At 40.2% G+C, this 932,317-nt stretch overlaps 3 protein-coding genes and 4 pseudogenes across 14 annotated transcripts; 4 read left to right on the top strand and 3 right to left on the bottom strand.

Moving 5' to 3' along the window:
* Positions 1-6,223: 6,223 nt before the first annotated feature.
* Positions 6,224-13,444, bottom strand: LOC100990449 (gem-associated protein 2-like; annotated as a pseudogene).
* A 14,585-nt stretch (positions 13,445-28,029) lies between these two features.
* On the top strand, positions 28,030-749,134 carry ULK4 (unc-51 like kinase 4). Of its 9 annotated transcripts, XM_055109706.2 has the most exons (38): positions 28,202-28,466; positions 28,789-28,921; positions 35,682-35,867; positions 52,303-52,402; positions 54,560-54,699; positions 58,489-58,651; positions 70,667-70,768; positions 71,954-72,037; positions 74,409-74,484; positions 77,548-77,640; positions 78,786-78,904; positions 79,059-79,128; positions 82,532-82,628; positions 91,343-91,447; positions 93,678-93,738; positions 95,170-95,351; positions 96,608-96,654; positions 107,915-107,993; positions 157,578-157,685; positions 174,022-174,105; positions 190,922-191,083; positions 201,442-201,624; positions 233,327-233,454; positions 269,943-270,076; positions 272,217-272,338; positions 272,494-272,550; positions 282,493-282,544; positions 282,647-282,741; positions 306,295-306,346; positions 306,446-306,590; positions 326,464-326,556; positions 376,337-376,385; positions 425,585-425,690; positions 528,144-528,310; positions 535,799-535,897; positions 593,126-593,311; positions 739,499-739,584; positions 742,081-749,134. In XM_055109706.2, the coding sequence occupies exons 3-38, from the start codon at positions 35,730-35,732 to the stop codon at positions 742,142-742,144; spliced, it is 3,828 nt and encodes a 1,275-aa protein (XP_054965681.1). In that variant the 5' UTR covers positions 28,202-28,466; positions 28,789-28,921; positions 35,682-35,729; the 3' UTR covers positions 742,145-749,134. The 9 variants fall into 9 exon arrangements, with proteins under 9 accessions (XP_034812071.1, XP_054965682.1, XP_054965684.1 ...); XM_034956180.3 differs by lacking the exon at positions 28,789-28,921 and having other exon boundaries at positions 28,030-28,466; XM_055109711.2 differs by lacking the exon at positions 190,922-191,083.
* On the bottom strand, positions 33,935-35,674 carry LOC117979634 (large ribosomal subunit protein eL36-like; annotated as a pseudogene).
* LOC112439445 (U8 small nucleolar RNA) lies at positions 92,918-93,060 on the top strand (annotated as a pseudogene).
* Positions 130,129-134,359, top strand: LOC112439308 (V-type proton ATPase subunit e 1-like). The gene is made up of 2 exons (XM_055111048.2): positions 130,129-130,238; positions 133,947-134,359. Exons 1-2 carry the CDS (start codon positions 130,129-130,131, stop codon positions 134,224-134,226), a joined length of 390 nt encoding a protein of 129 aa, XP_054967023.1. The 3' UTR covers positions 134,227-134,359.
* On the top strand, positions 544,149-589,947 carry LOC106634551 (rRNA-processing protein FCF1 homolog; annotated as a pseudogene).
* On the bottom strand, positions 748,607-789,645 carry CTNNB1 (catenin beta 1). 4 transcript variants are annotated; one of them, XM_034956182.2, is made up of 16 exons: positions 789,395-789,645; positions 764,996-765,056; positions 764,325-764,552; positions 763,871-764,124; positions 763,506-763,744; positions 763,217-763,418; positions 761,719-761,863; positions 755,645-755,748; positions 755,222-755,560; positions 754,796-754,954; positions 753,210-753,329; positions 752,551-752,701; positions 752,341-752,462; positions 750,979-751,039; positions 749,704-749,924; positions 748,607-749,394 (listed from the first exon to the last, which is right to left on the bottom strand). In XM_034956182.2, exons 2-15 carry the CDS (start codon positions 765,006-765,008, stop codon positions 749,716-749,718), a joined length of 2,346 nt encoding a protein of 781 aa, XP_034812073.1. In that variant the 5' UTR covers positions 765,009-765,056; positions 789,395-789,645; the 3' UTR covers positions 748,607-749,394; positions 749,704-749,715. The 4 variants fall into 4 exon arrangements, with proteins under 4 accessions (XP_034812073.1, XP_034812074.1, XP_054965688.1 ...); XM_034956183.3 differs by having other exon boundaries at positions 748,607-749,235; positions 789,395-789,643; XM_055109713.2 differs by adding an exon at positions 764,757-764,888 and having other exon boundaries at positions 748,607-749,924; positions 789,395-789,604.
* Positions 789,646-932,317: the final 142,672 nt, after the last annotated feature.

Below are 932,317 nucleotides of genomic sequence, written 5' to 3'. Positions count from 1 at the left end.
AATAATGAATAATAAAATAGAACAATTATAACAACAACAAAACTGTTTCTCAAAGGAAGTTACTTGATGAAGACAGCCTTCTCCACTCAAAATCACAGAGGCCACTCTTGTGATAGTGCCATCAGGGTAGGCCACAGGATCTACGTGGATCTGATATGGACACCTAATTACCAGAGCCTCCACTGGAGCATGTGGACCAAATCACAGAGCTATTTGCTCATTAGTTTAGGAAAACTGAAGAATCTCTCTGGTTCAGGGACCTATGAACATTTGGCATTCTTTCTTTCTTTCTTTCTTTTTTTGTTGAGACAGAGTCTCGCTCTGTTGCCCAGACTGGAGTGCAGTGGCACAATCTCGGCTCACTGCGACCTCCACCTCCCGGATTCAAGCAATTCTCCTGCCTCAGCCTCTGGACTATCTGGGATTACAGGTGCCCACCACTATGCCCAGCTAATTTTGTTTTGTATTTTTAGTAGAGATGGGGTTTCATCATGTTAGTGAGGCTGGTCTCGAACTCCTGACCTCAAGTGATCCACCTGCCTAGGCCTCCCAAAGTGCTGGGATTACAAACACGAACCACCACGCCCAGGCAAATTTGGCATTCTTTTCACATCACTTAGTAAATTCAGAGTAGCACATCTCAATATGGTATCTGTTGTCTCACAAATCCAAAGAGGTCCACCAAACATTGTTCATTTTTCTTAGTGGTAGAAATATAAGATGTGGCAATTTCTTCTTTGCTTTGAAGGGAATATCCCTATGTATATGAACCACTGGGTAGTCAGAAAATTCAACCAGATAAAAAGCCTTCTGAATTTTATTAGGATTTATTTCCTACCCTCAGAGAATAAATATGCATATTATCAGGAACTCTAGGAGACCTCCTGCTTCCATCTTTCCTGATTCTGTCAGCATACTGGCCTCAATATAGTGAAGCCATGTGATGTTTTGCAGGATGAGAAGATGGTCATCGTCTCTGTGGCCTAAACTATGGCACAGAACCAGAGTGGACATAACTCTGGGCAAAATGTAAAAGTATACTACTTACCCTGTCAGGCAAAAGCAAATGCCCTCCTATGTTCTCTACATACAAAGATACAGAAAAATACATTTGCCAAATAACAAATTACATATCAGATGCTAGGAAGGTTGATTTACTCCAGTAAGAAAACCATGCCTGGTAGAGTGACTGCCATTTAAGTCACCAACTGATGAGCCTTATGGTAATCCATTGTCATTTTTCAAGAACTTTTGTCCTTGTCAATTTTGCTAATTAAATAGCAATGTGTGGTCTGGTGTGGTGGCTCATTGCCTGTAATCCCAGCACTTTGGGAGGTCAAGGTAGGTGGATTGCATGAGTGCAGGAGTTTAAGATCAGCCTGGGAAACATGAGGGAGCCCCATTTCTACAAAAAATACAAAAATTAGCTGGGTGTGGTGGCACATGTTTATATTTCCAGCTACTAGGATGCTGAGGTAGAAGGATCACTTGAACCCAGGAGACTGAGGCTGGAGTGAGCCATGATTGTGCCACTGCACTCCAGCCTGGGTGACAGAGCGAGACCCTGTCTCAAAAAAACTAAAAAATAAAGAAATAGGATGCTAGGAAATTTGATTTACTCCAGTAAGAAGACCACATCTAGAAGAGTGACTGTTATTTAAGTCACCAATTGAAGAACCCTATGGTAATCCATAAGGTCACTCTTATTACCCATGCCTCTTTCAACTTTTGATGGTGGGAAATCTCATGTGGATATAGTGTTTGCCATTTCAGTGGGTAGAAGTAGCTACGAAAGTGTTTACTCAGTCCTTTAAACCATAATATTCTTCATTTCACAAGTCAAGGAATACATATTATGAAATTGTTGAATATATATATTCCAAATCACACTCAGAGCTGGGGAAAAAAACTCCTAGAATACGTTTGGAGTTCTTCTGGGCCTACTGTGAGATGGCCACTGAGGAAACCCCATTAGTCACTTAACACCCAAGATTCCACTCTGATCAATGGATCACATGGATTATGTGACTCCTGAAAGTACTGTTAATCAAGGGTCCCATAGTGCTCAATAATGCCCTAGCAATCCAAATATTTCCCTTTTCCTGGTGTGCTGTTACTATGATCTATGGAAATGCTAGGAAGAAGATACACAGTAAGTTTCTGTATACACCATTACCATATGTCTTCTCATGAGCATTCGGACCTTCCTTTCATTCAAGAACTCTATATTCTGATATGTCTTAGGTCTGGCATGTGGGTGAGGGGCCATGATTCTCTATCATAATATCTCAAATTGCACCTTTGTTTTTCAGAACTGATTTTTTTGGTGGGTCATACAAATCAAATTGTACTACTATCTATTTTAGTAATTTGATTTTTTTTTTTTTTTGAGATGGAGTTTTGCTCTTGTTGCCCAGGCTGGAGTGCAATGGTGCCATCTTGGCTCACCACAACTTCCACCTCCCGAGTTCAAGCAGTTCTCCTGCCTCAGCCTCCCAAGTAGCTGGGATTACAGGCATGCACCACCACGCCCAGCTAATTTTGTATTTTTAGTAGAGACGAGGTTCCTCCATGTTGGTCAGGCTGGTCTCAGACTCCCGACATCAGGTGATCTGCCTGCCCCAGCCTCCCAAAGTGCTGGGATTACAGGTGTGAACCACCGCACCCGGCCTTGATTTTTTTTTTTTTTTACAAATCTATTTAGTAATAGCAATTACATGATCAAATAGCCCCTCTTAAACATCGCTGTGGGAGATAACATTCTGTTTATCTCTCCATCCCTGCTACTATGATAACAATGTGCATCATGTTTTTCACAGTGAAGAATTGTTGTATGATCAGATCTCCCTGGGATCACGCCACTCCCATTGAAATGAAAAGGCCCATTCCAACTTAACATTTCCCACTAGTATCCACAGTATACAGACAAAGCCACTCATGTACTTTTAAGAGATGCTTACACCTCTCTCCCAATATATTTTTCAAGACCCTGATAAAGGAAGAGTCTTCTAGTACATATCTAAAAGGTAGTTAGGTCCTCTCAAAGTCTCTGGAGCCCTTTCTCTATATTTATGGCTCTCAAAGTGTGGCCCAGGGAACCCTGGCCATGTTTGAGATCCTTTCAGGGGCTGTATGATCTCAAAACTATTTTCATAGTACTATGATGTATTTGCTTTTCTTTTTCTTTCTTTTTTTTCATTAAAAAATTTACAATGTCTTATAGAGATGGGGTCTTGCTATGTTGTCCAGGCAGGTCTCAAAATCCCAGGCTCAAATGATCCTCCCACCTCAGCCTCCCAAAGTGCTGGGATTACAGGCATGAGCCACTGTGCCCAGCTCCCTGTTATTTGCTTTTAACTCTTATTCTCTCATGAATATACAGTGAAGTTTTCCAGAGACTACATGACATGTCGTCTCAAGAGAGTGAGTATAGAAGCAGATAAGAAAATCCAGCTCTCTCCTAAATAATGCTACTCTGCTCATTGATTTTAAATTCTGTTGGAAAATATAGCTTTTTTTTATTATAATATGTAATTGAAGCTGGAGTCAGAGCAACATGGCCAAATAGAAGCCTCCACCAATTGTTCTGCTTGCAGGAACATCAAATTCCACAACCATCTACACACACACACACACAAACAAACACACCCCTTTATAAGAACCAAAAATCAGGTGACCAATCACAGTAGTTGGTTTTAACCATTGAAAGAGGCACTGAAGAGGATAGGCACTGAAGAGGATAGGAAAGACAGTCTTGAATTGCCAGTGCCATTCCTCTCCATCCCCTAGAAGCTGTCAGGTGGCACGGAAAGAGAATCTGTGCACGTCGGGGAGGGAGAGCACAGTGATTGCAGGACTTTGCATTGGAACTCAGTGCTGCCAACACTGAGCAGAACTCAGTCGATGATTATGGAGGGAGCATTTAGATGAGCCCTAGCCAGAGGAAAATTGCCCACTCCTGCAGTCAGAACTTGAGTTTCAGCAAGCCTTGCCACTGCGGGCTAAAGTGCTCTGGTATTCTAAAGAAACTTGAAAGGCAGTCTAGGCCACTAGGATTGCAGCTCCTAGGCAAGTCCTAGTGCTGTGCTGGACTCAGAGCCAGAGGACTTGTGGGGGCACATGACCCAGTGAAACACCAGCCATTGTGGCTAAGAGAGTGCTTGTTCCACCCCTCCCCTAACCCCAGACAGCACAGTCATGGCTCCAAAAGAGACCCTTTCCTTCCACTTGAGGAAAGGAAAGGGAAGAGTAAAGACCACTTTGTCTTGCAACATGGATACCATCATAGCCAGAGTAGCATAGGGCACCAGGCAGCATCATGAGGCCCTCATTCCAGGCCCTAGCTCCCAGACAACATTTCTAAACCCATTCTGGGCCAGAAGGGAACCTGCTGCCTTGAAGGGAAGGACCCAGTCCTGGCAGGATTCATCACCTTCTGACCATAGAGCCCTTAGGCTCTGAATAATCAGCAGCAGTAACTAGAAAGTACTCACTGTGGACCTTGGGTGAGACTCTGAGATGTGCTGGCATTAGGTATGAACCAGCACATTCCCAGCTGTGATGGCTACAAAGAGAGACTCCTTCTGCTTGAGAAAAGCAGAGGGAAGAGTAAAGGGGACTTTGACTTTGACTTGCGGCTTAGGTACCAGCTCAGCCACAGTCAGGTAGAGCAACAAGAGGGCACTTGGAGACCCTGATTCCAGGCCTGGGCTCTTGGACAGCATTTCTGGACCTACTCTGGGCCAAAGAAGAGACAATTTCACTAAAAGGTGAGTCCCAGACCTGGCAGCATTCATCATAAGCTGACTGAAGCGCCCTTGCAAGGGCCCTGAGTGAACATTAGCAATCACCAGGTAATACTCCCCACAGGCCTGTAGTAGTTGTGGATACAGAGAGGAACTCCTCTGCCTAGGGAAAGGGGAGGGAAGAGTGGGAAGGACTTTGTCTTGTGGTTTGAGTGCCAGCTCAGACACAGTAGAATACAGCACCAGGTAGATTTCCAAGGTTCTTGACTCTAGGCTCTGGCTCCTGGATGACATCTCTGGACCCACCTGGGCTCTGGGGAAAGTTCCCACCCTGATGAGAACGACACAAGACTGGCTGGCTTCACCACATGCTGATTGTAGTGCCCTAGGGCCTTGAGTAAACAAAGGCAGTAGCCAGGAAGTGATTACACCAGGCCTTGGGCAAGACCCAGTGCTGTGATGGCTTCAGGTCTGACCCAGTACAGTCCAAGTGGTAGTGGCTACAGGGTTACTTGTGTCACCCTTCGTTCAGCTCCAAGCAGCTCAGCACAGAAAGAGAGAGTCTGTTTGTTTAGGACAAAGGGAGGAAAATAAGAGTTTCTACCTGGTAATCCAGATAATTCTTCTGGATCTTACCCAAGTCCACCAAGGTAGGACCTCTATGAGTCTTTAACAGCCACAGTGTTATGGAGTTTGGGATGTATCCTAATGCAGGTACCTTGACAGTGACCAAAAACTTAGATTACAACACCCAACTCCCTTCAAATACCCAGAAAGCCTTCCCAAGAAGGATGGGTACAAACAAGCCCAGACTATGAAGATTACAATAAATACCTAACTCTTCAATGCCCACACACTGATGACCACCTACAAGCATCAAGACTATCCAGGAAAACATGATATCACCAAATGAACTAAGTAAGGCACCAGGGACAAATCCCAGAGAGACAGAGATATGAGACCTGTCAAACAGAGAGTTCGAAATAGCTGTTTTGAGGAAACTCAAAGAAATTCGAGATAACACAGATAAGTAATTCAGAATCCCATCAGATAAACTTAACAGAGACACTGAAATAATTTTTTTTTTTTTTTTTTTTTTGAGAAGGAGTCTTGCTCTGCGGCCCAGGCTGGAGTGCAGTGGTGCGATCTCAGCTCACTGCAACCTCCGCCTCCCGGGTTCATGCCATTCTCCTGCCTCAGCCTCCCAAGTAGCTGGGACTACAGGTGCCCACCACCACGCCTGGCTAATTTTTTGTATCTTTAGTAGAAACAGGGTTTCACCGTGTTAGCCAGGATGGTCTCCATCTCCTGACCTCGTGATCTGCCCGCCTTGGCCTCCCAAAGTGCTGGGATTACAGGCGTGAGCCACTGCGCCCGGCCACTGAAATAATTTTTTAAAATCATTTCAATTTCATGCCAGACCGAAATTCTGGAATGGAAAAAATGCAACTGACACATTGAAGAATGCATCAGAGTCTCTTAATACCAGAATTAATCAAGCGAATAAAGAACTAGTGAGCTTGAAGACAGGCTAATTGAAAATACACAGTCGGATACAGTCTTAACAAATAAATAAATAAACAGCTCCCTCTCCCTCTCCCTCTCCCTATCCCTCTCCCCACGGTCTCCCTCTCCCTCTCTTTCCACGGTCTCCCTCTGATGCCAAGCCGAAGCTGGACTGTACTGCCGCCACCTCTGCTCACTGTAACCTCCCTGCCTGATTCTCCTGCCTCAGCCTGCCGAGTGCCTGAGATTGCAGGCACGCGCCGCCACGCCTGACTGGTTTTTGTATTTTTTTGGTGGAGACGGGGTTTCGCTGTGTTGGCTGGGCTAGTCTCCAGCTCCTAACCAGGAGTGATCTGCCAGCTTCGGCCTCCCGAGGTGCTGGGATTGCAGATGGAGTCTCGTTCACTCAGTGCTCAATGTTGCCCAGGCTGGAGTGCAGTGGCGTGATCTCGGCTAGCTACAACCTCCACCTCCCAGCCGGTGCCTTGGCCTCCCAAAGTGCCGAGATTGCAGCCTCTGCCCGGCCGCCACCCCGTCTAGGAAGTGAGGAGCGTCTCTGCCTGGCCGCCCATCATCTGGGATGTGAGGAGCCCCTCTGCCCGGCTGCCCAGTCTGGGAAGTGAGGAGCGTCTCTGCCTGGCCACCATCCCGTCTAGGAAGTGAGGAGTGTCTCTGTCCCGCCGCCCATCGTCTGAGATGTGGGGAGCGCCTCTGCCCCGCCGCCCCGTCTGGGATGTGAGGAGCACCTCTGCCTGGCCGCGACCCCGTCTGGGAGGTGAGGAGCGTCTCTGCCCGGCCACCCCATCTGAGAAGTGAGGAGCCCCTCCGCCCTGCCACGACCCCATCTGACAAGTGAGAAGCCCCTCCGCCCAGCAGCCGCCCCGTCTGAGAAGTGAGGAGCCCCTCCGCCCGGCAGCCGCCCCGTCTGGGAAGTGAGGAGCGTCTCCGCCCGGCAGCCGCCCCGTCCGGGGAGGGGACGTCAGCCCCCGCCCGGCCAGCCGCCCCATCCGGGAGGTGGGGGGCGCCTCTGCCCGCCGCCCCTTCTGGGAAGTGAGGAGCCCCTCTGCCTGGCCGCCACCCCGTCTGGGAGGTGTACCCAACAGCTCATTGAGAACGGGCCATGATGACGATGGCGGTTGTGTCGAATAGAAAAGGGGGAAATGTGGGGAAAAGATAGAGAAATCAGATTGTTGCTGTGTCTGTGTAGAAAGAAGTAGACATAGGAGACTCCATTTTGATCTGGACTAAGAAAAATTCTTCCACCTTGGGATGCTGTTGATCTATGACCTTATCCCCAACCCGGTGCTCTCTGAAACATGTGCTGTGTCCACTCAGGGTTAAATGGATTAAGGGCGGTGCAAGATGTGCTTTGTTAAACAGATGCTTGAAGGCAGCATGCTCCTTAAGAGTCATCACCACTCCCTAATCTCAAGTACCCAGGGACACAAACACTGCAGAAGGCCCCAGGGTCCTTTGCCTAGGAAAACCAGAGACCTTTGTTCACTTGTTTATCTGCTGACCTTCCCTCCACTATTGTCCTATGACCCTGCCAAATCCCCCTCTGCGAGAAACACCCAAAAATGATCAATAAAAATAAATAAATAAACAAAATATGATAAATGTTAAAAAAAAAAAAGAAAATACACAGTCAGTCAGGTGTGCTGGCTCATGCCTGTAATCGCAGTATTTTTGGAGGCCAAGGTGGGAGGATCACTTGAGTCCGGTAGTTCAAAACCAGCCCAGTAGTTTGAGACAAGTAGTTGTAAGACTCTGTCTCTACAAAAAATTCAAAAATTAGCTGAGTGTGGCAGTGTGCACCTGTGGTCCCAGCCACACAGAAGGCTGAGGTGGGAAGATTGCTTGATCCTGGGAGGTCAAGGCTGCAGTGAGCCATGTCTGTACCACTGCAGTCTAGCCTGGGCAACAGAGTGAGAATCTGTCTAAAAAATTTTTTTAATTTTTTTAAAAATTAAAAAAACACACAGAGGAGGCAAAAGAAAAAAGAATAAAAAAGAATGAAGCATGCCTACACAATCCAGAAAATAAATTCAAAAGGGCAATTCTAAGGGCTATTGGCCTTAAACAGAAGGTAGAGAAAAAGATAGGGGTAGAAAGTTTATTCAAAGGGATGATAACAGAGAACTTCCCATATCTAAAGAAAGATATCTATGTCCAAGTACAAGAAGGTTATAGAACACCAAGCAGATTTAACCCAAAGAAGCCTACCTCAAGGCATTTAATAATCAAACTCCCAAATGTCAAGGATAAAGAAAGGATTCTAAAGGCAAGAGAAAAAAAACAAATAATACAATAGAGTTCCAATATGTCTGGCAGTGGACTTTTCAGTGGAAACCTTACAAACCTGGAGATGGCATAACATATTTAAAGTGCTGAAGGAAAAAAACTTTTACTCTAGAATAACATATCTGCTGAAACTATCCTTCAAATATGATGGAGAAATAAAGACTTTCTGGCCAGAAGCAGTGGCTCATGCCTGTAATCCCAGCACTTTGGGAGGCTGAAGCGGGCAGATCACCTGAGGTCAAGATTTCAAGACCAGCCTGGCCAACATGGTGAATCCCCATCTCTACTAAAAATACAAAGATTAGCTGGGCGTGGTGGCCGGCACCTGTAGTCCCAGCTACTCTGGAGGCTGAGGCAGGAGAATCGCTTGAACCCAGGAAGCGGAGGTTGCAGTGAGCTGAGATTGCACCAGTGCACTTCCGCCTGGGCAGTAGAGTCAGACTCCGTCTCAACAACAAGAAGAAGAAGGAAAGAAGGAAGGAAGGAAGGAAGGAAGGAAAGAGAGAGAGAGAGAAAGAAAGAAACAGATTTTCCAAGACAAACAAAAATTGAGGGATTACATCAACACCAGACCTGTCCTACAAAAAATGCTAAAGGGTGTTCGTCAATCCGAAAGAAAACAATGTTAATGAGCAATAAAAGATCACCTGAAGACAAGACTTACTGGTAATAGTAAGTATACAGAAAAACACAGAATATTATAATACTGTGACTGTGATGTGTAAACTACTCGTCTTGAGTAGAAAGATAAAAAGATGAACTGATCTAAAACAACAACGGTGACACCTTTTTAAGACACAGACAGTACAATAAGATATAAATAGAAACAACAAAAAGTTTAAAAGCAGGAGAACACAGTTAAACTGTAGAGTTTTTATTAGTTTTCTTTTTGCTTGTTTGATTGTGAAATAAGTATGAAATTGGCGTCAGTTTGTAATAATGGGTTATAAGACATTATTTGCAAGCCTCATGGTAACTGAGATGTAAAAAACATACAATGGATACTCAAAATATAAAAAAGCAAGAAATTAAAACATGCCACCAGAGAAAATCACCTTCACTAAAAGGAAGACAGGAAAGATGGGAAAAAGGAGAAGAAGACCATAAAACAATCAGAAAACAAGCAACAAAATGGCAGGAATAAGTCCTTACTTATCAATAATAACATTAAATGTAAATAAACTAAACTTTCCAGGCTGGGTGGGGTGGCTCATGCCTGTAATCCCAGCACTTTGGGAGGCTGAGGTGGGTGGATCACCTGAGGTTGAGAATTCCAGAGCAGCCTGACAAATATGGAGAAACCCCATCTCTACTAAAAATACAAAATTAGCCAGGTGTTGTGGCGCATGCCTGTAATCCCAGCTACTTGGGAGGCTGAGGCAGGAAAATCACTTGAACCCAGGAGGCGGAGGTTGCAGTAAGCTGAGATCGAGCCATTGCACTCCAGCCTGGGCAACAAGAGTAAAACTCCGTCTCAAAATAAATAAATAAAAATAAAATAAAATAAAATAAAATAAACTTTCCAATTAAAAGACACAGAGTGTGCTTGTAATCCCAGCATTTTGGGAGGCCAAGGTGGGTTGATCACCTGAGGTCAGGAGTTCAAGACCACCTGGCCAAACATGGTGAAATCCCGTCTCTACTAAAAATACAAAAAATAGCTGGGCATGGTGAAAGGCACCTTTAATCCCAGCCTCTTAGGAGGCTGAGACAGGAGAATCGCTTGAACCCGGCAGACAGAGGTTGCAGTGATCCAAGATTGCGCCACTGCACTCCAGCCTGGGTGACAGAGCGAGACTCCAACCCTGGTTACAAGCCAGACTTGAATTTTGCTTCCTTTGCTCTCCTCTTCCTAAGAGCACTTCCTCTATAAATCACATGCACAGGAATCCTTCTCTCAGGTTCTAGTTTTAGGCAATTCAACCTAAGACAATAATAGGGTTTGGATCTGTGTCCCTACCAAATCTCATGTTAAAATCTAATCCCTGCTTAACTATGGGGAGACATAAAACAAGAAAACAGAAAAAACAAACAAACAAAAGACATGTAATCCCTACTATTGAAGGTGGGGCCTGGTGGGAGGTGCTTGAATCATGGGGGCCTATCCCTCATGAATGACTTAGCCCCATTCCCTTGGTGATGAGTGAGTGAGTTTTTGTGAGATCTGGTTTCATAAAAGCGTGTGGCACCTCCTCATCAACTCTCTCTCCCTTGCTCCTGCTCTGCCGTGTGAGATACCTGCTCCCCCTTCATCTTCTACCACACTTGTAAGCTTCCTGAGGCCTTCCCAGAAGCAGATGCTGGCACTATGCTTCCTGTACAGCCTGTAGAACTGTGAGCCAATTAAACCTCTTTCTTATATATTATGCAGCCTCAGATATTTATTTTTAGTAATGCAAGAACGGCCTAACACAGTGAGTAACAGTCCAAATATAAGAAGATTCAGCCAGGCACAGTGGCTCACACCTGTAATTCCAGCACTTTGGGAGGCCAAGGCGGGTAGATTACTTGAGGCCAAGAATTTGAGACCAGCCTGGCCAACATGGTGAAACCCCGTCTTTACTAAAAATAGAAAAAATTAGCCAGGTGTGATGATGAGCGCCTGTAATCCCAGATACTCTGGAGGCTGAGGCAGGAGAATCGCTTGAACCCAGGAGGCAGAGGTTGCAGTGAGCCAAAATCTTGCCACTGCACTCCAGCCTGGGTGACAGAGCAAAACTACATCACAAAAAAAACAAAAATTTAAAAAAAGAAGATTTATGTTCTGACTGCCCAAATTGAGAAACATCTAGAATGCCTATCTTTATTACAAAAGAAAACAGAATGTGGCTGGGTGCGGTGGCTCATGCCTGTAATCCCAGTACTTTGGAAGGCCGAGGTGGGTGGATCACGAGGAGATGGAGACCATCCTGGCTAACATGGTGAAACCCCGTCTCTACTAAAAAATACAAAAATGTAGCCAGGTGTGGTGGCAGGCGCCTGTAGTCCCAGCTACTCAGGAGACTGAGGCAGGAGAATGGCGTGAACCCTGGGAGGCGGAGCTTGCAGTGAACCGAGATCGCGCCACTGCACTGCAGCCTGGGCGACAGAGCGAGACTCCTTCTCAAAAAAAAAAAAAAAGAAAAGAAAACAGAATGCATACCCGCAATGACTGACTACATATCCTACTCCAGGGACTGTTTCTGTATTTTCAGGACGTTCCAGGAGGGTGGATCTTTTTTTTTTTTTTTTTTTTTTTAATTTTGGGACAGGGTCTTGCTATGTTGCTCAGGCTGGTCTCAAACTCTTGAGCTCGGGCAATTCTTCTGCCTCAGCCTCCCAAAGTGCTGAGATTAAGAGTGTGAGCCACCACACCCAGCCAATCCTATCTTTTTTTTTTTAATGCTTGATTAATTTTATTGCTGTGAACGCATTTGTTATTTACTCTAGATTATTTTAATTCTGATGCTAAGGCCATCCATTGTCTTTTGTTAAGAGTCAAACAAAATTTTAGTAACCAAAACATATTTTCAATAAAATTTTATATGTACATATGTAGATAAACAACAAAACAGTACCAATAACCTATGTAAGATTTCATCATACAATTTCTATGCAAGCTGCTTGATTACAGAAAACTGTTCAAACTGTTCATCAAAAACTGGGGGGTGATTTTTCATTGATATTTCAGACGTTCAATCAATACAACCTATATTCTGAGTATCAACCTGAACAGCACAGGTTAAGATGTGAACTCCTGACATCGTGTTGAAGTTGTGTTGCAATCTGTACTTGAATTGGCATTGCATTTCCTCAGAGTTAAGGTGCCTTCGTGAGAAATATCTTCTATTCCTGAGAGATCACTACATAAAGATGGCTCATCAGCTAAATCACATTGGTCAAAATACCTGCTAAGCAAGCAAACTAATAAATTCAAAGCAGGAACCTTCTCATCATCTTTGCTCTCCCCTAAGAGCCTCACTTCAGAACACCTTGCAAGCTGCCGAATCAATGAATGAGCCTGAGGTAATAAAGGCTTTTCCAGACAAGTCAATAAAGCATAAAGCATCTTCCTTGTGCAGAATCTACTCCGGGACTTTCAACTGTGGCTGATCCAACAGCCCCGTCAGCACATAACTTTTCACCCAGAGAAAATTTCTTCCAGCCTTCTTCATCTTCAGATTTTGGCATAGTCACATTACTATCCAACTGTTGTGATTTCCAGTGACTTCTATGTTTGTTCACATTCTGTCGAACAGTTGAAAACAGTGCCACTTGTTGCTGTTGCCACCGAAGTGTTGGGGAATAACCTTCAGTGGCTGGTTGGCATCCTGAAAGAAAAATATTAACACTTTGCTTCCTTTTCAACTTCCTTTTTTTTTTTTTTTTGAGACGGAGTTTGGCTCTTGTTGCCCAGGCTGGAGTGCAACGGCACAATCTCAGCTCACTGCAACCTCCACCTCCCAGGTTCAAGCAATTGTCCTGCCTCAGCCTTCCGAGAAGCTGGGATTACAGGTGCACACCACCATGGCAGGCTAATTTTTTGTATTTTTAGTAGAGATGGGGTTTCACCAGGTTGGCCAGGCTGGTCTCGAACTCCTGACCTCGTGATCTGCCCACCTTGGCCTCCCAAAGTGCTGGGATTACAGGCATGAGCCACTGCTCCCGGCCTTGCTTTTCAATTCTTTGGGTCAATTTGTGCTACCACAACATCTGGACATTGAGCTGCTTGGATCTGGACCCACCTCAGGCATTCCTGAGGGGTCCTCAGGGGTACTGAGGGATCAAAACCTTCCATCAAGTTGCAGAGCTCTACCGGCAATAGCCAAGGCATCAACTCTTCCATTGCAGACTCCGCTGGTATCCAAACCATGGTTTTCAAACCACCCGATCCTATCTTTTTGATCACTGATTTAGATTCAGGCTAATATAGTGTCCAACACATAGTAGATCCTCAATATATATTTGTTGAATAAAGGGATGGAGAATACATAGGAATCCTTACATTCTACTTTTAATTTTTTCTTTCTTTTTTTTTTTTTTAAGACAGACTCTGGCTCTGTTGCTCAGGCCAGAGTGCAGTTGCACGATCTCAGTTCATTGCAACCTCCACCTCCTGGGTTCAAGCGATTCTCTTGCCTCAGCCTCCTAAGTAGCTGGGATTATAGGCATGCGCCACCACGCCCAGCTAATTTTTGTATTTTTAGTAGAGCCTGGGTTTCACCAAGCTGACAACGCTGGTCTTGAATTGCTGACCTCAGGTGATCTGCCCAAAGTGCTGGGATTACAAGTGTGAGCCACTGTGCCTGGCCAGATTCTGCTTTTAAATTGATGTGGATTCCAGAGAGTACTGATGGAAGACTTTTTCTCTAATCATAACCTGATTTTCTCCACCCATAGCCAGGCCATTAGAGCAGCTCAGTGCCTCAGTTATTCAACTCTAAATGACTCCTCATTACACACACTACACTGTCTTGTCTTAACCATTTCCCCCTTTTATGTCTTCATTATCATCTCTGTCCCCTCATTCTCTGCGGATAATTTTTCTTCCTTCTTTGTTATAAAAATTTAAAACAAAATTATTAAGAACCATCTCCAACTAGTGCAAAAATAGAGCTCCATGGAGCAAAATTAATAAGCTAGAAACAGACCTTAATGCATATATCAAAAAGTCGGTCTATAATGAGGAAGGCATCACAAGTTTCTGAGGAAAGGGAGAATTTTAGTGCTGGGATAATTGGGTAAGTATTCTAAGGGGTAATAAAGTTATGTCCTAATTTCCCAATGTTCACCAAAATAAATTCCAGATGGATTAAATAATCTTATGTAAAAATTGAAAGAATAAAAGTAGAAAAATAAGCAAATATCTACTCTCCAAATGAAAAATGCCATTCTAAGCTTAATAATTTTTTTTTTTTTTTAGACAGTGTCTTGCTGTGTTGCCCAGGCTGGAGTGCAGTGGCACAATCTCAGCTCACTGCAACCTCTGTCTCCCGGGCTCAAGGAATCCTCCTGCCTCAGCCTGTTGAGTAACTGGACTATAGGCTTGCACCAACACACCCGGGTTTTTCTTTGTATTTTTGGTAGAGATGGGCTTTTGCTATATTGCCCAGGCTGGTCTCGAACTCCTGAACTCAAGCGATCTGCCCACCTCAGCCTCTCAAAGTGCTGGGATTAGAGGCACAAGCCACTGTGCCTGACCAATAATAATGTTTTTAAAGCCACAGAGGAAATGTTAAACTGTTGGCACCACCCTATCACATAGGAATTTATCCTCAGACAAAAAACCTGACATGCTTGCCAAGATTGATGTATAAGAATGTTGTTTTCAGTGTTAACTCTGTACCAGGAAAGAGGAAAGGAAACTAGCTTTTATTCTGGACAAGGAGAGAGCACCTCTCCCTTGTCCTATTGGAGATTGTTCAGGGAGGCTGACCTAATAGTTTGGCCTGAATTTGTAAGAGAAAACTTTAAATTATAATAATCTGCAAATTCTTTGAATTGCTAAAGGTAAATATCAGGGATGGGAGACATTTGTTTAGGAAAACTCTTTAATGATGTTTGCAGATAACAGATTAGGTCAGTTTCATCTAGAGGGAAGTGATTAATAGACATTTCAAATGCTGCCCCAGACTACATAATAGGACTTATAAATAATTTTTCCCTGAAGACAAGGAAGAAAGAGGGGGAAGTCCAAGACTGGGTAGAAGAGGTGAGAAGGGAAAATAGAAAGAGCTTCAGGCAGAGCCCTAGGTTACCTGTGAGTGTGAGGCATCACGCTTACATGTATATATATGTGTATACCTATATACATATACAAATGTATATGCAAACAGTTCTTTTAAAAGAACTATTGAAGAAAATCAGAATATATGTATTCATATGTGTATAATGCATATATGTGTATATATATGTACACATTTACATATCTGTAATGTATAGGTATATACACATATATACACATGTATACATTATAGATATATATTACATGTGTATATACACACATATGATTGTATACACACATATATAATTTTAAAATAAGCATTTAAATCATATGATGTACAGGCCGAGTGTGGTGGCTCACACCTGTAATCCCAGCATTTTGGGAGACCAAGGCAGGCAGATCACTTGAGGTCAGCAGTTGGAGACAAGCCTGACTAACATGGTAAAACTCCGTATCTACTAAAAAATACAAAAATTAGCCAGGTGTGGGTGGTGCGTGCTTGTAGTCCCAACTAATTGGGAGGCTGCAGCAGGAGAATCACTTGAACCCGGGAGGTGGAGGTTGCAGTGACCCGAGATCATACCACTTCCTAGAAGTGGAATTGCTGGATTGAATGGGGATGTGCATTTGCCATTTTCATGAATACTGCCAAATTGCTCTCCCATCAGCACTGTGCAAGTGCCTGCTTTCTACTACCCTTACCATCACCATGTTTAATACTCAGTTTTAAGTTGTTTTCTTTCTATGCTGCAACTTCTCTCTGTTATTGCCACACATTCAGTAAAAGTATGTGTCACAGAGTAACATGGGCTTTGGGGAATGAAGAAGGAGAAGGAAAGTACTTTTAAAGGTGCTGTTGAAGAAGATCAGAACATGCCATCCCAAAACATGCCACTTAGACATATCGACTATTTTGAGCTGAAGGCAACTGAGAGACAGCTGATTTCAGGGTCATGCTTGTTAATACTTGGATGAGAGAAACAGCAGATGCAGGAAGTGTTCCCTAACCTCCTCTTTCTACCTAAAAGGAGGGCATAAATTTCCTGCCAGAAAGGTACCCTCTCTGCACCAGGAAAAAGAGAACATTCTTATCAATGGTGGTGGGGAATTGACACCAACATGAATCTGTTGAAACAAACCTTACTAAAATAATACATCTGGCTGGGTGCAGTGGCTCATACCTGTAATCCCAACACTTTAGGAGGCTGAGATGGGTTGATCACTTGAGGCTAGGAGTTCAGGACCACCCTGGTCAACATGGGGAAACCCGATCTCTACCAAAAATACAGAAATTATTCAGGTGTGGTGGCACACATGTGTAGGTCCAGCTACTCGAGAAGCTGAGGCAGGAGAATTGCTTGAACCTGGGAGGCGGAGGTTGCAGGGAGCTCAGATTATGCCACTGCACTCCAGCCTGTGTGACAGAGTGAGACTGCCCCCTAGCTCAAATCTCTTTTTCCATTGCCTCTTCATGTTTCTACATTTTATTGCTCTTTGTTAAAATGATATATAAGCCCCTGGGTCTAGTCATTTATTTGAGTCTTCCTTTCTTTTCTACGAAGGCCTCCATGTGCACATAAAATTTAGAATATTATCAAACAAAATTTGTATGCTTTTCTCCTGTTAATCTGTCTTTGGTCAGTGAAAGTCACAGGTCTCAGTCACAGAACTTATAAGAATAGAGGAAAAAAAGGCCCCCTTCTACACTGTCAAATGTGTGAGGGGAAGCAGGGTCAGATGAGACTAGCATGTGCTAGAGATAAGATGATGAGAAGGAAGCAAGACTTAAGGAATTTGTTGTGAGAAAAGACCAAAAAATATTATTTCCCTGAAAATCCAGTCTACTCTGGAGTTGCCAAGTATGTGCAATGGATGCTGGAATCATTAATATGGTTATTAAAGGAAAAAGACATCCCAGAAGGCCACAGATTTTAAGGACTCTTAGGTTGTTATTATAAGGGTGAAAATCTCCCATCCAAGAGGGAGACAGTGTCTGGCTCTTCCAGTGTATTCACTAATACACTAGTGCTGGAAGAATTATCGTGCTACTTCCCAGGTCTGCCAGAGTAAAGGGGAGCATCAGTCTTGAAGCTCCCAGCCTCCAGTTTCTGTCTCTAGGAGAATCCATTCCCTGAGTTGGTAATCTGAGAGTGGAGCACACTATATCCTAAAGAGGACTGGAGACCCCATGACATCATAGCCAGCTTTACAACCTGGAAGAGCACCATGGAAACCATCTCCTGCCTTCTAAATTTATGCCCCTGGCTAGTGGATTTTTGCCTTCTATTTCATTAATTTCTGCTTTTATCTTTGGTAATGCTTTTCTTCCGTTTCCACTGTGATCATTTTTGTTGTTATTTTTCTTTTTCTCTTTTTCTTTTTTTTGTTTTTGTTTGTTTGTTTGTTTGTTTTTGAGATGGAGTCTCACTCTGTTGCCTAGGCTGGAGTGCAGTGGCATTATCTCGGCTCACTGCAACCTCCGCCTCCTAGGTTCAAGTGATTCTCTTGCCTCAGCCTCCAGAGTAGCTGGGATCACAGGCACCTGCAACCACACCTAGCTAATTTTTATATTTTTAGTAGAGAGATGGTTTCAGCATGTTGGCCAGGCTGGTCTCCAACTCCTGACCTCAAGTGATCTGCCGCCTCAGCCTTCCAAAGTGTTGGGATTACAGGCGTGAGCGACCGCTTCCAGCCTTGTTGTTATTTTTCTAAGCTCACTGTCTTGAAACTAAATCCAATATGTAATTGGCAAATTCATAACCATAATGAGCAACTTCAAAACACCTTTCTCAGGAACTGACAGAGTAAGAAGGACAATGTCACATAAAAAGAGGGTTTAGAAGATTTGTACATGTCAGTTAATAAGCTTGAAAATATGCATATGATATTTGGAACTCAACAAATAAGAAATACTCCTTCTTTCCAAACTCTTGTGGTACATTAAAAAAAATAGTAGCCATTCGTTAGACCACAAAGAGAATTTCAGTAAATTCCAAAACCCAAATAACATATAGGCTAATAACAAAATCTATTTGACTGCTAATTAAAAAAAAAAAAAGACTTTTAAATGTCTTGATCAAAAATAAAACGTGGCCGGGTGTGGTGGCTCATGCCTGTAATCCCAGCACTTTGGGAGGCCAAGGCGGGCAGATAGCGAGGTCAGGAGTTTGAGACCAGCCTGGCCAAGGTGGTGAAACCCCGTCTCTACTAAAAATACAAAAATTAGCTGGGTGTGGTGGTGGGCGCTTGTAATCCCAGCTACTTGGGAGGCTGAGGCAGGAGAATCACTTGAACCCGGGAGGCGGAGGTTGCGGTAAGCCGAGATCGTGCTATTGCACTTCCGCCTGGGCAACAAGAGTGAAACTTCATCTAAAATAAAATAAAATAAAATAAAATAAAATAAAATAAAATGCAAGCTCTGGTAAACAAGAATTTGGTAAAATGTAAAATAAAAATATGCAAACTATGGGTACCATGCCTTTTCACTTGCTTTTGGTGATATTAATTATAATTGTTAAAGTTTTTCACTTGCTTTCTTCATTGATTTTTTAGTTATCTGAGTTACTGGTTTGCTTATTTTAATGGCTTTCATGTTAGAGTCTTTCCTCACATATCTTGATATTTCTCTCTTTTTTTATTTTTTCTTGAGACGGAGTTTCACTCTTGTTGCCCAGGCTGGAGTGCAATGGGGCGATCTCGGCTCACTGCAACCTCTGCCTTCTGGGTTCCAGCGATTCTCCTGCCTCAGCCTCCTGAGTAGCTGGGATTACAGGCATACGCCATCATTCCTGGCTAATTTTGGATTTTTAGTAGAGACAGGGTTTCACCATGCTGGCCAGGCTGGTCTTGAACTCTCAACCTCAGGTGATCTGCCTGCCTTGGCCTCCCAAAGTGCTGGGATTACAGACATGAGCTACCATGCCCAGCCACATATCTTGATATTTCTGACTATGTGTTCACATATATAATAGTAAGGCACTAAAAGGCTCATTCAGTGTTTGCTGCACATTTGGGGGGTTTATTGACTGGTAAACTTCATTTTATGATGATGAGGTAGTGAATTTTTTTTTAAATGACTTCTAGAAGCATAGTTTGTTTTTTTTGTTTGCTTGTTTGTTTTTTTGAGACGGAGTTTCGCTCTTGTTGCCCAGGCTGGAGTGCAATGGCGCGATCTCGGCTCACCGCAAACTCTGCCTCTCGGGTTCAAGCAATTCTCCTGCCTCAGCCTCCCAAGTAGCTGGGATTATGGGCATGTGCCACCACACCTGGCTAATTTTGTATTTTTTGTAGAGACGGGGTTTCTCCATGTTGGTCAGGCTGGTCTTGAACTCCCGACCTCAGGTGATCAGCCCGCCTTTGCCTCCCAAAGTGCTGGGATTACACGCATGAGCCACTGTGCCCAGTCCTGTTTTTTTTGTTTGTTTGTTTTTGTTTTATTTTTAAATTAGGAAACGTGGCTGGATGCTGTGGAGGCTCAAGCCTGTAATCCCAGCACTTTGGGAGGCCTAGGCGGGTGAATCACTTGAGCTCATGAATTCAAGAACAGACTGGGCAACATGGCAAAAACCCATCTCTCCAAAAAATATAAAAATTAGCTGGGCATCGTGGCATACACCGGTAGTCCCAGCTATTTGGGACACTGAGATGGAAGGATCACTTGAGCACAGGAGGCAGAGGTTGCAGCCAGCTGAGATCACGCCATGCACTCCAGCCTGGTCGACAGAGCCAGACCTTGTCTCAAAAAAACAAAACAAAACAAAACAAAAAATAGGAAATATTCTCTTTTGCCAGATGTCAGTATTTCTTGTACAAGTCTCTTTCTCACTAAATAATATTACAATTTTTAATTGAAGATTAGAAGACTAATTGCCATTATGTTTGCAGGAAAGGGGGCTAAGGAAAGGCTCTGTGGTTCAAAAGGCAGATTTTCACTCATTCTCCACTGTCCCAAGCCTTTTGTTCATATTGTTTAGAAAGTATTTCCGTGTTTTACCTTGAAGGCAAATGTTACTACATGGAGAAACTTGCCTTGGGTGATGAGGTCTGCTGGTATTAAAGGTGGAATTCTTTTCATCCATTAACAAGATGAGGATAAATGCTCCAGGACTAACATGTTAGTGGCTGAGTTGCAGTTGCTATGAATCCTCTGTCTAAAGTCAAGTGCTTTTTCTGTGTTCCAAAAAATGCTTCAGAACTTCCACCTAATGATGGTTCCCTTGCTTGTTCTTAAGTGCCCTTATGGTTTCAATCCCAATTCAGTCATTTTAGTGAGCTTTTAGGAGTCTTTGTGGTAAATTCACGTGTTCAGTTCTTCACCTTGAATCTTAAGTCTACACATTATTTCGTGAGGACAATTGTAGCCTTTCCCAAGTGTCTTATTTTTGTTCCCTTCTAAGTAGAGGTGGAGAGTCTGTCTTAGGGGCCACCCTGAGCACCTGTGAAGTCCTTTAGAGCCTTCAAAATAAGTATTCTTTGTTCTAACTGCTCTCCAGTATTCAAGTGGATTTTCTTAATTTGTTTTCCTTTTCCCTCATTTATTTTTTCTATAATGAAATAATGTCATTTGCAGCCACATGGATGGAACTGGAGGCCATTATTTTGTGTGAAATAAGCCAGGCACAAAAACACAAATAATTCATGCTCTCACTTATATGTGGAAGCTAAAAACATTGATCACATGGAGGGACGAAGTGAAAAGATAAACTACAGAGAATGGGAAAGGTGAGTGGGAGGAGAGGGGATAATGAAGTAAAGTGTGTTAAATTGTACAAAAATATAATAAGATAGAAGGAAGAAATTCAATGTTTAATAGCAGAGTAGGGTGACAATACTTAACAAAAAGATATGGAACTTGAGTGATGGACACCCTAAATACCCTGACTTGATCACTATGAATTATATATGTGTAACACAATTTCACACTTAACCCATGAATTTGTAGAAATAAAATAATTTAAAACTAAACATGATAAAACATTTTTTTCTCCTTTTTAGGTGCCTTTAGAACTTGAGGGTAAAGCATACTTCAGATAATAAACATTTTTGGGTGTGGTGGCTCATGCCTGTAATCCTAGCATTTTGGGAGTCCGAGACGGTAGGATTGCTTGAGACCAGGTTGGGCAACATAGTGAGACCCCAGGCCCCATCTACACACACATACACAATTAGCCGGGCATGGTGGTGTGCATCTGGAGTCCTAGCTACTACGGAGGCTGACGTGGGAGAATCTCTTGAGCCCAGGAGTCTGAGGCTACAGTAAGCTATTATCATGCCACTGCACTGTAGCCTAGGCAACAAAAGGAGGCCCTGTCTCTAAAAAAGAAATTTAGGCCAGGCACAGTGGCTCATGCCTGTAATGCCAACATTTTGGGAGGCCGAGGCAGGCGGTTCACCTGAGGTCAGGAGTCCAGCCTGGTCAACATGGTGAAACCCCGTCTCTACTAAAAAATACAAAAATTAGCTGGGTGTGGTGGCAGACAGCTGTAATCCCAGCTACTCAGGAGGCTGAGGCAGGAGAATCACTTGAACCCGGGAGGTGGAGGTTGTGGTGAGCCAAGATCATGCCACTGTACTCCAGCCTGGGAGACTCCATCACAAAAAGAAAAGAAATTTAAAAAGGAACTTTGTATTTTGCTAACTTAAATGCATTATTATTATTCTTATACTTCTTTGTACGAATAAAATATTTTTTTCTCTCCTGCAATATCTAATGCAATGCTTTGCCTAAAAAAGAAAGTTTCTTTCTTTTTCTTTTCTTTCTTTCTTTTTTTTTTGAGCGTCTTGTTCTGTTGCCCAGGCTGGAGTGCAGTGGCACGATCTATGCTTACTGCAACCTCTGCCTCCCAGGTTCAAGAGATCCTCCTGCCTCAGCCTCCTGAGTAGCTAGGATTATAGGCACCTGCCACCACGCCTGGCTAATTTTTGTATTTTAAGTAGAGACAGGGTTTCACCATGTTGGCCAGGCTGATCTTCAACTCCTGACCTCAGTTGATTCACCTGCCTCGGCTTCCCAAAGTGCTGGGATTACAGGCATGAGACACCGCGCCCGGCCTTAAAAAAAAGGAAGTTTCTATGTGCTTGAAGAGTTTTTTGTTTTTAATTTTTTTTGAGACAAGGTCTCACTCTGTTGCCCAGGCTGGAGGGCAGTGGTGCGATCACAGCTCACTGCAGCCTTGATCTTCTAGGCTCAGGTGATCCTCTCACCTCAGCCTCCCAAAGTACTGGGATTACAGGTGTGACCCACTGGGTCTGGCAAGAGGTTCTTTATGATCATCTAGAAGTGAGGAAGATGAGACATTAGTTGTTTCTGGGAGGAAGAATTTGCCCAAATAAACTCCGCATTGATATTTTCCATGTCAGATTCACTCTTACCAATTATAATGAGAATGAAAATCTAAAATTGAGATGAAAGCAAAGGTCACTCTGAAAGCACTTAGGAATTTAAGCAATTCAAAACCTGGCATTTCAGCTCTCAGTCCTACTTAAGAATCTAAATAGCACTCAGCTGTTTTATACTTTTTGAAATTTAACTAATGTCTGTCAAGGTCTAATCTTCGGACCAGTAGCGGTCACTGAGTAGGTAGGGTCCATGCTTTCTCTGGTTTGTCTTTTTTTTTTTTTGAGATAGAGTCTCACTCTGTCACCCAGGCTGGAGTGCAGTGGCGTGATCTCAGCTGACTGCAAGCTCTGCCTCCTAGGGTCACACCATTCTCCTGCCTCAGCCTCCCGAGGAGCTGGGACTACAGGCACCCGCCACCATGCCCAGCTAATTTTTTGTATTTTTAGTAGAGATGGGGTTTCACCATGTTAGCCAGGATGGTCTCGATCTCCTGACCTCATGATCCGCCCGCCTTGGCCTCCCAAAGTGCTGGGATTACAGGTGTGAACCACCGCGCCCAGCCTCTCTGGTTTGTCTTTTGTGATACTGTCTTAAAATGGTCCATGCTTTCTCTAGTTTGTCTTTTGTGATATTGTCTTAAAATTATCTATAGCAGGAGTTCTTAAACTTTTCTGAGTCATTGGCACCTTTGAGAATCTGACCAAACTCACAAACCCTCTAGCCAGAAAAAAATGCACATGCATACAAAAATTTAATTGTCTTTGTAGGTTCACGTATTGCCTGGAAGTGTTACCAGAAAGGGGTCCCAATTCAGACCCCAAAAGAGGGTTCTTGGATCGCAAGCAAGAAAGAATTCGAGGTGAATCCATAGAGTAAAGCGAAAGTAAGTTCATTAAGAAAGTAAAGGAATAAAAGAATGGCTACTCCATAGGCAGAGCAGCAGCTTGGGCTGCTGGACTGATAATTGCCCGCCCTTCCTTCCTTCCTTCCTTCCTTCCTTCCTTCCTTCCTTCCTTCCTTCCTTCCTTCCTTCCTTCCTTCCTTTTTTTTTGAGGCAGAGTATCACTCTGTCATCCAGGCTGGAGTGCTGTGGTGCCATCTTGGCTCACTGCAACCTCAGCCCCCCACCCAGTCTGGGTTCAAGCAATTCTCCCACCTCAGCTTCCCAAGTAGCTGAGATTACAGGTGCATGCCACCATGCCCGGCTAATTTTTGTATTTTTAGTCGAGACGGAGTTTCACCATTTTGGCCATTCTGGTCTTAAACTCCTGATCTCAAGTGATCTGCCCGCCTTGGCCTCTCAAAGTCCTGGGATTACAGGCGTCAGCCACCATGCCTAGCCTATTTCTTGATATATGCTATACAAGGGGTGGATTATTCCTAAATTTTCCGCAAAAGGGGTGGGCAATTCCCAGAACTGAGGGTACCTCCCGCTTCTAGACCATATAGGGTAACTTCCTGATGTTGCCATGGCATTTGTGGGAGTGTCTCTTATCATGCTAATGCATTTAATTAGCATATAATGGGCAGTGAGGATGACCAGAGGCCACTTTTGTCACCATCTTGGTTTTGGTGGGTTTTGGCTGGCTTCTTTACTGCAACCTGTTTTATCAGCAAGGTCTTTTGACCTGTAGCTTGTGCCGACCTCCTCTCTCAGCCCGTGATTAAGAATGTCTATCCACCTGGGAATGCAGCCCAGAAGGTCTCAGCCTTATTTTACCCAGCCCCTATTGGAGATGGAGTCACTCTGGTTCGCATTTCTCTGACAGAAGCATCCAAGGAACTTCGGCTAAGAAGACCCAGGTATCTGATATTGCTTCTGACATGAACTTTTAGGTTATTTATAAAAACTCAGAATAAACAAAATATTTCAAAGTTTTAATCTTCATTAATTTGACAGTAGTCCATGAGGAAACGTTTTCCCTACCAAACCTGTTAAATACACAGAACTGACAATAATGGATGCTGAGACTCTTGAGAAGGCAGGAAGGGTCAGAAGTAAAAGGAGATGTGATTTACCTGAGATCAGAACAGTTTTTCTAGATGGTTGTTTGAAAAGTGTGGTGCTCAACTTGCAACATTGACATCACCTGGTAAGTTGATAGAAATGCAAAATTTTAGGCCCCATTGAGATACAGAATCAGAAGTTTTGTAGGTGGAGCCAGAAATCTGTGTTTTAACAAGAGCTCCAGGTGATTCTGATGGTAAAGTTTGCAAACCACTTTTGCATTGAAGGATGCTGAAGAGGGGAGTTGGTTCATTTTCTCACCTCTGGATGATCATAAAGAATCTGTCAGCCGGGCGCGGTGGCTCATGCCTGTAATCTCAGCACTTTGGGAGGCCGAGGCGGGCAGATCACCTGAGGTCGGGAGTTCAAGACCAGCCTGACTAACATGGAGAAACCCCTGTCTCTAGAGTGTAGCTAGGTTAGCACTCTAGCCTGCGCAACAAGAGCTAAACTCTGTCTCCAAAAAAAAAGAATCTCTCATTCAAGCACATAGAAACTTCCTTCTTTAGGCAAAGCATTGCATTAAATGCTGCAGAAAAGAAATTTATTTTTTACTTCATACAAAGAGGCATTAAATAATAACAATGCATGTAAAGTTAGCAAAAAATAAAATTTCTTTTTAAATTTCCTTTTTACAGACAGGATTTTGCACTGTTGCTCAGGCTGGAGTACAGGCTCCAGTGTATCTGGTGGTTGAAACTTGCAAGTGTGGAGCTTTGAAAGCCGTAAGTGATGGTTGACAAAAAGAGTTAAACTCTGTAAAATATTTAAAGAGATTTATTCTGAGCCAAATCTGAGTGACCATGGCTCGAGGCACAGTCTCAAGAGGCCCTAGGAACATATGGCTAATGTCTCAGGTGTCCGTGTGAAGAGACCACCAAACAGGCTTCGTGTGAGCAACAAGGCTGTTTATTTCACCTGGGTGCAGGTGGGCTGAGTTTGCAAAGACAGTCAGCAGCGGGTGGTGGGATTATCGTCAGTTCTTATAGGTTTTGGGATAGGCGGTGGAGTCAGGAACAATGTTTTGCGGGCAGGGGGTGGATCTCACAAAGTACATTTTCAAGGGTGGGGAGAATTACAAAGAACCTTCTTAAGGGTGGGGGAGATTACAAAGTAAATTGATCAGGTAGGGTGGGGCAGAAACAAATCACAATGGTGGAATGTCATCAGTTAAGGCTATTTTCACATCTTTTGTGGATCTTCAGTTGCTTCATGCCATCTGGATGTATACGTGCAGGTCACAGGGGATATGATGGCTTAGCTTAGGCTCAGAGGCCTGACAGCTAAGGTGACTGAGCTGCAGCTTGGTTTTACATGTTTTACGGAGAAATAAGACATCAATCAATACATGACATAAGGTATTGGTTGGGTCAGGAAAGGTGGGACAACTCGAAGCTGGAAAGAGCTTCTACATCATAGGGTGGATTTAATAGGTGATTGGTGTTATGCCACGACTACGCCAATTGTCAGGTTCCAGCCCCCAGCTGAGGTCCAAGGGGAGTGGGTGGATGGGCGAATAGCTGAAAGAACACAAGTGAGGGTTGGGGCCGTGTAGGCAAGTGAAATGTAGTTTTATTCAGCGGCTGTGTCATCAGCAGCTTAATCACACTAGCTTTCTCACACTGTCCACCTTTATCTCGGCTGTCTGTTCTGGCTCTGTGGCTCCTGTTGCCCCCATGCCTGCAGCTGCACACCCTGGCCTGCAAAGCCAGCTCTGTCAGGGTCAGCAGCTTAACTCTCCCTCTGGGCACAAGCTGGTTCCTGGCTCGGCTCCCCTCTGCCCACCTTAAGGGCAACCGCTCTCCCTTAGAGGGGTTAGTAGCATTACTCTGGGCACCAGTGCACGAACCGGGTCGTGCCGTGCTGAACTCAGACCTGGGCACAGTGTCAGCAGGGCAGTTATACCTTCTACAGACAATAGTGGCTCAGATCCAAGTATGAACTTACATAAACGGGTTATATAACAAGTGGAATATGCGCCTGTGTCCTAAACTCGCTGAGCCACTCTGGCCCGGATGTCCACCTTGGCCTATTCCTTGACCAAAGCACATCCATATACCCTACAATTGGCAATTGGTTAAAAGAGTTATTATATAAAGACCTGGAGCCAATAGAAGGCAGTGTCTGGGTTGAGATAAGAGGGTGCAGAGACCAGGGTTCTTGTTCTGCAGATGAAGCCTCTATGTAGCAGGTTTCAGAGAGAATAGATTGTAAATGTTTCTTATCAGACTTAAAACAGGTGTCAGGTTCTCAGTTAATTCTCTCCAGCATCAGGGAAAAGACCTGGAAAGACAAGGGGATTCTTTACAGAATGTAGATTCCCCCCAGAAGAGATAGCTCTGCAAGGCCATTTCAAAATATGTCAAATAAATATATTTGGCCAGGCACGGTGGCTCACACCTGTAATCCCAGCACTTTGGGAGGCCAAGGTGGGTGGATCACCTGAGGTCAGGAGTTCAAGATGAGCTTGGCCAACACGGTGAAACCCTGTCTCTACTAAAAATACAAAAATTAGCTGGTGTGGTGGCACACGCCTGTAATCCCAGCTACTTGGGAGGCTGAGGCAGGAGAATCACTTGAACCCAGGAGGTGGAGGTTGCAGTGAGCCGAGATTGCGCCACTGCCCTCTAGCCTGTGTGATGCAGCGAGACTGTCTCAAAAAAAAAAAAAAAATATATATATATATATACGTATATGAGTATATATGTATACATAAGAGTATATGTGTGTGTGTGTTTGTGTATGTGTGTGTATATATATATCAGGATAAAATACTTCAATGTCTTTTGGGGCCTGCTGCCATGTTGGTATCTTATTGCTGCAAAAAAGTCTGTTTTGTCAGTCTTAAGGTCTCTGCTTAATGTTAACGCTGGTCAGCTGTGCCTGTATTCCAACGGGAGGAGGGTATAATGAGGCCTGTCCCACCCCATCTTCCCATCACGGCCTGAGCTAGTTCTTCACGTTAACTTTGGCGTGCCTTTGGCCCAGAGGAGGGGTCCACTCAGTTGGTAGGGGGGCTTGGAACTTTTATTTTTAGTTTACACAATCAACCTGAGATCAGAGTGTCTCATCTGTTTCCTCCATCTCCAAAAAGGAAGGTAATTCACAGCCTTCTCTTTTCTAAATGGTGAGGACCCCGGGGCCCCTGCTTCTGAGCCGTTGGTTATCCAGACTATGCCACCATGTCCACCTGAGCTCCCAGAAGAAGCCAGAAAGAAAAGAATGGAAGGAAACAGAAGGACAGTGGGAACGGGAAGAGAAGAAATGACGAGGTCTCAGTTCTCCACACTCTAGCCTCAGCACCCACTTAAGATTGAAGAGTAGTCCCTCACGGGCTCCCACTTCGGACTCTAGCCAATAGGAACTGAGACTCTTAACCAATCAGCGCTTTGCGTTTTTCCGGCGTTCTGCGTGCTGCCATGGAGATGGAATGAGCAAATCCAAACATAGAGGGATGGTGGGCCGACCACTATGACTGTTACTCCAGCACTTCCCGCCCCAGTCTCTGGCCTGTGGGCTCGTCCAAAGGCAGGGCGTGATGCCCTTTGGGTGGAGGGAGGGGCCCTCGTGGTCTCTCACTTCCGGGCCCCAGCCAACAGGAACGGAAACTGCACAGCCAGTCAGCTTCCTGAGCTTCTTCCGGCGTTCTGTGTGCTGCCGTGGAAACCGTATGGACGAATCCAAACCTGGAGGGGCGTCGCCTCCGTAAGGCTGGTCGGCTTCTTCCGCGCGTTCCGCTTTGCTTCTCTGCTTTCTCCCCCATTCTTGGGCCTGTGGACCTGTCCTGAGGCAGAGGCCGAGATGCGCGCAACCGCGGGAGCAGCCAAGTGGACTGGACTCTTTTCTTGACTGAGCTACCAGGTGCGTGGCAGTGGCGGTTTTAGTAGCTACGGGTCTGAGTTCGTGTCTGCCTAAGCGGTCGCGGAAGAGAGCGCAGGCCTGCCGGGGCAGGTGGGTGGTGGCGCCTGGCCGCCCTCTCTCCTTCTGCTAGTGGACCCCGTACCCCCTGCGCTCCCCTGCTTTGCGCTCGTGTTAAAAAAAAAAACCGCCCGTTTTTATCCGGGCGTTAGTTAAGGGCACACGGGACGCCTCTTCTAGGACCTGGGTGCAGCGGGGAGAGAGAGTGCTTGTGTGTTTCGGCTTGGGAGATGTGCTTTATGGACGCCATCTCTTAACTCCCCAGAGCGGACCGCGTCTTCACCGCCCTGCAGCGCTTCTTAGGCTCCCAGCCGGCCTCGCGGACTGATGCCTACGGACGTAACGAGGCCGCGAAAGCCGCCGATTCGCCCGCCGCGAGTTGCCTGGGGAGCGGGGGGGTGAGTGACTACGTAGCGCCCCTGAGTCTGTGATAATTGAGTCTGTGAAGTGCGGCGAGGAGGAGCACCTATGGAGTGCTTAGTGTGGCGCGCGCCATCGGTTACATCTCGGGGTTGATTTGGCTGGCAGTTCGCAGAGTTGAGCGCATCCCAGTCACCCCAGGGCGTGTAGTAACACAGAAGGCCAGGCCCTACCGCCGTAGTGTATGATTCCGTAAATTTGGGGCAGGGCCGATAACTTTTTCTTTTGTATTAAGTCCCAGGTGATGCTCATGCTTCTGGTGCGGGAGTCATGATTGTGCTGAAAGTGGGCACCTGTGCGCTCTTATCACCTGGTCGCTCTCAGCGTTCCTTGAATGTAGGACCTGCCCCCGACTCTTAAATGCCTCATTTGCACCTGTATGTGATTTGCTCTGCCTTCTGGCTTCTTAGATGCTTCTTAGGTGAACTTGTGAATTAAGAGAGACTTCCTTAGGAGCACTATAGGTTAAGAGACTAAACTGTGGTTTCTGGGAAAGCACACTCGAGTGAGAAAACCATGAAGAAACCTAAGGAAGTGATGACTACGAAAGTCAGGGGGTGGTTACTTTTGGGGATCAGGAGGGGTGGTGATTGAGACAGGCTCACAGAGGGGCTGCTTGTGTGGCTGGCAAAGTCCTATTTCCTGACTTTGGGTGGTGATTAGAAGGATGTCCCTCTTTAGTAATTCATTAAACTATGTATTCTGTGGAGTTTTCTGTACTTGTGTTTTATTTTATAATTAAGAGGTTACAGCTCTAAAGATGAATATTAGGAAGTCTGTAATGGGGAACGTGTTTGGACTGAGTCAAAGAATCTTAAAGTCATGGAATTTCAACTATTAATAAGTTATTGAAAGATAACTTAGTGCCAGGCGCGGTGGCTCACACCTGTAATCCTAGCACTTTGGAAGGCCGAGGCAGGCGGATCACTTGAGGCCAGGAGTTCTAGACCAGCCTGGGCAACATAGCGAAACTCCATATCTACCAAAAACACAAAAAATTAACTGGGTGTGGTGGTGTGCCAGAGGCTGAGGTAGCTACTCTGGAGGCTGAGGCACGAGAATCGTTTGAACCCTGGAGGTGGAGGTTGTAGTGAGCCTAGATCTTGCCCCTGCACACCAGCCTGGGCCACTGAGTGAGACCCTGTCCAAAAAAAAAAAAAAGAAAATCATTTGATCCAATTCTTATTTTACTCTAAGGAAACAGCCTTAGAGAGGAGAAATGCTTGAAAGTAACAAACCACCCTATCTAAGCAGATTTATAACTAATATGTTTTGTTAATTTCAGACTGAAATTGTCCACATGTGACTCGATGGTCAGATGTGACTAAAGATTAAGGAAATGAATTTGGCCTAAATCAAATTCAAAATTTCAAGATGGGCTGGATGGTGGCTTGCACCTGTAATTCCAGAATTTAGGGAGGCTGAGGCAGGAGGATTGCTTGAGCCCAGGGGTTCAAGACCTAGCCTCCCTTAAAAAAAAAAAATCAAGATTTTACTTAATTTTTTCCCTTGTAGCCTAAAACCTTATTTTCAAGAAATCAGTTATACATACTGTGTGAAAACTTATTTTATCATCTTATCCTGAGATATCCTAATGTAGACAATTTGTGAACACTTAAGGTTTCTGATTATATTTTTTCTGGCTTAGTAACTTCCCATCTTAACATACTGTCAGTTTAATCTTATTTTGGTTATAATACATACCATATAGCTGGGACTGCAGGCATGCACCACCATGCCAGGCTATTTTATTTGTGTAGAGTCGGGATCTCACCATGTTGCCCAGGCTGGTCTTGAACTCTTGGCTTCAGACAATCCTGCCTCCACCTCCGAAAGCGTTGGGATTACAGACATGAGGCACTGTGCTAGGCCAGGATTGGTTCTTTTTAATGAATGGGTTTTAGAACGAAGAGGGATGTAAAAAGGACTTAGGGAAACCGTCATTAAAAGAAAGATACTAACCAGTGCCTTTTTGTTTTTAATTAATTAACTATTATTTTTTTTTGATATGGAGTCTCTTGTCACCCAGGCTGGAGTGCAGTGGCGCAATCGGCTCACTGCAACCTGTGCCTCCCGGGTTCAAGCCATTCTCTTGCTTCAGCCTCCGGAATAGCTGGGATTACAGGCGCCCGCCACCATGCCTGGCTAATTTTTTTTTTTTTTGAGATGGAATCTCGTTCTGTTCCTCAGGCTGGAGTGCAGTGGCGCGATCTTGGCTCACTGCAGCCTCCGCCTCCCGGGTGCAAGCAATTCTCTGCCTCAGCCTCCCGAGTAGGTGGGACTACAGGCGCGTGCCACCATGCCTGGCTAATTTTTTGTATTTTTAGTAGAGATGGGGTTTCACTGTGTTAGCCAGGATGGTCTTGATCTCCTGACCTCAGGTGATCCACCCTCCTCGGCCCCCCAAAGTGCTGGGATTACAGGCGTGAGCCACTGCACCTGGCCTAATTTTTGTATTTTTAGTAGAGATGGGGTTTCGCCATGTTGGCCAGGCTGGTCTTGAACTCCTGACTTCAGGTGACCTACCTGCCTTGGCCTCCCAAATTGCTGGGATTATAGACGTGAGTCATTGCACCCTGCCCATAAATAAAAGTTTTAATGGAACTCAGCCATATCCATCCCTTTGCTTATTGTCTCTGGTTGCTTTTGTAGTTCAAGAGCAAAGGTGAGTAGCTGTGACAGAAACCATAAGGTCTGTAAAATCTAAAATGTTTACCCCCTAACATTTTGTAGAAAAAAGTTTTCCTCTCCTAGAACAATCTTGGATTTTTTTTTGATCTGTAAAATGAGTTTTCTTAATTTTTTTTTTTTTTGAGACAGTTTCGCCCTTGTCACCCAGGCTGGAGTGCAATGGTGCAATCTCAGTTCACTGCAACCTCCCTCTGCCTTCTGGGTTCAAGCCATTCGCCTGCCTCACCTTCTTGAGTAGCTGGGATTACAGGTGCGAGCCACCATTCCTGGATAATTTTTTTTTTTTTTTGTATTTTTAGTAGAGATGGGGTTTCACCATGTTGGCCAGCCTGGTCCTGAACTTGTGACCTCAGGCGATCCGTCCGACTCGACCTCCCAAAGTGCTGGGATTACAGGTGTGAGCCACCGCATCTGGCCAATATATTCACCAGTTTTGTTATTAATTTTTGAAGTCTTAAAAAATTTTTAATTGTGGTAAAATACACATAAAATTTACCATCTTAACCCTTTTTAAGGGTACAAGTTTAGTAGAGCTTAAGAACAGTTACATTGTTGTGCACCAGTCTCTAAAACTTCATTTTTGCAAAAGCAAAATATATTACATTTTGCTTATCCATGTATCAGCGGACACAAGTTGCTTCCATGTTTTAACTGTTGTGAATAATGCTGCTGTGAATATGTGGGGTACAAATATCTCTGAGACCCTGCTTTTAATTCTTTAATATACCCATATTGAGGTATGATCTACCAGTAATTGTATGTATTTGAGGTGTACAAGGTTTTTTTTTTTTTTTGAGAAAGGGTCTCACTTCGTTGCCCAGGCTAGAGTGCAGTGGTGAGATCTTGGCTCACTGCAACCTCTGCCTCCCGGGTTCAAGCTATCCTCCTGCCTCAGTCTCCCAAGTAGCTGGGACTACATGCACAGGCTACCACTGCTGGCTAATTTTTTAAAATTTTTAAATATCTTGTAGAGATGATGTGTTGCCATGTTTCCCAGGTTGGTGTCAAACTCCCGGCGTCAATTGAACCTCCCTCCTTGGCCTCCCAAAGTGGTGGAATTACAGGCATGAGCTACTGAGTTCAGCCCAATGTGCTTTTTTAATTTTTAATTTTTTTTTTTTTTTTCTGAGACATGGTCTCACCCTGTTGTCCAGGCTGGAGTACCATGGTGCAGTTGTAGCTCACTGCAGCCTCAATCTCCTGGGCTCAAGCAGTTCTTTTGTCTTGGCCTCCCAAAGGGGTGAGATTATAGGTGCGAGCAACCGTGCCTGGCCAATGTGCTGTTTTGATATGTAGATATGTTGTGAATTTCTGGAAGGTTTAATATAGTCTAACATATCTTTCCAAAGAGATGCCAGGTTATGAAAGATTGATTTTTTTTTTTTTTTGAGTGGTGCTCTGTCTCCCAGGCTGGAGTACAGTGGCACCATCTTAGCTCACTGCAACCTCTGCCTCCTGCGTTCAAGTGATTCTCCTACCTTCAGCCTCCCGAGTAGCTGGGATTACAAGCGTGTGCCACCATGCCTGGCTAATTTTTGTATTTTTAGTAGAGATAGGATTTTGCCATGTTGGTCAGGCTGGTCTCAAACTCCTGACCTCAGGCGATCAGCCCACCTCGGCCTCCCAAAGTGCTGGGATTACAGGCGTGAGCCACTGCACCCAGCCTGAAAGAATGATTTTAATGAATTACTTAGATTAAATTGTCATATATTGTTTATGACTAATTCCACTTTAACTGAAATTCTAAATAAGATGTAGTCTGATAAGAGTTTATATCAAGTCCTTATTTACTTATGAAAACTAAAGAGTTATGTTGGCCAAGAAAACGAACTCATTTAACTACTTATACCTTAGGTGAAGGATGAAGTCCTTGGTTAAAACAACAACAACATCACTTGATTTAGAGCAGGGGTTGGCAAACTTTTTTTAATAAAGGGACAAATAGTAAATATTTTAGGGTTTGTGCAGGCTGTAGAGTCAACTCTGTCATAGGCAATATATAGCAGTTTGAAAGCAGCCATAAGCAATATATAAATGAATGGGTGTGGCTATGTTCCAATTAAACTTTATTTACAAAAGCAGGCAGCACACCCAATTTGGCCTATGAGCCAGTAGTATTAATGATATTTGGATTGACTCCTGCAGTCTAGGGATTACATAGAAATATCATTCCATATTTGTTTATACTGTATTTTCACTTGTTTTCTCTTTTACTTCTCATAATTAATAAGGTCTAGGTGGGGCATATGTTTCTCTTTTGCTTCTCAAAATTTATAAGGTTTAGGTGGGGCATACCAGTCAAGACCAGTAGAGGGTCTTGACCGCAAGTTGTCCAGGTTCTTGGCATTTTGAGCAAAGAATTGGACAAAATGCCCAGCAAAGCAAGGAAAGAATGAAGCAACAAAAGCATGAAAGCAGGGATTTATTGAAAACGAAAGTACACTCCACAGTGTGGGAGCCACCTGAGCAGCACTGGAGGGCAGGGATACAGATACCCGGTCCAAATACCCCCTAGAGGTTTCCCACTTTCCTCTTCACGCTCACCTCCAGTAAATCAAGTGGTGGCCTGCAATCGGTCTATTGGTTGCAGTCAGCCAATTTCATTGATTCCATTTCATTCATTCGTTCATTCCATTCTCTGCAACCAGTCAGATGCTAAGGTGAAGTTACAAAGTTGCAAACCAAGACTACGCCCCAGTCAGTCTGATTGGTTGCGGTCAGTTAATTTCCCATCTGCTGCATAGAAAAGGTGGGGGATTTGCAAAGGGAATAGCCTCTGGTCCTTTTGTTACTTAGGCGTGGAAAGTTAGGATTTTCCTTTCAATTTAGTTACAGGAAGTCAGTGTGAAACAACCTTAGGTTCCCTGCCTCCAGACCCTGTTCTCCTGCCTCATATATATTATCCCACTGTGCAGATGTTGTTTTCCCTTGTACCAGGTTTCCATTGTAACGGAGAAAGTAAGATATGGAGACACATTGGATAAAATCTAATTCATACCCTGATTTTGTTACCGTTTTTCGAAATAGCTGTTATTTTCACTTTTTTTTTTTTTTTTTTTCTGTGAAGGTTTTATGGATAGGGTATGGGGCCTCAGTCCTTCTTTGTGGCCACTTTCTTCATGGCGGGCAGGGCGTTGCTTAGCTCTTCTCTCTTCATCTTGGTGCGGACGTGTCCCCCACTCTCTTCTTGATGAACTTGAGGGCCGTTTGTCCTTGGAAACCTTGAGCAACTCCATGGCGCGCCAGCTCGTAGGGAGTAAAGCCATACATCTTTGGGATAATGTCCCGCACGAACTTGGTGTGCTTGGTCAGTTGCCCACTTTGGCGGTGGCTGGGCCAGGCTTGCTCCCATTTTTGGTAACTCTGTGGCCCTCATCGAGGCCCACGGCCACAGGGTCGCGCAGAGCCATGGCTGCTGGTCTCCAATGGCGGCAGCGGCTGAAGGGCCGACCGCACGGAATGCCGGGATATCTACCCGCCCTAGAGGCACGGGCAGCCACTGTGTTTTTAAAACATCTTGTTGATGGGAACTTGAATATTGGTTTGTGAATATTTATTGATTTTTGAGTTGGAGTCTCTCCTTGTCGCCCTGGTTGGAGTGCAGTGGTGCGATCTCGGCTCACTGCAGCCTCCGCCTCCCGGGTTCAAGCGATTCCCCTGCCTCAGCCTCCCGCGTAGCTGGGATTACAGGCGCGCATCACAACACCTGGCCAATTTTTGTATTTTTAGTAGAGACAGGGTTCACCATGTTGGCCAGGCTGGTCTCAAACTCCTGACCTCAGGTGATCCCCCTGCCTCGGCCTCCCAAAGTGCTGGGATTACAGGCGTGAGCCACCGCGCCGGCTGTGAAGTTTTATTTATTTGCCCCGTAGTTTCGTTCATCCTGCAAAAATATCAGCATTAGTATTTAACATTTGTAAGTGAATTTTCTGAATTTGTCGATTTGCTAGATTTTTTACACATATAATATCCTAGGCTAATTATCCTAGGCTAATTAATTATGCAACTAACTTGCATTTATCAATGTCATTTTTGTTTACTTTTTAGGAGCTAGAGATGCTGTTATTCTATCGTATGTGAGAAGTCGGCCCAGAGATGGAAAACTTTATTCTGTATGAGGAGATCGGAAGAGGAAGCAAGACTATTGTCTATAAAGGGCGGCGGAAGGGAACAATCAATTTTGTAGCCGTTCTTTGTACTGATAAGTGCAAAAGGCCTGAAATAACCAACTGGGTAAGTCAGTGTATTTCCATTGGCATGGGGAAAGAGAGAGCTACAATAGGTAGAAGGGGGTAGCATTTTCACAGTAGTCATTTAATTTGATATATCAAATGCCACATTTTCAGTCTGGAATGGATGACCTTCATCTGTTCAGTGCCAAGAGTCCTGAATAATGAGTAATAAACATATCCAAGTAATGACTAACTTAATTTTCTTTTTTGTTTCTTTTTTTTGGGGGTGGTTATAAATTGGGGAAACTATACTCTTTTTTTTTTTTCTTTCCCTTAGAAACAGGGTCTCTCTCTGTTGCCCAGACTGGAGTGCACTGGGCTCACTACAGCCTCAACTTCCTGGGCTCAGATGATCCTCCCACCTCAGTCTCCAGAGTAGCTGGGACTACAGGCACATACCACCACGCCTGGCTAATTTTTTGTATTTTTCTTTTTCTTTTTTTTTTTTTTTTAAAACGGAGTCTCGCTCTGTCGCCCAGGCTAGAGTGCAGTGGCACGGTCTCAGCTTCACTGCACTCTGCCTCCCGGGTTCACGCCATTCTCCTGCTTCAGCCTCCCGAGTAGCTGTAGTGGTGCCCGCCACCACACCCAGCTAATTTTTGTATTTTTAGTAAAGACGGGGTTTCACTGTGTTAGCCAGGATGGTCTCGATCTCCTGACCTTGTGATCCGCCCACCTTGGCCTCCCAAAGTGCTGGGATTACAGGTGTGAGCCACCGCGCCCGGCCAATTTTTTGTATTTTTCATGGAGTCGGGGTTTGGCTATGTTGCCCAGGCTGGTCTCGAACTCCTGAGCTCAAGCAGTCTGCCTGCCTCAGCCTCCCGAAGTGTTGGGATTACAGGCAGGAGCCACTGAGCCCAGCCTGGAAACTATATTCTATATTAGATAATTTACTTTTTGAATTTGGTGTATTTAGGAAACAAGCAGGTTCCCCCCACCTCTGCAATTTACTGTCAAGGAAGGACACTGGGTGATAATGACTTGGTTTGAAATAGCTGTGTCACTTTATAGAGTAGGCTTCTTGGACCATACCTAGCTTAAAATATATATATATATTTTTAAGCTGGGTGTGGTGGCTCACACCTGTAATCCCAGCACTTTGGGTTCTAGACCAGCCTGACCAACATGGTGAAACCCCGTCTCTACTAAAAATACTAAAATTAGCTGGGCGTGGTAGTGCACACCTGTAATTCCAGCTACTCAGGAGGCTGAGGCAGGAGAACCGCTTGAACCCAGGAGGCAGAGGTTGCAGTAAGCCGGGATCACGCCATTGCACCCCAGCCTGGGTGACAGAGTGGGACTCCATCTCAAAAAAAAAAAAAAATATATATATATATATGTATATATATGTGTATATATGTATATATGTGTATATATATGTATGTGTATATATATGTGTGTATATATATGTATATAGTAGTAAAATACAATATAACAAATTTGCACCTTAGTGATTTTTAATTGTACAGTTCAGGGATAATAAGTACATTCATATTGCTGTGCAACTATCACCTCCATCTATCCCCATAACTGTTTTCATCTTGTAAAACTGAAGCTCTGTACCCATTAAACTGTAATTCTTCATTTCTCCTTCTCCAGCTTTTGGCAACTATCATTCTACTTTTTGTCTCTGTGGTTTTGACTACTCTTTATAAATGGTATCATACAGCATTTTTGTCTGGCTTATTTCACCCAGTGTAATGTCCTCAAGGTTTATCCACGTTGTAGCATGTGTTAGAATTTCCTCCTTTTTAAGACTGAATCATATTTCATTGTACATATATAAAGCGCATTTTGCTTATTTATGTAACAGTGGACACAAGTTGCTTCCGTGTTTTAACTATTGTGAACAATGGTGCTATGAATATGTGGATACAAATATCTCTTTGAGATCTTGCTTTATTTTGTGTATATACTCAGAAGTGGAATTGCTGGTCCTATGGTAATTCTATTTTTAATTATTTTAAGACTTGCCATACTGTTTTCCTCAGCAGCTCTGCCATCTTCACATTCCAGACCATCAGTGCACAAGGGTTCGGTTTCTCTGCATCCTTATCAGTACTTTTTGTCTTTTTTTTGACAGTAACCATCCTAATGGGTGTGAGGTGGTATCTCATTGTTGTTTTGATTTGCATTTCCCTAATGACTAGTGATGCTGAGCAGCATCTTTTCATATGCTTATAGACAATTTGTATATCTCCTTTGGAGAAATGTCTATACTTTTTGTCCATTTCTGTGAGTCCTCTGCCCATTCTCTAATCTGGTTGGTTGTTTTCTTGCTGAGTTTTATGACTTCTCTATATATTCTAGATATTAATCTGTTATCAGATATATGATATGCAAATATATTTTCATATTCTATAGGTTGCCTTTTCACTTTGTTGATAGTGCCTTTTGATGTACTAAAGTTTAAAATTTTTGCAGAGTCACATTTGTCTTTTTTTGTGTTATCTGTGTCTTTGGTGTCTTATGCAAATATCCAAAAATCATTGCCAAGCCCAGTGTCATGAAGCTTTTGTCCTATTTGTTCTTCTGAGAGTTATGTATTTTTACCTCAGTGATATTTGACTCATTTTGAGTTAAATTTTCTATGTGGTGTTCGGTAAATGTCTCTGTTTGGGCTGCTAAGACAAAATACCTTAGACTGGATAGCTTATAAATAACAGAAATTTATTGGTCACAGTTCTTGGGGCTGGGAAGTCCAGGATTAAGGTGCCAGCAGTTTTGGTGTCTTGTAAGGGCTTGCTCTGTTTCTCAAAGATGGTGCCTTTTATGTGTTCCCACATGGCAGAAGAGGAAAACAGGCCCCCTTATGGCTGTATTCTAAGGACACTAATTTTATTTATGAGGGCAGAGCCCTGATGACCTAATCGCCTCCTAAAGGTTCCACCTCCTAATACCACCACAGTGGACATTAGGTTTCAATGTGAATTTTAGAGGGACACATTCAGACCACAACAGTAAAGGTCCAACTTCTCTCTTTTACATGTGGATATCCAGTTTTCTCAGCACCATTTGTTGAAAAGACTGCCCTTTCCTCATTGAATAGTTTTGGAATACTTATTGGAAGTCATTTGACCATATGTGTGAGGGTTTATTTCTGGGCTCCTTATTCTATACTGTTGGTCTATATTTCCATCTTTATGCCAGTACTATACTGTTTTTATTATTGTAGCTTTGTAGTAAGCTTTGGAATCAGGAAGTGTGTGTTTTCCAGCTTTTTTTTTTTTTTTCTTTTAAGATTGTTTTGGCCGTTTGACATACCTTGAGATTCTATATGAATTTTCGGATAGATTTTTCTAGTCCCACAAAAATAGTTGTTGGGATTTTGATAAGAATTGCATTGAATGCATACATTGCTTTGGGTAGATTGATTTTGGGTAGTATTTGAATGTTAATATCTGAAAATTGCCTTCTAATTCATAAACGTGATATTTTCCCACTTATTTGTGTCTTTTTTTTTTTTTTTTTTTGAGACGAAGTCTCGCTCTGTCCTCCAGGCTGGAGTGTAGTGACACAATCTCGGCTTACTGTAAGCTCCGCCTCCCGGGGTTCACGCCATTCTCCTGCCTCAGCCTCTTGAGTAGCTGGGACTACAGGCGCCCGCCACCATGCCCAGCTAATTTTTTGTATTTTTAGTAGAGATGAGGTTTCACCGTGTTAGCCAGGATGGTCTCCATCTCCTGACCTTGTGATCCGCCCGCTTCGGCCTCCCAAAGTGCTGGGATTACAGGTGTGAGCCACCGTGCCCAGCCTATTTATGTCTTTTAAAAATTTCTTTCAGAAGTTTTTTGTAGTTTTTGTTGTGTAAGTCTTTCCACCTGTTTGGTTAATTCCTATGTGTTTTATTCTTTTTGCTGCTATTATAAATGAAGTTGTTTTCTTGATTTCCTTTTTCGATTGTACATTTGTTAATGTATAGAAATTCCCCCTGGACATTGTGGCTCACACCTGTAATCCCAGCACTTGGAGAGACCGAGGCAGGCGAATTGCTTGAGCTCAGGAGTTTGAGACCAGCCTGGGCAACATGGTGAAAATGTGTCCCTGCAAAAGATACAAAAATTAGCCGGGAGTGGGCCAGGCGCGGTGGCTCATGTCTGTAATCCCAGTACTTTTGGAGGCTGAGGTGGGCGGATCACTTGAGGCCTGGAGTTCAAGACCAGCCTGTCCAACACGGTGAAACCCTGTCTCTACTAAAAATACAAAAAAATCAGCCGGGCGTGGTGGCACATGCCTGTAGTCACAGCTACTTGGGAGGCTGAGGCAGGAGAATCACTTGAACTCAGGAGGTGGAGGTTGCAGTGAGCCAAGATTGCACCACTGCACTCCAGCCTGGGCAACAAGGCGAGACTCTGTCTCAAAAATTAGCCGGGGGTGGTGGCATGCACCTGAGGTCCCAGCTGCTTGGGAAGCTGAGGTGGGAGGATTGTTTGAGCCTGGATGGCAGGGGTCGCAGTGAGCCATGATTGTGCCACTGTGCTCCAACCTGAGTGACAGACTGAGACCTTGTCTCAAAAAAAAAATAAATAAATAAAAATAGAGTTTTGCCAGTACCTGCATCAATCAAAACTCATCAGACCGTGCCAGGTGCGGTGGCTCATGCCTATAATCCCAGCACTTTGAGAGACCAAGGTGGGTAGATCACTTGAGCCCAGAAGTTCAGGACCAGCCTGGGCAACATGGTGAAACCTTGTCTCTAGAAAAAATAGAAAAATTAGCCAGGCATAGTGGTGTGTGCTTTACTCTCAGCTACTTGGGAGGCTGAGACAGGAGGATTGCTTCAGCCCTGGAGGTCGAGGTTGCAGTGAGCCGCGATCATGCCACTGCACTCCCGCCTGGGCGACAGAGACACTGTCTCAAAAGAAAGAAAGAAAAAAAAAAGGCAGGTGTGGTGGCTCACACTTGTAATCCCAGCACTTTGAGAGGCCGAGGAGGGGGCAGATCACTTGAGGTCAGGAGTTTGAGACCAGCCTGGCCAACATGGTGAAACCCTGTCTCTACTAAAAATATAAAAATTAGCCAGGTGTGGTGGTGGGCATCTGTAATCCCAGCTACTTGGGAGGCTGAGGCAGGAGAATCGCATGAACCTGGAAGGCAGAGGTTGCAGTGAGCTGAGATCATGTCATTGCGCTCCAGCCTGGGCAACAAGAGTGAAACGCTGTCTCAAAAAAAAAAAAAAAAGAAATTCCGCTAATCTTTAAGTGTTGGACCTGGACTTTGTATTTTACTTTGCAAAATTTGTTTTTGTTTTGACAGTTTATCTTATGGAAACTTTACTTTGTGTGTGTGTGTGTGTGTGTGTGTGTGTGTGTGTGTGTGTGTGTGTGTGAGTGTGTGACAGAGTCTCAAAGTCTATCCAGGCAGGAGTTCAGTGGTGTGATCTTGGTACACTGCAACCTTTGCCTCCCAGGTTCAAACGATTCTCCTGCCTCAGCCTCCCGAGTAGCTGCGATTTCAGGTGCCTGCCACCACGCCTGGCTAATTTTTTTGTATTTTTAGTAGAGACGGGGTTTCACCATGTTGGCCAGGCTGGTCTCGAACTCCTGACCTCAGGTGATTCGCCCACCTCGGCCTCCAAAAGTGCTGGGATTACGGGCCTGAACCACCACGCCTGGCCTTAGGGTTTTCTACATATAAAATCAATCACATCATTTGCAAACAGAGTTAATTTTACTTTTTTCCTTTCCAATTTGGATGCCTTTTTTTTTCTTGTGTAATTGCTCTGGCTAGGACTTTTTATACCTTCTTGACTAGAAGTGGAGAAAGCAGACATTCTTGCCTACTTCTTAATGTTAGAGGGAAAGCTTTACTCTTTCACCATTGAGTATGTTGTTTGCTTTGGGTTTTTCATATATGACTTTTATTATGTTGAGATAGTTTCCTTCTATTCCTAGCTTTTGGAGTTTTTTTTTTTTTTTAAAGGTTGTTGAATTTTGCCAAGTGCGTTTTCTGTATTAATTGAGATGATCATGCGTTTTTTTCCCCTTCATAATGTGGTATATTACATTTTCGTATGTTCAACCATCTTTTGTTTTCCAGGAATAAACCCACTTGGTTATCGTGCATAATCCTTTTAATATACTGCTGAATTCAATTTGCTTGCATTTTGTTGACATATCTAGCTTTTACTAAGATAATAAGATATTTAGCATAGTGCCTGACACTTAATAAACACTCTTTCTTTTTTTTGAGACAGAGTCCAGACTCTTTCGTCCAGGCTGGAGTGCAGTGGTGCAATCTTGGCTCACTGCAACCTCTGCCTCCCCCGTTCAAGCGATTCTCCTGCCCCAGCCTCCTGAGTTGCTGGGATTACAGGTGCACATTACCATGCCCAGTGAATCTTTGTATTTTTAGTAGAGATGGGGTTTCACCATGTTGGCCAGGCTGCCCTCAAACTCCTGACCTCAAGTGATCGCCCACCTCGACCTCCCGAAATGCCGGGATTACAGGTATGAGCCACTGCGCCTGGCTTAAATATTCTTTCATGATGTCTCTTATGTCATAGTCACTAATGGAACAAGAAATACATAGAGAACACATAGATGGAGAGGGAAATACCCAGAACTGGAAGAGAGTTGAGAAGAGGGATGTGGGGTCACGTGTGGGAAAGAAGGATGAGGGCAGGTTCAGCATGTGCAAGAGTTTTAATGGATATAGAAAGGCCACTGTTTTCTGTTTGCCTTATTCCTGATTTATAGAGCCTGGGGAAGCCTCTCTTTTTTCCAAGATTCATTCACTCACTTCAACAACAAAAGCGTATTGTTGAGTGTCTGCTGTGTTAGAGGGCGAAATGATCCTGTACTTTTGAGCTTATGATCTGGTAAGAAAGGTGAGATAGAGGAATCAAGGCATGTATAAACACTCCATTCAAATGGTTGTCCAAGTCCCTGCTTTTTAGGGGTCTTAGCTCTTGGAAACTCCTGTGTCCCATACCTTGCAGAAGCATTTCTACTCTTTTCCTTTGCAGAAGTTCATCATATGCTACCATTTATTGAGTATATCTAATATGTTCCAGCCAGTGTGCTGGGTGCATTCACTTCTCACAATTGCCTATGATGTCAGTATCACCCTGATCTATAGTTGGTTCAGATCTGTTGGATCATGGTACCAATGCCCCCTCTCCAGTTGAGGAGGCCAGCAGGGTAAGCTGAGAAAATAATTACATGTAAGGAAGAGTTTGACTTCATGGCCTTTTTTCTCCTCTTCTCCATATAGCATTTACCATCATGCTCCCCACTGGCTGTTCTCAGCTGTCGCGTTGAGAGTCCTCCTCAGTACTTTCCCTTGCTTTTGACCTTTTCATAACCACACTTTCAGGTGTCATAATTTACCTGTCTCACTCTGTCGCCCGGGCTGGAGTGCAGTGGCACAATCTCGGCTCACTGCAAGCTCCGTCTCCTGGGTTCACGCCATTCTCCTGCCTGAGCCTCCCGAGTAGCTGGGACTATGCCCGGCTAATTTTTTGTATTTTTAGTAGAGACGGGGTTTCATCGTTTTAGCCAGGATGGTCTCGATCTCCCGACCTTGTGATCCTCCTGCCTCGGCCTCCCAAAGTGCTGGGATTACAGGCGTGAGCCACCGCGCCCAGCCCTCTTGTTCCTTCATTTTAGGACACTGCTGGATAATGTAACAAATTCATTTTCCTTGAAGTATCATCCCCTTCTGTGATCATATTTTGATAGCATTTTGGAGTCCGTCAAAGGCTTAATTCAGGGGGGTGACTAATAGAGATTTTTCAAAGACCACAGTAGGGCCACTGTGGGAGAAATTTTCAGACAAGAAGCTTTGTGATACTTTTTAGGCTTATCAGGATCCAGAACAAATGCCACCCTCTCCTGTAAAACTTAACCCAATTAAATCTCTTGGCCCTTTGACCGCAACATGGAAACCTGATCACAACAGAGAAACTATCTCACCATGAGAATACAACTTGTGACACACACCACAAATGCTGGATATAAGGGTGGATAGCACAACCCCAGGGAAAATTTCACTACGTTGGTAAACTGATGCCTTTCCAAGTAGAACAAGTACTATTGGGAAATGTACTGGATTCCAAGAGAATAAGGAATATTTAGTGCAGGCGTTAGTGTGATTAGGGGATCTTTGGGGTCTTAAGGCACACCCGAGTAGTGTAGTGTGTAGTTCAATGACTTTTAACAAATGTATGCAGTCATGTAATATCCAAATCAAGAAACAGTCTGTCTATTCCTCCAGAAAGTGCCTCCTGCCCTCTCCAGATGTCATCTTCAACACTGCCCCCAGCATTGTTCTTACTTCTATCATTGTAGATTATTTTGCCTGTTCTTGAACCTCAAGTAAATGGGTTCCTATGGTATGTACTTTTTTGTGTCACACTTCTTTTCCTTAAGATGTTTTTGAGATTCACCTGTGTTATTGCAAGTATTGTAGTTATTCCTTTATTACTAAAATGCATTCCATTTTGAGTGAATCTTTTTATTGAAGTAAAATATACATACAGGAGAGTATACAAACCATAATTGTATGCTTAAATTTTCATAAAATAAATACACCCATGTAACCAGGACACAATCAAGAAATAACATGAGCAGTAGTTTAGATGCCCTTCCCGCCCCCTGCCCGTCTCTTTCTTCCCACTCAAGGGTAATCATGATCTTGACTTCTAACTCCACAGATTAATTTTGCTAGTTTTGACTTTCTATGAATGAAGAGTCTGAATACATATTTAAAGTACAGATGATCGTTTTTGGTCATGGATTGGGTATGAGGTGTGAAAGAGAAGTCAATGATTATCCTAGGGTTTTGGCCTACATGACTAGAAGGATGGTGATAACACTGAGGGAAAAAAGACTAGGAAAAGAATGGATTCGGGCATTTTAATTTTGGGTGCCCACTGGAAGACACTGGGTCTTTGAGTCTGCAGTTTAGGCGGTTCATCAGGGTGGAGATGTAAATTTAAGGAAGACATCTGGAAATGGGCACAAAGTGCTTTCTGGAGGGATGGAAATGCTGTGTATCTTTATATGTCAAATTTATATGTCATCAGCATATAGACATTAGGCCAACGTGAGGGAAGATAGGAGAGGACTGAGGACCTTCATTGCAACATTTAGCAAGTGTAAGGAGAAGGAGGACCCAGCAAAGGAGAGTGAAAGGGAGCATCCAGTGAGAGAGGGGAGCTGGAGAGTGTGGGTAACTGTGAATTGGTTTGCTTATCACCCATTCTGGCATGTTCTCCTGTTCCTCAGGCTCTGGGGAGCTACAAACTGCAATTCCCAGACTCTTTGCAGCCAGAGTTCTAGGTGGGATTGTGATTAAATTAATTAGATGCACTAGAAGGACATTTGGATTCCAAACTGATGTAAGTGGTAAAGGCCCCAAGGCATCCATTTGCCGGCACATCTTGAGGCAGAGGCAGTATGGTTTGGATGTGGTGGCTTCCTACTGGTGGCAGAGGCAGCACTTTGGTGCTGACAGCTGTGATAGCTGTGATGGCAGAGTCTTGATTCCTTAATGTTCTGATGGAGACAGGGGCCAGTGGTCCTCTGGCGGCTCAGTTTTATGATGTGGTTTTGGGAATTCTTTCCAGAAATTGAGCCTAGATTCTGTTTCAGGAACTTTCCATAATCAATTCTGGAATTATGTAGGCCCCTTAGAAGTCCTTTTGTTAGCCAGAATATATTCCGTTCTCTGTAACTAAAAATATTGGCCAAATCATGGGATGTCATAGAGGTCAAATAAAGTCAATGGTATATGGTGATGAGAGAAACCACTTGTGTGAGATGCTGCTAATAAGGTGAGGACTGAGGATTTGGCAATGGAGAGGCCACTGATAACCTTGAAGAGAGTGGTTTCAGAAAGTGGTGGGGATGAAAGCTGGAACTGAAATATGTTTAAGGGGGAGTGAGCCGGGCTTACTGGCTCATTCCTGTAATCCTGGTGTTTTGGGAGGCTGAGGTGGGAGGATTGCTTGAGGCCAGGAGTTTGAAACCAGCCTGGGCAACATAGCAAGACCCTATCTCTACAAAAATAAATAAGTACACTTCTTATAAAAAGAGGGAGTGGGAGAAGGTAGAGGCCATCCTTAAGGAGTTTTGCTGTATCAAGGAGCAGAGAAATGGGATGATAACTGGATGGAGACAGGAGGTTGAGATGGAAAGAATTATCAGGAGTTACTTCTGACTCCTGACATCTGAAATTACATGTTTTTTTAGACAGGATCTCACTCTGTAGCCCAGACTGGAGTACAGTGGCATGATTTCAGCTCACTGTAACCTCCACCTCTTGGATTCAGGCAATTCTCCTGCCTCATCCTCCCGTGAAATTACACGTCTTAAAGCAGGTGGTTTATTTTCTCTCATGTAAAGGAAACTGCACTTGCAAACTGATTCTACCATGTCATCAGTTCCCTGTCATTCTTCTCTGCTATCCTTATTGAACTTGGCTTATGTGCAAGGCCATTTCACAGTTGCTGGATGGCCACTGTCACTTTAGTTATCATGTCAGCTTTCCAGGGAGGAAGGGGAAGAAAGGGGGTGCCACGGGGTTACGTTGAATAAACCCCATTAAGTGTTTTCCAGGAAACCTGAGCTACTGACCCTGTTAACATCTTGTTGGTGTCCCCTTTCTGGGCAGGAGGGGCGGAAATCTTTTTCTGGACAGGCACAAGGCTGTTCTGTCATAGAGGAATTCTGTTATTAAAGATTTAGGTAAGCAGCTAGCAGCTTTTCCATAAGGATAATAATTTCAGCATGTTTGTATGCTGATGGAAATGGTCTATTAGCAAGGGAAAAATACTCAGCATAATGTGGCGAGGAGACAGTTGTATAATGTAAGTGAAGTTTGAGGGGGGTTGGGATCATGTAGACAAGGGGAGGTTTTGGCTTTTGGAAGGAGCATGGATAGTTGAGGTAAGGCAGGGTATGGTACAAGATGCAAGTTGGTGGATTCCATGCCAGGAGCCTGAGAAAGTTCTCTTCTGTTTGGTTCTATCTTCCCTGAAATAAGCAAAGTCATCAGTTAGGAGGTAGGAAGGAGAGGAAAGAGGAGGTGTGAATGGTCACTTGAAGAGCAGGTTGTCTTGGGCCATTTGAGATTTGTGATCATAAATTTAAAGTAAATCAGGCAGCATGGTTTGTTTCTGCTTTACCTGCTTGAGTAGCTGCAGAGTATGTGGAGGGTTGGTTGAGTTTAACCAGAATTGGAATGGTTGTGGGAGCGAGCTGGAAAGTGCGTGTATATGGTCACAGGCTAGGATGTGTAACAGAGATTTTGGTGGTAATGCAGTTTTAGTAAAAGTCTAGCAACACCATCTAATACAAATATAATGGGGGCCACAAATCTAATTTTGAATTTTTTAGTAGCCACATTGAAAAATGAAAAACAAATGGGTGAAATTAACTTTGGTAATATATTTCTTTCTTTCTTTTTTTTTTTTTTTTTTGAGACCGAGTCTCGCTCTGTCGCCCAGGCTGGAGTGCGGTGGCATGATCTTGGCTCACTGCAAGCTCCGCCTGCTGGGTTCACGCCATTCTGCTGCCTCAGCTTCCCGAGTAGCTGGGACTACAGGTGCCCACCACCATGCCCGGCTAATTTTTTGTATTTTTAGTAGAGATGGGGTTTCACCATATTAGTCAGGATGGTCTCGATCTCCTTACCTCGTGATCCACCCGCCTCGGCCTCCCAAAGTGCTGGGATTACAGGCCTGAGCCACCGTGCCCAGCCTAACTTTGGTAATATATTTCTAAAGCCAGTATACACAATGTATGATCACTTCAACATATAATTGGTTAAAACTATTTATTTATTTATTTAATTTAATGAAATTAATTAATTTATTTTTTGAGATGGAGTTTCACTCTTGTTGCCCAGACTGGAGTGCAATGGCACCATCTTGGCTCACTGCAGCCTCACCTCCCGGGTTCAAGCGATTCTCCTGCCTCAGCCTCCTGAGTAGCTGGGGTTACAGGCATGCGCCTCCATGCCCAGCTAATTTTGTAGTTTTAGTAGAGATGGGGTTTCTCCATGTTGGTCAGGCTGGTTTTGAACTCCTGACCTCAGGTGATCCGCCCGCCTTGGCCTCCCAAAGTGCTGGCATTACAGGCGTGAACCACTGCGCCCGGCCTATTTATTTATTTTTTTGAGATGAAGTCTTAATCTGCCACCCAGGCTGGAGTGCAATGGCGTGATCTAGGCTCACTGCAACCTCTGCCTTCTGGGTTCAAGTGATTCTGCTGCCTCAGCCCCCTGAGTTCCTGGAATTTCAGGCATGCACCACCATGCCTGCCTAATTTTTGTATTTTTTATAGAGATAGGGTTTCATCATGTTGGCCAGGCTGGTCTTAAACTTCTGACCTCAAGTCATACGCCCACCTTGGCCTCCCAAAGTGTTGGGTTTACAGGTGTTAGCCACTGCACCTGGCTGGTAAAAACTATTATTGAGATATTATTATTTTTTGGTATGAAGTCTTCAGAATACTGTGTGTATTTCACATCTGTAGCACATCCCAGTTCAGACAAGCCACTTTTCGAGTTCTGAGTAGCCCTGTGTGGCACATCGCTCCCACATTGAACACTGCAGGTCTGTGGAGTAACCGTGGATAGGTGGTTGAGGTGAAGGTGGAGGGCAGGACTTTGAGAGGCAGTTTGGCCCAGCATTTGGAAGAGTAGGCGTGGGGCGTATGTTGAATGATGAGGAGTGCTGGAAGGAATTGCTGGGGCCCAGATTCTGTTGGTGATTCTGTTGGAATTGCCATGCTCCCTTTATTTTTCATCAGGACCTCCCCCTTCCTGTGCCTGAATCAGTGGGAGTCCTTAAACATGGTCACCAGGTGGTCTTCCTTATTCTTTGGTGGCTTATTAGTTTTACAGTTTCTTTCTCTTTTTTTTTTTTTTTTGAGACAGAGTCTCACTCTGTCACTCAGGCTGGAGTGCAGTGATGTGATCACGGCTCACTGTGCCTTGACTTCCCGGGCTCAATGGATCCTCCTGCCGCAGCCTCCCTAGTAGCTGGGACCACAGGCATGTGCCACCGTGCCTGGCTAATTTTTTAATTTTAGTTTTGTAGTTTCTTACAAGTTGCTCCTTAAATTTTCTCTTGGTCGCTCTGCTTTTTGCTTTTTAACTCCTCTGTCGTCTAAGTTATGTGGATCCATTTTCCTCTAATTGTGCTACGGTATGAGCCCACCTAGTTGTTCACAGAGTGTTTCATTTTTTAAATGGGGAGCTCTGTATATATGGGCTCATTTGTTTGTGTTAAGTGGTAGTAGAGTTTGGATGTGACTTTAAAAAAAAAGTTTTGTTTTTTTTTTTCAAGCTGGGCACAGTGACTCATGCCTGTAATCCCAGCACTTTGGGAGGCTGAGTTGGGAGGATCGTTTGAACCCAGGAGTTCAAGACCAACTTGGGCAACAAAGTGAGACCTTGTCTCTACAAAAAATCAAAAAAGTCAGCCGAATGTAGTGGTGCAAGCCTGTGGTCCCCACTACTCTGGAGGCTGAGAGAGGAGGAGGATCCCTTGAGCCCAGTAGATGAAGGCTGCAGTGAGCCATGATTGTGCCACTGTGCTCCAGCCTGGGTATAGAGTGAGACCTTGTTTCAAAAAAAAAAAAAAAAAAAGGTTAAGAACAGGATTGAAAGCACTTTGGTAGTTGTCAGCAATTTTGGATCTTGATGGTTTGCTAGTAATGCACACATTTTTGTGGTCTTATTTTTCATATTTAGTGGAATTTTAAAAGGCGAAAGCAAAACCTCCGAAACAACTTAGTATTTTTTAACAGATAGGCTTTTGCATCTTTATCATTTGTTTTTTATGCACAAGTATTCTTATGATCCATAACAGAAGTGTACATTTTTAAGATCAATGTGTTTATTGTAAAGATTCCTTTTGCAATAGGGTGAATTGATGACATTAGGATTCACTGAGGGTATCTTTATTTTATTTTTTATATTTATTGAATAGAAAATAAGTAAGAATGTTTCTATTTTTATTTTTTTTTGGAGGTGGGGTCTTGCTGTCTTGCCCAGGCTGGAGTGCAGTGGTGCAACACAGTTCACTGCAGCCTTGAACTCCTGGGCTCCAGCTATCCTCCTGCCTCAGTGTCCTGAGTAGCATTACAGGTATGCATCACCATGCCTGGCTAATTAAAAAATTTTTTTTTTAGTGGAGATGAGGTCTTACTATATTGTCCAGGCTTGTGTTAAAACTGTTACTGAAACACCAGAGGTTTGGTCTACGTCCTGCTGTTTTCCACTCAGAAAACCAATCACTGAGGTGACACGTATTGCCAGGGAAGAAGGCTTTAATCAGGTGCTGCAGCTAAGGAGGTGGGAGCTCAGTCTCAAATCCAATCTCCCTGACTGACTAAAATTAGGGGTTCATATAACAGGAAAGAAACGTAGCAATGTGTGGGAAAACAGACCTCTGGAGGTGAAAGGAAGCAGTCATGATGAATGAGGGGCCTGGCGCTTCATGTCTGGATGTGGTGATCTGGTGAGGTTCAGATCTTTGATACTTTTTGAGAGGCTTGGGGGTCCTTTCCTGAGGAAGGAGCTCAAATAAAACAGGTGTAAGTTTCAAGCTTTAAGACTAGAAGTGTCAATTTCTATGTTTATTAAAAAAAAAACAAAACCAAAAACTGGCACCGGTACCCAACTTATTTTGACACCAGGGACTGGTTTTGTGGAAGACAGTTTTTCCATGGGGTGGGGATGGTTTCGGGATGAAATGTTCCACCTCAGATCATCAGGCATTAGATTCTCATAAGGAGTGCGCAGCCTAGATCCCTCCTATGCGCAGTTCACAATAGGGTTTGTGCTTTTGTGAGAATCTAATGCCACTGCTGATCTGACAGGAGGCGAGCTCAAGCGGTAATGCTTGCTTGCTGACTGCTCACCTGCTGCTGTCTGGCCTGGTTCCTAACAGGCCATGGACCTGGACTGGTCCATGGCCGAGGAGTTGGGGACCCCCCTGGCTCAAGTGGTCCTCCTGCCTTGGCCTCCTAAAGTGTTGGGATTACAGGCATGACCAGGAATATTTTAAAAAGTAGATTGTAGAATCCTTCTGAGAGTTCTTTTAAATATTATAAAAATAATACAAGTTCACTGTAGAAACTTGGACAATAGGGAAAAATGAATAGAAGAAAAAAAGGATAATTGTCCTATCACCTACCGATAAGCATTGCTTGACCAGGCACAGTGGCTCATGCCTGTATTCCCAGCACTTTGGGAGGCCAAGGCGGGTGGATCACTTGAGGTCAGGAGTTCAAGACCAGCCTGGCCAACATGATGAAACCCCATCTCTACTAAAAATACAAAAATTAGCTGGGTGTGGTGGTGTGTACCTATAATCCCAGCTACTTGGGAGGCTGAGGCAGGGAATTGCTTGAACCTGGGAGGCAGAGGGTGCAGTGAGCTTGAGATTGCACCACTGTACTCCAGCCTGGGTGACAGAGCGAGACTCCTCCTCAAAAAAAAAAAAAAAAAAAAAAGGGTAATCATTGCTCATGTCTTGCTTTGTTTCCTTCTAGTTTTTGAGTTTGTTCTTTAATGGTTTAGTCATGGTATAAGTTTGTTTCTTGCCCTTTTCAATTAACATAACACTCGTTCCTCTATGTTGTAAAATTAAGTATACATTTTAATGTTGACGATATTTTGTCAGTTGATAATACAACTTAGTGAACTATTGTGTTATTGAGTAGTTAGGTTATGTTTACTTAGCAGAAAATTTTTTCCCTTTAAAATTGTTTCTTTCTTTCTTGGCCATAAAAGTAGTGTGTCTTAGTGTAGCCAATAGAAAATGAGAGAAAAGTAGAATTAAAAAACGCCAGCAGTTTCACCAATAACGGTAGCTATGTTGGTGAATATCCTCTGGTCGTTTTTCTATAAATAATTCTTTTGCAAATTTGTACTTACACAGACACACATAAGAGTATTACACAAGTTTAAAAAAATTTATTTATTTATTTATTGAGAGATGGAGTCTTGCTCTGTCACCCAGGCTGGAGTGCAGTGGCGCAGTCTCAGCACCCTGCAACTTCTGCCTCCTGAGTTCAAGCAATTCTCCTGCCTTAGTCTCCTGAGTAGCTCTAATTTCAGGCGCGTGCCACCACGCCCTGCTAATTTTTATATTTTTAGTAGAGACGGGGTTTCACCATGTTGGTCAGGCTGCTCTTGTACTCCTGACCTCAAGTGATCCAACCCACCTCGGCCTCCCAAAGTGCTGGGATTGTTACAGGTGTGAGCCATCTTGCACCGCCAGAAAAGTTTATTTTTAAGTTAATGTTTTTCTGTGTAACTAGTCCTCATAACCATGATTTCTAATGTCTGTATAGAATTCCACCAAATAAATGTCACCATTTTCTTATCCATTTACCAATTGTATATTTAGGTTTTTCTCAGTAGATGTAAGAGTTTTAGGAATTTCTTTTTAGAGTGATTGCTCTGTGTTTTTATAGGTCCGTCTCACCCATGAAATAAAACACGAGAATATTGTAACTTTTCATGAATGGTATGAAACAAGCAACCACCTCTGGCTAGTGGTGGAACTCTGCACAGGTAAGAAAGAGTATGTAAAAAGTGCTATGAATATAGTATTGAAAAAAAACATGCTGTTAAGTTTTGTTACTTTTGATGTTATTTACTATGTTAACTTGAAAATCTATTGCTCTGTGGATATTAGGGAAGGGTGAAGAGCAAAGACATTTGGGAAAAAGAAGAGTTATGTAAATTCAATTCCGGGTTGGATTTACTTTCGTGTATTGTTATGTTATTATATACATAAAAATTTAGAAGTGTTTTTAAGTGATGATTAATTTATCAAAAACGTTTTCCCAATAAATAAAAACATTTTAAGTTGACTAGCTATTAATTAGCTAATAAATTTATAAAGTATCTTTTTGTTTTTATGAAAAGCATACTGTACCTCATAAAATTTTAAGCAATGTGAAAAAGTACAAAGATGAACCAACAAATAATTAGAGATAACAAGTTATAGCTATTGCTTCATATAGCTTTCTAGGACCATATACAGGGAGAAAGGTGACTAAATACATATTATCTGGGCTTTTAGTTTCAAAATTTTTAACAGGGAAAAAATGTAATAACCACTGCTAAGTACTACTATTAACTATTAATAGGTATTACTGTTAATGTACTTCTGTTTATACATTGAGTAACAATAAAGGATAATTGAATATTGATATAATTATTACTAGCTTTGTGCATCTAACTTATATTGACACAGAATTTATAAAACTTAAAGAAGTAATTTGGATTAATAACTTATTTGATTTTATTTTTCTGAATCAATAGGACAGGATTATGGTTGATTACTTCCATGGATGTACACATGGACAAGGTTATCAAGACACAGTCCTAGAATTAGTTTTTTGCTTCAGCTGTTGTTTCTGATCTCTGACCAGATGTAATATCCTAACTGTAAAACATGCCTACGTTTGTAACTGCACGTCACCCACCAAAACAAAATAAAACCCCAAATACCTCTTCCCTTCATCATAGTAATTCATATTCAACTTTTCAATGCCAGCAGAGACTTTACTTTTACTGAATTTGGCTGTTGTATTAATATTTAATTTTTGTAGGTATATAGTAGGTGTGTGTATTAATATTTATGGGGTACATGAGATAGTTGGTACAGGCATGCAGTGTGTAATAAGCACATCAGGGTAAATGGGGTATCCATTTCCTCAAGCATTTATCCTTTGTGTTACAATCCAATTATATTCTTTTAGTTATTTTAAAATGTACAGTTTATTATTGACTTTAGCTACTTGTTGTACTATCAAATACTAGTTTTTATTCATTCTTACTATTTATTTGTACCCATTAACCATCCCCACTCCCCCACCACCTCCCCACTATCCTTCCCAACCTCTGGTAGCCATTCTTCTGTTCTCTATCTCCATGATTCCAATTGTTTTAATTTTCAGCTTCCACAAATGAGTGAGGACATGCGATGTTTGTCTTTCTGTGCCTGGCTTATTTCACTTAACATAATGACCTCCAGTTGCAACCGTGTTGTTGCAAATGACAAAATCTCTTTTTTATGGCTGAATAGTACTCCATTGTGTATATGTATCATATTTTCTTTATCCATTCATCTGTTGATGGATTGGCTGTTGTAATCTTGACCCTTTTAAAAAAAGTTTATTTCTGGCACTTAGATGGTAGAGAAGTAACTGGGACCTTGGAAGAATATAGCAATGGGATTCTCAATGTGCCTGACTTTGGCCTTTTATTTCATCAATGGCGCGTGCTAAGGGTTGTGATTATCTGTTAAGGAAAGGCATAGTCTTTTTTGCCATGCAGTACTTTGCAGAACGTGACCTGACTGCACGACAGTAAACGATACTATACTTTGCATAATGTGATTTAAGTGCACAGTTTTGGGGTATTTACCATTAGTATTTATAGCTGTTAGGGTTATTATCCTTTCATCTTACCTGCTTGCTTCTCACCATTCATCCATAGGGAGCAGGCACTTTGCTGAATCTGTCTCTGGTGCTTGGGCATAGACTTCTGTTGCAGTGCTCGGGCCACTGTATTTACTCACATGTGTGTTCCTTGACCAGGCTGTCAGCGTTTACTGTCTTGATCATTTTTTAATGTTCGTATCTGTCAGCATGGAACCTCTCAGGGGCACTCTGTGATGGTAGGGGGTTGAAATGGGTGATTTTAATCAACCTCTTGCAGGTGGTTCCTTAAAAACAGTTATTGCTCAAGATGAAAACCTCCCAGAAGATGTTGTGAGAGAATTTGGAATTGACCTGATTAGTGGATTACATCATCTTCATAAACTTGGCATTCTCTTTTGTGACATTTCTCCTAGGAAGGTAATTCATGAAAGTTTTTGATTTTCTAACTGCTTCTGTCTCAAATTAGAGTGCTTTCTCAAAGATGTTGTTATTTTTAGATAAAATTTTGGTATAGAATATCTTGAAATTTTAGTTAATCTTTTTTTAAAATAAAAGGAGGCAGGGCACGGTGGCTCATGCCTGTAATCCTAGCACTTTGGGAGGCTGAGGCGGGCGGATCACTTGAGGTCATGAGTTCGAGACCAGCCTGGCCAACATGATGAAACCCCATCTTTACTAAAAACATAAAAGGCTAGGCGCGGTGGCTCACGCCTATAATCCCATCACATTGGGAGGCTGAGGCGGGCGGATCATGAGGTCAAGAGATGGAGACCATCCTGGCCAACATGGTGAAACCCCATCTCAACTAAAAAAAAAATACAAATTTAGCTGGGCGTGGTGGTGCGCTCCTGTAGTCCCAACTATCTGAGAGGCTGAGGCAGGAGAATTGCTTCAGCCTGGGAGGCAGAGGCTGCAGTGAGCTGAGTTCGTGCCACTGCACTCCAGCCTAGCAACAGAGCAAGACTCCGTCTCAAAAAAAAAAAAAAATAAAAATAAATAAAAATAAAAATAAAAACACAAAAAATAGCTGGGCATGGTGGTGAGCGCCTGTAATTCCATCTACTTGAGAGGCTGAGGCAGGGAGAATTGCTTGAATCCGGGAGGCAGAGGTTGCAGTGAGCTGATGCCACTGCACTCCAGCCTGGGTGACAGAGCGAGACTCCATTTCAAAAAAAAAAAAAAAAAAAATTAATAAATAAAAGGAAATATATGGTACTGTATTTTAGCTGCCTAAGTTGCTTTTTGAATGTGAAGTCTCCCTTTCAGAGCTCTTTGAGTAATTACTTAATGCACTAACCTATATTGTAAATGATGAACCCAATATGTCTATAAGATAAGGCCCTCTTAGCTCTTAAGTCATTGTACACATTTATGAACCATTATTTTAGTTTGATAGTGGCATTCTTGGCTATATGTGTATGATTCCTGATATTATGGATCAAATATTTTCTCTTTTGGTAAAATTAATTATCCATAACTAAATGTGCTTCAGTATAGTAGAGTCATGAAACCTACTTGGTTTCTGAGTTGCAATCAACACTAACACTTAGAAGCCATGTGAACCCGGACAAATTACCCTGCTTCTCTTTGCCTTCGTTTCTTTGTCACATGGAGATAGATTTTTCAAGATATTTGTGAGGATTACCTATTATATTTAGGTTAAGTTTCTAGGATACTTTTTGGTAAGTAGTGTGCTCACAGTGATGTCAGTTATTGTGTTTATAAGTACATCCTCTGAGGAATTGTACATATTACTGGTCTGAGTTTTTACTTTTTCTTTAATATGTGCCAAGGAAAGAAAAAGCTGGATATTTCATTTAAGAATTTTATTTTTGCAGGCCATCTGTATGAGAATATAATTAAACCTAAAAAAGAAAACTCCATAAAATCCTGTATAATGAATTGTAGTTCTTGTTTGAAATTATCATGTATGTGCCTCAAGTCTGCAGCTACTCAACTGTCATTGTAGTGCTGAAAGCAGCTGTAGACAATTTGTAAATACCTGGATGTGGCTGTATTTCAGTAACTTCATTTATGGATATGGAAATGTGGATTTCATGTAATTCATTGTTACATGTCTAGAAATATTATTTGGATTTTTTTCTCAGCCATTTAGAAATATAAAAACCACATTTTTAAAACTTATTTTATTTTATTATTATTTTTTTTGAGACACAGTTTCACTCTGTTGCCCAGGCTGGAGTGCAGTGGTGTGATCTCAACTCACTGCAAACTCAGCATGCCAGGTTCAAGCGATTCTCCTGCCTTAGCCTCCCAAGTAGCTGGGACTACAGGTGCGTGGCAAATTTTTGTATTTTTAGTAGAGACGGGGTTTTACCGTGTTGGCCAGGCTGGTCTCAAACTCCTGACCTCAGGTGATCCTACTGCCTTGGCTTCCCAAAGTGCTGGGATTACAGGCGTGAGCCACCATGCCTGGCCAAAAAGCACATTTTTTTTTTTTTTTATTAATTTTTTGTGTGTGGCAGTTTTCAGACACGGCTTAAAAAAAAAATCCAACACTCTTAGTTCATAGCTGTACAAGGCAGTGGCCAGGGTTTGTCCCAGAGGCTGTAGTTTGCTGATATCTATCCGGGAGTTGTTTAATGAGATTTATTATCAGCTGTTATGATCTGAAAAATTCAGGCTGCTTTGTAACCTAAACTTGTGTTCTAGAACAGGGGTTAGTGAAGGTTGGGCAGGATTCCTATTTTTGTATATAAACTTTCACTGGAACACAGCCACAACCTTTGGTTTATGTAATGTCAGTGGCTACCATTGTGCAACAACATAATTGAAGTATGAGATTCCATTGAAATGAAATGACATTGAAGTACAAAAGACTGTATGGCTCGTAAAGTCTAAAATATTTACTAGCTGGCTCTTTACCAACAACAAAAAAGTTTGCTGATCCCTGCCAGTGGTCCTCTGGACCAGCAGCATTAGGTTGACCTGGCACTTGGTAGAAATGGGCCCCATCCAGACCTGTTGAATCAGAAACTCTGGGGGTAGTGACTGGTAGTCTGTGCTTTAACAAGTCTTCCAGGGGATTCTGATGCTCACACAAGTTTAAAAGCCACGGTTGTAGACCAACAGACATCCTTAGTATGTATTTGTGACTAGAAGTTAAGAGTTAACTTCACATTGCCTTTATTTTATTTATTTTATTTTAGACAGGGTCTCGCTCTCATGCAGGCTGGAGTGCGGTGGCGCAACCTTGGCTCACTGCAACCTCTGCCTCCCAGGTTCAAGCGATTCTCGTGCCTCAGCCTCCTGAGTAGCTGGGATTATAGGTGCCTGCCACCATGCCCAGCTAATTTTTGTATTTTGAGTAGAGATAAGGTTTCACCATGTTGGCCAGGCTGGTCTTGAACTCCTGGCCCTAGGTGATCTGCCTGCCTCAGCCTTCCAAAGTGCTGGGATTACAGGTGTGAGGCACTGCACTTGACCCTACATAGCCTTGAAAAACCACAAAGCCACCTGACCCATTGTACCTATGTAGAAATACTTTTAATACGGGAAATAATAAAAGTAACAGAACATTAGTTACTGGCATGTTTTCAACAATCCATAGATTCTAATCACAAATTATATTAGCAGACTTGAGCACTTGTCACATGCCAGTGACTGTTACAAACCCTTTACTTGCATAACTTCGATTAATCCTTACAGCAGTCTGAAGAGTTAGGTATTATTTTTCCCATTTTACAGGTGAAGAGATTGGGGATTAGAAAGGTTAAATAAATTCTTTAAGGTCAGACAGCAAGTAAATGGTGGACCTGGGTCTAAAATCCAGATCTCCAACTTGAATCTTAATGCTACATTATGCTTCCTCACTTGAATAAACAACACCTCAAGCAGTTGGGTTTTCAAATCCTGTTATAGCTGACACTGAGAGTTGGCAAGTGCAGATTGTTTTATTTTCATCGTTGTTAATCTTTCCCCAAACCTGAAGTTTTCCACTACGGTTATATGATGTGTTCATTATATACATCTGAGAATGAACAATTTAATTTTTTATTTGATTATTAAAAAGTTGGATTTATTTTTCTTTAGCTTTTAAAAAAATTATAAGCATTTATTTTTCTGAGTTCTGATAGAGAAAGAATAGCAATGCTGAAAAGTTCTTTAGTACAATTATAAGAGGTACTGATATATGTACAAATTAAGTTGATTTTTTTTCTGAAAACATTTATTTGATCTTCATAGATACTCTTGGAAGGGCCTGGCACACTGAAGTTTAGCAACTTTTGCTTGGCAAAAGTGGAAGGTGAAAATTTGGAAGAGTTCTTTGCTTTGGTGGCAGCAGAGGAAGGAGGAGGTGATGATGGGGAAAATGTCCTGAAGAAAAGCATGAAAAGTAGAGTCAAAGGTATGTGGACCTGGAAAGCTTAAAGATCATAACTCTAGTTGTGGACCATCCAAGTCCTGTGTTTAGGAGACAATGTCAGTCTTTTGTTTTGCCACTCAAATAAGATATTGAAAATGGTAATGACCAGCAGACATAGTCTGGGCATAGGAATGGCTTTGTCCATGGCCTAAAGTATTCAATGTGGATCTACTCTGTAAGGCCTGGGGAACCTTAACAAAACCTGTATTTCGTCCTCAGCTTTATGTTTTACTGAGCACTCATTAGCACATAGGAGGGGAATGGTGCCTGGCACATTAGCGGCTCAATAGAAATTAGTTGAGTGAATGATATTCTGCAGTTGAAACATATTTCTTTCTTTTTTTTTTAATTTAAGTTCTAGGGTACATGTGCAGAACATACAGGTTTGTTACATAGGTATATACGTGCCATGGTGGTTTGCTGCACCCATCAACCTGTCATCTACATTAGGTATTCCTCCTAATGCTATCCCTCCTTTAGACCTCTACCCCCTGACAGGCCCCGGTGTGTGATGTTCCCCTCCCTGTGTCCATGTGTTCTCATTGTTCAACTCCCACTTACGAGTGAGAATATGTGGTGTTTGGTTTTCTGTTCTTGTGATAGTTTGCTGAGAATGATGGCGTCCAGCTTCATCCATGTCCCTGCAAAGGACATGAACTCATCCTTTTTTATGGCTGCATAGTATTCTATGGTGTATATGTGCCACATTTTCTTTATCCAGTCTATCATTGATGGGCATTTGGGTTGGTTCCACATCTTTGCTATTGTGAATAGTGCCGCAATAAACATACGTGTGCATATGTCTTTATAGTAGAATGATTTATAATCCTTTGGGTGTATACCCAGTAATGGGATTGCTGGGTCAAGTGGTTTTTCTGGTTCTAGATCCCTGAGGAATTGTCTCCGCAATGGTTGAACCAATCTACATTCCCACCAACAGTCCAAAAGCATTCTTATTTCTCCACAGCCTTGCCAGCATTTTTGTTTCTTGACTTTTTAATAATTGCCATTCTGACTGGTGTGAGACGGTATCTCATTGTGGTTTTGATTTGCATTTCTCTAATGATCAGCGCTGGTGAGCTTTTTTTCATATGTTTGTTGGCCGCATAAATGTCTTATTTTGAGAAGTGTCTGTTCATATCCTTTGCCCACTTTTTGATGGGGTTGTTTGCTTTTTTCTTGTAAATTTGTTTAAATTTCTTGTAGATTCTGGATATTAGAACTTTGTCAGATGGGTAGATTGCAAAAATTTTCTCCCATTCTGTAAGTTGTCTGTTCATTCTGATGCTAGTTTATTTTGCTGTGCAGAAGCTCTTTAGTTTAATTAGATACCATTTGTCAATTTTGGCTTTTGCTGCCATTACTTTTGGTGTTTTAGTCATGAAGTATTTGCCCATGCCTATATCCTGAATGGTATTGCCTAGGTTTTCTTCTAGAGTTTTTATGGTTTTAAGTCTTACATTTAAGTCTTTAATCCATCTTGAATTAATTTTTGTATAGGGTATAAGGAAGGGGTCCAGTTTCATTTTTCTGCATATGGCTAGCCAGTTTTCCCAACACAACAGGATTTCCTATTAAATAGGAAATCCTTTCCCCATTGCTTGTTTTTGTCAGGTTTGTCAAAGATCAGATGGTTGTAGATCTCTATTCCGAGGTCTGTGTGCTGTTCCATTGATCTATATATCTGTTTTTGTACCAGTACCATACTGTTTTGGTTACTGTGGCCTTGTAGTATAGTTTGAGGTTAGGTAGTGTGATGCCTCCAGCTTTGTTCTTTTTGCTTAGGATAGTCTTGGCTATGCGGGCTCTTTTTTGGTTCCATATGAAATTTAAAGTAGTTTTTTCCAATTCTGTGAAGAAAATCAGTGGTAGCTTGATGGGGATAGCTCTGAATCTATAAATTACTTTGGGCAATATGGCCATTTTCATGATTTTGATTCTTTCTATCCATGAGGATAGAATTTTTTTCCATTTGTTTGTGTCCTCTCTTATTTCTTTGAGCAGAGGTTTGTAGTCTCCTTGAAGAGGTCCTTCACATCCCTTGTAAGCTGGATTCCTAGGTATTTTATTCTCTTTGTAGCAGTTGTGAATGGGAGTTCACTCATAATTTGGCTCTCTGTTTGTTTGTTATTGGTGTATAGGAATGCTGGTGATTTTCACACACTGATGTTGTATCCTGAGACTTTGCTGAAGTTGCTTATCAGCTTTAGGAGATGTTGGGCTGAGACGATGGGGTTTTCTAAATATACAATCATGTCATCTGCAGAGACAATTTGACTTCCTCTCTACCTATTTGAATACCCTTTATTTCTTTCTCTTGCCTGATTGCCCTGACCAGAACTTCCAATACTATGTTGAATAGGAATGGCGAGAGAGGTTATCCTTGTCTTGTGCCAGATTTCAAAGAGAATGCTTTCCGTTTTTGTCCATTCCGTATGATATTGGCTGTGGGTTTGTCATAAATAGCTCTTATTATTTTGAGATACGTTCCATCAATACCAAGTTTATTGAGAGTTTTTAGCATGAAGTGGTGTTGAATTTTGTTGAAGGCCTTTTCTGCATCTATTGAGATAATCATGTGGTTTTTTGTCATTGGTTTTGTTTATGTAATGGATTACATTTATTGATTTGTGTATGTTGAACCAGCCTTGCATCCCAGGGATGAAGCTGACTTGATCATGATGGATAAACTTTTGGATGTGCTGCTGGATTCAGTTTGCCAGTATTTTATTCAGGATTTTCACATCGATGTTAATCGGGGATATTGGCCTGAAATTTTTTTTTTTTCAATATCTCTGCCAGGCTTTGGTATCAGGATGATGCTGGCCTCATAAGATGAGTTAGTAAGTAGGAGTCCCTCTTTTTCTATTGTTTGGAATAGTCTCAGAAGGGATGTTATCAGCCCCTCTTTGTACCTCCGGTCGAATTCGGCTGTGAATCTTTCTGGTCCTGGACATTTTTTGATTGGTAGGCTATTAATTACTGCCTCAATTTCAGAACTTGTTACTGGTCTATTCAGGGATTTGACTTCTTCCTGGTTTAGACTTGGGAGCATGTATATGTCCAGGAATTTATCCATTTCTTCGAGATTTTCTAGTTAATTTGTGTAGAGGTGTTTATAGTATTCTCTGATGGTTCCTTTGTATTTCTGTGGGATCAGTGGTAATATCTCCTTTATCATTTTTTATTGTGTTTGTTTCTTTTCTTTGTTAGTCTTGCTAGTGGTCTATTTTGTTGATCATTTAAAAAAAACAGCTCCTAGATTCATTGATTTTTTTTTTTTGAAGGGTTTTTCATGTCTGTATCTCCTTCATTTCTGCTCTGAAATTAGTTATTTCTTGTCTTCTGCTAGTTTTTGAATTTGTTTGCTCTTCTCTTGTTCTTTTAATTGCGATGTTAGGGTGTCAATTTTAGATCTTTCCTACTTTCTCTTGTGGGCATTTAGTGCTGTAAATTTCCCTCTACACACTGCTTTAGCAGTGTCCCAGAGATTCTGGTACATTGTATCTTTGTTCTCATTGGTTTCAAAGAACTTCTTTATTTCTGCCTTCATTTCGTATTTACCCAGTAGTCATTCAGGAGCAGGTTGTTCAGTTTCCATGTAGTTGTGTGGTTTTTGAGTAAGTCTCTTAATCCTGAGTTCTAATTTATTGCACTGTGGTCTGAGAGACTGTTACGATTTCCATTCTTTTGCATTTGCTGAGGAGTGTTTTACTTCCAATTATGTGGTCGATTTTAGAATAAGTGTGATGTGGTGCTGAGAAGAATGTATATTCTGTTGATTTGGGGTGGAGAGTTCTGTAGATGTCTATTAGGTCTGCTTGGTCCAGAGCTGAGTTCAGGTCTGAATATCCTTGTAATTTTCTGTCTCATTGATCTGTCTAATATTGACAGTGAGGTGTTAAAGTCTCCCACTATTATGGTGTGGGAGTCTATGTCTCTTTGTAGATCTCTAAGAACTTGCTTTATGAATCTGAATACTCCTGTATTGGGTGCATATATATTTAGGATAGTCAGCTCTTCTTGTTGCATTGATCCCTTTACCATTATGTAATGGCCTTCTTTGTTTCTTTTGATTTTGTGTGTTTAAAGCCTATTTTATCAGAGATCAGGATTGCAACCCCTGCTTTTTTTTTTTTTTTTTTTTTTTTTTGCTTTCCATTTGTGTGGTAAATATTCCTCCATCCCTGTATTTTGAGCTTATGTGTGTCTCTGCACGTGAGATGGGTCTCCTGAATACAGCACACTGATGGGTCTTAACTCTTCATTCAATTTGTCAGTCTATGTCTTTTTAATTGGGGCATTCAGCTTGTTTACCTTTAAGGTTAATATTGTTATGTGTGAATTTGATCCTGTCATTATGATGTTAGCTGGTTATTTTGCCCGTTAGTTGGTGCAGTTTCTTCACAGTGTTGATGGTCTTTACAATTTGGTATGTTTTTGCAGTGGCTGGTACCGGTTTTTCCTTTCCATGTTTAGTGCTTCCTTCAGGAGCTCTTGTAAGGCAGGCCTGGTTGTGAGAAGATCTCTCAGCATTTGTTTTTCTGTAAAGGATTTTATTTCTCCTTGGCTTATGAAGCTTAGTTTGTCTGGATATGAAATTCTGGGTTGAAAATTCTTTTCTTTAAGAATGTTGAATATTGGCCCCCACTCTTTTCTGGCTTGTAGAGTTTTTGCAGAGAGATCCACTGTTAGTCTGATGGGCTTCCCTTTGCGGGTAACCCAACCTTTCTCTCTGGCTGCCCTTAACATTTTTTCCTTCATTTTAACCTTGGTGAATCTGACAATTATGTGTCTTGGGGTTGCTCTTCTCGAGGAGTATATTTGTGGTGTTCTCTTGTATTTCCTGAATTTGAATGTTGGCCTGTCTTGCTAGGTTGGGGAAGTTCTCCTGGATAATATCCTGCAGAGTGTTTTCCAACTTGGTTCCATTCTCTCCATCACTTTCAGGTACATCTATCAAACGTAGATTTGGTCTTTGACAGTCCCATATTTCTTGGAGGCTTTGTTTGTTCCTTTTCATTCTTTTTTTCTCTAACCTTGTCTTTTCACTTTATTTCATTAAGTTGATCTTCAATTTCTGATATCCTTTCTTCCACTTGATCTATTTGGCTATTGATACTTGTGTGTGCTTCATGAAGTTCTCGTGCTGTGTTTTTCAGCTCCATCAGGTCATTTATGTTCTTCTCTAAACTGGTTATTCTCGTTAGCAATTCCTCTAACCTTTTTTCAAGGTTCTTAGCTTCCTTGCATTGGGTTAGAACATGCTTCTTTAGCTCAGAGGAGGTTGTTGTTACCCACCCTCTGTAGCCTACTTCTGTCAATTTGGCAAACTCGTTCTCCATCCAGTTTTGTTCCTTTGCTGGCGAGGAGTTGTGATCCTTTGGAGGAGAAGAGGCGTTCTGGTTTTTGGAATTTTCAGCGTTTTTGTGCTGGTTTCTCTCCATCTTTGTGGATTTATCTACCTTTGGTGTTTGATGTTGGTGACCTTCGGATGGGGTTTCTGTGTGGATGTCCTTTTTGTTGATATTGATGCTATTCTTTTCTGTTTGTTAGTTTTCCTTCTAACAGGACCCTCTGCTTCAGGTCTGCTGGAGTTTGCTGGAGGTGCACTCCAGACCCTGTTTGCCTGGATATCACCAGCAGAGGCTGCAGAACAGCCCATATTGCTGCCTATTCCTTCCTCTGGAAACTTCGTCCTGGAGGGGCACCTGCCAGATAGCAGCCAGAGCTTTCCTGTATGAGGTGTCTGCTGGCCCCTACTGGGAAGTGTCTCCCAATCAGGAGACACAGGGGTCAGGGACCCACTTGAGGAGGTAGTCTGACCTTCAGCAGAGCTTGAATGCTGTGCTGGGAGATCTGTTGCTCTCTTCAGAGCCATCAGGCAGGGACGTTTAAGTCTGCTGAATCTTCTCCCACAGCCACCCCTTCTCCCAAGTGCTCTGTCCCAGGGAGATGGGGGTTTTATATATAAGCCCCTGACTGGGGCTGCTGCCTTTTTTTTTCAGAGATGCTGCAGTGGGCTCCACCCAGTTCGCTCTTCCATGTGGCTTTGTTTATGCTGTGAGGGTAAAACCGCCTACTCAAGCCTCAGCAATGGTGGATGCCCCTCCCCACACCAAGCTCGAGCGTCCCAGGTCAACTTCAGACTGCTGTGCTGACAGCGAGAATTTCAAGCCAGTGGATCTTAGCTTGCTGGGCTCCGTGGGGGTGGGACCCGCTGAGCCTAACCATGTGACTCCCTGGCTTTGGCCCCCTTTCCAGGGCAGTGAACGGTCCTGTCTCTCTGGCCTTCCAGGTGCCACTGGGGTATGAAAAAAAACTCCTGCACCTAGCTTGGTGTCTGCCCCAACGGCCACCCAGTTTTGTGCTTGAAACCCACCAGAGGGAATCTCCTGGTCTGTGGGTTGCAAAGACCGTGGGAAAAATGCAGTATGTGGGCCGGAGTGCACCGTTCCTCACGGCACAGTCCATCATGGCTTCCCTTGGCTAGAAGAGGGAGTTCCCTGACCCCTAGCGCTTCCCGGGTGAGGCAACACCCCACCTTGCTTTTGTCTGCCCTCTGTGGGCTGCACCCACTGTCCATCCAGTCCCAGTGAGATGAACCTGGTACCTCAGTTGGTAATGCGTAAGTCACCTGCCTTCTGCATTGATCTCACTGAGAGCTGCAGACTGGAGCTGTTCCTATTCGGCCGTCTTGCCAGCATCTCCAAAGCAAATTTCTAGGGTGTATTCTTGGTATGTGAGGTGGGGCCGGGGGTGTTAAAATTGCTATACTTGAGGGGAGAGTATGAGGTGATGTTTCTTATACCTTTTGGGGGAAGTGGTAAAGATCTTCCTCCTCACATTCCATGTTCAGGTACTTGAGACTTTGGGCCATTGAAGCTCTGTGATACTCATCATGCTGTCAGCTGAGTTTGGTGGCAGTTGTAGGAAAGGGCACTATGCAAGAGGGTGGCAGGCATCCTTGGACTTGGTAGTCATGTGGCCCAGGGATGAGGGAAGAGGATGGAGAGCAGCAGGTTAATCATAGGCCCCATAAATAGGACTAAAGGAAATTAAACTTTCAGGGCCCGGCTTGTATATGGTAAGATTTCATGCCCAAGAAGAAGGCTTTTAATGTCCTCAAATTGCATTCCATAGAATTATCAGTATTCTTTGAAAATGACTGTTGTGGTCTATGTTAGTAGGATATGAAGTTCTGAATTATTGTGTATAATTTTATAGAAAACAAGGTCAATGGTATATTTCAGTATAAATGCATATTTAGTAAGGGGAAGAGAGCTGTGTTTTGGAAAAATAGGTCAGACATTCTAGCAGTGGTGCTTACTTCTGAACTTAATCTAAGAACAGTCTCTATGACAGGGCAGGTTAGTCTGTTTGGCCAGGGGAGAGGACGCTTTCGTAACCAGCAGGGCAGAATCAGCCCTGACCTTTGGGGATCATGTACTTCATAGGTGGTTAACTTTTACATCCCTGTGGCATTAAGATAAAAATAGAGTGTAAAACCACTTCTGTTTTCCTGGAGACTTTGAGAATTCACTGTCTAAGTATGGCGATGAGCAAGGCACATGAAAAAAATCACCCTACCTTTTGACATATTTGAGTAGTTGGGTACTGGGGTGGGGTTGATGATTGGTCAGTGGTGGTATACAGCCATAAAGAATCTGTTAACATTGATGCTGATTTTAGGGCAAAAATTTTGGTTAGGCTGCATAAAAATAATATCGAAAAGAGCTTCTAATAAGGACATCTGGATTCTGGTTCTGCCTTTGCTTCTTTGTAACCTTCAGAGTAGTCTCACATAGCTGCTAGGAGTTTTAATTTCCTATGTAAAGATAGGGGTTGGCTGGATCATAGTTCCCAAATTCAGGGACAGAAAAGTTATATAAATCAATAATGTGGCCTAGTGTAAGAGGGATTAATGGGGTTTATGTCAAACTACACTCAGTTTTGGCCCAGTGTTGTTGATTGATTTAGAGAAATTAGAAATCTGGGCTGATTTATGAAAAGAGTTTCAAATTTAGAATCCCCTTCCTACAGGTTAGGGTTCAGGTTCCACGGTCTGGTCCCTGATTGCCTCTCTGTTCTTGTGGCCAGAAGATTGTGCTTCACTGTCCTTCAATTGCAGGTACAACTGACCAAGGCCTCCAACTACTTGAAGAAATTCATCAGTGCCTTTGCTCTGAGGCCATGCTTCTCATGACTGCACCCAGCTAATGACTGAGCTTGGAGGGGATGCTAAGGCAGGCCTGTTCCTAGGAGACACTCTGGTGGCTGACATTGGTTCAGGGATTCTTTTTTGTTTGTTTTGAGATGAACTCTTGCTCTGTTGCCCAGGCTGGAGTGCAGTGGCGTGATCTCAGCTCACTGCAACCTCTGTCTCCGGGTTCAAGCAATTCTCTGGTCTCAGTCTCCCAAGTAGCTGGAATTACAGGCGCACACCACCATGCCCAGCTAATTTTTGTATTTTTAGTAGAGATGGGGTTTCACCATGTTGGCCAGGCTGGTCTTGAACTCCTGACCTCAAATGATCTGCCCACCTCAGCCTCCCAAAGTGTTGGGATTACAGACATGAGCCACTGTGCCCAGCCTGGTTCAGGGATTCTTTTTTTTTTTTATTATTTATTTATTTATTTATTTTTTTGAGACAGAGTCTCGCTCTTGTTGCTCAGGGTGGAGTGCAATGGTGTGATCTCGGCTCAGTGCAACCTCTGCCTCCCAGGTTCAAACGATTCTCCTGCCTGCCGAGTAGCTGGGCTTACAGGTGCCTGCCACCATGCCCGACTAATTTTTTTGTATTTTTAATAGAGACGGGGTTTCACTATGTTGGCCAGGCTAGTCTCGAACTTCTGACCTTGGGTGATTTGCCCACCTTGGCCTCCCAAAGTGCTGGCATTACAAGTGTGAGGCACCGCACCTGGCCTGGTTCAGGGATTCTTGATGACCCTGAAGAACCTTTCTTAAGACTGCATGGCATCTATCTAAGGATGCTTTCATCTAATCTTCTTTCCCTTTCTCTTTGCATGGAGTCCATCGTACATTGCAATCTGAGCAGATTTCCCCATTTTTTTCTCATAGACGCTTCCTGTAATAAAATCCTTGTGTGGATAATCCTGTCTTGGTGTCTGCCTCTTGGGGGACCCAGACTAACAGTTCTCACCCCATCTCTCCCCTCACCCCCCACCTTGCCACCCCCCTCACCCCTTAACCCCACCTTTGGCTTTGTGTTCCAGCAACACCCTGTCTTCACGATTTCCTGCACTTGTTGTGTAGCTGCTCACATCCATGCCCTTACTCTTTCGGTTCTCGTTTCTTTCTCTTTCCTTCCATACTCTCCCCTCCCTTCCCTTTCCGTCGTCTTGCAGTGGCGTGATCATATCTCACTGTAACCTTGAGCTCCTGGACTGAAGCGATTCCCCCACCTCAGTCTCCTGAGTAGCTAGGACTGCAGATGTATACCACCATGCCTGGCAAAGTTTTAAATTTTTTTGTAAACTGGGTTTTGCTGTGCTGTCCAGGCTGGTGTCGAACTCCAGGCCTCCAGTGATCCTCCTGTCTTGGCCCTCCAAGTAGCTAGGAGTACAGGCTTGTGCCACCACACCTAACCCTTTCTTATTTTATTTTTTCAGCTTTCTTATTTTATTTTTAACTATTTTATTTGCAATGGAGTCTTGCTCTGTTGCCTAGGCTGGAGTGCAGTGGTGTGATCTTGGCTCACTGCAAGCTCCGCCTCCTGGGTTCATGCCATTCTCCTGCCTCAGCCTCCAGAGTAGCTGGGATTACAGGCATGCACTACCATGCCCAGCTGATTTTCTATTTTTAGTAGAGATGGGGTTTCTCCATGTTGGTCAGGCTGGTCTCGAACTCCTGACCTCAGGTGATCCGCCTGCCTCGGCCTCCCAAAATGGTGGGATTACAGGTGTTAGCCACCGCATCTGGCCGGCTCCAGCTTTGTTGAGAAAGACTTCCTTACTTCTTTGTCTGGATGGCAGGATTTTATCAGACTGAATACTGAAGTGTTGTTTTCTTTTAAAACTTTCATAATATTTTTTGCATAAACCATTTAACTTACCATGTAATAATATACTGTTTTGTGTATTTGTTTTCCACCCATTTGAGTGTGAACCCAGAGACTTTAATTCCATTGTTTATTAGTGCATTTATTTGTTAATTCCACATTTATTTATTTATTTATTTAGAGACGGAGTCTCGCTCTGTTGTCCAGGCTGGAGTGCAGTGGTGCCATCTCGGCTCACTGCAAGCTCCGCCTCCTGGGTTCATGCCATTCTCCTGCCTCAGCCTCCTGAGTAGCTGGGACTACAGGCGCCTGCCACCAGGCCTGGCTAATTTTTTGTATTTTTTTTTATGAGAGACGGGGTTTTACCATGTTAGCCAGGCTGGTCTCGATCTCCTGACCTCGTGATCTGCTCGCCTCGGCCTCCCAAAATGCTGGGATTACAGGTGTGAGTCACCGTGCCCGGCCCTCATTTATTTATTTTTTGAGACAGAGTCTTGCTTTGTTACACAGGCTGGAGAGCAGTGGCGTGATCTTGGTTCACTGCAGCCGTCGCCTACTAGGTTCAAGTGATTCTCATGCCTCAGCCTCCTGTGTAGCCGGGATTACAGGTGCCCTCCACCATGCCCAGCTAATTTTTGTATTTTTGGTAGAGATGGGGTTTCACCAAGTTGGCCAGGCTGGTCTTGAATTCCTGGCCTCCAGTGATCTGCCTGCCTCAGCCTCCCAAAGTGCTGGGATTACAAGTGTGAGCCTGGTCCACATTTACTTCTTAATTTGACTAGTTTAGGCAAGTTCTAGGTACTGGAAGTAAGGATGGGAAGACAAACATTGATATTCAACAAATATTAATGAAACATCTATTAAGTGTTGGACAGAGTGTAGGGGCGTTCCATGGGCGTTATTTGTGTTTGTTTCCTCAGCAGCTGGTGCAGGCAAATATACCTTCCATCGATGTGTACAAAATGTGATAGCATAGCAAAAATGCTCCATGGGAGAACTTTACAGTCACGCATCAGGGCACACAAAGCTGCTGATCTCGCTGTAATGGGCTCTGGAGATAGGATTTGCTGGAAGGCTTACCTCAGTGGAATTTTGTTTCCAAATCACTGGAGATTACTTTCTTCCTGGAAAAAAGATTCTCATTGGGAGGCGGGAGTTAGATAGAATGCAGAGAGTGTGCACCAGGGAGAGACAAGGACCCTGGGTCTTGGCAGGTGCTCTGCAACTGCCTAGCTGTGTGATTTACTGGAGGTTAAGTATCCCTCTAAAGCTTCCATTTCTCTTGTCAGTGAATAAGGGAACTTTCTGGCTCTAAAATATGGGATTTCTGTGTAATATTAAACTTTGTATAAAGTATATGGGGCACACAATGGGGCTTTTCACTAAATATTTCCTATTCTCCTGGATAGATGGTAGGATTGCATCCTCTCCCTGGTCAAAGCCAACTAAGTGTGAGCGGAAGTGATGTGAGTAACTTTGAGATGGGAATTTTAGGAGCCAGTGTTCAGTTAGCTACATTCTTTCTCCCTGCCTCCAAGTGAGGAAGCATGAGTGGAGTTGGAGCCTCTATCAGCCTGGGTCTTTGAGTGACTATGAGGATCAGAGCTTCTTGGTAGATTTGTTGTGGGCATGTTTAGTGATAAATAAACCTTTGCTGTTAAGCCAGTGGGATGTTGGGGTTGTTATGCTGAAGGTTTAACTTAAACTATTCTAATTGAAATTTAAAAGAAGAATGTAGCTGAATGTGCCATACCTCTCAGGTAGATTTTAAACACTTTTTTATATTCACACACATCCTTTGCAAAATGTAACCTTAAAATTAGAAAACATTTAAAAATGTGAAATGCACATGAAGTTTTATTCATGCGCATGTTTTTCTCCTGCCCTTTTTCATCTCATCAGATCTTTCCTAGGTGGGTTCGTGTTGGCAGCAATACAAATGCCTAACCGAGCTGTTCTTCATACTTTGCTTTTAGGATCTCCTGTATATACAGCACCAGAAGTTGTGAGGGGTGCTGACTTTTCCATCTCCAGTGACCTCTGGTCTTTGGGCTGTCTGCTTTATGAAATGTTTTCAGGTAATTGTTTCCTGAATAGGTATAAAATCAGAGCTGGACTAAAAACCAGGTTAAGTCTGTAGTTTGCAGATGTTTTACCTATAAGATGTGAAAAAACTAGATTTTTTGTTTTATTTTGAGGCAGAGTCTCATACTGTCACCCAGTCTGGAGTGCAGTGGCACGATCTCGGCTCACTACAACCTCTGCCTCCTGGGTTCAAGCCATTCTTGTGTCTCAGCTTCCCGAGTAGCTGGGCTTACAGGTGCCCACCACCATGCCTGGCAGTTTTTTCTATTTTTAGTAGAGAGCGGGTCTCACCATGTTGGCCAGGCTGGTCTTGAATGCCTGACCTCAAGTGATCTGCCTGCTTAGGCCTCCCAAAGCTCTGGGATTATAGGCATGAGCCACTGTGCCTGGCCAAAAAAACTGTGACCTTATTAAATTTTTATGTATACTGATTTTGGCTGAGTTGCTTGGTATCTAGGCATATGCAGATTCCTAGAAAGTTCTTGATAAATAGGTAATTTTTCATGATAATCTGGAATGCTGAAATATGCCTAACTCAAAAATTGTGATTATTAGAAATTTTTGTAAAGATGCTTTGCAATTGTGTATTATTCAGATGCGTTGAATGGCCCATGCACCCATTGGTTTATAGTAGTGGTCCATATGTGTGTTTGTGTATTTGTTAGGATGATAATACATTTTGAAGTAAGAGAAATATAAATTATATAGGCAGTGCCTCGTACATACTAGGCATTAAATAGCTATTGCTATATATTTTTTCTATAAGTTGTATAATCTTGAAATATCTGTAGTTGAGATTAGAATTATTGGTGATAGCAAGGCCAGGTGTGGTGGCTCACGCCTGTAATCCCAGCACTTTGGGAGATCGAGGCGGGCGGATCACAAGGTCAGGAGATTGAGACCATCCTGGCTAACACGGTGAAACCCCATCTCTACTAAAAATACAAAAAAATTAGCTGGGCGTGGCAGCGTGCGCCTGTAGTCCCAGCTGCTGGGGAGGCTGAAGCAGGAGAGTGGCCTGAACCCAGGAGGTGGAGTGTGCAGTGAGCCGAGATTGCGCCACTGCACTCCAGCCTGGGTGACAGAGCAAGACTCCATCTCAAAAAAAAAAAAAAAAAAAAAAGAATTATTGGTGATAGCAGACTTCTTTCATTTTGCAAGTTTTCATGTGATTTCAGGAAAACCTCCATTCTTCTCAGAAAGTATTTCAGAATTAACTGAAAAGATCTTATGTGAAGATCCTTTGCCACCTATTCCGAAAGGTAAGATTTCTTATGATAAATGGAATTAATTTACATTTTACACTGATTAAAGGTGTACCTTTATCCAACATTTGCTTTTATTGATTCATAACTCCCCAAAGTTATCTTTTATAAATATCCCAAGTTGATATTTTTAGAAATGTTAGTATTTCTTTTGCCATTTTTTAAAGATGCTGAAACAGAAAACAAAGTACTAATAGATTTCCCTCATTTAAAAACTATTTTGTGCATCTATATCATAAAAAGTATGGCTTAAAGACTTAAAAAACTTAAACCCTTATGTGACATTGCTTTTTGTATGTACCATTTACTTACTTTGTAGTCGTATCCCATGTGGTTATTTCTATCTCCTGTTGGAACAAATTCACCATTTCCTTATGTTGATGAATCAGAATGCTACCCTTATAAGTTTTAAAAATCTTTATTTATTTATTTTTGAGACAGAGTCTTGCTCTGTTGCCCAGGCTGGAGTGCAGTGGCGTGATCTCGGCTCACTGCAACCTCCGCCTCCCGGGTTCAAGCAGTTCTCCTGCCTCAGCCTCCCGAGTAGCTGGGACTACAGGTGCCCACCACGGCGCCCGGCTAATTTTTTGTTTTTTGTTTTTTAGTAGAGACGGGGTTTCACCATCTTGGCCAGGCTGGTCTCAAACTCCTGATGTCATGATCCACCCACCTCAGCCTCCCAAAGTGCTGGGATTACAGGCGTGAGCCACTGCGCCTGGCCTAAAAATCTTTAAAATTAGATACAGTTGTATTATTTTTAAAGTGTTGGAACTTTAATCATATAAATTGTGGTTAATATAATGATCTATCAGCAATAATTTTTAAGGAAAGGAAAACAAAAGAAGGCACAAGTGTAGTAAAACATTTTGCTATACATTGTTAAAGTTTATCTTAAGACACATAAATGAAAACAGGATTCTACAAAAATTATTGCTATATATACATATATATATATATTTGAGAGACAGGGTTCTGCTGTGCTGCTGTGTCACTCAGGCTGGAGTGCAGTGGTGCAGTCAACCTCCCGAGTAGCCGGGACTATAGGGGCACACCACTGGGAATGGCTAATTTTTTAATTTTTTGGTGGAGACAAGGTCTTGCTATGTTGCCTAGCTTGTCTTGAACTCCTGGCCTTGAGTGATCCACCTGCCTTGGCCTCTCAAAGTGCTGGGATTTCAAGTATGAGCCACAATGTGTGGCCATTACTACTACTTTTAACCACAGACTGATGACCTGGATATAGTATATAACTAATTTAAAAAGACAAAACATTATGAGATTAGTGGTATTGGACAGTGTCATATTATAATGCTTCTTATTTCTGTTAAAAATCTTAAAAGAGGGATTGCAAATATTCTTAGTTGTTCAAGTTAGGAATACTTCAAAGAATAAGGTATAATTAATAGTTAAGCTGGGGCCGGGCATGGTGGCACACACCTGTAATCCTAGCACTTTGGGAGGCTGAGGTGGGTGGATCACCTGAGGTCAAGAGTTCATGACCAGCCTGACTATCATGGTGAAACCCTGTCTCTACTAAATACAAAAAAATTAGCCAGGCATGGTGGCACATGCCTGTAATCCGAGCTACTTGGGAGGCTGAGACAGGAGAATCGCATATACCTGGGAGGCAGAGGTTGCAGTGAACTGAGATCGCTCCATTGCACTCCAGCCTGGGCAAGAAGAGTGAAACTCGTTCACCAAAAAAAAAAAAAAAAATAGTTGGAGCTGAGCATAGTGGCTCACACTTGTAATTGTAATTGCAGCACTTTAGGAGATCCAAGGCAGGTGGATCACTGGAGCCCAGGAGTTGGAGACTAACTTAGGCAGCATAGTGAGACCCCATCTCTATAAAAAATAAACAAAAATTAGTCAGGCGTGGTAGTGCATGCCTGTAGTCCCACCTACTCTGGAGGCTGGGGTGAGAGGATCACTTGAGCCTGGGAGGTAGAGGCTGGAGTGAACCGTGATGGTGCCACTGCACTCCACCCTGGGTGACAGAGCAAGACTCTATCTCAAAAAACTCCCCCAAAATAGTTGAAGACAAGTGTTTGAGTTTGTTAAGCTGGTGATCCTTATTGGGATTGTTCAGTGAAGAGAAGGCTTAGAGGTTTGTTAAGACTTAGTTTTTGAGATTTACATTTCTTTTTTGTGATCTAGGAAAAAATGTTTTTAATCTTTGTGTTCTGTACCTCCCCATCCTGCCCCATTAAATAGAGGATATAATTGTTGTTAATGGATTTAGTGTTCTCTTAATAATAACGTATGTGTTTAAAATACTATTGCTTTAAATGTTGATGTAAGAGATAAAAATAAAATTGATATGTATTTACTACTTACCATTTTTTCTTGGAAATTAATTCATTTATAGATTCTTCTCGTCCTAAAGCTTCTTCAGATTTTATTAATTTGCTTGATGGGTTACTTCAAAGAGATCCTCAGAAAAGGTAGGGACAGTAGTTCGATCTTTTTTTCTTTTTCTTTTGAGTTCTGCAAATGGAGTAAGGGACAGTATTTTAATGGGAATAAATAATGAAATCTTTTCCCCCTTTTATGTACTTCTAAAATGGTGCTGTTCTTAATATACAAATAGCTATTCAAATTATTATTTTTTAAAGAAGTCTGACTTCGGATTAAAAGTTTTTCTCTCAGTTTGCAGGTGTTTTTAATCATGAGGGATTTTTGAAGTCAGTTTCTCTTTTCATGTATTAAGTAGTTGACAAATTTTCTTATAACTCCCAAATCCAAGAAGTACCATTTCTTGTATTTTGTATTTCAGGCTAAAACTGTTTGACTATTGACCGAGGGACGATATTGTCAAGTTAAGATGCTGTTAACTGAGTGTCATAAAAACAGGTTTTATGACACTTCTGTCATAATGGGGCTATTAAGTGATAGGATAATAGGCACCTTGTGAATTTTCTGTCAGTGATGGCAATGTTAGAAATCATTGTTGAGGCACAGGGTAGGGGAGGCTAGGAGGTAGACCAGAGTGGGAAAGAGGCCCAAGCAACTAGTTTCTAGTTCTGGTTCTGTCACTAGGTAACTGGGATGGGGGGATGGGAGGAGGGTTCCGTTTATAAAATGGAGAATAAATTTAGTGTAGCATATACAAGAATCCATTCTTTTATTAAATGTATTTTAAAAACTGCAGAAGGAAATGCTGATTTTTGTATAAGCTGTAGGACAAACATCCTTTACTTACATTAGAATGCTTTCAACATTAGTGTTATTTTGGTGGATAATTTTTCAGACATCTTTTGATAGGATGTAACTATACCTAATTTACTTAAGACGGTGTATCCACACATATCCCTACATTTATAACCGTATGCTATGTAATTTTTTGCTTACATGGGACCACTCCATAACCTACTTTTTTCTCTCATGGTACATTATGCATATTTTTCCATTTCCATTTCTGAGTCTTGCTCTGTCACCCAGGCTGGAGTGCAGTGGCACAATCTTGGCTCACTGCAACCTGGGTTCAAGTGTTTCTCATGCCTCAGCCTCCCAAGTAGCTGGGATTTCAGGTGCGTGCCACCATCCCCAGCTAATTTTTGTGTTTTTAGTAGAGATGGGGTTTCACCATGTTGGCTATGCTGGTCTCGAGCTCCTGGCCTCAAGCAGTTCCGCCTGCCTTGGCCTCCCAAAGTGCTGGGATTTCAGGTGTGAGCCACTGTACCTGGCTGCCTGGTCATTTTAAATGGCTGTAGAATGTATATACAATTACCTATAAAAAAGTAAACGTTTAGAATGCCTCTTGATTTGGAATATTATATGTGTTGTTACAGTAAATATCCTTTTGTGAATTTTTAAAATTTTTTTGGGTTTACTTGGTTAGTTATCTCTTTGATGTGAATTTCTCAAAATGAAATGGCTGGCCAAAGGCTAAGAGCATTTAAAAAGTTTGATACATTTCCTGCATTCTAGGAACATGTGCTGATTTACACTCCCAGCAACAATATGTTAGAAAGCTCCTTCCCTCCCACTCTCATCTACAGTGTGCCTTGTTGATCTACATTTTTGTCAGTTTGATGGATGAAAATAAATTTTACTTTGTTGGCTATTTTTATTTCTCCTTTAGTGAACCATAAGAACCTTTTGTGTAAAGGAATATTATATGTGGTTGCAAATTCTATTATTTGTGTTTTACTTTTGATTGAAGTAATTTTATTTAATACAGAAATTTTGAATGATTAGTCGACTATAAATTCTTTTTTGTTTTAAAATTTCAGTCAGGCTTAATTTTCCCACTCTGATGAGTATGTCTAGAGGTATACTCTATTAGTAGTGAAACTTAATCTTTTGAAAGTGAGCCTGAGTTTTAAATACAACCTAAAGTCATTTTAATGCAAGTGAACTAGCTAGGTAATATTATTTTGATTCCTAAACAAGGTGTGAATGTATATGGTTATGAAGCTGATATTCTTTCCTCCCACCGCCGCACCCCCTCCCGGAGACGGGGTCTCACTCTGTCACCCAGGCTGGAGTGCAGTGGTGTGATCTTGGCTCACTGCAACCTCTCCCTCCCAGGCTCAAGAGATTCTTCCACCTCAGCCTCCCAAGTAGCTGGGATTATAGGTGTGGGCCCCCACACCCAACTAATTTTTGTATTTTTTGTAGAGATGGGGTTTTGCCACATTGTCCAGGCTGGCCTCAAAATCCTGGACTCAAGCAATCTACCCACCTTGGCCTCCCAAAATGCTGGGATTACAGGTGTGAGCCACCACACCTGGGCTGATACTCTTATTTATTCCTGAATGAATTTCCAACAGAATAGTTCCAAAACTTAAATGTGTCAGTTAGGGTAAGTAAAATAATCTTGCCTCTGTTGTGAAATAAAGGATGACAGGATTATAGATATCTGATATATTTACTTTAGAATTTCAAATTATGCTGAGCGCGGTGGCTCACGCCAGTAATCCCAGCACTTTGGGAGGCCGAGGCGGGTGGATCACGAGGTGAGGAGATCGAGACCATCCTGGATAACACGGTGAAATCCCGTCTCTACTAAAAATACAAAAAATTATCCAGGCGTGGTGGCGGACGCCTGTAGTCCCAGCCACTCGGGAGGCTGAGGCAGGAGAATGGTGTGAACCCGGGAGGCAGAGTTTGCAGTGAGCCGAGATCGCGCCACTGCACTCCAGCCTGGGTGACAGAGCCAGACTCCGTCTCAAAAAAAAAAGAATTTCAAATTATTTATCGACTCCGTTTTTCGTAGGCTGGTTGGAGAAACCAGACTCTATGGAATTTGAACCCAGAAACTTCTAATGCTTAGTTATCAGACTGTTTCATTCTGTACCATTTAATGCTTCTGAATTGTTTCTTTTTATCTTGCTGTCTAAAAGAGGTTAATAGCATACAAAAATGAAATAATAAAATATAAAATGATTTCAAAGGTACATGTGTACCTTGTAAAATCTGCTATGTGTAATTGGGACATGTCTTGGGAATTTTTCATGGTAAATCATGTTAAAGTAGAGTTTTAACATTTATGTTTTTTAAAGATTGACTTGGACAAGGCTACTGCAGCATTCATTTTGGAAGAAAGCTTTTGCTGGAGCAGATCAGGAATCAAGCGTCGAAGATCTCAGTCTCAGGTAGTATACACTTACCTTTGTGTATGGGACATAGTTACTGGACACTTAAGCCCATTACTGTTCTAAATATACAACATCAATGACTGGAATTTCTCTGCTTTCGTAGTAGGAGAAAATCCAGCGTTTGTTTAATTAAGGGTTGCTTGAGGAGTTTACTCATGATATTTTTATGTTCTTGATTTTGCATATTTTCTGTTGTTATTCTTCAGTCATTGATATAATATGATAGTCATTAGTTCTGTTACCAAATACATCTGGCTTCCCACCTCCCAAGTAAATGGTAGGATCTTTTTTCTCCTCTTTATGTTAGGTGTGGTCATGTGACTTGTTTCTGGTAACAAAATGTTAGTAAAAGCAATGTGTGTTATTCCCAGATGCAAAGTTGAAGAGCAGTGGTAATTTACCACATGATGAGGTAATTGGGAAGAAAAATGTCAAAATGGAGTTCCAACCTGGATTTTTTTTTTTTTTTTTTTGAGACAACGTCTCACTCTGTCACCTAGGCAGGAGTGTAGTGGTACAATCATGGTGCATTGCAGCCTTGACCTCCCTGGGCTCAGGTGATCCTCCTACCTCAGATTCCTGGGTAGCTGAGACTATAGGTGTGTGCCACTACACTCAGCTATTTATTGTAGTTTTAGTAGAGACAGGGTTTCACCATGTTGCCCAGGCTGGTTTCAAACTCCTGGCCTCAAGCGATTTGCCCGCTGTGGCCTCCCAAAGTGTTAGGATTATAGGCGTGAGCCACCATGCCTGGTCTGTCAGCCTGGATCTTTTTTTTTTTTAAATTAAAAAAAATTGTTAAAAACAAAAAAGTAGAGACAAAGTCTCACTATGTTGCCCAGGCTGGTCTCAAACTCCTGAGTTCAAGTGATCCATGTGCCTCGGCCTCCCAAAGTGCGGGGATTACAGGTGTGTACCACCACGCCTGGCCTTAGCCTGGATCTTGAGGGACTACAGTGACATAGCTTTCCTGCCAGTCTTTGATGGCTACGTGGATGAGGGAGGCATAAAGTTAAGAGATTCTGTAACTTTGCTAAATGTCATGTGTAATTTAATTATCTTCTCCAACCTCTTTTTCTCGAACATAAAACTATAGAGAACTCCAAAGTAAGTTTGATTGTGTTGGTTTTCTCCAATAATAGCAGAAACACTGTGGAGTGTTCTGGGCCACAAGATTCCAAGGAGCTTTTGCAGAACTCTCAGAGTAGACAAGCAAAAGGGCACAAGAGTGGTCAACCACTAGGTCACTCTTTCAGACTAGGTAAGTTTTATTTGAGCACATTCATGCTACTTAGAATGTTGTTTGAGAGAGTTCCTAATTTCAGTGTTATGTCCCTTTAAATCTTTGTGTACGTTATGCCTTGCATATGATATTTTTGTTCTTTTCTGGATAACATGTTACTTTCCTGCTACAGAAAATCCAACTGAGTTTCGGCCTAAGAGTACTCTTGAGGGTCAATTGAATGAATCCATGTTTCTTCTCAGGTAGGTAAAATGAAAAAAGAGGGATCAATGCAAGACAAAAGTTAAATTTTCTTAAAGCATCTGCTATCTTGGTGCAAACTTTGTTACACAGAGATAAAGAACAGGAATTTTAGTGCCAAATGCCAGTTTCACTCTCCAATTTCAAAGTTACAGTTAGGTCGTGGCCAGTGAAATGTAAATTTTGCTATGTACAGGATTTTTGAAAATTTTTAACAAAACCAACTTATTTTTTTACCAAAGCAACTCATTATTTCCATTTGTAAGAATTAATGCCTCTTCATTTTGTTCTTTAACTTAAAATAGAATTGAACTTAAAATTTCAGAAGTCCAGCTTGTTTGGTTTGTTTTGTTTTTTAGACAAGATCTCCGTCTATTGCCCAGGCTGGAGTGCAGTGGCGTGATTTTGGTTCATTGTAACCTCTGCCTCCTGGATTCAAGTGATCTTGCCACTTTAGCCTCTCAAGTAGCTATGACTACAGGTGTGTGCCACCATGCCTGGCTAATTTTTTTGTAGAGATGGTGTTTTGCCGTGTTGCTCAGGCTGGTCTCAAACTCCTGGGTTTGAGCCATCTGCCTGCCAATGCACCCAGTTTTTGTTGTTGTTGTTAATGCTTTGAAGGCAAAAGCTTCTTTATTTGGATAAATACTTACAGAAAAGAAGAGGTTCTGTTTTTCTTTAAATACTTTTTTTATTCTTTCATTTATTTTTATTTTATTTTATTTTATTTTTTTGAGACGGAGTCTTGTTCTGTTGTCCAGGCTAGAGTGCAGTGGTGCGATCTTGGCTCACTGCAGCCTCCACCTCCCAGGTTCAGGCAATTCTCCTGCCTCAGCCTCCCGAGAGTAGCTGGGACTACAGGGGCCCACCACCTCGCCTGGCTAATTTTTGTATTTTTAGTAGAGACAGGATTTTGCCATGTTGGCCAGGCTTGTCTTGAACTCCTGACCTTAGGTGATCCACCAGGCCTCCCAGAGTGCTGCGATTACATACATGAGCCACAGTGCCCAGCCTTTCTTTTAATACTTTTCTATATGTGAGGCTTGAATAATGTTTGTAATCACTGAAAGAATTAAAGTCAGAGTGGTATCTTAAAGTAATTAGGACCAATGCATTAAAAAATTTTGTAGTATGGACCGGGCTCAGTAGCTCACGCCTGTAATCCCAGCACTTTGGGAGGCCAAGGCAGGCGGATCACCTGAGGTCAGGAGACTGAGACAAGCCTGGACAACATGGCGAAAACCCGTCTCTGCTAAAAAAAAAAAATTAGCTGTACGTGCTGGTGGGTGTCTGTAATCCCAGCTACTTAGGAGGCTGAGGCAGGAGGATCACTTGAACCCGGGTGGTGGAGGTTGCAATGAGCTGAGATTGCGCCATCGCGCTCCAGCCTGGGGGACAAGAGTGAAACACCGTCTCAAAAAAAAAAAAATTTAGTAGTATGTAAATATTTAAAGTATTTAAAATATTTTTTAACGTAGAGAAATAGTTTTATTTCATGAAATAGTGGTTATAATGATAAAATTCCTGATATGTTTTACCCATATTTAAATGTAATGTATGTTTATCTATATACATTTTACACATTTTATTTATTATTTATTTATTTATATATTTTTTGAGACAGACTCTTGCTCTGTCGCCCAGGCTGGAGTGCAGTGGCATGATCTCGGCTCACTGCAGCCTCCACCTCCCTGGTTCAAGCGATTCTCATGCCTCAGCCTCCCAAGTGGTTGGGATTACAGGCCTGTGCCACCAGGCTTGGCTAATTTTTTTTGTATTTTTAGTAGAGATGGAGTTTCTCCGAGTTGCCCAGCTGGCCTCGAACTCCTGAGCTCAGGTGATCTGCCTGTCTTGGCCTCTCAAAGTGCTGAGAATTACAGGCATGAGCCACAGTGCCTGCCCCATTTTATACATTTTAAATTTAACTTTCTAGAACCTCCTAGATTTTCTGGTATATTGTATTTTATGTGCTATGTAAGTATATGTTTAATGAGGGGATCAACAGATAAGTGAATGAGAGTTGAGGATCCTGATACTTGGGAATTTGAAGATGATAATTTTTTTTTTCTTGAGATGGAGTCTTGCTCTGTTGCCCAGGCTGGAATGCAGTGGTGCGGTCTTTGCTCACTGCAACCTTCACCTACACTGTTTAAGCTATTCTTCTGCCTCAGCCTCCCAAGTAGCTGGGACTACAGGCATGCACCACCATGCTGGGCTAATTTTTTTTTTTTTTTTTTTGAGATGGAGTGTTGCTTTGTCACCCAGGCTGGAGTGCAGTGGCTTGAACTTGGCTCACTGCAATCTCCGCCTCCTGAGTTCAAGTGATCCTCCTGCCTCAGCCTCCCAAGTAGCTGGGATTACAGGTGCCTGCTACCATGCCTGGCTAATTTTTGTATTTTTAGTAGAGACGGGGTTTTGCCATATTGGCCAGACTGATCTCAAACTCCTGACCTCAAGTGATCTGACCACCTCGGCCTCCCAAAGTGCTGGGATTACAGGAGTAAGCCACCGCACTCGGCCCTGAGGGAAATAATTAAAAAATATTAATGATCTGATGGGAAGGATTTCTTAAAATGTGAAAAGCTCAGGCCGGGCACAGTGGCTCATGCCTGTAATCCCTGCACTTTGGGTGGCTGAGGCGGGTGGATCATGAGGTCAGGAGTTCCAGACCAGCCTGGTCAAGATGGTGAAACCCTGTCTCTACTAAAAATACAAAAATTAGCCTGGTGGAGTGGCGGGCGCTTGTAATCCCAGCTACTCGGGAGGCTAAGGCACGAGAATCGCTTGAACCCAGGAGGTGGAGGTTGCAGTGAGCCGAGATCGTGCCACTGCACTCTAGTCTGGGCGACAGAGCAAGACTCCATCTCAAAAAGAAAAAAAAAGTGAAAAGCTCAAAACCATGGATCCAGGAAAAGTACAGTGGCCCATACGGTATGGCAGGCATTTATATGTGTAGGAAGAATCATTACAAATAGGTATGGATTGTAACTTCCTTGTTACTTATTTTAAATAGGTGCCAGGGTAATTTCCTTTTCAAATATTTAATGATATATAGCTACAAATATTTTTCATTCTTTGTAGAATATCTGATCTATTTTATTTATGTTAATCCTGCCTATACCAGAAGACATTTATAAAAATTAATGCTTGAAGGTTTCTAGTTAAAAAGGAAAATACTGTATATGGCATGGAAAGTATAAATAAAAGAAATAATACATTAGCCAGGAAATTAATAGCAGTTATAAAAATTATATAAACATAAATTAGATCTAGACTTTTTTAGTGACAGTATATGGAGTCATCATACTCTACCATTTTTCATGAGACTTGTTTTCTTCCAGAAAACAGTAAACAGAGAATAAACTGTCTGGAATTGAATAATGTTAACTGGTTTGTATTTTTCAGTTCTCGTCCTACTCCCAGAACTAGCACTGCAGTGGAAGTAAGTCCTGGTGAGGATATGACTCACTGTTCACCACAGAAGACTTCTCCTCTGACCAAGGTGAGCAGACTTGGGAAATTTTCTTCCTACATAAGATGTAGAAGCTCACAAGAATAATTGTAAGTTGGTAAATGAATTATGTTAATAATTACAAAATTTACAATAAGGTCATCTTTGCTGATCATTATAGGTTTTTCTTGTAAGTACTCTGAGAGAGATATCCCATTTAGTTGCTTCATGGTTCTTTTTGGTAGGACTTTCCTTGAGATACAGTTGACATACCATACAATTTACCTATTTAAGGTGAACAATTCAGGCTGGATGTGAATTGTAATTCTTGCACTTTGGGAGGCTGAGACAGGAGGATCACTTGAGGCCAGGAGTTGGAGACCAGCCTGGCCAACATAGCGAGACCCTGTCCTCATAAAAAATAAAAAAAAATTAGCTGGGTTTGGTGGTGCACACCTGTAGCCCTAGCCACATGGGAAGCTGAAGTGGGAGGGTTGCTTGAGCCCTGGAGTTTGAGGCTGCAGTGAGCAATGACAGCGCCACCGCACTCCAGCCTGGGGGACAGAGTGAGACCCACCTCTTTAAAAAAAATAAATAAATAAAAGGGTACAATTCAGGGACCTTTAGCATATTCAGAGGTGTGCAACTATCACCACAGTTTTAGAATTCTTTCATCATCCAACAAAGAAACTACCCATTAGCAGTCACTGCCCCCGCCACCCCATGTTTCTCCAGTACTTTTCCATGCTTGTACTAGGCAACCACTAGTATACGTTTGTCTTTTTTGTCTTTATTATTTTACTTGTTCTGTGCATTTTCTATAAATGGAATCATACAATATGTGGTCTTTCGTTACTAGCTTTTTCCACTTAGTATATGTTATGTTTGTTTTCTTTCTTTTTTTTTTCTTTTTTTTTTTTTTTGGAGACAGTCTTGCTCTGTCACCAGGCTGGAGTGCAGTGGCACAATCTTGGCTCACTGTAACCTCCGCCTACCGGATTCAAGCAATTCTCCTGCCTCAGCCTACCGAGTCGCTGGGACTACAGGCGTGCGTCACCATGTCCAGCTAATTTTTGTATTTTTAGTAGAGACGGGGTTTCACCATGTTGACCATGATGGTCTTGATCTCTTGACCTCATGATCTGCCCGCCTCGGCCTCCCATAGTGCTGGGATTACAGGTGTGAGCCACCGCGCCCGGGCTTTTTAACATATATTTTCAAGATTTATCCAAGTTGTAGCATGTATCAGTACTAGATTCCTTTTTATTGTCAAATAATTTGTTGTATATACAACATCTTTTTTTTTTCCAGTCATCAGTTGGTGAATATTTGGGAGTGGAATTGCTGTGTCATGTGTTAACTCCTTGTTTAACTTTTTGTTTTTGAGTTAATGTCTCACTCTGTCATCCAGGCTGGAGTACAGTGGTACAATCATAGCTCACTGCAGCCAGGACCTCCTTGGCTCCAGTGGTCATCCTGCCTTAGTCTGCCAAGTACCTGGAACTACAGGCATATGCCACCACACCCGGCTAAGTTTACAAAAAATTGTTTGTAAAGACAGGGTCCCACTATTTTGCGTAAGCTGGTCTCAAACTCCTGAGCTCAAGCGATGCTCCTGTCTCAGCCTCCCAAAGCGCTGGGATTATAGGTATGAGCCACTGCACCTGGCCTTAACTTTTTGAAGAATTGTCAAACTGTTTTTCAAAGTGTCTGCACCATTTTACGTTCTAACCAGCAGTGTATGAGGGTATCAATTTTTATACGTTCTCACTAACATTTGGTATTGTCTTTAAAAATGTGGTAAAAAATGCATTACATAAAATGTACTATTTTAAATCATTTCTAAGTGTATAGTTCAAGTGGCATTAAGTACATTCACGTTGTTGTGCAACTATTTCCACCATCTATCTCCAGAAATTTTTCATCATCCCAAATTGAAACTCTGTACCCATTAAATAATAACTGCCCATTTTCCATTACCTTTAGCCCCTGGTAACCACTATTATACCTTCTTCCTCTATGAATGTGCCTATTCTAGGTCCATTGCATAAATTAGGGGTCTTCATCCCCCCGTCCATGGACTGCTGCTGGTCTGTGACCTCTTAGGAGCCAGGCCACACAGCGGGGAGTGAGTGGCGGGCAAGTGAGTGATGCGTCACCTGTATTTACAGCTGCTCTCAATCTACACCTGCATTATTGTCTGAGCTCTGCCCCCTGTCAGATGAGCAGTGGCATTACATTCTCATAGGAGCATGAACCCTGTTGTGAACTGCACATGTGAGGGATCTAGGTTGTGTGCTCCTTTTGAGAATCTAATGCCTGATGATCTGTCACTGTCTCCCATCACCCCTAGATGGGACTGTCTACTTGTAGGAAAACAAGCTCAGGGCTCCCACTGATTCTATATTATAGTGAGTTGTATAATTATTTCATTATATATTACAATGTAATAATAATAGAAATAAAGTGCACAATAAATGTAATGTACTTGAATCATCCAAAAATCATCTCCCCCAACCTTGTCTATGGAAAAATTGTCTTCCACAAAGCTGGTTCCTGATGCCAAAAAGTTTGGGGACCGCTGGCATAAGTGGTCTCATATAGGCCAGCCAGGCGCGGTGGCTTACACCTGTAATCCCAGTACTTTGGGAGGCTGAGGCAGGTGGATCATGAGGTCAAGAGATTGAGACCATCCTGGCCAACATGGTGAAACCCTGTCTCTGCTAAAAATACAAAAATTAGCTGGGCCTGGTGGTACGTGCCTGTAGTCCCAGCTACTTGGGAGCCTGAGGCAGGAGAATCACTTGAACCCAGAAGATGGAGGTTGCAGTGAGCCGAGATTGTGCCACTGCACTCCAGCCTGGTGACAGAGCAAGACTTGGTCTCAAAAAAAAAAAAAAAAAAGTGGTCTCATATAGTATTTGTCCTTTTGTGCCTGGCTTATTTCACTTAGCATAATGTCTTTAACATTCATCCGTGTTGTAGCATGTGCCAGAATTTCATTTTTTTAAAGGCTGAATAATATTCCCTTGTGTGTATTTAATGTGCTTTGTTATCTTTTCACCTGTTGATGAATACTTGGGTTGCATCCACCTATTGGCTATTGTGAATGGTGCTGCATTGCCTGTCTTTCTTATGATAGCCATCCTATTTCACATCTAGCAGGTGTGAAATTCCATTGATTGATTGATTGAGACAGTGTCTCACTCTGTCACCCAGTCTGAAGTGCAGTGGCATGATCTTGACTCACTGCAACCTGTCTCCCAGGCTCAAGCGATTTTTCTGCCTCAGCCTCCCAAGTAGCTTGGATTACGGGTGCATGCCACTACCACCTGGCTAATTTTTTTTTTTTTTTTTTTTTTTTGAGATGGAGTGTTGCTCTGTCGCCCAGGCTGGAGTGCAGTGGCACAATCTCGGCTCACTGCAAGCTCCGCCTCCCGGTTTCACACTATTCTTCTGCCTCAGCCTCCCGAGTAGCTGGGACTACAGGCGCCTGCCACCATGCCCAGCTAATTTTTTGTGTTTTTAGTGCAGACGGGGTTTCACCGTGTTAGCCAGGATGGTCTCGATCTCCTGATCTCATGATCCGCCCGCCTTGGACTCCCAAAGTGCTAGGATTATAGGCGTGAGCCACCGTGCCCGGCCCACCTGGCTAATTTTTGTATTTTTAGTAGAGACAGGGTTTCACCATGTTGGCCAGGCTAGTCTGGAACTTCTGACCTCAAATGATCCACCTGTCTCTGCCTCCCAAAGTGTTTGGATTACAGACGTGAGCCACCGCGCCCAGCTAGTAGGTGTGAATTTCTATGTCTTAGTGGTGTTGATTTGCATTTACCTGATGGCTAATGATGTTGAGTATCTTTTTATGTGTTTATTGGCCATTTTGTCTATTTTCTTTGGAGAAATATTTATTCAAAAATTTAACCTATTTTTAATTGGGTTATTTATCTCTTTATTATTTAGTTGTAAGAATTTTTTACATATTCTAGATAGGAGTTATAACAATTTTCTCCCTTTTTCTGGATTGTCTTTTTTCTTTCTTGATGGTGTCCTTTGAAGCACAAAAGTTTTAAATTTTGATATAGTCCAATTTATCTTTTTTCGTTTGTGTTTTTTGCTGCTTGTGCTTTTGGTGTAATATCTAAAAAAACCATTGCTACTGCCAGCTCACAAAAGTTTCTGCCTATGTTTTCTTCTAAGAGTTTTATAGTTTTATTAGTATCTCTTAGATTTAGCTATTTTATCCATTTGAGTTAATTTTTGCATGTGGCATGAAGTAGGGGGGTATAGCTTCATTGTTTTGCATCGAAACATTCAGTTGTCTCAGCGCTATCTGTTGAAAAGCTTATTCTTTCCCCATTGAATTGTCTTGGAACCCTTACTGAAGATCGATTGACTGTATATGTGAAGGTTTATTTCTGGATTCTGTTCTGTTATCTATTCATCTGTCCTTATACCAGTGGCACACTCTTGATTACTGTAGCTGTTTAGTAAGCTTTGAAATCAGAAAGTATGAATCCTCCAAAAAAATTTTTAAGGTGGTTTTGGCTGTTCTGGGTCACCTGCATTTCCATATGAATTTTAAGATCAGCTTGTCGGTTTCTTCAAAGGAGCCAGCTGGGATTTTAATCACAGTTGCATTGAATGTGTAGATCAATTTAGGAAGTACTGCCATTTTAACAATGTTAAGTTTTCCTCCAGGAACACAGGATGTATTTATACTTACTTAGGTTTTCTTTAATTTCTTTCAATCATAGTTGTGTTCAATCATAGAACTACTTTGAATTAATTCTAAGTTATTTTTATGCTACTTATTGCTTGACAAATATAATTGCTTTTAGTTTTTACTGTAGTTTTGATGTAATGTGAAGTGTATTTGGACCATGTGAAGCTTATTTCTGCTTTGAAATTTAGTATAAATGGGTTATAATAAAATCTCACTGTGCTAATTTTTTGGTTATGTGAAATAGAAAATCAATGTAAATTTAAAAATTCATTTTGAAATGCGATAGATGTTGAAGCTCTTCTGGCAGATGGTTATAAAGAAGAGTATATAATCATTCTATTGAGAAAATATAATCAATAATGTGAATACCTAAGGTAGTTTATTTTACATATCTATCTATCTATTTATTTATTTATTTATTTATTTATTTTTGAGACAGAGCCTCACTCCTGTCACCTAGGCTGGAGTGGAGGGGCATGATCATGGCTCATTGCAGCCTCAACTTGTTGGGCTTAGGTGATTCTCTCATCTCAGCCTCCTGAGTAACTGTGACTACAAGTATGCACCACCATGCCTGGCTAATTTTTTGTATTTTTAGTAGAGGTTTCCCCATGTTGCCCAGGCTGGTCTCAGACTCCTGGACTCAAGTGATCTGCTGGCCTTGGCCTCCCAAAGAGCTGGGATTACAGGTGTGAGCCACTGTGCTTGGCCTTATGTTTTATAATTTTTAAATGATACTTTTTATTCTATTACGAAACATATATAATTGTAAAAAACTTGTAAAATGTAAAAGAGGACAAAGAAAATAGAAAAATTATTTACGATATAATTCCCGAGTAAACACTGATTACTTTTTTTTTTTTTTTTTAAAGAGCCTTTTGCCCAGGCTGGAGTGCAGTGGCACAATTGTAGTTCACTGTAACCTCATACATCTCATACATTTTGATATTGGCATGATTGTGTTCATTGTAACCTCATATGTCTCATACATTTTGATATTACTGCTTCTGGTTTTATACATATGTGTTCATTTTGAAACAAGGGAATATAATTTTATAACAATTATTTTCATTTAATGATTATGATCTGATTGCAATTATTGATCATTTAGTTCATTCCTGAACATTTTATTTTATATATTTTTGCTGTTGTGAGTGGGATATTTGTTATATGGCATTCGTGCATACATTCAGTTTACCTGTAGGAAATTAATTTTTGCATACAATTTTTTAATTGGTCCACCTTACTAATCTTACATTTTTTTTTTTTTTTTCTTTGAGACAGAGTCTCGCTCTATTTGCCCAGACTGGAGTGCAGCGGTGTGATCTTGGCTCATTGCAGCCTCTGCCTCCCAGGTTCAAGTGATTCTCCTGCCTCAGCCTCTTGAGTAGCTGGGACCACAGGCACCCGCCACCACACCCAGCTAATTTTTGTATTTTTAGGACAGATGGGGTTTCACCATTTTGGCCAGACTGGTCTCGAATTCCTGGCCACAGGTGATCCGCCCACCTGGACCTCCCAAAGTGCTGGGATTGCAGGTGTGAGCCACCATGCCTGGCCTAATTCTTACGTTATTTCTAAGAGTTTTCCCATTGATTAATTTTGGCTTTTTGGATGTTCAGTTATATTATCTATACGTAAAGATAATTTGGCCACCTCTTTCAAATATTGATGTCTTACTTTACGGACCAATATAATTTACTAGCAGTTCCTCCTCAGTGTTAAATCAGCAGGGATATCCAGCCCTTTGCTCTATCATTGACTTCTTTTCTTTCCTTCTGCCCCCTTCCTCACTAAAGACACCATCCTTTCCATCCAGGCTTTGCAGTAACCTGCTAACTGGTCCCCTCAGTTCTCCATTGCTCCCCTCCATCCATTCTCCACTGAAGCAAGTATGATGTATATATTTAAATGTCTTCATTAACTATCACTGTCTTCTCTCAAGCAGTGCCAGGCATTGTTTTAAGTGCTTTGTGTTTATTCTTCACAAACCTGAAAGCTTGTTTGTTTTAATCTTTGTTATAGATGAAGAAAACAAAGCTTTTTTTATCTTCCCTAAGAGCACATAATTAACAAGCAGCAATGTTAAGTTTGCCCCTGTCTTTTTGCCTTTAAAGTCCATCTTTTTTTTGGCAATGTGAGTTTGCCCCTGTCTTTTTACCATGAAAGTCCATCTTTTTTTTTCTTTAATTGAAAGTCCATGTTCTTAAACTTATATTTTCTTGTTTTAAACAAACTTCCTCTTCATTCTTTGTGGGCCTTTCTTTTTTTTTTTCTTTTTTTTTTTGGTGGAGTCTCGCTTTGTCACCTAGGCTGGTGTGCGATGGCGCAATCTCGGCTCACTGCAACCTCCGCCTCCCAGGTTCAAGCGATTCTCCTGCCTCAGCCCCCTAAGTAGCTGGGATTACAGGCGCCTGCCACCATGCCTGGCTAGTTTTTGTATTTTTAGTAGAGATAGTGTTTCACCATGTTGGTCAGGCTGGTCTCGAACTCCTGACCTCGTGATGTGCCCACCTCGGCCTACCAAAGTGCTGGGATTACAGGCCTAAGCCACTGCACCCGGCCTCTTTTTGTGTTTTCTTGTCTTTTGTCTGAGTTGCATGGGGCAGCTTGGGTTTCCAGGAACTTTCTTAGCTAACTCCTCTGTTCCTTTATCCATGCCCCTTCCTCACTCAGTTTTGGGTAATTTATTTTCCTTATTCCTTACTTCACTGATTTACTTTTCTATTTTATTTAGTTTGCTAGTTGTTGTTTCTTCTAAGGTTCTTAAGCATAAATTCTCTCTCTCTTTTTTTTTTCCCTGTTGGGAAATACTGAGGCATAGCACTAGGAATACAAATTATGTTTAAATAGAGCACAAAGAACCATCTCAAAGGAATAACTGATGGTGAATATCTGCTGATTCATTTCATTATGTATCAACTCTAACTAGGCTTAATAAATAATTGAGGTTTAATACTTAGGTAGCATGTCTGTATTTAAGTCTGAAAATTTTTTTTATGTTACAGCTTCAATTTCACATTGAATATTCTGTAAAGCAGAAATAAATTGATTAACATTCTGTGAATGAAAAATAAAGCCGTTGGTCAGGCGCGTGGCTCACGCCTATAATCCCAGCACTTTGGGAGGCCAAGGTGGGTGGATCACCTGAGACCAGGAGTTTGAGACCAGCCTGGCCAACATGATGAAACCCCGATTCTACTAAAAATGCAGAAATTAGCAGTGCATGGTGGCATACACCAGTAATTCCACTACTTGGGAGGCTGAAGCAGGAGAATTGCTTCAACCCGGGAGGCAGAGGTTGCGGTGAGCCAAGATTGTGCCACTGCATTCCAGCCTGTGTGATGGAGTGAGACTCTATCTCAAAAAAAAAAAAAAAAAAAAAGGCTGGGCGTGGTGGCTCACGCCTGTAATCCCAGCACTTTGGGAGGCCGAGGCGGGTGGATCATGAGGTCAGGAGATCGAGACCATCCTGGCTAACACGGTGAAACCCTGTTTCTACTAAAAGTACAAAAAAATTAGCCAGGCACAGTGGCAGGCGCCTGTAGTCCCAGCTACTCGGGAGGCTGAGGCAGGAGAATGGCGTGAACCCGGGAGGCAGAGCTTGTAGTGAGCCGAGATCACGCCACTGTACTCCAGCCTGGGGGACAGAGCGAGACTCCGCCTCAAAAAAAAAAAAAAAAAAAAAAAAAAAAGGAAGCCATGCTGTTATGGAAAAACCAATTTGCCTCATCACAGTTTAGAACATTGAATTGTAAAGATATTTTTTCTAGTCCTAGCCAGACTTAGTGGTAACATGAGCAATTCAGTTACTTTCTCAGAGTTTTATATTTTTATCTGTAAAATGGGAATGATGGTGCCTACAGTTTAGGATTTTTGTGAAAATCAAATGAGACTGCAACCATCTTGAATAGCAGTTGAAGTACATTGATATAGGTGATATTTTACAGTGGTGTCTTCCTCAGCATCTTACTGGTTCAGTGTTTTAAAGATCTACATTAGTCGCAGAAACAAAGTCTAATTTTTGTTCTCATTTCAGATTACAAGTGGACACCTGAGTCAGCAGGACCTGGAATCCCAGATGAGAGAGCTTATCTACACGGACTCAGATCTTGTTGTCACCCCCATTATCGACAATCCAAAGGTGCAGAAAGACACTCTAACAACTGAGTTGTAGACTTTACTGAGATCTGAAATCTGCATGAGATTTTCATTCAGAATATTATTTACTGTATAATCTTTCCTGTTTCTCTTGTCTGCTTCTGTGTCATTTGTGCTGCATGTCTGCATTTGCAGCTCCCCCTCTGTCTGCAACCCTTTCCTCTGCCTTCACTTCCACTTCACTGGAGTTCTAAGTTTTCTCCCCTCTGTTTTGAATGAGTCAGCTCTGCTGCCTCTCACTACTGCTTTCTTCCACATGCCATGGAGGGGTTGCCAGCCTCTTGACCTCAGACCTTAGCTCTCAGTCCTTTTGTTTCTCCGTATGCACTAATGTGAATCACTCTAAATATTCTAGTCTCTGATGTATTTCGAAGGCAGAAGCAGTCAGAGGGCACTGCTTACCAGGCTGGGCTGGGCAGGCAGATCACACAGAAGCCCTACCCTCTCACAGGTTGTTAAGACTGCAGGGGAGACGATGGGGAGACATTCTGGGAGCTTGCGAAGTCGTAGTTCACAATGTACTTCTAAACCAGTGTGAGTTTTTTTGCTTCTTGTCTTTTGGAATGTAATACTTTATTGCTAGGGGATAATGAGTATCTACTTTAAAAAACAAATTCATTTCTAAGTCCCTCTGTTTTGTCTTGACTTCCTGCTCCCCAACATACTCACATTCCACTACTTTTTCTCTATTTTAATTTTCCTGCTTCTTTTTCTTATTTTTAAATGTCTTTTTCTGTATTAATTCATGACTCTTTTTTCTTATCTCATTGGGAACATTACTGTGGTTTAGACCATGAAGGTTCTTGAATTCATATTTATTTTCTAGATAGACAGCATTTCATATAGATTATTTAGCTATTTTTCATAATGGAGCTACTTCTTTTTGTGAGTTCATATGTCTGGCAGAGTAACTTTATTATGCTAAGTTTGATGAGCATTGGGGCATTTTCAGCGTGGGCTTTCTAGAACAATTTGTGTTATCTTTACCAGGGGTGTCCAATCTTTTGGCTTCCCTGGGCCACATTGGAAGAAGAATTGTCTTGGGGCACACATAAAGTACACTAACGATAGCTGATGAACTAAAAAACAAAAAAAATTGCAAAAAAAAATTACAATGTTTTAAGAAGGTTTACAAATTTGTGTTGGGCCACTTTCAAAGCCGTCTTGGGCTGCATGCAGCCCATGGGCTACGGGTTGGACAGGCTTGCTTTAGACAATATTCTGTGTTTCTTTTTTTCCCTCTTATAACCATATTTGATAGTTTCTGGGAAGCCTTAATCGGTAGAAATTTTTGTGTTTAACTTTTAATTTTAAACTACTTTTAGTCTTAGAGAAAAGTTTCAAAAATAATTGAGAGTTCCTGTATACCTTTTGCCCAGCTGCTCTTAATGTTCACATCTTGTAGGTCTGTAGTATAGTTAGCAAAACCTGGGAATTAAAATTGGTATAGTGTTAGTCAGGCAGGATAATCCCTATCTGTTCCTCCTTTTGGAGGGCAGTAGAATGTGGTAATTGGAGTGGCATAATACTTGATTAATAATTGTGCACTTTCCAATTCATGCTATTATGGCTTCCTGGAGTGGTGTCTTCTCTGATATAACCATTAACCATCCTTCAAGACCTCAACCCACCTTCTACCTCTCTGTAAACCCAGTCCTAACTATATCAACTAAAGTGCTTGCTGTATTCTCTAAACTACTATTTACAAAAAAATTCTTTCTGTCCAGTGTTTTCTCTGTAGTTATGTCCTGCATGTTTTGAATTGTGAAATATTTTGTTGTTTATCGAATGTTTGTCTCATCTTCCCAAATAGGATGTCAGCTCTCTGAAAATAGGATTGTGTCTTTTATATCTTTGTATCCCCATTAGCACTTGGCATAGAGCCTTACCTTGGCAGGTACCCAATAGATATTTGTTGAATGACTGAATTTCTAATTAGAGGTAAATTAGCTAAAAAGTAAGCCAAGATAGGAGTGAATGTTTTCTATGAAGCTTTATTTTATTACAGATATCAGTTGAAATGATTATAAAAAATATTATCTATATTTGTGTGTTTTAATCCGAAAAGTCATTGTTCTTATTCTTTTTGGTAACAAATTTTGCACATTCTTTTTTTGTCCTCATTGATTTATTATCTGACATAAGGGACATATAAGGAGACAGATATCCATCTTAAAAATTGTCTCAAAAGCTTTCTTTTTTTTTAACCACAGATAATGAAACAGCCACCAGTTAAATTTGATGCAAAAATATTGCATCTACCAACATATTCAGGTAGGATCATAAAGGACTTATCAAACATGTAGACTCTTTGTATACAGATACAAATATGAAATTTATTTGCAAATAGAATATATGTGAATAACTAAATTTATTTTGTCTTGACAATTGGCTATATTCTTGGGGCAGTGTTACACGAATTGTAAACAATCTGTAATTCATTTGTGCCAGCTGTTGACATTTCTTAGCTGAGTCTGGGCTGCCCAGTCCTATTGTGGGTGGGGAGGTTCCTGTAGATCTGGGCAAGTTTTCCTGTAGAGTGGGTGGGAGGTCTTCTCCTCCCTTCCCTTCTTAGAGCTGGTTGAATTTCCACCATTTATGGCTGGTATAGGTGCACAGGGTTGGGGACAACAATGAAGGATTGGGATTCTATTAGAAGGACCAGGACATTTGAGAATGGGACTAGGTGGTTCATGACTGTGGAGGTGGTGTGGGAGTGGAGATACTTAAGGGATAATTATTACATTTCTGTTGAGCTAACGAAAGTCTTATTTAGGGTGACCATCAGAAATTTTTACATACCTTAAATTGGTTTTTTTGTTTAACAAATTATGTTTTAAGCTGTTAAACTCGATTTGGGGAAAATTATTCATCGTGGCTAGAGTAGAATCTATGATTTGAAGTAAATTTAAAATATATTTAGGTTTAAATAAACCAGCTAAGGGTTTATATTGGTCAACTTAATTACTGATAAAAACAAAAAAGAAACTGTGTAGAAGGACGTTTTTGAAAGGCCAAGTGAAGCAAAGTATTATTAATAGTGCTTTCAGTGCCAAGTAGGACTATTTACGCAAACCTAGAGAATTATTACCTGGAAATACTATTTCCCTTTTCTTCTTTGAGTTATTTAGGAGATTATATTTACAATTTATTTTGTCTAAAGATAGAGATCAGCCAAAAATATGTTAATTTTAGGGGGTATCACATTTCCTAGATTTTGCCTTTTTTTTGTATAGGGATTTGGAGGTAGGAATTTCAGGTGATTTTTAGCTATCATGTTATTCTCGTTATTTTTTTTACAATAATTTAATTGGAACTTTTTAAGAACTGTAGGATTTGTGCTTTTCTCAATATTTGAGAGGTGATTTATTTATACAAAGGCTCTTTTGTCTTTTACTCCAGTTGTATTGAACTTTGCATTTTGTTATAGTGTAGGTTGTGGGACAGTTCTGCTTTAGACATCTGCTTTATTTGAAAGTATAGTTTTCCATTGAAGTGGTTAGAAAGTTTCCGTGGATAGATAAAGAGATTAGGAATATAGAAGGACGAATAAAAATAGTGTCATCTTTGGAGTATTTTTGGTTTTGACAGTGTAATGTTTGTCCTCATCTTAGCTGTCGTAATTCTGTGTTTATTTCTTATGTAATGTTTCCAGCAGTTCTTTTTCTCATCATATGTACTTTTATTATTTTCTTTCCATGGCAGTGGATAAGTTATTATTTCTGAAAGATCAAGATTGGAATGACTTTTTGCAACAAGTGTGCTCGCAGATCGACTCCACTGAGAAGAGCATGGGGGCCTCCCGAGCCAAGCTGAATCTCCTTTGCTATTTGTGTGTGGTGGCTGGTCACCAGGAGGTGGCCACCAGGCTCCTCCATTCCCCCCTGGTAGGCCTCTGTGACATGCCTTATGCATTTTAATTTGTGTTTTTATAGAGGCTCAAACAAGTGCTAAAATATCAATTTGATTTAACTACCACGAAAAAACTGATTTATCACGATTTTAGGTTTATGAAAATTATCCTCGCTTAATCCTTAGGTCCTAAAGTAGATGACAGTAGATGGTGATTTTGAACTTATTTTGTTTGTTTGTTTGTAATACTCAGGTTTCCATTTTATGTTAACTTGTAAGATTAAAAAAAAAATCTGAAATCAGGCTGGGCGCGGTGGCTCACACCTGTAATCCCAGCACTTTGGGAGGCCAAGGTGGGTGGATCACCTGAGGTCAGGAGTTCGAAACCAGCCTGGCCAACATGGTGAAACCCCGTCTCTACTAAAAGTACAAAATCAGCTGGGTGTGGCAGTGCACTCCTGTAATCCCAGCTACTTGGGAGGCTGAGGCAGGAGAATCACTTGAACCCGGGAGGCAGAGGTTGCAGTGAGCTGAGATCGCACCACTGCACTCCAGCCTGGGCAAAAAAAGTGAAACTCCATCTCAAAAAATAAAAATAAAAAAAGGTGATATCATAAGACAGACCTTTTACCTTCTCATTAGTGACTGGAATGAACTCCCCATGTGGAATGGGTTGGGGGTGTCGGTTCCTTTACTGGGTCATCTGGTAAACTGCAGGGTTTCTGATGTGACATTGAAGGAAGACATCAATCCTCTAAGACATTTTTTTTCCTCTTCCCCTGGGAATATTACTTTTTGGACTTTCTTGGTCTATTGGTAAGCTCAAGGGAATTTGTCAGAGTTTTTTTGGTTTTTGTTTCTTTTGGCTCATGTTTAAGCATCGATTGCCAGAGTTTTTGAAGTCATCCTCAGAGAGGAATTACAGTGGTTCGGAGGTGTTTTCTATAGTGGTCCCTCATTTGGGAATTGGCTTGAAAAAATTTAAGTTCATTTGCTTCCAGGATAGTATTAAGGTTACTTTTTTTGATAGTTGGTGTGTGTCTATCAGGTAAGGGCAGTCATTTAGCGAATATAAAGTGGTAGGAGAAACTAAAAATACTGTTCTTAGTTTTTATTTTAATCTTATTCGTATACTAGTGCCTTTGTAATTTAGTAAATACCATTTTTGGTGTACAGTGTAAATTTCCTTTGTATAAAGTCCTGAGCTGTTAACTTTGCTGTCATTTTCTGTGTTTTGTGACTTAAACATTTTAATTTTTTCTTTTCTTTGCATTTAAATTTCTTATTCTAGTTCCAATTGCTAATCCAGCATTTGCGGATAGCTCCAAACTGGGATATGTAAGTAACGTTTATATTTTAAAAATTATTTTTCATGACTTTATTAAGTAGTTACAGAGCACATATTTATCAAAAGCAGAGTCCTAAATAATTATCATAAATTATTCTGATGTAATGATGACTCTACTCATAGGCAATTTTTATGGGCATTCCAATGATAAATTTTAGAATATTAAAAATAGCCCTTCTCCTAATATTATAAATACAATTCTGGGATTATCTAAGGTACTCCTGGAAACTTTATTAACTGTTATTGTTTTTTTATTTTCTTAGAGACAAGGTCTCTCACTATGTTGCACAGGCTGGTTTTGAACTCCTGGGCTCAAGTGATTCTCCCATCTCTGACTCCCAAAGCGTTAGGATTACAGGTGTGAGCCACTGTGCCTGGCTAACTGTTACTGTTTTGAGTACTGATTATAAAATACTTAAACCCTGATCCCTGTGTATTAATTTAGTTATACTTCCTCGAAGTTTCCCTTGGCCACCCTTATCTTTCCCTCATGTAGCACATAGCTTCCCTAGATGTTATTTACAATCTAATGGGATTATGATTTATAAACTCCCGATGGAAGGAAGTGTCCTTGCTTTTTACAGAAGCAACATACCAGGTGGAGAGCACAGTAGATCAAGTGTTAGAAGGCTCTGGGTTCTGTTTGCCAATAAGACTTGGCCAAATGATTATCTTTTTCTCAATCTCTGCTTCCTGGGGACTGTGGGTGGGACAAGGAAATGGCATAGGTTTAGGATTCAGACAGACCTGGGTGTGGATCAAAGATCAGCTTTCTGGGCCAAGTACTTTAATTGCTGAGCCTCAGTTTCCTCATCTGTAAAATTGGGATGGGATAACTACTTCATAGATTTTTGGTAATTATTCAACTTTGAATGGGGTAAATATATGAGATACCTTGTATAGTGCCTGATTCTTAGTGGGTATTTCATTTACAATGGGGTTGGGGTTGTAGAAGTTGTAGTTATTATCATCAAGCTTGCTTATCTTATGATTGTTAGGACAGGCACATGAAAAAATGGAGGCGAAAGGATTTTGTGGATTGTGGCACTGGTATGATAATAATTATTCTTCTATGTTGGTGAAATATGGGTGAACCAATAGAAGTTTAGAAAATGCTTAATAATAAGGGTAGTTCTTACTATACATCTTCTAATGTTACTCTCCCAGAGTAAAATCTGGTAATAAAAAGTAGGATTTTTAGGTAATGGTTGAGTATTTAATACTTTGAGAAGGCTCGTGGTATGCTCATTAAAAATGAATCAATGAAATACTTATTTAAACACCTTTATTTAAAACGTGTTATATCCTTGAATGGGGTGCCCCCTGCTGACATTTTAAAACAGACATTCCAGATCATTTCCAAGTACAGTCATCCTTCTGTATCAGTGCGGAGATTGGTTTTAGTATCCCCTTGGATACCAAAATTCACACATACTGTTTTTTTCCCCCACTTTTAAAAATTGAAGTTTGATTGTAAAACAGTTTTAATTTGAATAAAGTGATACTGAGGTAGACAAGTTCTCTGGTAGGAATCCTCTTTTATTCTTTCTCCATTCAAAGCCACTTCCAGCGAGGTTTTCTCTGACCTCAGGTTATATTACCTTGACAGCATATGATAAAGGGTCCTTAACTTAGTCTGGGAGATAATTATTATTGACGTAGATATATTTATTCTTTAGTTTTGTTTTGTATATAAAAAATTAGAATCACATGATATAATTTTATGTTTGTTTTCCCCTGTAACATATATATTACGTATTGTAAATGTTATTAACATTTAAAAATAAAATATATAATACATAAGATAAACTTTTTATATGTTGTGAATATCTGATCATTTTATTTACTATTTTTGGATAGTATTATAATGTTGTAAATAATATTTTGATGAACATTTTTGAGAATAAATCTTTGTGCCTGCTTTTTCTTTTTCTCTTTAGGGAAGATTTGTAGAATTAGAACAGATGGATAGAAGGCAGTAAATATTTTTGTGACTTCTGAAAAATTGCTGAAATACTCTTAAAAAAATTGTATCAATATATAATCCCAGTCAATGTGTTTAAAATGCCTTTTGTTAGAACTTCCAACATTGAGTATTTATCAAATTGTATATCCTTTTATCCTTGCCAGTCAACTTTGAGGTATAGTTCACATATAGTAATAGTGTAATACTGTAATTTAAAAAATTTGTTAATTGTAAATTATGCATAATTTAAATTATTCCATTTTAGCCATTTTTATGTGTATAATGGCATTTAGTTCATTCTCATTGTTGTATAACCATCACCACTATTCATTTCCAAAACTTTTTCATCATCTTAAACAGAAGCTCTTTACCCATTAAACAGTAACTTCCCCTTTCCTTCCCCAGTCCTGGTAACCTATACTCTACTTATTCTATCTTTGTGAATTTGCTTATGGTGAGTACCTCATATTGCTACTGAAATATCAAGGGGTTTGGTTTAAGTCCTGTTGCTCACAGCACAGAAAGCCAATCACGGAGACAATGAGTGTTGCTAGGGAAGAAGGCTTCAATTGGGTGCTGCAGCTAAGGAGATGGGAGATCAGTCTCAAATTTGTCTCCTCAACTGACTAAAACCAGGGATGTATTTAGCAGGGAAGAAATATAACCATGTATGGGAAAACAGGAATTAAGGAAGGGTGAGGAAGAGGAATTGGTCGACAGGAAGCAGGTAGTTGGTTAGGCAATTGTAATGGGTGAGGGGGTCTGGTGTCTTATGGTCCAGATATGGTGATTTGGTAAGTTTCAGTTCCTTGATAACTATCTGGGAGGCCTGATGGTTGGTTTCCCAAGAAAGGAACTCAGATAAGACAAATGTAACTTCCTCAAGTTTTAAGACTGGGAGGGTCAATTTCTACGTTTATTTTAAAAGACTGTAAACATCAGTTCTATAGGACAATTGGGCTGGTTTCATTTGCAAGGTTCATCCATGTTATAACTAACATGTGTCAGCATTTCATTCCTTTTTAAGGCTGAATAATATTCCGTTGTATGCATATACTACATTTTGTTTATCTTTTCATCTGTTGTTGGGCACTGGCTTGTTTATATCTTTTGGCTATTGTGAACAATGCTGCTGTGAACATTAGTGTTTTCTGTTTTTGTTTTTTGCTAACAGCTATCCTGATGGGTGTGAAGTAGTATCTTATGGTTTTGATTTGTATTTTGTGACTAGTGATGTTGAACATCTTTCGTGTGATTGTTGGCTATTTGTATATCTTCTTTGGAGAAAGATCTAGTCAAGTCATTTGCCAATTTTTGAACTGAGTTTTATGTTGTTGAGTTGTAGGTATTTTTTATATATTCTAGATATTAACCCCTTGTCAGATAAATGATTGCAAATATCTTCTCTCATTACATAGGTTACTTTTTACTGTGGCAAGTGCCTTTTTGAGATATGAATTTAGGAGGAATTTTTCTATTTTTCAAATAAGAGTTTTATACTTGAATAAGGTAAAGTAAATGCTCATCCATCATTAATTTTTTAATTAAAAACATAGTTTTCCTGTTTCTTTGCTGTAGTTCTTCTCTTGGTTGATTAGATTTTATCATTTGGTAGTTTTTTGTTTGTTTGTTTGAGATGGAGTCTCGCTCAGTCACTCAGGCTGGAGTGCAGTGGCACAATCTCAGCTCACTGCAACCTCTGCCTCCCGGGTTCAAGTGATTCTTCTGCTTCAGCCTCCCGAGTAGCTGAGATTATAGGCACCTGCCATCATGCCCGGCTAATTTTTGTATTTTTGTAGAGATGAGGTTTTACCGTGTTGGCCAGATGGTCTTGAACTCCTGATCTCAGGTGATCCACCTGCTTCGGCCTCCCAAAGTGCTGGGATTATAGGCGTGAGCCACCGCGCCTGGCTGGTAGTATTTTTTGTTTGTTTTCAAGAAGGCCTCTCAGTGGCTTACCTCTGTGCCATGCTTTGGAGTTTGAGTTCTCTTCCTTGTACTAACTGTAGTTCTGTAGGACTTGCGGGTAAACCTTACCTTTTTTTTTTTTTTTTCCCCTCTTCTGTGTGACTTGTTTGAGTTAGCTTTTCTTTTCATTTCAGGCCTGTAAATTTTACTAGATTGTCTCTAGGAATCTCTTTTTACTAATTTGCGCCTGCCTCCCTCCCTCCCTCCCTCCCTCCCTCCCTCCCTCCCTCCCTCCCTCCCTCCCTCCCTCCCTCCCTCCAGTCCCGTCTTGTCCCGTCCCTTCCTTCCCCGCTCCCGTCCCTTCCTTCCCCGCTCCCGTCCCTTCTTTCCCCCTCCCGTCCCTTCTTTCTCCCTCCCGTCCCTTCTTTCCCCCTCCTGTCCCTTCCTTCCCCCTTCTGTCCCTTTCTTCCCCGCATCCCTTCCTTCCCCCCTTCTGTCCCTTCCTTCCCCATCCCATCCCTCCTGTCCCTCCCGTCCCTCCCGTCCCTCCTGTCCCTCCCGTCCCTCCTGTCCCTTCCTTCCCTCCCGTCCCTCCTGTCCCTTCCTTCCCTTCTTTTCTTTCTGTTTATTTTGAGACAGAGTCTTGCTCTGTCGCCCAGGCTGGAGTGCAGTGGCGCGATCTTGGCTCACTGCAACCTCCACCTCCCGGGTTCAAGGATTCTCCTGCCTTAGCCTCCCGAGTAGCTGGGATTACAGGTGTGCACCACCATGCCCAGCTAATTTTTGTATTTTTAGTAGAGATGGGTTTTCACCATGTTGGCCAGGCTGGTCTCAAACTCCTGACCTCAAGTGATCCACCTGCCTTGGCCTCCCAAAGTGCCGGGATTACAGGTGTGAGCCACAATGCCTAGCCTCTTCATCCCTCCTTTAGCTTTTATATTATTTCTTAGATTTCTTCCTATTTCATCCTTTTTCTGTTCCTGAAACCCCTACAGGATGGGTGTGGGAGTTTGTGTCTCTTGACTTTTCTTTCAAATTTTCTTTTGCTTTCTCACTTTCTCTTGTTTATTGAGGTATAATTCACATACCATAAAATTCACCATTTTAATGTGTACAGTTCAGTAGGTGTTAGTATATTGAAAGTTGTTCAACCATTGCCATTATCTAATTTCAGAACATTTTTCTCACCCAGCGAAACCCAGTACCCATTCTTCTCCAACCCCTGGCAACCACTCATCTACTTCCTGTTGGCTGATTTGCCTATTTTTGATATTTCATATAAATGGAATCATACAGTATGTGGCCTTTTGTGTCTAGCTTCTGTCATTTAGCCTAATGTTTTCAAGGTTCATCTGTATTGTGGAATGTGTGAATACTTCATTCTTTTTATAGCTGAATAATCCTTGTATGGCTATACCACATTTTGCTTATGTGGTCTTGATGGACATTTGGGGTTGTTTACACATTTGGCTATTATGAATAATGGTGCGCTGAACATTTGTCTACAAGGTTTTGTGTGAACATACGTTTTTATTTCTCTTACAGTAGTGAGATTGCTGGATAAAATGATAACTCTGTGTTCAACCTTTTGAAGAACTGCCAAACTCTCTTTCTTATACTTTTGTTTTAGGTTCAGGGGTACATAATACAGATTTGTTATATAGGTAAACTCATGGGGGTTTCTTGTACAGATTATTTGGTCACTCAGGTACTAAGCTTAGTAAGTACCAATTGTTATTGTTTCTGATCCTCTCCCTCCTCTCACCCTCCACCCTGAAATAGGCCCCGGTGTCTCTTGTTCCCTCTTTGTGTCCATGCAAATTCTCTTCTTTTATTGCTCTTCCTTGACTTTATCTTTGAGCTCTCAAGCTTGGTATTTATCCCCACTCATTTTATTATTTAGGATTTCCAGTTAATTTTTTAATTTCAACAATCATATTTGAAAGGTTTTGTTCATTTTCTTTTTGTCTGATTGGTCCCTTTTCCTAGCTGCATATATTTGGTGTATCATATACTTCTGAATTTGAGATAAATATTAGGATTATAAAAATTCTCTTCTTGGGGCAGAATTTAGAATTAAATATTGTTATTAATATTAAAGGTTAAACATTAGGATTATATAATATAAGCCTGGAACCTGGACTTTGAAAAAAAGGGAACAAAATTAGGATTATAAACATTGTATTCTTATCTCTTGAACTTGTAGGTCACTTTTTCATCATGGTCCTGCTTTTTAATGCTGTTTATTTCTCAAATGCCTGGTGATCTCTGGTTCTTAGTTTATATTATGAATAAATGATTAAATTGATTGGTATAGAAGTTGGCAATGTGAGTTTCTTTTATGCTTGCCTAAGTCTCTTTCTCCAATAGCCTCTCCTTTAAATAAAGGGTTGGTATGTGGGTAGGTGGGGCCTGCTGACTGGTTGACTTTAATTTGGAATTCCAGCTGGCTGAAGATCAGGTAGGCAGGCTGGAGGCCTCTGCAATTGCCAGGGTGGATTTTTCTTTGGAGTGGAGTTGGCTTTCCTCATTTAACCCCTTCCCTGTTTCAGTATCTGGAGGACCACAGTCTCTGCTTCCCACATCCACACCTATGTCCCACCCCAAGGTGGATTGCTCACTGTAGGAACAATTTTCCACGTTTACCCTGGAGGCCAGGGCTGCAGGGTTTATTCTGTGTACCAAGGAAGGGTGATGGAAAAGAGGCAGGACCTGACTGACTAAACTGTTCATTGTAAAAGGACACAATTGTTCCTTGTGCAGTTGTAATCTGATGATTGTCCTGTGGCTCATTCTTGCTTTCTGTCTTAGTTTGTTCCAAGTCCTTGAGGCTTCCTTGGGAACGTCTGTCTACCTGTGATTCTTAGACAGAGGATTCCCTTGTTGGTTCTCTGTCAGTCTTAATTCTATCTATGCATGTCATCTGAGATTTTCTCAAACTTTCTAGTCCACTTTTAGCCTTCCTTTTTGTTTCTAGTTACCAGTTATCATTTAATAAAAAGAACTTGTATTTTAGAGACTCTAGAGGGATCAGAAAAGTGAGTGTCAAGTGTTTAGTCTGCAATCATTAAAGACAGAGAATGTCTCATAAGTTTAGATCTGTGTTACGTGATTATGATTTATGGATGCTTTCTTTACCTTTCCCTTTTATTCTTTCTTTTGTTTCTTTTCCTTATTTATTTATTTTATTATTATTTTTAGAGACTCACTCTAAAAAAAATAGGGTCTCACTGTGTCCCCGAGGCTGGAATGGGACTACAGGTGCATGTTACCCTGCCTGGCTAAATTAAAAACATTTTTTTTTTCTTTTTGTGGAGACAGGGTCTCACTTTATTAGCTAGGCTGGTCTTGAACTCCTGGCCTTAGTGATCCTTCTATCTCATCCTCCTAAAGCGCTGGGGATTACAGATGTGAGTCACTTTACCTGGCCAAAGTTTTCATTTTTTAATATGATGTATAAGGTATATAGAAGTGCTTTTTTTTTTTTTTTTTTTTTTTGAGACGGAGTCTTACTCTGTCACCCAGGCGGGAGTGCAGTGGCATGATCTTGGCTCACTGCAACCTCCATCTCCTGGGTTCAAGCGATTCTCCTACCTCAGCCTCCCGAGTAGCTGGGATTGCAGGCGCCCACCACCACGCCCAGCTAATTTTTGTATATTTTAGTAGAGATGGGGTTTCACCATGTTGGCCAGGCTGGCCTTGAACTTCTGACCTCAAGTGATTCACCTGCCTCGACCTCCCAAATGCTGGGATTACAGGCATGAGCCACCATGCCCAGCAGAAGTGCTTCTAATTTCACAAGTGTTTAGGCTTTTTGGTTTATATTTGTTATTTTTACTTTTCTCCTTTCACTACATCAAAGTGAGTCCTGTATAATTTCTGCCTTAGGGAATTCTAATAGTTCCAATATCTTTGTGGTCCAATATAAAATCATTTTTAATGTATGCCATGAATGCAGTTAACTGTTAATATAGTAATAGTGGCTTGCTCATTCAGCACAAATTGTCATGACACAATGGTAATTTCTGCATGTGGATTATCTCCTGATTCTTAGAACAACATGAGGTACATATTATTATTGGTCCTACTTGTTGTGCCTACCAGGCATAAGAAAGATGAGTGATTATCCCAGGGTACTGTCTCCCTCGCCCCCAGTGGTGGGGCCAGGGCCAGGTCCAAGACTTTGAATTCAGAGTCTTAGACACCATCCTATACAGACTCCCACTGAGTAAGAGTGGTCACTGTTTGTAGGGTGTAGAGTTCGATAGATTCATCTGTTACTTTGACTTTGTAGTTTTATTTAGGATGCTTGAATGTGTGAATGTATTGATGAATGTATTCATTGTTGCCTTCTCTCTGTGCTTGGAAGAGAAGAAAATTGAAGTTTACCACTACTATGGGTTTACTTTTCATGCTTTGTTATTTGGTGTATAAAGATTCACACCAGGCCGGGCGCGGTGGCTCACACTTGTGTCTCAGCACTTTGGGAGGCCGAGGTGGGTGGATCACGAGTTCAGGAGTTCGAGACCAGCCTAGCTAACATGGTGAAACCCTGTCTCTACTAAAAATACAAAAATTAGCTGGGCATGGTGGTGCGTGCCTGTAATCCCAGCTACTGGGGAGGCTGAGGCAGGAGAATGGCTTGAACCCAGGAGGCGGAGGGTGCAGTGAGCTGAGATTGTGCCACTCACTACACTCCAGCCTGGGTGACAGAGCAAGACTCCATCTCAAAAAAAAAAAAAAAAAAATCACATTTTATATCTTCTGTACGTCATATGGTTTTTAGTTTAAAGGGAATCTTTTTCTCGTGAGATTAGCCTAATTCTACTGAGATTTACATTGGAAATCCTGTTTGCCTTTTGTTTGCCTTGTACAGCCTTACTTTTATGCACTTTTTTTCTACTAGTGTGTTTAGTTATTTTGCTTTTGATGTTGATATATTTATTCAACAAACTGTTCAGGTGTTACAGTGGCGATCGGGATACAGCCCTGCCTTCATGGATCATCTGGGCTGGTTGGGGAGACAGATAATAAACAAGTAAATGAATGAATAAGTAACTATAAAATTTTAGTTTTGCTCTAATGTGGTAGCCATTAACTTCATGGGGGTTATTTAAATTAAAAATTAATAGTAGCTTCCACATTCAGCACATATTGTCAGACACAATGGTACTTTCTGCACATGGATTATCTCCTTTGATTCTTAGAACAACATGAGGTACGTATTGTTGTTGGTCCTACTTATGAGGTAACCAGGACCAGGCACGTGAAAGATGAGTAATTACCCCAGGGTACTGTCTCCCTCACCCTCAGCTGTGGGGGTAATTTTTAAAGTAAAAATTAAGGCCAGATGCAGTAGCTCACACCTGTAATTCTAGCACTTTGGGAGTTTGAGGTGGGCAGATCACTTGAGCTCAGGAGTTCAACACCAGCCTGGACAACATGGCGAAACCCCATTTCTACTAAAAATACAAAAATTAGCAGGGGTGGTGGTGCACACCTATAGTCCCAGCTACTTGGGAGGCTCAGCTGGGAGGATTGCTTGAGCCTGGGAGGCATTGCAGTGAGCGGAGATTGCACCACTGCACTCTGGCTTGGGTGACAGAGTGAGAATCTGTCTCAAAAAAAAAAAAAAACTTAAAAAAAATATTTTGTTCCTTACTTGCATCTGTCATATTTTATGTGCTTGATAGTCACATGTCTAGTGGATACTATATTGAGCAGTGCAGATGTGGGACATTTCTGTCAGGGCACAAAGGTTTGTTAGATAGTGCTGCCTTAGATGCTGTCGTGAAAGATGGGTTGGTTCTGAGGTACAGTGTCGAGTCACTGGGGGCACCTGAAATGGTGACCTGAGAAAACCTGAATTTTGAGAAGGAACCTATACTGTGAGGGTGTTGTATATAGGGTATGTGGTACTTGTATTTAGGATTTTGGTAAAAAGTGAATATTCATAAGTGATTTAAAGTTTCTATTTTAAAAGTATAAGGTTTTTAGGTAGTGTGTTTTCTCTTATTCTAATAGGAATTGTTTTTGGTCATATTAGGGAAAATAATTGGCATGTTGATACATTTTTACTTTAGTTGAATAAATCTGGTAGCCAATATTTACTTTTATAAATTGAAAAATGGTTAGGTGTTTCATAAGTTTTTTGAGCTTGTCTTTGAAAAGAGATAGACAGATACAGTGTCTCAAGCCTGTAATCCCAGAACTTTGGGAGGCTGAGATGGGAGGATTGTTTTTCAGGAGTTCAAGGTCAGCCTGGGCATCATAGCGGACCCCATCTCTACAAAAAGTAAAAAAAATTAGCTGGCTGTGGTGGTGCATGCCTACAGTCCCAGCTACCTGGGGGGGTTGAGGTGGGAGGATGGCTTTTCCAATTGTCCTACAGATATTTTTCAAAATGACTACTTTTAAAGTATAATCTTTTTATTCACAGGTGGGATGCTAATTCTACAATTGCCTAGGACTTCTTTAATTTGTGTAGGTTAAGAGATTTTAACGGGCAATTTAAGAAGTGTTGAAATTTATAAGGATTATTTCTGTATGTTAGAGTTGTGATAATGCAGACATTTTCCCTGTAGTACTTCTCTGAGTCTGATTTGTTTTCCGCCATGGGTACCACATAGGTTTATTTTAAGATGGTAAAAAATAAAAGCTGACTAAGGTACATACTGATTATCCTAGACAACATGCAGACATCACTAAATAAGAGTGCAGTTTTCATCAACTCACCATTTGTTTTAATTAGAAAAAAACTCATCAAAACTAATTTCTCTGCATGAAATACCTTTTCAAATCACATTGAATGTCATTTAATAGTAATTTATCAACTTCAGTTTTCTGCTGGATACTAAAGGAACACCTCATTAAAACTAGTGTTTATGCAAATAACAATATTTAAAAACTTGATTGTAAAAATTTCTTTTACACTGAATACATACAGATATGTTACTGTTCAGATATTATTTACTACTTACATAGAAACTCATTGATCTACTAACAAGTAGAAAAGAGACCTTTAGCCAAATGCCTCTGTACTCAGCAATAAAAGGATTAATTACTGTTTTGCTCTTTTCTCTGGTTAAAGATTTTTAAAATTTTTATTTTTCGTTTTACTATTAAACCACAGCTTGTTTAAATTTTGTCGCTGTTGCAGTATTGCAGCGGACATTACGGTTCGTGTCTCCCTAAGTATACGAGGGAGAGTTTCTCTGGGCTGTGTACATGTGGGAGTGTGGGCCTGACCTGTCACATTCAATTTTTATTTCTCAGTCTTATATCTAATGCTCATCATTGCATAATGTAACTAGCTGGGATTAGTTTCCTCGGTCCCCGACTCTTCTTTTCAGAGCCTGTTTTCTCTCCATTTACAGACGGGCCAAGGTTGCTCGCGTGATTGGTTTACTGGCTTCGCACACAACTGAGCTCCAGGAAAATACACCTGTTGTTGAGGTAATGTCTTTTATTACTTAAATGTGATGAATGACAAGAAATACTGTTCTTGATTCTGTAATTTAGAACATGCAGCTTTCACCGACCTTCACTTGTTTTTTCTCTGTGGGATTGTGGCAGTCGTTCTAAAACTGTTACCTCAACAGACCTTTAGGCTTAAACATAGCAGCACATTTACAATGTAGTCCATCATTAAAATGGCACAGCAGAGTTAACAAGGCTTATGAACTCTACTCATCATTATTTCATTTGTTTTTGAATAAGGCTTTTTTCATTTCTAGTTTTCTTATAGTCTGTCCAACAGACTAATGTATTTCCTAGTTAAAGCATAGCTTACAATTCAAAATTCAAATTATTTTGGCCTTTCACCTTGAATGTAGTGTTTTTGTATGAAAGATTACTTTCTACCTATTCCGTTAATGTATGTTACACTTAATTGGTAATGGAGTTTTATCCCTTGAACTGGGAGAGGCTCAAGAGTCAGCATAGGTGAAAAGAACCAAGGCTTTTAGGGGAAACAGCAAGAGCTCCCGAAGGAAGTAAAAAAGGGGTAAAGAGAGGGGATTTTGTAGAGTTGAAGCTGGTTGTGTGGTATTTGGGGCTTTAAGAAAAATTGGAAAAATTTCTATGTCTGTCTTGTCCACTGTAGTAGCCAACTGGTATTTGGAGCCTTAAGAGGAATTGGAACATTTTCTCTCTGTGCCGTTCACTGCAGCAGCCAATTGCTGGGATAGTATCCCAGCTGGCCTTATAGTGTCTGGGTGGAGATTAATTTAATTTCACTGTATTTCCCTTGCTTACAATTCCATCTCTATTTCCTGCAAACTGCTGGATCTCTGAGTTACTAGTAAAATGCCACGAAGTCTAAATTTTTCCTTTTTTGGGGGGCCTAAAAAAATGAATTGTGACCTATATGATTATTGATGGTACCCAGCTTGGTTCTCAGAGATGTGTCAGGTAGATTTTTATCTGAAAGATTGAGCATCTAGGGCAGTATTACCAGGAAGATGAGAAGGCTTAGGATCTCAAAAATGGGGGTTCCTTCTGATGGCTCAGAGCAAAAGGTCTCCAATGAGATGGAGTAGCTGTAGGAGATGGGAGAGAACTTAAAGTCCAAGACAAAGTGCCAAGATTTTAGAGGATGTTCCTGCATCGTCAGAGCAGGCATTGGTTGCTCAGGAGCTGTGAAGAAGGAGCCTCTGAATATGTAAAATATGACTGTTGAATTAAATGATTCAGTAGTTGCAGTAATAAGTAGGATGGATACTTTAGGAAGCTGAGTTAGTGAATTTGAAGATCAGTTGGATGAATTCTCTTAGGATTCAGAAAGAAAGAGGATAAAGATTATGAACTAAAAAGGCATGGATGATAGTTTCAGATTTGTTGAACTATCCAGTATAGTGGCCACCAGCCACTATGGCTATTGAGTGCTTGAAGAAAAGCTAGTCTGAATTGAGATGATCAACTTATAGAAAAGAATACTATGGCCACCCTGTAATTTCCAAACCCCATTGTTCTACTTTATCTTTTTCACAGCATATATCACCACCTGGCATTTTATGTATTTATTTCTCTTTCCACACTAGACTACAAGCTCCATTGGAATCGGGATTTTGAACTGTCTTGTTCAACACTCCACTCCAGTGCCTAGACAGTGCCTTGTGTGTGTATAGATACTGACAAATATTTCAAAATAAATAAAACTGTATCAGCATTCTTGGGACTCCGTGTGGCAGTGCCTGGAAGATGGTGTGTTTTGCTGCTGCAGGAATTGTCAAGGGGCTGGGCAGAGGGCATGTGAAGTAACCTGGGACCTGTTGGTCACCCTGGGTGATGTGATGGCCTCATTCTACTGGTACTTGCTGTTGCTGCTGCTGTACTCCCACTTGGAGAGTTTGGCCCAGCAGTTCCTGAACCATATTTGTTACCTGTTCTCACTCAGGTTGAGTTCTGTGGCCAGTTTGTATTCTCAAAGTATTTCTCTTACTCCAGTTGTTGTACTTTGTTGACATTGTATTCCTGGTGCTGCCTCAACTGAGAGGAAAGGGTGGATGTTAATTCCCGAGGTTCTTGTATCTTTTATTCCAGTACTGTTCTCTTCATGGGTATTTGCTGATGCTTTATTAGTTCGAAATGCAAGAATTTAGGGAAAATCATACTTATTTGATTAAAAAAAATGGCGTGTACTGAACTATCTGGTGAACTATTTTGAATTACACTGTATTGTGAACTACATTTGGTTGGATAATAGAGAGCTTGTATAATAACTTGAAATTGAGCTAGGTGCTCCTTTGTGATGCCATCTTAATTTTGTTATTTCTCAACACTTTTTAGTTCTTTATTTCATTACTTTTAATGGCAAAAACTGTAATTACTTTTGCACCAACCTAATTCCTGCTGTGGGCAATTGGCTGTGATAATTTAAGTAGCCACTAGAGGTCATTCAAGCACCAGAAAAAAAGTTGTGCAAGTTTTAAGAATTTATGTTTCAGTTTCCAAAAGCAGGATCTGTGGAGGCTGAGCAGGTACATGGTACCATGTTTCATCTTTTTCCTGTTTTTTTTTTTTTTTTTTTTTTAGAAGTTTCTGCTACAGGATGTGTGGCTCCATTCCACTGGTGATTTTTACCATTTGAGATGAATAAGATGAATGAAAACCATTATAGTCTCTCCAGAAAAATAAAGTCAACACCTAGCACATGATTTTAGGGGATCTGGGAACCCTGTGGAGTGAATCTTTGGTTCATAACTCTTGAGACCAGGTTTCTGTAAAACTCACAATTGGGTGCTTGTAGATAATTTTTCAATAATCAGTAACAAAATTTCAAGTGTAAGATGAATCCTGAATTCTCTATTAGGTTTACTCTCAGTGAACAGGAAAAATTGTGGTTGCAGACCCTATAAGCATCTTATTTTATTTTACTTACTTATTTATTTTTTTGAGATAGAGTCTCGCTCTGTTGCCCAGGCTGTAGTGCAGTGGTGTGATCTCGGCTCGTTGTAACCTCTGCCTCCCGGGTTGAAGAGATTCTCAGCCTCAGCTTCACAAGTAGCTTGGACCACAGGTTCATGCCACCATGCTCTGCTAAGTTTTGTATTTTTAGTAGAGACACGGTTTCATCATGTTGGTCAGGCTGGTCTTGAACTCCTGGCCTCAAGTGATCCATTTGCCTTGGCTTCCCCAAAGTATTGGGATTAGAGGCATGAGACACTGCACCTGGCCCCTATAAGCATTTTAATGGCATAGAACCTCATTTTGTTAGTCACCTTTGTACCCCACAGTGCCGAGCCAGCAAAGTAATGTGTATTTTAGGCAGTTAATGCTGGAGAGTTTAATGAATGATTAAAAGAATGTCAGAAGAATATGATGGTATAATTTGTTACAAAGAGACAGAAAAAATGGAGCAAAAATCTATTTTACTATCCTTGTAATATAATTTAAATCTCTTTCATCTTATTCTGTCATCAACAGCTACAGAAAATAACTGGTCATGATCTCCTTTGTGCATTTAGAAGCATTTATTGACATCTGTATCTTTTTCACAGAAAAATATAACCATCTGAAGCTTATATTCCTAGATAACACATTTACCACTCTGTAATCATTGTGGTTTCTATGTGTAATAATTTTAAAAAACATTTCTGATATTAAGCCAATATATTTAGTCTGAAGCATGCAGTGGATATATTTTATGAAACTTAATATAGACCCATCAAATTCTAAAACTGAAAGGAATTTTTTTTGTGACTGAGTCTCACTCTGTTGCCCAGGCTGGAGTGCAGTGGCATGATCTTGGCTCACTGCAACCTCTGTCACCCAGGTTCAAACGATTCTCCTGCCTCAGCCTCCCGAGTAGCTGGGATTACAGGCATGCACTACCACACCCAGCTAATTTATTTTGTATTTTTAGTAGAGATGGGGTTTCACCATGTTGGCCAGGCTGATCACGAACTCTTGACCTCAAATAATCCATCCGCCTCAGCCTCCCAAAGTGCTGGGATTACAAGCATGAGCCACCACTCCTGGCCAAAAGGAATATTAACAGACATTTTAGGTTAACCCATTCATTAAATTTCTTTATTATCAGCTGGGCGTGGTGACTCACGGCTGTAATCCCAGTACTTTGGGAGGCTGAGGTGGGAGGATAACTTGAGCCTAGGAGTTTGAGACCAGCCTGGGCAACATAAGGAGACCCTGTCTCTAGAAAAAATAGAGTTTGGTGTGGTGGTGCACGTCTGTGGTCCCAGCTACTCAGGAGGCTGAGACATGACCCTGGGAGGTTGAGGCTGTAGTGGGCTATTATCATGCTATTGCACTCCAGCCTGGGCAACAGAGCAAGACCCTGTCTCAAATTTTTTTTTTTAAATTATGGAAAATTTCAACATATATAGAAGTAGAGAGGCTAGAGTAATGAGGTAGTATCATTTGCTTCCAGCAATCAACACTGGCTAATCTTGTTTCATCTTGTGTCCTGCTTTCATTCCCCCTCTCCCTTTTTCTCTCCCTCTCTCTTTCTTGCTGGAGTATTTTAAATAAAATGATATCATTTTACTAGTAAATATCTTTTGCTAGCAGAAAAGGATTAGAAAAATATATAACCATGATTTCATTATCACATCCAATACATTCAGCAGTAGTCTCTGAATATCATCTAATACCCAGTTAGTGTTCAGATTTTCTTGGTGGTTTCATACATGTCATTTTGTAATTTTTCTTTGAGCCAGGATTGCGTTTAGATATTGTGACCCTTAAGTCTCTTAATTCCTGGTCTCTTATTTTTTAGTGTCATTTATTTGTTACAGACAAATTGTCCCTTGTCTTGGCCCAAATTGGAATACCAGAAGCTTTACTGCACCCTTTTGGTGTTATTTAATATAGTCCTTTATCACCTGCCTTTCCTTTCTTGCGCATGGCTGCTTAGATGTGGACCCTTGATTCAGTACTTTTTTTGTGGGGGATGGCTTGGGGAAATAGGAATTTGTCACAGTTGGTGCTGTATTTCTCCTACTGCTTCATAGAAAGTGAGACAACTAAACATTATATGCCTCTATTAGAGGGGTTAAAGTTGATCACTAGACTCAGATGTTGTCAGCCTTATTATAAATATTCCCATCACTCTTTTTTTTTCTTCATACCCTTATCTGTGAGTCAGGAACTCCTCACTCTTTTTTTTTTTTTTTTAACAGTTTTAACATCAATCGATTATTGTCTACATGTAGTAATCCTTTAGAGTTGCAAAATGATAATTTTCTTATTCTGTAATTTCCTTTCTACTTGTAGTTGGAAGTTTTCTTACAGAAGATCTTTCCCTGATCAACTATTTGGTTATCCTTAAAATAGAGTTTGTTTTGCAAGGCAGGATAAATGCTTGATTGTTCCTCTTCATAGGTCAGTTTTCAGAATAAAGAGTTGGTACCTTAGAAATCTCCGTGTCTAGTGAGATTGATTTTATATTGTTAAGAACTTACAGATGTATATATGTATATGTGTATCGTCTAGTCCTTTGCAGTCATTAGTCTTTTTGATGCTTACATTGTTTCATCTCCATCCAGTGGGAGCTCTTTCAAGTTTGCTCCTTTCTCCCTTTGACATGAGCCTACTCCTGTCTCTGACAGCTTGCTGGCTTCTCGGCAGTGAGCTTTCATAGGCTTGTTTCGGGAACAGTCAACCCCTAGTTTTGAAACCACTTCTATAAGGAATCTTGTTTACTTTTGTTAGAAGATGTAGTTAGAGAACTCAATCTGGGTTCTCTAGGATTTTTTTTTTTTTCCTGGTAGAACTTTTCAGAGGTTAGATCTAGGTACTATTGTTTCTTTCTTTTTATTTTTTTATTTTTATTGATCATTCTTGGGTGTTTCTCACAGAGGGGGATTTGGCAGGGTCATAGGACAATAGTGGAGGGAGGGTCAGCAGATAAACAAGTGAACAAAGGTCTCTGGTTTTCCTATGCAGAGGACCCTGCGGCCTTCTGCAGTGTTTGTGTCCCTGGTTACTTGAGATTAGGGAGTGGTGATGACTCTTAACGAGCATGCTGCCTTCAAGCATCTGTTTCACAAAGCACATCTTGCACCACCCTTAATCCATTTAACCCTGAGTGGACACAGCACATGTTTCAGAGAGCACAGAGTTGGGGGTAAGGTCACCGATCAACAGGATCACAAGGCAGAAGAATTTTTCCTAGTACAGAACAAAATGAAAAGTCTCCCGTGTCTACCTCCCTCTACACAGACATGGCAACCATCCAATCTCTCAATCCCTTCCCCGCCCTTCCCGCGCTTCTATTCCACAAAACCGCCATTGTCATCATGGCCCGTTCCCAATGAGCTGCCGGGTACACCTCCCAGACGGGGCGGTGGCCGGGCAGAGGGGCTCCTCACTTCCCAGTAGGGGCGGCCAGGCAGAGGCGCCCCTCACCTCCCAGACGGGGCGGCTAGCCGGGCAGGGGGCTGACCCCCCCACCTCCCTCCCAGACGGTGCGGCTGGCCGGGCAGGGGGGCTGACCCCCCCACCTCCCTCCCGGACGGGGCGGCTGGCCGGGCAGGGGGCTGACCCCCCCACCTCCCTCCCGGACGGGGCGGCTGGCCGGGCGGGGGGCTGACCCCCCCACCTCCCTCCTGGACGGGGCGGCTGGCCTGGTGGGGGCTGACCCCCACCTCCCTCCTGGATGGGGTGGCTGCCGGGCAGAGACGCTCCTCACTTCCCAGACGGGGTGGCTGCCGGGCGGAGGGGCTCCTCACTTCTCATATGGGGTGGTTGCCAGGCGGAGGGTCTCCTCACTTCTCAGACGGGGCGGCTGGGCAGAGACGCTCCTCACCTCCCAGACGGGGTCGCGGCCAGGTAGAGGCGCTCCTCACTTCCCAGACGGGGCGGCGGGGCAGAGGCGCTCCCCACATCTCAGACGATGGGCGGCTGGGCAGAGACGCTTCTCACTTCCTAGATGGGATGGCGGCCGGGAAGAGGCGCTCCTCACTTCCTAGATGGGATGGCGGCCGGGCAGAGACGCTCCTCACTTTCCAGACTGGGTAGCCAGGCAGAGGGGCTCCTCACGTCCCAGACGATGGGCGGCCAGGCAGAGACGCTCCTCACTTCCCAGACGGGGTGGCGGCCGGGCAGAGGCTGCAATCTCGGCACTTTGGGAGGCCAAGGCAGGCGGCTGGGAGGTGGAGGTTGTAGCGAGCCGAGATCACGCCACTGCACTCCAGCCTGGGCACCATTGAGCACTGAGAGAACCAGACTCCGTCTGCAATCCCGGCACCTCGGGAGGCCGAGGCTGGCGGATCACTCGCGGTTAGGAGCTGGAGACCAGCCCGGCCAACACAGCGAAACCCCTTCTCCACCAAAAAAATACGAAAACCAGTCAGGCGTGGTGGCGCGCGCCTGCAATCGCAGGCACTCGGCAGGCTGAGGCAGGAGAATCAGGCAGGCTGAGGCAGGAGAATCAGGCAGGGAGGCTGCAGTGAGCCGAGATGGCAGCAGTACAGTCCAGCTTCGGCTCGGCATCAGTGGGAGACCGTGGAAATAGAGGGAGAGGGAGACCGTGGGGAGAGGGAGAGGAGGGAGAGGGAGAGGGAGACTATTGTTTCTTAAAAGGAGAAAAATTCTCAGTTTATTCTGCTTTTCCAATTCAGATTTTTTTATTGAGACAGAGTTTCGCTCTTGTTGCCCAGGCTAGAGTGCGACGGCGCGATCTCGGCTCACCGCAACCTCTGCCTCCCGGGTTCAAGCGATTCTCCTGCCTTAGCCTCTCGAGTAGCTGAGATTACAGGCATGCACCACCATGCCCGACTAATTTTGTATTTTTAGTAGAGATGGGGTTTCACCATGTTGGCCAGGCTGGTCTCAAACTCCTGACCTCAGGTGATCCACCCACCTTGGCCTCCCAAAGTTCTGGGATTATAGCAGTGAGCCACCATGCCTGGCTCCAATTCAGATTTAAAATTCGTTTTTACCTTTTGATTTACAATTTTTATTTTTCTTCTCATAAGCTAAAATTCCTGGCTGGGCGCGGTGGCTCATGCCTGTAATACCAGCACTTTGGGAGCCGAGGCGGGTGGATCAGTTGAGTTCAGGCGTTCGAGACCAGCTTGGCCAACATGGCAAAACCCCATCTCTACTAAAAATACAAAAATTAGCCAAGCATGTTGATGCACGCCTGTAATCCTGGCTCCTTGGGAGGCTGGGGCATGAGAATTGCTTGAACCCAGGAGGTGGAGGCTGCTGGGATCGGACTACTGCACTCCAGCCTAGGCAACAGAGCAAGACTCTGTCTCAAAAAAAAACACTCTTGGCCATTAATAACATTAACATAATTATCTTTTTTTTTAGCTTAGAGTTTAGAATAGTTTAAAAATAGTACACGTATTGTTACTAACAACAAAACTACAAAGTGCATTTTAAGTACTTTTTTTCTCTTGGGATATAACCCACTGGATGATATGTACAGTCAAAACGCTGAGTTTTAAAAGCAATTTATATAATTCTTCACTTTGTACTTTTGTCACCAATATGATATATAGTTACATATGTTTTCAATTTTTTTTAGATATTTAGAGATTACTTTGTACTTTCTTTCTGGTTTGAAAATTATAATTCTTTTTTATTGAAGTGTTGGAAATACGTACAAAACATAAATGTACTGCTTAATGAATTATTGCCAAGTGTGAAAACCCAATAAACTGTCACTGGGTCAAGAAACAGAACATTAAGTAGAACATTGCCAGCATACCCGGGGATCCTCTTGTGCTCTCTCCTGATCACTGTTCTCTCCCTTTGTGCCAGAGGAAGTTACCGTAACTTCCAATTCTGTCATGATTTTGCCGGCTTTTGAATTTTGTTTAAATTGAGTCATATGATATGTATACTTTGGTATCTGGCTTCTTTTATTTCATATTATGTTTATGGAATTCATCCTTGTTGCCTGTACCTGTAGTTCATTTTTATTACATGAGTATACTACATCACTGGTGATGGGCATTTGGATTGTTTTCTGTATTTGGCTATTAAAAGCCTTGCACACACATTTTGATGCACTTCTGCAAGCTCTCTGTTGGATATGTGTAGGAATGGAATTGGTAGGTTACAGGATATGTGTGTGTTCAACTTTAGGGGGTAATCTAAACTGTTTTCCAGTAAGGTTGTATAAGTTAAAATGCTTTGACTAATGAAAGAATGTTCAGTGCTCTGTATTCTCATGAATACTTGGTGTTGGCATAAAATCATGTTAAATAAGTATTTACCAGTTTCCTCTTTGTTTTTAACATTAATGGTTATTGAGTTTGGTGTGGCATCAGAAGATAGGAGTATTTAATTTTTCTTCCTATCTCTATTAATAGGTGGATTATATTAATGGAATTCCTAAAAATAAATCACCTTTGCATCATTATAAGAAACAACTTGGTGCTCTCTATAATTCACTGTTGGAGTCTCTTTCCTCATGTTTTTTCCAGAATTGTTCCTCTATTTTTTCTTGCCACATTACATTGATTCTTGGAGAGTCCAGGCTGTTTGTCCTGTTGAATATTCCACATTCCAGATTTGTCTGCTTGCTTTTTTTGGTATTGCTAACTTATTCCTCTAGTCCACACATTTCCTATAAACTGTAGGTTAGGTCTGGACGCTTCATTAGATTTAGGTTGAACCTTTTTTTTTTTTTTTGGTAAGAACATATCATAGGTGATACTGGGTACTTCATATTTGAACTCATCAGGAAGCATGCAGTGTCAGGTTTTAATAGTTGCACCTACTTTGATCATTTGATTAAAGTAGTGCTGCCAGAGAGCTCCATTGTAAAGGTACATCTTTTCCTTTGCAGTGCCACTTTAGCTCTCATGTGATGTATGCAATAAGAGCATAATATTAAAACTTATATAGATTATAACTGCTGTTTTAACATTTTTCTAAAATAAAACATACTATTTTAGTTCAGGAAATGTTAATCATTGTATTAATTGTCATTAATTGCCATTGCATTTTCTCTTTATTTTCAACAGATTATTACTATTTTTATTTTTGAGATGCAGTCTCATTGTGTTGTTCAGGCTGGACTACAGTGGCACAATCATAGCTCACTACCTTGGGCTTAAGCCATCTTCCCACCTCAGCCTCCTAACTAGCTAGTACTAGAGGTGCATGCCACCATGGCCAGCTATTTTTTTATTTTTTATTTTTTGTAGAGACGTAGTCTCCCTATGTTGCCCAGGCTGGCCTTTTTAATTTTTAAAAAATCATTTTAGCCAAGCTTTATTGAATGCTTGCTGTGTACCAGGTGCCAGGCTGGTCTTAAACTCCTGGGCTCAAGTGATCCATTAACCTCAGCCTCCCAAAGTGTTGGGATTACCAGCATGAGCTATCACACCTGGCCTCAACAGATTATTAATTCACTAAGTTCATCATGCTGTGTAACACTATTTTCACCATTATTGTTTTTGAAATTTATCTTATTTAATTTTTGTTTAGGCAGGGTCTCGCTCTGTTGCCCAGGTTGGAGTGCAGTAGCACGATCATGGCTCACTGAAAGTTCATACTCCTGGGCTCAACTGATCTCCTACTTCAGCCTCCCCAGTAGCTGGGACTACAGGTACACATCACCATGCCTGACTAATCTTTTAATTTTTACTTTTAGTAGAGATGGTGTCTCATATTATTTCCCAGGCTGGTCTCTAACTTCTGGTGACAAGCAATCCACCTGCCTCAGCCTTCCAAAGTGCTGGGATTACAGGCATGAGCTACTGCACCTGACTGCTAATTAATTAATATGTTTTTAATATATATTTTTTATTTCAATAGCTTTTGGAGTGCAAGTGGTTTTTGATTACATGGATGAGTTGTATAATGGTGAAGTCTGAGATTTTAGTGCACTGGTCACCTGAGTAGTGTACACTGTACTCAATATGTAGTCTTTTTAATCCTTCTCCCCTCCCTCACTTGTGAGTCTCCAGTGTCCATTATACCACTCTGTATACCTTTGCATACTCATAGCTTAGCTCCCACTTATAATTGGGAACATATGATATTTGGATTTCTATTCCTGAGTTACATCACTTAGAATAATGCTGGCCTCTAATTTAATTTGAAAAATTTATTTTACATTCTATGTCCTCATGTTTTTTGGTGGGATAATCATGTTTTATGATTTAGTTCTTTAAAAGAGTGAAATATTGTAAGAATTATTGACTTAAGAATATTGGCACTACGTTCTTTAGCTTTCTACTGAATTGGTTATAGAATTGAATTTTATGTTAAAAGTGGATATATGGTGATTTGAAGCATTATTTAACTTAGTTCTTCCTGAAAATTGTGTGCTTTTGGAAACTCTAAACGTAGTGTATGATGAATCTATTTCAAAGGCTGTGATATTATGTGCTCCACTTTGGGCTCTTGCTCCGTATTAAGATGCGCGATTGCACCACTTCCTCTTCTCTCTCACCTAGCTTGAGTAGTATTGCTTTTCATTACTAGAACAACTACACATAATCAGTCCTGTCATTGTCCTTATTTTCCATAGTCCTCATTTTCAATTTATAACCTTTTTTCAAGAACAAATAGCACTTGTTGCACTTTCTGAGATATATGAATCATATATACATATATATGGACTTATTTTTCCCTATAGTTTTTCCATGTAGCATTTATTATGATTTTGTAAATATTCTAATTATAAAACTAATATGTGGTCTTCTAATTATGGCAATTTAGCTGTTGAGATAATCTTGCAAATTATGTGTGATCCTCCCACATTAAAAAAAAAAAAAAAAAAAAACCACAAAAACAAACCTAGAGGGCGGGTGCGGTGGCTCATGCCTGTAATCCCAGCACTTTTGGGAGGCCGAGGCAGGTGGATCACCTGAGGTCAGGAGTTTGAGACCATCCTAACCAATATGGTGAAACTCCATCTCTACTAAAAATACAAAATTAGTCAGGCATGATGGTGCATGCCTGTAATCTCAGTTTCTCGAGAGGCTAAGGCAGGAGAATTGCTTGAACCCGGGAGGCAGAGGTTGCAGTGAGCTGAGATCGCACAACTGCGCTCCAGCCTGGGCGACAGAGTGAGACTCCATCTCGAAAACAAAAAACAAAACAAACACAAAACAAACCTAAAAATGCAGGGTAAAATGTAACAAAAAGACTTTGGAATACACATGTGAATGAACAAGAAAGTGAGGGAAATTTTCAAAAGTCAGAAATGGCGGCAACTAAAATTCTGAAATAGTAATACTTTAAGGCTGTCTGGGACAAGATGAGATGGTGGTTATTGCTGTTGTATAATAGTTTTGAGGTTTGATACAATTTAAGAATAGAAGATGAGGCCTGAGGTTTGCCTTGAAGCAGTTAGATGGAGCTAAGAGCCTTGGAAGGCTATCCTTTTAGAAAAATGGGGCATTTTCAAAAAAAAAAAAAAAAAAAAGAAAGGCAACTCATTTACCTACATAGAGAGATAACAAGTTAGTTTGTTTGCTTATTTATTTATTTGAGATGGAGTCTCGCCCTGTCGGCCAGGCTGGAGTGCAGTGGCGTGATCTTGGCTCACTGCAGCCTTTCCCTCCCAGGTTCAAGCAATTCTCTACCTCAGCCTCCCGAGTAGCTGGGATTACAGGTGTCTACCACCATACTCGGCTTATTTTTGTATTTTTAGTAGAGATGGGGTTTCACCATCTTGGCCAGGCTGGTCTTGAACTCCTGACCTCGTGATCCACCCGCCTTGGCCTCCCAAATTGCTGGGATTACAGGCATGAGCCACTGCGCCCAGCCGAAGTTTGTTGATTTTTATCTTCAGCTCTAGAAATAGGGAAAAAAAGTCTTACATATAATTTTTCAACTGCAGTTTTTTTTTTCAATTTTATTCATGTATCGGGGTGTGAATTTATACTTCTCCCAAACTGGGAAATTAACATAAAAACCACGCCTGGGCTCGTGGTTCTGATAATTGTCAAGGAGCTGTATTGGGCTTACCCTCTTGCCAATAATAATAATAATAATGCATCTGGATGGAATATAAAAACAAAAGTAGGTAGAAGCTGGAGGCAACACACTACCTGAAAGAAGGGAAGTGACCTGGCTGAGCTGTACATATAACTGGCTTATCCTTCTGCAGATGTGTTAAGTTCACACCAAGGGAATAGAGTTTAGGCAGAAAGTGACTTCTTCCTGGGGCAAGGAACTGAGGTTGGAATTTGGCCCTGCTGGGAAAGGGTGGTGCAAATGAGTAGGGAAAAATCATAGTAAGAGCAGAGTCACAAAATATGTATACAAGTTCCTTTACAGTCATTGGCTAACTTTGAAGCTGTGCATGTGCTGAACGACACCCTGTGGAACCCAGCAGAAAGCAGCAGCTGGGAGGTTAAAGCGTTGAGCAGAAATTCCAGCAGTTGCTCAGTGCTAGGGAGATAAGAGTTTGGAGGTGAAGTCTCACCAAGTAAAGAGGGGCTTGGTAAACACCTTTAACTTTCCATTGAAATTTGAGAAGGGCCATGCCACACCTTAGGACTGAGCGTCCTGTACCGGGACTAAGGGCTATATCCTAGGGCTAAAGGAAAAACAAGAAAAGACTGGTACTAACAAAAGCAAAAAGAAGCCTTCACAGGATTGAGGTGATTGGACAGACGCTACTTGCCAGAACACAACTCAGTACTCTGTAGAGGAAAATAAGGTTATCCAGAGTCTTTATTATATATTGTCCTGAAAGCTCAGAGGAGAAACTGTTGGTGACCCTGACTTAGATAAAGAGATTTTAGACATAACACCAAGAGCATCATCTATAAAAGAAAAAAAGTTAATAAATTGGACTTCATCAAAATTAAAAACATTGGCTCCACCAAAGACCCTGTTAAGATGATGAAAAAGACAAGCTAGACACATGGAGAAAATATTTACAAGCTACATATCTGACGAAGGACTCATATCTGGAGTATGTCTCAAACCTCAACAGCAAAAAATATTCGATTAGAAAATGGGCAAAAGACATGAGAAACGTTTTACCAAAGAGGCTATATGAATAGCAGATGAGTACCTGAGAATATACTCGTCATTATTATCCATTAGAGAAAAGCAAACTAATTCTGCAACTATACACCTATTAAAGCAATATAATAGTGGCAGTACCAAGTGCTGTCAAGGATGCTGAAAAACTAGCTCTGTATATTGCTGATGGGAGTGCAAAATCATGCAACTACTCTGGAAACATTTTGGCCATTTGGTAAACTAAACATTTGCTTACCATATTTTAACTCCATATTACATATCCATATGAATATACATATTACATATTTACTTTGAGCTTTTTTTCAGAAGTATGAAATCTTATGTTCATACTTAGAATACTACTTAGTAAGAGAAATGAACTATTGATACCCAACAACTTGGTTGGCTTTCAAGGGCATTATGATGAATGAAGTGTCATATTAATATACCATTCTTGAAATTACAGTGTGAGAAAACAGATCAGTATGTATTAGTTCATTCTTATGCTGCTATGAAGAAATACCCAAGACTTGGTAATTTATAGGGAAAAGAGATTTAATTGACTTGCAGTTCCACATGGCTGGGGAGGCCTCAGGAAACTTAAAATCATGGCAGAAGGCACCTCTTTACATGGCGGGAGGAGAGAATGAGTGCTGAGTTAAGGGAGAAGCCCCTTATAAAACCATCAGATCTTGTGAGAACTCACTATTATGAGAATAGCATGAGGGAAACCACCCCCATGATTCAGTTATCTCCACCTGGTACCACCCTTGACATGTGGGGATTATTACGATTCAGGGTGAGATTTGGGTGGGGACACAGAGCCAAACTATATCACAGTGGTTGCCAGGGGTTAGGGATATTAGAAGAAGAGGGAGAGTTTGAGTGCATAAGGATTATATGAGGGAGATCTTCCTCATGATTGATTGGTTCTGTTTTTTGATTGCAGTGGTAGTTGTGTGAATCTACACATGTGGTAAAGTGATGTAGAATTATATATACACATTGTACCAATGGCAGACTTTTGGCTTTAATATTGTTCTATAATTATGTAAGATGTTACCATTATGGGAAACTAGAGGAAGGGCATATGGGACTTCTCTGTACTGCTTTTTCTATTCCCTGTGAGTTTATAATTATTTCACAATAAAAGTTCAAAAACACTTATTGGATGGACGTCACAGTCAGAACATAATAGAAGACAGAATCAGTGAATTATAGGTCTGTTTAATAGAAATGACTCAAACTGACACACAAAGCAAAAAGAATGAAGAAAACAGAACACAGTGTCTGAGACTTTGTGGAATAATATTACATAAAATTATCTAACAGTCACATGATTTGACTCTCAGAAGGAGATGAAAGAATGAGATAGAAGGAATATTTGAAGGGATAATTGTTGAAAATGTTTCCAAATTGATGATAATGTCAGCTCATATTCCAAGAATCACACCGAACCCTGACCAAGATAATCTAAAGAGGACTACATCTAGGCTCATCATGGTCAAACTGCTGAATATCAAAACTAAAGAGAAAAGTCCTAAAAGCAATTAGAGAAATCCTATATATTCCATGCTGGGAAACAGTTACATGAATGCGTGCTGACTTCTCCTTGGAAACCATAGATGCCATTAGACAGTGGAACAATATTTTTAAAGTGTTCAAAGAAAAAAATCTGCTATCCCAGAATTCTATATTTTGTGAAAATACTGTCAAAAATAAAAGGGAAATAAGGAAAAAAATGAGTAAATTAGTCTCCAAACTGAGAGAATTTGACTAGAAATGTTAAAGTGAGTTTTTCTTGTTAAAGTTAAATGAGCAAATATAAACCTGGGTTTACAAGAATAATTGAAGAGTACTATAGTGGTAAATATGTTGGAAAATAAACAATTTTTCATAACTTGTTAAATCTATTAAGGCCAGAACAATGTGTGTTTTATAACATAAGTAGAAGCAAAATATATGACAGCAGTTGTACAAAGGGTTGGAGGAACACATGCGGAAGTGTTTAATGTGAATTTTATTGTATCCCTATATTTTATGTGTATATTATGTTTTATGTATATATTGTATATGTGAGTGTTTTTTTTGGACAGAGTCTCACTCGGTCACCCAGGCTGGAGTGCAGTGGCATAATCTTGGCTCATTGCACCTCTACCTCCTGGGTTCAAGTGATTCTCATGCCTCAACCTCCCGAGTAACTGGGATTACAGGTGTGTGCCACCATGCCCGGCTAATTTTTTATTTTATTTTTTAGTAGAGATGGGGTTTCATCATGTTGGCCAGGCTGGTCTTGAACTCCTGGCCTCAGGTGATTCATCCGCCTTAGCTTCCCAAAGTGCCGGGATTATAGGCACGAGCCATGGTGCCCTGTATAGCCCATAATATAATATTATGAGCTAATATTGTGTATGTTCTTACACATATGTGAAATAATATAATGTTGATTCAGGGTTACTTCTGATAATTTATGCATGCTATTATAATTGGAAGACTATCCAGTTAAAAAAAAAAACCCTGAAAAACGAGAGTAATTACTAAATAGTGAATAGAAGAGATAAAAAAGAATACTTGGCTAATCATAGTGTCGTGGTGTTTACAACTAATTGATTGTAACTAGTTACAGATTTGTTTCTTCTCCACTCCCACTGCTTCACTTGACTAGTCTTAAAAGAAAAACTAAATTACCATCTAATCAGGAATAATAAGTCAGGAAAGGAGGAATAAAGGAAGAAAGATAAAATGGGGCAAATAGAAAGCAAATGACAAGATGATAGACTTAAACCTCACCATATTGATAACTGTATTAAATATGAGTAGCCTAAATATTCCCATCAAAAGGCAGAGATTGTCATATTGGGGGGAAAAAAAAAGACCTAGCTGGTCCAGTGGCTCACACCTGTAATCCCAGCATACAGGGAGGCCAAGGCGAGTGGATCACTTGAGGTCAGAAGTTCAAGATCACCCTGACCAACATGATGAAACCTGTCTCTACTAAAAAAAATACAAAAAAAATTAGGTGGATGTGATGGTGCACGCCTCTGTAATTGCAGCTACTTGGGAGGCTGAGGCAGGAGAATGGCTTGAAACCTGGAGGCGTAGGTTACAGTGAGCTGAGATCCCACTACTGCACTCCAGCCTGGGCGAGAGAGTGAGACTCCGTCTCAAAACAAAAACAAAAACCTAGCTATATACAGTTTATATGAGACATACTTTAAATGGGAAGTTAGACTTAAAAAATAGAAGATATAACATGGAAACACTAGTAACAAGAAAGCTTAAGTAGCTATATTAATAACTAGAAATTAAGGGAGTATTACTAGAGATAAAAACAGTTCATAATAATGAAAATTTCAGTTCATTAGGAAGCATTAACAATCCTTAATTTGTGTGAAATGAGACTACTTTAAAATATATGAAAGAAAAATTGACAGAACTAAAAGAATTTGATGACAAATTCATTATTGTTGGATATTTTTAAAATAAGTAGATAAAAATTATGTGAGAACATGGAAGATTTGAATGATATTAATGAAATTGAAATAACATTTATAGAATGCTAATTCCCACGATTATACAATACCTTTATTTTGAAAGCATACTGAATAGTCACTAAAACAGATCATATTCTTGGCCGTAAAACATCTCTTTATAACAAAGTATTGAAATTATTTATAATATGTTCTCTGACCATGATGGAATTAAATTAGAAATGTCTAACAAGAGGAAATCTAGAAAATCCCCCAAATGTCAGGAAATTAAGAAAAATGCTTGTAACTCATGGGTCAATAAAATCTCACAAATTTTTAGAAAATATTTAAAGCTGAGTAATAAGAGGAACCCAACACATCACCACATTTGTGATGCTGCTAAATTGGGTGTAAGAGTGAAATAATTCATAACTTGAAATGCTCAGATTAGAGCAGTAGTTCTGAAAACTCTGTGCATCACAATTGCCTGGAAGGTTTACTAAAACACAGATTGTCAGGCTGGGCGTGGTGACTCATGCCTGTAATCCCAGCACTTCGGGAGGTTGAGGCGGGCAGATCACTTGAGGCCAGGCGCTTGAGACCAGCCTGGCCAAGGGTGGTTTAGTAGAAACCCTGTCTACTGAAAGTACAAAAATTATCTGGGCATGGTGGTACACACCGGTAATCCCAGCTACTTGGGAGGCTGAGGCATGAGAATCGCTTAAATCTGTGAGGCGGAGTTAGCAGTGAGCCAGAATCTTCTCACTGCACTCCAGCCTGGGTGACACCTTGCCCCACCAAAACAACAAAACACACAGATTGTCAGACCCCACCTCCAAAGTTTCTCACTCTGTAGATTTTGAGTGGGGCACAGTAATTCGCATTTCCGGTAAGTGCCCTTGTGGCTTTTGATGCTGCTGGTTTAGGGACTATTCTTTGGGAGCCACTGTATTAGAAATCAAGAATGTTTTAAGTTCCAGTTTAAGAAGCTAGAAAAAGGAGAGCAAATTAAACCCAATGCAATTCAAATAAAGGAAATAATAAAAATAAGAGCTGAACTCAATGAACTCGATAAGTAACAATAGATAAAAAATTATGATGTCTTGTGTTCCCAGAGGTAGAAAAGAATAAAAGAGATGAAACCAAACCAATAGTTCATATTGATAAATTGCATAAGATTTTTAAATCTCTAGCTAGATTGATCAAAAGAAAGTAAAGAGAGAAAATACAAATTACTAACGTCAAGACTGGGAGATAGCAGTATGAGTCTAATGTATGTTAAAAGATACTAAGGGGATAATCTGAATAATTTCATACTTGACAAATGGAAAAAGTGCTTGAATAACAGAACTTTCTGGAACTGATAGAAAAATTTGGGGAGCCCTATATCTGTTAGTACATTATTAAAAACCTTCCCATGATAACAGTTCCAGGCTTAGATGACTTCCCTGATGAATTCAACACACATATGCTGTGAATCACACATACACAAGCGCATATTATAGTAGATACATTAATACAGGGGTCCCCAAACCGGGCTGTGGACCAGGACTGGTTTATGGCCTGTTAGGAACTGGGCTGCACAGCAGGAGGTGAGTGGTGGGCCAGTGAGCATTACTGCCTGAGCTCTGCCTCCTGTCAGATCAGCAGTGGCATTAGATGCTCATAGGAGCGTGCACCCTATTGTGAACTGCGCATGCGAGGGATGTAGGTTGTGCACACTTTATGAAAATCTAATGCCTGATAATCTGAGGCAGTACAGTTTCATCCCAAAACCATCCCCCTAACCCTGGTCCATGGAAAAATTCTCTTCCACAAAACTGATCTCCGGTTCCAAAAAGGTTGGGGACTGCTGCATTAATATATATTGATACTTAATTATATTCAGTCAACATCAGGTCTACTTAGCTTTATGAGAAGGTACAAGACAAGCAACACAGCATGAACGATAACAGCATAGTGGAGGTCTTACGATGTACATATAGCTTGCATGTGGTGGTAGATGAGGCTGAATGGGTGTGGACCAACTCAATTGAGGGAAATCATGTCTAAAATTGTTTGAAGTTGTTTTGTTACTGAGTTTTGACTTGTTATCTCCCTTTCTATCATCTGTCTGTTCTTGTCTGTGTAAACATCTGTATCTGAGTTTTTAAAATATTCTGGATACAAGTTCTTTATCCAACATATGGTTGGCAATATTTTGTCTGTGGCTTGTCTTTTTATTTTATAGTATCTTTAAAACATTCTTAATTTTGATGAAGTCCAACTTGCCAATTTTTTCTTTTACGAATGGTTCTTTTGTTGTCTTAAGTCTTTCTAATGCAAGGTCACAGAGTTTTTCTCTTGTGTGTTTCTAAAATTTTTGTAGTTTTGAGTTTTGTATTTTAACCTACAATAAAATTTTAGTTAATTTTGTATAGGGAGTTAGGTATGAATTGAGGGTTTTTAAAATTTATTAAAAAAATTTTTTTGGTATCCAGTCAACAAATATTTAATGAGCACCTTCTTTGAGCCAAGTAATTGGGTAGGCCCTGGAGGCAAATAAGCAAAACAGGTGTTGTCCCTGTCTTTGTGGAACTTTCCGATGGGCCAAGGATATTAAAGAGAGGAAGTTGAAGTAATAAAGGAGACTGAGAAGGAGCAACGGTTAAGTAGAAACTCCAGAAAGTTGCTAATGGAGGGAAAGAGAGGTGTGTGTTCTGTGAAGGAGAAAATGGTCATCTTTTTTACTTTTGGGTTACATAAGTTGAAAACAGACATTTCTATTGGATCTGGTAAGATAGGGTTGGTTATTAGTGACTCACAAAGAAAAATTTGAGATGGGAGCCAGATTGGGGTGATTGTATAGAAAACTAGAAGTGAACAAGTGGTGAATCTACATCTAGATAAGGCTTTTTTTTTTTTTTTTTTTTAAGACAGAGTCTTGCTCTGTTGCCCAGGCTGGAGTGCAGTGGCGTGATCGGTTCACTGCAACCTCCGCCTCTTGGGTTCAAGTGATTTTCCTGCCTCAGCCTTCCAAGTAGCTGGGGATTACAGGAATGTGCCACCACATCTGGCTAGATGAGGTTTCATCATGTTGGCCAGGCTGGTCTTGAACTCCTGACCTCAAGTGATCCACCCACCTTGGCCTCCCAAAGTCCTGGGATTACAGGCATGAGCCACCGTGCCTGGCCTTCTAGTTAAGTCTTAGAAAAAGTTTGGCTCTGAGTGTGAGGCATATGTAAGGGCTAATGGAAAAGATTAATCCTGGGGGGAATCTGGGCATTGAAGATAGAGGTTGGAGAAAGGCCAACTGAGGGTAGATAGTTCTTAAAATGAGTGGAAGGGAATGACCTAGGGTAATTGGTCTTAGATCAGAGAAGGAAGGGACACTATCCACTATAACAGGAAGAAAAGATGAATAAATGTAAATGAAGTGGGTAAGATTTAGTGTTGGATGATTTATCTTCTTGAGCTCCTGGACTCAAGCAATCTGCTTGCTTTGGCCTCCCAAAGTGCTGGGATTATAGGCATGAAACACCACACCCAGCCTTGAATGAGCTATCTAATATATAGTGGCTTCTGACTCTGGGGTACAGCAAGGTCACCGTGAGAAAGAGAATAATGAGGTAGAGCAAGATGGTGGAATAGAGGATTCCACCTATCATCTCTCCTGCAAGGATACCAAATTAACAAGTATCTACACAGTAAAAGCACCTTTGTAAGAACCAAAAATCCAGTGAGCACTCATAGTACCGGGTTTTAACCTCATATCGCTGAAAGAGGCACCAAAAACAAAACAAAACAAAACAAAACAAAACAAAACAAAACAGTTCTGAATTGCCAACACCACTCCCCGATCCCCGCCCTAGCAGCAGCCTGGTGTGGAGAACATCTCTGGGCACTGGGGGAGGGAGAACATAGCAATTGTGAGGCACTGAACTCAGTGGTGTCCTGTTAGAGCAGAAAGGAAGCCAAGACCAAACTCAGCTGATGCCTGCCCATGGAGAGAGCATGTAATCCAGCCCTAGCCAAAGGGGAGTCACTCATCCCAGTGGTGGGAGCTTGAGTTCCTGCAAATCGTACCACTGAGCGCTGCAGCACTCTTTGTGTACAAGACTGCCTTTGAAAGGCAGTCTAGGCCATAAGGACTGCAACTTGTGAGTCTTAGTGCTGAATTAGGCCCAGAGACAGTGGACTGAGGGGGCACATGACATACTGAGATGCCAGCTGGGGCAGCTGGGGAGTGCTGGCTTCATTCCTCCCCCAACCCCAGGCTGCATAGCTCGCGGCTCCAAAAAAAGACCCCTTCCTTCTGCTTGAGAGAAGAGGGAAGAGTGGGGGAGGACTTTGTCTTGCACCTAGGATACCAGCCCAGCCACAGCAAGATAGGGCATCAGTTAAAGTCACGGGGCCCCTGTTTCGGGCCCTGGCTCCCAGGTGGTATTTCTAGAACACCCTGGGCCAGAAGGGAACCTGTTACCTTGAGGGAAAGGACCCGGTCCTGTCAGCATTCATTACCTGTGAACCGAAGAGCCTTTGGGCCCTGAATAACCAGCAGTGATACCCCCATATTACATTTTGAGGGCCTTGGTGAGTCTCTAAGACTTGCTGGGTTCAGGTGAGACTTACCACATAACTAGTTGTGGTGTATGGGGCAAAACTCCTCCTGCTTGAGAAAAGCAGAGGGAAAAGTAAAGGGGACTTTGTCTTGCACCTTAGGTACCAGCATGGCCAAAGAGGGTAGAACACCAAAAGGGCTCTTGGGATCTCTGATTTCAGGACTTGACTCTTGGATGGCATTTCTGGACCTCCTGGGCCAGAGGGGGAGCCCACTGTCGTGAAGGGTGAGGCCCAGGTCAGGCAGCATTTATGACAAGCTGACTTAAGAGACCTTGGGCCTTAAGGGAACATCAGTGGTAGTCTGGCAGTACTCCTCATGGCCTGGTGGTGGCTACAGGTGAGGATCCTCTCCCTTTGGAAAGGGGAAGGAGGAAGGGAGGGACTGCATTGTGTAGTTTCAGTACCAGTTCAGCTGCACTACATTAGAACACCAGGTAGACTTCTAAGGTTTTTGACTCTAGTCCCTGACTCCTGGATGGCACTTCTGGACCCACTTGGGACTTAGGGGACCTTGCCGCCCTGAAGGGAAGGACAGGCCTGGCTGGCTTTGCCACCTGCTGATTGTACAGCCCTAGGGCCTTGAGCGAACATAAGCAGTAGCTAGGGAGTGGTTATAGCAGGCCTTGGGTAAGACCTAGCACTTCTCAGGTCTGACCCAGTGCTATCATAGTGGTGGTGGCCATAGGGGTGCTTGTGTCACTCCACCCCAAGTCTTTAGGTGGCTCAGAACAGAGAAAGAGGGAGAGAGAGAGAGAAAAGGGGGGGAGCGGAGAGAGAGAGAGAGAGAGAGAGAGACTGACTGACTGACTCTGTATGTTTGGGAGAAAGTAAGGGAAGGGAATAAGAGTGTCTGCCTGGTGATCTAGAGAATTCTTCCAGATCTCATCTAAGACCATCAAGGCAGTACATGTCTGAGTCTGCAAGAACTACAGTGTTACTGGGCACGGGGTGCCCCCTAAAGCAGATACAGCCTAGATCACAACACCCAAGTCCTTTCAAATATCCGAAAAGCCTTCCCAAGAAGGATGGCTACAAATAAGCCCAGGCAATGAAGACTATAATAAATACCTAACTCTTCAGTGCCCAGACACTGAAGAATATCTGCTAACATCAACACCATCCAGGAAAACATGACCTCACCAATGAACTTTATAAATAAGGCACGAGGGACCAATCCTGGAGAAACAGAGATAGGTGACCTTTCAGAGAGAGAATTCAAAATAGCTATGTTGAGGAAACTCAAAAGAAATTCAAGGTAACACAGAGAAGGAATTTAGAATTCTATCAGATAAATTTAACAAAGAGATTGAAATAATTAAAAACAATCAAGCAGAAATTCTGAAGCTGAAAAATACAGTTGGCACACTGAAAAATATATTGGAGTCCTTTAGCAGAATTTATTAAGCAGAAGAGAGAATTAGTGAGCTTGAAGACTGGCTAATTGAAAATACACAGGCTGGGTGCAGTATCATGCTTGTAATCCCAGCACTTAGGCTGAGGGTGGATTGCTTGAGCTGAGGAGTTTGAGACCAGCCTGGGCAACATGGTGAAACCCCGTCTCTACAAAAAATACAAAAATTAGCTGGGTGTGGTAGTGTGAGCCTGTACTCTGGAAGCTGAGGTGGGAGGATCACTTGAGTCCTGGAGGTGGAGGTGGCAGTGAGCAGAGATCATGCCACTGCACTCCAGCCTGGGTGACAGAGTGAGACCCTGTCTCAAAAAAGAAAAAACAAGAAGCACGCCTACAAGATCTAGAAAATAACCTCAAAAGAGAAAGTCTAAACGTTATTGGCCTTAAAGAGGAGGTAGAGAAAGATAGAGGTAAAAAGTTTATTCAAAAGGATAATAGAGAATTTCCTGAACCTAGAGAAAGATGTCAGTGTCCAAGTACAAGAAGGTTATAGAACACCAAGCAGATTTAACCCAAAGAAGACAACCTCAAAGCATTTAATAATCAAACTCCTAAAGGTCAAGGATAAAGAAAGGATCCTACAAGCAGCAAGAGAAAAGAAAGAAATAACATAAAATGGAGCTCCAGTACATCTGGCAGCACACTTTTCAGTGTAAACCTTAAAGGCCAGGAGAGAGTGGCATGTCATATTTAAAGTACTGAAGGAAAATAACTTTTATCCTAGAAGGGTATATCTGGTGAAAATATCCTTCAAATGTGAAGGAGAAATAAAGACTCTCCCAGACAAATAAAACCTGAGGGATTTCATTAATACCAGACCTGTCCTACAAGATATGCTAAAGGGAATACTTCAGTCAGAAAGAAAAGGACAGTAATGAGAAATAATCATCTGAAGGTAGAAAACTCACTGGTAATTTTAAGTACACAGAAAAACAGAGAATATTGTAACACTAATTGTGTGTAAACTACTTCTACTATAAGTAGAAAGACTAAAATATGAGCCAATCAAAAGTAATAACTATATCAATTTTTCAAGATGGTCAGTGCAATGAGATCTAAATAGAAACAGCAAAAAGTTTAAAAGCAGGGGCATGATATTAAGGCATAGAGTTTTTATTAGTTTTCTTTTTCCTTGTTTGTTGGTTTATGTAGAGTTAAGTTGTTATCAGGTTAAAATAATGGGTTATAAGATAGTATTCGCAAGCCTCATGGTAACCTCAAGCCAAAAACAAACAAACAAACAACAACAAAAAAACACATAGTGGATACACAAAAAATAAAAAGCAAGAAACTAAATCATATCCCCAGAGAAAATCACCTTCACTAGTGGAGGACAGGAAAGAAAGAAGGAAGAGAAGATCACAAAACAACCAGAAAACAAATAACAAAATGGCAGGAGTAAGTCCTTACTTATCAATAATAACATTGAATGTAAATGGACTAAACTCTCCCGTCAAAAGACAGAGACTGGCTGGATGAAAAAACAAGACCCATTGATTGTTGCCTACAAGAAACACACTTCACCTATGTACACACACACAGGCTGAAAATAAAGGGATGGAAAAAAATATTCCATGCCAGTGGAAACCAAAAAAGAGCAGGAGTAGTTATATTTACATTACATAAAATAGATTTCAAGACAAAATCTGTAAGAGGAGCCAAAGAAGGTCACTACATAATGATAAAGGAGTCAGTTCAGCAAGGTGATATAACAATGTAAAATATATATGTACCCAACACTGGAGCACCTAGATATATAAAGGGAATATTATTAGACCTAAAGAGAGAGGCCTTGATACAATAATGGCTGGAGACTTCAAACCCCATTTTCAGCATTGGATGGATCTCCCAGACAGAAAATCAACAAAGAAGCATCAGACTTAATCTGCACTATAGACAAAAAGGATCTAATATTTACAGAACATTTCATCCAAGGGCTGCAGAATGCACATTCTTTTTCTCAGACATGAATTATTCTCAAGGTTAGACCACATTTTAGATCACAAAACAAGTCTTAAAAAATTCAAAAAATTGAAATAATATCAAGCCTCTTTTCTGACCACTATGGATTAAAACTAGAAATTAATAAGAATTTTAGAAACTTCACAAATACATGGAAAGTAAACAATATGCTCCTGAATAGTGGGTCAGTGAAGAAATTAAGAAGGAATTTGGGGGCCAGATGTAGTGGCTCATGCCTGTAACCCCAGCACTTTGGGATGCCGAGGTGGGTGGATCACAAGGTCAGGAGTTCGAGAGCAGCCTGACCAACATGGTGAAACCCTGTTTCTACTAAAAAAAAAAAAAAAAAAAAAAAAATTAGCCAGGCATGGTGGCGTGCACCTGTAATCCTAGCTACTGGGGAGGCCGAGGCAGGAGAATTGCTTGAACCTGGGAGGTGGAGGTTGCAGTGAGCTGAGATTGTGCCACTGCACTCCAGCCTGGGCGAAAGAGTGAGACTCTGTCTAAAAAACAAACAAAACAAACAAAAAAGAAGGAATTTGGGAAATGAAGCGGTGGGGCAGAGGCTGGCAGCTCAGGCAGTGACCGTGCATATCATGGCCTCATGGTGCCTTTTGCTGTGATGAGCATGTTCTGGGGCTTCGTTGGCTTCTTGGTGCCTTGGTTTATCCCTAAGGGTCCTTACTGGGAAGTTATCATTACCATATTGGTGACCTGTCCAGTTTTCTGCTATCTCTTTTGGCTGATTTCAATTCTGGCCCAACTCAACCCTCTCTTTGGACCACAGTTGACAAATGAAGCCGTCTGGTATCTGAAGCATCATTGGCCTTGAGGAGGAAGATGTGCTCTACAGTGCTCAGTCTTTGAGGTCACGAGGAGAGAATGCCTTCTAGATGCAAAATCACCTCCAAACCAGACCACCTTTCTTGACTTGCCCATTTTGGTCATCAGTTGCCTTAAACATCAGCACCACATTTAAATGTCTTATTCTACAATGAAGTGTTTTTTCCTTCACTTTTTTACACTTTAACGACTTATGTCCCTACTTAAACTGAACTGTGCTGACTCCAGAAAATGATTATGTACTCTTCTGAGATAGAAGATGGTCTTCTGAGAGATATGTTACTGCCTCCTTGGAATCTGTGCATTTGAAGATGGCTCCTGCCTTCTCACATGGGAACCAATGAAGTGTTTAGAAACTGCTGCAAGACAAGTAATACTCCAGTGGGGCAGTCAGTAGGAGAGCATTTTCAGAGGGAAGAGCTGTCTCAACAGAATTACACCTTACTGTATTTTCAGGATGAATTTATTATTTCTGCCGTCTTTTGGAATAAATTATTTTTCTGCTTTCTATGGGGGGAAAAAAAGAATTTGGGCCAGGAACTGTGGCTCATGCCTATAATCCCGACACTTTGGGAGACTGAGATAGGCAGATCACCTGAGGCCAGGAGTTCCAGACCATCCTGGGCAGCATGGTGAAACCTTGTCTCTACAAAAAAAAAAAAAAAAAAAAAAAAAAAAAAAAAAATCACACAAAAATTAGCCAAGCATGGTGGCATGTGCCTGTAGTTCCTGTTACTTGGGAGGCTGAGGTGGGAGGATTGCTTGAGTCCAGGAAGTGGAGGTTGCAGTGAGCTGAGATCATGCCACTGCACTCCAGCCTGGTTTCAAAAAAAAAAAAAAAATTGAAAAATTTCTGGAAACAAATGATAATGTAAATACAGCATACCAAAACCTTTGGGAGGCTGGGCATGGTGGCTCATGCCTGTAATTCCAGTACTCTGGGAGGCCGAGGCAGGTGGATCACTTGAGGACAGGAGTTGGAGACCAGCCTGGCCAACATGGTGAAACCCTGTCCCTACTAAAAATACAAAAATTAGCCAGGCATGGTGGCAGGCGCCTGTAATTCCAGCTACCTGGGAGGCTGAGGCACAAGAATTTCTTGAACCTGGGTGGTGGAGGCTTGCAGTAAGCCAAGATCACACCACTGCACTCCGGCCTGGGCGACAAAGTGAGATTCTGCCAAAAAAAACAAACAAAAAAAACCCACAAAAAACTCTATGGGATACAGTAAAAGCAGTACTCAGAGGTAATTTTATAGCTATAAGTGCCTACGTCAAAAAGAGGAAAAACTTCAAATGAACAATCTAACAATGCATCTTAAAGATTTAGAAAAGCAAGGGAAACCAAATCTAAAATTAGAAGAAAAGAAATAATAAAGATCAGAGCAGAAATAAATGAAATTGAAATGGAGAAACAATATGAAAGAGCAATGAAACAAAAAGTAGTTTTTCCAAAGAGTTAAAACAAAATGACAAACCTTTAGCCAGACTAAGAAAACCAGAAGATCCAAATAAATAAAATCAGAAATGAAAAAGGACACATTACAACTAATACTGCAGAAATTTAAAGGGTCATTAGCGACTGCTATGTCAACTATATGCCAATAAATTGGAAAATCTAAAAGAAGTGGACAAATTCCTAGATACATAAAATCTACCAAGATTGAACCATGGAGAAATCCAAAACCTGAACAGACTAATAACAAATAATGAGATCAAAGTCATAATAAAAGTCTCCCAGTAAAGAAAAGCCAGGAACCTGATGGCTTCACTGCTGAATTCTACCAAACATTTAAAGCAGAACCAACTGATACCAATCCTACTCAAACTACTCAAGAAAAATAAATACATAAATAAAATAAGACGAGGAGAGAGTACTTCCAGAATTACTCTACAAGGCCAGTATTACCCAGATACCAAAATCTGACAAAGACATATCAAAAAAAGAAAACTATGGGCTAGTATCTCTGATGAATATTGATGCAGAAATCCTCAACAAAATACTAGGAAACTGAATTCAGCACTACATTGGAAATATCATTCATTAGAAAGAGAATAATGAGTACCCAAGGGATTTGAGTAGAGGAGGAGATATGAAGTGTCATCTCAGAGATGGGGAAAGCTGGCCCTCTAGGGAAAGAGAATAGGGCTCTACAGAAACCAGGTTTGTGCTGGAGAATTCTTGGTGAAAGAAGTTAGTCAGCCTAGTTTATGCTGTTCTCCAGAAGATAGCTGAGTTTCAGTCAAGAGAGGGGTTGGATCTCTTTGAGGGAGAGAGTGGCCACTTACAAACCCTCTTGCACAAAGCCCTGTGTTTCTGAGTCTTTTACCCAGGACCTAGTTTATCCAGTCTAATAGGAAAGCAAAGGAAGAAAAGCTGTGAGAAGTGAAGAGAAGCAATTAGAAGACTAATTGGCTTAGTCTTTTGTTTTGTTTTGTTTTATACAAGGTCTCACTCTGTCACCCAGGCTGTGGTGCAGTTGGGCAGTCTGGGCTCACTGCAACTTCTGCCTCCCTTCTGGCTCAAGCAGTCTACCCACCATAGCCTCCCAAGTAGCTGGGACCACAGGGGTGCACCACTACGCCTGGCTAATTTTTTTATTTTTTGTAGAAATGGGGTTTCACCATGTTGCTGAGTCTGGTCTTGAACTCTTAGATGCTTTTCTGGAAAGACTATCCTGTTGGATTTGAAGCTGAAGTTGAGCTTACATATATATATATATATATATATATTTATTAATGTGTCCTCATGGAGTACTTTGTATCCCATTCCTGCTTTGGTGTAGTTTTCTTAGTTGTTTTGTACACTGTATATTTTGAGGGGCCATAGGTTGCCATATTTTACATCAGACACAGTGTTTGATTATTTCTTGCTTCTTTGTAGCCCCAAGCTTAGACATATCATTTAAATCCTCCACATTGTTAAATTCAGTGAATTTACCCTTTTATCTGACAGCTAAATAGACTTCTTTTTTTGTTACTTTTTGGACAGTAGGAGAGGCAAATTTGTTGAAAATGATAAAGCAAGAGTTGAATAATAATCACATTTTTGTGTGGAATGAAGTGAAACATTCTGGATTTGTTTCTTATATTAAGCTGTGATGCTGAAGTACATATCATTTGGGGAACTGCCACATTTGAATCACTTTTGCATACAAATTAAACATCTCACATCAAAGAATTCTTTAAAGACATGCTTTCTAATTTCTTAAAATGATGGAATTCATTTAATTTCTTATCTGACATCTCATAGAACAATTTTTAGCTTCTATGTTTGCTGCTATGACTAATTTTGGTGCTCGTTTTACCTAGGCTATGAATGTACCTTTGCTGTATTTTTTAGGGCAGCAGGTATGAGACTAACATATTTGAATGTAGTGTAAGTTAGTAATCCTTGGGAACCTAGCAAAGCATCACATTTAATTTTCTACTAGATGAAAGAAACATGGAAACAGAATTAGAGATGGAAAGAATTGCATAAAACACAACTAATCAGAGCTGATCCCTGAAGCAGAAAAATGCAACTTAAAGTGAGCTTCCTTTGTATTTCTACTATTTGAGGAGTGTTGAAGATATGACTTTTAATAGTATAGTAACAAGTAAATAATACTAGTTATATTTAGCAAGCTCGAAATTGTAATATTGGAGTTCTCTGTGCCATAACTTAAGTTATTACGGCATCTAAAGGACCCAATTTTAATTACAGGGCAATAGTAACTTGGCTTCTTAAGAAAACATTCATATAGGAGGCATACTTGTGGTTCTGTTTCAAAATGTGTGTCATATAACCCTTGATAAATGTATGTATCATCCACACTGCAGTAGATGCTTACATTAGATACAGAAGTGGGGGCCTGCCACAACAGTGTGGCAGTACCTGGATTATATGCCTCTGTCTTGGTTTTCTCTGCCTGGAATGGTTTCTCCCTCCATATTCATCAGGTTTTGTTTGTGGTTTCCAGAGGGCAGCTGTGAGATTAGAAAACGGGTATGTTTCTCTTTCCAGTATAGTTGCTAAGAGTCGTGGTCAAGGTACCCTATATTGGTAAGAAGACGCAGAGCATTGTTACTGTTATCATAGGTAGATTTCAGAATGGGGAGGCCTCTGCTGACTGCCAGTCTTTTTTTGCACCTTCCTCTTTTAGCCACTGCCATGCAGTTGCTTGATGGGTAGATTAAAAGGGGGAATTCAGAGGCCGATTCTGTGATATATCTCTGAGATGACGTATGCATTGTTATCTCTTGTGATCCCGATAGTTTTTTTTTTTTTTTTTTTTTTTAAACCAAGGATGGGTGTATAGGCCCACTGAACAGATGTGAGATGGATTTGGGCTAAGACTCCATGTAGCACCTGATCTAGGTAAGTTCTTGAGTATTGGACTGTGGTGGCACTTGAAAGGGTCTGGGTATTTCCATTTCTTCAGTGCTCAGTCACATGATAAATGCTGAAGACTCCCTGGGGAAGGAAAGTGTTTTGGAACTATGGCCACTTTGCAGGGGTTTCAAGGAACCTCTCTCTAGGTTACTTGGGGAGCTCTAGGTCTATGAAGCAGGTTAGATCTGGAATCTGGGTAAGAAGCTGTGAATTCTTTATGGGACTTGAGTTAGGTTTCTGCTCAGTAAATCTAGAAATTTTCTTATTAAATATCAAGCATCAACTTAGGAGACAGACACCTGATGCTCAATTTACCATTGATTCTTGTGGGTCAGAATATTCTGATCACCGCATTGCCCTTTGACTCACTGTGGCAGTTGTGCCCACCTTGTCTGTGCAGATAAGGGCTGCTACTGGCCTTTACTAATCCCAGATCTCATGATTTCCACTGCGATCAGAGAACCAAATTCCATTGTTAGTATTTCTCACTGTCATCTCTGGCCTATAAGGATAGCCACCTTAGAGCTCTTCAAAGATGCTGGTGCCCCCTTCATTAAGACAGTCTCCCAGGGCCACGTAAGAGGGATGGTTTAAGGGGTGGCTGAGCAGGCTGTACTTTGTTGAGTCATTCCAGTGTTTTCAATTTCCAGAGCTTTTAGATTCTGTCCTCTCTGGCAGTGGTTCTCAACATTGATGGCATGTTGGTGTTAACTGAAGAATCCCGAGGCTCCTAAATTTGAAGAGGAAAGGTTGATTTCTTATGCAGCCTGCAGGTTGGCTATCTTGACAGGCTGGGAAGTGTGGCCTCTGACAGAAACTGAAAGCAGGCACTTCGAGGGAGGGAAGAATGGAACAGGAATTTATGCCAAATGAGTTGGCTAAGTATACATGTTTAATGATTATAGGATAAGCTGTGAATATTCATGAAAGGGGTCACATGCATGTGTAGAAAGTAAACATGCATGTTACATGCAGCCCATGTTCACTTTGGGGTGGAGACTTAACATTTAAGTGCATTACAATTAGGCCCTAGGTGAAGCAGAAGATGGGAAGGCACTCAGTACACAGCCTCTGTAAACCGGCCAGAACCAGTCCATGGTCCATGATCTCTTATCAGGAGAAAGTTACTGAAATCAGTCTCTTGTCCAATCAAAACTGTTGTTTTGGCTTGTGAATAGGGGAGGTTTTCAGTTAGTCAGCATCTGGCTGTCAGTGGGCTGCAGTTGTTTCAGTAGTGCCTGTCTTGAGGCCAGTGCTTATTTAGCTGCTAGAGAAAAACAAAAAATCCTGTGGCAGTTAGAACATAGTTTATTCTTTAAGTGTAGGGTGCGTGATCTAACCCTTGCCTGGCATGGCCTTAGGTCTTGTTTGTGATTTAGCATCTTATTGCCATGAGGAGTCTGTTCTGTCAGTCTTATGCTCTCTATTTTAACATTTAAATAAGTTCTTAGGCCCAGGCTGTACCCCATATCATTTAATCCATATCTCTGGGGGTGGATGGAAGTGTCTCTAGTCTTTAAAGCTATATGGGTGATTCTAATGTGCAGGCAATATTGAGTACCACAGTAGCGGTTCTCAAAGTGTGCTCCTAGACCAGCAGCATGAGCATTAATTGGCAACCTGTTAGAAATGCAAATTCTCAGGCCTTACCCCAGATCTACTAAATGAGAAACTCTGAGGAAGGGGTTTTGCAATCTGTGTTTTTACAGAATCTTCAGTGATTCTGATGCACCCTAAAATTTGAGAACCACTGCTCCAGAGTATGCTGGGGAAATTGTAGCATTTTGACTTCATTAGAGGCAGTGTTTCAGTTGTCCAGCCTAGCAGACTTCCAGGTGTTTGAATCTCTGGTCTCCCAGGTGAGGCATTGTGAATGTGAGCTGCAGACCTGCTTTTGAGACTTGGTTTGATTCTCTGGGGAGATATTTTTCACCACTGCTTCGTTTAGTATCAAGGTCTCAACATTTCTTGCCAGACTCTGTTGCAGGCTGGTTCATTTCTTATTAATATATCCTTGAGTTACCAACTTAATATTAATGGTCTCCTATTTGATACTACACTATGGGCAGGAGCTGAGGGTTGTCCCTTGTTCCATTTCAAAAGGTCATTTCAAGGTCACCAAGAGTTTAGCACATCTCCCTCCACCCACCTGGGGTTAAAGTATCCTGATTCTCTCTGTTGTCTCTATTTGTTCTCTGTTGTTCTTTCTCTATCTCTCTGTTGTCCTGTTTTCTCTGTTTCCCCTTTTCTTCAGTTTTCTTCTTTTCTATTTTTGGTCTTTGAGGTTTTCTTAATGTCTTGCAAATTTAGGTATGCATTTCATAAAGATATTTTATCCAGCATTTTTTGTTCCTTTCAGTAGGAGTAATATGCAGAAGATTTTGTCTGCTATTCACCAGAAGTGGAAAAAGTAATTTTAATTGAGTAATTAATTTTGAACTATAGATTTATTACAGATTTATTGCAATTTGATACTTAATTTCTTGACTTAGTCTGCATGGCAAGATTGATCAGTATATTTTTTAAAATGAAAACAAATTTTTTTAAAGAGTAGTTTTTGGCTGTGAATCCATCTGGTCCTGGACTTTTTTTGGTTGGTAAGCTATTAATTATTGCCTCAATTTCAGAGCCTGTTATTGGTCTATTCAGAGATTCAGCTTCTTCCTAGTTTAGTCTTGGGAGGGTGTATGTGTCGAGGAATTTATCCATTTCTTCTAGATTTTCTAGTTTATTTGCGTAGAGGAGAGGTGTTTATAGTATTCTCTGATGGTAGTTTTTATTTCTGTGAGATCGGTGGTGATATCCCCTTTATCATTTTTTATTGCGTTTATTTGATTCTTCTCTATTAGTCTTGCTAGCGGTCTATCAATTTTGTTGATCTTTTCAAAAAACCAGCTCCTGGATTCGTTGATTTTTTTGAAGGGTTTTTTTGTGTCTCTATCTCCTTCAGTTCTGCTCTGATCTTAGTTATTTCTTGCCTTCTGCTAGCTTTTGAATGTGTTTGCTCTTGCTTCTCTAGTTCTTTTAATTGTGATATTAGGGTGTCAATTTTAGATCTTTCCTGCTTTCTCTTGTGGGCATTTAGTGCTATAAATTTCCCTCTACACACTGCTTTGAATCTGTCCCAGAGATTCTGGTATGTTGTGTCTTTGTTCTCGTTGGTTTCAGCCAAATTCTACCACAGGTACAAGGAGGAGCTGGTACCATTCCTTCTGAAACTATTCCAATCAATAGAAAAAGAGGGAATCCTCTCTAACTCATTTTATGAGGCCAGCATCATCCTGATACCAAAGCCTGGCAGAGACACAACCAAAAAAGAGAATTTTAGACCAATATCCCTGATGAACATCGATGCAAAAATCCTCAATAAAATACTGGCAAACCAAATCCAGCAGCACATCCAAAAGCTTATCCACCATGATCAAGTGGGCTTCATCCCTGGGATGCAAGGCTGGTTCAACATATGCAAATCAATCATCGTAATCCAGCATATAAACAGAACCAAAGACAAAAACCACATGATTATCTCAATAGATGCAGAAAAGGCCTTTGACAAAATTCAACAGCCCTTCATGCTAAAAACTCTCAATAAATTAGGTATTGATGGGACATATCTCAAAATAATAAGAGCCATCTATGACAAATCCACAGCCAATATCATACTGAATGGGCAAAAACTGGAAGCATTCCCTTTGAAAACTGGCACAAGACAGGGACGCCCTCTCTCACCACTCCTACTCGACATAGTGTTGGAAATTCTGGCCAGGGCAATCAGGCAGGAGAAAGAAATAAAGGGTATTCAATTAGGAAAAGAGGAAGTGAAATTGTCCCTGTTTCCAGATGACATGATTGTATATCTAGAAAACCTTATACAAAAATTAATTCAAGATGGATTAAAGACTTACATGTTAGACCTAAAACCATAAAAACCCTCGAAGAAAACCTAGGCAATACCATTCAGGACATAGGCATGGGCAAGGACTTCATGTCTAGAACACCAAAAGCAATGGCAACAAAAGCCAAAATTGACAAATGGGATCTAATTAAACTAAAGAGCTTCTGCACAGCAGCAGAAGCTACCATCAGAGTGAACAGGCAACCTACAGAATGGGAGAAAATTTTTGCAACCTACTCATCTGACAAACGACTAATATCCAGAATCTATAATGAACTCAAACAAATTTACAAGAAAAAAAAAACCCATCAAAAAGTGGGCAAAAGATATTAACAGACTCTTCTCAAAAGAAGACATTTATGCAGCTAAAACACACATGACAAAATGCTCATCATCACTGGCCATCAGAGAAATGCAAATCAAAACCACAATGAGATACCATCTCACACCAGTTAGAATGGTGATCATTAAAAAGTCAGGAAACAACAGGTGCTGGAGAGGATGTGGAGAAATAGGAACACTTTTACACTGTTGGTGGGACTGTAAACTAGTTCAACCATTGTGGAAGTCAGTGTGGCGATTCCTCAGGGATCTAGAACTAGAAATACCATTTGACCCAGCCATCCCATTACTGGGTATATACCCAAAGGATTGTAAGTCATGCTGCTATAAAGACACATGCACACGTATGTTTATTGCAGCACTATTCACAATAGCAAAGACTTGGAACCAACCCAAATGTCCCACAATGATAGAGTGGATTAAGAAAATGTGGTACATATACACCATGGAATACTATGCAGCCATAAAAAGTGATGAGTTCGTGTCCTTTGCAGGGACATGGATGAAGCTGGAAACCATCATTCTCAGCAAATTATGACAAGGATGAAAAACGAAACACCGCATGTTCTCACTCATAGGTGGGAATTGAACAATGAGGACACTTGGGCACAGGAAGGGGAACATCACACACCAGGGCCTGTTGTGGGGTGTGGGGAGGGGAAGGGATAGCATTAGGAGATATACCTAATGTAAATGACGAGTTAATGGGTGCAGCACACCAACATGTCACATGTATACATATGTAACCTGCACATTGTGTACATGTACCCTAGAGCTTAAAGTATAATAATAAAAATTCTTTAAAAAAAAAGTAGTTTTAGGTTTACATCAAAATTGAGAGAAAGGCACAAAGACATCTCATATACCCCTGCCCTCACACATGTACAGCCTTCCCTATTAACACCCTGCACCAAAGTGGTTCATTTGTTCTAGTCGATAAACCTACATTGACACATTATTGTAACCCAAAGTCTGTAGTTTACATTGTGCTTTGCTCTTGGTGTTATAAATTTCTTTGGGTTGAGAAGAATGTATTAAAACATCTATCTACCATTATAGTATAATACAGAGTATTTTCACTACCCTACAAAGCCCCTGTGCTCTGCCTATTTTTTATTTTTCCTTTCCCCTAACCCCTGGCAGCCATTGACCTTTTTACCGTCTTCATGGCGTTGCCTTTTCCAGAATGTTGTATACAGTCTATGGTTCATGTGCTGCTTCTCTAGTGGTTGGTGTTTTGCAACCCTGGTGTCAGATTCATGACATAAATGTTGGTACAGATCTTAGCTGCTATACAAATGCTCCTCTACCCTAAGATATGGATGCAATAGTTTACTGTTTTATTAGCAATTCTTTTAAAGTAGTACAACTCCTTCATGACTACCTCTAGCTAGAGTGATGTTTTTGAATTGAATGATTAGGGTTATCTCTCAGTCAGGATAGGCTAGCTTATGTTATGGTAACAAAAACCATCAAAATCTCAGAGGGTTGCTGCAGGCCTAGGTGGCTTTTGTGGGCAGCTGACCTCAGCACTCCAGGCTGCTTTCATCTTATGTGGCGTTTCTATCCAGCATAGTGCCTTACAGTTTCCTGAGGCAGAGGAAGAGAGTATGGAAAATTGCACATAGGAATACATACATCATTTCCACTTTCAGTTAATTGGCCAGAACTAGTCACATGGCCCTGCCTGACTCTAAGGGGGCTGGGAAATGTTTTTGTGTCAAGGAAGGGCAGGAAACTGGACAGCACTATCTATTACTTTTTAAGGTTGATTCTGCCTAACTTAGGCATAAAGGGTATTTATTAGAAGAAAATGAACAAGGTCAAAGGCTCCAAGAGAAGATTGGAATAGTCTGCTATTCCTGGCAGCTGGACCTGGCAGCTCCTGAGGGTTTCTGGACCTGGACTCTCTTGGAGTCCTGTTTGGGGATACTGCTAGAAGGAAAAAGTGAACGTCAGCTGTTCCTTCACTCTATGTCCAGGTTCAGATTCCTGAGCAAGAGCCTTGCTGGCTGCAACTTAGGTTGTGGCTCTGCCCTTGACTGTACCAGACTGTAGGAGGAAAGGTGTTTCTGAAGAGAGCCCGGGACCCTTTCAGGTTTTGTATGTGAAGGGCAGAATGTCTGATTTGCCATTCTACAGACCAGGCACAGTGCAGGAAAGGTATTTCCTCAAAAGGAAGTTGAGTGGTGTTAAGAAGAGGGGCTGGATGACTGGTGACCAAAAAATGGCAGATTTCTTTTGTAGTTGACATTTGTTGACATCTAATTAAAAAAATCCGGGAAGTTTGTAAAGTTTGTTTACCTAGTATCTCCAAACTTTTTAAATGACTGTGAAAGACTGTATGAGAAATCTACTTATGCATTTTACTTGCTTCTCCTGACAGTTCATTATCTTTAAGCGAAGGAATGTACCAGTTACAGATTGTTTGTTTACATTTAGGCCTCAACAGGGAAGTGACAAGATAGCAGTCCTTACTTCTCCTTGATTTAGCTTTAGGAGTTAGATGCCAATTACAGATGCCAGTTTGAATGCATTTAGCCAATTAACATGCAGAGAATTAGAGATAATGTTAAAACTTTGATTTTGGTGCAGATGTCACCAAAGAGATCTTATAGACAACCTTGCAAGGACATTTTCAGGGTTATTAATTACAGAACAGAATTTTATTCTCTTCAGTTTCATTATCTGTCTCCCCTGGCATTATTGGCCTTCCCTTATCTGTTCAGTATGTCCATTTTCTTTTTTAACCAACACTTGTGAAACCAAGAGTTTGAAGTTTCAAGTAGACAGATGTGATTTTACTTGCGAAGGCTTAATCAAATATACAGCATCCAAAGGAATCTAAGATTTAATACAAATAAAATAGCACATGGATTAAAAAAGGAGTGGGGATTATGAGGTTTACAGTGTTCTTATTTTATGTGCCCTAGCTCTGTTTGTGTCATTGAAAGTAGTGTTCTAAGAAACCACTTAGAACAAAGGGCAAAGTGGTATCAAATAGAATTCCCTCTTCATTTGGGATTGTGGAATGCCTCTTATTTCAGGGGTTAGGGAAGAATACCGAATTATTTTAAAAGTTGTGTTGTTGTTGTAATTACTACTGTATCTCCCATTGGAGTAGTTAAGTAGGGTTTTAAAACATCCCTTTGGTCTAGTAAAACACTGACCATAATAGGAAATGCCTGATATTTTCTGAGTCAGGAGCTTAATTCAGTTTCTTTTTGTAACTGCTAATTGTATATCCACTAACATGGAAGTTTAACAACTATATTTTGAGAGTCAAGAGCAAGCAAATTATGTCTTTGCAAGTATTAGAATATTAGTTGTATAACTGCAGAACTTCCACATTTATTAGAATTAGCTTCCTAATTCATCATCTTCCTGTATTTTTCTTAAGAGACGCAGTCCAGGGCATATGAGATTGAAGCACATTTGACCTTTTCATATCTATCAGATGACTTCAGACAAAGCCAAAAAGGCCTGGCTCCACCCAGTCATACTTGTTATAAAATAGGTTTTGATTTCAAAGAAGTAGTTTGGAAAATGGCAGTACAGTCTTAAATTACTATTTGCAGTATTGAGCCAACCAGTCATGGCTGTGGTTGCCCAAGAATAGTTTCTGTTAGGTTAATAGAACCAGTGATGGTATAGATATGCCTCAAAGCATAATAGTATTAGAAATAACACCAAAAAACCCATTTTCCTTCATGTATGGTTTTCAAAAAATACACACAATAATAGGATGATACTTGAATATCCTATTTTTATCTTTTAGTTTCAATGGTAAGATTTTTTTTTTTTTTTTTTTTTTGAGAGAGAGAGTCTCGCTCTGTCACCCAGGCTGGAGTGCAGTGGCATGATCTTGGCTTGCTGCAACCTCTCCCTCCCAGACTCAAGTGATCCTCCTGTCTCAGCCTCCCCAGTAGCTGGGACTACAGGTGTGTGTCACCATGCCTGGGGAATTTCTGTATTTTTAGTAGAGACAGGGTCTCAACATGTTGGCCAGGCTGGTTTTGAACTCCTGACCTCAGACAATCTGCCTGCCTCGGCCTCCCAAAGTGTTGGGATTACAGGTGTGAGCCACTGCGCCTGGCCTCAATGCTAGGATTTTTAACAGTAATTTCAATGTTAGAAGGCCAGGAGGATTTTTAAAGACTAGAGGAAAACATGCATAATAACAATATCCACATATTCCTTGGATTTCTGAGTTTGAAGAACTAAATCTATTTTACCTTATTCATTTAGTATTGGCATTTTCAACTGCCATTGTACCTAGGTCAACATATACATTTTTTTACCCTTGGTATTTGTCTTTTATGTGTTACATTTGTTCCTTATTCTTATATTTTTCTTTTTATTATTATTTCTTTAAATTTGTAATACAGCAAATGGAAAATCTATACAAATAACCTTGAGGAGAACCATTATTTGTTGAGTACTTTTTACTGCTCTCCAAAGTTAACTTTTGCAAGTGAGATGTGAGGTTGCTGTGGCATACTGGAATAAATTATATGATGTGTGTCTATTTACAAGACATTGAGTTCCAAAGCAATTTCTATTATGCTGGAGGCAATCCAGACAGTTTTATCACTTTAAGGGTCTGTAGCATTAAAATGTTTTAAATTTCCAGTGACGCTTGCTGACACAAAATACTAGTGGATTATAAAATGGAGAAATGCTGTAAATCCCTGCCACTAACTTTGTGAAGCAGAAAGCCAGATCTGGGTTTTGAATTTAATATGAGGTTGACAGTTTTTTAAATTAAACTTTTTGTTTTGAGATAATTGTGGATTCACGCCCAGTTGTGATCCAACATTGGGGATCAAATTTCAACATGAGATTTGGAGGGGACAAATATCAAAACTATATTAGAAATAATATAGAATAATAATAGTTTCTCTCTGTAAGAAATAATAGAGAGATCCTGTGTATACTTCATCCAGTTTTCCTTCATGATAATGTCTTAAAAAAGTATAATACAATTTTACAACCAGAATATTGACATTGAAACAGTTAAGGAAAAGAAGAGTTTCACCATTGCAAGGATCCCTCATATTCCCTTTTTATGACCCTATCCTCTTACCCTGCTGTGTGTGCTGCCCTCCACCCCCGAAGCCAATCTGTTTTCCATTTATATATTTTTGTCATTTTGAGAATGTTGTATAAATAGTCATATGGTCTGTAACCTTTTGTGGTTGGTGGTTGGCTTTTTTCTTTGGTGTAACTTTCTGGAAATTCATCTAGGTTGTTGGATGTATCAGTTGTTTGTTCATTTTTATTGCTGTGAAGTATTCTGTGGTGTGGTTGAATCACAGTTTATTTAACCACTTACCCATTGAAAGATATCTGGGTCGGCCGGGTGCGGTGGCTCACGCCTGTAATCCCAGCACTTTGGGGGCCGAGACGGGTGGATCATGAGGTCAGGAGATCGAGACTATCCTGGCTAACACGGTGAAACCCCATCTCTACTAAAAATACAAAAAATTAGCCGGGTGTGGTGGCGGGTGCCTGTAGTCCCAGCTACTCGGGAGGCTGAGGCAGGAGAATGGCATGAACCCGGGAAGCGGAGCTTGCAGTCAGCCGAGATTGCGCCACTGCACTCCAGCCTGGGCAACAGGGCGAGACTCCGTCTCAAAAAAAAAAAAAAAGATATCTGGGTCATTTCCAGTTTTGACAATTACAAATAAAACTGCTATAAACATCCATTTACAGATGTTTGTGTGGACAACAGCCTTCCTTTCTCTTGGATAAATGCTCAGGAGTGCAATTGCTGGGTCCTGTGGTAATTGCATATTTAGTTGCTGTTTTTTTTTTTTTTTTTTTAAGAAAAACCTCCAAAGTTTTCCGAGTGACTGTAGTGTTTTACATTCTCACCAGCAACGTATTGAGAGGTGACAGCGTGCTGGCAGCCCTCACAGCCCTCGCTCGCTCTTGGCGCCTCCTCTGCCTGGGCTCCCACTTTGGCGGCACTTGAGCCCTTCAGCCTGCTGCCGCACTGTGGGAGCTCCTTTCTGGGCTGGCCAAGGCTGGAGCCGGCTCCCTCAGCTTGCGGGGAGATGTGGAGGGAGAGGCGCGAGCGGCAACCGGGGCTGTGCGGGGTGCTTGCGGGCCAGCTGGAGTTCTGGGTGGGCGTGGGCTTGGCGCGCCCTGCACTCAGGCCGGCTGGCCCTGCCGGCCCTGCTGGCCCCGGGCAATGAGGAGCTTAGCACCTGGGCCAGCGGCTGCGGAGGGTGTGCTGGGTCCCTCAGCAGTGCCGGCCCACCGGCGCTGCGCTCGATTTCTCGCCCGGCCTTAGCTGCCTTCCCACGGGGCAGGGCTCGGGACCTGCAGCCCACCATGCCTGAGCCTCCCACCCTCTCCGCGGGCTCCTGTGCAGCCCGAGCCTCCCCGACGAGCGCCGCCCCCTGCTCCATGCCGCCCAGTCCCATCAACCACCCAAGGGCTGAGGAGTGTGGGCGCAGGGCACGGGACTGGCAGGCAGCTCCACCTGCGGCCCCGGTGGGGGATCCACTGGGTGAAGCCAGCGGTGCTCCCGAGTCTGGTGGGGACTTGCAGAACCTTTATGTCTAGCTAAGGGATTGTAAGTACACCAATCAGCACTCTGTGTCTAGCTCAGGGTTTGTGAATGCACCAATGGACACTCTGTATCTAGCTACTCTGGTGGGGACTTGGAGAACCTTTGTGCAGACACTCTGTATCTAGCTAATCTAGTGGGGACGTGGAGAACCTTTGTGTCTAGCTCAGGGATTGTAAAAGCACCAGTCAGTGCCCTGTCAAAACAGACCACTCGGCTCTACCAATCAGCAGGATGTGGGTGGGGCCAGATAAGAGAATAAAAGCAGGCTGCCCGAGCCAGCAGTGGCAACCCACTCGGGTCCCCTTCCACACTGTGGAAGCTTTGTTCTTTTGCTCTTTGCAATAAATCTTGCTGCTGCTCACTCTTTGGGTCCACACTGCCTTTATGAGCTGTAACACTCACCACGAAAGTCTGCAGCTTCACTCCTGAAGCCAGGGAGACCAGGAACCCACCGGGAGGAAGGAACAACTCCAGAGCACTGCCTTAAGAGCTGTAACACTCACCGTGAAGGTCCGCAGCTTCACTCCTGAGCTAGTGAAACCATGAACCCCACCAGAAGGAGGAAACTCCAAATACATCCGAACATCAGAAGGAACAAACTCCCGACACACCGCCTTTAAGAACTGTAACACTCACCGCGAGGGTCCGCAGCTTCATTCTTGAAGTCAGTGAGACCAAGAACCCACCAATTCCGGACACAGTATGAGTGATTCTGTTTCTCATCATCCTTGGCAGCTTTTGGTGTTGTCACTATTTTTTATTTTTACCATTCTGATGAGTGTGTAGTGATATCTTATTTTGGTTTTAATTTATATTTCCCTAGTTGCCAATGATGTTGAACATCTTTTTATGTGCTTATTTGGTAGCTGCATATTCTCTTTGGTACAATGTCTCTGTGCTTTTGGTGTCAAGTGTACTTCTTAATCTAGTACTAGATCCTGAAGACGTTATCCTATATTTTCTTCTAGAAGGTTTATAGTTTTATGTTTTACATTTAAGTCTGTGATCCATTTTGAGTTAATTTTTTGTGTCAAGTACCAGACTTAGGTCAAGGTTCACTTTTTGCTTTCCTATGGATGCCTGATGGCTTCAGCACTATTTATTGAAAACGTTGACTTTTCTCCATTGGACTGCCTTTGCACCTTTGTCAAAAATCTCTTGGCTATTGTGTGGAGCTATTTCTGAATTCTGTTTGGTTCCATTCATCTATGTGCCTATCCCACCAGTAATGCCTGTGTTAGCCTGTTTTGCTTTGTTGTAAAGGAATACCTGAGGCAGGATAATTTATAAAGAAAAGAGGTTTATTTGGCTCACGGTTCTGCAGGCTATAGAAGAAGCATGGTGCCAGCATCTGCTTCTGGTGAGGGCTTCAGGCTGTTTCCACTCATGGCAGAAGGTGAAGGGGAGTAGACATCCCATGGTCGGAGAGAAGGAAAGAGAGAGGAGGGAGGTGCCAGATTCTTTTTAACAGCCAGATCTCCTGAGAACTAAGAGTGAGAACTCACTCAATCCCACAAGAATGGCATTAAGCCATTCATGAGGGATCTGCCCCATCGTACAAATACCTCCCACAAGGCCCCACGTCCAACACTGGGGATCAGATTTCAACATGAGATTTGGAGGGGATGAATATCCAAACTATATTAATTTCCAAACAGTTTTCATTACTGTAGCTGTATAAGTCTTGAAACCAGGTAGAATAATTGCAACCATTTTTTTTCTTTTTTCCCTTTTTATATGGGGGTTTCACTCTCTGTTGCCCAGGCTGCAGTACAGTGGCTTGATCATAGTTCACTGCAACCTTGAACTTCGGGGCTCAAGCAGTCTTCCCACCTTAGTCTTTTTACATGTTCATTGCAGTGTTATTTTCTTTTTTTTTTTTGTATTTATTGATCATTCTTGGGTTTTCTCAGAGAGGGGGATGTGGCAGGGTCATAGGATAATAGTGGAGAGAAGGTCAGCATATAAACACGTGAACAAAGGTCTCTGGTTTTCCTAGGCAGAGGTCCCTGCGGCCTTTGGCAGTGTTTGTGTCCCTGGGTACTTGAGATTAGGGAGTGGTGATGACTCTTAATGAGCATGCTGCCTTCAAGCATCTGTTTAACAAAGCACATCTTGCACCACCCTTAATCCATTTAACCCTGAGTTGACACAGCACATGTTTCAGAGAGCACGGGGTTGGGGGTAAGGTTACAGATTAACAGCATCCCAAGGCAGAAGAATTTTTCTTAGTACAGAACAAAATGGTATCTCCTATGTCAACTTCTTTCTACACAGACACAGTAACAATCTGATCTCTCTTTCTTTTCCCCACATTTCCCCCTTTTCTTTTCGACAAAACCGCCATCGTCATCATGGCCCGTTCTCGATGGTCGCTGTCTCTTTGGAGATGTTGGGTATACTTCCCAGATGGGGCGGCCTGGCAGAGGCACTCCTCACTTCCCAGATGGGGCTGCCGGGCAGAGGTGCTCCCCACCTCCCAGACGAAGGGTGGCCGGGCAGAGGTGCTCCTCACTTCCCAGGTGGGGCGGCCGGGCAGAGATGCCCCTCACCTCCCAGACAGGGCGGCCGGGCAGAGGTGCCCACTTCCCAGACGGGGCGGCCGGGCAGGGGCGCTCCCTACCTCCCACACGAAGGGCAGCCGGGCAGAGGCGCTCCTCACTTCCCAGGTGGGGTGGCAGGGCAGAGACGCCCCTCACCTCCCAGACGGGGCGGCCGGGCAGAGGTGCCCACTTCCCAGACGGGGCGGCCGGGCAGAGGCGCTCCCTACCTCCCACACGAAGGGCAGCCGGGCAGAGGCACTCCTCACTTCCCAGGCGGGGTGGCCGGGCAGAGACGCCCCTCACCTCCCAGACGGGGCGGCCGGGCAGAGGCGCCCACTTCCCAGATGGGGCGGCCAGGCAGAGGCGCTCCCCACCTCCCAGATGAAGGGCGGCTGGGCAGAGGTGCTTCTCACCTCCCAGTCGGGGCAGCTGACATCCCAGACGGGGTGGCGGCCGAGCAGAGGCGCTCCTCACCTCCCAGACGGGGTGGCGGCTGGGCAGAGGCGCTTCTCACATCCCAGATGATGGGCGGCCAGGCAGAGGCGCTCCTCACTTCCCAGACGGGGCGGCCGGGCAGAGGCGCTCCTCACATCCCAGATGGGGTGGTAGCAGGGCAGAGGCGCTCCTCACTTCCCAGACGGGGTGGCCGGGCAGAGGCGCTCCTCACATCCCAGACGGGGTGGTGGCAGGGCAGAGGCGCTCTTCACTTCCCAGACGGGGCGGCCGGGCAGAGGGGCTCCCCACATCCCAGACAATGGGCGGCTAGGCAGAGACGCTCCCCACTTCCCAGATGGAGTGGCAGCTGGGCAGAGGCTGTAATCTTAGCACTTTGGGAGGCCAAGGCAGGCGGCTGGAAGGTGGAGGTTGTGGCGATCTGAGATCACACCACTGCACTCCAGCCTGGGCAACACTGAGCATTGAGTGAGCGAGACTCCGTCTGCAATCCCAGCACCCCGGGAGGCCGAGGTGGGCAGACCACTCGAGGTCAGGAGCCGGAGACCAGCCTGGTCAACAGGGCGAAACCCTGTCTCCTCCAAAAATACAAAAACCAGTCAGGTGTGGCGGCACGTGCCTGCAATCGCAGGCACTTGGCAGGCCGAGGCAGGAGAACCATCGGAGCCTGGGGCAGGGAGGCTGCAGCGAGCTGAGACCACGGCAGTACAGTCCAGCCTCGGCAACAGAGGGAGACCGAAGAAAGAAAGGGGGAGAGGGAGAGGGCGAGGGAGAGGGAGAAGGAGAGCCACCTTAGTCTCTTGAGTAGCTAGGACTCTAAGCGTGCACCACCATGCCTGGCTAACTCTTTTTTTAAAATTATTTTTGTAGAGACAGGGTCTTGCTTTGTTGTCCAGGTTGGTCTCAAACACCTGAACTCAAGCCGTCCTCCCGTATTGGCCTCCCAAAGTGTTGGTATTACAGGACTGAGTCACTATGCCTGGCCCACATTTTCTTCCTTTTTCAAAATTGTTTTGGCTGTTCTAATTCTTTTGCCTTTCCATATAACTTTTATAATAATTTTGATATCTATAAAGAATTGTTTCAGGATTTTGGTAGGCATTTGATTAGATCTGTCCATTAATATGGGGAGAATTTGACATTTTCCACTACGTTGAGTCTTCCTATCTATGAACATAGTCTATTACTCCATTTATTTAGATGTTCTTTGATTTTTTTAAATAGCATTGTGTAGTTTCAGCATACAAATCCTGTACCTGTTTTGTTAGATTTATACCTGAGTATTGTTTTTTTGGGGGGGATTGTAAATGGTGTTTTAAATTTCAGTTTCCATGTGTTTATTGCCAATATATAGGAGTACAGTTGTATTTTGAATGTTAACATTGTATCCTGTGACCTTGCAGAACTCACTAGTTTGAACGGGAGTTTTTTTCTTTAGACTCTTTGGGACTTTCTGTGTTGACAATCATGTCATTTGCAAATAATTATCTGTTTCATATTGGGTGAGTTGTGACAGTTTGTTTTTTTTGAGGAGTTGGTCCATTTTTTCTGTGTGGTGAAATTTATATATATACAGTTGTTCATAGTATTCCTTTATTATTTTGATGTCTGCTCATTTTCTATATAGTTTTATCATTTTTTAAAATTTAGAAATAAAAAATTTAATTAGCAAATAATTGTATATTATTATATACAATGTATATATTATATGTATATATTATATATGTTATATCTATTACTTCACATATTTAATATTTTTTGTAGTGAGAACATGTAAAATGTACTCTTTTTTTTGAGACAGAGTCTTGCTCTGTTGCCCAGGCTGGAGTGCAGTGGCATGATCTCAGCTCACTCTAACCTCCACCTCCCAGGTTCAAGTGATTCTCCTGCCTTGGCCTCCTGAGTAGCTGGGATTACAGGCATGCACCACCATGCCCAGCTAATTTTTAGTAGAGACGGGGTTTCACCATGTTGGTCAGGCTGGTCTCTAACTCCTGAGCTCATGATCCACCTGCCTTGGCCTCCCAAAGTGCTAAGATCACAGGAATGAGCCACCTTGCCTGGCTGTAAAATCTACTCTTTTAGCAATTGTGAAATAAGTGTTATTATGAACTATGGTCACCGTGCTGTGCAATAGATCTTGAAAACTTGTTCCTCCTGTCTAACTGAAGGTTTGTACCCTTTGATCAACATCTCCCTATTCCCCACCCCACCCCCAGCTTCAGGTAAGCACTGTTCTACTCTCCATGTCTATCAATTTCACTTTTTTGGATTTCACATATGAGGAAGATGATGCAGTATTTGTCTTTCTGTGCATGAGAGGGGGGTGTTGAAGTTCACAACTGTAATTGTGGATGTCTGTTTATCGTGCAAGTTCGATCAGTTTTTGCTTCACATATTTGGCAGCTCTTTTGTTTAGTGATACACATTTAGGATTGGTATGAATTTATTGATTTATTGACTTAGATTTAGTGTAATTATTGATGTGTTTGATCCTAAGTCTGTAATTTTATTTTTGTTTTCTGTTTGTTCTGTTTTTCATTTCCATTTTCTTTTTATTACCTTCCTGTGGTTTACTGAACATTTTTTTTTTACCACTCCATTTGGACTTTTTCTGTAGTGCTTTTAAGTATATCTCTTTGTATGGATTCTTTTTAGTGATTGCTGTATGTATTATATACATACATACATAAAACAGTCTACTGGTGTCACCGTTTTACTAGTTGAAGTGTAGAAAATGTACCTTCCTTTTCATCCCTTTACCCTCTCTCATTTTTATATAATTATCTTGAATGTATTCTCTAAATGTCTTTAGAACCCAATCAGACATTTTTACAATTTTTGCTCAACTACGAAAGATAATTTAGAAAACTTAATAGCAGTAAGAAATCCTATTGTATTTACCTATATTTTGGCCTACTGTGTTCTTGCTTCCTCTCTGATTATTTCGAGGTTTCTTCTTTCGTCATTTTCTCTTTTAGAGTAGTGTGCTGGTGACAGTTTGCCGTTTTTGTAGGTAAAAAATTGCTAAACACTGGCAGTTTCAGATGATTCAGTGTAGTAGATGATCAGCAAAGGTCAAAGGAAAAGGAAGACTGTGTAGAAGTGACCTGCTGCAAGGACTGATGTGAAGCTACATGGTTCCTTTTTCTTCCTCACCCACTTCATCTAGATGATGTATTATGTGTAAGGCAGTGAGTGGTGAGAGTTACACGTTTGGTACATCCATACAATAGAATACATTCAGCAATAAGAAGGAATGAACTGGCTGGGCACAGTGGCTCGTACCTGTAATCCCAGCACTTTGGGAGGCAGAGGTGGGTGGATCACTTGAAGTCAGGAGTTCGAAACTACCCGGGCCAACATGGCGAAACCCAGTCTCTACTAAAAATACAAAAATCAGCTGGCCATGGTGGTGCGTACCTGTAATCCCAACTACTCAGGCTGAGGCAGGAGAATCACTTGAACTCAGGAGGCAGAGGTTGCAGTGAGCTGAGATCGTGCCACTGCATTCCAGCCTGGGTGACAGAGTGAGACTCTGTCTGGAAAAAAAAAAAAAAAAAGTTATTGATACATGCAGCAACATGGATGAATCTCAAATGCATTATGCTGAAAGAAGCCAGACAAAAAAGAATATATAGTGTATGATCTAATATAGTATATGATCAACATAAAATTTAGAAAATACATGCTAATGACAGAAAGTAAATTGATGGCTTTCTGGGGAGGAGAGGAAAGAAGTAAGTAGGAAAGAGGGATTACAAAAGGACATGGAGGAAACTCTGGAGGGCTTTTGTTATCTTGATTGCAGTGATGATTTCACAGGTGTATACATATGCCAAATGTGTCTATTTGTACACTTTATATGCATTGATTTTATATAAGTTATACCTCAGTAAAGCTGTTAAATCGCACATTAACAAGTACTCCTACAGTGCATGACTACTGTGCAGCTCTCCCACCTGCATCTCCAACTTTTTCATACTCTTATTTGCAAAATGAGACCAGTGATTGCATGCTTGGATGTTGTGGAATTGTCAAATTGCTTTGAAGTTTTTAAGCACTTTCAGTTTTTAAACTAACGTCTTTGTCGATGGTAAGAAATAGTCTTGTCTGTGCACCACACTTTGAGTCACATTGAGAGTAGTGCTTCCACACTATTTTATATACATTTTTTTCTTTCTCAGAGTGGAGCCATTCTCTATGTCATTCCGAAACTGTTCTGTCCTAATCATGGTCGCACTATGATTTGATTAACCTGTGTTCTGGTGTATGAACTCTGGCAATGAGTGTATGTGATTTTCTTAGCATGACTCCTAGGACATTAACTAGATCTGATAAAACATGCTGTCGAGTTTCAGCGTACATTATATTACAACTTTAGTATAACATTCTCAGGCTCTGATTTTTTAAGGAATCATGTAAAAGTTTAATGTAATATAAGAACTTTTTAAACTGTGTTGTGCCGGAGCATACCAGGGACATGGCATAGTAAAATTCGTTTTCGGATCCTGGCTGTCCAAGTGAACTGGATGGCTTGGGGCCAGTTGCTGGAACCTCTCTCAGCCTCTATTTACTCTTTAAAGATAGGGCAGCAATTAATTCCCTCTCAGGATTAGTGATACGGTGGAAGTGCTTTATAAACTGAAAAGTGAGTCAGGTGCACTGACTCACTCCTGTAATCCCAGCACTTTGGGAGGCCGAGGTGGGTGGATCTTGAGGCCAGGAGTTTGAGATCAGCCTGGCCAACATGGCAAAACCCCGTCTCTACTAAGAATACAAAAATTAGCCGGACTTGGTGGCGTGCGCTTGTAATCCCAGCTACTCGGGAGGTTGAGGCACAAGAATCTCTTGAACCCAGGAGGCAGAGGTTGTAGATAACCAAGATTATGCCACTGCCCTCCAGCCTGGGTTAAAAAAAAAAAATTATAAACTGAAAAGGGCTATATGTGTTTATTTTACTGAATATATTTCTAAACTTCATCTGGGAGAGTTACTGTATTTTCAGGAATATAAGGCCCATATTTTGAAAATAATTTGGAAAATAGTTCTTAAAAATGGTGACTTCTTCAGGGTATCCTGCTTTTTACATATAGGTTTAAGAACTGAGAGATACATTTGAAATAATTTACTTTTTTTTTTTGTCTTTGCAGGCAATTGTTCTCTTAACTGAATTAATTAGGGAAAACTTCAGGAACAGCAAATTAAAACAGTGCCTTTTACCAACCCTTGGGGAGCTGATCTATCTTGTAGCCACCCAGGTGAGACTGTCTGATTAACTCTATTGCTGTTTGACATGTTCTGACATACTCTGGCTGACAAGTATTAATATCCTATAAAAGTTTTTTGATTTTGCCCCTTAGAGCACGCCTGAGGAACTTAGGATAAATTTTACCTCTTGGGGAGAGAATTTGTCAGTGTTACTCAGCCTCTTTCTATCTTACCCTGTCTCCCTCCTTCCTTCCTCCCAGTGCCTCTTTTCCTTTAGAATGTAGGTGGTTTGAAGGCCATATTTTAAAGTCAATGGACTGAAAGTCCCTAAGGTACTCCCAAGGTTGCTGCCATCCTTTACTCCTTTAGGCAAGAGGAGACCATTGGTTCTTTCCATGGAAAGCTCCATTTCAGTTTAAATAAAGCACAACTTTGTGCAAATACAGCTTTTAACTGACTATGGGCATTTGTGAAGGCAGAATTTGACTTATTATATCTAAAGGTGCAATATGGAAGTGCTACTGAATTCAACAAGCCAAAATTTAATATTCCATTAATGTGGTTTTTTTAAAAAGAATATTATGGAATAGATAGTGATAAGTTATGAATTAGTCATTTAGTGTCATACTCTGAGAGTTCTAAATAAATACTGGTAAGTTATAAGTAAGGAGGTTATGTCATTGTATTTCTTTGTTTGTTTTGAGACAGGGTCTCACTCTGTTGCCCAGGCTGGAGTGTGATAGCATGATCATGGCTCATGGCAGCCTCGACCTCCTGGGCTCAGATCATTCTCCCACCTCAGCCTCCTGGGTAGCTGGGACTAATTTGAGGAGAACTGATATCGTTATGATTTTGAGTCTTCCAAATCACATTTGGAATTGTACTGAATCTGTGTATTGATTGAGAAAGTATTGATAGCTTTATGATATTTATATAGTCCTCCAATGCACATAAAGTAGTATTTACATATATTAATATATAAAAACTACAGGTATGCACCTCCGTGCCTGGCTAATTTTTTGTATATTTTGTGAAGATGGGGTTTCACCATGTTGCCCAGGCTGGTCTCGAATTCCTGGGCTGAAGTGATTCGCCCACCTTGGCCTCCCAAAGTGCTGGGATTACAGGTGTGAGCCACTGTACATGACTGTAATTGTATTTCTTGAGTTTTGGTTCTAGCACTTGCTCAAATGTTACATAACCTCAATATCTTTAGTATCTAAATTAAACTGACTTTCTGAACAATCATCATTTTAAGGCAGTTACCATGATTGTTATAAAACATGAGTATTTTAACTTGTTTAACTCCATAATTAGTACTGATAGCTGGTACAGCAAATCCGTCCTCTTCGTTCTTTGTTTTTGTGAGTGTCTTGACTATTCCTGGCCCTTCGCATATCAGAATAAATTTTAGAATCAGCTTGTCCAATTCTGCAAATCATCTGTTTTTAAAAACTACACTGATTATGTAGATAAATTTGATAACTAATATCGTTACGATTTTGAGTCTTCCAAATCACATTTGGAATTGTACTGAATCTGTGTATTGATTGGGAAAGTATTGATATCTTTATGATATTTATATAGTCCTCCAATGCACAAAAGTAGTATTTACATATATTAATATATAAAAAAATTTTGTTGCAATACTTTTATTCTATACAGAATGCCTTTGTACATCTTTCTTTGGTTGAATTTATTCTCAGGTAATTTTGTATTTCAAAGGGACAACATATTCACAAACCTAGAACACTGGAAAGTGAAGAAAGGTATATGGGGAGAAGTCTTTTTCCTAGTTTTGTACCCCATCTGTCTAGCTCCCCAATAAATATTATAATTATGTGTAATTTAATATAAATATTATAAAATACAAATATAATTTCTTATATTTACAGTTAATTTTGTATATATGAGCAAATACAAATGTAGATTTTTATCATTTTATGCAACAGGTAGAAACTCACTTTTTTCACTCAATAGTTACACACTGTTAGGAATAGTACAGGGAGCAAAATAGTATTGGAAGTTCTGGCCGGGGTGATCAGGCAAGAGAAAGAAATAAAGCGCATTTAAATAGGAAGGGAGGAAGTGAAATTGTCTCTGTTTGCAGATGACATGATTCTAGATTTAGAAACCCCCCTTGTCTCAGCCCAAAAACTCCTTAAGCTGATAAGCAACTTCAGCAAAGTCTCAGAATACAAAATCAGTGTGCAAAAATCACAAGCATTCCTATACATCAACAGTAGACAAGCAGAGAGCCAAATCATGAATGAACTGCCATTGACAGTTGCTACAAAGAGAATAAAATACTTGGCTGGGCGCAGTGGCTCACGCCTGCAATCCTAGCACTTTTGGAGGCTGAGGCAGGTGGATCATGAGGTCAGGAGATCAAAACCATCCCGGCTAATATGGTGAAACCCCGTCTCTACTAAAAATACAAAAAAATTAGCCAGGCATGGTGGTGGGCACCGGTAGTCCCAGCTACTCGGGAGGCTGAGGCAGGAGAAGGGCTTGAACCCGGGAGGCGGAGTGTGCAGTGAGCCGAGATTGCGCCACTGCCCTCCAGCCTGGGCGACAGAGCAAGATGGCATCTCAAAACAAACAAACAAACAAAAAAAAAAACAAAAAAAAAACTTAAGAATACAGCTAACAAGGGACAGGAAGGACCTCTTCAAGGAGAATTACAAACCATTGCTCAAGGAAATAAGAGAGGACACAAACAAATGAAAAGCATTGCATCCTCATGGATAGGAAGAATCAATATTGTGAAAATGGCCATACTGCCCAAAGTAGTTTATAGATTCAATGCTATTTCCATCAAACTACCATTGACATTCTTCACAGAATTAGAAAAAACTACTTTAAATTTCATATGGAACCACAGAGAACCCATATAGCCAAGACAATCCTAAGCAAAAAGAACAAAGCTGGAGGCATCACACTGCCTGACTTTAAACTATACTACAAGGCTACAGTAACCAAAACAGCATGGTACTGGTACAAAACAGACATACAGACCAATGGAACAGAACAGAGACCTCAGAAATAACCCACACATCTACAACCATCTGATTTTCAACAAACCTGACAAAAGCAATGGGGAAAGGTTCCCTATTTAATAAATGGTGCTGGGGAAACTGGCCAGCCATATGCAGAAAACTGAAACTGGATGCATTCCTTGCACCTTATACAAAAATTAACTCAAGATGGATTAAAGACTTAAATGTAAAGCCCAAAACCATAAAAACCCTAGAAGAAAACCTAGGCAGTACCATTTAGGACATAGGCATGGGCAAAGGCTTAATGACAAAAACACCAAAAGCAATGGCATCAAAAGCCAAAATTGACAAATGGGATCTAATTAAACTAAAGAGCTTCTGCACAGCAAAATAAACTAGCATCAGAGTAAACAGACAGCCTACAGAATGGGAGAAAATTTTTGCAATCTACCCATCTGACAAAGGTCTAGTACCCAGAATCTACAAGGAACTTAAACAAATTTACAAGAGAAAGCAAACAACCCATAAAAACATGGGCAAAGGATATGAACAGACATTTCTCAAAATAAGACATTTATGTGGCCAACAAACATATGAAAAAAAGCTCATTATCACTGATCATTAGAGAAATGCAAATCAAAACCACAACGAGATACCGTCTCACACCAGTCAGAATGGCGATTATTAAAAAGTCAAGAAACAAAAATGCTGGTGAGGCTGTGGAGAAATAAGAATGCTTTTGGACTGTTGGTGGGAATGTACATTGGTTCAACCGTTGTGGAGGACGATTCCTCAGGGATCTAGAACCAGAAATACCACTTGACCCAGCAATCCCATTACTGGTTATAAACCCAAAGGAATATAGATCATTCTACTATAAAGACATATGCACATGTATGTTTATTGCAGCACTATTTACAATAGCAAAGACATGGAACCAACCCAAATGCCCATCAATGATAGACTGGATAAAGAAAATGTGGCACATATACACCATAGAATACTATGCAGCAATAAAAAAGAATGAGATCATATCGTTTGCAGGGCCATGGGTGAAGCTGGAAGCCATCATCCTCAGCAAACTAACACAGGAACAGAAAACCTAACACTGCATATTCTCACTCACAAATGGGAGTTGAACAATGAGAACACATGGACACAGGGAGGGGAACAACACACATGGGGGCCTGTCAGGGGATGGGGAGCAAGGGGAGGGAGAACATTAGGATAATTACCAAATGCATTTGGGGCTTAAAACCTAGATGATGGGTTGATAGGTACAGCAAACCACTCTGGCACACGTATACCTATGTAACAAACCTGTACGTCCTGCACATGTATCCTAGAACCTAAAGTTTAAGAAAGAAAAAAAAAATATATATATATATATAAAATAACAATAAAAATGTAAACTTTATTTTTCAATGTAAGCTCCATCAAGGTCAAGATACTTTGGTAAGTGATGATACCAGCCATTAAAAAAAAAAAAAAGACTAGTATATGGAGATATGTACACTGGAGCTATTTCTTAATAATTAACGTAGATATATTTCTCAGTCAGTACTCGTAGCTCCCTGCTCCCTCTTCTTTTTATGTGATAGAACATTTCCATCCCAGTACTTTTGGAGGCCAAGGCAGGAGGATCCCTTGAGCCCTGGAGTTTGAGACCGCCCTGGTCAACATGGTGAAACCTCGTCTAAAAAACTTGCAAAAATTAGCTGTGTGTAGTGGTGTGCACCTGTAGTCCCAGCTACTTGGGAGGCTGAGGTGGGAGGATTGCTCAAGCCTACGAGGTTGAGGCTGCAGTGAGCCGTGATCATGCCACTGCACTCCAGTCTGGGTGTCAGAGCAACACCCTGTCTAAAAAATAAATAAATAAATAAATAAATAAATAAAATAATAAAAACATTCCCTGTGCGATGTACATTATGTGCCAAGTTTTGTGAAAGGCACTTTTCCTCGCAGTTCTTTGGGGATAGGGCTGGAGAATTTATTTCTACTTTACCACTATTTTGGACCCTCAAGGCCTTGACATCAAGGCTCAAACTTAACAAGTTTTGTATACCCCCCGAGAAAATAAAACCTCAGTGCTCAGTTTATCCCATGCTTTCAATTGTCTGATTTTTGGCTTAATTATTCTTTATTATTTTGTCAGATCTTTGATGCATTTTAAGGGTGTCAAAATAAAACCAGTTGCTTTCATTAGAAGAGTAGTCAGGTACCTGGTCTACTGTCTTACCAATAATGACAGTCTAGTCTAATTCTTCTTTTTTTGGTCCTATAGTTTTTCATCCCTGCCCCCTGCTTGAGATATAATTGGTAGACAATAAACACATATTTAAACATCACAATTTGATAAATGTTCATTTATGTATACACCTATGAAACCATCACTACATACAGAAAATGAACCTATCACCTCCAAAAGTTTCCTTAGCACCCTTTTTAATCCCCTACTGTCTCCATACTACCACTGATTTGCTTTCTTTATATAGACTTGTTTTCATTTTCTAGAATCTTATGCAGATAGAATCATACAGAATCATGTTCCTACTAGATCTAAAAGTAGATCTAGAGAGTAATTTTCGTTGGTATATACCTTTTTTAAATAATACTTTAAGTTTTAGGGTACATGTGCGTAACATGCAGGTTTGTTACATATGTATACATGTGTCATGTTGGTGTGCTGCACCCATTAACTCGTCATTTAACATTAGATATATTTCCTAATGCTATCCCTCCCCTCTCCCTGCACCCCACAATAGGCCCCGGTGTGTGATGTTCCCCTTCCTGTGTCCATGTGTTCTCGTTGTTCAATTCCCACCTATGAGTGAGAACATGCGGTGTTTGGTTTTTTGTCCTTGCGATAGTTTGCTGAGAATGATGGTTTCCAGCTTCATCCATGTCCCTACAAAGGACATGAACTCATCATTTTTTATGGCTGCATAGTATTCCATGGTGTATATGTACCACATTTTCTTAATCCAGTCTATCATTGTGGGACATCTGGGTTGGTTCCAACTCTTTGCTATTGTGAATAGTGCCGCAATAAACATACGTGTGCATGTGTCTTTATAGCAGCATGATTTATAGTCCTTTGGGTATATACCCAGTAATGGGATGGCTGGGTCAAATGGTATTTCTAGTTCTAGATCTCTGAGGAATCGCCACACTGGCTTCCACAATGGTTGAACTAGTTTACAGTCCCACCAACAGTGTAAAAGTGTTCCTATTTCTCCACATCCTCTCCAGCACCTGTTGTTTTCCTCACTTTTTAATGATCACCATTCTAACTGGTGTGAGATGGTATCTCATTGTGGTTTTGATTTGCATTTCTCTGATGGCCAGTGATGATGAGCATTTTTTCATGTGTCTTTTGGCTGCATAAATGTCTTCTTTTGAGAAGAGTCTCTTCATATCCTTCACCCACTTTTTGATGGGGTTGTTTTTTTTCTTGTAAATTTGAGTTCATTGTAGATTGTGGATATTAGCCCTTTGTCAGATGTGTGGATTACAAAAATTTTTTCCTATTCTGTAGGTTGCCTGTTCACTCTGATGGTAGTTTCTTTTGCTGTGCAGAAGCTCTTTAGTTTAATTAGATCCCATTTGTCAATTTTGGCTTTTGTTGCCATTGCTTTTGGTGTTTTAGACATGAAGTCCTTGCCCATGCCTATGTCCTGAATGTTATTGCCTAGGTTTTCTTCTAGGGTTTTTATGGTTTTAGGTCTAACATTTAAGTCTTTAATCTATCTTGAATTAATTTTTGTGTAAGGTGTAAGGAAGGGATCCAGTTTCAGCTTTCTACATATGGCTGGCCAGTTTTCCCAGCACCATTTATTAAATAGGGAATCCTTTCCCCATTGCTTGTTTTTGTCAGGTTTGTCAAAGATCAGATAGTTGTAGATATGTGGCATTATTTCTGAGGGCTGTGTTCTGTTCCATTGATCTATATCTCTGTTTTGGTACCAGTACCATGCTGTTTTGGTTACCGTAGCCTTGTAGTATAGTTTGAAGTCAGGTAGCTTGATGCCTCCAGCTTTGTTCTTTTGGCTTAGGATTGACTTGGCAATGTGGGCTCTTTTTTGGTTCCATATGAACTTGAAAGTAGTTTTTTCTAATTCTGTGAAGAAAGTCATTGGTAGCTTGATGGGTATGGCATTGAATCTATAAATTATCTTGGGCAGTATGGCCATTTTCACGATACTGATTCTTCCTACCCATGAGCATGGAATGTTCTTCCATTTGTTTGTATCCTCTTTTATTTCATTGAGCATTGGTTTGTAGTTCTCCTTGAAGAGGTCCTTCACGTCCCTTGTAAGTTGGATTCCTAGGTATTTTATTCTCTTTGAAGCAATTGTGAATGGGAGTTCACTCATGATTTGGCTCTCTGTTTGTCTGTTATTGGTGTATAAGAATGCTTGTGATTTTTGTACATTGATTTTGTATCCTGAGACTTTGCTGAATTTGCCTATCAGCTTAAGGAGATTTTGGGCTGAGACAATGGGGTTTTCTAGATATACAATCATGTCATCTGCAAACAGGGACAATTTGACTTCCTGTTTTCCTAATTGAATGCCCTTTATTTCCTTCTCCTGCCTGATTGCCCTGGCCAGAATTTCCAACACTATGTTGAATAGGAGTGGTGAGAGAGGGCATCCCTGTCTTGTGCCAGTTTTCAAAGGGAATGCTTCCAGTTTTTTTCCATTCAGTATGATATTGGCTGTGGGTTTGTCATAGATAGCTCTTATTATTGTGAGATACGTCTCATCAGTACCTAATTTATTGAGAGTTTTTAGCATGAAGGGCTGTTGAATTTTTTCAAAGGCCTTTTCTGCATCTATTGAGATAATCATGTGGTTTTTGTCTTTGGTTCTGTTTATATGCTGGATTATGTTGATTGAGTTGTGTATGTTGAACCAGCCTTGCATCCCAGGGATGAAGCCCACTTGATCATGGTGGATAAGCTTTTGGATGTGCTGCTGGATTTGGTTTGCCAGTATTTTATTGAGGATTTTTGCATCAGTGTTCATCAGGGATATTGGTCTAAAATTCTCTTTTTTGGTTGTGTCTCTGCCAGGTTTTGGTATCAGGATGATGCTGGCCTCATAAAATGAGTTAGGGAGGATTCCCTCTTTTTCTGTTGATTGGAATAGTTTCAGAAGGAATGGTACCAGCTCCTACTTGTACCTCTGGTAGAATTCGGCTGTGAATCCATCTAGTCCTGAACTTTTTTTGGTTGGTAAGCTATTAATTATTGCCTCAATTTCAGATCCTGTTATTGGTCTATTCAGAGATTCAGCTTCTTCCTGGTTTAGTCTTGGGAGGGTGTATGTGTCGAGGAATTTATCCATTTCTTCTAGATTTTCTAGTTTATTTGCATAGAGGTGTTTATAGTATTCTCTGATGGTAGTTTGTATTTCTGTGGGATCGGTGGTGATATCCCCTTTGTCATTTTTTATTGCGTCTATTTGATTGTTGTCTGATAGTCTTGCTAGTGGTCTATCAATTTTGTTGATCTTTTCAAAAAACCAGCTCCTGGATTCACTGATTTTTTTGAAGGGTTTTTTGTGTCTCTGTTTCCTTCAGTTCTGCTCTGATCTTAGTTATTTCTTGCGTTCTGCTAGCTTTTGAATGTGTTTGCTCTTGCTTCTCTAGTTCTTTTAATTGTGATGTTAGGGTGTCAATTTTAGATCTTTCCTGCTTTCTCTTGTGGGCATTTAGTGCTATAAATTTCCCCCTACACACTGCTTTGAATGTGTCCCAGATATTCTGGTATGTTGTGTCTTTGTTCTCGTTGGTTTCAAAGAACATCTTTATTTCTGCCTTTGTTTCGTTATGTACCCAGTAGTCATTCAGGAGCAGGTTGTTCAGTTTCCATGTAGTTGAGCGGTTTTGAGTGAGTTTCTTAATCCTGAGTTCTAGTTTGATTGCACTGTGGTCTGAGAGACAGTTTGTTAAAATTTCTGTTCTTTTACATTTGCTGAGGAGTGCTTTACTTCCAACTATGTGGTCAATTTTGGAATAGGTGTGGTGTGGTGCTGAAAAAAATGTATATTCTGTTGATTTGGGGTGGAGAGTTCTGTAGATGTCTATTATGTCCGCTTGGTGCATAGCTGAGTTCAATTCCTGGATATCCTTGTTAACTTTCTGTCTCGTTGATCTGTCTAATGTTGACAGTGGGGTGTTAAAGTCTCCTATTATTATTGTGTGGGAGTCTAAGTCTCTTTGTAGGTCTCTAAGGACTTGCTTTATGAATCTGGGTGCTCCTGTATTGGGTGCATATATATTTAGGATAGTTAGCTCTTCTTGTTGAATTGATCCCTTTACCATTATATAATGGCCTTCTTTGTCTCTTTTGATCTTTGTTGGTTTAAAGTCTGTTTTATCAGAGACTAGGATTGCAACCCCTGCCTTTTTTTGTTTTCCATTTGCTTAGTAGATCTTCCTCCATCCCTTTATTTTGAGCTTATGTGTGTCTCTGCACATGAGATGGGTTTCCTGAATACAGCACACTGATGGGTCTTGACTCTTGATCCAATTTGCCAGTCTGTGTCTTCTAATTGGAGCATTTAGCCCATTTACATTTAAGGTTAATATTATGTGTGAATTTGATCCTGTCATTATGATGTTAGCTGGTTATTTTGCTCATTAGTTGTTGCAGTTTCTTCCTAGCCTCCATCGTCTTTACAATTTGGCATGTTTTTGCAGTGGCTGGTACTGGTTGGTCTTTCCATGTTTAGTGCTTCCTTCGGGAGCTCTTGTAGGGCAGGCCTGGTGGTGACAAAATCTGTCAGCATTTGTTTGTCTGTAAAGTATTTTATTTCTCCTTCACTTATGAAGCTTAGTTTGGCTGGATATGAAATTCTGGGTTGAAAATTCTTTTCTTTAAGAATGTTGAATATTCGTCCCCACTCTCTTCTGGCTTGTAGAGTTTTTGCGAAGAGATCTGCTGTTAGTCTGATGGGCTTCCCTTTATGGGTAACCCGACCTTTCTCTCTGGCTGCCCTTAACATTTTGTCCTTCATTTCAACTTTCATGAATCTGACAATTATGTGTCTTGGAGTTGCTCTTCTTGAGGAGCATTTTTGTGGCGTTCTCTGTATTTCCTGAATTTGAATGTTGGCCTGCCTTGCTAGATTGGGGAAATTCTCCTGGATAATATCCTGCAGAGTGTTTTCCAGCTTGGTTCCATTCTCCCTGTCACTTTCAGGTACACCAATCAGACGTAGATTTGGCCTTTTCACATAGTCCCGTATTTCTTGGAGGCTTTTTTCATTTCTTTTTATTTTTTGTTTAAACTTCTCTTCTTGCTTCATTTCATTCATTTGATCTTCCATCACTGATACCCTTTCTTCCAGTTGATCGAATTGGCTACCGAGGCTTGCGCCTTTGTCACATAGTTCTTGTGCCATGATTTTCAGCTCCATCAGGTCCTTTAAGGACTTCTCTGCATTGGTTATTCTGGTTAGCCATTTGTCTAATTTTTTTTCAAGGTTTTTAACTTCTTTGCCATGGGTTCGAACTTCCTCATTTAGCTCAGAGTAGTTTGATCATCTGAAGCCTTCTTCTCTCAACTCGTCAAAGGCATTCTCCATCCAGCTTTGTTCCGTTGCTGGTGAGGAGCTGCATTCCTTTGGAGGAGGAGAGGTGCTCTGATTTTTAGAGTTTCCAGTTTTTCTGCTCTGTTTTTTCCCATCTTTGTGGTTTTATCTACCTTTGGTCTTTGATGATGGTGATGTACAGATGGGGTTTTGGTGTGGATGTCCTTTCTGTTTGTTAGTTTTCCTTCTAACAGTCAGGACCCTCAGCTGCAGGTCTGTTGGAGTTTGTTGGAGGTCCACTCCAGACCCTGTTCACCTGGGTATCAGCAGCGGAGGCTGCAGAACAGCGGATATTGGTGAACAGCAAATGTTGCTGCCTGATTGTTCCTCTGGAAATTTTGTCTCAGAGGAGTACCCAGCCCTGTGAGGTATCAGTCTGCCCCTACTGGGGGTGCCTCCCAGTTAGTCTGTTCGGGGGTCAGGGACCCACTTGAGGAGGCAGTCTGTCCGTTCTCAGATCTCCAGCTGTGTGCTGGGAGAACCACTACTCTCTTCAAAGCTGGCAGACAGGGACATTTAAGTCTGCAGAGGTTTCTCCTGCCTTTTGTTTGGATATGCCCTGCCCCCAGAGGTGGAGTCTACAGAGGCAGGCAGGCCTCCTTGAACTGCGGTGGGCTCCACCCAGTTCGAGCTTCCTGGCTGCTTTGTTTACCTACTCAAGCCTCGGCAATGGTAGGCACCCCTCCCCCAGCATCGCTGCTGCCTTGCAGTTTGATCTCAGACTGCTGTGCTAGCAATGAGCGAGGCTCCATGGGCATAGGACCCTCTGAGCCATGTGTGGGATATAATCTCCTGGTGTGCTGTTTGCTAAGACCATTGGAAAAGTGCAGTATTAGGGTGGGAGTGACCCGATTTTCCAGGTGCCGTCTGTCACCCCTTTCTTTGACTAGGGAAGGGAATTCACTGACCCCTTGCGCTTCCCGGGTGAGGCAGTGCCTCACCCTGCTTTGGCTCATGCTCGGTGTGCTGCACCCACTGTCCTGCACCCACTGTCCGACACTCCCCAGTGAGATGAACCTGGTACCTCAGTTGGAAATGCAGAAATCACCCATCGTCTGCGTCACTCATGCTGGGAGCTGTAGACTGGAGCTGTTCCTATTTGGCTATCTTGGCTCCTCCTTTTTTTTTTTTTAAAGATAGAGTCTCATTCTCTCACCCAGGCTGGAGTACAGTGACATAATCTTGGCTCACTGCAACCCCCACCTCCTGGGTTCAAGCAGTTCTCCTGTTTCAGCCTCCTGAGTAGCTTGGACTTCAAGTGTACACCACCACACCTGGCTAATTTTTGTATTTTTAGTAGAGATGGTGTTTCGCCACATTGGCCAGACTGGTCTTGAACTCCTGACCTCAAGTGATCTGCCTGCCTCAGTCTTCCAAAGTATTGAGATTACAGGCATGAGCCACCATGCCCAGCCCTTGGTATATACTTTAATTGAATACAAGCTAGGCTATTTGAATAAAGGGGTGATAATGTGGCCATGACATTTAACTACGTCTCCTGATAGCAAACTGGAAAAGGAAGTTAAGTCCCTGAGTCTACAAAAATAAATAACTTTTCAGGACATGAGGGCTTTGTGGAATTGTCAGTTTGACTATAGTAAACATTAAAATCTCAGGTCAGTGCTAACCTGTTGGTACTGAGCTGAAGTGATTATATATAGTATACATAATACAACAACCTGAGTCTTGTTGGCTGTCTAGTAACACCCTAAGGTTTCAGGCTTACAGACAGAAGACCAGAGTGTGATTTTCAGAGGGTATTATAAGGCAACACATTTTCAGTTTTTGTGTTTTTCTTGATTTTGTCAAGGATACCTATCACCCTGAGTTCAGGTATTCTTATTTTGTCTTTTTTGTTTTATCCCATAATTTCTTTCTTCATTGTCACAGCCAAAGTCTCTGTAATTACCTTCTAGGCCCTTTTGGGCTGGCTCTTCAGAACCTGTCTGACCTAATTCCTCACTATCTTCCTACTCACTCCTTCCAGCTATACTGACCTCCCCACAGTTCCTTAAACCCACTATGCCATGCTTCTGCCTCACTATGTTGACATTTGCTGTTTCTCCTGCTTCTAATATTTTCTTCTGAGATGTTTGTATTTTCTGTGTGCTCAAAAATCCCTTCAGAAAGCCTTTCCCTGTCTATGAGTGATCTGAGATGGAGCCAGCCTGTCTACAGTCTTTCTGCAACCTCTTACTCTGCTGTTTTTCTTTATAGCACTCGTCATTATCTTGACTGACTTACTTTGTTTACTTCTTTAAAAAAAAAAATCTCGGCCGGGCGTGGTGGCTCATGCCTATAATCCCAGCACTTTGGGAGGCTGAGGCAGGTGGATCATGAGGTCAAGAGATCTAGACCATCCTGGCTAACATGGTGAAAACCCGTCTCTTCTAAAAATATAAAAAAATTAGCTGGGTGTGGTGGTGGGCGCCTGTAGTCCCAGCTACTTGGGAGGCTGAGGCAGGAGAATGGCGTGAACCCGGGAGGCGGAGCTTGCAGTGAGCCGAGATGTTGCCACTGCACTCCAGCCTGGGTGACAGAGCGAGACTGTCTCAAAAAAAAAAAAAAAAAAAATCTCAGCCGGGCATGGTGGCTTATGCTTGTAATCCCAGCACTTTGGGAGGCTGAGGCGGGTGGATCACCTGAGCTCAGGAGTTCGAGAGGAGCCTGGCCAACATGGCGAAATGCTGTCTCTACTAAAACTACAAAAAATTAGCTGGGTGTGGTGGCTCAGGCCTGTAATCCTAGCTACTTGGGAGGTTGAGGCAGGAAAATTACTTGAACTTAGGAGGTGGTGGTTGCAGTGAGCTGAGATCATGCCACTGCACTCCAGCTTGGGCAACAAGAGCGAAACTTGGTATCAAAAACAAAACGAAACAAACGACAAAAAACAAGAAAAACAAAATGAAACAAAAAAAATCTCAGTCTTCCACTAAGCACTATTAAGGAAGAAAATGTATTTGCCTCATTACGGATTACGGCCGTTATTAAGAAGAGTTTCTGGTGCACCGTAGGTGCTTTTTTCATGCATGAACTGCACCAAGGCCAGTGGGACAGGAGAGAAGTGAGGAAGGAGGCAGGGTTGGAGAGACTGGCAGGGACATGATCATGAAGGGCTCCTCACCAGTCCGATGTCTTGGTCTTGATCCGAAGAGCAAGGGGAACTCATTAAAGAGTTTTAAGAGGGTAATTATGTCAGCTGATTTGCATGCCAACAAGATAATTCTGGTTTAAATGTGGAGAGTAGAGTGGAGACTGAAAACAGGATTCTGAGAGCCTGGATAAGAGTAAGCAACGCAGGAGCAAAATTAGAGAGAAGTGGGTATTTCAGGAAAGGGAAAGTCAGTAGGGGTGAATGTAGTTTAAGGCCCAATTTAAAGGACTAAGAGGGATCTGTTGGATTTAATGACATGAAAGTCACTGGTAACTCAGCAAGAGCTTTTTATATATTTATTTATTTTTCCTGGAATGAGGGAGATAGAAGTCGTCATATTGGAGTGGGCGAGGAGTTAGTGGAAGGTGAGGAAACTGAGAAAGTCAGTGTAAAGTGAGGATAGTTGTGAAAAGGGGCCAAGGGATGAGGAGGGTCTTGTTTTCAAAATGAGATACCGTGACCCTATTCAGGTGGAAACAGGAAAGACCCAGAGGGGATAAGATGTTGAAAATTTAGGAGCAATAAGTGATAGTCCATTAGCTAATGACCCTGAAGAAGGGAGGATGGGGATGGGATCCTGAGCCCAAGTGGAGGGACAGGAATGGAGGAACCTGTCCTGTTATAACCATTGGGCAGAAGTAGCAGATGGCTTTATGTGGAGGAAAGTTTGTCTTTCCTTTCTCAGAACTTCCATTCTCTTTATCTGTGAAGGAGGAGAGTAGGTGAAGTGGTGGGAGCGTCATAGCTTTAAAATAGCCTTTTCAGGGAGGGTGGTGCTAAGAGAAATAGTAGGGCTGGAGATGGATGTTGAAGGTCCCCTGAGGATGCTGATCCCAAGTAAGTAATGGACTCTGTGCTCTCTGGTGCCACCTTCTCTAAGGGCCCAGTTGTCTGAGAGCAGACTTAGAGAAAACAAGCAGCTGGCTTTCTCAGAGGTTGAGGTTTCCCAAACAAGAGTAAAGGGACAACTAAAGAGACCGATAGTTCAGGTTTTGGGCAGGAGTGATTAAATGATGGGCACGGGATTCTAAGTGGCTGGGAGTGAAGTAGGTGATCTGTTGAGGGAAAGAAGAGGGGCCAAGGGAGAGGGCACAGAGTCCACTGATGTTAAGGGTTGTGGTGGGCATTTTAAATAAGGGAAGAATAAGGGAAGGAAAGAAAGTTGTGTTTGCAAGTTAAATTTAGTGTGAATTAGTGATTTTTGAGTTGGAGCAGCTCCTGATCATAATGTCCAGGGTATAACCATATGTGGAATTCTATAATCAAGTAAGGGAATGGTTTTAATGGGTCATGATTCGTCTCATGGGTGTAAAATACTTTTGGATTAGTAATGTACTAATTCTTTTTTTAAAATTTCAACTTTATTTTAGATTCAGGGTGTACACGTGTAGGTTTGTTACATGAATAGATTGGATGATGCTGCGGTTTGGGGTACAACTGATCCTACCTCCCAGGTAGTGAACATAGTAGTCAATATGCAGTTTTTCAGCCCTTACTCCTGTCCCACCCTCCCCACTTGTTGTAGTCTCTAGTGTCTTTTGTTCCTATCTTCTGTCTATGTGTATTCATGTTTAGTTCTCACAAGTGAGAACACGTGGTATTTGATTTTCTGTTCTCGCTTCAATTTGCTTAGGATAATGGCCTCCAGCTGCATCCGTGTTGCTGCAGTAGTATTTCGTGGTGGATATATACTACATTTTCTTTATCCACTTCACTGTTGATGGGCACCTAAGTTGATTCCATGTTTTTGCTCTTGTGAATAGTGCTACGATGAATATATGAGTGTGTGTGTGTTTTTGGTAGAATGATGTATTTTCCTTTGGGTATATAACCAGTAATGGGATTGCTGGTTCAAATGGTAGTTCTGTTTTTAGTTCTTTGAGATATCTCCAAACTGTTTTTCATAGTAGCTGAAGTAAATTAATAATGTACTAATTCTGTCATTTGGACAATCTTGAGTATGTTCCGTAAGTAGAACCTAATTTTTTCTGCTTTAAAAAATTAGTTTTTTTCATCTTTCTGTGTGGTACCTGATTTTCTGATTGTATTTGATAGGTTGCAGGAGTGTGCTTGTGGTTATTACACTAATTTGGTTAATCTTCTGGGAGAGAATTATTGCTCATGTCATTAAAATCAGTGTACCCGCTTATTTGCTCATTTTATTTAGCTCTTTGTCTTACTAGGTAACATAATACCTTTTACTTGTGCTTGTGAATTATCCTGAGATATTACTCAAACTTGTGTTTTCTATGCTTTCAAATCATTCCAGATAATGTAATACTTTTCAGATAGTTGTATCTGTATTATCATCTACAATTATCATTAGATTGATTTATCTGTCAGATCATATTGGATCATATTGTCATTTCTCAATATTTTAAATCTACCTTCTAATGAGGGGATCTTACCCACATCATATATAATGCAATGAGAAATAGAATAAATATCTTGTATGTACAATGCAGTAAAAGATCCTTGATATAGTCGTTATCATCAGATAGTAAGTAATACTTTAAATAGACTATTAAGTTTTAGATAGTTTGTATACTTGGAGCTGTGCCATTTGCTTGAATGGGTTAATATCTTTCGTGCTGTTAGCTTCACTGCCTTTTTTTTCCCCACTTCATTTTAGGAAGAAAAAAAAAAGAACCCTAGAGAGTGCTGGGCTGTTCCCTTGGCTGCATACACAGTGCTAATGAGGTGCCTTCGGGAAGGGGTAAGGCTCCTTTGTTGTCCTCTGTAGATGCTGGCAATTGTAATAACCCTTCAGGCACTGTATGAGGATTGTAGCCTGCAGCAGTGCAGGAGCTTGTCAACCAAGTATTGCTCCTGAATTTAAATAATCCCGACAACCTATCATGAGCAAGCGACCTACAGTGGAGCAAGTGTAAAAATGATCTAGCTTTCTCATTCACTTGTTTAAATGTCTTGCTTTTTAAAGGAATGGTAGCTTATATAAACAATGTAACTAACATTCAATAGCATATTCTTAATTATTCTCCGCACTCCCCCTTTAAAATTATTGATACACCAGTTTAGTAAGCAAGGTGTATGCAGCGAATTTTCTGTGAGCCTGAGACAACCCATGATTATCTTGTCAGATCGCCATTTTGAGGTTTAGAAACAGGGAAGCTTCTAGTATCCATTGATTTTAATATTAAGTAGTATTTATTATGTGATGTGATTTTTCAGTTTATTCACATCATTTCTTAAGCAATTGTTAATGGCTGAAAGCCAGCCAGCTGGCCAACCAACCAGCTCATCTATATGTAGCTCCCACGTGTAACTATGTAAAGGATTTAGAAACTAACCTAAAAGGTTGGCATTTTCCATTTGCGTTAAATCATTTGACATTGTTTCACCCAAGGCAAAGCCATAGGGTGAAAACATTCCTTCAGGAATGAGAAAGATATATCAGGATAAACATCTTTCTTTTGAGTTCATTGCTTCCTACTTTATATGGTAACAGAATCATGTTCCAAGTGTAGAAAAACTCCCTGAGGTTTTCCCCTATGATCCAGAAGAAAAGTTTGAACTCTTCCCAGCCTGTAGGTTTGAATACCTAGTCATTTGTCATTATGGGATATGATGTATATTATCAGTTGTACTTTGTCAATAATATGAGAATTAAGTCATTCTCAGCTATCATCAAAAGACATGTTTGGGTTTAACATTCAGAGCTTCAAGCTAGGTGCACTTAGAGGCACACAGATGAAAAAATTCCTATTCACACACAGACCTCACCTATTGTGGGAGTGAAAATAAAAATATAAAGTGGAATATGTCAAACACATAAATGCAAAAGAACAAAATATAAGAACTCAAGGGAGAGAGAAGGCTTTTAGGGATCCTGTTGACAGTGTAAAAGTCATTATTGTGAATAGTGCTGTGATAAAGATGGGAATACAGGAGTGCAGTTGTCTCTTTGATATACTGGTTTTCTTTCTTTAGCATATATACCCAGCAGTGGGACTGCTGGATCATATGGTAGCTCTATTTTTAGTTAGTTTTTTTTTTTTTTTTTTTTTTGAGGAAACTCCTTACTGTTTTCTATAATGGCTTTACTAATTTACATTCCCACCAACGGTATGGAAGAGTTGTCCTTTCTTCACATCCTTGCCATCATCTGTTGTCTTTTTGATAATCGCCATTTTAATTGGGGTGAGATGGTATCTTATTGTGGTTTTGATTTGCATTTCCCTGATGATTAGTGTTGTTGGGTCTTTGGTCATGTACCTGCTAGCAATTTTTATGTCTTCTTTTGAGAAATGTCTATTCAGATCTTTTGTCCATTTTCAAATTGGGTTATTTGGTTTTTTTGCTCTTGAGTTGAAGTCCTTATATATTCTGGTTATTTCTTAAAATTTCAACTTTTATTTTAGATTTAGGGGGTACATGTGCAGGTTTGTTACATGGGTATATGCTGTGGTTTGGGGTTATGACTGATCCTGTCACCCAGGTAGTGAGCATAGTATCCAGTAGGTAGTTTTTCAGCCCTTATTCCCTGTCCACCTTCTCCCCTCTAGAAGTCTCCAGTGTCTGTTGTTTCCTTCTTTCTGTCCATGTGTACCCAATGTTAGTTCTCACTTATAAGTGAGAACACATGGTATTTGGTTTTCTGTACCTACTTTAATTTGTTTAGGATAATGGCTTCCAGCTGCATCCATGTTGTTGCAAAGAACATGATTTTATAATTTTTTATGGCTGCATAGTTCTTTTATGATGTATATGTACTACATTTTCTTTGTCCACATATTCCGGTTGTTAATCTCTTAGCTAAGATATGGAATCAACCTAGGTGTCCATCAGTGGATGAATGAATACAGAAAATGTGGCATATATATACCATGAAATATTATTTAGCTAAACAGTGAATTGATCATTTCTTAATGCTGAACTCTATATAAATGGAATGGCGCCACATTCTTTTGAGACTTAATTCTTTTGCTTTTAAAGCTAGATTAGTTTACATGCTGATTGTGTAAACTATAGTTCATTTGGACCACTGTGTAGGGTGTTGAAATATGCCTCATTGCACGTGCGTGAGTACACACACACACACACACACACACAGTTTCCCCACATCACTGAGTGAAAGTGTGTCTTCTCTCCCCTGCTCTGCAGTGTCACCTCTGTCACATCAGTTGACATGTCTCTTTTTGGGCTCTATTTGGTTCTGTTGGTCTACTTATTTCTGGGCTCTGTGTGTGCGCATGTGTGTGTATCAATTTATTCTCCCACCAGCAGGGTATGGAAGTACTTATTAACCCATATCTTCGCAAACATATGACATAGGCAAACTTAAAATTTTTGTCAATCTGGTGGGCATTAAAGTGGTTTATTTTTTATTTTTTGAGAGAGGATTTCACTCTGTCATCCTGGCTTCCTGCAACCTCCGCCTCTGGGATCAAGTGATCCTCCTGCCTCAGCCTCCCAAGTAGCTGGGACTACACATGCATACTACTATGCCTGGCTAATTTTTGTATTTGTAGAGACAGAGTTTCACCATGTTGCCCAGGCTGGTCTTGAACTCACAGGCTCTAGGAATCCACCTCCCTCGGCCTCCCAGAGTTGGGATTACAGGCGCCAGCCACTGCATCCAGCCATGGTTTCTTATAGTAGTTCTAACATGTATTTCTCTGATTACTAATGAGGATGACCATCTTTTTCTATTTACCTCATTTTTTGGGCTTCCTGTTTTGAAAAGTGCTTGTGAAGTCTTAAACTTGTTTTTTTCCTATTGCTTTGTAGGAACTCTGAATCCTCTACAACCTATTATTATAAAATGTTTCAAAGATTAGAAAAGAAAAGAAAGCTGTAATAATCACCTTTGTTTCCATCACCTAGATTAAACAGTAAACATTTTGTCCTGTTTGCTTTGCTGTAATATGTGTGTGTGTGAGTATGTGTGTATTCATGTGCATGTGCATTTATTCATTTTCTTTACAGTGTCTATTGATAGGCAGGAGTTCTTAATTTTAATGTAGCCACTTTATATATAATATATAATATGTATATATAAGACTCTGTGTGTGTGTGTGTCTGTATGTGTGTATACACATACAATCTTGCTATGTTGCCCAGGCTGGTCTTGAACTCCTGGGCTCAAGCAATCCTTCTGTCTCAGCCTACCAAGTAGCTGGGATTGTAGTTATGCATGCCACCATGCTCTGTGTAGCTCAGTTTATCTATTCCTTTATGATTTGTGCTTTTTGTATCTTATGAAATGCTTCTCTCCTCCAACATCACTAAGAGAGTCTATTACATTTTGTTCTGAAAGTCTTATTTTTTCTTTTCCCATTTAGAGTTTTAATCTATTTGTAATTATCTTTGGTGTGTGGTGCTATGTGTAGGTCCAGTTGGTTTTTAAAAATAAAAATAGTCAAGTGAAGAATCCCTTATCCAGACCCAATTTAAGGTAGGAGCCCCCAGTGCCTACAACTAAGTATAAAAGATGTGAACAATAACTTCCCCCATCTACCTGCTACCCCACTGATCTGAGGAGGGCATTGAGGACGTATTTGCAGCTGGGAGTGCAGGTTGCAGGAGGGAAATCCCACAAGAAGCTAAAAGCATAAGCAGGTCCTCACTTGATTTACAGAGTATTTCCTTCAAGAAGCACAGTTGCTCTGACAGCTAATTTCTTAGCAGCAACAACTGTAGTAAAAAAAAAGTGAAATCGTATATTTCATTGTTAATAAAGTATTGTCAATTCACAAATGTATTCACATAAAATATGTATTTCAAGAGCAATAGAATAACCATGAATATGAAAGGAATTAGGAAAAAAAGAAACAAAAAAGACACGAAGAAATACAAAACAGATGGAACAAATAGCACAAAATATGATGAAAGTTATAAATGAAACTGTGCCAACAATCATAATAAATGTAAATGGACTGAATAGTTAAGAGAAAATGACTATAAAACAGAATTAGGGTAGGCATGTGGCTCACGCCTGTAATCCCAGCACTTTGGGAGGCCAAGGCAGGCGGATCATGAGGTCAGGAGTTCAAGAACAGTCTGATGAAAATGGTGAAACCATGTCTCTGCTAAAAATACAAAAATTAGTCGGGCGTGGTGGTGCATGCCTGTAATTCCAGCTACTTGGGAGGCTGAGGCAGGAGAATCGCTTGAACCTGGGAGGCAGAGGTTGCAGTGAGTTGAGATCACACCACTACACTCCAGCCTGGGCAACAGAACAAGACTCCATCTCAAAAAAAAAAAAAAAAAAAAAAAAAGGACAGAATTAGAAAATAAACAGTATGAAAAGACATCTAAAACATAAAGTTATAGAAAGACCGAAAGAGAATGAAAAAAGATACACGTCATATGTACCTAATCCAAAGAAGTGTGGTTAGCTATATTATTATCAGATAAAATAGGCTTTGGGCAAAAAGCAATATGGGAGATTTTTAAGGTCACAATATGATGATGAAAATTATAATAAACCAAGGGAAAAGGCAATCTAAAATTTTAATGTATCTAATAACTAGCAGTCAAAATACATGAAAGCAAAATATGACAACATTGCAACCCTAAGAGGGCAATTTAAACACATATCTCAGTATCTGATAAAACAGACAAAAACAATCAGCATAGACCTAGAAGATCTATATCTGTCTAGAAAATTAACAAGCTTGACCTAATGTGTAGAAAAAACATCTCTCCAAAGTGACAGAACTCACCACCCGCCCAAGTATATACGTACTGAGCCATAAGGAAAATCTCAACAAATTCCAAAGAAGTGGAATCATGCATACATCTTTCTCTCTAACCATAATCTCATTAAACTAAAAACAATAATAAAAAGTAAAAGGCCAGAAAGGCAGATACTAAATGAGAAAGCGACAGAAAAGTTAATAGATTTTGTTAAGCCTACAAAGCTTGTATGGTGTAAAGCAGTCAAAGGGATATGAAAATTTACACAGAAATCCAACCAATATAAATCCTTGAAAGATACTACATTACAGATATTTCATCAGTTCTCACGTCAAACCCAGCAAAGCCAAACTTTGGAGCCTCCCCTGCGAGCAGACCTGCCACAGGAGGACAGCCAGCACAAACCTCCCCTTTGCAATGAAAATGCTACATTGTGTGTGCTGCTTACCCCATCACCTCTTTGGAAGCGGTCTACCCCACTCAGCGCTGGCTGAGAATACTTCCCTCATACCACTCTCAGTAGTTCACTCCAAGACACACTGGGCAACTCTGTACCTGGTAAGCCATTGTGAATCCAACTAATAATGGCATTCAGAAAGTTAGGAATCTTTGAAGTATTAGATTCATAGTGAGATTCAAAAGAAAGAAAACAACATCGTTTCTGTTCCACACATGTTGCCCACCTTCACTGCATAAAAGGCAAGGGGAATTGTGAGTACCCACAAAGAACCTGATATTGATGGCACATACATTTCTTCACTAGAAATTTAGACTGTAGGATAAATTTAGACTGTAACAATTTAAAAAACCAGAAAATATAACTGTATATTTTTAGCTCTTATTAAAATCCAAGAGATTTAACTTATTTGCTCCTTGTTCAGGTAATTAGTGTCTAAAACATTTCAAAGATAACATATATAATGGCTAACATTTCTAGTACTTTTTAAAAATTCAAGCCCAGTCTCTTCTAATTAAATGTATAAATTATTTGTCACTGGCTTTCTCAAAAAGAAGAACAAAGAGCCCTAATTAAAAAGTAAAAATTAAATTTCCTCTTAGAAAATTGTGTTACATCAGAATTATCTAATAAACTATAGTTCAGAAAATAATTTTGGAATTAAGAAAATATGAATAATAAAACCAATAGTTTATGTTCTGAATTTCAAATTTTTATTTTTTATTATTTTTTAAATTTTAAGTTCTAGGGTATGTGTGCAGGATTGTTACATAGGTAAATGTGTGCCATGGTGGTTTGGTACACCTATCAACCCATCACCTAAGTATTAAACCCAGCATGCATTAGCTGTTTTTTCTGATGCTCCTCCCCCACCTGCCCTGACAGGCCCCAGTATGCATTGTTCCCCTTCCTGGGTCCATGTGTTCTCATTGAACCTCACATTTTTAAATACAGCATATGCCAGATGTCAGTTCAGTACCCATAATTATATAGACTATTATGTAAGCTAAAAAATGTTGATTAGATACAAATGTATAAATTAATCTTCTCTAGACATGTGGAAATTCTCTAGGGGCTATTTCCAGCTTCTGTGTGGATTGTGGAGTAGGCTGCTACCTGTCCCCCAAAAATGGACACCTTAAACAAAAAGACAACTTTCTCAGCCTCCCTAATGTACACACATATGAAAGATATATTATTTAAATTCAATGCTAAATATTCCTGAGATCAACACAGCAGTGATCCCAAGGTGAAAATTTATCTTTGCTAATGGGCACAAACTTGAAGGGCAAAGCAATGGAAGGGTAAGTCTTCAGACTCAGGGGTGAGGCTCAAGTCAGAAACACATGGAAGATCATTGGCACATGTTTTTGTTTTTTTAAATAGCGAACACCACCAAGTGGAGCCCCCGGGGATTAGTCAATATTAAACCTCTAAGGAGTGGCACATCTGAGACTGAAATTCCCATCTTTTGATTCCCAGCTCAAGATCTCTGAAATCCCAGCACCAGCTCTGAAATCGTTATTCCATATTATCATGGATACCTTTTCTTCTATACTGCTGTACTCTTTTTTTTGAACAGTTATACCTGATCTTCCTATTTTTGTGTGTGTTCCACCAAAAGTTTTTCACTCTAAATACTTCCCTCTTTCCATCTGATCATTTACATCTGTAACGAGGACAAAAAGATCTAACATGTCTCTCACCCTTGGTTTGTGTTTTGTTTTGTTTTGTTTTGTTTGTTTTTGAGACAGGGTCTTGCTCTCTCACCTGGGCTGGAATGCAGTGGTGTGATCACTGTTCACTGCAGCCTCGACCTCCTGGGCTGAAGTAATTTTCCCACCTCAGCCTCTGAGTAGCTGAGACTACAGGTGTGTGCCACCACGCCTGGCTAATATTTGTATTTTTTTGTAGAGATGGGGTTTTACCATTTTGCCCAGGCTTGTATTGAACTACTGGCTTAAGTGATCCTCCTGCCCTGGCTTCCCAAAGCGCTGGAAGGAATTATAGGTATGAGCCACCGTGCCTGGCCTCCCCATTGTTAAAATTATGGAAATCATGTTCATAAAGCAGGTTGGCCTGTTTGGAAAAGAGTGTCATAATTTCTCAGGTAACTCTAAAATAGAAAGCTACTGAAAATTACTTTAATACATTCATTACAGTCTCAGTATAAGATTATAGCTTCCTCTCCCAAAGCGTAACCACAACATGACGCAGGATGAGGTAGCTTTGAAAATGCTGCATACAATATCCTCTTGAGTAGAATCATAATTTAGAACTCTAGAAATTACCAGAAACAAAACTGTCCAAGTTTTTTTTTTGTTTGTTTGTTTTTTGTTTTTGTTTTTTTTAAATTTAATTTTATTTTTATTGATCATTCTTGGGTGTTTCTCACAGAGGGGGATTTGGCAGGGTCATAGGACACTAGTGGAGGGAAGGTCAGCAGACAAACAAGTGAACAAAGGTCTCTGGTTTTCCTAGGCAGAGTGTTTGTGTCCCTGGGTACTTGAGATTAGGGAGTGGTGATGACTCTTAACGAGCATGCTGCCTTCAAGCATCTGTTTAACAAAGCACATCTTGCACCGCCCTTAATCCATTTAACCCTGAGTGGACACAGCACATGTTTCAGAGAGCACAGGGTTGGGGGTAGGGTCATAGATCAACAGGATCCCAAGGCAGAAGAATTTTTCTTAGTACAGAACAAAATGAAAAGTCTCCCATGTCTACTTATTTCTACACAGACACGGCAACCATCTGATTTCTCAATCATTTCCCCACCTTGCCCCCCTTTCTACTCCAGAAAACCGCCATCGTCATCATGGCCCATTCTCAATGAGCTGTTGGGTACACCTCCCAGACGGGGTGGTGGCCGGGCAGAGGGGCTCCTCACTTCCCAGTAGGGGCGGCCGGGCAGAGGCGCCCCTCAGCTCCCGGACCGGGTGGCTGGCCAGGCGGGGGGCTGACCCCCGCAATCTCCCTCCCGGACGGGGCGGCTGGCCGGGCGTGGGGCTGACCCCCCCCACCTCCCTCCCGGACCGGGCGGCTGGCCGGGCGGGGGGCTGACCCCCCCGCCTCCCTCCCAGACCGGGCGGCTGGCCGGGCAGGGGGCTGACCCCCCCACCTCCCTCCCGGACGGGGCAGCTGTCCGGGAGGGGGCGCTGAACCCCCCCACCTCCCTCCCGGACGGAGCGGCTGGCCGGGCGGGGGGCTGAGCCCCCCACCTCCCTCCCGGACGGGGCGGCTGGCCAGGCAGAGGGGCTCCTCACTTCCCAGTAGGGGTGGCCTGGCAGAGGCGCCCCTCACCTCCCGGACGGGGCGGCTGGCCGGGCGGGGGGCTGAGCCCCCCACCTCCCTCCAGGACGGGGCGGCTGGCCGGGCGGGGGACTGACCCCCCCACCTCCTTCCCGGACGGGATGGCTGGCCGGGTGGGGGGCTGACCCCCCCACCTCCCTCCTGGACGGGGCGGCTGGCTGGGCAGAGGGGCTCCTGGCTGGGCAGAGGGGCTCCTCACTTCCCAGTAGGGGCGGCCGGGCAGAGGCGCCCCTCAGCTCCCAGACCCGGTGGCTGGCCAGGCGGGGGGCTGACCCCCCCATCTCCCTCCCGGACGGGGCGGCTGGCCGGGTGGGGGGCTGACCCCCCCACCTCCCTCCCGGACGGGGCGGCTGGCCGGGCGTGGGGCTGACCCCCCCACCTCCTTCCCGGACGGGGCGGCTGGGGAAGAGTTGAGCTGAGCACTTAGGAATATCCAGTTTTTTCTTTTCAAATTTGTCAAATGGATGTCACATTTTATTTCCCCAAGTAGAGTGAATAAAGGAACAGAGAGAGGCTGGAAGTGTTAGGTTAATTTTTTCTGGCTGCATTGAAGGAAATGGGAATGGGAAGGAAGAGTTCTCTCAGATAGTCATTCTGAGAAATGAAAAATGTGTTGAAGTTTGGGAAATTGAAGGATATTTAAGATTTCTTTCCTAGCAATCTTGTAGTTTGTACTATATGGTATTAATAATACTGGGAATAAAAGCTAACATTTATTGAGAATTTACTACTTTTCATGCTCTAGATTGAGTCTTCCTGTGTGCTATCTCATTTAATTAGTACTTTAATTCTCAAACCGCTTGTGTTTTGTTAATCTTCATTTTGTAGATAATGAAGCTGGGGCAAAGAGATAAAAATACTGAAGGATATGTAACTAGCAAAATGCAAAAACTATGGCTTGAACTTAGACATTACTCAATATCTTCTGCTCATTTGTAAACGTTTTTATATGAAAAATACATAAATTTGGATTGAAAAAACAGTAAATGCATATTGTAACAAACCAAGCAATGTAAAAATTTCTAAAGTTGAATTAGTGGGCTCCTCCTCCCTACAATCCAAGACCTATTATAATCATCATTAACAGAGTATTATATATCTTTCTTTGCCCTTCCTTTACATATATGTTTTTCTTGTTAAATAAATGTAGGATTATGTAATCTTTAATGTATTTTTTATTTTAATTAAGGTATCATTTATATAAAATGTTCAGATATTTAATGTATGTGTGTTGTAAATTTTTTTTTTTTTGAGACAAGATCTGGCTGTATTGCCCAGGCTGGAGTGCAGTGGCACAATCTCGGCTCACTGCAACCTCTGCCTCCTGGGATCAAGCCATTCTCCTACCTCAGCTTCCCAAGTAGCAGGGACTACAGGCGTGTACCATGCTTGGTAGAGACAAGAGGTTTTGCCACGTATCCCAGGCTGGTCTCGAACTCATGAGCTCAAGCAATCCACCTGCCATGGCCTCACAAGGTGCTGGAATTGCAGGCATGAGCCACTGTGCCTGGATGTAAATATTTTTTCCTGGCCTGAGGTACTATGAGGCTTAATGGTGTCATTATGAGCAGAAATTTAAAATTTTTATGAAGCTTGATTTAATGCTTTTTCTCTTATGTTTAGTTCCTTTTTGTCCTGGTTAAGAAAGCTTTGCCTAAAATAAAGATGTTCTTTGAAACCAACGAGAACAAAGACACAACATACCAGAATCTCTGGGACATATTCAAAGCGTGTGTAGAGGGAAATTTATAACACTAAATGCCCACAAGAGAAAGCAGGAAAGATCCAAAATTGACACCCTAACATCACAATTAAAAGAACTAGAAAAGCAAGAGTAAACGCATTCAAAAGCTAGCAGAAGGCAAGAAATAACTAAAATCAGAGCAGAACCGAAGGAAATACAGACACAAAAAACCCTTGAAAAAATTAATGAATCCAGGAGCTGGTTTTTTGAAAGGATCAACAAAATTGATAGGCCACTAGCAAGACTAATAAAGAAGAAAAGAGAGAAGAATCAAACAGACTCAATAAAAAGTGATAAAGGGGATATCACCACCAATCCCACAGAAATACAAACTACCATCAGAGAATACTACAAACACCTCTATGCAAATAAACTAGAAAATCTAGAAGAAATGGATAAATTCCTGGACACATACACCCTCCCAAGACTAAAGCAGGAAGAAGTTGAATCTCTGAATAGACCAATAACAGGCTCTGAAATTGTGGCAATAATCAATAGCTTACGAACCAAAAAGAGTCCAGGACCAGATGGATTCACAGCCGAATTCTACCAGAGGTACAAGGAGGAACTGGTACCATTCCTTCTGAAACTATTCCAATCAATAGAAAAAGAGGGAATCCTCCCTAACTCATTTTATGAGGCCAGCATCATCCTGATACCAAAGCCTGGCAGAGACACAACCAAAAAAGAGAATTTTAGACCAATATCCTTGATGAACATTGATGCAAAAATCCTCAATAAAATACTGGCAAACCAAATCCAGCAGCACATCCAAAAGCTTATCCACCATGATCAAGTGGGCTTCATCCCTGGGATGCAAGGCTGCTTCAATATATGCAAATCAATAAATGTAATCCAGCATATAAACAGAACCAAAGAGAAAAACCACATGATTATCTCAGTAGATGGAGAAAAGGCCTTTGACAAAATTCAACAGCCCTTCATGCTAAAAACTCTCAATAAATTCGGTATTGATGGGACGTATCTCAAAATAATAAGAGCTATCTATGACAAACACACAGCCAATATCATACTGAATGGGCAAAAACTGGAAGCATTCCCTTTGAAAACTGGCACAAGACAGGGATGCCCTCTCTCACCACTCCTATTCAACATAGTGTTGGAAGTTCTGGCCAGGGCAATCAGGCAGGGGAAGGAAATAAAAGATATTCAATTAGGAAAAGAGGAAGTCAAATTGTCCCTGTTTGCAAACAACATGATTGTATATTTAGAAAACCCCATTGTCTCAGCCCAAAATCTCCTTAAGCTGATAAGCAACTTCAGCAAAGTCTCAGGATACAAAATCAATGTACAAAAATCACAAGCATTCTTATACACCAATAACAGACAAACAGAGAGCCAAATCATGAGTGAACTCCCATTCACAATTGCTTCAAAGAGAATAAAATACCTAGGAATCCAACTTACAAGGGACGTGAAGGACCTCTTCAAGGAGAACTACAAACCACTGCTCAATGAAATTAAAGAGGATACAAACAAATGGAAGAACATTCCATGCTCATGGGTAGGAAGAATCAGTATTGTGAAAATGGCCATACTGCCCAAGATAATTTATAGATTCAATGCCATACCCATCAAGCTACCAATGACTTTCTTCACAGAATTAGAAAAAACTACTTTCAAGTTCATATGGAACCAAAAAAGAGCCCGCATTGCCAAGTCAGTCCTAAGCCAAAAGAACAAAGCGGGAGGCATCACGCTACCTGACTTCAAACTATACTACAAGGCTACAGTAACCAAAACAGCATGGTACTGGTACCAAAACAGAGATATAGACCAATGGAACAGAACAGAGCCCTCAGAAATAATGCCGCATATCTACAACTATCTGATCTTTGACCAACCTGACAAAAACAAGCACTGGGGAAAGGATTCCCTATTTAATAAATGGTGCTGGGAAAACTGGCTAGCCATATGTAGAAAGCTGAAACTGGATCCCTTCCTTACACCTTACACAAAAATTAATTCAAGATGGATTAAAGACTTAAATGTTAGACCTAAAACCATAAAAAGCCTAGAAGACAACCTAGGCAATACCATTCAGGACATAGGCATGGGCAAGGACTTCATGTGTAAAACACCAAAAGCAATGGCAACAAAAGCCAAAATTGACAAATGGGATCTAATTAAACTAAAGAGCTTCTGCACAGCAAAAGAAACTACCATCAGAGTGAACAGGCAACCTACAAAATGGGAGAAAATTTTTGCAACCTACTCATCCGACAAAGGGCTAATATCCAGAATCTACAATGAACTCAAACAAATTTACAAGAAAAAAACAAACAACCCCATCAAAAAGTGGGCGAAGGACATGAACAGACAGTTCTCAAAAGAAGACATTTATGCAGGCAAAAAACACATGAAAAAATGCTCACCATCACTGGCCATCAGAGAAATGCAAATCAAAACCACAATGAGATACCGTCTCACACCAGTTAGAATGGCAATCATTAAAAAGTAGGAAACAACAGATGCTGGAGAGGATGTGGAGAAATAGGAATACTTTTAGACTGTTTGTGGGACTGTAAACTAGTTCAACCATTGTGGAAGTCAATGTGGCGATTCCTGAGGGATCTAGAACTAGAAATACCATTTGACCCAGCCATCCCATTACTGGGTATATACCCAAAGGACTATAAATCATGCTGCTATAAAGACACACACACACATATGTTTATTGCGGCACTATTCACAACAGCAAAGACTTGGAACCAATCCAAATGTCCAACAATGATAGACTGGATTAAGAAAATGTGGCACATATACAGCATGGAATACTATGCAGCCATAAAAAATGATGAGTTCATGTCCTTTTTAGGGACATGGATGAAATTGGAAATCATCATTCTCAGTAAACTATTGCAAGGACTAAAAACCAAACACCGCATGTTCTCACTCATAGGTGGGAATTGAACAATGAGAACACATGGACACAGGAAGGGGAACATGACTCTCTGGGGACTGTTGTGGGGTGGGGGGAGTGGGGAGGGATAGCATTAGGAGATATACCTAATGTTAAATGACGAGTTAATGGGTGCAGCACACCAGCATGGCACATGTATACATATGTAACTAACTTGCACATTGTGCACATGTACCCTAAAACTTAAAGTATAATAATAATAATAATAATAAAAAAGAAAGCTTTGCCTACTGCAACATGTTCTTTATGACCTCTTCTAGAAGCTTTTTGGATCTAACTTTTACATTTAGGTTTGTGATTCATCTCAAATTAATCTATGAGTATGGAGTTGCTAAGATATTTTTTACGGCCCTGAACATGGTCTAACTTGGTAATGTTTCATGTGATCTTGAAAAGAATGTGTCTTTTACCTTTGTTGAGTGGAGTGTTGTATAAATGTCCAAGTGAGTTGATAGTGTTATCCAATGTCCTTCCTGCCTTTATATCACCTTTATGGACTTATTATTACAAATCTTTTTTTTTTTTTTTTGAGATGGAGTCTCGCTCTGTAGCCCAGGCTGGAGTGCAGTGGTGCGATCTCGGCTCACTGCAACCTCTGCCTCCTGGGTCCTGGTTCAAGCAATTCTCCTGCCTCAGTCTCCTGAGTAGTTGGGATTATAAGCACGTGCCACCATGCCCAGCTAATTTTTGTGTTTTTGGTAGAGATGGGGTTTCACCATATTGGACAGGCTGGTCTCGAACTCCTGACCTTGTGATCTGCCCGCTTCGGCCTCCCAAAGTGCTGGGATTACAGGCGTGAGCCACTGCGCCCGGCCTATACATCTTTTTTTATTTAACAGTGTGTAACTCGAATTTATCACAGTTGACCTTCAAGTAATGATATACAAATGCTTACATATGAACCTCATGTATGTTAGAACTTTGTATCAGAACCTTATTTTTATGATGTATATAGTGATATGCAAATTCCTAAGAACCTTACACCAGAATAATCTAGTATTCTCCTTCTAGCCTTCCTACTATTGTCATATATTTTGTGTCTACATATGTTATAAAGCTCACAATACGTTTTTGTCGTTTCTGGTTTAAACAGCTATGCTTGGCTTGGCATAGTAGCTCATGCTTGTAATCGCAGCACTCTGGGAGGCCAAGGCAGGAGGATTCCTTGGGACAAGGAGTTCAAGATCAGCCTGGGCAACAGAGTGAGACCTCATCTCTGTTAAAAATTAAAAAAAATTGGCTGGGCATCATGGCACATGCCTCTTGTCCCAGCTGCTTGGGAGGCTGAAGTGAGAAGATTGCTTGAGCCGGGAGATTGAGACTGCAGTGCGCTGTGATCCTGCCATTGTACTTCAGTCTGGGTGACAGAGTGAGACTGTGTCTCAAAAAGAAAAACAGCAGCTGCAGCTTATGTTTAAAATAGGCTCAAAAATTAAGGAAAACAATCTATTATATTTATTCACATATTTACTTTTTTATCCTTTGTTCTTTTGTATAGATTTAATTTTCTTCTCATTATCATTTTTTTCTGCCTGAATAATTTCCTTTAATATTTTTGTAGTGCAGTTCTGCTGGTGATGAATTTTCTCAACTTTTGCATGTCAGAAGGGTACTTATTTTATCTTTGTTTTTGAAAGATGTTATTTTTGTGCATGAATTTGTAGGTTGACAGTTACTTTTTTTTTCTTTTGGTACTTAAAATATATTGCTTTATTGTCTTTTGTATGTATTGTTTCTGATGAGAATTCCCTGTCAGCCTTATCATTGTTCCTCTCTGTGGAATATGCCTTTTTACTCTAGCTGCTTGTAAAGTTTTCTTTTTATTTTATTTTATTTTATTTTTATTTTTGCGACAGGGTCTTGCTTTGTTGCTCAGGCTGGAGTGCAGTGGTGTGATCACAGCTCACTGCAACCTCCAACTCCTATGCTCAAGTGATCTTCCCACCTCAGCCTCCCAGGTGGCTGGGAGTATAGGCATGTACTACCTTACCTGGCCAATTTTTAAAACTTTTTGTACAGAAAAGGTCTTGCTATGTTGCCCATGCTGGTCTTGAACTCCTGGCCTCAACTGATTCTCCCATCTTGGCCTCCCAAAGCACTGGGATTACAGGAATGGGACATTGCTCCTTGTCCATAAGGTTTTCTCTTTATTCCTTTTTTTTTTTTTTTTAAGCAGTCTGATTATGATGTACCTTGGTGTCATTTTTCTTTGTTTCTTCTGCGTAGGGCTCATTGAGCTTCTGAGACCTGGAATTACCAGTTTTCATGAATTTGAAAACTTCTCAGACAATATTTCAAGCATTTTTCCAACTACACATTTATTAGGTCTTTTGAAGACGTCCTACAGTTCACTGATGCTCTGTTTTCTTTTTTCTTTTTCAAGTCTTATTTCTTTCTGTGTTTATTTTGGATAGATTTTTATTGCTAGTAGCTATGTCTTCATGTTCACTAATCATTTAGTCTGTAGTGTCTAATCTGTTAATCCCATTCAGTGTATTTTTATTATAAGACATTGCATTATTTATCTCTAGAATTTTGATTTGGGTCATTTTTATATCTTTTGTTTCTCTCCTTATGTTTTTGCTTTCCTCTTCCTTCTTGAGTATGTGGACTACATTTATTATAGCCATTTAATATCTTTCTTCTAAGTCTATCAGTCATTTCTAGTGATTGAATTATGAATCATATGTTTTGGCTTCTTTGCTTGCTTGGCAGTGTTCAATTAGATGTTACTCACTGTGAATTTTATATCATTGGATGCGGAACTTTTTAAAATTTCCGTAAGTACTTCTGGGCTTTTCCTTGGACTCATGTATATTACCTGAAAACAGTTGAATCTTTTTGAGGCTAACTTTTTAGCACCGCTAGGACCATCCAGAATGGCTTTTCCTCTAGGATTAATTTCATCACACCACTGAAGCAATACCTTTCTTAGGACTCTCCTTGGTGTCCCTTATTTAGACAATCTTTCCACTCTGATTGATTGGTGCTCAGATTATTCCTAGGACTGGATGACTTCTGAGGATTATTCTGCCTGCTCCGTATGATTTTAAAATTATCTTCCAATTTTTATGTTATAGTTATTTTGTTTATTTTCCAGATTGTTTCAGCAGTAGTGTGTAGTGGTGTGATCACAGCTCACTGCAACCTTCATGTGAAATATTCCTAATTCTTTGTTTTATTAAAATATATGGAGAGTTATGTTATGATAGCTTGCTAGTGAATAACCAAATGATTATTTGTAATAGTTTCATAATGACCTGAAAGAGTTATCATTCCTCCCAAGGTGCATAACACATCCAGAGGCATGTTACTGTCTTGGTATCATAACATTATTTACAGTGGTCATAAAGAAATAACATGTATTTATTTCTCACACTAATTAATATTATTTTAATCTCCTTTCTCTATAGGAAGAGCGTGTTGTGAATCACATGGCAGCAAAAATTATTGAAAATGTCTGTACCACCTTTTCTGCTCAGGCCCAGGGCTTTATTACAGGAGAAATAGGACCCATTTTATGGTACCTATTCAGGCACTCCACTGCTGATTCTCTTAGGATAACAGCAGTATCGGTAAGATGAAGCATCTTTTGGGGGATATGTCTGGGTATCTTTAAACAGCAAGTTTGAAGAAAATATTAGAATAAGAATAAATTTAATTTAATAGGTAGGAAACTGAAATCTCAGTAATATTGAGAGAAATAATTTGATTTTCTTCTAAAAGAGAATTTTGAAAACTTGGAACTGGAAAACCTTGAGACTGAGAGAATTTCAATAAAACCTTGTTAGGACTATGGTATTATGGTTTCAAAAACTAATTAGTAAGTTTATTTATTTTGAGACAGAGTGTCCCTCTGTCATCCAGGCTGGAGTGCAGTGGTGTGATCTCGGCTCACTGCAATCTTTACCTCCCAGGTTCAAGCAATTCTACTGCCTCAGCCTCCCAAGTAGCTGGGACTACAGGCATGCACCACCAGGCCTGGCTTATTTTTTTGTATTTTTGTAGAGATGGGGTCTTGTCATGTTGCCCAGGCTGGTCTTGAACTCCTGACCTCAAGCAATCTGCCTGCCCTGGCCTCCCAAAGTGCTGGAATTACGTGGATGAGCCACCGCGCCCAGCCTTAAAAACAATTTAGAGGCGATAGTAGAAAACTGTGGCAGTATATAGGGTACAGGGTTTGGTTTGTTATATTTTTAGTGTTCCCTGACTTTTCCCTGTTAGCATCCCCATTCAGATTTTGTGTCAAATGAGTTTATCATGTGGTTCAGATGAATTCATTTTAATGTTCAAGCATCTGTGATTTTGGTGTTTTTGTGTTTTGATGGGTTGCCTACTACTTTACTCACATGGCTATAATAACTTGGTGTAAAGGATAATTATGTATAAAGATGTGTTAACATGCTTGTATCAATTTAATACTCTACTGAACAAATATAACCCTCTCTCCTATGATTTATTTAAATACCCCTTTGAGTTAGCAATCTCATCTGGGCTCTCAAACGCTATGTGGCATCCTTGTTGTATTTCTCTAGTTCAGCTCCCTCTTGCACTTCTCTCTGTGGCAGTTTCTTACTTTGTGTTCTTTCCTTATACCCTCAACCCCTCATTTTCATCACGTATCCTCACTCATGACTTTCCCTTTGCTGCCCAGGGAAAAGTGAAGACATCTGATGAGAACTATCCCAACTGCCTTCTGCCATATAAGTAGACCTATTTACCTGCACATCTGTCCTCTCTCAATTCTTTCCTTCCTGGTACCATTGACAAGCTGTTCCTTCTCTTTTCAGAGACAAACCTCTTCATGTTTCTCCAAGTCTTCCTGGTCCCTTCTTGGGAACCTAATTCAAATGGTTATTTTTGCCCTTTCCTGACTCTCAAATGTTTCCTTCTCTATTAGATCCTGCTAGTCAGCATTTAGGTGTTTAATTTACCACCCCTGCCCCCTCAACAACACGCACAATCTTGGCTGCATATCCCCCCATTCCTAGCCATACCTCTTTAAAGAGTTATTGCCACATAACTGTTGCTCTTTTCCGGCCCACTTTTCCCTTTTAGCCCAATCTGGTACTTTCCAAAAAATGCCACTGAAGCTAATCTTGCTTAGGTTACTAATAACTTTCATGTTGCTAAATCCTGTGGGTATTTATGGAAATTTTTCAGTTATGTTACCTATATAATCTTGAAGATCAATGGATATAAATCCTGCCCCTGATTATCATTAAGAAAGGATATATAGCATTGATTATACACACGTCTGTTTCAGGAGCCACATGTTTTCAAAATTACAAAAACCCACAACTAATTATGGTATTAATAATTACAGGTAAACAATCAGAAAGAGTTACAAAGTATACCAGTGAACTTTCTTGAGGCACCTTTGAATAATATTTTAAGACATTCATTTTAATCCTGAGCCTTTAGAAAAATCTGTCTTGTTTTAATTGGGCTTACTTTATAAAGATAACATTATACAGATTTTCATCCTTACGCTCAGCATGGTTTCTTTTTTTGGCAAAGTTTTTTTCAGTAGTTCCCACCAAAGTCTCATAACTTCTAGTCCTCCCCTTTTTCTTCTGATGCATCAAGTTTGACTCTTTTATCTTGGGCTTCTTATCACTTGCTCTTAGCATTTATCTGAATCATTAATTTTACATTGAAATTTTGCCAGTTGTCCCAACAGTGTCTCCTTTTTCTTTTCTGTGCAAAGATCCTGTTCAGGAGCATGGGTTGTATTTTCTTTTCTCTTTCTTTCTTTTTTCTTTTCTTTTCTTTTCTTTTCTTTCTTTTTCTTTTTCTTTTTGAGATAGAGTTGCGCTCTTGTCACCCAGGCTGGAGTGCAACAGTGTGATCTTGGCTCACTGCAACCTCTTCCTCCCAGTTTCAGGCGATTCTTGTGCCTCAGCCTCCTGAGTAGCTGGGATTACAGGCATCTGCCGCCACACCCAGCTGATTTTTGTATTTTTTAGTAGAGATGTGGTTTCACCATGTTGGCCAGGCTGGTCTTGAACTCCTGACCTCAGGTGATCCACCCGCCTCAGCCTCCCAAAGTGGTGGGATTACAGTCGTGAGCCACTGTGCCCCACCTGTATTTTGTTTTCATAGCTCTTTAGTCTCCTCCAGTCTGACACAGTTCTTCAGTTTTTGTATTTTTCACGTCATTTACAATTTTTAGAGTGCAGAGCTTTTGTTTTGTGGGGTGAAGCTTAACCTGGGTCTGTCTGTGTTTTCCTCATTAAACCTCCATAGCATCCATTGATGACTCTTAACTGTACCAGATACCTCTGGGGTGGTTGCCATGTGATGATTATCCGTTTGCGTCATTCTTTTTACATCGGAGGTTGGCAAATATTTTCTATAAAGGATCAGATAATAAATATTTTGGGTTTTGTAGGTCATATACAGTCTCTGTTGCATATTCTTTTGGTTTGTTTTGCTTTTCGTAACCCTTTAAAAATGGAAACACCTTTTTTTTTTTGCATTGATCATGAGCTATGCAAATGATTTTGATGGCCTTGTATATATAAGTTGGAATTCTATTTTGAGGAAGCACTTTCCTTTCTTCAGCATGCATGTACGTATTCATATCAGCATGGACTTGTGGATATAGATTTTATTCAGTGGGTTGTAATGTGATACTATTACTGCTACTGCTTATTGTTTGGGTGCTCTAATCATCCCAGATTTGGCGAGTGGGATCCCTTCACGATGACTTCTGTGTCCTTGGACTTATTTCTATCACTGAGCACTTCCTTAACTCCTGATACCACGTACCGTTCTGGGCTCCTTTTGTGCTTTTCCTGTGCCAGCCTTGGAATCAATCATTTCTCCAAGAAATCCTAAGTTTTTAGAAATGAAGATCTGGGTGCTCTTTGTGTTCATTCCCTGGGTGGTGTCATTGTTACTTCTCACTATTCAAAGCTAGATAAAATATATGTACCCATGCATAGACATTTATATTTTAAAAATGTCTGTCAATGTACACATTTGGAAAAAACCTCATTAATTTATATTTTAATTTGAATACCTCAGAATTCTTTCTAGTCTTCCCTCTTTCTTTCTTTTTGTTTTCCTCAAGACAGAGTGTTGCTCTGTTGCCCAGGCTGGAGTACAGTCATGCGATCTCAGGCCACTGCAACCTCTGCCTCCTGGGTTCAAGTGATTCTCCTGACTCAGCTTCCCGAATAGCTGGGATTACAGGTGCATGCCACCACATCCGGTTAATTTTTTTTGTAGTTTTTAGTAGAGAGGATGTTTCATCATGTTGGCCAGGCGGGTCTCAAACTCCTGACCTTGTGATCTGTCTGCCTTGGCCTCCCAAAGTGCTGGGATTACAGGCGTGAGCCACCATGCCTGGTCTAGTCTTCCCTCTTTCTGTGTTTGTAGAACTCTTCTCAGACAGAGAGAGACTGGGTTCTCATTATTCTCAATATACTTACTGATTTGTTCATTCAGTTCATTTGTTCCCCTTAGTGTAACCAGCTCCCATTCACTCCCCGCTGGAGGCCTCCTCCATATTACCCCAACCTCCCTTGCTGCTACCACTCTGCTTCCTTGGCCACTCCTCAGCTCAGCACGCTCTTTTCCCTCATTGACCTCCTTTCTCAGACTGACATATGGATACTGGGCGGGAAGGTTAGGAAGGAGCATTAAGGAAAGCAAAGGGCTAGACATCCTCTTTGATACTTTCCTTTCCCTTAAGTTCTTCCACTTTATTGTTTACAACCAGCTGATTAACTTGTCCTGTGATTCTAACTCATCAGCATCTCTCAGATCTGCTCACATCTCTCTGCAGCTGTATGGCTACTTCCATAATCCAGGCCACTGCCATCTCTCACCTGGACCACTGGAGTAGCTTGCTAAATGGTCTTCCAAAGTCCAGTTTTAGGCTCCACCAACTTGATTCTCCACACAAAATGAACTTCATAAAATCATATCTCTTCTTCTTACCTGCTTAAACTTTTCAAAGCTTTCAATTTTTTTGGAAGGGTTAGTAATACTTTATTCATAGTACTAGGTAGAAGTTGAAAATTGATGACCGCTTTAAGGTAATATTAATGTTTAAAGCAGCACATTTTGCTTAGTAAATTAGTTATGTTTATTTTATTATAATGTCATACATTTTAAACTCCTTGAAATCTAGGACTATGTTTTGTTTATCTCTCTCTGTTTGATACCAGGCCTGTTGATTGCAAGTTAAGATTTTTCTTGCAAAGATTAAGAGGGAGCATCCTGCCCTACGTGTGAGTAGAGGGCAGAGGTTAGTAAGATTAAACTCCCCTCTTTACTGGGAGACAAAGAGGAATAGGCCATAAGATTCCTGCTAATAACAAAAGGCAGGTGGGGGAACAGCATGAGATCATTATACAGTTACTCTAACATCATAATCTTAACAAAAAAAATTGCACCTGCACGGTTAACAGATTTACATGAGGATTTATTAAAGACTGAGGTTATAGGAACTGAGTATATGCATTTGGAAGATAATTCACACACATTCCTGGCAAGGAATGACAATTGCCTCCTCTCTGGGATGGCTTACAGAGCTGAATCTCCTTTTTAAGGTCTTTTTCGCTATTTACCTCTCAGGAGCACGTCTTGGAGGTTAATGGATACATTTGATGATACAGGTCAGAATTCTTAACATGACCTTCAGTATCTTGCATGATTTGGCCCTTGCCTACCTCTTCGGTTCCATCTTGTAACACTCCTTCCCTCCCTCAGTCTGTCTCCAAACTTACCTTCAGACATTTCCTAGGATTTCCAAGTATTTTTCTGCCTCAGGACCTTTCCTCCTTGCTGTTTCCTGTGCCTGGATGTTCTCTGCTGGTTTTTTACATGGCCAATTCCTTATTTCAGGTCTCAGCTTAAGTGTTACCTCCTCAATTAGGACCTCCCTGACTCTGCTCTCTCGCCTCTAATGAATGCAGCTTTATTTATTTAATGTATTTATACACAGGTTTGTGGGTTTTTTTTCTGTGTTTTTTTTTTTTTTTTTTTTTTTTTTTGAGGCAGAGTCTTGCTCTGTTACCCAGGCTGGAGTGCAGTATTGTGATCTCAGCTCACTGCAACCTCTGCCTCCTGGGTTCAAGCGATTCTCCTGCCTCAGCCTCCTAAGTAGTTGAGATTACAGGTGTCCACCATGCCCAGCCAATTTTTCTATTTTTAGTAGAGATAGGGTTTCACCATGTTGGTCAGGCTGGTCTTGAACTCCTGACCATGTGATCCACCCACGTCTGCCTCCCAAAGTGCCGGGATTACAGGCGTGAGCCACAGCGTCCGGCCTTATGCACAGTTTTTTCTCATTAATGTAAGTTCCAGGAAGACAAAAGTCCTGTTGTTCCTTTTCTGGGCACATGGTAGGTGCTCAGTAGATATCTGCTAATCAGATGAATGAATGAGCAGGTGGAGGATAGCAAGGCTTAGTGCTGAGGGAGCAAGCTCTACATGTTGTTCCACTTGTAACTGTCTCTATTTCCTGCCTGTCAGTGATTTTCTGACCTGTTTCTCCTAATGATCTCTTGGCTCCATAGATTGTTCTACACTAGTGTGTTCTCCACACCAGCAACATTAACATTTCCTGGGAACTTGATAGAAGTGTAGTTTTTTGGGCCCAAACCCAGACTTACTGCACAAGAGTCCCCCTGGGGAGAGGCCAGTAATCTCTATTTTAACATGCTTCCAGGTGATGTTGCCTGCTGATATTTAAGAACCACTGCCCTAGTCCTTGCAGCTCTTAAAATACACCAGTGTGGCTTAGAGTAAAATATAACTAACTTGTCCTTTCCACTCAGGCGTGGCAGCATTGGTAGGTATTGGTAGTTGGAAGGAGTGGACCTGACTTGGGGAATGTGTTGAATAGATAAAAGTGATTCTTAGACTTATTGGGATTATAGGGAAAATCTCTATAGGGACCATAGTGAGAACCAGAGAAACCTGTAGAGTTAGATTGAGTAAAGTGGCTCCTATGAGAGAGGTAGCTGAAGTAATCATAATTACTGAAGTGCTGAGATGAAAAGGTGTCAAAAAGTGAAGAAGTATGCAGGATAGTGGTTCTCACTGGGGTTGGAGGGGAGCTTTTCAAGCAACATTGACTACTTCCTCTTCTCTGTCCACCCCCTGCCCCTATTCTGATATATCTTAAGATCTCTCAGGGGTCAGATAAGAGTGTGTGTAGTTTGAAAAACCTCCCAGGGTAATTTCATATGACATCAAAAAATCATTTGAAATACCAAAAAGAAATGGTTCTTAAACCTTTTCTTCCTTGGTGATTCTGCTCATATGTTTCTAACAGATATGCAGCCTTCAATTTTGAGTGAGTCTGTTTCTTGGAAACTGCTTTTATTGAACAGACTGTAAGAAAATTCAAATTCTGGAGGTAACACTAAATGTTCTTTTCGAAGTAAATTTTGAAGTGAATTTTGAACTGGAACAGTTTTTTCCAGTTTTAAAATATAATCTCAGACTCTATTTTTTTGTTGTTGTTGGTTTTTTTTTTTGAGATGGAGTTTCACTCTTGTTGCCCGGGCTGGAATGCAGTGACATGATCTTGGCTCATTGCAACCTCCGCCTTCTGGTTTCAAGTAATTCTCCTGCCTCAGCCTCTGGCATAGCTGGGATTACTGGCACCCGCCAGCAGGTGCGGCTAATTTTTGTATTTTTAGTAGAGATGGGGTTTTACCTTCTTGGCCAGGCTGGCCTGAAACTCCTGACCTTGTGATCCGCGTGCATCAGCCTCCCTGAGTGCTGGGATTGCAGGCGTGAGCCACTGCGCCCGACCATACTCTATTTTAATAAGTAAATGTTTAAAAACCACATCACTGAAGATCAGATTTGATTTGATTTCTTTTCTTTTGATTCAGAAAATACAAGTACTAGTGTGCTGTTAAGGCTCTGTACATCTTCTCAGTTGCTCAGAAGCTTTCAACCGAGTTTGATATTTAGAAGTGAATTAAAGAGTATTTTCTGCATGAGCTTTTCAAAATGGAAAGAATGTTCGCACAGCATTCTGAAGAAGATCCATTCCAGTTGCCCAGAAGTAGTCTGGGAAAATCTTTTATTAAGAAATTTCCCCATCATAACTGGATAGGGATTTTATAACAATGGAAAGTTGATTTTGCAGTGCCAGGTCCTCCAAGAATTGTTATAGTGCTAATGAGACTTACTGTTGTGCTGTGTTGAAGTCATTGAATCCTAATTTGCTAGAAAAATTCTGATCTTTAAGGACATCACTTCAAATGATCTTTTTTTTTTTAAAAAAATACTTGGATTAGGAAAATAATTAAACAATACTGTTTTGATTTCATAAACAGCAATTTTAGACTCACTTTTAAAACTTTCACAATTTTTATTTTTTAATTAAAGATTACTTTCTATACACACACACATACACACACCCCTACCTCTCAAAATTTTAAAATCATAACCAGATTTTTAGAAGTGAATTCATTTTTCTGTTGTGTGACATAGAGAAAAAAATAAAGTGAATTCATTTTTAATATTCCTCTTTTCAGATATTACTACTATTGATACTTTTCTACCAAAACTCATGCAATTTGGAATTTAGATTTGAAGAACCCTAGTTTCATATTTCCTAAACCATGGTATCTGATTTACCCATCTGTAGCTTTTTTGAAAGAGGACACACTGAAAAGTTATTTGAAAAATGCCCAAAGCAGAGTTTAATTATTTGATGGGATTTCATTCTGATATGGATATCTCCAAATGAATAAAAATCCCTGGTATATGTTTGAAATGGAGTCAATGATTATTAATTCTGTAGGTGTTTGTAGAATTTTATAGGTGTTTCATATGATAGTTCCACAAGGAAAGGGACTTGTTTTTAGGGAGAAGTATATAGTTGGTGCTCTACAAATGCTCATTTTTTCAGTGCATTTATTTACTTGTTTATTTCAGAAATGGCAGTAAATGTATAGAGTATTAATTTAAAAATCTCCCATAAATGTTTATTTCAATACAAGTAAAAAAGTATCTAATATAGTCATTGGCATTGGAGTGTTACTTTAAATATTACTATAAAATAATATGCATTTACTGGAAAAATTTGAAGGGTATAAACGTGAAAGATCGAAGGTTCTTCGTGGCCCCATTCCTACCTCCCATCTCTCAGTCCTGCCCTCAAGAGGAAGCATCTGGAAAAAGTCCTAGATTTTCCTTGATGTGAGTTATATTTACCTTTTCCTTTCTGGCTATAATAAAGTCATCTTAGCATTTTCATAAAGATTGAGGCTGGGTGCAGTGGCACATACCTGTAATCCCAGCACTTTGGGAAGCCGAGGTGGGCAGATCATCTGAGGTCAGGAGTTCGAGACCAACCTGGCCAACATGCTGAAACCCTGTCTCTACTAAAAGTAACACAAATAGGCCAGATGCGGTGGCTCATGTCTGTAATCCCAGCACTTTGGGAGGGCAAGGCAGGCAGATCACGAGGTCAGGAGATCGAGACCATCCTGGCTAACACGGTGAAACCCCGTCTCTACTGAATAACATTTAAAGGAAGATTATTCTTGGAGAGAAAAAGGTTTTTAATTTTTTTCTAAGATGTTTAAGAAAATGGAAATATTTTTCAAAGTCTTTTTATGTTTTTTATATATCCCTCTCTCCTGTCCCTCCTCTTGACATCATTATTTCTAAGATATTTAAGAAAATGGAAATATTTTTCAAAGTCTTTTTATGTTTTTTATATATCCCTCTCTCCTGTCCCTCCTCTTGACATCATTATTTCTAACAATTTGTTTTATATTTGATCTTTTTATTATTAATTAAGGTTATAAATCTGTTTAAAATATAAATCAGGGAGAAGGAGCTTATATGATATTATAGTGAGTATTTTTATAAAACTATTCATAGCTTAAGCTTATTTCTCTCTTTGGAGTCACTCATGTACACACAGAATATCATCATGTCTTTCTTTTCCTTAAAAACTTTCAAGGTCTTCCCTTTCCTTATGGCATAAAATTTAAAGTTCCTAGCTTTGTTGACCAACTCTGGCTCCAGCCTGCTTTTCTAGATAGATCATAAGGTTTTCTTCTTTCCTACTGTGTACTTCTTTTTCTACACCTGATAAATGTTCTAATTGCATCAGACAGCTTACGTCTTTATGTCTCCATGTGAATACTTGTTCTATTCTCTCAAGTTTGAATCTTTTTTTAACTCACTTTTTCACCTATTTCCCATCTACCCTTCAAAAACTGGCTCAGCGTCATCTTCTTTATGTACCTTTTGTTGACTTTTTCTTCCTTTCCAAGCACGATTAATTGAGCCCACTTCTATTCCAACACTTAATACATTCTATTAGCTGATTTTAAGTTTCATGTCTAATAGTCTGAGAGCAATTTAGGAACGGTCTAGGTTCTGATTATATCGGTTTAATTTCCTGCTTTGCTACTTACTAGCTATATGCCTTTGGGCAAGTTACTTAACTACTGTATGCTTTAGTTTTATCATCTATAAAATGAGGATAATAATACTACCTTTCTCATAGTTGTTAGAAGAATTAATTGAGGTAATCTTCAGATATTTACAGATAGTGTTTCTCACATTATAAATGATAAATGTTAGATGTTCACTTTTACAACTGTTTTTCAGCACTTAGTTCATTGTCTGCAGGTGTTTGATAATGTGTTTTATCAACTAAAGGGACATTTTTCTATATAGGTTTATGAATTTATCAATTTAATGGTTATTACTACAATAGTCTCTAGTGTTTTAAAACAACCTTAGCTTTTATTGGCAGCCAGATTGTTTTATTTTTAAGTTTGTTGAAAATTGCCAACTTTCTTGTGCCAAAATAAGTAATAAAAGAGCCAAGTAAGCACCTTCTACTCCTTGACACAGAAGCATGTGTTACCTTTCAGGGGAATGATTGATGCACTTGGAGTTGCCTGACAGATCTGTTCTCTTGTCTTTGTAGGCCTTGTGTAGAATCACTCGCCATTCTCCTACTGCCTTCCAGAATGTTATTGAAAAGGTGGGACTGAACTCAGTAATAAACTCCCTGGCCTCTGCCATCTGCAAAGTTCAGCAGTACATGTTGACCTTATTCACTGCCATGTTGTCCTGTGGGATTCATCTTCAAAGACTAATCCAAGAAAAGGTTTGACTTAGATTTTACCTGTTACTCTACATTAAAAATTGTTTTCTTCTGCAATTTTAGTGGTTCCACAAGTAATGTCATGTTTGTAGAATTCATTTTTCATCCCAAGAGGCCTTTTTGAACTTTGCCAAACCTTTGTACCACAGAATGTTCATCTGAACATGTTATAAGAGCCTTTTAGTGATTAAAATAGAAATTCTTTAAATGGCTTCTGCCTACTTGTCCCATTTCAGTAATGTTAAACTGAAAATGTCTCAGTCCTTCTTCCTATATGCTGGCATTTCTTATCCCTCACCAACTCCAGCTTCCATCTCTTTCTCCCATGGCCTTTGCCTTTTTTAGGGGGAGGAGTCCCTTTATATTTTTCTGCTTGCTCTGACCTAGTTTTATTCCTTTCCTTGTAATACTCTGCCAGTTGAAATTATAGAGCCCCCATTCTGTTTTTAACCTATCCTCTTCTAGTCCTTTATATGCCTTTATTATATATACAGTAGAGTTTGTAAGTACTAAATTCGTATCACAGAACTGTATAGTGATAAACAGGGCTCTCTAGTAGCCTTTCTCAAAGTGTCTTCTCTAGTCCCTTGTTAAAGAGTGATCCCTGGACCAGCAGCATTGACATCACCTAGAAGCTTGTTGGAAATGCAGACTTTTAGGCCCCATGCAGACCTTCTGAATCAGAATCTACATTTTAGTGAGATCTCTAGGTGATTTGTTTGAACTTTATGCTTTGAGAAGCTTTGCTTGAGAATATTAGTGTTTGATGATGTGTTAACAGGTAAAAAATAAAGTAGGCCTGGCTATATATAAATTTGGAAAGCAATGATTCAAACTTAGAAATATTTTCAGTTGTACAATTTTTCCCAGTTTTTAATATGCTAATGTGTATTGTGATTGTGAATTCTCATGAGGGGAAAGTAGTATGCAGCATTATTTCAACCAGTCATTTTTTTTTCTTTTTTTTTTTTTTTTTGAAACGGAGGCTCGCTCTGTCGCCCAGGCTGGAGTGCAATGGTGTGATCTCAGCTCACTGCAAACTCCGCCTTCTGGGTTCATGCTGTTCTCTTGCCTCAGCCTCCTGAGTAGCTGGGACTATAGGTACCCGCCACCACGCCTGGCTAATTTTTTGTTTTTGTATTTTTAGTAGAGACGGGGTTTCACCGTGTTAGCCAGGATGGTCTCGATCTCCTGAACTTGTGATCCGCCCTCCTTGGCCTCCCAAAGTGCTGGGATTACAGGTCTTTTTTTCTATAAGAGGTAGAGAGGTGTACCTTTCAATTCAGAGTTTTGCAAAACATGGTGAAGGTAACACTGCTTAGAAGTGTGGAATGGAACCACTTAAATACACTGTTTACCATGCTTCTTCTGCTTTAAATGAAACACATTAAATTTTGGTTTTTATAATGAAACTTAAAATTTCAGTAACTATTATGAATAACTCTCAGATTTGCATAGTAAACTTAATCTTTGGAAGTCCAAATAGAGGTAAACCACTTCTTGTCTTTAATTATTCTGATTTAGATTCTGCTAAGAAATTTGTGCCTCAGAGACAGTATTTTTTTCTAACAAATCTATGTGTCTAGTTTTTGCTATTAAATTTTCACTCATTAAATGTTCTTATTGTTATATTAGAAAAAGTAATACTTGAATAATTTTACCAGGTAATCCGTGGTTAGAGAGGCTGAGAGTTTTAGAAGAATTTGTGTGTGTGTGTGTTTTACCTTCAGCACAGGCATGGATTGATTAAGTTTCAAATATAGTATTTCACAAAAGCAGTAAAATAGGTTGTTATGTTAATATAATTTTAATTATTTATCATACATAACTACTATTCCACATGTCTTAAGGAAATGAGCAATTGTATGGCGTGATAAACAGTCTTTTACTTTTGATTAGTATTGGTACATTAAAAAAGTTTTTATTGTGGTAGATAACACATAACATAGAACTTATAATTTTAACCATTTTTAAGTGTACAGTTCAGTAGTGTTAAATATGTTCACATTGTTGTGAAACAGATCTCCAGAACCTTTTTATCCTGCAAAACTGAAAGTCTATACACATAAAACATTTTGGGTGGTGGTGGATGTTATTTGAATCTTCTATTTTAGAGTCCCCTCTGACACTGAATTGGCAGGGGGAAGAAGGGTGCTGCATTGATGTTGCTGGGTTGGGATGGAAGCACAGATCCCCAGTGGACTGCTTTTGCCACCTCAGGAGGTAGAAGAGCTCCTCATTACTGCTGGGTGAGAGTGCGAGGTCAGGCTTTCCACCAGGACTCCTCTGATGCTACCCTGGCTGCTGAGGGGAAGGGATCCTCATCATTGCCTCCACTGATGCTGGTGGAGTGGAATGGATGCCTCATCACTGGGGAAACATTGTACAGCATGGTGGAGGACTTTCTATCGTTGGGTTGGGATGAAAGCCCCAGCTCTCTGCTTGGTCTTTTGTGACTCCACTCTGGCAGGGGATAATGCTGGGGCACCTTGCCATGGTCACATGAGGTTGGAAGTCTAGGCTCCCTACTTGCTCTTTGCTGGTGGGGTTGGGGTGTGGTTTTTCCATGGTGCTTGGCTGAAGTAGAGTAGCTATTTTCTAAAAATTTTCTGTCTTGCCAGGCTGCCCCTCTCTTGGTCCTTTGGTTTGAGAGAGCTGTTTTTTTCTTGTGTATTTGTGTATGTATACCTGTTGGTGCTTCTAGGCCCTTGGATTTTTCAGCACCCAATCTGGGATATAAGAGGCAAAAAGACAACTCAGTGAATGCCTTGCTGTGTTGATCCTCAGGTTTCAAGGCCCCTAGCTGGTCTTCTGCCTTCTTTCCAGGTATCTGTCATCTTATATTTGTTTTATATATATTGTCCAGGGTTTTTGGCTGTACTTAGTAGTAGGAATAGAGAGAAGTGCATCTTCTCTCTCTTGTCTTCTAGTTTTTTAAATGTGTCTGTGACACCTCAATAATGTACAATGAATTTCTATTTAGAGTTCAAGATTCTATTTTAATAAAAAGATTAACAATTAAAAAATTTACAATTTATTGAACATTTGCTTTTTTTTTTTTTTTTTTTTTGGAGACAGGATCTCACTCTGGTTGCCCAGACTGGAGTGCAGTGGTGTGATCTTGGCTCATTGTAGCCTTGGCCTTCTGGGCTCAGGTGACCACCTCAGCCTCCTGAGTAGCTGGGACTACTGGCGTGCACCGCCATGTCTGGCTAATTTTTGTATCTTTTTGTAGAGATGGGGTCTTGCTATGTTGCCCAGGCTGGTCTTGAACTCCTGGATTCAGGTGATCCCCCGTCGCAGCCTCCCAAGGTGCTGGGATTACAGGTGTGAGCCACCATTCCTGGCCCTGAATGTTTACTTTGGGCCAAATGATTTTCAACTCTGAATCTTTCACAGATGAGACAGTGTGTTGAGTAATTTTGTCGAGTTCTTGGAGTGTATAAGTGCTAGATATAAGTGCTTATGCCCTAACAGGAGGGGCTGATAATAAACAAGAAAACGCAGTAATTTGGGATAGTTTTAGTGTCCTGAAGAACATAGAACAGGGTATGTGATAGAGTGACTGTTAGGGGCAGTGTGCAGGTGGAGTGGAGCCAGACATTATTAGCCTAGGTTAGGTTGGAGAACAGTCAGGGAAGACCTCTCTGAGAAGGTGCATTCTGGCCTTGGATGATAAGAAAGAGCTTGGAATGTGAAGATCTAGGGGAAGAACTTTGTGGTTCAGCCTTCCTGAAGTGTGAGAGATCTTAGGGAGATGTGGGAAGAGAAAGAAGGTCATCAGGGTTGGAGCACAGCCAGCAGGGAGGAAGGGACATGGAAGAACCTGGGCAGTTGGAAGAAGACCCAGCTCAGGTAGGGTCATGATATTGGCCTTCCTAAGGGGTTTTAGTGCAATGATCATTGTCTTATTGTTACTTAAAGAAAACTGAGTGTCGTCTATACCTGTCTATACATGTGTGTTTGAGGTGCAGATTTACCAGCCTTATTGTTGATAGGTTAGAATGAGTGGAAGAGGAAGAGACCCAGGAGCAAATACAAAGTTGCTTCCTGTTGAACAGGGAGAAGGAATTCTACGTGTTGTTTTTTGGCGGGATTGACGCTCATATATTATGGTCTTTTACAATGGAAACCCAGCCTCCAAAAGAGTTCCATTCCCTTCCTTTTAAATAAAAGAAATTACTATTTGCTACAGAAAACTTAGAAGACTCTAAAGAAGAAAACAAAATTAGCTGGAATCTTACTACCCAGACATAATTTTTGTTAACATGTTGGTTTATCTCTTTCTAGTTTTCTGTCTGCGTCTATGCATTTTATGCACACATTTACCAAGTTAAAATAAAATTGTGCTGATTTTTCTGGCTGTTTTCATGAGTATTTTACTATGTCATCAAATATTCCTCAGGGATATTAAAAGAAACTTGTTATATGATTTATTTTGTGATGCACCAATAATTTAACTCTTCCTCCACTATTGAACTGTTTGGCTCCTGTTTTTTGGTTGCTACTCATCATGATATGATGAACACCCTGTTACATACATCTTTGTGTTCACCTCTAATAGATTACTCAAGTGTTATACACATTTGTAAGGTGCTGCCTTAATGTTGCTTGATTGTTCTTTGGAAAGGTAGATTATGTGGGTACCATTTATTTGTAATTTATCCAGCAGTCATTTAAGCCACATGCTGTATTTTTCTCATAATAAAACCTAGAGTTTAACATTATTTAATTATCAGTATACTTCATGTTTTCATAGTTATTTGTAGTTTGTAATTAATCTCTGATTCTCCATTTGAAATTTGTAACTGTAGCCAGGTTTTCATCTTAAACTAACAAGGTGGTAGAGTTTATTCTCTTCTGAATCATATACATTTTCTTGAGTGGATGTTTATGTATTGAAGGAACTTGTTCAGTTCACATTGTCATCTGCATTAGCTACTTGGGTGTTGGTGTCCTTAGATGGTTATTATTCAGCAGCTATTTGGATGAGTAGCCATTTGCATCATGAGTGCTTGATTTATTTTGTGTCATCATCTTTAAAATGATTTGCTTGCCCATAGATGTCCTTAATAGAAGAAGATTCCTTTATCCAAAACAACTGTTAGTTCCATACACTGTGATGTTAAAAGTGAACAATCACAACCACAATGAGAGGGGACTTTTGATTAAAAATCAAAGTAAAAAACCACCTTTTTCCATTTTTCCCCCTAAACACTTAATAGGAAACTTTTTTTTTGAGACTTGAGTTTTGCTGGATTTCCAGGCTGGAGTGCAATAGAGTGATCTCGGCTCACCGCAACCTCCGCCTCCCGGGTTCAAGCGATTCTCCTGCCTCAGGCTACCGAGTAGCTGGGATTACAGGCATGTGTCACCACGCCTGGCTAATTTTGTATTTTTAGTAGAGATAGGGTTTCTCCATGTTGGTCAGCCTGGCCTCAAACTCCCAACCTCAGATGATCTACCTGCCTCGGCCTCCCAAAGTGCTGGGATTGTAGGTGTGAGCCACCACGCCTGGCCAATAGGAAACTTTTTGAACTATTGGCAGATGGTACTTTATATGTGATTCTTGAATCACTGCTAGATGTAGGGAATTGATTACCTTTTTATAATTCAGATGCTTGAATGACTGACCAAGAAGCTTCTGGAAGACCTGATCAAGTAGAAGAAAAAATCTTGTAGGTTAGGTATGAGTTTATTTACTAATCCTTGTACTCCAAACTCTTTTATTTTTCTAGTTTACTTTGTAGTCATTTTTCTGGTACTTCTAAGCTGTTAATGTTTCCTGCAAATATTTCATTTTCAAGGCTGGAAAAGTCTGAGAGTTCATGGATGTTTCCTGCTGTTTATTGGGGAGAAATATATTGGATGAGCTCATTACAATTTTCTATAATTATAATACCTAAAAACTTAAAGTAGTCAATGCTAATTTACTTTAATTGTTATCAGACTGTATAGTGACAAATTTTAGGATTCATATGAGTAGTATAGAGAATTCAAGCTGGGCACAGTGGTATGCACCTGTAGCCCCTGTTGCTTGGGAGGCTGTGGCTAGAGGATTGCATGAACCTAGGAGTTCAAGGCCTGCCTGGACAACATGATGAGACCCCATCTCTCCCTCTCTTTTTTTTTTTTTGAGACAGAGTCTTGGTCTGTTGCCTAGGCTGGAGCGCAGTGGCATGATCTCGGCTCACTGCAACCTTCGCCTCCTGGTTCAAGCAATTCTTATGTCTCAGCCTCCCAAGTAGCTGGGGTTATAGGCATGAGCCACTGCACCTAGCTAATTTTTGTATTTTTAATAGAGAGAGTTTTGCCATGTTGACCAGACTGGTCTCGAACTCCTGGCCTCAAGCAGTCGGCCCTCCTCAGCCTCCCAAAGTGCTGGGATTACAGATGTGAGCCACTGCTCTGGCTAAGACTTCGTCTCTATTTAAATAAAAAAAGAAAATTCAGAATATGTGGAATACAGAACACCAAAGGCCAAAGTTAAACATTTACCTCTCTGAGGTAATCTCTGTAAAAAATTTGATATATATCCTTTCAAATTCGTACTTGCTATGCATATATATACATATACACATGTACGCGTTGACATATTCCCTCCTCCCTGCTGTCATGCTATTAGTCTTTTTTTTTTTTTGGTAGAAATTGGACCAACCCAACTCTATGTTCTTTGCTGGCCCATATTTCTCCTATTGAGTGATGTGTTACGAATGTGTGTTTAAGTCAATTTATGCAACTCTTCAATATCATTTTAAAAGGTTATGATATACGATCATTTAAAGGTATTGCAATTCATTCCTACAGTCCCCTTTTGCACATTTAATAATTTCCATTGATTTGCCAGGGAGAACATTCTTATGGCTAAATCCTTTTGTATGGACATCCTTAGTTATTCCCTTAAGATAAACTTTTAAATAAAGTTACTAAATTAGTCTCATTTCTTAAAAAGTTCTTTTTTGGTAGTTTATATGTAACACTGTAGTTTTATATGTACTTGCAAATAGCTATAGTGCCAGTAAAAAATGTGATAAAATTAAACTCTTTCACATATGCCAAAAATACTTTGATTTAACGCTTCATTAAGTTCCTGATTACAGTTTCTATATCTTTTGATTTACCTATCTTTAAAATTTTCAGCCGAGATACTTAGAGGTCACATAGTAAACTAAGGTTTTCTTTTTTTAATCATCTCCGTCTTTTTAAATTTGGTGAGTCACAGTAAGTTATTTTTGGGTTGTTGAAAGCTGTGTCTCTGTTCTAAATTTGAGCGCAGAAATCATGCCACTTACAAAATAATGCTTTGTCTTCTGACATCAGAGTGTCTGGTAGAAGGTGACTGCTCTTGGAACTTAAAAAATCTAAACAGGACAAGAACAGAATCTGGAAAATATTTCTGTTTCTGATAATATGGCTGAGTAGGTACTCTGCAAACCCTCTCTCATAAAATAGGCATGCCAGATAGTCCTTGCAAAGACATACTTGAACTTGCCCCCCCCCACCAAAAAATTCAGAATCGCTATGAAGATGAAGTGAAAATCAGAAAGGTTACTGTGAGAATAATAGGGAGGCAGCCCCAGTTATCAAGGGATATGTGCATGTGTTCAATAAAAAGTTTCAAACCTAAAAAAAAGTTGAGAAAAATAATATAATTGCCCAACATAAACACATCATCAACAATTTTTCATTCATGGCCAAATTTTGTTTGTATGTTTGTTTGTTTTTTTAGGTGGAATTTTGCTGTGGTTGCCCAGGCTGGAGTGCAGTGGCATGATCTCGGCTCACTGCAACCTCCGCCTCCCGGGTTCAAGTGATTCTTCTGCCTCAGCCTCCCGAGTAGCTGGGATTACAGGTGCCTGGCACCATGCCTAGCTGAATTTTGTATTTTTAGTAGAGATGGGGTTTCACCATGTTGGCCAGGCTGGTCTCGAACTCCTGACCTCAGGTGATCCACTCGCCTCAACCTCCCAGAGTGCTGGGATTACAGGCATGAGCCACTGCACCTGACGATGGCCAGTTTTGTTTCATTTATATTCCCACTTCATTTGTATACATTCCTTCTTCCTCTGAATTATTTTGAAGCAAACTCTATACATCATATCATTTTGTAATTACCTTATATGTATCTGTAGAAGACAAGGAATTTTAAAAAGTAAATATATTCACAAAGTCATTAAAGACCAAAAAATTAATACATTCTCAAAATAGCCACAAATCCAGTCAGAGTTCACTTTTTTTTTTTTTTTTTTTAAGATGGAGTCTCGCTCTGTCGCCCAGGCTGGAGTGCGGTGGCGAGATCTTGGTTCACTGCAAGCTCCGCCTCCTGGGTTCACGCCATTCTCCTGCCTCAGTCTCCTGAGTAGCTGGGACTACAGGCACCCGCCACCATGCCCGGCTAATTTTTTGTATTTTTAGTAGAGACAGGGTTTCACCGCAGAGTTCACATTTTCTTGACCTTCTCATAAATGATTTTTTCTAGGTTATCTGTTTCAATCAGATATCTGTTTGCAAATATAGGTAAATATGTCTCATCTTCTGTCTGTCTCTCCTCTCTCTTGCTTTCTCTATATGTATAGAGAAAAATATATTTTTATGTATGTATTTGTATAAATATATATTTTTCTATCTATAAATCTCTCTTTCTGCCTCTATCTTCTCTTTCTCTGTGTTTACCTCTCTTTCTTTATATCTCTGCTTATCTATAGGTAAAGGGTTAACAAAACCTTTCCTTCCCCTTTCTGTGTGGGAATTTGAATTTCAGTTAACTTTGGAACTCTGTGTCTCTGGGAACCCGATAAGACCAACCTATTATTTGTATTATGAAGCAGGACTGCTTGTGGTAAAAATGGCCCCTGATTGGTAAATTGCATCTAAGCTGGAGAGTGATAAATACTTGGTAGAAAGCCATAGCTTTGGGGTTCCTTAAGTGCAGTGACTCTGGTTTCTATGGAAACTCTGGAAGCTATGGCTATGGAGTTGTTACAAGGTTGGTGCTTGTGTGGTTGGAAGTTCCTAAGCCTAGGTGGCTCCCATACCTACCCAGTGTGGCTCTCTTCTTAATGCACCTGAGCTGTGCTGCCCAGCCTGCTGCAAGGACTCCCGCAGGAGAAGAGCATCAATTGTAGCCTTGCTGGCAAGCTCAGGTTCCTGAACAAACTGACAGAAAATGTGATCTTGGGTAGTCTCTTGAATCTGTGTGCTTCGTTGACTCTAAAAAGACCTTTGGTGGGTGCCACGATATTTTCTCCCTAAAATATAAAAGATAACATCTTTTATATTTTTAATATAAATTTTTATATTTTTGTATAAAATTATATTTTAATATAATTTTTATATTTTAATATAAAAGATAAAAGATAGCATACACCATCATGCACTTTATTTATTTTTTGACCCAGGGTGGGGTCTCTTTCTCCGAGGCTGGAGTACAGTGGTGTGATCTTGGCTCACTGAAACCGCTGCCTCCTGGGCTCAAGCTGTCTTTCCACCTTCCAGGGTGGCTGGGACCACAGGTGTGTGCCACCACACTTGGCTTTTTTTTTGTATTTTCGGTAGAGACTGGGTTTTGCCATGCTGCCCAGGCTGCTATTGAGCTCTTGGGCTCAGGTGATCCACCTGCCTCAGCCTCCCAAAGTGTTTCCAAAGTGTTGGAAATTGCAGATGTGAGCCACGGCATCTGGCCCATTTTGTACCTTTTTAAACTTATCTCAGAGATCATTTTGTATCTGTTTATAGAAATGTTCATCTTTTTTTAAATTAGTACTTTGTAGTGTGACTGTACCACATTTTTATTCAATTAGTTTTTTATTGACATTTGAGTGTTAGATTTTTTTTCTGACATAAGACTAAAATATGAAAAGGAAAACTTGAAAAAAACTTAAAAGAAAATTTACATAACTGTCTTTGTGATCTTGTTGTAGGGAAACTTTTCTTAATGATTAGTATCCAGGATATGAAAAATAGCCTAATAATGAAAAGGAAAAGTTAAGACAAAATGGGCATAGAATGTGAAGAGTTACTTTATAGAAGAAGAAATTGGAATGGTCAGTAAACTTGGGAAAAGATGCTTGAACTAGAAACTGATGGATAAAATGAAAGTTAAAATGACTATTCTATAATCTTCAGATTGGCGAACATGTAAGTCTGACAGAATTGCTGGCAGAGATATGGGCCAGTGGAAACTCAGCTAGGTAAAGTGGAGTGCAATTTTATAATCTTTAATGAAGTTGAAGATGCACATACCTGAGCCAAAAAATACATGTGTACAAAGAAATTTGGAAAAATTATTTATCACAGTAGTGTTTGCAGTAACATAAGATGATGCAGAATGTAAAAGTTAACCAACAAGAGATTGGCTAATTAAACTTATATCCTTGTGGTAGAATATTATACAGCAATTAGAAATGAGCAAACTAGATTGAAAAGAATTAACATGGATAAATCTCATAAAGAAAACTTTGAGTGAAAAAAGGCAAGCTGCAGAAGGATATGGGCAATATAATAACATGTGTGAGTAGTTCATTTCCATATTTATGTTGTTTCAATGTTTAAAAAAAGAGGAGTTGTCGGCTGGGCGCGGTGGCTCATGCCTTGTAATCCTAGCATTTTGGGAGGCTGAGGTGGGTGGATCACCTGAGGTCAGGAGTTCAAGACCAGCCTGGCCAACATAGCGAAACCCCATCTCTACTAAAAATACAAAAATTAGCTGGGTGTGGTGGTGTGTGCCTGTAATACCAGCTACTCAGTAGGCTGAGGCAGGAGAATCGCTTGAAACTGGGAGGTGGAGGTTGCAGTGAGCCCAGATTGCACCACTGCACTCCAGCCTGGGTGACAGAGCAAGAGTCCATCACCATAAAAAAAAAAAAAAAGGAGTTGTCACCATATATATATTATTTTCTTATATTCATTAGCATGTGGATATGGATATTATTAATACTGTAAATTATTTTGTTTACTGAATGGTTTAAAGATACACTTTTTGTCTGGATAGGTAAAATACAATTATTTAAAAATATAAATCTTTATATTTCTTTTATTTTTATTATTTTTATTATTATTATACTTTTAGGGTACATGTGCACAACGTGCAGGTTTGTTACATATGTATACATGTGCCATGTTGGTGTGCTGCACCCATTAACTGGTCATTTAGCATTAGGTATATCTCCTAATGCTATCCCTCCCCCCTCCCCCCACCTCACAACGTCCCTGGTATGTGATGTTCCCCTTCCTGTGTCCATGTGTTCTCATTGTTCAATTCCCACCTATGAGTGAGAACATGCGGTGTTTGGTTTTTTGTCCTTGCAATAGTTTACTAAGAATGATGGTTTCCAGCTTCATCCATGTCCCTACAAAGGACATGAACTCATCATTTTTATGGCTGCATAGTATTCCATGGTGTATATGTGCCACATTTTCTTAATCCAGTCTATCATCGTTGGACATTTGGGTTTGTTCCAAGTTTTTGCTATTGTGAGTAGTGCCGCAATAAACATACGTGTGCATGTGTCTTTATAGCAGCATGATTTATAATCCTTTGGGTATATACCCAGTAATGGGATGGCTGGGTCAAATGGTATTTCTAGTTCTGGATCCCTGAGGAATTGCCACACTGACTTCCACAATGGTTGAACTAGTTTACAGTCCCACCAACAGTGTAAAAGTGTTCCTATTTCTCCACATCCTCTCCAGCACCTGTTGTTTCCTGACTTTTTAATGATTGCCATTCTAACTGGTGTGAGATGGTATCTCATTGTGGTTTTGATTTGCATTTCTCTGATGGCCAGTGATGACGAGCATTTTTTCATGTGTGTTTTAGCTGCATAAATGTCTTCTTTTGAGAAGTGTCTGTTCATATCCTTCTCCCACTTTGTGATGGGGTTGTTTGTTTTTTTCTTGTAAATTTGTTTGAGTTCATTGTAGATTCTTGATATTAGCCCTTTGTCAGATGAGTAGGTTGCAAAAATTTTCTCCCATGTTGTAGGTTGCCTGTTCACTCTGATGGTAGTTTCTTTTGCTGTGCAGAAGCTCTTTAGTTTAATTAGATCCCATTTGTCAATTTTGTCTTCTGTTGCCATTGCTTTTGGTGTTTTAGACATGAAGTCCTTGCCCATGCCTATGTCCTGAATGGTATTGCCTAGGTTTTCTTCTAGGCTTTTTATGGTTTTAGGTCTAACATTTAAGTCTTTAATCCATCTTGAATTGATTTTTGTATAAGGTGTAAGGAAGGTATCCAGTTTCAGCTTTCTACATATGGCTAGTCAGTTTTCCCAGCACCATTTATTAAATAGGGAATCCTTTTCCCATTGCTTGTGTTTGTCAGGTTTGTCAAAGATCAGATAGTTGTAGATATGCGGCATTATTTCTGAGGGCTCTGTTCTGTTCCATTGATCTATATCTCTGTTTTGGTACTAGTACCATGCTGTTTTGGTTACTGTAGCCTTGTAGTATAGTTTGAAGTCAGGTAGTGTGATGCCTCCAGCTTTGTTCTTTTGGCTTAGGATTGACTTGGCAATGTGGGCTCTTTTTTGGTTCCATATGAACTTGAAAGTAGTTTTTTCAAATTCTGTGAAGAAAGTCATTGGTAGCTTGATGGGTATGGCATTGAATCTATAAATTACCTTGGGCAGTATGGCCCTTTTCACGATATTGATTCTTCCTATCCGTGAGCATGGAATGTTCTTCCATTTGTTTGTATCCTCTTTTATTTCCTTCAGCAGTGGTTTGTAGTTCTCCTTGAAGAGGTCCTTCACATCCCTTTTAAGTTGGATTCCTAGGTATTTTATTCTCTTTGAAGCAATTGTGAATGGGAGTTCACTCATGATTTGGCTCTCTGTTTGTCTGTTATTGGTGTATAAGAATGCTTGTGATTTTTGCACGTTGATTTTGTATCCTGAGACTTTGCTGAAGTTGCTTATCAGCTTAAGGAGATTTTGGGCTGAGACAATGGGGTTTTCTAGATATACAGTCAAGTCATCTGCAAACAGGGACAATTTGACTTCCTGTTTTCCTAATTGAATGCCCTTTATTTCCTTCTCCTGCCTGATTGCCCTGGCCAGAACTTCCAACACTATGTTGAATAGGAGTGGTGAGAGAGGGCATCCCTGTCTTGTGCCAGTTTTCAAAGGGAATGTTTCCAGTTTTTTTCCATTCAGTATGATATTGGCTGTGGGTTTGTCATAGATAGCTCTTATTATTTTGAGATATGTCCCATCAATACCTAATTTATTGAGAGTTTTTAGCATGAAGGATTGTTGAATTTTGTCAAAGACCTTTTCTGCATCTATTGAAATAATCATGTGGTTTTTGTCTTTGGTTCTGTTTATATGCTGGATTATGTTGATTGAGTTGTGTGTGTTGAACCAGCCTTGCATCCCAGGGATGAAGCCCACTTGATCATGGTGGATAAGCTTTTTGATGTGCTGCTGGATTTGGTTTGTCAGTATTTTATTGAGGATTTTTGCATCAGTGTTCATCAGGGATATTGGTCTAAAATTCTCTTTTTTGGTTGTGTCTCTGCCCGGCTTTGGTATGAGGATGATGCTGGCCTCATAAAATGAGTTAGGGAGGATTCCCTCTTTTTCTATTGATTAGAATAGTTTCAGAAGGAATGGTACCAGTTCCTCCTTGTACCTCTGGTAGAATTCGGCTGTGAATCCATCTGGTCCTGGAGTTTTTTTGGTTGATAAGCTATTAATTATTGCCTCAATTTCAGATCCTGTTATTGGTCTATTCAGAGATTCAACTTCTTCCTGGTTTAGTCTTGGGAGGGTGTATGTGTCGAGGAATTTATCGATTTCTTCTAGATTTTCTAGTTTATTTGCGTAGAGGTGTTTATAGTATTCTCTGATGGTAGTTTGTATTTCTATGGGATCAGTGGTGATATCCCCTTTATCATTTTTTATTGCATCTATTTGATTCTTCTCTCTTTTCTTCTTTATTAGTCTTGCTAGGGATCTATCAATTTTGTTGATCTTTTCAAAAAACCAGCTCCTGGATTCATTGATTTTTTTGAAGGGTTTTTCGTGTCTCTATCTCCTTCAGTTCTGCTCTGATCTTTTGAAGGGTTTTTTGTGTCTCTATCTCCTTCAGTTCTGCTCTGATCATAGTTATTTCTTGCTTTCTGCTAGCTTTTGAATGTGTTTGCTCTTGCTTCTCTAGTTCTTTTAATTGTGATAGGGTGTCAATTTTAGATCTTTCCTGTTTTCTCTTGTGGGCATTTAGAGCTATAAACTTCCGTCTACACAGTGCTTTGAATGTGTCCCAGAGATTCTGGTATAAAGAATAGCTGTGGTGGTAACCCACCAGAGTGAGCATGCTTGCTTCTGAGGATAGACGGAGGGCAGTGGGATTGGGGAGAGGTAGGACAGAGGCTTCCGTTGTGTCTGTCTAATTCATTGTTTCTTAAAAAGGATTTGGGCTTACAAGTTTCAAATACTAAGATTTGATAAAGTCAAATGGATTTTAAAAAATCACTCTATTGTATGTTTGAAACATTCCATAATTTAAATAAAAGAATTGGTATTATATATGTACTTGAGTTGCTATAATGTTTTACGTTTTTTCTTTTCTTCACTTTTGAATTTTTCGAGGATCTCTGGGGAAGTTTCAGTCGTTTTTTCTTCGAGGGGTTTGTGTGTGTGGTGGTGGTAGTGATGGTATTAGGTATTATAGTCTTCCTACCACATGGGTAGCTTTTACTCACACGCAGTATGATTTGAAAGGAAAAGCATTGTAACATCTCACAGATATTCATGATTTTTTGTTGTTGTTGGAAGTGAGGGTAAGTTCTTATTTCAAAAATTCTTACATGCTTTTTTGGTGTTTACTAATAATATTAGTAATGATAGAATGTACAAATCATAAATTTACATTTACTGAGTTTTGCCATCATTTGTAATTCTACGGTTCCTTTTGTTCTTTATAAATGTATTTGATTACAAAAACACTGTGACAATGTATTCTTTCTTATTTCATTCTGTTTCTTCTGAAAGTTTACAGAAAGTTCCAGAATACACTGAATTTTAGGAACTCCATCTCTCATTGAAAATGGTTTGGATTATTAAACTAATTAACTGTTGAACATTACCACATATTTTAATGGAAATATTCTGACAGATTATTATGTGGTATTTTATAATTGACAAAGATAGAATATGATTTAGGCACGCAAGGGAGTAGGGAAACTTACTACTCGATGGAGTGAGCTATTCTTATGGTAAGCCTTATTATTAGCTGGAGTATTCAGTGTTTCATATATCAGAAAAAATATGTCTGTTTTAATTCTCTCTTAATATTTACAAACTTCTTGTCATCTTTCAATCTACAGGTCTTCGTGGATGACTGTAGCCATAGTTGTTTTGTTTGGGGAGAATCTGAAGTTAACTAAAAATAAAAAGGCTTCTTTAGAAATTCACCTTTCAAAAGTAACTTAATATTCTTCATGAAAAAGTCTACGAGGCTCTCTCCTTTACTCTATTTACTTATGATTCAGAAAGTATCATTCTGGCTGGGCATGGTGGCTCATGCCTGTAATCCCAGCACTTTGGGAGGCTGAGGTGGGTGGATCACTTGAGGCCAGGAGTTGAAGACCAGCCTGGCCAACATGGCGAGACCCTGTCTCTAGTAAAAATACAAAAAAATTAGCCTGTCGTGGTAGTGCATGCTTGTGGTCCCAGCTACTTGGGAGGGTGAGGCAGGAGGATCACTTGAACCTGGGAGACTGGAGGTTGCAGTGAGCCAGGATTGCTCCACTGCACTCCAGCCTGGGCGACAGAGTGATACTCTGTCTCAAAAAAAAAAAAAAAAAAAAATCTTTCTATAAAATCAATGTATATGTTACACAATTTTTGGTAGTAATCCTATAATCTGTAGCATTAGGAAGATTATTTTATGGATGTGAAAGAGTAACAAGTGGTTACTGCCCTACAGAAAAATTCCCCAGTCAACATGGAAAGCATGAAGGACTGAGGGCTGAGTGGTTCATGTTTTGTGTTTTGACACAAACCTGTAACACAACAGTGATTAATAATAAGCCTGAAGCTGCAGATCTCTGTATAATTTGGAAGCACCGTGGAAGATCACTATGAAATTTAATGCATGCAAAATTTTGAAAAATTTGGATAAGTCTGCTCACTTTTTAATCAAGCATTTAAAATATGAAATTAATTTATACATATTAATCAGATTATGTGTGTATATTGTGATATTTTTAGTCCATATTAATAAATGTGTGTTCTCTGAAAGACATTTTACTTAGGTACTTGGCTAAACTTTTTAAAGGAAAATTGCAATCCAAAAACAATTTTAGATTTAATCAGTACCTTGTTTGTTTCCCTCAATATTAAATAGGAAAATAGTGTCAGTGTGGTTATCTACATGATTTCTCACTGTTTTTCTTTCAGGCTGTTATCAGTTGATGGCCAGGCTATACATATTGATTTTTAGCTTTGACCATTGAAGCAGATCAGTTTTGCCCCTTGAGATTTGTAAGAGATAATTTTGAAGTTCTCTACCTCGTTACCATCTAATATTTGCCTTTATGATGTGTACTAGAGGAATATTTTACCATTATGCTTAATTTTGATAGTGAAATATTTTTGGTTGTGGTGGAAGCTTTGTATATTTCAGAGAGATTCCTATCATTTTAAATATTTCATTATACCATCTTTAAGTTAGAAAAGAAATGCCCACTCTGAAATCACTGCTGGTTACCATTTGCTTCTGGCCGTGAATGCTGGACATAACCTTGTTGTGCTGTGATTTGGGTTATAGAACTAAATGGCATCTGCTCTTTTTCTGCACAGTAATATTTGGGTATGTCGAGCTATATGACAAGATGAATTTCAATCAAAGCTAAATACATAGTGGATTGCTAGCTGAAGTTACCTGAAGTCATTTTTGGTTCTCTAAAGTCAGTTTTGATTATTCATCTTTGGCACTAAGTCTTTGCCTGTAGCCTGTAATCTTCCCTCCTCAAGTGTTGTGAGATTAAAACTGTTCTAGAGGCGTGGTACACATTGCTTAAGGTTAAATATAGAATCCTAGGCAACTAGTTGTAGGGAGTCAAAGTCATTACTGTTCATTCAGTTTTTCTGAAATAACTAAATGAGAATTTATTTAGGGCAGAAGATGTTTTTAGGCTTAGATCTAAAATTGTGCTGCAGCTTCTTAAAGGACCCAGAGTTATTGTGTTACAAATAAAGCTATGTAATTCCTTTTATTTTTGATGTTTGTTATAGTTTGTCTAGTTTCACCCTAAATCATAAGCATATTATTTTAATTTTGCAAGATTATTAGTATAGCTGAATAACACTGCAGATGGTCCCTAACCTATAATGGCTTGACTTAGGATTTTTTTGATTTACAGTGAGTTTATTGGGATGTAACCTTATTGTAAGTTGAAAAGCATCTGTATATCAAGAAGAAATACAGTAACATACCTCACTATCACTTACTATTGGTCACTTCTGTGTTTTCAAATTATGTCTATTGCTGTGTCAAACTTTTTTGTGCCTGGAAAGTTTTTTTCTTTCTTTATATACTTAAGTTATATTTTATTTTTCTATTGCTGTGTAACAAACCACCCAAAATGTTATGATTTAGACAAGGACAATAGGTTATTTTGCTCACAAATCTGTAATTTGAGCAAGGTTGTGTTAGCTGGGGTGGGAATATCCGTTCCAGATGGCTCATTCATATGACTGGCAAGTTGGTACAAGCTGTTTGCTGAGAACTCAGCTGAGGCTGTAGGTTGGGAGCCTCAGTTGCATTGTATGTGGACCTCTACAGGCTGTTTGGGCTTCCTCACAGCATGGTGGCTGAGTTCCAAGAGTGACTGTTTCAGGAGTACAAGGTAGAATCTACATGACCATTTCAAACCTAGCCTTGGAGGTAATGTAGCATCGCTTCTACCACTTTTCTTTTCCCCATATACTTCATTAGTGTTTTTCATGAAAGAAGCAGGTTAGTCCAGATACTGTATAGATGGAGTATTTACTACAATTATGATTTACTTAACAAATCTCTTGTTATTAGATGTTAAAATAGTTTCATGTTTGTCTTATAAACCAGTGGTCTCCACCCTTTTTGGCACCAGGGACCAATTTCGTGAAAGGCAATTTTTTCCAGCAGACCAGAGCTGGGGAGGTGGTTTTGGGATGAAACTGTTCCACCTCAGAAGATCATCAGGCATTACATTCTCATAAGGAGTGTGCAACCTAGATCCCTCGCATGTGCAGTTCACAGTAGGGTTCACACTCCTATGAGAATCTGATGGCTCCACTGATCTGACAGAAGGTGGAGCTCAGGTGATAATGCTAGCTCGCCCACCGCTCACCTTCTGCTGTGCAGCCGGGTTCCTAACAGGCCAGTACTGGTCTGTGGCCTGGGGGTTGGGGACTCCTGCAATAAACAGTGTTACTGTGAGTATTCTTGTACATAAGCTCATTTGTTCATCCCTTTGAGGTAAGTTTCTTGAGACGTAACAGCTGTGTCAGAAGAAAATAACCTTTTTAAGGCTTTTGAGAAAAAAATCTCACTTTCCTACCAGCTGTAGGAAAGGCTGAATACATAGTTTCCTACCAGCTGTATGTAAGATTTATCTGTTCACCTATGACCATTCCAACACTGGCTGCCATCCATTTTCATCTTTGCTAGTCTACTTTGCAAAAAAGTGAATTCTTTTTTTTGCATGGCTCAATTATGAATATTATTTGCACAGTCATACATATGGAATATACATATTAACAGTTATATAATATAACTGTTGGATAATTGAGGGAGGAGAAGTGCGTATTTGGGAGGCAAGGAGCAGGAAAGAAACAGCTGTAAATAGATAAGACATAGCTAAATTCAGATTAATTGAACTTGGTGAACAAAAATTGGGAAGTAGAAGTGTGGGGAGCAGATGGCTGTTTTTATAAACATTGTAGTTTTTTTATTAAAAAAGCAAAAAGTATTTTAATACATAATAAAAATCAAATTCAGATAAATTCAGTGTCTGTCTCTGGATCATGTAAGAAATGGATGATTTTTCTTTTGTCTCTAATTTTCGGTATTTTGCAGAGTTTTTGTAACTTACATGAATACATTTTTGTGAAGAAAATTAACATGCTTCAACTTTTTAAACAACTGTGTTTTACTTATCTGGACAAAAAGGATGTCTTTAAATCATTCACTAAACAAAATAATTTACAGTACTAATAATATCCTTATCCACCTGCTAATGAGTATAAGAAAATTATGTATGATGACAAATCCTTTTTTTAAACCATTGAAACAACATAAATATGGAAGTGAACATATTTCACAGTTAGCCAAGCACACTGCGTTTACATCTTAGCTTGGACCTACACAAAAACTTCCAGTAGCTCTTTCAATTTTCAAAACACCATTAAGGGATGTGAGGGCAATCTGGCTGTGATCACCAGGGTTCATTCAGCTGATCTGACTGGCTAGGCAGATGTCCCCTTCCTCCCTCATGGCTCCATGTGTGTCCCAACCAAAGCCCTGTGATTGATCAGATCCTTCCTTGATTGAGGAGGACCATACTTCGGTCAAGGGTATACAGGTAGCTATGCTCCCTTGCTAGAATCTCCAAACATGCTCTTAAAACACCACTAAGATTAAGAAAATTTAAAGAGAAAATAATGAAAGTCTAACCAGCTTTGACATCATCCATATTTACCTCCCCTGTCTTTTATCAATGCATAAACTCACATTTTTACTTAGTGATATTCTGTGGATACCTATGTAATCTGGTTGTGCTTTTTCCTAGAAGAAGCCTTGCTAGTTGTGGGATTGGTATGAGGTGAAAGCCTCCCCAGGAGGGGAAGGTATCAAAAATGTTTTGGTTTCCTGAGGCTTCTGTTTCCTCATCTATAAAATAAATCCAATAATATCTTCTTTAAAGGAGTAATTGAAATAATATATTTAAATCACCTACCACAGTGCCTGACTTAGAGTAAGTATATAGTAGATATTTTTCCTTCCCTCATCACACTTTCATATTTTTAAATGGATTTTTTTCTTTGAGACAGAGTCTTGCTCTGATGCCCAGGCTGGAGTGCAGTGGCGTGATTTTGGCTTACTGCAACCTCTGCCTCCCAGGTTCAAGCAATTCTCTGCCTCAGCCTATCGAATAGCTGGGATTACAGGTTCCTGCCACCACGCCCGGCTGATTTTTGTATTTTTAGTAGAGATGGGGTTTTACCGTCTTGGCCAGGCTGGTCTTGAACTCCTGACCTTGTGATCCACCCGCTTTGGCCTCCCAAAGTGCTGGGATTACAGGCATGAGCCACCACGCCTGGCCTAAATGGATTCTTATTCTTACAAACTTTGTGTATCTTTGACTACTCACTTAAAACAACCATGTTTTAATTTGCTTATTGGTGGTAGAGTCCTTTTATCAGTTGTTTCTTGTTCATATCATTTTGTTGTTTTACTGGACTGTTCATACATACTTTTTAATTGATAAATGTTATTTATGATAAAGATAGTGATTCTTTGTAATACATTTTCCAAGATAATATATTCATTTTGAAAGATATATAGTATTATAAGATTGCTTCCTCCACTCCTTACTTAAGTTTTTAATTTGGAGTCTTTCTAGTATAAGAAATAAAGTAAGGATATCATTTAATGAATAGTCTGTCTTTTATCTTTTCTAGAGTCTTAAATATACTTTTCTTTGTTTTCCTCTTTGTGTTGTCTTTTCCACAACAGTTTTCCTTTTATTATTATTATTATACTTTAAGTTTTAGGGTACATGTGCACAACCTGCAGGTTTGTTACATATGTATACATGTGCTATGTTGGTGTGCTGCACCCATTAACTCGTCATTTACATTAGGTATATCTCCTAATGCTATCCCTCCCCACTCCCCCACCCCACGACAGGCCCCGGTGTGTGATGTTCCCCACCCTGTGTCCAAGTGTTCTCATTGTTCAGTTCCCACCTATGAGTGAGAGCATGCGGTGTTTGGTTTTCTGTCCTTGTGATAGTTTGCCCAGAATGATGGTTTCCAGCTTCATCCATGTCCCTACAAAGGACATGAACTCATCATTTTTTATGGCTGCATAGTTTTCCATGATGTATATGTGCCACATTTTCTTAATCCAGTCTATCATTGATGGACATTTGGGTTGGTTCCAAGTCTTCGCTATTGTGAATAGCGCCTCAATAAACATAACGTGTGCATGTGTTTTTATAGCAGCATGATTTATAATCCTTTGGGTATATACCCAGTAATGAGATGGCTGGGTCAAATGGTATTTCTAGTTCTAGATCCCTGAGGAATCGCCACACTGGCTTCCACAATGGTTGAACTAGTTGACAGTCCCACCAACAGTGTAAAAGTGTTCCTATTTCTCCACATCCTCTCCAGCACCTGCACAATAGTTGTCATAAATGAATACTTCTCACAGATTTATGCTTTATGATATTTTTATTTATTTGGACAAAAGCCTTCAGTCCTTACCTCAGGGCTATGAGAAGTGTTATTGTAATTATCTCCACTTTATTTTAAAGTTGAAGAAACTGAATCATAGCAGTTATTCTGTTAAGAAATGTGGCATTTGAAGCCAGGTCTTCCTGATTCCAAAGCTCAAATTCTTTGCCAGCATATTATACTGCCACTCCATTTATTCAAGTGCACTATTATCACTCAATAAAAATCTGTAGTTTTGTTTGTCTAAGTCCTACATTTCTCTTTTAAGTTTTTTGTTTTCTTTGTAGAGACAGGGTCTTGCTCTGTTGCCCAGGATAGTCTCGAACAATCCTCCTGCTTTGGCCTGCCAAAGTGCTTGGATTACAGGTGTGAGCCACCATACCTGACCCACTTTTTTTTGTATGATTTGTATTTTTGTTCCTGTTTATTAATGAGATTTCAAAAGTTATACTGTAATTATAGTAGAAACTATGGAGTCTTCAATCTTTATGGTTATCTAGTTACTTTACTAGGCATCCCAAAAAGAAAAAGCACCAATTGTATTTTTACCATATTTCTGGACTTGAATTCATAACTGCTAAGTCTGTTTTTAACAAAATGTTTGTTTTAATATAAAGTTTAATAAAATGTATTTAAATATACATAAACATTTTTAAAGCATAGCTAAATCACTTGTAAGATTATATTTTCTTTAAATTTATACACTTTTTCATTTTCTCAGTTTATTGTGTATACGAAAGTCTTATGTTTTGCTTCTTGTCAGGGAGATTTAAATAGGTGTCCTTCTTTGCCATGAGTACTTTGAAAACTCCTCATGGATTAGAATAAGAAAGGTATTATCCTTTGGGTAGCACAAAACTTTGGGTAGCTTTCAAGTGAGTAACAGTAGACTTTTAGAAAGTTTCTTCTGAATTGACTGCCATGTGTGTTTGTTAATATTTGCTCTATGCTCAGAATTAAACATTTAAATGAAATGAAAAAGACAAATGTTGGTGAGGCTGTGAAACAACTGAAGCTTTCATATATTGATGGACAGTAAATTGGTACAACCACTTTGGAAAGCCATTTGACAGTCTCTAATAAAGCTAGGTAGATGCTTACCTCTTATTGGAGCAATCCTCCTGGCAGGTGTATACCCAAAAGAAGTGAATGCACATGTTCACAAAAAGACATTACAAGAATGTCCATAGCACCTTTGCTCATAGTAGACCCAAACTCTAAACAACCCAAATGTCCAGGAGTAGAATGGATATGTAAATGTTTCTATAGTCACACAATGGAATATTATATGACAATAAAATGCCAACTACTACTATAGCTAACATACACAGCGTTCTCTCCGTTATATGGAAGCCAGCAATGGTAATTGCCCTCTTTTCATTTCTTTTCTTGTATATCTTTGCTATCTCCCCTTTTTTCTTGATTATTTTAGCTAGTAAGTTATCTATTTTGTTCATATTTTTCAAAGAGCCAGGATTTTGATTTATCACTTTCCTTAAAAATGTTTTTTCCCACCTCATTGATTTCTGCTCACACCTTTCTTGCTTCATTTTGGTTACTTTGTTGTTTATGTTTCAGCTTTTTATGTTGGAGATTTAATTCGTGTATTTTTATTCTTTTATTATGGGTATTTATATTCTTTTATATAATTATGGGTTGCATATTTTTTCATTTCTACTTTTATCCTATCCCGTATGTAGTTGATAGGATTTGGCTCTGTGTCCCCACCTAAATCTTATCTTGAATTGTAATTCCCACGTGTGGAGGGAAGGACCTGGTGGTGGGAGGCGATTGGATCATGGGGGCGGTTTCCCCCATGCTGTTCTTGTGATAGTGAGTGAGTTCTCACAAGAGCTGATGGTTTTAAAGTGCGGCACTTCTGGCCAGGCACAGTGGCTCACGCCTGTAATCCCAGCATTTTGGGAGGCTGAGGCAGGTGGATCACAAGGTCAGGAGATTGAGACAATCCTGGCTAACAGTGAAACCCCGTCTCTACTAAAAATACAAAAAAAAATTAGTGGGATATGGTGGTGGGCACCTGTAGTCCCAGCTACTGGGGAGGCTGAGGCAGGAGAATGGCGTGAACCTGGGAGGCGGAGCTTGCAGTGAGCCGATATCGCGCCACTGCACTCCATCCTGGGCGACAGAGCGAGACTCTGTCTCAAAAAAAAAAAAAAAAAAAAAGTGTAACACTTCCTGGCTCTCTTGCTCTTTCTCCTGTCACCAGGTAAGACATGGTTTGCTTCTCCTTCACCTTCTACCATGACTCTAAGTTTCCCGAGGCCTCCCTAGCCATGTGGAACTGTGAGTTAATCAAACCTCTTTCCTTTATATATTACCCAGTCTGAGGTGGTATCTTAATAGCAGTGTGAGAATAGGCTAATACAATAGTGTTTTCACTGTTGGCTTTTTATTTTATTTACTTATTTTCTTATTTTTTAAACTTAAAAAAACATTTTAAATTCTTTTGGGTAGATAGAGCTAAAAATTAAAACAGTTGAACTCATGGAAATAAAGAATAGAATGATGGTAACAGGAGCTGGGAAGGGTATTGGAAGGGAGAGTGGGGGTGGTTAATGGACACAAAAATATAGTTAGCTAGAATGAATAAGATCTAGTATTTCTAAGTTCTGCAATTTTGGTTTGTATTTTGTCTTACGGTTTGTTTAATACAGAGTTAAAAAATTTGCAGGTAGAAGGCCCTTTTGGATTATTTATGTTTTAATTAATTTCTAGTTTTGTTTGTTTGTTTCCCTGACACAGGGTCTCATTCTGTTTTCCAGGCTGGAGTGCAGTGATGAGATCATAGCTCACTGTAGCCTCGACCTCCTGGGCTCAAGTGATCCATCCACCTCAGCCATCGAAGTAGCTAGGACTACAGGCATGTGCCATCATGCCTGGCTAATTATTATTATTATTATTTTTAAGTAGAGAAGAGGTCTTGCTATGTTGCCCTGGCTGGTCTGGAACTCCTGAGCTCAAGCAATTCTCCTGCCTCAGTCTCCCATAGTGCTGGGATTACAGGTTTCAGCCACCATGCCAGCCTAATTTCTAGTTTTATTGCATTGTAATCATAAAAATTATTTTTACTTTGTGGAGTATATTAATACTTTTTCATGATCTGTTATATGATCAATTTAAAGGAACATTCTATGTAAAGTAAAAGATGTATGTTCCATTATTTGAATATAAAATTTGATATCTACCCATAATATCTAATCTATTGTTTATGTTATTTAGGTCTTCTATATCCTCACTTATTTTTGTTCTTTTGAAAGTCTCAGACTGACAGTAGTGTGATAAAATATTTTATTGCTTCTTGTATCCTACATAGTTTTCACATTAGAAAGGTGGTTGCTCTACTGTTTAAGGCATAACACTCATTACTATAATCATTGCTGTTATACATTGTTGTGAATGGTAGATAATATATAATATATATAGCATGTATAATAAATCTAATATATGTATATACATATAATACATATACATATGTATGATAATATATAACATAATAAATAACATAGTATATAATGTATTTTATGTGTATATTATATATACTATATTATTTTTTAATTTTTAAATTTATGTATAATGAAATTTACTTTTAATGAAATTTACTTCCGTGGGGACTCAGTTGTATGAGGTTTAATATATCCATAGACTCTTGTTACCACCACCAGAAAGATACAGAACAATTCCAGTTTCCCAAAGAATGACCTTGTGCTGCTTTTGTCTTAGGCAAACCACCCTCCATACCAGTCCCTGGCAATCATGGATGTCTTCCCTGCCCCTATAGTTTTATCTTTTCCAGAATGTCATATAAATGGAATCATACTGCATATAATCTTTGCAGCTGGTTTCTTTCAGTTAATACAGTGCAGGTGAGATTCATCCATGTCACTGCATGTATCAGTAGTTCATTACTGCTGAGTACTGTTTCATTATGTGGATGTACCACAGTTTATTTTTTCACGTACACATTGAAGGACATGTGCACTGTTTTTGGTTTTTGACTGCAGATTAAATATCCCTTATCCAAAATGCTTGAGACCAGAAGTGTTTCAGGTTTCAGTGTTTTTGGATCTTGTAATATTTGTATATAAATAATGAGATATCTTGGGGATGGGACCCAAGTCTAAGCACAATATTTATGTTTCATATACACCTTGTATAAAATAAGGCCAAGGTAATTTCATACAATATTTTAAATATTTTCGGTGCATGAAACAAAGTTTGTATTAAGTACTTATGTGTGGAATTTTCCACTTGCATCATGTCAGTGCTCAAAAAGTTTTGGATTTGGGAGCATTACAGATTTCAGATTTTTGGATTTGGGATACTTAATCTGTATTATAACTAAATATTGCTATTTTTGTGTACAATTTTTGTGTACAAGGTTTTCTGTGAACTTAAGTTTTTATTTTATTAGAATACTTAGGATGGTTGAGGCATATATGATAGGTATGTATTGAACATTTTAATCAAACTGCCAAACTGTTTTCCAGGATTCCTGTACCATTTCTGCATTCCCACTAGCAGTGTATGAAAAACTTCAGTTGCTCTACATACTCACCGTTTTTCATGCTAGTCATTCTAATAAGTTCATAGTTATATCTCAGTATGATTTTAATTTGCACTACTATAATGATTATGATATTGAGCATCCTTGCATCTATTCGACAGATACATATTTTCTTTAGTGAAATGTCTGTTTAAATATTTTGTTCATTAAAATTTTCTTCTTAATTTTGAGTTTTGAGAGTTCTTTATATATTCTGGGTACAAATATTTTCTGTCAGTATGTGGCTTGTCTTTTCTTACAGTGTCCTTCACAGGGGAGAAATTTTAATTTTGATGAAGTTTACTTATATTCAGTTGTATAATACATTTTGGGTTAATTTTTGCATATGGAGTGAGGAATGAGTGTAAGTTAACATTTTTGCATGTGGATGTTCAGGTGTTCCAGCATCATTTGGTCATATGATTATCCTTTTTCCAATGTTGCCTTTGCACCTTTATCATAGACTAATGGACTATATTTCTAAACTCTAGTTTGTTTCCTTGTTCTGTGTGTCTATCATTTTGTCCATACTACATTGTTTTGATTACCGTAGTTTTTTTATGTCTTAAAATTATTGTGCAATTCTTGCATATCCCCCCAAAATTGTTTTGCATATTCTAGTTTTTATTTACCTTTCCATAGAAATTTTAAACTTAGTTTACATCCACAAAATGCCCTGTTGGGATTTTGATTGAAATTGCATTAAGTCTATAGGTCAATTTGGGGAGAATTGACGACTAACTTGAGTCTTACTACATGAACATGGAATGTCTCTTCATTATTTATACGTTTAAAAAGTTTTCTTTAATCACTATTTTAGAATTTTTAATGTACAGGTTCTGTAGATGTTTTGTTAGGGTGAAAGCAATACTTCTTTGTTGTTGTTACTGTTGGAGCTATTGAAAAGTGGTACTTTAAAAAGGATTTATTTTCCAATTGTTCATTATTGGTATATTGAAATATACCAGATTTTGCTAAACTCACTTATAGGAGCTTTTTTTGTAAATTCCTTGGGATTTTCTACATAGATAATCATGTCATCTGCAAATATTTCTTTCATTCAAATCTAAATGTCTTTTATTTATTTTTCTTCTTATACTGGCTATAGCTTTCAGTAAAATACTGAATCATGGGTGAAGAGAATGAACATCCTTGCTTTCTTCCCAGTTTCTGGGGAAACACCTAGTCTGTCATCATTAAGTATGATGTTAGCTGTAGGTTTTTTGTTTTCTACTTGCTTTGTTTCAGATTGAGGAGGTCTCTTTTATTCCTAGGTTACTGAGAGTTTTTATCATGAATGGATGTTGAATTTTGTAAAATGGTTTTTATTAGTAATTGATATGGCTATGTGGTTTGTCTTGTTTCATCAATTAATTATGATGAATTACACCTTTTTTTTTTTTTTTATTGAGATGGAGTCTCGCTCTGTCGCCCAGGCTGGAGTGCAGTGGCGCGATCTTGGCTCACTGCAAGCTCCGCCTCCCGGGTTCACGCCATTCTCCTGCCTCAGCCTCCCAAGTAGCTGGGACTACAGGCACCCGCCACTGCGCCCTGTTAATTTTTTGTATTTTTGGTAGAGATGGGGTTTCACTGTGATCTTGATCTCCTGACCTCGTGATCCACCCGCTTCGGCCTCCCAAAGTGCTGGGATTACAGGCATGAGCCACCGCACCCGGCCACTTATTGTTTTTCAAATGTTGAATCAGCCTTGGATTCCTGGGATAAACCTCACTTGGTCATCATGTTTTATTCTTTTAATATATTCTGGATCAACGTGCTTATATATTGTTGAGGAGTTTTTGCATCTGTGTTCCTAAGGTATACTGTCTATACCTCCTTGTCTTGTATAACTAAGTGACTTGGACCTTTTTGATGTCTGTAAATGCTTATTTAATGATAGTTCCTTCAAACTGAGCTGTTACAGTACAGTTTACCTCTCCCTCAATTTTGCTTTGTTTTATTTTTTGTTTTGGTTGAGTGGTATCTTAGTATGTTTGGGCTGCTATAACAAGGTACCTTAGACGGGGTAATTTATAAATAATGGAAATTTATTGCTCACTGTTCTGGAGGCTGGGAAGTCCAAAATCGAGGCACTAGCAGCTTTGGTGTCTATTGTGGGCCCATTTGTCATACATAGTGTCGTCTTTGTGTCCTTACATGTTGGAAGGGGTAAATAAACTCACTCAGGCCTCTTTTATAAGGGTACCAACCTCATTCATGAGGGATAGTCCTTATGACCTAATTACCTCCGAAAGGCTCCACCTCTTAACGCTATTACATTGTGGATTAAGTTTAACATATGAATGGGGGCAGGCAAAAACATTCAGGCCATAGCAGGTAAAATCAGAGCATTTCGGCCGGGCATGGTGGCTCACGCCTGTGATCCCAGCACTTTGGGAGGCCAAGGCAGGCGGATCACATGGTCAGGAGATCAAGACCATCTTGGCTAACACGGTAAAAATCTGTCTCTACTAAAAATACAAAAAATTAGCCGGGCATGGTGGCATGCACCTGTAGTCCCAGCTACTCAGGAGGCTGACGCAGGAGAATCACTTGAACCCAGGAAGGGGAGGTTACAGTGAGCCGAGATTGCACCACTGCACTCTAGCCTGGGCGACAGAGTGAGACGCTTAACTTTTTTTTTTTTTTTTTTTTTTTGAGAGAGTCTCGCTCTGTTGCCCAGGCTGGAGTGTAGTGGCACGATATCGGCTCACTGAAAGCTCCGCCTCCTGGGTTCACACCATTCTCCTGCCTCAGCCTCCGGAGTAGCTGGGACTACAGGCACCTGCCACCACACCTGGCTAATTTTTTGTATTTTTAGTAGAGACGGGGTTTCACCGTGTTAGCCAGGATGGTCTTGATCTCCTGACCACGTGTTCTGCCCGCCTTGGCCTCCCAAAGTGCTGGGATTACAGGCGTGAGCCACCGTGCCTGGCCAAAAAGAGTTTTTATCAGCCAAAATGTTTTTGATTTTCATTTTTCGTTTTCTTTATATGAAATAGGTTTATGTGGATAGCTTTATATGAAACTTGCCTCCTATCTTCTGTATTTTTTGAAATACCTTAAATTATCCTTGGTTAATGTGATATTCCACATGGAAGAGATCAGAGGTTTCAGTTGTTTCTAGGACTCTTACTTTCTTAGTTCTTAAGTTCTTTTCTTAGTTATTGATATTTATATATCAAGAAAATCACCCTTTATTAAAAAAATGTGCTGCAAATACTCTAGTTTATGTGGTTTTTTCTTTATAGTGTTCTATTTCTATGTGGCATTTAACATTTTTTGTATTTACATTTCTCACGCTTATTTTGTTCTTTCTAATAAATTATTTACGAACATTTTCCCCAGTCTGAGATTGAAATATGTATATATGTATGTATATATGTTTGTATTCCTACCTCCCATGGCCTCTTCTAGATCTTTGAATCATTTTGTGTTTATTTTTTAAATCTTAGAGCTGTTTGGTGTTTATTTTGAAGTAGGACATGAGACAGGCTCCAATATGCATATGTAATCAGTCTGTTAATTTTGTGTAGATCAATATCTAGTGGAACTTTCTTCGTTTTCATCACTTTGTGTTTCAGAGTACATTCAGGTGCTTCGTATAATCTGTCAGTTTTTTCTCCTGAGTGTACTTCCTCATGGTGAGTGTTGAGGGTATTCAGTGGAGTTGATGGTATGATACATGATTTTGGGAAGATAATGAAAAGCCAGACCATGAAGAACCTCATATGCCATAATTAGTTTTAGCCTCTTTTTAATGGTTGTGTAACTATTGAGAATATTTTATAGGTGAGTTATATTTGCTCTTACAGAGGATCCACTGTGGCTAAAATTTGTAGAATAGATGGAATAAAGGAAAATTAGATAAAGCCTATTGTAGTAATTCAGGAAAGATATAATGGTGCATAGAAATAATACAGCCATAGTGGGGGTGTCATTTTCACAGAGCTTGGGGTTAATTGGGCGTGGGAGAAAGGAAAGAAGGGTCAAGGATGGTACTCAGACTTCTGAGTTTGGCTAGTAGATTGATCCTCAGAGTACTCATGTTTAGAGTAGTCACTGAGTTTAATTTTGGACATACAGTGTGAATGATTGCAATAGATCCTTTGTCCACATTCACCAAATGTTAACAGTTTGCTATGTTTACTTTATAATTTGTCTCTCTCTCTGTCTTTATCTCTTTCACTTTGTGTGCATGTGTGTGTGCGTGTATCTGTGTTTTCTGACCCATTTGAGAAGTTTGTGGACATGATGCTTGCTCTTCTAATTCTAATTACTTCATTGAATGTTTCCTTGAAACAAGCTGTGAATTTCAAAATCAAGAAACTAACATTGATTCAGTATTGTTAGCTAATCTGCAGACCTTATTCAGATTTTGCCAGTTCTCCCAATAGTGTTCTTTATGGGAACAAAACTTCCAGATCTTGAATTGCAGTCAGTTATCATGTCTTTTTAATCTCTTATAATCTGGAAGAGCTTTTCAGTCTATGATTGCTGGAAATTTGAATGGCTTTGGAATTATGTGTGTATATGTTGGGGGTGGTGTTGATATGGGGAACAGACTTGTGATGGTGGTCCTTAGACCACAGAGTATAAATTAGAATCAGGAATGGACTCTGGGGAGATGGATTTTCTACTGTCTAGTTGCTGGAAAGGTAGAAAACAGATCTTCTACTCAAGGATGACTGCCTTGATTTGTTTTTTTACCTGAGATAAATAATTTGGCTTTGATAATTTGGTTCAGGAAGTAGGTGAGACTGATGCTTAGATATGTTTTTATCCTTAAGTAGCATAGAATTTACATGGCATATACATGACTATGTAAATTCTTCCTACCTGGAAACATAGCACCAAATAGAAAAGGACTGGAGTGTGGCCAAAAAAAAATGAGCTTCTTAAATCTGTCTTGGACACACAGTGTTACTGTTAGGTGCTGGCCTCTCTTAAGCTCTCTTGGGAACTTATATATTCCTGTTCTCTGTAGCCATCTTGCTGATATTACGATTCCGTATTTCTGACTACTTACATTCGTTAACCATGTGTGTGTATGTGTGTCTGTTTTCTGTTTGCATATTTATAGAAATTATTTATAGTCTGTCTTTTAAAAGGGAAAGTAGCACTATTCCTTGTCAATACTTAGTCCTCTGTGTTGAATTATACCTTTAATTAAAGAGTGTTATAGGAGTATACGTTTCTTTGTGTCATGTATTGAGTATTGTCTTTATTTTATATCTGTTAAGCCCTCAGATGTGTAGACTAGAGGTATGATCTCTCTATATGCAGCTCTTCTCAGAGATTTATATCTACATGTAGTTGTGACTGACAGTTGTATTATTTGCTGCCACATTTCCAGTTGTGTGATTGAGTAGTTAACAGGCAGGCTTTGTCATTCAACTGGCCTGGATTTTATCCAACTCTGAATTTGGGTAAATTGCTTAATTTTTCCATATTCATTTTTCTCTTTAAAGCGGGGACAACATTGTCAACTTTTTATGACTAACTTTCAGATTTAAATGAGATAATATTAAAATTTAGTTATGGGATCTGGCACAAATTGAGAATGCGAAAACAGTAGTTATTATTTTACTTCCTGCCATCTGCTTGATTATTATAGTCTGTTCACTCTGAGAATTGAGACTGCCCTATTTTTTAATGTTCTCTCAAAAAATTGTTTAAATGTCTTCTACAGGGTTTTGTCTCCACAATTATCCGTTTACTTGACAGCCCCTCAACATGCATTAGAGCAAAAGCCTTCCTGGTTCTTCTATATATTTTGATTTATAACCGTGAGATGTTGCTGCTCAGTTGCCAAGCAAGGTAAGATTTTCTCTGATGGTTTCATCAGTAACTTCAATTTAGTGCCTGTTGTATTAGTAGTTGTAGGGTATTTCTTGGCCTCTGTGTATCTGATATTTTTTTTAAGAGTTTTTCCAGGGGTTTAATATTTCACTTGTAATCTCAGCTTGGAAGTACTGAGGACCCAGAGAAGACCTCTGAAACTATAGCAGAGTGAGAAATCCCTGGTGTGCCCTTGATATGGTTTGTCTCTCTGTCCCCACCCAAATCTCACCTTGAATTATAATCCCTGTAATCCCCACGTGTCAAGGGTGGGACCAAGTGGGAGTAATTGGATCATGGGAGTGGTTTCCCCCATTCTGTTCTTGTGATAATGAGTGAGTCTCACCACATCTGATGGTTTTTTAAGTGTCTGGCATTTCCCATGCTGGCACTCACTCCATCCTCCTGGCTGTGAAGGAGTCTGTTTTTCCTTTACCCTCTGCCATTGTTGTAAGTTTCCTGAGGCCTCCCCAGCAGTGTGAATTAATTAAACCTTTTTCCTTTATAAATTACCCAATCTCAGATATTTCTTCACAGCAGTGTGAGAATGGGCTAACACAGCCCTAGATCTGAGAACAATCCAAAGCAGGGTGTTGAGATGTTTCTGGTTTGTACCTTTGGGAGTCAATATTAGACCAGTGGCTTGGTTGTAATTTTCCTTATTGTAAGATTCTGGAATAAGTAGCTGAAGGCTCAGAAGGAGGAGCAGGGCAGGGGGTGAGAGTTTATGGACTGGTCCTAGGAAGGACAGGTCTTTCTCCTGGCTTGTAACTCTTTCCTCTAAAAGGAGGAGCTGTTCTAGATGCTCCTCAAGTTTGCTTCATGTTCTGATGCTTTCTGATTAACACCTTCTGAACCATCTGATCCGTGCTGTATTGAAGCCCAGAGGAGCCCTGACAGTTTGGTTTAATGTCTGTTTCTAGATCCAGGGTTTTACTTGTTCTAGAATACTGAGCAGAGCCTGGTATTGCTGAGATTGATCTAGATTAGGGGTTGACAATTTTTTTTTTCCTGGTAACAGTGAGAGAGTAGGCTTTGTAGATCAAGAGGCAAAATTGGGGCGATTACATACCTACCTATATAACAAACAAGACAACAAATTTCCATGTGTATTTTTGGAGACAGGGTCTTACTCTGTTGCCCAGGCTGGAGTGCAGTGGTGTAATCATGGCTCACTGGAGCCTTGCTCCCCACACCAGGCCCAAGCGATCCTCTCACTTCAGCTTCTGGAGTAGCTGGGACTACAGGTTCATGCCATCATGCCCAGATACTTTTTAAAATGTTTTGATAGAGACAGGGTCTCACTGTGTTGTCCAGGCTGGTCTTGAACTGCTGGGCTTGAGTGATTCTCTTGCCTCAGCTTCCCAAAGTGCTAGGATTACAGGCATGAGCCACCATACCCAGCCCACATGTTTTTTATTGACATAAAAATATACCAATATTAACTGAATGAAATTTTTCTTTTGTAATACAGGTCTGTTGGGGAGAAGAAGAGAATTCTTTTTTCGGGGAAGGGGGAGATAACATTTTGCTCAATTGGGGATCAAAGTTGGTGTCCTTATCATTAAATCAGTTGCAAATGTTTTTCTCTTAGTGCTGATTTTTAATGTGATTTAATGTGTTTTGTCTTTGAAAATGTCTTCACACAGATAGATACTGCCAAATAACAATATCAACTCATGAACATATGATTTTAATTGAGGAGATTTGTCACTGGGAAGGCATTTGTATAATTCTGTTAGATTCTTCTCTTGATTTTTGTGTTTCAGGATGTCATTACATTGTAGATCAGTCACTTCCAATTGAGGGGTGTGGAATTTCCTAACAAACCTCCTTGTTTCTCATCTTTTAGGGATCACTGGTTTTCCTTGTCCAATGTCTTGAAGTGTGATGTTTCATGTATTTTGGCTATTTTTTGGTTGTTTTAGATGGGAGGGTGAATCCTGTTTCTGTTAGTCCATTATGGCCAGAAGTGGAAGTTGCTCGTGTCTGTTTATTTTTAATGGCCCCACTGCTGGCTTTGCTACCTCTGATTTGTCTTTGCGTTTACCATCATTTTTCACTGGAACAACTAATATAGCTTCTCAACAGTTCTACCGTATAGAGTTAGGGCAAGAAAAGAGAAAAACAAAAAAGGGACAAAATAAAACAATAAAAGAGAAAGAACAAGTAAGAAACTTTCTCAATGGATGCTGTTAGATCATTTCTTGTACTCACAGTCTGGTTTCTATATAGGAGCTAGAGTACCTACACACTGCAAATCAGCTTTTGTTTCTTCCCTGCTCGGACTCCTCCAGTAACACCCAGTCACTCTGAAATAATACCCCTGTTCCTCACCATGTCCTACCTGTCCTGCCTTGTCTAGTTCTTGCCCTTGTGTTAGCCCTTGTCTTCTTTGGGCACACTCCATTTGAGCCCCATGGTTTGTCTGTTGCATTTTCAATACACTAAGCCTATGCACTCACCTCAGGGCTCTTCTTGGTTGCTGTTTCCTGTGCCTATGATCTCTTCCTTCAGATGCTTGCATGACTGGCTTCCTCAGATCATTCAAGTCTCTGTCCAAGGTTTACTTCTTCTGAGAGCCACTCTGATGATGCTATCTAAAATACTTCCTGTAACCTCAGCTTCAGAAGCTCTTTAACTGGAAGGAACTAAACTACTTACACCTTCAGAGATTGGTTATGACACATATGGTCCTTCCTCCCTGGGAATTGCTGTGACTTATCTCTGAATAAATGTTTAGAAGCTGAAGCAGTGGTGGGAACATAGTGGTCTGAAGGCATGCCCCTGACACTGACCTCCACTCTTCTCAGTCTCTGGAGCAACACAACAAACAGGGTGAGTGTAGAGAGAGGGTCTGGAAAGTGACCTTAGCCTTGCAGGGGAGGTAAGGTAGGCTCCATTTTTCCTGCACTGTGTGGCAGAGATGGTGCTTCTGTCTTTGGGCTCCTAAGCTCAGCATGAATAGTAGAACTTGGAGCTTCTGCAGGGTCTAAAATGCAGATGCTTTCTACATATGGTGGTTTGGGCTTGCAGTCTTATTCCCACAAGATCTTGAGCAGAACGGAAATGGTGGGCCAATCTGTCCCTGTCTGTAAGGTTCTAGAAAGACTACACCACCTTCCTGCCCTTGAAGAGAACAGCTCCCTCTTAATACCTGCTTCTTTGCCACAACCGTCCTGATTGGATACTGAGTAGGTTAAGAAGTCAATAGGCAGAGATTTGTCCCAGCCCATTTAGGGAAACATGGTACTTGAAAGAGAAAGAACGGGAAGAGCAGGCTGGCCCGCCCGCCCTCCCTCCTTCCCTCCCTTCCTCTCTCTCTCTCTTTCTCTCTCTCTCTTTTTTTTTTTTTTTGAGGTGGAGTCTCACTTAATCTCAGCTCACTGCAATCTCCGCCTCCCGGGTTCAAGCAATTCTCCTGCTTCAGCCTCCTGAGTAGCTGGGACTACAGGCGCCCGCCACCACATCCAGCTAATTTTTGTATTTTTAGTAGAGACAGGGTTTCACTATGTTGGTCAGGCTGAACTCCCGACCTCAAATAATCCACCCGCCTTGACCTCCCAAAGTGCTGGGATTACAGGTGTGAGCCACCACACCCGGCCAGACCAGGCATTTCTTATGGAGGCAGAACTAATGGAAGAGACAGAAAAGGAATTTTAACAAATATTGAAAACTCTACGGAGAAGGCAGTGTTTTTTTTGTTTTGTTTTGTTTTGGAAAGTCTAGAACTGGAAGACAATGGCCTCTGCTAGGGATAGCATTGGTGCTTTGAAAGGCAATATTAAAGGGTACATTAAACCATTCAGAGCAGGTGACAAAGACATGGAAACTTGAGAGGAAACAGTAAGAAATATGGAGTGGAGGTCCAGGAGATCTCACATGCCAAGTGCCAAGAACATTAGGAGGAGTAAAGAACAGATGGAGGAGGATTTCCAATTGAGGAAATCATAGCAGTAATCTTCTGGTTGAACGTTTTCTCTTCTGATACTGTACTCAAATGAGAATAAAAGAATTAAAAGGCACAAAACCACAAGGGCAGAAGCAAAGGGAAAGATGGCTAAAGCAGATGAATGTTGTTACCTTGTCTTTGTATTTTGGAAGTTGAAAATTACCAGACTCCATCATTAAAGGCAGTGCCCGTTTATTAAACTGACAGTTTCCATGGGTCAGGAGTCTGGGCTTGGTATAACTGGATCCTCTGCTCACATCTCACATACTTGATGTCAAGGTGTTGGCTGGTGCTGAGATTCTCAGTTGAGGCTCGGAGTCCTCTTCCAAGCTCGCTGGTTCTTGGCAGAATTCATGTTCTTGCAGTCTTTGGACTGACATCCTCACTTTCTTGCTGGTATTTGCCTGGGGTTCATGCTCAGCTTCAGGAATCTGTCCTACTTCATTGACAGTTTACTGCATACCTGTTTACTTTCTCTTGGTGGCCAGCAAGATTGCTTCTCATGCCTTGAGAAGCAGGCACTCATTCCCCTCATGCTTCAGACATCTTTGACTTCCCTCCTCTGCCATCAGTCAGAGAAAATGAGTTTTAAATGTCTCACTTGATTAGCTTAGGCTCACTCAGATTATCTATGTGTCTTAAGATTAATGGATTTGGGACTTTAATTATGTCTTCAAACTCACTTCCCAATACAGATGCTCCTTGATTTACAATGGGGTTACATTTCAATAAACCCATCATAAGTTGAAAATATCATGTCAAAAATGCATTTAATACATCTAACCTACTGAACATCATAGCTTAGCCCGTCCTACCTTAAATGTGCTCAGAACACTTACATTAGCCTATAGCTGGGCAAAATCATCTAACGCAAAGCCTATTTTTTATTTTTTTGAAATGGAGTCTCGCTTAGTCATGCAGGCTGTAGTGCAGTGGTGTGATCTCGGCTCACTGCAGCCTCTGCCTTCCAGATTCAAGTGATTCTCCTGCTTCAGCCTCCTGAGTAGCTGGGATTACAGGTGCATGCCGCCATGCCTGACTAATTTTTGTATTTTTAGTAGGGACGGGGTTTCACCACGTTGACCAGACTGGTCTCGAACTCCTGACCTGAAGTGAACCACCTGCCTTGGCCTCCCAAAGTGCTGGGATTACAGGTGTGAGCCACCGCTCCCTGCCCACAAAGCCTGTTTTATAATAAAGTGTGGAATATCTCATGTAATTTATTGAATACCACCCTGAAAGTGAAAAGCAGAATGGTTATATGAGTATTCCATGTTTGGTTTCTACTGAATATTGTTTTTGCACCATTGCAAACTAACATATCATAAAATCGCAAGTTGAATCATTGTAAGTTGGGGACCAGCTGAAGTATCTAGATTAGTGTTTGAATAGCCGGGATGGTGGGGCTTTGGGGGCAGGGGGATCTTTAGCATTCTGCCAACCACCACCATCCCCAGAATGGAGGGCTACACAGTTGTGGAAAGGCACAAGGAAGATGTCTGTACACAGCTATGGAATCATCTACAAGATATTATTATCCTGATAAAAGTCAGATGTAGAACAGTATTCATAGCATACTATTAATACCTTTTTGTCTAAGAAAGGGGGTGAAAACAGAGAGGATATGTGCCTTTACTAATATTTTACAAAAGACAGAATGGAAAGTTAAATAAATTACAAGAGTGATAATTTACAGGATTAGGAAGAGAATAAGGAAGGTGCAGGGGCAGGAGTGAGCTATGCTTCTCTGAATGTACCTGCTTTATGGTCTAGACTTAAGAACGATGTAAATGTTTTATGTAATGTTAAAAATAGAAATAAAAATGAAGTGGTCTTTAAAAGTTGAAAACAATCTGTGTATCAAGTTTGTGGTATGATTCCCCAGGGAAGAGATATTTAAAGTGAGTGCTTTTAAAGCACAGTATTATGGCAGAATATTTCTTTCATAATGTATTTTAGTGACCAAAATCCCATTAAGAAACCTTAAACTGCATTCAGTGTTCTTCTTGTCAGTGTTAATATATGTATTGCCATTTGAAACTATTATTTATATATATATATATATATGGTATGTGCGTGTCTGTGTGTGTGTATATGTATAATATATATCGTGTGTGTATATATATGATCTCTATATATGGGGTGTGTGTGTGTGTATATATATATATGTGGCCTCTCTCTCTATATATGGTATATATACGTCTCTATGGTGTGTGTATGTGTGTGTGTGTATATATATATATAGTCTCTACATATGGTAAGGTAAAACTAACAATTATGCTAATTCCAGTAATAACCAGTATTATCAGTGTAAAATAAAATGTACAATTATAAAAATATAAGTAAAATTCTCTCATCCTTAATTTGACTCAAAAGTGTTAGGATAAACTTATTTATTTTTCTATCTTTTTAAAGAAAGTATATATTTCATAGTTGTGTCTACTTGTGTTAGTTTGCTCAGGCTGTCATAACAGAGTATGACAGATTGGGCAACTTAAACAACATAAATTTATTTTCTCACAGTTTCATCGGCTACAGATCCAAGATCAAGGTGTCGACAGGTTTGGTTTCTGGTGAGGTCTTTCTTCTTGGCTCACATAGAGGGCTGCCTTCTTCCTGTGTCCTCGCATGGCCTTTCCTTTGTGTGTGTGCACTCATGGTGTCTTTTCCTCTTTAAGGACACCATTGCTGCTGGATTAGGTGCCCCCCCCACATGGTGTCATTTAGCCTTAATTACCCCCTTAAATCTCCAAATACAGCCTTATCTCCAAACACACACCTATCTTCAAATATAGTCACATTGAGGGTTAGGGCTTCAAGATATGAATTTTGGGGGGAACAGAATTCAGTTTATAACACTAAGAAGCTAGTATTCAAGTTTTAATTCCTAACTACCATTTTCTACTCAAATCGTGGTCTCTTGTATAAATAGGTTCCAAGTCTCTGGCACAGCTTTGCATTTAGGCCAGAAATGAACAAATTGAGGCTGGGACATGTCATTCCTGAAAGCGAGGAAGTTATCAGAGACTTCTAAGGTCATGTTAAAAAGAATGCAGGAGCCAATGTGAAGGAGCTTCCACTGGCCAAAGATGGAATTTCGAGAGTTCTTTATATATTTTAGACACGAGTCCACTGTCAGATATACGGTTTGCAAATTTTTTCTCTCCATGTGTAGCTTGTCATCTTATCTTAACAGGATATTTTACAGAACCAAAGTGTTGAATTTTAATGGGTTCACTTTATCATTTTTTCCTTTAATGGTGTGTATTTTCGATGTCAAGACTAAGAACTCTGTCTAGATCCCAAAGATTTTCTCCCATGTTTTAAAAAATATTGTTTATGGTTATACGCTTTACATTTAAGTTTGTGATCCATTTTGAGTTAATTTTCCGCATAAAGTATAAAGTTTAGTTAGAGGTTTTCTTTTGGTTTTGGTTTTTGCCTGTGGATATTTAATTGCTCTGGTGTTATTTGTTGAAAAGTCTATCTTTCCTGCATTCAGTTGCTTCTGTACCTTGTCAAAAATCATTTGGGCATATTTGTGTTGGGGTTGCTTCTGGGTTCTCTAAACTTTTCAATTTATCTGTGTGTCTGTCCCTTTATCAATACAACATTGTCTTGATTACTGTAATTAAGATTACTTGACCATAATAAGGCTTAATATTGGGCAGAGTGATTCCTCTCTTTTTGTTCTTTTTTGTCAAGATTGTTTTAGCTGTTCTGGGACCTATATGCTTTTCCATATAAGCTTTGGAATGAGCTTGTTTATATTTGCCAAAACCTTGCTGGGCTTGCATTAAACTAATGCATCAATACAGGGATAGTTGATATATTTACTCTATGGTCTGCTGATCCTTGAATGTGGTGTCTCTCTCTATTTATTTAGTTTTTTTTTTTTAACCTTCTTTCATTAGCATTCTATAATTTCAGCATGTTTTGTTAGGTATATACCCAGTATTTCTTTTTGGAGGGAAGCAATTGTAAATGGTATTGCATCATTAATTTCAATTTCCACATTTAATTGATGTGATTTTTGTGTGTTTTGATTTTATCTTCTACAACGTTACTAAACTCATTTATCAGTTGTAGGTGGTTTTTTTTTTTTTTTTTTTTTTTGTAGGTTCCAGGAGATTTTCTATATAGCCAATCATGTCATCTGTAAATGTGGACAGTTCTATTTTTCTTCTCTCTTGTTTGTGTGCCCTTTATTTTTATTGCCTTATTTTAGTATTTAGAATTTCCAGTACTATGTTGAATAAGAGTGGTGAGAACAGATGTTCTTGCTTTGTTTCTGGCCTTGTAGGGAAAGCATTTTTAGGCCTCCACTGTTAAGTATGGTGTTAACTCTAGATTTTTTGTAGATATTCTTTATCAGTGGAGGAAGGTCAATCTCATTCTTATTCTTTATCTCCAATTTTCTTAGAGTTTTTTTTTTTCTCTCATCATGAATGAGTGTTGGATTTTGTCAAATGCTTTTTCTCTATCAATTAATATAACAATATGTTTTTTTAGCTGTTGCTATATTACATTGTTTTTCAAATTCTACAGCAATTGCATACCTAGAGTAATCTCACGTGGTCACAGTGTGTTAATTCTTTTATATTTTGCTGAATTTGATTTGCTAATATTTTGTTGAGGATTTTTACCTTTAAGTTCATGAGAGATACTGGGTTATAGTTTGCTTGCTTGCTTTCTCCCTCCTTCCCTTCTTTCCTCTTAGTATTAATATAATACTAGCCTCATAAAATGAATTGTGATGTATGCCCTCTGTTTCTGTTTTCTGGAAGACACTGTATGAAATGTGTTAATTTTTCTTTAAAATTTTTGTAGAATTCTCTAGTGAATCCATTGGGGCCTGCAGATTTATCTTCAGGAACTTTTAAATTACAAATTCAATTTCTTTAAGTTGCAAGGCCATGCATATTTTAAAATTTTACTAGGTCAAGTTTTGGTAGTTTATGGTTTTTGAGGAATGGTCAATTTTTAAAAAATTATTGTGTTATTAAATTTTTTTTCTAGTATTCCATTTTATCTTTTTACTACTGAAGTATTTGTAGTGATATCCCTTTTCATTCCTGATATAGATGATGTGTACCTCTTCTGTTTTTATTTTTACCAGTTTTGCTAGAGATTTATTAATTATCATGATTTTATTGAGTGACCAGCTTTTTGTTTTCTCTATCATTTTTCTGTTTTCAGTCCATTCCCTGATTTTTATATTTTCCTTCTGCTTGCTTTGTTTTGCTCTTTTTCTACTTTCTGAAAGCAGAAACAGATTATTGATTTGAAACCTTTTCTCTTTGTAAAAGGTCTCATGTAGCATTATTTCTATAACTCTCTCTCTCAGATGCTTTTGTAGCATTTGCATAGATTTGGATTTTTTAAAAAAACATTATGTAGTTTAATGTATCTTTTTAATTTCCTTTGAAACTTTCTCATTGATCCATGTATTATTTAGGGATGTCTTATTTAATTTCCACGTATTTAGAGATTTTTCTGTTGTCATTATGTTATTGATATATAGTTTGATTTTATTATGGTCAGAGAACACACTTGCTGTGATTTCAGTTCTTTTAAATTTGTTGAGGTTTGTCTTGCAGTTTAGTGTATAGTCTATTTTGGTGAATGGTACAGGGCGCTTGAAAAACATGTACATTCTGCTGCTTGTTGGGGATGTTCTTTATATGTCAATTAGATTTTGTTGTTTCATTGCGTTGTTTAGATATTCTCTATTCTTACTGTTTTTCTTTCTAATATTTCTATCAATTTCTGAAAGTAGGGTGTTGGAGTCTGCAGTTATAATTGTGGCTTTATCTGTTTCTCTTTTCACCTCTAACAATTTTTGCTTTCTAACAAATTTTGCTCTGTATTTGGAGGCCTCATTGTTTGCTGCGTACTTACTTAGGGTATTATGTTTTCTTATGTACAGATGCTTTCATCATAATGTAAGTCCATCTTTGTCTCTAATAATTTTCTCTGAAGTTTACTTCATTTGATATTGATACAGTCACTCCTGCCTTTATTTTAAATTAATGTTTGCATTTTATACCTGCTTTCATTTTTTTACTTTAAACTTATCTATATCATTGCATATGAGGCAAGTTTCTTACAGGCAGCACATTGTTGGGTCATAATTTTGTATCACCTCTGCCATTTCTGCCTTTTAATTGGTATGTTTGGACCATTTACATTTAAGATGATTACTGATATGTCAAGGTTTAAGTCCGACATTTTATTCCTTATTTTGTTTCTCTTTACTTACCTTTCTTTGGGTTATCTGAACATTTGGGATTCTTTTATTTATTTATAGCACTGTTGAGTATATCACCTTGCATAGTTTCCTTAGTGGTTGCTCTAGTTGTTGCAATATACATACATAACTTATAATAGCCTCTTAGTCATAATATGTTATCACTGTGAATGAAGAGTAAACACCTAGTTTACTTTTATTTTCCCTACTTTCTTTTTATTTTCCCTACTTTCCCTTTACTATCCCTACTTTTAAAATATAATTGTCTTGGCCAGGCATGGTGCCTGGCCAACATGATGAAACCCCTTCTCTACTAAAAATACAAAGATTAGCCGTGCGTGGTTGTGTGCGCCTGTATTCCCAGCTACTTGGGAGGCTGATGCAGGAGAATTGCTTGAACCTGCGAGGTGGAGGTTGCAGGGAGCCAAGATTGTGCCACTGCACTCCAGCCTGGGCGACAGAGCAAGGCTCCCTCTCAAAAAAGAAAAAAAATTGTCTTAAGGATGTTCTCTCTGCATGCATTGAGCAGTTTATCAGATGGTGTTATATTTTTTGCTTTTAAGCATCAAATATGATTTAAGAAATTTATTAGAAGTAAATTAGACTGTTGCATCTACCTCTAACTTACTCATTCTGATGTTCTTCTTTTTTTATATTCTTAACCTTCTATTATCACTTCTTTAGGATTAGAGAACTTTCTTTAGACATTTTTTTAAGGGTATGTTTGCTGTTGGAAAAAAAGGTTACTTTTTCTTTGAGAAATCTTATTCCTCCTTTATTCCTGAAGATTACTGCATTTAGAACTTGTAGTTGACAGTTTTTTTTTTCTTTTTAGTCTTTAAAATTTTTCTACTTTCTTCTGTCCCCTATGGTTTCATATCATGGTTCAAATCTGTTATTTCTGTTAGTATTCCTTTATAAGTAATGTGTTATTTCTCTATTTTGAAGATACTCTCTTTGCTTTTAGGAGTTAGAAGTTTAATTGTGATATATCTTTGCTGTGGGTTATTTGGTTTAATCCTATTTGGAGTTTGATCAGCTTCTTGAATATATAGATTTATGTCTTCTGCTGAATTTGGATATTTTTTGGGCATGATTTCTTTGAATACTTGTTCAGTCCCATTTTCTCTCTCTTCCCCTCTTTGGGACTTTGATGATATGAATGTAAGTTATTTTGTTATTCTCCTACTGATCCCTGAGACTCTATTTTTTTTCTTTTGTCTATTTTTTCTCTGTTTTTCAGATTTCATAAGTTTAATTTATTTGTAGTCATGTCCACTGGTTCTGCTGTCTGTCATCTACACTCTGCTATTGAGCTTATCCAGTGAGGTTTTTATTTCGGTTATTGTATTTTTTCAGTTCTATATTGTACATTGGTTCTTTTTTATAACCTTTCTCCTTATCTGAGATTTTAAACAATTTCATTAGTTTTAAGAGAATTTGTAATGCTTTTTGAAACATTTTTATGATAGCTGCTTTGAAATCTTTTTTAGATCATTCTCGCATCTGATTCATACTAGTGTAGTATGTGTTGATGGTCTTTTTTGATTCATGCAATTTTCTTGGTTCTCGTTTTGATGAGTGATTTTAGAATACGTCCTGGACATTTTGCCTAGGTCTTGAGTCCTCATCTTGCTCTGTGTCATTAAGTCTTAATGTTGCTGAGTGGAGGTTTTATTGCTGGTTGCTGGACCTCACTGACACTAATTTTGTAGGGGAATCAGATTACTGCCTGCTTCTGCTGGTTGGGAATGGAAGATAGCTCTCCACTCAGACACCTTAATACTGTCACAGCAGGGAAATTAAAGAATGGCCTGTTTCTATTGGGCAGGGAATGGAGGATCAGCTCTCTGCTGGGTCTTATAGACACTACCCCTCCAGGGGAATTGGGTAACTGTTGACTGCTTCCACTTTGCAGGGGATGGAATATTAGCTCCCTATTCTGCTTTGCCTATACTTCTCAGTTGGGGAATTGAAGTGGGCCACCTGTTTCCCTGGGGGTGGGTTAAGGTAGAAGATAAAATTCCCATGGTCCCACTAAAACTGTGGAGGACTGGGAAGGGAAGGGTTATATGTGATTTTCTGTTGTTGTGTTGTCAGAGCAGGGCAGGTATTGCTAGAAAGAATTTCTGTTGTTAGGCCATCTTTTTTCACTGATCCTTTGGCCAGGGAAAATAGGCTTTTCTTAGCACTTTTTTGTGGGGACAGTTCTGGGTTGGAGGCTTGTCTAGCACCCTCTTGGAATACATGAGAGGCGATAAAGAAGGGAAGGAGACTTACTGCTATGTTGTTCCTCAGGTCCTTCATTCTGTAGCCAGTCCACCTTTTTTCCACCTTTCAGAGTCTTCCTGTGTTTGTTTTGATCCTACTCCATCTTGGCAGAACTAGAAATCCAAAGTCACTTTTAGAGTTGGTGGGATAGTACTTAGCAGAGCTACTTTTCACAGTGACTTTTAAATACTGCTTGAGGAAATGTGAGTTGCTGCAACCTTTTAAAAGGTGATTTAAGTGATTGGAAACATCTATGACTATTAACAATACACATTGCTTTGATTTTAACAGGCATGCATCTGATTTAGCCACTAGAAATAAAAGTGTGAATTGTTCAGGATTTAGGTTGTTTAATGCAGCATTATTTCTAAGTGGTGAATAAATGGAAATATAGTTAATATCCATTGGTATTGAAATGCTTCAATAAATAATGATATAGCTGTGATATAAATGATTCATTTGATTAACCTGGAAGGATATTCATTGTATATAGATAAGTGAAAAAAGGCAAGGGCAGAGTTATGTATTAATTATGAAGTTATGTTTGTAAAGTAAAAATGGCAAAACTTCTATTTGCATGTATTTGTATACAATTTCGTTAAAAAATGCATATGGAAGAATAATACCAAATTGGTTATCTGAGGAGGATGTGATGGTGAGATTATTTATCTTTACTCATTTGTATTTTTAGGCTGTTGTAATAAGCATGTTTCACTCCTATAATTAAATATATATGTATATATAAAATGAAGAAAAACAAACTAAAGGAAATGTTAGCAGTGGGTACTAGTTGGTTAAGAAGGGATTAAGGGGATCCTTGAGGCAGTGAAAGTTCACATCTTTTTAGACTTTTAGATTAAATTTAGTAATGTAAATTATTGTCAGAAATGAATAGGCAGCCAGTGCAGACTATGGAAAATAGTTAGTAGCTGTTCCTTTGTGCTTTGCAGCCCAGGTATTGTATTCATGTGCATATAAAATGCAAGGTTGAATATAAAGGTATGCAAAGGAGAGCCAGCCTTCAGGCTAGAGAGATGTTAAAATTCTCTGTGATGAGTTTATACAGAAAATTGTTCTTCCTTCCTTCCTTGTCCCTTGAAACTGCACTAGCAACTGGAGTCCTGAACAAATCACAGTGCTGCCCATCTGCCTGAGAATGGAAGCCTCATATCAGTAGCCCAGGATGACCTTTGCTCCATTATGCAAATATGTTTTTCTGCATACCATCATCACCATTGGCCTTTTATGGATTACATTTTACATTTCAGCACATTTTCTGTGATGTCAGCTCTGAAATCTGTCTAGCATGAGACAGGTGGTGAAATTGAGCTGTCAAGATCAGATAAAAATGATATGATGGCTCACAAATGTCCACCTATTTCTCCAAATGGCTTCATACTCATATTACTATGACAGGCGATAAAATAAGGCCTATGCATCTCTCAACATGATAATCCTTTTAGAGGATGAATGGTCTTGTAAGCTGATTGTATAGGTTTGCCGTGAGCTGAAATGTCAGTGGCTCCTGATGGATCAGATTTTCCTAGAGTTTTTTTTTCCTTCCCCATAGTATTGTTAATAATGTGGTAATCAGTGAAATAAAAAAAAATCTGCTTTGATTTTAAAAGAAATATTATTTAAAAGAAATATTTACTCTGGATAATTGGTTAACTGTGTGGGGAAAAATTATTTTCTCTGCTTAACACCGTACAAAAGCCAGTTCCAGATGGATTGAAGAATTATATACCAAAAAGAAACCATAAACAGCTGGAAGAAAATATGTTTAAATATGGGCAAAGAAAGCTTTTCTGAGAAGAAGAGCAATGAAATAAACCATAAAAGGAAATACTGATAGTTTGGCTACATATAAATTAGAAAATTTTATATCTTCCAAAAGTCATAAATAAAATTTTTATGCTAACAAAAGCTGTAAAATTTTGCATCATATATAATAGTTAATTTGTGTATTATAGAGAGATTCATAATGATATGAATAGATATTCAGCATCATTAGTAATCAGCGAAATGCAGATTAATATGTTATGAGGAACATTCCTTTTGCTGAGCCCTTGCAGAGCCTTCATCTTTGCCACTTTGCTCCCTTGTACACAGGCCCATTGAGCAAGCCCTGGGTGGCTGGAGAAGGAGTCTTTGTTGACATTTGGAGAACATGTCATCTTGTCCTCTTGATTATTGAAAGCCTCCTCTGAAGTGGATGCCTCTTAGTGAACATGCATGTGCTCATTCTGAGAAGTCTACCCATATACTTTCTCAGAACTTCTTGTCACCAGTTTTCAAATTCCTCAGTTTTCTGAGTTCCTGACCATCCTACTAAGCTGTAAGCCCCAGTGCCCATGAATCAGCATATATCTGAGTTGCATCTCAGTTTAAACATAGGGTGCAACACAATGTATTGTTTGAAGCTCTGCTCACTGGGAGGATGTTCTTTCCAGGGACACTTCTGATTAGGCTTGTAATGCAGCAGTCCACTTTCATTTGGTGCCAGCATCTTGTACCGAACCATTCACTAACCAGATTCAGTGCTTTTCTTTGCCAATTAGCTGGTCATAAACAATTCTTAATCAGGATTAAGTGAGAGAAGGCCACACAGAGGAATATGTGTTGAAGGAATCTAAGCCACTCTTCATGCAATTTACTGCTATATTTTTTGACATGTTGAAACTCAGTCTCTTATATTGATTGACTCATTTGATGATGGTTTACTGCTTTGCATACTTAACGTAGTGGCTTGGTGACCCAGATTAACGATAAGTAACTCATATCATGTGATCATTTGGTTTCAATCGTAATGTTTATTCTCTATCAGGAGCTGTTTATCAAAAGGAGAATAGTAATCCACATGTGAGAATGTGACTTTTCTCTTAAGCTGCACAGATGTGTATTGTGATTCACTTATTGATGCTTCCCTGGGGCTCCATTTGCTGTAGGGGTTCAAGTAGTACTAGATATGCTAGGTCATAAGGCCTGAGTGGCCCAGCAGCTTGTAGAATTGCTGCAGAGCCTTTACTTACTTCAACTCCATTCAAAACTAATAAGTTTGTGAATTCTTCAGATAATGAGAGGCACACATTCAAAGGTGGTATGTTTTACCTCTTAATTCACAAAACCCCACCAAACATTGTGCCTCTTTTTTTGGTTACAGTCAACAGAAGGTGCAATAACTTGTTTTTGACCCGGAGGGATGTCCCAACCTGCTGTAGACCTCTGAGCTGCAGAAAACTGACTGAAGTGGTAGCCCCCTGAATTTTTCTGGAGTTTATTGCTCTCTCATGTATCTTACTAAGCCAACTAAAAAGTACTCGCTGCTGATATTTCCTGAGGTCCAACCAGCTTAATGTCATCAAAATAGTGTACACATGGGATGTTTGGTGGGATATCAAGATGTCCCAGATCTTTGCAGAGTGTTTTAGGGCCAATGGTAGCAGAGTTAGCATGGCTTTGAGGCAAGGCAGTGAACATGAACTGTTTGCCCTGATGAGCAACAGCAAACACATGCTGGTGGTTCTTCTAAATTGAAACGGAGAAAAAAGACCTTTGCCAAGTCAATAGCACCCAACATGCCAGGGCTATGATGATTTGCTCCAGTAGAAATATTACATCTTAAATTGCAGCTGCAACGGGAGTCACATATTTACATTTTGGATGATCTGCTGTCATTCTTCAAGATCCACTACAGTCATATTCTAAGATGTTGCATAGGCCAGATAGACTATTTTTAATTTTTTCCAGTATAGTCTGTTCTGTTGAACAAATAGTTTAAATGGGAATGATAGATATTATCACCCCTACATATTTTAAGTTTTTGCTCTTGATACTAATTTTTATGGTTTGGTTTTATGTTGATATGGCTTACTAGAGAGGGGATGTACCAGATTTTCATTTGTCTCTTCTTACCATACTAGCCTACCTCCACAGATCAGATAGCCAATGTATGGATTCTGCTAGTTGCTAAGTGGTCTATTCCAGTTATATATTTAGGAAACGAAGAATAATTACAGAGTAGGTCTATAGATGTGCTGGGGTCACTGTAATTTGAATTTGGCCCCAAACTTATTTATCATCTGGCCATCATAAGCTGAGAGATAATAGCTTTAATTACAAACAGAGGCATTGAATTGGACGATGAGTTTGCTGAGGATTCTGGCAGGGAGATGTAGAAGAGGAAAAATTCATTCCATATTTAAAGTACAAATTGTTTCTGCATGGGGGAAAACAACAGTTATAAATTAAAGGATGTGCATTAAACAGATAAAAATGGACTTAGATAGCGTGATGCCTCCAGCTTTGTTCTTTTGGCTTAGGATTGACTTGGCAATGCGGGCTCTTTTTTGGTTCCATATGAACTTGAAAGTCGTTTTTTCCAATTCTGTGAGAAAGTCATTTGTGGCTTGATGGGGATGGCATTGAATCTATAAATTACCTTGGGCAGTATGGCCATTTTCATGATATTGATTCTTCCTACCCATGAGCATGGAATGTTCTTCCATTTGTTTGTATCCTCTTTAATTTCATTGAGCAGTGGTTTGTAGTTCTCCTCGAAGAGATCCTTGACATCCCTTGTAAGTTGGATTCCTAAGTATTTTATTCTCTTTGAAGCAGTTGTGAATGGGAGTTCACTCATGATTTGGCTCTCTGTTTGTCTGTTATTGGTGTATAAGAATGCTTGTGATTTTTGCACATTGATTTTGTATCCTGAGACTTTGCTGAAGTTTCTTATCAACTTAAGCTGGAGACATCACACTACCTGACTTCAAACTATACTACAAGGCTACAGTAACCAAAACAGCATGGTACTGGTACCAAAACAGAGATGTAGACCAATGGAACAGAACAGAGCCCTCAGAAATAATGCCGCATATCTACAACTATCTGATCTTTGACAAACCTGACAAACACAAGCAATGGGGAAAGGATTCCCCATTTAATAAATGGTGCTGGGAAAACTGGCTAGCCATATGTAGAAAGCTGAAACTGGATACCTTCCTTACACCTTAGACAAAAATTAATTCAAGATGGATTAAAGACTTAAACGTTAGACCTAAAACCATAAAAAGCCTAGAAGAAAACCTAGGCAATACCATTCAGGACATAGGCATGGGCAAGGACTTCATGTCTAAAACACCAAAAGCAATGGCAACAGAAGACAAAATTGACAAATGGGATCTAATTAAACTAAAGAGCTTCTGCACAGCAAAAGAAACTACCATCAGAGTGAACAGGCAACCTACAGAATGGGAGAAAATTTTTGCAACCTACTCATCTGACAAAGGGCTAATATCCAGAATCTACAAAGAACTCAAACAAATTTACAAGAAAAAACCAAACAACCCCATCACAAAGTGGGTGAAGGATATGAACAGACACTTCTCAAAAGAAGACATTTATGCAGCCAAAAGACACATGAAAAAATGCTCATCATCACTGGCCATCAGAGAAATGCAAATCAAAACCGCAGTGAGATACCGTCTCACACCAGTTAGAATGGCAATCATTAAAAAGTCAGGAAACAACAGATGCTGGAGAGGATGTGGAGAAATAGGAACACTTTTACACTGTTGGTGGGACTGTAAACTAGTTCAACCATTGTGGAAGTCAGTGTGGCGATTCCTCAGGGATGTTGAACTAGAAATACCATTTGACCCAGCCATCCCATTACTGGGTATATACCCAAAGGATTATAAATCATGCTGCTATAAAGACACATGCACACGTATGTTTATTGTGGCATTATTCACAATAGCAAAGACTTGGAACCAACCCAAATGTCCAACAATGATAGACTGGATTAAGAAAATGTGGCACATACACACCATGGAATACTATACAGCCATAAAAAATGATGAGTTCATGTCCTTTGTAGGGACATGGATGAAGCTGGAAACCATCATTCTCAGCAAACTATTGCAAGGACAAAAAACCAAACACCACATATTCTCACTCATAGGTGGGAATTGAACAATGAGAACACATGGACACAGGAAGGGGAACATCACACTCTGGGGACTGTTGTGGGGTAGGGGGAGGGGGGAGGGATAGCATTAGGAGATATACCTAATGCTAAATGACCAGTTAATGGGTGCAGCACACCAACACGGCATATGTATACATATGTAACAAACCTGCACATTGTGCACATGTACCCTAAAACTTAAAGAATAATAATAATAATAATAATAATAAAATGGACTTAGAGTGGAGTGAAGCAAGGAGAAAACTGTAGTGTTTTGACTCTCTGTAAATAGCATATACCCTCAGCAAGGAACCACTTGTGATATTGTCCAGAATGAATTCAAATGGAATGGATATCTACAATTTACATGTTATTCCAGTAGTATACTGCACATGAGAATATCTGAAGTAGAAATAGGCAGTGGAGTAGCTCACTGATGGGCACATAGAGCTCGGTAGAACTCGAAGGGAATAAGGGTGACCCAGGGGAATTGGGATGAGGGCATCTTTAAGGAGAAGCCTGAATTAAGTTAAAAAGCAAGGAGTGTGAATTCTTTATTTTTAAAACCTATATAACTGACTTTACACAATATAAACGGGCCATTCTATCCATAATATACTACTGGAATCTTTTCTTCTCATACCATTTCCAGGCAGTCAGTTCTTCTCTCTCGTGTTTCTGTTTCTCCTCTTCACCTGTACACTTGTAACTCCTAATTGCCTGCTTGTCTTCCTTTTCGCATTCATTAGCTTATCCGCTATCTGATTAATATTCCCCAAATGCCACTTGCATCAAATCATTTCTTTCCTTTAAACAATTTCCTTCCTTCAGTCTCCCTGCGATCCCTCTCTTTGTAGTTAGCATGACCTTTGTGCCAGGTTTTCTGGCACCCAATTCCTTTGTTCACAGGGTTGAGAAAACCTCATGTCGTCCCATCAGCACTAAAGCCAAAACTTGTCTTGTTCCCTTGCCATTTAAGGCTTGAGGTGCTGCCGAGGTTCTGCCTACTCACTGGTCAGCGTTTTCCTTTTTGTGTTCTTGGGCCCTCTGTCAATCCATTTAATCTGTACCATCACTGTTAAGAGGTTTTTGAAGGTTCTGACTGTGAATGGTACAATTTCCTGTTTTTAGGGCTAATGTGACTTTCCAGTGGGACTATGTGAAAAAGGGAAGTAAAATGCTTCAGTGCAACTTGGGAATTTAAACTGGAGTTTATCTTTGTAGTTTTAGGGCTCATAATAGGGGCTTAATCTACATTCCTTGCTTTCTTCCCACCTCAGTCTCTTTGTTGATTTCCACTTTTCTGTTTCATTTGCTGAGCCTTCTTTTTTTTCTCTTTCATCACTGTCCTTAGGTGATTTCATCTAATCCTGTGGCTTCAAACACTACCCATGTGCTGATATACACTTAGATGAACTTTTCTCCACTTCAGGCTTATATTATCTTAACGTATTCAATTGCATACACAAGAGGAGTTTTAAATTTAACATATACAAATCAAATATGCTTTCTAACTCTCCCATCTCCCAGACTGGGAGTCAAAAACATTCAGTAGCACTTGATCTAGTTACTCAGTAATGGTCAAATACATTCAGTAACACTCTATGCAGTTACTCAAACCCAAACTTCTGAGTAACCCAAATTTTTTTCTTATTCATTCAATTAATAAACAAGTCATATTGACTCTTCCTCCAAAAAGATGGTCCCCTGCTTACCTACTTTCCGTCTAGACTGCCCCAACCAAGCCAATAGCATCTCTTATTTGCTCTGACACTGGTCTCCTAACTGATCTTCCTGCTTCTAGTTGTTCAGCTCCCCCCACCCCAGTAATATGTTTTCCACACAAAAGCTGGAACAATTTGATGAAAACATCTAGCTGGGCGCAGTGGCTCATGCCTGTAATCCTAAGCACTTTGGGAGGCCAAGGAAGATGGATCACCTAAGGTCAGGAGTTTGAGACCAGCCTGACCAACATGGTGAAACCCCGTCTCAACTAAAAATACAAAAAAATTAGCTGAGTGTGGTGGCAGGTGCCTGTAATCACAGCTACTTGGGAGGCTGAGGCAGGGGAATTGCTTGAACCCGGGAGGTGGAGGTTACAGTGAGGTGAGATTGCGCCACTGCACTCCAGCCTGGGAGACAGGATGAGACTCTGTCTAAAAAAAAAAAAAAAATCATGTGTTTAGTTGAATTCAAGGCAATCTTGATTATATGAAAGTCTAATTTTTCAATGGAATGTCTAAAAAAGTCTTTTTGGGAGAAAACATGGTAATTATATAAACTTTTAAATGAATTTGATGAAATAGATGACTGTTTACCTCTTTTTATAAATATTTAATTTATTATTATAGTTACACATTTATTTTTAAGTATGTATATAAGATAATGTACTGGTTTGGAAGTCTGCATTCTTGCATTTTGTAAAATAAATGTATTCAACACCTCTTTTTAAACTGCTTTATTGAAGTGTCACCACAGCATGTTGAACATCAGTTCCTTGAGTTTCTCCTGCATCATCTGACACAGTATTCCAAACTAGATCATCTCCTCTTCCATTTAAATGGTTTCAGAGACAACACCTTTTCTGCTTGTGTGTGATGCAGTCACTGCAAATTTTGTCTAAACCAAGAGTAGTTCTTTTGTTTTATTTTTACCTGACACATAATAATTGTACATATTTATGGGGTACACTGTGATGTTTAGGTATGTGTATACACTGTGTAATGATCAAATTAGGGTATATAGCATATCACTGCAAACGTTTATTATTTTCTTGTGGTGAGAACATTAAAAATCCTCTCTTCTGGTTATTTTGAGATGCTGAAATATATAATACAATATTGTAATAGTCACCTTACTGTGCAATAGAACACGATAACTTATTTTCCCTATCGAACTGTAATTTTGTACAAACTTTCCCTGTCCTCCCCCTCTCCCTGCCCTTAGCCTCCCCAGAATGTGGTTACCAATATTCTCTTCTCTATTTCTATGAGATCAGCTTTTTGAGATTCCACATATGAGCGAGATCATGCCTGGATTATTTCACTTAACGTAATGTCCTCCAGTTCTATTCATGTTATTGCAAATGACAAGATTTCATTCTTTTTATGGTTGAATATTATTATTGTGTATACTTACCACATTTTCTTTATTTTCTTTATCCATTCATTGATGGACACGTAGGTTGATTCCGTATCTTTGCTTATTGTGAACAGTGCTGCAGTGAACATGGGAGTGCATGTATTCCTTTGATATATTGAATTATTTTTCTTTGGATAAATACCCAATAGTGGGATTGCTCGATTATATGGTAGTTCTATTTTTAATTTTTGAGGACCCCCATACTGTTTTTCATAATGGCCATACTAATTTACCTTCCCTCTAACAGTATATAAGAACTCCCCTTTCTTCACATCTATGCCAATATTTGTCATTATTATTATTATTATTTTTGTTAATAGCCACTCTAACTGGGGTGAGGTGATACCTCATTGTGGTTTTAGTTTGCATTTCCCTGATGATTGTTGATGTTGTTGAGCATTTTTAAATATACCTGTTGGCCATTTGTATGTCTTTTGAGAAATGTCTATTCATTTGCTCATTTCTTAGCAGATTTTTTTTTCTTTTGCTATTGAGTTGAATTCTTTATATATTCTGGATATTAACCTCTTGTCAGATGCATGGATTGAGAATATTTTCTCCCATTCTGTAGCCTGTCTGTTCACCCTTGTTTCCTTTGTTGTGCAGAAGCTTTTTAGTTTGATGCAATCTCATTTGTCTGTTTTCACTTTTGTTGCCTGCGCTTTTGAGTTCTTACCCAAAAAATCATGGACCAGACTAATGAAGCAGTTTCCCTATGTATTCTTCTAGCAGTTTCCTAGTTTCAGATCTTAAATTTAAGTCTTCAGTCCATTTTGACTTGATTTTTGTATACGGTGAGAGTGAGGGGGTCTAGCTACACTCTTCTGCATGTGGATATCCAGTTTTCCCAACTTCGTTTATTGAAGAGATTGCCATCTCCCCAAGTGTGTTCTTGATATCTTTGTTGAAAATCAGCTGGCTATAATTGTGTGGATTTACTTTTGTGTTCTCCTTTGTGTGTCATTGGTCTGTGTGTCTGTTTTTATGCTAGTTCCATGCTGTTTTGGTTATCAAAACTTCGAAGTGCATTTTTAAGTCTGGTAGTCTGATGCCACCAGCTTTTGTTCTTTTTTTTTTTTTTCCCCAAAATTGATTTGGCTCTTTGGGGTTTTTAAAAAAAAGTTTAGAATTTTTTTTCTGTTTCTGTGAAGAATGTCATTGGTAATTTGATAAGAATTGCATTTAATCTGTAGATCACTTTAGGTAGTATAGGTGTCTTAACAATATCAATTTTTCTAATCCGTGAACATGGAGTATCTTTCCATTTACTTGTGTCCTCTTTAATTTCTTTCATCACTGTTACATAGTTTTTCTTGTAGAGGGCTTTCACCTCCTTGACTAAACATATTAAGAGAATTTTTTTTATAACTTATAAATGGTATTGCTTTCTTGATTTTTTTCAGATAGTTTGCTATTGATATATAGAAATGCTTTACTGAATTCACTTAATATTTGTAAGAGTTTTTTGGTGGAGTCTTTAGGATTTTCTGTAGCTTCAAGATTATGCCATTCGCAAGCAGGAACAATTGGACTCCCTTTTTTTTTCTTATTTTTTTTTCCAGTTTGGATGCCCTTTCTTTCTCTTGCCTACATTGAATAAAAGTGATGAAAGTGAGTATCCTTGTCTTGTTCTAAATTTAGAGGAAAAGCTTTCCATTTATTTTTTTTCCTATTCAGGTATTACATTAGCCATGGGTTTGTCATATATGGCCATTATTGGGTTGAGGTACAAACATTCCTTCTATGCCTAATTTGTTGAGAGTTTTTATTTTGAAGGATGTTGACTTTTATCAAGTTTTTTCCCTGCACGTATTGAAATCATATGGTTTTTGTTCTTGATTTTCTTAATGTGATGGATCACATTTATTGATTTGCATATGTTGAACCATCCTTGCATCCCTGGGATGAATTACACTTGATTATGGTGAATGGTTTTTTATCAAGGATATTGGCCTGTAATTTCCTTCTCTGGTTTTCAGATTACAGTGATACCATAGAATGAGTTTGAAAGACTTCTTTGTCTTCAATTTTTTGGAGTACTTTGAAAAGGATTACTGTTAGTTCTTTAAATGTTTGATACTATTCAGCAGTGAAGCCATCAGGCTCTGGGCTTTTCTTTGATGGGAGACTTTATTATCGATTCAGTCTTATTACTCATTATTGGTCTCTTCAGACTTTTTATTTCTTCATGATTCAATTTTGATAGACTGCGTGTATCCAGGCATTTGTCCATTTTTGATAGATTTTTCAACTTTTTGGTGTATAGTTGTTCATAATAGTCTTATGATTCTTTTTAGTCTGTGACATACATTGTAATATCTACTTTTTATCTCTGAGTTTATTTATTTGAATCTTCTCTTTTTTCTTAGTCTACCTAAAGGTTTGTTATATTTTCAAAGAACGAACTCTATTTTGCTGACCTTTTGTCTTTTAAAAAGTCTCCATTTCATTTATTTCTGCTCTGACTTATGTTACTTCTTTCCTTCTACTAATGTTGGGTTTAGTTTCTTGTTGTTTTTCTAGTTCCTTGAAGTATAATGTTTGGTTCTTTGAGATCTTTCTGATTTTTTGATGCGGGCATTTATTGCTATAAACTTCCCTCTTAGAAGTGCTTTTGTTGTATCCCATAGCTTTTAGTATATTGTGTTTCCATTTTTATTTGTATCAGAGAATTTTTAAATTAAAAAAATTTTTCCTTGACCCTTCTGTTGTTCAAAAGTATATTGTTTAATATCCATGTATTTGTATAGCTTCCAGAGTTTCTCCTGTTACTGATTTTTAGTTTTATTTCATTATAGTCAGAAAAGATACTTAATATAATTTTGAAAATCTGTCCTATGACATTGGTTGTGTTGGGTTTGTTGGCTTTGGTGTTGAGTAGGTGCAGTAGTGTAGTCTTTGTGCCGTTGTTTCAGCTATAGTCAGTATTAACAATGCCTGTGAGTACTTCAGTGGCTTGGGCTGCAGGAGTTTGTGCAACTGTTCTGCCAGCTTGGGCTGCTTCCCTGAGGGCAGGGTGGCAGGCTGTCTCATGCACTACATCAAGGGAGTGCAGGGCTGGTTGACTGGCAGCTCAGCTGCTCCTCACCTCCGGAGTTGAAAGTAACAAGCTGTCTCTCATGCCATGCCAAGAGGGAATGGAACTGGATGAATCAGGCCTTGTTCCTTTGGGAGCAGGTTGGCAGGCCTATTTGCTCCAAGGGGCTGCAGGACTGTTGAGTATTGTGGAGCCTTTGGGGTGGGGAGATACAGTGGCTATTGGGTCCCAGGGAAGGACACAGTCTAGCAGTGGCTCCAGTGTCAAGATGGCATTATGCAGTAGCAGGTTGGGTCAGGGGGAAAATAGGACACAATGTCGGCTTCTTCTCTGGCACAGTGCAGCCACGTGAACTCCTGGTAGCTTCCTGAACTGCGATTGGCCCGTGAGGAGTGTGAGATTCTTCAGCAACGAAAACTGCAGGTTTTCATGACATTCGTGGGAGCTACTGGGGGCTCCTTGCTTTACCTTTTTCTTGTAGGGGGAGTTTCCTCATGATTCCGAGTTGATCCCAATTGGGGAGACAGGGTGGCAGAGAGCAGAGTATTTGGATTCCTTCTCAATATAGTCATCCTGAGTCTTCATGTTCCATGGTGTCTCTGCCACTCCCCTGCTGTACTTCAGCGTTCTCCTTCAGATACTCTAGTCAAAATGGAGTTATTTATTCATTGTTTTGGTCTTTCTTTGTAGGAGTTGGGGTCATGAGTATCAGGCACCTTCAGTCAGCCATCTTGGTGACATCAATGTAAAACTACAAGTTCTTATTTAACATCAGACAGTCATCATAGGTATTGTGTGTTTGTTTATAAGCCATATAGTTTGCTGGGATTATATATCAAGTGGATATACATTATATATGTGTATACATATATGTTGTGGAGATATATATATATCTCTTTTCATTTTTGTTTTATTTATAATAGAAATGTTTGTCTGAATAACGTAATTCACATTTACCAGAAACTAGAAGTCTACTGTTTCCTTCTTGAAGTACTTTCTTACTTGACACCCAGGGCAGTTTTTTTGGGTTTTCTTCACCCTTCAGTAGTCACTCTTCCTCAGTTTCCTCTCTCATAATCTCAGCCTTTGTAGTAGTTCCATGACTCAGTCCTTGGAGTGATCTCATTTAATCTAATGGCTTCTAGAGTTTGGATGTTTGTCCCTTAGGCCTCCAAATTTGATCTGCGTTGTTGGAGGTGGTGCTTCTAGCAGGTGCTTGGCTCATGAGGATGGATCCCTCATGAATGGCTTGGAGCTGTCCTTGCTCCATTAGTTCTCACCAGAGCTGGTTATTAAAAAGAGCCTTGTACCTACCCCCTCTCTTGCTTCCTCTCTTTCAATGTGATCTCTGCACACCCTGGCACCCCTTTGCCTTCCACCATAAGTGGAAGCAACCTGTGATCCTCGCCAGATGCAGCTGCCCAATCTTGAACTTCTACAGAAATCAGAATCATGAGCCAAATACACATTGTTTTCTTTATAAATTACCCATCCCCAGGCATTGCTTTATAGTGACACAGATGGACCAAGACAATTGCCTTAAATACCATCCATCCATGGCCTACTCTCAGATTAATGTCATCAGCCTAAACCTTTTCTCTGAACTCACACTCACATACCAACTCTCCATGTGCTACCGAAACGTTAATGTCTGATAAAGATTTTTCTGCTCCAGACTTGCTATTCTGGCAGTCTTTACCTAGATTAGTAAATGGTGGCTCTGTTATTCCAGCTGCTTAGTTGCATGGAATTATTCTTGACTTCTATTTTTCACCTCTCCTATCCAATCAACAGCAAATCTAATTATTTGTACCTTGAAAAAATATCCATAATCTCATCAATTAACACCATTTCTTCATTACCACACTAACCAAAGCCACCATGACTTCTCATCCAAATTGTTACAGTTGCTTCTCAGCTGGTCTTCCTTTTTACATTTCCATAGTCTATCTTCCTCACAGTATCCAGAATGCTATTTTTTTTTAACCACATGTCAGATCATGCCACTCTTTCTCCTTGAGAGTAAAATTCAAGCTTCTTACCATGGCATACAATCCCTTACATGGTTTGGAGCCTGGTTACCTCTCTGATCTTTTCTTACACTGTGCTGTAGCTACACAAGTACACAGCAAGCATGTGTTTGCCTTTGGGATGTTGCATGTGGCTTAACAGTTTTCTGGAATGTTTTGTCCACATTGCACGCTTGCTTTACCCCTTCTGGTCTCTGCTTCAATGACATCCTGTCGAGAGGTTTTCTCTGGCAAGTGACTAGTTTTCTTACTCTTCTTTAATTTTCTCCATAGTACTTGTCACCACCTAAGCTATTTTCTGGTTGCTTGTTTGCTGTCTGTTTCATTGGACTTGAATATACACTCCATGGGTTGTATCTACATCAACTAGAAAAATACTTAGCACATAGTAGACACGGTAAATAGTTATTGAATGAATAAACTGATGTCATCATCCTTGTACTCATTGAACTCATTTTGCTGTAGACATTGTACTGGTGGAGATATTAGGCATAGGACTTGCTGAGTTTGGCCTTAGAATCACAGAGGTATAGCAGGAGGTCTTAATAGAAGGCCGATCAGAGTTATGTAAAGGTGGATGTGTGTGCAATGCGCATAGGATTCCTGTGGTGATGAGAGTAAGAAAATTGTGGTCAGATTAGAGGGAATGAATCAGAGAGATAAATGGAGAGAAATGCAGGGGTTTGAGTGACAGTAGTTTGGGAAATGGGTATGTCCTGGGGAGAAATAATACTATTAAAGATAGTTGGCTAGGCACAGTGGCTCATGCCTATAATCCCAGCACTTTGGGAGGCAGAAGTGGGCAGATCATTTTAGGTCAGGAGTTCAAGATCAGCCTGGCCAACATGGTGAAACCCGATTTCTATTAAAAATATAAAAATTAAATGAAACAAATAAACAAAACAAAAATACAAAAATTAGCCTGGCGTGGTGGCGCATACTTGTAATCAGAGCTACAAGGTGATCCAGGAGAATCACTTGAACCCAGGAGGCGGAGGTTGCAGTGAGCTGAGATCATGCCACTGCATTCCACCCTGGGTGATGGAGTAAGACTCTGTCTCAAAAAAATTAGTAAGGGACACAAAGGAGAATTGATCTGATCTTGTTTATTTGCAGTTTATTTGGATTTCTTTTCAGTGTGTTATCTTTTTAACTTGATATACCCTTGTAGAACACTGAGAAATATCATTTGCTGGTTTTCGTAGAACACTTGTGAAGTATTTGTGGGACACTATGCTCAAATGTTTCCACATTTTGTCTCCTTTATAGATGTGAATTCTTTTAGAAAATAATGTTCTCTTGTCAGTGAAGTCAGTTTATTCTACTGTAGCTGTGAAAACACATCTTGTAATGGGGAGGCATTGGGGAGAGCATGAAGAAATGGTGCATCATTCTACAGTTAGTTTTAAACTGTTATGGATCCCATTAGTTTTTTATTTCTCCCAGCAGATGTAATGGATATTTTCTTATGTATTAACAGTCTGTACTAGTGTTTGAAAATGATTTGAATAGTTTTTGCCTTAAGTGAAAGATATTTCAAACCATGGTAGTTAAGCAACACATTATCAAATTTTATAATGGATAATTTAAACTTTAGAGAAAAATTTATTCCTTATAGACAAGTGTGAATTTGCTTTTTTTATACTCTGTAAATTTGGAGAGGATTTCATTTGGATTCCTTGACTGCCAAAAGATAACCATTTCTATTTTCTCTGTTTTCTGTTTCTGGGGTAGCTGTTACTGATATAGAGGATTTCCCAAAACAGGGAGAGAAGCTCATTTTTGAATCATCTCAGTCTCTGTTTGGATTAAGATGATCTAGATTGTTTGGTGTTTTAGCTGCCTTCCAGAAGCAAATGCAAATCCTGTCTGAAGAAGTCTAACCGTAACCCTAGGCCTCAATATCTCTGTAGTTTTCAGGTATAGAGTCTAATACTCAATAGAAAGTAATCAGGCCTATGAGGAGACAAGATGATATGAATAAAAGCAATAAAATCAACAAGAGAGACAGTATCCATAGGGAATACAGGCAATAGAGTTATCAGATACAGACTTTAAAATAACTGTGATTAATATAGTCAAGGAATTTGAAAGATTAAGGGTTTCAGTGGAGAACTAGAACTATTAAAAAAAAACCCAAATGGATATTCTAGAACTGAAAAATACAATAATTGAAAGTAACAAGTCAGTGGATTTGGCTAACAGATTAGACTCTCTGAAGCAGAGAAATGCTATCTGGGAGAAGTCTGAGATCAGTGTAGAGAGACAAAAGTATAGAAGACATGAAGAATAGTGGGAGAGATATAGAGGAAAACAGAAAATTGTGGGTTTTATAATAAACGATAATAGATAATTTAGATATCAATATAGGAAAGAAATAAAAACTTTTACTCCTAAGCTGTACTGTACCAAAGATCAATACAGGTAGATTTTATGATTTTCTGTTTAAATTTGTAAAGGTAAAGCAGTAAAGCTTCTGGTAGATAGCATATGAAAATATCTTCATGACTTTTGTGTAGACTGAAATTTTTTTTAGCAGAACACAAAAGCATTGTCAGAAAGGAAAATATTGATAAATTAGGCTACCTTAAAATTATGGTTCATTCAAAGACATTAAAAGAGTAAAAAGGTAAGCCACAGAGTAAGAGACATTCATAATCGACATATATAATCAACAGTGGTCTCTTAACAGAAATATGTACAGACTTACTTCATCAAGGAGAAGAGGACAGATAACCCAATAGAAAAATGAGCACAAGACTTGGACAAACAGTTTACAAAACTGGTTATCTCCAGATGGTCAATTAACACCTGAAAAGATGCTTAACCTAATTAGTCATCAGGAAAATTTAGTTTAATCACAATGAGTTACCAACATATACCCACTAGAATGGCTGTGATTAAAAAGCCTGATAATGTAGGGTTTTGGCAAAGATATAGAAAAACTGGATTTTTTGTTTTGTTTTGTTTTGAGACAGAGTTTCACTCTGTCGCCCAGGCTGGCATGCAGTGGTGCAATCTTGGCTCACTGCAAGCTCTGCCTCCCGGGTTCACGCCATTCTCCTGCCTCAGCCTCCCGAGTAGCTGGGACTACAGGCGCCCGCCACCACGCCCGGCTAATTTTTTATATTTTTAGTAGAGATGGGTTTCACTGTGTTAGCCAGGATGGTCTCGATCTCCTGACCTCATGATCCACCCACCTCGGCCTCCCAAAGTGCTGGGATTACAGACGTGAGCCACCGCGCCTGGCTGAAAAACTGGAATTCTTATATCTACCTGTTGGAGTATAAATTGACATAATGATCACTTTAGAAAACTGATCATCAGTGTCTATGAAACTGAATCGAGGCATGCTTTGTGACCCAGCAAATTTACTTCCAAGGATACAGATATATCCAATAGAAATGTTTACGTGCATCCAGCATAAGTTATGCTTAGCCCTATTCATTAATTGAAATAGCCCAAATGTTCATCCACAACAAAACGAGTAAGTAAATTATGGTATATTCACATACCAGAACACTACACAGCAATGAAAAAGAATGTGGATGAATACCAGCAGACATAAATGTAGAACAGATAAATCAGGCTTTCAGCTATTTGGTAATGTTTGATCTCCTTATGATTAAGAGTTGAGGGAATGACAGCCTATTTTAGAAGTTCTCAGTGTGTTGGTGAATTTTGACTTTGAGCTTTACATTAAGATCATCTGTACAGGCATTTTTAATGTGAACTTTAGCATGAATGTCTCTGGCTATTTCTCTTGGGCTATTTAGTTTTGCCAAAGAAGAGCACATGCAGAGTGTTCCAGTCACATGCTCGGAAGGAAACGACTGGGCTACCAGAGTCCCAGGCGCCCACTGGGCTAAGGGAGATGAAGTTTCAGTATTTACTGTGCATAAATTTACTTAGTCCCCTGTTTGCAGTTTGGTAGTCCTCTCTTAATCTTGGTCTGCTATTTCTCAGTCCAGATGGTTTTTATTTTCTCTAGAGAATAAATGTTTAAACTTTTGCCTGAGTGCAAGCCTAGTGGCAGTTATCTACATATATTGGCCAGAGGAGATAATTTAAGGTTCAAACTGCTTTTTAATCAGATTTTGCCAAATATTTGATCTTTTACCCCTCTTTCCTCACTGTTGGTTTTAGAAGTACCTTTTCAATAAATAGTACCAGACAAGTGCTCGTCCACTTGGAAAAACAATGAAATTAGATTCCCACCTCAACCCACATGATCAGTCAATTTCTAGTGGATTGAGGACTTCAATGTGAAAGACAAGAGGAGGAGGAGAAACAAGAAGGAAGAAAGAGGATAAAGAAGGGGACAAAGAGGAAGAAGATAAAAGATCCAGACCATGTAATTAATGCCTCCAAATCAATAACAAAAGATCAACAACCCAATGGGAGAATGAGCAAAAGACCTGAACAGGCATTTCAGAAACAGACATTTTCAGGCACTTACTGTTCATAATTCCTCTTTTCCCTTCATTTTCCTGAGAAAAGAGGAATTATGAACAGCAAATAAATACCAAAATATTCTGTCATTAATAATTATGAAAATTCAAATTAAGACTAAAGGTACCACTTTAAACCCCATAAATAGATGGGTAGAAATTAAATCTGATACCAGTAGGTATTGGTGAGGTTGTAACTCAGAGGGAACGCATACACTACTGGTGGGAATAAATTGGGACAACCACTTTGGGAACCAGTTTGGCAGTGTCGTGAAGTTGAATATTTGAGTTTCCATTCCTATACATGTACCCTAGCAACTCTTGCACATGTGTACCAGGAGACAGATGCAACAGTGTCTCTCAAGCATTGCTTTTTGAGAAGAAAAGCTGAAAGCACCCCTCATGTCTTTTAGTAGGATGATGGGTTAAATAAATGGTTATATATTCTGCATGTTTAATGAAGACAAAACTATTTCCTTAAAGAAAATGTTTCTATTCTTCCTATATCAAAAGGAGTAGAACAATTTTAATGGCATCAAATTCTAATCTCTGAAGAGATGTCAGGCTCTCTTTCATTTTATTTTAATTTAATTTTAATTAATTAATTTTTTGAGATGGAGTTTCACTCTTATTGCCCAGGCTGGAGTGCAGTGGTGCCATCTCGGCTTATTGCAACCTCTGCCTCCCAGGTTCAAGAGATTCTCCTGCCTCAGCCTCCCGAGTAGCTGGGATTACAGGCATGTGCCACCACGCCTGGCTAATTTTTGTATTTTTTTGGTGGAGACGGGGTTTCTCCATGTTGGTCAGGCTGGTCTCGAACTCCTGACCTCCGGTGATCCACCCGCCATGGCCTCCCAAAGTGCTGGGATTACAGGTGTGAGCCACCGCGCCCGGTCTGTCTTTCATTTTAATAAGTTGAGGCAGTTCTTCAAAATGCAGGGGAAGTGGGGCAGGACTTTTGAGCATGGTGATTCATGATTCAGAGAGTGGGATGAAAAACAGAGTGTTAGCCTTCTCTAGGGATTTTCTCTTAAGATTTGTGTACTCAAGAAAGCAGTATCCCAAATTTGGTGGTGGTGATGATAGTAGCTACCGTTTCCTGAGAATGTACCGCTTCATTTACATCCTCACAGCAGTCCTATAAGGCGGGCATTATCCCATTTTGTAATTAGAAAACTGAAGTTTGTAAGAGTTTAATTTGTACAAGATCACACTGTCTGAAAGTGCAACAGGTGAGAATTGCTTCCAGATTTGGTTGACATCTTTGTTTCAATATTGTCAAGGTAAAAGATTTGACCCTGCTGAAAGAAAGAATCTAGGAATTGTAATGGACACAAACCACAATTAAGTTTTGGGGTACTGCTGGAGTACTGTTGGTTTACTTCTTTTGTAAAGTCAGCCTGACACTTGACACTGTGGGAAAGCATAAATCTTACAAATCGGGCTGTCTGTTTGCCTTGCACTCAGCATTTATTATTTGGTAGGATATCCTGGGAAATTGAGCATTATATCTCCTAAAAAATGTTTTTAAAAAGGCTCTGTAGGACAACAATATTACTTAATGTTTAAAAACATTGGCCAGGCGTGGTGGCTCACACCTGTAATCCCAGCACTTTGGGAGGCTGAGGCGGGTGGATCATGAGGTCAGAAGTTGAAGACCAGCCTGGCCAAGATGGTGAAACCCCGTCTCCACTAAAAATACAAAAATTAGCTGTGCGCGGTGGCAGGTGCCTGTAATCTCAGCTTCCCTGGAGGCTGAGGCAGGAGAATCACTTGAACCCGTGTGGCAGAGGTTGCATTGAACTGAGATTGTGCCACTGCATGCACTCCAGCAGGGGTGACAGAGTGAGATTCTGTTTCAAAAAAAAAAAAAATATATATATATATATATATATATATTTACATTAAAAGCTTTGAGTAGGTAACACATACTCATGGTTCAAAAACCAAAAAAAAAAAAAAAAAAATTCAAAGCGAAAAATTTCTCATCTGCTTCCATTACCCTGGATTACCACCATGCAAAATTAAGCATCCTTATTAGCTTATTTATCCCTCTGGATTTTTAAAAAATCTAAGCAAATATGAATATGGATTATTTCCCTCCCTTTATAAGCGAAAGTTCCCTATTTTGAACTTTGCTTATTTTCTTAAAAACATATCTTGTAGCTTTTTCATGTAGTGTATAAAGAGCTGCTTCTTTTTGACAGCCGCATTCTAATTATGTACCATATTTTATTTAACCAGTCCCCTTTTGCTAAATACTTCCTACCCCAATTTTTTGATGTTATAAATAGCAAACTATGTGTATGTGTCATATCATATGTGTACAGGTATATCTATTGAATACTTTGTTCCTAGAGATGAAATTACTAGATTATTAATTTTCAAATTATTGCCAGCTCACTCTGCCTGGGATTTATACTCGATTACATTTCCAACAGCAATGAACTAGAGTGTCAGTATCCTCAGAGTCTTGATGGCAGTCTTGTCAAATTTTCTGAGTGTTGGCCCCATGAGGTAAAAATAGATGTCATTGTATGTATATTTCTTTTATTAGGAGCGGAATGGAATGTCTTTTTCTTGAACCATTTATATTTTCTTCTATGTGTACTGCCTTCTCTTAGTCCTTGCTCATTTTTTCCTCTTCTTTTGTTAGTCTTTTTCTAATTATTATCTGGGGGCACATGCATATGTGTGTGTACATTTATAATATTAACATTTTGTGATTTGGAATGGAAATATTTTTCTCCAGTTGGTCTTTTTGCTTCTGGTATTTTTTTCTAGGTGGAAGTTTTTAATTTTTTTAGCTTTTTATATGCGGTATAAATTTTAAGCAAGCACACACTAAATAGCAGAATTAAGAAATGGGCCTTGGGAATAATGAGAAGGAATTGCTGTGGAGAACTAGATAGAACTTTATGGCAGTTTCAACAGCAATATTTACTTATTCAGCTAATATTTATTGAACACTTAATTAGAGTTAAGAACTGTGCGCAGAAGTGGAAGGGTGTGGTGAGAAGAATCAGATATAGTCCTTGCCCTTAGGTATTTTTAAGTTTACTGGGGTGACAAACATTATCAGATAATTAAAAATATCTTTTAAAATTGCAGTTGGGTAATCCTTCCATGCTATGAGACAGTACCATAGAGGGCTTTAATTTAAGGAAATCATTGGAGAGTACAGTGAGTTATGAAATATGCATATGAATTTATTGGCAAAGAGGGAAGAGAAGGGCCATCTAGGCAGAGGCAGTAGCTTGTTGCATGGGGAGGTACTGTATTTAAGAGACAGAGAACCCAGTGTGACAGGAGGGAGAGAAAACAAGACGAAACTGGAGAAGTAATTGGGGGTCAGGCCGTGAAGTTCATGATAGGGAGTTTTAAGAACTCCTATGTGAAGAACAATGAGATGCCATGGAAGGGTTTTAAATAGGAGAGTGACCTGATGGACAAGATTAGTTTAGATGTAGAGTGTGCAAGGATTAGAGTGGCAGAGTAGAAGCAGATGGACTAGTTAGCTAGAAGCCTATTGTAATAGTCCAGGAGAAGGAAATATGGTAGCTTGCTATTGGTTTGGAGTGGAGAAGTGAAAGAGTTGGAAGAATATTCAGTGATTGACTTAATATGGGAAGTGAGAGAAAAGGAGGTGTTAAGGATGACTCTCCTAGTTTTCTGGTTTGTTTAATAAGGTAGAGAGTGATACTATACGTAGGATATTGTGCTCTGGAAGACAACCAGGTTTGGTGAGATGATGATTTTTATTTTGGATATACAGAGTTTGAACCTCTTTAAGACAGATAAAATCAGATGTCAAGTCAGCAGTTGAATATATTGGCATATAACTTAGAGACCGTGTTTGAGCTGCAGATATGTAATTGGAAGATATCTGTATAGATAAGTGGTAATTTAAATCATTGGTAGGAATGAGATAGCCTGTGTTAAACAGTTAGAGGATAGTTGTGGGCCTAGAACTCAGTCTTGATAGACTTCAGCATTTAAGCGCATGAACCAGCAAAAGACACAGAGAAGGAACAACCAGAGAAACTGGAGAAGAAAGCTAATAAAGGATGAGGTTATGATAGAGGAACAGCAGGAGTGGCAACAGTATTGAATGCTGTTGACTTGTGTAGTTGAAGGCAGATGAAGGCCCATTGGATTTGATGTCATGTGACTTTAGAGATAGTGATGAGAGAGAAAGCCAGATTGAAGGCGATTGAGGAACAAGTAGGTTGAACAGTGATTATGGCTCTAGCCACATAATTGGTGACTAGAACAGAAGATGCTAACTGACTGATACAGAATCAAGGCTAACTTCCTGATTTGGGTTCATCCTCACGTGATGGGGTGCAAATAGTAATACATGGAAACGCAAATGCATGCATAAGTCTATTGAGAGAGCCACATAAATGCTAAGTATCAAGATTTCAATACATTTTATGTATATGTGTATATTATGTATAAAACTCCAATTTACAATGGAAATTGGTTGGAAGTTCTTCCTGAGAAGTAAAAGTTGGGTGGATGGGTGAGAATAACAGAAATGGATAGATGGATGATGGTAACCAGGGAGACTGCCTTACAGGGCCTTTTGCATGGTGAAATCAGTGGACTTGTTGCCCTGTAGGGAGTTGGGGGGAATGGGAACTTGAGAAAATGACTAGTAGGTCCAGCAAAGGGGAGAAAATGTGGAGAGGACCTAAAAGTTTGTAGTAACACCTTAAATGTCTAAGGTGATGGTCCAGTAGACTCCCTAGTTCCGGGTTGGAAGTGGTTGGTTCAGAAATGAATGTTTAAAGAATGCCAGTAGTTTGAAAGAAGAAATAAGTTAGCTTTAAAAGGCAGGTATCATAAAACTAGTAGATAAAGAGACACGTAAAAGCCAGATATTTAGATATTGTCTGCCATCTGTATAACCCAGTGTTAAAATGAAACATTTTCTTTGGATGAGACAATTGAAATTCATGTGAATTATCTAGGGTCCCAAGCAAATTGGATACTAATGATAAACAAATATGCAGTTAACTTGTGGCTTTACTTTGAACCTTTGAAACATAAAGAGCCCTCTTCTGTCCAGACATCTCTTTGTCTTTCATTTATCACCTGGAGAATATTGTTCGTTTCCATTGGCCAAGGCAAATGGAATCAGGATATTAGCAGAGAGATCTGAAGTTGCTTTATTTTCTTTCTTTATAAATGTTTTGAGTTTTCTGAGGCAAAAATTGTGCCCGACAAGTTGCTACAAATCTAAACGTCAATATGATTGGGAGGGTGCCCTCTGGAAACACTTGCCTTGGTGGCATTTTTGGATAGATGCTATCAAGTGTTTTATCATGAGAGGTAATCTTTGCACTTTCCTGTATGTAGACTGGTGATGTACATCGAGAGAGACAGCAGAAAGACCACTCCAGGCAAGGAGCAGCAAAGTGGCAATGAATACCTGTCCAAATGCCTGGATCTTCTCATCTGTCACATTGTGCAGGAGCTGCCACGAATTCTGGGTAAATTGGAGTCTCATCCTCAGACCTCGTTTCTGCTTTTACGTTTCTAAGACTTGGCTTTTAGGCATCAGTTCTTTTTTATTCTTACTTGTCTGTTCTTGAAGGCAAATGCAAAGACACTTTTTTACGAATATGTAGTTTCAAGATTTAAATTTGCTTTATCTGTTTTTGTAATTATTTTGCATCAATGACATGATGAGGCATGATGAGACAATGCCACATTAAGGTGTGATCCGAGGTAAACTGGCCATTTTAGAAAATATACAAAAGAAAAGCGGTTTAATTGCTTAAAATTGGACTTATGCTAGTATTTGGGGGTAACTTTTCGTAAGTTTTTTTTTGCCTAAATCAGAAGAAAAGAATTTTCTCTTGAAATTAGAGCACAAATTTATTTATTGTTAAAAAAACTTTGAATAGATTTTATTTATTTTTTTTCCCTTGCTGAAACAAGATTTTCTTTTATTTATACAAATGTATTGGGTATATGAGAAATTTTGTTATATGTATAAAATGCATAGTGATCAAGCCAGGGTATTTAGGGTGTCCGTCACCCACCTATAATACATTTTTGTTAACTATAATCACCCTGCTCTGCTATCAAACACTGAATTTATTTCTTCTATTTTACTGTGTATTCATACCCTTTGACCCACTTTTTTTCCTCATCCCTCCACATCCATTCACCCTTCTCAGCCTTTGTTATCTGTCTTTCCATTTTCTACTGCCATATAATCATTTTTTAACTCCCACAATAAATGAGAATAAAAATGCATGGATTTTAATTTTGAATATTAAAATGTGATGTTAAGGAATTTTGATATTCATTTAAAGTTTAAAGTTTGAAACTTTCTTTGGTTTGAAAAATTTATCTTAAGATAAAACATCTAATAATGATTTGCAAAGGATGTTTATTACAGCTAAAGAAATACCTTATTTCATTGTTATTTGCAGAAATTAAAATAACCTTGGGAGCATGTATGTGTAGCTTAAATCCCATTCCATGCTTTTCCAGCAGATGTAGCTATAAACCAGAAATGTTTAGAATGTTAAATGTGATCCAAGCTATTATAGTAGAGGGTACTTAGTTTCAGGAATTCAGAACATTAAATCAAAGTAATGAAAATATCTTCAAGGCTAACTGACAGCAACTTTTTGCCCCTTACTGATGCTTTAGGAGATTATTTTTGCCTGTTGATGACTGAAAATAGAGCCTCTCAAAATTTATTTCGGATTGTAAGCTTTTTTACCTCAAACCTGAAGGCTATAATTTGGTCAGTTGGTAGCTAAATTCTTTATTACCGGACTTATCCTGTTTTAGGGTATGGCGATAAGATTCTGATGTCCACAAAGCAAGTTTTATTTATTGTTAGATTTATCATCCAATGAGAAGTTTTGGGAATTGACCTCTTTTTACCTCCAACCTATTCTCTTTTTTTGATAGTTGTAAGTCGTGTTCTGTAATTCGTTCACTTATTATTATTATTATTATTATTTTGTGAGACAGAGTCTTGCTCTGTCGCCCAGGCTGGAGTGCAGTGGCACTATCTCAGCTCACTGCAACCTTCGCCTCCCAGATTCAAGTGATTCTCCTGCCTCAGCCTCCCAAGTAGCTGGGACTACAGGCGCACACCATCATGCCCAGGCTAATTTTTGTGTTTTTATTAGAGATGGGGTTTCACTATTTTGGCCAGGATGGTCTCGATCTCCTGACCTCGTGATCTGCCCACCTCGGCCTCCCAAAATGCTAGGATTACAGGCATGAGCCACTGCGCCTGGCCCATTTATTATTTTAAATATATTTTCTTGTTTGCAAAAGCAACAAGTGCTCATGATTGAAATTTGGAAAATACAAAAAAAATTTCTAAAGCTATTACTCTATTATAATAATTTATTAAATTTTATTTTTCATTTCCAAATGAGACGTTAAGTTTATTTATAGTGTCTTTGCAGAATATCACATTCTGTCCCCGGAGGCCATAAGTGTCTGTTGTAATTTCAGTACTTGTGAATAAGTATATCTGCTTATTTTATTTGGAGATTAATTACCTTAGAAGTCCCATGGGTATTCAAGCAATGACCAGTGGCTCCTAAGTATTTGTGGTTTTTAACCTCCACATATGCTCTGGGCTGTGCTTCACAGGTGACATTCTTAACTCCTTGGCTAATGTTTCTGGACGTAAACACCCATCAACAGTTCAAGTGAAACAGCTGAAGATGTGTCTCCCCCTGATGCCTATAGTGCTTCACCTGGTAACTTCACAGGTACTATTGTATTGAGGAGGAAAAGGATATAAATTTGCCTCTTATCTTTGTAAACTGGAGCTGAGAATCCTCAACTCAAAACATTTTTTTTTTTTATTGAGCTAACGTTGTACATAGCTTCCAGAATTTAATCTGTAGAAACTCTCATCACACAGGTATTTCGACCTCAAGTTGTGACAGAAGAGTTTCTTTTCAGCTATGGAACTATTCTTGTGAGTAACACGAAATTTTCCTTGTTTCTAATAAAATTGTGACTGCCTCTACTGTTTGTAGAATTTGATGTCAGAATGAGGTAATTTAAAAATCCTGTTGGTATTTATTTGTCTCTAGGGAAGTGACCTTTTAATATTTTTATCTGTTGACTGTAATAAAATTTGACATTTGGAGAAAACACATTCTCTCCTGATAATGTATTTTGTTCAGAGACAGCCCAAATAGGGTAAATATGTCCACAGAAACACTTTCATAGATTTTGGTATTAAACATCATGAAAAAATATAATAAAACTGGTGAAAATGGAATGCTGGGAATATAGTATCATTATTATTTACTTCGGCTTATATTGTCCAATCATGTGCAGTTTCTTTTTTTTTTAAAGACAGAGTCTCGCTCTGTTGCCCAGGCTGGAGTGCAGTGGTGCGATCTTGGCTCACTGCAACCTCCGCCTCCTGGGTTCAAGCGATTTTCCTGACCCAGCCCCCACAGTGTCTCTTCTTATGATGGCATTTCTCTATGTTAAGCTCAGTTTAGCTTTTTCTTTAATTTTGAGGATACAAGTAGAAATGAAAAGTTATTGCATTATCTTTCACTTCTGTTTTTGCTCACAAAAATTCTTTTTGTTTAGCTCATGAATTATGTTATCTTTTTCCCTTGCCAGTAGTAGTTACAGTATATATGGTTGATAAAATGAGGAGGGAAATACAGAGGGAAAGCTAAAACATTTGTCACAGAGCTTCTCCAGTCTTACTTTGATATTAATAATAAACTGAACAGAGATTTTCAAAATGCCATAGAGGTAACTAGTTAAAATGAGGTCAGCATCTCAATTTTATTGTTAGTTTGGAATTTTTTTAAAAAAAGATTGCCACAACAAGTGAGGATATGGTTTTCTAGAAAGTTCATCATAGGGTGAAGTATGATGTTTATAAGTATAAATGTTGAGTGACGGTTGCTGATTTTTAGGAAGCATTGCAGTAAAGGTCCCTTTGTGCTCAATTTCAGATTTTTATCATTTGAGTACTTTGAATCTTGAATTCCAGAAAGTCTATAATTTTGGTACCACATTTATGAATTTGCAAATTATGAGAATTTTTATTTACCACCATCTTTTTACCTGTTTTTAAGTACAGCATAGGCATCATTTTAACATGACTATGATTTTTCTATTTACAATTCAATTGCGTTGGCATATTGACGCCTGAAATTAGTAATTTTTTTATGGTAACCCACCTTGGATTATTTTGGCACAGTGTTTGTTTGGGATAGGTATAATTGTCTTGTGTTCTTTCTCCCTGTCTTTTTTTTCCATGTGTAGTATTTTCTTCTGCCTACATTAACTGAGTATGCTTTAGGTTTTTAAGGAATTACCAAGATTTTCCAACAGAAAAGTCTTTATGGACTTTCAGAAATTCTATGTATATTGGGGAGAACTCGTCTGCTCCTTGTAATTCTGTGTTCAGAGACAAGGGAGGAGGCCACACTGAGTGTGTCCATAAAGACTTTTCTATGGGTATTCTGTTGGGTCTTTTCAATATAGGCACCTTTAGGAAATGGAAAATAACTTGGCTGGTGTAGAGATCATTAAGATATTGAAAAAATTTTAGCAGTTTTTTTCTTGATAGTATCACCCAATTAGAGGAAGTTTAGGGAAATAAAATGAAAGTCTTTTGCCTCTCTTCAGTCTATTTTCGTAGTTTGAATCATGCCCAGTCCCAGAATTCTTGAATTATTTTTCTTATTGTGTTTGTTTGTTGGCCTTAACTGTGTGTTCACCTTTTGTATACTCAGTGTTAATGGCACTGATGAAATACTAGCAAAGGGAGAGAATTATTGACTAAAATTCAGGACCTGGATTTAGTTATCCATACAGTTCTTGTGCACATTATTGTGAATTGTTGAGAGTTGAATGTTGCTTCTATGAATTCATAATTTTTCCAGAAGATAGCAAAAATGTTACTCAAGTTACAGTGCCTTACTGCTGCTATGAGGTCTAGTCTACTCATCCAACATTCTACAGAACCTTAGAAATTTACATTGCAAATTAGCATATTAAAGCCCTTTGAGTTTTCTGCTTTAAAATAATTTTTAATTTTTTTTTAGGCAAAGGCTTCCTAAACTATTTGAGAGGGCTTTTTTTTTCTTTTTTTTGGTGGTAATGGTGGGGATGCATAGTTATGAACGTTCTGTAGCCCAATCCACAGAACGATTATGTGAAATTGTCCGGAGCATAGTGCTTATTTGGTTCTGGTGACATAGGGAAGTAGTCCATTCATATTTACATACTTAGCATTGTGGAATTTTTTTTTTTGCTTGTTTTTTTGCTTTTTTTCTTTTTTCGAGGCAGGGTCTTGCTCTGTCACCCAGGCTGGAGTGCAGTGGCACAATCAGGCTCACTGCAACCTCCGCCTCCCAGGCGCAAGCAATCCTCCCTCCTCAGCCTCAGATGTAGCTGGAACTATAGGTGTGTGCCACCATGCCTGGCTAATTTTTAAAAATTTTTCGAAGAGATGAGGTTTCACCATCTTTCCTGAGCTGGTCTTGAACTCCTGGACTCAAGTAATCCACCCACCTTGGCCTCCCAAAGTGCTGGGATTATAGGCATGAGCCACCTCTCCCAGCATTGTGTTTTGAAAGACTTACTGGTACATCTGGAGATAAATATTATTTTCAGTATTTCTCAAAATGTATCTCATGCAGTAGCTATTGTCTTATGGCAGGCATATTGTCCTTTCATATTTTAAAGATATGATTTAATTGGGATATTCAAGCTTAGTCCACTTTTAGAAGCTGTATCCAGTAGCAGCAAGCCAAGAACTTCTTGGCTTCCCCTGAGGCAGCTCTTCATGAGCTGCTGGCCTGCCTTGGGGTGGATGTGGAGATAGCAGCCAGGGTTAGTGTGATCTCTGTGCATTAGAAGGGTTCTTAAGGAGCAGACTGGAGAATCGGGGATTGGAACTGTGCTTCCCATTGACTTCATTTTTATAATGGCACTAAGGCATGGTTTGCCTATTTGACCTACAGACATTTTTTGTTTTTTTGGTACAAAAATTCAGGATACTTCTTATATATGGAGGCATAAATACAAGAATTAATTTTTTGTAAATTTTTTTCCCCCAAGGAAAATGAAGTTTTGGTCACCTTATATTTTAAAGAGACTAGCATTTGGAAACAATTCAGCAGAGTAATTTTAAACCATTATCAAGCTTTGAAAGACTCCTGGAAAAAGAGGACTACCCAGCTGATGATTGCTATTTTCACTTCTTATTGGCAGAAGCAGCCTGTTGTCTTACTCAGCTCCCTCTCCAGGTTTCAGCAGTCTAGTCTCTGGGGAAGTTCTGTGGTGAATACCATGCTTCTTTTGGTCCTCCATTGAATTGGGCTGGGAAACAGGAAGTAGTAAATTAAGGAAATATTTTCAAGAGCTCATGATGTGTATTAACCTAACATTCACTATATTTCTTATGTCCTTTTGAAAATGCATTTGATTAATGAGCAGAGGAAGCAGACTTTGTTGTGTTTAAGTTCTGGCCTCATTAGTTTATGAAAGTATGATGGCTTGTGGTGGTTATAGTTTTCTACAAAAAATAACTATGAAAGGTTATACTTCCTGCCCTCTGTAGATTTTTATGTAAAGGAATGCTGGTTTATTGATAGATATTGGCTTCAGCTGCAGAAAAGCCAGAGCTAGTGCACTCTTGTATTTTTGAAAACATGATAGTATATATTTACTTATTTGTTGCCACCTAGATATTCTTGTCTTTTTTCCTTTAACATATCATGAATTTGTATCCCAGTTTGCTGTAGGAGCTTTTTTTCAGCCCCTGTTGGGGATCACTGAATGATATTGAGAGCGCTGGCACACACTGCTCCACAACCCCTAGCCAGCAGACCTAGCTCAGGGTGGGTGGTCTTTTTTGCTCCCCTGCTGAAACTCCCATCTTTGAAGTTTGCACCATGAGAAGATATTGTGTCACCCCCTGTGTTGTGGTCATCTGCAGATTTCTGGGTCATTGGCCTTTGTTCCTCAGCATTCCTTTAGCACTTGGCTCACCAAGAGCCTCTCCTTGCCTCTCTTGCATCATTGGTGGGGAATTTGATATCCCTCTGAAGGATCCTTCCAGTGCCTCAGCCTTGCAGCTCCCTGGCTGCTTCTCTCCCCAAGAGCTTGTCTGTCTTCCCATCAGCTGCCTGCTCCCATGGTCAAACACTTGACCTTACTGTCAGCATCCGCTTGTCGGCCCACCACCCCTGATTTTCAGCTCATTTCCTCTCCTCCCCAACTCCCACAACCCTTCAGCTCCTGTGAAACTTAATTGTTCCTACCTGCTTTCTGCTCACCATCCTGCCCTGCCAGGGCTCTGCTTTTTCACTTTCTCTTTACTCCACCTAGAATGCCTGGTCCAGCATTAGTCACAATCTTTTTTTTTTTTTTTTTTTTTTTGAGACAAGAGTCTCCCTGTGTCGCCCAGGCTTGTGCAGCGGAGCGATCTCGGCTCACTGCAACCTCTGTTTCGTGGGTTCCAGCAATTCTCATTCCTCAGCCTCCCAAGTAGCTGGGATTACAGGCGTGTGCCACCACTCATGGCTAATTTTTGTAGTTTTTGTAGAGATGGGGTTTCACCATGTTGGCCATGCTGGTCTCAAACTCCTGACCTCAAGTGATCCGCCTGCCTCAGCCTCCCAAAGTGCTGGGATTATAGGCATGAGCCACCACGTCCGGTTCTCTGACAAATCTTAAAGCTAGTTAAATTTAAGTCTCCACCTACCCTAGCCCTGCTTTGAGTGGCTAAATATGGCTGGGGGCAGGGGAGGGGGAAACAGTGCAAATGACAGGTCTCTCTTAAAATTCACATCAGCCAATGACTGTATGTTCCTTTCTCCTTGAATCTCCAATGCCTACTACCCCGTCCTCACTCTCACCTCATTACTCCCTATTACACTGAGAATGAGAAGGAAGAAATATATCAAAAAATATTGAAATTGGTAAATGAATGAAAAATTTGTGGGAATTTTAAAAAAATTAAATAGGGGAAGTATAAGGTAGGAAATAAAAGAAGCCCATAATTCTTCATAATAAATAATTAATAATAATTTCAGCATTTAGACAAGCTTTATTTATATATATATATGTGAAAAAGACAGTACATGTGAGTGGTTAAAAAGTCGCAAGGGAAGAGAAAGGCAGAAAAGGCAGTGAAGCATACCTCCTCAGGTTCCCAAAGGAAGCAATGCTTGTCCTTTCCTGTGATCTCTTCCACAAAAATTATTGTTCACATCACCAGCATTTGTGTATTATGTGTATATTTTTAAGAGAATTACACGGAAGGGATTGTTGTTACGTACACTACTCTGTGTCTTCTTTACTTAGTAATCCGTAGACATTTACATACATATGTTTAAGTCAAAAGATCTCTCTTTCTGAGTTTCTTATTCAACATCAAATGTATATTTTATTCGATAAAAGTTATGTGTCCATTTTGGAATTATGTGAAATGATTTTAATAAAATTATCATGAAAAGCATACATTGCTGCTTTTAAAAATTAACTCGGCCAGGCATGGTGGCTCACGCCTGTAACCCCAGCACTTTGGGAGTCCGAGGCAGGCAGATTATGAGGTCAGGAGATTGAGACCATCCTGGCCAACATGGTGAAACCCCATCTCTACTAAAAATACAAAAATTAACTGGGCGTGGTGGCGCGCACCTGTAGTCCCAGCTACTTGGAAGGCTGAGGCAGGCAAATCTCTTGAACCCGGGAGGCGGAGGTTGCAGTGAACCGAGATCATGCCACTGCACTCCAGCCTGGTGACAGAGCGAGACTCTGTCTCAAAAAACAAAACAAAACCAAACAAACTCCATTTTAAAGTCCATTTTGTATATTTGTAGACCAAAAAAGAATTGAAGATGTCCTCTGTTTTCACTTTTTAAAGGGCTTGCATTTTATAGGCTTTCTGATTTTCTTTATAACCTAGACAATAAATGTCTTTAAGTTTTTTTTTCTTATTTTAAAGGTAATTTATGCTTATTTATTTAAATTATAATTCATGCTTATTAAAGAAAATGTGGAAAAGTGTAGTGAAATTTGAAGAAAATAAAATTATCTGTAACTCTACACTAGGAGACAACCATTGTTAACATATTGTTGTTTTCTTATGTTTTCCATTCATATAGATGCGTTTGTATTGTAGATACAAATGTATAGATACATTTGTATCTACACATTTATGTATCTATAACATGTATGTGACATACACAAATAAATATGGTTGAGACCTTCTGTATCCATAGATTTGTATTCTACCTTTAAAAAACTTAGGTTGCATTTAAGTATTTTCCTATAACTTTAAAACATTCTTTTTAAAAACATTTTAAAATTTAATTTTAAATTGATGAATAAGAATTGTATACATTTATTGTGTACAACAGATTATTTTGAAATATGTGTACATTGTGGAATGGCTAAATTGAGCTAATAAACATATCTGTTACCTCACATATTTGTTTTTGTGGTGAGAAAACTTGAAATCTACTATTACCAATTTTCAGGACTACGTCTTTATTAACTATACTCACCTACTGCAACCTCTGTTTCGTGAGTTCCAGCAATTCTCATTCCTCAGCCTCCCAAGTAGCTGGGATTATAGGCGTGTAATCCCAGATCTTTACTTTAGATCTCTTGATACCTTATTCCCTCTATATACTCAAAATTTTGTGTCCTTTGACCAATGTCTTTCCCCTACCCCCAGTCCCTGGTAACTACCATCTCTTCTCTACTTCTGAGTTCAACTTTTTTAGTTCCCACCTGTAAGTGAGACCACATGATATTTGTCTTTCTGTGCCTGGCTCATTTCACTTACATAATGTTCTCTAGGTTTATCCATGTTGCCACAAATGACAGGATTTCCTTTTTAAAACAATTCCATCGTGTATATTTGCCACATTTAAAAAATCTGTTCATCTGTTGATGGACAGTTGAGTTGATTCTATATCTTGACTATTGTGAAGAAAGCTGCAGTGAACATGGGAGTGCAGATATTTCTTCAACATACTGATTTAATTTCCTTTGGAAATATATATTTATATATATGTATATGTATTTATTTCAGTAGTTGGATTGCTTAATCATGTGGTACTTATATTTTTAATTTTTTTGAAGAATTTTCGTAGTATTTTTCATAATGGCTGTACTAGTTTACATTCCCACCGACAGTGTGCAAGAGTTCCCTTTTCTATACTTCCTCACTGGTCCTTGTTATCTTTTATCTTTTTGATAATGGCCATTCTTATGGATGCGAAGTGATATCTCATTATAGTTTTAATTTTCCTTTCCCTGGTTAGTGATGTTGAGCATTTTTTCATATACCTATTGACCATTTGTATATCTTCTTTCGAGTAATGTCTATTCAATCCTTTGACTTTTTTTTTTTTCTTTTTTTGGAGACAAGGTCTTGCCCTGTTACCCAGGCTGGAGTGCAGGGATACCGTCATAGCCCACTGCACCCTTGATCTCCTGGGCCCGAGTGATCCTCCACCTCAGCCTCTGAGTAGCTAAGGCTACAGGTGCATGCCACCATGCTTGGCTAATTTTTATTTTTCTGCAGAGACAGTCTTGCTATGTTGCCCAAGCTGGTCTCAAACTCCTGGCCTCAGATTATCCTCCTGCTTTGGCCTCTCACAGTGCTGGGATTGTAGGTGTGAGCCACTTCACCTGGCCTGACCATTTGAAAACATTGGGTTATTTGCTTTCTTACTATTGAGTTGAGTTCTTTATATATTTTGCATATTCACCCCCTCATAGATACGTGGTTTACAAATATTTTTTTCCCATTCCGTAAGTTGTCTCTTCACTCTGTTGTTTCCTTCAGGGTGCAGAAGCTTTTTATGTTGATGTAATCCCATTTGTCTACTTTTGCTTTTGTTGCTTGTGTGTTTGGGTCCGATCTAAAAAAATTATTGCCCAGACCAATGTCATGGAGGTTTACCCCTTTGTTTTTCTCTAGTTGTTTTGCAATTTCAGGTCTTATGTTTTCTAGCATTTTAATGGTTACTCTTCTGTTTGTATGAACTATATATAGCTTGGTATAATTTCAGTAAGATTCAAAAATACACAAACAATATACTATTTAGGGACACATGTATATGTGTTAAAACTATTTTAAGAAAACCAAGAAAATGATAAATACATGATAGTGGTTATCTCTGGAAGCGAGGTAGGCAGATGGGATGGGGGAGTTTATACAACCAATTGGAAATGTCTTAGTTCTTAACTTAAGTAGTGGGTTTAAGGGTTTTCTTTGTAACACAAAATACACACCTATGTTCTTTTGTATATGTTACATAGATTCTATTCTCTCTCTCTCTCTATATATATATACATATATATATATACACACACACACATATATATATATATATATATATATATTTTTTTTTTTTTTTTTTGAGACAGAGTCTCGCTCTGTCGGCCAGGCTGGACTGCAGTGGCATGATCTTGGCTCACTACAACCTCCGCCTCCTGGGCTCAAGCAATTCTCCTGCCTCAGCCTCCTGAGTAGCTGGGATTACAGGCGTGTGCCACCATGCCTGGCTAATTTTTGTATTTTTAATTGAGACGGGGTTTCACCATGTTAACCAGGCTGGTCTCGAACTCCTGACCTCAAGTAATCTGCCCGCCTTGGCCTCCCAAAGTGCTGGGATTACAGGTGTGAGCCACTGCGCTTGGCCTATGTTAGACCAATTTCTACTGTGGGCTAATCGCTTATACTTAGTTACTTTTTAGTTCCGAGGTCATCTTATGTTTTATTTGCTATTTGTTACCATATATAAAATAATATATGTTATTTTGTTTAATATATATTTAATTATATATATATTTAATATATATAAATATATATATATTATTTTGTTTACTAGTGGCAAGAACTCCGTTGCAGTGTTCTTGCTGTCAGTAACATGGGTGCTCTGCCTAGCATGGCAGTGATTGTTTCATTGTCATGGAGTACCTTTTCTGTCCAGAGCATTTGGCCAGAGACCAGGAAGCTCATTCATCTGGGGAGCTGAGGCCTCAGAGCTCACAGCCGAGCTACTAAGGCCTTCCTCTCAAACAGCAATGGGAGTCATCCTGCAAAGGAGGCACTAGCATGGTGCATGGGAGCGCAGATAAGGGGGTTGGAATAAGAGGTATCTAGGAGGAACTCAAAACAGTGGCGAAATTTGAAGACAGGCCTTGAGAGCGAAACTACTATCTTGACACAGTTTGTACTCAGGGTAGCTAAAGCTTGATTGACCTTCCTTTGAGATGACTGTTTTCCCTGGTTAGGTGCCATTCGAACTCTCTTCTGATATGGCGAGCAAGTAATTGTGGTGTATTATTGGACATGGTTATGTATCAGTTATATTATTCTCACTTTTGTAAATGCTTATGTTAACATTGACTTTATTCCAACATTAAATCTCATTGATAGTGATTTGTATATTTAAAAATGATTCTTTGGGTGGCCGAGGCAGGTGGACCACCTGAGGTCGGGAGTTTGAGACCAGCGTGACCAACGTGAGAAACCCCATCTCTACTAAAAATACAAAATTAGCCAGGCGTGGTGGCACATGCCTGTAATCCCAGATACTCAGGAGGCTGAGGTGGGAGAATCACTTGAACCTGGAAGGCAGAGGTTTTGGTGAGCCGAGATCGGGCCACTGCACTCCAGCCTGGGCAACAAGAGCAAAACGCTGTCTCAAAAAAAAAAAGATTATAGTTTATACTTTATGTATATTATTTAATATACTTTTGTAACTATAATAATATAATATGTATAGAGTAATACTGTCTATGAATTATTAAAAACAATAGGTACAGTTTTGGGCAAAATGTAAACTACCTATATTTTATTTCAGAGTTACTTTGAAACTCTATTTATTAAAAATTTATTTTTTTTCAGAGTCATATTAAATCTGTAGACTCAGGAGAAACGAACATAGATGGAGCCATAGGTGAGTAGACCCTGGAACATTTTGTGTCTTTGTTTGAGGTACTTTGATATTGTGATTTAGAACATGTAAATAAACACCTATAATAATTAACTGTATTTCTAGGACTGACAGCATCAGAAGAATTTATCAAGATCACATTGTCAGCTTTTGAAGCAATAATACAGTATCCTATTTTATTGAAAGACTATCGCTCCACGGTCAGTTCTGGCAGCTTTTGAAAAAAGCTCCTTTTAAATTTACTTGGTAATTCTTTATATAAAGAGGCCTTGTTTACAGTGCTTGGCTCATATGTGTTCCTCACATGAAATAACCATTCAGAACCCCCCTACCCTGGCAGGATGAACATAGGAAATCCCTTCCCTTTGTTGACTTTCTTGGCGTTTTTCTTTATTATTCTCTTTCCTTCCTGGTCCACACCTATCCCTCAGCCTACTTTCTTCTTGCCTGATTATTTGTTGCAACTGGTAGTACAAACCTTCAGTGCGAGGTTTCTCAACCTTGGCACTAAAGGCATTTTGGGATGGACAGTTCTTTGTTATGGGGCTGTCCCGTGCATTCTGGGATGTTTAGCAGAAACCCTGACCTCTCCTCACTAGATGCTGGTAGCCCCACTCCGTCTCCCTTCAATTATGACAACCAAAATTGTCTCTACACATTGACATATGTCCTCTGGGTGGCAAAATTGCTCCCATTTGAGAAACTGTGCCTTAGAAGGATCCTTAGGTGAGCTGCTTGTTGACTTTAGGAGAAGGAAATCCTCCCTCCCTTTCTTTCTGCAGAAAGGTCCCCAGAAGAGGAGCCAGTTAGGAAGACAACTAGCGTATGGTGCAAGGAGCAGTATCAGGTTTTGCCAGGCAGTGGCTTTCCCTAGAAGCTGCTGTGGAGCAGACACATGGTTCCATCCTTCCCTCCTTAACTTTCCCATCTCCCACCCCTGCCCCTCTCACTGAAGCACTGGCGATTTGGTATAGGGAGGAGGTGTTTCTTGTACCCCAGCTCATGCCTGTTTCCAGTGTTCTGTCCCATTTAGCATTTGACCCAAGCAATAGTGACTGCTTTTAGATAACAAATTATGTGGGCATCCAAAGCATAACCCAGCAGAGAGTTTGATGTGAAAATGTTTTTCAAATTTCCAACAACTAACCCTAAAGGCAAAATTTTAGATAGCAGTCAATCATGAGTTGTGAATTGCCTGTAATAATGAATAAAAGTAATGAATTTAGAAATAAAAACTGTACTTAAAAAAGATATTATGAAGTAAAGAAAAAGTTGATTTTGACACCTTCATGGTCACATAGATACCATTGTAGAATTGAATTCTTCAGTTTGTTTCCTCACATATTTCTCCACCCTCTGCCCCCACCCTTCAAACACAGTTAACTTGTGTGTGTGTGTGTGTGTGTGTGTGTGTGTGTGTGTGTGTGTGTGCGCGCGCGCGCATGCCCATTAAATCCTTCTCTTAAATACTATATTCTGTGGCTTCTGACATCTTGGAATTAGCTCAGTTCTACTTTGGTTTTTTTCTTAAGACAGATTTAGAAATTTGAATTTATAAAACATGGCTTAGAATGCCATTGTTTCATTTTGCTAATAGCTTCTGTTTCTTTGTTCTTTGATTGTTGTAATTATTTTTATTTCCTTTCTTTTTCTTTGGGTCTATTTTGTATTCCTTTTCTAACTTTTTGAGGTAAATATTTAGCTTGTTAATTTTTCATATTTCTTCTTTTCTAATTTATGCATTTCAGATTAGGTTTAAATACTGCTTTAGCATCATCCCACAAGTTTTGGTATATATAGTTTTAATCTTTTGGTTAAAATATTTTATATTTTTCTTTATTGACTCATGGGTTATTAATATATATGTATTTAAATGTCATGGATACATTATATTTATCTTTGTATATTGATTTCTAGTTTAACTGCTTTGAAGTTAGAGAATGTAGTCTGGATGATTTTAATATGTTGAAATTCATCAAGTCTTGGTTTATAGCCCATTATGAGGTCATTTTTTGTAGATATTCTGTATGTTTGAAAAAAAAATACATATTTTGCAGCTGTTCCGTGCAGTGTTCAGTATATGTTCATCAAGTAATTTATTAGTTATCTTGTTCAAATCTTGTCGTTGGCCGGGCATAGTGGATCACCCCTGTAATCCCAGCACTTTGGGAGGCTGAGGCGGGCAGATCACTTGAGGTCAGGAGTTCAAGACCATCCTGGCCAACATGGTGAAACCCCGTCTGTACTGAAAATACAAAAATTAGCTGGGCATGGTGGTGTGTGCCTGTAGTCCCAGCTACTTGGGAGGCTGGGGCAGGAGAATTGCTTGAACCTGGGAGGCGGAGGTTGCAGTGAGCTGAGATTGTGCTGCCACACTCCAGGCTGGTGACAAAGCGAAACTCCATCTCAAAAAACAAAACAAAACAAAACAAAAAAAAACTTACTAATTTTGGCCTGCTTTTTCTATAAATTACTGAAAGAGATGTGTATAAATCTCCTATTACTATTATGAATTTATCTCTTCTTGTAGTTCTGACAATTTTTGTTTTATGTATTTTGAGGCCATGTTTATTAGGTGTATGCAAATTTCAAATTATGTCATCTTATGAAATCAGCCTTGTATCATTGTGAAGTCGCCCTCTTTATATCTAGTAATGTTTTTTGCCTTACTCTACTTTGTCCCATTCTAACATAATCATGCAAACTTTGTTTTGATTAATATTTGCCTGCTATATGTTTTTTCATTCTTTTCCTTCAAACATCTACTTTTATGTTTTAGATCTATGTAATAGAAACATCATATAGTATTTTTAAATTAATTTGTCTGGGCCAGGCGGGATGACTCATGCCTGTGATCCCAGCACTTTGGGAGGCCAAGGCAGACAGATCACATGAGGTTGGGAGTTCAAGACCAGCCTGGCCAACATAGTGAAATCCCATCTCTACTAAAAATGCAAAAGTTAGCTGGGTGTGGTGGCACTTGCCTGTAATCCCAGCTACTCTGGAGGCTGAGACAGGAGAATCGCTTGAATCTGGGAGGCGGAGGTTCAAGCCACTGCACTCCAGCCTGGGCGACAGAGCAAGACTCTATTTTAAAATAAATAAATAAATACATACATACATACATACATACATACATAATTAAATAATTAAAAAATTAATTTGGCCAGTTTTTTTACTTCTAACTACAGCATGTACTTCATTTACACACTGTAATTGTTGGTCTGTTTGGATTTCATTCTACTATATTCTTTCAAACATTGTCATACATTATTTTCTTCTTACCTACTTCCACTTTCTTGTTTTATTGACATTTTATTTTTCATTTTGTTTTTTCCCTATATAAGGTTGGTATTTATATATTTTCTTTCTATTCTTTTACTGGTTACTTTAAAATTTACATCATGCCTATTAATGTATTAAAAGCTAAACTTAAAAAGAAACTTTCTTTTCTTTTAGTAATATACAGACCTTAGCCTACTTAACTCCACTTAGTCCCCTCATGATGTATATGTTATTGTTGTCTGGGATTTTCAAGTCTATCTTGTTTTGTTTCTCTCTTTTAAATATCCACCAGACTTTACTATCACTACTTTAATATAGTTAATGTTCATTTACATTTATTCACGTATTTACTACTTTTGTATGCTTCTTTTCTTAGTTTTCACTCCTGTCTTCACTTATTTCTGACTGAAGTACATCCTTTATAGTTTCCTTTAGCTTACATGTGCTGGTGGCAAACTATCTGTCTGATAAAGTCATTCTTCCTTGAGGGATATTTTGCTGAGTATTAAATTTCAGTTTGGTAGTTGTTTTTGGTATTATTTTTTAGCACTGCCCAGATGTTATTTCATTCTCTTATGTTCTGAATTGTTGCCATTGACAGGTTGGTGATTAATCTCAAGTTTTTCCTCGGAAGGAAATCTCTGTTTTTGTCCCTTGGGTCCTTCTAAAATGTTTTTTGGGGGAGGTGGTGTAGATTTGGTTTTCTGTAGATTCACTATGATGTAACTAAATATAAATTTCTTTTTTTACTTATTCTGTTGAGGATTCTCTGTGCTGCTTGAATCTGTGGATTGTTCTTTTTCATCAGTCTGGAAAACTTTCTGCCATTATCTCTGCTTATTCTTTCTCTTGTTCTAGCTCCTTCAGCAATTCAGATCACATATACATTAAACTTTCTCATTTTTTTCTAATTCTTACTGTCTTTTTGTGTATTCCAGCTTTTTCTTTTTTAGTGTTATATTTTGAATGATTTTATTTCTTTTTTTTCCCCTGTCTTCTACTGTGCCCCTTCTGCTGCCACATATAGCAGTTGAGTTTCTAATTTTGGTTATTTTTCATTTGTAGAAGTCATTGCTAGAAATTCTGCTTGTCTTTTTTATTTTCAAATCTGTATTGCTTTTTATAATTTCCTGTTCCCTGTATATATTTTCTAGTGCGTGACTTATTTATTCATGTTTGTTAAATGTAGTTCTACAGTATATGTGGTAATTCTAATATCAGAAGACTATGAAAGTCATCTTTTGTCTGTGGTGTCTGTTATATCTTGTTCTTGCCCAAATCTTCCTGTTTTCTTGGAGGCCTGAGTATTGTTTATCCTTGCTGGTCATTGTCCCTGAAATCCATTAGCGGCCATTCCCTGAAATCAACTATGGATGTTCCTTCCTCCATAGCATGTTTCCTTCTGCCAGGCACCTAAGGGCTCTGCCAATTGGGACAGTACCTCAGATCAGCATCATTTGTACCCAGTGTGCAAATCCCTGATAATGTAGGTCTGAGATCATAACTTCCCAGGGCAGCCTCCTCAGTTGTCAGGAGTGTGAATGTGTGTGGATGGGTTGGTGAATGAATCTAGTTTTTCCTTACTTCGAGAGTATAATCTCCTCTCTGCAGGTGCCCATTTCTGTGTAAGGTGACTCATAAAACTCTGTATGCTAGGAGGATGGGAGTGCAGGGGTCCCACTGATAACCTTTGTTTGTGTTGTTGCTAAGTGCTTCCTGGGCAGTCAGCTCCATGCTCTCATGGTCTCAACTCTGTGCCTCAGGTTTTCATCAGAAACTAGTCTGAAAGCTCCCCCTGTTTTCAGAGCTTAAGGTTTAGGGTCTTTATATTTTATCTGGCATTTTTCATTGTTTTCAGTAAGAATGTTAATCCAAGTAACAGTACCCACTATAACTAGGAACCTGTTTGTCATGGTCATTGTCACAGCAATGAATTCCAAGTCATCAAATAAGATATGACTTGCTGGGACGTTACTTATTGATTCTTTTGCCTAATGAGCAATAACCTATGGTTAATTTGTTAAGATCCAGTATTTATAAATATCTATTTTGCATTCAAATAGAAATTAATTTTCTAACCATATGAAATGCAAGCATACTAATTATTGTAACTACAGCGTCTATTAGAAGAGGTATTATTGCAACTTACTGACTTCATAAAAATATTTTTTAATGATATAACTCATGAGAAATTTTCTAATTACCTGTTTTTGAGCATGACTGGAATACATGAAGATGAAGATCCAACACCCCAAGGAACATACTGTTGTTTGAAATGTTAGCACACATGATGTTCAAGGCTGCTGATCAATACTATATTGTATGGAAGTGGCTAAATGCATTTGATTCTTGCTGAGCACAAGCTCTTAATTCAGATTTTCCCCAGAGTTTTAGACCATTTAGCTCCTCAGAGTTGAAATCATCAATCTGGCCTATAGGACAGTGAGAAAGCCACGATTTGTTTTGTACAGCGAATTTGTTCCCCACTCATGGTGGTTTCGGAAAATATTATTAATAGCAAAGGGGAAATAAAGATGACTTCTTTATTAGAAAATTCTGGCTGCAGTATACATAATTTGATGAAAATGTATTTCTATTTAACTTTAGAAAGTAAGCTAAGCCTTAATACATTTTAACGAAAAACCTGTCCTTTTGTAAATTTTTCAGGGAAAGGCTGGAGGCTAATAAATAATGAATAATCTAGCTTTAAACCAGTTATTTGAGTTAATACTTAGTGTTGGTGGGGACATAGAGCAAATGGAACCCAGAAACACTACGCTCAGTGAGAGTGTACATTGGTACACCTACTCTGAAAAACTGTTGGGCAGTAGCTACTAAAGCTGAACATATGCATATACTGTGACTCAGCAATTTTACTTCTAAATATATATTCAATAGAAATGAGCTAAAAGTGCTCATAGCTCCAAACTGGAAACCATCCAAATTCCCATCAACAGTCTATGGATGAGTACATTATGATATAGTCAAATGATGGAAAGCTCTTCCACAGAGAAAACAAATGATCTACAGTTACACTTAACGACATGGATAAATCTTAAAAATTTAATGTTGAGCTAAAGTTAACAAATACGAAATACCATGATTCCACTTGCAAAAAAATTAAGAATAGACAAAACTATTCCAAGTCATGATAGTGGTTACCTTTGGGTGGTGACTGGTAGGTTGTGTCAAAGGGGGCTTCATAATGTCCTGTTCCTTCATCTAGGTGCTACTTACATGAGTATGTTCATATTGTGAAAATTATCTGAATTGTATACTTAGGATAAGTACATCTTTAGTTATCTTATTTGTGAATTAAAAATTTACATAAATATGAAAAAAGGTTTAGAACTTGGTAAAGGTAAGCCTATATACAGGTTGATTATCCCTTATCTGAAACACTTGGGACCAGAAGTGCTTCAGATTTTGGATGTTTTGGGGATTTTGAAATATTTGAATTTTTGGAATATTTGCATTATCCTTATTGGTTGAACATCCCTAATCTGAAAATCTGAAATTCGCTAATGAGCATTGCCTCTGAGTGTCATGTTGGTGCTCAAAAAGTTTCAAGCTGGGCATGGTGGCGAGCTCCTATAGTCGCAGCTACTTGGGAGGCTGAGGTGGCAGAATAACTGGAGCCTAGGAGTTCAAGGCCAGCTTGGGCAATGTAGCTATAACCCCATTTCTAAAAAAGAGAAAAAAAAGTTTCAAATTTTAGAGCATTTCAGATTTTAGATTTTTGGATTAGGAATGCTCAGCTTGTATATACAGTCATGCCTTGCTTAAAGATGGAGATACATTCTGAAAAATGCCTTGTTTGGTGATTTTTTGGTTGTGCAAACACCATAGAATGTACTTACACCAACCTAGATGGTATAGCCCATTACACACCTAGGCTATATGGTATAGCCTATTGCTTCTAGGCTACAAACCTGTACAGCATGTTACTGCACTGAATATTGTAGGTGATTGTAACAAATGGTGAGTATACCAATAAAAGATGTGGTGAAAATACCGTATAAAGATAAATGTTACACCTTTATAAGATATTTACTATGAATGGAGCTTGCAGGACTGGAGTTGCTTTGAGTGAGTCAGTAGTGAGTGGTGAGTGAATCTGAAGGCCTAGGACATTACTATACAATACTGCAGACATGATCAACACTGTTCACTTAAGTTACATTAACTTTATTTAAAAATATTTTTTGGTCTGGCACAGAGGCTCACATCTTCACCTGTAATCTTAGCACTTTGGGAGACTGAGGCAGGAGAACCACTTGAGACCAGGAGTTCAAAGACCAACCTGGGCGACATAGCGAGACTCTATGCCTACAAAAAATTAAAAAAACAATTAACTGGGCATGGTGATGCATGCCTGTAGAAAAAAAATGTATTTTTCTTTCTTCAGTATTAAATTCTCTGTATCTTACTGTAACATTTTTACTTTATAAATTTCTAAAAACTTTTTGACTCTTTTGTAATGACACTCATTTTAAAACACACGTTGTACAGTTCTACAAAAATATTTTCTTTATGTCCTTATTTGATAAGCTTTTTTCTATTTTTGAAATTTTTAATTAATTTTTTTATCCTTTCTAAACTTTTTTGTTAAAAATGAAGACAAAAACACACACAGTTAGCCTGGGCTTACTCAAGATCAGGATCATCAAGACATTGTCAGTAAGCAATAGGAATTTTTCAGCTCCATCATAATCTTATGGGACCGTCATCATACATGTGCTCTGTTGCTGACCGAAGCGTCATTGGCCATGCATGACTGTATATATATATTTAAAGTTAACTGATATGAATAAGCATCTCTATCTTTTATTGGTGTGGATTCATATTCTATATTAGCTTTCTATTGCTGCTGTAACAAATCACCACACACTTATTGGTTTAAAACAACACAAATTTATTATCTTACAGTTCTGGAGAGTCAGAAGCTTAAAATGAGTTTTGGGGCTAAAATGAAGGTGTCAGTATGGCTGTGTTCCTTCCAGAGGCTCTAAGGGAAGGATCCTTCCTTGCCTTTTCCAACTTCTTGAGGCCACCTGGATTCTTAGGCTTGTGGCCCCTTATTCCATCTTCAAAGCCAGCAGAGCAGCATCTTCAAATCTCTCTCTAACCTCTGCTTTTATTGTTACATCTTCTCTGACTCTGACCATCCTGTCACCCTTTAAGGATCCTTATTATTATATTGGACCCACCTGAATAATCCAAGATAACTCTCTCCTCTCAAGATCCTTAACTTAACCTCATCTGCAAATTCCCTTTTGCTATGTAAATAACAAATTTGAAGGTTCTGGAGATCAGGACTATAGGGACCAGCCCCACAGGGTCAGTGGGTTTTTCTCGCCGTGTGTGGAGGCAAGAGATTGTAGAAATAAAGACATAAGACAAAGAGATAAAAGACAGCTGGGCCCGGGGGACCACTGCCACCAAGATGCGGAGACCAGTAGTGGCCCCGAATGTCTGGCTGTGCTGTTATTTATTGGATACAAAGCAAAAGGGGCAGGGTAAAGAGTGTGAGTCATTTCCAATGATAGGTAAGGTCACGTGGGTCATGTGTCCACTGGACAGGGGGCCCTTCCCTGCCTGGCAGTCAAGTCAGAGAGAGAGAGAGGGAGAGAGAGAGACAGCTTACACCATTATTTCTGCATATCAGAGACTTTTAGTACTTTCACTAATTTTGCTACTGTTATCTAAAAGGCAGAGCCAGGTGTACAGGATGGAACATGAAGGTGGACTAGGAGCGTGACCACTGAAGCATAGCACTACAGGGAGATGGTTAGGCCTCCGGATAACTGCGGGTGGGCCTGACTCATGTCAGGCCTTCCACAAGAGGTGGAGGAGTAGAGTCTTTTCTAAACTCCCCCGGGGAAAGGGAGACTCCCTTTCCCTGTCCGCTAAGTAGTGGGTGTTTTTCCTTGACACTGAGGCTACTGCTAGACCACGGTCCGCTTGGCAGCGGGCGTCTTCCCAGACACTGGCGTTACCGCTAGACCAAGGAGCCCTCTGGTGGCCCTGTCCGGGCATAACAGAAGGCTCACACTCTTGTCTTCTGGTCACTTCTCACTATGTCCCCTCAGCTCCTATCTCTGTATGGCCTGGTTTTTCCTAGGTTATGATTATAGAGTGAGGATTATTATAATATTGGAATAAAGAGTAATTGCTACAAACTAATGATTAATGGTATTCATACGTAATCATGTCTATGGTCTAGATCTAGTATAACTCTTGTTGTTTTATATATTTTATTATACTGGAACAGCTCGTGCCCTCGGTCTCTTGTCTCGGCACCTGGATGGCTTGCCCCCCACACAGGACATGGCCATCTTTGGGCGGGCATCATTCAGTCTACCACAGATTCCTGTTTTTATCAATGACTTCATTACTATATTATTTTGGTGCTGATATTTTCCAGATTTGGCTAGTGTAAGCCTTTTCAAGTTGGCTTCTTTCAAGTGTCTTTGTGACATACTCTATTCTTTTTTGAATGCTACCTCATTTTATGTTACAACAAAATATTTTTTCCTCAGTTTGTTACTACTCTGCCCTAGCTATGAAATTAGTCATTTCTCTGAGGAGCTCTGGTTTTCCTTATTGGGAAATGGCATTAGAGACCAAGATGGGGCACGAAGTGTGCTCTTCTCTTCTGGGACACCTTAGCTTCTAGCCCTTCCAAGAAACAGTTAGGAAATATAAGCATGTATATGCATTGTGATGGTCCGAATGTATCCTCAAACTTCATATATTGAAACTTAATCCCCAATGTCATAGTATTAAGAGGTGGGGACTTCAGGAGATGATTAGATCATGAGGGTTCCCCTCTCATGAATGGAATTAGTGTCCTTTAAAAGAACTTGAGGGAGTTGGTTTGGCCTTTGTACTTCTTCTGCCATGTGAGGACACAGCTAAAGGATGCCATCTTGGAAGCAGCCCTCACCAGACATTGAACCTGCTGGCACCGTGATCTTGGACTTCTCAGCCTCCTAAACTGTGAGAAACACATTTCTATCATTAAATTATGCAGTGTAAGGCATTTGTTATAGCAGCCTGAGTAGACTAACACATATGCATATGAACACACATACATACCATATAGTCACAGATGGTTTGGCCCTCCATATCCACAGGTTCCACATCCTTGGATTCAACCAACAGCAGATAAAACATATTTGAAAAAAGATGAAAAATGATAATACAACAATAAAAATAATACAAATTTAAAAAATAGAGTATAACAACTATTTAGCTGGCACTTACATTGCATTAGATATTATAAGTCACCTAGAGATGATTTAAGGTATATGGGTGGTTGTGTGTAGTTTATATGCAAATACTAACGCTATTTTATATAAGGGACTTAAGGATCACTGGATTTTGGTGTAGGGAAAGGGATTCTGGAACCAATCTCTCTCAGATACTGAGGCCCAACTATACTCAGCATTCCTTATGTGAACCTAGACTTCTCATCCCCCAGGTCAGATTGTCTGCCCTATCCCATCCTCCTTTTCTCTCCAGGCCATGTTCAAAACTAATTTCTGTGAGACTCCCCTCTACCCATCCAACAGAGTATGTCCCTCCCTGCTCTGGGGTCCATAGCTTTCTATACCTCCCTCCATAACAGTCCCTACGATGCTCCTACTCAATTATGTGTGGACACATTGTTCTCTCCCTGGAGCCAGTCCCCTGTGGATACTGAGGGACAGCTATACGTACTTACATACACGTGCCTATCTGCACACACATACATATTTGAAATCATGAGTTCACACTGCTATCTTTGTATCCAGTCCCCTACACAGTTCTTTCTTGCCATTGCCTGTTCTATATTTGTGTGTCCCTTTGTGGAAGTTTTGGCTTCCAGCATCATCAGCACATTTTCTCATTTGCTAATCCTGTAATAAATTGTTATGGAATTGCTTCACTGAAACCAGTATCAAAACAAACCAAATGAGGTCACGATTTGTTTGCAGAATTCTTTGCCTTCCCAACCTCTTGTCATCTCCAAGCAACACTGGGAGTATATAGTCAATACTGTGTTCATAAGGTACTTGGATTAGCTCCCTTCCCCACTCCTAGTGTGGTTATAATATTCGTTTGAAGTACAGTTGATTTGTCTCCATTTGCTTTCAATTTTAGGTTTTCTTTTTCTCCTTCCTCTTTTGTTGATTCTAATTTTTAAAATATGTAGAGCATGAATGTGCTTCCAAAAGAGTTAAAACTATAGAAAAAGATATATTCAGAGCAGTGTCACTCCCTTCCCTGAAATATATATCCCTCCTACTCCATTGCCATTCCATCATACTCTCATTACTCTTGTAGATAAACAGCTTCATTGTTTTCTGGTTTGTCCTTTTAATATTTCTTTCTGTAAAGTGGGCATATGTTTTCTTATTTTTCCTTCTTATACTGAATGTAACATACTATATATGTTCTTTTGCATTTTGCCTTTTCATTTAATAATGAGTGTTAGAAATTACTCCATATCAGTTCTTAGAGATTTTTCTCACTCTTTATTAAGACAAGTTTAGTATTCCACCAATGTTTGGCCCACTAGGTAGTTGCTAATATTTGTAATTATAAGCAATAAATAACCTTGTTCATATTTAGTTTCCTATTGTTGTAGGTGTATCTTCAGGGTAAATTGCGATTTACCGGTTTAATCGCTAGAAGGGTGATTTTGGGATCAAAGAGTAAATGCACTTGTACTTCTGTTAGATACTGCCAGAATCCCTTATATAGGCTTTTACCATTTTTCTTTCTCACCAGCAATGCATGAGAATGCCAGTTTCGACACAGACTTCCCAATAGTGTGTTACCAACCTAATGTGGCCATGGGAATTCCTTAACATTTTTATAGCTGTTTAATATTGTAAAGAAGATTTAAACAAAGCATCATCTTGGGCAACAATAACTTTAAGAACAAGTAAAATAAGGTTTAGTGATGCAAGTGTTATTTATGAATTTCAAATGCATTTACTATTATTTAGCTTAAATGTCCCAGAGCTGTCTTAGCATTCCTAAGTCACAGACATTGATTTCATTTGGGACACACCATTGAGAATCATTAACATGCAGAGAAACTGACATACACAGGAGCTAATGTGCATATGTATTCACACATTTTAAAAAAAATGGGTGGGGGTCCTAGTTTTTGAGCAACGAAATAAAAGTCACCAGACTTAGGAATTTCCATTTTCAAAAAGTTCAGTAGGTCTCTGCTTTCAGAACACATTGTCAAATGAACTTTAGCACAAGTGAATGTCTTTAAGAAATCAATATTACTAGTATTAATTATTAAAATTCCTTGGATTATTCCATATATTATCCCTACACTAAAATAAATAATGACTGATAGAATTTTATAATAGAGATCACTGGTACAGAGGAGCTTGATTAGGGTGCAATGGTATTTATTTTAATACCATTAAATATATATTATATATGTCATAAAATATGTAGCATATAGTAGTATATATAAATATATAATGTATATATATAAATTCTGTGGAAGATTCTGGAAGGGCAGAACATTGGTGAGCAAATTATCCAACTCCACAGCAGCAAAAAGGTACTCATTGTCTATTGTCTCAATGATTCAGTCTCTTTTTAATAAGGTGACCCCGTACCAGTGAGCAAAGCCATGCCCACTCAAAGGTTTAGAACATGTTTGCTGTCATATACTGTGTCAGATTGTGTCGTCGTGGTTTTCTCACTATGAATTAGAAGTGATTTAATGGGCCGGCGCGGTGGCTCACGCCTGTAATCCCAGCACTTTGGGAGGCCGAGGCGGGCAGATCACGAGGTCAGGAGATCGAGACCATCCTGGCTAACGTGGTGAAACTCCGTCTGTACTAAAAATACAAAAAATTAGCCGGGGGCGGTGGTGGGCGCCTGTAGTCCCAGCCACTTGGGAGGCTGAGGCAGGAGAATGGCGTGAACCCAGGAGGCAGAGCTTGCAGTGAGCTGAGATCGTGCTACTGCACTCCAGCCTGGGTGAAAGAGCGAGACTCAGTCTCAAAAAAAAAAAAAAAAAAAAAAAGAAGTGATTTGATGAAGATAATTTTTAGGGCTTTGTCCTTTTTTGTTGTTGTTCTTTATTGTCTTGCTGCATTGTTGCTGTTTGGTGTTGGGTTGTCATTAAAGCGTACAATTTTAATTTGACTTCTCAAAATGCAGATTGAGGTTCATCATGTATCAGACTGCACTCTCCAAACATCCTGTAACATGATTAATCAATAAGTGTAGTATTAACTCATTCTTTGTGTTGGTGTGTTAACGGGTTTGAAATTTCTCAGGTCCTAAGACAATTTAGCCACTACTTTAGATAAAAATCAATGGATGTTAAAGGAAATAAATAAATAGATAATACTGTTTAAAATGGATATTTGGAAGAGAGAATTTCCCATCTTTTGGGGAGGTATTGTTAGTGGTGGCAAATCCGTATGGGTCTGCCACAGTTTCAGTTCTTGCCTCCTCAGAAGAAAGAATTTGACTCGGGGGCATAGGCAGACTCAAGGCAAGTTTTAGAGCAGGAGTAAAAGTTTATTTAAAAGTTTTATAGCAGGAACAAAAGGAAGTAAAGTACAGTTGGAAGAGGGCCAAGTGGGCAACTTGAGAGACTCAAGTTTGTGGTTTGACCTTGGACTTGGGGCTTTATATGTTGGCATGCTTCCAGGGTCTGCATCTCTTTCCCCCTGATGCTTCCCTTGGGGTGGGTTGTTCATATGTGCAGGGGCCTCCAGAACTTGGCAGGGGCTGCATGCGCACTGTGTTTACTGGAGTTATACACATGCTCACTTGAGGCAGTTCTTCCTTTACCACTAGAATGTTCCTAGAAGGTCATATACCAAACTCTGCCATTTTGCCTCTTAGTGCACATGTTGAGCCCAGTCACCTAACTCCTTAGATCTTACGAGGAAGCTTCTGATCACCAGTTTCAGGTGTTTCTATCTAGGGAGACTGCCTTTCCCTAGCACTGACTGTGACCAATAATTTTAGAGAGACAGTTAACAACCGCCTATCACCTGATGTTGCCTGATGTTCCTGGTTGGGGTGGGGTGCCCTCTCCTGCCCTGCTCATGTCTGCCTGACTACCTGCTATAACATTATGAGCTTGGATTATGAGGGAAGAACCCCCCTTTTGCATATAGGTGCTCTGTCCTGGAAAGGTGGTCTGGTTGAAGACAGAAAAGCAGTTACCTGGAAACATATGCCTGGCCTTTCTATAACTATGAGGCCATGGATGGTCTGTATTGAGCTTCTCTTTCTTTTGTAGGTAGGATTGGGGAGTGGCGTAGAACCCTGGATGAAGAAAGGGGATGGGGGTAGCAGAGTAGCTAAAATTTGTCTGCATGAGAAATAAAAATGTATTGGTTGGTGGGAGAGCTAAGAAAAGAGGAAAGGAGGCAGAAACAAAGAGGAGGGCTGCCTAGAAGCCAAAAAGTTAGGCAGCAGAATAGGAGCCCAGAGCTTGTGAAGGAAGAAGGCCTGTGAGAAAAGTTTTTTTTTTCTTTTTTAAAAATTATTATTATTTTTTAATTTTATTATTATTATACTTTAGGGTACATGTGCACAATGTGCAGGTTAGTTACATATGTATACATGTGCCATGCTGGTGTGCTGCACCCATTAACTCGTCATTTAGCATTAGGTATATCTCCTAATGCTATCCCTCCCCACTCCCCCTACCCCACAACAGTCCCCAGAGTGTGATATTCCCCTTCCTGTGTCCATGTGTTCTCATTGTTCAATTCCCACCTATGAGTGAGAATATGCGGTGTTTGGTTTTTTGTTCTTGTGATAGTTTACTGAGAATGATGATTTCCAATTTCATCCATGTCCCTACAAAGGACATGAACTCATCATTTTTTATGGCTGCATAGTATTCCATGGTGTATATGTGCCACATTTTCTTAATCCAGTCTATCATTGTTGGACATTTGGGTTGGTTCCAAGTCTTTGCTATTGTGAATAGTGCCGCAGTAAACATACATGTGCATGTGTCTTTATAGCAGCATGATTTATAGTCCTTTGGGTATATACCCAGTAATGGGATGGCTGGGTCAAATGGTATTTCTAGTTCTAGATCCCTGAGGAATCACCACACCGACTTCCACAATGGTTGAACTAGTTTACAGTCCCACCAACAGTGTAAAAGTGTTCCTATTTCTCCACCTCCTCTCCAGCACCTGTTGTTTCCTGACTTTTTAATGATTGCCATTCTAACTGGTGTGAGATGGTATCTCATTGTGGTATTGATTTGCATTTCTCTGATAGCCAGTGATGGTGAGCATTTTTTCATGTGTGTTTTAGCTGCATAAATGTTTTCTTTTGAGAAGTGTGTATTCATGTCCTTTGCCCACTTTTTGATGGAGTTGTTTGTTTTTTTCTTGTAAATTTGTTTGAGTTCATTGTAGATTCTGGATATTAGCTCTTTGTCAGATGAGTAGGTTGCGAAAATTTTCTCCCGTTTTGTAGGTTGTCTGTTCACTCTGATGGTAGTTTCTTTTGCTGTGCAGAGAAAAGTTAAAGTTGCAAGTGATTGAAGATGATTAAAAACAGATATACTTCAATTTTAAATTGTTGGTGTTGCTGCTATAAACCCTCCATTACTCCAGACTCTCAATAAAGTCTGGTATACATACCAAGAATTTGTGAGTCTTCTAAATTTAATTATTAAAAAGGGGCTATATTCTATGTCTTAGACTGGTGGGTAGAAATCAACAAAGACCAACCGAATGAGAACAAACAGGTTGTTTTTTCAGAGTTGCTATGGCAAAGAAGTTGGCCAACATCACTAGCATTTGGCAGAGACTTAAAGGCAAGGAGGGGAGTGGGAGAAGGAAGACTTCAGGTGTGCCCTGATTGGAGGCTATTTGGCAGGGGAAACTGGAAGTGGGCTCATTAGAAGCAGGACATCCTATGTGATTGGTTCGGGGAACATTTTTGGCTTTCTCTAGTCGGCCCTAAGTTGGAAGAGTACAAAAAATACTGAAGCTGACAGTTATTGACTGAATCCTAACCATCCCAGGCTAATGGCTACAGAGGTTGTGGTTTTGGCTTCCCTACTGGTTCCTGTAGAGATTGTGGGTTAGAGTTCTATTGTCTTATATAGTCTGGCTACCACCAGTATATTCAGGCTTCCAGAAGCAAATAGCAGTTAGGAGAAGGTAAAAAGCAGATAAGTGAGGTAGAAACTCAGAGTTGGCAGTGAATCATGGGAAAGTAAATAAACCTCTGCAAATTCCCAGAAATCTTGGAAAGGACACTAAATTGCTTAATAGCACACAGGGCTGACGGTTTTATTTGAAACTCGAAGTTTAGGGTGACCTCAGCTGATAACTAGGATACAAAAACAAATTAGGTTTTGTTTTGTTTTGTTCTAAAGAAATTGACATTCTGTACCACAAACAAATACTTTTATAAATTCAAATCTTTTAAAAAATACCTTATTTATACAAAAATAGTATGAATAGAGTTATAGCAGTGATGTAAAAAGTGGCCCCAAGAAAACTTTTTAGCTATTTGGTTTACTCATATATTCTTAGTAAGTACCTTTGATAAACCATCTATTTGTTTGTTTATTCATTTTTTAGGGATGGGGGTTCCACTATGTGGCTCAGGCTGGTCTCAAACTCCTGGGCTCAAGCGATTCTCCCACCTTGGCCTCCTGAGTAGCTGAGGCTACAGGTGTGAGCCACCATGCTTGGCTATACCATCTTTGAGAAAGTAGTGAGCCAGATTCAGGTCCTACTCTGAATGGCTCCTCTGTGGTGTCAGGGGAGGGGGTGGGATGAGAATGGAGGGGATGACCAATATTGGAGCACAGTTTGAAGAGTGCTTTATTGGTGCTGTACACCGTGCATGCTGGGAGCCCTATTTAGTCTGACAGAGTCTGGAGATGATCTTAAGAGGAGGAAGTTCTTGACGTAAGTCTTGAAGGCAAGTAGATGTTAACTTCCGGGTGGGGAGTGGGTGTTGTAGGCAGAAAGAATCATGTTTGCGTCCACCTCCCTTCAACTTAGCTTCGGGTTGAGAGTCCACCCATTCCCCCAGCCCTTGTGGGAGAGATGTTTAAGAAAGGAGCCTTGCCTGGGCTGTCCCAGCCTCAACATGCACTTGGGAGCTAGTGGGAAGGATGGTTTACCTGTCAAGTACATTATCAGGAATATAGCCTTCAGGGGTGTTTGGTTAGCATTTGAAACACCCTGATCAGGAGTTCTTATTTGGAAGTGTCTTTATCTTGATGACCCTTTTGTTAGAAAGATGTTTTTCCTTTGGTGAAATTAGTCTTTTTTCAAGACATGGGGATTGGCTAGAAATATTGTACAGGTGCCTCACCCTTATATCCTTATATGGGAAGGCACAGGAATCTAGTCAACCTAGCAGAGTGGTTTTCTTGACATTGGACACTGATTTGTTCATGACTTTATTTCATTGAGTTTCTGCTGCCGCATTCTGACTACACTTCAGGAAATTTAACCTTGCGCCTTAAAGATCTTTGTATCTTGGAAGCCTTTGGTAGTCTGATGAGGCCTATTGATGCATTCTCAGAATGATGATTTTATTATTTATTATTTAAATTTGTTTAAATAATTTTTTTTTTTTTTTTGAGATGGAGTCTCTCTCCATCGCCAGACTGGAGTGCAGTGGTGTGATCTTGGCACACGGCAACCTCTGCTTCCTGGGTTCAGGTGATTCTCCTGCCTCAGCCTCCTGAGTAGCTGGGACTACAGGCGTGCGCCACCATACCCAGCTAATTTTTGTATTTTTAGTAGATACGGGGTTTCACCATGTTGGCCAGGATGGTCTTGATCTCTTGACCTCGTGATCTGCCCACCTTGGCCTCCCAAAGTGCTGGGATTACAGGCATGAACCACTACGCCCAGCCTAAATAATTTTTTTAGACAGAGTCTTTTGTCGCCCAGGCTGGAGTGCAGTGGTGCACTCATAGCTCACTGTAACCTCGAATTCCTGGGCTCAAGCTATCCTCCCACCTCACACTCCCAAAGTGCTGGGATTATAGGCATGAGCCACTGTGCCTAGCCTCAGAATGATGTTTTTAAATGCAGAAAATAAATAAAATGCATACACTTCTTTAGAAAACTGTATGTATTGAAATATAAAAATATTTTTTTAAAAAGAACACATTTTTCCTGATGCTGGGCCCAGGTAGTCATACTTAACTGTGTTTCCAAGAGCTCCTTTCTGTTCTTGCCCAGCTCTGCCACCTCACTTTGAGTACCCTTGGAGCCGTTCTCTCTTATTTTACAGTAGTCCTCCTCTGTGAGTGTGACCTCCAGGGATTTGGGGCCAGAGGCTGAGGCTAGAACTTTTGCTATGTCATCTTGAGCAAATCTTTTCTTTTAATTTCAAGTTATTTTCTTACCTTTGTCTGGTATCCTCTGGATTATTATATAGATGACTTTTAATTTTCATCTGTATGTTTTCAAATTAATGTAAAAGTAAGTTACTCTAAATATCTTACACACACACACATAAAAGACCCAAGTCATCACATGGCTCTAATTTAGGCCTCTAAATCTAACTCTTAGTAACTATTTGTTTCTGGTGATTAAACACAAAGGCAACAGCAATGACAATAACACGTACTTCCTTCCTCTTCCAAGAAACCCTGGCTTTTCTACATATCCCTATTTATGTACTGTTGGTTATTTTATATTTGTGTATATACATATTTATAAATTGAGTCTTTTTTTCCTGGCCCTTAGTAGCTATTAAGTTTTGATAGTGGCAATGACAAAATCCCTTTGTCTACATACTGTGTCAGCTCATCTAAATAGTTACTTTCATGTTTGTTTGCTTTTTCTTTGTTGTATGGTTGGTTGTGATGATTTCCAAGCTGTTTACATGTTGGTCTAGAACCCAGAAGTCCATCAATGACTATAGTACCTGTAAATATGTTCATATACATATACGCATACACATATATGCAGATATACATTTATATCCATATATATATTCTTGCTAAGATCACGATATTCCTGTTGTAAATTGAATATTTTTTGAATTAAGTTATTCAATTGGTTGTTGTAGGTACATATAAATGTTACTGACCATGGTCCTTGGGCTCTCAGTGCAATAGAAATTGACATGAGGCCAAAAGAGTTTTCCCATACAAGGCTTCATTGGAGCTTATGCCTGGGCATAAAGGAAGCATCATGAGAGAGAGAGAGAATTCCCAGACAGACTCTCGGAAGAGCTGGTTGGAAATTTTTATTAGTCAAAACATACGAATTGATAAATAGGATAGGGTATGCAGTCTGGGCTGGGCAAAGAATGTGAAGGGTAGGTATGCAGGTCAGCACAACTGGTTGCGATGTTATCTTGAGAAATGGGCCACCTGGTGGTCTGGCCAATGGCAACAAGGCTGCCATTCCTTCCTGTGGTGGAACACTCTACAATGTTGGTTTATTTTGGATCTCCTAAGGACAGTTCTTGGAATTCCTTAAGTAAAAGGCATGGTTAAACATTATGGGAGCATAGAAGAACAACAGAGTATGACTAAAGCCTTGGGATTAGTGGGTAAGACATCAGTGAGGTAGTGGTATGGGTTTTGTGATCAGTGGGAATGTATTAAAGAATGCTCTGGTGAGGGTGAGCTGAAGCCAAGCCCCATTCCTACTCTGTCTCATTCCCTGCTGAGAAACTTCACCTTCTTTATGCTTAAGGAGAAAGGGCCGAAGATCTCATCTTCAGAAGCTACTTCCTGCTGAACAAGTTATTGTCCTTGCCTAACCTTTTAGGGCAAGCAGTCTTTACAGGATTTATAATCACCTCAAAGGTAGATCAGAGAAAGGAAAATTCAAGACAGGAAGTCAGAAGTTGTTCATGGAGGGGAAAATAATAAATGGCAAAGGTCACACAAATATAAAACCAGAAAGTACTTATTCCCTGTGCCAGGTATTGAACCCAGGCAGCCATTGTGAAAAGGCAAAGCCTTAGCTACTGAGCTACAGCATGAGGCAGTTGTCATTGGTCTTCCCAGAAGGAAACTAGAGTAGCCATTTTCAAGCTTGCTAGGAATTTCAGCTGCTCAAGATAATTTGTAAGGTTAGCCACGACATTCTTATGCATCCTTCTTTTAATTTAAACCTTTTAAAAAATTGTTGAGAATAAGAAAAGTGCTTTTCTTTTAATGATGAAATTAGTTTCAATAGCTACTCAATCCAAAAGCCCTTTAAGGCTCAGATGGTAATTTTTCAGGTTTTTATAATATAAGCAAATGGTATTTCTAGAGAGGGGGTAGAGGAGGCATCTCCATGGTCCCCAAGAATTTACTCTCAGGAATAGATTTAAGATAGCAAAAGATGACAAAAGCCCCTTGGGGTGGGACCTTTTAAGACAGAACTCATCCCCAAGTGCTTGACACGTTTGGGACAAAGAATGTGTGCTTATGTGTCTCAGTCTCCAGGTCCTTTCAGACTGGCTACCTGACATGAGCCTCGGAATTCCCACCTTCTGGATGCTAGATAGCAAGAGAGGGTACCCCACCATGGTCATAAGGTCAAGCTCTCAAAGACATAAAATAAGATGAAAGGGAAACGTCATCCAGTTTTTGTTTCAAGGACCTGCAGCAACGTTTGTAACTGACAAGTCTGCCAAACAGCAGGCTTATAGGGGTCATAGACCTTGAGACAAACAATTATCTTTACCATTTCACTCAACTGGTGTGCACAGAGAAGCAGGTCAGAAGCCTGGCTGGTAAGAAATCCTTAACCTTTTGCTCGCATGCCAGATTTCTGGGTTGCCTTTCTGTGTAGCTTCTGTAAGAGCAAAGCAGCTGTTGATGACTCTTCTCACTGCAGCACAGCTGTGGGGGCCAAGCTGCATTACAAGAGAAAGTCATCTTTTTTCCGTTTTTTGGTGGAAGCGTAGGTAAATCCTCTTCTCTTTGCAAGAAGTCACCCAACAGTCTGCATGGGGCAATCAGATGTCAAGTTAAACACACAAGAAAGAAAAATGGATCAGGACGTGAGTGACGCAAACTGTGGACCCACGTGCTATCAGTCCTCTCTTCACAAAGATAGCACCCAGGGTCTGTAGGCTTGCATGCTTGAATAGACAGACGACAAAGTCCACAGCCTTCCCTTTCCCACAAGGCGTGGCAAAGGGAGGGAATGTATTTAAAGAATATTACAGATTCCAGTGCCAGACAGAGTTTCCTACCAGCTGAACTGAATGACTGTTTTGGCCTGTGCTGCGTGGGTGTCTATTGAGGTTGAACCAGTGCCACATGGGTGTCTACTGAGGCTGAATCAATGCCACACGGGTGTCTTCAGACTGAGTCAATTAAGTTAATGAAAAGCGAAGGAAGGGAAGGAAAAAGGAAGAAGAAAGAAAAAGAAAGACACAACAAATAGAAGACCAGGAGGGAAGGAAAAGCATTGTCTGGGGTGGGTTGTGAGGAGTCACAGGGAGGCTGGAGGAAAAACTCACCAGTCGTAGCAGTGCTGAATCAAAACTTCAGGTGGCCTTCCATCAGTCACGAAGGGGTCACGTCCAGCTGTCCTGCTGGCTCACATGCCTCCCTCCACAGAGGAGAAAAAAGCGCCCCATGTCTGGTGATCGCAGACAAGCCCAGAATGAATATGTTACTGACCATGAGTTCTTGGGCTCTCAATGCAATAGGACATGAGGCCGACAGAGTTCTCCCAGACGAGGCTTCATTGGAGCTTATGTCCGGCCCATGAGGGAAGCAGCGTGAGAGAGAGAGAGAGAGAGAGAGAGAGAGAAGAGAGAGAGAAGAGAGAGAGAATTCCCTGACTGACTCTCTGAAAAGAGCTGGTTAGGATTTTTTATTAGGCAAAGCATGGGAATTGATATGAGGGGTAGGGTATGCAGGCTGGGCTGGGCGAAGCACATGATGGGTAGGGTGTGCAGGGCAGCATATCTGGTTACAATGGTCATCTTGAGTAATGGGCCACCTGGTGGTCTGGCCAGCAGCATCAAGGCTGCCGTTTCTTCCTGAGGTGGTACACTCCACAACTTTGGTTTGATAGTTTGGATCTCCTAAGGCCAGTTCCTGGAATTCGTTAAGTAAAAGCCATGGTTAAACATTTTGAGAGCTCAGTGGAACAATATAGTATGACTAAAGCCTTGGGGTTAGCTGGTATGGCATCAGTGAGCTACTGGTGTGGGTTTTGTGATCACTGGGAATGTATGAAAGAATGCTGTAGTAGGGATGAGCTGGAGCCAAGCCTCATTCCTACTGTGTCTCATAAATACTGTTGATTTTTCTGTATTCATCTTCTGACAAGCTTGCTTTTTTGGCCATGTTTAATCGTTTTTAAATTTCTAGAGATGGGCACTTAGATCGTTTGTTTCAGTCTTACTCCTCTCCTGATATACACTATTCAACCTTTAAGATAGCTGTTGATCATGTTGGTAGTATTGATAGCAGTATGTATTTCTTTCCTTTGCATAGTTTTTTCTTTAGACATAACTAGAAGTTTGGAGTTCTCAAAGTACCTTGGTGAAGCATGATATCTGTGCTTTCAGTGATGTGACATCACTTAGTGGAAGAGGGTGAAGAAAACACCCCTGGTTCTTAGGGTCCTTGTAAAAATATTGAGATATACTGTCACATATAAATTTCCTATGTCAAGTGGAGATAGAACATGTTAATACTGATGGGCCACCAACCACATATGGAGATTCTTGCCTGTGCAGGGCGTTGTTTTGTTGGTATGGACGGCAAGATGTCGTTTGGCTGTGCACAGATTCTCCTGCTCTTTTATCAGTATAGAGAGAACAAGTACACAAACAATGGGAATTTTGTTTATTGTCACTAAAATAGTTCATCAAATGAAACAGTAGTTTTCATCATTAGACTGGAGTAGGGATTCTTTTTTGGTATTTTGGAGGAAAATACTTGTTTTTTGGGGTTAAGTTTTAAACCATATTTGATTGTTCTCTGATACAACTAGGAACTCACAGGGGTGGTTTGTATAGTGGATTTACATCTTTGGGGTCTATTTCTAAAAATAACCAAGATGAACTTGTCATAGTTATTTGATGTATTTGATAAAACATGGGGACTATTGTGTCTTTTTTTCCCAACATTTTGATTGTTGTTTAGGTTAAACTTGATGTAATGATCACCAGCTTATACATACTAATTTGATGGTTTAATGCCAACCTGTGCCAACTAGATTTTGCATTATATTCTAAAGTTCCTTTCATAGACCCTGAAGGTTTTGAGAAATTACTGTTTTGATTTTCATAATGTCATTTTGACCTGAGGACTTTTTTAGATTTAAATGAGCTTGGTGGTTTATTAAATGTCATGGAGAGTTTAAATCCAGGATAAACTTAGCCGTTGCTTTTTTTCACTCCTTTGATTAGGGATTCTGTCTGTGGAAAAAATATAGATAGTGGTTGATATCAGTTTTGTGTTCATAGAGATTCTGAGTCTTTTACATGCTTTCTTTTAGGTTGTTGACTATATCCTGCCACCCTTGGTGTCCTTGGTTCAAAGCCAAAATGGTAAGTGTGATGACACCAGCAAGAATTGCATCAGTTACACATTCTATTTTCATTCTGTCTCCATGGAGTCACATTCTTGGCATTTTTTTTTCTTTCAAGTGGAGTGGAGACTCTTTAGCTTGCGGTTGCTCTCAGAAACCACATCTCTACTCGTGAACCAGGAGTTTGGGGATGGCAAGGAGAAGGCCAGTGTTGATTCTGACAGCAATCTTCTGGCTCTCATTCGAGATGTCTTACTTCCCCAGTAAGTATCATGCAGTTGTATTCATGCAGAGAAGTGTAGGCTATCCAGGAAGCTTCTGTCAAACTAGGTTCAGTGATGGGGTTGGGGTCTTGATGTCCTTATGTTTATACACATATGCTTGTGTACTCATTGTAGAAAAAGTTTAGAGACAGGTGCAGTAACTGTTAGACTGCAGAAGACTCAGAAGTTCTCAGTTCATCTTTGAGGACATCCATTTAAAGCTTAATCTGTTTTTTGCCAGAAGCATGATTTTGAAGTTATGCAGATTTAAACGTGTTCATGGCTCAAGGGGTGAGGGTTATGATTCAAGATCTATATTACAAGACTACTGGAACATGAAATTGAGACTTCTCCTGGCTCTACTCAGAAATAATAGAGATAGAGGTAATCCCCTTCTCCAAACTCTTGGAATAGAACTTAGGTTTAGTTCTGAGCAGGACTTTCTCAGGGGTTGGGTGGAGGTGGCGGAACAGGTAATGAGTATGGAGAAAGGGTTTTTGTATTCTTTTACTTCATTGCTCATAAAGCAAACACACAGCAGGATGACTACTGAGAGCACCTAATGCAAACATGCAAAACCCCAAAATCTCACCTTATAGTTGAGGGGACACTGTCAATTTTATCAAAGCTAGTTTCAAAAAGTATATGCCATATGTCAATATTAAAGAAGATTTTGTGAAATCAAACAAATGCTAGATTGTGTATCATGCATTAATATGCCTACCTGATCATGGCTTTCTTCAGGGCCTGGGCTGCAGTCTGGGTCAGTTTGGCAGGTTTATAAGAATGACAGCCTGACTTAATGCTTCCCTCTATTGTTTCAACTTCTTAAGACCCACTGTTCTCATTTAAAAAAAATTAATGATCATAGTAAAGAAATCAGATGTAATTACATTCTGATTTTGGCCAGTGTTAAGAGTTTGAACTCTCTCATATAATATTAGGTTCACATTAAAGAAAACCCAAATAACTGAAATTGCCAGTTGCTGTAGATGAAGCACTCAACCACTCCAGTTGGTTGAGGAAGGTGCCTTTTACTAAGTGTGTGGGTGTTCTGTGTCGACCCTTCGGCTCTCTGGGGGAGCCTGTCTTGACTGACTGGAGCTTGATTTCTAGGCCAGCCTCTTGTTTCTTTTTTCCTATTTACACTTCTGCAGCTGGTTTCAGGGACAGCTCTGATAATTAATATGTACTGTAAGAATACTTTTAATGCCCAAAGTAAGACAATTGTTTGAAACTTTGTCATGTGGAGTTTGCTCAGTGATAAACTGTCAATAGGTACCTTTTCAGTTACATTTGTTATATATGAGTGTATGTCTGTGATATATACTTACGTGAATTCAATAAAAGATTATACCCTTCTTTAACGAGATTAATGTTTTTAGTGCATTTTATGCTTCTAAAAGTATTCATATATAGTTATATGCATCTTTCTGACAAGAAAATGCCTTAAATGTAGTTTTTGCACAAAATATATTTAAAGGATGTGCTTTGAGAGCTGGGTTCAGTGGCTCGTGCCTGTAGTCCCAGGTATTTGGGAAGATGAGACTGGAAGATTGTCTGAGCTCAGGGGTTTGAGGCCAGCTTGGGCAGCATAGCAAGGCTGTGTCTCTTAAGAAAAAAACAAAAACAAAAAGAAAATATGTGCTTTGGATATCTGCAATGTGAAAACTTGTAGAGAACATTTTTCAGGACCTGAGATGTCTCCTCCACACAGTAGGGATCAGATTTACTCCAACAGGACTTCACAGTTTAGTAATAGCTTTTTTAAAGCTCTGTTAATCTGAAACCACATTTCTGTATATCTGAAGTCTGCCCAGTTTTGGAACAGTTTGTGAAATAAAAAGTGTTAACTCAGTGATCCTGTGTTACTCATTTGAGCTGGAATAAATATTTCCTTTAGTATGAGTCTTTACTTTTTCCAGAGATCAGGAATTAAAGAGGAAAATGTAAATGTAAACCACATGGCAGTTCAATAACATAAATAATGTAGATGAGTTCAAGCTTTTATTACACAACTTGAAATGCACTTCAGATAATGGTATACAATTTATTTGGATGTGATGTGGAATGTTTTCAAACCTTTCAGACTGATTCTGTTGTAGCGTATAAGCCTTGAGTCTGCATTTCAGTCTCCAAGCCTTAGTTTTCTCATCTGTAGAACAGGGATAATAGTACCTACCTTAGAAGATAATCCTAAAGATTAAACAGGATGCTTCTTTTGAAACAGTACAGTGTGTGGCACATAGTACCCTCTTGACCAGTGTTTAGCACCATGACTGTTATTGTTAGGCTCATTATTTTAATCTCATATTAATCTTTAAAGTAAAGATTGTAATAGGGCAATAATAGTAATGGTACATACTTCATGGAAATGAATTGGCCATTAAAATGTATAATGCTTATTGTGCCTTCCTGGCATATATAGTAAGGGCTCAATAGATGTAATGTAAAAAAAAATTTTAAATGAAATGTAAGTAACACATTCATTTAACCTCCTTAACTCTGGAAAACTAGAACCTGGTAAGGAGTTTGATCTTTGAAGATAACTCTTGGTAGTTTTAAGTTTAGAAATACTAATAATGGAAAATTCATGCTCTCCATTGAGTATATAAATATAATAGCTTATGAATTAAGTTTCTAGAGTCCATGGGAACTATATAGCACCCACTTCAATTTGGCAAGTAGACACATTGGTGTTGATACTTTTTATTTTGTTAAAGTTTTAGCCTTCCCTTGACCTTAAACAATACTTTTGATGCAGCCAAGGTGACAGCCTTTTCATGCACAGGTATGGTAGGCTCCCCAGTTCGCACAGGGAAGTATTGTATTAGTCAAGACTTTATTTGCAAACAATAGCACCCAATTCAAATTAACTTATAAAATAGTTTATTTGCTCACATGACTGAGAAGTCAAAGACTTGTGGATACAGCTGGATTTAGGGGCTTGATTTCTGTCTGTGATGCTCCGTGTATGTGTCTTTCTCGCCATCTCTTTACTCTGCCTACGTCTACTCTGCTTTGTTCTCAGATAGGCTCCTATTCTCATCCACTTGGTAGTTAAATGGTTCCTGGTGGAGAGGGTAATCCTAGAAAAAGGGTGGATGTCTTTTCTAATACTTCTGGAAAAATTCTCAGGAAGAACAATAATTTAATCTTGTTAAGTGCCGTGTAATACCCACGTTCCAGATGCTTATCAGAACTGCTGTGTAATATGAACAAAGGCTCAGTTGTAAGAATAAATATCTGTATGATGGCTCTCCAGAGAAACAGAGCCAGTAGGAGCTCTGTGTGTGTGTGTGTGTGTGTGTGTGTGTGTGTGTGTGTGTGTGTGTGTGTATGAAATAAAGATTTATTTTAAGAAACCGGCTCGCGTGATTACAGAGGTTGAGAAGTCCCAAGATCTGCAGTTGACAAGCTGGAGACCCAGGAGAGCCTGTGATGGTGTAGTTGCTGTCTGAAAGCTGGTGGGCTTGAGACTGAAGAAGAGCCAGTGTTTCTGTTCCAGTTCAAAGGCAAAGACCTGTGTCCCAGTTCAAGGCAGTCAGGCAGGAGGAGTTTCCTCTTAATCAGCCTTTTCGCTCTATTCAGGTCTTTGATTGGATGAGATTCACCCATGTTAGGGAGGACCATTTGCTTCCCTCAGTGTACCGATTCAAACGTTAATCTCATCCAGGAACACCATCACAGCCATACCCAGAAAAATGTTTGACCAAATGCCTGGGTACCCTACTTATTGAGTAACTTGACAAATAAAGTTAACCATCACAACGTCTATCATAGTACCATGAATGAACTGCGTACTATTTAAATTGATGAATTAATATCAAAGAATCATTATCCTTTCTCATGTGCAAGCTTTACTTGCTAAACAATGAACTTTAGGGGCCGGGTGCGGTGGCTTTCACCTGTAATCCCAGCACTTTGGGAGGCCGAGGCATGCGGATCATAAGGTCAGGAGATTGAGACCATCCTGGCTAACATGGTGAAACCCGGTCTCTACTAAAGATACAAAAAATTAGCTGGGTGTGATGGCAGGCACCTGTAGTCCTAGCTACTCGGGAGGCTGAGGCAGGAGAATGGCATGAACCCGGGAGATGGAGCTTTCAGTGAGCCAAGATTGTGCCACTGCACTCCAGCCTGGGCAACAGAGCAAGACTCCATCTCAAAAAAAAAAAAAAAAAAAAGAATGAACTTTAAAGTATTTGTTTAGTGCCTATCACATGTGGATTATAATACCATTTATAAAGAGATAGTATTTGAGTTAGACTTTGAAACCTGGGTATGACTGGATAGAAAACAAATGGGGCTGCTGGGTACACCGGCTCACACCTGTAATCCCAGCACTTTGGGAGGCCAAGGTGGGTGGATCACAGGAGACCAAGAGTTTGAGACTAGCCTGGGCAACATGGCGAAACCCCATCTCTAGAAAAAAAATACAAAAATTATCCAGGCGTGGTGGTGCATACCTGTAGTCCCAGCTACTCAGTAGGGTGAGGTGGGAGAATCACCTGAGCCCAGGGGTGTCGAGGATATGGTGACCGTGATTCTACCACTCCAGCCTGGGCAATAGATTGAGACTCTGTCTCAAAAAAAAAAAAAAAAAAAAGGGTTGGGGGTGGGGGCAGACACCCCAGGCAAGAAGGGGATAAGCAAAGCTATGGAAGAGGCAGCATACTGGGCAGGAAGCAGGCTAGCTTGCTTCCAGCAGAAACCTGCACATTGACAGTCAGGCGAAATAAGCTGGAGAGACAATATTTTCTCTCTTCATCAGCCCATTTACTTACCTGATACTAAATGTATCTTATTTCACAGACATGTTTCTAATTGTTGGAAATATTAATAACCAAGATAGGGATAGCCTCTGCCTTTTTACAGAGCTTACTCTCTGACAGTTCCAAGAATTTCAGAAGTCTTTTTTTTTTAACTGAAGAAGTTTGTAAGTCATGTATGTAAAAATGTTTACTGAAATATTAAGTTTATATTGAAGCCACCTTTATTAAACTTTGGGTCTATATAATGTTAGTAAATCTGGAGGGAGCATGTGTTCTTTCTGAAACTGTGCTTTGCTTTTGAGTTTTACAATTCATACTTTCTAAAGCTCAGGGTTTCTCAACACTGTGCTCTTAGGACAGTTTTCCCATGACCTACCCATTTACATCTTTCTGAGCTCTAGTGCTCTTTCCATCACAATTTTAGAAATACTGTTTAATTAAGGACATTTTCACTAAGGTCAAGAAAAGGATACTTACCATCAAAACTTTCATATACCTTTAGATTCTAAGTATTAATATAATAATACAAGACAATTAAACTGTAAATATCTGGTTAGTTTTCTGTTGATACATAAATTACCATGGACTTGGTGGCTTATATCAATGCCCATTTATTAGGTCACAGCTCCATAGGTCAGAAGTCTGCCACAGTGTCCGTGGGTTCTCTGCTCAGGTTCTCACATAGCTGAAATCAAGGCATCCCCTGGGCTGAGTCCTTGTCTAGAGGCTCTGGAGAGAAATCTGCTTCCAGGCTCATTTAGGTTGTTGACAGAATTCAGTTTCTTATGTGTTTGTATTAGTTTCTTAGTGCTCCTATAACAAATTATATAAACCAACTATCTTAAAACAGTAGGAATTCATTCTTTAACAATTCAGGAAACCAGAAGTCTGAAATCAAGGCATTGGTGTCGTTGGTTCCTTCAGGTGGCCCTGAGGGAGAATCCATTCTGTGCCTCTGATGTCTGCAAGTGATATTTGGTTTGTGGTGGTATCACTCCAATTTGTGCTTCTGCTTTCATATGGCTTTCTCCCTTTTATCTCTGTGTCAGTTTTTCCTCTGCCTTTCCCTTATGGGTATACCATCACTGGATTTAGATTTAGGGCCGATCCTAAATCCAGGATGATCTTTTTTTTGTTGTTTGTTTTGTTTTGTTTTGAGATAGAGTCTCCCTCTGTCACCCAGGCTGGAGTGCAGTAGTGCAATCCTGGCTCACTGCAACCTTCGCCTCGCAGGTTCAAGAGATTCTCCTGCCTCAGCCTCCTGAGTAGCTGGGACTGCAGGCATGTACCACCAAACCCAGTTAATTTCTGTATTTTTAGTAGAGACGGAGTTTCACCATGTTGGCCAGGCTGGTCTCCAACTCCTGACCTGAAGTGATCTGCCCGCCCCTGCCTTCTAAAGTGCTGGGATTATAGGTGTGAACCACCATGCCCAGCCTAACCCAGGATGATCTCATCTTGGGTTTCTTAACTACATCTTCAGAAACACTTTCTCTTTCTTTTTTTTGAGACGGAGTCTTGCTTTGTCGCCAGGCTGGAGTGCAATGGAATGATCTCGGCTCATTGCAACCTCCATTTCCTGGGTTCAGGCGATTCTCCTGCCTCAGCCTCCCGAGTGGCTGGGACTATAGGCGTGCGCCACCATGCCCAGCTAATTTTTGTATTTTTAGTAGATACGGGGTTTCACCATGTTGGCCAGGATGGTCTCGATCTCTTGACCTCATGATCAGCCTGCCTTGGCCTCCCAAAGTGCTGAGATTACAGGCGTGAGCCACCATGCCCGGCTGCCAGAAACCCTTTTTCTAAATAAGGTCACATTGATGTGTTTTGGGTGTTATGACTTGGACATACCTTTTGGGGGGCAATTACTCAACCCATGGTGCATTTATAGGGTTACAGTACCCATATCTTTGCTGTCTTATGTGCGTTAAGGTACCTGTATTTCTTCTCACAGAATCCCTCTGTCTTCAAGCTGGAAATGATGTGTCAAATCCGTGTCATGCATTGACTCTCTCTGACTTCATATTTTGCCACCAGCTTGAGGAAACTCTGTACTTACTAAGTTGGTGATACTGGCCATGGTAGTCTTTATCTTGTGGTTCTTGTTTGGATTCAAATCTTGACCTTGCCTTTATCTCAGTGTGTATGCACTCACTTCCTCCTTTCAGTTTTCCTCCTTTCTTCAAGGTAGTTGGAATGCCAGTGTCATAACTCAGTTATCTGTGTGATTAATGAGCAAAGATTTTCTTCTCTTCTGGGAGGAAAGATACCACATATACTCAGAAAATTACCGTGATTTTTATTCAGCTGAGAGACAAGATTTAATTTTAAAGGTTTATGCAGAAGAGAAGAGGCAGTGTTTACCAGAACTGAAGCCCAAATCGACCTTATTAATTAAAATCAGCACCTCTCAGAAGTTTAATATCAAAGTTATTATCAATGAACTTTTAGTACTAAAAGTAGTCTTATGCTGACTATTTGGACATTTTTTTCTGAGACTTGTTACATGAGGTGAGGACATTTCTCTTTTAGTATTTATCTGTAAATGGGACTAGATTTTTCACTCAGGAAACACCATTGTTTATTATTGGGGAGGTGGAGATTTTAATACTCTTATGAGTGTAAATATAATTTGTATTAGTACTATATCGTGTGATTGTGCATATGCAGTTCAAGACCCTTCCAGTCTTCCTCACTGCTCTTTTTTCTTTTTAAAATTCATTCATTCCATAAATATATATTAAGTGACTTCCATGTGCTAGGCACTGGGGATGCAATGGTTAACACAATTAAATTCCCGCCCCTCAGTGAGCTTACATTCCTGTGGGCAAGACAAAGCAATAAAATAAATATGTGGGATGACTTCAGCTAATTGTGAGTACTGTAAAGAAAAATATGAAACATTGTAAGGGGAGAGTGTGTGTTGGTAAGGGGAACAGAGAAGGCTTAAGTGATGTTGCAAGCTGTGGGAAAAATACGCTGTGCAATTTGCCTTTGGTAGACTGGAACCATTTTGCCAACATATATTTTAGTTAGTTTTGTATATATTTAGTATTTACAGATAAATACTAAAAGAGAAATGTCCTCACCTTATGTAACAAGTCTCAGAAAAAAAAGTCCAAATAGTCAGCATAAGACTACTTTTAGTACTAAGAGTTCATTGATAATGACTTTGATATTAAACTTCTGAGAGGTGCTGATTTTAATATATATATATTTTATATATTTATATATTTATATATTTTTTAGGTTTGAGTGTTTGTATTGAAAAGAGATCATGCTGATATAAATGTGCTTACAATATTTTTATGACAGTATGGCATTAAACATTTCTCTCCCGGGGAAAATGAGTACAGCCCTTCTTTTTTGTAATTCTTTTGTGACCTGTAAAATCATCAGGGCCATAATAACTTCATAAATTATTAAGGCTTTGTTTTTTAGAATCTGAGAAAGGGATATATTCCTTACAAATTAGAATGGCATTTCCTTTTAGGAACTGGAATTTATAGGTGGATTCTATTAGTGGCAACACACTGTAGGGTTGTGTAGTTGCCTTAGGAATAATGTCCAGCAAAAGTCGTGAGTTTGACTACCTGATTTCTCTATTTGTGGCTCAAAGGACACCGGGGTGGTTCTGTATTGCTTCTTTGTCTCCCTTAGCTATAAGCATTCTATGTTAAAATAGGTATGAACTTGACCATCTTTGATAATAATCGTAGAAAGGAGTATTTCATTTTTGTTCTTTACTTACATAATTTTTTTTAATTAAAAAAAAGTTTTGGCTGGGTATGTTGGCTCACACATGTAATCCCAGCACTTTGATAGATAGAGGCAGGCAGATTGCTTGAGGCCAGGAGTTCGAGACCAGCCTGGGGAACATGGTGAGACTCTGTCTCTACAAAAAATTAGAAAAAATTAGCTGGGCATGGTGGTGTGTGCCTATAGTCCTAGCTACTTGGGAGGCTGAGGTAGGAGGATTCCTTAAGCCCAGGAAAGTCAAGGCTGCAGTGAACTGTGATTGTGCTACTGTACTCCAGCCTCGGTGACAGAATGAGACCCTGTCTCAAAAAATAAAAATTTTGGATATATGATATTTGTACATACTTATGGGCACATGTGAAATTTTATTACATGCATGGAATGTGTAATGATTAGGTCAGAGTATTTGGGGTATCTTATTACCCAAGTATTTAGCATTTCTATGTGTCAGTATATTTCAAGTTCTCTCTTTTAGCTATTTTAAAAGTAGAATACATTTTTGTTAACTACAGTCACTCTGCTTCTCTATCAAAGAGTAGAACTATTCCTTCTAGTTAACTGTATGTTTGTACCCATTAACCAACTTTTCTTCATTCCCCACTCTACCTATACATCCTCCCTAGTGTCTGGAATGTATCATTCCACCCTCTAACTATGTGAGAGAAACTTTTTTGGCTTCCACATATAAGAGAATGTGGTATTTGTCTGTCTCTGCCAGGCTTATTTCACTTAATATAATGACCTCCATTTCCATCCATATTGCTGCAAATGACATGATTTCATTCTTTTTTGTGGTTGAATAGTATTCCATTGGGTACATATACCACATTCGTTGATGGACACTAGGTTGATTCCTGATCTTTGCTATTGTGAACAGCACTGCAAGAAACATGGGAGTGCATGTGTTTCTTTGATATATTGATTTCTTTTCCTTTGGATAAATACCTAGCAGTGGAATTGCTGGATCATGTGGTAGTTCTATTTTAAGTTTTTTGAGAAGTCTCCATACTGTTTATCATAATGGCTATGTTACATTCTGACAACAATGCATAAGAATTCCCTTTTCTCCGCATCCTTGCCAACATCTCTTATTTTTCATCTTTTTCATAATAGCCATTTTAATCAGTATAAGATATCTCATTGTGGTTTTGACTTGCATTTCCCTGATGAAGTGATGTTGAGCATTTTTTCATGTACCCGTTGGCCATTTGTATGTCTTCTTTTGAGAAATGTTTATATCCTTTGCCCACTTTTAAATGGGATTATTATTATTATTGTTGTTGGTTTTTTACTGCTGAGTTGAGTTCCTTATATATTCTGGATATTAGTTCCCCTCTTGGTTGTGTAGTTTGCAAATATTTTCTCCCAGTAAGCAGATTATCTCTTCAATCTGTTGACTTTATTGTGCTGCGTAGAAGCTTTTAAGTTTAATATAGTCCCATTTGTCTATTTTTGTTTCTGTTGCCTGTGCTTTTGATGTCTTAGCTATAAAATCTCTCCCTAGACCAGTGTCCTGAAGAGTTTTCCCTATGTTTTCTTTTAGTGGTTTTATACTTTCAGGTCTTATGTCTTTATTGTGATTATATATGATGAGAGACAGGTCCAGTTTCATTCTTCTGGATATGATTTTCCAGTTTTCTCAGCACCATTTATTTGAAGAGAGTGTCCTTTCTTCTGTGTGTGTTGTTGATGGCTTTGTTGAAGATTAATTGGCTACAAATGTGTTGATTTATTTCTTAGTTCTCTATTCTGTTCCATTGATCTGTGTGTCTGTTTTTATACCAATACCATGCTGTTTTGGTTACTATAACTTTGTAATATATTTTGAAGTCAGGTAGTGTGATGCTTCTAGATTTGTTCTTTTTGCTCAGGATTGCTTTGGCTATTCTGGCCTTTTTTGTTGTTGTCATTACATATGAATTTTTAGATTATTTTTCTATTTCTTTAAAAAATGACCTTGGTATTTTCATAGAGATTTCATTGTATCTGTAGATTGCTTTGGGCAGTATGGTCATTTTAATGATATTAATTTTTCTGATCTGTGAGCATGGGATATTTTTCACCTTTGATAAATCTTTTGTAGATAAAATTTAACTTCAGATATTTTTGCATCAAAAGCATCATCATATTCTGCCTTTTTTCCTTTACTTAATCATTGTATAATGTTTTGAGTCTGTGCCTAAATTGGCACATTTAGGTACAGTGATCTCCCTCTTTGGGTTACAAACTACCGAAATGTAAACTGGGATAGTTTGGGAGTTAACGGTAGGTAATAGAGCATAAAGATAAATATTATTTGCTCCCTCTCAATCAGGATAATTCTACCACTTCAGTTCTTTGCATATGTTTTGTAAACCTTGAGTGTTATTGAAGTCATTTCTTTTATCTATTTAAGGCTTTCATAATGAAAATTTGCTGTTGATCTAATTGAAGAGACAGCCCAGAAGAGAGTAGAGCTTACTATGTGCAATTATATTTAACACTTATTTTGAAGTACCTACATTTCTTTTACTTAAAAAAGTGTATGTATATATATGTATATGTGTATGTATATACATATATACATACCTATATATATGAGTATATATATAGGTTTTCCCACCCAACTGTCCATTTCACTATTCATTTACATATCCATTTAATTATTGATGTACTTTTATCTTTGTATCCATGCAAAACACCAGAGAATCACACAGAGCTCAATCACATAAAAATCACAAGACTGGGAAGTCTTGAAGTTAACCATTGTTTAATTTATACCCAATTTCATTTTATAAAGTTTTGGAGTTGACTAAAGATGTCATCTAGTTCACATTTTGAAAGAGATGTGCAGAAAATGCCAAAAAGAATCAGCCATCTACCCCTTTCTTGTAGCAGTCTAGAGGAATGTCTTTAACCTTCTCAAAAGTTAGATTTTACCTCAGTGTCCTTGCTGTTTGGCAGCCTGCTCTTTACCTAAACCCAGAATATCTCTTTCCACACACATCTCTGTAAACTCTTCAAGCCTCAGATCCATGTTGCATTCTGTCAGATTTGCATTTTAACACATTACCTTCCTCAAATCCTTCCCTTGCTTAGAAACATTTTAACCTGAAGATTGTAGAACACATTAACAGTATTTACCCAACTATTCAAGACTCTCAGCGTTTTGCTTCTTGCCTGCCATTTTAAGTTAATATCTTCCTGCTCCATTCTATGGTTTCTTCATTCCTGGTGAGATTTACTTAGTACTTTTTGAAATTCTCTGTTTGGAACCTGTCTGTCCCCACTATTCCTTGACATTGTATTGTTATTGTCTATGTTATTATCTATGTCTGTGACTATATCTACATTTATATAACACCATATTACTGGCTGTCTTATATTATTATTATATTATCTATACCTACATTTATAGATGTACTAAAAATCATTTAAACAATTCCCAATCACTGAGTATCTAGGAGTTCCCCAGTATTGTACATTATATATAATGCTACAAAGACCATTTTTTATGGCTACATCCTTGGACACATCCTTATTTCCTTTTTTTTTTTTTTTTTTTTTTTTCTTTTTTATTGATCATTCTTGGGTGTTTCTCGCAGAGGGGGATTTGGCAGGGTCACAGGACAATAGTGGAGGGAAGGTCAGCAGATAAACAAGTGAACAAAGTTCTCTGGTTTTCCTAGGCAGAGGACCCTGCGGCCTTCCGCAGTGTTTGTGTCCCTGGGTACTTGAGATTAAGGAGTGGTGATGACTCTTAACGAACATGCTGCCTTCAAGCATCTGTTTAACAAAGCACATCTTGCACCGCCCTTAATCCATTCAACCCTGAGTGGATACAGCACATGTTTCAGAGAGCACAGGGTTGGGGGTAAGGTCACAGATCAACAGGATCCCAAGGCAGAAGAATTTTTCTTAGTACAGAACAAAATGAAAAGTCTCCCATGTCTACCTCTTTCTACACAGACACAGCAACCATCCGATTTCTCAATCTTTTCCCCACCTTTCCCCCCTTTCTATTCCACAAAACCGGCATTGTCTTCATGGCCCGTTCTCAATGAGCTGTTGAGTACACCTCCCAGATGGGGTGGTGGCCGGGCAGAGGAGCTCCTCACTTCCCAGTAGGGGCGGCCGGGCAGAAGCGCCCCTCACCTCCCGGACGGGGCGGCTGGCCGGGCGGGGGGCTGACCCCCCCCACCTCCCTCCCGGACGGGGCGGCTGGCCGGGCGGGGGGCTGACCCCCCACCTCCCTCCCGGACAGGGCGGCTGGCCGGGCAGAGGGGCTCCTCACTTCCCAGTAGGGGCGGCCGGGCAGAGGTGCCCCTCACTTCCCCGACGGGGCGGCTGGCCCGGCGGGGGGCTGACCCCCCCACCTCCCTCCTGGAGGGGGCGGCTGGCCGGGCAGAGGGGCTCCTCACTTCCCTGTAGGGGCGGCCGGGCAGAGGCGCCCCTCACCTCCCGGACAGGGCGGCTGGCCGGGCGGGGGGCTGATCCCCCCACCTCCCTCCCGGACGGGGCGGCTGGCCAGGCGGGGGGCTGACCCCCCACCTCCCTCCCGGACGGGGCGGCTGGCCGGGCGGGGGGCTGACCCCCCCCACCTCCCTCCCGGACGGGGCGGCTGGCCGGGCGGGGGGCTGACCCCCCCACCTCCCTCCCGGACGGGGCGGCTGGCCGGGCGGGGGGCTGACCCCCCACCTCCCTCCCGGACGGGGCGGCTGGCCGGGCGGGGGGCTGACCCCCCCACCTCCCTCCCGGACGGGGCGGCTGGCCGGGCGGGGGGCTGACCCCCCCACCTCCCTCCCGGACGGGGCGGCTGGCCAGGCAGAGGGGCTCCTCACTTCCCAGAAGGGGCGGCCGGGCAGAGGCGCCCCTCACCTCCCGGATGGGGCGGCTGGCCAGGCGGGGGGCTAACCCCCCCACCTCCCTCCCGGACGGGGCGGCTGGCCGGGCTGGGGGCTGACCCCCCACCTCCCTCCCAGACAGAGCGGCTGGCCGGGCAGAGGGGCTCCTCACTTCCCAGTAGGGGCGGCCGGGCAGAGGCGCCCCCCCCACCTCCTGGACAGGGCGGCTGGCCGGGCAGGGGGCTGATCCCCCCACCTCCCTCCCGGACGGGGCGGCTGGCCAGGCGGGGGGCTGATCCCCCCACCTCCCTCCCGGACGGGGCGGCTGGCCGGGCGGGGGGCTGACCCCCCCCACCTCCCTCCCGGATGGGGCGGCTGGCCGGGAGGGGGGCTGACCCCCCCACCTCCCTCCCGGACGGGGCGGCTGGCCGGGCAGAGGGGCTCCTCACTTCCCAGTAGGGGCGGCCGGGCAGAGGCACCCCTCGCCTCCCGGACGGGGCGGCTGGCCAGGCGGGGGGCTGACCCCCCCACCTCCCTCCCGGACGAGGCGGCTGGCCGGGCAGAGGGGCTCCTCACTTCCCGGTAGGGGCAGCCGCCTTATTTCCTTTTGTAGAATCTCTAGGGATAGAATTTCTGTGTTAAAATTCATATACATTTTGGCCAGGCACAGTGACTCACTCCTGTAGTCTCAGCAGGTTTGGAGGCCAAGGCGGGAGGATCCCTAGAGCCTAGCAGTTTGAGACCAGCCTGGGCAACATAGTGAGACCTTGTCTCTACAAGAAATAAAACAATTAGGTTGCATGAGCCTATGGTCTCAGCTACTTTGGGGTGGGAGTGGGGAGGGACCTGGGCTGAGGTTGGGGGATCCTTTGAGCCTGGAAGGTTGAGGCTGCAGTGAGCTACGATCTTGCCACTGCACTCCAGCCTGGGCAACAAAGGGAGACCCTGTCTCTCCCCCCGACCCTTAAAATTATATGCATTTTAAAGGTATTTAATACATTCTGCCAATATTTTTACACAGGAAGAACAGTTTATATTACCAGCTTCCCTTTATGAAACTGCCCATTTTATTGTACCCTTCGTAGCTCTAATTTGCATTCCTCCAGATGTTGATGAAGTAGACCATTTCTTCCTGATGCTTCTTGGCCATTTATTTCCTTCTCTGTGAATTTTGTCCATTTTTCTGTGGTTTGTTTATTGATTTGCAAAAGCTCTTTATATAGTAAGAATATTAACTTTTTTGTTTTACCTACATTCTGCAAGTTATCTTTTCCTCATTTGGTTTGTTTATGGTGGTTTTGCCATTGAGAAATATTTAACTTAAAAACTTTAAGGGTATAAGTATTTTTCTCATTCATTTTACATTTGTTATGCTAAAGAGGCCTTCTTACCCAACAATTTACTCATTTTTGGTATTCTAATAAAGTCAAAATTTTTTCCTTAAAATTTTAGTTTATTAGAGATACATTTTCTTGAGATATGATCTAACCAGCTTAACTCCCTTTCTAAATTTACTCTTTCCTGTCCAGTTCTAGGTGTTACCTTTCTTTTCTTTTGATTTATAGTCATGTGCCATGTGGGAGTACCTTCTGAGAAATGCATCATTAGGCAGTTTTATCATTGTGCAAACATCATAGAGTTTACCTTATACAAACCTAGGTGGCACAGCTTACTACACACCTAGGCTATATGGTATAGCCTGTTGCTCCCCGGCTGCAAACCTATGCAGCATGTTACTGCACTGAATACTGCAGGCAACTGTAACACAATGGTAAGATTTTATGTATCCAAACACAGAAAAGGTACAGAAAAAAATTTTTATATGATCACTATTGTATATGCCATCTGTTGTTGACCAAAAGTGTCATTATGTGGCACATGACTGTATACGTGTATTCTTTATATGTAATAATTATTGTGGTTTTATAATGTAGTCTAGCCTTTCATTTAGCAGAATCTTCCTCATTGTAGGAAGATTCCTCAAACCCTAAAGTTTGCTGATTATTCTGGAATCACTCCTTCAAATTCTCAGAGCACACTCTATCGAGATGAAAATTTGAGTCTCTGACTTAATCCCTGCAGAATGGACTTCTTTATTATACAGTTCCTTCTCCCTCCCCTCAACAAAATTGGAGACACTTTCTTCACTTGACCAATTGTTTCATCACATCCCTCAGAATATTTTCTCATGATTATCCAGAGTTATTTAGATAGCGAGTTTCAGTTTTCTCCCAGATAACCTAATTGGGCACTGTCTATACCAGGCACTTGACAAGATAGGGATTTATTAATTATAGGATTGGTAATGAAGAATTAAGAGTTGGGGACTGTCTCTTCAAATTCTTGGCTTAGGTCCCGAATATGTGATTTTTTAAAGGGATTTTCTCTTCTTTGGAATGGATCTGAATTTAGTGTGAATGGTCTTTCCTGCCTGGATCTCTGCTGCTTTGGCCCCTAGCAAAGACATCTTGGTTAAAGAAGATCCTAGAGGAAGAAGTGTGAGGTTCAGGGATACTGTCCGGACAGGGCACTGTTACGTCAACAGTGATCTTAGTCTCTGGCCAGCCTCAGGGCACTAGGAGTGCTCCTCTCCAGCCCCTAGTCCATCAGAATGGGCCAGCTCTTCACTGGTTAGTCTTCCCTGAGGCCATTTCAAGAGTCAGCGCTCATCACTATATATTTTTTTCTGCTAAGTTGCATTCAAAGGAGTGCAGGACTCAATTACTAGCTGCTCTTTCAAAGACGAGCTTAATAAATCACAGCCTACTTTTGGCTAGATCTTGCTGACCATTATAAACCTATCATTTGATTAAACTAAAATATATTCAATATCTGTATTCTAAACATGCCCATTATGAATTTTGCCCTTCATTTTTTCCAACAGGAGGAAAACAGAACGATATTCTTTATGAAAATTCTTATGCACAAGCTAGTATAAGCTTTATTCTTCCCTCCTGTTTCAAGGTTAGATAACTTCAAACGACCTCAAGACACTTTGATTTCAGTCAGTAATGTTTCAGCAGTGTTTTTTTTTGTGTGTGTGTTTTTCTTTTTTTTTTTTAGAGACAGAGTCTTGCTCTGTCACCTAGGCTGAAGTGTACTGGTGCCATCGTAGCTCACTGCAGCCTTAAATGCCTGGGCTCAAGCAATCCTCCCGCCTCAGCCTCCTGAGTAGCTAGTACTATAGGTTTGTGCCCTTGCACCCAATTATTTAAAAATAATTTTTTTTTCTTTTTTTGTAGACAGGGTCTCACGATGTTGTCCAGGCTGGTCTCAACTCCTGGCCTCATGTAATTCTCCCACCTTGGCCTCCCAAAGTGCTGGGATTACAGGTGTGAGCCACCATCCCTGGCCAATGTTTTCTTTTTAAATTTAGATTCTGTATCTTTCAAGTCTATTTTAAGATATATTTTCTAGCCGTATTGAGAATGTTTTTTTCTGTTACATTTCTAAGTAGTAGTTGTCCATATTTCCTCTTGGGATTTCCACACAAGCATGTGAATAAGACAGTCACTTGGGAAGCTTTATAAAAATTCACAGGCTTGTGGGTCCGTCCTTCTGTAATTCAAGTATGTCTTGGAGTGGGAACAAGGAGAGCTGGTTATCCAGGGTACATGAAGGACTCATCAGAAGTTTCTCACCATCACTTCAATTTGATTCTGTCTGGCCAGACAATTTCCAAATACTGGTAAGCAGTGGAAGAGGATTCTTATTTTATTTCTGACTTTAATGACAGTGCCTCTCAGTTTCCTTCTTAGGGATGTATGCTATAAAGGGTTAACTCATCATGTGTAGGATGTTCAGACTTTGCACATTCTAAAGAAACTGGTCCTTGACTGCCACCTGGGAGATAACTTCCTAGCAGTTGGAATATCCTCCCTGGTAAGAGTGCCTTTGAATACATGAGACCTTGAGCCATGCCTGATAATTTATGGTAGTAACATTGTGAGTTATGATGGGGGCCTTGGGCTACAACACATCAGCTTGACCTCTGGAGGAGCTAGAGACTGGGAAACTAAGGTCAATTCCACAAGTGGTCCATGCCTACATGACCAACCTCCAATAAAAACCCTGGACACCAAGGCTCAGGTGAGCTTCTCTGGTTGGTAGTAAGTACTTCACCAGTGTTGCCACACATTGCTACTGGGAGGAGTAAACACTGTACAACTCCACTGGGAGATGACAGCTGGAAGCTTGTCCTGGTCTCTCCTTGTCTCTGCCCTATGCGTCTCTTCTCTTTGCTGATTTTAATCTGCATCCTTTCACTGTAATAAACCATAGTTGGGAGTATAACAAGTTTTCTGAGTTTTGTGAGTCCTTCTAGCAAATCATTACACTTTGAGAATATTCTTACCTACTCTTTACTCAAGATGGCAAGAACCTTTTATTTCATAAGAATTCATGGAGAAAGGAACTAATGATCTCTCTCCAGTATGCTAAGTTGTGTCTTTTTTTAAACAAAATTTTAAGTAGACGTTAGATTTTATCAGACATTTTTATTATCCCTAAAGATTTTTGCTTGATATTTGTTTTATTTATATGATAAAATATATTAACTCATTTCCTAAGATTGATTTTTTTCATTCTTGAAATTACGCTTGATTATACTGTATGTTTTATACATGGGCAAATCTTTTAACTACTATAATTTTAAAATTTAAGCAAATTTTCTAAAATGTGACATTTGCTGACTTCTTAAATGGAACACTGTATTCCACTTAACATTGTCTTGACTCGTTACCCCAGTTTTGAACATTATGGTGTGTAGTGGGCTCTCAGGTCCCATTTGAGTATGAGCAAATTCTTACTCTGTATTAAATGCTCCACAGACTATTCTTTGCTTGGGGTTCTTGGGACTGCTTTTTTTTGTTTTTCTTATGCTTTCAAGTCCTACTTCTTACAATTCATTGGTTGCCTTCCTGTAATAGTCCGTCTCTTTTCTTTACTTAGCTCCTTTTTAATGGTTGTGGGCTTACAGGCTATATAATTAGGCTTGTTATACAATGATTTCCAAAATGAGAGTAAATAAGCTCTGAGTAAGCATGGGGCCCTATTCTCTAGATGAAAGGCATCTGTTTTATATCATAGATTTTTAAAATATCCAGTTAGGAATTTTAGAGATATTTTTCTTCCTTTTTAGTTGTTGGCTATTCCAGAGAAGTAAATCATAAAATTGGTTAGTTTGTTCATTTATTCATTTGATGCTTGTTTATTGAGCATCTACACAGTGCTGCATACTGGAGAGCAAACCTCAAATAGGTAAGACATAGTACATAAACCGGCCTCTGCCTAGCAAATCACATGGGAAAACAATCTTGGGAAAATTTTGTTGTGGAAATTGTGATGAAAACATTTTGAGTTTTATTCTCTTTGGTAATAAATTTAATTTAGGATTTTCAAGTATTAATAATAAGAATGCTGTGCAGAAAAGAGTTAACATAGCAGGCCTGATACTGCCATCCATAAAATTTTTTGTTTACAAAAATTTTGTAAACAAAATATTGTAATTGGCTAGACATCTAGGAACTTGGCTGTCAGAGTGCAATGCACCCAGTTAACAGCTGATAAGGGTAGTCCACTGTGCCTCAACTGTTTGAGCAGACAGTCTGGTTTATGCTGAACACAGCTGCTTTCCTTCCGGGAATCTAGAATTTTGATACATTTTAGATAGAGGTTGCCTACGTGACCATCCCCTCATAAAAACTTTGGCCATTGAATACTCATAGACTTCCTTGGGCAGAAACATCACACACACGTGCTGCATTTTGATTGCTGGGGGAAGAGTGTGCTGCGTGTGACCCCTCATGGAAGACAGAGGACATAAGGAAACCAGCACATGACATCCTCTAGTCCTCCGCGTGCACCCTTTCCCATATGATTCAGAGGTGGCTTTACTATGTTGCTGTGCTACATCTTAGCCATGCTGAGTCCTGTGAATTCTCTAGCGAGTCTCTGAATGTGAGGGTGTTCTTGGAGACCTTCAACACAGATGCCTAATGTTTATTGATCTCTTACTATATGCCTAGCTCAATACTAGTTGTTTTACATGGATTATCTCACTGAATCTTCCCAACAGCAATATTTTATGAAGTAAGTGAGTATCATTATCAGCGTTGGAAAGTGAAGTTGTTTCAGACTTCATGAGGTTAAGTAACCTGTGTAGGTCCTGTAACTCATAAATTTATTTCAGAGTCTGTATGTTTTTCAGATTTTTCAGATGTTTGTACCTTATGCTATATTATTTCTATTGTTGAGAGTAGCATTTAAGTGAGGACAACTACTGAGTTGTTTTTCCTTTTGTCTTTCTATATTTGGTTTATTCTCTTATTTCAATACAGCATATTTGCCAGTAACTTTCTGAGAAGGGGCACATGAGAGGTAAATTACTTAAATCTTTATTAGTGTGTAAAATATCTTTCTGTCTTAAGCTAAATTGATAGTTTGGCTGGATATAGAATTCAAGGTTGGACATAATTTTTCCTACTGAGTATTTTTTAAATGTCTTTACCATTTCAGGTATGAGCACATTCTTGTAGAACCTGACCCAGTACCAGCATATGCTCTGAAACTGCTAGTCGCGATGACTGAACACAACCCAACTTTCACAAGGTACTGGAAGTTCAAATTTCTTTTTCTTGTGTCTCACCTATAAAATGAATTTTATGTGTTGTGAAAATGTTATTAAAGATGAGATTCCAAAAGACTAATGTTTGAGTTGTCAAAATCATCATTTTTTTAAGTTTCATGGATTGTAATATCTGTCATTTATGCTGTTTTGACTCTCGTTCTCATATTTTTAATTCTTATTAGAGTCAGCATACTGTGGAATGCATGCTGCTTTAAAATGATAACTTCTTTTAAGAGATGAAACAATATATGTACTTTAAAAATTGGTGCCTCATTTTGTACTGAGCAGTTTATTAAATCTCAATAGTATTTATCGACTGTTATTTGCTACCATTTTATGTAGTTGACATACTTTTTTTTTTTTTTTTTTGAGATGGAGTCTTACTCTGTCACCCAGGCTGTAGTGCAATGGCGTGATCTTGGCTCACTGCAACCTCCACCTCCTAGGTTCAAGCGATTCTTCTGCCTCAGCCTCCCGAGTAGCTGGGATTACAGGCGCCCGCCGCCATGCCCAGCTAATTTTTGTATTTTTAGTAGAGATGGGGTTTCACCATGTTGGCCAGGCTGGTCTCGAACTCCTGACCTCAGGTTATCCACCCACCTCAGCCTCCCAAAGTGCTGGGATTACAGGCATGAGCCACCCTGCCCGGCCGACATACTTTTTTTTTTTATTTTTTATTTTTAAGTGGTAGAGAGCTTTTATCTTTATTGAAGGTACTGAATATGATGATGCCAAATTTCTTTAGAACTAGTTGCTGGGATGTTTTTAGTTTTGTAAAGATAGTTTGTCTGAGAGGTCCACAGAAGGGGAAGAAAGGAGAAAGGAAGAGGTTCTTTTTGCTTTCAAACAACAAAACTACTTTTCTTGTACAGGTGGTATCTGAGGACCTTTTGGGGTTTGAATACCATCTGTAGGTGCAGTGCATCTCCAGACCTACCAGTTGGTCTTTAGCAAATAACTAAATCACATAGCCCCAACCATCTTGATTTCCTCTGGTCTGCTGTCCAGTCACAGAAAGTATTGCATTATTATGAGCCACTGTGACTGTTGTTACTAGCAAACAAGAAAGGCTGTTTTTAAAAAGTACTCATATCCAAAACACTCATCCCAGTGGGTGTGTCAGGGCACATAGATTTGCCGTGACTGAGTCACAGGTGACAAGTTGCTCACGGTTTTTGGGTTATACAGTGCTGGGGCTGTAGTAGTTCTCGAGCCTATTACCTTCCCTCATCCATTTCCAAAGGATGCCATGCAAATACTACCGTCTATTCTGAGCCATGTTGCAAAAGAATCCGGGGAGCCCTAAGTTAATACCCTTTTTATCTTTGCCAATTGGAAGCAAAGTGTTTGCTTCAGTGTTTCTATAGCCTTTTAGAGAGCCTGAGCAATGAGCCTTCCAAATTCATCACTCAGAAGGGATTGTTCTCCATTCCTGAAGAAGAAATTTAATTCTAAAGAGTGAATCTGTATTAGAAGTTGCATAAAAATTCAGATAGTTATTTATTTCCTGGACTTTTGACATCATGTGCGAATACTGTATCCTAATTTTATCCTTTCATTAGATTGAACAGATTGCAATTGCTTTTTAAAATGTAACTTTGGCTCATTCCACATGTCACGTTTTCTAGACTCCTTTTCCTTCTTGCCAACTCTATTCAGCTTAATTTCCTCATATTGAAGAGAAAAACCCTAGAGAAGTAGAAACAGTTATTTGGCCTCTATAGAATCTTTTTTATCTTAAAAGTGATTAGAGACTAGGTTTAGAAGTCCGTTTACTCTAGTTTTTAAAAAAGTTTACAAGCAGAATTTAGTGGAATAGTTTTTGTGTTTTTTTGTTTTGATTGAACAAGTAACATTTGAATATACTGTTTTTGCCTTAAATTCTAACAGTAAAATCGAGAGATCTCCTTGGCTTCTCCATCCCCCACACCCTCTGCCTTACAGGTTTCTCCCCTAGGGGTAGTAATTGTTATTATTTTGGTGTATGTCCTCCTGAATTTCTTCTGGCTACTTAAATTCTGTCTGTCTGTCTATTATCTATGTATCTATGTATCTATCTATCTATCTATCTATCTATCTATCTATCTATCTGCCTGCCTATCTGTATGTATATATATGTGTGTATGTATACGAGTATACACACACATATGTGTATATACCTGTGTACATGTGTGCACGCACACACACACATAAATACTGAAATAAATTCACTTCGTGGTGATTGACTAAAGAAAAACCTAGATAGTATCATTCTGTATCTATGAAGTTTGCTTTTTCACTTATCAAAATGATTTGGAGATCTTTTCATATCATATTTATTCATACTCTTGCCAATATCTTTGCCAAACTAATGAATGAAAATGGGATCTCATTTTATTTGCATTCACCTAACTACTGATAACAGTGAATCTCTTTGAATATTTGTTCACTGTATTTAATTAAAGTGTAAAGGTACACAGCCTTCAACCTTCAATTCTACTTCGAAGGATTTGTTCTAGAGAAAAACTCACATATACACAAATAAAATTCTACTAAGGCAAATAATTTTAAAAATGATAAAATTGTATAAAATTTATACAATTTTATATAAGTAAAACATAAACTATGATATAGCCATAATATAGAACACTAACAGTTTAAAAAGGCAAGATACAGTTTGAATATTGATATACAAAGATATCTAAATCATTTTGTTTACTGAAATTACTTATTTACCACCCCTCTCCCCATTAAATGCTACCTTTGTCTTATTTGTGAGCTCTTTCTGGATACCTGTGTCTTATTTGCGGTCTCTTTCTGGATTCTGTTTGGCTTTTCTTGAAAAACAGCGTTAAAATAAGTCTTGCCTTATGTCAGTTATGGCTGAGGCTCCAAAGGTCAAGGGGATCAAGAGCAATGCATTAAAGACCAATTATTGTCCCCCTCACTTCAAAGGGAGGTCCTAGCAACATGTGTGCAACTTGCAAAGTCCATTTTTACAAACCTTAAGGAAGGGATGAAGAAGGAAAAAGTAATTAGACTTTTGAATTTGTTTTATTTCCCTAAATGGATTTTTAAGAATGCATTTTAAGTCTAACATTTTGGAATGAGTAATTGATTTTTAGTAGGAGAAAAAAGAACAGTATTTTTAAAAAGGTAGATACTGAGAAGTCTCATTTCTTCCTCTGTTTATTCTGTTCTTTCCTCATCTTCCCCTATGGTTAAGTATTTTTATTCATTATGTATCCAAATGCAAGCTAATGTGAATAAATATTTTTTCTTTTCTCTCTTCTTTTTTTTTTGAGACGGAGTTTCACTCTTGTTGCCACAGGCTGGTGTGCAATGGCACAATCTCGGCTCATCACAACCTCTGCTTCCTGGGTTCAAGCTATTCTCCTGCCTCAGCCTCCCGAGTAGCTGGGATTACAGGCATGAGTCACCACACCCCACTAATTTGTTTTTGTATTTTTTAGTAGAGACAGGGTTTCTCCATGTTGGTCAGGCTGGTCTCGAACTCCCGACCTCAGGTGATACACCCACCTTGCCCTCCCAAAGTGGTGGTATTACAGGCGTGAGCCACCTTGCCCAGCCTCTTTTGTTTCTTTTATACACAACCAGCATGTTACATATGTTTTTCTGCCCTTTGATTTTTTTTTCACTTAACTGTCCTCTAGATTTGCTTCTGTATCAATACATAGAGAGCTTCTACATTGGGTTTTACAGTGGTAAGATCTTCCATTGCATGGATGTATTATAACTTTTCTAGTGTCTAATTGATAGACTTGTTTCTAATCTTGTGTAATTGCAAATAATGAATACTCTCATAAATGTGTAATTTTGTACATATGAATGTATATCTTATAGGATAATTCCTATAAATGTATTGATGTATCAAAGGAGAAATACACTGAATTTTTTTTTTTATATGGCCAAATTTCTTTCCCTTGGGTTTACTATTTCATGCCTCCAAAGGACATATCTGAGGATGCTTACTTCTCTGCAAGTCTTGCCATCAAAACTCATTAAACTTTGCAATGTTGCCATTGTGGCAGGTGAAATGAGTTATTTCAGAGTAATTTTAACATGTATTTCTCTTACAAGTAAGAATGACTACCACTTCATATGGTCAAGGAATGTGTGTGTATCTTTTGCTGCTTATGCCCTTTGCCAATAGTTCCTTGGTCTGGGCAATGCTACTTTTCAAACCAAATCATCTTCTCTTGGCTTTCCATTGCACAAATACACCACAGTTGCCCAATCCATTTTACTTTTAACAAAGTCTGGGTTCCGTATTTTTGCTGTCATGAATAGTGCAGCCATGAATATTCCTATGCAGAGGTGAAAATGCTGAGTCCGAGGGCTTTTGGTAAACCAGATCCAACAGATACACTGTACCACAAAGGAGTTTTCCAGGTGGGTTTTACCAATTTACATTTCTATCAGCATTGTTCAAGAGGCCTCGGGTGTCATGTAATCTTTAAATAAATAAATAAACAGGTTTATTGAGATATAATTTACATGGATTAAAGTCACTCATTTGAAGTATACAGTTCTATGAGTTTTGAAAATGGTACATAATTATGTAAACTACTATCACAATCAAAATAAAGAGGGTTTCTATCATTCCAAAAAGTTCCCTTGTGCCGCTTTGAATGTTACCTCATAAAAATTCTGTTTGATTGGGGAATATGACTACATTGGTTTTATATTTCATTTTAATTTTAAAAATTTATTTTTCAGAGTTAATACATAACATGTTCAGAACTTCAGTATTTGAAGGGTATACAGAGAAAAGCAATTCTTCCTCCACAGAGAACCACTGCTGCCAGTATGTGTGTGTGTGTGTGTATGTGTGTGTGTACTGTTTTTCACATACACAGTAGTATGCTGTCTATACCATTTCTGGACCTCTTTTAAAAATTAACAGTTTTATTGAAATGTAATTCATATACTATCTGTGCCACTCCTTTAAACAGATACATAGCATTGCATTTTATCAATATTACCTATTGATTTAACAAGTCTCCTTTAGGTGAATATTTGTTCTTTCCTAATCTTTTGGTGTTACAAAACAAAGCTACAGTTAATGAAATAGGACATTGATCATATGTGCGAATATATGTGTACCATAAATGAGACGTGGAATTGCTTATCAAAAGATATTTAAGCAAGCGATTTCCAAACTTGGCTGTACATTAGTATCACTTGGGGAGCTTTTTAAAAATTTGAAGTCCAGGCCATACCCTAGGCCAATTAAATCACAATCTCTAGGGCTAGACACTGGCATCAGTAATTAGACGCTCCCCAGCTGTTAAATGTGCAAACAAGTTTGAGAACCACTGGTGTAAGTATTTGTAATTTTGAGAGATGTTGCCAAATTTTCCCCAATCTAAGTTGTGCCAGTTTTCTCTCCACCATCTGTGTACAAGTGCCTATTAACTCAAAACCTTTATCAAATTAGTGTATATGTGATCTTTGCCATTCCCTTATGTGACGATTAAGTCTTTGATATTAATTTCTAGTTTTATTGCATTGTGATCAGGTAATATTTTTTGTTCTATTTCTGTCTTATTGTTTGCTTTGGCCTAATATATGGTCAGTTTTTGTAAGTGCTCTGTTTATTTACTTACTGTAACCAAAAGAAAATTAGGCCTAGTGCTGGGGAATGTCACCCCTGATTTTGGCAAGTGCCTAAAATGGCAACTCATTAACTTTAGAGATCATCCCCAGTTATTTGGTATCAGTGGTGTGTGGTTTTTTTTTTTTTTTTTTTTTTTTAATGAGATGGAGTCTCGCTTTGTCACCTAGGCTGCAGTGCAGTGGTGTGATCTCAGCTCACTGTAACCTTCACTTCCTGGGTTCAAGTAATTCTCTGCCTCTGCCTCCCGAGTAGCTGGGATTACAGGCGTCTGCCACCACACCCGGCTAATTTTTGTATTTTTAGTAGAGATGGGGTTTCACCATCTTGGCCAGGCTGGTCTTGAACTCCTAAGCTCATGGTCCACCCACCTCGGCCTCTTAAAGTGCTGGGATTACAGGGTATCAGTGGTTTTGAGGCAAAATGGTCAACTATAGATGTACATCAAGAGTAGAGTGCCTTAATTGTTTGTGCAGATAGATTTCCAAATATGTAAAAATAACCATGAACCATTTGTTACAAATTTAACTTGCTTATTAATTGTATCCAACAGCATCATGTTGTTTGAAGGATATGCGTTTTAATTTTGTTTGTATACATTATGAGTTTAGAGTACCATGTAATAACTATTAGAACATTAAACTATCCTATGTTAAGTGGAGCATTATGATTTTTATGTGTTTATTCTTATTTTATAGAATTCTTAGTTGCTGGAAGCCCTCAAAACTTAGTCATATTACCATTGGGAATTTATTGTTCCCTTTCAAGTGAGGGACGAGCGTAATCAAATCTGCATTGTACATGACCAGGATTTTTTTTTAAAAAAAACAGTACTGCCCTGGTGGATCTAGTTTATTATTGAGTGTATAGCAGAAAGGTAAATTGTTTGCCATGTTGGTGCAGTTTCATTGGGAGGGAAGTGTTAACTCCCCTGAGCACTGCCCTTTTCTCTCTCCTTAATTTTACAGTAGGTTGCACCAAAACCATTCCTCTCAGAGAAAGCAACAGTCCAGTATCTTGTTTCCATTAAGAGATAATTAGCTTTCAGCAAATCTTCCTCAGCAAACAAATTACATTTTAACTTCTTTGAGTTCTTTTGGAGCAAAATTTAGCTGTTTTCCTGTATTGCAAAAAAAAAAAAATTGTTTATGTTCTGTATCTAGGAATTGTTGTTATTTTAGTTTGCTTGTTAGAGCTATTTGTTTTATGACAAGATTCATAAAAGTGCTGTTCACCACAATGAAATTTTAGGGATCTCTTAAATGAAGTTCACAGTGAATTAATGGTATAGTGTTGAATGAAAAGTACTTCTGGCCATACAGTCACCTGTCTTCAGCTGACTTCTCTAATTAGTTTTTGGTTCATTTGTTCATTCTTTCATTAATTTATCAAACATCTCAATCAGCAACTACTGAATGATGACAAAAATCAATGATAAGAAAGTTCTTACTCTAAGGGTGCTTAGTATTTAATGGAGGAGATAGATTTATAAACAGATTTTATTAAACAACGTAATGGTTTTAATACATGTAATGATTTTTTAATGCCATGTCTTTTGATGATGGTAGCATCTAAAGGAATTTAACCCAAGTAGCTGTATGATTTTGGCCAAGTTACTTCATTTATCTGTACCTAAATTCCTTCCCCCTGGAAAATAAGAATAATAAAAGAAATATTAATATTTCTGTGGACCCCCTAGTCCATAGAAAATGCTGTATAAGTGTTCCTTCTTCCCCCCCGCCCCTTCCCTTTCTTCATCCTTTCATTATTCTTAGAGGAAGAAATATTAATATGAGTATTCCTAGAGGAGGCAATCCCTTTGACAGAAGGTAGAAATGTCTAGTGATACTGATTCAAACCCCAGCTCCAGCACCCTACAAAAAACTGGGGGGAAAAGTTTTTCAGTAGCAGAAAAACACTGCATGGGTGGGACAGTGTTTTTGAATTGACTTTGGAAAGCAGTTGTGCAAGCCATTGAGGGATACCCCAGTCACAAGATAGCTTCCACATCAGTTTGCCTTTCAACTTATTATATGCCTTAATAAAGTTAGGCTTTGCCATATTCTTTTATATTTCAATTCAAATTTTGTAGTCTGGTAAAAGTAAAAGCCCAAATCATCAGAGATGTTTGAGATATTTGTTAAACTGTTGTTAAAATAAGCCATTTAAGTTTTTTACCCTCAATTAGCTGAATTTATACAGCTAAAATATTTCCTTTGATGAAATCTCAATAGGTGAAATAACTATGTAGCTATGTAATAAATTCATTCAAATGTTGCCCAGGCTATAGAGCACTGTTGTGATCACCACTTACTGCAGCCTTGAACTCCAAGCCCCAAGCAATCCTTCTGCCTTAGCCTCCTGAGTAGCTGGGACCACAGATGCATGCCGCTACACCTAGATAATTTTTTTAATTAATTAATTTATTTTTATTATACTTTAAGTTCTAGTGTACATGTGCACAACGTACAGATTTGTTACATATGTATACATGTGCCATGTTGGTGTGCTGCACCCATTAACTCGTCATTTAACATTAGGTATATCTCCTAATGCTATCCCTCCCCCCTCCCCCCACCCCACAACAGTCCCCTGTGTGTGATGTTCCCCTTCCTGTGTCCATGTGTTCTCATTGTTCAATTCCCACCTATGAGTGAGAACGTGCGGTGTTTGGTTTTTTGTCCTTGCGATAGTTTGCTGAGAATGATGGTTTCCAGCTTCATCTATGTCCCTGCAAAGGACATGAACTCATCTTTGTTATGGCTGCATAGCATTCCATGTACACCTAGATAATTTAAATGATTTTTTTTTTGTAGAGATGGCATCTTACTGTGTTGCCCAGGCTGGTCTCAAACTCCTGGGCTCAAGCAGTCCTCCCACCTCAGCCTCCCAAAGTGCTGGGATTACAGGTGTGAGCCACTGAGTCCCACCAACTTTATTAGAATGAACTGATTTCTTCAGAAATAATTTGATGCTTCTCAAGCTGCCTGTGTATATTGAAAAGCCTCACAGTGAGAAGCAAGTCAGTCTCTGAGTCTGTAAGACTGTTTTTGTTTTAGGATCACTCATACATGGTTTCTCATTATTCTTCACTGTTACTCTGCAGAATAAAATACAAGGTTTCTCTAGTGGGGACTGAGCTCTTGAGCATCTGTTTTTAACTTGCCCTTTCTTCTTTTTGTAACTGTAGCTTGTGTTCCAGTGCTCTCAGCCACTTGTTCAAATTGGGTGCACATTCATAGTTTTTGTCAAGGTGGAATTTCACGGGATAACGCAAGCATAAAATATTTAAAACAGTGAGCAAATTTTGAGTTTTTGCTTCTTTTATCAGTCTCTTGAATCGAAAGCTTTTTAAAGACTCCCTTTCTCTCTGCCTTGATTTTAGGATTATAATGCTATATACTTACCCAGCATGTATTATTGGTGTTTAAAAATTACTTAAGGATTTTGAAGTTAAATTAAAATTGTCCTAATTGTTGGCTTCGCTAAAGTATTTTGTATTCTTTCACTGAGATTATCATTTAACAGTTTTGAGCATAACATTTTATTTTACTGTTGAAAAATTTAGCATTTTGTTTTTCCTGTGGAAATCCTTTTTCTTGATTCAACTGCTAATGGTTGTTAACTATCTTTGAAAGCTGTTAGTAAAATAGCACCTCTCATTCTAAAGGAAATGTTGATAGTTGGATGTGTTTGTTTTTTGTTGTCTTGTCTGGTTCTAGAGAAATCCACAATTTATAAGTATATTTAGAATAGATACATGTTGTCCTTGCAATAGATACATGTTATCTTTGCAATGGATTTCTTGATTTGTGAACCTGTTGAGTTTGTGTCTGTTGGACTCCAGCCAGGATAGTTATTTCAACACAGTGATATTTTCTCATTGTTTTCTTTTAACATAGATGTGAGTTTACGGTCACATGAATTCTTAACAGTTATTTCTGGGTCAGAAGTGAATGGCTTTTTTGGTGTGAGATTTACAAGGAAACAACTTAGGTTTATTGTATACATTTATAAATAGTGATTCCCCATTGTGCATTGCAGAGTGGTTTTAAATCTGACTATGGATTCAGTAAAGCTTTTTATGTTTTGCAAGACTTCCTAAGGTCTGTAAACTTTCCCTTGTCATCTAAAGCAGAGACTGGCAAACTGTGACCCATATGGCTAACTGGCTTGCAGCCTGTTTTTGTGTGAGGCCTGTGAGGTAGGAGTGGTGTTTACATTTTTAAAGGGTTGTAAAACTTACAGAGATGAATGTGAGACAGAGAATCTGTGTCTGGCAAAGCCTAAAATACTTATTTCTGGACACTTTTCAGAAAATGTTTGCTGATTCTTGCTTTAAAGGAATAGAACTTTTTGGTCTTTATTCATGTGAACACAGAAATATTGGAATTTTAGAGCTAGATGGAACTTTGGAGATCATCTGGGTCTTTTAAAATGTGAATTTTATTATTCAGGTATGGTGAGGCCAGTAGATCAGGAGACAATTGCCATTGAAAAAATAGTTTGTTACTAAAAGATCCAAGAGGAAGGGCATACCATGCTACTGGGTGCCATGTGAGGAAGAACCAGGGCCAGTCAGGGGGCAGAGGAAAATGTGGACAAGAACTTTTACTGTGGTTTTCATGGGAAGGAACAGGCAAGACAGGGTAAGCAGGCTTAGGATTGGCTAGTTTGAATAATTTCAATGGGCTCTGGAGTGTAGGGGCTGTCCCTGGGTGTCTGGTACCTGGCTCTGGAGTGATCAGGGCAGGGGAATATTGGCCTGCAGTGTTAAGAGCTCAGTAACGGAGGTGGTTGTGGGTATGAGCTAAGGATTGGTTAGTTTGCATTGGAAAGATATGCCCGAAGGCTAGTTCTTTGCTGTCTCTAGGAATTAGCTGGGCCCGGGATAGGCATTCCTTCTAGATTAATAAAACCCCAGGATATCAAAGCATCACAAATACAGAGTACAAAGATATTGTTAGTATACTGTGCCACTGTCTTCATTTTATATATTAGGAAAATGAGGCCCCAGCAGTAATTTGTGTGTCCTAAGCCCCACAATCAATGTGAAGCAAGATCAAATTTTCGGTTCACATCTCCTGGTTTATTCATGGTGCTTTGTACTACTCAGCAGAGTCCCTTTCTTTTAAAAATCCAAATGAATATCACAAAGAACTTAAAGTGTTTTAAGTTTCATTGTGTCACACTTATAAGAACAGTCCAATTTCTCAACACAGTCGTTCTCAGTGTCATGTGGATAAAAACAAAAGCATGATTCTCCTGTTTCTGCCTGCCATCATCATGAGATTCTGACCCCCACCTCTTTCTGCTTTTCACTACTGCGTTCCTCTTGGAACTATTCGATTCGTAGTTTGAGTCTATATCCTTGTTCAGTTCAGCCTCTTCTTTCTCCCGCTGTCGTAGATTTTGAGCCCTGTTCTAGCTTATGACTTAAACAACACTGATAGGGCTGATATCCCTCCTTTTTATGTTAATTATGATATAACTCATCACTGTATCTCCTGCAGAAACAAACCCAGGTCTTTACATAAGCACTGATGAAATAAGTGTTAATTATCTCCATCCACTCCAGTATTGTTTTTCTGATAGGATTGTAGAAAAACACCAACCTAAATTCTTAGGAGTTTTGTCCCAGGTATTCTATTTTTCTTACTTATTCATAAGGAAGATCAAAGGTAATTGATCTAAGCTTGTTTTGATGTTATTTATATTTTCAGGATATAAAAAACTCTAGGTGGTAAATATTTCTGCTTATTTTCTTCCATTATCTTGCTTCCCATCATAGAGGTTTCCCCTTGTTTCATGATAATTCAGTAAACATTTCATTGCCTATCCATATCTTATGAGGCTCAATTGGGTCCACTGAGACTGTTCATCTCTGCTGTCAGGGACAACTTAATCTTTTGAATCCATATTTTCATAGCAGCCCTATAGGCTGGGGGCTTGCTTATTATAGTTATTCTTCTCTGGCTTTCATGGGTTCAGTGATAGCTTTTCTCAAGGAGGGGTTAGCAGAGAGCTCTCCATGGTGATGTCTCTTTGGTCACATGGTGCCCAGCCTTGAGTCACTCAGTGCATGCTTGTGTTGGAAGCTAGCAGTTAGTTGGTCTTTGGTCAGAACTGCCTGGGTATTTTGGGGGCTACGATCAACACTAATTCACAGTTCCTTCCTTCTGTATTTAAATAGAAATCTAGAGATCATCATTGTTAATGGAATGCTACCTAACATTTTCTCCCAACGTATTTCCTTAGTTGCCCACAAGAAAATTCCTTTTTACTTTTCTGTCTCTTGAGGTCTTATAGTTTATTTATATCATAGAATCATGGAACTTCAGAACAGAATCAGGTTGGCATTTTTCTGCCTGCAAAGGAGTTGTCATTCATTCATTCATTCATTCATTCATTGAGTCACTTCACAACTAGTTATATTCACTGAGGTGGGCAAAACAAACAATGTCCTGGCATTAGATGGAGCTTATGATTAGATGGAGGTATATACTAGACAATAAACAAGGAAATCAACTTAAACAAACATACCTTCCACTAGTTAGAAGTGCCGTGGAGAACAGTGAAGCATATTAAGAGAATGGAGAGTTTTATGAGGTGGGGTGGGCTGTTCTTGAGAGGGTGGACAGAGACAGCCTCTCTTTGGGAAGGTGAAATGTAGGATTGAGGTGAGGGAGCTAATTGGCTGTGCTAGTGCTAGCTGCAGTATTTAAAAGCAAGCCCCCAATTTTCAGGGACTTTAAGAAGGAGAGAATAACAACATCCAGGGCTGCTGAGAGGGTCAGTATGATGAGGACAGAGGATTACCATTATTTTGGCATCAGAAGGTGTAACTTCTTTAAGGATAATTTTCAGTGCTGCGTGGGACAAAAGCCTGGTGCAGTGGATTGAGGAGGAGATAAAGAAGTAGAGACAGGGAACATCAATAACTCTAAAGGAGTTCTGCTGCAAAGGGGAGAGCTGAAAAAGAGAGAGCTAGAAGGAGATATGGGGGTCAAAGGAGGTTTTTCATTTGTTTTTAAGATGATAAATATTTTAGTGTTGTCTCTATGTTAATGAGAACAATCTAGTGCAGGGGGCTGATAAATTTTGGCTTTCCTGGCCAGATCCAGACCACCACCTGATTTTATAAATAAAATATTGTTGGAACATAGCTGTCACAGGATCCTTAGGGTGTTGCTTTTGCAGCTGGAAACCTCTGTGGCTGCTGGCGCCTTTGCCTGAGTTTTGCTCTGGCCTGCTGGGCTTGTTCTGCCCACTCGGCTCAGCAGGCTGCACTCGGCTTGTGTTATCAGCCTGGATCCTATGCCTGCCAAAGGCCAGCCAGGCACATAGTGGCATGGGGTATGTGAGTGAGCATGGGGTCTGTCCACTGCGCACAGTCAGGTGTGCCGGCTGCTGCAGGGCGGGCAGCTCCAGTTGCCAGCGCTGTGCGAGGCTGTGGCTGGACGAGGCATACCACAAGCAGCCTCCGCTGTGGGCACTAGGGAACGTGGTAGCATCCAGAAGCTTGGAGGTGCTGGGAACCCCAGAGCCCCAAGGAGGGTATCACAGCCCTGGCTCAGGAAGCCCCTAGGTCTGGGTCGGGGCTACTTGATGGGCTGCAGCTCTTCTCTCCTTCTTGTCTCTTGCAACATGGTGAGCAGGGGGTGTGTTTCAGCCCTGTTTGTGTTATAGCTCTTTCAGTCCTGGCATTTGGTGGGTCCTGAGTTCTTGTGCTGCATCCAGGAAGAATGAGGAATGTGGACAACTGTATAGTGAGCAAGACGGAGAGGAGCTTCACTGAGTGACAGAGTAGCTCCCAGGAGACCCAAAGTGGGTAGCTCCTCTCCACAGGCAGGTTGTCCCAGTGAGTGTCCAGCTCTCAGCAGAGAGGAGACCTGTGGTGGGTAGCTCCCTTCCACAGGCAGGTTGTCCCGAGAAGTCGAGTATACCCGAAGTGGGTAGCTCCTTCCCTCAGCTGGTAGTCCCAATGTCTGTCTGAGTCTGGCTGAGTCTGGGGTTTTCATGGGCTGAGAAGGAAGTTCATGCTGATCGGTTCATGGGTGGAAAAAGCAGCATAAGTTCTCACTCTGGGCCATGTACTCTACCTGGAATTGGCAGCCGGTCACCAGGCTTCAGGCTATCCCTGGCTTGAAGGTGGAGTTTCACTGGGAATCCTCCCTCTTCTGTCCAGGAACCTGTCTGCCTTCTGCCATCAAGATGCTATCCATGGTGGGCCAGGCTGTTTGTCCTGTGGGGCACCTGTAGGCCTGTGCCAAGCCACCCTCAGCACCCCCACCCAGCCTTCCTCCCATGCTCATTGGCACCCAAAGTCTGTAGGGGGCTGAGGCAGCAGGGGGCTGGTGTGTCTGCACCACCCTGAGCACGGACACCCCCAGCTGGTTTGCGACAGTGCCCAGGCTCGGCCACAACCGGAGGAGGTGCCAGGAGTAAGGGGAGGCCAGGGAGCAGGAGCAGGCACTTCTGAGCGTAGGGGTGGCAGGGGGTACAGGGGCTTTCCAGGCCTGGAGAGCACAGGGGTGCCAGGGTCTGGAGCTGTGGCCAGGCGGCTGTAGCTGCAGCTAGGTGCACAGGTACCCTGCCCTGCTGACTCAGTAGGGGGTGGGGCTCCTGCCTGTTCCTGCCTCTTGCTGGCCCCACAGAGTGTGCATCCTTGGCCACACCTCCCCCACTACAGCTGGCATCTTTGGAGAGGCCGCTCCAAATGGGCCGCTGCTGCCATCACTGCCATACCTATTCTGTCTGCGCCTGTATTTGCATTACAGTGGCAAAGTTGAGTAGTTGTGAAGGAGATTTTCTTCTGGCTTTTTTTTTTTTCTTTTGGATACAGGGTCTCACTCTGTCACCCAGGCTGGAGTGCAGTGGCGTAATCTCGGCTCACTGTAAACTCTGCATCCTGGGCTCAAACAACCCGCCTGCCTCAGCTTCCCAAGTAGGTGGGATTACAGGCATGTGCCACCATGCCTGGCTAATTTTTGTATTTTCAGTAGATGCGGGGTTTCACCATGTTGTCCAGGCTGGTCTCCTGGGCTCAAACGATCTGCCCGCCTCGGCCTCCTAAAGTGCTGGGATTACAGGTGTGAGCCACCATGCCTAGCCTACTTCTGGCTTTTTACTGCGTTTTCTGATGCTTTCTCTCCTGGAAAGGGTAAAACTGGTGATGTCGGAGAGCAAGTGGTGACCTGCTAGACTGATGTTCTTACCCACTTGGGGATTCCTACCCTCCTCCCCCAACATTCCCTAAAGGAGAAGAGCACTGTCACAAGTAGAGACGAGTAATTGAGCTGGAAAGTTAAGAAGTTGTGTTTTGGCTTTGAGATGCTTAAAAGTGAGATTTTTGAAATGGTGCTGACTGGGTGATTGAGGGTAGGCTAAGAAAACAGTTTGCAATTGATGAGGTCTATCGATTGGGCAGACAAGGTACTGAATTCTTATTTGGGTAATTAGAAACTATATTACATACTGCTATTTTTAGAATATTTATAAAAACAATGACTAACATTGTCCTAAGGCCTTGTTATTGTTTACATAATTCTATTTGGAGCTGTAGTCATTTGGTACTATCCTTTGTTTCTTACTTTAAGATAAAGAGTAAAAACTGGGGAGGGCAGCCAAGATGGCCGAATAGGAACAGCTCCGGTCTACAGCTCCCAGCGTGAGCGACGCAGAAGACCGGTGATTTCTGCATTTCCATCTGAGGTACTGGGTTCATCTCACTAGGGAGTGCCAGACAGTGGGCGCAGGACAGTGGGAGCGGTGCACTTTGCACGAGCCAAAGCAGGGCAAGGCATTGCCTCACTCGGGAAGCGCAAGGGGTCAGGGAGTTCCCTCTCCTAGTCAAAGAAAGGGGTGACAGACGGCACCTGGAAAATCGGGTCACTCCCACCCAAATACTGCTCTTTTCTGACGGACTTAAAAAACGGCGCGCCAGGAGATCATATCCCGCACCTGGCTTGCAGGGTCCTACACCCACGGAGTCTTGCTGATTGCTAGCACAGCAGTCTGAGATCAAACTGCAAGATGGCAGCGAGGCTGGGGGAGGGGCGCCCGCCATTGCCCAGGCTTGCTTAGGTAAACAAAGCAGCTGGGAAGCTCGAACTGGGTGGAGCCCACCACAGCTGAAGGAGGCCTGCCTGCCTCTGTAGGCTCCACCTCTGGGGGCAGGGCACAGACAAACAAAAAGACAGCAGTAACATCTGCAGACTTAAATGTCCCTGTCTGACAGCTTTGAAGAGAGCAGTGGTTCTTCCAGCACGCAGCTGGAGATCTGCGAACTGGCAGACTGCCTCCTCAAGTGGGTCCCTGACCCCTGACCCCCAAGGAGCCTAACTGGGAGGCACCCCCGAGTAGGGGCAGACTGACACCTCACACGGCCCAGTACTCCTCTGAGACAAAACTTCCAGAGGAATGATCAGACAGCATTCGCGGTTCACGAAAATCCGCTGTTCTGCAGCCACCGCTGCTGATACCCACGCAAACAGGGTCTGGAGTGGACCTCTAGCAAACTCCAACAGACCTGCAGCTGAGGGTCCTGTCTGTTAGAAGGAAAACTAACAAACAGGAAGGACATCCACACCAAAAACCCATCTGTATATCACCATCATCAAAGACCAAAAGTAGATAAAACCACAAAGATGGGGAAAAAACAGAGCAGAAAAACTGGCAACTCTAAAAAGCAGAGCGCCTCTCCTCCTCCAAAGGAATGCGGTTCCTCACCAGCAACGGAACAAAGCTGGATGGAGAATGACTTTGACGAGTTGAGAGAAGAAGGCTTCAGATGATCAAACTACTCCGAGCTACAGGAGGAAATTCAAATCAAAGGCAAAGAAGTTAAAAACTTTGAAAAAAATTTAGGCGAATGTATAACTAGAATAACCAATACAGAGAAGTGCTTAAAGGATCTGGTGGAGCTGAAACTCCAAGGCTTGAGAACTATGTGAAGAATGCAGAAGCCTCGGGAGCCGATGCGATCAACTGGAAGAAAGGGTATCAGTGATGGACGATGAAATGAATGAAATGAAGTGAGAAGGGAAGTTTAGAGAGAAAAGAATAAAAAGAAATGAACAAAGCCTCCAAGAAATATGGGACTATGTGAAAAGACCAAATCTGCATCTGATTGGTGTACCTGAAAGTGACGGGGAGAATGGAACCAAGTTGGAAAACACTCTTCAGGATATTGTCCAGGAGAACTTCCCCAATCTAGCAAGGCAGGCCAACATTCAGATTCAGGAAATACAGAGAACACCACAAAGATACTCCTCGAGAAGAGCAACTCCAAGACACATAATTGTCAGATTCACCAAAGTTGAAATGAAGGAAAAAATGTTAAGGGCAGCCATAGAGAAAGGTCGGGTTACGCACAAAGGGAAGCCCATCAGACTAACAGCGGATCTCTCAGCAGAAACTCTACAAACCAGAGGAGAGTGGGGGCCAATATTCAACATTCTTAAAGAAAAGAATTTTCAACCCAGAATCTCATATCCAGCCAAACTAAGCTTCATAAGTGAAGGAGAAATAAAATACTTTACAGAGAAGCAAATGCTGAGAGGTTTTGTCACCACCAGGCCTGCCCCAAAAGAGCTCCTGAAGGAAGCACTAAACATGGAAAGGAACAACCAGTACCAGTCGCTGCAAAATCATGCCAAAATGTAAAGACCATTGAGACTAGGAAGAAACTGCATCAACTAATGAGCAAAATAACCAGGTAACATCATAATGACAGGATCAAATTCACACATAACAATATTAACTTTAAATGTAAATGGACTAAATGCTCCAATTAAAAGACACAGACTGGCAGATTGGATAAAGAGTCAAGACCCATCAGTGTGCTGTATTCAGGAGACCCATCTCACATGCAGAGACACACATAGGCTCAAAATAAAAGGATGGAGGAAGATCTACCAAGCAAATGGAAAACAAAGAAAGGCAGGGGTTGCAATCCTAGTCTCTGGTAAAACAGACTTTAAACCAACAAAGATCAAAAGAGACAAGGAAGGCCATTACATAATGGTAAAGGGATCAATTCAACAAGAAGAGCTAACTATCCTAAATATATATGCACCTAATAAAGGAGCACCCAGATTCATAAAGCAAGTCCTGAGTGACCTACAAAGAGACTTAGACTCCCACACAATAATAATGGGAGACTTTGACACCCCACTGTCAACATTAGACAGATCAACAAGACAGAAAGTTAACAAGGATACCCAGGAATTGAACTCAGCTCTCCACCAAGCGGACCTGATAGACATCTACAGAACTCTCCACCCCAAATCAACAGAATATACATTTTTTTTCAGCACCACACCACACCTATTCCAAAATTGACCACATAGTTGGAAGTAAAGCTCTCCTCAGCAAATGTAAAAGAACAGAAATTATAACAAACTGTCTCTCAGACCACAGTGCAATCAAACTAGAACTCAGGATTAAGAAACTCACTGAAAACCACTCAACTACATGGAAACTGAACAACCTGCTCCTGAATGACTACTGGGTACATAACGAAATGAAGGCAGAAATAAAGCTGTTCTTTGAAACCAATGAGAAAAAAGACACAACATAACAGAATCTCTGTCACACATTCAAAGCAGTGTGTAGAGGGAAATTTATAGCACTAAATGCCCACAAGAGAAAGCAGGAAAGATCCAAAATTGACACCCTAACATCACAATTAAAAGAACTAGAAAAGCAAGAGCAAGTGCATTCAAAAGCTAGCAGAAGGCAAGAAATAACTAAAATCAGAGCAGAACTGAAGGAAATAGAGACACAAAAAACCCTTCAAAAAATTAATGAATCCACCACTATGTTGGGGGGAGGGGGGAGGGATAGCATTGGGAGATATACCTAATGCTAGATGACGAGTTAGTGGGTGCAGCGCACCAGCATGGCACATGTATACATATGTAACTAACCTGCACAATGTGCACATATACCCTAAAACTTAAAGTATAATAATAAAAAAAAAAATTAATGAATCCAGGAGGTGGTTTTTTGAAAGGATCAACAAAATTGATAGACCCCTAGCAAGACTAATAAAGAAAAAAAGAGATAAGAATCAAATAGATGCAATAAAAAATGATAAAGGGGATATCACCACCGATCCCACAGAAATACACACTACCATCAGAGAATACTGCAAACACCTCTATGCAAATAAACTAGAAATTCTAGAAGAAATGGATAAATTCCTGGACACATACACCCTCCCAAGACTAAACCAGGAAGAAGTTGAATCTCTGAATAGACCGATAACAGGCTTTGAAATTGTGGCAATAATCAATAGCTTACCAACCAAAAAGAGTCCAGGACCAGATGGATTCACAGCCAAATTCTACCAGAGGTACAAGGAGGACCTGGTACCATTCCTTCTGAAACTATTCCAATCAATAGAAAAAGAGGGAATCCTCCCTAACTCATTTTATGAGGCCAGCATCATCCTGATACCAAAGCCTGGCAGAGACACAACCAAAAAAGAGAATTTTAGACCAATATCCCTGATGAACACTGATGCAAATATCCTCAATAAAATACTGGCAAACCGAATCCAGCAGCACATCAAAAAGCTTATCCACCATGATCAAGTGGGCTTCATCCCTGGGATGCAAGGCTGGTTCAATATACGCAAATCAATAAATGTAATCCAGCATATAAACAGAACCAAAGAGGAAAACCACATGATTATCGCAATAGATGCAGAAAAGGCCTTTGACAAAATTCAACAACCCTTCATGCTAAAAACTCTCAATAAATTCGGTATTGATGGGACGTATCTCAAAATAATAAGAGCTATCTATGATAAACCCACAGCCAATATCATACTGAATGGGCAAAAACTAGGAGCATTCCCTTTGAAAACTGGCACAAGACAGGGATGCCCTCTCTCACCACTCCTATTCAACATAGTGTTGGAAGTTCTGGCCAGGGCAATTAGGCAGGAGAAGGAAATAAAGGGTATTCAATTAGGAAAAAAGGAAGTCAAATTGTCCCTGTTTGCAGATGGCATGATTGTATATCTAGAAAACCCCATCGTCTCAGCCCACAATCTCCTTAAGCTGATAAGCAACTTCAGCAAAGTCTCAGGATACAAAATCAATGTACAACAATCACAAGCATTCTTATACTCCAATAACAGACAAACAGAGCCAAATCATGAGTGAACTCCCATTCACAATTGCTTCAAAGAGAATAAAATACCTAGGAATCCAACTTACAAGGGATGTGAAGGACCTCTTCAAGGAGAACTACAAACCACTGCTCAATGAAATAAAAAAGGATACAAAGAAATGGAAGAACATTCCATGCTGATGGGTAGGAAGAATCAGTATCGTGCAAATGGCCATACTGCCCAAGGTAGTTTATAGATTCAGTGCCATCCCCATCAAGCTACCAATGACTTTCTTCACAGAACTGGAAAAAACTACTTTAAAGTTCATATGGAACCAAAAAAGAGCCTGCATCACCAAGTCAATCCTAAGCCAAAAGAACAAAGCTGGAGGCATCACACTACCTGACTTCAAACTATACTACAAGGCTACAGTAACCAAAACAGCATGGTACTGGTACCAAAACAGAGATATAGATCAATGGAACAGAACAGAGCCCTCAGAAATAATGCCACATATCTTCAACTATCTGATCTTTGACAAACCTGAGAAAAAGAAGCAATGGGGAAAGGATTCCCTATTTAATAAATGGTGCTGGGAAAACTGGCTAGCCATATGTAGAAAGCTGAAACTGGATCCATTCCTTACACCTTATACAAAAATTAATTCAAGATGGATTAAAGACTTAAACGTTAGACCTAAAACCATAAAAAGCCTAGAAGACAACCTAGGCAATACCATTCAGGACATAGGCATGGGCAAGTACTTCATGTCTAAAACACCAAAAGCAATGGCAACAAAAGCCAAAATTGACAAATGGGATCTCATTAAACTAAAGAGCTTCTGCACAGCAAAAGAAACTACCATCAGAGTGAACAGGCAACCTAGAAAATGGGAGAATATTTTCACAACCTACTCATCTGACAAAGGGCTAATTTCCAGAATCTACAATGAACTCAAACAAATGTACAAGAAAAAAACAAACAACCCCATCAAAAAGTGGGCGAAGGATATGAACAGACACTTCTCAAAAGGAGACATTTATGCAGGCAAAAGACACATGAAAAAAGGCTCATCATCACTGGCCATCAGAGAAATGCAAATCAAAACCATAATGAGATACCATCTCACACCAGATAGAATGGCGATCATTAAAAAGTGAGGAAAAGAACAGGTGCTGGAGAAGATGTGGAGAAATAGGAACACTTTTACACTGTTGGTGGGACTGTAAACTAGTTCAACCATTGTGGAAGTCAGTGTGGCGATTCTTCAGGGATCTAGAACTAGAAATACCATTTGACCCAGCCATCCCATTACTGGGTATATACCCAAAGGACTATAAATCATGCTGCTCTAAAGACACATGCACACGTATGTTTATTGCGGCACTGTTCACAATAGCAAAGACTTAGAACCGATCCAAATGTCCAACAATGATAGAGTGGATTAAGAAAATGTGGCACATATACACCATGGAATACTATGCAGCCATAAAAAATGATGAGTTCATGTCTTTTATAGGGACATGGATGAAATTGGAAATCATCATTCTCAGTAACTGTCACAAGGACAGAAAACCAAACACCACATGTTCTCACTCATAGGTGTGAATTGAACAATGAGAACGCATGGACACAGGAAGGGGAACATCACGCTGTAGGGACTGTTGTGGGGTGGGGGGAGTAGGGAGGGATAGTATTAGGGGATATACCTAATGCTAAATGACGAGTTAATAGGTGCAGTACACCAGCATGGCACATGTATACATATGTAACAAACCTGCACGTTGTGCACATGTACCCTAAAACTTAAAGTATTAAAAAAAAAAAAAAAAAGTAAAAACTGTTACGTATTGGCTTGGCGCGGTGAGTCACGCCTGTAATCCTGGCACTTTGGGAGACCTAGGCAGGTGGATCACCTGAGGTCAGGGGTTCGAAACCAGCCTGACCAACATGAAGAAACCCCGTCTCTACTGAAATAGAAAATTAGCTAGACGTGGTTGCATGTGCCTGTAATCCCAGCTACTTGGGAGGCTGAGGCACGAGAACCACTTCAACCTGGGAGGCAGAGGTTGCAGTGAGCCGAGATCACGCCATTGCACTCCAGCCTGGGCAACAAGAGTGAAACTCCGTCTCAAAGAAAAAAAAAAAAAGGTATTAATTGTCATTTTAATGAACTCCTTTTTTTTTTACTTGCCTTTTAAACAATTATTAGGAAACAATTACTCTTCTTGGGTAATTGGGAAAAATATGTTACATTTTCTCTCATAAATCATTTAAGCATGTTCAGAATTTACTAAATTTACTTCTTTCACATTGGACAGAAGGACTCATCTGCTTGAGTCTCTCAGCCTGCTCTGGAACTGTTCCTAGAACTGGATTTTAGCCTGGGTCTTCCAGGCTTTAGGGCCAGTGGTTTTTATGATTTAAAAGTTATAGCTGTGACTACAGGCACATTTTCACTCTGCCTGGCTAATTTTTTTATTCTTTGTAGTGATGGGGTCTCCCTTTGTTGCCCAGAATGGTCTTGAACTCCTGGGCTCAAGTGATCCTCTCACCTTGGCCTCCCAAAGTGCTGGGATTGCAATCATGAGCCACTGTGCCTGGCCTGGTGTAGCTGTTTCTTCAAGCAAACTATTCCACTTGATTCTCCTAGTTTTTTTTTTTTTTTATTACCTTGACAACTTAGCCCCTACTAATATGCACAGTCTTATCTTCAGAAGCAAAAGGATTTTATCTTCTGAATGGCTTAGATGTTGTATATCATAATTGACATCTAGAAAGTGCGTGTTCCATCTTCCACTGCTGCACCAGGGCTGATTTGCCCAGAGAAGATTTCACAGGAGGGTGACAATGATATTGCGTATTCAGTCTGTCTCCTCTCAGGCAACACATCAACTGGAAAAGACTTATAGTGGCTGCAGTCTGAATCTCAGGCTGGGGTCTGGGTCAAACTCAATGCATCTTATAACTGCAGTGATTAGAGCAAAGTCTTGACCATTTGCTTTGAACTGTATTGATGAGTACAGGATTCAAACAATGAATGGGAATGAAGGATAGCTTTAGATTGAAGACGTGGAAAATAGATGGCAAGCTCTGAGAGTTTCCAGGGACAAAGTGTTCTTGATCTTCACTCCAGTGAATTGACATCTTCCCACATTTTGAAAATTTTTAGTTTTACCATTGAAAAGAATTCAATTAAAAAAAAGTTGTATATATCATTGGATTATTCTTCCATTTTCTTTTTGAATTTCTGCTTAAAGTATGTCTCTTCCAGGTTCCTTGCTACATATATATCTAGAATGTTGGTTAAGTCTCAGGTACACTATGCCTTTGGCCATATTTTATTATCTGCTCATTATTTGCTCAGACTTAAGCATTTTGAGACACAATTTGGGGCAGTGATTCTCCATGTGTTTCCTATTGAAGCTTGACAGAGCTCAGGAGGGGTGGGCAGTGGATGCAGCCCACAGGTCTCTGGTCATCTCCTCATTTCTTTGCTAGGAAGAGCCTTAGGCTTCCTGGGACACTAGGCAAAACCAGAGACCATTCTACATTTTGGAGATGGCATGAAAGCATTGTGAAAACAGTAGCACTCAAATACCGTAATTATTTTATTGCAGGAGGTCTTGCCTAGGCTCTCGGAGTGTGATGGGAAATACAGAGCTAGGCTCCATGCAGGCAGTGGCAGGCTTCTCAATTCACCAGTCATTTTTAAGAAATGACTCACTTGTGTAGAGCTACCTTTCTAAGGAGTTTCTACAGTTTTGTATGTATGAGTGCATAGTGAGCTTTCCTAGCTGGTCCAGTGGGGGAGGTGAGAGCTGTAAGTGGCCTGCATGCCAATAGAAATGGGACCTCCCTTTTGTATTTGCTAGGATAAGGACGCCATTGCCCATGAGAAGATGATGATTATGTTAACACTGGTAAAACACAAACCATCACAAGCTTTTATGGGCCATCAGCCATCCAGTCATTGATATCCTTCAGTGGATGCTTGGTTTCTCATAGACACATAGGTCTGGCCTCAAAGCAGTCAGTCTACTTTGTCATTTACCATAATACACAGTTTTCTGTTTCTTTACCCAGCCATCACGGGTATCATTATCTTTAGTATTTAAAGGAAATAGTCTTCAAATTACTAATTTTTTGAAAAAATATCAGATTAACGTCTTAATTTTACTGGTTTATTAAATAATGTATAAAAATGACAGTTGCCTTAGACCAGAATATTAATGGTGGGCAATATATACTTTGACAGATACGTGTATTTATTTATTGAGATGAAGTCTAGCTCTTTTACCTGGGCTGAAGTGCAGTGGCGCAATCTTGGCTCACTGCAACCTCCGTCTCCCAGGTTTAAGTGATTCTCCTGTCTCAGCCTCCCGAGTAGCTGGGATTACAGGCATGCACCACCACGGTTGGCTAATTTTTGTATTTTTAGTAGAGATGGGGTTTCACCATGTTATCCAGGCTGGTCTTGAACTCCTGACCTCAGGTGATCTGCCTGACTCGGCCTCCCAAAGTGCTGGGATTACTTACAGGTGTGAGCCACCACACCCAGCCATTTGTTTATTTTTTGTTTGACGAGAGTTTACAACTTTTCTTTTTGTCTTCTTTGATTTTTGGCTCATCAGTTAATGTCTTTCAGGTATTTTGAACTTGTAAAACATTTATTTTGCTTCTGATGATGTTAAAATATGCAGCACTGAAGACAGTGGCAACGAGAAACATTGTCTTGCAACAAAGAATTTCTATGTTGTCCTTATGTTTTGTGTTTATGTGGTTATTGGGTCTCTCTGTGTATCATACAGCTAATTCAGAAACTGTTATTTGCTTTTTGCAGCCAGTAAAACCCATCAGCGGATTGTATCCTAATTATAGAAATAATAGCTACACAAAATCTCCTCATGTGATCAGTGTACTTTCTAAAGTGTGAGAGAGTCAGTTCCTTGATAATATTCATATTTGACCTGTTTTGGCATCATGGTTCTGTTTTAATATTTATACTTTCTTTTGGTAATTTGCCAAGGTCATTTACCATTTTAGAATTAACAAAGTACTTGTGCTGTGAATTCTTTTTTAATGTTATCCTCCCTTAATAAAGTCATATATTATTGTGAATATATTGCATACACCTGCCACTGGCAGTCTACTAAGTAGAACAAAGTGAAGCCTGACTGAATGGAATGTAACGAGGCATAAAACATGGACTCTTAATTCATCTGTCATGTCTCAACAGCAAATCTTCTTACATATCAAGAGTCTTCTGATTTTATGTGATGACTGTTATTGGCCAGAATACATTACAGTATTTGCTATACAAATGTGGCTTTAGCCATGTAATTAAAGAGCACAAGAGCTGCCAGACTAAACAGTGGTCTGAGTTTCAAATAATGTTCTGTGACTTGCTTGGTACATTTTTGTTACCATCTCAAACATGTGGTATCACTTAACATTCTTTGCCATAGCATATTACATAGGAAAAAAAACCCAGGCGGTGAAGTCATGGTTCTTCAGTGATGCCAATGCCTCGGTGACACTTTGTATCTTCGGAATACACCATTTTTTGGGGTGCATTTCTTCTCTCTGCTTGGAGTCACAAATTCTGCTTAACTCAGTTGTTTACAGGATAAACAAATGGTCAGTTTTTAGGGACAGGTTTTATTAGATATCTTGAAATTCTGACAGAGAGTAGGCCCAAAGGGAAAATGGACAAAGGACATGAAAAGGCTGTTCCTAACAATAAACCTAAGAATCACTCTCATTAATAATAAAAGAAAACTTCATTAAGATAACAACATACTTTTAAAAAACAAATTGGTAGAGTTTGTTTTTTGATAGCATTTATTGAGAGTCTAGTGAAATATGTACTTTCATACAGCACTGCTTGCCTTTTAAATTGGTATATCTTTGAACTCAAAGCAAAGGCAACAAAAAGCAAAAATGGACAAATGGGATTCCATCAACCTAGAAAACTTCCGCACAGCCAAGGAAACAATAGAGTGAAGAGACAACTTACAGAATGGGAGAAAATATTTGTAAACCATACGTCAGATAAGGAGTTAATATCCAACATATATAAGGAACTCAAACAACTCAATAGTAGGAAACCAACCCAATGATAAGATGGGCAAAGGATCTGAATGGACGTTTCTCAAAAGAAGATACGCAGATAACCAACAGATATATGAAGAAATGCTCACTATTACTAATCATTGGGGAAATGCAGATTAAAACCACAATAAGCAATCACTTCACACCTGTTAGAATGGCTATGATCTGAAAAATGAAAGATAACAAGGATTGGAGAAGGTGTGGAGAAAAGGGAACTCTTACACATTGTTGACAGGAATGGAGATTGTTACAGCCATTATGGAAAACAGTATAGAGGTTCCTCAAAAAATAAAACTACAGCTGCCATGTGTTCCAGCAATGCCACTACCGAATATTTATCCAAAGAGATTGAAATCACTATCTCAAAGAGATATTGCACTCCCATGTTCATTTCAGCATTATTCACAATAGCCAAAATATGGAATCAACCTATGTCCATCAATAGATGAACGAATAAAGAAAATGTGTTAGATATACACAATAGAATACTATTCAGCCTTTAAAAAACAAAGAAATCCTGTCATTGGTGGCAATATGGATGGACCTGGAGGATGTTATATTAAGTCAAGTAAATGAGGCACAAAAAGACAAATACTGCATCATCTCACTTATATGTGGAATGTAAAAATTTTGACTCAGAAGTAGAGAGGAGACTGGTGGTTACTGAGGGGTGAGGGAAGGAGGTAGAAGGTTGGGGAGATGCTGGTCAAAAGCTAAAAAATTTCAGTTAGGATGTAATGTCCAACCTGGTGACTACAGTTAATAGCAATGTGTTATATTTTTGAAAATTGGGGAGAGTAGATTTTAAGTATTCTCACCACAAGAAGATAATGTATATATTAATGAGCTTGATTTAGCCATTCCATGATGTATACATATTTCCAAACATTTTGACATGTTGTACACAATATATACATTTTAAAATTAAGATTAATAAATAAAGGTTCAGATTAGTGTGTCCTTTATGATGAGCACACTGTCGGTATATATTAAACACCTTTAATTCCACTGTTCGAAATATATCCTAAGAAAATAGTAAAAGATATTCACAAATGTTTATATACAAGAATGCCCATTAAAATGTTATTTAAAACAATCACACTCTGGGGACTGTTGTGGGGTGGGGGTAGGGGGGAGGGATAGCATTAGGAGATATACCTAATGCTAAATGACGAGTTAATGGGTGCAGCACGCCAGCATGGCACATGTATACATATGTAACTAACCTGCACATTGTGCACATGTACCCTAAAACTTAAAGTATAATAATAATAAAATAAAAAAAAACAACAACAACAATAAAAATAGTAAAGACAGCTATTTTCTCCTCTCTTCTTTTCTTTTTTTTTTTCTTTTGAGACAGAGTCTTGCTCTGTCGACCAGGCTAGAGTGCAGTGGCAGGATCATGGCTCGCTGCAGCCCTAAGCTCCCAGCCTCAAGTGATCTTCTTGCCTCAGCCTCCCAAGTAGCTGGGACTTCAGATGTGTGACACCATACCACCTAATTTTTGTATTTTTTGTAAAGATGAGGTTTTGCCATATTGTCCAGGCTGGTCTTGAACTCTTGGACTCAAGTAATCCACCCACCTCGGCCTCCCAAAGTGCTAAGATTACAGGCATGAGCCACCATACCCAGCCTAGTATCTCTTTACAGAGAGAGCTTTTTATGGACCAGACAGTGTTGGGTGCTTCACAGGCACAACCTTATTTCCTCCTCACTGTCACCAAGTGAAGTAGGCAATGGTAATACATGTAATAAAAGTAACACTCAGAGTTTATATAAGTTGTCCAAGAATACAAAGGTAGAGAATTGAGTGAGGACTGGAACCCATTTGAAGTGATTTCTAAACCCCACTAGGTTTATTTTGTTTTCTATGTCTAGGAGTACAAAATGGAAAATGGGACCATCCAGGGAGGACTAGTTAAATAAATGACAGGTTGGAAAACTATGTATCTAAAAGAACTAATATTTTAAATGAATATTTAATGACATGAGAAAATGTTTTTCATATATTTTTAAAAACCCAATAGAATTTGAACTTTTTATCCCACCTTCTATCCTGATGTAATATATGTAACAGGCTCTTAAGTAGATATCCGTTCTAATCTCAGATCAATTACTTACTGTTTGAGTGACTGTGAGCAAATTGCTTCACCAATCTATGGCTCAGTGTCTTCCTCTGTAAAATGGGCTTAACCTCATAGAGTTGTTAGACATTAATTGAAGCGTGGATGTCCAAGCACATAGCACAGTGTGACACAGTACATGCTCACTAAATGGTAGCTATTATTTTAGAGATTGGGTTGATCCTATGTCATATATGAGTAGAAAAAAGACAAGTAACATATCAAAATTCATTGATTTGTTTGGAATAGTGGGATTATATTTTATTTGTAATACTTTTCTATTTTTTCTAAATGTAACATTAATATATTTATGCTTCTATATATTTATATAAATATGTACAGTTGTAAAATTATAATTCTTAATTATTTTTTATAATTAGGACAAAACTATAGATTTGTTAAGTACACACACAAACACAGGCTGGTGGTTCTTATGAAACTTTAGCGTGAATGATAATCCATAATCCATCTTAAGGTTTTCATGGTCAACAAGATAGCCTTTTCAATGGTTTCAAGTTGATCATCAGTCTTATTTTTGTTTCTTAGTAACTTTAGTATCATGACTGATCTTAGAAATAGTTCCTAAAATAGGCTTGGGGATACTAAAGTTACTCAGTATATGCAATAAAAGTACCATTTATAGGAAATGGGACTGAACCTAAAATCTAAACAGCAAGGAGAATGAGTACAGTGTTAACCCATTCTTTTTGACCGTTTTCATTTCACCTTCATTGATGTTCTTTCGTCTTCCATCATGTGAACATTGACACCAACAGGTTTTATTTTTCCTACTTACTCTTTAAGTGTTGATGTGCCCTGAGATTCCTCCCTCAGTTTCTTCTTATTCTTCTTTTCCAACTTTGCTCTTCTCATCCAACCATGCCTTTCTCCTCTGTACATTGCAGCAGTTAAGGTTATAAACTCTGAAACAAATTAGCTGTGTTAACCTGATGTAGTGAGTTGTTGTGATTTTATGTTGCCTTGACATCCATGTTTAACATAAATTTAACTTTTCCTACAGAAATCAAGGCTCAGTCACCCTTGACTCAGTTTCCATGTCTACACTATACCCAAATCGCTCAAGCCAGTGGTCAGAGATGAGAACCTAGAGGCATCTCTCCTGCACAGCAGAGTGGGCTCCCGCTTTCTTGCTGCTTCCTCTAAAGGGACCATGCAGACATTTGCCTGTTAACTTGAAGTGACCTACACACTATTCTCTTACATATTCTGCTACTTGCCATGCATTTTTCTTTTTCTCTGTCTGACGCCATTCCTGCCTCATGTGACCCTGGGATGGAGGGCTGCCCTCCTGACTCATTATACTCTTTTTGCCCAGGATTTGTAAATAAAACTCTTTCATCTTGTTTCCTGTTGTGGTGGTATACTGAGTTTGTACCTTCCAGATGAAGAACTAGGGGATGCTTCAGGCAGAGTTTTCCCCAGGATGCCTGGGAGAACACAATGTCAGGCTTTCAGAGCCAGAGTGATGGTCAGGCAATCATAAACTGGACATGGGTCAGGCAAAAGCACAAGGACATCTGCCAGTATAAGCAAGTTCCCCATGTGAAGGATCCCTGGTAATGGGTCAGAAAATTAGGCATTAGGCCATCCATCAGGTGAAAGAAGGATCCCATGAAAGGCACAGTGTAAACAGCCACATCCCAGCTCCCTTTCATTTCCTGTTAGGGCAGGTTTGCTAGTCACTCTGGCATTGGAACATCAATTTTGCTGGGGGCTTTCAGACCACCTGGGTAAGGTTCAGTGCTGGTTTTCTCTATTGTAGGATGAGGTTAATGATTACTACTTCACAATAAGGATCAAGTGAGAGGTAAAGCACTAAGCACCGTGCATCATTGCACAGGGAGCTCCAATAAATGACATTGCGTGGTGTGCTGTTTATTGCTCTGGGTGGTGGTCATGGTAGTGGCCTCCTGGTAGGACAAATCAAGTACCTGGAGTCATTTTAGATCTCTTCTCTCCCCTCGTGCATTCAGTAGCTTATCAAGTCCTATTGATATGACTTCATTAATACCCCTCATCATTGCTTTTTCCTGTGGATTCCTGCTTTGATCATCTTGAGATTAGTCATAATCTGCTAACTGATCATGTTCCCAGTCCTTTTTCATTTTCAGTTTATTCTCCTTATTGTGGCCTGAATAATCTTTGCAAAAAATATAAATCTGGTAATGACATTGCTTTACTTAATCTTACCCTTAATGGCACCCAGCCACCTAGAGAAAGGCTCAGCAGACCTTTTCTGTAAATGGCTAGATAGTAAATATTTTAGGTCTTGCAGGCCATATGGTCTCTGTTACAGCTACTTAACTCTGCCATTATATCATAAAAGCAAACGCAGACAGTATGTAAATGAATACACAGGGTTGTGTTCCAAAAAAATTTTACTAATGGAAACTGAAAGTTGAATTTCATACAGTTTTCATATATCATGAAATATTCTTCTCTTGATTGATTCAACCATTGAAAAAACCCACTAACTGTTCTTAGCTGATGGACTATGCAGATATAGGTGGCTGGCAGAGTTGGCCTGTGGGCTGTAGTTTGCCAGCCCTGACCTGAAGGATAATAATGTTCAAGCAACTCAGCATGACTAACATGATCTTCTGTGATCCGCTGTGGCTTATTCTTCTAGCTGGATCTTTTGCTACCTTCTTTTTGCCTCTTCCACTTATGTAATAAACTTGCTCTTTCACTTAAACCTTTCACTGCCTTTAATGGACCATCCTGTTTTTGGCTGTCATGCTATTCCCTTTGCCCAGGACACACTTCATCTCTATCTGTTCACCCTTCCCTCATGCACTTTCCTCCACCTGCTGTCAGAAACCTGCTCCTTTGCTGAACCTCAGGCTGTACCTACCCTGTAGAATGTGGACTCTGATCTCAGCTGCCTAGGTTTATATCTCAGCCCCTCTACTTGCCACTTAACTGGTTTACTTAACTTCTTTCTGCCTTAATTTGTCATCTGAAGTAAAAAGATAGTAATGTCTAACTATGAGGTTTTTTTTTTTTTTGTTAGAATCCAGTGAGTTAGCACATACACAGCATTTGTTACTGTGAGTTCCAGTTAGTAACTGTGCAATCCATGTTTACTGCTATTGTCATTACGGGTTGCACTTTGAAGCCTTTGCAATGCCCTTCAGATAGAAAAGGTTATTCTGTTGTCTCTTCTGTACCTTTATAGATCTTTATCTTTATGTATCTATCCTAGCATTTATGATACCTGCTGCAGCTCTCATTTGGCCCAGTGCATGGCACATAAAAGATACCAAACAAATGTTTATCAAGTGAATGAAGAGAGAGAAATCTTAGCTTGATTTCAGGTAGATTCCAAAACAAAAAATCTCTTGTATTCCATTAAGTTATCCGGACCAAAAAAATTACTTTAGGAAGTAAGCATGTTCATTAAATGGAAAATAATTTTTAAAAATATGGAATTTCTGTTTTTTATTATTGGGTTCGTATCTGTAGGAGAAAAGAAATGCTGGTACAATCTAGTGGTCCTCTTAGGGACTTGCCTTTGGTCTCTGCCACTGTCAATTCTTTCTCTTACTGATACTGCCTCTTCCTGTTCACTCCCCTTCCAGCTCTGGTGCAACGATGTGCATACCTCTTACATGTGAGCATGCTTCTTACATGTGGTTTCAAACTGGGAAGCTGTGGGATGAATACAGAATCATGTCTTGGGGAGAATGCCAAAGATTCAAAGAATCATTAGAGAAAGGTGGCCAGCTGCAGAGCGACGAGGTTCAGAGAGAGAGTGAAGGCTCAGGACCCAGAAAGAATGGAAAGCACTGGACAGAATGTGGGAGTGAGAGGCCAAAGCCCTCAGCTGGGTAGCAGGATCATTACAGACCATGATGTAGGGACAATTTCTGTAAAGCCCTGGACGAAACAGGACTTGCAACCACATCATAGCAACCAGGGTTGGAAGGAGTCAGAGGTGCTTCATAAAAGAGTCCTGCACACTGTATGGAGATCCTCTTGACTTCGGCTTTCCCATTTCTCCTTTTGTACTCTCTGTGGTCGAAACACTCCATGGCCTTATTTTGTTCAACAGATGTGGAATATTACAGGGCTGTATTGGACATCTATTGAGGTAATAAGCGTAAAAGCATTTTACAAAGTTATTAATGCAACGTAAAATTATTCTGTTTACATTTAAAATCTCCATTCTGTTGGAAAGTATTTGCTTTTAACCTAACCAAAATTGTCTTACTAAAATCCATATTTTTAATGCTGGTAGGCAATGGATGATTTCCCTAAATCAGAGATATATTACTAGTATAGCTTCATATTCTAACTTAATTCTAAGACTTTCTCAGTAAATTAAGCAGTCAGTCTTATAACTTGGATTAAGTTATTTTTATGTACGTTTTGTGCCTACTGGAGTATCAACTTCCTTAGGGAAAAAGTGTAATGCCTGTCCATAAGGAGGACGCTGTAGATCTTTGTACAATGACCAGTTCTAAAATTTATTTATACTAACGCTGCTGAAATCTCAACCCTGCCCTCCTTTTTTTGTGTGAAAAATAACTCCCTATATATGTACCTTAATGGTAAGACTTCTGCCAGTTCTCTGCAGAATTAGCAAGAATTGCAGGCAAGGACAAACATTTCAAGGAGAAATGTTACAAATGTTATTGCTTTCAGGGTAGACATAATATCATACCATAGCTAAACATTATGAAACTGTTTCTTTTTGAAGCTGATTCACTGATCCAAAAATTTGAAATTCAGCTTGATGTTAGAGATTTTCAATTTAAAATGACTGTCCTTGGTCCACTAGACTGGTAAATTATGTAAACAAAAAAGCTTTGCTTGTAGTCTAGTGCTCAGTCAGTTGCTGAGCAAATATGAAATCTGAACCTCCTAACTAGCATTGTTGGAAAGCTAAACAAAGCCTAGCTTCTATTTTGGTTGGTACACAAGTAGGCCAGAAGCAGCTTATTCAGAGAACCAAATATGCATTACTTTTAAGAAAGGAGGCAGGGGGAAGGGAACTGGGATCAGGGGCAAGTTCAGGCTCTGGTAGGCAGAACTGCAAGATGGCCTTGGAGATTTCCAGCCACTGGTGTATCTATAGCAACTTCCAGTCAATTAAACACTAATTTAGTGCTGTTATGAGGGATATTGCAGATGTAATTAAGGTTGCAAATTAATTGACCTTAAAATATGGAGATTATCTGGGTGGGCCTGACCAATCGTAAGAGCCCTTTAAATGTGGTCTAGAGGTCAGAGACAGAGAAGTCCAAGAGATTTGAGGCTTGAGAAGGATTTGACGTGGAGGAGATGCTCACTCGCTGGTTTAGAGAAGGAGAGGGCCACATAGTAAGGGATATGTGTGGCTCTAGGAGCTGAGAGAGATCCCTAGCTGGCAGCAGCAAGGAAATGAGGACTTCAGCCCTACAACTGCAAGGAACTGAATTCTGCCAACAATAAGAATGAGTTTGAAAATGTATCCCCTCCACCTCCAGCCTCCAGACTGGAACTTAGCCCAGCTGACACAATGATTCCAGCTTTGTGGTATCCTGATATGGTTAACCAGCCATGCTGAGATGGACTTCTGACCTGTAGGACATTGGAGTAATAAATGGGTATTGCCTTAAGCTGCTATGTTTGTGGGAATTTGTTAGGCAGCAATAGAAAACTAATACAAGGCCCCATTGGTGTCCCCCTTAGATTGCTGTAGTGGCCTATTAACTGGTCTCTCTGGTTACGTAGGCTACTGCTACTCAGACTGGTGAGGAAGCAGTTATTTATTTATTTGAGACATTGAACAGTGGCATTATCACAACTTACTGACTTACTGCAATTTCGACCTCCCTGGGCTCAGGTGATCCTTCTACCTCAGCCTCCTGAGTAGCTGGAATTACAGGCACCCACCACTATGCCTGGCTAATTTTTATATATATTTTTTTGTAGAGACCGGCTTTCTCCATGTTGCCCAGGCTGGTCTCAAACTCTTGGTGCTCAAGTGATCTGCCCACCTTGGCCTCCCACAGAGCTGGGATTATAGGCATGTGCCACCATGCCCGGCCAAAGAAGCAGTTTTAAATTTTTCTATTTGTTGCAGACTCATACTGTAGTAGATCATATTTTACAAAAATGTCTGTAATAATATTTCCCATTCCACATGCCCTTCTGTATTGTAGCTGTGCCATACTCCATCAAGAGGTGGAGTCTAGTTACACTCCATTTGAATCTGGACTGCCTTCATAACTTGCGCATGCCCACTTAGAACACAATAGAAGTGATCTTATGACCTCCAAAGCTAGGTTAGAAAAGCCATCTGGTTCTCTTTGAAAGCCTACTCCTTGGATGCTTCCTCTTGGCACCCAGCTATCATGCAGAGAGAGGCCAAGCTGCATGGAGAATGCAGCTATAGATAGATGCTCCAGTCAACAGAATTAACTGAGCCTTCCTTGAATCATCCCAGCCCAGGTGCCAGAAGTGTGAGTGAGGAAACCTTCAGGTGATCACAACCCCCAGCTGTTCCCATCCCCCACAGCCTTTGTGTCTTCCCAGCTGAGGCCGCAAACGTCATGAAACAAAGACAAGTCATCCCCACTGTGTCCTGCCGAAATTCATGACCCACAGAATCCATGACCTTCATAAAATGGTTATTGCTTTATGCCACTAAGTTTGGAGTAGCTAGTTATGCAGCAAAAGGTAACTAGAATATTTTTATAAAACACTATAAAGATGAAATTCAAAAAAGACACACAGAATATAGGCACATAGAAAGTGTCACTTCTATGCCACTTTCTTGGTCAAAGCAGTCCTAAAGTTGCCCAGACTCACAGGAAGAAGACACAAATCCTTCTTCTGAGAGAAGAGTCAAATAAATCAGAAGTCATTTTAAAAAACTTAAACTTTCAAATAATTTTAACCTTACAGAGTCAAAGTAGTACAAAGAATTTCCATGTGTCCTTCAGCCAGCTTTCACTAATGTTAACATGTTACATAACCATAGAACGGTTATCAGTTATCAAAATCAGGAAATTAACATTGATATACTGTTAACCGAACTGTAGATCATGTTCCAATTTCACCCATTTTCCAACTAATATACTTTTTCTGGTTCAGGATTTAATCTAGGATCCCACATTACGTTTGTTTCTCATGTCTCCTTAGTCTGGGACAGTTCCTCAGCCTTTTCTTGTCTTTCATAACCATAATACGTTTTTGTGTACTAGGTAGTTACTTTGTAAGATGCTCCTCCATTTAAGTTTGTCTCATGTTTTTCCGTGATTAGATTGAGGTCATGCATTTTTGGCAAGAATAACATGGAAGTGATGCTGTCCCCTCCTCAGTGCATCATATTGGAGTGTATACCATGGGGATATGTCTTATGACTGTGATGTGAAACTTGCTCCCTTTGTGGTGTCTGCCAGGTTTCTCAGATATTATAAATATCTTATGGGGCAGTACTGTATAAATATCCTGTTTTTTATATTTTGGTGGGGCCATATTTTAAAACTGTCACAAACTTCAAATTTTTTATCATTAGAACCGACAGAAATAAACGATCTTTCAGATTTCTGTAGTTATCTTGTCATAGACCTGTGACAGTTTGTAGGCTATCTTTGGTCTGCAGACCACACTTTGAATAGCAGTGTTCTAGACTACACTTCTTCCAGTTCATTTTTCCTGTTACAATCAGATTGGAGTTTGAACAGCAAATCTTTCTGTGTCATTTTGCTTAAAATCCTTGGAGGTTACCCATAACCTTTAGGGTAAAACCCAAACTTCTTAGCATTTCTTAGCATGGCATTCAAGGCTGTATCATTCTGTTCCATCTGTCACACTGACCTTTTACAATGCTCTCCTGGTAGTCCTCCTTACCCTCCTCTATCATGCCTGCCCCTCCCCACATCATAACTGGCCAATTCCTACGGTCTTTCAAGGCTCACGAACACCTCCTCTCACCAGTATGGGCTAGCTAGGTTTTCTTCGTGTCTGTTCCCTTACATCCTGTGCATACATGCATATCTGTGATAGAAGTTAATTCTACTTTTATATTTGTTTGTATATCTGTTAACCTGCTTGACTCTGGAGTTTGAGGGCATGGACTTTGAGTTTATAAGATTAGCCCATGGCAAGAGCTCAGTAATGTTAATCATAAATTAAATACTGAGGTAGTTGCCAGAAAATCAAGTCTCTATCTAAGTAAGAACTGCATGACAAGGTGGATGCCCGAAAGGCAGAGAGCGTAGATGGAGATGGAGAATCCCTTTGGAGATGACAGTGTGTCCTTGCCGGATGGGGGCTCAAAGACAGTGGATCTGGACTTAACGCCTCTTGTGTCATGTGTCTTGCTTCATGTGTCTTGTCTACTCTTTTTATGAGTAGATAAAAACTGCAAGCAAGCAAGGGAACCTAAGATGGGGCAGCTCCATGGACCAACCCAGTGATCTCCATGGACCTGCCCTGTCACTCTTGGGGGAGCTAATGTCTTTGTCCTGCACAACTGAGCTCAGAACAGGCAGAGATTCTTTCCCTTCTTTATTTACCTCTCCCTTCTCCTGATTCCTCTGCTCTCTGAATAAATAGGACTAAGGTGGGGGTAGGACAGAGAGACTTCATTCCTCTTAATTTTATTCTTCGTTCATCCCTACATGGCCTTGAGGCAAAAGTTTTAAATTTTAAAGGAAAGTTAGAAAATGTTAATAATGGTGTGAAATTTAGCTCAACCCACTTCTTTATCTCTCTGAATATAAATGAAGTTAATCTCCTTATTCCTTCTTTTCCTAAATTGCAGCTAGTAATTTATATCTAAATATTATCAGATTTACTTTATATTTAGCCTTTGTTTTCAATGGACATGAAATACAGCTGTGCCAGAAAATAGAGAAAGACCAAGGCCACCATATTCCATAGGCCACTGCTATGACTTTACCTCAAAAGCAAGTGTACTTTTGGCCGGGCACGGTGGCTCACGCCTATAATCCCAGCACTTTGGGAGGCCGAGGCGGGTGGATCACGAGGATAGGAGATCGAGACCATCTGGCTAACATGGTGAAACCCTGTCTCTACTAAAAGTACAAAAAAAATTAGCCGGACATGGTGGCGGGCGCCTGTAGTCCTAGCTACTCGGGTGGCTGAGGCAGGAGAATGGCGAGAACCTGGGAGCAGAGCTTGCGGTGAGCCGAGATTGCACCACTGCACTCCAGCCTGGGCGACAGCGAGACTCCATCTCAAAAAAAAAAAAAAAGCAATGTACTTTCTTACATGAAAAGTATTGACTCATTCTTTAAAATTTGCATTTTAATTATTTAATAATCACAGCACATTTCGTGACACAATCATCTTAAGATCAATTTGTGCTTGTAGCTTCCATAGATGAATCTCAACTAAATAATTATCCTAATTTAAATACATAGTTTATTTAAATAGTACTTAAATACATGACATTTAAAATATTGTGTATTGACACTTGGACTATCAAACATTAATAAATTAAAAAAATTTTTTCCAACATTAAGGGTAACATTTAGGCACAGGAGGGAGTTAGAGTGTGAAATAATGTATTCTTAAAGTTTTTATAAGTTTATTCCAAACTTGGTAATTGAAACACTACCTCCTTTGTTAATAATATAAACCACAGATATACAAAATCGTTTCTGAACCCAAACTTTGTAAGGGAGACTCTTTAACCACATGAAATCTGTCATTAAATGGCACCATTAAAGGGGAAACAAACCAACCAACCCCAGGGTAAAGTGGTCCTGGAAACTGCATTTGGGAAGTGCAGTATATTTTAGTTTACTCATCTGGAGTTACTTAAACACAGTGTGCTTAGCTGGCTAAAATAAAGGAAGAAAAGTATACTGTAACATAGTTAATATGTTGACAATCCTTTGAAGATCAGGGATAATTTCAAAAAGGTCTTCATTTTGTTTGGTTTTGGTTTAAAAAAATTTAGGTAAATCTCCTCACTTCTTGTCCTTCAGGCTGTCTGTAAATTATAGACATTTCATTCTTTTCGGATTTAGGATATAACAAGCCCATGTAGTAAAATGACAGATGATTTAAGTCATGGTGGCGAACCACAACAGAGCCCGATAGTGAAAGAGTCTTTTGCGTCATTATTTTCTAAGATCTGCTATGATTATTGAATACTTGTTGTCTGATAATTCTCTGGAAATCAGCAACATCAACTTTTTTTTAGTGGTAAGCCTCATCCTCCTTGGCCTCTGCGAGGCCTGAGCACTGGAGCTGCTCTCCAAAGTACTGCATCAAATGAAGGGTGCGCTGAGTAGATGGCGCCACAATTCAGAGTGCGTTGGGGTTTGATCACTGTCTCCACCAACTGGACCTATGCTTGTGTGAGAGGAGATGCTTAAAGTAAGGAGACCGATTTTTTAAAACCACATTTTAAGAAATTACTGAAAAACAAATGAATATTGTCTCTAAAGCAATCTCCTTAAATCCGTGGATATCAGATGCTTTATCAAAAGTTATTCAATTCATGGTTTAAAGAAAAGCATTTTATGCTACCACTCAGTACATTACAGAACAATACTATGTGCGATACCCTTGGATATTCTGTTTTATTCTTTTAATTAAAAACATGCTAGTCAATACCCAGTAAACTCATCTCATTGTCCACTTATTGATCACCTCTCACAATTTAGAAAAATTCTGCCTTAGAGAATTGTAAATGTTTGCAGCCACCCTTCTTCCTTACTTGCTTTAACATCTGTCTGTTGAAATTACATTTGAGGTGAGTTCATAAGTCATAGAAAACAATACAGAAATTTTTTTTAACTAAAAAAAATTACTTAGCTTGAATTCTCTTTTTATTTACCCAGGAATAATTTATGTAGCTCTAAATTATGTTTAGAGCTACATAATTAGTCAAAGAACAAAAATTGTTATGGTATATTGTATTCAGAAGAATGTGAGAATGGAATGTTAGCATTTATAGTCAAAGAGACTTAAGAGGTAATTCAGGCCAGCGTGCGCATCATGCAGAGACCTGGAGAAGAACTAGCTGCAGTTCTTAAGAAGGAATTAAGATAGTTTTGTGTGGTTATGCCTTAGTAGAATATAGTTTAAAATACTACTGTTAAAGGGCCGGTGTTGTGAGTGATGCTCTGGATCGTCCAGGTACCATTGGAGAAGTCGTGGCATTTATGTTCTTCTGACTTCATTGGCCTCGGTTGCCAGGGCAACTCTGAGATGTATGTGCTTGGCTATTTTAGCCCAGGCCTAATAATAGTATAAATCATAAAAACTTAAGAAGACAAATTTAAGGAAACTGAGGAAGAAGACTGTGAATGTGCTGGACCTGAAGTTGTTCGTGGTTTTGAGTCTGCGCGTTTCCTGTCCTACCTAGGCATGATGTAAGGAGCCTCAGCCTCACATCTGAGCCTTCATTCAATTGCCCAGAAAAGAGAGAAAATATAAATGAACTTAACATTTGTCACCAAAACTTTTTTCATTGAAACTACAGAAGTGATCACATTTATTTTTAAAGTTTATCAACATCATTTATTTAAAATTGTTTTTAACTGACAATTATAATTGTGTATTTATGGCATAGAGTGTAATGTTATGATATGTGTATACTTTGTGGAGTGAGTAAATCAGGCTAATTAACATGTCCATCACTTCACGTGCTTATCATTTCTTTGTGGTGGGAACACTTAAAATCTACTCTTGTAATAATTTTGAAATACATACTACATTATTATTAACTAACTTATTTCTCCTGTCTAACTTAACTTTGTACCCTTTGATTTATATCTTTCCTTTTCTTGTCCACACCTTCCCACTCTGGTAACCACCATTCTACCCTCTACTTCTCTTGAGTTTGACTTTTTTAGAGTCTACATATAAGTGAAATGATGTAGTATTTGTTTTTCTGTGCTTGACTTATTTCACTTAGGATAGTTCATCCTTATCGTCACAAATGAGAGTTTCTTGTTTCTTTAAGGCTGATGAGTATTCCATTGTGTACATATGCTGCATTTTTTTCTATTCATTCATCCAGTGATGGTCATTTAGGTTGTTTCCATATCTTGTCTATTATGGATAATGCTGCAATGAATAGTAATCACACTTTTTTTTGCTAGACATCAAGGTGGACTTTCTAAGTGCTTCAATCTTTGGTAAATCTCTGTATCTCATTTTCCCTTCACAAGTGTATGTAAACACTGTGATCTTTTTTGGTTAGTCTCATAGGCTTTTCTTTTATCAATGTATTATCATAGACAAATAAGCTCCTGGGAGGCCAGATGTTAAAATTCCCTTTCTATCCGTGAGCATTTAATCATACTATTAAATATCTGGTGTTTTCTGTGAAATAGACAAACTACACATACCTACAATATATGTAACATGTTTGTCTTAAGCTCTGTAATTTATCATACAAAATTCTAATAAAATAGTAGAAAGGAATATGATTTTATTTTATTTTTTGGACTGAAGCGGTAACCTGCAAACTATAGCTTTCCCCTAAACATGGCCCACTGCCTGTTGTTTATAAATAAAGTTTTATTGGAACACACCCATGTTTATTTATTTCTTTTTTTTAATTTTTTAATTTTTTAATTTTTTAATTTTTTATTTTTTATTTATTATTATTATTTTTTAATTATACTTTAAGTTTTAGGGTACATGTGCACATTGTGCAGGTTAGTTACATATGTATACATGTGCCATGCTGGTGCACTGCACCCACTAACTCGTCATCTAGCATTAGGTATATCTCCCAATGCTATCCCTCCCCCCTCCCCCCTCCCCACCACAGTCCCCAGAGTGTGATATTCCCCTTCCTGTGTCCATGTGATCTCATTGTTCAATTGCCACCTATGAGTGAGAATATGCGGTGTTTGGTTTTTTGTTCTTGCGATAGTTTACTGAGAATGATGGTTTCCAATTTCATCCATGTCCCTACAAAGGACATGAACTCATCATTTTTTATGGCTGCATAGTGTTCCATGGTGTATATGTGCCACATTTTCTTAATCCAGTCTATCATTGTTGGACATTTGGGTTGGTTCCAAGTCTTTGCTATTGTGAATAATGCCGCAATAAACATACGTGTGCATGTGTCTTTATAGCAGCATGATTTATAGTCATTTGGGTATATACCCAGTAATGGGATGGCTGGGTCAAATGGTATTTCTAGTTCTAGATCCCTGAGGAATCGCCACACTGACTTCCACAGTGGTTGAACTAGTTTACAGTCCCACCAACAGTGTAAAAGTGTTCCTATTTCTCCACATCCTCTCCAGCACCTGTTGTTTCCTGACTTTTTAATGATTGCCATTCTAACTGGTGTGAGATGATATCTCATAGTGGTTTTGATTTGCATTTGTCTGATGGCCAGTGATGATGAGCCTTTTTTCATGTGTTTTTTGGCTGCATAAATGTCTTCTTTTGAGAAGTGTCTGTTCATGTCCTTCGCCCACTTTTTGGTGGGGTTGTTTGTTTTTTTCTTGTAAATGTGTTTGAGTTCATTGTAGATTCTGGATATTAGCCCTTTGTCAGATGAGTAGGTTGCGAAAATTTTCTCCCATGTTGTAGGTTGCCTGTTCACTCTGATGGTAGTTTCTTTTGCTGTGCAGAAGCTCTTTAGTTTAATTAGATCCCATTTGTCAATTTTGGCTTTTGTTGCCATTGCTTTTGGTGTTTTGGACATGAAGTCCTTGCCCATGCCTATGTCCTGAATGGTAATGCCTAGGTTTTCTTCTAGGGTTTTTATGGTTTTAGGTCTAACGTTTAAATCTTTAATCCATCTTGAATTGATTTTTGTATAAGGTGTAAGGAAGGGATCCAGTTTCAGCTTTCTACATATGGCTAGCCAGTTTTCCCAGCACCATTTATTAAATAGGGAATCCTTTCCCCATTGCTTGTTTTTCTCAGGTTTGTCAAAGATCAGATAGTTGTAGGTAAGCAGCGTTATTTCTGAGGGCTCTGTTCTGTTCCATTGATCTATATCTCTGTTTTGGTACCAGTACCATGCTGTTTTGGTTACTGTAGCCTTGTAGTATAGTTTGAAGTCAGGTAGCGTGATGCCTCCAGCTTTGTTCTTTTGGCTTAGGATTGACTTGGCGATGCGGGCTCTTTTTTGGTTCCATATGAACTTTAAAGTAGTTTTTTCCAATTCTGTGAAGAAAGTCATTGGTAGCTTGATGGGGATGGCATTGAATCTGTAAATTACCTTGGGCAGTATGGCCATTTTCACGATATTGATTCTTCCTACCCATGAGCATGGAATGTTCTTCCATTTGTTTGTATCCTCTTTTATTTCCTTGAGCAGTGGTTTGTAGTTCTCCTTGAAGAGGTCCTTCACATCCCTTGTAAGTTGGATTCCTAGGTATTTTATTCTCTTTGAAGCAATTGTGAATGGGAGTTCACTCATGATTTGGCTCTCTGTTTGTCTGTTGTTGGTGTATAGGAATGCTTGTGATTTTTGTACATTGATTTTGTATCCTGAGACTTTGCTGAAGTTGCTTATCAGCTTAAGGAGATTTTGGGCTGAGACGATGGGGTTTGCCTATTCAACATAGTGTTTATTTCTTTCTATATTCTTTATGGCTGCTTTTACTTTATGATGACAGAGTTGAGTAGTTGCTATAGAGACAGTGTGGCCTGCAAAGCCTGAAATATTTGGGCTATTAACTATTTGGACTGTTATGGAAAAAATCTTTTCTGAACCCTGGACTAAAAGAGTATTTAGAGATTCAAATATTGTTCTTTTTTAAATTTTAAGTTTGCGGGTACATGTGCAGAACATGCAAGTTTGTTACATAGGTATACATGTACCATGGTGGTTTGCTGCACCTATCAACCCATCATCTCGGTTTTAAGCTCTGCATGCATTAGGTATTTGTCCTAATGTTCTCCCTCCCCTTTCCCTCCACTCCCCAACAGGCCCTGGTGTATGATGTTCCCCTCCTTGTGTCCATGTGTTCTCATTGTTTAACTTCCATTTATGAGTGAGAACATGCAGCGTTTAGTTTTCTGTTCCTGTGTTAGTTTGTTGAGAATGATGGTTTCCAGCTTCATGTCCCTGCAAAGGACATGAACTCCTACTTTTCATGGCTGCATAGCATTCCATGGTGTATATGAGCCACATTTTCTTTATCCAGTCTATCATTGATGGGCATTTGGGTTGGTTTCAAGTCTTTACTATTGTAAATAGTGCTGCAGTAAACATATGTGTGCATGTGTCTTTATAGCAGAATGATATACAATCCTTTGGGTATATACCCAAATGGGTCAAATGGTATTTCTGGTTCTAGATCCTTGAGGAATTGCCACACTGTCTTTCTAAATGGTTGAAGTAATTTACACTCCCACCAACAGTGTAAAAGTGTTCCTATTTCTCCACAGCCTTGCCAGTATCTGGTGTTTCCTGACTTTTTAATAATTGCCATTCCAACTGGCTTGAGATCGTATCTCATTGTGATTTTGATTTGCATTTCTCTAATGACCAGTGATGATGGCTCTTTTTCATATGTTTGTTGGCCACATAAATGTCTTCTTTTGAGAAGTGTCTGTTCATACCCTTCGCCTTTTCTGTTGGGGTTGTTTGTTTTTTTCTTGTAAATTTGTTTAAGTTCTTTGTAGATTCTGGCTGTTAGACCTGTGTCACACAGAAAAATTGCAAAAATTTTCTCCCGTTCTGTTGGTTGCCTTTTCACGCTGATGGTAGTTTCTTTTGCTTTGCAGAGCTCTTTAGTTTGATTAGATCCCATTTGTCAATTTTGGCTTTTGTTGCTATTGCTTTTGGTGTTTTAGTCATTAAGTCTTTGCCCATGCCTATGTCCTGAATGGTATTGCCTGGATTTTCTTCTAGGATTTTTATGGTTTTGTGTTTTACATGTAACTATATAGTCCATCTCGAGTTAATTTTTGTATAAAGTGTAAGGAAGGGGTTCAGTTTCAGTTTTCTGCATGTGGCTAACCAGTTTTCCGAGCACCATTTATTAAATAGGGAATCCTTTCCCCATTTTTGTTTTTGTCAGGTTTGTTGAAGATCAGATGGTTGTAGATGGGTGATGTTATTTCTGAGGTCTCTGTTCTGTTCCATTGGTTTATATATCTGTTTTGGTACCAGCACCATGCTGTTTTGGTTACTGAAGCCTTTTAGTATAGTTTGAAGTCAGATAGCATGATGCCTCCAGCTTTGTTCTTTTTGCTTAGGATTGTCTTGGCTCTACAGGCTCTTTTTTGGTTCCATATGAAATTTAAAATAGTTTTTTCTAATTCCATGAAGAAAGTCAATGGTAGCTTGATAGGAGTAATATTGAATCTATAAGTTACTTTGGGCAGTATGGCCATTTTCATGATGTTGATTCTTCCTATCCATGAGCATGGAATGATTTTCCATTTGTTTGTGTCCTCTCTTATTTTCTTGAGCAGTGGTTTGTAGTTCTCCTTGAAGAGGTCCTTCACATCCCTTGTAAGTTGTATTTCTAAGTATTTTATTTTCTTTGTAGCAATTGTGAATGGGAGTTCACTCATGATTTGGCTCTCTGCTTGTCTATTGTTAGTGTATAGGAATGCTTGTGATTTTTGCACATTAATTTTATATCCTGAGACTTTGCTGAAGTTGCTATCAGCTTAAGGAATTTTTGGGCTGAGATGATGGGGTTTTCTAAATATATAAAAATGTCATCTGCAAACAGAGACAATTTGACTTCCTCTCTTCCTATTTGAATACCCTTTATTTCTTTCTCTTGCCTGATTGCCCCAGCCAGAACTTCCAATACTGTGTTGAATAGGAGTGGTGAGAGAGGGCATCCTTGTCTTGTGCCGGTTTTCAAAGGGAATGCTTCCAGCTTTTACCCATTCAATATTATATTGGCTATAGGTTTGTCATACATAGCGCGTATTATTTTGACATATGTTCCATCAATACCTAGTTTATTGAGAGTTTTTAGCATGAAGGGATGTTGAATCTTACTGAAGGCCTTTTCTGCATCTATTGAGATAATCATGTGGTTTTGCCATTTGTTATTTTTATATGATGGATTACATTTATAGATGTGCGTATGTTGAACCAGCCTTGCATCCCAGGGATGAAGCCAACTTGATCGTGGTGGATAAGCTTTTTGATGTGCTGCTGGGTTCAGTTTGCCAGTATTTTATTGAGGATTTTCACATTGATGTTCATCAGGGATATTGACCTGAAATTTTTTGTTGTTGTTTTTGTTGTGTCTCTGCCAGGTTTTGGTATCAGGATGATGCTAGCCTCATAAAATGAGTTAGGGAGAAGTCCTTTTTCTGTTGTTTGAAATGGTTCCAGAAGGAATGGTACCAGCTCCTCTTTGTACCTCTGGTAGAATTCGGCTGTGAATTTGTCTGGTCCTGGGCTCTTTTTGGCCAGTAGGTTATTAATTACTCCCTCAATTTCAGATCTTCTTATTGGTCTATTCAGGGATTCGAGTTCTTCATGGTTTAGTCTTGGGAGGGTGTATGTGCGCAGGAATTTATCCATTTCTTCTAGATTTTCTAGTTTATTTGCATAGAGGTTTTTGTAGTATTCTCTGATGGTAGTTTGTATTTCTGTGGGATCAGTGGTGATGTCCCTTGTATCATTTTTTGTTGTGTCTATTTGATTCTTCTCTCTTTTTATTAGTCTAGCTAGTGTTCCATCTGTTTTGCTAATCTTTTCTAAAAACCAGCTCCTGGATTAATTGATTATTTTGAAGGGTTTTTCATGTCTCCATCTCTTCCAGTTCTGCTCTGATCTTAGTTATTTCTTGTCATCTCCTAGCTTTTGAATTTGTTTGCTCATGCTTCTCTAGTTTTTTTTAATTATGATGTTAGGGTGTCGATTTTAGATCTTTCCCATTTTTTTCCTGTGGGCATTTGCTGCTATAAATTTCCCTGTAAGCACTGCTTTAGCTGTGTCCCAGAGATTCTGGTACATTGTGTCTTTGTTTTCATTGGTCTCAAATAACTTTATTTCTGCCTTCATTTCGTTATTTACCCAGTAGTCGTTCAGGAGCAGGTTGTTCAGTTTCCATGTAGTTATGTCGTTTTGAGTGAATTTCTTAATCCTGAATTTGATTGCACTGTGGTCTGAGATACTGTTTGTTATGATTTCCATTCTTTTGCATTTGCTGAGGAGTGTTTACTTCTAATTATGTGGTCAATTTTAAAATACATGCTATGTGGCACCGAGAAGAATGTACAGTCTGTTGATTTGTGGTGGAGAGTTCTGTAGATATCTATTAGGTCCACTTGGTCCAGAGCTGAGTTCAAGTCCTGAATATCCTTGTTAATTTTTTGTCTTGTTGGTCTAATATTGACAGTGGGGTGTTAAAGTCTCCCACTATTATTATTGGGAGTCTGCTTCTCTTTGTAGGTCTCTAAGAACTTGTTTTATGAATCTGGGTCCTCCTGTATTGGGTGCATATATATTTAGCACAGGTAGCTCTTCTTGTTGCATTGATCCCTTTACCATTATGTAATGCCCTTCTTTGTCTTTTTTGATCTTTGTTGGTTTAAAGTCTATTTTAAATCCTAGAGACTAGGATTGCAACCCCTGCTTTTTTTTTTTTTATTTTCATTTGCTTGGTAAATATTCCTCCATCCCTTTATTTTGAGCCCATGTTTGTCTTTGCATGTGAGATGGGTCTCCTGAATACAGCACCCCAGTGGGTCTTGACTCTTTATCTAATTTGCCAGTCAGTGTTTTTTAATTGGGGCATTGAACCCTTTTACATTTGAGGTTAATATTGTTCTGTGTGAATTTGATCCTGTCATCATGATGCTAGCTGGTTATTTTGCATATTAGTTGATGCAATTTCTTCATAGTGTCATTGGTCTTTATATTTTGGTGTGTTTTTGCAGTGGATGGTACCAGTTTTTCCTTTCCATATTTAGTGCTTCCTTCAGGAGCTCTTGTAAAGCAGGCCTGGTAGTGACAAAATCCCTCAGCATTTGCTCATCCGGAAAGGATTTTATTTCTCCTTCACTTATGGAGCTTAGTTTGGCTGGATATGAAATTCTGGGTTGAAAATTCTTTTCTTTAAGAATGTTGAATGTTGGCCCCCACGCTCTTGTGGCTTATAGTATTTCTGCAGAGAGATCCGCTGTTAGTCTGATGGGCTTCTCTTTGTTGGTAACCTGACCTTTCTCTCTGGCTGCCTTTAACATTTTTTCCTTCATTTCAACCTTGGAGAATCTGATGATTATGTTTCTTGGAGTTGTTCTTCTTGAGGAGTATCTTAGTTGTGTTCTCTGTAGTTCCTGAATTTGAATGTTGGCCTATCTTGCTATGGTGGGGAAGTTCTCCTGGATAATATCCTGAAATATGTTTTTTAACTTTGTTCCATTCTCCCTATCACTTTCAGGTATACCAGTCAATCATAGGTTTGGTCTTTTCACATAGTCCCATATTTCTTGGAGGCTTTGTTCGTTCCTTTTCCTTCTTTTTTCTCTAATCTTTTCTTCATGCCTTATTTTAGTAAATTGATCTTCCATCTCTGATATACTTTCTTCCACTTGATCTATTCAGCTATTGATAGTTGTGTATGCTTCTCAAAGTTCTCGTGCTATGTTTTTCAGCTCCATCAGGTCATTTATGTTTCTCTTTAAACTGGTTATTCTAGTAAGCAGTTCCTGTAACCTTTTATTAAGGTTCTTAACTTCCTTGCATTGGGTTAGAACATGCTGCTTTAGTTCAGAGGAGTTTGTTATCACCCGCCTTCTGAAGCCTACTTCTGTTAATTTGTAAAACTTATTCCCCATCCAGTTTTGTGCCTTGCTGGAGAGGAGTTGCAATCATTTTGAGGAGAAGAGGCATTCTGGATTTTGGAATTTTCAGCATTTTTGTGCTGACTTTTCCTCATCTTCATGGATTTATCTGCCTTTGATCTTTGAGGCTGATGACCTTTGGATGGGGTTTTTGTGTGGGGGTTTTTTATGTTGATGTTGATGTTGTTGTTTTCTGTTTGTTAGTTTTTCTTCAAACAGTCAGGCCCCTCTTCTGCAGGTCTACTGCAGTTTGCTGGAGGTCCATTCCAGACCCTGTTTGCCTGAGTATCACCAGTGGAGGCTGCAGAACAGTAAAGATTGCTGCCTGCTTATTCCTCAGGAAGCTTTGTCCCAGAGGGGCACCGGCCTGATGCCAGCCAGAGCTCTCCTGTATGAGGTGTCTGTCGACCCCTGTTGGGAGGTTTCTCTCAGTCAGGAGGCTTGGGGTCAGGGACCCACTTGAGGAGGCAGCCTGTCCCTTAGCAGAGCTGGTGCTCTGTGCTGGGAGAATCCGTCTTGTCAAGAGCATCAGCTGTTCTCTTCAGAGCTGGCAGGCAGGAACAATGAAATCTGCTGAATCTGTACCCACAGCTGCCCCTTCCCCCAGGTGGTCTGTCCCAGGGAGATTGGGGTTTTGTCTGTAAGCCCCTGACTTGGGCTGCTACCTTTGCTCAGAGATGCCCTGCCCAGTGAGGAGGAATCTAGAGAAGCAGTCTGGCCACAGCTTCTTTGCCTTGCCCAGCCTCCTTAGCACTGTCAGGGAAAAACCACCTACTAAAGTCTCAGTAATGGCAGATTCCCCTCCGCTACCAAGCTAGATCATCCCAGGTCAATTTCAGACTGCTGTGCTGGCAGTGAGAATTTCAAGCCAATGGTTCTTAGCTTGCTGGGCTCTGTGGGAGTGGGACCCATGGAGCAAGACCACTTGACTCCCTGGCTTCAGCCCCCTTCCCTGGGGAGTGAACCGTTCTGTCTAGATGGGGTTCCAGGTGCTGGCGGGTATGAAAAAAAACTCCTGCCGCTACTACTAGCTTGGTGAATGCCCAAACAGCCTCCCAGTTTTGTGCTTGAAACCCAGGACCTTGGTGGCATAGGCACACGAGGGAATCTCCTGATCTGCAGATTGAAAAAACCGTGGGAAAAGCGTAGTAACCAGGCCGGGTAGCACAGTTCCTCACGGCTTTCCTTGGCTTGGGGGAGGGAGGTCCCCAGCCCCTTGCACTTCCCTGGTGAGACGACGCCCCACCCTGCTTCTGCTATCTCTCTGTGGGTTGGACCCAATGCCTAATCAGTCCCAGTGAGATGAACTGGGTACCTCAGTTGGAAATGCAGAAATACCTGCCTTCTGTGTTGGTCTTGCTGGGAGCTGCAGACCAGAGCTGTTTCTATTCGGCCATCTTGGCTCCTCCCTGGATGTCACAAATATTGTTCTTAATCAAAACTGTGACTTTTGAATGATTTAGGTTTTACCAAGGCTGTTTTCTCTTTTATGAAAAAATTCTTCTATTACAATTGATGACAATTGATAACTAGATTTGATGAGGGAAAGTGCCTAGTGTCTACCAGGTGATTGGTGTCTAATTTTTTAAAAATTAAAGATCATTATAATTCATCATACATTAATTTCTTAATGCTGAGAAGACAGCTAATGAGGCATATATAAAAAATTACAGTGTGTCATTTTATGATTTAACAGTGCAGAGAGGGTTGGTTACATTATTTCAGCTGATATTACCTATTTTGATAGTCTTTATAATAATTGTGAATTTTAGTCCCTGCATTAAAAATACCAATCTATTTGAGATTTCACTTGCTACACATCAATAAGGCTAAGCTAGTAGTCACTTGCAAAAAAAGCCTCATATTTCTTGTTTAATAGCTATAGTTCAGTGTCTTGAAAAGAATGTTTAATCATACTATTTCTTATCATGGAATTTTAGCAATAAAACATGGGGGCTGAGGTGCTTTATATCAGGCCATCAGTTCAAATATGAATTGTCTAATATGCACCTATCTTTTTTTCTTGTTTTTAACAGACTTGTGGAAGAAAGCAAACTGATCCCACTCATTTTTGAAGTAACTCTGGTAAGAACGGAAATGTGCATTTGAAATTCAAATGAAATTTTGAAATTGTAAAGATTTTAACCATGTTGTAGGACTGTGTTGCTAACCCTGCCTCTGCCCTGAAGGATTGTATGTCCATCATCATCACACTTAACCTCCTTGGACTTCAGCTTTCTTATCTGTAAAGGAATGTCAAGCTCTGAAATTAATGTAGGACTACTGGCTAATGACTGCCTTCTTTCCACAAATCTTTTAAATTTTAGCTCTGTTGTATTACACAATATATATTTTCTAACATAGATTACTTTATCTGAGGTTGGTTTGTATAGAGAGGGAAGAATGATTATTGCTACACTTCAGTATGAATTTTCTGTTGCTGAGTATGAAGCCCTCTGACTTTGCAGTTACCGGGTACCAGATCAGCAGTTTTATGCCTGTGGTCAGAAAGTTGTCTTCTTCAGAACCTAGAATAGCTTAGCTTCCATACACCATTTTTCTGTTCACAGAATACAATTTAATTTAAAACCATCTGTTAAAGAAAATCTTTCCTCTGTGTTTCCTGTGTGTAGAGAATAAAATGGGATGCAGGGTCAACTTTCTTTGTCTCTGATAAATCCCTAATTATACCAAATACAGATCTATGAATTAGGCTGAAAATTGAGTTGGTGCTTGCAAGCAAGTGCCCATTGCCAAAGAAAGGTTCTCTTGTGCCTGGGTATGTTATTCTCTTTTCCTAAGTACTTTACCTCCGTAGCTCAGTAACAGCACAAGGCACGACAGAGGGGGCACTTCCCCAGCCAGATCAGCCTAACTTACCTTGGTCATCAATAGGGGAGCATTAGTTGTGATAGTCTGATAACCCTACACATGGGAAATCAACTTTCCTTAATCATCTTAAAATATTATTCTATAAATCGTTTGTGTGCTGTCATGTCCATATGGTGAAAACTTTATTTTTCTTAGCTGCAGATTTTCAGGAGAGCTGAGTGGATTTGCTGAGTTATTTGCATTGCATGGGGAGTAGAGATGGGAATGGGTACTATTCCCAAAGCATGTTCAGGTGACAAGATGACAGCTGCCTTGATGAGTGGAACATGTAAGGTTAGAGCCTGGACTGAGTTGCTTAGAATTGTAAAAAGGGATTTTAGAGAAAGGATAGAGAAGAGGCAGATGAAGAAATGATCAAGAGCTCTCTAATGGAGATGTTAAAGTTTCACCAGTGATATGGATATGTGTATCTTTCCATCTTCAGTCAGATACACATTATTTGCCAATTTGTTATGGAGTTGAATTTGTTTTGGAGGACAGTGGTCTAGCAAACTGTTGAGTTTGGCCACATGGTTGGGTATGGGGCAAGAGCCAAAGCTGTCCAAACTCAGCCACATTTGAATGCATTTGGAAAGAGACTCATTTTATAGACATCCTAGAGCTAGAATGGGCCTTAGTGGGTCTACATGATTCATCCTTTTGCTGTGGCAAGGAGGGCTTCTAACCCGTTAGATGAATATAACTCCTTTTGTGGCTGACAGAAAGTTCTTACCTTATCTTTCGGCAATCATCTCAAGGTCTAAAATCTCAACATAAAAAATTCCTTTTGGTAGGTTACCAGAACACCTTCATACTTGATTAATCTCTGTATACTGAGCACCCAACAAATGTTTTGTATTTTACAAACCATTTTAAAATAATTGATTATGCCACAATTTGAACCCTTGTCATTGTGGTATAGCTGTCATAGGGAATGGGTAGAAGGTGACATCTACCCTCCAGATCACCATTTTAGCCAGTCCTGAGCCCTGTGGCCTTGCAGGCATGTCAGGGATGGTGCTCTTTCTCTAACCGGAACAGTTCCATGCTCAGATTTCTTATAGGACATTATCTGAAAAAGAGATCTTGCTGCTAAAAAGTAAAGAAGAAAAGTGTTGGAAATCACTGCTTTATGAGGCAGGAGTTTGATGTCCTTGAAGAACATTGTTAAATTCCTATTCTACTTTTGTCTTTTTTGAGTTGAATAATCTCAACTTTTTTCTGTGTAGAAATACATTTTTCAATCGATGAAATATCTTTGTAGCAGTTATCCTGTGAACTATTACTTGTCCTTTTAAAATTGTTGTCACCAAGCTAGATATAATACAGTGTTTTGTTGATTCTATGATGCACATTTTTTTTTCAGATTTTAACATTTCTGAAACTGAGATATACTTTCCAAATCAATGGCGTTTTACAATTGCTTTCAGCCAGTTGACCTGGTTGTCATTGCCTTAACCAATTTATTTCAGTTTCATTTTTCTTTTTATAAATGCCTAAAAGTGAGATATTATAAAAATCTATGTCTGAATAAGTCTAAAAGAGCTCTTTCAATAAAAAGAAGATAAAAATTCTAAGTAATAAGAAACCGTGTCATAGTTTAATTGGCAGCATTTTTCTTTCTTAGTGCTTGATAAAATAATGGTGCATCTTAGAGCTGATAGATTTCAGGTTTCAAGGAAGCAGTATATATTTCAATTTGGTTTGGTTTCTAAGTTTGAGGGCCTTGGTGATGTCTAGCATATATATGGCAGCTTCTTTGCAGTGATTTGATCAGAACAAGGCATAATGAGAAGATTGTGTGGGGCCCTGCATGCTCGGCTGCTACTTATGCCTTCTGGCTACCCATTAAGAAAACAGCGAAACAGCATTTGATTCATTTAGCTGGTAGTCTACTGTGACCTCCTGATGACTTTTTTCTTTACTTTTAGCCCATCCCTGTTTTCCAGCTTCTGTCTGATGTACTTAAAACCTGCTTATGAGCTTTGTAACTTCCTTCTTCCTTTCTAGAGTTTCTTCTATGATGTGCTCCTCTCCTAGATGTCTTCCATTAAGAAAGTGAGCCTGTCTTTTCTGATGGGCAGGAATTGCAGGCAGCTTCTCTGTTTTTTTCCTGTAGTTATGCAGGCAAATGAAGTGGAGGGACTACAATTCTGAATTTGAGATCTTATCTATATAAAATAGTGAAGTGGAAATCTTAGGAAGAACAGACATTTCTGGAGTTGTATGGCAAACCACGAGCCCCAAGTATGGATTCAAACTGGTTAAATAAAAAAACAATTGAAATTAATTTTTATTATTTTGGAGAAAAAATAAAAATTATCTCCAGTTGTCACTACCTACTGAGGAGGCACAGTGCTACTTCCTATCTGGAGGACTAATGGGTAGGCCCTCTAAGTTCACGTTGCAGGGAGAGAGTGATGTATACACACATGATCAGGTATGAGCATTATAGGAGCTGTTACGAAGGTAGGTATGGAAAGCTGTGGACCCCGGGGAAGGGAGTGACCAACTCTGGGAAAAGTAGGGGAGTCTCACAGAAGGAGTAACCTTTGAACAGGGCTTTGGGGGAAGAGGAGGAGGTATTTTGAGGGAAGGAGGAGGGAGTTCAGCTTGGGGAAGGGGAAGGCTAGGTCAGTGTACTCAATGCTGAGTATACTTGGCTCTAGTATCCTCGTGGGATTGATTCTAGAAACCACCCTCATACTAAAATCTACAGATCCTCAAGTCCTTTGCACATCCTTCTGTATACTTTAAATCATCTCTGGATTTCCTATAATACCTAATGCAATGTAAATGCTGTGGAAATAGTTGTTACACTGTATTTTAAAATGTGTGTTACTTTTTCTTGTATTGTTATTTTTATTTTTTTTTCTGAATATTTTTGATCTGTGGTTGGTCAGATGCACAGATGTGGAACCCATGGATAGGCAGGGCTGACTGTCCTTAGATGTGCCCAAGTACAGGGAGCATGGACCGTGGAGAAATGGTAGGAAATGAGGGTAAAGGGTAGTTTGGGATGAAATCCTATAGGGCTTTATACTGTGGTTATTTCTTATTTGTTTGGCTTTGCAAATAATTTATGCTCTTTAAAATCAGACAGTATCCTCTACTTGAAAAAAAAAAAAGTCTAGAACCCCTGTGCTTTAGGAGGCATGTGCAATGAGGAGGCAGGCTGATTGGCTACAGGTTTGGGACTCAGCAAGAGTCAGGCTTGGGTCATGGGCATGTACTGGAAGCTTGAGTGTCCATGATCCTTCAGTCACTAGAAGATTGAAAGGGTGGAAACTCGATTCTGGGAGTTTCTGCAAGTTTTCACCAATGAGGTTTTTGAGATCAGTCAAAGGGACTGTGGGGCTGGCAACATAAGATACAGAACACGTCTCAGATGTTCGATCCGCTGTCCCAGGAGTTCTAACATCACATTCAGGGCAGAGAGTGGGCAGAATGTTTTTAATCCTGAGCTCTAGCTTCAAGTTTCCTGGTATTTGGCAGGCCAAACAGTGGAGAAAGCCAGGTAGCTGATGGCTTACAAAAAATTGCTGTTGTGGGAGCTGGGTGCTGTTCCCCAAGCAGAGCCCCCTGGGTGAGACCTCTGCATTTTCATTGGCAGCACAAGGCAGCTGTGATGGACAGGGAGTGGAGCTCAGGCAGCATACACTGGATTAAGCTGAATGCATTTGTATTATAGTACGTACAGTCTTCATGGTGTACCGCACTAAGGCAGTCTGCACTTGTTTAATAAATGCAGGTTCCTGAAAAATGTGAGCCATCAGAAGAGTCCATTGTCTTGGCTTTTGAGTGCAGAATTGCTGGATGCACAGGATGGAGGACTTATTTTTTCTCTCTACTTTTTCAAAAGAGTATAAGTTGCTTTTAAATGTGCCTTAAGTGTAAATTTGGATGTATCAGCCTTTGGAGTTTGCTATAACTCTAATCTTTCTTCATTTTATTTCCGTGGTTTATGTTTTGGCCTACTTCAGTAAATCATTTTAATGCCAAGTAATATAGGTAACCTCTGTTTTATTGGAAAAAAATATTCATGGCAGATTTTCCAATATGTGCCAAAATATTGCTGTCATGATATTTTATGTGTCTATTCCAAAATAAACAATTAAAGAGCAATTTCAGTGGCAAATGTTAACAATAAAAATTGGATTAGCAATACACTAGTTTGACAATTACATTGTTTTAACAATTCTCAAGGATAGCAGTTGAAGCAAGCTTCAGTAAATCTTTCAAGTCAACTGTATTTTTAGAAAAGAGTCTCTTTATGGACCCTTGAGGCCTAAAGTATTTAATCACTGAGACACCAATGTCGTATAGACAGACAGTCACATTACATTTAAGGAATGTTTTCAATCCTGTGCATCCATCAGGCTTATAAAATTTGCTCCACTCTACTTGTAACTCAACAAATATGTATTGGTTCTTAGAGTACGTTAAAAAGAGAAGTTCCTTATTTTAAGAATCTACATGCTTATGTTAAATATACCATGAACAAAATTTTGCTATGCACATGGGTGAAAATTTCTATAATAAAATATAAAATAAGATTTTAAAAATGTATATATTGGCTGGGCAAAGTGTAATTCCAGCACTTTGGGAGGCTGAGGCAGGTGGGTCACTTGAGGTCAAGAGTTCAAGACCAGTCTGGCCGACAGGCAAAACCCCATCTCTACAAAAAATAAAAAGAAATTAGCCAAGCGTGGTGGTGTGTGCCTGTAATCCCAACTACTGGGGAGGCTGAGGCAGAGAATTGCTTGAACCCAGGGGGCAGAGGTTGCAGTGAGCTGAGGTCACGCCACTGCATTCCAGCCTGGGTGACAGAGCAAGACTCTGTTTCCAAAAAAAAAAAATAAAATTATTTGAATTGTATTGTCTTTACTTTTTTTTTTTTCTTTTTGAGATGAGGTCTCACTCTGTCACCCAGGCAGGAATGCAGTGGCACGATGATAGCTTATTGCAGCCTCAAACTCCTGGGCTCAAGTGATCCTCCTGCCTCAGCTTCCCAAGTAGCTGGGTCTGCAGGGGTGTGCCACTGTGCCTGGCTAATTTTTTCGTAGTGTTTGTAGTGATGGGGTCTTGCTATGTTCACCAGGCTGGTCTAAAATTCCTGACCTCAAGCTGACTTCCCACCTTGGCCTCCCAGAGTGTTGGGATTACAGATGTAAGCCACTGCACCTGGACAGAGAACAAGATATGATTAAAATTGCAAAATGCTTGACTTAGGAAGATACTTTTAAATTTATACAGTTAACACCTGTTGAATGCAGGCGATAAATCTACATCTATACCCATTCAGGGCTTTTACCGATTGAAGAATGGAGCCATATAACAATTTTTTGTTGTATACAAAGACGACTTTATACACTGCTAACATATACCACCATTAAAGTACATGTGAGGTGTTTCTTTTGGGAATGAAAATGGATTTGTATAAATCCCTTCTTGGTGGCTTATGTCATAAATACATGTTTGCAAAATAACTTTCTTGGGCTGGGGTACAATCTATTGATACTGGATTGAATGAAGTGAAGTTGCTCATATGACAACTGAACAATAACTTTATTCTGATCAGCTCCACGTTACCTGAATAAATGGGCTGAACTAAGTACAATAAACATATTAGTAAATGTGGGTTAAATAAAGCATAACTAATTTCTGCATAATCAGCCAAATAAAGAGAAATTTTATTGAGTTAAAAACCATATATTGTACCCAATGAAAAAAAAAGCTAAAATAGAGCTTAGTATATCTGTGGCCAGGTACAGGTTACATATTAAGAATGTGTTACATGTAACTTCTCCCAAGCCAGTAGCATCTTGAGTTTTATCATCATTCTTGTTACTAGTTCTGCTCTACGTTCTGCTCACTTTGAGGAAATAGTACATACACATTCTTCCTTCTGTCTAAAGGACAGTCTAGTTAAAAAACACAGGAGAGAAGTAGCTAAGTGATAAGATGTCAAACAGTGTACTTCCCAAGATTAGAAGCTTTTATAGTTTTTGTTTTTACTTCTAATTGATTCAGGAACTAGAAAATGAAATAGTAGGAAGGGCCAGTGTTCTTCAGTGTGATGAATTCACAAAAGGCAGTGGATGTGGCTCCCCTGAATTCTGGCCGTGGCAAGTGATACCACTGAACTTCTTCCCTAACTCTGGATAACCTAACTGTCAGTTACATTGGCCAACTTTGGTTTCAGGCTTGTGTTAAAAAATGAAAGGCTTACTGTGATCAGGCATTGCTCCATCACACTACTCCCAAAACATTTGTATTTGGAGTTCTTTGATAGATGGAACAAAGTAAAATGACTGACTGTAAATGCAAAGAATTACTGGAAAAGCCTACTGTGAAATCAGTGATTACTCATTCTCAATATGAAACCAATGAATGTTACTTTTTCTCGAAATTACTCAGTAACACAGGACCCTATAAAGTTTATTCATGAACAGAAACAACTGAGATTACCCACTTTTTGAGAAAGTAGAAATGTCAGCAAAGAGTTACTAGTTTTGATTAAATAAAGCAGCAAACATTTATTAGCATTTGCTTTTGATGCTCTTTGCATTTGTTTTTTTGGATGAGCAAGAAAAAGAAGAATTTATGTGCTTACCCAGAGCTGCAAAGGATTTTCAGACTGAGCCAGGAAATCTGATGTACTAAATCAGTTTACAGATTTATGGGAAAAATAGAGCTTTTAAAATAGTTCTACCAGGTGAAATTGCATTTTGGATTTATTAGAGATACCAAATTGGAAAAAAGACTGATACAAAGTCAGTAGGGGCAAGTTATTACATAGAAATTTTAGGTTTATCTTTGTTTTGTAGCAAAAACAATACACACTTGTAAAGGGTTTAAACAACACAGAAATGTCTTAACATAGCATGTGGTGGTCTCTCATAATTTCATGACTTATAGCTAGCAGATGTTCTCCTCATTATTTTTCATGCATGTGTTGTATGTCTTTTGTCAAAAATGGGACTGTATTGAATATTAGTTTGTATCTGTCTTTATAATGTCCATAGCAGCAGTGGTAGAGTGTGCATGTTCATAAGTGTGCATGCAGGCATGCCTATGCCCATGTGTATGCCCATGGGTATTTTTTATTCTATTTAATGACCATGTAATATTTATTGTATTTAGTATAATTTGTTTAGCCAGTCTCCATTGATGGATGTTCAAATTTCTCCCCAACTTTATAATATGTGGAAAAAATGAACAGGATATCTTTGTCATACCTTTGTCTACCTATGTGAGTTTCTATAGGATAAATTCTTGCAAGTTGAATTGTTACACTGAAGTATACACGTCCTTTATATTTTAATGTTACACTTCAAAGGGTGATACCTTTATAGCAGTGGTATACAGTAACACCTGCTTTGCTACACCCTTAGCACAATTGAATATTGTCAGTCTTTTAAATTGTCAATTGTTTGTATTTTGACTTGTTTACTTTTCATTATGAGAGTCAAATTTATCATTGTTTTTGCTCAAAGCTTATGTGTTTCCTAGCATGCTTAGGAAGGACTTCTCCTTCAAAAGGTTATAAAATATTCTTCTTTTATACGTTTGTGGCTTCATAATTAAGTTGCAAATCTTTGCTCCAAAATAATTTTGTTGTAAGGAATGAATACAAATACACCTTATCCCTTCCCCTACATCTCCTTTTCACTATCATCAAGCTAATGTTGCAACAGTGTTTATTGATTTAATCCATCACTGTGGTGGCTTGAGACCCCTCTCACCATATACAAAAATTAACTCAAAATGGATTAAAGACTTAAATGTAAGACCTCAAAATGTAAAACTACCAGAAGAAAACCTAAGAGAAATGCTTCAGGACATTGATCTAGGCAAAGATTTTATGAGTACAACTACAAAAGCAAAAGTAGACAAATGGGACTATATGTATCAAATTAAAAAAGCTTCTGCACAGCAAAAGAAACAATAAACAGGACGAAGAGACAGGACGAAGAGACAACCTGTAAAATGGGAGAAAATATTTGCAAACTATTCATCCAACAAGGGACTAATGTCCAGAATGTACAAGGAACTCAATTTAACAGCAAGAAAACAAATAATCCAGTTAAAAAATGGGCAAAGGCTCTGAATAGACATTTCTCAAAAGAAGATATACAGATGGCCAAGTTTATGAAAAGTGCTCCACATCACTAATCACTGGCGAAATGCAAATCAAAACCGTGATGAGAGTCTTACTTCTATTAGAATGGCTATTATCAAAATGACAAAAAATAACAAGTGCTGATAAGGATACAGAGAAAAGGGAACTCTTATACACTGTTAATGGGGATACAAATTAGTACAGCCATTGTAGAAAATGGTATGAAGATTTCTTTAAGAACTAAAAATAGAACTACTATATGATCCAGGAATCCCACTTCTGGGATTTATCCAAAGGAAAAGAAATCAGTATATTGAAGGGATACCTGCATTCCTTTGTTTATTGCAACCCCATTCACAATAGCCAAGATATGCAGTCAACCTAAATAGATAAATGGATAAAGCAAATGTGGCATGTATATGCAATGGATTACTATTCAGCTATAAAAAGAATGAAATCTTGTCATTTGCCTTTGGTTTTATTGCTTTCTTTTTTTTAATTTTCGATTTCATTAATTTTAACTCTTCGTTTTGTCCTTTTGTTTCCTTTGGGTTTCATTTTTTGCTCTTATTCTGACTTTTCCTTTTAATGTAGAAGCTTAGTTGATTGGCTTGAGACTTCTCTGTTTTTTCAAATATAAACATTTAGTGCTAAAATGTCCCCCTAAGCACTGCCTTAGTTTCATCTCACAAATTTTGATGTGTTGTCTCTTTAGTTTCACTTAGTTCAACATAATTTCAAATTTTCCTTGTGATTTTATCTTTGGTTCATGAATTATTTAGAAGTGTTACTTAGTTTCCCAGTATTTGGGGGACTGTCAGATATATTTTTTTATTGATTTTAATTACACTGTAGTTAGAGAACATAGTTTGCATTATTTGCATCTTATACAATTTCTTCAGACTTGTTTTATGGTTGAGTATATGGTCTATTTTCATAAATATTCCTTTTATATATGTAAAGAATGTGTATTTTGCTGCCGTTGGAATGTTCTATGAATGTCAATTAGATAAATAGGTTGTCATTGTTGTTCAAGTCATCTTTATCTTTACCTGGTTTTCTGTCTACTTTTCTGTCACTCATTGAGAGAGGGGTGACAGGGTCTACAGAGTCTCGTATTGTAAGTGTGGTTTTGACTATTTCCCCTTTTGGATCAGTTTTGTTTTCTGTTTTGAAGCTCTGTTATTCCATGTAAAAATTAAATTTAGGATTTTATGTCATCTTGATGAATCGACCTCTTTATCATTATGAGATGACCCTTTTTATCCCTGGGTAGTACTCCTTGTCCTGAAATTTATTTTATGTGATATTAATATCACCACTGCAGCTTTTTTTGGTTAGTGTGAGACATATTCTTTTCCATTCCTTAACTCTTAACCTATTTATGCCTTTTTATTCAAAATTGTTTTCTTGAAGATAGATGTAGTTGGGCCTTGCCTTTTTTTCAATCTAATAATATTAATCTTTTAAAGGGGTTTAGAACATTATTATTTAATACAATTTTTGATATTATTATATTTAAATCTTACTACTAGTTTTCTATTGTACCTTCTGTTGTTTTTCTTTTTGTCTTTTTCTGCTTTCTTTTGGCTCAGTTAAGTATTTTTTTTAATGGTTGGTATAGTTTATGATATATGTGCACCTTTAATGTATCAAGTCTACTTAGTGTCATATAAGTAATTATGTTGATGTAATAGTCACCTCCAAATAGACTACTGGACAAAGTAGCTGAGAGATCATTGAACATAAAGGATCACAGATCACATTTTAACAGCTCACATCACATGATTTATTAAATCAATTAAGTATGCACAGTGAGAAGCAAGGGGTAGGGCAAGTGAGCACATTTTATGTATGGTGCAAACAGGGTGAAGTACATGTTGGATACATCCTGGGGAATAATGTGTTTATATTTATCCCCTCTCTGCTGCATCAGCCTTCTTCAGAGCTGAAATTTGAGAAAGTCAGTCCACGGGTAGAAGGTATCCTGGGTCCAAAACACATATTTACTGTATAAGACAGGCACAGAGACATGTAGAGTTGGCCCTGGCTGTAGCTTGACAGTGAACTTGCTGAACATCCATGAATTTTATTGGTGTTTCTTAGGCAAAGAACACACAGGGCCTGAATAGATGTCATCAATAAGCATCTTCATTAAAACTTCATATATGCTGCCTGTTAGGTGCTTCCTGTATGTTTGGTGTATTATGAATATGTAGGGCCCAGATATTTCATGTATGTTTAATGACTCATGAATGTTATGTATCTTTTGGTCCTTTCATTCATTTCTAATTCTGTTTAACACACATGTGCTCTATATGTGTCACATAAGCTTCCTACATTCTGTTTTTTCATCTATATCAGAACTACATATTCTCAAATAATACAGGAATGTACTTTATGCCACTTCATGTCTTACATAAGAAACTCACATCAGTATACTTTTATTTTTAGTGACTTCCAATTACATGTATCATAAAGTCCCACTCTTGCAACACCCTCCATGATCTGGCCATGGTTGCCTCTCTCGCCTCGTGTCATCCCGCTCTTTCCCTTCCTGATTATGCTTTTACCACATTGACCTCTTAGTTTACTAAATAGGCTATGCAGAGGCCTACTTTTTTCCTACCTGAGGACCTTTGCTTTTACTATTACCTCTCCTCAGCATGTTTTTCTCCTGTCTCTTTACATAGCTGTTTCTGAACCTTCCATTTTCATAGAGGCCTTTCTTCTCTATTTCATCTAAAGTAGTCCCATGGGAATAAATGGCTGTGGCTGTCTCTTTAGCCTCATCTATCATCTGGCACACAGTAGTCTTAGGTGGCCACTCAATATGCATCTATTGAATAGTTATGGTATAGGGAAGTATTATTTTTAATGTAGTGCTGGATTTAACAGGCACATATTAAAGGATTTTAAAGATATATTTGTAAATGAAATTGGTCTGTAGTTGTATTATCTGTTAACGCTTTCTTAAATTTTTTATTTTGAAATACTTATACTTTCACAAGAAGTTGCAGAGATAGGACAGAGAAGTCCCCTGTACTTCACCCAGCCTCTTCCAGTGGTTATATCTTATAAACTATAGTACAATATCTATACCAGAAAATCTGCATTGGTACAATGTGTATGCATATCTCAATTTGTAGATTTGTTTTATCTTTATGTTCTATGGATGCCTGAAAAAAAAAAGTGTATTCTATTTCAGGCATCTATGTTTATGGATGCCTGAAAAAAAATGTGTATTCTATTATTCATTGGGGTATAGTATAAAAGTTGGTTGGATCCTGTTGCTTGATGATGCTGTTGAGTTCTTCTGTATCTTTGCCGATTTTCTTTCAGGTTATTCTGTCAATTGAGGAGAGAGGAGTGTTGGAGTCTTCAACTATAATTGTGGAGTTATTTGTTTCTCCTGTCTTGTCTCTCTCCCAGTTTGTACTTCAGTGTTTTACACCTTTGTTGCTTGTTTCATACATATTTAGAATTGTTATGTCTTCTTGGTGAATGGAATCAAAATGATAATTTTATTATTTTATCATTATGTAGTGTTTCTTTATGTTCCTGTTAATTTCCTCCCTCTGAAGTTTATTTTTTCTGATATCAGTATAGCCAGACCTGCTTTCTTTTAATTAATGTTTGCATGGTATCTCCTGTTGCATGTTCACTCTACCTTTATTATATTTTAAGTGAGTTTCTTGTATACAACATGTAGTTGGGTCATTTATTTTCTTAATCTATTCCACAAACCTGTCTTTTCAGTGTATATTTCGACCTTTTATATTTAATCTGATTTTTAATGTTTTACATATTAAGCCTGCCATTTTATTTTATTTTGTTTTTCTCTTTTGCATTTTGTTTCCTGTTTTCCTTTAGATTACGTGAACGTTTTTTAGAATTTCATTTTTATTTGTCTGTAGCGTTTTTGAGGATTTCTCTTTGTTTAGATTTGTTAGTGGTTACTGTCCTCGCTGTATCATATTAGAAATATGTAAGTTACAGTCTACTAGTTTCATCATTTTACCAGTTTAAATAAAGTATAGAAATCTTACCTGCCTTCACAGAAATTTCTTTTAAAAATTCAGCTCTGAAACTATATGATTATGGCTCATTTTTAGGAGATTATAGTCCTTGGACTGCTATTAAAAATTTTTATATAACTTTTTATTTTAGTATAGTTCTAGATTTACAGAAAGGTTGCAAAGGTAGTACAGTGAGTTCCTGTGTGCTCTTACCTAGTTTCTCCATTGTTAAGTTCTTACATTACTGTGGTATATTTGCCATGAATAAGGATTCAATACTTTATTCAGTTTTCTCTAGTTTTCTGTCTTTCTTCCTCTTTCTCTTTTCTCTTTTTTCTTTCTCCTTCCTTTCCCCTTCCCTTCCCCCTTCTAATTCTCCTTCCCTTCCTTTTTCCCTTCCTCCTTTCCTTTCCCTTCCTCCTTTCCTTTCCCTTCCTCCTTTCCTTTCCTTTCCTTTTTCTCTTCCTTCCCTTTCCTTTCCTTTCTTCTCTTCCTTCCCTTCCCTTTCTTTCTTACAGACAGAGTCTTGCTCTGTTATCCAGGCTTTAGGTGCAGCATGATCATAACTCACTGTAATCCCAAATTCCTGAGCTCAAGTGATCCTATTACCTCAGCCTCTTTAGTGGCTGGGATTATAGGCACACACCACCATGCCTGGCTAATTTTATTTTACTTTTTGTAGAGACAGGGTCTCACTATGTTGCCCAGGCTGGTATTGAACTCCTGGCCTCAAGAGATCCTCCTGCCTTGGCCTCCCAAAGTGCTAGGATTGTAGATATAAGCCACCATGTCCAGCCCAGATTTCACTAATTTTCTATAGTATTTTGTTTTGTATTCCAAGACCCATCCAGAACACCACGTTATACTTAGTCATCATATTGCCTTAATCTTTTCTGATATGTGGTAGTTCCTCAGACTTTCCTTCTTTTGGATGACCTTAGTGGGTTTGAGTTGCACTGGTGTTATGAAGAATGTCTCTTAATTCAAGTGTGTTCTTTTTTATTATTTTTTTGTCATGATAAGATAAGCATTATGGGTTTGGGGGAGGAAAACCACAGAGGCGAGGTATCATTCTTATCACATCATATCAGGGATATATACAGTTAGCATGGCCTGTCATTGTTAACCTTGATTCTGTGGCTGAGGTTTTTCAGATTTCTCTACTGTAAAATTAGTCCCCTGTTTCCCTCTCACCCTCCAACCTACAATTTTTCTACTTTACTCTTTGAAAGCAAGTTTCTAAGTACTTCTGACACTCAAAGAATAGGAAATGAAGCTCTATCTCCTTGGGGGCAATGTACCTACATAAATTATTTTGAATTTTTCCATAAAGGAGATGTGTCTTCCCTCTCCCATTTATTCTCTGACAATTTTTAAAATTTCTTCCCTATTGTCATGTCTTAAAGTGATTTTTCTTATTTTGGAAATTTGCGTTTTTTTCTAGAATACTATCACTTTGTTATGTATTAGAGTAAGATTATATAAAAATATTTTTAATGTCGTTATTTACCCTGTCTTCTTCCTAATTTGATAATTTGTGACTTCACCCACTTTGTTTATGTTAAGATAGCTTGGTGTTTTATTTAACTTAATGGATTTTTTCTCCTAAAGAACTAGCTCTTGAATATTTATCAGTTCTACTGATTTTACTCTATTATATTGTTTTATAAAACATCTTATTTGTTTTTTAAATAAGGGTTTTGTTCTTTTCCTGATCTCTTGATTCAAGTGCTTATCCCTTTATCAATTTTTCTTGTGTAAAATAGGCATCTGTTTTTGTCTTGTCAACTAGAGCTACCTCTATTTCCTTGGGAGCGTGCTAGGGAGAGAAGCAAGTGGGAAGTGTTAATGGAAGTTTTCTGTGTGACTTGTGGCAATCATTGCTAAATTCAGTCAGCTGGTTCATTGCCAGTTCTGGGGTTAGAGAAAAGAATGAGCACAGGACTTGGCTTTGGTGAGCTCACGGTTTACTGTGGAGGCAGATGTAAATCCACAGTTATAATCCAGTATAGTGTAAGTTATTGGAGAGACACGGTGGTGCCACCTCTCTGATGTGGAGTGATTAGAACCCCCATTCAGGAGAGAGGGGACACTCTGTTGAGCATGAAGTGTTGCAATTTGCAGAATGGACAGTGTTGTTCACAAGCTGCAGTGCATACTTGCCATGTTGCTTTCCCCCAAGTATGTATGCATCTGTCCTTTCTTTGCTTGGAAAACTCTTTCTGCCCTCCTGTCAGAGTGAACTCCCATTGGTTCCTCTTCTCCAAGACTCTCCTGACCAGGTCAGATTTCTTTGCCACAGGTGCAACCCATACTTCTTTAGAGCAGTTGTCACAGTTTGCAGTTGTACATTTGTTTTGTGTCATTAGTTGATTAAAGCCCCCCAGTAGATTACTGACTTCATACAGCAGGAACTATGTCATGTTTAGTCACCACCTGTGCACAGATCACTGACTGTCAATATTAGACACTCAGTAAGTACCTGCATGAGGGAGTGAGTAGGTAAGGAGGAGTGGTGGTGGATAGGTGGATGGAATGTAGACTGGGTCCAGACTGTGACAAGCTTTTAGTCTGTGCTAAGGAGTTAGGACTTTATCTCATGTCCTCTGATGAGCCTTGGAAAGCTATTAAAGAAGGATTTGGTCATTAGATTTGCATTTAGAAAGATCCACCTAAGAGTCATATGTGTGAGGTACACATTTTGGAACATAAAAGTAAAGCAATGTTAGTGGATAATGCTTGTTTTTGTAGATATTAAGCAATATTCAGTAACTAATATTTTTTAGTTTTGTAGATATTAAGCTATTATTCAGTAACTTTCTCATTTTGAAAATGCCTTTTCTGCCAGGCACGGTGGCTCACGCCTGTAATCCCAGCATTTTGGGAGGCCAAGGCAGGCAGATAACTTGAGGCCGGGAGTTCGAGACCAGCCTGGCCAGCATGGTGAAACCCTGTCTCTACTAAAAATACAAAAATTAGCTGGGCATGGTGGCATGCGCCTGTAACCCCAGCTATTCAGGAGGCTGGGGTGGGAGAATTGTTTGAACCCAGGAGGTGAAGGTTGCAGTGAGCCGAGATCGCGCCACTGAACTCTAGCCTGGGTGACAGGGCAAGACTCCGTCTCAGAAAAAAAAAAAAGAAAAAGAAAACGCCTTTTCTGAGCAGTTTTCTGTGTTTAAGTGCATTCTCTCCTGTGATGTGATTTTCAAAGTTTGTACCTTTGGCAGGCAGAATACTGCTCCCACCTTCCAAGATGTCCATGCCGTAATCCCTGAAACCTGTGAGTATCTTAGGTTACATGGCAAGGGGGAATTAATGTTCCAGATAGAATTAAGGTTGATCAGGTTACCTAAACATTAGATTAGCCTCATCTTAATCAGCTGATGTAGATGTAAGATTATCCTCATCCTAATCAGCTGACCTAAGCATTAATTATCCTCATCCTAATCAGCTGACCTAAACATTAGCTCATCCTCATCCTAAACAGCTGACCTAAATATTAATTATCCTCATCCTAATCAGCTGACCTAAACATTAGATTATCCTCATCCCACGGCCCAATGCAGTCACAAGGCTTCTTCAGATGTGGAAGAAGGAGATAGAAAAAGGAAGTGTCAGAGTGACATGATGCACTGTGAGAAAGACTCAAGTGGCCATTGGCTAGCTTTGATGTTGGAAGGGTGCCACAGGCAAAGGAATGCAGGCTACCTCTAGAAACTAGAAAAGGCAAGAAAACAGATTTTCCCCTGGAGCCTCCAGAAAGGAGTGCAGCCCAGTGGGCACCTTGATTTCTGTTCCAGTGAACTGTCTCAGACCTCTGACGTCTAGAACTGTAAGATAGTCAATTTATGTTGTTTTAAGCCACAACGTCTGTGATAATTTGTTACAGCAATAATACACTTACATAATACCAATTACTGTTCTTTTTATAGTAAGCCTACCATGTAAGTAATCATGAAAAACAATATACAGCAGTCTTTGTAGAAGCAGCGACTGAGATTAAATGTGAACTCTTGTGTGTGTGTGGGGGGGTGTATATGTAGGGGGTGGATGTGTATTCTCTGGGCCATAAAAATAGCCACATATATTTGATGATGTTTCTTAGATTAGAATTTATGATATTTTTTTCTAATGCTATTCCCACATGATTTACGTGTGAAGAATTCCTGCTGTGCCATATAACTGTGGCAATTTCTAGGTTTCGTTGTAAAAATGATTGATTTTGCTCTCCATGACAGCTCCCTTTGAAATATATTACTCGCATGTTCTGGAAGATTGCTTACATATGTTTCTCTATCTGTCTGGTCTCCTGAGATGCTCTGTATCTGTTGAAACACTGGATTTTTATTTTATTTCACCAAACAATGTTTGATAGCTTTTCTTATAGCTCCAGTTGAGCTACTTTTAGACATTATTTTAGAGGGTTTAGTTTGCAAGTAAGCAGTGCTGTAAAGGTGTTTAGGTAGATGACTGGGCATGGCAGGCTGAAGCAAGGGTAGGTGTTTCCAACTCCGTCTGGTGGCTGATTGGGAGGGAGTGAGGAACTGGTCATGTGGGACCAGGACATCTCTGCTTTGATCAGTTTCGCATGTTGGGGATTCTTTTAATGTTCACTAGGTCCACTCATCCCCAAGGGGCCTTAGAACTCTTGAGGCTTATTAGCTTGAGCCCTTTGGGAACGCAGGATCTGCCAGTACTGAAAGATGTGCTTAGAAATGAGTTTTTTCAGAAAGTTATTTTTGGTTTTACTTTAGGGAAATGCGTGTTAAGAGGATTCAGTGCACCTGCTATGCTTAGGAGTTTGGTTTCGTTTTTTCGCTTTTCTCCACGTGTTGCATTGCAAATTGCAAATTGAAGTAGACTTCGCCTCCACTATGAAGGGCTGCTCCGCTCCCAAAAAATCTCTAAGTTTGTATTTTGAGAAGCATATCTCTTTTTTGTCTTCCTTAAGAATTATCCAGTGGTAAATCAGCATTCTTGGGGCAGTAATCAAAGAGAAGCGATTACCTGTGGGCAGTGCTGTCTCATTGTGCCCAGAAAACTCTTCTTCCCTGATGGGTTTTCTTATGTGGCCAGTCAGTACTCACTCTCTGTGGCCTAGGCAGTGAATCCAGAGGACAGCACAAGGTGGTCCTCTGTGGAACTCACTGTTTGTTTCACCAGGGACTTGATTCTATTGGTGCCTGGACTATCTGCCTAAAAGACTCAACCTGGGATGGGCTATGCGGGGGTGGAGAGAGAGGAATTATGTTACAGAGCAAACTTTCACTTAAGAGATAAAAGATAGCTGTAAAATTTGCCGTGTCTTGATCTGTGCAAGGCCCTGCAGGTTTTGAGCCTAAAGGGAAAAAAGCTACCAATGTATCTCCCTTGGTCCACACAGAGAAAGGAAGCTCCTTGAGCCATGTTGTTTCCTGGAGAATCCTTTGGTAGGGTCCAGCTTCGAGAGAGCAAGTAAGAGTTAGCTTTGGATGGTCTATGGTTGACACATAAGGACTTACTTTGAGATTTTTCCATTATGCTCCACCACAGAGTGGGGAGACTACCCCTCCCAGTCACCTCCGTGCTGTGTGAAAACAGGGGTCCTCACAGGACTTTACTTATGACTCCTGAGAGGGGAGCGTGCAGGAGGGGTGGCCTGTTCTCTGTCCTGACCACCAACCCCAACCCAAGGGAGCTGCAACAGAGAGACTGGGGTGGGATGGCACCTATATCTAGAGCGTAGAAGTCAGGGATGCTACTAAATAGTGTACGGTGCACAGAGCAACCCCCAAAACAGTTATCTGGCCCATGATGTCAATAGTGCTGACATTGAGAAACCTTACACTAGAATCAGGCCCAATTTCTTCCCTTCTGTAATGATGTCTGCCATCTTTCTTGGTGACTTTCATTTTCATATGAATGGTCCATCCTGCGCTTTGGCCACTCAGTACCTCAGCTGTCTTCTAATGTTCTATTCCATCCCCCTACACACACCTCATGCACACATTCCATGGACACATCTCTGACCTTGTGATCTATCATAATTGAACTACCTTTATGACCTTGATTTCACATATCTCACTCCGAATGCCACCTCCTGTCCTTCCAGCTCACCCATGACAGTTCTCTCAGGAATTCTTTACCCTCACAGAAATGTCCAGACCATTGACCCAGCCATTAGCATTATCTTCCCAGCTCTTTATGTCTTCTCTTCCCTTTCTTAGCTTGGATTCCATGATTTTGCCCATCTCAAGCCCTTGAAAACACCCGAATTCCCTTGACCCCTTCCCTGTATCTTACTCATCTGCCAGAGCAACAGCTTTTATTAAGTCCAACTCCTAACTCTCCTATTCTTCACCAGCACCTGAAAAATTAAAATCTCCTGGAGAAAAATACACAATTATACCAACTGGTTTCTCTTTAAATGACTTGACTATATCTCAGCTGGAAATTCATGCTGCTTTCTGTGTATGATTCCTGCCCTCTAAAACAAATGCCCCCAATGCGCAGCTGCCTTAAGCTTTATTGAGACATGAAGTGTTCCATTCCAACACCAAACCTGTCAACATGCAGGCAAGTATACTCATACTCCCGTCTTTCTTTCTTGTCATCCCCCCGATGTAATGACTAGAATATCCCTGCTTCTATCAAAGCCAAACCAAGTCATCTACTTGTTCCTGGGCCCATTTGTTCTTGCCTTTGTAAGGTCTTCTGCTGTTGTTAATTTCTCTGACTCTCTTTTTAGATCTCGTTAGGAAATACTAGGGATACTCTTTACCCCACATCCCTCTGCAGCTATTCCTTCATTTCTCTGATCAATGTCACAGCTACATTTCTTGAAAGAATTGTCTTTGGCGCTGTCTTTTCTTTGTCTTGTTATTCCCTCAGCTACTTAGTAGGTTTTTTGGTTTCTCTTCTTTACTGAGATTGCACTTTTTAATGTCACCAATGACTATCACATTGGCAAATCCCTTAATCACCTCTCTGTTATTACTTCCTTGGCCTGAAAACAGTTCTTAATAAAATGACCACCCTCACTTGTTGAGACATTCTTCTGTGTTGGCTTCTGTGGCACTACACCCTCCAGTTTCCCTCCCACCTCCCTAGTACAACTTCTTGGTCTCCTTTGCTGACTCCTCAAGCTGCATCTGACCACGAAAGTTCAGAGGACCCCAAAGCTCTGTCTTGGAACACCTTTTCTTTTTTAACTACACACTTTGCATAAGTAAATCCATCTATGCTGATAGCTTCAAATATTCTTTTATTAGTAATTCTTCGTTAGCCTTCTTTTCTAGGATTACTAGGTGCCTTTTACCCTGCTCAGTGCCCCGAGAGGCTGGCCAGCCAGCTATCTTACCTGGTCTCTGTAGCTTACTGGCTTCTAGTTGGGTTCTGCCAGAAGTTGACCGCGGCAGGATCAGTGGGCAGGAAGAGGAAGAGGTCAAGTCACTTCAGGCCCAAGGGGGTTACTGCCTGGTCTCTGGGTGCTTTACCACGCCTTGCAGGTCCTCTGAAGCTGGCCTGCACATCTGTAGAGCCCCTTCTTTAAATTATTTTCAGTTAAACCCTTTTGAGTGTGTCATCTGTTCTGATCAGTGTGCCATCTCTAATCTGAAGAAACTATCCTAAGTATTTTAAAAATATCTTAGACTTTATAGAGCCAAATCGATCTTTTGATCCTGCACTCATTGCCCTTCCTCTCACACACCAAAACTGCTTCTTCCACAGGTTTTTCCTGTCTCAGTGACATATATCTCTCCCTAGCCATATAATAGAGGCTGGGATCGGCCTTTCTTCTCCTAAACATAGCTCGGTTTGTCTCCTTTTCTCCATCTCCGTTACTCTCACCGTAGTCCAAGCCACCATCCTGTTTCAGCTGCGCTGCTCTGGTGCCTGACTCATCTCCCTGCTTCTCCTTTCATCTCCCCTGCTGTTTGCGTTCCATTTAGCTAGATTTGCTAGATTTGATTTTCTTACAAATGGAAATTATATATTCCTCTTCAGCTTAAAACCTGCAGTGGCTTAACATCCAATTGAAAATCCAAATCTCTAACTGGGGCTATAAAGCACCACTTCTGTCCCTTGCATCTCTCTTCCACCCCATCTCATACCATTCACCCCTTCACCTGTATTCTTCAGCCATAGTGGCCTTCTTTTATTTTATTTTATTTTTAGAGATAGAGTCTCATTCTGTCATCCAGGCTGGACTTCAGTGGTGTGATCATAGCTCACTGCTGCCTTGAACTCCTGGGCTTGAGATCCTCCCACCTCAGCCTCCTAAGTAGCTGGAACTGTAGGCACGTGCCACCATGCCCAGCTAATTAAAAAAATGTTTTCATAGAGATGGAAGTCTCACTGTGTTGCTCAGGCTGGCCTCAAACTCCTGGCCTCAAGTAATCATCCTATCTTGGCCTCCCAAAGTGCTGAGATTATAGACATGAGCTGCCGTGCCCAGCCCATAGTGCCCTTTCTGTTTCTTGTGTGTATAAGTAAGCAACTGTGCATATTTTGATTTTCTGATGGTTTGCATGAATTTAAAATTATATGTTCTATGCCAGGAAATAACATCTAAGAAATAACTTATAAAATTTACTGCCTTTAAAAATAACTCTGCTTGCCCACCTGCCTTCCTTTCCCTTTCCCTCCCCTCTCTCTCTTTTCTCTCTTTCGACACAGTCTGGCTCTGTCACCCAGGCTGGAGTGCAGTGGTGCTCCCTCAGCTCACTGCAACCTCCGCCTCCTAGGCTCAAGCCATCTTCCCACCTCAGCCCCCCTTCCCCCAACACCGGTAGCTGGGACTACAGATACATGCCGTGATACCTGGCTAAGTTTTTTATATTTTTTGTAGAGACAGGGTTTCACCGTGTTGCCCAGCCTGGTCTGAGCTTCTGAGCTCAAGTGATCTGCCCGCCTCAGCCCTCTCAAAGTTCTGGGATTACAGAAGTGAGCCACTGTGCCCAGCCAGGCTATTTTTCTTTTTACACGAGTGGTACATTTAGATCATCATTGTATAAAAACTAAAATATAAAGAAAAGCCTGAAGAAGAAAACGGAAATTAGCTATGACTCTGTGCCCAGAGATATGCATGGTTAGCATTTATTTTAATGTATATATTTCTGTGTATCTCTCTCTCTGTAGTTACTGATGTAAATATAACTATCAACTATAGACCAGTCATCTCTTTGTGTGGTTCCAGCATCCATGAATTTCAGTTACCATGGTTTGGTTAAATAACTCCAGTTCCCCTGCAACATGGTTCAGATTTCAGTTACAGATTTCGTTGTGTTTATATGTGTGTGTGTGTGTGTGTGTGTGTGTGCATGCGTGTGTGTAGGGTATATGGTGAGTAACTGTACAATGTAGAAACTTGCCTGGTAGATCTTCAATCAACAAATCACTAAAGAGATGCGCATCATGATCAGTGACCTGTCACATCACTTCTTTGAAAGTCTTTCAGTGATTTGTCACTTTGCATCAGCTCTTGTTTAGACAGCAAAGTGGGTAGTTGTGTTTTCTTGTCTCTCAGTGATAAACTCACATGACCTTTTACAAAAATGGATAGTTGACAGACTGGCCAACAAAAATAAAAGTTCAGCAAAGAAACAAAATATGATAATACTGGAAATGAAATCTGAATTAAATATAAGGGGAGTTAGGGAAGAAATAGCTGATTGTGGTAATGGTGACCTGCTGCTTTCTAGAATTCCTAGCTATGCAGCCAGAGGAACTTGGTGAAGGTGAGCTTGTTGACATTAGTGAGGAAAGTGGTTGTGACAGAAAGCATGAGGATGTCCCAGAGGAAGTGACATCAGTTTAAAAAAAAATCGACATTAAGAGAACACACACAGATATTTCACAACATTGAAAGCACAAAGGATAAAATTTTAGGAGTATGACAATTCCCCAAGGCATAGATAAGATACTCACTTTGTATCATAAGTGATATGATAAAGAGAAGGTTAACACCATTTTAACTACTCTTCATAAGTGTTTTACAGATAAATAAAATACATTAATTCTCAATGTTTCTGTTTTAAATTACAGTGTACTAAAGTGTTAGGTTTGCTATTTTTTACTTCTCTATACATTTATAACTGATAAGAGTTTTTAATGTTTTGACAACAAATTTTATTTTTATTGTTATTTAAAAAAATTTTTTTATTTCCATAGGTTATTGAGGAACGGGTGGTGTTTGGTTACATGAGTAAGTTCTCAGGTGATCTGTGAGATTTTGGTGCACCCATCACCTGAGCAGTATACGCTGCACCCAATTTGTAGTCTTGTATCCCTCACCCCTTTCCCACCCTTTCTCCCTGTGGCCTTTTCCCAGTACCTTAGGCAGCCCGCCCGAGGACCCCTGTGAGGCAAGGCAGAAATGGTTTACCCAGGGGACCCAGAGAGCCCACAGGGCTTTTCCCGCTGCCTCCTCTACACCTGTATTTCACTCGGCTCTCTAAATTGACTCAGCTCTCTAAATTGACTCAGCTCCAGGTAAAAGTCAGAATCTTCTGTGATTTACACCTTCAGGTTCCCCAGTGAGGGTGTGTGTTCAAGGGTGGATGATCCCCGCTTCCCACTTCTACAGTTTGGGCACTCACAGTATTTGGGGTGTCTCGCCGTTCCTGCAGGAGCAATCCGCTTCCTTCAGTGGGTCTGTGGGTTCTCTCAGCTTTTCTGATTTATTCCTGCAGTAGTTCTGGAACAAAAGTTCCGGATGCAAGACTCCACATGCTGTTCTGTCCATCCAACTGGGAGCTGCAGTCTATCCTGCCTGCCATCCGTCATGATCCTCCAGCATCCCTTGACAACAAATTTTAAAGATTATGGAGCAATTGTAATTTTTTATCTATTATTAGTGAGATGGCTTTGTACAGTTCAGCTAGTATGGCCATTTTAATAGTCTCACATGACCTGTGCAACGTGGGGGCTGCCTAAATAGAACAATTATCTTTATTCTTATGGCCAAATATTTACCACATAACACGTTTTACTTATACATATGTTATGAATCTGATCATACGTTATTTTAACCTTATCCAGTTAAAGAAATTTAAATATAAAAATAAGTTAAAATATTTACTCATATTAACTGCCTTAGGAGACCTTCATTCCTTTGTCTAAATCCAGCTTGTCTAACCTGCGGCCCAGGACAGCTTTGAATGTGGCCCAACACAAATTTGTTAACTTTCTTAAAACATTATGAGATTTATGCATGGGCTTTTTTTTTTTTTTTTAAGCTCATCAATTATCGGTAGTGTATTTTATTTGTGGCCCAAGACAATTCTTCTTCCAGTGTGGCCCAGGGAAGCCAAAAGATTGGACATCCCGTTTAGACTCTATTCAACTTTCATCTTTTAAAAAAATTTTGTCTGAAAAACTTTCCCTACCCTCCACTTCTTTTTTTTCCATGCAGAGATACTGGTAAAGAATTCTTTCCGCTTTTGTTTGCTGAAAAAGTTTTTATTTCACCTTCATCTTTGAAAGATATATTCACTGAGTACAATTTTTAGTTTGTTAATTTTTCTTTTAATACTTCAAAGTTGCTTTTCAGTGTCTTCTGGCTCGCACAGTTACTAATAAGTCTGCTGTCATTTTTATACTTGTTCTTTTCTATGTAATATCTTTTTTTTCCCCTTTTAAGATTTTCCTTTCTTTTCTGATTGTCAGCAATCTGATTATGATTAGTCTTGGTGTGTGGAGGGTGTGTGTGTACATATGTGTGTTTGTGAATGTTTATCCATCTGTGGTTTATTAAGCTCTTGAATCTGTGGAATTATGATTTTCTTCAAATAAAAAATTCTTCAACCATCGTTTCTTCAAAAAGCTTTTTTTCCCCTTTCCTCTTAGCCTATTTTATCCTCCAATTACATGTATGTTAGGCTGCTTGATATGATCCCATAGGACACTGAGCCTCTGTTTATTTCATTTTTCAGAGTTTTTTTTTTTTTTCTTTCTGTACCTAGTTTTGGATATACTGTATTGCGAGGTCTTCAAGTTTGCTGGCCTTTTTGTCTGTTGTGTCTAATTTGTTGGTAATCCAATCTAGTGAAATTGTTATTTAAGATGTATTTGTTTTTTTTTTTGTTTGTTTGTTTGAGACAGAGTCCCTCTCTGTTGCCCAGGCTGGAGTGCAGTGGGGTGATCTTGGCTCACTGCAGCCTCTGCCTCCCAGGTTCGAACAATTCTCCTGTCTCAGCCACCTGAGTTGCTGGAACTACAGGCGTACACCACCATGCCCGGCTAATTTTTTTTTTTTTTTTTTTTTTTTGTATTTTTAGTAGAGACGGGGTTTTACCATATTGGTCAGGCTGCTCTTGAACTCCTGGCCTCAGGTGATCCACCTGCCTCAGCCTCCCTAAGTGCTGGGATTACAGGTGTGAGCCACTGCACCAGGCCCTTCTTTTTTATTTTTAAAACTTGCATTTGGGGGCCGGGCGCGGTGGCTCACGCCTGTAATCCCAGCACTTTGGGAGGCCAAGGCAGGCGGATCATGAGGTCAGGAGAGTGAGACCATCCTGGCTAACAGGGTAAAACCCTGTCTCTACTAAAAATACAAAACATTAGCTGGGCATGGTGGCAGGCGCCTGTAGTCCCAGCTACTTGGGTGGCTGAGGCAGGAGAATGGCGTGAACCTGGGAGGTGGAGGTTATAGTGAGCCGAGATTGCGCCACTGTACTCCAGCCTGGGTGACAGAGAGAAACTCTGTCTTAAAAAAAAAACAAAACAAAAAAACTTGCATTTGGTTCTTTGAAACATCTCTTTATCTCATTATATTCGTTTTTCTCTGCACTCTTGAGCTTATTGTGTGTCTTTATAATAGAAATTTTAGCTTTTTTGTTTGAACTTGGACTATTTGTCATTTCTGGTCTTGATTTTTTTGACTGATTTTTCTTTTTATGAGTCCCATTCTTGCATTTCTTCTTTTGTCTAGCAGTATTTCATTTCTGACATTGTATATTTTGCATTAAGTCTGTCATATCGATTTTTCTAAAGAGTGCTGGATTTTTTTCTGGTAGGCAATAAAGTTACTTTTAGATTATTTTAACTTTTTAGGGGTTTGCTTTAAAGCTTTTCTAAGGCATATTTAGAAGTGCCTTTATTTTAGGAGTAAGGCTGTTCTGTTTCTAAGGCATTGCCATTCTGAATTATTTTTACAAAAGGCACTATATATTCAACATGACCTCTGTGGTCTGGCTGGTGAGAACTCCAGTGATTCCCTGGCCTTCTGTGAGCTCTGGGAATTGTTTCTCTTACTCCTACCTAGTAACTCATTTCTTAGGATTTTTTTTTTTTTTTTTTTTTTGGCCTGGCCTTTGTGGTGTTTTTTCCTGTGCATATGCAGATTGATTTCAAAAATCCACTGGAACCTTTGTACAGATTTCCCATGTTATTTTTCTCTGTGTAACTCTCTTCTCTCTGGAATTCTACCACCTCAAACTCTATTTGCCTTCTCCTTAACTTATCTAGATTGCTGGACTCTGTATAGGTTCCTGCTCACTGTGTCTCTGTCTGAAAACTGCCTCATAGTAGAACACCTGGTCAGTGGTAGGTTCACCTCACTTATTTTTTTCTCTTTTAGAGATCATAGTCCTGTGCTAAGTTATTTTTTTTTTTAATATTTGTCTAATTTTCTAGTGTTTGACAGAGGTAGGGTAATTGCATATCCTCTTAATCCCTCGTGGCTGGAAGGTGAAGTCCAAGAATATCCATTTTATGACATGTCTCATTCTCCTTCCAGAATGTTAATAACAAAAGGCAGGGACCATGTGGCTGAACATCAACAACACTAGCTGGCACTGGACACATACTGCTCAATGAGAACTTGCTAAATGGAAATAGCGATTGAGTCTTAGGACCATCTTAAAAAACATTGAACTCAGTACTTCATTGATTTTGTTTTCTTTATTACCATGGCTTAAAATATATGACTGTCATACCTAAATTTATTTAAATGACTGGATGCCCAATTTGTCAACTGTAACCTTAAGTTTTTGTGTTTTTAAATTTCATATATCAACATAAATTATTATTATTTGTGTCTATTGGTATAAATCACATTATAAAATAAGCTTTATGCATTAGGGAATAAGGTCTTGTTATTAAAATGGGTCTGTGCACTTGTCCTGCTATTTGGTAGATGCAGAGGTTGTGTGATGTACAGCCAGGCTAGAATGGCTAGCAGACAGGAGACCTGGGCCTCTCTTGCCACTCTTTGGTTGCCTGTTCTTCTCAGATCCTCAGTTTGCCCATAGATAAAAGTTCAGAGTGGTAAACTCAGTCCCATAGTTTATTTTAGCTTCAAACACCATGATTTTGTCATAATTTTTCTGTGAAAATTTGAAAATTCAAAGCATAATCGTTTTATCTTTGAATTGAATGTAATTTTGAAAAATCAAGTTATATAGGCAAGTTTGTATGCAAGTACATATTTTTAGGTTCCAAAAAGTATATATTAATTGCATTCTACAGAGGATCATGTATTAAATGAAATGTACTGTCAGTCAGATAATCTGTGTATCTATGTTTCTCCTGCTTTTTGCTCCTTTAGTGTAGACCATTGTGGTGTTTTGTTTTGTTTTGTTTTCCCTCACCACCTGCTTCTTTTGTTTGCAGTTCTATTGTGGCACCTTTCACTGGCATCCTGAAGCCTGTCTGCTCAGATGTCCTTAAATCTGGCCAAAGCCTGATTTCAACAGCAATCTTTTGGATAAAAGAACTTCTAGTGTCTTTGTATAATTAGTGCTCCTGACTTAAGCTGTATTTAAACTAATTATTATTTTAATCTTTTGTTCATCATATATTGTCATCTGTTATAAAGAAAATAACAGAAGATCACTTTTCAATTGTCTTCAACTTAAAAACTGGAGGAAATTATATTAAATGCTAAAAAATTATAAGTGCTAATTAACCGATATTTAAAAAAGATTTAATTTTAAAGCTTTTATCTGTGACATGAACAACACTTACAAGAGCATCGTGCTGTTTTCAGTTTTCAATTCATACAGTAATATTATTAAGCACTGGTATTGTGCTAGGTCATAGGTGCTAGGACTACCAAGATAAATAGTATTTAGCCTTTGCCTTCATGTGACTTTATCTAGTTACAATCAAGTAGATAAAGGCTACTGGGAATTGAGGGAACTAAGGTACCAAATGAATATTTCATAGCTTTTTTCTGATTACCTATAAGGTAATAGTTCTTTCTCAGTATTTCAAAGCTATATATCTACCTGGAGTCAAATTAAACCTCAATGCATTTTATCAGTCTGGCAGTCAGAATTCTAATATGTCACCCAGGAGCTCTAGCCCCACTACAGACCAAAAGGGAGTTTGCAGACTTAATTAAATTACTAATCAGTTGACCTTAAGATAGGGAGATTATGCAGGTGGGCCTAACCTCATGACATGAGCTTTTAAAAGAAAAGTAGTTTCTTCAGTTGGTTGCAGAATAGGAAATCAGAGATACTCAAAATATGAGAAGGAATGAATGCCAGAGAATTCTGTTTGGAATGGAAGGATCCAGGGAGCAAGGACCTGAGAGTGGCTTTTAGGAGTTGATAGTGGTTTTCATCCAGCAGCCAGTAAGAGAACAGACACTTCAGTCTTACAACCACAATCAACTGAATTCTGTTAGCAATCTGGATGAGCTTAGAAGAGGATTCTTCCATGGAGCCTCTAAATAGGAGTGCTGCCTAGCTGACACTTTGATTTTAGTATTGTGAGACCCTACGTAGAGAACCCAGTTGAGCCTGCCTTGAATTCTGACCTACAGAAACTAAGATAATAAATGGCTGGTGGTGGTGTGTTTTTTGCCCCTAAGTATTAATAATTTATTAATACTATCAAATATCCAGTCAATGTTCAAATTTTCAATGTCTTTTAAATGATTTTTTACAGTTTATTTGAATAAATTCACATTGATAGTACATCTTTTAAGTTCTTTTCATCTTTTCCTTCTTTTTCTTTCTTTCTGATATTGAAGAAACAAAAATAGTTTTTCCTGCAGTTCTTCCCACAGACTACATTCTCATATGTCATTTAACAGATTCTGTGACCACTTTTTTCCTTAGTATCTTTCTATTGTGGCAAAAACCACATTACATTAAATTTACCATTTTAACAATTTTTAAATGTAAAGTTTATTAACATTAAGTATATTCACATTGTCATACAATGAATCTCTAGAACTTGTTTCATCTTGTAAAACTGAAACTATGTTTCCGTTAAACATTGTTTTCAACCCTCTTCCCTCCCTTAATCTCTTTGCAGTCACCTGTCTACTTTCTGTTTCTAGGATTTTGACTACTTTACACACTTTATGAAATGGAATCATACAGCATTTTTCCTTTTGTGACTGGCTTATTTCACTTAGCATAATGTCCTTGAGATTCATCCATGTTGTTGCAAATAACAACACTTCCTTCTTTTTTAAAGAGAATATTATTCCAATGTGCATATAGAACATATTTTCCCTAGCCATTCATTGATGGACACTCAAGTTGATTCCATATCTTAGCTACTGTGAGTAATGCAGCAGTGAACATGAATGGGCAATTCTCTCTTTGAGATCCTATTTTGAATTCTTTTGGATATATACCCAGAATTGTGATTGCTAGTTCAAATGAAAACTTTAAATGTTTCGAGTAACCTCCATACTGTTTTCCATAATGGTTTCACCATTTTACATTCCCACTAACAGTGTACAGGGGTTCCAGTTTCTGCCCGTCCTCACCATTTGTGTTTTTTTTATAGTGGCCATCCTAATAGGTGTGAGCTGATATCTCATTGTGGTTTTGATTTGCATTTCTCTTATAATTAGTGATGCTGAGCATCTTTTCATCTGCTTGTTGGCAATTTTTATTTCATCTTTAGAGAATTGTCTATTCAAGTTCTTTGCCTATTTTTAATTTTGTTGTTGTTATTGAAATATAGGAGTTTTTTATACAATGTAGATAGTAACCCCTCATCAGAAGTACGATTTGCACAAATTTTCTCTCATTTCATAGGTTGTCTTTTCTCTCTGTTGATTGTTTCGTTTGATGAATGAAAGTTTTAAAATTTGATGTGGTCTCATTTATCTGCTTTTTATTTTGTTGCTTGTGCTTTTGGTGTCATATAACAGAAATCATTGCCAAATTCAATGTCCCAAAGCTTTCCTCTATGTTTTCTTCTAGAAGTTTTATCGTTTTAGAGCTTACAGTTATGTCTTTAATCCATTTTGAGTTTATTTTTGTATATGGTATAAGGTAAAAGTTCAACTTCATTTGTTTGCATGTGGACATCCAGTTTCCCCCAGTGCCATTTGTTGAAAAGAGTATCTCATTTTCCCATTGTGTGAGCTTGGCAACTTGTCAAAGATTGTTTGGCCATATATGCGCAGGTTTATTTCTGGGCTCTTTGTTTCGTTCCATTGGTTTATATGTCTGTATTTATGCCAGTACAGTACTGTCTTGATTACTGTTGTTTTGTAGTATGTTTTGAAATCAGTGAGTGTGAGAAAACTTGGAGAAGTTTGTACATCTTTTTCAAGATTTTTTGGCTTTTTTAGGTCTTTTGAGAATTCATATGAATTTTAGGATGTTTTTTTCTATTTCTACAAAAACATGCCATTGGAATTTTTATAGAGATTGCATTGAATCTGGTAGATCACTTTGAGTAGTGTGGACATTTGAGCAATATTACATCTTTTGATCTATGAACACAGGATGTCTTCCCATTTCTTTGTATCTTTGATTTCTTGTATCTTTGATTTTGGCAGTGTTTTATAGTTTTTTGTGTACAAGTCTTTTGCCTCCTTGGTTAGGGTTATTTCTAAATATTTTATTCTTTTTGATGCTATTGTAAATGGAAATGTTTTCTTTATTTCTTCTTCAGGTTGGTTGTTAGCTATTGTTACTTTTAATAAGTTCCCTGTGTGTACTTGAAGATTGTTCTTGGTTATTCTGTTTATATGAGTTAGAATTTGACATTATGTGTATCTTGAGTATGTTGTTCAAATCTTATCTTTACTAATTTTTCCACTTCATCTTTCTTAGATTGAGGGAAGTGAATAAAGTACCCTACTTTTAGTGTGTTTTTGCAAATTTCTTCCCACATCTCTTCTTTATGAAAGTTGTTGCTGTGTTATTTGGTATGTACATATTAATAGTTATTTCTTGGCCAGGCATGGTAGCTCATGTCTCTAATCCCAGCACTTTGGGAGATCAAGGAAGGAGGATCACTTCAGCCCAGGGGTTGAAGACCAGCCTGGGCAATATAGTGAGACCTCATCTCTACTAATTAATTAATTAGCTGAGCATAGTGGCATGCACCTATGGTACCAGCTACTTGGGAGGCTGAGGTGGGAGGGTCACTTGAGCTTGGGAGGTGGAGGTTGCAGAGAGCTGAGCTCACACCACCGTACTCCAGCTTGGGTGACGAAGTGAGACTCTTTCTCAAAAGAAAAAAGTTATTATATCTTCACTAAATGTTATGACCCATAGTTCAGAATTGCTTCATTAATTTATCCTTTATATTATTTTTCTCTCTTTAGATCTTAATACAAAGTTAGAAGACAAGGATTGATTCATGTCTGGTCTTTGTATAATCTTCTCCCAATCTCTTCTCCCATTGATACAATTCTTTTTAAATCAGAGGTTTTTCTCATTAAGTCCTCTAGTTTCTAATAGACTCAATCAAGATTTGGCCCAGAGAACCACTTAATTAGTGAATTGTGATTTCAGTTAGGCTTCTAGCCTTCTCATCATGACACTTTTTGGAAGCAAATAGGTTTTGGAAAGAATCTTTAAAACACCGTCTGCATATATGACAGGTGCTTCTGTTCTCTGCAGAGACCAGAGCTGTAGCCATTTCTGTCTTCCTCTGCTGCATCCCACATTTGTGTACCTTTTGACAGATTGCATGATTGTTTACAATTCACCATGCCATACCCTAGGATCCACATCTAGATGGCTTTGCAAGAGCATCCTGTTAGAAGCAAATAGTCAAGCAGTTCTGGTCAATTATAACAAAGCACTCCAAACATGGTAAAAGTCCATCGAAGAGTGAGAGTGGAGGATAAGCATGAGGAGGCCATGGCCTGAGGAGGTGAGGTGACTGGGAGCATGGGACAGATCCATACCTGAGGTGTGCATGATTCTGGCTGCCCTTTTGAGAGGCTGGTATAGAAGGAGCTTCCTGGCCTAACATCATCTCCCTGGCAGGTAATATGTTACTGTTGAGTGAGACTATAATTATAGTATAATGCTTTCCTTACAAATATAAATATAAAACAAAGTATTCATCCCTCTGAATGGTTACTTCCTGATAGCAGAATGGGTAAAATTTTAGATGATCCATCTCTTATTAATCCCACAGAGATTCATAGTGGAAAATAAATGAGACTTATTTATGCTTGCAAATCAAATTGCCGTAAAAGGTTATTTCAATAGAGAGAGGCAAACTCATAATAAAATAATTTAGTAAAAATGGGAGCTAAGAGCATGTTTAATGGAACATGATTAGATTTAATTTTCTTACTATTTCCATCATTAAAGCTCCATTATCTTTTCTGAGACCTCATTTAGGCTTCCTGCCACACCGCAGCTCTGAGGCATTTCTGGGGAGCATATAGAAGCCTGTGAGTTCCATTAAAAAACAAAAATAGCTAATAGTACTCTGTTCTTTCATTTCTGCTGTTTGATATCAGTGTCTCACATTCAGAATTTCATATATTCCCTCTCCCACCCCATCTCCTGAAAGCCATAAATATCATTACCTAAGAGCTTTCACAAAAAAGTTTGATTCTAAAGTTGAAAACAAAAGTAAGACTTATTGATGAATGTTTCTAAAGTGCAGAGGCTCAGAGGGTTCTTAAGAATGCATCTAGTTATCCCTTTGCCTTCAGGCATATCTACAGCTAAATCATATTTGTAGACAATAATAGAATCAGTAATAGTACTAACCTTTTATGTTTTGTAGCACTTGACAAATAGGAGTAGTTAAGAATCCACACACTTTAAAAACTTCCAGAAAATATTTCCCCCTGGTTTATTGTAACTAGGGAGAGGGTGCTGGCCTTTCCAACCAGAGAGGTAGAGCCTAGTTATTTTGGTTCAGTTTGAAATCAATGCCCAGAGGCCAGCAGGGCCGTGTGAAAGCAGAAAGCAAGGTGATGAAGGCCTGCTCAGAGATGAGTTGAAGAGCTCCAGGAAGCTGGCAGCAAAGGCTCTATGGGGCTGACCGTGAGGCTGACGTACCTCTGCTTCTGCCTGCTCTATGCAGACATAATTTAGGTGATATCTCTGATTTATAATGACAGTGTATTTCTAGTTTGTTTTTAATCCCCCGAATTCAAAAGAAATTAATATCCTAGGTACTTATTAACCAAGTGTATTAGTCTGTTTTCACGTTGCTGATAAACACATACCCAAGACTGGGTAATTTATAAAGAAAAAGAGGCTTAATGGACTCACAGTTCCACATGGCTGGGGAAGTCTTACAATCATGGCAGAAGGCGAAAGACACATCTTACATAATAGCAGAGAAGGGAGAATCAGAGGACCAAACGAAAGCGGTTTCCCCTTATAAAACCTTCAGATCTTATGAGACGTATTCACTACTATGAGAACAGTATGGGGAAATTACCCCCATGATTCAATTATCTCCCACTGGGTCCCTCCCAAAACACGTGGGAATTATGGGCACTACAATTCAAGATGAGGTTTGGGTGGGGACACAGCTAAATCCTATCACCAAGATTAAGTGTTCATTGCAGAAGTTCTAGCCAGGTGCTCACAGTAATAAGCCTCAGTGTGCCTTTGTCACTTCCCATTTCACTCAACCGCAAGACCTTTGTCTCATCTCATCTGTGCAGCCACAGTCTTTGCTCCTCTCCAAGTTCATGACCTCTCCGAGTCTGCTGGTTCTTCTGGCCCAGATTATTTGCATCTCCTTCCTAATACCTCTCAGCTCACTCTGGCCTCTCTCCTGGTATGCCTTGATTAGCACATGGCACTGCTCCTTAGCCTGTTGCGTTTGTCTGACCTACCATGCCCTGGTTGGGAAACTCCCAAATGGCTCATGTCTGGGTGTAGGTTTGGGACCAGTGTAAGGACCTGGGGTGGGCCTGGCCTAGCCTGCTGTTCATATAGATTGTCAAAGAAATGACATTCAATTGTGTGCAGTGGAGATTATTTTTTTTAACTTTTTTCAAAGTAGTCTATTTTCTGTGATACAAGGATGTTAGCAGGGAAGACTATTCAAAATGATGAAAAACCAACAAATTGTTCACATATTATTTTGTAAAGGGTTTATTGTAGATCTATGTGTATATATGTTTGTGTTTTAAATGTATACAAGTTCTCATTAAAACCTCTTGTTATTTTTATGTTGGAGCTTAGCTATAATCCATTCATTGTGTCCAAATGGGTCCTCTGTTTTTTCCATTCTATATGGCAAAACCCTATGATTGAGAAGGTAAACGTACTCTCTGCCTGCCTCCCCACCCACCTACCCTGGCCAATATTTGTGTGATGAAGTTGGACTTTATGGTAACTTAGCTAGATTCTGGTATATAGGATTCCTTGGGGGAGTGAAGAAAGGTAGGCTTCTGAGGATTTTTTTTTCTTGCTATATGTTACAATTTTATATTGTTCTTGGGTTGATTAGTGTATATTCTGGGAAAGGGTGAATGGAGGATGCCAGTCTTGTGCTAAAACTTGTATTTGAATGATCTTTGCCTTAATCCACAAATAAAACTGACATTGTGCAGATCTGTTTTGTTTGAATGTAGTCATAAAGCTTAGGAATTGTTAAAATTTGACATTATTTAACCTCTGATTCAAATATTCTCCCTGTGTGGTCTTTCCTGGGAGTAATTTGGAAAAATACAGCATTGGGTTTAGCATCAAAGAATGTTAGGGCAGAAAAGGGCCTTGGAGGTTAGCTTGAGTCTTCAGAAGATCACTTCTCTCCCGGCATCCTTGTGTGCATCTGGAGGCTTCAGTGCCCTTCCCTGCTGCTTGCTTCTGGGTCGGGCTCCCAGCTGTGCACCCGGATGAGGCAGCTGATGCACAGTGATGCAACTGGCTGCTCTAGTTGCTATAAGGACAGGGCTTGTCACCTGTATGGTTTTACACAACATGTTTCCATCTACCTAAAGTTTTACCTCTTTTTCTGTCCTTAATGGATCTGGTGACAGTGATTTGGATGCCGTGGTTCAGAGTCGTTGCTGTTGGCATTTTTCTCTCTGGGGGTGTCCCTAGCCCTGATGTAGTAGAGCCTACATTGTGTTGAACTACAGAGTATGGGGAAATGAAACTATCCAAATTTCAATATATAGATGATTTCTTATGCCCCCCAAACAGGTTTAAAAAATAATAATAATTGGTTTAACTTGTTATTTGTGCCCTGAGAGATAAGATTCTAAGATTATCTAATAAGATTGGCTAATAATGAAATCAGAATGGTGCAGAATGATGTATGGATGTTCCTGAAGCTCAGGGACGTCTCCTAAAGACCAGCACCCCCTCTGTGCTCAACCCCTATAAATACAAGCTCATGACAGCCGCTTGTCCATTGTCATGCACAGCGGCAGAAGGATTCCGTACCAGCCAGTCAGCCTGAGGGGATGGCACATCTAGTCATTAGCAGCTAATCGAAATTCACATGCAAAAGAGGCTGTGACACCATTACTCTGTGTACTTTGAGTGGGTGGCCAGGTGGGAGTATGGCAACAAGAAAGCAGTCCTCACACGTGTGCTCCATGAGTCAAGAAATGCCTTGAAGTGCCTGGAGTTAGAGTGAAAGGGAAAGATTGCACTTGCTTTTCTGCTCCCTGTCTTTGGGTAATGGCATGCCAGGAAAACACAAGGGCAGCAACAGAGCTGCTGTCTGTGCACCTCTCTCCAACATGCGGGTCAGCAGGTCTTTTGACTCACTCTTAGCAAAAAATATTAGTTCCAGATTGAAGTGAATAGCTGCCTTGTGATGGGGAGGCCTTTGGAGCTAGCATCTGTGGAACTGGCGTTGTATTCTGAGCTTAGCCTCATTGGACTCAGTTTTCTTCATGGGTAAAGCCATCTGTTCCTCCTTCCTTCCTTATCCCTATCCTTTCTCACTTTAACCTTTCCTCTGTCCCTTCATTCTTAGCACTCATTTTGATTTCTGGTTTTCTCTTTCATTTTCATGAGGAAAATTTAATCAAGCCATTTCGACATATAAACCCTTAAAGCTGAAGCTCATTTATTGGAATACAGTGGTTAAAAATATGAAAACGCCAAGCCTTCCCTTTCCCTCTTTCCCATTTCCTCATTCCATTGTTCAAAGGGCTTCTTGTGGACTTGTACGGCTGGTGCTTTGATGCAGAAACAGTGGACATGACAAATAGTGCTTCTCAGATGAGTCTTAAACACTCAGCGTATAGCCAAGAACCCCATAAGTATTTGTCCCAGAATAGATACTGAAGAGGAGGGTTGGGTTGCGCCTGATTTCTCAAGGCCCTTAGGGAAACTCTCAACCTAGCTTGACTGAAGAAATTAAGCTCTGAAGAGTTCTCTTCTGGACTTTGGAAATTGAGACTGGCCAATATATGGTCACTTTCTCCCTTGATCAAGTTGGCCAGTCTCTTGACTTCTAGAATTTCCTTATTATTCCCACTTGTCCAGCACATACCATACTTATGTGTAGGGTCTGTGGGTTTATTAGTCCCTTCTTCCAAACCTTTTCCCACCACAAGACTCCTTGATTGACACTTCCTGTGATTCTTTAGCACAACATTTTGGACCAACATTTATTAATTTATTCACCTACATTAATACTGCTCACTTTATGCTTATATCTAGAGTTTCTTCTAATTTCAGTTAATAAAAATATGCCAGTAAAGACACAAAAGATTATCTGAGAGATGAAAAATTCCTGGAATCATTTTATACTGTCGCAACCATTAATTCTTCAAGATGGTATAGCGTGTGTCATTATGTGGCCAAAAATGAGCTTATTGAGTGTTCCAAAGTGACTAAACAAATATAATGGTTATTATCTAAGTAGAGTCTAAGAAAAGGTAAGCTGATTGCCTTCGGTTATGGAAATTGGGAACAGAAATATGATCATGCTTAAAATACCAAGTGCAGCAAATTCCAGGGTGAGTGACAAAGACCCAGGTTGCCTTTTGCTGCTGATTTTTAAACATATCATAAACATACATGCTTGCAGTTGTAAGTTACTTCCTTAGAATATTCTATTGGAGAAAGGTGCTCTTGGGTTAAAATTTCAACCCTGACTGTAAGATGACTATCACCTCTTTAGAGATAGCCTTCTGCTGCAAAAACTGAAAAATTCTATTAGATCCAAAAGGTATTTCTGGCCTGAGGGTCAGCATGCATTATGTTGGGGTATTCCCATTTGCTCCAGAATAGCCTATTCATCACTTGCTGTTCAGGAGTAAGAGCTGACCTGCCAAAGAAGGTGTTAAGGGCAACCAAATGTGCAGCTCCAGGGAGCAGTGTTTACAGTGTTACTCCAGTGTGGGCAAAAAATTTATCTGTTTTAAAGTTACATCCTTGAATCTCTTCTTGGCCTTTTGGCTGAGATCAAGTATAAAAGTACACCTTTGACTCTATAAGCCCTGATGTGATTTTTAGGTAAATAATTGTGAGATAATGGGAAAGGAAGATGCAATTTTAAGCCCTGACCCTCCGCTTTATATTCCTTTCTCAGAGATTCAATTTCTTTGTCTTTAAAATTAAATGATTGAAAAACAATTGAACTCATGGAGCTAGAGAATAGAAGGGTGGTTGGTTACCAGAGGTTGGGAAGGGTAGTGGGAGGTTGGAGGGGGAGGTGGGGATGGTTAATGGGGGCGCGGAAGAATGGATAAGACCTAGTATTTGATAACACAACAGGGTGAGTATAGTCAATAATAATTGTACATTTTAAAATAAAAGTATAATTGGATTATTTGTGACACAAAGGATACATGCTTGAGGTGATGGATACCCCCATTTCCCCTGATGTGATTATTATGCATTACATGCCTGTATCAAAACATCTCATATGTTCCATAAATATATACACCTCTTATGTATTCACAAAAATTAAAAATTAAAAAATTAAAGGATTGAACTAGAAAAGTCTCTAAGATTCTTCCAAGGTCTAGTAGCTTATTTTCTTGCTTTGCTTTAGGCTTTCCAGCTGGTTTGGGGCAGGCCAAGGCTTAGAACTGGGCTTGGCCCGGTTTTTTTTCTGCTCTACCACATTGTGCTTTTACATTCTTTAAAATTTTAGCTTTAAATAAACTTCCAGTCAATTCCCACTGAAATATTTTTCCTGCAGGATTTACTAGTACCTCTTAGAAACTGAAACTGTGAGTACCAACACTTGGTAAACTCCCATTAGGAAAAATCTGCACACTCCCACAGTAAAAGACAACTCTAATTGAAAACTGCCTTGTGATAATTGTTTGTAATTAATCTTTCCATTTATTTTCACTGTGGTATTTTCTTTCTTTCGGGTGGGACACTTTATGTTTGTGAGCAGTTATCTTTTACAGAAAATCCCATTAAAGTTGTGTTTCATTAAAATTTGTTTCAGAATTTTAGGAGTGTATGTTTTCCATGCCAGTGCAAATGCTTCATGAGTGCTTGACCAGTGTTTAGCATGTGAGAGATTTTGTGTATTTTACTTAAAATAAAAAATCTGAATTTATCAGTTTTTGCAAACATTATTCAAAAGTGAATATAAACTGAAAGCATTTTGGGAAAGGCCTTTTTTATCCTTTTGTAGTTCTCCTTCACACCATTACATAGCAAATTTTAGGTGCTCAATAAATGTTTATCAATTGCTTAACTGAAGGCAGTTTCTAGTCACTGACTAGTTAATTTCTAGAAGGAGGCTCTCACACCGTCTATGCCTTCTGCAGCTGTATTTACCCAAGCAACTTTGAGCAGGATTGTTTTTTCATTAATTTTTCAGAGACCACGGTGTACCAGGGACTGCACATAGGCACAGGGGACACTATTAAAAGTCCCAGTCCTGCCCTCAAGGCACTCAGCATTGGGTGAGGGATGGGATTAACCAATAGTTTCTGTACACTTGGTGGCCACAGTGATGCAGGCAGGCACAGGAAAGTGAGGAAAACACTATTCAACCCAAGGCAGCCTTCCCCACAGACACCAGCTTCAGGAAACAACATCTGGCCTGAATTTTTAAGAGTGACATTAGTTTGCTAGGACTTTGTTATTGTTATTTTTATTGCTATTTTTACTTTTCGACAGTGGCAGGGATGTGAGGAGAAGGCTGAAGGAGTTGTGTGTCTGGATGTGTTCTATTTTTTCATTTGTCCTCCCTACTTTGGGCTGGTCATTAGCTCAGATAGTGTGTTGTGTGGCAGATTGCCCTCTCTTTCAACACTACAGGCAGATACATAAAAGGGGCACAGTCCATCCCTAGGGAGCTGGTCCTGGCAGCTTCCCTTTGGCTCCACTGACAGGGTCCTCCTGTCTGAGCAGCATTGGCTCTGGCCTACTGCTCCTGCCTCGAGGCATAGGGCCACATTGAGAGCCAAGAGGATGGAAGCTTCCTGCTAAAGCCTAAATAACATGAAAGGGTAGGGCTAGGAAAGCCAAGTGACACAATTAACCTGCCAGAAGGGCATTCGCAGCGCATTGCCATTGGTGTTGAATGAGGGCTGGAAATCTAAAGACAAGCTCAGCATACTGATTGGCAAATGGTACCAGATGATCCAAATACTCCCTTCTGTGCCAGCTGGAATGTATCACTAATCATAACTTGTATTTGCTACTGCTAGAGGGCCTCTACTGTATCTGTCAGTCAAATTTAAAAATAATTTTAAGTTGCCTTCTCTCATGTCTTTGATCAGAAAGGTGGAGGAAGCCTTCAAATGATGATGCCCCATATAAAAGAAGGGGCTTAAATCTATACCTCCAGACTCCTGGGGTGAGAGCACCATACATTTTTGGCTACCGAGGGGAGAAAAACATGCTTCAGTGTTCTCCCTCTGCCTCCTCAGCCCCTGTCAGAGCCTGCTCAACCCCTAGAAGCCCCGACCACGTTGGCAGAGGGGCTGTTTACCTGCTGCACAACTAACAGAGCAAATGCCCAGGGGCAGTTACCCCAGCACCTTCATTCTACTCCAAACATTCCCCCTGTGGACCCCTAAATCCTGGTCTTTCTTCCTAGGAAATCCATATACATATTTATGAGGTAAATGACTGAATTAATTTTAAATTAGCCTGTGCCCTTTCAATTTAATTCAACTTGTTCCCTTCCCTGTTTCTCACCCTTTCGGGTCAGTATTTGGTACAAAAAGCCATGAGAATGTTTCCCACATCATAATGCCGGATTGAAAGCACTGGAGTAACAACACCCCTGCATCTGCTGTCCGATGATTTTTGTGGCTTCCCCTCCTTTCAGGGGTTTAAATCCAACCAGGGCTGTGGACAGAAACTGGGCTGTGGTAGCAATGACTTTGGGCCTACTGTAAACCAGTGTTCCCTGCGTTGGCCTACAGCCTTCCAGATTTAAGCCCCACAGCTGGAGACAGAGTCTCTGCCACTTTAGAAAGAGGAGTCTGGGGCCTGGCACAGTGGCTCACGCCTGTAATCCCAGCACTTTGGGAGGCCAAGGCAGGTGGATTACGAGATCAGGAGATTGAGACCATCCTGGCTAACACGGTGAAATCCCATCTCTACTAGAAAAAAATACAAAAAATTAGCCAGGCGTGGTGGCAGGCAACTGTAGTCCCAGCTACTCGGGAGGCTGAGGCAGGAGAATGGCATGAACCCAGGAGGCGGAGCTTGCATTGAGCTGAGATCATGCCACTGCACTGCAGCCTGGGTGGCAGAGCAAGACTCTGTCTCAAAAAAAAAAAAAAAAAAAGAGGACTCTGGTAGCAGTAGTGGAGGTGAAGCTGGAAGTAGAGACACCCATTAGGAGACTGTGGTCCCTGCTAAGGATGCCAATTGCCTGATGTTAGGTAAGTGGGAATGGAGAGCAGAGGATAGATGCAAGAGGGGCTCAAGGGAGATTCGAGGGTACTTTGTGGCTGACTAGATGAGGGAGACAATAGGGAGGCAGTAGTCCTGATGATTCTAAGGTTTGTGGCTGGTGGCTGGGCTGTGGGACCTCCAATTGAAAGAGGAAACAGAAAGGAAAGTGTGAAGGCAAAGGGAGATGAACTCAATTTAGATTCCATTGAGTTTTTGTTTGTTTGTTTGTTTGTTTTTTTGAGACGGAGTTTCGCTCTTGTTGCCCAGGCTGCAGTGCAATGGCTCAATCTTGGCTCACGGCAACCTCTGCCTTTTGAGGTCAAGCAATTCTCCTGCCTCAGCCTCCCAAGTAGCTGGGATTATAGGCATGTGCCACCGCTCCTGGCTAATTTGGTGTTATTAGTAGAGATGGGATTTCACCATGTTGGTCAGGCTGGGTTAAGCTGCCTGTGACACAGCCTTGTGAAAAATCATCAGTAATATGGAAATGTGTCCTCTTCCCCTCAAACATATTTATTTCACTTGAATACTCTGAAGACTTTTCTGAGCTTGGGTCTCAGAGCTCTAGGAATCTAGCCAGGTAGGAGAATGTTTGTGACAGAAAGTGACTGGATGCACCACTACATCCTGGAGCAGCACTTTGGCGCCATTGTACATGGAGTGCATGGTAGACTACCATTCTCTAGAGCAACAGTAAATTTGTTTTCTGAAATGTAGTTTAAGCGTGTGTTGAATAGGATGTGCTATGTATTTTTAAGAAATTGTAGATGCTGCGTGCCCAACATGTGTGTGTGCTTTGCTCTTTATTCTCTCTGTGGTTTCTCATCCCTACGATTAGTTGTGGTCTTTTAATTAGCTGTTAATTCATTGTTAAATTCTGGCCTGAACCAAAGGCAAAAGAGAGTGACCATGGTTCACTGTTACTTTTAGTTGTTAAAGGTATTTTCTACCTTGACTATTTAGGTCCTTACCAAACTTTTAATCCAGACATCTGAAGTCTTTCAGTGGCATTTACCTTGTCAAATATCACAGTAAAATAGAATGCCCTGTCTACGGTGAAACTGCTTTGGAAAGGCTGCTCATTTTTCACTAGTGTTTCCTTGCTGTGCCCTTGGTATTTCAGAGCTGTCCTCTTTAAGCACTGAAGCAATTAGTTTTGAGAAGGCTGATTCTTCAGGGTCCAGTGCTCTCCTGCCTTTCATTTGCTGAAACTGTACATTTTAATGAAGTTGTTTCATCTGTGTTGTCAAACACTAGGATTTTGCTGCTTTAATTCTAATGATCTCTACTGGCAAGTGCTGTGTTTTATTAGAGCCATCAAGTGTTTATTAAATGTCCATGCACTGTGGTGTTAGGCACATAAATGAGGTCAGCTGGGCTTATGGGTTATGGATGAAGGAGTTAAATATTTTCGTCGTAATCTTAAAGTGTAGTGGGATTGCCTTTTGTGGGCTCTCAATGATGCCATCTTCTGTGAGTCGTTTCCTCTTTTTCCCATCAGCCAGTGCGAACACAAGTGTCTGAATAATGTGGGTATGAATAGTGGCCCTAGTACGTATTTTTATTTTGGGCAATACTTTCATTCTTTCCTTTCCTGTAATTGTCTAATACCCATATCATGCTTCTTGGGTTATATATCTTTTTTTTTTTTTTTTTTTTTTTGAGATGGAATCTTGCTTTGTCGCCCAGGCTGGAGTGCAGTGGTGCAATCTCGGCCCATTGCAAGCTCTGACTCTTGGGTTCATGCCATTGTTCTGCCTCAGCCTCCTCAGTAGCTGGGACTACAGGCACCCGCCACCACGACGGGCCAATTTTTTTTTTTTTTTTTGTATTAGCAGAGACAGGGTTTCACCGTGTTAGCCAGGATGGTCTCAATCTCCTGACCTTGTGATCCGCCTGCCTCGGCCTCCGAAAGTGCTGGGATTACAGGCGTGTGGGTTATATATCTTACAGTGTAGTGAAAAACATTGAGGGCTCTTTTGAAGCTAGAAGATCCCAGTGGTGGGGGGAGGGGACAGGGAACATTGTGGGATGAAAGAGAGGATAAGCATCACCATTACAGCCCTAGATTAGTGTTTCTCAGATTTTCACCCCCGCCTACTATGGGCTTCTTTCAGTTCCTCCCAGGTAACACTGTGGGTCCACAGGTGGTGTTGGTTAACCTGGAGTGTGCTCACTGGCCTGGGTGACCCTGGCACTCTGCCCTCCTCTGATCACTAGGCAATGCTTCATGGTGATTAGGGGCAAGGTTTCTGCCATCCCATAGACCAAATCCCAGCTTCACCAATGAAGAGTTTGGCAAGTTACACTTGACTTCACTAACCTCAATTCTTACTGATAAAAATAGTAGAATGATAGCCCCTTCCATGTTTTTGTAAGGGTTGAATGAGATGATGTAGGTGAAGTGGAGTACAGGACATGGCACATAGTAAGTTCTCAATACATTATCAGTGCTGTCTTGCCCCAGCTCGGGCCCGTGTGGCAGCTCTGCTTATAACTGGGCCCCTGACCCTGTCTCAAAGGCCTTGTTGCAGGTCTTCACCTGCTTTCATCTCTCCTTGCATGTATCAGGGCACCAAAAGTGTAGACTCCTTGCTTTATCAATGAGCTCTGAGGATTTAAAAAATACATGTATCAAGATTTTACCTAATCTCCTGTATTGCCCTTTTACCCTGGGATTCAGTCTTAAATTTGGAGAAGTTGGAGGGACTCTCCCAGAGGAGCATCTAATGATGAAATAGTCTTTAGTCAGAATCATCCCTCCCCTCCAACTCTGACCTGTGGTCTTTGAACGAAACATGTGTGCCCTTGTCTCTTTCCACCAGTCTTCCAGTTATGTCCAAGAAGAAATCGAGCCCCACATGTTTACTCTCATGTTTTCTCTTTTCATATATTCCTCTCCTCTGACTTAAAGAGGCAAATGTAATGTTTTTCAATGCACAGTTTACCCCCATAAGCTAATAAGATTGTGAACCAGAAAAAAACCTTATTAAAGCTGCTAAGATAAATGAAATAGTACAGTTTGATACAAGTTAATAGAAGTATGCTTAATTCACATTTACACCTGCTCAACTGTCCTTTGCATGGATTTAGCATTCTTTTTGGGGAAATGATGCTCTAGGCCAGAGCAGTAGCTCTCTTATTTCACCTAGAGAACCATGTCATCATCTTGAGCAGAAGCAATTACTGTGCTCCAAGGTCTCCCTCCGCTGCACTATGCAAGAAGGCATATATACCTGTAAGAGGGAAGAGCAAGTAAAGATAATTCTGTAACATAATTTTTATAAAGCCCTCACTTTATTCTGAGCAAAGTTCATGATCTATGGATAGTTTATAAACCAACAAAGACAATAAAGAAAACTGTTTTTAATAACGTCTAGAATAGAAGTGGAACAGTTTCCTCCAGACTGATTATGGGATTATTCATCTCTTTTTTTATTCTGTGCATCAAATATTTTTCTCTAAGTACTCCTAGTAATAATGTTAGTGGGGAAGTTTGATAATCAGAGTGTACCTTAGTTTTATACCCCTCTGCAGATTGAGTAGTGGGGCAGGCAGGGGCCTTTATTCTTCAGTGACTCTGGGATCTCCAGGCCAGGGGGTCCTGGGACCTGATTGTCTGGGATCTGATTCTGTGTTCTTAGTGTCCAGGGTGAGTTAGCTTTTGTATTGAAGGAAGTACCTATATCAACAGGTGGCACTCACTCATGAGTACAGGAAAAGCTGGAGTATTGGCTTCAGAATGAGCAAAGTAGTTGCCAAGGGTATTATAGAAAATGTGCATTTAGTTACAAAAATGTGTATCTCAAAGAAACAATAGATTTATTTCTAGTAAGACTGACCTATATTTGCTGACAGATGGGTCTTTGAACAAGGAGCAGTATGTGTCATTTTACCAAATGGGACCAAAAATAAAAGATTTATTAGCTCCACTTTCTTCACAAGAAAAGGTTTTCTATGTATCGTTGGTTACTTTATCACAAGTAACATGTAGTGTCATCTTGGTGCTTATTAATCACCCTTTCCTTCCAACCAACTGTAAGAATAATTAGATGAAATTGGTGGCAGACCATCGCTTCCACATTAATCTTCTTAAGCTGGTGTCAGTGAAACATTCAAACATTAATGTTCACTGCAAAAGTGCTCTTAAGCGTGTGTTTCTGAAGTTCAAAATTTTTAGACATCAGTATTTGGAAAGCAAACACTTTGTCTTGTGTTAAACAACGGCATACATGGCGAAACCCGTATGAAATCAAGTGGCTCTCATCAGTGGGAGGTACAAATCTGCTGAGAAAGCAGTTTCAGAATCAGATGCGGTGTGGGTATTTTTGTAAGCCTTGGAAACCACGTGTCCAATCAAGAGGTTCCTGTATTCTCTGCTTCATGTTCTCACTCTGATACGCAGGCCATTAGAAGCCTCATCATCTAGAAGGTCATGGGGCAGAGGAAAAGATAGGATGATGAAGCTGTCACTGGCGCTTAATGCTTCTGCCCATGTAAGTTTAATTGGCCAAAGCAAGTGTCATTTTCATCACTAGTGTCATTTTCCAAGCAGGCGGGGAAATGCCATTCTACTGTATACCTAGGAGAGAGAAGTGGGAAATTCGTTAGTCATTCATAATGACTAACTCAAAAAAAAAATGTAGGGTAGTCATTCAAATGGAAAGGTGGTTCCTTGAAAAGTCTGATAGCATAGATCAAGCTTTGGTGAGTCTGATCAACAAGAGAGAGGACACGGTGTAAAAGGCAATATAAATAGGGGCCAGGGAAATTTTGTGAAGGTGTAATAGAATTCTTTGTAGGATTTTATTACAATATGTGTGAAAATTTGGATGTTGTAGATGGTTTTCTAGGAAAATAGACATAACCAAATTGGGTCAAGATGTTGTAGATGCCTGAGTAGAAGTATTTTGTTTTTCAGTTTTTTTTAAGGTCCACTGGTATGATACTGTGAAGTATGTATTTGATCTTCACCCCTGTTTCCTAGCATGCAACTCCTAAAATCCTCAGAAACTCTGTCTTCAGGTGCTGTCTTTTTGTATGCTAATGAGTTGATGGCTGGCATCCCCTAGGGTAGCTTCAGGATGGTGGCTTGTCACCTGAAAGACCAAGGCAACATTAGAGGGCTGAAAACTTTCAGTCCCAATCTCCACCCTCTGGGGAGGGGAGAGGGGCTGAGGTTAAGTTGATCACTCATGGCCAGTGATATAATCAGTCTTGCCTACATAACAAAGCTTCCATAAAAACCCCAAAGGACCTATAACAGAACCCCGAAGTTCAGAGAACTTCCAGATAGCTGAATATGTACAGGTTGCTGGAGGGTGGTGTGCCCGGGGAAGACACAGAAGCTCCACAGTTCTTCCCCCATACCTTGCACTGTGCATCTCTCCATCCATGTCTTTTGTAATGTCCTTTATAGTAAAATGGTAAACGTGTTTTCCTGAGTTCTGTAAGCCACTCTAGTAAATTAATTGAAGCCAAAGAGGCAGTCATGGGAAACCCAACTTGACTCTGGTGGGTCAGAAGTTCCAGAGGTCCAGACTTGTGATGAGTGTTTGAAGTGGGAAGGAGGGTGTAGCCTTGTGGGACTGAGCCCTCGCCCTATGGGGTCTGATACTGTTTCCCGGTAGATTTTGTGGAGTTGAAGTAGAGAACGCTCAGCTTGTGTCAGCTGCAGAATCGATTGCTTGCTTCGTGTGTGGGGAAAATCCCACACATTTGGTCACAGAAGTCTCCTGTGTTGATTATTACTGAGTGAGAGAAGAGAAAAACCACTTAAGAGTTTATGTGTGTTTTTCCACACAACTGGTAGAAATATATGGAGGCTAGCTAGTTGCTTGTATGAGTGAGTTCTGCCAGATCTCCTAGAAACACATATTAGATGCACAATAAATATATTTGGAATAAAATGGGTGGACAAGGTTAGCATGAGATTGATAGTAAAATCAGAAGAGGGTGTCACTTATAAGTCAGTATCACTTATGAACATAGATGCAACAATCCTAAAGAAACTTAGCTGACAGAGTCTAGAAGTATATTAGGAGAATAAACATATGTCTACTTCTTTAAATCTTTGCTCAGATGTCATTTTCTGAAGGAGCTATGCTTTGCTTGCTCTAGCATTGCAGCTTCCCCTGCAGCACTCCCAAGCCGCCTTATCCTGTTCCCTATTTTGTCTCATAGTGTATATCACCTTCTAACATGTCTTATAATTATTTGTTATTTATTGTCTTCTCCTCCTGGTACAAGGTAAACACCATAAGGGCAGGGCTTTTTTTCTGTTTTGTTCACTGATGTAAGCCAACTACCTGGAATAGTTGGCACTTAGTATTTGTTGCAAAAATGAATAATCCTGAGTGTAAAATAGGATCCTTGATTGAATTCTGGAACAGAAAAGGCCATCGGTGGAAAACTGGTGCCACTTGAATAGTCTGTAGCTGAGTTGTTAGTATCAGTGTAAATGTCTTAGTTTTGATAGATACAACACGGTTAGGGTAAGATGTTAACATGAGGGAAAACTGGGTGATGGGTATATGGAAACTCTCTGTACTATCTTTGAAACTCTTCTATAAAGCTAAAGTTATTTCAAAAGAAAAGCTTATTAAAATCAATTAAGAGATACCAAGAGGCTTCAGCATTTAAAAAGTAAAATAAAATTTATGTTAAATGCCAGGCGTGGTGGCTCACGCCTGTAATCCCAGCACTTTGGGAGGCTGAGGCAGATGGATCACGAGGTCAAGAGATCGAGACCATCCTGGCCAACACAGTCAAACCCTGTCTCTACTAAAAATACAAAAAACAAAACAAAACAAAAAATTAGCCGGGTATGACGGTGCATGCCTGTAGTCCCACCTACTCAGGAGGCTGAGGCAGGAGAATCACTTGAACCCAGGAGGTGGAGGTTCAGTGAGCCGAGATCGCACCACTGCACTCCAGCCTGGCGACAGAGCGAGACTCTATCTCAAAAAAAAAAAAAAAAAAAAAAAATCTGTTAAGTGACACCTTCTCAATGAGTCTTACCCTGAGAACCCTATTTCAAATCATATGCAGTCCCACTGCTGCCCTCTGAACCTTGCTTCTCTGCTCTGCTTTTTTCTTTTTTGCCAGAGTACTTGCTATCTTCTAATACATTATATGGTTCACTTTTTTATTACGCTTTTTGTTGTCTATTTATGTGAGGATAGGGGACTTTGTTCACTGGCATACCTCAAGTGCCTACTACAGTGCCTGGCACAAAATAGCTATATGTTAAAAAAACAACCCAACAGCAAACCATATGTTTCTCTGTGGGTGAGGGGTGGAGAAAATGAATATAAAAAGGTCTAGATCAAGCCTACTAATTAATATGCTTGTTGCTTTTCGGGGTTGGACTAGTTATTAGCAGAATAGTCATGGTGAATGGGTGCAGGACGTAGAGCAGGGCAAGCTAGACTCCTAGGAGTCCTCACTGTCAGTGGGTACTTACAGGAACCTGAGAGTGAGGAGTACTACCTTACATTTTGCACCTCGTGTGTCTCTCTTGCCTCATCCTAGTTTCAGACTGCAAAGACTGCCTCTTTATTTTTGAATTTTATGAAATTTAATAATTTCAATTATAATCTGTGTTAATTGCTTAATTTTAAAAAATATTCACAGCAATGAAAAAGGGAACAAAAGAAAAGCAAGTTGTTTGTAAGACCCTTTAAAAATTACAAAGAAATGATTCTGCCTTTAAAATGAGAAATTGCAACTAAAGAATAACTCATTTTCCATTCTCTTTAGGACCTAAGTTACTGCCTACTATATGATGCTAAGTGTTGAGGAAAGCAAAATTCACAATCCACTCTTTTAGGTCCAAATGTAGTTTATTGCACTAAAGCAGTAATAAATCAGATCAAATGTACTAAAGTGGGAAAAATATCAGTACCAGCATAATATTGAAACTGCATAAATATTTGCTTGAAGTAGTTTTCTTTTGTGATATCAAACTCATCTTCAAGCATGATCTTCTGAGTTCTACATACTTGAATTCCTTTGTTACCCACCTAAAGCATGGAGGACCATGTGTTATCTCTCAGCTCATGGGCAGGGAAGTCTGTGCTGCAGCACTGGTGTCTGGGTGATTTACCCTCCCTCCCAGCTCACTTAACTCACTGATGGGATTTGTCTTAACATAGAAGGATGTGCTTCATTAAAGTGCAAAAAGGTAATCATTTAACCTTGTGCAAAGAATGAAGCAGTGGACATCATTTGCTTATTTGTCTTTATGATGATGTAATTGTATTTCTGTATGGTTATGATGGAAATTATGATCTATTGCAGGAACATCAGGAGAGCATTCTGGGTAATACCATGCAAAGTGTGATTGCATTACTCAGCAATCTAGTTGCCTGCAAAAATTCGAATATGGAACTACTTTATGAACAAGGTAAATGCCTCATAGAATTACTCTCTGATCAAGTTTTGCCTATTCATTTCTTCATCTTATATAGCATGGAGTCTAGAAGTACCACTTAAAGTTGATGAGTCAAAATAGATAAGAATTTTTAAGTAATATTACTAGCAAAATTTGGAATTGTGGGATGGTTTCTCTAAGTTAATTCATTCTCTTAATGGCATAAAGTCAATAGTCACTGCTTAAAGATGACAAACCAAGAAATAGAGGTGTAATCATAGTATTTAGACTGATTGCTATCTGTTTTCATCTGTTTTCCGTTGCTATAATGGATTACCTGAGACTGAGTAATTTAAAACAAAAAGAAATCTATTTTGTACAGTTCTAGATGCTGAGAAGTCCAAGATTGAGGGGCTGCATGTGGTGAGGTCCATCATGCTGTTGGAGACTCTTTGCAGAGTCCAAAGGCAGTGTAGGGCATCACATGGTGAGGGGGCTGAGCTTGCTAGCTTAGGTTTCTTTTCCTCCTCTTATGAAGTGACTAATATCCCATCCTAATGACCTCATCTAATCTTAACTACTTCTCAGAGTTCTCACCTCTCAAATACCATAGTTGGATTTCCCATCCTCTTAATGCCATTATAATGGGAATTAAGGGGCAGCATGAGTTTTGGAGGGGAAAACATTTGAACCATAAGACTGCCAATCAAAATAAAAACAGATATGACCAAAAGCGCCTTGGAAAATGAGACTGGATGAGTTGACAGTGGTTTACTTTATATCTTATGCATTTCTGTACTGTTAAAATTCTAAAAATCATGTACAGTCATGCATTACGTAACTACAGCAATCTGTTCTGAGATACACACCATTAGGCAGTTTTATCATTGTGTGAATACCATAGCTTGTACTTACACAAATCTAGATGGCGTAGCCTACTATACACCTAGGCTGTATGGTATTTATTGCCTATTGCCCGTAGACTACAAACCTGTGCTGAATACTGTAGTCACTTTTAACACAGAGGTGTAAGTATTTGTATATTTAAACATAGAAATATTGTGAATTTAAACACAGAAGAGGTGTGGCAAACATATGATATAAAAGATAAAACATGATACACCTGTATAGGGCACTTAATATGGATGGAGCTTGAAGGACTGAAAGTTGCCCTGAGGGAGTCAGTGACTGGGTGGGGAGTGAATGTGAAGGCCTAGGATGTTCCTGTACACTACTGTAGACTTTATAAACCCTGTACACTTAGGTTACACTCGATTTATAAAAAACAAATGCTTTTCTGGCTGGGTGCAGTGGCTTATGCTTGTAATCCCAGCACTTTGGGAGGCCGAGGCTTGCGGATCACTTGAGGTCAGGAGTTCGAGACCAGCCTGGCCAACGTGGTAAAACCCCATCTCTACTAAAAATAGAAAAATTAGCCAGGTGTGGTGGCGGGTGACTGTAGTCCCAGCTACTCGGGAGGCTGAGGCAGGAGAATCGCTTGAAGTGGGGAGGTGGAGGTTGCAGTGAGCCGATATTGCACCACTGCACTCCAGCCTAGGGTACAAGAGTGAGACACTGTCTCAAAAAAAAAAAAAAAAAAAAGAAGAAGAAGAAGAAACGTCCCTGTCTGACAGCTGTGAAGAGAGCAGTGGTTCTCCCAGCATGGTGTTTGGGCTCTCAGAACGGACGGACTACCTCCTCAAGTGGGTCCCTGACCCCCTTGTAGCCTAACTGGGAGACACCTCCCAGAAGGGGCCGACAGACACCTCATACAAGCAGGTACCCCTCTGGGATGAAGCTTCCAGATGAAGGATCTGGCAAAAATGTTTGCTGTTCTGCATTATTTGCTGTTCTGCAGCCTCCGCTGGTGATACCCAGGCAAACAGGGTCTGGAGTGGACCTCCAGCAAACTCCAACAGACCTGCAGCTGAGGGACCTGACTGTAAGAAGGAAAATTAACAAACAGAAAGGAATAGCATCAACATCAACAAGAAGGACATCTACACCAAAACCCTATCTATAGGTCACCAATATCAAAGAACAAAGGTAGATAAAACCACAAAGATGGGGAGAAACCAGAGCAGAAAAGCTGAAAATTCTAAAAACCATAGCACCTTTTCTCCTCCAAAGGATCGCAACTCCTCTCCAGCAACGGAACAAAGCTGGACAGAGAATGACTTTGATAAGTTGACAGAAGTAGACTTCAAAAGGTCGGTAATAACAAACTTCTCCAAGCTACAGGAGCATGTTCTAACCCATCTCCAGGAAGCTAAAAACCTTGAAAAAAGTTTAGACGAATGGCTAACTAGAATAAACAGTGTAGAGAAGACCTTAAATGACCCGAAGGAGGTGAAAACCATGGCACGAGAACTTCGTGACGCATGCACAAGCTTCAGTAGCCAATTCAATCAAGTGGAAGAAAGGGTATCCGTGACTGAAGGTCAAATTAATGAAATAAAGCGAGAAGACAAGTTTAGAGAAAAAAGAGTAAAAAGAAACGAACAAAGCCTCCAAGAAATATGGGACTATCTGAAAAGACCAAATCTACTTTTGATTGGTGTACCTGAACGTGATGGGGAGAATGGAACCAAGGTGGAAAACACTCTTCAGGATATTTTCCAGGAGAACTTCCCCAACCTAGTAAGGCAGGCCAGCATTCAAATTCAGGAAATACAGAGAACATCACAAAGATACTCCTTGAGAAGAGCAACCCCAAGACACATAATTGTCAGATTCACGAAGGTTGAAATGAAGGAAAAAATGTTAAGGGCAGCCAGGGAGAAAGGTCGGGTTACCCACAAAGGGAAGCCCAAAGACTAACAGCAGATCTTTTGGCAGAAACCCTACAAGCCAGAAGAGAGTGGGGGCCAATATTCAACATTCTTAAAGAAAAGAATTTTCAATCCAGAATTTCCTATCTGGCCAAACTAAGCTTCCTAAGTGAAGGAGAAATAAAATCCTTTACAGACAAGCAAATGCTGAGAGACTGTCACCACCAGGCTTGCCTTACAAGAGCTCCTAAAGGAAGCACTAAACATGGGAAGGAACAACCTATAGCAGCCACTGCAAAAACATGCCAAATTGCAAACACCATCGATGCTATGAAGAAATTGCATCAATTAACGAGCAAAATAACCAGCTAACATCCTAATGACAGAATCAAATTCACACATAACAGTATTAACCTTAAATGTAAATGGGCTAAATGCCCCAATTGAAAGACACAGACTGGCAAATTGGATAAAGAATCAAGACCCATCAGTGTGCTTTGTTCAGGAGACTCATCTCACATGCAGAGACACACATAGGCTCAAAATAAAGGGATGGAGGAAGATCTACCAAGCAATTGGAAAGCAAAAAAAAGCAGGGGTTGCAATCCTAGTCTCTGATAAAACAGACTTTAAACCAACAAAGATGAAAAGAGACAAAGAAGGCCATTACATAATGGTAAAGGGTGATACAACAAGAAGACCTAACTATCCTAAATATATGTGCACCTAATACAGTATCACCCAGATTCATAAAGCAAGTCCTTAGAGACCTACAAACAGACTTAGACTCCCACACAATAATAATGGGAGACTTTAACACTCTACCGTCAATACTAGACAGATCAACAAAGCAGAAGGTTAACAAGGATATCCAGGACTTGAACTCAGCTCTGCACCAAGTGGACCTAATAGACATCTACAGAACTCTCCACCCCAAATAAACAGAAAATACATTCTCCTCAGCCCCACCTCACACTTATTCTAAAATTGACCACATAATTGGAAGTAAAGCTCTCCTCAGCAAATGTAAAAGAACAGAAATCACAGTAAACCGTCTCTCAGACCACAGTGCAATCAAATTAGAACTCAGGATTAGGAAACTCACTCAAAACTGCACGACTACATGGAAACAGAACAAGCTGCTCCTGAGTGACTACTGGGTAAATAAGGAAATGAAGGCAGAAATAAAGATGTTCTTTGAAACCAATGAGAACAAAGACACAACGTACCAGAATCTCTGGGACACATTAAAAGCAGTGTTTAGAGGGAAATTTATGGCACTAAATGCCCACAAGAGAAAGCAGGAAAGATCTAAAATCTGCACCCTAACATCACAATTAAAAGAACTAGAGAAGCAAGAGCAAACACATTCAAAAGCTAGCAGAAGGCAAGAAATAACTAAGATCAGAGCAGAACTGAAGGAGACAGAGACGCAAAAAACCCTTCAAAAAATCAGTGAATCCAGGAGCTGGTTTTTTCAAAAGATCAACGACTTAATAGCCCACTAGCAAGAGTAATATAGAAGAAAAGAGAGAAGAATCAAATAGACACAATAAAAAATGATAAAGAGGATATCACCACCAATCCCACAGAAGTACAAACTACCATCACAGAATACTATAAACACCTCTATACAAATAAACTAGAAAATCTAGAAGAAATGGATAAATTCCTGGACATCTACACTCTTCCAAGACTAAACCAGGAGGAAGTTGAGTCTCTGAATAGAACAACACCAGGCTCTGAAATTGAGGCAATAATTAATAGCTTACCAACCAAAAGTCCAGGACAAGATGAATTCACAGCTGAATTCTACCAGAGGTACAAAGAGGAGCTGTTACCATTCCTTCAGAAACTATTCCAATAAATAGAAAGAGAAGGAATCCTCCCTAACTATGACGCTAGCATCATCCTGATACCAAAGCCTGGCAGAGACACAACCAAAAAAGAGAATTTTAGACCAATATCCTTGATGAACATTGATGCAAAAATCCTCAATAAAATACTGGCAGACCGAATCCAGTAGCACATCAGAAAGCTTATCCAACATGATCAAGTCGGCTTCGTCCCTGGGATGCAAGGCTGATTCAACATATGCAAATCAATAAACATAATCCATCACGTAAACAGAATCAATGACAAAAACCACATGATTATCTCAAAAGATGCAGAAAAGGCCTTCAAGAAGATTCAACAGTCCTTCATGCTAAAAACTCTCAATAAACTAGGTATTGAAGGAACGTATCTCAAAATAAGAAGAGCTATTTATGACATACCCACAGCCAATATCATACTGAGTGGGCAAAAACTGGAAGCATTCCCTTTGAAAACTGGCACAAGACAAGGATGCCTTCTCTCACCATTCCTGTTCAACATAGTGTTAGAAGTTCCTGCCAGGGCAGTTAGGCAAGAAAAAGAAATAAAGGGTATTTAATTAGGAAAGGAGGAAGTCAAATTGTCCCTGTTTGCAGATGACATGATTGTATATTTAGAAAACCCCATAGTCTCAGCCCAAAATCTCCTTAAGCTGATAAGCAACTTCAGCAAAGTCTCAGGATACAAAATCAGTGTACAAAAATCACAAGCATTCCTATACACCAATAACAGACAAACAGAGAACCAAATCATAAGTGAACTCCCATTCACAATTGCTACAAAGAGAATAAAATACCTAGGAATCCAACTTAAAAGGGATGTGAAGAAACTCTTCAAGGAGAACTACAAACCACTGCTCAATGAAGTAAAAGAGGACACAAACAAATGGAAAAACATTCCATGTTCATGGATAGGAAGAATCAATATTGTGAAAATGGCCATACTGCCCAAGGTAATTTATAGATTCAATGTCATCCGCATCAAACTACCAATGTCTTTCTTCGCAGAGTTGGAGAAAACTACTTTAAAGTTCATATGGAACCAAAAAAGAGCCTGCATTGCCAAGATAATCCTAAGCCAAAAGAACAAAGCTGGAGACATCACATTACCTGAGTTCAAACTGGACTACAAGGCTACAGTAACCAACACAGCATGATATTGGTACCAAATCAGATATATAGACCAATGGAACAGAACAGAGGCCTCAGAAATAACACCACACATCTACAACCATCTGATCTTTGACAAACTTGACAAAAACAAGCAATGGGGAAAGGATTTCCTATTTAATAAATGGTGCTGGGAAAACTGACTAGCCATATGTAGAAAGCTGAAACTGGATCCCTCTTTACAGCTTATACAAAAATTAATTCAAGATGGATTAAAGACTTAAATGTTAGACTTAAAACCCTAAAAACCCTAGAAGAAAACCTAGGCAATACCATTTAGGACATAGGCATGGGCAAGGACTTCATGACTAAAACACCGAAAGCAATGGCAACAAAAGCCAGAATAGACAGATGTGATCTAATTAAACTAAAGAGCTTCTGCAAAAGAAACTACCATCAGTGTGAATAGGCAACTACAGAATGGGAAAAAATCTTTGCAGTCTACCCATCTGACAAAGGGCTAATATCCAGAATCTGCAAAGAACTTAAACAAATTTACAAGAAAAAAAACAACTCCATCAAAAACTGGGCAAAGGATATGAACAGACACTTCTCAAAAGAAGACATTTATGCAGCCAAAACACACATGAAAAAATGCTCATCATCACTGGCCATCAGAGAAATGCAAATCAAAACCACAATGAGATACCATCTCACACCAGTTAGAATGGCAATCATTAAAAAGTCAGGAAACAACAGGTGCTGGAGAGGATGTGGAGAAATAGGAACACTTTTACACTGTTGGTGGGACTGTAAACTAGTTCAACCATTGTGGAATTCAATGTGGCGATTGCTGAGGGATCTAGAACTAGAAATACCATTTGACCCAGCCATCCCATTACTGTATATACCCAAAGGATTATAAATCATGCTGCTATGAAGACACATGCACACGTATGTTTATTGCAGCACTATTCACAATAGCAGACTTGGAACCAATCCAAATGTCCCACAATGATAGACTGGATTAAGAAAATGTGGCACATATACACCATGGAATACTATGCAGTCATAAAAAAGGATGAGTTCATGTCCTTTGTAGGGACATGGATGAAGCTGGAAACCATCATTCTCAGTAAACTATTGCAAGGACAAAAAACCAAACACCGCATATTCTCACTCATAGGTGGGAATTGAACAATGAGAACATATGGACACAGGAAGGGGAACATGATAAACCGGGGCCTGTTGTGGGGTGGGGGGAGGGGGGAGGGATAGCATTAGGAGATATACCTAATGTTAAATGACGAGTTAATGGGTGCAGCACACCAACATGGCACATGTATACATATGTAACAAACCTGCACGTTGTGCACATGTACCCTAAAACTTAAAGTATAATAAAATAAATAAATAAAATCAAATAGAAGCTATCAAGTGGAGTTCTTCACAGAAATATGACTTGGGATAAAATCTGTCACTGAATAAAATTACCAAGTCACTGTTCTAATTTCCCCCCGCCCACCGAAGAATTTAGAGTTCTATTTCTTTTTCTTTCCTTTTTTTTCTTTTCTTTTTTTTTTGAGATGGAGTCTCGCTCTATTGCTCAGGCTGAAGTGCCATGGCGTGATCTTGGCCCACTGCAATCTCCACCTCCCAGGGTCCAGCAATTCTGCTGCCTCAGCCTCCCGAGTAGCTGGGATTACAGGCGCCCACCACCATGCCCGGCTAATTTTTGTATATTTAGTAGAGACAGTGTTTCATTATGTTGGCCAGGCTGGTCTTGAACTCCTGACCTCAGGTGATCTGCCACCTTGGCCTCTCAAAGTGCTGGGACTACAGGCATGAGCCACTGCTCCTGGCCTAGAGTTGTGTTTCTATGTGGTCATTATATTTCAATGCTGGTAATATTTTTTTCCTCCCCTAAGAAAAATATGCACTTACCCCCGTGATAAATATTGCCAACAGTTTTGGGGCTTTGGTACATAGAGATCTTTATTCTTTTACACAGCAACATCCTATTCTGTTTTATGGATGTAGCATAATTTATTTAACCACAGCCTCAATGGTAGATATATGTTGTTTCCAATATTTTGCTGTTACAGACAGTTCTACAATGAATAGTTTTATACATGTATCCTTTCACACAGGAGCAGGAATATGTATAGGAGAAATTCCTGGAATTGGAGTTGTTAGCTCAAAGGATATATGCATAAGTAAGTTTTGTAGCTACTGAGAAGCTGCTCTAAGTGATGTGCCAATTTATATTTCCACAAGAGCATGTGAGATTGCTTGTCTTTGGATCTAAGAGCATGTTTTGCTTCCCCATTTGTTCAAGAAATTTTTATGTTCTTCAGAGATGTTTTGTAGTTTTCTTTATATAGGTCTTATGCATTTCTTGTTAAGTTTATGTCTTCCTAAGTGTTGTATCTTTTTTTGCATTCAATAGAAATGAGGACTTTTCCACCATTATATATTCCAATTTATTTTTTAATTATTTTATTTTATTTTACTTTATTTTAGAGACAGAGTCTCACTGTGTTACCCAGGCTGGAGTGCAGTAACACAATCAGAGCTTATTGCAGCTTTGAATTCCTGGCCTTAAGTGATCTCCCACTTCAGCCTCCCAAGTAACTAGGACAACAGGCGCGTGCCACCATGCCTGGCTAATTTTTTTTTTTTTGGTGGAGACAGGGTCTTGCTGTGTTAACCAGGGTGGTCTCAAACTCCTGGCCTCAAATGATCTTTCCACCTCGGACTTCCAAAGCACTGGATGGTATTACAGGTGTGAGCCACCATGCCTGGCCGCAATCTGTTGTTTTAAATATGTTTGAAAGTTTTTGATTTCTGTATATGCAATTTTGTACATATGTTAATTCTTTTTTTTATATCAATAGTTTTTAGGTGATTTTCTTAGTTTTCCAGTCATATAATAATTGTAAATAATGATGGTTTTCTTTCCAATTTTTATGATGCTACTTTTCCCCTCTGGTCTATTTACAAGTTTCAAATAGAGTGGGGTAGATGTCTTGAATTTGTCTGAGGATCTTTTTTTCTGGTTAAGGAGGTACTCTTCTATTTTAATTTTATTTTTGTTTCTTTTGTAATCAGGAATAATGACATTTGTCAAATGCTTTTTTGGCTTCTATGGAAATGATCAGATGATTTTTCCTTGAATCTGTTTATATAATGAATTATATTTAATTGGTTACCTAATATTGAACCCATCCTAGTGTTTGAGTCAGTAACCGCAGTTATGATACATAGTTCTTTAATTGTGCTACTTTAGTTCTTTGTTAATATTTTATTTAGGATTTTTCATTGCCATTCATTGGTGTAATTGGTCTGTGATTTTGTTTGTTCATTTTTGATGGGAGAAACACATTCTTTGCCCAGATTTTAATATTAATGCTATATTGCTTCATTAAAATTTTTTTTTCCTCTTTCTGTATTTCTCGAAAATTCATTTATCATTGGAATTATCTACTCCTTAAAAGTTTGGGCCGGGCACAGTGGGTCATGCCTGTAATCCCAGCACTTTTGGAGGCTGAGGTGGGCGGATTACGAGGTCAGCAGATGGAGACCATCCTGGCTAACACAGTGAAACCCTGCCTCTACTAAAAATACAAAAAGTTAGCTGGGCATGGTGGCACGTGCCTGTAGTCCCAGCTCCTTGGGAGGCTGAGGCAAGAGAATCGCTTGAACCCAGGAGGTGGAGGTTGCAGTGAGCCAATATTGTGCCACTGCACTCCAGCGTAGGCGACAGAGCGAGACTCTGTCAAAAAAAAAAAAAAAATCTTTGGTAGAGTTTCTTTGCGAAGTCATCTGGCTGGTGCTCTCTTTTTGTGGTATGATAGTAGTGATAGCTCTGTGATGATTTTCTCTATTTCTGTAGTAATAATGAAACTTTAAAAAATTTTTCCATCTCTTTTAGAGTCAGTTGTAAATTATATTTTCCTGGAACACTTATTTCCTACACACTTTCAATTCTATTTTCACAGAGTTGAACAAAACTAATTCTTATAAATCTTTTATTTTCCTACATTTCAGAAGTTACTGCCCCATTACCATTTCTTATATAATGTATTTGTACTTTTTAAAAACTTTTAAGTTCAGGGATACTAGTGCAGGTTTGTTATGTAGATAATAAACTTGTGTCATGGGGGTTTATTGTACAGACTATGTCATCAGCCAGGTATTAAGCCTAGTACTCATTAGTTATTTTTCCTGATCCTCTTTCTCTTCCCACCCTCCACCCTCTGAAAGGCCCAGTGTGTGTTGTTTTCTTCTATGTGTCCAAGTATTCTCATCATTTAGCTCCTACTTATAAGTGAGAATACACCATATTTGGTTTTCTGTTCCTGTGTTAGTTTGCTAAGGATAATAGCCTACAGCTCCATCCATGTCCCCCTGCAAAGGATATGATCTTGTTTTGGTTTTGTTTTGTTTTGATGACTGCATAGCATTCCATGATGTACCACATTTTCTTTATCCAGGCTATCATTGATGGGCATTTAGATTGATTCCATGTCTTAGCTATTGTGAATAGTGCTGCAGTAAACATAGTGTGCATGTGTCTTTATAATAGAATGATTTATATTCCTTTGGTTGTCTACCCAGTAATGGGATTGCTGGGTCAAATGGCATGTGTATATTTGAGTCTTTGAGGAATCACCACAGTATTCCATAATGGCTAAATTCATTTACACTCCCACCAACAGTGTATAAGTGCTCCTTTTTCTCCACAACCTTGCTAGCATCTCTTATTTTTTGACTTTTTAATAATGGCCATTCTGACTGGTGTTAGATGGTATTTCATTGTGGTTTGATTTGCATTTCTCTGATGATCAGTGATGTTAAGCATTTTTCATGTTTGTTGGTTTCATGTATGTCTTCCTTTAAAAGTATCTGTTCATGTCCTTTGCCTGCTTTGCCTACTTTGTAATGGGATTGCCTTTTTTTTTTGTACATTTGTTTTAGTTCCTTATAGATGCTGGACATTAGGCCTTTGTCAGATGCATAGTTTGCAAAAATTTGTACTTTTGCATTTTTATTGAGTACTTATGATCATAGTTTTACTAGAATGTGTGTGTTTGTATTTTTTTCAAATCAGTTTTGGGATTTACTTCTTAGTGTTAACTTTTTTCAAAAGTCAATTTCTGTTTTTACCTATTAATTCTTTGTGCTTCATGAGTTTGTTTTGTCCTTCTTTTTCTTGGTCATTGAGTATGATGCTTAACTCTGATGCATGAATTTTCAAGTATTACCTTATGTATACCTTACTCGGAAATTCTAATCTGTCATGCTTTGATCATTTTTCTTTTCCATATATATTTCAGTTTTGGTGTATGTTCTCTCACTGAGTCTAGCGTTGCTTTGAAATGAAGGTATTTTTATGGTGAAAAGGGTTTTGTGTTTTATTATTTCTACTTTTAAAATGTATTTTTATTGATGCATAATATTTGTACACATTTATAGGGTACCTGTGATATTTTGATACATAGAATGTGTAATGATCAAATCAGGGTATTTAGGATATTTATCACCCCATTTCTTTGTGTTGGGAACATTTCAAATCTTCTATTTTACCTACTTTGAAATACACAATATATTGTTGTTAACTGTAGGCACCATATGGTGATATCAACCACCGAACTTATTCCTTCCATCTCGGTATATGTTTGTACGCATCAGTCTACCTCTCTGTATACTCCCGCCCACCAACACTTACCCTCCCAGCCTCTGGTAACTATCATCCTACTTTCTACCTACATGAGATCAACTTTTTTAGATTGCACATATGAATGAGAACATCTGACACTTGTCTTTCTGTGCCTGGCTGATTTCACTTAACATGGTGACTTCCACCTCCATCCATGTTGCTGCAAATGATATGATTTCATTCTCTTTTATGGCTGAACAGTATTCCATCATGTATAGATATTACGTTATCTTTATCCATTCATCTGTAGACTGAATATGATATCTATACATGGATAGAATACTATTCGGTTGATTCCACGTCTTGGCTATTGTGAATAGTGCTGCAGTAAACAAAGAGGTGCAGGTATCCTTTTGATGTACTGATTTCTTTTCCTTTGGATAAATACCCAGCAGTGGGATTGCTGGATCAAACGGTACTTCCGTGGAACTGCAGGTTATGTTACGTGAAATAAGCTAGGAATGGGAAGACAAACTTCACATGTTCTCAGTTATTTGGGGGAGCAAAAAATTAAAACAATTGAACTTATGGAGATAGATAGAATAAAGGTTACGAGAGGCTGGGAATGGTAGTGGGTTTTGGTGGTGGGGGAAGTGGGGATGGCTAACGGTTACCAATAAAATAGTTAGAAAGAATGAATAAGACCTAGTATTTGCTAGCACAACAGGGTGGCTATAATAAAAAATAATTTAATTGTATGTTTAAAAATAACTAAAAGAGTATAATTCGATTTTTTATAACACAAAGGATAAATGCTTGATGGGATGGATGCCCCATTTACTCTGACGTGGTTATTATGCATTGCATGCCTATATCAAAATATCTTATGTATCCCATAAATAAATATACCTACTATGTATTCACACACAAAAAAGCAGTCTTCTTATTTTTCATAATGGCTGTACTAATTGACATTCCTAACAACAGCGTATAAGAGTTCCCTCTTTGCATCCTCTCCAGCATCTGTTATTTTTTGTCCTTTTGGTAATAGCCATTCTAACTGGAGTAAAAAGATAGCATCTCATTGTGGGTTTGATTTGCATTTTCCTAATCATTAGTGATGTTAAGCATTTTGTCATATACCTGTTGGCGGTTTTATGTCTTCTTTTGAGAAGTGTCTATTTTAATTCTTTGCCTACTTTTTAATGGAATTATTATTGTTCTTTTGAGTCCCTTTTATATTTTGGATATTAGTTCCTTGTCAGATGAATAGCTTGAAAATATTTTCTCCCATTCAAAAAGTTGTCTCTTCAGTCTGTAGATTGTTTTCTTTGCTATGCAGAAGCTTTTAAGTTTAATATAGTCCCATTTGTCTATTTTTGTTTTTGTTGCCTGTGCTTCTGATGTCTTAGCCATAAAATCTTTGCCTAGACCAATGTCCTGAAGAATTATCTCTCTATTTTTTTCTAGTAATATTATGGTTTCTGGTCTTATGGTTAAGTCTTTGATCTATCCTGAGTTGATTTTTGTATAAGGTGAGAGGTAACAGTTGAGTTTTATTCTTCTGCATATAACTATCCAATTTTCCCAGCACCATTTATTGAAGAAGGAGCCCTATCTCCATTGTATGTTTTTGGCATCATTGTTGAAAATCAGTTGGCTGTGAATACATGAATTTATATCTGGGATCTCAGTTCTGCTCCATTGATCTATATGTCTGATTTTATACCAATACCATGTTGTTTTGGTTACATAACCTTGTAATGTGTTTTGAAGTCAGGTAGTATGATGCCTCCAACCTTTTCTGTTGTTGTTTTTATTTTTCTCCAGATTGCTTTGGCTATTTGGGCTCTTCTTGGGTTCCATATGAATTTAAGGATTTTTTTTCTATTTCTGTAAAAAATAGCATCAGTACTTTGATAGGAATTGCTATGACTCAATATAGCTTTTGGGCAGTATGATCATTTTAACAATATTAATTCTTCTAACCCATGAGCATAGGATGTTTTTCTATTTATTTTTGTCCTCCTCAGTTTCTTATGTTTTGAAGTTTTCCTTTTAGAGATATTTTACCTCCTTGGTTAAATTTATTCCTAGGTATTTTTTTAAGCTGTTGAAAATCGGTTTGCCTTCTTGATTTTTTTCCTCAGCTAGTTTATTATTAGTGTATAAAAAGACTACTGATTTTTATGTGGTGATTTTTGCATTCTACTTTACTAAATTTATCAGATCCAAGAGGTTTTTGGTTGGAGTGTTTAGTTATTTTTAGATATAAGATTATATCATTAGCAAAGAGGGACAATTCGACTTCCTCTTTTCCTGTTTGGATGCTTTTTATTTCTTTCTCTTGCTTGATTGCTCTGGCTAGGATTTCCAATTTTATGTTGTATAGGAGTGGTGAAAGTGGGCATCCTTATCTTGTTCCAGTTCTTAGAGGAAAGGCTTTCAGCTTTCCACCATACAGCATGATGTTAGCTGTTTGTCATATTTGGCCTTTATTACTATATATTGAGGTATATTCCTTCAGTGCCTAGTTTGTTGAGAGTTTTTATCATGAAGAGATATTGAACCGTGTTAATACCTTTTCTGCATTCTTTGAGATGATCATGTTTTTTATCCTTCATTCTGTGAGATGATGTATCACATTTATTGATTTGCATATGTTGAACCATCCTTGCGTCCCTGGAATAAATCCCACTTGGTCACAGTGCATTATCTTTTTGATGTTCTGTTGGATTCTTTTTGCTAGTGTTTTGTTGAAGATTTTTGTGTCTCTGTTCATCAGGGCTCTTGGCCTGTAGGGTTTTTTTGTAGTTGTGTTCTTACCTGGATTTGGTAATGCTGGCCTTGTAGAATGAGTTGGGGGTAATTATCTTCTTTTTATTTCTTTCCAATATTTGGTGGAGAATTGGTATTAATTCTTCTTTGAAAGTTTGGTAGAATTGGGCAGTGAAGTGATCTGGTCCTGGACTTTTCTTTGCTGGAAGATTTATTATTATTATTGATTCAATCTCATTACTCATTATTGGTCTATTTAAGTTTTCTGCTTTTCTTGATTCAATCTTGGCAGTTGTATATGCCTAGGAATTTGTCTATTTTCTCTAGGTTTTCCAGGTTGTTAGTGTATAGCTGCTCATAATCGTCTCTGATGATCTTTTGTATTTCTATAGCAGCAGTAATGTTTCCTTTTTCATTTCTGATTTTGTTTATTTGGATCTTCTTCCTTTTTTTCTTGTTTAGTGTTGCTAGTGGTTTTTTATTTTATTTTTTCAAAAAAACCAAACTTTTCCTTTTGTTGATCCTTTATACTTTTTCGCCTCTCTCTTTTTCTTTTTAGTTCTAATCTGATCTTTATTATTTCCTGCTACTAATTTTGGTTTGGTTTGTTCTTTTCTGGTTTCTTTAGGTATGTTTTTAGATTGTTTATGTGAAATCTTTCTACTTTTTAATGTAGATGTGTTATTGCTATAAACTTCCCTCTTAGCACTGCTTTTGTTGTATCCCATATGTTTTGGTATGTTGTATTTCAATTATCATTTGTTTCAGTAACTTTTTTTTTGTTTTTTTGTTTCCTGATTTCTTCACTGAACCAGTGGTCATTCAGGAGCAAATTTGTTTCCATGTATTTGTATAGTTTCCAGCATTCTTTATGGTATTGATTTCTAGTTTTACTCCATTATGTTCTGAGAAAATAGTTGATATGATTTTGATTTTTAAAAATTTGTTGAGACTTGTTTTGTGGCCTAACATTGTCTATCCTGGAGAATGTTTAATGTGCTGATGAGAAGAACATATATTCTGCAGTTGTTGGATTAAATGTTCCGCAAATGTATGTTAGGTCCATATGATCTAAAATACAGTTTAAATACAGTGTTTTGTTGTTGATTTTTCTGTCTCGATTATCTGTCTAATGAGAGTGTTATGTCAAAATCCCCAACTATTGTATTAACATCTATTAAAATCTCTCCCCTTAGATCTAATACTTTATATATCTGGGTTCTGTGGCATTGGGTACATATACATTTAGAATTGTTATATCCTCTTGCTGAATTGATTCCTTTATTGTTATGTAATGATCTTGTTTCTTTTTCGTGTTTTGACTGTAGTGTTTTTGAGTGTATTTTATCTTATATAAATGTAGCTACTTTTGCTTGCTTTTGGTTTTTGTTCACGTGAGGTATATTTTTCCATACCTTTACTTTAAGTTTATGTGTATGTTTAGAGGTGAAATACATTTCTTGTAGGCAGCAAGATGCTTCATGGTTTTTAAAATTCACTCAGCTAGTCTATACCTTTTAAGTGGGGAGTTTAATCCATTTATATTCAAGGTTATTATTGATAGGTAAGGACTTATTTCAGTCATTTTTTAATTTATCTTCTGGTTGTTTTGCGTATCTTTTGTTTCTTTCTTTCTCTTTTATTGTTTACCGTAGTTAATAACTACTTAGGCTTTATGTTATGCTCGCATTTGAATTTTTTCTGCTTCTCATTTTTGTTTGCTCTACCAGTAGGTTTTATACTTTTGTGATGGTAAATATTGTCCTTTCCCTTTCATATGTAGGATTCCTTTAAGCATTTTTTGTGTGACTGGCCTAGTGGTGATGAGCTCTCTTAGTTTGTGTTTGTCTGCTAAAGATTTTATTTGTCTTACATTTTGAAGGATAGGTTTGCTAGACATAGTGTTCTTAGCTCACAGGGTTTTTGTTGTTGTTTTCTTTTTTTTTCTTAGCACTTCAAATATATCATCCAATTGTCTCCTGACCTCTAGACTTTCTGCTGAGAGATCCAGTTAGCCTGATGATCATTTCCTTATATGTGACTTGACACTTTTTTTTCTTACTATTTTTAGAATTCTTTCTTTTTCTTTGACTTTTGACAGTTTGACTATAATGTGCCTTAGAGAAGACCTTTCTGGGTTGTATCTGATTGGCAATATTTGAGCTTCCTATTTATGGAGTCTAAAGATCTTGCAAGACTTAGGAATTTTTCAGCTATTATTTTATTACATAGATTTTTCTATGCTGTTGCCTATCTCTTCTACTTCTAGAACACCCAAAATTTGAATATTTGCTCTCTTTATGGTGTCTGATATATCAGAGAAGCTTTTTTGATTTTTTAAATTTTTATTATTTTTTATCTGACTGGGTTATTTCAAGACCTTTCTTCAATTTCTAAAATTCTGTCTTCTGCTTTATATGGTCTGTTATTGAAGTTCTTGATTGAATTTTTATTCCATTCATTTAATTCTTCAGTTCCAGATTTTCTGTTTGGTCCTACTTAATGACAGCTGTCTCTTTGTTGAAATTCTCATTGATATCATGAGTTGTTTTTCTGTTTGTTTTGTTCATTTGTATTCTCTTATATTTCACTGAGCTTCTTTAATATCATTAGTTTCAATTCTTTTTTACAAATACCTTTGATTTCTTTTTTGTTGGGATCTGTTACTAGACAATTATTGTGTTCCTTTGGTGGTGTCATGTTTCTTTGCCTTTTCATTTCTGTTATGTCCTTATGTGGATATCTATGCATCTTGTGTAACAGGCACTTCTTCCTATTTTTCAGATTGGGTTTCTTAGGGGAAGACTTTTTTCCTGTAGATATATCTGTAGTGTTGGTTGAGTAGGGTACTTCAGCTTTGATGCAGGGTTCATGCAGTAGTGTAGTATCTTTATGATTTCTTTGGCTGCAGTCAGCATCAGTGGTATCTGTGATTTCCTCTGTGGCTTAGGATGTGGTTGTTAATGGAGGCAATGGTGATATTTTGCTGGGGGATGGAGATGCCACCCAGGCTGTTCCTCAGGCCAGCCTGGTGGTGGTGGCGGCGGCAGTGACCTGAGGGTGCCTGTCTTTGGGTCCCTGGATGGTATAGGTGGGCACCAGTATTAGTGACTGTAGGTGGGTTAATTTATGGTCCTAAAGATGGCTTGCTCAGGTCCTGGAGGTGGCAGTAGTGGGCAGGGAGGGTGGGTGGGTCATTTTGCCTCTGGGTAGTGTACATGGCATCTGCAATGGCATTGTGGTGGCGAGCCAACTGTTGGGCTCCCATGTGGCATATGCTGATGCTAGCAGTGGTAATGATGTTCTGCGCATGCCAGTCTCCATGCCCCCATGTGGCATGTGTGGGTGGATAGGGCAGGATAATCACCAGGTCCTGAGACAGTGTGCTTGGGTGCTGGTGGCAGGTAGGCTATGTCTTTTGTCAGGGTTTCTGATGGTGTATGTGCTTGCTCAGGGTGATAGGTGGAGTGGGCCAGTCACCAGGCCCCCAAGCAGAATGTACGGGCACTGGGGATTGGGGTAGGCTGGGTCCTGTGTCAGGCCTCCTGATGTGTATGTGTGTCTGGGGCAACAGACATATTGAGATGACCCCCAGGCCCTTGGGAGATGTGTGTGGACACCTAGAGAGGTGACACCAGGTGAAGCAGGGCCTTCCTCAGACTTTCTAATGGTGCACATGGGCACAGGCTATGGTGGGTGGAGCAAGGCATTCCCCAGGTTCCTGTATGGTGTGCTCAGGTGGCAGCAGCAGCGGGCAAGATGAGCCCATCCTCAAGTCCTGGGTTGGTATCCTAAAGGGCTGTTCCCTAGGCCCACTGAACACACTTGCAAGTATGCAACAGCCCTGTTACTGTGGGGGTAGGGGTGAGTACAGGGTTGCTGTTGGTGGCAGCATCCCCAGGCAGCAGGCAGGCCACTCTCAGTCTCTGAGGAGTGCATGTTTTGGCTCCGTTTGTCCCAAGAGCAGCCTCCCTGGCTCACTGCAATGCTTGTTTTCATGGTATAGGACACCGCATGGGCTAGAGTGCTGGAAACTGGCCACATTATGGTTCCAGCTGGCATTGCATTGCTGCAACCCTCTGTATGGATACTGAGGGATGTCAGCAGGACTCCAGGGACATAGAGATTTAGGGGCTATTGGGCCTCAGGGCAGAATGCAGTATGGTGGGAGCTGGGTGCTCAGAATGCCATTCTGCAGCTACTTGGGTCTTGGGAGAATGCGTGGGACCCTGTGTGAAATCCCTGTCTGGAGCGGTGCCATTGCCTGGACTCCAGGCAGCTCACTCTACTAGTCTCAGGGCCTGTAAGAGTGAAGGAGCTCTCCCATGGCTAGGGTTTGCAAGGGTCCACAGTGGGAATGTGGACCACTGGGATCTCTTATCCTTTCCCTAAACTGGAGAGCCTCTCTGGGCTCCAAGTTGATCCTGGCTGGGTGGCAGTGGCTGCCTCACTTCTCTTTCTGTGCCTCAGATGTTCCCTGTCCCTTCCCTGCTGAATTCTAGTGCTCTCTCTTAGATGCTGTAATCAACACATGATTATCTCCTTACTGTTTTGGTACTTCCTTTTGGAGGACATGTGTGCCTTTAGTCAGCCATCTTGAAATCCTCCCAGATATTTCTAGTTTTACTGCACTATGGTCAGCAAATGTTGGGAGTACCATTTCTACTTTTTAAAATTTATTGATGTTACCTTGAACCTACTCTGTGTTCAATTTTCATGATTTATAATGTGCTCCTGAAAAGGTATGCATATTGGCTTTCTCTTATGACAGTGACTGGTAGTAACATGCCCTCCCACTATCAGTGACAGTAAAACTCAACAAAGTATGTGAAGCAACTGTTTTCAAGCAACGTGAAAACTGGAAATAATGTTTTCAAAGTATTCATAGAAAAACTACTAATTACATGAAGGAGGGCAAGCAATACAAATGATAGCTGACCTCTTGTCAAAATCAGCAGAGGCCAGAAGAGCAGGAAAACATCTTTTAACATAGACAGAATAGGGCTGTGGTCCTTGAGTGAAGTGAAACACGTGAGGTGAACCTTGTGTTCACTCTGGCTTTTTTTTTTTTTTTTTTTAGGGCCTAGGGAGGAAAGTAGAATCTAAGTAGAAATAGAGGTCTTGTTGAGCTTGGGAAGGAAGAGACCAGTGTTTAGGGATGTGAGCTAGTGAGGATTAACAGGGCAGAGTATAAGAGAGGAGTGAGTTTCATAGAGGAATAGGGCCCAGAAACCTACATCGGAGTTTTCCACAGGTTTTTGGTGAAGGCTGGGCTATACTTTCACAGAGCAAGATTACGTTAGGCCTCACAGATGTGGGGTACATGTTGCAAGGCTGAGAGCTGAACTGACACGATGATGAACGGTAATGAAAGATGTTGGAACCCCAGCCTCACCACAGTGGCAGTCCTTGCTATGCACCTGAGTAAAGCTAAACTAGCCTGAAATTAAGGGCTACTACAGACCTGCTTTAGAATATGGGTCATGTCCTAAAGTAAGGGCTAAGTCCTTGGTCTAAGGATTAAATCAATATAGATCTGTCCTAACAGAATAAAACTAAGCATTTTGGGGTCAAAAGAGCCACCAAGAATTTAACTGCCGCCCAGAACAAAAATCAGTACCACTAAAAAGAAGGTGGCATAATCCAGATTCCCCACAACATATTATTCACAGTGACCAGCATAAACCAAAACTTAGGGGGTACAGAAAGAATTTGAAGAATGTGACCCATAATAATAATAAAATGTCAGCTGAAACAAAACCCAATATTACCCAGATGTTGGAATTAACAGGTCAGAATTTTGAAAAAACTATTACAAATATATTCAAAGCCAAAAAGTAAAGATTATAAGTGAAGAGATGAGGTAGAAAATCTCATCAGAGTAATGAATCTATAAAGAAGAACCATATAAAAGTCTTAAACTGCAAAGTTCAGTACTTAAAACAAAAAAATTACCTGGCTGGGCTTTTCAGCAGATTAAAAACCATAGAAGATTAATAGAAATTTTCCCATGTGAAAGACAGAGAAAGAAAAGATTTAAAAAAATGAAAAAGCCTATGGGACAATTTCCAGGATTCTAATATACTTGTACTTGGAATCCCAGAAACAGAAGAGAGAGAATGGGGCAGAAAAAGAATTTAAAGAAGTAATGGCCAAGATCTCCACAAATTTGGTAAAGCATATTTATCTACATATTTAGAAAGGTCAGAAAACCCTTGGAAGATTAAAAAGCAAGCAAAATTCACCTAAGCACACGATAGTCAAACTCCTAAAAATTGGAGGTAAAATCTTAAAAATATTCACAGAAAAATTATATATTACATAAAGGGTAATGAATAATACAAATGGTGGCTGACCTCTTCTCAGAAATAATGGAGGCCAGAGAAGCAGAAAACCATCTTTAAAGTGCCGAAAGAATATAAACTTGCCAATCTATATTTTTATATCTCCAGAAAGTGTCTTTTAAAATGAAGTTGAAATAAGGACACTTGAGATAAATTACAGCTAGGAAAATTTGTCACTGCAGGGAAATGCTAAATTAAGTTTTTCAGGCTAAAAGGAAGAGATACCAGATGAAAACTCAAACTCGAATTTGCCGTAAGAAATGAAGTGCACAAGAGAGAACGCGAATGTGGTTAAATATGAAAGAATACCTTTTTTTTGTTACTCTGTAATTACCTAAAATAAAACGGACTAGGTAGGTTTCCAGAAAGGTGAATTGAGGACCTCCACAAATCTGCCGCACAATAAAACCAACAAAAACAATGAGTAAATTGTGAAAGTTAACATTCAGAATTCCGTAAATTACCAAGTTACCACAGGCTTGCAACAATACAAGAAGTGTTTATTCAAGAAAAACTGATGAATCTCAGTAAGAACAGTGAGTTGGTGGCAGTGTAACTTAGTCTGACCCCATCCTCTCTTTCATACCTGCATGGTAGCCTTGAAAATTAGCAGCTTCAAAAACACTGTAGAGGTCAAGTAGACTTGAAGCATCTGAAATGGGCCAGTTGTATTTGGAACCCCCCACTAAAAATTTCACTCCCAGAGCATTGCCACAATTTGACCTGTCTCATACCTCCCTGAAAAAACCCTACTCATAGGTCATTGTCACTGTTTGACCTGAAATGGAGCTCATCTGAGGGGGAAAGTCAATAGTACTGGCATTTATAGCAAACAATCATTGACAAGTTTTAAACATCATAGCTGCTTGAAGTTGAGAGACCATCTGGAGCAAAGAAGAGTTTGTGAAGAAACTTAAAAGAAGTTTTAGGGAAGGAAATATCCACTGGAGACTTTGCAAAACTCCTAATTTATTCCTGGGGAATACAGAAGGCTGTGTGCATGCATAGGGCTATACGTATGATGAAGAAAGACCTGAAGGGGACCCATTCTCTCTTCTGGCTGATGTTGAGGCCCTGTGCAGAATTGTAAATTGCCTAAATTTTGGAGGCATGCTCCAACACATATAAACAGCCCCTTGGCAAAGGGTGGAAGACTTACTGATTTAAGGCATTTAAGGAAATGTCTGGCCAGTTGTTAGCTGGCCACTGAGCTAAATGAATGGACCATTCTGTGGCCAGACTCTACAGGGAATATAGACTTTATAATATTAGCACAAAAGTGTCACTGAACAAACAACAATAAAATAGCAATAACAAAATATCCTCAATGGGAGGGTCTGATTTCCAGTGTTGACACATTATATCATCCAAGGTGTTCAGTTTTCAACAAAAAATCACAAAGCATGTCAAAAAGCCAAACTAGGAAAATATGGCCTATACACAGGAAAAAAGCAAGGCAAACTATTTCTGAAAGGACCAATATGTTGGATTTACTAGGCAGATTTTAAATCAATTATTATAAGTATGTGCAAAGAACTGCAGGAAACCATGTCTAAAGAATTAAAGGAAAGTGTGGAAATGATGTCACATCAAGTAGATAATATAAAGAGACAGAAATTATCAAAATGAACCAAATGGAAATTCAGAAGTTGAACAGTAGAATAACTGAAATGAACAATTCACTAAAGGGGGTCAATGATGGATTTGAACTGGCAGAAAAAAGAGTCAGCTAATTTGAAAATAAGTCATCACTTTTGACCTCATAAAGATAAAAAGGATTATAAGGGCATACTATGAAAAAATGTATGCCAATAAATTAGATAACTTAGATGAAATTTCTAGAAAGACATACTGTTAAAACTGACTGAATAAGAAATAGAAAAATGAAGAGACTTATAACAAAGAGATTGGATTAGTAATTAAAAACATCCCACAAAGGATGTGACTACAAGCAGGCATAGTTCATTAAATACGAGAAGATAACCCAGAGGACTGTATTTGGAGATCAGGTACTACAGTGTGTTCTCTAGTCCCTAATGATTCTGTCTCTTCCACACACAATACAACATTGTTCTAATATCCTCCCAGATCTCATCTTCTTACAGGATTAGTTTCAGGCTTCCTAATCAAGGATCTTGTCATCTAAATTAAATCTATATATACAAGAGGCTCCTTGGGTATATATCCTCAGGTGCACCTCCTTGAATATTGTTGCTTTCAATCTTGATGACATGTGAACTGAGGACACAAATCATCTGCTCCCTCACATTCCCGTACTATAATGATGAGACACAGAAAGAAGCACCACTATAGACACTTTCATTTAAAAAGTAGAAAAACAGAAGGCACCTAGCAGTCACTGATCCATGGCAGCATTGAAAACTTGATGGGCAAGTTCTCTTTGTTCTAGGGGAAAAATATTACTTGCTTTGGGCAAAATTCTGCTCCTTGGGAATGCTTCTCTGTGGCTGTTCTTTATGCTCTCCGAACCTTCTTCCTTTTACATAAGAATGGCTCATAATTATAGTTGAGTAGATTTCTCAGCCTGATTCCTGTCCATAGAAGATTGGGGAACCTTGAGACCTCTTTGCATGCTGAAAAGAATTGTCCCTATCAAGCTGGAGTTGCATCTAATGATACAATTCAGTTAAAAACTTTGTTTTCATACCATCAGAGAATACTAGAAATACCTCTATGCAAATAAACTAGAAAATCTAGAAGTAATGGATAAATTCCAGGAAACATACAACCTCCCAAGTCGAAACCAGGAAGAAGTCAAATCCCTGAATGGACCAATAATAAGTTCTGAAATTGAGGCAATAATTAATAGCCTCCCAACCAAAAAAAGTCCAGGACCAGATGGATTCACAGCCGAATTCCACCAGAGGTACAAAGAGGAGCTTGTACCATTCCTTCTGAAATTGTTCCAAACGATAGAAAAAGAGAGAATCCTCCCTAACTCATTTTATGAGGCCAGCATCATCCTGATACCAAAACCTGGCAAAGACAAAACAAAAAAAGAAAATTTCAGGCCAAAGATGAACATCGATGCAAAAATCCTCAATAAAATACTGGCAAACCAAATCCAGCAGCACATCAAAAAGCTTATCGAACACGATTAAGTTGGCTTCATCCCTGGGATGCAAGGCTGGTTCAACATACACAAATCAATAAATGTAATAAATGTAATACATCACATAAACAGAACCAATGACAAAAACCACATGATTATCTCAATAGATGCAGAAAAGGCCTTCAAGAAGATTCAACAGCCCTTCATGCTAAAAACTGTCAATAAATGAGGTATCGAAGGAACGTATCTCAAAATAATAACAGCTGTTTATGACAAACCCACAGCCAATATCATACTGAATCGGCAAAAACTGGAAGCATTCCCTTTGAAAACCAGCACAAGACAAGGATGCCCTCTCTCACCACTCCTATTCAACATAATATTGGAAGTTCTGGCCAGGACAATCAGGCAAGAGAAAGAAAGAAAGGGTATTCAAATAGGAAAAGAGAAAGTCAAACTGTCTCTGTTTGCAGATGACATGATAGTATATTTAGAAAACCTATAATCTCAGCCCAAAGTCTAGTTAAGCTGATAAGCAACTTCAGCAAAGTCTCAGGATACAAAATCAATGTGCAAAAATTACAAGTGTTCCTGTACACCAATAACAGCCAAAATCATGAGCGAACTCCCATTCACAATTGCTACAAAGAGAATAAAATACCTAGGAATCCAGCTTGCAAGGGATGTGAAGGTCCTCTTCAAGGAGAACTACAAACCACTGCTCAAGGTGGTGAGAGAGGGCATGAACAAATGGAAAAACATACCATGCTCATGGATAGGAAGAATCAGTATCATGAAAATGGCCATACTGCCCAAAGTAATTTATAAATTCAGTGCTATCCCCATCAAGCTACCATTGACTTTTTTCACAAAATTGGAAAAAACTACTTTAAATTTCATATGGGACCAGAAAAGAGCCCACATAGCCAAGACAATCCTAAGCAAAAAGAACAAAGCTGGAGGCATTACGCTACCTGACTTCAAACTATGCTACAAGGCTACAGTAACAAAAACAGCATGGTATTGGTACCAAAACAGGTATATAGACCAATGGAACAGAACGGACGCCTCAGAAATAACACCACACATCTACAACCATCTGATCTTTGACAAACCTGACAAAAACAAGCAATGGGGAAAGGATTCCCTACTTAATAAATGGTGTTGGGAAAACTGGCTAGCCATATGCAGAAAACTGAAACTGGACCCCTTCCTTACACCTTATACAAAAGTTGATTCAAGATGGATTAAAGACTTCAATGTAAGATAAAACCATAAAAACCCTAGAAGAAAACCTGAGCAATACCATTCAGGTCATAGGCATGGGCAAAGACTTCATGACTAAAACACCAAAAGCAATGGCAACAAAAGCGAAAATTGACAAATGGGATGTAATTAAACTAAAGAGCTTCTGCACACACCAAAAGAGACCATCAGAGTGAACAGGCAACCTACAGAATGGGAGAAAATTTTTGCACTCTATCCGTCTGACAAAGGGATAATATCCAGAATCTACAAAGAACTTAGCAAATTTACAAGAAAAAAACAACCCCATCAAAATGTGGGCAAATGATAGGAACAGACACTTCTCAAAAGAAGACATTTATGCAGCCAACAAACATATGAAAAAAGCTTATCTTACTGGTCATAGAGAACTGCAAATCAAAACCACAATGAGATACCATCTTACACCAGTTAGAATGGTGATCATTAAAAAGTCAGGAAACAACAGATGCTAGAGAGGATGTGGAGAAATAGGAACACTTTTACACTGTTGGTGGGAGTGTAAATTAGTTCAACCATTGTGGAGGACAGTGTGGTGATTCCTCAAGGATCTAGAACTAGAAATACCATTTGACCCAGCGATCCCATTACTGGGTATATACCCAAAGGATTATAAATCATTCTTCTATAAAGACACATGCACACGTATGTTTATTGTGGCACTATCCACAATAGCAAAGACTTTGAATCAACCCAAATGCCCATCAGTGATGGAATGGATAAAGAAAATGTGGCACATATACACTATAGAATACTATGCAGCCATAAAAAAGAATGAGTTCATGTCCTTTGGAGGGACATGGACTAAGCCGGATGCCATCATTCTCTGCAAACTATCACAAGAACAGAAAACCAAACACCACATGTACTCACTCATAAGTGGGAGTTGAACAATGCGAACGCATGGACACAGGGAGGGGAGCATCACACACTGGGGCCTATTGGGGCATGGGGAATAGGGGAGGGAGAGCATTAGGAGAAATACCTAATGTAGATGACGGGTTGATGGGTGCAGTGAACCACCATGGCAAATGTAACAAACCTGCACATTCTGCACTTGTACCCCAGAACTTAAAGTATAATAATAATAATAAATAAAAAACACTGTTTTCTGTAAATTACTGATTTTCATTCCACTAAACAAAAATCCTACCCTTAAATTTCTTCAAAATATTCTCCTCTAACTTTGGCTGACAATTGGGATACTGTGGAACAATGCCTTTAAGATTCTTAGTAGCCCTATTGACTGGCTGAGATAGTGGATGAGGAGTCAGATGCCTAAAAGTGAGATGACAGAGGTTTCCATCTCCTGGCTCATGAAAGCATGGGATTGTGTGACACAGGTGGGATGGAGGACAAAAGTCCCAGAGGACAGGAGCTTAAGCAGTTGAGAGGTGAGGCATGGAAGGATTTGTCTGTAATGTGATGTAAGTAGCTACTGAGGTTTTGTTTTCAGTGGTTAGAATCAGAGTTCTGAAATACTACAGGTGGATTTACCATGAAGCCAATGAAGCTATAAGTGTCAGAGTCCTTACTTATACAGGGGCAATTTAACATTCATAATTTAATTTTTTTCCTATAGTCTATCCCTGTTCCCCAACTGTATATGCTTCAGTTGTCACAAAACCTGGACACATTCTAGATTTTATAGAGTGAAGTAGAAACCACACAAATGATTATGGTAGTAGTGTTAGAGAGTAGTAGGGTAACAGTGAGCTTCAGAAAATAAGGTGGAGGGATTTCATAGTCTGAGAATGATGGCAACTTGGGGAGAGCAAGTAGGTGGTACAGAGTAGTGATCGGCGATTCAGTAAATGTAGCCTGCTGTCGGCTGCTGCTTTTTACAAATACAGTTTTCTTGGAACATAGACATGTCCATTCATTTGTGTATTGATTATCGCTGGTTTTATGCTATAATGGCAATATTAAATAGTTGAAATGAAGGCTGCATGGCACACAAAGCTTAAAATACAGTTGACCCTTGAACAACATGGTTTGAACTGCATGATTCCACTTATATGTGGATTTGTTTCTATAAATATGTCAGATGAATTTTAGGAGATTTATGAGAATTTGTAAAAACTCACAAACCACATAGCCTAGAAATACTAAAAAAAAAAAAAAAAACTAAGAAAAAGATTGTCATGAAAGCATAAAATCTATGTCCATACTAGTCTGTTTTTTCATTGACTACCATAAAATATGTACAAATCTAAAATTTGTTTCTATCTTAAATAAAATGTATAAAAAAACAGATAAAAAGTTGAAATTTATCAAAACTCATGCATACACATGCTTATAGACCATACACAGCATCATTTTCTCCATAAATGCCACAAAGGACATTTATGGGGAGAAATATAAACAAATGTAAAAATGCAGTATTAAATCATAACTGCACAAAATTAACTGTGATACTTTACTACTATAATAATTTTGTAGCTACCTCCTGCTCCATTTGTGGTGGGCTGAAGTGTTGTGAGATCTATTTAAAATACCTTGTGATGTTAATCATCTCCCCATGAGCAGTTCTCTCTTAAGCTGCATATCATGGTAAAAAGTGATTTCTCAAGGTTCTTGTGTATTTTTCATTGTGTTCAGTGTAATACTGTAAACCTTAAATAGCACCCTGGGACCCATATGAAATGCCACTAGTGATGCTAAAAGTGCTTCTAAGAAGCAGAGAAAAGTCATGACATAATAACAAAAAGTTGAATTGTTTGATAAGTATTGTAGATTGAAGTTTGCAGCTGTTGCCTGCCATTTCAAGATAAATGAATCCAATGTAAGGACCATTGTAGAAAAAAAACAAAAGGGAAATTCATGACACTGCTGCTGTGGCTACACCAGTAGGCATAAAAACTTTTTGTGATATAGTCCTTAATCTCACATTGAAGATGCATCTTTTATGTTGGTTCAAGATTACTATAAGAAAGCTATATCTCTAGACTCTAATATGATTATAGAAAAAGCAAAGTCATTATATGACTGATTAAAGCAAAAGAAAGATGAAGGATCTAAAGCTGGAGAATTTACTGCCAGCAAAGGATGGTTTGATACTTTTAGAAAGAGGTTTGGCTTTGAAAATGTCAATGTAACAAACAGGAGAAGGAACTGCTGACCAAGAGGCAGCAGATGAGTTCCCAGGCACCATTAAGAAAATCATTGATGAGAAAGCATATCTGCCTGAACAGGTTTTTAATGCAGGTGAAAATGCCCTATTTTGGGGAAAAAAAAATGCCACAAAGGACATTCCTTATTAGTAAGGAAGAGAAGTGAGTGCTAGCATTTAAGGCAGGAAGGGATAGGCTAACTCTGTTTTGTGGAAATATTGTTACTTTTATGATCAGGACTTGCCTTATTTATAAAACTGCTAACCCCTAAGCCTTGAAAGGAAGAAACACTAGCTGCCAGTCTTTTGGTTATACAGCAAGAAAGCCTGGACAATGAGAACACTTTTTCTGGATTGATCCCAATGATATTTTATTTCTGGAATTAGTAAGTATCTTGCATTTAAGGGACTGCCTTTTAAAATTCTTTTGATATTGGACAATGGTCGTGGCTACCCAGAACCCCATGAGTTAAACACTGAAGGTATCAGCATGGTCTACTTGCCACCAAACACAGTGCCTGTAATTCAGCCTCTAGATCATGGATCATAGGACTTCTTAGGACTCATTACAGGCTTTTTACTCAATAAAAGGCTTTGAAAATGTCAACATTTTTGAAGAAAGTGGAAAGAAAATGGTTTTTCTATGGAAGAACCCCTAATAGAGAGGATATCATGAAAGTCTGAGAGGATTACACCATTGAAGATGCCACTGTTGTAGAAAAAGCCATAAAAGCTATCAAGCCTGAAACAATAAATTCCTGCTGGAGAAAACTATGTCCAGATGTGCATAACTTCATGGGATTTACAGCAGAGCAATCAAGGAAATCATGAGATTGTGGATATGGCAAAAAAAAAAAAAATGATTGGGGGTGAAGGGTTTCAAGATATGAATCGTGGACAGATTCAGGAGCTAATAGACGCCACACCAGAGGAATTTAGAGAAGACACCTTGATGGAGATGAGTGCTTCTGAACCATTGGCAGATGATGAGGAAGAAGATGTAGAAGAAGCAGTGTCAGAAAACAAATTGACATTAAACAATCTTACAGTAGGGTTCCAGTTAATCAAGACTGCTTTTGGCTGCTTTTACAACATGGATTTATTTTTATATGGGCACTGAAACTAAAGCAAATGGTGGAAGAAGGATTGGTACTGTTGAGAAACATTTTTAGAGAAATAAAAAAAACAAAAAGTCAGACAAATTATGATGTATTTCTGTAAAGTTACACTGAGTGTGCCTGCCTCTCCTGTTTGCCCTTCCACCTCTTCCACCTTGTCAGCCTCTGCCACCCTGAGACAGAAAGACCAACCCCTCCTCTTCCTCCTCAGCCTACTCAGAAGGCATGGAAGATGAAGACCTTTATGATGATCCACTTACACTTATTAGTAAATGTATTTTCTTTTCCTTGTGATATTCTTGATAACATTTTCTTTTCTCTAGCTTACTTTGTTATAAGAATACAGTTAATAATACATACTACGTGCAAAATCAACCCACAATGTGTTAACTATTTACGTTATCAGTAAGATTCCCAGTCAACAATAGGATATTAGTAGTTAAGTTTTGGGGGAGTCAAAAGCTGTAAGTGGATTTTTAACTGGGGGGTGTGGAGGGCAGTTGGCATCTTTAACGCCTGCATTTTTCAAGGGTCAACTGTATTTACTATATTGCGTTTTAAGAAAATGTTTGTCAGTTCCTAGTCTAGTAACAGAAATGTGAAACAAGGCAACATCACCAAGGCCCAGCAATGAAAGCAGAATGTGAGAAGAAATACTCATCATTTCTCATTGAGAAATACTCATCACTCATCACTTTGTATCCTGCAGAGGATACAAAGCACTAAGAGAGGCAGTTTCAGATAGACTGGGAAGGTAAAAGGAACATATATAGAAAAGAGGTTGACAATCTGAGAGATTTTGCTGATAACTGACTGTGAGCTCCAAAAGTCACAGTAGAAGGGTTCTTCAGGAGCTGGAGTGGGTGGGATGTGGCATCTGAAAGAGATGTGCAAATCCTCTTGCTGTTTAGACTGCAGGGGAAGAGGGGGATGATCTTAGAATCCTGAGCTTCTTGCTGCAGCATGAGTAGAGACATACGATGAGTCCAGATGGTCTTAAGGCTGAGGAGGATGTTCAGACTGTGAATCTGGTGGGGCAAGGAAGGGTATGGGGCTTCCTAGGCAGGAGTACATTGAGGTCAGAAACTCTATCCTGGCCCCAGCTGGTGGATGTTAGAGCAGAGGGGATGCCCATGTGGCTTGAACTGTCTGAGTCCACTCTATAGAAATGAGCACCCAGGTCTGGCTGCTAAGTGTGTGAGCTTATTTTTCCAAAATTGGTTAAAGATGTTATGTGTGTTTGCAAACCCATAGTGTGTGTAGATTCATGAAGCACGACCACATGAGGAGTCTCAGATCACCTGCCACTGTGTGGGCATTGAGTATATGTGGTCTGAATGAAGTCTACTGTAAATCTTTGCTTTTGATCAATTCTGCCTCAATCATTGGTTTATATATTTATTGCATTTCATACAGTATTAAATTCCCTATTTCAAACATACAGTACTATTTCTAATATGGATACTATAATAATGTACATAAAGGAGTAGAAATGATTGTTCTCTGCTTTAAGTGCTTCATCACTGCATTGTGTTAGCCACTGTCAAACTGACTTTCATCATCAGCCCACACCAAGAGTTAGTGGTAGGTTGTCATAAGGCTGAATTCTGAGGTACACATTATTTTTCTTCATATTGTGGAATTTCTGAAATCAGTGCATCAGCCACTGCTCTCCGTGTAATAGCTGCGACATAATTATTGCTGCTAGAACATACATGTTGAATCATGCAGAATGGGTGTGAACACCCTGGAAGAAAACCCAGAGACCTCAGGAGACTGTGCTTTGGCAGTGCTCTTATGCACCAATACTCCTCATGAAACAAAGGTTGTGGGAAAAGGCAAGCATTGATAAATCTTAGTTGAAAAATAAGATTCAGGCTCCAAATGGGAAGAGCTTTTTAGAATGACTTAACCAATTAACTTATGTTTTCCCCTTATGTGTGTGTATATATATGTATATACACACATACACATACATATAGTTTGATATGGTTTTTCTCATATATTGCCATATGTATATCTGTCTCCAAGGATTTAATCTAAAAATTATAATAAACCTTACTGTGTCAATTAACTTTTCTCATATATAGGCAATATATGATAAAAACCATATCAGATTCTCAAAGAGCACTTGCATTGAGTGTAAGGTGTAGTTCTAAGTGATAAAGTATGCAACATACTGTAATTAGCATGTTTTCTTTCTTAGTAGTATATAAAATAATTATGGTCCTTATGATCAGTGGCATCTTAGAGTCAATGAAGTATGGTAGGTAATATCAGTAAGGACCTCAGTTCAGTGTCTGTTGCCTCAGTTCATGGCTGTTGACATGCCACAAACTACAGAAATACTGTTAAGTGTAGTTACTGATGTTATCAGCATGTAAATGCATTATGTAGTTTAGTTTTTTTTTTTTTTGCTTAAACATTTTCTCTTTTAAATGAAACATTTAGAGAATTATAAAAAAAAGTAAGACCTTTTGTTTATATTTGAAAAATATCCATTATTAACATTTTAAGACTGGCTGCTGTCTCATCCCTGTGCAATGACCTTTCAATAATGGATATTAATTCCAGCTTTGGTTTTACCAGCAGCACTGTCAGAATAATGGATTTACATGACACACTGCAACAGTAAAAAACTGTGGCACCGCCAAAGAAGCATTTAAAGAAGTTATATTTGTCTCCACTGGTTTATGGAGTGTCAGAAATCAAACTACTCATTTCTTATTAGGTTTTTTATTAAACTGTTTGAGTTGGTATTTACTCGAGGACCAGAAAATCACTATAAGGATTGTTTGGGCTCTAAGAATAAAGAAAGTGTACTTTCGGCCGAGCAAGGTGGCTCACGCCTGTAATCCCAGCACTTTGGGAGGCCGAGGCAGGTGGATCATGAGTCAGGAGATCGAGACCATCTTGGCTAACATGGTGAAACCCTGTCTCTACTAAAAATACAAAAAATTAGCCAGGCGTGGTGGCGGGCACCTGTAATCCCAGCTACTCAGGAGGCTGAGGCAAGAGAATGGCGTGAACCCAGGAGGCGGAGCTTGCAGTGAGCCAAGATCGCGCCACTGCAGTCCGGCCTGGACGAAAGAGCAAGACTCCATCTCAAAAAAAAAAAAAAGAAAGTGTACTTTCTAGCTCTCTTCTATTTCTTTACTTTTAAGAATAACATTCAAAATAATTTTGTATAGCAGGGGCTGACGAACTTTTCCTGCAGAACACCAGATAGTATATATATTTAAGACCTGTGGGCCATATTGCTTTTGTTGCTGCTACTTAATTCTGCCAACATAGCATGGTGATGAGCCGTAGAGAATCTGTGAAAGAATGGCCGTAACTGGTGTTGATAAAATTTTATTTACAGAATTAGGTGGGTAGCCCACAGGCCATGGCTTGCCAACCTCTGTCCAATAACTAATTCAAACACTTCCCAAGCTACTCTCAAATCTTCACACGTCAACATATTTATAAAATTTAGTTATTAAATTGTGATTTAACTGAAGTAACAGGGAAATTACCTGTGAGTAAATAATTTGAGATTGAGGCTGCTGCTCCCACAGTAGTATGGAGATGTATGAAGGAAAAAGGGAAAATCTAAGGATTTAGTCTAAAAATAATAAATAAATTTTACTATGTCAAATAACTTCTCCTACATAATAAACCATCCAAAGCTAAGCGACTTAAAATAACACGTATTTGCTCACTGTTGTGTGCTTTGGCAGCATGGTCTGGGCTCCATGGTGTGTTGTGTGCTTTGGCAGCATGGTCTGGGCTCCACAGTGTCAGATGGGCTTGCTCACATACTGGGAGCCTCAGTATGGGGGTGGGGGGTGGACCTCTCTCTCTACATGATCTCTTATACTCAAGGAGGCTAGCTCAGGTTTTTAAACATGGTGGCAGTATTTGAAGACGGCCTGAGTGGAAGCTGCAAGGCCTCTTGCTGCCTAGGCTTGGAAATCTCATGTTAATTTCATCACATTTTATTGGTTGAGAGAATCACTAAGCCATATTGGTTCAAGGGGTGGAGAAAGAGAGTCTAGCTCTTAATGACAGTAATTTGTGGCCATCTTTAATCTACCACAGTTACCTAGAAGTTTGGAATCGGAACTCTACATGACATTCTGATTGGTGCATCTAGTTCAGGGATTGGCAAATTTTATTCTGTAAAAGTCTCGACAAGAAATATTTTAAGCTTTATGGGCCATACAGTCTCTGGTACAACTATTTAAATCCACTCTTGTAGCACAAAAACAGCTGTAGACAATATATAAATGAATGTGTGACTGTGTTCCAGTAAAACTTTATCCCAGATCTAGAGTTTGCCACCCCAGATCTAGTTCATTAAGTCATTGAACAGATATTTGTAGGTATTGTTCCATGTGCAAAGAATACAGCAATGAATAAAACTGACCAAAATCCCTGCCTTCATGGAGCTTACATTTTGGTGGAAAAAATAAACAACAAACAAAATTAAGATGATAAGTTTGTTAGATGATGCTAGATGTTAGTTAGTAAATACTGAGAATAAATAAAATGAAGAAAGGGGATATGACGTATCTGGATGGGAGTAGAGGTTGAAGTCCTTCACTGGGTAGCCTCATGGGGAAGGTGATTGTTAAATAAAAGCTTGAGACAGTGAAGCAGCAAGCCATGCAGATACCCAGGGGAAGAGAGCAGCAAGTGCAAAAGCTCAGAGTGGGCGCACACCTGGCATATCAGTGGAATAGCCTGTAGAATGTGTGGTTGCAGTAGATTAAATGCTGGGAAGAGCAGTAAGAAAAATCAGCAGAGCTTGTTGATGCGGTCGGAGTACACAGGTGCATTTTTGTCAAAACCTATTTGAAAGCATTAAAATCATTTGGGAACTTGTGACTGTCTACCTGTCTGTCTTGGTTGGCTAACTTGTATAGATTAGACCAGTGGTTTGGGAAGCAGATTCAGAGGAGTGCCTAGAAGCTTCCCAGGTGAAGCTATAATCATAATCTAGGTTAGAAAACCATTGTAGTAGACTCAGCTCCCATTAGACTGGAATCTCTTGTATTCTATCATCTTGAGAGATTACTGTGAGAATCTATCTGGGGTTAGAAAATCCTTTTTCCTACAAGGCAGCATACTCCACCTTTGAAAAATTCTAATTGTTACAAAGTGTTTCTTTCTACTGAACTGAAATTTCTTCTCTGTAATTTCTACTCTATTTGACTCTGGTTTTCCTCTTTGAAACTACTTAAACAATATTTGTTATTTTGGTTTACCTATAGGAGGAATAAAACACCTTACAGTATTATATGCAAGTAAAGTTTAAATTATAGTAATACCACACTTGGTCTTTTGTAATATCTTACATTTAAGATGCTAGAAATATATTTTTTTGCAGCTAACTGTTGATGAGAAAGATGTTTATTTCTTTTTTTTTCTTTTCTTTTTCTTCTTCTCTCCTCTCCTCTCCCCTCCCCTCCCCTCCCCTCTTTTTGAGACGGAGTCTTGCTCTGTCACCCAGGCTGGAGTACAGTGGAGCGATCTCGGCTCACTGCAAGCTCTGCCTCCCAGGTTCACGCCATTCTCCTGCCTCAGCTTCCTGGGTAGCTGGGACTACTGGCGCCCACCACCATACCTGGCTAATTTTTTGTATTTTTAGTAGAGATAGGGTTTCACCATGTTAGCCAGGATAGTCTCGATCTCCTGACTTGTGATCTGCCTGCCTCGGCCTCCTAAAGTGCTGGGATTACAGGCCTGAGCCACCGCGCCTGGCCCAAAACATATTTATTTCTTTACTACTGTGTATCATAACTATCCCGTTACAGTATCTGCCAAAACACTGGGCATTCCTTGATATTAACATTCATTTTGGGCCGGGCGCGGTGGCTCATGAGATCGGAGGTCAAGAGATCGAGATCATCTTGGCCAACGTGGTGAAACCCCGTCTCTACTAAAAATACAAAAATTATCTGGGCTTGGTGGCGTGCACCCGTAGTCCCAGCTCCTCGGGAGGCTGAGGCAGGCGAATCACTTGAACGCAGGAGGTGGAGGTTGCAGTGAGCCTAGATCATGCCACTGCACTCCAGCCTGGCAACAGAGCGAGACTCCGTCTCCAAAAATATAAATAAATAAAAATTCATTTTACTTCATTATTGAGGAGAATGTATTCAGTTATTCTAGTTGTTTTTCAAGTTGGTCAGCTGTTGTTGAATTACAAACCACCATAACTCAGTGAAATGAAGCAAAAATTATCTGTTATATTGACTCTTGTCTGTAGGTTGGCAGAGAACTCAGCTGTAGGCTGGGCTGTGACATTACATTAACAAATTGCCAGCGTTGGGTCAGTTTAGGTGGGGGTAGCTCCAATGGACCAATAAAGTTGGGTTCTAGTACAGTTCTGTTTGGTTCTAGATGAAGTCCTACTAATCCTTAAATGCACTCAATGTCCATAGTCAATACCACCAAAATAATCATTTTAGTCTTTCATGACATAAGGGCCCAGTGCAACTCCCTGACTGCCTTGACTTAATTTCCTTGATGGTCCCGGACATTTCTTCTCAGTTTTCTGAACCCTACCTTTTTGAATGTGTTCTAATAGCAGTTTCTGTGTCCTCCTTCCTTAGAGTTGTGGTGATTTTAAGGGTTCATAGTTTTAAGTTTTTTAAGGTAATTCTAGAAAAAACATATTTCATTAGAAAATATTTTACACTTCTGTGTTTAGTGAAATTTCATTTGTTTAACGTATAGTTTCTTATTGAGATATACTTCACATATCGTAAAATCCATCATTTTGAAAGTACATAATTCAGTGTATTTTTTAGTATATTCACGAGGCTGTGCAACTATTTTCACTATGTAATTCCAGAATATTTTCATCTCTGCAAAAAATCCCATGTACCCCCTTAGCAGGCATTCTTCATTCACTCCTTTCCCAGTTGCTGGCAACCACTAATCTCTATGGATTTGCCTATTCAGGATATTTTATATAGATGGAATCATACAATACCTGGCCTTTGTGTCTGGCTTCTTTCACTTCACATTTACGTATAAATTTTAATGTTAATAGAAAAGGCAAAAATAATCTAATTTAAAATATCAATACCTGGCTGGGCGTGGTGGCTCATGCCTATAGTCCCAGCACTTTGGGAGGCTGAGGCAGGTGGATTGCTTGAGGCCAGGAGTTCGAGACCAGCCTGACCAATATAGCAAAACCCTGCCTCTACTAAAAATATGGGGGGAAAAGAAAAAGCTGGGTGGGGTGGTGCACACCTGTAGTCCCAGCTACATGGGAGACTGAGGCACAAGAATTGCTTGGACCTGGGAGGCAGAGGTTGCAGTGAGCCGAGATTGTGCCACTGCACTCCAGCCTGGGTGACAGAATGAGACCCTGCCTCAACAACAAATCAATGCTCAAGAAGCTCTTATATGTTCAGATAATGGGCTTATTTTCATCAGGTGTTTAAACTTGCCTTATTTCTTACTACCTTGATATTGCTAAAACTTTGCATTAACAAATCGCCCCTATGTGCTTCAAAGAGTATTTAAACATGTCTACATGAAGGTTTGACTGAAGCAAATTCTAATGATATTGAAGAGTAAGTTTAATTTAGGAGTTTTGCTCCAACTTTTAGAAATTTTTCTCTTTTTAATGAATCATGGAAATGTGTGAATATAAGGAAGAATGCTCCCCCCAAAAAATTGAACTTTAATTACACAAAATGGGCACTGCTTGAATTTGATATGAAGTTACTCATTAAGGTAATGCTACCAAACTTTAAGAATAGTATAAAGTGTATGCCAAGTTGGCTCTTCTTTCTCTCAAGATGCGCTTTGGGAACTCTTCTCTGCTAAGCTAATACTTAAAGATAAAGTTGAGTTAAAGCTTGGCAACAACAAGGAATCTTTTTTTTTAACTTTTATTTTAGGTTTGGAGGTACACGTGAAGGTTTGCTACATAGGCAGACATGTGTCACGGGAGTTCGTTGTACATGTTATTTCATCACCCAGGTATTAAGCCCAGTACTTAATAGTTATGTAAGGATATGCCTTCTTTCTTGGACAACAACACGCTGCAGTTTTATTTTTCAATGCTGTGGGTAAGAACAAGACAAAACTGGGTAACTGGAAAATCCTTTATTGAACTCGATATATACATGACAGTGTTATCTCTGAATGGAATCATGAGATCCTTAGTGGAATCATGTAATAGGCAAGGTTTTCTTTTGGCTTATAGTGCTACAAAGCATATCTTTCATCTCTGGTCTTGATGTTCATATTAATGCTAACCAACAATTTACTGTGCTTAATGAATCAGTGGAAAAGCCAGTACTTTTCATTTACTTGGTTTCCTGATTGTAAAGTGGCCACAATAATACTTGACTCATCTAGGTACTCGGCAGGTAAATAAATTTTTTGAGGCTTTTGAGATCCCCTTCCGAAAAGATGCTATAGTTCCCAAAACATTGTCTTACAAGTAGGCTATAAAATGAATTCCTTATATATAAATGTCTGTTTCTATACATTTCTATTGATAAATTCAAGTATATAATTAGATTTAGGTTCTAACAGAAAAACCATAAAATATATTGACTTGAGAAGGCAGGAATTGGGAGAATATTTCAGTGTAGGAGTAAAAAGTGATTTCCAGCTTGAATTGTCTGTCACTTTGTGCTTCTTCAGGGTGAGTCTGCCTAGAGGTGATGGCCAGTCTCCTGCCTTATCTGGTTATTTCTGTGTCCTGCTCGATGAGGGAGTATACTATTTGAATTTTTCTTCCATAAAACAAAAAATGTAGAGATTTGAAATTCCATTGGCTACATGGAATCTCATACATACTCAAATAATCTGTTTTCTTAGTCCCAGTTCTGTAGTGGATAATTGTCCTATATGTGGTTAACCACATAGCTGTGTCAAACATTTATAATTCTCGAGGGTCAAACTTTTTATCTTTTCTGATGGTCCTCCAGGGTCAAATTTTATCTTTTCATCTTCTTTAAGGAAATATTATAAAACTATTCTGTTCTAACTATATCAGAAAACTATAGTATTATAAAATGTGTTCTTTAAAAGCTATTAGAAATCCTAAAATGTGTGCTAAAAGAAAAGTGTGATTATCCAGGTTGGAAGAGTATAACAAATCTGCAGTAAATAAACTCAGCTTTTGAAAATTTTTTTATACTCATGAAAAGGTATTATTGTGAGGATACAATGAAATAGTAGATAGGAAGGTGCTATTAAGTAGCCAAAGCTGTTCGTACCTGTGTTTAGTATTAAAGAATTAGGTGGACAACATTACATTGTGGTGATACCAAAAGTCTGGAGCCAGACTTCCACACTTCGAAAATCCTGGCTCTGGCATATGCCACTGGCGTTAGCCCTATACTGGTGACTTAATGTGTCTGTCCCTCAGTTTTCTCCCATGTGATAGGGTAATAATAGTATACCCACTCACCATTGTCTTACAGTTGTGACAAAATCTAAACAAGTTGATATGGGTAAAGCATTTGGACCAGTGTCCCACACATAGTAAGCATCACAGAAATATTAGTTACTATATTAGTGACATTTTTCACATTCTCAGAATTTCTACCCTTGTTTCCCCCAGTAATGCTTTGTACTTGGGCAGCTCTGTGCATTTGCTTCTTAATCTCAAGCTGCTGAACCCTCTTGAGGTGTGAAGGAGAAACGAGCTGTAGAGCATGTCGTGTGTGTGGCACTACGTGCAAAGCTGTGCACATGTTACCCTCTTCTGTCCTTACAGGAGGGCTGTGAAGTTGGTTTCCTTGTCGATAAAAATAGAGCTTAAGTCTTCTTTACAAAGTTCGTAAGAGTTAAATGAGATAATGTATGTAAAGCACTTTATGTAATGGACTCTAACAAATAATAGCTATTATTTTCACTACTATTCTGGTAGCTTCCTTGGTAAACAATAACTCCTTGGTAGATGAAGTGAAGATTTGATTTTTAGACTTTCTCAAATGTTCCTGGTTAAAGTAATAGAAAAAAAAAGTGTCACTTTTATTTTACTCTCATATACTCACCTGTGTAAAACAACAGAAACACAATTCCATCTTCAAGGAAATTTTTAAAAAACACTGCAACACTCCAAGCCAAAGCCTTCGAAGGATACTGGCCAAATATTGTGAATTCTCTAGAAATATGGGCAGTATAGGCTTCTGTAGATTCCAAACAAAGTATATATCTCCCCTCCACCCCCCAAACAAGTGCTGCAGTCCTGGAAGACATATCTAAAAAGTCTTTGGTGACAGTACTGAGATACAGGGCAGCCAGGCAGTGATGTCCCTATGGTGATAACTCTTCAGAATTGCAAGGGCATTAGGGAAGCCAGGGGAAGTTGAGTGCTGCAGGAGAGACCATGCTGATAGACCATTTCTGTCATCTCTGGTCTTGCCTTTAAGCTCAAGAAAGCGATCTCAGGAAGCACATTAGGCAGAACTAGACAGGACCTTATGGCTGAATTGCCTTAGCTGTGGCCACATGGGTCTCTTGAGTGTTTAAGTAACAGGCACAAATGGAGGCCCCATCTCATTCTATGCATACCTCTGGCTCTGTCCCTCTCCACACTTCGTCAGCAGGTACCTGTTCTTTTTCAAAGATGAGTAACAATCAGGAAGGAACCTGTACATAAAAACTGGAGGGAAGAAACTTATACAAAAGGCAGAGAAAGGACAAATAATACAAGAGAAAAAGAAGAAGAATCATACATAGTCTGTAAGAGATGCAAACACACTCACTCTAGAAAAAAAGAGTTCAATGAGAGGTTCAGGAGCACAAAGGAAGTGTGAGACAGAGAAGGAGATAAGGAGCAAACTGGGGAGCTTAGGAAGACATGGAAGTAGGGAATGTTAATCTCACTGGACATTATAGATCACCAAGATGAGAGCCACACTAGAAGCTGCAAAAGACCAAATAAGCACAACTGAAAGCATCCTCAGGGAGGTGGCAGATAGGCTTTAGGTAGTCACACAAAATGACAGGAAATGAAACAGTGATTTAAACTGTGCATAGAGACAATGACGGAGATGTCATTGACAAAGGAGCTACATCATAAGCATGATTAGTATTTTTACAGAAGAAGTGAAAGGGAACCAGCCAGGTGAAAGAGTTAAAAATAGAAAAGCAATGTTCCATAAATAAATGTGCAGATAAAAAGGGCACATTGTATGCTAGGAAATACAGATACAAAATGACATATTCCAGTGAGAGTATTAGCCATCAAGGACAGGGAAAGGAGTATTTGATGCTCCTGCAGAAAAAGTTAGTCATGTGCAAGGCACAGTAAGGGAGCGATGATGGGATCTGGAGTGAAAGCTGCCTGGAGAGGGCTGTTTTACAGGAACTATGCCCTTTGGGAGGGAGACCAGGCCTCACTCTTGTCCCGACCTTTGATTTCCTGCCTGTGGCTCCCTGTGGCTGCACTAGAAGACGAGAGTCCATTGATGCCATTCATACAGGTCAGCTGTTGGATGGGGAGCCAATCAGGAAGAGAAACAGAAAGCATTCAGCATGTGCATCAAAATATTTTTTTTCTTGCTATTCAATTAAGAAATTAAAACTTGTTTTAGACTCTTTAGGAACGGGTAATGCTAAAGATTAATAGTCATAGTGTTCCTTGCTGTCCTGCTTCCCTTTCTCACCACGCATGAGGATTTTAGCCTTACTGAGGTGCTATGTGAGAAATATGAGAGAGTTAATGCCTCTCACATATCTTTCATCTGCTTAGTTACAAAGATTCCCCCAGTTGGGTAGTCGTATGGACTGGATCACAGCAGATAATAGAAAAAGATATTTTAGGAACTGAAATATTTATTTGGACCCTGTTATAGCTTCCAGAATGCTCTCAAGTCTCATCTTTCACCTAGTTTGGTTAACCGTCTTTATCTCAGACTTAGCCCCTCTTCCTTTGTGTTGTTTGTTTGTTTGTTTTTTGTTTGTTCTTTTTGGAGACAGAGTCTTGCTCTATCGCCAGACTGGAGTGCAGTGACGCGATCTTGGCTCACTGCAACCTCCACCTCCTGGGTTCAAGCGATTCCCCTGCCTCAGCTTCCCGAGTAGCTTGGACTACAGGCACGTGTCACCACACCCGGCTAATTTTTTTGTATTTTATAGAGACGGGATTTCACCATGTTGGCCAGGATGGTCTCGATCTCCTGACCTTCTGATCTGCCCACCTCGGACTCCCAAAGTGCTGGGATTACAGGCATGAACCACTCCACCCGGCTGCCCCTCTTCCTTTCTTAAGTGTGTTCCTGCCTCTGGCTGACTTCAGGCCAAAGGACTCTGTACTTGGTGACAGTTTTAAATACAGCTCTAATCCTGAGTACTGTGGAATTGAGGAAAGACTGGAGGAAAACAAGGACAGCCAGTTTTAGGGATTGTGGTGCTGACTGGTTTCCTCTTTACTTTCTTTTGAACTCCTAGTTGGCCATTGACTTGTTTCCAGGGTCACTACTGGGCATCTCTTTGAAAGTCCATTCAAAGGAGTAAGAGGTGGGAGAAAGAAGGTGGAGGAGTACGAAAGGGGAGACTAGTTTAGTAAATGACCTCACTCATTTCTGTACTTTCACTACCATACAGCCACTGCTTTAATTTTAAAAATAGCTATAGTGAGATATACATCACATACCACACAGTTCACCCATTTAGAGTGTATAATTCAGTGGTTTTTAGTGTATTCATGACACAATAAATTTTAGAACATTTTTGTCACCTCAGAAAGAAGCTCTGCTCATAGCAGTCACTCACCAATCCCCCTAAATCACCTCTGCCTAGACAACCACTAAGCTACTTTGTCGTTATAGATTTGCATATTCTGGACATATCATAGAAAAAGAATCATGCAGCCTCGGGTTTTTTGGCTAGCTTCTTTCAGTTTGCGTAACATTTTCAAGGTTCATCCAAATTATAACATGTATTGGTACTTCATTTCATTTGATTGCATAATTTTTTTTTATTATATGGATATACTACATTTTGTTTATCCATTCATTAGTTGATAGAATGTAGGTTGTTTCCACTTCTGGCTGTTGTGAATAATGCTGTATAAACATTCATGGACAAGTTTTTGTGTTGATATGTTTTCATTTGTCTTAGGTATATACCTAGGAGTGGAATTGCTAGATCATATGGTAATTTTATGATTAATTTTTTTGAAGAACTGCCAGACTGTTTTCTGAAGTGGATGTATCATTTTACATTGCCACCAGCAATGTGTATGGACTCCAGTTTCTCCATACCTTCTCCTAAACTTACTATCTGTCTTTTCAATTGTGGCCATTCTAGTGGTGTGAAGTAATGTCTCATGTGGTTTTTAAAAAAATCCATAAAAATGTATTATACAAGTATTTATTTTTTATTGTAATAAAATATAAAATAAAATTTACCATTTTAGCCATTTTTAATGTTACAATTCTGTGACATTAAGTGCATTCACATTGTTGTGTAACCATTATGACCATTCATCTCTAGATTCTAGAAGAAATGCACTCTGCTCACAATCTCAGTCCCAGAATGCCCTGTATATGTGTTGTCCCACTTCTGATCTTATTAGTAGTGACGTGCTTCATGTCTTCCTTCTCTCCATGTATCTTTATTGAGAACCTATTATGTGTAAGACATTATGTGCTGGATTCTTTTAGGGCCACCAAAATGAATAAAACTTGGTCTGGGGCTGGGCACAGTGGCTCATGCCTGTAATCCTAGCACTTTGGGAGGCTGAGGCAGGCGGATCACCTGAGGTCAGGAGTTCGTGACCAGCCTGGCCAACATGATGAAACTCCATCTCTACTAAAAATGCAAAAATTAGTCAGGCGTGGTGGTGAATGCCTGTAGTCTCAGCTACTCAAGAGGCTGAGGCAGAATCGCTTGAACCTGGGAGGTGGAGGTTGCAGTGAGCAGAGATCGTGCCACTGTACTCCAGCCTGGGCGATAGAGCAAGACTCTGTCTCAAAAAAACAAAAACAAAACAAACAAAAATACCTTGATCTGTTGACTGTTTTTTCACCAGTTCTTACCCAGTTCCTCTTGTGATAATGGCATACTCTCGGCATACAGCTGGCCAAGTTCCCTGGGGCAGATCCTTTTGCTTTGGAACACAATGAAAATCACTGGCAGAGACTGAGACCATAATTTGGATTTAACAGACCAATTTTGTGGTCTAAAAACTTTCAAGCAGTTGTTTCATTTTCAGTTCTGTCATATCATCTGACTTTAGTTTTGAAATATGGAGAATAGGATGTTAATAAAGAGAACTTTCCATTTTTCTTTCTTTAATATTTCATTGAGATAGAATGGCCTGTGTATTATTACTCCTCATCCCAAAAGCTTTCTCCCTAGTGTTTGGCTAGGTTTCTTAATGTCTAAAATATTCTCAAGTATCAAAGCCATATTTTCAATTATCAGAAAAGGTGCTTTTTTAATGTAAAAGAAGAAGACATTTGGCCAGGCATGTGGTGGCTCACGCCTGAAATCCCAGCACTTTGAGAGGCTGAGGCTGGTGGATAACCTGAGGCCAGGAGTTTGAGACCAGCCTGGCCAACATGGTGAAACCCCGTCTCTACTAAAAATACAAAAATTAGCTGAGTGTGATGTCATGCACCTGTAATCCCAACTGCATGAGATTACAGGTTGGGAGGCTGAGGCAGGAGAATTACTTGAACCCAGAAGGCAGGGGCTGCAGTGAGCTGAGACTGTGCCACTGCACTGCTGCCTGGGTGACAGAGTAAGACTCGGTCTCAAAAAAAAAAAAAAAGAAAAAAAAGAAAAAACATTTAACCAGTATATTAGATTTAAAACATGTTTAAAATAGCAAGGAGGGACGTATAACACTACATGTAAATTTATGATAGTATCAGAGAATAGCATACAATGAATTGTGCCTCCTATAAAAACCACAAAGAGCTACGGAAAGATCCTTTTTTGAAGCTATCTTCCAAAAAAGTTATTAGTCTAGGAAAATTTGGCAAGTTAGCATGTGAATGAAAGAAAGTAACATGGCATGGCAATTGAAATAGCTGCATTTGAATCTAGAGTCTACAACTTATTTGGTGAGATCTTTTGGGTCTTAATCTCCCCAGGGATATTGATTCCTATTTTATGTGTTTGTGTTGAAGCTTAAATGATAATTACATGTAAATCTGTCATGTATAATAACTGAATTAGTGTATTTAAAAGTAAATACTAAAAAATAGCTGAGTGATCTTCACATGGGACCGTGTAAGCAGATCTTGAGAATGATTGAAGAGAAATCCAAGATAAGTGATTAGATTTCAAGACTGTATCACCTGTTTTACATGAGTTCAACTTAACCAACCCAAATAGATTCTTATGCAGAGTACTGAAAAATCCACAAATAGGATCTTAGAGTCATTGTTACAAAGAAACAGTGCCTAAGAGTTTAGGGTGGGAAATATCTCATTTTCAAAAAGAGGAATTGAAGAATTTGAGAACTATACATATCTGTCTAGACAAAATGATGATGTTGTGTTTTTGAAAATTGAAAAAAAAAATAAGGTCTAATCAGTGAAGGCCTGAGACCATATATGATATATTAATGAAGATGAGACCTGGGAGATGGAAATCATGACCTCCCAGATCATACTATCAGAAGGACCGGGAACCTATTGACAGAGGACTCTTAGGTTGAGTAATGCTAGCTGGTAGGAAAAAGAAACTAAAATTTTAGTGTGTCAGCACTAAAAGTTGGTTTTTCAGTAGTGTAACAGTAGAATGTGTGGCACTCCTGGTCAGTGGGTGTTTTTCTTTCATGTGGTATCTGGCTTCTTCCATTTCATGGCTCCCTTGTTCCCTAGGGTCTTAGAATCATCTGCATCAGGCAGAAGAATAAAATAGTGGAAAAGGCACAGCTCCTTAATAATCCTAGCTAGAAGAAATATTTGCAAATCACATATCTGATAAGGAATTAATATCCTGAATATATAAAGAACTTCTACAACTCAACAAGAGAAAAACAAATAACCCAGTTCAGAAGTGGATGAAGATCTTGAATAGACATTTCTCCAAAGACAGTATACAAATGGCTGCTAAGCATTGAAAAAATAATCAATATCTTTAGTGAGTAGGGAAATACAAATCAAAACCACAATGAGATACCACTTCACCTAGTGTATAGTATAACTATTATTGAAACAATGGAAAAATAGCATGTTGGTGAGGATGTGGAGAAAGTGGAATCCTTGCGCATTGCTGGTAGAAATGTAAAATGGTTCAGCCGCTGTGGAAAATTGTATAGTGGTTCCTCAGAACGTTAAATAAGGACTTACATATGATTGAGCAATTCTCTTATAATATTCCCCGAATAATTAAAAACAGGGACTCAAACACATACACAAATCTGCACAAATATGCATTGCAGCATTATTCATAATAGCCAAAGATGGAAACAACTCATGTCTCCATCACCAGATGAAAAGATAAGCCAAATGTAGTATATGCATACAGTGAAATAATATTTAGCCATAAAAAGGAATTAAAGTGAGATAGAAAATACATTATCAATGAGCCTTGAAAACATTACATTAACTGAAAGAAGCCAGACACAGAAGAACAAATATTGTTATGATTCTACTTGTGTGAGGTACCTAGAAAAATCAAATTTATAGAGACTGAAAGTAGAACAGGGGTTACCAGGGGCTGGGGGGAGGGAGAATGGGGAGGTACAGCTTAATGGGTACAGAGATTTCTTTGTGAGATGATGAAAATGTTCTGGAGATAGTGGTGATGGTTACACAACACTGTGAATGTACTTCATGCCACTGAATTATATACTTAAAAAATAGTTAAAATGGTACATTTTTATGGTATGTGTATTTTACCACAGTTAAAAATGAACCCCAGCTGAAAATGACACACGTGTCTTTTGTTCACATTCTGCTGGTGAGAGGTAGCCTTGCAGAGACTTTGGGTAATGTAGTGCTTGATTGAGCAACATTTCCCAGTAATTATTCCACAGTTTGGAAAGAAGTGCATGAATATTTTGTGGACAGCCAGCTATTTTGGCTACAAAGACCAAATTTAAGTTGATACATATGCAACTTACAAAATAGTAATTCAATTTAGAGGCAACTCCTTGAAACTGTAGGGTCAGAAGACCCTGAAAAGTTCCTCTCAAACTTGAGTCAGGTAAAAGATATATTAAAGTTCCCATTTTACCAATGCAAAATGAATAAAATGTACACAGTGTTTCTTTTATTCGTGTGCGCGCTGTGTCTTATGTTTAAGGCTTTCATTAATTGACCTTGATTCTCCTGCCCCTGTTTTTCCTACATGTTCATGTATGTTTCAAATTCAAATTCCCTACCACACTGTGTTTCAGGAGAGGACAACTGTGTGGTGTCCCAACTGAGGAACATCAAATGTCTCTTCTGTATGAGGAAGAAGGTTGAGTTTAATTATTAGTGGAAGATTTAAAAATAAATATTGCAAATGAAATTAGCGACTGATTATCATTCGGCATCCACAGTAGTGAGGCAAGTAGGAACCCCTCCTGGGGAGTGGTGGAAGATGCTAGGATGTTTGGCTTGTAGGTGGAGTGACTAGTCAGAGCTCCAAGGAATGTCTTCAGATATGTGTCTGCCTCTCCTGTGAGGCACAGAGGAGGTGCTTGCTGTGACAAGCTCCAAAAGGCAGGACCTTGAGTCCTAGTGCAAGTTCTAGGGCAGCCACTTTGTGTTCAACATAAGAAAGACCATTCCAACAGGTTGAAGATTGAATTTTGTAGAGGCCAACTTCTGGACATAGTGAGTGAATGGTCTGTACTGTGAATGTCCCAGCAGCCTCAAAGGGAGACTGAACAGAGGAGCGATTCCAGCAGGGGTGGGAGGTGGGCTTATGGCCTCTAGAGCCCCTTCTAGCTCCAAGATTCTGTGATTCTTTCTTACATTTGCCAATGTTTGTGAACATTCCTGCAGTCTCCAAGATGAAAAGCAGAGAAGTTAATGTAATGAAAGAAAGCTGTTAAGATGTAAATTGTTTTCTCTGTAAGTGCTTTCATAGTGTGCTGAAACATACATTCACTTTTATTCCCTTATGTCTAGGCTGCTGACGCTCAGGAAATAAAGATGGAAATGTGGAATCAAGCAGGTCATACCCGTACAAAGACAGACAGCTAACATCTGGCTCACTCTTTTTTCCCTTAACTGATAGAACCAGTGCTGCATAGTATCTCTAACGCCTTCTCTTTTATATCCTTAGTTTTAGAGAGAAAAAAATCTAATGTCGGGCAGCATTATTGAAGCACATTACTGCCATATTCAGCAAACAGTAGGACATTTAAAGTAAGGACAGTTATTACTGGGATTAAAACAGTAATAAAACTTTATAGAGCCATTTAATAACTCATTTACAGATCATGAAACAAAGCTAATAGTCAACCTTCATGGGTGAAGTGTTCTATTTGTCTTGTGGTCCATTGCTTTGACTTTTAGTCAAATGTCAAGAGATCACTTAGATTTCAAATGTCTTTATGTGCATCTTATTGTTAAAGCCTGCAGAATTTTGCACACTTAAAAATGAGTCCCCAAAGAGCAGTGATCCAGCATTAACATTTTAAATAAAATGTAAGGTATCAGCTCTTTTTACTTACAGATATATAGATGAGAGATTGGCAAACAATAAAATGATCTTTAGTCTGTATAAGCCCCAAATGTTGGATTTAATCCAGTCTTCTTCTCTAGGTATCTCCCAGTTACTAGCTATAAATAGCTGAATAAATTATAGGTCATTTACCTCCCCTTCCATTAACAGTTTCCACCATAATTATTTCTGGACATGATAGTTTATCTTCTCCTGCCTCCTAATAGCTCTTACTCTGTACCATACGCAGAAGATTTCCTTTCCCGTTAGACACGGTTCTGATTTGGGTTGTTCCCTTAAATTTCATTCAACAAATCTTTTTTGAGTCATGGAATATTTAGAGTAGGAGTATTCTTAATATTAAGTTGGTGCAAATGTAATTGTGGTTTTTGCCATTGCCTTTAATTACACAATTACCTTTGCACCAACCTAAATAATTTGTTCAAAACCCTCTCTGTACACATGACAAAAACTAGGCAAGTGAGGTGCAGAAACTTGCCCAGGATCCAGGGATCCTGGATCCTAGAAAGTGGCTGAGACAGCCCTGAGTGGCAGAGGCGCCCTTGCTGCCTGTGCCCCACCAAGGGCTGAATTACCTCCCTTTCTCTTCAGAACAGCGAGTGCTTTAGTCACGGCACCATTAGATATTCTTTCTTTAAAAATAAAATTATTTTTCTAGAGACTGTTCCTGCTGCTATAACAAAATAGCTGAAAGACAGTAATTTATGAAGAACAGAAATTTATTTTCTCAGTTTTGGAGGCTGAGAAGTTCAAGGTCAAGGCACTGGCAGATTTGCTATCTGGTGAGGGCTGCTCTCTACTTCCAAGATGGTGCCTCTTACTGTGTCCTCCCAATGGCAGAAGGGAACAGAAGGGCCCTCCTTAGTTCCCTCAAGCCCTTTAATAAGGGTCCTAATCCTATTCATGAGGGCAGAACTCTGACTTAATCACCTCTTAAAGGCCCCGCCTTTTAATACTATTATATTGGGTCTTAGGTTCTAATATATGAATTGTGCTGGAGGAGGGATGGATAGATTCAAATCATAGCACCATTGCTGCACATTTTTTGCCAGCATTTGATATTATCAGTGTGTTGGATTTTAGTCATTCTGATGGGTGTATGGTGGTATATCATTCTTTTAATTTGTAATTCCCTAATGACATATGATATTAAGTATCCTTTCCTGTGCTCATTTGCCATCTGTATATCTTCTTTGTTGAGGTATCTGTTCAGATCTTTTGCCTATTTTTAATTGAATGGTTTGTTTTCTTATTTTTGAGCTTTAAGGATTCTTTGTATACTTTGGATACAGGTCCTTTAAAAAAATTGTTTATGGGTACATAGTAGGTGTATATATTTATGGGATACATGAGATGATTTGATACAGGCATGTGGTGTGAAATAAGCACAACATGGAGAAGGGGTATTCATCCCATCAAGCGTTTATCCTTTCAGTTACAAACAAACCAATTACACACTTTATTTAAAAATAAACAATTATTATTGACTATAGTCACCCTGTTGTGCTATCAAATAGTAGGTCTTATTTATTCTGTTTTTTTGGTACTCATTAACCACCTCAACCTTCCCCCACCCCCACCCCTCACTGCTCTTCCTAGCCTCTGGTAATCATCCTTCTACTCTATATGTTCATGAGTTCAATTGTTCTGATTTTTAGATCACACAAATAAGTGAGAAAATGTGATGTTTGCCTTTCTGTGCCTGGCTTATTTCACTTAACCCAATGACCTTCAGTTCCATCCATGTTGTTGCAAATGACTGGATCTCATTCTTTTTTATGGCTGAATAGTACTCCATTGTGGAGTACTATAGTGGATACAAGTCCTTTATCAGATATGTTTTGCAAATATTTTATCCTAGCCTGTGACTTGTGTTTTTATTTTCTTCAGGTTTAGTTTATTTTGATACTTGGTTTTAACAGCTGAAAAGTAAATTTCATAAACATACATAGAAGTGAGTGCAGAAAGTACAGTATAGACTCTGCTTCCCAAATTAATACTTATTTTCAAATCTGTACACCAGTTACACAAAGAGTTTAAAAAATAATTTGTCTAGTAAAATTTCACTTTCTCAGAATTGTTGTCTATACTAACGAATCAGAACATGTTGTATTTCTAATGGATTCAAGACCTATTGAGTTTCACTTAGAAAATGTTTAAATAGGTGTGAAAATGGTTTTCAATCTTTTGTTATATTTTATTTACTTTTTATTGAGGTTTAACATGCATGCAATACAGTGCATTAATTTTAAGCATACAATTTAGTGAATTTATACAGCTGTATACACTGTAAAATCAGCACATAGATTTAAAGAAAATTTCTAGTACACTAGAAAGTTACATCAAGTCCCTTCTCAGACAGTGTTCATCAATCTTCTGATTTATATCACCCTTGATTAGTTTTGCCTGTTCTTGAATGTCATATAAAAGGAATTAGAAAGTATGTCTACTGATATGATTCGGCTCTGTCTTCACCCAAATCTCACCTTGAAGTGTAATAATCCCCACATATCAAGGGTGGGACTAGGTGGAAGTAATTGGATCATGGGGGCACTTTCCCTCCTTCTGTTCTCCTGATAATGAGTGCGTCTCATGAGATCTGATAGTTTTATAAGCATCTGGCATTTCCCCTACTGGCACTCCATCTCTCTCCTGCCACCATGTGAAGAAGGACGTGTTTGTTTCCCATTCTGTCATGATTGGAAGTTTTTTGAGGCCTCCCCAGCCATGACTCACATGCAGAACTGTGTCAGTTAAACCTCTTTCTTTTATAAATTACCCAGTCTTGGGCAATTTTTTATAGCAGCATGAGAACAGGCTAATACCTCTACTTATATGTCTGGCTGTTTTCACAGTGCATTTTCTGTGTCATCCACATTGTTGTTTTTATCAGTGTTTTTTTTAATTACTATATAGTATTCTATTATATGAATATATGACAGTTTGTCTCTTTAGCATATCTGTCTACATCTGTTTATATCAGTTTATTTCTTCAGCATATCTTTTCTTTTTCTTCTTTTTTTTTTGAGATGGAGTCTCACTCTGTCGCCCAGACTGGAGTGCAGTGGTGTGATCTCAGCTCACTGCAACCTCCACCTCCCGAGTTCAAGCCATTCTTCTGCCTTAGCCTCCCAAGTAGGTGGGATTACAAGGGTGTACCATCACACACAGCTAATTTTTGTATTTTTAGTAGGGACAGGGTTTCATCAGGTTGGCCAGGCTGGTGACAAAAACTCCTGACCTCAAGTGATCTACCCACCCCAGCCTCCCAACATGTTGGAATTACAAGCGTGAGCCACCATGCACAGCCAGCATATCTGTTCTTTAGTGACTCATAGAAAAGGTAATTATTTGAATATTTCTTTTTTTCTTATTTGTACAAATTTTGGGGGTAAACATGCATAGATTGTATAGTGGTCAAGTAAGGGCTTTTAAGTTATCCATCAACAGAGTAACATACATTGCACCCATTAACCAGTTTCTCATCCTTCCTCCCACCTCCTCACCCTTCTGAGTCTCCATTATCTCTCATCCCACTCTATGTCCACATGAACACATTTTCTGGCTCCCACTTATGAATAAGAACGTGCAATGTTTGTCTTTCTGTGCCTGGCTTGTTTCACTCAGGATAATGGCCTCCACTTTCATTCATGTTGCTGCAAAAGACATGATTTCATTGTTTTTATGGCTATTATTTCATTATATGTATATGCCACATTTTCTTTATCCATTTATTCACTAATGGACACCCAGGTCAATTTCATATCTTTGCTATTGTGGAGCTTTGATTTGTTAATGAAGTGGCTTGGAATTCACCCAGAAGATTGCTGTGGTCTCGTCAGAACTGAGTCCTTTGCTGGGCCTGAAGTCATTTGGATCAAGCATGATCCTATTCCCAGCAGGGTGGGCATTCAGAACTCTGTGGTCCTTTGCTTCACACAACCCCCTCCAGGTCTTTTGTTTGACCTGGTCCTGTAAAAAGAAAATCTGTCTCTGCATTTTATGTAAAAGTAAGATTATTACTTTTTATCTTAAAATCTTTAAGTTGTCCCCCCAAAAAGGCTGTTTATTTTATTAACTCTTTAACTGGGCTCAGTTCTCTATGTGGTTCTTGATCATTTAAAATTGGAAGGTTGCCTGTTTCAAGGCAAAATCTACCTCTTCCTCCAAAATGGTTTCCTTTTCAATTTTTTTAAACAATCCATTAAAAATAATTTTATTAGGTATCTATTTCAGGATAAATTTACAGTTAAAATGCAAGAAAAATTTTCACTTCTTGAAGCAAACAGTTGGAACCCAGTTTTGTGAAAAGGGCATTCTTTTTTATCTTAGTATTTATTTTTTTAAATTTTATTTCAATAGATTTTTAGGGAACAGGTGGTGCTTGCTAACATGAATACGTTCTTTAGTGGTGATTTTTGAGATTGTGATGCATCCATCACCCAAGCAGTGTGCACTGTACCCGGTGTGTAGTCTTATCCCTCAGCTCCCTCCCACCTCTTCTCCTGAGTCTCCAAAGTCCATTGTATCATTTTTATGCCTTTGCATCCTCAGAGCTTAGCTCCCAGTTATCAGTGAGAACATACAATGTTTGATTTTCTATTCCTGAGTTACTTTACTTAGAATAATAGTCTCCAATTCTATCCAGGTTGCTGTGAATGTCATTATTTTGTTCCTTGTTGTTGTTGTTTTTGTTGATGGACTCTTGCTCTGTTGCCAGGCTGGAGTGCAGTGGCAGGATCTTGGCTCACTGCAACCTCCACCTCCTGGGTTCAAACGATTCTCCTGCCTCAGCCTCCCAAGTAGCTGGGACTACAGGCACGTGCCACCACGCCCAGATAACTTTGGTATTTCTAATAGAAATGGGGCTTCACCATTGTTGCCAGGATGGTCTTGATCTCTTGACCTCATGATCGGCCTTCCTTGGCCTCCCAAAGTGCTGGGATTACAGGCGTGAGCCACTGCACCTGGCCAACTCTGCTGATTATTTCTGTTGCTGTGCAGAAGCTTTTTAGTTTAATTAAGTCCCACCTGTTTATCTTTGTTTTTGGTGCATTTGCTTTTGGGTTGTTGGTTATGAAGTCTTTGCCTAAGCCAGTGCCTAGAAGGGTTTTTTCTGGTGTTATCTTCTAGAATCTTTATGCTTTCAGGTCTTAGATTTAAGTACTTGATCCATCTTCATTTCATTTTTATATAAGGTGAGAGATGAGATTTCACTTCCATTCTTCTACATGGGGCTTGCCAGTGATCCCAGCACCATTTGTTGAATAGGGTGTCCTTTCCCCACTTTATGTTTTTTTGTTTGCCCTGTCCAAAATCAGTTAGCTGATTAGTAAGTTACTAACAGTAAGTATTTGGCTTTATTTCTGGGTTCTCTATTATATTTTATTGGTCTATGTGCCTATTTTTATACTAGTACCATGCTGTTTTGGTGACTGTTACCTTATAGTATAGTTTGAAGTTGGGTAATATGATACCTCCAGATTTGTTCTTTTTGCTTAGTCTTGCTTTGGCTATGCAGTTCTTTTTTTGGTTCCATATGAATTTTAGGAGTGTTTTTTTCTAGTTCTGTGAAGGGTGATTGTGGTATTTCGATGGGAATTACATTGAATTTATAGATTGCTTTTGGCAGTATGGTCATTTTCTCAATATTGACTCTACCCATTCATGAGCATGGGATATGTTTCCATTTGTTTGTGTTGTCTATTATTTCTTTCAGCAGTGTTTTGTAGTTTTCCTTGTAGAGGTCTTTCACCTCCTTGGTTAGGTATATTCTGAAGTGTTTTATTTAATTTTTACAGCTATTGTAAAAAGGGTTGAGTTCTTGATTTGATTCTCAGCTTGGTTGCTGTAGGTATATAGCAGAATTACTGAGTAGTGTACATTAATTTTATATCTTGCAACTTTGCTGAATTCATTTACCAGTTCTAGGAGCTTTTTAGATGAGTCTTTGTGGTAGGTATATGATCATATCATCAGCAAACAGCGACAGTTGACTTTATCTTTGCCAATGTGGATGTCCTTTATTTCTTTCTCTTGTCTGATTGCTCTGGCTAGAACTTCTACTATGTTGAATAGAAGTGATGAAAGTGGGGATCCTTGTCTTGTTCCAGTTCTCAGGGGGAATGCTTTCAACTTTTCCCTGTTCAGTATAATGTTGGCTGTGGGTTTTTCATAGATGACTTTTTATTACCTTAAGGTATGTCCCTTCTATGCCAATTTTGCTGAGGGTTTTAATCATGAAGTGTGCTGGATTTTGTCATATGCTTTTTCTGCATCTATTGAGATGATAGTCTGATTTTTCTTTTTAATTCTGTTTATGTGGTGTATCACATTTATTGACTCATGTATGTTAAACCATCCCTGTGTCCCTGGTATGAAACCCACTTGATCGTGGTGGATTATCTTTTTGATACACTGTTGGATTGGTTATTTTGTTGAGGATTTTTGTATCTGTGTTCATCAGGAATATTGGTGTGTAGTTTTCTTTTTTTGTTATGTCCTTTCCTAGTTTTGGTATTAGGGTGATACTGGCTTTATAGAATGATTTAGGGGAGATTTCCTCTTTATTCTATGGAATAGTGTCACTAGGGTTGATACCAGTTCTTCTCTGAATGTCTGATATAATTCAGCTGTGAATCCATCTGGTACTGGACTTTTTGTTGTTGGCAATTTTTAAATTACCATTTCAATCTCACTGTTTTCTTTTCTCTGTTCAGAGTTTCTATATCTTACTGGTTTAATGTAGGAGGGTTTTATATTTCCAGGAATTTATCCATCTCCTCTAGGTTTTCTAGTTTATGTGCCAAAAGGTGCTCATAGTAGCCTTGAATAATCTTGTGTGTATCAGTAGTAATATATCCCATTTCATTTCTAATTGATCTTATTTGGATTTTCTCTCTTCTTTTCTTGGTTAATCTCACTAATGGTCTATCAATTTTATTTATCTTTTCAAAGAACCAGCTTTTTGTTTCATTTCTCTTTTGTATTTTTTGTTTTTTTGATTTCATTTAGTTTTGCTCTGATCTTTGTTATTTCTTTTCTTCTGCTGGGTTTTGGTTTGAATTGTTCTTGTTTCTCTAGTTTCATGAGGTGTGACCTTAGAGCGTCTGTTTGTGCTCTTTCAGACTTTTTTTTTTTTTTTTTTTTTTGAGACGGAGTCTCGCTCTGTCGCCCAGGCTGGAGTGCAGTGGCATGATCTCAGCTCACTGCAAGCTCTGCCTCCCGGGTTCATGCCATTCTCCTGCCTCAGCCTCCCAAGTAGCTGGGACAGCAGGTGCATGCCACCACGCCCAGCTAATTTTTTGTATTTTTTAGTAGAGATGGGGTTTCACCGTGTTAGCCAGGATGGTCTCGATCTCCTGACCTTGTGATCCACCCGCCTCAGCCTCCCAAAGTGCAGGGATTACAGGCATGAGCCACTGCTCCCGTCCCAGACTTTTTGATGTAGGCATTTAATGCTATGAACTTTCCTCTTAGCACCACTTTTGCTGTATCCCAAAGGTTTTGATAGCTTGTGTCACTATTATTCAGTTCAAAGAATTTTTAAATTTCCATCTTGATTTCATTGTTAGCCCAATGATCATTCAGGAGCAGATTATTTAATAACCATGTATTTGCATGGTTTTGAGGGTTCCTTTTGGTGTTGATTTCCAATTTTATTCCACTGTGTTCTGAGAGAGTGCTAGATATAATTTCGATTTTTTAAAATTTACTGAGACTTATTTTGTGCTTTATCATATGGCCCATCTTGGAGAATGTTCCATGTACTGATGAATAGAATGTATATTCTATAGTAGTTGGGTAGAATGTTCTGTAAATGTCTTGTACATACATTTTTTCTAGGGTATAGTTTAAGTCCATTGTTTCTTTGTTGACTTTCTGTCTTGATGACCTGTCTAGTGCTGTTAGTGGAGTATTAAAATCCCCCACTATTATTGTGTTGGCATCTGTCTCATTTCTTAGGACTAGCAGTAATTGTTTTATAAATTTGAGAGTTTCAGTATTAGGTGCGTACATATTTAGGATTGTGATATTTTCCTGTTGTACTAGTCCTCTTATCATTATGTAATGTCCTTCTTTGTCTTTTTAAACTTCTCTTGCTTTAATGTTTGTTTTGTCTGATATAAGAATAGCTACTCCTGTTCACTTTTGGTGTCCATGTGCATGGAATATCTTTTTCTACTTATTTATCTTAAGTTTATGTGAGTTCTTATGTGTTAGGTGAGTCTCCTGAAGACAGCAGAAATTTGTTTGGTGAATTTTTATTCATTCTGCCATTCTTTGTCTTTTAAGTGGTGCCTTTAGGCCATTTCACATTCAACGTTAGTATTGAGATGTGAAGGTACTATTCTATTCATCTTGCTATTTGTTGCCTGAATGCCTTGTTTCTTTTTTCATTGTATTATTGTTATATAGATCCTGTGAAATTTATGCATTAAAAAGGTTCTATTTTGGTGTATTTCAAGGATTTGTTTTGATTTAGAGCTCTTTTTAGCAGTTCTCATAATGCCGGCTTGGTAGTGCCGAGTTTTCTCAGAATTTGTTTGTCTGGAAAAGACTGTGTCTTTCCTTCATTTATGAAGCTTAGTTTCGCCAGATACAAAATTCTTGGCTGAAAATTATTTTGTTAAAGGAGGCTAAAAATAGGACACCAATCCTGTCTGGCTTGTAGAGTTTCTACTGATAAATCTGTTGTTACTGTAATAGTTTTTCTTTCATGGGTTACCTGATGCTTTTACCTCACAGCTCTTAAGATCCTTTTCTTTGTCCTGACTTTAGATAACCTGAAGACTGTGTGCCAAGGTGATGATCTTCCTGTGATGAGTTTCCCAGTTGTTCTTTGAGCTTCTTATATTTGGATGTCTAGATCTCTAGCAAGGCTGGGGAAATTTTCCTTGACTGTTCTCTTAAATGTGTTTTCCAAACTTTTACATGTCTCTTCTTCCTCAGGAACACCAATTATTCTTAGGTTTAGATGCTTAACATAGTCCCAAACTTCTTGGAGGCTTTGTTCATTTTTTAAAAATTGTTTCTTCTTTTCTTTGATGCATTGGATTAATTTGAAAGCCTTGTTTTCGAGCTCTAAAATTCTTTCTTCTGCTTGTTTGATTCTATTGCTGAGACTTTCCAGTGCATTTTGCATTTCTCTAAGTGTGTTCTTGATTTCCAGAAGTTGCGATTGTTTTTTATTTATGCTATCTATGTCATTGAAGATTTCTCCTTTCATATCCTGTATCATGTTTTTGATTTCTTTAATTTGGAATTCACCTTTCTCTGATGTCTCCTTGATTAGCTTAATAATTAACCTTCTGAATTCTTTTTCTGGCAATTCAGAGATTTCATCTTGGTTTGGATCCATTGCTGGTGAGCTGGTGATCTTTTTGGGGGTGTTAATCTACCTTGTTTTGTCATATTACCAGAATTGTTTTTCTGGTTCCTTCTCATTCGGGTAGACTATGTCAGAGGCAAGATGTGGGACTCAAGGGCTGCTGTTCAGATTCTTTTGTCCCACAGGGTGCTCTCTTGATGTGCTGTTCTCCCCCTTCCCCTAGGGATGGGGCCTCCTGAGAGCCAACCTGCGGTGATTGTTTTTGCTATTCTGGGTCTAGCCACCCAGCAGAGCTACTGGGCTCAGGGCTGCTACTGAGGAATCTCTGCAAAGAGTCCTGTGATGTGATCCATCTTTATGTCTTTCGGCTGTGAATACCAGCACCTCCTCTGGTGGAGGTAGCAGGGGAGTGAAGTGGGCCTTGGTCCTTGGGTCCTTGGTTATATTTTTGTTTTGTGTACTGGTTTTGTGTTGGTTGACCTCCAGCCAGGAGGTGGCGCTTTCAAAAGTGCATTGCCTGTGATACTATAGGGAGGATGCAAATTTGCCTTAGGGTTGCCAGGTTAAGTATTCAGGTTTCTCAGGTGGTGGGCAGGGCCATAGAGCTCCCAAGAGATTATGTCCTTTGTTTTCAGCAACCAGGGTGGGCAGAGAAAGACTACCAGGTGGAGTCAGGTATAGGCATGTCTGAGCTCAGACTCTCCTTGGGCAGGGCTTGCTGTGGCTGCTGTGAGGGATGGGGGTGTGGTTCCCAGTCCAGTGGAGTTATGTTCCCAGAGGATTACGGCTGCATCTGCTGAGTCACGCAGGTCACCAGGGAAGTGGGAGAAAGCTGGCAGTCATAGGCCTCACCCTACTCTCATGCAGCCTGCAGTCCTAAAGGCCAGTCTCACTCCCACTGTGCTCCCCCAGCAGCACCGACTCTAGTAGAGGAGCCAGTGACCAGTGCTGAGAACTTGCCCTGGACCACCAGCCTCCCTGCTGAGAAAGCAAGCCAACTCACAGTTTTTTGGCATCTCAGGGAGCTTGCAGTGGCAATTCAGTTCCTTCAGAGGGTCTATGGATGCTCTCAGCCTTCCTGGTATGTTGCTGTGGTAGTTCTTGGAGCAAATGTTCACAATGTATCTCCACACGCTCTTCTGTCTGTTCTAGCGGGAGCTGCAAGCTGGTCCTGCCACCTTATTTGAATATTTCTTCATAGGAACAGAATCTGGATCATGAGTGGAGTCCATTTTGAAATAACTATACTGGGATTCAACCTCCACAATGTATTTGTTTTAATATTTACTGCTTCAACTTTTCTGCAATATTTCTAAAATTGACAGTGTAACTTTTGTTGATAAAAATAAAATTTCAGTTGTTTTTTTTTTTTTTTGGTGGTGGTTTTAATACATTATTTCAACTGTTTTTACCGTGGGAAGAAAAGTGTTTTCCCCAGTGGTTTGTGGTTTTCTGACTTTTACTGTAAAATATGAAATCTCACAGGGGCTTCTGAATATTTGTCATTTAGTTTCTTAAATGTTGAGAAGTACTGGACTGAGATTCACATGAAATAAAGAATTTTAATTTTCTCTTGTGGGTACTTAGTTTTAAATTTTTCATGCTAATTGTGATGGCTTCCTAGTATTGCTAAAATATCAAGCAAAATACATAGTAAGATTCATTTAACAGTAGTAGTTTTCACAATTTCACTATTTTTAGCTGGTTTTCAAATGTATTTAACTTGGCATTGTTTTTAACATTATAATGTGACTGAGGAAGCTGGGGAGCAGAATCACACTGACTTTTTTGTTTTTTTTTTTTTGCTCCTGGTTATTTGTATTATGTATAATTCTATTTTTTTTTTTTTGGCCGGAATCTATAAGGTACTTGTCTACCTTTTTATTGTTAATTTAGTTAAAACTGAATAATATAATTGGCACATCCATTTAACCAGGTGTACATGAACTGGTTTATAGCAAATATGTACATATGTATGTGTATATATGTGCAATATACTGAAATTTTACAGAAACTCATGGGATGTTCACTCTGGCTGTCTTGAGTCATGCTGCCCCTACTCTTTCTCCAGAATACCCACCAATGCGCATTCTGCTAGGCAGGAGGGTGCATGTGTCCAGTGAAAAGACCAGTTTCAGTTATTATCTTTTTGGTAAAAATAATTGTAAAACATGTTCTCATATATATATATATTTTTAAATCACACTCCAGTGTATTGCTTTGGAGAACTGTGGTCTAAAATAACAAAACACTTGCTTAAGAAATAGAGGACAAGAAAGTGATTCATTAGTGAAGGACTGATGGTCGAAAGTCAGGAATAGAGAGCAGAGAAGGAAAATAAACAGAGAAGCTGATGTTAAATTTGTAGAAAAGTAAGGAAAAATCTTAGAAGATTCCAAAAAGGAAGTGAAGCAGCAGCAGCAGCAGTAACGGCAAGAAAGAAAATGACTACAATCCAGGATTTCTACACAGCTTCTACTGGGTGGCTCAAAACCTGGAAAAGAATGTTAGATGAATTATTGTCAACTTCTGCTATTCTTCCTCCAGTGTAGATTCCTATATTTCCACACTTAGGAAATCTGCCTAACCATCTTTTCAGCTAGGTTAGACCACTTGAATAACTGTCTCCAGGACCAAAAGATGGATTGAAAGATAGATACAGCAGCCTGGTGCACCTTCTCTTTGGTTTATGCCTGTGTGTACTGGGGCCTTGGGGTTTTCTCATCTGGCTTTATCCATCCATACTAATTTACGTGAGTGCTAGCAGAGTAGAATAAAGAAGCTGTAATGTAGATTAATAAAAAGTGTTAATGTACCTTGTGATCTATTTAAGATGATTACATTAATATAAGCACTGTTTATGTGAAAGACATTTCTAGTTTCTTTTTTTTGCTATATACACAATTAAAAGAACACTACAGTAAATGCATTTGACAAACATATATTTATAATTTAAAACTTTTGGTTTACTAAGATTAAAAGGAAATTACCTTAGTTTGATAAATAAGATTACCAAAAAACTAAAGCAAATATCATATTTAATAGAAGATTGAAAATTTCACCCTGAAATTGGGAGCAAGACAAAGATGTCCACCATGACCACTTTTATTAAATGTTGTGTTGGAGGTCCTAGCCAGGACAATAAGTTAAGAAAAAGAAATAGATGCATTAAAAGTAGAAAGGAAGAAATAAAACTACCCTTATTTTCAGATGACATGATTGTGAACCTAGAAAATTAAAAAGAATCAATGAACTATTAAAATTAATAAGCAGTTTAGCTAGGTCCCTAAGCACAAGGTCAATATAAAAAAATCAATTGCTATAAGATTGATATAAAAAAATTGACCTGGTTTCTGCCAATTATAAATCAGTAAAAAATTTAAAGATGATTTAATTTATAGTAGCATTCATAAAAATACTTAGGAATAAATCTAATGAACAAAACATATTGAACATTAGGATATTCATAGGACATGATGTTTATAATGTTCAAAACATATTGAACATTAGGATGTTCATAGGACAGTATTTATAATAGAATGAATGAATTGTGACCACTGTTAATACAGTATGGATGGATCTCATATATGATTCTGGTTATATATAGTACAAAACCAGGCAGCAAATTAATCTTTGATGTTAGTAGTTAGGGCAGTAATGATTTTCAGGGAGGGTCTGGAAGGAGCATGAGGATTCTGGGTGTTCGCAATGTTCTTGCTTTTGAGCTACAGGGTATTTATGTGGGCCTGTCCAGTTTGTGAAAATTCATCTAGCTGCACACTTATGTACACTTTTTCTGTATCTACTATACATCAATAAAAAGTTCTCTGAAAATGTCTGTTTATATATGCAGATAGCAGCTTACTGGTATATGTGTACCTTAGATTCAGTCAGTTTGGATTATTTGACACCACTGCATAATAGCAGTGTGACCGTGCACACCTAGCCCAGGCACATGTCTGAACTTCTTCCTCATCTGTAAGATGGGGATAATATTATGCTTGTTTAGCTACACTGAGAGTTAATATTGGTATATAGATGTCATTGAGAATATGCTTGTTTCTCTCCCTTTAGGGGACAATGTGTGTGTTTATGCATAAAAAGCAACAACTCTAGTGAATTTTAAATTATGACTCTTGATTAGATTGAAAATGATCTATCTGCAAATGAAATGTTATTTCTAAATATATGTTTACAGTTTATAGATCTAAGTGTAACTATATATTGATGTGGATATGTTCAGATATAGTACAAAATTCACTGGAGATTTTTTACGACACTGTGCCTGTAGATTTTTTTCTGTCTGAAAGCTATTATATAAAATTAAACATATGATTAGTTGCATTTAGGTTATAGATGATAGATTGGAATTTAATAATGATTTTTCTCCCTTTGTAGCTTGTCACATTTAATCAGTAGGTAATCAGACATTGATGGAAAATGAAATTCAAAATTATGCTCTACACTTCCATATTTGCATATGTCAATCTGCAAGCCTGAGTCATAACAGAAATGGCTTTTATTTCCATTTGCTTAGTCATTCACATATTCATTTATTTAAATATTTTTTGAGAACTAATTTCAGCTGCTATTCTAGGGTCTGGTCACAACAATGTATAAAACCAACAAAGGCCCCTATCTTATGTTTTAGGTGAGGGAGACAGTAAATAACCTGTGTGGTAAAAGTATGTCAGATGTTGACACAAACAGTTAGCAGATAGGACATGTGAGATGAGGGTTGTTGTAAGCAAGGTGATTGGGGAAGTCCTCTCTTTTTATGTTGATATTTGAGCAGAGAAGTGAAGGAAGGGAGGGAGAGTCATGCCAATGTGTAGGGACAAGCATTCTCTACCTGACCAACTAAATACTCCAGTCTTAATTCGAATCAAATGACCCAAAAGAAAAATTTCTAATATTTCTCTCTTTCTATGGGGAGATTTTGTTGTTTTTGTTTTGTTTGCTTTGTTTTTGTATATTTTGATTCAACCAAGATGGCCTTTTCTATTTCTAAAATCAAAGCATTGATTGAAATGACTAGTTCCAAATGTTGAAGTTCTAGAGGTAAACATTTCTAGTGCTAGCTCTTTTCAAGGTAACTGCTTACTGTTAAAATATATTTACATACATGAGTAAGATCCAGATTTTTTCAGAAGGAGAGAGTATTATTTTATATCATTTTAGGACATTGAAATTTCAGGTGTTAATCATCAGATTTCTTCTTTTTTTAAAAGACAAAAACATACTAAATGCTAATTACATACGTGTTCTACTTTTAAATTAAATATAATCTGAAAAGATATAAAAAGGCATCATTATTTAGTTTTTCAGAGTTCTGGAAGAAGGTTGGGTACCCTGCAGAGCTAGAGCTGACAGCTGGCATCTGCAGACGGAAATCTATGTCTTCTTCTGTTTTCCTAGGTCAGCTTTAGGTCATGGTGTGCCCATAGCATAAAGGAAGAGTTGGTGTCATGCTTATTTGTATAAATGATATGTGAAGTGTTTTACACATCCTGAGGTTGTCAACAACTAAGTCTTGGTCTCGTGTTGAATTTGTTGTTTGCCTTTGCACTCCTTGTAGCCATGACATTTCCACTGACAGCCCTTCGGGTCACCAGTTAGACCTTAAGTGATGTCCAGCTTGCTGAGATAGTTTTGGTGCACTAAGTTTCTTGTGAGAGTTTTGAAATTAAATGTTGGTTTGCCGAGAAAAGCCTTACTTTCTTCTAGAAGACTGAAGTTGAAGTTAATTGACATCTACTCATAATTCTAACTTAGTCCTTTAGATATGTAGCATTCCTTTTCACATTTGTGTGGGTCTATATATTCTCTGACCTCCTTGTCAACCAGAGGATTGGTTACCATTCCAGTACCTTTTTGAATTTCTGTAACTATTGATAAGCCTATCTAAAGTACATTTTTTTTCCTTAGGCCAATTTATCAATAGTTGTATTGCTGTGTCAAAGGATATTGCATCTTTTTTTACAGCAATTAATGGACATTTGTACATTTAACCAGGTCTATTGAGATAATTTAATAAAATGCACTAATTACATGTGCAATTTGCTGAGTATATACTTGTGAAGCCATCACCATAATCAAGATATGAGAAACATTTTTATCACCTCAGTTGCCTTGTGTCCCTTGAAGTGAATTCCCTCACCCCCTCCTACTTCCTGGGAACCACTAATATTTTATGCCTACGTAGTTTTGCCTTTTGAAAAAATGTTATATAAATGGAATCATACAATATGTAAACATTTGTGTCTGCCTTCTTTCACAATGCAAAATGCTTTTGAGATTCATTCATGTTGTCACATGTATCAATAGTATTGTTCTTTTGAATAGTATTCCACTGTATGACTGTATTTCATTTTGTTTATTAATTTCCCAGCTGGTGGACATTTTTGAGTTTTTTCTATATATTGTTGTGAATAAAGATTATATGAACACTCACATGTAAGTCTTTGTATTTACATCCGTTTTCATTTTTCTTGAGCAAATACCTAGAGGTGAGATTGCTGGGTTATATGGTAAATGTGCTTTTAAACTTTACAAGAAACTGCCCATCTCTGTTATTTAAAAGATAAAAGATAAGTGCTGGCAAAGATGTGGAAAAAAGAGAACACTTGTATGCCGTTAGTGGAAATGTAAATTAATACAGCCATTGTGGAAAACAGTATAGTGGTTCCTTAACAATTTAAAAATAGAATTACCATATCATCCAGCAATTCTACTTCTGGGAATATATCCAACGGAAATGAAATTCATGTGCCAAAAGATACATCTGCATTCCCATATTTATTGCAGCATTATTCACAGTAGCTAGGATATAGAATCAATTTAAATGTCCATCAGTGGATGAATAAATACAGAAAATATGGAATATGTACACAATGGAATACTATTCAGCCTTTAAAAAGAAGGAAATCCTATGATTTGTAGCAATATGGATGAAGCTGGAGGACACTATGCCAAGTGAAGTAAGACAGGCACAGAAAGAGAAATACCACATGATCTCACTTATATGTGTAGTACAGAAAAGTCAAACTCATAGAAGCAAAGAGGAGAATGGTGGTTACCAGGTATTGTGGTGGCAGGGTTTGGAGTGGGGAGGGGTGAGGTGCAGGGATTGGGATAATTGGGGACATATTAGTCAAAACACACAAAGTTTCAGTTAGATAGAAGGAGTAAGTTTAAGAGATCTATTGTATAGCATGGTGACTAGAGTTAACAGTAATGCATTGTATATACTTGAAAGTTGCCAAGAGAGTAGATTTTAATTATTCTGGCCACAAAAATATATGTAAGGTGATAGTTATGTGAATTAGCTTGATTTAATTATTCCATAATATATACATATATCAAAGCATAAAAATATTGTACCTTATAAATAGATACAATTTTTATTTGTCAATTTTAAATATTAATTTTTGTTTTGGTTTTGAGACGGAGTCTTGCTCTGTCGCCCAGGCTGGAGTGCAGTGGCGCAATCTCGGCTCACTGCAAGCTCCGCCTCCTGGGTTCACGCCATTCTCCTGCCTCAGCCTTCCGAGTAGCTGGGACCACAGGTGTCTGCCACCATGCCTGTCTAATTTGTTTGTATTTTTAGTAGAGACGGGGTTTCACCGTGTTAGCCAAGATGGTCTTGATTTCCTGACCTCGTGATCCGCCCGTCTCGGCCTCCCAAAGTGCTGGGATTACAGGCATGAGCCACCGCGCCCAGCCTAAACATTACTTTTTTAAAAACTGACTGTTTTCCAAACTGGCTGTGCCATTTGGCATTCTTACCAGCAGTGTGTGAAGTCCAGTTGTTTCGCATTCTCACCAACACTTATGAATTGTCAATCTGTTTAATTTTAACCATCCTAGTGGCTGTGTAGTGGTATCTCATTATGGTCTTAATTTGTAGCGCCCTGAGGTCTATTGATGTTGAGCTGTGCTAATTAGCCAATTAGTAACTGTAGACCTTAAAACAATGTATAAACCTTCCAAATTACTGGAGAACACAAAAACAATGAAGGCCTACTGGAGAAACAAAAACAAAGACATGTAAAAAATCCACGAAAACCCAGAAGGCACACAAGATCACATTTATAACAAAAATTTGCCATCACACATAGTAAGAGGAGTAAAAACTACAATGACCGGCATGAGCCTATACTCTCTGCTGGCCCCGAGTTCCAGGGTTTGGAGATCGCAGGGTTCAGCTGTAATCTCCAAATCATTCCAGAACTGGTTGTGCTTGGTACCATCTGTTGGCCTCTGTGGGATCTAGTGAATGTATAGATGAAGTTGCTGTGTCTCTGGGATAGCCACTAGCATTTCTGGGAATTTCCAACTTGGCTTCGATCCAGGGGATTGGGCCAGAAGTCTGCTAGGGATTTGAGGACTCCCACTCCACTGCTCTGATTCCTGAAGAAAGGTTGCCTACCACTAATCAGGTGGGCCTCTCCTTGCCCTCAATACCCCTCCTCCCTTTAATCATCACAGAAAGTAAAACCTAACTTAAGAACTCCTATCCTGGCCCCACTTTAGACCAATGAAATAAAGATTTTTGTATAGTGGGATCCTGACATTGATAGTTTTTAAAAATCAGGGTTTTCAACTGTTGAGAACCAGTGCCTTAAATGATTTCAGTAGGAAAAAAAAAAAAGATAAGATGAAAATTAATGAGCTAGGCTTGCAATTTAGGAAGCTAGAAAAAAAAAACCCTGAAGGAAGTAGAAGGAAGAAAATAATAAAAAAGCAGAAATTAATGAAGCAGAAAGTTCATTAATACAGTTGGGAAGATCCACAAAGCCAACTGATAGATCTTTGAAATGACTGATAAAATGGAAAAAACTCAAGAAAGCCTTAAGAGAAAAAGGAGAGAAGGTACAAATAAACAGTATTAAGAATGAAAAAGAGAAAATAATACGACTAGAGCAGTGACTGGAGAAAGAATAAAGGAATACTCTGGAAATATTATGTCAGTAAATTTGAAAACATAGAAAAATAAACAGAAAAATATAGCTTAACCAAACTTTATTGAAGCAGTAGAAAGTCTGAATTGTTTTATAACCAAGGTGAATATAATTCATCATTCAAACCTAGACACTATTAAATATCACTAATCAAAACTCTCATATTAAAGAAGGACTTTAATGCAGGAAGTTTCTAGCCATAGACAACCTCATTTTTAACCCCAATGTGCCATACACATGTTATTTTTTTGCTCCTGGGATGTTCCATTTTGTTCAACGTAAAGTTGGCAGGCCTTTGTGTAATTGATACATTAATTCAAATTTTACTACATTAATTTATTTGCCAGTTAAAGTCAAAATTGGACAAAAAAAATCTTTATGTAGAAGTGAAGGTTTACTCTCCCATCCTTTTCATTTTGCAGTGGGTTATACCCAGGCTGTGAGCCCACCACATATTTTGTGCCGATCAATAAAAATTTGCCCAAGGTGTTCTGCCCTCAACACTCTACACATAGGAAAGAAGCTGCCACCTTGCCAGGAAATACTGGGATTATATTGTATTTTGGAGGTTTTGCAAATATTTAATCCATACTTTTCTGTTCAATATAGTCAACTCTTGATTGCCCAGGGGAGTTCAAAAGCAACATTTCAACAGAGCTAAAGAAGCTCTGTTGTCTATTGGGGTTCTTCATGAGCTTTTTCTAGCAAAAGAGTTTCTAGCAAAAGAAACATTTCAACATTTCTTCATTTCAACAGAGCTAAAGAAGCTCTGTTGTCTATTGGGGTTCTTCATGAGCTTTTTCTAGCAAAAGAGTTTCCATCAATTAAAAAACTTTTGAAAGCCAATGTTCTGGAATTCCTAGCTCAATAAAAATATTGGCAAGGGAATGAATGAATGAAGTGGACCTGTGGTTCATGTTTCTTCTGTATAGGTTTGTCTTTTCTAGACGTTTCATGTAAGTGGAATAATGTAATACTTAGTTGTTTGCATCTGGCCTTTTTTCACTTACCACAGCATTTTTGAGGTTTATCCATTTGTAGCATATCAGTATTTTGCTCCTTTTTATTGAAGAATAGTACTATATTGTATTTTGTGTTTTTACTTTTCCTTAAATTTTGCTACAGATTTTATCAGTTACATTAATCTTTAAAAGAAGAAACTCTCGGCCAGACAGTGGCTCACGCTTGTAATCCCAGCACTTTGGGAAGCCGAGGTGGGCAAATCACAATGTCAGGAGATCGAGACCATCCTGGCTAACATGGTGAAACCCTGTCTCTACTAAAAATATAAAAAATTAGCTGGGCATGATGGCGGGCACCTGTAGTCCCAGCTACTCGGGAGGCTGAGGCAGGAGAATGGCGTGAACCCAGGAGGCAGAGCTTGCAGTGGGCTGAGATCACGCCACTGCACTCCAGCCTGGGCAACACAGTGAGATTCTGTCTCAAAAACAAAACAAAAAACAAAGCAAAAAAAAAAAGAAAAAAAAAGAAAAAAAAGAAGAAACTCTCTAATGTTTGTCTGTTTTCTGTTTCATTGATTTCTATTCTTAGCTTTATTAATTCATATCTTCTTTTTACTTTGGGTTTAATTGGTTCTTTTTCCCCGGATTCCTAAGGTGAGAATTTATAGAATTGGTTTTAAAGCTTTCTTCATTTCCAGTATTTAAGCTACACAACTCTTTTTAAGCTCCATTGTGTTTTCATTATCATTCATTTTGAAATGTTTTCTAATTTCCCTTGTGATTATTTTCTTTGACCCATGAGTGTTTTAGAAACATGTTCCTTAATTCCCAAACATTTGAGGATTTTCTAGATACTTTATTGTTACTGATTTCTAATTTATTTTCAGTTACGTTGAATGAACACACTCAAACATTTCAGTTTTTTGAAAATTCCTAAACTTATTATTTTGGCCTGGCATTTAGTTTTTCTTAGAGAAGGTTTCATGTATACTTGGAAAGAGTGTGTATTCTGGAGTTGTGGCTATAGGAGTCTATAAAAATCATTGACATCAAGATATTTGATAATGCTATTCAGATTTTCTATAGCTGATTTTCTATATGCTCTTTTTTCAATGTTTCTGTCTCTGAGAGAAGTATTAAAATCTCCAGTTATGATGGGTTTTTCTATCTAATTAGTTATATCAGTTGTTGCTTTACATATTATTATTTCTTTAGAAATGGAGTCTATGTTGCCCAGGCTGAAGTGCAGTGGCTATTTATAGGCATGATTATAGCACACTACAGTCTTGAACTCCTGACCTCAGGCAGTCCTCCCACCTCAACCTCGTGAGTAGCTGAGACTACAGGCATGTATTACTGCACTCAGCTGCTTTATGTATTTTGAAGCTCTGTTATTCAGTTCCCTTATATTTAAGATGTTAGGTATTCTTGATGACCCTTATATCATCAATATGGAATGTCCTTATTTGTGGTACAGTATATTTGGTTTTCAGAAAATTGACTTTTAACTTGCCTAGGTGTGGTCATATTTATAATTTTCTTATTTGGGGTTTGCTGAGCTCCTTGAATTTGCAAGAATACATTTTGTTTTGCCAAATTTGGCAAACTATGAGCTATTATTTCTTTAAAATATTTTTTCTTCCATGCTTTCTTTTTCTTCTTGAACCCCAATTATTATGTATATAGATATATGTATATTATATATATTAGTCTATTTGGTGTAGTTCAGCAGAATGAATCTCTGTTTTTAAAAAATCAAATCTTTCTTCTCTTTTCTTCAAGTTGAGCAATTTCTATAGATCTATTTTCAGGTTTACTGACCTTTTTTTCCTGCCATTTCTAGTCTGCTCTTCATCCCAACAAGTGAATGCTTCATTTCAGATAATATATGTTTTCATTTCAAAATTTCCATTTGGTTTATGTTTTCTATTTCCTAAAGAGTTCAGATCTGTTAATTCATTATAACCATATTTTCTTTTTATGTCTTTCAACATATTATCATTAGCTGCTTTAAAACCTGTATCATCTTAGTGTCTCTATTTAATGTCTTTTTTTTTTTGGTTATGGGTTACATTTCCCTGCTGCTTTGCATACATAATAATTTTTGATTGCATGGTGGCAGTTCTGGAGGCTGTATTGTGAATCTGAATTTTGTTGTCTTCCTTTAGAGAAGGTTGAGTTTTTTTCTGGGTGTTACTTAATTTACTGGTGGTTCAGCTAGATTTATTCAAGGCTTATTTTTAGTTTTTCTAATCGTGGGTCTGTTAGTAAGGTGTTGCTTTTCTTAGATCTCAGTTGAATACCTAGAGTGATTAGGGAGATCTTTTCTCTCTGGATTGTCGGAACTCCTTGACTGCCAGATCTGTGCAATCTTAAGTATCTCTATTCAACTCACAGCTTGCAGGTGGCTGTTCTCTATCATGCTTCTGGAGTCTCATCTTAAAGCCAAAGACTAGGGCAGCACTATGCAGATTTCTGATGTCCTTTCTGAGCAGCTCCATTTTCTTTATTACTCTACCAGGAAAACTGTCGCTCCCTCAGCAAACTCCAACTTCAAGCTCTTACTTCTCATCAGCAAAGTATGACTGCCCACTTCTACTTGGACCCTGTCACCATGTACCTTAATCTAGAAAATTCCTCCAGACAAAATGCTGGGGTGGTTATGGGGCTCATTCATTGTATGTGTTTTTCCTCTCTCAGGAGTCAGAGTCTTATATTGCTTTTTGTCTGACATTTGAAAAACAGTTGCCTCATATATTTTGTCTAGGCTTAACGTTTATGATAGAAGGACTAGTTTGGTACTAGTTGTACCATAATCGTTGTATATCGCAGTCTTCCTTATTGTGTTTCTAATTTGAAGTTTACTTATGAGCATTTATTCATTTAAGAGTGACTTATATTTCCTTCTCTTTGTTCATTCTACTCTTTTTAGTGTTTTCTTGTTGGTTTGTCAGTATTTTTTACAAATAGGTGAAAATTGACCTCTTTTTCTCTTATTTAATATGTTTACAAATTTGATACGTTTTACAAATACTACTTTGTTTGACTTTTGATTTTGTTAATGTTGTATTTCACTACAGAAATACAATATTTTATTAAGTATTACCTATAAATCTTTTATGGCTTCTGGCTTTTGTGTTATGGATGCTTTCTCAACTCAAAGTTTTAAAAGTTCTTTTTTTTCTAACTGGTGTGAGATGGTATCTCATTGTGGTTTTGATTTGCATTTCTCTGATGGCCAGTGATGATGAGCATTTTTTCATGTGTCTTTTGGCTGCATAAATGTCTTCTTTTGAGAAGTGTCTGTTCATATCCTTTGCCCACTTTTTGATGGGGTTGTTTGTTTTTTTCTTGTAAATTTGTTTGAGTTCATTGTAGATTCTGGATATTAGCCCTTTGTCAGATGAGTAGGTTGCGAAAATTTTCTACCATTTTGTAGGTTGCCTGTTCACTCTGATGGTAGTTTCTTTTGCTGTGCAGAAGCTCTTTAGTTTAATGAGATCCCATTTGTCAATTTTGTCTTTTGTTGCCATTGCTTTTGGTGTTTTAGACATGAAGTCCTTGCCCATGCCTATGTCCTGAATGGTATTGCCTAGGTTTTCTTCTAGGGTTTTTATGGTTTTAGGTCTAACATGTAAGTCTTTAATCCATCTTGAATTAATTTTTGTGTAAGGTGTAAGGAAGGGATCCAGTTTCAGCTTTCTACATATGGCTGGCCAGTTTTCCCAGCACCATTTGTTAAATAGGGAATTGTTTCCCCATTGCTTGTTTTTGTCAGGTTTGTCAAAGATCATATAGTTGTAGATATGCGGCGTTATTTCTGAGGGCTCTGTTCTGTTCCATTGATCTATATATCTGTTTTGGTACCAGTACCATGCTGTTTTGGTTACTGTAGCCTTGTATGGTTTGAAGTCAGGTAGTGTGATGCCTCCAGCTTTGTTCCTTTGGCTTAGGATTGACTTGGCGATGCAGGCTCTTTTTTGGTTCCATATGAACTTGAAAGTAGTTTTTTCCAATTCTGTGAAGAAAGTCATTGGTAGCTTGATGGGTATGGCATTGAATCTATAAATTACCTTGGGCAGTATGGCCATTTTCACGATATTGATTCTTCCTACCCATGAGCATGGAATGTTCTTCCATTTGTTTGTATCCTCTTTAATTTCATTGAGCATTGGTTTGTAGTTCTCCTTGAAGAGGTCCTTCACGTCCCTTGTGAGTTGGATTCCTAAGTATTTTATTCTCTTTGAAGCAATTGTGAATGGGAGTTAACTCCTGATTTGGCTCTCTGTTTGTCTGTTATTGGTGTATAAGAATGCTTGTGATTTTTGTACATTGATTTTGTATCCTGAGACTTTGCTGAAGTTGCTTATCAGCTTAAGGAGATTTTGGGCTGAGACGATGGGGTTTTCTAGATACACAATCATGTCATCTGCAAACAGGGACAATTTGACTTCCTCTTTTCCTAATTGAATGCCCTTTATTTCCTTCTGCCTGATTGCCCTGGCCAGAACTTCCAACACTGTATTGAATAGGAGTGGTGAGAGAGGGCATCCCTGTCTTGTGCCAGTTTTCAAAGGGAATGCTTCCAGTTTTTGCCCATTCAGTATGATATTGGCTGTGGGTTTGTCATAGATAGCTCTTATTATTTTGAGATACGTCCCATCAATACCAAATTTATTGAGAGTTTTTAGCATGAAGTGTTGTTGAATTTTGTCAAGGGCCTTTTCTGCATCTATTGAGATAATCATGTGGTTTTTGTCTTTTGTTGTGTTTATATGCTGGATTACATTGATTGATTTGCGTATATTGAACCAGCCTTGCATCCCAGGGATGAAGCCCACTTGATCATGGTGGATAAGCTTTTTGATGTGCTGCTGAATTTGGTTTGCCAGTATTTTATTGAGGATTTTTGCATCAATGTTCATCAAGGATATTGGTCTAAAATTCTCTTTTTTGCTTGTGTCTCTGCCCAGCTTTGGTATCAGGATGATGCTGGCCTCATAAAATGAGTTAGGGAGGATTCCCTCTTTTTCTATTGATTGGAATAGTTTCAGAAGGAATGGTACCAGTTCCTCCTTGTACCTCTGGTAGAATTCGGCTGTGAATCCATCTGGTCCTCAACTCTTTGGTTGGTAAGCTGTTGATTATTGCCACAATTTCAGATCCTGTTATTGGTCTATTCAGAGATTCAACTTCTTCCTGGTTTAGTCTTGGGAGGGTGTATGTGTCCAGGAATTTATCCATTTCTTCTAGATTTTCTAGTTTATTTGCGTAGAGCTGTTTCTAGTATTCTCTGATGGTAGTTTGTATTTCTGTGGGATCGGTGGTGATATCCCCTTTATCATTTTTTATTGCATCTATTTGATTCTTCTCTCTTTTTTTCTTTATTAGTCTTGCTAGGGGTCTATCAATTTTGTTGATCCTTTCAAAAAACCAGCTCCTGGATTCACTGATTTTTTGAAGGGTTTTTTGTGTCTCTATTTCCTTCAGTTCTGCTCTGATTTTAGTTATTTCTTGCCTTCTGGTAGCTTTTGAATGTGTTTGCTCTTGCTTTTCTAGTTCTTTTAATTGTGATGTTAGGGTGTCAATTTTGGATCTTTCTTGCTTTCTCTTGTGGGCATTTAGTGCTATAAATTTCCCTCTACACACTGCTTTGAATGTGTCCCAGAGATTCTGGTATGTTGTGTCTTTGTTCTCGTTGGTTTCAAAGAACATCTTTATTTCTGCCTTCATTTCGTTATGTACCCAGTAGTCATTCAGGAGCAGGTTGTTCAGTTTCCATGCAGTTGAGCGGTTTTCAGTGAGTTTCTTAATCCTGAGTTCTAGTTTGATTGCACTGTGGTCTGAGAGACAGTTTGTTATAATTTCTGTTCTTTTACATTTGCTGAGGAGAGCTTTACTTCCAACTATGTGGTCAATTTTGGAATAGGTATGGTGTGGTACTGAAAAAAATGTATATTCTGTTGATTTGGGGTGGAGAGTTCTGTAGATGTCTATTAGGTCTGCTTGGTGCAGAGCTGAGTTCAATTCCTGTATATCCTTGTTAACTTTCTGTCTCATTGATCTGTCTAATGTTGACAGTGGGGTGTTAAAGTCTCCCATTATTATTGTGTGGGAGTCTAAGTCTCTTTGTAGGTCACTCAGGACTTGCTTTATGAATCTGGGTGCTCCTGTATTGGGTGCATATATATTTAGGATAGTTAGCTCTTCTTGTTGAATTGATCCCTTTACCATTATGTAATGGCCTTCTTTGTCTCTCTTGATCTTTGCTGGTTTAAAGTCTGTTTTATCAGAGACTAGGATTGCAACCCATGCCTTTTTTTGTTTTCCATTTGTTTGGTAGATCTTCCTCCATCCTTTTATTTTGAGCCTATGGGTGTCTCTGCATGTGAGATGGGTCTCCTGAATACAGCATACTGATGGGTCTTGACTCTTTATCCAATTTGCCAGTCTGTGTCTTTTAATTGGAGCATTTAGTCCAATTACATTTAAAGTTAATATTGTTATGTGTGAATTTGATCCAGTCATTATGATGTTAGCTGGTTATTTTGCTCATTAGTTGATGCAGTTTCTTCCTAGTCTCAATGGTCTTTACATTTTAGCATGATTTTGCAGTGGCTGGTACCGGTTGTTCCTTTCCATGTTTAGTGCTTCCTTCAGGAGCTCTAAAAGTCAGGAAACAACAGATGCTGGGGAGGATGTGGAGAAATAGGAACACTTTTACACTGTTGGCGGGACTGTAAACTAGTTCAACCATTGTGGAAGTCAGTGTGGCGATTCCTCAGGGATCTAGAACTAGAAATACCATTTGTCCCAGCCATCCCATTGCTGGGTATATACCCAAAGGACTATAAATCATGCTGCTATAAAGACACATGCACACGTATGTTTATTGCCGCAGTATTCACAATAGCAAAGACTTGGAACCGACCCAAATGTCCAACAATGATAGAGTGGATTAAGAAAATGTGGCACATATACACCATGGAATACTATGCAGCCACAAAAAATGATGAGTTCATGTCCTTTGTAGGGACATGGATGAAATTGGAAATCATCATTCTCAGTAAACTATCGCAAAGACAAAAAACCAAACTGCATGTTCTCATTCATAGATGGGAATTGAACAGTGAGAACACATGGACACAGGAAGGGGAGCATCACACTCTGGGGACTGTTGTGGGGTTGGGGGAGGGGGGAGGGATAGCATTAGGAGATATACCTAATGCTAAATGACGAGTTAATGGGTGCAGCACACCAGCATGGCACATGTATACATATGTAACTAACCTGCACATTGTGCACATGTACCCTAAAACTTAAAGTATAATAATATTTAAAAAAATAAAAATAAAGCAAATGAATAAAAAAAATATATAAAAATTCTTTTTTTTCCTATTAATTTTATGGATTCAGTTTGATTATTAAATCATTGGGCCACCTGGAATGTATCGTGTTATAAGTTGTGGGAGTAGGATTTATTTTGTGGCTACTCATTAGTAATGATGCTGTTAACTGACTATTTCATCTTTTCTCCACTGATCTGAAATGCCATATTTTTGTACCTAATTTGTATATATTTTCATGTCGATTTTAGTCCTCTTTTTCCCTTTCATTTTTCTACTTATGTTCCAGTGCCAAACTCTTTTAAATTTTGTAGTATTGTCAAGTATTTAGATATATGGTCGTGGTCATTTTTGCTTCCAGTTACTTTACCTTCTTTGGCAGTTTTCTTACTATTTTATTTTTTATTTTTTCCAAAACAACTTTGTAATAGCTTCTATAGATTGAATAACATGTTGAGTATTTATTTTATGGCAATTACTCCGAATTAATAGATTAATTTAGGAAGAATTGACATGTTTTAGAAATTGAGCTTTCCTATTCAAAAATATGCTATGGCTCTTTATTTGTTTAAGGCCGTCTGCCTCTGTGTCCCTCAATAGTGTTTTAAGTATTTCTTCACATAGACCTTAGACAGTTCTTGTTAAATGTGTTCTCAGTGATCTCATCTTTTCCTTGCTATTGTAAATGGGATCTTTTATTCCATCTTTTATGGTTATTACTCTTTTTCTTTTTGCAACAAATTCTGTGATTTTTGTGACTTTCACCTAAATACTGTTCCATCTTTGTCTGTTTTCCTTACACAGACATTTATTGAGCATTGATTGGTGTCAGCTACTGAGAGCGTTTCTGGGTATAATGATTTAGAAGATGTAGTCCATGTCCTTAAGCACCAGTAGTGTTATCTTATAGTCTCTCTTATCCCAGTTAATTTACTTGTTGATTGGTTCATTCAAAATGTATTCAGTGAATACCTTTAATATTCCCAAACCATGGTCGACATTGTAGAAAACTCTCAAGAAGCATCTTGCTCAGTTCAAATATATATTCAATATTTTAAAAATGTGTTTTGCCTTCGATTAGAGTTCCATTCTTTGAGGAGCTTGCATTCTAGTTGGGGAAAAACATTTTATGTGAAAGGATAAAAAGCAATATATGATGATATTGCAAAATTGAATGGTATGAACAGAAGCACTGAAAGAAGAAAGTAGTGAGTGGAGGAATGTGTACCTTGAGGGAAGCAGAGGCTGTCAGTAATGTAAGAAGGCAAGAGCATTTCAGCTGAAAAGAACAGTGGGAACAGAGCACAGAGGCAAGAGCGAATGATGAGACCACAGTCAGCTATGAACATACATTCTGGCTGGAAGTGTGGGTCTGTGCTGGAGCTGGAGTGTGGAGGAACTTGAATGCTGGGCTGAACTCAGACTGGGTCAGGTAAGTGATGGCGTGATGCTCAGGCTCCCTTATCAGTGGAGGAACATTATGTCAATGATGTTAAGCATGATTAGCTGCCCCAATCATGTGATGGAGATCAGAGGCAGAGAGAACTGTTAGAAAGCTAAACCAGTTACATATATAGTGATGAACACCAGAACTGGATCAGGAAAGGAACTGTAATATACAGAATCATTTCAGAGACACAGCAAAAGGGGCACAGTCAGGACTGAGTAACAGCTATGGGTTGAATGGGTGAAGATAGCATTGCCACCAAGGTTTCAAATCATAGGGACAGAAAAAGTCATTATGCCTTTTGACTGTTCCTGCAGATGTCAGTTTGGGAGTCCTGTCCTCTGAATCAGGTAAATAAATAAAGTTGGGAAAGAAAAAGATTCCTATGTGAGACTAATCCTAGTCATACCCTGTGTGTATTAATATTAATGTTTTAGGCTTTATCATGTTTAAAATCTAGTAACTAGACTTTTACTAGCCAAGACTGGTAGGAGGTGACATCTGAGGGGCAGTTTTCCTGGAGTGGGATGATTTGAGTCCACAGGAGAACTAGTATTTACTAGATCTTAGATTGTGTTAGTGCTGACTTCCTTGAAAAAATTGCAAAGCAACTACATTTCCTATACAGGAAAGGACTTTGCAGATAGTGCCTGGACAGATGAAGCTTAGGGAGAAAGCATCTAATCCTACTGAGGTGGGGGGTCATGGGGAGAAAAGATTGTGCCAGGAAGGGGGATGGTGTTGCACCTTGGTTCATTGCACTCTTAGTAGGATTTGGCTTCCTTACACGAGGATTGTGAGGCATGGGGCCAAGCAAGAGAATGAAAGCGTGAGTTACATCACACACTGCCCTCTATTGAATACTTTCAGTCTTCTGAGGACCTCATTACCATCCCACTGTACCTGATAAAGGATTATATTACAAGTCAGCTAGTGATGAGCAACTGGAAATCCAGCAGGGCAGTGAGAAATAAGCCAGTGCAGAGAATAGATGATCTAATGCTGAAGTGTTTGTCAGTAAAGTATCTTTTGAAAATTCTAATCATGACTTCAGTAGGAAAAATAGAAAGAAAACTTGCCTATGTCGTCAGTAAAAGAAGGATAGGATGGCATTTTCAGGGAGCACCAGTTGAAGGTTTCCTTAGGAATTGAGAAATTGGCATATTTGAGAAAAGACAGATGAAAGGGAGAGTTGAAGGAAACTTACATGAAAGTGGATAAACTGAGGGTCAGGGGTTGGGGGTTTGGAGGAGGCAGAAGGGGCCTGAGATAGAGCCTCAGTGGGAGGGGTGCTCACCAAGAGGGGCTCCTGAGAAGGAAGGAGTTCCTCTTACTCCGAGACCTGCAGGAAGGATGGCTGGAGTGTGTCATTTTCTCAGCTCTATTTTTTATATCCTTGATTTTCACATCATGCCCCTGTGCCACAGTCATCCCATTTAGGCAAGCAAAGCCAGCACTTTAATGTCCCACAAGTGGCCAAGTGGTACTTTTCTGAGTATCAAGCTTTCTCATAGCTAAGGCACTTGAAACTTTCTTCAAAGTGGAACAAATCTTACAAAAGTGTCAGAATGTAGCAAGAGTTTCACTTGGTGTTACAGAGGTACAAACTGAACCCTGTATAGGAGCCTTACTCACTGTTAGCAAATTGGTAAGTTTCAGGCCACAATTTAAAATGCTTGAAGTACTGTCAATCTTTCTTTTTAATTCTTTGCAAGATGTTAAATATCTGTATCTTTTCCAGTCACAAAAGTAATTCCTATTCATGATAAAAATTCAACTAATGCAGAAGCGTATGAAGTTAAAAGTAAACTCATTCCCAGAGATGATCTGGGTTATGTGTGTGTGTAGAGCTTACCAAGCACAACTAGGTAATGAGGAAGAATCCAGGTCTGGAGTTAGCTTGCCTGGGTTCATGCCTAATTTCCAACTCTCTGGACCGTCTCCACTTTTTCCTATGCAGAGGGATGGGAATAATAACTGAGTGGTTGTAGAGGATGAGATAATGTGTGTAAACATACTGTGTGTAAAATAGCATGATGCTTGAAAAGTAGGAAGTATTCAATTAAAAAGTTACTCTCAAATATCTGTAATATATATGCTAGAAACTAAACTTGCATTATTCTCTATGTATTGTTCTCTAACTTGGTTGTCCATATTTTATGTCATAGATGTAATTCTATGCCTTGCATGTATTTCTACTTCATCTTTTATAATGGTTTCCAATCTCATTGTTTCCTTCCCCTTCCAAGTAGTTGTCTTTGTTAAACTGAGCACTCTTCATAGAATCATTGATCATTTGTATTTCTTTGGTAAATAGCTGTCCCTTATTCTTTGCTCATGGGTAACTGGGGTATTTGTCTTTTTCTTAGTGATTTGTAAGAATCACTAGCAAAATAATTTTTATATTAGGGATATTTACACATTATATAACTTTTGTTAAAAATATATGTTAACTTTAGTCTTTTGTCATGTAGCAATTAGAAACTTTTTTATTGTCATATGTATCAATGTTTTCTGTTATGCCTTCTGGTAACCTTTCACACTTGAGAGATTGTTTTTATATTTAGAGGCTTATTCTGGCTGGGATTTGTTTTTATGAATGATATGAAGTGTAGAGATTTAGCCTGAATTTTGTTAATGGTTAGGTAGTTATACCATAATTACTTATTCCTCATAGAATTTGAAACCCCTGTTTATACAAGAATTCATATATCCATATACCACATTCCTATTATCTACGTCTAGTCTCTGTTTTGTCCCATTGGTATAGCTCTTAATTCCTGTATTGGAATCAGAACATTTTTGTTATTGTAGTACTGGAATATATTTTGATATTTGATAGGGCAAGTACTTAATTCTCTTTTTACAAAAATATCCCACCGTTCTTATGCATTTATCTTTTCAAATGAACTATAAAATCAACTTTAAAACATAACTTTGTTATGTTCCTCAAAAATCCCAATAAGATTTTGATCACCAATATTAATTATATGCCAATTTGGATTGTATCTTCACAGATACTTTTAATTGAAGGTCTTGTACCTTTCCATTTATTCAGTTTTCCTTTTATATCTTTACATAATGTGTTATATTATTATTTGCATAGGTCTCACATTTCTGATCAAATTGATTCCTAAGAAATAGCTTAAGTTGTAGTTTAGTTATGAAAGAGAGTTTTAAATTATATGTTTTTTCTGGATATTGTTGATATTAAAGGAAACTACGTACTGATAAGTAAGAGTTTCTTTTCATTTCTCCTGGGTTCTCAATCACATTATCTATAATTGATGATAATTTTAACGATTTGTTTCGGGTATTGTCAGCTTATTTCCTTTCTTTATTGCTTTGGCTAGATTACCTAACCAAATCTGAGTACAAAATTGGGAGAGTAGGCATCCTTATTTCCTGACTTTAATGGATATGCTTCTAGTGTTTCCCTTGAGATTGTGTATACAAATGGTCAATGGCCAGATTGTATATGAAAATAGAACACTGATAAATAACCTCTGCAGTTAGTCCAGAAGGCCAAACCACAACCTCTGCAGAGATTGGCCCAAATTGGTCAGGACTTTGTCAGTAACTACTAGCTTCTATGATTTTTGCCCGTACTTCCAACTCAGGACCAACTATAGAAATAAAAAAATGCTCCCCAAACCAATAGCACAAATTGCTCTACTTCTAGTTAGGCCGTCTACCTCCATGCTTCCTCCCCATGCCAGCAACATCAGTGCATACCTGACACGTTTCAGTCTTTTCGTGATAAAACTCTCCCACTCCCCTGCCTGCCTTTGAGTCTCCGTCAAATGTAAATGATGGCCAATTCTCTTGCTATAGCAAGCTCTGAGTAGCCTCTACTTGTTCTCATTTGGGTTACCTTTGTTTATTTCTGCACACTTTAATGTTCATTAATGGGTTTTCTAATGATTCATTGGCAACAAATTTCTAGAATGAAGCCTTCTTTGGTCATGTTGTAATGTCAGTTATTCCACACATTTCTTGAATACCTGCTATGAGCCAGGGGCTGTGCAAGGCTAGGTGATGCAGTAATAGCCCAATTACTGCAATTATTTTTTAGCCCTTTATATTCCCGCCCCTGTGGAATTTATGGTATAATAGGAAGACTGATATTCATGAGATATGTGCACATGCTTGATTGTGGGGTAAAGGGAAAAAAGCTCCAGGAAACTGGAAAGGAATGTTCAGGGAGGAAACCCAGAAGAGTGAGGTGTCCAGCAAACCAAGGAACGGCAGTTTCCAAAAGGTCAGATATGTTTAGAGCCATCCGGAGATCAAGTGCAAGGAGGTAAAGAATGAATATTATGTTATTTTGCATTTAACCACGTTTCCTTATTTATTTTCCTTTATGGCTATTTCTGCCAGCTTCATTTTTTACATTCATATTTAAGTGAGCATTTAGAAGTCCCCTTATAACTTGAATTGATTTCAGTGTGACTTCAAATTTTTTAGAGATTTGATATGTAAAAGCTGCACGTCAATTCTTCTTAATATTTATTTTCTCCACCAGAAAACTGAAAATGAAATGCGCTCCCTGCTGATTGTTGTCATTTACTTGACAGCACTGGTGTTGAATATCGAATACGGCTCTACACCTCCCGCAACATCAGCTAGAATGGACTCACTCTGAGTGGCAGCTGTTAATTAACTATTGCAGAAAGATGCCACTGAAGTAAAAGATTGTCATGGGATAATAGATGCCCTTCTGTATAGAAATGCTCAAATAACTTCTGCAAAATAAGATTTTAGCAAAGCAGATTTATTTTCAAGGTAGAATTTCTTGCTGCCATAACAATTTTCTATCCCTTCTTATTTACTTATTTTTTAGCCTTTTATATTTCTGTAGTTGGGGGAGAGATTGAACTTCCTATGGGAAGCATTCCCCCTTTCCTTTCTTATTCTTTTCTGTTCCCAATCACACCTTTTTAAACATATCTGGGTGTTGTTGGTTGTTTATTTGTTGCATTCACACTTTAAACTTGCTAGATGATCTTATTTTCTTCCTTTTCCCCTTTTCTGTCATTTTAGTTACAGGAAAGCAGTCTTGCAAAATGGGTAATAGCACAGACCATGGAGCCGCATGGTCTTGGGAAAGTTACTTAACCTCCTGAGTTTCAGTTTCATCATCTGTGAAATGGAGTTGTTGAAGGGATATGCCTTAGATATGGTAAAGCACTTAGAATAATACCTGGCACATGGAAAGAACCATATAGGTATTTGCTGTTATTACTTTTTCTTTACACTAGGTTATTCCAATGTCTGATTTTTAGCTTTAGAATATTGACTTATAAATGATAGTTACAGTTTGTTATCATACATCTTTATTGAAAATTTATGGAAATAATTTTATGTAGAGTTTTAACAGGTTTAGAGATAAATAATATTCATTTACCACAATCTGACTCATAAAGTATCAGAGTGGAAAGAAACCTCAGATATCACGTGGTGGTCGTTCTCCATTTTCAAATGAGGAAATTAAGCCTGTGTAAAAAGGTCACTCAGGCCGGGCGCGGTGGCTCACGCCTGTAATCCCAGCACTTTGGGAGGCCAAGGCGGGCGGATCATAAGGTCAGGAGATCAAGACCATCCTGGCTAACACGGTGAAACCCCGTCTCTACTAAAAATACAAAAAATTAGCCGGGTGTGGTGGCAGGCGCCTGTAGTCCCAGCTACTCCGGAGGCTGAGGCAGTAGAATGGCGTGAACCCGGGAGGCGGAGCTTGCAGTGAGCTGAGATTGCACCACTGCACTCCAGCCTGGGTGACAGAGCGAGACTCCATCTCAAAAAAAAAAAAAAAAAAAAGGAAAAGAAAGAAAAAAAAGTCACTCAGGTGTGGTAGTGCTGAGACCAGGATGTATATCTCCAGGCGCCCAGTCCAGGGGGTTTTCTCTGTTACAATTTAAACAGTATAGTTTTCATCCCATTTTGACAGACCAAAAATGAGCCGATTTATAAAATTTTTCCCACAAAGCAATATAGTAAATATAGGGTGTCTCTAATATTTATTTGATAAATGTATTTGATAGGTATTGGAGACATCCTATATTTATTGATATTATCAGTATCAAATTGGGTTCTGTAAGTTCCTGGTCCATCACCTGATGCTGACTCAGAAGTGCATCTCATTACTAGGAACAGTGGCTGAAGACTTCTGGTAAAGACAACAGACTAGGTTAAAGAAATTACGTTTGCTACCTCCTTGTATTAGTTTCCTTTTGACATGGTAGAAAAGACACAAGCTTCTGGAGGTCAGAAGTCCAAAGTCAAGATATTGTCAGGGCATCATTCCTTCTGGGGGCTTCTGTTTCCTTGCCTTGGAAAACCAAGCTGAATAGCCTCAGAGGCCCCCTGCATTCTTTGGCTTCTGGTCCCTTCCTTGCAACACTTCAACTTCTTGCTTCTGTCATACGTCTTGTAGTATTCAGCCTGGTCTCCTGCCTCCCTCTGATGAGGATCCTTTTGATTATAATGGGCCCACTTGGATATTACAGGAAAATGCCCCATCTCAAGATTCTTAGCTTAATCACATTTGCAAAGTCCCTTTTCCCATGTAAGATCATATTCACAGGGTCCAGGGATTAGGATGTGGATGTCTTTGGGTGGGGTGGGGGAGCATTATTCAGCTTTCCACATTCTCAAAACATCATTTAAATGAGGATTGAGTCTTCTAAACTGTTAATTCCAGGGAAAACAGAAAGTTGCCCTGGAAAGGATAATCATTATTTTCTACATTATTTACTTGGGAATAGTGTTTATACAGTCACAGCAATGTAGTCTCTGAATATCAATCTGACCAAAATTAAGAGATAACCGTATGGGGGTGTGGGGGGGGAAACAGTATGCATATGAGGTGGGGATGGGGAAAGAGAGCTTCGTCTTCATATTCCATGGTAGGAAGTCAGTAGATAATGCCTAAAATTAAAAAAATCTTGAAGCAGCAGAGCAAATGTGTTATTTAAAGAGATGGAGGTAAATAAAATAAGTAAAATAAGTGAAACTTCACATGTTCTCACTTATTTTTGGGAGCTAAAAATTAAAACAATTGAAATCATGGAGATAGGATGGAATGATCTTATTCCCAGAGACTGGGAAGGGTAGTGGGAGGTAGGACTAAAGTGGGGATGGTTAACAGGTACAGAAAAAGAGAAGGAATGCATAAGATCTGGTATTTGCTAGCACAACAGGGTGACTATAGTCAATACTAATTAAATTGTATATTTAAAAATAACTAAGAGTATAATTAGATTAGTTGTAACACAAAGGATAAATGCTTGAGGTGATGGCTATACCATTTACCCTGATGTGATTATTATACATCAGATGCCTGCACCAAAATATCTCATGTACCTTATAAATATATACACCTTACACCTATTACGTACCCACAAAAATTAAAAAATTAAAAAAATCTGAACAACAGAATAAACTATTTAAAGCTCTCTGTGAACTAAATTTTTTTAAAAAAGGAATTGAAAGTACTTGTCTGCAGAGAGAGGAAGGTAACCTGGGACTGCTGTAAGACTTCTGACTCTGAACAAACAGATTGAAAGAAAGGGAAAAGGGAGGGAAAATGTATGGAGTCAAGAAAGTAACTTGAATTTTGACAACTGGAGACTGCTAATCTAGAAGATTTAAAAAACACAACAACTTCCAGTCATTTTGTTGCTTAGGATTCTTACCTGCTCATATTAGAAACTTAACTCAGCATAGCCAAGTGAAAAGGAGAATATCTTCATTTAGGCAAGAACTATTTTTATGTCCCAGGTACATCTGGAACTGAGGGCCCAAACTTGACATCTGAAGCCCCTTGCCCCAAGTTTCTCCTCTCTGGCCATAGCTTGCTTTTTTATATACTTGTTGTAACCCAGCTTCTGGCTCCCTTGTCCTTGAAATAAGACACCATCACTGCTACTCCCAGCTTTCAAATGTTGAAATGTGTTTCTCAGAAGGATGCCATTTTCTCCTTCCTAGACCCTTTTCTGAAGTGCCAAGGGAAGGAAACAGCTGGCTGTGGCCTGGGAGCCAGTGCCCTCGTGCAGACTGGCTGCTGTACAGTAACTAGGTGGTACCTGTGTTACCAGAAAGGGGTCCTGATCCAGCCCCCAAAAGAGGGTTCTTGGATCTCACGCAAAAAAGAATTCAGGGTGATTCCACAGTGCAAAGTGAAAGCAAATATATTAAGTAAAGTGGTGAAAGAATAGCTACTTCATAGGCGAAGTAGGACATTCCCAAAAGTAAGAGGAGGAACGCACCCACCCTAGGTACAATGCTTGTTTATATATAGCATAACAACAACAACAAAAAAAATCATAGGGTCATGTGCTCTACTACAAGGGTTTGTGATAAAGGATTAATTTTCTTAATTATTTTGCAAAAATCAATATTATCTTTAAAGCAAAATTAGGAATGCTTTTGTTCTTAAGACAGTGGGATATCAGGACATTCCTAAGTCTAGGTCTGTTTAGTAAATGTTATTAATCTGTTCCTTTAACCGTAAATATCTAAAGGCTAAGGATGCCTAACCTCCTGGGAATGCAGCCCAGTAGATTTCAGCCTTACCCTATTCAAGATGGAGTCAGTCTGGTTCAAACACCTCTGACACCTGAACTTCACTGTTTCTCTGCCTCGGCATTGTTAATGATATTAAGGGTTTGTATTTTTAGAAGAAGACACAGCAGTTTAAATTAAAACATGTTAAATATGTTAAAAGTATGGTAATATGTCTCTTATACATAGCTGACCCCTGAACAACGTGGGGGTTAGGTGTGTCAGCCCCAACACGGTAAAAAGCCTCCATGTAACTTTTGACCACCCAAAAACCTAACTACTAATAGCCTACTGTTGACTGGAAGCCTTACTGATAACATAAAACTGTTTATTAACATACATTTTGTATGTTTTATGTATTATACACTGATACAGTTTGGCTGTGTCCCTACCCACATCTCATCTTGAACTGTAGCTCCCATAATCCCCACATGTCATGGGAGGGACCTGGTGAAAGGTAATTGAATCATGGGGACAGTTATCTCCAGGCTGTTCTCATGATAGTGAGTTCTCATGAGATCTGATGGTTTTATAAGAGGCCTTACCCCCTTCACTCTGCACTTCTCCTTGCCACTGCCATGTGAAGAAGGACGTGTTTGCTTCCCCTTCCACCATGATTGTACATTTCCTGAGGCCTCCCCAGCCCTGTGAAACTATGAGTGAATTAAACCTCTTTCCTTTATAAATTACCCAGTCTTGGGTATGTCTTTATTAGCAGTGTGAGAATGGACTAATATATATGCTATATTCTTAAAATAAAACTATAGAATATTATACAACAAAACTAGAGAAAAAATGTTATTAAGAAAATCATAAGGAAGAGAAGATATATTTGTTAAGTAGAAGTGGATCACCGTAAAGGTCTTCATTTTTATTTTCACATTGAGTAGACTGAGGAGGACAGGGAAGAGGAGAGGTTGGTTTTGCTATCTCAGGAGTGGCAGAGGCAGAAGAAAATCTGCATTCAAGTGGATATAGTTCAAACCCATGTTGTTCAGGGGTCAACTGTATTCTTCAGTGGAAAAAAAAAGTAAGCTATAGAATATATCCCATGTGTAATACATCTGTGTATTTACAAATATCTCATATACTTAGAATCTATAGCAAACTTACATATAATACATTTTGAGGAAATGGGATGTCCATGAAGTTCTCATTGTCTGTATGATACTTTTTTTTTTTTTTTTGAGACGGAGTCTCGCTCTGTCACCCAGGCTGGAGTGCAGTGGTGCAATCTCGGCTCACTGCAAGCTCCGCCTCCCAGGTTCACGTCATTCTCCTGCCTCAGCTTCCCGAGTAGCTGGGACTACAGGCGCCCGCCACCACGCCTGGCTAATTTTTTGTATTTTTAGTAGAGACAAGGTTTCATCGTGTTAGCCAGGATGGTCTTGATCTCCTGACCTCTCGATCCGCCTGCCTTGGCCTCCCAAAGTGCTGAGATTACAGGCGTGAGCCACCATGCCTGGTCTGTATGATACTTTTATATACAAATATACACATTGGTATTATTTGAATTTTTACAGAGTATGATAAGGAAAAATGAAAAATAGGAATTTGTCTATAATGAATATATATTGCTTTTATAATAAGAAACCAATGGGAGAAATTGTTGCTATATTGTATTGCCTACAGGATAAAATCTAGTGTCTCCTGTCCTTTAGGAGTTTTAGGAATCTGCATGCCACGTCTCTCTACTCTTATGCCCTACCTGTCACTGCTGTTTTTCACAGGCCCTAGCTTCTAGCCTTCCCACAATTGCCTGAATACAGCATGTTCAAATCCCAACTGCGAGTCTTTCTCATTGTTTACTAACCAAGCCTGTCTTGCCTTTCTTCCTCCATTCTACCTGTCCAAATCCAGATGACCTGCAAAGTCCACTTCAAGTCTCTCCTTCCCCACAATAACTTTCCCTGCCTTCCCGTTGATCATCATCTTCTCCGACCAACAGCACCAACTGGTGCTTTATCCTGTGATCCAGTTCATATTCCAATATATTTATATGGGCTGTGAAGGGAAGAGACTATTCCTTACTTTTTTTGTAATTCCTTCAGTCTGGCATTGTAAAATTTACATTATAAATGCTTAGCGTATTGCAAATGAACCAGTGAGTGAAAGAGTGATGCTGATTTTCTCCCGAATGTTTACTTACCGTCTCAGAAGTAGATGACAGGGGAGGAAAAAGGAGAAGGGCTGAAGATTTTCTGAGGTGTAGGGCTCTAAAGGTTGTTCTCCAGTTCATTGCCCAGCTTGCAAAAATCTCTTATAATTCAGCAAGTGCTGAATTAAAGTTGGAATTGAATTGATAAAGCTTTCAGGTTTTTGGGGATAGACCCCAGGCTGTGCTGCTGATGAGGGATCACTCCCACCCCAAGAGGATTTTCTTCTCTGCATCTCCACTCTATTCTCTTCCCAGAACTTTCCTGGGCATTAGAATATATGATCAATCATTCTTTAACCATCTTATTACCTGGACGTAATTGGAAAGTAAGTTTATGTAACGTTGAGCTAAGAATAGAATTTAGTTTTTGAATTAGTCATGAGTAACATTGTATCTTAAGTTTTGAGTATGAAATTACCAACCACTCCTACTTTCTGTATTCTCACAAAAATCCTTCCAGGCATATTTGCTTAAATTAATCCTAAGCCACTTGAGCTATGAGTAGTCAAAATGAGTATATCTTCAGTGCAGAAATCCCTCAAGGGTTAAACTTCTCCTTTCAGGGATTTTATAATTGAGTTTATCCCATCCGAAACTTTTCACTCTCAAGTAAGTAACTTGGACTTCTTTTTGGCCATGCAGCAAAAATTCAGGATTTCTGCCTAAACCAGAAAAGGGCATGGCACTCACTTGGGACAGGCTACCAGAATAAATTATATGCTTGGAATAATTCAACACAGTAATCTTTGCTAATCATAGGAGGATCCAGAGACCATTGTGGGCTCAGAAGGGAGCTGGGCTGGTTTAAGATACTCTAATATACAAAATTTTCTTAGGAAAGTAATTCAAAATGAATGTACTGAATACAGAGACTTTCCAGATTTTTGAAAGAAAACATTTTGTTGAAACATTAGCTTCTGTCTTATTTGAGAAGTCTCAGCATGTGATTCATCAGGTTCTTTCGGATTATAGAATTTGATGGGGTACTTTACTTCAGCAAAGCCCAGAATTGTGAATTAGCTCATCATACTCATTGAGCTAAATGTGTTTGATGTCCTTCCCCTGACTAGAGAAGGTTAAACTCCCATGGGCCCTGGAGCTTAGACCCATGGATGAGGGTGAGGATTTCAGGTAAAGAAGCCAAACTGAAAGCTCTAGGCCAAAGGGACTGCAGAGTTGGGAGTACAAATGCAGGAGGAGGAGTAGAGCTGGGTTTGAAAGGCATTGGCCTGGTGACAAGCACAATGTAGACACCTATGTGGTCTTGTATTAGCACTTATGCCAACCTAGGTGAGCATGTTAGGCCCATGCTTAACAGGGCTAAAATAGCATAGGCAAATCTTACACTGAGATGATTCAGAAATGTTTAACCTCATAGATGTTTGGTCACATTGTCATGTGGGGCCATGCTGTATGTGAGTGGTTGCTTGTTAACCTTTGGCCAGAAGAGGCTGCATGCCCTTGGTGCTCCATGGCTCCATGGCGACCCCACAGTTCACAGATACTTACATTTATAACCTGTCAGTATGTCCAAAGCAGGCATTGCCACTTTCACTGTCCAAGTTCTTCAGTTTAAAAACAGACTTTTTAACTTAACTGATTTAATGTGACTTCTGGTTTTAGTGGTTGATCATTGATCAGTTTGGGAAAGAATTATGTCCCCACATTGAATTTCACAAATGGTTTTATACTTCTTTTCCAGATTGTGTGTTTAGGTTGATTTTAACAAACCCTAGTGTAAGTGACCACATGTTTGCATGATGTAAATGTAAAATTAGCCAGAAGAAAGCCTCTATGCAGGAAGGTTACCTTTGATTTAGAGTGTTGTATTTTCAAATCATTAAAAATGAGATATAAAGCACTTTCTAAAGCTTGGAAATTCAAAGTATATTCTTATATTAGCTCTCTAACAGATTGTGAAAAACTAATAACAAGAACAATGATTGGAGTTGGGAACAGTTCATGTATATTAATATTCTCAGAACATTAAACACTTGAAAATAACTTACAGAGAGACTCCTTTAGGGGTTTGCTTATAATTCATACAAAATAAGTCTTGGATTTTTTAGGAGTTGGTTATAATTAATGCAAAATAATTCTTGGGTTCTTTGAATTAATGAATGTTGGCTTCTTTTAGAGATGTTGGGATGGAATATTAAGAAATTGTTGTGGTAGCATTTGACCAGAGGACTGGGAAGTACTAGCACACTATCCCAGATGCATCCCAACAGCATCTCTGAGAGAGATAACAGGCATGCAAAGCACGGAAGCTCTTTTCATTATGCTGAGGTACACGTTTCTCTATTTCCTATACCTACCTACTAGTCTGGAGACAAAGGTGGCTTTGACTTTCCCTGTATATTTATCTCAGTGTTTAAACTTCAGTCTCGGATGTTAATATTTTCATGTAAGAAAGCTTCCCTCACTCTTTCAAGTAGATGTGTATCAGCTAGAACCAGTAGAAGAGGCAAGAGTCATAAAAATAATAATAATTTAAAAAAGGGCTATGCATTTGCCCAGTAGTCTAAAGCAGAGCTGATCTAAGCCACAGGTAACTACTACACCTTAGACTGAGTCTAGATGAGAGAGAGGAGAGAGAAAAGAGAGGAAAAAATAAAAAAAAAAGGAATGGCTTAGTGTTTCCCAGGGGTCAGGCCTCTGGCTATGCCATATTGTTACCAGCCTTCTTAGTGGAAGATGAAGACAGAAAGAGCCACACACCCATCTCCACTGACATTTTGATCTCTTGGAAAGTCTTAACTCTGGAGAACACAGCCTTGGCAATATCCTTGAACTTCCCTGCATCTCTTTGGAGGTGGAATATCTTGTCTTGATCATGGCTGTCTGTGGAGAAGAATAAAAGTAGGGAGATAGGGGAGTGTTAATTTTTCTCCCCTCCATACCAAAAGTTTCTATCTTGACTTGCTTTGCTTCTTTTTAGATTTATTTCTTCACTTAGTAAAATGCATCATGTATTAGCCTGTTTACAGAGCTTCACCAACATTAGTAGTCTAATTTTCAATTCCCACTAGGTAAGGTGGGAGACTAACAGCGGTTGCTCCCTCTCTCTTTGTACCCTTAGGGGTTATGGACCACTGGTGGTGTCAGCCCTATGCAAACCCAGGTTTAAGCCTTCCTGCTTGCCCTCCCTCCCTCCTCCTTTCCCTCCCTCCCTCCCTTCCTTCCTTTTTCCCTCCTTCTCTCCTGCCCTCCCATGCCTCCCTCCCTTTTTCCCTCCTTCTCTCCTGCCCTCCCATGCCTCCCTCCCTCTTTCCCTCCATCCTTTCCTCCCTTCTCCCTCCTTCCTTCGCTCCTTCCCTCGCTCCTTCCCTTCCTCTTTTCTTCCCTCCTTCTCTCCTCCCTTCCTGTTTCCTAACTTCTTCTTTGGGCAAATTCTGAAACAGTAGGGAAGCAAATATGTCTACACTTACATGGTATGTGGGAAAATGCAACATGGAAGATCTGGTAACTTGAAGTCTGACTTCAGTCCACAGTACCTAGTAAATTTTACTAATGATAGTTATCAGTGGCCTGGAAATTGCCAAATCAGTGAACTTTTCTCAGGTTTTGAGTTGTCTCAGTTTAACGTTCTTTTTTTAATTTTTATTTTTTAAATTGTAACTGACAAATTATAGTTGTATATTTATGGGGTACAAAGTGATACTGTAATTTATGAATATAATGTGGAATAATTAAATCAAGCAGTTAAAATGTTCATGATCTCAAATACTTATTTTTTGTGGTGAGAATGTTTGAAATGTATACTCTTAGTGATTTTGAAGTATACATTATTACTATATTCACCATGCTGTGCGTTATATGTCAAAGAAAAAAATCTTATTTCTTCTAATTGAGATTTTGTACCTTTTGACCATCATCTCCACATTCTGCCCACCTTCTCAGTCTCTGGTATCCACCATTCTACTCTCTGCTTCTTTGTATTTTATTGTTTTAGATGTTATGTATATGAGAACATGTGGTATTTGTCTTCCCTTGTCTGGTTTATTTCACATAGCATAATGCTTTCCACGTCCATCCATGTTGTCACAAATGACAGAATTTTTTCTTTTTTAAGGCTGAATAAAATTCCATTGTGTGTATGTACCACATTTTCTTTATCCTTTTATCTGCTGATGGACACCTAGATTGAGTCTATAACTTGTCTACTGTGAATAGTGCTTCAATGCACATGAGAGTGCAGATATCTCTTCAATGTGTTGATTTCAAATCTTATGGGTAAATACCCAGAAGTGGGATTTCTGGATCATATGGTAATTCTGTTTTTAATTTTTTAAAGGAGCCTCCGTATACTTTTCCATAATAGTCATACTAATTTACATTTCACCAACAGTGTACAGGAGTTCCCTTTCCTCCACATTCTTGCCAATGTTTGTTTTCTTTTTTTTTTTTTTTTTTAATAATAATCATTCTGACAGATGTAAGGTGATATCTCATTGTGGTTTTAATTTTTATTTCCCTGGTGATGAGCATCTTTTCATGTATCTCATGGCCATTTGTATGTCTTCTTTTGAGAAATGTCTATTCAAGTTCCTTGTTTGTTTTTAAATCAGAATGTTTTTCTGTAGTGTTGTTGAGTTCCATATATATTTTGTATATTAACCCCTTATCAGATGTATGGCTTGCACATCTTTTCTCTCAGTCTGTAGCTTGTCTCTTTACTCTGTTATTTTGCAGAGTGTGTTGTGCAGAAACTTTATATTTGGATGTGTCTGTCTGTTTTTGCTTTTGTTGCCTGCACTTTTGAGGTCAAATCTAAAAAGTTATTGCCCAGAATAGTGTCTTGTGTTTTTTCCCCTGTTTTCTTCTAGTGGTTTTTCAGTGTCAGGTCTTATGTCTGAGTCTTTAATCCATTTTGAACTGATTTCTGTATGTAGGGTGAGGATAAGGGTCAAGTTTTAGTCTTCTACATATGGATGTCTGATTTACCTAGCACCATTTACTGAAGAGACAGTCGTTTCCCTATTATATGTTCTTGATACCTTTGTCAAGAGTCAATTGGCTACAAATGTGTTTCATTTCTGGGCTCTCTATTCTTTTCTACTGGTCAATGTGTCTATTTTTATGCCAGTACCATGCTTTTTAAGTTACTATTGCTTTGTAGTATAGTTTGAAATCAGGAAGTGTGACGTCTCTAGCTTCGTTCTTTTTGTTCAATATTGCCTTGGCCATTTGAGGGCTCCATATGAATTTATTTTGTGGTTCCATTTGAATTTTACAATTCTTTTGCCTATTTTTATGAAAAATGCTATTGAAATTTTATTAGGGATTGCTGCATTGAATCTGTAGATTGCTTTAGGCAGAACGGACATTTTAACAATATTAATTCCTCCAATCCATGAACATGGGATATCTTTCCATTTATCCATGTCTTTGTTAATTTCTTTTCTTTTTCTTTTTAATTTTCTATAGTTTTCAGGGTACAGTTATTTCACCATCTTAAATTTATTCATAAGTATTTTTTTACAACTATTGTAAATGACTTTTTTTTCAGAAAGTTTGTTAGTGTATAGAAGTGCTACTGATTTTTGTGTGTTGATTTTGTATTCTGCAATTTAACTGTATTTATTAGTTCTTCTTTTTTTTTTTTTTTTTTTTTTTTTTTTTGAGACAGAATCTCATTCTGTTGCCCATCCTGGAGTGCCGTGGTGCGATCTCAGCTCACTGCAACCTCCGCCTACCAGGTTCAAGCGATGCTCCCACCTCAGCCTCCTGTGTAGCTGGGATTACAGGCATGTTCCACCATGCCCGGCTAATTTTTGTATTTTTAGTAGAAATGGGATTTCACCATGTTGGCCAGGCTGGTCTTGAACTCCTGACTGCAAGTGATCCTCCTGCCTCAGCCTCCCAAAGTGCTGGGTTTACAGGCGTGAGCCACTGTGCCCAGCCTATATTTACTAGTTCTAGCAGTTTTATATGGTGGAATCTTTAGCGTTTTCCACATACGAGATCATATTGTTGACAAACAGCAACAATTCTACTTTTTCCTTTATGGATGCCTTTTCTTTTTTTCTCTTGCCTAATTACTCTGGTAAAATCTTCTAATACTGTGTTCAATATAAGTGGCAAGAGTGGGCATCCTTGTGTTCCTCTGGATCTTAGAGGAAAATGTTTTATTTTTTCATCATTGAATGTAATGTTACCTATGCTTATCATCTATGTCCTTTATTATGTTGAGGTACATTGATTTGTTGAGAGTTTTTAATCATGAAAAGATGTTGAATTTTGTCAAATTATTTCTATGCATCTATTGATTATATAATTTTTTCCCTTCATTCTTATGTGATATTGATTTGCATATGTTGAACCATCCTTGCATGCCAGAGATAAATCTCATTTGATCATAGTGAATGAACCTCTTAATATATTGTGAAATTCAGTTTATTAGCATTTTATTGAGTATTTTTACATCTGTATTTATCAAAGACAGTGGCCTTTAGTTTTTTATTCTTGTGATATCCTTGTCTGGCTTTGGTATGAGGGTAATGCTGGGCTCATAAAAAGAATTGGAAACTATTATTTCCCCTTCGATTTTTTGGAAGAGTTTGTGAAGGATTGGTATTAGTTTTTCTTTAAAAGTTTGGTAGAATTCAACAGTGACGCCATTAGGTCCTGGGCTTTTCTTTGATGGAAGACTTTTTACTATTTATTCAATCTTCCTGTTGATCTGTTCAGATTTTCTTCTTTTTTTTCTTTTTTTTGACAGTCTCACTCTGTCACCCAGGCTGGAGTGCAGTGGTGTGATCTCTGCTCACCGCAACCTACACCTCCTGGGTTCAAGTGATTCTCTTGCCTCAGCCTCCTAAGTAGCTGGCATTACAGGCATGCACCACCACACCTGGCTAATTTTTGTATTTTTATTAGAGATGGGGTTTCACCATATTGGCCAGGCTGGTTTTGAACTCCTGACCTCAGGTCATCTGCCTGCCTTGGCCTCCCAAAGTCCTGGGATTACAGGCATGAGCCACCATGCCCGGCCCAGATTTTCTTTTTCTTTATGATTTAGTCTTAGTAGGTTATATGTGTTTAGGAATACATCCTTTCTTCTCGGTTATTCAATTTTTTTGACATTTAATTGTTTACAATAGCTCTTATGATTGTATTTCTGTTTAATTTCATCTCTTTCATTTCTGATTTTATTTATTTGAGTCATCTCTTTTTTTTCTTAGTCTAAAGATTTCTCAATTTTTATTTTTTCAAAAATACAAGTTTTAGTTTATTTTAGTATTGCTTTTCTAGTTCTATTTCATTGTTTTCTGCTCTGATATTTTTAATTTTTTCTGCTAAAATTGAGCTTAGCTTATTCTTCATTTTGTTTTTTTTTTGAGACATAACATTAAGTTGTTTATTTGAGACCTTTCTTTTTGATGTAGGTACTTATTGTAATAAACTTTTTTCTCAGAACTGTTTTTGCTGAATCCCGTAAGTTTTAGAATTTTGTATCTCCATTTTCATTTGTCTCAATTTTTTAAAATTTCCCTTTTAATTTCTTTATTAACTCATTGGTTGTTCAGGAACGTGTTGTTTTTCATGTATTTGTCAATTTTCCAGAATTACTCCTGTTGTTGATTTTTTAGTTTCATACCATCCTAGTTGGTAAAGGTACTTGTTATTATTTCAGTCTTCTTAAATTTGTGAATACTTGTGAAGACATGTCAAGACTTGTCCTCACGTATAATCTATCCTGAAGAATGTTCCATGTGTGCTTGAGAAGATTGTATATTTTGTTGCTGTTAGGTGGAATGTTCTGCATATGTCTGTTAGTTCATTGGTCTAAAGTGTTGTTCAAGACCAGTGTTTTCTTATTAATTTCTGTCTGGATGATTTTTCCATTGCTATAAGTGGGATAAGTCCCATACTATTCTTGTATTGCAGTCTATCTCTCCATTTAGATCCTTTAGTATTTGCTTTATATAATTTTGGTGCTCTGATGTTGGGTGCATATATATTTACAGTTGTTATATCCTCTTGTTGAACTGACCCTTTTATCATTATATAACATCTTTCTTTATTGCTTTCTGTAGTTTTGGTTTAAAGTCTGTTTTGTTTTATATAAATAGAAGTCTCTCTGCCCTCTTGGTTTCCCTTTGCGTGGAATATCTTTTTCCATTCCTTCACTTTCAGTTTGTGTGTGTCCTTAAAAGTGAGGTGAGTATCTTGTAGGCGGCTTATAGTTGGGTCTAGTTTTGTGGTTTTTTGTTCTGTTTGTTTGTTTAATTCATTCAATTACTCTATGTCTTTTTGTTGGAGAATTTAATCTGTTTACATTCAAGGTAATTATCAATAGGTAAGGACTTCTGTCATTTTATTATTTTCTGGTTGTTTTGTTTCTTTCTTCCTCTCTTGTCTTCCTTTGCAGTTTGATGGTTTTCTATAGTGATATGCTTTGAATCTTTCCTGTTTTTGTTTTGTGTGTCTACTATACATTTTTATTTTGTGATTACCATGAGACTTACATAGAACATCTTATAACAGTCTGTTTCAAGCTGCTAACTTCTTAACTTTGCATACAGCTTTACAGTTTTATTGCCCTTCATTTTATGTTTTTGATATCAGAATTTACATCATTTTGTAATATGCATTTATTAACAGTTTATTTTAGCTGTAGTCATTATTATTAGTTTTTTCCTTGGAACCCTCACACTAGGAGTAAAACCACTTTACATGCCACAATTAGAGTTCTAAGGTATCCTGAATATGGCTTTGTAATACTTATACCATTGAGTTTTGTGATTTTGTGTGTTTTATGTTATTAGTGGTTTTTGTTTAACTTAACTCTCTTTACCCAATCATATAAGGCAAGCCTAGTGGTGATGAATTCCGTTAGCATTTGTTTGTCTGGGAAAGTTTTTCTTTTTCATTTTGGAAAGACAATTTTGTTGGGTAAAATATTCTTGTTGGGCAGCATTTTTTCCTTCAGCCCTTTGAATAAATCATCCCACTCTCTCTTGCCCTGCAGGAATTCTGTTAAGAAATCTACTGACATTGTATTGGGACTCCATTGGATGTAATGTGTTTCTTGTTGCTGTCAGCATATTAGCATATTTTCTTCATCTTTGATTTTTCATAATTTGATTATGTGTCCTGGTGAACTCTTCTTTTGGTTTACTTTGATTGGAGACCTCTGTGCTTCCTCTACCTGAATGTTGGCATCTATCCCTAAATTAAAAGAAGTTTTCAGCCATTAGTTCCTTTAAAAATACTTTGTTGTTTTTTTTTTTTCTATTTCTTCCTGAATTCCTCTTATGCATAGGTTAGGTCTCTTAATGGTATTCCATAATCCTTATAGGCTTTTGTCACTCTTATTTATTTACTTATTTATTTATTTGCAGCTCTGATTGGATAATTTCAGATGTTCTATCTTCAAGTTCACTGATACTTCAGTGTGAGGGAGCCTGTGTTGAAGCTTCCTGTTTGTATTTTTCAGTTCAGTATTGTCTCTAGTATTTCTGTTTATAAAATTTGACCCTTTCTTTAGGGTCTATTGTTGGAGCTTTCTTAGTTTCTTTTGGATATATCATGATTTCCTGATTCTTTGTAATTCTTGTGTTCTTGCATTGGTGTTTGTGCAGTTGAGGAGATAGCCATCTTTTTAGGCTTTTAAGGTGTTTTTTTTTTTTTTTGGCAGGTGTAGGTCTTCACTCTTTCATTTAGCTTTTATTGTAGATGGGCTGGCTTTAATGGCCATGGGCAGGCAGAGCTTGCTTTGGGCTCTCTAGATGGCTGGGCTGCTGCCTTTGCTCTCAATTTTGATGAGGCAGCTGGCTGAGCTCTTCTATCCAGTGAGACCACTGGTTGATCTCTGGAAATACACTTGGCGCATCATTGAGCTGGGCCACAGGAGTATATTCTTTGGCCAGATAGTTTTACTATTTGGGTTCAGTAGTTGAACAGGGTTGCAGGAGGGGCTGTGATCAGGTTGCTAATTGGAATGGCTGGGAGCAGCTGCTGTGCTCATTAGAAATTCACAGTTGAGATTTGTCTCTCTGTCTAGGCAGGCTCTTGAGGTGAGCTTTGAAGCTTGACTGAGTGCTGTTTAAACTCTTGGGTGTGATAGATAGAGCCTCTGCTCTTTGTGGAAATTTGCTGTGATGATTGTCTCGCTCCCTGGATGTGAGGCTTTGGGGCAAGGTATGAGGCTGGTCCTGGAGGCTGACTGTGTAGGGATTTAAGCTAGGTAGAACTTTTGATCACTTCTGGAGTGACTAGCTCAGCTTTTCAAGTTGGATGGGCTATTAGCTGGTACCACTGATTGGGCACTACTGCTGACAGGTACACAAAGCTAACACCATATCTATGTCCTGATTGCTTTCTACTACACCTCCTTTCTTTGCTTCTGCCTAATCCCAGTTGGTCTAGTGGTAGCATTTTCCCTTGTGTTCCCCATGATGTAAGATAGGAGTGGGCTTTCTGGAAAGTGCCACAAGATGCTAGAGAAGATGGTTGTCCACCTCTGGTTCTCTTCCCTCTGTAGAAACCCCAGTTCCTGGAGAATCCTCTCTTTGTAGCACTATGCTAACCTCTGGGAGGAGGAAAGGTAGTATAGTCAAAATAAGACCCTTTTGTCCTACCCTTTTCATGTGGAAAAGTTCCATAAACCACACAGGTGACTCAGGCTTATTCCCAATTTTGGAGGATTTCATCAGAGTGTTCATATCTGTGGATAGTTGCTGATAGAACTTTCTGTGGAACGTGCGGAAACCTAAGACCTCCTATTCTTCTATAGGAGGTCTATAGACTCCAACTAGACATTCTTGACACCCATTTTCTTTTTAATTCTGGTTATTCCTTGATATCCATTACTTTACATTGTCGTGATTCCTACTGTATTATATTAGCACCTTTGCCTCCATTTCCTCTGTAAATCCTTGCCCCTGTTTGGGACTTACTCAACCCTCAGTCTTTGACTCTGTTTCTCTCTAAATTTGACTGTCCTTTGGGAAATTTTCTGTTCTCTCTGATCATCTTTTGCTTCTTTTTTGTTGTTGTTGTCTTTTAGTTTTAAGTGTTACCTAGTTTTTAGGGCTTAATCTCCCTTGAACGTTGGCACTTTGAATGTCCCTTTGTTATATCAAACTCAGCATATCTTAAAAGTTAACTTAAAATTACCTAGAAACTCACTTCCCCATTTCTTCTAGTGAGAGTATAGTGCCAGGAAAAGAGCAAGTGCTCAGTAAATTCTGCTGTTAACCCAGTGAAGACAGCACATACTGCTTTATTTATCTTCCTGAAGCATTTCTCTAGTTTGTCCCAACCTGTTTTTTCTTAACTCTGCATTTTTAAATTTAAGTATATTTTATATGCAGTAAAAGGTACAAATCTTATATTTAGTTTTGAAAAATGCATGCACTGCTATAACCAACACCCCATCAAAGTATAGAACATTTCTGTCACCCTAGAAAGTTCCATCTTCCCGTCTCCTAGAAATAACTTCTGTTCTGACCCCAATCAATAGAGACAAGTTTTCTTTAGAACCTTAAATAAATGTGTTCATACAACTTATTTCATAGAATTCTTTAATTTTTGCAATCTGTCAGCATTTTTTTTTTGAGATTCATCTAAGTTCTTGTAAAGTTCAGTGTTTGATATTTTTAGTTGCTAAGTGATATTCCACTGTATGATTATATCTTAATTTGTTTAGTCTCCTGTTGATGGACACCTGGGCTATTTCTAGTTTGGGGCTTTTTTTGTTTGTTTGTAACAGAGTCATGCTCTGTCACCCAGGCTGGAGTGCAGTGGCACAATCTCAGCTCACTACAACTTCTGCCTCCTGGGTTCAAACGATTCTCCTGCCTCAGCCTCCTGAGTCGCTGGGATTATAGTGTGTGCCACCATGCCCAGCTAATTTTTTGTACTTTTAGTAGAGATGGGTTTTCACCATGTTGGTCAGGCTGGTCTCGAATTCCTGCCTCAAGTGATCTGCCCACCTCGGCCTCCCAAAGTGCTGGAATTACAGGTGTGAGCCACGGTGCCTGGCCGCAGTTTGGAGCTATTTTGAATAAAGCTCTAATTAATCTTTATGTGGACATATGTGTTCATTTTACTTGGATAAATACCTTGGAGTAAGATTTCTGGATAATATGGTAAATGTATATTTAGATTTATTTAAAAATGCCAACTGTTTTTCATCAGTAATATATGTGAGTCCTGGTTGCTGCACATCATTACTAACATTTTGTGTTAGTTTTTTAGATTATAATTATTTATATGTATGTACGGTGATATCCCATTGTGATTTTAATCTGCATTTCCCTGATAGTGATATTGAACACTTTTCATATACTTATTGACTGTTATACCTTTTGTGAACTGGCTATTCACATATTTTACCCATTTTTAAAAATTGTATTATTTGTACTTTTATTATCGAGTTGTGGGAATTGTTTGTATATTCTGGATACAGGTTTTTGGACACACACATGCACATATACACACACATATATACACACATACATATGTACATGTAGAAAAAGAGAAGAATGTTTTTTCCTATTCTTTGGCTTCCTTATTTATTTTTTAATAATATCTTTTGATTTGCAAAAGCTTTACTTTTTAATGAAGTCTAATTTATCCATTTTTTAAAGACCAGGTATTTTGGGATCCTAAGAAATCTTGCCTACCTAGTTGCAAAATCTTCTCTTACATTTTCTCCTGGAACCTTTATAATTTTAGCTTGTATGTTTAGATCTATCATTCATCTGAAATTAGTGTTTGTATATTGTGTGAGGTAATGGTCAAGGATCTCTCTTTTCCCCCCATTTGGATACTCAGTTTTTCCTTACCCTTTTGTTGAAAAGGATTTTTTTCTGAAGAGTTCCTGACTGTGTAATTGTGGGTCTGTTTCTGGACTCTGGCATTAGAAATATCTGTATGAACTCATTTTTCTTAAAGAGACAGATACTTACTATCTCCGTTTACTGAATCAGTGACTTAGTAGCAATGAACACCCCGAATGCTCAGACCATGGACTCTAAGTACACATTCTCATTGAATGAAACCAGGGCTCCTTGGAGAAGTGTCTAATGCCCAGTCAGAAGCAGGAATTCTATAATATGAACTCAGGGCACATTATTATAGCAGAAGCAAGGATACTTTCAAGGAGCTCTTAGTGGCCAAAGATAGGACATATTGAGCATACAAATGAATAGTGATTGAAATCAATTGAAACCCATAATATATGTTATTTAAAAATGCATTATGTTCACAATGATGCTACAAAATGAATGCATTAGTAACTTTTGGTAGTTTCTATCTTCCTCTACCTTTCCCACTTCACACCTTGGTTATCTTTGGTGGTTGCTAACACTCCAAAATCATTGTTCTGAAACTGGTAAACGACAGGAAAGAATAAGCATTTATCTTGCTTTTCCTTTTCAAAATAACAACCCTTGAATCCATGGATCAATTTTAACATAACTAAGACAAATGGTATATCTTTCCAGATAAGATGCAACAGGAAATCCAAAGAACCCAGCCCCAGGTATTATTGCCAAAGGAATTGAACCTGAATTAAATCAAGTCTCTAGGTGCAATTACCAATTTACAGGACATGTAGGGATATAGGAACAGTTCCATGAGAAAATCTACAAGAAAACTGTTCTAATTTATCCAACAAATAAGTGGCATAAAAAATTGTAAGTAGAGGAAGGACTATTAGAAATTAAAGGAGACTTAAGGTCCATGACCAAATGGAATTTATGGAGCTGCTTTGCATCCTGATTCATATAAACTAATTGTAAAAAAATAGTTTTGAGACAGTTGAGTATATAAAAAATATATTGATTTTTAAAAGTGGCAATGGTATTGTAGTTAAAAACGAGTCTTTATCTGTTATACAGAAGTATTTACAGGAGAAATAAGATGTGTTCTGGTATTTGCTTTAAAATGCTTTTCAAAAGACAGGTAAAATAGACACAATATTGATATTGTTGAAAAGGGTAATGAAGGTACATTTTGCCGAACTGTCTCATGACTTTGTTTTCATAATAAAATATTTAAACATGAAAAACATGCATTTTGACCCTGAAGTGAAAGTTCTGGCTATGAAGAACACTGAAAATATGGCTGAGATCAGCTTCTTAAAATCATATTAATGGGTTTTGCTGGCGTTATCACTGTTGTGAAGAAATATTTTTATCTCATACTTCATTTCTAATCTTATCTGAGAACCTTCCCTTGGGAGCTGGTGACTTCAGTGTGTAAAATCAGAGCTTGGCATCTGTTGTCTGTTTTTTACACAGTAGACTGGAAATACTTTCTGTCCCAGCAGGGATTTGATTGCATTCATTCTTTGCACTCCTTCCTTGAAGACTGAATGAAGTTCAAGAAGAACATTGATGCCCACTAACTGTTTACTCTGAAGTAAGCAGTATGTAGATGGGTGCTCTGGGACCCACGTCTGCCTCCTAAAGAACCGTATCCTCCTTTGCTGCTCACAGAGCTGGACTCCACCAGTACTTACCCCTTTTACCTTTGACCATCTGTGTGACATGTCACAAAGTCATCAGGAACCCCCAAATGAAAAACCTGTTGTCTTGCAGCGTATGTTTACCAAATACTATGTTTTCAAGCCCTTCTATCTACAGCTCACAGATGCCAAGTGCTGATTCATAGCCTGTACATGGGTGATGCATTGTAACTCTAAGGAGAATGCCTGGTGGTGCAGTGCACATGCTGTAATAATTGCTTTTCTGCACTATGTATCATTGATGATATGGGTTATCAGACCTTGTCATTTGATAAGGAAATTTTGACAGTAATTCATTCTACTTTCAAGTTTGTTTATTTTCAGCCTTGAAACTCAGTTTTGTTTTTGTTTTTATAAGCATCTTAGCAGTTGTGTGAGACTTATGCCTTTTTTTGGCCACAGGAGGTATAACTTTGATGCGTCTGTCATTCTATGTCACTGCCTTTAGTGACAAAATTAGTTCACTTTTGTAATCTGATAATTTTGTGATAATTTCGCATTTGTCAGGAAGACTGGATTGTTTTGCTGGAAGTGACAAGGTGCACTGTATAGAAGAGGTGCCAAAACTTACATGGCTGTGCTTAGCTGAGTTTCCATTCAATTGATGATCTGGAGTAGGGACAAATAGATTGCAGGTCCAGTAAAATATAGCTTTTAATACACATCAGACTTCCTTGCCGTGCTTTTCCCGCATCTGCGTGTGTAAAATATTTATCTTTGAAAATTCACTTTTTTTTTTTTTTTAGAACATCTGAATTTATGTTCTACTGATTCCAAAGTTCTCATTCATCATTTAGGTTTATAACATTATTTCATGTTGTAATTTCACTTTTGTTGTATTTCAATTCAAAGGGTAACACTATATAATAGGATAAAAATGTCAATTTAATGTAAACAGTAACACCCCCAAAATGTGAAAATGTATTTATTGTAACAGACTATATCAAACTAAACATCAGTAAAGACCAACCACACTGTTAATATGAGGTTTGCAGAGACAAAGGGATGGCACCTGGTAATTTCTAAATTTCAAATTTCTTATAATTTATCTTACATTTGTGGACTGCATTATGGAAACCACCCAGTTGCTAGAAAGAGCAGACCACTGGGTTCACTGTGGCCCTTGATCATGCACTAAAGAAAACTGCCTTCAAACAAGAATCTGGGGACAGTTGTTTTCCTTCAGTGCCAGGGAGTCCTCAGACCCTGTGAAGCCTGCCCATATAGGATGGTGTTTCTCAAGCTGTGGTTTGGAACCTTTGCATCAAAATCACTTGGGGAACTTCTTTAACAAGTATTTTCCTAAGACACTCTCTGGGAGTGAGGCCTGGAAACCTGCATTTTAAACAGCTTTCCTCAGTGAATCTGATAAGAGTATAGTTTAAGTATTGCTTAGGGTTTATGCAACATAGAGCCAGAATGCCTCTCTTTTTGGTTCATATGACACATTTGTGTACTTAATGATGAGGTTTTTTTCTTTTCCTTTTTTACCCTCAGGACTTGTCAGTCACATCTGTAACCTGCTCACTGAAACTGCCACACTGTGCTTGGATGTGGACAATAAAAACAACAACGAGATGGCAGCTACACTGCTCTTTTCCCTGCTTGATATTTTGCACAGCATGCTGACCTATACCTCCGGTATTGTACGGCTGGCTTTGCAGGTAGAGGATCTGTTTTCCTGTGTCTTGAGCAGCCCTACTCCATTTCATGCTTCCCTTTCATTCTCTTCTTTCTTATCTTCCTCTATTGTGTCTTTACTTATTTAAAAGAATGTATAATTCTATAGAGAGTGTCTTCTGAAGAGTCATCTTTGGGTGACCAATGTCAAGAACAGAGAATTTGATCAAAATCTTCAGGGAAGGAAGGAGAGGCCTACTACTAAGCAAAGACTTAGCAAGCATTAGTTGGGAAACCACTCCTGACCAAGGAGAGCATTTGCCTTAGGCACATCCTAGGTTGGCCAAGTAGTTTGCAGCTTTTCATGTCCTGAGGTGGCTCTCCAGTTCCCCCTCAGCAGGATAGGTCAGCTTTCTAGGAATAATGGATTGAGGGTTTGTGTACATACACATGCATGTGTGTGTTTGTAGACACATATACATACCTATGTAACTCATAAGCTCATTTTCTTTCCCTTATGACTGATACCATGGACTTGTGAGATGGTTTTGAGGAATAGAGGTGTATTCAGTGGCTATGGAAAAAGCCAATTAGCCATAAACTGTAACCTGTATTTACTTAGCATCATGCTGTAAGGCAGGAAGGAGGTGTGGTTTTATAGAATACTTTCCTATGCCTGTTTTATTTAATGCTCTGTCTAACCGATGGAGTCAGCTGATATTTAGATCAAGTGAAAGTGACAGGGCCAAGGTGAATTTATTGTTACATTTAAAATCCTGATACAATTGCAAGAGATGTATATCAAATGATGGCATCCAAGCTTGGATAGACGCAGAAGCTAAAGTTGAAACCAAACTGTTTTGATACCTTGCCAAAGTCACAGTAACAGAGCCAAGAATGACTCCCTAGACCCCAGGATAGCCTCTGTTATTCATCATTATGATAAATGATATCTTTTATCCACAGTTAAGCTGGTCAAGTATTTAGCTTGTCTAATATGATTTAATAAATCCAAGATCCCCTCAACAAATATTATTAGTTACTAAGTATTAAACCCAAACTGTAAAGCCAGTAGATTAATTAAAAAGCCATGGCCTTTGAATTACCTAGCTGCTTTTATTAGCTCATTTATAATAATTCCAAATTAACAGTAAATAATTGTTACGTACTTAAATAATCGCTAATTATGTATTTCACCTATCTTTTCCTCTCCATTCTAGTAAGTTTCTTTTCAGAGAACACAGTTTCTTATTTCAGTTTTCATAGTGGTAGATTTTTGTAATTCTTTGAGATGTAGTTGATAGTTACTTTTACAGGATACCTTGATGACAATCTGTAAAAGATTTTCTTGTAAATTGTAGACAGAAAAAGGATCAGAAGTTAAAAATCTTCAGAATAATAGAAATTCTTTTTTTTTACTACAAGTGATTAGGTAGATATTCAGGGATGTTTTGAAAGGAAACTCCTTAATACAAAATATTTTTGAATTTTCTATTTCCAACTTGCTGGTTTCCCAGTAGATCACTGTTTTTTATTGTTTTCATAGTCTTGAACACCACTGTACATTTTACTGCTACCATCTTTCTAAATCATCCCTCGTAATATCTGCCATGTATTGCTTTTGGCCTTGACCACTGACTTTGATCTCCATGACACCTGCTGTCAATATGAAGGAGGAGGAGTCCTTGAGGCTGAATTAGGTGAAAGAGTTGGGAAAAGAAATGGAATGTGAATCAAAGACATATCTGCCTTGAAACACTGAGCCATAAGTACTTTCCAAAACCCTAAGTCACCCCTTCCATTTATAGACATACTTCTCACACTGGGGATTCTTCTGTACTTGAAACCTGTATCTATTTCTAATAGGAGCTTCTTAAAAGTAGAAGAATTGAGAGAGGCCAGTGCTTAAAATTATAATAATGCTTAGATTCACAAAGCACTTTTCCAGGGAGGAGAGTGGTATGATGCAAGTGTGTGTATGGGGGAGCAAAGGCAGGCACGTGTCAGAATCTCCATCAGAAGTTCAGTCCCTACCCACTACCTTCCCCATGATTTAAAACTGGTCCCTGTTCACCTCTGAATGTTATGTGTGAAAGATAATGGAGGCAGAGACAAAGTGCCTGAGACTCACTGGTGTGGTGGGGACATGTGGGTTGTGCAGGCTGGAATGCCTTAGATTCAAATCCCAGACACACCACTATACCACTCCCCACCTCTATAACCTCGGGCAAGTTACTGCACCTGAGTATCAGTTTCCTCATCTGGAAAGTAGATGTGGTCACCACTCTGCGGGGTGGTTGTGAGACTTCAATGGGAGAATAAAATATATATAATTATATATAGATGTAAACTGACATACATATACCTGGCCCGGTGAAGGTGACCAATAAGTGGTTACTGTATCATGAACAGCAACAAGAAGAAAGGTGCTTCCTTTTTTGTTTACAGGAGGCCTCCTATGGGCCATGACTTTCTCATTTCTACATCCCGGTGCATGGAAAAGCGCTCAGTTCATATTTACTGACTAACTCCTAGCAGGCTTATGAGTTATTTTGTACTTATGAGCCTAGCATAGGACTAGGCACCTGTAATTTCAGCAGGAATCAAGGGAGAAAGGGTGTTAGCTCTCAGGAAGCTTACAGTTTAATAGGGAAGACTGTCAACATACAAGTAATGAAGCAAGTCTTCATCTTATTGCATGTGTGAAAATGCAGCAATTGAAGGTATTACATGCTGCAGAATGAATAATGAGGCAGGGGACCAAACCCAATTTTGAGATTAGGGAGGGCTTTTCTAGGGAAGACAAATATTTATTATTCTAATTCAGGTCACCTGACTTTCCAATCTGGGCCTTGTTTATCCTTTCTGAGGTGGTATGGGGAAGCTTGTTACCTCATCCTCCTGATAGTAGGACCATTAAACTGCTGTTGATTTGCAGATGTGTCAGTATTGTTGAAAGACTGTAATGTGGCTACTGAGTCTTTCTTAGTCCCACATACACATAAAGGCTATGCGTAGTTGGGGGCTATTTTAGGGGGCTGTCTGTTTTTAGCATCTCTTATAATTATCCAACTTGATTCCTTCACGGCCTTCCTCTTGTTGGCCTTCACCATAAACTACCCTCTGCCTGGTTGTTGAATGCGGATGAGATTTTTCTGTCATAGCCCATAGTCCTGATAGTTTCTCCCTTCCTTTGAAAACTTCAGTGACATCTCATTATCTATAACTTACTGACTCCTTGCTGAGACATTCAAAGGCTTATACAATCGAGCCCCAGGGTACCTTTCCAGCTCATCTGCCTGACCTCCATGCTGCCCATACCCCAATCAGACAGTTGCACTGCCATCTTGTAAGTAGATGCTGTGCTTTGTCACTCCTGTGCCTTTCCTCATGAAATTTCCACATGTGAAATATTTGTACTCCATATGACTCCTAGTAGACCCTGTCCCCACCATCCAAGTGATGAAGTCAATTGTGACATTATCCTACTTCCCTCCTTAACCTAAACTTTATTTCTACCTCTATTATAGCAGTTTTCATATTCTGCCTTAGCACAGTTATTTGGAACTTGTCATCCTTTTAGTTAAACCATGAGATCCTAGATAATGGGGACTGAATCATATTCATCTTTGCATTGTGAATGTGCAACATGATCGTGTTTGGGGAGCACAGTAAGTGTTGAATTGATCCGAGCCACACCATTGACAGTTATGCTCCACTGTGTGCTAAAACCTGCTGGAGATATAACGACAGGAACTGGACTGGGCATGGTGACTCATGCTTATAATTCCAGCCCTTTGGGAGAGGCCCAGGTGGGCAGATCACATGTGGTCAGGAGTTCAAGACCAGCCTGGCCAACATGGTGAAATCTTGTCTCTACTAAAAATAAAAAAAAAATAAAAAAATAAATTAGCCGGGTGTGGTGGCACACACCTGTAGTCCTAGCTACTCGGGAGGCTGAAGCAGGAGAATCATTTGAACCTGGGAGGCGGAGGTTTCAGTGAACCGAGATCACGCCACTGCACTCCAGCCTGGGTGACAGAGCGAGACTCCATCTCAAAAAATAAAAATAAAGGCTGGGCGTGGTGGCTGACACCTGTAATCCCAGCACTTTGGGAGGCTGAGGCAGGCAGATCATGAGGTCTGGAGTTTGAGAGCAGCCTGGCCAACATGGTGAAACCCTGTCTCTATTAAAAATATAAAAATTAGCCAGTCATGCTTGCGGGGACCCGTAATCCCAGCCACTTGGGAGGCTGAGGCAGGGGAATTGCTTGAACCCAGGAGGCAGAGGTTGCACTAAGCCGAGATCATGCCACTGCACTCCAGCCTGGATGAAAGAGAGAGACTGCATCTCAAAAAGATAAATAAGACAGGAACTACTTGAGAAAGTAACTGTCTCTTGTTCTTTATAGATGCCTTACTTCTGTGTATATTTAGCAGACCTCTGTTGATTACCTACTTCTGTGTGCTAGATTTGTGTAGCAATGCTAGATGTAAGAGAACTGTATTATACCTGGCCTTTTTTTTTTAATACTAAGAAGCTGTATTCTGTTATCTCACTTTAGGTAATGCTGTATTGCTGTTTAATGTTAAATATGGCCCAGAAATTGACAGGCCACCCGCCTCGGCCTCCCAACGTGCTGGAATTACAAGCATGAGCCACCATGCCCAGCTCAGTTCCTGTCTTATATCTCCAGCAGGTTTTAGCACACAGTAGAGCATAACTGTCAATGGTGTGGCTCAGATCAATTCAACACTTACTGTGCTCTCCAAACACCATCATGTTGCACGTTCGCAATGTAAAGATGAATATGATTCAGTCCCCATCCTCTAGGATCTCATGGTTTAACTAAAGGATGACAAGTTCCAAAGGAATGTCACCTTCTTTAGTTGGATGATTTAAGGCTACTAAATGTATATTTCTACCTAAAGTTCTTCTTTGAAATCAATATTCATATACCTAGCAGCTTGCTCAATATGACCTCTAGAATGGCCCCATAGACCAAAGCTGAACTCAGGATCTACCTCCCAAATCCATTTCCCTGCCAGCAAGCCCTGCCCCACTCACCCTGCCACGCAAACCAGAAACCTGGAGGCATTCTTAAAATTTTCCTCTTTTTTTATATCCCACATCTAATCTGTCACCAAATCATGTAGATTTTACCATAAACATCTAACACATCCAATTGCCTCTCTCAAACCCTGCTGCTATCACCCTAGCCCAGGCTAGCATCCTCTCTCGCCTGGGTTATAACAGCTAGGGGATTGCTAGGAGTGGGGTGAGTTCACACACAGCAATGACAAAAGGGAGTGGTTCTGGAAAGGGGTCCGTGGGGCCAGAAGCAAAGTCAGAGGACCTGGATGGAGCAGACAGTCATGATGTTGTGACAGGGACACGGGCCCTGTACAAGATGCACACAAAGGGTGGCAAATCCAGGAGTTAGGAGGCTGACATGAGGGAGTCTGATGTTGGGAAATTGGAGAGAGGCTGAGAGGCAAGGCAGGCCTGGGCCTTTGCATTTGATTCTGGGGGCTTCAGTGTTTATTGCTGCATCCAGGCAGGTGTCCTTTTGTTGCACAGAGCTTCCTTTGTGGGCCAGTACTTTTGTGGGGAGAGTGGAATTTCTAATGTCTTTCTTTTGTGCCACCTCTCTGTTGTGCAAAGCTGTAGCCTTCTCTTTCTTCTGGAACTCTTGGCAACTTTGCAAGGAGGTGGCCACATGAATACTGGTAGACTGGGTCGATGTTTCTTGGCGACTATGACGTATTACTCTGCAGATCTTGGAGGATCTGGAGACCATGGGACATCCTGGTGGAAAAAGTCCTACAGTGTTTCTTGTGCTGTGGCCCCATTCGCTTGCTTGTGTGTGTTTGGAAAGGAGGCACCGTACCCCTCACTGCTGCCTCATTGCTGATTTGCAAGACTGCCTTATCTCTCCCAGGAAGAAATCAATCTGCTCTAAGGGATAATGTGGTAATGTGGAAAGGCTAATATTCCATGTCAGATAATGTTTCAGAGGGCAAGGGATCAACGGCCAAGATTCAGAAAGGTTCAGACCTCTTGGATAGTGCTGCACATTTGTTTCCTGAAAGGAAATTCTCCATTTCCGATAAAGTCAGTCAGGGAAGTGAGAGGGAAGCTCCAAGCTAATGATGACCCTTGTTCTCCTTATCTATTGAGATGTGCAAGTTGTTAAAAACAGGTGTCCGATTTTCAGTCAAGTTCTTCTGAACCAAAGAAAACAGGCAACTGAAATTCTGTCCATAGGCCAGAAGTGCAGAAGGAAACTAGGCATTTATGAGAAGGGTCCTGGAGTCCAGGTTAATGACTCAAGGCAGGGCAGCCTGTGGCCTGCTCTGTTGGCTCTGGCAAAGGTCATTATTGAAAAGTGGTTTTGTTTCTTCTGAGTAAACATAAAAACAGAGAGGAAGGGCGTCTACATATTATAGCAAATGGAAAAAATAATCCATACCATTTTTCAATATAAAATTATTCATCTCTATGATAGAAATCTCCTTTGGAATTAGACAGTTCTATAAAACCCCTGCGAGAAGACACACAATGTAAAAACCACTCACTCATTTATTTTCATTGCCATTTAAGTCTAAACATTCATAGGAATATCTACCTGTATTTGAAGCCTATTCATGCAGTGATATGTTGGACAAATATTTTAGATGTTATTTGAGCATATGTATGCATATAGAGAAGGAAAACATAGCAGAATGCACTTGGTATGTATCATGTGCATAAATATGCTCAGAGGAGATTAGCATTTGTGACTTGGAGTCAGCCTGGGTTTGGTCCTCTGGCTTTGTCACTCCTTATCTGTGAGATGTTAGACAAACTACCCAGCTTCTCTAAAGTTCAGTTTTCTTCAGCACCTAGTCTCAGGATGCTTAAGATAAAGCACTTTTGGCTGGGCGCGGTGGCTCACATCTGCAATGCCAGCATTTTGGGAGGCTGTGATGGGTGGATCACGTGAGGTCAGGAGTTAGAGACCTGCCTGGCCAACATGGCAAAACCCCATCTCTACTAAAAATACAAAAACTAGCGAGGCGTGGTGGCAAGAGCCTGTAATCTTAGCTACTCAGGAGGCTGAGTCAGGAGAATCGCTTGAACCCAGGAGGCAGAGGTTGCAGTGAGCTGAGATTGTGCCACTGCCCAACAGCCTGGGTGACAGAGGGAGACTCCAACTCAAAAAGAAAAAAAAGATGAAGCGCTTCCTCACTGCAATATATGGGACATCACCATTATTCCTCCATTAGCAACCTTTGTAATTGCTTTATCTATGTGCTGTCCAGGTCAGCCTCTGTAGCCTGAGCTGGCGGCAGTGGCAATATCTACACTCCTTGTTATGTCATAACAAAGCATAGTATCTCTTCTGGGGCCTCCATCTATTCCATCCTTGGGAACCGAGGTAGAATGCTTCCTCAGCCCCTTGTGTCTGCCTGATGGAGTGGTCCTGTTTCCTTTGGCCAAGCTGACTAATCACCAAGACCATCTTTCATTTCTCTTCTCCCTGTTCCAGGCCCAGAAGTCTGGCTCAGGAGAGGACCCTCAGGCTGCAGAAGACCTGCTGCTGCTCAACAGACCTCTGACAGACCTGATTAGCCTGCTTATTCCACTGGTAAGAGCTCACCTGTATGTCTTTTGGAGCATTACTGAAGTTGAAGTAATTTTATTTGAATTTCGTGATCTCTTGAGTTTCTATGTTATTTTTATTCCCTTCAAAACTAGAGCCAAAAGAACTTTCAGAAGATTATTTGGCCTGGAAAACTAAATCTCTACTTTATTTTAAAACCAGGTGGCTTATTCATTTAAATAGATATTTAGGTAAGGCAAAATCTCAAATCTAATTACTTTCTTAACAAATGCGAGGTAAAAAATTCAACAAATGAATTCTAAGAGGAAAGAAGAAATTGCTATGGGAATCAATTTCTTCTCAAAAAGATATTTTAGTGTTTGACTTGGCATGCAGGACTTCCCCAGAAATGCAAAAGCACAGACACAGACCTAGGGCACACCCCCTCAATCTCAATAGAAATGGAATGAAATAAGCAAAATTAAATAAAAACAGGTAAGACTATACACGACCATTGAATATACAAAAAGAGCTCAACAGAAATTCAGAGTTTGGACGTATTAAACAGTTTTAGCCTAGCACTTTGGGAAACCAAGGTGAGTGGATCATTTGAGTCAGGTGTTCGAGACCAGCCTGACCAGTATGGTGAAACCCCGTCTCTACTAAAAATATTTAAAAAAATTAGCCAGGCGTGGTGGTGTGCACCTGTAATTCCAGCTACTCGGGAGGCTGAGTCAGGAGAATCACTTGAACCCAGGAGGCAGAGGTTGCAGTGAACCAAGATCGTGCCACTTCACTCCAGCCTGGGTGAAAAAGCGAGACTCCATCTCAAAAAGTAAAAAATTAAAAAAACTGTTTTAAACATATAATTTCACTGTCTACAAAACTTCCCAGTCTTTTAAAATCAAATTATTGTTCCTAATTAATTTTAACTTTATATTTTTGCCAATTAATTCTATCATCTTTTTTTTCTTTTCTTTTCTTTTCTTTTTTTTTTTTTGAGATGAAGTCTTGCTCTCTTGCCCAGGCTGGAGTGAAGTGGCATGATCTCAGCTCACTGCAGCATCCGCCTACCAGGTTCAAGCAATTCTCCTGCCTCAGCCTCCCAAGTAGCTGGGATTACAGGTGCCCACCACCACGCCCAGCTAATTTTTGCATTTTTAGTAGAGACGGGGTTTCACCATATTGTCCAGGCCGGTCTCAAATTCCTGGCTTCAAGTGATCCGCCCGCCTTGGCCTCCCAAATTGCTGGGATTACAGGTGTGAGCCACCACGCCTGGCCTAATTTTATCATCTTTCTAGTTAAGAACATCTAGTTGCCCTTAAATGGAATTTTTCTTTTTTTCTTTTTTCTTTTTTTAATTATACTTTAAGTTCTAGGGTACATGTGCACAATGTGCAGGTTTGTTACATATGTATACATGTGCCATGTTGGTGTGCTGCACCCATTAAGTCATCATTTACATTAGGTATATCTCCTAATGCTATCCCTCCCCCCTCCCCCCACCCCATGACAGGCCCCGGTGTGTGGTGTTCCCCTTCCTGTGTCCAAGTGTTCTCGTTGTTCAATTCCCACCTATGAGTGAGAACATGTGGTGTTTGGTTTTTTGTCCCTGTGATAGTTTGCTGAGAATGATGGTTTCCAGCTTCATCCATGTCCCTACAAAGGACATGAACTCATCCTTTTTTATGGCTGCATAGTATTCCTTAAATGGAATTTTTCTATGATATCCATGTTCCATGGAATTATAAGTTAGAAATTACATGGAAGATGAAATATAAGAAATAAAGTGAACAATAACAATAATAATGCAAGACAGTATTGCATGCAGAGTTCATGGGCATGGGCTCAATTTAGCTCTGCCACTTACCAGCTGTGTGACTTTGGACAAATATTAACTAACAATATTTGTGACTTAATTTATTCATGCCACAGTTTCTTCATCTGTAAAATGAAGTTAGTAATGCTAATGAGATCATGAAGTTATTTTGAGGATTAAATGAACAGGACCTGGCATATAGTATGTGTTCAACAAATATAGCTATATAAAAATTGATACAGGCCAGGTGTGGTGGCTCATGCCTGTAATACTGGCACTTTGGGAGGTCGAGATGGGAGAATCGATTGGGTCCTGGCATTTGAGACTACCCTAGGCAACATAGCAGGACTCCGTCTCTCCAAAAATGTTTAAAATTTGGCCAGGTGTGGTGGTGCACACCTGTAGTTCCAGCTACTTGGGAGGCTGAGGCTTGAGGATTGCTTGAGCCCAGGAGTGTGAGGCGGCAGCCAGCAATGATGACACCACTGCACTCTAGCCTGGGCAAAAGAGTGAAAGAGTGAGACCCTGTCTCAAAAAAACAAAAAACAAAAAAACGCAATTTCACCACTGTTAACCAGTGCTGACAATGAGCTAGATTCTATTAGTGCTTTACCTTTGATCTTACTTAGCCCTTCTTTCCTGATGACATAGGCCCGTCCTTGCCTTCCACATAAGTACCCCAAAGCTTACAAAGGATAAAAATACAAGAGAGCTCAGTGTCTGAACTGAGTGTACATTTTCCCTACCACCGTTCTCCTTGGCCTCTGGATTAACTGCAAACACGTTAAACTCTTAACTTTATTCCATGTTTGGGAATAGTCTCACTGAAATACAATGTTTTGATTCAAAAGCCATTCTGTTTTGGCTGTTTTTAAGTTTTGGAGGTCTTCATGAATGGAAGATATTCTTAGCTCGAACATGGAGTCATTTCCAGATGCATTTTTCATAGTTTAAGATGTTCTGAATGGAGGCTACTTTTTGCCTTTTCCTCCTAAGGATGATAGCCTTTTTGTCCATTTATGACAAACACATAAATGGACAAAAATGCTTGTAGACTTCACAAAGCATTTTTGTTTAGGAAGCACAAAATATTTTACACTTCTGTTTTATGTAGTTATATCTAATTACTTAGCAGAGTTAATTAGGAAATAGAAATGATTATGTCTTCAAAATGTGAGGAACACCAACACAGAGTGGCTCTGATGAACCTGGGTTTGCTTACACTCCTTGTAAGAGCTGCCCTGATTACACTGTTTAATTACTGGGTTTGAGTGATTGGATTTAACTCTCAGTGGAAAGAGAGTAGATACTCCCATCTCCTCTCCTGGAGGAATCTGCTTCTTTCAGAATTGTTTGTTGAACAGGCGTCTATTCCAGATAATCTAATCTAACAACCCAAATACTGTAGGCCCTAATGAAAAATCCCTGGATGGAGCAGTAGATGAAACTTGAAATGCAGACTTAATTCTCTACCCTGGAGTGGCCTAGGTGCTGCCTAGGGAGCTTTCTGGAGGTTCTGATGTAGATGAAGAGCAGATAACCAGGAACCTGGAGCAGATAGATGGCTCTGTGTAGGCCACAGAGGTCTATTAAATACGGCAGTATGCATCTACCAAGTTCAAAATCAGAAGATTCCCCAGAAGGCTGACTTTAGGAATTCCAGTAATCAGGGAGGAAGGTGAGTATAGAACATTAAATGTGAAATGGTAGTTTTTGTTGGTATTTGAGGATTTTGCATTTAAATATTTATTAGCATGCTTTATGTATTCTTCTCTCACTATTCTTTTTCTGTTTTTTATAAAATTTAAACACAAGAGGGTACCACCTTGGGCTCTAAATTTAGGCTGACACCTTCCGTTTTTGATTCCTTGATATTACATTGAATCACATAAAATTGCCAATATCCGACCATTTGAGGCCTACAAAAGTAGCAGTTTCATTTGGTTCAACCTTATATTAGGAATATGACAATTTATTAGTCTGTACTACCAATAGTTCCTGAAATTCATATAGCACGTTTTTTTGTACGTGGTGCTATCCCCCAATTACTTGAATTGGAATATCATACGATTCTGGCCAGAGGTTGCCAGGAGCTGTGGATTTTGAGTCAGAAATCCAAGACTGAATGTCTGGTTCTGCTGCTGCCCAGCTGTGTGATCTTGGATGGGGCACTGTTTGTCTCTGAGCCTGAGGATTAAATGAGATGATACCTGGGAGAAATGATCAACTGTCATTTCTCGAAAATTTCCCCTTCGATCACATATTATGTCTGATTTTTAGCCTTATCCTCTGCTTGCTATGATTTGTTGGAATAGTCCCTCCTGCCCTCATAAAGTGCTTCTTTTGTCTCTCTCACCCAGCCAACCTCCGATGCTACCCCTCTGCTCAGTTTAGGATTCTTTACAAGACGATTCTTGGAACCTTCTTTATAGACATCCTCCCTTGTGTTTGTAAGTCCCTCCCAAAGGCCCCCTCTTGTTCCCTGCTTATTTCCAGATGTCTTCTGGTTTCTTACCTTGAATATTTACATATGTAAAAGCACAGGGTCCAGTTTCCTTGAATACTATCCACTGCTTAGAGGTCTTCCCGCCTTTCTCCTGGAATTCTGCTGGAGCTGCAGCTTTCACTGTCCTGCTAAGAGCCCTGCAGCCCAATGGTGATGCCACCCAGTGTTCAGGGCAGGTGATTACCCAAGGAATAAAATTGTCCTCTGAGAGGTTTTTCTCAGCTCTTTGTGACACTGCGCTCCAGTTACTTGTAACTTGATCACAGTTAGGTTCTAGTATATTGGCTAGATGTATGCATAATGTGTGTAGGCTGCATTGTGTACAATATATACACATTTATCATTGGAACCATTACGTATAAAAATGGCCTGTGACAAGAACACTGCCATATGTCTTCTCTGGGAAAGATTAACACACATTTATAGCTGTGTATAAAGTGAAGAAAAGTAGTAATAAGGCTATTGAGGACCTAAACTAGAGCACATACAGACCAAAGATAAATTTTACAGTGGTTGTTAAAAAATGTAATAGGTTACAGAATGAGGTGCTGGAATTGCTTTCCCGTAGGGAAAAATAAACACACTTTCAGTTTTCATCTGACTTGGATAATTTTGGAAGCACTTGGCCTAAAGGCAACAGAATGAACTTGTTAGCTTTTGAGGTTTTTTCCAGATATGGTCCTATGAAAGTAAACCTACTTATCCTTAAGAGAATATGAAACCTGTCAACCTATAATTTATGACCTATATTTATAATATACACTGTAGGAGAGCCATAGTGAAATGTTTATATAAGACAGTGATTCTAAGTCTGTTTTGACAATCTGATTATTCTTGATTCTCTTACCATAAAAATGCCTAGACTTGCTTATGTGCAGAGTTCAGCACGCAGTTCACAATTTCAGGGGGAACTTCAAACCCTCAATTGGTAACCATAGTATAAGATATGGCTAATATAGGATATAATAAGTTGACTGTCTCCTGAAGGAAAGATAAAGCAAGGTGCTTATTTGACCAAAGTGTTTTATTCCCAAAAGAAAGAAAATGAGAAGCCAAAGTATATATTCTAGATAAGTTTTTAAACTAGATAGTTAACTATGATAAGAAATGATGCTACAGCCTGCTTGTCCCTTAATTAAAATAGATATTTCCTATGGTATTATTTTTAAAATATTCTTTATTATATATCAAAGGTGCCAGTATTTAGACTAATTTATATTGTTCTGTTTATTTCACATGAATCATGTGTGCCTTTTTTGGCCACTGAAAAGATGGTCCTCGACAGTCCATTTAGGACCCAGTCCTCAACTTGTATCAGTGTGGCTATACTAGATAACTGGGAGACCAAGCTGTCGCCTGAACATCTGATGATTCTTATCAATTCATGTTTCTGAGATCACTGTGCCAGTTTTAAAAATAAGTAAATTAACATAAAAATAAATTAAAACGCAATGTAGAAAAAGTTCATTTCTGTTTTCCATTTTTATTACTAAATTTCTTCCTTTCACAAAGTACATGAGCAGATTTTTCTTTTCAAATGGTGGTGGACTTGTACTTGCCTGTTCTCCTTCTGTTTCCTGCTAACTTCACAGTCAGTGGCATGAAATACAGGTAATGCTTTATGGTGATTATGGTTTATGGTGATGGAGCCCAGGGGTAGTAGTAGTCTTTTTGCAAGTCAAACCCAAGAGATTGGGGATTTTATTAGTTCTATACTAAGCAGCTCCTCTAAGGAGTCAGTACTCCATTTAAAGATGATACCCCTCTTTCTGAGTAGCCACTGCCCATCTGCCTTCTGGATATTTCCACTGGATGTGCCATAAGTACCTCAGATTCAACAGGGTTAAAACAAACTCATAAGTACCTCCTGAAAACTGTTCCTACTTTAGAAGGCCACAGCAAGAGGATCGCTTGAGCCCAGGAGTTCAAGACCAGCCTGGGCAACATAGTGAGACCTGGTCTCTAAAAAAAAAAATTTTTAAATAAAACTTGGGGCCGGGCATGATGGCTCACAACTGTAATCGCAGCACTTTGGGAGGCTGAGGTGGGCAGATCACTTGAGGTCAGGAGTTTGAGACCAGCCTGGCCAGTATGGTGAAACCTTGTATCTACTAAAAATACAAAAATTAACCAGGCATGGTGGCGCATGCCTGTAGTCCCAACTACTTGGGAGACTGAGGCAGGAGAATTGCTTGAAACCAGGAGGCAGAGGTTGCAGTGAGCCGAGAAACCAGGAGGCAGAGGTTGCAGTGAGCTGAGATGGTGCCGTTGCACTCCAGCCTGGGTGACAGAGTGAGACTCCATCTTGAAAAAATAAAATAATAAAAATAAAACTGTTCCTCCTTTTGTGCTATGTCTGTCAGTGAATGAAACTAACTTCCACTCAATTGCCCAAGCCAAGAATGTGGACATCATTCTTGTCTTTTCCTTCACCATCCTGCCCCGTTTCATCAAGCCCTGGCAGTTCTGCCACCCAAACACATCACACATCACACGTTACAGACTGCCATTTTCTCCTTGTTGCCATGAGCACTATCATGAAGGCCACCACCATCCTCCTGCCCTTACAGGACCACAGGAGCCTTCCACCTGGATTCTCTGCCTGTTCTTGCTCCCTCTACTGTCTTCTCCATGGTACAGTCAGAGTGTTCTTTCCAAAATACAAAACTCATCCTGTCATGCATTGACTTAATAAACTCCAACTTCTGAACAGGCTTACAAAATCATAGATAATTGGACCCTTTCTTATGTTTCTAGCACTTTCTTTTGGTTTTTCTAGTCATATTCTATGTTCTGTGTACCAACTCTTTTCAGTTCTTTAAACATGCCTTGATTTCCCTTAGCTCATTCTCCTTTCATTTTGCTGACTTTTCCTTGGCTTTCAGGTCTTGGCTTCATTGTCACTTATTTTAGGAAGCTGGTTACACCCACGAAAACTGGTTTAGCGTGCCTCAGACCCCGGCTCCCATAGCATCCCCAGCCTCCTAGTCCTAACACTTCCTGTTACCTGGTACCAAAAACACTTGTTTATGTCTCTGTCCCTCCCACTAAACTGTAAACCCTAGGAAGGCAGGAGCCATATCTGTTTGCTTCACTTTGGGGCCTGTTACAGAGAAGGGATTTAATTATATTTGTGTAGGAAAGGAAGTAAAGAGCTAGCAAATGTAGCATAGACTAAGTCTGGTAAGACATAGATTCAAGTACAAATTTATTCAGAGAATTTGTCCGCAGCACTCCTGCTGTCCTGCCTGGCCTCTAGTAGGAGGTGGTGGTGGTGATGGCTCACTGGCTCGGCTCGCTTGCTTTAAAATTGCATCATTTAGACTTCTCTCTAGAAGTTGCCCTCTTCTTAGCAGGGTTAGCCCTGACATTCATTGGGCAGCCTGTGTTTCTGAAACAACCCAAACCCTATCTTTGATTGACAAGAAAGGATCCAAAAGGGCAGATGACATTAACCAGGGACCCATGTATTTCTGGAAAATTGCTGTGCTTATAGCCACCGCAATACATAAAAACCGAGCCCTAGGATCCCGGCAGCATTGGTGAGCATGAAGCCTCTGAGCAGTCAAAATAGATGCCACAGCATCGTTACCCTTTTCTAACAGGAAAGTCCCCAGGGCTCTGACATTCAATGTTTAGATTTGTCTAGCTTTAGGGAAGAAAGGCCCCGGAACTGCAGATCTGCTTTCTCCCATTACTTTTTATGCCTTTGTCTTGAGTGGCTGTCATGTAGCAATATGTTTTTTTAATGGCATTTTGTTATTGGCCAAGGCTGCCTGCTCTAGGTTGAGTAGAAAAACATGCATTTATGTGGTGGGATATGAGGTGTGCCAGAAAAGAGCTCCTCCAGAAAGTCATTCTCACCCATGATGATCCACACTCCAGCATTCTCCTGTCTTCTTTTCAAGCCCTCTTTCAAAAGTAATGCTTTAATATGAATACATTTCACTGAAAGAACAAGACTAGGGCAATGGGACAGACCGATAGGCGAGAGATGGGAGTTAGAGAGGTTGAAGAAAGAATTGAATGTGGAACTGTGAAACGTGGGTCATGCCAAAAGCAAAGTCTAGCTAATTAAAAGGTATTTAAAGGTGTCTTGTCTTTTTTTTTTTTTTTTTTTTGAGACAGAGTCTCGCTCTGTCACCCGGGCTGGAGTGCAGTGGTGCCATCTCGGCTAACTGCAACCTCCACCTCCCGGGTTCAAGCAATTCTCCTGCCTCAACCTCCCAAGTAGCTAGGATTACAGGCACACGCCACCATGCCCGGCTAATTTTTTTTTTTGGTAACTTTTTATTTTTATTTTATTTTATTTTTATTCTTTTATTATGCTTTAAGTTTTATGGTACATGTGCACAATGTACAGGTTCGTTACATATATATACATGTGCCATGTTGCTGTGCTGCACCCATTAACTCATCATTTAACATTAGGTATATCTCCTAATGCTATCTGTCCACCCTCCCCCCACCCCACAACAGGCCCCGGTGTGTGATATTCCCCTTCCTGTGTCCATGTGTTCTCATTGTTCAATTCACACCTATCAGTGAGAACTTGCGGTGTTTGGTTTTTTTGTCCCTGCGATAGTTTGCTGAGAATGATGGTTTCCAGCTTCATCCATGTCCCTACAAAGGACATGAACTCATCCTTTTTTATGGCTGCATAGTATTCCATGGTGTATATGTGCCACATTTTCTTAATACAGTCTATCATTGTTAGACATTTGGCTTGGTTCCAAGTCTTTGCTATTGTGAATAGTGCCTCAGTAAACATACGTGTGCATGTGTCTTTATGGCAGCATGATTTATAATCCTTTGGGTATATACCCAGTAATGGGATGGCTGGGTCAAATGGTATTTCTAGTTCTAGATCCCTGAGGAATCGCCACACTGACTTCCCCAAGGGTTGAACTAGTTTACAGTCCCACCAACAGTGTAAAAATGTTCCTATTTCTCCACATCCTCTTCGGCACCTGTTGTTTCCTGACTTTTTAATGATTGCCATTCTAACTGGTGTGAGATGGTATCTCATTGTGGTTTTGATTTGCATTTGTCTGATGGCCAGTGATCATGAGCATTTTTTCATGTGTGTTTTGGCTGCATAAATGTCTTCTTTTGAGAAGTGTCTGTTCATATCCTTCTCCCACTTTTTGATGGGGTTGTTTGTTTTTTTCTTGTAAATTTGTTTGAGTTCATTGTAGATTCTGGATATTAGCCCTTTGTCAGATGAGTAGGTTGCGAAAATGTTCTCCCATTTTGTAGGTTGCCTGTTCACTCTGATGGTGGTTTCTTTTGCTGTGCAGAAGCTCTTTAGTTTAATGAGATCCCATTTGTCAATTTTGTCTTTTGTCGCCATTGCTTTTGGTGTTTTAGACATGAAGTCCTTGCCCATGCCTATGTCCAGAATGGTATTGCCTAGGTTTTCTTCTAGGATTTTTATGGTTTTCGGTCTAATATGTAAGTCTTTAATCCATCTTGAATTAATTTTTGTGTAAGGTGTAAGGAAGGGATCCAGTTTCAGCTTTCTACATATGGCTAGCCAGTTTTCCCAGCACCATTTATTAAATAGGGAATCCTTTTCCCATTGCTTGTGTTTGTCAGGTTTGTCAAAGATCAGATGGTTGTAGATATGTGGCATTATTTCTGAGGGCTCTGTTCTGTTCCATTGATCTATATCTCTGTTTTGGTACCAGTACCATGCTGTTTTGGTTACTGTAACCTTGTAGCGTAGTTTGAAGTCAGGTAGCATGATGCCTCCAGCTTTGTTCTTTTGGCTTAGGATTGACTTGGTGATGCGGGCTCTTTTTTGGTTCCATATGAACTTGAAAGTCGTTTTTTCCAATTCTGTGAAGAAAGTCATTGGTAGCTTGATGGGGATGGCATTGAATCTATAAATTACCTTGGGCAGTATGGCCATTTTCACGATATTGATTCTTCCTACCCATGAGCATGGAATGTTCTTCCATTTGTTTGTATCCTTTTTTATTTCATTGAGCAGTGGTTTGTAGTTCTCCTTGAAGAGGTCCTTCACATCCCTTGTAAGTTGGATTCCTAAGTATTTTATCCTTTTTGAAGCAATGGTGAATGGGAGTTCACTCCTGATTTGGCTCTCTGTTTGTCTGTTATTGGTGTATAAGAATGCTTGTGATTTTTGCACATTGATTTTGTATCCTGAGACTTTGCTGAAGTTGCTTATCAGCTTAAGGAGATTTTGGGCTGAGACGATGGGGTTTTCTAGATATACAATCATGTCATCTGCAAACAGGGACGATTTGACTTCCTCTTTTCTTAATTGAATACCCTTTATTTCTTTCTCCTGCCTGATTGCCCTGGCCAGAACTTCCAACACTATGTTGAATACGAGTGGTGAGATTGTATCTTTTTAAAGTAGAGATGGGATTTCATCATACTGGCCAGGCTGATCTCAAACTCCTGACTTTGTGATCCGTCCACCTCGGCCTTTCAAAGTGCTGGGATTACAGATGTGAGCCACCGCGCCTGGCCATTTTATTTTCTTGCCTTGATTTTTAAATGTAGGATAAGAATACTTTTGCATAATTAATGGTTAAGTTTTTATGTGCATCAATGAGGAAATTGAGTCTTAATAATTAGACTCTAATAACCAAATCTGAAGGTTAGATATTAGAACCAGGTAAAAAACACACCAGAATTTTAGTATAACATTATATTTATACATCTCACTTATGTGAGAATTGGGCAGAATGGTAATAACTGATGGTCTTTCGAGTTCCACAACTTATAACAAATTCATTATGAGACATAGTATCTGTAAGGAGATTATATATATATATATAGAGAGAGAGAGAGAGAGAGAGAGAGAGAGAAAGTCACTTAAATCATTTAGAAAGAGATACCCCCAAGAGAAAAGTGGTCAAAGGAATTAAGCAGGTAATTCACAACAGCAGAAATACAAATGCCCAATGTTAATTTCACCAAACACTTAAGTTCATTAGTAATAAGGGAAAATTAAATGAGAAAAAAATGAAATGCAAGTTTTTACTTTTCCAATCTTCAAAATTGGAAGCTGGCTGTGGGAATATATATTGGTAAATTAAAATATTAATTGGTCTGTATCGAAAGCCTTACGATTATTTATGCCTTTTAATGTCGTCATTCCACTTATAGAAATTTATGCATAGGTAATCAGAAGTACAGAATTATTTTGTATAAACAGATATACTTTACAGCATTATTTTTAGTACTGAAAACTTTGTTAATCTATATGTTGCTCAATTGGAAATTAATTAAATTCAATTCTTAGGGTAGATTCTTAGGGTAGATATTGTGCTACTCACAATATCATGTTTCCTGAGCATATTTAATCATATGGGAAAATATTTGTAACATAAGTTAAATATTAGAATATATTGCTTAACATGCTAGTTAAAAGTGTATTTTAAAATGTGTATATAATTGAAAAATATATATTTATTTAAAATATATGTTTAAAATTAGGTTCATTTTATAATATGTATCACGATATATATATAAAGAGCAGAGAGACAGTCTTTGCATGGTTCTGATATGCACAAATTTCAGTTTAATATTAATAATGTCAGTCCCCTTAACAACATGGTCCCAAGTTTAGTTACCATGGTATGTTAACTGGAAGTAATTACATGAAAGTATAAACTTTGCCATTAGCTCTTCAGTCAAGAAATCACTATGTAAATAACAGGTGCACATCACCATTAGTGACTAGTCATTTCACTTACTCAAAGTCTGTCAGCATTTGCTTACTATGCATCCATTATTTATTTTATGCACAGGCAGCAAAGCATATAGTTGGGTTGCCTCTTTGTCCCCTAGTGATAAGTCTATGTAGCATTTTACAAAAGTTGATAATTGAAAGAAGGAATTGTCCAGCAAAGATGAAGGTGAATCAAATAAATTAAAAATGATAATGTGGGAAGTGAAATTTGAAAGGAATGTAAGTGGAGTTACAGAAGAAAGAGCTGACTGTAGGATTATTGAAACTACTACCATTTGAGAAGCTCTGGGTATGTAGCCAGAGAAACCTGGTGAGAATGAACTTATCTGCATAAATGACAAGGGTGGTTTTGATGAAAAGGATAAAGATGTTCCAGAGGAAGTGATACAAGCAAAAATCTTCACATTAAAGGAGCTCTGGAAAATGTCCATGACACTGAAAGTGCAAAGGATAAAATGTTGAGAGTTGAGCCATATTAGAAAGCAGGATGACAGTTCACCAAGTCATAGAAAGTGTGCTGTTTCTATATCATAAATTATATGATGAGAAGAAGAGAAGCACTATTCAAACTACTCTTGATAAGTGTTTTACAAAGAAATAAGATGCTTTAGTTCTCCATGTTTTTAATGTTTCACATTACAGAGTACTAAATAAATATTAAATTTACTGTTTTTTATTCCTCAACACGTAAGTACACATTTATAATCAACAATAAGGACCAGGTGCAGTGGCTCATGTCTGTAGTCCCAGTGCTTTGGGAGACTGAGGTGGGAGGATCACTTGAGCCCAGGAGTTCAAGGTAACAGTGAGCTATGGTGACACCACTATACTCCAGCCTGTGTGACAGAGACTCTGTCTCTAATAATAATAATAAGGTTTTAAATATTTTGAAAAGAAACTTTAAAGATCATGGAGCAACCTAATTTCTCCATTCATTATTAAGATTATTTTGCATGTTTTAACTTTGCATGGTCATTTTTGTGGTCCTTTAATACCATGCAAAGTGAGGACTACTTCTGTATAATATAGGACACACATACAGTGAAATGCTTGCAGTGGTTTACTCTGGGTGGTAGAACTACATGTGATTTCTGTTTTCTTCTTTAAATCATCTGCGTATTTCAGATTTTCTTTAAGGTACCTTTACAGATTTACCACTTTTATAATCACAAAACATTTTAAGTCCCCATTTCTATCTTATGTTACCTGTTTTTCCTTAGCACAAACAATGATATTAAATTTCTACCTCCTCTGTCCTGTCCTAGCTCCCTAATACTCTCTCTCTAATAAATCAGTGATACCCCTTTCCCATCAGCTAACAGTCCACTTTGGGGCTTTTTTTCCATTTTTCCCCATTTTGGGGGCAAGAAAGCAAGACCCAACTATATACTGCTTACAAGAAGCATATCTTAGCTATAAAGACACATGTAGGTTAAAGGTAAAAGAATGGAAGAAGATGCACCATGGTTACACTAATCAAAAGAAAGCTGGAGTGGCTATTTTAAAATATTAGACAGAGTAGATTTCAGAGCAAAACTATTGCCAGAGATAAAGACGGTCATGTCCTAATGATACGATAGTCAATCAAATAGACCTAACAGTGCTAAACAAACCACATGAAGCAAAACAACTATTAGAAGCAAAAGGGTAAAAAGACAAATATGCAGCTTAAATAAAAGATTTCAGTGCCCGTTTGTTAATAATTGATAGAAGAGATGAAAGAAAATCAGCAAGGGAATGGTAGACTTGAGCAACACTACCACCTAACTTTACCTGATTGCCATTCACAGAGCACCCAACAAAAGAAGGAAATACATTATTGGAAGCACACACTGAACATTTTACCAAGATATACCATATTTTGCATGATAAAACAAGCCTCAAACTTAAGAATATTCAAGTCATATAAAGTATACATAAATTTATACATATGTAAATATTATATATTTTGTAATATAGAGAAATTATAAATTGATAAATATATAGAACTCACCATAATGGAATTAAAAGCCAGTTTAAAAAAGATACTTGGAAGATCCCCAAATATTTGAAACTAACACACTCCTAAAGAGTCATGGGTCAAATTAAAAATCGAAAAGAATATCTTGAAGTGAATGAAAGTGAAAGCACTACATATGAGAATTTGTGGGATGCTCCTAAAACAGTACTTAGGGGGAGGGAGATTTACAGCACATGACTCCTCTTTTAGAAAAGTTTGGGAAAGGTCTCAAATCAATTACCTTAGTTTCTACCTTAAAAGACTAGAAAAAGAAGAGCAAATTAAACCCAACGTAAGTAGAAGAAAGGGACTAATAAAGATTACAGAAATCAAATCAAAGATAAGGAACTAGGAAAACAGTGGAGAACATAAGTAAAATCAAAACCCAATTCTTTGAGATGGTCAACAAAATTGATAAACCCATTGCCATACTAATCAGGGAAAAAAGACACTACTTGCCTGTATCAGGAATGAGAGAAGAATATGGAGAGACATCTCTACAAATTCTACAGATATTAAAAGGAATAAGGGAATATTATAAATAGCTTTATGCCAGTCAATGAAAGAACTTAGATGAAATGGAAAACTTTCTTGAAAGGTACAAACTATTAAACTCACTCAAGAAAAAAACAACCTGAATAACCCTGTGTCTATTAAAAAATAGAATTTTTAGTTTAAAATGTTTCCATAAGGAAGCCTCCAGTGCCAGATAGCTTCAGTGGTAAATTCAGTGAAATATTTCAGAAATAATAACCAAATTTACAAAATCTTTCCCAGAAAATTGAAGAAGCTCTGTTTCCCAACTCATTCTAGAGGCTAGCATTACCCTGATGCCAGAAACCAAAGATGGTGCAAGAAAAGAAAACTACCAATATCCTGTATGACCATAGATGCAAAAATTTAAACAAAATTTTAGCAAATTGAATCTAACCATATATTGAAAGAATAAATATACCATGGCCAAGAGGGATTTATCCCAGTAATGCAGGATTGGTTTAATATTTAAAAATCAATCAAGTAATATATACATTAGCAAGCTAAGAAAGGAAAACTATTTCATTGTTTCAATAGAGACAGAAATGTACTTGGTAAAAATCTAACATTTATTTCTGATGAAACCTGGTAAAGCACATCTCTGAAAAATCTACAGTTAGCATTGTACTTAATGGTGGAAGCCTTAATGCTTTCTACCTAAGATCTGAAACACAAACAGAGAAGTTTGCTTTCACTGCTTCCATTTGCCATTGTATTAGAGGTCCCGGCCAGTGCAATCAAACAAGAAAAATAATTAAAAATCATCCAGATTGGAAAAGAAGTAGTACAACTGTCTTTATCCATAGATGACATGATGTCTATGTTGAAAATTCAATTGAATCAACAAAAAGCTACTAGAAATTAAATAAAGAAATCTGTCCACATTGCAGAAAACAAAATCAATATGCAAAAAAATCTATTTTATTTCTGGCAATGGACAATTTGAAATTGAAATAAGTAATGCGTTTTGCAATAGCATAAAAATATGAAATATTAGGGAAAAATCTAACAAAAGGTATGGAAACCACAAAACATTGCTTAGAGAAATTAAAGGACTTCTACATATGTGGAGAGATATACCTGGTTCAGGAGCGGGAAGGCTCAATATTGTTAAGATGCTAGTTCTCCCAAAATTGATGTGTAAACTCAATGTAGTCCCAGTCAAAATCCCAGCAGACATTTTTTGTAGAGATTGATCAACTAGCTTTAAAATTTACATGAAATATAAAGGACCTTAGAATAGTCAAAACAACTTTGAAAATGAATAAAGTTGGAGGGCTAATACTCTGATTTCAAGACTTACTATGAAGCTACTGTAATCAAAATAGTGAGGTATTAGTGAATATAAAATTATAATGGTGATGGTTATGTTCACTGTCTTGATTGTTGTATACTTTATACTTTATTGCATGTCAGTTATGACTCAAGAAAGCTGTTAAAAATAAGTCATTTTTAGCTTGCTTTATTATTTTCATTTTTTTCTGGGTGAATTCACCTAGTGGTCATTTTGTTTGGTGGTTTTCTCCATTTCAGTCTAACTTCCTATCCAAGTTCATCAAGAGTGGAAGGTATTTGTGTTTTGTGATGCTCTTGTTTCTTTTCTCTAAACCAACTGCTTTCTATCTAGTGGTACTATAGTTACCTTGCCCTGGGTCCCCAAATCAAGAAACAAATGCAAGGCCCAAATTTCTATCTCAAGCTATTATTTGGTATATCACAAATCCAGATACTGAGCCTTCAGTGAATTTGGCCCAGGTTCTGTGGCTGCTGTTTCAACAATAGAATAGCTTCATTTATTAGCAGGAGGCCCACAGCTGGAAAAGCTTCTTCTGTCTCCTTTTGTTCACGGGGAACCCCAACCCCCATTTCACACTCTCTGGCTGGCTTTTGTCTTGCCACACCTGGATTGATAGTCCGATTACATTGAAGATCCTATTTCTTTTTCCTTTTTTTTTTTTTTTTTTAAATTTTCCTGGTGTTTTATTTGTACAGTTTGCTATAAGGATTGTGCTAACCATATGGAATGAATTAGGGAGCTTTACATCTCTTTTCTGTCCTCTGGAATGGTTTACAAATAAATGTGCCCTGGAAGGTTTTTCTTTTTCTTTTCTTGAGTCGGGGATCTCATTCTGTTGCCCAGGCTAGAGAGCAGTGGTGGCATGATCACAGCTCATGGCAGCCTCGAACTCCTGAGCTCAAGTGATCCTCCCACCTCAGTCTCCCAAGTGGCTGGGAGTACATGCATGCAGCACAATGCCTGGCCAAGTTTGCTTTTTTTGTCCTTGTTTTAATTTTTGTAGAGATGAGGTCTTGCCCAGGCTGGTCTCAAACTGCTGGTCTCAGTGATCCTGAAGATCCTATTTCTTGGTAGCTACTTCTGACTGTTTTTGAACTTCAAGCTGCTGTGTATGTTTGTTCCATTCCTGACCCATGGGGATAACTATCTGTATTTTTTAAAGCTTCCATTATTATAGTTTTTATTGGGGAGGGGTGCAAATTTTGAACTCACGCACCATCTTGACTGGAAGGTCACATGCTTGTATAGTTGTCACCTTTACCCCTGGCACATTTTAAAGTGCTCACCATAGCACGCTCTCAATAAATAATTGTTGGATCCATGAATAAGATGTACTAAGTGCCAAAATCTGGTTACAAAAAAAATTATATGGTCTGATTTATGTCACACTTTATATATGTGTATATAAAATGTACAAAAAGAATTGAGGCTGGAGAAACAGCAAGGGCTTCCTCTAGGGTATTTCTCGATAATTATTTTAAAAAATGCCTTTCTTTGCTGTCCTTGCCCTGACCCTGCTTTTTTTTTTTTTTAACAATAAACATGTATTTTAAAAAACTAGAATATGATAAAGTTATTTTCGTTTGGAAAATAGTAAACAAATGAACTAGGGTCCTGACTTTCAGCTCTCCTGAGTTGAGGCACAGTTCTTCCCACCAGTTCCCCATCCCCAGAGCACCAAGTCATTTTTGCACATGATTTTCTGTTACCCTTCTCACTGGCCTTCTCTTCCTCCAGGTTCTAATTTTCAGGTGCTCTAAAAGGACTTGTAAACAGAATCTCTCCCTTATATCCCTTCAAGAAGTCTTTCTGTGGTGCTATTTGAAATTCTTTTAATTAGAATTAGAAAATGAAAGCCTTAGCCTTGGGTTGCTTTCTTAGAATTAACCTGCTCATGTGCCTGCATTTCTGGCAAGTCAGTGATGACATTCAGATCATTCTTATTTTAATTTGGGGTGTGAGTGATAAAATAGAAAGGTGTTTAGTGTTCATGAGATGGAGCAGGGCCTTGGAAACTTTTACTCAAGGGACCTGATCTCAGAGGCATCTCTCATTCTGCATCTCTGGGGACCAAGATATCCTCTTGCTCTGCCCAGAGTATAGTGTGTAAGACACAAAAGCAGAGCAGGGTGGAAGCTCACTGCCAGCTGTTTCCACACCAGAGATACCCAACATTTTCCCTATGAGGTGGAGAGAAATATCTACATAGTGATTTTAGCTTCAGAATCTTGAGCATTTTTCCTAATATACTTTATCAATTTCAGTGAAAAGTGAATTTTTCTCTTAATTTAGGATTTGAAATCCTAGAGTCAAGTCTGATAGATAAACTCCAAGCTTCTTAGATCATTCAAAAGTACACATCCCTTCCATCCTCCCTGCCAGGGGCCATTATAGTAAGAAAACTTCATGAATATTCACCAGCTCTGCAACTCCGAGTTTCTCATAGTAGCTGTTATCATCAGAATTCAGTCTTTAATCCTGCCAGAAAAGATCAGAATACTGTTCTGTTGAGTGGAGACTAAGTATAGCTTGGTTGGCTTTCCTGTGGCAATAAATTGACTATCTGTAATGCTGTTTTCTTGAGTCCAAAATAAGCAGCTAGATATGACTTAGCAGAGCATAAAACTTTATCTTGATTGTAGGTATGTTGCTTTTCCACTTCCAGACTCAGTAAGTTCATGTCTTGATACTTTGTGCTATATCCATGAAATGATAAGAATAGCATTTTCTTTTATAAGAAAGCAGATGAGTTTTTTTTCATAAATATTACTTGTGGCATTTGCTAATCTTAATTAATTCATGATGCCCTTCCTGAGGGAGCTGGATTGTGCCCCTGTGCTGCAGAGGACATGGGGGCCTTGATTTTTGTCACCAGCAGCAGCCCTTGAGTCTGCTTCCTAATTACTATGAAAGGACGTGGTTGCTCGGTCCCACTTGCCAAGCAGTCAGGACATTTTGGGCAGTTGGCCCCTAACATATTTCTGTCCAATAACCCAGTACAGCTGATTGACACAGTGCATAAAGGCTCCTTTTTCATCCTGTTCATTTGAGAGATGTAGGGAGTTAAAATGACAGTTTTCTGCCTACAAGACAGTGGTTGGACTAGAAGAGCTCTGCTGGCCCCTTCAAACTCAATCATTTAAAAATTCACCCAAGAGATAATGAAAAATTGAATATATAGTAACAGATAATGAAAAATACCTGGTATCAGTTTCAAATAAAACTATGTACTACAATATAGTATGGCGTTTTTAAAAAGCATCAACCAAAAATATAGATGCTCCTCAACTTGCAATGGGGTTATGCCTCGGTTAAACCTGTCATAAGTTGAAGGTATTGTAAGTTGAAAATGCATTTAATACCCCTAAACCTACCAAACATCATAGCTTAGCCTCGCCTACCTTATATGTGCTCAGAACACTTACATTAGCCATTAGTTGGTCAAAATTATCTTAATACAAAGCTATTTTATAATAAAGTGTTGAGTATCTCATGCAATTTATTGACTACTGTATTGAAAGTGAAAAAGACAATGGTTGTATGGGTACCCAAAGTACTGTTTCTACTGAATGCGTATCGCTTTCCCACCATCATAAAGTCAAAAAACCTTAAGTAAAATCATCATAAGTTGGGGACTGTCTGTATGCTTTATTTATTTATTTATTTATTTATTTATTTATTAATGAGACGGAGTCTTGCTCTGTTGCCCAGGCTAGAGTACAATGGCGCAATCTTTGCTCACTCCAACCTCCACCTCCCAGAGTTCAAGTGATTCTCCTGCCTCAGCCTCCTGAGTAGTTGGGATTACAGGCACCTGCCACCATGCCCAGCTAATTTTTATATTTTTGGTAGAGATAGGGTTTCACTATGTTGGTCAGGCTGGTCTTGAACTCCTGACCTCTGGTGATCCACCCACCTCAGCCTCCCAAAGTGCTGGGATTACAGGCAAGAGCCACTGCACCCAGCCTGTCTGTATTCTTAAGGTAGTTGGTTACATGCATTTTCCATTTTCCTACTATTAAAGTTTCACTTGGGTCCAAAAGTAATTGTATGCATACTCAGTTCAAAGTTACTATTTATTCTCAGATAGAACCTTATTTAACAATTTGAGTTATTTTGGGCCACACCTATATTATCTGGTAAAACCAGTCAGCCTTGATTGATTTGATCGCATTAACCATCCTTCCTAGAAACAGATATATAGTTATTTTGGATCATTAACTTATGTATCTTCTATTAGTTATTTTTATTTTCATGTTGATTGGACACCCTGTGATCATTAGTAGTTAGGTTCACACAGTTCTGTTTGTCCCTGGGCTTAAAGCATCTTTGGGAACAACATTACTAAAGACTTGAGATGTGAGATTCATTTCTTGAGATGCTTCTACCATCAGGAGCATGGCTGGTTGGACTGAGTGCTTTCATATGCAGCAGATAACCACCCACTTTACAGAGAAGTAAACTTATGTATAAATTGCTTGCTTAAGCTATTTCTGTCTTTGAGTTTGTCAGTGTGAATTTTGAAGGATAAATTTTTCTACTCATAACTATTTTTATAATTACGGTTCAGCTCATAATTAAAGATTCAGTTGAGGCAAGAAAAGGAAACTCACATTTCATGTAAATGAAACCACAAAGCTGTTTGGAATGTGGAGGCCAAGATAATTACAAAATTCGTCATGCAGAAACACTGCAAATACAGAAAATTCAGTGTTTAACCTAGTGATCGCTATGGGAAAAATAAATTGACTAAGTACTAAACTTTTTTCTGTAGGTTATTTTAAAAAGTCAATTCAAACTAAAACACTTTCACCATTAACACTAGGCAAACATACTATAACGTAAAACAATAATAAAAATATATTTATATGCTGGGACTTTTCACATACAAGGTACCAAAAGTAAATGAAAAATGAATTGGTCATCCTGATTATGGGCGGATTTGCCCCCTTCTGAGTTCTGAATGTACCTGCATGATTTACAGTATCTTACATTTTTTTCTCCAAATATTTTGGATGTTTGACAAATAGATTCTATGTGCTAGTGTCCTTTTAAAAGTAATAATTATATATGCCCAGTAAAAATAATTCAAACTCTTTGAAAGGGTTAATAAATGAAAAGTAAGTATCTTCCTCTCTTATCCAGACTCACAAAAAATAGTGTTTGCTTTTACAATTATATGTATATGTGTGGGTATAAATAAATGTATATATGCCCCTTTTATATAATGAAATCTTAGTATATATGCATATCTGCAACTTGCTTTCTATCCCATTTCTCAATATATTTTAACAAAATTTCCATATCAGTACATATAAATACACTTTGAGCATTCCTTATCCAAAATGCTTGGGACAAGAAGTGTTTTGAATTTTGGAATATTTGCCCCTAAATAATGAAATATCTTAGGGAAAGGAACCAAGTCTAAACATAAAATTCATTTATGTTTCGTATACACCTTGTTCCTATAGCATGAAGATAATTTTATTTTTCTTTCAGGGATACTGATAATCTTTGTATTGTGTGTCTGTGTTTTGATTGTGACCTGTCACATTCAGGTGTGGAATTTTCCATTTGTGGTATCATATTGACACTCAAAAAGTTTGGGATAGGCCGGGTGTGGTGGCTCACGCCTGTAATCCCAGCACTTTGGGAGGCCAAGGCGGGCGGATCACGAGGTCAGGAGATTGAGACCATCCTGGCTAACATGGTGAAACCCTGTCTCTACTAAACAAAATACAAAAAATTAGCCCGGTGTGGTGGCGGGCGCCTGTAGTCCCAGCTAGTCTGGAGGCTGAGGCGGGAGAACGGCGTGAACCCAGAAGGCGGAGGTTGCATTGAGCCTGGATCACGCCATTGCACTCCAGCCTGGGCGACACAGCGAGACTCTGTCTCAAAAAAAAAAAAAAAAAAAAAAAAAAAAAAAAAGTTTGGGATTTTTGAGCATTTTAGGTTTTGGATTTTAGGATTAGAGATGCTCAATCTGTATAACTATTTTGGATGACTGTGGTACTGTATGAACATACCATAATCAAATTAGTAAGATTTCCCATTAATGGATGTTTAAGCTTCTAGGTGTGTGTATGTGGAGGGGGTACATTTTTCTGGCAAAGAGAGCTGCACTGAAAATTTTTGTTCAACATACTATGTTTACTTGTGCTTATATAATTATAGGACAAATTTCTAGAAATAGAATTGCTAGGTAAAAGGTTGTGAATTTTTAGTTTTGATATTGATTGCCAAACTGCCCTCCCTAAAAGCTAGAGGACCAGTTTTCATTCTCATCAAAAGATTGTCTGTTTCTCCTTGCTGATACTGAGGTTTCTGAAATTGTAACATTTTGCCATTCTGATACATGAAATCTGATAGGTCTTTGATGTTTTGCATTTCCTTCATCACTTATGAAGTTTAGCATCTTTTGTAGGTTAATTAGTCATTTGTGTGTCTTTTTACACAATTACTAAAGCTTTAGTGTAACCCTTGCTCATGTTTTTCTACTTAGTTTACCTCTTTCATTGATTCGTAAGAACTCTTTGTATATTAATAGGCTTATCCTTTTTTCACAACAAATAGACTTTTTTAGTTTCTCCTTGCATTTTTAATTTTTATAGGTATTTTCACTATAAAGATAGTTCTGTTCAATCAAATTTATCAGTGTCTTTAAGAGTTTTGAGTTTTATGTTATGTTTTAAAATGTCTTTCCACTCCAGGGTTATAAATACAGTCACCCACATTTTCTTCTACTACTTCCATGGTTTTTTTTTTTTTTTACGTTTATTTGATTTGTTCAGGATTATTTTATTGTAAGGAATAGGTAGACATCTATGTAGTGGTATGTTGGTAAAAGATTTCAGGCATTTTGTTCCATTGGTTCTAGTTATCCTTTGCCACATATTAAATAAGTGGAGTGGCACCTGTGTATCTTATGAAATTATCATTTCTTTGGATGAATGTGATTGGTTGTATTTATTCCATGCATCATAATCATTAAGTAATTGGGAGCAGTGTATGTCCTGGGAAATAATAGCAAAGTGTCTTCTATGAAAATATCATCTCCTTGACCCAATTTGCTGCTTCCTAATACAACTAAACAAAAGGAGATGATTGATAGTGATTCTTTTGTACCACAGAAGTGGGGGTGAGTAGTGGCTTCCCGGTGGGAAAGCTGTTCTGGTATAGTTCCCCAAGGATTACACAGAAGAGCCTTCTTTTTACATTATGTGATCCTCCAGAAAAAGCATTTTCGGGACTGGTTTTCCCTGTGGAAATACATGTTTTCTTCATTGGTTCATCGGAGAGAAACAGACTAAAGATATGCTTTGTTGTTTTTGGGGAGGTGATGAAGAAAACGCCATTTAAAGTTGAGGTGCTAATGGGTAACATAATCATTTATGCTTGTATTTCTTTAAAGTCTCTATTTCAAGGTCATACTGATTGCATTTTACTTTGTCAGTACTGGTCTTTAGTATCTCAGCCTCTTCCAATGTATGTATACTACATTTGTAAACTGTAGAAGCCGTCGTTGCCTTGTTTTCAACAGGGATAATCACGTAATAGCATGGAGCTGTGCATTTACAAGTAACAACAATAAAAAAGAAATAGTCCTTTGGGAGGCCGAGGTGGGTGGATCACGAGGTCAGGAGATCGAGATCAGCCTGGCTAACACAGTGAAACCGCATCTCTACTAAAAAATACATAAAAATTAGCCGGGCGCGGTGGCCGGCGCCTGTAGTCCCAGCTACCTGGGAGGCTGAGGCAGGAGAATGGCGTGAACCCGAGAGGCGGAGCTTGCGGTGAACTGAGATCGCGCCACTGCACTCCAGCCTGGGTGACAGAGCAGGACTCTGTCTCAAAAGAAAAGAAAAAGAAAAAAAAAGAAATAGTCGCATCTTTAAAAACTGAAAATGAATTGACGTTATCTAATTAATTTGACATTCGATATGAGGCTGTTTGGCAGGAAATATAGGGCATTTCTGATTCAGTTGGGTCACCTCTGAACACCCGTTTGTTTAAGTGTGGTTGAGTAGGCTTTACTGATTAACAGATGAATGACCATGAGCAAGTTAGTAAGCCTCTCTTTCCACATCAAAAAAAAAAAAAAAAAAAAAAAAAGGGAAGGAATTACAACACCTCACAGGATTGTTGAGAAGGCTAAAAGATTAATGCATGAAGAACTCTTAGCACAGCCCTTGGCATATGTTAAACACCCCCTACCCAGGATGTTTGCTTTTATCTCTTTGCTATATTGTTATTGGTAGGGGTATTATTATTATTATTATTATTATTATTATTATTATTTGTGTGTGTGTGACGGAGTCTCGCTGTGTTGCCTGGCTGTAGTGCAGCGGCACGATCTTGGTTCACTGCAACCTCTGCCCCCCGGGTTCAAGCAATTCTCCTGCCTCAGCTTCTTGAGTAGCTGGGACTACAGGCGTGCCTCACTACGCCCAGCTAATTTTTGTATTTTTAGTAGAGACGAAGTTTCACCATGTTGGCCAGAATAGTCTTCATCCCTTGACTTCGTGATCAGCCTGCCTCCGCCACCCAAAGTGCTAGGATTACCAGCGTGCGCCACCGCGCCCGGCCTGTTGTCTTTATTACTCAGTAGTACGATAACGTGTAGTGAAAGACTACTATGGCTACAGTCAACAATATACAATTCCTAGGTGTCTTTAGAAGTGGGACTTATTTAAGATGAACAGTAAATTCTCTGAGTTTGATTTGTTTCATTTTTGCCACCCCCACCCCCAAACCTCATTGCTTGTAAGCTCAGAAAGCATGCCTATGCATCATTTTTGAAAGGAAAATAATGTGGGTATTTAATAATGTGGATATTTAATAGTGTGGATATTTACCCATAACTGTGATACAGTAAATGTGGCAGTTTTGATAATGATGTTTGGCTTTTTTGTTTTGTTTAATGCCTGCAAAATTATCCTGCCTATGGCTCCCAGAGGCCTTTCCCATGCAGCATGTTCTATAATTATATTACTGATCTAATAAACATCTATCTCTTATTGTAATAAACTTACTTTGTGAACAGCCTCATTAATGTGCTGAAGTAATGTACCCGGGGTTATTTCCAACAATTTCATTGTAGCTGTAAAATTAGCTGCCCTAACAGCTCTACTGGTGCAAAAACTCCCACTTCAGCTCCAGTGATTGAGTCTCCTGTGGCGCCTTGCAGATCATGAAGGCACACGAAGCAGAGCTCACAGTAAAGGCACTTTGGGGCAACCAAGTCCTATGGCGTAAAACTGTAGACAAACTCATTCTAATTTAATTTTGGATCAGTCTCTGAATAAATGAACCATTAGTTTATAAAGCTGAAACTTTATCTTATGGAACTTATGCTAAATGCCTAGATAATAAAGGCTTAACTATGTCTAAGCTATTTTATATAGATAATTTTCTTCTTTCAGTTGTAAAAATTGCCTAGTTTGTTAAGTTTCTACTGTTAGGAAGTGGTAGTTTTTATTTTATTACCCTTGCAGTTTTATTAGAAAGTTATATTCTTTTAATGGAAATAACCCTTTTAAAGAATAAATGTGTTATCTCCTATTTGTTTTCATTTAGTATATATTCTTTACCTTAATCTTATATTATTTAAGTATGAGCTCTTCAGAAAGGAAATTAGGATGAAGAGGATTTCATGTATTTTTCAAGATCCTGGATTCAGTAAACAGCAATTTTAACTTCTAGGCCATATAATTCTGTAATAAACTTTTAAAAAAGAATTTTAATTAATTTTACATCTGGGATACATGTGCAGGATGAGCAGGTTTGTTAACATGGGTAAACGTGTGCCATGGTGGTTTGCTGTACCTATCAACCCATCACTTAGGTATTAAGCCCAGCCAGCATGCATTAGCTATTTATCCTGGTGCTCTCCCTCCCCCCGTGCTGCACCCCCACCGACAGGCCCCAGTATGTGTTGTTCCTCTCCCATTGTCCATGTGTTCTCATTGTTCAGATCCCACTTATAAGTGAGAACATGCGATATTTGGTTTTTCGTTCCTGCATTAGTTTGCCGAGGATAATGGCTTCCAGCTCCATCCATGTTCCTGCAAAGGACATGATCTCATTCCTTTTTATGGCTGCGTAGTATGTATATGTGCCATGTTTTCTTTATCCAGTCTCACTGATGGGCATTTGTGTTGATTCCATGTCTTTGCTATTGTGAATAGTGCTGCAGTGAATACACATGTGCATGTATCTTTGTAACAGAATGATTTATATTCCTTTGAGTATATACTCAGTAATAGGATTGCTGGGTCAAATGTTATTTCTGATTCTAGGTTTTTAAGGAATCATCACGCCATCTTCCACAATGGTTGAACTAATTTACACTCCCACCAACAGTGTAAAGCATTCCTCTTTCTCCACAGCCTCTCTAGCATCTGTTGTTTTTTGACTTTTTAATAATTGCCATTTCAACTGGCATGAGATGGTAAGTCACTGTAGTTTTGGTTTCCATTTCTCTAATGATCAGTGATGTTGACCTTTTTTTCATATTTTTGTTGGCTGCATATATGTCTTCTTTTGAGAAGTGTCTGTTTATGTTTTTTCCCTGCTTTTTAATGAGGTTTTTTTTTTCTTGTAAATTTAAGTTCGTTGTAGATTCTGGATATTAGACCTTTGTCTGACGGATAGATTGAAAAAATTTTCTCCCATTCTGTAGGTTGTCTGTTCACTCTGATGATAGTTTCTTTTGTGGTGCAGAAACTCTTTAGTTTAATTAGGTCCCATTTGTCAATTTTCCTTTGTTGCAATAGCTTTTGATGTTTTTGTCATAAAATCTTTGCCCATGCCTGTGTCCTGAATGGTATTGCCTAGGTTTTGTATCGTTTTGGATTTTACATGTAAGTCTTTAATCCATCTTCACTTAATTTTTGTATATATTATAAGGAAGGGGTCCAGTTTCAATTTTTTTCCATATGACTAGCCAGTTTTCCCAGCACCACTTATTACATAGAGAATTCTTTCCCCATTGCTTGTTTTTGTCAGGTTTGTCAAAGATCAGATGATTGTAGATGTGTGGTCTTATTTCTGAGATCTCTATTCTATTCCATTGCTCAATGTATATGTTTTTGTGCCATTACCATGCTGTTTTGGTGACTATAGCCTTGTAGTATAGTTTGAAGTCAGGTAGCGTGATGCCTCCAGCTTTACTCCTTTTGCTTAGGATTATCTCAGCTATATAGGCTCTTTTTTTGGTTTCATATGATTTTTTAAAGTAGTTTTTTCTAATTCTTTGAAGAATGTCAATGGTAGTTTAATGGGAATAGCACTGAATCTGTAAATTACTTTGCGCAGTATAGCCATTTTCACGATATTTATTCTTCATATCCATGAGCATGGAATGTTTTTCCATCTGTTTATGTCCTCTCTGATTTCCTTGAGCAGTGGTTTGTAGTTCTCCTTGAAGAGATCTTTCACTTCCCTTGTTAACTGTTTTCCTAGGTATTGTATTCTCTTTGTAACAATTGTGAATGAGAGTTCATTCATGATTTGGTTGTCTACTTGCCTGTTGTTGGTGTATAGGAAGCTTGTGATTTTTGCATATTGACTTTTGTGTCCTGAAGCTTTGCTGAAGTTGCTTATCAGCTTAAACTTTTGGGCTGAGATGATGGAGTTTTCTAGATATAGGATTATGTCATCTGTAAACAGAGACAGTTTGACTTCCTATCATCCTATTTTAATACCCTTTATTTCTTTCTCTTGCTTGATTGCCCTGGCCAGAACTTCTAGTACTATGCTGAATAAGAGTGGTGAGTGAGGGCATCCTTGTCTTGTGCCAGTTTTTAAGGGGAATGCTTCCAGCTTTTGCCCATTTAGTATGATGTTGACTGTGGGTTTGTCATAAATGGCTCATATTATTTTGAGGTATGTTCCAGCAATATCTAATTTATTGAGAGTTTTTAGCATGGAGGGATGTTGAATTTTATCAAAGGACTTTTCTGCATCTGTTGAGATAATCATGTGGTTTTTGTGTTTAGTTTTGTTTCTGTGATGAATTATGTTTATTGACTTACATATGTGGAACCAGCCTTGCATCCCAGGGATGAAGCCATCTTGATCATAGTGGATAAGCTTTTTGATGTGCTGCTGGATTTGGTTTGCCAGTATTTTGTTGAGGATTTTTGCATTGATGTTCATCAGGGACAGTGGCCTGAAGCTTTTCTTTGTTGTTGTATCTCTGCCAGGTTTTGGTATCAAGATGATGCTGGCCACATAAAATGAGTTAGGGAGAAGTCCCTTCTTTTCAATTGTTTGGAATACTTTCAGAAGAAATGGTACTAGCTTCTCTTTGTACCTCTGGTAGAATTCAGCTGTAAATCCATCTGGTCCTGGGCTTTTTTTGTTTGGTAGGCTATTTATTACTGCCTCAATTTCAGAACTTGTTATTGGTCTACTCAGGGATTCAATTTCTTCCTGGTTCAGTCTTGGGAGAGTGTATGCATCCAGGAATTTATCCGTTTCTTCTAGATTCTCTAGTTTATTTGAATAGAGATGTTTATAGTATTGTTTGGTGATTGTTTATGTTTCTTTAGGGTCAGTGGTGATATCCCCTTTATCCTTTTTTATTGTGTCTATTTGATTCAACTCTCATTTCTTCTTTATTTGTCTAGCTATTGGTATATCTATTAATTTTTTCAAAAAACCAGCTCCTGGATTCATTGATTTCTTTGAAGGGTTTTTTGTGTCTCTGTCTCCTTCAGTTCCACTCTGATCTTGGTTATTTCTTGTCTTCCGTGAGTTTTGGGGTTTGTTTGCTTTAGATTCTCTAGTTTTTTTAGTTGTGATGTTAGGGTATTGATTTGAGATTTTTCTAGTTTTTTGACGTGGGCATTTAGTGCTGTAAATTTTCTTCTTAACACTGCTTTAACTGCATCCCAGAGATTCTGATGCATCATCTCTTTGTTCTCGTTGGTTTGAAAGAACTTATTGATTTCTGTCTTAACTTTATTATTTACCCAAGAGTCATTCAGGAGCAGGTTGTTCGATTTCTATGTAGTTGTGGGTTTTGAGTGAGTTTCTGAATCTTGAGTTCTAATTTGATTGCATTGTGGTCAGAGAGACTGGTTTAATTTCAGTTCTTTTGCATTTTCTGAGGAGTGTTTTGCTTCAAATTATGTGATCAACTTTAGAGTAAGTGCCATTTGGCACCAAGAAGATTATATATTCTGTTGTTTGTCCGGGAGAGTTCTGTAGATATCTGTCAAATCCATTTGATTCAGAGCTGAATTCAAGTCCTGAATATCCTTGTTAATTTTCTGTCTCTATCTGTGTAGTACTGACAGTGGGGTAACGTCTCCTACTATTATTGTGTGGGAGTCTAAGTCTCATTGTAGGTCTCTAAGAACTTGTTTTATGAATCTGGGTTCTCCTGTATTGAGTGCATATATATTTAGGATAGTTAGCTCTTCTTGTTGAATTGACCTTTACCATTACATAATGCCCTTCTTTGTCTGTTTTGATCTTTGTTGGTTTATAGTCTGTTTTGTCAGAAACTAGGATTGCAACCCCTGATTTTTTCTGCTTACCATTTGCTTGGTAAATTTTCCTCCATCCCTTTATTTGAGCCTACATGTGTCTTTGTATGTGAGATGGGTCTCTTGAATACAGCACACTGATGGATCTTTAGTCTTTATCCTGCTTGCCATTCTGTGCCTTTTAATTGGGGCATTTATGCTGTTTTACATTTAAGGTTGATATTGTTATGTGTGAATTTGATCCTGTCATCATGATGCTAGCTGGTTATTTCGCAGACTTGTTAATGTAGTTGCTTCATAGTGTCACTGGTCTTTGTACTTCAGTATGTTTTTGCAGTGGCTGGGAATGGTTTTTCCTTTCCCTATTTAGTGCTTCCTTCAGGAGCTCTTGCAAAGCAGGCCTGGTGATGATGAATTCCCTCAGCATTTGCTTGTCTGAAAAGGATTTTACTTCTCCTTAACTTATGAGCTTAGTCTGGCCAGATATGAAATTCTGGGTTGGAAATTCATTTCTTTGGGAATTATGTTGAATATTGGCCCCCAGTCTCTTCTGCTGAGAGGTTATGCCATTAGTCTGATGGGCTTCCCTTTGTAGGTGACCTGGCCTTTCTGGCTGCCCTTAACATTTTTTTCTTCATTTTGACCTTGGAGAATCTGATGATTATATGTCTTGGGGTTGAAATGGTGGAATATCTTACGGGATTCTCTGCATTTTCTGAATTTGAACATTGGCCTGTCTGGCTAGGTTGGGGAAGTTCTCTTGGATGATATCTGGAAGTATGTTTCCCAACTTGGTTCCATTCTCCCCGTATCTTTTCAGGTACCCCAGTCAGTTATAGGTTTGGTCTTTTTACGTAATTCCATAGTTCTCAGAGGTTTTTTTTTGTTTCTTTTTATTATTTTTTCTCTAATCTTGTCTGCCTGTCTTATTTCAGCAATATAGTCTTCAAGCTCTGAAATTCTTTCCTCTGCTTGGTCTATTTGGTTATTGATACTTGTGGTTGCATTGCGAAGTTCTTGTATTGTGGTTTTTCAGCTCCGTCTGTTCATTTATGTTCCTCTGTAAGCTGGTTTTTCTGGTTAACAGCTCCTGTAATGTTTTATCATGATTCTTAGCTTCTTTGCATTGGGTTACAACATGCTCCTTTAGCTCAGTGAAGTTTATTATTACTCACCTTTGAAGCCTACTTCTGTCAATTCCACCATCTCAGCCTCTGCCCAGTTCTCTACCCTTGCTGGAGAGGTATTGCGATCATTTGGAGGAGAAGAGACACTCTGGCTTTTTCAGTTTTCAGCCCTTTTTTTTTTTTTTTGATGATTTCTTATCTTTGTGAGATTATCTAGCTTTGATCTTTGAGGCTGCTCGCCTTTGGATGTGGTTTTTGTGGGGAGTTTCCTGTTGATGCTGTCGTTGTTATTGCTTTCTATTTGTTTGTTTTTCTTTTAATAGTCAGGCCCCTCTTCCATAGGGCTGCTTCAGTTTGCTGGGTGTCCACTCCAGACCCTATTTGCCTAGGTCCCTCCCACACCTGGAGGTGTCACCAGTGGAGGCTCCAGAAAAGCAAAGATGGCTGCCTGCTCCTTTTTCTGGGACCTCTGTCCCAGAGGTGCACCAACCTAATGCCAGTTGGAATGCTCTTGTATAAGGTGTCTGGCGACCTCTGTTGGGGGCTCCTACACAGTCAGGAGGCATGGGATCTGGGATCCACTTAAGGAAGCACTTTTGGTCCTTCTGGTGGAGGAGGTGTGCTGCACTGGGGGGAATCCCACTTGTCCAGACTGCCCGGATTCCTCAGAGCCAGCAGGAGGAAAGACTAAGTCTGCTCATCCTAAAAGACCATGGCTGCCCCTCCCCCCAGGGGCTCAGTCCCAGGGAGATCAGGGTTTTGTCCCCAAACCCCTGCCTGGAGTTGCTGAAATTGCTGCAGGGAGGCACTGCCCAGTGAGGAGGGATAGGTCAATCTGGCCACTATATGCCACAGCTGCTGTGCTGCCCTATGAAGAATTCCTCCTGGATCCAAACCATCTAGTATCTCCAGCACTGGCAGGGGAAAGATGGCAGACTGGAGCTGCGGTGATGGCGGCCACCCCTGCCCCTGGGAGCTCAGCTGTCTTAGGCAACAGGCAGCCACAGTGATGATGACCACCCCTCCCCACAAGAACTCCGTAATCTTAGGTTGTCTCCAGCCGAGTGGCCACTGAAAATCTATAAACTCTGTGCTTGGGGCCCAAGGCCCTGGTGGTGTGGGCTCATGAAGGGGATCTCTTGATTTGTGGGTCACATAGATCCATGGAAAAAGCATGGTTTCCCGGGCAGGGTAGCATGATCACTCACTGCCTCTCTGGCTGGGGGTGGGAGCTCCCTTGCCCTGTGTGGCTCTCAGGTGGGCTGTTGTACCACCCTGCTTTTCCTCACTCCCCATGGGTCAAGACAACCGTGTAGTCAGTCCCAGTGAGAGAACCTCTATACCTCAGTTTTCGGTGCAGGATTCACTTGCTGTTTACATTCTTCTTGGTGGGAGCCTCCAACTGCAGCTGTTTCTATTCGGCCATCTTGGCCCCTCCTCTGTAAGACGCTTTTGAATCTTATAACCAAAAAGCCAAATTTTCAAGTTTCTTTATTCCTCATTTGATGGTCATAGGAAACCACGATGCTCTATTATTAGAGTTGTTAAAGGCAGCCTGAGCCCGTCCTATCTTTTCCATTGATTGTAGCAAGTCTTGGATTTGACCACTAAATGAGGGTTATTACACAGGGTGCCTAGCAAATTTTCCCTTTTTTAAATTTTAGGGGTAGGAAAGACAGATTTATATCACACATTTGAATTAGAAAACGTACCATAAGCACATTGTAACAATTCAAGCAATATAGAAGTGATTAAAGTAAAACTGAAGTCTTCCTCTGTCGTGACTCCACCCCCAGTGTAACCCCTGTTTACATTTGGCATGTGTCCTTGCATCCTTTTCCCTGCTTACTGTCAAAGCACTTATCTCAGTGATTTTCTTTCTTTGGTTTTTGCTTTCATTTGTAAAAATAGGACCATACACAAAATAGTATACATATTTTGTAACTTGCTTTTATTTTTATTTATTTCAATATTATGGACATCTTTTCCAAGTCTGTACTTATATGTCAATCTCATTCTTTTTAATAGCATGGTATTTTATAGTATGAATGTACAATGGTTTATTTGATTCAAACATCTTCTGATGGATGGCCATTCAGATTGTTTCCAGTTATTTTCCATTATAAATGTAGTACAAAACACATGTTTGTGTAGTACTTCTGAATTTCCTTTGATTAGATAAACTCCAGAAGTGAGATGGTTAGATATAAACACGTTTTTATTTTATAAGTACTAGTTACCATATAACTTCTCAAAAGATTCTAACAGTTTATACTCTAATTAAACAGTGTATAAATGTACTTGCTTTTCTACATCTTTACCAGCACTACATTTTCTGAGTCTTTAAAATTTTTTGTCCATTTGATACGTAAAAATGACATATCACAAACTTTCAATTTGGACTGTGGCTATAGCAGTAAGAAAAAAAAAGGAAATACAGGCATATGAATATGTGTAACATTAAGGCATTAAATGTGGAAATATAGAGAAGTATATGATTTTACAGAAAAGTATAAATTATCAAAATTGACATCAGAATAGATAAAAATATCAAACTTAAACATTCTTAAAATGTGATCATCTAATGATTTAAGCATCTCAACGTCTATTTAAATAGGAATAGGAATCTGCAAGGTGTAATTTCACCACAAGCAGGTAGAAAAGAAAAGATCCAACAAAGAAATCTTACAAGTATTTATAGCCTGTAGCAATTCAAAGATGTGAATATAAATATCACCAAAGCAAACACTGTTAAGTAAGACAACCAATCAGAATTTTTTGTTTTAAAAGATAAATGTTGATTTCACAGGACGTGATCACCCTTTCTGCCTTCTAGGTATCTTACAAGACTTCTTTATTAGAAATAACACTTTCAAGGACTATTTATGACACAGAATATAATCTCCTTTTCTGTAGCTGCAGGGAAAGAGGAAACATTTTTCTCTTTATTATTCTGCTAAGATTTCTTTCACAAGCAGTTAGGAGGGCTGCCAGTTTAAAGGGTAAATACCAGAATTCCATTAGTTCTTATCAAAAGAAAAAAAAATCTTCTAATATGAAAAAAACAAACAACAAACAAGTGGATCATTGTGATCTGATATTTTGCATCTACAAGATCTTTAATTAGAATGTTGTCAAGCTTAGATGGTTTTACATGTGCATTCAAAATTTTCAAGAAGTAGACAACTCCTGTGCTATCTAAATGATTTGGAGTGTAGAGAGAGTTAAAGCTTCCTGGTTCATTTTCATGAAGCTATAATAAGTCTCATACCATAACCTACTTTAAAACAGCACAGAACAATTGAAGAAAACTTTCATTTAGGAATATAGGCAAGAAAATCCCCTCCCCACAAAAAAGAAAATTAAATCTAGCAGTACATTACTTAATATAACCAAATAATATTTGATTCTGGAATTCAGGAATAGTTCAAGCACTAGAAAAACTTCATCTAATATTTTAAGAAATTGAAGGCGAACAAAAACATGATTGTAATTATTGATGCTAAAAAGTTCAGCTAGCAATTCTTCCTTTTTTAGAACTCCATTTAAGATAGAGTGAGTCTCCCAAACATATTGAAGGTTATTTTCTTAAAGTCAATAGTAAACATTTTAAATAAAGAAACTCTAAATGCATTTTCATTAAAATTGCAAGAGAAGAATGCCACTACTAGTCAACAGTGTTGGGGAGGGTGCGGGCAGTATGATACAGGTAATGCTGTAAGATGAGAGAAATAAATCTGCAGTCTAAAATCATTATTTGCAGTTAATAAGATTTTTATACCTAGAAAAAAGAAGTTACAACAAAAAATTTGTTGTTACTAAAGAGCATATTTTAGTAGGCAGGTATTATATAATACACAGAAATTAATAGCTTTTCTTTTCTTTCTTGTTTTTTTGAGATGGGGTCTCACTTATTTGTTTCCCAGGCTGGAGTGCAGTGGCGTGATCTCAGCTCATTGCAACCTCCGCCTCCCAGGCTCAAGCAGTTCTTCTGCCTCAGCCTCTCAAATAGCTGGGACTACAGCCATGCACCACCATGCCCAACTCATTTTTGTATTTTTAGTAGAGACAGGCTCTCGTCTTGTTGGCCAGGCTGGTCTCAAACTCCTTACCTCAAGTGATTTGCCTGCCTCAGCTTCCCAAAGTTTTGGGATTACAGGTGCAAGCCACCGCGTCTGGCCGGCTTTTTTTTTTTTTTTAATTATACTGACATTAAATTGAAAGAACCAGGCCGGGCACGGTGGCTCACACCTGTAATTCCAGCATTTTCGGAGGCTGAGGGAGGCGGATCACCTGAGGTTGGGAGTTTGAGACTAGCCTGGCCAACATGGTGAAGCAGAATCTCTACTAAAAATACAAAAAGTAGCCAGGCATGGTAGCTGGTGCCTGTGTAATCTCAGCTGCTCGGGAGGCCAAGGCAGGAGAATCACATGAACCCAGGAAGTGGAGGTTTCAATGAGCCGAGATTGCACCACTGCACTCCAGCCTGGGTGACAGAGTGAGACTCCATCTCAAAAATAAACAAACAAATAAATAAATAAATAAAAGAACTGGAAAACTGAAAAATCCCTTACACAGAAGTGTGAAATCATCCTATAAAATGGCCAAAAATAAAGGTAACAAGAAAATACAAGTCATGATTACTTGTACATGATAACTATAGGAAAAATTTGAAAACATAAAATATGATGTAAATGAAATCACAGATGTGCCGGGTACCTGGTGGGAAGACTATCATTAAAAATATTAATTACTCCAAAATTAAAATATAAATTTAAAGTAATTATAATCTCACCAACCTTTTCTTTTAAGTGTATTAAAAACGATCCTACAAAATAAATGTGAGAGACTAACCAAGAAAATTTTTAACAGAAAGGCCTCTTTTTGTTACTCTTTTTTTTTTCCTTACATTTATCTCCTGTCTCTCACAGGTCCTCTTTAGAGAAAAACAGAGGAACTCAAAAAGGAATAAACTTAGGTTAATGAAGAGAAAGGGGAAAAGGAAGTCAGTGGCAGATTAAGATTTCAACCTACTTCTGGGAGACAGGAGGCATATGGAAGCCTTTGGCACAGGGCGGAGGAAGCCCAGTGCCAAAACACCCTGTGAGGGGTCACAGTGGCGGTGGGCAGTGCCTTCCCCACAGAAACCCTGCAGCACCCCTGGCCTCAGGAAGAGATGGAAAGAGGCATTTTCAGAAGTCTATAAGGAACAGCTCTGCCATTTCATCCCTCTTATGCCCTTCCTCAGTTTACTGCATGCCAGAGAACAAGCAGCCCAGCACGTACCCCCGTGCCTTCACAGTGATGCCAGCACTTTTCTCCAGCGAAGTTGAAGCTGAGCAGAAATCAGACAGTACCCCAGAGTAAAGCAGTCCTGAGTTTCTGCAGAGTGCTGGTGGTAGAAATGGTGAGGTTTCCCTAAAGAGCAACTTTCCAAGCACCACCGCCACCACTGCAGGGCGGTGTTACCACCTCTCACCACAAGTGATGTCATTCAGCTGCTTGCTTTCCATGGTGTCTACGCTTTGAGGATTTCCAAATTTGTATCTTTAGCCATGACCTGTCCCCTGAACTCCATTCTTGTAAATCTATTGCCTAAATAATACCTCCACGAGAGTGTCTGAGTCAGTGGTGATGTGAGCCATAGGATGGTGATCTGATTGACCTTTTTGCAGGCTCCATGTTATCCTACTCTCCTCTCTGACCTCATTTTCTAGCCTCTCCTTGCACATTCAGTGAGTCATGCTGCCTCCCTGCTGTTCCTCAGAAACACCGAGCACACTGCTGTCATGGAGCTTTTTTTCCCCCCAACATTTTTATTATGAAAGTTTTCAAACAGAAACGCTGAAAGAATTCACAGTAAGCACATATATAATTGCCACCTGCATTGTTTAACAGTTTTCTACATTTATTTTATCATTTATCCATTTATCTATCAATCTATCTTACTTTTTGATGCATTACAAAGTAATGCCACAGGACTTATGAACTTGGTGTTCTAACCTCGTAAGACTCTTTCCTCCAACATTCACATGACTCCTTCCCTCACTTGCATAGGCTGTCTGTCCAAAGAACACTTCTCAAAGAACCCTTTTCTAACAACTCTGTGTAAAATGGCCTGTCATTTTATAATGTGCCCATTCATGCACTGTCTGCCAGCCCCTCTAGAGTGAGAGCTCCAGGAGGGAGGGGCTTCACCTGTGTGGTCCACCTGTTCCTTTAGCATCAGGACAATGCCTGACTCATAGTAGGTGCATTTGGCAGAGACTTCAAGTTCTCCACCAATATCTATTCTCCTGTGAATACTGTAGGGACTGCAAAACTCTACCTCCATCCTCTTAGGGTCCTGAATGGTCCCAAGAATTAAATTGACATGAGATAGATTAAAAGCATACACATTTCTTTAGAATAGGTTTTTACATGGCATGGGAGTTCTCATAAGGAAATGAAGACTAGATTAGGAAATGAAGACCAGAAAAAGTAGTTAAAGCAGTCACTTATATACTGAACTGGACAAAGAATAGTACAGTTGACCCTTGAACAACACGGGTTTGAACTGTGCAGGTCCACTTATATGTGGACTTTAAAAAATTTTTTGGAAAATTTTTTGCAGATTTGTGACAGTTTGAAAAAACTTGCAGACAAACTGTGTAGCTTAGAAATACCTCCCCCCGCCCCCGCCAAATTAAGAAAAAAAGTATGTCATGAATGTTTAAGATACATGTAGTACTAGTCTATGTGTAAATTGACTGTTTAGGTTATCAGTAAGGCCTCCAATCAACAGTAGGCTATTAGTAGTTAAGTTTGGGGAAGTCAAAAGTTATATGCAGATTTTGGACTGTGTTAGGAGCAGAGGGTTAATGCTCCTAACCCTGTGTTGTTCAAGGGTCAACTTATAGTTGTGAAAAAGTGATAAGGCAAAGGAGCTTGGACTAAGGTAGATTATTGGGTATGGAAGTAGCTAGGAAGGTAAGGGTTAATTTAACAAGGCTTGTTAGAACAGAATTCCCTTAGCCTCAACTTTCTCATCCTTGATGATAAAAATGTATTATCTTTTGCATGGGAATTTCATCTCCTGCTTTTGAAAAACAGCACGAAGGTCAGAGTGATCTTTTTGCACCTGCTGTTTTTCAAGTGGCTTTAACTTAAATAGACAATATACCAGAGTAGTTAGTATGTTTTTAACTCTTTCAACAGCCAGAATAAAAACTACATTTCCCAGCCTCCCTTTTGCCTTGACGTGACCATATGACTGACCATAGTCAAGCCAGTGAGAAGCGAACAGAAGTGATGTGTGTCGCTTCTGGTATCAGCTCTTAAAAGGACTGCATGTGTGCTTACCTGCCTTTTCTCTCATTCCTGCTGCCTAGATGGGAGGAGCCTCTGTATACCTCAAAAAGTAACAGGCACCCAGGGTTTGCAGAGTCAGCCTCTCTGCATTAAGTACAATCAGTTATCTGCCTTCTTGGAGCTCTCCCAGGGAGAGCCTTACTGCTCAGAGATGTGTTTTCCCCTATACTAGGCTAACCCCAGCGTTCTGTGAGCTCTTCATACCTAGTCACAGCCTCCTCCAACCCCATATCTCTCCTCAGAAAGCTACCTGTGTCACATTTTCCTCCCTCTTTCAGGTGTTTCAGCTATGTTTTGTCACCTTGTCTTTCCTGAGCTTCTAGACATATTCCCATTCCTTTACCAGGCTCTCTTCCCTAAGAGTTTCACTGATGATCTCTCCTTACTAGACCCCCAACATCCTTATCTTAGCTCAGTTACTAGTAGAAAGCTTTTTCTTCCTTCCAGAATCACATCTAAGTCTGATGCCTCTGGAGTTTCTCCTGGAACAAGTGCTGTGCAGAACAGAATGCTTCACTGCATCAATGTACGCTTCACTCTTCACTGTCTCTCAAGTGCATAGAGGCAGAAGAGAGTGGGCTTCCAGGTGGTCACTCCTTGGCCCCCAGTAGCTTCCTGTTAGCTCTAATGCATTCTGCGTCTTCACATGGTGCTCCTCAAGGGCTGTACCATGGCATCCTTTTGGTAATGTTCCTATCACGTGTACATTTCAGTGCACTTTCAGCTGAGCAGAGGATGCCCATCAGGGTGTCCTACCCCCGACTCTCCTTCATGAAATGCTTTAATTCCTTATTCTAACTCTAGTCTCTTTCATGCCCAAATGCTGTCTCATTTGGACAAATTTGGGTCCCCCTTTCTCCCTCCTTTTCCTCCTGGGTAATTAAAGTAGGTACATTGGTCACGTGTTTCCCTGTTTCACATGGGGCATTTCAGGCCCTGTGTTGCAGCCCTGTCTTTCCCACAGGCATCCCTACTGCCTTACTCAGGCTGTGTTTCCTAATAATTTTATTGTGGATCTCTTTTCTCCTTTTCTTTTTCCTTCCAGCAGTATAGTAAACCTCTGTAGTATCACTAAGTATTGCCTATGTCACTATGGAAATTTGATCATTTTTCTGTTGTAAAGTATTCAAAGGGAAGAGCCACTAGAAGCAAATAGTTTTGTTTTGAGGGGTATAGCAGTTGAAAAATCAAATGCTTCAAAGAGGCCTTTTGTTACATGAGGGCGTCATTCTAGGCATGAAGAAATTGGGAGGGTGAGGATCCAGGAGAGTCCCTGCCAGGCTAAGCTCTGCTCAGTGCTTGCCACAAAGTAATGAGGACCTGTGGTGGTCACTTCTGATTTTACAGAAAAAAATAGGAAATATGAGTTTTTATGTGAAATATTCCAATTTTTAAATGTTGGAAACTGATATTAAATCTTTAAAATATACCAGACCAAGTAAAACAAGTAAAATTTTGTCCAGGCCCTGGACAAATTTGTTCCAGGGCCTACCAGTTTACATCTTCTCTGTCAGGTCTTGAAGCTCTTGTCCTAGACCCAAATCCTTTTATTTATGTGTTTAACACAGTGTTCCTATTGTTACTGCTGTATCAGTGTGGTCATTTCTATAGAAATGTGTGACTTCTCAGTGTGATTTTATAAAGATCGTATAACCACATTTTTTCCTAGAGGGGAGTTACTTTATGAAAGTTATTGGAACAGTAATGTTTGACATATAAAAATTCACATCATTTGCATTACTTGAGGGTATCTCTCTTTTCTCATTCTACTTTTGCTCCGGATCACTTGCCATTGGGGTGTTTTCACTGACACACTTATTTGGCACATTATTTGCTGGGTGCTGTCTACCAGGTACATAAGACAGGCGGAGAGTCGGCTTCCATGGGCTGAGACAAATGAATAGACATGGTCATTTCTAGGAGTGACGAGTGATCTGAATAGTGAAGAGGAAGAGGTCTTACTGCATTGAAGAGTGGCTTTGGTGTTGGGAAAGGCAGAGTTGGAATAAGATGAAGATCTTTATATTAGGAGGCCAGGGAAGAACTCTCTTAGGAGGTGACCTTTGAACTGAGCCATGATTTATGTGGAGGCACCCTTTTGAAAATAGGCAGTGAATACCCCAGGCAGAGGAGATTGCAGATGCAAATACCCTGAGCGGCACCGTGCTTGATAAGTTTAGAGGAGTGAGGGAAGGCCAGTGTTTAGGCTTAATGAGCAAGGGGCAGAGGTGGGTGCTGGTGAGATGGGGAAAATGGATTGTAGGGGCACAGGTTTGTAGGGGCACAAGATTGTAGGAGCATAGTGGAGCATTGGTTACTTCTTGGGTGGCTGTCTCAAACCCATGTCTCTCATCCAGTGGTGACAGAATCCACCTGAATGTCTAAAGTAGGGAGAGCAGAAAAGACATGATCAGGCCAGAGCTTTTCCACAGAACTCAGCATCCTAGCATTCACTGTTAACACATTTATCCTCTGTGGTTTCCGAAACCTTGCTGCTTCAGTAGAATTGTTTAAATCTCCTATTTTGACTTTTTAAATGAGTGATGCTTTCCACTTCTTTCGTTATTGACATGAAACTGTCCGTTCATAATGTACGTGGAAAGAGCCTTAGGAAAGTTAATTAGGGCAGTGCAGGAGGCCCAGAAGGCAAGGTTGAGCTTACCTATCTGTGATTTTCAACTTGTTTTTACATTTCTTTTTTAACACCCTGGCACTCTATTCTGTGATATGTAGACTCAAAACTAAATTAGTAAAAATGGTGGCAGGTTTTCTGCCTTCTAAATTCCCACATTTAAAAATATAGTGTACCTGGGATCAAAGGAGACCAAGTATCCTTCTCAAGAGAAAGGGGACGGTGTCAAGGCCCTGCGCAATAGTGTTTCCTTGAGCTGTGTCATCTGGAATTACCACCATTCATCAGCTTAATGATATTTTCTGCTGCCTCTTCAGCTGAGTTTGGGCAGGAGTGATATATGAAAGTGAAGTGGAACAGTATCGGTGGCCTAATGGGAAATCTTTTGTTAAAGATGTCCTAACAAAATAGACGAGTCTATTCTTCAAGTGCTTTTTGGTAGTATAAAAGTAAGTGATTATTTTTTTCTTTCTTGGCTAGTTAATATCTTCTCTGAAAGTAAATATTTTCATATACTTTTTGACAAAGCACTGAACCAGGCATTATTTTTAAAATAGAATTTAAAATGTGAAAGATTTTGAAATGCATTATATTGTGTAGATTGGATAACAGAAAGTAAATAAAACACAACTGTGATTTTAAATTGTTGTAAAACAGTTTTTAAAATTCAAATGTAAGTTTACTATGAAGTATTTCCAAGTTGTATGTGTGTATTCACTTATATATCATCTCTCCCATAAAGCATTTGAGGTGGCTAATAAGAATGCTTGCAATAAAGTTAGGTTTGACAGAAAATCCAAGATGCCAAATGGACATAGTTTTTTGTTTGTTTGTTTGTTTGTTTGTTTTTGAGATGGAATTTCGCTCTTGCTGCCCAGACCGGAGTGCAATGGCACGATCTCTGCTCACCGCAACTTCCGCCTCCCAGGTTCAAGCGATTCTCCTGCCTTGGCCTCTCAAGTAGCTGGGATTACAGGCATGTGCCATGCCTGGCTAATTTTGTATTTTAAGTAGAGACGGGGTTTCTCCATGTTGGTCAGGCTGGTCTCGAACTCCTGACCTCAGGTAATCCGCCTGCCTCGGCCTCCCAAAGTGCTGGGATTACAGGCGTGAGCCACTGTGCCCGGCCCCAAATGGACGTACTTATACTAAAAATGATTTTTTTTATCTGAAGTTCAGATGTATCTGGGCGCTCATTTTTCTAAGTCTGGCAACCCCAAATAAAGTGGGAAGCATGAAGAAAGCAATGGAAATAATATAGGGTGAAGTTTCTAGAAAAAGGAGTCTAATATAATTACCAAAGTTGGGCCATAGTTTTGATTTGGGGAGTTCTGGTTCCCAGACAAAAAAGAAAATATAATTATTTATAAGATGTACATTGCCCAGAAAGGAGGAGGAAAAGAAAACAAAAAAGACGGTTCCATGGGGCAAGAAAGATTTTCTGGTCAAGGGTTTGAAAGAATACTTTTTTATGGATCTCCATTAAAGGTACACTTTGTGATGAGGGTAATGGTGGTAATATCTACTTTTTATTGAGCATTTTATTAACTAGACAATGACTTTTGAACTATTTTTAATTTAGATGAAGTCAGTTTTATCAATTTTTCCTTTTGTAATTCATTCTTTTGCAATTATGCCTGTTAAACCTTTCCCCAATCCAAGGTAAAAATATTTTCTCCCATGTTTTCTCTTAGAAATTTTATAGTTTCAGCTTTTATATTCACGCCTGATATGGCTTGGCTGTGTCCCCACCCAAATCTCATGTTGAATTTTAGCTCCCATAATCCCCTCATGTTGAGGGAGGGACCCAGTGGGAAATAATTGAATCATGGGGGCAGTTTCCCCCATACTGTTCCCCTGGTAGTAAGTCTCACGAGAGCTGATGGTTTTTTAAGGGGAAACCCCTTTCATGTGGCTGTCATTCTTCTCTTGTCTGCTGCCTTGTGAGATGTACCTTTCACCTTCCGCCATGGTTGTGAGGCCTCCCCAGCCATGTGGAACTGTAAGTCCATTAAGCCCCCTTTTTCCTTATAAATTACCCAATCTCTGGTATGTGTTTATCAGTAACGTGAGAACAGACAACTACAAGGCCTTTTATCCTTTTCTAGTTTATTTTGTTACATGATGCAAGGGCAAGGTGAAAGTGTATGGCTTTGCATATTTAAGCATTTTTTGAAAATGTATTCTCTTGGCCAGGCACAGTGCTTCATGCCTGTAATCCCAGCACTTTGAGAGGATGAGGCAGGTGGATTACTTGAGGCCAGGAGTTCGAGACCAACCTGGGCAACATGGCAAAACCCCATCTCTACTGAAAATACAACAAATTAGCTGGGCTTTGTGGTGCATGCCTGTAATCCAGTTACTTAGGAGCCCGAAGCATGAGAATCACTTGAACCTGGGAGGCAGAGGTTGCATTAAGCAGAGATTGCGACACTGCACTCCAGCCTGGGCAACAGAGCGAGACTCTGTCTCAAAAAAAAAAAAAAAAAAAAAAAAAAAAATTCAACTGCATTGCCATTGACTTTTATCAGAAATCAGTTGACTTATGTGAGCCTATGGGCTCCTCCTCAGATTTGCTTTGGCTATTCCATGTTCTTTACATTTCCATATGAAACTTTGACATGGCTTGTCAATTTCTACCAAAAAAAAAAAAAACAAAACAAAAAACTTGGGGGATTTTGTATTGAGATTGTGTTGAATCTACAAAGTAATTTGGGGAAAATATTGGGAACAACATCAAGTTAACTAATGAACAAGGTATAGCTTTCCATTTATTTAAGTCCTTTTTACTTTCAGCAATATTTTGTATTTTTCATGCAAATGTCCTTCATCCCGTGTCAGATTTATCCCTAAGCATTTCAAATTTTTTTATGCTATTATACTGGTATTGTTTTAATTTCAATATCTGATTGGTACTTACGTGAAAATTGCAATAAATTTTGTGTTTTTTTCTTGAATCCTGCAACTTTGTTAAACTCACTCGTGGACTCCAGTACCTTGTTTGTTAATTACATCTGATTTTCTACATACAGGATCAGACTTATGCAAATAAAGTTACTGTATTACTACTTTTCCAATCGGGATGCCACTGGGTGGAGCTTCAGGTAGGGGGTGTGCTGATTGCATTGGCCAGAATTTTCCAAACAGTGGTGAGAGGAGACATCCTGTCTGTCTTCGTAATTTCAGGGGAAAGCATTCAGTCTCCTACACAACCTTTATCAGGTTGAGGAATGTCCATGAAAAGAGGGGCAGGGGAGGCTTCCAGGTTATAGGTAGATTTAAAATTTTTCTGATTGGCAATTGGTTGAAAGAGTTATTATCAATAGAAAGGTTGCCGGGCACGGTGGCTCATGCCGTTAATCACAGCACTTGGGGAGGCCAAGGCAGGTGGATCACCTGAGATCAGGAGTTCGAGACCAGCCTGGCCAACATGGTGAAACCCTGTCTGTACTAAAAATACAAAAATTAGATGGGCATGGTGGCACCTGTAATCCCTGTAGTCCCAGCTACTTGGGAGGCTGAGGCAGGAGAATCACTTGAACCCCGGAGGCGGGGGTTGCAGTGAGCAGAGATAGCGCCACTGCACTCCAGCCTGGGCAACAGAGTGAGACTCTGTCTCAAAATAAAAAAAAAAAAAAAGAAAGGAATGTCTGGATTATGATAAGAGGTTGTGGAGAACAAAGTTTTAACATGCAGATAAAGCCTCTAAGTAGCAGGCTTCACAGAGAATAGATTGTAAATGTTTCTTATCAGACCAAAGGTATGTGTTGAGGTTAATGCTGGAGGTATAATGAGGCATGTCTAGACCCCCCCACTTCCCTGAACCAGTCTTTCAGGTTCAATTATAGAGTGCCCTGGCTGAGGAGGAAGACCACTCAGATGTTCGAGGGACCTTAGGATTTAGTTTTTGATTTACAAGAAGTTGCCTTCTACCCCTAGTTCACATTGTAAATAGATGTTGGATATTGTCAAATACTTTTTCTATTGAGATGATCTTGTGTTTTGGGGTACATTGTTATGGGTTAACTTGTGTCCTTTGGAAAAGATAGAGTCCTAACCTCCACTCCTGTAGAATATCCTTATTTGTAAATAGTGTTTTTGCAGATATAGTTAGTTAAGATGAAGTTATACTGGAATACGGTGGGTCCTCAATCCAATATGACTGGTGTCCTTTCGAGAAGACAGCCACGTAGAGACAAAGACACTTGGGGGAATGGCATTTACTTATGCTGTCTTTGTCTAGTTTTGTTTCATTTTTCCCTGTCCCTGGTGGTAGGTGACTGTCTAGTTTGGGTATCAGGACAATGTTGAACTCAGAGAATGAATTAGAAAGTATTTTTCCTTTTCAGTTTTCTTGAAGACTTTGTGTACAATTAGCATTGTTTTTTTTATAACAGTTTTATTGAGCAATAATTCACATACCATAAAATTAACCTCTCAAAAGTACATCATTCAATATTTTTGTATATTGTGCAACCATTATCTAATTCCAGAATATTTTCATCATGCCCAACAGCAACCTCATACTCATTAAAAGTCATTCCCCATTTCCTCCCCTCTACAACTCTAGTCAATCACTAATTTACTTTCTATTTCTATAAACTGGCCTATTTTGGGTATTTCATATATATGGAAATATATAATTTGATTTTTTTGTTCTCTTAGCTGTATGTTTTCAGGATTCTTTCATGTTTATAGCACGGATCAGTGCTTCATTCCTTGTTATTCCTAAATAATATTCCATTATATGAGTGTATTGCATTTGTGTATCCATTCATCAGTTGATGGACATTTCAGTTGTTTTCACTTTTTGGCTATTATGAATAACATTGCTATGAACATTTGTGTACAAATTGTTATGTAAACATAGACTTTCTTTTTTTCAGTATATACCTGGGAGCTGGGTCATATAGTAAATCTATGTCTAACTTTTAAAGGAACTGGTTTCCAGAGTGCCTCCACCATTAACATTTCCACTAGCAGTATATGAGGGTTTCAGTTTCTCCACATACTCACCAACTGCTTGTTACTGTCTGTGTTTTTGATTGTAGTCCTTCTATGGAGTATGAACTGATATCTCATGGTGGTTTTAATTTGCATTTTCTTTTCTTTTTTTTGAGACCGGGTCTCGCTCTGTCACCCAGGCTGGAGTACAGTGGCGTGATCTCTGCTCACTGCAACCTCTGCCTCCTGGGTTCAAACAATTCTTCTGACTCAGACTCACAAGTAGCTGGGACTACAGGTGTGCACCACCATGCCTGGCTAATTTTTGTATTTTTAGTAGAGATGAGGTTTCACCATGTTGGCCAGGCTGGTCTCAAACTCCTGACCTCAGGTGATCCACCTGCCTCGGCCTCCCAGAGTGCTGGGATTACAGGTGCGAGCCACTTTGCGCAGCTGGTAATTTGCATTTTCTTGATGACTAATGCTATTTAGCATCTTTTCCTGTTCTTATTGACTATTTTCATACCTTCTTTGGAGAAATATCTGTTAAAGTCTTTGCTCATTAAAAAATTGGATTATTTTTAAAATTAGTGAGTTGTAAGAAATATTATATATCATGTATATACAAGTCCCTTATTAGGTATCAGATTTATAAAATATTTCTCTTGTGGGTTGTCTTTTTACTTTCTTGGTTATATCCTTTATAGCAAATCAGTTTTAGATTTTGATGAAGTCTAGTTTATCTATTTTTTCTTTTGTTGCTTGTGCTGTTGACATCATACATAAGAAACCATTGTCTAACCTAAGGTCACAAGACTTGCTCCTGTGTTTTCTATAAGTTTTATACATTATTTATTTTTTTTTTTGAGATGGAGTCTTGCTCTGTTACCCAGTCTAGAGTGCAGTGGCGTGATCTCCACTCTCTGCAACCTCCGCCTCCTGGGCTTAATCCATCCTCTCACCTCAGCCTCCTGAGTAGTTGGGACTATAAGTGTGTGCTCCCATGTCGGGCTAATTTTTGTATTTTTTGTAGAGATGGGGTTTCGCCACGTTCCCCAGGCTGTTGTCAAACTCCTGGGCTCAAGCAATCCACTTGCCTTTGCCTCCCAAAGTGCTGGGACTAGAGCACCCAGCTACATTTAGCTCTTACATTTAAGATTTGATCCATCTTAAGTTAATTTTTATATATGGTGTGATGTGGGGTCCAGTTTCATTTTTTTATATGTCCAGTTGTCTCAGCACCATTTGTAGAGAATACTATTTTCCCTCTATTGAATTGTCTTGGCACCATTGTTAAAACCAATTGATATATATGTAAAGGTTTGTCTGGGCTCCTAATTCTATTCCATTGGTCTCTACATCTATCTTATGCCAGTACCACATTTGTTGGATTACTATTGCTTTGTAGTAAATTTTAAAATTAGGAAGTAGGAGTCCTCCAACCATGCTCTTCCTTTGTAATGTTGTTTTGGCTATTCTTGGTTCCTGGCATTTCCATATGAATTTTAGGATCAACTTACCAATTTCTGCCAAACAAGACAACTATAATTTTGATAGAGAATGCTTTGAATCTGTAGATCGATTTTGAGTGTGTTGCCATCTTAACAGTGTTTAATCTTCTGATGTATGAACGTAAGTTTTTTCATTTATGTAGACGCTCTTTAATTTTTTTTTTTTTTTGAGATGGAGTCTCACTTTGTCACCCAGGCTGGAGTGCAGTGGTGCGATCTCGGCTCATTGCAAGCTCTGCCTCTTGGGTTCACGCCATTCTCCTGCTGCAGCCTCCCCAGTAGCTGGGACTACAGGCGCCTGCCATCATGCCCAGCTAATCTTTTTTATTTTTAGTAGAGACAGGGTTTCACCATGTTAGCCAGGATGGTCTCGATCTCCTGACCTCGTGATCCGCCCGCCTCGGCCTCCCAAAGTGCTGGGATTACAGGCATGAGCCACCGTGCCTGGCCTAATTTTTAAATATTTTTTGCTACTTTTATTCCTAAATATGCCATTTGTTTTAACGCTATTATAAATGAAATTATTTTCTTAATTTCAACTTCAGATTGTTCATTGTTAGTGTATAGAAATACAATTGATTTTTGTATATCAATCTCATACCCTGCAACCTTGATGAACTTGTTTATTTGTCCTAAAAGTTCTTTAAAGGGTTCCTTAGGATTTTCTATGTATAAGATTATATCTTCTGCAAATAGAGTTTTACTTCTTTTTCAGTGCTTTTTATTTTTCTTATTTATTTTTCTAGCTAAAACCTCCATTATAATGATGAATATGGGAAGAGTGGACATCTTTCTTTGTTCATGATCTTAGGGGAAGGGAGTTCACTCTTTTGCCAGTGAGTGTGTTAGCAATAGGTTTTTCATAGATGTCCTTTATCAGTTGAGAAAGTTCCCTTCTGTTCCTAATTCGTTGAATGTTTTTAATAGTTAGTTTTGTGAAATGCTGCTTTTGTGACTATTGAGAGGATCATGTAGTTTTTGTTCTTTATTCTATTGCTATTGCATAGAACATTGATTGATTTTCACATGTGAAACTAATTTTGAATTCCTAGGCTAAATCCCACTTGGTAATGGTCTATAATACTTTTCACATATTGCTGATTTGGTTTGCTACTATTTTGTTGAGGGTTTTGGCATGTATATTCTTAAGGGCTAGTGGCCTATAGTGGGTTTTTGTTGTTATTGTTGTTGTTTTTTGTAATATCTTTGTCTGGTTGGGGTATCAGGGTAGTACTGACCTCAGAGAATGAGTTCAGAAGTGTTCCCTTTTTCTTAGTTTTGTGGAAGGCTGTGTAGAATTGCTATTACTTCTTCCTTAAATGTTTGGTAGAATTCACCAGTAAAGTCATCTGGCTCTGGAGTATGTTTGTTGTTGTTGTTGTTGTTGTTCTTTTGTAGGATGGTTTTTAGCCATAAATTTATTTTCTTTAATTTATAATGTGCTACCCAGGTTATCTGTTTCTTCCTGATTGAGCCTCGGCCTGCTTTCTTCTCTCTGTTACTTTGTCCTATCAACTCTAGCTGCCTTGTCCTATCAACTTGTCCTATCAACTCTAGCTGTCTTTCAGGACTTTTTGCTCTGTCTCCTCAACTTAAGGAATCCACTGGGATCCCCCTCTGTTGTCCTCCCTGCACATAGGCCTGGAAACTTGCTCAAGTCTCTAATCTGGGAAAATAGGAGACCTCTCACCCTATTTGTGTCCCATCTCTTAGGGACAACTGTTCTTCATTATCTTATGTCTAGTGTATTAAGAACCATTGCTTCATGCATTTGTATGCTAGTTTGTTGTTTCAGGCAGTTGGGTATACCCTTCCCTGTTATGCCAGGGAAACTATTAATAAATCAGGGAGTAAAATAAATTTAATGGTCATCACTGGAAAAATAGAATGTTCAAGTAACCCACAGGAAAGTAGAAAAAAGAGAATGAGCAGAATGAGAAACAGGAAACAGAAGACATAATAAAATTGCACATTAGACTTAAGCCCTAGTCCCCCAATATTTACCTTAAATGTAAATTGTCTAAATGCACCAATTATAGGACAGAGATAACTGCCCAATTTACAGATTCAACGCTATTCCTATCAAGCTACCGACATTTTTCACAGAACTACAAAAGGCCATTCTAAAATTCGTATGGAACCAAAAAGAGCTCAAATAGCTAAAGCAATTCTAAGCAAAATGAACAAAACTGGAAGTATCATATTAACCAACTTCAAACTATACTATAACATTACAGTAACCAAAACAGCATGGTACTGTTAGAGAAACAGACACATAGACCAATGAAACAGAATAGAGAACCCAGAAATAAAGCTGCACACCTACAGCCACCTGATCTTTGACAAAGTCAACAAAAGTAAGCAACAGGGAAAGGACTGCCTATTTAGTAAATGGTGCTGGAATAGCTGGCTAGCCATATGCAAAAGAATGAAACTTGACCACTGTCTTTTGCCATATACAAAAATTAGCTGAAAATGGATTAAAGATTTAAATGTAGGACCTCAAACTGTAAGAATCCTAGAAGAAAACCTAGGAAACACCCCTCTGGACATAGGTCTTGGAAAATAATTTAGGACTAAATTCTCAAAAGCAATTGCAACACAAACAAAAATTGATGGACAGGACCTGATTAAACTAAAGAGCTTCTGTACAGCAAAAGAAACAGACAACCTAGAGAATGGGAGAAAATATTTGCATGCTATGTATCTGATGAAGGTCTAATATCCAGAATCTATAAAGAACTTAAACAATTGAAAAAGCAAAAAAAAAAACAAAACCTCATTAAAAAATGGGCAGAAGACTTGAACAGACATTTCTTAAAAGAAGACATACAAGCGGCCAAGAAGCATATGAAAAAGTGCTCCACATAATTAGTCATCAGAGAAATGCAAATCAAAACCACAATGAGATACCATCTCACACCATTCAGAATAGCTGTTATTAAAAAGTCAAAAAACAGACGCTGGTGAGACTGTGGAGAAAAGAGGATGCTTATACACTGTTGGTGGTAATGTAAATTAGTTCAGCCATTGTGGAAAGCCATTTGGAGAATTCTCAACTTAAAGCAGAATTACTGTTTGACTCAGCAATCTCATTACTGGATATATATCCAAGAGAAAACAAATTGTTCTTCCAAAAAGACACATGCACTTGTATGTTCATTGCAGCACTATTCACAATAGCAGAGACATGGAATCAACCTAGGTGCCCATCAACAGTGGATTGGATAAAGAAAATATGATACATATACAGCGTAAAATAATACACATCCATAAAAAAGAATGAAATTATGTCCTTTGCAGCAACATGGATGGAGTTGGAGGCCATTATCCTAAGTGAATTAACACAGGGACAAAAACCAAATGCCTCAGGCTCTCACTTATAAATGGGAGCTAAACACTGGGTATTCGTGGACATAAAGATGGCAAAAATAGACACTGGGGACTACTAGATTGGGGAGAAAGAGAGGGTGGCAAGAGTTGGAAAACTAACTATTGAGTGCTATACTCAGTACCTGGGTGACGGGAGCAATGATACCCCAAACCTTGGCATCATGCAATATACCCAGGTAACAAACCTGCAAATATAACCCCTGAATCTAAAATAAAAGTTGAAATCATTTTTTAAAAATATAGATGATTAGAGTTCTTAGTCCATTTTGTGCTGCTATAACATAATACCAGAGGCTAAGCAATTTATAATGAACAGAAATGTATTGACTCACAGTTCTGCAGGTTTGGAAGTCTGAATCAGGTAGCTGGCATCTGTCAAGGGCCTTCTTGCTGTATCATAATATGCCAGAAGGCATCACATGAAGGAAGTGCAAGAGGGCGAGAGAGAGAGCCTGAGCACATGCACATATGCAGCAGGGAGCCCAAACTTGTCCTTTTATAAGGAATCTAATCCTGTGATAATGACTCTACTCCCTCTGTGGCAGAATTAATCCATTTATGAGGGTAGAACCCTCATGGCTTACTCACCTCTTAAAGGTTCCACCTCCCAACACTGTTGAACTGGGGGTTAATTTTCCAACATATGCTTTTTGGGGAACACATTCAAACCATAGCAGAGTAACAAAACATGATCCAACAGCATGCTATCTACAAGAAACCTCAAATATAATGATATAGGCAGGTGAAAGTAAAAGGAAGAAAAATGTATATCATGAAAATATTTTTAAAAGCAGGAGTGGTTATATTAATATCAGATAAAGTACACTTCAGAGCAGGGAAAATTACCAGAGGCAGAGAGGGACATTACCTAATGATTAAAAGATCTATCCACTGAAATGACATAACTATTTTAAATGTATGCATTCTAAACAACACGACCTCAAAATACATGAAGCAAAAAAAAATAATAATAATAATAGAGCTAAAAAGATAAATAGACAAATCAACAATGATAGTTGGGGCTTTCCCACTTAGGAATTAATAGAACAACTAGACAAAAAAATCAAGAATATAGAAAAATTGAACAATACACTCAACCAACAGAATATAATTGATAGAGAGCATTTCACACAACAACAGAATACACATTTTTTTTTCCAGTGCCCATGGAACACTCACCACTAATAGACTGACTCCTAGGTCACAAAAGCAACTTCAAGAAATATTAAAAGAATTGAAATAGTATAGAACATTGTTCTCTAATAACAATAGAATCAAACTAGAAATCAATAAGAGAAGGACAATAGGAAAATTTCCAACATTTAAAAAGTAAACACACTGATAACTCATGGGTCCAAGAGGAAGTCACACAGGAAGCTTTTTAAATGCATAGAACTGAATGAAAATGAAAACATATCAAAATACGTAGGCTACAGCTAAAAGCTGTCCTGAGAGAAAAATTTGTAACGCCAAAAGCTTATAGACAAAAGGTGTAAAAGGGAAAGATTTTAAATCAATAGTCTAAGTTCTCACCTCCATAAACTAGAAAAATTGCAAAGCTAATCCAAAACAAGCAAAAGGGAAGGAATTATAAAGATCAAACCAGAAATCAATGAATTTGAAAACAGGAAAACAATACAGAGAAATCAATGAAACAAAAAGCTGACTCTGAAAAAAAATCAGTACAATTGTAAAACCTCTATCCAACTAACAAAGAAGAGAGAAGACAGAAATTATCAATATAAGGGATGAAACAAGAGATGTCAGTGTATATCTGCAACCATTTAAAGAATAATAAGGGAATGCTGTGAACAATTTTATGTTCATAAATTCTGTAACTTGGAAGAAATGAGCCAATTCTTCCAAAACTACCAGAACTCAACCAACATGAACACTTGAATTGTCCTATAATCATTAAAGAAATTGAATTTATAATTTAATACTCCTAAAAAGCAAACTCTGGGCCCAGATAATTTCACTGGAAAATTTTACCAAACAATTACAGAAGAATTAAGTATCAATTTTATATAATTACCTTTTTTTTTTTTTGAGACGGAGTTTTCACTCTTGTTGCCCAGGCTGGAGTGCAATGGCATGATATTGGCTCACCACAACCTCTGCCTCCCAGGTTCAAGCAATTCTCCTGCCTCAGCCTCCCAAGTAGCTTGGATTACAGGCATGTGCCACCATGCCCGGCTAATTTTGTATTTTCAGTAGAGACGGGGTTTCTCCATGTTAGTCAGGCTGCTCTTGAACTCCCAACCTCAGATGATCCGCCCGCCTTGGCCCCTCAAAGTACTGGGATTACAGACATGAATAGAAGAGGGGACATTTCCCAACTCATTTTATGAGGGTGATATTACCCTGATACGAAACTAAGACAAAGTCCTCTCCAAAAAAGACTACAATCAGTATCTCTTGTAAACACAAAACTCCTCAGCAAAATATTAGCAAATTGAATACATCAATGTATAAAGAGAATGAGCAGAGCAGAATTTATCCCAGATGTGCAAGGCTTGTTTAACATTGAAACATAAATTAATGTATTTTACCATATAAACAGGTTAAATATTAAATATTACACGATCATATGGATTGACACAGAAAAAGTAATTGACAGAACCACCAGCACTTATTCATGGTAAAAAGTTATCAAACTAGGATTAGAGGGGGAATCTTCTCAACCTGATAAAGGGCATCTATGAAAAATTTACAGCGAGCACCATACTTAATAGTGAATTACTAAATCCTTTCTCCCTAAGATTGGGTACAAGACAAGAGTGTCTACTCACACTAATCTTATTTAACATCTTAGTGGAAGTTCTAACTAGTGTAGTGTAGGGTATGGAAAGAAATAAAAGGAATACCCCTTGGAAAGGAAGAAATAAACCTATCTGTATTTACAGGTGACACAATTATCTATGTAGAAAATGCCGAAGAATCTTGAAAAAGACTCCTAGAATTAATAAGTGAGTTCAACAAGGTTTCAGGATACAAGATCAATAAACAAAATTCATCAAAATGTGTACATTAAATATGTGCAAGTTTTTGTATATCAGTTATACCTCAGTAAAAAATCAATTTTATTTCTGTATACTAACAATTAATAGATTCCAGAAGAAACAAGAGTATGACGTGACCACGGGGAAGCAAAAGAAAACAAGGAAGTATGCAATCATGAAGTGAATGCTTAGTCTCAGATCAAAGGCTTAAAGAAAAGGGTAGATTAAAACCTAAAAAGAAAGAAAAAGATCCTAGTGTGCTAAAGGAGAAGTTCTTCAACACCGTCCCTGTTTATTTTTCCAGTATATCACACAACTGGGCCCACCTTACCACATCCTTGTCGATAGCAACTTTATCAACTTTTCCATTAAAGCCAAACTGGACTTAGTGCAGTCAATGATGGACAGTCTGTATGCCAAATGTATCCCTTGTATAACTGATTGTATAATGGCTGAAATTGAGAAATTGGGGTGGAAGTATTGAGTGGCTCCAAGGATCATCAAAGGTCCAAGATTTGAACAGTTACCATGCACACACAGAGGAACCTACGCAGAAGACTGCCTAAAACAGAGAATAACTCAGCATTGTCACATTGTTGCCATGGTTGACCAGAGACCCTAAAAGAGGAATCCATAAGATTCCTAGAGTTCCTATCATGTACATTTCTAACCACCATAGATACAACATGGAACTGATGTCAGATGATTATGGAGCCCCTTGGTTCTAATTCTTACAAGACAAAGTTCCTCTGCCTTTCTCTTGTTGCCAGTTCATTAAACATGCAGTACCATAGGACAACAATAGCCTTTCCAAGAATGGTGCTGGAGCAATTGGATACACAGTGGCAAAACAAAACAACAATAAAATCTTTTACCTAAATCTCATATTTTATATAAAAACCCAAAATTAAGTGAATTAAAGATGTAAAATATAAAACTATAAAACCTTTAGAAAAAAATATAGGAGAAAGTCTTCAGGACACGTGTTTCAGCAAAGAGTTTTTTGTTCTTGCCACCACAAGCACGATTGCTAAGAGCTAAAACCAGTAATTGGACTTCATCAAAATTAACTTTTTTTCTCTTCAAAAGACTCAGTAAAATGGATGAAAAGGCAAGCTACAGACTGGGAGAAAATATTTGCAAAACTATATATCTAAGAAAGGCATATCTAGAATATTTAAAGAACTTTCATATATCAAGAATAAAGAATCAAACATCCAATTAACAAAGGGCAAAAGTCATGAATAGGTGATAAGATGTTCACTATCAGTTGCCATTAGGGAAATGTGAATTTAAACTACAATGAGATACCACCATCTATCTAGCAGAGTGGCTAAAATAAAAAAATAGTGATAACACTAAGTGCTAGGGGAGATGCTGAGAAATTGGATCGTTTGTACATTGATGCTAGGAATGTAAAAAGGTAAAACGCTACAGCTGCCTTAGAAAACAGTTTGACAGTTTCTTAAAAAACTAAATATGAGTCTCCCATACAACCCAGCCATTGTACTCTTGGGCATTTATCCCAGAGGAATGAAAGCTAGTGTTCACACAAAAACTTGTGTAAATGTTCACAGTAGTTTTATTTGGAATAGCTCCAAATTGGGAACAACTCACATTTTCTTTATGGATGAGTTAAACTACGGTACATCTATGTCATGGAATAGTACTCAGTAGTAAAAAGAAATGAACTATTGATACACAAAAATTTGGATGGATTTTAAAGAAATTATGCTGAGTGAAGAAAACCATATATACAGTGTGATTCCATGTATGTAACATACTTGAAATGACAAAATGGCAAACCGGTGTGTGGTCACCAGGGGTTAGGGATGGAGGAGAGTGGGTGTTGGCTCTTACTATAATGGGATCCTTGTGATGGAACTCTTCTTTTTCTTGGTGGTGGTGGTTGTCACCAAATCTACACATGTGATTAAGTTGCACAGAGCTAAATACAATATGTACAAACACACATACACAAAGAGATATAAAATTAGTAAAATCAGAATAAGGTTGATGGCTAAGGTTCTAGCTGTGATATTGTACCATAGTTATTATACAAGATGTTTCCATTGGGGAAACTGGGTGAAGTATATATGGAATCTCTCTGAATTGGTTCTTACAACTGCATGCGAACTTACAAATATCTCAAAATAAAAGTTTAATTCACATGCAAAATAATAAAATTGGATCTCTACTTACACCATATATAAAAATTAACTCAAAATGCATCGAAGACCTCAAAGTAAAAAGCTAAAGCTATAAAGCTCTTAGAAGAAAACATGGGCATGATTGGGTGTGGTGGCTCTTGCCTGTACTCTCAGCACTTTGGAGGAAGACAAGGCAGGAGGATTGCTTGAGCCCAGGAGTTCAAGACTAGCTGTGGCAACATGGTGAGACCCGTCTACACAAAATTTAAAAATTAGCAAGGTGTGACAGTGCACCCCCGTGGTCCCAGCTATTCAGGAGGCTGAGGTGGGAGGATTGCTTGAAGCCAGGAGGCTGAGGTGGGAGAATTGCTTGAAGCCAGAAGGTTGAGGCTGCAGTAAGCTATGTTTATACCACTGCACTCCAGCCTGGGTGACAGAGAGAGATGCTGTCTCCCAAAAAACAAAAACAAAAATAAAACATTCTTAGATATATGTCACTGAAATCATACATATACCCAAGTATAAAAAAAAAGTTAGAGTTTTCAAAATTAAAAATACTTTTTACTTCAAAGGACAGTATCAAGAAAGTGAAAAGACAACTTGCAGAAAGGAAAAACCTTTTAAATTATGTATTTGTTAAGGGACTTGTATTTAAAATATATAAAGAACTCTTAGAACTCAACTATATAAAGACAAATGACCTATTTTTAAAATGGACAAAGGGTCTGCACAGACATTTTCCCAAAGATACGCAAATGGCCAATCAGCACATGAAAAGGTACTCCACATCATTAGCCATCAGGGAAGTACGTCTGAAAACCACAATGAGTTACCCCTCTAGACCTACTAAGATAACTGTAACTAAAAAGACAGATAATAACAAATGTTAGTGAAAATGGAAATTTCATGCATTGCTGGTACAAGTGGCAGCTTTGGAAAACAGTCTGGCAGTTCTTCAAAAGGTTAAATATAGAGTTACTATGAAGCGGGTCAGTAGGTAAAGTTACAATTAAATAGGAGGAATATGGGTATGTCCTTTCACTGCACTATAGTTAATAATAATATATATTTCAAAATAGCTAGAAGAGAGGATTTGGAATGTTCTCACCACAAAGGGTATATGTATGAGGTAAAGTATATGTTAATTACCCTAATTTGATTATTACACATTGTATATGTGTATTGAAACCTCACACTGTACTCCATAAAAATGTATAATTATGTGGCAATAAAAATAAAATAATAAAAAAAACTTTTTAAAAAGAAGAATATAGGACCTTCTGATTTTGTGCTGTTAGCTTTGTTTGAGCAACTACATACGCTTTGAAAAAGATGCATTTAAAAAAGTATTTAGGCCAGGCGCAGTGGCTCATGCCTGTAATCCCAGCACTTAGGGAGGCTTAGGAAGGAGGATTCCTTGAACCCAGGAGTTCAAAACTAGCCTGGGCAACATAGGGGGACCACGTCTCTACCAGAAAAAAAAAAAAAAAATTAGCTGGGCATGATGATGGTGTGTGTCTTTATTCCCAGCTACTCAGGAGGCTGAGGCAGGAGGATCACTTGAGCCCAGGAGGTTGAGGCTGCAGTGAGTTGTGATCATACCACTGCACTCCAGCCTGGGCAACAGAGTGGGACCCTGTCTCAAAAAAAAAAAAAAAGTAAAAAAGTATTCAGCAGACTACTCAGGCTGACACCCCCATCAAGCCAAATTTCACTGTCTTTTTTTTTGAGTACTAATACCGTCTTCAAGGAAATTTAAATAGTCTTATTTGTTAATTTTCAGCTTCCTAATGAAGATCCTGAGATTTTTGACGTTTCATCCAAGTGCCTGTCTATACTGGTTCAGCTGTATGGAGGGGAAAACCCGGACAGCCTCTCTCCTGAAAATGTGGAAATTTTTGCTCATTTACTGACATCCAAGGAGGACCCAAAGGAGCAGAAGCTTCTGTTAAGGATTCTCAGAAGAATGGTGAGTTCACACAGAAACCAGGGACACTGTGGGTGGCTTGCTGGCAGCGACATGGACAGTGAGTAGCCATTTCTTGGACCTAATTTCAAATTTACAGAGAATTTGCAAGAGTTGTCAAGAACTCCCAGTCACCTTTCTCCTTAATCACCTGTTGTTGACATTTGTCATATACTGTTTATCTGCATATATACATACTTTTTTCTGAACCATTTGGGAGTAAGTTAGAGACATTGTGCCTCACACTCCTTAACATCTAAGTTTGTATTTCCTAAAATAAAATTGATATTCTGTTACTTAAGTAATCAAAATCAGGAAGTTTAACACTGATAAAATTCCTTTACCAGTCTTCTGTCCATATTCTAGTTGGGTCAGCTGTCCCAGTAACTTTCATAGCCTTTTTTCTGGTGTAGGATACAGTCTAGGATTATGTATTTTGGTAGACATGTGTCTTTAATCTGGAATAGTCTTTCAGTCTTTGTCTTTCATGATATTTTTGAAGATTATAGGCCAGGTATTCTGTAGCATCTCCCTGAGTTTGGGTCTGTTTGATGTTTCTTCACAATTAGATTTGTTAGTACTCTAGAAGTAAATTGGTCCTTCTCAATCCATCATATCCAGAGGCTTTTGGTGGCTGTTTGCCCCTTACTGGTGGTATTAATTTTGATCACTTGGTTTAATCAATGTGTAGTTAGTTATTATTATTTTGTAGTAGTTGCAAAATGGAAATTTTCTCATCCCCAACATTTATAACTCCCAGCATTCCACTGTAAGGAAAAACTTTCCCTTCTGCTTCACTTATTTTATTTAAAAATGCATATATAGCTGACGTCTATTTGAAAGTACTTTTGAAAACCTATTCTCTTTCTACAGTAAATCTTTCCCTGCTGATTTTGAAGGCCACTATTTACAGTAGCTAGTGTTGAAGTTAATAAAGGATGGGGGTTTTGTTCACCTATCATCTTCTGGTTTGTCAGTCTGTGTTCACTTCTAGATCCTAATACCTTGAGGTGTCCTTTGGCAGGTGGAGGCTGTGGATGTTCCAGAGTTGTACTCAAAATGACTTGCACCAATTTGATAGGTAGACAGTTGCAGCGAGTGACCCAGCTGAACCTGTATGACAGGTGATGGGTGACAGAACTAGAAGGGAGATAAAGAGATTGACTCCTTCACTGCTATATTGTGCTTTTGTATGGGTGTGACTCCCCCCGACCCCAAAACAAGACTTACTAATCTCAGCAGAGTCACTACCTGAATTGCAGGATTATGATGGTCTAGTTCAGTTCCCCAAGTGTGGGATGAATACTTCTGAGGACAGTAGGTCTTGGAGATGGTACATCAGCCTAGCACTAGATGATGTGGAATCACGTAGTGAGGCAGTTATTTCATTTCCATTTTCTTTTGGTCTTTCTGGTTATTCAAGGCAAAAGCCTCAGTTGTTGTGTCTTTAACACCCCTCTAATCCTTCAGAATTTCCCTTTTTAACAGAGCAGGCCTCTCAAGCTCTCATCTTTTACAGTGGAGATGTTTCTTTAAAAAATTACTTTATGTAAAGAAAAAGGTGAGTCAATCTGAAGACAAGTACTAGAGACTGTAATAATACAAGTGATCTGTAGATATGGCAAAACTGTGAATATGGTAGAGAATGTCAGAAGCTTGGAAAATATTGGTCTGATATCTGATATGGTTAAATTTTGTAGGGATCTACAGTCTCTTTGAAACTCAGGACCGGATTTTTTTTTTGAAACTTAGAAATTTCAGATCTTTTTGGCATGGTACTTACACCGTATATTATATGATGCCCATAGGAGACACTCAGGCAATGACATCATAAGCACAGTAATATTTCTGTGGCAAAATGTATGAATATTTACACCAGGCAGGGGTAAATAAAGACCAAACATGGGCTCCTGTGAGTTCAAGTCAGGTTTTGCTACCGTATGTGTTTTTGAACAAAACTTACGAAAAAAAGTTTGGATTTTCAGAGCTTTCTAGATTTTAGAATTGCAGATATTATGGAAATAAGTTATGTTATTTACTAAAACACTGATCAAATTAATCATACAGATTAATTAATAAGACCCCAACTTGGTCAAAATAAACAGATTCTACCATCTTTTAGTTTGCTTTACTATTTGAAATGGCTTCTTTATAATATCTGACCTGCCTTATAGGGCCAGGTAGATTTTGTTTGTGGAAGAAAAGTTGAATCCAAGTGATTTTTACCTTTGTATGCAAAAAACAGAAGTTGATGCTGGTGCTGCTCATCTATTTTCTTTTTATTGTGGTAAAATGTATATAGCATAAAATTTATCACTAGAATTATTTTTAAGTATATGGTTCAGTGGCATTAAGCATATTCACATTGTTGTGCAACCATCACTATTATCCATCTCCACAACTTTTTCATCTTCCCAAACTGAAACTCTGTGCCTATTAAACAATAACTTCCCACTCCTCCTTCTCCCAGTGCGTGATAACCACCATTCGACTTTCTGTTTCTATGAATTTGACTACTCTAGGTACCTCGTACGAGTGGAATTATACAATATTTGTCCTTTTATGTCTGGCTTGTTTCACTTGGTATGTGGCTTCAAGGTTAATTCATGATGTAGCACATGCTAGAATTTCCTCTGTTTTTAGGGCTGACTAATAATCCATTGTATGTGTATACCACATTTTAAAAATGTATTATACATTGATGGACATTTGTGTTGTTCCACCTTTTCTGTCCCATTTATTGATTTTTTTAAACTTATCTCTGTTATTATCAGGATTGGCTCATGAATTTTTCAGTGAGTTACAATCCACGGCTGCCCCAGATTTGGCTAATGGGAATGGCTTTTGGATGTCTGCTATGTCATTTGACATTATCCATCTTTTTTTTTTTTTTTTGAAGTGCTTTCAATCATAATGTGATATTCCAGGCTCATGTTGTATTACTGCTGCAGCCTTGGAATCAGGCATTTCTCCAAGAAACTGTGGAGCCGTTCTGTGTGGTAATTAGGAAGTAAGATGCAAAAATGTTCTGCATTGGGATCACAACAACTGTTTGCTTAGCAACAATAACAGAAATAGCCTGGACAGTCCCAAGAGTTAAAATATACTGTTTTCTACCCTCTTCTGGAGGGTACCTGTGAAGGTCACTCTAACTCTTTGATGTCTCTTCTTTAGTTGTTCAAGAATGCCCGTAATGTTTACAGGCCTGCCATCTGTGATAAATGCCTCAAAATCTTCTGAAAGCTTTCTAATTTACCCTGGGTCAGTCAGTGTTGGGCCAAGTCATATAAAACATACAATCAGAGATTCTAGGGGCCCCAGTCAACTCAGTTGTGTCCTTGAACTTGCCCATCCTGAAGCTCAGTTCTAATTAAATGGAACACAGATGGCCTCCAATTTGCCATGGTTCAAATTCGGATTTCTCAACTTTGCACTGGTGCAAAACTGATGCTCATTTAGCAGAAAGTATATTTCAAGTACCCATACGACCATTCTATTTTTCACTTCCAATATGATCTTCAATAAATTATGTGAGATATTAAATATTACAAAATAGGTTTTATATTAGATGATTTTGCTCAATTGTAGGCTAATGTAAGTGTTCTGAGCACATTTAAGGTATGCTGGGCCATGATGTTTGGCAGGTTAGGTGTACTAAATGCATTTTCGACTTACATTATGATGGGTTTATTGGGAAGTAACCCCATCTGTACTGAGGTTAGTACACTTGGAGAGAAATAGCAGCAGGTTACCCAAAGAGGAGTGTGATACTACCTGTCTCATGCTTCTGGACTGATTTAGTCCGTCTTCCTCTTTGTTCTTCTGCTCTCTGTTTTTAATTCTCTGGCAGCCATTGTTTTGTAATTGTTGGCCTACTTTCTGTTCTTATCTTTACATTACCCTTGTTCCTGGGTAGTAATGTGGTCGGTCTTGTTATTTGTTGTTATCTTCAGAATGTGATGGTGTCTGACGTGTAAAAGTTGTTCATCAGTTGTTGGTTACTACTGTGTGGTAGTCTCTGTGTTAGAATTTTTGGTGCATTAAGTTCTTTTAATCTTGACAGCATCCCTGGAGATCAGCTCCAGTGATTGTTCCCAGATTATTACCATTTTATAGGTTATAAACTAAGGCTCAAGGAGCTTAAATAATGTTCCCAAGACCACCAACTAGGAAATGGTAGAGCTGGTATCAAGCCCAGCTTGGATTGCTCCAGCCCATCCTCCTTCGAAGTAGCTGGCTCCAGGCTGCTGCTTTGCCAAGGACTGATCTGAGTTCTGCAGGCATTTGTCAGGCAGAATTGGACTGAACTTTGATAGTCCTCCCAGACAGGACCTGAGAGATTCATTCTTTTATTCATAGAAAAACAAGTAATAGATAGAGTTATGACTATGTGCAAAGCACTGCACCAGGGATAATGAAACAGTAAGACATGATCTTGCTGCTCCCTGCCCTCAGGGATCTCTAGCCAGAGAGACATGGAAGCAACCAGCTTCATTACAAAGCAAAATCCAATCAGTGCTATGGTGGAGAAGCCAAGAAAGTTCCGACGGAACAGTCATTGTGGGGAGGAAGTTGGCAAGACATGATGTTTAAAGTGAGTATGGAAGAATGTGTTGGTATTCTATACACTGAGCAGGAAGAAGCACATCCTGAGCAAAGACCCAGAAATCCATGGAGCCAGATTGGGAAGACATAAGACATGGGCCAGGAAAAGCCAAAGCTTTACTAAACATGAGCTTTAGGAGCATTTAGAGTTTAGACATTGTTGATGGAATTAAGGAATTCTGGTCTCTGAAACAAAAGGCTGCTGGCAGCATCTTAATTGAATTAGTTTTCCTTACTGTGGAATAAAACTTTACCATAGTAGCTATCACAGAATAGGTATGTAGTATTTACTGAGCTGAATAAGGAATGTTCATAAAATACAGCGGTTTTGTTATTGGCAGTTCATTTGTGGTCTTCAGTCCATATCGGGAGCTCGTGTTAGTACTTTGCAGACACAGATAGGTCAGACTGAGAAGGACCGTAAAAGACATCTAGTTATCCCATAGTCTGAAGCTTCAGTCTTCTCCACGCAGCCCTGCCAAGTTTCTGAAGACTGCATGAGATTGGATATGCATATGGATAGAAGACAGGAGCTTGAGTGATATAAGGAACACGAGCAGAAGTTTCCTGTGACTTTGGGGAGACCCAACTCTCAGGCTTGGCTCACTGGAGCAGAAGAATCAGATTCCATAGAGAAACAGAGGCAATCTAGATTTATTACCTGGTGCCAGTAATTGGATTAAGGAGGCCTGACAAATGCATTTTCTTGACCATAAGAAGTTAAGGAGGAAAAGACAAGCTCCCTGAGGACCTAATCAGAGGATATTCATTAAGTACACACTCCCACCAGGAGCACATCTAAAAAGAAGAGTATTCTAAGCTGATGGGGTCATCTCTTTTAAAGCCCTGATGGAAGAGTAGCCTCCTGTGCCCAAAGCTGAGCGAGCCTGGGTGGATTCAGAGAGGGCAAGCCCAGGATATGTTTGACCCCATAATTTACAGGTAATGAGCATGTCAGTGACTGGTAAACCATGGTTGTTAGAGAATCATCTTGGGGAATAATGTAGCAGATCACTCCCTATGAATCACAGAAAGGGCCCTGGATTCTTGACATTTCTGTTTAAAGTCCCAATCTTGTGACAATTACTTTCTAAAACTACAATTTTCACTAACAAAGAAATAGGATGTTTAATTTCTGCTAATGGAGGTGGGATGTGTTTTGCCTCTAGGGTGCTCTTTCTTATTTAGTCTGTATTTAGAACATCCAGAGAATGTTGAAGAAACCTAACGATTTAATTATCTACTGTAATTTAACAGGAAGTTGGGAGGTTTTATAATTATACTTCCTGCTTTAGCTTTAAAAATGTGATGGAAATCCTTCAAGTGTCTCCCAAGTTTACCTTTCCCTTAAACTGGATATCAATGGGAGTTTTCCCAGGGCAATGATTGTAGATTAGCTACTTGTCTCTTAATTAAAGCTAGCTTACTCCAACACTCAAAATATTGACTACACATGAACCACCACAAATTTGTTCTGTGCCTAAAATTGGCTTAAATATATGCTATCGACTACTCTCTGAAAGCAGAAAAATAGTCCATGGAAGGGTGACTATAATATGCTGATGTTACTAACTCCCTGTCACCTTCTCACCCATCTACCTGGTGCAGCAGAGGTGGAAGGAATGTGATTTGCAATAACTCTCTGAAGATGAATAGTATTAATGATTTGTTACAAATATCTATTCCATGAAGAATATTTACCCTGTGGTCTTCAGAAAGTCTTGCTGTGCTCACCATCATTTTCCTTCTGAATTCTCATATAGGTATCGGCCCTTCTCATTCCACATGAGAACAGACGTGTTCTGTTGCTGAAAATGAGTGTAATATAGCATTTCGTTATGTACAGAGTCATTAAAGAGACCAGATGAGGAAACCAGGAATTCTGCAGCCATTCTTTTAATATTTTAGTACCAGGTTGGGTTGTAGAACTTAGAATCAGAAGAGGCATTCTTTCTACTAGATAGAAAAGTAAAGAAATATTCCTTGAGGTATAATAAAAAGGTAAAATTATACCTCTCTCCCTCCTGTCTTATTTTTCTTGGGGTTAAGACCTTCTATTCTTGACTTGTATTCTTAAAGGAAAACAGAATGGGGATTGATGTAAAACCAGTAAAATTTCTAAGAGAAACACTGTGCACCCAAATGAGTTAAAAGTAAATTTAATCAATTTTATATGCAATCTGGTTTTTTAGAAGATTTCCTAAAACCATGAGAGGATGCTCTTAAGCGTTTCTGAAAGAGATCTTTTCTTGAATCCATACACACTCATTTGTAGTTCCACTGGATAAGCATTCTCTGCCACTGATTGCCATAGGGTTTGCAAGTTAATTTGGGAACTCTTTGAATGATTTTGTTGTATATGTCCAACAAAGAAAAGAAACATGAATGGACCTGGACGATAAATATGTTAAATGAAATAAGCCAGGCACAGAAAGATAAACACTGCATGTTCTCACTCATATGTGGAAGCTAAAAAAAGTTGCTCTCATAGAAGTAAAAAGTAAAACAGAGGGTTCTAGAGGCTGGGAAGGGAAGGGAAGGGGGATGGGAGGAAGGATAGGGAGAGATTTGTTAAAAGATACAAAATGAACTCAGCTCTGCACCAAGCAGACCTAATAGACATCTACAGAGCTCTCCACCCCAAATCAACAGAATATACATTCTTCTCAGCACCACACCGCACCTATTCCAAAATTGACCACATAGTTGGGAGTAAAGCACTCCTCAGCAAATGTAAAAGAACAGAAATTATAACAAACTGTCTCTCAGACCACAGTGAAATCAAACTAGAACTCAGGATTAAGAAACTCACTCAAAACCGCTCAACTACATGGAAACTGAACAACCTGCTCCTGAATGACTACTGGGTACATAACAAAATGAAGGCAGAAATAAAGATGTTCTTTGAAACCAACGAGAACAAAGACACAACATACCAGAATCTCTGGGACACATTCAAAGCAGTGTGTAGAGGGAAATTTATAGCACTAAATGCCCATAAGAGAAAGCAGGAAAGATCCAAAATTGACACCCTAACATCACAATTAAAAGAACTAGAAAAGCAAGAGCAAACACATTCAAAAGCTAGCAGAAGGCAAGAAATAACTAAGGTCAGAGCAGAACTGAAGGAAATAGAGACACAAAAAACCCTTCAAAAAATCAATGAATCCAGGAGCTGGTTTTTGAAAAGATCAACAAAATTGATAGACCCCTAGCAAGACTAATAAAGAAGAAAAGAGAGAAGAATCAAATAGACGCAATAAAAAATGACAAAGGGGATATCACCACCAATCCCACAGAAATACAAACTACAATCAGAGAATACTATAAACACCTCTAAGCAAATAAACTAGAAAATCTAGAAGAAATGGATGAATTCCTCGACACATACACCTCCCAAGACTAAACCAGGAAGAAGTTGAATCTCTGAATAGACCAATAACAGGATCTGAAATTTAGGCAATAATTAATAGCTTACCAACCAAAAAAGTCCAGGACCAGATGGATTCACAGCCGAATTCTACCAGAGGTACAAGGAGGAGCTGGGACCACTCCTTCTGAAAATATTCCAATTAATACAAAAGGAGGGAATCCTTCCTAACTCATTTTATGAGGCCAGCATCATCCTGATACCAAAGCCTGGCAGAGACACAACAAAAAAAGAGAATTTTAGACCAGTATCCCTGATGAACATCGATGCAAAAATCCTCAATAAAATACTGGCAAACCGAATCCAGCAGCACATCAAGAAGCTTATCCATCATGATCAAGTGGGCTTCATCCCTGAGATGCAAGGCTGGTTCAACATATGCAAATCAATAAACATAATCCAGCATATAAACAGAACCAAAGACAAAAACCACGTGATTATCTCAATAGATGCAGAAAAGGCCTTTGACAAAATTCAACAACCCTTCATGCTAATAACTCTCAGTAAATTAGGTATTGATGGGACGTATGTCAAAATAATAAGAGCTATCTATGACAAACCCACAGCCAATATCATGCTGAATGGGCAAAAACTGGAAGCATTCCCTTAGAAAACTGGCACAAGACAGGGATGCCCTCTCTCACCACTCCTATTCAACATAGTGTTGGAAGTTCTGGCCAGGGCAATCAGGCAGGAGAAGGAAATAAAGGGCATTCAATTAGGAAAACAGGAAGTCAAATTGTCCCTGTTTGCAGATGACATGATTGTATATCTAGAGAACCCCATTGTCTCAGCCCAAAATCTCCTCAAGCTGATAGGCAACTTCAGCAAAGTGTCAGGATACAAAATCAATGTACAAAAATCACAAGCATTCTTATACACCAGTAACAGACAAACAGAGAGCCAAATCATGAGTGAACTCCCATTCACAATTGCTTCAAAGAGAATAAAATACCTAGGAATCCAACTTACAAGGGATGTGAAGGACCTCTTCAAGGAGAACTACAAACCACTGCTCAAGGAAATAAAAGAGGATACAAAGAAATGGAAGAACATTCCATGCTCATAGGTAGGAAGAATCAATATCGTGCAAATGGCCATACTGCCCAAGGTAATTTATAGATTCAATGCCATCCCCATCAAGCTACCAATGACTTTCTTCACAGAATTGGAAAAAACTACTTTCAAGTTCATATGGAACCAAAAAAGAGCCTGTATAGCCAAGTCAATCCTAAGCCAAAAGAACAAAGCTGGAGGGATCACGCTACCTGACTTCAAACTATACTACAAGGCTACAGTAACCAAAACAGCATGGTACTGGTACCAAAACAGAGATATAGATCAATGGAACAGAACAGAGCCCTCAGAAATAATGCTGCATATCTACAACTATCTGATCTTTGACAAACCTGGCAAAAACAAGCAATGGGGAAAGGATTCCCTATTTAACAAATGGTGCTGGGAAAACCGGCTAGCCATATATAGAAGGCTGAAACTGGATCCCTTCCTTACACCTTAGACAAAAATTAATTCAAGATGGATTAAAGACTTAAACGTTAGACCTAAAACCATAAAAACCCTAGAAGAAAACCTAGGCAATACCATTCAGGACATAGGCATGGGCAAGGACTTCATGTCTAAAACACCAAAAGCAATGGCAACAAAAGCCAAAATTGACAAATGGGATCCAATTAAACTAAAGAGCTTCTGCACAGCAAAAGAAACTACCATCAGAGTGAACAGGCAACCTACAAAATGGGAGAAAATTTTTGCAACCTACTCATCTGACAAAGGGCTAATATCCAGAATCTACAATGAACTCAAACAAATTTACAAGAAAAAAGTAAACAACCCCATCAACAAGTGGTTGAAGGATATGAACAGACACTTCTCAAAAGGAGACATTTATGCAGCCAAAAGACATGAAAAAATGCTCATCATCACTGGCCATCAGAGAAATGCACATCAAAACCACAATGAGATACCATCTCACACCAGTTAGAATGGCAGTCATTAAAAAGTCAGGAAACAACAGGTGCTGGAGAGGAGGTGGAGAAATAGGAACACTTTTACACTGTTGGTGGGACTGTAAACTAGTTCAACCATTGTGGAAGTCAGTGTGGCAATTCCTCAGGGATTTAGAACTAGAAATACCATTTGACCCAGCCATCCCATTACTGGGTATATACCCAAAGGATTATAAATCATGCTGCTATGAAGACACATGCACACGTACGTTTACTGAGGCACTATTCACAATAGCAAAGACTTGGAACCAACCCAAATGTCCAAGAATGATAGACTGGATTAAGAAAATGTGGCACATATACACCATGGAATACTATGCAGCCCTGAAAAATGATGAGTTCATGTCCTTTGTAGGGACATGGATGAAGCTGGAAGCCATCATTCTCAGCAAACTATCACAAGGACAAAAAACCAAACACCGCATATTCTCACTCATAGGTGTGAATTGAACAGTGAGAACACATGGACACAGGAAGGGGAACATCGCACACCTGGGCCTGTTGTGGAGTGGGGGGAGTAGGGAGGGATAGCATTAGGAGATATACCTAATGTTAAAGGATGAGTTGATGGGTGCAGCACACCAATATGGCACATGTATACATATGTAACTATCCTGTACATTGTGCACATGTACCCTAAAACTTAAAGTATAATGATAAAAAAAAAAGATACAAAATTACAGCTAAATAAGAGGAATAAGTCCTAGCATTCTATACCATTGTAGGATGACTATAGTTAATAATAAAATAGTTTCAAAGAGTTATAGGTAGCTAGAGCTAGAGAAAGATATTGAACATTTTCAACACAAAGAAATGATAAATGTTTTAAATGGTAGATATCTTAATTACCCTGATCTGACCACTATACATTATATGTATCGAAACCTTACTGTGTACCCCATGAATTTATACAGTAATTATTTGCCAATTTTTTTAAAGTCTTTCAAAAAAAAGAAATATACTGCCTAAAATTTTTACATAATTCCCTGAAGAGATATTCCTGAGATATTGAGCAAGACGGATTCAGAAAATGGCTAGTGGAACAGAGTCATTTATAGCCAGTCCTTCTCAGGACTCAGACCTCAGTGTTACTATTGATAAAATGATAGTCCACCTCAAGAGCCTTGAGGAAATATATAGATCTTTACCATAGGTATCGACAAGATCACATGTCACAGGATGTGACAGAGAAAGCTTTCTTAAGATCCATCTGAACATGTCTCATTTCCCCACACATCAGCTCTCTACTTTCATCCTTACTTGGTGTCTCCTCCTAGTATCTGCAGTTTGATTTCATATAAGGATGTATGATCCAGAACCATTGCAAGAGGCATTTAATAGGAAAAATCAACCAGGTCTGGTGACTAATTGAATATAGGTCTCTGAGGCAGGGGAATGTGAACTAAGTTTGGCTCTAGATTTATGGACCACAAATGGAACACAAAGGGTCAACAAAAGTTTTAGGTAGTTCTGGGTTCTCTGGTTAGGCTGTGGCTCCAATTCTTCCTCTGTTCTTATACTCAAGTGATTCAAACATTTCTTTCCTGCTTGACTTTTGAGAAGACTGGAGTTTGTGGACCCCACTTCGTAAGAATTCCTAATCCAAATACCTGGGATATTATTAGTACCTTCAGTAGTAGTAGAGAAAAACCCATTTAATATGATAAGTTTAATTTTACACATGTTCAGTTAAAACTGACAAATAACACCTTGAAAAAGTGATCTGGTGTTTGAAAATTAGGGTGGGTGAATGTGAAAGCAGGCCACAAAATGAAATGCAAAATTAGACTCTAGTTGTAAAAAAAGGAATATGTATATATAAGAGTTATCAATATTGAGATAATAGCTAAATCCACAAGAGTGGAGTCATTAATTTGTTCAGCAATAGTATATTGAGCATCTGTTATGAGCCAAACATGGAAGTGCTGAAGATATAATACATGAAGAACAAGACAGGCAAGCCCTCTGCTCTCATGAAGTTTATGATCTGAATGGCTGAATACAGTATATTTCTTCCCAGAAATAGTATAAAGGATAATAATAAGCATCCAGGCTTGCGATTTGGAAAATATTGTCAGTTAAGGAGGTTGAAAAGTTTCATGTGTGTTTTGAAAACAAAACAATGTGAAAGTCAGCTTAGTGGAATAGGAAGAATGTGGCCTAGGAGCCCAAAGTCCTGGGTTCCAATCTCAGCTCTCCAGTCAACTACTTGTACTGCCATAGACAAGACACAACCTCTCTAAGTTTCACTGCTGACAAAGCAAGCAAGTTGATTGAGATTTGTGTTTTTCCAGCTACACATCATGATCCACTGAAAGCAATTTAAAGTTTCACAGTGTAGCATTTGTTATTTAAATAAAAATGAAATAGAACAGAATAACAAATCTTAGTGTATTGTTCATAGGATATTGCTTTGTGAAACTTTTTTTTCCCATTTTCTGCATCTGTTTGCACATGTGGCTGTGCATACCAAGTTGTGATATGATTTTTCTTTTTAATTTTAGAGACATAATTTCACTCTGTTGCCCAGGCTAGTTGCCTTCCCTTCCTATTTTTTTCTCCAATCTGTCATTTGTAGCCCCTGTGCAGCATAATTTTCCTTCTGTTTTGATTTCTTTTCTCAAGAGATTCAGCTCCCCTACTCCCTTCCTGTAATCCTAGCACATAAAATTTGTTCCCTACTCTCTCTATAGCGTCTTCTGCTCTTTCAAGTTTCTGTTGCCATTGATGATAGTTTTACTCTTCTTTTTATTATAAAAAATCTCAAAATCCAAGAAAAGTTGAAAGAATTATAGGACGGGCACCTGTGTAATCAAGAATTATCGTTTTACCATATTTCTGTTGTATGTATGTGTTTTCTAAATCATGTGAAAGTGAAGACATCATGACACTTGATCTCTAACCATAATGCCATTATCACAACTAAGAAAATTAACAATTTCATATCATTAATATCTACTTAATACTTTTTTTTTTTTTTGAGACAAGATCTGTCTGTTGTTCAGGCAGGAATGCAGTGGTGCCCTCATGGGGACTGCAGCCTTGACCTCAGGGACTCAATTGATTATCTCACCTCAGCCTTCCGAGTAGCTGGGACTACAGGCATGCACCAGCATGCCCAGCTAATTTTCTTTTTAAAAAAATAAAAGCTGGGTGCAGTGGCTCACGCCTGTAATCCCAGTACTTTGGGAGGCTGAGGTGGGTGGATCACCTGAGGTCAGGGGTTCGAGACCAACCTGGCTAACATGGTGAAACCCCATCTCTACTGAAAATACAAAAATTAGCCAGGCGTGATGGCGGGTGCCTATACTCCCAGCTACTCAGGAGGCCGAGGCAGGAGAATCGCTTGTACCTGGGAGGCAGAGGTTGCAGTGAGCCGAGATCATGCCACTGCACTCCAGCCTGGGTGATAGAACGAGACTCTGTCTCGAAAAAAATGTATATATAGACAGACTCTACAAGCCATACCACCCTGAACGCACCCGATCTCATCTGATCTCAGAAAAATAGAAACAGGATTTCGCTATATTGCCCAGGCTGGTCTTGAACTGGGCTCAAGTGATCGCCTGCCTCAGCCTCCCAAAATACTGGTATTATTAGTTGTCCAAAAATGACTATTATAGTCTTTTTTTGTTTAAGTCACATTCCAACCAAGGCTCGCGTACTGAATTTATTGTTTCCTTGTCTCTTTTAATCTAGAAGAATCTTTTTTTTTTCCTTATGAAATTGACTTTTTGAAAAGCCTGAGTCACTTGTCTTATGGAATATCCCATACTCTGGAGTAGAATGATTGTTTCCTCATGATATTTTGGGTCAGAATGTCCCATTGATAGTGGCCCCTTATACTGTATCATATTAAGAAGCATGTGATGTCAGTCATCTCCATTTTTAGTGATGCTAAGTTTAATTGCTTGGTTAAGAGGGCATCTGACACATGTCTCCACTATGCAGGTGTGTGTTACCCTTGCAATCACTAAGGCATGCTTGGAGAGATACATGGAACTCTGTGAATATTCCTATTTCCCACATTGACTTTTTAAAGTAAAGGGTAAAAACTGTAAAATTTTGATAATATTTATGGAGCAAAGTGGTTAATTTTAATGCCTGAGGGGAAATATTTAAAATGTGGAAAGGACCAATCTACTATTCTTGGTAACAGATACAATAACTCTCAAAAAGGGAGAAGAGTTGCTGAGAATACTGCTTCCTTCTCTGATATTAATTCATTGAGAATCTGCCCAGTATAAGTTGTAAGTAAAAAGCTAAGAGTCCCTGTTGCTTTGCATTCTGCAGCCTCTTGAGAACCAAGGGGAGTGGTGGGAGAAACACAAAAGAAAGTTTACTGTGAGGGATCATTTATTTATTCAATCCCTGAATATTTCCATTTAAAGGGAATTATTATCTGGTTCTAATAATAGTAATTGTAAGTTCCTATGGCGTTTTCCTGATGCTTAGTAATCATTTTGACCATCACCAACTTCACCATGCAGCTTTTGCTGTGCAGAATGCTACAGGTTCCTTTGGTAATTTGGGATGTCTTTAATGTCATGCTCTTAACAAAACCAGTCTCAGAACAATAAGCATTTAAAGCATGTTGAGTATTAGAATGAGTATGTTTGAAAAATACTTCCAGACCAGGCGTGGTGGCTCATGCCTGTAATCCTAGCACTTTGGGAGGCCGAGGCGGGTGGATCACCTGAGGTCAGGAGTTCGAGACCAACCTGGCCAACATGGTGAAAACCTCTCTCCACTTAAAATATAAAAATTAGCCAGGTGTAGTGGCAGGTGCCTGTAATCCTAGCTACTCGGGAGGCTGAGGCAGGAGAATCGCTTGAACCAAGGAGGCGGAGGTTGCAGTGACCTGAGATCGTGCCATTGCACTCCAGCCTGGGTGACAACAGTGAAACTCTGTCTCAGAAAAAAAGAAAACAAGAAAAAAAAAAAGAAAAAGAAAAATACCTCCTTGTGGTTGTAAACAGCAATGGCAATTTTTTAAGGGGCCTTCTCTTATGAAAGCCTACACTAAATGTTTTTAAATTTTGTTTTTTAAATAATTTAACTACAATTTTTCTTTATATTAATTTTAAGAAATGAATTCCATTAATTGAAATAAACAATAACAAATATCCACATTATGTTCATAGGAATATATCTCTTTCCTTAGCAAGATTGTTTCCAAGTAGATAGGCTATATATAAAGCAAATAACCAGAGTTTGGTGTCAGGTTTTAAGTAATCACAGAAAAATATAAAGATAAAGAGAATAGTTCAGTTGATATTTACAATATTTATCCAAGAGAGTATTTTAAGTTCAAGCTGTTACATAAGTTGAATTGAAACATTATCATGTAAAGTATGACTTCTTGTTTTTTTTGTAAACTAGTATCTTGAATTCAGTCAACAGAACTATTCAACAAGGTTTAGGTATATTATTTTATAACACAGGAGTTTCTTTTTGTTCTAGAATAAGTGATATTAGAAAACTAACCACTTAATATAGATTCATTTAAACTGGCAATCTAACAATTATGGTAAATAATGACAACAGGTTTCATTGGGATTTAATCTCAAAATATGAAACTAACATTTATCAAAGTGAATTTATTTTGTCTTTTAACAATATTATGAAGTCATTCTAATGAGTTATTCAGCATTTTTCAGTACCACACAGAAAAAGTCCTCAGTAAGACGGAGTGACCATTCACTCAACAAGTAAATATTGAGTGCCTGCTCTGTGGCACACATGGTTCTCAATGTTGGGGATACAGCAGGGAACAAGACAGACAGAAAACCCTGCTCTAATGGAGCTTACTAAGAGAGTGACATGATAGCCACATTTATTAAGTAAACTATGTGGTATTTTACATAGGGAAAGCACTAAGAAGAAAAATATAGAGAGAAAGGAAGAGAGGAAAGACAACAGGCTATTTGCAGCTTTTAGATAATGTAACTAGGGAAGGCCTCTCTGAGATGACATCTGAGTGAAGACTGAAAGAAGTAGAGAAAGCAGCCAGGGAGTGTTTGGAGCAGGGAAATAGCAAGTGCTAAGGCCACAAGGCAGGTATATTCATGGTATGTTCTAGGGACTATAAGGAAGCCCCTGTGTCCAGAGCAAATTGAGCAAGAAGGAGACACATAGGATGTGAGGGAGACAACAGGGAAGGGTGTCGTGGAGGAAAGAGGTTACAAAGGCCCTGTAAACCCTCGTAAACACTGGCCTTTATCCCCAGTGAAGTGGAAGCCTTTGGAGGGTTTTGAGCTGAAGGGAGAGACAATCTGGCTGTTGCATTGAGAGTAGTCATTGAAGAGGGTGAAGGATAAGAGATACATTTCAGGGGGTTGCTTTATCAGGAGAGTCCTGATCATGACTTGGAGAGGGTTATATTTTGGATATATCTTGAAAGCAGAACCAACAGAATTTCCTGACAGATTAGTTGGAGACTGTGAAAGAAATAGTCAAAGATGATTCCAATTTTGGCCTAAGACAACACTGAGATGGCTAAAACTGTAGGAGGAGCTGATTTGAGGGCAGAGAGAAAACCAGGAGCTCAGTTTTGAACATTTTACATTTAAGATGCCTGTTGAACATCCATCTGGAAATGGCAAGCTAGCAGTTGGCTCTGTAGGCCTGGAATTCCAACAGAAAGAGGTCTGGACTAAAGCAGAATGGTATCAGAATGTGGAATGCTTGAATATGGATTCCGGAAGGGTTGCCAGTTAATGGTAGTGACCAGGTATAGGTTAAAACGAGGAGAGTGAATCAAGTGTGGAGGACGACAAGATCACTGGAGGGAAAGCCAAAGAAATGAGTAGTTTTGGAAGGACCCTCTCTATGGACTTTGAAATGACCAAGCGCTCGATAAAGGTGGTGTTGAAGACACTGACAGTGAGCTGGGGAATGGGAGTGGGAGCGACCTGATAACCCACAGATAACTGCCACAGGTAAGAGTAGAAGGTGTTCTCTGGTGACATAAGATTTAAAGCTGGGGGCAGAGGGGCAGGGGATGCATGGAGGAAGGGTGGAGAATGGCCAGGAAGCAGCAGTGAGAACCAAGGAGCCTTCTCCAGGCCCAGCAGCTCAGGGGCATGAGACACATGCAAGAGGAGCATATCACGCGGGAAAAGCCCAGTTTCAGTTACAGCAAAAAAAGTGAATGGCGCATCCTGGAAAGAGACTGAGGATAAAGGAAGTCTTGCTGGTGACTCTGTCCAAAGGGCACAGTGAATAGAAGGGATTCAAGAGGAGGGGTAAAGATAAGAATCAGAATATAGGATGTACAGAGCCTCATAGAGATGAGAGCCCAGGGGAAGAAGGCTGACCTGGGGGGCCTGGGCTTTACATGGCGACCTATATAAACTTGGACACAATGAGTAATGAGATTGGCCTTGACCGTCCCAGGCCAACTGGATGGGTGAGTCCGTAAGTGAGCTGTAGGGACCTTGCTGGAGCCTGAAGAGTTCTGGGATGACTCCTGACTCCAGCCAGGACAGAGGTGACCTCCACCCAGAGGGCCTGTGTTCCCTATCTCCCTGCCTCTGGGAATCAGTAGAGATGCAGTCTTACTCTGAGGGTATGGTAAGAAGGCCTGTAGATGGACCTTTTTGCTCCATCACTTGGGGCTTTATCAGTGATTCTAAACTTTCTTGTATGTCATCTTTCACATTATCAAAATTGCACAATGGCACGTTATAACATTCTTCATATGTAACCTTTCCAGCCCCATCATAAAAATGAGTCTCTTTTTGTAAAACTATGTAAGATCTTCCTCAGTTTTCCATTGCTATTCAAACTAGCATTCCCTTTTGAATTGTCTTGTCTTCACCCTTGAAGAGATTTTTCTCTTCTCCAGCTGTTAATCATCTAGTTTTGTGTTTATCTGTCAGACCCTCACTCATCAAAGACTTTGGTGTAATTTTTCTATCATCACTGGCGCTGATTTTATGAAATCTCACATCTTGTGCAAGATTTTAATTTTTTTCTTCACTTTGGTATGTGAGCACGTGACAGCCAACTACCCAACAATTTCTCAGTGCACTTGTTCATGCCCCTAAAGACTTGGGCTTCCCTAATCAATCAGACTTCCTGGGAACTAGGGAATTAAAAATAAATATTTATGTAATATGTATCCTCTGCCACTCTCACTACCCATTTAGCACAGCAAACCTATGATCCCACATGCATGCATAGTTTCTTTTTAAGAATTTGCCTTTAAAATCAAGCATCATAGTAAGTGACCTTTTTGATCTGTGTCAGTGCACATTTACTTTGATTTTTAAAAAATATTTTGGCTTGTAGGGGTGATGAGTAAGGTTGAGCTAAACCACATGGTCTCCTTCCAGTCTTTCTGCTTAGAACATTTAGGAGATGGCTGGGCAAGGGTTGGTGCCCCAAACGTATGTCATAGATCAGGTCTCGTTGGCATTTTAGGCAGTTGTGCCAAACTTCCTAGACCGGTATCCCAGTGATGGCCATGAAATTGTTATTGAGGCTTGTTTAACGTTTTCTGTTTCAGGGATTAGTCTTTTCCAACACCATTGTTCAAGGAAATGTTTTGAAAGTGTTCCTGAGAATTATTTCTCATGGCATCTTGATTTCCTTTTTCAGTTGAAAGCAAGCTGCTATCATGACCCTCCCTGAAGCAAGTAATGATTAGGGCTCTCATTTCAAATTGTTCTGCCTCCATTTCCAATTTATGCATATAACATTTTTATCCATTCTTCAAAGAAAGTCTCAGAGTTCCATACAGTACATGTATTTTTTAGGATACTGAACACTTTTTTTTCTTTTTTCACTATTTTTTTTTAAAATACTTTAAGTTCTGGGATACATGTACAGAATGTGCAGGTTTATTACATAGGTATACGTGTGCCATGGTGGTTTGCTGCACCCATCAACTCGTCATCTACATTAGGTGTTTCTCCTAATGCCAGCCCTCCCCTTGCTTCCCATCTCCCGACAGGCCCTGGTTTGTGATGTTCCCCTTCCTGTGAACATATGCTCTCATTGTTCAGCTCCCACTTGTGAGTGAGAACATGTAGTGTTTGGTTTTCTGTTCCTGTGTTAGTTTGCTGAGAATGATGGTTTCCAGCTTCATCCATGTCCCCACAAAGGACTTGAACTCATTCTTTTTTATGGCTGCATAGTATTCCATGGTGTAAATGTGCCACATTTTCTTTTTTATTTTATTTTATTTTATTTTTTATTATTTTATTTATTTTATTTTATTTATTATACTTTAAGTTCTAGGGTACATGTGCACAACGTGCAGGTTTGTTACATATGTATACATGTGCCATGTTGGTGTGCTACACCCATTAACTTGTCATTTACATTAGGTATATCTTTTACTGCTATCCCTCCCCCCTCCCCCACCCCATGACAGGCCCCGGTGTATGATGTTCCCCTTGCTGTGTCCAAGTGTTCTCATTGTTCAGTTCCCACCTATGAGTGAGAACATGTGGTGCTTGGTTTTTTTGTCCTTGTGATAGTTTGCTGATAATGATGGTTTCCAGCTTCATCCATGTCCCTACAAAGGACATGAACTCATCCTTTTTTATGGCTGCATAGTATTCCATGGTGTATATGTAAGTGCCACTCATTTTATCTTATTTATTTATTCTTTTTTTTCTTTTATTATTATACTTTAAGTTTTAGGGTACATGTGCACATTGTGCAGGTTAGTTACATATGTATACATGTGCCATGCTGGTGCGCTGCACCCACTAACTCGTCATCTAGCATTAGGTATATCTCCCAATGCTATCCCTCCCCCCTCCCCCCACCCCACAACAGTCCCCATAGTGTGATGTTCCCCTTCCTGTGTCCATGTGATCTCATTGTTCATTTCCCACCTATAAGTGAGAATATGCGGTGTTTGGTTTTTTGTTCTTGCGATAGTTTACTGACAATGATGATTTCCAATTTCATCCACGTCCCTACAAAGGACATGAACTCATCCTTTTTTATGGCTGCATAGTATTCCATGGTGTATATGTGCCACATTTTCTTAATCCAGTCTATCATTGTTGGACATTTGGATTGGTTCCAAGTCTTTGCTATTGTGAATAGTGCCTCAGTAAACGTACGTGTGCATGTGTCTTTATAGCAGCATGATTTATAATCCTTTGGGTATATACCCAGTAATGGGATGGCTGGGTCAAATGGTATTTCTAGTTCTAGATCCCTGAGGAATTGCCACACTGACTTCCACAATGGTTGAACTAGTTTACAGTCCCACCAACAGTGTAAAAGTGTTCCTATTTCTCCACATCCTCTCCAGCACCTGTTGTTTCCTGACTTTTTAATGACTGCCATTCTAACTGGTGTGAGATGGTATCTCATTGTGGTTTTGATTTGCATTTCTCTGATGGCCAGTGATCATGAGCATTTTTTCATGTGTTTTTTGGCTGCATAAATGTCTTCTTTTGAGAAGTGTCTGTTCATGTCCTTTGCCCACTTTGTGATGGGGTTGTTTGTTTTTTTCTTGTAAATTTGTTTGAGTTCATTGTAGATTCTGGATATTAGCCCTTTGTCAGATGAGTAGGTTGCGAAAATTTTCTCCCATTTTGTAGGTTGCCTGTTCACTCTGATGGTAGTTTCTTTTGCTGTACAGAAGCTCTTTAGTTTAATGAGATCCCATTTGTCAATTTTGTCTTTTGTTGCCATTGCTTTTGGTGTTTTAGACATGAAGTCCTTGCCCATGCCTATGTCCTGATGGTAATGCCTAGGTTTTCTTCTAGGGTTTTTATGGTTTTAGGTCTAACGTTTAAGTCTTTAATCCATCTTGAATTGATTTTTGTCTAAGGTGTAAGGAAGGGATCCAGTTTCAGCTTTCTACATATGGCTAGCCAGTTTTCCCAGCACCATTTATTAAATAGGGAATCCTTTCCCCAGTGCTTGTTTTTCTCAAGTTTGTCAAAGATCAGATAGTTGTAGATATGTGGCATTATTTCTGAGGGCTCTGTTCTGTTCCATTGATCTATATCTCTGTTTTGGTACCAGTACCATGCTGTTTTGGTTACTGTAGCCTTGTAGTATAGTTTGAAGTCAGGTAGCATGATGCCTCCAGCTTTGTTCTTTTGGCTTAGGATTGACTTGGCGATGCAGGCTCTTTTTTGGTTCCATATGAACTTGAAAGTAGTTTTTTCCAATTCTGTGAAGAAAGTCATTGGTAGCTTGATGGGGATGGCATTGAATCTATAAATTACCTTGGGCAGTATGGCCATTTTTACGATATTGATTCTTCCTTCCCATGAGCATGGAATGTTCTTCCATTTGTTTGTATCCTCTTTTATTTCCTTGAGCATTGGTTTGTAGTTCTCCTTGAAGAGGTCCTTCACATCCCTTGTAAGTTGGATTCCTAGGTATTTTATTCTCTTTGAAGCAATTGCGAATGGGAGTTCACTCATGATTTGGCTCTCTGTTTGTCTGTTGTTGGTGTATAAGAATGCTTGTGATTTTTGTACATTGATTTTGTATCCTGAGACTTTGCTGAAGTTTCTTATCAGCTTAAGGAGATTTTGGGCTGAGACAATGGGGTTTTCTAGATATACAATCATGTCGTCTGCAAAGAGGGACAATTTGATTTCTTCTTTTCCACCACATTTTCTTTATCCAGTCTCTCATTGATGGGCATTTGGGTTGGTTCCAAGTCTTTGCTATTGTGAATAGTGCTGCAATAAACATATGTGTGTATGTGTCTTTATAGTAGAATGATTTATGATCCTTTGGATATGTACCCAGAAAAGGGATTGCTGGGTCAAATGGTATTTCTAGTTCCAGATCCTTGAGGAATTACCACATTGTCTTCCACAATGGTTGAACTAATTTACACTCCCACCAACAGTGTAAATTTCTCCACATCCTCTCCAGCATCTGTTGTTTTCTGACTTTGTAATGATTGCCATTCTAACTGGCTTGAGATGGTATCTCATTGTGGTTTTGATTTGCATTTCTCTAATGACCAGCCATGATGAGCTTTTTTTATATGTTTATTGGCCCCATAAATGTCTTTGTTTGAGAAGTGTCTGTTTATATCCTTTGCCCATTTTTTCATGGGGTTGTTTGTTTTTTTCTCGTAAATTTGTTTAAGTTCCTTGTAGATTCTGGATATTAGCCCTTTGTCAGATGGATAGATTGGAAAAATTTTCTCCCATTCTCTAGGCTTCCTGTTCACCCTAATATGCTAGTTTCTTTGGCTATGCAGAAGCTCTTTAGTTTAATTAGATCCCATTTGTCAGTTTTGGCTTTTGTTGCCATTGCTTTTCATATTTTAGTCATGAAGTCTTTGCCCATGCCTATGTCCTGAATGGTATTGGCTAGGATTTCTTCTAGGGTTTTTATGGGTTTAGGTCTTACATTTAAATATTTAATCCATCTTGAATTAATTTTTGTATAAGGTGTAGGGAAGGGGTACAGTTTCAGTTTTCTGCATATGGCTAGCCAGGTTTCCCGGCACCATTTATTAAATAGGGAATCGTTTGCCCATTGCTTGTTTTTGTCAGGTTTGTCAAAGATCAGATGGTTGTAGACACATGGTGTTATTTCTGCGGCCTCTGTTCTGTTCCATTGGTCTATATCTCTGTTATGGTACCAGTACCATGCCGTTTTGGTTACTGTAGCCTTGTATAGTTTGAAGTCAGGTAGTGTGATGCCTCCAGCTTTGTTCTTTTTGCTTAGGATTGTCTTGGCTATACAGACTCTTTTTTGGTTCTATATGAATTTTAAAGTAGTTTTTCCTATTCTGTGAAGAAAGTCAGTGGTAGTTTGATGGGAATCGCATTGAATCTGTAAATTACTTTGGGCAGTATGGCTGTTTTCACAATACTGATTTTTCTTATCCATGACCATGGAATGTTTTTCCATTTGTTTGTGTCCTCTTTTATTTCGTCGAGCAGTGGTTTGTAGTTCTCCTTGAAGAGGTCCTTCACATCCCTTGTAAATTGTATTCCTAGGTATTTTATTCTCTTTGTAGCAGTTGTGAATGGGAGTATGCTCATGATTTGGCTCTCTGTCTGTTACTGGTGTATAAGAATGCTTCTGATTTTTGCACATTGATTTTGTATCCTGAGACTTTGCTGAAGTTGCTTATCAGCTTAAGGAGTTTTTGAGCTGAGACGATGAAGTTTTCTAAATATACAGTCATGTCATGTGCAAACGGAGATAATTTGACTTCCTCTCTTCCTATTTGAATACCCTTTATTTCTTTCTCTTGCCTGATTGCCCTGGCCAGAACTTCCAATATTATGTTGAATAGGAGTGGTGAGAGAGGGCATCATTGTCTTGTGCCAGTTTTCAAAGGAATGATTCCAGCTTTTGTCCATTCAGTGTAATATTGGCTGTGGGTTTGTCATAAATAGCTCTTACTGTTTTGAGATATGTTCCGTCAATACCTAGTTTATTGAATGTTTTTAGCATGAAGAGGTGTTGAATTTTATTGAAGGCCTTTTCTGCATCTATTGAGATAATCATGTGTTTTTTTCCATGGGTTCTTTTTCTGTGATGGATTACATTTATTGAGTTGAATATGTTGAACCAGCCTTGCATCCCAGAGGTTAAGCCAACTTGATCATGGTAAATAAGCTTTTTGATGTGCTGCTGGATTCCATTTGCCAGCATTTTGTTGAGGATTTTCACATCAATGTTCATCAGGGATATTGGCCTGAAATTTTCTCTTTTTGTTGTGTCTCTGCCGGGTTTTGGTATCAGGATGATGCTGGCCGTATAAAATGAGTTAGGGAGGATTCCCTCTTTTTCTGTTGTTTGGAATAGTTTAAGAAGGAAAGGTACCGGCTCCTCTTTGCACCTCTGGTAGAATTCAGCTGTAAATCTATCTAGTCTTGGGTTTTTTTTGTTTGGAAGGCTGTTAATTACTGCCTCAATTTCAGAACTTGTTTTTGGTCTATTCAGGGATTCAACTTCTTCCTGGTTTAGTCTTGGGAGGGTGTATGTGTCCAGGAATTTATCCATTTCTTCTAGATTGTCTAGTTTATTTGCGTAGAGGTGTTTATAGTATTCTCTGATGGTAGTTTGTATTTCTGTGGGATCAGTGGTGATATGCCCTTTATCATTTTTTATTGCATCTATTTGATTCTTCTGTCTTTTCTTTTTTATTAGTCTGGCTAGCGGTCCATCTGTTTTGTTAATCTTTTCAGAAAACCAGCAACTGGATTCATTGATTTTTTGAAGGGTTTTTCGTGTCTCTACCTTTTTCAGTTTTGCTGTGACCTTAGTTATTTCTTGCCTTCTGCTAGCTTTTGAATTTGTTTGCTCTTGCTTCTCTAGTTCTTTTAATTGTGATGTTAGGTTGTCAATTTTAGATCTTTCCTGCTTTCTCCTGTGGGCATTTATTGCTATTAATTTCCCTCTAAACACTGCTTTAGCAGTGTCCCAGAGATTCTGGTACATTGTGTCTTTATTCTCATTGGTTTCAAAGAACTTCTTTATTTCTGCCTTAATTTTGCTATTTACTCAGTAGTCATTCAGGAGCATGTTGTTCAGCTTCCACGTAGTTGTGCCGTTTTGAGTGAGTTTCTTAACCCTGATTTCTAATTTGATTGTACTGTGTTCTGAAAGACTGTTTGTCACGATTTCCATTCTTTTGCATTTGCTGAGGAGTGTTTACTTCCAATTATGTGGTCGATTTTAGAATAAGTGCTTTGTGGTGCTGAGAAGAGTGTATATTCTGTTGATTTGGGGTGGCAAGTTCTGTAGAGGTCTATTAGGTCTGCTTGGTCCCTAGCTGAATTCAAGTACTGAATATTCTTATTAATTTTCTGTTTCGTTGATCTGTGTAATATTGACAGTGGGGTGTCACTCCCACACTATTATTGTGTGGGAGTCTAAGTCTCTTTGTAGGTCTCTAAGAACTCACTTTATGAATCTGGGTGCTCCTATATTGGGTGCATATATATTTAGGATAGTTAGCTCTTCTTGTTGCATTGATCCCTTTACTATTACATAATGCCCTTCATTGTCTTTTTTGTTGTTGTTTGTTTAAAGGCTGTTTTATCAGAGACTAGGATTGCAACCCCTGCTTTTGTTTGCTCTCCATTTGCTTGCTAAATCTTCCTTCATCCCTTTATTTTGAGCCTGTGAGTGTCTTTGCATGTGAGATGGGTCTCCGAATACAGCGCACCTGTGGATCTTGACTCTTTATCCAATTTGCCAGTCTGTGCCTTTTAATTGGGGCATTTAGCCCATTTACATTTAAGGTTAATATTTTTATGTGTGAATTTGATCCTGTCATTATGATGCTAGCTGGTTATTTTGCCCGTTAGTTGATGCAGTTAATTCATAGTGTCAATAGTCTTTACATTTTGGTTTGTTTCTGCAGTGGCTGGTACTGGTTTTTCCTTTCCATATTTAGTGCTTCCTTCAGGAGCTCTTGTAAGGCAGGCCTGGTGGTGACAAAATCCCTCAGCATTTGCTTGTCTGTAAAGGATTTTATTTCTCCTTCACTTATGAAGCTTAGTTTGGCTGGATATGAAATTCTGGGTTGAAAATTCTTTAAGAATGTTGAATATTGGCCCCCACTCTTTTCTGGCTTGTAAGGTTTCTGCAGAGATATCTGCTGTTAGTCTGATGGGCTTCCCTTTGTGGGTAACCCGACCTTTCTCTCTGGCTCCCCTTAACATTTTTTCCTTTATTTTAACCTTGGTGAATTTGACAATTGTGTTTCTTGGGGTTGCTCTTCCTGAGGAGTATCTTTGTGGTGTTCTCCGTATTTCCTGAATTTGAATGTTGTCCTGTCTTGCTAGGTTGGGGAAGTTCTCCTGGATAATATCCTGCAGAGTGTTTTCCAACTTGGTTCCATTCTTTCCATCGCTTTCAGGTACACCAATCAAATGTAGGTTTGGTCTTTTCACATAATCCCATATTTCTTGGAGGCTTTGTTTGTTCCTTTTCATTCTTTTTTCTCTAATCTTGTCTTCACACTTTATTTCATTAAGTTGATCTTCAATCTCTGATATCCTTTCTTCTGCTTGATTGATGCGGTTATTGATACTTGTGTATGCTTCACGAAGTTCTTGTACTGTGTTATTCAGCTCCATCAGGTCACTTATGTTCTTCTCTAAACTGGTTATTTTAGTTAGCAATTCCTCTAACCTTTTATCAAGGTTCTCAGCTTCCTTGCATTGGGCTAGAAGATGCTCTTTAGCTTGGAGGAGTTTATAATTACCCACCTTCTGAAGCCTACTTCTGTCAATTCATCAAACTGATTCTCCATCCAGTTTTGTTTCCTCGCTGGTGAGGAGTTGTGATCATTTGGAGAATAGGCATTCTGGTTTTTGGAATTTTCATCCTTTTTGCGCTGATTTTTCCTCATCTTTGTGGATTTATTTACATGTGGTCTTTGCTATTGGTGACCTTCGGATGGAGTGTCTGCGTGGTCGTCCTTTTTGTTGATGTTGATGCTATTGCTTTCTGTTTGTTAGTTTTTCTTTTAACAGTCAGGCTTCTCTTCTGCTCGTCAGCAGGAGTTTGCTGGGGGTCCACTTCAGACCCTGTTTGCCTGGGTATCACCAGCAGAGGCTGCAGAACAGCAAAGATTGCTGCCTGCTCCTTCCTCAGAAGCTTTTTCCCAGAGGGGCAGCTGCCAGATGTCAGCTGGAGCTCTCCTATGTGAGGTGTCTGTCGACTCCTGCCATGAGGTATCTCCCCATCAGGAGACACGGGGGTCAGGGACCCACTTGAGGAGGCCGACCATCCGTTAGCAGAGCTTGAGCACTGTGCTGAGAGAACCACTGCTCTCTTCAGAGCCGGCAAGCAGGAACATTTAAGTCTGCTGAAGCTGTGCCCACAGCTGCCCCTTCCCCGAGTTGCTCTGTCCTAGGGAGATGGGAGTTTGATCTACAGTACCCTGACTGGAGCTGCTGCCTTTCTTTCAGAGATGCCCTGCCCAGAGTGGAGGAATCTAGAGAGGCAGTCTGACCACAGTGGCCTTGCTGAGCTGCGGTGGGCTCTGCCCAGTTCAAACTTCCAGGCAGCTTTGTTTACACTGTGAAGGGAAAACCACCTACTCAAGCCTCAGTAATGGTGTACGCCCCTCCCCCCACCAAGCTCGAGCATCCAGGATCAGCTTCAGACTGCTGTGCTGTCAGTAAGAATTTCAAGCCAGTGGATCTTAGCTTGCTGGGCTCCATGGGGGTAGAATCCGCTGAGCAAGACCGCTTGGCTCCCTGGCTTCAGCTCCCTTTTCAGGGTAGTGAACAGTTCTTTCATGCTGACGTTCCAGGTGCCACTGGGGTTTGGAAAAAAACTCCTGCAGCTAGCTTGGCTACCCAGTTTTGTGCATGAAACCCAGGGCTTTTGTGGTGTAGGCACTTGAGGGAATTTCCTGGTCTGCAAGTTGCAAAGACCATGGGGAAAGCATAGTATCTGGGCCGAATAGCTCCGTTCCTCGTGGCACAGTCCCTCATGGCTTCCCTTGGCTAGGGTAGGAAGTTCCCCAACCCCTTGCCCTTCCTGGGTGAGGCAATGCCCCACCCTGCTTTGGCTTGCGCTCCGTGGGCTGTACGCACTGTGTAACCAGTTAACCAATCCCAGTGAGATGAGCTGAGTACCTCAGTTGGAAATGTAGAAATCACCCACCTTCTGGGTTGGTCTTGCTGGGAGCTGCAGACCAGAGCTGGTCCTATTTGGCCATCTTGCCTGGTAATCCCCACTAAACACTTATTTATCATAAAGTGATAGTCCCTGGTTTCTTTCTATGAAACACTTCTAGAAACATTATGGATTTCATTAATTGCATCTCCAAAATATTTGGTTTTAAGTTCCACAAAAGTTTTGATGCTACTTGCTTTTTTTTTTTAATTCCTTCATTGTCATGTCAAGAAACTAAGCCTGTTTATAAACTCTACATGGATCTTTTGTGTAATGGTTATGAGCAGGTTTTAATGAAATTTGAGAGTGTCTCTAGAGATCACAGATACCGGGGCCTTTAACGTTGTGACGTTGCTTAGCAACCTGGAAGTCATTACATTTCCAGGCTCTGTAATAACATGATATACTTTTCTTTGCCAGTCTCTGATGAAAATGTAATGGAAATAATCCCTTTCTAAAGGTTGCACTCTATGAGTGGGTGGCAAAATAGATTTTTTTTTTCTTTTTTCCTGGCCTGGGCAGGTTTTAATTCAGTACACAAAGTATTGTTTTCTGACTGTTGTATGTGACAGAGTAAAATATATTCCAAAATGAGATTTTTTTTTTTTTTTTTTTGAGACATAGTCTCACTCTGTCACCCAGGCTGGAGTGCAGTGGCGTGATCTCAGCTCACTGCAAGCTCTGCCTCCCGAGTTCAAGGGATTCTCATTCCTCAGCCTCCTGAGTAGCTAGTATTACAGGCGGCCACCACCATGCCTGGCTAATTTTTGTATTTTTTAGTAGAGATGGGTTTTCACCATGTTGGCCAGGATGGTCTCGATCTCCTGACCTCAGGTGATCCACCCACCTTGGCCTCCCAAAGTGCTGGGATTACAGGCGTGAGCCACCGTGCTCTGCCATTTTTTTTTTTAAAGACAGGGTCTCACTCCATTTGCCCAGACTAGAGTGCAGTGGCGTAATCTCAGCTCACTGCAGCCTTGACCTCCCAAGCTCAGGTGATCCTCCCACCTCAGCCTCCTGAGTAGCTGGTACCACAGACATGTGCCACCACACCTGGCTAATTTCTAGTATTTTTAGTGGAGTCAAGGTTTTGCCATGCTGAGTCCAGGTCTTGAACTCCTGGATTCAAGCAAGCTGCCTGCCTCGGCCTCCCAAAGTGCTGGTACAGGCAGGGGCCACCATGCAGGGCCTCTAAGATGATATTCTTAAAAGGAAGGCCTACTTCTGAAATAATAATTGTAAATGCTATAGCAGTTGTTAACATAAATTAGAGTACTCTCATCATTTTGAAAAGAAAATTTTCAAATGTTATTATTAGTTGTATTCATTGACCACCAATTAATACAAGAATGTCTGTTTATTCTTATTTAATTTATTCTACCTAGGTATTTGCAGGTATTAGGCAGATTTTAAGAGTATAAGAGAACCGTATGCTCTAGGTAGGAGCAAAGCAGGTATAAATGAATGAAAAGTTTGATGTACTATTTTTGAAAAAATATTTTTGTAATTTTTTAAGCAGTATTTTTTTAATTACAAAAGCAATACAGTTTATACATGAATTTCATAACAACATTGTTCATAATAGCCAAAAAGTAGGGACAACTCAAATGTAATTCAATTGATGAAGGAATAAATAAAATGTGGTATACCATAAAATAGAATATTATTCAGTCATAAAAAGGAATGAAGTACTGATACATGCTACAACATGGATGGACCTTGGAAACATTATGCTAAGTTAAATAAGACAGACACAAAGCACCACATGATGTGTGATTACATTTATGTAAAATACCCAAAATAGACACATAGATTAGTGATATGTGGAATCTGCAAATCTACAGAAAGATTGTGGTTGCTGGAGGCTATAGAGAGAGGGGAATGGGTGTGACTGCTAATGAGTATGAGTTTATTTTGGGAATGATGAAGGTATTCTAAAATTGATTGTGGTGATGATTGCACATTCTGTGAATATACTAAAAAGCACTGAGTTTGTACACTTTAAAATGGTGAATTTTGTGGTATGTGAATTTGTTATTTTAAAAAATCACAACACAGGCCGGGCGTGGTGGCTCACGCCTGTAATCACAGCACTTTGGGAGGCCGAGGCGGGTGGATCACGAGGTCAGGAGATCGAGACCATCCTGGCTAACACAGTGAAACCCCATCTCTACTAAAAAAAACAAGAAAATTAGCCGGGCGTGGTGGTGGGCGCCTGTAGTGCCAGCTACTCAGGAGGCTGAGGCAGGAGAATGGCGTTAACCCCAGAGGCAGAGGTTGCAGTGAACCGAGATCGCACCACTGCACTCCAGTCTGGGCAACAGAGTGAGACTCCATCTCGCAAAAAAAAAAAAAATTGCGACACAAAATGGAATATATAGTGATGGTTGATAACTTGAAAAATACACGAGCAAAAAGAAGAAAGTAATGTCTTCCTTAAACATATAATGCATAGATTAACGTAGTTAGAATATTTTGGTTGTTTTCTTGGCACACACATGACATATATGTATGCATATGTGTATACCTGCATACATATATACATATACATATATTAACATATTTCTAAATGAATTAGGATTGTAAATCCTAATGGTGAAAAGTTCATGTGTTTATTTTGCTGGCTCCCACAAAATTCCATTGAAGTAATCAAAATAGGTAGGAAAATAAGTAAAAATGCACAGTATCACTATAAACAGGGCAAGTTATCAATAATAGATGCCTAATTTGAGAAATTTCTAGAAGACAACTGTTTTGAGAGACTGTTCAGGATTGAGAAGACCACATACCACCATAAGCAGGAAGCAGGCTTATGGAAAAGTTCTGGAGGAATCCCAGACTCAGGGCCAGGGGTTTTGAGGAAGAGCGAAGCGTGGGCCGCAGCTCCAGCCATGGAGCTGCTCACCACAGGATATTCCCCAAGGTGTCCTGTGGGTGGGCACAAGAGTAACTGAACTCTGGACTGGGTTGTCCTGGTCCCCCAGAGCCATCACCCTCTACCAAAGAAGACTCTCAACCTTCCGTCCCTGTTCCTCCTCTGAATTGATATCTTTATTCTTTTCTCATCCATTTCTCACTAACTCCAGGGTGAGGCTGCCTACAGCTTTCGGCAGCATCTACTTAGGAGAAGATCCCCAAGAAAATCAAAGCGAGATCTTAAAAATTGCTGAGATATCTCATCAGGCTGCCAGTACTCATAGACCTTCATTTATGAACATGAACAGGCAAGAATTGCTGGGCATTTGAGGAAGTCCATAGCCAAAAAGTGGCCACAGGGGATCCCAAAGGCCAATGGTCATGGAAAAAACAAAGATAATGTAAGAAACAGGTCTTTAAAAATATCTAATTAGTACCCTGATGACAACTTGAAAGATTTCCGTAAAATACAACTTTCAGATTTTAAATCCCAGTAGAGGGATTGAATAACAATACACTGACAGAAGTCAAGTGACTTACTTACAAGACCACCTTGAAGAGTTCTCTCTGAGCACAGAGTGAGAGAAATGTTAAGAACTGTGGCAGGTACATCAAACAGATTCGAAAGCCCTTTATGGGAACTGTATATTAGCACCACAGGTCTGATGATCTACTGAAATTGAATACCCTCCCAGCATAGAGAGAAGGGACAGAAGACTCAACTGTGGCATATGGACATTTCCCCCACATTGTCCACATGAGAGCAATTTGCATATTGTATATATTCATGTGTATATCTACAATGGTATAATATACAATGGCATAGAAAATTGTAGACATATACAGATAAAAGTATATCTGCGCACAATAAGTGTGTGTGTGTGTATATATATACATAATAGGTATATAGATAAAGTGTGTGTGTGTGTGTGTGTGTGTGTGTGTGTGTGTAGCCATATTTTCCAAATACAGGTGTTTGGGGCATTTCATTTGTAGAATCAATTGAACTGGATATTATTACATATTTACTTAGATCAAATAAATATAATTGTATAGGACTGTTAAAACATAAAATGTATGCTGTTACTCTCAGAAGCACATATTTTCTAGGGAATTATATTTCCAATATCATAATATATAAATTAAAGACCATCTTACCTACTTTCCCTCATATTTCACGTAAGTGGTTGTCCCTCTTTGGTGAGAACCACTGCAAATGTGTGTGCCTTGGTTTTCCACTGAAGTAAGTTTTTAGAGGAATTCAAGAAGTGAATTGCACCTATAGTGAAGCCAGGAAGCCCTTTGGCTGGGATTCCTTCTGTGTTGCCCAGGGCTGTCTGCTATGGGGAACTGAACGAACACCTGGAGTGCTACTTGCTGTTTGCTTTGAGGACATCCCCAGCTTTTGAAATGGTGCCATTATTAGCCTGGTTTGTGAGACTGTCCTGTCTTTGTGGATTGGAGGATTTAACCTGTGCAGCCTTTCAGTACATATAATTAACAGATCACCCTTTGTTGAGGAAAGTAGTGAATCTATCCAAATGGTTTTTGAACAATTAACTTTGCAATCTGGAGTATTTGATTTTAACCAACTTGATTTATGTCTTTAATCAAGAAAATCAATCATCTTAACTTTTTTTTTAAGTCTGTAGTTTATTTGATACGGCCTTATGATGTAGTTGTCTTTCCATTGGGGTAGGTGAAATTTAATTCTTACAAGGTGCTGCTTCTGTATTTGCAATGAAACACTCATTTAACGTAATGGTGAAGAGCAGGGGCGTGGGGGTTAGGCAGCCTTGGGTTCCAGTCTCACTTTTATTTGGTAAATAATTGGGCAAGTAACCTATCTTCACTGAGTCTCAGTTTTCTATCATAAAAACTAGACATAATGATATTTCTACCATAAAATTGTTATGAGGATTAAATGAGATATAGTGTAAGCAAAGTGCTTAGCATGTGCCTGGAGCATAAGTGCTTGAAACTATTAATTGCTGTTGTCATTATCATCATTTTTATTCCTATGTTATATTAATTTTCTGGCTGCAGCAAAAACATTAGTTGTCTTATTTTCCAGATACATAATACTTTTTGCCCACAGAATTGCAAAACATTAGGACATGAAAAATATCTGCTGGTTATTTGAGACTATTTCATATTTGCTTCATTAAAATTTCATCAAACTTCAAGATTGTGAAGTCTACCAAATATTGTCAAATTTTGTTTATCCCCTTCTTCTTTTTCTTAAATGAGGCAAGTGTTACTGTTTACTGTGATGTGAAGAAACACTCATTCATGGCATGCCCTGGTAAGACAGCCAGATTTTCCACACCAGATATTGAGATTATCTGGCAAACAGAACTTCTGGATTCAGAATCCTGAGTGTAGTAAAAATGCTGAAATACTGCCATCTCTGGGATAGTTTTTGTGATGGAGATGACAGGACCTCTAGCCCCTTGCTATTCAAAATTTGGTCTCAGACTTGCAGCCAAATCATTACTTGGGAGCCTATTTGAAATTCAGAATCTCAGGCCCCACCCCTTGCCTGCAGAATCAGTATCTGCATTTTAATGAGATCCCCCAGATGATTCATATGCATATCTTTTGAGAAATGCTGCTCTGGAGAAGGCTCCTGAACAATCCAGAAGGGTGATTATTGAAGCCGTAAAAAAGATTTGTATCTGAGAGTTTCACTTTTCCGAATCTAGTCTGTCTCTAGCCAGTTCCATATATTTTCAGTTATGTTTGCTGGAAAGAGGACTGGAACTCCAATTTGTATTTGTTTGTGTATTTCTAGAAGGCCTGCTAACATCCACTTGGGAAAATCTTTCTATTTCTTTAATTTTTCTTTATTAAATGATAATGATAACATTCAGCATTGGCATATGTTTATGGTCTCTTGCCTCTAAAGTCTCATTTATCTAGTAAAGAATTCACAAATGGAGAGACTTTGAGCAGCAGTAGAAGAGAAATACCAGGAAAAAAAAATATTGATTTAATAAACCTGTGAAACAGGCTAGCCAAAACAGTACAAGAGTTTTGTTCTCTGTTAAAATGACAGTATTTACATACTGATGCCTTAATAATGTAACATGCAAGGGGCGCAGCACAGGGCCTGGTGGAGGGCAGGTGGGCCAGTGTTGTTGCTGATCAATCAGTTCAGGGGCAAAGGTCAGGAAATGGGCAGGAGGTAGAGTGGGGAGTATTGAGTGAGCCCTTCCAGATAGTTAATCACCAGTGACTGGATTAAGAGAAGAGGCTTGGGCCGGGTGCAGCAGCTCACACCTATAATCCCAGCACTTTGGGAGGCCAAGATAGGAAGATCACTTGAGCCCAAGAGCTCAAGACTAGCCTGGGCAACATTTTGAGACCTTGTCTCTACAAAAAATATATATTTTTAAATTAGCTGAGGGTGGTGGCGCATGCCTGTAGTCCTAGCTACTCAGGAGGCTGAAAGTGGGAAGATAGCTTGAGCTGGGGAGGTCAAGGCTGCAGTGAGCTGAGATCACACCACTGCACTCCAGCCTGGGCAACAGAGTGAGACCCTGTATCTACAGAAAAAAAAAAAAAAGAGAATTTGGATGGAGGGTTCAAATCTTCACTCTGCCCCTTCCTTGGACACATCACTTAACATCTCAAAACTGAATGGTAGTTTACCTGATAGGGCCCTTTTATGAAGATTACAGCAGATAGATATTCAAAGTGTTTGTCATAGTGCTTGTCACAGAGAAAGCCATCAAGAAAAGACAAATGCATATATGCATGCCCATGCCCACAGATATATACTTTGGAAATGGCAGTTGTCATCTTAAATGTGTGGAATATCCATACTATATTACAAATTTTCATCCTATTTCTTTAGTAAAGGCCCATTTCTGTTTGATCATGCACACCCTTCCTGTCAGTGGTACACACCTTCTGCTGAGGGGTTCAGTGTTGGGTGAACTAGAATGTACACTGCATAATGCACACATTTTTATTGCTTGCCTCAGCAAGAACCAGAGCTGTGAAGTCAGCTTTATTGGAGCCACACAGAGAGGTAGGGAGCTATCCCAGGCCAGAACCTCCCAGCGCAGAGGAAGCCTCTTTTTCCTGATTCGCCAAACCAGGCATCTGCCTTGCTGTGTCTGACTCAGGAGAGCACAGAGCAGTCAACAGAGCTGCTCATGACTTATGCATGAAGATAGGTGATCCCATCTGGCCTCCCTCAAAGTCTTGACCCTTCCCTGTCCCTTCCCTGCTGCTAACAGATAATCCTCAGCCCCTGGGGGACCAGAGGACCATTGCCAATTACTGTGGGCATCTCTGTGTGCCCCCCGGGGAGCTCCTTATGCCTTGTTAGGCTTAATTGCATGGCCACTGAGGGCTGGAGCCTCTGGTATTGTCTCTTCAGTGACCTTGGGGCATTGTAGGGATAGGCAGTGTGGCTCAGAGAGTCCACTGCAAAGTTGCAGGTCTCCTCCCTCCATTACCATTACAAAGGCTGGAGAATAGCCAGCCTGCTGGCGAGGCCTCAGCTGCAACAAATGACACTGGAGACTGCATCACTGCACAGAAACTTTCCAGGAACAGTGCAGCCAGATCAGGGCTCTGCTCTCTTGGTGCCTGGATCTCCTGAGCTTCTGAGCTGTCGTGAAGCTGGAATGTTCTCTGTTGCTAAGTGCTTATCCCAGGGATGTTCTGGTTATTGTTACCGACTGTTAATCAGATGACTCTATAGACTGGGAAACAGTTTTCTTCAAAGTTACTGTTTGACCTTTGTCTTAATAATGATGTAAAATCTACCCATGTATTGAGTGTTTGCTGTCTCTGGGCTGGTCACTGACTGAGTCATTGATGTGGATAATATTAGAACAACCTAATGAGAGGAGATACTATTAACCCCATTTTAGAGTTATAAAATCTGAGGCATAAGAGGATGGCTGAGTAAGTGGTGGAGCCAGGATTTGAAGCTAGATATTTTAGCTTGACAGTTTAACCATCATCATCATTGTATATACTGTATATGATACATGTATACTGTATATGATACCCTAGTATATGAAGAGTTGGCAAAATCCTCTAGGGATCTATTTTTAGGAATGTGTTGCTGATTCGAATGTTCTTAACCAATCTCTGCTTTATCAATAGCTTCAATATGTCAGTCTCTATTTCAGTCACAAATATGAATTCTACCTTTTCTGTTAAAATTGTCTTTGTTCTAAAAAAAATTCCAGAATAATATAGCATCATCATACCTAGTAACTTTCTGAATACTCCAGTCAACACTACACTGGAGAAGTTGCATTTTTTGTGTCTTTAAGCCACAAGTCTATGCCTGTAGGTTTTCACACCTGAAATAAATTTGCTAGACTCAACTGTCTTATGATAGTTAACTCTGTGCTGTCTGACACAACTGAAAAGTGGGCTCTTCTGGTTAATTGAGGTATTTGACCAATGATACTCTCAGGAAGCAGAGGGCAGTAAGATAAGCTTTATCAGCAAAACTCTTCCCTCCACAAATTAATCTTTGTTCAACTGTTTAGAATGCCTTTCTGAAAATACAGTGACCCACATGATATTATAAACAGCAGAACATCAAGTAAAGCCTCAATTATCTTGTTTTACAAGCCTGCTGAAGCTCTTACTTCATAATGACAGATACAAAAATAGCTGACTTCCCTAGAAACAATACCAAAATTCTAGTCTATCTTTAAAGATTTTACTTGCATTGAATGAAAATTCATCATATCAAAATTAGAGTAAGATGCTGCATTTTATTATTATGAATATTTCATACGCAAAAATGTGCAGAAAACAAAATAATAAAGACTTGTGTAACCACCACCCAATAAAATGCTGCTTTAAAAAAAGGTTCTAGTCAGTCACATCGGGATATGAAAACTTATAGTAGTGTTGTGATATAAAATAATCTCCAAATGATGTACTTTTAACTGTATAGCTTTCAAAGTTCTAAACAGTTTTATTTGTATGTCCAACAAGTTCTGGATTTAGTCAGCTGCTTCCACAAAGAATGGCCCGCTGTCAGGCCTGATCCTAGGAAAAGATGAGTTTGTGTCCAAGAGCACTTTTCAAACAATAGGGTAAGGAATTCATATTTTTTGTTAATTTTGTGTATTTTTTCCTGGGTTTTATCTTATCAAATTGGAGTTTTCTCAATCAGATCTAACTTTGCCATTTCCTATTTAAAATCTTATAAAAGATTTTTAAGCCTATCATCTTCTCTCTCAGCTGATGACCTTCATATGTCACTGAGGAAACAGATAAGGAGAGAACACCTCAGATTCTCTCCCCAATATCTGCCAACTGCCTGCACCTATGCCACAAGGCTGCCGTTCCCTTTTACTGGAGGGGCCAACTCCTCCCTGAGGCTGAGCCCTCAGCTTCTGCACCGGCTCTCGCTTTTCCTGCTTGCTCAAGGACATCCCATAGCAGATCTCCACTTTCTCTCTCCTGCATCATCAAAGCGCCCCTTCCTGGGTCTTTCCCATCAGAATATGATATGCTGATATATATCACCCATCTGTTTTTTTCCTTCCTTTTTTTTTTGATTTCCAACTCTTATTTTAAGTTCAGGGGTACATGTGTCAGATGTGCAGGTGTGTTACATAGGTAAACGTGTGCCGTGGTGGTTTGTAGCACAGATCATCCCATCACCTAGGTATTAAGCCCAGCATCTGCTGGCTGTTCTGTCTGATGCACTCCCTCCTTCCAGCCTTCACCCTCTGACAGGCCCCAATGTGTGTTGTTCCCCTTCATGTGTACATGTGTTCTCATCGTTCAGGCTCCCACTTATAATTGAAAACGTGGTATTTGGTTTTCTGTTCCTGTGTTAATTTGCTGAGGGTAATGGCTTCCAGCTCCAACCATGTCCCTGCAAAGGACTTGATCTCATTCCTTTTGATGGCTGCATAGTATTACATGGTGTATATGTACCACATTCTCTTTATCCAGTCTGTCATTGATAGGCCATTTAAGTTGAGTTCATGTCTTTGCTATTGTGAATGGCGCTGCAGTGAACATACACGTGCATGTATCTTTATAACAGAATGATTTCTATTCCTTTAGGTATATACCCACTAATAGGATTGCTGGGTTAAATGGTATTTCTGCCTCTAGGTCTTTGAGAAATTGCTACGCTGTCTTCCACAATGAGTTGAACTAATTTCTACTCCCACCAACGGTATAAAAGCATTCCTTTTTCTCCACAACCTCACCAGGAGTGTTGTTTTTTGACTTTTTAATAGTAGCCATTCTGACTGGCATGAGATGATATCTCATTGTGGTTTTGATTTGCATTTGTCTAATCATCAGTGATGTTGAGCTTTTTTTCGTGTTTGTTGGCTGTATATATGCCTTCTTTTGAGAAGTGTCTGTTCATATCCTTTGCCCACTTTTTAATGGAATTTTTTTCCTGTAAATGTTTAAGTTCCTTGTAGATGTTGGGTATTAGACCTTTGTCAGATGGATAGATTGAAAAAATTTTCTCCCTTTCTGTAGGTTGTCTGTTCACTCTAATGAGAGTTTCTTTTGCTCTGCAGAAGCTCTTTAGTTTAATTGTATCTTATTTGTCAGTTTTTGCTTCTGTTGCAATTGCTTTTGGCATTTTCATCATGAAATCTTTGCCCATGCCTGTGTCCTGAATGGTATTGCCTAGATTTTCTTCTAGGGTTTTTATAGTTTTGGGTTTTACATTTAAGTCTCTACTCCATCTTGAGTTGATTTTTGTATATGGATATCACCCACCTTTAAAAAAGAAAATAAAAGCCTCTCCAGATCCACATTCCTGTCTAACTCTGCCCCATTTCCTTACCTGCCTTCCCAACAAAACTCCTTGGGAGAGTTGTCTAGACTCACTGTCTCCAGCTAGCTGAGCATCTGTACCTGCAACTTTTGCTGGTGACTAGTGAATGATGAGTTCTTAGTCCTTGGCTGACTTGGCCTTTGGCACAGCCAGTGACTCCTGCTTCAGGAACACTCTCTCCCTTGGTTTCTGGGACACCCTACCCTCTTGCTTCTCCCGACACACTGACCATTCAGCTCAATCTCTGTGGCTGGTGTCTCTAAACGTTGCAGTGCCTGCCTGAAGATTGGGTCCTAAGACTGCTACTCCTCTCCATCTGGGTTTGCTCCCTAGGGGAGCTCATCCAATTTCTAGCTTTTTCTATCATCTTTACAGTTGGGCCTCTGTATTTGTACCTTCAGCCCACCCAGAGCCTGAACTCGAGTCTGACGGAGTCAGCTGCATGCTCCACATCTTCACCCACTTGGCTCATTGGCATCTCGGGCTTCTCATGGCCTCCCCAGGCCTGTTCCTCCCTCACTCCTGTTCGCCTTAGTCATGGCAGCTTCAAGTTTCCCAAGTCAGACCTTGCATCAGCAAGTCCTGCTTCTTCAGTAGGGTGAACTCTGAGCAGAGGCCTGAAGGGAGTGAGGGAACAAGTCATCTCTAACTCTTCCCTCTCTCACACTCCACCCCGTTTACCAACCCATTTTGTTGGCCCTACTTTCAACGTATGTGAAGAATCTGATCATTTTTACCACCTCCACTGCTCCACCCGATCCGTCACCCCACACATGGCTTATTGTAACTGCCTTGTCTTCCTGCTTCCACCATTGCCCCTCACCCCCACCCCAGTTCATTCTCAACACAGCAGCCAGAGCCATCCTCTTAAAACCTAAGTAAGTTTATGGCATGCAAGCCGTGGACTGGCTGTCCATCTCGGAGTAAAATCCAGTTCTACCTCATCTTTGAGGCCCTTGCTGTCAGCCTCCACTACCTACACATCTCACCTCCTCTCTGGCCATTTTTCTTCCTGCTCACTCCAGTCATGATGCACTTGCTGTTTTTGAGGCACACCAAGTATACTTGTACCCCCAGGCCTTTTTATGTGCTCTGCCCTCTTTCTGGAAGATTCTTCCACATAACTACATAGCTTCCTCCTTTCCTTCCTTCAGGTCTTTACTCACATGTCACCCTGTCAGAGAGGCCTTCCCTGACCAGCCTGCAGGAACAGGCGCCCCTTTCTCTGCCTCTGCATCCTCTGCCTGCTGATTTAGCTTGCTTTATCCCCTTTACACTTACTGTCTTTTCTTATTGTGTTTTGCCTATTTGCTTGTTTATTTTCTGTTGTTTATCTGCCCCTCTGATATACAGGCACTACATAGATAATGAATTTGTACATTCTTATCCTCATTGCTATATACCTAACACCTATAATTGTACTAGGGATATGGTTTGTTTAAATAAATGAGTAGTTTTTGTAAAGTATGCACCTGCTCCTCTCTGGAATGGGCTTGAGCCACATTCTGTTCTGCGGAGCCCACTCCATTGTGGTGTGTTTGCCCTCCAATGTCCTGTAGCTAGAGATCATGTGAGAGGCAGTGTGGTGTAATGGTGAACAGCACAAGTTCTGGAGCCAAAGTTGCCAAGTTTGAACCTGCCTCCAGCACTTATTAGCACTCTGACCTTAGAGAGGTTACTTAACCTGTCTGTGCCTCCAATTTCTTCATCTGTAGAATGGGCTTCTAATAGTTTTCTCTTTTTATACATGAGGCTATTGTGAGGACCAGATGAGTTATTTCTGTAAAAGCAATTAGAGCAGTGCCCAGCACACGATAGATGCTAAGTGTTAGTTGTAATATTTTTATTCATCTTTGGATCCTCCGTGACTGCTGCCACAGTAGGTTGAATTAAGTGAGCTTACATCAAATCTACATGTCTCCTTTTGGAGGTACAGCGTAAGTGAGAGGGGACAGCATCAGATTGGCAGGCAGTAGACCTATACCTATGCCTGAGCTGTTACCATTTCATGAATGTGTTCGACAAACATGTTCTGAGCCCTACTCTGTGCTAGGCTCTGCACTAGGTGTGCGACAAATGGCAGTGAGCAAACACAGATGACAGTCTCCAGTGCCAGGGATCTCTCAGCTCCACCCTGTTTAGCTGTGAGATCCTGGTGTCCCACTCTCAGAAACTGACACCGCGGGAAGCAGACCACATGCAATCTATAATTACATCTTCTGGCTCCCACCCACTCTTAGGCTGTGGGGTGTTCCTGCCAGCCCAGCACTCCGGGGAGCATTCTACCCCACACGCCATGAACACATCCTCACAGTTGGATCGAGGCTGCTGACTTGGACTGTCACTTATTCTTCCTATGATATCTTTCTTGAGGAGGCAAGGTTTTCATGTTGAGTCTAGGTTGAAGTCTCCACTCTACACTGGGAAACCTGGGACAAATTAATTAACTTCCTTAAGTATTTATTTTCTTTATCAAAAGCTGGAGATTGTAACATCTGCTTCATAGATTAATGTGAAGATCGAATGTTTACCCAAATGTCCTCACATATTCCAAGCTTCTAGGGTGATTATTGCCTTTAATCTCCAAATAAAACAACTGCTTTACTCTGGGGTCCAACACTCTCCAGTGGTTGCAGAAGATGCCTGAAAAGTGGAAAGGGCTTAGAGTCGAGATTCCACACCCCAAATTCTTCCTTGTGACTCACTATCACACCTTTTGCCTTCCTCAGAGCATGGACCTGAGCCTCTCTATTTCACCTATTTCATGTGCAGGTGTGGGGAGCAGGTGTTTTCAACCTGCTGCCTGAACTACTAGGCCTCATTCTTCCTTGCACCCCACTTCTCAGGCTTCCCTCTTCCCTTCACTCCTTTCTCTCCCTTGAAGCTGCTCCCCAGACACCTGGCCCTGATGGGCTTTGCCTGGTTTCAGCTTCCACTCTGATTCTGTCTTCCCTGTGAAACATCCTAACCAGAAGAAGATCTATTTTCTTAGCAAAATTAAATCTTTATTTTAATTTTCTGATTGTACAGGTAACATATAACCTTTAGAGAAAACAAAGCATTACAGCAATGAGTGAAAATGTTAAAAAAATATATGTATCTTAGAAAAAGGAATCATACTGTACCTGTCCCACAACTGCCTTTTTGCACTGGCTTGTGAGGCGTGGAATGTTTAGTCTGGTTAAGCTACACTTAATAAGTAGTAAGGATATGGTTCCTGATGCTGTGATCTGGGATGCCACCATATCCTCAGACCTCTGTGAGTGATTGTATTAGAGAAGAACAGTCACTGAGAATTTGGAGACAGGAGAGACTATCAAGATAAAGGGCAAGAGATGATATACACCTGACAGTGACAAATCAAATGCATTCCTGCCAGGCAGCTTCAGGTCTCGTCTATGCGTCTGGCGTATCCCAAGGACTGCCACATCTCAATCTCATATTAATAGGACTAGATGTGTTTTGAGTGATCCTCTTTCCTTTATAGAAGCATGTAAAGTCACAGAAGAGCCAAAGAGCAGTTTGGCAGGGAGAACACAGGGGACAGGGCTTCTCTGTGGCGGCCTCAAATATGGAAACAAATTTAATTACAAGGGCTATGACCTATTTTCATCTCACCAAGGTCAGAATGATAAACAATTTAAATAAGTTTTAATTTTGTGATAGTTACATATCCAGGTGCTTATCTGAAAGAGGCTGTGGGATATCCTTCAGGCTAGAAAAATGGTTTGCATAGAGTATTTGTTCTCAAGTTTTCTGTTTTGAATTTGATGACATTTTTAAGCTAGCTCTTTCACTTTAGCATATCCAGTAATGAAATAAACAGTATAAAATATGAGACAGTGCTAGTTAAACATTTATACCAGCCCTACCCTGTCATTTCTTCAAACTATTAAAATGTAATGTTTTTATATGAAATCATTATAAATTTATAACAAGTCTAATCTGTGGTGATGCACTATTCCATGGACTGTGAATTATTGTTCTAAATTTCGGTTGGCATATGCTTTCTCTGAGTGATGTGCTAGGATGATTAGATCCTGTGATGCAGTATAAGAATACATCTTCTAATTTGCATAAAACATGAGTGCTGATTATACAGTTTGATTTGAGACCTTCTAAAATATTTTTTCAAACAACAATCTTGACAGTCAGCTCTCTTACAATAAGAAAGTTGATTATGAATACTGCCCTGAAGACTTTCTATCCCAAAATCTCTATTAAGAATGTATCCATACAGGGAATTACTCTTTGAAGAGATCACTGAGTCTTCAAGATGGGTACAGTAATTGAAGTAGAAGTTAGGTTTTGTAGGGCTTTTGACAAGCCCAAGAGCATTTTTGGGTTTGGAGGCTGAGATTCAAGCCAGGATTGTATCTCTTTCCCAGGTCCAGTCTTAGATGTGGGCGGACCAAAAGCTACCATTCTAAGGTAATTGAAGAGTATGGGTGTGCTATTCCACCTCAAAGCATCTCTGTCTTTTGGGTCTTCCCTGAAAGTCATCATTAGTTTCTAAAATTTTACCACTAGAGATCTTTCTTTGGGTACAAGCACTCCTTAATAGACAGACACTCTTGAAAAGGTAATTGTCTTTACCCTTAGCACAGTTATTTTTGTTATTTTCCTGGCAAACAGGAGTTTTCTAGCTGCTTTCCAGTGTGGTAGAGAGCTGAGAGCAACTCCTTTAGAATTGATGAACAGGAACCTCGCAGCGCTTTGAGGCACATATTCAGAGAAGGGAAAGATAGCCATCACTAGAGGGAGGAGCATCCACAGATAGAGGTGAGGTCAGCAAGCCATTCTGGATCTCTGTAATAAAACAGAGGTCAAGTGTTCAACCTGGAGAAGACTGCACAGAAGTGCTCATCTGCAATTACATGTGTCTGTAATGAATACAGATTTGTAAAAACAAGTTATAATCTTGTAAACACAGCTTTAGTGGGCTTGCTTGAACCTAGCAGAGTTTGCTTGCCCCATCTCAGAGTGGGACCTCATTTCCTGATTTTCCAGGACACTTTCGTAACCTGGCTTCTGTCAAGCTTCTGCTTGTCCCCAGCTTAAGAGCAGAAACTATAATAAAGAGTTCTCTACTGTGTCCTTACCTCAAAGAATCCCCAGTCTAACAGGTAAGAGACATGTTACCATACATTGTTGTCATACAATGTTTGTAATTAAATGAGAACTATATGCAAATGTGTCCCTAAATGAGTTAGCCCATTTGAAAACCAGATTCCACTGAAATATCTGAAAGAGCCAGAGAGGCTTGATTTATAGTGGATACACTCTATGGAAATTATGGGCAGTGACACTTGGAAAAGAAGCCCCTGCCACGTTATTCAAGACTTCAATGAAAGCAGATTGGACTCCATGGTCTCGTAAGGCCCCTCTCCATGAGTTCATGATATCAACATAGCCCCTGCTCAGCCACTGTGGACTGAGGGGAGAAGGCAGGGAGTGACAGAGTGGTCAACAATGAACCAAGGATAGTCATCCTCTTACGTGGCTCACACTGGACTGGACATCCCAGCCTCCCTTGCATTCGGGTTCCACTAATGATGTGTGAGGGCATATGTGTGACTTCTGGGATGAGTTTCCTTGGCAGGCAGTGGTGCTTTCTCAGCCCTCTCTCTGCCTATTTGCCAACTGCATGCAGAGGGCTCTGGGATCCTCATGGGACAGTGTAGCCCCACAATGGAAGGAGCATGGGTCTCTGAGACCCTAGGTAGCAGGCCACCTTTGTGATTTGCATTGAATTGTCTATGAGAAGACACAAGAAATAAACTTCTAAGGTGTTTAGTCACCGAGATTTGGGTGAAGGAAGGGATGGGGAGGCATCTGTTACTTCATCTAGCATTATTTTAACTAGTATAGTAGGTGTACCCTATAGAAGTAAGACCAGGAAAGTTATAAAGCAGTCTTTCTTTGTTTTGCTTTAGTAGTAGTAGTAGTAGTAGTAGTAGTAGTAGTAGTAGTAGTGGTAGTAATAGTAATTATTATTATTATTATTATTATTATTATTTATTATTAGAGAAAGGGTCTTGCTCCATTACCCAGTCTGGAGTGCAGTGGCATAATCGTAGCTGACTGTAACCTTGAACTCCTGGGCTCAGGTGATCCTCCTGCCTCATCCTACTGAGGAGCTAGGACTACAGTCATGAGCTACCACACTCAGCTAATTTTTAAAAAAAATTTTGTAGAAATGGGCTCTCGCTATGTTGCCCAGGGTGGTCTTGAACTCTGGGGCTCCAGAAATCCTCTCCCCTTCCCAAAATGCTGAAATTACAGGCATGAGCAACCACACCCAACCTACTTTAGTCATTACTGGCTTTATGTTAACGTTATACTGCTCCAGATTGTTAAAATATATTAATACAAATTTGCGTCTATATCACTGGCCCTCTGAATAGAGATTAATCTGGTCTGTAGTTGGTGAGGTAGGTCAATGCTTAGTGGAATCAGTTCCTGCTTGTTCTAAGAGTCAGTGGAAATCTGAATTCCAGAGAGGGTTCTAAGATGGGGAGACCCAGGAGCAACGGGTACCAAAACTTAACATTTCTACATAGTAGGCAGGAGACAGTATCCTGGAACAGGCCAAAGTCAAATTGTTTCTTAGATTTCCCAAGTCCAGAAAGGAAGGCTACCACATACAGCTGGCTTTGAAAGCAAGTCCAGTAGAGTAAAAGCTGGGGAGGGGAAGGCAAGAGGCAGATTCTCAGGTCCATGGGTACTGTTCTGACACCCAATTGGGTGGAAGATGGTACCGCTCTCTTTTCCTTAAGATTAAAAAATGCATGTGCCCTGCTTTTTTGTGAATTGGCCTTGTTTGACCTTGAAGGTTCACGCTTCCCTGTTAACCAGAACCTAGTTAGGCCCTCTGAATCATCTGCCTTCCTGCAAGCCAAGCACTCTCCTGTTTGGGCTTTGAGCTCTGCAGAGATGAGGCTGGGAACGTAGTCCAAGGGAGGAAGTTAAGCAAAGAGGATCTCAGCTGCTCTGCTGGGCAAATCAAAAGGTGACTGTCCTGGGAGGGGAAGTTAGTATGGTGTTTACTATTTTTGGCTGCTTCTTGGTGACCAGAGTTCTGATCATGGGACAGGACTGAGAGCATGAGGAGAAGCAGCTCATAACTGAAAGAGATATTGCAGTTCCCAGCAATATGAAGGGAACAAGGAAAGCAGTGGGTTGACAGGGGGCCCCCAGCAGTGGGATATGGCTAATTCCTCTATGAGAACATCAGAACTTGATGCAGAGATTTAAGTTTTCTTTTATGAATTGCAAATCCCTTCTAATACTATCAGTAAATTCTGTAATAAGTACTAGTCAGTGGTGCCTTAAAGATAAAGGAAGGGGAAGCCGTGTGTACTCTTGTCAAGGACAGTGTAGGTGTATGTGACGCTTACCATTCCTCTGTAGCTACAATGATGGTTGTAGCATTTGTGGAGGAGCAGGAAGGGGCACCAGTCATCCTCTAGTCCAGCTGGTAACCAGGAGCCAAGTCAGAGGAAGCCTGCGGTCAAGTGAAGAGTATGAGGCCGTGGCCAGATAGCATAGGAACAGAGTGGAGACACTCCAAGCTCCCTCCTTCAAATACATTATAGCAGTGTTGCTCAACCTTTTTTTCACATGCACCTTAAGGAACCTTTTTTGACTTATTTTCCCTGACTACCTCTATCTATGCAATTTTAATATAGACTGTGTCTGTTTATGTATTGTCCTTTGGCACAAACCACTGTAATATGTAAGCTTTAGTCCCACTTGCTGAACCAGTTTTCACCCATGTGGAAGCAGTATCACCCTGTTGAGAATGCAGTCCTAGAAGCGGATGACCTAGACAGGGGGAAGGTCAGATCTTCCACCCTGTGGATGGGATGACCATAGAAGTCCCTTGGGTGTCTGATGCTGGACACAGAAGACAAGATGGGAAAGGGAGCACCTTCTTCCCACCTTGCTTGGAGACTCACCAGGCATATGGATCTTCTCTGTGAGAAGATGGCTCCATTTGGAAAGGCAGAAACTTGGATTTGTCCCAAGGAGAAAGCCTCATCTTTAAGCAGCCAGTGAGGCTCTTATAGCATTTTGGAGAGGCCAGGGGTGGAGTGCTACAATTTGTATCTTGAATAAGAAGAGAAAGGATGAAGCAGTGCCCTCTCAAATAGCAACCACTGTGGAATCCCTGGAGGTTCTAATTTTCAGTATTTCAAAATGTACTCTGGAGAGATTGGCAATTATGCCACTTTCCTTCTGCAGCATTTTTGTAAAATTCCTGGTGTATTCCTCAGAAACCAGCCTATGGGTTTTGTCCATCAGGTGCATGTTGTTGCAATCAGCTCCTGGTTTAACTTTTTGTGAATAAGGAAACCCCATTAATGTCTGTCTCACATGCTCTGGCACTAGGCCATCCACTACCAATCCCACCGAAGTCATATTTCCCTCTGTGGTGAGTTACCTTTGAGGAGAACCAAGGCCTTGAATCACCAGCTTTTTCAGGGGGTATATCAAGTCATACTGCTGGGTGTAAAGTTCTGTGCTACCCAGAAGTTTGCTGGCTTTCCAGAGAATGACTCTTACAAGACTTGACTTATCTTCTGTCCTACGTGCTTCAGTGTGGAGTGGAAAGGAAAGCCATTCTCAGAGCAGTCTGCCAGGGAGAAGTTTATCACCTGACATGCTTAGAGGTTTTGTTTCAATTTCTGCCACATGAATGAGAGAAATCTTTCATTACAAGGTCCTGTAGTCCCTTTTATTGATGCTTCTGAGACATCCTGTACTTTCATTCTAGAAGAGGTTGGTAGAAGCAGTTGTCTTGTGAACTTCCCGGTGCTGGAAGAAGAGAACCTGAAGGTTGGTCTCCAGAAGGACAAAGCCTTGTTAATTTCTCTCCAAAAAGAAATCTGCACATTTCTGGCAACACCAGCTGACTCCTGTGAAGGCTACTCCTGCTCCTGTGTTAGGATGGATACTTGGATTTCTGTATCTCTTCTCTGATGGCAGAGGCTACCCCAGTGAGTCAGACCTTGCCAAACACAGTGACACTTAGGAAAGACAGTTAAGAGTAAACCGTGAGTTCACTGCAAAGTCTAGATGATTCTGGAGTTGCTGGATACAAGTAACTTTGGTTATTATTAAAACACACCCACACACTCCTGGCTGTCAAACAGTGAACCACAATTTCACCTTCTTAGGCAAGCGCTCAAATTGTAGTTTTTTTTAAGCAGCATTACTTTTTGGCTTACACACATAATAAACATTAAAAAGATAGCAAAAGATATATAATTCTTTATAAAGATTATTTCTGTTTATGTTAAGGTAATAAACTTCCAATGAAATAAAATTAGTTATATGAAAACCTTGTGTTTCTGTTTGTGTATGTTTTTCTGGAGAAGAGATCCATAACTTTTGTCCTACACTTAAAAAGGCTTATGACTCAAAATACAAGAAGAACAAAATCAAAAGCAAAAGATCAAGAACATGCTACCCCTCTGCTGAGAAGACAGAGACAGTTAAGTAAGGATTTTATAAGACTATTTTTTCAACTTACACTTTTAGTATCTTCTGAGGTTAAATATGAGAATGTTAAATATAATGAATAGCAAGTTTACATAAAATATGGAAAGGTCTGTTCGTGAATAAATGACTTTCACAAATCACATTTATCATAGTATTAAATTATAGAATATATACTGTGTTCCTGGAAAATACGCCGATGAAATAGCACAGAGAATTTATATTCACATTAATAATGGCAAGATGGACAAAATAATCTTCATCTTATTTTTCAGAAGGATGTGTGCGGCCTTCATAGTGGTGCTATGGTGATATTTATAGGGGAAAAATTATTTATAGAAAAATTAAGCTATTTCATTGAAAGTAGGAATAAAATATCTTGGATTCTGCATTTCATATAGCAAGACCTCTCCAAAGAGGAACTTACATGCCTTATGTGTGTGGCCAGAACCCCAAGGGGAAATCAGAGTTTTATGTTTATATTTGACAAATGGAATGAGGGTGGAAAAGACACTATTTTTGCCCTACTTTGCCTTTTCTAGAGTTCAGTTCTACAAGAGGGGCAGGGATTTAGAAACTGTTTTTTATTATGACTACTCATAGTAATTCTGCCACCACTGCTACTCCTAAAGGCCCCTCTCATGCGTCTGCCCGTAAAATGTTGAGTATTGGTGCATGGAACAGTTTTATGCTGGTCCCTGAGGAAGACTTAGGCATAAGACTAGAGGGTAGAGAAGTTTGGCTTATGTCATTCCAAGTCAAATGGACCTAGAGGCCAGCTCTCCTGAACCAACCTAGGTTGTCAGGTTTCCTTAAGGATGTCCCTAGAAACCTGCTGTTTCTGAGCATATGTTATTCAGGAAATGCTGAATCACAAGTCTATTACTGGTCAAATCGCAAGAGTTTATGACTGCCTTCCAGGAGTTATACGAGATATGAATGGAAGGATAGATGGATATTTGTGGTGTGAGAAAAGTCAGCTCTGTGAATGATAAATAGGGAATGGGGGCATATGGTGAATTCAGTAGGAGTTCAGCCTTCTACCTTATGTGACCTTTAGTATGGCCTGAGCCTAGAGATCCTCTGGTCTTCCAGATGTGCTCAGAATGCATCACTTCAGACTGGAGGGCTTCACCAACCCCATTTCTGTTTGGACCAGTGTCTCAGAGGCTGACTTGGGGAAGAATAAACCACTTAGCCCACAGCTTTATAAGGATGCTTTGGTTCCTTGGGTCTCTTGGAGACCTGGTTCTAAGTGACATTACAGAAGACATTCACTTCTCTGGAGTCTCTGGGCTTTCTGAGTCTCCCAGAAGCTAAGAACTAAGGACTCTGGCCCACTCTGGCGAGGTGCAGCCAAACCCTGTTTGTTCATTTTTTACTAAATCAGATTATATCAAATCTGATACGTCTGTAAATTCATAAATATGGAAGTTCCTTGGAAGTATGATGTGTTATGCAGATATAAAGGACTTCTGTTAACCTCTTTTGATTTTTCCTGCTATAAAACTAATCGTACTCAAAGAAGTCTTACGTTTACTCGCATTTTACTGGGGCTTAGTGTATGTGCTCAGTTATATTTATCTCTTTTGGAAAGTTCTTAGGCAGCATAAAGGGTGTAGGACTTTGGAGGCAGAAGGATTTTTAGCTGTTTGGGCCTCTCTGAGCTCACTCATCCTCTCTGGCCCCCATCCCTCCTCTGTAAAGCCAGGATAATAATAGGGGCATTCTAGAGTTGTTTTGAGAAAGAAATCAGTGTCAATAAAGCCCTTGCACAAACCCTGCACTTGGTGGGCACACACTGAATGACAGCCTTTACCTTGTTCTCCAGTACAGCTTGTCCTAGACACCCAGAAATGCTGAATTGTGTTTGCTGGAGGTGAATGCTACACCTGTGTCAAAACTTCATCCTTTCACATTTGAAATCTTATTCTTTTTGCCACCTCTTGGTCCATGTACTTTTTTTTGTTGTTGTTGTTGTTCTTTTTTTTTTTTTTTTTTTTTTGAGACAGAGTTACTTTTTTGCCTAGGCTGGAGTGCAATGGTGCAATCTCAGCTCACTGCAAACTCCACCTCCCAGGTTCAAGCGATTCTCCTGCCTCAGCCTCCCAAGCAGCTGGGACTACAGATGCATGCCACCACACCTGGCTAATTTTTTGTATTTTTAGTAGAGACAGGGTTTCACCATATTGGCCAGGATGGCCTCGAACTCCTGACCTCAGGTGATCCACCTGCCTCAGGCTCCCAAGGTGCTGGGATTACAGGCATGAGCCACTGTGCCTAGTGGTCCATGTACTTTTTAAGCTTATTAAATCAGGAAATCTGCCTGCTTATATCTTCCTAATACCTTATTGCGCATGCAAGTAACAGGTACTGATGCTTCTTGTAAATAAAGCAATATACTAAGGGTTACCCTGCCCTCAGTGGGCCCAGAGTAGATGACACGATGTGGGATAAGAAGTGGCCCATGCACAGAAGGAGAGACTCCTTTTGTCTGGAGACACTATGGCGAGTTTCTTAGAGAAGGTGGTATCCGAGATGAGTTTGCAAACGTGTGCACGATTTGATCATGCAGATGTGGCAGGAAGAGCATTCCAGACAGGAGGAACCACGTGAGGATGAGTATGGTGGCAGGAAAGGGAGAACCATATATATATATAAGAGAGGAAAGGAAGTGTTAGATAGGGTGTTGCATGCATGAAAGGGAAGAGGAGGAAGAAATGAAGTTGGCAAGGCAAATCTGAACCTGATCTGGGAGAATCTTGACTATCTCATGATTTTTGAGAGCTGGAGCACAAAACATCTGTCTTGTTTACTTGCTGGAATGTTGTAGCCTGTCTGGTTTTGCTTTTTAGACTATGAAGTAAATTTCCAACAAAAGAATTCTTTATTTTATGATTTTTTTCCAAAAATGAAAAGACATTTCACATGCTAAAGACTTAAAAGCAATATACACATGACAAGTCTAGTTAGCACATGTCTAACTTTGGACTGAGTTGATTATTGGAATAAACTTTAAAGCTGCTGCAATGCGCCTTTGAACTCAGCTAGAGCCGCAGCGACGGCACTTTTATTTAGTGCCTGCTTTATTCAGAAAAAGGTATAAATCTTTACTTGTGAATCCTATGTGGGTTTTTTTTTCCTGAATATTTGTTCCTATGTCTAAAAAGGGGGGATTCCAGTGACTAAATTCTGTAATTGGAGTTCTTTGAAGATAAATCCTGAGTAATGACTCCATGTATTGTAGATTATTTTTAAGCCATTAGAAAAGTTTGAAGCTCATCAGCAAAAGCACCGAGTCTATATGTGACCAAGCCCTCAAATCCAAATGACTGACTCATACTCTTGTCATGTTAAATGCTTTATACTTAAGAATACTTGGAAAATATTTTTAAAGGAATTATTTCAGAAAAAGAGAGCTCAAAGATAGAATATCTCTGCTTGCTGTCTTCTTTTTCAATTACTTTTACTTCAGACTTATTTTCCACAGCACACAAATGTATGTCTTATTAATTGTGCAGTTATTATGAAAAGTAGTTCCCAATGAAAATTAACATAAACCAAAAACTTGAAAATATTAAACTAATTCTAAAAGAATTAAATGGCAGAATTCTTTCTCCATACCCCTTTCAGCCTCCCTCCCTCTGTGCCTTCCTCCTCATACCTGCCTTGGTCTGACTTACCTCTTGCTCTCCAGGCATTCCAGTCTGGACACTGGTGGGAGCACTGAGCCAGTGCCGAGCTCACTTTCTGCAGAGAAGGGAAAGCAAGAACTGCAGTATGCCAAAAAGGATAGCATTGATATTGTTGAAGAGGAAACCTAGGGTTCCTTGTGAGACAAATATGAGGAGACAATAGGAACTTCCAAAAAGCAAGTAAAAATAAGTCCTGGATGTTGCAATGTGGCCCAGCATGAGTGGTGGGTCGTGGAAGAGGTGAGAAGAAAAGACAGCCCCACAGATCATTTGCCAGGTTCTCAGTGCACTAGGTGAACCGCTCAGTCAATGTTTACTGAGCACCTCATGAAAGCTCCGTACTGCCCTGCTTAAAGCCCAGCCAGCGGGTTCCTCCTGCCTTCAGATGAAGCCAGGAGTCTTGAGTGTGGCTTACGAAGTCCTTCTTGACTTCTGCGTTATCTCTCTGTTGTTGCCTCTCACGCATCCTGTCCTTATACTCTGCACCCACCTGTTCTGGCCCTATCAGTCTTCCTGCTTGGCTGTACCTTTGGGCTCTTCCCTCTACCTAGAACAGTGTTATCTCCCAACACCACGCCCTGTCCTCACCTCCCCCCTGCAAATTCCTGCTCTGTATGCAAGTCTTGGTTTATAGCCTTTACCCACTGGGGGCAGATAATGTCTGTGCTACTCCCATTGTAGCATTCATGACTTTGTTTTGTACATTTTTAAATTTATTTTACTTTTCTTCAACTTATATTGTCATGTGTACATGTGCAGGATGTGCAGGTTTTTTACATAGGTAAATGTGTGCCATGGTGGTTTGCTGCATAGATCATCTTGTCACCTAGGTATTAAGCCCAGCATCTATTAGCTATTCTTCCTGATGCTCTCCTTCCCACCACCCCCAATCTCTAACAGGCCCCACTGTGTGTAGTTCCCCACTATGTGTCCATATGTTCTCCTCATTCAGCTCCCACTTATAAGTGAGAACATGCAGTGTTTAGTTTTCTCTTTCTGCGTTAGTTTTCTGAGGATAATGGCTTGCAACTCCATCCACATCCTTGCAAAGGACATGATCTCATTCCTTTTTATGGCTGCATAGTATTCCATTGTGTATATGTACCACATTTTCTTTATCCACTCTATCATTGATGAGTATTTAGGTTGATTCCATGTCTTTGCTATTGTGAATGGTGCTGCAGTGAACATACACATGCATATATCTTTATAACAGAATGATTTATGTTCCTTTGGGTATATATCCAGTAATGGGATTGCTGGGTCAAATGGTATTTTTGCCTCTAGGTCTTTGAGGAATTGCCACGCTGTCATCCACAATGGTTGAACTAAATTACACTCCCACCAACAGTGTAAAAGTGTTCCTTTTTGTCTGCAATCTCATCAGCATCTGTTGTTTTTTGACTTTTTAATAATAGCCATGCTGACTGGCATCAGACGGTATCTTGTGGTTTTGATTTGCATTTCTCTAATGATCAGTGATGTTGGGCTTTTTTTCATATTTGTTGGCTGCATGTATGTGTTCTTTTGAAAAGTGTCTGTTCATGTCCTTTGCCGACTTTTTAGTGCAGTTGTTTTTTTCTTGTAAACTCAAGTTCCTTGTAGACTCTGGATATTAGACCTTTGTCAGATGGATACATTGAAAAGTTTTTTTCCCATTCTGTAGGTTGTCAGGTCACTCTGATTATAGTTTCTTTTTTCGTGCAGAAGCTCGTTAATTAGATCCCGTTTGTCAATTTTTGCCTTTTATTTTTTGTTTTTGTTTTTTTTGAGACAGAGTCTTGCTCTGTTACCCAGGATGGAGTACAATATCATGATCACGGCTCACTGCAACCTTTCTCATGCCTCAGCCTCCTGAGTAGCTGGGACTACAGGTGTGTGCCACCATACCTGGCTAATTTTTTGTACTTTTAGTAGAGACACAGTTTCACCATTTTGGCCAGGCCGGTCTCAAACTCCTGACCTCAAGTGATCCACCCACCTCAGTCTTCCAAAGTGCTGGGATTACAGGTGTGAGCCACCACACCGGGGCAATTTTTCCTTTGTTGCAATTGCTTTTGGTGTTTTCATGATGAAATCTTTGCCCATGCCTATGTCCAGATAGTATTGCCTAGATTTTCTTCCAAGGTTTTTGTAGTTTTGGGTTTTATATTTAAGTCTTTAATCCATTTTGAGTTAATTTTTGTATATGGTGTAAGGAAAAGGTCCAGTTTTAATTTTCTGTATATGTAGCTAGCCAGTTCTTCCAGCACCATTTATTAAATAGGGAATCTTTTCCCCATTGCTTGTTTTTGTCAAGTTTGTTGAAGATCAAATAGTTGTAGGTGTGTGGTCTTGTTTCTGAGTTCTCTATTCTGTTCCATTGGTCTATGTCTGTTCTTGTACCAGTACCATGCTGTTTTTGTTACTGCAGCCTTGTAGTGTAGTTTGAAGTCAGGTAGCATGATGCCTCCAGCTTTGTTCTTTTGGTTTAGAGTTGTTTTGGCTATTTGGGTTCTTTTTGGTTCCATTTGAATTTTAAAATAGTTACTTCTAATTCTGTGAAGAATGTCATTGCTAATTTAATGGGAATTGCATTGAGATGGCCATTTTCACAATATTGATTCTTCCTATCCATGAGCATGGAATGCTTCTTCATTTGTTCATGTTCTCTTTGATTTATTTGAGCGGTGGTTTTTAGTTCTTGAAAAGGTTCTTCACTTCTCTTGTTAGCTCTATTCCTGGGTATTTTATTCTTTTTGTAGCAATTGTGAGTGGGAGTTCATTCATGATTTGGCTCTTGGCTTGCCTGTTGTTGGTGTATAGGAATACTAGCGATTTTTGCACATTGATTTTGTATCCTGAGATTTTGCTGAAGTTGCTTATCAACTTAAGAAGTGTTTGAGAGTATCATTGGTCAGGAGTGGTGGCTCACGCCTGTAATCCCAGCACTTTGGGAAGCCAAGGCAGGCGGATTGCCTGAGGTCAGGAGTTCAAGACCAGCCTGGCCAACATGGCAAAACCCCTCTCTACTAAAAATATGAAAATTAGCCAGGCGTGGTGGCGTGTGCCTATAATCCCAGCTACCCAGGAGACTGAGGCAGGAGAATCACTGGAACCTGGGAGGCAGAGGCTGCAGTGAGCCGAGATTGTGCCACTGCACTCCAGCCTGGGTGACAGAGGAAGACTCCATCTCAAAAAAGAAAAAAAAAAAAAAAAAAAAAGAAGTTTTTGGGCTGAGACAATGGTATTTTCTAGATATAGGATCATGTCTTCTGTGAACAAAGATAGTTTGACTTTCTCTTTTCCTATGTGAATACCCTTTATTTTCTTCTCTTGCCTGATTGCCCTGGCCAAAACTTCTAATACTATCTTGAATAGGAGTGGTGAGAGAGGGCATCCTTATCTTGTGCTGGTTTTCAAGGGGAATGCTTTCAGCTTTTGCCCATTCAGTATGATATTGGCTGTGGGTTTGTCATATATGGCTTTTATTATTTTGAGGTATGTTCCTTCAATACTTAGTTTATTGGGAGTTTTTAACGTGAAGGGATGTTTAATTTTATCAAAGGTCTTTTCTGCATCTGTTAAGATAATCATGTGGTTTTTGTCTTTAGTTCTGTTTATGTGGTGAATCACATTTATTGATTTGCATATGTTGAACCAACCTCGCTTCCTGGGGATAAAGCCAACTTGATCATGGTGGATAAGCTTTTTGATGTGCTGCTGGATTTGGTTTGCCAGTATTTTATTGAGGATTTTTACATCAGTGTTCATCGGGGATATTGGCCTAAAGTTTTCGTTTTGTGTTGTGTCTCTGCCAGGTTTTAGTATTAGGATGATGCTGGCCTCATAGAATGAGTTAGGGAGGGGTCTGTCCTTTTCAATTTTTTGGAATAGTTTCAGTAGAAATAGTACCACCTCTTCCTTATACATCTGGTAGAATTCAGCTGTGAATCTGTCTGGTCCTGGGCTTTTTTTGGTTGGTAGGCTATTTATTACAACCTCAATTCCAGAACTTGTTATTGGTCTATTTAGGCAGTAGGTGCTTGTGTATTTCCTATATGACTTTAGTTCTAATAACAGTAGCAACACCCTAATTATTAAAGGCCTCTAAATCAGCTTTTATTGTAACATAGACAAGAAAAATAGATTAGAAACTTTGGGCTCAATGGAAATTCGAGATGGAAGCATTAGATTATAGTGCAAGTCTGTTAGCCTTCCAGGCAGCCCTTTTCCTCTCCATTCTGATCTCTCTCCAGAAACCGTGAAGTGGCTCATGGCTGTGCATTTTTGATATGATTGGGTGTGTTTGCCTGTTGCTATGCATGAAAACTCATAGAGAAGCTTGATTCCAAACCCTCAACTCATTAATTTACTCTCCCCATATGCTTCTGTGCTCAACACCAGCCAAGAACTTAAAAGGAGTGAGGGAAACTTATTAAACCATTATGGCAGTTTATTCCAGTTCTTATCATAAACTATATTTAAAATTTTTTCACCCCAAAATCACTTCAATTGACTCGTCTGCTGAAATGTGCTGCATTGGCTTTTAATATAGTAAAATTTGTTATAATTAGTTCAGGAAGCTCCTTTTTGACTTCATGAGACCATTTTATAGATGCTTCATGTTCCATTTCATTTCTTAATATTATAAATTCTAAAGTATATTATTGCCATTCATTTGACTATTTGTGTTGCTCCTCTGAGGGATGAATATCACCCTTCATAGGAAAGTAAGCTGTAGGAATGGGGTCTCCGTGGGGATGCTTAGCAGGGCTTTCTGGTTTGGAGCCTGTAGGACCAAATGTGGCTGCCATCAAGCCACTTGCCCTGGTTTCTTGATTGCAGGCTGCAGCCCCGAGCTCTTCATTTCTCTTGTTCTCTACCCTTCTTGTTCTTTTCCCTTGGTCTTTACCTTTACAGGTTGGCTGCATCCTACCAGCCCACAGGTTGGATTTAGCACTGCTCCATTATTCAAGGCCAGTGGGTCAGGGCAAGATCTTTTCAGAGCTGCAGCAGAAGCACAAAAGTCCAAACCCAACCATTCAAAATGCATTCCAAGCCTCTACTGCCATTGTATCCACTCACATCCCATTAGCTAAATCAAGTCTCATGGTCGAGTGTAAAATCAAGGAGGTAGGAAGTATCTTTATCCACCCTGAAGTAAAAAGTCACGTGGTCAAGCCGAAGTGAATATTTGTTGGAAAATAATATAAACTATCATACCATCACAGGGCCTGGCTATATAAGGTAAATCCTATATCAATCTGTGTGCTCCTCCCTTGCTGTTTATTCTGAAACATGAACAGCAAAAGTCTTAACATCTTGATGGTATAGCTGCAGTGTTTAGTGGACGATTATTAGCTCACACATTAGAGAACATCGTAGCTTCTTAATCAAGATGGAATACCAGTTATGTCACTGTCCTGAGATGCTCCCAGCTGTGAGATGGCACACAGCTGGACTTCCATTTGGATATTTGAGGAAGATGGCTCTATATCCAGCTTGGGAGTCATTCTCTTACCCCCATCCTCAGATGTCCTGTTTGTACATATGTTTGTCTCCTCAGCTGGACACTTCAAGAGGAGAAACTTGCTCCTTTGTCCCCTGTGTGTCCACCCCAACCCCATCCATTTCCATATAAGATTCCCACAGAATGTCAGAGAATGTTTATAAAGTGACAGAAACTTCACCTTAACACTGAGAGTGGTTACCATTATGAACCTGGGCTTATTTTCACATCATTTTAAATCATAGCACATCAGAGACGAAAGAACCTTTGGAGATCGTCTAGTTCAGTACTCTCCAGAACTTTCTACAATGATGAAAATGTTCATATCTGTCCTGTCCATTATAGTAGCTCCTGGCCATAAATGGCTATTGAGCACTCCAGATGTGTCTCATACTGTTGAGGAACTGGATTTTAATTTTTATCAATTTTTACTTAAATTTAAATAGCTACATGTGACTAGTAACTACTATATTAGACAGTGCTGATCTAGTTAATTCCTTTTTGGCCCAGAGTAGACATGGGTAGATGTTTCTCAAATGAACAAATGAATGAATGCAAAGGAGAAATGACCCCCACCCAAGGTCACATAGCCAGTGCATGGCAAAGCCAAAACAAGGCCCCAGAACCATGGATAACCTTGCCTGGGCACCTCCCTCCCCCTTCCCACCTTCTCTCCTAGAGGCCTGTATTTGCATTAGCTTGGCCTTAATTTTGTACTTGTTACCTTCTAACAATATCTGAACACCTCCTGGTCAAATAGGTTGGGGAAAAAAAGGACAAAAATAAAACTATTTTTCTCTCTTCAGTAATTTGAAGGGTGAGCATTAAAAACCCAATCAAACATCAAATAATTTTTACACAGTAGAAATAATATATACTTTCCATCCAAATTAACACACATGCTTCCAGCAATTTAATTATGCAAATGTGATATAAGCAGCAGTGGAAACAGTGTTAAAGGGGAAGAATGAAGATTGATAAGCTAAAATTTCTGGTGACATTTTCCTTTTTAATTTCCCCTTTTGGTTAATATTATGCTGATTTTCATGCAGTGCTTAGGTGGATACTTTATTTCTTTGTAACAAGCGCCTCTACAAATTTATGCAAATAATATTAATCACTGTTGAGAAAAACAGCAGACATTACCATCCCTACTGCCCACAGTGTTAGGCAACAGTAATAGATGGGTCTTGGGCTATGAATACGATTAAATACATTGGTAAGCAAAGCTGCTGTCTTTAGAAAGGGATGTTTTTCCTCTAGCTGCATGGAGAATTCGAAATTCTAAAAGATAATTCCCACCTTTACTGTATAAGAGTGGCAAAATATTGAAAAGCAGGTGAGATTGTTTTGTTCGTACCTCATCGGAAAAGCCCCATTCCACCTGGCCCTCACCAGCGAGGAACTCTGTCTTCACAAGCAGACTTTGAGATAAGGATTTGGGAATAAGTTGTATATTGAGGAAGTGCTCCCAGGAGAAACCTGTAATGGAGTGGGAGAAGCAGGAGAGGGGAGGAAACCGAGCACAGTAGGAGCCTAGCAGGGACATGTGGAGGGTGGCTTCATCCTGATTCCACAGGGAGTGCTGGATTCATCCTTAGAATTTGTACCACTTGAGGCCAGGGTCCTGGGCTTTTCACATGGCACTCCAGTCAGTCATTGGCAAGGGGCATTGTGTGGGATGTAAATCCCCAGGTAGTGGCAGCTCTCTGGGAGTGCAGACAGAGCAACTGGTAGGCTGAGTGCAGTCCTGCTGCGAGCTGCTGGTGCAGGCCCCTGGACAGGGGTGAAGACCAGAAAAAAGACCCAGAGGATTGGGGAAAGCCCTGGCAATGTCCACTAGAGCCTCACCCTGGCACCTGCCCACAGCTGAATGCCCCATCTTTCTGCTTGTGGTAGGTAAATTATGTCTCAACCTGACTGGGTTGGGAGATGCCCAGATAGCTGGCTAAACATGATTTCTGGGCGTATGTATAAGGGTGTTTCTGGAAGAGATGAGCATTGAATTGGTAGACTGAGTAAAGCAAGTGGCCCTCCCCAGAGTAGGTGGGCATCACCAATCCATTGAGGGCCTGAATAGAACAAAAAGGTGGAAGAAGGGAGGATTCACTCTCTTTACTTGACTGCTTGTGCTGGGATATCAGTCTGCCCTTGATCTTCTGCCCTTGGCATTCCTGGTTCTCAGGCCTTCAGGATCTTACTGGAATCTATAACATCTGATATGTATATCATATATATATATGTCATATATATGTGATATAGATGTATTATACACACACACACATATATATGTGCACATTATCCTACTAGTTTTCTCTGGAGAACCCTAGCTAACACACTGCTGTACCCTCCAAAGTACACTGGATCTTTTCCCTGGACTCCAACTAGGGACTGGAGAGCTTCCTGGTAAATTATGTCCAGGCAAGTGGGATTTTTTAAATAATGGCTTTTATTCCATCACCTCACATTAGGAATTTTAAAGCAGAGGGGTGAGCAATAGAGGAAATATGTAGAAAGGCTTGTGGGGAAAGTGTTCAGATTAAGAGAGCTACTCATGGGTAAGGCTGGCTAAGGAACCCACATAATCCAGAAATTAATGTTTGTTTGTTTGCTCCAGCATCTGAGAATTCCTTTATAAAGCCTGGGACTGCTGCAGTGGTTTCTCCCTTTTCACAGTTAGAATGTTGAGGGCTCAATTACACAGAAGAGACTGTCTCCAGGGGCCGTTCTGCCCCATCTACAGCAGCCTCCTCATGCCTGTTTCAAGGAGGGGAACAGGAAGCTGGAATTCCAGCTGCCAGGTACTCTTATGTCAAAGCACTACAATCCTATTGGAGAAAAATTGGAGCTGCGGGCACTTTCTCTCTTCTTATTTACTTCCTTTCAAACAAGTTGTCTCTCTGAAAGGCTCTCTTTGCAAAGCAGAAATGCTATTTTGAAGGTGAACATAAAAGCTTTCTTGGCAAAGAAATTGCTTTGTTCCATTTGAGAAAACTCTCTGCTTTTGAGAGAAGAGAGGATATGAGGCCATGGGAACTTGATTAGCTCTCATCATCTTTCCCTCTGGTTTTCAGAGACGAGGCTAGACAGAAAGGCTTTCAGTGTCCATCTTTACCAGCCTATCCCCTGATGCAGAACTTCAAGGGCTGCCATACCTGGAGCAGCTTGAGATTCTGGGATTCCTATTAGGATAGGAAACCCAGAGGGCTGAATTTAGGGCCCATGCAGTGGGAGAGGAATCAAATTTGGGTTTTCTGTCTGTGGTTGAGGCTAGTTCTGCTGCTAAATGGCTGTGAAAATTCCATCTTATGAAATGAGGACAGCAGTACCGCAGCATATTGTGTGAAGGGTACAAAACAAATTCTAAAGTTCTGTGAAATTTTAGTTGGTGGGCCCCAGGACCTTAGAATTCTATATATGTGCATGCATGTGCTTGCATTTGTGTGTGTGTGTGTGTGTGCATGCACGTCTGCACATACCTGCGTGTTTTTCCTGTCTTCCCTATCCTAGCACATGTAGTTGGTGTTGGTGTGCCCCTCAGCTACCAGTCATCCCCCTCCCTTCATCCTCACCCCTCAGAACAGAGCAGATGAGGAGGCCTCGCCCTTACACAGGTCCTTCCAGACAGCAACAATGACAAGAGAGATGACAGTTCTTATTCCTGCATTCCTCTCTCATCCCAACCTCATACAGGGAGTCTTTCAAATCAATGTCAATTTTAATTTACCAAAATTATCAAACTTCTTATTTTTATAGAAATATAATGTATATTATAAAGTAATACTTTGCAGCCAGAAATATAAAATTCAATATAAAATGCAGTCATCATAATTTGAGGAATATAGGACCTTAAATCATAAGACCTGGATCTGAGACCTGAATTTGCTGTTGATTCATGATGCGGCATGTATTCTCTCTGAGCCTCAGTTTCCCCATCTAGAAAATGGAACTAAGGCCCAAGTAGAGGTATTTTTGTGACAATCCAATAAGATGACATTTGAGAAAATGTGACCTGCACAGCATTTCTCATACCAAGTTAGTGTCATTAGTATTCTTAGAATGGTTCACAGCTGCAGTATAGCCCCCTGGTTTTATAGATGAAGAAGCTGAGTTCCAGATTGGTTAGGCTCGTCCATGTTACTGACAATGAGCTGTAATCACACAGCTTCCTGATTAGTGCATCCCATATGCTCCAGATACACAGCGAGCGTTGATTTGAACCGCCAGTCTTCCAGACTGCCCAGGAGAGACCCAGTCCTTCCAGGTACCATCCAATCCCAGGCTTTGTGGAAATGCTGGAGACCTATCCAAGAGAGTTAGTGGTATGGCCAAAGACACACACCACGGGCATTAGTAAAGGAGGTGGTCATGAGCTTTAGAGTAAAATAAGAGCTTCAGATGTTGTTTCTTCTTCTGCGCCTTTGAATCAGCCCATGCCTGCCTGTACCAGCAAGTTCTCGCCTTATGCCATAAGGCATGTGTTGACTCTTCCCTTAGAGTCAGTGAGGAGAAGTAGACTTCTGTGCTTGTCCAGAAGAAGTGACACAGAATAGAAGTCCATAGGACCTTCCTCTGACACACTTTTTCTTCCCTAATTTGGACCCCAGTAACATTGAAGAGTGTTTCAGAGGGAGCTTGAAGTTCTCCCTCCATCATTTTCAGATACGTTTCCTTATAAGCTTTAAACTGATTGTAGAGGACACTTTGCTGCATGTTATTTTCCCAGAGCTCCTGCTAATTGATTTGTACAGAAAGTGTTTTTCTCCAGAGATAGTTTCATTGTTGTGATGGTTTTCCTGGTAGCAGAACTGGGGTCCTATTGGGGAGTCCAGACATGTTGCCGGGGATGGTGAGCTGAGCCCTCATTCTCTCACTTACACTCTTGGCCTAGCCTGGTCTCCAGAGCTGAGTAAGTTTAGGTCAAGGACGGTTCTTCATGGCAAAGATCACATAGGCATTCAGCTGTCATAGCTTGTTCCTTCCTCCCTTCCTCTGTATATCCCTGTATTTTTCAGAAAGCCTTGTTCTAGGACAGGCTTGTGGCTGTGGCACAGTTTTTCCTGTGTTTAACCTGTTTTTCACAGGTTAACTATTTCTTTAAAAGAATGTAGAGCATTTTTATTTGGGTTACCTGATGCTGACGTGTTCCTTTCCACCTTTACCTATTCCCTTAGAGGCTTGGGATGGACTCTTTTAAATATCTAAAAGAATAAATAATTTGAGATGAGAATTTTGGTGATATTTAAAAACCAAGAACATTTTTTTTTTGCCCTCATGCTGCTGACATCTAACTCCTATAAATTTTTTATGCGTCTAGGACACAGCTGTTTTGTAGTTACCAATTTCCATGGGATAGGTTAGCATCAGGCAGTGTTCTTCAGCAAAATAGCTGTTTACACACATCACAGGCCATAATTTTCGTATATCTTGTGTCATCAGTGGTTGTGATGTTTTTGCAAGGGGAAAAAGTCTTTATCTCACTATTTCTCCATTTCTTAGTGTGTTCCCAAGAAACATAAGTTACCACCAAGATATATTTTTACCAATTTCCAACCCCATTAAACTTGATGATAATATGAAGATGGAGTTATTCTTACCTAAATCGTTAGGAACTTATTAAATAAATGAAAATAGGGATTCTAAGCTGCTGCTGATTTCTGTCATCAGTCTTTAAATTCCAGGCCATGAAATGTGATTCTTTACAAGGAGCAGATCATCTTTACTGTGAAGTTAACCAGCATTAAATGACCTGTGCTCAGTGCCTAATTTAAATTAAGCTAATTTAAAACTTCACTGTTAATGAGGATACTTAATACGGTTGGTTCATGACTTAATTATCCGTTCTACTTGTCTTGCAAAGAACACTATTATAAAGAAGAAATTTTGTGCCTTTACTAAAAACACCTTTAAAAAATCAGTGTAGAATGGTCAAAGTTTTGTTTTTCTTATTTGTGTAAATAGCAGTTTACTTTTGTTGACCTTTCTCTCTTTCATCCTCAACTCTCTATCTTTTATCCTGCCTTAAATTCTCATCCCTGGTAAATGGGCCATCATTTTGGCAGTCCCTTCCCCTCTAGCTATGACATTTGGGGCAGCTTCTGCCCTGTTCACTTCTTCCTTCCCTCTTTGAGTTTTCTTTATCTCTACTTCTTCAAAGGATGAATTAAAACAGAAGTTAATTAAACATGAAACTTACTTTGCTATTTGTGGTTAATTCTTTTCCACAAATGTTCAAATATGTTTTCATGTATTAAAATACACATCTCAGACATATTTCTGTAGGCAGTACACTTCAAAGACCTAGAACTCTTTGTTTTAATGGTATGTAGCCTCACAAGCAGACTTCCTGCTGCCCCATTTGGAGAGCCCTGGAAGTGGAGGAGGAGACGCAGCAGGCTCCAGCAGAGAGGAGTACCTGCACAGCCCACACCAGAGTGTCGCTTCCTGTGGCTCACTTTTTATATATATTTATGGGCATGCTTTAAAGTATGTGTACCAATTTTTTTCCCACATGGCCTGTGCAGAAAAATAGCCCATAAAAAATCCTCTAGAGTCATCATATAGGTTCATAAATTTAGAGCTGGAAGAATCCTAGGATGTCGGGTGGGACATTCTGTCTTTGTAGCAGAGGCTTGGGATCCCCTCAGGATGATAGAAACAACCAATACGAGTGACTAATAGAACCTGAAGAGATGCAACGGGCCTCTGATGGAGACTAGATGACGCAGCCTCTCAACCCAATTCGCAGAGATAATTTCAACAAGATTTCTATAGGTTAAGCCCTTGCCAGTTTACAGCCCCTGTGACAAGCCCTCCGTGTTTAGCCCTCTTCCCATCACCACAGCAACCATCTCTCATAATACACAATTGGGGAAGAAGCAATTCTGCAAATGTGACCTTGTCCTACCTTCAGTTTTGCCGGTGTGTGTGTATGTGCGCATGTGTGAATCTGCGTGTGTTTCTTAGTTATCCTGTCCTGTGAACTTTTATTCTCCTCTCAAGATCTTGACATCTTATAATAAATAAGATGTTGTATTAAAATAAGAAAACCAAGTCTGAAAGCTTTATTAACTTGGCACTATTTCACCTAGATCAGTAGATCCCCAATACCAATCCATGGCCCAAGCTTCTTTGGAGTCAGTTGAGCCACAGTCCAGACTAACTGAATCACTGAGTCATGGTGTTTAGGATTCTGAATTCTTAATGTTCCCCCCGATTCTGATGTGCTGCCAAATTGGTTTATTTTCTACTGTTTCTGTCCCGAACAGCCAGCATCCCAGCCCTGTCTATATATCCTACATAGCAAACAGGTGAAGAGTAGAACAGCTCTGTTCAACTCTTGCCTAGATCACAAAAGAATAAAAGAAATGTTTTAGACTAAGAAAAATGAAACTTGTCACAAGGTGGCACTACCCTTGCTTACCCTTAGGTAAGATGTGCAAGATTTCAGGACTAAAAAGGTACCAGACACCAAGACAAAGAAAGAGTAATGCTGGCCAGGGTGAGTGAGAAACATCCGCTGATTTTGGTTCTCTTTCCCCAAGCCAGTGCCCAGTAGAGATCCCCCAAGTCTGATTTGTATCCAACTTCTCAGAACTAATTTTTCAGCAATTTACAGTATGTCTCTGTTGAAAGGAATGTAAAAGGTATCCCAATCACAGATAGAAATGAGCAGTGACTGCCAAGCACCAGATCCTCTTTGTGAGTACAGGCATGTTGAGGCTGCGTGTGGTAGCTTGGGCTTTGCTGTCATAACATTAACTTCCATGGTCCCACTGGCCATTAGTTTTCATTTTGAAACTGTCTAGGCCACATTTGTCCACAGGATCCAATTCAGTGCTTACTCTGAAATACCTATAGATGATACCTTCAGTTTATTCTGCTTCTGATACAGATGGAACCCTCAAGAAAGATTCTTTCTCATGTTGTTGGGGTTTATCATGGCTTTGCATATATTACCTAGAAGTGTGTTATTATCGCATCCTCTGGATCTCAATGTGCAATGCTTTGTTGGAAAAACATTTGTTCTTTGTTTCAGATGAGATGACTAGAAAATATTTTTTAAAGTTGGTTAAACGCAGAAACAGATCACCAAATACTGCATGTTCTCACTTGTAAGTGGGAACAAAACATTGGGTACTCCTGAACATAAAGATGGCAACAATAGACACAGAGGACTACTAGAGGGGGAAGGAAGGGAGTCAGGGGAGAGGGTTGAAAACTAACCATTGGGTACTGTGCTCAGTATCTGGGTGACAAGATCAATCATACCCCAAACCTCAGCATCACACAATATGTTCACATAACAAACCTGCACATAGACCCCCTGAATCTAAAATAAAAGTGGAAATTATTACAAAAATATAAGATTCTTTAAATGTTGGTTAAAGTTGTCTAAAGATTTCAAAGATAAGTACTAACCTTCTTAAAGAAAAGATCTTAAGTGACTTTTATATTGCCTGCCACGCCATCTGCTCATCCAAGCAAAGCAGTACAGACTTAACCCGTTGAGCAGTTAAGATTTCTGGCTTCCCATCAAGACTGCCATTGGGAAGGTGGGAAGCTGAAAATATCATCCTTTTGTAGCACAAAGTGGCATAACCATGATGAAATCAAGTTGATTCATGCTTGGAGTTAACTCTTTTCCAGAACTTTCCTAAAATCATTTGAATGTTTGATTGGAATTCACAAATGTTATTGTAGCCCCAGATCTGCTTTATAATCGGTGCTTTTGGAATAGATAAGCTTTGAAATGGAAACATAGGTTTCTTGGTTTGTTTTTTGTTTTTTTATTTTTCCTCTTGGCTGGAGAATCTCTGCTTATTAGAGCAATCAGCCCTATCCTGCACTCTACACAGTGGCCACGCTCAGATTTCCAATGGGTACTAAAGAAAGAGTCATGAACTTTTAAGATTGGACATCCCAAGATTTAAATTTAATTATGGCTTGTATTTCTACAGCCTATACAATTTCACATTTTATTTTAACAACTATTTATTTTAGCATATAGAAAGCTTTGGAAGATAGTCAGGTGAAAAGAAAAATCATACCATAGTCCTAGATAAATTATTAGTTATAATTTTGGTATATTTCCTTCTAATCTTATATCTACTTAATCCATATTAACAAACATCCATTGATCACCTGCTGTTTATAAGGCACCAAGGAAGAATCAGAAGTAATTGACAGCCAGTCAAACAGAGACTAATTGAATTTTCAGGGAACACTCTTTAAACGATCCAGATGGATGAAACTAAGTGGTAAGAAATTTGTCTCAAAACAACTTTAGAGATTCTGTGAATTTGGCAAAGATGATGGTGAGTGGTGAGGGAAGAGGATCACACAAAAAAAGTTTATTTCTACCTTGAATCTGTAAAATAATTAAGAAAATGTGTAAATAAATATAGAATAAAATGAAAAACCGAGGAATCCTAAATGACGCTGTGACACTTTCGGTATCCTGGGATTGGAGATTGGACAGGAAATAAAAAGCATTGGAAAAACCTTAGACAGATATTTTTCTTCTTGTTTTCACTTTTTACCAAGGATCTAAAGGCAAGGAATTAATATTAAACAGTCAGGTTTTATTCTATAATTGCACACATTATTATCCCAAGAACACTCCATTTGCTTTAGATAATTGGAGTAGATTAGCTGTCGAGAACCTTAGAGTACACACCCAGTGTGAACTGACTTGGCCAAGTGTTTCTGCTCTCTTAATGTCTCTTACATGCATCACTGCTGTGCCATTTCCTCAGTTGTGGGCCGGAAGTGCTCCCTGCCCCCAGCTGGACATCTGCTTGGTACAAGTCAGACTAACTAGATCTTGAACCCTAATGAATACTTGCCCGCCAGACCTACAGTGCTAACAGATATCCAAGTCGGCTTGCGGGTAGCTGCCTTCTTTCACCCAAGTGGCTACTGTGCCTAAAAGAGTTCACTAGGGAGTTTAGTAACAGCCCAAGAGCAGTGGCCTTGAAGCTGCTTTGGTGTTTTCAGGAGGTGTGTATGTGTTAAATAAGCAGACCCTTTAGTCTTGGGAAACTGCAATGCCAAATGCTAAGCTGCAGATCTCACATGACACCCAGTAGAGACTGGCAGAGATTGGCCACTTCTCCTGGCCTCTTCCACCTTCCTTTGACCTCCTCACCCTGCTTCTCTCTGACCTCTGTAGCCAATGTAAGCATGACAGCATGACATTGTAAAAACCCAGAACCTCAGACTACTGCCATGGCCTTGGCTAGACTACTCCCAGAGCCTCAGCTCTGCTGCCTGGAACTACTATGAGGCCTAAGTGTTACCATAATAAAAGGTCTTTCAAACCACAAAGTGCTGGGGACAAAGGGTTCTTTGGATATTTTTAGATGACTTAGGGGTAAACATGGCTTCTCAGCCTATGACTTGGCTCTGACCCTCTGATTAACCAGTCACCCCTCACCAGGGTGATGTACAGCTTCTTACAGCGTCATTGATGGCTTTTGTAACTGCATTTCCATGCTCCATTGGTGTCCCTGAATCCTCATTCCTGAATAGGTTTGCAGAAAAGTGGGAGAGTAGTTAGCCATAACCTAATTTTGGTTTTGCCTGTAAGAAATGTCTAGGTAAGCATTGCCTGAGGAATTGGGATAGGATGTGAGTAGTGGCCAGCCTTGGAAAATGTCCAGAAGTGCTCAGATTGTCAGATAATTTGTAAAACTTGGAAAAGGCAGTCAGTATAGGGTTAATTTCCTTGGGAAAGCATTTTGAGACCCCAGAAGCTTGGGAGAGGAGGCAAGCGGATAGAAGCTGGTTGAATGAAATAAGGAGGAAATAGGAGTGAGGGGTTTGGAGAGATAGGGCACATCCTTGTGCTGGCAAATTCTAATCTCTCTGGCATTGTCTCCAGTCCACTGAGTGCAGAAAGCTCAGCGACAGCAGGATTGTGAGATCTGTGGCAGGAAACAGCTCTTTACTTCAGGGGAGAAACAAGTTTAACTATGTAGAGAGGAACCACTAGGCCTGTGGAATAAGGTCAATTAATGTGATATTAATCTGAAACATCTTCCTGTTAGTACAAGTTAGGGAATTTTAATTCAGGTCAGTAATCTCATATGTTTTTGTATTTTTATTTCCTAAATACCATTTGTCAAATCTAATATGCTCTTCTAATAAATACCCTTTCTTATGAAGAGCTTTATTTTTTCATTCAAATGATTAAAAATCTCTAAGATATATAAAGAAAGGTGTTTATTGCTACCTTGTATTAGTGAAAACTTGGAAACAATCTAAATGTTCGTCAATGGAATATCTATTATGTAAATTTTGGTCCATTTTTATAGTGGAATACTGTGCAGTTCTTAAAAATAATGAGGTAGAGCTAGATGTATTGATAGGAAAAGATGTTTATGACATTGGGTTGTACAACTATTTATGGTGAGATTCAATTTTTTATAGATTTCTTTCAAACGTAACAAAATAAGTTCAGAAAAGAGTGTATGAGGAATTGTTGTCAGACCATTAATGGTGAAAGTTGTAAAGGGAAATTTTTATTCTCTTATCCATGTATATATGTATTGAACTGAAGCATTTGGCCGTTTTCAATGAGCATGCATTTTTTGTCTAGAATTAAAGTTCCTGTAAAATTAACATCAATACAAAGAGATCACTAGAGGCAGTGGATACTATAATAATCTTTAAACTGAAGTCACTGCTCCCCAGATTGAGCCAAATTTGGAAAACCTGAAAAAACAGAGATTTCAGAGTAGCCAGTTGATGTTCCCCATCATACTCTGTTTAAGAATTTGTAGTATTGATACGTTGCAGCAACTTGGATGAATCTCAAGAGCATTTTACTGACTGAAACAAGCCAGTATCAAAAGCTTACATACTAAGTAATTCAAATGGAATTTATAGGACATTCTCAACATGACAAAACTATGGAGACAGAGAAGATATCAGTGATTACTAGGGTCTGGGAGAAGGGGCAGCACAAAGGAATTTTTTCAGTGGTGGAAAGTTTTTTATCTTGATTGTGGTGGTGAATATAAGATTAACATGTTAAAATTCGTAGAACTATAAACAAAATCAATTTTGTTAATTTAGCAAAAAATGTAAAAGCAAAAAATCAAATAAAGGAATAAGGAACCAGAGAATATCATATGTCTGAACCCGCATAAGAACATGGCTGTGGATTTCTGGTTGTTCAGCACCACATGCCCACCCCACTCCGTGGGGCTTTCTCTTCTTGGCTAAATCCCAGAGCCAGCCTCACCCTTACTTCTGCCTGGGGGATCAGTTCAATCCCGAGAACTGTAAGGGATTGTCCACTTTGTATTTAAACAAATCTCCTATCAGGAAGCTCAGCACCTTTCAAGACTTTATATTGGATTTACATATATTGCCTTCTACGAAGCCTGCAATTTCTCACTGTAACTTCTACCAGTGGAATCTAATTTTGCTCACTGGCATCACGTAGAATTAATACAACTCTAGAAACTATCAGTATGTTGCAGTCATCTCTCTCTGCTCTTGCCTCTCTCATTTCTCCTCTGAACTGCTGCTTCTCTCATCCTGGTTTCTACACTCTCCACTCCACTGGTCTCTTTTGTCTACTGTCTCGTTTTTTGCATCCCTCTGAAAATGCGTTGGTCAGAAGTGAACATGATTCTCCATCTGTGGTCTGATAATAGGAAACAGAGCTAGTTGGCCCTCTTACTAATGCTAACATGGTTTTTCTATTGATGATGCTAGGGTCACAGGGCCACCTCTAGAAGCCATATCACTCTGTGGACTCAAAGTGCCCAGAGATTGTCTTTTTGCACATGCTGCTGAGAACTCCCCATAATGTTCGACAGGAGTAGGTTTTTTGTCTTTCACTGTAGAACTCTGCATTTATCCCATTCAGTTGCATCTTTTTAGGGCTGACCGTTCCACTCTTCAGATCATTTTGCATCCTGCAGGGGTCTGACATCTGGCATATCCACCATTTTTCCCAGTCTCAGGCTCTGACATGCCAAGTCTTTATCTTTGTCAGTAGTATAGTCCCTCTTTCCAAACGACTTAAGAAGAGAGATGTTTGACTTTCATTTTTGTGCCGTCACCTCTGACTCACTGGAACAGCCTGTTCCGCAAGAAAATAAATGCTGACATGTCTTAAGCTTTCCCTCTGCCTGTGCTCCTTTCTGAAAAGGTTCCTCTTATGTTCTGAATGTTGTACCTCTTTATATGTGACTGTTAATTGTATGCCTTGATGCTATTATAGTTTGGGTTGCTGGGGCAGGATGGCGCCGCATAAATACAACTTACCATCCTAATTAGCATCACTGCATTCTTAAGCAGGTCTGAAACCTGCAGTCTCCTCTGGTGCTTCATAGGTGTATAGTTATTATGAAATTACTACACATCTGGCTGTCTTATTTCCATAATTGCTGCAGTCGAAAGGTGACTACTGGCCTATTCTACAATTAAAAGGTGTTAATTATGTTAATAATCAGGAATTTGGAAGCAGCTTCCCTTAGTGGGTCCTGGACGTGTGTGGGCTCTGGAAACTACAGAGAAGGTGGGTAGCCAGTGACCAGGTGCCAGAATACGGGCAAGAGGACATAAGAGGTAGTAGAGACTCTATAGGAAAAAAATGAGAGAGACTAATCATAAGTGACCATGGAGGCAATTTCTTGGCATTATTTAAAAGTGCATTTGATGTAATAAGGTAAATTAAAAGGCCAGGGATTTGGTGTAATTTGCTCCTGAAAGTACCTTATGGACTTTCTCTAACAAGACACGTTCTTCCAATAGATTGCTCAGGATGTGAGGGTAAATGGAGAAGGTTCTAGATCATCCTTTTTTCCCCCTCCTAGAAGCCGGGGATTTATTTCCAACCCTCTTTTAAAAAAGTCATTTCACCAAAAGAAATAAAATAAATAGCCCCAAAGCAAAAATTCTATGCTGATCTACCTTATGAAAAGCTTGGAAACAGTAGGGCAGAAAGCCTAGCATGTAAATGCAATGTTACCAGGTACTGACCTGTTTTATATAGTTATTCCTAAACCAGTTGACCAAGAGATTGCATTTAGTCAAGAGCCCTTACATGAAACATTGCCACAGTGTCCTTAAAGGTCCTGTTCTTAATGGGATGAAAAGGGAATCTGGCTGCTGAGTCGGGGGTCCCTCTGATTGCTAGTCTGGCTAATGGATGTCCCTGTCTTCTGTGTCTTTTACGGTGTCCCTCTGAAAGTGTCATGCACTGTCAAGACCATTTCTCAATGGCCTTGAAATAGTCAAACGATCTGTCCTCACTAATCCAGGTAAAGTGAGACAGAGAGAGGAAGAAACCATTAGAAACAGCTTAAAACTATGTAAAATGTACTTTACACATGACTGCCAAAAAACACATTTCAGGTAACCTTTTTCTTTTATTCAGAAATCCCCAGACTTCTACCCTGTTGACTGTCAGCTTCTTTTCCCTGAAGTCTGCCTTTCACCTGTTACTTTCTTTTTGCTCTTTGTTAACAGAGGAGGTAACATATATTATTATTCTATGTATGTTTTCTTGTATGTGTGTATATATATATGTATATATGCATGTAAATATAACTCTCTTTAAGGTTAATACATTTTTTCAACATATGTGGGGTAATCTAGTTAAAGAGAACTGGGGATTGTAGCGGGCAGGCATTTCAATCAAAGATTCTAAATTGCACTTCAGTTAATAATGAAATTCTTGCAGGAATTAGCTGCAAACTTGTATTTAAGAATCGAATTTGAAGAGTTGTCTGTATTGATTTATGAGGTGTAATGGTACTACTCGTGATTGGAATGCTGTAAATTTGCTGCCTACAGAGAGAATGAGAAAGATCAGAGCAGTCTGTTCTTGGGGAGCCCCTCCCTGCCCATGCTTATGCTGTGCTAAAGCCAATGGTCCTAGCCAGTGGAGGTCCAGGAGCCCAAACATTGTGTAGAGTGATTTTTCCTGGGATATGATAAAGACCTGATTTTATTTTATCATACATAAAATTCATTACTTATCCATTTGTTTATACATGCATTCATATACATATAATTTATTTATATCTATATATCTATTATTTATTTATTTATTTTGAGATGGAGTCTCGCTGTGTCACCCAGGCTGGAGTGCAGCGGTGCAGTCTCGGCTCACTGCAACCTCCACCTCCCTGGTTCAAGCAATTCACCTGCCTCAGCCTTCTGAGTAGCTGGGATTACAGGCGCCCACCACCATGCCTGGCTGATTTTTTTTGTATTTTTAGTAGAGACAGGGTTTCACCATGTTGGCCAGACTGGTCACGAACTCCTGACCTCAGGCAATCTGCCCACCTCAGCCTCCCAAAGTGCTGGGATTACAGGCATGAGCCACTGTGCCCTGCTTATTATATATTTTATATATAAAATAAAATCCATCCTTTTATTAAAAACACCCTCTTCAGTGTCATAAACTTTTCTCCTCACATGCAGTTTTAGTCTCTTTGAAACCATTTTCACCAAAACAATAACGTATATTCTAGAATTTACTAAATGGATAAGTGTTTGCATCAAAAGTATGTGTTTATCACATAACAGCATGAAATCTGATTTCCTTTTGATAAATGGAGTTCAACTCTGATCTTTCTTTTAGGAAACCAGTGAAGTATTTATATTTAGGTTTTGAAAAGTTTTTTCTGTCTCCAGTTTACCTGTAGCTCATTTTCATTCTTCAAACTCCCCAGATACCCCCACCTCCTGGGTTTCTTTTCTGAGTGAACAAGCTCTGATATTGTCATTTTTTTTAAAAGGGGTGGTTATCTTTGTAATTTCTGGGAGAATATTGCCATTATACCCATCTTTTAGTCACTAGGGACTGAGCGTATGATGTCAAGCTGTACTTTAATGAAAAACATATCATTTAAAGCATGAGAAAATTGTAGGTTACACTGTGAAGAAATCAGGGACATTCTCACCACCGTAACAAGCCCTACTGGTCCTCCCCCATCTTCCTGCTGGTGTAGATGATCTCATTTGGCTGGGTAGTTACCTTCTTTGGAAAGACGGTCATGGTCATTTGTTTTTACTCTCGTGGTGCCTATGTTTTTCCAACTTAATGTTTTAGTATACTTCCTCCACTCAAGAGTGAAATGTGCATAGTTTATCATGAGGCGCTGGTTGGAAAACAAGAAAACCAAAAGAGACTCTCCTAAGATCACAATGTACAAGATGAAGAAGGAAGATGCCGTTGTATTGCCTGTGATGAGAGGAGAGAAAAATGCTGGCAGGTGGAGGCCCAGAGAGAGAAGGTGACCTTCCACTCAAACCTTTGCTTTTGTTTATGTTGTTCCCCCATCATGCTTTCCACTTGTTCAAACCCCCTCTGTCCTTCACAGCCCATGGCCACTTCCACCTGCCTTCTGAATAGCTGAGCAAGCCCCCTCCCCTTGTCTGCACTCTAAGTGCCTGCTTCTCTAATTGGCAGTGAATCCTCTCTACCTGATGGTAGTTTTATCTGATTCTTGAGCTTTTACTAACTTCATATTTTCTTTTCCTGGCAAAATAAGGCATGGATCCTTTGTATAGTTCTGTGCATAGAGTATATAGGCCTTTGTGTACACAGAGTACACAGACATTTGTATAGCTCTGTGCAGAGTAGACACTCAGTAAATGCAGTGAATTGGATAAAAGATCTCATAAAGGAAGCAGGTGTTCAGTGGTCCCCCTCAGACAGTTTAGCTTTCTTATTTGCAGACAACTGATTAATGGCCTTTGCACAGTAGGTGTATAGTGACACAACTAGATGTCTCCTTCCTAGGAGCAAGGCCTACATCTTCTTTATGTCCCTTTGGGTCCTGAGCACAAGCTGGGCACACCAGAGTCTCAGAACCTGCTCAGTGAATTGAAAGGAAGAGAATGGGCTGCCTTCTTGATGCTAAGGCCCCAGCTGAAGTAACCATGACCTCAGAACCCTGAGCTTGGGCTGACCTGGCTTCCTGCTGGGCTGGGCCTGCAGTGACAGGCATAATCCCTTAAAGTGAAATAACAGAAATGCTGCTGGATCATGAAAAAGCTGAAGATAACCAGGTGCAAGCTTCGGTGCCTTCTCAGTTTATGAACCCAGGGAAGTAACTGACCTATGCCATTCACGAAAAAGGGGAAACATTTCAAATCTATTTATTTTTCTATTTTTTTAAATCCTAAAGTCTCTCTATGCCTTGGTGCTTTTGAATTGCAGTTTTTGCTTGTTACTTTCTGTTGACTCAATAGAAACACCCTTAATGCAACCCCCTTACACTGTGTCTGCTTTTTACTCCATCTGTAAGCACTCGTGGGAGTGAGATTTGGACAGGACACTGGGAGGGGGGTGGGGGCAGAAGGCAAAGCTATGTGCATGGGTGTGGGTTTCCTGGATCAGCTCCTGGCCAGCTGGTAAAGAATTTGCTTTCTATGGTGTAGTAGTGCTGAGACCAATGAAGATCTTTAGTCAGTAGTATAAACCCTAATTAGCAAAAATCCTCATTTCTCTGTTGTATAGCTAAATTTAAAGTTTTTCTCACTAGACAGAAGTACCATGCCTCTGTTTTTTTGGTTTTTGGTGTGTGTGTGTGTGTGTGTGTGTGTGTGTGTGTGTGTTATTATTGTTCAGGAAGGGGTCGGGATTTAATTTTTTTTCCTTCCCCTTCAATATTCACTCCCATTCCCCCATCCCCACTCTAATGAATTTAATATATGTCCTTGAATATGCCTTTGACGTGTGTGTGTATGGCAACATGGAAGGAGTTTAAAAGAATGGCCGGGCATGGTGGCTCATGCCTGTAATCCCAACACTTTGGAAGGCCGAGGCGGGCAGATCATCTGAGGTCGGGAGTTCAAGACCAGCCTGACCAACATGGAGAAACCTCATCTCTACTAAAAATACAAAATTAGCTGGGCATGGTGGTGCATGCCTGTAATCCCAGCTACTCAAGAGGCTGAGGCAGGAGAATTGCTTGAACCTGGGAGGCAGAAGTTGCGGTGAGCCGAGATTGGGCCATTGCACTCCAGCCTGGGCAACAAAAGCAAAACTCCGTCTCAAAAAAAAAAATGGTACACACACACAGACGGCTATTATATATACTTGTGGAGCCTTGCTTAAGAAGTCTTTCCCTAATCCCTAGTCATAAAGATAACCTTCTACAATATGCCTTGTTCTCACCATAATTTTTGAAATGTCATCCTGTAAATCTTTGGCACACATTTATTTCTGGTTTTGTTTGAGCGAAGTAAAAATATTGGATATAGTTTAATATGTTTGAGATGTAGTCTAGCAACCAATATCTGCTGAGCATTAAATAGCTTGGAAAGAAGTAAGAATTCATTATTTCTTATTCCATCGGCTCTCAAACATTAGTGTTTGTGGGAATTATCAGGGAGCTTTGAAGAAATGTAGCTTCTTGATCCCTGGTGAGATTCTGGTTCATTAGGTTAGGGTGGGACTCAGTAATCTGCTTTTTATCCAGTGCAGGTGGTCTGCAGTTAGTACTTTGAGAGATACTATCTTATGTGGGTCAAATTGTTAGCAGCAGCGAATCCATACGGGTCTACAGCAACCTCAATTATTGCCTCCTCAGAAAAATTTGTCTGAGGGGCATAAGGCAGAGGGAGAGACGGAGGCAAGTTTTAGAGCAGGAGTGAACGTTTATTAAAAAAGCTTTAGAGGCCAGGCGGTGTGGCACATGCCTGTAATCCCAGCAGTTTGGGAGGCTGAGGCAGGTGGATTGCTTGAGGCCAGGAGTTCCAGACCAGCCTGGCCAACAGGGTGAAACCCCATCTCTACTAAAATTACAAAAAGGAGCAGGGCATGGTGGTGCACACTTGTTGTCCCACCTACTCAGGAGGCTGAGGCACAACAACTGCTTGAACCCAGGAGGTGGAGGTTGTAGTGAGCCGAGATTGCGCCACTGCACTCCAGCCTGGGTGACAGAGTGAGACTCTCTCAAAATAAATAAATAAAATAAAATAAAAGCTTTAGAGCAGGAATGAAAAGAAGTAAAGTACACTGGAAGAGGGCCAAGAGGATGACTTGAGAGATTCAAGTGTGTGGTTTGACTTGAGGTCTTGTAGGTTGGCATACTTTGGAGGTCTGCATCTCTTCTCCCCCTCCTCTTGGGGTGGGCTGTCCGCATGCACAGTGGCCTGCCAACACTTGGGAGGGGCCGCAGGCACAGAGTGTTTACTAAAGTGGTAGGCATGCTCACTTGAGGCGTTTTTCCCTTACCAATCAAGTGTTCCTCGGGAAAGGTCATACACTTGTTAAACTCCACCATTTTGCCTCTTAGTGCACATGCTTGAGCCCACTCACCTGACTCCTATCAGGAAGCTTCTGATCACCAGTTTCAGGTTTTATCTGTTGGGAGACTGACTGTCTTTCCCTCGCTCTGGCTGAGAACAGTTATTGTTTTAGAGAGACAGTTAACAACTGCCTGACCATCACGTGATGGTCGCCTCACATTCCTGGGTGGTGTGGGGAGTCTCCTGCCCTGCTCATGTCTGACTACCTACTGTAACACAATCATAGCAGATATATCACTTTAAAGGACACCATCCACAACAACACAAGTAAGGGACTTTGAGCAAAGGGAATGCAGTGGAAAATATACCTGCAACACCAACCCAGCCACTGGGTACTATAGTCATTGCAGTAGGGTTGTGGGAAGCAAGGTTTCTACACGGAAAAGTTGTTGAATATTTTATATCCCTATCTCTTTTCACACTAATGCTGAGTTTCCAACAGGCACTGATTCTTCTGAGGACTAGAAAAGGGTTTTTTGAGGCTGTTACCACTCTAATTAACACCTCTTCTCTTCTTTTAAAGGGGCCCCCTAAGGTCGTTAATAGAAATGTGAGATCTTGGGAGGAAGCACCTTCCCGGGGTGCAAGTTCGTTGCATTATAAAGGGAAAAAGTAAGAACCAGAGAGACCTGGCAATTAAGATCCATGGACAGTTTCCAGGCTTAACAAAAAAAAAAAAGGCAGTGAGATATCATTGCATTAAATTGCTGCATCTTAAAACTTGTTCCAGAGCAGCCTATTTGGCTTATTTATTTTTATTTTATTTTATTATTTTGAGACAGTGTCACTCTGTCACCCAGGCTGGAGTGCAGTGGCGCGATCTTGGCTCACTGCAACCTCTACCTCCCAGGTTCAAGTGATCCTCCTGCCTCAGCCTCCTGAGTAGCTGGGATTACAGGTGCGCACCACCATGCCCAGCTAATTTTTGTATTTATAGCAGAGACAGGGTTTCACCGTGTTGGCCAGGCTGGTCTGGAACTCCTGACCTCAAGTAATCCGCCTGCCTCAGCCTCTCAAAGTGCTGGGATTACAGGCATGAGCCACTGCACCCAGCCCTAGATGGCTTATTTAAAGGATAGGCCTCTTGGGATCACTTGAGAAGAATATTCAAAATTGAGAAGGATTCTTGTCCAGGACAGTGGCAGGAAGAAGTTGTTCCCCGTGGCCAGCCTAGGTTCTGGGACCGGGCAAGTTCGGTGGCTTCCTCAGCCCCATGGAAACTGGAGGAATTTACGCTAGACTTATTAGGCTGTCCGGGATGCAACTACTCTCCTTGTTATTGAAAAATGGGTTGTGATCCTGCAACAGTTGACTTGTATTATCACATTTGTCATCACTATCAAGGTAATAATAGTGGCATCCCTGCGTTACAGAGCATGGTTTACACAGGACTTTCCCCTGGATTATCTCATAATTATAATGGCTACCCTTTGTTGAGTGCCCAGGAAGAGGTGAGTACTTCATATATACCCTACCCTTCATCCTCCTGAGAAATCTATAGTTGGGGAAACAGAAGCTCAAAGCCACTAGAAGAGTTTTCTTTAAGTCACATAACCAGTAAACAGCAGAGCTAGAATCAGAATTCAAGCAGCAGATTCTCCAATCATGTGTAGCATATTCCATAATTTGAAGAAAACACAAGTTTATTATCGTTTAAATCCTTAAACATATTTAAAATATAACATATTTATATCACTACTGAGCTTTAAGTTATGAGAAAGTTTTGTACGTGAAGAAACTATGGAATCAATGGCAGTTGATTTTACTACTGGTAGAATAGTGATTGGGCTGTTGTCAATAACCCAATAGAAGGCTTGGGCTCTCCATTTATTAATTCACTGGCTCTGGCTCCACCATTTATTCATGTAATGTTTCTGGGAGAGTTATTTAACCTCTTTGAATCTCCATTTCCAGATCAATAAATTGGACACAATAGTAATACTTCTCTCATGTAGTTCTTATGAGGATTACATGAGATTAATACATAGAAAGTATTTAGAAAAGTATCAGGCACATGGTAAACACCAAATAAATGTTAGATGTTTAAAAAATGAATATGGTGATATGATAGCCTTTGCTTTGGCAGATTGGACATGATGGTATCCTACTTTGACCATGTACCAAGTTGTGTCTAGTATAGTAAAACAATTAATGTGAAGGCTTCCTCTTATTTAATAAAACCTAGATTTTCAGAGTCAGAGGCCTGTAGGTTCTCCCTTTTGATCTGGACTCTTGAAATTGACAGTACTTAAACACTTGGCTAATTCTTGATGAATTATGATAATCAGATAATCATGGACATATGAAGAGTGCTTTTAGCCTTTTTGAGCCATTGAGAACTCAGTAGAAACAAGGCATCCTAACAGCTCTTGGGATGGAGACCATCTTGTGTGTAAATTGAAGAGTATATAAGTTGAAGAGTTTAAGTCACAAGCACTTCATTGTACTAGTTCGTAGTGCCCCCACACGAAGATGCCCAGGTGCATCTGGCAGAATAATGGCAGCTTGCAAGTCCATTCCAAAGGTTGTCATAGCCTCTGCACTGCCACTTAAATGTGTTGCACTACCTTTAATATTACATGTAAGTAAAATAAAGACCCTATTTCTAGAAGTCATGCAAGAAATACCTAAACTCATTTTCATAGACCTGTTTTACAGTTAATCATATCTTTTCAGACCCAATCTTTTATTTTCCCAAATCCACCATAATATAATCAGTGTTACTGATTCTTCCATACCGTAGTTCTTTTTAAAACCAAATTAACATACACTGGAAGTAGGTTTGAGTTTCTGGATGGATCTGTCATCTTTTACAGGTTATAAAGGGGCATCACTGATTAAGTCCTCTTCATTCCAAATACAGCTATTTTCTTTGCAAGCCATGATTGGATCCAGAATATCGATCAACCACATCCAAGTTGTTTTTCTAGAATTGCTCTGACCTCACAGACCACACACTGCCTATTGCCTGCTGCTGTCACTCCGGGATGACTCAGGTGGCTGGCTGACCCTGCTCATCAGGATTTCCCTCAGGACACACCACAAGCACTGGACCTTTCTTTGTACCAGCACTCTGCATAGTACTCTAACTATAGAGAAGATTCTCATTAAAATATCTTAGGATAATAGCAGATGTAATGCAAAACACAGACCCTTTTTTTTTTGTGGCATTTCTTCCAAATCTTTATTTTGACTCTCAGTACTAATTAAGTTTTAAGTATACTTAAGAAAACTGAAGTTTTGAACAAAAAACTAGATACAACTATGCCTACTTACTGAATTTAAAACCAAATCTAATTATATATTTTTACTAAAATATGCAAACAGTTGTTTTTAAAAACAAACCTAACAACCCAGTTCAAACCAATGTGGACTTCTTAAAGTTAAAATACCAAACTTGTCCTACAAATTGAATTTTTTTGAGACTCTAATTAAAAAAAAAATCTTCTTAACTCTCTATGCTAGAGAAAATGCCATCTATTACTATTTATTTCTCACAACATTCATGGAATGGAAGAACTGAAGAAAGTCATTTTTTCTATCTTATTTTTTTTTAACTATAATTTCCCCCATTAGGATTTTCTCAAGAGATAAGATAAAGAGTTGAGAGCAACTTTTGCCTTTAAACTCATTAATAATTTACCTTAACCCCTGGGACAACAGTGGTAGATATAGCGATTAGTTTAAAGGGTCAATGAAATGGCACTGCCAAGAGGAGGGAGGTCAAGTGACTAATTCCCTGCAGCATTTGTGAGTTAACAGGAAGAAGATATAAAAGGAGAAGAATTGGCAGCAACTTTCCCAACCTCAGGCCTAGAAAGTAAATCTTTCTTGTCTGTAATCACTGGAAGGTATTCTGGTGGTGGCAGAGCCTCAGTCTGTGGTTTGGATAACACTGGGCTACAGGATAAATCACCTTCTGGAATACTTTGGTAATTTTTTCCTGCCAAATTGTAATTCTGTTCAGCATCAGCTATTTATCTTGAGTTACTATTCTAAGAAAATCAGTGATTTGTTGTTGTTCAGAGGGATATATTATTTGACCAAGAGAAAAATGATTGTTGCATTTTGGTAAATGGGTGGGAGGGTAGAGGAACATGCATCTGGAACTGGCCTGGGTCATCTCCTCTTCTTTCATAGACGTTTAACCCATCCTTGTGTTAGATCATTTATCATTATCAATAATCATTATCAATCATTATCAATAATATTATCAATAATCTGTTCTGTGCACAGACTGAAAGAAAAAAGTAAAATGACAATGTTTCAAAAATCAGAAGAAATGAGTTTGAATTGCTGAAAAAATAGATGTAATTGCCTATTTTACATCAAAATTTCCAATCATTAAGTAGTACATATAAAGAGAGTCTTAATGTTTTTAGAAAATATGTAATGTTAAATTAAAATTGCATAGAAAAATATGTGAATAGAGAGCAAAAGTCTAGAGGGAAATATTTGAAGATGTTAACTCATTTACTTAATAAAGATTTGAGTGCCCATTATATGTCAGACACTGTTCTAGATGCCAACATATATGGTGGTGAACCAACTAAAAAAGGCGCTGCCTTCATGGAGTTTGCACAGTAGTTGAGAGAAGGGAAAATAATATATCCATTTTTGAAATTTCAAGTTTGATTTTAGATACAGAGGGTACATGTGCAGGTTTGTCACATGGTGAGTATATTGCACCCAGGTAGTGAGCATCATACCCAGCAGGTAGTTTTTCGACCCACACCCGCTCCCTGTCTCCCTCTTCTAGTAATACACAGTGTCTGTTGTTCCCATCTTTATGCCCATGTGTGCTCAGTGTTTAACTCTCACTTATAAGTACGAACATGTGGTATTTGATTTTCTCTTCCTGCATTAATTTGCTTAGGATTATGGCCTCCAGCTTCATCCATTTTGCTGTAAAGGATATGATTTCGTGCTCCATTTTTAAAAAATAATAGCTTTATTGAGATATAATTCACATATCATACAAGTCACCCATTTAAAATGTACAACTCAATGGTTTTTAGTGTATTAGCAGTTGTGCAGCCATCACCACAGTTTTCAAAATTTTTATCACCCCAAAAGTCAGCCTCTTTTGTCTGACCTCTTTCACTTAGTATAATGCTTTCAGATTTTATCTATTTTGTAGCATGCGTCGGTGCCTCTTTTTTTGCCAAATAATATTCCATTGTATGGACATAGCTCACATTTTGTTGATTCATTTATCAGTTGATGGTCATTTGGGCTTTTTCCCCTTTTGCTACTATTAATAATGCTTCTATAAACATTTGTATATGTGTTTTGTGTGCACATATGTTTTCATTTTTTGTGTGTTCATACCTGTGAGTGGAATTCCTGGGTCATTTGGTAACTATATTTAATCATTTGGGGAACTCCCAGACTCTTTTCTAAAGTAGCTGACCATTTATAGTCCTACCAGCAGTGTATGAGAGTTCTGATTTCTCGACCTCTTTATCATCCCCAACATTTGTTACTGTTTGTCTTTTTGGTTGTGGCCATACAATGGGTGGGAAGTGGCATCTCATTGTGGTTTTGATGTGCATTGTCCTGATGGCTAATGATATTGAGCATCTATGTTTTCATGTGCTTATTGGCCACTCGTACATCTTCTTTGGGGAAATGTTTATTTGGATCCTTTCCCCACCACTGGGAACTGATGAGAGACTGAGCCCTGTGTTCTTGGCTACACCAGCCTAGAGTAGGGTTTCTGTAGTGCCGAGCCGAGAAGGTAGAGGGATGGAGAGGCCTGTGGTTGAAATGCCACAGACTAACACTGTTCTTACTGAGTTTTAGTAGATTTTCTTGAATAAATATTTCTTCATTTGCTGTATGCGCTTAAGACAATTTCAGATGCACTGAACAGTTGTTTTTTAGATAATTTCTACAAGTTATGCTTGTTTCTCTGGGAATGGGCCTTTGTAGCTTCTCACGCCACCATTCCAGAAGGCTGGAACACCATTTTTACTCAAAAGAGTAACTACTGACAGGCAAACTATGATTAGGCTTGAGTATCTGGCAGGCATTTTCTCAGAAATGAACAAAGTCTGTGACTTCAAGGAAAACAGCTGACAGCACTTGTTGCCATAAATTTGAGTTTCCAAGCCAAAATGAGAATTCTAAATTTTAGAATTTTAGAGAACTTCATCCAAAATAATATATCCCAGCAGATTGAATGTAGAAGCAGATATGAGAATCTGTCTTCTAATAAGACAGACATTAAAGAATTTGCAAAAATGTAAAACAATGTCACTCTTGTTCCCAATTTTTCTTGTTTTAGAAAATACATTTAAAAAGACGTATGCTAATTTGCATGGTTTTATTGTTATTTTAAATGAATTTATAAGTAATTTTAAATGTCTTGGTTTTAATTTTCAATATAGTAAATACTGATAAATACACCCTCCATAAACAAAATCCCTTGAGGTCCTCAGTTTTTAAGAATATAAAGGGTCTAAGACCAAAAAGTTTGAAAGCTACTTATCTAATAAAGACCCATATATAATCTCCCTTAGATCAGTGGTTACACACACACACACACACAGACACATTGCACCAAATGAAGATATATTCTTTAGAAGGACACATAGAACAATTACACTTATAGACCATCATCAAATTTTTCAACAAATTTCAAATAAATTGTATACTCAGACCATATTTCTAACTACAGTTAAATTAAAAACGGATAATAAAATGTACCACCCCCATCACCACTATTACCACTACCATTATTTGTTTGGAAACTACAGAATATACATATTCTTATGCTATTAAGGTAATTTGATAATCTTAAAATAGAAAATATTTAGAACTGTTCTGGTTTTAGACTGCCACAAAACAAACCATGCTAAAACTTAGTAGCCTACTCTATACTAAGTGAAATAACTCGGAAACAGAAAGTCAAATATCACATGTTCAAACTCATAAGTGGGAGCTAAACAATGGACATACAGAGGGGAATAGTAGACATTGGAGACTCCAAAAGGAGGGTGGGTGGGAAAGAGGGATTGAAGGTTGAAAAATTACCAGTTGGGTATAGTGTTCACTGTTCAGGTGATGGGAACACTAAAAGCCCAGATTTTACCACTACACAATATATGCATGGAAGAAATCTGCACTTATACCCCATAAATATATAAAAATTTTAAAAAATGTTTAAAACAACCCAATGGTCTAAAAAGATAACATTTATCTTGCTGACAGATCTGTAGTTTGGGTTGGGCTCAGTGAAGTCAACTTGTCTCTATTCCTCTGCTCCACAGGACATCAGCTGGCACATCTCAAAGACTGGGGGGTTGGAATCATCTGAAGGCTCACTCTTAGGTGGCAGTCGACGCTTGCTGGCCCAAGCTGGAACCCTTGTACATGACCTGCTCATGTAGGCTGGGCTTCCCCGGGACGCAGTGGCTAGGTTGTAAGGAAGGCCATCTCACGAGCTCTAGAGCCCTGCAGAAGCTGTGTCACCTTTTATGTCCTAGCTTCAGAAGTCACTTGACTTCAGACATCATACCTTGTATCTGTTCAAGGTCAGTCCCTAAGCCTGGTCTGTATTCAAAATGAGGGAAATTAAATTCTATTTTTGATGGCAGGAGTGTAAAGGAACTTCCAGGTATGTTTTAAAACCACTATAGAACTGAAGAAATAAAATTATATGGTTTAACTAAAGCAGCACCTTAGTACTTTAGCTAGAGATAAATTTGTATCATTAAAGATGAATTTTAAAAACAAGGAACATTGAAAATAAATGTGTTGAATGTTCAACTAAAGAAGCTTGTAAAAGAATAATAGAATAAACCCAAAGAAGACAGAGGAATAAAATGCTAAATGTAAGAGCAGAAATTAATGAAATAGAAAACAATGCAAAAATGAGAAGATCAACACCAAAAGCTATTCTTTAAGAATGTTAATAGTCCCACTATCTAAGAAAAAACAGAAGAATAAGCACCAGCAATAGGAATAACAGCTAACATTTAGTAAGCACTAAATTTATTACTTTTTATTGCCATGGACTGATTTAAGCATATTACATACATTAACTAGTTTAATTCTCACAACAACCATATGAAATTGGTACTTTAGATAACCCTACATTACAAATGATGAAACCAAAGCATTATAGAGGTTAAATAACTTGCTCATGGAAAAACACATTGCCACTAAGTGCCTTCCTACTTTTCATCTCTGCTGTGTCTCTATTTATTCCCCTCTTTTCATTCCTCATGGTGTTTTATGTCTTTTCTCTTTTTCACTGGAGAAACCTTTCCAAAGGTTTGTCTTCTCAAACCATCTCTTGCCTTTGTTAACTTTTTGGCATGTGTTCGTTTCTGTTTCATTACTCTGCTCAGTAGTTATTATTTCCTTTCTTCTATTTTCCTTGAATTTATTCTGCTTTTCTATTTCTAATTTATTTGTTTGTATGATGAGCTCATTACTTTTCAGCCTTTATTCTTTGCTAATATAAGCACTTAAGGCTAGAAAAAAACCCTCCTGGGGCCACTTACACTGCATTCCACAAGTTTTTTTGTTTGGTTGATTAGTTTTTGTTTTTGAGACAGGGTCTCACTTTGTTGCCCAGGCTGGAGCGCAGTGGTATGATCATAGCTCAGTGTAACCTCAAATCCCTGGGCTCAAGTAATCCTTCCACCTCAGCCTCTTAAGTAGCTGGGACTACAGGTGTGCTAATGTTTGTTTGTTTGTTTTTGTTTTTTTTTCTGTAGAGATGAGGTCTCCCTGTGTTGCCCAGGCTGGTCTCAAACTCCTGGCATCAGGCATTCCCCAGCCTTGGACTCCTAAAGTTCTAGGTTTATAGGCCTAAGACCCCAGGCCTGGCCCACAAGTTTTGATGTATAGTGTTTTTATTATGACTTAGTTCTCATTTTTTCTTTCAATTATGAATTATTTTAAAATGTAATTTTAGATATCAAAACCTGTAGGTTGCTTGTTGTTGTTATTGACTTCTAATTGAACTGCATTGTTGTCAGAGAACATTAGCTGTAATGGATTCTGATTCTTAAAAAATTTTGAAACTTGCTTCATGGCCTAGTATGTGATCATGTTTTGTAAATATTCAGCCTGGCGTGGTGGCTCACATCTGTAATCTCAGCTACTCAAGAAACTGAGGCAGGAGGATCACTTGAAGCCAGGATTTGAGACCAGCCTGAGCAATACAGTGAGATCCCATCTCTAAACAATTTTCTAAAAATTAGCCATGTTTGGTAGTACATATCTGTAAGCCCCAGCTAATCAGGAGGCTGAGGCAGGAGGTTAGCTGGAGCCCAGGAGTTTGAGTCTGCGGTGAGCTGTAATCATGCCACTGCACTTCAGCCTGGGCAACAGAGTAAGAACCCACTGCTAAAAAATAAAATAAAATAAAATAAAATAAAATAAAATAAAATGTGTGTTAGAAGAAATATGTCCTCCGTTTATATTAGGGTTATCTAGAGGGACAGAACTAATAGGATATATATATATGAGGAGAGTTTGGCTGGGTGCAGTGGTTCATGCCTGTAATCCCAGAACTTTGGGAGGCTGAGGTGGCAGATCACAAGGTCAGGAGATCAAGACCATCCTAACTAACATGGGGAAACCCTGTCGCTACTAAAAATTCAAAAAATTAGCCGAGCCTAGTGGCACGTGTCTGTAGTCCCAGCTATTTGGGAGGCTGAGGCAGGAGAATCGCTTGAACTCGGGAGGCGGAGATTGCAGTGAGTCGAGATTGCACCACTGCACTCCAGCCTGGCGACAGATTGAGACTCAGTCTCAAAAAAATAAAAATAAAAAGGAGTTTATTAAGTATTAACTCACACAGTTACAAGGTCCCACAATAGGCCGCCTGCAAGCTGAGGAGCAAGGAGAGCCCGTCTGAGTCCCAAAACTGAAGAACTTGGAGTCCGATGTTGGAGGGCAGGAAGCATCCAGCATGGGAGAGAGATGTAGGCTGGGGTACTAGGCCAGTCTAGTCTTTTCACGCTTTTCTGCCTACTTTATACTCTAGCTGTGCTTGTAGCTGATTAGATGGTGCCCACTCAGATTAAGGGTGGGTCTGCCTTTCCCAGCCCACTGACTCAAATGTTAAGCTCCTTTGGCAACGCCCTCACGGACACACCCTGGATCAATATTTTGCATCCTTCAATCCAATCAAGTTGACACTCAGTATTAACCACAATAATGTCCATTAAATTGAGCTTGTTAATTATTTTGTTGAACATCTAGAATAACGTTTGGCAAAATACCTGAGTACTATGGGTCAGCCAAGTTGTCACATAAAATTAACCATCACAGCGTTAATGTTTGTTCTTCCTTCCCTTCCTTCCTTCTTTCCTTTTATTTATTTATTTATTTATTTATTTATTTATTTATTTATTTATTTTTTGAGACAAGGTCTCCCTCTGTTGCCCAGGCTGGAGTGCAGTGGCATGATCACAGCTCACTGCAGCCTCAACTTCCTGGGTTCAAGTGATCCTCCCACCTCAGCCTCCCAAGTAGCTGGGACTACAGGCACATATCACCACACATAACTAATTTTTAAATTTTTTCTAGAGACAGAGTTTTGCCACGTCGCCCATGTTGGTCTCAGACTTCTGGGCTCAAGCCATCTGCCCACCTCTGCCTCCCAGAGTGCTGGGATTACAGGCATGAGCCACTGCCCACACCTGGCCCTACACGTATTTCATTTTCCATCCTCTTACTTTCAGCCTTTCTCTGTTTTTATGCTTTTGATAAATTTCAGGTAAATAGCATAAAGTTAGATTTTGTTGTTTTTATCTGCTCTGACAATCTCTGTTTTTTATTTGGTCTGTTTATCCTATTTGCATTTATTGTGATCATGTTTAGAGTGAGCTTTTTCTTCTGTTTTATGTTGTGTTGTTATTTACTATGTTTTTCTGATTTTCCCCACACTCTGCCTTCCCCCGCCCTCCCAGCTTCTAATAAATTGATTGTAAGGTAAACAAATATATACCTTTATTTCCTCTTTTATTGATTTCAAAGGTAGTCATTTCTTTTATTTGGTAATTATCTTAAAAACTTCTCAGGTATAATTGATTTAATGAAGTTTAAAAACAATGTGGCACAAAGAGTGGCCCACAGATTGGCACCAGTCTAAGGACTGTTGTGTATTAATTCACAATGTGAAAGTATAGAGATTGCAAAGAAGCATTTAGAAACATTTGGTCCATTTGATGATGCCAGTATATCTAAGGATATGATCATTTTCCTAGTGATTTATTTTTATTATGTTTTAGAAAAGATCAGTTCATGATGGACTGGAAAAAAGGTTGAGGAGCCTTCACAACAGATGGTTTGAAAAACACTAAAGTTCATCAAGGTTTCTAGCCTTCTCCCAAACAATGCAATGACTTTAAATCCTTCAGTCCTGTTTGCCCCTTTCCAGCCTGTATGTTATTGTCATCTAGTGTTTTAGACCCATTTGTAAATATACCTCTAAAATGTGTCATGTTTTTTTTTTCCCTAAAAGGCATTGGTTAGATTTACCCATATATTTACCAAAATTCATTTGCTTATTATTTTTTAGTGCAGCTTATTCTTTCCTGCTGGATTCAAATCTGTTCTTTCTAAAATACCTCACTTGGTAATTTTTTTCATGAAGGGTTTTTACCGATAAAACCTGTGTTTTAGAAAAGTATTTTAACCGACTTTTGGCATAATTGTATAACTAAAATTATGGTATTCTAAAGTAATCGTTCTAAAACATTTAGTCTTCCTATAATGGTCTTTCAGTACTTTTAGAACATTGCCCCACTATCTTCTGCCATTCTGTTGTAAATGTCAAAAAGGCTACTTTGAATCTAATTGCCATTTTTTATAGGTAATCAGTCTTTTTTCTCTGATTTTAAAATCTCATAGCTGGGCACAATGTCATGAGCCTGCAGTCTCAGTTACTGGGAGGGCTGAGGCAGGAGGATTGCTTGACCCTAGGAATCTGGGATTGTAGTATGCAATGATCACACCTACGAATAACTGCTGCACTCCAGCCTGGGCAGCATAGGGAGACCCCATCCCTTAAAATATATATATTCCCTTTATCTTTGTTGTTCTACAGTTTCATAACAGTGTTTCTAGATGTTTCATGAAACATCTAGAGAATGTTGCTTCCTGCAGCAATATTCCTGTAGCAAAATATTGCTTCCTGCAGCAATATTTAAAAGGTATTAGCTGATAATTTTCTAGAAAGTATGAAAGTTATTAATCAATAACTTTCATGTTTTACAGTTACAAGCTTTCAACTTTCATACTTTAAAAATAACTTTCATACATTTTATTTATAAAATAACTTTCATACAATAAAGCTGATAGTCTTCTAGAAAGTATGAAAGTTATGAAAGCAATAAAGCTGCTGTTTCTTAAGCTTTTATTCAATGAATGTTGGATTCTGTGATTCTACCCTCTTCTTATACATATTTTCCTTCACTTTAGCTGTTTTGTGTTCTGAATGGCTTCTTCATACAGGTTGCGTATCCCTTATCCAAAATGACCAGAAGTGTTTTGGATTTGGAATATTTTCATATATGTATGGCTTGAGCATGTCTAATCCAAAAATCTGAAATCTGAAATGCTCCAATGAGCATTTCCTTTGAACATCATGTCAGCATTCAAAAACTCTCAGATTTTGGAGCATTTTGGGTTTTGGATTTTGGATTAGGAATACTCAACCTGTATCTATTTTCTGACTTACTTGATCTCTCTTTCTCTATTGCTTATCTACTGCTTAACCCAGTCTTTGAATTTTTAATTTCAGCAACCACATTTTTTCACTTTTTGTATTTGAATGGAGTTTTCTTTCAATTATTTCCAGTATCTGTTTCCAGTATCTATGTCCTGATCTTTCCTTTTCTGATTCCTTCTTCTATACCTATAATCAACTTAATCATTTTTTTTGTAGTTTTTATTCAGTAATTTGGTTACATGAAGTCCCTTGTGTTTGTAATTTGAGTCTGTGAGATGCCTATCTTCAGAGTTATCTTTTTGTCTGTAGGGATGCTGCACAGGCTGTGTTGAGGATGTGTCCCTCGTGCGCTGTTCTATTTTTTATTCTTCCAGGTACCCTAGGGGTATTACTCTCAGAGACACAATCCTGTGTGTACATGTGCATGCACATGTGTGTTTTTGCTAAGTTTTCTGGACCTACTGTAGTTGTAAACCAAACCATATACAAGCCAGACCATAGCTGCTGATGTCAGGGACATTTAGCTTGGACTCAGTGCTCAGGCCCTGCAAATCAAGCTTCCTCGGCTGTCCCTGTGTTAGTGCAGGGATAATCTCTACTCTGTTCCTGAGGGCATGGATGTGTTGTTTTCACGTTTCTTCTTGTATCTGCCCTTAAATGCTGTGGAAACTCAAGCTTTTGGGTAGCAAAATGGGCATGTTCTGAGGCAGCCACAACAGCTCCAGGTTTTAATTTTTTCTGTGTGTTTTCCCACTGAGGATTTTCCTATTTCCTTACCACTTTAGCTATATATTATATGTGTATGTATGTATGTTATGAGTGAATGAATGAAACGGGGTTTTGCTCTGTCACCCAGGCTAGAGTGCAGTGGTACAATCATAGCTCACTGTAATCTCAAACTCCTAGGCTCAAGCAATCCTCCTGAATCAGCTTCCCAAGTGGCTAGGACTATAGGCTCTTGCAACCACGCCCAGCTGAATTTTTAAAATATATTTGTAGAGATGGGGTCTCACTGTATTGCTCATGCTGGTCTCAAACTCCTGAGCTCAAGGAATCCTCCTGCCTTGGCTCCTAAAGTGCTTGGATTACAGGTGTGAGTGATTACACCCAGCCTAATTTAGCTTTATTTGTAGGGGGATGTGGGCTCTATTTTATCAGCACATTTATAGTGTGAGAAATTTTAGTCTATCCAGTCTCTAATGTTATATTATTGGAATGGAAGTCTCTTACAATGCATCTTTATCATCAAGAAAAATATTAACATACTTAGTTTAAAAGAAAAAAGCACCTACCTTCACTAAGGGCTGGAGCTTCCCTCCCTGGTATCTAAATCTTTCTCCTCCAGGCACAGCCCTTTTTCTGCTGTCAAAGCACAGAGGAGGATTCCCAAGGGTGGCACATGGAATCAGGCCGAGTAGCCGCATGGGTGTGGCCTTTTCCCAGTATTTTTCTGCTGCTGCACCTTCACTCACTGTCCTATTCCAGTTTTGAATCACCTTCCAAGTTAGCAACCCATTTATTTTTATCTCCATCAAGCTCTGGCTTCTGTCCTCATTCCTATTCACATCTCTTTTCTCTCCACCATTTAAGCAACATAACCAGATAGTAACTTTTTTCTGCAGAGCATGTATCATTTTGGTGGCCCAGTGTGTGCACCCTTCTCTATATTAGGAGAATGTTCCCCACCTCATAATGCTTGGCAGGAAACAAAAACAGCCTCTGGTGATAATACTGCGTTCTCACTATGCCTCCCTACCCTGCAGCTGGGCCAAATGCAGGAGATCTCAGCTCTCCCTGTCAGACTGCCTCATTCCACACTTTGACACAGGAGCTAGTGACAATAGAAGCAAGAGTTGATGAGTTCACTCTCTGGAGAAGCGACAGGATCCTGGTTTGCCAGATTGACTTCCTGGCATTATGAAGCAGAAACAGGGCTGTTGCCAGTCATAGTTGCAGTATCACTGCCTTTCTACTCATGGCCTAGTGCCAGCTGGAGTGTCTTGTAGCAGTAGTGGTGATTGGTTATGGGCTTTGCTCCTGGCAGCTTAGCTTCAAGTTTTCCAGCCCCCCTCAGAATTATGAGCCCCCAGACTTTCTCTGCTAAATCAACTAGGGTTGATCTCTGCAGCTTGCTACTAAAAACTAAGAACCTAAGTGTTACACTTATCAATGTTTTAACAGTTTCTATGTTTCTTCTAAGTCAACATGTCCCTGTTTGGGGGCTGTCCATGCATAGACTCTTTCTACACTGTCTTCTCTTAAATATTTGTCTTGGAGATACTCAGTGGCTTATACACTAGGCAGATTGTTCACTGTTTTACATATCATACTGAGTTGCCCCACATTTTCCAGTCTTCGAATGTTGTCTCTTTTTTTTTTTTTTTTTGAGGGGGAGCTTTGCTCTTATTGTCCAGGCTGGAGTGCAATGGCGCGATCTTGGCTCACTGCAACCTCCGTCTCCTGGGTTCAAGCGATTCTCCTGCCTCAGTGTCTCAAGTAGCTGGGATTACAGGTGCCCACCACCACGTCTGGCTAATTTTCTGTATTTTTAGTAGAGACGGGGTTTCACCATGTAGACCATGGCTGGTCTTGAACTCCTGACCTCAGGTGATCCACCCACCTTGGCCTCCCAAAGTGCTGGGATTACAGGCGTGAGCCATCACACCTGCCCTGTTGTCTGTTTCTTTAGCATCCAAATACAATAGTGATGGCACCTACTTGGCATGTATCCGGCCCCCTCCCAAATATTTCTAAGAATCCTTGGGGAGCTCTGAACACCTTTTGGTTGCCCCCCACCCTGCCCCGACCTCTTGTGCCCATACAGCCCCCAAATTCAATCCCAGATACTACTGCAGGCTGCTCTTCCCCCTGGCACAGCTTACCTCCCAGCACAGATGTATTCCCAGGGCATGCTACCCAAGGTGACCCTGAATTACAGACTTGAGCATGTCAGAAGGAAACCACAGTGCAGAAAAAGCGCCTTTACAGCTGTGATCTTGAAGATCATCACTACTCCCTGGCACAGGAAACCCCTTATTTCAGAGGACATTGCTGGACATGTCTGCAGAAACTCACTTCCATTTGTGAATAATCAAAAGTTGATTGTATTTTACCCATGCAAAGAAATAGGGAAAACTCAAGCTGAGACCTCACTAACCTCACTGAATTCACAGAGACAGCTGCATGTTATTCTTAATGTGCTCTAATATAAATGCGGTGGTACATTTCTGCAGTCACAAGATCTTAATTTTAATGAATACCACTCTTCTTTCTTTGGGAAGTGGAATTAATACTCTAGCGTGAACTAGAAATGCTAAATTGTTAATAGCCTCCCTGGAGTTTTACTTCTTGCTATGATACCTTCAACAATTGAATCTTACGTTAGGCAGAGTAAAATATCCCAGTATAGGCTCCTGAGTTTGAAGTTCTTTAAGTGTTATTCAAAAATAGGAAAACCTTTTTGTCCAAACTCTGAGAAAAGCGTGAGTCAAAATCACTTAAAAGGCAAATAATTATTATCAGAGGCAATACTATAATTTTTAAAAATAACTTTAAAAAAGTTATAACATTTGCTCATTTATATTCGAATGCTTGACATTTCATGACTTTTGAATGTGATATTTTGTTCCTTCTGACATAAATGCACAATTCTATCTTCTAGTCTTTGTCTATAGTCTGTTTCAGTATATTCTATATTTTAGAATGATTTTACTTATTATTTAATATTATAAAATTCCCCCATATTGAATTAGAGTAGATCATTTAGATTTCTGAACGTTTAAATAAACTCGTCTATCTAAAATTTGACATATATAGAGCCAACGATAGACAGTTTGCTAACATAGATCACTGAAGTGCTTTCAATTATCCATAGTCCCCCAATAGACATTCATTGTGGATTTTTAATTTGGAATCAGAGCTTTTTATTAGTACTCTATTTTAAATTTGTCTGTTCACTTAAAATAAGCAGTGTTTTGCAAGTTAGAATCTGAACTTTTTGGAGTAATTGGGAAGTAAATAAAGCTGCACCACATCTGGGCAATATTGTAAATATTTGAAGAACTTTGCGGATAGTTAAATAAATGGCTCATTACAACATGCGGAGTTTTCATGAAACTGCCTCTTTAGAGCACCGATTTGATTATTCAGAGAATAATCTGTCACTCCTCATTCCCGTCAACCATCCATTCTTCTGTATTCTTTCTCCCCCTGGCACTTAAAAGCAGGACTGCTGGCATCCCTTTCCTCTCTGATTCCTGGTTTCCAGACATACGAAAAGCCCTACTTGCTAACTTGCTTAAACCATTCCATTAAGTCTTGATTCAGATGGTTTTTGTTTCTACTTAATAATAAGTTAAGGAAAATTCCATTTATCTTTGATAGAAAAGTTAAGCACATTTCAAAGGCAATTATCAGAGGCAATGTTGTAATTTTTAAAAATGACTTTTAAAAAGTTATAACATTTGCTCATTTATATTTGAATGCTTGACATTTCATGACTTTTGAATGTGATATTTTAATAGCCAACACCTTTCAATACATCTGTTCAATTCTTTGTTTGCCAAACATTCTTCTCAGTGCTTGTATGTAAGTAGATTTTCCTGAGAGCGTAGGAAATGATCACCTCCCTCATTCAGGTGCTTTGCATCATCATAATTTCCCCATATTCTTGTTCAGACTCTTACCATTCAGTATCAGTTACGTCTGGGCCTCTGTTACTAAGTAGAAAATGTTAAATTTATCGATATAAATATATTTATTAACCAAAAAGCCAAGATTGTTTTGCAACCGTAAACCTTAGTTTTACTTCAGATAGTCAACATCAAATAACTCTTAGAATGTCCTTTCCCAAGAGTAATGACTCACTTATTTTTCTTAAATACCTTGATTGTGAGATACTTTAGTGATGACATATCTGACAATGTGCATTAAATGGTGATTCAGCCTTTTGATTTTATGGTTTTTTATGTTTCTTCATTGTATTAATAGATATTTAAAATAAAGATACTTAAAATGCATTAAAGTAAGTGCATTTCCTCAGATGTATGCCTTTGTAATACTCTAAACGTAGCACGCCAGAAAGCCTGTCTCTGTAGAAAATAATGATCAACTCTTCTACCCAGTGCTTAAGCTATTGTCTGGTTGAAAATTAAATAAATTAGGATTGGTGTGAAATCTTTTCAGCTGGCTATATACCATTAAATAAAGTTAGTGCTCACGTGTTATATCAGTTCCTGGTGTATAACTTAGAGCTAATTAGAAGGTATCTTGGGTCCTGGGAAGATTCTGTCCATTCTATTCTGTCGTTATAGTGAAGTGCACATTTCCCCTAATCTTAAAAGATTGAATAGCATTTCTTTTAAAAATGAAATAAAATGCCAGCTGGTTAAGAGGAAAAAACCTAGTTAGTATAATATTCTCTGTATCAACAGCACCATCCCTGCAGGGTATTGATTTTTCCCCATCTCGCTGGGCTCTCAGTCTTGACTAATGAAGGCAGCAGGCAGTGTGGATGATCCCCAGGCAATAAATGATTCAGAAATCACGCCTTTTCATTTTGTAGTGAAATACAGCAGCCTCCTTTGACCCTTTCTGAGCCTAGTCCTGCTCCATCCACATGGGCTGCAAGGCCTTGGACAAGTCCCTGAGCCTGAGGAATTCAGTCACACCTAACACACCTAACAGTCTTTTATGACCCTCCTGCTCAATCTGTATTCAACCACTTCCCTGTTGTGACTTCAGGTCTTGGCCATTCTAGACCAGCAAGATACCAAATATATATCAAATATATATATATATATATATATATATATATATATATATATAATCTGTAAAATGATCAAAATTTAATCATAAGAGAGAAGAGAAAATTAACTCTTTTGTAAACTTCAGTGCTTTAACTGCTGTGAGCCACAAATCACTTGTATCATGGCTAGGACGGTATCCCCATAGTGTTCTCCTAACTGGGATCTGTGTGATGCTTTTGTACAACCATCTGGGGGTGCCGTAGAAGGGTACAGGAGCCTCACCAGGCTGTGTAGTGACTTTGTGCATGCATTGTAGGCCTTAAGATAAAGGTTCACACAGGTGTGTCATATTGTTTGGGTAGTGTTTAGCAACTATAGAATAATTTTAATACAGAAACCAGTGAAAACTTAAGACAAAATCCTGTAGAGTTTATTTGCTTTCAAGTTATTGTTATCCCTTCAATATGCTTATGTAAAATAATGCCCCTTATAAGCATACATTTAGCGGAAACTTACGCATATTCACCTGAGAGTTCTTCCTCTAAAACTTGTTTTAGAAAAGCAAATACCCACCAGTTTCCACAATTTAGAGCTGCTGGAAATGTTCCAGTATTAAGTATCTGAGTAGCATTGACCTCTTCCTTAGTTAGTTCTTTGCAGTTTCAAATTGTATGCCAGCCTCATTTATTCGGTGATATATAAATCAGACAGCTCAATGGTTCCTCCAGGATTTTATCCATTCAAAGAAATGTAACCAATGCTCTCATTTTTCCACTTTTCATCTACTAAATTTGTACCTCCTAAAAATAAATGTAGTGCTGGCAAGCGTGTGATGAAACTGGTGCTCTTCTTCTGCTGGTGTTGGTGAAAATTGGTTCAGTCCCTGTAGAAAATATCTGATGGCCTATTTCAAGAGCCATATTGCTGTTAATAACCTTGACTTGGTAATTCTGCTCCTAAGAATCTCTCATAAAGAAATCATCCAAAATATAGAATATGTTAGATGTATAAGCTTATTTATACTTCTCAGAAATTGGAAGCAATCTAAAAGCCTACCAACATGAGCATGATTAGGTAAACTATACTGTATTCCTTCAGTGGAATATTTTATAGCTATTATTGATTATTATAATAAATACAGATTGGCAATGTGGAAAAATATGTAAGCTATGATGGTTAGAAGTAAAGCAACAAAAATAGTGTGCTCACTGGGATTATAAGTTATTCCTCCTTAGCAAAAGGATCACAGAACATAAGAATCTCCTGATCTAAATTTTTAGGAGACCCCCAACTCTTTCAGTTAAATATTGCAGCATTAACAAATCACCCTCAAATTTACTGACTTAAAATAAGAGCCACGTACATAGCTCATGATTCTGCAGGCCAGCCATTTAATAGGCTGGGCACTGCCAGGAAGCCTCTTGCTTGTCTCGATGGGATTTTATTGGTTGAATCCTAGCCCTGGGGTAAAGTGTGAGATTTGGAATACCTGAACTCTTTAAAGAATCATTGCAGGTTATAAGGAAAGTTGGCAATCCAGTGACTTTTAGGGTTAGGGGTTGAATGCTGTGCTCCCTCATGCATCCTTGGTCAGCTGCTAGTGGGGTTGGTGGCACTGCTAATCTCAGCTGGCCTGTCTCACATATCTGGGATCTTAACTAGGACGTCTGGGCCAGTTCTGCCCCACGTGGCCTCTCGTTCACCAGCAGGATAGCCCAGGCTTGTTCTCATAGACATAGACCCAAAGGAGAGAACTGAAGTGTGCAAAGCCTCTTGAGTTCTAGGCTTGGATCTGCACAACATCACTTCCATCACATCCTGTTGGCCAACACAAGTCACAAGGCCAGCCCAGATTCAAGGATGAGAAATAGACTCTAGGTCTTGATGGGAGGAGCTGCAGTGTCGCATTGTCAGAGGTGTGGATGCTGGGAGAATAATTGCAGCCATTTTTGCAAGCATTCACCCACTAACCCTAACTCACTGATTTGTTGTTCTGACTCACTGAATTGTCAAGTTTCCTTATCACCTTCAATGACCCTTTAAAGAGTTCAGGCATTCCAAATCTGATGCTTTACCCCAGGGCTGAGATTCAACTGGTACACACCAGTGTGCATCCCTTTGGGTTGGTCATGGTGCCCGTCCTGACTGCTCAGTCCCATGCCATACCAGCTTCTTAAAGATTTTGAATATCTCTTCTGTTTGACTCTCTATGACTTGAGGATCCCCTAAATATGCATGAAAGTTCACAACCTTCCCAGGGTTATCATTTTCCTCATACACACTTTGGAGAGTGTGGTTGTTAAGTGACTTAATCTTCAACAACAGAGGGCATGATTATGGTAGCTGAGACCTGTGTTTCTTGCAGCTAGGTCAGAATCTTATTTTCTTTTTGATTTAAGGGAGAAAAAACAATAATAGGAAGATTTAAATGTTTCCAAATAGCAATAATTCTGGTTAACTTATTAGTTTAACAACAGGAAAACATTAGACAGAGGCAATAATGGAACAGTGTTGAAGTTTTGGGGGGCTGACTTTTGGTTACTGACCAATTTGAAATTGAATAGTGATCCCTAAACTCTTTATCTTTAAACTCTTAGGAAAAGCTAATGTGTTTGTCTTTTGAATCCTAATGTTATCTCTTCATATTGGCAGAAAAACTGAAATAGTTCATCCATCAGAAAAACCAAAAGCCAATTTTTTAAAGTATTTCAGTAGGTTTCTGGTTTGAGTTTATATGTTAGACTTACAAGCCAAATATTGTTTTCCATCTTTTGCATTTTAAGCTGGATATTATTTTCTGTATATGGTGTATGATATTATTTGGGTGTCTGGTTTTTCCATTTCTTAGCAGAATCAGATGATAGAGGGAATACCCTGAGTGGTGATGGGCAATTTTTATCTACTGTAAACCGATGAGGCAAAGTGCTGCCTGGTCAGTTGTTGACTAAGGACTTACTGACTTGTGTTAGGCCTTTGACCTATAGGTGCTAAAAGTGTGTAACATTGCCAGGAAAGCATCATCCTTTGTGACCTTGGGTACAGTGGGCTGATGTTTATGTTCTGAAATGTGATAATGCATTAACCCACCCAAAAACTTCTGACATTGTTACCATCCTCAGCCTCTTATGGAGACACAGTGTTTCTGTCTGGCAAGGCAGTTCACTTTTGAAATCAGCAGTGGGCCATAGAAAGCATCTCAGGTGTTGGAGGAAACAAATCAGCTAGTTGTATTCATTTTTCTTTGGCTTCAGTTGAATTCAGTGGCTCTTAATCTATGGGACTTTAAAAACAGGATTGGCTCCTAACTCCCAAAGGACACTGATTTGCTGGATCTGGAGGCACCTGGAAATCTGTGTGTTTTATGGTGGTATAGGTGTTTCTCCAGGATAACAGGGCTGAGACCTCTTGTGACAGACATGTGGTAAGGAAAAAAGGTTCTGCCACTCCACTTTTAAGTGGGCTCATCATCAGCATCAGTTCGGCCCCTGTTTTGCCAGTGCAGTATGTTGGAATGCTTCATGGGATCCTCACATGGAGCATTAGTCTCAAACTCAGAAGGCTGAGGCATGCCCTCTGTTCCACTTTCCAAGCATTTGTGGCAGGAAGAAGCCATGTCCCTCCAACCCCCCGCCCAGTGATTGCAGAGAAGCAGGGGCTAGGGTTTCAGAAGGAGTCCAGGATCACAAAGCCCATGCACAGTAAATAGATGGGGACCTCCATGATGCTGATGCACAGCAGGCGCTCACGGAGGCAGCAGGAGGGAGAGAAATTGGGCCCCTCAAAGATGGATGGGCTTCACTGAAGCAAAGAGAGCACATTCCCAGCAGTGGACAGGTACCATAGCAGCAGAACACAGCCCCTCTTACTGTTTCAGGCTCAATTTGTGGAATGTGAAAGTGTGATGAGCTCCTGCACAGGAAAACATGTGGGATGAGATCTCACTCCTGTGTTTGATTTCCATTTCCTCAACATGATTCTTCCTCCTCCATCCCTCTCTTCTTCCTGCCATCCGTCACTTCTGCCCTCTTTCATCCCTCTCCCCTTCCTCTCCAGGTTAACTTGTTTCTTCTTCCCTCCCTCTCAACCTCCCTTCAGTGGCCTCGTTCTGTTTGTTCTTACTCCACTGGATGTCCTCTGGACTCAAGGCCTTCTGCAGTCTGCCATTGACCCCCTCACCTCACTCATCAGCTCCTAGCCATGAGGACCTTTGTTATCTTAGAGCACTTCTGCCTGGAGTTCCCTCTGCTCATTTGCTCTTCCCCTGGTGTGGCTGCCTCCCTTTCTCCTTTAGGCCTTATCTTAAATGTCACCTCCCACCAAAGGCCTCTGATGTCTCAGGAATAATTCTTTTTCCACCCATGGCAGCCTCCCTACAGAGTTCTCACCTGGTGGGCAGAGTTTTCTTGCCTGTTCTACAGACAGGACAGATCTTCCTGACCCCAGCATCGGCCAGGAAACTCAGTTCTGGTGGGCCTGTGGCCTCGAGCACCCACCAGGCTGATGCTAAAGCTTGCCCCTGGGTGAACACCCTGGCCAAGGTCCCCAGAGGGTTTCTACTTCCAACCCTTCTCTTCAGTACCTTCCAGGAGCCCTTTTTCTTTTCTTTCAAACCGAGGTACGTATTTCCTTTTTTTAATTAGAAACTTAATTTTTTAGAGGAGTTTTATGTTCACAGAAAAATGAAGAGAAAAGTACAGAGATTTCCCATATACTTTCTGCCCCCACACGTGCACAGCATCCCGCACTATCAACATCCCCCACCAGGCAGTATATTTGTCACAGTCGATGAACCTACACTGACAAATTACAAAGTTCATTGTATACACTTTTCATGGCTTGATAGCTCCTTTCTTTTTAGTGCTGAGTAATAATTCATTATCTGGGTATACCACAGTTTATTCAGTCATCTACTGAATGGCACCTACCTTGCTTGCTTCCAAATTTTGGCAATTATGAGTAAAGCTGCTATAAACCTCTGTGGGGTAAGCTTTTGTGTGGACATAAGTTTTCACTTTGAGTAAATACCATAGAGCACAAGTGCTAGATAGTAAGGTAAGAGCATTCTTAGTCTTTCAAAGTGAATGTACCATTTTGCATTCTCACCAGCAATGAGTGAGAGTTCCTGTTGCTCTGCATCCTTGCTAGCATTTGGTGTGTCAATATTCCAGATTTGGGCCATTCTAAAAGGTGTGTAGTGGTATATCATTGTTTTAATTTACATTTCTTGATGTCAAACGATGTGGAGCATCTTTTCATATGCTTATTTGCCATCTATATATCTTCTTTGGTGAGGTGTCTGTTATGGTCTTTGGCTTTTTTTTTTAATCAACTGTTTTCTTACTGTTCAGTTTTAAGAATTCTTTGTGTATTTTTTATAACAGTCTATCAGATGTGTCTTTTGCAAATATTTTCTCCCAGTCTGTGGCAGAAGTTTTAAGTTTTAACAAAACCCAGCTTATCAGTTATTTCTTTCATGGATCATGTCTTTGGTGTTGTATCTAAAAAGTCATTGTCATACCCAAGGTCATCTAGATTTGTTTTCCTATGTTATCTTTTAGGAGTTTTATAGTTTTGCATTTTACATTGAGGTCTGTAAGTCTTGCATTTTACATTTATGTCTGTGATCAATTTTGAGTTGATTTTTGTGAGAGTAAAAGATCTGTGTCTGCATTCATGTTTTGCATGTGGATATCCAGTTGTTCCAACACTATTTCTTGAAAAAACTATGTTTGCTCCATTGTTTTGCCTTTGCTCTTCATCAAAGATCAGTTGACTATATTTATGTGGGTCTGTTTCTGGGCTCTCTATTCTATTCCGTTGATCTGTTTGTCTGTTCTTTCACCAGTACCACACTGTCTTGATTACTGTCGCTTTTTAGTACATCTTGAAGTTGGAAAGTGTCGGTCCTCCAACTTGGTTCTTCAATACTGCATTGGCTATTCTGGGTCTTTTATCTCTCCATATAACTTTTAGAGTCAGTTTGTCAACATTCACAAAATAATCTCCTGGGATTTTGATTGCAATTGCATTGAATCTATAGATCAAGTTGACAAGAGCTGACCTCTTGACAGTATTGAGTGTCCCTATCCAATGAGAACATGGAATGTCTCTCCATTTATTTAGGTTTTTTAAAATTTCATTCATCAGATTTTTGTAGTTTTTCTCAAATAGATCTTTTATTTTCTTTTCTTATTATTGCATTAGCTAATACTTTTTAGGACAATGTCGAAAAGGAGTGGTGAGAGAGGCCATTTTTGGCTTGTTTCTTTACGTTTTGGTTCAGTGTGTTTGGACAAAAGGGGGACTTTTCACATCACTACTGCCAGCCATTTTGACCAGAAGTCACATTATTTTTATAAAACGTATATGATTACTTTCTTTTTCAGAAAAACTCATGATTCTCTCCTACCAACAAAAGTGCAAACTCTTGAACATGGTACACAAAGCCTGTCACAGCTGGTCTCAAATGATCTGTTGTCTTAATCCATTTGTTTCTATAACAATACCACAGACTAGGTAATTTATAAGGAAAAGAAATTAATTTATCATAGTTCTGTAGAGTGGGAAGTCCAAGATCAAGGCATGAGCAGGTTCATTGTCTGGTGAGGGTCCAGTCCCTGCTTCCAAGATGGCACCTTGAATGTTGCATCCTCCAGAGGGGAGGAATGTTTTGTCTTCACATGGCAGAAGAGAGCAAACCCACTCCTGCAGGCTCTTTTTATAGCAGCAGTAAACCATTCATGAAGGCAAAGCCCTCATGACCTAAACATCACCTCCCATTACGCCCCATCTCCTAACACTGTTGCGCTGAGAATTGTGTCCAACACGTATTTTGGGGGACACACTCAGACTGTAGCATCTCTCCACTCATCTCTTAGCATCCTGCATTGCAAACTTTACCAGTGACATCAACCCTCCGGGCTGGGCCCTGAATTCACACACTGTTCCATACCTTCATATGTTGGTTCACACTGTTCTCTTTACTGAGAGTCATTTTGCTTTGTCTCCACCTTTCAAACTGCCTCTAATCCTTCAAGACACAAGATGAAATGTCACTTTTGCCATGAAGCCTTCCATGCCTACTGCAGATGAAATTAGTATTTCCATAGGGCTCCAAGGCACTTTATATAATAATAGCTAAGAATAGATAACAAGTTACTGTATGCCAGACATTGTTTCAAGTGTAATTGTTAACTCATTTACTCCTCACAGCAGCTCTGTGAGCTACTATTATTTTACCATTGAGGAAACAAGGCAAAAATAGTTTAGTTTGCATGTTGCTGAGAATAATATTGCCAGGAAACAATGGAGATAGGATTTCAACCCAGGTTATCAGACTACAAAGCTCAGGCTCCTAACACTAGATGACCTTCAGAGATTCCTCTATGATGTTACAGCCTGTAACATGTTGTATGGGAATTTAGTTCTCCATTTGATGGTGAGTCTTTGAGAGTGAGGTTGTATCATGTATATTTCAAGGTCTGTGACTGGCCCAACACTGGGTTACGGAGTGAGTGGAGGACTGACCTTCACTACCATAACATTCTTCTCTCTTTGCCACTTCCTGATTTTAATCTCATTCTCCTGAGACTTTGACCTTCCATGGAATCCTGCCAGCTTTGTTTTTCATGTTTTATTTGTATGTATGTTTGTGTACATATTTTTATTTTCTTCTGATAATCCCATCATTGTTTTTCTGTGAATCTTAAGTTGTTTCCTGGCTTGGTTGTCTAAATGATAACCTCCCTTGCCTTATTTTTATTCATTTCTACCTTATTTATATTCTTTAGGTTACCAGTCCTATTCTTTTTTAGATGGAGCCTCTCTCTGTCTGGAGTGCAGTGACATGATCCTAACTCACCAAAACCTCTGCCTCCTGGATTCAAGCAATTCTCCTGCCTCAGCCTCCCAAGTGACCGGGACTACAGACATGCACCACCACACCTGACTAATTTTTTATTTTTTTATTTTTTTGAGATGGTGTCTTGCTCTGTCCCCCAGGCTGGAGTACAGTCGTGCAATCTTGGCTCACTGCAACCTCTGCCACCCGGGTTCAAGCAATTCTTCTGCCTCAGCCTCCCGAGTAGCTGGGATTACAGACATGCACCACCACACCCAGCTAATTTTTGTATTTTTAATAGAGATGGAGTTTCACCATCTTGGCCAGGCTGGTCTTAAACTCCTGACCTTGTGATCCATCCACCTTGGCCTCCCAAAGTGCTGGGATTACAGGTGTGAGCCACCACATCTGGTCTTTTTTTCTTTTTCTTTTTTTGAGACGGAGTCTCTGTCACTCAGGCTGGAATGCAGTGGCATGATCTCAGCTTACTGAAACCGCTGCCTCCCGGGTTCAGGCAGTTCTCCCTACCTCAGCCTCCCGAGTAGCTGGAATTACAGGTGCCTGCCACCACACCCAGCTAATTTTTTGTATTTTTAGTAGAGACTGGGTTTCGCCATGTTGGCCTGGTTGGTCTCGAACTCCTGACCTCAGTTGATCCACCCTCAGTAGAGGGCACTGGTTACAAGCTGAGGTACTGGACCCAGAGGCTTGAATAAAAGTCCAGGGGATTGTTGGCAAGTCATTTGATCCTTGTGAGCCTCTGTTTATTAAGTGGGAAAAATAATACCTTTCTCAAAGCATTGCTTTGAGTTGAAAGACTTGTCTTTACAAATTATTTACAATCTCCACCTTCCACTTAGAAGTAGTTATTGTTGTTGCCATTGTTATTATTTATTTGTAAACTTTTTGATAATTAATATACCTAGAGAAAATCACAAGTGAGGCCGGGCGCTGTGGCTCACGCCTGTAATCCCAGCACTTTGGGAGGCTGAGGCAGGCGGATCATGAGGTCAGGAGATCGAGACCATCCTGGCTAACACGGTGAAACCCCATCTCTACTAAAAAATACAAAAAAAAATAGCCGGGCGTGGTGGTGGGGGCCTGTAGTCCCAGCTACTCGGAAGGCTGAGGCAGGAGAATGGCATGAACCCGGGAGGCGGAGCTTGCAGTGAGCCGAGATTGCGCCACTGCACTCCAGCCTGGGCGACAGAGCAAGACTCCATCTCAAAAAAAAAAAAAGAACATCACAAGTGACCACGTGATGAATGTTCATAAGCAAAATACAGCTGTGCAACCAGCAGCACCCAGGCTGACAAACAGCATCGCAGTACCCCAGAAGCCCCATCGTGTCCCTTCATATTTTTGAGGCTTAACAATGTTTACTCATGTAGATTAGTTTCTTTATTTTAACTGCTGAGTAGTGTTCTATTAAATGATTATAACATAGTTTGCTTATCCATTCTTCTCTTGGGAAACATTAGGCTATTTTTCTTTTCTCCCTCCCTCCCTCCCTCCATCTCTCCCTGCCTTTCTTTTTTCCTTCCTTCCTCTTTCCCTCCCTCTTTCCGTTCTTTCTTTCCTTTCTTCCTTCTTTCCTCCTCTCCTTCCCCTCCCCCTCCCCTCCCCTCCTTCCTTTCCTCCCTCTCCCTCCCCTCCCCTCCTCTTCCCTCTCCTCCTCTTCCCTCCCCTCCTCTTCTTCCCTCCCCTCTCCTGCTTCTCTCTCCTTCTCTCTCCTTCCTTCGTTATTCTTTTTCTTTCTCCTTCCTTCCTTTCTTCTTTACTTTTTCTTTCTGTTTCTCCTTCCTTCTTTCTCTTTCTTTTCTCCTTCCTTCCTTTCTTTCCTCTTATACTTATCTCTCTCTTTCCCTCTCTCACTGTCCTATTACTAAAAGCATAATAACCCTGTATACATTTTATATCAGGCAATGTCTAGTGAAGAAAACAGAAGTCATTCTAGGTATTCCAGTCAGGAAGGAATTGAAGACAGGAGATTGAAAGGTTGAGGAGAGTGAAAATCAGAAGCTTCTGCAACTTTTCAAGGAGTCGGGACTTGCAAGGATCACCGCGAACCAAAAACAAAAACAAAAACAAAAAAAATCCCATCTGCCTGTACCACTGAATTCTCAGGAGGAGGCCTAGAAGCCATTAGCAAACCTCACACCAGCCATTTACTAATTCCCAGGCAACTGCCTGTGTTGTCTCCAGTGAATAACAGCTTCTCTTTGTCTGCCTTCCAAATGTCATGTGATTAATTTCACCAGCAGAATGTAATGGAACCTCCTGGCATGGGAGTCAGGGAATTATAGTTTTCAGGATTCCTGCATACAGGCAGGAACATAGAAGGGTGAGAACAGTCCTGAGTATCAAGAGATGATCTTCAGCTTATGAGCATACGTGTACCACAGTCCTTTCCCACAGGGAGCACATGACCTAGAGGAGTTCAAATAATTCTGGTCAACACCTGGCACATACTTTATAATGTTGCCTCCTAGCCGCTGAGTGCCCCCGCAATACAGTTCAGTCCAGTTACTGGGGACTCCCAGAACCCCCTCCCAGTGGAAACCCACTAGTTACTCAGACCACCACAGAGCCAAAAAGGGATCATTGAGGGGTGGAAGCCAGTAGAAGATGATGCAAGCCTAGTAGAGAAGCAGTATAACCTAAAGAGTAAGAGCAGGGGCTTTGAAGCCAGATTGAGGGTTCAAATTCCAGCTCCTCCTACTTTCCAGTTGGTGGAAGTGACTTTTAACCTGTGTCTCAATTTCCCCATCTGTTAAAGGGAGGTAATAATACTACTTTCTGCATCTACTTGTTGCATGATTATAAATGAGTTAATATACATAAAGTGCCTGGTTTATAGCAAACTTTCCGTAAACTTAGCTGTCGGCATCATTGTCATCACCATCATTATCATCCCTGTAATATCTTATGACAGAAAGCTTACTCAGTCTTAGAGCAAAATAAAGTTGGGCTGAGCATGGTGGCTCACGCCTGTAATCCTAGCACTTTGGGAGGCCGAGGCGGGCAGATCACCTGACGTCAGGAGTTCGAGACCAGCCTGACCAACATGGAGGAACTCCGTCTCTCCTAAAAATACAAAATTAGCCAGGTGTGGTGGCACGTGCCTGCAATCCCAGCTACTTGGGAGGCTGAGACAGGAGAATCTCTTGAACCCAGGAGGTGGCGGTTACAGTGAACCGAGATCGTGCCATTGTGCTCCAGCCTGGGCAACAAGAGCAAAACTCCATCATACATACATACATACATACATAGGTTGACCTAATAAGAAGATGCAGGGTTAGGGTCAGTTTCTGGTGTTAGACTGACTTGCTCCCTTCCTTGGGCTTCTCCCCTCTAGTGCTGAGCGCTAAGTGTCCTCTGTGCATTGAGGACATGTTGGATGAATAGGCCCCGAGATTCCTCCCACCCTGTCTACCATGGGCTCTGTGGCCACCTTCAACCCAGGGTTCTGTGGGATGTCCTAGGGTACTGCCCAGGCCTTTATTGTGTGAAAGTTCACCTCAGTCTTGGCCATTTGTCAACATCAAATATTTTTTATCAGGCACCAAAATAATATTAAATCCACCTTGTATTTTGTGGATATTTTCAATAATGCTCTATTTCTGAGAGAACTGCGTGACAGTATTCATCATCATTGTCAGTGGCTGCAGTTGATTGTAAAATCTGATGAAGAATTTAGAGTAGACAGAGTCAGCCTTGGGGATTTAATCATGTGTTCCAGTCCTTTCAGTGCACCGTGTCCTCTCCTGCCAACACCTGAGCCAGTAAACTCAGTAAGTGATAGCTATAATTTAAAAATATACAGTACACTCACATGATGGTATGTTATTCCAAAATTAAGAGCATTTTTAGCATGTGGTTTATAATTGCCATAACAGTAGCATAAAAAACAAACAAAACAAACCAATTCAAATAGGTTAACTAAAAATTTAAAAATGTATGGGAGGCACAGCTCTAATAGAAAAAGAATAGGGAAAAAGGCAGAAAGCCGTGGGAGTGGCCGGCTGCTCTGCCGCTCCCCGTGGTGCTCTGACAGAGAGCTCCTCCACACCCACTGTGTGCTCCGAGCTGTGGAGCCCCGACAGGCAGAGGTGGGGCCTGCTGTGTGCCTGCTCCATCGTGAACCTGAACGGAGTGAGGCCCAAAGGTGTACCATCTTTGACCATCACATTTCTAGACTAGGTTGGAAACCTTGGCTATTCAAAGAATTACTTCAAGGAGGGTTTTTCCTCTCAGTATACACAGCCACTGGGCAGGTCCTTGAGCGGGCCTTTCTCTTGAACACTAAGTGCTGATACACTGGGGGTATAAGGTCCCTCAAAGTATTCTTAGGGTTATGTATTCGTTACTAGTTATATTATCAGCAAATAACAAAAACACTAAGTCAGATTGGTTTGAACAGTGAATAAATATAAATTGTATTTCCTAGAAGAATCCAGCTGTATACGGGGTTTCAAAGCCTGCCTGGCTTCTCTTTCTTGAATTTTCATCTTCATGTGTCCTGCTCTTTTGGACTATAGCAGGATATTCTCAGCAATTCCACACATCATACCAAGAGTCAGACCAAGATGTAACCTCCAAAGGCTCTCTAAGACAACCTGCCTAAGGCTTACAGAAAGAGATCTTTCCCAGAAGGCACCAGCAGACTTCCTAAAGTATCTTTGACCAGATTAGGGTTAGTGCCTTCCTGAGAATCACTTTACTGGGATTAGCTCATACTGGTCAGAAACTGCCCTGGTGCTCAGTGGGGCTCATCTTCCTGGGAGCAAGCTGTGTGGAGGAGGAGTGGATACTTAAAATTGGACTTCTGTGAGGAAGGGGAAGTGGGGAGATAATTTTTTTTTTTTTAATGGTCACAGAGATGTCTACTACTTGTTGTATTTCAAATTTTTTTGTGAATTTAGTTTTGATTTTCCACAAAACTATATACAGAGAATAACTAGACTCAAACTGAATTTTAGTGTAATTCTCATCCTCACCAAAGAAATCATCGTGTTCTCTTTATTTCTTTTCATACTTGCCTCAGACTCAAGCAGCCTGAAAGAAACTCTAAAGACATTTAACCCAATCAGATTATATTTGCCCAGGCTCATGGGGTCAAGATCCAAAAAAGTTCAACCTAGTTTATGAAAACAGGCCATGCCTGCCCTATCCTCAAATGTCCCCATGTGTAACCTTGGTGAACTGTAAGACTAATTGGGCTAAACATTTGTGAACAAACCTGACTTCAGCCTCAGTGCGGTCCTTTCCAGGGTGACTCTCGTTCCTGTGTTTGGGCTCTGGCAAATGTTAATATCATGCTAGGAGGGTGTGAAGTTTTCACTGTGAGTACTTGGTTGAGAAGAAATCTCAGCTTCCGTGAGACCCAAATCTCTAGCTGGGAAATCAGGTGTCTATTTGAAGAGTGCTCGAACTCCTGGAGGGTTTTAATGCCCCAGGGGTGAAAGGAGACTAGAATGTATCCTCCATCAGTCATAACTCTGTGTCCTGTTCTTTGCAAAGCAAAGTTACACGACCAAATTTCACCCCATGGGGGCCCTATTTGGCCTTATTTTGTTTCTGAATTTTGGACCAAGAAAAATCAGTATGAAGATAAGCATCATATTCCATTCACAGACGAATCCATACCCCAGGGGCAGAAAACAGAGGAAGCTGCGTGGTTTTTTCTCTTCATATCATTTCAGTTCTTGAGCCAGAAGGAAATTATATCACACTCAGCCCTATTTTCCTTCCTTCCACTAAGTTAAACAGAAAGTTTCTTTCTTCTTCCTTAGAAGAAAAAAGTCCCTAACTCCTTTACTCACTTAACCTTTATGAACCCCTTGCCTGCTCAGTAACTCTCTTCATCTCTGCTCTTAGCTCACCTTTTTATTGTCCCCAAAATTAAGTTCCTACCCTGATCTTGCCATTTTCCATTGAGATTTTCACCAGTTTCTGCCATAAGCTCCTAGGGCTATTGCCAGGCTCTTTGATGTGCCAGGATTGCTGACAGGCATCTTTCACAGCCTTCTCCGTCACCTCTCTGTCAAATCGGTGGGTGGTTTGCATGAACAGTACATTACAATATATAGCTATGGCATCCTACCACCGAAAAGGACATGGTCTAAACTTCTAGGTCCTGTAGTCTTCTGGTCCTTATAAGTGCAGTTGAGTTAAGATGACAGACACCATTTGACAGTGGTTTAACCTCTGCTTCCTGGACAACTGTCTCTCCTAGGCTGAAGGTTTTACAGAGCGACTTTGACAGCAAGAGGCAGGGAGGAATGGTGCATGGAGAGAGGAGGCCACAAGTGTGGGAAGATCTGAGCCTGGACTAGAAGGAAGGTACCCTGTGGTTTCGGCAGGAAGCCATGCCCAAAATCTGTGTTCCAGTGCTACTGCTGAGTGTAAGCCTGGGGTCTTCACCCAGCACCAGCCTCCCTTTTTCCCTAGTCATGTCTGTGCCTGCAGTTTAGGGTGCTGGCGGGGCCCTGGAGAAGCTCTTCTTTCTACGTTTATCATGTGCCTTGCCTCCTCTTCCTGAAGGCCTCCTGGACAGTTCTCTGGCACCGTCTGCTGGTTGTCCTAGCCTCAGCCTTCCAGCTGCTTCCACTCCCTCATCTGCTTTCCCCCATAGCATATGGTGGGCTTGTCATATCCGTCCTAGGCTGGACATATCTAATAATGCAACCTCATGTAGCTACCAGGTTAACTTAATGCCAAATCCTGGCTCTGGAACTTTACTCTCTGGCCAAAAAAAAGCTGCCTCTCTCAGCCCCACTCACTCCCTCTGAAAAATGGAGATTAAAATAACGCCCGTCTCAGAGGGTGATTACAAAGATTCAAGAAGGTAATGTATGAAAGACCTTCATAAACTAACCATAATGCACCATAATAATATTAAAGGAAATCGTTATGTATCAATTTCTGAAGATACAAAAAGCCCCTCATTCAGCCTGGCCTATTAGCGTGTGCATCAAAATGAGGTCCCCAAAAGATATTCTTTCTCTAGATATTGAGGAAAGCTTTAAGGCAATCTCTGGTTCAAATTTCAATCAATAAAAAGAATATAAAATGAACACTCTCTCATCCAATCCTGTCTCTAGCCACCAAATTCTCCTCCCTGGTGATAGCCTTTATTATCTTTTTGTATGCTACCCCAGAGATGCTTAGTGCATATGCAGAAAGTGTTAGATATTCGTTCTCCGCCCCGCTTCACACAAATGGCAGCTACTATGCATACTGCAACTTGTTTTCTTTCCCACATCCTCTTCAGTTGTTTTATCTTTGCTCATCAGCTAGGTAGAAATGATATTTTGCCATTGTTTTATTTTGTTTTTAATTTTTCCATAGGTTATTGGGGTACAGGTGATATTTAGTTACATTAGTAAGTTATTTTGTGGTGACTTGTGACAGTTTGGTGCACCCATCACTCACAGTATACACTGCACCCTGTTTGTAGTCTTTTATCACTCGCCTCCCTCTCACCCTTCCCCCCAAGTCCCCAAAGTCCATTGTATCATTCTTACACCTTTGTGTCCTCATAGCTTAGCTCCCGTGTATCGGTGAGAATATACAATGTTTGGTTTTCCATTCCTGAGTTACTTCACTTAGAATAATAGCCTCCAATCTCATCCAGGTTGCTGCAAATGCCGTTAATTCATTCCTTTTTATGGCTGAGTAGTATTCCATCATATATATATATATATATATATATATATATATATATATATATATATATATATATCACAGTTTCTTTATCCACTCGTTGATTGATGGGCATTTGGGTTGGTTTCACGATTTTGCAGTTGCAAATTATGCTGCTATAAACATGCATGTGCAAGTATCTTTTTCATATAATGACTTATTTCCCTCTAGGTAGATACTCAGTAGTGGGATTGCTGGATCAAATGGTAGTTCTACTTTTAGTTCTTTAAGGAATCTCCACACTGTTTTCCATAGTGGCTGTGCTAGTTTACATTCCCACCAGCAGGGCAGAAGTGCCTGATCACTGCTTCCATGCCCACATCTACTGTTTTGTGATTTTTTTGATTATGGCCATTCATGCAGGAGTAAGGTGGTATCACATTGTGGTTTTCATTTGCGTTTCCCTGATCATTAGTGATGTCAAACATTTTTTTCATGTTTGTTGACCATTTGTATATCTTCTTTTGAGAATTGTCTATTCATGTCCTTAGCCTACTTTTTGATGGGTTTCTTTTTTTCGTACTGATTTGTTTGAGTGTGTTGTAGATTCTGGATATTAGTCCTTTGTCAGATGTATAGATTTTGAAGATTTTCTCCCACTCTGAATTTTCTGTTTACTCTGCCCACTGTTCTTTTTGCTGTTCAAAAGCTCTTTAGTTTAATTAAGTCCCAGCTACTTATCTTTGCTTTTATTGGATTTGCTTTTGGGTTCTTGGTCACGAAATCCTTGCCTAAGCCAATGTCTAGAAGGGTTTTTTCTAATGTTATCTTCTAGAATTTTTATAGTTTCAGGTCTTAGGTTTAAGTTCTTAATCCATCTTGAGTTGATTTTTATATAAGGTGAGAGATGAGGATCCTGTTTCATTCTCTTACCTGTAGCTAGCCAGTTATCCCAGCACCATTTGTTGAAAGGGGTGTCCTTTCCCCTCTTTATGTTTTTGTTTGCTTTGTTGAAGATCAGTTGACTGTAAGTAATTGGGTTTTTTTCTGGGTTCTCTATTCTGTTCCATCGGTCTATGTGTCTATTTTTATGCCAGTACCATGCTGTTTTGGTGACTATGGCCTTATAGGAAAGTGTGAAATCAGGTAGTGTGATGCCTCCAGATTTGTTCTCTTTGCTTAATCTTGCTTTGGCTATGTGGGCTCTTTTTTGTTTCCATATGAATTTTAGAATTGTTTTTTCTAATTTTGTGAAGAATTATGGTGGAATTTTGATGAGGATTGCATTGAATTTGTAGATTGTTTTTGGCAGTATGGTCATTTCCACAGTATTGTGAAATTGACACATGGATGGATTCTCACCATCCGTGAGCATGGGATGTATTTCCATTTGTTTGTGTCATCTATCATTGCTTTCAGCAGTGTTTTGTAGTTTTCTTTGTAGAGGTCTTTTTGGCTCCTTGGTTAGGTATATTCCTAAGTATTTTATTTATTTATTTTTGGCAGGTATTGTAAAAGGGGTTGAGTTCTTGATTTGATTCTCCGCTTGGTCACTGTTGGTGTATAGAAGAGCTACTGATTTTTGTATTTCTTATATCCAGAAACTTTGCTGAATTTTTTTTATCAGTTCTAGGAGCTTTCTGGAGGAGTCTTTAGGGGTTTTTTTTTGTCTGTTTGTTTGTTTGTTCTACGGTACATGTGCAAAACGTGCAGGTTTGTTCCATAGGTATACATGTGCCATGTTGGTTTGCTGCACCCATCAACTTGTCATTTAAATTAGGTATTTCTCTTAATGCTATCCCTCCCCCAGCCCCCTACCCGCTGAGAGGCCCTGGTTTTGATGTTCCCCACCCCGTGTCCATGTGTTCTCATTGTTCAGTTCCCACCTATGAGTGAGAACATGTGGTGTTTGGTTTTGTCCTTGCGATAGTTTGCTGAGAATGATGGTTTCCAGCTTCATCCATGTCCCTGCAAAGGACATGAGCCTATCCTTTTTTATGGCTGCATAGTATTCCATGGTGTATATGTGCCACATTTTCTTAATCCAGTCTATCATTGGTGGACATTTGGGTTGGTTCTAAGTCTTTTCTATTGTGAATAGTGTGGCAATAAACATATGTGTGCATGTGTCTTTACAGTAGCATGATGTATAATCCTTTGGGTATATACCCAGTAATGGGATCGCTTGGTCAAATGGTATTTCTAGTTCTGCATCCTTGAGGAATCACCACGCTGTCTTCCACAATGGTTGACTAATTTACACTCCCACCAACAGTGTAAAAGCATTCCTATTTCTCCACATCCTTTCCAGCATCTGTTGTTTCCTGACTTTTTAATGATCACCATTCTAACTGGCATGAGATGGTATTTCATTATGGTTTTGATTTGCATTTCTCTGATGACCAGTGATGGTGAGCATTTTTTCATGTGTCTGTTGGCTGCATAAATGTCTTCTTTTGAGAAGTGTCTGTTCATATCATTTGCCAACTTTTTGATGGGGTTGTTTTTTCTTGTAAATTTGTTTAAGTTTTTTGTAGATTCTAGATATTAGCCCTTTGTCAGATAGGTAGATTGCAAAAATTTTCTTGCATTCTGTAGGTTGCCTGTTCACTCTGATGATAGTTTCTTTTGCTGTGCAGAAGCTCTTTAATTTAATTAGATCCCATTTGTCAATTTTGGCTTTTGTTGCCATTGCTTTTGGTGTTTTAGTCATGAAGTCTTTGCCCATGCCTGTGTCCTGAATGGTATTGCTTAGGTTTTCTTCAAGGGTTTTTATGGTTTTAGTTCTTGCATTTAAGTCTTTAATCCATCTTGAGTTAATTTTTGTATAAGGTGTAAGGAAGGGATCCAGTTTCAGCTTTCTACATATGGCTAGCCAGTTTTCCCAGCACCATTTATTAAATAGGGAATCCTTTCCCCATTTCTTATTTTTGTCAGGTTTGTCAAAGATCAGATGATTGTAGATGTGTGGTGTTATTTCTGAGGGCTCTGTTCTGTTCCATTGGTCTATATCTCTGTTTTGGTACCAGTACCATGCTGTTTTGGTTACTGTAGCCTTGTAGTATAGTTTGAAGTCAGGTAGCATGATGCCTCCAGCTTTGTTCTTTTGGCTTAGAATTATCTTGGCAATGCAGGCTCTTTTTTGGTTCCATATAAACTTTAAAGTAGTTTTTTCCAATTCTGTGAAGAAAGTCTTTGGTAGCTTGATGGGGATGGCATTAAGTCTATAAATTACCTTGGGCAGTATGGCCATTTTCACGATATCAATTCTTCCTGTCCATGAGGATGGAATGTTAGTCCATTTGTTTGTGTTCTTTTTTTTTTCATTGAGCAGTGGTTTGTAGTTCTCCTTGAAGAGGTCCTTGACATCCTTTGTAAGTTGGATTCCTAGGTATTTTATTCTCTTTGAAGCGATTGTGAATGGCAGTTCACTCATGATTTGGCTCTCTGTTTGTCTGTTATTGGTGTATAGGAATGCTTGTGATTTTTGCACATTGATTTTGTATCCTGAGACTTTGCTGAAGTTGCTTATCAGCTTAAGGAGATTTTGGGCTGAGATGATGGGGTTTTCTAAATATACAATCATGTCATCTGCCAACAGGGACAATTTGACTTCCTCTTTTCCTAATTGAATACCCTTTATTTCTTTCTCTTGCCTGATTTCCCTGGCCAGAACTTCCAACACTATGTTGAATAGGAGTGGTGAGAGAGGGCATCCTTGTTTTGTGCTGGTCTTCAAAGGCAATGCTTCCAGTTTTTGCCCATTCAGTATGATATTGGCTGTGGGTTTGTCATAGATAGCTCTTATTATTTTGAGATACATTCCATCAATACCTAGTTTATTGAGAGGTTTTAGCATGAAGAGCTGTTGAATTTTGTTGAAGGGCTTTTCTGCCTCTAATGAGATAATCATGTGATTTTTGTTGTTGGTTCTGTTTATGTGATGGACTGTGTTCATTGATTTGCATATGTTGAGCCAGCCTTGCATCCCAGGGATGAAGTCGAACTGATTGTAGTGGAAAGCTTTCTGATGTGCTGCTGGATTCCATTTGCCAATATTTTATTGAGGATTTTCACATTGATGTTCATCAGGGATATTGGTCCAAAATTTTCTTTTTGTGTGTGTCTCTGCAAGGCTTTGGTATCAGGATGATGCTGGCCTCATAAAATGAGTTAGGGAGGATTCCTTCTTTTTCTATTGATTGGAATATTTTCAGAAGGAATGGTACCAGCTCCTCTTTGTACCTCTAGTAGAATTCTGGTGTGAATCCGTCTGGTCCTGGACTTTCTTTGGTGGGTAGGCTATTATTGCCTCAATTTCAGAACCTGTTATTGGTCTGTTCAGAGATTCAACTTCTTCCTGGTTTAGTCTTGGGAGGGTGTATGTGTCCAGGAATTTATCCATTTCTTCAGGATTTTCTAGTTTATTTGCATAGACCTGTTTATAGTATTCTCTGATGGTAGTTTGTATTTTTGTGGGATAGGTGGTGATATCCCCTTTATCATTTTTTATTGTATCTATTTGATTCTTCACTCTTTTCTTCTTTATTCGTCTTGCGAGCAGTCTATTTTGTTGCTCTTTTCAAAAAACCAGCTCCTGGATTCATTGATTTTTTTTGAAGGGTTTTTGTGTCTCTATCTCCTTCAGTTCTGCTCTGATCTTAGTTATTTCTTGCCTTCTGCTAGCTTTTGAATGTGTTTGCTCTTGCTTCTCTATTTCTTTTAATTGTGATGTTAGGATGTCAATTTTAGATCTTTCCTGCTCTCTCTTGTGGGCATTTAGTGCTATAAATTTTCCTCTACACACTGCTTTAAATGTGTCCCAGAGATTCTGGTACATTGTGTCTTTGTTCTCATTGGTTTCCAAGAACATCTTTATTTCTGCCTTCATTTCGTTGTTTACTCAGTAGTCACTCAGGAGCAGGTTGTTCAGTTTCCATGTAGTTGTGCGGTTTTGAGTGAGTTTCTTAATCCTGAGTTCTAATTTGATTGCACTGTGGTCTGAGAGACAGTTTATTGTGATTTCTGTTCTTTTACATTTGCTCAGGAGTGCTTTACTTCCAATTATGTGGTCAATTTTAGAATAAGTGTGATGTGGTACTGAGAAGAATGTATATTCTGTTTATTTGAGGTGGAGAGTTCTGTAGATGTCTATTAGGTCCACTTGGTGCAGAGCTGAGTTCAAGTCCTGGATATCCTTGTTAACCTTCTGTCTCGTTGATCTGTCTAATATTGACAATGTGGTATTAAACTCTCCCATTATTATTGTGTGGGAGTCTAAGTCTCTGTAGGTCTCTAAGGACTTGCTTTATGAATCTGGGTGCTCCTGTATTGGGTGCATATATATTTAGGATAGTTAACTTTTCTTGTTGAATTGGTCCTTTTACCATTATGTAATGGCCTTCTTTGTTTCTTTTGATCTTTTTTGGTTTAAAGTCTGTTTTATCAGAGACTAGGATTGCAACCCCTGTTTTTTAGTTTAGTTTTGTTTTGTTTGCTTTCCATTTGCTTGGTAGATCTTCCTGCATCCCTTTATTTTGAGTCTATGTGTGTCTCTGCACATGAGATGGGTTTCCTGAATACAGCACACTGATGGGTCTTGACTCTATCCAATTTGCCAGTCTGTGTCTTTTAATTGGGGCATTTAGTCATTTACATTTAAGGTTAATATTATTATGTGTGGCCTCATGGTGACAAAATCTCTCAGCATTTGTTTGTTTGTAAAGGATTTTATTTCTCCTTCACTTATGAAGCTTAGTTTGGCTGGATAGGAATTTCTGGATTGAAAATTCTTTTCTTTAAGAATGTTGAATATTGGCCCCCATTCTCTTCTGGCTTGTAGGGTTTCTGCCAAGAAATCTGCTACTAGTCTGATGGGCTTCCCTTTGGGGGTAACCCGACCTTTCTCTCTAGCTGTCCTTAACATTTTTTCCTTCATTTCAACCTTGGTGAATCTGACAATTATGTGTCTTGGGGTTGCTCTTCTCAAGGAGTATCTTTGTGGGGTTCTCTGTATTTCCTGAATTTGAATGTTGGCCTGCCTTGCTAGGTTGGGGAAGTTCTACTGGATAATATCCTGAAGAGTTTTCTAACTTGGTCCCATTCTCCCCGTCATTTTCAGGTACATCAATCAAACGTAGATTTGGTCTTTTCACATAGTCTCATATTTCTTGGAGGCTTTGTCTTTTTTTTTTTTTTTTTTTTTTACTCTTTTTTCTCTGATCTTTTCTTTATACTTTATTTCATTAATTTGCTCTTCAGTCATTGATATCCTTTCTTCCACTTGATCGAATTGGCTATTTAAACTCGTGCATGCGTCACGAAGTTCTTGTGCTGTGGTTTTCAGCTCCATCAGGTCATTTATGTTCTCTACACTGTTTATTCTAGTTAGCCATTCATGTAACCTTTTTTCAAGGTTTTTAGCTTCCTTGCAATGGGTTAGAACATGCTTCTTTAGGTCGGAGGAGTTTGTTATTACCAACCTTCTGAAGCCAACTTCTGTCAACTTGTCAAACTCATTCTCCATCCAGTTTTTTTCCGCTGCTGGCATGGGGCTGCGATCCTTTGGAGGAGAAGAGGTGCTCTGGTTTTTGGAATTTTCAGTTTTTCTGCTCTGGTTTCTCCCCATCTTTGTGGTTTTATCTACCTTTGGTCTTTGAAGTTGGTGACCTATGGGTGGGATTTTGGTGGGGATGTCCTTTTTGTTGATGTTGATGCTATTTTTTTCTGTTTGTTAGTTTTCCTTCTAACAGGCCCCTCAGCTGCAGGTCTGTTGGGGTTTGCTGGAGGTCCACTCCAGACCCTTTTTGCCTGGGTATCACCAGCGGAGGCTGCAGCAGCAAATATTGCTACCTGATCCTTCCTCTGGAAGCTTTGTCCCAGAGGGGCACCTGCCTGTGCAAGGTATCTGTTGGCCCCTACTGGGAGGTGTCTCCCAGCCAGGCTACACAGGGGTCAGCGACCCACTTGAGGAGGCAGTCTGTCTGTTCTCAGAGCTCGAATGCCATGCTGGGTGAACCACTGCTCTCTTCAGAGCTGTCAGCCAGGGACGTTTAAGTCTACAGAAGTTGTCTGCTGCCTTTTGTTCAGCTATGCCCTGCCCACAGGGGTGGAATCTATAGAGGCAGTAGGTCTTGCTGAGCTGTAGTGGGCTCTGCCCAGTCCGCACTTCCTGGCCCCTGTGTTTACCTACTCAAGCCTCAGCAATGATGGACACCCCTCCCCCCACCGGGCTGCAGCCTTATAGGTTGATCTCAGACTGCTGCGCTAGCAGTGAGCTAGGCTCTGTGGGCGTGGGACCTACCGAGCCAGGCATGGGAGGGAATCTCCTGGTCTGCTGGCTGCTAAGACTGTGGGAAAAGTGCAGTGTTTGGGCAGGAGTGTCCCGTTTTTTCAGGTACAGACTATGATGGCTTCCCTTGGGTAGGAAAGGGAAATCCCCCGACCCCTTGTGCCTCCCAGGTGAGGCGACACCCCGCCCTGCTTCGGTGCACTCTCCATGGGCTGCACCCATGTGCATCCCATGAGAAGAACCAGGTACCTCAGTTGGAAATGCAGAAATCACCTGTCTTCTGCATCGATCTCACTGGGAGCTGCAGAGTAGAGCTGTTCCTATTTGGCCATCTTGGAAGCAAACCCCTAGGGTTTTTAAGGTAAGTGATCATATCATCAGCAAACAGTGACAGTTTGATTTACTGTTTACCGATTTGGATGCCCTTTATTTCCAGTACTATGCTGAAGAGGAGTGGTGAGAGTGGGCCTCCTTGTCTTGTTCCAGTTCTCAGAGGAAATGCTTTCATCTTTTCCCCATTCAGTATTATGTTAGCTGTGGGCTTGTCATAGATGGCTTTTATTACATTGAGGTATGTCCCTTTTATGCCGCTTTTGCTGAGTTTTAATCATAAAGGGATGCTGCATTTTATCAAATGCTTTTTCTGCATCTGTTGAGATGATCATGTGATTTTTGTTTTTAATTCTGTTATGTGGTGTATGACATTTATTGACTTGCATATGTTAAGCCATCCCTCCATCCCTAATATGAAACCCACTTGATCTGGTGGATTATCTTTCTGTTATGTTGTTGGATTCAGATAGCTAGTATTTTGTTAAGGATTTTAGCATTTATGTTCATCAGGGATATCGGTCTGTAGTTTTCTTTTTTGGTTATGTCCTTGCCTGGTTTTGGTATTAGGGTGATGCTGGCTTCATAGAATGAATTAGGGAGGGTTCCTTCTTTTGTTATCTTGTGGGATAGTGTCAAAAGGATTGGTACCACTTCTTCTTTGAATGTCTGATAGAAGTCTGCTGTGAATTCATCTGGTCCTGGACATTTTTTGGTGGTAATTTTTTAATTACCATTTCAGTCTCACTGCTTTTTATTGGTCTTTTCAGGGTATCTAGTTCTTCCTGATTCAAGAGGGTTGTATTTTTCCAGGAATTTATCCATCTCTTCTAGGTTTTCTAGTTTATGTGTGTCAAGGTGTTCATAGTAGCCTTTTGTATTTCAGTTGTGTCAGTTGTAATATCTCCTGTTTTGTTTCTTAGTGAGGTTATTTGGATTTTATCTCTTCTTTTCTTGGTTAATCTTGCATTGTTTTAATTTGTATGCTACTGTGAGATTAAGCACAAAGTCCTATCTAAAAGTCATGTGAATGTCTTTCATGTAGTTCATTGTCTTTTAATGTTTTGCCCAGTTTCTTTGAGTTGACCTTATACTTATTGATTTGCAGGAGTTCTTTACTAGGAAAACACCCAAACCCTTTGTGAGAAATGTTACAACTATTTCCCCAATTTCTTGTTTCCTTTTTTGTTCTGTTTATAATTAGTTGTTTCCTTGCAGAATGTAATTTTTATGTAGTTACATTCCTGTCATATACTAAAAAAGACTGAAGACAAAGAGCTGTTTCAGCTCTGAGGTTTTCCTTTCAGTCAATCTGTCTTGAGCTTTTATTCTTTTTCTATCACATGTTTTTATCCTCTGACGTCCCCTCTCAGCCTCGCGAAGGGTGCAAGGGCTGGAGCTTTCCCCTGGATGGTCCAAGGAATAAGGAAGAGTCCAAAACTTTGAGTCATGGGACAAATTGAGAACACAGATTCTCAAGATCTGAAGTGAAAGGTTTGCCCTGGAGGGAGACTCGAAGGTCTGGAAAGGTAACTAGAAGACAGAGTTTCCTCAGAGCTCTGAAGAAAGGAGTCTTTTGTTAAATTGGAGTTGGGGTAAGGGTGCCAAATGTGTTCCTTACTTACTATCATCAGATAACTATAGGAGAATGAAAGAACTAACTAGTCAGTGCATTGAAACTCTCACAGTTTGAGGTGAGCCATTGCATGGCAGATATCTGATGTTCACAGACACATTCTCTAGCTCATTTTTCTCTTCTGAGATGCTAAGCCATACCCCTGGGTATCAGCAGTAGTCCTGTTTGTTACCTATTCTGTCATTGTGGAATGGAATCAGAAGCTGGCAAAGGAGCTAATTCTTCATCCTTTCTGCATCATGGATGTCCCATTCTGTGTTGATATTCCTTCTTTAATACATCCATAGACAAAGCCCATACCCAATGAGGACAGATCATTAACCACCTGTTCTGCCTGGGAGCTGATGGCAGCAGCAGCTGGGTTGATCTTAGTTGGAGGGAATGGCAGAGCTGTACATTTCTTGGGGAGACGGTGTCACCTTGGACTCTGGAAATGTTAGAAAGATTCTAAGTAAGTTCACCAGTAGCTGGGCTGTTCTATCATGAGCATTCAGACATCTGATGGATATGCCAACTTGTCAGGACTGGTAGCTGAAAAAGTTTGCTCTGAATGCCATTACTGATTTTTTCCCACCCCCTATCTCCCCACCCTTTGGCCATTCTCTTAAAGCCAGATTCTAATCTTTCTTTGAAAAGGGTATTTCTCAAAAGAAATGTTTTCTCCCTCTGCTAGACACTCCTGCAGGAAGAGAGGATGAACAGAGGCTTTGATCTTGTAGGCATTCTTTTTAAGTTTGATCTTTTGATCTAATGTTTTGTTTCTGTGTACTTAATGGTTTGCTTCAAAATCACCTAAATATCAGGTCAAATAAGACAAATACTTTCAAAAGCACAACCCATACCAATGCTTTACTGTAACCCTTAACAAAGTGCTATAGAACTGTTCTTTGCAACCAGCAAATTGTTTCTAACTTGGCAGAAGGTAAAGAGAACTTCTAGGTCTCCTCTGTAGTAATGGATCACTGATCCAGAGGATCCCCAAAGCCCAAGTAGCAATGACACATGAGTAACTCTGCTTTGTCACTGTCCAAACATTCTTTATGGGAAGTAATAGATAAGTCACTTCTTCTAGGGTGTTTCCCAAGCACCACAGGCTGTACAAGATTGCCTGTGTCTTTCTCATGAGGATTGTGGGACAACCCAGTTCACTGTACTTTGGCCCCATTGGAATGTTAGCCTCTGAGCCAGTTTAGTGGGCAGTGTAGAGCACAAATGTCTCAGGCATTCCCACATAGAATCATTAGTAGAAAGTGCACTGCATCCAAAGGCTTAGCAGAGTCGGGTAGCTGTCATGGAGGCATCTTTTCTCATAATCTTTTATCTTCCCTGCCACCACATAAATAGAAGTCCTTGGTACATGAATCCACGAGATACATGAGACTCAGAGAAATGCCAGCAAATTGGAGCAATATCAAATTGGATCACAGCTCCATAGAGTAGAATTGACTGTTTTGGTTGTTTGGCATATCAGAAATCTAAGGGAACTAATAAATCAAGCCCACCAAAATTTTATTCTGCTTCAATATAGTTATAACCGTGTATTCTAGGCCAAGGCCCACAATAATTGGGCTGTATCTGTGCCAAAATAGTCTTATAATAATTTAATTTAAGGTTCTGTGGCTGCCACTCATCTTTAAATCCATGAGTCTGTCCCTAGACCTTTTTCAAAAGTTGATTAATTTGTGTTTTTTGAGAGAAAACATTACCACTGTGACTGAACTGATGTGTATCAGAGTCAGATAAGTGGGCAGCGCAGAGCACAAACATCTCAGACATTCCCACACAGAATTTTTAGGGAACAGTTACTAGTGGCTGTCTGTGTTACTGTGCAGCCTTAAAATATATGGCAAACCAATGCACATGCACAAAAGTGAAACCTGGAAATATCACAGGTATCCAACCATGAGAATTTCCGTATCTGGTCAAGATGGAGTAATAGGGCCCAAATTTACCCTCCTGCCTTGAAACAGCCAAAAGAAGAGGAAAAAAAATACATAAAACAATGGCTTTCAAGACACTGGACACCAGGCAGTGAAAGATAGTGACCTCTGAGAGATGGCACACAAAACAGGTGAGTCCTATGATTGCCTCAGCTTACTGCCTTGAGAGTTTACAGGCCACAGCATATGGAGGGTGTCTTTAGTTTGTTTTGTGTTAGTATAAAAAAAAAATACCTGAGACTGGGTAATTTATAAAGAAAAGAGGTTTATTTCACCCACGGTTTTGCAGGCTAAGGTAGTTCAAGGGCATGGCCTGGCTTCTGGTGTGGGCATTTGTGCTGTATCACAACATGGTATAGAAGGTCAAGGAGGAAGCAGACATATGTGAAGAGAGGGAAATCTGAGGGGCTTTATAACAACCCACTCTCACAGGAACCAGTCCATTCTGGTGAGAACTAATTTAGTCTTGCAAAAGCAAGAACTCACTACTGCTAGAATAGCCCCAAGCCATTCATGAGCGATCCACTCCATTCATTACCCAAACACCTCCCACTAGGCCCCACCTCCCCACACCCCCACTCTAGCAATCAAATTTCAACATGAGGTTTGATGGGACCAAACAAATCGTATCTAAACTATAGCAGAGAGGAACTGAGGTGGGGCCCAACAGATTCCATGTTCAGAAGACAGAGCTGAGTCCAGAGAGACCAAGACAGCTAGTGTTCAATAGTACACAGTACTGGAGCGGAACCCTGGAAATGTATGGATGGTTTCTCTTGAGTATTTCAGCAGTACTGATCAGTGCCTGTATGTGAGGTCAGGAAAAGAGCCATCCAAAGGGATTAAAGGGAACAATGCCCCGTGCTGGTATAGGGCCAGGAATAGTGCCCATTCCCACCAGGCAAACTAGAAAACCTTATAGTTCTTGGGGCATAGGGTAGAATACACAGAAGGGTCTTGCCTCAACAGGGGAAATAATTTGTCCTAGATTGAGCACTGCTTCAGACTTGCCTAGAAAATCAGAAAAGCAAGACCTCAAAAAAACAAAATGTTTCTAGTAATTCAGTTGTATTTGAAAGCAAAGATCAAGAGTATTTTAGGAATACAAAAATATCAAGTAGCCAATAAGGTAAATTTTATAATGTTATACAATTTTATAATTTCATAATAAAAGATTATAAGGCATGCAAAGAGGCAGAAAAATACAGTCTATCAAAGCCAATCCAGAAGTGACACAGATATTAGAATGGGCAGGCAAGGATGTTAAAAGTTACAACTCTATTCCATATGTTCAAAAATTTTAGCCAGAGACATGGAGGATATGAAAAAAGACCTAAGGAAAACTTTTAGAACTGAAAACTATAATATCTGAGGAAAAAATACATGGGATGGCATTAACAGTAGATTAGATATTGCAGAAGAAAAATTACTGAGTGTGAACGTATAGAAGCTATCCAAAATGAAACACAGAAATAAATAAAGATAACTGTTGGATAACTTTAAGTGTCCTAACGTGTGATTGGAGCCAATGAAAAAGGGAGAATGGAAGAGAGTAGCAAAAATATTTGAAGGAATAATGCTTGAAATTTTTCTAAGTTTCATGAAAACTATAAACCCATAGATCCAATATACTCAATGAACCTCAAGCACTAGAAACATAAAAAAAAAAAAATACACTAAGGTATATCACGATCAAATTGCACAAAACCAGTAGTAAAGAGAAAATCTTTAAAGCAGCCAGTGGAAAAGGAAGCATTACATGCAGAGGAACAAAGGATAATGGCACATTCTTGTAAACAGTGCAAGTGAGAATACAAGGAAGCAACGTCTTTATTGAAAGGGGGGTGAGGGGGGAAGGAACTGTCAACCTAGAATTCCATTTCCAGCAAAAAAAAAAAAAAAACAACTTTCAAAATTGAAAGCAACAAAAGACATTTTCAGGTATACAGAAGGTAAAATAATTTATTACCAGCAGACTGGTACTACAGGAAGCCCTCCAGGCAGAAGGAAAATGATACCAAATTAAAATCTGGGGCCAGGCACAGTGGCTCACACCTGTAATCCCAGCACTTTGGGAGGCTGAGGCAGGTGGATCACTTGAGGTCAGTTGTTTGAGACTAGCCTGGCCAACATGGCAAAACCCCATCTCTACTAAAAATACAAAAGTTAACTGGGTGTTGTGGCACATGCCTGCAATTCCAGCTACTCGGGAGGCTGAGGCACAAGAATCACTTGAACCTGGGAGGCAGCGGTTGCAGTGAGCTGAGATCATGCCACTGCACTCCAGCCTGGGCAACAAAGGGAGGCTCCATCTCAAAAAGTAAAATAAAAAAGTAAAAAATAAGAAATCTGGATCTGCACAAAGGAATGAGAAGCATCAGAAATGGTAACTACACTACCATGATGTTCTCAATATAAACCATGAGGGTTCATAGTAGCCTTATTTGTAATAGCCCAAATCTGGAAACAATCCAAATGTCAATCAATAGGTGATCAGACAAACTGTGATGTATCCAAACAATAGAATACTACTCAGCAATAAAAATGAATGAAGTAGGCCAGCCGCAGTGGCTCACACCTGTAATCCCAACACTTTGGGAGGCCGAGGCAGGTGGATCACCTGAGGTCAGGAGTTTGAGACCAGCCTGGCCAACATGGTGAAACCCCGTCTCTAGTAAAATACAAAACTTAGCCGAGTGTGGTGACAGGCACCTGTAATCTTAGCTACTCAGAGGAAGGCAGAGGCACAAGAATCACTTGAACCCAGGAGGCGGAGGTTGCAGTGAGCCAAGATCACACCACTGTACTCCAGCCTGGGCAACAGAGTGAAACTTTGTCTCAAAAACAAAAAAAAAGAATTATTGATACATGCTATACTATGGATAAATCTCAAAATAATTATGGTTTATGAAAGAAGCCAAAGAAGAATATATATGGTATGATTCCATTTATATAAAGTTTTAGGATATGCAAAGTAGCATATGACGACAGAAAGGAAATCAGTGGGTACCTGCAAGGTGGAGTTGGATGTGGGGAGAAGAAGGTAGAGATTACAAATGGGCATGAGGAATAATGGATATATTCACTGTCTTGATGTGGTGTTGGTTTCACAATTGTATACGTATATCCAAACTTAGCAAATTATATAGTTTAATATATGTCAGTTAAACTTCAGTAAAGCTGTTAAAAATTAGTATATTAAGACAGAGTAGAATGTGAGAAAGACATAGAAAAAGGACATAGAAAAATATAGAAAACACAGTTTTATAAGCCCTGCAACAACTAGGTAAAAACAACATACAATATAAATAGTATATCTTTAAAGAAATAGTTTAGAAAGATGGTTATATTTAGAAAAAAAGTTACTGTAATAATTTTTGCTGGTGAACGAATGAATAAACAGAAGTAAAAAATGTACTCTACTCTCAGACTTTGTCATTTTATGGGATTTAAATTTTAATTACTCCATGGAAGGTTTTTAATTATTTCTTTAGAAACTTAACCTTTCTGCCACGATCTCGTCATATAAAATGAGGACATTAGTAGTATTTAACAGAAGCTTAAATGAGCTAATTCATTTCTAAGTTTTCAGAACAGTACCTGGCGTACAGTAAGCACTCAATACTTGTTAGCTCTTACCATTACCAGCTACTAACAGGATGTGCCTCTAAAGCCACCTTGGATCCAGAAGGTTGAACTTTAAAATGGTAATTCCTTCCCTATTGCTTGTATACCCAGAGAAAAACAACAAAAACTAAAAACGGGATAGAGAGAAAAGGAAAAGGGCTTAAGATCTTTGTTTCTGCTTCCTGACTCTAAGGACCCAGACCCCACAAATGTGCAGGACAACTCTAGGGCCCATGGGGAGAAGAGTGGACAGTTGTGGACATACATGGAGCCAGTCAGGGGCTTGCTTCAAAGTCACAGCTCCCCAGCTGGGTTGGGAATGATGGATTGAGTACTTAGCATGACTATCCAGCCCCAGCTCTCACACTCTCTCCTGGTTAGGGGTTTGTATCCTCCCCCGCCTGACTGTGCCGCATCACCACCTCTTTTCTCTGGACTCTGGGCCTTGTGTTTGAGCAGGTAGTTTTTATTTCATATGACAGATCGCTTTTTTTCTCTGAGTAATATCATGACCTCCAACTTTAGCTAACAACTTTGCTCATCCTTATCTTAGGCTGTATATGTCTGTTTATGCTGTGTGTGTGTATGTATCCTAATATGATACATATATATTCCAACTTATATAGAAAACAGTCTACTTTATAATTTTCGCACGTCAGTGCATACTGATAATAGTATTTTCATTGCACCTTCAACTAGAGGTAGAGTCATCACAAAGTACTAAGGGTAGCAAAAAGATGAGTCCCCAAAGAGTTAAGGATTTTCCCCAGCATCTCTTTAATTAGTCATGTGCAAGTACTTTATTGTACACTTTATTAGGTAACTTAACTTTATAAGAAATGGTAGAACCAAATGTTTACATTTGGATAACTTTAAGTTTGTACTATTGAGATTGTACTATTTATAAGGATGCTATGAAGGTCCTTCTCTTATGTAGATAATCTATATAATAATTTGTTTTTCATAAATTTGCATCTTTATACATTGTATTTCATTAAAACAACTTTAGAATCCTTATGACCTTAACTCATGTTTCATTATCATGAACCAAAGTATCTCATAATAGTAGCATCTGACTCATGGCACCATTTTGTAATGGGGTGAAATGGACTGTAGCCTCCTAATATCCTCAATTAAGGGAGCCTTTGGATCATGCTGCATTCTGCCACCTCATCCAGATGTTGGAAGACTGTGCTGTTGTACAGGACCATCAATTCCTGGAGCTCATTTATCTACCATAGGCCAGGTCTCTGCTTGTAGGATTTCCTGTAAAAGGACATGTTGAGCGATATGTGACATTCCTACCAGCTGGGAACCTTATTCCTTTCATGGATTTGCATTGAAATTAGTACTGAAGTTAATGGGGGTGGGTGGAATCATCCATTTACAAGGGATACTTGTGAGTGATTATACCCTAAATACAAAATAGTCCTGCTCATCACACATCTTTTTGCCAGAATCCTGATATGTTCTAAAACTCATACAGAGCTAATTTCAGAGGTGTGTAATAAAGCTTGTTTCAAATTCTCACTCAAGTGGATCATATGGGGAAAAGAACTACCTGGTGACAAGTGTGTGCCAGTTAGTCAGGCTACACAGTCTCTCTTCTGGGTTGGTTGGGTCAGCGTGGCCAGTGAGCGCTTGGTCCAGGGAGCAGCTGAGGGTGGGCCATCGCGAGCTGCATCTGAAGGCTGCTCCTTGCTGGCTCTGTAGCAGCTGTGTGGAAAGCCTTCATCTGAAGAGCTGCGTCTTTACTTTCTGGGAAGAGGGTGGAGTGTGGGGCTTTTTTTTTTTTTTTTTTTTTTTTTTGTGAGACGGAGTCTTGCTCTGTCACCCAGGCTGGAGTGCAGTGGTGCGATCTCGGCTCACTGCAACCTCCATCTCCCGGGTTCAAGCGTTCTCCTGCCTCAGCCTCCCGAGTAGCTGGAACTGCAGGTGCACACCACCATTCCCAGCTAATTTTTGTATTTTTAGTAGAGATGGGGTTTCGCCATGTTGGCCAGACTGGTCTCGAACTCCTGACCACAAATGATCTGCCCGCCTCGGTCTCCCAAAGTGCTGGGATTACAGGCATAAGCCACCATGCCCTGCCGAGTGTGAGGCATTTAAGGGTAGTCTGCCAGAACCTCTCTGCCTTGGGCAGCCCAGAAGGACCTTGAAGCACAAGTTCACCCTGGGACAGGATATAACCAAGTGATAGCCACTGACCCAAGTACCGCAGAAGTAAGAGTATTATGTGTTGGAAGAAAGGCTGGTCCAAGACTTCAACCTCAGGAGAGAGGAAAAGAAGGGTTTGTAGTCCAGTGGGGAGGGTGGTTAGTAACCTTTCAAAGAAAGGCATCCTGATGTAACATGAGAAGGCAACACAGCGTGACTCAGCATGGATCAGATGGTCTAGCCTAGGGTTTCTCAACCTCGGCACTATTGACATTGTGAGTCAGATAATTCTTTATCATGGGGACTGTCCTGTGCAATATGGAGTGTATAGCAGCATTTCTGGCTCTACCCATTAGATGCCAGTCCACCTCCCCTTATCCCCAGTTGTGACCACCAAAAGTGTTTCCAGACATTGCCAAATGTCTCCTGGGGGTCAAAATCACCCCCAGTTGAGGAATATGAATGTGAAGTAGTCGGCTGTGCCATGAAGCCACAGAATCAAACACAGCTACAGTTGGACTCCTATTTCACGGGCTCTCTCAATCTGGTAGGCATCTCAGCTACAACTGCTGACTCCTTCATTCTTTCTCAGTGTCCTTTGATGGTTGAGATCAAGGATTCGAAGTCAGGAAGACCATGGCTAGTCACTTTGCCTCCTGAGGTGGCAGTTTCCTCATCTGTAAACGAGAGTAGCAGCAGGACTCATTGATCTGGTGTGGACAGGAGGAGTGCATGTTAAGGACTTTTCACTGTGGCTGATGTCAAATTAGGCTCTAAGAGTCATGCAGAGTTTATAGTGGTAGGGCATTTAGAACTGTCGCCTTTTTAGCATCCATCATATCCTCTATTTCAGGGTAAATGAGTCTGTCTAAGATAAGTTTTAAAGGATCTAGAATCAGAAACACCATTTGACCCAGCAATACCATCACTGGGTATATACCCAAAGGAATGTAAGTCATTCTACTATAGAGACACATGCACACGTATGTTTATTGCGTACTAGTTACAATAGCAAAGTCATGGAACCAACCCAAATGCCCACCAATGATAGACCGGATAAAGAAAATGTGGTACATATACACCATGGAGTACTATGCAGCCATAAAAAGGAATAAGATCATGTCCTTTGCAGGGACATGGATGAAGCTGGAAGCCATCATCCTCAGCAAACTAACACAGGAACAGAAGACCAAATACCGCATGTTCTCACTCATAAGTGGGAGTTGAACAATGAGAATACATGGACACAGAGAGGGGAACAACACACACCAGGGCCTGTTGGGGGATGCGGGGCAAGGGGAGGCAACTTAGAAGACGGGTCAATAGCTGCATCAGACCACCATGGCACACGTATACCTAGGTAACCAACCTGCATGTACTGTACATGTATCCTGGAACTTAAAAGCAAAAAAAAAAAAAAAGCCTTAAATCCCCCCCCCCCCATAGAGACACAGATTTACTCACACACACACACTTGCCACATGAGGTAGCTGGCAAGAGGGTTATATTTTCCACTTAGTGGCCACAGAGGAGCCACACCCTCCATTAGTATTGCCTTTGCTCCACAAAAGTCGACTCCTAGCAAAGTGGTTTTAAGGGACCATGGAAGTAAAGGAGGCTGTTTGGAAGAAGCACTTCAGTAAGAAGGAAGAGTAGGAGCTCCCCCTTCACCCCTCTGTTGAAATCATTTTCTTGGTCTTAATTTATTTTCCTGCCTTTATTTAATGAAAACCTTCTAAGAATACCTTTGAATTTGAACTGGGGTTCATGAAGCACCTGTATGCTATTTATACTCTAACCCAACTGAAAACAGCCTTTTTGGATAATCTTCTTAGGCTTCCAAGAGACCTAACCTTGTATTATAAGCCATCAAGAAAAATGCAGAGAAACAATGACAAAGTCCAGCGTATTTGCAGCCAAACAGCCTGTGCGTGAGAATTCCCCCGTGATAGCTCACCTGGACTGGGAGGGAGTCTCTCTTGGTCTCAGTGGTCTCAGTGCTCTGGGACCTTGACTCTGTGAGACCTCTCTTTATGCATCCTTCTCTGCTCTGCAAAAAAATGTGTAAGCAGAGTCTGCAGCCAGCCTGAGGCTTTTCTAGAATCAGCTTCACCCATTAGAGATTCAGTTGGACCATAGCTCTGCTGTCCTGTTCAAGTGCCCAGGGTTGCCCAGAAGGAGTGATTGCTACATGGTGGTCACAACTCCTTTGAGTCCAGGATCCCAACCCTGTCCTGCCACCTGCACCAGCGGCTGCTCTGGCTGGGCCTGTCCACAAGTATAAAGAGCAGAGGCCTGAGGAGGTTGGTCCACTCAGCCTGTCAAAGCCTTTTAGAGAGGAATATCCGGGCTCTTTGATGTTGCCCTTGGAGGCCTGGGAGACCTTGCTTCAGTTAATTTTATCTCAAGGCCGATTTGACACTTAGCCAGAAAGTTATTTCCTGTGCATACACGTTCTGCTGGGTCCTGTGTGGTCCTCTGATTCGCCCAGAGCAGGGGGTGTGTGGACCAGCAGATGCCTCCTGGGAGTTTTCCAAGCCCCTACCACACACATAGCTACTTGTCACCACCAAGCTGTGCAGAATGGATGCTTTTGGGTCAGCTGACAGTGGACCTGTCTCTTGGAGGTAAAAACCCACAGATTTCACGATTCCCTTCCCTTCTCCTGGAGCCAGACTCTCAAAGGCTTCGCAAAAAACGTCCTCAAAGCTGTGGCCCTGCCTTAGGGAGGGAAGGGTGAGATCTCTCAAAGGGGCTGCTCATTTTCTGAAAACGGTCATTATAAAATGTTTCCAAATGGAGTCGGTATTTGATCATGTCCCTCAACAAAAATAACAGCCACCATGGGAATTTTCAGCTGTCCAGTAGTCAATATCAGGCCTAGATTTTGATTAATTGGTGCCTGACGGCTTTAATAATGTAAACCAAGTGTGCTTCAATTTTCCTTTCCATTTTATTTTCCTCCCAATTTTATTAATTTGAAGGAATTTTGGCGGCCCCTAATGTTTCATTAGAGAGCCACAGAAGTATGAGGTGAAGTCTGGAGGACAGAGCAAATGACTGAGCTCGCGTGGCCCTACCAGCTGTTTCCAGTGGGTGCCCAGCTGCACTCCGCCTGGCTGTGACTCATGCTCAGCAAGGGCCAGAGGTGACGGTGTGTCTCACAAACGTGGCTGCCCTCAGTCCTAGGAAGCATGCAGATCATTCTCAGAGCTGGCCACCTTGGGTTCACACTTTGGCTGGCCGTGGCCCCCTGTGGCCATAGATCTGAGATGGTCCCCTACCTGCCCTCCTGACTGAGGCTCGGTGCCCAGTCCAGGCTGAGGATTCTGCAGTGCTGGCCCAGCCTCCACTCTCCAGGCCTGGCCACCTCGTGTCCCAAAGTCGTGGAGTCCTTCTGTCCTGCCTTATAAATTCCAACTTGATGCCTCTGGAGTTCTTTATCGTGGTTTCTCTGAGGGCCTGTGGGGATTAGGTCTTAGGCCCCAGCCCTGTGCCCTGTCACAAGTCTCCCTTCCACACTGGGGATTCACTGCAGCAGAGGTGTTTTTGCTCAGTAGAGCATGTTATTAAGGGCAGAAATTACAGCTGGCCATAACTGACTGACTTTTTCCTCCAGTTGTAACATGAGTTTCAAGGAGAGGCTGAAGACTTCACGTAAAAATTCCACCATGTATTAAAACTTACCAAAAAATAGAATGCTCATCTAATATAATCTGTTGAAGAGATTGCTTATAATTGTCAATTAATCCATCTCCTTCCAAATCAGAGAATATGTAATCATATTGCCCATTTTCAAATGGAAACTCTTTTTTTCCCCTTCTTTGAAGAGTACTTGAGTGACTTTATTTCTGATAGGAATCTCACAGGTTCTGTTTCCATATGGTGGATGAGGCAGACTCTTCTCCTGTTTGCTCAGAATGGGACTGTTTCAGCATTTAGCCCTACAAGAGAGGGTCTAAAATGCGTGGCTTATGTGGCATGCCCACCCCAACAGCCACCTGCTGGCTCACACCTCCACCAAGGCACTGCCTCTGCCACTGAGGACAAAGGGCCACACGGCATCTTACCTCTGCTCAATTGAAGGGTCATTGGAAGGCAGGGGAGGAGGCACTGTGTCAGCGTGGTTAGGGATCTGGCGCTGGCGTGTGAGTTCCTGGATGTTGTGCCTCATCCTGTTGCCTCTCACCTGGACCATTCCCAAAGTCCCTCCTAACTGGCTTCCGGCTTCCAGCTGGTCCCTGCTTCTGCAACCTTTAAAAAATCTCTACCTCACCTGTTCCCACTTCAGGCCTTCATGGTTGCTGCTATCACCCCTTTTTACAATATAAGTCCCTCAAATGTTCTCATGGCTGGTTCTTTCTCATCATTCTACCCTTGGCTTATGTGTCACCTCCTCAGGGAGACTGTCCTGGCTGACCTCACACCATTGTTCTTCTCTCCCCTGCTTTACTTTCTTCATGACACCTATCAGCATCTCAAATTATTGTATTTGTTTACTTTTTAATTGTGTTTCTCAAGGTGGAAGCTCTGACTTGACACCCGGCACCCCCTGCTATTTCTCCAGAATCTAAACAGAGTCCAACACATAGGTGCTCAATACACACTGTCCTATTGACCATAGAATCATGCTAATATTTGTAGGATCCTTTACAGTTGCCAAAAGAGCTTTTCATGTGTATGCATCTCATGTGTGATTGTGATTGCTTTTCTGCCCACCTTTGATTAGACTGAGGGCCTTGGGTGTGAGGATTTGGTGGCACTTTCTTACGGCACTGGAGGTCTCAAATTCAGGATGTACGATATTTATTGCATATCCTTGCAGTCATGGTCCATGCATGTTTTTATATTGTGTGTTTTTTTACTTTATATTATGAGTATTTTCCTGATTGTCCCTATGTATAGTGGCTGAATCACTGCAAAGTGGTTTAGTGGCTGATAGTGTCCTTACCTTGTAGAGTGAGGAACTGGGGAAAGAAGGAAGCTGTGGGCTTTTTTAGCCAAGTTGACTTGACATGGCTCTACTTTGCTTCCCTCCATGCAGTGGGAGGTTCAGAGAAGGGGCTGGAAACAGGCCCTGTTAAGCTCTTTCTCTTATCTCCCTCTCGTTTCCCACCTCAGAGCCCTCCCTATCACACAAACACCCTCAACACAAAATCAGTGACTCTGTTGTCAAATACACAGCTCACTATGACCCCATATAGCATTCCTAAGGACTGGTTAGTATTTGCTTGGATCAGGTTTGCGTGATAGATACTCACACTGTTCCTCACTTCTTATGACCGAAGCTATCCCACTTTGGTTACCACCCCAAGTATTTTTTCTTGTGAGGAAATAATTCCAGCCACATCCATAGTTGACATCCTCATGCCAGTGCCTTAGAAATCTATGCTCTCATGCTTTTCTAAGTGCTTGGTTTGGGTCCTCCTGGGCGAAACGGTAGTCCTGCTCCTGTATTTCACCAGAACTTACTTTGGGCCAACCTCCCATTTAATTTTATATCTACAAAAAGTCCACATCATAATTTTTTGCCAATTAAAACTGTTTGTGTCCTCACTTATTTTGGAACTGGCTGTTGTAGTTAGTTAGTTGGATCAGGCCTAAAAGACTTCCCAAAGCAGCTATATTATATTCAACATTTTAGACTTATGAGACTTAATGGCCAGAAACTGATGTAACTATGAAAAGTTTCTAAGCAATAAGGGCATTTTTACTGCCCTGCAGAGAGCTGAGAGAACTGGCTGGCCTAAAATGAAGAAAGGAGGTAGCTATGGATAATTTTCTCTTAGAAAATAATCATGTCTTATGGGGTGAAAAAGAAAAACATTCAAATCCTCCGCATGTTATTTCTGTAGCCTCTAGACTTGGCAGGTGCCCACAGGTACAGAGAGGAGTTTGGGCGAGAGAGGTGAATGGAGGTGTCAGGCTAAGTTAAGGGAACATACAGACCCCAGGAGGAGGAAATAAAGGTCAAGAGAAAGAAGAAAGTCCTTCGACACTGCTTTGCTCTCACCAAAGTGTGCCCTTTGATCATTCAAACGCTAGCTTACCATCATCCTCCTTTGCACGCTGCATCTCCAAATCTGGAAATGTCAGTGGAAAGGAGCAGTGTTCCTTACTTTGACCCCAGCTTGAGAGGCTTCTGTCTTAAATACAGGCCAAGCTATTTCCTTGGGAACCTGGGCCCCTGGAAGCTGGGACTAGCTCCCCCCCTGGCAGAATGTCAGCCTCCTCACTACTCATGGAAATGTCAACTCCTGGCTTCCCCAGTTGGACACCGGCCCTGTCTCTCACCAGGTGCTCCTGCAGCCACACCCTTCATGGGGAGAGGCAAAGGGCAACATGGTGACTGGGGCAGGAAGCAATGGAGGGAAGGCAGAGCAACAATGGGGTGGGATGCAGGAGAGAGCTGCCCAATCTGGGCCTCCATCCCAACTCCACTACTAATCACCGCCTCACCCTGTCTCTAACGTGTGATCATGGAAGACCTTCCTCATAGGGTCACTGTGAAGAGAACATGAGATAATGGCCCACAGTGGCTACCCAGCAAACTGTTGATTCACTTCTCATCACCAGCAAAGACGGACCTCCATCTAAGAGCGCCAGCAGAGATGTGCAAAGCCTTTGGTAGCCAAGCCTGAAAGAAGTTGCCAAAAGTATGGTACTCTCCATATCAGGAACAGCTTACTGGACAGTACACAGGATCCACAGACTCCTTTGGTCAAGAGCAGCAACTTCCAGTTCCATCTGGGAGAGAGATTCCGTGGTTCCTGCTTTGCCTGGAAATGATGAGGATGAACAACAATGACTGGGGGAGCAAAGGGCACTATGCAATTTACAAGAGATGGCCGGCAGAGCAGTGCAAGCCATTTATACAAGATAACACAGCATGTAGGCAGTGGGGCTAGAAACACGGCTTAGTCAGTTGCTTGCTTTTTTAAATCAGCCAATCAGCCAACAACTTTGCCAGGTACTTAGTGGCAGATGTGAAGATGCCGTGGTCTCATGGGATGAGTGTGGATCTTGAAGTTGGGGGGACTGGGTTAAATCTCAGTGCCACTGCTTGCTGGCTAGCTGACCTTGGACAAGTCACATGAGCCCTCCTAGCCTTCATTTTCTCATCTGTAAAGTGAGCACAGTTAATACTTGTTTTTCAAGTTGTCAAAAAGAAAATTATATGTTTGAAAGCAGTTAACTCTATTCCTGAATATAGTAGGTGCTCAGAAATGTTAATTTCCTTTCTTGACGCAAATCCCAAGCCGTTTTTACTCCAAGGCTTTTTACTTATTTAATCCTATAGGTAAAAGTGAATCCAACAGTTTCTACCTGAAATCTGGGTTTTGTCAACTTTGCCCCCACACATCTACTAATGCCCTGTGTACTCCCCTCTCCTACCCGGTTTGTCTGGAGTACACCACATGGAGACTCATCGCTGCCCTTGAACAAGAGGCCATCTGCTGTTTTCTTCCTTTCCTCTCCCAGCTTCCTTCACCTTGAGGAATCACTGTATTCCAGATGCCACCACTTCCTCAGGCCTCAGTATGCTTGGGGCCTCCCAGTGAGCTAAAGCAAAGCTGTGCTTCATGCAGAGGGTGACAGACCACCTCACATAGTGGTCCTCCTGGACAGAAACATGGTGCTGCTTATGCTCCAGTACCGTTCCAGGTGTTTAGTGCAATATCTCTGTCACCCTCCAGAGAATCTGCATTCATGGGGACCTGGGTCAAATCTAGGGGAGCAGGCCTTTGTGACGGGGCCTACCTCTTCTGTAAGATCCTGCCTCTTCCCTTGAGCTCCAACTGTTACCCCCTTACCCTTGGTGATCAGCAGATCCACTGATGGGAATCCTTAGGGACACCTCTAGATCTCTTTCAGATCATCCCCTGCTTACTAATCATGGACAGAACGGGCCTCACTTGCTTTTGCTGAGGTACATAAAGTTTCCAAATGGACTCCAGGGAAGGCACGGATGCTGTGAGGCAGCTGGAGGCCATGCATGAAAATTATTCCATTCAGTCTCAGATTTACTCAGCATCCCATGGAAGGTGTGATGAGCATATGGGCCTGGATGCAGAGCAGGATGTGTTAATATGGACTTGCTTTAATCTGAATATGAAAGGCGAGACCCTGGCAGCAGCTCAGGATGCTTCTGGAAGGACCCAGAATGCACACTGCAACACCAGGTAGAAAATGAAGGCGGGCCTGCCAGACTGCATCATGCCGACGAGAGGTTCTCCTCCAGATTCCATCCTGGCATCAGGTGGCAAGAGGGTGGCCTGTCTCTATGAGCAGTTGGGAGAAATGGCTTTGAAGTAGCATGAAAACCCCAGCTGAAGAGAAGACAAAGTGTACATTAAGAGAACAAACTGAAGGGGCTGGATGGATAGGTTTATTTTTGAAATTTAAACTCTCTGAAGTAAAGTTATCATAGTTACCTGCTTGTTTTTACTTGTATTTATGAGATCTGAAGGCCACAGAATTAAAATAATCCTCCCCTGTGTGAAGTGTGTGTCTGTAATAACAAGCACCAAGAAGCACCTGGGCTGCTCTCGCTGTGTCAGCTTCATCTCCTGATATTTTTTTTCTAGTCTGTCAGTGTTGCCTGGGCCTGTTGAGAGGAACTCATGATTAGAAAGCAAAAGTTAACTGGACTTCCTTTTGCCACACACATTCAAGATCACTACAGATATTGACATATATTATTGCACACTCATAAACAAAGTACCACAGCATGCCCATACCTTACTAAGTTACAGCCACATATCTCTCCACACCAAAAAACATTTACAAATACAGAAGGCTGCACTGGAGCATTTTACAAGCTTTAGGAGGAGGAAGATGCTGTGAGTCATATTTGTGAGCATAAATTCCTGATGTGCCACGGTGATAGACAATAGAAGTTCTGGTTTGCTTGTTTTTTAAGGCCTTAGATGAGGAGTATAGGCACCAGTCTTAGATTTGTCCCTCAATGGCCACTTTGCCTTGGGCAAGCCATTGTTTTCTCTGTTCTCACATCCTCTCCTGCAAACTGAAGAGGCTGCCAACTTCAGGGTTCTGCCATTATCAGGGGGCATAGGATGGCTCCACTTGCTAGTTTGTATTTGGGGAAGCTGAAATCCAGAGAAGAGCCAACCCAAACTCTGTACTGCAGGGTGTTGTGTATAAAACCACTACTTTACAATTCATGAGCCTAGTGGAGAATTTGAAGATGATTCTGTAGGACACTACCATCTCCTTTCAATGTTTGGGTGAATGCTGGATTGACACAGTGCCATGTTAAAGTGACCATAGCAGAGTTTGCATAAAATTATGTATTTATCCCAAGTGTGTTATCTGATTTTATATACATATACACATATATACACATACATATATGTATATGTATGTGTATATATATATCATCAGATGTATATACACATATACATATATGTGTGTATACGTATATACACACATAGATATTTATATATGTATACATATGTATATCTGTATATATATACACATATATGTGTATATATATATATTCAACAGATGTAGAGGAATTGTCTTTCCAGGTTTATCTTAATTCTAAGCTCAAATTCCCAATTATTTTATGATTTTTCCTTTAAAGACCCCATGTTTTGAAAATTACCTGTCTACCAGGTGAAATTTATGTATTTAGTATAATTCATGTTTCCATTTTGATTGATTTTAGCCATATAGCTACCAGGCAGATGTCTTAGCAGCATGAGATAATGGCTGGCACTCCAGGGTTGGCTGATATATTTTCATCATAAAGCAGAGAAATGTGAGGCAGGCATGACTTTGTTTGCAGGAAATGGATGCCTGCCATTTGATGTTTTGAAATATTGAAATCCACTCGTGGACTCACAGGTCCAGGAACCTCTGCTATAGTACATTATTGCAAAATAAAATTGAGTTAGCCTGTCTTGGCTAACTGACTGCCAGTAATGAAAATGTTAACTTTGGGAAGAAGGTATTGTGCTTACACTCTTTGCTGGCGTTCTCTTGCATTATTTTCTTAGTGTCGCTGCAGTACTCCCTCTTGACGTCTGTAATCACAGCCAGGATAAGTTCACCAATAGTCTCTTAGTCATGAATTCAGCATCACAGTAGACAAGGGTCACTTTGACTCCTACTTCCTTCAAAATGGAGAGGAGATTTCTTTGTGGGTTTCAGTTTGCACAAAACATTCTCTGCCTAAGTAGCTCAAAAGAGGAGTAGGTGGGATGACTTTTGAGTGGACCCATAATTTGGTTTTTGAAGAAAATTAAAGTACTGAGAAAATAGAAGGTTAAAGGCCACATAGTCCAGCAGATACAGTGGAATCTAATGTTTCTAAAAGAGTGCTGGTTCCTGTCTTAATTTATAACCTTCAGCGGCCTAAGAGGACACTCAACTCTGGGAGACAGAAGCAGTCCACTCCCAAGGATCATTCATTTCAGAGCCCCTTGAAATCCTCTTATCACGGGCATTACCAGCTATAGAAAATGGTTTGGTATCATAGTATACAATAATTTAGCAAGGTAAATTCAAACTCTTATTGTTTCAAAAATTACTCAGATTTATTTTTTTACTAATATCTCATTCTAAAAATCAAATCAGACTCTATAAGTCTGATTGCATTCCAAGTAATGCATGACGACTTCCTTGTTTTTCCATTTCACTGTTGAAGGACAGCTTGGTTGCATCTACATTTTAGTGATTATGAATAAAAGTGTGAAGGATTTTGAATACAGGTTTTTGTGTGGACATAAGTTTTCAATTCACTTGGGTAAATATCCAAGAGTGCAATTGTTTGGCCATATGGTAGGACTATGTTTAATTTTTTTTTTTTTTTTTTTGAGACATAGTCTCACCCTGTCACCCAGGCTGGAGTGCAGATGCTTGATCATGGCTCACTGAAGCCTTGACCTCCCAGGCTCAAGCGATACTTCCATTTCAGCCTCCCAAGTAGCTGGGACCACAGGTGTGCACCACCACACCCAGCTAATTATTATTTATTTCGTTGCAGAGATGAGGTCTCACTATGTTGCTGGGGCTGGTCTTGAACTCCTGGGCTCAAGCGATTCACCTGCCTTAGCCTCCCTAAGTTTTGGGATTACAGGTGTTAGCCACTGTGTCTGGCCTGTATGTTTAGTTTTATAAAGAACTGCCAAATTGTCTTCCAAAGCACTGTTCCATTTTGCATTCACATCAGCAATAAATGAGAACTGCTGTTATTCTTCATCCCTACCAACATTGTTATTGTCAGTGTTATGAATTTTAGCCATTCTAATAGGTATGCAGTGGTATTGCACTGCAGTTTTAATATGCATTTCCCTAATGACAAACAATGTTGAGTTATCTTTTCTTATTTGCCACCCATATATCTTCTTTGGTGATGTGTCTATTCAGATTTTCTACCCATTTTAAAAACTAGGCTGGTCGTTCTCTTATTATTGAATTTGAAGAGTTCTTTTTAGCTGGGCATGGTGGACTACATCTGTAATCCCAGCCAAGGTGAGAACCAAGAGGCCAAGCAAGAAGATTGCTTGAGCCCAGGAGTATGAGGTTACAGTAAACCATGATCACACCACTGCACTCCAGCCTGGGCAACGGAGACCCTCTTTCTAAAAATAATATTTTTAAAGAGTTACTTTTATGTTCTTGATATAAGTCCTTTATCAGATATGTAAGTTGCAAATATTTTCTCCAAGTCTATGGCATATCTTTTCATTCTCTTATGTTTTCAAAAAGTAAAGTTTTTAACATTGACGAAGTCCAATTTATAATTTTTTTAAGGGATTATGTTTTTATGTTAAAAACTCATCACCAAATCTAAGGTCACAGAATTTCTTCTATATTTTCTTCTAGAAGTTATATAGTTTTTACATTTTACATTTAGATCCATCATCCATTTAAAATTACGTTTTATATAAGATGTAAAATATATGTCTAGGTTGATGTTTATGCATATGCGCATCCATTTGTTCTAGCACTGCTTGTTCAAAACACTGTTCTTCCCTCCTTGAATTAACTTTGCACCTCTGTCAAAATTTTAACAATAATTTGTGTAGTTCTGTTTCTGGGCTCTCTTGTCTATTCCATTATCTGTGTGTCTGACCTTCTGCCAGTACCACACTGTCATGGTTGCTGGAATCATGTAGTGCCTCCTAAAGTTGGGTAGTATGATGCCTAAATTTTATTCTGCTTTTTCAAAATTATTTTACCTGTTCTGGCTCCTTTGCCTTTCCATTGCAAATTTTAGAGTCAGTTATTCTTCACTTGATCTTAGCCAAAAGGCCAAGAAGCAATAGACTCAGCTATTATATATTACAAAGATTTCTGCTGAGATTTTGATAGGAATTTCATTAGACCTATATTTTGGAAGAAATTTTTATTATATTGAGCCTTCCAATCCTTGAATATTGTGTATCCATTTATTTATTTTATTTCATCAGCATTTTACAGTTTTTAATCATAGAGATCCTGATATATTTTATCAGATTTACACCTTTGGAATTTGTCAGGACTTGCCTTAAGACCCAGCAGATGGTATATTTTGGAAATTTTCCATATGCACTTGAAAAGAATATATATTCTGCAGTTTTTAGATGATTTTTTATATAAGTGAATTAAGTCAATTCTCTTACTCTTGTTGTATAGAACCTGTGTGTCCCCCCTGGTTTCTGTATGCACATTGCTGGAAGAGATTGAAAAGTATGTCACCATGATTGTGGATTTATCTAATTCTCACTTTAATTCTGTCATTTTTATTTGTTTGTTTTATGTATTTTGAGGCTGTGATCAGGAGCACACAAATTTAGAAGTGCTGTATCTTCCTGGCCAATTTATTTTCTTAGAAATATGAAATGTCCCTCCTTACCTCTAGTTACGATTATAGCCTTAACGTCTACTTTATCTGGTATTAGCTATGCCAACTTTCTTGGGTTACTGTTAGCATGTCATATCTTTTTCCATCCTTTAACCATCAACTGTTTGGTGCCCTTATTTATTTATTTTTTGAGATGGAGTTTCGCTCTTGTTGCCCAAGCTGGAGTGCAATGGCACGATCTCAGCTCACTGCAACCTCCGCCTCCCGGGTTCAAGTGATTCTCCTGCCTCGGCCTCCCAAGTAGCTGGGATTACAGGCTTGTGCCACCATGCCCAGCTAATTTTTTTGATTTTTAGTAGAAACGGAGTTTCACCGTGTCAGCCAGGCTGGTCTCAAACTCCTGACCTTAGGTGATCCACCCGCCTCGGCCTCCCAAAGTGCTGGGATTACAGGCATGAGCCACCACGCCTGGCCTTGGTGCCCTTATATTTAAAATATATTTGTTATAAGTACTATGTGTGTGTGTGTGTGTGTGTGTGTGTGTGTGTGTGTGTGTATGTAGCCATAATTTATATATTATAGATGTATGTAATTATATATAAGAGATATGTTTTATTTTGTTTATATACAGCTTGAAATCTTTTACTTGGAGCATTTGGTAAATCTACATTTAATGTAAGTATTGATATTTTAGGGCCTACATTTACCACATTCCTCTTAATGTTTGCTCTTGTTTTCTTCCCAGTTTGGGTTTGTTTTGCTCCTTTTTTTCCTAGTTTCTTCTTTTTTTTCTTTTCTTTTTTTTTTTTTTTTTTTTGAGATGGAGTCTCGCTCTGTCGCGCAGGCTGGAGTGCGGTGGCATGATCTCTGCTCAGTGTAACCTCCGCCTCCTGGATTCAAGCAATTCTCCTGCCTCAGTACTCTCCTGAGTAGCTGGGATTACAAGCACCCTCCACCACACCTGGCTAATTTTTCTATTTTTAGTAGAGACAGGGTTTCACCATGTTGGCCAGGCTGGTCTCAATCTCCTGACCTCAAGTTATCGGCCTTCCTCAGCCTCCCAAAGGGCTGGGATTACAGGTGTGAGCCACCGCGCCCGGCCCTTTTTTCCTAGTTTCTTGATGTAGAAGCTTAAATTATTGATTGATTTGGGACATTTCTTCTTTCCTAAAATAAGTATTAGTACTATAGATTTCCCTCTAAGCATTGCTTTAGCCCCCTTCCAGATGTTGACATGTTGTATCAAGGTCATTTTCATTCAGCTAAGATTATTTTCTAATTTTTCTTGGAATGTCCTCTTTAACCCTTGGATTATTTCGGAGTGTGCTGTTTAATTCCAAGTGATTGAAAATATTCCTGTTATCTTGGTTATTAATTGCTAGTTTAATTCCATATGGTCAGAGAATATATTTTATATGGTTTCAATTTTTTTAAATGTGTTAAGATATGTTTTATGACACAGAATACTGTATACATTTGTAAGTATTCCTGGATTCTTGCAATATATGTGAATACTGTTGTTGATGGGATCAGTGATCTACAAATATCAATAGGATTCATGTGGTTGATGGGGTTCCTCAGTTCTTCTGTATCCGTGCTGATTTTTGTCTACTTATCCTGTTTCTTACCATGAGAGGAGTTTTGAAATCTCCAACTACGATTGTGGATTTATCTGTTTTCCTTTTCAGTTGTATCAGTTTTTGCTTTCTGTATGTGTAATTTCTACTGTTAGATGTATACACATTTATTGTTATGTCTTCTTGGTTACAAAACCCTTTAATCGAAATATGTCCCTGGTAATTTTCTTGGCTCTGAAGTCTACTTTGCCTGACATTACTATAGCCCCTCTAGCTTTCTTTTGATTTATGTGTGCATGGTATATCTTTTTTCATCCTCTTACTTTAAACCACTATCTCATTATATTTGAATTAAGATTCTTACACACAATAGATGGTTGGATCATTTCTAAAAATCATTCAGGAGATTTCTTACTTGCTGCATTTAGATCATTTACATTTAATGTAATTCTTGGTATGTTACAATGTAGTTTGCCTTTTTATTTGATTTCTGATTAGGTTCAGTGTTTTTATTTCCTCACTTCTCCTTTTCCGGCTTTCTTTTAAGCTATTTGAACATTTTTAATATTAAATTTTAATTTATCTATTGTGGGTTTCTTTTTTAAATTACATCTCTTTGTATAATTTTTTTAAGTGGTTGCTCTTGGAGTTATAAAATACTTAACCTTTTAGAGTCTACTTATGACAATATTTTACCACTTCAAATGGAACATAAAAGCCTTACTACCATATAGGTTCCTTTGCTCTCCCCCATCTTATGTTCCAGCTGTCTTGTATGTTACATCTACATATGTTGAAAACCCCATCAGTACAATATTATATGTATTTTTTCTTTTCTACTATTAAACAGCTTTTAAAGAAAGATAATATCCTGTTATATTTACCATTTTTATTGCTCTTCCTTCATTCCTGATGTTCCAAGTTTCCTTCTGGTGTTATTTGCTTTCTCTCTGAAGAACTTTCTTTAGTAAATTTTTTATAGCAGCTCTGCTTCTATTAGTTTTCATTCATCTGAAAATATCTTTATTTCACCTTCATTCCTAAATAATATTTTGAAACCATGATATCATTTCTGAATGATATCTTCTAGGTATATAACTTTAGTTTGGTAGTTCATTTCATTTAGCATCTTAAAATCTTCTGGCCTCAGTAGTTTCAGATGAGAAATTCACAATAATTCAAATTATTGTTACCCTATAAGTAATATATCATTTTTTTTTTCTGCCCACTTTCAACATCCTTTGTCTTCAGCAAGTTTGATTTTGATGGGTTTGGTTATGGATTTCTTTGGGTTTAATCTTGTTTGGGATTTACTGTTTCTTAAATCTGTAGATTTCTTTCTTTCAGCACATTTTGGAATAGTTTTAGTCATGATTTCTTCGAACACTTTTTCATTCATTTATTCTCTGTCCTCTCATTCTGGAACTCCAGTGACAAAAACTTTTTGCTATTGTCTCATAGGTCCCTGAGGTGCTGCTCATTTGTGTTCTCAATCTTTTTTTTTTTTTTTTCAATCTCTGCTGCTGAGATTGGATAATTTCTATTGATCTATCTTCAGGTTCACTGACTCATTCCTTTTATTGTCTCCATTCTGCTATTGAGTCTATCCAGTGATGACTTTAAATTTGTGGTTATTATGTTTTTAGTTAGAAAATTCTCATTTGGTTCTTCTTTGATATATTCTCCTTTTTTACTGATACATTCTATTGTAATACTTGTTTCAAGAGTGTTAGTGATTGTTTTCAGCATTTTTATAATAGCACTTTGAAGTCTTTGTCAGATAATTCCAACATATGTCATTTTGTTTATTGTCCTCTGTTGATTGTCTTTTTTCATGTCAGCTGAGATTTTATGGTTGCTTTTGCCAAGTAATTTTGAATTGTATCCTGGTCATTTAAAATATTACATTATAAGACCCTGTCTTGTTAAATACTACAGAGAATATTGATATTTTTGTTTTAGCAAGCAATCATGCTGATAGGTTCAGGCTGCAGGTTGGAATTGTAATTTCAGTGTCATATTGGTTTCACAGGTTTTGCAGTGCTATGTGCATCTATCTGGTGTGTCCCTCCCCAGGGGTCAGTCTGGGATGTGAGCAGAGGTATATTTGTTACCTCAGTTCCTCAATTCTGGGGCATGCTATTGGGATCGGTTCCATGCATACACAGGTTGGGGGTGAGGCCAAGAGTTCCTAAACCGTTTTATGGAGTAACTTTACTAAGCTCTTCTTGATTCATTCTCTCCCCAGTACTTTCTGGTTCTCTGGGTTTCCCATTTTCTATCTGGCCTAAAACTGCCTAGTTCCATATGCAACATCCAGGCCAAACACTAGGAGAACAGAGAAAGAATAGAGTTCTGGTTGCAGGCTCCTCTTGCTGGCTATTGTTGCTGCCACCTCTGTCCCCACTACCACTGCTGCCATCACAGAATGGCCTGGGACACAAGAGGATGGAGAAAAAAGAGCAAAACAATATTGAGGGGGGTTTCATCTATTTGCTAGGGTTTTGGGGATTTCCCTTCTCTATTCCTCAAGCTGGGTTTCTTCTAGGGCTTTTGGGGTTTGGGTTTGTTGCATCCAGGCTAAGAAAGAAGTGGTAAACTCACTGCCAGTTCAGTGGTGCTTTGCATTCAGTGTCCTCTCCTATTTACCTGTTGCTGTTTGCTTTTCAGTGTTCTGAAATAGCTGCGCTGTAGATTTGCATGCAGAGGGAGAGAAAGAGTGTCATGTGTTTTCTCTGTCTTACCCAGAACTGGAACCTCTGATTGATATAATTTAAAATTTTTATTTTGGAATTAACTCATCCTTATATACAGAACAACAGCTGATGTTATTAATAAGAGTCAGGTAAATGGCCAAACCACGTAGTTTTCAATTGGCGTTGTTTATGTCTACATTTATGTCAGCTACACATGATAACTATTTTGGCATCTTCCTTTGATCACATAACTGTCACTGTAGATTTCTATTTGCACCTTCTAACCAGCCTTGTGGATGAAAGTCGTCTTCTGATTTATTTGCAACTTGTGGGTGATTTCCTGGGAGCACAGCCTCTGCACACAATCTCTTGGCAGGGCTGGTCAGGGGCAGTGAGCCTGGATGTAGTCAGCTGACCTGTTTGAGGCAGTTCTGAGAAAAATGAAGTGGGAATCCTCACTGAAGACCCCTGATGGGGAGTGTACCTTCAGTGTAAGTTTATGCATACTTCAGACATAATTGAACTACAGCTGGCATTTTTAAGCAGTAGTCTTTTGAACACATCAAGTTGGGTGCCATTTCAGAACAAATTTACATGCAGCTCTTCCGAGATGCAAATCTTTGCAGAAATCACACCTGATGCAGTTGAACTGGCAGCTGTTCTCTGGCATACTCAGGAAGGTGGGAGAGGATCTCAGTGGAGGTGCGAATGCATTCATATATAATTCAGAGTTCATGTTAATGTTTAGTTACCCCTGTGACCTATCATGAGTGATTGATTAAAAAATGTTGGGCCTCTTAACTAAGGAGACGATAATCCAGCCTTGGTTGCTGTGATCAAAGTCAGCTGAAGCCATCCTGGTTCCGCCTTCATGGTGGGGAGGGAATCTGGCCCCATGTGGACTCCTGTAGCAGCCCCTTAATTTCAGCTTTGGTTACCTCATAAATAAAACATGATATATACTTACCTTGTAAGGTAGGCTGTTGAGAAGATTAAATGAGAAAACATATAGGAAACAGCATTCTGAAATGTAAAGTGCCATACGAGTGTTTATTACAAGAAATTTTAAACTAAAAAAGATAACAATAGGAGGCAACGGTGAATTAAGAGAAGCAAGTCTAATAGTAGAACCAAAGCCTTCTCTTCTCTGCCTTTCAGGACATGGACTCATTTTATGGAGGGTCTGAATTGTGAGGTCTCTGGGTGCCAGAACTAGATAAATCCCCACCTGAGCCTATTCTAGCCCTGAGAGTGTATGATTCTGCAAATAGGTGCTACAGAGTCAGGCATGCCCAAGTGTTTTTCTCATAGGACTGTGGCGATTAGCATGGGCACACTTCCTGGGGTTTAGTTATTAATGCCTCTCTCCCAGGTCCCCAGGCACCTTCTTGGCATCCTTCTATCCATGTGAAAGAGATCATGTTGGGCTGAGAGCCCCAAAGACAGATTTCCAGTTGCTAGCCAGGCCTCTTGAGTCCCAGCACAGAAAACGTAGTTTTGCTTTCATTGGAAAGTTCAGGTTCCCAGACACAAACCCTCCTGAGAGATCCACAGGAGGCACCCTGCCCTGAACTGGCCGTCTTCTGCCCCAGCAGACTGCCTTGTCCCCTCCCCTGAGGACCACCAGTGTCCTGCCTCTTTCCCCTTGGTCAGCAATACTCTGTGGGGGAGGTTACACATGGGGGTTTCAGACAAGCCCAGGGGATACCCCCCAGTGCCTTAGGCAGCCACAGCACCATGCAGGCCTGATACTCAGGGTGCCCATCCAACAGGGCATGAGTCAGGGACGGGTCAGCTGACCACTGTCTTCTTCCTCCTGCCCTTGCAGATCACCTCCAATGAGAAGCACTTGGAGAGCCTCAAGAATGCAGGCAGCCTCCTGCGGGCTCTGGAGCGGCTGGCCCCTGGGAGTGGGTAAGTGGGGCCGAGGAGGATCAGCAGTGTGCTCTAGATCAGCACACACTCTCAGCCATTCCTTTCTCCACTCCTCCCACTCATCTCCCTCCACACCAGGGACTACCACCTTCCAGCCCATGACTGTCCACTGAGATCCTTCCCAGTGTGGGAAGGGAAGCTCTGCCACTCCACACACCGGGAATCCCCAGTTATGGTGGGGAAGGTGAGGGGACAGGAATCAACAGGGGGAGAGAAAGTCTTAGTCCTGCCAGGGGAAACAATATTCCCACCTTGAGGCCCCCAAAGAGGTTGAGTGGATGACCAAGTGGGAGATGCAAGGAACCTCATGAGAAAGGCAGCCCCTGGCCTGTGCACACATGTCCCCATCAGCAGCCCAGCCAGAGGCATCCTCATCACCACCTTGTGGAGGACTCAAGGCCCAGGCAGGGCTGGGGCAAATGTGACAGCTTAGCCTGCTCTGCTGCACCAGTTTACCTTCCTCAGCCAGAAGTTCAGAGGGACCACACAGAACTGCGAATTTGACACCCAGAAGCTGACAGCATGGGGTTAGGCTAGCCTCCCAGTCCTTGGCTGTACAGTCAGTGTGTCTAGAACATCCTAGAAGTGAGTTCCACAGACCGGAGATAGGCCTATCACCCAGGAGCATGTTACATGCTGTAAAAGCAGAAGGAGCTGGCATCCCAGCCAGCCCCACAGAGACGCTGATGCTCAGTGGAGCATTTCCCCACCCTGGGGAGAAGGACCCGCCTCCTATGGGGTGCCTGACCTTCATTGGACCTGGAATGCTGTCTGCCATTTCCTGGTAGATTCTGTTTTTAGAACTACATGTTTCTATGAAATCTGCTTCCTGGTGTGCTTTGGGTTTGTTATTAATTTGAAGAAAAATAAGTGGCTGAAGCATTGCTAAGAAGGTGAGTTTGCAGAGAAGGCTCAATTCCAATCAGCCTTTTGTATTTAATCCTGGATAGGTGAGAGGGGAGGATACCATCCTTTTTAGCCTAACCCTACCCCTTTTGTCTTCAGCATGAACCATAGAAGTAAGTTCGTATTCATGGTTTTCTGTGAGGTGAGGGGCAGGAGAGACTGACTTTCCTGCAAGAAGCCCCTTCACACCTTGCTGAGCCCCTGCCATGTAAGGTGTGAACAATGACTCCCTGGACTGGCCTGTAGGCCTCCTGTAAGACCATTCTGAGGAGCACATGCCATCGGATCCTGGCCTTGTGCAAAATGCCATTATAGAGCCAGCTACAGAGATTTATGCCGAGGGCACAGAGAGAGCCACAGAGGAGTGGAGTTTGACAGACAGCGCTAGAGAGCCCCTTCGCTCTAGGCACCTGCGCTATGGGTCTCCTCATAGTAGGGACCTACAGCTGCCTTTTAGCCAAAAATAGCACATCCTCATGCTGGACCCAAATTTGGACCAAATGTGTCAAAACAAGGTTCAGTGGTCCATGAGGCTGGTGGTCTGTCCTGCACCCACACTCAGTACTCCAGCATCTAAAACGTCTACACCAGACAGATCTTGTGTTGGGCGGGGAAGTTGCTCCTGCAGAGTTCTCGTTTGGACTTTGTTCAGATTGCCTTACCAGAAAGGGTTTTCTTGTCAACCAAGAATGAGTGGATGGCGTTGTTCTCAGTTCCGATGCTGCTCTGCCAGTAGTTTGTCCTTTCCAGCCTCACTGGGCCTGCTGTGTGCGGGTGCGCAGCATGGCCCCACTAGTCTAGCCTAGACTCAGCCAGGGGCGGGCCAAGTTCAAACGCATTCCTTCTGTCACACAGGGGCTTTGATGCGCAGAGCAGGAATGCATGGAACGGTCTCCTGGTCATGGCCCCATCCCACTGCCACCCACATCTTTTATGCAGCGCCCCACCCCCACCCATTTATTTGGTACCAGCTCTATTTCTGTGCAGTCAAGAGTGTGCCACGAGCTAATTTTACACTTCAAGGGTCACTGGTTTCAGTCTTTTCTTTGCTAGCAGTTGTTAAACATAGGTTTAAATGTGTCTCAAACAATTTGCTCCAGTAGAAAAGTTCCCGTTTTAAGCTCTTAATTGCACATTCACACCTATAAGAGTAAGAAAGCTCCTGGCTGATTGGCTGGAAAGGGCAATGGAGCAGGGAGGGTCAGTGTGTGGAGTGGGTCTGGGACACGTAAGTCAGCTCCAGGCAGGAGCCAGGCAGGCCCACTGAAGGCCCCAGGCCTGGTAGAGTCTGGCTGCCTACCACTCACTGGCAGTGTTTCCGGCAGAGGTGGCTCAGATAGTGAGTGGTGGCTGGGGCTGGGAGCTCAGAAATAGCTCAGGGTGCTGGCATGGCCAATTCTGAACCCCACCAGGACTGTGGGCCAGGCTTTCCTGCTTCTGCTTCCCAAGAGGATGCTGCAGCTGGTCCACCAGATACTCGGGTGCAAAAGAGGCTGGCCCCTTTGAAAGGGGGGAGCACTTTACCTTAGAGATGCCTGTTAAGTGTACCTACTTTGGTTTTTCTTACAGTTCATTTGCCGACAGTGCGGTGGCTCCCTTGGCCCTGGAAATCCTCCAAGCCGTTGGACACTAGGCGAGAAGTGCTTAGCACAAGCACACCCTGTGGCCCCAGCCCTCGGATGCACAAGCAAGGTCAGCTCCCAGACACCTTTGCCACATCCCCTCACAGCTGTCTTTGGACCTAATAAAGTCAGCTTAACCCAGAACCTGGTGGCCCAAGTGCTCACTAACCCCAGGGCCTAGAAAACTGACTCAGAATGGACTTCCTTGGTTCCTGTGGAATGCATCTGGGAAGCCCAGGTTTGTTAGCTGTTCTCAGAAATGTTCTTTCCCTCTCTGTGTGGGCCAGGTGGGCTAAGGTTAGCACTGCCTGTGGTAATAAAGCAGTGGATGCGAAGCACAATCCTCAGCCTGCCAGCATCTGTGAGCATCTCTCCTCTCCTCAGGGAAGAGCGGAAGGGCGGGACGAGGCAGGAATGCTCTCCCAGCCGCAGCTCCAGAGCAAGCCTTTGGAAGCTAATCTCTGAGCCTCTCGTCTTCTCCCCTTTTACCTGCCTGGCTTTTGTTCATTTCAGGAGCAAACTGATTCCACGAATCCTGGGGAGGACTGGGTGAGACTCACTGACCAGCACAGATAGTGAAAAGTTTGCCTAAAGGAATGCAAAATGCTCAAGTACACTGGCTTCCTTGATGGTTTGCCCATCTAGATGGGATGATGGCATCAGGGTAGAATCATTTCCCCCAACTTCTGCCACCTAATCCCATGTCTGCCTCATGTTCCCTCACACGTATGTTTAGAACCTCCTATGTAAGAGTCAGTCCAGCCCATGGCAATATTGGGTGGATACTGTGGAAGTATGCTGGGACTGCTGTACTGGGCAGGCTTACTCTTGAATCTGGACTGGGTAGGTAGGGCTGGGCCCTGGGCAGCTCCAACCAGATGGGTAAGTTGAGGTCTGCCTTGGCCTTTCTGGGGCCTCGTTTTCCCCATCTGCAAAATGAAAAGGCTACACTAAATCAGTGGCTGCCAACCCTTTTCCCAGCTCCAATGCTCTGGTGCTTCTTCTTAGGGGATTTGCCTGCTAACACTGCCCAGATGGATTCTGTCCCAGGCAGTGGCCATGTTGGCCCATAGACGGCCGCATCTACTGCATCTCAGGAAGCTGGTCATGCTGTCACCAACAGCCCCTCTGACACAGTAACCTGGGTAGTTTGACAGTTTCTATTTGACATTACCTTTGATGCAGTTGTGCACAGAACTGTTGTTTTCATTGTAAAGCATTTCATTGCAGCCCAGCCAGAAGCATCATCATCAGTACCTCATTACTTAATGAGGTTCTTGGGTCAGTTCTGTAAACACAGGGCAGACATCGTCCCTGTGTTATAGTTCACATATAGTTTCACTGCCTTACAATGAAAACAGTTCTGTGCACAACTGCATCAAAGGGAATGTCAATTACCTTATGTAATCCCCACCACAACCTGCAAAGCAAGCCGCCTTAGTTTCATTTCATTGATGAGAAAACAGACTCAGAGGAGCCGTTTCCACTTGCTCAAGGACCCACAGCTTGGCTGAACCCAGGACTCTGACTCCATACCCTGTGTTCATCCCCTAATGGGGTGCACAAAGCTTGGGCTGTGACTAATTGGGATATGAGTGTGCCCTCTAAGAGTGTGACCCAGGAACAGGCAGCTTCATTTGACCTCACATAGCCTACTTAGTGCCCACGGTGAGGAGGCTTCACTATTTAAGTCCTCCTGGGTGGTGTGCTCATCTCCAGCTGTGTGTGCCCATGTGGCCCTGGCCTGGCTGGTTTTGCCTGCACTTCTGGGATTGAGTGGGGAGTACTTGATGGAGCAGCCAGAGGCTTGGTTCTCAGCTCCAGTGGCTTTGCCTGCTGGATACAGGAACAGGCTGAGGTCTGTTTTCTTTGCCGTCTCCCTTTAGTTCTTGGGTGGGGGTAACGCCCATGGGGTTCTGGGTCTGGAGTCCTCTCAGGGTATTTCAGAGCAATGGAAGATTCTTCTGATTTCCCCTTCTCACTTGAGCAAGGAGTCGTCTTTGCTGTTTAACAGAGAACAGGAAACTCTTAATATTCCAGAGCCATTTTGTTCAGTGGACCAGTCCTGGCCCTAGGCCCCGGTGTTGCCTGTCTGGGGAAAAGCTTATCTGGGTAAGCAAGGACAAGGAGATGATGGTCCCAAGCAGAGCCACTGCCCTGCCAAACATGTTGGGTCACTAAAGCTAGTCCATGCCAAGCCTTGTCCCTGGTGAGGCTGTGTCCTGGAGGAAAGGTGCCTATGGAAAGCAGCAGCCCAGGTCCATTTGAGTTCAGAGGTAGGGGATATGAGCAGCCTGGTTGGGCAGAGGGCAGCTAACAGCAGTAACCCTTCCATGCCCTCCCCAGGCCTGTACCTTAGTATTTGGCATGCCTAAGTGGCTCCATTCTGAGAGCAGAGCTGGCCCCCCAGGCCCCTCAGCTCTTAGGATTCTGGCAGTGGCAAAGGGCCCACACCTACTAGCCCTCTCCTTCCCTCCATCCCCAAGCTTCAGCTATCTGCTTATTAGCTACAGTCCACTGGCTCTCTTCAGGGATGAATGGGTCACTGAAGTCACAGAGGTGAGAGGCAAAGGAGGTGACAAGCAATAGGGCAGAGGCGGCTCAGGTGAGTGGCTGCACACAGGTCTATTCCTCTCCCTCCACTAACAGCAAGCCCAAAGTTCCAAGACCTTGCCTTAACTTATAGCCGAGTCTGCATCCCCATTAAGCTGTCCCTCCGTGAAGCACCATTTGGGGTAACTCTGGTCACAGGTGTCCTGAAAGGTGCTGACAATCACTCATGGCGCCTAAGTAGGTGAGTCAGTGGAATGCAGCAACAGAATTTACTATCTTATGGTTCTTTGCAGTTTATCTTTTCAAGTTTCTCCTATGAGGTTCTCAGGTCGGTTCTGTGAACACAGGGCAGGCATCATCCCTGTGTTATAGTTGGGAAAATGGGGGCTCTGGTGGCTAAGGCTCTCGTACAAGGTGATGGGAGAGGAATCTCCCTCACCAGGTCTCTCCTGTCTCCACCTAAAGCAAGATGCCCTTTCTCTTTCCCCTGGCAACAGAAAAATGCAATGTAGAATATAATCTTATACATACAGGGGCTACGGTAGCAAGTGGTAGGGAATGGGGGAAGAGGCTGCAAGAAAGCTACAGGAGGCTTGGCCTCTTGGGACAGCTGTCTGGAGTGGGGTTGGGCGAGACTAGGCAAAGCTAGGCAGCCTTGGCCTCAAGCTTCAGTGGGGTTGAGAAGTGGTGTGTGGGAGCAAGAAGCTGGGCCTAGAACGAGGAGTTTTAATCTGCCCTTAAAAGCCAGCCTCTGGCCTCTCCCATCAGAGGCTTGATGTTGAGGCGGGTGGACAAATGCATTCATTAGGTGTTTTAATAAATAATTACATTTGAATGGTGATATCCAATCCAGAAGCCTGGTACAAATGAAGCCTGGTGAAAACACCCAAAAGATAGACAGCCGAGTCCCTCCCTCACACGCTGTTAGTCCTCTCCCTGTCTCCTCCTGCAAGGTGCCCATTGCCACTAGGGTCTTCGTGTGCATCCAGGGATGGTCAATGCATATCTTCACAAAGATTCTGCACCCACCCCTTTTTACCCATATGTGAGCAGCTGTCAACTCTGCTCCTTGCTTTTTCTCTTACTATGTATTTTGAAGACCATTTTATTCCAAAACACAGCTTTATGGGCTGTTTTTTCCCCCCTTTGACTGCAGAGTGGTCCACCAAATAGATGCATCAAAATTTGCTTAACTAGTTAGGTTCCCTTTTGACAGCTATTTGGGTTGCTATCTTTGACAGTGTTGCAATGAATTCCTTGTACATACTCGTGAGTATACCTCAAATAATTCTGAGTAGAACTGCTTTGTCACAGAGTGGCTCTCAGTCGTACCTAACACGGAAATTACATTTATGGACACACGGACCTTTCCCTGTTCATGCCAAAACCTACTTTGGAAATACATAGGGGTGGGGTTTCTCCTTTGCCTTCCTGCATACCCCTATATCTGTTCTGACCTTCCCCCACAACCTCAACTCTGAAACTTGTCACTTCCTTCTACGTTTACTGGAGTCTCAAGTGGTGGAATGGATATTATACAGAATTCCACATAGGAGGCTGCGATAAAAGAAAAAGGAAGAACTGCCCTGACAGCCCCTGCAGCCCCATCATTTCATAATTTCACTTTGGTGGGTGATCTGCTCAAGGCAAGGAAAGGCAGGTTCTCACTTAATAGAACTGCAGATCAACTTAGCATTCTTTGCTTTATAAACAAAACAGCACAATTCACATCTTTTTATTATAGCAAGCAAGAGTTGAAGAGTGTATTTATCTTAAGATCTTTCACTATTAAGGATTCAGATCATCAGATTTCAAAGCCTCATGTCTGTAAGATCTGCTCCAACATAGAAAAGCTTCCTTCTTTGGTTCAATGGTGGTTGCTGCAGTGGGATCAAATGTCTTAACTCTCAAGGCTGTCTCATAACTACAGCACAACTGAAAAAAGAAAACTCACGCTGGAAAGCCCTCCTATTCTCAACGGCCATGTTCATTTTGTCATTTTCACCTCCTGTACCCGGAAATGCAAGTGGGCAGCATTCCTTTTAGGCCTTTTCCTCCCCACCACTACTTCCGGTATTGAAAACTTGACCTCACTTTCTTCACCACTATTTACAGGAAAGGTTAGGTACCTTGCCAGCATCCCATGCACCTCCCTCTCCAGGTTAACCATTATTCTGATTTCTATAGTCATCTAATCATCTCCTTGCTCCATCTGTGGATATTTTCCTTAAAATAGCTTGTCCCTTTTTTTAATTGATGATCAGTGGAGTTCTAAAGCATGCATCTGTAACTTGCTTTTGTTCAGTATTATGTGAGACAGATATATGCATACTATACTGACACCCACATCACTGAAGCTGTAGTTTTTCACTGCACTGTCTCGTGTGAACAGAGATTGTTGGACACATGGGCGTCCAGTGTAGACTGTCAGCGTTGTGCCCTACCAAGCCTTACTGGCGCTTGAGGCAAAAGAAAAATCAGTACTACTGCCTTTATTTGAAATCTTGATATTTTGTTGGGTCATGGATGTTTTTCTATATTGTTTTATTCCAATGGCTGTTTCACACCTTTATGAAAAAGTTGCTCTCCTCCCACTCGCATCTCCAACGCTGTCTCTGAAGAGTCTTTAAATGCCTGTGTATTATTCTCTATTAATCTGTATTTATATCCCTATTCCTGTAACAGGGTTAACTAACTTTAGCTTTGTATTAAGTAGTTAGGCCTTGACAGCTGCTAGAGCAAGTGCTATTTTTCCTAAGCGTCTTGGCTATTATTCACCGTTGGTACTTCCAGAGCCACCTTGTTGAACTGGATTAACTCTCACATTAAGTAAGTTTTTAAACTTCAAAAATACAATGAATTAGCAAAGCTCTGAAAACGTTTTCTGGTTTTAAAAAGTTGTTCTTTCTTTAATTGAAACACCGTGCGGTGGCTCTTTATGTTAAAAGCTGAATTCACTGAAGATCTTCACGGTGTTAACCTACCAATAGCCCTAGGCTTCTTGAAATACTGGCTGGTTTGGTTTATCACACACGAGACAGAACCTGAGACCTACCACATCATCAGCTATGTGAATGTTTCCTTTCAAACCCTAATTAATTACATTTTAGACCACAATGAAGAATTCATTTTTGCAAAGCAAGGGCATTCACAAAAAGGCCTCCCCAGATGAAGCTGATTTTTAACGAAAAAGAACTGAATGTATGTTTTTCTCATAATTAATAAATAGTCACTATCATCATCAAAATAAAATCAGAAAGAGCGCTCCCTAAAGACAAAACACTTTTACTTTTTAAAAGACCAAAACACAAGTCTTAACAGGTCTACCTGAAGAGATGAACTAAGCTTGTCAGACCTACCACCGGGATGATAGGATCATCTGGCAGGTACTGTGGAAGGCTCATTCTGGTTCTGATTATGTTCAGATAAACATCAACACTTAAACCTATTTAATTAATTTATTTAATTATTAGTTCAAAGTCGAGTTGAAGGAATTCCCCTCTCCCAATGAGTCACACTTGGGTGAAGGTGATTCAAATCCAAATCCAGGTAGGTACTTACTATTTATTTCATTACTTTAATGGAATCAAATCATCTGAGGGGGATTGGGGTAGAGATAGATAGATAGTCTGCTTGGCTTTCTCCCACCAAAGCCCAGAACTAATCAATCAATCACAATGTGCAAGGCTGAAACACTTTTTTAGGGGTCCAGCGTAATCCAGGGCCAAATGCTAAAGGAACTTGGCAAATTGCATCTAGAGAAGTAGGGCCCTCTCTATCGCTACAACAAATTACTTCACTATGTATCTATCTATCTATCTTCCTCAGGATAAAGTTGAGTTGGATAAACTTAGTTGGATAAACTTACTTACCACCCTCACAAACCATTTAATGACGAGAAAAAAAAAGTGACACAGTCGAATGAATTAAAAGTTTAATTCTGAACCATTTTTTATAACCGCATTTTCTCTTGAAGCATCGTATCACAGCAGGTTACAACAACTTTGGGATAAAAGGCAACTGGTAAACTGTCCAAAACAAGGTTCCAAATAACACCTCTTACTGATTTACCCTACCCATATATATCCCAAATAGTTTTTGATCAAAAACGTGAAATAGCTCCACCTGCTTATTTTAAGCATATTAAAAAGAAGGAAACTAATTGGACCATTTTCTATTTGTCTATTTTATACAAAAAGGCTACACAATGTTACACTTTATTCAGATTACAATTAGAGTGATTATGAATTAGTGTTCTACACCATTACTCAATTCTTAAAAATTAGAAATTGCTGTAGCAGTATTCACTATAACTTAACACTACGAGAGACTTAAAAAACTAACAGTTACTGCAAAAAAAAAAAAAAAAAAAAATTAAAGAGCTACTTCAAAGCAAGCAAAGTCAGTACCATTACAGATAGATAGTCTTTAAAAAAAAAAAAAAAATTTAACAAGCAAGGCTAGGGTTTGATAAATTCCATCTTGTGATCCATTCTTGTGCATTCTTCACTTCTTGAGTCACTCCCAAAATCCATTTGTATTGTTACTCCTCGACCAAAAAGGACCAGAACAAAAAGTTTACTTCAATTGTTCCCATAGGAAACTCAGCTTGGTTAGTGTGTCAGGCACTTTCTGAGATACCAGCCCACCCCTCGAGCCCTCTCAGCAACTCTACAGGCCAATCACAATGCAAGTTCAGACAATACAGCTGTATAAAGAGAGAAAGGCTGCTATTAATGTTTAAAACAGCAAATGTTACTCATTTGAGTATTAAGTTGCAAAAGCTGTGGCAAAAAACATTAAAGTTAGTTAATAACTTCCACACATGATCACATAACAACCAGAAATCTGAGAACATTCCAATGTTCCAAGACATCGCCTTTCAAAGTATATACCTGTTTTTGTGGCAGATTTACAAATAGCCTAAACCACTCCCACCCTACCAACCAAGTCTTTCTGAAGTTCTGTAGGCAGAGTAAAAGTATTTTACCCAAACTGGCTTTTTAAAACTTCTTACCTAAAGGATGATTTACAGGTCAGTATCAAACCAGGCCAGCTGATTGCTGTCACCTGGAGGCAGCCCATCCATGAGGTCCTGGGCATGCCCCAGATCTGGCAGCCCATCAACTGGATAGTCAGCACCAGGGTGGTGGCCACCCATCTCATGTTCCATCATGGGGTCCATACCCAAGGCATCCTGGCCATATCCACCAGAGTGAAAAGAACGATAGCTAGGATCTAGAAGAGTCAGGGTGTCAACAAAATAGGCAAGAAGGAAGGCAAAAGAGAGAGGAGAGAAGCAGACATAGACGTTAACACTGAGGTTAGGGCATCCAAAGTTCAGCAGCAAACTTGTCAGAAAACAACGCTTTCTAGCCTCTTCAACCTCCAGCTTTCTTTAGCCAAGTAATTACTCAGTGCCAGGCCACCCATGAGACTACACAAATAACATCTATTTCCATCAGATAGGCACACCAGCAGGGCCTAGTCACATCATTAGTCTAACCCTGAACACTCTGCATTTACCCCTGTCAAGAGACTTGGGGTTCCCGAGGAGGAGAAGCAGGAATCTACTGTGTGACCACCTAGGCAGTGAGAAGTCATGGGAAGGAGGATTAAGACAATAATGAGGTCTGGCAGGTGTAATCTATCTTGACAAAAAGTCCAAGTGACACCCACAAAAGTACTAAGGAAAGGCACTATTTCAATGAAACCTCAACATATTTTATCTTAGGGTTGACATGTTATTTCTCACAGTAAGAATCTGCGCTTTAGTGGTTTCATAATTAGGTAGAAGCAGATGAGGTTATAAATGTAAGACAGTTATAATTGTTAGTGGTCTATGCCATCCTCCATGTTCATTACCCAGATTTAAATTAGCTTTTCAAGAAAACCCTGATAATGCAACTGTGTAAAAACCCACCCCAGATCTGAGCCTAGAAACAGGAGTTTTCCTATCTTCCTTGGGTAGCTTGTAGACAAAGGTATTATGAGTCCTCTGGCCAAAAAGAGAATAAAAAGCCAGGTAAATTGTAACATGCTGCACTGCAGAGGCCTAGCAGTAGCATGTATTTGTTGGTGGTGTAATCCTACTGCTACTCATTGTGTGGCTCTGAATTCCCTGTGCTCCATTAAAGATACTGTTGCTGACTGGAATTTAAGAACTGCTTTTAATTGAAGCCACTACTTTTCTGCCAACACTGGTTTCCCAGATGAGCAAACCGGCTCTTCTGATAAAAGTTTTAGAACTTTAGCTTGATCTGGAGTTAATCGAGAAATATGAGACACATACCATCCTGGCGATATCCAAGGGGTTCTCCCTGGGCACCAATATCAAGTCCAAGATCAGCAGTCTAGATAAACATGCACAAAGCAAGGAAGAATAGAAAGCAAAATGAAAATTCTCAAAAGTACACTAATTTTTTTTAAAGCATACTTTCAGATTACAAAAGGAACAAGTAACTCCAACATTACACAAATGCTTAGAAAATGGAAGTTCTTCAAAACTCCACACCTCAAAGATACATTTTTTTTTCTCTTTGCACCTCACATTAAAAATACTCACTGACTTGATCTTTCAACAAATATTATATTAAGCACCTACTATGTGCTGCCAGGCACTGTTCTACATGCTAGAGATACAGCAGTTTAAAAAAAAAAAAAAAAAAAAGGCAAAATGCCTACCCGCAAACAGGAGCTGCTGATAGGATGTGTTATATGAAAGAAAAGTTTTAGCCTGAGCAGCTGGACAGACAAAGCTGACATTAACTAAGACAGAGAAGACAGTGAAAACAGGTTTGTGGAAGGGGGTAGGTGGAGAAAGTTAAGGGCTCAAGTTGGAACATGTTAATAAGATGCCTATTAAAAACCCAAGTAACACACTACTCACTGGTAATTTGCTTTGTTTTTTTTTTTTTTTGAGTTGGAGTCTGGCTCTGTCACTGAGTGCAGTCTGTTAACTCCTGGGTTCAAGCAATCCTCCTGCCCCAGTCTCCCCAGTAGCTAGGACTACAGGCATCCATCTCCATGCCCAGCTAAAGATGGGGTTTCACTATGTTGCCCAGGCTGATCTTAAACTCCGGTCTCAAGAGCTGCATCGTTGTAAACCTAACAATCTCCTTTCCATTCACTCAACAAATATAATCCACTGTATGACTGTGTACCATCAATGATCTCTGTAGAGTAGATAAAATATCAGGATGTTCTAGTTTTATTAGAAACAATGTTTCAAGGAACCACCTGTACTGAGGACAAATACTGAAGAAAAATTCATAGCAGAAATTCAAATAGAAAAGTTTTATTAAAGTTTAGTAAAAAATACTGATAAACTGTCCTCTAACAGTGTTTAACACTGCCTCTTTCCTTACATCCTTTTGAAAAATCTTCTTTAATCTGGTAACATTTTTCATCTTTCTCCCTTATGAATTATAATTTTAAATAACACAACTTATTTGTAATGATTCTGAACAGGCTCTTTAAAGCTTGTATTATAGTTCTTCCTCAGAGCAGTTGCTAGACAGCATAAAGAAGAAATACTCAAGCCAGGGAAACATCAATGCAAATGAATGTGTACTAAGTGTTTTGAGAGGAAAGAACAAGCTGCCTTACCTGCTCTAGGAAACTACCAGATAAATAACTGCTCACATTTCCCTACCTCATTCCAAGCCATTGGCTCTGTTCTGAAGAGAGAGCTGGTCAGCTCAACTGAAAGCCGTTTCTTGTAATCTTGTGGCTTGTCCTCAGACATTCGGAACAAAACAGCAGCTGCATACGTCGCTAAGAGACAAGGAGAAAAAGGCCTTTGAGGAAAAACTGAGACTTCAATGTACACATCTGCTAAAGGCTTTGGTTCCTTTTTACTTACCCACACCTTCATTCCTAGAGTGAAGTAACTCTGTCAGAGGAGCTGTGGCTCCCTCAGCTTCAATAGCTTCTGCAGCTTCCTTGTCCTGAGCAAGTTCACAGAGGACCCCTGCAGCTACTCTTTGGATGTTTTCAATGGGAGAATAAAGCAGCTAAGGAGAAAACACAAACAAAACCTAATTAAATCTAAAGCTAAAACATGGCAAGCCCCCCACTGTGGTGCAAACATTCCCAATTCAGAGTGCAAGAGGCATTCACACTGTAGTAAATAATATTCTCTGAATTTTATGTCTTAGGGTGTTTAATGCTCTGGAGCACTGGATTTCCATAATATTTTTTTAGCTATAAACCCTTTCTTCAGAGGCAACTCTAACTGATCTAAGATTTGGAAAACCCAGAATTGGTTGGGGGTCTATGCCCTGCCTCTCTGGCAGCCCAGGTCAGCTCTCCCCTCTAGGCACCCATAAAAGTGAAATGTGAAATCTCCTCCCTCTTCTCAAGTCTCAATGTTTCTCTTACTGACCAAAAAATGTAGGGAATTTTCATAAAATTAAATGTTGGTAACCCTATTATGGTCCCTAATTTTCTGAAATGTTATTAATCATTACAATCTGGAAATTTTATGGACATAAAACCTAGAACACTTCACTTAAAACATACCTGCACAAACAATGGAATGGTATTTAGTCCTCTGATAACAATTCGGTTGTGAACATCCCGAGCTAGGATGTGAAGGGCTCCGGTACAACCTTCAACTATTTCTTCCATGCGGACCCCCTCCTGCCAAAAGAAACATGGTTAACAAACAGGGCATTCTCCTCTGTAAAGTTTCTGAACTTGAAAGGCTTTGCATTCTGAGGAACAATTATTAGACTGTAATTATTTACATTATATACCCGAAGTTCCCCGTAACTTGCAATTAGTTCAGGAAGGAAGAAGGATTCCATTAACTTGAATGTCACTGAAAAGAGGCCTCCTGGCAGCACTAATTCAAAGCAGCACCCCTCCCCCATACACAGTGCAACAGAGCTTCCATACAGTGCTGAATCCCAAAGACAACTTTCCTACAGTAAGGGCACCAATCATTCTGGGTAAAAGGTATATAAAAAGAGAAGATGAGAAAGTAATGCTCAGACTATGTCAACGTTTTTCTTTTACATGCCCCCTCTATTTTTGTATATCTTCCATGTATTTGGTGAAAACTTTGCCAAGTTTTAGCACCAACTGCTAAAACTAACTGAGTTGCCAGCAGAAAAATTCACTCCTCACTCTTCCAAGACTATTCAGCTGACAGCCTCATGTATAGGAGAAGGAAGATAGCTTTTGCAATATGTAAGTACCATCTGTTTCTCCTGTTTCTGGATTTGAGTTTTAAAAGGGGTTATTATTCTGCTACATTTAGCAGCTTTTATAAATAACTTGATTCTTACAAGGACACAAAAACTCCCTTCTTCCTAGAAAAGAGATTTAAAATAAAAGGTGCCCTCAACATTCTATTAAGTCACCTCATGGAGATGGGCCAATACCAACAGTAATAAATGAAGAAAGCCAAAGCCCCAATATGAGTACATACACAAAGCAACGAGCAAAATGAGATTCCTAACATCTGTTCTGGTAGGCTCCATCTTTGTTTTCTAAACTAACCTAATTAAATAAGGTCTTAAAGTCTGAGAAATCAGAAATGTCTTTAGACTATACTTTTAATGAAGCTACTTTTAAGACACAAACTTTGTATCAAAGCTTCAGGTTGAGATTTTTGTGGTTAAGAGTACAGAAATGCTACTATTTTTGAAATATGTATCAATACTATATTCTTAGGTCCATGAAAAAAGTTTAACTCACAGAAAAGATAATAAAACGGACTGCTAAATATTTATAGTCAAAATGCATGATGAGGCAAGGGTAAGAGGCTCTGAAATTACACAGATTTGATCTCAAATTATGACTCTACCTCTTCCTAAGGAAGTGGGCCTTTGTGTAAATTAAATGAGAACACTTCATGAACACCTAACCCAACCTTTGTAAGACTGACCATGTGAAGGACGTGTCCAAGGAAATATCACTGGGGCCACACTATGCCTTATTTTCTCTGCAGCCATAGAAATGTGTAATTATTTATTTAGTCATTTTGTCATTAGCTCTTCAGGAAGACGGATGGGGGGAACCAATGACCAAAGTAGTTCAGGATCCTTTGGATTTATGCATTCCTTTTAGATAGCCAGGTATCACTATAAGAATTTACCTACCACAAATTGCTGCTGTGTCCCACCCATGGACGTACGGCGCTGGGTATCCTGATGTGCACGAACAAGCAACTGAACTAGTCGTGGAATGGCACCCTGCTCACGCAAAGGTGCATGATTTGCGGGACAAAGGGCAAGATTTCGAATCAATCCAACAGTAGCCTGAAAAACAGAAGGAAGAACTGGCATACAACTCAACAAAATCATTTTCTTACCCTAAAATTCCCACCACACTAAATCTATTGGTATCAACTAAAAGTAGTTCTGACTACACAAACATTTCAGAATCTTACCCCTATCGCAGCCATACTTCCTACTAAGGACTACAATTCCTACTTATTGATCACTATGCTTAGACAGCCATCCAACAGCTAGAGATGCTTCATTTTCAATTCTGCAACAAAGGTAAATTCTACTTTGACAGTTTACCTTTATCAGAGGCCAGTGGGATGGTGGGTGTAAGAGCTTAACCACAACTGGTAGTCCATAGTGAAGGCGAACTGCATTCTGGGCCATCTCTGCTTCTTGGTGTCGGCTGGTCAGATGACGAAGAGCACAGATGGCAGGCTCAGTGATGTCTTCCCTGTCACCAGCCCGAAGGACAGTACGCACAAGAGCCTCTATACCACCCACTTGGCAGACCATCATCTTGTTCTTATAATTATTGCAAGTGAGGTTAGAAAGAATTCCAGCTGCACAGGTGACCACATTTATATCATCTGAACCCAGAAGCTGAACAAGAGTCCCAAGGAGACCTTCCATCCCTTCCTATGGAGATAAAAACAGATGGTCAGTACAAGCACATACTCATCTTGACTCTATTCCCATGGCACCAGTTTACTCAGAATTTACCTGTTTAGTTGCAGCATCTGAAAGATTCCTGAGAGTCCAAAGACAGTTCTGAACAAGACGTTGACTTGGATCTGTCAGGTGAAGTCCTAAAGCTTGCATTCCGCCTAGAAAATTAAAAAGGATATAAGGCCCTAGTCATTAGCTAGAAGTGCCTATCAATCCTAAATATCTTTTCTAGTCTTAGGAGGTGTCCTTCTGTATTTCCAGAGTTTACTTCCTTTCACCTAAGTATTTGATTTCCTCTCATTTTCTAGAATGTTGCTCAGTTTCCTTCACTTTGCCAGTTCACCTCACTAGTGACAAACTCTCAAATAGCTACTGTTCCTTTCCTAAGCCGAAAAAGCCTTTGTTATCTCCATTGTCCCCCTTAGGTAATATTCTTATTACTCATTTCTTTTCATCCATTCAATCATTTCAAAAATATTTATTCAGTACCAGGTCCTGTTCTGAGCTGCAGATAGACCAGTGAACAAAAATATTCAGAAGTTCCTACCCTCAGAATTTACGATCTAGTTGGAAGAGGCAGACAAATATACAATAAAGTAAAACCATACAGTATGTCAGATGATATTAAAGGGCTATGGAGAAAAATAATGGAGTGGGGCTGCAATTTTAAATAGATAATTAGGTCACCTCACTGTGAAGGTGACATCTGACTAAAGACCTAAAGAAGCTAGGTAAATTCCTGGGGTAAGAACAATCCAGAAAGACGGCATGAAAACACTTACTGTCAGGGACTTTATACAATTCACTGACTACAAAACATGTGTTCCAAGGTTTACAATCTTCCATCCTTTAGGACCCTTAAATGGGGGACATTTACTCTGGCAAAGGAGTATAAATGGAAGCCCAATGCCCACATACTAGATTAACTTCGCTCATCCATCTTCAACTTAAATCACTTCTGAATGCAGTAAGAGATACTTTTCCTTGTCTCCTTCATCTTTCAGGTCTGTTTTATTTCCTCAGATGAGGTCTATCTGCTGTAATTCTTATGGTACCCTGCACTTCTCCTTCATAGTGTAAGTTACTCCACTTTCCCTACAAGACAAAGATCACCTCTGTTGGGTTCTTTTTCATAGTAGCTCCAGCTACTAATAGAATGATCTGCGTAAGACTGATGCTCAGGATGCTCAGTATTTGTGAAATGACTACCTTCTTTCCCCTCTTTAAGACTTCATTCCCTCCCTTTACATAACTATTAACTCTAAGAGAATGGATTTTAACCCCAGATGTCCATCAGAATGGCCTACAGAGACTTTAAAACACACACATTCTGATTCAGCAGTTCTAGGGTAAAAAAAAAAGTCCCATACAGATGACTCTGTGGCACCTCTACCTGCCCTTCCCTGCTGCCCTTACCCCTATATACTAAGAGGGAAACTTCCAAATCTCTAGCCTGCCTCTCTTGCATTCTAGTATCATACATTTCCAGCTACCTACTGACCTTTTAAGTCACTTTAAGTCAGCTTCTTAAATTATTATGTTCAAAAATTAAGGATGCCTTCTGAGGGTTCCATTTATCTTCATGGTACCAATGTTGTCCCCTCCACAAACTGTTTTTGGTTGCTCCCTTAGCTCCTATATTATTACATTCTATGATTCTTTCAGGCATCTCAGACATTTGCCCTTTGCTATTGAGTTCTAAAACCAAACTATTTCATTCCTAAAAGCCTGTAACATCTCAGTAGTCTGGTCTTCTAGCTTTTGGTCATTCAAACTGTTAAACTACACAATGCTATTATTAATATTTTAAACACACCACTGTGATGCTTTGCTATTGATAAACAACCATCGAAAGTGTCTCAGCATCCTTTTAAGATAATAGAAATACTTTAGTATAACCCTGAGGAACCATTTAGAATCTGGATCCCACCTAGCCTTCCAAACTGACCAAACTATTCTGTATCTATGGCTCCAAAGCTGGAATAAAGCATGAATAAACTCCATGAGTAGTAACTATCTTATAGGAACCTAAAAAGTCCTGCATGTTATGGCTCTGCTTACCTAACCTCAACCTCATACCAGGCCATCCACCTCATTACTAAGTTCTGTTTATGCAGACCTTCTCTTCAGCACCTGGATCTCCACAATCTCTTTCCCTTTTTTTTTTTTTTTTTTGAGATAGAGTCTCACTCTGTCGCCCAGGCTGGAGTGCAGTGGCGCTATCTCAGCTCACTGCAAGCTCCGCCTCCCGGGTTCACACCATTCTCCTGCCTCAGCCTCCCAAGTAGCTGGGACTACAGGCGCCTGCCACCACGCCTGGCTAACTTTTTGTATTTTTAGTAGAGATGGGGTTTCACTGTGTTAGCCAGGCTGGTCTCGATCTCCTGACCTCGTGATCCACCCACCTCAGCCTCCCAAAGTGCTGGAATTACAGGCGTGAGCCACTGCGCCTGACCAATCTCTTTCCTTCTAAGGCAAGCTTGTCCAACCTACAGCCCATGGGCCACATGGCCTAGGACAGCTCTGAATGTAGCCCAACACAAATTCATAAACTTTCTTAAAACATTATGAGATTCTTTTGCAATTTTTTTTGTTTTAGCTCATCAGCTATCATTAGTGTATTTGGTGTGTAGCCCAAGACAATTCTTCTTCTTCCAATGTGGCCCAGGGAAGCCAAAAGACTGGATATCCCTGGTTCTAAGACATAGCACATGGTGTTCCTTTTCTCTACCTGGAAAACGTTTAACCCTCACTTCTCATATAGACAAGAGACAGTTCCCTCTCCTCCTGCAGTCCCACTTAACATCCCCTTTTCAAGGAGACCTTTTCCCTCTCATCTAGACAATTCCCCTCCCCATTAATTCTCATCACTATTTGCTGTCATTTCTCCCATAACACTCATTCTAATTTATGATCACATATTTTTAAGTATTTTTGTCACCTTCACAAGACTAAGAATTAAGCACGGGGACCCTATCTGTTGTGTTACCCAATGTATACCATGTGCCTATTCCATTTCTTAAAATACATTAGATGCTATTTTCAGAATAAACAAATGAACGTAAGAATAACATGGAAGAACTTAAAGATTCCTAAGCTTCCAGTCCCATACATGTCCAGCTATCTACAGACCTCCCTGTCACTTCAAATAAAACACTATGAGATCTTGATATAAAAATTAACACTCCAGGGATTCTGATTAAATAAATCTCAAAATCTGTATTTTTAGCCTGCATTACAGGTTACTGCTGGAACAGCTGACAGAATTTACATCCCATCCCCTCATTCTATATGAACTCAGCCACATTTGTCTATCCCCAAGCCTATGGTTCCTCTGCCAGCAGTTACCTGGAGCAATCATCATGTCTTTCTCTCTCATAAATTCCCAAGTAAAATTACTCTCAATAAGAGAAAAGTAAGTGTTGCCAGCCCTATACTTTATTCCCAACATTTTCTTCCATTAAATGCCTTTATATTTTTCCTTCTTTCAATACTGATTTGAAGCTTGCTTTGAAATTCTGAGTAAATGTTGTTAGGTGGGTTACTGAAAGGAGAAAAAATGCTAGGTAGCTAAAGAGTAACTGTTTTCATGACACACACACACACACACACACACACAAAACCCAAGAGGCCCTAGTACAAACCATCTATTCTTTTCCCCAATTGCCGACATACACAATATACAAAGTACCACATATAAGTTGCCTTCTTAAAAATACTCAGAATAGAAAAAAATTGTTTCTCATACTTAGACGACATCTATTCACTGAGAATACAGAATATCAGGGCAAAACACTGCTCATAATCAGGCAAGAGAAAAGAAAATGCATCCAAATAGGAAGTCTGTTTGCAAACAATATGATTCTATACCTAGAAAACCCCATAATCTCTGCCCAAAAGCTCCTTGATCCAATAAACTTCAGCAAAGTTTCAGGATATAAAAATCAATGTACAAAAGTCAGAAGCATTTCTAGACACCAACAACATCCAAGCTGCAAGCCAAATCAAGAATGCAATCCCATTTACCAAAGCCACAAAAAGAATAAAATACCTAGGAATACAACTAACCAGGGAGGTGAAAGATCTCTACAATGAGAATTACAAAAAACACTGCTCAAAGAAATCAGAGATGACACCAGCAAATGAAAAAACATTCTATTTCATGGCAGGAAGAATCAATATTGTTAAAATGGCCATACAGCCCAAAGCAATTCACAGATTCAATGCTATTCCTGCCAAACCACCAATGGCATTCTTCACATAATTAAAAAAAAAACTATTTAAAAATTCATATGAACCCAAAAAAGAGCCTGAATAGCCAAGGCAATCCTAAGCAAAAAGAACAAAACTGGAGGAATCACTTTACCCAACTTCAAGCTATACTGTTAATACAAGGTTACAATCACAGCATGGTACTGATATAAAAACAGACACAGAGACCAATGGAACAGAAAAGAAAGCCCATAAGTAAGGCCGCACACCTAACAAGTCAACAAAAACAAGCAATGGGGAAAGGACTCCCTATTCAATAAATGGTGCTGGGATAACTGGCTAGCCACATCCAAGATTGAAACTGCACCCCATCCTTACACGATGTCCAAAAATCAACTCAAAATGGATTAAAGACTTAAATATAAAACTTAAAACTATAAAAACTCTACAAGATAACCTAGGAAATACCATTCTGGACATAAGACCTGGCAAAGATTTCATGACGAAGATGCCAAGAGAAGTTGCAACAAAAACAAAAATTGACAAATGGGACAGTATAAAGAGCTTCTGCACAGCAAAAGAAATCAACAGAGTAAACAGACAACCTACAGAATGGGAGAAAGTACTGGCAAACTATGCATCTGACCAAGGTCTAATATCCAGAGTTTACAATAAACTTAAATTAACAAGCAAAAAAGAACAACCCCATTAAAAAGTGGGCAAAGGACATGAACAGACACTTTTCAAAAGAAGACATACAAGTAGCCAAGAAACATATGAAGAAAAGCTCGACATCACTGATCATTAGAGAAATGCAAATCAAAACCACAATGAGATACCGTCTCACACCAGTTAGAATGGCTACTAATAAAAAGTCAAAAAATGACAGATGCTGGTGAGGTTGCTGAGAAAAGAGAATGCTTATACACTGCTGGTGGGAAAGTAAATTAGTTCAGCCACTGTGGAAAGCAATTTGGTGATTTCTCAAAAAACTTGACAGAATTACCATTCAATCCAGCAATCCTATTATTAGGTATATGCCCAAAGAAAAAGAAATCTTTTTACCATAAAGACACACGCATGCACATGTTCACTGCAGCATTATTCACAATAGCAAAGATATGGAATTAACCTAAATGCCCATCAATGGTAGACTAGATAAAGAAAATGTGGTACATATATACTATGGAATACTATGCAGCCATAAAAAAAGACGAAGATGTCTTCCTCAGCAACATGGATGGAGCTGGAGGCCATTATCCTAAGCAAACTAACATAGGAATAGAAAACCAAATACCACATGTTCTCACTTATAAGTGGGAGGTAAACACTGAGTACACACGGGCACAAAGAAGGGAACAACAGACACTGGGGCCTACTTAAGGGTGGGAGGTAAAGAACTGAAAAACTACCTATTGGGTACAATACTTACTGCCTGGGTGACAAAATAATCTGCACACAAAACCCCTGTGACATGCAATTTACCTATATAACAAGCCTGCACATTACCCCGAACCTAAAAGTTAAAACGAAACAAAAAACTGCTCATGAGCATCTACTAATAAAGCAATCACTTTACATAAAACTGTACTATATTAGAATTTGTCATTTCTCCTATAAATTCACAGCTCTGTTAGCAAATCTTAGGTTTACTCAAAACTGAAATTACAAACAAATTTTATTAAGCAAAATATATGCCATCATTTTTGATGGATAATAAGAACTCTACCTAAACTAGCCTTAAATATTTAGCTACAATCCAGATGACAGGTACTCTGAATGTAAATCTTGGCTGCAAACTGAATAGGACCATTTATTTTCAGTAGTTAAAGTTCTACCACCTTTTCCTAAGAAAAGTAATCTAATTAGAACTGCAGATGCTATACACAAGACTCAGAATAGATACATATACTTACCAGCTTCTACAATAGCCGGCTTATTACTAGAGCAGACAGATAGCACCTTCAGCACTCTGCTTGTGGTCCACAGTAGTTTTTCGTAAGTATAGGTCCTCATTATATTTACTAAAGCTTGGGGTCCACCACTAGCCAGTATGATGAGCTAGAAAGATATATATATATATATATCTTGTTAGTCAAGGAATCTTGATCACATGTCTGAGAAGAGCCATATTACCAACCTATTTTATTATACAAGAATTTCAGCCAGCTTGCCACTGGACCTAAATGTATTCCTGGACCCCATCACTCAGACCCCCATACTGGGGCCCTATCCAACTTGTCCTTTTAAAGCATTCCACTCAAATTCAGACATCCCAGTCCTCCAAACAGTGTATCACTTTGGGCCCGCTTTCCTTCTTCCCACAGTGATCAGAGCAAAAGAAAAAAATTTAGAAACTATGTTGGTAGGCAAGAGTAATGTCCTAAGATGAAAGTTATATCAAAACTGATTCACTGAAAATTTGAACCAGAACTGGCACTTAACTCCTCATCATTTGGCCCTTTAATTTTCCTAATTATATCCACCTTAAAAACAGATACCATAAAATGATCATTCATGCTTGTCCTTTCATTCCCTGTATATCTTCCCTTTCAACACTGCCCCAATTTTCTAAAAACAAATTTCATCATTTCAGGCTTCTGCTGAAATTTCCCATTGTGCTTTTAAACATGCTCTACAAAGCCCTATGAGATCTGCTAAGTCTATCTCAATAGCCTCACCTCAAACCTTTCTTCCTCCTTACTATTAGTATTTCTTAAATTCCCAAAACTTTCCATCTCCTTCCTTCATTTCAAAGATGTTGTTTTCTCACCTAACCTTCACCTAGTGAATCCCTTCTCATCCTTGAACACTGAACTCAACTATCACTTCCTCCAAGAGGTCTCCTTGAACCCTCAAAAAGAGTCAGTTTCAACTTGTGTTATGTGCCCTCATAGCCCCACTTCTTCCCACTACACAAATTAAATATTAGGTTATTATTCCCAACATCTACATCCCACCTAAGAACGAAAGTGTGAAGAGAAGCTTGCCTACCATATCCCTACTACTTCCCATAGTGCTTTACATATGGAAACTCAAAAAAATTTAAAAGAACAGAAATGAACTGGGCTGCACAGCAGGAGGTTAAGTGGCAGGTGAGTGAGCATTACCTGGCTTGAGCTCTACCTCCTGTCAGATCAACTGCACCATGAGAGTCTCATAGGAGTAGAAACCCTAGTGTGGACTGCACACGCGAGGGATCTAGGCCGCACGCTCCCTATGAGAATCTAATGCCTGATTATCTGAGGTGGAATGGTGTCATCCAGAAACCATTCCCACAACCCATTCATGGAAAAACTGTTTTCCACGAAACTGGTCCCTGGTGCCAAAAAGGTTAAGAACACTGCATGGAATGACATGACACTGAAGGTGTCCAACGCTCCATGAAAACCACATAAAGAATAATTCTCTTACCTTGCTTTCTTGGTTGCCATAAGCTAAAATTTGAAGGCAGTCTGTCGTAATAGCCAAGAATTTCACATTTGTTTTGTTGAGCAAGGCAACCATTTTCTGCAGCCCACCAGCTAAACGCACTGCCATTTTAGCTCCTTCTTGATGTAATAAAAGGTTGTGGAGAGTTGTAATGGCATAAAACAACACAGAATCCACTGGTGAACTGGGAAGAAGAAAAAAGCCTCATCAGAAATATTGTGAGTATACTCTTCTACTTTTTAGCTTCAAGCATTCTGACATGTTTTCTTACCCAAGCATTTTCACCAGGGCAGGAATGCCTCCAGACTTAAAGATGGCCAGTAAGCCCTCACGATGATGGGAAAGGTTATGTAAGGTCCCAGCGGTACAACGAGCTGTTTCTACATCATTTGTATTCTGCATGGTACGTACAATAGCGGACACCATCTGAGGAGAACGCATGATAGCGTGTCTGGAAGCTTCCTTTTTAGAAAGCTGATGGACCATAACTGCAGCCTTATTAACCACCACCTATAATACAGGAATTCAGAAACATCGTTAGTTTTCAAGTACTGGTATTGGGTAGACATTCTGAAACTACTCCCCTTGAGCATTTACTTCAAAGCAGACTAAAAAGCTAGCCATGTCATTGCTTACCTGGTCCTCGTCATTTAGCAGTTTTGTCAGTTCAGGGATTGCACGTGTGGCAAGTTCTGCATCATCTTGATAGTTAATCAAGTTTACAACTGCATGTTTCAGCATCTGTGATGGTTCAGCCAAACGCTGGACATTAGTGGGATGAGCAGCATCAAACTGTGTAGATGGGATCTGCATGCCCTCATCTAATGTCTCGGGGAACATAGCAGCTCGTACCCTCTGAGCTCGAGTCATTGCATACTGTCCATCAATATCTGGAAAAGGTTAATTCAACACTCACTATCCACAGTTCAGCATTTACCTAAGTATTTGCTATCCTAAATGATAAAAGTGACATTGCTATTACTCTCTTTTCTTTACCCCAACATTTTATTTAAACTATTATACACTAACTTTTTTGTTCTCAAAACTGCATTCTGACTTTCAGTAAGGCAATGAAAAATAATACTCTTACCAGCTACTTGTTCTTGAGTGAAGGACTGAGAAAATCCCTGTTCCCACTCATACAGGACTTGGGAGGTATCCACATCCTCTTCCTCAGGATTGCCTTTACCACTCAGAGAAGGAGCTGTGGTAGTGGCACCAGAATGGATTCCAGAGTCCAGGTAAGACTGTTGCTGCCAGTGACTAACAGCCGCTTTTCTGTCTGGTTCCATGGCCATGTCCAACTCCATCAAATCAGCTATAAATATGAAACAGTATTAGCATTAGTAGATTGGAAATGTTACTTTAATTTAAAAAAAAAGAATCTGTGATAAGACCCATTGAAATATTTTTAGAAATAAAGTCAAATCTGAAAGACAGCCAAGAAAAGCAGAATGATAGCCAGGGTTAGCTCAGTGATGAAATACCTAATCCCTTAGGGGACCACCTAACAGTTACTCACTGAATCAGTGGAAGAATGGTACTGCATCCAGGCTCCAGAAGCAGTCATCCAGACTAGATTCCTGCTGGTGGCTTGTTTGCTATTTCACCAAGCCATTAGGAGGAGTGAGCAGAAAATGGAGCAAAAGGTAGCCTGACAAGTAAGCAGGGAGAGAGGAAAGCAGGGGGATCTCAGCCAGACTGGCTTAATGGCAACGAAGCAGAGCCCCAATTCAGTAACTAAAGATTTATGACACAAACCTTGAGTAGCCATTGTCCACGCTGGATTTTCAAAACAGTTGTATGGTATACTTCAAATACCCTAAAAAAAGTTAATCAAAAGTCATTAGGATTTAAATTTAGCTTGATTAATACTCCTAAGTCACTGGGATACCTGTTAAATGTCACTATTACACCCACAAAAAAACCCCATATCCTCTTTTACCAGGTTAGTGAAACGCAGACCTCATGGTCTCCTCCAGACACCTCAACCACAGCTCCATCACTGCTGAACTTCAGTGAAAACTCCTCCTTACCAAAAATGTCTTTTTATTAATAGTATAAACATTAATTACAGATATTCAGGATGGTGATGAGAAAGCACAGAGTTGTAATAATAAAAGCCATGGAGGGGAAAACACTATTCAAAAATCAGCTGCTCTCTGAATTCCTAAAGGTCTCTCCTTTTTTAACCTTTCACAGAAAAATTCACAGATCCCCTTTGGATAACAGAGGTACAGTGGGATTTTAAAAACTGCACATTTTCTTTAACAAGTTTTCTGATATAGTGCCATCAAAAATTATTTTTCATAAAGCAAATTTTGGTGACTAGAATAGCGAATTTTAGATTTTTTAGTACAAAGAAAAATTACTTTTCAAATGAAAGTTTGCAACACAAAAGCACCTTTATTAGTAAAATTTTTCTAAGTTCAAATTTACAGCAATGATTTATTATAAATACAAATATTACCAATATGGATACGTATTTTGATTAATATTTTAAAAATTAATATATATAAATCTTATCATCTAATTTGTCCGTATTTTGCCTTTATTGTGCAATATTGAAAAAAACACTGCATCACACAGGGAACTACTTGCAAATTAGAACAGTTTAAGGGCTCATGGCCTCTAGATATTTCTAATAACACGATTTCCTTTATTACAAAATCTGTCCCAAACAAGTTCATCTTGAACTATAAATTAACATATTGGGTATGTAAAGATATGGAATAAAATATTTAAGTGTGAACTATGTTTCCTTTTTTTTTGAGACAGAGTTTTGGTCTCTTGCCAAACCAGGCTGGAGTGCAGAGGTGCATACTGGGCTCACTGCAACCTCCGCCTCCCAGGTTCAAGTGATTTTCCTATCTCAGATGTTAGCCAACACCTGGCCTTAGTTTCTATCTTTTGACTGTCTTTAGAAGAGTGGCTATTTAACTACTTCACCACCTTTCTGAAAAATTGGTTCCCCACTCCAGCCTCCAATGTATTTCTGCAAAAGGAGACTCCAAACATGTTCTACACTGAGCTTCTCCTTTGGCCAATGTCAACAGACTCAGAAACCAACTGGTCATGTCTATAGGCTATATAGCTATTTCAGAAGTGCTTTGATACATCCGGCTTCCAGGAACATTTTTTTATAGTACTGTTTTTCCTTGTTGTTGATGCAAAGGCAAAACATTTACGCATATTACTGGGTAAACTCTGTGTGGGCTGACCTAGTAACTTGACCGCAATTTATAATGATTTCATTTTTACAATGGAAAAAAGCAAGTTCATGTTCCAAATTTACAATAGCCATTTGTACACTGGGACTTCCCAACATTACATATATATTTTTTAGCTTTTAAAATTTATGCAACATAAATAAAAATTCATCTTGCTCTTCACTGCAACCCCATGAGGTGAAGGAGGGTAAAAACCTATCAGCAGATAGAGAAGTAAAAACGAAGGGTAGAAATGGGGATCTAATTAGGTAACAGCATAGACTCACTCACCTTGTACCTGCTCTGGAGGCAGATCCACATATGCCAAAAAACTGAGCATTAACTGCTAAAGAAATCAAATAGACTGCCAAGCAAGACCTAGGGCAGAACCCTGCTCCGGAAAGGAAAAGGAAAGCCTTCCTCTTTCTTTTTCTGGCCTGAGCCTTTGGACTAAGGGCTGTCTCTCCTCCACCACACCCTGCCAACCATAAAGGGCCCAATTCTAGTGCTCCCAATTAGCCAAAACTTACCAATCACTTCAGGAAAATTTTTTTAAAGCAATGAAAAAACTGACTCCATAGAAACTGAGATAAAACTTAAAACTAGGGGTAGGGTGGAGAGAGAAACAGAACACTTCAATTTAGTATCTCCATAAATACTGGAGAGAATAAAAACAAAAAGCTGAATAGAAACTAAAATTGAGAAAACTGCCTAGAGTACAAAAAAATGACAAAGACAAAAAATACAACAGAAGAAATCACGATCAATTCAGGAGATCAAAGGTCCAACCAGTAGACATTTCAGAAAGAATTATGAAGAAACAAAAATGGTAAAATCCACTAAGTACCAATCAAGAGGGAGGAGTGCTTAAAAATTATGAAGTACAGTCATGCACTGCATAATGACATTTCAGTCAAGATGGACTACATATGCTACAGTGGCCCCACAAGATTTTAATTCTGTATTTTTACTGGATCTTTTCTATGTTTAGGTAAACAAGCCAGGCGAAGTGGCTTGTAATTCTAACACTTTGGGAGGTGGGTGGATTGCTGCAGCACAGGAGTTCCAAGACCAGCCTGGACAACACAGCGAAATTCCATCTCTACAAAAAAATTTTAAAAATTAGCCAGGTGTGGTAGTATGTGCCTGTAGTCCTAGCCACTGGGGAGGCTGAGGCAAGGAGGATCACTTAGGAGTTCAAGGTTTTAGTGAGCTATGATCACACCAATGCATCCAGCCTGGGCAACAGAGCAAGACCCTGTCTCTTAAAAGAATTAAAAAAAAAAAAAAAGGATACATAAATACCACTGTTTCAACTGCCTATAGTAACATGCTATACAGCTTTACACCCTAGGAGCAACAGGCTATACTATATAGGCTAGGCATGCAGTACACTATGCCATCTAGGTTTGTATAAGTACTACGCTAAATGTTTCAAGACACAGATTATCATTAAACTACAGACTACATTAGAATGCTGTGTTTTCTGACAGCTTTATCACCACCAAGTGATGTTTTGACAAAGAGGGGGCTAGCCAACTTCTCATGTATTTTCCATCCAGTCTAATGCATCCATGCATCTTTTTTTTGGCAATATGAACATAATACTCTTTCCAACTACATAATTTATAAAGGATACTTCAAAATTCACCGTGCTATTTCCGATTTTAACCCTATAAATGTCTCCGGTCAAAGTCAATGGGAGAAATCTTGCCACAACTAATATATAATAGATTTCACACTGAAGTTATTTTTCCTCTTCCCATCAGGACAGAATTATCTTAGTTACCTTAGTTTTCAAGAAGTTTGAGTATTATTAACTAGGAGTAAATCTGCTACATAAAAATATAAAGCAGACATATTTTAAAACCACAGTTTTATACTAGCAATTCATAATTCACTTTTCCAATAATCAAGATCCAAAGAATTATTCCCCGTTTTAAAGTTAGAAAGTGCTACTCTATTTCATAAGCATGATAAACTTTTGATACACCTTCAGGGATTTTTAGAAAGTTCTTAGTAAAATTTGTAAATCTAGAAACACATGCATATGCATTTTCATTAACTGTCACCAGTAATACTTTGCCATCTAGAAAATGTATGCAGTTTCCTCATATCTTCCTGTTTTAACACATTTCATGCAACACTAACATTTTAAGTTACAACTCACTCCAGGTTCTTTTCTGATTTCTTACTTCACAGCTTTCTTCGGCGGGGGTGGGGGGGTGGGGGGGTGGGTGAGGGTGTGGGTGTTCTCAAGGTGTCTTGTCATCCTAGAATAGTCAGTAAGCATCAAACATCAAATGACCCTTGGTCCTCCAAACACTAAAATGTATGCCTTTGGTACTGTCTTTAAATAGGTACACAAATGGTTATTAGAAGTATGAAATCTTCTCAGGTAGGAAACAGAAGGTAAATGGAAAAAAAAAAAAAGAAATAGGAAATCTCTTTACGGCTGGGAAAAATTAGTATGTTTCCAGAATGAGCTGTTCTTCATAACTGTCTTCCTCCCTCAGCCATAAAGTAATATATGCCTCAAATAAATTAATATTTTTATTTATCATCTCCATCATATGAGTCCACCACACACTAAATGATGACATTTTGGTATGTTTGGTATATTAAACTCACTGCTATGTATTTTTAAAAATAAAAATATAAAATTCCTTGTGAAGACTATTATAAAATATTATCATCTGGATTGTATCGTATGTCTATACTATAAGCTACCTCCTCCATTCTGAGCTTGTTCTTCCCCATTTTGTCTATTATTCCAACAATGCTGCAATAAACATCTTTGCATATAAATAATTCTCTTAATTTCCCATATCACCAGAAGTTCTAGAAACACTGTTACTGAGTTTAAGGGTAAGAATTTTAAGTCCTTTCATGCATAGCTCCAAAATACTGACAGATCATAAACTGAGATAATTTTCACAGAACATAGTGAACATGCTGCCATCTTACCAAGGGCTTGTCAGCATCAGCTGTTATCTGACACAACTTTTAATAGATACGTCCACACATCTAACATACATACCATCACCCGCCCATCCTACAGGGTTTTAAATTCCAATAAGTTCATATGCTTATTTATTTGCTACGTGTAATGTAGCCTTTTGGCTTGCCAGATTTTTGATGTCATCCTTTTATATTTTTGTGAAGTACATGTATACAGTATACATAAAAAGCCCCTTGATAGTCACTGATATAGCACATATAGGCCAACTGGATGTCTTAGAATATAATTTTACTGTTTAAAATAATTAGATTATGGTAACATCCTTTGCATGTGTGATTTATTGTTAGTCTCACCAATGAGTAACTCCACACAGCATCTTTGATCAGTAACATAATCCTAAAATAAATAGTACTGGTACTTCAGGGGAAAAAAAAGACAATGTTTTTAAACAATCTTTCACTCCATCTCCAAGAACATATTATCACAAAAAGCAGACTGTTTTTCTCCAACTTATATTAACATAAGCAGCCAAAAAGACTGATAATGTTAAAGCACAGCTATCTCCTTTAAGATACATCCTGAATAGGCTTTATCTCAGAGGCACATTTTCTAAATAATTTTCACAGAATATACTGAATTTCCAAAATATAATTTTACACCAATTAAGTTAAAAAACAGAACAATGCTTCATATAGTTTATGAAGTAAAAGTATGCAAAGAATATACACTAGCTTCTTAATAGCGGGCTATCAATACAGCAGGCCTGGGGGCAGCAAAGGGAATAGGATGGAAAAAAGTATTAAATATGGCTGCAATTCGGCCAGGTGTGGTGGCTCACACCTGTAATCCCAACACTTTGGGAAGCCAAGGCAGGTGGATTGTTTGAGTCCAGGAGTTCAAGACCAGCCTGGGCAACATGGTGAAACCCTGTCTCTACTAAAAATACTATTTTTAAAACTTATTTAAAAATTGGCTGGGTGTGGTGGCATATGCCGCTGTAGTCCCAGCTACTTGGGAAGCTGAGGTGGGAGAATCATCTGAGCCCAGTGTCCTGCGACACTTTTATACCCATTTTATGTGGATTTTATAGTATGATAAGGCTGAACAGAAAACAACTCTTAGTTTAACCAAATTTTTAATAAAACTGGCCATATCACAATTACATACAAAAACTATTTTCCTATACACAAATAGGACAGATTTCATTCATAACAGTAAAATGAGATACATACGAGAGTAAATGGGAAGATATGTCTTGTTCTTGATTTAAGAAGAACTATAAGGAGGAACCAGTTCCATCACATTTATAATGTTATCATTAAGATAACATTATAAATCAACAACCACAGCAATTCAAGTATTGTATTATTAGGAAACAAATGGGTAAGAGACTGTAGTAGGCAGAAAAACACCCAGATATAATGTGGCAATTTCATAAATGAAGAAGGTAATATTTCAATTAGTGGATTACTTGATTAAAAGTATTAGGAGAAATGGGCTTGTAATTCCAACTATCATTTTTCATCCTTATTTTACATTAAAATTAAACCTATATTCATCAAATATTTACATGTAAAAAAATAAAACAATGAGATAAAATACGGGTATATATTAAGAATAAAACCATGCCCAATCGATGAACTGATTAAGCATGAGTTGAAATTGAAACCAAAAAGGGAAACGAGATAATTTGTGTATGTAGTTTTAAAAATCTGAGCAACAAATCACATTTGAAGTAATTCAAAAAATAACATACTAGAACATGCGTAACATAATTAAAGGCTAATATCCATAGTACACAAAAAACTGGGAACAAGTCAAAAAAAGAATCATACTGCAGGGAAAGAACAAGAAATAACATTTCAAAGGAAAAACATAAAGTGAGCAATGAATATATACAAAGGATGTTTAAACCCATTTACTTTTTGCTTATCAGATTGGCAAAGATTGAAAAGATTGATAATATCTACTGCTAATAAGGATATGGTGAAACTAGCAGAAACTTCTGATAGTAAGCTGCCACTATCCATTAAAGTGTAACTACCCTTTGACTTAAAAATTCAGTTTTTATAACAGAAATGTATTCTGTGGCAATACTGTCAGAAGCATGCCAAGTGAGGCATTCATAGAGAAAAAGATGGAAATTATTCAAATGTCCATCAACAGGAGACTGAATAAAAAATAATTTATCCATTAAATGGAACATATATTCACCCACTGAACAAATTTTAAACACCCTTTATGTTACTGGTATTACAATAACAATGAGTAAGAGAGTCAACAAGATTATACATACAGTGAAGCTTATATTCTACTGTTAGGGAATTAAGCAATTTAAAAGAAAATTTAGAGTAAGAAATACTAATAAACAAGTTTATGAGGTAGAAGGTGTGCTACTCTAGTGGGTGGTCAGGGAAGGCCTGTGAGGAAGAGACATTTCATCAGAGGAGCAGCAGCTGGCCACGTAAAGATGGGGCAGAACACTCCAGGCAGAGAAAGAGTGAAAAGTAAGGAATGAGCTCAATGTGGTAAAGGTTTTGAAAGGTCACCAGTGTAACTAGAAGGCAGAGAACCATGAAGAGACAGAGATGAGAATCAGATCAGTAAGGATATAAAATAAAATCCGAAGTGTACTGGGATGCCCATGAAGCAATGTGATGTATGATTTAGGCTTTCTAAAATTCACTCCAGCAGCTATAAAGGGGAAAAAAGACAATAAGGGGCAATAGCAAAGTAGAAACACCATTTAGGAGGTTACTGTAGTTGTCCAGGTGAGCGGGGGGTGGTGGAATACCATATAGTCATTAAAGAGAACGAAAAAGGTCTACATTAAAAAAAATTTAACATATATCAAATATGCAAGGCTTCTGCATACTTTTTACATATATTTTTGCATACATTTGCAGAACCAAATACATAAATTATTAGAAATATTTGTCTGAGAAGTTAGCCTATATAATTTAACCCTATATAGGTTAGCCAAATACTGAAATATAACGTTAAGGAAATGTTTCTAAGCATAAAAGCTAGGTGGCCTATGAAATGGACTTTGTACAAAAGAAATGTGGCAACTACTCAGTCAACCATCTTGCCTCAAGGCAAAAACAAACTGCTACAAATAAAAAAAGTGGTAACCAATGTTTTCTAAAGCAAGGAAATAGTACTACAAATTTTTCAATATTTAAGCAAATGTCACTTTACATGTATCAATAAATTTTCTATTTTAGTAATTTAATATTTCTTCATTCCTAGCTCCTATTCTGTTAAAGTGACAGTATTGTAAGAATCAACTGCATTACAAAGTCACTAGGTTTCTGAGTCACTTACAGCATCTTTATATCTTTTACAGCATAATTTTAGGATACTGCCTTGTGGTATCAGCTAAACACTGAATTCTGCCTTTGACATACTTAACAAGGTAGCATAATTAAATTCCTAGCAACTTCAGTTCTGAGCCTAGTATGTTATCTCATTGAATCTTCCTAGCAACCTCATAAAGAAGACATCATTCCTCATATCACAAGAAAACTGATTAGCAGTATTAATGTAAGAATAGCTAATAAACCGTTCAGTTAAAATTCAAATCCAGGTCTGCTTGTGGCTCAGTCATGTACCCTTTCAATCTAATCATATTTTCCAGCCCCCATACCAAAGTTAGAGACAACTGGTAACAGTCAGTGTTGCAGATAAATGAAAGACAGGGGTTAGCCAATTTTATATAAAGGTATCACATGTAATAGTAAAGAACTATATCCTTTCAACAGTGACTACAGCCCAAAAAAACTTTTAATACTTGAAATATACACCATACTTTGACTATATGCCTAGCTAGACAGTACTAGATATGCCAAAGAAATTGAAGATTTTATTTCAAAAAAGTTTCTACATGTTAATCTCTACATTCAGACTACAGGCAGAATTAATGGCAGGTACTCAATGACTTCCAAATTATATCCCATAATGATAACCTTCCTCTACTCGACGTGTTGTAAGAGTTTCCCTTCCCCACTATACCAGCACGCTGACCTTTTAAAAAAAGAAATTTTGAAGAGCCTAATGAAGTGAACTCTGTGAGGGCTGAGACAGTACATTTAGAAACAGCTTCTCACTTAATATATGCTTTGGCATATATTAAGCTCTTAAATACCTGATGAACTGAATGTGCTAATAAAAAATAAAATGCTCAAAAAGTGAACAGGAGAACACACAAAATGTAATATGGAGGCTTGGAGAGCTAACAACAATTATTTATAACCTAAGAGTGTTTTTTTTTTTTTTTTTTTTTGAGATGGTGTTTCACTCTGTTGCCCAGGCTGGAGTGCAGTGGCGCCATCTTGGCTCACTGCATCCTCCGCCTCCCAGGTTTAAGCAATTCTCTGCCTCAGCCTCCCGAGTAGCTGGGATTACTGCCCACCACCAACCCCAGCTATTTTTTTTTTTTAATGGAGACAGGGTTTCACCATCTTGGCTAGGCTGATCTTGAACTCCTGCCCTCGTGATCCACCAGCCTCGGCCTCCCAAAGTGCTGGGATTACAGGCGTGAGCCACCACGCCCAGCCAATTTATACCCTAAGAGATTCTTAAATGCCTTCAGAACCACGAAAGATTCATTTATGAACAACGTATAGCTAGAATAAGGTTCAGGAAACTTTTTCTGTAAAGCATCAGAAAGTAAATATTTTAGGTTTTGTGGGCCATAAACTCTTTGTCACAACTACTCAACTCTGCTATTGCAGTGAAAACAGCCAGAGAATATGCACACTTATATAAGCATGGATGGCTGTGTTCCATTAAAACTTCATTCACAGAAACTGAAATTTGAATTTCATATAATTTTCACGTCACAAAATATTATCCTTTTGATTTTTTTTTTAGCTATCTAAAAACGATTCTTAGTTCATAGGCCATAAAAAAACAGATGGTGGGCAGTAGTTTGCCAACCCCTCATTTATTTATTACATACTTTCACTGAGAACAAAGGCAGGTGTATTTTTACATTTGAATTAAGCACATTAAGCCTAAATGTGAAGACCTGTAATAGAAAGGGTTTTTAAGTGGGTTAATATGTTACTAAGAGAAATCACAAAGTGTTCCCCCCCCCCCCCCCCCCCGTAAGTATCTTCAAAACAAGCTGGACCAAATCACACATGAAAGCTATAACAAGACAATTTATTTGGGAAAAACATTTCAGGCCATTAAAAGCAGTATGTGCTAAACCGGAATTCAGCCACAACATATGCATGATTTTTAAAATCTTTTTTTTTTTTTAACTATAAAGACCTACAGGCTTGAAGGTCCCCTTAAACTGGCAATCAGATCCTCCCAATGGTTCTTAACCAAGCGTGTTAATCAGACTAACCTGGAACATCTAAAAATACAGATGACCAAGAGGTTCTCTATCAGAGGGGCTGGGGAAGGGCCCTGGCATTGTATTTTTAATTTACATGTCACAGGTCGCTGATGCTGCTCCCCATAGCTAAGGACTATAGCTAAAGTCAAACCATATGATCCAAACTTCATGTGTGCCATCAGGAAATGAACCCAAGTTAAAGAAGGAAAAACCCTGACTGGACAGAGTAACCACTAGCGTAAGCTCCTTGAGAAGCATCTATTCGTTAAGACAACACAGATTCTTAAACTTTTGAAACCTTCTGTCCCCCACCATACATGTCAAGTTTATGTTATTCTTCCAAACAGAAGACATTTTGCTGCCTTTGACAGCCTTACTCTAGTAATAAGCCTCATAATTATGAGGCTCTCTTACATTTAGGAAAAGAAGATTACAGAAAGAGTAAGCTAGGAAGCTTCTATTATTAAAATGTGACTGCTTTTCGTTATTTCAATACAGAGCTTTAAGGAATATTCCCTCATCTTTGTTCTATTGTGAGTCCAAAAACACACCAATAAATGAGTCATAATCTCAAACTATACATGAATGCTCCAGTAGTATATATTTTTTTGTTTTCTCAATTTACGAGATTGTGATATTAATCAAAAGGGATATTTTTGTTCCATAAGAAATCTTTCCCACAACTCCTTTTAGTTTCAGGTCATAGCAATACCAATAGCATAAATACAATGTACAGACTTTCATTCAACAAATATTTATGCATCAGCTACATGCCAGGATCTGTAATAGATTCTGGGTGTGCAGTAGTGATTACTGCAGAATGCAGACATGGTCCCTGCATTCTTGAGAGGGAGACAGCAACCAAATAAACAATTACAAAAAAGTATGTAACTAATTAACAAGTGGGAGAAGGGAGTGGGATTACACAGCACAAGTGGAAGGAAGGTCCCACTTAGTGTGGTCAAAGGCTTCTTGAAGGTAACATGTAAGCTGAGACCTGAAGAAGGATGCAAAAGGGCCAGCATGTAAGGAACAGAGAATAAACATCCCAGAAATAGAAAATAACACACAAAAACCTAAAGTCATTAAAGAACATGATCATCTTTCAAGAACTAACCCTTGAGATCAGAGTAGTCTGATTATAGAGGAAAAGGGTGAGTGCAATGAAACGTTAAAAATAGCCAGATCACGTAGAGCTCTCTAGCCTTTGGTAAGAAAAGTGTTTTCTATTCTACGTGACACTGAAAGTCATGAAAGGTTTTAAGCAGGTGAATAACACAATCTTATTTGAGTTTTTAAAATCTCGTGCTGACTAAAATTCAAAAAACTAGAAGGGAACAGGAAAGAAGGGAAACCTGTAAGGCAGCTATAGCAATATTCCAGCTGATAGATGGTGGTGGCACTAGGGACAAGTAGTAGTTAGACTAAATAAATATTTAGGAGGTAGAAACAACAGGCTCTGTTGATGTGATTAACTGGATATAGTAGATGAGAAAAATTAAATAACAGGAATAAAGATGACTCCTACCTATCTGGCTTGCACAATTAGATTGTGATACTAAATCTAGTGCCATGTAAGAAAAACAGGAGTTTCTAAAACTGTACTCTCCAACATAATTGCCACTAGTCACACAGCCACATTTCAAATGTTTAATAGGCACAGGTAGCTGGTTGCTACCAACTGAACAGCACAGATACTGAACATTTCCACTGTCTCAGAAAGTGTGGATTACTGGACAGTGCTGTGCTAGAGGTAAGAAATGTGCCAAAGGCAGGGGTCAAGACTAAAATTATAAAGTATCCATTTGGCCAACATGTAGGTCCAGTGGTGAAGTCAGCAAGAGCAGGTTCATTGGAATTGTATTAATAATAGTAATATAATGGAATAGTATATCACAAACTGGGATGAGAGTGGTAAGTGGAACCATATACACAGGACATCTTTCAGGCCGTGAAAGGGAGAAGAAAAATAAGTGGAGGGGAAAAAAAAGGTTGGGCGATTCCAGAATATTCATTCAACAAAACTTTATTGAACACCTGTAAGTTCCAGATATCTGGCTGTCCGGCTATTAGGGATACAAAAACAGGGCAAGGACCCTCAAAGGGGGAAAAATAAGTAGCCAACTTTCAGATTATGATTAGATACCCCAAATAAATGAAAATCATATGACCAAGTGCAACTGAGTCAACAAGGAAGATCTCAATGGGCAAAATATCTGACATCAGCCATGAAGGCTTCATCAGTTTGAGGAAAAACAAAAAGGCTGAAGAGTCAGAGAAAAGTAACAGGTGATAAAGGATATGGTCTGACTATACAGGAGCTTGAGCTTTTACTGAATGAAATGGTAAGCCCTGTTAAGTTTCTGAACAAAAAAGTTACATGATTTATCGTTATAAAAAGGGTTACTCTGGCTACCATGTTGAAAACACATTTAAGGGGAAAAAAGGTGTAAGGAGGGACACCAGTTAGAAGGCCTTTCCAATAATATAGGCAAAAGCCATCCATAATAGCAAAGATACAATCAACCCAAATGCCCATGAACGGTAGACTGGATCAAGAAAATGTGGTACCTATACAACATGGAATATGATGCAGCCTATAAAAAAGAACAAAATCATGTCCTTTGTAACAATGTGGATGCAGCTGGAGACTATTTATTGCAAGCAAATTAACACAGAAACAGAAAATCAAATGCCGCATGTTCTCACTTACAAGAATGAGCTAAACATTTGGTACACATGGACATAAAGATACAACAGACAGAGACGAGAACAGGGAGGGAAGGAGGAGTAATGGTAGAAAGTTATCTATTGAGTACTATGCTCACTACCTGGGTGACGGGTTCAACTGTATCCCAAACTTCAGCATCATACAATATACTCTTCTAACAAACCTGCACATGTACACCCTGAATCTAAAATAAAAGCTGAAAAATAATAATACAGGCAAAAGATGGCATGGCATGGCATGGCTTCAGTGAGAAATGATTAATATTTTTGGATATGAAGACATGCATCACATAAGGACATTTCAGTTGATGATGAACTGCACATACAACAGTGGTCTCATAAGATTATAATGGAGCTGAAAAATTCCTATCACCTAGTGATGTTGTAGCCATCGTTAACATCGCAGCACAATGTTCTACTCATGGTGTTTGTGGTGATGCTGGTGTAAACGAAACCACAGTAGGTTTACTGTGCTTCAGTTGTATAAAAGTACAGTGGGCCAGACATGGTGGCTCTTACCTGTAATCCTGGCACTTTGTGAGGCCAAAGTGGGATGATTACTTGATGCCAGGAATTCAAGGCCAGCCCTGGCAACAGAGTGAGACCCTGTCTCTACAAACATTTTTTTTTTAATTAGCCAGGCATGGTGGGGTGCCTGGTGTAGTCCCAGCTACTCGGGAGGCTGAGGTAGGAGGATCACTTGAGCCCAGGAGTCTGAGGTTACAGTGAGCTATCCTCGCACCACTGCACTCCAGCCTGGGTGACAGAGTGAGATGCCATCTCAAAAAAAAAAAGTATAGCATATACAGTTATGTCCAGTACACGATACTTGATAATGATTGTTACAGGTTTATGTACTTACTATACTTTTTATCATTAGAGTGCACTCCTTCTGTTACTTCTTTAAAAAAAAAAAAAAAAGTTAACTATAAAACACCCACAGGTAGGTCCTTCAAGAGGTATTCCAGAAGGCACTGTTATCACAGGAGGTGGCAGCTCCATTTATGTTTACTGCCTCTGAAGACATTCCAGAAGGACAAGATGTGGAGATGAAATACAGTGATACTGATGATCCTGACCCTCTGTAGGCCTAGGCTAATGTGTTCATGTCTTAGTTTTTTGTTTGTTTGTTCTTTTTGAGACGGAGTTTCCGCTCTGTCGCCCAGACTGGAGTGCAGTGGCGCTATCTCGGCTCACTGCAAATTCCGCCTCCTGGGTTCACGCCATTCTCCTGCCTCAGCCTCCCAAGTAGCTCTGACTACAGGTGCCCGCCACCACGCCCGGCTAATTTTTTGTATTTTTAGTAGAGACGGGGTTTCACCATATTAGCCAGGATGGTCTCTTATCTCCTGACCTCGTGATCCGCCCGCCTCAGCCTCCCGAAGTGCTGGGATTACAGGCGTGAGCCACCGCACCTGGCCCATGTCTTAGTTTTTCAACAAAAAAGCTAAAAGGTAAAAAGTAATTTTAAAAATATAAAAAAGCTTATAAAGATACAAAGAAAATTTTTTGTACAGCTGTACAATGTGTGTTTTAAGCTACGTGTTATTACGAGTCAAAATGTTTAAAAAATTAAGAATTCATAAAGTAAAAAAGTGACAGTAATTTAAGGTTTATTATTGAAAAAAGTCTTTTAAAACCTTACAAAAATGTAGTGTAGCCCAAGTGTACAGTGTTTATAGTCTACAGTAGTGTACAGTGATGTCCTACATCTTTCACGTCCCCTCAATCGTCACTCGCTGACTCACCCAGAGCAACATATCCTGCAAGCTCCATTCATCGCAACTGCCTTATACAGTTGTACCATCTTTTATTTTTGATACCATTTTTTTACTGTACTTTTTCTATGTTTCAATACGTTTAGATAAAAATACCTACCTTTATGTTACAATTACCTACAGTATTCATTATAGTAATTGGCCACACCATATAGCCTAGATGTGTAGTAGGCTATACCATCTAGGTTTGTCTATGTATACTCTGATGTTCACACAACCATGATTATCTCCTAATGACGCATTTCTCAGAATGTATCCCCATCATAAAATGACACATGACTTTATTCTGAAGGGAGAACAGACAAGGTTTGCAGAGAGAATTTAGATACGTGGTATGAGAGAAAGATGAGTCAAGAACTGCAAGCTTTTAAGCTAGGTAACTGGAAAGACAGAATTGCATTTTGGAAAAGACTAAGATGCAGCTTTGGGGAAAACCGGGAGGTCAGTTAAGTTTGAGAAGCTTCTCAGACATCCAAAATGCTGACCAAAAAATAGCTGGATACCAGTTTAAGGTATCAATTTGGAAATCATTAGCAAATAGATGTAAATACCTTCTGTATAAAGCTATGATACTGGAGTAAATATGCACAACAAAAAAAGAAAGATTCAAGGACTAAACCTTCAGCCACTCCAACAGAGGTCAGAAAGATAACAGAAAAAACAAAGAAGGAAATGCTAGTGAAGTAAGAGGAAAACCTGCTAACAGACATGGTGGCCTGGAAACCAATGAAAAGGCATTTCAAGCAACTGTAGCAATGGTGCCAAATACTACTAACAGATTAAGTGAGATGACAACTACAAATTTATAACGTGGTGGTCACTGGTAGGGGTTCAAAAGAAAACGGGAGTACATAAAGCAATTTTTCAAGGTTATTTTGCTGGAAAGAGAAGCAGAGACTGAGGTGGTGAGTGAAAGGAGAGACAGGGAGAAAAAATTTTTTTTGTAATGGGATAATACCATGTTTGCTCATGGAAAGAGCCAGTAGAGACAAGAAAAGAGAGATACCACAGTAATATTCTTGAGAGCAAGAGGGGATGGAATGTGCTGTACAAATGAACTGAGTGGCCTTATCTTGGAAGGCTACAGTTCATCCAGTGACAGAGGAGAAGATAAAGGACATGGTCATAGATACAAGAGATCACTGGGCATGAAGCCAGGGAGGGACAAGATTGTTAAACGTGTATACGAGAAAGTGATTATAATTCAGTATGAAACTTCAGCTGTATAGAAGTGAGGGTGAGGAACAGGGAAAAGCTTGGATAGATAAACTGTAGGTCCCAATGGGACTGATGGGCTGTTGGAGCTGACGTATTTACTAGAGGAATTAGAAAGTGGTATGCTTGAAATGAGATTGGGGGAAGAGAGCAGAGTTACTGATAAAAGACAAAATATTCTAGGATATGACAATGGGAATATGTAGTTGAGTTAGGGTAGAAAATAAGATCACTGGAGAAGAAATCAAGGAACTAAGAGACCAGGATATTGGAAGCATCTTCTACATCAAAGTTTGTACCAGACTGTAAATCAACATATTGCGTCATCAAAATCTTGCTACAAAAAAAGTAAGCTAAACAGTAAACTTAGTGACACAGGTGACTTATATTCTGGCATAACTCCTTATCTTAATTCATACAGGTAACAGTTACCAGACCACATCTTCACTAGTATTGCTCTACATAGATACTGATGTCACCAAGAATTATGACAGAAAGAGACAGTGACAATGAGCCAAGAGCTAATAAAGTGAACAAAGAAGGATGTGAATGACCCAGGAAGGTTTGCAGGTGCTTGAAATAAAGACGGGCAGTGGGTGGTATAATTTCATCACATGAAAGTCAAAGCTTGAAGTTTTGGAAAATAAAGGTCAAGAAGTGACAATAAGGAACAAAAGCAGACATTTAGTCCACACACCTCCTAGTTCAGTGTTAAAAGGTGTGCAAGAAGGGAAAAATTCACCACTTGAGAGAGCTGCAAGGGAAGTAGCATTCTTGGGGAGAAGGCTAGGTTACAGCTGGAATAAGAAAGAAAGGAACATTCACAAGATTGAGAATATGAAGGATTTTCTAACGACTGAGTTCCAGAAGTTACAATGAATGGATTTCAGATGATGAAAGGTGGGAGATGGGGACCAAAAAAAGCAACAGGATTAGAGTCTGGAGGATAAGAGTTAAAACAGAAGAGCCAGTGTAACTAAAGTAACAATGTCCTTGAAAAGGCATGCCTCAGGATTGGCCTCTGCCCAGAATGCAGTACTACTTCCTTCATTGTAAAGACAGACCATTGATGAAATCTGATGGTAACAAGGTGAAGGGGTTCCTACTTAGCTCCTGATGGGGGAGAAGAGAGGGGAAGTTCAGGAGAAAAGGGAAGGTATTAAACAGCCCTTCTGTCTTAGATCTTTTCAGACAAATGTAATAGAATCTGCAGCATAATGGCAATAAGGAAAAACCTGAGGCCCTTTAGCATATAATGAGGGCGCTCTTCAAGCATGAGAAGTAAGTATTCTTCTAAAAAATCAAATTTTAATTATTTCCCAGCACCCACTTATCAGCAACACCATTTTAACCATAATTAATTACTCTGCCTCAACAGTGACCCCTGATCTTCTGGCATTCCTAGATATCTCATCTGTAAACTTTCTAGCCTCTTCTTATTCTATGGGGAACAGAATGCTGACACTCTGAATCAGGACCCAGGAAAAACGACAGCACAATTAAGCAGGAAACAGTGATCAACGGAGGACAACTACGATATACAAAGTAACAAGATAGTTGGGCTTGAAAACTAAACAATAAAATTCAGCAAAATGCCAGAAAATTGATATACTAAATTTATAATCTATTTTGGTATGTCAGTGTATTACGTTTCCTAAATAGCATTCAGTTTGTAACTTTTGTATCTAAATGAACTATAAAGTATAAGCGAAGTTTGAGGACATTCTTTCAATGGCTCAGAAAGGAATTTAAGGGTCTACCCCAGCACTTTCCTACACAGGGGAATGAACTCCACTTGGAAGCCTCCAAAGTTACTTGGATTGAAAAATATTTCCAAGAATCCCTTGTTCCTCCCTTATACATGTGGCATTCATCTAGTATATGCAAAACTTCAAAGACACTCACTCCCTACACCCTTACCCCAAAACCACTTAATTATACTTAAAAAAGAAAGAGAGAGAGGGAGTACAGTTCCTAATCCCTATTACAGCTGTTCAGTTTACTTCACAGTAAAGGAAAATTGGGAGCAGTTTGCAACAACTATCCCTCAGTGTAGCAAACTACTATCACCACTTAAGATCATCTTCAAATTGCACTCCCAAGAAATTTTGCAGTAAATTTAACTTCTTACACATTTTTATATGGACATCCAATAAGGTATGCTATATATATGCACATATATATGCATATATCTATTTCTGCTATTACAAAACCCTGTTAGTAAGAGAAGCTTATCACGCTAAACCTAACACTTCAGCTTTTTTGTACATCTTTGGCTTCCAACTCAGCTACCAGCATTTAAGATTTATTAATCATAAGGTTTATATGCCATGTAGACTGATTAACTCGAAATAACTTAAAGTAGGTTTAAAATACCCCCCAAGTTTTAAACGGTTTAACATATCTGTTGCAAGTCAGTTAAAAAGAATTAGTCCAGCAACATGTGAATTACTAAAACAGAAGTAAAACCGTGGGGATATTAGTGAAAAAATTAAAATATGGAAATAAATAGGGGAGAAAATGGAAGTGTTATGAAGCAGTTTCACCCCAGCATCATTCAGATGTTCACACTCTTCAAACCATCATAAAGAGGGGGTGGAAAAGCCTTTTCAACAAGTTCAAAAGATACCAGAGGTAGGAAACTTCTGGGATATTACAAAAGAAACTTTACAGTGGTTCCACGAAGTCTCATGGAGATTGTGGGATAGACTGGGGGTGAGACGCCTTTAGGATTAATGTTTCATGAATGGTTCACTGATCTGCTTGTATTTTACACCATCGTATCGTAATAAAAATAATTGCAGACTACAGCATTATTTTCAGATGATGCTTTTTAAACCAACACCGGCCTATGATTTACATTTTCACTCCAGTCACTTAAACACGGAGTTTGAAGACTAAACACCCCACACTTCTCTTTCTTGAGATGGAGTCTCGCTCTGTTGCCCCAGCTGTAGTGCAGTGGCGTGATCTCAGCTCACTGCAACCTCCGCTTCCCAGGTTCAAGCAATTCTCATGCTTCAGACTTCCAAGCAGCTGGGATCACAGGCACCTGCCACCATGCCTGGCTAATTTTTGTATTCACCACGTCGGCCAGGCTAGTCTCGAACTCCTGACCTCGGGTGATCCGCCCTCCCCAGCCTCCCAAAGCGCTGGGATTACAGGCACCAGGCCACCCAACTTTTCAAAATCTGGAAATACCTTGTTAGCAGCAAAAGATTTAACCAAAATCGATTTAACTGCCTACATAAACTTAAATTGGCCAAAAAGCCATTTGCCATTAATTTAAGTAAAACGTTTATATTCAATTAATTTTTAATTACCTAAACTGTTTTTAAGTTTTGGATCTAGTCTAACAGTAATAGTTTAGCTTAGAAATGCAAACTTCTGGTAAAAAGGACATGATTTAAAGACCAGTAAAATTGGGGGCTGACATGAGTTGTATACACAGAATTTGTCCAGCATTTGACGTCCCTTCAGATTAAGTTTTGAGACCTCTTAAAAATACACTTAAAGAACTCTATTTAAGATGGTTGAGTAATAAGAAAGTTACTTCTCCCCCTTTTCCTTGAACCTGGCCATCTTAATTCCTAACTTTAAAAATGTGGGTTTCCCAGTCTTCACAAATAAGTTGATAATATAAATCTTGCTTTTAAGCTCCTAATCTATAATCAATTGACACAAGGCATTTCCCAAGTGCCTAAATAAATACAAACCTAATAATTTAACAATGTTATCTGCTAAATTACGTACATTCACAGAACCAGTCATTTCACAGAATCATTATGAAAACACTGTACTTCAAATGGTACTACTGCAGAGGGACAAACTGGCAGTATTCAGCAAATAAGTGTATTTAATTTGTGCTGAATACAGCATCTTAAAATATGAATTTTGTTCACCAACACTTGCAAATCAAGAGATGTACATTGATCTGGATTTCCCACTTAGGGGAAAGAAATCAGATGATCTGGCAACATAAACTATATTCCCACACAGTGGCTGCCTCATGTGCACTTCAATTTTTAATAGTCTGTATGGTCCCATTTACCCAATACCTAACTGGCCCTGGAGACATTTGAGTAGCCATTCCCACTACAATGTAGTAAGACCAATCCTATATAAGGCTTCTGAAAGCGATCTTATTCTTAGTAACATATCTTGAACATCAAATTGTAGTATGCTACATTAATGAAGGCAAGTAGCCCATTTCAAGAGACAAATTAAGTCCCCGGTAGCAATTTTTTTCAGTAAGTTGTATGTACATAATTTTTCAAAGAACTTTTAAGCCTACTCTCATTTCTCAGAAAACTCTTGAAAAATCAGAACAGAAGCTTATAGACAGTAAATGCTGTAAATACTAAGCACCAACTTGGAAATCACTGATTTACAAGTATGGTCCTTGATGGAGGAATATTTAATCCATCCTGAAATAATCATTCACATAAAGCATTTGAGGCATTCTTGCCTTTAAAAAAAAAAAAAACCCTAAATATAGCAATAATACATTTCTTAAGTAGTAAAAAATCATATACCAATGTTTCCACAAAATTACACTGAATTCCATAGGCAAAGTAAAGCAATCACTGATAAGTGTCATTTTCCGTCCCTATGCTAACTAACGTTTTCATTCCAGCAAAATATTCTGAAAAACAAATTTTTAAAAATCTAAACCCTGAAAAATTTCCATATGCTGACCGTTTAACTTCCAAAAACTAATTTAGAATAAGCGTCATTCCTGTTGCTAATTAGATTCTGATTTGAAACATGGATTTTCAGAAAATAATATTACTAACAGAAAAACCATGAACATAGGAGCCTAGAGAAAGCTTTTTAAGGAAAAATTCAAAGGGCAAAACACTTACAGTTCATCATGGCCCACCACTATGTACAAATGAGACCAACCCTATGGTCACTAAGGGCATTATATTTTAGGTCACATAAACTGGCTCAATTACCTTTATTTCTATCTATTTCCTAATATAATCAAGTTGAGCACTTATGTTTTACTCTGTGAATGATTTTAGACAAATTGACAATTCACATTTTCATTAATTTTTTTCTGAGAATTTCAGTTGCTGTAATTCATCAATATAACTGAATATTATGATCTTTTACCTCCTAAAGTACTATACTGAGATTCTGGTTTATCATTATGATATATTTAAGCAGAATTGCCTACTCAAAGTGACCTTAAAAAACCTCCCGACTTTTCTACTGCAAATATTGGCTGAGAAGACATTTTCTCAAGCCTGTATTTTAATTAGCAGTAATGATATTAATTATTTTAGAAATCAAAGGTTTCTTAGTTGATTCTCCCTCATCAGAACTATTCCTAAATATATCCCACATAAACTTGTTTGGAATTAAAAAAAAAAAATCACAAGCATTATACTATATCCACTGGAGGGCACTCAACATGACCCAAGCATGCAATGAAAACATGCTCCAACACTACTCACTCTGCTGCTTCAGGCTTGAGGGAAACTTTGAGAGTGGGGAATGTCTCTTAACAGAAGAGATACCCATAAGTTAAAAAAAAAAAAAAAAAAAGTGGCTAAACCCTAAAAATGGGTTCCTAATGTGATTGACTTTATCTTTCAAGAGCTTATTTTTCCTTAGGGAGGAAGCAAATTATATGCATACTTCAAGGACAGCAGGGTTCAGGCCTCAACAGATGAGCCTAGGTTTCAAACTGAGTCAAGCTCAGTCTTGCATGAAACACAAAAGCAGCATTCTTAAGTAAACAGAGGAAATAAAGAACTTTCCCCTGAGTTTAAGTGATGAAAAACTATAGGAGTTAACTCCTACTCATTTAGATCAACACAAATCATATTATTTTCCTTTTGTGAAACCTGAGTATTTATTTTAACCGATTGGCCCACTTACCTATCACAATCACAACTGCAATATTACATAAATAGTCTGTTAGAGAAGGACAACTGAATCTGCAAATCAGTATCTTCTCAATGAGAGTACAAGGAGGCAATGGCTACATACGATGGACAAACCAGAAGCCGCTCCTGGCCTATGTTTACTATTTACTTTTATGGTATAAAAATGTTCTCAGTCAAGCAGTTTCAACAATAGATACCACAGTTCCAATAAAAAGAGGGCTACAAGAAAACTAAGTTAACACATATTTTCAAAAACAATCTCACAAATCAACATGACACACTACAAAAGAGTTGCAAATACCTTTTGTTAGAAGTTTGTGCCGTTCTAAAAGCCTTCATCCTTTGTGCCCCGGGTTGGCAGTCAAGCATGCTTCCGACTAAGCTCAAAGTACAAACTTAAAACTTACCACCTACTCATCTACAATTATTGATTATCAGCAGCTAGGAAACCACAAGAGAAATAAAAATAATCTTGTAACAGGACAGATGTATTATTTCATTTCAATAACACTGAAGTTTCATTTGGCTAAATATACTTCTATAGTCTATTGCAGGAGATTTAATTTCACTGCTACTTTTAACTACAAAATAATTTATTCAAACTTTTAATTCTCTACATCCCTAGTTTCAACAATACTTAGCATGCGCCTCTCCCCACCTCACCCTATAACAAAAACGAGTATCTGCAATAGTTTTCTTAACACATTTCAAAACACCCTTGGAGAAACTTGCCTCCTCGTTTTCTATCTTGGTGGTGGTGTTATTAAAACAAGCATACAGACCCTCATTTATGCCAATTTTTATTCCAGTCATTAACAGGAACAGTAAGCTCAGTCTGATAAATTTTAATACTGGAAATACACTTTTCTATATCATGTTGGTAAAAGAAATAATCAGATAACAGTTTAAAAAACCCTTCTTCCATACTCTGAAACCTGAACACTGTTAAATGCTTCATTTTTTTAAATTAGCCACCTTATTTTTTTTTTAAGTTGGTTTTTCCTGAAAACTTTTAAATGACTGTTCTGGTCTGTGGGAGACTCAGGACTCCACAGGACTCTAAAGTTACATGCTATACTAAGCTTTCTAGCACAGGTTTTTTATTTTTCCCCACCCCCAGGACTTCAAACTTGAATAGTCTCAGCATTCCTTTAATCCTACAGAATAGACTTCTGAAAGTTTTTCAAGTTACTGTTGCAATAATCTCAAGGCCTTGTCCTTGTACACGGCCTTCAGAACAAAGGTTAGGTCAAAGTAATGAATATTGGGCGCAAATTAACCAAATTTTGTCTGGTGTGAAAGGACATCCTCAAACCCTTAAGGGTACTTTTTTTTTTTAAATCAGAGATTTTTCAAAGATTTAAATATAAAAGTAAAATAAATTCCGCACAGCCTTAGTTCAAACGAAAAGCCTCCAAAGTAGAAATTTATGTCAATAATTTAAGCAGAGAATAAACCAGCAGTATAACATAAATAACACTTGAGACTATATTTAATATTTCTTAGGATGAATACAAGTCAACACGAAGACATCTGAAGGTACTGAATGTTCGTTCACCAAGTGACAAATACTGAAATGGCTTCCTAAATTCCAGACAAACTACAACTTAGCGATCTGAAAAACATTAGCCTAGACTTTATGAAAGGAAATGCTGCCGTCTCTTCAAGTTGATGTCTAGCCTAAGCCACCATTATTCATGATACAAAGCTCTCATTTCACTAAAACCACTCCTCGATTTCCTTTTGCCGACCTCTGCATACCAGCAGCCTAGTCTTTCTTCATTCACCACTCACAAACTCGAGGGGTGGGGGGAAGACCACAGATGTCTGGAAGATACAAAGTATGAGACAATGCTCCCTCCAAAAGGGAAGAGAACGAAGGCAACAACTACACCCAACTGCCAAAGCTTTCAAGCTTGGCAGATTCAGAAGCAGGCTATAGGAACTTAACTTCGAAAAGTCTCGGTTCAAAGTCCTCTCTCCAGACAAAACACTGAAAGAAGTTGCAATGCTTGAATTCCATTTGGCCAGCTTTGGAGCGAAGGAAAAATTCACTCCGCTGAAAAGAAAACGTGCTCTAAAATTCAATTTTAGCTGCCATCAAACTATTTGAATAAATTTAAATTATTTCTACGAACAAAATTCTCGAAGCGGTCTGAGTCAGAGGCTGAATCCTGCAGTTCACTTGGTAAGAAACAGTAAGCCATCACCTTCGCCTTCCTCCACCCCCTTATTTCACCAGGGTCTCATACCCACTACCATAAATCCATAAGACTCCCAGTACATTATCCACTGCTTTCACTCACCTGCACAGTACGCTAAAATATAGGTGCAAGACATGGATTTTTTTATGCGCACACCCTACTGACGCATCGCACCCGCTGCACTTAGAGTTTAGTTGCTCTAAGGTTTAAAGTTGCTTCGATTCAAACTCACATAGCCAGGGCATTAAAAAAAAATAATAACACTTCTATTCTTAAGAATGAAAGAGAAAATCTTAAGAGAAAGTCCACTGGTCCGATCCCCAGGACTGATGGGACTTAGGGTGGCGTGTCTGCCTCAGCGCCCGAACCCCAACTCGCCGCAAGAGCTGAGAAGGCGGAGCCCCCCGTCCCCACCCCGCCCCCCACCCAGGGCCCGGCGCATCCCGAGGCACCGGGTCCCTCCCCCAAACTCGGCCAAGGCCAGAGCCCCGGACGGAAACCACAGACCCCCACCCCCACCCCCACCCCGCCTGCCATCCGGGCTCCTGTACGCGCCCCCGCGGCGCCCCCTCCCCGCAAGCGATGCCCCCGGGGCCCCAGAGAGGCAGCGCGACCGGAACGCGGGCCCGGCCGCCGCCCTCCGCGCCCCGGGCGCGGCCCACCCTCACCGTCCCCCACCTGAGCTCCCCGCTCCCAACCCCAGGCCTCCCGGCTGCGCCCAGCCCGCCGCCCGGACCGCGCGCCTGCTACGAAGTTTGGCTCCGAGAGGAAGCGGGAGCAGCCCCGGAAGGATAAGGAAAGGAGCGCCCAAGCACCTCAGGGGAACAGGCTCCTCCCGCCGCGGGAGTCCGACCGTCCTCGACCTGCGGTGGCGGCTCGGCGGGGACTGAAGCTGCTCCTCGGACCTTCCTCCGTCTCCGCCTCCCCTCGCTCTCCGCTCCCGGGGCCGGGCCAACGCTGCTGCCACAGACCGAGAGGCTTAAAATGGCGCCGCACAAGGAGCTCTTATAAGTCGCGCAGAAGCCGCTGTATCCTGCCGCCGCCGGCGCAGCGCGGAGCGTTCCGCCGCGCGAGGACAAGGGGCGGGGCGCGAGAGGGCGGTGGAAAGTAGTCCCCGCGCCGCCCAGCAGTCTGCTGCCTCTGAGCGCCCCGGGCCGGGGTGGGGTGCCTGGGCACCCCACGGACGCTCCCCGGGGTGACGGCTGGCGGCTGCCCGCTGCGCGGCCTGAGGGCAGCCCGTGAGGGCGCTGTGGTCTGCATCGGGGAGGCCGGGTCCCCGCGGCCTGGGTTGGGGAAGGTGGCCCTGGTGTCCTCCCCTGTCCCAAGCCCGACGCCCCCGCCCCGCGCGTTTCCCGAACCGGGAGAGCAGCTGCAGGACTCGGCGCGCCTTTCCCGCGGCCTGCGGAAGGTGGCATCTCGGCCCCGGCCTTCGGGGACCGCTCGGGGCGGACGGGACAGGTCCTGGGAGGGCGGAAGTTCGGGGCCAGGGCGGCGGCAGGAGCTCGGGTTCAGCGCCCGTCCGTCTTGGGGCGCTCCTGGGCGCCGCAGCTGCCCCGTCGCCGGTCTGCGGGTTACCGGCCGGGCGCGGGTTAGGGGGCCTCGCCGACCTTGTGGTCTGTGCCGCACACTCCCTGCTGGACCTGGGTCGCAGCCCAGTCTCACAGCACCCCCAAAGCCCCCCACTGTCCGGATGGTGGATCCCACCTCTCAGCAGGCTGTTCAGCTTGAATTTCGACCTGAATCACCGGGCCGAGCCGCCTTCTGTCCCCACTCACGAAGGCTGTGAACTCTCCGTAGAATGGGCGCCAAGCCCGCAATTCAACAAGTCCTTAGGAGTACCTACTGTGAACAAATAACTAATGGAAATGGATTAGCTCCAGAGCGCTGTCAATTAGGTTAATTCTTATAGATTCCATTTTTATCTGGTTCCACTTGTCACTAGGTATCAATAGATTTATTTGTGGGGGTTTTTCTTTGGAGAAGAAGATTTTTACGGTATTACTTATTTGTGAAATCCAAGTATGTTTATAGAGAAAGCTATCGATTAAGCAGCCTCTAATTTTTTAACTCATTTTCTATTTAAAAACGTTTGTAATTCATTTCAATAGACTGAAAAATGTTTCCCATTCTAATGCAGCAAAATTGACGTTTGTCAAAGCTGCAACAAGTATGATCGATTCAGTTTCTCTAGGCTATTGTTTGTGCTTATTTTTCCCCCAAAACATTGGAGAGAGTACAAAAAGCAGCAGTGAAAGTTACCTCTGTGCTTTTATCCCAGGACTACAATTAATACAAGCAAACAATAGGTCTTAACACATAGATGCAGGCGGAAAACCCACTTATTCATTCACTCATGGAGGTAGGATATGTAGTTTAAGGCACAGCTCATGTTTCAGGGCCAGCGTATTCTTTAAATAACTTTTATTTTTGTCTTAAAGATATTTTACTATATAAGTGGTAATGCCAACTGCCGTCTGTCACCATAGCACATGTGGGCCACTGCAGTGGAAAAAGTCTACACACTAAGATGATGTTCAGTGAGATCCATTGTCTAGAAAGACCTTCTCATTTGTATCTTCCCTACTAATTCTGTAGAATTAAATGTAGCTATTGGTTGTGGTCACAATTCAAAAAGATTGAACCGAAAAAGGTATTTCATCAAAACCGTGTTTCTAATATAAACTCAAAAGTATAAATGGCGTTTTCAGGTACTGATTCCTAATTTTAATTGTCATTTGCAGAATTAAGGAATATGCAATTGATTAAAGTCATACATTGAAAATCAGACGACAGGTTAACCACTTTTACAGGGCTTTTTTAAAAAAACATGTTTGCTTTTTCTATGTGCAGGTTTTTTGTTGTTGAATAAGGCACTCTTGAAATTGGTTAAGAAATATCTGCACCACTAGAAGATCTAAAGGATAAAAACATTTCTATATTTGTATTTCTCTGTTCCATTACCAAAATAATGGAATCATTTTTCTATAATTTAAATACTTTAAATTTAGAATTATGATTTTTAATCCCTACTGACACCGTAAACAAATACATTTTATTAAAGAAAATGTAAAATTTGCAACAATGCAGCATGCTGTTTTTCCCATCATATTAAGTGTACTGAAGAATTACTGGTTGACTAGCATTAAACCAAGTTAGTTAAATTTAACATTGCTCCTAATTTTTATTTGCATGTTTCATAAAGCAGAAATTGTTTTAGTTGTCTCACCAAAAATATGAGATGAATAACTTCTGTGAAATGAAGACAAACACTATCATTAAATCAAAGAAAAATACATTATCAAGATACATGAGTTTGGTAAAATAAGTAATTTTGTTAAATAATTTTTTTGAATTGACCTTGGACAATACATTTCATAAAAACAGTTGGTTATCTGTTTTATGCCTTTTCCTTCTAGAGCCAGTCACCCCGGGTTTGACATAAATTAATTTTATAAAATGGCGACAGACAAGTGGTTCTAATTTTTAGGCTGTGTTCTTAGAAACAAAAGTGTCTCCAGCTAGTTTAAAAGAGAAGATATTTCTTTTCACGCTATCAGGCCACTGGCATATAAAGCAGTGGTAGACTGAACCTGAATGTAAGGCATCCCTTCGCTAAAACAGAGGCTTTTGATTACCTTTAAGAGAGGAAAAAAAAAAAAAGCCAAGATTATTTCACACTTCAGACAGAAATATGAATCACAGAAATATGCCAGCATTGTAAAGAAGGTTCATTCACTTTTAGGATACTTAACTCTATCAAATCCATTAATTAAACATTTATTGAGCATCTAAGACAATGAGCTTCCCTTAGAGAGAGGGAAACGGATGACTGGCTCCATTTGATTAAGTCTCTTAAATTAATGTAAAATTGTAACTGTTAATCCACCCTATTTAAAAAGAAGCAGAAACGGTAGAAAACAAGCTGTGAAAGTAGGGTGTGGTCTCACTTGGACTCTACATCCGAATCCCCTCGGAAGGCTCCCTTCCCAGCAGAAAGGTAAGAATAATATTCCATGCATTTAAAAACAATCAATCCCAACTCTCCAAGAAGGCTTGTTAAAAATATTTCTTAGGACAATGTAAAAACACTGGACAACAATCAGGATCAGCTTTTCATTTAGCAATTCATCAGGTGGGCTATTTATGGATTGGGACTTTTGATTTGTAATACATCATCTCAGGGTTCAGTGTTATCTTTTGATTTCTTTCCAGCTGAACAGGCTAAGTAGTTGTAAATACCTCTTGTCAGACTACATGGTTGGCTATTCTCGCACACAGAAGTAATCTAGGAACCCACTGGGCAAGTTCGGCGGAAAACCACTGTGGAAAGCTTGCAGCTGATGTATACTGCAGAGCGAGGGAGGGGCGGTGAAGGTGGCGGGAGGCAATGGCCATGGTGGTTGCTATGGCCTGGTCACTTCAGTTATGTCAGGAACACCCTACATGCTTGGAGTTATGTGTACTCGAGGCCTTCATTGGTTTGCCAGACTAAGGAAGTACATTTTAATGGCTACCATACAAAGTATGAAGGAGAAGCAATGGAGTCATCGTCCATGATATTCAAAGAACATAAAGGTATATATGTTTCTCAATGTTTCTAAGAACTCAGACAAGTACCGCTGCATTTCTAAGAAATCATGTTTCGGAGACACACACCCGCAACACACGCACGTGCACACACACACACACCCCATTAAAAATTTCAAAATGGTTGCAGATATTTCATTCACAAGAAGGTTAAAGGCGTTTCCCATCTCAAGAAGGATTAACTTACCGGAGGATTCTGGGACTGCAGATGTATACTGCGGCAAAATCCTAAATTCATCGAAAAAATCATTTCTGGACTCCAGCTGCTAAAAATAATAGAATTATAGTAAATCATGGATAAGATTAAAACAAGCCATTTTCACCTTCCAAAGTATTCAGAAAAAAATGATTCTTTTCTTTTAAGTCATTTCTTAAACAATGCAAATTTTAAAGTAGCTTTTCTTTCCAGACCTCGCAGCGCCATGAAATCGATAATTTTTGATCTTTTGGTTAGTAGGCAACATGGTGAGCTATTGCAGGGACTGCAGGCAGCAGACATGTTCTTGTCAGCTAAAAATTTTCATATTGTTTTTGAATCCATTGAGATTTGTAGATGTGATATCACCGGTTTTTTGTTTTAGCTTGCACCAGGCAATAGGGACGCAAACCCTCAGTTTATCGACATATACATGTCTATTGCTTTATATGTATTAAAAACAGGGAGTCTTACTGGATCTTAAACAAAAAATTATGTAAAAGGAGTGGCTGGTGTGATTATAATCCCATCATGCAGGGTCCACGGTTCCCATTTAGTGAAATTTCGCAGAGGGCAACTTCTTAAGAACATCCCTGCTGTGCAGAGTGAAAAGCATGAACAAACCAAAGACAGAATTCATCTGTGTTTATATTTTACAAACAATGAAAAACCTACTCTTTGTATGCCTTTTTTTCCCCCACCTTATTATTTCATGAAAACTGCAGCATTTTCCCCGCCCCCATCCAAACACTCACCACCCTAGCACTGCAGTATTCCGTCCCTCTTTGCTTCTCCTTCGTCTTCTTTTTCGCTTTCACAAATTCTGCACGCGCCATCTTTGTGTGGGGTGATTCTTTGCTAATTTCAGTTACCCATTCTCTTACAAATCAGTTCAGAAATAGAAAATTATAGTGCGCTTTGGGGCTTAATTTGCCTAAATTTCTTTCATTCTCCCCTTCTGACATAGAAAAATGGAAACAACGGGAAAAGGGGGAAGCCAAAAAGAGAGAGAGAGAGAAAGAGATATTTCTATTATTGCCATAACCTGTTGTATACAGTGGTAATAAAAAATATTATTAACATAATAGCAACAGCTGCAGCCTAAATAGAAGCTATGAGATAATTAATGTGCTACAACAAATTAATTTGCTGCAGGTGCTTCTGCTGTGAACTGAGTAACCCATGCCATATAAAGTCTAAATACAATTATGATTCCCCCCACACACTAAAACAAAATACTGAGTAAAATGTCCTGTTTAGTAAATATGCCTATTGAAAAAAAATTCTCCCCAGTTCTTTTCCCCCTGCCCCTCACCAATCCATGCTAAAAGGTTAAGTCATCAATGGGTAAGTGCAGAGTTGCATCGATGTGTATATGTATGTGTGGGTATGTATGGAGGTTATGGCATTTTAAAACATAGAGGTTTTATACTGTGTCTTAGTTGGAACACATATGGATCAGCTATAGATTTCGTTTTAAAAATTATAAGTAGTTTATAATATTTATGAGCTTCATTGGTTTCAGAACAAAAATTACATGTTTCCATGTTTATAGCTGGAAAAAAATAAGTGTTGAGCAATTACCTAACTGAATTAATAATTTTAAAAAATCATCTATCTTATCAAAGAAGGAAGTGTGTTTATAGTGTAGCACTCTTTATTGATGCAAAAGAAAATTTTCTTTTCCCTTTCACCTGCTGTCAAGTTCAGTGTTTAAGGAGAGTGGTTGCTGGTTATATCACAAGTGTGTGCCAGAAATATGTTGTATCAGAGTAACATGGGCAGGGCCTAGAGAAGGTCACAGTGCCAGAATAAAATGTCCGTTTTCTATTTTGTACCACTCAGCAAAAAATAACTTTGGGCCTAGAAAAGTGGAAGAACATACGAATTGAATTTTTTTTTTTAACTACTTGTCTAAAAAATTCTTAGGGTAAGGACGTAGTCATTTCTGATTTTTCTCCTAACAATGCTGCCCAAAGAAATGACATTTTTGTTTGTATTGCAGTCTTAATTTTTTTGTTAAAAAGCAAAAGAAATAAATTTTCTCATGGCCAAATTGTAAAGGTTATTGGTTATTAAATTTTATTATATTGGATGATCTTAAAATTTAATGCTAAATCTTATAATACAATTGTTGCTTATACAATGTATGTATTTTAACAGCATTTTGGTATAACTTTGCAGAAATTTTAGTTCTAAGCGAAGGTATAAAATTATTCAAACAGAACACTGTTCCAGCTATACCCAGAAGGGACACTGCATTTGCGTGGATTTTCTTTAAAATATATTTTATTTCACATCCTCTTTTTAGGTGGACAAGCAAGGCTCTCAGTCATTACCATTCTCCGTGGAGAGGTACCGCACGTTTGTCACACCATTTCTCATGCAGCGATGGACATGCATTTTACTCCATCTTTCTTTTGTTTGTACTAAAGCTTTTTCTTCACAATCTGTTTTCAAATCTATTCATGTTTTGAATTTACAATTGTAGAATTTGAGTTGGGGGAAAAGAAAAAGAAGCAAAGGTCATATTGATTTTCTTTTAAAAAGAAGAGAAAGAAATAGCCTATTCCTTGATAAAAATGAGGAAAGTGGATAAGTATGAAATATATACATCTCCACTGGGAATTTCTAGTAATTTTCATGTTAGCTGACTGTGTCATTCTACCAAATGGAACTCGCTGAAATCGTATAGTTCTTTAATTATAAAATCGATTTGGGAAAAGAAAAAAGTACTTTAATTTCTGTTGCTTCAAGGGATTGTCCATTCAGAATATTTTTCTGGCCACTATAAATTGTATTAGAAACTAAGCTGTAAGAAATAAAGATAGTAAATGTCTAACACACATATTCCTTTTTCTTATTAATGTTCTTTTTTCATAGCAAACCTATCCCAGTTCTTTCAACCCTTCTTCATATGACTTACCTTTCAGAACCCTTATTCGTAGATTGTCAGTACAAGTGACACTGTGCCGATTCTGAACAATTTAAAAAAGGGTAGTTGTTGTAAGCCAATTTGTTTTGGGGTGGTTTGTTACATAAGGGGAAAGCTAGCTAATAGAACAAAGGTAATTCAAATTTTGTCTTGTTTTAAATGATCACATCATACTGCTTATGATGGTTATGAGCTGCTTATCTTCTGACACAAACATTTCTAAAGATTTTTAATTGTACAATATTCTTAGTAAAATAATTTTGTATGTGCACCCCCAGACACATATTTACTAAAATTATATACATGTACAGATGCCAATTATATACATTAAGTATCAGTGAAGCTTGACTTCTTTTTTTAAAATAAAAAATAAATATAGTGGTTGTAGTCATTATTTCCTCATTCCAGTGGATCCTCATGTGCCTTCTGGGTTATAGTTACTCCATTCAGGACCCCTATTCTAAAACTCTCAAATCTTTCCCATAATTAGCTTTAAAGCATTATTTTTACCTATTCCAAATTTGTGCAATTCATTTTTTAAAAACTAAACCCAGAGCTTGATTTATTATAGTTACTGATTATTGAAGAATCCTTTAGGGAATTACACCTTGATCTTTCCTATTAACTGACTTTCAATAAACTCCCTTTGGTAAAAACTGCCATTCATTTTTCTAGCAAATATTCCTAAAATATATACAGGTTTGTGGAGTTTCTTGCATCACCATTTTCTCTTGATATACACATACACACACACTATTTTAACAAGGAGTAATTAACAAAGAGAAAAGTATGCCTTTTCAATGTCAAAGGATTCTGAGGACCTCAATAATGTTTGTACTTTTAATAGCTGTTTGTTGAGAATCTATATAATGACAAAAAGCTACAAATTCAGTATTGATTTTAAACAAATATGTTTTATTAATTTCAGTGGCATCTGAATTTGAATACTATTTGCAAACAAATGTGGAAGACTCATTTTTCAGTGCATGAACACCGCTTAGGGCTTGTAATGGGGTCTTGGAGTCTTGTTTAACTGGATAGTTAGAAAGCCACTGCTATAATGAATACAGAAGATGCAAATCCCATTCTGATATGCATTAACCGTGTGACCTGAACAGGCCCTTTAGCTTCTCTCTGCATCTTGGCATCACGGCTGTAGTAGTAGTAACAGCAGTGCTAGTAAGTCACAATAATCCCATTGGTGGCTTCCATTTAGTGACCTACCACCAGGTAAGAGCTTTGCACTTCATGACCCAGTGAACTTCACTCCTCATATATAAGGCCTCTTTTAACCATCACAACTAGTGAGGTAGGGAAACATTGTTTTCTCCATTTTACATTTTGGAAATTGAGACTTAGATAAATTATGAAGTTTGCTCAAGTTATAAGCTAAATAAACACAGAGCTGGGATTTGAACTCTGGACCTGTGCTGTTCAGTTCAATAGCCATTAGCCACATGTAGCTATTAAAATTTAAATTAAACTCCGTATTTTAAGCACTCAGTAGCCATATGCAGCTACTATGTTGCACAGCACAAACAAAGAATATCTTATCATTGTGAGTTCCACTGGACAGTACTGAACTCTGCTGACCAACTGTGAAGCATGTACTTCACTGGATTTAATTCTTCCTCACCCATTCATTCCTTTACTTGTTCATTCATTCAACAAATATTTACTGAATACCAACTATGTGCTTGTCACCCCATGGGACACTGGAGAGTTATCTCACTGCATTGTGTTCAAGAGCAAATGAAATAGACATGAAAGAGTTGTTTGAGCTCTAAGGTTCTAGATAAAAGTGAAATACTTTTATGTTGGAGTGTAGGGAAATGCTGCTTCATTGAGAGCAGAGTCTGTGTTACCCTTCTTGAAGTCCTCTCTTCTGTCTCCTGTATACCCCTGCGCCCTGCATTTAGCAGAGTACAGTACCCATCAGAAGTGAATGCAAAGCCTTGCATTATAGTGCACATGGGTCAGTTTTTGCCTGTGAACCCTTTTCCTAAGCTTGGGGAATTCCCCGGGTAGAGTATTGTGGCCACATGAGCCATGGCAGCTGGAGCATGAAGTCCCCCTTTGCCAATCAGGTGGTTCTGTTTGGGACTTTGGTACAGATGACACGAAGAAGCTGAGGCAACTTTAATTATTTCAGTGACTGCATCAGTAATGTTCTGTTTCTGTGTGGCTGTCACTTTACTGGAATTGTGATGGGTGATCTTGAAAGCAACTTTATTTTTGTCCACTCTTTTAAGCCTCCTTCATGAGAGTGTTTCTGAGTGACTTTCTCATATTTTGTCACAAATAAGTTCTATGGTTACTGAGTTGCAAAACACAGTCCCAGTATATTAATCCACACTTTTATCTTTTAGTCAAAGGTAAAAATTCTCCCTCTCCCAGCTAGGGCTGTGAAGAGGCTGAGCTGTCTTCTTCCTCTCACCATCACATCCTCCCCACTGGCTAGCTGCAGTTTTGGTTCCCTTTGGGGTTGGGGCCATGTGGAAAGGTAAGAGGAATGCAACATTTCTAAACAAACTGGTTACGGTCATAAACTGGCTTTTGCTCTTTGGGTCCAGCCAGTGTCTAAAGGTGGGCATTTTTATGGGTTCATCAGCAGCTCCCCTACAAACCCTTCTGACTCCCTCTCCCTTGAGCATGGTGGGACTACACTAAGCCCTTCTAAGGTTCTCTTCAAGGATTGTTCCCCAGTCTTAGTCTCTCATCCCTTTAATTTGCTCACTGTTCCCAGTTCTGGGTCATTTGCTTTGACCTTTCTACCTGGTAATCTACCTTGCATTCCATTCCGACATCTAAAACTGTCATATTCTGGTGTCTCTGTTGACACTTCCGGTCTGACATCCTGTTCCTCTAAGGGACTCAGAGGGAACCAGGGCCAGTGGGTACGATGGCAACTCATCAGATGGTTCTGTAGTTATTGCTACCTAGCCCCGTTGGGTTGCTGCTTGCATTTCAAGCCCATTGCTTCTATTCTTTCTGGTGATTCTGTAAACTATCCAATATCCTTCCAATACATTTCTTTTGTGCTTTAATCAGTCAGTCAATTCTATTCCTTGCAACTCAACACCTGGTTTGATAAATCTTCTATTTTGATTATTTTCTACTATTGTCTGTCTCCCTAGTTTGTATTTAGTCATTATATCTCTACCATTTTTCCAGATTTCAAAATAATACATGCATCATGTAAAGCATTCAAATAAATAAAAATGTATAAGATAGAATGAAAAAGTGTTCCATGCCAACAGATATCCATCAGTATTTCTAAATTTAATTTTCAAATTAAATAATGCATTCACGTGTGTGTGTGTGTGTGTGTGTGTGTGTCTGTGTGTGTATCTCTCTTGGACTGGTATACCAGGCCAGATTCATTAGCTCAGCTTGATTGGGTTATATAGCCTTCCTCTTTCTTTCTTTTTGTAACATATATGTTTTGTAGTAAAATTATTTTGTTTAGCTATAATATCCATCTCCAGCCACTAGAAATAAAAATTTCCATGGTCTCCAATAGAACCGAGTATCACATTCTTACAGAATGTCCATTTTATTATTAAAATAATTTCTAAACCACTCTATGTGCTCAACCTTCTGTTTTTACACTCAGATATGGGTTTGTGGAAAGGCCATAAGTCACCAGCTCCATGAAGTGGCAACCTGGTCCTTGCTTTGGAAAATCCTCCAGGTATTTATTCAGAAATATATATTTCTATATATAATTTCACCCTGTCTACCATTTCCCACCACCACCACCACTCTTACATTAATGCTATCATTAATTTATTCTGTATCCTGTCCACTTCTCTATGAAAATATGAATTTGTATTACTTTCCCTCTCTTTTTAAAATACAAAAGATAGTATAATTTTCTTGCACTTTATTTTTGTCACTTACATTATCTTGGAAATCTTGCCCATCAGTACTCAGAGTTCTGCCTCATTTGTTTTTATAACTGCATAGCATTCCTTGGTACCTTAGTTTATTTAACTAACCTCTCCCCATTAATGGACATTAGATTGTTTCTAAGCATTTGTCATTACAAACAGTGCTGCATAATAATTTTGCACATGTGTCATTTGCTACATGTGCAAATCTTAACTGTAGGATCAATTCCCGGAAGTGGTACTGCTGACTCAAAAAATATATGCACCAGGAGAGAAGAATCAGTATGACATTGTCAAATTGCCAATATCTAATAGGCACTCCCAATGATCATAAGTTTTGTAACAATTTCCATTCTCACCAGCAACGTATGAGAATGCTTATTCTCTGGCAGTTTCATCAATGGAGGGTGTGTGGAAGATATGGCTATGCCCCACCCATACCCTGTAGACAAGTCATCTCTATACTACAGCTGCAACCCTCTGCCCCAGGGCTTTTTTTTTGTTTTTGTTTTTTTTTTTTTGGCTTTAGGAAGGAGGTTTGACCTGTACGTGAGTGTGGGGATAGGGCAGAAGTGCCTGAGAGTTAATTTTCCACAAGCAGCCATCAAGCAATGATAGATAGGGGAGTAGGTGGATAAATACCCCTGCTTTGTCATTCCTAGAGGGGATAACACTAAAGTGTGTTCTACAATGTCTCCCACATTTCCCCATCTGACCTCCAGGTCTCCATAGTGTTAAATGGAACACATCCTGATAACACATCCTTCTGGACTTCTCTCTCTCTCCTCCTCACTTCCCTGCTGGTGTTAGGTCCAAAATCATCTCCCAAATTAACTATTTAGACAAAATACTTGGAAGAACCCAGTCTAATTAGTTTGTCATCAAACTTTTGGAATTTTATAAATGACATCTCAGTGTAATTTGTGTATTTCTCTCTTGGATGAGGTTGAGCATATTTTCATGCATCTGAATATTTTTCTTTCTATTTCTGCAAACTGATGGGTATATATTTTGCCTATTGATCTCTTCAATTTCTACAAAATCTCTATAGTAGGAAGATTCAGTCTTTGTGATACAAATATTTTTTCAGTTTGTTGTTTGTCTTTGTTTATGGTGTTTTTATGGGTTTTTTTTTTTTTGGTTTCCTCCTCCTCCTCTTCTTTCTTCTCTTCCTCTTCCTCATCCTTTTTTTTTCCTTTTTTCTTTTTGTCATTCAGGATATTTTATTTTTACCTAGGCAAATTAATCTTTTCTTTTGTATCTTCTGTATTTTGAGTTATAGTTAGAAATGCTTTTCTTATTCCAAGTTACAGAAGACTAATTCCATATTTTCTAATAACACTTTTAATTTTTATTTTTACATTTATATCTTTAATCTATTTGGAACTTATCTTAGAAGATGTTCACCAACTTTTATCTTCATTGTGATTTTTTTTTTCTCTATAATCTCTCCCAGAATCACCCACTACTGTGAAGACTGCCCTTGGATTACTTTGAGCAAGATGTTGTATTTCACTGCCCTAACCTATTTCCTTTTGCAAATGATTATGAGTCTCTTGGCTTTCCTCTTGACTTGGCCTTTGCTACCTTTATTAGCAGAAGAGTTTCCTGCTATAGCATCTCTCTATCTGGAATAGCCTCTTCTGTATGTTTTTATTTTATAAGCCTATATCTTATCTTTCCTGAAAGTGTACATTTTCTTCCTTTCCCTTAGCTCTTCATTTTTTCTTTCATTCTGCAGAAAAGGGCAGGGCAATTTGTGTGCCATTTTCATATGGTAATGGATCCAATCTCTCCTAAAATTGCAGTTGCAGCTTTTTTTTTTTTTTTTTTTTTTTTTTTTTTTTTCTGAGAAAGAGTGTTGCTCTGTTGTCCAGGCTGGAGTGCAGTGGCACAAACATAGCTTGACCTCCTGGGCTCAAGTAATCCTCCTGCCTCAATCTCCCAAGCAGCTGGGACCACAGGAGCATGCCACCATGCCTGGCTATTTATTTATTTTATTTTTTGTAGAGGCAGGATCTCGCCACATTGCCCAGGCTGGTCTCGAACTCCTAGGCTTAAGCAATTATTTTGCCTTGGCCTTCCAAAGTGCTGGAATTTCAGGCATGAGCCACCGTGTCCAGCCAGCATATTTTTAATTGCAAGCTCAAAAACCAATGAAGAAGATTGAGAGGGCCCTAATGATTTTTAAAATCTGACTTTTGCAACTTATCACACTGCTATGAACAGTTTAAATTGATAGTTGTTTACTCTTAGTGAGAAAAAATATCAATAGATATTTAGATAGATGATAGAAAACATAAATAGATGATAGATAGATAGACAACCATGACTTTTATTCATCTCTAGAGTATCATAAACTGTTGCACAAATCACATGTGCGCATGAACTTGATTAAATTCAGTTGTTTTCGCCAAAGCAGACAAACTGAAAGGATTAAACCTCTTCTGATTTATTGCTGCCTGTTTGGCCATCCCTTAGCTGTGGTTTTTAAAAATATTGTTTTTGTGCTTCTGATACCTTTTAATGATACCTCGGGCCAATTCTACCCCCAAATGTGGGTGAACCATACTCACTGATCTTTGACTTTTTTCTAGTTGAGTAGCATTCACAGACACATAGTTTCTTCTTAGAAAGAAGGAAAGAAGCCCATCATATTCTATTGTCCTGCTTGATACTGTCTTATCATTGACTCAGAGGCCCTACTGAGCATGAGACAAAGAAACCAGCCATAATTCCTTCCTCTTATGGGTGTTTTAAGCTCCTTCTGCCCATATGTGATAGAAAGAAAGCATGCTTACAACTGTAATCCCAGTGCTTTGGAAGGCTGAGACGGGTTGATCACCTGAGATCAGGAATTTGAGAACAGCCCTGACCAACATGGCGAAACCCTGTCTCTACTAAAAATACAAAATTAGTCTGGTGTGGTGGTGCATGCCTGTAATCCCAGCTACTCAGGGGGCTGAGGCAGGAGAATTGCTTGAACCCAGGAGGCGGAGATTACAGTGAGCCTAGATCGTGCCATTGCACTCCAGGCTGGACAACAAGAACAAAACCCCATCTCAAAAAAAAAAAAAAAAAGAAAAAGAAAAAAAGAGAAAAGAAAGAAAGCTTGCTACCTCTCCTGTTTACTCAACTGCCTTTGTGCGTACCAGCCTCTGCTTGCATTACCTGGGAAGAAAATATTCCTGCCTGTTGCAAATGGAATAAACTGTGAGATCAACTTTTCCAAATACTTTCCAAAGCCTTACTTTCTCTTGCATGAGACCAGAGGAGTAAAACTGGGTGGCCTAATGCCTGTCTCCCTATCAGTTCTCTGTTCTCTCTGCAAGTTTTCAGTGTAGCCTCTGTGGAAACTTCCATCGCAGACATCTCCCAGGGACCCCCACCCTCCTCATCAGAATACTCCTCCCCTGGGTGTCACTAGCTGTGGGATTGTAAGGACCATTATAATAAAGGTGACAATGACAGATCTCAAGGAAGTGGAGCTCCAAAGTGAGGGAGGGAGGCACATCAGAGAGAATGGGCTCCGCAAGCCTGATAATGAGCATGGAGAGGACTTTTTCTGCTTATGGGTGAAAAAGACAGGGAAGTCTCTGTTTGAAGACAAAGCACATAATAATGTGATCACAGAGCCTTCCTAATGGGGCTGATGTGATGTTCAGAATATGTATTCTTTTCACTGCCTTATTCTTATATTTCAGTGGAAAAGGTCTTCAATTAAGTATTTACTTAATGCATCCAACCTAGTGATGCTTCACTCTAGCCAAGATATTTATACAGCAAAATTATACAGAGGATATTACATTTAATTGACTGAATAACCTTGAGTCTCATGGGTAACTTTTTCTGGACTTCTTCCCTCAGTTGGAAAGATAAAAAAAGTTTGGTCAGGAATAAACCCCTTAGTAGTATTGTCAATTTATATTTCCAAAGGATTTTCTAATAGGCCTGGGTGTTCCTTTCCTTTTTCTTCTCCCAAAAGGTAAGGAGGCTTTTATGGAAATTTATAACTTGGTTCAACCAGTACTGCCAGCACTGCCAGCTTCCTGTGTAAGGAGTGCCCTGTTTCCCCCGAGTCTGAATTTGGGGATCAAGCCCTCATCCCCTTGGTGTTCAGGAAGAAACCAGGCCACACCCCTGCCTCATGTGCCAGAGGCGGCTCCTGCTCTCTACATAGCAGGACATGCAAATGCTCACATTTCTCTTAGTCTGGGACAAGGGACCAGATTCATTAGCTCAGCTGTATTGAATTGACACAGGCTTTCCCTTTCTTTCTTTCTCTTGATTTGCCAGTCACTGAGCCTGGCAATCACAAACGCACTCCAAAGCTGTGACTCTGTCAAGCAAATGTGGAGAATGGGGGACTTTCCAGAGCTATTCTTTTCCATAAGGCTTTCTGGATGTTTCCTGAAATGAGGAGCAAGAGGGATTGTCTCCCAGCCCTATCTACTTTTTACTTTGGGCTGGGGATATAGAGGAAGATGAGGAATGACTGTCAGTGGGTATGAGGTTTCTTTTGGGAGTGATGGAAATATTGTAAAGTTGATTGTGGGAATCATTGCAAAACTTTGTGAATATATTAAAAATTACTGAATTGTACACTTTAAAGGGGAAATTATATGGTATATGAATTATACCTCAATAAAGCTGTTATAAAATTTATTCATATATTTTATTGTTAACAACTAATCCTATTTTTCTAGGATCCAATCCTTAATGAATCTCAGGATATGCATCTCTCAAGAGCAGTACATGGCCACCTGTGACTAAGTGCAGGTGTCAAAAGATATGAGCAGAGTTTGTGCAAAGTTTATTCCTGTGATAGACTCAGAAGCTCATACGGTTCTTATAAACGCTGTTATGTAATGCATTCATTTCAAAACAGGGAATCTAATTTTTAGATGTGCAACAGATAGGCTAACACTAATTTTTAAAGTTAGGTAAATAGAACTTCAGAAATACATATTATCTTATCATCACTACCTCCCCATCTTCAGGTGCTTCCTGATTTACTGGCTAGAGGGATCACGTGTGAACATTCCCAGTGGAACGTCATACTTTAGCATTTTCTGAGGGATGCTGCAGGTGGGAGCTGAATGCAGGGTGTGTCCTGCCTACATCTTAGATCACCTGTACCATTCTGTGACCCCCTTCCCCACTTTGGTGTTCACCTCCAGAAGCCAGTATGTGCATTCTTTTATTTCACTCTCTTTTAATTAATTAATTATTAGAGATGAGATCTCACTCTGTTGTCCAGGCTGGAATACAGTGGCTACACAATAATAGGTATTTCTGAGGTTCTAGCTACCTAACTTTTAAAAATTAGTGTTACCCTATCTGTTGCACATCTAAAAATTAGATTCCCTATTTTGAAATGAATACATTACATAACCTCAAACTCCTGGACTCAAGTGATGCTTCCTCCTCAGCTTGGGACTAGACTACAGGAGCTAGAGATGTGCACCATCATGCCTGGTCCTCAGTTCTGTTTTAGAAGATTACCCTTGGTCTACTGGAACCCACTTTGTCCACATGCACAAAGAGCTAGCAGTGCCTGGAAATTATGTGCCCACCCACATGGAGAGTGGTCCTTAGTCAATGACCGAGGGGTGCACATAGAGAGAGATGAAATGCCATCTCCCTTGTCTCAGGTCCAGACAACTCTGAGGCATAACTCACACTCCAGAGCTCCCTGTGGGATCAGGCCGAAGCCACCCCGCAAGGGACTCTGACCACAGCCTTGCTTGGCTTCTTCTCCTTTCCTGTCTTGCCTCCCCTGTTTCCTTACAGATCTTCCTGGCAGCACTTCCTTTATAAATCATCTGAACACCAATCTTTATCTCAGAGTCTGCTTTTAGATAACTCGACCTAAGACCACACTCAACATATCTGGCCAATCAGTGTGTTCAGTGTGATCAGGATTCCTGCCTGGACATGCTATATGTAGAACTGGTCTGTGCATCTCAACTGGCTGTGGGGATCTGGACAGGCCTTTCTCTCTGGAGCACTGGAATGCTTGGGCAGGTGAGGGATCAGCTAGGATTTGTCATTTTTCCTGTATTTCCTCAAAGGCCTCGATGAAACCCAGCTCCTCAGGCTGGGCTTGTGGCTCCAGGGCAGCTTCGACCAGAGTAGGGGTAGGAGACTCTGGCTGAGTCCTACTGGCCCAAGGACAGTGACTCCACCCCTGCCCCTCCCCCATTCATGCCGCTCTATGCACGGGTGTGAAAGTGTGGGTTTCAGGGAAGATTTACTCTTACTTGGACTCTAACCTGGGCCCCAGGTGAGGCCCCTGAGCATCCTCCTGGCCTCTCACTCTTTTCACCCGAGTCTGCCACTGCCCTAGGAGACCCTAACCATTTTGGCTTCAGAAGATATCGTCCTCTACTTCATGGCCTTTGCATGGTGAGGGCCAGTGTAAGGTTTCCTACCAGCTGAGCATGTCAGTGTGCCTTCCTAAGTCAGACAGCTTAGGTTCTGGTTTGCCCTTCAACACTCATTGGCTGTGAGAACCTGGGCAATTCACAAACCTCTCTGAACCTCTCTTTCCTCATCTGTAAGATGTGGAAGCCTCTACCTCATTGAGTAGTTGTGAGAATTAAATGAAATAATAAATGTAATACACTTAATCCAGAGTCTAACACATGAAAAGCACTCAATAAGTACCTAGTTACTATCATTTTCTACTTAAAAAAATTTACACAATTGTCAGTTATTTATATGATCATCAGTTTTCAACTGGTTGAAGTTTCATTGATTTACCAAATTTAGAACATATGTTCTCTCTGAAATAAAATATAGTATACATGGCTTGAATAAAATTCACTTTGGGGACTCCGAGGACACTTTATACAGAGGGACAATTACTTTCTAGAGCAGGAAAAACTGAGAAACAATGAGAGGCCTGAGACACACACTACTGATGGAGAAAGATTTCAGGATGGGGAAAATAAATGACGGTTCCTACTGCGAGCCCCTCATTGAGGTACAGAGAGAAGTTGATTTGCAGTTGAGCTGCTTCTTGCATGGGCAACTGTGTAATGCTCTCCAGGATGAGTGGCATCAGGGACTTCCTTGTTCAACAATAGTTAAGGGTTTTCACCAGCACCTGGGGGCACATGGTTAGTACAAACGTGAATGTGCAGATGAATTATTTCTCACTTACAATGCTACTGACCAGGCAGATCATTTGGTGTTTTAGGATCTAGCCCACAATATTTCTCACATTTCATATATGTCCTTTTAACATCTACCATCTAAAATTGCCATACCGATACAAAACATACCTAAAACACAATAAAAGTTGCCAAGCCTCTATTACTCAAAACTGCAGAGAGAACAAAAGATGAAACTGATCTATGCTATGGAAGTAATAAAGGTGGCTACCTCCTAGAGGAGGATGTAAGGGGCCTTCTGGGGAAGTTTGGAGCTTGGAATGTCCTGTTTCTTAAACTGGGTGCTATTTCATGGGTGTGTTTACCTTGTGAAAATTCAGCAAGCTATACATTATATGTACTTTTCTCCATGTTTGTTTTACTTCAGTAAGAAGACAAAAAAAAGGCAGTATCAGCTACATCTTAACATACGGAAACAAGAAAATATCTAGGTGCAGATTTTGAGTCTTTCTGGTTACATTTGGAAGCAGAATGAGGCAGACACTGCTGACTAACCTCAGATGGATTCCTTCCTCCCTCCCTCGCCTACTCTGAGATGGGCCAAACTCACTTTTCCAGCTGCCCTTCAGCTGTGACGGGGACCAGTGAGACGGAAGAAACTATTTGCTGGGGACAGCCGAAAAAGCTTTTACTTTCGTGATTAAAGGAACAGAGAAAACTGGTATCATGCCTTTGCCCCTTTCTCCTGCCTTGAACACAAACGTGAGGTCTGAACCTGGGCAGCTGTATTATGGCAACAAGGGGGAGATCAAGGGAAAGTCAGAAGCACTGCCTCTGGGATTTATTATGGGAGAAGAAATGTTTTTTATTTATTTAAGATAAGTTAGTCTTTTTCTTGTTGTTCCTGCTACTTGCAGCAAAGAGCATTCCAAATGGACACACAGATCTCCTCCTCTCCTCTTTCCTTCTCTTTCTTTGAGATTGAGTTCACTATGACCAGGAAATTAGCTGACTTTTGACTATAACAAAACTATATCTCTCTTCTTTGAGACTGAGCTCACTATGAACAGGAGATTAGCTGAGTATCGACTATAACTGTCTTTCTGGCTTTGTAGTGACTAATAGGTCTGAACTCCAGTAACTTATCACTTATAGCCATTTTATAATGCTCATTATAAAATTTACAACACACACTTTGTATAACAGATAGGTCAGGTGTATAAAATGGTATAGCAAGAGTGCAGCAGTGTCCATGACCATCCCTTGACGACGTTATGGGAAAAAGAGGTATGATGGTCAAATGGAAAACACATGGACCAACTTAACTAGGTTACTTAACTGTGGGATAGTCAAAGCCCTTTATACGCCAATATGCAGAAGGAAGAGCTGAATTGATTTCCAAACCCTTTATGACAGTCAACTTCTGGGACTGGCCTTTGGGGAATGCTACCTCATAGACCTGAGATGGAAGTGCACTTTTGGCTATATCTTACTTTTTCCCAGTCCAGCTGAGGGCTATGCTCTTTGGAGTAATGTACTAGAGGATTAATAGCATACAGAGGTTATCTGCATACATTTTCCTGCCCCTGAACATCCCAGTGGAGACATGGATAAACCTGCAGTTTACATGTTAAATCAACGAAAGAATCAAACTTAGGGTAACATCATAAGGGTCATGGGCTCATGGGGTACCACTTATTCATGCAAATCTCTACTTAGCATGACCCTATTCCCTGTTTATTCAAATGCTACCTATATTTCAAGACCTTCGTTCAGTCTCCTCTACCATAAGACATTTTCTGAACGTAACAACCCATAGTTCTCCTTTAAGCTCCAAGCACATAGAGTTAGAGGGCACAAAGAGTCAAGAAAGCCTTACTTTCTGTCTTCTCAAATGTACTATATTAAAATAAATTATGCTTTGCTGCAGTAATAAGCAAAGTCAGAAATATCAATGGCTTATTACAAAAAGGATTTATTTCTTGTTTACATATAATGCAATGCCTATTGAGCACTTTCCCCCGTCTTTATGCTTCTGGAATATGTAGCCTCCAAGAAGGAGAAAGATGTAGGAGAGGCACTAATGCTTAACTATGTTGATTTGCAATCCAGAACTTGCACAGGTCCTAACCTAATTGAAGGGAGACTGGAAATGAGTGGAGCACATGTTGATAAACATTAACTCTCTCTGTTACATTTTCTTATGAGATCATATTTCCTATTAATTTATAAGCTTCTTAAGAGCAGGTGTACCTTGTACAGTGGTCACCTCTGTTGCTTTTGTCTGCTCACCATCTATTCTCCTTTTTGCTAGTACAGTTCTCTGCTTTACCCCTCCTCTACTCTAAAGTCACATGGCTCCAGTGGGGATGACTCTACCTTCTGTAAGAGGTATGTGGTCCAGGCTTGACCAATAGGACCAACTTCTGGGATTATTTTTTGGAAATTATAGGAAAGGGGCCCCCTCTCTTTCTGTTGCACTTAAAGCTTGGAGCTGCTTGGGGACACCATATAAAGAAAACTTGATTGGGAATGAAGTCAACACAGAAAAAAGCAGAGCCAAGAGGTAGAGAGAGAAAGACATGGAAGTCTTGGTGACATTGCTTGAGCCCCAGCAGGGCTAGACTTATGGGTATGCAACCTGTGCAGTCACACAGGGGTCTGAGCTTAGAAGGGCCCTCTGCTTTTATATTGTTATCTTGAAATTCTTAATGATTTTTGAAAAGCGACTCAACATTTACATTTTGTATTGGGCCCTGAAAATTATGTAACCAATCCTGGCCCCTGGATTTGACCATACCTGAAACCACGAATACTCCTACTGGATTTTTTTCTTACAAAACTCACCAAATTTCCTTTGGGCTTCTGTCACTTGCAGCTTACATAAAGCTATGATCACAGTCTGGGTTCCCAGTTGCAAACCTCAGGAATTCATTCTAGGCAGTTTAAGTGGAAAAGGAATTTGTTTAAGAACATTAGATAATTCACAGAATCTCTGAGAAGGCCAGAGGTACACACATGAAAGCCTAGTGACCAAGAACAGTGGCCAGATTTCATCACAGATCTGCCTCCAGGAATATACCCCTGGGCACAAATATTGTGTTAATTCCCCTGAGTCTAGGGCTTGGATGCTTCTTAGAATAATCTGCTGCAATGTTCGGCAGAATGAATTCCCTATGGCACCAACTTCATGGTACTAGTTTCCCAGGCAAAGCCTCAAGTGAGTGTATCAGATCAGTAGATCCTAAGTCCCCTGCCTATATCTTAGCAGCAAGAGTGGATGGGCAGGAGCGATTCCAGCTTCTACCCTGGGGATGCGTCACAAACCATGGAACTCCCCCAAAGATGGGAAGATGTTGGGCAGCATCCAGAAATAACCAATACCCACTGCTTATATACATTAAATTCTACTGAGGACTGTGCATGTTCACGAATACGGAATGAATCAACCAATGCACACACTTTCTGCTATTCTTAGCAATTATGGGATCTCCCAGTGTTCCACCCCAACCAATCCTTAGGACACCGACCCCTTGATGCCCTTTTTTAGTGCTGTTTTAGGCTCACTCTCTGACTCCACTTCCCTGGTAATCTATTTTCCACCCACCAGGAATCCCAGCTGGAAAAAGATGGGTACCTTTCTGCAGAGGAAAATACAACCCCACTCTTGGGTTCTAAGGCAATTTTTTTTTTTTTTTTTTTTTTTTACCTGGAGGCAGGTGGAAAGGAGCTTGCTGGATATTGTTGGCTGCCACAAAGCAAGTCCCACACACTTAACTGCAGCTGGCAGGTAAGAAACCCATTTCTATGCAAAAACATCTTGTTACTGCTAATAATTTTTATGCCAGCTTCCAGCCCATTTATAAAGAATATTTTTTCAGAATCAGATGCTAACAAAATAAAATGTACAGAGTTGGTAATTATCAGTTTCCTTTGATGAATCCACCCTAGAGTTTATCAGCAATCTGATATAAAAATTAAATAGAACAAAAGAGTGCCTTTGGGAGGGGCATGAAATCAGCATTTAAAAACAACAGTTTCATCCATTTTGTACCTTTGCATTGAATACATTTATTTCAAAGGAGAGGCTGGAGTGTAGATGGTGAAAATGGGCTGAGAGGCTGCTGTGGACAAGATGGGCTTCCTGGTGTTTGGCAAGAGGCTCTAGGTGGCTGGCCTGTGGGGAGTATGTCTTGGTCTCAGAGGGGTGAGTTTGTGCAGACACCACCAGGGCCCAAATCATGTCTAGATGGGGTGTGACTCTGCCAGGGACTCGAGGGCATGCCAGATTTAGAATTAAAAAAGAGCAAACAGCTGTTCCTTGTCTCTGTATCTCCATCTTGGATCAGCTTCTGAGCTTCATTTTCTGAAGCTCCTCTGCTGGTTGGGAAGGGGTTGGTATGAACTGGGCTCCCCTAAGATGCTGCTCTCTAACCCCAGTTGGAAGAAATGACAACAGGACTTCACTCTCCCAGAGGCCAGGGATTGCAATAGCCTTAAGAGAGTCTGTCAGAGTTCTGTGGCTCCAAACCCTTTTATCTGGCAATCAAAGATGTGTGGTAGATGCTTAGTAAACATTCGCTGCACAAATGCGTGTTCACTTCTCAACAGCCTTTGTCGGTGCTATTTCTACTACCTGGAGTATGCTTTCCCTTTCCTTGCTTCCCATTACTCACTAAAGCCTCTTGGAATTTTGACAGAAACCATTTAAACATAAAATGAAGCCCATAAATCTTGAGGGAGAAGTATTCTCCTGAATGCCAGGAATGCAGTTCAGTCCCCCACCAGCCAGGTTCACCTCGACAGCGCCAGTCCTCAGACACAGCTCCCCAATATTGCTAAAGGAGGGGAGAGTAACACATATTGAATTCTGTGTGGCCACTGAAAAAGGCATCTGCATCCTCTAAGGTGCTAAATAACCCTGTGCTGTGCATTTTCACTGACCTTTAAACCCAAACAAAATAGATGAAGAACAGCTGCAGAGACAAGCAGGGCAGCTTGAGAGATTCACTTTTTAAGCATTCAGCTGCCTCTGGGAAAGCTCCTCTGTGTTCCCAAGTGCAGGTCTTTAAGTGTAATGCCACTTCTCTTATGCAACCCTGGCTGAGACCCTCCCTGTCCAGCCTCCTTTGGGCTGTGGTCTCACGGCCCCTCTTCTGTAGGAGGTGTTGAAGCTTTCTTCACATTGGAGGGGAAACAGAGCACACATAACTCAGCTGCTGTCTCTGAGATGCCAGAACCCCCCAACCTCCAGTCTCCAGGAGCCCTAGCAATGGTTTTAAATTCACAATGCAGCTCAGTCCTTTCTGGGTCTTTGGGAGGTCACTTTCTGAACTGAGAGTCCCTGCCTGCATCCTCTGAGATTAGGGTGACCAAGTAGAGTTTCCTTCTTTTTCCCCAAATCTGGCCAAGCTTTCCAAGATTCTTGCAGGAATGGTAGGGCAAGTTGCAACTTACCACTAAGACACTTCTGAATCCTTTCTATTAAACAGGATAAGTCCTCAAAGAAGGCAAAAGCATCTTTTCAAAAGAGATGGCAAATTTGTAGCTGCTAACACATGCTGAAAATATACACAGAAGAATAAGTAACATGCTGTAAAGTGCCCTCCCCATTCTGAACTTTGAAGCAGCTTCAGTACCCCCATCTTAACCTGGGAAATGTATGACCAATACATTAGGACATGCCTGTGATTAGAAATCCCAGCTCCACCATTTTCTGGCTATGTGATCTTCAAGTTACTTGATCTCTGGGTCTCAGTTTGGTGATCTGCAAAATAGGCACAATAATTATACCGCCTTGTGTGGTTGCTGTGAAGGTTAAACAAGACAGGACAGGTGAAGGGCTTAGCGCAGTGTCTGGAATGTGCAGTAGGAGCTCAGGGAATGTCAAACTTCACCCCATTACTCAGATGTGGCTGGAGGAGAGAGTAATAAGCCTGATAGGGGGCTAGAATCCTGAATGATGGACTCTTGAGGAGTGCAGAGGGCATAAACTAGGGTTTTGGGCCAGCAGCAGATACTATTGTCCCTCAGAGTCAGGAGCCATGCTTTCAACCCTGACTGGCCTCCCTGGTGTGAATGGCTGCCTCAGCCTGGATAACCTTTAAAATGAGCAAAGCCATAGGGTCAGAAGGTTTTGCTTTCTCCCTATGATTGACTCATATAATTACCACTCTCCCTGGGGGTTTGACTGGCCAGAGATGAGCTCAAGAGAAAAGGAAGGGCTGGATACCAATAGGAACTTCTGCCCAGCCCTAAGGAATTTGAAGTTTCTGAAAGCCAGGGTAAGTATTCCAAAGGTTTTAAGCAGGAGGATGATCAGAATTATATTTCTGAAAAATCACAAGAGTGGAGGGTGTATGCTCCTCTACAGGTATCTGTAGAGGGCCATAGAGACAGAAGGGAGAAGGTGAGAGAGACTCATTAGTCATTTGCGTAAGAGATGACCCACCTAGACCAAGACAGGGCAACAGAGATGAAGAGAGAGAAATGAGGAGAAGGGATGTAAGTGAGATTTGAATAGAATTGGCTGAGTTTGGTAAACACTTAGATGTAGATGAGGTCTGCACCATGGTGGTTAGCACCAGCTGTAGATGGGCCACCCAGAGAAAGAAAACTTACCATGAACACAGCAATGGCTTTGACATTAACTCATCTGAGTGACAAATCAGATCCCAGCATGGATGTGCACTACCCACCCTGGAGATCCTTAGGTGTCTAGGCTGCACCTCCAAGAGCTGATGCTTTTGGAGAACTTCAAGAAGAATCCACAGGGAGATTCTGTGCAGTGCCAGAAGCTGGGGAGATTAGTGTTCTCAGAGGAGTGTTAGCCCTCCCTTCCTGCTTCCCAGGCCTTGCATATGGCTGCCCCACTCCCTCCTTCTTCCCCTCCCCTGCACATCCACCATCATGTGGGAGGAAAGCCTGGGGTGCAGTAAAGTCTTTGCCCCTGAGAGAAATCTTTGCCTGTCCTGAATCCCTGGGGATGCCTTCTAGGGAGCAGGGGGCCTCCAGGGAGCGTTGCTTTCTTGCCTCTGAGTCTCTGCAGAGCCCCAGCTGTCAGCAGGAGATGAGAGGGCAACATTCCCTGAGGCTTGGCGCTACTGTGGAGAAAGTACATTGGCTCCAGGAGCCTCCACTCTGGCAAAGGAGGAGGCAAGGGTGACAGCTGTGCCTGGTGAGATACATAGACGCTAAGAAAAGACAGAAATACACCAGGCTGTGTTTTGTACAACCAACTAAAACAAAGATGGGCGAAGCAACTCAGGCCTCCCTGAGAAATGGCTTGAGGCACAAGATTGACCACAGCCTCTTCCATATTTAAGGAGGCTGCTCATTTACTCAACATAGGCCTTGTAGACATGTCCTGTCAAAACAACATCTCTCCATTGTATTACTCTCCTCCCAGAATGCTGTATCTCTGGAGTTTGATGTCAGAAGAGGCCTTTACTTAATTTCCAGGATCTTAGCTTTGTGAAACTAGGGCTTTTTCTGTGTTCTAGAATGTCACCAAACTCTCTGAGAAGAGTCTCAGTGTTAATGAAGCATCTGATTCCAGCGCAGGGAAGTGGGGCTGAACATTTTTCTACCAGTAGGGAATTCAGGACAGCTGCATTCATGTTGCCAACTCTCTTCCTCTTAGCTTCCAATCGAGACTTTGGTTTGGTGGTGTAATTAGTTATGCCCTAAAGCAGAGTTTCTCATCCTTGGCACTATTGGCATTTGGGGCCACATACTTCTTTGTTGTTTGGGGCTGTCCTGCATATTGTAGGATGTTCAGCAGTATCCCTGGCATCTAGATGCCAGTAGCGGACCCCCTCCCCTAAGTTATGACAACCAAAAATGTCTCCAGACATTGTCAAATGCCCCTTGGTGGACAAAATCAGCCCCAGTGATGACCACTGGTTTGAAGGAAGGCCTCTGGTTAGAAGTGGCATCTGGTTCCCTATGCAGAGTCCAATTCTGCTCTGACATTTGTCCCATGAGAAAAGTGAGGAGGATATGAACATTTGATTCCAAGCACCAGTCCTAATAATGAATGGCCTCCTCGTCATACCCGTTGGGTGAACCAGGCTTCAAAGCCTATATCCACTTCTTGAGGGTAAGAGGAGGTGAATTTCAGGTGGGTCACGGGTGCAGCATTAGAAAATATTGAATCAAAAGCACGAAGTTTATTTTCTTTCCAAGCTTCATTCAGACCTACTGAAGTCTTTGGTTTGTACTGGCATTTCTTTTTTTTACTTTGTTAACACATCTTTGCTAATTTCTTTTTCCCCTGCCTACTTTATCTCCTGCGTTAGCGTTTCTGTTGTGCATTGTTCTATCATTCTAGTGGTTGGGTGCCCTAGAAATTATAAAATACATCCTTAACTTATTGCAGTCTACTTCCAATTACTACTTTTATTACAACCTGAACTATGCAAGACCCTTACAATTTAAATGTATTTATTCTGCTCCCGCCTGTTTGGTCCTGAGGTTGTCTATTTTATACACACACACACACACACACACACACACACACACACACACACACACTATTGTTATTCTTTGCTTTCAACAGGGAACAATTTTTGTATTTACCCTTTTAGATGCGCTGCTTTTCCTCCTGCACTTCCTTCCTTCCATCTGGGAGCCTTTCCTTCTGTGTAAAGAAGTTCCTTTAGTATGTCTCCTTTAGCTGCTTCAGAGAGTAGCTCTCAGGCCAAGATCCTTTCTCACACATTAATATGTGAATTTAGTCAAGGCGTTTTTGTTTTCATCGTGTTTATTGCAGTTCTCCAATATTTAAGAAAAAGCGATAGTGTACTTTCTATTGAACTTTTCAAAGTAACCCATTGGGTTGATTTAAAGAAAGGTATTAAGCAAATAATTGTCTAGGTGGTACAGACAAAAAACTGAGAAGGTGTTACAGAGATTTTCAAAGTTTGGTGATAAGAGCTCACGATAGGTAGGATGCTGTGGAGAAAGGGAGGAAGAAGGCAGCTTCTTCTCTGCATGACTCTTGTCAAGGTATAAGGGTTATTAGGGCGTGCATCAGGCCGAGAGTTCCAGTGCTGCGGCTATAGGCAAGTTGCGTCACTTCTCTCACCCCACAACAGGGATAATCATCACAGGGTTAGAAGGAAAGCTTCAGCTATTTTTCTAGTTTCAGGTTATTTAAAGTTATCTTAAATAATAACTGCCACTTAAGAGTGCAAACACTATGTGCCAGGCAATATACTAAAAATCCCTGTACTAACTGGAGGTCAAGTTGTTCTTGTTATTAACTATTTCTCTGTTTTTCTTTAGTTATGAGATTTCTCTCACTTGTCAGCTTTATTCATATACTCACTCAACAAATGGTTACTGGGCAGATTCTCTATCATAGTCCTGGATTAGGTGCTGAGGATACAGTGGAGACCAAAAGCAGGACTGGTCCCTTCTCTCCTGTACCTTGTGCTTAATGCAGAAGACAGGCGTTCATCTAACAATCACAAAAATAAATGTATAATTGCAAATTAGCTAAGGGCTAGGAAGAAAACCCGGATTCTACAAGGGCAGTAATAGGGGCCCCAGCACAGTCGGGGGTGCAGGTGGGGGATCTTCCTGAGGCCATTGACTGTGGAGCTCCATTTGGCTGGGACCAATACCGGTTTTTTCTTTTTTCTTTTTCTTTTTTTTTCCCTCTCTCTCTCTTTATAAATTTTTTGATCAGGATGAAGCCAAGAAAATAAAGGTCTGGAAGGAGTTGGGCGGAACATCCAACCCAGAATATTCCTTTTTATAGATGTACCAGAATTCAAACATTCCCCCATGTGAGGCACTTTTAGGTTGTCCTAGTTATCTTTGCTTACCTAGTCCCTGACAGTGTCTGGCACAGAGTTGGTATTCAGACAATGTTGTTGAATAAATTAATTAATCCCCTTTCAGTTACTTAAGGAAACAGTAGTTGCCCAGGAAAACATTTATCTATTGAACATGGGCACGAAGGGGATAATGGATATTAAGATATATCATTTAAGGCAGTGGCTGCTGCAGCACCACATCACGAGTGCTGGTTCTGATACTGGTTTGAGCTCTGCCAGTAACTAGCCGTGCTTTCTGGGTCTTGAAGCACAGGAGAAAAGGGAGAAATAGATAATGGCAACAACTTGACTTCCAGTTGGCACGGGGATTTTTAGCAGATTGCTTGACGCACAGTGTTCATACTCTGCCTCCACGTTCCTGACCTGGCGACCTCCCACCCATCCTTCAGATTCCTTCTTACCTCCTCAGAGCCCTTCTCTGACCCCTCCAACAAGTTAGATAGTTGCACCTGTTACTTGTCTGCATCCCACTGAGTACCCTAGACTTTTCCTTTTATATATCACATCGTTATGATTAAGTAGTTATTTGGCTAATCATTTTTTCAATATCTGACAGCTCTCAGTGAGCTGTAAGTTTCATGTCCATCACATACACTGCTGTATAACTTATGCCTGGTACTTAATAGGCTCTCAGTAATGCAAATTAATTAGAGAACTTCTCCTGGCCAGTTTTCTCTCTGTAAAGTAAAGATAATGATATTGAACTCACCAGCTTTGTTTTTCCCAAACCAGAGGCACATAAGTAGTTAGAAATGCATAAAGTACGGAGTCTGTAGGTAGTTTTACATGTTATTTCCTGTTTTTTTTTGTTTTTTTTTTTTTGCTTACTTGCTTGAAGGTGCCTGTTTCCTTGGCCTTTTTTTTTTTTTTAATTTAAATTTCTTGCCTGCAATTTTATGACCTCCTGCATTAACCCCTTCTCGGAGCTGCACATTCTTCTTTCCGCTTCCAGAAATCAATCACACAAGCTGGCTTCCAGCTTTCTGCTGAGATTAGGGAGGACTTCTCCCCAGTTCTGTGGTCTCAGACAGACATGTACATAATCATGAATAGTTTTACAACTTAAAGCACAGGTAAGATGGCACCAGATGGACTGGGGACACTCCCAAACTCACATTTGATGGGGGAAGGGTTAATACCTGCCCCCCTTAATAGACTCCTTTATCCCCACCAAAAAGACAGCAGAAATCTCTTTAATACACTTTTGGCGGCAGTGCGGGGAAAGCCTGTATTCTAGGTCAAAGAAGGAATGGTCAGGTGTCACTATGCAGAGAATTTGAGAGCTGGACAGGCCCATGGAGCACATCAAATGCAATACCCCCATTTCACAGATAAGGAAACTGAGGCACAGGGAATACAGCTAGTTACTGGAAGAGCCCAAGCCAGTGTCAGAACCAGTACTTGTGGGCTGGGCACAACAGCTCATCCCTATAATTCCAGTGCTTTGGGAGGCTAAGACGGGGAGAATCCTCGAGGCCAGGAGTTCAAGACCAGCCTGGGCAACATAGGGAGACATTGTCTCTCTAAAAAAAAAAAAAAATTAGCCGAGCATGGTGGCGTGCCTCTCTAGTTTTAGCTACTCAGGAGGTTGAAGGAGTCTCGCTTGAGCCCATGAGTACAAGGTACAGTGAACTATGATCATGTCACTGCTTTCCAGCCTGGCTGACAGAGAGAGACTGTCTCTAAAAGTAAAACCAAACCAGCACTTGTGATGTGCTGTAGCAGCCACTGTCTTAAATGATATACCTTAATATCCATTATTCCCTTCATGCCCACATTTAATAGATGAATGTTTTCCTGGGCAACTACTGTTTCCTTAAGTAACTGAAAGGGGATTAATTAATTTATTCAACAACATTTTCTGAATACCAACTCTGTGCCAGACACTATCAGGGACTAGGTAAGCAAAGATAACTAGGACAACCTAAAAGCACCTCACATGGGGGAATGTTTGAATTCTGGTACATCTATAAAAAGGAATATTCTGGGTTGGATGTTCCGCCCAACTCCTTCCAGACTTTTATTTTCTTGGCTTCATTTTGATCAGAAAGCTTAGAAGAGAGAAAAAGAGGTTAAGACTCTCCAGAAAGGGTAGCTTAAGTGACTTTGTTGTCTTTATTTCTGCTTCTTTCCTGACAAGTTTGGACCCCAAAATGTCAGGTCTCTCCCTGGGCAAGGAATCTATTCTTGTGCAGAACGAATCTATTCTTGCCCTTATGCTATGTGCCATACTCCAGCCAGCTATACCTGCTTACCTCCTTCCACCGACCTTCCTTCCAGTAAGCAGGAGACACAGGGAGACAATGTCTCCCTGTGTTGCCCAAGCTGGTCTTGAACGCCTGTCCTCAAGCAATCCTCCCGCCTTGGCCACCCAAAGCGCTGGAATTATAGGGATGAGCTACTGTGCCCAGCTCACAAGTGCTGGTTATGACACTGGCTTGGGCTCTTCCAGTAACTAGGAGTAAGGGCTTTGGTTCCTGCTTGAAGAGAAGGAGCCAGCCCAGTGATAACCAAGGTGTCACCCCCAACCCTGGAACCACATTTGTCCCCCAGCTGTTCCTGTAGGAACCGTGGTCTCTGCTGACTCACCTTACCCTCTGGCGTTTGCTCCTCCCTTGTTCTGTACATGCATTGCTCTGATCACCGATGTGTTCTTGGCTCATTCTGCTTGTGCTTTTGGCCTCTGTTAAGCGTCCACATCAGTGCCATCCAACAGAAATTTCTGGAATGAGAGAAATGCTCTATAATCTGTGCTGTCCAAACAGCAGACACTAAGCCACGTGACTTTTTAATCTTTTTATTGTCCAAGGGGAAAAAAAAGGGATGGCCAAAGAGAGGTTCTTGTTTATAAACGGGCCTTTATAACTTTTAGGGAAGAGAAACCTAAAATATTGAAACTGTAATCACTCACTTTTATTCTCTTTCATCATCACTTGATTCTGTTAAAAGAAGCTTTTAAAAGACCCACATGATTTAAACTAGCTTTTAAAACCATGTAGATAAACAAGAATTCCAAGATGTCAGCAGAATGAAAACTGCTTAAAATGCATGTTAGTATCATGTGGGCCATCTGTAGTATTTTATCTGTTCTAGCACTGCCCACCCTAATTCTGGGGCCATGGCACCTCTTTTGTCCTAACTCCAAACACATGACAAGGGGCTATGTGCCAATCACAAGACTGATCCCTTGGTGGGGGAAACATGTGACTCAAGCAAGGCCAATCAAATCCTTCCCTGAGAGATTTTTTTTTTTCAGCTGGAGTTGGAGGAGGGCCCTGCACCTGTGGGATGGATCAGGAAGAATTTGAAGTTGGAGAGGGTGGTGGCCTTGTTTTCAGCCACCCAGAGAAAGCCTGTCTGCTCTGCAAGATAATGAGTCAAGAAGATACAGGCAAAGCAAAGAGAAGGAGGGCTCTGGTCTTGTTTCTCATCCCTAAAAGGACACATAAAAATGAACTCTGAATGGCTCAAGAGGATTAGGGAAAATAGGACAATTGAGAGAATCCAAATGGTAAGTGACTCATTGAAAATACTCAGTGCAATAGAGATACCAACATGAGACACTTTTTCCCACTCATTGCTGTGCACTGTGGTGTCTGCCTTTCTCAACCTTTACATGATCTTGACAGATTCTATAACTTTCTGGCCACTTCTGATGATTAAACACAGCCAGGTCCCGTTAAAAACACCAATCCTCTAAGTAACACCATGGCTTATTCTTTGCCATTGCCGTCTAGACTTGTGGCTCAAAGGACCTGGATGGAGGGAGAGCATGCGCTTCCCTTTCCCTTCTTCTTCCTCCCTCGTCTGTCTTTAGTTTGTCTACACTGGGGAAGTAGAGAGAGATGAGAAGCAGGGGTCAACTTACATGACTCTCATGTGGTACTGTGGCCTTGATTTCTCTCTGGTTTAACCTGGTGCTATCTGAAGCTTGAGGTCTTTTCTGATGTGGCTGTCTCTGTGTAGACAGTGGATGTGGTTTCCTTGGGGGTAGTGCTCAGTTTCATTCTATTTCCATTGCTGAAGACTCTTCAGGGGTGGCCCTGTCTCTTATCAACCAGACCAGAAGTTCAGGTCCCTGCTGCCCTTTCTGAAGGAGTGTCTCCTCTGTTTGTTTGGGGAACGGTGGTTCCTGCTCCCTCTCCTAACCTTCACACTCCTTCCGCGGGGGTGGAGGTGCCCCCTCTTCTTTTCACTAGGCACTCTTCATCTGACCCTCTTCTAAGCCTCCTACCCCAGGCAAGAGGAGGCTGTTCACATGTGCTCCTCATCTTCAGGAGACATTTACACATTCTCCCAAGCATTCTCTAAATATGTTTCTCTCCACCTGTTGCCAGCATTAGAGAGCCTAGGAGGGCGATGAAGTCTTCCTGTTGACATCCCCAATCTTCACATGTTACTTTCCTGACCCTGTTCCCCATTGGAGTGAAGAGAAGAAAGCACCCCTGTCTCTCCACCCTTTGTGGGAAGGGAAGAGATTTATTTTCTCCGGGGACCCTGTACTCCTCATAAAGCCACGTAGCTCTCTCCACTGATTTCCACTTCATTTTTTCTCCCAGTGCTTTCCTTTAAGTATTGTCCAGGGATGGGGCTGGTGATCGATTATAGAGTGGTCATTTCTGCTGCCTCTTAATAAGCCCTGTCATCTTTTTAGAATGTGGAGATTATTAGCATTACCTCATCTTCATGTAATGCCTGGTAAACATCCTGTTACAATTATTTGTAAAGTGTTTTGCCACCTCTATACCAAAAGGCATGAAGGAAGAGTTCATTAGTCAATGGCTCAGGTCATTTTTCCTGATGGGTTTGGGTGTCAGATAGGCTATGGTAGTCTACACAGATATCTACAGGTGGGCAGGAGGAGAAGTCTGAAAAATGCCGAATAAGACGTTCACCCTCAGGGCACATACCTTACTTCAGGCCAGTGTGCAAATGTTATTGGGGAGAGACTCTATAGGTTGGAAGAAATATTCTCACCTGTGAAGTGCCACCAATGTGAAAACACAGGCTCAATTCACCAGCTTTCCCCATTTATTGCCTGTGTGATCCATGGCAATCACTTTGTGAACTCAACCTCTTTTTCCTCATCTGCAACATGGGACACTACTATTGACATTACTGTGTGGATTAGAGCTGCACCATGTAGAGTTTCAGAATGAGAGCCCAAAAAACACTAAGTATTAGTCTTGTTTCTGTTCCTTTTCTCCATAGCAAAGACCATCTCCCTTTCTCCATTCACCTAGGAAAGAGCCCAGACTCTCTAACTGCTTTATTTCTTGAAACGAATAGGTTTAGGACTCCCTTCCCTCCCTTTGTTCTCACCAGGGAGGAAGGGGAGTTGGACTGATGAAGGTAAAATGTCCTGGAGCTGAAGTAGATACTATTGGTGTAGCTGACCAGGCCTCAGCAGTTCCTGTGGGGTCATGTCCTTGCTATCCTCCCATTCTCTTTGGGGAACTGCCCACCCTCCACCTGACACCTACAGCTCTATGAAGTTCCAGTAAAAGCTACCATTCCTGATGCCCCACATCCTTGACCTGATGGGGCCAATCATGGTGCCTCCCTCCCTGGCAACAGTGACTGGTCTTGAAATGGGCAAATCAGGGCCTTTTCTCAGATATATCTAATTGGAGCTTTCTTTCTTGGATGATGAAGTTGAGAGAATACGTGTACAGAGCTTCTGGGGAACATGATTTCAGCTTCAAGAAAGGAAATGAGGCCTCCTAGCAGACAGCAAAGACATGAGAAGAGAAGGGATAATGAACTGCTGTTGAGTCCCTGGTTCCAGGTGACCTTGCCTGCCTGTGATGTGGTTCTTGTATGGTAAGCTTTGCCTCTTTTGCCTAAGCTAGCTTGAATTGAGTCTGTCACTTAAAACTGGATGAGCCCTGACCAATACAGGGCCCTGCGTCTGAGAGGTCTGAGAGACCCCTTTCTGCCTTCTGCCCCTTGAGATCCTGTATTGATACCAGGGTCATCACTGATAGGCTTGGCAATACCCCCTGGTTTGTTTGCTCTCTGAAGATATTAAAATCACAGGTCAAGGGTGACTTTAAATTGGTAGTACTTCCAGGGTGAGCCTATTAGAATTGGCATGTGAAGATTCTCTTTAAATGGGGCCCCCTGTATTGCCCCCATTGCCTCCCAGATGCAAAGCAAGTCTCTGCAGACTTGGGGCATGGTCTTGCTCTGACTCCTGGTTTCCTGGGAAAGGAGAATGCATTCCCATCTCTCTCCAAATGTTCCCGCCTTTGACTTTATAGATAACACCTTAACCTCCGACCCCAGGGTAGTGTCTTTATGAGAAATTTTAACAGTTGAAAGTCCACTTGGATTCCAGAATCCTGTTCTTTAGCTGGTTATTAAATCTAGTTCCACTATGGAAATGCTCTGATCCTTTACCTTGGCTCTGGCCTGAGCTCTGGGGCCTGAGCTTACCAGTACCATGTTGCCTTGATGTCGGCTTCCAATTCCTGTCCATATCCCCTCTGTCCTATTGCTGCCCTGTTCCCTGTCATTTCCAATGAAGTGCAAGAACCCTGGAATCACAATGAACCGGGTTTGACCACTGGCCCTATTACTTTCTAGCTTAGTGAATTTGGGCAGCAACTTCATCTTGCTGAACCTCAGGTTATTCCCTCATAAAATGGGGATAGTAAGACTACCTACCTCATGGGACCACTGATCCTGTAACCAAGGGAACTGTGATTTCCAGCTCTTCCCTCCCTCCAATCATATGTTTGGAGTAGGAAAGATAATTTCCTAAAGGAAGGGCAGAGCATGCTGGATAGACAAAACACTATTGTCCTTGCAACCCTAAACATCCTTACTAATGTGAAGGCTCATGACATTTTTTCTGGAACAGGCTGTTGTCTGTTACCACCTTAAAACACAATCACTCAGGCCTACCTCTGAGTCAGCTCTGAGCAGCTGCTCCCTCTGCTCTAGGAAGAGACTGACCATTGGGGGTTTCTGGAGGACTGCAGGCTGTGTTCATGCATGAAAGTTGTAATACATTATTGTTTTTAGCACACAAAATCCACTCTGGTCAGACTGTAAAATGTGTTCAACCACCAGAGACAATTCAATGCCCCTGAAAGAAAGGGCTACACGTTTTAGGGCTGTAACTGTCAAAAGAGTCCTAGTTTCAGCCAAGAATGGCCACTGCCTTCAAGAATTCTGAAGCTATTTCCCAGCATCTGTGTTCATCTCAATTTGCAAGCAGAGGTGTTCTGTAGCGTGTGTGTGCACTTCAAATGGACCCTTTCTGTGACTTGATCTCTATTTTGCCAAGTTTTATATGGGGAATAATGAGGGCTTAAGTTTAAGGAACATTTTTTGAGCACCTACAACAGAACGGGTACTGAGTTTGGCACCAGGGACACAAAAAGGATCAGAAGACACAGTCCCTACACCTGATGACCTTGCACATTTAATTATAGTATCATATATAAGTGCAGTGATAGAGAAGTGCATAGGATGAGAGACAGCTTAGCCAAATAAGGGATTTGTGGGTGAATCTTACAGTCGATGCATGATTAAATCAGCCATGAGCTGGGCATGGGCTGTGTGCTTCCTGCTGTTTTCAGGACACACCCTCAGGCTTTCAACACAGGCCCTTTGCACATATGATTCTTTTTGCCCAGATTTTTCTTCCCTTAAATATTCTTATGGATCACCCTTTCATTTTATCCAACATCTACATTCTAATGCAGTTTCATCAGAGAGGCCTTCCCCTGGCATCCCATGTAAAAGATTAAACCACTCACACTTATTTACTATTCCATACCGGGCTCTATTTTTCTTCATTGTATTTTTTACCACTCACAACTTACACTAATTTGTTTTTATTTGTTATCTACACACACAAAGACATATACACACAACTGTTAAAATCAAGAAAGCAGGGACTTAGTGTGTATATATATTTTTTACTTCTGTATCCTCAGTACCTGGAACAGTGTTTGTCAAACAGTAGATGCTCCGTTAATACAAATTAAATGACTGGGTGAATGTGGTAAAATACCTAGATGGCTTAGACTTAATCTCCGTACTCAAATTGTGCATTTGTTTGGGAAGAACAGTCAAACAAAGTAGAACAAAACATAGCTGCTGGTTTAACTGAAGTGCGAGCATAGTGTTAATAGAGCTTGGAGGAGGAAGCTATTAATTCTTCCTCGTGGGGAGGGAGTGTGGAAGGAGGTGACATCTCAGAGGAGGTTGAATTTCACAAGGATCTTAAAAGATAAACAAGAGTTTGTCAAAGCAAAAAGGAAATGAAGAGTTGCAGCAGTTACTGTGGAGTTACTACCCATATCTGTTGGACTCACCATCCAGGACATTTCACAGCTGCCTACTGCATGCACGTATGACTCTCAGCCTGAGGTTTGCTTTCTAAAGTGAGCTGGGCATGCAGCAAGGGCTGAAGAGGTAAAGCTCTGGGAGGAGCCCTCAGCCAGTGGTGGGTAGGAGTTGGAGGATAAATGCCCTAATTTCTTTGACCCTCAAGTGGAACAACTTAGAGGTGAGTTCTGAGGTCTCCAAGGAGATTGGGCCTCGTTCTCCCATAGTGATTGCATGCTTGATAACACATTCTTTACTGACTTCCTCCTTTTCCCTTCCTTTCCCCATCTTACCTCCCCACTTCCCTAGCAGTGTTTCCTGAGATCACCTCCCAAACAATTGCATCTGGAATCCTTTTCTCATGTCTACTTCTGGGAGAAGCATCTAAGACAGTCATGGTCCGTAAAACAGCAGCAACATGAACAAAGACACAGGGCTCAACTGTACCAGGCAAATGAGGGGAGATGGAGAGATTGAAGCAAGAGCTAAAACTATCGACCAGCCTGCAGTCCATTGTGAGGTATGTCTATACATGGTGTTTAATAATAGCAAGATTATGCTGATGGGCACATGGAGGATCAGCCTGGAGCCAGAGTTTCTTCCTTCCACAGGTATAGTTTATAGATGCTGATTTAGTCTTTTAGTTTTTTTTTTTTTAATCATTCTCTATGCTGCCGTTTTATTCCAGTTTTAATTCTCTTTGAGTCATTGGAAGAGAAATAGCACCCCTGCCATGGGAGCCAACCTCTCTCCATGTGGAGTAGGCCTTGGGACGTGCTACTGGGAACCCTGGGAGAGAGTGTACAACAGATAAATGCCCCCTGGCAGCACATTATGGCCATGGTGGGTGGGCATGACAGTGGGTGGTCTAAATAAAAGGAAGGAAGATATGTGCAGGAAATGGGGGAATAGATATAGGACTATTGTTCCTTTGGAGTTACACATTCAAGTCATACGTCATTGTCATTCAGTGAAATCTCCTTGACTGAGTGGCCAATTTTTCTGAGAGATAATTAAACAGTATCCAAAGCATGAACAATCAATACAAGGGTTGCTTCTGAATGAAGATGACAAGAGTAGCAAGTGTTTTGAGATATAAATCCATTCTAGTGGGGGCGGTAAATCTTGCAAAGAGAGGGATGCTGAGACCCTAATGGCTCACAATGTGCTTTCCCTAGATAAGTGACCAGTGGACCTTTTGTCTCATCCAGTAGGTTGAGAGGAAATTGAGCTGCCAAGACATATGAAACTCCTGGTGGAGATTTGGAGGAAGATGAATGGTACTTAAGTAACAAGAAGACCGTGAAATCAAACCATTAAAAGACAATTTCAAGACTAGTCACTTCCCTCACCTTCTATTCACTGTGATAAAGCCCCCAAAAGTCATTGGATGCTTCCTTTGATCTTGCTTCAGTTGGTGTGTTGACTTTGTTAGCACTCTCTATTGGGCATAGAGGTGCTCCTTACAAATGCTCTCTAGGAGTAAATGGGCATGAGGAGGCTCCATCACCTTCTTCCTATTTTCTCTGTTGTTTTCCAGCCTTGGGGACAAAGCTGGGATTCTTAGGGCTGAAGTCATCAAGGTTGCCTGCAGATGTGCCTAGAAGAGATATGGTTTCAGCAAGCCTTCTTCTCTCTGATTTCTAAAAGGTTTTTTCATCTAATCTGAGGTCCCTGTCACTTTCTACCCTACCTCATCCCAGAATTGAGGTCAGAATGGACTTGTGTGGGATTTTGGCCCATGTAGCAGTGTGCCTTTAAATCTGGTGCTGGCAGTGGTAGCGGTGATGGTGGGTGTCACCTAGGATGGCATAAATTTCTCCTTCTGTGCCCAAAGCCCACCTTTCCATTCTTTAGTTTTTAGTTTAAAATTTAACTTTAATCATACAAATTACAGGAAAGTACATTCTTCTTGTGAGAAGTTAAATCAAAACACAACTGATAAAGTTAAAGACCTCTTTGACCAACAGTTCTTAACCCCTGGCAGCCCCAGAGGTAACACCTACTGCAGGGAAGGTGTGTATTCCTCCAGTTCTTTTCCTACTCATTAACATGCATGTTACGAATTGCTATCGTTAGAGAAAACATGAAGAATATGTGCTTAAATATATGAAAGACATCCTGTTTTACACACTGTTCCACAACTTGTTTTTCCATTTGACTTGGTCATTCAGGTTGGTAGGACTGGACTCAGAGCCACCGGTCTGCTCGCACAGCCAGGAGGGTATGAGGAAGGCTGGAACTCTGCCCATCTCCACTAGATTAGCCCAGAGGAAGGGATGCCTTTCTGGAATTCGTTCACCCGGAGGGGATCATCTTATTTTAATTCATAGAAAGATATGTACTGTCGTGGCCCTGGATGGATCCTCTACACTCTGTTGCATTGCATCATAGTATTCCATTTTGTGGGTATAGTGTATTTTATGTATCCATTCCCACAACTGGACACTTGAGTTGTTTTTAGTTGCTCATGATCACAGACAAAGCTGCAATGAATAGCCCTGTACATGTCTCTGAGTACACATGTGCAAGCATTTCTCCTAAGAAGTAGTGGGATTACTGGTCATAGGGATGCACATATTAAATTCTACCAGCGAAATTGCCCCCTGAGGGTCCTACCAATGCACAGTCCCACCAGTAGTATACAACAATGCTCATTTCCATCATCCTTGCCACCACTTGCTGTCAGACTAGACTTTTTTTCTAATTGTCTTCTGTCTTAGTGTATTTGGGCTGCTGTAACAAAATACCATGAACCAGGTGACTTACAAACAACAAAAATCTATTCTTCACAGTTCTGGAGACTGGGAAGCCCAAGATCAAGGTGCTGGCAAATTTGGTGTCTGATGAGGGCCTGCTTCCTGGTTCATAGATGGTGCCTTTTTATTGTGTTCTCACATGGTGGAAGGGGCTAGCTAGCTTTCTGAGGCCTCTTTTATAAAGGCACTGATCTCATTCCTGAAGGCTCTGTCCTTGTGAACTAATCACATCCCAAATGCCCCACTTCCTAATACCATTACCTTGGTGATTAGGTTTCAACATATAAATATTGGAAGGACACAAACATTCAGACCACAGTATCTTCCCCCTTCTTAATGTACCCCTGGTTGACTCTATTGCTCTGGGGTTGTTCCCAACCTATTGTTTTATTTTGTTCCTGGTTTCCTCATTATCTTGATCTCACCCTTGGCTCGCTGGGCACCCAATCTTCCTGTTCCTTGGTCCGTCTGCTCTGACAAGGATCATCTGCTCTCATTCTAGCCTGTATTCTAGGTGGCAAGTGGGCTGGAGAACAATACTGCTTCCAACTGGCTGTGTGACCATGAGCCAGTCACTAGGATGGGGCCTCAGTTTTCCCACTTGAACCATAAAGGAACTGGGTTACAGGAACTCCAGGATCTGAGTCCTCAAGTTCTGACTTGAGTAGGACTAAAAATTTTTATTTTAAAAAGACACTTGTCCTCATGGGCACTAACCACTGTTCTGGTCTGTTTAAAACATTCACTGTGAGCACATACAGACATGAGTCATTTGAAGAGGTAATGGGTAGGTATGACTTTTATTGCTCCCATAAATTATGTCACCATTCATTTCTGTGTTTTCATGGGTGGGGTTGGGTGACATCAGAGAAAGGACTTCTCGGTCTGCTCAAGCTCTCAATCAGCTACCGAACATTTCTTGAATAAATCAGGCCCACTTCCAACTCTGCCTCCTTCCACTTCCTTCTTATCTTCAGGCCACATCTTCCTTATCCATTCAGGAAATATTTATTGAGCACCTACAACATCCCCTACTGCATGGCCACTTTTGGAGAAAGTGAGAGTGGAAGGTGGATTAAAAATACAGGGTGGTGGAAAGTGCTTTTACGAGCTGCCAACTCTCATGGTTTAGTTCAGTGTTGTTTAATAGAACTGTCTGTGATGATGGAAATGTTCTGTAAAATCTGTGCTGTCCAATATGGACAAACTATAAGTGGCCATTGACCAGTTGCTGTGGAAAGTATGGTTTGGGATCCCTGAATATAAGTAAGCAGTACAGGGCTGGGGGTGCTTTGCAGCAGATGCCCTAGAAATCAGTTCTCACAATCCTCTCTTTGAAGCCTCAGTCTCTTAATCTGTAGAAAATTGTTTTGAGGATCAAAGCACATAGTGTATAGGTTTTAGTACAGGGCCTAGCTCATCATAGGTGTTCAATCAAGGAGTACTTCCTTTCCTTCTTGTAAAGACCTGGTTCTCAGGACTCCTGCCTGCTTAGGACAAGTAAAAGCTTCCATCTCAAGAGGCAGGACTTCAGGAGCAGAGCCTGTGCCTCTGGGAGGGCAGGCTGAAGAGGCCACTTCCTCCCACAAAGGCTTCCAGTGCTTTAGACTCTGATTCACTCAGGTGAGTTGCACAACTTTATGGATGCCACAAATCATATCACTCTCATTCTGGGGATTTTTCAAGTGTGGGAATTTGCCTCCCCCACTACCGCCTACCTAGACAGGTGCTAGAATATAATAGGTGCTCAGTAAATAATGTGGGTGGATTAATCACCCAAAGTTGAGTGGAAGCCAACAGTCATGGGTTGTAGACTCTCCCATCTCTGCCTCTCCAGGAAAAAGCAAGGACTCTGGGGTAGCAAGCTAGGGTTTGAGGCTCAGTTATGCCTGTTACTTGGCTCTTTTATCTTGGCAAGTGCTGACTCTGCTCGGTTTCTTGGTGTTCTCCTCTGTCCAGTGGTAGAATTGTGTGACCTGACTCTCTCTCTCTCTCTATATATATATGTAGGCTGCTTTTTCTGGGCAGGTCCTGAGGCTGAGTATAGGCTTTAAATACACATTTCTTCTCAGATTGAGGTTTGTCCAGGCTGATCACTCATCCTCCTGCTCTGCCCATCCCCCCAATCCCCTTACACAGCGGGAGCCTTGCAGTTGGTTTCCTGTGACTCCAACTACAGGCGAGCGGGTTTTCTCCTTCCCTTCCTTGACCTCACCCAGCAAGCACTCCAGAGACAGTCAAAGCAAACAGAACTTGAGCGACCTGGGCAGGAAATGTAGAACAAAGGAGGGCTTCTTTTATCAGCTGTTCCCTTCTGTTAGAAGATAAATTGTGAGCAATAAACTTAAAAAAAAAAAAAAAACTGTAACAGAATAAAAATAAGTTAGATAATACTTTGATGAAATGGAGGCATCTATTTATTTATTTATTTATTTATTTATCTGAGATGGAGTTTCGCTCTTGTTGCCCAGGCTGGACTGCAATGGCACGATCTTGGCTCACTGCAAACTCCGCCTCCCAGGTTCAAGTGATTCCCCTGCCTCAGCCTCCTGAGTAGCTGGGATTACAGCCATGCACCACCACGCCTGGCTAATTTTGTATTTTTAATAGAGATGGGATTTCTCCATGTTGGTCAGGATGGTCTCAAACTCCCGACCTCAGGTGATCCGCCTGCCTCGGTCTCCCAAAGTGCTGGGATTACAGGCGTGAGCCACTGCCCCCGGCCCATTTACTTTTTTATTCAATGAGCATGTGAATACTGTGTGCTGGGTACATTGAGCTGTGACTGTTTAATGGTGTGTGAGACATGGAGCTTGACCTATAAGAGTTCACAGTTTAGTAGAGGAAATTAGAAATAAAAACCCAGGCCAGGCATGGTGGCTCACACCTATAATCCCAGCACTTTGGGAGAGTGAGGTGGGAGGATGACTTGAGGCTAAGAGTTCAAGACTAGCCTGGGCAACATGGCAAGACCCTGGCTCTAAAACAAACAAACAAAAAAATAAATAAATAGAAATAAAAACCCAAACAAATTATGTTGTACCTAGAGGTTAGATGACTTTGCCCTTTTCATTACTGTGTCTCTATTGCCTAGATTTATGCTGGCATGTGCTTGGTGTTTAATAATTATTTGTTGAGTGAATGAATCAGTGAATGGGTAGAATGTTTGGAAAGCCCATAGGAGGGGTCTCTAATCCAGTATTGAGGGATCAGTTAAGGCTGCTTGGAAGACATGGCAGAGAGACTGGATGACTTAAAGAAAGGGAAGAAATGAAGAAGGAAGGAATGGGTGGGAGGTAGAGAGAAGCTGGGGTGGTGAGAAAATGTTTTCCAGGTCGAAGGAGCAGCACATAGGTGAGGATGAAGGCCTTGGTAGGCTCAGCCATATAAAGTTGCCAATAACTGACCATTTTAACTAAAAAAAACAGCAGGTGCATATATTTCAACCAAATATTTAAAATGTCCCTAAATAGACACAAGATCTTGGGAAGCCTTGTCAGCCATTCAGAAATTGAATGCTAACCTGAGGGCATAGAGAGGCAATGAAGTTTAACTTTTTTCTCCCAAAAAAAAAAAAAAAAGAGTCTATTTTTGTATAGCTATATAACTGGTAAATATTATTATTTTTAAAATTCAGATTATAACAAGAATATAAAGAAAAATGAGAACAACGATGCTTGCTGTCACCACCCAGATGACCATAGCTAACAATTTGGTGTGCTCTTCTCAGACTTTTTTCCTCAAGTCTTATATATGAAGAAGAGAAGGCTGTGAAGCTGCTACTTAGAAGCTGCTGTTCGGAAGTTGTTTCTGTTAAGCTGCTGTGTCTACCAGAGGAGGCTGCAGGTTACCATGGAAAAATTTGGTTTTGTCTTGTGAGCAGAGTGGGAGAAAGGTGAAGCAGGACTTTTTAGGGATTAACTGTTGTGTCTCCTCATATGTACCCTCATGTGAGGTGGCTAGGGACAAAGTGGGCACAGGGAGGATCAAGAAGCCTCCTAAGAGGCAGGGCATTGAGACCTAACATATTCTCTAAAAACCAGAACCAAAACCATAAGCCTAGAAAACTTCAAAAATAGAGAATCGTTCAAAAAAGAAAATGATTACTTACAGTTGCACCATGCAAACAATTCCATTATTGATATTTCTGGTATAGTTGGTCCCAGTCCTTTTTCTCTCTGTGTTATGTATATCAGACTGGATTAATGTTCAGCAAATATTCACTCTGCTCCTCCTACCTCTTTGATATTTACGTATGCATGTACACATACGTACATGTGTACTCACAGAAAATAAGTAGTCATGTTTTGTGTCTCCTCTCCTTTTACTATTTTATTTTTGAATTCCAGCTTGGACTTATCCCTAAGAAAGTTCCTGAAGGGGTTTTTTATCCTGAAATAGTTCTTTACAACTCTAATGATATGCTATGAACTCCAAGAAGGCCGTTTATTCCCTAAAATTGGTGAATTGAAGTCACTTTTGGTACTCTTTAGAATTTGTGCCCCCTCCTTGTAGTATTATGTTTTTTAACCTATTTTACCCAGAGTAGGCATAACCGGCATTTCTCAAGCAAGAAGTCAAGTCCTGCAGCTCTTAAAAATGGTAAGTGGGCCTCCGACAGGTCTCCTCTGCCTGCTTTGTGGAATGTGGATGGATGGCAAGGATGTCTGCACAGTGCCCAGACCAGCTGCCGGGAGTGGAGAGTGAATAGCTGAAACTGATCAAGTGGGTGCTTGTTGATTGGACAGCCCTTGCATCCCTCCTGGTCCATACCCATTACTGCCCCCTCTTCCCTTCCTCACCTTGCTATTCCAGTCTGACTGCTTCTCTCTGAAGTGGGGGACACCTCTGCCTTTCTGCCTGGCCTTCCCAACATAGGCAAATTCTGGGTGGAGCTCAGGGTTGGCCATGGAGAGGCAAAAATTATGGTGACTTGTGACACTTCATCAATGCCCTGAGCACTGAATCTATTCTAACTCCCCGCTGCCCGCACCCACACCCCCCCCACCCCGACCCTACACACACGCACACCACCTACATATTCTCTTGGAAACAGACTTCATGTGCTGGACACTATTCTAGTGCAAGATAGAGATGTCTTAAATCCCTGCCTTCTTTTAATCCTTTTCAGTTTTTGGAGTTTTTAAAAAATGCCTTTAACGTTTACAATTCTAGAGAGGAATTCTTTTATCAAACTTTTTTTTTTTTAATCTGCTCATCTCACCAATGGCAGTGACAAACAAAAGGATGGACCTGCCTTGCCTGTCCTGGACCCCCTTTTCTCAGCAGCTTGCCCTCTAATAGCTTGTTTTATACTGCCAGTTCCCCTTTTCCCTGCACACCCCGAGAGCTGCAGGCAGGGCTGCCTCTGCAGGTTGAGGGCTCATCTGCCCAGCCACCTATATTCTAGAGAGTTTCCCTGCAGTCCCCCTAGTTGTTGTGTGTTCCCTTTTTTTTGTTGTCTTGAGACTTCACCTCTTCTTTTATATCTTCTTACATTCTTACATTATATCTTCTTACATTTATTAACCAGAAAAAATTTCAGATTCCCTTTGGTCTAGCAAATAGAGCTTGAGCCTTGACAATGACCATTCTTCACTGTTCTTTTCTCTACTATTTTCCGTAATAAACTGTCCAGGCTTGTGATTAAAGACCTATTTTTCATCTAATATAAGTAACCACTCCAAATAATAATAAAACAAAAACAACAATAATAGCATACATTTATTAAGTACTTACCACATATCAAGCACTATTTTATGTGATTTATTTTACATATATGATCACTTTTCACCTTAGTAATAATCCCTGCTCTACAGATGAGAAAAGTTAAGTATAGAAAATTCAGGCTGGGCGCTGTGGCTCACGCCTGTAATCCCAGCGCTTTAGGAGGCTGAGGCGGCCAGATCACCTGAGGTCAGGAGTTCAGACAAGTCTGGCTAACGTGGCAAAACCCCATCTCTACTAAAAATACAAAAATTAGCCGGGCGTGGTGGCACACGCCTATAGTCTCAGCTACTTGGGAGGCTGAGGCAGGAGAGTAGCTTGAACCTGGGAGGCGGAGGTTGCAGTGAGCTGAGATGGCGCCACTGCACTCCAGCCTGGGCGACAAAGCAAGACTCTGTCTCAAAATAATAATATAATAATAATTTAAATAATTTATTGATACTTAAAACCAATCAGTAACTCACATTAGGAGCCACTGAGATGTACTGTATGTAGAAATATTAGCTATGAATCTCTTTGACCCACTTCCCTGCTTAATTGGTCTTGGGCATTCAGATACCTCAACTGAAGCACTGTTTGTTTGAGGACATGGTTTATCTCAGATGCGCTCTTGAAGACTCTGCATCAAGGCTCTTTTTTTGGCTGCTGTTGTCTACAAGTGGCTGCAGGTGTTCTTCTAGGGTCTCAGAGACAGGCTTTATCAGGATTCAGATATCTCTCCCATAGGCCAAACCACACAACCACACTCACCGAGAAGCATCTCTGATTGCAGCCCTCACAATTGTGTTCTTAACGCCTTGGCCCAGCCTGTGGGAGATTCAGTGACATGCTCAGGGGCTGGGCTGAAGAGGGAGATCTGCGCATAGCAGCCAGAGGCTGGCCTCTGCTTCAAAGGCTGCCTCTATGAGGCAGACATAGCCTCAACCTCCAGATACCTGGGGCAGCTTACAGGCCATGGGTCTAGGAATCAGTGTCATGCACCTGTTGACAGGTTTTACCCCTTGGAATTTAGAATTTTTCAGATTTTAGAAAAGCAATATGATGTGTAAGTTGCATATTATATAACACTCCCTGCAGAAACGAGGGCAATACCTCATGATCAAATACATTTATATGTCTGCAGTGAAATGTACAAATATTCAAATTAAGTGGGATAAACAAAGACTGTAAATAGACTCATGTTTATTCAGGTAAGGGTTTGCTATCACATGAGTTTAGGTACTAAACGTAGGAAAGCATTTTTAGTTTTCAGAGTTTTGTAGATAAGGGATAGTCAACCTTTCTAGAGAGCAATTTGACAATATATATTAAGAATCTTATAATGTATATACCTTTTCACCCAAAATCTTCTAGAAATTAGTTATAAGGAGATAACTATGATTGCATGCAAAAATCTGAAACAAGAATGTTCACCACAGCATCGTTTTTTTGTTTGAAAACAAAAACAAAAACCAAAAAAAAAAAAAAAAAAAAATCTAAATGTCTACCGGTAGGGGATTCTTTAAATAAATATAGTGCATCCATACAATAAAATTGGAAGGAGTCGGCCGGGCGCGGTGGCTCACGCCTGTAATCCCAGCACTTTGGGAGGCCAAGGCAGGCAGATCATGAAGTCAGGAGATTGAGACCACCCTGGCTAACACGGTGAAACCCCGTCTCTACTAAAAAAATACAAAAAAATTAGCTGGGTGTAGTGGCGGGCACCTGTAGTCCCAGCTACTTGGGAGGCTGAGGCAGGAGAATGGCATGAACCCAGGAGGCGGAGCTTGCAGTGAGCAGAGATCGAGCCACTGCACTCCAGCCTGGGCGACTGAGAGAGACTCTGTCAAACAAACAAAAAAAAAATTGGAAGTACTCCTTGAAAACATAATGTTTGCTTATTGACTTGGAAAGCTGTGCATGATATGTTATTTAGAAACAAATGTAAGCTATATATATAATCGTATTTGCATAATGAAACCTGGAAGGGTACACATCAACTAGGCTTATTTTCAGGAGTTAGTCTTATAAGTGGTTTTTATTTATTTAATGCTAATGTGGATTTCTGCATTTTCCTTATTCTAAGTTTGAAAAGTAATACTCATCAAAAATTTCAAAGAATTCAGACCTATGTAAGTTAAAACAAAGGGTTCTACCCCACTGCACTCTCTCAACTCCCTCCTTGGATGCAACACATGTCAATTTAGTGTATTTCTTTGCAGACCCTTTTCTATGTTTGTAAATACAAACTTTAAAAGTAATTTTTCGGCTGGGCGAGGTGGCTCACTCTTGTAATCCCAGCACTTTGGGAGGCCGAGGCAGGTGGATCACCTGAGGTTAGGAGTTCGAGACCATCCTGGCCAACATGGTGAAACCTCGTCTCTATATAAAAATTAGCCAGGCATGGTGGCAGGTGCCTGTAATCCCAGCTACTTCGGAGGCTGAGGCAGGAGAATTGCTTGAACCTGGGAGGCGGAGGTTGCAGTGAGCCGTGATTGTGCCACTGCACTCCAGCCTAGGCGACAGAGGGAGACTCCGTCTCAGAAAAAAAAAAAAAAAGTAATTTTTTATTCATGGAATCATACCACGTCTGTTCCTCTATGTCTGTATTTTTCATGATACTTTATCGTTAACTCTTTCCATGCACAAGAGTATACTTTAATTTACTTAACCCTTTCCACATTGTTGGGCTTTTAAGTAATTTCTGTTTATTTGCTATCTCAAAGAATATTGCAATGAACATCCTTGTACAAATGCCTTTGTGACAAGCACACATTTATGTAGAAGGGTTTTTAATTTTGATTTTTCTGACTTTTCTATAATCAACACATGCTATTTAGATTATTAAAAATATTATTAAGCATATTAAAAGATTTCACTAGGCTCTTTCTAAAACCCTGAAGCCACTCAGTTGGCCTGTTCTTTTCTCAGGATAAATGAGCTATTCGCCAGCACCATCATGTAAATGAATACCACATATTTTCGGGCCACATATATTTTTTTACAGATTTACTCTTCCCAAGGAGTTTCTCATCCAGGGCTGCAGATGGGAACCATTGCCTCTGCCTGAGGGAAGGAGCAGCAGTTGCCAAAACCATGAGGAGGGGTGGGTGGATTGTCCTTGGATGGCTCTGTGTCCACCTTTCACAGCCTGTCCAGTGACCTGAAGGCCTTTACTTGGCAGTTGGTGGTCGCTGAGAGACTGAGGAGGGCCTCAATCACTACTTAGGGGCCCATGCCTCCCCGGGGGCCTGCTGGTTTCTTGGAAGCTTAGACCTGATGGGTCTCTGAGGTGCAAGGGGTGCTGAGTCCAGATGGAGGGGACTCCTAAGAGAGGGAGGTAGGCAGAGTGGGAGCTTGGTTTGGGCCCAATCTCTGGGCCTCCATACCCTCTAGCTTTCCTGTTCCTTTTGTGCTTGCAAAACAGATACCACATTTCCTCAATTTTTGCATATACCTTTCTCTTCTGCATTTTAATGTTTCTGAAATGTGAAGTGGGCATTGAGTATGGGAGTGTTCATTCCCCTTGCTCTTTTTGAAGCCTGTTATTAAATAGATGGTGCATCATGTTATTGAGGGAGTTCTAGGATTAGGGAGTATAAAGGGTCCTCTTTTATTCCTCTTCACCTCCAGCCCCATCACACATGCAGCTCCAGCTAGCCCACCATCAGATCAGGGGCTGTAAAATTCCACCCTTTGTGTGTACAGCATGAAGAAAAAAGCTGTTGAGGTCTTTTCTGAAATGCAGACTGGACTCAAGCGTGAGGCAACGGCGGGGCTCATCACTCCTTTCCTTGGTTGCTCTGTGCCCATCCCTTTCAATAATGCTGCTAGAACCCTTCTGTGTAATTAGTGGGGGCATAATTAATACATGAGAGGAGTCTTTCTAACAGATCTGAGCAAGCGTATTCTCTTAAAAATGGGATGGGAAGCAGAACTTTACAGGCTTGTACACGTTGGGCCAAAATGTCCAGTGAGACAATCAAGCTCCCATCCTCAGCCACATATATTCATATGCTTTGTTGATGGACCCAGCCCCATGGAGGAAAGTAAAGGAGTTAGGGAGAGTTCTGAGTAGATGAACTGGGTGGGTTTAAAAGTTGGGGAAATGGGGCCGGGTGCGATGGCTCATGTCTGTAATCCCAGAACTTTGGGAGGCCGAGGCAGGTGGATCACAAGGTCAGGAGTTCGAGACCAGCCTGGTCAATATCGTGAAACCCCATCTCTACTAAAAAAATATATAAAAATTAGCTGGGCATGGTGGTGCATGTTTGTAGTCCCAGCTACTCAGGAGGCTGAGGCAGGAGAATCACTTGAACCCAGGAGGTGGAGGTTGCAGTGAGCTGAGATTGCGCCACTGCACTGCGGCCTGGGCGACACAGTGAGACTCCGTCTCAAAAAAAAAAAAACAAAAAAAAATGCCAGGCACGGTGGCTCATGCCTGTAATCCCAGCACTTTGGGAGGCTGAGGCAGGTAGATCATGAGGTCAGGAGTTCGAGACCATCCTGGCCAACATGATGAAACCCCGTCTCTACTAAAAATACAAAAATTAATTGGGCATGGTGGTGTGTGCCTGTAATCCCAGCTACTTGGGAGGCCGAGGCAGGAGAATCACTTGAACCAGGGAGTCGGAGGTTGCAGTGAGCCAAGATCGCACCACAGCACACCAGCCTGGCTACAGAGCAAGACTCCATCTCAAAAAAAAAAAAAAAAAAAAAAAAGAGTTGTGGAAATGAAGCATTGCAGTTGCAGTAAGAGGATCATCAGAAGGCAGAGTTTGAGGAAGACACAAAGAAATGAATGTTTATGAAGTACCCACTGTGCGCCAGGCACTGAGATGCAGTCTCAGTTAGCCCCCAGGGTAGATGTTCAGGTCTCTCTATTTACAAGTGGTGGTAATTTGACCAGCTGAAGGCCACACAGTTAGGGACTGGGTCTCTGGTTTGTCTAACTCTCAAAACTTAAAAGAAAACGTCATTCTTATTGCAACCTCAAATTCCCTTGTTCCTCAGGTCCCTTTCTTCAGCCTTTTTCCTGAGTCCATCCAGCACACCACTGTTAGGATAAACTTTCTAGAACCCTGGTTCAGACGATTCCCTCCACAACCTGGCTCCTCTCTACCTCTGCAGCCTCATCGCCTGTGGGTGAAAATGTGCTCCCCTCCCAAGGCCTTGCACAGATGACATGAAGATATTGGCCTGGATTCTCCCTGAAGTCTCTCCCAGGCCTGAGGGTCGTGGTTTTATGGTTGGAAAGGCTAACTCCTTTATAAACATTTTACCAATTAATTTTACAAGTTTCTGACTGCCAGTAGGCACAAAGCAGCACCCTTGTTCCCAGCCAAACTTGCTTTTCTCCATATCTTTTGTGTATCTTAGTGACTTATCCATCTTCCACTCAGTTGACCAAGCAAGACCTGGGTCTCAACCTTGATGCTTCTTTTTCCCCCTCACCATGCCCTACCCAGTCAGTCATTGATCATTAATGTTGCCTAAATCTCTCTCGAACCCACCCCTATCTTTTCATTTCCACTGCTACACCCTTAGTTATCTCTTGCTTGGAATAGTTTTCTGCCTGTTCTTCCTACCCCTATTTTTGCTCTCCACCCTTTCCAACATTTTCCACATTGCAACCAAATGATCTTTCTACAATATAAAGCTGACATGTGACTCGTTATTTTAAATCCCTTCAGGGGCTTCATCATCCTCTTAAACTTATTAACGTAACTCACAAGGACTTTCTTATCTGGCCACTAATGTCTCCCTGTCTTTGTTTTCCACAGCTCCTCCCTTCCCATTCTATGCCCTAGTTGTGTGAACCACCTACAGTTTCACAATATGTGGGGGAAAACATGTCCTACAACATGGATACAGACTTCAAATGTTAAGCCACACTTTTAAACTTTCAGAAATGCAGCAATATTAAAGCACTAAAGTTCAACTGCAAAGCAGCATTTTTTTCTCGAAATCATGTTGTTTCAGTGCTTCCTTCACACTCAGGAGGGAGGGATGAGTTAAAGGTCACGTTCCTTGTGTGGCTGGCTTTTCCTAAGGAACAATAAAGGCAAGTAGGTGCTGAGCAGGATTTGCATCAAGAACCAGAAGTGCTGTCCCCAGGGTTCCTGGGAGAGCTGTCTTCCTCCCTGGTGGGCTGCTCTGCCAAGCACTGCCAACTGCTTTCTCCCTCTGAGCTTCTTGCGAGAAGCTATTACTATCACTCAGTTTAATTCCCATTTAATATAGTGTCTAGATAAAGACAGAGGATTCATGGGCTTGGCCTGTGAAGGTGCAGTGCAAATATGTGAAAATAAAACATCTCCCAACCTCACCATCAGAGACACAGATTTCATTTATTTTCTTGGGAGTAGAGTGTCTGGTGAGGTCTTTTTTTTTCTTTTGGTTGTTGTTGTTGTAGCTCAATGGAGCATTAAATTTAGAGTGCAGTCTGATCTGTCATAGCCAGAGCTGGCAGGATTGTGGGATGATGTGACCTGGAGACACAGTCTTCTGAGTTTTGTAATAAATCCCTTGGTCTGTGGCTGGGGCCCTGAGGGAAGGCTCCAGCCTTAGCCTGCTCTGAACCAAAGTGTGCAGTCATAGTAACAGAGTCATAATAACACTTGCAGAGTGCATTTTGAGGCCTTCTTTTAGTTTGGGGTTCCCCTAAAGCAGATCCCAGAAAGCACATGGGGATTTAGGAAAGTAAGACAGGGGAAGGAAGGAAGCCAGTCCAGGGTGAATAAACAAGCAGCTCACCTCTGTGGGCAACTGGGGCTCAATTCGCTGGGGATTCTTTTTTTTTTTTTGAGACAAGGTCTTACTCTGTTGTCCAGGCTGGAGTGCAGTGGCGCAATTATAGCTCACTGAAGACTCATGAACTCCTAGGTTCAAGCAATCCTCCCTCCTCTGCCTCCTGAGTAGCTAGGACTACAGATGTGTACCACTATGCCCAGGTAATTTAAATCCTGTTTTTTTTGTTGTTGTTGTTTTTTTTAGAGATGGGGTCTTGCTATGTTGCTCAGGCTATTCTCAAACTCCTGGCCTCAAGCAACCCTCCTGCCTCAGCCTCTGAAAGTGTTGGGATTACAAGCGTGAGCCACCATGCTAGGCCCACTGGGGATTCTTGAGAGATTGTCCCTGCGTGTGGGGAGGAAGTTGGGGTATTTATTTATGCTCTCCTGTTTCTCACTGGGGAAGGGTTGCTTCTTGGGGGCATTTTTTGATGGCAACACAACACTTTGCTGGTTTTCCTTATACATCTTAATTAGTTTTCAGTCTATTTTTTGGGCTCTACTCACTCATCATTAAATACAGGAGTGTCTTAGGGCTTGGTGTCATCCCTGTTTTCTTAATTATCTATGCCATCATCTTACACTATTTTATCTGCATCCTTGGTTTTTAGCTCCACTTGCATGTTCGTGACTCTAATTGCCAGTTTGGGCAGACTGCTAGTTATCTCAGATCTATTCTCCTCTTCTTCCTTATGAATAGAGCTGTGTCCAGACACTGGGCTTTCCAGCTAGACCTACATTTCCCACCTCCCTTGTGACTAGGTGTGACCAGCTTTGAGGGTTCGCCAAGTTTGAGCCAATAGGATGTTAGCAAAAGCGGTGGGTGCAACTTTTGGCTGATCTCTAGCTTAAAAACAAACCACTTGCCTTGGACTTTTCTCTCTTTCTTCCCCACAGGCTGGGGCACAGACAAGGCAGTAACTTAACTTTACCATTTCCAATGAGGACACACTCTGGGGATGGTGGAGGAAAATGATGGAATGAGCCTAGGCCCCTGAATTATCTCACCGAGCAGAGTCACACCACAGTAAAATTCTACTTTATTAAGCATCTGTATTTGGAGCCTCTTTGTTACATTATTGCAACTTAGCCTGTTAATTGAGAAACTAGCCCGGACCTCTTTCCTGAGAGCCTACCCAAATTCAACTCCACAGTTCTACTAGGATGACTCTTGGGCCTTCAATAAAACTGAACTCTTAATTTTCATTTCCTCCCTCTTCTAATATAATTCTTCTCCAACATTCTCTTTTTCCATAAAGTTAATCTTAGCAAATCACTTTATTACTAGAATGCTATCATTTATTTTTTAAATGCCTCTCTTTATCTTATCTCCACATCCAGTCCTATTACAAAATCCCATTGATTCTACTTTCAAGATAACATCACATGTCCATACACTGAATTTTCCTGTTTTTTCTTTTTTGGATCTCTAGAGAAACCAGAGTCCATCATATACCTCTGTTATTGTTGTAAGTTCAGGCAGGGACACTTTTTGTTTTATTTTGTTTCATTTCCTTTTTATGTTTTACATTTTCTTGTCTTATTCTTTATGCACATTCCCACATCCCTTTTCTCTACAAGTACGTTCTGATGTGTTTGGTATGTGTCTTGTAATAGGTATATATTTTTGAAAAATGCATGGTATTTGCATATGCAAGTATTTTCATTTTTAGCATGGTATTGTAAGAGATCCCATTCTAACTTTTGTAATCTACTCAGTACTTTAAAATATATATATCTATGTTGCTCTATGAACCTCTAATTCATTGCTTCCATTTGCTTCGTCTGTTCCTTAGTGGGTCAGCACCACATTTTGCTTATCCGTTCTCCTAATGCTGGATGCCTCATTTACCACAAAATCCCTGCTTCCAAAAACAGAGTTGCCAAAACATCCTCACATAGGTTTCTTCATGGATGTGAGTGTGAGCTCTTCTTGGATATATGTCCAGAGTGGGATTTCTGGGCCGTAGGGTATAGGCATACTTAATTTCACTAAGTGATGGTAGGTTTCTACTGGTAGTGCTGCACCCGGCCTTCTCTCTCACCATTAGTGTACAAAGGTTCCTTTTCCCCCAAATGCTTGCCCGTTATAATCAAGATATGGTTCTATCTGACTTTTTAATTTGCCAATTTTATGGCCATAAAATGGTATCTCATAATTATTTTAATGAGTGATTGAATTAATTGTGCCAGTGTGAGCATCAATTCTCATGCTTGTTTGACATTCTACCTCCACTTCTTTGAATTGCCTGTTCATATTCTTTGCACATTTTTCCCCCTATTGCATTTACTGACATGTCCTTGTTGATTTCGGGGTCGGGGGGTTTCTTTTATCATAGGAACTTTTCTAATCATGTATTATTGCTGTTTGTGTTTATGTTTATGAGCATGTTGGTGCCAGGTAAAGCTCAAATGAACTCATAGGAACAAATGATTTCCAGTAGTTTGAATGGAGAAAAGAGGTGAGAGGACTGAGTCATCACTCTGCACATGGTAGTATAGTCATATGGAACTCTACCGAGCCTGCACTGTGGCAGTTAGAACCACCCTCACAGCAGTGCTATGCTGCATGAACCACTACTTTGTGCAAACCAAACTTCCACACTTCATTAACAATAAAGGTATTAGTAATTGTGCACTGAAGAAATTTTAATTAAATGGTGCTTTAAAATTTTCAGCACTCTATTTTGGAGTGCACCATTAAATTGATTAGCCCATTAAAATCAGTGGCTAAAAAATGAGTTCATTGTTAAAAAGAAAAAATAATGATAATGTTACTGACAGTGACTAAAACAATGGGCCATCTTACTCAAAATTTAAAAAATCAGGCCATTAACACGTGAAATGTAAAATGTGCAAATACATTTTCCTACTTTTACGTCCAACATTGGTGATTTACTGTGAGCAAAACATCATTAATCATCCTAAAGTAAGTTGTTAGTTTGTCTTTCATCCTTTTTAGAGTTTTGCTTGTGTTTAATTTGCAAATTAATTTTTATAGTATTTTTAAAAAGATTTTGTAACCATGAGATTTTTATAGCTATTTTTATGTTTCTACATTTTTAAATACCATTATAATAAAAACAATTTTGATAAATACTGGAAGTCTGTAAGAATTTTGCCAATAGCATTTAAGAAATACTGCCTCAATATACTGAAGCATTCACAGAGTTGGGGTGAATGGTGGTCACCAGGATAAATTCTAAAATGTCAGGCACCACAGATAATTCAAATATATGTTAGTTTGAGGTGAAGATCACAGGCAAGGTTAACAAACCTGCAGATTTGTGGTAGATATGATGGGCTGACTCTCAACAGCCATTCCATTCTTCTAATGTCTTCCCTTCTTGCAGAGACTGGAAAGCCAAGAAATACATTTTCCAGACTCCCTTGCAGGTTGAGTTCTGAACAGAATTTAGATTTGGCCTTTCAGGGGCACACATGTGAGTGTGGGGAAGCTGAAGTGAGCAGATGCCTACCATCTGCTCTTTCTGTTGCCAGGCACACTTGTGGAGCCAGTTGTATTCGTTCCAGGGTCCAGCCACTATCTCTGAGGATGTTAGAGGCCGAGTGTAGCTGAGGCATGCTTTCAATGGTGTGGATATGATGGTCTCCTGGTTGTGGTTCTGTTTCCACAGTGGCCCCCTGACTGTGGGAGAGGCAGCAGCTCTTTTGGTGGCTCAGTTATTCCTGTGTCTTTGGGAGTCATTTTAAAAAGCTCAGCCTGTTTGTCGAGTGCTTCCCGTGATCCTATAAGTTCTAAATACCCTGTAATAGTTTGTTCTTGCCTAGCTTGGCTAGAATAGATTTTGTTCTTTACAACCAAACCTTGGCTAACATAAGGTCAAATCCTTGCAGAGTGAGACTTTTCGACTGCCAAAATCAAGTCCCTCCCAGGGTAGGAGCATATTTTTTGTGCAGGGCTTTTGCTAAGGCCATGTAGGATACAATTTTGCTTTTTGCTAGTAGGGAGCCCAGAGACAAGACCGTTTATGTGATCAGTGGCATGTGAGCAGCACAGGCTGTGGTCCCTGAGTTCAGGGATGGGTGGGGTGGCATAGGGGGAGAAACCACTGTGTGTAGATGGCCAGGGAAGCCTCCTGGAAAAGGTGGCACCTGAACTGATCTTCAGTGAATTGAGTCTAGAGAGGTAATGGGAAGGAAAGAAAGGGCATGGGAGATAAGCAGAATGGCATGAACAGCATGCAGAGGTGGAGAATTAAGTGTTGGCCAGATCCTGGAAATCCTTGAATGCTAGGAGAAAGATTTAATAATATTTTATTCTTTAAGCAATGGAGAGCTATTGCAGGTTTTTAGTAGAAGTAATATGATTAAAGCTGTGCTTTTCTTTCCTCCCTCACTTCTGGGAAAGAAGAAAGCAGTGTTTACGTGATAAGCCTTTGGAGTGACTGGAGTGATGGAAGTTGTTTCATGGTGTGTAACTGAAACTGAGATACTCTTACGTGGCCTGTTAATTTAAAACTTCAGGCAGTGGCACCCATGGGAGATTTAGCATTGGATAAATCTCTCCTGGAAGACATCAGAAGAGCCATACCAGTCTCAACAAGCCAGTCCATGTTGTAACTATTGAAGAAGAAACCAAGATTCCCCCCAGATTCCTAAGAGCCATCTTCAGATTGAAACTGATGTTGCAAAATGTCCTTTCCACATTTTTTTTCGTTGTGCAGAATGAAAAAAATGTGCAAAGGACATTTTGCAACATCGATTTCTTTAAGTAGTAAAGTGGGAGAGATTTGATTTCAGGATTTTACTTTCTCTGTGGCAACAATGGAAGACTGATTGCATGGCTGGAACTTTTATATTCTCTAAGAACTGTAATTTTTGTGTAGAAACTTTATAATGGTGGGAGAGTCTTAATTTTATTTTTGTTTTTCTGGATTTGGGCTGAGTTCCTTGCATAACCTTCTCTGATGAGCAAGGCTGGATGATGTAGTTGGGATACAGAATGGGGACAAATTGTCAGGTAGTGAACTTTGAAGTTAAATGAGCAGCCTGACCTGTTTCAGAAATTTCTGGGAGTTACAAAAAAAAGAGGCATTGCTTTTGGGGTAAAAGTATCTGAATGGGAACCACAAGAATGGAGAAAGAGGTGTCCCTGATAATCTGTGGATTTTCTACCCAGAGACAGACAGTCTAGGTTTGACTGACAATAGACCTGGCTATGGAGCCTGATGGTTAATGAAAGCAAAAAAGCATGGGAATGTAGACATCTACATGTAAGTAGGTATAGTTTCTCACCTACTTACATTCCTTCCTGGTGGAGCTTTCCCAGCATTTCACTAATCTAATTGGTCACACTTCAGAATGCTGATCAGGCCATGTTTACTTGAGGACAGGTTATACCCATTCCCTTCTTTGGTGCAGAACTGGGAAACAGAGGCAGACCCCTTTTGTATGTTGACAATTCCTTTTCTTTTCTTGATTTTGAGAGGCCAAAAGGAACAGTGGGGCAACTTGGTTGCATCGGCAGGCTGTTACAATCACTTCCATTCCCAAATCAACTTGAAGCAGAGCTAAGGAAGCTAACCACACAGTCATGCAGGCTCTAAGCCAGCTCCACAGAGCTCCGTTGATTGGTTGAGGACAAAGCAATATGAATCAATGGACACAGATTTCCTTGCTCCCTCTCTTGACTCCATCAAGTGTCATCTTTGAGGCCATTGGTGCCACCCTTGGATGGTCCCACTTCCATGTTCAAATACAACGTATGCATTACATTCTTGGAATTATCATGTCATTATAATACAGGGAGGAATTTGACTTCCCAGTTACCTTGTTTGGTGTGTGTGAAGTCTTTTCTTGGTGACAACCTGATGATTGCTGATATTTTTTCAAAGTGTGTACAAACAACATCAAAATTCTATGATCAGAGATATATAGTCTAGACTTAGACCTTTCATTTTTTCTTATAGATGCCACTAATATTAAACTGCACTACCTATTTTTTTTCCTGTCTTCCCTACTATCCCTGTATTTTTTTTTTTTCGGTGCCAATCTATTTTGCCTCACTGTTCTCTATTTGCTTTACAAATTCCTTTTTAACCTGAGCATACAGATGCATTTTACGGTCATTTTCCTCCTCATCATTATACTCTCCAACCTCCTGTTTAGGAGGAGACCCACTTGCCCTTTTTCTCCCCCAAGGCTCTGCTTACTTCTTCCTCTGGTCTCCAGGCAGCTGGAAGAGTGAGTGCATGCATTCCTCCATTCTTCAGTCACGTGCACCTAGGTCCTCTGGCCTCTTTAGCCCAGGGGGCTGGGCTGTGGAGGGTTTTGTCTTGAGCTCAGAGGGAAAGAGACATCTTCCTAATTTTTGGCACTCAGCCATACTCCCCAGTTCCTTTGCCAGAAAGTTCTGCAAATAACAAAGCAATACTTTGTTTCCCACTTGCTCCTTGTGTACAATGGCAAATGGATTTCAGCAAACTATTTGGGAGGAAGGTAGAATTGCATTTTAAGGTGCCCTATCCAGATGTCATTCAAATCCCATCACTGCTTTTGGCAGAAGATACTCCTGGTACTGAGCTGGGGGCAGGTTGTGGCAGCAAGAAGCAGAAGACTGAGAGCGATCACCGAGGTGTGTGTTGCTAAGGGTCTGAGCTGAGGACATGGCAGTTGGGGAGGAAGAGACATATGAATGTGAGAGACAGTAGGGGGTGAGAACTGGCAGGACTTTGGACTGGCACTAACAAAGCCATCCTCGGAAGTATGAGCAAGTAAAAAAGTCAGAAACGGGGCAAAGGGATAACTGAACAAATGAATGATAATGATAACAGAAAAAGAAGATATCATAAGAGAATACGGTTAGAAGAATATAGGAATTTAAGAAAACATAAAAACAGATTTAAAGAAAAACACTTTTGTAGATCAGATTTGCAAACTCCGCTTGCTTGCCTTTCTTTCCCTTGGGCATGGTGCATGGCTCCCTGGAGGCTGATACAAGTTTAGGGAAATCAATACTAGTTAGTCCAAATTGGGCAGGCGATGGAGAGGAGCTGGGCCTTATGTTTTCGAAAGGCTTAAAGACTGACCAGGCCAATTCAAAAGAAACCGGGATTCTTTTGGTTTTTGGTAATGATGCAGCTTGCACCTTGTCTCCCAGTGGTGCCTTCACTGATTCCTTCTGTCTTGATTTGGGTTCCTCCAAGACCCAAGCTTTAGACAAAGAATCAGGAAGTGATTTCTGGAAACAGGAGTGAGGGGCAGAGAGAGTAGGGTAGAGAAGGGGAAAAGCTGGTGTGCGAGTGCTTTGTAGAGATCGTGGCTGCGGTGATGGGAACTTGGGTCTCCTGGTACTGTGGAGAAGGCCAGAAGGCCTCCATGGATTGGCCACTGAGAGAGGAGGCCAGAGTGTCTTTCTAGCACCTCTCCTCCTTGCCCCTGCCCCTGCTTCCATTGGCAGAGGGTTGCCCCAGAAGTATTAGCACGCTCACTTTTGGGCTAGGCCGGGATGGGTTGGCAGCTCTAGGGCAGAAAGTAGAGAGATTATAGAGCTTGAGGGAGGACACTGTGAGCTGGAGGGTGTCCAAGCTTGTGGAAATGTCCACCCTGGCTGCGGCTGAAATTGCAGGTGGGATGTGATGATGCCCTAGCGTCTGCACAATTACTAACCCCTTCCATTGGGCCAACTTCTACCAGACACTTCCTGCCCTGCCTTGTACCAGTGTTGGCATTCAGCTCATGTGCCCCAGTTGTTCAAACACAGAACTGAGAATCCCACTCTCGACTCCCATGCCAGCCCTCAGCCTCTCCCGGGGACCTCTGGATAGTCCCATAATCCAGCAACTAAAGGGTTAATTTCTGGCCAAGCAGGTGTTTAGCTCCAAGTCTGTCTGACTGGCTGGCCAGCTGGGCCTGTGCTCTATTGACGGTGAAATATTTTGCATATCACCTCTGATTGTAATCATCTGCCCATATATATGCCTCTTTCACCAGATCAGTGTGCCTTCAGGCAAGGACTGCTTTATTTATTTGTTTATTCATTTATTTATTTTTTATTTTGTTGAGACAGAGTTTCACTCTTGTTGCCCAGGTTGGAGTGCAGTGGCGTGATCTCTGCTCACTGCAACCTCCGCCTACCCAGTTCAAGCAATTCTTCTGCCTCAGCCTCCCAAGTAGCTGGGGTTACAGGTGCCTGCCACCATGCCTGGCTAATTTTTTGTATTTTTAGTAGAGATGGAGTTTCACCATGTTGGCCAGGCTGGTCTTAAACTCCTTCCCTCAGGCAATCTGCCCGCCTCGGCCTCCCAAAGTGCTGGGATTACAGGCATGAGCCACTGTGCCCAGCCTGTTTTATTTATTTTTATATCTCCATTGCCCAGCACAGGGCATGCTACACTTAGAACCCAATACCAGAAACAGAAGTGGTATCAAAATGAAAATATCCATGTAATACCAAGGTTAACCAAAGCATGGTTAATGTCAGATACTGACTTGTGTGAACATAGCTTAAGATGGAATTGATCACTGAATATTTCAATTCTTACTTTAACCTTGGCTATAATCTTATTCTAAACTGTAACCTAAATCCATTATAAAGCTGGGTTCTGAAGATAAGTATCTGTAAACTTTGGTTCTTTGAGAGTGTATTTGATGTCTAGAAATGACCTAGATTTGTTCAGAGATAAGTCTGGCAAATTCGAGTAGTTTTTCAAAGTGAGAAATACTGTTTTGGATCATAAATAAGTATATGATGCTGAGGGTTTTTTTTTTCTTTTGTTGTTCTAAGCTGAACTGGAAGGAAATTCCAAAGGATGAAGTATGAATATAGTTCGGGCCATGGAAGATTTGTTACAAACAAGTGTATAGCCTCCCAAGGTGACTACTTTGAAAGAACACCCTTGTTTGGATATTTAAGTAGGTTTAATATGATCAGTCATGTGCAATTATGGCCATAATTCACCCACAGGTGAACATACACATTTCTGAGTGCTGAGACACATTACTGTCATCCTCCCGTGTTAAGCAGCTTTGATGTTTAGGGTGTCATAGACTGCAATATGGAGAACACAGAGCATCACGGGAGGACAGCTTGCTACCCATTTTCTCATTTTAAAGCTGCTAAGTGTCACGTAGTATTGCTGTACTCTCCTTTTGAGAAGGTGGCTAGATATCTTCTCTGGCATACGAATGTCGTAAGTCAGTGGGTTGCAGGAATTCTAGAATGTACAACGACTCAGCTACTCCAACCACTACATGCTACAAAAATAGAAAGAAAAAGCTAATTGTACTTCCTGGGGATAAAAACCAACTTTCCAAAATTAATTAGACTTTGGGTCACATGAAAGTAGGTAGAGCTGCTGCTCCTCTCCCCTCCACTCCCTTGGATATGTGTAGCTTGGCCAGAGACTCACTCTTTCAAGTCTAGGTTTCTCAAGCTCAGCACTACTGACATTTTGGGTGGTAGAATTCTCTGTTGTGAGATCCGTCCTGTGCCTCATAGAATGTTTAGCAGCCTTCCTGGGCTTCATTCACTAGATGCCAGTAGCAACACTCCCCTGCCCCTTGTGACAACAAAAAATGTCTCTATGCTTTTCTAAATATCCCCTGGGAAGGCAACCTCACCCAACACCCACATTAAGAACCACTACTTTAAATGGAGGACAAAGCTCTCAGCATCTCTCCTGAGACTAACATGACTTAAATGGTAGAGAAGTTTGCCACGTCTTCCACAGCAGTGCAGAGCGTTCTGTAAATGGTGTGGTTTTGTGAGATATTAGAGGAAAACCCAGTCTTTTATGCCCAAAGGCCCTCCCAAGCACGATTTGTGGTGAGAGGCAGTATTTAGCTGGAATTTCCTAGTCTTCTGTGACTGTACTGTAGCTTAAAGAAGGAGCGTGGACTTCAGAACTGTATGGTTCTGAGCTCAGATCCTTCTCTGTGGGTAAGCTACATAATGTTTCCTAGTGTGGGTTTTCTCTGTGTAAAATGGGGATGCTAGGACCCACCTTGTGGAGTGCCTGAGAGGGGGAAATGAAATAATGCCAGAGAATATGCTATTGACAAATCCTCACTTCCCCATCTGTTCCCAAAACCACCCAAGACGGCTGTAGCAGATGGAGTTGCCTTTCTGTGCAGATTCCTTTGGGTCCCTTCTACATTTCCATGCACCCATTCCCCAACTGTGTGTCCTTTACTTTTCAGAGCAGCACAGGTGACTCATTTCAGAGGACTGCCCTTGGCTACTGGAGCCACTTTGCCCACATGTGGAGATTGGGAAGTGCGTGGGTGTTTACACATTCCAAATCTCTCCTCATGGCCACATGTCAATCACAGACAGGTGTTGGAATGAAGTCTCAGGTCCCTTGCCTCAAGTTGGGCCAAACACTAAGGCATAGTTTACATGCCAGAGCTCATCTCAGGATTCAGGTTGAGACTGGAACTTTGCCTGGACTCGCTCCCTTGCTTGGCTTCTTCCTGTTTCTTGACCTGCTTCCCCTATTTTCTTACCCAGTTTCTTCTGGGAGTGCTTTCTACATAAATCACCTGCATGTGAATCATCATCTCCAGGCCTGATTCTGGGGAAGTGTGTGGGTTTCTCAAAGTGGCCTCCATTGATTCCTTCCTTCCCTGTACATGCATGTTGTTCCTTACATTCAGAGGAAGATTCTAATTTCCCTCCCTTGAACCTGGGCTGGGCTTAGTGTCTTGCTTAACTAGTAGAATACAGCAAAGTGATGTTCTGAGATCTTCTAAGGCTAGATTATAAACACCCAGGAGCTTCTACCTGGGGTTCATGGGATGCTGTTTTTGGGAACTCAGCCTCCAGGTGGTGAAAATCCCAAGGCACATGGAGAGGATACTTGTAGCTCCCCCATCAAGAGCCCCAGCTGAGCTCCCAGCCTGCAACCACCATTTACTGCTAGCCACGTGAGTGAAACATCTTGGATGTTGTTATGAATTGAATATTTGTGTCCTTTCAATATCAGTATTTTAAAATCCTAAACCTCAATATGAAAGTAGTTAGAGATGAGGCCTTTTGGAGGGATTTAGGTCTTGATAAGATTAGTGCCCTCAGGAGATATAGGAGAAAGCTTGCTTCCTCTCTCTCCCCACCATGTGAGGATACAATGAGAAGACGGCTGTCTGCAAACCTCATCATAAACTGAAACAATTGGCACCTTGATCTTGGACTTCCCAGCCTCCAGAACTCTGAGAAATACATTTCTATTATTTAAGCACACAGTCTTCATTCAACAGCCTGAACTGAGAGAGACGTCCAGCCCAGTGGAGCCTTCAAATGACTTCAGCCCCAGTTTCCATCTGACTATAACCACATGATAGATGCCACTGAGATCTATCCATAAGAGCCCAGTAACCCACAGAATCATAAGAGACCATAATAAATTGCTTTAAGCTACTAAGTTTTGGGGTGGTTTGTGTCTTAGTCTGTTTGAGGTGCTATAAAAAAAAACACCATAGGCTTCTGACAACAGAAATTGATCTCTCACAGTTCTGGAGCCTGGGAAGTTCAAGATCAAGATGTCAGCAGATTTGATTCTGGTGAGAGTTTTCTTCTGTTCATAGAAAGTGTCTTCTCACTGTTCTTACATGGTGGAAGGATAGAATGAGCTCCCTTGGGCCTATTTTATAAGGGAACTAATCCCATTCATGAGGGCCCCATCCTTATGACCTAATCACCTCCCCAAAGGCCCCACTTCCTAACACCATCACCTCAAGGCTTAGGATTTCAACATATGAATTTTGAGGCAATACAAACACTCAGACCATAGCAGTTTGTTTCATAGTAATAAACACCTAAAACAGGATCTGGACTGAAGACTTCTCTCTGAGAAGGCATAAGATTGAGCCAAGATGTGCACACCTGCCCAGCTATACTAAGAATATTCTGAGAACAACTCTGCATAAGTGAAGGGTAGTGGAAAAGTTTCCAGCTATGGTGACTTGCCGATAGGATGGCTCTTGGTCTACTGTGTTCCCCCTGCAGAAGGAACTGGGGAGTGAGGGTTGTTCTCCTCACATGATTTTTCTCGGCTTGCTCTCTCAGTAAGATGTTTTTATGTTGCTCCTTCCACAGCTCAGCTAATTAGCTAGTATGTCTGATTGGCTGCTTGCCTTCTAAAAATGGGTTTGTGAAAATGACACTTCCCCATTCAAGAGCTTTATTAGCTTTCTGTCTGAGATGCTAGCTACTTTATAACAATCTCAGACCCAAATCCCAGTGATGTGGAGACAAATATTCCCCTCCCCACAAAACCAGGTGTTGCTTGCTGTGCCAGGCAATCAATCCAGACAAGCCACCTGCTCAAGCTGCCATCGCTGTGTACTAGGGTGATGCAAAAGGAGATAAATTTTGAGCTGCTGTTTGAAAGATGTACACTATTCAGGTGAAGGTTATACTAAAAGCCTAGACTTCACCACTACACAATATATCCATGTAAAAAAAAATGCACTTGTACTCCCTAAATCTATATTAAAAAGATGTGATTAGAAGAGGCAGGCACATGGGATGGAAGAAATGGGTATGAGAGGGGTCGACCATGAGGTTTTTGGCACACAGGGAAGATGAATGTAATCCTGGGCTGATATATGCCTCAGTTGACCCTAACTAATCCCCAGTTTGTGCGCGTGTGCATATGTTTAACCAAGACAGTAACACGTAAGGAAAGGAAATGGTTTGGACCATAAAGAGTCCCTCTTTGCTCTTTCCTACCTGTTAATGACAAGACACATACAGGAGACCTGGATATGTTGGGAGGAGGGATGGGGTCTCGTTGCTGCTCTGCCTGGTCCAAAGTCACTGCCAAGCTTGTCACAGATTTGTCATTGGTAGGGGTGGCACTGGCTCATGTCCTTCTCCTCTGGCTTCTGAAATCCAGGTCTTTGGAAACATATGCTGGATAAGGGTATTTGTAGATCAGAATGAGCCTCTTCACCCCTTTAGCTTCTCCACTAAAGTGCGGCTCAGTCCCTGGATTAACTTTGTCATCAACCTGGTGATGTGTATGAGGCTATGTCCTTTAGAGGACTTGAATCATAAGTCCTTGGTTTTCTTCATATGCACCATGATGAGATTAGGGCCTAAATGAACCTCCAGGGATGAGATGTAATGTAGCCACCACATTTTACAACTTGAGGGGCACCGTTCATACCACAGTCTTCATGAGCTGGTGTTGAGCACTGCACAACCTGAGCTGCTATTCTCAGTGGCCACGGGGGAAAAGGAGTCACTAGGGACTTCTATAAATAGCACTGAGCAGGGGCACAGAAAATGGTTTCTAATTTTCCTCAAAGTCCTGATCATGCCACTTTGCTGCTCTACAGCTTCTTAGCTTTTGATTGCCTGTGATCTGGCTTTTATGATCTCATTCCTTACTACCTCCCTGTCTTCATCTCCAAAGCCTCTTCCCCTCACTCATTCTGCTCCAGCCACACCAGCCTTCTTGCTGCTGCTTTTCAAATACACCAAGTGTCCTCCTTCCTTGGAGTTATTTACCTTTTATGTGGAATATTCTTTCCACTAGATATCTACATGGCACACTTTATTCCAGTCTGTGCTCAAATATTACCTCCTCAGAGAGGTCTTTCTCACCAAACTGTCCAAAATACTACCCCTGGAACTCTCTGTTTCCAGACCTGCTTGGTGTAATATCATAGCACTTCTCACTGCCAGACAATATCTCACATTCTTTTTTTTCCTGTTTATGGAGGGCAGGGTTTTTTTCACTGCTCTATCTTCAATCTTGAGGATATAACTGATGTACTCAATGTATATCAAGTGAATGAATGAATGAGTTCTTGCACATGGGCTCAGTTGATCACGTGCTGTGTGACCTCAGTCCCTTGAGTAGCTCATCTATTCCATGGGGAGGTGATGGCACCCTGGGCCCTGCAGCCCTGGCTGGGAATTTTGTTTCTCTCCTATCTCCTTTTAGGCAAAGGATGATAGGAAGATACTGGACCTCGTGTGGGATATGTGGAAGGATCCAGAAGGGAAGGAAGAAAACAGAAAAAATAAGGATGTGGAGAGTGAAAGACGATGCAGAAAATGCTGGCTCAGGGTGATTTTCCAGGCTAGATGGCATACAAAGGTCCTCCTGGTTGACTGTGTGATAAGCAGGCAGGTAAATCTCACCAGTGAGTGGGGAATCCAGCTTGGGCATGAAGGGAGGTTTAAAGGCCCCAGAGTGCCCAAGGTGGTAGACAGTTGCACACGAGGTCCATAGATCCAGCATTGAACAACACAGAATCACATCATGATAAAGTTATTTCTTTTCAATGCTCTCACTGCTTGTAACAAAGAAGAGTCTTAGTCTGACAATGATGTGCTTTACTCCCTCTTTCTAATCTCTTCTTGCAGTAAAGAGGTGACAGGCCTCAGGCTCGAGGTCTGAAGCAGGCAACAGTTCCAGATGGAATTTAGTAATCCTGTTTTGTTTTACTTGTAAGTACTTTTTTTTGTGATCACCTTCTGTTTACGGCAAATTGAACGTCTCTTGGAAACCTGGAAGGGCTGGCAAGTTCAGGCTTTCTTTTCCTCATTGCCACAATTTACTGGGATGAAGAGTGGTTTCTCACTTTAAGTGGGGAGTTCTCTAGAATTACCCCCGCTTTCTTTTTGTCTCTTTGAAGGAAATTAGAAACCATCTTCTGCCACCACACTCACTTTATGGGTGTGTCACATGTGGTACGTCAAGGGTTACAGCTCAGGTTTGTTAGTGTCTCATCCACTGGAGGAAGGATTCTTAATCATATATGGGCATTGGCATTGCCAGGGCAGCTTTTGCTAAATGCTTATAGGAATTGTTTAGAAGCTCTCCCAGTGCCTCTGATAAGCACCTGTTGGTGGTTATACTACACTGGCCCATAAGAGACGTCAAAAAAGGTTTGCCTCCTCATCTACCCCCTTTCTGTAGGTATCTGTTAGCATTCTTTCACAGTAAGCAGCAGAAACTGACATTTGTTAATTTAGTTAAAAAAGGAATTTATTGGAAAGATGTTGAATAATTGATAGTATTATAAAAAAAAGTTGACCAACCAGGATTTGGAAATCAGGGAAGCCATAAGAATCTTAGTCAAAACCTTGTGAGCTATCTTGTTTGGGGTCCTTCCATCAGATGTCTCAGCTCTGTGTCTCTGCATTCAAAATTATGATTTCCAGAAGAATCTCAATGGTCTTAGTTGTTTTGGGCAGATGGGGTGGTGGGGTATTTTGAGCCATCAGGACACCAAAAGGAAAACAGTTCTACTAACAAAGAAAAAGAAAGGATGTTGAAAAGACATAAACAGCAGATGCCAACTATATCCGGTGAGAATCTTCCCAGATACATCTAAAACTACACAACTGTTTCCTTTTTGGCTTGTTTTAGGAATATGGGTTGGAGAGATAATTTCGTATCTGCAGTTGGTGAGCCTGAGTCTTTGAGATATCAAAGTGACACAATTACAGTTTCAGGATGAATTCTCGATCGGCATTGTAATCCAGAGAACATAAGATTTAGACTCTTCTCTAAGACTTTGGAACTTATTGTCTAGCAGGCTGAGGTTATAGGCAGCACTACTCCATTTGGAAGATGCATCTTATTTTCTTGAGACTCGGGGAAATCTTGATTTTGAGGCTTGAAATGTTTCCCAGACCCTGTGTCAAACCAGTGACAGGATTGTGTGTTTCCGAGTGTAAACTATTAGCTGGTGGACCCAGGTATTTCCTAATGAGGCCGATTTAAATAGAATACTTCTTGGGATGAGAAAATGGACCCGTCTCTTCAATGGTAGTTTTTTTCTATAATGCTGGATTTTGGCTTGGGCTCACCATTTACAACTAGAACTATGTTACTAATCTTGTTTCCTCTTTTTTTTTTTTTTTAAGACAGAGTCTCCCTCTGTTGCCCAGGCTGGAATGTGATGGTGTGATCTCAGCTCACTGCAACCCCTGCCTCCCTGGTTCAAGTGATTCTCGTGCCTCAGCCTCCTAAGTAGCTGGGACAACAGGCTTGCACCATCATGCCCAGTTAATTTTTGTATTCTTAGTAGAGTCAGGGTTTCTCCATATTGGCCAGGCTGGTCTCAAACTCCTGGCCTCAACTGATCCACCTGCCTCGACCTTCCAAAGTGCTGGGATCACAGGCGTGAGCTGCTGCGCCCGGCCCTTGTTTCCTTTTTTGCTTAGACTGCCAGGACATCTTGAATTGTAGCAATTGTGCAGGACTTTCTTGGGAATTTTTTCCCCCCAGCCCATATATACTATTGTAATTTCTACTTTTTCCTATTTTTGTCGTGTATTGCACTATTTTGTTATATACATTTACTACTATGAACTTCATTCCCTTTGTGGGAAAAGGCTGAGAAGAAATAACATGGCCTCTCATTTAATCGGTATTGGCTGGGTGTTCTCAGGAGAGGCATTCATTTTTCTGCACCTCATTTTTCTATAAAATGCCCTGCCGACTTCACTCGGTAGTTTTAAGGGTCAAATGAATTCATGTGCATGAGAGGGATTTGTACAGCAATATAATCATACAAAGTATTATTACACGTTGTAGCAGCAGCATGATTAAGAGTAGTAATTGGATGAGGCACAGGCATATTTTACTTTAGTTCTGAAATTCAGCCAAGCAAAAGGAAAGGAAAAACCAGGTGATAGAGGTAATATTTCCAAACTGGGGAGAGGGAGGGAATTTCATTTCAGCTTTGTGCCTTTCTGAATGCACATTGCCCTGTGTTGACTCAGGTTGCTACGAAGCTACTTTTGATCAGACTTTCCTGCTGTGAGTGTCCACCCTGTGGTACAACTTGTCTGGCTCTCACCCTGAGGAATGACATGTTTCATAGCAATACATATACTCTTAACTCTGTCCAGAAACTTGTGGAAGCCTGTGGAATGGACCCCAGGGCTTCTCTGCTCATCAGGTCAGAGCTGCGGGAGGCTGAATTATGCCCCTGGGGGCTTGCCTGATTCAGCATTCCTTTGTTACCCTGGTGTCCTGTTGGAAACCTGAATACCTGGGGAAAGAAAGACGCAAATTTAAGGGCCTCTTTGCTTACACAGAGTTTGTCTCATTTCATTCAGGAAAGCCTCTTGTCTTATCACATAATAACATCTCAAACAGAGACTGCTGTCTGCCTGTAAAAATTATTTGTATTTTCCCAGGGATAAGAATATCATGTTTGTCTTTTAAATAACTTTAAGGGAGACTTTTTTCCTTTAGTCAGTTTTGAAAAAAGCGTCAGTGTCTCTCTGGTTTTGGAGACATGCTCCCAATGGTGGAGGTGCTCCCCAAGACCCCTCTGGGTCCAGGACTGCCACGGAACATCTAAGGAGGTGAGGGCAGTCCAAGGAGCACCAGGGATGAGATGGTTAGGGACAGCAATTTGAGGAATGGACAAAAGTCTAGTTTCCCTGCAAAAATAAACCATAATTCTTTATAATCATTATTTACAGTCCGGCCATCTCTTTTTGGGCAGAACTAGCCTTTATTGGCCAAAGCAGAACGTGATAATCAGTGAGTCTTATCAGTCCTTTAGGTGAGTAGTCTTAAGAATCTATTCAATGTTTACCTGGGTGTGGAGGAGGAGGGTAGAAACAGATTGATTTCCTAATAACAAGAGTTTTACATAATAAAAGATGTACATTCAGCAAACATATTTTCTGCTTTTCTGTGGCTTTTCTTTTTCATATGCATATTTATTGTTATTTTATGCTATTTCTTAATGTGTCAATTTGTATGCAATTTATTAACCTTTCTTAAAATAGCATCCTAACACCACTTATGCTGTGCTTCCCCATCAATCTCAATATAGTTACATCACAACTTTTGGTTAATCAAATCTGTGGTTATATTTCTAAGACTGTGAAAATATTGCTTATTACTGAATCAAGTAGTGTAGTATAATTATGTCCTATTCTTCAGAAAGTGTTTCATTTTTTTCCTTTGCTAAGTTTTCAATGTTTCCAAGGCGTTTTCTCCGTCCCCAACCCATGTGCAGTACTTCTATGTATCTGTCCATTTTAAATTAATATTTCTCTCAACTATACCAAATAATTGATCAGCTCCGTGCCCAGAGACCTTCATATTGATGTTGGCCTCTTCCTGTCCTCCTCTTCTCTGGTTTCTTTCTAGGACTGGTACTGACATTTTCTATCACTGGCTCCTCTGTTTCTAAGTTTATGTTTTTATTTTGCTAAAACATATCCACCAGTAGCTTCCTAAAAAAGGATGCATAAGGGGTAAATTTTTTGAGTCACTGTATGTGAACTCTCTTTAGTTTGTCCTCATACTCAGTTGAGAGTTTGTCTAGATTTAGAATGTCAGTTTGAAATTAATTTTGCCTCAGAATTGAGGTATAGCTCCATTGCTTCCTAGCATTCATAATTGCTATTGAGATGTCTGATGTAATTCTTTGCATCTTTGTATTCTTTGTATATGACTTTTTTGTTGTTGTTCTTCCTGGAATTAATTAATTTATTTATTTATTTATTTTGAGACAGAGTCTTGCTTTTGTCACCCAAGTTGGTGTATAGTGGCATGATCTCAGCTCACTGCAGCCTCCGCCTCCTGGGTTTAAGAGATTCTCCTGCCTCAGCCTACTGAGTAGCTGGGATTACAGGTGCCTGCCACCGTGCCCAGCTAATTTTTGTACTTTTAGTAGAAACAGGGTTTCACCATGTTGGCCAGGCTGGTCTCGAACTCCTGACCTCAGGTGATCTGCCTGCTTTGGCCTCCCAAAGTGCTGGGATTACAGGCATGAGCCACCGCGCCTGGCCTCTTTCTGAAAATTTTTAAGGCTCTCTTTATCACTGATATCCTGATATTTGATGATAAAGTGCCTTAATGTGAATCTTTTCCAATTCATTCTCTGAGGTCCACAGTGGAATCTTTCAGTAGGAGACAAGAGTCCTCTAATTTTTAGAAATTTTGTTTTTTTGTTTTTTTTTTGCTAATTTCTTTCCCTCTCTTTTTTCCTCTTGAGGCTCCAAATAGTTAGATGTTGCATCTTTTAGACCACAGTTTTTCACATGTCAAGTTGTGCCTCATTTGAAAGTCAAAACATCAGTTTAGTCGGTTGTAATGAGCACTTTTAAAAAGTGAAATAGAATAAAATAGAAAATTTTATTTTCTGTATTTGTGATGGTTCATTTTGCGTGTCAACTTGAGTGAGCTAAAGGATGTCCAGATAGTAAAATGTTATTTCTGGGTATGTCTGTGAGGGTGTTTCTGGAAGAGATTAACCTTTGACTCAGTCTGTCCTCACCAGTATGGGCAAGCATCATCCAATCTATTGAGGGCCCTGATAGAACACAAAGGTGAACGAAGGGAAAATTTTAAGCTGGCACATCCATCTTTTCCTTCCCTCAGACATCAGAGCTTCTGGTTCTCAGGCCTTGGACTCCAGGACTTACACCAGTGTTCTTCCCCCACTCCCAGCTACCCCTCCAGTTGTCAGATCTTTGGCTTTGGACTGGAAGTTACACCATTAGCTCCCTCTGTTCTCAGGTCTTTGGACTTGGACTGAATTACACCACCAGCTCTCTAGGTTCTCCAACTTGTACATGGGATATAATGGAACTTCTCAGCCTCCATAGTTGGGTGAGCCATTTCTGACAATAAATCCCCTCATATATCTACATATATCCTATTGGTTCTGTTTTTCTAGTGAAAACTGATGAATACAGCATATCATATAACAAGTATCAGAATTGTGTGTGAGTATTTATGTGTAGTGGGTTGCAATGCAATAGGAGATACATTTATTGCTATGAGTCATGGTAAAAAAAAAGTTTACATAGCACCTCAAACTGCTTAATTTTTTTTTAAATCCTTGCTCTTCTATTATCTATTTCCTGGCCTTTTTGTTTTAATGTCTTCCAACCCTTTTACTGAATTTAAAATTTTGGCTATCAGGTTTTTAATTCCTAAGAGGTCTATTTGCTATTTATTCTTTTTCCATAGTACCCCTGGCCCTCACAACTCCAGAGCATGCTAGCTTGACTTCTAGCTGCCACGGCCTGCATTGCTTTTCCCGAAGGCTTCCTCTGGCCACTGAAGCCCATTCAAGCCATCCAAGTGAGAGGTTGGATATACCAGGGAATTAACACGTCTCCTTTCTTCCCCCGTCCCCCTGCTCACCCTCAACCAAAGACTGTGGGAATTGGTAAAAAAAAAAAATAAATACCTTAGCTAATTTGAGAATAATATGAAGCCTATGTTTTACATGGTTTCTCATTTTCTTGAGGGGTTAAACTCTAGTGACCCATAGTAGTAAATGGTCAACAATGTACCCTTTATTGACTGCTCCCCCTTTCTTGTCTAACTTCCTCACTCTTCTTTATTCCAATATAAATGACTTGCATTTGAATCCTTGTCTCAAGGTCTCCTTTTTGGGGACCCTTGTCTGACCAAATTACTAGGTGATGCTTCTAAGCTTCTCTGGGGGGATTTGCATTATAAATAGTGGCTTTGAAGAAGCTCTAGCTCCTTGGGAAAAGTCTGCTCCATCTCTGTAGAAGCAAGCAAGCAAGTTTCAGGTTTGGGCATACTGCACGGGTATTTCTGATCAAAGCCAGGACATGACCTCATGTGGGGAGGTGCAGGTGACAGCTTGTTCCACGGACACATGAAGCCTGGACCATATAAAGAAGGGCCTTATTCCAAGTGATGATGATGCTTGGCACAAATTTGACTCACCCCAGAAAATCCTCACCTTCTGTCAGGTATCAACCTTGGCACTCCTATGCCCACCTGTCCATTGGCAAGCCCCTGAAGGCAGATGGATCTCCCAGGGACTGTGGCTCTTGGCTTTCCAGCTCACATTAAACCCTTCAGAGTGGCCTCAAGGAGAAGGACAGCTCAGGCTTGGGAGGGGAGACCATCATTAAATAATTAAGTATGAGGTTATTCTTTATTGGCCCCTTCAGGGTTAATCATAAGAATTAACAAACAGCATGTATGGCTGAGACCCCTGCTGTTTATTTTAATAGCTGTCTTACATCTTGAGGGGGAAAAACAGAGAAAGAGCTGAGCAGAGCTGGAATAAACCCAAGTTTAGCTTGCAGCCAAGTGCAGCATGCAGCACTCTGGGGAGCTTGGCTGGTGGCACCAAGGAGGGCTGAGATGGGGCAGGAGGGAGTCCCAGGTGAGGGATGTGGTTGGGTGATTCCTGTCTACTGAGATGACCTGTGTCAATGAATGCCTCTCCCTGTGTGGTCTGTTGACTGCCCACCTAATAGGAAATCTTGACTACGATAGTTCTTTGGACTATTTTGTTCCTAACTCATTCCCTTTATTCCTGCTTCTTCCTCCCAGTGCAGAACATACCATAAGTGACTCCTTAGTTCAAATATTGGAACAGTCTGATATTTAATGAGTATTGTTTTCTTGAGATCTGTGTAGCTGTGTTGTGTGTTTCTCAGCTCAGTGGCCAGATGATAGCCAATTCCTGGAAAAAGCAGAGTCCTCCTGCTGGGGGGTCAGAGCTGGGGAAGGGGCACAAGAGGCCATTTCCTTTGTGACCAGGGCAAGAAGGTACTTTGTGAGAATACGACAAGCTATCACCTTACGGAGTGTACCTATGTCACGAGGCAAGTAAAGACAGGATATTCCAGTCAGTGACGAGTGCTGAATCCTTACCAAGGAGACAGAACAGAATAAATATTGAGCTTGTCTCTCATAGCATCCAAGTGGGTGTTGGGGATGTACCTTGAAGCAATGACTGAGCCTGTCTTTTGTGGAAACAGATAAAGCATGCAATAGCCACCAATTCTATGACGACAGACACTCAACACCATTCAGAGATCTAAATCCCTCTCTGTACTGTGCTAACCTAGCTCCTTGAGCTTTGTCTTTGAGCTCTGCCATGAGGGCCCTAAGCACATGGGAATGGACTGTGAAGCCCTCAAGAATCAAATAAGGCAACTCTTGCTGGGGGCCTACCTGGAATTTTAGCTAGTAATCTCATCTCCTGGGAGTTTCGCCCATCTTGTTCCTAGCCTCTGGGAGGCCTCCAGCTCAAGCTCAAGGGATCCTATGGCTGGTGTCCCCTGTAGCCCTCACATACCCTCCTGTCTCACCCTTCTAGACCTCTGGTCACTCATGTCCCCCTCCTGTCTTTCTCTCTCTGGCAGTCCTTTGGGATGTACTTCTGTGTGCTGACCTCAGCCCAGCCTGCTTAATTCCTCTGGGCTTCCTGCAGCCTAGGACAGCTTCTGCCCTGCAACTTGAGCCTCAGGAGATTGCTGGCCATCCCTCAGGGAGAAGGTGTAGACAAGATTTGTGCAGGGAGATTATTCAGTCACTTCCTCCCACTACCCTTCCATTCTGCCTCCATTACCCCCAGAGACCCCTGATATTAAATATCTTTTTACTGAGGAGTTGCCCAGCTGGCCTTGCCTGTGTTTTGCTTCCTTATCAAGTGTGACCCCTTTGCATGGGTTTCCTTTCTTTTGGGGAGGAGTGGTCCAAATTCTCTCTTTCAGGAGGAGAGACTGCTCTGGGATTATTTTGGTTGTAGCTTTCCTTTTTTAAAAACAAGGATCTATGTCTTTGCATTTGTCTATTTGAGGCAAAAAGAGGGTAATTAGCATTAGTTTCTGAGCTTAGAACTACAGGAGATATAGGATATAGAGCTATAAGAGTCTTGCTACCTATGTCAGTCATCCATTGCTGTGTAACAGACAATGCCAAAACTCTGTGGTTTAAAACATCAACCAATTATTTAGCGTGTGATGTTGTGAGTCAGCAATTTGGGCTGGGCTCAGCCAAGTGGTTCTTCTGGTCTTGTTTGGACTCACTCATGAGCCTGTGGTCAGTTAGCAAGCTCATTCATAAAATATCATTTCTTTCAAATGGTTGGCTGGCTGTTGGCTTGTCTTTGCATCATGTGACCTCTTATCTTCTAGCAGCTAGCCCAGGTTTTTGCACTAGGTGGGTGGATACGGTTCAAAGAGAATGAGCAGGCTCAAAACTGGTTCAGTATCACCTCTTCTGCCTGTTGGTCAAAGTGTGTACAAGTCCAACACAGATGCCAGGGGAAGGGATAGAGGGATCTGGAAAGGTACATTGCAAAGGGACATGGATTAGGAAAGGGTGAGGGAATTGTGCCCAGTTTTGCAAATGATCTACCTATCATGCTATCTCTGTACTGCCCTTTCTTTTTATAAAACATATGGTGATATTCAAGCAGCACTATTCTCTAAGTCCAGAATTTTCTCCATAGGCTCCCTTTCCACTTCTAAGCAATGGTCCTCATATTGCAAGGGGTGGGTGTTGGAGGAGCAAATTATATGAAAATTCCTGTACATCAGCACCACAGGGATCCCAAAGTGAACTAGCCTGTCTGTGGAGAGGCTTACAGCCTGGAAGGGACAGAAAGAAATGAAACAAACTTTCCAAAACAGTCCCCCAGGTGCTTTGATAATTAAGGTGAGGAAACAGTGCAGGCATTTTCCCCCCCATATTTTTTTACTTATTATTTTGAAATAATTTCAGATTTCCAAAAAAGTTGCTGAAACCATACAGAGTTCTTGTGTGCTGTTCACTCAACTTCTCTTAATGTTAACATCTTGTATAATGATGGTACAAGGATAAAAACCAATAAATTAACGTTGATGTCACCCTATTAGCCAATCTACAGACTTTATTCATATTTTGCCAATTGTCCCACTAATGCTCTTTTTTCTGGTCCAGGATTCAATTCAGGATCCCACATTACATTTAGTTGTTGTGTCTCCTTAGTCTCCTTTAATCTGGGAAATTTCCTCAGCCTTTCTTTGCCTTTTGTCACCATGGTGCTTTTGAAAAATGTTAGCCAGGCTGGGCGCAGTGGCTCACGCCTGTAATCCCAGCACTTTGGGAGGCCAGACAGAGTTCAAGACCAGCCTGGCCAACATGGTGACACCTCATCTCTACTAAAAATACAAAAATTAGCTGGATGTGGTGGTGCGGGCCTGTAGTCCCAGCTACTCACAAGGCTGAGACACAGGAATCACTTGAACCTGGGAGGCAGAGGCGGCAGTGAGCCAAGATCGCACCACTGCACTCCAGCCTGGGTGAGAGAGTGAGACCTCATCTCAAAAAAATAAAAATAAATAGATAAATAAAAAATGTTAGCCAGTCATTTTGTAGAATGTCTCTTAATGTGGGTTTGAAAGGTGTAATGTCAGCATGTTTTATCGTCGGTGATCTTAACTTTGATGGCTTGGTGGTGTCTGTCAGGTCTCCCCACTATAAAGTTACTATTGTTCCCTTTCTAATTAATAGGTATCTTGTGGGGAGATAGTTTAAGATTATGTAAATATCCTGTTCTCAGCATGCATCTGTCTGCTAATTTTAGCATTAGCTTCACATTATTGCCTACAACCCTTAGTGTGGTAATTGCCAAATGGTGATTTTCTTTCTTTCTTTTTTGTTTTGGAGACAGGGTTTTGTTCTGTTGCCCAGGCTGGAGTGCAGTGGTACAGTCACAGCTCACTGCAGCCTCGACCACCTGGGCTCAGGTGATCCTCCCACCTCAGCCTCCTCAGTAACTGGGACCACAGGTGTGTGCCACCATGCCTGATTAATTAAAAAAATTTTTTCTTGTAGAGATGAGTGTCTCACCATGTTGACTGGCTGGTCTCAAACTCCGGGGCTCAAGTGATCCTCCTACTTCAGCCTCCCAAAGTGCTGGGATTACAGGAGTAAGCCCACTGTGCCCAGCTCGAATGGTGATTTTCTATTTCTATTATTCCTCGTACACCTATTAATTAGAATTCTGTAAGGAAGAGCTGTTCCTTCTCTGTTATTTATTGATTTATTAAATTATTTATTTATATCAGTGTGGACACTTGGCTATAATCCTTTACTATCATTATTTATTTTGCTAGAGCAGGCTTCTTAACGGTCAGAAACCACACAGTGTCTTAATGATCTATAATGTGCTGATCACTTTCTCCAGAATGTGTGGCCTCAAGGGCAGGGCCTGGGGCATATGCATGTCTGCATCTCCCAGGCCCTGGGCCTTGCATGATGCCTGGTGTAATGATGTGCTGAATGAGTGAATGAATGAATTAATAAATGATTCTAGTACCTGGAAGTAGAGCAATAATAAAATCTAGAGGCTCTAAGCTCCAAAAGGTTTATGATACCTTTTTCTCTAAGCTTGATAAGTTGAAACAAAATAAAAACACTCTAAACTGTAAAATATATAAGGAAGGCCAAACTGGTTCTCAGTATTCTCCATATTGGCTGCTTAGTTGCCTTAATATCAAACGTTTTAAAAAAGTGTTGCTAGTTGTCTGTGTTTGCTAGTGCCCCAAACACATACTAGGTCTGCCTGTTGATCATCTTAAGCCTCTTGGAAGAGTTGGTGTGGGGGCAGTGACTTCACAGAGGAGGGTATAATTGAGGTGGATCTTCAAGAGTACATAGGCATTTCAGATAAAAGAAAGGGAGAAGAGTATTCCGGGCAGAGGAAATATTAGGTTAGTGCAAAAGTAATTGCCGTTTTTGCTATTTGAAAGTAATGGCAAAAACCGCAATTACTTTTGCATCAACCTAATAGCACATGCAGTGCTTAAAGGAATGGAAAACGGTGACATTTTGGACAAATGGTCACTAGCCCCAGGTAGAGGAATGGCAGGGCATGAGACTTGGGTGGGAAATAATGGGTAGAAAATTGGAAAAAGCCTTGAATGTCATATCTAGGGATTTGGACTTGATCCTATAGGTAATGGGGAGCCAAAGGAGGTTCTAAGTTGGGCAATGATGACACTCATTCATTTAAGAAAAGCTTACTGAGTATCTACCACCTGATGGTCCAATTCTGGAAAAGACCCAGTCCTGGTCCTCATGGAGCCAGGAGGGAGAGAGTGTCAGTGGACACATTATAAAACAATCAGAGTTTCTACAAAAATCCATGTTTTGGGAAGAGACTGATGGCAGAGGTGAACAGGCGGGGAGGGAGTAACTCATCTTCTTCCTCTTTCCTGCCTTGCTTTGCTTGGGCACACTCTAAACCCACAGCTTCCAGAAGAAGGGAGAAAGGAATGGTCAGCCTTACGAAGTCCTGCAATCTGTGGGGCGGACAGGAACTTTGATCCAGGCACTTCTTTCTACAAACAGGAGAAACCCTTCCTCTATAAAGTCCCTGACCACTATGGTGTTAGGGCGAACAAAGACTTCTAGACCTTATGTGGCTTGGTACCTGGAAACTCAGGAGATACTCAGGGATAAGAGTTTGGTTTAGCGAGGGCAGTGTTTATATGCTAAATTTAGATTCCTGCTCTTTATTTTGTAGCTGTAACCCCCAAACACAGATGATATAGGTCATTGATGTTTGCTGTATGTGCCACGTTCATATCCCCTCTAGCTTACCATTGCTTTCAACAGCCAGTGCTTGCATCTGTTTGCTGGAAGCATTCTCTGCAGACAGTGTGCACAAGCCCAAACAGCCAGAGAGTTCATGCCCTCCTCCCAGTAGTCCTCCACCAAGGGTTAGCAGGAGTTGGTAGACAAATATTCCAGCTCCTTCGCCCTTCTTGTGTAATAACTCTGAGGTGTGTTCTGTACTGACTCCCAGAGTTGGCCAGGGGGATTAAGTTCCAGTTGCCCACAGTGTTGCTTGACAACAAACCCTTATTGGCTCCTTCCCTCCTGTCTCACTTCTGACTCTTCTACAGGTGGTCCTAGGAACTCCTCAAATAAACTACCCCCACTGAAATCTTGGCTTCAGGATCTGCCTATGGGGGAACCCACATTAAGATGACATATGCACGGTGTATATTAAGGAAGCATCTTGTCATTTGCATGACAAGATAAGCCACCTGGCTTACCTCATCTAGGGTGGGAAAGAGCTGCTGTCAGTGGAGGCACAGTCAGCTATGGTGACTGCCCCCAACCCCTCTCCATTTCCACTTTCTCAGGCTGCCTTCTTCCCCTGGTATTTGTCAAATACCACCCTTGACTCTGGAGCCTGAGGAAGGGAAAGATCACATCAGAAGTTGAGCTCAGGCAGGGTCTGCTTAACACAGGCAAGACTGATGGAGAAGGAATCCACGGCTCACCCCTTTTCAGTCATTTCCTTGTAAATAGCAAGGAGCAGCTTCACATTTTTTTTTTTCGGTCTAATCACTAAGAACTCCCCTCTGGTGGATACTTTTTTAAGAGCATAATAGAAGGTGTGATATCTTGTGAGAGGCGCCAGAATCACTTGGAGAATGGCAGCTCTGGGATTGAACGAGGAGGTGATAAGTTCCTGGGAATATTAAAGATTAACACCAAATACTTTGTTGCTATTTAACTGTCTGACAATTCATGTTGCTGAAGCGGAAACAGAACATTTCTTTCCCTCCCTTCTGTTTATTCCTTCTCTTCTCTGTTCTGGGGATTCAGAAGCTGTGGATGTCAGATGCCAACTCCTTAAGGGCTGAAATGGTTTTATATAATAACAGAGGGGGGAGCCTACAAAATGAAGAAAGAATCTAATTCAGTGCTTGGGCTGAAATGGGAACTGGAAACGAAGGGGGAGCATTGTTAAAAATAGCTCACTCAGAGAGAAGAATGCAGCTTGTCTCCCAGCGGCAGGCTCAACCCTTGGGTGAATTATAGGAACCTACTGTAGGCCTTGTGCGTTCCCTTTTGAAATGTTGATCGTGGCTAAAAGGAGGCGGTTGAATGGAAGGCTGCTGGTGACTGATGCTCAGAGCAGTTCTTGGCACTGGATGAGGCTGCCAGGCCTCCATTTGCAACCTACACAGGCAACATGCCACTGGGACACATATGCCTCGTTCCCTCCCACTAATTATGTATGCATCTCCTATTGCTGGAACTCCAAACCCTTCACAGAGGCACACACAAGTCTCTAAAAAGGGATGAGGAAGGAGCCTTTGGGAGCCCAGGGAAAGGCGCGGGAGAGTGAGAGAGAATGAAGGGAGAGCAGTAAGACAGGAGATAATGATGTGGCACCTTCGGGACCCAGTGGCCCCAGGAGACACAAAAAGAGGAGGCTGGGGAGTGGGGAGAAGGAGGAGAGAGAGACCAGATGGGGATAAGAAGCCCGCAGGGATAAGCGGAGGGAATCCAGACAAACAGAAACAGAAGGAAGGAGGAGGATTGTCGATGGGAGGAAAAGGAGGCAGTCATTTCCTTGCTGGATAGTAAAGGAATGGGGCACAGCACCCTTCACCCCTCCCACAGGCTGCAAATAATTCCTTCTTCCTGTGCCCCAACCCCACCCTGTGTTTATAAGAGGAGCCATGCTTGATTCTGTTTTGCAGTCATCTTTGCTTCTAGCGGACAACTCCTGGGAAAAGTTTGGAAATCTTACAATTGTTGCAGGCTTTCACTGCAGTCTTTCAGCTTGTCAAGTGGTCACTTAGCAGATGTGCTAGGTTCATCAAGGGATCTCTGGGTCAGTCCTCTTCTGCTCTCTGGAAGGTTTGCCTTTGAGTGATTACCAGTCCACGTGCCCCATCTTTATCTCCTCAGACTCCACCAATCTGGACAGGGTCCCCTAATGGTTTCTTCCCTGGTTTGAGATCCCTGAGAAAGTGTGCAGGCAGGCAGACAAGGCAGCCTACAGCCCTTGCTGTGGCATCTTCCAAATTTAAACCAACAAGGAGGAGGAAGGGAAGAGGGCAAGAGCTTTGTCCTGCATTCCTGGTAGCCTGTATGGCACCACCATGGAGGCTCCTGCTGTGCTCTTGGCAGCTGCCCATCTCCCATGGCACCTTTTATTTCCATATACCTGCTGACCTCAAGCATGCAATTTTTTCCTTTTTAAGAGACAGGGTCTCACTCAGGCTGGAGAGCAGTGGTGTGATCATAACTCACTATAACCTGGTACTCCTGGGCTCAATCCATCCTCCCACCTTAGCCTTCCAAGTAGCTAGGACTACAGGTGCAGGCCACCATGTCTTGCTAATTTTTTCATTTTTAGTTTTTTTGTATTGATGAGGTCTCATTATGTTGCCCAGGCTGGTCTCGATCTCCTGAACTCAAGTGATCCTTCTGCTTTGGCCTCCAAAATTGTTGGGATTATAGGTATGAGCCACCACAAGTGTGCAGCCACATGTCTCTCTCTGCCTAGGGACTTTGACCTGGGAGCAGCCCTAAACCAATGACTGGTGTGCAAATGCACCAGCTTCCTTGTCCCTTGGATGGCACAACTCTGAGGCATGTCCTATCCAGTCTCCCAGAGAGCCATCATGGGACTGAGCCCAGTTGCGCACAGAGGCGTCTTGATCAGGAACACCCCCTGTACTGTCCTTTCCTTCCCCGTCTCACTTTCCTTACTATCCTATTGGAATTTCCTGGGATTACCTCCCAAATAAACAATGTGCCTTCGAACTCTAATCTCCTGAGGGCACTAGCCCAAGGCAGGGGCTGTGTGGTTGGAGCAGCTCCTCCCAGATCACGTGAGTGGAGGGGACGTGAAGGGCTGTGTCACCATGGTGTTAGCACTTCACAAACGAGGGGCTATTTATCATCCACTGGTTGGGGTTTGGGTTTCCTAGAGACCACTCAGACAACTTGCTGGTGTTTCCACAGTGATGTAGTTTGGATATTTGTCTCCACCCAAATCTCATGTTGAATTATAATCCCCAGTGCTGGAGGTGGGGCTAGTGGGAGGTGTTTGGGTCACGGGGGCGGATCTCTCATGGCTTGGTATAGTCTTTACGATAGTGGTGAGCTCTTGTGAGATGTGGTTGTTTAAAAGTATGTGGGACCTCTCCCCTAGCACTCTCTCTCTCTTGCTCCTGCTCTCACCATGTGACGTGCCTGCTCTTGCTTTGCCTTCCGCCATGAGTAAAAGCCTCCTCGGCCTCCTCAGAAGCAGATGCTGCCATGCTTCCTGGACAGCCTACAGAACTGTGAATCAATTAAACCTCTTTTCTTTATAAATTACCCAGTCTCAGGTATTTCTTTATAGCAATGCACGAATTGCCTAGTACACACAGAGACTGGCAGGAGCTACCTTAGGTAACAAACAACAGAAAAACAAGAAAACAGTGGGAAAAAGAATATGCACAGTAACTTTTGCACGTTGACGGACATACTTTGAGAATTAACAACCCAAATCGAGTGAAAAGCCTTTAAAGCAAAGTATGGGCATGGAGAGAACTGACCTGGCTGACTCTGACCCTTCTCAAACTCTGATCTGTGACGTGGATGCAGGCAATAGAAACATGGAGTGTGGCTGCCTCTGACCCCAAGGAGAGTGACCCTGGGGTCTTAAGAGAGGAGTTGTGGTGTCTGGAAAGAGTCTGATCATTGGAGGAGACAGGCTAGGGTGGAGTCCCTGCTCCCCATGCTCTAGTTGTGTTTACCCTGAGAAAAAGATTTAACTTCTCTGAACCTCAGTTTCCCCATCTGTAAAAGGGAGGCCATAAAACCCCACAGAATTGTCATGAAGATTAAAAACAACATAATGCCTGTCTGGCAGCTAGTATCAGTCAGGCTTCCTTTTCTCTTTTCTTTGTCCTTTCAGGGAGCCGTACCCTTGGCCTGACTGAGGCCAGGTTTAGGGGAAAAGGAAGCGTGTCCCAAGTGCCCCGGCCACAAGGTCAGGCATTGGGTTGGCCGGCCACCCCAGCTCCCCACATGCAGCCAGTCTGCGTCAGTGGGCGTGGGAAAGAGACGTAAACGCTGAAGGGCACTAAACACGAGTTAGACATGCCATTCCGCACCACCAACACATTTCAAAAGTGCACATCACAAGGCTCTTGTTGAAGCCCTGGCGGCCAGCCAGGGTCAGACCACAAAAGGAAGTTGTTTCCTCGCTGGAGCTGCTGGGCGGCTGGGCGTGGTCAGAGCGCCACATCATTGCAGAATGCAGGGCTCTTTGGTGACTTCCTGTCCTCCCATCCATTTTTTTCTCCTATGGGCCCTGCTGCACTGCCCTGGTAATGCCCCAGCCAGCCAGAAAAGTCAGCATTCACCTGACCTTTCCCTATGTCACAGAAATGGAAGGTCTGTGATATTCACATGGGCCCTGTTGCAGTGGCCACCACAGCCTTCCAGGCCTCTACCTTGGCTTTTTCTCCCCTTGGAGTATAAGGAAACGGTTATTTTATCCACAGTTGGTAGCAATCACATTTCGTCTGTATCATTGAGGTCTGAAAGGCAGCCATGGGCCCCAGAGGTGGCAGAAGGTCTGTGATGCAGCTGGAGTAAGTCAGGCCTCGTTCCCAGCAGACAATCTGCAAATATTTATTGAGGGTCTGCTCTGCACCCAGGGCTGCGGGGCACACAGAGACGCCCTGTGTGAGACAAGGAGCTTGTGTTCTGACTGGGAAGGCCAGACTGACACACAGGAAACCAGGGGGTCCTGTTGACCCTGAGCTATGCTTTTAATGCACGATTGTGTGGTAAGGTGTAGGCCAAATACCAAGACATTGGTCTTAGGCTCCGTGATCTGGTGCATTCTCAGAATCTGGAGAAGATTGTAGAAGTTAATCTTGTTTTGCCCAGGGGCTTTCCTCCAAGCAGCGCTAAACCCACTATATCCCCACATGGTCTCTAGCCCCTTTTCTCTCATTGGTCTTTTTGCCCTTTATCTTTAACTCCACTTAAGTTTTATTCCTTCAAACTAAGACTATAAACATTCAGAAATTGTTTGCACTTATCAATTAGTCCTCAAAAATACCTTGCAAGGGACGTCCCGCTATTTTTCTTTTCCAGAGGAGGAAACAGGCTGAATGTGATGAGTGGCATCAACAAAGAGGGTTGATCTGTCCTGTGTGGTCCCTAACTCTTAGGGTTCTCATAGGTGGGGTAGAACTGGAAAAGATGCTGGCAGAGTCAGCTCTGTGCTTGGGCTTGCAAGAATGTCAGTCCATGGAAGCAGGATCCTCAAATATCACATAAATAGACTCTAAATCCTAAGAAATGAAAAAAAATGAAACTAAATTCACAATTCCTATATGCCTACCCACCTGAGATAGCTACCTATTTGGATAAATACCTATATATACTTTTGCATGCATTGAATTATTGTGACTCAAGTAATGGGACAGTAGAACGTGCTTTTTAATTTATCTTTATTTTTTATTTGGAGACATGATCTCACTCTGTCCCCAGGCTGGAGTGCAGTGGTGTGATCATAGCTCACTATAGCCTTGAACTTCTGAGCTCACGCTATCCTGCTGCCTCAGCCTTCTGAATGGCTGGGACTACAGGTGTGTGCCACCATATCTGGCTAATTTTGTTGTTGTTGAGACGGAGTCTTGCTATATTGCTCAGGGAGGTCTCTAACTCTTGGGCTCAAGCAATCCTCCTGCCTCGGCCTCCCAACACTGGGATTATAGTTGTGAGCCACTGCTTTGCCTGTTTTGTTTTTTTTTTTTTAATCTTGAGTCATTGAACTCTCATTGGTTGGACTATGTACTGACATTTGCACCTAGAACTAGTCTAACTCTTTTAGGGCTCCCTTAGTTTTACTCAGCCCATTTGCCATTCTTGCTCTGTACAAAACAACTTCTGTTGTTGGAATTTGAGAGAGTCCAGTGTATAGCATGTCTCTTCTCCACTTGGATTCTGAATCATTGAGGCAGATCTAGAAAGCCTCTGGATTGACAATGGAAAATCAGCATCCTCACCAGCAAAGCTGATGGTAGAGAATGAAGCTTAGCTATGTGGCAACTGTGGATATCAAAATACCAAACTTATGATTAGACAGACTTACATCCCAAGCAGGCTTTGCTGAACCATTGCAGTCCTCCCCAGGTGGGGGCCGACCCTACATTTGGGGAGCAGGGAAGAATGCAGGTCTCCTGCAGGCTGCCAGAGCCCAAAGACACAAGAACTTCTCAGTAGCTTTTTTCGACCTCATCCAATCAGGGAAGAGTGCAGGGTGGGTAGAGGTCAGGGTTATTAAGCAGGTAAAGTCCCTTCCCCAAGAGTGCAAACCATGCCATAGCTACACGAACGACAGAGTCACTCTCCATAAGCACAGCCTTTCTAACCCCATGTAACTCAACTCTGGCTGTTTCGAAGACCTATCATTGAGTTCAGGGGTTGAAGGTCAATTTGTTGGTAGCTGCCTGGGGTTGTTCATTGGACAGGGATGAGAGGGTGGAGAAAAGGACCTTGACAATCTGTTGCAACATTTTCCTGCACAAAGAGGCCTAGTAATGTGCTCACTAATGGCACAGTGATTAAACCTGGGCTTAAGTCCTGGCTTTTTTCCTAATTTCCTTATCTATAGCATGGAGATAATAATTATACTTACTTTTTTTTTTAAACATGAATTTAATGAAATAATTTCCAACAAAGGCCTTAGCACAGTTCCTGGCACATAGTAACTGCTTAATGAGTATTTGCTTTCATTACGTCCAGTGGAATGCCTTGTGCTGAGATCATCACGCTTCCGTAGAGCACCTGCCACTCCGTTTTCTTATTTGTACAATGGCAATGTAGTCAGCTCATGTCTAATCCTGAGCATGGTGCTGGACACACAGTATCTGTGTGAATTAATTCCACCAGCAAGTGCCCTCCTGACTCAAAGCTGAGCTCTTTGTATTATACTAAGGGAATTAGTGTTTGGACTAGGGATAACAGCAGGGGATAATGTGAAGTTGCTGCTCAGTCATGGTGGGAGGAGAACCTGGGGCCTTGGAGGAAGAAAAACATGGTTCTAGCTGGTCAGTGATGAGCATGAAAAGGGAGATGGAGGCAGCCAAAGATAAGCTTCTCTGCTTTTCTACTTTTTTCCTTGCAGAGGGAACTTCTAGGATCCAGGTGCATCATGGATAGCCCCTGAGCTGGTCATTGTGTTGAGTGGCTGGCAAGACAATCTCTCTCTGTTTCTCTCGTTCATTCTTGTTCCCTCCTGCCTTCACACTCTGCCTCCCTCTCTCTGACTCTCCCTTCCTGTCTCTGCCTTCCAAACTCCAGAACCTCCTGCCCTCTCTAATTATTAGGCTTACAGCCTTGGATCTGGCCCCTGCATTTTTCGGGCAATGAGAGCAAGCCCTGACCATGTTGTGACGTTCTTTTCGACAAAACTGCCTTTTAGGTAAATACTTTCTGGGCCAATCTCACTGAATTAACTATCTGGGTCATTTGAATTTCTTCTCTGGGAAATAATTATGGCCTTTGGGAAATGTAAAGTGTAGAGCAGTCCTGTGAGCAGAGAGAAAATACCAGCCTCCCTTTCCCTATGCCACCTCCTTCCAGTTCTATGTGACCCAGGGAACCAAATTAGCAGTGACTCCCATCTCAGGGACCCAGTGTTGCTTTGGATCTCTCTGGGGAAGTCCCTTAGGCACTCAAGGTAGCTCTGCACATGAGGGAGATAATATTCCTGTTACTTTTCTATGTATGAGAGCAGAGACTTCCTTCCAAGCAGCTAAAAATTTTTTGAAAAATAACATTCTGTATATTCCCTCACCAATTCTAGAAAGTGAAATAGAGAATTAAGTGGTGTCATGACCATGCCATAGCATTGGGAGGACCAACGTTTGCTTACAGTGCAAGGCAAGAACAAAAGCTCACAGAACTGAGTTTGGGAGTCAGTGCGGGTAGCTGGGTGGGTTCAATTATGGTAATGAAACGTTGTAGTAGAAGAAGCCTACAGTGTCTTCTCTGGCTGGGGGATGCAGGAACTTACCTTGTAAATGAGAATGGCTCCTTTTTGTCATTAACATGTAAGATGAGGAGGCCACCACTGCCCTCGGGGAAGGGAGGACACCTCTTGAGCCTGAACAAAGCTGGCTCTTCCTAATATCCCTTGGGAGGCAGAGCTGGAAGGAGGGATGGTGGGGAAGTTTGCAAGGGGCTTTGTATTAGTTTGCCAGGATGCCATAATAAAGTACCACAGACTGTGTGGCTAAAACCATAGAAATTAATTTTTTCACAGTTATGGAGGCTACAAGGCCAACATCAAGGTGCCGGCAGTGTTGGTTTCCTCTGAGGTCTTTCTCCTTGGCTTGCAGAGGCCATCCTCATCTCCCTGTGTCTTCACACGGTCTTCCATCTCTGTGTGTCTGTGTCCTAATCTCCTCTTCTTATAAGGGAGCCAGTCCTATTGGATTAGGGCCCACCCATATGACCTAATTTTACCTGAGTTACCTTCTTAAAGGCCATATCTCCAAGCAGGGTCACATTCTGAGGTACTGGGGTTAGGACTTTAGCATGTGAATTTTACAGGGACACTATTCAGCCCATATCATTAGGCTTCCTGGGAGGGGAGGTAGGAAGATGGAAGTTGAGTGAGTGAAGAATAGAGGAGAATGGAGGGGATGTGACTGGTGGGGTACCCCAAGCTGTTAATGTTCTGAGGCATTAGGACCTCTCTGGTACACTGGATTATCCTGACTGAGGCTCCCTGGCAGGAGGACGTCAAGAAGCCCAAAGGCGAACACACCAGGGAGGAAGGAGGCCTGGGCTGGTGACCCAGGCTCACCAGCAGGGACTAGAGGCTGGTGTGTGGGGGTACAGGGAGTGGGGTAAGAGCTAGGGCCGAGATAGGGAGGAGAGCTGTGGCTGGATGGTCTTCCAGCTGTGCATATGGAACTGGCTGAGCATGTGGATATCAATCAAAAGAACTGCAACCCTGCAGCCCAAGCTGGGGCAACACACACTGTGCAGAGGCCTATACAGGAGAGGCTTCTGTGCACAGCTGGACCAGCTGCATATGACATTGGTTGTATCCTTCAGTCATGTGACTGTATGAGAACAGCGCTCTTAAGAGTTGGGCTGCAGCTGAGCACTGTGTCTCTGACCCTAGAGGAGGAGCATCCATGCAAGTGTGAAGGAACTCTTCTCTTTCTTTCTCTTTCCTTTCTTCCTTGCCTTCCTCCCTCCCTCCCTCTTTCTTTTTTTCTTTCTCTTTCTTTCTTTTTTTCTTTCTTTCCTTCCTTCCTTCTTTTTCCTTCCTTCCTTCCTTTCCTTTCTTTCTTCTTTTTCTTTCTTTTTTTATTAGAGGCAGGGTCTTAGTCACCCAGGCTGGAGTATAATGGTGTGATCATAGCTCACTGCAGCCTCACACTCTTGGGCTCAATGGATCCTCCTGCCTCAGCTTCCTGAGTAGCTAGGAATACAGGTGTGTGCTACAATGCCAGGCTATTTTTTTTTTCTTTTATTTTTGTAGAGATAGGGTCTCACTATGTTGCCCAGGCTGGTCTTGAACTCTTGGCCTCAAGCAAATCTCCTGCCTCGGCCTACTAAAGTGCTAGGATTACAGATGTGAGCCCCTGCACCCGGCCGCAGAACCCATTTTTAATGGTGACACCATGTGGCAGCCACAGAAACCATAATAGGAGTGGGAGCTGAGCAGATTCGTGTTTTCACTCTACCAGGCATTTGGAAGCAGGATTGACTTCCTAAGTCTGAGTAAGGCCCAGGAATATTGGGAGATGGGGTTAGAGAAAGGCCAAAGGAGGAATTTTATTTCCAGATAAGGTGGGACCTGAGTGATTGAAAAATAGAAGGAATATGACTGGTTTGTGCCCTAAGCTGGTTGAAGGCATCATGCCAGTCATATTAAGATCTCTTTGTAGAGAACAAACACTTTTTTGGAACAGGATTTAAATATGTACTTTTGGAATTTTGGTTCAAAATTTGACGCATTATACCTCCAAAACTATTTCTGTTTTATCAGTAGGTTAGAGATTCATTTGCTAGCACTTTGATGGACGCTGAAAGAGAAGTACTGGACTCAAGAAACTTATTGATAGAGAATAAGAAGCCTGGGTTGTTAAGTCAACCCTGTCCCACATACAAATTGGTTCCCTTCAGTAAGGAAATACTCTGTCTTAGGGTAGGTTTATCAGAAGCAGACCCTGAGACAGGCATCCACAGAAAACTGATTTATTAAGGAGGTGCATCCAGAAGCAACCAAAGGGATGGGGAAGCAAGGCAGAGTGGGAAACCTCACAAGGTGATCCTAGGCAGAGTCCCAGCCTCTACCTGGTCCTACAGGGTGCTCTGGAAAGTGTCACACCTCAGAGTGTGTCCTGACTGCAGGCAATGGAGCTATGCTTTCATAATCCCCAAACAGTCATTCTTTGTCCAAGGGCCTCCAGGCACTTCCAGGTTTTTGCTCATGTGGGCAGAGTGCTGCTGCAGCCCTTAGACAGTCAGTCCTCTTAAGGGAGAGGCACATGTGGCTGTTAGAAGTGAAGCAACACAGCAGTTGGTGACAGGGTGCACAGAAAGGTTAAAAGGAAGGTCCCTGGGGTCTGGGCAGAGCTCTGTCCACAGTTCCACTTCACTGTGGAACAGCTGGCGTGCTATATATTGACTCCTATCTCCTGGAACTGTTTGAAGACCTGATTCAGTAGTGTAGCATGAATCTTGGGTCAGAACCATTGGGGCTGAGGGTGGCTCTTTGACTTACCAGCTTAGTGACCTTGGGCATATGACTCTGACCTTCACTTTTTTCACTGGCAGGATGAGAATGATAATCCCTCCCTCACAGGGGGTTGTAAAGATAAAAGAGGCAGTGCCTGCTAAGCACCGGCTCACTGCTTGGCACACCACAGGGATGTGTGACATGTCAACTCCCTTTCCCTACTCCTCCCTCTCTCTTCTTAGGGAAGAACAAGTTTCACCATGTCTGCTGAAAAGTTCCTGCAACCTGCTGACTTTGTTTATGTACCGTTCTGGTGAAGGTAACAATTTAGACGGCAAATTGCACTGCCAGAGCTGAGGAGTTGGTGTATTAATTCCTGACTATTTACTGTGACAGGTTTAAAGCTCAATATCTCAGGGAGTGCTGGAGCTCCCACTCCGCTGCATACAGAATTGCAAAGATGCTACACCTTGCTGCTTCTTGGCAGCATCGAGCAGTTCAAGGGGCTATGAGTTTCCATCATCTCCTCCACTCTGAGGGTCTGGCAGCAAGATCCTGGGAGGACCCAAAGTGCCGTCCGACTTTAACCTGTCTCCTCTCCCAGGAGCCCAGGGTGAGCCAGCAGCCCTAGGCTAGGGGAGCCCACCCTTTCCTTCTCAGGGAGCACAGATAAGCCCCTCCTTAATGCTGTGTAGCTCTGTATCAGTTGGCCGTGGGGTGAAAGTGCCACCTGTGTCAGTCTGGTCACGGGGGCATGCAGCCCAGAGTTGACCTGGGAGGAAGCACTGATGAAGCCTTTGTCTTTCTCCTTCAATTCAGGCCTCAGGCAAACGCCCATGTTATGTGGTATTCTCCCCATACTGCAGGTTGGAATACTGAGGCTTGAATGAGCTCTCACAGCCAGTGAGAGATAGAATCCAATATTGAACCGATGTTTTTCTGACTCTCGAGTGGGAGACACCAGTCCGCATATCTCTCCTTTTTCCTTGCCCTGCTGCCTGCAGGTCTGTGTGGAGAAAAGCAACCAAGGGTCCTTCCTACATCACATGAGTCTTTTCAAAGAGACTGAGGAGCTCCACACGTGCTTCAGGCTACCATTCCCCTGATAGATACCTTTTTCTATCCTCTGCCCCCACCTCGGAAAATTAAATGATTATAGAGCAATCTGATGAGTACGTTTTATTCCTTGGGCACCACTGCAGAGGCTCACCCTGTCTCCTGAGCAGCATATTAAAGCATTCTTTCCCCAAGAAATTACTTAGATTGAATGGAAGAATTTTCTTCCCAGAATTTTTCATTATGTGTAAAGTAGTACCCATGCCTGGGGGTTGTTGGGAGGTAGATGTGTTTAGTGGGGTGCCTGGTGCCTAGTGAGTCCTCAGTGACTGTACATGATTCTAGTCACCGTCAGCCTCCTCAGGTGGGGTGCTCCTTTGTGTCTTCGATGAGCAGGAGGATGTACTTCACTTCAAATCTGAACTGAGTCGTGGAAAGGTAATTATGAAACACAGGTTCTCTGTGACAGCTGAGGCCAAAGAGGAATTGTTTCAGCAGCACTATCCAATAGAACCACACACTGTCCAACACACTAGCCACGAGGCACATGTGGCTATTCAGCACTTGAAGCCTGGTGAGTGCAAATGAGAACTCAAAATTTTAATTTTAATTCATTTAAATTTAGCAACATGTGGCTAGTAGCTACTGATTTGAACAGCACAGATGTAGCCCTCATTTTTTAGTGACTGATGGAAGCTATAAGAACTTTATACATAAAGCAAATATAACCATAGCACATATAAATACTTGAAAATGATTTATTGCTAGAATATACACCCCAGTGAAGATAAGAAACATGGTAGTGGGGTAACAAAAGATTTGCTGATCATTCCTTGGAGGTAACATGCTAAGACAAACACTAATAACTAATTCCTGACTTGAACGTTGGTAAAGGACCCCTGCAGAAGGACCATGACAGTCACATCTGTTTAAGTTAGGCTGGTGATGTTCTCAATCTCAAAGTGAAATGGGAGTGAGGGAATTTGGGCCCCTTTGAATCCAAATACTATAGCTAAGTTTCCATTAATGCTTCTCTTAGATATATTCCAAACCATCCCTTAAAAATATACAATGTGCAATAAATGCCCTTACCTTTTAACTTAGTAACTCAATTTATAGGAATTTATACTGAAAAAATAACTCCCAAGTAAGGAAATAAAATTTTATGCACAAAGATGTTAATTATAGTGATACTTACATTGGTAGACCCTTGGAAACAAGCCACATGTTCATTAAGAGAAGGGCTAAGGAACTACACAATTAAATGTTGGAAACAAATCAAATGATAAAGAAGAAAATGGCTAAGAAATTACATGATATCAACTTAATAGAATACTCTGTAACCCTTAAAATCATATTTATAAGGGTAAGTTTTTAAAAAGAAGAATTGTATATACAGAAATTTCTCAAGTGTTTTAAAATGCATAGAAAAAAGACAAAATGAATGAAAGTGTTCCAGTAGACTTCTGCCTCTGGGAAGATGCAGTAGAAATACTTTTACTTTTTCTCCCACTAAGCACAGTAAAAACTCTGGACAGCATATATGAAACAAACATAAGAAGACTCCGAAAGATGGAGAATAGCAGGAAGATCAGCTAGAGATCTGTGGACCCAACGAATGATTTGTCGGTGAGTTCTCTGGATTTTTCTTTTTGTCTCATATGTACCAAACTCTGAGCTGAAGAAACTGGCAACCCAAAAACACCAATGGGTACAAATTTTAAAAAGCCCCAACAAAAGCCCGATCTCTTCAGCTAAAGAACCAGGAAGAAGGCAGACTATCAACACAACAAATTTTTAGATAATAACGGCTTTACTCCAGCCACCACAGAAAATGTGTCTCCCCATCCCAACTCATGCAAGCAAAAGCTGAATGGGGAGCACAGATTTCCACCTTCCTGAGACTGTAATGAGGCATTTCAATGCCCTATCAGGGTGGTGTCAGAGAAGGCCAAATAGGGAGCTGGGACTTTCACCCCCACCAGACAGTGATGAGAACTTCCTCCCCAGTGAAACAGAAGATTTAGATAAGAGATAGAGACTTACAGTACAAAAGTGTCCAGGTTTCAATAGAAAATCACCTGTAATACCAAGAACCAGGACAATATCAACTGAATGAAAAAGACAATCAATAGATGCCAACATAATCAACCAGTAGGGTGTAATAGACATTTATAGAACACTTCACCTGGATAGCAGAATACACATTCTTTTCAAGTGCACTTGGAACACAGACCAAGATGGACCCCTTCCTGGGTCATTGGAGCAAACCTCCACAAATGTAAAGGAATTGAAATCAGAAAGAGTGTATTCACTGACCACACTGAAATCAAACTGGCAATCAACAAACAGAAAGATAACCAAGAAATCTCCAAATACTAGGAAACTAAATAATGCGCTTCTAAATAGCCTATGGGTTAAAGAGGAAGTCTCGGGGGAAATAAAAAAAATACATTGAACTGAATGAAAATGAAAATACAACATACCAACATGGTGGGACATAGCTGAAACAGTGCTGAAAAGGAAATTTACAGCACTAAATGAATACACTCAAAAAGAGGGAAAGTCTCAAATCAATAATCTAGCTCCCATCTCAAGAACCTAGAAAAAGAAGAGCAAAATAAACCCAGAGCAAGCTGCAGGAAGGAAATAATAATGATGGAGCAGAAATCAATAAAATTTAAAACAACAGTAGAAAAAAATCAATAAAACAAAAAGATGATCCTTTGAAAAAAATCAATAAAATTGATAAACCTCTAGCAAAATTGACAAAAAAAAAAGAAAGAGAGGAGACACAAATGACCAATATCAGGAATGAAACAGGGAATATCACTACAGATCTTGAGGATATAAAAAATAATAAGGGAACACTACAAGTAACTTTACACACATACATTTGACAACTTAGAGGAAATGAAACTCTCTTTACAAACACAAACTATCACAACTCACTTAACATTAGGAGAAAAGGCCAGTTTGAACAGCCTTTTAAGTATTAAGAAAATTGGTCATAATTTTAAAACTCTCAAAAAAGAAATCTCTAGGTCCAGATATTTTCACCGGAGAAAGCTACCAAATATTTAAAGCAATTTTATACAAATTTCTTCCAGAAAATAGGAGAGGAGAGAATACTTCCTGATTCATTTTATGAGGCTAGTATTATCCTGATACCAAAATCAAAGACTTTACTAAAAACAGAAAACTACGGATCAATATATCTCATGAGTATAAATATAAAATCCTTAGCAAGTTATTAGCAAACAGAATTTAGTGATATATTAGAAAAATTTTATACCAGAATCAAATAAAGTTTATTCCAAGGATGCAAAGATGATTCAATATTCAAAAATCATTCCATATAATCATCACATTAGTAAGCTAAAGAAGAAAATTACACAATCATATCAATTAATGCAGAAAAAAACATTTGACAAAATTTAATATCCATTTATGGTTAAAAACAACTCAGAAAACTAGCAATAGAGGAAACCTCCTCAACTCAAGAAAGAGAACCTACAACATCCCCACAATTAACCTAATACTTACTAATGGAATGAATATTTTACCCCTAAATTTAGGAAGAAGGCAGGCATGTCTGCTTTTACCACTCTAATTCCACAATGTGTTGGAATTTCTAGCCAGTAAAATAAAACAAGAAGAGGCAATAAAAGGCATTAAAGTAGAAAAAGAAAAAATGAAATGGTTCCTACTTGCAAATGACATGACTGTCCACATAGAAAATTCCAAGAAATAAAAAATAAAAAGAGAAAACCTCCTACAACTAAAAAGTAAGTTTATTGAGGCCACAGGATACAGAATAAATATACAAAAATTGATTGTGTTTTTATACATTAGCAATGAACATGTGACCATTGAAATTAAAAATACAATACCATTTGTAATTGCTCAGAAAAAAATGAGATACTTAAATGTAAATTTAACAAAAACATACCAGACTAGGTAAAGCTAATGAAATGTGCAACAGTTATATGCTGAAGACCACAAAACACTAATGAAATAAATCAAATAAAATCTAACTAAACAGAGAGACATACCATGGTCAGGAACTGGAAGGCTCAACACAATAAAAATGTCAATTTTCCTTAAACTGATATATGGGTTTAATATACTTCCTATTAAAATCCCAGGATTTTATTTTGTAGATATAGATTGTTCTAAAATGTGTATGAAAAGGCAAAGGAACTAAAATAGTTAGAATAATTTTGAAAAAGAAGAATAAAGTGGGAGGAATCCAATTCAAGCCTTCTATTTCCTGAATTAAATTTTGTGTAGAATCCAATTATAAGACTTACTATATAGCTACACTAATCAAGACAACATAGCAATAGTGGAGGTAACACAAACCATATCAATGGAACAGAACATAGGACCCAGAAATGGACCCACACAAATATGCCAAACTGATTTTTGACAAGACGTAAAAATGATTTAATGGAGTATATATAGGCTTTTAAAAAAATAATACTGCAGCAACTGGACATTCATAGGCAAAATAATAATAATTAATCTAATTAATCATAACTTTAATCTCACACCTTATATAAAAATTAACTCAAAATGGATCATAAACTCAATTGTAAACTGTAAAGCTATAAAACTTTTAGAAAAAGACAGGAAAGCTGGTTTGATTTGGCTTTCTGGTCCTGATCCTGACTAATATAGTGGATAATAATACCATTCTTGGTCAAAAGCAAGGTGTGGTTTTATGATGCTGCTGCTGGTTCCCTGGCGCCTTGTAAATGGTCTCTGAAGGCCTCCATAGGAGGAGTCTCAAAACATCTCCAGCAATGGCATCACTAGGGTGTAAGATGTGGAGAGTAATGCTTTTGCCCAAAAGCATTACTTACTTTTGCTCAACACAATAAAAAAGTCAACTCTCCTTAAACTGATATATGTATGGGATTAATATATTTCCGATTAAATTCCCAGGATGCCCAAAAATGCTTTTTGCCAAAAAGCATTACTCTGGAAAGCCATACACATATTATCTCCTGGTGATAAGCTTTTGGGGGACAGAGTTCATTTGGGTGCAGAAGTTCTATGATCTTAAAAACAAGAGAGCATTTTCCCTTTATCATCCCAGTTTGTATAATTCCACATTTGGGGTGGTATTTGCCCCACAATTCTGATAGTCTCTGGTACTTTTACCCTTAAAAGACCAGGTGGCAAGAAGGGTTTCTGAGGTGCTGTTCTTCCTGAGGATGAAAAGACCTCTCTCTATGCAGGCTTCCTGGAGAACTCAAGCCCTTCATGGCTAATTCAGGTCAGGGGCCTTAGATGGGAACAAGAAAGAGTGTCATTCTTTCTCTGCAGGTCTGATTCTCCCCTCTGCCAGCTGGAATCACAGGAAGCCCTTTTCTCTTCATGGGCGGGGACTCTTTGTCACATTCTCATAGACCCAGGAGGTTTCCAGGACAATTCTGTTCTCAGTCTAAAGGGAATTAAGAAACTTCTGCTGAGCCCCAGGCTCTACTCTGGCCACTCTTTCATTCCTGCTGCTGAGGGACCCCTGCCTGAGCCCCAGGTCTTCCAGTGTGTCTCTGCCTTGCCCTTGATCTTGCCTGCCCCTTTCTGTGTCCCCAGATACTGTTGTCTGGCTGCCAAAGCTGATTGAGAGCTAGGGCTTAGCTCCTGACTCCAGGCTTGCTGGTCCACTGCTGGGCTGTCTTTTGCTTCTGAAATGTCCTGGCTGTCTGTGATTGCCTTACCCTGTGACTTCTTAGTCCACCTGACTGACACATACTACCAGTCACCCTATTTTCCTCAGCCACCACTCTGTCAGTCAGGTGGCTCTGGGGTCCTCCAGGGGAAGCTGGGTTTGGCACATAACTCTGTGCCTTGGTGGGTCCTGGGATGCAGCAGACAGCTAACTCGCTTCCCACACCAAAGTACTAGACTGCAGCCAGGTTTTATCATAGGGGAATTCCAAGGAGGAGCAATTGGCTTCTTAGAAATTAGAATAGATCCAGGTATAGAACTGGACAGTGCTAGAGAACTGGACACTGGAGAACTGATAAGGAAGTCTCCCTAGGCTCTGCCTCTCACTCCGAGGACCAGACCAGATCTTGGAGGGTCTAGTCCAACTGCACATGCTCACAGGAAGCCCAGCTGATTCCAGGAACCCTAGGAGGCAATATAGTTCTGGGGTCAGTAACAGTGGCTTTGGGGGCTGTAGGCAGAGTGCTCTGAGGCCCTGGGCCGGACTCAGGGGCTGGGCCAGGCTGTTGGCATGCTGCTGTTTCTCTAGAGGAATTATGTCCTGTAGCCAGACCAGTAAGGATGAAAGGCCTGTTTCTGCGGCAACTTTGCCCTGCCAAGCATGGAACTTGTTCCAGGAAGGAAGCAGAGCTCGTGGAGTTGTACCTGAGTCTGAGTTGTACTGGAGGGCTTCCAGGGCCTGACAGAGCAGACCCAAGCTGTTTTCCTGCAGGAGGAAATCTAGTGCTGGGCCCCTAGCCCTGGTTCTCTAGCAATCCTACTGCATTCCCTAGAAGCCAAGGGGACAGGTCTTCTGAAGCGTGCTGGCCTAGGAGTTCCTGGCTGATTTTGAGGGATAAATTAAGAGAAAAAAATCTTTTGGGGTAGACTGAAAAGGCAAATTCCTATCTCTTTTCTTGAGGCTTCTGTGTCAAATCATGTTAAAATATGGAGAAGATTCTCAAGCCAGAAGGCCAGGAAGTCCTGTATCTACCCCACAATAAATCTATAAGAGGAGCCTTTTAGAAATCAGAACAGCCAGAGACACTTTTGGAAGTAAGTGCTCAGAATTCGGTGTGCTTGATGACATACTGACAGGTGACTCAGTAATGTGACCTGCATCGTGGAAACTGCTGGTGCTGTGGACACTATCCTTTATCATGTGGACAGGGAAGTTGAACCAAACTGGCTAGTAAATAACCGTGACAGAGGAGAGTGAGGAGAAGCGGGCCTGAGGCTGGCCTTTCTGAACCCTGAAGCTGGTGGGATTGGAGAAAGGGGAAAGAGAGGGAACCAGGGAATGAGGGAATGCAGAAGGGAGTCAGTAGCCCAGGCAAGGATGGGGACATGGTAATGGGGGACATACTGGCCAGGTACTATTTTTCAATTCTCCCAGTTTCTTGGATAAAAAGACTAGTTTTTAATGCTAAAAGGGGGTTTCCTCTGAATGATTTAGGGAAATTCTTACAGGTATAGTCTTTCTGCGAAGAGTTGCCAAGTGCAAACCCAATCTTATCTATAGGCACATGAGAAGTCAAGGCCAATGGAAAACGTGGTTTCAACCAACATTCATTGAATGTCCACTTCACTCCAGGCACATTATGCAGGTTAATTTCTCAGATCATCTGTGCTTGTGTCATCTAGCACACCACATTCCGGGCCTTCGCTTCCAAAACTATCTACCACCATGTGGATTTCTAAAGATTTCACTTGTTGACTTAGACACACTATTACGTAGCCTACTGACTTAAGAATCTTCTCCATATGTTAATAGGATATGACTCAAGAGCCTCAGGGAAAGCTGATAGGAATGGGCGTGAGAGATAAAGATGAGTGAGGTGTGGCTGTCTGCTGGCTGCTCACAGCAGAGTAAGGGAGGCAGGTATGGTAACCAACCATTACATCATGCAGTGGGTGTTTAAACAAGGCTGAACACTGCACTTTGGAGCCCAGAGGGAAGGAGCCCAGAGGAAACACTGCACTTTGGAGTCCAGAGGAAAGATGAGTAATGTATCCTTTCCTAAAGGAAAGGATAAGTAAAGAGGGTGGAAGGCAAGAGAAGTGTAGCAAGCCTTGCAAAATAAGTATTAGGGGTAGGGAAAGGGAAGGCTCACACCTTCCCTGTGCAGTGTGGGCACAGGTGCGGAGGTCAGCATGGCGTGGCGTATTGGTGTTTCTGCCTCATATTTAGGAAAGAACAGGGATGACTGTGCTCTGGAAGCTTTCAATCTTGAGGGCTGAGGCTGGAGAGGAAGGTAGCCTTGTGTGCTAGGTGGAGGGGTCAGGGCTTTATCCTGTAGTAACCTACAGGAGTATTGGGGTATTGTGGAAGTTTTTGAACGGAAGTTTTGTGATTAGCTTTGTGTTTTAGGACTAGGACACGGTCTTCTTCCTTCCTTATCAGGCTGTAGGTATAAATGAAGTTATGTTGAGAGTGAAGTTGGTGTTTTGCTCTTGTAATTTTATATGCCCCTTCCATCTGCTGAACTGCAAGACACCAGCCTCCATTCAACTATGGTATCTTAGGGAGGCCCTAAAGTGGGGGTAGCGCTGCCAGTAATTCTGGGTCTCTTGCTGCCTGGTCACTCAGCAGCTCTCCAGACTTTGGAAGTTTGCTTCCCTGCCCCCTATAGGTTCTCTGCCCTCATTCAGACCACCTGTGCTCATCTGTTTTTTGCAGGTAGGGAAGGTGCTCCTTTGTGTTCTGTCCTCGTCTCTCATCTTTATCTCTCACACCCATTTCTATTTGCTTTCCTTTTAGCTCTTGAGTCAAATCCTATTAACATATGGAAAGGATTCCTAAGTCAGTAGGTTAGACAATGCTGTGTCTAAATCAACAAGAAAAGTCTAAAAAATCTGCAAGCCCATGGCAGAGTTACTTAGGCCTAGAAGTATCACAAGATTTAATCAAACTTGTTTTTTAGTTTGAGAAAGATGCCTTTCTTCCCAGTGCACAGATCTAGATTTGAGGCTCATTTTTAAGGAAACATTTGTTGGTTTGGCCTATTGTTGAAAGCTTTTTACCTCCCCTGAGTTAGGTCATCAGTGTGAATTGATGGTTATATTAAAGTAAATTCCCAGCAAGTCAGAAATATTTTAGAAAGCAAACTGAATTTTGGAAACATTTCTATTGTGAATGTCGTGCCTCTCTTCTTTAGTGTCAAGAATTCTGTGGAGGAGAGCGGGGACATAATGGAGAGGGATGGGTTCTGGAATCAAACTGCAGTAGTTCAAATCTGGATTCTGCCACTTACCATGTGGCCTTAGGCAGGTTCCTTAGCTTTGTTCTGTCTCAGTTTCCTCATCTATAAAATGAGGATAATAACAGTATCTACTACATAGAATTGCTGTAAAACTAAGGGATGAGAACAGTTTATCAGGCTGTGGGTATAAATGAAGGCTCAGTTAAGTGTGATGGTGATAATTCCGAGGTGCCGCTGCTTTCTGTGTCAGCTGACAGGAAGAAAAGGAAGAGAGTGGTAAAATTGCAGCCATGTAGAAAGGGATTAAATTAGTAGAACTTTCAGATGAGTTGAGCTGTGGGACACAGCTTTGCCTCCCAAATGGGCAGAGCTGCAAAACGTTGGAGACTATTTTTCTGTGGATAAGATTCAGGCTAGGACTGACAACTCTTTTTATGGGGGACTTTAAATGTAGTTTTGTCTAGAATCAGATCTGACCTGGACAAGTATTGTCTCATTGAGGTGATATGGCTCTCATCATAGGGTGTGGAGGAGTTTGGAAAAGTGAGCTATTAAAAAAGACATGTTGTGGAAGGAAGAAAGCATTCCCCTCTTGCTCTTGCACTCTGGTTGTTCTGAGAGTAAAGTACTGGCAGGCTCAGAAACCAATTCAGTAGTTGCTAAAAGCCCCAAGCTTCTGGCAGCAGAAGCTCCAGGGGCAGAAGTTTCCTTAGCTGCTAACCAAGGAAGGTTGGGTCTTTCCTGCCCTGGCCTTGGAGCCTGGTGCTGCTGCTCAGCATTTAGCCTGGAAGGCAGAAGTGTCTTCATGAATTTCATTGTCTCAAGTTATTCATGTAGTGTGACCACTGGAACCTTAAGAGCACCCAAGCCCAATGTCCTTGTGATTTTCTGTCCCAATCTGGGTATGTAGGATGGATCAAGTGTTCACCATGGCCAAGCTGCCTGATGCTCTGTGAGTAGAAGGCCTGTGTCTCCATGTTCTTCAGCAATCTCAGTGATGGAGGACTTTCTGGGACATTAGTAGTTGACCAGCCACCAAGAGAAGGATGTCTTCCCTTCATTCCTCAGTCTTCCCCTCCATTTTTGTGTAAAAATGATTTTCTGCTATGAAAGGCTTAACATTAAAACTTTAGTAATTAAATAAAGTCAATTTTAGAAAAAAATCCCCTTCTCACCAACACAATTCTTTTTGCACATCCTCCATTAGCTTGGCCATGTCGTGAATATAGTTCTAAAGATTTGCAACCTATAGTCTACAATTCGTAGTCTGGATTTTCACTCGACAGCATCACTGGCATTGCTATGTTTTTTATAATTATTTTTTAGGGATTCATGACGTGTATTCCATTGAGTTACTATGCCATCATTTTTTCAGTCGTTCCCTACTAATGCACATTTGGATTATTTTCTATTTTGGGCTGTGATGGTGACCACTGTATGAATGTTTGTGTTTATAGTCAATTTCTTCTGTTAAATTCTTCCTTTGGCTTACTGGTTGACAGTATGAACATTTTTATTCTTCTTAACATATTACCTTCCAAAGGGATCAAACCAAATATACAATGTTACCAGCTATGTATGATGGTACCATTTCCTTCTCAACTTTTCTCACATTGGCCATTGCCATCAAAATGTGTATTATTAACTTTTTAGCAGAAACATAGTACTCTACCTCTGCTTCCATTGTGTTTCTTGAATTATTAGTATCTCCCATCTGTCTGACTCTTTAGGGCAGAAAGACCTACCAATTCACTGTCATCTGCTGGTTTTAACTTTCTAGGACATCCTCACAAACACCAACCTAATCCTGAATATATTTTCTTTTTTTTTTTTCTTTTTGAGACAGGATCTTGCTCTGTCACCCAGGCTGGAGTGCAGTGGTACGATCATGGCTCACTGGAGCCTTGACCTCCTGGGCTCAAGCAATTTTCTTGCCTCAGCTCTGCCTGCCCCCTCCGCAGCCCTCCTCCCCAATAACTGGGACTACATGCCCAGCTAATTTTTTTTTTTAGAGGCCAGGTTTTGCCATGTTGCCCACAGTGGTCTCAAACTCCTGGCCTCAAACAATCTGCCTGCCTTGGCCTCCGAAAGTGTTGAGATTACAGGCATGAGCCACTGCATCCTGCTTATTTTCATTGATTCTTAAACCCAACTAGAATCTCCCTGTCTTCCCCTGGACCCTGCCAGATTTTATTTTCTTCCAGCTTCTTTCAGTGTAGCACATTTTAAATCTAGTCAACTTGTCCAGTTGTTTCAATTAAGGAATTATTGTTCCACGCTCTCTAGACAGCATTGCTTTCTCTCCCACTGGTAGGCACTGATTTAGACAATTAGTATAAGTGGTGCAGAAACTTTTCCCATACATTTGATTATAATGTGTTTTCTCTTGTGGGAGTTTTCTATGTTCTTTGCCATTTCATCCATTCATTTCAACAAATGTTACTGAATGACTAAGATATTCTGAATGGTAGAGATATGACAGTGAAGATACAGGCTCTGCCTTGTCCAGCTCTCATTGTACAGGAAGACACACACTATTAACAAGCAAGTAAGTGAAGTATAAGCCAGGCAGTGATAGGTGCTAAGGAGACCAACACTAACATGGGATAAAGGTTGGGAGAATGCTGGGGAGGTGTGGGAAATGATGTGCTGCAGTTGGCTTGTGTCAGCTCTTGAAAATTGTATGCCTCTCTCCCCGGCTTCATGTTCAATGACCTTGGTAGCTTGAAATTGGCCACAGTGGGAGTATTTAGATCCCACACAAAAATGCTACAACTCAGGGACAGCTGGTTCTTAAATATTTGCCAGCATACAACTGGATATGGGATAGCTATTTTGTGTGGGTCAGTCAGGGAAAATCTGAGCAAGAAGGTGACACTGGGGAGAGACCTGGAGGAGGTGAGGGAGGGAACCATCTGGGAGTCTGGGCGAGGGCAGAGGGAAAAGCTGGTGTGAGGTCCTGAGGCAGGATGTGGTGACATGTTTTAGAACCAGCAAGGAGGCCACTGAAGCAGATTTGGAGAGAGTAGGATGCAGGAAAAAATGGGTAAGAGGTGAGCTGGGAGGCAAGGAGGGAGGGGACTGGTAGGTGATATGATCAGATTAGGCCTTGTAGGTCATTGTTAAGTATTCTGGCTTTTCCTCCTGATTTGAGATGTAAGCCATTGAAGAATTTTGAGTTGACAAGTAAAAGGTTCTGATTTATGTTTTAAAGGGATCGTTCTGGCTGCTGTGTTGAGAATAGAACTGTAGGAAGGCAGAATTTCAATCATTAGAAAGCTATTAAAATAATCCAGAAGAGAATTGATGGTGGCTTGGATTGGTGGTGGATGTGGTGAGAAATGTATTCTGAACATAGTCAAGGAAGAACCCTCAGTATTTACTGATGGATCAGATAGGCTGTGTGTCAGAGAGAAGACAAGGTTGATGCCTTTTTTTTGAAGGCCTTTATATATATACACACACACACACACATACGTTTAGAGATAGGTCTTGCTCTGTCACTCAGGCTGGAGTGCAGTGGCACAATCAGAACTCACTGCAGCGTCAAACTCCTGGGCTCAAGTGATTCTCCAACCTCACCCTCCCAAAGTTCCGGGATTACAGGCATGAGCCACCATGCGCAGCCCTTTATTAACTTTGAAGAAAGTGTTTTTAGTTCAGGAAAATTTGTGGCATGGTGGCAGTGTTTGGCTTATACTTCATTCTTCTACAGAAATCTTATTGTGAGCAAAGACTCTCTTTTCACCCTGTTTGACTCTGAGCAGTTTGGTTTGAAGAAGCTAACCAAATGCAGCTGTGGGGAAAGTGCTAGCTGTCTGCAAAACCCCAGTCTCTCCCTTTCCCATGCATAGTACAGAGTCTGCGCCAGGTATGAGGCAGCTAGATGCATCTTTGGGACCAAGCTTGAGCCAAGGGGAGGTGAGTGGAAGTGTCCTTTCCAGGTGATTGTCACATGAAAGGAAAGCCATTTTTCTGGAATTCCTCTTTCCTTACCCCATAAGCTCAAACACAGGTGCTAGATGTGCCTGTGACTTGGCTTTGACCATACAGCCGAGGACTGTGGAGCAGTAAGGTGGAGGGAACTGAGGTTCTGGGATGACCACGTGAAGCAAAGCTGCTCACCTACTCAGGACTGTTACATCAGAGAGAAAATATAAGCTTTTTAAAGCCAAAGCTTCTTGGGAGTCTTTTTATTACAGTGGCTTAACCTTTCCTCTAACTAATTCAAAAGCCAATTCCAAAACAAACCAACCAATCAGCAGAAAATCAGAATGTTGAAAGTGACATATTCCAACTGATGACAAAAGCCTGCAGGATCAGAAACTTTTGGTGAGTATGAAATGGCAGGAACCCAAGGGAAAAGGGGCATCCAGTAGCTGGAAGCACCCACAGAAGGCCATGATTTTAGGTGGGAACGGTGGAGACAGATTTATACTGGCAAAAGTGAGTAGGAAGACATTGGGTGAAGGAGAGAAAGAATACTGGAGTTTTAAGGCAGGAATATTTTCCCAGCATGAGGTCAGTACGTACTGGGAAGTAGGGGCTGAGGACAAAGTGTGGGCCTATAGCAGAAGTTGATCTACTGTGGAGAAGGCAAAATGTAAGAAGAGAAGACACTCTTGCAGTCACTGAGGAGGTGGGCAGGAACGACCCAGGAGATTTTTTGAAAAATGTGTGTTCTATTGGCCATGCACTAACTTTGATCTATGCCAAGGGAGGGGGAAAAAGACACCTAACAAACTTCCCCATTAAAGTTAATGGAGGATCCCCTATAAAGTCTATGCGCAGAATATGGCATGATGAATCTGTATGATTATTTCATGAAGGTTCCGTAAGATAAATAAGGCTCTTAAGAGACGTGTTTATTGGTGAACAATTTATATCGGTGTACATACCATCAGCTGGAATGTAATTGCTGAGGATAAGGTGGGAAACAATTACCAAGTCTGACTCCAGCTGGCGCTACACCCGTGGGAATGCAGTAAATAATTGCTGAATCACAATGAATATAAATTGGCTCACTGGGCAAACACTTCCAGAGAGCCAACACATACCTCCTTATTGTCTTGAAGAAGCTGATATTGTCTGGCACTTGGGGAAAGCAGTAAGATTTCCCTTGAAGACTACTTTGAACACTAGGAGAATGACTTTGGCAGGAGGAAAGGAACCATGCCCAATTCTTAGGACCCTGTTGAGGCCTCTGTGTGAGCCCAAGTTTCAGCTGGAGGGAGTGGGCTTCCACCTTCTCTGTAGCCCTCAGAGCCAGTCTGCAGCGGGAAGAGCTCTGCCTGTTTCCCTTCTCTCTGCATCTCCCACACTTTGTCACTCTGCAGGGACATTCCTATAGTTCTGCTCCTTACCTCCCAAATATTCCTTAGTCTCTCATAATTTGGCCTTTACCCAATTACACTACAAAGGCTAGTCCTGCTATTGCTGCGAAGTATGGTGGTTAATAGACACATGGGCTATGAAGGGGACCTGCTTGAGTTCAAATCCAGGTCATGTCCCATATCTCTGTGATGGTGGGCCTCATGTCATTTGTGAAATGAAGATAATATTTGTTTGTGTCTATTCTCCCTAGAGAAATAGTCTGTGACTTCCATGAGGACAGAAACAGATCTAGTTTTTTCCTTATATTCTTAAATACTAGAATAGTGATAGGCATATTCTATATGTGATAGGTGAAAGGTATTCGTAAATGTTTTTTTAATAATAATGAGTGCGTAGAGAAATAGATTGGGATCCAGCTGAGACAAGGTCCCCCAAAGGTAAGGCAATGGGCTCTCTCACCCTAATTGAGTGTGTGTATAGGAGGGCTATCTTTTTGGGCTACAGTTTCCAGGAGAATTGAAGAAGACTATTAGGTATAATATGCAGGAAATAGGGTGGAGATGGGGTGGGGATTGGGTGTTAGCCTCCACCTGGTTAAGTTTCTCCAGGACAATCTGAATTGAATAGGAAGGGGCAGTAGTTAGGACTATCTTGGAAAAGCATGAAGTGGTTACCAGTTACACTTATGTCAAGCCAATAAATAACAGTTATTTATAAAAAGGACCACCATTATTCCCCTCTGTAAGTATGCCTCTTTGCAATATGACTTTGCAGTTCCTCCCAGCAGGAGGTGAAGTCTATTCCCCTACTCCTTGAATCCAGGTTGGCCTTAAGACTCACTTTAGCCAATAGGCAGTGGCAGAAGTGTCAATGTCAATTCTTGAGTCTAAGCCTCAAGGAGCCTTTGTGAACTTTTCTTCAAAACCTGTCCAGTCATGTGAGCAAACCCAGGCTGGCCTGCTAGATGATGAGAGACGAAGTAAACCAGAGCCAAGTCAGCCCAGCTGTCCAGGGCAGGCCTGAGAAATGTGAGAGAGCACAGTGACCATCTACAAAGTCAACCGACAACTGACCTGCAGGCACACGAGGGAGCCTAGCCAAGAGCAGAGGGACTATCCAGCTGAGCCCAGCCCAGATTGCCAATACACAGAATCATGAACTGAGTGAATGATGGTGGGTTTTGATTGCTTAGTTTTGAGGTTGTTTGTTACACAGCAATAGATAAGTAATATGTGATTTCACAAAGTTGGGTGGGATCTGAGACTCAGAGAAAGTAATGACTTCCAGCTGGGCACAGTGGCTCACGCTGGCAATCCCAGCACTTTGGGAGGCCAAGGTGGGTGAGGATCACTTGAAGTCAGGAGTTTGAGACCAACCTGGCCAACATGGTGAAACCTCGTCTCTACTAAAAATACAAAATTAACTGGGTGTTGTGGTGCACACCTGTAATCCCAGCTACTCTGGAGGCTGAGGCAGGAGAATTGCTTGAACTCACGAGGCAGAGGTTGCAGTGAGCCGAGATCATGCCACTGCACTCCAGCCTGGGCAACAAGAGCAAAACTCCGTTTTAAAAAAAAAGAAAAAAGAAAGTGATCACTTTCTCCACATTCAATTCTCACTACCATTGCTCTTTAATTTTATCAGGCATTATCGAGGAAATTTCTGGCTGATTTCTGGGTCAGTGGCACAGCAGATCAATTGGATGGTCAGTCCACGTCCTGTCTCCAAAGGCCCAGTTCCAGAGCCCCTTGTGTCTTTGGACATTTTCCTCAAGTAGCGCTAGCTGCAATGGTTACATTGCCCATGAAGGACCTACCTCAGCTCTGTCTGCTGCTCCTTGAAGGTGTGCAATGGTGGGTGAACACAGGAAGTTAAAGGCTGTGGCACTGACAAGTCTAGACTTGAAACCTGACACTGACTAGCTGTGAGACTTAACCTCCCTGAGTCTCTGTTTCTTCATCAGTAAAATGGGGACAGTAATGCTTGCCTCATAGGGTTATTGTTAGGATTAAATGAGTTAGTACATGGAAGGGGCCCAGCTCATTATAGGATTGTTATGAGAGTGGGGGAAATCATGGAGGTTGAGGGGCTTAGAAAAGTCATCTCCTCCCACGTAAATGGGAAAAGAGTCCCAGTGACCCCTTGTCATCTACAGGCCCAAGTTAAGATTATCTGAGAGCCATCAGAGGAGGCCTAAGGCAAGTGGCTGCCCCTTTGCTTCAGAAATCATGAGCTTGGCAGTGGGTCCTGCCTTTAATGCTGATGTCCCGGTCAAGACAGGACTGCACTCTTGGCAAATCTTCTCTACTCTTTGTGTTGGCGATGTAGTGTTTAGTGAACTTCTTCCTGTTTTCGAGCCCAGAAATGATTGCCTTGGTGGCCTGGGCACGTGTTTTCCTCACAGTATAACATGCGAGTGGAGAATCGTTTGCTCCTTTGCAACCAGTTCCCTCCCATTCCCCACCAGTATGCACCCCACCCTTCAACATTGCTCTAATTCCTGTGGGTCAACAGGCTGAGCCCAGGGGTGTGGATTTATGCCCATCAGAAGTCTGATTGAGGGTTAGGAAAAATCATTTGGGATGTGATGACAATCACAGGCACAGACCCTAGAGTTGTGGCTGCTGTTTCTTTTCATAGACTATTCCCAGGGGGCCTTCATCATAAGTAGTTGCCAATAGCTGCTAAAAATGTTCATATTTGTCCATGGCTATGGAAAACTTTAAAGGGGAAAATACCTATACTTCAGGTCATCTACTCTCTTTGTCACTCTAAATTTCATTCTATATTCTTCCAGAATTTTGGTGTACATACACATATGTACATACATGTATGGACTGACATACATACATATAGGAATTTTCTCCCTCCTTATATATGTATGAAGAGAGAATGCATACACACACACACACACACACACACACACACACACATAATGGGATTACGCTGTAGCTTTTCGTTTTTACTTAATATAACATAGACATAATTTCTGATCAGTAAATGTCTATTAGAAGGCCACAATCTGGAGGCCAAAAGCCAAATTTAGTGCATATGGATGGAAATTGTTTGGCATTGTTTTAAAGACTTAAATTTAAACTCCTTAAGAAGGGGCATAGATCTTTCAATTCCTGACTGGCCCTGAAGGCATTTGAAGTTGTCATCCTGTGTTTTATATCATTGTTTACAATTATTCTTATCCCACCATATCAGTATTTTTCAGTAGGGAAATTTTGGCCATTTTGAGCCAGATAATTCTCTGTTGTGTGGGATTATTTTGTACATTGCAGGACATTTAGCATCCCTGATGCCCACCAGCTCAATGCCAGCAGTGTCCTCAGGCCTATGTGATAACCAAATCTGACCCCATGCATGTCCACACTGGGGCATCTGTTCTTGTCTTGGGCTAATGATGAAATTATCACAGGCTCTCCTCTATAAATATGTTTAAGTATGATGACCTAAAGTCCTAGGATGCCTGGGACAGTCCTGTGGTTCAGGTGTATTTATTAATACCCCTTAGTCATTTAATTAATATTAATTAATTAATAGCCGTTAGTGACCCTTGTCACTCTCAGAAGTATCCCTATTTGGATGATAAACCAGTGGGTCGCCCTGAGTATAAGGCCCTGCTTCAGAAATGGTTAGATTTGTCAGGTTCTGCCCAGGAAAGACGAAATGTGCCATTGGTGCTAAGCATGTCTTCCCAGAGTTAATCTATATGTCATGTGGTAAATGCCTTCCACTGAGGATGCTATGATCAGATCCTACTTCCAACTCCAGAGCTGAACATCAGGGTAGTCAGTGACACAGGCACATTTTTTAAAAGGTGGGCAGGAATTGGCTTAAGGCCAGAGCTAGGCTGAAGAAAGAGGATGTCTGATGACCCCTTGGATTCAAGAAGACCTGTAGCATATCATGTATGGTCTAGAGAGGCCTGCTTAGGCTCCATGCTTTACAGATTAAGAAATTGAGGACCAGAGAAAGGAAGGGAAATAGAACCTCAGGGTATGAAAGGCTTAAGAGTCTTCTTGCCCTCCCCAACTTGGAAGCTTTCATTTCCACTGAGCATATTCACAGGTGGAGGGTCAGCCTCCATCAGAACTGCGAGCCATGGGTCATAGATAGCGCACAAGCCACAGGCAGAGGCAGAACCCAGGGATCCCCAGTTTTGGATCACAGCACTTCACTTTGTTCTATTCTGTATCTCCTTAGATTTCCTCCCAAGATACTTAAACCTCCACTCTTCCATATACATCTAAAAGATGAAACCGATTTAGAAGTACCAGATGTATCTGAGAGAGGATTCCTAGAGAATATAGGAGCTGCACACTCAACAGTCGTGGGCTGGTTTGAGAAGTGGATTCCATTGTATTTGACCCTGGGTACTTTTTCGTTATCTCCCTAATACTTCATTCACTCTAAGCCTGGATGAACTTTTATCAGGAATGCCTGAGTGGCAGCTGGTTATCTGGGATGTGGAAGAGGATTCACCTTGAACTTTGTAACTTCAGAAGAGTCGGGGTCTCAGCATGAAAGGTGGCTTGGCTTGACCTGGCTGCAGACCTCGCTTCTGCATGATGCTGTTTCCAGATGGACCTTTAAGTGTTCTGAGCAGGCCCCATGCAGGAAATATGTCCTGCATTGAATGTCAAGCTTCTTGCTATTATTTATTCTTACTTTTGGCTTTTTATGGGATTGGTGCTCCTTTAAAGAGACCTGTTAGCATTCCTTGTGAGATGCTCTGTTTATTAACAAATGATTTGCTCTGTGTTGGCTATAATGAATCACTGGCATTACAACAATCTGAAAGACCACAGAGTTCTACAAGTGGTACCTTTTCTTCCATCAAGTTTCTTGAACATCCTTTCTGAACCTGCTCATCTAATCTCACCTTGGATTCAAGTTCTCCACTAGGAGTAGTGTATTGCTCCTGGATTTTAAAAATTAAAATGATTCTGAACAGACAGGGCAGGAAATACTTTGGGAATCAATGCAAGTTAATATACAATATTAATCTAAATAATACTATTATTTTGGGGGCACTATGTGCTAGATCTGTGTTAAGCACTTCCATGAACTACCTCATTAAATCCTCATAACTCCATTGTGATATTATTAATTCCCTCATTTTACAGAATGCTAACTTGAGGTTCAGAGAAGTTGAATAGCTTGCTCAACAGTACACAGCTACTAAATTATAAGATTCAAATTTAGCTCAGTCTGATGCAGGGCCTGATCTTAACTATAGCATTATACCAGCTCAGAGGACTCAGAGGGGAGAATACTCCATTACCCACTCTCTCTGAGGCGTATAAGCTCCCAGTGCCTCTGCTTACCAGGGATACAGTGTGGGGTCACATAGAGAGCCCTGGCCCTAAAGTCAGAAGATCTGAATTTGAGTGGCAACACCTGCCCTTGCCTTTATTAACTTTATTGTGAAGGTTGAATGCTACAATGTAAATGACTAAGGTCTTTACATACAATTGCAGGTTGTGATGGCATGTATAAAAGATGAGTCTTCTGTGTATAGTTATACCTGTTTCTACCTGTACGTATATAGCCCAATTATATCCAATGATGATAGGCTTGTATCAGGTTGTTCACAGTTGGAAAAGCCATTCTTGGGACTAGGATTTCAAACTGGAAGGGAACTAAGAAGTCATCTGTACATTACAAGTGAGGAAAATGAGGCTTGGTAAGAGATTTCTTTGTACTTTTCCCAGGACTAGCAGAATGACATTGAGATTTGGAGACCAATGACTCAGGAGTAGGCAGGGACTGAAAGAGCCATAACATTTACATGTAATATTGAAAAGCTTGGGTCATCTAGTGGGATGAACCCAGTCTAGATTGGAAGAAGAGCAGCCTGAAGCCAGAGAGATGGTTAAGATTGCTGTGGAGAGTAGGAAGAGAAGGTTCCAAGTGGATGGACAGTGCTGCCTGTAAGGGAGGGTATTCTGAAAGCTTCACCACGTGAGACAACCTGATGCTGTTTCTTCCTCCCATGTCTTTAGGTCCCATGTGCAATATGCAGTGTTCATGGCTTCCTACCTGGAGAAAGTTAAGTTTTATTGTGTTCAAGGAGGTTGAGAGTATATATTTGATGTCCCAAGATTAGGAAGTGGTCCAGCAGGAAGACTGCATTGAGTTACCAACTTGGGTGAAAAAGATCAAGGTGAAGATTTTATTCCACAAAGTATAAGGGGCCAGTAGGTCTTTACAGAAGTAAGTAACTTGAGCAAAATTCCATACTAATTCCACCCATGATGCCTTCAGACTCCACATCTACCAATTCTTTTTTCAGAGGTCCAGTTGACCCCACACTCATATTTTCTAGTCTTCCTGAAAATACCTGGTTCTGATCCAAACTAGATGAGAGGGTACAGGCAAATAATCCAAGCCCACAGCTGACAAAACAACCCACAGCACACGTCCTGTGTCCAGATGGGGACTGAAGGTCAACTGTGTCATCTGTCTTTATGAAAGACAGCATGTTATTATACTGATTACAGTGTACTGGGCTTTGCTGGGGACTAAAAATAGATAAATGTGGCTTCTAGAGACAGGCACTAACATTCCTTTGGCTTCCTTTACTATGTGCTTTTTTAGAGAAATCTTTGCCTTGATTAGAAAAGAAAAGAAAAAAAAGACTGCCAAAAGCTGTGCTGCCTTAGGCATTTTTCGAAGGGCAATTTGCACCTGACCAGTGCTGCTGTCGTCTTTGACATGTCCCTGGTGCTGTTCCCCACCATCATGTTTGTGTGTGTTTGCAAAAGGAACAAAACGGGCAGCCCCACTCTGCGTTCCTTTATTCCAGCTTTTCCATTTCTGGGCTCTTCATATCTCTTAATGAAGAATTGCACACCACAGCCCAGCCTAGGTGAGCCCAAGAGATCTTTTCCCTGTAGAAGATATTGGAGAGAGGTTCGGGCTGACTCTGCAACAGGATGAGAGAAGGAATTAGCATTTATTGAGTTCCCGCTGTGTGGTCCCCTGTGTCAGATGGTTTTGCTGATCACTGCAGAAACTCTGGAAGGCAAATGAATTGGAGGCTCTGGATAAAGAAGCAAATGATGGAGCTAGAATCTAGGCCCAAGTCTGTTCATTTCAAGCCCATGTCCTTCCTGTGTTGTATCGGGATACAATTAATCTAGAGCAGGAAGTATAAACTTCTTTGTGCCCTTCTTGTCCATGTAACATCTCTTGGGATCTATAGTGGAGGTAAAATGAAAAGGTAGAAAACATTCTTATTACTTCTGTTCTCAGGCAGGCATAATAAATTTATATTCACAAAATCAAATGCCTTTGATGGTCTCGTGGGATATGTAAATGTGAGTGATGCGGTGAATAGGAAGTTGGGGAGAGGGGTGCTCTAATGGAACCAGGCCCCATAGACATGCTCCATTGAAAGGCATCAATATTCATCCTTTAAAAATCGTTGTTGGTCAAACCAATCATTCCTGTGAACCAATCAGGATCAAGGGCTGTCATTTAGGAACTCCTGACCCACGTGTCCTTCTAGGTGTTGATGACTGTATCTTGCCAGATGCCAGTGTATCCTGCTTAGAGTCTCCTAGGTGTTGATGCTTGATTTGATTTCTTCATTTACTAAAAAGGAGAATATATTACCTATACAAGTTAAAAGTGTACACACATACACACATATACATTCACCCTGAGCAGTAGGGGTATAAGTGGTGCTACATTATTCTTTCCACTTTACTTGCAAATTTCTTTTACATATTAAAAGAAAATGCAGCATGTAAGGGCTGAAAGCATCTTTAGTGTCTTAGTCCACCTCATACATGTTATAGATGAAGAAACTGAGTCCAGAGAGAAAAGGAGCTTTCCTAGTTTCACAGAGCTAATTAGGAGGAGAGCTGGTATTGGAGGACCCGACTCCCAGGCCAACAGTCCTTTCACTACATATCCATCCATGCACAAGTGTGTGGGCCAGAGATGGGTCAAAGTATTATGTATAGAAATACTTGCAGCAGCAGTTACACTGCCTTAAGGTCAGGTTTAGGCAATGTGACTCTGTTCGGCAATCATAAGAGGACTGGTCAGAATTTACCTGCAAGGCCTCCTGGCTGAGTGTCTTTGTATGAAGACATGAAGATGTGAGCCTGGTATTTTAACCCAACCTACACTCAACCTGGGCTATATACCTGTCATGAGAGTCTAGGTGGGAGATGTCCCAAGAAGGATGCTCTTGGTCTGAGCATGGAGCAGTGAAGTCCTCTCTGAATGGAGCAAGAGGCTCTGAGTGAATAAGTGAAGGGAGAATTTACTTTAAAACAAATAAAAACACTCAACTTCTTTGGGCTGAAGTTTGTTCTAGGTCTAGATGAAAGGTGCTTTGCATTCCTTAGGGAAAGAAGCAGAATATTAGAGGTGGAAGGAATTCTGAAGAAGAACCAGTCAAATTTTTCATTACCAATGGGGAAACAGATACAGCATGATCACTCTTAGGGTGTGTGAGCCCTGCGCAAATATTTTTTGCAGGGCCCCTGTCTATGTAGACCATTAGATAATACATTTATTAGAAAATTCAAGGGTCCACCTAAGGCATAGTGATTTATCAGTAAAGATTTAGAATAATGTGTAGAGAAGAGGTACTTACGCATTTGTTTATTGTCCTATCAGTGCACGTGAAGTTTGTGGTATCCGTGCACTGTCTCCCACTTTGTAGGTCTAGGAAGCATCCCTTCATGTTTTTTATTGTGAAATTCACCATTCCTGATTAATTTCATATCTCCCACTGTGAGAAACAAGTAACAACACTCATAATACCATGGATCTTCGGAATCTCTTTGTACTGAAACAAAATAGATTTTTCTTGCCTCTGTACTTCCCTAATGCCATGTATTTAATGCTGGCTTTATCATTACTCATGACACTGCATCATGTACTATGCCGCTTGTGAATAATGGTTTCCAGTGACTCTCTCAAAGATTGCTACTGTGCATCACTGATGATGACTGCTATATCAGTCAGGGCCAACCAGAGACATAGAACCAGTAGGATATGTACATATATTAAGAGATTTGTTGCAAATAATTGGCTTATGTGATTGTGGAGGCTGGCTATGGCTAGGCAAGTCTTAAATCCACAGGGGAGGCTGCCAGGAAGGGCAGCCTGGAACTTCTGGACATGAGCTAAAGCTGCTGTCCACAGGCAGAATTTCCTCTTCTTCAGTAAAGCCTCAGCTCTGTTCTTTGGCCTTTTAATTGATTGGATGAGGCCCACCCAGACTATCAAGGCTAATCTCCTTTACATAAAGTCAACTGCCTGTAGATGCTAAGCATGTCCGCAATGCCTAGATTTGTGTTTGATGGAATAACTGAGGTAGGTCTATAGCCTAATTGAGTTGGCACATAAAACTAACCATCACAACTACAAGTGCAAGTCTTATCCAGAGTATGCTGGAAACTATGAATGAGACTGCATGTTCTGGTCATGTTAAATTTACTGTTTAGAATTTTGTAGTACAACATGCAACATGTCTTCCAACCCTGTCTTCTCTTGAACTCTCTAGGCTGTAATCAATATATTCCTAAACTGTGATTGCTTTGAATGTTGACTGCACCCTTTCCTTTCACACCAGTAGATAGGCTCAGGCCCAAGTATGGTGGATTAAGACTGACCTGAGAGAACACGATATCAGCACATCCATTGATGGGAAGGAAGGATGTTGATCCAATAGGCCATTGGCTTTGTGGAACAACAGTCTTGAAAACCCTTGGAGAAGATAGGTGCAGCCAACTCTGGAGGACTGCCCGAAAGGGAGCAGAGCCTGTAGAGGAGGCATGGTGAGTGCTCTGGGTGTCCAAACTAGGGGGTACAGAGTAAAATTTCCTGCTGCCCTCAGATGTCACAGATGGAAGGCAGCAACATGGTCAGAACACGACTGGGCGAGAACCAACACAGGGGCATAGGCATGTGGATGGGCCAACTCATGCACAGGTCCAAAGTCAAGAGCTGGTGTTGAATTGTTGGTAGCCCAGAGCCCTGACATTGTCCTGTGTCTGATGTGAGTGAGCGTCACCTCAGATCAGCAGAATCAGCACCATCTGGCAGCCCAATCTTGTGAGATATCTTCTTTTTTAAAAAAATTATAATTTTATTTATTGTTTTTATTTTTTAGAGACAGGGTCTGGCTCTGTCACCCAGGCTGGAGTGCAGTGGCACAAATCATAGCTCACTGAAACCTTGAAATCCTGGGTTCTAGTGATCCTCCCACCTCAGCTTCCCAAGTAGCTGTAACTACAGGTGCACACCATCACGCCCAGCGAATTTTTGCATTTATTTTTTAGAGATGGTGTCCCTCTATGTTGCCCAGGCTGTACTTGAACCCTTGGCCTCAAGCAATCCTCCCACCTTGGGCTCCCAAAGTTCTGGGCTTACGGGCAGGAGCTACCATGCCTGGCCAAAATTTCTTGAAAGAAATACCACACCAGTCAGTGGAACAGTCTGTGCATCAGGTGGCCCTATGACCACTCCGTAAACACAAGTCCTGGAGCTCCTCAGCACAGCAGGGCAACCCTATCCATGGAATAGAGGGTGAGAGAGCAGTTCAAAAAGGAGAAATGGAGATTGGGGCTCACATGGTTCTGGTCCATGCTCAGGATATACCACTCAAATAGTAATGCTGGCCCTGGCTGGCTCCAAACACTGAAGTGTGCTTAGGAATGCCTTGAGGAAGGCATTCCAAAATAGGGGTTGGGGGTTGGAAACATTTAGGGGACTGGGAGTTGGGGGGTGGTGGAGGTGGTGCTAAGGAACAGGGATTGGAGCAAGGACCCCACTTACTTGTTCAGAGCTGAGTGTGGTGCTAAGGGAATGAAATTATTTAGGATCACATGGTCGGGTGTTGGCAAACCTGTGTTGTCAGTGAGGTATGACCAAGAAGTTTATTACTAGTAATTATTAAGGGGCTGAAGCTTGCAAATGCTTTACTAAAAAAAATAGGACAGATTTATGGTAATTCCCATGATAACCCTCCTCCTACTCACTTACACTAATGTGCTTTCTTGAGAGGCAGAGGGAAGGAATTGAAACTAGCCCAATGGGAAGATAATATGGCTACACCTATGAGTTTGTTTTCTAGAGCTGGGTAAGGCAGGGATGGCCCATTGGGAGCACTGGCCCAGAATGCCAGTATACAAAGAGTGCTAAGTACTAAAGCATCATTAAAATGTAACACAATAAAGACAACTGCAGTTCCCAGAATTCCTAGAAGGCAAACCATACGTAAGTGGTTCAGGGATGGAGGGGTAGGAGTGGTGACCCTGCTAAAAGACATGTGAAAAAACAAATAAAAACCCCAGAAAACACTAGTTGTTGGTGAGGATATAGAGCAACTAATACTCTTCGATATGCTGATGGAATCTAACCAAGTACAGTCACTTTGGGCAGCTGTTTGGCAGCATTTACTAATGATAAACATGTGCCTTCCCTATGATCAAATGATTTGTCTCTCTCTATTTCTATCTATGTCTATGTCTATATCTATCTCTCTGACAGAAATGTCTACATATGTTCACCAAAAGATATTCTAGATTGCTCATAGCGGCCCTATTCATAGTAGCAACAACTGGAAACTTTCCAAGTGCCCAACACCAGTAGGATGGATAAATAGATTGTGGTATATTTACACCCTGGAATACAATCAGCAAAGAGAATGAACAATCTTCAACTACACATAACAATGTGCATGAATCTCACTTGATGACAAGCAAAAGAAGTCAGACACAAAAGACAACAAGCTATATCACTTCATCCACAAAAAGAACAAAAACTGGCAAAGCTAATCTCTGCTGTTTGATGTCAAGATAGTGGTTATACTTGGAAGGAGGCAGGAAGGGAACATAAGGGAGGATTCTGGAATGCTGGTAATGTTATCATTATTTGTAAAAATCTGGGTGCTGGTAACAATGTGTGTTTAGTTTGTGGAAACTCACTGAGTACTCATGATATGTGTACTTTTCCATGTGTAAGTTACATTTCAGCAACAGGTTAAAAGAAAAGTGGGAAGCTCTGTTCTTCCTCCACTTAGTATTCATCTCCTCTACATAAATATTGAACTAATATTGAAAGAATATTGGTTTGAAGGTGTGACAAATTATTAGGCTGTCCTGAATCCCTGCATGTTTCCCTCTGGCTATTGTCCCACCCATTGGCCATCCTATGTGTTATGGGGGAAAGGGACTGGATGGGGAACTGCTATCTGAGATATGATTCCATCCCTATTACAGCACGAAGAGCTGAACACAGCAGGGTCTTACCCTTGACATCTTTTCTTCCCAAAAGCATTCAGCCCCTTCACATGAAAGGAGTTTGATTCTCCCTTAGCAGCTAGGTGATACTCCAGAACATTACAAGAGAAATGCTTGTAATAATCATTTTGGTCACAGTTCCACACCATACCATGAGGTCCTCTGTTTTCTCCTCTCCTTTCCCTGACTTCTCCTTTGCCTCATTCCTCCTTGTACCACTTTTTCTTCTCTGCCTGACTATGCCTTCAGTCTCCCAGGGATGTCCTGGAGAATTCTGGGGACACTGAGATACTCAGTAGATTCAATGGCTCGTTCAAGAATCAGGCAAATCTGACTTTAAAATGTGACAATCTTGGCTGGGCAATGGTGAAACCCTGTCTCTACTAAAAATACAAAAATTAGCCGGGCGTGATGCGTGGTGGCATGTGGCTGCAATCCCAGCTACTCGGGAGGCTGAGGCAGGAGAATCACTTGAACCTGGGAGACGGAGCTTGCAGTGAGCCAAGATCACATCGCTGCATTCCAGCATGGGCGACAGAGTGAGACTCCATCTCAAACAAAACAAAACAAAACAAAACAACAAAACACCTAAAATGTGACGATCTCTTACCAAAGAATCTGCAAAAATCATTTAGCCTTCCTTGACTTCAGTTTTCTCATCTCAACAAAGGGAAAATAATGACATTTATCTCAGCACATTACTGGAGGACTAACTAAAATAAAATAGATGATGTCTGTCATACAATACACGCTTAATACATATCTGCCTCCCTGCATTCTACCAAGTTTTGTGGAGAAGTTTCTAATATTGGTTGGGACACAGATGAGTAACAGACTATTGTTTTTCAATATAGATTATCTGAAACTTTGCAGTGATGTTTTTGGTTTTCCATGATTGATTACCAACACCTAAAGCCATTTATGTAGCATCAGGAAAAGTGATTCAGCAAGGCCAGAAGTGATCGATTTCTAGAGGATATGGGGTTTATGACAGAAGGCCAAATGGATTCCCCATATGACCACCTGTGCGTAAGGCTGTCAGTATGGCCTGAGGGTGGAAACTAGAACAGAGGACTCAACAGCATCATTGGTTGTCAAAACAACTTGGTAGATAAGGAGGGGTATTTCTCATGGGCCATGTCCACTGACAGCATTTACCCTCTTATGCTATTTAAATGGCAGTCTTAATTCTGGATTTAATGAAAGTCAGTGCATTAGCAGAGAAAGGAAAAACCCCAAGTTTAGACTTTGTCCTTCTGAGATTTTATTCTCTCTCTTTGATCCCACTATAGTTCATCCCATTGTTTCTAAGGTGATAAGGAAAGGAGAGCATTTTATAAAGAGAAGGATCCAGAGGACTTATCCATTCTTTTCAATCCTCAAACTTTTCTGTTTAAATTTTAGGAGGCTCCTAGCTTCAATGGTGACTATTGTCCTAACTCAGATGCTCTAGTTATTTCCTGAAGAGCATCATGTTGAAGCAGACCCAGAGGTTCATGAAGGAAAAGCAGAGAGAGGCAGTGATAGAAATATCACAAACTCCCAGCAAAAATCCAGCTCCCATTCGAGAGAAAAAGGACTGAGGGGACATGAGTTACCTGAATATTTGTCTTCTGTCTAACTTCCAGAGACACTTTGCTTAAGCCTCTGTTTCATTTTCTTTCTGTGCTAAACAATCTCAGGTTTAACCTCTGCTGGTCCCTTTTGGCCATTGGGCTTCTAGAAGGCTTAGAGCTTTGACCTTCCTTGATTACACCAAAAGCTCTACCTCTAGACCCCATGTCTCAATCAAGGTCCTCAAACTGGACCCAGCCTCATCATAGCCCCTCAAAGAGTGAAGGAAGTGGTAGGAAGAGACCTAGAATTTGCCCCAGGTACTAACACTGAATAGGAGTTTCCCAAGGAGATGAGAATGGAAGGCATTGCAGGCAGAGAAATTAGCATGGGCAGAAGTGTTGTGTCTGGAATTACCATTACCTTTTCAGGGATTGTAAGTAACTTGAAATGACGGAGATACACAAGAAGAAGGAGGGTAAACAAAGCTAGAGGGGATGGGGGTGGTTAACATTGATGGAAGGTCTTGAATTCTAGGCTAAGGAGTTCTGGATCTAACCTCTGCCCCTCAAAGTTCTTCTGCAATAATATAATTTCCTCAGCGAAAACTCTCATGTTCAAGATGTGATATTTTGAAACAGTGGCAGGAACCTCCTTTCTGCCATCTTCCATACAGACCAACACAGGTACTGTAATGCAAGTAGGATTAAGCTATGGCCCTGCCCATGATAGTGCATCTCCAGTCTATAGGATTGTTATTCCCTTTGCCTGGCGTTCAAGGGCATGCAGGGTCTGTCTTTGCTCGTTCTTCAACTGCACACACCATTGTTTCTAGGTGATGTAATACATTTGGAAAGTGGGATTAAGCCAGACACTGGAGCTATGAAGACGAGCGAGATAAAATGTCAGTCTAGGTGGTGGGACTGATAAGCAAATGGGCTGAAAGCTTTGATAATTCCATATACGAGGTGTCAGAAAAACAGGAGTATTTAACAGTTCCATTAGTGGAAATTTTAAATATTGACTGTTTGCAAGGTAAACGGAGAGACCTGATCCTGGAGTCTTGACTGAGACTGAGGCTGGCGTCCCAGCCTGGACAGTTCCAGCTGGGTGCTACTTACTCTCTCTGGGCCTCATTTTCTACTTTTCCAAATAAGGAAAACCACCCTTGCTCTGCCCAATTTGCAGAATGAATTTGCAAGATTTAGATGAGATAGTGTGCCCAAACCTTCACAAACTATGATGCATTTTAGAAATATAAAAGGTTATCGAGGGTATCAGCACATGTAGGGAGCTGGCAGGCTCTGCCTCTAAGGAATCCGACCTAAGAAATGTGAAAATCTAGTTCCACTTTTGCCTGGAGTCACATGGCTCTGGTTGGATTCTGTTACCTTGTTATGCAAAATTACCATAGAAATGGAGATGTCACTAATGGGTGTGTGATTTTGGCCCCTGATGTCCAGAATGCAGCTGGACTCCTCCAAGAGTGGGTCAGCAGGAATTGACTGGCTCTGCAGGAGTTGGCTGGTAACCTGTTTTATTTGTGTTTCCCCCAGGAGCCTCTGGATGAAGGGCCGGTGCAATATTCAGAGTTCAGTATTGATCGTGTTTGTGATTTAAACACTCAGAGACTAAGGAATTGACCACTTTGATGTGGATTGATGGTTTCCTGATGCTTTATGACAGGTGTGGCCCAGGGACCTCTCCCCCAAGCCTGGGAGAATCATCCTCTGCTGTTAAACAGCTCAATCATTTCTCATCCCTGGCATCCTCACTGGTCCGTTGGCTCCTCCCTTCCTCCCCACTTACCTACAAGTGCTGACCCTTCCTGGGTTGCTGCCAAACATGACCCTGGATACTGTGAGTCTCAGGCTGCTGGGCTACCAGGATCAGAATCAAGAAGGGAAAAGGATCAAAATTTATAGAGTATCTTTTAGAGTACTAGCATGGTCATTTCATTACCAACTTTGCAAAATAGATATCATTGGTCCCATTTTATAGACGAATAAGTTGAGTCTGATGGATAACTTGCTATGTGAGGGACCCAAGCCTGCTAATTCTACACTTTTGCACACTCTCACTTCATTGCCTACAGAAGAGCTCAGAAGGAGAGGGAGGGAGAGGGGGACAGGAAGTAGAACTGTCCCTGGGGTAGAAATAAATTGGAGTGCTGGACATGTGCATTAGGAGCCTACTAGGCTGTATTGCAGATGACTCAGTATGCAATGGGCAGGAAGGAGGGGTGAAGAGAGGAGTAGGCAGTTTTCTCCAAAGCTGCTTTACAACAACATCCCTGAGTGTGAACATAAGTGAGTCTACATGTCTATCTCTGCCTCTTCTACTCATACCTTTGCAGGTTGTTGTGTGGAGTTTTTTGGTGCCTTCTTTTCTAATTTAACCTGATTTCCTTGAGGATGGCAGAGCTGGACATGTTCAGGAAACCTCAGAAAAAGAGCTGTATGTCACAAAGTCAGGAAGAGGGCCCAGAGCTCAGGGTTTCTCATCTGGGGCCATCAATACCTGCCTCCTTCTAGGTCTGTCAGACACTTGGCCCCTTCTGGGTACTCTGGCAGAGTTTGGTACCATTCTCTCACACTGAAGAGAGACCCTCATAGGTAGAGGCATTGCAAGCTGCAGGCTGTGGCTCACATTGCAATGTAGCTGTATCAGCCATGATTTTTAGTTACAGGCATCAGTCAACTCTGGCTGACTGAAGCCGAAGAGAGTTTGATGCAAAGAACACTGGGTGGCTGGAGAATCAGTAGGAATGCTGACAGTAAGGCTGGAGAATAAGCAGCCTGGAGCAGCACCGAGAATCACATGGTGGAAGGAGTCTGGAGAAACTTCTACTGCTTCAGCCATTGAATGTTGGGCACTATCATTGGCATCACAGTCACCTCTGTGCACAAACTTGAACCTGCAGTAGGGAGAGAGAGAACTCCACCCTTCCTGTGTCTAGCTCCAGAGTCAAAACCCAGGGTGGCACATGGTGGATGGATCCTGTGTACAGCCTGTGCCTGGCTGCAAAGGCTGCTGGGAAAGCCAGTTGCTGCATTTTTGGCATCTACAGTGGGAAGCAGCCACTGAAGACAATGAAGACTCATGAAGTGGGAACTTCTCAATGAAAAAGGAGTTCAAATATTGGGTGGCCAAATAAAATGATAAATATTCACTATCATTGCCTTAGTTGAGAATCGAGAAGCTGGGGGCAGTGTGAGGGTACTGATGGCAACATTCTCTAACAGGTATTGAGTGATTATTCTCTGGGCTAACTATTCTAAATGCAGTATCTCATTTAATCCTTCTGACAAATCTCCCAGGCAATTACTAATATTGTACCTATTTTCCAAAGGAGACAACTGGATTGTAGACATGACTGTGGCACATACCTAGTAGGTGTCTGAGCTGAGGTTCTGGCGTAGGCGGTCTGTCTTCTGAGACTGTGCTCACATTTTCATGATTGAGGGCTGGTGAGGAACTCTAGGGGTATTTCTTTAAGTTAAAGCATTAAAACCAGCTGTCCCTAGTGCTCATCATTCCAATTATGCCACATTAACTCCAGTCTTTTAAAAATCCCGTCTCAAGGTACTTCTAGGAGTCTCCAAGATGGCTTGTGTGAACATGTGTCAGACCAGGTTATTGGAGGCCACCGTGCTGTCACCTTCCTCTGCCAAGTCCAGGCCCACTGTGGGGACTGCTGTCCAGGCTTAGAAACTCCGGTATGAACACTGGTGGGCGGGCACTCTCCCGTAGCTGCCCTTGGCCACAATGGAGATCTCCCCTGGCCCTCTCCCAGACTGAGTCACCTGTAGTACACAGTTTGCCCTGTTTGACACAACTGCCAGCCAAACCTGAGATCCTCCTGGGTCACTGGCCATGCCCAGGAGAGGCCTCGAGGAGCCAATCTCTGCAGCCCAGCCACAGATGCTCTTGGCCATCAAGGAGCTTTACTGAGCCCTGTCAGGGGACAGGAGGATTCACTTCCCTCAGCTCCCCTCTGTGAGACACCTATAGTAAGGCTACAGATTTCAAAGGGATGCCAAATTTGGTTGTTTCCACCAGCGAAACCCATTTTTGCCCTAGGGCCCACATAGATCATCAGCATAGTGATGTCAGCAGCACCCTTCAGGCCCAGGGGCAGAAAACTGCTGGTTGTGACATCCTTCCTCTTCTCCTCCCCTTTAAGGACCCTGCCTTCCTTTTTCATAATTGGCTCAAATCACTCTCCTCCCACTCTGATCTCACATTCATTAATTCATCTGGTCAACATCAAATATTCATTATGCACCAATTATCTGTAAAACGGGGATAGGAATAATGATATTTCATTGTCTTGGTTTGGGTCTTCGTGCAAGCAGACTTGAGACAAGGGCTTGGTTGCAGGCTTTTTATTCGGGAGGTGATCCCAGGAAGCAGGAGTGAGGGAGCAGGAAGATTGAGCAGGGAAGGAGGAAAACAGTAACCTAAGGGTGTGCTATTGGTTACTGCTGCTGGCAGTGGGAGCCCAAGTGCATTGGCACATCTGAGAAGCACACAGAAGCATCCCAGGATTGTCCTCCTGAAGGAAGGGAGGCAAGAGCATTTATCCATAGCTCCTAGCCCCCTTGGTAGATAGTTGCCTTGGGACAGGGAGTGGGAGGTTGGGGGTTACCTGCCCTGACCTTTAGAGGGCTGAGCTGATTTCTGCAGCTTTAGCAATTCTTTAAGGCAGAGAGGAGCAAGCCATGGGCACATGCCTAAGTGGCACTGTCCAAGGAAGAAGCTCCTCCTTGCAGTTGGACTGAAGTCAAGAGTGGGATGAGGGGCCATGATACAGCACGGAAAACATACACTACACTTTCTTATGAAGTAGTTACCATTAACTGAGTTAATTTATGTAAAACACCTAGAACAATACCTGCCCCCAATAAGGCTATATGTGTGTGTTTGCTGCTATTATTTGTGTGACTATTACATGTGCCTGGTGCTTCTCCAGGCTCTGTAGGTAACACTCTCATGAGACTTACTTTCAGCTCACAAAACATGCCTTGTTTATGTGTCAAAGCTCTGATTCTTGATACTGTCCAAGTTCTTTTGCCAGGAGATTCTCAGCCCCCATGTTTGGGGATGGCCAGGGGACCTGGCCCCACTTGACTGCCAGCCTCGCCAGTATCTCTGATCCATTTTGGAGGCCTGCCCTGCCATGCTCTGCTTCCCAGGATCCTGAACAAGGATTTGAGAACTAAGGTTTGAATTCTGCATATGAAACAGTCAAACTCAAGTTGTCCATCTGCTGGGAAAAGAAAATAGCTTCAGAGCAAAGTCACTTGCCTTTTAATAATTGATGGATAAAAGATTGCAGCATGTGCAAAAACACACTTTCCGGATCTGCCACTAAGAACGGTTTGGGCAGAAGAAACTGCTCTTTCCATTGCCCCAGAGGCCAGGCCTGCCCTCAGCTAATCTGGTGACCTAATCCTTTCACGTGGGGGAGGACCAGAGCATTTGCATACAGGCAATGAATGCATCTTTCCACCAGAGGCTTCCAGAGGCAAGTCCAATCTAGTTAGTGCTTATCTGTCCAAGCTGGCTGACCTTCTCCCAGTGCACAGTCCAGTTCCAAGTCCTCCCATCCCTGCCTTGTTCCCAGAACGAGTCTTGACTATTCTAGCCTCATACCTCGTCCCTAAGTTGCAACACTTGATATGGCTCCTTGAGGACTGCCTTGGCCATCTCCTTGTTGCCGCTCCCACTGACTGCTTGGGTTTCAGCAGTTCATGGCTTCACGAGGCAACCCCTCCCTCTTGGTTCTATGATAACATAACCGGTCACAGGCCTTTTGCCCAGCCCAGGCACTGAGGGACTGGGACCTGCCCTGGCCCCATCTTGGCTTTCACAAATGGGAGCTGGTGAGGTCTCACCCAGGTGAAACCCGGAATTCACTTTCCTTTCAAATGTTAGTATGTTGCTGTGAAAATATGCCTTTATCAGTCCAGAATCCTGTGTCTGTAATCTCAATATCTAAAAGCTCTGAAAGCCAAAAGTTGGTTATAATCTGCAAGGTAGCAAAATCTAACAGGGTTAATTTCATTTTCCAGAATTATCTGACCTGCACTAAGTGGAGGCTATCTATTGCCTTTATTGATCTCATTTGGTGTGAATACGCATATATGCTGCTGGAGAAATATTAATGTCATTGATTACGAGGTGTCCCAGAGCTCACTGGGGTGTTGATGTATGAAGTGGTATGTGCACCAAACTGCCTTTCTAAAATACATTCTGAATTCTGAAACATATCTGGCCCCAAGATTTTGGATGAGGAATTTAGGCCTGTATTAAAATTAACCCAGGGAGGGTTAGGGCCTGGGAGAAGTGACCATGAGTGGCCATTGTTATCTAAAGCTAATGCAGGGAGCCAGGGGCAGCAGCAGCCTGAGTTAAATATCACTGGATCCTTTAGTATAATTACAGAGTCAGGACTTAAGGAGAGTCATTGACATCCCTTTCATCAAAAAGAAAAGAAAGAATTGCTCCCTGTAATCCATACCCATTAATTCAGCAACTCCCCTAGATAGCTGAAACCCCTTCAGAAAGACTGGAATATTTTCTAGATAATAAATCTGGGTCTTTATCTTTCCCTTTTCTTCTTTCCCCTCTTCCCTTTGCCCCATCCCTGAACTTCCCCCTCTTCTTGTGTTTTTGTCCATAAAAGAGCAGCTTCTGTCATTCATGTGACAATGAGCCTCCTTAGGTAATTAAAGGGGAGTCTGCAGCCTGAACTACAAATGAGAGGTCATCTTTTTCAGCTTATAGTCCTACCTCTACTGGGAGTGTGATTCTGGGGACAAGAAGGAAGAAACGGTGCCAAAGCGCATGGATGGCCAATTGTGCGCCTGGCTCTTCCATGTGGAGTAGGCAGTGGGGCTGCTTGGAGCACACTTAGTGTTTGCCCTCCAGATTTTTCCATTCTCCTCATAGATGACCCATGCCTGATCTAGAATAGGGAGGCAGGGTTTTAGATTTAACTGGAAGTCTTCATTTGTATTCTTCCCAGAAGCAGACCCTGAGATGAGGGTTCTGGGAAATAAGGAGAACAGCAGTTGGGAAGAGGAGAACAAAGCCAGGGGACGACTAGAGCTTAATCCTTTGGGGAAACTCTGGGAAACAGCACAGAACACACCTCAGAGTTATCTTCCTAAGGTGCCAGATGAGGGAGTTGAGGTACTTATACACCCTCTCCTGAGACTCATGGGTTGAGGGCTGCTGGAGGCTGCGATGACAATGCCCTGACACATGGGCCTGCTTCCTGGGGGCAAAAGCCTCAGGCACAGACATACATACACTGGGGTTTGAAGTTGATTGTTACATACTGTAATAGTAACATCCAAGCAATACTAGCAGGGCACTGACAGCATCTAATACAGTTTTTTTTTTTTTTTCCACTAAAATGCAAAGGAATGTTTGCATTTCTTTATCAGAAGAAGGAAAAGAATGCCAGTCTTCCCATTTTGATGGTTGTGCCCACAAGAGCCAGCAGAGCCTAGAAGGACAATATGCTTGGTAGTGGGATCATTTGGGGCTAGTGAGGGGGCAGGGTCTGGGGAAAAAGGGCAAGGTGTCTGGTGAAGGGAGTCATTCTGGGGGTGCTGCAGTGATGATGCTAGTGGCAGCTGTGCCCTTGGCAATGGGAGTGGGGGTCTGCTACTGCAGTGAACCCTGAAAGCAGTAGGGAGGTGCTTCTTTATATCCCTTAGAGACTTCAGCAAAAAATATCCTTGAATAAGGCTAGAGTAGGCAAGGGAAAAATGGCAGGCACAGCAGTGGACTCAGCTTGATTGTGAAGCCCTTTCTTAGGCTCTGTGTGGGGCTGGAAATACCACATGTGTCCTGTTTGGTGGGGAGGGGTCCTGTTGGGTGGATAAGTGATGCTCAGAGCATTTCTAGGGCAGGAGTTGTCAAACTTTTTCCTGCTAAATATTATAGGCTTTAGGGGTACTACTGTCTCTGTTGTAACTACTCAGCTTCCCTATTGTATATCAAGAAATGGTCACAGACAATATGTAAGGAATGCGTATGGCTGTGTTCCACCACAACTTTATTTATGGATGCTGAAATCAGAATTTTATATAATTTTCATGTGTCACAAATTTTTTTTTCTGATTTTGTCCATTCATTAAAAAATGTAAAACCTATTTTTACCTTGTGAGCCACACTAAAACAGGCTGTAGGCTGAATTGGGCCCGTGAGCTGTATTTGCAGACCCTTGTTCTAGGGCTTCTCTCTGACTTGGGCTCCAGGGTTAAGGGCAGATTTCCAACCGATTCTTGACAGCGTAGGAGGGGCAAACCTCCTCCTCACTCCAGTGAGATAAGTGACTCATCCAATAATGGCAAAGGCTCAAAAGCAAGGAGATAGAACCTCATGTATGCGTGGACATTTAACTGGCTCCGGTGAAGGCTTGAAGCCCTATTTGCTAAGCTTCTGCTCATTTGCTGCTCCAGAAAGTGACAGCCTGCATGACCAGTCCACAGCCTGTTACTTTGGGGATTTTACAGAGTTCATAGAGTAAAGAGGAGACTTTGGGTAAATACAGATCAAATATTTGGGTGACACTGGTAGAGTGAAAAGGTAGACTTTTAAGCCACATCGCCTTGCATGCAGCTTCCAGCTCTGCCATTTACAGCCTAGTAATCTGAATCAAGACACTTAATTACTCTGGGTCTCAGTTTCCTCATCCGTAAAATGAGGAGCAATAATAACCCCCCTTTTAGGCTTACTATGAGGATAAAGTAAGACAATACGTGAAATGACCTTGGATCAAGCTCAGCTTGGCATCTCATCTTTACTTAATGGGTGGTTTTAAAATTATTTTTAATGCCAACTTCACAAAGTTGTGATAGAAATTAAATGAGATAAATGTGTAAAGGGCTCAGGGACATAATATGTGTTAAGAAAATGATTGCTACTATTAAAAATATGATGGAGAAAAAAAGGTTAGGTATTTCTCCATCTTCTCTTTGGGATGATGGCTCTCAAGAGGTGGGAAGAGGAGGACAATGGCACCTGCATAATTTTGATTGCAGGATATTTGTATTCTTTCCCTTTCTGAAGTTCCTGAATAGCAAATGTTTTTGACAGCAATTGGGTCTGGATGCCACGTTTTGAAGCCCAACTGACAAACAAGAGATTATGAGACTGCAGTTATCTTTTGCCAGCTGCGTGGAAAAATCCTGTCGTTTGGCATCACACAACTATGAATTCTTTTATCTCTTTCTCCCTTCTTATGTGCTCCTGGAGCATATGTAAGCAAGCTCTGACATTGATAACACGTTCTTATTAACTATTATCTGAAAGATGGGATGCCAACTTAGGAGTTTTGCATTGCATATCAGATGGAAATTTCCATTGGGGAATGGAATGTTATCCACTCCTGGCCAATGACATCCCAAGGCTGAAGTTACCTTCTACATACACCATAGTCTGAGGTCATGAATTGGTTAGATTTCTGCCCAAATCTTTGCCTACTCCTTCAGAAGGAAATGGAATATGAGGCAACTATGGGCACTTAGAGGGAACAGAAAGTTGATTTTCTGTCATATAAACGTTAGCTTCTTAGGCAGTGTAGATGGAGCAGGTGACTGGAGCCAGAGGGATGGGGTTGTGCTTGTAGAAAGGCCAAATGAACAGGCTGAGTGGAGACCCTGTGGGGGCCCCTGAGATGCACCCTTTAATATTCATCCCACTCCATGTGGTCAGTCTAAGCACATCATGTAATTCCCATTTTCCTTGACAGAAATTGGTTAAGTAAAGGCATGTTATCCACTCCTGGCCAATGAGATGAGGAAAAGCCTACAGTATGTGTGTGTGTGTTGGTTGGGGGGCAGTCTGGGGAAAGTTTATGTTCTGTGAAGAAGGAACTCAGAGAGAGAGTGCCTTTTTGCCCTGTGGACTTTGCCATGAGCGCCTGGTGCTAAGGTGTCATCCTGCTATCATCCCTCTGAGAGACCAGCATCAAGTATTCCTGAAAGGCAAGAGGGATGGTTCCTGGATCCCTAAGGACAGCATTGCCTGGCAGCTGATCTCTACTTGCCTTCAAATTATAATATCTCTGTGCTTGCTCATTGTTGAAGTCAGTTTGAGTTGGAACTCTCTGTTCCTTGTAACCAGAAGGATCCTATCTGGGGCCACATTTTTGACATTGAAATATCACCAAGGTGAGAAATAAGGGAAGGGTGTGCACTAGGCATTTAGAAGAGGGGAGCGGCTGGGCGCTTTTAATGGGTTAGTGTGAAACATACCTTGTACTCTATCTGGAGCATCCTATATTAATTAACTAACTTATTAATGAGCCTGTATAAGGCACCTACTACATGGTCAGCATAGGGACAGGTCTTTCTGAGAATAAAAGAGTCATATAAAACATCATTCTAGTTGTCAAGCATCATAAAATTTAGTTGGTGGAGACAAGACTAGAAATAAAACAAAATAAGTGGTTTAGAGAAGGGCGTGATGAGTGAGTGCTAGGGTAGGTAAAAGCTTCGTGGGAGATGGAGAAAGCTAAGCTGGGCCTTAATCAGCAGAAAGAATAAAGGTGAGGACATAGAGACGTTAAGTCACATGCTCCAACACAGCCAGAAAGTGGCAGAGCTGGGGTTCAAACCCAGTATGTCTGACTCCTTCCAACCCTGGGCATGTAACTACTATGCTGGAGCATACTTATGCTCCCAATGTGTATTTGTAAGCCTGGAATGCTCATATATTAATTTATAATGAGAAATAGAACTGGAAAACATTATGAATTCAAAATCTGTGAAGCCAAGTTATATTCAGAAGGTTCCCAAGGCAGCTTGAAGCTGATTAACAGACAGGATATCCCTGACACCAGGATGGAGGCATGTGTCTTGAAGGGCTAGTCCTTCTCTTCCTGGCTAGGTACTGGTAAGAGAATGGCCAGTTTTGGAGTCTTGGGGCTCCCATTTAAACGCTCCAGGCTGTTCCTAAAGTCCTTCTTCAGTCATGGTGTAAGTCAACTGGTCAGGCCTCTAGGTGTTCATTATGTTCACATTTAATTCAGTGGTGTACTAGCAAGTGTTTAACAAATGGCTCTCTGGGGCACTGGGGGAAGCCCTAATTTGTAACATTCACCAAGTCAAGTTCCATGGTGTAAATACTCCCTCCAAGACTATTTCAAGCTACCAGCAGGAAGAGATGCACACAATCAATGGCTCTTGAGTGCTGGTACCGGCAGGCTCCAGTACACCACTATGCTCACATTGCATCCTGCCTCTCAGAGCCTTCCCAGATGCCTTGATGGGAATTATGGAATGTTCTCAGACTTTTGTAGAACATTTACCAAATTAGTCACAGCCATGTGTGTGAACTTTTTCAGTTTAATTATTGGAAAATGGCCTCACTTCCAAATTCTTGGAGAACACTGTTTTTACCTTCATGTACCGTCAACTAATAGAGCTGTAAGGTGGCCAAAGAAACCAAAGATGGATTTCCTTTCTGTATTGCCTAAAGTCCAGAGTTCTGTTAAAAATTACTGTCAAGAGTGAGGCTTGGGGTCTGTGCTGCACTGAGTAATACCATGGGTAGCAATAGATAAATTGGCACAGAAGAATCTTCTACAGCACCACCGCCATTCACCCCCTGCCTCACTTTGCTGTCTTACCCAACATTACATGACAGAAAAAAGAAATTGTGTTGCCTAGTAACAGCTCTGAGCAAGGGGAGACCAGTCAATACAATTCTGAATTAAGGCAACATCCACAAAAAAATCCATCTTGAGGATTTATACGAAAACCAAAGTGTAGTTATAGTCTTACAAGCTGGTGGAGAAGTCCCATTAGCTTTGGGTATTGGATTATTTAGAATAATATATCTGAGATATAGATTTCTTTTTCTGGGAAGAATAATCTACTCTGAGGCCATGAAAATCAATAGGCCACTTTGAAGACTGACTTCAGCCATTATTGGTAATGTTTTGGTTGTGTTTGTGAATCAACAATCAAGCAAAAATAAGGCCATTTAGTAGCTCACACTAAAGAGCACTACTTGTCAATTTTGCAATGAAGCCTCTCCATCCATTGAATGAAACAGCATCTCCCAAGGGCTGCTGTGAGCCTATGGAGACCCTGAAAGCTGACACCAGCACAAAGAATTAAGGATAAGTCTTCCAGGGTGGCCAGTCATCCCAGCATATTGAGACTGAGGAGTTTCCCAGGATGCTGGACTTTTAATGCTAAAACTAGGAAACTCCTTGGCAAACGGGGACAGTTGGTCGCCCTGGATCAGTGGTTCTCAACTGCAGATGATTTTGCCCCTCAGGTAGGGTTGCCAGATAAAACAGAAGATACTCTGTTAAGTTTGATTTTCAGATAGACAATGAATAATTTTTCAGTATAAGTATGTCCCAACTACTACAATGGGACACATTTAGAGTTAAAAAGAATTATTCTTTGCTTGTCTAAAATTTGAATTTAACTAGGCTTTTAACATTTTTTAAAAAAATTTTTTGTAAAACTGACAGTCTTACCCCCAGGAGATAGTTGATAATGATTGGAAGCCTCTTCGGTTTTCACAACCACAACTTCATCAGGGATGCTACTAGCATCTAGTGAGTAGAGGCCAGGCATGCTGCTAAACTTCCTATAAGGCACCAGTGCAGACAACAGCGGCCTAAAACAAAGAATTATCTGGCCTGAAATGTCAGTGGTGCAGAGGTTGGGAAATCCTGCCGTAGACCTAAACAAGCTGGTGCCACGGAGCTCTTCCTTGAGAAAACACTAAAGGATCGACGTGGGCTTCCCTGCTTCATGCACACAGATGGAAAAATGTCACATACATTCCTGACCTTTAACACTTTCAGTCTGATGGCGTCAAACAGCCATTGGGAGCTTAAGAAGTGTCTAGCAAAATGGGACAATTCCCCTTGCCGGACTCCCCCTTCCACACTTGGAAGGGTGAGGCAGTGTGTGTCATCAAACAATAGAGCAGATAAAAGCTGAATCAGGGTGGTCTCCAGGACACCCTCATCTCCCCAGACTTCTATGGTGACATTTCTTGCACTCCTCAAGTTTGTTCATGGCTTTGAAAACACAGTTTCAGAATGTCTTCATTGTTTCATACGGTACTGGCCGCGCCTGGAGTTTTCCTGAAGGAAACTGTAGCAGCAGGAATTTTGTGCAATACTATAATAAGGGGGCTTTATCCTTCCAAAAATACATCCTTTCTCCTTGTTGCCAGCTCTCCCACAGCCCTGTGAAAAATGTAGCTCAGAAGTTACTGAGGCGTTTTTCTGTTTTTCCTTTCTCACTTTAGTTCATATCAAGCAACAGAAAGCAATTCTATTATTCACACTTAGGCGTGCTAGCTTGAATGAATGAATGAATGAACAAATCAAATATCAATCCTGTTCTCATTTCCCTAGTGTGTAAGAACTGAAATGTAGAAAGTGGCATCTGCTTAAAAGGAATTGGTGAATTTGACTTCTCTAGGTATCTTATCCAAGTGGAATGAGTGTTTAATGGGCACAGAGTTTCAGTTGGGAAGATCGAAACGTTCTGGGAGATGGATGTTGGTGATGGTTGCACAACTATGTGATTATACTTAATGTCATGGAACTGTACACTTAAAAATGGTTAAAATAGTAGATTTTATGTTATGTATATTTAATCACAGTTTAAAGAAAGGAATTGGTGATACATGTCTATGCATGTAAGTTTTGATATATGCTTGCTGATTATTTATCTAAGGTCTGTTTACATATTTTCCCCCAGTAAACTTGGTACTTGCCTCATTGTCCTGTATCCTTATCCTTAAATTAATTGGACAATGCCTCTTTCTTCTTCTCCCTCTTCTTAACTCCAGCAGTCACATGAAGATAGAAATATATTTTGTCTTTGGAAGTTACTCTTTTTTTAATTTTTTAATTTTTGTGGGTACATACATAGTAGGTGTATATATCTATGGGGTACATAAAATGCTTTGAAATAGGTATGCAATGCATAATAATTACATCATGGAAAATGGGGTATCCATCCCCTCAAATATTTATGTTTCATGTTATAATCCAATTATACTCTGGAGTATACGCTGAGTACTCCAAATGTACTCAATAGTACAATTAAATTACTACTGACTATAATCACCCTGTTGTACTACAAAATACTAGGTCTTATGCATTATTTCTAACTAATGTTTTTGTATTCATTTACCATTCCCCCTCCCCTTCACAGTCCCCCATTACCCTTCTCAGCCTGTGGTCACCATCCTTCTACTCTCTATGTCCATGAGTTTGATTGTTTTGATTTTTATTAACAAATCCCGCAAATAAGTTAGAATATGCAGTGTTTGTCTTTCTGTGCCTGGCTTATTTCGCTTAACACAATGACCTACAGTTCCATCCATGTTGTTGCAAATGACAGGATCTCATTCTTTTTTATGGCTGAATAGAAGTCCATTGTGTATAGGTAGGATATTTTCTTTATTCATTCGTCTGTTGATGGACACTTAGGTTGCTTCCAAATCTTGGTTATTGTGAACAGTGCTGCAACAAACATGGGAGTACAGGTGTCTCTTCACTATACTGATTTCCTTTCTTTTGGGTATATACCCAGCAGTGGGATTGCTGGATCATATGGTAACTCTATTTTTAAATTTGTTGAGGAACCTCCACACTGTTCTCCACAGTGGTTGTACTAATTTACATTCCCATCAACAGTGTAGCAGGGTTCCCTTTTTTCCACATCCTCGCCAGCATTTATTATTGCCTGCCTTTTGGATATAAACCATATTAACTGGGGTGAGGCCTGCATGTCTTGTTCTTGAAGTCTCCCACAATTTCTCCACCAAGATGTGAAAATGGAAGACTAGCAGGCAAGCCTGTGGGAACCATCTGCGTCACTGGCATCTGGGAAAAGCAACCACCCAGGGCAGGATGCCACGGGACAGGGGAGCATAAGCAACTGAAAATGAAGCGGCCACAAGGCCAGAGCTTGGGTCTGTGGGCTTCACTAAAGAAAACCCAACACGGGCAGCTCTTCTAGCTGAGGAGCTAGGTCCCTGGGATGGGCCCTGATGGGGGAATCTAGACCGGGAAACTGGCATCAGCCCTGCCAAGATCCTGTTTTTGGAATCTTGATGCTAGGCACTAGGCCTCTCATATCACTCCCCTCTAGTCTCTCCACCCCTCTCCTTAAACCCCTCCAGCTCAGACATAGGACACTCTTCCAGGCTAAGGTCTCTGTTCCCTTTCACATGGAGTCTGGGGCCTGTGTTCCTGCCATGTTTACTATACTGAATCACTCCTGCCACAGCCTAAGCCCACTCCCCCTGTCTGAAATCAAGGAATCTTGGCCTGGTGAGAACCATGAAGGGACCTGAGCACTCTCTGTAAGATGTGTACAGTGATCACAGAGGAACAAATTGGACAGTGGCCTCAAAGTTCTTGGCCACCATGAGCAGCTACACATCCAAAGATGTGTCTGTGGATCCTGTCTCTTGTTCCAACCAAGTGTTCTACTTTTCTACAGAGCATGGAGCAAAAACCCTGACATGATTCACTCTGGCAAGGACGTGTCCAGGGAAAAACTGGAGGGGAGAACATTTAATGTGGGTAAAGGAACCTGGGTAAAAGTTAAAAACACACACTTTCGAAGGAATTAGCTCTGAGTGCAAGAATCAGTTTGAGTACAGTCATGGTCTTCTGCGTTAGGCCTTCTTTGAGCCCACAGAACTTTACCTATGTGGGTTGCCCAAGAGCAGGATCACAGAGAAGCCCACCTCCACCTCTTACTCATACCCAAGTCTCACTGCAAGGCAAATCTCAGGCATGTGCCTCAGCATCATGTGAGGTGAAGGTGAGTGTGAAGAGGCTCTGGCAGAGGGGCTGAGCAGAAGGGTGCATGGGCACATGCCATTCCTGGCCCAGCAACTTCTCAGCTGTGAGTACTCAGCCAGAGAAGTCTGCCTAAGCCTCGGTTTGTTCATCTGGGAAATTGAGATAATAGCACCCATCTCAAGCTACCTTTGTGAGGGCTCAAAGGGCACCTGGTGCCTAGCAGCATCCACTTGTGTGAAAGTCTCTCTTAGGTGAGGTAACCTAGAGGAAGAGCCTGAGACAGTGATTCAAGTGCATGCAGTTTATTGAGGGCGTGCTCTCAGGAGAAAGAGAACAAGGAAAACAAGATGGGGCAGGGGAATACACTAAGCAAGGAAGTGGTCCTGCTGAGTCTGCTTGAGCTTATCCCATGGGGAGCCCTGCAGCATGAATTGCAGCCTTCCAGACTGGCCCCTTCTAGAGGCCAAGGGCAATCATTGTCTACAGGCTGCCTCTAAGCGGGTAGGGAGGGTAGCAAGGAAACTCTACCTTTTAGGGGTAGAGGCAGCTCTCTGAAAGAGGCAGCTTTCATTTTGCTGAGGCCAACATTTTGAACTGCCTCATTCAGCACAGGGCAGCTGTGAGCACTCTGTAGTCAACATTCATCGCAGCTGGGGATGGGCACCCCTTGGTGAAGGAGATCTGGGTAGGGCACCATCAGCATCCACCACACGTCCTTGGCTTTTTAGAACTTCCAGCAGTAAACTACCTTGTTCAGTTGGCACAGAGGCATACCTGCCTTGTCTTGAATCTGGTGCTATCCTGAGTTGCATCATAGCAAGATGCTACTGGATGCCCCATGCCTGCAGCATCACACCATCACTGGGTGTGTCTGGGTACCACTCTTCTGATCTCACAGGAAGTAGCCAAGCCGGGGAGTCGTTTTGCCAACAGCAGTGATGAATTCATACTGACCAGCCACACCCTTTTCTTGTCACCATTTTGATCAAGTATCTCTTCTCAAAAGGCTGAGATGGGCCTGTCTGAGATCAATAACTAGAACCTTGCTTTTCCAACTGTGGCAGACAGAGCAGCAGCCTGGGCATCACCTAGGCACTTCTTAAGAAGGCAAAGTCTAGAGGCTCAGAACCATTGTCTAACAGGATCCCCAGGTGATCCACGTGTACAATGAAGCACGAGAATTGCTGGAAAAGACACTTCCCCTTTCTTTCTTCCACAGCACCATTGCAATGCTTCAATGTTTACACTTAACATGTTTGTGTCCCAGAAGAGTGGTAGCATGAAGCCAACAAGGACTTGGGTTTGAAACCCAGCTTTGTCACCAGCTAGCTAGGTAACCATGGGCAAATGGCTACACCACTCTTGAGCACTTTTTTTCTCTACAGGTAAAGAGGATAATTTCTAAATCATAAGGTTGTCATGAGACAATGTATTTAAAACACCAAACTGTGCAAAGCCCATAGTAGGCATACAAAAAAAAAATTCCCAAAGAACTAGCTTAGTGCTTGACATGAACTCGCATTTAGAAAATTTAATTGAAATGAACTGCATTTAAGCAGGCTGACTTTCAGCCTCAAGAGCCAGAATGTCTGCACATGGAGGAGGAGGGAGTTTCAGAAACTTTGATCTCACTGCCTGTTCTCATTCCTCTTGCCCTTGATGGTTTTCACAACGTGTCATCAGCTGTTGACACATGGATGGATATGTCCCTGCCTATGCAATGTCTTTGCCTTGCAATGTCTGAAAGGATGGATGGAGACTAAAGGGACAAAGAGCAGGGACAGAGGCTATGTGGCCTTGGCATTTGGAGAGCACAGGCCACCCTCTAGACTTCAAAGCAAATATAGCAATCCAGCGGAACATGCCAAATTGAGCCCTGGCTCCCATTCTGTTTGCCCTATACAGGTTATACATTTTTTAAATTACTCGAAGATCCTACATAAGCATTTTATGCCTCTCACTATTTGAGCACTTGGGGTATGCCAAGATTTTTGCATAATTTTTGTGTTTTATCTTTACAGTGGCTCTGTGAGGTGGATGCAATGGGTCTCATTTGATGGATAAGAAAAGTGATGCTCTGAGAGATAAATATGATTCCTAAAACCACACAGGAGGCTAGCGGCAGAACCACACAGGAGGCCAGTGGCAGAGTCAGGACGTAAACCTGGATCTGGCAGATTCCAGAGTTCCTAAGCCCTTGACTGTAGGCTTAGCATCATATAGGTGTGTATGTAAAGAGCTGCAAGCTGGTAAACCCCCACAAAATAAAAAAGAACCAACTAATTCCATTATCAGTTATTTATAAATTCAGAAGCTAGTTGAAAAGAAAGAGAAAAAAATGACAAATTTTTTAGGATGCCTACTCTTTCATATGCCCTTGAATGTGTGATCAAACTCACTAGAGCAAGCCCTCCTCTTCACACAAGTGCCAGAGTAAGAACAGGACCCCTCTAAAGCCTACCGCACACCCCCACCAGCAAGCTAAGGGTTGACTGGGTCCTTGAGCTACAGCCAAACCTTCAAATGGGGCTTGTCCCTGGTGACCAGCAGTTCTGCAGAGTCCTGCTCATCTGTAGGAACTATGGGGCCCCCTTGTCACCCAGCTCTGATGCTGCCTTGTCACTCCCTCAGCTCACACTCAGAATTCGCTACCCTACCATCTCCTGCCAGGAATATTCCAAGAATGTGGAGTAACAGGGGACAGCTAGGCCCCAAATCACTTCCAGTCATAATTTTATATTATATTAGCACCCTCAAACTGTGGTTCCTCTTAAAGATATCCTTTCTGGCTTTCTGTCTTCTGTAGAGTCTTGCTAGATTTACACGCTGACAGAATGTTAAAAGTGGGAAAGGTTCTGTTTCCTCATTCATACAGACCCATCTCCCACCCACAGGGATTCCTTCTTCAGCACCCCTGACAGGATGGTGATGCAGCCTATGCTTCTTCCTTTGGAAATATAAAATGTATTACCTCAGAGGGCATTCTGTACTATATTTCAGAGCTCTGAGTTTTAACAAACCCTTCTTTACACCTACCTGAAATCTGCTCCATTTTTATACAATGTATCCACCAGCAAACCTGTGTTGAGCATAGTATTAGTTATGACATAATATTACAAGTGACAGAAAACCCACTCAAATTGACTTACCCTATAAAAGGTATTACTAGAAAAAAAATGGCTCCAAGTGAGGCTTGTCCCAGAGTTCAAAAATGCCACAAAAGACCAGGTGGTGCTCTCCTTTCACTCTGCCTTCCATGGTTTTTTATTTATTCTTATTTATTTTTAGTTTTAGTTTTTGAGATGGAGTCTCACTCTGCCACCCAGGCTGGAGTGCAGTGGCGTTATCTCGGTTCACTGCAAACTCTGCCTCCTGTGTTCAAGCAATTCTCCTGCCTCAGCCTCCCGAGTAGCTGGGACTACAGGCACGAACCACCACGCCCTGCTGATTTTTGTATTTTTAGTAGAGATGGGGTTTCGCCATGTTGGCCAGGGAACTCCTGACCTCAGGTGATCCACCCGCCTCGGCTTCCTAAAGTGCTGGGATTACAGGCGTAAGCCACCGCGCCTGGCCTCCATGTTGTTTTTCCACTCATCTTTAAGCTCTCATGGCCGTCCTGGGTCAATGAGGTTGTGAGCAAAATGGCTGCTGCAGACCAGGCCTCTTACCTCATCCTCCAGGAGACCTAAGAGCAACTCTGTTGCCAGCGCCTCTCACAACTCCTAAGACTCTCTCTTATTGGCTCACATTGGGTCATGTGCCCATCTCTGAACCAATCACTGCAACCAGAGAGATGGGCTATGGAGGCAGAGAAGGGAACAAGAGACAGGGGAGCCAACTTGAGGGTACGGGGAGGGAGGAGGGAGAGGATGGGAAAACTACATGTCAGGTTCTATGCTTATTACCTGGGTGGTAAAATAATGTGTACACCAAACCTCTGTGACACACAATTTACCTATATAACCAACCTGCAGATGTACCCTTGAACCTAAAATAATAGTAAAAAAAAAAGACTTGAAATGAAAGAGGGGTAAATTCTCTTAAGGAAAATGAGAACACCATTGACAAGAGAAGGTGGGAATAAACACTGGTCAGGAACCCACAAATGCCTCCTACCATTCTTTGCTTATTGACAGCCACCATGCTGGTTACTGAGGATGGCAAGTTGACTGAAACTCAACCCCTACCTAAAGAAGCCAATAGCTACACACGAACAGAAAAACAAATACTGCATGTTCTCACTTATAAGTGGAAGCTAAACATTGAGTATACATGGACACAGAGAAGGGAACAGGAGACAACGGAGCCAACTTGAGGGTAGGGGGTGGGAGGAGGGAGAGGATGGGAAAACTACTGATCAGGTTCTATGCTTATTACCTGGGTGGTAAAATAATTGTGTACACCAAACCTCTGTGACACACAATTTACCTATATAACAAACATGCACATGTACTCTTGAACCTAAAATAAAAGTTTTAAAAAAAGAAGCCAATAGCTTGGTGGGAACACTCATTATTACTGTACAAGGTTCATATCAGTGCTACTACATTCTGGAGTAGAGAAAATACATCCTCTTTTTATTGAGGGATCTTCCAAGCATCTGAAGACAACTTGCCCACCTCTTCAAAATCTCCCCTAAGTTAAACATCCCTGGCGTATCCAGTTTTAAGCCCTCTGACTTGGCTGCAAGACTCAGACTATGACAGTCCCTTCCTGGGAATAATATGAACACAGTGCACGGAATTGAACCTGATCTCCGGAAACAATGGGACTGCCTTAGGCTGGGATCCCCAGCAATAGAATCTGTGACAAGGATTGATACTGAAAGGGCAAAAACTAAAAGCATTCCCCTCAAAAACTGGAATAAGATAAGGATGGTCACTCTCACTACTCCTATTCAACATAATACTGGAAGTCCCTGCCACAGCAATCAGGAAAGAGAAAGGAAAAAAAGGCTTCCAAGTAGGAAAAGAAGAAGTCAAACTATTTCTCTTCACTGGTGATATGATTCTTTACCTAGAAAACCCTAAAGACTCTGCCAAAAGGCTCTTGAAACTGATAAATGAATTTAGTAAAGTTTCAGGATACAAAATCAATGTACAAAAACTAGTGACATTTCTATATACCAATAACATTCAAGGTGAGAGCCAAAGCCAGAACACAATCCCGTTTACAATAGCTACAAAAAAAGTTACCTAGGAATACATGTAATTAAGAAAGTGAAAGATCTCTACGAGGAAAACTATGAAACACTGCTGAAAGAAGTCATAGGTGACACAAACAAATGGAAAAACATTCCATGTTCCTGGATTAGAAGAATCATTATTGCTAAAATGGCCATACTGCCCAAAGCAATCTACAGATTCAGTGCTATTCCTATCAAGATACCAACATCATTCGTCACAGAACTAGAAAAAAAAATCCTAAAATTCATATGGAAAAAAAAAAAAAAAGAGCCCAAAGAGCCAAAGCAAACCTAAGCAAAAAGAACAAAGTCAGAGGCATCACATTACCTGACTTCAAACTATACGTAAGGCCACAGTAACCAAAACAGCATGGTACTGGTACAAAAACAGACACATTGACCAATGGAACAGAATAGAGAACTCAAAAATAAAGCCATACACCTACAGTCAGCTGATCTTCAACAATGCCAACAAAAATAAGCAATGGGGAAAGAACTCCCTGTTCAATAAATAGTGCTGTGATAGCTCTCTAGCCACATGCAAAAGAATAAAACTGGGCACCTACCTTTCACCATATACCAAAATTAACTCAAGATGAACTAAATATTTAAATGTAAGCCCTCAAACTATAATAATCCTAGAGAAAAACCTAGGAAACACCATTTTTGACACCAGCCTTGGGAAAGAATTTATGACTAAGTCCTCAGAACAATTGCAACAAAAACAAAATTGGCAAATGAGACGTAAATAAAGAGCTTCTGCATAGCAAAATAAACTATCCACAGAGTAAATGGAAACCTACAAAATGGGAGAAAATATTCACAAACTATGCATCCAACAAAGGGCTAATATCCAGAATCTATAAGGAACTTAAACAATTGACAGAAAAAACAAACAACTCCATTAAAAAATGAGCAAAAACATAAACAGACACTTCTCAAAAGAAGACATATAAATGGCTAACAAACATGAAAAAATGCTCAACATTACTGATCATCAGAAAGATGCAAATCATAACCACAATGAAATATCATCTCACACCACTCAGAATGGCTATTATTAAAAAGTCAAAAACAATGAATACTGGCGAGGGTGTGGAGAAAAGCGTATGCTTAAACACTGTTGGTGGGAATATAAATTAGGTCAGCCACTGTGGAAAGCAGTTTGAAGATTTCTCAAAGAACACAAATCAGAGCCACCATTCACTTCAGCAATCCCATTAGTGGGTATTCATCCAAAAGAAGATGAATTTTTCTATTAAGAAGGCACATGCATTTGCATGTTCATCACAGGACTATTCACGATAGCAAAGACATGGAATCAACCCAGGTGCCCATCAATGGTGGATTGGATAAAGAAAATGTGGTACATACATACCATGGTATACTATGCAGCCATATAAAGGAACAAAATCATGTCTTTTGCAGCAGCATGGACGCAGCTGGAGGCCATTATTCTAAGTGAATTAATGCAGGAACAGAAAACCAAATACCACATGTTCTCACTTTTAAGTAGGAGCTAAACAATGGGTACTCATGGACATACAGATAGGAAAAATAAACACTGGGGACTACTAGAGGGAGGAGGGAAGGAGGCAAAGGTTGAAAAACTATTGGGTACTATACTTAATACCTGGGTGATGAGATCAGTTGTACCCCAAACTTCAGCATCATGCAATATACCCAGGTAACAAACCTGCATGCACATGTACCCCCGAATCTAAAATAAAAGTTAAAATTATAAAAATAAATAAATAAATAAATATTGTAAAAAACAAGCCAAAAAAACACAATGATATATTTAGGTTTATTTATTTTGTGTGTCAAAATAAATTCTTGTTTTACTCAGAAAAAATAAAGGATTTATCTTGGAGGTGATCTCAGGAGATACCAGTACGGTAGGTAGGGTAGAAAAACTGATGCAGAGTGGTTAATGAGCAGGTTATCACCATGGGCAACTGGGGCTCACCCCTCCCAGGGAATTCTGGGAGACCATGAAGAGCATGCCATAGAGCAGCCCCAGTCAAGGAGAATGAGGCTGGGTAGTTAGTTCTCAACTGCCATCTGTCTATTGGTTAAAGCTGCTCCAAGGGTAGTGTTGTGATTTGAGTATGGTTTGTCTGGTTCTGCCAAGTCTCATGTTAAAATTTGATCCCCAACGTAGGAGGTGGGGACTGGTGGGAACTCTTTGGGTCGTCGAGGTAGATCCCTCATGAATGACTTGGAGCCATTCTCTCATTCTCTCAGGAGTGAGAGCTGGTTGTTAAAGAGCCTCCTCCCTCCTCCCTCTTCCTCCCTCCCTCCTCTTCCTCCTCCTCCACCTCCTCCTCCCTCCTCCTCCTCCTCCTTCTTCTTCTTCTTCTTCTTCTTCCTCTTCTTCTTCCTCTTCTTCTTTTCTCTCTCTCTTCCTCTCTCAGCATGTGATCTCCATACATGACGGCTCCCCTTCGCCTTCCACCATGAGTGGAAACAGACTGAAGCCCTCACCAGAAGTAGATGCCAGCACCATGCTTCTTGTACAGCCTGCGGAACCGTGAGCTGAATGAACTTTTTTTCTTTATAAATTACCCAGGCATAGGTATTCCTTTGTAGCAACACAAATGGACTAAGCGAGTGTTAACTTCCTAGCACCCTGGCCTGCCCCAAGCACAGGCCAAACACAGCCCTAAGGCCAGTGAAGCCACAGTTAGACAGGTGGGGAGGCTGTGGTCTGAAGGACAAAGACCCCAGTCAATCAATCAATAGTTTGTGCCAGGCACAGTGGCTCACACCTATAATCCCAGCACTTTGAGAGCCTGAGGCAAGAGGATCACTTGAGCCCTTCTTCATTAAGAAGTTGTTGGCCTTAAGGGGACCGTGAGTGGAGAGGGAACATGGAAAATCATTAACAGCACTTGTGACAGGGACTACTACTCCCCTCGAGCTGGACACTCACTCCGCTTCTACATGAACAATGTTAGCACCCAGACATCTTATAAGCTAAGACTGAATCTGTGGTTTCAGAAAATAAACAACCCAGGACTCGATCCCACAGATCAAGCGTTTGGTGCCCACCAGCACTTCCCATTACTCCATCCTGTACCTGTGCCCTTGGGTTTTGAATTAAATGTTGTGTCATGCATTTCTCCCTGGAAATTTTCACTGTTACGGTTTCAGCCCAAGACTCCAGCCTTTTGAAATCACCTGGTCTCTTGACTGGATTATCCATTGCACTAACTCTGCCTCCCTGCTTCAATCATGACCAAGTCTTAAATGTTGCCTTTTGTCTTTTTGTTTTCTTCAACTTTTTATGATACAAGCTATACCTATTCATAAGGAAAATTCATTAGAAAAATTAAATCAGTAAGATGAAGGAGAAAAAATTGCCTACTCTCCCATCACCCAGGGGTAGCTGCTGTTAATGTTGTAGTTTGTTTTCTTATAAAATTTTATGAACACATGAAAATATTTTTGCTACAAAAATGGGATCATATGATATATTATTTTACACTCCTCCCTTCAGAAGGTGAAATTTAATTCTCTTTCCCTCAAATATGGACTGGGCTTAGTGACTTACTTCTCACATATAAAAAAGAAAAAAATAATAGTTTTATAGTGGAAAAATCTGGCAAACACCACCTTAACCAAGTGATCAGGTTAAAATCACCACTGATAAGTCATGTTGATATCACGTGCTCTCTGTTGCAATGCAATGAGAAGGGCACTTCGCCTCAGTGGCAATGTTCTTCCCCAACACCTGTAACTCTATCTAATCTTGAAAAAACATCAGATAAACCCCAGTTGAGGGACAGCCTCCAAAACATCTGGTAAGTCTTCTTCAAAAGTGTCAAGATCATGAAAACAAGAAAAGACAGAAATGGCCACAGATTGGAGAATACTAAGGAGACATGACAACTAAATGCAATGGGTTATCCCAGAGTGGATCCTGGAACAGAAAAAGAGCGTTATGGAAGACTGGTAAAATTTGAATGAAGTTGGTAGTTTAATAAATAAAATTATATGGTTACTAATATCTTAGCTTTGATAAATCATGGTTATGCAAGATGTTAATATTCAGGGAAGCTTGCATGAAAAGTATACCAGAACTCTCCGTGCCATCTTTGCAACTGTACTATAAATCTAAACGGATTTCAAAATAAAACCATTGTTATTAATAAATATAT

The sequence above is a fragment of the Pan paniscus genome, chromosome 2 (genome assembly GCF_029289425.2).
Source record: "Pan paniscus chromosome 2, NHGRI_mPanPan1-v2.0_pri, whole genome shotgun sequence".
In the NCBI taxonomy this organism is placed as follows: domain Eukaryota; kingdom Metazoa; phylum Chordata; class Mammalia; order Primates; family Hominidae; genus Pan; species Pan paniscus.
This window is presented reverse-complemented; position numbering and strand designations above follow the sequence as displayed.

Excerpts from the sequence above, each read along its gene's own strand:
- ULK4 (XM_034956180.3), top strand. The coding sequence starts at position 35,730 with ATGGAAAACTTTATTCTGTATGAGGAGATCGGAAGAGGAAGCAAGACT. Across the intron at positions 72,038-74,408 it reads TTTGCCACCTATTCCGAAAG|ATTCTTCTCGTCCTAAAGCT; the intron begins GTAAGATTTCTT and ends ATTCATTTATAG. Across the intron at positions 95,352-96,607 it reads GGCTCCTCCATTCCCCCCTG|TTCCAATTGCTAATCCAGCA; the intron begins GTAGGCCTCTGT and ends TTCTTATTCTAG.
- LOC112439308 (XM_055111048.2), top strand. The coding sequence starts at position 130,129 with ATGGCCAAAGAGGGTAGAACACCAAAAGGGCTCTTGGGATCTCTGATT. Across the intron at positions 130,239-133,946 it reads CAGAGGGGGAGCCCACTGTC|CGGTGGGGCAGAGGCTGGCA; the intron begins GTGAAGGGTGAG and ends TGGGAAATGAAG.
- CTNNB1 (XM_034956182.2), bottom strand. Across the intron at positions 752,702-753,209 it reads CCATTCCATTGTTTGTGCAG|CTGCTTTATTCTCCCATTGA; the intron begins GTATGTTTTAAG and ends TTTTCTCCTTAG. Across the intron at positions 751,040-752,340 it reads AGCCAATGGCTTGGAATGAG|ACTGCTGATCTTGGACTTGA; the intron begins GTAGGGAAATGT and ends ATGTTTATCTAG.